The 867,518-nt window shown below is 49.7% G+C and overlaps 321 protein-coding genes across 321 annotated transcripts; 163 read left to right on the top strand and 158 right to left on the bottom strand.

Moving 5' to 3' along the window:
- Nucleotides 1-784: 784 nt before the first annotated feature.
- Nucleotides 785-2,334, top strand: NUU61_002286 (DHHC family palmitoyltransferase; the record flags this gene model as incomplete). The annotated part of the gene is made up of 6 exons (XM_056652868.1): nucleotides 785-896; nucleotides 975-1,473; nucleotides 1,528-1,651; nucleotides 1,718-1,758; nucleotides 1,813-2,002; nucleotides 2,041-2,334. 6 exons carry the CDS (start codon nucleotides 785-787, stop codon nucleotides 2,332-2,334), a joined length of 1,260 nt encoding a protein of 419 aa, XP_056513935.1.
- A 2,544-nt stretch (nucleotides 2,335-4,878) lies between these two features.
- Nucleotides 4,879-7,352, top strand: NUU61_002287 (uncharacterized protein; the record flags this gene model as incomplete). The annotated part of the gene is made up of 2 exons (XM_056652869.1): nucleotides 4,879-7,030; nucleotides 7,108-7,352. The coding sequence occupies 2 exons, from the start codon at nucleotides 4,879-4,881 to the stop codon at nucleotides 7,350-7,352; spliced, it is 2,397 nt and encodes a 798-aa protein (XP_056513936.1).
- Nucleotides 7,353-15,860: 8,508 nt separating this feature from the next.
- NUU61_002288 (uncharacterized protein) lies at nucleotides 15,861-19,118 on the top strand (the record flags this gene model as incomplete). The annotated part of the gene is made up of 6 exons (XM_056652870.1): nucleotides 15,861-15,913; nucleotides 15,960-16,055; nucleotides 16,180-16,442; nucleotides 16,487-17,632; nucleotides 18,085-18,777; nucleotides 18,937-19,118. The coding sequence occupies 6 exons, from the start codon at nucleotides 15,861-15,863 to the stop codon at nucleotides 19,116-19,118; spliced, it is 2,433 nt and encodes an 810-aa protein (XP_056513937.1).
- A 1,093-nt stretch (nucleotides 19,119-20,211) lies between these two features.
- On the top strand, nucleotides 20,212-22,203 carry bgt3 (uncharacterized protein; the record flags this gene model as incomplete). The annotated part of the gene is made up of 2 exons (XM_056652871.1): nucleotides 20,212-21,983; nucleotides 22,062-22,203. The coding sequence occupies 2 exons, from the start codon at nucleotides 20,212-20,214 to the stop codon at nucleotides 22,201-22,203; spliced, it is 1,914 nt and encodes a 637-aa protein (XP_056513938.1).
- A 789-nt stretch (nucleotides 22,204-22,992) lies between these two features.
- On the bottom strand, nucleotides 22,993-23,968 carry NUU61_002290 (SRR1 family protein; the record flags this gene model as incomplete). Its single annotated transcript, XM_056652872.1, has 2 exons — nucleotides 22,993-23,342; nucleotides 23,452-23,968. The coding sequence occupies 2 exons, from the start codon at nucleotides 23,966-23,968 to the stop codon at nucleotides 22,993-22,995; spliced, it is 867 nt and encodes a 288-aa protein (XP_056513939.1).
- A 636-nt stretch (nucleotides 23,969-24,604) lies between these two features.
- On the top strand, nucleotides 24,605-25,495 carry NUU61_002291 (copper acquisition factor BIM1-like domain-containing protein; the record flags this gene model as incomplete). Its single annotated transcript, XM_056652873.1, has 3 exons — nucleotides 24,605-24,821; nucleotides 24,902-25,215; nucleotides 25,286-25,495. The coding sequence occupies 3 exons, from the start codon at nucleotides 24,605-24,607 to the stop codon at nucleotides 25,493-25,495; spliced, it is 741 nt and encodes a 246-aa protein (XP_056513940.1).
- Nucleotides 25,496-25,806: 311 nt separating this feature from the next.
- NUU61_002292 (alpha/beta fold hydrolase) lies at nucleotides 25,807-27,036 on the bottom strand (the record flags this gene model as incomplete). The annotated part of the gene is made up of 1 exon (XM_056652874.1): nucleotides 25,807-27,036. One exon carries the CDS (start codon nucleotides 27,034-27,036, stop codon nucleotides 25,807-25,809), a length of 1,230 nt encoding a protein of 409 aa, XP_056513941.1.
- Nucleotides 27,037-28,407: 1,371 nt separating this feature from the next.
- NUU61_002293 (uncharacterized protein) lies at nucleotides 28,408-32,674 on the top strand (the record flags this gene model as incomplete). Its single annotated transcript, XM_056652875.1, has 3 exons — nucleotides 28,408-28,446; nucleotides 28,506-31,170; nucleotides 31,212-32,674. The coding sequence occupies 3 exons, from the start codon at nucleotides 28,408-28,410 to the stop codon at nucleotides 32,672-32,674; spliced, it is 4,167 nt and encodes a 1,388-aa protein (XP_056513942.1).
- A 1,532-nt stretch (nucleotides 32,675-34,206) lies between these two features.
- Nucleotides 34,207-35,856, top strand: hexA (putative Woronin body protein HexA; the record flags this gene model as incomplete). Its single annotated transcript, XM_056652876.1, has 2 exons — nucleotides 34,207-34,523; nucleotides 34,860-35,856. Coding segments are annotated over 2 exons (1,314 nt in total), but the record flags the coding sequence as incomplete, so codon positions are not given.
- Nucleotides 35,857-37,231: 1,375 nt separating this feature from the next.
- On the bottom strand, nucleotides 37,232-39,423 carry NUU61_002295 (uncharacterized protein; the record flags this gene model as incomplete). The annotated part of the gene is made up of 4 exons (XM_056652877.1): nucleotides 37,232-37,941; nucleotides 37,999-38,258; nucleotides 38,320-38,604; nucleotides 38,849-39,423. 4 exons carry the CDS (start codon nucleotides 39,421-39,423, stop codon nucleotides 37,232-37,234), a joined length of 1,830 nt encoding a protein of 609 aa, XP_056513944.1.
- A 1,857-nt stretch (nucleotides 39,424-41,280) lies between these two features.
- NUU61_002296 (uncharacterized protein) lies at nucleotides 41,281-43,182 on the top strand (the record flags this gene model as incomplete). The annotated part of the gene is made up of 3 exons (XM_056652878.1): nucleotides 41,281-41,299; nucleotides 41,420-42,223; nucleotides 42,284-43,182. 3 exons carry the CDS (start codon nucleotides 41,281-41,283, stop codon nucleotides 43,180-43,182), a joined length of 1,722 nt encoding a protein of 573 aa, XP_056513945.1.
- A 1,131-nt stretch (nucleotides 43,183-44,313) lies between these two features.
- NUU61_002297 (uncharacterized protein) lies at nucleotides 44,314-45,111 on the top strand (the record flags this gene model as incomplete). Its single annotated transcript, XM_056652879.1, has 1 exon — nucleotides 44,314-45,111. The coding sequence occupies one exon, from the start codon at nucleotides 44,314-44,316 to the stop codon at nucleotides 45,109-45,111; it is 798 nt and encodes a 265-aa protein (XP_056513946.1).
- A 577-nt stretch (nucleotides 45,112-45,688) lies between these two features.
- Nucleotides 45,689-46,504, top strand: NUU61_002298 (BTB/POZ domain-containing protein; the record flags this gene model as incomplete). The annotated part of the gene is made up of 1 exon (XM_056652880.1): nucleotides 45,689-46,504. One exon carries the CDS (start codon nucleotides 45,689-45,691, stop codon nucleotides 46,502-46,504), a length of 816 nt encoding a protein of 271 aa, XP_056513947.1.
- A 320-nt stretch (nucleotides 46,505-46,824) lies between these two features.
- Nucleotides 46,825-48,763, bottom strand: NUU61_002299 (uncharacterized protein; the record flags this gene model as incomplete). Its single annotated transcript, XM_056652881.1, has 3 exons — nucleotides 46,825-48,015; nucleotides 48,179-48,381; nucleotides 48,445-48,763. The coding sequence occupies 3 exons, from the start codon at nucleotides 48,761-48,763 to the stop codon at nucleotides 46,825-46,827; spliced, it is 1,713 nt and encodes a 570-aa protein (XP_056513948.1).
- A 1,729-nt stretch (nucleotides 48,764-50,492) lies between these two features.
- On the bottom strand, nucleotides 50,493-51,162 carry NUU61_002300 (uncharacterized protein; the record flags this gene model as incomplete). The annotated part of the gene is made up of 3 exons (XM_056652882.1): nucleotides 50,493-50,641; nucleotides 50,690-51,047; nucleotides 51,136-51,162. The coding sequence occupies 3 exons, from the start codon at nucleotides 51,160-51,162 to the stop codon at nucleotides 50,493-50,495; spliced, it is 534 nt and encodes a 177-aa protein (XP_056513949.1).
- Nucleotides 51,163-51,273: 111 nt separating this feature from the next.
- Nucleotides 51,274-52,413, bottom strand: NUU61_002301 (serine hydrolase domain-containing protein; the record flags this gene model as incomplete). Its single annotated transcript, XM_056652883.1, has 1 exon — nucleotides 51,274-52,413. The coding sequence occupies one exon, from the start codon at nucleotides 52,411-52,413 to the stop codon at nucleotides 51,274-51,276; it is 1,140 nt and encodes a 379-aa protein (XP_056513950.1).
- Nucleotides 52,414-56,313: 3,900 nt separating this feature from the next.
- On the top strand, nucleotides 56,314-58,333 carry NUU61_002302 (MFS transporter; the record flags this gene model as incomplete). The annotated part of the gene is made up of 6 exons (XM_056652884.1): nucleotides 56,314-56,368; nucleotides 56,433-56,602; nucleotides 56,688-57,101; nucleotides 57,152-57,527; nucleotides 57,592-57,639; nucleotides 57,696-58,333. The coding sequence occupies 6 exons, from the start codon at nucleotides 56,314-56,316 to the stop codon at nucleotides 58,331-58,333; spliced, it is 1,701 nt and encodes a 566-aa protein (XP_056513951.1).
- Nucleotides 58,334-58,816: 483 nt separating this feature from the next.
- Nucleotides 58,817-60,095, bottom strand: NUU61_002303 (alcohol dehydrogenase family protein; the record flags this gene model as incomplete). Its single annotated transcript, XM_056652885.1, has 5 exons — nucleotides 58,817-58,886; nucleotides 58,941-58,985; nucleotides 59,037-59,088; nucleotides 59,138-59,916; nucleotides 59,977-60,095. 5 exons carry the CDS (start codon nucleotides 60,093-60,095, stop codon nucleotides 58,817-58,819), a joined length of 1,065 nt encoding a protein of 354 aa, XP_056513952.1.
- Nucleotides 60,096-60,645: 550 nt separating this feature from the next.
- On the bottom strand, nucleotides 60,646-62,673 carry NUU61_002304 (uncharacterized protein; the record flags this gene model as incomplete). The annotated part of the gene is made up of 2 exons (XM_056652886.1): nucleotides 60,646-62,577; nucleotides 62,629-62,673. 2 exons carry the CDS (start codon nucleotides 62,671-62,673, stop codon nucleotides 60,646-60,648), a joined length of 1,977 nt encoding a protein of 658 aa, XP_056513953.1.
- A 1,030-nt stretch (nucleotides 62,674-63,703) lies between these two features.
- Nucleotides 63,704-65,014, bottom strand: NUU61_002305 (uncharacterized protein; the record flags this gene model as incomplete). The annotated part of the gene is made up of 4 exons (XM_056652887.1): nucleotides 63,704-63,884; nucleotides 63,945-64,370; nucleotides 64,424-64,493; nucleotides 64,570-65,014. 4 exons carry the CDS (start codon nucleotides 65,012-65,014, stop codon nucleotides 63,704-63,706), a joined length of 1,122 nt encoding a protein of 373 aa, XP_056513954.1.
- A 688-nt stretch (nucleotides 65,015-65,702) lies between these two features.
- On the bottom strand, nucleotides 65,703-68,169 carry NUU61_002306 (acetyl/propionyl/methylcrotonyl-CoA carboxylase subunit alpha; the record flags this gene model as incomplete). The annotated part of the gene is made up of 4 exons (XM_056652888.1): nucleotides 65,703-65,753; nucleotides 65,936-67,654; nucleotides 67,763-67,961; nucleotides 68,030-68,169. The coding sequence occupies 4 exons, from the start codon at nucleotides 68,167-68,169 to the stop codon at nucleotides 65,703-65,705; spliced, it is 2,109 nt and encodes a 702-aa protein (XP_056513955.1).
- Nucleotides 68,170-70,285: 2,116 nt separating this feature from the next.
- Nucleotides 70,286-71,206, top strand: NUU61_002307 (uncharacterized protein; the record flags this gene model as incomplete). Its single annotated transcript, XM_056652889.1, has 2 exons — nucleotides 70,286-70,357; nucleotides 70,442-71,206. 2 exons carry the CDS (start codon nucleotides 70,286-70,288, stop codon nucleotides 71,204-71,206), a joined length of 837 nt encoding a protein of 278 aa, XP_056513956.1.
- Nucleotides 71,207-71,360: 154 nt separating this feature from the next.
- NUU61_002308 (isovaleryl-CoA dehydrogenase) lies at nucleotides 71,361-72,982 on the bottom strand (the record flags this gene model as incomplete). The annotated part of the gene is made up of 6 exons (XM_056652890.1): nucleotides 71,361-71,775; nucleotides 71,834-72,111; nucleotides 72,195-72,430; nucleotides 72,500-72,594; nucleotides 72,657-72,744; nucleotides 72,802-72,982. 6 exons carry the CDS (start codon nucleotides 72,980-72,982, stop codon nucleotides 71,361-71,363), a joined length of 1,293 nt encoding a protein of 430 aa, XP_056513957.1.
- A 500-nt stretch (nucleotides 72,983-73,482) lies between these two features.
- Nucleotides 73,483-75,297, top strand: NUU61_002309 (putative 3-methylcrotonyl-CoA carboxylase, beta subunit (MccB); the record flags this gene model as incomplete). The annotated part of the gene is made up of 2 exons (XM_056652891.1): nucleotides 73,483-74,915; nucleotides 75,003-75,297. The coding sequence occupies 2 exons, from the start codon at nucleotides 73,483-73,485 to the stop codon at nucleotides 75,295-75,297; spliced, it is 1,728 nt and encodes a 575-aa protein (XP_056513958.1).
- A 530-nt stretch (nucleotides 75,298-75,827) lies between these two features.
- NUU61_002310 (uncharacterized protein) lies at nucleotides 75,828-76,873 on the bottom strand (the record flags this gene model as incomplete). Its single annotated transcript, XM_056652892.1, has 7 exons — nucleotides 75,828-76,248; nucleotides 76,326-76,335; nucleotides 76,386-76,414; nucleotides 76,478-76,500; nucleotides 76,554-76,633; nucleotides 76,774-76,805; nucleotides 76,863-76,873. The coding sequence occupies 7 exons, from the start codon at nucleotides 76,871-76,873 to the stop codon at nucleotides 75,828-75,830; spliced, it is 606 nt and encodes a 201-aa protein (XP_056513959.1).
- A 3,289-nt stretch (nucleotides 76,874-80,162) lies between these two features.
- yop1 (putative membrane biogenesis protein (Yop1)) lies at nucleotides 80,163-81,152 on the top strand (the record flags this gene model as incomplete). The annotated part of the gene is made up of 5 exons (XM_056652893.1): nucleotides 80,163-80,216; nucleotides 80,386-80,592; nucleotides 80,652-80,660; nucleotides 80,795-80,970; nucleotides 81,029-81,152. 5 exons carry the CDS (start codon nucleotides 80,163-80,165, stop codon nucleotides 81,150-81,152), a joined length of 570 nt encoding a protein of 189 aa, XP_056513960.1.
- Nucleotides 81,153-81,791: 639 nt separating this feature from the next.
- Nucleotides 81,792-83,153, bottom strand: NUU61_002312 (uncharacterized protein; the record flags this gene model as incomplete). Its single annotated transcript, XM_056652894.1, has 3 exons — nucleotides 81,792-82,200; nucleotides 82,260-82,843; nucleotides 82,905-83,153. The coding sequence occupies 3 exons, from the start codon at nucleotides 83,151-83,153 to the stop codon at nucleotides 81,792-81,794; spliced, it is 1,242 nt and encodes a 413-aa protein (XP_056513961.1).
- A 501-nt stretch (nucleotides 83,154-83,654) lies between these two features.
- On the top strand, nucleotides 83,655-84,526 carry NUU61_002313 (acyl-CoA thioesterase; the record flags this gene model as incomplete). Its single annotated transcript, XM_056652895.1, has 2 exons — nucleotides 83,655-83,738; nucleotides 83,795-84,526. 2 exons carry the CDS (start codon nucleotides 83,655-83,657, stop codon nucleotides 84,524-84,526), a joined length of 816 nt encoding a protein of 271 aa, XP_056513962.1.
- A 1,653-nt stretch (nucleotides 84,527-86,179) lies between these two features.
- NUU61_002314 (uncharacterized protein) lies at nucleotides 86,180-86,792 on the top strand (the record flags this gene model as incomplete). Its single annotated transcript, XM_056652896.1, has 2 exons — nucleotides 86,180-86,498; nucleotides 86,689-86,792. 2 exons carry the CDS (start codon nucleotides 86,180-86,182, stop codon nucleotides 86,790-86,792), a joined length of 423 nt encoding a protein of 140 aa, XP_056513963.1.
- Nucleotides 86,793-87,314: 522 nt separating this feature from the next.
- NUU61_002315 (autophagy-related protein 101) lies at nucleotides 87,315-88,096 on the bottom strand (the record flags this gene model as incomplete). The annotated part of the gene is made up of 3 exons (XM_056652897.1): nucleotides 87,315-87,502; nucleotides 87,611-87,961; nucleotides 88,018-88,096. The coding sequence occupies 3 exons, from the start codon at nucleotides 88,094-88,096 to the stop codon at nucleotides 87,315-87,317; spliced, it is 618 nt and encodes a 205-aa protein (XP_056513964.1).
- Nucleotides 88,097-88,757: 661 nt separating this feature from the next.
- NUU61_002316 (peroxisomal biogenesis factor 3) lies at nucleotides 88,758-90,687 on the top strand (the record flags this gene model as incomplete). The annotated part of the gene is made up of 4 exons (XM_056652898.1): nucleotides 88,758-88,915; nucleotides 88,982-89,385; nucleotides 89,456-89,849; nucleotides 89,913-90,687. The coding sequence occupies 4 exons, from the start codon at nucleotides 88,758-88,760 to the stop codon at nucleotides 90,685-90,687; spliced, it is 1,731 nt and encodes a 576-aa protein (XP_056513965.1).
- Nucleotides 90,688-90,917: 230 nt separating this feature from the next.
- On the bottom strand, nucleotides 90,918-92,780 carry NUU61_002317 (uncharacterized protein; the record flags this gene model as incomplete). Its single annotated transcript, XM_056652899.1, has 1 exon — nucleotides 90,918-92,780. The coding sequence occupies one exon, from the start codon at nucleotides 92,778-92,780 to the stop codon at nucleotides 90,918-90,920; it is 1,863 nt and encodes a 620-aa protein (XP_056513966.1).
- Nucleotides 92,781-95,742: 2,962 nt separating this feature from the next.
- NUU61_002318 (uncharacterized protein) lies at nucleotides 95,743-96,306 on the bottom strand (the record flags this gene model as incomplete). The annotated part of the gene is made up of 3 exons (XM_056652900.1): nucleotides 95,743-95,840; nucleotides 95,897-96,009; nucleotides 96,062-96,306. The coding sequence occupies 3 exons, from the start codon at nucleotides 96,304-96,306 to the stop codon at nucleotides 95,743-95,745; spliced, it is 456 nt and encodes a 151-aa protein (XP_056513967.1).
- Nucleotides 96,307-97,102: 796 nt separating this feature from the next.
- Nucleotides 97,103-98,665, top strand: NUU61_002319 (uncharacterized protein; the record flags this gene model as incomplete). The annotated part of the gene is made up of 5 exons (XM_056652901.1): nucleotides 97,103-97,221; nucleotides 97,298-97,508; nucleotides 97,572-97,735; nucleotides 97,802-98,507; nucleotides 98,567-98,665. 5 exons carry the CDS (start codon nucleotides 97,103-97,105, stop codon nucleotides 98,663-98,665), a joined length of 1,299 nt encoding a protein of 432 aa, XP_056513968.1.
- Nucleotides 98,666-99,378: 713 nt separating this feature from the next.
- On the top strand, nucleotides 99,379-100,680 carry NUU61_002320 (class-III pyridoxal-phosphate-dependent aminotransferase; the record flags this gene model as incomplete). Its single annotated transcript, XM_056652902.1, has 1 exon — nucleotides 99,379-100,680. One exon carries the CDS (start codon nucleotides 99,379-99,381, stop codon nucleotides 100,678-100,680), a length of 1,302 nt encoding a protein of 433 aa, XP_056513969.1.
- A 253-nt stretch (nucleotides 100,681-100,933) lies between these two features.
- NUU61_002321 (uncharacterized protein) lies at nucleotides 100,934-101,790 on the top strand (the record flags this gene model as incomplete). The annotated part of the gene is made up of 2 exons (XM_056652903.1): nucleotides 100,934-101,372; nucleotides 101,438-101,790. The coding sequence occupies 2 exons, from the start codon at nucleotides 100,934-100,936 to the stop codon at nucleotides 101,788-101,790; spliced, it is 792 nt and encodes a 263-aa protein (XP_056513970.1).
- A 465-nt stretch (nucleotides 101,791-102,255) lies between these two features.
- NUU61_002322 (hybrid sensor histidine kinase/response regulator) lies at nucleotides 102,256-104,166 on the bottom strand (the record flags this gene model as incomplete). Its single annotated transcript, XM_056652904.1, has 1 exon — nucleotides 102,256-104,166. The coding sequence occupies one exon, from the start codon at nucleotides 104,164-104,166 to the stop codon at nucleotides 102,256-102,258; it is 1,911 nt and encodes a 636-aa protein (XP_056513971.1).
- Nucleotides 104,167-104,721: 555 nt separating this feature from the next.
- Nucleotides 104,722-105,580, bottom strand: NUU61_002323 (SDR family NAD(P)-dependent oxidoreductase; the record flags this gene model as incomplete). The annotated part of the gene is made up of 2 exons (XM_056652905.1): nucleotides 104,722-105,212; nucleotides 105,292-105,580. 2 exons carry the CDS (start codon nucleotides 105,578-105,580, stop codon nucleotides 104,722-104,724), a joined length of 780 nt encoding a protein of 259 aa, XP_056513972.1.
- A 538-nt stretch (nucleotides 105,581-106,118) lies between these two features.
- Nucleotides 106,119-110,619, top strand: NUU61_002324 (uncharacterized protein; the record flags this gene model as incomplete). Its single annotated transcript, XM_056652906.1, has 7 exons — nucleotides 106,119-106,316; nucleotides 106,378-106,675; nucleotides 106,729-106,969; nucleotides 107,023-108,082; nucleotides 108,143-108,408; nucleotides 108,468-110,430; nucleotides 110,497-110,619. The coding sequence occupies 7 exons, from the start codon at nucleotides 106,119-106,121 to the stop codon at nucleotides 110,617-110,619; spliced, it is 4,149 nt and encodes a 1,382-aa protein (XP_056513973.1).
- Nucleotides 110,620-113,186: 2,567 nt separating this feature from the next.
- On the top strand, nucleotides 113,187-113,421 carry NUU61_002325 (uncharacterized protein; the record flags this gene model as incomplete). The annotated part of the gene is made up of 2 exons (XM_056652907.1): nucleotides 113,187-113,190; nucleotides 113,219-113,421. The coding sequence occupies 2 exons, from the start codon at nucleotides 113,187-113,189 to the stop codon at nucleotides 113,419-113,421; spliced, it is 207 nt and encodes a 68-aa protein (XP_056513974.1).
- A 1,192-nt stretch (nucleotides 113,422-114,613) lies between these two features.
- NUU61_002326 (uncharacterized protein) lies at nucleotides 114,614-116,903 on the bottom strand (the record flags this gene model as incomplete). Its single annotated transcript, XM_056652908.1, has 14 exons — nucleotides 114,614-114,789; nucleotides 114,901-115,020; nucleotides 115,074-115,148; nucleotides 115,206-115,345; nucleotides 115,394-115,586; nucleotides 115,641-115,695; nucleotides 115,755-115,924; nucleotides 115,988-116,025; nucleotides 116,074-116,139; nucleotides 116,196-116,273; nucleotides 116,326-116,372; nucleotides 116,431-116,458; nucleotides 116,519-116,612; nucleotides 116,684-116,903. The coding sequence occupies 14 exons, from the start codon at nucleotides 116,901-116,903 to the stop codon at nucleotides 114,614-114,616; spliced, it is 1,500 nt and encodes a 499-aa protein (XP_056513975.1).
- Nucleotides 116,904-117,926: 1,023 nt separating this feature from the next.
- NUU61_002327 (Aminoglycoside phosphotransferase) lies at nucleotides 117,927-118,222 on the bottom strand (the record flags this gene model as incomplete). Its single annotated transcript, XM_056652909.1, has 2 exons — nucleotides 117,927-118,172; nucleotides 118,202-118,222. The coding sequence occupies 2 exons, from the start codon at nucleotides 118,220-118,222 to the stop codon at nucleotides 117,927-117,929; spliced, it is 267 nt and encodes an 88-aa protein (XP_056513976.1).
- A 1,706-nt stretch (nucleotides 118,223-119,928) lies between these two features.
- Nucleotides 119,929-121,869, top strand: NUU61_002328 (putative MFS transporter; the record flags this gene model as incomplete). Its single annotated transcript, XM_056652910.1, has 8 exons — nucleotides 119,929-119,941; nucleotides 120,037-120,202; nucleotides 120,273-120,433; nucleotides 120,495-120,617; nucleotides 120,674-121,030; nucleotides 121,083-121,136; nucleotides 121,197-121,244; nucleotides 121,310-121,869. 8 exons carry the CDS (start codon nucleotides 119,929-119,931, stop codon nucleotides 121,867-121,869), a joined length of 1,482 nt encoding a protein of 493 aa, XP_056513977.1.
- Nucleotides 121,870-123,420: 1,551 nt separating this feature from the next.
- Nucleotides 123,421-125,046, top strand: NUU61_002329 (DNA-directed RNA polymerase I subunit RPA49; the record flags this gene model as incomplete). The annotated part of the gene is made up of 3 exons (XM_056652911.1): nucleotides 123,421-123,568; nucleotides 123,633-123,958; nucleotides 124,015-125,046. 3 exons carry the CDS (start codon nucleotides 123,421-123,423, stop codon nucleotides 125,044-125,046), a joined length of 1,506 nt encoding a protein of 501 aa, XP_056513978.1.
- A 388-nt stretch (nucleotides 125,047-125,434) lies between these two features.
- Nucleotides 125,435-126,473, top strand: NUU61_002330 (GTP-binding nuclear protein gsp1/Ran; the record flags this gene model as incomplete). Its single annotated transcript, XM_056652912.1, has 4 exons — nucleotides 125,435-125,486; nucleotides 125,681-125,890; nucleotides 125,999-126,216; nucleotides 126,333-126,473. 4 exons carry the CDS (start codon nucleotides 125,435-125,437, stop codon nucleotides 126,471-126,473), a joined length of 621 nt encoding a protein of 206 aa, XP_056513979.1.
- A 644-nt stretch (nucleotides 126,474-127,117) lies between these two features.
- Nucleotides 127,118-127,762, bottom strand: NUU61_002331 (uncharacterized protein; the record flags this gene model as incomplete). The annotated part of the gene is made up of 3 exons (XM_056652913.1): nucleotides 127,118-127,227; nucleotides 127,302-127,429; nucleotides 127,536-127,762. The coding sequence occupies 3 exons, from the start codon at nucleotides 127,760-127,762 to the stop codon at nucleotides 127,118-127,120; spliced, it is 465 nt and encodes a 154-aa protein (XP_056513980.1).
- Nucleotides 127,763-129,136: 1,374 nt separating this feature from the next.
- Nucleotides 129,137-131,139, bottom strand: hemA (5-aminolevulinic acid synthase HemA; the record flags this gene model as incomplete). Its single annotated transcript, XM_056652914.1, has 2 exons — nucleotides 129,137-130,734; nucleotides 130,800-131,139. 2 exons carry the CDS (start codon nucleotides 131,137-131,139, stop codon nucleotides 129,137-129,139), a joined length of 1,938 nt encoding a protein of 645 aa, XP_056513981.1.
- Nucleotides 131,140-132,752: 1,613 nt separating this feature from the next.
- ino80 (chromatin-remodeling ATPase INO80) lies at nucleotides 132,753-137,947 on the bottom strand (the record flags this gene model as incomplete). The annotated part of the gene is made up of 3 exons (XM_056652915.1): nucleotides 132,753-136,820; nucleotides 136,874-137,356; nucleotides 137,417-137,947. 3 exons carry the CDS (start codon nucleotides 137,945-137,947, stop codon nucleotides 132,753-132,755), a joined length of 5,082 nt encoding a protein of 1,693 aa, XP_056513982.1.
- Nucleotides 137,948-140,090: 2,143 nt separating this feature from the next.
- On the top strand, nucleotides 140,091-141,278 carry NUU61_002334 (zinc-dependent alcohol dehydrogenase; the record flags this gene model as incomplete). Its single annotated transcript, XM_056652916.1, has 3 exons — nucleotides 140,091-140,747; nucleotides 140,803-141,157; nucleotides 141,232-141,278. The coding sequence occupies 3 exons, from the start codon at nucleotides 140,091-140,093 to the stop codon at nucleotides 141,276-141,278; spliced, it is 1,059 nt and encodes a 352-aa protein (XP_056513983.1).
- A 1,114-nt stretch (nucleotides 141,279-142,392) lies between these two features.
- On the bottom strand, nucleotides 142,393-144,665 carry NUU61_002335 (bifunctional K:H/Na:H antiporter NHX1; the record flags this gene model as incomplete). Its single annotated transcript, XM_056652917.1, has 5 exons — nucleotides 142,393-143,423; nucleotides 143,504-144,163; nucleotides 144,241-144,390; nucleotides 144,494-144,523; nucleotides 144,584-144,665. 5 exons carry the CDS (start codon nucleotides 144,663-144,665, stop codon nucleotides 142,393-142,395), a joined length of 1,953 nt encoding a protein of 650 aa, XP_056513984.1.
- A 995-nt stretch (nucleotides 144,666-145,660) lies between these two features.
- Nucleotides 145,661-147,772, bottom strand: NUU61_002336 (putative sucrose transporter; the record flags this gene model as incomplete). Its single annotated transcript, XM_056652918.1, has 4 exons — nucleotides 145,661-147,024; nucleotides 147,093-147,414; nucleotides 147,501-147,540; nucleotides 147,651-147,772. The coding sequence occupies 4 exons, from the start codon at nucleotides 147,770-147,772 to the stop codon at nucleotides 145,661-145,663; spliced, it is 1,848 nt and encodes a 615-aa protein (XP_056513985.1).
- Nucleotides 147,773-148,907: 1,135 nt separating this feature from the next.
- On the bottom strand, nucleotides 148,908-151,254 carry steA (sexual development transcription factor SteA; the record flags this gene model as incomplete). Its single annotated transcript, XM_056652919.1, has 5 exons — nucleotides 148,908-149,154; nucleotides 149,207-149,290; nucleotides 149,400-150,908; nucleotides 150,974-151,073; nucleotides 151,131-151,254. 5 exons carry the CDS (start codon nucleotides 151,252-151,254, stop codon nucleotides 148,908-148,910), a joined length of 2,064 nt encoding a protein of 687 aa, XP_056513986.1.
- A 2,640-nt stretch (nucleotides 151,255-153,894) lies between these two features.
- Nucleotides 153,895-155,473, bottom strand: NUU61_002338 (uncharacterized protein; the record flags this gene model as incomplete). Its single annotated transcript, XM_056652920.1, has 2 exons — nucleotides 153,895-155,369; nucleotides 155,425-155,473. 2 exons carry the CDS (start codon nucleotides 155,471-155,473, stop codon nucleotides 153,895-153,897), a joined length of 1,524 nt encoding a protein of 507 aa, XP_056513987.1.
- A 454-nt stretch (nucleotides 155,474-155,927) lies between these two features.
- On the bottom strand, nucleotides 155,928-156,905 carry NUU61_002339 (amidohydrolase family protein; the record flags this gene model as incomplete). Its single annotated transcript, XM_056652921.1, has 1 exon — nucleotides 155,928-156,905. One exon carries the CDS (start codon nucleotides 156,903-156,905, stop codon nucleotides 155,928-155,930), a length of 978 nt encoding a protein of 325 aa, XP_056513988.1.
- Nucleotides 156,906-157,620: 715 nt separating this feature from the next.
- On the bottom strand, nucleotides 157,621-157,986 carry NUU61_002340 (uncharacterized protein; the record flags this gene model as incomplete). The annotated part of the gene is made up of 3 exons (XM_056652922.1): nucleotides 157,621-157,823; nucleotides 157,874-157,887; nucleotides 157,949-157,986. The coding sequence occupies 3 exons, from the start codon at nucleotides 157,984-157,986 to the stop codon at nucleotides 157,621-157,623; spliced, it is 255 nt and encodes an 84-aa protein (XP_056513989.1).
- Nucleotides 157,987-161,646: 3,660 nt separating this feature from the next.
- On the top strand, nucleotides 161,647-162,127 carry NUU61_002341 (uncharacterized protein; the record flags this gene model as incomplete). The annotated part of the gene is made up of 3 exons (XM_056652923.1): nucleotides 161,647-161,789; nucleotides 161,859-161,959; nucleotides 162,060-162,127. The coding sequence occupies 3 exons, from the start codon at nucleotides 161,647-161,649 to the stop codon at nucleotides 162,125-162,127; spliced, it is 312 nt and encodes a 103-aa protein (XP_056513990.1).
- Nucleotides 162,128-163,739: 1,612 nt separating this feature from the next.
- On the bottom strand, nucleotides 163,740-164,387 carry NUU61_002342 (uncharacterized protein; the record flags this gene model as incomplete). The annotated part of the gene is made up of 2 exons (XM_056652924.1): nucleotides 163,740-164,254; nucleotides 164,318-164,387. 2 exons carry the CDS (start codon nucleotides 164,385-164,387, stop codon nucleotides 163,740-163,742), a joined length of 585 nt encoding a protein of 194 aa, XP_056513991.1.
- A 2,091-nt stretch (nucleotides 164,388-166,478) lies between these two features.
- On the top strand, nucleotides 166,479-166,977 carry NUU61_002343 (uncharacterized protein; the record flags this gene model as incomplete). The annotated part of the gene is made up of 2 exons (XM_056652925.1): nucleotides 166,479-166,554; nucleotides 166,649-166,977. The coding sequence occupies 2 exons, from the start codon at nucleotides 166,479-166,481 to the stop codon at nucleotides 166,975-166,977; spliced, it is 405 nt and encodes a 134-aa protein (XP_056513992.1).
- Nucleotides 166,978-167,048: 71 nt separating this feature from the next.
- On the bottom strand, nucleotides 167,049-167,600 carry NUU61_002344 (uncharacterized protein; the record flags this gene model as incomplete). Its single annotated transcript, XM_056652926.1, has 1 exon — nucleotides 167,049-167,600. The coding sequence occupies one exon, from the start codon at nucleotides 167,598-167,600 to the stop codon at nucleotides 167,049-167,051; it is 552 nt and encodes a 183-aa protein (XP_056513993.1).
- A 370-nt stretch (nucleotides 167,601-167,970) lies between these two features.
- Nucleotides 167,971-168,177, bottom strand: NUU61_002345 (Galactose oxidase/kelch beta-propeller; the record flags this gene model as incomplete). Its single annotated transcript, XM_056652927.1, has 1 exon — nucleotides 167,971-168,177. The coding sequence occupies one exon, from the start codon at nucleotides 168,175-168,177 to the stop codon at nucleotides 167,971-167,973; it is 207 nt and encodes a 68-aa protein (XP_056513994.1).
- Nucleotides 168,178-168,338: 161 nt separating this feature from the next.
- Nucleotides 168,339-168,668, bottom strand: NUU61_002346 (uncharacterized protein; the record flags this gene model as incomplete). Its single annotated transcript, XM_056652928.1, has 2 exons — nucleotides 168,339-168,571; nucleotides 168,626-168,668. 2 exons carry the CDS (start codon nucleotides 168,666-168,668, stop codon nucleotides 168,339-168,341), a joined length of 276 nt encoding a protein of 91 aa, XP_056513995.1.
- Nucleotides 168,669-169,169: 501 nt separating this feature from the next.
- Nucleotides 169,170-170,792, bottom strand: NUU61_002347 (amidohydrolase; the record flags this gene model as incomplete). Its single annotated transcript, XM_056652929.1, has 1 exon — nucleotides 169,170-170,792. One exon carries the CDS (start codon nucleotides 170,790-170,792, stop codon nucleotides 169,170-169,172), a length of 1,623 nt encoding a protein of 540 aa, XP_056513996.1.
- A 964-nt stretch (nucleotides 170,793-171,756) lies between these two features.
- NUU61_002348 (uncharacterized protein) lies at nucleotides 171,757-173,626 on the top strand (the record flags this gene model as incomplete). Its single annotated transcript, XM_056652930.1, has 5 exons — nucleotides 171,757-171,817; nucleotides 171,881-171,954; nucleotides 172,013-172,083; nucleotides 172,140-173,322; nucleotides 173,384-173,626. The coding sequence occupies 5 exons, from the start codon at nucleotides 171,757-171,759 to the stop codon at nucleotides 173,624-173,626; spliced, it is 1,632 nt and encodes a 543-aa protein (XP_056513997.1).
- Nucleotides 173,627-174,898: 1,272 nt separating this feature from the next.
- Nucleotides 174,899-175,558, top strand: NUU61_002349 (uncharacterized protein; the record flags this gene model as incomplete). The annotated part of the gene is made up of 1 exon (XM_056652931.1): nucleotides 174,899-175,558. One exon carries the CDS (start codon nucleotides 174,899-174,901, stop codon nucleotides 175,556-175,558), a length of 660 nt encoding a protein of 219 aa, XP_056513998.1.
- Nucleotides 175,559-175,926: 368 nt separating this feature from the next.
- On the bottom strand, nucleotides 175,927-177,788 carry NUU61_002350 (uncharacterized protein; the record flags this gene model as incomplete). Its single annotated transcript, XM_056652932.1, has 5 exons — nucleotides 175,927-176,151; nucleotides 176,204-176,327; nucleotides 176,392-176,638; nucleotides 176,692-177,302; nucleotides 177,358-177,788. The coding sequence occupies 5 exons, from the start codon at nucleotides 177,786-177,788 to the stop codon at nucleotides 175,927-175,929; spliced, it is 1,638 nt and encodes a 545-aa protein (XP_056513999.1).
- A 2,082-nt stretch (nucleotides 177,789-179,870) lies between these two features.
- NUU61_002351 (ankyrin repeat domain-containing protein) lies at nucleotides 179,871-184,253 on the bottom strand (the record flags this gene model as incomplete). The annotated part of the gene is made up of 3 exons (XM_056652933.1): nucleotides 179,871-183,521; nucleotides 183,678-184,115; nucleotides 184,182-184,253. 3 exons carry the CDS (start codon nucleotides 184,251-184,253, stop codon nucleotides 179,871-179,873), a joined length of 4,161 nt encoding a protein of 1,386 aa, XP_056514000.1.
- A 396-nt stretch (nucleotides 184,254-184,649) lies between these two features.
- Nucleotides 184,650-185,666, top strand: NUU61_002352 (uncharacterized protein; the record flags this gene model as incomplete). Its single annotated transcript, XM_056652934.1, has 4 exons — nucleotides 184,650-184,676; nucleotides 185,055-185,171; nucleotides 185,430-185,615; nucleotides 185,652-185,666. 4 exons carry the CDS (start codon nucleotides 184,650-184,652, stop codon nucleotides 185,664-185,666), a joined length of 345 nt encoding a protein of 114 aa, XP_056514001.1.
- A 788-nt stretch (nucleotides 185,667-186,454) lies between these two features.
- Nucleotides 186,455-187,795, top strand: NUU61_002353 (Rieske [2Fe-2S] domain protein; the record flags this gene model as incomplete). The annotated part of the gene is made up of 1 exon (XM_056652935.1): nucleotides 186,455-187,795. The coding sequence occupies one exon, from the start codon at nucleotides 186,455-186,457 to the stop codon at nucleotides 187,793-187,795; it is 1,341 nt and encodes a 446-aa protein (XP_056514002.1).
- A 378-nt stretch (nucleotides 187,796-188,173) lies between these two features.
- Nucleotides 188,174-189,343, top strand: NUU61_002354 (DUF4419 domain-containing protein; the record flags this gene model as incomplete). Its single annotated transcript, XM_056652936.1, has 1 exon — nucleotides 188,174-189,343. One exon carries the CDS (start codon nucleotides 188,174-188,176, stop codon nucleotides 189,341-189,343), a length of 1,170 nt encoding a protein of 389 aa, XP_056514003.1.
- Nucleotides 189,344-189,702: 359 nt separating this feature from the next.
- On the bottom strand, nucleotides 189,703-190,359 carry NUU61_002355 (uncharacterized protein; the record flags this gene model as incomplete). The annotated part of the gene is made up of 3 exons (XM_056652937.1): nucleotides 189,703-189,821; nucleotides 189,890-189,994; nucleotides 190,074-190,359. 3 exons carry the CDS (start codon nucleotides 190,357-190,359, stop codon nucleotides 189,703-189,705), a joined length of 510 nt encoding a protein of 169 aa, XP_056514004.1.
- A 1,339-nt stretch (nucleotides 190,360-191,698) lies between these two features.
- NUU61_002356 (uncharacterized protein) lies at nucleotides 191,699-193,015 on the top strand (the record flags this gene model as incomplete). The annotated part of the gene is made up of 1 exon (XM_056652938.1): nucleotides 191,699-193,015. The coding sequence occupies one exon, from the start codon at nucleotides 191,699-191,701 to the stop codon at nucleotides 193,013-193,015; it is 1,317 nt and encodes a 438-aa protein (XP_056514005.1).
- A 758-nt stretch (nucleotides 193,016-193,773) lies between these two features.
- On the top strand, nucleotides 193,774-195,503 carry NUU61_002357 (glycoside hydrolase family 32 protein; the record flags this gene model as incomplete). The annotated part of the gene is made up of 2 exons (XM_056652939.1): nucleotides 193,774-194,166; nucleotides 194,268-195,503. The coding sequence occupies 2 exons, from the start codon at nucleotides 193,774-193,776 to the stop codon at nucleotides 195,501-195,503; spliced, it is 1,629 nt and encodes a 542-aa protein (XP_056514006.1).
- Nucleotides 195,504-196,281: 778 nt separating this feature from the next.
- On the top strand, nucleotides 196,282-198,000 carry NUU61_002358 (Glycerol uptake facilitator protein; the record flags this gene model as incomplete). Its single annotated transcript, XM_056652940.1, has 4 exons — nucleotides 196,282-196,446; nucleotides 196,576-196,918; nucleotides 197,135-197,603; nucleotides 197,742-198,000. The coding sequence occupies 4 exons, from the start codon at nucleotides 196,282-196,284 to the stop codon at nucleotides 197,998-198,000; spliced, it is 1,236 nt and encodes a 411-aa protein (XP_056514007.1).
- Nucleotides 198,001-198,363: 363 nt separating this feature from the next.
- Nucleotides 198,364-199,062, top strand: NUU61_002359 (putative isochorismatase family hydrolase; the record flags this gene model as incomplete). The annotated part of the gene is made up of 1 exon (XM_056652941.1): nucleotides 198,364-199,062. The coding sequence occupies one exon, from the start codon at nucleotides 198,364-198,366 to the stop codon at nucleotides 199,060-199,062; it is 699 nt and encodes a 232-aa protein (XP_056514008.1).
- A 383-nt stretch (nucleotides 199,063-199,445) lies between these two features.
- NUU61_002360 (uncharacterized protein) lies at nucleotides 199,446-200,657 on the bottom strand (the record flags this gene model as incomplete). Its single annotated transcript, XM_056652942.1, has 3 exons — nucleotides 199,446-199,700; nucleotides 199,753-200,020; nucleotides 200,146-200,657. The coding sequence occupies 3 exons, from the start codon at nucleotides 200,655-200,657 to the stop codon at nucleotides 199,446-199,448; spliced, it is 1,035 nt and encodes a 344-aa protein (XP_056514009.1).
- A 1,245-nt stretch (nucleotides 200,658-201,902) lies between these two features.
- Nucleotides 201,903-203,247, bottom strand: NUU61_002361 (succinate--CoA ligase (GDP-forming) subunit alpha; the record flags this gene model as incomplete). Its single annotated transcript, XM_056652943.1, has 7 exons — nucleotides 201,903-202,403; nucleotides 202,461-202,543; nucleotides 202,598-202,623; nucleotides 202,686-202,748; nucleotides 202,804-202,930; nucleotides 202,981-203,009; nucleotides 203,081-203,247. 7 exons carry the CDS (start codon nucleotides 203,245-203,247, stop codon nucleotides 201,903-201,905), a joined length of 996 nt encoding a protein of 331 aa, XP_056514010.1.
- Nucleotides 203,248-203,500: 253 nt separating this feature from the next.
- On the top strand, nucleotides 203,501-205,275 carry NUU61_002362 (Elongator subunit ELP3; the record flags this gene model as incomplete). Its single annotated transcript, XM_056652944.1, has 2 exons — nucleotides 203,501-203,798; nucleotides 203,852-205,275. 2 exons carry the CDS (start codon nucleotides 203,501-203,503, stop codon nucleotides 205,273-205,275), a joined length of 1,722 nt encoding a protein of 573 aa, XP_056514011.1.
- A 530-nt stretch (nucleotides 205,276-205,805) lies between these two features.
- NUU61_002363 (uncharacterized protein) lies at nucleotides 205,806-206,628 on the bottom strand (the record flags this gene model as incomplete). The annotated part of the gene is made up of 4 exons (XM_056652945.1): nucleotides 205,806-205,883; nucleotides 205,994-206,086; nucleotides 206,192-206,249; nucleotides 206,330-206,628. The coding sequence occupies 4 exons, from the start codon at nucleotides 206,626-206,628 to the stop codon at nucleotides 205,806-205,808; spliced, it is 528 nt and encodes a 175-aa protein (XP_056514012.1).
- Nucleotides 206,629-206,667: 39 nt separating this feature from the next.
- NUU61_002364 (1-(5-phosphoribosyl)-5- ((5-phosphoribosylamino)methylideneamino)imidazole-4-carboxamide isomerase HIS6) lies at nucleotides 206,668-207,675 on the bottom strand (the record flags this gene model as incomplete). The annotated part of the gene is made up of 3 exons (XM_056652946.1): nucleotides 206,668-206,951; nucleotides 207,016-207,202; nucleotides 207,376-207,675. The coding sequence occupies 3 exons, from the start codon at nucleotides 207,673-207,675 to the stop codon at nucleotides 206,668-206,670; spliced, it is 771 nt and encodes a 256-aa protein (XP_056514013.1).
- A 1,600-nt stretch (nucleotides 207,676-209,275) lies between these two features.
- On the top strand, nucleotides 209,276-214,333 carry NUU61_002365 (uncharacterized protein; the record flags this gene model as incomplete). The annotated part of the gene is made up of 1 exon (XM_056652947.1): nucleotides 209,276-214,333. The coding sequence occupies one exon, from the start codon at nucleotides 209,276-209,278 to the stop codon at nucleotides 214,331-214,333; it is 5,058 nt and encodes a 1,685-aa protein (XP_056514014.1).
- A 388-nt stretch (nucleotides 214,334-214,721) lies between these two features.
- NUU61_002366 (uncharacterized protein) lies at nucleotides 214,722-215,649 on the top strand (the record flags this gene model as incomplete). The annotated part of the gene is made up of 2 exons (XM_056652948.1): nucleotides 214,722-215,057; nucleotides 215,131-215,649. The coding sequence occupies 2 exons, from the start codon at nucleotides 214,722-214,724 to the stop codon at nucleotides 215,647-215,649; spliced, it is 855 nt and encodes a 284-aa protein (XP_056514015.1).
- A 1,170-nt stretch (nucleotides 215,650-216,819) lies between these two features.
- Nucleotides 216,820-218,355, bottom strand: NUU61_002367 (Ribosome-inactivating protein; the record flags this gene model as incomplete). The annotated part of the gene is made up of 1 exon (XM_056652949.1): nucleotides 216,820-218,355. One exon carries the CDS (start codon nucleotides 218,353-218,355, stop codon nucleotides 216,820-216,822), a length of 1,536 nt encoding a protein of 511 aa, XP_056514016.1.
- Nucleotides 218,356-219,397: 1,042 nt separating this feature from the next.
- NUU61_002368 (uncharacterized protein) lies at nucleotides 219,398-221,136 on the top strand (the record flags this gene model as incomplete). Its single annotated transcript, XM_056652950.1, has 2 exons — nucleotides 219,398-220,667; nucleotides 220,727-221,136. The coding sequence occupies 2 exons, from the start codon at nucleotides 219,398-219,400 to the stop codon at nucleotides 221,134-221,136; spliced, it is 1,680 nt and encodes a 559-aa protein (XP_056514017.1).
- Nucleotides 221,137-221,227: 91 nt separating this feature from the next.
- On the bottom strand, nucleotides 221,228-224,818 carry NUU61_002369 (uncharacterized protein; the record flags this gene model as incomplete). Its single annotated transcript, XM_056652951.1, has 2 exons — nucleotides 221,228-221,751; nucleotides 221,824-224,818. 2 exons carry the CDS (start codon nucleotides 224,816-224,818, stop codon nucleotides 221,228-221,230), a joined length of 3,519 nt encoding a protein of 1,172 aa, XP_056514018.1.
- A 612-nt stretch (nucleotides 224,819-225,430) lies between these two features.
- NUU61_002370 (uncharacterized protein) lies at nucleotides 225,431-226,905 on the bottom strand (the record flags this gene model as incomplete). Its single annotated transcript, XM_056652952.1, has 2 exons — nucleotides 225,431-226,734; nucleotides 226,785-226,905. 2 exons carry the CDS (start codon nucleotides 226,903-226,905, stop codon nucleotides 225,431-225,433), a joined length of 1,425 nt encoding a protein of 474 aa, XP_056514019.1.
- Nucleotides 226,906-227,093: 188 nt separating this feature from the next.
- On the bottom strand, nucleotides 227,094-229,549 carry NUU61_002371 (uncharacterized protein; the record flags this gene model as incomplete). The annotated part of the gene is made up of 2 exons (XM_056652953.1): nucleotides 227,094-227,149; nucleotides 227,209-229,549. 2 exons carry the CDS (start codon nucleotides 229,547-229,549, stop codon nucleotides 227,094-227,096), a joined length of 2,397 nt encoding a protein of 798 aa, XP_056514020.1.
- Nucleotides 229,550-229,878: 329 nt separating this feature from the next.
- Nucleotides 229,879-231,061, bottom strand: NUU61_002372 (uncharacterized protein; the record flags this gene model as incomplete). The annotated part of the gene is made up of 3 exons (XM_056652954.1): nucleotides 229,879-230,497; nucleotides 230,558-230,748; nucleotides 230,801-231,061. 3 exons carry the CDS (start codon nucleotides 231,059-231,061, stop codon nucleotides 229,879-229,881), a joined length of 1,071 nt encoding a protein of 356 aa, XP_056514021.1.
- A 1,544-nt stretch (nucleotides 231,062-232,605) lies between these two features.
- Nucleotides 232,606-233,454, bottom strand: NUU61_002373 (uncharacterized protein; the record flags this gene model as incomplete). Its single annotated transcript, XM_056652955.1, has 2 exons — nucleotides 232,606-233,040; nucleotides 233,209-233,454. 2 exons carry the CDS (start codon nucleotides 233,452-233,454, stop codon nucleotides 232,606-232,608), a joined length of 681 nt encoding a protein of 226 aa, XP_056514022.1.
- A 4,436-nt stretch (nucleotides 233,455-237,890) lies between these two features.
- Nucleotides 237,891-239,686, top strand: NUU61_002374 (uncharacterized protein; the record flags this gene model as incomplete). Its single annotated transcript, XM_056652956.1, has 5 exons — nucleotides 237,891-238,166; nucleotides 238,218-238,458; nucleotides 238,507-238,575; nucleotides 238,625-239,071; nucleotides 239,130-239,686. The coding sequence occupies 5 exons, from the start codon at nucleotides 237,891-237,893 to the stop codon at nucleotides 239,684-239,686; spliced, it is 1,590 nt and encodes a 529-aa protein (XP_056514023.1).
- Nucleotides 239,687-240,098: 412 nt separating this feature from the next.
- Nucleotides 240,099-241,958, top strand: NUU61_002375 (DUF890 domain protein; the record flags this gene model as incomplete). Its single annotated transcript, XM_056652957.1, has 10 exons — nucleotides 240,099-240,178; nucleotides 240,235-240,282; nucleotides 240,345-240,420; nucleotides 240,472-240,482; nucleotides 240,546-240,644; nucleotides 240,704-240,777; nucleotides 240,836-240,965; nucleotides 241,019-241,109; nucleotides 241,172-241,435; nucleotides 241,500-241,958. Coding segments are annotated over 10 exons (1,332 nt in total), but the record flags the coding sequence as incomplete, so codon positions are not given.
- A 118-nt stretch (nucleotides 241,959-242,076) lies between these two features.
- On the bottom strand, nucleotides 242,077-244,881 carry NUU61_002376 (tetratricopeptide repeat protein; the record flags this gene model as incomplete). The annotated part of the gene is made up of 1 exon (XM_056652958.1): nucleotides 242,077-244,881. One exon carries the CDS (start codon nucleotides 244,879-244,881, stop codon nucleotides 242,077-242,079), a length of 2,805 nt encoding a protein of 934 aa, XP_056514025.1.
- A 477-nt stretch (nucleotides 244,882-245,358) lies between these two features.
- On the bottom strand, nucleotides 245,359-245,671 carry NUU61_002377 (uncharacterized protein; the record flags this gene model as incomplete). Its single annotated transcript, XM_056652959.1, has 2 exons — nucleotides 245,359-245,500; nucleotides 245,574-245,671. The coding sequence occupies 2 exons, from the start codon at nucleotides 245,669-245,671 to the stop codon at nucleotides 245,359-245,361; spliced, it is 240 nt and encodes a 79-aa protein (XP_056514026.1).
- Nucleotides 245,672-246,089: 418 nt separating this feature from the next.
- Nucleotides 246,090-248,926, bottom strand: NUU61_002378 (putative APSES transcription factor (MbpA); the record flags this gene model as incomplete). The annotated part of the gene is made up of 4 exons (XM_056652960.1): nucleotides 246,090-246,769; nucleotides 246,823-248,479; nucleotides 248,533-248,772; nucleotides 248,825-248,926. 4 exons carry the CDS (start codon nucleotides 248,924-248,926, stop codon nucleotides 246,090-246,092), a joined length of 2,679 nt encoding a protein of 892 aa, XP_056514027.1.
- Nucleotides 248,927-248,943: 17 nt separating this feature from the next.
- NUU61_002379 (uncharacterized protein) lies at nucleotides 248,944-250,161 on the top strand (the record flags this gene model as incomplete). The annotated part of the gene is made up of 1 exon (XM_056652961.1): nucleotides 248,944-250,161. The coding sequence occupies one exon, from the start codon at nucleotides 248,944-248,946 to the stop codon at nucleotides 250,159-250,161; it is 1,218 nt and encodes a 405-aa protein (XP_056514028.1).
- Nucleotides 250,162-250,778: 617 nt separating this feature from the next.
- Nucleotides 250,779-251,408, bottom strand: NUU61_002380 (putative glutamine-serine rich protein MS8; the record flags this gene model as incomplete). Its single annotated transcript, XM_056652962.1, has 2 exons — nucleotides 250,779-251,177; nucleotides 251,292-251,408. The coding sequence occupies 2 exons, from the start codon at nucleotides 251,406-251,408 to the stop codon at nucleotides 250,779-250,781; spliced, it is 516 nt and encodes a 171-aa protein (XP_056514029.1).
- A 441-nt stretch (nucleotides 251,409-251,849) lies between these two features.
- NUU61_002381 (Gfo/Idh/MocA family protein) lies at nucleotides 251,850-252,926 on the bottom strand (the record flags this gene model as incomplete). Its single annotated transcript, XM_056652963.1, has 1 exon — nucleotides 251,850-252,926. One exon carries the CDS (start codon nucleotides 252,924-252,926, stop codon nucleotides 251,850-251,852), a length of 1,077 nt encoding a protein of 358 aa, XP_056514030.1.
- A 342-nt stretch (nucleotides 252,927-253,268) lies between these two features.
- On the bottom strand, nucleotides 253,269-254,940 carry NUU61_002382 (uncharacterized protein; the record flags this gene model as incomplete). The annotated part of the gene is made up of 6 exons (XM_056652964.1): nucleotides 253,269-253,691; nucleotides 253,770-253,979; nucleotides 254,039-254,160; nucleotides 254,220-254,411; nucleotides 254,464-254,725; nucleotides 254,806-254,940. 6 exons carry the CDS (start codon nucleotides 254,938-254,940, stop codon nucleotides 253,269-253,271), a joined length of 1,344 nt encoding a protein of 447 aa, XP_056514031.1.
- Nucleotides 254,941-257,096: 2,156 nt separating this feature from the next.
- On the top strand, nucleotides 257,097-258,088 carry NUU61_002383 (alternative oxidase; the record flags this gene model as incomplete). The annotated part of the gene is made up of 3 exons (XM_056652965.1): nucleotides 257,097-257,165; nucleotides 257,271-257,539; nucleotides 257,593-258,088. 3 exons carry the CDS (start codon nucleotides 257,097-257,099, stop codon nucleotides 258,086-258,088), a joined length of 834 nt encoding a protein of 277 aa, XP_056514032.1.
- A 648-nt stretch (nucleotides 258,089-258,736) lies between these two features.
- On the top strand, nucleotides 258,737-259,372 carry NUU61_002384 (uncharacterized protein; the record flags this gene model as incomplete). Its single annotated transcript, XM_056652966.1, has 1 exon — nucleotides 258,737-259,372. The coding sequence occupies one exon, from the start codon at nucleotides 258,737-258,739 to the stop codon at nucleotides 259,370-259,372; it is 636 nt and encodes a 211-aa protein (XP_056514033.1).
- Nucleotides 259,373-260,021: 649 nt separating this feature from the next.
- On the bottom strand, nucleotides 260,022-263,275 carry NUU61_002385 (putative translation elongation factor eEF-3; the record flags this gene model as incomplete). Its single annotated transcript, XM_056652967.1, has 2 exons — nucleotides 260,022-260,107; nucleotides 260,164-263,275. 2 exons carry the CDS (start codon nucleotides 263,273-263,275, stop codon nucleotides 260,022-260,024), a joined length of 3,198 nt encoding a protein of 1,065 aa, XP_056514034.1.
- A 3,073-nt stretch (nucleotides 263,276-266,348) lies between these two features.
- NUU61_002386 (GPI inositol-deacylase) lies at nucleotides 266,349-270,011 on the bottom strand (the record flags this gene model as incomplete). Its single annotated transcript, XM_056652968.1, has 6 exons — nucleotides 266,349-266,580; nucleotides 266,634-266,860; nucleotides 266,913-267,078; nucleotides 267,132-268,479; nucleotides 268,536-269,385; nucleotides 269,454-270,011. The coding sequence occupies 6 exons, from the start codon at nucleotides 270,009-270,011 to the stop codon at nucleotides 266,349-266,351; spliced, it is 3,381 nt and encodes a 1,126-aa protein (XP_056514035.1).
- A 631-nt stretch (nucleotides 270,012-270,642) lies between these two features.
- Nucleotides 270,643-272,301, bottom strand: NUU61_002387 (uncharacterized protein; the record flags this gene model as incomplete). The annotated part of the gene is made up of 5 exons (XM_056652969.1): nucleotides 270,643-270,882; nucleotides 270,939-271,271; nucleotides 271,322-271,390; nucleotides 271,459-271,714; nucleotides 271,784-272,301. 5 exons carry the CDS (start codon nucleotides 272,299-272,301, stop codon nucleotides 270,643-270,645), a joined length of 1,416 nt encoding a protein of 471 aa, XP_056514036.1.
- Nucleotides 272,302-273,603: 1,302 nt separating this feature from the next.
- On the top strand, nucleotides 273,604-275,198 carry NUU61_002388 (MCT family MFS transporter; the record flags this gene model as incomplete). Its single annotated transcript, XM_056652970.1, has 4 exons — nucleotides 273,604-273,904; nucleotides 273,959-274,065; nucleotides 274,127-274,710; nucleotides 274,766-275,198. The coding sequence occupies 4 exons, from the start codon at nucleotides 273,604-273,606 to the stop codon at nucleotides 275,196-275,198; spliced, it is 1,425 nt and encodes a 474-aa protein (XP_056514037.1).
- Nucleotides 275,199-276,381: 1,183 nt separating this feature from the next.
- NUU61_002389 (uncharacterized protein) lies at nucleotides 276,382-278,112 on the bottom strand (the record flags this gene model as incomplete). The annotated part of the gene is made up of 1 exon (XM_056652971.1): nucleotides 276,382-278,112. The coding sequence occupies one exon, from the start codon at nucleotides 278,110-278,112 to the stop codon at nucleotides 276,382-276,384; it is 1,731 nt and encodes a 576-aa protein (XP_056514038.1).
- Nucleotides 278,113-278,865: 753 nt separating this feature from the next.
- NUU61_002390 (fungal specific transcription factor domain-containing protein) lies at nucleotides 278,866-280,754 on the top strand (the record flags this gene model as incomplete). Its single annotated transcript, XM_056652972.1, has 3 exons — nucleotides 278,866-278,918; nucleotides 278,993-279,533; nucleotides 279,861-280,754. The coding sequence occupies 3 exons, from the start codon at nucleotides 278,866-278,868 to the stop codon at nucleotides 280,752-280,754; spliced, it is 1,488 nt and encodes a 495-aa protein (XP_056514039.1).
- A 733-nt stretch (nucleotides 280,755-281,487) lies between these two features.
- NUU61_002391 (TPR domain protein) lies at nucleotides 281,488-282,023 on the top strand (the record flags this gene model as incomplete). The annotated part of the gene is given in 2 exon segments (XM_056652973.1): nucleotides 281,488-281,584; nucleotides 281,596-282,023. The coding sequence occupies 2 exon segments, from the start codon at nucleotides 281,488-281,490 to the stop codon at nucleotides 282,021-282,023; spliced, it is 525 nt and encodes a 174-aa protein (XP_056514040.1).
- Nucleotides 282,024-282,672: 649 nt separating this feature from the next.
- NUU61_002392 (sugar transporter family protein) lies at nucleotides 282,673-284,320 on the bottom strand (the record flags this gene model as incomplete). The annotated part of the gene is made up of 4 exons (XM_056652974.1): nucleotides 282,673-282,897; nucleotides 282,960-283,328; nucleotides 283,394-284,068; nucleotides 284,138-284,320. The coding sequence occupies 4 exons, from the start codon at nucleotides 284,318-284,320 to the stop codon at nucleotides 282,673-282,675; spliced, it is 1,452 nt and encodes a 483-aa protein (XP_056514041.1).
- Nucleotides 284,321-286,251: 1,931 nt separating this feature from the next.
- On the top strand, nucleotides 286,252-287,454 carry NUU61_002393 (class I SAM-dependent methyltransferase; the record flags this gene model as incomplete). Its single annotated transcript, XM_056652975.1, has 6 exons — nucleotides 286,252-286,281; nucleotides 286,330-286,394; nucleotides 286,586-286,625; nucleotides 286,685-286,863; nucleotides 286,923-287,078; nucleotides 287,142-287,454. 6 exons carry the CDS (start codon nucleotides 286,252-286,254, stop codon nucleotides 287,452-287,454), a joined length of 783 nt encoding a protein of 260 aa, XP_056514042.1.
- Nucleotides 287,455-287,463: 9 nt separating this feature from the next.
- On the top strand, nucleotides 287,464-287,722 carry NUU61_002394 (uncharacterized protein; the record flags this gene model as incomplete). The annotated part of the gene is made up of 2 exons (XM_056652976.1): nucleotides 287,464-287,603; nucleotides 287,683-287,722. The coding sequence occupies 2 exons, from the start codon at nucleotides 287,464-287,466 to the stop codon at nucleotides 287,720-287,722; spliced, it is 180 nt and encodes a 59-aa protein (XP_056514043.1).
- Nucleotides 287,723-287,948: 226 nt separating this feature from the next.
- On the bottom strand, nucleotides 287,949-289,880 carry NUU61_002395 (DEAD/DEAH box helicase; the record flags this gene model as incomplete). The annotated part of the gene is made up of 2 exons (XM_056652977.1): nucleotides 287,949-289,625; nucleotides 289,674-289,880. The coding sequence occupies 2 exons, from the start codon at nucleotides 289,878-289,880 to the stop codon at nucleotides 287,949-287,951; spliced, it is 1,884 nt and encodes a 627-aa protein (XP_056514044.1).
- A 229-nt stretch (nucleotides 289,881-290,109) lies between these two features.
- On the top strand, nucleotides 290,110-292,017 carry NUU61_002396 (uncharacterized protein; the record flags this gene model as incomplete). The annotated part of the gene is made up of 1 exon (XM_056652978.1): nucleotides 290,110-292,017. One exon carries the CDS (start codon nucleotides 290,110-290,112, stop codon nucleotides 292,015-292,017), a length of 1,908 nt encoding a protein of 635 aa, XP_056514045.1.
- A 363-nt stretch (nucleotides 292,018-292,380) lies between these two features.
- rscE (uncharacterized protein) lies at nucleotides 292,381-294,554 on the bottom strand (the record flags this gene model as incomplete). Its single annotated transcript, XM_056652979.1, has 3 exons — nucleotides 292,381-293,766; nucleotides 293,820-294,400; nucleotides 294,452-294,554. The coding sequence occupies 3 exons, from the start codon at nucleotides 294,552-294,554 to the stop codon at nucleotides 292,381-292,383; spliced, it is 2,070 nt and encodes a 689-aa protein (XP_056514046.1).
- A 444-nt stretch (nucleotides 294,555-294,998) lies between these two features.
- On the bottom strand, nucleotides 294,999-295,655 carry NUU61_002398 (glutathione S-transferase family protein; the record flags this gene model as incomplete). Its single annotated transcript, XM_056652980.1, has 1 exon — nucleotides 294,999-295,655. The coding sequence occupies one exon, from the start codon at nucleotides 295,653-295,655 to the stop codon at nucleotides 294,999-295,001; it is 657 nt and encodes a 218-aa protein (XP_056514047.1).
- A 2,035-nt stretch (nucleotides 295,656-297,690) lies between these two features.
- NUU61_002399 (uncharacterized protein) lies at nucleotides 297,691-297,933 on the top strand (the record flags this gene model as incomplete). Its single annotated transcript, XM_056652981.1, has 1 exon — nucleotides 297,691-297,933. One exon carries the CDS (start codon nucleotides 297,691-297,693, stop codon nucleotides 297,931-297,933), a length of 243 nt encoding a protein of 80 aa, XP_056514048.1.
- A 453-nt stretch (nucleotides 297,934-298,386) lies between these two features.
- On the bottom strand, nucleotides 298,387-301,684 carry NUU61_002400 (putative sister chromatid cohesion factor (Chl12); the record flags this gene model as incomplete). Its single annotated transcript, XM_056652982.1, has 4 exons — nucleotides 298,387-298,804; nucleotides 298,875-300,758; nucleotides 300,932-301,394; nucleotides 301,471-301,684. 4 exons carry the CDS (start codon nucleotides 301,682-301,684, stop codon nucleotides 298,387-298,389), a joined length of 2,979 nt encoding a protein of 992 aa, XP_056514049.1.
- Nucleotides 301,685-302,042: 358 nt separating this feature from the next.
- NUU61_002401 (electron transfer flavoprotein subunit alpha/FixB family protein) lies at nucleotides 302,043-303,253 on the bottom strand (the record flags this gene model as incomplete). The annotated part of the gene is made up of 2 exons (XM_056652983.1): nucleotides 302,043-302,620; nucleotides 302,689-303,253. 2 exons carry the CDS (start codon nucleotides 303,251-303,253, stop codon nucleotides 302,043-302,045), a joined length of 1,143 nt encoding a protein of 380 aa, XP_056514050.1.
- Nucleotides 303,254-303,613: 360 nt separating this feature from the next.
- On the bottom strand, nucleotides 303,614-304,859 carry NUU61_002402 (uncharacterized protein; the record flags this gene model as incomplete). The annotated part of the gene is made up of 2 exons (XM_056652984.1): nucleotides 303,614-304,729; nucleotides 304,791-304,859. The coding sequence occupies 2 exons, from the start codon at nucleotides 304,857-304,859 to the stop codon at nucleotides 303,614-303,616; spliced, it is 1,185 nt and encodes a 394-aa protein (XP_056514051.1).
- A 5,280-nt stretch (nucleotides 304,860-310,139) lies between these two features.
- On the top strand, nucleotides 310,140-311,596 carry sun1 (SUN family protein UTH1; the record flags this gene model as incomplete). The annotated part of the gene is made up of 3 exons (XM_056652985.1): nucleotides 310,140-311,052; nucleotides 311,110-311,495; nucleotides 311,555-311,596. 3 exons carry the CDS (start codon nucleotides 310,140-310,142, stop codon nucleotides 311,594-311,596), a joined length of 1,341 nt encoding a protein of 446 aa, XP_056514052.1.
- A 1,272-nt stretch (nucleotides 311,597-312,868) lies between these two features.
- fhdA (putative transcription factor Tos4) lies at nucleotides 312,869-314,470 on the top strand (the record flags this gene model as incomplete). Its single annotated transcript, XM_056652986.1, has 3 exons — nucleotides 312,869-313,868; nucleotides 313,907-314,388; nucleotides 314,444-314,470. The coding sequence occupies 3 exons, from the start codon at nucleotides 312,869-312,871 to the stop codon at nucleotides 314,468-314,470; spliced, it is 1,509 nt and encodes a 502-aa protein (XP_056514053.1).
- A 1,113-nt stretch (nucleotides 314,471-315,583) lies between these two features.
- Nucleotides 315,584-315,883, top strand: NUU61_002405 (uncharacterized protein; the record flags this gene model as incomplete). Its single annotated transcript, XM_056652987.1, has 1 exon — nucleotides 315,584-315,883. One exon carries the CDS (start codon nucleotides 315,584-315,586, stop codon nucleotides 315,881-315,883), a length of 300 nt encoding a protein of 99 aa, XP_056514054.1.
- A 351-nt stretch (nucleotides 315,884-316,234) lies between these two features.
- On the top strand, nucleotides 316,235-320,076 carry NUU61_002406 (regulator of nonsense transcripts 2; the record flags this gene model as incomplete). Its single annotated transcript, XM_056652988.1, has 7 exons — nucleotides 316,235-316,253; nucleotides 316,326-316,370; nucleotides 316,445-318,540; nucleotides 318,595-319,326; nucleotides 319,384-319,701; nucleotides 319,764-319,905; nucleotides 319,976-320,076. 7 exons carry the CDS (start codon nucleotides 316,235-316,237, stop codon nucleotides 320,074-320,076), a joined length of 3,453 nt encoding a protein of 1,150 aa, XP_056514055.1.
- Nucleotides 320,077-320,870: 794 nt separating this feature from the next.
- Nucleotides 320,871-323,230, bottom strand: NUU61_002407 (uncharacterized protein; the record flags this gene model as incomplete). The annotated part of the gene is made up of 11 exons (XM_056652989.1): nucleotides 320,871-320,924; nucleotides 321,010-321,100; nucleotides 321,173-321,392; nucleotides 321,475-322,113; nucleotides 322,172-322,218; nucleotides 322,278-322,498; nucleotides 322,557-322,655; nucleotides 322,715-322,769; nucleotides 322,834-322,871; nucleotides 322,925-323,053; nucleotides 323,099-323,230. 11 exons carry the CDS (start codon nucleotides 323,228-323,230, stop codon nucleotides 320,871-320,873), a joined length of 1,725 nt encoding a protein of 574 aa, XP_056514056.1.
- A 492-nt stretch (nucleotides 323,231-323,722) lies between these two features.
- NUU61_002408 (SDR family oxidoreductase) lies at nucleotides 323,723-324,747 on the top strand (the record flags this gene model as incomplete). Its single annotated transcript, XM_056652990.1, has 3 exons — nucleotides 323,723-323,770; nucleotides 323,829-324,436; nucleotides 324,525-324,747. The coding sequence occupies 3 exons, from the start codon at nucleotides 323,723-323,725 to the stop codon at nucleotides 324,745-324,747; spliced, it is 879 nt and encodes a 292-aa protein (XP_056514057.1).
- A 1,049-nt stretch (nucleotides 324,748-325,796) lies between these two features.
- On the bottom strand, nucleotides 325,797-326,847 carry NUU61_002409 (uncharacterized protein; the record flags this gene model as incomplete). The annotated part of the gene is made up of 3 exons (XM_056652991.1): nucleotides 325,797-326,182; nucleotides 326,280-326,744; nucleotides 326,817-326,847. The coding sequence occupies 3 exons, from the start codon at nucleotides 326,845-326,847 to the stop codon at nucleotides 325,797-325,799; spliced, it is 882 nt and encodes a 293-aa protein (XP_056514058.1).
- Nucleotides 326,848-328,666: 1,819 nt separating this feature from the next.
- On the top strand, nucleotides 328,667-330,203 carry NUU61_002410 (uncharacterized protein; the record flags this gene model as incomplete). Its single annotated transcript, XM_056652992.1, has 6 exons — nucleotides 328,667-328,810; nucleotides 328,873-328,912; nucleotides 328,983-329,154; nucleotides 329,217-329,353; nucleotides 329,429-329,483; nucleotides 329,573-330,203. The coding sequence occupies 6 exons, from the start codon at nucleotides 328,667-328,669 to the stop codon at nucleotides 330,201-330,203; spliced, it is 1,179 nt and encodes a 392-aa protein (XP_056514059.1).
- Nucleotides 330,204-330,825: 622 nt separating this feature from the next.
- On the bottom strand, nucleotides 330,826-331,742 carry NUU61_002411 (coiled-coil-helix-coiled-coil-helix domain-containing protein; the record flags this gene model as incomplete). The annotated part of the gene is made up of 3 exons (XM_056652993.1): nucleotides 330,826-331,051; nucleotides 331,104-331,440; nucleotides 331,556-331,742. The coding sequence occupies 3 exons, from the start codon at nucleotides 331,740-331,742 to the stop codon at nucleotides 330,826-330,828; spliced, it is 750 nt and encodes a 249-aa protein (XP_056514060.1).
- A 261-nt stretch (nucleotides 331,743-332,003) lies between these two features.
- NUU61_002412 (thiamine diphosphokinase) lies at nucleotides 332,004-333,149 on the top strand (the record flags this gene model as incomplete). Its single annotated transcript, XM_056652994.1, has 3 exons — nucleotides 332,004-332,118; nucleotides 332,194-332,273; nucleotides 332,394-333,149. The coding sequence occupies 3 exons, from the start codon at nucleotides 332,004-332,006 to the stop codon at nucleotides 333,147-333,149; spliced, it is 951 nt and encodes a 316-aa protein (XP_056514061.1).
- Nucleotides 333,150-333,673: 524 nt separating this feature from the next.
- Nucleotides 333,674-334,885, bottom strand: NUU61_002413 (uncharacterized protein; the record flags this gene model as incomplete). The annotated part of the gene is made up of 3 exons (XM_056652995.1): nucleotides 333,674-334,418; nucleotides 334,507-334,731; nucleotides 334,806-334,885. 3 exons carry the CDS (start codon nucleotides 334,883-334,885, stop codon nucleotides 333,674-333,676), a joined length of 1,050 nt encoding a protein of 349 aa, XP_056514062.1.
- A 433-nt stretch (nucleotides 334,886-335,318) lies between these two features.
- NUU61_002414 (putative mitochondrial carrier protein) lies at nucleotides 335,319-336,619 on the bottom strand (the record flags this gene model as incomplete). Its single annotated transcript, XM_056652996.1, has 2 exons — nucleotides 335,319-336,368; nucleotides 336,431-336,619. The coding sequence occupies 2 exons, from the start codon at nucleotides 336,617-336,619 to the stop codon at nucleotides 335,319-335,321; spliced, it is 1,239 nt and encodes a 412-aa protein (XP_056514063.1).
- A 752-nt stretch (nucleotides 336,620-337,371) lies between these two features.
- Nucleotides 337,372-338,461, bottom strand: NUU61_002415 (uncharacterized protein; the record flags this gene model as incomplete). The annotated part of the gene is made up of 5 exons (XM_056652997.1): nucleotides 337,372-337,479; nucleotides 337,539-337,930; nucleotides 338,006-338,226; nucleotides 338,288-338,305; nucleotides 338,394-338,461. The coding sequence occupies 5 exons, from the start codon at nucleotides 338,459-338,461 to the stop codon at nucleotides 337,372-337,374; spliced, it is 807 nt and encodes a 268-aa protein (XP_056514064.1).
- A 3,972-nt stretch (nucleotides 338,462-342,433) lies between these two features.
- Nucleotides 342,434-344,153, bottom strand: gprM (the record flags this gene model as incomplete). Its single annotated transcript, XM_056652998.1, has 5 exons — nucleotides 342,434-343,461; nucleotides 343,517-343,655; nucleotides 343,715-343,869; nucleotides 343,923-344,012; nucleotides 344,078-344,153. The coding sequence occupies 5 exons, from the start codon at nucleotides 344,151-344,153 to the stop codon at nucleotides 342,434-342,436; spliced, it is 1,488 nt and encodes a 495-aa protein (XP_056514065.1).
- Nucleotides 344,154-346,893: 2,740 nt separating this feature from the next.
- NUU61_002417 (uncharacterized protein) lies at nucleotides 346,894-349,205 on the bottom strand (the record flags this gene model as incomplete). The annotated part of the gene is made up of 5 exons (XM_056652999.1): nucleotides 346,894-347,768; nucleotides 347,821-348,473; nucleotides 348,529-348,802; nucleotides 348,868-349,035; nucleotides 349,094-349,205. 5 exons carry the CDS (start codon nucleotides 349,203-349,205, stop codon nucleotides 346,894-346,896), a joined length of 2,082 nt encoding a protein of 693 aa, XP_056514066.1.
- A 920-nt stretch (nucleotides 349,206-350,125) lies between these two features.
- NUU61_002418 (uncharacterized protein) lies at nucleotides 350,126-353,833 on the bottom strand (the record flags this gene model as incomplete). The annotated part of the gene is made up of 2 exons (XM_056653000.1): nucleotides 350,126-350,370; nucleotides 350,422-353,833. 2 exons carry the CDS (start codon nucleotides 353,831-353,833, stop codon nucleotides 350,126-350,128), a joined length of 3,657 nt encoding a protein of 1,218 aa, XP_056514067.1.
- Nucleotides 353,834-355,520: 1,687 nt separating this feature from the next.
- NUU61_002419 (FACT complex subunit POB3) lies at nucleotides 355,521-357,892 on the top strand (the record flags this gene model as incomplete). The annotated part of the gene is made up of 7 exons (XM_056653001.1): nucleotides 355,521-355,546; nucleotides 355,859-356,081; nucleotides 356,136-356,968; nucleotides 357,019-357,153; nucleotides 357,204-357,437; nucleotides 357,488-357,560; nucleotides 357,611-357,892. The coding sequence occupies 7 exons, from the start codon at nucleotides 355,521-355,523 to the stop codon at nucleotides 357,890-357,892; spliced, it is 1,806 nt and encodes a 601-aa protein (XP_056514068.1).
- Nucleotides 357,893-358,855: 963 nt separating this feature from the next.
- aspB (septin AspB) lies at nucleotides 358,856-360,431 on the top strand (the record flags this gene model as incomplete). The annotated part of the gene is made up of 4 exons (XM_056653002.1): nucleotides 358,856-358,859; nucleotides 358,940-359,218; nucleotides 359,272-359,738; nucleotides 359,796-360,431. 4 exons carry the CDS (start codon nucleotides 358,856-358,858, stop codon nucleotides 360,429-360,431), a joined length of 1,386 nt encoding a protein of 461 aa, XP_056514069.1.
- A 473-nt stretch (nucleotides 360,432-360,904) lies between these two features.
- Nucleotides 360,905-362,260, bottom strand: NUU61_002421 (uncharacterized protein; the record flags this gene model as incomplete). The annotated part of the gene is made up of 4 exons (XM_056653003.1): nucleotides 360,905-361,276; nucleotides 361,374-361,754; nucleotides 361,855-362,126; nucleotides 362,215-362,260. The coding sequence occupies 4 exons, from the start codon at nucleotides 362,258-362,260 to the stop codon at nucleotides 360,905-360,907; spliced, it is 1,071 nt and encodes a 356-aa protein (XP_056514070.1).
- Nucleotides 362,261-362,872: 612 nt separating this feature from the next.
- On the bottom strand, nucleotides 362,873-364,503 carry NUU61_002422 (uncharacterized protein; the record flags this gene model as incomplete). Its single annotated transcript, XM_056653004.1, has 2 exons — nucleotides 362,873-363,985; nucleotides 364,039-364,503. 2 exons carry the CDS (start codon nucleotides 364,501-364,503, stop codon nucleotides 362,873-362,875), a joined length of 1,578 nt encoding a protein of 525 aa, XP_056514071.1.
- Nucleotides 364,504-364,968: 465 nt separating this feature from the next.
- On the top strand, nucleotides 364,969-366,057 carry NUU61_002423 (uncharacterized protein; the record flags this gene model as incomplete). The annotated part of the gene is made up of 3 exons (XM_056653005.1): nucleotides 364,969-365,158; nucleotides 365,254-365,390; nucleotides 365,713-366,057. The coding sequence occupies 3 exons, from the start codon at nucleotides 364,969-364,971 to the stop codon at nucleotides 366,055-366,057; spliced, it is 672 nt and encodes a 223-aa protein (XP_056514072.1).
- A 42-nt stretch (nucleotides 366,058-366,099) lies between these two features.
- On the top strand, nucleotides 366,100-366,970 carry NUU61_002424 (uncharacterized protein; the record flags this gene model as incomplete). The annotated part of the gene is made up of 2 exons (XM_056653006.1): nucleotides 366,100-366,380; nucleotides 366,415-366,970. 2 exons carry the CDS (start codon nucleotides 366,100-366,102, stop codon nucleotides 366,968-366,970), a joined length of 837 nt encoding a protein of 278 aa, XP_056514073.1.
- A 519-nt stretch (nucleotides 366,971-367,489) lies between these two features.
- NUU61_002425 (splicing factor u2af large subunit) lies at nucleotides 367,490-369,380 on the bottom strand (the record flags this gene model as incomplete). Its single annotated transcript, XM_056653007.1, has 6 exons — nucleotides 367,490-367,710; nucleotides 367,773-368,034; nucleotides 368,086-368,669; nucleotides 368,718-369,234; nucleotides 369,281-369,306; nucleotides 369,353-369,380. The coding sequence occupies 6 exons, from the start codon at nucleotides 369,378-369,380 to the stop codon at nucleotides 367,490-367,492; spliced, it is 1,638 nt and encodes a 545-aa protein (XP_056514074.1).
- Nucleotides 369,381-369,903: 523 nt separating this feature from the next.
- NUU61_002426 (8-oxoguanine glycosylase OGG1) lies at nucleotides 369,904-371,271 on the top strand (the record flags this gene model as incomplete). The annotated part of the gene is made up of 3 exons (XM_056653008.1): nucleotides 369,904-369,989; nucleotides 370,038-370,795; nucleotides 370,850-371,271. The coding sequence occupies 3 exons, from the start codon at nucleotides 369,904-369,906 to the stop codon at nucleotides 371,269-371,271; spliced, it is 1,266 nt and encodes a 421-aa protein (XP_056514075.1).
- Nucleotides 371,272-371,898: 627 nt separating this feature from the next.
- On the top strand, nucleotides 371,899-372,700 carry NUU61_002427 (40S ribosomal protein uS15; the record flags this gene model as incomplete). Its single annotated transcript, XM_056653009.1, has 4 exons — nucleotides 371,899-372,100; nucleotides 372,173-372,205; nucleotides 372,411-372,457; nucleotides 372,527-372,700. The coding sequence occupies 4 exons, from the start codon at nucleotides 371,899-371,901 to the stop codon at nucleotides 372,698-372,700; spliced, it is 456 nt and encodes a 151-aa protein (XP_056514076.1).
- Nucleotides 372,701-372,968: 268 nt separating this feature from the next.
- On the bottom strand, nucleotides 372,969-375,471 carry NUU61_002428 (fanconi-associated nuclease 1; the record flags this gene model as incomplete). The annotated part of the gene is made up of 3 exons (XM_056653010.1): nucleotides 372,969-373,478; nucleotides 373,563-374,907; nucleotides 374,966-375,471. 3 exons carry the CDS (start codon nucleotides 375,469-375,471, stop codon nucleotides 372,969-372,971), a joined length of 2,361 nt encoding a protein of 786 aa, XP_056514077.1.
- A 387-nt stretch (nucleotides 375,472-375,858) lies between these two features.
- NUU61_002429 (DPY30/SDC1 family protein) lies at nucleotides 375,859-376,166 on the top strand (the record flags this gene model as incomplete). The annotated part of the gene is made up of 2 exons (XM_056653011.1): nucleotides 375,859-376,019; nucleotides 376,079-376,166. The coding sequence occupies 2 exons, from the start codon at nucleotides 375,859-375,861 to the stop codon at nucleotides 376,164-376,166; spliced, it is 249 nt and encodes an 82-aa protein (XP_056514078.1).
- A 1,038-nt stretch (nucleotides 376,167-377,204) lies between these two features.
- On the bottom strand, nucleotides 377,205-378,280 carry NUU61_002430 (RNA recognition motif domain-containing protein; the record flags this gene model as incomplete). Its single annotated transcript, XM_056653012.1, has 4 exons — nucleotides 377,205-377,626; nucleotides 377,686-378,035; nucleotides 378,084-378,183; nucleotides 378,244-378,280. The coding sequence occupies 4 exons, from the start codon at nucleotides 378,278-378,280 to the stop codon at nucleotides 377,205-377,207; spliced, it is 909 nt and encodes a 302-aa protein (XP_056514079.1).
- A 357-nt stretch (nucleotides 378,281-378,637) lies between these two features.
- On the bottom strand, nucleotides 378,638-381,695 carry NUU61_002431 (putative PHD finger domain protein; the record flags this gene model as incomplete). The annotated part of the gene is made up of 2 exons (XM_056653013.1): nucleotides 378,638-379,472; nucleotides 379,525-381,695. The coding sequence occupies 2 exons, from the start codon at nucleotides 381,693-381,695 to the stop codon at nucleotides 378,638-378,640; spliced, it is 3,006 nt and encodes a 1,001-aa protein (XP_056514080.1).
- A 596-nt stretch (nucleotides 381,696-382,291) lies between these two features.
- NUU61_002432 (uncharacterized protein) lies at nucleotides 382,292-382,931 on the top strand (the record flags this gene model as incomplete). Its single annotated transcript, XM_056653014.1, has 5 exons — nucleotides 382,292-382,314; nucleotides 382,384-382,568; nucleotides 382,629-382,637; nucleotides 382,702-382,779; nucleotides 382,840-382,931. The coding sequence occupies 5 exons, from the start codon at nucleotides 382,292-382,294 to the stop codon at nucleotides 382,929-382,931; spliced, it is 387 nt and encodes a 128-aa protein (XP_056514081.1).
- A 335-nt stretch (nucleotides 382,932-383,266) lies between these two features.
- NUU61_002433 (N(6)-L-threonylcarbamoyladenine synthase family protein) lies at nucleotides 383,267-385,686 on the bottom strand (the record flags this gene model as incomplete). Its single annotated transcript, XM_056653015.1, has 2 exons — nucleotides 383,267-384,509; nucleotides 385,322-385,686. The coding sequence occupies 2 exons, from the start codon at nucleotides 385,684-385,686 to the stop codon at nucleotides 383,267-383,269; spliced, it is 1,608 nt and encodes a 535-aa protein (XP_056514082.1).
- A 1,706-nt stretch (nucleotides 385,687-387,392) lies between these two features.
- NUU61_002434 (phosphatase PAP2 family protein) lies at nucleotides 387,393-388,488 on the top strand (the record flags this gene model as incomplete). The annotated part of the gene is made up of 3 exons (XM_056653016.1): nucleotides 387,393-387,426; nucleotides 387,501-387,730; nucleotides 387,784-388,488. The coding sequence occupies 3 exons, from the start codon at nucleotides 387,393-387,395 to the stop codon at nucleotides 388,486-388,488; spliced, it is 969 nt and encodes a 322-aa protein (XP_056514083.1).
- Nucleotides 388,489-389,723: 1,235 nt separating this feature from the next.
- NUU61_002435 (citrin) lies at nucleotides 389,724-392,018 on the top strand (the record flags this gene model as incomplete). The annotated part of the gene is made up of 4 exons (XM_056653017.1): nucleotides 389,724-389,900; nucleotides 389,995-391,185; nucleotides 391,251-391,413; nucleotides 391,468-392,018. 4 exons carry the CDS (start codon nucleotides 389,724-389,726, stop codon nucleotides 392,016-392,018), a joined length of 2,082 nt encoding a protein of 693 aa, XP_056514084.1.
- An 877-nt stretch (nucleotides 392,019-392,895) lies between these two features.
- NUU61_002436 (DUF5321 domain-containing protein) lies at nucleotides 392,896-393,621 on the bottom strand (the record flags this gene model as incomplete). The annotated part of the gene is made up of 2 exons (XM_056653018.1): nucleotides 392,896-393,095; nucleotides 393,168-393,621. The coding sequence occupies 2 exons, from the start codon at nucleotides 393,619-393,621 to the stop codon at nucleotides 392,896-392,898; spliced, it is 654 nt and encodes a 217-aa protein (XP_056514085.1).
- Nucleotides 393,622-393,854: 233 nt separating this feature from the next.
- Nucleotides 393,855-400,086, top strand: NUU61_002437 (C50 family peptidase; the record flags this gene model as incomplete). Its single annotated transcript, XM_056653019.1, has 2 exons — nucleotides 393,855-398,472; nucleotides 398,534-400,086. The coding sequence occupies 2 exons, from the start codon at nucleotides 393,855-393,857 to the stop codon at nucleotides 400,084-400,086; spliced, it is 6,171 nt and encodes a 2,056-aa protein (XP_056514086.1).
- Nucleotides 400,087-400,325: 239 nt separating this feature from the next.
- NUU61_002438 (S-formylglutathione hydrolase) lies at nucleotides 400,326-401,459 on the top strand (the record flags this gene model as incomplete). Its single annotated transcript, XM_056653020.1, has 4 exons — nucleotides 400,326-400,584; nucleotides 400,701-400,921; nucleotides 400,989-401,183; nucleotides 401,274-401,459. The coding sequence occupies 4 exons, from the start codon at nucleotides 400,326-400,328 to the stop codon at nucleotides 401,457-401,459; spliced, it is 861 nt and encodes a 286-aa protein (XP_056514087.1).
- A 331-nt stretch (nucleotides 401,460-401,790) lies between these two features.
- Nucleotides 401,791-403,638, bottom strand: NUU61_002439 (MDR family MFS transporter; the record flags this gene model as incomplete). Its single annotated transcript, XM_056653021.1, has 3 exons — nucleotides 401,791-402,533; nucleotides 402,596-402,999; nucleotides 403,061-403,638. 3 exons carry the CDS (start codon nucleotides 403,636-403,638, stop codon nucleotides 401,791-401,793), a joined length of 1,725 nt encoding a protein of 574 aa, XP_056514088.1.
- A 309-nt stretch (nucleotides 403,639-403,947) lies between these two features.
- On the top strand, nucleotides 403,948-404,749 carry NUU61_002440 (uncharacterized protein; the record flags this gene model as incomplete). The annotated part of the gene is made up of 2 exons (XM_056653022.1): nucleotides 403,948-404,243; nucleotides 404,365-404,749. The coding sequence occupies 2 exons, from the start codon at nucleotides 403,948-403,950 to the stop codon at nucleotides 404,747-404,749; spliced, it is 681 nt and encodes a 226-aa protein (XP_056514089.1).
- Nucleotides 404,750-404,759: 10 nt separating this feature from the next.
- On the top strand, nucleotides 404,760-405,011 carry NUU61_002441 (uncharacterized protein; the record flags this gene model as incomplete). The annotated part of the gene is made up of 2 exons (XM_056653023.1): nucleotides 404,760-404,837; nucleotides 404,871-405,011. 2 exons carry the CDS (start codon nucleotides 404,760-404,762, stop codon nucleotides 405,009-405,011), a joined length of 219 nt encoding a protein of 72 aa, XP_056514090.1.
- A 33-nt stretch (nucleotides 405,012-405,044) lies between these two features.
- On the top strand, nucleotides 405,045-406,152 carry NUU61_002442 (transcription factor domain-containing protein; the record flags this gene model as incomplete). Its single annotated transcript, XM_056653024.1, has 2 exons — nucleotides 405,045-405,274; nucleotides 405,351-406,152. The coding sequence occupies 2 exons, from the start codon at nucleotides 405,045-405,047 to the stop codon at nucleotides 406,150-406,152; spliced, it is 1,032 nt and encodes a 343-aa protein (XP_056514091.1).
- Nucleotides 406,153-406,619: 467 nt separating this feature from the next.
- Nucleotides 406,620-407,006, bottom strand: NUU61_002443 (uncharacterized protein; the record flags this gene model as incomplete). Its single annotated transcript, XM_056653025.1, has 1 exon — nucleotides 406,620-407,006. One exon carries the CDS (start codon nucleotides 407,004-407,006, stop codon nucleotides 406,620-406,622), a length of 387 nt encoding a protein of 128 aa, XP_056514092.1.
- Nucleotides 407,007-408,125: 1,119 nt separating this feature from the next.
- On the bottom strand, nucleotides 408,126-413,664 carry NUU61_002444 (Ran GTPase-binding protein LOS1; the record flags this gene model as incomplete). The annotated part of the gene is made up of 5 exons (XM_056653026.1): nucleotides 408,126-409,753; nucleotides 409,807-411,372; nucleotides 411,543-411,682; nucleotides 411,895-413,096; nucleotides 413,167-413,664. 5 exons carry the CDS (start codon nucleotides 413,662-413,664, stop codon nucleotides 408,126-408,128), a joined length of 5,034 nt encoding a protein of 1,677 aa, XP_056514093.1.
- A 621-nt stretch (nucleotides 413,665-414,285) lies between these two features.
- NUU61_002445 (cation diffusion facilitator family transporter) lies at nucleotides 414,286-415,509 on the bottom strand (the record flags this gene model as incomplete). Its single annotated transcript, XM_056653027.1, has 2 exons — nucleotides 414,286-414,905; nucleotides 414,969-415,509. 2 exons carry the CDS (start codon nucleotides 415,507-415,509, stop codon nucleotides 414,286-414,288), a joined length of 1,161 nt encoding a protein of 386 aa, XP_056514094.1.
- Nucleotides 415,510-416,078: 569 nt separating this feature from the next.
- NUU61_002446 (putative SIR2 family histone deacetylase) lies at nucleotides 416,079-417,218 on the top strand (the record flags this gene model as incomplete). The annotated part of the gene is made up of 1 exon (XM_056653028.1): nucleotides 416,079-417,218. The coding sequence occupies one exon, from the start codon at nucleotides 416,079-416,081 to the stop codon at nucleotides 417,216-417,218; it is 1,140 nt and encodes a 379-aa protein (XP_056514095.1).
- Nucleotides 417,219-417,476: 258 nt separating this feature from the next.
- NUU61_002447 (cyclin-dependent serine/threonine-protein kinase phoA) lies at nucleotides 417,477-418,609 on the top strand (the record flags this gene model as incomplete). The annotated part of the gene is made up of 3 exons (XM_056653029.1): nucleotides 417,477-417,521; nucleotides 417,587-417,610; nucleotides 417,704-418,609. 3 exons carry the CDS (start codon nucleotides 417,477-417,479, stop codon nucleotides 418,607-418,609), a joined length of 975 nt encoding a protein of 324 aa, XP_056514096.1.
- Nucleotides 418,610-419,745: 1,136 nt separating this feature from the next.
- NUU61_002448 (putative cAMP receptor-like protein) lies at nucleotides 419,746-421,295 on the top strand (the record flags this gene model as incomplete). The annotated part of the gene is made up of 4 exons (XM_056653030.1): nucleotides 419,746-420,002; nucleotides 420,056-420,257; nucleotides 420,319-420,894; nucleotides 420,993-421,295. 4 exons carry the CDS (start codon nucleotides 419,746-419,748, stop codon nucleotides 421,293-421,295), a joined length of 1,338 nt encoding a protein of 445 aa, XP_056514097.1.
- Nucleotides 421,296-421,649: 354 nt separating this feature from the next.
- On the top strand, nucleotides 421,650-422,406 carry NUU61_002449 (PMF1/NNF1 family protein; the record flags this gene model as incomplete). Its single annotated transcript, XM_056653031.1, has 2 exons — nucleotides 421,650-422,041; nucleotides 422,112-422,406. 2 exons carry the CDS (start codon nucleotides 421,650-421,652, stop codon nucleotides 422,404-422,406), a joined length of 687 nt encoding a protein of 228 aa, XP_056514098.1.
- A 30-nt stretch (nucleotides 422,407-422,436) lies between these two features.
- On the bottom strand, nucleotides 422,437-424,174 carry NUU61_002450 (uncharacterized protein; the record flags this gene model as incomplete). The annotated part of the gene is made up of 4 exons (XM_056653032.1): nucleotides 422,437-423,703; nucleotides 423,813-423,954; nucleotides 424,010-424,040; nucleotides 424,115-424,174. The coding sequence occupies 4 exons, from the start codon at nucleotides 424,172-424,174 to the stop codon at nucleotides 422,437-422,439; spliced, it is 1,500 nt and encodes a 499-aa protein (XP_056514099.1).
- Nucleotides 424,175-424,968: 794 nt separating this feature from the next.
- Nucleotides 424,969-425,409, top strand: NUU61_002451 (uncharacterized protein; the record flags this gene model as incomplete). The annotated part of the gene is made up of 2 exons (XM_056653033.1): nucleotides 424,969-425,019; nucleotides 425,098-425,409. The coding sequence occupies 2 exons, from the start codon at nucleotides 424,969-424,971 to the stop codon at nucleotides 425,407-425,409; spliced, it is 363 nt and encodes a 120-aa protein (XP_056514100.1).
- Nucleotides 425,410-426,613: 1,204 nt separating this feature from the next.
- NUU61_002452 (NTF2 and RRM domain protein) lies at nucleotides 426,614-428,270 on the top strand (the record flags this gene model as incomplete). The annotated part of the gene is made up of 3 exons (XM_056653034.1): nucleotides 426,614-426,934; nucleotides 426,995-427,927; nucleotides 427,980-428,270. 3 exons carry the CDS (start codon nucleotides 426,614-426,616, stop codon nucleotides 428,268-428,270), a joined length of 1,545 nt encoding a protein of 514 aa, XP_056514101.1.
- Nucleotides 428,271-429,341: 1,071 nt separating this feature from the next.
- On the top strand, nucleotides 429,342-431,518 carry hsp90 (chaperone Hsp90; the record flags this gene model as incomplete). The annotated part of the gene is made up of 2 exons (XM_056653035.1): nucleotides 429,342-429,599; nucleotides 429,674-431,518. 2 exons carry the CDS (start codon nucleotides 429,342-429,344, stop codon nucleotides 431,516-431,518), a joined length of 2,103 nt encoding a protein of 700 aa, XP_056514102.1.
- Nucleotides 431,519-432,193: 675 nt separating this feature from the next.
- On the bottom strand, nucleotides 432,194-434,424 carry NUU61_002454 (uncharacterized protein; the record flags this gene model as incomplete). The annotated part of the gene is made up of 3 exons (XM_056653036.1): nucleotides 432,194-433,239; nucleotides 433,296-433,748; nucleotides 433,818-434,424. 3 exons carry the CDS (start codon nucleotides 434,422-434,424, stop codon nucleotides 432,194-432,196), a joined length of 2,106 nt encoding a protein of 701 aa, XP_056514103.1.
- Nucleotides 434,425-435,153: 729 nt separating this feature from the next.
- NUU61_002455 (phosphate-sensing transcription factor PHO4) lies at nucleotides 435,154-437,304 on the top strand (the record flags this gene model as incomplete). Its single annotated transcript, XM_056653037.1, has 2 exons — nucleotides 435,154-435,636; nucleotides 435,706-437,304. The coding sequence occupies 2 exons, from the start codon at nucleotides 435,154-435,156 to the stop codon at nucleotides 437,302-437,304; spliced, it is 2,082 nt and encodes a 693-aa protein (XP_056514104.1).
- A 388-nt stretch (nucleotides 437,305-437,692) lies between these two features.
- On the bottom strand, nucleotides 437,693-439,778 carry NUU61_002456 (uncharacterized protein; the record flags this gene model as incomplete). Its single annotated transcript, XM_056653038.1, has 4 exons — nucleotides 437,693-438,703; nucleotides 438,775-439,590; nucleotides 439,656-439,712; nucleotides 439,767-439,778. 4 exons carry the CDS (start codon nucleotides 439,776-439,778, stop codon nucleotides 437,693-437,695), a joined length of 1,896 nt encoding a protein of 631 aa, XP_056514105.1.
- A 616-nt stretch (nucleotides 439,779-440,394) lies between these two features.
- On the top strand, nucleotides 440,395-442,007 carry NUU61_002457 (ubiquinol--cytochrome-c reductase subunit 2; the record flags this gene model as incomplete). Its single annotated transcript, XM_056653039.1, has 4 exons — nucleotides 440,395-440,634; nucleotides 440,711-440,885; nucleotides 440,972-441,831; nucleotides 441,912-442,007. 4 exons carry the CDS (start codon nucleotides 440,395-440,397, stop codon nucleotides 442,005-442,007), a joined length of 1,371 nt encoding a protein of 456 aa, XP_056514106.1.
- Nucleotides 442,008-443,074: 1,067 nt separating this feature from the next.
- NUU61_002458 (putative mitochondrial DNA replication protein (Yhm2)) lies at nucleotides 443,075-444,225 on the bottom strand (the record flags this gene model as incomplete). The annotated part of the gene is made up of 5 exons (XM_056653040.1): nucleotides 443,075-443,778; nucleotides 443,828-443,924; nucleotides 443,975-443,993; nucleotides 444,060-444,084; nucleotides 444,150-444,225. 5 exons carry the CDS (start codon nucleotides 444,223-444,225, stop codon nucleotides 443,075-443,077), a joined length of 921 nt encoding a protein of 306 aa, XP_056514107.1.
- An 813-nt stretch (nucleotides 444,226-445,038) lies between these two features.
- On the bottom strand, nucleotides 445,039-446,717 carry cit1 (citrate (Si)-synthase CIT1; the record flags this gene model as incomplete). Its single annotated transcript, XM_056653041.1, has 5 exons — nucleotides 445,039-446,145; nucleotides 446,204-446,251; nucleotides 446,329-446,413; nucleotides 446,480-446,544; nucleotides 446,610-446,717. 5 exons carry the CDS (start codon nucleotides 446,715-446,717, stop codon nucleotides 445,039-445,041), a joined length of 1,413 nt encoding a protein of 470 aa, XP_056514108.1.
- A 1,422-nt stretch (nucleotides 446,718-448,139) lies between these two features.
- On the top strand, nucleotides 448,140-450,580 carry NUU61_002460 (Nrd1 complex RNA-binding subunit; the record flags this gene model as incomplete). The annotated part of the gene is made up of 6 exons (XM_056653042.1): nucleotides 448,140-448,259; nucleotides 448,324-448,569; nucleotides 448,664-448,760; nucleotides 448,823-448,923; nucleotides 448,959-449,984; nucleotides 450,065-450,580. The coding sequence occupies 6 exons, from the start codon at nucleotides 448,140-448,142 to the stop codon at nucleotides 450,578-450,580; spliced, it is 2,106 nt and encodes a 701-aa protein (XP_056514109.1).
- Nucleotides 450,581-451,203: 623 nt separating this feature from the next.
- Nucleotides 451,204-452,666, bottom strand: NUU61_002461 (O-acetylhomoserine aminocarboxypropyltransferase/cysteine synthase family protein; the record flags this gene model as incomplete). Its single annotated transcript, XM_056653043.1, has 3 exons — nucleotides 451,204-451,974; nucleotides 452,069-452,567; nucleotides 452,620-452,666. 3 exons carry the CDS (start codon nucleotides 452,664-452,666, stop codon nucleotides 451,204-451,206), a joined length of 1,317 nt encoding a protein of 438 aa, XP_056514110.1.
- Nucleotides 452,667-453,431: 765 nt separating this feature from the next.
- Nucleotides 453,432-453,992, top strand: NUU61_002462 (MARVEL domain-containing protein; the record flags this gene model as incomplete). Its single annotated transcript, XM_056653044.1, has 3 exons — nucleotides 453,432-453,510; nucleotides 453,569-453,851; nucleotides 453,899-453,992. The coding sequence occupies 3 exons, from the start codon at nucleotides 453,432-453,434 to the stop codon at nucleotides 453,990-453,992; spliced, it is 456 nt and encodes a 151-aa protein (XP_056514111.1).
- Nucleotides 453,993-454,534: 542 nt separating this feature from the next.
- On the top strand, nucleotides 454,535-456,284 carry NUU61_002463 (putative arginine transporter; the record flags this gene model as incomplete). Its single annotated transcript, XM_056653045.1, has 2 exons — nucleotides 454,535-454,730; nucleotides 454,789-456,284. 2 exons carry the CDS (start codon nucleotides 454,535-454,537, stop codon nucleotides 456,282-456,284), a joined length of 1,692 nt encoding a protein of 563 aa, XP_056514112.1.
- Nucleotides 456,285-456,773: 489 nt separating this feature from the next.
- Nucleotides 456,774-459,037, top strand: NUU61_002464 (putative AMP-binding enzyme; the record flags this gene model as incomplete). Its single annotated transcript, XM_056653046.1, has 3 exons — nucleotides 456,774-457,200; nucleotides 457,266-458,856; nucleotides 458,932-459,037. 3 exons carry the CDS (start codon nucleotides 456,774-456,776, stop codon nucleotides 459,035-459,037), a joined length of 2,124 nt encoding a protein of 707 aa, XP_056514113.1.
- Nucleotides 459,038-459,383: 346 nt separating this feature from the next.
- Nucleotides 459,384-460,296, top strand: NUU61_002465 (uncharacterized protein; the record flags this gene model as incomplete). Its single annotated transcript, XM_056653047.1, has 3 exons — nucleotides 459,384-459,846; nucleotides 459,930-460,022; nucleotides 460,091-460,296. 3 exons carry the CDS (start codon nucleotides 459,384-459,386, stop codon nucleotides 460,294-460,296), a joined length of 762 nt encoding a protein of 253 aa, XP_056514114.1.
- A 332-nt stretch (nucleotides 460,297-460,628) lies between these two features.
- NUU61_002466 (WW domain-containing protein) lies at nucleotides 460,629-461,573 on the bottom strand (the record flags this gene model as incomplete). The annotated part of the gene is made up of 2 exons (XM_056653048.1): nucleotides 460,629-461,421; nucleotides 461,491-461,573. 2 exons carry the CDS (start codon nucleotides 461,571-461,573, stop codon nucleotides 460,629-460,631), a joined length of 876 nt encoding a protein of 291 aa, XP_056514115.1.
- Nucleotides 461,574-462,255: 682 nt separating this feature from the next.
- Nucleotides 462,256-465,012, bottom strand: NUU61_002467 (WD repeat protein; the record flags this gene model as incomplete). Its single annotated transcript, XM_056653049.1, has 1 exon — nucleotides 462,256-465,012. The coding sequence occupies one exon, from the start codon at nucleotides 465,010-465,012 to the stop codon at nucleotides 462,256-462,258; it is 2,757 nt and encodes a 918-aa protein (XP_056514116.1).
- A 1,115-nt stretch (nucleotides 465,013-466,127) lies between these two features.
- Nucleotides 466,128-467,223, bottom strand: pmp47 (putative peroxisomal membrane protein Pmp47; the record flags this gene model as incomplete). The annotated part of the gene is made up of 3 exons (XM_056653050.1): nucleotides 466,128-466,246; nucleotides 466,306-467,033; nucleotides 467,105-467,223. The coding sequence occupies 3 exons, from the start codon at nucleotides 467,221-467,223 to the stop codon at nucleotides 466,128-466,130; spliced, it is 966 nt and encodes a 321-aa protein (XP_056514117.1).
- An 891-nt stretch (nucleotides 467,224-468,114) lies between these two features.
- On the bottom strand, nucleotides 468,115-468,951 carry NUU61_002469 (Rab family GTPase YPT1; the record flags this gene model as incomplete). Its single annotated transcript, XM_056653051.1, has 4 exons — nucleotides 468,115-468,309; nucleotides 468,408-468,635; nucleotides 468,709-468,756; nucleotides 468,829-468,951. Coding segments are annotated over 4 exons (594 nt in total), but the record flags the coding sequence as incomplete, so codon positions are not given.
- Nucleotides 468,952-469,706: 755 nt separating this feature from the next.
- On the bottom strand, nucleotides 469,707-473,341 carry NUU61_002470 (M1 family metallopeptidase; the record flags this gene model as incomplete). The annotated part of the gene is made up of 11 exons (XM_056653052.1): nucleotides 469,707-470,301; nucleotides 470,362-470,574; nucleotides 470,633-471,075; nucleotides 471,129-471,199; nucleotides 471,253-471,463; nucleotides 471,522-471,547; nucleotides 471,608-471,724; nucleotides 471,785-471,902; nucleotides 471,970-472,682; nucleotides 472,768-472,937; nucleotides 473,052-473,341. The coding sequence occupies 11 exons, from the start codon at nucleotides 473,339-473,341 to the stop codon at nucleotides 469,707-469,709; spliced, it is 2,967 nt and encodes a 988-aa protein (XP_056514119.1).
- Nucleotides 473,342-473,584: 243 nt separating this feature from the next.
- On the top strand, nucleotides 473,585-475,032 carry NUU61_002471 (TFIIH/NER complex subunit SSL1; the record flags this gene model as incomplete). The annotated part of the gene is made up of 3 exons (XM_056653053.1): nucleotides 473,585-473,799; nucleotides 473,866-474,201; nucleotides 474,252-475,032. The coding sequence occupies 3 exons, from the start codon at nucleotides 473,585-473,587 to the stop codon at nucleotides 475,030-475,032; spliced, it is 1,332 nt and encodes a 443-aa protein (XP_056514120.1).
- Nucleotides 475,033-475,273: 241 nt separating this feature from the next.
- Nucleotides 475,274-475,861, top strand: NUU61_002472 (DUF5572 domain-containing protein; the record flags this gene model as incomplete). Its single annotated transcript, XM_056653054.1, has 1 exon — nucleotides 475,274-475,861. One exon carries the CDS (start codon nucleotides 475,274-475,276, stop codon nucleotides 475,859-475,861), a length of 588 nt encoding a protein of 195 aa, XP_056514121.1.
- Nucleotides 475,862-476,527: 666 nt separating this feature from the next.
- On the bottom strand, nucleotides 476,528-479,436 carry NUU61_002473 (Pumilio-family RNA binding repeat-containing protein; the record flags this gene model as incomplete). The annotated part of the gene is made up of 7 exons (XM_056653055.1): nucleotides 476,528-476,744; nucleotides 476,807-476,897; nucleotides 476,952-477,123; nucleotides 477,339-477,965; nucleotides 478,015-479,079; nucleotides 479,144-479,254; nucleotides 479,326-479,436. The coding sequence occupies 7 exons, from the start codon at nucleotides 479,434-479,436 to the stop codon at nucleotides 476,528-476,530; spliced, it is 2,394 nt and encodes a 797-aa protein (XP_056514122.1).
- A 910-nt stretch (nucleotides 479,437-480,346) lies between these two features.
- Nucleotides 480,347-482,116, top strand: NUU61_002474 (putative ER to Golgi transport protein (Sly41); the record flags this gene model as incomplete). Its single annotated transcript, XM_056653056.1, has 2 exons — nucleotides 480,347-480,787; nucleotides 480,848-482,116. The coding sequence occupies 2 exons, from the start codon at nucleotides 480,347-480,349 to the stop codon at nucleotides 482,114-482,116; spliced, it is 1,710 nt and encodes a 569-aa protein (XP_056514123.1).
- Nucleotides 482,117-482,912: 796 nt separating this feature from the next.
- On the top strand, nucleotides 482,913-485,485 carry NUU61_002475 (putative NADH-ubiquinone oxidoreductase, subunit G; the record flags this gene model as incomplete). Its single annotated transcript, XM_056653057.1, has 7 exons — nucleotides 482,913-483,024; nucleotides 483,086-483,109; nucleotides 483,166-483,217; nucleotides 483,282-483,296; nucleotides 483,352-483,374; nucleotides 483,439-485,320; nucleotides 485,383-485,485. 7 exons carry the CDS (start codon nucleotides 482,913-482,915, stop codon nucleotides 485,483-485,485), a joined length of 2,211 nt encoding a protein of 736 aa, XP_056514124.1.
- A 505-nt stretch (nucleotides 485,486-485,990) lies between these two features.
- NUU61_002476 (uncharacterized protein) lies at nucleotides 485,991-487,244 on the bottom strand (the record flags this gene model as incomplete). The annotated part of the gene is made up of 4 exons (XM_056653058.1): nucleotides 485,991-486,394; nucleotides 486,462-486,768; nucleotides 486,824-487,047; nucleotides 487,094-487,244. The coding sequence occupies 4 exons, from the start codon at nucleotides 487,242-487,244 to the stop codon at nucleotides 485,991-485,993; spliced, it is 1,086 nt and encodes a 361-aa protein (XP_056514125.1).
- A 589-nt stretch (nucleotides 487,245-487,833) lies between these two features.
- Nucleotides 487,834-490,824, top strand: NUU61_002477 (putative cytokinesis regulator (Byr4); the record flags this gene model as incomplete). Its single annotated transcript, XM_056653059.1, has 2 exons — nucleotides 487,834-490,204; nucleotides 490,259-490,824. 2 exons carry the CDS (start codon nucleotides 487,834-487,836, stop codon nucleotides 490,822-490,824), a joined length of 2,937 nt encoding a protein of 978 aa, XP_056514126.1.
- A 1,544-nt stretch (nucleotides 490,825-492,368) lies between these two features.
- NUU61_002478 (integrase zinc binding domain-containing protein) lies at nucleotides 492,369-493,842 on the top strand (the record flags this gene model as incomplete). The annotated part of the gene is made up of 4 exons (XM_056653060.1): nucleotides 492,369-492,841; nucleotides 492,895-493,017; nucleotides 493,068-493,346; nucleotides 493,401-493,842. The coding sequence occupies 4 exons, from the start codon at nucleotides 492,369-492,371 to the stop codon at nucleotides 493,840-493,842; spliced, it is 1,317 nt and encodes a 438-aa protein (XP_056514127.1).
- Nucleotides 493,843-494,486: 644 nt separating this feature from the next.
- On the bottom strand, nucleotides 494,487-495,317 carry NUU61_002479 (ER lumen protein-retaining receptor; the record flags this gene model as incomplete). The annotated part of the gene is made up of 5 exons (XM_056653061.1): nucleotides 494,487-494,523; nucleotides 494,583-494,845; nucleotides 494,905-495,110; nucleotides 495,182-495,248; nucleotides 495,303-495,317. The coding sequence occupies 5 exons, from the start codon at nucleotides 495,315-495,317 to the stop codon at nucleotides 494,487-494,489; spliced, it is 588 nt and encodes a 195-aa protein (XP_056514128.1).
- Nucleotides 495,318-495,813: 496 nt separating this feature from the next.
- Nucleotides 495,814-496,731, bottom strand: NUU61_002480 (uncharacterized protein; the record flags this gene model as incomplete). The annotated part of the gene is made up of 1 exon (XM_056653062.1): nucleotides 495,814-496,731. One exon carries the CDS (start codon nucleotides 496,729-496,731, stop codon nucleotides 495,814-495,816), a length of 918 nt encoding a protein of 305 aa, XP_056514129.1.
- Nucleotides 496,732-497,065: 334 nt separating this feature from the next.
- NUU61_002481 (uncharacterized protein) lies at nucleotides 497,066-497,347 on the bottom strand (the record flags this gene model as incomplete). The annotated part of the gene is made up of 1 exon (XM_056653063.1): nucleotides 497,066-497,347. One exon carries the CDS (start codon nucleotides 497,345-497,347, stop codon nucleotides 497,066-497,068), a length of 282 nt encoding a protein of 93 aa, XP_056514130.1.
- A 371-nt stretch (nucleotides 497,348-497,718) lies between these two features.
- Nucleotides 497,719-499,448, bottom strand: NUU61_002482 (U2 snRNP complex subunit CUS1; the record flags this gene model as incomplete). Its single annotated transcript, XM_056653064.1, has 2 exons — nucleotides 497,719-499,329; nucleotides 499,392-499,448. 2 exons carry the CDS (start codon nucleotides 499,446-499,448, stop codon nucleotides 497,719-497,721), a joined length of 1,668 nt encoding a protein of 555 aa, XP_056514131.1.
- A 502-nt stretch (nucleotides 499,449-499,950) lies between these two features.
- On the bottom strand, nucleotides 499,951-500,436 carry NUU61_002483 (mitochondrial 37S ribosomal protein mS33; the record flags this gene model as incomplete). Its single annotated transcript, XM_056653065.1, has 3 exons — nucleotides 499,951-500,055; nucleotides 500,117-500,329; nucleotides 500,404-500,436. 3 exons carry the CDS (start codon nucleotides 500,434-500,436, stop codon nucleotides 499,951-499,953), a joined length of 351 nt encoding a protein of 116 aa, XP_056514132.1.
- Nucleotides 500,437-500,652: 216 nt separating this feature from the next.
- On the top strand, nucleotides 500,653-501,836 carry NUU61_002484 (ribonuclease III; the record flags this gene model as incomplete). Its single annotated transcript, XM_056653066.1, has 2 exons — nucleotides 500,653-500,721; nucleotides 500,841-501,836. The coding sequence occupies 2 exons, from the start codon at nucleotides 500,653-500,655 to the stop codon at nucleotides 501,834-501,836; spliced, it is 1,065 nt and encodes a 354-aa protein (XP_056514133.1).
- Nucleotides 501,837-508,010: 6,174 nt separating this feature from the next.
- Nucleotides 508,011-509,359, top strand: NUU61_002485 (Retrotransposon polyprotein; the record flags this gene model as incomplete). The annotated part of the gene is made up of 2 exons (XM_056653067.1): nucleotides 508,011-509,290; nucleotides 509,353-509,359. 2 exons carry the CDS (start codon nucleotides 508,011-508,013, stop codon nucleotides 509,357-509,359), a joined length of 1,287 nt encoding a protein of 428 aa, XP_056514134.1.
- Nucleotides 509,360-529,661: 20,302 nt separating this feature from the next.
- NUU61_002486 (Retrotransposon polyprotein) lies at nucleotides 529,662-531,010 on the top strand (the record flags this gene model as incomplete). Its single annotated transcript, XM_056653068.1, has 2 exons — nucleotides 529,662-530,941; nucleotides 531,004-531,010. 2 exons carry the CDS (start codon nucleotides 529,662-529,664, stop codon nucleotides 531,008-531,010), a joined length of 1,287 nt encoding a protein of 428 aa, XP_056514135.1.
- Nucleotides 531,011-583,446: 52,436 nt separating this feature from the next.
- Nucleotides 583,447-584,342, bottom strand: NUU61_002487 (C2HC-type zinc finger protein; the record flags this gene model as incomplete). The annotated part of the gene is made up of 2 exons (XM_056653069.1): nucleotides 583,447-583,478; nucleotides 583,580-584,342. 2 exons carry the CDS (start codon nucleotides 584,340-584,342, stop codon nucleotides 583,447-583,449), a joined length of 795 nt encoding a protein of 264 aa, XP_056514136.1.
- Nucleotides 584,343-587,623: 3,281 nt separating this feature from the next.
- Nucleotides 587,624-588,793, top strand: NUU61_002488 (SWIRM domain-containing protein; the record flags this gene model as incomplete). Its single annotated transcript, XM_056653070.1, has 1 exon — nucleotides 587,624-588,793. The coding sequence occupies one exon, from the start codon at nucleotides 587,624-587,626 to the stop codon at nucleotides 588,791-588,793; it is 1,170 nt and encodes a 389-aa protein (XP_056514137.1).
- An 892-nt stretch (nucleotides 588,794-589,685) lies between these two features.
- Nucleotides 589,686-591,205, top strand: NUU61_002489 (CDC50/LEM3 family protein; the record flags this gene model as incomplete). The annotated part of the gene is made up of 6 exons (XM_056653071.1): nucleotides 589,686-589,785; nucleotides 589,860-589,896; nucleotides 589,957-590,053; nucleotides 590,119-590,833; nucleotides 590,887-591,049; nucleotides 591,106-591,205. 6 exons carry the CDS (start codon nucleotides 589,686-589,688, stop codon nucleotides 591,203-591,205), a joined length of 1,212 nt encoding a protein of 403 aa, XP_056514138.1.
- Nucleotides 591,206-591,722: 517 nt separating this feature from the next.
- NUU61_002490 (zinc metalloprotease) lies at nucleotides 591,723-592,705 on the top strand (the record flags this gene model as incomplete). Its single annotated transcript, XM_056653072.1, has 2 exons — nucleotides 591,723-591,995; nucleotides 592,073-592,705. 2 exons carry the CDS (start codon nucleotides 591,723-591,725, stop codon nucleotides 592,703-592,705), a joined length of 906 nt encoding a protein of 301 aa, XP_056514139.1.
- A 369-nt stretch (nucleotides 592,706-593,074) lies between these two features.
- spt16 (chromatin-remodeling protein SPT16) lies at nucleotides 593,075-596,496 on the bottom strand (the record flags this gene model as incomplete). The annotated part of the gene is made up of 7 exons (XM_056653073.1): nucleotides 593,075-593,566; nucleotides 593,621-594,219; nucleotides 594,273-595,704; nucleotides 595,756-595,911; nucleotides 595,985-596,106; nucleotides 596,165-596,249; nucleotides 596,317-596,496. 7 exons carry the CDS (start codon nucleotides 596,494-596,496, stop codon nucleotides 593,075-593,077), a joined length of 3,066 nt encoding a protein of 1,021 aa, XP_056514140.1.
- A 506-nt stretch (nucleotides 596,497-597,002) lies between these two features.
- NUU61_002492 (putative MFS monosaccharide transporter) lies at nucleotides 597,003-601,853 on the top strand (the record flags this gene model as incomplete). Its single annotated transcript, XM_056653074.1, has 10 exons — nucleotides 597,003-597,175; nucleotides 597,232-597,238; nucleotides 597,326-597,474; nucleotides 597,528-598,311; nucleotides 599,450-599,832; nucleotides 599,897-599,974; nucleotides 600,055-600,322; nucleotides 600,427-600,620; nucleotides 600,682-601,394; nucleotides 601,459-601,853. The coding sequence occupies 10 exons, from the start codon at nucleotides 597,003-597,005 to the stop codon at nucleotides 601,851-601,853; spliced, it is 3,144 nt and encodes a 1,047-aa protein (XP_056514141.1).
- Nucleotides 601,854-602,720: 867 nt separating this feature from the next.
- Nucleotides 602,721-605,216, top strand: pmt2 (uncharacterized protein; the record flags this gene model as incomplete). Its single annotated transcript, XM_056653075.1, has 5 exons — nucleotides 602,721-602,864; nucleotides 602,920-603,050; nucleotides 603,121-603,673; nucleotides 603,739-604,498; nucleotides 604,573-605,216. The coding sequence occupies 5 exons, from the start codon at nucleotides 602,721-602,723 to the stop codon at nucleotides 605,214-605,216; spliced, it is 2,232 nt and encodes a 743-aa protein (XP_056514142.1).
- A 328-nt stretch (nucleotides 605,217-605,544) lies between these two features.
- Nucleotides 605,545-606,435, bottom strand: NUU61_002494 (Rab family GTPase; the record flags this gene model as incomplete). The annotated part of the gene is made up of 2 exons (XM_056653076.1): nucleotides 605,545-606,309; nucleotides 606,367-606,435. 2 exons carry the CDS (start codon nucleotides 606,433-606,435, stop codon nucleotides 605,545-605,547), a joined length of 834 nt encoding a protein of 277 aa, XP_056514143.1.
- A 323-nt stretch (nucleotides 606,436-606,758) lies between these two features.
- NUU61_002495 (uncharacterized protein) lies at nucleotides 606,759-609,062 on the top strand (the record flags this gene model as incomplete). Its single annotated transcript, XM_056653077.1, has 2 exons — nucleotides 606,759-606,771; nucleotides 606,832-609,062. 2 exons carry the CDS (start codon nucleotides 606,759-606,761, stop codon nucleotides 609,060-609,062), a joined length of 2,244 nt encoding a protein of 747 aa, XP_056514144.1.
- Nucleotides 609,063-609,460: 398 nt separating this feature from the next.
- NUU61_002496 (uncharacterized protein) lies at nucleotides 609,461-611,752 on the bottom strand (the record flags this gene model as incomplete). The annotated part of the gene is made up of 1 exon (XM_056653078.1): nucleotides 609,461-611,752. The coding sequence occupies one exon, from the start codon at nucleotides 611,750-611,752 to the stop codon at nucleotides 609,461-609,463; it is 2,292 nt and encodes a 763-aa protein (XP_056514145.1).
- A 576-nt stretch (nucleotides 611,753-612,328) lies between these two features.
- NUU61_002497 (aldo/keto reductase) lies at nucleotides 612,329-613,359 on the bottom strand (the record flags this gene model as incomplete). Its single annotated transcript, XM_056653079.1, has 3 exons — nucleotides 612,329-612,875; nucleotides 612,952-613,232; nucleotides 613,297-613,359. The coding sequence occupies 3 exons, from the start codon at nucleotides 613,357-613,359 to the stop codon at nucleotides 612,329-612,331; spliced, it is 891 nt and encodes a 296-aa protein (XP_056514146.1).
- Nucleotides 613,360-613,532: 173 nt separating this feature from the next.
- NUU61_002498 (uncharacterized protein) lies at nucleotides 613,533-615,773 on the top strand (the record flags this gene model as incomplete). Its single annotated transcript, XM_056653080.1, has 6 exons — nucleotides 613,533-613,974; nucleotides 614,033-614,042; nucleotides 614,093-614,123; nucleotides 614,185-614,335; nucleotides 614,398-615,503; nucleotides 615,573-615,773. 6 exons carry the CDS (start codon nucleotides 613,533-613,535, stop codon nucleotides 615,771-615,773), a joined length of 1,941 nt encoding a protein of 646 aa, XP_056514147.1.
- Nucleotides 615,774-616,203: 430 nt separating this feature from the next.
- Nucleotides 616,204-616,830, bottom strand: NUU61_002499 (uncharacterized protein; the record flags this gene model as incomplete). Its single annotated transcript, XM_056653081.1, has 3 exons — nucleotides 616,204-616,313; nucleotides 616,369-616,697; nucleotides 616,796-616,830. The coding sequence occupies 3 exons, from the start codon at nucleotides 616,828-616,830 to the stop codon at nucleotides 616,204-616,206; spliced, it is 474 nt and encodes a 157-aa protein (XP_056514148.1).
- Nucleotides 616,831-618,138: 1,308 nt separating this feature from the next.
- NUU61_002500 (WD domain protein) lies at nucleotides 618,139-619,846 on the bottom strand (the record flags this gene model as incomplete). The annotated part of the gene is made up of 2 exons (XM_056653082.1): nucleotides 618,139-619,636; nucleotides 619,689-619,846. The coding sequence occupies 2 exons, from the start codon at nucleotides 619,844-619,846 to the stop codon at nucleotides 618,139-618,141; spliced, it is 1,656 nt and encodes a 551-aa protein (XP_056514149.1).
- A 238-nt stretch (nucleotides 619,847-620,084) lies between these two features.
- Nucleotides 620,085-622,139, top strand: NUU61_002501 (SAE2 C-terminal domain-containing protein; the record flags this gene model as incomplete). The annotated part of the gene is made up of 1 exon (XM_056653083.1): nucleotides 620,085-622,139. One exon carries the CDS (start codon nucleotides 620,085-620,087, stop codon nucleotides 622,137-622,139), a length of 2,055 nt encoding a protein of 684 aa, XP_056514150.1.
- Nucleotides 622,140-622,358: 219 nt separating this feature from the next.
- NUU61_002502 (peroxisomal membrane protein PEX16) lies at nucleotides 622,359-623,685 on the top strand (the record flags this gene model as incomplete). The annotated part of the gene is made up of 4 exons (XM_056653084.1): nucleotides 622,359-622,512; nucleotides 622,579-622,614; nucleotides 622,672-623,509; nucleotides 623,562-623,685. 4 exons carry the CDS (start codon nucleotides 622,359-622,361, stop codon nucleotides 623,683-623,685), a joined length of 1,152 nt encoding a protein of 383 aa, XP_056514151.1.
- A 206-nt stretch (nucleotides 623,686-623,891) lies between these two features.
- On the bottom strand, nucleotides 623,892-625,097 carry NUU61_002503 (ribonuclease H2 catalytic subunit RNH201; the record flags this gene model as incomplete). Its single annotated transcript, XM_056653085.1, has 1 exon — nucleotides 623,892-625,097. One exon carries the CDS (start codon nucleotides 625,095-625,097, stop codon nucleotides 623,892-623,894), a length of 1,206 nt encoding a protein of 401 aa, XP_056514152.1.
- A 76-nt stretch (nucleotides 625,098-625,173) lies between these two features.
- On the top strand, nucleotides 625,174-627,311 carry NUU61_002504 (Cupin domain protein; the record flags this gene model as incomplete). Its single annotated transcript, XM_056653086.1, has 5 exons — nucleotides 625,174-625,235; nucleotides 625,312-625,475; nucleotides 625,546-626,724; nucleotides 626,781-627,029; nucleotides 627,097-627,311. 5 exons carry the CDS (start codon nucleotides 625,174-625,176, stop codon nucleotides 627,309-627,311), a joined length of 1,869 nt encoding a protein of 622 aa, XP_056514153.1.
- Nucleotides 627,312-627,521: 210 nt separating this feature from the next.
- Nucleotides 627,522-628,514, bottom strand: NUU61_002505 (TBCB family protein; the record flags this gene model as incomplete). Its single annotated transcript, XM_056653087.1, has 2 exons — nucleotides 627,522-628,130; nucleotides 628,242-628,514. The coding sequence occupies 2 exons, from the start codon at nucleotides 628,512-628,514 to the stop codon at nucleotides 627,522-627,524; spliced, it is 882 nt and encodes a 293-aa protein (XP_056514154.1).
- A 520-nt stretch (nucleotides 628,515-629,034) lies between these two features.
- NUU61_002506 (tRNA (carboxymethyluridine(34)-5-O)-methyltransferase) lies at nucleotides 629,035-629,968 on the top strand (the record flags this gene model as incomplete). Its single annotated transcript, XM_056653088.1, has 3 exons — nucleotides 629,035-629,130; nucleotides 629,182-629,306; nucleotides 629,482-629,968. 3 exons carry the CDS (start codon nucleotides 629,035-629,037, stop codon nucleotides 629,966-629,968), a joined length of 708 nt encoding a protein of 235 aa, XP_056514155.1.
- A 276-nt stretch (nucleotides 629,969-630,244) lies between these two features.
- Nucleotides 630,245-631,184, bottom strand: NUU61_002507 (MYB DNA-binding domain protein; the record flags this gene model as incomplete). The annotated part of the gene is made up of 2 exons (XM_056653089.1): nucleotides 630,245-630,659; nucleotides 630,727-631,184. The coding sequence occupies 2 exons, from the start codon at nucleotides 631,182-631,184 to the stop codon at nucleotides 630,245-630,247; spliced, it is 873 nt and encodes a 290-aa protein (XP_056514156.1).
- A 2,652-nt stretch (nucleotides 631,185-633,836) lies between these two features.
- On the top strand, nucleotides 633,837-634,616 carry NUU61_002508 (uncharacterized protein; the record flags this gene model as incomplete). Its single annotated transcript, XM_056653090.1, has 1 exon — nucleotides 633,837-634,616. The coding sequence occupies one exon, from the start codon at nucleotides 633,837-633,839 to the stop codon at nucleotides 634,614-634,616; it is 780 nt and encodes a 259-aa protein (XP_056514157.1).
- A 336-nt stretch (nucleotides 634,617-634,952) lies between these two features.
- Nucleotides 634,953-636,148, bottom strand: rpn8 (proteasome regulatory particle lid subunit RPN8; the record flags this gene model as incomplete). The annotated part of the gene is made up of 3 exons (XM_056653091.1): nucleotides 634,953-635,504; nucleotides 635,573-635,898; nucleotides 635,965-636,148. 3 exons carry the CDS (start codon nucleotides 636,146-636,148, stop codon nucleotides 634,953-634,955), a joined length of 1,062 nt encoding a protein of 353 aa, XP_056514158.1.
- A 514-nt stretch (nucleotides 636,149-636,662) lies between these two features.
- Nucleotides 636,663-637,624, top strand: adk1 (adenylate kinase ADK1; the record flags this gene model as incomplete). Its single annotated transcript, XM_056653092.1, has 4 exons — nucleotides 636,663-636,822; nucleotides 636,879-636,931; nucleotides 637,003-637,157; nucleotides 637,216-637,624. 4 exons carry the CDS (start codon nucleotides 636,663-636,665, stop codon nucleotides 637,622-637,624), a joined length of 777 nt encoding a protein of 258 aa, XP_056514159.1.
- Nucleotides 637,625-638,014: 390 nt separating this feature from the next.
- On the bottom strand, nucleotides 638,015-639,341 carry NUU61_002511 (Gfo/Idh/MocA family protein; the record flags this gene model as incomplete). The annotated part of the gene is made up of 4 exons (XM_056653093.1): nucleotides 638,015-638,586; nucleotides 638,647-639,177; nucleotides 639,239-639,259; nucleotides 639,311-639,341. 4 exons carry the CDS (start codon nucleotides 639,339-639,341, stop codon nucleotides 638,015-638,017), a joined length of 1,155 nt encoding a protein of 384 aa, XP_056514160.1.
- A 346-nt stretch (nucleotides 639,342-639,687) lies between these two features.
- Nucleotides 639,688-641,886, bottom strand: NUU61_002512 (putative mRNA cleavage factor complex component Pcf11; the record flags this gene model as incomplete). Its single annotated transcript, XM_056653094.1, has 5 exons — nucleotides 639,688-639,738; nucleotides 639,790-640,146; nucleotides 640,202-640,397; nucleotides 640,454-641,652; nucleotides 641,722-641,886. 5 exons carry the CDS (start codon nucleotides 641,884-641,886, stop codon nucleotides 639,688-639,690), a joined length of 1,968 nt encoding a protein of 655 aa, XP_056514161.1.
- A 585-nt stretch (nucleotides 641,887-642,471) lies between these two features.
- NUU61_002513 (uncharacterized protein) lies at nucleotides 642,472-642,946 on the top strand (the record flags this gene model as incomplete). Its single annotated transcript, XM_056653095.1, has 4 exons — nucleotides 642,472-642,609; nucleotides 642,664-642,688; nucleotides 642,747-642,756; nucleotides 642,811-642,946. 4 exons carry the CDS (start codon nucleotides 642,472-642,474, stop codon nucleotides 642,944-642,946), a joined length of 309 nt encoding a protein of 102 aa, XP_056514162.1.
- Nucleotides 642,947-643,513: 567 nt separating this feature from the next.
- NUU61_002514 (putative microtubule binding protein HOOK3) lies at nucleotides 643,514-646,161 on the top strand (the record flags this gene model as incomplete). The annotated part of the gene is made up of 7 exons (XM_056653096.1): nucleotides 643,514-644,889; nucleotides 644,944-645,004; nucleotides 645,057-645,133; nucleotides 645,184-645,296; nucleotides 645,360-645,739; nucleotides 645,805-645,900; nucleotides 645,976-646,161. 7 exons carry the CDS (start codon nucleotides 643,514-643,516, stop codon nucleotides 646,159-646,161), a joined length of 2,289 nt encoding a protein of 762 aa, XP_056514163.1.
- A 454-nt stretch (nucleotides 646,162-646,615) lies between these two features.
- Nucleotides 646,616-647,999, bottom strand: hem13 (coproporphyrinogen oxidase; the record flags this gene model as incomplete). Its single annotated transcript, XM_056653097.1, has 2 exons — nucleotides 646,616-647,719; nucleotides 647,790-647,999. The coding sequence occupies 2 exons, from the start codon at nucleotides 647,997-647,999 to the stop codon at nucleotides 646,616-646,618; spliced, it is 1,314 nt and encodes a 437-aa protein (XP_056514164.1).
- A 640-nt stretch (nucleotides 648,000-648,639) lies between these two features.
- Nucleotides 648,640-649,173, top strand: NUU61_002516 (autophagy-related protein 8; the record flags this gene model as incomplete). Its single annotated transcript, XM_056653098.1, has 3 exons — nucleotides 648,640-648,729; nucleotides 648,839-649,071; nucleotides 649,140-649,173. The coding sequence occupies 3 exons, from the start codon at nucleotides 648,640-648,642 to the stop codon at nucleotides 649,171-649,173; spliced, it is 357 nt and encodes a 118-aa protein (XP_056514165.1).
- Nucleotides 649,174-649,621: 448 nt separating this feature from the next.
- Nucleotides 649,622-650,909, top strand: NUU61_002517 (putative mitochondrial GTP/GDP transporter Ggc1; the record flags this gene model as incomplete). Its single annotated transcript, XM_056653099.1, has 7 exons — nucleotides 649,622-649,706; nucleotides 649,763-649,800; nucleotides 649,860-649,901; nucleotides 649,961-650,092; nucleotides 650,138-650,271; nucleotides 650,338-650,515; nucleotides 650,574-650,909. The coding sequence occupies 7 exons, from the start codon at nucleotides 649,622-649,624 to the stop codon at nucleotides 650,907-650,909; spliced, it is 945 nt and encodes a 314-aa protein (XP_056514166.1).
- Nucleotides 650,910-651,243: 334 nt separating this feature from the next.
- NUU61_002518 (uncharacterized protein) lies at nucleotides 651,244-651,537 on the top strand (the record flags this gene model as incomplete). The annotated part of the gene is made up of 2 exons (XM_056653100.1): nucleotides 651,244-651,266; nucleotides 651,360-651,537. 2 exons carry the CDS (start codon nucleotides 651,244-651,246, stop codon nucleotides 651,535-651,537), a joined length of 201 nt encoding a protein of 66 aa, XP_056514167.1.
- A 568-nt stretch (nucleotides 651,538-652,105) lies between these two features.
- Nucleotides 652,106-654,076, bottom strand: hsp70 (molecular chaperone Hsp70; the record flags this gene model as incomplete). The annotated part of the gene is made up of 2 exons (XM_056653101.1): nucleotides 652,106-652,226; nucleotides 652,287-654,076. 2 exons carry the CDS (start codon nucleotides 654,074-654,076, stop codon nucleotides 652,106-652,108), a joined length of 1,911 nt encoding a protein of 636 aa, XP_056514168.1.
- A 1,505-nt stretch (nucleotides 654,077-655,581) lies between these two features.
- NUU61_002520 (OPT family oligopeptide transporter) lies at nucleotides 655,582-657,966 on the top strand (the record flags this gene model as incomplete). The annotated part of the gene is made up of 1 exon (XM_056653102.1): nucleotides 655,582-657,966. One exon carries the CDS (start codon nucleotides 655,582-655,584, stop codon nucleotides 657,964-657,966), a length of 2,385 nt encoding a protein of 794 aa, XP_056514169.1.
- A 313-nt stretch (nucleotides 657,967-658,279) lies between these two features.
- On the top strand, nucleotides 658,280-658,836 carry NUU61_002521 (histone H2A.Z-specific chaperone CHZ1; the record flags this gene model as incomplete). Its single annotated transcript, XM_056653103.1, has 3 exons — nucleotides 658,280-658,429; nucleotides 658,499-658,508; nucleotides 658,556-658,836. 3 exons carry the CDS (start codon nucleotides 658,280-658,282, stop codon nucleotides 658,834-658,836), a joined length of 441 nt encoding a protein of 146 aa, XP_056514170.1.
- Nucleotides 658,837-659,346: 510 nt separating this feature from the next.
- NUU61_002522 (SNARE domain- containing protein) lies at nucleotides 659,347-660,042 on the top strand (the record flags this gene model as incomplete). Its single annotated transcript, XM_056653104.1, has 4 exons — nucleotides 659,347-659,357; nucleotides 659,446-659,631; nucleotides 659,690-659,783; nucleotides 659,839-660,042. The coding sequence occupies 4 exons, from the start codon at nucleotides 659,347-659,349 to the stop codon at nucleotides 660,040-660,042; spliced, it is 495 nt and encodes a 164-aa protein (XP_056514171.1).
- A 705-nt stretch (nucleotides 660,043-660,747) lies between these two features.
- Nucleotides 660,748-661,949, bottom strand: NUU61_002523 (uncharacterized protein; the record flags this gene model as incomplete). Its single annotated transcript, XM_056653105.1, has 2 exons — nucleotides 660,748-661,833; nucleotides 661,917-661,949. The coding sequence occupies 2 exons, from the start codon at nucleotides 661,947-661,949 to the stop codon at nucleotides 660,748-660,750; spliced, it is 1,119 nt and encodes a 372-aa protein (XP_056514172.1).
- Nucleotides 661,950-664,138: 2,189 nt separating this feature from the next.
- Nucleotides 664,139-665,442, top strand: NUU61_002524 (S8/S53 family peptidase; the record flags this gene model as incomplete). Its single annotated transcript, XM_056653106.1, has 4 exons — nucleotides 664,139-664,219; nucleotides 664,278-664,373; nucleotides 664,433-665,105; nucleotides 665,189-665,442. The coding sequence occupies 4 exons, from the start codon at nucleotides 664,139-664,141 to the stop codon at nucleotides 665,440-665,442; spliced, it is 1,104 nt and encodes a 367-aa protein (XP_056514173.1).
- Nucleotides 665,443-667,203: 1,761 nt separating this feature from the next.
- On the top strand, nucleotides 667,204-673,817 carry NUU61_002525 (glutamate synthase (NADH); the record flags this gene model as incomplete). The annotated part of the gene is made up of 5 exons (XM_056653107.1): nucleotides 667,204-667,379; nucleotides 667,440-667,480; nucleotides 667,544-670,889; nucleotides 670,947-673,613; nucleotides 673,670-673,817. The coding sequence occupies 5 exons, from the start codon at nucleotides 667,204-667,206 to the stop codon at nucleotides 673,815-673,817; spliced, it is 6,378 nt and encodes a 2,125-aa protein (XP_056514174.1).
- Nucleotides 673,818-674,521: 704 nt separating this feature from the next.
- On the top strand, nucleotides 674,522-675,074 carry NUU61_002526 (uncharacterized protein; the record flags this gene model as incomplete). The annotated part of the gene is given in 3 exon segments (XM_056653108.1): nucleotides 674,522-674,738; nucleotides 674,755-674,897; nucleotides 674,937-675,074. 3 exon segments carry the CDS (start codon nucleotides 674,522-674,524, stop codon nucleotides 675,072-675,074), a joined length of 498 nt encoding a protein of 165 aa, XP_056514175.1.
- Nucleotides 675,075-675,875: 801 nt separating this feature from the next.
- NUU61_002527 (EMI1 family protein) lies at nucleotides 675,876-676,502 on the bottom strand (the record flags this gene model as incomplete). Its single annotated transcript, XM_056653109.1, has 1 exon — nucleotides 675,876-676,502. The coding sequence occupies one exon, from the start codon at nucleotides 676,500-676,502 to the stop codon at nucleotides 675,876-675,878; it is 627 nt and encodes a 208-aa protein (XP_056514176.1).
- Nucleotides 676,503-676,697: 195 nt separating this feature from the next.
- On the top strand, nucleotides 676,698-679,295 carry yme2 (uncharacterized protein; the record flags this gene model as incomplete). Its single annotated transcript, XM_056653110.1, has 3 exons — nucleotides 676,698-676,893; nucleotides 676,943-678,688; nucleotides 678,739-679,295. 3 exons carry the CDS (start codon nucleotides 676,698-676,700, stop codon nucleotides 679,293-679,295), a joined length of 2,499 nt encoding a protein of 832 aa, XP_056514177.1.
- A 398-nt stretch (nucleotides 679,296-679,693) lies between these two features.
- NUU61_002529 (uncharacterized protein) lies at nucleotides 679,694-681,470 on the top strand (the record flags this gene model as incomplete). The annotated part of the gene is made up of 2 exons (XM_056653111.1): nucleotides 679,694-679,953; nucleotides 680,009-681,470. The coding sequence occupies 2 exons, from the start codon at nucleotides 679,694-679,696 to the stop codon at nucleotides 681,468-681,470; spliced, it is 1,722 nt and encodes a 573-aa protein (XP_056514178.1).
- Nucleotides 681,471-681,753: 283 nt separating this feature from the next.
- ilv3C (putative dihydroxy-acid dehydratase) lies at nucleotides 681,754-683,692 on the top strand (the record flags this gene model as incomplete). Its single annotated transcript, XM_056653112.1, has 3 exons — nucleotides 681,754-682,168; nucleotides 682,227-682,438; nucleotides 682,508-683,692. The coding sequence occupies 3 exons, from the start codon at nucleotides 681,754-681,756 to the stop codon at nucleotides 683,690-683,692; spliced, it is 1,812 nt and encodes a 603-aa protein (XP_056514179.1).
- Nucleotides 683,693-683,935: 243 nt separating this feature from the next.
- Nucleotides 683,936-688,212, top strand: NUU61_002531 (uncharacterized protein; the record flags this gene model as incomplete). Its single annotated transcript, XM_056653113.1, has 10 exons — nucleotides 683,936-683,975; nucleotides 684,038-684,195; nucleotides 684,251-684,402; nucleotides 684,468-685,417; nucleotides 685,472-685,606; nucleotides 685,657-685,788; nucleotides 685,843-686,141; nucleotides 686,204-686,862; nucleotides 687,099-687,385; nucleotides 687,467-688,212. 10 exons carry the CDS (start codon nucleotides 683,936-683,938, stop codon nucleotides 688,210-688,212), a joined length of 3,558 nt encoding a protein of 1,185 aa, XP_056514180.1.
- Nucleotides 688,213-688,620: 408 nt separating this feature from the next.
- On the bottom strand, nucleotides 688,621-690,047 carry NUU61_002532 (putative tetracycline transporter; the record flags this gene model as incomplete). The annotated part of the gene is made up of 2 exons (XM_056653114.1): nucleotides 688,621-689,925; nucleotides 689,979-690,047. The coding sequence occupies 2 exons, from the start codon at nucleotides 690,045-690,047 to the stop codon at nucleotides 688,621-688,623; spliced, it is 1,374 nt and encodes a 457-aa protein (XP_056514181.1).
- Nucleotides 690,048-690,294: 247 nt separating this feature from the next.
- On the top strand, nucleotides 690,295-691,258 carry NUU61_002533 (DUF3632 domain-containing protein; the record flags this gene model as incomplete). Its single annotated transcript, XM_056653115.1, has 3 exons — nucleotides 690,295-690,588; nucleotides 690,706-690,718; nucleotides 690,765-691,258. 3 exons carry the CDS (start codon nucleotides 690,295-690,297, stop codon nucleotides 691,256-691,258), a joined length of 801 nt encoding a protein of 266 aa, XP_056514182.1.
- A 465-nt stretch (nucleotides 691,259-691,723) lies between these two features.
- NUU61_002534 (uncharacterized protein) lies at nucleotides 691,724-693,243 on the bottom strand (the record flags this gene model as incomplete). Its single annotated transcript, XM_056653116.1, has 3 exons — nucleotides 691,724-692,328; nucleotides 692,386-692,916; nucleotides 693,015-693,243. 3 exons carry the CDS (start codon nucleotides 693,241-693,243, stop codon nucleotides 691,724-691,726), a joined length of 1,365 nt encoding a protein of 454 aa, XP_056514183.1.
- A 499-nt stretch (nucleotides 693,244-693,742) lies between these two features.
- NUU61_002535 (uncharacterized protein) lies at nucleotides 693,743-694,243 on the bottom strand (the record flags this gene model as incomplete). The annotated part of the gene is made up of 3 exons (XM_056653117.1): nucleotides 693,743-693,769; nucleotides 693,858-693,941; nucleotides 694,052-694,243. 3 exons carry the CDS (start codon nucleotides 694,241-694,243, stop codon nucleotides 693,743-693,745), a joined length of 303 nt encoding a protein of 100 aa, XP_056514184.1.
- A 225-nt stretch (nucleotides 694,244-694,468) lies between these two features.
- NUU61_002536 (uncharacterized protein) lies at nucleotides 694,469-695,861 on the bottom strand (the record flags this gene model as incomplete). Its single annotated transcript, XM_056653118.1, has 2 exons — nucleotides 694,469-695,312; nucleotides 695,383-695,861. 2 exons carry the CDS (start codon nucleotides 695,859-695,861, stop codon nucleotides 694,469-694,471), a joined length of 1,323 nt encoding a protein of 440 aa, XP_056514185.1.
- Nucleotides 695,862-696,289: 428 nt separating this feature from the next.
- On the top strand, nucleotides 696,290-698,738 carry NUU61_002537 (SPX domain protein; the record flags this gene model as incomplete). The annotated part of the gene is made up of 2 exons (XM_056653119.1): nucleotides 696,290-698,551; nucleotides 698,613-698,738. The coding sequence occupies 2 exons, from the start codon at nucleotides 696,290-696,292 to the stop codon at nucleotides 698,736-698,738; spliced, it is 2,388 nt and encodes a 795-aa protein (XP_056514186.1).
- A 466-nt stretch (nucleotides 698,739-699,204) lies between these two features.
- NUU61_002538 (DsbA family oxidoreductase) lies at nucleotides 699,205-700,026 on the top strand (the record flags this gene model as incomplete). Its single annotated transcript, XM_056653120.1, has 2 exons — nucleotides 699,205-699,249; nucleotides 699,352-700,026. 2 exons carry the CDS (start codon nucleotides 699,205-699,207, stop codon nucleotides 700,024-700,026), a joined length of 720 nt encoding a protein of 239 aa, XP_056514187.1.
- A 445-nt stretch (nucleotides 700,027-700,471) lies between these two features.
- Nucleotides 700,472-702,911, bottom strand: NUU61_002539 (6-phosphofructo-2-kinase PFK26; the record flags this gene model as incomplete). Its single annotated transcript, XM_056653121.1, has 3 exons — nucleotides 700,472-701,825; nucleotides 701,864-702,304; nucleotides 702,619-702,911. The coding sequence occupies 3 exons, from the start codon at nucleotides 702,909-702,911 to the stop codon at nucleotides 700,472-700,474; spliced, it is 2,088 nt and encodes a 695-aa protein (XP_056514188.1).
- A 1,203-nt stretch (nucleotides 702,912-704,114) lies between these two features.
- NUU61_002540 (uncharacterized protein) lies at nucleotides 704,115-704,602 on the bottom strand (the record flags this gene model as incomplete). The annotated part of the gene is made up of 2 exons (XM_056653122.1): nucleotides 704,115-704,516; nucleotides 704,594-704,602. 2 exons carry the CDS (start codon nucleotides 704,600-704,602, stop codon nucleotides 704,115-704,117), a joined length of 411 nt encoding a protein of 136 aa, XP_056514189.1.
- Nucleotides 704,603-705,059: 457 nt separating this feature from the next.
- On the top strand, nucleotides 705,060-707,530 carry NUU61_002541 (FMN-dependent alpha-hydroxy acid dehydrogenase; the record flags this gene model as incomplete). Its single annotated transcript, XM_056653123.1, has 5 exons — nucleotides 705,060-705,087; nucleotides 705,147-705,205; nucleotides 705,268-706,510; nucleotides 706,563-706,636; nucleotides 707,078-707,530. 5 exons carry the CDS (start codon nucleotides 705,060-705,062, stop codon nucleotides 707,528-707,530), a joined length of 1,857 nt encoding a protein of 618 aa, XP_056514190.1.
- Nucleotides 707,531-709,627: 2,097 nt separating this feature from the next.
- Nucleotides 709,628-710,964, top strand: NUU61_002542 (RNA-DNA hybrid ribonuclease; the record flags this gene model as incomplete). Its single annotated transcript, XM_056653124.1, has 3 exons — nucleotides 709,628-709,811; nucleotides 709,878-710,451; nucleotides 710,535-710,964. 3 exons carry the CDS (start codon nucleotides 709,628-709,630, stop codon nucleotides 710,962-710,964), a joined length of 1,188 nt encoding a protein of 395 aa, XP_056514191.1.
- A 462-nt stretch (nucleotides 710,965-711,426) lies between these two features.
- Nucleotides 711,427-713,275, top strand: NUU61_002543 (putative Na/H antiporter; the record flags this gene model as incomplete). Its single annotated transcript, XM_056653125.1, has 5 exons — nucleotides 711,427-711,544; nucleotides 711,603-712,276; nucleotides 712,328-712,410; nucleotides 712,460-712,868; nucleotides 712,922-713,275. 5 exons carry the CDS (start codon nucleotides 711,427-711,429, stop codon nucleotides 713,273-713,275), a joined length of 1,638 nt encoding a protein of 545 aa, XP_056514192.1.
- Nucleotides 713,276-713,781: 506 nt separating this feature from the next.
- Nucleotides 713,782-715,860, top strand: NUU61_002544 (uncharacterized protein; the record flags this gene model as incomplete). Its single annotated transcript, XM_056653126.1, has 4 exons — nucleotides 713,782-714,072; nucleotides 714,140-714,459; nucleotides 714,522-714,853; nucleotides 714,971-715,860. The coding sequence occupies 4 exons, from the start codon at nucleotides 713,782-713,784 to the stop codon at nucleotides 715,858-715,860; spliced, it is 1,833 nt and encodes a 610-aa protein (XP_056514193.1).
- A 553-nt stretch (nucleotides 715,861-716,413) lies between these two features.
- Nucleotides 716,414-720,966, bottom strand: NUU61_002545 (uncharacterized protein; the record flags this gene model as incomplete). Its single annotated transcript, XM_056653127.1, has 4 exons — nucleotides 716,414-716,572; nucleotides 716,646-716,834; nucleotides 716,894-720,380; nucleotides 720,428-720,966. The coding sequence occupies 4 exons, from the start codon at nucleotides 720,964-720,966 to the stop codon at nucleotides 716,414-716,416; spliced, it is 4,374 nt and encodes a 1,457-aa protein (XP_056514194.1).
- A 436-nt stretch (nucleotides 720,967-721,402) lies between these two features.
- On the top strand, nucleotides 721,403-721,953 carry NUU61_002546 (uncharacterized protein; the record flags this gene model as incomplete). Its single annotated transcript, XM_056653128.1, has 2 exons — nucleotides 721,403-721,419; nucleotides 721,479-721,953. 2 exons carry the CDS (start codon nucleotides 721,403-721,405, stop codon nucleotides 721,951-721,953), a joined length of 492 nt encoding a protein of 163 aa, XP_056514195.1.
- Nucleotides 721,954-723,858: 1,905 nt separating this feature from the next.
- NUU61_002547 (chitin synthase export chaperone) lies at nucleotides 723,859-725,165 on the bottom strand (the record flags this gene model as incomplete). The annotated part of the gene is made up of 7 exons (XM_056653129.1): nucleotides 723,859-724,070; nucleotides 724,137-724,473; nucleotides 724,530-724,623; nucleotides 724,694-724,781; nucleotides 724,862-724,955; nucleotides 725,009-725,086; nucleotides 725,136-725,165. The coding sequence occupies 7 exons, from the start codon at nucleotides 725,163-725,165 to the stop codon at nucleotides 723,859-723,861; spliced, it is 933 nt and encodes a 310-aa protein (XP_056514196.1).
- Nucleotides 725,166-725,862: 697 nt separating this feature from the next.
- NUU61_002548 (C-24(28) sterol reductase) lies at nucleotides 725,863-729,514 on the bottom strand (the record flags this gene model as incomplete). The annotated part of the gene is made up of 10 exons (XM_056653130.1): nucleotides 725,863-726,017; nucleotides 726,082-726,193; nucleotides 726,288-726,539; nucleotides 726,604-726,755; nucleotides 726,846-726,929; nucleotides 727,034-727,127; nucleotides 727,582-727,859; nucleotides 727,928-728,259; nucleotides 728,318-729,358; nucleotides 729,477-729,514. The coding sequence occupies 10 exons, from the start codon at nucleotides 729,512-729,514 to the stop codon at nucleotides 725,863-725,865; spliced, it is 2,538 nt and encodes an 845-aa protein (XP_056514197.1).
- A 761-nt stretch (nucleotides 729,515-730,275) lies between these two features.
- NUU61_002549 (RING-type E3 ubiquitin transferase MAG2) lies at nucleotides 730,276-732,524 on the bottom strand (the record flags this gene model as incomplete). Its single annotated transcript, XM_056653131.1, has 2 exons — nucleotides 730,276-732,216; nucleotides 732,267-732,524. 2 exons carry the CDS (start codon nucleotides 732,522-732,524, stop codon nucleotides 730,276-730,278), a joined length of 2,199 nt encoding a protein of 732 aa, XP_056514198.1.
- A 772-nt stretch (nucleotides 732,525-733,296) lies between these two features.
- Nucleotides 733,297-735,914, top strand: NUU61_002550 (mRNA-binding ubiquitin-specific protease UBP3; the record flags this gene model as incomplete). Its single annotated transcript, XM_056653132.1, has 2 exons — nucleotides 733,297-733,809; nucleotides 733,881-735,914. 2 exons carry the CDS (start codon nucleotides 733,297-733,299, stop codon nucleotides 735,912-735,914), a joined length of 2,547 nt encoding a protein of 848 aa, XP_056514199.1.
- Nucleotides 735,915-737,099: 1,185 nt separating this feature from the next.
- NUU61_002551 (putative tRNA-specific adenosine-34 deaminase subunit Tad3) lies at nucleotides 737,100-738,893 on the bottom strand (the record flags this gene model as incomplete). Its single annotated transcript, XM_056653133.1, has 3 exons — nucleotides 737,100-738,633; nucleotides 738,690-738,741; nucleotides 738,797-738,893. 3 exons carry the CDS (start codon nucleotides 738,891-738,893, stop codon nucleotides 737,100-737,102), a joined length of 1,683 nt encoding a protein of 560 aa, XP_056514200.1.
- A 632-nt stretch (nucleotides 738,894-739,525) lies between these two features.
- On the bottom strand, nucleotides 739,526-740,620 carry phoB (regulatory cyclin phoB; the record flags this gene model as incomplete). The annotated part of the gene is made up of 1 exon (XM_056653134.1): nucleotides 739,526-740,620. The coding sequence occupies one exon, from the start codon at nucleotides 740,618-740,620 to the stop codon at nucleotides 739,526-739,528; it is 1,095 nt and encodes a 364-aa protein (XP_056514201.1).
- A 1,077-nt stretch (nucleotides 740,621-741,697) lies between these two features.
- NUU61_002553 (armadillo repeat protein) lies at nucleotides 741,698-744,790 on the top strand (the record flags this gene model as incomplete). The annotated part of the gene is made up of 3 exons (XM_056653135.1): nucleotides 741,698-741,977; nucleotides 742,044-743,743; nucleotides 743,801-744,790. 3 exons carry the CDS (start codon nucleotides 741,698-741,700, stop codon nucleotides 744,788-744,790), a joined length of 2,970 nt encoding a protein of 989 aa, XP_056514202.1.
- A 454-nt stretch (nucleotides 744,791-745,244) lies between these two features.
- On the top strand, nucleotides 745,245-746,198 carry NUU61_002554 (putative fructosamine-3-kinase; the record flags this gene model as incomplete). Its single annotated transcript, XM_056653136.1, has 1 exon — nucleotides 745,245-746,198. One exon carries the CDS (start codon nucleotides 745,245-745,247, stop codon nucleotides 746,196-746,198), a length of 954 nt encoding a protein of 317 aa, XP_056514203.1.
- A 492-nt stretch (nucleotides 746,199-746,690) lies between these two features.
- On the top strand, nucleotides 746,691-747,068 carry NUU61_002555 (uncharacterized protein; the record flags this gene model as incomplete). The annotated part of the gene is made up of 2 exons (XM_056653137.1): nucleotides 746,691-746,716; nucleotides 746,765-747,068. The coding sequence occupies 2 exons, from the start codon at nucleotides 746,691-746,693 to the stop codon at nucleotides 747,066-747,068; spliced, it is 330 nt and encodes a 109-aa protein (XP_056514204.1).
- Nucleotides 747,069-747,339: 271 nt separating this feature from the next.
- Nucleotides 747,340-748,043, bottom strand: NUU61_002556 (uncharacterized protein; the record flags this gene model as incomplete). The annotated part of the gene is made up of 4 exons (XM_056653138.1): nucleotides 747,340-747,453; nucleotides 747,538-747,627; nucleotides 747,710-747,826; nucleotides 747,888-748,043. The coding sequence occupies 4 exons, from the start codon at nucleotides 748,041-748,043 to the stop codon at nucleotides 747,340-747,342; spliced, it is 477 nt and encodes a 158-aa protein (XP_056514205.1).
- A 1,168-nt stretch (nucleotides 748,044-749,211) lies between these two features.
- On the top strand, nucleotides 749,212-750,802 carry NUU61_002557 (putative cyclin; the record flags this gene model as incomplete). Its single annotated transcript, XM_056653139.1, has 6 exons — nucleotides 749,212-749,429; nucleotides 749,499-749,580; nucleotides 749,633-749,761; nucleotides 749,820-750,147; nucleotides 750,216-750,615; nucleotides 750,679-750,802. 6 exons carry the CDS (start codon nucleotides 749,212-749,214, stop codon nucleotides 750,800-750,802), a joined length of 1,281 nt encoding a protein of 426 aa, XP_056514206.1.
- Nucleotides 750,803-751,918: 1,116 nt separating this feature from the next.
- On the bottom strand, nucleotides 751,919-753,425 carry cds1 (phosphatidate cytidylyltransferase; the record flags this gene model as incomplete). Its single annotated transcript, XM_056653140.1, has 4 exons — nucleotides 751,919-751,957; nucleotides 752,008-752,798; nucleotides 752,851-753,214; nucleotides 753,273-753,425. 4 exons carry the CDS (start codon nucleotides 753,423-753,425, stop codon nucleotides 751,919-751,921), a joined length of 1,347 nt encoding a protein of 448 aa, XP_056514207.1.
- A 376-nt stretch (nucleotides 753,426-753,801) lies between these two features.
- NUU61_002559 (uncharacterized protein) lies at nucleotides 753,802-756,053 on the top strand (the record flags this gene model as incomplete). The annotated part of the gene is made up of 2 exons (XM_056653141.1): nucleotides 753,802-754,209; nucleotides 754,269-756,053. The coding sequence occupies 2 exons, from the start codon at nucleotides 753,802-753,804 to the stop codon at nucleotides 756,051-756,053; spliced, it is 2,193 nt and encodes a 730-aa protein (XP_056514208.1).
- Nucleotides 756,054-756,915: 862 nt separating this feature from the next.
- On the top strand, nucleotides 756,916-758,362 carry NUU61_002560 (mitochondrial 37S ribosomal protein uS4m; the record flags this gene model as incomplete). The annotated part of the gene is made up of 3 exons (XM_056653142.1): nucleotides 756,916-756,951; nucleotides 757,018-757,440; nucleotides 757,517-758,362. 3 exons carry the CDS (start codon nucleotides 756,916-756,918, stop codon nucleotides 758,360-758,362), a joined length of 1,305 nt encoding a protein of 434 aa, XP_056514209.1.
- A 681-nt stretch (nucleotides 758,363-759,043) lies between these two features.
- Nucleotides 759,044-760,558, top strand: NUU61_002561 (uncharacterized protein; the record flags this gene model as incomplete). The annotated part of the gene is made up of 1 exon (XM_056653143.1): nucleotides 759,044-760,558. One exon carries the CDS (start codon nucleotides 759,044-759,046, stop codon nucleotides 760,556-760,558), a length of 1,515 nt encoding a protein of 504 aa, XP_056514210.1.
- Nucleotides 760,559-761,090: 532 nt separating this feature from the next.
- On the bottom strand, nucleotides 761,091-761,643 carry NUU61_002562 (uncharacterized protein; the record flags this gene model as incomplete). The annotated part of the gene is made up of 2 exons (XM_056653144.1): nucleotides 761,091-761,214; nucleotides 761,336-761,643. 2 exons carry the CDS (start codon nucleotides 761,641-761,643, stop codon nucleotides 761,091-761,093), a joined length of 432 nt encoding a protein of 143 aa, XP_056514211.1.
- A 374-nt stretch (nucleotides 761,644-762,017) lies between these two features.
- NUU61_002563 (pyruvate dehydrogenase (acetyl-transferring) subunit E1 alpha) lies at nucleotides 762,018-763,479 on the bottom strand (the record flags this gene model as incomplete). Its single annotated transcript, XM_056653145.1, has 4 exons — nucleotides 762,018-762,523; nucleotides 762,603-763,057; nucleotides 763,137-763,270; nucleotides 763,360-763,479. The coding sequence occupies 4 exons, from the start codon at nucleotides 763,477-763,479 to the stop codon at nucleotides 762,018-762,020; spliced, it is 1,215 nt and encodes a 404-aa protein (XP_056514212.1).
- A 5,082-nt stretch (nucleotides 763,480-768,561) lies between these two features.
- NUU61_002564 (vWFA and PH domain-containing RING finger protein) lies at nucleotides 768,562-771,710 on the top strand (the record flags this gene model as incomplete). The annotated part of the gene is made up of 3 exons (XM_056653146.1): nucleotides 768,562-768,817; nucleotides 768,873-769,548; nucleotides 769,610-771,710. The coding sequence occupies 3 exons, from the start codon at nucleotides 768,562-768,564 to the stop codon at nucleotides 771,708-771,710; spliced, it is 3,033 nt and encodes a 1,010-aa protein (XP_056514213.1).
- A 640-nt stretch (nucleotides 771,711-772,350) lies between these two features.
- NUU61_002565 (chaperonin-containing T-complex subunit CCT8) lies at nucleotides 772,351-776,308 on the top strand (the record flags this gene model as incomplete). Its single annotated transcript, XM_056653147.1, has 11 exons — nucleotides 772,351-772,788; nucleotides 772,862-773,103; nucleotides 773,186-773,426; nucleotides 773,496-773,520; nucleotides 773,569-773,614; nucleotides 773,672-773,735; nucleotides 773,812-773,843; nucleotides 773,896-773,954; nucleotides 774,357-774,396; nucleotides 774,557-774,927; nucleotides 775,020-776,308. 11 exons carry the CDS (start codon nucleotides 772,351-772,353, stop codon nucleotides 776,306-776,308), a joined length of 2,847 nt encoding a protein of 948 aa, XP_056514214.1.
- A 403-nt stretch (nucleotides 776,309-776,711) lies between these two features.
- NUU61_002566 (mitochondrial 54S ribosomal protein bL12m) lies at nucleotides 776,712-777,425 on the top strand (the record flags this gene model as incomplete). The annotated part of the gene is made up of 2 exons (XM_056653148.1): nucleotides 776,712-776,957; nucleotides 777,093-777,425. 2 exons carry the CDS (start codon nucleotides 776,712-776,714, stop codon nucleotides 777,423-777,425), a joined length of 579 nt encoding a protein of 192 aa, XP_056514215.1.
- Nucleotides 777,426-777,731: 306 nt separating this feature from the next.
- On the top strand, nucleotides 777,732-779,351 carry NUU61_002567 (uncharacterized protein; the record flags this gene model as incomplete). The annotated part of the gene is made up of 2 exons (XM_056653149.1): nucleotides 777,732-778,224; nucleotides 778,288-779,351. 2 exons carry the CDS (start codon nucleotides 777,732-777,734, stop codon nucleotides 779,349-779,351), a joined length of 1,557 nt encoding a protein of 518 aa, XP_056514216.1.
- Nucleotides 779,352-779,875: 524 nt separating this feature from the next.
- Nucleotides 779,876-781,533, bottom strand: NUU61_002568 (velvet factor family protein; the record flags this gene model as incomplete). Its single annotated transcript, XM_056653150.1, has 2 exons — nucleotides 779,876-780,815; nucleotides 781,115-781,533. 2 exons carry the CDS (start codon nucleotides 781,531-781,533, stop codon nucleotides 779,876-779,878), a joined length of 1,359 nt encoding a protein of 452 aa, XP_056514217.1.
- A 2,495-nt stretch (nucleotides 781,534-784,028) lies between these two features.
- NUU61_002569 (uncharacterized protein) lies at nucleotides 784,029-785,963 on the bottom strand (the record flags this gene model as incomplete). The annotated part of the gene is made up of 1 exon (XM_056653151.1): nucleotides 784,029-785,963. The coding sequence occupies one exon, from the start codon at nucleotides 785,961-785,963 to the stop codon at nucleotides 784,029-784,031; it is 1,935 nt and encodes a 644-aa protein (XP_056514218.1).
- Nucleotides 785,964-786,222: 259 nt separating this feature from the next.
- NUU61_002570 (pre-mRNA-splicing factor SYF2) lies at nucleotides 786,223-787,191 on the top strand (the record flags this gene model as incomplete). The annotated part of the gene is made up of 3 exons (XM_056653152.1): nucleotides 786,223-786,399; nucleotides 786,455-787,090; nucleotides 787,144-787,191. The coding sequence occupies 3 exons, from the start codon at nucleotides 786,223-786,225 to the stop codon at nucleotides 787,189-787,191; spliced, it is 861 nt and encodes a 286-aa protein (XP_056514219.1).
- A 126-nt stretch (nucleotides 787,192-787,317) lies between these two features.
- Nucleotides 787,318-788,365, bottom strand: horA (ubiquinone biosynthesis protein COQ11; the record flags this gene model as incomplete). Its single annotated transcript, XM_056653153.1, has 4 exons — nucleotides 787,318-787,739; nucleotides 787,807-788,147; nucleotides 788,204-788,258; nucleotides 788,320-788,365. The coding sequence occupies 4 exons, from the start codon at nucleotides 788,363-788,365 to the stop codon at nucleotides 787,318-787,320; spliced, it is 864 nt and encodes a 287-aa protein (XP_056514220.1).
- Nucleotides 788,366-788,613: 248 nt separating this feature from the next.
- Nucleotides 788,614-789,470, top strand: yaf9 (YEATS domain-containing protein YAF9; the record flags this gene model as incomplete). The annotated part of the gene is made up of 3 exons (XM_056653154.1): nucleotides 788,614-788,646; nucleotides 788,709-788,733; nucleotides 788,782-789,470. The coding sequence occupies 3 exons, from the start codon at nucleotides 788,614-788,616 to the stop codon at nucleotides 789,468-789,470; spliced, it is 747 nt and encodes a 248-aa protein (XP_056514221.1).
- A 684-nt stretch (nucleotides 789,471-790,154) lies between these two features.
- NUU61_002573 (indoleamine 2,3-dioxygenase) lies at nucleotides 790,155-791,518 on the bottom strand (the record flags this gene model as incomplete). Its single annotated transcript, XM_056653155.1, has 3 exons — nucleotides 790,155-790,487; nucleotides 790,551-791,180; nucleotides 791,225-791,518. The coding sequence occupies 3 exons, from the start codon at nucleotides 791,516-791,518 to the stop codon at nucleotides 790,155-790,157; spliced, it is 1,257 nt and encodes a 418-aa protein (XP_056514222.1).
- An 894-nt stretch (nucleotides 791,519-792,412) lies between these two features.
- Nucleotides 792,413-794,000, top strand: NUU61_002574 (kynureninase; the record flags this gene model as incomplete). The annotated part of the gene is made up of 4 exons (XM_056653156.1): nucleotides 792,413-792,572; nucleotides 792,633-792,970; nucleotides 793,056-793,533; nucleotides 793,585-794,000. 4 exons carry the CDS (start codon nucleotides 792,413-792,415, stop codon nucleotides 793,998-794,000), a joined length of 1,392 nt encoding a protein of 463 aa, XP_056514223.1.
- Nucleotides 794,001-794,180: 180 nt separating this feature from the next.
- On the bottom strand, nucleotides 794,181-796,525 carry NUU61_002575 (uncharacterized protein; the record flags this gene model as incomplete). Its single annotated transcript, XM_056653157.1, has 6 exons — nucleotides 794,181-794,639; nucleotides 794,723-795,615; nucleotides 795,670-796,067; nucleotides 796,121-796,191; nucleotides 796,240-796,396; nucleotides 796,455-796,525. The coding sequence occupies 6 exons, from the start codon at nucleotides 796,523-796,525 to the stop codon at nucleotides 794,181-794,183; spliced, it is 2,049 nt and encodes a 682-aa protein (XP_056514224.1).
- An 846-nt stretch (nucleotides 796,526-797,371) lies between these two features.
- NUU61_002576 (cytochrome c oxidase subunit 7) lies at nucleotides 797,372-798,004 on the bottom strand (the record flags this gene model as incomplete). The annotated part of the gene is made up of 5 exons (XM_056653158.1): nucleotides 797,372-797,401; nucleotides 797,494-797,525; nucleotides 797,587-797,647; nucleotides 797,725-797,803; nucleotides 797,976-798,004. 5 exons carry the CDS (start codon nucleotides 798,002-798,004, stop codon nucleotides 797,372-797,374), a joined length of 231 nt encoding a protein of 76 aa, XP_056514225.1.
- Nucleotides 798,005-798,276: 272 nt separating this feature from the next.
- On the top strand, nucleotides 798,277-800,820 carry NUU61_002577 (uncharacterized protein; the record flags this gene model as incomplete). The annotated part of the gene is made up of 1 exon (XM_056653159.1): nucleotides 798,277-800,820. One exon carries the CDS (start codon nucleotides 798,277-798,279, stop codon nucleotides 800,818-800,820), a length of 2,544 nt encoding a protein of 847 aa, XP_056514226.1.
- Nucleotides 800,821-801,282: 462 nt separating this feature from the next.
- On the top strand, nucleotides 801,283-802,559 carry NUU61_002578 (uncharacterized protein; the record flags this gene model as incomplete). The annotated part of the gene is made up of 3 exons (XM_056653160.1): nucleotides 801,283-801,470; nucleotides 801,535-801,710; nucleotides 801,790-802,559. The coding sequence occupies 3 exons, from the start codon at nucleotides 801,283-801,285 to the stop codon at nucleotides 802,557-802,559; spliced, it is 1,134 nt and encodes a 377-aa protein (XP_056514227.1).
- Nucleotides 802,560-804,276: 1,717 nt separating this feature from the next.
- On the top strand, nucleotides 804,277-805,427 carry NUU61_002579 (inositol-pentakisphosphate 2-kinase; the record flags this gene model as incomplete). Its single annotated transcript, XM_056653161.1, has 2 exons — nucleotides 804,277-805,143; nucleotides 805,218-805,427. 2 exons carry the CDS (start codon nucleotides 804,277-804,279, stop codon nucleotides 805,425-805,427), a joined length of 1,077 nt encoding a protein of 358 aa, XP_056514228.1.
- A 383-nt stretch (nucleotides 805,428-805,810) lies between these two features.
- Nucleotides 805,811-806,140, bottom strand: NUU61_002580 (uncharacterized protein; the record flags this gene model as incomplete). Its single annotated transcript, XM_056653162.1, has 1 exon — nucleotides 805,811-806,140. One exon carries the CDS (start codon nucleotides 806,138-806,140, stop codon nucleotides 805,811-805,813), a length of 330 nt encoding a protein of 109 aa, XP_056514229.1.
- Nucleotides 806,141-806,859: 719 nt separating this feature from the next.
- NUU61_002581 (NCD3G domain-containing protein) lies at nucleotides 806,860-808,578 on the top strand (the record flags this gene model as incomplete). Its single annotated transcript, XM_056653163.1, has 1 exon — nucleotides 806,860-808,578. One exon carries the CDS (start codon nucleotides 806,860-806,862, stop codon nucleotides 808,576-808,578), a length of 1,719 nt encoding a protein of 572 aa, XP_056514230.1.
- Nucleotides 808,579-809,959: 1,381 nt separating this feature from the next.
- NUU61_002582 (uncharacterized protein) lies at nucleotides 809,960-810,237 on the bottom strand (the record flags this gene model as incomplete). Its single annotated transcript, XM_056653164.1, has 2 exons — nucleotides 809,960-810,067; nucleotides 810,121-810,237. 2 exons carry the CDS (start codon nucleotides 810,235-810,237, stop codon nucleotides 809,960-809,962), a joined length of 225 nt encoding a protein of 74 aa, XP_056514231.1.
- A 365-nt stretch (nucleotides 810,238-810,602) lies between these two features.
- Nucleotides 810,603-811,968, bottom strand: NUU61_002583 (uncharacterized protein; the record flags this gene model as incomplete). The annotated part of the gene is made up of 5 exons (XM_056653165.1): nucleotides 810,603-810,781; nucleotides 810,852-811,017; nucleotides 811,074-811,390; nucleotides 811,600-811,769; nucleotides 811,820-811,968. The coding sequence occupies 5 exons, from the start codon at nucleotides 811,966-811,968 to the stop codon at nucleotides 810,603-810,605; spliced, it is 981 nt and encodes a 326-aa protein (XP_056514232.1).
- A 1,306-nt stretch (nucleotides 811,969-813,274) lies between these two features.
- Nucleotides 813,275-813,965, top strand: NUU61_002584 (nucleotide triphosphate diphosphatase NUDT15; the record flags this gene model as incomplete). Its single annotated transcript, XM_056653166.1, has 3 exons — nucleotides 813,275-813,362; nucleotides 813,453-813,658; nucleotides 813,801-813,965. The coding sequence occupies 3 exons, from the start codon at nucleotides 813,275-813,277 to the stop codon at nucleotides 813,963-813,965; spliced, it is 459 nt and encodes a 152-aa protein (XP_056514233.1).
- A 2,282-nt stretch (nucleotides 813,966-816,247) lies between these two features.
- Nucleotides 816,248-817,238, top strand: NUU61_002585 (nitroreductase family protein; the record flags this gene model as incomplete). The annotated part of the gene is made up of 3 exons (XM_056653167.1): nucleotides 816,248-816,751; nucleotides 816,849-816,963; nucleotides 817,033-817,238. The coding sequence occupies 3 exons, from the start codon at nucleotides 816,248-816,250 to the stop codon at nucleotides 817,236-817,238; spliced, it is 825 nt and encodes a 274-aa protein (XP_056514234.1).
- Nucleotides 817,239-817,999: 761 nt separating this feature from the next.
- Nucleotides 818,000-818,932, bottom strand: NUU61_002586 (chitin deacetylase; the record flags this gene model as incomplete). The annotated part of the gene is made up of 3 exons (XM_056653168.1): nucleotides 818,000-818,061; nucleotides 818,135-818,499; nucleotides 818,589-818,932. 3 exons carry the CDS (start codon nucleotides 818,930-818,932, stop codon nucleotides 818,000-818,002), a joined length of 771 nt encoding a protein of 256 aa, XP_056514235.1.
- Nucleotides 818,933-819,337: 405 nt separating this feature from the next.
- On the bottom strand, nucleotides 819,338-820,754 carry NUU61_002587 (CCDC47 family protein; the record flags this gene model as incomplete). The annotated part of the gene is made up of 3 exons (XM_056653169.1): nucleotides 819,338-819,704; nucleotides 819,761-820,640; nucleotides 820,697-820,754. The coding sequence occupies 3 exons, from the start codon at nucleotides 820,752-820,754 to the stop codon at nucleotides 819,338-819,340; spliced, it is 1,305 nt and encodes a 434-aa protein (XP_056514236.1).
- A 382-nt stretch (nucleotides 820,755-821,136) lies between these two features.
- Nucleotides 821,137-821,421, bottom strand: NUU61_002588 (uncharacterized protein; the record flags this gene model as incomplete). Its single annotated transcript, XM_056653170.1, has 1 exon — nucleotides 821,137-821,421. The coding sequence occupies one exon, from the start codon at nucleotides 821,419-821,421 to the stop codon at nucleotides 821,137-821,139; it is 285 nt and encodes a 94-aa protein (XP_056514237.1).
- Nucleotides 821,422-824,408: 2,987 nt separating this feature from the next.
- On the top strand, nucleotides 824,409-824,801 carry NUU61_002589 (uncharacterized protein; the record flags this gene model as incomplete). The annotated part of the gene is made up of 1 exon (XM_056653171.1): nucleotides 824,409-824,801. The coding sequence occupies one exon, from the start codon at nucleotides 824,409-824,411 to the stop codon at nucleotides 824,799-824,801; it is 393 nt and encodes a 130-aa protein (XP_056514238.1).
- Nucleotides 824,802-825,460: 659 nt separating this feature from the next.
- NUU61_002590 (aminoglycoside phosphotransferase family protein) lies at nucleotides 825,461-826,729 on the bottom strand (the record flags this gene model as incomplete). Its single annotated transcript, XM_056653172.1, has 1 exon — nucleotides 825,461-826,729. The coding sequence occupies one exon, from the start codon at nucleotides 826,727-826,729 to the stop codon at nucleotides 825,461-825,463; it is 1,269 nt and encodes a 422-aa protein (XP_056514239.1).
- A 402-nt stretch (nucleotides 826,730-827,131) lies between these two features.
- NUU61_002591 (transcription factor domain-containing protein) lies at nucleotides 827,132-829,094 on the bottom strand (the record flags this gene model as incomplete). The annotated part of the gene is made up of 4 exons (XM_056653173.1): nucleotides 827,132-827,362; nucleotides 827,423-827,926; nucleotides 827,992-828,511; nucleotides 828,595-829,094. The coding sequence occupies 4 exons, from the start codon at nucleotides 829,092-829,094 to the stop codon at nucleotides 827,132-827,134; spliced, it is 1,755 nt and encodes a 584-aa protein (XP_056514240.1).
- Nucleotides 829,095-830,039: 945 nt separating this feature from the next.
- On the bottom strand, nucleotides 830,040-831,822 carry NUU61_002592 (MDM34 family protein; the record flags this gene model as incomplete). Its single annotated transcript, XM_056653174.1, has 2 exons — nucleotides 830,040-831,396; nucleotides 831,488-831,822. The coding sequence occupies 2 exons, from the start codon at nucleotides 831,820-831,822 to the stop codon at nucleotides 830,040-830,042; spliced, it is 1,692 nt and encodes a 563-aa protein (XP_056514241.1).
- Nucleotides 831,823-833,058: 1,236 nt separating this feature from the next.
- NUU61_002593 (uncharacterized protein) lies at nucleotides 833,059-835,126 on the top strand (the record flags this gene model as incomplete). The annotated part of the gene is made up of 3 exons (XM_056653175.1): nucleotides 833,059-834,252; nucleotides 834,311-834,600; nucleotides 834,658-835,126. 3 exons carry the CDS (start codon nucleotides 833,059-833,061, stop codon nucleotides 835,124-835,126), a joined length of 1,953 nt encoding a protein of 650 aa, XP_056514242.1.
- A 405-nt stretch (nucleotides 835,127-835,531) lies between these two features.
- Nucleotides 835,532-836,794, bottom strand: NUU61_002594 (uncharacterized protein; the record flags this gene model as incomplete). The annotated part of the gene is made up of 4 exons (XM_056653176.1): nucleotides 835,532-835,896; nucleotides 835,965-836,029; nucleotides 836,096-836,478; nucleotides 836,546-836,794. The coding sequence occupies 4 exons, from the start codon at nucleotides 836,792-836,794 to the stop codon at nucleotides 835,532-835,534; spliced, it is 1,062 nt and encodes a 353-aa protein (XP_056514243.1).
- A 1,290-nt stretch (nucleotides 836,795-838,084) lies between these two features.
- On the top strand, nucleotides 838,085-838,327 carry NUU61_002595 (uncharacterized protein; the record flags this gene model as incomplete). Its single annotated transcript, XM_056653177.1, has 1 exon — nucleotides 838,085-838,327. One exon carries the CDS (start codon nucleotides 838,085-838,087, stop codon nucleotides 838,325-838,327), a length of 243 nt encoding a protein of 80 aa, XP_056514244.1.
- A 2,747-nt stretch (nucleotides 838,328-841,074) lies between these two features.
- Nucleotides 841,075-844,726, bottom strand: NUU61_002596 (nucleoside transmembrane transporter FUN26; the record flags this gene model as incomplete). The annotated part of the gene is made up of 5 exons (XM_056653178.1): nucleotides 841,075-841,200; nucleotides 841,431-841,499; nucleotides 841,551-842,698; nucleotides 843,301-844,460; nucleotides 844,554-844,726. 5 exons carry the CDS (start codon nucleotides 844,724-844,726, stop codon nucleotides 841,075-841,077), a joined length of 2,676 nt encoding a protein of 891 aa, XP_056514245.1.
- Nucleotides 844,727-845,146: 420 nt separating this feature from the next.
- mdr2 (ATP-binding cassette permease mdr2) lies at nucleotides 845,147-847,605 on the bottom strand (the record flags this gene model as incomplete). The annotated part of the gene is made up of 3 exons (XM_056653179.1): nucleotides 845,147-845,629; nucleotides 845,691-846,326; nucleotides 846,388-847,605. The coding sequence occupies 3 exons, from the start codon at nucleotides 847,603-847,605 to the stop codon at nucleotides 845,147-845,149; spliced, it is 2,337 nt and encodes a 778-aa protein (XP_056514246.1).
- A 454-nt stretch (nucleotides 847,606-848,059) lies between these two features.
- On the top strand, nucleotides 848,060-849,565 carry NUU61_002598 (Hsp90 co-chaperone CDC37; the record flags this gene model as incomplete). Its single annotated transcript, XM_056653180.1, has 2 exons — nucleotides 848,060-849,021; nucleotides 849,076-849,565. The coding sequence occupies 2 exons, from the start codon at nucleotides 848,060-848,062 to the stop codon at nucleotides 849,563-849,565; spliced, it is 1,452 nt and encodes a 483-aa protein (XP_056514247.1).
- A 517-nt stretch (nucleotides 849,566-850,082) lies between these two features.
- On the bottom strand, nucleotides 850,083-851,051 carry NUU61_002599 (clathrin light chain CLC1; the record flags this gene model as incomplete). Its single annotated transcript, XM_056653181.1, has 4 exons — nucleotides 850,083-850,434; nucleotides 850,537-850,637; nucleotides 850,705-850,943; nucleotides 851,012-851,051. The coding sequence occupies 4 exons, from the start codon at nucleotides 851,049-851,051 to the stop codon at nucleotides 850,083-850,085; spliced, it is 732 nt and encodes a 243-aa protein (XP_056514248.1).
- A 446-nt stretch (nucleotides 851,052-851,497) lies between these two features.
- On the top strand, nucleotides 851,498-852,987 carry NUU61_002600 (CTD-interacting domain-containing protein; the record flags this gene model as incomplete). Its single annotated transcript, XM_056653182.1, has 5 exons — nucleotides 851,498-851,595; nucleotides 851,662-851,753; nucleotides 851,804-851,862; nucleotides 851,917-852,058; nucleotides 852,122-852,987. 5 exons carry the CDS (start codon nucleotides 851,498-851,500, stop codon nucleotides 852,985-852,987), a joined length of 1,257 nt encoding a protein of 418 aa, XP_056514249.1.
- Nucleotides 852,988-853,333: 346 nt separating this feature from the next.
- Nucleotides 853,334-854,696, bottom strand: NUU61_002601 (t-SNARE syntaxin TLG2; the record flags this gene model as incomplete). Its single annotated transcript, XM_056653183.1, has 4 exons — nucleotides 853,334-853,573; nucleotides 853,640-853,983; nucleotides 854,053-854,585; nucleotides 854,674-854,696. The coding sequence occupies 4 exons, from the start codon at nucleotides 854,694-854,696 to the stop codon at nucleotides 853,334-853,336; spliced, it is 1,140 nt and encodes a 379-aa protein (XP_056514250.1).
- A 1,165-nt stretch (nucleotides 854,697-855,861) lies between these two features.
- On the top strand, nucleotides 855,862-856,755 carry NUU61_002602 (calmodulin; the record flags this gene model as incomplete). Its single annotated transcript, XM_056653184.1, has 6 exons — nucleotides 855,862-855,864; nucleotides 855,999-856,055; nucleotides 856,138-856,153; nucleotides 856,262-856,387; nucleotides 856,442-856,654; nucleotides 856,721-856,755. The coding sequence occupies 6 exons, from the start codon at nucleotides 855,862-855,864 to the stop codon at nucleotides 856,753-856,755; spliced, it is 450 nt and encodes a 149-aa protein (XP_056514251.1).
- Nucleotides 856,756-857,166: 411 nt separating this feature from the next.
- On the bottom strand, nucleotides 857,167-858,352 carry NUU61_002603 (uncharacterized protein; the record flags this gene model as incomplete). Its single annotated transcript, XM_056653185.1, has 3 exons — nucleotides 857,167-857,510; nucleotides 857,607-858,253; nucleotides 858,339-858,352. The coding sequence occupies 3 exons, from the start codon at nucleotides 858,350-858,352 to the stop codon at nucleotides 857,167-857,169; spliced, it is 1,005 nt and encodes a 334-aa protein (XP_056514252.1).
- Nucleotides 858,353-859,477: 1,125 nt separating this feature from the next.
- On the top strand, nucleotides 859,478-861,487 carry NUU61_002604 (glycoside hydrolase family 47 protein; the record flags this gene model as incomplete). The annotated part of the gene is made up of 4 exons (XM_056653186.1): nucleotides 859,478-860,190; nucleotides 860,272-861,060; nucleotides 861,120-861,377; nucleotides 861,442-861,487. The coding sequence occupies 4 exons, from the start codon at nucleotides 859,478-859,480 to the stop codon at nucleotides 861,485-861,487; spliced, it is 1,806 nt and encodes a 601-aa protein (XP_056514253.1).
- Nucleotides 861,488-861,690: 203 nt separating this feature from the next.
- On the bottom strand, nucleotides 861,691-863,565 carry NUU61_002605 (uncharacterized protein; the record flags this gene model as incomplete). Its single annotated transcript, XM_056653187.1, has 5 exons — nucleotides 861,691-862,540; nucleotides 862,625-862,767; nucleotides 862,870-863,094; nucleotides 863,179-863,283; nucleotides 863,371-863,565. 5 exons carry the CDS (start codon nucleotides 863,563-863,565, stop codon nucleotides 861,691-861,693), a joined length of 1,518 nt encoding a protein of 505 aa, XP_056514254.1.
- A 1,566-nt stretch (nucleotides 863,566-865,131) lies between these two features.
- Nucleotides 865,132-867,104, top strand: NUU61_002606 (putative GABA permease; the record flags this gene model as incomplete). Its single annotated transcript, XM_056653188.1, has 7 exons — nucleotides 865,132-865,281; nucleotides 865,349-865,419; nucleotides 865,478-865,591; nucleotides 865,641-865,723; nucleotides 865,782-866,183; nucleotides 866,256-866,581; nucleotides 866,664-867,104. 7 exons carry the CDS (start codon nucleotides 865,132-865,134, stop codon nucleotides 867,102-867,104), a joined length of 1,587 nt encoding a protein of 528 aa, XP_056514255.1.
- Between the last annotated feature and the right edge of the window lie 414 nt (nucleotides 867,105-867,518).

The raw sequence follows: 867,518 nt of genomic DNA on the forward strand, positions 1-867,518 counted from the left end.
TCAATGTATGGAGGATGGGGGTCTTTGCAAGCATTTGCACGGTCAAACTGACGGTCACCAAATCCTCGGGTTCGTCGGGTCTCCCGTTGATGCCTTGCCTGGAGCCTGGAAATTCGGGACTCCCCCACTCTCAGGGATTTTTGGCAAAAGAGTCATCGCGGAACGTCAAGTCAGGTGGTTGCGCGCTAAGCCTCTGCTGCCTAAGTCATACCTTTGATATTTGATGGTTTCATGGTTTACTGACTCAAATACATTCTGGACGAATATTCAATTTCAAGTTGTGCGTGGGTTGGTTTGTCAGTTGGGGAATGCTATTTCTAATCGCCATGGAGATCGCGTGTCCATGGATATCCGTCCTTTGCCAGATACCTGACAAATCTTTGATTAGAAAGAAAGACACTGGCATCTCCAGAGGTATCCGAGTAGTTGACAGAATGCGACCGAAGGTACCCGGTGCTCTTCGGACAGCCGATTCTCGCGATAGGCAGACATAGGCAGCAGAACACGAGTCACACGGTTGCATAATGGCCCGTGTTTTCCCGCCGGAATGGTTTGTTTTTTGAATGATTTGGATGAGAATCAAAGCTGCCCGCAGGTGGTTCCTGGCTACCCAGCCCTGGAGGTGGACGGTGGTGATTACATCAGTTTGCACTGTTTGGTTCTGCCCGTCATCCCCAAGTTCATCATCCGTGGCCAATCTATAGGAGCTGCCTAGAGATGCCTAGATTGGAGCCATTATATTATTTTCCCATGCATTTGGTACATTGAGGCAGCCCTTATTCTCATGGCGACCCCCGCGCAGAAGCGCGTCAATGTCGCCGTCTCCAGAGTCATCCCGCCCGTGCTTTTGGGCGCCGTCGTCTACGCCAGCTATGCCGTCACCAAACCTTTATGCAGTGAGTGTTGCAGGGGGATGACTCGAAGGAACAATAGTGTTGATTGGGGGTCTGATTGCTAACGTCGCCGACTTCCAGTTGACTACTTAATCCATCCTTTACCCTCGTACGATCGAGCCCCCCGAGTCGGCGCGGGCGCCGCCATCCTCGCCGTCTATTATGTTCTATTAATCCCGATGGTTGTCACATACCTCCGTCTGCTATATTATGTTGCGTGGGAACCAGGTTATCTCCCCTTGGGTGCGGAGCGTATCCAGCAGGACGCGAAGGACGCGCAGGACTCGGAGTCCGAGAAGCCGCGTCGCAGGAAGAGCAGCTCGCGTAAGCCTCAAGAGCCGGAGAAAAACACCCAACCCGACGCCGACACAGAACGAGGCTTGGATACTACCGCCGGAGGCAAGGCGTTTCAGCTCGATCCACTTGGACTGGAGAGATTCTACACCAAGGATGTCTTCGTGTGCCAGCCGGACGGTCGGCCTCCGTATTGTTCGTCGTGCTGCCAATTCAAGACGGACCGGGCGCATCACTGTCGAGAGGTAGATCGCTGCGTGCGCAAGATGGACCATTTCTGTCCTTGGTATGGATATTTCTCCCATCTGGAGAGAGATCAACATCACTAACAGCATGCCAGGGTTGGCGGAGTCGTGTCCGAGACGTCGTTTAAGTTCTTTGTGCAATTTGTTGCCTATACTTTCGTTTTTTGTCTTTTTGCTCTCATCGTGTCCGCTTACTTTACGGCGGAGTTGCGCCATCATGTGAGTGCCCGGAGATATTGTTGAATCGGTCAAGGATGTTGACTCGATACTAACATTCTTTGTCAGCTGGGAGAAATCAACGCACATTGGTGTATCTGCATTGGACTGTATGTGTCTTTCCCTTGGAAACTGCTTACCATCCATCTAATATCAATCACTAGGAGCGGACTCTTTGGTGTATTCACCTTGGGAATGACCCTGAGCAGTCTCCAACTAGCAATGTTCAACCTCACCACAATCGAAAACCTCAACCGGCGATCCGCCGTCTGGACACTAGCCATCCGCGTGCCGGACCACCTTCTCGACCAACTATGGGCATCCGAATCCCCCTGGGCCCCAAACTTCCGCATGGTATCCTGGCCACCACACCCCCTCCCACCACCTCGCAGCCCCAAACCAGCGAGCCCTCAACCAAAGAGCGCCACGTCTTTGCAATCCTCCAAACCCAGCCGGGCGACAACCCGTTCAACCTCGGCAGCCCACTCGCAAACCTGCAGCAGGTGATGGGGTACAGTGTCGCCGATTGGCTACTTCCTCTGAAGCAGAGTCCCTGCGCCGATCACAGCAGCTTGGAAAGTGCCTTTGCGCTGGGGCCCGTGGTGGCTCGCCTGAAACAGGAAGCCGGCTTGGTAGCACCGTCCCCCAACGGATCGGGGTGCGGGTCTGCAACACCGACGGGTTGACACACAGCCACCAACTTGATCACCGCAAAGGGGGGGGAAGGGCTTTTCCCTTTTATGAACAATCTGCATAAGTCATACATTATCATCCATCCATCCATACATAATTGGTGTTATCGATACCGTGCACGTTGTGCTCCACTATATCCACTCCTGCGGCCTCCGCACTGTGTCTCTAGATCCGTAGCCTTACGAATATCCACCGGGGTAGGGCTGAATGCTATCATTATTGAATACAAACATCCTTCGCTAGTTTATACGACCCGGCGAAAAAAAAAAAAAAAAAAAGGACTAGAAAGTGGAGCATAGAGCATCCAAATAAATACTGGGGTTGTCCAAGCCTCACAAGCCATTCCCAGTATAATATACACTTCCCCAAAATAATAACCGCAGACTCCAAGAAACATCACAGAATGGTTAACCCGTAGAAGCCACTGCAATGACAGCTCCCATATTACCGCGTGATCACATTGTAAATCATCCAAGAATAGTACATGTCCAACACATCTCACCGCACGCTCTCCCTCGAGCAAGAACAGCATTTAAAATGCGAGCAGATCGGACATCGGTCCGGGGCAAGTGCCGGATTGGCCATTTGCTTGCAGCTACAACATGTCCACCAGTCCGGGCGTTGTTGGATCGCCCCTGTTCTTGATGAAGCATTGGTTGTGAATAGCGAGGTTGGGAGTATAGATGGTGGATATGATGGGGATGTTATTGAGGAAGATCGTAAGCGGCGCAGAAGTGGTGGATTGCTTGTGAGGAGTCTTGGTTGAAGGATGCAGTCATGTTGTGGATGATATCGATATTGATCCTCGTGGAAAGCAGAGGCTTCGTATTCTGCGGTGGGATTGTCTAGCGTGGGAGACAGGTGCGTTGAAGACATGGTTGTTTGTAGTTTGATAGATTTAGATTGGATGAGGTGGTATAGATGGATGCTCGAGATAATGGAGATATCGGTTTGGTATGGATTTCTCTGGCTATGATGATGATTCCGTGATAAACTCAATTGAATTCTTGACTGATACACTTGAGACTGGATAGTTCTTGGTATCTTTATATAGATCCAGTTTTTCCACCCGCACCACACCCTCTCTTGAGGCAAGAACAGAACTGCCTCACAAACCCCGAAATAGCACACCCCAACCCCAAGGAGAGGGAGAGGACCGCCCCGGGCCAGGGCAAGTAAGACCCCGGTGTTCGCAAGAGAAAGGAAAAAGAAGTGAAGCAACAGGAACCAGCCAGCCAGCGGGCACCAAAACCAGGCATGAACCCAACTACACCCTTTTAGGGCTTCGAAAATGACACCTGACAAACCTGGGCGCAAATCCATACATGATGAGCCTCGGTAGAAGTCAGAAACCACTTGACCGCTCAATCAAATAGAGTATCGATCTTTTCTAGAAGGTCAAGTACGTAGGGCGGGTTCCTCCCTTGCATGCCGGGACGAGCCGGTGGAGTTCTTCTCCCCCCAATAATAGTGACGTTGTGTATGGAAGTATTCCGCGCGACATAAACCGGGAGATCTTGTTTGGCTTGCCCGGGGGCCAGTCGCGGAGTCCTCGGCCGGGGCGTTTGGGGTTGAAAGGGGCTTGTGCTTATTATAGAAGATCTACTTGAAGAGAGAACATGACCAGTCGGAATGCGCCAATTCAACAAAATCCAAAGCCAATGCGTGTAGTTGTATAAGGCTGGATGTTTATTGGAAGAGGGTAAGCCAATCGAATCTTGTGTCTGGTAGAGTAAAGCTTGGGACTTTTATAAGTTTTCTATCTTTGTTTATTGTTTTTTTGCTGTTTGGCTGTTTTGCTATTGTTCGCTATATTAATTCCGATCCAGGATTTCGCATACCCATCTCCCCACTGTAGATCCGATGATATCATTTATTTTGGCCTCGCCAGGCCTCACCCGCTGACTTCGCCCGACGCCCGGGCAAACCGGAACGCGGTGGAGTCGACGAGGCTGACCGCTTGTCAACGGGGGTTTTGGCGGGCGGATGGAGACTGGCGCTGCGCAAGGGATCGGTGGGGAGAGCACATGGCGATCCATGGGCTCAAAGCGCTGCATTCCACGGATATGCTTTTATCTGCAAGTAGACTTGGGTAATATTTACTTTTTACCTCTTATCAAGACTCTACCCTGGCCTGTACTACTCTTCTTAGATACTTCTCAGGTACCTCCCGCGGTCAGCACCCAAGTGCAAGTCAGGCAGGACTCGGTGGGGGTTCCCAACCCACTTGTGCGTCATTGAAGAGCTCCCTTTTTTTTTTCCTCTTTTCTTCTTTCACCTTCGCTCAATTTGCCTTCACCTTGGTCATTTGAATCGGGTTATACAGTGGAAAGAGTTTGGACTCTGCCCCTCCAACCTCTTTATCTTACCACCTCTCCGTGTTTGAATTCTTCTTGCCCTCGACCCAACCGGCTCTCATCCACTCGATTGCTTTCCACGCCCGCCACGAAATCGAGAGCGGCACCACTGATTCGACGCCAACCGTACTGGCGTCTGGTAGCCACGCCTGAATCGGAGATTGTCCTGGGAAGTCCACGATGGGTTCCTCGGACCATTACCGGACTCTGTCGCCGGGCGCCGGGCGGAGCCACATGGTAGACCCCATGCGAGCTTCCACCGGCATGGTGCAACTCGGCTCATCGCAGGACCCCTACGAAACAGCCCGCCGCTACGACTATGATGAGTACCCCTCAGATGTCGGGTATGGCAGTGCCTACAGGCATCGCCCGAGTCGTTCATCGATGCTCGAGGCGCGCCCGGTCGCCTCCCAGACCTATCGCGACCCCAATCAGGCTACCAAGAAAAGGACCGAATACAGCGTTCAGCCCAGCAGACACAGAAGCAACACAACCTCCGCCGCAGACTACGAGACCCCATTGAGACTTGCGGTGCCCTCGTCATCACACCCCCGCCACTCGCAGGTCATGAGTGCGAGCCCTCAGCGTTCGGCCAGCCCACTTCCTTATGACTCCGCCCACTACCTTGCCTCGACCTCTCAGAGCGGCGGCCGCCACCGTCGAATGTATAGCACCGACTATGCGAGCGACACGGGTCGTCTGGACCCGCGCGATAGTAAAGCTCGGGTTGGCCACGGGGCACACCGTGTCCACCCAGCACCCGGCCGGCGGCGCTATCCACCTTATACTGGCTTGAAAAAAGGGGACGATATCGATGACTATGATGCATATTCCTACACCACTCCCCGGGAGCAGTTCGACCGCGACTACCCGGTCCGGCCGCGCCATCCACGAGGTGGGTATACCAAGGACCGGCCTTTGAGCATGACAGGAATGGAGGATCATCTACAGTGGCCTTCGCGAAAAGAACCTCGGAGCCACGGGCCACCTCCGACCTCGCGGGGTCTGGATAAGCTGGACCAGCGCGATGGCGGCCCGCGAGGTTTGGTTCATGATGCAGATAATGTTCGAGAGATGCACAAGCCCAAGGGAGATCATCACGATCGTGCCCTGGTCGTTGTGCCCCACGACTCTGATTTTGGTTATTCGTCTCGACACGATGACTACAGCGATGGCCGTCGCCGCCACCGTCCCCGCAGACCACATCACGATCGTGAGTTTGACCGAGCTCATGAAGATGACCGGCATTCAAAGCCACACGACATGAAAAAGGCCTTGCCAGGGCTGGGAACTGCGGCGTTGGGTGCTGGGTATTCAGACCTGTCGGACTATGACCATCGTCCTGCACGACGTAGTCACAGACGTTTGCGCGATGACGAACATTACAAAGATCCAAGGTTATCATCTCGAGGGCTGACGGATGATGTCCCCAGTCCTGAAAAAAGCAAGCAACTTTATCTAGAGTCCGGCGACTCTCACCGTCGGAGGCGGTCTCGCAAACCCTCGAGACGAGCGGCGGAGAGCGACTCGGACGCGTTGACATCAGATGAAGATCTTCGTAACTATCGACGCGAGCCAGCTGCATTGGATAAAGGAGATCCGGATTCCGGGGGACATGGCCTTCCGCCACGCAGTCACCGACGCCCGCACAATCCCGAACATGACAATGATCCAGCGCATTCTTCACCCCGAGGACCGACAGATGGCGGCCCCCCCAGCCCCGACCAAAACAAGCAGCTCTATCTGGAGCCCGGAGATACGAGGCGACCACGCAGACGTTCAAGACGACGGGTAGAAAGCGATTTGGACGCGTACAGCTCGGACGAGGATCTTCGAAATTACCGCGGCGAGGCTCCTGCGACAACCCGTCGCCGACACAGCAGCACCGACACGTCAAGCAAGGACCGCTCGCGCTCGCGCTCGCGGCGACACCGCTCGTCTCGCCCCCAGCGGTTACTGGAAGACGACCGCCGCCGGCGTGAATCGCGCCACTCCCCGCGTGATGACCGCACAGGCGATGGGCGACGGCCCGTCACGGTCGAGCCGCCGGCTTCGAAAGAGCCCGAAGCAGCTCCCAAGGGTATCTTGAAGGCCCCGCGTGAGAGTTTCCCCGAAGAGCCCAACCCCGTCAGAGAGGGCGTCGCTCCACTCAACAAAAAGGGTATTCCACCGGGCGCGCGGTGGACCAAGGTTGACCGACGACTGGTCAATCCGGCTGCGCTGGAGGCCGGCAACGAACGATTCGAAGAGCGGTCAGAGTATGTGATTGTGCTGCGGGTGCTGAGCAAAGAGGAGATCCAGGCGTATGCTGTCAAGACGCAGGAGATTCGAGGTAAGTCTTCCAATTGATCTGAAGGGAGTCTTGTTGGTGTCTTGTGAAAGTGTCAGACTAACTGAGGATTTGTTCAGACGCCCGACACAAGGAATACTTGCACGACAAGCGTCGTCGCAGGGACGAGAGCCGCCGCCATGGCCGCCACGACGACTTCTCAAGTGACGACGAGGACGAAGATGATGGAGCGCCGCGTCAGATTGAAGCTCCGCCGACCCCGGCCCCTGAGTCGGAGAATTTGGCGCTGCCGTCCCGACCTCGCGCTCCAAGCAATTCGCCTGATGATGAGAGACCCATTCTGAATGCGCCAGCGCAAGGGTAGGAAATTGATCAAAGATCCGAGTTCTCGGCTGGACCGACCGAACGAATGGATTCCGGTGCTGTGTATATGTGTATATGTGTGAGCCAATGTCTAGCCGAAGGCTACAAGAAAGAATTATGTGCGGCCTCGTGCTCTCTCGCTTGATTTCATGATTTCATGCACTTGTCTCGACTGCTTCTACCTAAGCTTCCTTGTCGCAGTCCACCGTTTGCTATCTTGGTCTTTGTCTTGGTGTTTTCTCTCTCTGTTTTGGATCTACACCGCTTGGTTGTCTTGATACATAGAGTCTTATACATGGCGTAAGTGGCATGCTCATCAAGAGCACGTATTGCATAGCCAGTGTCCTAGACCGGGACCAATGAATGATTGCATGGGGTGTTGATGTTGATGCCTTGCCACTTCAGCTCTTGTACGACCTACGCAAGAGGGATATCCGCACACATGAACTGTATGACTTGTCCTCGAATTTTGACTTGACTATTTTCATAAATTTTATTTATTATTATTATTATTATGATTATGATTATTGCTATTATCATTATTTTTCAAAAAGGGCAGATTATATCCTTGCAAGCAGACCTACCTAGGTAATCTTGGAAGTAGACACTATTCTCTTCTCATCTCTTGTGTAGCCTCACCAGTTGGAAAGCTGGAAGAGACATGAAAAAAGCAAAGAAAATAGAAAAAAAAAAAATGGCGCAACGCTCAGAGAATTGCTCCACTAATACGATTGTATACGAAACTGATATTTTCTTTTTCTTTCTTTCATTTTTTTCCTTTTTCTATCGGAAATTATTCCAGTCATGAGAACCCTTCTAATGCACCCCCACCCCTCATATCTCTACATAGGTCCTCTAGAGGAGGAAAAAAAAAGAAAGAAAGAAAGAAAGAAAGTTGCCGTCACGCCTGATCGTCACAGACAGAAAAAAAAGGGGGGAATCACAGGTGGACCACAGTGGCCAGTTGGAGCGTGCAGGTTCTAGACACGACGCCACACATATTGAAGCAAACATTTGATTTTACTTCGAAGTACGCAGAGAGATTTAATTCATATTCACCGGTGTTTTTCTGGGAAGGTGATTAGAATGGCCAATTAGCCACTGGAGGGCTAGTATTGTATATTGATAAGTGTTTAATGCCAGACCAACATTTCTATTCTGGTAGATTGTCCTTAGCTCTAAGTAGAAAGTGCGTAGATATTCAGTTACAATCTATGGATATGACTTCAGCTTTCTTTGGGATAGTTAGATACTTATTATTAAAAATAACAAACCCTCATCTATCTCCTAGTAGACCTCGGGAAGTCTTATTCTTGTGCTAGTACTATAGTAGTAGTACTGGGCATAGGGTAAAAGATTCACCCTACAACTACGGAATAAATAGGATAGTCAATCCGAATCAAACGGCAATATAATAATAGTAATCAACGAAGACCCGGGTCCATCCAGTCATATGTAAGGCCACAAATTAATAATAGCCCGGTGATAGCCCTACCTAGGTACCTAGAGTAGAGAGAGGGGGGGGGGGGGGGAAGGGGACGATCTTGTCAGAAAAAAAAATAACGCGGTTGCATGCGGCATTTTATGGCTACTGCGCCATCTATTGTTGGCACTGTCTTTTTACTATAGGTGGATGGTACTGAACCACTGGATATTGTGGAAATAGAAAAGACCCCGAGACACCGAGGGTCTTTCCCCCAAGCTGCAAGCGATTAGCGCCTGAAAGTTGCTTGTGAACACATGCCTCTCTGGGGGTAGTATGTATTTTATTTTATTTTATTTTTTATTTTCAAATTATTATTATTATTATTACTATTATTTTCTTGCTAGTCATGTTCCTCGGCATGCAAACTAGGTAATGAATAGCTAGAACTCGACCTAACAACGGCTGTCCCCCACAGTAGTTTCCCCTTTCTCGAGTGGGTCCTAAGCGAAGAGAAGAGTGTTGTCTTACTGATGGTGGGCATGTGTTTCATGGGAAGAGTTGACATACTAGTGACAGTAGGTAGTAACAGACATTTCCTAGGACAGTAGGGCTATCTATTATTGGCGAGGCCTTCATCCCATGGAATGGAGCCAGGATTCGATCCGGTAGATCGTGAGCTCATCCCGTCAGCCCCCCTCTCTCTGATTTCTTAGCTCACGGACTTATTACTCCGTATGGGAAGAGAGGGGTACGATTCGTGGCCAAAGTCTCTGGATCGATCTAGTGTGGACATCCCTAAACAAAATAAGAAAAATAATAATAATGGATAAAAAAAGGAGGGGGGGGGAGAAAACCCCAGATGATGTCGATGTTATCGAGAATCTCGCACACATCCCTCACCCTTATTGCCTTTTTGTATAGTCTTTGTATAGGTGTTTGACTTATTCTCATTTACTGTGTATTTTATTTTAATTAATGATTTTATTTTAAAAAAATATTTCATGATTTTCTTTGTGTTATTACGTATGTAGTGGCAAATACATCTACCTAAATCCGTCGATGATCATCGCGTAGCACATGGGGGCGAACCCTTTTCCCCCTTGCATCTGCTCTTTCTCTCTCTCTCTCGACATTTTGACATTGGCATTTAACGCTATGACATGGCTGGCGTTGGGTATACCTATGTTATACGCTGTAATATACTCATGGATCTCAACTATACCAAAGTAAAGCATTTAATCTAAAGAAACAATATATACCTCATGTTTTTTACATAGAGGTACCTTTGATAGGTGACGAGGCACAATCGAGTGTGACAGTCGTATCTCTGCAGCGATCAGCTATAAGGATTTCTATATTAGGCCCTCCAGCTCTCGCTCGCAAAGATTCTGAAACAAGCTGCGCTCACTCGGACCACGCGCCGCGCTACTACACCTGCAGGTTTAACGCGGTCCCGCCAGTCGATGCCTCACAGAGTTTGTCTTCTGAAGCCGCATTTTGCTTTTTCCTTTCTTTTGTTTTTGCTTCTGTGTCAGTATCAAAGATTCGGTGTACATTGACAGCGAATCTTGAACCTTCGATGTATGTATACATGAATGTCGGTCAAAGAACCTTTCTTTATTTTTACTTTTATTTTTTCTAATTGCTTTTTCCTTGTTCTTTTGATACGTTTTCTCTAATTTCCACGGCCGGAATATCCTTTCCTCAACAAGAGCAACGGTCAAAGACACCGTTTTTGTGATGGAGTTACCTCATGCTAGATTATTGTTCAATCACCTCCCTTTTTCGGGCACTCATAAAATAGACCGTCGAGATGAGTCGGGCGGAGGGTGGAGCCGGAATCACAGCCGACGCCCGATCTTGCTGGCTCTACCATTGAGAGTAGAACAAAGAAGCGTTGATTAATGTATAATATACGAAAAATATCAGGGAAAAAAAAATAACTGAGAAAGAAAAAAGAGGAGCAGTTGATGTGACCACGGTTATATCGGGGATTACACTCTCCAAAAACCAACAAAGAGCGAGCGAGCCATACCTACTGTAGGTATTGATTATCATTGCCCGAACCAGGAGCTTGCTCGGAACAGCCCGCTTTGTGTATGGTAGATTTCCGGAGTGCCTTGATCCGTTGCTAGCTGCTAGTTCCTCTTTTTTACCCTTCTTGCTCTGTTTGCTCTGTGTATAAAAATAAATGCGGAATGGATCTGGATCCATGACAAAAAGCCGTTGGCGCCAGATCGTTCCGAGTTATAGGGCACGATGGAAGGGGGGATCTAGGGGGGACCAGGGTGCGACAACTTTAATTTGGATTGCTTCTAGAGGATTGCACATTACTGTATACTGTATACATACTTTATAGTATAAGCCATACGATGGATTAGAGGATTATGAGGATTATGACCGGTCAATAGTCTCGTTCAAGGATTAAGCTAACCAGTGCCAGGAGGAGCGTGTCCATGGACCGGGAAAGCAGTAGCCCCATTTTCTGATATTGCTATCTACAATCCTAGCGCCACCCCGGGGGGGGGGGGGGCGTACAGTACATCCAGTGTCCAGTCCACCCGCCAAGCCAGCCAAGCCGATCAAGACTTCTGGACTTTTTTTTTTGATGACTCGATCATTGGCAGGTTAGCAATCAACACGCGGCGGGCGACGCATCGAGAGATTATGGATTGTGGATTGTGGGTGGGATTCGATGCGCTTGCCGAGTCCCGAATCCTCCGTCTCCACGGTGTTCCCCTTTTGTTAATTTAATTTCTTTTTCAATTTCTTTTTTTTCTACCGTTCGAGACTGCCACCTACATACAGACAAGTCCAAATCTCAATCTTGGGCTGAGAAAAGGTCATCGTGACGAGGACAGCAAACTGACTGCATCTGCACGCCGCAAGGGCTGACATCAGTGCTAATTCAACGTGGGCGTTTTGGCCCGTCGGTGCCGATCAGCTTCCCCCCCCCCTTCTTCAGGTGTAGATGAACCAAGGAAAATTTCGTCGAAAGAGACTTGGAGAGTAGGAAATGGGTGGCGGTTCTACCTGCCTCGAGAGGTAAGTTAGAATCGTGGTGCCGAGTATGCAATCCTTAGTTTTAAGGCTACCTAACCCTAACTCATCCATAGACAAGCGTGCATAAGCCATTGGGTATCTCTACCTGTCCATTCATTAGCTGCCTCGTTATACCTAAATATTCATTTAGTGCCAAAAGTGATGCTAACTGCCACCAAGCTGGAGAGTTCCTTAGGTATGTAAGTGGCTCAGCAGCCTCGGTCACTTCCACAAGTTGAGTCGCTGCATCTGATGCCATAGAAAAAGAAAAGAGGGCCCCAATCCAAACGGCGTGACCCTAACATAGGCCATCTGTGTGCGTGACGTATCCCCGAGTTTGAATCGGCAACTGGCGCAGTTAACGAGATTTGCCGTCTTTTGTTGACACGCACGTATGACTCGATACTCGATAATCTGGGGCAAAAATATACGAAAAGAAAAAGAGAAACTAACAATAAAAGAAGAGGAAAGACTTGCCCAGACTTCAACCTTTAGTCGATCCGGGGCGCGCCACTCTCAAGCTCATGGTTCCAAGGTTGATCCGCCCAGGAGTTGCGTCCGAAAACGCCCCCTCCTCCCCCCCAGTCGATAGCGTCGATAGCGTTCCCGGGTAGCCCCAGCGAGCACGTCGGATCGTTGCGATTTGAACTGTGAAACATTTCTGGAACTGTACGACCTCATACTCTCAAACCACAGAGTCAAAGGTCAAGTGCTCTGTGTCTAATTGTGGTTTCTTTCAGCCTATCCAGCTCATCTATAGTCAAGTATTTCAAATTCTTGTCTTTTCTTTCTTTCTGTCAAGACTCGAAGCCGTGGAAATTTGCCCATCTACTATACCACATACCCGATCTAGTAACCCGCACTGGCCACTGGATCTGGTGGGTCATGGACGGATTGTTATCGCAATTTCCCTCCACTCGAGATGATCGTCCCGTACCATGAACAAAGAAAAAAAAAATTTAATTTTTTTTTTAAAAAAAAAGTAGCATGAAGGGGGAAGAGCCCCCAAGTTCAGCGGTGGAACTTCCCCCCGAGAGAGAGAGAGAACAAGTCGCGGACATCCCCCCAACCACCCTACATCGATCACGCCAATAAGAATGTTGATCGAATGACATTTTTCTCTCCGCCCCTTCGGCCCCACTGGGGTAAGGGGCTGGGCCATGCGTACACACGGGTGATTAGCCCCAAACCTTCAGGGCTGAGTTCCTGAGTGTATTGATGTGTGTGTGTGTGCGCATTATCGGTCGAGTCTTTCTTCCCGCATAACTACTGTCGACCCTTCATTGGATGCATGGATACATAGATGGGGCAGCTGTAAGATGCCTGCGCCGATTACGACGAGACTAACCTGATTCTGGAAAGCCCTCGAACCTGACTAGTTTCACTAGTAACAAAGAGAGAGAGAGAGAGAGAGAGAGAGAGAAATGTCCGTCCGCTTTCATGCAATGTGCTGCGCAACTTTGATAGTCCGCGCGGGCTTCCTGATCCAGCCTCAGGAATAAAAGCCGGAGATTCCTGTTTCCTGGAATTTCTCCAAGAGGTCTTTCATAGGGAATATACAACCCAAGGGATCAACATTGGAAGATTCGAATCCCGCAGGCTACAGTATTCAGCTAAATATTAGTATTCTTTACCATTTACCATTTACTTTAGTTATCTTTCTCCAGCATTTTGGCTATTCACTATGCACTGAGAAGAATATTCGAAGATAATAATAATAGATTATAATTGTTATAATAAAAGTGCGTCGGCCGATTTAGAGCCAGACAACTTGGGTCCAAGGGAATCCACTCCAACTTGCCAAGCCCTAACTCGCGCTAAGGTGGTTCAGGGTGAACCCGGGTGGGGGGCCGCATGGAGAGAATATCCATGGATCCACTGTTGACTGAGTAGAAGAAACAGGTCTTTCTTTCATTTAGTTTCAAAGACTCGAACACAGGGTTGCAGATACTCCGGCAACTAGCATTAGAATTCTTTTTTTTTAAACAGTAGTTCGGGGATCTGAGGTTGGGAGACCAAATGAAGGGGAAAGAAAAAAGAGGGTTACACGCGGGTTTTTTCTTCTTTTTCTTTTTCTTTTTTGCTCTCATGAACGCAAATGCGATGGCCGTTAGGCTGTTTCGAGTTTATTTAGACGGGGCCGAGGAGTTCCTTGGAAGAGATTCATTGGGCCGTGGAACTATGTCAGATCGGTGTGTAACCCTCTCCGGTTCTTTGTTGCCGATCTTCTATTTCGATATACTCCGAGAATAATATTATACTGTTATACTGTTATACTGTTATAATGTGATCACACTAGTAATCATTGTGTATACTCGTACCTGAAACCCACTGCACGAGATCCGACGTCAAGCCCTTTTTCTCCCGTCTCCACACGGCCCTTTTTAGTCCATCTTCTAGACCGCGGTTTGGAGGGTGCAATTGCGATCCCCCACGTCATGGGTACAAACATCTCTCTTAGAGACTCGCGGGTGTGGACGGAGAGCAATTGCTTGAGATCTTTTCTTTTCTTTTCTTTCATTTTGTGTTATTAGTACTCTTTTTTTCACTTTCTATACACTATCCCGTCTAGTAACAAAGCATTCCAGCAGGATGTAGATTATCTTTCCGGGACATCCTCCGACCCCATCCCTCGATCCTTCGGACGTATCACCGTCTTTCCACCGTCTCCGAGTCGAATCCAGGGCCGTTGAACTCGATCCCCACCGAGGCCAAGTGCCGGAGTTAGTATGGTCTTTTCTTTGTTATAAAAATAATCAGAAATAATAGAAATAATACTGAAAATAACTCAATGGTAATATTATAGTAATGCCCATGTTTCCACTCCTGCATGCTGCACATCATCCCCCTCTTTCTTTTTTCTTTTTTTTTTCTTTTCTTTTTCCCTTCAGGGCCAGTCTGACATTCATTTTAAAACCTCCTGAGGCTCGGATGAGTACCGGTTTCGAGGCCTCTTTCGTGGTCAATCTTACACCTTTTCCCCACTGCCATTCTACCCTTCTCTTTCTTTTCTTTTTCTGTCATTTTATTTTTGATTTCTTTTTCCTGGCCTTCAGGCCAAGATCCCAAAGAATGGGTCTCACGAGTGCAGCTAAATAACCCTGGACCCTCCACTTGCCTTCACCGTTGAAACCCCAGTCAACAATCCCCGTGTGTCGCGCAGTGTTCAGCCTCAGGCCCTCGCGGATCGCCCTCGTGGTGTGTCATCCTTTCTGACATCTCCACGCGCGGTTCTTCCCTCGCGCGCCAAACCATCCTAGTTCTTCTCTTGTCAAACCTGGCTTCGAGTCTATTTTTCTCCCTATTCTATCCCAGCCCGTGAGGTCCATGACCGGCATGGTACAGACTGATCTTGGTCCTCTGCCCAAGTTCAAGGACGATCCGATTGATGATCCCGTGAGTATCATTCTTCAGTGCTATGTGTCTTTTCTTTGCGTTGCGTTGCGTCGCTTTTCTGTCTGTCGAGTATTCCTCATGATAGATTTGTGAGATTGTTTTCTTTCTTTCTTTTCTTTTGCCCTACTTCAATATCATTCCGTCTATCTTGCTCTCTCTCTCATATTCTGTCGCGGGGTCGCCCTCGATCTCGCCGTGCGCCCCGTCCCATTGCAAGCTGAAATCGGGGCAATCGATCTCTCCCCCATTGCTGCGGTCAATTCCAACAGGACGCCGAGCTATTGGCAATGCCCGACTATCGCTGAGTTCTCTTGGGTCTTCGGTGCTTGTCATGGTCCATTGCGCATTATCGTTCTTGTATACATTCCCATGGGACTTCATCCCCGCTCAATCTCTGTTTGCCACGCGCGTTTGAAACGACATGGAAGGACCCAGCGCAATGAGAGCAATCCTCGAGTCCGTGTGTGGCGTTGCAAAGCGCCTCTCGCGGGGGGCAAATCGAGCAGCTCGAGTGCTTTGCGCCTTCGGAAGAAAAGAACCACTGAGCGGTATCAAGCCCCCGACTCAGCGCTACACAAATTCGTGCCTCTCTTTGGTCCTGGGCCGGCCATCCTGGTTGTACCCTGGCCATTTGTTACGCACCTAATGGCATCCCTGCTCGAGGCCTCCTTGCCCCCCTCCCATGATGAGATGAGCTTGTCGGGGATTTCAACTTCAAGATTCAAATGCCCATGCTCCACTCAGGAGGCTCGATACCCTTGACGATGTCGTCACTCTTCCAAACGATCTGGCTGTGCCCCCGAGTCTCTTTTCTCTCTCCCCCATCCACGTTCTTAGGTGGTCTGTACCACCGTGCAGTCGGGCTCGCAAATTCGCCTGTCGCCTCTTTCAGGCGGCTTTGCGCTGGCTATATCCCAATTCCCAGTCACTGATTCGTGCTTCTGCTACAGCTTCGACACGGCAGTTCGGGGCACCCGGGCTCACAACATCCTCATCCTTTCCAACAACCACGAACCGGTCTTTCACAACTCCCCAGACACGGCCCTGCATCGCCTATTCAACCCGCTCCCTCCATCGCCTCTGCTACGTACCCCCCGCCTCATCATCTAGGCAACGGTGTCTTGCAGCCACAAAGCGCATACGGGCCACCGTCCCAAGAACCCTACTATACCACCCACCCGACTTCATATACCACCGCCACAGCACCGGCGCAATATCCTTCTAGCGGTAAGCTCAGAACTTTCGTGTTGTGAATGAACGGATCTATGCAGTTATCACTGGCTGTGCGCTCTCTCTCGACGACCTACCACGCTCTGTCCTAAGACCTTCGACTGATCCGCGGCCAGGACCATCCGACCTCATGGCAACCGCCACCCAAATGCAGAGACCTTACCCCCCAATCTATCACACTCCCCAGTCGAACTCGCCGGCGTCGGTGACTTCACAGCCCCACGACCATCATGGACGCAACATGTACACGCAGTCCCCGCAGATGCCGCAAATGTACGGCTATCCGCCATACTCGCCCATGAACCCCGTCCAGCCCTCGCCATACGCCGCGCACCCTTCTCCTCAACAGCATCCGCTGACTACCCAACCGCTGATGATGCCCCCTCAAACCACCACGGCCCAGATCCCGCCGCATCAGTCATCACACACCCCGAACCCGCTGTCCGGCAGTTCAGGAATCAAACTGGACACATCACAGCAGTCAGCCCAGGCCCCGCGAGGGATGATGAATCCCCCTCTTTCGGCGAGCAGCAACCCGGCCATGCAAGCGAACAACCCGCAATCCAGCCCGCCACAGGGAACAAGCTCCAACGCCGCACCGGGACCCATCCCCGCGACCACGCCGCTGGTGGTGCGCCAGGACAGTAACGGGGTGCAGTGGATCGCATTTGAGTACTCGAGGGACCGAGTCAAGATGGAGTACACGATCCGCTGCGACGTCGAGTCTGTCAACGTCGACACGCTGGGCCAGGAATTCAAGACGGAGAACTGCGTGTACCCGCGCGCCTGTTGCAGCAAGGACCAGTACCGGGGAAACCGGCTGGTCTACGAGACCGAGTGCAATGCCGTGGGCTGGGCGTTAGCCGAGTTGAACCCGGCACTGCGGGGAAAACGAGGCCTCATCCAGCGCGCCGTGGACAGCTGGCGGAACAGCAACCAGGATCCGCGACTGCGCAGCCGCAGGGTTCGCCGGATGGCCAAGATCAATCGACGCCAGTCTGCTCCTGCGCCCACTCCCCATATGCCCGCTGCTAGCCCCGTTGCCCCGAGCCTGCCGGGCTCGGCGATGCCTGGCCCGGCGCCGCGCGCTAGTATCAGTTCTGCGTCAATGGCTGCCATGGGTCCTCCACAGATGCATCATCATCATGCTCAACCGGATGGCAGCCCTAGCACTGAGGAAGTCACCGGTATGTTTCACCATATATGATGTGTTCTCTTCTGTTGTCCACCTTCCTGTATCTTTCTTTCTCCCTTTCTCTCTCTCTCTTTTTCCTTCTTCCTCTCGAGGACCTTTTGGCGGGCCGGTGTTATGTCTTGTATGTGTATATGTGGGAAAACGGTGTGCATGTGTCGGTGGTTATATGAGGTGTATGCTTGTGTATCCCTACCTGGTCTGGACTTGGTTTGTTTTCTGTCTTGTGTCTTCTGGCTTGTTTTTTTGTCGATTCCATACCCTGTGCGTGTTTCTGCTTGTCACCATATCCATTTGATACCGCTGCGTCTTTGTCATTTTCTGTTATTTGTCCTGCTCTTCCCTTTTCTTTTCCTTCTCTCTCCCTCTCTCTCGCTCTCTTGGATCTGCCCCATGGAGTACAGCGTAGGCTAATTCTGTGCCCCCTGCCTCTATTCTTTGATATAGGCACAGACTATCCCACCGGACCCCAGCACTCCGGCCGCCTGCCATCCTCCGCCGACATGCGTCCGGCTCAAGTCTTCAACGACACCCCGACTGCCCCGTTCCCAGCCAGCGCCAGCGGGCCCTCGATGCCACCCCTCCTACGAGACAATAGCCTGGGCTCACTGGGGCGACACCCGACGATCGCAGCATCGTCAAGCCGCGGGGACGATACCACTATTGCCAACAACACAGACGAGCAGAGCGCCAGCAACGAAGAACTATTCGGCCAGCTGCCGGATGGCAAGCGCCGCAAATTCATCCTCGTCGATGACCCGCAGCGCGGCTGCCGCGTGCGCGTCAAGGTGGTTTTGGATAAGGTCAATATGGACGAGATCCCGGACTCGTACCGCATGTCCAATGCGGTTTATCCACGCACTTACTTCCCGGTCCAGATGAAGGATGCCCCTGGTCGGGTTGTGCCCAATGCGCGGTTCTTCCGTGATGATTCGGAGCATGTCGAGGATCCCGAAGCTGCGACGGTTGGCCGCACGACTGTCCCGGCGCCCTCGCTGGACGGCGAGCGGGAGGTCGATGTGCCGAAGCTATCCCGTCGTCGCCACCACAAGGAGGTCCTCCTTAATGACCTCGGCTACCGCATGAGCTGGAGCCAGAGCCGGGTGTTTGCGGACCGGATGCTCTTTTTGCAGCGATCACGTATGTATCTTTTTTTGTTCTTTGTTTTGTCTTTTTCTCGTCTCTACTCGACTTGACCCACGTGTCAGGCGGGCATAATTGACGATCCCCGCGGTGGCTTGAGACTGTCTCACTTGCCTTTGTCCATATCCGGCTAACCTATTTCTTACATTGTTATAGTGGACGCCTATCGCAACAAAATGCGCAGCAGCATGCTCGCCGCCGGTCAAGATCCCGCGGACATCCCCGAGCACTTTGATACTCGTCGGGGCAAGCGACGGTTCCTCGAGCGGCGCGGTCGCCAAGCGGACGCCGGTGCTCAGTCAGCTACTCAGCGCAGTGCTGAGGAAGTGGAAGGTTAGGGGATATCCATGGATACTCTTAAGGATGATATCCCCGATTTTAATTCTCTTGGTTTATCATGGATGATTTTCCTGCTGTCGGCGTCGGCGTTGGAGATTGATTGTTCGCGTCCCAAAGGGGGTCCACGGGTAAGTGGAGAGAGATCGACGGTCGGCGATTGCAAGTGGAAAAGGGAGAGGAAAAAAGAAAAGAAAAGAAAAAGAGAAAAAGACAAACAAGGGACCAGGGATCAGAGACTGGAATGAACTCGGAAGATGTGACGACTTGATGGATAACGACGTGATGGGGTTTATGAACATGTCATTTTGAGATATACCACTGCTTTGACAGATGCGAGGGCGAGCCATTCTATTGCTTTTGCAGTATATTTGCTCTTGAGTGTATCAATCATCAATCATCAATCATGAAATAATATATTCCGAAGGCAGCCATTTGGCATGAAGGAGTCTCACATTCCTCCAAAAATAGCAACAGGGCCAGGGACTCAAAGGGACCAACAGGGACTGGAGATCGCAGGGAGAAATCTCCACCAGCTCCACATTGACACTTGAATCAGAGAAAGAGAAACGCGCGCAATCCTCGCATGCAGGGGAATGAGGCATCCGTCAAAAAGAGATTGCAATTTCTCGAATTCCGTCTTTTGATCTTTTCAACCTCTCTTCTACTGCTGAGTGACAACTATCTCACGCTGAGATCGCTCTGAGACAGATCTCGCTAGTGGGGGAATATCACCGTTGTCCGGGCCACCAACTCTGTTGACTTGCAGATCACCTCTTTTTCCACTTCGCTTTGCTCTTCATGCTATTTGTGCTGTTCTTTCGTACACACACAAAACACTGTGTCTCACAGCTGATCCACGCGTCTCAGCTTTTCAGTCCGGCCCACCTTGCCCTCCCACAACCCCGTCATCTCGGGAACCGTGGATTCAGGTGAAACGCTTTTATGCCTGAATTTTAGGCTTCCCTCTTGTGTTCGACTCATCTCACCTTGCACCTTCTTACCTTCTTACCTTCTCACCATCTCCTCGACTCTTCCAAACTTGACCATCTCCACATCCTCATTTTTTCTGGATACTACTGTTGACCCTTCACCATGTCCGGTGCCCACCGGTACGATGACGCCGATGACATGGACATCCCGGCACCCCCGGGCCACGGCTACTCACAATCCATCCGCAACAACGCAACCGTGACCCCAGGCGTCGATAACCTCGGCCCAGCCTCCGTGGGCGGCGGCATCAGCGGCATCGCCCTCGGCGTCGCCAACTCGCACGATCGGCTCAGCGGCGTCGAAGCCGTGCGCGATGACGGATTCACAGGGCCCGCCGAACGCGGCTTTCACACGACTGGGGCCGACAACCCTTACGTCCCACCGGCTGCCGCCTACGCCAGCGCCGAGTCCCTGCGTCCTGAGCACTCGTACGGTTCGAATCTCGCCCTTGGTGCTGCGGCTGCCTCGCCGGGCTTGCAGACGCCTGGCCAGTCTTCGTCACATCTGAGTGATGCTGGTGCTTACCACCATGGCGTCGGTGATCAGTACCCCGCGCCCTATGCTGGTGGTGGTGTTGTCAGCGATGGTCCCTACCAGCGACAGTCTGCTTACAGCACCGGCGGCATGGATAATATCAACCCGGATGAGATTGCCGATGATGGTGACGACGGGTTCGTTCCCCAGTCGCAGTCCCGTGCTGCGAATGCTGCGCCTGCTGCGGCGGGTGCCGCTGGCGGGGCCGCTGCTGGAGGCATCCTCGGTGGCATCTTCGGGAAGAGCAAGAATGCCGGGCCGTCGTATGGACCGGTTCCCGGCGGCGGGCTGGAAGCCGGGGCCGGCGAGAAGAAATCGCCGGGGAAGCACATGGAAGGACGGAAGAAGCGTGGGCTGATTGTCGGGCTTGTGCTGGGCATTATCATCCTGGGTGCGATTGTTGGCGGAGCTGTCGGCGGCACGATCGGCAGTCGACACAAGGAAGGGAAGGCTAGCGGCAAGTCCAGTGACCAGTCGGCCAAGGATGACACCAAGGCGAATGGTGACCTCGGAAAGGACTCGTCGGCCATCAAGGAGCTGATGAATAACAAGGATCTGCACAAGGTGTTCCCTGGCATGGACTACACGCCGTGGGGTGTCCAGTACCCGCTGTGTTTGAAGTACCCGCCGTCCCAGAATAACGTCACCCGTGACATGGCCGTGCTGTCGCAGCTGACCGATAACGTGCGCTTGTACGGCACGGACTGCAACCAGACCGAGATGGTGCTGCACGCGATTGACCGGCTCGAGCTGAAGAGCATGAAGGTCTGGCTCGGCGTCTGGATCGACTCAAATACCACCACCACTCAGCGCCAGCTCGATCAGCTGTACAAGACCCTGGACGACACCAAGGACACGTCGATCTTCAACGGCATTATTGTTGGCAATGAGGCCCTCTTTCGCGCCGGCCCAGACAAGAAAACCGCCCAGAAGACCCTCATCAAGCATATCAACGAGGTCAAGGACGAGGCCAAGAAGCGCAGCCTCGACATGCCCATTGCCACCTCTGATCTGGGCGACAACTGGAACTCGGATTTGGTGCAGGAGGTCGATGTGGTTATGTCCAACGTCCACCCGTTCTTTGCTGGTGTCAATGTCGACCACGCTGCCTCGTGGACCTGGTCTTTCTGGCAGAACAACGATGTCTCGCTCACCAAGAACTCCAAGAAGAAGCAAGTCATTTCTGAGGTTGGATGGCCTAACTCTGGTGGCAAGGACTGCGGTGATAGTCCTGTCTGCGATAAGGATACTCCCGGATCTATTGCGAGCGTGGAGAACATGAACAAGTTCATGTCCGACTGGGTGTGTCAAGCTATGAAGAACGGGACCGATTACTTCTGGTATGTTTCTCCCCCCTCCCTCCCTCTTTCTCTCCCCAGACTCCCGTATTTAGTATCGAGATGCTAACCCTCTCTCAGGTTCGAGGCCTTTGACGAGCCCTGGAAAGTTCAGTTCAACGAGCCCGGCAAGAACTGGGAAGACAAATGGGGTCTGATGGACTCTGCTCGCAAACTCAAGCCGGGCCTCAAGATCCCGGACTGCGGCGGCCAGTCGCCTTAGGGCCGAGTTTTGGTGGAGTTTCTCTCGCCCCTTTGTCTCTTTTTGCGTAATGGGATCACGATCATGAAAAATACGTGCATATACTTTTCCCCCCTTTTTTTTTGCTTTTATCCCCCACCATTTTTGTCTCTGCTGGCGTTTTTTTCTTGCTGATTTGCTCTCATGAGATGTCTTCCCTCCATCTCTATGTACCTTGCCCTCTCCGTCTACCTCCATCTCTACCTTTTCTCTCTATCTACCTCTTCCTCTGCATTGCTTATTTTGCTTAGATCCTGCGCTTGTGTCTGTCGATTTATCTTTGCTGATCAGGGCGCTTACTTTTTTTTACTGCCTTCGTGCTACATCTTGTCCGTTTGGTTCAACTGGCGTCTCTTCCTTTTTTTTGCCTGCTGTGTCCTCACTTATTGGGATTTGAATGGTGGTTTTGTTTTTCAAGATGGGAATTTGTCTCTTATTGCTACTTGGTTATCTCTGCTGGGTAGTATGTTGGGTTGCTGAGTTTCTTCCAGGTTATGCTAGGCCTAATGTAAATACCACGATTAGTTGCACGTTTCTCTTTGAGGGTGTCTCTACTCATGTTTGAGTATTCCTGGCTAGTGGTCAAGTTGATACTGCTTAGTATGTGAGTAAACCAAGGGTTAGATCTCTTGCTTATACTTTAGGACATCTAATATTCGTGCTAAGAGCAAAATGCTGAGCCAAATTGTCGATTAGATGCTTCCTGAAACGCCTGTATATGCATAAGCTCTCTGATCCAAATCCAAAATCCAAAATAAACTCATGAATGAGTTACATTTCTTTCGGGCCATTCCAAAAATAAACCCTCATCTTCCAAAAAGCATGCTCCAGCGGCCCAAACCCGCGCAAAGCACGCGACTCCGTCCGCGCCACAAACGCCTCGATCTCCGCCGAGTCGCTCTGCTCCAACGGGCCCCCAAACACGAGCGCCGGCTGCGCGGGCAGCAGCCGCTCGAGGTGCTGGCGTTCGGCGCCGGGGCAGAAGAGGAGGGTTTTGGGGGTGACGATGTCGAAGGCGGCGGGGTCGGGGAGGGTTTTTATCCCCAGGGACTCGAGGAGGGCATGGTCGAGGGTGTTGAAGACGGGGTCTTGGGCGTAGATTGGGATCGAGGGGTTTTTTTCTGTTGGAGATGTGTTAGCTGGGCTTATCGTATAGATATAAGTAGATATAACTGCTTCTGGTTGTATGTTGAAAAGGAAAAAAAAGAAAGAAAGAAAAGGAGCACGAACGAGTTATATAGTCTTTCACGCTTGCCAGCGCTGCGAGCTGGTATAGCGATACACTGCGCCGGTCGACCCAGCCATCGCGCAGGAATCCGCTCGGACTACCGAGTCCGATGCACATGATGGAATCCACGGGGGTGTGAGATGAAGCTGAAGCGGAAGCCAAAGAAGAAGACGTCACATCTGCTGAACTCTTCTCTTCTTCTTCTTCTTCTCCCAATCTCTCCGCAAGATAAGCCGCCAGCCCCCACCACGTCTCCGAGCCCTCCCACCGCTCCCGATGAGCCCGGTACTGTGCCTGCAGCTCTGACAGCGTCAACCGACTCGGTGCCTCGGCCGGGGTCAGCACGGGGTTGTGGTTGTGGTTATCGTGGGGTTGGGATCCGGTCGGTGTGGGGGCGTGGTTGGCATTGCGCAGGAGCCGGCGCACATTATTGCCGCTGGTGACATGAGTCCAGCCATCGTCGGCAGTGACTTGCAGTCGTTTCTGGGGAGTGCGCCTTTTGCGCGCGGTGTGGGGCATCGCTAGGGTTGGCGAGGCAGCTTTACATCGGATCGACTGATTTTCTCTTTGGGGGGGGGGGGGGGTTCTTGGCGCTGACAAGTGCGTCATTCACCAGCCCTGGAGACAGGGTTCAGGGTATACTCTATACTCTCTGGGATGATCATCTATCACTCACTAAGAATAATCCTATTCGTGTCACCTCTCTTCTCTCAATTGTAGCACTTCAGTAAGCGCCCCCCTCATCACTTAGCGTCCCCCCCGGCGCCTGGTCTCGACAAATCACCGTGCTCCATCGACATAGCAAAGTGATGGCACTTGCAGGCCAGTCACATCCGCCCAGTCCTGCACTTCCAGTCACATCTGGTGGTGCTCTGTGACTCGCCATGCCCCTCAAAAAGACCGAGTTTCTCAATGTCTTCGCGCTTGAGCTTCTTTTTCTTTCTTCTTTTCGATTCCAGCTTAACCAGCCTACGCTCCAGTCTTTTGGCCACTTCTCTCTTGATTGAACTGCATATATATCAATGATTGCAGAAGATTGTGTATGAGATTCTCGAATCACCGGTGATTGAGTCCAGTGCTTTGCTCGGACTGGTCTTTTATCTCTTGTGTTCGCATACACATACACATACACGGATCACTCCGATTCTCGTCGCCATGATCATGTCCCAATCTATCTCGCGATGGGCTACCCTCGTAGTCCTGTTATGTCTCGGCTTCACCCACGCCCACACCGTCATCACATACCCCGGCTACCGAGGGAACAACCTACACACCAACGGCACCGTCCAAGACACGAACGGCCTCGGGGTTGCGTATGATGCGCAGAACAAGTCATTGGTCTATCCCTATGGCATGGAGTGGATTTATCCCTGTAAGAATATTATCTTTTCTTTTTTTTTTTTTTTTTTGCTCAACACTTCCATGTTTCACCTGACATCTGACCCTTGACAGGCGGCGGCATGCCCACATCAACCAACCGAACCAAATGGCCCGTCAAAGGCGGCGCCATCGCCATCCAACCGGGTTGGTTCCCAGGCCACGAAACCGCCTTGATCTACATCAATATCGGCCTGGGCGAGGTCCCCGAGAACATGAGCCACAACGTCGTCCAGCCCTTCCAGATCAGTGGCCCGTCCAACGAGCCATACCCGGGTACATTCTGTCTGCCGCAGGTTCCTTTGCCGGCGAATCTCAGCGTGAGCCCTGGCGACTTTGCGACGATCCAGGTGGTGGAGGCGGCGCAGCACGGCGCAGCACTATTTAATGTATGTTTTCCTTCCACGCAAAACCTAAATTCCTAGTATAAGACGCTAACTAAACTTTTGTAACTTTCAGTGCGTCGATATCGAGTTCGCCGACGTCCACGACCCGAACATCACCAAGATCACCGAGGACAACTGTTTCAACTCCAGCGACATCTCCTTCCAATACATGTTCACCACGAGCTCCATCGGCTCTGGCGCCGCTATGCTCCAGCCGCCGCGGCATTCGATCCTAGCATTGATACCGCTCGTACTGGCGGCGGGCTTTGGCGCGCTAATGTAGATCTCTGTGTTGGGGATATTTTTGAATTGCATTTGCGTGCGTTTTGGACTAGTTTCTGCTCCATACCCTGGGTTGCACTGCTCTTTCATGTCTAAAATTTGTCCCAGCTAGGCTCTGCTTTCCCCTTGCACGAGATGGACTGTATCCTTTTAAGGGCGTGTTTCCAGCTTGTCATATATGGCGTTGGAGTCCGAGTTTATTAATTGTCGACCATTAAACAATTACCCTCCCTCAGGCCTCTCGTGGGTCATGATATTGTAGTTTTCTCAAATAGTCAGTTGTCTCAGCTATCAAATCCATATCTATGATTTTCACTCTACACATCGATCCAATCCCCCAACCAAATCAACAATAGCACGAACAACCTCATCCGGACTCTCCTGCGGTGTCCAATGCCCAACACCATCCAGCAACCTCAAAATCCTCAAATCCGCACACGACACCCCATCCCTCATTCTCTCCAGCGCCCCCGGTTCCTGGTAAATCCCCCAATCCAGCTTCCCAGAAATAAACGCACAAGGCGACTCGATTTTCTTCCCCGCAAACACCTCGACATCCCGCGAATACCGCCCACCTGCCGTCGTGCGAACTCGGTACCAGTTCAGTCCACCCTGGAACCCCGTGCGCCTGTACTCGGCTGCATAGACAGCCAGCTCGGCGTCTGGAAGCCACGACTGCGATGCTTGGCCCTGCGTCGGGTCTGTAGTTATATCTCGTGCTACGGCGGCTGGCATTGTTGCGTCCACTGGCATGATGTAGTAGCCCGGCATCTTTGCCAGCTCCGGGGCTGACCATTCGCGCAGGGGATGCGGGTGCTGGTTGCCGGGCCAGGAGCCGCTCTTGAGATGGAAGTAGCCGCGCAGGAAGGTGTACAGCTCTGGCGCGGAGAGCGAGGACATGTCCGTGTTTGCGGATGCGGTCGAATAGTACCATTTGTAGTGTTTGCGGCCGATCTGAGCCAGTGCAGTATGGATATCAACTCCTGCTTCTCCCCTTTCTCCTGCCTTTTCTCCTTCTTTTGGTCCTGTCTCTTCCGAGAGGGCTCCCCCAGAAAGATCATCAGCAGTCCCAAACGGCAAATCAGGACTCCCATTAAATGGATGGCTCATCAACACGACACTCTGAAAGAAATCCGGCCGTGCCAGTGCACACATCGCCGCCGCCATCGCGCCGCAGTCATGTCCGACAACACTCCGCACAGCCCGGTACCCCAGCGCATACACCAGCAGTACGACGTCGCGCACGAGGCTCGTCAGCGAGAAGCTGCCCACGTCCGCGCTGGAATACCCGCGCGTGTCCCAGCCGACGGTGCGTCCGAAGCCGCGCTGGTCGGGCGCTACGGCGTGGAAGCCGGCTGCGGCAAGCTTTGGGAGTACGTGCCGCCAGGAGTAGGCGATTTCGGGGAATCCGTGTAGTAGGATTATTAGGGGGCGGTTGTTGTTATGGACCCGCCCGGCTTCTAGCACGTGGAAGGTTAGGTCGTTGGTGCGGATGTAGCGGCTGGTGATGCCTGCGGGGAGTGGGAGCGGGGGTTCTGGCATTGTGGGATTATTTAGGGGTGTGATAGATGTTGGTCATAGCATAGGTTTGGCTGTAGGTTATGCGTGTGGTCCTGCTTTATACCTACTCGGGCAAACTATCAGCCTGTTCTCTCTTCCCTGTTCTTCCAGTATTGCCTCGGTTATACCAAGACCAGCGAGGTGGGGTTCAACCATATGTATTGCTGGTTCACTAACTGCTGATAGTTATCTTATTCGGACTTCAGCATAAACTAGAATTTTATAGACCTTTGGTAATATGGCTGGTTCTGGGTCAGTTTATAGAAATACGGTTTTATGTAGAACCCGAGCTATCTACTTCGACAACAAGTGTGAATATGAAGTTTGGGACAATGCATTCCACGTTCTAGTTATCTGTTCCCCTGGCCCCTGGTAGAGAGGTATTGATGTACAGATGTAAAATGTTTAGCTGATTCAGAGGAACCATGCTGGGACTAGGACAGGCTCCATCGAGTCAGGTTTTCTGTGTAGAATGAAACACTGTAATCCAATAATCTATAACCTAAGTAATTGGGACAGTCTGCATATTATTTTAAATAGGGACAACTAAACCAACGCCGGAATTCTGTATGTTCCTAGTGGATGCCTAGGGTGGAGGGTTCCGTCATACTCTGTGATCTGGGGCTCGGAGACCATGAGGGATATTCGAGAACATATTTTTTAGCAGGCGCCGTTGGAAAGAAGACATTAGTTTTTCATCCCAGTAGATATCTCATTTGATAGTCAGTCAGCCATCTCGCTAGGGCATGGCCTTGGACAAATTCTTGATTTCCCCATGAAGATCATGAAATTGGCGATATTTGGTAATGGTAATTCATCGAAATGAACTGCCAACAGTAGAGTAGATGTCTAAATTAGAATATCATCTCATATCAACTGTTCATGAATTCTTCATGAATTCCATTACTATGGCGGTCCCCCAACAGGCATCGATGTTCCTGATTCCCGAGTGCCTGACCCACGGCCAAACCCCAAGTCATGACGCAAGTTCCCATCTTCGACTCTGCATGCAACTTCATTTTTTTCTCTTTGACTTTTTTGGCCTTCTTTTCTCTTCTTTTCTTTCTTTCTTTTTTCTGCCGAGCCTTAGCTCATTCAAATTTCCACTCTGGCCTCGTTTCCAGTAGCTCTCGAACACACTCTCCCCCTCAAGTCTGCATGCCGATCGGCTCCCCTCGCTTTCTGCATCGCCCAATTCTCCCACCTCCTATAGCTGTCATCGCATCATCACTCGAGGGCCTTGTCTAGATTTGACCCTCAATTCTACCCTGCCCTTCCGCTACACGTCCGGATCAACCCCGGCGCTGCTTTGCGCAGTGTCCGGCCGGCCATCCCCCAGGAGTCCGTGCAATCATGTTTAGCCGTCGCAAGCGAAGCTCTTCTCATCACCAGGTGCGTGTCCCAGAGAGCGATGAGGATGTTTCATCATCCTTGCGTTCTACCAAACCCAGGAGGATCGAATTCTGCCGATGGAACCACCCGTGCCAGGCCACAAGCTAACCTCTACGCCTTCTGCTCTCCAGCCACTCCCCACACCGGCCTCCCAATCTGCGCAGTCCGCCGCCAGCCATGCCTTCCTGCAGTCACAGCCATCCTCGAGCAGCCTATCCTCCGCCGCGGCCGCGGCAGCCCTGCGCAACCTCTCGCCCACCCCGACGCCCGTAGAAGATGTCCAAACCAAGCGGATGGTGCAGCGGCGGGCCTCGACTCAGTCCCAAGCGAGCCCGATCGTCACTCGTCGGTCAGCGAGTGTCAGTGGGACTCTTCGTCGATCGAACAGCTCGAGTTCAATGACGGCCCGGACTTTTCGCGAGCAATCGCCCCATCGTCCGATTAGCAGCTCCGGCCCCGTCGATGTGCCTCCATTGCCATCCCTGCCGGCGCAGTATGAACCGCGAAAGCTTCCGAGCCGGCGCGCTGTGAGCATGGAGCCGACGGCACGGTTGCCCCCGGGATCGCCAAAGTCTCCGCAACGCTCTGGGGTGCGCGGCGTGAGTGTGGACCGGGAACGTGACAGGGGGTCCGCTGCGCACTCCGCTCCCCATCACAGGGTAACCAGCCTCAGCACGGTTCCTGAGGTAGAGCGACCCGTCAGCCGGGGTTCGGTGAATTTCTCGTACCCGATGGGCGTGCGCCCAAACTCTCCGAATTCGTTTGAGAATCGCCCGATGAATCTGGATGAAGCTGCGGCTCGCGAGCTGCCTTCATCGGACGTGACTAGTATCCAGCAGTCTATTTCTCATTCTTCTGATAAACCAGTCAACGGGAGAGCAAGGTCGCATGTACCAGGCGGTGCAGGAGGGAACCATGTCGAAAACAAGTCTGCGGTTACTCCTTCGGTTGGTACTGCTCTCGCTGCCGCTCAGGCAGTCAGCCCACAGAAAAGTAATGCGCGGGTCGACCATGTGCATACGCAGGCTGAGCGAACGAGCGAAAGACCTTTGGCGACTAACTCGTTGGACTCTCGTGTGGGTAATGTACGGCCTAGCGTGGTCACAAGCTCGGCAACGGAGCACCCGTCTTCTCGAGCCGTCCCCGAACGGTGGCCGTCTGCAGTCCCAGAACAGCCCGAGCCGGAAGGCGAGGAGGCGAACACCAATATCGCCAATGCCCGGGAGGGTGGAATCCGGTTAGCGAGCGCATCGCCAACTGTCGATCACGTCGAGGCCTTGTCGTCGCCTCAGTCAGTCTCTTCGGCCGAATACAGCCCTGCCCCGCAACCAGATATCCGACAATCAAGTAGCCCTGGCCGATCTGCGCGTTTTTCGAAGTGGCTTTCGGTCACCACTGGCGACCAAATGCACGAGCCTCCGCCGAGATCTGTGTCTCCTGGAAAATCGGCTTTGAAGCATCCTCGAGGCAACTCATTATCGCCAGACAGAAAAACTGGGGTTGCTGGTCGAGGCATTCCTCCACCCAGCGAAATTTCGGATGGTACCTCGGTGGCCTCGGACGAAGGACCCCGGGTGGGCGCGAGAAAGAAGCCTGTCAAGGTCAGCTTTGACGACGAGGCGGAAATTGTCGGTGTCGCGGCCAGCCCTCCTACCTCTCCTGAAGAATACATCCCCGAGTCGCCACCTGGGAAAGCCAAGTCCCGAATGAGTTGGTTCGGAGTTGGCAAGAAAAAATCGTCGCCAGTAGAAAATGCGACGGGCGACGACTTCTTTGATGAGGTTTTGAAGCCCCGGCCGGTGCTCCCATCGTTCGGTAGCGTTCGAAACCGGGAGGCCGGCTTCCAGGGTCCAAAAACTCAAGAATTCAGCGACAATGATTCGACCACCTCTTCTGAATCCCCTGTGGCCAGCACCCCGGGCTTTTCCTTCTCCAACGACCACACCTTTGGGGGAATCCTTCTGAAGGACCAGCACAAAGAACAACCAAAACCGCATGTGGTCGATTCCCTCGAGCAAAAGTCTGTCAACGGCGGTTCATCCCCAACTCAAACGACCGGTTCCGGTGTGAAGCCCGACGGGGCAGCGGTCATTAGCTTCGCCGAGAAGCAGCCCTATTCCGGCGTGGATTCGCAGCTGTCGGTGCCTGCTATCGCTGTGCAACCTGCTACACCGCAGCCTGAAAGCCACAGGTCAAGCCTTGAGCAGCCACGGTCGAGCCTCGAACAGTACAAAGTCCCTGGTGGTTTCCCGCCGCCTAACTCAGACCGCAACCTCAAGGGTGCAGCAAATGCAACCAAGGCCGCGCCTGTGGCAAGCGCCGTTCCAAAGTTGGATGATATGGACACCGAAGGTGAGTCCGGGGATAGTGTCTACAGCGATGCTGCCGAAGATTTTGATGGCGATGGGTTTGGGTCCATCAATGCCATCCTCGATGGTCGGCCAATGCCGCGGGCTACAGGAGCATTGAGAACCATCAGTGAGAGTCGCGACACGACTCCGCGACCTGCTGATCGAGCTACAATCGTTGACAGTCAGACGCGAGACGTGGCGAACCAAGCATCTGAAGAAACTCGCTCCGTCACGCCGACCCAGGAATCGGTTAATCGACAGGTAGAGGGGTCTCCTACTTCTCCTACCAAGCTTCCCTTCGAATCCCCGTACCCACCATTGCCCATCAAGTCAAAGGCTCGAGCCTATAAGAAGCAGAATGGTATCCAAAACGGTACCCAGAATGGCACCGTTCGGACAGATCCCGATAAACAGAACAGACCTATGTCTGTGGACGCCCATGGGTCATCTTACTTGCAAGATCCTCGGTTCTCGAGCAACAATGCTCCCCCGGGGTTGCCAAGAGCAAACCGCGACCCGTCTCCCTTGGTCCGGCTTTCCAGAGAATGAGTGGCCCAGGCGCATCTGCTGGGTTTCCCAATCATCTTCGCCGCACTTTGTCAAATGGGAGCGATTCCTCCAGCAGCTTCAAACGCTCCACCCCTTCGCCCCGTGAAGATGGCCCGCATTCCATGCGACGGACCATGAGAGCTGGTGGTCAAGTTCGGGTACAATCTCCTTCGAACCGAGTGGAGTCTCCCACTGAACATCGCCCACTGTCCGCTGGCTCATCAACGGGCACAATGCGAAAGACTCTTCGGGGTCCCGGTGCTGGTGGGGAGCGGTACTCGTTCTTCTCTACAAACAAAAGAGCCCCGAGGACGAAACCTGGCAAGTCAGGTCCCAAATCGACGCGTGCCTCCCGTTTCAGAGATTCAGATGACGAGGGTGACGAGGATCGGCCCCAGGTCTTCCGCAGTCGCTTTGCTGACTCCAGTGATGAAGATGAACCGGGCAGTAACACGCTCCGGCCCGTTCGCGGTATTCCACGCCGTAAGGGTGCCCACGATGGCGATTCGACTGAGCTGGAAGACAGCTCCGAGGAAGATCGGCGGCAACAATCCCAACCAATAGTTGCAGCGCCCCTGGAGCCGACTCCACCGGGGTCTCGCGACACAAACACTGGGCATGGTATGTCGGGGATGGCTGCTGTGGCTCGGCAGCGTGGCATGACGCAAAGGGAACTCGAGGAGTTCTTGATGCAACCGCCTCGCGGCCGCAAGCCCGGGATTCTCACCCGACTCGGCCTTAAGAAACCTAAGAACCCCGAGCATCGGATCCGCAAAGCAGACGTCGAGAGCCCTTCCAGAAGGGACACGCCACTGGAGCGATCACGTCTGGAACGCGAGCACTTGCGGGGCGAGACCATGGTGAATGGAGCCCACGGCACCGGGACACCAGCGGCTGCTGCTGACGCCGAGCCGAATTCGTCCTCGAAGCTCTTGAAGAAGAACCCCAAGCCACCAACGGGTAATGATTCGTGGCCGCTCCGCCCTGAATCCAAGGATGAACACATCCCTCAGCCCGCCGCGGCCGAGCAGAATCACAATTCTCCCTCGTCCCCTCTCCGCGGCAAACAAGCTGAGCCGGCAGCAGACCATGCGAGACGCAACAGCAGCCTTATAATAAACGGAGGCCAGGCATCCCGTGTCTCTCCCGTCGCAGAGCCCGAGTCGCCCCGGACTGCCCGCTCTGGCCCAATTTCGAACGACGACAACTCCGATGTCACCGATGTCACCGATGAACACGGTCCCTCGGCGCGCGATGTGGTGATCTCTGGATCTGGACGCAAGAAACGCTTTCCTTTTCTTCGCAAAGCACTCGGTCTCCGAGCTTAATCTGGAATGTTCTTTGTTTTGTGTTACCGATGCACAAAAGATTTGAGATACCGCTTTTATACGCCTTTTAATGTCTACCATCTTTCTTTCTCTGTTGATTTTGAATTTCTCGGAGCCACACATGTTTCAGAGAGCCTGTTTGGGTGCCTCTGCTGAGGTGTGGCTTGACCCCGGACTGATTCTATTCCGACATGAATTAATCTTTAATGACCGGTATACGGCCTCGTGTCTTGTTCTTCCCCAGGTGTGGGATTTCTTGTCTTTTCGACATTCGTTTGTGCTCTTTGCACACTGTAGTGGTTGGACCACATTCTATCCTTCTTTTGGCGTTGTATTGGACCCGGTGTGACTCTCTTTTGATACCCTCGTTCTGTTCCGACCCCCACCCCCTTTGTACTATGGCCCTCGTTATCATGGTTGTTTCTAGCCCCTGAGAAGGGATATCTTTCTAGACGTGTTTGATAGAGTTTCACCGGAATGGATCTTAATGGATCGTAATGGGAGGAATTGGGTGCACTCGGCTCAATTGACACATATCTACTGCTCCGCTTACAATTATAATATTATTTTCCTTGTCCATCTTGTCCATGATTCCATGAATGCACAAGCAACCTCGGGCCCGTGCTGAAATGGATCAAGCTCGCGATCGCCTGTGGAGACGGGGGAAGGCTTGCCCCAGCAACCAGCCCCCCGCGACATTCGGTGAGGCCAGCGGTGTCTTCTCCCAGCCTCATTTTTGTTTTTTGCTTACGAGGTCTAGACACGCTAGAACCTGCAGGAAGCGCCCCATACAGCTGCACCAGAGCCATGTAATTTTTGTTTCTTATTTCTAGAGGCTGGGTAGTGCTGGGATATCGGCCCAACTGTACAGGGGGGATAAATCAAGTGGAGAAGAGAGCATACAAAGTACAGGATGCGACAAGTGGTGCAAAGTAGATGATACCTACCCTCAGTACCCCTGTGAAGGGTCTGGGGCAGGTACCGGGTACTTGGGAGAATGCGACAAACACATGGGAGATCGCCAAGATCTTGCCGATTGGACCCGGCGTTGCCCTGGCGACGGACGCGCCAAGCTGGCCAACCTCCTGTGAAGGTGGATGTGGTAATTTTGAGGAAATCAACTGTACAGAGCAAAAGACCAGGGAATTTCAGCGAAAAAAAAAAAGAATGAATAAAATAATCAGTAGGAATTGAAGAGACAGAGAATACTTTTCCTGTTCAGATAGTAGCAATTGATTCGCTCAGAAAGTAGCAGAAATAAAGAAGATCTCGTAGCGCTTCTCATCGAACCTCGGCCGATCGACAACCCGAAGCGGTAGGCGTAAACAAAGCGCGCCATAAATAATCGCAGCTCTCCGCCACCCCTTCATCTTCTCTTTCCATTCCTTCCATTCCTCTTTTTTTCAAGCTTATCACACATTCCAATCATCTTAGATCTCTCCAGATCTTCTATCCTCTTCTAACCTCCCCGAGAAAGACTTTTCCCCCTTTAAGTCTTTTCTTGTCTCGTCTTTCGAGTTGTTTCGCGACAGTTCGAAAGCGTTTCGAGAAAAGACGCCGGCAATACAGCCAATCTGGACTTTGACGCCCGCGTCCCTATACCCTTCAGTGTCTTCCCGTCGTCGTACCGGAGTGACGCTGTCTCTGAAACTACTCAGACGAGAGTAGAGGGAGAAGTCAATCTCGATCGCACTTCAGGCGTCGAACGGGAAGATACTCGAGGATCTGCCCCTCTCCCTGACCCCCGTGTTCACGGAAAGGAAGAAGTCGATTTCCGCATCCAAGAAGATCGTTCGCCGCGCCACGTCGAGCGAAACTACTCCGCCGAGGTCGATCTTACTCGTGAACGGTACGTGCGGGTTTTTTTTTTTGTTTTTGTTTTTGTTTTCTTTTGTTTTGTTTTTCTGGGGCCTGTTTGGACCGAGGATCCACTTGTTAACCACTCGAATGGCTCCATGGACGCCATGGTGGAGTCGTGGATGGAGCACTATTTGTTGTCGGCTCCCCCATCCGGGTCTAGAGGCGTGACGGGATTTAGTCGGGGACTAAATTACGTGTCACCGAAAACAAAACAAAACCCACTTTTCCCCCAATGAGCGGTGACGGGCTCTTTTTTTTTTTTTTTTTTTTGTTTATATGTTTACATGTCGACCGTGTTGGGCCTCGACTAAGATTTCATCTTTAGCTACCCCTACCGTGAGCCTGTCCGTTACGAGGACCGCACTCCAGTCTACGATCAAGCCGTCGAGGACCAGCTCGACGTCACTGAAAGAGAGTACCGTCGCCGTACCTCTCCCACCTACGACTACAACGTCTCTTACGACCGGCCTTACCAGCCCGTAGACTCGTACGACTACCGGACCCAGTCCGCCGACGTCTCGTTCGACCGCAGTTACCAGCCCCAGCGCGTCGACTACCAGGCTCCTGAGTCGTACTCTCGCCGCGAGGTCGAGTACCAGCCCAGCCGTTCTCGCTACGCCGCCCCGACCGAAGTCCGGGTTTCTCAGTCCACCGTCTCCGACTCTACTCCTCGCAAGATGGGTTACTACGACGACGAGGGTCACTACCACTCGTTCCGCCGCGGCGTTGAGCGTGCTGCTGACCGCATCCTCCATCCCCTCCACCATCACGACCGTGAAGAGGTCGTCGTCGGTGGTGAGGGCGGCCCGGCCCGCTACAGCGACGGTGTCCGTGAGGAGGTCCGCATCGTCGAGCCTCGCAGCCGTGGCTCGACCGGCGAGACCGTCCCCATCCCCTGCCACTTCATCCGCATTGGCGACATCCTCATCCTGCAGGGCCGTCCCTGCCAGGTGATCCGTATCTCGGTGTCGCCCCAGACCGGCCAGCACCGCTACCTGGGTGTCGACCTGTTCACCCGCCAGCTGCAGGAGGAGTCGAGCTTCGTGGCCAACCCCTCGCCCTCGGTGGTTGTCCAGACCATGCTGGGCCCTGTCTACAAGACCTACCGCATCCTGGACCTTCGTGACGACAGCCGCCTGGTCGCCATGACCGAGACCGGCGACGTCAAGCAGGGCCTGCCCGTCATCCCCCAGGGCAGCCTCTTCAAGCGTATCCGCGATGCCTTCGCCGATGGCCGTGGGTCCGTCCGTGCCCTCGTCATCAACGACGGTGGCCGCGAGCTCGTTGTCGACTTCAAGGTCATCCACGGCTCCCGTCTGTAAATTCTCTTCTCCTTGTAAGAGGGAAGTGGGTTGGCTGTTTGGCGTGATGATTTCCTTGGGTCTCTTTTCTTTTTCTTTTCCATTGTGATTTTACTTTTTCCTTTCCTTTGTCTGACGATCTCTTTCTATGATGGATGTGATTTGTGGCCTCTGAAAATGTCAATGCAATATCTGTGTACTCATGTAGGCTTCGTCTCTGTACCTAAGCGATCCTAATGCCAATTCCTCGGGCCTGTATGATTGAGTGTCTTGTTTTACTAAGTATTTCCTATGCTGTACTGGATGTAAGAATCCCCTGTTCCCCATGGTTGGGCAGCAAAGATTCTGTCTTATGTGTTGGCCTCGGTCCGTACCCCTGCATGCTGCATGCTTGTTGCAGCTTTGATCCACCGACACACTCAAGAGAGGTCTTTTTGGCTGTCAATGAGATGAAAAAAAAAAATTGGATTATTTCACAGTGCTTGGTGTAATTGGTTGAATAGTAGACATTTGAATGCTCAATTGCTAATTCTAGTGGTCTCCTGTTTGTATTCATGCTTGTTGTCTATGGGTGGCTTTAGAAGTATATATATCTCTCAGCTCTCACCAACACTTGTTCGTCATTCTTCCCTATCCCACCTTTTGCTTCCTCGATTTATCCACCTTGTCCAATTGAATCAAATACTATAGAATACACCATCTTCGAGATTCGAGATTTCCGATTATTGCATGGGCTTTCCATAACTATCTGGCTAGATCTGCCATAGAGACACGGCTTGGACATAACTGGTAAACTGGGATAGAACGTTCATCGCATTGATATCAAGGACAAGAAATTGATTTGATACCAACTAGTACAGTTCTGGCCTAGATCTGTTTCCCATCCATAGACAGGATAATGGGGAAATGATATAAAGGAGAGAGAGCCTGAGATGTTCTTATATGAGAGCTATACAAACCCATAAACCCATAAACCCAGCAATAAGCACAAGCATCACAAAGAAAAGGAAAAAGCCCTGACAAAGGATGACTTTACAACAGTACCGCATTCCACCAGATTCATAACTAGGTAGCAATTGATGCCAGATCAAGAAAAAAATAAAATGAAGACCAAATCCACAGACCCAGCAAATATAACAAAAGACTCATGACCATCCTAGTTGCTCCGGTATGATTTGGACGCCGGGTCGATGAATGAAACAAAAGAGACAGAAAAGACAGAAAGACAGAGAAGAACAGCAGGATCTATTATACAGCACAGCCAATGAAAAGAAAAAAAAAAGAAAAAAACATAAGCAAGAAGAAATACAAAAGTGAAAAGGGGGTATCGTGAAAGGAAGTAGCGGAGAAGGCCAGAAAGAGAGTGGAGAGGCAGAGTCAATCCAATCCAGTAAGACTACCGCTCACCGAACTTGCCATACTCCTGCTGCCACTTGAGAAGGTGTCGCGTGAGCACGTCCATCATCTCGACGCTGCTGAGATCTTTGAAGTCTTTCTCGTGGGCTGTCGGAGCATCACCGTCTCCGTCGGTGGTTGGAGGCGCAGACTCGCCGGTGTCACTAGTGGTAGAGGGCATGATATTGTCGATCTGGTCCACCATGCTCTTCAAAAGCAGACCTTGCGAGCGGTCACCATTGCCCGTCGGCGTCGATGAGTTTTCGCTGGCGACAGCCATTTCGACCTGCATGCGTGATATAAACTCGAGAATGCCTGACACGCGTCGCTTCATCTCGTTCATTGTTGTGCGCTGCGGGTGCATATGCCGAGGCTTGCTGGGCCGTCCCGATTCCCCGCCGTTGATATGTGCCCCGTTGGCTCCGGACCCAACCCGGGGAGAGTCGCCGCCAATGTCGTGGGACTGGCCACGACGCGGGGAATTTGTCATATAGCTGGACTCGGTGCCATTGCCATTCAGATCCCGATCCTTCGTATACTGATTCCGAGCAACACGACCACCCCGGCGCGCAGGAGGGCGGCCAGACTTGCGGGTTGATGGGCGCACGGGCGTAGGCTCTTGGGGAGTAGGGGGGTTTGGGCTTGCTTGCGACGGCTCCGGCTCCGGCGGCGCAGTCTTTGTCGGGGATGCGGGTTCATGTTCGGATTCGGCTATTGCGCCGTGTGAGCTTGGATCGTCTCGTACCCAAATGAGCATGTATCACTTACCATCTCCTTTGCGCCGGGCTGTCCTGTCCTTTCGACGGTTGGCCGACTCAGCGGCTTCCGCCTCTCCTTCCTCGACCTCTTTATTCAGTTCCTTATCGCGCTGGCCTCGAGACGGGGCTCGTTGTCTCCTGTTCCCGTTGGCTGTCGCCTCCGGTCTTGATTCGCCATCTGACGGGGGCTGGGATGGCTGGTTACTCTGCTTAGACGTGGCTGCAGGCGACGGTGAGGCGGTTCGTTGGCGCTTGGCTCCATGTCTGTTCCTGAATCACCCGTCAGCTACAAATTCGCGTATCAAGTCCATTGAGGTTTGGGGATACGCACGCCTCGCTCTCGCTTCGGCTCCGTTTGCCCCGCCGTATGGAAGTTTCATCTGGTATGCTTTTGGTGTCCTCTTTGCTTTCCTCAATTGCTCGTCGCAGTTGCTCCTCTTCATCGTAAGCAGCATCGCGGCTGTTCATTGTAGATCGCCGCTTGGGATTCATGTCACCCTCGCTGTTTCGTGACTTGGGATCCCTGGAACGCCGGGAGGTATCTCGGGAGGAGGCCCGCGAGGAGGGAGCGGGGGAAGGTGCCGGCGCGACGGGGAGGTAGCTGGAGGAGCGCTGTCTGTGGGGTTATTAGCATGCCTTCTCTGGGAATTGGGAATGTCTGCGGGCGGATAATAAATTGCAGGTAAACCGCATCATGGCTGTGGGAGTGGTGCTCGAGCTATCTGTGGAAGCGAGAACTGCCCCTCCAGTCGCCACAGACTGTGCGATAGCAACGAGGTCGAAACCCCAGCATGGCGCGGTTTGCTTGAGAAATGAAATCGCAAGGTGTAAGGCCCTGAGAGGTCCCTGATGTCTCTTACCCGTTTGACTCGCCTCTGATTTTGTGCAAATCCTTCCGGCACTCCTCGCAGAAATATTCGTCGGGACTCATTGCCTCATCCATGATGCCCACGCAGCCTCCATGCTGCCACACCTTACATGTGTCGCACTGAATGAACATGCTGCCGACATCGTCTGGTAGTATATTGGATGAAACCGTGGGCGGATGTCCTGGTTCTGACTTGACGCCGCGACCGAGAGCCTCGCGACGAGAGGGGGGCAAGCCTGGATAATCTTGCTGCCCGCAGAGACACCGAGTGATTTCCTCTTCCTCATCATCTTCTGGATCCTCTTCGTCTTCCTCACGGGGCGGCTCATCGTCCTCGCGCCCGCGCTGGCGTTGCCGTGTGTGTGGGTGGTCGACTTTCGACCCGCTTTCGGCATCGTCGATGGACTGGGATCGGTGGCCAGACGATCCTTGAGAAGAGGGGTTCTTGTGGTTTGAGCGAGTGCTTCTCTCGCGAGTAAGAGACACAGAGGAGCTGGAGGAGTTGGTGTGCGGGAGGGCAGGAGAGGGCTGGGAGGTGCGAGCCCGAGAGGAGCGACGAGGAGTCATGGCGGCAAGTTGTGCCCGAGAGTAGGAAGTAGAAGTAGGAAGTCTCTAGAGAAACCCTTAGAAAAGAGAATGGGAAGGGGGGAAAATGAGAAGGGTGGCCGAGACGGCTGGCGAATTCGAGCACCGACTCGAGCCGTTTGCGAGGGAGCTCTTGCGCAAGCTCCAGAGGAGCAGAGATGAGAGAACAATTGGCAGTCGCCAGATATGCAGAAAGTAGCAAGGCGTCACAAGGCTCGAGGGAGAGCCCGCAGCCTACATAGTCCGAGGGGTGTGAGATGGGGAGAAGGAGAAAAGCGCCGGAACGGGACTCCAAAAGATCCCATCGCCCTTCCCCGCTCTCGACGCCTCTCGACGCGCCAACTTTTGCGTGCCGTGTTCCGCCTCGAGTTTTTGTCGACTTTGGCTCTGTTGATGTCTTTGGTGGTTTTGTCTTTATTCTGAATTCTTCTCTTCTACTGAAATAGCCTACTGACAGCATAATTGCTTTCCCAGACACTGCCTACTACTCAGCCCGGACCACCCTGTCTTCGGCTAGCTCAATTCCCGGCCACACACTCCTAGATTGACCCTCCCAGTATCAGCATACCACTCTCTCGCTTGGCTCGTGCTTGTCTGCCTGCAATTGTGACCTCTGGTCCTCCATGTTCCATGCTCATTTCTCCGAATTGGGCCTCAGTGTTAGGATGGGCGCCACGAGGTAAAATAGGGTGAAGTCCTGAGAACAAATTGGGTGAATTGCTGAGCTTAGTACTCGGCTGGCAGGGGTTGGCGAGTGGAGGACTCATTCCGCTTGAAAAAGCTATGCCTGCGGTCAGTTTGTTCTCGGGTTATTTCCGTGCGGGTGGTCTCTCCACGCCATCGATGCGACTGCGAGCCACTATCCCCGATATAGATTCATTTTGTGTGACCGATCATGCCTCGATGGTCAGTATAGCAGGAAACCAAGTCCTGTCACTGTAGGCCATCATGATCACCTGGGTAAGACACCACACCCGGGCGTGGATTTGGACGAATGATCCCATCGAAGAGGGTGATGTAGAGTGTTGTGTAGTCAAGGTGATTTTCTGAGTGCTGCAATGGGAGCTTGATCTGCGTGTCTCACGCAAGGTGTTGAGTGTTCGTCGTCGCTGCGAATGCAGGTACGGCAGACGATCGGGGGAGGGGTTTTCTCCGGCACACCAGAACTGGTCAGTGCAACATTTTCCAGGACCTGGACCTGGTGGCAAACAGTACTCAGGTTGAGGTATATCTGTTCTCTGCCTCCCTGGTACCTTGGAGTACCCGAAGGACGAAGGGACCTGGAGATGTTGCACAAGAGACGCCCTCCCACATTTCCCAACATGGCTAGCGTGATGTGGAACTCCCGTGACTCGCTGGCTCTTTCTCTTCGCTTCCTCAGCCCCTCCGCAGTGTCCTTCCCTTTGCTCTTAAGTCTTGTTTACCTGTTTTCTGAGTGGTTGGGAGTGTTCTGCTTCATTTTCACCTCCATACTCTCTGGTTGGTCGTCGAACTGTCGTCGTGACTGTGCTGATTAATAGCACACATTGTGTGGGTAGGTTCATATTCCTTCCTCCTTGTCACCTTGTGGGCAAGCCGAGGCAGCTTGGAATCTCCTCTGTTAGGAGACATACATTTTGTCTATAAGATTGCTTGTTTGGAGGCTACTTCAGACCACCCCCGCTAAAATCCCCGGAGAACAGTTGACCCCCGAATTGGCCGATCTCCCCGAAATCCACCCATCGTTCAATTACTGGCTCGCCCACGAAAGAGACGGTGGAGGGGGAAAGGCAAGAGGCAAAGGGCTGGCTTTTGATTCGATACATCGCCGGGAGTTGAGGGCGAGAGTTGAGAACTTGCATGATGACGGCCACACTGAGTATGTCTGCTTGTAAAGGGTTACCCTTTTCAGGTCCTGATGGTCCCGCATGGACCCAAACTCCATGAGTTCAACCGCCTGCTGGGTACTGGGTTACTGACGTGGTGTGCACTTGTGTAGACGGGACGTTCAACTCGGCCCCTGACACACCCTCCCCCCTCTATCCCGATCGTCTGATTCGTCCTCTCCCTAAGCGGACTCTTCGGTCTCGCTTGTCCTCCGATGCTGCCGACACCATTCTGTACCCACCAACTCCCCCGGCCTCCCAGATTTTCTATGGAGTGCCCGCAGATTCCGAGGAGGCGGTGAATGACTCTAAAGTCTATGTGCAGCAGACTATCGAGGCTGATGCTCACGAGCTGACCCCTGAGGACGACTCGCGCCATGCCTTTGAGACTGCAGTGGAGCTAGAGAGCGGGGATGAGGATGGTCCAGTCGTGGTCCGCCGAAGTGCTGGCTTCCGGGGGTTGTCCCTATCACCCTCTGCATCTAGCACGCACCCGCAAGGGTTCCCCGGCAATCCCGAGGCCCCCCAGGCCAAGTCACCATCGGCAGGTCCCGATGGTTATGACGCCTTTGAAAACACAAATAACAAGAAGAAGCGAAAGATTCCCACTCCGGGCAATCTGGGTGGTCACCACTCGGCTTTGTCTCCGGAGTTTGCGAGCATGGGATTGGCAAGCTCAACCCCCGCGCCAGCTGCTGTCAGTGACGGGCTTGCAACAGGCACATATTACGGGAATGGTAATCCTGCGTCTCCGCTAGGAAGCGGGATATCTGGGTCTGGAAGAGGACGTTTGGGGCGGACTACAACCCGCGTCAGCACTGGCAGGAATCCATTGTCGGCCAATGCTCAGCATGCGTGGATGAATAGCCGGACTCCTAGTCGACGAGATGGCCTGATGTCATCGCCTGGACCAGCTGGTATGCTCCCCGCTCGAGTCTGACCAGGGGTGAGATCTTCAGTGGCGCTGACTCTTCCAGGTGAATATCCGTCCGACCAGGGAATTATTTCTACTGCCATTGCCAATGCTGCTACGCGTTCCTCTCCTCCCCGAGGCCCTAGCAACGTGAGCTTGCTAGACCAGGAGAACACCACCCCCACCAAGACGCAGTTTACCTTTACGTGTGAATCCGACTCATCCAAGGGCATGGCCCTACAACGAAATTACCCTCTCCATCGCTCTCCCACATCGCCCCTTGCCGCGGTCAGTCACAACCCGAGGGGGTTCTATACCCAGGGGACGCAGACCAGCCCGAGCATGGCTGCACAAATGAACCAGCATGGCACGCAGTCAGCACCTGCTCCCGGAGACCCGCGCTCTGTGGGCCCCAAGAAGAAGCGTTCCCCGGGCAGTATCTATGCACTAGCTGCACGCCAGCGGAAGATTCAACAACAATACACGAATCTCCACCATCCGCCGAGCTTGGAAGATATTTGGATCTGCGAGTTCTGCGAGTACGAGAGCATTTTTGGGCGTCCGCCCGAGGCACTCATCCGGCAGTACGAGATCAAAGATCGCAAGGAGCGGAAGCGGTTGGCGGAGAAGAAACGGCTTTTGGAGAAGGCCAAGATGAAAGGTCGAAAGACAAAGAAGGCGACGAAGAATGCGTCTAAGAACGCACCGCATCAAGGAGCCTATCAGCAGGGATACGACCGGGCGTCGGTTGACCATTCCTCGGCCGGCGGGTTTGGCCTGCATGATGATGAGTATCTAGGGCACGAGTACGAGGAAGAGGCTGATCCGATTCCTGCTCCAACCCCTGGACCGCCCTCGGACCTCAAACCACCCCTACCACCCGGCGGGAATCATCCAAAAATGGCTGCCGCTGCAGCGCACCTGAAGGGTGCTGCAGATGCTGGGGCAAGTCGGCCGGCTTGACAAGTGAGGTGATGGCTTCGAAGCTGTTGGTTTTCTGTTTGTGTCTCTGCCCTTCTGTTTTCGCGTGGATTTGGGTATGGCGGTTTGCATCAAGGACAACCCCTCTCAAGCATACTGGACTGGCGTGTCGTACATCATCGGGATGATTCTCATGTGGGTTTCTTTGTGTCAGTGTAGCGACAGCCTGCATACTGTCAACTTGATCCGAGTTGATTTAATGGACCCATGCGTAGTGTGTGTCTAGTGCTATTCTTAGTTGTCTAGACTGTCGACTATGTATAGCAGTGATGTTCTCTTCATTTCCGGATGATTGGGTCTGGGTTGGATGTCAACCGCCGTGCTGAAACAACAACCCGGATGTTGGCGCGCGAAGTGATGCGCCCCCACAAGACATTCGCGGCAGCCCAGCCCTAAATTCTGATGGTTGATTGGGGCTATTTTTATTTCCCAAGATTCTATGTCTCTTCAGCGGGGTGTTTCATATCCTTTGTTCAAGTTTCATTTGTATGGTTCAAAGCAGAGGATGGGTAGCCGACGCAGTGGAGGACTACCCCCAACGAATGTTGCAGAAAGCGATAGCCCAGAGTTTCCAGAGTTTCAGGAGCCACTTTAGCATGCCAAAAATAGGGAAACTACTCTTTGTTGATGCAGCCCCAGAAGTGCTTTGCTGCTTGGGTGGGTTCAAGGCTATCTATAAAGTGTGGTTCCATCCCGTTGGCATTTCTTTTCGAAACCAGACTTGTCTTTCTTTCACGGCCTTCTTTCATTATTATTTGTTTCCTTCTTCCTTTGCATTTTCTTGCATTTTGATTCAGCCCCCTCTCTCTGCATCATTGAGCCTCTCTCTTTGTGCTCAGCTTTGCCGTCATTGAGGTTGATCCTCTGCTTATGGCTTGCTGAGATCTATTTCTGAGGTCTTTTTTCTACGAGCTACTCTCCTTGAGAACATATTTCGGCACTGTGCGCAAGCCCTGGATATATTTCTTATTCTATTTCCTTCTCGAAACCATACTATTCATACGCTATCCCATTCGCTGTTGAATCAGAACCAACTCGCCCTATCTTCCTTCTTATTGAGCAGTCAGCCCTGCTCAACCACCACAAAAGCAAGACCAGCAAGACAGAGATTCTATGTCGTTTATTGCAGTCAAACTCCTCCGTCTGGGCTACTCCCAAGCGAAAAAACACCACGCAAAGAAAAACCAAGAACAGCAATACCAAGACGCCGCCGCCGCCGGCTACCCCCAGCCCTACCTGATGAGCGCGTACCCAGCGGGCGCAGCCCCAGGAACGAATATGCACTTCCCTCCTCCCGCACCAGCACCATCCCCAGCGCCCGCCCCGGCCAGCGCAGGCGCAAAGATCATGTTCATGATCATGTCCGGCGTGCGATTCTTGCAGTTCGTCTTCGGCCTCACGGTCATCGGCCTCTACGGCCGAGACGTGCGGCACGACCACGAAACCGACGGCACCTGGCACGCGAAATGGGTGTTCGCACTGATCGCCGCGTTCCTGGCGACCGTCACGGCCATCGTGCACATGGCAATTCCGTTCTGTATGCGGCGCGTCAAGAAGAATGCGTCGCTGGCGGCATCGCCGATGCCTGGGCTGCTGCTGCCGCAGTTTGCGTGGGAGTTTGTGCTCTGTGTGCTGTGGCTCGTCCTATTTGGTGTCTTTGGAAAGATGTATATCGGCGTGCATGCTAGTGCTGCTGATGGTGACAAGAAGATGAAGGAGGCGATGACTGCGGCGCTGGGTGATGCTGATAAGATCGATCGGATGCGCCATGCTGTGTGGATTGATTTGATTAATCTGGCTATGTGGGCGCTTACAGCTGCTTGGGTTTTGTTGCGCTGGCTCAAGAGTCGGAGGGCGGCTGCTGCTTCTGGTGGTGGTGATGCTGAGAAGGGGGATGGGTCAGCGATTTAGTGGGTTGATTTGTCTGTGTTTTCTTTTGCTTTGAGGTGCTGGTTTGCCTTGATCAGAGGGGCTGTGGCAGTGGTATTGGAAGAAGGGGATCTACTTCAATGGGCTTGCATAGTTGATTCATGTCCAGTCCGATCTTCGGAGTTAGGGTTGGGCGTTTTTGCTAATTTGTGGCTGGCGTTTGTCCTTAACATCTTGTATATGCAGGCATTCAAAAGATTTCAATCAAAATTTTTGATCTTTGACCCGATAGAGAATTCTTGAGAACGTTCACTTTGGAAAGTATTTGGCAAAGATATCATCACCGTTGCTATGTCACCGACCTGTGCTTGCGACACTCGGTTTAACTATTCAGGGTAGCTTCACTAACATTGTTGGGACTTGGGACTTTTAGGCTTGTAATAATTGGAACCAATTACCTCCCCCTTCCCCCCCTGGTATCACATCGACCCCATGCAGGACGCGGGCACCCCTGGAGTACTATGATATCAGCAGACCTGCAGGGTCGATACTGACTCTTTGACCCTTCAAAACTTGAATTCTCGCTCTGTTGTTATCGAATTTAGATTTAATATCTTCCATGGAGTCCAACAATAATCCCCTCACCTTTCGCGAGTATGTACTCCCTCAGATCTCCAGCAGGAACTACCTAACTAGATCTAGGTTCCTAGGATCGGATACAGTCGAGCTCTACACCTCGAGCAGCGCTGGATCATTGAAAATCCATCAAAAACTGCTTGCGGCAAAATGCAAAGCCCCGATGGTGGCACTTACCCACGGGTTCCCAGAGCGCGAATCTGGCCGATATACATTCACAGACACGAGACATGACACTGTGGCCCAGTTCATTGAGTGGGCATACAGGGGCTATTATACGGATCTAACGCTCACTCCTGTCGAAGAGCCTCTACAATCAAGACAGTCGAAGAGTTTATCCGAGTCGTCCCATTCAGAGCCAGCAGACAACAAGAACGAGGATAAGCCTAATATACAGGCACATACTCTACTCTGCCATCTCCGGGTATACATCTTCAGTGATGTTTATCTCGTTTCTGGGCTCAAAAAGCTGGCCTTTGATAAATTCACGGATGTCTTGGCCGATATGGGGAGACCAAAGAATATCGATGAACAGCTTGCGGTTATTGATTGTCTGTCGTGGGCATTTTCGAGTATGCCTCTCCATGATGAACTTCCTGGATGGCTGGCTCACTACGCTGCTTGGTGCGTAGATAAGTTACGTCTTCAAGGAAAGTTCCATGATTTGCTTCAGAGTTTGCCGACACTCAGCTCTCGTATGATGGAGACGCTGAACCCGGCCCATGATGCTCCGTGGAACACCAAGTCGCGCAATTACAGAGTCCCCTCTTATGATACTCGCGCCGAGTTCCAGTATTAAGAGGAAGAATGGTGGAAAAGAGAAGCGCGTGATTTCGAAGTGGGCTCGCTTTTTCGAGTTATATTGCTGTTATGCTTTCTATTCTACTGTATTTCTTGCAATTGATGTGTTTTACAGGAAGAGGAAAAGAAATATGCCAAACTCAGTCAATAAATTTCTCGTGAGCTGAAGTTTTGGGCATTGAATTCGACGTCGGATATTTTTCACACCAACATGTTGAACACCATGGAAAATATCTCAAATCCAGCAAATCCCTCGCCTTGAAGATGCAATAAAAGGTCCCTGAAAACTAGTCTCTTCCACCCCAACCATTTTCATCGTCATGTCTTGAAATCCAGAGCAAGAACATCAGGCTCGTCCTGCCACTCATCATTCTTTTTCCCTGGATTGATTATAGTAGCAAGAGTCGTCGCAGAATACCGTTTCTGCGCATTTGCAAACCGTGTCCGGAACCCCTTCCTCACAAGTGGCTTTGTCGAGGGCTGCTGAAGCGGAGAGGGCTCGTTGATTACCTTCTCAAGATCACTCACGTAATGGCGTGGATGAAGCGGAACCCAGGTACTCCCGAATCGGAACCAGCGAGTGACGGGGATCAGAGTGTGTTTAGGGAGAGGTTCGGGTTCGGTGATAATGGCAGCAAGATAGTTGAGCATCTCTTCGGGCATGGGGAGGTACTGTGCACCGGGGAAACCGGGGACATCGGTGGCTTGCGCCACGAGGCACTCAATGGGGAGCACGGGCTGCTCAGAGGACCTGGGGGTTTGGGGCTCAGTGGTCGCTTCTTCCTGTGATTTGGGGCCATCACCAACCGTTTCTAGTTCCTGGGATAGGATGGGGTCCTGTTTGTCGGTGATTGTAAAAACTGCGGGGCTGATCGCCTGCTGGGTAGATGGGTTTAGTTTGTTGGAGGCGAGGCCGGCGTCTTGAGGTGTCCCCAGCTGACTGTGCAGCTCGGGCACGGGCACGGGCACTCCAATCGAGTTCACTCCCGTCCAGCTGGTGCTGATGAACTTTTCTGAAGGGGTGGTGAGCTGTGTTCCTTGGGCGGGCTCGTCCTCGCAAAGAGGCTCAAATGGCTCGAACGGAAACTCCATATCCTCAGTTTTCTGTGCATCGGCTGATTCGTCGTCCTCGGACACTTCTTCCAATTGCTCGGGTGATGCTGCGTGACCATTCCGCTGTTTAGGAGAAAGAGATTTGGGGGCGGCTGCTTGTGATGACTTGGGGATAGAGACCTGCGATGGCTTGCGGCGTGGGAACTGGGGGCGACGTTTTGTGCCCTTCCCATTACGGGGGGCTGTGAAGTAGGTTTTGTGGCCCTGCGCCTTCGCAGGATTGTCCTTGGTGTGGAAATCTGGCATGCTTGGAGTGAGTGGGTTGGACGGGTTGCGAGTGATGCTTTCCCCGTCCGGCGTCTCGATGAGGAGGCGCGTTGTCTTCTGTGGCTCGCTTTGCGGGGTCTTTGGCTTTTTGAGGATAGAGTGGAGAGAGTTGTTGGTCTCGATGACAGGCTGTGACTTAGACTGAGTGTGAGAGACAGTGGGTGGTGGTGGGATGTGGTAGGAGGGAGGTTGAAGCTGTGGTTGTGCTGTCTGAAGCCGAGGGGTCAGTGAGGTGTTGAAGAAGATGAAGGTGATTCAAAAGCCAACATGGGGCCAACTCCAGACTGCTCACCAGCCTTTCCTGCTTTGTCCTCGCCAAAAAACCGGTGGCTGGTTGATTGAATGCCTGCTCCGCCATTATGCCCATCACCAGACGGTCCAAAGTCTTCACGTCGATGCTCCTCAAGAGATGCGCATTTCCCCAGATCCTCCAAAAGAGATACTCCAGCCTGTTCTCGGTTTGATCGTTGCTGGCCTGCCGTGAGAGATAATATACTGTTCCCCACCAAACAATCCCAGTCAACATCCGATTGTTTCAAAACACGAGAGTGACACTACCTTGCCATAAATTCTTGATGACCGAGTTGTCCAACTGTTCAGGTCCCGACATCTCCGCAGGGGAGATGCTGGATATTGTCACCAGACCCTGTGGTAGTTTCTGCTCCATGGTCAAAATGAGGATGAAATAATCAGGGTTTTTGTGTGCCGACCCACGCGTTGCAACGCGTCCTGGGGGTTCCTGGGGGAAGTGGAGGAATGGCAGCTCAGTGACGCCGATCAACTTGGACCCACGTCGATCCTCCGCACGGAACCCACATTTTCCCTGCTCTTCGCCTTGTTTCCATACAGCACTGGACTCAAATAAACCAAGCAACATGTTGTTTTCAGGGAGGGGGAGAGAAAGAGAGAGAAATTCAACTCGATTTTCTGAAATATTCTTGACGACTAAGCCGCCTGGAATATACCTTCAACGAGGAAGCAAAATATGAATTTCCGCCGAAAGATGTCGACGGTTGACCAAACCCCAGAAACCTGTCTCCAGGAGAGAGTGAAGAGGCCACACCAAGTTGATCCAACACTTTGTTAGCTGCCGGGAGCGTCCAGACCAAGCAGTAATGCAAGGGATCCAGCTGGCTGCTCGCTCATACTGGCCATTTCCCTGGATCGGTCCGCGGAGACAGTTATCATCTGCCATGCTCTCACCCTGCAAGGTATTCGTGTGTTGCTCTGGTAATTCCTCCTCACTTGAAGGTGGCCCCTGGGTGGAAAACAAAAATCGTTCCTGGTTTCGCGCCATTTTGGCACGCACGTTTCACTGCCACCAGCTTCCAAGATTGGCACAATTACATTTCACCAGAGCACTTTTCCTGGTGCGTGTCCATCATCATGGAATGTTGTGAGCGACATATATCCGGAATCAAATGACATTTCTGATGTCAAGGCCAAGATAAGACGCAGAGAAACCTCTGCTCTAGTCTTCCTGCGCCATGCTTTTTGTGGATATGTGGATGTTCCTGCTGGAATTTATTGTTATCAGAACCATATAACCATATATATATATTCTTGGCTAAAAGGCCTTGGGATCCGCAGCCATTTTGAAGCGGGTACCATGGGTTGGTTTCTTTGAAAAACCAGGCCATCCTCTCGAAGAGTTGTCTTTGAGTGTCTTGACCTCTCGTGTAGTCCGGCAGCGTGTACAGCCCACAAGTGGTAAGTATATCTCGGTCGTCTTAGAAAACCTGGAGTATAAGTCTTAGTTAGAGAAATCTTCAATAGATGTCCAGGTAAATGAGCTGTGCTGGATTTACCTTCATCAGACAACATCCTTGCGCCCGCCACTTCACTCTCAACCCCCCCGGGGGTTTCCCATCATAACCACGTATCTTGTTGGCTACCTATGTGTGTGTGTGTGGTGTCTGTTGAAACAAGTCTCCCATAGATGAAGAAGCTTTGTTGGATTTACCTTAGATTCAGTCAGCGGGACTTTGGTCTCGATGAGGTGAACTTGTTGTCACATCCAAGATTCCTATCAGGATTGTAACAGTGGAGTTTGCCGTTACCTCGACATTCACCAGCATGATTTGAACACAAGACGTGACTTGACTTGATTTGAGATATCTAGCGCAAATGCAATTGAAAGTCTTAACCTGAATCTCTTGTCCGGATCCACATGGCGCATCGGCGCCGGTCGCCGCCATGCTTGAGGAAATCAGACTTAACAAGAGGTCTCCATGTATCGTTAGAGTAATGTCAAGCCAGGAAAGAGCTGAACAGGCCCATTTCCTGATCGGCAGAGGCAACCCTGGAAATCATCGACAAAGCTGGCTTCAACAGCAAGTGCTTATTTGTATCATTTGGTGGTGTAAAGGAGCCCTATTCCGGGCATGATAATATCTCGGGGAGGAAGAAACCACCTGAAGTATGAAAGTTGGTCGAATCATTTCTAGAGTAGGCTCCACCAAGAGAGAGCAAAGGCCATCCATGCATGCTTCATTACTATGCCATCAGACACTTGATAGGGCATGATGTATGCACAAACAGAGCCACGCTATATAAGAATTAGATCATACAATGAAGGAAAATGACACAGCATATTAACTCATCCATTACTCTTCCCAGAAGTTCTCCGTCACCAGAATGTGGTCCATTCTTCTTTGGACGCTCTCATTGAGCAACGTCCTTGGAATGCCAGGAAACTGGCGTGGAGAGGAGGACTGGGGAGAAGAGCCCTGCCCATCTTCCGACTCAATTGAGCCTGTTCCAACGTGGACTCAGAGCTAGCCTACATCTATCTCGGACTTACTGACTTCTTCGGACTCTGATAGTAGCCCTACATCGCTGATGCCACCCACTCCCACATTGAGCACTCTTACTCCTACTTCGTCGACTCCAACAAGCAGCTCTCTGACATCGTCTACTTCTTCGCCCACTTTGTTTCCAACCAGCTCCTCTACTGCTACCCAACCGCCGAGTCCGAATAACCGTAGCCCGCCTACTTCAAGTTCGCAGACTACTTCTACGCCAACTAGTTCTTCCACATCAACAGCATCCCCCACCACAAGCTCCACGAAGACATCCTCTGCAACCTCTTCCTCGGCTACAGGACTCGCTCCATGCTCAACATGCAACCCCGAACTCAACGAGTGCGGCGTGGGCGCAGTCTGCAACCCAATTGAGACCGGTCAGAACAAGAAGAATCGCTGCATCTGCACTCCTGGTACGCGAGGAAATGACACCGTTATTTCGTACTGACAAGAGAGCGACAATCTCGACCATGAGTATCTTTGTTGATAAGCACACCTCTTGGCCCGTAACTTGTGGAGAACCGAGTCAAGTGATCAATTGCAATCTATTTTTCTCATAAATACTCGGATTATATTCCCCTGATCACTCCCCAAGAGCATCCCAGATCGCTTTGGCATAGCTATCCAGCCGCGAATCCCAATTAGCCCCGGGATTCTGCATCCGTGACGGCGTGTAGCAGATAGTGACGCGGTTCTTGACATCCATGATAGCCATTGACCCACCCCATCCACCCCAATAGCAGCATCCCTCACGAATCCAGCTCACACCACCCTCGCTAGGGAGCCCAAAACCCAATCCATACCGCGTCTGCTGCCCCAAGACCAAATCCGTCCCACTGATTTGCTCCGTGAAAGCCAATCGAACTGCCCCGGGACTAAGCAGTTTCTTCCCGTCAACAGTGCCTCCTAGCGACAGTGCAGAGAGAATCTTGGCGATGCCCTTGGCGTTTCCGAAGCCGCCGATCCCAGCTATTTCGGCACATCGAAAGCCACCCATCGCCGAGTACTCGGCCTCCATGAGTGGGGATGTACCAGCACGCACGGGGAGGCTATTGGGGTCGAAATCTGGGGGAGGCACGAATGCCGGAGGGGGCATCAATTCGGCCACACGCGACCAGTCTTCTTCTTTCGCGCCGAGCTGGAAGTCCGCATCCAATGGTCCTACCAGCTCCTCGGCAATAAAGTCTGTCACTGATTTGCCCGTGACCCGTCGCACAAGCTCGCCAACCATAAACCCCTGCGTCACGGCGTGGTATCCAGGCGCGGAACCGGGTGTCCACCACGGCGCTTGTCCGGCAAGTCGTTCCGTCGCTTTTTGTGTGTCGTATAGATCTTCGATACTCACGGGCTGCTCCCACGCGGGTAGTCCCGCAGAATGAGTGAGGACATGCCAGACCCGCGTGTCTTCTTTGCCGTTGGCACCGAACTCGGGCCAGTACTGGGACACTTTGGCCGAGGGGTCTAATAGCCCTCGATCAATTAAGATGAGGGCGGCGAGATTGGTCACGCATTTTGTCGTCGACCATACGCCGGTGATTGTGTCTTTTGTCCAGGGTTTGGAGCACGCTTGGTCGGCGTGGCCGCCCCACACGTCGATCACGTCTGTGCCGTTGATGTTGACGCAGAGTGAGAGACCCAGCTCTTCTTCTGAGAGGAGGTTTTGTTGGATGAGTTCTTGGACCTTGGTAAATGCAGGACCGCAGTGTCCATGCACTTGGGCCATGTTTTTGAAAAGTAAGGAAATACTTTTCAGTCTGGATGTAGGATGGTGGGTGATTTGGGTAGAGATGGCTAGTCACACAGAGTGGAAGAGAGTGAAAAAAAAAAACTCGCAATTATCTTGAAAATATAGACAGGATCTAGTGAAAAGAGAATTAAAACAGCCCAGTACAAAGTGATTTATAGAAAGAAATGCTCGACCCACGACGTCACGAACTTGAGTTGAGTCAGGCGAATACGAGCGCCCAGCATGTCGATCTCTTGGCTTATGGAGAGCCATTTTGAACATCAAGTATAGAGTGATAAAAATAAATCACCCTACATAAATTCTCTCGTCATTCCCACGATGTACATCAGCGTCATCGGTAGTCCGTATAGCATTGCCGTCGACTTAATTGCCTTGTCGACATCTTAGATCGGCCTATCAAAGTCATACTACTCACTCTCTTTCATCCATATTGTCTACCGCTAGCCCGACTTCCACGATCTCAGTACGCGAGGTTGATAAGCACTGCTTTGGGCCTTGTATAGACATGCAAAGCATATATACCGAGCTCCCGGTCGAATCCACTCCCCTTTGTGCCACTGAATGGACATGAGTGGATTTTACTGACACAATTTCCCAAGGGGTGATTGGATAGTGTTTTATAAGAGTGCTGAGTGATGAGAATGGCTTGATGACCAGATTAACGGACAAGGCCATGAAAGGTTGATGCTGGATATCCTTCGCCGCAGCCTCAATCTGCCCCGGTAAGAAAGATGTGCCTCTTGATACTGCACGGTACGATATCTTAGGTCAGCAATTGAAGAAAAGTAACCTATATGTATATCCGATCAGGAAATAAATTGAAAGTATAAAGATATGCGTTTAGCAATTAGGTCATATGCTCTCAAACAGCTCGTACCTTCCGCCAAATTAGCTTAGTATGATTGGAAATAAGCAGAGATTTCCAAGGTTGCTTCTCCTTGCTGACTATTCAGACATCAAGTTAACTATTCATAGTACTCCTTCCTCTTACTAAGCTCGTCGACTGTAGTATAGTCATGACCGAAGATGAGCTTCGCCGAAAACGCTGTTTGCAACCGCCGAATGAATTTCCCACCATTGACCCAACTTCTATAGTCCCGCAAAAGCCAACCATGGGCCCAATTCGACTCGAAATTCTCTCGGATATGATATTTGGTCCGTAGTCCAGATGAAGGTTCCGTCGCGAGAGAGATTGACTTGCACGATGCACAGCCCTGGGGTGTGTCCAGGGCAATGATACAGAGTGATCCCCGTGCGTCGTTCTAACTGGGTGTCATTGAGTGTCTGCCAGTTTCAAGTGCCATCGAGCTTTAAGTAGTGTGCCCTGTTTAATCAAGGAAAATCAGAGGTTAGAGGGAAGCCGTATGAGAGTCGACTTCGGCATACAGATACTCACAGATATAGATCACCATCGGAATTGGTCCCGGCAGCCCAACAAGCATATTTGAACTCCTCATGGACATGGATGGGAATTCCTGTGTTGCGGAAATGACCCAATCCACCGGCGTGGTCTAAGGGCAAATGACCCATGACCAAAGCTTTCACATCCTTGATGTCATATCCGGCATTGGCGATTGCTTGAGGCAAATGATGCTGTTCATTGTAGCATGTGCGGGGGATCAAATCCGTGACTTCACTATCCCATTCCTGTATCGAGTCTTTATCAGTCTGACCTCAAGTGGATGCCGATTCAGGTGGATTATTTATCGTCTGTACATCTTCCGTCGTCCCACACTCAAGCAGAATAAGGCTCGTCTCGAGATGCTAAATTAGGCCCGCAATCAACATTAGATATCTTCTCTTGTTGTTGGGGTTGGGTTTGCTTGCAGAGCCCCCATTAGTACCATTTAGAAGCCCACACAAGCGAAAATCCATGGAGATGTTAATTATCTGTAGTCACACCAGACCAATGAGATGATTTAACGTACCAGCCCTCATCGACAGTTAAAGTCCCCAGATTGAGGATATGCATTTTGGTACCCTCCGGGCTTGCGTACGCAGGGATCACCGCCGGAATCAGTCTATGCATTGGGAGGGCACAAAATCCTGTAGAACTTAGAGAGTCGGACCCACAGCACTTGCAGCTTGACGGCTACTTGAAACTATTAGGTATTTACAAATAGGTCCTATTGGCTGCCCCTCCTGCTTACGACCATCCCTATATAACAACCCACGGCACTATCTTTGTAGTCGAACCTAGCTCACTAGGCTCATCCCGTGGCACTAGGAGATGGGTACCTTACCGATTGTCAGACGGGTGTTGAAGGGGCCTAAAATTGAGGAATCCATAAACCAGCTAACCTTATTGGGTAATCATAGAGGGGGCGACTGAAAAATGAGAAATCCTGGAAAAGTCGGTTAACCAGAATTTGAGACCAAATTAGCCATTTAAATGCAGTAAAGAATACATGCACATCAAATTGTATGAAGTTAAGGATATGGCCAAGCCAGGTTTGCATGGAAGTAAAGCGACAGAAAGCTATCCGTAAGTGGTAAGAGGACATAGAGAAGGCGAGCACTGAACGACAACGCCTAAGCTAAATATTTCTAGGCCACCACTACGTAGTCGCATAACTCCTGACATTTAATCGCACAATTGAATCTTTCCACTTGCACACTCTATTGCTATATTAGGAAGGTAACGATACAATTAGTCAATGCCTTATCTCCAAGGTGAAACGCTAACAATTACTTTTTTGGACGCGAAGATACTACATATGACAGTGTGCCTCAGAGGAAATATCTTAAAAGTATTTAGGAGTGTATAAATGCGGTGGGTAGCTAATATATCGAATATTAGCTATGTTCGCATGCGAATAACAAGCTTTCTGACCGGCAGATTATTAAGGGTGGAGCCTGTCGAACCTTATACTTCGTAGGCGGCACAGCACTTGTAGTTCAAAGTCTATTCTCTATAGATACTAATTGATTTTCTATAGATTATATAGAACTATTTGGTTAAGAAACAGATGCTGTTAAAACTTAAAAGCAATGTTAATAAGTGATGTGTTTAGCTCTTATAATTATATCAACACACTGTTAAGAGTGAAATTTAGACACTAGTGATCATCTCCATACCTTCCTAATGTAGTTGTAAGCCGGTTAGTTGAAGGATTTGGATCTACGACTAAATAGAGGGGGTGTGGAACTACTTTGATCATGTTCATGAGAGAGTTCCGCGTCATTGACGCCGCGAATTCAGAAGAGTAGCTGCGGTTGAGACTGAAGCCTAAGGGTTGGAGCAATACAGAGAAGCTTTCATTCCTGAGTTTGTGGACGAGATAATTAGACAGCTGCCACGCTTCAGGGACATGCGACGTGATCATCAGCAAGATGTTCAAGAGTTTCTGGGATTCCTTCTTGACGAAATGCACGAGAAGTGTGTTCGTGCGAACACTATGTACACTTTATGGCGCGATGTGGTATTTCACATTCTGACTGAGTCCCAAAAATGATATTGTAAAGTTATCGTCAGTGAGAAATTAGTAGGGTTTGAGCTCATGGGTTCCGCCCCCAAATACGTCAACAAGCCGTCCTATGTAGCTCAGTAAACGAATGAGGAGGCATTTGTGGGCATGAGATCACCGTAATCCGCCCGCAAGAACTGTGGATCAGGTTATCCTACACTGGCAGATCATCTTAAGTATCGTGATCAGGCGTAAGCAGACTTATTTGTCAAGCGTAGAGCGCAGCATCAAAATTTTGGCAGTCAGATATGAATCCTTCACAGACAAGAACCGGATCTGTGCACGGAGTGGAGACATTTTGATATCTCGCCCTTGCAGTACGTTTTATAAGCTCTCATCCCACTTGAGCCTCCCTCTCTCTAGCATGCTTCTTCCCCTATGTACATATTGGTCTCTTCAATTTCTCAATATGTCAGATCACTTCCCAACGGAGGAGAAAATGCATGAGTTCATGCCGGCCACTGGTTAGTTGTTCTCTTTCATCTTATTCCCCTCGGAGATTTCTAACGGTCTCTGTGCTCTGTGCAGAGAATGTAGATGTGTCACGCCTTCAACCAAAGCTTGACTCGAAGGTCGAGCATGTATCCTTTCAAGAACAATATGACAGCACCTCACCTTCTACCCTCCGTTCTTCGGCCTCGGAAATGATCGTTTCCTTTACACCTAATGATCCAGATAACCCATTCAACTGGCGACAGGTACGATACCACTCATTCGTGCAACAACTTGGCGAAACATTTGAGACATTATTGAACGAACAAGTGTAACTAAACCCTTCAACAGAGAAAGAAGCTTGTGGTGATTGCTTCTGGTATGATGCAAATCATGAACAGCACTTTCGGTTCGTCAATTAGCAGCAACGCCACCCCAGAGATTGCTGTCGAGTTTCAAATCACCAACCAAGAATGCTTGGTACTCCCAATCTCAGTCTTCTTGATTGGATGCATCCTGGGTCCTTTACTTTGGGGCCCCAGTTCCGAATACTTTGGCCGCCGCTGGCCTCTACTAATTGCCTACTGCGGCTTCATGATTTTCACGCTTGCCTGCGCAGTAGCTGACTCTTTTGCCTCCTTGTTGGTGTTTCGGCTTTTGAGCGGCATGATGGCATCAGCACCAATTGCCATTGTCGGGGGACTCTTTGCCGATATACAGGGTGACCCAACCAGAAGAGGACGTCTCATGGCATATTATATGGCCGTAAGTGTTCAAACTCGAACTGTAGCAAGTTCACTACTAATATTGTTTAGTGTGCGATCATCGGCCCTATCATTAGCCCCTGGGTATCGGGCTACGTAGCCCCTATCAGTTGGCGGTGGTGCTTCTGGATTGAACTCATTTGCAGCGGTGCCATACTTCCACTGGTAGTCTTTATGCCGGAGACTTACGCGCCAGTGATTCTCAAGCGACGCGCACAGAAAGCCCGCAAAGATACTGGCGATTCCAGTATCATGGCACCACTGGAGCTGGACAGTCGTGATATAAAGCAAATTGCTTTTGTTACTCTTTCAAGACCTTTCCGCATGTTGTTTCAAGAGTGTATTGTCTCTTTAACTTGCCTTTATGTTGCGCTTGTTTACGCGATCTTTTATCTCTACTTTGAGGCCTACCCGAACATTTTTCAAGGTTCGTTAATCCTGTCCCCGGGATGTTCGGTGATTTGTGCTGATTGTACTGATCCCGAATACAGGAATCTACGGCATGAGCGCTGGCGTCTCTGGCTTGATGTTCCTGCCGAGTACGTACATCTAACAACGTCAATTTCGAAGAAGGTGAACTAACTGGTGTGCATAGTCGGACTTGGTGTTGTCCTCGCTTGTTTTGTGTTCGTATGGTGGGATTGCTACCTTGCCCGAGCCAAATCCCGCGGCGCCAACTGGGCATTTATCGAAGAATATCGCCGACTACCACTGGCTTGCTTAGGAGGCCCACTATACGTTATTTCCCTATTCTGGGTAGGATGGACCTCCTCGGCAAATATCCACTGGGTTGTACCTTGTCTATCCGGTATCCTCTTCGGAACTGGCTACTTGCTGATTTTGATGGCAATGCTGAACTATTTAACCGATGCGTACGAGACACTTTCAGCGAGTGCCCAGTCTGCCACTAGCTGTACGCGCAGTATCCTCGGCGCTGTGATCCCTCTGGCTGCGAAGCCCATGTTCTATCGACTTGGCATCCCCTGGGCGTGCAGTCTCATTGGGTTTTTGAGTCTCGGCGTGTCTGTCATTCCATTCGCATTCATTCGATACGGTGATCAGATCCGGGCCAACAGCAAATTCTGTCAAGAACTGAAGGGGCTTAAAGAAGCCGAGAGACTCAAGCTGGAGAGCGAGATGCGTGCTGGTAATCAGTTTGATCATTTTCAGAAGGTGTCCACGCATACATCTTCGATCGTGCGAGTTGACGTCGAGAAATCGGGGTTTTGTTGAGCCTCATGGCTTGGCACTGGGCTTTGATAAAGAGTAAATTGTATATAATAATCTAATCTAATATCGTAATTATTCTTTCGCTATACATCTGTTCAAATTTAGAAGATTTATTACTATAGTAGCGATATTCTATGTACTACTTATCTCGCAACGACAAGGTTATTACTACGGCGCGTCATATCAATGCACTATCTCTGGTCAATAATGCGGGATATGTGCTCTCTGGGGTGTGGGAGGAAACGAAGCATGTTGATTATTCTGGCTTTCTAACTTGAATTCAAAGAGTCTTCTCCCCTTGTCCATAGCGAGCCACAACTCCATCAATTCAAGACCAACGACCTTCACACGCGTTTTGCTACCGCACACGAGAAACGATCATCTTTATTAACGGTATAGCTGGATGGCTTGGAGTTGCTGTTGGTAGAACATATATTGCATCCAAACTTGTCCCGTTGGTCCTCACATAGGAAAGGAAATTGAAAATTATCTGCCATCGCCGGTGTCCACCTTGAAAATGATCTTTTGGGCTCGCATGTGGCAGAAATCGTCATATCTGATCTCAACATCAGAATCAAGCTTGATGTAGTAAAACATGATAATGACTTACGCTTGAACTGCCTCTGAGAGCGGGCGAATATCTTGAGACATAAACCTTTTTGATGTCAGCTTTGCAAAAGAGAGACCGTTAGGGGGGTTCCCTTACTCCAAAGCATCTTGTTTCTTTTCGAAAAGATTCATAGCTTTGTCAAAGATGCCTGATGAAAGTTAGAAAGCAGAAGTGAGAGAATTATGAATCAAGCTCACTTCGGACAGGGCATCTCCCCATCTGAAGACTCAGATTTTTTCCATAGGCTTCATTCCCCGTCCACGGTATTTCTTGGTTGTGGACTCCCACACTAGAGATACGCCCCCAAGGTCGCAGGAGGTCGAAGCCCATTCTGAGCGCGCTGCTATGCCCAACCACCTCTATCACAACATCTGCTCCCCGATCATCCGTGAGCTTCATCACTCTCTGTCGCAGGCCCTCTTCGTCTTGCTCAAAGTTCCAAGGCTCGGCTCCTAGCTGCTCGGCAAGTAATAACCGTGAAGGCACACTGTCGATTGCAATAAGGTTCTTCGGTTGATACTCAAGCGCACCGAAAAGTGCACAAAGTCCCACAGGACCGCAGCCGAATAGTAGCACGGTGCTTTTGCGAATCTCATCTGGGTCCAATCCGCTAAAGCCATTTGCCGCCGCGAAATAACCGGTGGGGAAAATGTCGGCCATTAAGACCAACTTTTTCTCGTCAATCGAGGCCGGGATTCGAAATAGAGTCGAATCAGCTAGTGGGACACGGACATATTCAGCCTGTCCACCGTCGAGCGCAACAGTGCCGTATAGCTTGCAAGAGGAACACCGAGAAGAGAAACCGCGTTCACAATAGAAGCATTTCCCACAGCTAACAGTGAATGGTGATACTACTCGGTCCCTTGCTTTGAATTTCTGAACTTCAGATCCGACTTCCACGACTTCTCCGGTGAATTCATGGCCCATGATGAATCCTGTACCAGAAGGCTGATGGCCGCGAAAGACATGTAGCTCACTTGTCTGATCTTAGCAAGCCATTGCGATCTCATCCATATACCAGATTTGGATTGCCTACCTTCCACAGAGAGCCGTATATCGCACTCTTAAAATCACATCGGTTGGATATTGGATCTGGGGTAAGGGTCGTTGCTCGAGAGCGACCTGCATTGGGCCTTTGAAAACAACGGCCTGCATTGTGGGAGCGTAGGAGAGAATGTCTTTGGCTGCTGTTGAACTTTTCGCGGAGCTGGGCTGTTTGGTGAAAGAAGAAAAGGATGATGAAAAGTTTCACGAGTTTCGAACACTCTTTGAAAGATCACTTTTGTGTGACGCTTTCGCTTTCGATCTTATCCTCATCTATTCATGTGGGGTCAAATGTTGGAGACGTACCTCGGGATCTCGCTTCATCCATGGATACTACCGCATGACATCAACCTCGGCCCCTCCTGGTAATCCCGGTCGCCAGATTTAGATGGACGTGGAGAGTTCGTTCGAGGTACAAATATATGTCACGTATATATAATGCGTTATTCATTTATTCTGTCAGCTTTAGAGCTGTGGGGGCCTGTCATACACAAGTGTCATTCAGACCCAGTCATGGAATCCTCTCGTCCCCAGCTTCTTGTTAAATGACAGAGCCCGTTTATTTTAAGGTTTATTGTAAAGCCACATGGGTGCACTTTGAATTCTGAATTGAAGATCGTAGCGTCATCGCCATCATCCCTGAAGAGCCGACTTTTTGCCGTTATCTCTGGAACCCTTCTTCAGTCAGCCACCTGCCCTCCCTGCTCAAGCGAGCTTGAACCGTTTTCTGCAAGGGAAAATCCATCCAGAAAGGCCGCCAGTGCCGGTGCTCAGGCTGCGAAGGCCAAATAAGCTCAAAGGCCCGGTCGAGGCGCTGCAACGATCTGAAACCATGTTCGGCGGTGTCCGCATGACGCGGTTGCAAACATTTGGGATAGGGGAGAGATTGCTCCACGATTTCGAATGCAGCCGGACTCCCGTACCTATCCGGCTCGTTTCGCGTGATGAAGTAAGAGCGCGGCAGTTCCTCGAGGCTGTGAACCAATGCCTTGGGGTTGGTGGCCTTGCCCCTGCCCATTCCTAGTCCGACCCTCGTGTGCATTCCGATACCTTTCATGCAGCAGATTTCCAATGTTCGCAACCGACGGCTTGACTGGCTTAATGCAATTGTTTCCCAGACGGCGAGTGCCAGGTCCTCGCAGATGGAACTGTTGATGATGCCGCTCTGGACTTGAAAATTGCTGGTTAAGCTTTTTTTATAGCATCTCTTCTCAAAGGAAGACAGCTCCCGGTGGAGAGGCGCATTTCTGCCTTGTCGACTATGATTGAAATCAAGATTGAGCTCCAGCGCCAGTGTCTGTAGCCGAGGAAATTGGCCGAGCGCCTGATAAAATTGCGTCTCGCGTTGATCGCCGTGCGAGCGTTGGAGATACAGCCGCAGCTCCGTCAGGCTAGGGCAATGTTGGGCAATAGACACAATGTCTTTGTGCGTGAGACGGCCCTGGCTCCGAGTTCGGCTCAATCCAGGGGGCATAAGACCAAGCCCCTGCAACGTTGGCCCGTGTCGGACAATAACTCTCCTCAGAGATTCTGGGTGCAGATAGCCGGTTATCCTCAGATTTTTCAGCGGGTTCAAGACCCCCAGCATCTCTTCAACGCTCTCTTCAAGCCCGTCGCACTCCATCGCAGGATCAATTGTCAAAGATAGCTTCTCCAGGCGGGCGAAAGAATACTGAGCAATTGATCTGGCCAGTTCAGGTATAGTAACGTTGCCCACATTGAGCGCTCGTAGCTTGGAAAAGTCTGTCTGATGACTCCAGTTTCGCAGCTTTCCCTGTATCAACATCCCTGTAGAAGAAAACGAGAGAGATTCCAAGCTCCCTTGGCGTAAAGTCTCGACTGGAGGTCCCTTTGTGTGCGGTCTGGGAACATCACTAGCTGCCAACTGGACATCTGAAGAATCCAGGCCCCGTTCCCGGAATTGCAGATGTTTGAGATTCGGCGCGGTAGACATCACTCGGTAAAAATGCTCCGCATGGGAATTTTTCATGCCATCGGCATATTTATAGCAGCCCGTGCTTTGAACTGAATGGAGGCAGGGTGAGCAAATGAGCTCCAGCTCATCAGGATTCATCTGAGGTTTCAGCAGACTCGGAAGGAAAAAGGTGTGGATGTTAAGCTTGCATAAAGGGTGTCTTTGGTGGATGGCTTCAAGCAAGCATCGAGGAAACACATTCAACATCGAGTAGTTGAACTCTGTCAGGGAGCGCAATTTCGATATCAGGGAAACCAGCGAGTCCCATTGGGGCTTCTCAAGCAGGGACACCCGCCGAAGCATATCTTCTGCGGTTTCATCATATGTGAGATCAGTCTCCTGGAATGGTCCGAGACCATAAGTCTTGTAGGCTAGTGGTTGGCGAATCCGGCTCGGAGGGCTTGGTCCACCCAGGCAAATCACATCAAGACGTCGCGTGTAGTTGAGAACATTTGGACTCCATGGGTGGTTCAAGACATTGTTAATGACGAGATCAAGACTCTCTTTATTTCCAAATTGCAGCCGAAATCTTTGGTATAGAAATGGCAATGCTGCATGATAGAGAGATTTGTTTACTGTGCTCAGGCCGCGTAAACCCCTTGGGAAAGACTGAGATATCTATGTGGCTCTTAGCAATCGCTTTATAAATCGATGATTTGTCTCACATACGTCCTCACATATGATGTGGAGCACTTCAAGGGGTAGCTGGTCCATAGTTGAATTTGAGGAATGGGAGGAATGTGGCAGATCGACGCTGGCCCAGGGGGTGCTGAGCCTCAATCACGTGTTAGTATATTTCGGAACCAGTATACCCAGCATTGAGAAAGCTGTGTGGATATGCTAGTCCTTAAATTGTATATTGAAAAATTCCCTTTCAAAAAAGAGTATATCTATACTGATTGGTGTTAGCGAGAGACGAATCGTTTCAGAGAGCCGATGCTTCTTAGGCCATGTAGCATGCAGCCCACCGTACATTAACTCTCCTACAGCACCAATATTTGAAGCCTCTGTCTCTTTCCTTTTCTCTTTCTCTTCTTCTAATTATTTCACAAAGTGAACCTAAACCAAGTCTCTCCTAGCAACATCCCCAAATCCACCACTTAAAATGTCTACGCCCACCTTGACAGCAGCCAAACAAAAAGCCCTCGAAATCAAACACCTCCAAGAAGAGGCCCTGCTTCTACCTACACACGAACGCGCAGGGCGGGGTGAAATACCATATCCGGAATATCGGCGATGGCTGGATACCCGACCATGGGCAGACGGGCGAGGGGCTCAAGACCATGTTTCTTTGTGTGTTGATTGAGGTTGCAAATGTGCCAGAGACCATATATGGCGTTCTGGATGATACCATGAGGTAGGTCTCTTGATGGCAATCTTAATGCGATATCGGGTATGACGTGTCGCGTGTGGGTCTTGATAGTTGTGAAAAGGCTTATTGAGCTTGGGGTTATACGGTGTGAGAGTGAGGAGGTATTTCAGGAGGAGTGCATGATGTTTGGAAATATGTTTAGTGCGCAGGCGGCTGAGAATCTTCGGCCGCGTCCGGTTGTCAGGGCGCAGTTTTGTAAAGAAAAGGTGGATTTGTAAATTATGCAGAAACACAATCAATGACTATAGGGCTGATCCTGATCCGGCATTCGAGAGGATATAAATCACATTTTTGGATGCAAGGAATTAAAAAACTCTTATGTCATGCCATAGCGTGATTTTGGTCGATGCAAGGAAGAGCTGGTGATTCCATTTAGGTCACAGTGTAACCACCATCGACACGGAGATCAGCACCAGTAATATACTTGGATGCATCGCTAAGCAGGAATGTCACAGCTCCCATAAGGTCCTCGGGAGTGCCCATTTTGCCGACGGGGATGAGCGAGGTCCACTTGTCACGAAGCTGGGGGTTTTCATCCAAGATCTTGCGGGTGCTATAGCAAAAGTCATTAGCAATATGTTTCGGTGGCAGATCAACTCCTACCATGACTCACAGCGCAGTCAACATATAGCCCGGGCTAATGCAGTTGACTCGAATATCATGCCCAGCCCACTCGACAGCCAGAGACGAGGCCAGATGGCGGACGGCCGCCTTGGCCGCATTATATGGAGCCTGGGGCTGGGGTACATTGACGATGGCGCCGGACATAGACCCAATCATAACGATACTGCCAGGCGCCTTTCGCTCCATGAGGTGCTTTGCAACTCCGATAGCAAACAGGTAAGTTCCATCGACATTGACACCCCAGAGCTTCTGCATCCGGTCAAATGGATAGGAGATAGCGTCAAAGTTCTCGGTGAACCCGGCCGAGGTGACCAGGTTGTCGATGCGGCCATGCTTGGCCAACGCGTCTGCAAGAGCCTCGTTTACCGAGTCTGGGTTGGCGACGTCCGCGTAGTGAGCAGTGATATTGGGCATACTACTGCCTTGTTAGTCGGAAAAATATCGCGGCGAGGATAGTGAGGAACGCACCCCTCCAGACCAGGGTTCTCTTTGCGAAACTGCTCAATTAGCTTGCCCGCCTGGTCTTCGGCTTCGCTCTCTGCTTGCGGGTTAGCAACCATGCCCTTATGATTTCCCCTTCTCATTCTCTAAATTAAGATAACTGCAACACATACTGTTCAAATCCACAATAGCCAAGTCCGACCCCGATGCCACCGAAGCCTGTGCCATAACAAGACCGAGTCCACGCGCACCACCAGTTACCATGGTCACCTTATTCTCCAGCGAAAACTGGGCCAGTGTGCGCTTGAAATGCATGCCACCCCGGCCTTGAACAATGGGCTGGGCAGGCATCTCGCTGTCAGGCGGGTAGGGGATCTGGACGTTCTCGTCGGTACGGGCAAATTGGCCCTCGTGCTCACCGGAGGCACCTTCTGGGGCTTTGGGGGTGGCGGCCATGTTCGGATCCAGCTTTGGGTCATCCTCCTTGGTTGCGCGGGTAGCAGTGTGGGAGAGAGGGCGGATGAATGAGCCTGTCGTTGGCCTTGAAGTAGCTGCGAGTGCTGCGTGGCTGGCGTTGATAGCCTTGAAGATTTGACGTCCGACCGTGGGTTTGAACATGTCGATGGAACAGACAGCTTTGGATAAGCTGGAGCTGCCAGAGAAATTGGGGATGCGGAAGGAGACAAGATGGGTGGGATGTATATTGAGAGGGAATCGAAGAATGTCGAGGCCAATCCAGGGGCGGGGCGAGCTCAAAGAGAAAATAACAATCAAGCAAGCTGAACCTCCAGGGCGTGTTTTTCTTTACCGGTATTTGCAGAGTAGATGTATGGAGTGACAGAATACAGTGGGGCTAAACAATCAACATCCTGGGGAAAGCTCTGATGTATGTGATTGATCTACGGGTTTCAAGGCAACATGTCTTTTATGTTCGGTAATGGAAAAACACGGCGGATCGTTCGCCAATTGTTTCAAGTGGCAAAATCTAGCGACGCTATAAGAAGAACAAGAAGGATCTCCATGACCGGTTGAGCCCCGTTAGCATCCGTCGGCTTCACTTGACCTTGTATAGACTGTGGAAATTTGAAAGAAGTGTCGACCATTGGTCTCTAGGAGTAGTGAAAGGGAGATATACTTCGGTATGCTAATATTAGTTTCTAGAGACAAAAGAGAAAAATACACAAGTCACACAGCCTTGGGCAAGGAACAAATCCCTGATGCCGTCAAGCCACACAGGAGATCCTCTTCAAAAAGCCCGAAATTCCAAGGCAATTCAGGGCGAGTTGACGTGACTCTCCATTTGTTTCTATTCTGACTCGGCGAATTCGACCAGTGGTGTCCCACTTTTACATTGGTCCTGCAATGGAATTATTAGCCAGTTACTCGAAATCCCATGAAAGACCAAGTAATCCGCTGGGGCTCGGTTCAAGGTGTAGATCGAAACAGGGGGAAAGAAGAAGAGTGAGAGTGGCGCAAAAAGCCAAGTCAAGGACAAATATAAGAATGAACCCAGACCACGGGGCAAGGCGCGTGACTTACTCCTGTTTTATGAACCACCCGGGCAACGGTGCCTCGTTGCGGGCTGCGAATGACCGTCTCCATTTTCATACTTTCGATCACCACCAGCGGCTGGTCCTTGTCCACCTCGTCGCCGGCCTGTACTTCCACCCGCAGCACCTTGCAAGGCATCGGTGCCAGCACGCTATTCGTCACATCTTTCTTTCCCAACGCCTTCTCCATCCACTGCGCCGGGGGCACACTCAACCGGTACTGCATACCGCGCTGGAAAGCGATAATAGTGTCCTCATCGCGGACCACGGTAGTATCTAGCCGCGTGTGTGGGAAGAACGAGGTAACGACGTGCGATGCCGGGTCCATGCGGCTCACCACCGGCTCGAAAACTCGCCCACCCACTTCAACCTGAAACGTGTGGTCTGCGGTCTGCTGTACTCGCACATTGAAGTTAGGTCCACTGCTAGCTCCGGCGCTCGTGGGCGCGGTAAATGACAGCTGTCGAATCTGTGAGCTGGGAATAAACCCAACAGCCGATCCTGCAACTCCAGAAGACTGCCCCGACCTGCAGTCACTGTGCAGACATGCCAGCGCGACCTGGGCGAGCACTTCGTCTTCGATTGGTTTCGAGATGAATAGCTCCTCCCGGTGTTTTTCAATGTAACCTGTCTCGACCTCGCCCGCGATAAAATCCGGGCTCCGGCAGATCGTCTTGAGGAACTCGATGTTGGTCACGGGCCCCGCCACCTCATACTGCTCCAGTGCTGCAGCCAGTTTCCGAAAAGCCTCTTGGCGGGTGGCGCCCCGGACGATCAACTTAGAGATCATGGGGTCGTAGTGCGCAGACACATCGTCCCCCTCCACAAACCCCGCGTCAATCCGGATATCATCCGAAGTGGTCGGCGTGCGGACATGGAGCAGTCGGCCCGAGTCTGGAATGAATCCTTGATCGGGGTTCTCGGCGTAGATCCGGGCCTCGATACCATGGCCACTCTGCGCGATTTTTTCCTCCACTTCTTCCTGTGTCAGTGGCAACTTGGCACCCTCTGCTACCAGAATCTGCCAGTGGACCAGGTCCTGACCCGTGACCATCTCGGTTACCGGGTGCTCAACCTGCAACCGGGTGTTCATCTCCATGAAGTAAAAGTTGCCCGTGTCATTGTCAAAGATGAACTCGACAGTACCGGCACCTTCATATCCCACTGCCACCGCGGCTGATCGGGCTTTCGCCCAGAGGTCCTTCCTCGTTGCGTCGGGCAAATGGGGTGCCGGCGACTCCTCGAGAATCTTCTGATGTCTGCGTTGAATGCTGCAGTCTCGCTCTCCCAGCGCCACAGAGTTCCCATGCTTGTCTGCAAAGACCTGCACCTCGATGTGCCGCGGGGTCGTGATATACTTCTCCACCAGCACATGGTCGTCTCCGAAGGAGTTTCTGGCCTCGGACTTGGCAGACTCGAGCTGAGCTTGAAACTCGGCTTTGGAGCTGGCGATTCGCATACCCTTTCCACCGCCGCCTTTGATGGCTTTAATAAGCACGGGGTAAGTAATTGCATCAGCCTCGGCCTCGAGGAACGCGGCATCTTGGTTTTGTCCATGGTAGCCGGGGACACAGGGCACACCGGCAGCAGTCATAATCTCTTTGGACCGGCTCTTGTCGCCCATTTCTTCGATTGCCTTCCACGGCGGCCCGATAAACACCAATCCCGCCTCGGTGCATTTTCTCGCAAAGGCGGAGTTTTCGCTCAACTAGATGAACCAGTGTCAGCAACTCCTGTATTTTTTGATAGGCCTTTTCCATAGAACCTCGTAGCCAGTTTGAAGGCATTCCTCATCGAACAAACAGAGTTAACTCACAAACCCGTATCCAGGGTGTATCCCGCGACAGCCCTCTTTCTGTGCAATCTCAATGATGCGATCCCCATCCAAATACGCCGAGACCGAGCCGAGATTAAAGGCAAACGGTGAGCTCAGCGCATGTTGGGCCCGGCTATCCGGGTCAGTATATAGCGTCGTTACGCGGATCCCATGCTCTGCTGCAGTTCTTCCAACGCGTCTGCCAAAAAGAAGTATATCATATCAGTGCCTGCCAAATCTAATTTGATCCAATAGTAGAACACATACAAAGCAATCTCGCCTCGGTTGGCAATCAGAATCGAGTCCAGGGCATTGCTCGTGGCCAACGACGACGCCGCCCGCGTTGTTCTGCGGGACGCGGTCGGGGCTAAGCGGGGGGCAATGCGGAGAAATGATGAAAGGGTCATGGCGGGATGTTGGTGTCGAGGGCAGCGGTGGTGTTTGGTTGCTGCAGTAGAACAGAATATTTTCTTAGCGATGTACTCAGTAAATCATCATCGAGTGTTGTTTTCAGTAAAAAGCAGGGAGAATTGGGGGTAAATGTAGATTTGTACCGTGCAGCTCTGGGCCGACGCAAAGCGAGATGGCGGGGAAAGCCGAGGATGACATACTCCGGCCATGCCGCATTTTGAATGTGCCTAGAAGATTGTCTTAGGATATTTGATTATTTCTTTCTAAATATTGCTAAGGGAATTAGTAGAAATAACTTTTTATATTATACATGAATTCATAGAAGTATCCATTAAAGTCATCGGATTTAGAGTCAGTCTCGGCAGATATTTGACAGAGTATACAATGAAGGAACAAGACCTACAAAGGAACTATAATGAAACATCATGAGATGAATCAGACAAATGTCCCTTTTTATTTTCTATGTTTTTGTTTGTCCCCAGATAGCCCAGAAGAGGTGCCATGGTCCCTCCCAAAACTACCCGGAGACACTATATACATGGCAACTCATGAATGAGTACAAACCACAGATATCCCAGACCTATGTGCAAAACGAATGCAGTCCATCCCAAGGTCTACCCCAGAAAGACAACCCTATATAGACGAGGCCTCGTTAAAACCAGCCGGGAGAAAACCCCGTGGGAATGAAAAATAACCCGGTCTGGAAAAAGAGTGCCTCGGAATTTGCCCCCAATCTCTCATTCTCTCTCGATCTCACCAATCCCCTCATCATCTCCATCGCGTCCCCATCGTACAAAGTGGTGAGGCCTCGTTAAAACCAGCCGGGGAGAAACCCAGTGGGAAAATAAAACGACCCCGGTCTGGAAAAAGAGTGCCTCGATATATGCCATGTCCTCGACAATCTTCAAGCTTTAGTTTCCCAACTTCAATCTCTTCAGCTCCCGGTCTTCTCGTCTCCTCTCAGTCTCTCAATCTTCCAGTCACCCCCAGTATGGTCGGTGAGGCCTCATTAAAACCAGCCGAGAGAAAACCCCGTGGGAATAAAACAGCCCGGTCTGGAAAGAGTGCCTCGGAAATAATCCTCAAAATCATTCTTAAAGTCATCTTCATCAACATCTCCAAAGTCAAGTGAAAAACGGCTTCTCACGAGGATCTCTCGAAATACACCACAACCACACCGCATTGCGATAGTTGTAGGAGGAAAGGCAAAAAAAGTTGGGAGACGAGGGGACAGCGGGCTTATATACCCTGTGGACTTCCCTCAACCATGGGTATAGCAGCTTGTCCTCCGATCCCGTTTTGGCAGCGGAAGGAGGTTGAATACTGTGAGAACCGCGGTTTCACCTGGGAGCTGGGCTGCTTTGTTTTTATGGGTAAGAAATCAAGCCGGAACAGGAAATGTATATTCAGAGCAGACCTGAAGTATAAGAAGTAAATTTTACAGATGCCCCGTGGGCGACCTACAACTAGGGTTTGGCATCTCGTCCTCCGATCCCGTTTTGGCTTAGGGAAGGAATCGAATACTGCAGGAACCTTGGTCTCGTTTGGCGCTTAAGCTGTCTTGTCGACGGCTAAGAAAATAACTCGGAACAGCAACTTTATTATTAGAACAGCAGATAGATATTCGGAGTAAAAATAGGATCAGCCTTATTCCTTATTTTATGGAGCTGGGGTGTATATCAGACTAACCCTAAAAATGTAACCACAGCACTCTTTTCGGTCATTCAAAGCAGTATTTTACAGAGAAAGAAGATACATAGATAAATGAAGAATCAAGAAAATAAAAGAAAAGTTGACGATATCACTGAAAATCAGAGCAGACAGCCCATATTCGAAGTATACCAGACACCTACTGTTGTTTATAGTAGACCGGTGGAGAATGCCAAGGATTATGTGAGCAGCTCGAATCTGGATCCTTTTTGATGCCGATCAGCCGGATCTTCAAGTTCATCGTGGCACATTCGTTTGGCTTCATCTATTTTCGCATATAGTACATATACATCGCATACTCGTCGCTTTTTCGCTGCGTCTACATTCGTTGATCAACCCCATCTCTCACTTCCACGGACTCGACTCTCGCATCCAACTTGCATCCCCCAAAACCAGCGCAACATGTCTGACGATGAAGAATACTATGACTGGGAAGAGGAGTTCCTCTTCGAAGACGTTGCGACTGATGTGGCGGTAAGTATTCACCGGTGGTGAAGCCACCAGTCAATCCCCTTCTCAAGGAACAATCCAAAAGCTGACCGCCCGCATCCAACCCAGGATGAGCTCGCCGCCACTGCCTACTCCGAAGCCGCCCTATACGAACACCCGACGATCGATCTCGAAGACTACCCCAGTGACTGGGATTACTACTCCGACGACTACTACGATGACGACCCAACCGCCGAGCGCAGCACCACCGAAGAATCAAGAGTTGCTGCGCCCACGACCGCCTGCAGCCTCGATCTTGCCTCGTTCCAGGGCGTAGTGTGGAAGACACCCGGTCTAAAGAAGGACCAGGACACCGCGATCGAAATCCACGAGCCCGACTACGGGGAGAAAGTGGCGCTGCTGAAGAACTGGCGCGAGATCTTCAAGTCGGCGCAGCCCGCTACGGACAAGTCTCGACTACGCTCGCAGCCTGGGAATGATTCGCGTCACGAGGGTGTGTCTCTGTCGGGTGAGGACACCCCTGGCGTCCCTTGCGTGGCTGGTGAGAATCCGGACCACGATGATTCGGACCCCATGTCTGACGTCGTATCCCTGGATGCCCATCCCGAGAACGCGAATGCCAGCGAGTGTGGCCAGACTTCTTGGGAACATATTCAGTCATCTACTGAGCCCCCGAGTGCCACTGCCCCCTTGCCCGCCAAGAGAGGCCGCAAGCGCAAAGCCGACGTCTCGACCGAGGCCACCAGCAAGGACCAGCCCAATAAAACTTCCGTTCGGTCTCGTTCGAGGCGAGCTGCGGCCGCCAAACCAGGTGGCGAGAGGCAGTCGCACGCTTCTGGTCCGACGCGCAAGTCGGCCAGACAGAAGAAATAAATGGAGGTTTGGGCGAAATACTAAGCCATATATTTGTTGGTTTTTGCGTGTTCTTCTGATGATTCGCATATGAATGAAATGAACAAATGCATCTATTACTCCAGGTACGGGGCAAAAGTACAACTTTTTTTTCTTCCTTCCGATCTGTAATTACTTATGCATACTCCTTGTTGAATGCACGGCCAATCACCATCCGACGGATCTCGCTGGTGCCCGCTCCGATCTCATATAACTTGGCGTCCCGAAGAAGTCGTCCCGCAGAGATCTCGTTGATATATCCATTCCCGCCCATCAGCTGAATCGCGTCTAGAGCGCATTCTGTTGCACGTTCGGCGGCGTACAGGATAGCGCCGGCGCAGTCCTGAGTGCGGATCGTCAATTCGCCCGGTGTCACCGCGGCGTTATCCACTTGTCGTGCTGTGTTGTATGTATATGCTCGCGAGGCGGCCATTTTCGTGTACATGTCGGCCAGCTTGCCCTGGATCAACTGGTTGTGGGCGATGGGCGTGCCAAACTGCTTGCGGACGTGGGTGTAGGGAAGAACCAGGTCGAGGGCAGCCTGCATGATTCTGGAGAGAATGTCAGCATTGTCGTATACCAAAACCAACGAGGCGTATCAATACGTACCCTAGAGGCCCTGCACTGAGTACCAGGCGCTCCAGGTCCAACCCTTCCATCAAGACTCGAACACCGCGGTTGACCTCTCCCAAGAGATTTTCCCGAGGCACAAATACGTCTTCGAATATGAGCTCGCCCGTGTTGGAGCCGCGCATACCTAGCTTATCCAATTTGCGTGCGCACGAGAAGCCCTCGAAAGACTTCTCCACGATAAACGCTGTGATGCCCTTGGAGCCCTTCTCGGGCTCAGTCTTGGCATAGACGACGATATAGTCGGCATCCGGGCCCTGGGCAGATATATGTCAGTAATCCTCTTCTGAGTTAAGAGCGGGGGTTTGTCATGATGTTTCAATTTGGCGACACAACTCACGTTGGTGATCCACATCTTGGTGCCGTTTAGCACCCAGCCGCCATCGACCTCCTTCGCCGTGGTCTTCATGCTGACCACGTCGGAACCTGCTGAATGCTCCGACATGGCCAGAGCACCAATCTTCTCTCCGGATAACAAGCCTGGGAGAATCCTTTCCTTTTGCTCTGTCGAGCCGTTCAACGAGATCTGGTTCACGCACAGCTGGGAGTGGGCAGCATAGGAGAGACCGATGCTTCCTGAACGAATTGACGAAGATTAGACAGATCCATGGAGATACGGGGGCACCGAAGTAAGGATATAATTACCAGACGCCCGACTGATCTCTTCCATCACCACGCAATGAGCCTGGTAGCCCATTCCCAGACCACCGTATTCCTCCGCGGCTGTCACTCCAAGAAAGCTGCAAAAAAACAATTACTGTCAGTGCCATAATATCCCAAAAAGCAGACAATCCGGTCTTACCCAGCATCGCCGAGCTTCTTCCACATCTCCGTCGGGAACTCATTCTGCTCGTCTGTCCGTGCGGCAACCTCGGCTGGGATCTCTCGCCCTGGAAATCAATGAAGAATGAGGAATGATTCACAATTTTCAAGATAAGGGCCCATACTTGTAAATTCTTGTACTCGTTCCCTGACTTCAATGAGGTCCTCTTCTGTTGGTGGCGCAAAACCGGCCGGGTGCTTCGTCGACACAGTCCGGAACAAACGCGGGGAAAATGCGGGGATGGAGGTCCGCCGTAGCGAGCAGGTGGACAGGCGAAAGAGCGAGGGAAGAGAGACAGAGGCCATGATATGCAATGGTCGAATGCAAGTTTGAAGGATCACTTCCGGCCGGGACGGGGGTTCCTTTAAATAAGGAATGACATGCACGGGGGAGGGGACGGCAGGCCTCGGCGAAAGCAGCGGATAGCTCTGCGGACCACCATTGCCTCTTCCTATGAATATTGTTGATATCTATATAAATAAATACACAGAGAAACCTACTAGAATTAGTTTGCTTTTATTTACTCTCCAACAGCTATTTTTCTTATTGCAATGTAATGTTTTGCTATTTCTTTTGCATGTTCAATCGTGGCAATGATGAAACCTCGGGTAGACGCGGCAACCGTCGCGCCTCCGCACGATCTGGGGAAGCCGAGCTGCCACTTCTTCTCTCAAAACCCTCGAGTTCTTCTACTTCCAAGACCACCCAAATACTATGCTACCACAATAGTACATTCATCTTGTTTTCTAGCGGAGTGCCTACCATCGCCTTCACTGCCAGCTACCTCATACATTTTCTCCCCGGAATGCGCGCCCCATCCCCGCTCGTCCTTCGGAGCTTGGGCTCGCGAGTTGCTCCACGGAGTCTACCGCGCTTTTCCCGATCAACGTATCTTACTCGACTGTCGTGCCGGACAATTGCCAACTATACGCACCCCCACCATGCCTCGGCACTCTCCGTCCTTCCCACAGCGGTGGACACTTCGGCCCCCGAATTCAGGGAGAACAGCCAGCAGATGCAGGAGTTGCTGGACCGAATGAGCAGTCTGCATGCAAAGATTGCACAGGGCGGGTCCCAAAAATCTCGCGACAAGCATGTCTCCCGCGGCAAGATGCTTCCGCGAGACCGCATCTCTGCGCTGATCGACCCGGGCACCTCGTTCCTCGAGCTGTCGCCGCTCGCGGGCCATGACATGTACGAAGACGAGGACGTACCGGCCGGTGGTATTATCACTGGGGTTGGTACCGTCGAGGGCGTCAACTGCATGATTGTGGCCAATGACAGCACCGTCAAAGGCGGCACCTACTTCCCGATTACCGTGAAGAAACACCTGCGTGCGCAGGCAGTCGCCCAAGAGAACCGCCTGCCCTGTATTTACCTGGTCGACTCGGGTGGTGCCAACTTGCCGCACCAGGCGGACGTGTTCCCGGACCGCGACCACTTCGGGCGTATATTCTACAACCAGGCGCGTATGAGCTCCCTGGGTATCCCGCAGCTATCCGTCGTCATGGGGCCTTGCACCGCGGGTGGCGCCTACGTGCCCGCCATGAGTGATGAAACCATCATCGTCGAGAACCAGGGCACTATCTTCCTCGCGGGTCCGCCGCTCGTCAAAGCCGCCACGGGCGAGGTCGTCTCTGCCGAGGATCTGGGTGGCGGCCAGCTGCACTCGTCCATCTCCGGCGTAACAGACTATCTCGCCGTAGACGACGCCCACGCCCTCGTCCTGGCCCGCCGCTCCGTCGCCAACTTAAACTACCCAGCCACACAGGGCCCACTCCAGCTAGAGGGCGTCGAGATCCGCGAACCCTTATATGATCCAGCCGAGCTGAACGGGATCGTGGGCACCAACCTCCGCCGCCAGATCCCCGCGCATGAGGTCATTGCGCGCATTGTCGATGGCAGCGAGTTTGCCGAGTTCAAGCGCGACTACGGCTCAACCCTGGTAACGGGCTTTGCGCACATCCACGGCCACCGCGTCGGCATCGTCGCCAACAACGGGATCCTCTTCTCCGAGTCCTCGCTCAAGGGCGCCCATTTCATTGAGCTCTGCGCGCAGCGCCGCATCCCGTTGGTCTTCCTGCAGAATATCTCTGGGTTCATGGTCGGCGCCGACGCCGAGAAGGGCGGCATTGCTAAGAACGGCGCGAAGCTCGTCACGGCTGTTGCGTGCGCTGATGTTCCCAAGTTTACGGTTGTGTTTGGATCGAGTGCCGGTGCGGGTAACTATGGGATGTGGTAAGTTCTGATCCAGTCCCTGATATCCCTCCCCCCAACTTCTTCCGCTTTACTCCCTGTCCTCGACTCGGTGCTGAGTGTTGATAGTGGCCGCGCTTACTCTCCCCGCTTGCTCTTCATGTGGCCCAACGCCAAAATCGGCGTCATGGGCTCCGAACAGCTCTCTGCCGTGATGGAAGCCGTCGGCCGCTCCGCCGACCCGGCCTTGAAGGCGCGCATTGACCACGAATCCGAAGCCATCTTCTCCTCGGCCCGTCTCTGGGATGACGGGGTGATTCTGCCCGCGCAGACGAGGAACATGCTGGGTTTGGGGCTGGCTGCTGCTGTCGGCGGCAAGGCGGAGCCGGATATACAGACCAAGTTTGGGGTGTTCCGTATGTAATAGAAAGAGTATTATACCAGATAAATAAGCAGACGAGGGAATGTGAAATGAAGGTTCATTGACCAAGCTTGTCAGTTTGCGCTCAACCATGTTGAATTCTCGGTAAATCACACACTGATTGAGTAAAATGAAGTATGCACAGTTTGGAAAGGGCAAAAAAAAAAGAGTAATGAAAGAAAAGAAAAGAAAGAGGCAACAACTTTTGTCCATTCCGTCATGGTAAATTTTTCTTTTGGTCAACAGTCACCGAGTCCCGTAAATATGTAAGAAACAAAAGAAGGAGGCCAAGGGCCTCCACCTCCCCCTCAAGAAAGAGGAAGAAGAGAAAAGACACAAAGGAGATAGTGTATAATCGGTGGCGGTGAAGCGTCATTCTATGGGGAGAGAGAGATAGAGAGAAGATGATGCATGAGACGTATATAAAGGTAATCATGAAGCACGTCAGAGGCGGGCATGAGTAGGCGGAAGTCGTATTGCAAAATTTGATGATTCGGCGCGAGAGGGGAAGAAAGGTAGATAAGTGAGCGTGGCTAGAGAATCACACAAGGCCGCCGACGAGAATTCTGGCGCCGACTCTCACGCTTGCGGTCATGGCGATTGGGGCCCTCGCGCTTGCGACTGGGATCACCACCGCCAGATCCCTGCAGATCCTTGCGGATGATCTGGCGGCACAAGTCCACAAAGACCTCGTTGACGTTGGCACGGCGGCGCGCAGACGTCTCGTAGTACGGGGCGTTGCCCCAGCTCTGGGACAGGCCGAAGGCGCGGGCGCGCGGCACGGCGCGGTCTTCTTCGAGGTCGGACTTGTTGCCGACGATGACGAGCGGGACCTTTTCGTCGTCTTTGATGCGGGTGATTTGCTCGCGGAGCTCGCTGAGCTCGTTTAGTGAGGACATGCTGGTGATGGAGAAGACGAGGAGGAAGCCTTGTCCTTGTTTCATGTAGAGTTCTCTGTGTTGGGGGGGGGTTAGTTTTTTGCCCCTGTGGAGATGTATGTATATATCTCTGTTTCGAAGGGGGAGTGTTACCTCATGGCCGCTGTGTTCTTTGTTAGCTTGATATTCAAATGCCCGGGGGTGGTTACTTACTGAACTGCTCTGTGCCGGCGGTGTCAAGGCTGTGTGGGATCTCAAGTCAGCGTCGAGTCGGGGTTTCACACCCCTGAGAAATTGGCACATACATTTCCAGAATACATTGCCGGCCCTGAAGAGTCAGTTAATCATTGATTTCATGTTCATTACCAAGGGCTGACTTACATCTACCTCAATTTGCTTACGGTAGGAATCCTCAATCGTCGGGTCGTAGCTTTCGATCCAGACATTCTGAACAAATTGGGCTGCAATTGATCAGCTTAAGAAAATTCAAAATGAGACATCAACGGAGTCCATACCTGTTAAGCAACTCTTTCCCACTCCTCCTATGAGCCCCCGATGCTGTCAGCAAAGAATCTCTGGGATCTGGAGACTAGCTCCTTACCAGCGCCCAGAACAACAATGTGATATTCGCGTCTATCATTATTTTTTTATTAGAATCCGGCATTGAACAGTGGAAAAGGGGACACTCACTGAGGCCGCATTGAGACACGCGTATAGGAGTGACGCGACTCAGGGAGGCTGGCAAAAAGCCTCGAAGGTGTGTTTGTCCCACGTCGGAGAGGGGCCGCGATCCCCGGAAGCCCCCTCTAGTTCTGTTTTTTTTTAGAAAGAAAAAAACAATAATAGAAACGAAAGGGAAGAAGAGATCAAGATGAGACCCCTCAATTGATGTAGTTGGGGGCTGGAAAAAGACTCAGGCACAAATCGGTTACATTGGAGTCTTCTCCAATGTGTCTCTTCAGTGAAGTGGAGGTGTGGGATGAGGCTGACGAAAAGTTGAGGGGGTGTGTGCGGGCCTCGGTTTTTTCTTCCAGGGGGGTCAATTGAATGGTCTTTTCTTTTTGTATGCTTCTTTCTTCTTTCTGGGGGAAGGGAGAAAGAGGGCTACAGAGAAGAGTTCCTGACACAAGAATCATGGAATCCTAATCACATCATTCCCGCGATCGTCCCTGGCGGTCAGTCTCGACTTTCGCATCACTATTTACCGAAATCCAGGGACACAATGCGATTCACTAATCACATTGCAATCTGGGGATCCACCAGGTCACGTGGGGCCTGCCATATTATGAGATGTATCGAATGTCTATACTTCTTGAGTGATTGAGTCTATTGTATATCTTTCTACAAGCATATTCATAGATTGATTATATCTGTTATAAGAAAGAGACCCAAAGAGCAATGCCTAAAACAGACTAGATCTAGGGCTTCAAATATAGTTTAATCACCTGACCGGGCATAAATCCCGCACTCAACCTTGTGGATGTCCAATATCTGTGGGCAAAAAATGAATTTAAGGGGCGTTATTTCCTAAAAAAAAAAAAACTTATAATATCAACCTTTCCATATGATCCTAACATCCAAAATCAAAAATCAAAAAAGCATAGCCACAGTCATTGAAATAGACAAAAAGAGATCTGACAAGACTGGGATTCGAACCCAGGTCCCCTTGCGGAGATCAGGAAATCTAGAAGATTTGGTATTAAGGTAGACCTTAACCTGACGCCTTGGACCAACTCGGCCATCTTGCCCGATGTATGATGACAGGGCACGCCTGTGTCTCACGACGGCCACCTCTACGAGGCATTCAACTAAACGCCCATGGCCAATGCGAGTATTAGCATTGTCAGCATACCTTTCGGATTAATTTTACTCAAGTGATTGGTGGGGGATAGGGCAGGAGCGGGAAGTTCGTGCAAATCACGATCATGGAAATTAATTTCTTTGTCAATGTTGGCAAGGACCCTTCGAAGAGCCTATGCTTGGAAATAGCCCATTCGAGTACCAAGTCAATTGCATCAGCAGCGCTAATCGGAACATCTTGTCAAAGTACTTTAAGAGAACTAGATACTTTGCTGTTTTATATGGCATCAAGGACCGGGCTTTGACTTTTCAGAAATCTAATGCAACAGGGATGATAAAATATCTGCTGGACACTTACAGTCCCTGCTGCAAATATTCTCAAGTATGCTATGTCTATGCCAATTGAAAGTGAATATAATATCCTCAGGCTCGCTCAAAGAAAGCGTATCAAGAAGTCTACGTCTCTCCAGACTCTGACAGAATCCTTTTTCGAAACGAAGTCCTCTTCCAAGCAGGTGTGATCCACACCACTATTATCGCCACTACTTGCCTCGTGCTGAAGATTCCGGAATAACGACCTCCACCACCTTCCCAGGTAATTAAATATCGAGGTGTTTTTAGATAAATTCGACAAATTCGGATAATTAAGGGGAATATATATTTGATTCGGTTTATCTCGTCACGTATCAGGAATCCCATGAGATTGACTATCATTGAAGACAATATAAGTACTCGACCGCTTAAAGCACAGGGTTGTACATAAAAATCCCTCGCTTTGGTTTTCTTTTTTCTATTGATTTCTTTTATTCTTATTTGCGTGAATATTAGTTTTAGACCAGATTAGAAGTGTTATAAAAAGACGCGAATCTTCTAGTAATTTTGATACAGATTAGTTACCTCTTCTAGACTAGCAGCACTCTAATAACGAGTATTTTAGGCTTGCAGAAGTATTTATCTGGCCTATACATTGTGGCAATTCCTTGGTTCCAATGACAAAGACTTAAGGCGTTACGTGAACTATGCAAGTTGGAATTAGCCTTACCAGCTTACTCGACTCTTGGCTCCAGTATATTTATGCCTCGAGCATTAACAATAGGCCTTGGTTTCTGACAGATCGAGGGAAACCAATAAGGTATGCATAAAGATGCATAGACTCAGCTGAAAGGGTCCGTGTGGTGGATGTGTGTCAGTGGTTGAATGTCACCCGGCTCTCACCTGCCACTCCTTCTCACCCGGGCGTATAGCTAATAACTCGCTCTATGTCCCTAATTCAATAATATTAAGTTGCTTATAATCGTCCGATATATGATTATAGTCAGTCTAGTAGATCTATAAGGTAGATAAGGTTCCGAAATTCTAGTATCTGTAAAGGGGTCTAGGTTTACCGGAAGAGATAGGGGGAAAGCAGACCTAGATAGGCAGTCGAGGCGGCAGAAAAGCGGTGCAAAATAGGAGCCGTTTCTGGCGCCCCGCTTGCCGTCTTGTAGAATACTAAAAAAAGATTATTGCAGTATATAAAATCACTATGACTTGAAATTTATATATATTATTTATATAGAAGTAACATGGTCAACCATAGATATTGATCACTTAAACTATACTATTTACTCTTACTATAGTAGAATATTTAGAGTAAAAATCCGAGCATATAGTATGTAGTTACTTGTAACTCTTGAAATCTCCGGTCGCAGGTTTTTGGAAGCTCAACAATTCTGCATCTGCATGCATGGTACATGCACCGCGACGTGCCTTTTCAGAATGATTATCTTAGTATTCATAATTCAATAAAAGCACTCTAGTTCCTAGAGTCTATTTAGCCTCTATAAATAATCAAAATTTAGATATATCATAGATCTTTCTATCGTAAGTGTATACCACTATATCCTCGCGGGTTACCTTGAGCATTATACGGAAGCTATTGCCACTACAGAGGGAATATACAGTAGATAGTTAATTATTCTTAATATTAGTTATACCTTATCCTACAACCTCTATATCATATCTCCTGTTAATTTCTCCTAGTATTTCCAATAGAATAACGTGATGTACGTCATGACCTCACGTGATGCCGCACGGCCAGCAGACGAACCGCCAGCTCGACCAGTTGCATTCTCACCATCCCTCGCACACAACCTCAATTCCTGCAGTTATCGACTTTAATTTTCCCCAAATCACACCCCGTTACACAAAATGGCCTCCTTCCAGGACCGTGCCCAGCACGCCATAGCGCAGCTCGACAAGGAGGTATGTTTTCGGTCATTGTGTGCTTCGCTGGTGCCTCGCCAGCTCGAGTCATCGCTCCAATTTTGGCATCACCGCAGACTCTTTTTCGAGTGAGGATGGCAGTGTTGGCAAGACTGGAACTTTGACCTCATCTTATCTGTTTAGTTGGTCGCTGACGTCTGCTCGGCAGCTCTCCAAGTACCCTATCCTCAATAACCTGGAGAGACAGACCTCCGTCCCCAAGGTGTATGCCATCCTGGGCCTGGTCGGAGTTTACTTCTTCCTTGTCTTCTTCAACATCGCTGGCGAGTTCCTTGTCAACTTCGCCGGTTTCCTTATCCCCGGCTACTACTCGCTCCAGGCGCTGTTCACTTCGACTACCACGGATGACACTCAGGTGAGATTAAGCTGCCTTGTGCCACAAACAACTAGCATGCTAACATTCTACTCCTATAGTGGCTGACGGTATGTTCCCATGACTCCCCATGATCGCATCGTCGAGGTGACCTCGCTGCTTGCCGGATATGATGACCGCCGACCCGGGCTTATCATGCACCACGTGACACTTCCCATGACCGAGAGATCTGACATGTGAACAGTACTGGGTGGTCTACGCCTTCCTGACCGTGATCGAGAGTGCCATCCACGCCGCCTACTGGTTCCGTATGTTTGAGCATGACCCCCCGTCAGTCCTTGACTTCGCTGACCATAGAGCAGCCTTCTACTACATCTTCAAGTTTGTCCTGATCCTGTGGATGGCCCTCCCCCAGACCAAGTATGTCCTACCTGTTCCTTAAGGAAGCCGAATACCCGATGACTGACGCATCTTGCAGCGGCGCTCAAATCGTCTTCACCTCCTTCCTTCAGCCCCTGGTTGGCCGCTTCTTCTCCAGCACCGGCACCTCCGCCAACCTCCGCGCCCAGGCCGAGGCTGCGAGCAAGCCGCACTCCACTTAAAAGGGCTGTCGCGCTTGGTCCCTCCACTGAGAATCGCAGTCAACGATAAGCCCACCGGTCCGGTCCGGGTTCTGGTCATGGGCCTGATTCTCCGTGCCTGGTACGATGCTATAGATTACCAGGCGAGGTGGTTGAACCGACATTTCATGATAACGATAGGTGCAAGTGTGGAGGGCTGGTAGATACTAGAAGAGGGCCACAGGGAATGGTCCGGGGTGGAGCTGGTGGCTCAATGTGAAGTTGATGTTCTTACTTATCATGTGGTCTCGCTGGATTGGTAGAAGGGGTGGGCTGTACTTTGGCTCTCGTCAATGGAGGATGCAGTTCTTGGCTTCCGATGTTCTCTGTACTATATGAACCGGACATCCATTGGGCTTTGCTTTCAAATGCGAATACCAAAGTCTTGGTCTATTGATGCAATGCTTCGGCTATGGCCATTTCCTGGTTCTCAATTGCGATGAGCCGTAGATATGTCTGAATCTATATACCATGGCTTTCTACAAGGCGAACCTGAACACGGTTAAATGCTTCTCGTTTGTCAAAAGTAAGATACTGGGTTAAACTTGATATGCTGGCTTTGTTTCCGCCTCTTTGTATACTGCTTCGACTCGCAATCTTCCAAAGGCAAGCCAGCTTCATTCACGCATGAAAAGGACATTGCCCAGCAAAATTCAACCCCTTCAGCCCAGCGAATATAGCTTCCATTTCGTCCCGTCCTCGCTTCTCCTGTGCAGCCGGTCCGATCGTCCACAGATCGTAGCCCGACTCTCTATACTGTCCATCGGGTGCAGGGACAGCACCGCTTCCAAACAATCGTACAAAGAGCGCCTTCAGACCCCACCGATGGGAGAGAGTGGGCTTGACGTACCAGGGGTGCGCAATCCAGAAGTTCACCGTCCATAAACCCGTTGCCGCATCGGGGTCTCGGTTTAACTGATGCACGCGCATGGAATCTGGTCTAGGAAGGGCCAGGTAGCGCAAGAGAACTTTGCGTAGAGCGAGGATTCCGGCTGCCACCGAAGAAACGATATATCCTGGCCTTTCAAATCTGCATAGCCATATGAGTGAGAGAAGTAAACATGCAGAGAATCTTCAGAGGTTCCATACCCCATACTAATACGAATGTGTTCATCGAGCTTGGTGACAACCACACTTCCAACAAGAGACTTCAGCGGCGCAGGCACATTGAACTTGGCCAGATCAAGAAGCCTCCTCCCAATAACGCGCGTCGAATCCGTAGGTTTGGCCACAGCCTGCTCGTAGCGCACCGTCCATTCACAGATCTCGCGAGCGAAATGCCCGCCATCCGTCCAGCCGGTTTTATGTGAAGGAAGCAATGAAAAAGGGATCTCCATTGCATCGCCCAACGCTTTATGGAATACGCCAATTGCGCATTTCTCGACGGTTGTAAGCGGCCGCCACTCGTGTCCATCGACGGATCGGATGATATCGACTACTGCAGACCCGAGCGTGTGCAGCATGTCCTCGTTGAGGATCTTACCGACTTTGCGATACCGCGCGTGTAGGTAGTTCATTCGTGCAATGCCGAGCAGGTGCGCGTCTGAGCCTGGTTCTCGGTCGTGGACTTCGTTTAGGACTACCTCGGTGTCTGCGGCGCGTTTGGAGGCGTTCTTTTCGTTGAGTTGTCCTGTGGCGACGAAAAGTCTGGTCATTGTGGGGATGGATCCAGTCTGGTGTGTATGTGAGTATTCTCTCCTGGGACAAGATATTGGGAATAAGATGAGAAGTGACCTTCAAGAGTGAGACTTTCATGGCATTGTGCATTGTATATGGGAACTCCAGTTCTCGCAAGTCGCGCACAATCTGGTGGGCTTCTTTGACAGTCATGCTAGATAGTGGGCGTCCAGTATCTGTGAACTGGGACTTGGCTTTCTCGCAACGTTGAAAGCGAAGGTATTGTACAAGAAGCATGTAAAGCCCTAAGATAGTTGCGGCAATTGAGAGGCGGCCGTATGGAATGTTTAAGCTGGTCAAGTCCATTGTGAGTGGTCCCTTTGGAATAAGTACAGTAGATATACAGTGCCTTTCTGGCTTATAAATTGCATGCCTTTTATAATAATGAAGAAGGGCTTGGTTTATGTTGGGATCTCAGGTGTAGGGTTTGCCGAGATAATGTAATCCTCGGGATCGGTATCAACAACATTTTTGTGATTAAAAAGCAGTGAAAGTCACTAAAAATAAATATAATCGACCTCATGTGGTTCGGCTTGCCTGAAATATGCTTTTTATGATTTATTACTTGATTTAACATTGGGGATGGTGAAAGTGGACCAGGTCAGTGGATAGCTAGCTTGTCGGTGGTTTGCTCCCAACAAAAAGAGCATAGAACGTTGAACTGGGCTCTCAATATGTATTTTATAGCATAAAAGGCCACCAAAAACACTGAAATCAAAATCTCTTAAGCAATTCTTTGGTTCTTCGGAGTCTCGGTCAAAATTTCAAGCAAGACTACGATCGACACTGGTGGATGTCCAAGACATCATGTCTCTTTTTGAAGGAAGCTGGATTCCAATCATCTTCTGTGTGCTCTTTGTAGCATATAAAAACCTGCCTTTCGTGTGGCATGTCAGTATCCCCTACATTTACCTAGGCTGTCATCACCCACCACTGATACTACACAGGTCCGGTTCCTCCGCACTCTTTTGGCACGCCTTGTCCTCAAATCAGGATCGAGCAAACCACTCAGCCCAGAATGTCTCTTTCTTCCTGCCATCCACCGAACACGGTCCCCGCTCACAGAGTGCGACTACAACATCCACAAATCCAACTCCACCTACTTCACGGACCTGGATATCTCCCGAGGCAATCTGAGTCTGATCTTATTCAGCCAGCTTTTGTCTTTTTGTCCAACGTCAGACACGGCCGTCATGATTCTAAGCGGAGTGCAATGCGTCTTCCGCAAGGAGATCAAGCCCTACCAACCCTACGAGGTCTGGTCGCGCGTGATGAGTTGGGATGAAAAGTGGATATATATCGTCTCACACTTTGTGGAAAGAGGCAAATTCCAGCCCCGAGAATACTATTTCCAAGGCGTGGCCTCTGAAGCTACCCAACGCGGAGGGCCATCAAGCAAGAATCAGTTGTGTAAGGGCAATGTGTTTGCCTCTGCGGTTTCTCGATATGTTTTCAAGCAGGACCGCAGGACATTTCCACCGGAGGCTATGCTCGTCAAGTGTGGGTTGCTGCCGGCCAGAGATGGTGCCGAGGAGGCAACGTGGCGGTCGATTGAGGACCGGAGACGGCGGGATCTTGATGCTGCGCAGTTGAACTTGGGATGGGATGCGGTTCATGAGGCTTTTGATGGAAAGATAATCAAAGCTCTTGGCTTGTATACAGACTTTTTGTGGCGGTAGAGGGGAGGGGGTGGGATGGTATTTTTGTCTGTTTTGGTAGTGAATAGACGTTAGTTTAGAAGATCATCAAGTATACCTCGTGCGTTGTCTCCAGCTATGTCGTTATGCTTGAAACATCGAAATAAGTACCTATACACGCACGCCATGCTAATAGCATCTGCACTTTGGTCCAGAAACATCGACGTCATTCACCACGCGTGAACAGAAAAGATCATTTTGGCTGTTTATAGATCGCTAACTGGTGGGAAAAACCAGCCAATGGCGTTAGAATGGCGACCCACAGGATTTGCCCCAACTGTGTTGGAGCCGAGGCGATTAGAATATCAGTCCTTGATATTCTAATACACTTCCTTCAACACCCTGAATTTCTCTGGCATATTCTTCAAGCCTACTGTTTGTGCACAGAGTACCGAGTCAGCAAGTAATCACCACATATAAGCAGCAGTCTCTTTATCAATGTGCTAACCTCTGTGTTTGAAGAACACCGTTCATTTAGCGGTGCATATCCACTTCCTAGTGGGACAGAAATATCTTCATGCCACCAGCCTGGGATACGACACAGGTACACTTTCTGTATTCTCGGTATCATGCTGTCCAATACCAAAATCAAACCGAATCCCACTCGCCTAACACGGGCCAGAAGTGCGGGCCGGCCTAGGCTGGACGCACCGGGTGCGGCCGTTCTATCAGAGGTATGTCTAGCATTTTCAACGAAGATCTACGATCTTCAAATGATGTGAGAAATGGTGGGGCACTTGATCTGATCTTTCCCAGGATCGTCGGAACCAAATCCGACGCGCTCAGCGAACTTATCGGCGCAAAAAAGAGGCAAGCCTTCAGCAAGCCCAGCATCGCGTGGCATGCCTTGAAAGCCAGATAGAAAGAGTTGCAGAGGCATTGGCAGATTATAGAGAAAATATCCAGTCTGCCTTGGGAAATAACCACCATGGGCTATTAAGAGATCTTGACTCCATATGCAGCCTCTTGACCTCTTCCGCGGAAGATTCAGTGCAGGGGATAACTTCCGATGACCATTCAACAGAGCGAACATCCACGAAATGCACACGGCGTTCAATGAATCATCCTTGGAACGGTGGACGTCCCACGAGCGATTGTATTTTCGGATATCAGACTGCCCCTCAGCCCACCTCTCCATCCATCAGCGACTCGCTGAATACCAAACAGAAATGCTCTCAGATATTCAATGACAGATATCGTCAATTATCATATCCTACGACGACGCGCAACGACATTGACATCAACCACCCAGTCATCCACGTGATGGGACAAGCCCTTGAAGTCAATATCCCATACACATATTCCTTCCAAGAAAGCTCATTCACTCGCACTCTCAAAAGGTACTCTCTGGAGCACACTTTTCGCCTATTCAGCGACCCTCGTTCCAACCCCCTAGATGTGCACCGAGTATTCCGACTCGTGCCTTGTTTTCGGGCAAGGGAGAAGATGTACCCTTACTTCAGGGAGTTGGTCACTTCCACCCAGGAACATTCACTAGAGATATCCGCGCTGCCATTCTATTGTGTCGGGGGTGCGGGAACCCATTATCCCGCCAAGGATAAAGTAGGCGATCCCGTTTATCTGCCGAAGATGAGACTTCCTCGAAGAATTCTTGGGCTACTGCCCGTTGCCGACATGGAGGGTGAAACCAGTTCGGATTCACAGCTTCACAAACACCTGGAGATTTGTGGGTTTGGTGGGCAGTGGTTTGATTGTCGGGATGTTGAGGGGTACCTTCGAGAACGAGGGGTGGATATTGATGGGTCTGCGTTGTTTCCTGCGGTGCATTCGTTGCCATTGAATTATGCACCTTTGGCTTCAGGGCATGATTTGCCAAATATTGAGCGAAATGAGCCACCTGGTTTCAATTGGACCTCGACTAACCCGACTGTTCTCGATACTCCACCCGTATCTATGGATGATGGAGATACATCTCCCTGTGTTCCTGAAATAGGTAAGTGGATTATAGTGCTCTGGACAAATGTACGATGGCAGAGACTGACCATTGACAGACCATCGAGTCTCTTCTTCGACTCGAGAGTCATCACGCTGCATACTTGATATTGAGTATTTCTTTGGCAGTAAGCTCTTAACCAGATGACAGATCCCATGCATGGAAAATGCTAATTTGAAATTACTAACAGGAATTATCCGTAGCGTATCCATCCTAGGACGTGCGCCGGGCTTCCGGCGACGTGACGTTGAAGCTGCTTTCCAGTCGGCATTGCTGATACAGTCTGCACTTTGAGGTTCAGGAATATCCACTCAGGCTCTCCGCCATTTTGATAATCAGCTTGAACACAGACGATTGACCACCCGAATGAGTGCATCACAACCAGCCACTTTTCATTGGACTGGAAGTATCCTTGGAATAGGTGTTACAGTCGAGGTCCTTGCCGGATACTCAAGGAGGGCATCGTATTGATGGGATTGTCATGATAATTTGTATGGTCATGGTCATATTCCAGATAGTATACACTCGAACGAGTGAAGAGCGCACTCCCGACGCCGGACCAAATCCCCCAGAAAGCATTCCAAAGAACCTCTCAACACCGAACTCACACGAGGACATGCCCCGAAAAAAAGATTGACTGGGCAAAAAAAGAAAATCGTCTCATCTGTATGTCGTAAGTGTACCAGGCGCACCGCCGAACGAGTGGTAGATCGTTGAAACCAAAACGGGCGGGCATATAAGTATTAATCAGGGGACCATGCAGGATGATGGCTGGCCTTCGTCACAAGGCTCAAATTCTGTACTCGATGGAGTGACTCAATACAGTCCGATGCGGTTGCCCCAGCCGTCTGTGCGAGGATTGACAACAATCCGATATGGGAAGGGGTTAGAGTCGCTGGTCGTAATGGGCGGGATGTGGTCTTTGTCTCGGTTAACAACAGTGAGAATCTTCAGGGCAGCTTTCTGGAGCATGTTCCCCATAGCCTTGCGGACCTTTGCCCGTTCTGTTGGTAAGGTAGGAAGTCAGTCAGGTTAAATGGTGGGAGGCTGGGTATGGGGCGATGACGCCATATGCGATCAAAAGACCAGTAGGCACAGCAGATAGAACATACCGGACTCGGTGCGCGGCGTCGCGATGGTCACATCCAGCGTCCAAATCTCCCAACATACCTCCTCCTCGCCCTTCCCTGCCAGTCCGCCAAACCACATTCCCGAGCGACGCCGCTTCTTCTCGTAGAACTCGACCGCGATGCGCCCGCGCACACCCCCGCCGCCACCGGCTTTCCCATCCTGGGCACCGGCGGCGGAGGAGAGGTGCTGGCGGACTAGAGCAGCGACACGCGACTCAATCAAAGTCTCGAGGTCGGCATCGTTTATGGCGGGGAGGGTGAAGTCGAGCACGTCGAAGCTGACGGGGCGGGTGGAGGGGAAGTAGCGGTGGAAGAAGATGAGGTTGAGGACGCCTGAGTGGAAGGATTAGTTTGGTATGTCCGACAAGACCGCCGAAATTGAATCGCACCTTTCAGCACATCTCGCACCGTCGTGGTGTCGGCGAAGATCTCCAGGAAGTACTCCGGAGGGGTTTTGCGGGACTCCATCCCCGCCCGTGGAGATATCCAGCTCGCGCCCGGGATGGAGGAGTGACAGGGGTCTGGGAAGAAAAAGGAGAGGTTTCACGATGTAGCAGCTTGTCGAGCTCGGCAAGCCGAATGTCTGGGGTCATGGAGGGGGGAGGCAAGGTGAAGTGGGATGAGATGAGCGGGCCTCTATCGGCCATCGGGTTCAACCGAACTCTTATCTCGGGGGCGAAAGACAGCTATTCGGACCAAAGCACAGCAGTTTGAGATGTCAATTTCACTCTTTTGTGAGCATCATATTTAGAAGAGTCAATAAAAAAATGAGGATAATTGAGCAACGTCGCTAGAATGATTTTGCGCGATGGCCGGTACCGAATCCGGGGGACCAAGCTCCAGTGTGGAACGCAGCAACGTAGCACGATTTCGGAGAAAGAACCCTTAATCTCTGGAGAGACGCAAGAGAAGCAGCTTCGAATTTCGTGGCAAAGAGACAGCAAGAACCGCAGACTCGGATGATTCACATTCGGGAGCTCAGCTAACCGAGGCCTGACGATCCCCGGCCAAGATCAGCACCCGCCTCCTGCCTCTGTCATGTCTCAACCATCTTCTACGACTATCATGAACCAAACCCATTGATTCATTTTTGTGATTCCACTACGAGAACACTCCCTGCACAGCCAATATGATCGGAGCCACCCGGCGCTGGTTCCAGCGCAATCGCAAAGGCCTTGCGATCGGGGCTGGCGTGCTAGGAGCTGGCTACTTGGCCGGTCAGTATGTGCTGACCAAGATCTCCGAGGCGCGCGAACGTATGAGCAGTGATCGGATTGCACGAGAAAAGTTTGTGCCCCCCCGTTTTGATTCTTCTGTCGCCTCGTCTACATTGCACGCGACCTGGTGACGGAGTCCCGAGCCCAATGTCGGGCCCGAACCATCCCAAGCTGACCATGATGGCCATAGTTTAAGACGTCGATTCGAGCAAAACCAGACCGACTGTACCTATACTGTTCTCGCATTGCTTCCGACCGCGGCAGAGAATATCATTGAGGCGCTCCCCGTCGAGGAGCTGACGAAAGAGCTCCAGAAAAAGCGGGCGGAGAGGCTGGCGCGGCTCAATGCGGGGGAGACTACCGGCTCCGACATGAGTTCGGTGTCACCCAGTGTCGTGGAAGAGGACCGGAAGAGCCTATCGAGTTTCCAGAGCGAGGGATATGTGCATGCAAGCCAAGTAGGGGAATCGGCTGGGGACGAGGGACAACCTCGAGTCAAACGGAATAAGACCCAGTTGTGGAATGAGGTCAAGATCACTTGTACGCTTTTCCTCTTGTTGGACTCGTTGGATTTCGGTGAATAAAACTTTCAGCTACTAACACTCAGCAGCTATCACGCGATCCTTTACTCTTGTCTATACGCTTTCCCTGCTCACCATCTTCACCCGCATCCAACTCAACCTCCTCGGCCGTCGCAATTACCTCTCCAGCGTTATCTCCCTTGCTACTCCTCCTGCCAACTCCTCGACTATTAGTCTGGAAGACCATGACGACGAATTGACGCAGACCCTGGGCGATGACTTTGAAACAAATCGACGATACCTCGCGTTCAGCTGGTGGTTGCTCCACCGGGGATGGAAAGATCTGACGGAACGGGTTCAAGCTGCTGTAGAGGAAGCCTTTGGCCCGCTCAACCCGCGTGAAGACATTAGTTTGGATAAGCTGTCCGAGTTGACTATGGTGATCCGGAAGAAGGTCGAGGGGAACACAGAAGATGAGCGACGGTAAGAATTTTCTAGATACGTGGGTGGCCATTCCCATCCGTGCTAACAAGCGCATTGTACCAGATCCCAGAAGTGGTTGTCTTGCCTGCTTCCCCCGGCCGAGGAAGAGGAGTATGTTTTGCGTGAGTCGGGCGTGCAAGGCGTAGCGGACCTGTCCTCGTCCCACACGGCCTCGAAGCTCCGTCATCTGCTGGACGAGACCGCCGATCTGATTGATTCACCCTCTTTCTCTTTTGTCCTGACTCTCCTCAACAACGAAGCATTCTCGACCCTCATCGACCAGAAGTGTGCGGCCGATGCCTTCAAGCCCGTGACTCCCGCCCCAGAGACTGCACCGCAGTCCTTTGATTCTATCGCAACTGCCGTGCCCACTGCCTTTGACCGCAAGACCAAGTTGGCGAATCTTCTGGCGGTACTCGCCCGTCAGGCACACGTGATTGGGAACGGCACGCATCCGCCCAACGAGTATCTGGCCACGATGGACCAGAACGTGCGTGAGCTTGAGGCGTTTTCGGCCGTGGTGTACAGCTCGAACTTTGATCTCGAGCTGCTCGGAGCCAAAGAGAAGACCTCACGTACCAAGGCAAGGGACTCCGGCGGACCGGAGTCTGCTTCGTCGTCCCCTGTTCCAGAAATGGTGGAAAAGGAGGTGGGGAATGATGACACAGCTGGTAGTGTTCCAGTCCTCGTTGATCACCATGAAGATGATGAACAGAATACCACCAGCGCAGAGAGTACCCAACAAGTCCCTGATTCGGCTTTCGAGCAAGCCTGGGGAAAGGCCATGGATGATGGACAAAAGCCTCTAAAGGAGGAAGAAGGCCAGTCGACGCCGTGAAAGCCGATAGTGGATTTGATATAAACTGTTCAGGGCACCACCTGAAGACCACCCTCACAATACCCTTGTTTTGCACCGTTCTGAAGATGATCTCTCTCCTGGTGCTATTTACGCCTTTTTACTACATTTGGGCTGTGCTATGATATATGTTATGTTCTCTATTCCCGAGGCATGGTTTCTAAAGATATGCTTTGATGTGTCCTCGCTCTTGATAGAAAACTCCAACATGGTTAAATCGTCATCACAAGAGGCGGACTATGCCAATCGTCCTTCCAGCAACTCCCACTAGACGTCTCCGGCCAGATAGAACGGAAAATAGGCACCAGCCACGGTGGCAGAGTGTCCTCCTCAAACCAAGTAAACTGACCACGATCCTTCACAACAGGAATATTCTGACAGTCGTCGCGCGGGTTGCGCTCCACCAACCAACTCCGATTAAGACTATTAACGACACCCTGGAAATCGTCTCCGTACTCAACCAGCCCGCCCACAGAGCGAACCTTCAAGCAGAGTCTCTCGAGGCCGAGCGAGCCAGCGCCCATCTTCCCTGCTGAGACATCCACGAAGAACGCACACGCCAGAGTCTGGTCCACAGCGCTGTTGATGAGCGCGTCTCGGATCCATCCAACGCGGAACTCGCCCACCCCGGGCACAACACAGGCCTGCTGGTCGTACTCGGACAGATTGGGTTTGGTCGGTGGGATCTTGTCCGGGTAGCCCCATCGGTCAGACGGATCAAGTTCAAGGTCTAGGGACTGCAGCCGCGGCATCGACCCTAGTTTCTTGCAGAGGTGCGCGTCTGTGCGGTGGAGCATGATCTCGAGATGTCTTAGGTGCTGGCTGTGGGCCTTGATCAGGTCGATTTGACTTTCTGTCATGAATTCGCCTTGCAGTGCGGGTAGTGTGAGGCCTTCCAAGGTATTGTGGTGTCGCAACACCGAGGCTAGGGGGAATTCTGAGTGCCAGGGACGCAATAATAAAGCGGACAATGGTGGAAGGCTTAGAAGAAAGCGTTCTGCTGTTTTATAGAAGGTATGTCGCTCTTCCAATGGGGAATCGCAAGATGTTGTCAGATCTAGTGTTTGGAGGCATGGGAAACCCGCATTTGGAGTGGCCGCCAAAGCATTCAATGCGGCACCCTCGACTTGGGTGTCGATTTTTAGTTCCTTGAGTGTTGAGAAATCGGTGTATTGGCGCCATAGATCAAAGTCCCGCTTTGTGAGATTTCTCCGAAACCCGGAGAACTGAAGGCGATCCAAAGAGCCTAATGTAGTCCCAGGATCTAGGTCTGTTGAGTCTTGTCCGAGCCCCTTTGAGGGTGTCCACTCTGCATCTGGCTCCTGTGGGTTCTGCCACAAGTGAACATGCTTTAAATTGGGCGCAAGCTTAGCTGCCATGCGCATAACGGTCTTCGTAGTGTATTCCGAATCCTGGCCAGAGATATGTGCAGATTGGTTCTGCAAGACTGTAATACTATGCAGGCACGGTGATGTCGCAAGTTGGTGGCCAAAATCCCACAGCCCAAAAGTGTATAGATGCAATCGACACAGTGACTGACTTTCATGGAGGGCATCCAACAGACACGGCGGAAATTGCCCTGCACAACTGTACAACAGGTCGGCCAGTGCAGGTAGGCTGCGGATCAGATCTGCTAGGGGCTTCCAAGCCTCATTTATACCGGGAATATCCCCTGGAGCATCGTACAAGATATAGTCCAGGCCGTCAAGAAACGTGTCTAGACGAGCATCTAGATTTTGTTCATTGCCGACCTCACGGTCTGTGGCATGGCCCCGCTCCATGGCATTGCGCTTGGACTCTGGCCAAGGGTGGTGAAGCATGACTCGATGGACATATTGGAAACCTGCGACTCGCTGCAGACTCCGGGTGTATGTCTGCACCCTCTCAGCGATATCTTGAAAACTAGATTCATATTCCACCGGGAAGTTGAGAGTGTGAAAGAGAAATGGTGCTGCTGCTGCATAGCAGAAATTGTTTGTGCAGGCAAACCCCACGAGACTGGGAGGGTGGTTTGTATCGAGGTAACTGGTAATGATTTGGATGATCTCTAGTGGCAGGCGTTTGAAATCGGCCATCTTTGTGGATGCGCGTGGTAAAATGCCAGTTGAAGGGGCTTGAGTCAATCAATCCTAAAACCAAGCAGTAATAAAATATTTTCAAAAGAAATATGAAGGAAAAAAGGGATATAAGTTGGTGCGGTTGGGAAAACGCGTCGACGACCTTGGGGATGAGGACCCCGGGAGCTGGATGAGCACGAACGATATGAGGGGATGGATAAGAGGAAGGAGAAGATGCCATAGATTTAAAGTGAACACCTAGACCAAGCTAAAGATACTGATTTTGCCAATTTTCAAGATTACTTGCCCCAGAGCCACTTTGCAGATGTTTGATGCCCTTGTTCTCATGTTCGCATGTATATACTTCCATCCCTCTCACTCTAAAGTTCTTTTCATTTTGCCCTTTCTACTTTTTTTTTTAATGCGCTTAAGTCAAAATTCCTGCTATCATCATATCTTTTCTCCTTTCTTTATCCTAGCCCGATCGCATCTAGGGTCTCCTGACAAAGATGTAGATAAGGTACAATTGTGGGTCCTAATGATGCAAAGCCGACGTTGGGCGATTGTAGCATTTCCTTTCAGAACATCCTCTGAAAATAGAGATCAGATTCTGATTGATATTACAAAGGCACTCTTATGATAGATTCTTAAAATTTTTCAGATGAATAATAGAAATGCAAAGAACATGGCTCCTATAGTTAGGATAAAGTAATATAAGCAGCCTGACCTACGAGAATATATGTATGAAAAATAGAGACGGATTGGCTAAATATTCTTAAATATGCTATTTTACTTATCATGGTATTGATAGCTAGTGAAAGGAAAATAGTCTATTGTCTACAGGTTATTATGGTCACGACCATGGCGAGTGGTCTGTATAGAGTTTGGCATAGCTCGCGGCTCACTGGGCTAACATGCCTTAAAAGTCTATCGTGAGTAGTCTATAAATTTCGACCCATTTAAGAGGATGAAACTAAAGACACTAACACAATTTCCTTTTATCTCTTGACAAATTATTCTTTTATGTATTTTTATGAGGCGAGAGAAAATAAGAAGTCATGGCAAAGGCTACAACGATGGTAATGCCTTATATTCATTCACGAAATTATTGTCAAGGTCTTTTAATTTTTTTTTTTTTTTCACATCGGCTAGTGACCTAACCATAGTCTAACAACATGCAAAGTAATGTATACTATTGTTTCATGTTAGGATCGGACTTCCACCTATGAGTAAATCAAGACGTCTGTTTCTCAAAATGTGACCAAGAAAACGGTTCTTTCAGAGTAGTATTGGCACATAAATTGGCATCTCCAAGCATATGGGGCTTATAGCTAGCGCGAGAGCAGAACTGCCAGCAAAGCAGTTTCCAACTTATGATCAAGTTATGATCAAACAATCCCTGTTAGAGCGGGGGTATTTCTCTTGGTATGGAGAGGCTTCAAGTCTTTTCACACTAGCTAACCGACCACTTGATTATAGAAAGTGAGCCAAGACTGAGCAATTGTTTAGTGACGTGGGGCTGACCCCGGGAATGTTGACAGCCCCGGGGGCCGAGGCTTGGGATCTTCCAAGCATACGTGGACCCGGAGACAAGCGATGGCAGGATTCTATTTGAAGGGCTCCGATTGGCTGTACGGAATGGTGAGTGTAGGAAATAGATCACACGGGTCTTGATCATCCATAATGAAATCACATGTACAATTCACCTGCTGAAACCTGATTAGCGGGCTATTCTTGTACATTCCAACGGGACAGCAATGTATTAATGCTCAAGCCTTACGCCTCGAGTGTGATAGTTTTTAGCAGTATTATGCGAAACAATAAACCAGATAGCCGCCTAAAAGGCATTCCCATTTGGGAGTGTTAAACGCGGAGGGACCACTACGTTTTAGTATAATCCATCGGGTTGTGTATACGTCATTCGCGATCCTTTGCGCAAATGAAGAGAAAGATGGGAAGGTCAAGCGATAGGCGCATACTAACTGTTACATTAAGCGGCTAGTTGAAAAAAAGCGTCTCCAATCAGATAAGTGTACTGTGTCAAGCCGAGGCCAAGCCGCCACCAACCTCCAAGGAAAAAGCCCTCGCTCTACTTGTGTTGGCTGGGCTAATCGGTGAACCCGTTGATCCACTTGATGTGGAGGTTTGGCCCCTAAAACACAACGAGGAAGATTTCCAGCGAATCAAACGGGGTCCATGAATGCATATGGAAACGAAGCTAGCTCGATGCTGTGGATGCTAGTCGTCTCTTCGGTTGACTCGGCTGGATTGACGGAGGGAAATACATGTAGATCGTAGACAAGATGGGACACGAGTCTCAGCCTTGGGTTGCATGCGGACAGGTCTCACCTGCATTGCCATTTTCGGAAGCCTAATCTCTCCACTCGTGGTTTGAGTGCTTTGAAATATCCAGTGGGGTCTAATTCAAACCCTACAGGGGGCCTAACGAGAAGTGTCTGGCATTGGAGTGTCCCTTGAGTTACACGTTTGTATGGGCACCCGCGCTTTTCCCACCAAGGTAAACATGATGAGGCCTTCTTGTATTGCAAAGTAGCAAGGGATGGACTCTGACAGAGTCGCCATTCAGTTAAACTAGTCAGTTAATTTATAAGTTAACGGATTCTTTTAAAAACTCGTAATTCTGTTCGAGTCAGGATGGTGCCTAGGATCAAGGTTAAAACTTGGAATTACTTGATGTGAGATACTTCGAGCTGCCATATCGCAAGTTTGATATTTCAAGTCATTGAAAGATAGACTCTGGGAGGAAAGGAATAGAAAAATTCAAAACCAATTTATCAAAGATCTACTTTCTCGGATAGCCACAATTGCAGAAAATGTCGTGAACACGTTAATTTGGAGTTGTAGGGCTAAGTCCTGCTCCCTCGGAACATCAATCATAAGCAACCGTTTCCCATAGACACGATCAAATCCCTCAAGAACTCCGCGAACCGAGTCTCAAATAAATAGAGACCGGTCCTCATCAGCCATCGTCCAACTCATCTGTTTGCATTTCTTTGGGCCCTGATCCCTCCTTATCATAGACTTCGAGGTATTTACCGGTGAAATTGACGACTTTATCTGTTGTGAAGTGTCAGAAACCTCCGGGTACAGAGATGAGCTCATTTTGTACATACCAAGGTCAAGTTTTCCCTGGCAGTTATCCGCATTGCATGAAAAGGTAGCACTCCTGCCTCTTCGAATGACGGCATGGCATTTGTCTTGATCGCAGGCACCCATAGCTCCACCACTAGCCAGGTCAGTAACCATCCATCCAGAGCAGTGCAGAGAGGATATCTTACTCTTTTTGAAAGACTATCTTATGGTCTGGATTGAGAGCAATAAACCAGTTTAACTGGAGGCCGAACGTCATGACATCCGCGCCCACGTCGCATTTGGCATAGAGCCAGTTATTTTCAATAGATGCACTGGAGCATTTCTTGGAGAGTGGTGGGTGGTCTCCCACTTTGACGGCATCATTGCAACTGGGAATTCTGCTTGCACATGTCACTGGGAGCAAAAGTAAGAAGGCTTTGAGGAAATGCATTTTGGCTCGAAGGGTGAGGAGGGGGAAAACGGGGTACTCCACGGGGACATATAAACCAGTCGAGCGATTTGCCCACACACATGGGACAACAACTGCGGGGCAGTAAAATCGAAGTTGCTTTTCAACATGCTGCATCGTTAAATATAGAATGCTTGACCCTCCGCATGCTGGCCGTTTAGTGCAGATCTGGGACCAATGCAACCTCGCCCCCGGGGCCGATCTAAGTGGACCCTGGGGTCACTCCGCATCCCCAGATAAGTCCCAACCATACGGGCTATATTTATACACAGAGGGAAAATACGGCTGGAGGGGTTGGCAAAGAGAAATATAGTTCTAGTCATTTATATCGTCACTGATTCCATGTTCCGTTCCCTTCACCCTAACCAACTTGCTCCCTTATTATCATCATGCGAGTATCTAGTCTTCTACTAGCAGCGGCATCCTATGGTTAGTGATCTGTCCATATCCATTGAATAAACGCACAGCTAACCAAGAGGCGCAATAGGCCTGACTGTCGATGCTCTACCATTCTTGAACCTTTTCCCCCGTCGAGACCCCCGATTTACTCGGATTGTCCGACGAGACTTCGTCCTCCAAGGCGAAGACCATGCTATTGCACGAAGAAAGGATTCCAAAAGGACTACTCCGTATTTTGCTCACAGGAGGGGCGAACACCTACGAAATGGAAGGACCTTGAGATGGGCAAGCAGCTCGAATTAGAGTCAGTCACCTGGACATAGCCTCCCTCTATGCTGGTGTTCATCCAACCTTACTCTGTCTGCGAAATAGATCCGATATGTTTTACAATGATGGGCCGTGTGGGAAAGGTCCATATCCCGCATTTGGGGATAAAACATTTATGATGGCTTTGGTGGAACAGGTTGATGGAGGCGGAAGCTATGACAACTGCACGTTGTGAGTCGTTGCTTGAACCCCCTTATGCCGTCCTTTCACCTGCCGATTTTCAGATCACTAACACATCTCTGAATAGTAATGACTGCGACACACCCCAATTTGACGAGGATACGGTGTGCAAGAAGAACGATGAAAATCCCATGTGGATCATGTTCATGTACGCCGTCAAGCACTACCAGGTTTTCATGCACGAATTGAAAGATGGACTCGACACGGCGTTCCAGCACTGTCTGGCTCGAGTGGACCCAATTGTCAAGGACTTTAGCACAGAAGCCGACCCACCCAATGTAAGTATTCCCTTTTTGTGGCGACAAGAAAGGAATCACAATATCTGATCTTCTTTTCTTCAGTCAGCCGCCAATACCCTCATCATTACAGCAGGGGCATTCGCCGGGGCCGGGGCCGCTCTCGGGTTGGTAGGGCCGGCATTTGGTGGTGCCGCCGGTGCTGCTAGTGGAATATCAACCATGGCACTTGGTATCGTCAACAGTGTCAAAAAGAATGATCCCGGACAGTTCGTTTCTCTCCCCAGTGCTCGACTCCAAGGATGTTGAGTAAACCAACTAACTCGTCAGTACAGAATTGCCGACGAAGATAACTCACGCTCAGCTGAGCTGCAAAAGCGGCTCGAGAAAGTGTATGAGTCGGTAAATAGTTCGATAGATGACTGGGGCCCGGCCCTCATTGAACGCCCGGTGTGGTTCCAAAATAATGCCTACAAGGACGTGTGGTATGCCGATCAAGAACGAAGTATGCCCAGAGTTTTGGTTGGCGGCGACTTTGCAACCAAGCCGACGTCTGCCACCGGTGATCAATATGCGGCCAAAATCACGCGGTGGTTCTCAATTGCAGCGCTCGCATACATCTGGACCGCAGAAAAGGTCATCATCATCAGAGTGGCGGAAAAGACCGGCGGCACGGCACCATGCGATCTCGACTGGGATGCTTTGAATACGGAGGCTACCTGTGTTGACGGCAAGGCCTATGTCTTTCACAAGCTCAAGACCGGGTATGACAGATCATTCAAGGCGAATTCGCGCACCTTGGACAAAGCCCCCGGTATCAGCAACGTGAATTCCAACGATTATGACTTCAAGCTCGAAGACTTGATCAGAGCGGCCGAGGATGCGCAGCAATCAGGCGGTTTTCAGCGGAAGTGGACTGCCGACGACGCTGCGCAGAAAACAGCGGATAATTTTGGCAAGGATATCCCTATCTTCTTCAATCTCCCTATCTGTTATTTGGATGACGTATGGGACGGTGACATTGCCGGGACGTCTGAAATGGTGAGTTTATGTTCTCATACCCACAGCTCGCATGGACCTTGACTGACAAACTCCTACAGGTCAAAGTGTTTAAGAATGTTGGGGGTTGCAGCGCGATGAAGGATAAGAATGGGGACAAGTTCACCTATCAAGACTTCGCTGGTGAACATTACACTTAGGCAATTTGATTGCCATATCATGAATTACGAGAACGCGATTTGAATGAAATTCCAGTTCATAGCCTTCGAAGCTACCTTCATCAAGTCTAATTTATACAATATTGGACAAAATAAGTGGTTACTCTCAGTAGGCAGTTGAGAGGTTTCAACTACGGACTCAAGATTGCATTTGTATATCTGGGCTGTTAAAAGTAGCAGCAGAGTACCCATAGGCCAAGTAGAAATTTTGGCAGACGTCAAGAGAAATATGTCTTAGTTCCTGAGTGGCCATAAGTAGCGCCGTTAACACAGATATAGTCGTGGCAAAGCTTCTATAAGAATTTCCTAGAATGAATTTTTTCTATACAAAAAAAGAGCAAAGTCAAAGCTCAAATATCCCTGGCCTAGCTCTAGGCTTCACCATGCAGATTATCCATAGATTGAAACCTCGGAAATCTGCGGGAAGCAGTTCCCCGCGGCGGTTCAACTGCGCGGACCTTGGCCAACTGTTCAATGAATAATCGTGATACGGCTTTTTATAAAATGTCTACCCCTCAGCAAGAGCAGCAGAAAGCTCGATGTATTAGATAAATTGAGTTATCCAACTTAACTCGACAACCCTATACTCCCCTAACATCCAACGACCTACCATCAGAAGAACATGGCACCTGGAATTACTACCGAGGCAGATTCCTCGAAAATGCCCAACGAGCAAAAGGAAACTCCTCTTTTGTATGAGGGTCTCTCAAAATGAGCTCCAAGCCAAAACAGACCGATACCTGTTCAACTACGACACAAAATTCAACAAAGACATCATCTGCGGCAGCAAAGGGCTGTACGTGTACACGGCCTCGGGGCACAAAGTTCTGGACTGGATCTCAGGCCAGATGTCCTACCTGCTGGGCCATGGTCATCCAGAAATCGTGAAAGTGATCGCAGACCACGCGGCATCGCTGGACCACCTGTTCTCGGGTAAGGTTTCGTCGCCCGTCATCAGCCTGGGCGAGCGGCTATGCAACCTGCTCCCACCGGGCCTCGACAAAGCTTTCTTTCTCTCAACTGGAGGAGAAAGCAACGAAGCAGCAATCAAGATGGCCAAGGTATACACGGAGAAATTCGAGATTGTCGGCCTGGGCGCTAGCTGGCATGGCGTGACGGCGCAGGCGCTGGGTCTCCAGTACCACTTCAGTCGCAAGGGCCAGGGCCCGCTGATGCCAGGTATGCTAGCGCTACCGCCGCCAAACACTTACCGATCTATCTTCCGTTGCGCCGATGGCTCCTATGACTGGGAGGCGGAGATGGAGTACTGCTGGCGCATGGTCAACATGCAGTCGTGCGGCTCGTTGGCTGCCTGCATTGTGGAATGCATCCAGTCTTCGGTGGGCATGCACGTCCTTCCAACGGGCTACTTTGCGGCAGTGAAGCGACAGTGCGAGAATCGTGGGATGTTGCTGATTGTCGACGAAGCCCAAACCGGCGTGGGCAGATACGGTGACCTCGTGGCGATCAACCACGAGGGTGTGGTACCCGATATTTTGACGTTGAGCAAGACTATTGGGAATGGGCTGCCACTGAGTGCCGTTGTTACCAGCGCCATGATTGAGCACGTGTGCACCGAGCGCGATTACTGTTTCTACACGACGCATGTCAATGATCCCCTTCCGGGAGCCGTCGCTGACAAAGTGTTGGAAATTGTGGTATGTGACGGGCTGGCCGAGCACTGGCGTGATATGGGAAAGCTGTTGCATGAGGGCCTCAGCAAGCTCAAGGAGAAGTATGGCTGTATCGGGGATGTGAGGGGACGTGGACTCATGGCTGGCGTTGAAATTGTCGAGAGCCGCGAGACCCAGACCCCGGCTTTGGCTCTCGGCAAAGCGGTTGGTGATCGTGCCTATGAGCTGGGTTTGTGGGCCAATCTGAGTAGCCACCCCAGCTTCGGTGGTATCTTCCGTATTGCGCCTCCTATCACTCTCAGCAAGGAATACTCCTGGTACCATGCCTCTGCGATTCTTCGTACAAGAAATCAAGACATGTGATTATAGAACTGAGCTTTCAAAGATGTCTCCAAGGGGCCAGAAAGCGAGGACAGAGAAGTGGTTGACGGTGCGAGTGAGATATTGCGTCCTCGGTGCCGAAGGACGATCTCGGGGCCGAGCTCGTGGGTTGCGGCGCCGACCACAAAATATGGCCGCAGTATAAGAGAGCGTCTGTCTGACTTTTGACAGTGTCTAGTTTCTAAGGAATTTAAAAGACTTCTTTTCATCTCTGCAATTTTTAACCGCAAGCAAAATGAGCACCAAAGGCTCAGTTCTCATCACTGGCTGCAGCGACGGCGGCGTCGGCTCTGGCCTCGCGCTCGTTTTCCAGGAAAGAGGATATCACGTTTTTGCGACAGCACGAAACCCAGAGAAAATGACAAATCTCAAGAACCTCCCTAATGTCACCTTGCTGGAGCTAGATGTCGTCGTGCCGAGCCAGATCCGTGCCGCTGTCGAGGCGGTCACGGCGATTACCGGTGGAGACCTGACGGTCCTGATCAACAATGCAGCGCAGTTTCACTATATGCCGTTACTAGATGATGACATCGAGGCTGCAAAGCAGACCTTTGACGCGAATGTCTGGGGCCCGCTCGCGGTGACGCAAGCATTTGCGCCGCTTTTGATCAAGGCTCGTGGCATGGTGGTTAACATAACCTCTATTGCTGGACACAACCCTGTGCCGTGGTTAGGTAAGGATATCTTTCTCACTTGAAAAGCCTCCCAACAACAGCCAAGTTAATAAACTGGATTCTAGGTGTATATGGCGCATCGAAACGTTCACAAGAACATATGGCTGACATTCTCCGTCTTGAGCTATCCCCATTTGATGTCAAGGTCTTGTCTGTCGTAACTGGCGCTGTTGCGACAGGTACCCAAAGTACCAAAGACTTTCGATTACCATCCGGCTCGCGGTATAAGGCCATCGAGCAGAGGATCGTTGAACGTGGACCTACTGATAGCCGATCCCGGATGCCGTTAATGACCTACACGAATCAGGTCGTATATCAGATTGAGGCGGGGGCAACGGGTAAAGTGTGGCTTGGGGACCACGCAGAAGATGCTAAACAGGCGTCTCTCCATCCAGAGACTGCTGCACAATGGGTATGAAGCGTCCTCTTCACAAGCGCTTCACGTGGGCTGTGCTAATCGTTGCATAGGAAGGGTTTCTCTTGAAGAGTATGGGGTTGGATCAGGTGTTGTAGCTTGGTGAATGTTTGGTTGATATCACTGGGGTATCGTTATTCCAACTTCGCTGTTCTCAAATATGGAGTTGTTGGGATGGGCACAGCGGGAACCCACCCCTTCGAAAGTCATCCATAGCCCTATGCTGCGACTTCGACAAAGCAGGCCGATACCGACTTTGCGCATCGCGTGAACAGAATCAGCACTATTGTCTCCGTTAGCCTGTATCTCCTAGGTGATCCAGGTTGTCTTAAGGGGTGTATAGATTTCAAGCAGAAATATGTCTCTGCCTGGCATGGAGTGTGGTCTTGTTTTGATGATGTTTATCATTATTGGTTTCTAATAGATTGTTTCTGGCCGACTGCTCCCTGACCTGTACCGAGTTCACAGTCATTTCCGTGTTTTCGTCGCGATCAAGTGATGGATCCTGTCAACAAGCTCTTTCGTCCCATACGGTTTCAGGATGACATCGTCCATCCCAGCATCCAACATTTCGGCTTGCTGCTCAGCTCGGACATTTGCCGTGACTCCGAGTATAGAGATATGCGACCCAGTCTCTTTTTCAAGGTCGCGGATCGCCTTGGTTGTCGTGTTGCCATCCATGATGGGCATTTCTTGGTCCATGAGTATACACTCAAACGTGTTGTGTTCCACGGCACGCAATGCCTCTTCACCGTTGGCTGCCTCTGTGATATGGAACCCCATAAAGCTCAACTTGCGCGAGATGATGCGTCGGTTGATGGTGTTGTCTTCGACCAACAGAACGTGTTTGCTCGTAGCACTTTCCTCGGCGACGTCTTGCGCTATTGCGGATGTATGTGCCGCTCTTTCGTCACTCGCGCAGCCTGGCTTTGACTCTCCGAAGTTATTCAAACTCGGTCGCACGGGTATCTCTGGGTTTTCGGTCGTTTGGTTCACCCCCGTCACTTCATTGCCCAGGGCTTGAATGTCAACGCATAAATCGTCGATTGCATTGCCAGTGTATTTGTTGCTGTCGTGATGACTGGGCTCAGGAGTTTTGCACACTTTGAAAAAGAAGCCAAAGGTACTTCCTTGCCCTTCCTTTGAACTCACGCCGATTTCTCCTCCATGAAGGTGAGAGAGCTTTCTGCTGACATTCAGCCCAAGGCCCGAGCCACCGTAGATGCTCTCCGTTTTCGGAGTCGCTTGATTGAAGCGTTCAAATAGCCGCTTCTGAGCTTGGTCGGTGATTCCAATACCTGTGTCCTTGACGGCGACCATGATATACGCCACATCGCCTTCACCCCAATCGGACGTGTTGGTTGCGTTCATTCGCAAAGCGCTCTCGCTCGAGTTGAAGAATACGACATTGGGCGGGTAGGAAGAAGGTCGCACAATCGACGCTCCCATCGAGACTCGGATTTTTCGCTCGTTCGTCGACTCGGCCGTGAACTTGATGGCGTTTCCAAGGAGATTGATGAGGATTTGGCTAATGCGATCGAAATCGGCCATGACCCAGTCGATCTCGCATTCCACGTAGGAGTAATCGAGCTTGTACTCGAACTGAATGTCCTGCTTCCGCAGCTCAGGTCGAAACATGGCCAGGGGACTTGTGATATGACGTTTGGGCTGGACTCTGCGCGGGGAAAGGGAGAGCATCGACGAGTCGAGTTTCGAGAACGTCAGGACGTCATTGACAATCTTCTTTTGGTGCGCGATGCAGAGGCCGATGGTTTCTGCAGCCTCGACGATCTCTGCCAGTGCGATCTTGTCCTTTTCCTTTCCACGGATCGCTTCGAGAATGTCCTCTGTACAATGCAAGATCGCCGACAGCGGATTGCGAATTTCATGACTGATCATATCAATAAAGCGCTCCTGTTGTTGCTTGCGGTCCTGCGCCTCTCGCGCGGCAGATCTTTGGGACAACTCGGCCTGCTTTTCTGCGGTGATATCGACCACGGTGCAAACGACGCCGCCATCCCCATCGCCTCCAAGATTGAAGCGCACTCTGTCTGCCTCCCCCAAAGGATCCAGCATCAGGACCAGCCAGCGGTAGCCGGGGTCGCGGGTGCGATACTCAATGCGCAGCGACTGCTTGAACGCCGTCGCCTCATTATACCTCTTCACCACATCCCGGTAGTCGTCATCATGAATCGACTGCGACCAGCACTCGAAGAATTTGGACCCGGAACATGTGACGAGCTCGCTGAAGCGACGGTTGACGGATATCAGGTCGTCGTTGTTGAGGATGGCAACGCCGATCGGCAGGATATCGGCCAGCTGTTGTGCAGAGGCATTTGCCTCGAAATTGAAACCCATAATACTCGATTTTCGGCGCATTTGTCGACTGTTGATGAACCCGATTCGAGGGAGGCGTTTCGTCGCTACCGGTCAAATGCACTCCGGGATAAATATGCAGGGTTTAAGCCGTGTCTATACAAAAATAACAGTATACACTATGCGACAAGGCTCAAAGGAAGGGAGAGGTATTGAAGGGGGATGTGATCGGAGTAAATCTACATTTGACAATTCTTCGGATCTGGCTACGTCATCACTGGACTGCGGCAGTCGATGGATGAATACTTCCTCGGGCGCTCATTTGTGCAGCTGTAAGCCCTGCAATGCGATGGGTCCTGATACCCCACTATGATGAAAGTCGCAGAGTCACTAATGGAACACAGTAGAAGATTTACTATTGCTGTGTCGATCATTCTGTCCCGCGACCATATTTCTCGTAAAGCATGGCTTTACCCGCGGTCCTAATGTTATAGATCGAGGTGCGGATGCCGATATTCACAAAAAGAAATGAAAAATGCAATTCATTCATATGCGAATGACCACTCTGAGGAATGTTAAATGACTCAAATTCTCAATAACCACCCATCTCATCTCATCTCAGAACTGTGTTCCCACATGAATCCCCCCATCCACCAACACATTCGTGCCACTCACGAACCCCGCCAAAGGACTCGCTAAGAAAACCGCCACATTGGAGATCTCCTCCGGTTGCCCGAGACGTTTGAGTGGAATTTTGAGGCGCTGTTCCTCCACCCACTCGGGCGCCGACTGCGAGTATTGCTCCCAGGGGCCACCTTCACACAGAACCGGGCCTGGAGAGATGGCATTGACGCGGATGCCCTTGGGTCCCAGATAATGAGACAATTCTTGCACATGTTGTAGCTGGGCTGCCTTCATGGGGCCGTACGCAGCAGGAGGGCTGCGGTAAAACTCGCGACCCATAAACGAGCTCTGGACAATGACAGAGGCCTGCGGGGATTGCTCCAGGTAGGGCTCGGCTGCTTTGACTAGCTCGACGAAGCCCATCACATCTACGGCGAAGCTATTCTGCCAATGCTCTGTTTCGCCTTCCATGTGCATGGGTGATGCTAAAGAGTTCAATGATCAGCGTGGACTCCTAAGCGGATACATATCCTTTTGTAAAAAGGAAAGAGGAAGGGCACATACCATTGGCGACGAGGACGTCGATTCGTCCCATGCGCTCCGCTGAGCTCTTCACCCAATTCACAATTGCCTCCTTGGATCCCACGTCCACAGCTGTCCCAACGGCACGAGCGGAATTATGCTCTGGTAGGGATTCATGGACCGCATTGAACTCGGTGTTTGTCACCTTGCGGGCGCAATAAGACACATGCGCGCCTTCCTGCAAAAACCGGCGGACCATAGCTTGGCCCATGCCACGGGTGCCGCCCGTGATGAGGACATGAGCGCCTTGAAGACCGGTTTCGAGGGGCATGATGCTAAAAGAGGCGTTGTCTGTTGATGTTGAGGTAGGAAGTTGAGAGCATGAAGTGGAAACTTGGGGGGATCGACTCGGCCTTTTATAACCCAGTGGGAATTGTTTGCGAAACTCACCTCAGCCTTGGAAGAGTATTATCGAGGAATCGGAGCTGCGGACTCGCGCTCAGAAACCAATCTCAATGCTCCAAGGAGTGTGCCGACAACCCCTCTTGGCAATGAGGTGCCTGAAAAAACAGATTCAAACCAAAGGAGACATCTTTGAGGCTCCAAGCCCGATCCGATTCAAGTATTTCCTAATCGGGAAGCCACCCCGAAACTCCTTTGGGACACATCCCGATTGGGAAATGCTCCACTGCCCTTTTGGCATCGCCTAGTTGGGAAGTCCTTCAACACACCTTTTGACGACCTCAGGGAGGACTTACTTTATAAATACCCACAAATCCCGTAAACATGACGATTTTTATTCTTGCATCTCCAAATTCCCTTGTGGTTGGCCTGGCGCAGTTGCTGGAACTTGCAAGTTCGACAACGCAATGGATCAGCATCAACAATCCAGCAACAGTGGTGCAAAGACACCAGCCGAACTGCTGTCAGACTCTTCGACTAGTCTAGCATTCGAGCCGATTGCAACGAGTGTCAAGCAGTTTCTGGCGTTGCGCAATGGCGACAATGACTCCCATCCCACCGGAGTTGTCATGAACAAGTTATCTGTACACGGAAGTGGCACAGGTGTAAGAAACAAGAACTCAGGTTCCTGCGACTCTGAATGTGTTGACCTAACAAATGTAACAGGCCTTGCCAGCGCCCACTGCTCTTTCGGCGGCTAAATCCGCCTTTGGTGTGCTGGGCCCTCTTCAAAATCGGATACAAAGGCCATCATCTCGCCCAATCCTTCGGGATTTCTCTGCGACTATCCAGCCAGGAGAGATGGTCCTGGTTATTGGAAAGCCGGGCAGTGGTTGTACCACATTTTTGAAAACCCTGGCCGGCATGTGGGAAGAATACAAGGATGTCCAGGGCGAATTAACCCTGGGAGGACAGCCAATGACCAATGTGATTTCCCAAAATCCTCAAGACATAGTGTTTTGTGGTGAGTTTATTCCGATTATTTGTTGTGTCGGGGATATAATTGACAGGACATAGGCGAATCCGATGACCATTTCCCGAACTTGACCGTCTTGAACACATTGCGCTTCGCGATCCGAGCACGATGTGGCCCAAAGCCCGCGGCCGAGGATGTCGATGAGATGGTTCGTCGTCTTGCTCAGCTGGTGGGTCTCGGCCATGTTCTCAACACCAAAGTGGGCGATGCCTATATCAGAGGCGTCAGTGGCGGAGAAAGACGCCGGGTCTCGTTGGCTGAGGCATTGGCGACGTGTGCGCGGTAAGTGTAGATCTTGATTCTCCACCTCGGAACATCTACTCATACCAGTCTAGACTTATCTGCTTGGACAACCCCACTAACGGGTTGGACTCCTCAACTGCTCTCGAGTTCATGGAGATGATGCGTGAATGGACCCTGCAGAGTCAGTGCGTAACTGCCATGAGCGTTTATCAAGGAAGTGATTCTATCATGCCCTTTTTCGACAAAGTTGTCGTGATCAACGCCGGCCGTCAGATCTTCTACGGAAGCATTGCCGACGCCAAAGCATACTTTCTGAGCTTGGGCTTTGAGTGTTCCTCTGCCACCACCACTGCAGACTTTTTGAACTCCATGTCGGCCGATCCCGAGGTCCGCCGGGCACATGAAGCCCACCAGGGCCCATTGCCTCGCACGCCCGCTGAGTTTCAAGTTGAATTTAGCCGCAGCGTTCACTTCGAGCAGCTTCAATCGGCTGTCGAAATGGCAAAGGCCCAGCCACCAGTGCCGCGCTCCTCGAAATCAGGCCAATACGCCTTGCCTCTCTATCAACAGATCGCATATTGTACTGCGCGACAGGCCCGCATCATCCGACACAATTACAGTTCCCTGGTGATTGAGGGTGTGTGTATTCTGGTCCAGAGTTTGGTACTGGGTACTTTGTTCCGAAACCAATCACAAAACACGGGGTCACTCTTCATATTTGCTTCTGCACTCTTTTACTCAGTCCTCGTCCCAGCCCTGCAGGCGATGGCGGAGTTCCGCAGCACATTCGATCAACGGCCACTTGTTCTCAAGCACAAGCGATACCGGCTCTACCGACCTATGGCCTATGGCTTCAGTCTCACAATGACAGACATTGTCTGGAAGATTTTCGTTATTTGCTGGAACATTCCGCTCTACTTCCTGACCGGCTTTCAACGAACCCCGGGAAATTTCTTTACATGGTTCGTTGTGGTATATGTTGAGCACTTGGCGCTGTCTATGTTCTTCCGCTCTGTTGCAGTCTTCTCGTCCAATATGCAGCGTGCAGTACTCCCTGTAGGCATCTTCTTCAACATGTATGTCCTGTATACAGGACTGTATGTGCCGACTCCCCAAATGCATGTGTGGCTGGGCTGGTTGCGATACCTGAATGTGAGTCTTCTCTCGCCTGATGCCCCAACATTTTGATATGACTAACACATACCTATATAGCCCCTGCATTACGCTTTTGAATCCGCCATGGTCAATGAGTTTGCCGGTCTGACCTACGAATGCAGTCCGTCCGATCTGGTGCCATCGGGACCTGGATACAACGACATTGCCCATCAGGTTTGCGCCGTGGTGGGCTCGCAGCCTGGACAAAAATTTGTTTCCGGGGTTGAATACATCAAGGCGCAATATGGCTTTTCCCATTCAAACCTTTGGCGCAACCTAGGGATTAACATCGCTTTCTTCTTGGCTTTTACTCTGATTGCAGCGTGAGTTTTGACTGTTCCTTCCCCTGTGCACATCGCAGCATGCTGACTCCTGTACACAGAATTGGGCTGGAGAGATTGAAGCAGCCGGCAGGTCGCTTGGCGACTGTGTTCTACCGCGGGATGAAATCGAAGAATACTCTTTCCGCCGGATCGAAGTCGTCTGATCAAGAGAAAGGGACTATGGACCTGGATGTGCCCCCACAGGACAGCCAATCAATGGCTCGAGAGCTTGAATTATCTCACAAAATTACTCTCGAGCAAGCCCCCCGCGGTCTGACCTGGAAAGCACTCAGCCTCGATGTCAAAACGAAAGATGGTGAAAAGCGCCTCCTCAACAGCCTCAATGGATCTGTGCGCAGTGGCCAGATGAAAGCACTGATGGGTGTTTCGGGTGCTGGAAAGACGACCTTGTTGAACTCGCTGGCTGGCCGATCAACTGGAACATTGACTGGAAACCTCAAGCTCAATGGAAGCTTGCTCCCCAAGTCTTTCAACCGCCACATGGGATACGTGCAGCAGCAGGATATTCACCTTCCCACGCAAAGTGTGCGAGAAGCACTGCAGATGACCTCCTGCCTTCGTCGGCCGCAGGATGTCTCAGCCCAAGAAAAAGATGCCTATGTCGAACAGGTGATCCGCTGGCTTGATATGGAATCCATTGCCGATGCCTTAATCGGAACCCCAGGAGCCGGCCTCAATCTGGAACAGCGCAAGAAGGTCAGCATTGGTGTCGAGATGGCAGCGAAGCCTGATATCTTGTTCTTGGATGAGCCGACTTCGGGTTTGGATGGTCAATCGGCATACGCGATCGTCCGTCTTCTGCGACGCCTTGCCGACTCTGGCCAGGCCATTGTCTGTACCATCCACCAGCCTGCGGCTGAATTGATCACCATATTCGACGAGCTTTATCTCCTGGCGCGTGGCGGACAGTTGGTTTATGATGGACCACTCGGCGTGGGGTGCCGGCAAGCGAGGTCATACTTTGCGCAACACGCTCGTCCCTGTGGCGAGGGCGAGAACCCGGCTGAATACTTCCTGGATGTTATTGGAGCTGGAACTCGCGGTGATATTCAAACTGACTGGGCTGGGATCTGGAAACACAGCGAGCAGGCCTCTGATTCCGAGCGGTCTGACAAGGAAACCGAATCATCTTCCAATAATGCCATGGCTCTGGATACCTCGTCTCAGTCGCTCTATGCAGCGCCCTTCCGCACCCAGATGCTCGTGCTGCTCAAGCGAACGTGGCTTTACTACTGGCGCGCTCCTGACTATGCCACGGCCAAGCTATGGATGAACATCGGGAACGCCCTGTTGAATGGTCTGACCTATCTGAGCTCGCCGCATACTCAGCGAGGGGCCTACAATCGCGTCTTTTCGGCCTTCATGTCGCTCATCGTTGGTCCGCCACAAGGTCTGCAGGTCCAACCGCGCTTCATCACTCTCCGAAACATCTTTGAGCACCGCGAACGCCAGAGCCTGACTTACCACTGGCTCGCGTTCATCTTCTCGGCTATTCTCGTTGAACTTCCATATGCCTTTCTGAGTTCACTGGTGTACTGGCTCTTGTGGTACTTTCCAACGGGTTACTCCATGGAGCCCAGCCGTGCAGGATACAGTTTCCTGATGTACGAGCTCTTTGCAGTATTCGCGACGAGTCTTGCACAGCTGTGCGCCTCGCTCATGCCCACGCTCGAAGCTGCACTCTCAGCAAATGGATTCTTCTTCATGTTCTGCAACACTTTTGCCGGAACCCTGTCCCCCGAGCCGGTGACTCCCGCCGGATGGCGCTGGTACTATCGTCTGTCCCCACTTTTCTACATGAGTGAAGGTGTGGTGTCGAACGCGCTCAAGGATCTTCCTCTTACCTGCGAGCCGTCTGAGGTGTCGGTCTTCCAGCCGCTGAATGGCACGTCATGCTACCAATATGCCTCATCTTTCCTGGAGGATGCTACGGGTTATCTGCTCAATCCGAATGCCACCTCCAGCTGTGACTATTGTCCATACAAGAATGGCCAATCTTATGTGAGTATTCCAGAGTCTTCCCCTGCCATGATATTGGTGAAGCAACCAGCTAACTCTTGCTTTTAGTACACTCAATATAACTATGACTTTGGCAACAGGGGCCGTGACGTTGGCGTGTTTATTGGATTCATTGCCTTTAACTTCACTGCGGTGCTGGTTATCACATACCTCACCCGTATCCGACGTTGAGGACGCAGTTTGCATTGCTGAGCAGTCTTCTTTGGTTTGGTTTGGTTTGGTTTTTTTTTTTTTTTTTGTTTTCAGAATTTTCTAGTTGTTGAAATTTTGGGATTTTGATAGAATGAACCACGGATGAAGTTAGATCAATTACGCCGATAGATATCAGAGCTTCGACCTGGCCAACTTGATAAATATAGCCTATGATCAGAACTAGAAACTATTTCGCTCAAATTTGAAGGATGTACGTGAAAATCTGGAATTTTCCAAGCTTGTTCATTCGCCTTGCACACCTTGTGTAATCAAAAGGGAGCCCTCAGGTTTCGAAACTTTTGCTTGGCCACTGTAGTTCATATGCCCAGCGGTTATTTCAATGGCTTAAAGAACACTGAAATCTCCATGCAAAGCAAACACAACTCGACAGAATGCGGCTCATTCCCCGAGCCCTGAAAGACCTTTGGCGCAGGGGGCCAACAGACGCGTCCCCTGTCTTTCCCCCGCGGTCGCCCGAAGAGCTCCTCGCTGACCCGAATGTCCGCCGCGAACGCCTCTTCCGACGTGTCCACCGAACCCCTAAAAGAAACCCTTGTGATTCCGCATGATAACGATGAGGTGCTTGGATCTTTCGACGATGAAAGGGCCAGTGCTCAGCTAGCGACCAAAAATATTTTGCATTGGCAGCCGCATATTCATTTTATCTGAGGCTGCCCATTTTGTTAGTTGGTCTTGCGCTTCCGACACGTCATGATGTGATGAAATGTTGCCCAGGTGCTCCTACATAGCTTCTGTTTCAATAAAAATCGATGGCGACGGCGCTTTTGTCTTCGCCTCCGGAGACACTTGGCGCAATAGCTGCGTTGACAACGAGGATTTCTTCCGGGCAGCCAAAGTTTTCTCCTGTAAATATCTTGCTCCAAAGGGTTTGTTTCAGAGCGCCAAATAGATCGTATCCTTCCCGTCGCATCTGTAGCCCGTGGATGGCCTCTTGGGCCCCATGGTGTTGGATCGCAGCGAGAACAAATGCCCCATGAATATGTCCACAGACAACCATCTTGGGGTTTACTCTTCGTATCTCGCGTCAGAGGTAGCCATCCCCTTTCACCCTGAATTTTCCAGTTGGGTCCTTTTCGCCGTCACAGTCGCCATAGAGAGCTGGAGGGCCATGAACCACCAGGATATCAGTATCATCGGGGACGCGTCCGGTCCACACGTCGCGGATTAAAGGATATTGAAACGCCCAAGAGCCAAACTCCGGCGTCAGTGGAGACCCGTAGATCTTGACTTTGCGCACTTGCTGCCCTTGAGGACTGGAGACAGGTAGTTCACAGGTGACTGCTTCATCTTGCAAATAATGGATCCCACTCCAATCCAGTTTCTTGCGTTCCACAGCACTGTCCCCTTCGCGAGTCAGGAACCTTGCATCACACGTTTCCCCCAATAACAATCTTATGGGTATGCGGCTGTGCCGACAGCCATTGGAGCTGCGCTTTCAACCCTTCAAAAGTGCCATGGGTCGTCAGGTCACCTGCATGGATCAGAATGTCGCCGGGTGGAAGCGACAGGGTTTGGTTGTGTGTGTTTGAGATGCATATGATGCGAATTGGGGGGAGTTCATCCTCGTCTTCCTGACAAGGGACTGGTGTTGTCGATAACTTCTGTGGCGGGGACTGCTGGGGTTCTCCAAATAGAACATCGGAAAGCGGTTGGACTACACGCTCCAGCCAAGTTGGTCGGGACAAATTATAGGGAAAGGGGAGCAAGTGATTGTTCATTTGCAACTTCCTCGACTTCTCTCTCTGATTAAACAAGATATCACTAGGAGCGATGGAAAGAATGCGCGGGCCCACGCATGAAGATGTTAAGGATCTACGGCCTGGGAGCTGAGGCAGAAAGATATCAGACCCACACTTCACGTGCTGATGTTTGAATCAATGTCCTCCTCATGGGCGGCCTTTACGTGCCATGATCATTCTCTTGATCTTCTTGTTTTTGGTTAAGCATGGCGCCTCCGCATCCACCGAGATGCAGGGCTGGCAATTGGACGGGAAGACCCACACGTGTGTTCCTCCACCCTCTTCGCCTGCACCTGAATCATTCTCCACTCGGATGTACCCGTTCGAGAGCTTTCCGATGCAAGACAAGGGGTCATGTCCTTGCGCGCCTAGTTCATGGCCCTCCTAGTCCCCGAATTCATCTTCGTGTACGCGTTTCAGCAATTTTTGGAAGCAAGAGATGCGAGAGCGAAATATAATGCGGTTCAGAAAGAACACCACCTTGGAGCATCAGTAGGGCCGAGAATTACATGATATACCGCAACAAAAAGATGCCCAGCTGATCCAGCCTACAGGCAGCCCAAACCCCCCTGAAATGGTCGTTCAAGCAAGCGTTTTGCAAACCAAGGACGAGTGGATCTACCCCGTGGGATCTGATGAGGAAATGGTCTCGTTTATTCAAACCGGCATGATCACGCCTTGGGATCTCCATGAACGGGACATCAACGATCGCGCCAAGGCAGATTGATTCGCAAAGCTTTTCACCTCTCTCCAAAGCACTTGGTTTCTCGGCAACGTCATAGCAAGATGGGTATATCACCTCTCGGTGACCCCATTAGAATTGGCCACGGTTGCGTATGTCTTCCTGGCTATATTCGCATATGGCTTCTGGTGGCGCAAGCCCAAAGACATAAGCACCCCTATCGCTGTCCTTCTACAGATGGACTGCCCTTCGGGCACCAGTCAAGGAGGAAAATATACTGTCAGTGCTTTGGGAGGCACTATGGTCCCCTTTCTTGTTCCAAAAAGCCCAACCCCATGAGGCAATCAGGGAAAGAAGAGGAAGAAACGTTAATCCCCAATGGATTTTTCTGGCAGTTACCATTTATGGTTTGTGCTGCATGATTTACTCTGGGATTCACCTTACCGCGTGGGTTCTATTCTTACTATATCCAAAAGGTTATATAGTGGCTTTGTCTGAACTATTGTCTTACCGGACGAATCTCACGCATTCCCTGTCCTCCCGAAACACTGGACAGATAGCCCGCCAGCACATGGCTGTCTCCTGTGACGGCTGGTCCGAGGATTTGCGAGTTGTCATCTTCAGCTTCCAAGGAGAGTGGTGTATCCTGGTCATTCTGAACTTGACTCCATTCTGGATGAGGTGGTTGTGCAGGTAAACGAGGCACTGATAAAGGAGTCGCAGGAGAGCGAGAAGCTTGCGGCGTTTGAGCTGAAAATATCCCATTATTTCTCAAGACTCTTTTTTGGGGTGTCTTCTTTGACTTTCCATTCGGGAATGAACACTCCGTGCTGTGGGCTCGGCACATCAGACAAGCTGGCGAGTGGGCCTCGACCTTGCATCGAGGTTTCTGCCGCCAGAAAGGTACACAGGCTGGCCTTGTGTGCGATAGGTATGGGCTTTCTTCACTCTGCATGCTCTGCATGTTGAGTTCACAATCTTTCCGCGGAATAGCCTCCGTTGCTGTTGATTTTCGGTGAGGAATAGTGGTTGCAGTTGCGCGGGGATTCTACCAGTTTCTGGTTGTCTGGTATGTAGCATAAGTAGCATCCGCTCCGCGCAAGAATATGCTTTGGGGGAATTAAACTCGAGCATACACCAAGGCCTTCAACGTGAAGTGGACAGTTGCTATCAAAGGCCAAGATCAGTTGGCTGCGGGAATCGCCGCGGAGTGGGGCATCGAACAAGGAGTTCCTGTATCCTCAGGCAACCTACTTCTTCTTCTAGTTGCAATTGTCTATAGACTTACTGCCACGCCATTCTGAGCGACCTTTTTGAGATTTGAAGCTGTTTGTGTGCGGAAAGGTAGGGATTACTAGTCGAAATCACCGGAAGTGTGTTCCTCACATGAGAGCCAGGAAGCATCAACAAAGATGAAGTTGGTACTCCCTTGGAAGCGGCTAGGAGTTATATCAAGCGTGTTAACGACATATTTTCTGGCTTCAGGATTTGGAGCCAAACTCTTTCATCTGCTGGCTTCTAGGTGTCTGCCTTATGACTTGGTCGCAACCGTTTCCCCAGTCACACAATTGCCCTTGCCACTTTCTACATTATTCTGCACGGCCCCTTCCTCTTCGTCCCGACTCTCGAGCTTTGTAGAAGCATTCTTGTCATGTTCAATAGGGACGTGGTTCTTGATAACCAGCAAAGTAGGGAAGACCGCGAGACCTGTCACCGCATCAGTCTCGCCACACGAATTTGACATTCGAGGTTTTCCTTGTTTCTCCTTGCCTCGATTCTAGGAAAGAGGAATGCACCAAGACAATCATGTTCACGTACCGAGCAAAATCGTATTTACAGCAAGAGGAACTCGCCCTCCATACCAATTGCGAGTGTTGAGACCAAATGAAACCGCTTGAGAGAAGCTTTCTTGGCCACGAAGAATACCGGATAATCGAGCTGTAATCTGTCAGTTATCTTGAATTTATACAACAATAAGAGATATAACATACACAGCTCCGAGATGTTGTCGGTCATGGTCGAAACGAGGTAGTACAGCCAGTTTTGCAGGGCCTGCCGAGAAAATTCTGTTGCAGGATGAGATTAGCATGACTGTCTCTCGGGTTCGGATATGAGAAGGCTACCCCAGAGCACAAGGACGAAAAAGCCCTCGACGAAGCCCTTGTCTGTCCAGTCGAAGGTCGGTGGGTTTGCTGTGTACTTTTCTTGGACAACCCATCCATACACCCAAGCTATGATATGCAAAACAATCACATAGCAAAAGCTAGAGTTGTTAGAATAATTCATTGAATAAAGGAGTCGCTGATCCTACCTGTAGGTAATCCGGTTCTTCGTTGAGACCCCTTTGTAGTCTAGGAATCGGCTGATGAGCCAGGAAGAAAATAGAGTTGCAAAGTAGCCTTTGTCGGGGTCAGTGAATCTGTTAGATGCAAGGATGGGTGTTGGCGTACTGAGGAAGCCTGTCAAAGCCCGCGCCCGAACACCAAAGTAGTACGTTTGGAAGTCTGCGTTGCGTAAGTCACCGAATCGATCACTTTAAAGCAGCTTTCAAATCATACTTGAGCTGTACTGGTTGAAGTATGCTGCCCAGAATACTGGTATTAGCAAAAGGATCTAAATAAGATTAGTTCAATGATCCATGCACACATGTGAGTGTTCAAATTATTACTTACCTCCTTCTTGCAAGATAGTCTCCAGAGCTCCAGCAGCTCGGCACGCCATGAACTCTGCAGAACAATCTTCACTTTGCTCCCATCGCTGCGTTGGACCTTGTCTGGCGGCGAGAGGAAGATCGCCAATGGAACAGCCACGCACTGCAAAGCAATAAAGATGAGATAGGTTTCTAAACTCGGATATTAGCCAGCCTTCAATCAAATGTTATTGGGAGTATGCCTGCGCAACATACTATACCCAACTTTGCCTCGATCTTTCGCTTCAGCCGAGCTATGTGTATGTTAGTTACTGGCCTCGATATCCTCTGGGGGAACTCACTGATTGAGTGCAAGAACAATAGCCCCTCCTACCAAGGGACCGCCTGTGCGGAACCAAAGCCAAATGCTACTATCGTCAGCAAAAGGTTATGTCATATCCAGCATGGATTAAAAGCAACTGACTTCATATAACGGCCTCGCTTGGCTGGCTCCGGGTAGCCTAATGCCACGGCACCTTCAGAGGCCCAGAAAAGACCGGCTCTGCATTCGTGAGAAATGACTGTCTCATTTGACGAAGGATTTGATCACTCACGACAACCCGCATGCTACTGCTCCAACGAGGACAAACCAAACATTACCCTAGATATCGCCGTCAATATCTACAGACAGATTGGTATGCGTAGAATAAGTTGCTCACGTAGCGATTGTTCGTATACAATGCAGCCCTATCGCATCACATCATCAGTTTGTCTCACCGGTATGCTAGGAAATATATATTTGCGTACGAGTAGATCGGGTAGCCAACGGCGCCCAACAGTAGGGTCCAGTTCAGGCCGATACGGTTTGCAATGGGTCCGCCGAAGAGACACAAGAAGCCCACTAGAATGAAATTAAGATCAGTATTCAACACTTTCATTGGATAACAGGGAAGGAAAAAAAATGTCACATACTAAGGCCAAATACCAATGCATTGGCTGCATTAATTAGAAACGGCGACTGCGCACCACCAGCGCCCAACGAATTCATTGCATTCCATAGACCGGGCGCCATAAAACCAACTCCTCCAATAACAAAAGCGTTGAAGAACGTCGTTCGATACCATAATCGCTTTTCATGATGCGCAGGCACGTTATTATAGGACGATGCTGAGATAGATCTTGTTTCGGCCATGGTAGTGTTCCTCGAGCTTGCTAGGTCAAACTGCTTCAAACAAGAGGAATTATATTTTTTTTCTCTAGCCGTAGATTGAGATATGAATTTATTTAAATTCTACTTAAACTCTCTTGGATCTTTTCTCTTCGGGTTCATTCAAGATAGCCTCATGAATGAGCAAGATGGCGTGCTCCAGCGCAGTAGAAAATCGAATGTCTCCTAAAAGATACCGTGTCTAGGCAAAGAAACTAAATGATATATCTCGCCAATTGTCTTGTCCTCGTGAATAATTGTGGGTATCAGCCGTCTGAGTAACCGCGATTTTTCGGGCTGGGCCGCTTTTCAGCACGCAGCCAGCTGGGCTGGTGTGCTTGGCGAATTCTCGGGCTGGCGAGACGCTATCCCCGATGGGTGAATAATCTGAGAGTGAAAATTATTTCGTCTATTCCAAGCGAGATGATTCAACCCATGTTGGAGCCGTAGTCGATCGTTATAGATATAAAATCTGATGTGCAGGTGAGAACTTTAGTCGCCCTAATGAGGGGTGGGCCAGGTGTCAACTGGAGGGTACTAGATAATGGTTTCCGAGAAGACGTAGTCAATATGCTTCGTCCTTAGCGACTCACTTGATTCCTTTCGGCCTTTTAGGGAAAGGTTTTGGTTGTGATCATAACCCAAGCAGCCCGAAACCAAAACAAGCACCTAGTCCAACCGTAAGCAAAGGTCACTGGATTTACACCGCTTCGGTGCAACTTTTTAATATCTTGAATATTTATAAAGGGTTGTTGTCAATCTCCACAGTGCTGGCTTGAAAGGTGCTCTCAGAAAAGGGCTAGAACTTGACTGTACAGGTAGTGTTATCTTATTTTACATGTCCTTTGGATTTCAATGCCAACATTTACATTGACTTGAAATTCAATAACTCTGGCCCCCTCATAACCACGACAGAAGTCGTTGAGCTCAAAAGACAGAACTAATCACTCCCCTGGCAAACCAAAAGGCTAGATATCTCGCAGATTTCTTTCATCCCTAATTGGTTCATCATCGTGAATGTTTGTTTGTTAGTACAGCCTGCAACATCCCCTTGAACATTGCCTCGTTTTCTGTTTTTGCCACTTCCCAGTTCTCTGGGGGAACCCATCTATCAGATGCACTGTCAAGAAAGCTCGACAAATCACGCTTTAGGTTCTGGGTCGCCTCAAAACATCTATATTCCTTCCGAGGCAGAGCCATCTCTTCTAGTGTCGGTAAGACAAATAGACACAAGCCGACAAATCCGAGCGCCCCCTAGTCTTTCGAGGTCTCCATAAGTTTACATCGAAAAGCAACAGCGCCATCTTTCTATGTTCTGTAGCAGTACCGAAAAGGTCGAAATATGCCTTTATCTATCAACCTAGGGAAAGCGAGCTTTAGGGTAAGAAATTAAGTACAGGCTTCGTAGGCTTTTATATATAGCTCGCTATTATCTAATTTTTGGACCGGTAGATGACTAACCGTACCTAGCGGGTGCATGCAGCTCGCCAGTGGATGTTACGGGAGGAAAGGCCGCCGTTTCTGGCCTCAAAAGCGGTCATTTTTGGCGTCAAGTTCACAGGTCCTCATATTCTATTTGTAAAATAAATATAGCCAAAAAGCTTAGCACATTCTATGAGATGCACAATATATGTCTCTAGCTCCCGCCAAGATATTCGGCTCCTGCCAATTCTATTCAAAAAGGATATAGATCTGCATTCCCTCGGGAAGTATGGATATCAGTCTAGGTATATGAGCGTAGAACAGATATGAATTCATCAGAAGCCTAGCAAAATTTTCGAAGAAAGTCCCTATCTTTCCCTCCACCGCAGACCCATTCCATCAGGAGCCAGCAATCTATTGCTTGTTAGCGGCAGGATCCCGTGGAGATGTTGGTGGATATAGACCCAGCAACCAACTATGCTGCTGTGGGTTGGTGATAATCGAAGAATCGAGTGACTACCTAAATACGATCGGGCGGGATGGACATACATTAATCATGCATAATCGAGGAGTCACTGCAACGCTCAACATTTAGATGTGTCTGCTTCGTTCGCAAGGTCAAGCTATTTCTGCTTTCACTGGTGTTTAGAATTTATCCTATCGAATATTCAATTTCAATATATGAATCGTTCACGGGCAAGCGGAAGTAAAACCCTGAAGTCGCCGATGGGAACAGACGAGCAGATACCCATGATGATTGGAATTGGCGATCCTGCAGCCCCACGGTGCAGCACAATGCATCTTTCGACCAAATTTTTTCGGCTGTTGACCAGGGTGGGTTTCCCGGGCAATTAGGGTTCTCTGCAGCCTCGAGTGCTCCCATACACCGCAGGCCCGAGGTGTGACCCGGTCGCACAGGAGATTCCCCGGGGAATACCAAGACTATTGACACGACTTTTCAACGGCATCTCGAAGCTGATGTCAGAAATTGAGTCATAAGTCTAATCTTAGAAATCCCCATTTTTGTTATTAGGTCAGAGGTTTTGCGGGGAACCGAGAAATAGCGGAGATGCTTCGATCTCACGTTGGGAAGCATACTATATACTATAGGGCGGGAGTAAAAAGATAAGACATACGTAAATCTCACAGGATAGTGACTCGGGCCACATCAGACACTGCAAATAGGCGCATACGTAAATCTCAGCGACTCAACGGATCAGGAACGCTTCTCACATAAGGCCGAGATCGGCGCTGAGTAGATCTACAACTTTTCGGGCCTTTTAAATAACAATGACTCGAGAATAAATGGCTTGCCAGTCTTGAGAATCAATTGTGCCCTTGTCTTGCTTTTCCTCCCTCTTAGTCTTCTGTCCAACTTGCTTTCCACGGATCTGTAGCTTGTGCACTTGGAGTTGTGCATCAGCCCCGGGCCTCGGGTATCCACATCCCTGCAATCCGCGGTGATCTGCGACGCGAGATCCGGCACTCGAATTCCTTTTCTTTTCCTTAACTCCCGCCCCCTCCCCTTCTCTTGGCGAACCCTCCCTTCTCGACAAGTACGCTGCGCGCAAGGCGACCGCATCCAATCATGGGAGTCCCAGGTTCGTTTTGTCTTATCGCACACGTACCAAAGCTGTCGCGTGTTGGCGACCAGGTTTGAGAGCAGTGCTAACAGCTCGGGGATCTCTCCGCGCAGAATTCACGCCGGGCGAAAATGGCGAGAGCCAAGTCGATGTTCGACAGAGCTCCGACCCCGAACTCCCTCCGCTCACGACGACTACCGAGCGCAAGTTGATGGCCAAAATCGACTGGCACATCTTGCCCTGTCTGTGTGTGCTGTATCTGCTGGCCTTTTTGGATCGGTAGGTTCCGCCCCGCACTATTTCAAGTGTCGAGCTCTGAATTTTGACGCCGGTTGTTGTTGTTGCGCAGAGTGAATATCAGCAATGCCGCCATCTTGGGACTCAAGGATGATTTGGACATCGCCACGGGCACAAAATACAACACCGCGTTGACGATCTTCTTCGTCCCGTATATCATTTTTGAGATCCCCTCGAATGTGCTGCTCAAGAAACTGAAGCCCCATGTCTGGTGTAAGTTTCTCGGCTTGTTGTATTCGATTGTGGTTAAAGCAGGTTGCTGACTGCCATGCAGTGTCTTTTTGTATGTTCATGTTCGGCGTGGTGATGATCTGCCAGGGTCTCGTATCGAACTGGGGTGGCCTTATGACCACGCGGTTTTTCCTGGGAGTGTTTGAGACGGGCATGTTCCCTGGGTGTAAGTCTTGCGGGCCACAAACCACTGTAAAGCAGGAGTCTGACGTGTAATGGCAGGTTTTTATCTGATGGGCATGTGGTACAAGCGGTCCGAGGCCCAGAAGCGCTTCAGCTTCTTCTTCAGCTCGACCACTCTGGCGGGCGCCTTCGGTGGTGTGTTGGCCAGTGGAATTGGAAAGATGCAGGGTATGCGCGGATATGGTGGCTGGCGCTGGGTGTTCATCCTCGAGGGTGTGCTTACCGCTGTTGTCGCGCTTGTCTGGTTCTTCGTCATCCCCGATTTCCCGGAGGATGTCAAATGGATGAACGAGGAAGAGCGCGAGTTTATCCGGGCGAAGCTGGCCAAGGATGTGGGCAAAGCGGCTCAGCATACTCGGCTGGGCCCGCGCGAAGTCCTGGGTGTTTTCAAAGACTGTGAGTGAAACTCGTGGTTCTTATCTGTGCGCCATACTGACTCTTCCTGTAGACAAGGTCCTCATTGCTGGCGTTGCGTATTTCGGGCTTATTGTGCCGGCTTATGGTGCGTAACCCGTCTTTTACTCTGACTAACAGCCATTGCTAACCTTTTTCTTCCGTGTAGGATACGCGTACTTTGCGCCCACAATCATCCAGAGCTATGGATATGACCGTATGGATTTCTCCAAGTCTTCCTCAGAAAACATTCATATCTTTACTCACCCCATTTCTTCACAGCCATCAAAACCCAACTCTACTCCATTCCACCCTGGGCGGCTGCTTGGGGTTTCTCAATGGTTATAGCGTTTTTCTCGGATCGGCTGCGACATCGGTTTGCCTTCACTTTGATCCCCATGGCTGTCGCCATCGCCGGATTCGCCATGCTCCTGAATATCCACGGCAAGGAAAACCGCAACCCACAATACGGCGCACTCTTCCTGCTCACGTCTGGCTGTTACAGCGCAATGCCAGTGATTGTGTGCTGGTTCGCCATGAACCTCGGTGGCCACCTCCGGCGTAGCGTGGGAACTGCATGGCAGGTCGGATTCGGTAACATCGGAGGCATCATTTCCACCTACTCTTTCTTGGAGAAAGACGCAAAGGTCTTTTATCGCCCGGGTTTCATCATCTGCTTGTCTTTTATTTGCCTGTCTGCGGTGGCTTGCATCGCCTACTTCTTCGCTGTGTGGTACGAGAACCGGAAGCGCGATCGAGCTGCGGTTGACCCTAACGCCATTTCCGAGGAAGAAGAGGAATACTTGGGTGACCTTGCACCTACTTACCGCTACCAATACTGAGTGGCCTTCCCGAGGTGGCCGGGGATCGGCACGAAACTGGCTTGTCGCACCCTCCTCCCTGCTTTGCCCTAGTCTATGGACAGAGGCGAGGACACTACGAGTTATGGATGGCTCGATATATACGGATGCTTTACCCGGCTATACTCATGAAAGCTTTTTCATGATCTACTAATATAACCATGGATTCGATTTGCACATAAATAACTTGACGTCATAATAAAAATGAAAACACCGCATTCCTTCCAGCACTGTGTTGTGGATAACTCATGACTGACTGTAATTTGCTTAGAGTTGTGTCCACAGCTCTCAACCCAGCAAGACATCATATCGCTCGGCTTGTAGCCCTACCGAGTTGCCTAAAGAGGTGTAGCTTGTGCTGCCCGAGACGACCTCGCCCCATAGTCACGTGTAGTGCCGTTAAGCGAGCGTGCTGAGTCAGCCCCACCATACTCAAATGCGTCTGCGGTCCTCTCGCTTTGTCTTTCCTTCACTCATCTCCCTCATCCTCGCAGAAGTGTGAGTAGCTCCCCCAATCTAGGATCTCGATAAATATGTATAAGAATCAGTGGACTGACATGCATTTAGTTCCGAACCATCTACGAAGATGAGAGCTAAGTGGAGAAAGAAGCGCGTTCGCCGTCTCAAGCGCAAGAGAAGAAAGATGCGTGCCAGATCGTCAGTATCGCCTTTTGCAGCTCGTGCCCCTCGGACTACGGAGCTTGTCCACAACGATGAATCAAATTCTAACAGTCCTACAGCAAGTAAACTACTCGCCCCGCTCCATCTCAGCTCTCCTTGTCGGAGCTCACGGTTGAACGATGAACATGACAACCAATGACCCGAATGTGGCGACATCTGTTTGTCTCTTCGGGCCACACGCCTCTCATCTTTACGAGTAACTTGTCCGGATACGATTTCCGTCCTCTCTTCATCAGAAATCGCAGTTCGGTCGACAGAATCCGCCGTTCCAACCAACATGTCTTGCCCACCTTCTTTCCAACTCTCAGGGATTCATTTACGTCGGTCGATCTGATGCTGGACATGGTTTCTTTTTTCACTCGGAGAGGCTCATGTGTTTATTCGGGGGTTGGTGGGTCGATGCGTGGGATTCACCCGGCATTGGCCTGGTGAGCTTGGCAATGGGTAGCTGGTCAATTTTCTGCTCACTTCCAATTTTACGGTCTTGGGATTTATTCCTTGACCGAGAGCTATGGAGAGGTTTCTTCCGAGAGTTTATGAAAAAGTTCTGTTGAAACTCGGAGGTCCTTGATTTCGATAGCTATGCTTGCCGATGAATCGATGACTTGAAGAGTACTCGTGGACCTTGTATATGCCCTTGTAGACATGCCCATAGAACCATCTGCAGATGCGTTGATATTCCCGTGGGAGCTGCCGTCATTTTCGTTTGTGCGTCCGCTCACCGCCTTCTAGTCTCCACCAGGAAATTTTTCTGCCCAGACATTTATTGCACCGCGATAACTCGGGCTTTGTGAGCGCCTCTCGACGAGCCAGGATCTGCTGTGATCACTGTCTCTGCGGTCTCCGCTCGCTATGCCGTCAGAAAAATCAGACAAGAAGCGCAAGCGCTCCTCTGACCGCCATGAGCGGCCGAGCAAGAAGCCCGCTCTCCAGCTGCACGCGCTGCCGCCGCTAGCAGCCAGTGTCGTTGAGGACAAAAGCGAACTCGCCCCAGTGATTGGTATGAAGAACTTCTTTGATGCAATTTAGAAACACTCCTTTCTGACACATTGACTGCCAAACAGCCTCCACGCCGGGCCTCCAGTGCTCCACATCTCTTCGCTGGAACCCATACATCAAAACCCGCGAAAATGTCCCTCGATCGGCCACCTCTAATCGGAACCCGGGCATTGTCTTATCAGAGGTCTTGCTGCAGTCCTCGGACCATGCGAAGATGGACTTTGTCGGCCGTGAGGGCACGGGCGACGATGCGGACTCGCAGCTGAAGCACTACGTCGCCGTGGTCGATCCCGAGCGCAAGACATGGCAATTGGTGGAGGTGCGAAGAGCTACATTGCGAGGTGCAGTGAGGACCAAGAGAGCTGCCGAGGAGGAGTTCGATGAAGAAATGGTATGTGTTGTGACCCGAGGGAGATAATGCTTGTGGTATGGCTAATGAACAAGCAGAACAACATGCGCGCGCAACGTACTGCGCTGACCAACACCTTCGGAACGAAACAATCGCGCAAGGCCGTGCAGTCAATGGCGGAGAACGCTCAGCTGTCCAATGCGCCGGCCGGTGCTGTCCCGGAGGCAGGCGCGGCCCTGCTCTCGTCTCTGCCGGCGGATGTGGCCACAGGTGTGACCAAGGCCAACAATGTGCAGGCCGAGGTGCAAGCAGCCAAGCCTCTCCCCACTGCCGACCTTTCTGCGGCCCATCCATCGGATGTGTACCCGCTCGAGACGCTTGTTCCGAACGGCAACTCGACGCTCAGCCAGTTGAATGGAGTCGACGAGTGGAAACAGCAGGTGGAGGCCGGGCTCGGGGTCAGCACGTACTCGCGCTATGCGTCTAACCGCATTCCGGCAGTGGTCAGCTCGGACAACGCAACGCATCTGCAAGTGTTGCGATTTATCCAGCTGCTCATGGAATTCGCGCGCTCGCTCAAGAACATGGGCCGCGACGCCAAAGGCGGCGGCCCCGGCAGCAAACGGCTGCCGCCGCGCGAGGACCTGCGCCGCATCCTCAGCAACGTCACTGGGGCACCCAAGGGCGCAGCCAAGCCAGCAGATAATGCCGCCACCGCATCCTCGGATCTGCTCCCGGAGTCTGTGGTCGACGCCGTGCGCCGCCGCTTTGCGCCCAACGGTGGTTTCCTCACCAAGCACGACTTGACGCTCCTGCACACGACCATCTGCGCGCTCACCCTGCATATTCCCCCGCAACCCGCCCGCGACGGCGGTTCCAGCTCGCTGGGCGGCAACGCACCCAACGAACTCGCCACTGACCCCTCAGACCTGCGCGATGACCTGCGCGTCGACTCCAATACTATTTACCAGTACTTCCGCGAGCTGGGCTGCCGCATTGACCGGCCCCGTGAGACCGAGTTTGCCAAGTGGAACATCAAGGGTGGCCGGGCTGAGGCCAATGCTCGTCGCGTTGCGCGCCTGCGTGTCCCGGTTGAGTTCCCCAAGGTCAGCCGTGGAGGGCGGAAGTAAGTAAAAAAAGTAGCGGGTCAGATGTCTAGATGACTTGTCTTTGTTTATGGAATGGCGTTTTCCTTGTCTGTTCGGTCCGTCTGGACGTGTTTCTATATGATTGAGACAGTGTTACATAGCCAAAACAATTCCCTATCGCATGCATGCGACTGCAAGAATGAAAATAAGGTATTTTCAAAAGTACCCAATGTTAAATTGATCATGGTATCACGAACTGCGGTCTGATCAGCCATCCTTAGTAAACCGGTGTTTAGCGACCTCGGGACTCTTAGCGGCCAGATGCCCCGCATTCAATCATGAGGCTCTTCCTGCCTCAAGAAGTCCACTCAAAACAACATTGGAACGCCTCTAACATATCCCGTGCCAAGATTTCTTCCACGGTGCAGCCATGAGCAAAGTGCAGACATTCAAGGTGACCCTAGTTGGGGACGCCGGCGTCGGTAAAGTATGGATGCCTAGTCGAGATCTTGGATTGTTCTGACAAAGGCGAGATTGATAGACCTGCCATCTCATTCGTAACTTGACTGGCGAATTTCGAGAAGAATATATGCCCTCCGAAGGGTCTGAAGCCACGCCAGTGGCGTTTAGCACGGTAGGTCCTAATTGTTCACGCCTTTCTATGCGTCTGACGCAGTTTTCTTCTTCGAGCTCACTGCTACTCTTTATGTACTAATCTCCTTCTATCGTCAGAATCACGGCCAGATCTTTCTCGAGATCTGGGAGATCCCAGGAAGCCTCGATACACCAGAAACCCGGGCAGGGTTTCTCCAGCAGAGCGATGCAGCGATCATCATGTTTGATTTGACATGCAAGACGACATTCGACAGTGTCATTGCCTGGCACCGTAAGATTCTTTATCTCTCTCCTCTCTACTCTCTCCTCTTACTATTTCCCTTTCTTTCCATCTATGAGGCCAACCTCGCAAACCTAACTCCATCTTTGCATATCACAGAAGAATTAATCTCCACCATCTCGCCCACCCTTCCAATCGTGGTATGCGGCAACAAAGCCGACAAAGACGAGAAATCCCGCGAAATAGATACAGGAACCCTGGAATGGCCCAGCCAGATGCAGGGCATCCAGTACTACAATATCTCGGCGAAGACAACTCTGAATCTCGAGGCGCCGTTCTTGTGGATTTTGCGCCAGCTTCTTCCGGAGCCGACTGTGGTATGTATTATCATCGCATATCCTCTAATTTTATGGGTGTTTTTTTTTTTTTTTTTTTTTTTTTTTAGGTACTATTCCTTGGTCAGGCCTTAGCTCACCATATCCCTTTCATCTAGGAATTTGTCTTCGCCCATGACTGCATTGGGAGAATGTGGGAAATGAACACGAGTGACCTAGAGTCGTTGCAGAAGTATCGAAAGGAAATGGAGGCGGTTGCGGCAATGCCTCTGCCAGATGAGGATGAGTGTGATCTTTGATGCCGGGACTTGATAGTGCTTGGATTTAATGAATTGTATTATCTTAGCTTGTGTCTCTTGATATTATTATTTATGACCATATCGGACAACTGAACTGCCCTTGTCTGGCGAAGTGGGAACTCCTTAATCAGTAGCTCTGACTGGCAAGGCTCTCTTTCTCTCCTACACGGAGGTCTCTTGCTTATGTTGAAGTTTTAAGCTCAAAGAAAATTGACCAGTGCCTGGCTTTCGCCTATTGATTCAGTGTCTCGCATGCGAAGAGCGTATGGGGCGTTCTCCATTAAGAACAGGCTGATTTAAGCGTCTACCCAATTCCCTTATGTTTTATCTAGTATTCCGGGCCAGCTCGAAATAGCTGAGTCGTAGAATGCCAATACCAGGTACTATAGCCTCCCGAGGCTATGAGACTCTCAACAGCGATGTCTTGCAATGTAATAGTTCAATCATCAATTAATCAATCATGCCAATTGGGTCTCTGGTATACTATGCCGTACAGAAATTCCGAAATCCGACAAGAAATCTTTAACAATCGTGTTGCGCGGTAGGTACCGTTGTACTCTCCTAATTCCAATTGACAGGGCTTTTACCCCGACTATTGGATCGATCCCCTTACAGATAGATAGGCCATCATAAGAGCTATCGAATCAAGCTACCAGGCTGGTGCTAGCAGCGGGAGCAGGGAATTCCGTAGTTTTGGTAGAGGCAGTGTGGGTATAGCATGAGAACTCAGCCCCAGAAACGGTGACAGCTTTGGCTATTTGAGTCAAACAAATTAGCGTAACTTCCCAGTAATGAGATTCCGAGGGGGCATATGGGGATTCCACTTACTAACAGGAATGGAGAGTTCATCTCCCTTCGGCCCACAGTTACATTTGATGGTGGCCTTGTCGGCGTCGCTTGTATCGTCCTCGCTTCCCATCCCGCACGGCAGCTGACAGGACTGGAATGCTCCACCACTATATTTTGGGAATTTTCATTAGCTTCATGCTTCCTATAAACCAGAAGACCCCCGCCCGGAGAGGGAAAGAAGAGGGGGGGGAGAGATAGAGAGGTATTCCTTACTTGTCTCCAGGTTCCAGGCTGCCATTATGGTTAAGAAGGCACGAGTTCATACCAAGCTCAGCCACGGTATCAGGCTGACCATCACCACCGAAACATTGACGAATCAGTTTGAAATCACCGGCACTGTCCTGTGCTTTGGGGTCATTGGGCGCGTTGTGCCAGGCCCATGTGCACTTTTGGGCAGCTGCGATGGCGGGAAACAGAAGAACAAGCTGGAAGAATTGCATGTTTTATTTGGACGTGTAGGATCTCAATGTGGAATCAGAGAAATAGAAACAAGAAACAGAAATAAGAAAGGCAAGCAGCAGGGCCAGGTTCTTTCATACCCACTACGCTTTGTAGCACATGATTTAGGCCCTATTGCCCTATTAATAGATCAGCAAGAAGAGAGAGAGAGAGAGAGACGGTTGGTGTACTGATAAATGATTTGACTAAAAAAAACCCCCTAGGGTGTTCAAATTGCCCCCTTCATACGAAATGTGGGGTGGTCTTTGCAGTAGACAAGGACTTGGGGCCGCACTAGGGCCGCCCCCTCATTCATTTAGTCAATATGGGGCGGGAGAGCGGATCGCAGAATGTTTAACGAGTTGGGGGCGGGTGCTCAGACTTAGAAGAAAATACACCAAAAAACATAGATAAAGAAGTTAAGAGAATGGCTAGGGAAAAGAGTTGGTTGGTCGGTGGGTTAGTTAGCATCACTAACCCTAACCTCCCGCAATGAAACGCAACAGACAGTATACGACCACGCTCTATATTTATGTAGAAAGCTGCGCATACCGCTTCTTCTTGACTGCCTGCCTATTTCGTATGGCTGGCTACATGTACCTCGTGCGATATAAATGCGAGTCAACACGCTAGTATTCACCCGATATATCAATGCCCATCCCCTATATTTACCCCCGAATTTATTTAATTTCTTTTTCATATTGAATCTCTGCTAATATCATTCTTCGCTTCGTAGATGCTTCGCAGTAAGTAAGAACTCGACCTCTTGATTCGCACACGAATCTACGAGTTTGAACTCAAAGCCAATTCACCCTGCTTCCAGCCATATACTCGCAAGCTGTGCCCTAGAAAGTGGACATAAGAGTAGACAAGGACGTCCACAGTCCACAGTCTACAGTCTACAACAATCAAGACAAATCCCAAATCAACCAAATCCATTCAAATGGTCTCCATCACAGCCCAAGAACTCCCACTTCAATCCCGGTAGATACAAGCATATCGGAGAGTACATACTCGCATGCGCACGAGAACATTGAACAAGAACCAAGGCAAGGCAGAAACCATGCAAGATGACATGCATAGCCAGGAGCTATAAGCATGCAATCCGACGCATGGAAATTCAAGAACCAAGCTTGGAAGATGGCCAAGTTTGCAAGATACAGGGAAGACAAAGATATGCAAATGAATATGGGCAATCCGGGAAGAAAAAAAAGAATTTGCAATGAATGCACATAGGCAATTCATGGCCGTAGCTCATGCTATTATATGGAAAAGAATGGACGGGGGGAAATATTGCACGTCATGATTTACCCCCTGCACCCCAGAAAGAAAATAATGACACACTCCTACAAGCATTGGTGGACTTGCAAAGGTGCTTAGGCGGCCACACCGACCGGGGTGGAGCCAATAGCAGAGTGAGCGCGCTCACCAAGGGGCGTGGCAGTCTTCAGCGGACGAACAGCAGGGTTCTGAGCGGCGGCGGCGTTGAACTCACGCAGGACGGCGCCCTCGACGGACTCGCCGGCCTGCAGGCCCAGCTGGGAGTCTTCCCAGATGGGGCTGTTCGCGGCCTCGGCGCCCTCGACGCCCACGCCGACGAAGCCACCAACGCTCTGCCAGTCGCTGGCGCGCTTGATGCCCAGGTCGTTCCAGACGGCCTGCACAGCCTGCACGAGGTGATCGCGTAGCGGCTTGACGTGGCCAGGGGTCGGGGTGATGCGCAGACGCTCCTCACCCCGCGGCACAGTCGGGTAGTTGATGGCCTGCACGTAGATGCCATGCTCCTCGAGCAGCTTGTCCGAGGCGCGCTTGGCCAGCTCGGCGTCGCCCACCAGCAGAGGAACAATGTGCGAGGGGTTCGGGATGACAGGGATGTCCAGATCCTTCAGGGCCGTCTTCACAGCACGCGTGTGCAGTTGCTGCAGGACCCGGTCACGCGGTTGCTGCGACTGGTACTGGATGGCGGTGTCGGCACCGGCCATAGTCGCAGGCGGCAGCGACGTGGTGAAGATGAAGCCCGGAGCCAGCGAGCGGATAGTGTCAACCATAGCCGCAGAGCCGGCAATGTAGCCACCGACACAGCCGTAGGCTTTGCCCAGGGTACCAGTAATGATATCGACACGGTCCTGGACCGTGCCCTTAGTGCTTTGAGGTGTAGCAGTATCCTGCGAGGCATAGGCGTCGTAATCAAGATGTTCGGCGACGCCGGCTCCATGGGGGCCGTACATGCCGACGGCATGGACCTCATCCAGGAAGGTGATGGCACCGTATTTGTCTGCGAGATCACAGATCTTCTCAATGGGCGCAATGGACCCGCACATACTGTAGACGGACTCAAAGGCAATGATCTTGGGTGCATTGGGCGGCAGGGACGCCAGCTTGGCTTCGAGGTCTTCGAGGTCATTATGCTTGAACACCATCTTCTTAGCACCGGAGTGGCGAATGCCCTGAATCATCGATGCATGATTGAGACTGTCCGACAGGATCACACAGTCCGGCATCTTGCTTCCCAGGGTAGCTAGCGTCGCATCATTGGCGACGTAGCACGAGCTGAACACCAGCGCGGCCTCCTTCCCGTGCAGCTTGGCCAGCGTGTCTTCCAAAGCGACGGCGTGCTGGTTGTGGCCCGAGATGTTACGGGTGCCACCGGCGCCGGCGCCGTAGTTGTCCAGCGTCTGGTGCATCGACGCCAGGACGTGCTGGTTGCGGCCCATGCCGAGATAGTCATTCGAGCACCACACCGTCACCCGTTCCTCGGCATCGGCAGTGTGGGCGCGAGGAAACTCCTTGGCGAGCCGGTTGATGTTGTTGAAGTACCGATACGATTTGTCCTTGTGTTTCTTCTCCAGTTCGGCGTTGTAAAATGCATCGTAGTTGAACCGGCCGTCGGCCGGGGCTTCCGGGCGGGGACCGCGGACCGCGGCATTGGTGGCGGTAGGGCTCGGTCGGAGGGGAGTAGCGAGATTGGGGTGGACTGCAGATACGTCAGCAATTGAACCATAACCAGGCCAGAAAAAAATCTCGATAGAAGGCTCTTACCTCGCTCATTCTTCTCGTAGGCCCCAGGAGCAACACTGGCGGGGTGGCCGCCGGTAGTGTGCAAAGCCCGGTGGGGAGACGGAGTGCGGAAGGGCTTAGCCCCAGCAACACCGGCGGCACACGAGGTGAAGCGCTTGGTGCCGCTGAGACGGGCACTCTGCACAGCCAGCGCCTTGCTCATGACAGGGCAGCGGCGGGCAAGAACCTGGAGATTGGACATGGTACCACCGCCCGGGCTGGTGCTGGGACGAGTAGCAGTGGCGAGAGTGCGGAGCGAACCAGGAGAGGTGCGCTTCAGAAAAGGGCACATAGAACGAGACTGCTGCAGAAGGGCCTCCATGGTGAGAGAAGAATTCAAGCAAAACCGCACGATGTCTGGCGGAGGGGCAGTTGATATAAAAGCGTCGGAGGACGCGATAAAATTAAGACCCGGGGGGACGGTGACTCAGCACCCCTCTCGCCCCCTGTTTACAACACGCGCGATGTGATTGGCTCGGCGTGGCTTACCTAATGGGGGCTGAAGGGCTTGCCGACAATTCTTTTGTTCTTGACAGGCCAGTGTGTTTCCCTGTGTAGATCGCAGGATTCATGCGACGATTTTAGGGTGGTGCCATTTTTGAGATTGATTTGACATCTTGACTCGGTCCACCCCGCAATTCCTCTTTATCTGCATCTTCCCTGTTCCATTCACGCACAGACTCGGATCTCGCGGCTCAGATAACCATCATGTCTCTATAGAACTCTCTCCTATTTTAACAACACACTGAAATAATCACCACAGATTCATACTCACAATAGAGGACCGGAGGCCTCCGAGTAGGTTCCCCAGTCCCGTGGGGACAGAACTAGCTCTCGCTAGATAAACACGAGATCGTTCCTTCACCGTTCACCCGCCAATTGGTTTCCGATCAACACAAGAAATTGGCTCTAGGAAATTGGGGGCCGTCGATTACGAATTCCCCAGCTCTGAATCTGCAATGCTGCTTCCATGACTCGCTGGAGAGCTGCACGGCATTTTCAATTTTCAGGAACTACTCTATACGTACCTCTTCTATACTAGCACTTGGTATACTTGGTATACTTGGTTATACAACATAGATGCACGCCCACGCAATCCCAGCACGGCACGCATTGCAGACTGCATATTGCCCAACTCTAAACCACAGACCTCGCAATGGCCCATAACTAGTCCATACCTGACCCATATAACTGGCATATCAGAGCCGGCCAAAATCACTTGACACTCCGCCAAACCGCCCCCACGGCCCCCTTCTCTCTCGTCTCCCAGCGGTAGCGAAGCGCAGGATCAACTAGTACCTGCATATACTTTCGACTGTAACCGTCAACGCGGTTCCCAAGCCTTCTTGCCTCGTTTTTAGTAAAAGAGACGCCGGGTGGAGTCTCTACCCCTCTTTTTGGTTTGCATTTCTGTTGCATCGTCTCTTGAAGATCTGAACTTTGGAATGGCCAAGCCATACACCCCCAGACCTTGTCATGGGATTTGCCTCGGTTAGACCGCACAGGCGTTAAAAAAAAAATCAAATATAGAATCAAAATTCATTGCAAGAGTCCATAATACCTGCTCACGAGAAAACAGCCAGAACACAAATAACTAAACACAAAACACCCCGAGACCGTATCACACCAGGTCAACCCGCGAAAACGAAATGGGTCTGTTTCTATCATCGAACATCTTTTGCCCCCCCCCCCTGATCTTTAACAAGCACTTTCTCCCCTCGTCGACTTGCACCTCCAACATCCATCACAGACCATTTTCAAACCACGTATGTGTCTGATAATCAACTTTGTATGGTAATACATAGCAGCGCACATGCCTGCCAGTGAGAAAGAGAACAGAAAGAAAAAAACAACCGTAAACAATGAAACCAATTAAGAGCATCAAAAAGTCTCACACAACGCCATCTTGGATTACAGAAGTCGAAGTCGTACATTTTAGCTGAGTCCGCCGTCGCCGTCAATCAAGCGCAGACGCTCTTTGGTCGTCTTGGCACGCTTGGAGGTGCCTTTGCCAGGACCACGCCCCCGACCGCGTTTGGCGGGCGTCGACGACGGCGGTTCAACATTCTCGGACATGGGAGTTGCTGCCCCCGAAGGCTTGGCGCTTGCGTCGTCAAAGTTACCCTCGCCTGTAGAGACACAGAAATCAGTAACCGCTCCCTGAAGATCAAAGATAGTAGACACATCAGGCTTACCTTCATGATACATATCATCCAACGTGAGATCGCGCTTCCGCTTCTGGGCAGCCTTCTTTCCGCCTTTGGCGGCTTCTTTCATTTCGCCACGCTCGAGAGCCTCCTTTTCTTTCTGCTCGAGCAACTCGACCTCTTGGTCGTCTGCAAGCCACATAGCGATGTCCTTGGTGCGGTTCTCGCGGGTGCGGGTGTTGAAGTCGACACCGCCAGCCGCACCACCCGTGATGACGACACGCTGCACCTCTTCCTTCTGTAAGGCACGCTTGCGAATTCGTTCCTCGATGGTACCGCGAGTGATGAGACGATATACCGTAACCTGCCGGGTTTGACCCAAACGATGCGCACGATCCATGGCTTGCGAGTCGATGGTGGGGTTCCAGTCCGAATCGTAGAAGATGACCGTGTCGGCCGCCGTCAGGTTGATACCCAATCCACCAGCACGGGTAGACAGTAAGAACACAAAGATCTCGGGATGCTGCTGGAAGTCGGCGACGGTGTCGCGACGGTCCTCCAACTTGGTGCTTCCGTCGAGTCGGCAGTACTTGTAGTTCCGGTAGGTCAGGTACTCTTCCATCAGGTCGATCATGCGTGTCATTTGGAAGTACAGCAGGACACGATGCCCGCCAGCCTTGAGCCCCCGTAGCAACTCGTCTAGTTTGGCCAGTTTGCCCGAATCGGTCACGAAGCGCCGCATAGACGGCACTTCGATATGAGTATAGCGTCCCTTCAGCGAGAGTGGCGATGGGAGCATAGGCGGCTGCGAGTAGGCCTTTGGGTCGACCTTGTTCACGAGGACCTCTTGGTCGACTTGCTTGTTTGGTATGTTGAAAAGTGCCTGTCGGACATGGGGGTTGAACAATGTGCTTTGGACATCCCGCCATGCCGATTGATTGGCGCTGGATAGTATGATCGGAGGCGCTGAGGCTGCGGGGGCGGCACACGGCTCGATGAGGGGGAGGCCTTCGTTTTCAAACGCAGTACGAGAGACACTCATCAGATCACGCATCCGGCCTTCGACGGCAATGTCTCGGGCAGCCCGACGATCGTTGCGATCGACGATATTCAGCATCGATTGAGGAAGCACCGCATTCGCCAGGGGCGCGCTGTCCTCGCCTTCGTAGACCAGGTTCAGGTGGGACAGTCGGTTTGGCTGAGCGCGCTGGCGATCCGCACGTTCGAAGACACCAAGACGAGACAATTCACTGGCTTCTCCAGCAGACGTATCAATGAACCGCAAGAAGGAAAATGCACCATTCTCCCGGGCGCTCTGCTGGATGTTTTCTGGTGCCCAGATGTTCATTAGGTGCGAGAGGTATTTGCCCCGGAAACCAGCGCGCTCGTTATTAGGACCGGCAACATCGACACGTCCGGCAGAGCTGCAGAGAAGACGTGGTAGTTCGTATTCGATCAAATTCTTAGTAGAATAGCGGACATCGACAAAATGGCCCTCGCGGACGAACGATGCGGTCTCGGCGAAGTATGCGGCCGAGAGCGGAGATTTGGTCTCTGCACGCTCGAACAGATCGGGATGGTTGCAGACCTTGCGGAATTGCATGACAAGGTTCATCAGGGTCGTACTATCGGTATCATCGCCCACGGCAGCCTTCTCGATGAGGTCGATGATACTCACGCGGTTCCGCAGATTGGCGTACATCGCTCGCTGACGGTACGTCAGGTCGCAGAAGATGTCTTTCTCCACCTTGTCGCCGAGCTCCTGTTGGACGTGCTTCTTGACACGGCGAAGCATGAAAGGTTTCAAGATCATGTGAAGACGCTTAAGCTGGTCTTCATTGAGCTTGGTATTACTCTGGGCATGAGACTCAATGTCCTTGGAGAACCACTCGCTGAACTCATCATGAGAATCGAACAAGGATGGCATGATAAAGTGTAGCAGGGCCCACAATTCCTGCATGTTGTTTTGAATGGGGGTACCGGTCAATAGCAAACGATTGCGGCAGGAGAAGCCCAGCAAATGCTTCCACCGGGAACTCTGCGATGACTTGATGGCTTGAGCCTCGTCCAGAATCATGTATTGCCATTTCACCTTCTGGAAGTACTGCGCATCGAGAACGACCAGCTGGTAAGAAGTCACGAGAACATGAAACTCCGAATCGCGGTTGTAGGTGATGTGTTTGCGGTCCCAGAACTTGCGAAGAATTTTGCGGTCCTTGGCATTACCCCAGTAGGGCAGTACCTTGATGTTTGGGACAAACTTGGCGATTTCCTGTTGCCAGTTGTGCAGTGTCGATGCGGGCGCAATGACCAGGAAAGGTCCCCAGATGTTGTGGAACTCGGCCAGGTACGCCATGACGGAGATGGACTGGATGGTCTTACCCAGACCCATCTCGTCTGCCAGGATACCATTAATGCCCTGCTCATACAAGTTAACGAGCCAGTTGAGACCTTTGAGCTGGTATTCCTTCAACTGGGCGGTCAACATTGTAGGCTGCGAGATTTCGATATCACCCAGACTGGTCGGGTTCTGGAAATTCAACTCGCCCTCATCGAAGGCGGCCATCTGATCTCCGCCTTGATCCTGGTTGAATGCGCGGGCACGGTCCTGGGCCTCCTGCACGGCATTCTGCGCGTTGGCCATGGCCGCCTGTTGCAACGCCGTCTCGTCATCGGCATCAAAGTCCAAATCTTCGAAGTTGGTAACTTTGGCGCTCGGGTTGGCCACGCTGTCGGGAATATTGACGGTGTGTGCCTGCCCCTTGCCTGGCTGGACAGTCTCTTCGGTGCCAGCAACAGTCCCATCCCCGGATACTTCTGCCTCGGCCGTCTTGATCTTCCGGCCAATGAAGTGCGAGTACAACTCGGTCTGGGAGATGAGGAAGTTCAACTTGCGCTTCTGGCGGTTGGCCTCGCGTTCCGCCTCGGCCTTCTTGGCCGACTCGAGCTCTTGCTTTTCTGCCAGGCGACGCAGGTCACGCTCCTCTCGCTCGTTGCGCTTCCAGAAGGACATCATTTCGCGCATCGTCCGCTTCGCTCGGGCCTGGGTGTCCTTGGTGCTCTTGTTGGTCCGTTCCTGCCACTTGCGGGACTGCTTGCTGGCTAGCTGGGCCGTCTTGCGAAGGTTTTCTTGGCGAGTCGAAAGAGAAATCGTCTTGATGCGGTAGACCTTGGGGATATCCTTGCGAGCGATGTCTCGCCAAATTTGCTCGTAGATCTGGTTGTAGCCCTTGCTGTCATAATGCAACTGCGAGATCGGCGTGCCCTCCTTGGAGCGGCGGGCATCCCGCTTCGAGTCCCGCGGAGTAAAATACAGAGAGTCATCATCCAACCCGGCATAGTAGGCGGCCTCGGCAGCATCTTTCTCGGCCTGCTTCTGCTCCTTGGACTTCTTGGGGCGAGTGACGGGGCCGCCACGCCCGGACCGACGTCTCGAGGGGGACGACCGACCAACATGGAACGAGCTGGTCGTGCCACCTTCGAGATTTGGTGCCAAGGGTGTAACCTCGCCGAGCTCATCCTGAGCATTTCCGCCTTCCAGGGCACGCTTCGTAGATCGGATCTTTTTCTGGGCCCGTTCGGCCTCGCGCAGGAACTTAGCCTTTTCCGCCGAGTCTTGAGCGCCGTCCGCCTTGCGTTCGGCCTCTAGTTTCTTCTGCATCTCCAGGCGCACTGTATTCTCACGGCGGCGTTTGCGCTGCATGTCTTTCTTCCGCTCTTTTTCATCTTGGACCTCCTTCTGCTGCACCTCGGCGATGACGGAACCTTCATTGAGTGCACGGAATCGTTCGGATCCTAGAATAGCCTGTCTCTCGAAAGACCTGCCCAGGTCGACCAGGAAGGTATTGCGGCGACGCTAGTTCTGTCAGTAACCGGCCCAAAAAAATCAGACACGAGAAAAATCCATACCTTTCGACGCGCTTGCTCTGCGCGGCTGCTATCAGAAGACCGTTTTTGTCCCTTCGACCGATACCGCTGCAGATCCGCGTCAAAGCCGGGACCTTCCATGTCGCTCTTGTCAGCCTGGTCAATCTCGTTGACTGCCCGGTTCACCTGCTCCGCATCGACACCCGGTGGAAAGGGTTTCCGAAGCGGTGCACGAGGCAGCACAGCTGCCGGGTCGGACTCGGGTTTCACAAAGCCGTTGGTGGCAAAGGATCCCCTCGAAAGGTCCATCTGTTTTTCTCCACCTGGTCTCTTTTCCAACTTGGGAGCGAATGATCCGGGGGCTGGACCAGGCTCATAGTGACGGTGATCATAAACGGGAGGGTGCGACGCGGGAGCGGCGGCTGGAGCTAGAGGGGGAGGGGACGGTTTTCGGGATGGCTGGTCTTCTGTCGGTCCAGACAAAATACTCGCGAAGGACATGGGGTCGGCAGCCCGCGCGGGCTTCTACATGCCAAATGTTAGGACACCTCTTTTAGGCGCGAAGAGATAGGCTGGATTCCCTACCGATTCCTGGGGCGATGCCGGCCTCGGCTCCCGCATCACTGAAGTCGCGTATGAGGCATCATTTCCTCTCATCCGATACGGCGATTCAGAAACCCTCGTTGGCGATTGTGAATGGCCATCGGTGTGAGTGGGATGGCCATGAGGTGTTGACGGTCCGTAGGGCGAGGCACCGTTGCCGGGAAGCACGGAACTCGAAAAGGGCCGCGGAAGCGGGAGCCCGGGAGTGCCACTGGCAGAGTGGCCCTGGTATTGCGACGAAGACTCCGGGTGAGACGGATGAGATGACGCGGCGCCATTCAAGGGTGGAGGCAGTGTGGCGGGCAACGGCGAAGACGCGTGCGCGAAGCGAGGACTGCGCGCGACGGACGAAGGGCCGAAGGCCGGGGGAGTCTGGGGCGGGTGTTGCGGGTATTGCTGCTGCTGCTGCTCATTGTTTGGGTAATAAGGGTGGCTCTTGGTCGGCGAGCTGTAAGCAGCGAACCGATGCTGCTGCGTCGGGGACTGGGCGTTGTACGGCGGAGCGCCCGTCATGATGGCCGCGTCCCCAGGGGCTGGCCAAGCTCGGTGAGACTTTGTACAATCGGGGGCAAGATGGGCTGGGGTGAATTGACAGAGAGGGAACAGGTCAGACACCGTGGATGATTTCCATGGACCGGTGTCAAGGGGGGTGGAGATCTAGCGTGAACGCGACGTCAACGATAGGTTGGGGATGGAATTGCGGTGATGGAAGATGAAAGAAGAGAGGAGACGGAACAGCGAGAGAGAAATACCCAGAGTGGATGGATCCGTTTGTGGTGGGAAGATGCAGGGGAGAAGATTGCCGTCGAGCCCCCAAAGAAGAGAATGCGCGGGCCAGGCGAAGATGCAAGGCGATCCGATGAGAGATGAGAGATGAGAGATGAGGGATGGGGGATGGGGGGTGAGGGATAGGGGATTGTCGAGATAGAAATGGGGTGGGAAGAGAGAAGATGAGGAAAGGGGAGGCGATTAGGATTTACGGCAGTTCCTTTGCCTGGTGAGTCTCTTATTCTCGTCCGGGGTATCGCGCCCTCTTGCCATCCAACACGACTATGTGATTGTGATCTTGGGGGAGAGAGTGTGTTGTGTTTTTTTATTTGATGTTTATTGCTCGACTTGAATTATTCATCTTGAGAGGATTCGTGTCTGTCATCTCTTTGTATTTGTTCCAATGCTGATGACAGACGCCTCGGGCTGTGTGGCCCTTGGGTCCGTTGTGATCCATAGACAATAGCCATCCACACCAGCCCTCGGTAAAATCGAATCCAATAGTCAAATCGACCATCAATGTTGGTCAAGAACTCACTGCTTGTGCTAGACATGCTGAATAACTCCAGTTTTCCAGCCAAGACTATCCAAGGGTTCTCGTGCCGCGTTCTCCGATTGTCTCCATCGCGAGGCCGATCGGGTACACACCCGAAGCCTCTGAATCATCTGGATCGACTGGGTCAGTGGGAAAAAAAAAGCAATGAGTAATGAGTTTCACGTTTTACAGAGGTCAGTCGTGTGTTCAACCACTTTGATGCTGGTGCTAAACTCGAATCATTGAATAGCGTCCATTTTTAGGATGTAAATATAAATAATGAAGTCAACATATCCGGGCCAAATCCAGCCCGTTGAAACCTGCCCACAGCTCAGTCGAGTAGCACACACATAATAAAACATCTCAAGTATCTGACAAAGCAAAGTCTTCCAATTAAAACGATCGACATATAGTCGAAGACACAGTCAAATCCTGTACTCGGTCTCCGATATGGTATATATTTATTTCCCAGATATGTAGATCCCTCCAGGGCTAGATTGCGATTCTCCCCAGGTAGTCATTGTCTGAACTGGGTTATGATTAATTATAGCCCTCTCACATAATATACCATAAAAAAGCTACTGTGGAATTTTCGCTCTTGCTGAACTGCAGACATGGCATGATCGCGGGTTTTGCCGATGACGTCCTCCACTCCATACATCACCATTGCATATCCCCAGGCTCTCAACACTCGGTGCATTCTAACTATTCTCGGCCATTGTGCTCCCCGTGTTGTATTCTCCTTCTTTTAGCTACTGGCTTTCTTTTTGAAACCCACATTTGTGGCTGCTTACTCCCTCATTTCCCCGGTAGACTCCTGGTCTGTTGCTAGCTGCACTATGCAGATGAGCTAGACAGAGTCCAAGGTCGTGTTTTGCCCACCGCAGGAGTGTTAGTGAACCAGTGGAATATGATTCATAGATATCGGGCTCCTTTCTCTCCTTCAAAAAGCAGGGCGAAGAACAGAAGGGCGGGTTCTATGAAGGCAGACGCATACGGTGAAGCCATCATCCATGGATCAGACAACCCGGGGAAGTCCGGATCTCATCAAGGAAGATGCGGTCATATAAAATCTTTAATTCCATGGTCAGGCCATCGGGCTGCCATCGTCGAGCTCGAATAAAAACCTGAATCTCCCCGGAATGCGTGTACGACGCCAGAATCAGAGGCAGCATAGATCCAGTTGGATGCTGGGATAGGCAAACACGAAGACTCATCTTCAACGCCCGTCCACATACTCTTACTTTCTTTTACTTTACTCATACACTCTTCCTCCTGTCTCCCCCACATTCATACTTTCTCCATCCACCACACACCCTTTACACTCAACAACATCTTAACCATCAAATCAAGATGGCACCCACGATCCCGGAGAAGCAATGGGCCCAGGTCGTCGAAAAGCAAGGCGGACCCCCGGGGTACAAGCAAATCCCCGTGCCGACCCCGGGCCCGGACGAGGTGCTCGTGAAGATCAAGTACACGGGCGTGTGCCACACGGACCTGCACGCCATGAAGGGCGACTGGCCACTGCCAACCAAGATGCCGTTCGTGGGCGGCCACGAAGGCGCCGGTATCGTGGTGGCCAAGGGCGAGCTGGTGACCAACATCGAGATCGGCGACCACGCCGGCATCAAGTGGCTGAACGGGTCCTGCCTGGTGTGCGAGTTCTGCCAGACCACCGACGAGCCCCTGTGCGCTGCTGCCCAACTCTCGGGTTACACCGTTGATGGCACGTTCCAACAGTATGCCATCGGCAAGGCGGCCCATGTTGCTAAGCTGGACAAGGAGATCCCGCTCGATGCGGTTGCGCCGATCCTCTGTGCGGGTATTACGGTCTACAAGGGCCTCAAGGAGTCGGGTGCTCGGCCGGGTCACACGGTTGCGATTGTTGGCGCTGGTGGTGGATTGGGTTCGCTGGCGCAGCAGTATGCGCGCGCTATGGGACTGCATGTGATTGCCATCGATGGCGGCGAGGAGAAGCGTGTTATGTGCGAGAAGCTTGGTGCTGAGGTATCTACTTCCTTCTCCACTACTTTTACATTACCCTGGTTCTAACCCCATCCAGACCTACATCGACTTCAGCACGTCCAAGGACCTCGTCGCCGACGTCAAAGCCGCCACCCCCCAGGGCCTGGGCGCCCACGCCGTGATTCTCCTCGCCGTCTCCGAGAAGCCCTTTGAACAGGCCATCGAGTACGTGCGGCCCCGGGGCACCATCGTGGCCATCGGCATCCCCGCCCACGCGTTCCTCAAGGCTCCCGTGTTCGAGACCGTCATCAAGATGATCGACATCAAGGGCAGCTATGTCGGAAATCGCCAGGACGGCGTCGAGGCCATCGACTTCTTTGCGCGCGGCTTGATCAACGCGCCGTTCAAGACTGTTCCGCTGAAGGACTTGCCGAAGGTGTTTGAGTTGATGGGTATGTGTTGGCCTTTGCGAGAGCCCTTATTCCCTTGGTGTTATGGTAATCCGTTGCTAATTCATGTGATGCAGAGGAGAACAAGATTGCCGGTCGTTACGTTCTTGAGATTCCTGAGTAAATGGGATCCGATGTGTTTCTCTCCGTGGGGTTACGCATGTTTATAGAAGAGACCGTGTCTTCTGGGGAGCAGGAACAGACTTGAGATATCGATAGTGAAGTACCACACCTCGAATGGAGGTAATTTATGAGAAGCTCAATGAACCCGCGATGTATCACGATCCTTTCCATTGTCAATTCATAGTCTAGAGGACTTGATTAGTGGCGGCGCAGTTCCTGTTTGTATCCAAGCGTGGCGATGAACTTGTCAGCGGAAAAGCCTCATCTGTCTTGGGACTTGATTCAAAGAGATGGTCCCAAGCAGCTCCATATCACCAGCCTTTGCGGGGGCACCATGATCGAGGACTTGGGGGGGGGGGGGTTCGGCGTCGGTGGATCTGGCATATTAAGGCTTGCGAGATATTAGGAAAAGGGGGAAAGGTATATTAAAAGGAGGGAAGCTGAAAAGAGGAAGACCAAAAGCTGGGCTTGTTCAATGTAGTACAAGGAATCATACAAGAGGGGAAGGATAGTTCAGATAGAATGTGAGTTATATTCGAATTGTAAAGGCAAGAGAATTGGTACACTCAACACTCGAACAGCAAGACATGTATTCTAGCTGTGGACCAACCCAGATCCATCTACTTTCTACGCCTGCACGCGCAGGATCGACGTGATAATACAGCATGCAAAAAAAAACCCCCAGCTATCCATATCAACCCAACACAACGGAGACGAAAAGCCACCAGGGCCCGGCACCGTGGGATGATACAAGCAGGTAACACAGGACCATGCCGAGAGACAAGGGGAAAAAGAGGAAAAAGCCAAGCAGCATTTGCCAAAAACACAAAAACAATGGCAATGCGGCGGACAATGCAGACCCAAACCAGGCTAAATATACACATCCAAACAAGGAACTAACATGCACGCAAGGAAGACAAGGCCTTAAAATCAAACTGCCCCGGGACCTTTGTGATTTGACTGATCGAGAAGCAGCGTAGGCTTGATATAGTCTTCGTCAAGCTGACGGAACCAAGCTCCATGGTCTCCCGACGCGCCGCCAGAGAAGAGATCCCGGATGGCATCCCGGGCGCTGAGACCCGGTTCCCGACGAGACGGTGAGACGCTGGTCGATGTCATGTGGGGGAGGCGGCATGAGAGGAGGGATGGGAAGGAGAGCGCCGCAGACGGGAGGCACCGCCAGCGGCCGGCGGGAGGTCATCATCGGAGAGGGCTTCAAGGTCAAAGTCGAAGTCGTCAGGGTGGATGGGTTGGCTGGTGCGGGCTTTGCTGGCAGGCGGCAGGCCAAACTCATCATCACTGGCCGCACTGCCCATGCTTCGGGTGCTAGCTCCCCCAGGGTTGAGCAGCGCTGTAGATGAGCGATCACGACGCGACTGTGTGTCCTTGGGGCTGTAGGCGGCGGAGTACATCCGGGTGTGGCTCGGCGGCGGACTCGGGCGGCGGCTATTCCCACTTGAGTAGCTGTCATTGCGCTGTCCGGGCCCGGCGCGAGTCGCATTGCTGACGCCATCCAGCGGGATGGTCGAGTCGACACGACGCGGGATATAACCCAGAGATCCACCCGAGCGCTTGTAGTAGGTGCCTCCGTTGGTGACTTCAATGTCAAACTCGTCGTCAGAGTCGACCTCTTCGACCACGCCGGTCCGAATGCCCATGATCTCCAGCATGCGAGCAGTGGTTCCTCCAAAGATAATCACGGTCAACACGACAACAACCAGGACCGTGGCCCGTAGTACCGGCGCGTTGACACCCGTCAGGCCCGCGGCCAGCGCTACACCGACGGCACCACGTAATCCAGCCCAGAAGAGCATTGCCTGGTATGAGAACGGCAACTCATCAGCCACTTCCATGCCACGACGACGCGCTTTGTATCGGATGAACCAGTTGATGGCCTTGGACAACGGGAAGACTGCAAGGTAGCGCGCGAGACAAATACCGAAAACCGCCACTAGAATAAACAGCGGGTTGAACTGGAGATTGGCCTCGACAAACAAGTCAAGTCCCAGGTAGATGAAGATAAAGTTCTCGGAGAGCTGCGCCATGACTTGGAAGAGATACTTGGTGGTCAACTGCGTGCGGCGGGACATGTTGTAGTAAGCGTAGTGCTTTAGTGTGATGCCGCAGAAAAGGAGCGACACAATGCCTAAACACGAGTCAGTTGTTAGTTGTGTATCCCGAAGACTTGGCCCTCTAGTCAAGCCGAAATTTTACGCCAAAACTCACCGGACAAGTACACGCCGTTGGAGAAAAAGTAGCTGGCGTAGGCGGTAAGAATGATCAAGCAACTTTCAATCTTGGGCACGCGCCGCACAAGGGTATACTTGAGACCCAGCGCGGTTGCGATACCAGTGACAACACCGACCAACATGCTACCAAAGAAAACGAGCAGGAAGAGCCCGATAGCCTCAAAAAGGTTCAAGAAGCTCAGAGACCCGGCCTCGCTCTCAGCATATTTCTGAGCCGTCTCGAACAGCACAATGGCGACAGCATCGTTCAGGATCGATTCGCCAAAGATCACCGTGTAGAGCTTGGGCTCGACCTTGTAGAGGTTGAAAATGGCCAGGATCGTGACCGGATCCGTGGCAGAAAGCGTAGCGCCGACGGAGATGGCCTCAACGAAGCTAATATTCAGCCCGTCCAGCGGAACGCGCGTCCAGATAAACAGGACAAGCCCCAGCACGATAGCGGAGATGAAGGTGCCGGCAAAGGCAAAGGTGAGGATGGTGCCGATATGGCGGAAGAAATTCGATTGGTGGAGCTCATAGCCCGAGGCTAAAATAATCGGTGGGAGGAGAAGGTTGAAGAAGAACTGGTAGTCGAAGGCGACGCTGTCCTGGATGTGGGATTTCGGGGTCAAGCGAATGATCAGCCCGACGAACATCCCTAGCCGACCGTTAGCACAACTCGATCTCGAAGTGTTTGCCCTCCCATGTTGCCGCAGAAAAAAACACTGCACATACCCGCAAAAATTGACAGAACCGTCTCGTGGACCGCCTGGATCTTCCTCTGCTGGAGGATATAGCTTGTGAACAGGGCGAACATCAACAGCATGATCATGATAAACAGCGCCCAGGAGCTTGTAATCTCCTTGGAACCCGCCTCGGGAGCATCTGTAAAGCGTATTCATGGTCAGGCCTTCGTTTAATATAGTATACCGACAATTTCACAAGAAGCCGAAGGGGGAGGGGGATGTTAGAGGGTGTGCACGCGTACCATCAGGGTCGGTGTCTTCGGTCGCTCGCCCTGCAATCAAGCCATGCGGTTAGCTCGTCATTTAAGTCAAGGTGCGACAGTAAAATAGACCTGACATGCGCGATGCCGGTAGGGTAGGGAGCGACGTACGAAGCAGGGCGTGAAAGGCATCGCCCATCACTTGGCCGGCCATCGCGACGGAAACCTTTCACAAGCACCAAGGGTCAGGGCAGATGAGAGCGGAGAGTTCACGCGCACAGCGAGATGTGTTGCTAGAACCAGGTGCACATAATCACCCAGATAAGGCAATAAGGTGGATATCGAGGGGACGGTCTCGGGTCGGTTAAGGTGGTTTGGAGTTGCATCGGAGGGACAGGTTGCCCGGAGTGTGACCGGGTGTGGTCATGTAAGGAACCGTACATATTACGACGCCCGAGTTTAGCGGGGAGGACCAGACAAAAGCGGTGTAATGTACATGACGTGTGTTGTATATACATTACTTTACATACCACCAGACATCACCTTTAGTGGACTCACCTCGCAAGGATTCGACAGGGTCCACCCTCTCTTCTAAGCATCTGGAGAAATTTAACAGCTTGAAAAGCTCCGTGAAAGTATTTTTTTTTTATATATATAAAAAAAAAGAAAACATAACAATATAATTCACTTGTTTCACTTGAACCAGGTGGCTGGAATGGTCGCAGTTGGGGATCGATATAGTTAATCGCAGCCTTGTTCCCTAGCTATATACTCCCGCTCAATTACTATTTCCCTACTTGTCCTTGACCTTTGCCTGACTTGGTGGCGTTTAATATGCTGGGGGTTTAAGTATTTAATTAAGGCTCACTTGGAATGCATGCCTTCTCATTTCTCATTGTTTTGTATTCTTATATTGAAAATTGTGACACGTGGGCAGGTTAGCCCCAAGGAACAATGGCGAAAGCCACGGGGCCGAAGAGAAACCAGACACGCAAAAGCTCCAATGGTCTTTCTGGGAGGGATACAAAATGCAAGTACAGTAAATGTCATTGTTTTCATGTCACACGACACCCGCCAAAGCTACCCACAGCCGACCTGAGCAAATGGACCCACATTCTCCATACCAACATCGTCAAGCATGTCTGTATGACCGAGAGATAAGTAAGGATCCAGTTAGGGGACCGACACCCATGCTGAAGTACTTGATAATTACCGGGATCCTTCTGCTAGCCTCTTGGTCAACCATGCAGCCACGAGTGCCGCACACCCGCCGAACCGGAGCACCCATCCTACGCTGTCATCCCACGGCACTCCGCGCGGCTTCTGGGCGGCCTTAAAGATTGCGCTGCAGATGAGACTGGATAGGATCTGGGGGAAAGAGATGGCCACGTTGTGTAAGCCTAGGATAATGCCTGCCTGGACCAGGCTCTCGTCTGCGTCGCCGTCCTTGGGTCGCCCTGTCTCGAGATCGCTGTCGTGTAGCTGATGATCATGGTCATTGTCATCATTCTCCACGGAATCTTGGGGTGATGCCGGGGCATTCACACCAGTATCGTCGGAGGTGGCCATTGCCGCTTCCCGACGACGTAACCGCCGGTCGACGTCCATTCGAGACACCTCGGCTGAAATCAGAGCGAAAGGCGCCCACATTGTCACCGCCCACGAGATACCGACCAGCCCGACGGCCACGGACCCCGCTTGGTGAGAGTAAATGAATAGCGTGCTTAACATGCACACAGCGAAAAGGACATGGGACAGAAGCCATGTGCGGCGAAGAGTTAAGCCCGGGATCTGCAGACGCGACAGCCACGTTGGCTTTCCTTCCACCGAGTAATCTTTGACTGGAGTGGAGTCGAGCAGCGGCTCCGATGCAGTGCCTGTCGGCATACTGGAGAATGACAATCTGCGGGGAAGCACGGGCTCCTCTTCCTCGGCTGTAGGTCCGTCTGGGGGCTCGTGGTTCCGGGCAGTGCCCGCAACTGGTTTGTAGGTTGGAACCACCAAAATGGGAAGGGTGAGGTTGGCAGCGAACGAAATGATTGCGTAGATAAGGAGTGCAAAGGTCCCAATGCGCGTAGCATCCTCCCAAGCCTTATCGATCTTATCGCTGGGGAGATTCGGATGTTCCGCGAAAATCGGATTGACGTACAGCTGCCCGATGTAGGTTGTCGAATAGAACAGGAACGGGAACCAACCCACCCACGCGGCCACCTGCACCTCACAGACACGGGCAATCTGAGGCGGGAGATTGCGCACGGATTTGAAGACCTGTCGGAAGAAAGAAATCAAGCCCAGGTCGGCCGAGGCCGGCGGGCTCTCCAGCCGGGGATCCCGTTCCTGGATGTAATAACAGCTGACAAACAACGTGGCACCGAGGGAGATGGAAGCAAGGGCGCAGAGCACTTTGAACTGCGTATTTCCCAAGAACGGCAAGGCCTTGGGCAAATCCATATAGCCAAAAATATACCCCAAGATATTGCCAACGCCCAGCAGTCGACTTGCCCAGGCATTGGCCAGCTCCTGCTGATGAGCAGGGCAGTTGTCGACGATGAAGGCCCTAATTCCGGCTTGCACTGTGCGATCGTAAGAAACAAAAACCAGACAAGACCAGCGAAGAAGGGAGAGACAGGGGGGCACAAACCAGTATTGATAGAAAAATCAAGAGAATACATAAGAATAGTCGCAACAATAATAACGAAGGTCTTGGTTGCATCGGATTGCGGACTGACCCCAAAGATAGAGAGAAACCCGCCAACAAGCTCCTTGACCCATGCGAGAGCCAGCAACGACACGATTGTCGCCGCGCTGCCCACCAGCATGAACGGCTTCCGTTTGCCCCATGAGATGCGGCAGTTGTCGCTGCGGATCCCGATATATGGCTGCACCAGCGTACCCGTCAGAGGGCCGGCTATCCATACAAAGGCAAGGAGCGACTTGCTCATGCCGAGGGAGAGGAGGAAAGGCTGAAGATGGTAGGTTAATATTGTTCTCGGAAAGATAGTGATAAAGGTATGAGAAACATGGGCTTTTGGGTGGGATCGCAACTTACTGATCCATTGGACAATTCCACGGACCAAACAATCTGAAGTCTATGCCGAGTCCCGAGTTAGTACTCCGATACCAAGAAACAGTACGTCCAGACATATCCAGAGAAAGAGACATAGGGAAAAAAAAATCATGCGCAAGGAATAGAACTCACCCTCCAATAGACAAGGTCAACAAGAACAAGTACCACCCGCTCTTAGACGACTCATCAACATGCGGCACGGCGCCCGCAAGCGGGTCCTCCTCGTGGTCATCGCCTGCATAGCTTGCAGCCATAAGCGGGGATCTCTCGTCGGCAGCTTGTGTAGCTGTATTGACTATGGTATTTGGAGAGAAGTAGATTGCAGATAGATCGCGGTGATAGCCAGGGGGTTTGAGGTTCAGGGACACTCAAGGAATCATGTCATGAGAACTCTTAGCAGACTCTCAAGATGAATCTCTGTTCAGGGTAGAGTTCTTGGGAGTAAAGATCGATGAGGTCTGAATATAGGAGGTCGAGGTCGTTGACTGATTGATCATCGGGTCATCGGGCGTGGGGTGGTGGTCATCCAGATGGGGCTAAACACCTCCGCATCGCACGCAACGACATAGACCAGAAACTGAGTATGTCGGAATCCCACCGATATTACCGCAGCGATGTTTGAATTGCTGGACAGCTCCACGATGATTTCCCAAGGGAATGGTTCACACCACGTCGATGCAGGGCAGCTGATCGACGTCAGCAGCTAACACGTGACTTGGACGCCTTGAAATTCTGAGTATAGAACAAAACAGAACTGGGAGAGCGGAGGGGCACTTTTCAAGGGATTTTTTATTCAATTCACATGAGTAAGAAATGTCTATCTATATTGTTCCTAGTCAAAACCCGAGCCATGCCAACGGCTCTTCCATTCCCGTCGCTTCTCCTGGACAATGCCCGATGAAAAGTTCCCAGGCACCTCTTCCTTCCAACCCCCCTCATACCCTCCCCTGGCTCTCCTGATCCATAACAAGCGCACGATTCTCTTTCCAACCGGCAAATGGTTGCCACTTATGTGCCCGTACCCGCCAGGCATTCTAAGTTCGCCGATGCCGTAACGCGTATCGAGTACGACGTCACAGCAGGGCGAGGTGTTCGCATAACAAAAGCACAGAAACGAATCCAATAACATCAACAGAAAACAAAGACAAAGGAGAAAGCATGCTAGGTGGGATGAACGCGAGGCCGCAGAATATTCCCATCGGAGCAACAGACAAATCGCGTAAGACCGCAATGGATGGATGCAATAGGACAAAACAGTGACTCCCCGGACCCAAAGCGCCGAAATACGCCTGATGACCCCAAATCAAAATACATGATCGCTTGAGCGCGCAAGACCGTTGGAATAACGAAACAACAGTGCTATGCTATATGATACATCGCACGTGTACTTCAGATATGTTGCTGAAGCAGTTGGGGGGCGATCATGTGGGGAGCAACCATGGTTGTCATAGCGGATGGCATGCTCATGGGAGCCGGCATGGTTGTCATGGTGGGCATGGGGACCATGCCTTGGACGTGCTCCGGCGGGGAGAACTCTTCTTCCGGGGAGCCAAAGTCGTTGCCATCGTTCTCCAAGTCCTCGTCATGTGCGAGAGGTGGGTGGCCATCTTGCTGTGCCTCGTGGATGCGACGATGCCTGCAAGTAGGGTAAGAATAATGATCACTGCAGCAAAATAGGATATGCTTACTGTGCGAGGTTATCGGACCGCGAAAACGCCTTGCTGCAGTATGGGCAGGGGTAAGGACGTTCCTGCGTGTGGGTTCGCACGTGCCTAGACGCCCGAGTTAGTCGGCGGCTACAAGGATGCTCATCACACAAGGGACCATGCAGATCACCCCCACCAGAGAAGGGCCGGGTTCAAAAATAGAAATCAAGCTTACCGTTTGAGGTGTTCTAACCTCTTGAAGAGTCTGCCGCAAGACGGGATCGGGCACGAATGGGACTTCTGCGGGTACGGTCCCAGCTCCATCATGGTGGCACTCCGGGCACGACGAGCAGGACCAGGGCCTGAACGGTCCGAGCGACTGGTACTGTTCTGAACGGTCGTCTCAAGGCCCGTGGTGGTTGGCAGGGGCGCGAGTTCATCCGTAGGATTGGCTATCGGCAATGGCTGCTGGTCTGCATGATCCTCAACGTGTTGCAGCGGCGTACCATGGCGGGACATCTCCTGCAGCAGGTCCTTTTGCGGCAGCATCGCACTTGGGTATGTGCGCGCGAGGTCTTGGTGAGCTTCATCGCCCTCCGCAACCGGAGCCACGGAGCTAGAAACCGAGCGACGAAGATCGCTAGGTTTGTGAGCAGCGTAAGTAGCTGGTTGAGATGATGGAGTCGTTGACTGATGACCTGTCATAGCATGAGTGCCTGGAGGGATCGATGATCGTCGTCTCCGCTGTTTGTACGTCGGAGAGCCTTCGATAACGGGATAGGCATTGGACGAATAGGACCGAGGCGCGGCCGGGTACGTGCCGCCAGCTAGATTGGATGGAGGCAGCTGCATCATGGGATTGTAGGTAGGCGCATTGGAGAGATCAGGGATCGCGGTGTAGAGGCCGGTGTCTTCGTTGGCAATGTACGCCGGCTCCGCACCGAGCCCGACCGAGTGCTGCGGTGGGGTGACCGGTTCGAAAGACAAACCACGGTTGCTGTAGTCTTCAAATTGTGACGAGACGAACGAGGGCGCGGGCGAGTACTCGTAAAAGGTCGGCATGGACGAGTGTCGCTGGTGGGTGCGGGCCATGGGTATTCCGTTACGGTCGTACTGAATGGGGCCGTACTCCTGCTCGCGCTTAATGACGCTCTGAACCAAGGTATTCGACAGGGGCATCGGTTGGTTGCTGTACATCGGGGGACCAGAATCGTCCTGAAGAAGAGGGATCGCCGGGGGAGCCATCTGGGGAGGAGGCATTGCGTCAACGGTCCGAACCACGGGGGAGCTGGGCTGGCCATATGTCGTACTTGCGTGGGCAGCAAACGAGGACGAGTTCGCTTGTTGAGCCTTTGTCAATTGCTCGTACAAAGACTGGGACGAGTCGAATTCGAAGGACGAGGCGGGTTCGCTGACGGCGACCGTGGTCGCCTCCTGGCCCATCTTCTCACGCTTCAAATCCCGTTCCAATGCATCCAGGAAGAGCCGGTCGTGGGGCACGCTATACCAGTAGAACACCTTTTGCTTCTTTTGTGTCCGGATGCAGTTGTTCTTGTAGAGGAAATCCAGGAACGCGCTTTTGGGTTCCTCCAGGGTCGCATCGGTGCCGGCTTTGAGATTTCGCAGGTCGGAGAAAATGCCCTCCTCAAACTTCTTCGAGTTCTTGACGGGGCGGCCGAAGGCTTGGAATCGGAATGCGAGACATCGGACAATGTCGGTACCCGAGATGTGGAAGAGGTTGCTCCTGAGATAGTTCGTCAATCACCCACCCCCTTCTTTTTGGACAATTCGAAGCACGAGTGAACTCACCAGAGAACACAAGAGATATAGTCACCAGTGGGAAGGAGGAAGCGACGGATCAGTTGATCCGGTTGCCAATCAACCGGGGCAGACAAGAGGAAGTATTTCACTAGTAAAACAGACAGTCAACACATGATACAATACAGCCAAGTTAGCGACCACATACAGTTGTCTACTTGTTGCAATGCGACTTGCGCATCATGTGGTAAGCTCTGTTGCGCCTCCTGCGAAAGCATGAAGGTTTCCGGTTTCTGTGGCGGTGGCATAGGGGCACCGGGTTGAGGATACATGGTGGCTTTTTTTGCTCGCGAACTGCTCGAACCATCAGCGGCGACCGGGAAGGCGCAGGTTGATAACGCATGCGCAAACAAAGCCGAGAATCCCAGAAGCGATCAAAGAGCGTTGAGATTATTTGCGACTCCACTGAGACATCCAAGACCAAACCACAAACTCACCGTCAGGATGATTCGACGGTCGGATCACACGCGAAGATCAATTTTCACAAAACCAGACAATCCAAGATGTTGGTAGATTGTATATGTATATCTCCAAAAGGGGGAAAGGAAAAAAAAGGCAAAAGATAAGTACTTGGAACAAGGTTGGTGGCAATGAGCGATGCGCAACAAATAGAGGAGCCAGCCTCGGGGGTGTCCGACAAAGACAAAGACACAAGAAAGAGAGAGATGTCAGAGACTGAACTGGACCAGCCGGGTTGCAAGCCTCTACGGAAGGTTGAATTCTCGCACAGCGGAAGAAGAAACGAAGGTGAAGAGAGGATTCAACGGAGTCGGATATGTTATGGAGGGAAGAGAAAGAGAAGAGAAGGGGAGGGGGAAGGCCTACACAACGTCAGTGCTAATAATAATCCACGAAGCGCCAGGACCCTGGTGAGGGACAGGTAAGGGACAGGTATGGTATGGGTGTACTGTGGATTGAGAGGAGAAATAGTGGTAATTTAAAGTAAGTTACATGTTCCCTCCAGTAATATACAATACCAGACACGTCATCGAGTGGACTCTCTGGGTCACGGCGGGAGTGCCTGTTGTGACCGCTGGATGGGGGCGAGGGGATCGCCGTGATTCGTTCTTGGGGGTTCGGTAAGGCGGCTTTTGATTTCTTTTTTGCCTCTTCCCATGTACCTTTCTTTCTTTTTGTAATTTTAATATTCGCCTTCGACTCTCATCTCGAGGAATATCGAATATCTAGTCTGCCATTGAACAACGGTGATTCGGCATAGAAACCCGCGATGGGGTGACTGGGCTGCATGATCGCGTCGGTGCATCCGATCATCGTATCACCTTCTCCTTTGGAGCGACTTCGCGACGGGGTCACAACGGCAAGGCAGTGGGGCCCTCTGATGAGCCGCCAAGAATTCTACTCACATCAAACTGGCGCTGGGAAAACCTGAAGCACCCGCCCTGGTTGTTTCAGAGGGTGGGCGCTTACTTGCAGCCACTGAAACGAGGGGGATCGGTTCCACTGAGAGACCGTTCGAGATGCTCAATCAAATGGACAACTTCTTTGTCTGGGTTTTTCTCCGATCCCGTCCAGCCCGGTTTTGGTGGCTGGAGCTGATTCCTTCGGTGTCGCCTACAAGGAAAAGGGCCGGTGATCATCCTGGGATTGACGAAGCGACAGATCAAATGGGACTCGTCCAAAAAAAACAACATATCCACTATACAGCTTTTTTCTCTTTCTCTTTTTTTTCCCCTCTGTTTGCAAGCGACTTGATCCGAGGTTCCCCTGCCGAGGTGGCTTCGGACGCTACTGCATGGAGAGCATGACGGTAGATGAGCCAATTTCTAGGGTTTTCTTCGTGGTACTCTCGGAGGATATTTTCCCTCCCAGCGCCCTATCTGGTCTGGACATGTCATGTAAAGATCAGCGCATTCCAGACCCCGTCCGACCGTGTCATGCCATGGTCTTCCATGGTTGAAGACGATGGGAAGAGGCGAAGACCAAAAGCTTGGCGCAACCAACCTTTGGACGGGAGGCTAATAAGACGCGCCAAGCTCTGCCTCATCTACGGATGAAAATTCTTCTCTTTGCTAAAATGAAAAGACCCGCAGAAGACATGGTTAACAGCAAGGTGCCGGTGGAAAAGAAAGGGAAAAAAAAGGAACAGAAAGGGTCCGCACAAGATGGGTATGCAACAAGGATTAAGGGCATGGTGTCTCATCCTTCGACACCCCATCGGATTGATCCCAATTTTCCGGGTCGTGCCTCGAGGCGAACGAACGTGCTTGTGCTTGTGCTTTGTCTGCGGGGAACTGCCCGATCGAGGATTATACATGTCCCAGCCCTGGTGAAATTGGGATGCCAATTGCAACCACGCACAGAGACAGACTCTGGACGGCGGTTTCATACAAACAAAGAGCTCCCCTCTCCCTCGGGCTGACTAGTACGGTGGCACTGTCTACTGCACAGCCTGATTCGTGTCCCGGTTTGATCGCCCAGGCTGAAACAATCTCGAAGTTGTAGTATATCAACTCTTGAAAGGGTAGATGGTGGGGGCGGCAGTCGATCGACTTCATATGCTTTTACAAGAACTTTTCCTAATTGCCCTTCTGCAGGAGGTAAATCAAGTGCTTAAACGAGGGGAAATAAAATATCAAGTATCGACGATCAGTGTGGCGAGTCATGTTGGGAGGTTGGAGCCAACAGTTCCTGTCAGGGTTTCTCATGCAAGCCCGAAGTTCGATCTGATCTTACTCTGAGCAATAGGTGGGCTCCAAGGCTTCATAGGTATGAATTCTAACGGCAAGATTTGACAGGGCATGTGTCCCTTTCAGGCCGCGATGTTATAGTCTGGTCGGACAGAGGACAGGAAAATAATCAAGTCCGGTCCAGCAATATATTCAGAAAATGACTCTTGGTATGTGCAGAAATGAATGCTATGTTCAGTTGTCCTCATTTACAAAAACTGGACATCAGACCGAGTCAATGCTCTTCCTCCTTTCAATAATAGCCTCCTTCATGAACGGGCTTCGGGCTCGGATTTCCCGACCCCAGACAAGAACCAAAATCGGCGCAAACGAAAGTGTCAGCGAAATAAAAGCGAGAAGCGTACTGGCCCACTGGAACCCCAACTGGGAGTACATGCTCATGGCCGCCAGAGGCAAGAACCCCGAGAACACATTTTCGCCCGCGGCAATCAGCCCGATCGCACTGCCGGCATATTTGCTATATGCGTCGACAACATAGTCGGATATCCCCGTCACGACAATCACACTCCCGGCGCCAGCCATGGCTAGCCCAACTGCCGGGGCAATCCAGGGAAGATCCGGGTAGGAGGTCCAGGCATAGGTGAACATGCCGCCGGAGATGCCGAACATGCCGCCCAAAATCGCGAGATAGAGTCTTGCTTCGGGGATCGGGGTGCCGGGGACTTCGGTGTTACGCGAGGCCGAGTTGAAATATAACTTGCCTGAGAACAACGTCCCGACCCAGCCGATGCATTCGCCGATCACAATGGCCGCCTGGACGTAGCCGGCCTGCGAGGGTGTCCAGCCATACAGCCCTGCAAAGACCTGCTCCACGGACTGGGTGAACAGATACAGCGTGCCGACAGTAAAGGCAGACCACAGTGTCGACACAAACACCACCGACTCGGTGAAGAACAGAACTACAGGCCGTGTTGCACTGCGTGCCACGATCCGCAGCATCGAGGTCTCCTGGCTGTCAATCTCGTGCTGGCTATAGGCCTTCTTGCCGTTCCGGCGCAGCACCCTGGCACGCTGGGCTAAAATGGCGATTCCTCGGCACTCCTTAAAGAAAAAGAAAAAGACGGGGAAGCAGACCCCGTGCCACATCAGCTGGATGTAGCCGATCCACCTCCACGACAGAAACTGAAAGATCGGCGACCCAATCACCGGCCCGACACTACTGCCCGCCAGGTAGGTGAGGATGTAGATGCTCACGGGCATATTGCGAGACCGTTCGCTGTCCCAGACATTCCCGATAACGGTAGCCGCCGTGTTGGCTAGGATGGCGACGCAACCGCCCGCGAAGAACCTCGTCACGACCAACGCGGCGAAACTCTGTGCTACGGCCTGTGGGACGACGAAACAGAGGAAGATCGCGTAGGTGAGGAGGAAGACCCACCGCACGCCGAAGTCTTCCATTAGCGGCATGACGAGCATCGAAGAAAATGCTCCTCCAATGGCCCAGGACGTCACAGGCCAATACGAGTGAGGGAAGCTGGCGTCTGAGATGCCGAAATGCTCGTTGATGGCTTCATGGGCTACGGTGATGATCGTGCCGTTCGTCATGGTGATGAAGGTCGCGAACACAGACAAGACCGTCAGGGTCCATTTCTGACGCAAGGACCAGTTGTAGGGGTTTCCGGGGTCGTCGGGTCCGTCCCAGGACACGATGGTGATTTTGGCTCTGGGGTCATGGTGATCTGGGGAATGTGGTCAGAGATGCAATCGATCACAATGTTCTTTCGTCTATCATACCTATGGCCTGATCTTCGTGACCCGAGACATCACCTCGTGAGAAAACCATGCCTCTTTCCCAGGGAATCTATGAGATACCCAGACTTCCTAGCTTCCCCAGACCACCAGACACGATAAGTTCGGGGTATGATCTCACCTCTCCGTCGACGGATGATCTCACAGGGCGCTATAGATCTTCAAAAGAAAAGTTGCTAGCCACCACATACAACAGAATACAAAGAGAAATCGACGATATAAGAGGAAGAGAAAAGTTCTGTGTGATTCCATCGCAGAACGTGATCGGCTGCGCGCCAAATTCGGGTTCTCCAGAGAGTCACCTTTTCGGGCTTAGTGGACCAGAGTTGCGAGCGGATCCGCTCTTTGAAGTCTTCGCTAAATACACTCTTACACTCTTCAGATGTTCTGATTTCTCCACAAGGATTGCTGCACGTCGTGATAAGTGCGGCGCTAGCGTCGATCCCTCGATTCGAATATCTCTCGCTGGCGCTGCAATACATATATATTCAAGTATCGTAGGAAGAACCAGCCCGCTTCGCCGCCGCGGGGAAGAGTTTCCACCCATTCTCGCCAATCGTATTAACCGGAATGCTCATCTCCCTCTCAAAGACTTGAACATCGTGCCGGTTCTCCTCCATCGTCGCCTCCGTCGAGCACGACACACCGCAATCAGCCCCATACACACAACGCCCAACTCCACACATCTGCACCGCGGGGACCAGCCCGGACTTCGCGGTGGCTGCAGTGTCCACATATAATCGCCCCAGCTGAGTTTTGATTTCTTCGCGGGTGATGTGATTTGGATTTGCGACCCACTTTTCCGTGCCCAGCAGCTCGACCCGGCCTGAGAGCGCGGGAAGCGCGGCTCCGCAGTGGCCCACGACGAACTGGATATTGGGGAACTTGCGAAAGACCCCGCTGTAGAGCATGCTGATCACTGTTCGTGTGGTGTCGAATGCCACCTCAACTAGTGGCGTGGGAAGCTCTGTTGCAGATGGAGCTATTGCGTTCGGGTGGATGTGAACCACCGCCCGTCGGGCGTTGAGCTCTGTCCACACTGGTTCCAATTTTGGGTCTGCGAGAGAGACGCCATTGTATACGGTCGTGGTTGCGAATCCATCGGGCGGGGTGCGGAATGTGCTGGTGACACGACGGATCTCGGCGACGCAGGCTGCTGGGTTGTCTGTTGGCAAAGCGGCGAGAAGACCGAATCGAGCTGGGTATTTCTCGACGATGGCGGCGCCAAAGTCATTTGCTCGTTTCAGTCGGTCATGGGTTGTTGGAAGAAATGACAGCATCTGCATGCGGACGTTGGCGGTATCGTTGTATCGCAGCACCTCTTCTGCACTCCATGCTGCTGGTTCATTAAGGATGAACTTGGCACGCGAAAATACCTTAAGGCTGTTTTGGGCTTCTTCGCTCGACATTGGAGGTTGGAAGTGACCGTGGATGTCGAGCCATCCTGCAGGCGGTGGTTGTGCCATTGTTCTTGTGCGATTTGATGCCACAGATCTGAATGAGCTTTACTCGGTCATATCTGGAGTGCAAATATTCCAGTGCGGATGTAAATTATCAAGTCGGATTTAAGGAGTCTTGATCTGTCCGTGATGATTTTATCAAATTATTCCAAGCACTTCTTGTGTTCTGGAGATAACGTCGGTCATCGGCGTTATCTCCGGGACTTTCCAACTCCCTTAATCAACTTCCCTTTTGAAGTTCTACTACTTTCCATGTTGATTCTAGCTTCGATTTCGAAAATCTGAGGCTGTCGTCTTGAGTACTACCTATTCTTTGGGTTACTTTCCCCGCAGGCCCAAGTAGAGACGCCAGCAGATAGTGGGTCTGGATTTGTATGTGTGAACAAGGATGGAAAAGGTTCTGACATATTAAAGCCAAGTTCTACTCTAGAGCGATATGTCATCTTCTAAACTCAAGCCAGAGCCCTTGTTTCTCATTCAACCACTACAAAATACTGTGCATTATCCATGGATATGAACTAAGCTCAGTCAATTGAAGCACTACCGAAGGAGTGTAAAGGTAGTGAGTAAAAAACACGACATGCACGTCCTCAAATCAACAATTCATATCTGCTTTCCCATTCCAAACAGAAGAATTTACCAGCGGCCATTCTCCTTCAAAGGACAACAGTGCGACGACTAGGAACAAGCCGAAACCACCGCTGCAGCCCCAAACTGGCATTTAAATGCAGCACTTCCAGCTACCATCACGGCACCCAAAGTCCCAGAACACGCTGCGCCGGTCCGACGGGCAGTTGGGCTTGTAGCACATAGCGGGCTTGCTCTTGGTACCTTGCTGGTAGCAGCCCACAGCTCTGGCTTCGAGCGCCTCCGATTGCTGGGTAGGCACCTCAGACTCGAGGCCGGACTCGAGGGCCAGGGTTTCTGTGGTGGTTAGTATAGAACAGCTTGGGGACTGTTGCAAGGGGACTAACGCTGGGCAGCAAGTCTAGGAATTAACGATGTTAGTACATGATCACTTCACATAACCATGTTATCGAGTAACATACCCGAGAATGACAACGGCGACAGTAGCAAAGACCTTCATGTTGGCAGAGAATAATGTTCAGAGACTGGTGTTCGGGTTGAGTGATTGGAATGCGGTGCCTGTTGATCACAGTTGAAGAGGACGAAGATCAAGCCGATCAGTGGGGGAACCATGGGGTATTTATAGTTGACACATACTTCATTTCATTATCTCACACTCTCTATCTTTACGGGCATTGGTATACAACTCTCTCTAATCATGAATACGAGCACCCACAACTGAGAGTAACCAATTTGAGAGTCTTCGTGGGTTCAAAGACCGACGGAAATGCAACAAAAGCCTCCACACCTCGTATCGGGTCTTAGGTAGTAGACCCTGGACGTGGACTACTTGCCTTTTTCGGCTGTGTTTTTGAAGATCCTCGAACTTCCTCCTTAACCGCAGTTCGTATATCAATGCACCAGGCGCCATCATGAATGTTTGTTAGAGACATTCCTGCGGCGGCATGTCCAGATGGTCTTGGCTATACAACCGTAATGATCATAAGACCTAGGGCTGTTTGATGGTCTGGAGATTGAACATCCAGGCACAGGCAAGGTGCAAAATATAGGAGAAAAGAAGTTTAGAGGCTATTTACATCATTCGATGAGCTATTGGCACGAAGATACCGGCCTTATTTCCTACTCAATATTGAGTACACATCAGACGGTGAGTAGAATGCCTTGGCGTGACCAATCTCTCAATATCTCTCAACTCGTACCCCCCTGGCTATCTTCCACTCTTTTTTTTTTTTTTTGCAGTTATGCATGCAGAATGTGCATCTTTGAGAATGCAGCTGAAGAAATGTAGGAAATCAACAGTGCTAAGGTTACTTCCGAAAGTTGGCTAGCTCTGGGCAGTACCAACACCTACAGTGGCTTGAACTCCCGGGGTTGATAGGCTGCAGAATACGGGGGACACCGTGAACAGGCAAGGAACACTGCAGATCACCCGTGTGGTTCGAGACAATTGGTTTGGCGGCAGAAAAGCCAATATGCCAAGGATTACTCGCTACGTCCACGGCATTCTCAACAGCCTCATACTCGCTATCCATACGCGGTATTGACAAAAACACTACATTTTTTGATACTAACTATACAAAACTGAGGGTTTGGAAAGTATTACAATGCTCTTGCGTACTATCTTCATCAATCAAAGCGTTCTCGCCGCCGTGGCGTCTATAGTCCAGCTGCTTGAAATCGATGATAACGCTGAGGGTCTTTTCGGGATATGCTGCCTTTCTTGTCGGGTCATCATATGATCATATGCATATTGGCTTGCCTTGAATACCTAGTCCTTCCAGGGCCTGCATCTACAGCCAGTCCCCTCGCTTGAGAGGTGTTACATGGTATTATGCATGCATGGTATTCGAACAGTTTCGATTCCGTTCTCATTGGTGTAGATTAGCTATCAATCCTTCAAAGAGGCAAGAGAAAAGCTATGCCACTCGGAGAACCAATTATTAGGAGATTTATCCGGTCAAACACGCCGCCCAACGACCTGCAGATAATCTTTCAACGGGTGTGGAGGTGGTTGAGCCTGTTCCGGGACAGGGTCTGCCTCCCGGCGCATTTCTCCATCGACCACGAGACATTTGACATGTCGAAAACTCGCACGAGTCTCGAGATCCTTTGGTTTCTTTTCTAGCAAGTCTTGCAATTGTTGGTTGGAATATACGCTGATTCTGATGGTGTGGTAGAGATGAGGCAACGCCATGCCATAACAAGACCGACTGGCGCAAGCAAAGGCGCGAAGACTGGGCTCATGCTCGGAAGAATTGGCCGAAATGATCTGGCATATTTCTCGTGGGAGATTGCAGAGATCTACAAATTCCAGGGCGAGAAAAGAAGGACGTGTGAAACAAATGAAAGAGAATAAGAAAGCTAAGAAGGGAGAGGGGCTGGCGGGTATTTATACATGGGGTTCTATGGAACAACGACGATCACTCCAATTTCGGCCCCAACACTACCAAAGTCCATTACTTCCTGACTTCTATACCGACACAAAGTATATACTGTACTTCTCGGCGACGCTAAATAATCTTTCAATATCCCATCCAGTGTTTATCCATGCCACTCTTCCAACGTGTCCTTGAGATTCGTCGGCCGATAGTATTTCTTGTCATAACCTCCATACTGGGCCTCGTTCGAAGGCTTATAATTAAGCTGGTTTGCCAAACTAGCTTGGTTGGAGTAGATTTGATGTTGGTAGGATAGACGCCAATTTCTGTCTCCATCGTATCTGCTCGGAGGTTAGATAACACAAGATACAAGATAACTCAGTCGTGGGGCAAGGACGAGGGAATACTGACTGAAAAGCACACATTCCATATGCCTGTTTGTTGACTTTGTCCAGATCCCCCCTTTTCTCCATTCAGCTTGCTCCAGTACTGCAGGTGCTGATATAGGAACGTGTTGATCTTGACGTTGCCATCCAACTGCTCCCGGACGAAGTCATTAACTCTGTTGATCTTCTGCTCAAACTTGGGCTTTGCCCGACCGGTTTCCCACTACCCTCAAGTTCGACTGGGGTCATCCAGTAGACCTGGGTGTTATCGTCGCAGCCATTGAATTGATTCCAACCGAGGGGGTCGATGTAGTCCGCCTGGCCACCGGGAGCTCTCCCATTCATGGCCCCAAGGACATTTTCGTTGAACTCCTTCGTGTCGTCGGCAGTATTGAAGCCATCCTTATCATTCAAGGCTGCAACTTCCCAAAAGTGCGCCTAACCATCAACCGGCAATTAGTCTTGCAATGGGAAGAATCAACTCGAGGAGTAAGACCTAGTCACTGGTTCGAGGCTGATAAGTTTCTTGTTTTAAATCTCGGGATGAATTTCCTCCGTAAAAAAAGGTATACAAATAAATAACATCAAACTCGAAAGAGAGGCAAAAAATAAAATAAAAATACAAACGCATCTGATCAAGAAGACATGGTCCTGGATCAGAGCTCTTTCACCTTTTTGAGGATGTACGGAAGAATTCAAAGATATCAACCTTTAAAGGATCATAACCATAGACATGAGGGCGCCAACAGAGCCAGGCGTCCCCATCAGCATCAAGCCGCGTTGGTAGTGTATGCCCAGGAGATACACTATAACGAAAAAAATCGGAACATATTTGTTTGTCTTGCAATAGACACACTTTCCGTATCTGATCACCCAAGATACTTTTTCTCTGTCCTTCAGGAACTAGGGGGGGGATTGAATTTAGAAATTTTAAAAAATTAGGACAAGAAAGAGAAAGAAAGAAAGAAAGAAAGAAATAGGGTGAAAGGAACCTTTTCTAACGATCATTCGAGGACTGACCCTGTATATCTCTTTGCTTCTTGGTAGGTTTTGACTATATTGCTTGATCTCGATGGAGGTTGATTAAACCAAACAAAAGAGCTGGCTTACATTTTTGCAGAGACAATTTCTTTTGTTAACAAAAGATGAACACTAAAAATATCTGATTTCATTGGCGACAGGAGTTCAAAGTGGTTATATCATAAGTCGCCACACTGTCGCCCATGGGATATCGCTCTCCCCGCACTTAACCACTGGATATATATCCTTTTCCCAACCTCACTCTCTTTTTTCCCAACAACTTTTGTCCGTAATTATCTCCAATAAACCATTCTTCATCCTATATCTAAGGATTTCATCGGCATTCAATCCACTCACACCCTAAAAATCTCCAAAATGGTCAGATCCAGTATTGACGGCAACCCCCTCGACCCTACTTCCATGGACCACCGCACCTCACTCGAGGGGCACCACCAGAGTCAGGCAGAGACGCAGAACCCGAAGGATTCCCACGATTTGGTGGATAGAAATGTCGCCCCGTATGAGATATCTCTCTATATTGCCATGTCTTATCCAATCCATCTATACTGACACCGGGATTCGATTAGATCGCCACAGGCGACGTGCGCGGAACTAGCCCACCAGCATGCTCTCGAGGATCTTCAGAAGAGCAATGAGCACTGGCTTGGACAGGACCAGCTTGCAGAAAGTAAGATTTCCTGAATTTTTTTTTTTCACTCTGTCTACATCTCTTCATTTTCTTCGGCGTGGGTCTTTTATGATAAGCGTGCTGACAATGAACCCTCAAGGTGCCATTCTTCCTACTCCCAACATGGACCGGAGCACTCGATTCAACCTCCGCAAGCCTGATGAGTAAATATCATTCTCCGTGCTAGGGCTCTTGTGAAAGAATACCCTCAGCCCTAAGGCATTTTGATACCGGAGGCGTCGGAGCTGCTTGGAGTTTGGCATGATATCATCCTACCCTCGAAGATATCCTATTTCTCTTTCCAATTGCAAATCAATTAGTATAACAAAATTGTGCATATATTGAATCTAATGTTTTCGAGGCGAATGTGCCAGTGATGTCATGATGATGCTTTAGTTTCAAGGCGTAAATCGGGCTGACGACAGAAGAGACTATTGCGCATCGCCTTTGGATTACCAAATTATGGAATCTCCACATGTTAATTTTCTGTTTGAATCGATTATTCCAATTGCATAATGTACAGACGAACTTTGTATTATATGTGATGTTGATCACAGATCTTGATGAACAAACGCTTTCGAAGACTTCGATCTCGATCAATGAATCTAACTTTATTCAATTAGTAGAGCCTCAACTAGGGGCGGAATGGCTATGCAGACGCTTCATCTGAATCGAAGCAGATTTTGAATCCCACATGCTCATACACTCCCACGTACAGAAGAAGGCCAAAAATAGAGAAGGCGTAGAGCCATACAGAAGCTAGTGCCATACAAACAACATCCTGAAGGCATAACGATTTCTTCATCCCCACTGCTTCATTTTAATGTCTACTTCAGTGACACTGGTAGTCCTCCATTTCGTTCTCAATTTATTGGAGTTTCGTCGAATATTCCTCTTTGGGCGCATCGGTCTCGTCTTCCACATTCGGAGACTTCGACCGTCAATGTTAAATCCGACCGACTGGTTCTGTAGGCTTCTCTAGAGGCATCCATGGACGCTAATATCAGCTTAAAAATGACTTTAAATTTGTAGGAATAGATCCATGGGTTTCCTTTCAAAACAAGGAAAGAAGTCCAAAAAAGACCGTTGTATTAAACCCTCTTGCTTGTAAAGCGATGATAAAGCAGACGGGAGAAGTTGAAGTCTTTCTTTTATACTTTTGGCTTCGCTTTCTTTCATTGCATTTATTCTTTGGGTCTCTCAAAATAGCTCAGGAAATGAAAAAAAAAAAAAAAAAAAAAAAAAAAAACCACAATAAAAGAATATTACAAGCTCAGGTACACGGTTATTTCTATCTAAAGTTCTAGTTTATATATCGTATATCACAAAGAATATGAGGAAGGCTTATAGCTGGATAATCTGTTTCCGCAGTAACGTTCAGCAGCCGATTGATCATGGTATAACACATATGATCAATGAACTTATGCTGCAACTCCCTTTCTGTGCGAGCATCTTTCCCACAGCCATAGGCCACTAGAGGCGGAAGTCTATCCTATGCCTATCCCTACAATGACCTGGTCACCTATTCGCGAAGATCAAACAGTTCAGGGCAAAAGAGCTCTAATTTATTAAGTAAACGAGTGTATGTAGCTAGATACAGAGACTGAAAAGTGGACATTTGACCGGTCAAGCAGAAAGAAAAGCACACCGTCTCGGTGCTCCGATTTCCTCCAACCAAAAACCATGTATTTCCCTTCTCAGATCCAGATTCCACCTTGAATCAAGTCCAGAACAAGATCTATGTGAGGCATCCACACAATCTATCTTCTCAAAGATAGATTTAGTTGGGCTTGCCACCCTTAGGAGGCTGACCGTCCTTGGGAGGCTGACCATCCTTCGGGGGCTGACCGTCCTTCGGAGGAGGGGGGAGGTTGTCCCGCTTGTCGTTGCCATCCTTAGGCGGCTGACCATCCTTGGGGGGCTTGCCGTCGTGAGGAGGCTTACCATCCTTGGGGGGCTGACCGTCCTTAGGAGGCAGCACATCACGCTTGTCGTTGCCATCCTTAGGCGGCTGACCATCCTTGGGGGGCTTGCCATCCTTGGGAGGCTGACCGTCCTTCGGGGGCTGGCCGTCCTTCGGGGGAGGGGGGAGGTTGTCCCGCTTGTCGTTGCCATCCTTAGGCGGCTGACCGTCGTGAGGAGGCTTACCATCCTTCGGGGGCTGGCCGTCCTTCGGGGGAGGAGGCAGCACGTCACGCTTGTCGTTGCCATCCTTGGGCGGCTGGCCATGCGGAGGCGGAGGGAGATCAGTAGAAGTGGGCTCCGGCAGGGGGTGGCCCTGGACGTCGGTGGGACCTGATGATAAGTGTTAGCAAATGCTTCGGTGTAACCATGATTTTCATGTGGAAGTTGACATACGGTCACTCGGGGGAGCACCGGCCACGAGGCCAGCGGCCATCAGAGTGGTCAGAACAGCAGAAACCTTCATCCTGGCAGTGGAAGAGTGGTTGTAACAGGAAAAGATTGAAGTTGTCTTTGGGTTGGAAGTGTTTGAATGAGAGTGATGATGGACAGAAGACAGGACGAAGAACTTCCTCTTTATACCTTTCGACTCGAGACGCTCTGTTCCGGATTCTCCAAAGAATCAGCGCCATCACAACATTGATCCCAGGAATGAGATACTGACGGCAGTGACGCGTCGTGGTCGTCAAGGCTGGTCTAAAATATTAGCTCATTAGGTAGCCAAGAGGTAAATCACCCCAGAGGGCTGAACCGGGCGGCGACTACTTTGGACTGGAATTGTGTCTCCAGAGCTTGACGCGGCCCCATTTCAATGGGCTCCCACGAAACAATCCGTGGATAGCAAAGACCCCTGAATTTAGAATCATCAAGGGTAAGCTGGAGAACTATGCCAAGAACGCCACAATATCTAGCTATTGTAGAGTTCGTTAAAAGTGAATAGAGTGGCACATTAAGCTGTCACATTAAGCTTGTTATCGATCTAGGTACCCGAGGTCTAGTTGAGGTTTGATCTTCGGCAGATGGTGGGTGAGTTTCGGACAACGGCCCCCGAAGCCCTAAGACGAGAAAACAAGCGGGAATTACAACATTGCAGACTCGAGCTATTATGCTCGGGGCAAGCTAATTTTTCTTTTCAGGTTTAATTGGTCAATTGTAAATTCCCCCCTGGGGCTACGATGACGTGTCCCCACGTACACGCGGCATCATGTAGATCCGATCCTTCTAGCACTAAAATCCCCCCCCGAGCATTACTAGAGCAGATCCCAGCCATTATGCCTTGGTACTGAAGCTCGGAAATTGGTATATGATAGAAAGTCTCTTAATTCTTCTAGCCTTATGTGCTAGGGCAACGCGGTGAAGGCCCGGGAGCTGAACATAGCCCATCTACAGCTGTATTTGGATCCAAATGCAGGTCCAATGACGAATAGGTCCACGTACGCGGCGTCATTCTGAACGGATAAGATCTCCATATATCATTTTAACTATGAGGACCTTTCAACTTCCCCGTATAAGCAGGGCAATGAATACGATGAATGGCATCATCGAGACATCCAATTGCTTGATGCTCACTTCCAAAGCCCAAACAATTCCACAAGCCAGGTTTTCTCGCCAATTGATTTGGGTAAGTGAGAATTGAATAGCCCGAAATTTAACCAATTCTTCATGATCCCATCGAGAACATTACCCACACTGCTCCCATCATGACATGAAACTACCTGGGTAACCAATCAAGGTCAAAAGGACCAAGCAGGAAACGAGCTGGCCCCCATCTCTCGTTTTTGGGTCTGGGTCTTCATTGAGTCAGTTTTGTTTGCGGTGAAGCTCATTTTCGCTATTGATCGAAGCCATTAGAGCCGATACTATATATATAGTGTTCTACATAATGGGAAGTTGAGACATCTGCGTGTAGTAGAATCAGCTCTCAAATTAGATACCTTTTTGTATAAAGCCTGGAATAGAGAACAATGGGGTAGATGATCACCCTATCAGAAAGTGCAGACTTCTACCCAAAGAAGTAGTAAGAAATGACTAAAAGCTAATAATACCATAACATATAGGCTCGGAGATATTGTTCTGAGTGGGGCTATCTGCAGTCGTACGTGTCGGCATTCTCTTGCATCTCTTAATGCCCCAAGGAACAGGTAGTCTGTCACATCCCCCATCATGACAAGAGTCAAGCAATCCCGGTCCCTCAACTCCCAGATGCAACCCAGCGTGAGGTGGGCTTCCTTGAATCCTCATTTTCCAAAGACCCCAATCATCACCCAACGCCGGCGCAAGTCAGAGTTCTATTCAAGAATGTCTTCAAAACACCAGACCCAGTGCCGGTGATATTCGAGGACCTAGATGTCTCAGTCAAACTTGGTCCAATTATCAAGGTCACAAAAGCCTTGAACCCTTGGATAACCAAGTGGGTGTTTGGTGACAAAGTTCCTATCCTTGAAGCTTCTGTATGGATGACGCGTGGATGGGAAGCCATGTGTTCCTCTACATGGAGCCCACCCAGGGGGAAACATTGAGATCCTGGTGTGGAAAGCTCGATGACTTGAATAAACAGATGATTCATGACCAACTATGCAACATCGTTGGTTCTTTGCGTCAATTAGAACCGGATCCTGTTCATCAGTTCATCGGTGTGTCCTCAAACACCCCCCTAAAGCAAAACTTGACCAACCTTTACTAGGCCGAACCAACCAGCAGCAGCTTCTTGATTAAGACTTGGAGAAGAAACTAAAAGACGGACCTTTCTTGTTCATCAAAGATTTCAATTACTGGCTCTTTGTCTTGACTCAGTGGTGGCTCCCTCACCGAAAGGATTGCAAGATCCGTATCGACACTTGCTACCAGACGATGGAAAAATCACGTTCACCCAGGCGGACCTTTATCGAGGAAATCTTGTCATATCAAAAGCACACCAGCTCACGTTCTTGCCATCGTGGACTGGGCACAGTCAGGATGGTGGCCTGACTATTGGGAACACTGCACAGCCCTCTACACGTGCTGCTATGATGATAGATGGCGCAGGGAGTTTTATGGTCAAAATTCTATGTCCGTGATTGGATGTACTGGATTTATTCACGGAATACACCATGGCAATAGGTACTGTCTGAATCTTGGACGTAAGAGCTTAACTTGCCCCATCGGCTGCAACAGTAAATCCCTGTCCCTGGAATATCTCGATCATCTCCTGATGCTGACTGTCTGTGACCTTGGCCAGTAGTTCATCCGAAACCAATTCATGAAATCCTGGCTCAGGAAGCAAGACCTCCAAAGCCGTGATATTCCGATGCTCGATGGCCGTGACAAGCATATCCTGGGACGGCCGAACACCCTCTTCTATCTCCAGCATCCGCTTCAACAAAACTCCTTGCCACTTCTCAAACGCAACCAAGACATCCTCTTCAGTTAACTCCAGCGGAATACTCGAGTACAAGACGCGACCAAATATCGCAGAGCCGTTTTTCTTGCCCATGAGAGCATCCGCCAGAGCCCGATACAGAGTGAGCCGACCAGTTCTCTTGGTCAATAGGAAGCACGATATCCTTTCTTCGTCATTCAGACTTGTACAAACAGCGTTGACAAGCATCTGCGGCGTCGGCACAAGGTTGGGGGAGTAGTCCCAAAGAAACCGTATCATCTGGGCGCCGAAGTTAATGTTTCCTGCTGCGCCCTCGAGCATCTCGCAGGTCTCGATCCGATCTAGCTGAGTTTGGTTAGACGTAGTCCCGGGATGGCATGCGGTTTCGATGTCTGGCAAAGCATGTTTAATCGCTTCTAGTATAGAGGCAAAGGCATTGAAATACCTGATGACAGCCGTGTTACCCGAGTAGCCAAATCACTTTCCACTGATTTCACTGGCATTAGCAAAGACAAGACACGTCGATGGTCAACCCATGATCAAAACGCACTTTCTAAATGGACTAGGTCTGCGCAGCGATCCACCTCGACTTCAAGGGAATACATCTGGGCCACCATATCCTGGAAAAAGGCTGCCCTTCAAGACACGCACTAGATGGCTCAGTGAACGGCCTGATTTCGAGGAAACCATGCTACTCACATCCGGTCTTCTCCAGGAAATACAGCTTGGTGGCAACCAGATACTGGAGGGCCGCTCTATACAACCGCACCACTGCTTGCTGCAGATGCCCTGTTACTGGTGAGGATTGCTGGAAATAGATATCTTCAAAAATACGGTACCGTGCTATCATGCGCGCGATCTTCTCGGCGCCCTGTACGGCGAAATCGAATTTTTCCATGTCTTGGGTGGCAATCTATAGTTGTCTGAAAATCCCAAGCCACTGATTTCTTCCCATTTTCACTCATCTGTAGTAAGAAGCTCACTCCCGCGTGGGGGTAGCGCGAGGTGATTGAGATCATACTGCACGACTTGGTTACCAACATTCTGAAACGCTTGCAGTCAACGAATCATTTTCCCCAGAATATCTTGGGCGATGATCTCTTGGCCGTTCTTGCCCGGAACGCAGATTTTGTATCTCTTTTTCAGGCATATTTGGTAGGCTTCTTGGGTTGAGTGGCTCAGTTCGTCGAGGTCGATCCGGTCCGCTTGGTCAAAAGACAGGAGCTGTTTCTCAGACTCATCTATTTGTGCCTCAGCGACTTTCCACAGCGACTGTGGCTGTCCATCCATTGCTACCTTCAAAAACTCACAGTCGATACACACACCAAACACAATCAACAACTCACGCGTCGGTGCAGCTGAGGCGAGGCGGGGCTGAGCAAGGGCCATCAGGCGATCGACATGCCATACTGAGAGAGGTTAGTGGGGCAACATGAGGCTGGGGACTCGTATTGACGTTTTGAATGAGAGAGCTTCAAGATACCGGCGGAGGTTAAATCCACAGGTGTTGGGGTAAGGTTCGAGGCAAGGGCAGGCCTTTAAGGGAAAGAGGGAAGCCATCATCAGCATCGCCTGGAACGCGGCACACATTGAGGCAAATATTTACTGGTCACTTTGATCGAGAAGTCCAGTTAGATAGAAAGGTGAGAGAAGGAGCAGCAGACGACTGCTACTCAATCAGCTTGGGAAATCAAATGCACCAGGTGGAAGTGCATTGCCATTTTTCTTCCATGACGCGCTTAGGAATATAGATCTGTGAAGCGAAGAGAACTGCCACGAATGAAGCACAAACCGCAAGCTTTTCACTAATCAAACCCTTTGCTGCATAGGTAGCTTGGTATGATCAAGATAGCTTGTACTTTGCATTTCTATTTCCACCTAAATATGCCTCTATTCACCGTGTTCTCTCGAATCAACATCTGAGTCAAAGACTTTCTTTCCCCGATACCACGTCTGGCAAACACTTGCTTCGAGAAGTGTATCTAGTGTCCACTGCATGTCGACAACCAGAAAGTCCGCACTCAACCCAGATTTCAAACTCCCGGTCCATGAATCCGCAAACCGCGCGTAAGCGGCGCCCTTCGTGGCAGCCGTAGCCGCCTCACCCAAGCTCAAACCAAAATCAGGATTGACTGTGGCCTCGGTGTCACGTTCAAGCGCCGACCGTCTGGTCGTAGCATTATACAGATTAGGGAATGGAAAGTGACGAGCAGTGGGAGCATCGGTACCGATCGCAAGAGGGGCTCCCCCATCCAGGAACTCTTTATATGCAAACGCTCGCTTACAGCGCTCGGGACCAACTAGTCCAGGCCAAGCTTTGAATAATGCAGGATCAGAATGAACTGGTTGAACTGATGCCGTGATTCCCAGCTCGCCGAGCCTTTTAGCATCTTCCGAGGTAGTGAGTTCGAGATGCTCGATCCGATGTCTCCTTCCTGGCGTGCCGACCTTCGAAAGCACGTTGATTGCCCGATGGATTGCCTGGTCGCCAATCGCGTGGATGGCGCATTGAAGTCCGGCTGAATCTGCAAGTTGTACCACTTCCTGCAGCATATCTGCCGGCCAGATAGGCTCGACTGGATCGGACTTGCCTGTATATGGCTGTCGCAGGGCAGCGGTACATCCATCAACAACCCCATCGCAGATTATTTTGATTCCAGCGACGCAAAATTCGGGCTGGGTGAATTTTCGCTTCAGTTCAATAGCACGGTCGACATAGCGGAAATTCCCTCGCTGATTATCTGAGAATGGAACCAGCCAGTGGACAGCAATATGAAAGGGAATATTCTTGTCCCGGCGATAGAAGTTTAGAATCTCCCATGTCCCTTCGTCCATGGCCATATCGACGAGACCGGTATACCCTGCAGCAGTGTATGCAGCAACGGCCATGTCCAAGGCACTCAGCTTATCCTTAGTTGAAGTAGTGCTTTCTAGATACGGCCAAGCAAGATTCATCAGTGCCGCCTCGCTCATTAACCCTGAGGCTCTTCCATTCTCATCACGATGGATAGAGCCCCCGGGCAAATCTGGAGCGGAATGCGCTTGCATCTCGTCGAGCGCGGCCGAGTTGCACCACATAGAGTGTAAATCGAATGAATCGATATAAATAGGACGCGGGTCAATGTCGTCCAACATGGTCGCCAGTGCGACTCCATCAGTAGAAGACTGAATCCAGCCTCGACACAGTATACGTGGAACGAAAGGATGAGATGTAGCATAGGACTTGATGGCCTCGCGAATTTGCTCAAGAGATGTGCAGGCGATCAGGTTGACCTTGCGTAGGGACTGGCCGTATTGCAGAATATGCACATGGCCGTCGATGAAGCCGGGAAGCACAATGCGTTCTTGTAGATCGATTACATTGGCATGCTCTGGGACTTGAACATTTTCCAGAGGGCCGACGTAGGCAATTCTATCACCCTCAATGATCATGCCCTCGGCAAATTCATTGCCGTTGCCGGCGGAGGACTGCGAAGGTGCAAAGATTCGACCGTTCTTGAACACACTGGTCATTTTGACGGTTGCCCAAGCTCTGCTTCTGCTGTACAATTCAAAAGCCCGGGCTCTGATGTGGTCTGAGTGGGATTATTTATCGACTGCACAGGAGACTGGCGAAAGACACCACGATCTCTAGGAGTTTCCTCTTGCAATTATGAAGAGGGGTGGAAGTTTGGACTTTTTGCCGACAAGCATGTTGGACGGGGCCCAATCTGAGATGCCTTGGAGAACAGAATCGAGGCTTCTGGTTGGTGTAGGTGCGTAGCCGACGTTGCATCACCTCAACGGCACAGAATGACGCGATTGGCCGGCGGCATTGTATGTGGATCGTAGTGGGAGATCAACAATGAACTACCAGAAGCCTTGATGGGTCATTCGTTTCACTTAACTGCGAAGCAGACACTATTCAAGAGCTTTATATTTCAGTTCTTTCAATTCTACTTTTCTATCTAGGCAGATGTTCACAGCTAATGCAATTAAAATAAAAAGTGGCCTACTTTCCTAATAATACTCAGGTAAATATATCTCACTGAATTAATTGGTGGGAAGTGCTGGTAGATCCCCAGAAACCGCGGGGATGACCATCTTCACTCAACAACGAGAGGAAGGAATTGGGCGGGTGATGAAGAAAGCTTCAGTAGATCATATTGCTTACCCCCACCCTACCGCATAATCTACACAACATTCCCCCTCATTTGAGATAGCCGAGGTGCGATAAGCTCCCCCAGACTCGTTTCCCTATTGGTGGATGCTTCAAACTTCCCTTTTGGGACAAAGTGCATCACAATCCCCACGCCAATCGAGAGTACAGGCATATTGACTACAGCTGAATGATGGGATGCGTTCTGCGAGCTCAGCACATGCCAGGGGGATCATAAAATGGACTGAGATCACAGTCGCGTGTCTCAGTTTGAAAGGGACCTCTTGATTTTGCCCTTATACAGAAGTGTTTATACTCTTTACATGCTTCATGAAAGCCATGCCCAGTCCCAACCAAGCTGGTGATCCAGCCTGGCCACCCGGAACAGTTCGAATCAAAGGTTAGTGAGAAGTTCCGCTATCTTCATTGAATAAACGAATGTGACTCACCTTTTTTCTGCTAGATTCCCTGAAACCAAGTCAACAGTCCCTAGTGATTCTGCAACCAAAGCCCAGTACGAATCCAAACGATCCTTTGGTAGGTCTACCAATAGATCCCTCTTCATGGGGAAGACTCAGGGATCTGAACAAGCCAGAACTGGCCCCTTTGGCGCAAATACCTGAATTTCGGACTCGTCTCCTACTACGTGATGATGGTCCTAGCCTTGTGAGTGTCCTTTTTTCCCTCACCATTGATCTATGACAGAAGGCTAACATAGTTAGAATCGACGTGGCCACGGTCACCTGGGGTCCACTAAATGCGGGACTAGGATTCAGCTTTGAGCTATTGAATGATAGCTACGCCGCCGGCTGCGGATCTCTTTGCGTCGGCGCCATTATTCTCGTACCCTTTGCGCTCAAGTTCGGACGTCGGCCAATTTACGTGTTTAGCACCGCCATTCAATGTGGGATTAGTGTGTGGACTGCGAAAATGGAGACGGTCGCCGATCTCATGCTGGTCAATATATTGAGCTGTATTGTCGGTGCTCTTGCAGAGGTGCTGGTGCAGATGACCGTGGCCGATGTTTTTTTCGTCCACCAGCGAGGACTGATGAATACCATATACTACTGGTTTATGACAGTAGGCACTACGCTGGCGCCTCTAGCTGGTGGGGTTATCACACTGTCGCAAGGCTGGCGCTGGATCTGGTGGTGGATGGCGATTCTTTTTGGCGCAGGGCTGATTGCTTTTGCTTTTCTCTACGAGGAGACTATGTTTTGTGCCTCGTCCATTAATGTGGCTCCTATCACGGAAAAGACTCTATCGGGTCAGTATACTGACAAATATGATCCTGAAGTACCAGGAACAAACAAGATTGGTACCACTCGGGACGAACAATCACAGGTTGAGGATATACAGATTGACCACTCGATCCCAAAGAAGACATATTGGCAGAAACTTATGCCCTGGACCATTTCAGCAGTTTCCTTTGGCGAACTGGCAAAACACAGCTATCAGCCATTCCTGATACTGTTCAGCATCCCGGCTGTCTTCTTCATGGCTCTCGAGTATGGCATTATGACAGCTTGCACTACAGTCCCGGTGACAACGCTTTCCTCCGTGATGACCATGCCCCCTTACAACTTTGGCGCGGCCCAGATCGGCCTGATGGGGATCCCACCATTTATTGGTACCAGTATAGGAGCTCTGGCATGCGGACCTCTTAGTGACTCGATCGTGCTCTTCCTCGCAAAGCGCAATGGCGGTATCTTCGAGCCGGAGATGCGACTCTGGCTATGTCTAGCATTTACCCCGTTCGTACCGGCCGGTCTGCTTATGTTCGGAATTGGGTTGAATAACGGGTCTCACTGGCTCCTCCCGGCCTTTGGACTGGGGGTCAGTTCTTTTGGGGTTGTTCCGGCCAGCAGTGCTGCCCTGACATATCTTACTGACTCCTACACAGAGGTAAGACAAGATATGTTGAACATATGGTGGAAGACATTGGGAGCTAACTGTTGTACTATAGATTATTGCTGACTCACTTGTTGGGGTTACTTTTATTCGGAACCTGATTTCAACCTTCTTTGTATTTGCCCTCCAGCCATGGTCTGAGAAAGTTGGATTGACGTGGTTCTATGTGACTTTCGGCCTAATAACCACTATTATTCTCCTTAGTAATCTTCTTTTTATATACCTTGGGAAAAGCTTTCGGGCCAGGGTTGCTGCCAGATACTGGTACTATAGTGGGCAGCAGCTTGCGTTGAGATAGGTTGAAGCCTTGGTCCAATCACGATATTAATGGAAGTATATTGGTCATGACAACAGTGGCGGCTGTGGAAGCCATCCTTGAGCAGGATACAAGTTAGCCCTTGACCTATTACATGTGCCGAGGAACCAGGCTTCAACAAGCGATCATTTGAGCCCACATTGCGTTTGAATAACTTTGCTACTCTTTTATGCTGGCAGTTCACCGGAGGCTTACTTTTTCGCGGGGCCGTCGACGGGTTGCTCCGCCCTAATATGCTCGCCTTTCCTCTACCGGGCTAGCCGCGCATTGACTATTAAGCCTAGCAGCCTAGCAGTTCGAATTATATAAAAAGACCTGGGTTTCTTCGAGATAGCCTTCTAGCTTTTTCTTTTCTTTTCTTTCCCTTTATTAGATTAAACCTCAAGTAAACAATGTGGCCATCGCGTGATATTCAGGTATGGGGTTTGACCTTCCCTCCTATTTTGTAAGTGTGAAGCCTGTAAATTGGGTTGGAAATAGTAATTTGTAGAATGCCAAGGCACTGGAGGGATTTCTATGAACAACACAGGATCGCACCAAGTGGAGAACAAATGCATTTGTCCACGTGGGTGGTGAGAGGCAACGGTCATTGTTCGAAATCTCTGATTGGCACCCCGGGATGTGATGTCATGTTAAGAGATCATAGCTCTATAAATCCAATCGTGGATGTCTTCCAGCATGTCGCATGCGTAATGCAGTGAGGGGAACACCCTGTAAGACTGGAGAAAGAGAGAGTCAACGAAGCAGGGTAAATATTTTTGCCACAGAAAATAGATAGGGCTAGCCTTATTTTTCACGCTATAGTGAGTAGTTAAACCTAGCGCTGAGTCGAACCATCTGGAAATTAAATGACTCCGGATCAGGGCAGTGGCGGAACCAACAAACCTTCACACTTTTGCCGGTGTAGTCCGGTCGCTAAGACTTGCTAAGACCTTTCCCTTTTCCAGGCAGAGAAATGGGGGCGTGCGAGATGCGATTGGGCCCATGGTGGAGCTAACGGCCATAGCGTGCACCGGCGTCCTTAGCTCCAGTGCCGGGTGTACTTTGCGACTGGAAAATACCCACGGAGCCGCATGTTTGGTTCGCATTTAGTGAAGATGTCTCACTTGTTTGCCTATTTAGATGCTTCTTGCCCCCGGGTTTTGCGAGTCGTCTTTTCTTTTCTTTTATCTCTCACTGTCATCTACTTCTCAAAACTTTTGAGCTCTTTCCTTACATCTATTCTTTTGAATTATCTTTCTTTCCATCGTCACTATGCAGTACAAGTCTCTCGCCGCTGTTCTTTTCTTCACTACGGCCTTGGCAGCCCCGGCTGCCGACTCCCGCGAGTCCACTTCCGATGACAGCGGTGATTCCCCCTCGGGATACACCAACGACATGTACACGATCAACGTCCCCGAAGTCTCCTCCCCACCCAGCAGCATTATTTCGGCTCTGGGGACTGCCATCCCTGCCTCGTGGATCCTCGATATGCAGAACGAGAAGTACTACCGCTCCGAGATGAAGAATTACATCGACGGTACTATGCCCGCCTGGTACAGCACCCTGCCCAGCAGCGTCAAGGAGTACTTCACCTCCGTCGCCTCCGACGAGATCTCGGCTTTGTTCAGCGCGACCCCGACCTCGACTCCCGAGAGCAGCAGCGACTCCAGCTCTGATAGCAAGGGCGCTTCGTCTACGACTGGTGTCTCGTCGACCGGTGCTCCTTCAAGCTCAGTCACTTCGTCTGGTTCTTTGTCTGGCTCTTCCTCCTCTGCCTCTGCTACGTCGACTACGACTACCTCGGCTTCGGCTTCTTCCTCCAAGGCCCCCGAGAGCTCTAGCTCCACTGGTGGTGCTCCCGCTGCTACCGGTGCTGTTGCTGCCAGCCTGGCTGGTGCTGCCGGTATCCTCGGTCTTGCGCTTGCTCTGTAGACGTGCCACTGAGCATGATACTCGCTGGAGCTTGACCGTTGGACAAAGACTGATCTTTCCCGCATTCCAATATTCATTAATCGAGAAGTTGCATCTTCATGTTTCAGCGATTTTTTGAGGGATATCCCAGTTACCACTTAATACAAATTGTCTATTGCATTATTTATCTTTCTTTGGCTATTGTTGCATCTGGCTTTGTATTCAACTCGCCATTCGCTATTAATTCGACGCTGTATCTGTCTATGTCTATATCTATTCCAAATATCCAAGAATATGTATCGCAAACGGCAAACCCGAAATATAGCAAAATATACCCATAAAATCCATCATTAATCCGTCGTAAGAAACCGCAAGGCCATAAGTCAAAATCACAGAGTCACCGGGCCGGCCACTCGGTCGTCCGGTCCAATGCCCTTTCGCCGAACACCAATCAACCCGAAGATCAGTCCGAGGCCCGCCAGGCCCGCAGAGCACCAAAGACCGGTGGAATACTGCTGCGCCAGGGTGTGGCCTTTTTGGATGTCGACCGTTTCGGTCACTGCCGCCGAAATGGCCAGAGCCACACCAGAACCGATTTGAAATGCAGTGTTGAGCTTTGAACTTGTCAGTATAGATTCGACAGTGATAACCAAAGTGAAAACTCACCATTCCACCAGACAGACTCTTCACGTGGACCGGGACGCTGGTCAGGATTGTTGTACTCGTCGTGACGAAGATCAGCGACACGGATGATATGCTGATGAGAGAGGTTGGGAAGACGTTGACCCAGCTGGGAAAAAGTCAGCATTATCGGTAGATCGTTTTGATATTGGCGTATCAAGAGGAGAACTTACAAGCTGCTCTCGGGACTGGCAGTCACAGCACTTGGGATAGGGGCCACCACGGCGAGTATAAGTCCAGCCAGGAGCAGGTACTTCCCGTTCATGTACTCCAGAGCCTTTCCTGTGCCGAGAGACACGACAAACCCGATTGCGCCCATCGGCAAGAAGCGCAGCGCCGTGTCTCCAGCATTAAGTTTGTCTATCTCCTGCGCCATCAGGACAATATAGTAGATAACATTCTGATAGGTGCCATAGCCAGCTAGAAATTGTCAGTAGCAGTTTCAAGAAGGGTTGGAGGAAAAGGAAACCTACTGAAACCCGCAATCCACAGACCGGCGAAATTCCGAATCTTCCACAGTGATAGCGGCATGATCGGGTTGCCGATGTACTTCTCAAGGACCACAAACCCGACCAGGAGCAAGACGGCAACAACTAAAAGAGCGATAATAAAGGGAGTCCCCCAGCCGTATGATCCACCACTTGAGAGTACGAACTGAAGCAGAATGAGACCGGCGGTGGACAGAATTGCACCGAAGAAATCCATTCTGTTCCTGGTGGTGTCAGTCGGGATATCTTTGGGCAGAACAATCACACCAAGAACCCCCAACGAGCCGGTGATGATCACAATCAGATAGAAAATGTATCGCCAACCCAATGAGGAGGTCAGGAAGCCACCGAAGATGAGCCCGGTGCAGAATCCCAGCGTCCCCGACGCGGCGTACACTGACAGTGCTCGGGTACGATCAAGACCAGTAAAGTAAGAACTGATTATTCCAATAGCGGATGGCACGGTCATTGCGGCGCCGATTCCTTGAATACCGCGGAATATCGCAAGCTGAATGAATGACTGCCCGAAGCCAATGGCCAGTGTCCAGGCAGAGAGCCAGAACAGACCCAAGCAGAGAATCAATTTTCTCCCATACCTGCCACCGTTAGCTTGGTCTTCTTCTTTTCCATAAATTGCAGTTAGTCACATACCGATCGGATAAAGCACCCGCCAACAGTAAGAAACCACCAAACGTCAAGGTGTACGCAGAGATCATCCACTGCAGATCGTTGCTGGACACGTCAAAGTCTCTCTGGATTGACGACAAAGCAATATTGGCACTCGTCATGAAAACATTGTCAAGAAATTGAGAGCCAGAAGTAACCAACAGAATCAACGACCCTCTCCAGGAGGCCAGTCGACCGAACTGCTGCAGCTTTTCCAATGCCAGAGGATCTTCATTCTCAGCCGGCGATACCAGACCAGCTCGAGGTGTAGAGGGGAAGGAAGATTGCGCTGAAGTCAATTCAGAGCAAGCAATAACAGTAGGTTCGAGGACTTTAGGTGTAATAGCCCCCGGGCTAACAACTTCACCACCGGTCTCCCAACCGAAGTTTCGACTGAACCAGCCGCCAATCGCCATTTTGAGTCTTGTTGAAATGAACAGACCCAGCACGGCTGCCAGCTCTTAAATACGATTATCTACTCTTAAATGCTAAAAAAAGGGTTTTCAAAAAAAATTTGATCTAAAAAGTGGGAACTAAAAAGTGGGTATTGCCTTTTGGGGGGGCACCCACTGATCGACCGCTATCACGCACGCAAGATGATAAGGGAATTGGAAATCCCCCGTGGTTAGGTATTCTAAGGGCTTCCACTATAGAAGGAATCCTTTCAAACCAATTATTGAATCCGAATAATGACTAGTTTTGTTGTTGCGTACCTCCATCTCGCCTTTTCTCTCACCTTCTCGAAGCCCCTGGGTTCACTACTGGCCCCCTATCCCTATCAGAATAGTTTAGGACCCGCTTTGGGTCTACAAATCCATTGCACGTTGGGTATTTATTGGGCCGGGTGGGTTCGCCTGTTCTCAGCGACTACTGTATAAGCATGGGATTAGTCCTAGGAATGCGCGAGTGCGTGACGACCCTAACTTTTGGGCTTACAGTACATAGATTATGACAGTTGATCCGAGATAGACAAAATACTAGTTTTCGTTCCAAGTGACTCCGCTATCTAATGCCCCATATTCATGCAATGTAGTCCAATACATCTCTGCTTGAGTTATCTCGTACCCGGTCTACATACATACAACCTATGGCCTGAGCGGGCTGCATGTACATGGACGTGCATCAACCCACTATTCGTCTTCCCCCTCCCAAATTGAACAATCAGCTACATACATCGCTTGCGCCACCTCTTCTCCGATGATTCCAGAAGTGACTTGTACATACAGCGCATGAAGTGTGGATTGTTATCCATGGGATACAGCTACATTATTTGTCCCTACAAGGAAAAAATCTGCTATCTCCTTTCCTGATATCGACTAGATGCCGTTGTGGAGCTTCATCCTGCATTGCGACTGACCCACCTTCATCAACCACGGCTATCTATCCTCCAACCAATCTGGGATTCTTCGGATCCCATGTGGACTCGAGAGCTCCGCTCTAAGATTTTTTTCCCTTTATGTGAGAATCACTTCAGCTCGGCTGGACTTTGGGGATCCACTACTGGCTGTTCGACTGCGTCGAGACTTTTTATGCAATGCGTACTGTACTACAGTTCGTTCGGGGTCCTCAGCCGACCTTGGTGCTCATAGATAAGATTTTTGACAATAAACCGACCATGCGGATGGTTATCAAAGCAAATAAAAGAAAACTTGACGCAATTGAATTGTTAAAAGGGAACAAATAAATACAAATAAAAATATCAAAGCTTCTGTTTGGTGGCGATTCGTTTCCATCGTGCAAGCTTCACAGCCCTATTTAGTGGGTCCCAATGGAAGTTCCACCCGCCGTTCGCCATTGACCCACTTGAAGATTCTTCCCGTTGTCTAACACTCGATTTTCAAGCGGGAAACCTCCGGCCAAGTCTCTCTTTTGAACGGAAGTTCCTTTAATGGTAATCCGAGCGCGGGATGGCAGTGGACCCGTGGAGCAAAGACATGTATCGGTGGAGCACCACGATTCTTTCTGAACGAGAAGCTCAGACATGACTCAAAAGTTTCGACAAAAATACCCTCTGAAGTTGTGTGTTGATAGTGATGTTTTTAATGATCTATATGCCTATCTGCTAGCGCAATATGTGAATACTCGGGCGATTCGTCGACACCATGAGTGGATATCTAACGAAGCCGATTGCCCAGCAAATTGATTGTTAGAGTCAGACATTGACATTTTCTATGGAACTTCCATCATGGGGACGGCAGTAAATTGTTGCAAACATAGGAAACAAACGACAGCAGGGTATTTAGGGGGGAAAGGGAGCAGCGTTAATATAGAATAGAGATAGCCGCTGACTCTCGCTTCGCCCAGGCGGCCTTAGGAGATGTAGTAGAGACCAGAACCAGATATTGAAACCTGACCAACTAACCTTATGCTATTTGACGGATTTTATAGTCTAGCTAAACTGATTTACATAGCTGAACTTCGCCCACAACCTTCTCTTTCATCGCAGCCTAAGTGGCCGACAGGCCTTTCTCATCATCGCCTACTATGGATGTAGAGGATCAGGCCTTGGCACCCTTACTCTGTAGAAACTCCACGATATCGGGCTTTTCCTCGGCCCAATCCTCTGCGAAAGACTCCACATCATCAGGATTGTCGTAACGTTGGTGCATCCACGGTAGGTGTTCCGATATATCTGACTTGGCAGCTTGCAAAGCAGTGGGATAAGGCGAGTTTTCCACCGCCAGGTTCACGTCAGCCCCGTTCTTGACCAAATATTCCACACAGTCCTTCTGGCCGAAACATGCGGCGGCAATCAGCGGAGTTCCGTATCTCCCAGGCGTCTTGAGGTTGACATTTGCACCGGCACCAACGAGAACCTGAGGAACCTGGAAATTATATTCGAATGCTGCAGCCAGAGCAAAGGCGCTGCCAAAGTCTCGCCCCTCTAAGACCATGTTCAAATCGGCACCTGCCTCAATCAAAGCATGGATCCTGTCATGAATACCGGCCCGCACAGCCGCTGCCAGGGCACTGCCGAATTGCCCATGCTTCAGTGGCAGGTTCACATTGGCGCCTTCCTTCAGCAGCCACCGAAATATGTCGAGGTCTGCATATTCACTTGCTGCTGCTGCCGCCGCAAGCACGCTGCCATACTTTCCATGCTCAATCGACTTGTTGATATCAGCACCAGACTTCACCAAAAACTTGACCACGTCCAAGTCCGCAAATTCGTCGCATGTTGCGCCTGCGAGGACACTCCCGAATTCACCATTCTCGAGTGAGAGGTTGGCGTCTGCTCCTGCTTCATTCACAAGGTATCTGGGGATAACCAGGTCCCTATCACTAACGCAGGCCTGGAGGAGTGCACAGCCGTAACCTCCATTGGGGAGCTGCAAATTCACATCGGCACCTCTCTTGACCAGGAGTTTCACGTTCTCGAACTGGCCAGAGCACGCTGCCCCAAGGGCACTGCCAAATCTTTGACCCGTGAATAGCGTGTTCACATCTGCGCCTCCATCCAGCAGAATAGTTAAGATTTCGACAGATGGAAGTACAGCTGCTTCTCCGAGAAGATGACCGATCCAGGATCGTTGGAGAGATATGTCGATATCAGCGTGCGCCTCACGAACCAGGTATCTGACAGTATCGACGGCTCCGCGTTTGATTGCGGCTTCGAGGGCGCAGTCGTATTGGCCTTCTTCCAGGCTCAATTTCACGTTCACATCGGCTCCTGATTCCACGAGGTACTTGACGACATCAGTCTGTCCATCGGATGTTGCCGCTACCAGGGCACTGCCATTCCATTTGCCCTTGAGTCGAGTGTTGACATCAACTCCCCGATCCACCAGCTTTTTGCATATGGGCAGACATCCCACCAATGCAGCAATTGCAAGCTGATTATGGCCGTTCTCGTTCAAACGCGAGATATCAATTTCCGCGTTTTCCCACCAGTCCCACACAGCGGTGGACAGCGGGAACCGGCACATGGCGAAGATGGGAGCGTCGCCGGGCTTAGTCTCGAGGAAGATGTTTCGTGCGTCGTTGGTCATGTAGGCCTTGAGCGAGGGACCGAAGAAAAATTCCTCAAAATCGTTGAAGGTTTTTTCATGCCATCTGCGGTACTCCACACTGCCAGCATTCGGAGATCCAAGGAAGGTTTTCAAAAGAGAACCCAACTGAGCTGTCTCGATGTCCTTGGCTCCATTCACATGGTGAGCCCAAGAGTGCCTCATGTAGATATGGAATGGGTGGAGGGTGTGGAAGCCATCGTCTGATTCACAGGGCATCTCTGGGCCCTGGTGCAACCACTCGTCTGGAATTTCGATCGTGTCGCTTTCGTCGTCTTCATCCTCCTCCCCGTCGACGTCATCCTCGTCGTCCTCGACATCATCATTCTCTTCCTTCTTCTCTTGTTCCTCCTCCCTCTCCTTCTCCCGGGCTTCTTCCAGTATAGCTTCCAACTCGGCTTTCATCTCCGCCTTCCACTCATCTTCCAACTGGGCATCGAGCTCATGGCTATCTGTTCCGTACTTCTTGACAAAGTATGACAGACAGACACTAGCCGCATGGTAATGCGCGCGAGAGACGGACCAATCTTCCTTCTTTTCCAGGTATTCCCTGACTGAGAGATGCGGGAACCGCCATACCTGAAGTTGGGAATCGATGGACAGAAAGCTGTTGCAGAGAGACAGCAACCCTTGCTCATCCACCATTTCATCTATGGGGAACATGGTGCCGTTCACATCTAGCCGAATCGCCCCCAGAATCTCGGCACTGGTCAAAGGCTTGCTTGCAGCCATTGCCCACCGAAGGGCACGTTTTGCGAGGGACTTGTCGGGCTCTGCACGGGCTTCGATCAGCAGCCAGACCCTGTCGTAAGCGCTCTCGAGGTCCTCCGGGAGATTGTTCAGGCACGTCCAGACAGCACTGGGTGTATCGCAACCCCCAATTTGTTGGAGCTGCAAAGATACCCACTGGAACATGCCCTGGCTACGCTCAAGTAGCTTCTCGACAATCTTTGGCCTCAGCCGCCTCAAAAACGGATTGGCTTGTGCAAGCCTTTTGAGTGAGACCTTGATATATTTCTCGATATCTCCTTTGTTGTCGCTAGCCTGGATACCGACGTTTGGACTGCTTTCCAACTGTCTTTCCAGCTTAGGATCAGGCCGACTGGATATGAAAATCTTGACAGGCTTCTTGGACTCTCTCAAGAACAGTGTCAATGCGTCGATAAGCTCGTACCGCGACTCTGGATCACACTCATCCATGGCATCAATCACCAGTGTAGTCTTCTGGTAAATATCCAAAGAGGTGAGGATTTGCTCCTTGCACTGCTGGAAGCGGAAGTTAGTGCCATTTTCCCGAGCCTCTTTGCACGTCTCCTGAAGCTTGGTCTGCATCGATTCCGGATTTCTCGCAGTGGTTGATAATTGACGGACAAAGCTTTGAAGGACAGTCAATGCCTTATCGCATGGCTTATCATCGCGGTCGCAGTAGAAGAATGCGAAGCCTTCGGGCTTAAGAGGATAGCTGATCCGGTCTCGTACGGTATCAATAACCTTGGACGTGAGGTACGTCTTGCCGCTTCCTGAATTCCCCTGGAGCCAGAAGAGATCAGACGACTCTTTGTCCTTCCAGCTGTTAAAAACCTCATGTTCCACCAACCACTCGCCGGTACCGGATGTTCTCTTCTCTCTGATTCTGTCGTGGTGCTGGCCAAAGGGGATATCCGAGATCCATTCCAGCAGCTTTATGCGCTCGCCTTCATTGACCCGGTTAAGAAGATGGCTAACACCAGCATCCACGCGCGCCATCGGGGCCTGCAATGCGTTGAGCATTTCATTCGCGCGCTTGTCGGCGGTTGCACTGCGTTTCGCTTCACACGCATGAATGTCTCGCAGGAGAGCATCTTCCTGTGTTCCAAGGCCCGCAACTCCGTCAGCCGCCTTTCCCGGGTTGACGATTGCTTCAAAAATGCGCCCCCATGTGTTCGAGGACAGAAGCTTGTTCGATCGGGCCAGCAGATCTAAAGAGGTTTTGTAAAGCTCTATCAGGCTTTTTTCGAGATGCCGCTGTACGGAACTGAGAGGGACGTCATCTGGCTGGTTTAGGTAGATGTCCTCATAGACCTGACCGCGGCTGGTAATGCTGACAACCACCTCAGTAGTGAGGAGCAGTGCTCCCATCTGCTCGCTTTCGTTGACGGGAATCTAAGCTATGCCGTCAGCTGACAGTTCCCACCTGATAAGTTTGAATGGTGTTGACTGGGAAAAGAAAAGGAGAGGAAAGATAAGAAGAAAGGCTGCTAGTAGAAGGCTTTTGTGCAGGGTGGAAGGAGGAGGCGGAGAAGGGCAGCTTTTACCTACCTTCATCAAGCTTTTGACCAGATCCCATGGAAGACCCGCTTGGGGAGGTGCAAAATTGATAGCAATATCGCCCGCTTTCTCTACCCAGCCGACGATTTGCTCTGTGTACTCCCTAAAGACAATCTCTTTGCCTCCAATTTTAGCCTTCCAGAACTTGCCCTCGCATTCCTTCTGCTTTTCCTCCACTGAATTCGTAACCTCAGCAAGGCTAGATTCGATATCCGAATTGGGATTACCAAATCCCATTTTCTTTAGGGCTTCCTGCTTGCTCTCCGAAAGTTGCTCGAAGGCCTGCAGCCAGCGGTTTTTTTTCTCATCTTTCTTCTCTTCTTTTGGGCTTTCTTTCTCTGGCTCCTTACTAGGGGCCCCACCGTCTAGCTGTCCAGATGCAGCTTGACCAGAATGGACTGTAGACTGGTCATTGGGCTTGTTATCATCCTTCAATAAACAGAAGACTCGAATATTAGCAAGCGATCAGGGGTATCATCTCTGATTTGAACTTACCGGTCCGTCTTGAACATTATTTTCGTTCTTGTTCGAAAACTTGCTAGACAGCCGACTGAAGCAACCTGGCATGATGATCTACTGAGTATATGGACAGAGCAACCCGCATGGAAATATTGTTGGTTTCAGGAGGTGAGGTGAAAGAAACACGAGAGAAAATACGAGCTACGCGGTCAGCTCCTCGTGCATAAACTCCTCCCGCTGTTCGGGTCATGTCAGGAAATGATTGACCTGGTATTTCTGATGATTCGGCTGAATAGATCCACTCGATCCACTGTATATCTCCCAACTCCCAATTAGGTAGCTTGTCTAGGTAGTCGGCTTCATTTTTTGTGGGGAACAAGTCGACGCGAACTTCGTCAACAAACCCCGTGCCACTAGTTGCAAGTTCCTGGTTCATCTGTTACCTCTGTTGCTACCACATGACAACATCGCGACCTCAAAGCTTCTATGAATGCTGAGTTCAAGATGATCTCTGTCCCAAAATACGACATGGTAACGCGTGGGACTTCAGGGAAAACATTCTTCGATCCAACCTTATAACCGTTCCTCTGCTCCCTGGCCACTCGGGGATTTCTTTTGCTATGCCACACCCACCAGTTAGATCTATTCCTTCCGTATCCGACGTTCCACCTCACTGCCTCTATTTCCTATCTACTGCAGGTAAGATCTTTTCGCCTTTTTGGGACTGAGATTTTACCCGATAAGGCTGACCGGATAGACAATGAGTCTTTTCAAAAACCACACATAACGGTAGCAATACTGATATACATCGTTTATGGGACCCTGTGTTCCCTATAGGGCTGTACGCAATCGCTAACCGTATTACCTTGGTATGTATCTTTTATTTTGCTTCCCCTTGCCGTCCTAAAGCTTCTGGCCTCCAGAAAGCATGGCAAGGAAACCTATGCTTTGGCCTTCATTGTCTCTTTTCTGGCTGTGGGACAGGCTATTACAATCGCCGCTGCGGGTGCCAGTAACCAGAGCACCGTATATCTTTCATGTGCCGCGCTCTAGTGACATAATATCATACTCACAAAATCAAATCCAGCAAAGCTCATCTAGCATTGAAGATACTACACGTACCCATATTTCCTATTTTCCAGGTAAGCTAACCTACTGCTAACGATTTCATGATAGTCCAACACTCACCCTTCCGTCCTCTCTACGATTACCATTGCTTTGACCGCTCAGAGGCCACACCCGGCACGGTTGGTGGTGCCGTCGATTGCGCTAATTTCTTGAGAGGCCTGGGGACTCAAGAATGCCGTGCCCCGAGAGGAGGAATTATCATGTGCCATTCTCGCGGGACCATCATCACGTCTTTTGCGGCTGGAGACTTGGCTGCATCCTGGTGCCAGGATGTGGTGGCTGGCATCGGCTGGGTACTGGATCACTGCCCTGTCTGTGGCGGAGAAAATTGTGGTGTTGCCGGTATGTCCTCCGTGCTTTGATTATTCTATTATTCAGGCTAGAGGAGCATGATTCTGAACCTTTCATCCTGCCGATTTCACAACAGGAATTGCGGCAGCTCATGGAAACGGAGATCTTCTCGTCAAGGTCTCGGGTGCTTGATTATTAGTTTACCTCATATATTCTCCCATCCGGTGGCGGAATATTCCGTTTTGATTACACAAATCAAAAATTGCTCCCCTCTCGGTCGTCCTTCGACAAAGCTGCGGGCTGATATGGAAGTCACTTTGGATCTTGTCAATAAACTCGAACTAAGTTTGTCAGAAGAATCAATATTTCAAACCTGTTGGAAAATCTTCACTCATGCGCTACGAAGCACTTGTATCCTTGCAGTCTTTTTGGATGGGGAATATGGGGAGTATCTTACCCACGGCAGGATCTCTTTATCCTCTCTTTAATGGATAATTTCTTGCCATACCGTTCAATTCAAAACTCTTCTTCTCAAGAGCATAGAATCTATTGATGCAATGATTTGCAAGAAAAGATTGTTTATCAAGGCAAATTCAGTGGCAGAAACAATAACCAACTGAAGTATATTTCTTGATAATCGTGCTGAGACTTTTATAGATAGAGCCGCGCGGCCTCTCCTCTCTAACAGTCACCATACGCTCTGTAATTTTTGATTTTGATCCGCAAAGAAGTCATCTAAGCCTATACTTCAGAAATTAAGAATTTGGTAATTTGTTGTCTTTCCAAGGTTGTACTTGCCGCCACACAAACCCACGACTCACGTGACGCGATAAAAATCTGGGCCGATGACTCGACTTCCCACCATCCCCTCGTCCACTCCAAAACACACCATGCTGATCAAGTGCGGGCCGCTGTCAGACTTCACTCAGTCACGATATGTGATTTATCTCTCTACCGGAAAGCGGCTGGTGCTATTCCGCCTGCCAACCATCGACCCAGGGAGCTCAAAACCCAACGAGACCCAGGATGGATGGTCATATTATGCCATGGAGGCTGAATGCCCCCATGCCGGTGGTCCAATGGCCGATTCGCAAGTGGATATTGAGGATTCCGCATACATCGTGTCCTGCCCGTGGCATGCATACGATTTCAACGTAGAGACCGGCGAATCGAGCGTTGGTATCAAAGCATGCACATTCCCTGTTGATGTTCGGGACGTTTTCGTGACAATAGATTTTCCAACCGAGGATGGTCGCCACGTTGAGCTCGTCAAAGCCGAGCCCGTGAGTGAGAAGGTCAAATTGAAGCGCGGCCTATCATCCCCGCAGACTGCAACTACTCCACAAGGACCCGGCACGGCCCATTACCTGGATGAGAATGCGACGCTTTGTGACTGGGCTGCTCACGTCTTGAATACTGCTTATCCTGAGCACAAGATTGAGTTGGCAACTCATCTATTCTCTACATTTACCGCACGGGAGGCATCTTCTTCCCCGATGGAGCTCGGGAGAGGCACGGTTCGCCCTCCTGATCAACCACCTCGCGAACAGTTAACGACAGTTGAGGCGTCGGCAATGCCCAAAACGGGACGAGGCGGTACCCTCAAAAGCCGAATTTCCATGCTTCACGCTCTAGCCAACATTGAGTTATGGGCCATCGACCTGGCCATTGATATCTGCGTGCGGTTCTCCACATTCCAGACCGAGGGCAACTCTCAAGAAATACCGCGAGCTTTCTTTCATGACTGGTTGAAGGTGGCCAACGATGAGGCCAAGCACTTTTCTTTGCTTCGGACTCGACTCGAGGAAATGGGCTCGTACTTTGGTGCTCTTCCTGTTCACCACAGCCTCTGGCTCTCGGCTACGGAAACCGCACACGATCTTCGTGCTCGGATTAGCATAATTGCTCTCGTACACGAGGCTCGAGGGCTTGACGTCAACCCCATGACTATTGAGAAATTCCGCAAAGCGGGCGACAGTGAAAGTGTGCAGGCACTGGAGGTTATTCACAATGACGAAATCACCCACGTTACTACCGGCCACCGATGGCTGACGTGGATTTGTGATCAAGAGGGGACTGATCCTGTGAAGATTTTCCGCTCAAACGTCCAGAAGCACTTCAAGGGTCCCATCCGAGGCCCGTTCAATGAAGAGGCCCGACTACAGGCTGGCATGGATCGAAGATACTACGACAATCCTTCGGGTCACGCCAGTGAGGTAGTGGCCTCATGAACTTGATTTGCATTAGCAGTAAAATACCCGCAAGAAACGAAACTCAAATACCCGACTTAGCCTGAGTAGTAAGTAGCTGAGAGATGAACGTGGTCGCTTCCACGGGTAAGGAAGAGCATAAATGGCAGACAAATTGGTCCCAGGCACCGACCGAAGTTTCCTGCAAGCAATACTCGCCCTTGATTTGCAGAGTGGGGATTAGCCCACTTTAACCTCAGCTGAAGCGGGGAAAATGACACCGGGACATTTAAGCATAAGATGACTCTTCAGCCTCTTCTCACCCAGGCAGCACTCTTTCCCTTTCTCACAACTCTTCGTAACTCACTTCTCTCATTTGTTGTTTCTCTATTTCTCGTTTCTCCAAAGCTCCTCCCCAAGATGCCTGTTACTCTCCATCCATCAGACACAAAACCCAGTACCTGGCGTTGGCCAATGGCGACAAGCGCCAAAGATCTACTCGGCGATTCTTGCCCCAAAGATTTCAAACGCAGCGGAGAGATCTTCCACAGTTCTTTTCCCGAAAATTGCGACCGCTCACACATCTCTCCAAGCCAGCATGGGTTTGTCCGCTCGGTGTGGCGCGCCTACTCTGACCACCACCACCTGACTGTGCGACCAGAGGATGTATGGTTTTCGATCCTGGTCCAACTCAACTTCTACATCAATGCACATGCCGAGGAGCTACGGTCGCACTTTGTCGCGCACGAGGGGCAGAAAGAACTCGTGGTCCAGGACGTTGGAACCATTCACTCCGTCGACGTGGGTAAACTGGCCATCCAGTTGACGGAAAAGATTCAGGAGAACGTCCTTGATCCTGAGCTGCGTGCCTGGCTTATACCCGCGTTCAGCACCACTACAAGGTCCGATGAGGTCATAGCTGCGGTTCTCATGATGGGAACACTCCAGAAATATTTCTCTTACAAGATGTGTCTGATGTGTGGGATCCCGACCGTGACTTTGCTCGGTGAGCGCGATGACTGGGAGAAGCTGCTGGCGAAGCTCGACAAGCTCCGTGAACTTGGTAAAGAGCCTACTCAATTTGCAGACCTTCTCGGGCCTGTGTTGCAGGGGTTTGTGATGTCATTCGATGACCCTTCTTCTCCTACCACATACAATTTCTGGAACCGGTGCGTCCATCACATCGGTGGAGGAAGTGGTCCCGTTTACCTCTCCGGATGGATCACGGCCTTCTGTATGTGGGACGAGGACGGCAAAAGCCTCTACAACCATCGTGGACTGCAGATGTCCGGTGTCACATTTCCGCTGGTCGATACTGGTGATATTCCCTCTGGGTTTGCGAGCGTTCCAGTTCTAGTCGATGACAATGGGCACGAAATCAAGACTGTGATGGTAGCTGGCTTAGTCGGAATTGAGGTGTCGGCAAGCGAGCCGACCGGCGACGCTACTACCAATGACCACCAGAGTACGACTAGCGCGTCCCTGGGATCAGCTACTGTGGCAGCGAAATTGGATTCGATTCGACCATTCTCTGCCTGGTGGATGTTTGAGGATCTCGGAGAAGAAAAGGAAAATGACAATGGTGAATGATTGAATAGCCTTGTACTGATGGACCGCTCGAGAGAAGGGGTTTGACGACCGATAGCCATTTGGTTCACTTGCTTTTTGGTGATTGCTAGTGCTAGAACCATGCTTGTTGCTTGTTCAAAATGGAACTATACATCCTGCGGCCAAAAGAAAAAGAAAAAGAAAAAGAAAAGATGACGAAGATGAAAATCCTTCGCCTAGATTAATATTATCTTGCCTCGGGTCCCTAATTATCCAATACTGCCGAATGCTTCCAAATAGTAAATCACGTATAGCTCCATTATTTCGATGACAACGGTAAACCGCCAAAGAAGATAAAATACCCATTTTTGTCATGATGCAAATTCACCATGATCATCAATCTACTTCTGCTGGAGATACACGGGCTTCAACTGCACCTTACTGCAGCTCGATGGGATGACAGGCTTGTAATAACGATTTAGGTAGAACAGCTGGGGGACATTGTGGAACCAGTCGCAGACTAAACCGTATTGAATTAGTAAATGTTATAGCTTCCAGGAGTGTCGAGGGTAGTAATTATATACTTACCCAACCAGCCACCAAAGCTATACTCAGTCGACCACTGAAAGTTCCCGTCCTTGATAGAGAACCCATCAGAGCCATAGCCGACGTTTATTTTGATCGACTCCCATGCTGTCCAAACAGAAAATAGTTAGTCCAAACAGCTTGGGACGTAGAGCAACAACTCAAGGGAAATAAAAAAAAGACTTACAAGCATAATTGGTATCCCCAACAGCCACAAACCCCCAAGGAAACTCAGTCTTGAAATCGACCTGTGCATTGGTGCCATTCAGAAAGACTCGGGCGGCGCTATCACTGTCCTTTGCCAGCACGACATCGTTCAGACCTGCGCCGGTGTGGTAGGAGTGAACAAATAGATTATTTAGCTCCTTGTTTTTGGCGCCAGTCGTTTGGAGATGGAAGTACTTTTTCTCTTTTGCAATAGGGCTGGCTGTGACAACTGCAAATAGTAGTGCAAGGATTGTAAAGACTTTCATTTTTGAGTCGGAGAGCAAGATATTGCTTTTGCTGCTTTTCAATGGTACTTGGAATGAAATTTCTAGGGAATAGACATCCTCGTCGAGGGTATGCTCCGACTTTATGTCTGCTACGTCTAAAGTGCTGCCCTCTTTTTGGGTCGTCGGGGTATAGTAGCATTCGGCATGATCGGGTAGGGTAGAAAGTTCAAGCTAGCTAGATTTACGCACACAAAGGAGCGTGATATGCAATGCGGGGCATAGATCGAGTGCGGTTGGGCTCTGAATGAAGTGAAGAGCAAGACATAAGCAACTCGTATCACACCGCCAGCCAATAGTTGAGGTATCCGCGTTAGTCACAGTCAAGGTAGATGCAGATTGCACCACTCCAGGGACTATATAGCACAGGGCCTCGAGGATTGCAGAGAATGAATGAGAGGTCAAGTGGCAGTGGAGATGTGAGACATTGGTGTTTATTTAGGCAATACTGCGTCGATCGTGGGGTCAGCTTCACCGACCCCCTCATGCAAATCACTACAAATTTGGATTCGAATGTTTGGGATAGTCTTAAAGATATCCTTGGTTGGTTTGTCGGGTTTCATGCCAAGAAACAAGGCTTAAAGACAAGACAACACATCGAGGAATCTTGCGTCTTGAAAAGGCTCCAGTGGCTGATCATTAGTTTCCGTACGCTACCCCACACTATGTCTTATTTACTGCCGGCCTATTCATATCGCTGCCTACTTAATACGCCAGTATATACGCGATATTTCGACGCGTCTATCCCGTATATCTACCCCTGAATATCTTCTCTACATTGGTCTCTGCTGATAATGCGTGTACTCGCTTGATATGCCTCGCGACAAGAACACGAATCCTATATTTGTCCTCACACATGCGATCTTGATTCAACTGCACAATGGGATATTAAGAAAATACTAAGTGGCCTACTCTTCAATTCCTTTACTGACAATCATATTGAGAGATAAACGGCAATACCGAAGTGCATTTCCAGGAGAATACAATTGTCGCATGATTCGTCCATGTACTAGGAAAGCATCTTGATTGAAACATGAACGATCAAAATATATCTGGAGGGGAGAGGCTCATCTTTTCCTTCACGTAGCTTGTCAAACCACGAAACCCACTTGACTCCTCGAGCCCAACTCCAACCTCTCGAGCAAAACAAAGAATATAGACGCTCACACGTGATATCTCGATCGCCCAGATGCGGGGAATCAAACAATGCAACAATGGTCATAGCGAGTATTTTTCCAAGTATCCCTACATTCTCCCTGCACCTTCTCATGACACATCCAAGGGAAAAGAGCATTGCTCGAAGACCATCGACCAGTCGACCATGCATCCATGGCTTCTCGTGACCTTGGCCACGACGATCGCAGGCTTTGTGATCCACGACAATAAGACCTGTGTTTTGTTTCCCGAGTCCCTCAAGCACAATGGCCTCAACGTGGATGATGCACCAGCCGTCCACAGGGCATTCGACCTTTGCGGCAAAGACGGCAGCGTGGTATTCACGAACCATACTTTCCACATCAACTCCGTCCTCAACACTACCAATTTGGTCAATTGCGATGTCTTCATCAAGGGGGAGCTGCGCTTTTCCACTGACCTGACCTACTGGCGCAACCACTCGTATCCGGTGGTGTTCCAGGACCAAGTGACTGCCTGGCTCTTTGGGGGCACCAATGTGACTATGCGCGGCGCTGGTGGCTGGTATAATGGCAATGGCCAGAAATGGTACACCGCGGCGCGCAACACGCCTAATCAGCCGGGGCGACCGATCAGCATCACCTTCTACAAGTCTAGGAACCTGCTCGTTGACGGCCTGAAAATCATCCAGCCTCAGTTCTGGGCGACGTTTGTCTGGCGAAGCAAGAATGTCACTCTGGCCAATTTGGTAGTCAACGCCACGAGCAATAACCAATGGAGTACGATTAACACGGATGGCTACAACTCCTGGAACAGCGATACGCTCGTGGTCGAGAACAGCGTCATCACCAACGGCGATGATTGTGTCGCAGTCAAGGGCAACACCACCAACCTACTCGTTCGAAACATCACCTGCCATGGCTCGGCAGGCATGCCCATCGGGTCTGTGGGCCAGTATCCCACCAAGCCGGACTATGTGCAAAACATCACGTTTGAAAATGTCCGCTGTCTAAACTGTATGGACGGTGCCTTTATCAAAACCTGGCAAGGCACCTCCAACTCGGACAACCTCAACGGAGACACAGGTGGCGGTGGCAGCGGCTACATTAAAAATGTCACGTTCCGCGACTTCGAGATGACCAACGTCCGTCTGCCGATCCAAATCTCGCAGTGCATCTACACCGAGGACAGCAATGAAAGCTGCAACAGGTCAAAAATCCACATCGAGGACATAAACTGGTCAAACATCCGCGGGACATCGCACTACAACATCGCCGCGTCTATCTATTGCTCCGACCTTCATCCGTGTCCTGGGATTAAGTTCGAGGACGTCCATCTCCGCTCCGTCAATAGCACCAAGGGCCTGCCGATGTGGGACACCAATCTGCAAGACGAGGTGTATCAGTGCACGAACATTGTTGACCAGAAACACTCGGGCATCCCCTGTAATCGGGCTGCGCCAAATAACTTCAGTCAGTCAGTGACTGCGAATGTCAAGGATTAGCCTTCCCAGACGGTCTAAATCTTTTCAAGTTGAACCGAGACGATCAAAATACAGTAACTTTGACAGCCAAAGCGGCTTTCTGCATCAATCTATACGTGTGGGTGAGGTCGCGGTGCGAGCCGGCTCAACGTGAGGGAATAAAAAATGCGATTTGGAAGTAGCGACGAGCTCAGACCCAAAGAATTCTGGGGTCCGGGCAAATGCCCCAGCCATAACCCAATAAAAGGAACCTTCCTCCAACCAGCCGAAACAATCGGGGAGTGCGGGGTGGAGAAATTCCCCGACAAAGCGGGTATTTCATTTGAGAGCAACCACTCCCGGGCCGAAGAACATTCGCAACCTCCGAGATTAATTCAGAGTTTCCGCGATGTTGGGCCTCAAAGTGTCCAAACTGTCATGCTCACCCCCGCACTCTACCACATGTCGTGGGGCAAGGTTTGGGTTTCTCCGAAGAATCCCAGAGCCCGTGGACTTGGCGCGGGCGGATGGAGTCATCAGTCCCCGCGGAGCGCGGGGACTTGTGTACTTGACGAGTGTTTCCGGGGATTATCAGCCAATAGCCACGAAGACATGAGGCGTTCTACCTACTGGGAGTGAAGATATCCGCTCTCTCAATCGATTCCGTTATTCATAACCCTCGTCACTATTACATAGCGCCTCCAGAGGCCGAGAGACGGACTGGCATATAAATAGGGCTATTGGTATGCTCAATTTTCTGCTTCGTTTCTCTTGAGTGCTCAACGCTTCTTCATTTCACAATGGTCCGTCTCCTAAAAGCCCTTGTCCTGGGCCTGGTGGCGGGATCCGCACATGCCCTGGACTATACCGAGCCCTACCGTCCCCAGTACCATTTCTCGCCGCGCAAGAATTGGATGAATGATCCCTCTGGTCTGCTGTACCATAATGGAATCTACCATCTGTTCTTTCAGTACAACCCTGCAAGTAACGAGTGGGGGAATATGTCCTGGGGCCATGCAACCAGCAAGGACCTGACGCACTGGGACGAACAGCCCATTGCTCTCCGTGCCCGTGGTTATCCTCAGAATGTTACTGAGATGTACTTCACCGGGAGTGCAGTCGTCGATGTGAACAACACCAGTGGCTTTGGCAGGGATGGCAAGATACCTTTGGTTGCCATGTATACTTCCTACGTATGTCCCAAACAGCTTTTATTTTTCTTCAAATCTTACCCACTTCCATCGTCTTTTCGTCTTTCTTGAGTCTCAATGGCTAATGATACACTTCGCTTTAGTATCCCCCAGCCCAGAAACTGCCCAGTGGAAAGCAAGTTCGCACAGAGCAACAGTCTCAATCCATCGCCTACAGTCTGGATGATGGCGTGACCTGGACTACCTACGACGTCGGCAACCCCGTCATTCAATCTCCACCAGCCCCCTATGGAAACCAATACAAGAACTTCCGTGACCCCTACGTCTTCTGGCACGACAAATCCCACAAATGGGTTGTAATCACAGCCCTCGCAGAAATCCACAAGCTGCTCATTTTCACTTCCGACGACCTCAAGGACTGGTCTCTGGCAAGCGAGTTCGGTCCCTACAACGCAGTCGGAGGCGTATGGGAATGCCCCAACATCTTCCCCCTTGCCCTGGACGGCAACCAGTCCGCCCTCAAATGGGTTCTTGTGCTGGGCCTCAACCCGGGCGGGCCGCCAGGGACTGTTGGTTCCGGAACGCAGTATTTTGTGGGCGAGTTCAACGGGACCACTTTTACGGCGGACCCGGATAGCCTCTTTGCCAAAAACACGACCTCTAACTGGATGGACTGGGGTCCGGATTTCTATGCTGCTGCTGCTTATCAGGGCTTGTCAATCGACAAGCATGTCCAGGTTGGCTGGATGAACAATTGGCAGTATGGCCAGAAGATCCCTACCTCCCCATGGCGAAGCGCCATGGCTATTCCTCGGCGCCTGTCTCTCAAGACCATCGGCCAGAAGGCGACTCTTCTCCAGCAGCCTCAGGAAGATTGGGGCTCTATCATGAGTCGGAACGGCGTCTCACGCTCGTGGAAGTCTATCCCCGAGGGTACTGTCAATCTGGGAACGCCGGGAGAGACATTCGAAGTTCAGCTGAACTTCTCCGATCGCAACGCTGCGGCTTCTAAGCCTGCAGAATTTGCAATCGCTGTCCGGGCTACCAACAGCACTACTCAGCAGACGCGGATCGGCTACGACTTTGCCCAAAAACGCATCTTTGTGGACCGGACCAAGTCTGGAAATGTCACATTCGATTCCACCTTTGCCAGTGTGTATCACGCACCCTTTACCCCGAGCGCCGGTGGCAATGTCAGCTTGCATATCTTTGTCGATCGGTCCAGCGTCGAGGTGTTTGGGGGCCAGGGGGAGGCCACCCTGACGGCGCAGATCTTTCCCGGCAAGAATGCGATCAATGCCCGGCTGCAGTCGACTGGGGGGACTACTGAGAATGTTAGTCTCAAGATGGCGAGTATATCCTCCGTATGGACTAAATGAGAATGCTTCTCGATGGACTTGGTGAATTGAAGAGAAGAGCTATTTGTATATATCTTCTCGGGTGAAATAGACCTCAAATAGTATGAGTGAATATTCAATTTTGTCTCATATGGCTGATTGCATGGTAATGATTTGAAGAAGTAATTGATCTACCAGAAATCAGCATTGAAACCGATGATTGGAGGGATGCACGCCGCATAGTTAGACTGTGCAGACGTCAAAGAGAAACTAGAGCTTCTTAAAAAAATCTTCTTCTTTGTTGACGTCCAGCGAGCCCTTTTCTTGGTCGGTTCGGGCAGCCGATGCTTCACTGTTCGCCGTAAGGCCGTTGGAGTATTGATGTCACCCAGTGGTCCACGATCGAGACTTGATCTTCTTGCGAATAATATTTCTTCTTCTCTGGGGCCATTCGCGGGTGAACCCACAGTTCTAATCTTGTTTCAGTCTCGCCCCGACAGGATCCGCGAGAAATCTTGGAACTGCAGGATCAATCTTGGATGGCACTCGGCGATCACAGGGAAACGCTAGAAAATTCTGGACTTTCCCCAACCCAGGATTCTGCGAGTATATAAAGATGAAGACATCGCGCAGAGAATTGCTGGCTTTCGCCTCGAATACACATTGCATCTCCTTGCTATGGGAGAACAACACCCTGGGGACACCGCTAGGTCTCCTCCACGTCCCTCGCTTCATCCACTTAAAGAACACGATAGTAGTCAGAATTCCCCCGTTTCCTCGGATATATTAGCCAACTCGCCTGAAAATCACCGTCAAAGTGATGTCCAGTCTGAACGACGTAATGAACAATGAATATGACCCAAAGCAGCATCTCCAACCACCAACACCTCACCATGGCCATCTGCCACCACCCTTGCAAGAGAATCACTCGGCTTCATTATCTGCGAGACCTGCGGCCGCCCGGCAGCCCACCGAATCTGGCAGTGTCTACTACGGGTCTCAACTACATCAAGATCCATCGCTCAAACACAGAACTATCAGCAATCAACATGTCAACCAGTGGCCATCGCGGTCCCTAGCAGGACTCAGTTGGATGGAGCCCTCCTTCCAATAGGAACATGTCTACATCGATCCCGATTACCGGCACTTCAAACCTCGATATGGCAACAACGAACAGAAACCTGTCTGGGGATTAGCAAAACCTCATCCGCGTGTCGTTCGCCCGGGCATGCGCCGCGACGATAGCAAGCAGCCAAAGGCGTATAGTACCGATGCCCCCGGTGCAACAGAGCCTGCACCCGAGCTGGGTGTTACGCCTGGTCTGTCCACCACACAGTCCGGCACCGCCGATCCCCGGTCGACGACGGGCCAGGGCTATTCGAACTATTCAGCAGCAGCCCAGCATGGATTATCAACCAAACAGGCTGTCTACGGACCTCAGCCCGATGGCATTTTACGTCCCATGGAGACTGAAGCCAATGGGCATATTTCAACATAGGGTCTGGCGGTTGGTCAAGAGGCTGAGTCGCCGGCCCAGGAAGAGTTCCTCAATCTCTGGGTGAAAGTCCGGCATCACATGAAGGATCCCTTTGCAGAATGGCTTGCAGTAAGTATATCCTGTCCTGTCGATTTCTTCTCTTGCTGATATTCAAAACCCCAGACCACAATCGCAGTGCTCATTGGACTGAGCGGCACCCTGGCAGTTTCGACAGGAGAAGCCCAGGCAGGCACTCGACTATCACAGAATTGGTCATGGGGAATTGGTTTCGTGATCGACATCTATGTGGCTGGTGGCATCTCCGGTGCTCATCTCAATCCGGGGATCTCAATTGCGCTCTGGATCTTCCGTGGTTTCCCTGGTCGTCGATGCTCTTCCTACGTGGTTGCTCGGCTCCTTGGTGCTATCACTGCAGCAGGCTTAACACACTGCTTATATCACGACGCGATTGTCCATCTTGCGCCCACGGCGTCTGCCGGTACCTCCGGTCTAGGGTTCTACACCGAGCCCCTCGGCCATGTCAGTTCCGCAACGGCCTTCTTCACCGACTTCGTGGTCGATGCCATCTTACTCTGTGTGATATTCGCGCTAGGTGATGACAGTAATGCGTTGCCTGGTGCCGGTATGCACTCCTTCATAATTGGGTTGGTGATCTATGTTCTGTGCATTTGCATGGGCTTCAACACTGGAGGGTGACATCTCTGCAAATCTTTTATTCTTTTTTTCTTTTAAGTTTCCACCTTCTGACTTCATTATTTACAGGTGTTCAAACCCAGTGCGAGACCTTGGTCCACATCTCGTGGCTCTCATGGCCGGATATGGTGGTTCTGGGGCTGTTGGGTAGCCACTATCGGTGGCTCTCTGACTGCGGCTTCTTTGTACGATATTTTCATTTTCATTTGGGGTGAGTCGCCTATCAACTACGCCCCTCGACGGCGCAAGAGAGCCGCGCTCAAGGAGACCAAGTGGAGACGGACACTTGGTATTGGCCGACATAAAGTCCCTTCTTTAGAGGATAGGATTAAAAAGCTGGAGGATTAAGGGTTACGCCCAGCTTTCTTCCTAGCCTTTCTTTTGATGTATATAAACATTTGTGATTAGTATCTGGCATAGTGCTCGTGCATGACGGACTCTTCTCCGCTCCCAAATCTATAAATTGACATATCCACAATGGTTCTTCCAACCGAGTCTTTCAAAAGAATAAACAAAGGATTTACTGTGTGACTCGAGTGACTCAACCCTATTTTGACCTCCATGTTGCATTGGTGATTTTTGATTAGTTAGTTAGTGAGGCGGGTGAGTCAGACGAGCGAACAGTTGATTTATAAAACAGGATGATTTCTCCTCCCAAGAAATGAATCATCTCTCCACCGAAATCTTACCGTGCTGAACCATAGCACCAGGATGCCATCACCACTAGACCTCAGCCTCCCAACAGCTCTCATCCTAATCGACAACCAAGTAGGCCTCTGCCACCCGACCACAACAACACACTGGGGTACCACCCGCTCCAACCCACTTTATGAAGTCAACATCCAAGCGCTCCTCTCCGCTTTCCGTACAGCGCGCTCGATATCGTCCACAACCCCACTAGAGGTAATCCACATCTTCCACTCATCAACCACGCCAAATTCACCCTTGCACCCCGCCCACACAGCTCACGGCATCCGGCCTCTCGACTTCGCCGTGCCCGCATCAGACGGCTCAGAGCCCGTGTTCTGGAAGAGCGTCAACTCATCCTTTATTGGGACGGAGCTCGAGCCTCATCTGCGCCAGAAGGGGTTCCGCCAGATTCTGATTGCGGGACTCACGACGGACCACTGCGTCTCGACGACCACGCGCATGGCGGCGAATCTGGGCGTCGTGGATCGCTTTTTGGAGGGTGGGCCTGTGCGGCTGCGCGAGGATGGATCCCATGAGAATGAGGCCCGCGTGCTGAAGGGCCGTGCTGTGCTTGTTGCTGATGCCACGGCTACTTTTGGGAAGGCGGGGATTGACTCCGAGACTATTCATAAGGTGTCGGTTGCTAGTCTCGAGGGTGAGTTTGCTGATGTTTTGGGGACGGAGGAGGTTGTTAAGGCTTTGAGAAGGGTTAAGCATTGAGGGTTTGTAGATAGATGTGACCTACAATTGGGTATGTCTATATCCAATACTGGAGAAGTTAGAGGAATGCTCATCAAGGTTGCTACATCTTACGAATCGAGATTCTTTTCCCAAGGGAAAAAAAAGTACATTGCATCCCCATATATAATACAACTTGGTACAAACTCACCATCCCCATACATGAAATCAGTCTCATAAAAGGCACCTCCTATACAGAAATCACTCTTTGACATGAAAAGATTGAAACAGAAACCGAGCACCGGTACAAACGCCATTCCCATACATTCAGTAAACAATCAAGAACACAATTTATACATATTTCGTCCTCATACAAATGCCTCCCCTTTTTTTGGTGTTTCAGAGAAAAACTTATGATCATCAAATCACATCTCCAGAGAGCTCTCGGTTGATTCGTCGTCTTCGTCAAGTCGTTCAGAAATTGTTGGTAGGTTGGTGTCCCTGGTGGTGTTTTCGACAACCTTGGGCCAGGCCCAGCGGAGCAGGGCATCCATCATCTGGGGGTACTCGGGCACCTCGAAGTTCTCGGCCTTGGTGAATGCGACATGAAGTCTGCCGTCGAGGAACCATCCATATAACACCCGGGCTCGGGCTCGGGGCTGGAAGGAAATGATGAGGGTCTAGAGATATGTTAGTATTTCTTGTATAGAAATGAGAATATTTTAAACTCACCGGAAAGGTTTGGTGGATGCTTTTAAGCTCTCTTCGGGTCCTCCAGTTCGATATCTTCTTTTTCTGCGGGTACATGCCCGCCAGGATCCAGCTCACGAGCACAGTCAGCTCGGCGACGGAGAGTTGGTTTTCGTCGGTATGGGCGTCACTTTTCATGATGATGTGTTGGTGACATTGACGCCGTCCGGTGACCTGGACTGCCCTTTGTAGGACAAATTGCTGGTGACCCTTGTGGGATTTGATACTCCCTTTCGAAAAAGAATTCAACCTATACAGGCCTAAGTGTCAGTGACTCTTTTCTCTCTGTTCTCTTACTTCTCCCTTTAACTCTACTCTTCTCTTCCTCACTTTTGTCTCTCGATCTCTATCTTAATAGGAAAATATCTGACTTACGGTATGTTGTTCCACCCTCTTTCTACCGCAGTTCCATTGATCGCCATATCCAGATACGTAAAGAACGCACTGGACAGGGACCCATGTAGGTCATTTTGATTTTGCGGCTTTTCCCCATCTTCCTGCTTTTCTGCAGCTCTCTTCTTGCCAAGCTTCTTTGCCCGACGAACTGGAGTAAGGCCGCACTTATTTTTCGCTCTTGTTTCGTCCTTTTTGCTGGAGCGACGGGCCCTGGTGAAGTCGTCGTCTTCGGAGTCGTTCGGATCCAAGACAGTGCTGCCGATGGCATACTTTCTGTTAGTTGCCGGCAGAAAGTAAGAGCTGCTTTTGCAGCAGGTGGCACCGGATGCCAGGTCGAGGTTGTGTTTTTCGATCCCCAGGTATTGCAGCTGGCCGTCGGTGATGGGGCCTTTCATGGCCTGAAGGTGGGCGAGGATGGCTTGGAGCCTTCTTTCCTTCTGCTTCCACCTCCAGACCCAGCCGGGTACTGGTTTCTTGCGTAGTATGTGCATTTTAACAGTCCTCTAGGGATACTCGGTAGGGGTAGGGAAATATAGATGGAAGAAAGAGATAGAGGTTGATGGGAGAAGAGAAAAAGAAGAGAGAGAAGGGGAGGAGGGGATGGAGGGTAGAAGAAGGGTGCTGGAGGGTCGCCGACGCTCGAAAAGGCATCGGCCGCAGAGAGTGTAGATTACCATGGACCTACATTGTTGGAAATGCTGCCGCTAGACCTCAATAGATGTCGGAGGTGAAGGTTTACAGGGCTGCTCCAAATTGGGAGCCGGCATGGTTGCAGAAAGCTTAAGTAGATGTTGACGTTTTTCTGGAATAGGTATAGTGACGAGGAGGATCCAGGGTCTCTATCTGAATAGAATTGGGGCTGTGTAACTAGTGATTAAGTCTATTTAAGTAGTATATGAGAAAAGACTGAGGTAACATAGGCCCTCGCTAGCTATAGTAGTATTTAGTAGAGGAAAAAGGGTGATATAGATCAAACGGGGTAGGTACTTCGAAATCGATATCATGACTTGGATGTCCACAATTCTCTGGGTGGCAGGCACGGCTGTTGAAATATAGAAGGTACAAAGTGTTATACTACCTATGAACTACTTCTATCGTCACAAGATAGGTAGTAAGGAGCCAGCCATTCCAAAGAGCGTAGACGTAATAAAGGATCCCTAATCTGCCCAGTCCTACTGGTACTATTTTTAGGTTGAGAATATGGAGGGCTCTCCTAAATAGATCCATGGATGTACACATTCAAAGGTTCCAGAGAAACTGTATGATAATAGGGTTTAGATACCCAAGAATTGTACGTGAAATCGACCCGTACTATATCACACTAATTTTGTGGTGCTTTGAGTCTTATGGAATAGACGCCAGAAAGCCACTAGAAAAAGAGCCAAGAGATTTGGAGAAATACTTCTTGATCTTTTGTGTAATATATTAGTCTTATTATATGCCCACTAAAAGGCAAAGATCAGTCGAATAAAAAGTCAAGGAGTAACAATCAAGAATGTTGGAAAGCCTACTATCTTAACAAATCTACAGGATATATAATCCAGACAAAGTAAAAGTTACACGAACCTAATTACTTCCAGGGTCTCTAACACAAAGGAGAAAAGAATACAGGAGCGGCCAAGACAGATCAGACCGCACGCAACCCCCATCGTATAAATGGCGTGGATATACCTCCGATCTTACCAGGACATCAAGGCAAACCGGGGTGTCAAAATTGGAAAAGAGATATGAGAGGCTTAGACCATGTCACGCTTGACAAACTCCGCAAGCAGAGTCTTGCCCAGAGAGGCAGGGCTGCGCTCGACAACGACACCGGCGTCCTGCAGGGCAGAGATCTTCGAGTCCGCACCACCCTTACCACCACTGACGATAGCACCGGCGTGGCCCATACGGCGACCCGGGGGAGCACTGATACCAGCGATGAAGGAGACGGCGGGCTTGTTGTGGATGTTGTTGGCCTTGAAGAACTCGGCGGCATCCTCCTCGGCGGCACCACCGATCTCACCAATCATGATGATACCGTCGGTCTCCTCGTCCTCGAGGAAGATCTTCAGGCAGTCGATGAAGTTAGTGCCGGAGAAGGGGTCACCACCGATACCGACAACGAGAGACTGGCCAAGGCCGGCCTGGGTGGTCTGGTTCACGGCCTCGTAGGTCAGGGTACCGGAGCGGGAAACGATGCCGACGCGACCACGCTTGTGGATGAAGCCGGGCATGATACCGATCTTGCATTGTCCCTGGAAAGTGACACAAATAAGTCATATGACATTGTCCGACTCGGAACCTAAACTTACCGGAGCGATGATACCGGGGCAGTTCGGGCCGACCAGGCGGGTCTTGTTTTGGGTCTTGAGAATGTCGGTGATGCGGACCATGTCTGGCAGAGACTCAGTAAGTTGGTGTTGTTTATGCCGGATTTATCAATTCATACCATGTTGGGGAATACCCTCGGTGATGCTGTCGCGCGATCAAATGTTAGTGAGGCATTTTATGAAGCGATCCAAAAGTGGGTCACCAACCAAACAACAAGGGGAACCTCAGCGGCGACAGCCTCCTCGATACTGGCAGCAGCCACGGGCGGCCTGCTTGACGTTAGCTCCATCCAGCCTGTATCCAAGCACAGCGTCGGGATCATACGGGACAAAGAGGGCGGAAGCCGTGGCGCCGGTCTCCTTCACGGCGTCGCTGACGTTCGCGAACACGGGAAGGTCCAAGTGCGTCGAGCCGGCCTTCTTGGGGTTGGTGCCACCGACAACGTTCGTGCCTGTTCTGAGTTAGTCGTCATCGTTCGTCGGGCGCGACCAGGAGCTGTACCGTAGGCAATGGCTTGCTCGGCGTGGAAACTACACGGAAAATATAACGTCAGCGTCGGGTGTATTGGAAAGGGAGAAGCATTCGCAGAATCGGCACTCACGTCCCCTGCTTGCCAGTGAAGCCCTGGAAGAGAACCCGGGTGTCCTTGTTGATCCGAAGGTTGTTCACGGTCTCGGCGTAGGCAGAGGTGGCCTTTGCGTATCCCCGACGCTGCGAAGCAGCGGCATTGTGGAGGGCCGAGAAGGTGTTACGTCGGAAGGCCTGCATGGCTGCAAGAGGAATTTCAAAAGTAGAGAGAGAGGGGAGAGGGTGAGAAGACAACAGGTGGACTCGGGGATGAAAGTGAAGGAATCGGGATGCGCGCCCGGGAGTTTTCGCTCGGGACAAACCTTTTACTTAAGCAGACCCGACTCGGGCGCAGCGTCGGACCACCAATTTTTCTATCTAATCACCTCAACCCCACCACTCATCTGTCGCCTTTTTTGCTGGATCCGCCCTCGTGCGGCTATTTCCCTTCATCATGGCTACCATGACTATGACGATGCCCGCGAAGGCTGCCAAGAAGCCCGCGAAGGAGGTACCGGAGAACGAACGGTACATGCGGGCGTGCTCCGACATTGCGAATGCGCTCATCCAGGAATATGAGTCGCAGATGGATCCTTCGAAGTCGAAGAGAGATGTCAACCTCAACAAGCTGCGAAACAATGTTGCGAAGAAGCATCGCTTGAGCAACCTGCCGCCACTGACGGCCATCATTGCGGCCGTACCTGAACACTACAAAAAATATATCCTGCCCAAACTGATTGCGAAGCCCATCCGTACGTTTCTAGAGAAGTCACCTTTTCTAAGCGTCGCTAATTATGTCGTATAGGAACCTCGTCCGGTATCGCCGTAGTCGCGGTCATGTGCAAGCCTCATCGATGTCCCCATATCGCCTATACCGGCAACATTTGCGTTTACTGTCCCGGTGGCCCAGATTCCGACTTTGAATATTCGACCCAGTCATACACTGGCTATGAGCCAACGTCGATGCGAGCCATCCGCGCTCGCTACGATCCGTTCGAGCAGGCCAGAGGTCGTGTGGACCAGATCAAGGCTCTTGGCCACAGCGTCGACAAGGTTGAGTACATTATCATGGGCGGCACGTTCATGTCGTTGCCAGAGGACTATCGGGAGAGTTTCATCTCTCAGCTTCATAATGCGCTGAGTGGGTACCAAACGGACAATGTTGACGAGGCAGTGCAAGCTGGAGAAATGAGCAACGTCAAGTGCGTGGGAATCACGATCGAAACGCGGCCGGATTACTGCTTGGATACCCACCTCAGCAGCATGCTCCGTTACGGATGTACCCGACTGGAGGTGGGTGTGCAAAGTCTGTACGAAGATGTTGCGCGAGACACAAACCGTGGCCACACAGTTGCGGCCGTGGCCGAGACATTCAAGCTCTCGAAGGATGCCGGGTTCAAAGTTGTGAGCCACATGATGCCCGACCTGCCGAACGTCGGTATGGAACGCGACCTGTTCCAGTTTCAGGAGTACTTTGAAAACCCCGACTTCCGCACAGACGGTCTGAAGATTTATCCGACGTTGGTCATCCGAGGTACCGGCCTCTACGAGCTGTGGCGGACAGGCCGCTACAAGAACTACACCCCCAATGCACTGATCGACCTCGTCGCCCGCATTCTGGCCCTTGTGCCGCCGTGGACTCGGATCTACCGTGTGCAGCGCGATATCCCCATGCCGCTGGTGACGTCGGGAGTGGAGAACGGCAACCTTCGAGAACTAGCGCTAGCCCGGATGAAGGACTTTGGCACGACCTGCCGTGATGTCCGCACGCGCGAGGTCGGCATCAACGAAGTCAAGAACAAGATCCGCCCGTCGCAGATCGAATTAGTCCGCCGCGACTACACCGCCAACGGCGGCTGGGAAACATTCCTGGCCTACGAGGATCCGAAGCAGGATATTCTGATTGGGTTGCTTCGTCTGCGCAAGTGCAGTGCCACCCACACGTTCCGTCCCGAGTTCAAGGGCCAGCAGACCAGTATTGTTCGCGAGCTGCATGTCTATGGCTCTGCCGTGCCGCTCCACGGTCGTGATTCACGCAAGTTCCAGCACCGTGGATTCGGCACACTGTTGATGGAGGAGGCCGAGCGCATTGCGCGCGAGGAGCACGGAAGCCACAAGATTAGTGTTATCTCGGGAGTGGGCGTGCGGAGCTACTACGGTCGTCTTGGATATACCTTGGATGGGCCGTACATGTCCAAGATGCTGGACCCGTGGGGGGATGAAGAGTAACCCGGGCAACAACCGGGTTAAAAAAAGTATATATATGGCTGAGACCTGGGATCTGGTTCTGCATCTGCTGGCGTTGGCGGCTTCTGAAAACTTCTTACTTTCAATGACGACAATGATTCAATGTCCATACTTTTTACGTTTGAGACACAAGAAGTGGACATAATGAGACATTCAAAGATTTAGCAATAATCCCGAGCGGTTTATGTACATGTCGTAGGAAAGAGTGTATTCTAGCAAAGAAGACCTGGTAACCTGCCCAGCAAATCCTTCTCTCGAGAAGAGACACCTACACCATGTTGTGCAGCGACAATAGAACTCCGCCATACTGCGATCGCTGCTTGTTGAAACAAAAACCGATTCCCACCCTGGAGATTTCCGTCCGTCTTGAGTGTAAGACCACCATCATCGCGTTTCCAAGGCGAAGACAGACCGAAATATATGAAGCCCAAGACTCGCAAACTGGAGCAACGGAAGATTCGACGAAGACAGCGAGTTGAAAAAAGGAGTTAAAAAAAAGGTTCGTGGCGCGTTCAACGAAGTGATATGGCACCCCCTCGGCTTTCTCGGATGTGGAGGTAGGCCTGGAAAGCGCAGAAGACGAAGAAACCCTGTCGCAGAACGAAAGAAGAAAGTCAGCCATCCATCCCTCTTCTGGATTTCTTTCTATTTCCCCGGGTGATGATCATAATGATCAGAATATGCGGCGCGAACGACTTACAACATAAACGATCACAGCAGTATAAATCGAGGCAGCAACAGCGGGGCCATCTTCGGGCTCGCCTTCTGCGCCGGTATACGCATGATTGTTGCTCTAGAGTGAGGGGTTTCTCGTTAGCGCTCAACGCTGACGTATCGAGGGAATGGAGGATGATGGGGCGCAAGATGAAGTACGTATGCATGGGGCCAAGGGACGTACATTGAATAAGGATCCGAGGACAGAGAGAATAACGATAGCGAAGAGGGAGATGACAACACTATGCGACAAAGGAGATCGTCAGTTCCACAGGCCATTTGGATACTTTGGGGGGGGGTCTCTCTCCAGGGTGGAGCGTACCAGGACCAGGCGTTCAACGCCGAGACAATGGGCTTCATCTTGATCGAGTTGGTGGTAGAGAAATAACAGTCGGAGAGAGGGCTGAAGCGAGATCTAAACAGACACGCGGATCGGCAAAGGAGCGTCGAGCAAAGAGAGTGAGATGGTGAAGGCTCCAACGGAGGCGAGCGGAGCTTGGATGGTTGCAAGGCCCTAAACCGCTTTCGGACGGGATGATTGGCAGGGTCCACCGTCGACTTGAACAAAACAACATCTACAACAGCAGAGAAAAGATGAGTATTTTGGGCAATTATGTTCATGGAATTTCATATTTTGCTATTTTTGATCATGTTCTATACTCAATGTGTCCGGTTCCATTCGATGCATTCGTCGAAGGTCACGCCGGAGCCGCCGAAAATATCCAGCGCACTGCCAATCGTCAAATCCACCTTGCCTTGACTACTAACGTGCACCTTCTCAAGATCTTTGAGACTCCGTGCACCTCCGGCATAGGTCACCGGAATAGAGCACCACTCAGCCAATCGTGACACCAACTCCTCGTCGACACCTTGCTGGAGTCCTTCGACATCTGCGGCGTGGATCAGGAACTCGGAGCAATATGGTTCCAAGAGCGAGATTGATGCTGAAGATGAGTTAGACACAAGAGTCCCCAAGAATGAAGAAAGCCAGAAAGAGGACATAAGTACCTTGGTTGATCTCCATCTCGGTAATGGTTTGCCAGCGGTCCATGGCCACAAACCAAGTGTTGTTTTTTCTGCGACAGCTGAGGTCCAGAACTAGTTTGGATCTGTCGCCTCCCAGGGCAGACAGAACGGACTCTAGCCGCTCGAGCGAGAATTTTCCTGCAGGGAAGAGGAAAGAGGTGATGATCACCTATTGATCCCGATCCCATAACCCATGGTAAGCATCATTGTGGACGATTCCGAGGAACCATATCAAAGGTCAAATAAACACAAGTATAAAAAAGAAAAAAAGAGAAAAAGCAAGGCATCGATGTATAATCAAGAGAAAAGCAAAGCAAATGAAACCAAGGTCGGGATGCCCACCTTCTCCGCTCCCTGGTCGATCCAGTATTGGGAATTCTTGTCTGTAATGCCTCCAGCAACTTGTAGCCCACTCGGCCACGTCCTCAAGGCTTCCTGTGCTGCCTCCTCATTCCCCGGTCCCAGTTTCACCACGTGCCCACCGCGCAGATCATGTTTCTGATACAGTCCGGCATAGTGACTGGCAGGCAGCTTCGAGACATAGTTGGTCTTCAGGTCTTCAGCAACATGACTTAGAGTACCTCCCACAATCTGCTTGACCTGCCCTGAGTGAAGGTCAATGCACGGCCGGAATTTGGTCATTTTTTTGGTCGGTTGCAAAGCAGAACACTTCCAGGGTTGGTGAGGTGCCTTAGGATTCTGCCAGTGCATCCCTCACCGCCTGGGTCCACGTCTGTCAACAGCTTCCCGAGGTCGTAGCTTCGTCTCTCATCATCACACATCAATTTACCACCTTCGCATTTATCGTACTCTAGTAACCCGGCTGGCCTTCTTTACACTCCATAAAAACAGCGCAAGTCAATTCCTGGGGTCGATCCCAGATTACAGGTCGCGTCATCGTCACTACTCATGGGGCGTCCAGATCACGTACGAGGCCCACAGATGATCTACTTACCCCCGGGGGCCATGGAGTCATTCCTTATGATTGAAATGAACCATTGGTTTGACTCTGAATTTATTACGCAAGCATGATTTATAGCACCTTTAAATCTTTGAGGGATTCGATTATCAGTGCCACCTGTCGGGTGAACTGACTAATGGGTGCAGGTGACACTATGAGATACCGTGCTGGACATTGAAAATATTCAGGGTAAAAGTGTGTGATGGAATGCAAGAAGCAGACGGTCTGGTTCAATGATGGGTTCAATGATCACCAATACTCAATCTTACTCCGAATATAGAACCAACGGGTGTACATAGAAAATAAATGCATGCTTACAGTAGTTCGGGCCCACGCCGATCCTTCTTCATTGGACCAATTTTGTTTACAGCTTCAGCCTCTATAAGCACTAACCACTTCCTGGCTGCGTTGTGTGTCCAACAGTCCAACAGCGGGTAACTGGAAGGATCTACGCCCTACCTAGCCCCAACAGTTCCGTGAGCTCGTAGATCACGATTTGACCACCACATAAGGAATGCTACCATGTACTGTAAGAGGGTTCTTAACAGATCCTTTAGCCCCCAACTGGGGAACGAAAGAATTCGTACCCCTTTCAGATAGTTTGTTCGTCCCATAGCCCACCTACCCTGTTGATTCTTTACAAGAATTATCAATAAAGATCTTATCTCTCCGCTATTTGCTTTTAAAGTCTATACAATTTAATCATTTATGGATAAGCCCGGTGGAAGTGATTTGTATATAGAGGAAAAGAGCTTGTCAATTCTTCGGTCGCCTGTAAAATCAGCTTTAGAGTGCCCTGTGCCCTACTTTATAAGTATGGAGTATATGATCGACAAAGCAATGCCCCTGATAGCCGTAAGCCAAATATTCGCCCTATTGCCCCAGTAGTATGTCTTTATTACGTACGTAATCCATACATGTAAAGGGGCGCTGAAATGAATTGAATCTCGGGGCACTCTGAAATGTCTGTGATGGACGAAATTCTTACCCTTTCAGTCTATGCCTGTCACTTGTTCATGTAGTATCAGGTATGTAACTGATTCGTGTCTCTTTTTGAGTAGAATATCATTCAATGCCCACAAGTGGGCCATTATTGAGGACGCAATCGTCCAGGACAATCCTTCAAATCATTCCTGCACTTGGGGCCTTGATCTTACAACTTGAAAATAAATACCGGGCCATCCGGGGAAGCAATCAAGCATTGAGTCGGTGGGCTTTCTCATCATCTCTTTTGTCTATCTGGCCAGGCCCAGGTTGAAGATATAAGTTCATATTTCAACCATGGCTCCTGCTCTCGACCAACCTTACGGGAGCGAGTCCTCGCCTGTGTCCAGTCACCAAAAAGACAACACCAACAAGCTGGACCAGAGCTACGTGTATGACGCAGAAAAGACCCGCAAGACACCCGTCAATAATCCTCCTTGCCTACAGAATGGCCTGCCATCCGCTGGGATTCCTGGTTGCCAAGGACCTTTAAACAAACCCGGCGACTCGATGAAGCCGAGAAACAATGGTGACCTGCTCTTCGTTGGCAGCAAGGAAGCTCATGTAAAGACTGGATGGACGACTCATGAATCGTCCTTGCGAAGTCTGTGGGCTATTGTCTTGGGTCTCTCCCTCGACGACATTCGACGTGATGACAGCTTCTTCAGGCTTGGGGGCGACTCTATAGCAGCAATAAAGCTCAGCGGATTGGCTCGAACCAAAGGACTGCCTTTTTCTGTTCCCAATATTATGCGAAACCCAGTTCTCCGCGAAATGGCTGCCGCCACAAAGAACGAGCCAGCAAAATCAATGGAGCAAAAGCTCGAGCCATTTTCTTTGATACCGAACGAGCATTTGAGAGCGACAATGGGCGAGGTATCTGTTGCGTGCGGCATCTCAGAAGACCTAATCGAGGATATCTATCCGTGCACTACGTTACAACAAGAAGTGCTATGTCTTTCGAAGGAAATGGGGGATGATGGCACTCACGACTTAACCCGCGAGGTGCTGAGCGTTGATCCGAATGCTGATATGACTCGACTCACTGCTGCATGGGCTACGGTCCTCTATCTCAACCCGGAATTACGCACCAGGATAGTCGACACTCAGGCGTCAGGGCCAGTTCAAGTTGTGGTTCGTCATATCTTGGACTTCGCCAGCCGCGAGAGCCTTGAAGCCTGCGAGTCTCTAGTCGATGATAATGAGATCCGCCCTGGGTCGCCCGCTGTTCGGTTGCGAGTGGTCAACAACACCCGCAACATGCAGCGGTGCTTTGTGTTGGTTTCCCATTATTCCGTTTTGGATGGATGGCAACTACGTTTAGTCCTCGATCAACTTGAGCAAGTCTATCGAGGCTATGCTACTGCAAGCGGACATCGCTTCAATACTTTCATCAAACATATCACTCAGGTCGACAAAGCCGAGGAAACCGCATACTGGCAAGCTACACTTGATAACACCGACACAGCCTCGTTTCCCACGGTCCCATCACATCTACCACCCCTCCGGAGAAACTGCACCAAAGAACATCTCATCTCATTCGAGTCCCACAACCTCCAGAGCAAGGAAATGGACTTTACAACGACGACCTACATTCGACAAACTTGGGCACTTATATGCGCTGCGTACATGGGTTCAAACGATGTGGTCTTTGGTGTGAGCGTGAACGGGCGAAATGCCCCCATTCCTGGCATCGAACAGATTGTCGGCCCAACCGTCGCTTCAGTTCCATTGAGAGTGACGTTGGATTATGGTGCAAGTGTGCAAGAGTCTCTACGGGCTCTTCATGACCAATGTATCGACATGATGCCATACGAGCAAACAGGGCTCCACAATATTCGAAAAATGGGAATGGGCCCTGCTACTGCCTGTGACTTTCATTCCTTGCTCGTGGTTGAGCCACCTCCAGCCAACCAAGAAGGCCATGTTGTGACTCGAGCTGAATACGGAGTCGACAGTTTCATCGCTCGAAGCAACTGCCCACTCGTGGTGCAATGCTCACTCCTCCACAACCGGGCAGGAGTCAGAGTACGAGTCGCCTATAACGACCAGATCCTCGAGGCGGTACAGGTTGACCGGATCGTGAAGCAGCTGGAGTATGTCCTACTCCAGCTATTGAGTCAGGGTGAAGAGGGCTGCCAACTCGGCGATATCAAGATCATCACGCCCCAAGAGTTTGATCAACTGTGCTATTGGAACGGTCATCTGCCACCCGCAATGGACTACTGCGTGCACGACTTGATCCAGGGAAAGTTGGCACGCATCCCAGACAACCAAGCAGTATATGCATGGGACCGGTCACTCTCGGCGAGAGAATTAGACGACCTGTCCTCGCAACTGGCCGGTCATCTACGCGATTTAAAAATTGGACCGGAGGCCACTGTACCAGTGTTTTTCGAAAGAGGTTCATTGACTATCATTACCATGTTGGCTGTCCTCAAGAGCGGAAATACCTGCGTTACGCTGGATATACGGCAGCCCGCTTTGCGACGAGAAAAGATCGTCCAGAAGACAGGTGCTCAATTCATACTGGTATCAGAACGCTACCAGGGGTTGATGTCAACGCCGGATGTTACCCAGATTGTGGTGACCCATGAATCTCTCGCGCAGATGTCGCTTCCGCGAGGGAGGATTATCACCGGTGTCGGTCCTCAAAGTCCAGCCTTTCTGATGTTTACCTCCGGAAGTACTGGCGAACCCAAGGGTATTGTGCATGACCATCGCAGTATGTGCAGCATTATCATTGCCCACGGAGTCGGATGCAATATCAAGCAAGGGTCACGCGTTCTCCAATTCGCGTCACCATCGTTTGATACCAGCGTATGGGAGGTTATGATGACCCTTGTTCTTGGTGGCTGTATCTGCGTTCCATCCGATGATCAACGAATGAACGACCCCGGCGGCTTTGCCAACCGCGCTCAAGTCGACGTCACTCTTAGTTCTCCAACTGCCATTCGATCAATGAACCCCGAGGACGTGCCATCGCTCAAAACAGTCATTCTAGTGGGCGAGGCTATTCCGCGAGATGTTGTCGAGGCGTGGAGCCGCTCTGCTATGGTCATGAACGGTTATGGCCCTGCCGAATGCGGTGGGTGTTCAACCATCGCTATTGATGAGACCCGCTGGCCCATGGCGACGTTGGGTCACACACGAGGATGCGTCTACTGGCTTACCGACCCTACCGACCCCAATCGCTTAGCTCCTATCGGTGCAGTCGGGGAGATTCTCATTGAAGGTCCCATCATCGCTCATGGGTACTTGAATGATCCAGAGAAGACAAATGCTTCTTTCTTGACGGGTGTGCCGTGGTTGGAGTCGTTCCGTCCCGGTAGCCGTCTGTACCGGTCTGGAGACCTGGGTATCTACAACCGAGATGGCACTGTTGTCTATCTAGGCCGCAGAGATATGCAGGTCAAGTTGCGTGGCCAGCGTATAGAGTTAGGGGAAGTCGAATCTCACCTCCGCCGTTTCATACCGGGCACAAATCTCGCGGCGGACGTTATTCGCCTCGGCGAAAGCGACAACCTTACTGCTTTTATCGCCCAAGATGGTGATGATGCGACCGCTCCTCTCGCACTGCTTCCACAGAACCGACGAATCAACAACTCGGATCAAATCTCCTCGCAGTTGGGCGAAGTGTTGCCCCCATACATGATTCCGTCGTTCTACCTCCCAGTTTCGTGCATCCCAACCACTACTTCCTGTAAGACGGACCGGAAGATGCTTCGGCATATGGTTACTGGCTTGTCAAAGGAAGATATCGCAGGCTACCATCCAACGGAGCTCACGGAAGAGCCGTCGACTGTCGACGAGCTTGAGCTACGTGATGTCTGGGCTGATATATTAAATGTCAATTCCCAGACAATCAAAGCCAAAAGCCACTTCTTCCACGTCGGGGGTGATTCCGTCGAAGCTATGAAGCTGGTCAGCATGGCTCGACGTCAGGGTCGAAACCTCAACTTCACCCGAGTATACCAGAGTCCTCATCTCTGCGACATGGCCAAGCACTGGTCAGTCAGAGAACCACAGAATTCACAGTTGGAAAAGGAATGGCCTCCGTTTTCCCTGATGGACAAGCCCGATAACGAAGACTTCCTTACACGCTATATCTGTGAGCCTTTCGCAGTACCTCGCCAAGACATCGTCAACGCATACCCGACTCATGAAAACCAATTCTTCACCTTCCATACTGGAGAGTGCTTGTATGCACGCTTCAATATCCCAGAGCCGTTGGACCTGGACCGCGTCATCGACGCCTGGATGATGGTTGTCCGACAACATGACATTCTGCGAACTGTCATTTGCCCAGACGAGCCCGGCTTCAGTCCAGACGAGCCTGGTTTGATTGCTGTGGTGCTGGGCTCCCTGGTTTGGGAAGTCGAACAACACACGACAGATGAATCTGGAATGAAGGAACTCGTCCAAAACGACGACAAGGCTGGTCTGCAATATGGAGCTCCTCTTGGCAAAGTCATGGTGATCCGGAACGTGGAAAAGCCAGCCACCACTTTGATTTTGAAGATCAGCCACTGCATATACGATGGCTATTGCCTGGCCATCTACTGGAAGGACTGGCATTCGGCATACGAAACCGGTTGCGTTACCTCTCGCCTCCAGTACCAAGATGTCCTTTCCTCGTGGAGGTTTGCCGAGGGTTATGAGCAGTCAATCCAATACTGGAGAAACCTTCTTCAAGGCGCAGAGCTTCTTGATCTACCAGGCCCGCTTATTGATAAACTCCCGGTTGAAAAGGCGCCTCCCTTAGAAAGAAGACTTGACGGTGTGGTGGCTCCAATTGGGATGGTCTTGGACTCGCTCATCAAAGCGGCTTGGGCGATCACGATGGCTAGCATGACTGGCCAGCCAGATGCCCTCTTCTTCCAGATCACCAGTGGCCGACGCCTCGGCGGAGAAAGGATCGAAGGTGCGACGGGGCCCCTCATGGGGGTGTACCCAGTCCGAGTCATGCTGAAACCGGACTTGAGAGTGGATGAGCTCTGTCGATTCCTGCAAAATCAAGACGCAAATGGTATGGCACACGAAATGATCGATCCTGACAAGATGTGGAGTATTGGAGGATGGGAAGAGGAGGAACCGTATTGTCTGATTGACCACGTCAAGGGGGACATGGACTCCCAGCTTACACTGGATGGACTCCCTTGTGGGCCAGAGAATACATCGACTGGTGGACCTGAACCCCTGACAATGTGCATCGTCAAGACATGGGGTCGTCAGGCTCATATTAGCTTGTTTCCTCGTCCCGGGATACCCGATGCTACCGCGGAGCAAGCGATTGACCTCTTTTCTGCCAAGCTGCAGGCATTCTCGCAAAACCCGACGATGTTGGTCCATTGATGTTCGGGTTTACCAGCCCTGAGGGTACCATCTCAGGGTGTGTGCGACTAGGTTCACATGTTTGAAACTTTGCTGTTTTTGGAGTTTTTTTTTGGGGGGTTGGTGTTGTTGTTGTATAGGAATACTAAATTGCATTTGTATATCAACTTCATTAAGATCCATGGCTTTGTCCCGGGCCGAGAGCTGAAGGCAGAAATGACAGTTGATCGACTTCAAAGTTATTGTTATCCAGGGCGAGAGCGTCCAGTGTCGTGGGTGACCCGTGGTCACGTGACCTTGATTCTCTTATCTTATCACCCACACGTGATATGGTGCTCAAAAAACTTCGGCGATCGCGACGCTATTATTTTTCTTTACTGATCGACCTTTGAGAACAATCGCGGAAATCATGACTGGCAAACGAAAGAGGGACACATCTGTCGTGTCGCGAACCGCCACCACCGACTCCCCCAGTCCTCCGCCTGCTGACAACGGCCAAGACATCTTCCGCAAGTACTTCGAGGCGCAATTCGAGCCTCTTGATCTGCCTGCGTCGCGGACTGCGCAGGTGGCAGAATCTGATGATGAAAATGACGAAGATAAGGATGAAGCGTCAGCCACAGGATCCGACTGGGATGGGCTCTCCGAAGAAAACGATGAAAACCCCGTCGAAGTGGTTGAGCATAAAGAGGCCCGTTCAAAACCAGGAGATAGAATGGATAAGAAAGCGCGCAAGGCTTTTATGGTACTTATTCCACACTCTTTTCTCAATGTTGTTAGTTCTTTCAGGCTAATTATGCATACTGCAGAGTGGGAAGCTACCTTCTCTAGACGCCCCAACGACCAAGCCAACTACCACACCAAAAGAGGACGAAGAAGACGACGCCGCCGATGCCGAGAACCTCAAACATGATCTTTCGCTGCAGCGATTACTCCGAGAATCGCATCTCCTGGACTCCGCATCGGAGCTGGCTCCCACGGGGAAGAATCGACTCAAGGCAATGGATCTGCGCATGCAATCCCTCGGGGCCAAATCATCATTGTATGACCAACAACAGAAGATGCCCTCACTGCATCGTCGAGGTATCAAAGCCAAGGCTGTCTCCAAGGATGACAAGCGGCGGCGCGAGGCTAAAGAGAATGGTATTGTTCTGGAAAAACCTGCCCCGAAAGCCTCGAAAACAAATTCCGGGCGAAGGGAGCGCGGAGTCGGGGGCTCTTCTCTGGGCAAATTCTCTGGCGGTACATTGAACCTTAGCAAGCGGGACTTGCTTTCGGTGCAGAGTATGGGAGGACGCTCTGGGAGGGGAAGGGGAAGGGGCAGGGGTCGCCGGTGAAGTTCACTGCTTCCTTATTCACTGGACTTTTGCACTTCATCCTGAATGGCCTGTCGACTATGTTCTCACATATACCCATGTTACTTTCTACGACATCAAGTATTGCGTTTATTATGCAGCAATGCTTCCGTGTCATGGAGACATGACAGAACATGTCCTCCACTGCCTCGATTCTGCTTACTTCTCAAGATACCCAATTCTCACGCCCCTGAAAAGCCAAGGCCTACAAAAAATGCGCCAAGAAGCAAGTCCAAAGTTATTTGACCATGCCAGGCCAGCTAGCAAGGCGTGGACGTGCTCAACTTCGAGTCTGCCTCCGTAGCAACCCAAGATTGTTATCACTGGACGTCTCCACAGATCTACATCACCTCGTTGAGAATCCACACCCAAGTCTCCGACTCGGACCGATCAGCGGCTTCCGGATGCCTTGTAGGGTTCAAAGCCAAGATGTCCTGGGCCCGGGAAAGAGGGAGCGTGAAAGAGGGCGCGCGAGGATTTGGGCCCACTGGGTGCCTTAGGGACCCGCGGGTTGTGTATCTCGAAATCTGATGCCAAGGTAAACTACTTGAGCACTTAATCTTGAGAAAAAGGAAGGGATTGGGCATAGCCAATAGGTGCATCCATGAGAGCTCTTCGCGTGGTGGACATATATCACTCATGCGACGTCTGTATGCGGGACACTGACCTTAAGCTCCATGTGATAATGATATGCCAGGGAATGGCTTGTGCTGCCATTGATCCTGTCTCCTGCCAAAAGGATTCTGGAATTCTCATCGCTACCAGGCTATCTGTTGACAATAACAATCCCACGTCAGGAGCTGCTCCGGATCTGCAAATAGCCTGGCCAGGGCGTTTCAATAAAACGCCACCAGGAACCGGTGAACTGGGCCTTGACGATATATACCTTTTTTTATGCAGTTATACAAATCCTGAGTCATGCCTTGGGTAATAAGGGCCCTGCTCGCCCGATTCGCCTGAATCTTTGATATGTTGATATCGAGGACTGGTTCTTGATCCTATTCAAGTTTGAAGGAATTCGCTTGAGGGGAAGGTCGATAAGTAGCCACCCACCAGCGCGGAATACGATGCAGGGAAACCCCTAATGGAACTCGGGCTGTGTTCCAATACCCTCCAACTATAAACAAAAGAAAACATGAACAGTAGCAGCAATCAAATCCAGCTGACTCTAACTTCCAGCTTGCCGTGCTGCCCTGTAATCAACCCAGATGCTGATTGTAAGGTCGCAGGTTCGAATTCGGCAGTCCCGTTCGCGATCTCCTTATCAGAGGTTCGGCCATGGTTCCATAGAGACGCCCTAATAGTGAGGCTCGCATCCATTGGTACGGCAAGGGCTGACCTCAGTAGAGGGACACAGCTATGCGGGTGTACACCCACGGGGTCGTGGCTTTCTCTTCTGAACAGCTTGATCCTCTTCTCTGGAAACGAGAAAGTCTGGGCGTAGATTTCGCCGTAGACATCAGCTAGGTCTTCTCCGTCCCAATCAACCAAAACGATATCCACTAAGGCCTCTGTAGCATTGCTCATGACGACGTAATCCAGCGCTACTGAACCAGAAGGGCCGTTGATGATGTCTGTTCGAACCTCGTCGTATTTGTTCGCCTGGTCGGTGGCATTCCAGGCGATCCGGCTGTTGGCGACCTCGTCTTCGGCAGATAGAGCGTCCCTGCTCTTAAGATTGAAATCGAGGTTGAAATCATCGATAGCTGATATAGTGCGAGATGGGCCAGTCAGGGTGGCGTATTGGCCAGGCTCAATGGATTCGTGATCTTCTCTGTCTCGGCTATAGACATAATCATTCTGTAGCCCGTTGGCTGCGATAATAGCTCCATAGACTTTGCCTGGACCTTCACTATTGATGTTCAAGATCCGCATGTCGAAGAATTCGACCAAATGTCGGCCGTTCTGGGTGGTAGCCTTCCCGATGGCGGCCTTCCCTTTTTTAGGTACAGTCATATAGAGCGCCATACCAAGTGCCCTTTTTACCTGTTCTATAGTTTCCATTTTCAACTTCTTGGACGTTTCATCACTCAGATGTAGCTTTTCGCCGGGATACTGAACCGCGAGAGAAAGATCGTCCCATTTGTTCTCAAGCAATTTAAACCGCTCAAGCAAATCAGGCTTCTTGCTTGGTTCAATAGATTGAGTATAGTTGTTGTATATGCCGCGGCGTATCTCTACAAACCTCAACGATTCGGAGATCATCTCTATGATGACGATTAATGCAGACGCTTTTTCCTGACCGCTCGCAGTATTTCCCGCAAGCTCTCGGACGGCGTTCAGGAGCTTGTTCCAGCCGAGCTCAATCTTTTCTCTTCCTTTCTTTGCCCAACGGCCCAAAGACTCGTAGCCACTCTCAACTCGCAGATCAGCACAATCTGGAACCAGTTGATACGTGTCTGCGAATCCATTCCACTGTTCGTTCCCGTCCTGGTAGGCAATCAGGTAGAGGTTGTCTCGTCTGAACCTCAGCTTCAATGAATTCAATGAGTCGGCGCTTGTCTTCAGTACCACATCAAAAAAACGGGTGGGGGGTTCAGCAGGTCGAGGAAGGATTGGGACACCACGTGCGAATTGGCCAGGATCCCGGACCTGGAGCCTCAATTGACTGATGAAAAGTGAGTACTCATCATTGAGTTCATAGCGGCCGCGCTCAAGGTCGAATTCTTGGGTAAATTCCGGGTTCATGATGAATGTAAAATGATGATGATGATGATGATGATGATGATGATGATATTAGCGACTGGTTTGCAAGGACATGAACATGGCAGATAGCTTTATAGAAACGCTGTGCACCCTTGTGGGTCCAATTCCACGTCTCGCATCCTGCTCTTCCTTCATCATCGCTTGGCTGGGGCGGTCAGCGGTCCAGTAATACTCGTAGAGCATGAGGTTATGCTTCCGCGTCTATTGTTTAGGAGACTGAAAAAAAGCCACGTCAGAGTAATATGTGTAACGGGAACAAAGTACGGCTGTGCCATGATGTAAGTGGCAAACCGCCGAAACAGAAGGAGCTGAAGTGGGAAGGGGAAGAAAGCAGAGTGCTCGAAGACTGAGTGATTTTGAAGCATACCGACTTCATATGTGATATGACATAATATATCTCCCCAGTTGCCTTGCCTGTGGAGAAGTGATGAGTACTACATCGTTACCATCCAGAAGTGATAATAACTACATACTTCTTGGACAGGGGTAAGGAGAAAAGAGGGGTTTCATGTATGTAGATCTGCCACTGTCGTTCTACACTGCATCCTAAATAGCCCAATTAGACTTGATTTACCTATGTCGGTCAAATAGAGTGGATCCCGGGGAGTTCACACGTGCATCCGGGGCGTTCTCTTCATAGCTGCGTGGCTACCCAAGGAGACGGGTGTAGATCTGCCAGCCGAGATCTGTTGGATGAACTACCCCATCTGACTTGCTTATGCCTAAATAGATACCTGTATGAGACAGTTTCATGACCGTTTGGTATTGTCCGTAATCTGAGGCGAAGGCGTGCTGCTGTTGGTTGTTTAGATACCCAGATACCCCGCCAACACCTAACTCGTTCGGCTGAAGTACGAACAGACACGATTTTCGAGATGAGGCAATTTCTGATCCCGATGAATTGTTTCCTATCCTGCAGGAGAGAAGTGGAGGTCGAAAGTCGGTGGAGGGTCGAGGCAACCAGATCGGCGGCCCGGCGATCTTGATATGTAATGATAATACGACGAACAGTAAGAATGGTCAAATGGCCACTTTACTGTGGCACTGTTGTTGCGCTTTCCTCCTCGCCATCGCAATAATCAAAGAGATGGCCACTCCATCAGCATCGACACTCGCGACGGGTGAGCGGTTTTATATATATCTGAGCTCCGAAAAAAACAAGAAAGACCCCTATCTCGAAGTTGGCGATGGCACCAACAGCGAGACTTTTATCTCAAAGCTCCCTGACAAGACCATCATCCTCACGGGCCCGCCAGCTCCAACTGCAGCAACAGAGCTCCACGATGAGGACAAGTGGGTAGAATGGCTCAAGAAGATCGATGATGCAGCCAAGTATACCTTAACGATCATGCCACCGAAAGAGAAGGAGGGAAAAGAGAGCGGGAAAGGGGAGGAAGACAATAAGAAAACGGAACTCAAACAATTCGACTTTGCATTCAACACGCCAACCAAACTGAATTTCAGCTCCGAGAGCTCGGTGTTGAACAACACATTTGGTGATGCTGCCAAGAACATCGAAGAGCCCGGCTTTCATAATCCAAGGCTGTACCTGGGATTGAAGGCGTCAGACAAAACGGAGGTTCCGCTGGCCAAAGTCTGGACATGGACCGGTAAAGCAGAGGATTCGATTCCCGATATCTTAAAGGGGCTGCAAGTGACACCGGATTCCAAACTGGCACCGGGCCATCGCAACGCGCTGTGGTTTAACCCCGAAGCATCCTCGCGAGTGACAGTCCGGTTGGTGTTCAACCTCGGCGACTTGGGCACGTTGAACAGTCTTGGCCTCGGTGACTTGGACATCAGTTTTACCCAAGCCGACCTCGTGTGTCGGAAGGTCGTGAGTGCTGGGGAAGCAGAGGGAAAGACGGTGCCCGTGACGCATGGGAAGACAGCCATCTCGATTGACTGTAATTTCGGTCAATACTTGGAGCTGCAAGGCATCATGGAGTTCACGGAAGATGCCATCGGCATGTCGCTTTTAGCCAAGTCCAAGGATCCCATCCCAGGAGCCTTAAGCTGGTTGACAGGCGTTCTTGGGTTAAAGGAAGGTGAACTAGGGCCACTCCCGAAACTGTTCAGTCAGGATCCATTCAAAGATGTCAGGTTCCGACGTATCAATGTTGTAGTCGGCACCAAACCGAAGGTTAAGCTGGCATCTTTCAAACTGGATGTGCAGGTGTCAGCACCCATTGGGCAGGATCCTGCATCGGGGAACAAGACGCTTTTCCTGCTCTCGTACACCTACATCCCTTCCACCGGTGGACTGGGCACCATTCAGGGCAAGCTTTGGGAAGGTAAGTTCCTAATCACCTGGTTTGCTGGATTTTCACCGACATTCTTATAGATTCGGGAGACGAAAATCCCACACTGGATCCGACGTATGAGACCTGGACCGACCTCGAGCCGATCCCGGCGGGAACGCCGCTTCTCCCGCTACAAATCAAGTATCTGATACCCGGCTATACAATCGATAATATCCCCAAGACTATTCCCGATACCATCGAGAGACTGTTCCTTACTCTCAACACGGAGGGAGTCTGGTTTGGAGCCATGGTGAAAGCAAAAGCCGTTCCTCCCGGTAACGTGCCACAGCCAAATCTGGGAGTAATCGAGGTGAATGCGTCATTTAAATGGGGCCTGTCGGACTTTAAGCTTGACCTCTACGCGGAAGCCTTTATCGTGCCACCTGCTTCTTCCACGCATAAAGACCCTGCGCTTTTAACAGGAAAATTGACGTATGAGCGCACCAAAGCCTCCAGCTAGCTTGAATGCATTTTATACTATGGAACCAATTTGTCGATTTGTGATTTAACGGTAGAAAATGAAAACAATGGAACGAACTACCTAGGTACTACTAAGCTGTCGCCATGCCCATGCGCGGCACTTCCAGGAACAGCTTGGCGAACTTGACCTTGTCGTTCAGCAGATATGTGGGTGGCTTGCCAGTCATCGGCGCAACCTTTGGTGCATCTGGCGCTGGATTCGCCGGTGGTTTCGTGTCCCATTTCGCAAAGCTCAGCTTCTTCCATGTGTCCACAAAGTTTTCCCCTGCGCCCGCTCCATACTTGGGCTCGCCATTCCATTGATTCCTCACATTTTCCCAGGCTTCCGGTGTCGTGTTCTCGTCCTGTGGATCCCACAGCTTCTCGACCGTGGGAACCCGGGGAAATTCATAGGACTTGTTGCCGGCGGTGTTGATGAAAAACTTCTTATACTGGAAGGGCTTGATCTTGTCGTTTATACTCAGTGCCGGCAGTGGAGACGAGATACAGATCCCCGTAATATGTTTGACGGAATGGTCTTTGTTGTCAAGCAGGGAGCCGATCTGGTTCGGGTCGTCGCGGGTGCTGGAACTGTTGGGATCCGCCCTTTCGTCGTCTGGTTTTGTTAGCCATTTCTGATATATAGTAAAACAGAACTAGATCCAGGTGGGGAAAATGTGTAGCTTACATTCTCCCCACAATGCCACTGGGAGTGATTTATAGATTAACTCGGCTTTCTCCCATTTCGGTACGCCCACATCGTCCTCGGACGCGGTAAGGACCTTGGGGTTCCCCGTCGGCCGGATAGTGACGGTTAAATCACTGGTCAACGTATCCTCGCCCTTGAGGTGCATCGGTTTGGCGTGAATAGGTCGAAGATCTGCTGAATTATCGGGAAACTGGTACTCTGGCCCCCCTTCCCCCGGGTCAAGTTGGCCAGTCACGACCGTCGCCTGTCGCACGGCAAATTTGCACGCGACCGTGAACTGGAAGACAGCGCCCCGGACATTCCATTCAGTCTTGTTGGGTTCAGTGCTTGCCTCCGTCTCGCTGACCGGGATGAGACCACGGTTGCAAGAGAAGATGAACGGCGGGGGCGGCTCGGCGTTACCTTTGGGAAGGTCCGCCTGCAGAACCTGCTGGAAGAACGCCTCCAGGGTGAGTGGGTCGTTCTTGTGAGTGACCTGAGAACCGAAGTTGACGTCGAAGCCAAACACCCAGAAGTTCACATGGACGCGGCCCGCAATAGGCGGCCCCTGGATGTAGAGCGTGGCGGAGAGCTCGATACTGATATGGACGGTGCAGATCCACAAGTCGAGGGTATAGCGGACGCCGACACTTACCCCACCATCGGCCATGAAGAAGAACGGTTTGTACTTGATCAAGAAGTCGGCATAGGCGTCGAAGAAGGCGTAGAGGGCACCCAGAGTGAGTGATGCGTCGAGCCGCCCGCCGCCCATACAGACCTTGGGGGTAATGGCGAAGTAGGCCTCGCCGCGGATACTGATTGAGCTATCGTAGCTCCAACTAATCGCCAACCGGGGCGGGTTGGGATATTGTTCGGGCTTCTTATACGAGCGGTGGTATCCGCCAATGGTGAAAACAAAATCGCCGGCTGAGGTGCTTCCGTCATTGGCAAACCAGGTGTAGAAGGCAAATCCGCCCGTCAGATGGCAACTAGGATCGAGCACGTAGGAGGCCGGTGTCAGTTGTCCGTCGACCTTGAATGTGCCGGCATCAATGTCGATCACAGCCGTCAGTCCAAGCTGCACATGGGCGAATTTCTTATCCACCTTGGGCGGCATGTCTGCCGTGGCGACGCCAAAGAGGCCGATCTTGACTTTGGGATCCCACTCCACCACCACCACGGCTTGCACGTCAAGCAGCTCAAACGCCAGGACCGTCAGTCCAGCAGCAAGCCAGAAGGAGTGGTTCTTGGGGAAGAACCAGGTGCCCTCCATCAGTGACTTCAATGCATCCTCTGGCTTCTGGTCACCGGGAGGCGAGATCAACGGGAATTGTAACACGTTAGTAGCGGTAGGGAATTGCAGGCTGTTGTTGTAGCCGAACCCGCCAACCACGCCCCGGATCTCTGCGAATTCGAAAGTGGCCAAGGGACCATTCAACATGAAATATACAAATGCCGATGTGAAAGGCTCCTTCTGGGTCTTTATGTTGATCTTCCCGTAGAATCCTGCGGCTTGGAAGAGATACGGGGCAAAACTGATTGTGGCAGCTCCTTGGTAGGTGTCCTGTACGCTGGTGGTAACATGCTTGAACATGCCCGCCAGGATGACAGGAGGTCGATCAAAGGAGGCTGCCAGGCCCTCAATTGTAAACTCGGGCTTGGGCAAGTTGTGGAAGATGGTGCTGGTTTTGGAGGGATCGCTGTCGTCTTTTTGAAAGACCAGGGTGATCTTGAACCCGAGCAAACCCACCCCAATTGGCCCCAGCACAATCGACGCATCGAGCAGAAGCGACAGCGACGGTTTCTTACCCAGGCTGTATTGAAGACCCAAATTGTTCACTGTGAGCGGCCCAACCTTTTTCTCGTACGGGGCTTTGGCCGCAGCTTGATCCGTTTTTGTTTCTGGTTCCGGCTTTGTGTCTTCGGACTCTGTCTCGAATGTACTGGACTTGGGATTTGTCTTCTTCCCCCCGCCAAACAGATAGTCGAGTGCCACAGATTTTCCCTTCTGTGGATCATTTCGCAGTAGCATAAAATGCAGCCCGGCTGGGATTACCACATCCGTTGGTTGGTACGCTCGGCCTGACGCATCTCCCTCGTTCGGTTTGACCCCAGTGTCAAGTTGAGAAGGGGCAGATTGAGCAGATTGCTTCTTGGTGACTTTGTACATCAGCTTCTGATCATCGGGCAATCCATCGTTTATCTTCTCGACATCCTGGTACGTCAACCCCAGTGGAGCGTTCTCCCCCTTCTGCCTCTGGACGTAGAGAAAGACCATCTCGTCAAACGGCTGGGGCAGCTCGCCAATTAGGTCGATGGTGACTTTGGGAATTGCGGCCACAGCAATACGAAACGCGCGCTGGGCGACTGGTTTCGGCGTGGCCTCTGTCGGGGCCGCTTTGTATTGAAACGCCTGGAAGGAGAAGCCGCCAAAGCTGACCCATGCGGTGAAGAAGATGTCCTTTTTGGTCTTGGGTTTCGATGCTGACACCGCAGGCTGATCTGTCGGCGTCTTCGGGTCCGATTTCTTTTTCTCCCCGAGTGCCTTCATCCTGATTCCCGCTGCATCCTTCTTCCGTGGCGGCTGGATGGAGATATCGGTCACGAAGAAAGGCAGCTCATCCTGCACCTCTGAACCGAAAATATGACCCGCGATCTCGCCGATGGTGGTTGAGGGCACTGCACTCTCACCAAAGGCGAGGTTGGCCTCGAACGTCCAGTCATCGGGGTTGTGTGTAAAGTTGAGCTCGAGCGGCAGCTTTCCCAATTTGATAGTACCTTCGGTCTCGAACTTGGACGTGTTGGGGCCTTCATACGTGTAGGTGAAGGTCAGTTTCTCGATCTCGATTTGGTCCAGCAGGGAGGCCACGCCATCCTGGCTGTTCTTCTCAAAGAAGTCGTATAGGGTCGAGCCGTAGACGTCGGACAGGGTGAGTTCAACTGTCCATTTGCTCGTGGGCGCGGGTGCAGTCGCGGGTGCTACGGCGGACGTCATTGTCTCACGCAGCCTCTATCATCTCCCTCAGAATTGATGATTTTCAGAGTCAACTCGTGTCCTGCGCTCCTAGTCTTGCTAGATTTCCGCGAACGGTAATGTCCAGTATTCATCGTAATGATTGTTGTATTTCTGTATGTTACTACCTCGTATTACTGCCTTCACGTTCCGGCCCCAAACGCAATCCGTCCGTGCATTGCATGACATCTATAGATGTTCATGGCGTCAGCGGGTGCATCTGCAGCTCGGGTCACAATCCTTATCGTCAGCCACCGGCAATGTATGCATCTCGATCAACTAGGATATCCCGCAGATCTACGGAGTAGATGCAATACGTTACGTGTTCGTGCTACGTTGACAAAAGTACGATGTCCGAGCGTCATTGTAGACAGTGCTGCGGAGACAGGCTGGCACTCTGGAGGCAGCGATATGCGTCGAAGCACAGCGTATGCTGTGTATCTGTAGTTGCGATCACAATCACCTGGAAACTACCTGAAGGGGAAAAAGCAACAAAAAAAAGACCCCATTGCGTGTTCATTCCATATGTTCAAGTCAATTTGCCGCATACAATTTGCCATTCCAACACACCCTGCCACGTCCACTGATCTACACTCATGCTGGACCCTCCTTCTCGTTCACATCAGGGCGTACGATCGGCTGCTTAAGCTGCAGATACCCCTCCAACGCCGTGTACGGCCCTGGCTCATACCCCGGTGCAGAATCCACTTTGCCCAGTCCCAATGCCTTGTATTCCTGTTCTGGGCCCGAATCCTTGAGGAAAGGCTGCAGCCAGGCCCAGTTTCCCGTTCGTAGTGCAGGTAGCCCGACCGCACTGTTTTTGACGGTGGGATCACGGGTCGGGTCAAGCTGGTAATCTGGGAGCAGAGGCTTGCTGTCTTCGGTATTCTTATGGTATTTCTCGACGTCCGCAGTGACCACCATGGGACCGAGGTGAAAGAACGCAGTCATTTTCTGCATGGCCTGCTGCCAAGTCCAGGGTGGTAGCTGGAGGTTGTTCATGGGCAGAATACTGCTGAAGGTAGTGATAGGTAGGAACGGGTCGATGATGGCGCCGAACACCTTCAGTTTCTGGTTCCAGTTGCGGGCGTAGAGCTTAGCCTTCTTCATCAAGGTTTCTTCGTCGTCGCCCATGTAGTTTTTGGGCGCCAGCCAGAAAGATGTCACTTTGGGTGGCGGATTTGCATTGGGATCGGAAATGTCCTTCAGCTTGCCACTCTTGTCTTCCCCGACGTAGTACGTGTAGATCGAGCTCAGGTCTAGCTCGTCTCCGGGTTTCAGCTCTTCGTTCTCACCGGTGTCGTGTAGATGGAAGTAGCCCACCAGCCCGTCGCTGGCCCGGTCCTTGTCGCCCAGTTTGATGGGAAAATCGTAGCAGGTTTTGCCAGGGCCCGGTAGTAGATAGACTGCCTGCCGTTCAGCCCCCGACAGCGCCTGGTTTTTCTTTTCGTCGATGGATAACTCGAGCGACCAACCGGCATTGACAAGCGCCAGAGGTCGGCCGACAAGGGAGGTGAGGAAGCCAGCATACGCACTTGGTGCAGAAGACGACGACGACTGGGCCTGGGATTCGTTTGCCATAGCCAGGAAAGCTTGAAGGTACGCCCGGTCGTTGGTGAGCTTCTTGATCAGCCGGTCTATCTGTTCGTTCTGGGGAATCGGCTCTGGGGGTGGGAATGGCAGCCATTTCGCACTGGCAGACGCATATTGAGGTGCATTGGGCGCGGTCAACCGCACTTCGCGATAGAACGTCCCATCTGGTAGGAATATCTGGATCCCGTTGTCCACGTAGTTGAGCACGACCCAGCCCCATATCGGATTCTCCCATTCGGTGACTGGACGCCAGTAGGAATAGTCGTCACCAGGTGTTTTGTGCCGCTGGTCATGGGTCACGAAGGCTGTATTCAGTCTGGCGGGTTGGTTGATGGCCGGTGGGACCTGCACAAACTCGACGTGCCCTTCGTGACCATCTCCATTCGGCCGGACCAGGTTGGGCTTTCCCTCATATAACTGGGGCTCGTAGTACGAGCTAAGATACGGATAGATCGCCTGGTCATCTTCGTGTCCATAGCGTGCGTCGATAGCGTTGATTGCCTGCCCGAATTTGTCGATAATGTTGAGCTTCGAGAAGCGGAACTGGCCGTGCGTGACGGGCTTGAATGGATATGGCGGGCTTCTTGTTGTAGGAGCGGTCTGATTCTGGACTTGAAGCGAGTTGGACAGCAGCGCCCCGTAGGGCGTCTGCTCGGAGTAGATGTCAACGACCTCCAGATGCTCCTTTTCGAATGGCCCGACGAGAGCATCCTCTATGGGCTGCACCCCAGAATTGTTGTATCCCCCAGGAATCCGCGCGTTGGGCTTGATATGCGTACCATGCACCATGGTCAATAAGTGATCGGTAAACCCGTCCAACGGGGCCGATAGAAACGGCAACTTCCATGTATTGTCGGCCAGCTCCTTAATCTTGTACTTCTTCTTTACCTCAGGGCTCACCGAGTTCAGCAGCTGTACGATGGACGCATGGAGTGAGAAGCTCGGTTGTGGCAGCAGCAGGATTCGCCCTGACAGGATCCGTTTGTCCTCAATCTGAGGATCGAGCAGGTTTTTCGAGGGATCGATCCCCAGCCGCCATCGATTGTCGATCTGGTCTTTGCACTGTGGTGTCAGGCCTGGGGACAGCTCCCAGTCAGCCCACGGGATATGGAAATACTCCGCCTGCCATTCAAGAAACAAGGGCGCCCAGGGCTGTGTATTGGCCCATTGATCGCGGGAATCAGATGCATTATATTTTCCCCGGTCGTGGTATAAAGGGACAGGATGACCCTTGTCTCCGACGGCATTAGGATCCTTCAGTGTCGTAAATTCTCCAACCAGCGCTTTGGCGGTCCCTACCAGATGCTCGGGGAGCGTTTTAACTCCATACAAGGAGAGGTCACTATCAGGAACTTCTCCGTGAACCAGCTGGCTTTCCAAACGGACCTGGAGATCATCCAGATAATCATCGGGCCATCCAGCCTCGATGCCAGACACCAACAAGGTCGGGTCACGCGGCTGGCTGAATTCGGGCAGCACACCCTCCTGAGGTTTCTGTCGGAAGACTAGCAGCTTTTTCTGAATTATATCCTTCTGCCGGTGTGCTAAGTCGAGGAGCTCCTTGACTAGCGCCCTGAGAGTATCGATCTCAGTTTTGGTCGTTGGGGAGTCAACGTCGCCGCTCACGAATCGCCACCAGTGTGCGAACATGTCCCATTGAAGCTGAATGACCTGCCGCTGGGTGCTGTCGAGGACCCGTTGGGCATTGTTCAGGGCCTCTAGCGCGTCGACTTCGCGCGGCGATGGCTTCGTAGCCTTTTCCCCGTCGGCACTTTGCAGGTGCCAGTGTGAACCGCCAGATTCGCGGGCAAAGTTCCAGTTCTGCACCTCGTCCACGGCGACTCGATGTAGATCGACCTTTTCATCCTGTGCCCGGAGCAGCGGCTCCAGCATGTGTATGTCGTTTTCCAGTTGCTTTTGCTCCGGGGTTTCGTCACTTGTGTGTTTGTGGCAGTCGATGTAGGACAGTAGCGAATCGATCGGCGTCGTGCCCACCGTCACTGGCATAGAGTCGAGGAGATGCTCCGACGCCTGGTTGGCGGGGATTTTGTCGGGACGCTGGTTGCGATTCCAGACGACGTTATACATGGCTCCATGGCAGACGCTGCCGGCAGGTCCCTTGTCTGTGAGCCAGTCCGAAGGCCAGTCTTTTTTGTCCCCCTTCAGCAGCATTGAAAGCGACTTGAGCCGCTCCTCTCGAGAGCCCTCCTGGCTCAGTTCTCCGAACGGCGCTTGTCTTTCATCCGAATGCCACCCAATCACGTAGTAATCCGCAGTGGCCTGTTCCAGGCGCTTGGTGGTGCCGCCGTCCTTGTATTCGAACCCGTCGACGGTGGAGAAGACATTGCTGCAGTGCGGCTGATAGTCAAGGAAGAGCTGGTTCGAGCTGTTCACCGCGGTCAAATCCACGCGCTTGACGTTGGGGTCTTTGCCCTCTTTCCAGGTGGTCGTAGATTCCTTGTACCCAATGAAGATTTCTGCCTGGCGGTTTAGCTTGATCCCTTTCGCACCCTCGCTGTTACTCGTGATGTACGGGGACACGTCAACCTGCAAATCTTTCTCTACCGGAATTCTGTCGATTTCCTGGATTCGATCGCTTTCAATAACCCAAGACTCCACCGCGGGGATGGGTGCGTTTCTGGGCTTGGTCGTTTCCGCCGAGGGATCCAGTTTCCGAATCACGAGCCATCGGTTTGGCAGCTGCCGGAATGCAGGCGCTGTATAGTCTGGCTTCTCGTCGGCCGCGGCGCTATGCAGCCCCTGGGCCTTGCGTTGCTCGCCGTGGTCTGACGCTGCGGATGGAGTGGCTGCAGTCCCAGTTCGGTAGAAGCGAGGCATCACCCAATGTAGATAAACCCCCATACGGTTTGTCCGCGGTTTTCCCTTGCCCAAGTCGTACAGCCGGGAGTTGGAGCTCGCGGGAAATGCATTGTGGAGGTCCACGGGGTCCAGGATATCATGTTGTAGAAGCTGATCTTCCAGCTGCAAAAAGGTGTAGTTGGGCTGGGTGATCGGGGCGATTTTGGCCTCGTTGGGATCTGGGCTGCTTAGGGTTTCGTTGAGCACAAATGCGTCGAGCTTGAAAGGGATTGTGACGTTCAGGTCTCGAGGATTCGCCATTTCTATCGGTGCAGAAGAGTGCAGTTGGCTCTGGACACGGTCTACGGCTGGATGCAATTATATCTTTATCTCTTCTGTTCCTTATGTCATTCTTTCAGAACATGGCTCTACATGCATACGATACATGATACAAGACCCTCGGTACTCCATTACCAGTAGAGTACTGAATATGCACGATGTAATACGAGTAAATTGTGAGTTGCATTGATCGACAGAACAAAAGTACCTGTGACCGCCCATCACTTCCAAGCGAAGTTGCCATGGACAGCTGATCGGTCATTGAGCAAATGCAGCCAGTTAACGAGAGACAAAAAGCGGGTTTCTTCAGATCAAGAGGGAGGGGGTGAAACTTGCCAGGGCGTGGTCGTGAAGACCTTATACGCCCCGGCGGCCCCTCCGTCGGGGACCAGATAGATATAGTGCGTCTTGCCGTCAGCTCCATTGATGGCGCACAGTGACGAGGTCTGATCCACCTCGATATTTTCCAGGGTCTCCCCGGCATCCAACCAGGTGATTTGGTCTTTTTCCAGCGTCCCGAGCACGTAGGACAGAAAGCCGTTATTATCGACATAGTACAGGGTCAGCTGGAGGAAGACCTGATTGTTCTTGTGCGTGGACACGTTTGTCACAATCGCCAGGGGACTCGACTCAATGACGGAGTTCGTGTTCCTGATCGGAATGGCTGTATTTTCTCCATCAGTGCCTGTCGCAGGGGATTGTAGACGGAAGGGATGCGACTCACCAATTTCGGCTTGGGTCGAATTGATATAATAAATCCCCCGACGTTTACCCTCATGCACGAAGAATACAAACGGGATTTTCTCGTAGAAGCTGGTCAGTCGCGATTTCGCCCCGATGGTGGTGGGCACCTTCAAGGGCGTCACAGCGGCCTGGTCCAGCTCATCAATCACAAGCTGGACCAACACAATTTTTGAGTCTTGGTCAGTGCTGTGGTGGGAGTTAGCCTGCTTTTCTCGAATACCAATCTATCCGGATCTCCTCCCTTACCCTTCCTTCCTGAGGAAGAAGATCCAGTTGCGCTGATCGCGATTATCGCAGGCCGTCAGCGACCAGAGATTGGTTTGGATGGGGCCTTTGCCGTCATCGCTCGCAATGGGATTGTAGTACGGGCTCAATTTGCAGATACCCACGTTGCCAGTTTCCCCGGATCCGGAGCTGGCAATGCCGTATACCACAGCCTGTTTCCGTCAGTCTGGACCGTTCAGTGGGCTGATTCGCCGGGGATCATACAATTTTGTTTTGCACGGCCCCTGCCAGGGTGCCTGGCTCATGGATAGTCCCCGTAGGAGCATTGTTATCGACATAGCCGGTGGGATGGTTGGTGTTGGTGGTGCTATAGATCTGCAGCGAGAGCTGGCGGTTTCCGGTGACGCCAAACTTCAGGTGTTTGTGCGAGGACCGGACCGAACCGGGAGAACCAGGAATGTCTCTCGGGTTGTCATCGACAGCCGGGTTCGGGAGGACGGTGATCTGGTTGGTGAGAGGTGCCATTGTCGAGAAATCCAGGGCAATGATGCTGCTCGATGAACCCGCTGAGCACCTCTATTCCCACTCAATTTATATCCACGATTCTGTTCCATTGGCCTCGAGATCAAATCGCGCTCAGCCCGCCACAAACGACGATCCAACTCTATCCCGTCATCATACTTTGGTTCCTCGTGCCCTCCGTTGTCGGGATCTTCGCGCGACTTCCCTTGTCAAGCCGTACGTGCATCTGCATCGCCATCACCTCGTTTCTGCACGCGACATGCGAGTTCTACTCGACAACTCAAGTGAGGAGAGCGCATTGCATGGTACATCCATCAATGTGGGTTCGTCTGACGATCGCTGCTCTGCCCAGTTCGCAGACGCAATACAGATACTATACCTGACCGGGGCGTAGCATAATATTACAATGCAAAATTACCATCTTCTCTTCCTCTGTTGTTGCTGAATCTCCCTCTCTCTCCTGGGCCACATCAGTTCAACCATCTACAGCCATAATCATGGACCTTCGTCGCCCTCCACACGATCCCACTTTGTCTCCCCGCCATCTGGCCCTGCGCCATGCGAAGAAGCGTTTGCGGGCACAGAAGCCCATGGGTAAGAATGAACCCGCTGCGATTGAACAAGGGTACGAGCAGCTATATTCCTACTATGTCCCCGGTCTGCGCGCAGGGCCACACATGATCGAGGTGAAACAACATGTCGAAACCAAGGACAAACAGCATCAGCTGGATCCCAGCCTGAAACATTCATTCAATGTGATCGGCCCCCGGTTCTCACTTCCAGAGGGCGCTTTGTCGTCGTTTTACCCGCCCCAGGGCCATGAAGACCGAGCAGAGGTCTTGCCCAATGTGGTCCTCAACGATCCAACTCTGCCCTGGGAGCGGACGGCGAGCTGGGAGCAACCAAAGCCACCCACGGGAGACTATGATCGAAATCGAGTGCCATGGCTGGCAGTGTTCGTGTTCACGCAGGATGAACTTCGCCTGGATGCATCGGATCTGGACAGTGTTTTCCAAGATCCACAGGTTAAGAGCTTCAAAAGACAGAGCACCACGTTGAGCACGACTATGATTGCCAAATTTGTCGACAAACTAGGTGCCACTAACACCTCCCCGGTCCTATACAAGCCGTCCGATGGGGATGCAAAGACAGACATCATCTTTCTCAGACAAGAGCTGTTCAAATCCCTGTTTTCGAAGTACGATAACAAGGGGAAACTGGTGGATAGTGAGAAGGGATACGTTCAGCAATTCCGATTCCTCGCTCATCTTCGCCATATCAACCTCGAGGGCACTCCGTCAGCGACTACAACAGAGAGCAACGATCACGCGTATTCCATCATTGTCAGCCATCGAACTGGCGCTCTCTCTATTACCAAGCCAACCCCGGTTGTCGCTCATCTGGTCAATATTGAAGGAGTGGAAAGCACGAAGTTCACCCCGGGCAAGAAATTTGTGGCCATGTCCTCCCTGCACTCGTGGGAGTATACCTGCCTGCCACCCAGTTCGCTCAATATCGAGGACGCCTTTGAGCATTTGGGGAACTCTTTAAGTGTCCTCAAACCCAACTTGAGTGCGAGTGACGGAGAGCTTCTGGGCGGTTCGGGCGATACAGATCTGACCAAGAACATCAATGAACGCTTGAAGAAGCGGATAGATGACGGCTTCTCGCTGGTTAGGTACCGTGTCCAAACTGGAGACATCACTGCTGCCTTTACCAAGAGTCCGTTTGCACCGTCTGCTGTCCCATTTCCCGCCGGAACTCAATGGCCCGCCAGCTCGACCACCGGCTCCAAGCTGCAGATTCTGGACCCCAACCTCAACCTCATGGACCTGACGTATTCTGCCGCTTGGAATCTTGGCAAGGCATTGGGACTGGCGGATCCCGAGTTTGCCACCGCGTTGGGACGGCTGCGCAAGCAGATCCATGACAGTGGGGTGAACGAGGCGCAACGACAGGTCATCAACCGTCGCAGCAAGGAGCTGGGCGTGCCAACCGTATATAAAACAAAAGAAGAGGTTCTATCGAGCCTCTCGGATACACTCAAACAGCTGAAGACCCTATCTATGAGCAATGTCCATCAAAAAGTGTCTGGTGGTATGGTCCGTCGATGGAGTCGTCCAGAGCTGCCGCCGCTCGATCTCTCCTACAAAAGTCCAGAAATCACCGGCATCATTGACAGCTGCTTCCAAGACATTACGACGAAAATTGCCAGCAGTGAGGAGAGTGATGAAATTCCATACAATGAGCTGAATGTTCCCAAATCCATCGATTGGGCAATCGTGCTCCGCTGGGTATTGGATCGATACTATCTGGTCGATGTTCCTCCACACTACCTCATTACGGATCCCAGTCACCTTCCCATGGAAACAGTGCGAGCATTTGCCATCGACCATGCGTGGGTGTGTGCCATGATCGACGGAGGACTGAGCTTGGCAAACCACCTGGACCCAGACGACGATAAAGTCCGCAATGCGATCAAAGGAGCCATAAATAATCACCTGAAAACCGAAATGCCGGATCTTTATCACCCCCAGACGCCCCGATACGGTTTTTACGTGCGCTCGGCTCTCGTTGCCAAATTCCCCGACCTGATCCTGGAGATCGAAGATGAACACGGTACACCTCCTGATCCAAAAGCCCCCCGATCATTCTGCGACATGCGGTCGTGGAAAGAAACACAATGGTCGTTCTCATGCGCGAGCCCCCTCGAGATAGTTCCCTGTTTCTGTGTTTGCGAGAACCACCCCATCAGCAGTTCTTTACCGCTGCCGCAGAGGTAGACACGGAGAAGATCAGGATGGAGTATAAACGGGTGTACACCGTCAGCAAAATCCCAGATGATGACCATAATGTCCCCATTCCTTATACCTACGCCCTAAAAAATCCAGATGCAGGGCCAGCCATCTTCATCTGGGGGCCAGAGAACAGCACCCGTTGTCTCAACGTCGAGTCTCTGGCACAGGATCACTTTGATACTATCAAGAAGAAGTTCAAGGATAATCCAGATTGGTTTCAGGAAGACAAGCCCACCGCCGCATTGATGGGAATTCAGCTCAATGAGCCTCAATGGGAAATCAAGATCAAATGCCCCACGTCCGACGATAGCAGCTTCAAAGACTTGTACAGCGATTATCCCAGACTTCTCCCGGTCCCCTCTCCTGCGAGAGCCCAAAGTCTCTCGCCATACCCCAAAGTCGAGAACACCATCGCCTGCGATCCGTACCCGCCTTTTGGGAAGCGGCACCGACACCAGCCCATCAAGTCAATTTATCATCCCCCTCATTGCCGTATCCCCAAAATAGTTTCTGTTCCTCCACAAAACCTAGAAACTCTAGCCCGCGGCGGCGGGCCCCAGTTTGACTACGGACTATACGCTGTGGGCCGCAAGGAAAGCAATGATATTCCCATGCTGCCTCCCACTGAAAAGAACCGTCGTCCCCAACAGGATCTGATCGTCTCTATTGTTTACAATTATGGTGCTTTTGACTACTTCATGGAGTACCTCGAAATCTACATTGAACTGGGCACACAAGGCCAGCTCATGGAAGCATTCACCGGCACCGGACCGAGCATGCTCTCCAACCTCCGATTCAACGTGATTCCGAAAATTGTGAAAAATTCACAGCTCGGGAGTGTGCTGGTCTTGACCTTGCGACCGAGAAGCACCCGGAGAAAAGTTCGAGTAGACACTATTGGCGAGATGAGCTTCATGCTGAGCGGAATCGTGGCAAATCAATATGCGGCGGACACGGATGTGGGGGTTTATTCTATTGAGAAATACGAAGGTGAAGAAGGATGGAGGAAAGACTTCAGTGCGCATTTAACGAGAGTATAAGAGCACAGATTATATGCAGCATCAAATTTTGATATTGACAGCAAGAGCCTCGTCTGTTTGCATACCATCGCCTATATCCTTTAGAGTAGACCTTGAGAAACGGGGACCCATGGAATGGGTTTTTGCTCAACTCCATGGGCTCATTCCCATGGGAGCACCAATACCTAATGCACTACTAGCATCCTACCCGGCAGACTTTCTTACTAGGGGGGATCTTTTAGAGGGGATAGTGGATGATAAAAGAGAATGGGTGCTCCTTAACGGTATTTAGATGGCTTACCCGCTCTCTTGCCGAATACATTAAGTCCGGATTGGGTGAATTCCGCAGTAATATCTAAAAGCAACGGGAGAGGGGGCCAGGGGCAATCATAAATATGAAAATATAGAGTTATATAGAAACAGAGAGAGGTGAGAGGTGAGAGGAGAAAAATACAGGAGAGCTTTTTCTCCCACGGGGGAAATTCGATTTTTTCCTCGTTCTTTATTGCATTCACTTGTATCTTCATTGGACCTCAGCATTATTGTTTGTGTTGTTTTTTGTATATTTGAAGTGTTCACGAATATTTATATTGTATAAAATTAGACGCATCCCAAAATACAAATCAGAAATCAAATATAATGGTACAGATGCGCTTCATGGCATATCTCCAGTCTAGGTTTTGCTTCAGATCCGACAAAATGTGTCTTCGAGGCCTGGATTCGCCGCAGTGTTGCAGGTCGTTGCCATTGCAGGGAAAATGACGCATAGCAGTCCCTTATCATGAAGCTGGAGGAATATGGTTTGCCGACTAGAATGACACTTCGAGGATGAATTCGTAATCCGTTATTTGAGTGCCAGCGATGCAGTACATTAAAAACTGAGCACATTTCACACGAGTGTCCATTAATAAACAACCCTGATGGTAGTACAGCTGCTCGAATACTATTGCAGGCAAATCATGGGCAGTTTTGATTTACTAGAATTTGTATGATCCACGGTTTGCATATATTGGCGAAGAGCACTTGGGAAGATATATCGTCAAAATTACAAACTACCTCGGAGATATTTAATCGCAGGTTCTTCTAATATTGAAATATGTAATGCCTATTGACTGGAAAAGAAACGCCCGATAGAAATCGACCCTGAATTACGCGAAGTGCTTTTGACAAAGCACCTTTCTTTTCTTCACCGACCCAAGAAAACCTAATGTATAACAACCAAACTATTTGGGTTCGCTCAAGAAGTGGGATAACCCGTACTGTGTAACACCAATCTTCCACAGTTTATTGTTACTTGGCACAGAGAGTTTCTCGGACACTTGCTTCAACGAGTCTAAATTACCGACGAGATCATGAAACTCATTGTGAAGCCTGAGCAATGCCTTGTCGCGTCCTTTGAAGCGGACAATTGTGTTATGGAGCGATTTTGTCGACTAAACGGCTGCTGTGATAACAGCTAATATCGAAGCAGTGATACTTAAGGGGTCCGCTATTGGGCTAGGTTCCTCTTCGTTGTAATCGTAGTAAGATTTCGCTATAAGAGCAAATTTTTAGGGATAAAGGACTAAAGGGACAGACTAAATACTAGTTTAGACGGAAGATCGAGTTCGCGCTGGAAGGCTATGCTGTGTACGGTGGGTCCGATCGACCAACGAGGATTGCCGCTATTTGCGTACTGTTGACAAAAAGGCCGTTTCAACTGTCGATCATATCCTTCTAGCGCAGCCCTCCTTGCAGACTAGTCTGGGACGTGTTCTTGACTCTTCCAAATCCACCTATGATTTCTAGACTTTGGAAATTGCACTTGTATGGGTCATCTTAGGTAGCAATAGTGTCTTAGATGCTTATCTCGATGTATGTGCTCTCATTGGCTTCCCTCGAGCATAAGAGTCAAGATTCCCCTATAGCCGTCCCCTCGAGTCGGACCCACAGCATCAACAGCCGGTACCCCTTTATTCTGATAGACCAGTTTCGAAGGAGCGGCTAGTCCACGTAACAAGGTGGCGTATTCAAACGAAAATAAATCATGAAACACCACCCATCCATCATCCCCCAACGGGACGGTGACTGAGCTTAGCCTTTGCTTGGCGGACCGAGATCGTCATTGCCATCCCCCGGCACGTGGACAAACGAAGCCCTGAGAACCCTTTTTCCCTCGGAACTGTGATCTCATCGGCAACAGGCTTTGTAGCTGCCATTGGCTCTACGGCTTCCGTGGATATTGATCATGCAGTAGTCGGGCCGCAGAAAATCGGGACTTGGAGACAAAGTCCCCGAATGAATTTCCCGAGATCATCACTATGTGCAAGGTCGGAAGGGCGTCAGCACATATAGACGCCCTGTTTTAAACTTTGATCAATTGGTGTTAGTGCTATGTCGATCTTTGATAGTCAAATGCATCTACCTAGCACATGGAGGCGCAAGCCTGAGTGGGATTCTCTGGATAGGGGCTTTTTTTTTTTTCTCCTGTTGAGCTTTCTTATTTTATTTTGCTCTATTTAATTTTTCGGTATTAACTATTGAATGACTCGCAAGAGCACATTTGATTCTTCTGGTGTGCATACACACTGGCAGCCATCCGAAGATGCACTATAAATTGTCCCAAATGTGATTTCCGCAGGGCTCTGCTGATCTGCAAAGGTCATCCCGGGCGCATTGCGTATCTTGATTCATCGTGGTCATAGTGAGCGACATCTCCGTTACCAAAAATGTAAGGACCTTGGCTACCCTCTGCCATCAAGGGGAGAAAGCTCCAGATCGTACCCCCGGTCGAATCCACAGTGGAGCCCGTAGACTTGACTCCTCTCGGATTTGTCTGCCTTGATATTTTTAATTGTGGGCCACTAGAAAAGGCCTGTGGGTTGGCGTTGAAATACAAAAGGGCCCATTCCATGCTATAGACCTTTAGTTGAATCTCGTTGAAGGAAAGAAACTAAATGTTTCCAATCCGCTTGTCTATATCCTTTTATTGATTGATCAATGCACAGCTTTGTGTCTCTTCTATAACATTTTACTATGTCAGACTTCAACTCAACCGAAAAGCTCAAGGAGTTTCGAGTTACTGAACGCTCTGTTCATTCAAGCCCTAGTCTCTCGGCCAGGGACGACAAGTCACTCCCATCGCCTTCTTCAAACTCGATCAACCTCGAAAGCCAAACACCGACCCCACCGCCGTATCATGTTTTCCCACGCTCGCGCAAGCTCCAGATGGTTTGCATCGTCTCCCTCGCTGCCATCTTCTCTCCGTTGTCTTCCAACATTTACTTTCCTGCGCTAGGAGAGATATCGAGGGTGAGTGATAGATTTACCGGATATAGATCCTCATTACTTACTATAATACAGGAGCTCAACATTTCCATGTCTCTGACTACCCTGACCGTCACTGTCTACATGATTGTCCAAGGCTTAGCCCCGAGCTTTTGGGGATCTTTTTCTGATGTCGTCGGCCGACGTGTGATATTTATTGGAACTTTTGTGGTGTATATCATTGCCAACATTGCCTTGGCAGTGTCCCAGAACTATGGCGAGCTCATGGCCTTCCGTGCTTTGCAGGCTGCCGGCAGTGCGGCAACTATCTCAATCGGTACGCCACCTCCGTAACTCTGCACAAACAGTTGACTTACTTATCTAGGCGCTGGTGTCATCGGTGATATTACCACCTCTGCGGAGAGGGGCGGCCTAGTTGGAATTTTTGGCGGAGGTAAGTTGACTACCCACCTGAAGTGGCTTTCAAATCTAACAGACCACAGTTCGCATGTTGGGTCAAGGAATTGGCCCCGTCTTTGGTGGAATATTGTCGCAGTACCTGGGCTTCCGGTCCATCTTCTGGTTCTTGGTTATTGTGTCTGCAATTAGTTTGCTCTCGATCCTGTGCTTTCTTCCCGAAACCCTCCGCACAATTGCCGGCAACGGCACCGTTCCTCTCCATGGTCTTCATAAACCATTCATCTACACCATCACCGGACAGAAGGATGCGCAGGAAGGTGCCGTTCCCTCGGGAAAGAAGTCAAAGGCGACCATCAAGACCGTTCTTGCACCTCTCACCTTCCTGGCCGAAAAGGACGTCTTCATCACCCTGTTCTTCGGTAGCGTCGTCTACACTGTCTGGTCCATGGTCACATCCTCGACCTCTTCCCTTTTCGAGTCTGCCTATGGACTGAATACATTCCAGGTTGGGTTGACGTTTCTAGGTAATGGTAAGTAGCATATTGCATACTTTCTACTCATCTATTGATCTAACCACCATCTATCCAGGCTTCGGGTGCATGTCCGGCTCCTACACCATCGGCTACTTGATGGACTACAACCACAAGCGCACAGAGCGCGAATACTGCCAGCAGCACAACCTCCCGACCGAAACCCGAATCAATTCCAAGTCTCATCCCGACTTCCCCATCGAATACGCTCGCATGCGCAACACCTGGTGGATCACCGCCCTGTTCATCGTGTGCACCGCCGTCTATGGGGTCTCGCTGCGTACACATCTCGCCGTTCCCATTATCCTGCAGTACATTATTGCCTACTGCGCCACTGCCATCTTCACCATCAATAGTGCTCTGGTCATTGACCTCTATCCCGGAGCCAGTGCCAGTGCTACCGCTGTCAACAACCTGATGCGATGCCTGATCGGTGCTGCTGGTGTTGCTGCTGTTCAGCCCATTATTGATGCTCTTACTGCGGAGTGGGCGTTCGTCCTGCTTGCTGGTATTACGTTTCACATGGTCCCGCTACTGTTGATCGAAATGCGATGGGGCGCTGGCTGGCGACTAGAACGCTCAGAGCGAATGAAGCGCAAAGAGCAGTCGATATAAATATGAGGCTCAATGCTTTATCTCAAGAAAGAAATGATGAGTGTGTTGTTTCCGTGTCTTTTGTCAAAAGAATGCATTGAGAAAGGACACTGGTTGATAGACAAGAGACGGATATATAAAATGGACCGTGGGGCAATAACGATTTGATGACTTGGGCTTTGGGTTTCGGATAGTGCAAATATGCCTTTTTTGATTGATGCTTTTTGTTTATAGATTGACTTCAGTTACAAATGAATTGATTTTCGAGTGTTTTGCAAGACCATTCTCGTTGTAAATGGAGGGCCTGTAGAGTCACCTGACCCTTGCTTAGATTCCGAAGCAACCAACTTCCATCTCCATCCCCCATCACTGCAACCACCCACAATTTAGATGTGCCAGTGAATCCTTTGAAACAGCAAAAATCATTGCCATCATGGAATCCACGCGCAGCCTCTACAAAAACGGGGTTGATTTCGCAGCCCTCGCACTTCAGTCGCATGACTTCGCCAAGCAGTATGTGTTATAGACCCGATACTAAACAAGAGCAAAAAGTCTAACAAGAAGCGCAGTCTAAACCAAAATGGCCAGCTCGAATTTAATGATCCAGCCGCAGTCCGGTGAGACGGGCCCAGCAATCATGACAACACATATCAACGTGGGTCTAACCTGACCTGCACAGACAATTAACGATCAGCCTGCTGCAGCAGGACTTTGGTCTCAAGGTTGAGATCCCTGAGGACCGCCTGTGTCCACCGGTATGGATACAAGGACCCGAGTTGACCAACATGTGCTGATCGAGACTGCAGGTGCCCAATAGGTATGCCCGAATCACGCAGCAACACTTCTTTAGTCTGGAATCGTGCGTCTGACGCGCATATAGGCTCAACTATATCCTGTGGCTGCAGGACCTTCTCGACTCCAGCGCGGGAACTCTTCGGGGAGAATATGATGGCGATCGAGAGGTTGTTGGCCTCGATATGTACGTCACTTGGTCCCCACCTCACTCGTCAGATTAGAGTTACCTCTAACAGTGAATAGCGGCACGGGATGCTGCGGCATCTACCCACTGCTAGGATGCAGGGTCCGGCCCTTGTGGAAGTTTGTGGCGACGGGTAAGGCCACTGAAGAGTCAATTCTCGGGATGCATGCATACTGACCGAAGCCTGTCAGACATCGATGAAAACAACGTGCGCACCGCCCAACACAATGTAGTCCTCAACAATCTAGAATCGCACGTGCATATTGTTCAGACCAAACCTGAAGACAATCTCTTCCCGCTCGGAAAACTTGATCGTGGAACGTAGGTGGGCCTCAGCGGGGCCGTGTTCGATCTACCATCTAACCACTGATTAGTCTTGATTTTACCATGTGCAATCCGCCATTCTACACATCGCGTGACGAATTGATACAATCTGCAGAGGCCAAGACACGACCTCCATTCTCGGTAGGTGCATAATCCTATTTTGTCTCCTGCCCTTTTCGACAAATCTTCCTAACCAAGTTCAGGCATGCACGGGCACCGAGGTGGAGATGGTCACCCGCGGCGGCGAGGTCGCCTTCGTCACCCGCATGATAGAAGAAAGTTTGCGGCTTCGAGACCGTATTCAGTGGTACACATCTATGCTGGGCAAGCTCAGCAGTGTCACCGTATTAGTTGAATTGCTGATCAAAAACGACAACCACAACTATGCCGTTACCGAATTTGTGCAGGGCAGTAAAACGAAGCGCTGGGCAGTAGCGTGGTCGTGGGGTGACCGGCGTCCTGCGATGGTAAGTTCAAAAGGCGAAAATGTCTTAAACTCTTTAACACCATGATCTCTGATATTGATCCCAGTATACGGCCCGAGGCATCCCGGGTTTCCCTAAACATCTCCTCCCTTTCCCTGCTGACTATACATTTGCTTTATCCCCCGAAACATCCATTGATGCAGCCAGCGCTACCCTTGACAGTGAGCTCGGCTCCCTATCTTGGCATTGGACCTGGGACCGCAGTCTTTCTGCAGGTGTGGGGTTCGCAGCAGAAAATGTCTGGTCCAGACAAGCACGTCGCAAGATGAAGCTTGCGGGTCAAGAAGGTGCCTCGAACAAGCCAGCGGGTATGCCAGAGCAGGTAGCGCTTGGAGTACGGGTGCAGCTACGGCTGAGCGGAACATCACAGACTCCAAACAAGCAGAATGTCCACACCGTCGTGCAGTGGATCCAGGGGACTGACAGTGTGCTATTTGAGAGTTTCTGTGGAATGGTGAAGAGAAAGATGGAGGGGGAAATAGAGCAGCGTTACTGCTGGGGACTTTGGTGTGATGCGACCCTATCAACTCCGGAACTTGAATATCTCCACAGCCAACAAATGAAACTGTCATCTCTATCATTCATGGATATAATATCAAGCGCTTTTCGAGTGTATGTATGCTTTAGTTCCCCGTCACCTCACCCTGCAACTCCTTCAACCGGTTCCAGCCCTCGGAGTCCTCCCAGAAATCTTTGCCCTTGCCCAGGATCCCTCGCACCGCACTCCTTGCCTTGAACCGCCAATCGCGCGCCACAAGCTCGACTTCCGCATCGCCTTCGCTCTTCTGGTCCTCGCGGTCCATCGGGCCGTACCGGGCATAGCCCTCGCGAACAAGCCGTTCCGTAGCGCGCACAATCAAAAGCCAGGGCTTTTCGTCGCCCATCTGGAACGCACCCTGAGCGGAAGCAGCAACGGCCGCGCGCCATGCCTTCTCGTGGGCTTCGAGGGCACGCGCCGGACGCTCGCGGAACATTTCGACGCGGGATACAAGGAGCCACAGTGTAGAAGAGTGTGTGATCAGAGGAACGACGTTGTCGTCGACCAAGGAAAGAATCTGGCCTGGGATCGTGCCGGTGCGCACAACAGGAGCGGATGATCCGGCCTCTGGCTTGATGAGGAGGGACTCGTAGTCAAAAGCTGTGACGAGGAAGTCGACCAGCATGCCTAGGATCCGGACGTCGACGCACCTCTCGCCCTTCTTGGCTCCCAAAAGCTCAATTAGGCGCTTTTGCGCTGTAACCACGTCGCGGAAGGGAGTGACCGGCGGCGGAATTGATGCGGCCACTGTTAGCAAGTTATCCCAGATCCGGGCGTCGTCGTGTTTGAGCTGTGCAGCGCGCTGCAGAGCGGTTAGGGCCTCGCGCTTGCGTTTGTGCGGGTCTGTCTCCTCCGCAGAATCTCCGTCGGCGTTCTCATCCGGCGCATCAGGCGTCGTCTCGGGTGCAGATGTTCGCAGCATGGCCGCAGCAAGGTTACTCCACGCTTGTCCGTCGGTGTCATCGATTTGAACAGCGCGGGTAAAGGAATCCGTGGAATCCTGCCACTTTTGCAACTCAAGCTGCACACATCCGAGAGCAAACCATGCGCCGTGGTTGAGCTGGTTGACGTGCAGACTCTTGCGATATGCCTCCTCGGCTTTCTCAAGCTCAGGTGGTGTGAGGGCTAGATAGTGGCGAGCCAGTGAGCGCTGAGCCCGAGCATATCGCTGCCCAGACACATCCCAAGCGCGCTCGTACATCTTCTCGTCCTTGGAGATATCTCCCAAAATACAGAAAAGACGAGGGGCGTCTGCCGGTAGAGGGGACCGCTCTGGCCCAGTGAATTGTTCATTCTCGTCCTCTTCATTCGGACCAGTCGCCTGGTAAAGATGACGGCGCAAAATATTTTGAGCCTTGGCCTCCCGTTCCGTCGCCGCATAGCACAGCGCGGCCTCGGCCCACATTTGCAGCCTCTCATAGATTTCGAGTGCTGTGCGCAGACCGCCTAGGTCAACCCAGCGTTTTGCAAGCTCGGACTCCAGATCCCATCTGGTCGAAAAGTCGAGTAGCCAGATATATGCCAGTCGGTCAGCGGCAGAGGCTGACTCGGACTTTTCAGGCCGCGGCAGGAAAGTGGTTGGCTCCGATGAGGGCTGTTGGGCCGCTGAGTCGTCGGTTGCCGTGTCTGCGATGACCTGATCCACAAGAGCCTGCATCTGTAGTACAGCTCGCTCGACCGTGCGCGAGCGGTATCCTTCAACCCTGCTTCGAACTAAGAGAGCTTGGGTGTAAATCTGCCAATTCGAACTGCCACCCTCGAGAACACGAGTCGCATAAGGTTGTGTTTCCTCCCGGGTGAGACCGTTCTCGGGTGCCGTATTGGTGATGGAGGATGCCAGTGCAAGCAAAAGAGCAGAGTCCACCGGGTTGAGAATCGGCTGGTTATTAGCGTCCACAGAAGCCAAGACCGGCGAGAGCTCTTCTTGCACCGTTGACGACTTCTGGTCGGCAAAGGAGATTGCTTCAAGAAGGGTATCGTCATTGAGATCCAGGTTCTGGGGTCCTGATGGCTCAGTAGACTTTGTTGCTTCATCCGAGCTTTTAGCTATGACAACCAATTGGCTGATGTCGCGGTCCTGGAATTTCGTCCGCTTGCCCAGTTTTCCGGTCAGTGCAAACTCGAACTGCCGCACAGTGGCCGCTTGGTCCAGATCCGCGCGGGCCTTGCCATCCAAGCCGTGGTGCGTGTAGATAATGGAACGCTCCAACAAAAACCGTCCCCTTTCGTCCGCATTCAGTTCGGCCTTGGCCAGCTCCCCGAGGTCATTGTAGATCAGGTCCTGGAGTGTGCCAGTGACTTCAGAAAGCATTTTCTGATGAAGGAAATTCACACGCATGCGCGCAGTCTTTGCCATCAAGGCCCCATCATTATCGATATCAGCAAGAAGAGCCTTGGCGATAGAGAAGAGCTCCGGGTTGGGCGTGAGTTGGTAGGCGGCCTCTCCGTCGACGGAAAGGCCTCGAACGATCTTGCTTCGAACAGCGCGGAGGGTAGTTATGTTGCTTCGCAGTTCCGATGGGAGAACCAGCTCAGCCGAGTTGAAGTCCAAGGGAGGTCCGGTGACATTTGACTGCAAGAAGCTGAAAAGCGCAGCCAGGCCAAGGTGTAGGAGTTGCGATTGCTTCTGCTCGGGGTTCAGGCCGTCGCGCGGGGTGTGGAGAGCGGCTCGAGCCTGGTTGGCGACAAAGCTTGTATAAGAGACCTCGCCTTGCGCGACTTTGGCAACGGTGTCTGCATCGGTGTCGTGGCCCAAAACCGTCTTCGCGAGGGGCAGCTCGAAGATCGGCACGATGTCGTTCGATGTCAATTGGACGGGGTCGTAGCGGTGCTTGAGAGGCGATGCCCCGTCAAAGACGCTGTTGAGCGTGGGATGCGCAGCAGGATCCATGGCTCAAGTTCTTCACACAGTTCCTCGTACCGACTGGAAGAAAAACGAACCCCGCGATGTTTTTTTGATTTTTCCTATCGATAGCGTGGGCTTAAGGATGGTGCGTGGTAGTCTCATTCTGCCGCCAAAATGGCCGTCATCGGTGGTATTGCCACGCCAAGTATACGATCTGAATAAAAATCGCCAAGATCAACTATGTCCATCCTCCAAGTCCTTCTCCCCCACCCCTTGAAACAACGCTCATCCACAAACGAAGCCGCCAAAAAGGTCTGGAATACATTCCGCATGACATGTATCTCCGTGTTCCATGACATGCGATATGTGTTGGCAGTTGGGCTGGCTCGATCAATCCAGTCAGCCAGGGGTTTGAGCGCGACTTCAGGCTCAGACGCTGGTCGACGTCCCCATTTGTCCAGCCATGGATCTCGCTTCGTGTTCAGGAACGGTTGGATTGTCTTGTTCCACTTACTATGTGGATTAGTGTAGATCATGCCTTGGAGACCGATGTCCCTGCCATTTGTCGAAGAAGAACTCGTATTTCTCGGGATCTAGGACCCGGTGCATTTCTGCACAATGCTGGAATTCATGGGCAGCGAACCCAGTGATGAAGTTCTCCATACTATTATCATCGTGAGTCGCAGCACAAACACAAGGTTGTTGTCCTCAATTTTCGTGATGGAATGCTAACTCACTTCATCCATCCTCCTAGGGCTGCACCACGCAGAACCACTCGCTGCCCGTTGGCATCAAGAATGGTGTCATTCTTGACATGGAGAATACCGGTCCTCATGTTGAAGTCTGTATGGTGTCGAGAAGTGCAGAAGACTCGGGTTGGGACATCTCAAACCGGACTGCCAGCGAGTATAAGTACTCGGTTGCATCAGCACTTTACCCACAAGCCACTAGCGACAAACAACCACGGGGAACTTGGTAAATAGCTTGGCAAGAGATCCCAATGAACTGTTGTCTACTTCCAGCGGCATCGCGAACCGGATAATCTGCCGTTGTATTTTAGGCTGTTCAGAGGAGCCAAGAGGAGCTGTACAACACACATTCCATATGAATTCAACATCAATAACAAGATTCATACACATGTCTACAGGCATGAATGAGACAATCGGGGTATTTGTATCATACAGTCGAATGCATCAACGCCATGGAAAAAAAAAGCCCGCCCGAACGCTCAGAGTATGAAGATGACAACCACGCTACCAGTCCTGCCCACGATCCCGCATCAGAATCTCAATCGCCTCGTCTTCAGGAACAGGATTATCGTTCAAATCTTTGACGCATTGCGTCAGGCCATCTGCAGCTTCATCGACCTGCTCTGCGGTCCAGCCCGTGCATGCCATCACCATGCGGCGGTAGTTTTGCCCCAGAACTGCGTTCTTCGCTTTCAATCCATCAACCTCGGCCAGGAGTCCAGCGTTGAACTCTGTATAGCGTTGGGCTCGATGTTTGAGCAGATTCGAGGCTGGCAGCGCGGCCAAGAAGGCAATCTGTTGTTCCGAAAAGCCGGAAGCAGGGTCAAACTTCTCCGAAAATAAGGTCTCAAACGCCGCGGCATCAACACCAGAATCCTGGTCTGCATCACCGACAACAAACGTGTTGGTCAGGCCGAAGCCTGGTGTATCCTTTAGTGTCACCAACAAGCCCTCAGAAGACCGTTCGAGATTCTTGATCCGTCGGTCAATTTCCACTCGATCTGAGCCCCTCCGCTTCAGCTCATCCAGCTGTTTCTGCTCGATCTGTCGAGCCTTGGCAGATTCGCGGATCTTTGCATGCCAGTGATTGAACGATTCTTGCTTTTGTGATAGGCTTGAAGCCAGTTCCCGATCGATACCCCCTAGCGCTTCCTCAACCATGGAGCTGATTTGATTCATTGTCGCTAAGGCTCTTGTTAGCACGCGCAGAAGCTCATCCGACATGGAATACACCTACCTTCGAGGATCTCTTTTTTTGACTTGGCCAGCTGATCAATAAACGTGTCACTTCGGTCGCCAGCTTGCTGGGACTGTGAATTACCATCCACCATATCGACACCAACCCCATAATCTGCAGGCCGAAGTCCGGTGTGGTTGGGAATGTGTGGATCGGCGCCCACTTCCAGCAGCTGCGGGACCAGGACCGAGCGTGCCCGCCCCGCCAGGTTAAGGGCCGTGTCGCCCTGATCATCACGAAGATTGACAATCTCTGAGATGAACCGTCCCAGAGAGATGACATCACTGCCGGGTGATCCATTCTGTGTCTGATCGCCATTTACGGCCGGCACAATGCCGCCATGACGTACAATGAATTCCAGCAGGGCTTCCAGGTAATGTTTCGCAGACACATGGCCTCCACCACCAGTGGCCGCCATCACGGCGACGTGGTGTAGAATGGTTCGTCCGCTGTAGTCAACCATGTCGATGGTAGGGGCAAGCACCTGGAGCAAGCGAGGAAAGCTTCGGTAGTCAAGGTTATTGCGGGTCCCTACCGACTTTTGCAATGCTGTCTCTCCAGCACCATTGACTCGAGAGATACTGACACCCTTGGCAACCAGCGCATTGACGAGGGGCATGCGCGCAAGCATCGCAGCCCAATGCAGGGCGTTATTTCGGTACTCATCCAAAGGAATCTCCAGGTCTTCGCCACTTAGCTGCATCAGGGCTGGGTGGGTAGTGAAGTCCTTGGTTCGCTTATCCAGGAAGAGCGTCATGATCAGCTTCATCTTCTGGAATCTTTCTGGATGTGAGGCAGGAGCAAGAGCCTCCACACCACGCTTCTGATCGTCATCCATAGGTGGTGGGGGGAGATCAATGTCTTGGTAGAAGGATTCGTTGGGTTCTGTCGGCGTAGGCTCATGCATTGACAAGTTCGATGGCTCTCGGGGTAATCCAAGAGGGTGGCCTTGGTTTGAGGCAGAGCGGAAGCGCTTGCGTGGGGGTTCCGCGAGGTCGTCGTGGTCGTCTTGTGTCTGGTACCTATTCTGTAGACTGGCAAACCCACTGTCGGACACACTGTACATGCTTTGCTGACTGCTGAATGGCATTTGGGACTCCTGGCTGCTCATCTGCTGGGATGGTTTGCGAATCACGCTGGGTCGACGACTATTCGCACTCGGAGAATCGAACCGAGCTTTGCTGATAGCATTGACAGCCGTCGCCGCGGTGCGCGAGATGTTCTGGAAAAACGTCCCTTGCTGTGGTTGAGACGTGCTGCGATTCTCCGAGCCACTGTAGAGCCGTTTGCGCTGTGCTGCCATCGCCTGCTCCTTTGTAGGCGTATCAATGGTTCCCTGGGCGAAACCACCCGAACCGTCGGGGCTCATATCATACTCCAACAATGGTCGCAGCATTTCCTCCACGTGGTACTCGCGACACAGATCGATTCCTCTGTTGTAGTTCACCCATGTCCCTTGGTATTTGCCATAACCGCCTTGGACCTTTTCATGCTCTCCGGCGGCGATTTCTTTTTCGAGGGTTTTGGTTCTTCTGGCCTTGACGACGCCAGCGACTTTCAAGATCTGGGTAGCATTCAGCCACGAATCGGACCGACGCTTCATCACTGCGACCCCATTGACTTCCATCTCATACACCGAGACATTAGAGTAAACAGCCTGTTCAACCTCGTTAGTATTGAGTGATGTGGAAGTGAATGGAACCCACGCACTCGGTAGATTTGTGGCTTGTAATCATCCTGGTGCGACGTCGTTCCATAATCATTGGAGCCATCCAGGCCTCCCAAGCTGCTTCGAGGAAGGCCACTCGGAATGAATGAAGACAGTTGGGAACCTTTCGGGGGCGGAGAAGTGGCGCGAGGCGTGGAAGAGAGGGATTGGGAGGCGTTTAGGATGTTGTAGGCCATCCCGTTTGTTGAGCCCGTGCTGCTCTGCGAGTAGGACATGCTGGTCTAATGGGCAGCAGCATTAGCACATAACAAATGGGGCATTAGTCGCAGGCACGGGGGAGGTTGGGGCGGAAAGATACCGGGAGGTCAGGCGTGATGACGCGAAAGGAGGCGCGTAACCCTCAGACAGGGGGACCACGGTAAAGCCAAGAACCATGCAGGCTCAAGGTCACAATGCAGGCAGGAATGTGTCAATGGCGTGAGATCGAGATCGGGTGCAAGGCGCGAAGGTCGCGGGGTTGGGGAAGAGCGAAAGGGCGCGTCGTTCCCGTGACACGCCAAGGCTTCCGGATTTTCGCGTTTCGCTTCGGGTGCAACTTCGACCCGCCCACCACCCCCGAAGGGCTTACAATGGCCTCGACATTGCCAGCCAACTCTTTTAATGCGACACGATGGCGACATTTGCTGCGCGCTACTTTGCGCGAATGTACCTACCTTCCCGATCCCATCGCTCGCCACTATATGCATCATGAGATTCTAGCTCGGTACCGCGCAGCAGCCTCCCCCGGCCGCAGCCAGCCCGCCCACCTACTGAGTCGAAAAGCAAAATCAAAATTGTCTCTTCTGAAAAGAGCAAATGCAGGCCACCCTAGTCCTCTCGAAAAGGTCCTGCTCACTTCATACGGGCGTGTGGGGAAACGGCGACACCAACTGCTGGCCCAGATGATGACGCCCCCGATCCCCGAGGACACGCAAGCGCTCAGAGGCTTGGTGGAACAACCAAATCGGTTTGATGATGGCTGGCAAGCGCCGAGCATCATGATGAGTCTCGCAAAGTCTCAAATCAACAATGGGGTGCTAACCGCATCCCGGGTTCGGCCTCAAGTCAAATCGCTCTTCCCACGCATCCCCGAAGAAAACAGTTGGGGCAGCCCTGTGTGCCGATCTCGTCGAGTCAATATCCGGAGGAAGTGGTATCAAGACACGATGTATAGTCTGTTGCCACCACTGCCTGAGGAAGATCTCCGCATTCTGGACGGACTGATCTCGGGAACAGTGAAATGGGAGCCTGTGCCACGAAGAAAGCCCGGGCAGACAACCGTACAAGATACCGCGCCTATCAAACGTGACCTTCTCGGATTGCTAGTCCAAGGACCTCAAAAGGAAGGCACTTTCGGTGCATTTGTGGATGGTCGACCGCACAGAATCCGTTCTAGATATATGCGACGCCATTGGCGTCGCGTTTCTTCTTTGGTGCCTCGGATGCGCTGGGACGCAGACTATGAAAAATGGCGGTTTTCGTGGGAGACACCCAAGACAGTGCCACGGCTCGCGTTTCAAGTGAACCCGATTGTTGACTCAACGCATCTTTTTCAAGATCAAACTCCGAAAACCACGGTCTCGTCACAGAGCAGGTCTCAGACTCACGAGCCGTCTTCGAATCTACTATAGTTCTGATGTATCACTACAATCGGATTCCCTGCCTGGGCCCGACTCAACAAGTCTCTCGTTGCTGTTCCAACAATTCTGATGGCGTAACCCACTTTTGTTGAATACAATGGCTGTTGTAGAGACATGCGAGTTTTATGAGCTGACATTGCACACGTTAGAGGATACGAGAATACGGATACAAAACGAATTCATCAAGGCAAAGCTCTCGGGACACGTAAGGCATTTGGACATCTCTGAGGAGAACCATAGGTGTTCTGTACAATTCATCGGTAGGAACAAACAATCAATACATAAAAAGAACACATTTCGGCGTCACCAGCAATTCGGGTTCCATTACCACGCTGCTCGAGCATCCTGGGACCCAACGATAGAATCCGAATTGCCGGATCGGGCGTCTGGCGGAACCTAGTTACTGGAGGAACTAGACGAGCTCGAGCTCGAGCTTGATCTGCGCTTGCGGTGTTTGTTGTGGCAGCAATGCTTCTTCTTGTGCTTCTTTTCCTTCTTGTGCTTCTTGTGCTCCTTGCCCCTGTTCAAAAAAAAAAAAAAAGAACCGATCAGTCAGATTTCTGCAGAGCGGAACAAGACGCACCCAAGTCAGCAAAGTAAAAGAAAACTTACATCGAGTGGGTTGCCATGTTCATGCCAATAGCTCCCAGCACCGCACCTCCGGCAGTCCCTAACACCCCATGGCCCAATTTGTGGCCGGCGTATCCGCCCGCCGCACCACCGACCACCGTCGACCCGAGACCCTTCTCATCTTCCGGTCCACCTTGACCCGGGGGATACCCCTGCTGGTTGGGCGTCGGTGCTTCCGCATAATATGAGGCATTGGCGCCGACGGGTTGGAACTGCTGCTGGGGAGGGTAGGGCGAATGGTCTCGCTCCTTGGGAGGCACCGGTGGGCCGTGGGCGTATTCAGGGCCCGGGTACTGGCCGTGCGAGGGCAGACTGCTGTACGGGGGCGGGTAGCCTTCCTGGCCATAGGGGGCGGGCGGCTGACCATAGCCAGGTTGCTGCTGGACGCAGTGGTTAGCTGTCTGTCTTGGATATCGAGCGTAATATCACCTCGTATCAGGTGATGCTGGCACGCTACTCGACATCGTATCGCGCACTGTGACTACACTCACCCCTGACGGATAGTTTCCCTGTGGGGGACCGTAGCCTTGGGGCGGGTACTGTCCCGGGCCCTGGCTATAGTAATCATCCCCATACTGGATGGGAGGAGGACCAGCGTAATTCGACATGGTGGATGGACTAGTATATTCTTGAGAAAGAGAGAGATAAAGAGAGAGAGGAAGGGAAGGAGGGAAAATAACAGAGAAAAACACGCTGAGATGCTGACCCGACTAACCCAGCGCAGTAATGAAGATGCTGCCTCTTACGAAGCGGGGCAGCCATGACGCACCGCCCTTCAGGGGGCTGAGGATCGTCATCACAGCCTCCGCTTACTCGAATCGGCATTTGGACATTCGATGCGGGTCTGAGAAATGATTAGCATCTTCGAATCTCTTTCTCGAATGCTTGGTTTCTATTCTTGTCATTGTTTTTATCTGCAGGCGGTTGGCAGGCATCTTCCATGTGTCGAGGTGATCGGCGGCCCACAGTTGACAGGCCCATCGAAGTCCAACTCTCGGCTGCCAATGCTTAGTATACTCCGCTGCTGATATCCCAGAATTCCCCAAAAACTACTCGAGATCAATGGCCCGGTTCTCATGCATCGAGCGATCCGCCGCTAGCACAATACTTAGTGAGCGAACAGCGTCCTCCATGTGCTGGGTCAGGTCTCGATCCTCTCGAATAGCATCGAGCAAGAACTGCTGCTCGCGCGCACAAAGGTCATCATGCCCCGGTTCATCTGCCACCGACAGCATGGTATCCTGCGAGCGACCCTCGACCAGCGTGCTCACACGCAAACGCAAACTCTTGTTGTGGCCTTCAATATCCGCAGAGCCACCCCCAGTACGAGTCTCGTTCTCATCCATGACCATCGACACTGAACCTCGGGGACCCATCACGTCCTTGACGAAATACGCCGTCTCCGACACCATCGGCCCCCATCCGGCCTCATACCATCCAACCGATCCATCAGCAAAAACAACCTGCAAATGCCCGTAGTTGACCTGCTCATCCGCGGGGATCTCATCGCTGAGAGAGACCCCCATGCCACGCACCTGGGTCGGCCTGCTGTCCGTAATCTGTAGCATCACGTCGAGATAATGCACCCCGCAGTCGACCACCGGGTTCTTGGCATCCTGCAGCAGTCGCTTGTGGATTTCCCATGCGTCACCGCGAGACCGCTGGTTCAGGTTCATGCGCATCACAAATGGCGGACCGAGTTGGCGTGCCTGTCGAATGAACTCAACCCAACTGGGGTGGTGACGCAAAATATAGCCGATGACTAGCTTGCGCTTCGTTCGTCGCGCTGTCTCTATGACGCGCTCGGCCTCTGTCACAGTCGTGGCTAGTGGTTTTTCCACGAAGACGTGTGCTCCGGTTTCCATTGCGGTCACTGCATGCTCGGCGTGGGTCGCGGTGTGGGTGTTGATTGATACCACATCGGGGTTCAGCGGAAGCGCCTCCTTTAATGTTGACACAACAGGGTACTGCGTCAATGCATCTGGCAGTTTCTTTCCTGGGCTTCGGTTAACGAGGCTGATGATCTCAAAACCCGGGTTGTGGTGGTAGGCAAGCGCATGGCTGATGCCCATCTGGCCCATTCCGACCACGACAACGGCCAGCCTGGTGTCGCTTTCCTGTGTCATTTTGATGATGAAGTGCGCAAGTTCAAGTTTGATCTTGGCGATAACGAGAGATCATCACCCCTCACTGGCCACGAATTGCATTGTGTTCTCTACGGCCCCAAGGATGCGCTGCGCAGAATTTGTAAGCTAACACCTTTCAGGTGAACACAATTCAGCCTTTGCAGATTCTGGTGTTAACCAAGGAAGAATGACCTAACAGGAAAGATTATACCCCTTAAGATTTGAATATTTACCTCACTGTCCCTCCAATTCAATTGATATACATTCCCCAGGAAGGGTTATCCACACCAAGGTTTCCAGGACCAAAATACCAGAATCAGCTCAGTTTCACCACCCTCAACTTCATACAGAGTTCGAGTTATCAGCACAAGACCAAGCAGCCGAACCCCCAGACGCCTTATACGTATCCATAATCCCCACAACAGACCCATAGGTACCAGCAACCATCATAAAAGTGCCAATAGCAATAACAAAAACACTCCATCCCACCAGGAATATCCACTTTGGTGTTTTCGCAGGCTTGCCGCTGCTCCAGTTGTCATACAACCACATACAACCCATGGGCTGGAACGACATCAGAGTGCCCAGCAAAGCCCCAACTAACGAGACCAGGCCGTCAAAGACGGGAATGGCGCTCGCAATAATGTACGCAATCAGGGCGATGCCGAAGGTGCAGCCGAGCCAGGCGGCCCAGTGGATGATTGTGTTGGAGGCGAGGTGTCTGGATCCGCGGAGGGCACGGACGAAGATGTATTTTGCTGGCAACTTAGAAATGTCAGTACCAGATCGAACATATATCGGAGAGTTCTTGTGTATGGTATGTGTCTATGTGGGTGTTCTTACATGAATGACCAGGGTTGTAGTCACTGCAAGCCCCGGAAGCGCAAGCCCATAGCTGATCTTCTTCATGAGCGTACCAGCCGAGCCGAGGGCAGGCGAAGCAACATAGGATCCGCAGTAGTAGTAGAGCACGCAGCCAATGACAATGTAGACAGCGGTCACGCCCGATTGGCAGATCAGTAGGGATCGGGTGTACAGTCGTGGGTCGCGCATCTCAGACACGATGGGGAAAAAGAGGGGGTGCCAGCATAGGCGAAGATAATTGACGATACGGCCGTGACGGCCTGCGTGAAGTTTGGGTTATTGACTACCTTGAAGTCCGAGACCCAGACGCCTTCTTGCGGTGCCGACGCGGGACGATCTTGGACGCTGACGGAGATTGTCACGATGAAAACTATCACAATGTCAGTCTATATCTTCTACTAATGTAGCAGTGCTATTTCAATCACTCACTCGCAGTCAGGATGCAGACCAGTCCAACCCACGCTAGCCAGGTGATGCGGCCCAGCGTCTGAATACTCGAGAGCATGAACCCTAGAATAGCAGCCACGACGACGAAAACAGCCGTGCATGCGCCGTGGGTGGACACAGCGTTCAAGCCGATGGAAATACTGAGCATGCCAGACCCGGCGACGAAGGTCCAATCTATCAGCGTGAGCAAAAGGCCTTGTCCTCGAGCATTCAAACATAGACTTACAAAGACAGAACGCGAATCCCAGAAAGTCACGGCCTAGCCGACCGAACATCAACATGCCGGCATCGTCGATCCCATAGACCTCCCGATGGCGAAGTTTGAAGACACCAATGATGTAGTCAGACCAGGTCGTGATGGCAGAAACCACACACAGGCAGATCACGCCGGGGACTAGGCCCAGGACATCGAAAGCAGCCGGTATGGAAAGGACTCCCAGACCGATCTGGGACTTCATCATGAGAGCAACTGTTCCCAGCCACCCTACCTAGAGAAAGACATGAAAAACATAAACGGTGATGTTCAATCCGTGTTTTAGAGTAATTGCCCCAAGAAAAGATGGCGTACATTGCGGTAGTTAGGACCATCCTCCGTGATCTCGCCAAACACGGCGTCGTGGGCGTAGTTCGGGTCATTGTGGACCTCGCCGATTTGCGACGGAACGGGAGCCAGCTCCTCGATGTCGTCTTTACCCTCGGGCATCGTGGAAAAATCTTGATTGGCGGAGAGAAATAGCAATTGATGCTGCGTTTGCAGTGTCCATAAAGGGTAGCAGTGGGTTTATGGAGAGTGAGTAATGAAATGGAAGACGGCAAGTCCGGGGAAGTTGATGTTCTTTAATGTTTATTGACGATACTCGGGTACCAGACCGATAGATTCTGTGCATCAACAAAGATGACAGGCATTCCTGGCAAGGGAAGACGTCACTGCATGACGGGACATCACCGCTCTTTTCTAACCCCCGCACTCTTTGCCATGCGAAGTCAAATGAAGAGAGATTTCGAGGTTGTGGAGTTGCGATAAACTCTCGGGAGCCCTGCCGGTTATCGGCGTCATAACGCATCTCCACAAATTCGCCTCTGAAAATGCGGAGAACCCTGACCCCAACTCGATACAAACGGGTAGCGGATATTGTGGATATGTTCGGAAATACCTCATCTTTATCCCTGCGACAATGGTGTGAGGTGGGTGAGTATGAGTGGCCGGAACTGAACTTCAACGGGCAAGGCAGAAAAGGAACGAGCCAAGTGTGAGCACACTACTTCTTTTCTTCAAGATAACAGGCCGTCTGTTGTGCGTGTAAGATAGCAGGAAGATAAGCACTTCTCGGCAGCAATTCCAGGGTCGCCTCGGGAGTCTGCCCAGTCCATTCGATAAGAAAAACCTCAGACTGTGCGCGATTCGCCACGACGAGAAAGCACGGACAATTAGGGTGCGCTGAAACACGATCTGTTGATGTCAAGGAGTGAGGGAAATCGATATCAGGGGCCATCGAGTCAAATACCCTTGCATTCAGCCTCGGGAGAGTCTCCGGGAGCGGGTCTTGTAGCCGACTTTTCGTAGGGCAAGAGATCGATATCAGGATTAACCTCTCATATATATATATATATATATATTTTTGCATTTGGACTTATATTTTGGGTTCTATAAATAACACACTGCAAATGTCTATCAGACCATCATCACACCACCCGCTATCAACTCTTCCGAAAGCACTCACCGTAAGTATATATGGGGATCTCTATCAAAAGCACAACGAGTTCGATAATCTCTAATTTTCAAAGCATGGACTTTGCTGCTCTATTCCACGAAGCACCGAAGGTTAGTAAGAGTTCACAGCAACCCCTGAATACGTACCTCATCTCCACTGGGCATTCGACACCAAATCTCTATCATCAGCTTGGACACATTGGTGCCCGGGTAATCTTGAATGGCTGTGGCGGATTTCATGCCAATTAATTGGATACTGCAGTTGGTTGAGCATGAACACCTCGACAAGGTCAACCTGTTTGTTTTGGCCATATGGATCTTTCGATGACACTCCCTAGTCACCGTGAATTCTGCAATAATAAACAACATAAAAGGCAAGCGAGCTCTGTTAGGACGACAGAGCAAAGGAATTACGACAACCTTTTCTACTCATCTTCTAACATACGTTTGGCTTTTATTGCTTCTAATGTCCATTTTGCTGAGCCAGCGCAGGGCAACCCTTTCTTCTAGTCCTAGCAGCCGAATGCCACACAAAACCTCAGGATTGAATATCCCAATGGACATGAGAAATGGAAATAAAGATCTCCTCATGGGTGTTTTAAAGCCTAAATTTTGGTATTGCACTAACAGATCTTGAAATTCTAGTGTACCTAGTTTCTGGCTGCACCCTGCTCTACTAACTACAAGACTACCTCCACAGCATTACTATTTACCCAATAGCCATTCATCTAGCCGGCATGAACTCAGATATCATCGGAAAGAATAGGAAAGTAAATTCAACTAGCGTGCCGGTAGCTCCTCTGGTGCCTGGATTTTGAGGCTATTATCAACACTACAGTGTACAGCGTAGACCAGCGAGTCCCAACACTTTTCAGTTTGGATTATACCGAGTAAAAGCCAGAACACCAGAAGTATAAAGTTGATTCATTTTTATGATAAACCAACAAATGATCATTATCCAGCGACTTCTCTTTGTTATTTAGACTTGGCTTTGGTTTCTATCGTCGACGGGTCCTCGGCACAATGAGACTCCAAACAAACATCAGTCGGCAATTTGCTCCATCTTTAATACCCTCATATTCTATACACCATAGCATATCCAAACATTCCAGATCTTTTCCCTGGCAATTCCTACGTGTCAACAATCTATGCGTGGAAAAACGGCACCACACCACCGGATCCCAAACTGGCCAAAAGTCGTCATGGACCCATCCTGTGTACGTCGATTCTTTCTTTCTATTCCTTTCTCTGATTTCATCTAAGATTCCTGGCCTCTGACCAGCCACTGACATACCTTGCCTATCAGCTACACCAAAGAACAGATCCTCGCTGTCCGAGTCGCCCACCGCAGAGCAGGCTGCTGGTCGGATAAGATGGCCCTAGGAACAGTTCGTTTCCTGCGCTGGAGCATGGATTTCGTCACTGGGTATCGACCCACGAGCGGCACTTTATCCAAAAACCACATCATGACAGAAGAGAAGTGGATCACCCGGTTCATCTTCCTTGAAAGTGTCGCCGGTGTGCCCGGGATGGTAGCAGGAATGCTCCGACACCTGAAAAGCATTCGGAAAATGCGCAGAGACCACGGCTGGTAAGGCCCCTGAAACCCCACTTCAACAAGACTCACAATCTAACAGATCTCAGGATCGAAACTCTTCTAGAAGAAGCCTACAACGAACGCATGCACCTCCTCACCTTCCTCAAGCTCGCCGAGCCCGGCCTCCTGATGCGGTTCATGGTCCTCGGCGCCCAATGCGTGTTCTTCAGCGGCTTCTCACTTGCATACCTGGTCTCGCCGCAGATCTGCCACCGCTTCGTCGGATACCTCGAAGAAGAGGCTGTCATCACATACTCCAAGGCTATTGCCGATATCGAGAACGGATTTCTCCCGCGCTGGACACACTTGAAGGCTCCTGATATGGCTGTCAAGTACTGGCAGATGCCCGAGGGCCATCGGAACATGCACTCTTTGTTGTTGTATGTGCGCGCGGACGAGGCCAAGCACCGCGATGTCAATCACACTTTAGGGAACTTGGATCAGAATAAGGATCCGAATCCTTTCTCGGCTAAGTTTAGGGTGCAGGTTCAGAATGCTCTTCCGTCGCCAGGTGCAACATTGCAATCCAGAAGCAATGCATAGATGGAGAGCTGTGTCTTTCTGGATTGTATTTTTCTCTTACTCTCATTTCACTGATATTTAGACTCTTGAATATAGAAAGAATTTAGAATGGATTCCTTCTATAGCTGGTCTTTGGATCCCTAGCAAACTAAATATTCCCGTTAAGCTAAAAAGCCGTGTTCGGCATCAAGTCCAGCATGGGTATATTGTACTTTCGGAGGGTCTTCTGATCCTAAATCACTTACTTTGGTCCTGTTCTAATATCCTTCTTGCTTTTATCTCTTGTCTATGAATTCTTTTGTAACACATATCCCTTTCTCTGCCTTCTCTGAAGCAAAGCTCACTTCGACATCTCTTTATCTGCTTTTCTATCAATGCCTGTGGCTGGAGTGTACCGCGTGGGGGATCTTTGGCAGCCAGTAAGCTCACCTCTCTTAATATCCCATATCTACTCGGAAGGCTATCTTCACTGACAGGGGACACAAAGATCTCACTTGCCAACTTCCATGCCTTTCAAAATCCCTCGACTCTATCCTCCTCTCCTACTATTTACCTATCTTCCTCTATTCTCCCTCCTCTTGTTCTCTCAGCCCCCCCCTCTTCAATTCACACCTCTACACCTCTCGCCAACTTCTCTTGACAAATTCTCTCGCCTTCACTACCGCCGAAATGGTTCGATCCCACAAGCCGCGCGAGAAGAACCACTACATGCCCTTCACCCCCGACACCCCCATCTTCGACGAGAAGTTGGGCCGCTACGTCGAGGCCTCTCGCCGTGCCTCTTTCTCTCCTCCTGCTGCGTCCCCCACCCTTCCATCTTCCTCTCCTACCTCCTCCCCTACCACCGGTGCCTCTGCCACTGGCACCATCAACCTGGATTCAACCAACACCACCGCCAACACCACCAAGGGCGAAGAAATGATGCCCTTTTACAAGGGCTACGACGCCTTCATCCGCAAGAACAAGGACAAGGACAAGGCCCTGACCCCGGCCATCTCTCACAAGAAGAGACCCTCAAAGGGCAATGACGCCGTGCAGGCCCGCCTGAAGCAGCGGAAGATCCAGACGCACCGGGAGGTCGCTGGTCTTCCCAACGCTGTTGCTCTTCGGCGTAGTTTGTCTGATTTCCGCCGGATTCACCCTTCTCGTGATCAGGTGGGTCAGTTGAAGGGATCGGCTCGGGATGATACCATCGTCACTGCCACTATTACGTCCACCATCACTGAGTCCTCGTCCAGTGTGTTCCCTGCTGCGACGGACATGACCGCCGAGCATGGCCGGCAGCGCCGTTCGCGCCAGTCCTGAGTCAGGAAACTTTGCAGCTCTTCGGGGGGTTTTTTTATTCTGCAGTTGCACTGAATTCGACGGTGGTATCTGCTTGTTTCTTTGCCGGTCTGGGATGCGGTACACTCTCATATCCACCACATTTTACATTGTGGTTTATTTTCGCACGGGTTTGGGAGTTTGGGAATAGAAAACGGGACAGAAGAACTGCTTTTGTTGTTGGATTACCTCTGAAAGACTGATTGGAATCGAAAGGAAGTTTCTACATTGGCGATGTCAAGTTGGGTGTGTTTTTCCACATCACAACTCACAACCCACCCGTACTTCTCACAGAGATGACGAAATACCATGATTGAAAATCTCCTGGGCAATTAACACACAGTAACCACCAAACTTGAGTGCTTCCTTTGGCTCTGGGAAAGGCCTCCAAGGCAAGAGAGAAAAAAAAAAAAAAAAAAAAAAAAAACTATAGGGTTGTTAGACCTCTTAAACAAGATATGTTCTATCCACAGCGTCACTTGATACCGTGACCCGATGGGGAGAACTTCGTACTACACTCTACGCGTAACTCTACTATAGGCAGTAATTTGAACAATGATTGTATTCGTTCTCAAGCCATATGAAATTCATCAACCAATCATAAAATGCATCACAAAGCAATTCTTTCCCTTTAGATGTCGTCCTCGTCCGAGAAGACCTCCTCACCACGCTTGCGGCGGGCAGCACGCTCCTTCTTCTTCTTGCGGAGCTCAGAGCCTGAAAGAGACAAGTTAGCATGAATTCCAAGTCTAAGCAGTTGCAATAAAACTTACCAGTAAGCTTTTTCTTCTTCTGGACTTCGATCTTGTTACCCATGGCATCAAACTTGTCCTCCTCGTCTTCCTTGTTCTCCAGGCGAGGTCCAGAGCCCTGTCCCTGCACCCAATTGTGGCCACTGGGAACCATCTTGCCGTCGTTGACAGCCCACACTTCCTCGGTGAGGTTCTCGGTGAACTCACGCGAGTGGGTGATGATGATGATACCACCCTCGAAGGACTTCAGGGCCTTGGACAGGGCACCCAGGGAGTCACGGTCCAGGTAGTTAGTAGGCTCGTCCAGGACGATGACGTGGGGGCGCTGCCACGAGCAAGCAGCCAGGACAACCTTGACACGCTGACCACCGGACAGACCGCGCATGCGCGAGTGGGAGACCAGCTCGGCGTCGAGACCAAAGTTGGCGCAGTGCTGCTCAATCTCCTTGCGGACCAGGGGACGGAACTGACCGGAAGCCAGAGCCTCCTTCTGGTCAACCTCGGCGACCTGCTTGGAGTGAGACTGGATAATCTCGTTACGGGGCAACCAGGTGTTGTCGTTGGACATCATGGGAGTCCAGCGCTCGCTCTTCATGCCGATGTTGTCACCCAGCGACCACGAGATCTCGTACTCGTAGGTGTTCTTGAACTTGCGACGAGAGTGGATACCAATGACACGACGGAAGGTACCCTCGACCTTGTAGATCTTGTCCATGGCCTTCTCGTCATCCTCGGTGACGATCTTGTTGGCACGGTCCATGGTCTCACGGTCCTCACCGGTCTGGAAACGCCACTGAATGTACTCAGAGGGCGTCGAGCTCAGGTGGTTGTCAATGTGGGCGAAAGCGTGCTGCTTGATGTAGGCGATACGGATGTTCTCGTGCTGGTACACATCACCGGCGGTGGGGACCAGCTCACCGGTCAGGACGTTAACGAGAGTAGACTTGCCAGCACCGTTGGGACCGATGACGGCAATACGGGAGCCAAGCGAGACCTGGAAGCTGATGTCGGTGATCTGGGGCTTGGGGGTGCCGGGGTACTGGAAGGCCATGTTGTTGACACGGATGATAGCCTTGGACTTGGTCTTCACACCCTCAAGGAAACCGGGTTCGGGGAACTTGAACTCCATGTCGGAAGCACCGAGCTCGTAGTAGGAGCGAGCCGAGGGGACACGCTTGACGAACTCGCTGAGGGAGCCACGGTAACGCTTAAGCTTGAAGCGCTCGTAGTGGATGACGTGCTGGATAACGTCGTCCAGGAAGCGGCTGTCGTGCGAGACCATGATGGAAGTGCAGGGCGAGGTCTTGAGGTAGTTCTCCAGCCAAGCAACGTTCTTGACGTCCAAGTGGTTAGTGGGCTCGTCGAGCAGCAGAATGTCGGGGCTCTCGAAGACGGCACGGCACAGAGCCAGCTTCATCTTCCAACCACCAGACAGGGCAGTGATGGGGCCCTCCATCTGCTCACGCATGAAACCGAACTCCTCGAGCTTGGCCTCGACTTCGTCCTTCTTGGGTTCCAGACCAACCTCGACCAGCTTCTTGAGGGTCCAGCCGATGACGGTCTGCTCGGTGTCGGCAGCGTCCAGGTCGTGCTCGACGTAGACGGTCTTGACCTCGTCCTTCTTGGGGAAACCCTCAAGCTGCTCGTTGTTGATGGCACGCATCAGGGTGGTCTTGCCGGAACCGTTGGGGCCCAGGAGACCGTAGCGCTGGCCACGCTTCAGGCGCAGGTGGGTCTGGTTAAGCAGGATCTTGGCACCATAGGCCAGGGAGAAGGTGCAGTTGCACAGGTCCTCACCCTCCTCCTCGTCGGAGGGGATGTCGTCGTTGGCAGCAGCCTCGGGCGAGGCACGCTTGCGGAGAGTCTCAGCGATGGGGCGAGCGGACTCCTCGCCGACAAGGGCGGTGATGTAGGGAAGGGCATTCTGGGTCCAGATGGCGGCCTCGCTGTCCTTCTCATCGACGAGCTGACCAGCGATGGCAGCAACGTAGTTGATGACAGCCTCACCCTGGGTAATGAGGTTCTTGAACTTGGGCTCCAGGATCTCCTTGATGATGGCAGCGACGGTGGAGATATCACCAGCGGTGGAGATCTCGGGGATCTTGCCATCCTTGACATCACCAACACGGATCAGGGTGTCGAGAGCCTGGCGGGTCTTCTCACGGGCCTCAGGGTCGGCCAGAGTCTCGTGGTTCTTCTCGAGACGGGGCATCAACTTGGGCAGGAAAGGAGCGACAATCTGAGGGTCCTCGACCAGCTTACACATGTTGTCGACGATGACGGCCGATTTACGCTTGATGGCGGTCTCACGCTCAACGAGACCGCGGTCAAGCAGGGGCACCATGATAGCCAGGGTGGGGCCGGTGACATCGGACACGAAAGTGGTGGCACCGAGCAGGTGAACGGTCTCGGAGACGTTCTCGGGCTTGGCAACACACTTGATGAGCTCGGGAATGAAACGCTCAATATCCTTGTTGACGATGAGACCGCAGACCTTCTCCATGGTGGAGTAGGCAGCCTTCTTGATCTCAGCCTTGGTGTCCCACATGGCCTCGGAGACGACAGGGATGAGGCGGGGAACCTGGTAAGAGAGCTGAGCGGGGGCGGACTCGACAAGGGCGTTGAGGCAGTTCAGAGCGGCCATCTTCTCGGGCCACTTCTGAGCGTTGGCAAGGGATTCGAGGATAGGGGGGACAATCGCCTTGACGGCGTTGCCGTTGACAGCCTTAACGATAGAGGCGGCGGCGATCTGAGCGGCCTCCTTGACGGGGACCATCTTGTCACCGACCGCGGCGAGCACGGGGCCAAGGAGAGTCACGAGGTGGGGCTCAACACCGGGAGCGACCGTAGTGTTGGAGGCAATAGCCCGGATGCCCTCGAGGGCACGCTCACGGGCCAGAGCATCCTTCTTGTTGCCGAGCTGCTTCTTGAAGGTCTCAACGGCCTTCAGGGGAAGCGTCTGCTCGGGGATAGGGCCACCGAAAAGAGAGGCGAGGTTGCCAGCAGCGGCGTTCAGCTCATCGGGGCCGGTCGAGACGTTGAGGTTCTTGATCAGGTCCTCGAGGACAGCGACCGACTGAGCGGTCTCCTTGCCGGAGACGGCAGGAACGGAGGAGATATCGGCGGCGGGCATTTTGGAAAAAATGGTGGCGGTGTTTTTTTTTTAAGAAAAGGGAGGAAAAAATTAGAGTAAAAAAAAAGGAAGGGCTTTTTTTCTATGAGGGGTATCTCGGTGGTGAGCAGTGGCCCAGGCTGCGTCGGCTGTCCAGACGCAGCAAACGCTCAACAGGAGCGATAGGATTCTATTCTGTCTATGCAGAAGAGAAAAAGAAAAACAGAAAAGAGAGAGGATGGCACCTCAGAGAACGATGGGGAGAGGAAAAGAGAAGAAGGAGGGGGCGAGATATTTATCGTGTGTGGCCCTCGCCGCCCGAATCAAATGGCAATAAAAAATTTTTTTTTCAATCGCCCATTGTCCCGCGCTAAACCCACAATAGGCTTAGTCCGGTTCATCTTGCACCCCGATTGGGCAAAGCCTCTTTAGCTCGGTTCTGATTGGCCCAGGCGCACTTCTGCCCCAGGACAAACTCTTCATTGTGGTCTCGCACTCTTCTCCCTCTTCACCCCCTTCTCCTCACCATCGAGAAAATCCATGGTTCTTGGGATATGTCTATTATGTGGTTCTATTGGTGAAATTGCAATCTTTTGTTCAGGATCGGACCAGGAAGGATTCCAGTCCAAGATCAGTCGAATACCTTTATACCCTAGTATATGATTCTATGATTAAAATAGCCCAACCCTCTATGCGACTCGTGCTTTAGTCCTCTCCGGCGCTAGTAGTCCGGGGGATAACGCAGCCATCTACGCCTGTGCTATTCTTGCCACCCAAGCGGGTGGCGCAGTCTCTCACCATGGCTACATCCAATCACCAGAACCACGGTCGAAAACTCTTCGAGAAAAGTAAGCCCCGTTTTTGTCCGGCTTCCAGCCCTGCGGCCGGCATAGCCGCTGATCAGATGGATCACTATGTATCTTCCACATTGCGTAAAATAAGGCATCATTACAGATCGGCAGGCCTGGATCGACATTCCAAATGACCTGCGACCAGAGTCAGGGGTCAGGTTTTTCTTCTTTTTCTTTTGTAATTCCAAAGGACTAAGCGCTTCCAGTCAGCCCAAGTACACCCCTGCAGGCAAGCGAAACGGGGTATGAATAGCCTTCAAACGCTTTTTTTCTTTCACCGCTTCACCTTATCGCTTATCTGTTCTTTTTTTTTTTTTTTTTTCTTTCGATATTTCCCTGTGTTTGAGTGTATTCAGTACTGGATAGAAAATACAAGCCGTGAGGAAGAAACAAGAAATCCGAAATACTCTATCATTCCGTCAAGAAAAGCAATAGCGCACCCCAGACTCCCTTAACACCCCCCTATTCTCCTATCATCCCTTATCCCCCGCGAAAGGATCCGAGTGGCAAAAAAAAAGAAAAAAAGCGATCCGAAGTGGGTCTAACTCTAAGTGACAACAGCCCTTGCACTTGAGGAAAAAAAAGAAAGGAAAAGAAATGAAAAAAGGAAAAATTCACCAAACTTCGGCTGAATGACTATTGTTCGCCTGAGAAACTCGGCTCCGTGATCCTTTTGCTCTTGTTGCTCTTCCGGGTCAACCGACAACAAATCAACGTGTTCTTCTTGTGCCCGGATTTAGTTCGTATTATCTTTTCTTTCTTTCTTTTTTCTTTCTTTCTTTTTTCTTTCTTTTTTTTTCATATACTCTTTTAATAGAATTCAGTTGGAAATCTTCGACCCGTGGTCTTTGCAGTGGCGGCCTGGTTTTTTGCTCGGCCTCTCCAAGGCCGTCTGTCCTTTGCTCATAGTTCGCCACTGCATTTACGTCGCGTCGAAGTCATAACCCGACTTCTCCTTGGAAAGAGAATACATTCTGACAACGTTCTATTTGAGGTGGATCTCCGTAGGGCTCCTCTATTTTCTTCTATCGGGGGGAATATGGGGGAGGGGCTATCCCCCACCCCTTTCTACATACCGTACCCATACTGTAGATGCACACCATCTGTCTGTTAGAATCCGGGGTAGATCCACGGACGGGAATAAGAATAAGTGGGCTGCAAGACAGAAGAGATCTCATACAACTCACTTCTACACTTTTTTTTTGAATTATTTGAATGATAATTTTCTCTGTTTCTCGCCCCTTCCCATCTCACTATCCTCCAGCCCCTTTCTGTCCACGGTTTGCGGATGACTCGTCCCTTCCCCCCTTTTTTAGGTCTTTCTTTCAGACCCAACGCTCAGGCCTGTTCCCTGATACACATAGCCCGAGACTACCCTGCATGGGTTGACCTATCACCTCGTCGTCTAGAGAATGAGAAATGTTTAAGAGAAAAAAAAAAAAAAACATATCATATGCAAATAGCAATTAAATATAAATAAAGGGGGAAACGGTCTTCCACCTATCATATTGGGCCCTAATCCTAGTTGCAACACCCCCGTGTACACGCGGCAAGGCTAGAAAGGAGGTTGGTGGGATCAGACTTGTGTGGGTGATGACCCTGCCTCGGTCCTGAAAATCGTGTGCCGATCAGCCAGCACATTACTCAAGGGCTGCGTTTGAATCGAAATCTACTTGAGACTCATCGAGAGTCTGAGGATATGTCTTAGGATATGGGTGGCTACGAGCAACACTTTATCAAACGTGGTAGAATTGGTAAAATATTAGCAGGTGGGGCGAACAGCTCTATAAAAAACACACTCACTCACTCACTCACGCCCACTTGCGCATCTTCGCTTCCCCAAAGTCTATGTCCAGAACAAATCAAGCAGAAAAACAAACCACTCGGGGTATATACACAAGCCCCGGAGAGCACCCAGGTCGAGGTCTGGATGATAGCAAGTGTCGAGTCCCAGAAGTACCGTGGACAAACAAGCTGGATCTCGTGCAAAGGCTGTCCTGTCAAGGGGAGTAGACATGGGGCGACGGTATAAAAAGAAACAGGGAAAGGCTCGGGAACCAAAAATAGTGCTTGCAAATGCTTCACAGCCCCAGACCTCTCTGCATCCAGGCAAAACGCGGACAAAAACGATAAGGTCAATGTCTGTACAAAAAGAGATAACCGCTCAAACTCCAGACCCAAATGCACAACTCCTTGGCAAAATAAAAACAAACGTGAAAAAAACACAAGATTAAGAATTGGGTTCAGGGCTTTTTCTTAATGTGACTGCTCCCCGGTTCGGATGGGGGTAGTTCGTCGCCATCAATCATGCGCCACAGTCGGCGCGGGGAGAAGTTATTGCCGAATAGATAAATCCCGATAAACCAGGCAGCGAGGAGGTTGGCGAGGTGGTGGAGGAGGTACGCGTACGAGACTCCATATACCGCCGAATACATGGCGATGATGAAAAAGATCATCGACGTGACGTACCTCAGCCTATGCCTTCTTGTTAGCCTTGGGCCATACAGCAAATTAGCAGCGAAACATACCGATTCGTGAGGCGTGGAATCATAGCTCCGCTGGTCATGGTCTCGACTAGAACGAGGAACGGCATGATCGACAGCACGTTATGGTGGGACGAGAACGGCATGAACCAGTGCACCACGAGGTTGTGGGCCCAGACCAGAAGCACAAGAACATTGATGGGCAGGATCCACAGCATCAGGATCAAAATCGAGTGTGCGTAGTGGCCGAAGCTCACGTGGGACATGGATTTCTATCACGGGCATTAGATAAAGTTGAGATCACGACGATGAAATAGAACATACGATTTCTTTGGAATGCCACTGTGCCCGCACACATGTGGCCAACTGCACAATACAGGCAACCATGTACGCAAACTGATACGGAATCACGGTCGACACGAGTATCAAGAGGATGGCGGTATGGATCACCCGTCGTCGGGGAGTGGGAGTGTTGAAGATGGGCATGTTTCTAGATCAATTAGCCTTGAAGCATTCGATCAAGTAAGATCTCGGTAAACTTACCCTCGGTCTTCACGTCTGATATAACCCGACTTGCTGTTCAAGGCTCCGTAAATCAAAGAAAAGATATTGACGATAATGATGGCTAGATAGTTGACGATGACGCAGGCACCGACACTGATAAGGCCAAAGAACGGAACCAAGAACCAGAAAAAGGCGTCCTGGGAGCCCAGCAACAGATCGTTCTTTGTGAAGTCGATAGGAGTCTCGGTGGAGTTTGTTCGCCAGTGGAATGGGTCCTCGGACTGGGGCAATGTCGTCGAGGTGGCCAGGGAGGAGGCCAGCAACGACATCGCTACCAATAAAAGAGGAAGGGAAGATCGCAGGGCACGGTCGAGGCCATCGCCGAATGGAATGAAATACCCAGTCTCGTCATACACCTGGAACTGCTTGCGCAAGACCAGTGCCACCACCAGCAACGGGAACGCCGCAAAGATAGTGCGATAACGCATGACAAGCTCACCGAGACTACTAGAGATGTCAACCTGCAGCGAGATATCGACTGTCGAGTCGGAGCTAGGGTCCGTCCAGAGCTGGAAGGATACCCCACCCAGAGCAGCCTGGTCACGAAGCGCAGGCGGCATAAACGGTGCCATGCCGTGCAAGTTGACGTTGACCTCGTCGACATTCACAAAGAACTTGGATTCATGCGGGTCAGAAACGGACTGTCGCAAGAGCGGGGCGAAGAGTTCCTCCTTCTGAGATTGCCGAGTGATCTTGAGCCGATAGTCCAGCAGGCTAGAATGCAGGGCCGGGATTTGCACTTCGGTGAGCATGGGCCGATTGGCGGGAAGCCGCACCTTCAGGCCAGCACTGAGCAAACCACCAAGGCCTACCTTGGTGCGGATCATTGCGTCCGAACTATCGGAAAACTCGGCAACCAAAAAGCCTTGCGTAGGGGCACTAGCCTTGTCCACGATGGCCACAAATTGATGCTCTGCGAGGCCCTCCAAGTCATACTGGAGATAGGAAAACGGTGGGACCCGATCGTATGCGTGACGTGACAAGTGAGTTGAAGCCGGCAAGTGAATCCTATCCTCGACCGCAGTCTTGCAAGCTAGACGGGTCGAGCCCACGGTACCTCCTGAAAAATCCAGGTTCATCGCGAAGACATTCGACCGGCTGCCGCTGAGCGGGAAGACGCTGCAGAAAAATACTTCGATGTTTCCATCTTTATCCAGACTTTGGTCTGTAAGAAGTGTGAACTTTTTACCGGGAACACCCTGGGGAGGGATCGGCAGAACGCGAACATCAGGGCCGTTCTGGAGACCTAGTTCACGGAGGATCAACCGCTGGCCCTGGGCAAGGATGGTGTTTGCGTTGTCCTCCAGCGTTAGGAGGGTATTCGGTTCTGCTCAAAGAATCAGCATAGATCATTAACCATTAGGGGGAAAAAATGCAGCATACCTTTTTGTGACAGTGACCGCTCGGCCACCGACTCAAGTCCAGTCAAGTACCACCGCTTGAGCACTCGCATTCGCTCTGCTCTCGGCTTCGTCTGGGTTGGGCGACGAGCGTCAACAATCTCGAACAGCGACTTAATGATGGCTTTGCGGAACTGGTCGCACCAGGTGATCGACAGATGGTCCATGCCAATCCACACGTCCGGAATGGTCGAGGTAAACACGGTAAATCCGTGTGTTTCGGGAACCAGCGAGGAGATACTCGCGTAATCAGATGGCACCACGGTGTCACGAGCACCCCCCGCGATGGAGATGAGGGTGACATGCCACAGCGGGTTGTTGTTGGCCCATGTCTGTGAGTAGGCCTCGCGCCAGTAGTCGTTGATTTGTTTGTAGGTATGGACAATGTCCGAGTCAAATGAGACAGGTGGTTTCGCATGGGGAGCAGACATGGTGATGATGGTATTGACCGAGTTCGCCTGGTAGTTGGCCATAGTCAAAACCGTGCGCGCAACAATTCCGCCCATGGAATGGCCAATGAGAACAACCGCATTAGGGTCTGGCAGCCCTGGATCTCGTCGGGTTCGCCGTGGGTCGTGATAAAGCGACAGGATGTACGAGATAGCCTCGTTCACGTATTCCGCCTGGTCCAACAAGGTCTGTCCGTGAAATGCCGCCATGTCTTCATTAAAATCAACCATGAAGAAGTCCAAACTGCGTGTACCAGCCGCATGTCGGTCCTCGTCGTGTCGAACCACATCGTAGTAATGCCGAGAGGCCTCCGCAGCCAGGGACCGAACCTGTCGGTAGCTGCCCGCGTTGCCGGGAAGAAACAGAACTGGGACGCCATTCAACTGGGGAAAACAAAAAAAAAAGGTCAGCATCCGAGTTTCCCCACACGCAGAGGAAGAAGCGATCATACCCCAACGTTATCCTGGGTATAGGGATCCACGCCCTCCTCCCGGTATAGGTAGAGGTTATATTTGCTCGCAAAGCGCGTGTGTTCCGTATCAAACTCCAACATTCGAATAAATGTCGGGCTCATCATGGGAACGCCACATCCATTGCTACCGACTTGCCGGCCGGTAAAGGAGCGCAGGATGGAGATCAAAAAGACGACAGCGACGCAGGTGGTGAAAGCGGTTAGGATGGAACATGACCAGGGGCTGCGCAGACGGGATTGTCGCGAGCGACGGCCGTCCGGGGAGGGAGCCTCCATCGGAAGCCGTGGCGAGCCCAATGGCATGGTTTTGGTATCGTTGGATGGTTGGAAGGATGGGGTGCGCCAGAGGCTGGAATTCCGCGAGCGCGGCGTCGAGGAGTCGCGGCGGAGATCGAAACTGGTGCCGCGCTGGGCTATCTGCGATCGCGAATTGTCGTTGGGGGTCTCGATGGCATGAGATCCATGATCGTCTGGGGTTCGAGCCAAGGAATCTTCAGCGTCGTCCTCGACAGGGGAGCCAGACGAGCGTCTGTGCATTGGAGGCGGAGCCGGGACTCATCCAGCACACAGACACGATCGGATCTTGGCACAGGGAGTCGATCTGGCCTGGGGCTAAATAGAGTAAGGGAAAAGGGGAAAGGGCCCGGGGAGGGTTGGAATGCAAAGGAAGACAGGAGGGAAGGGTGTCAAAGTGGTTGGTTGCCGGACTTGGCAGCGACCGGTCCCTGATTTTTCGTAGTGGAGACACCCGAACACGACCGGCGTTTGGAACAGGAACCATGAAGATCGGCTGTGATGGAAATGAGAAAACAAGGGAAATCATTTAGAATCATTTGGGAACTTTTTTCCCCTGGATTTTCAGGTGGAATTGGCGACTGGCTATCGCATGAAAGGAGGCCAAAGGCTATATAGATGAGAAACAAGCATGTCGATCATCTGGAGATCGATCCCTTCCCGTGAAACTCTGTACATACGCAGGAGACACGACATATATCGAAATGCCCAGGCTATTCAATAAGAATACATTTATAGACATATCCAGGTAAACCGAGGATGTGGACAGAGACAATTTGCAAATACTTAGAGAAAGGGCACGTGACCAGATGTGAATGCCTTAGGGTCCTGGCTCGCCCCACCATGGAGATGGCTCTCCTGTCTTCTTCCTATCTCATCCACCGTCGTCTCTTGGCCCAATTGGTTCTTTCCTCTCAGCACATAACCGTGATGACCGCTTCGTCTCGTTTAACCGCTTCGTTAGGAGAGAATCAACATGATCTAGTGGATCTTTCCTGGCCGCTTCACCCTTGAAATCCTGGAAGACGGATTCCCCAGATGTCATAAACTTTCGTTCGGGGGCATCAGCTCCTAAGTACTTGCGAGCCGTCCTGCGATGCGAGATCCTGAATATCTATTGACCATATAAGCTGTTGTCGAGAGGGTATAAAGGAATGGAAATGAACCAACCTGCACTATCCGAGAAATGCTTTCCATATTCTGTTCAATATCCTGGTCTCCTGCCTTGAGAGCTCGGTGGCGGAAGGCATAGCGTCGGATGGTTTCCACGAATTCCCGCTGGTAGTATGGGACATTCCGGTGCGAAGCCTCTTTCGTAAGAAAGGCGTCCATCCCAAGGAAAGCATCGACGACCTGCATCATCAGGGTTTGGCCACCCTGCACGCCGTCATATTGGACATATTCTCCGTGTTCGATTCTCCCTGCTGCCCATCCCTGAAACCCTTGAACATGATTCAACCAGACCCTTTCGCTGACTTTGGCCGTGATGAAGGTCTGGTAGAACTTTTGAAGGCGTCCTGGAGCATCTGTTGGATGAGCTCCAGCTTTCGAACGCATTGTGCTTTCTCGCCTTTGTCGAAAAGCGTGATGGATTCCACGATGTGGAGGTATATGGGGAAAGACTATAAGTTATGGTTTATGTCTTAGCCCTCCCGTATACTGCTGATCTGCCGAAAGACTCTATACTCACCAGCTTTTCCATCATCACAAAGGAATACATAAAATTATACTCGGTGCGTTGCACAATGTCCGGCATGCCTTCGTTTATTTTATAGACCAGTTCTCCCGTGTCGGTAAAATTACCAAAGTGATTGGACATGATGCACCCTCCCGGAGAGTGAATCTGGTATCGATCACAGAGAAATCCCCACGCCACTTCTAGCTCTGGCGGGAGCTCAATGAATTTAGTCGCTTGCGTGACCTTGACAATTGGAATTGTGGCCCACCTGTTTCGAAGCTTGTCAGGTGAGACGTTGGGACAAGATCACAAGCAAGGATGGGAGGCTAGTTATTACCGAAAGGCATGGCGAGAGTAAGCAATGCAGGATAAGAACCCATTCCAGGCTGCAGGAGACATCTCGGTTTCCTGAGTCGACCCTCTAAGAACGCTGTCTACCGCAGTGAGGTCAATGTGAGATCGAAGGAGTTTCGCCATGCGGCTGCGAAACTCTGTGCATCGACAGACGTTGGCTTCATCGTCATCCAGATTCGCAGTGCAGGGCAGACTCGAGCATAGAGTGCGGTAGATTTCGTGGTACGGACGTAGCGGGCTCGGCCATTGAGGACCATGTTCTGCACGCGGTGGCCAGCTTCCTGCACCATCGGTTTCGATCAAGGTCTGGAAACTTATTACGGTGGCATGGTCGCTTTTGAGGGTTTTGGCTCGGAGAATGTAGGCGTCTTCGCTGGTGATAGGGACGTGCTGTTGTTCAGGAACGAGTTGGATCTGTTGAAGCTTTTTCCGAATTGCTGGCAACCTCGTCAAGATGGCATACACAGCTGCTAGAATGGCGAGTATGTATATCGCAAACATGATGTATACTGGTTTGACTGTGGCTCTCTGGGTGCAATATCCGTCGACCAAGAGAGAGTCTAGGGTCACTTCGACATCGTAAGGTCTGAAGAATATAGAAATCTAGATTGATGAAAATACAGAAATAAGAAGAAAGTAGAACTTTGTTCCCCAGAACGCTTAGAGAGTAATAAATTCTAGATAGAGGTATTTAGTCTTAGATTCTACAACATTGAGTGGGTTTGTACTGAGCTCAGAGGTTCGCTGATTCTCCACATGTGGACTCGAAGGATGAAATGGCGGCTCGGTGTTAACCAAGTAAATTCCATCTGGCAAGCCTCGTAGGTCCAATCTTGGGCCATCGGGTTGAAAAAAAAGACCACCTTGAGATCCTGAGCCCAAGCCCAAAAATTTATCGCAGCGAAGCTCTTCGGATTTCAACAGGGGTCACGGTAGATTTTCGTGTCTGGAAGAATATCTGATGCCTAATAGGCACAGAAATGTGTCGATTGTAACTAAGAAGTAAACCCCCCTATCCACGACTGCAACTCGATATGATGTGATGAAGCTAACCAAAATGCTTCCTTGACTATAAATCTCAAATGGTGTGCAGATCGAAATGCAACCAGGAATTTAGTCAGTCCGTGGGTTGCTTTTGGCCCCCGATCAGATAGGAAAATCCAATAGATGATGGGCCAGGGGCTTGTTTTTAAGGTTGATGAACTGACCCACTTGTTGGTAGAACAGGGGCCTTTTCTTTACGATTATGCGTCGAATCTGAATGAATCGCCAGTTAGATCTATCCATGAATCGTGTCAATGCACAATTCCAAAAATTTAGTTATGGCCCCCTTGTCGATCGGTGTACGTCGATCAGTCTGGGTTCAATAGTGCCATGGCCTTGTCCATATACTGCGCTTGTGATTCTGTCAGCCATTAGGGGGTCCACCATTCATATTCTGGCATTGACCGATAATGTGGGATCATTCGGCCCGTGCAGCCTTGTAATCCATTACTTGCATCTCCTCACTATCCATGGATACTCCGTGCGAACCATGGGAGACGCGTAATATCCAATATAACATCAATTAGCCGAGGCAGAAGACTTGAAATTGAGCTGCCAAAACAGATCCGCCATTTGACCAAACCCAGATACTCTTACTCCTATGTGATGCCCGCCTATTGGGTTTGGAAATCCTCAGCTGGGAATCTTGCCAAAAAAAAAACTCCTGGACAAACTTCTTATCCTTGCGCAGCCAAGTCTCTTGTTGACAAGAGATCGAGACTGGGTCATTATTGACCACGCACGCGCCAGTCTCCTATAATGACCACTCGCGATGAGGCCCGTGTTTCTTCCCTCAACAGTACCACGATTAACACGCCGTCGTCCAACCACTCCACCCCAACCACAAGTTATTATAACAACGATGATCTAGAAAAGGAGCTTCGCCTTTCAAATTCTGAGACAGGGACCAAGGCAAAAACACCAGAGAGCCCTCACATTCCTCCACTGAGCCCTCCCCTCACTGCCGCACTCGGCCCGCCGCCCGACGGGGGGTTGCAAGCCTGGTTGACTGTTCTCGGGGGGTTCTGTTGTCTCTTTGTCAGTTTTGGATGGATCAATTGTAGGGGCAAAGCTCATGCCTACAATTTGAGGATTTCTGCTAATACCCGTACAGGTATCGGGGTCTTCCAAGCATACTATGAAAGTCACCAGTTACGTGATTTGTCTACTAGCAAGGTGGCCTGGATCACGTCGCTCGAAACCTTTGTGATGTTTTTTGCAGTGCGTTCATCACTAGACCTCATATACTAATACAATGAATTGAACTCTGACATTCCTTCAGGGCCCAGTCTTCGGTGTTCTCTTCGACAGCTTCGGCCCACGATGGATCCTACTAGGCGGGACATTGATGCATGTCTTTGGTCTTATGATGGCATCTCTGTCAACAGAGTACTACCAGTTTATCCTTTCACAGGGGATCTGCAGCCCGATTGGCGCCAGTGCCGTCTTCAACGCTAGCATCAACTCGGTCAGCACCTGGTTCGCAAAGCGCCGAGCAATGGCGCTTGGCGTCACAGTCTCCGGATCCAGCTTGGGTGGTGTGATATTCCCTATCATGGTATCGCATCTGATTCCTCTAGTTGGCTTTTCATGGGCAATGAGGATCTGCGCGTTTTTGATCCTGTTTCTGTTGTGCATCGCCAACCTGACTTTGAGATCCAGACTCAGCCACCGAAAGAAGTCGGTGAGTATAATGAGCTTCTTGGAGCCGCTCAAAGAGATCAAGTTTGTGATTACCGTCGCCGCATGCTTCTGCTTCTGCTGGGGGATGTTCCTGCCCTATACATTCATCATCACGCAGGCAGAGCGGTATGGGATGTCGTCGCAGATATCGCAGTATCTCATCCCCATTATGAATGCTGCAAGGTGAGTCACATTTTTATTTCCTTATTTCCAAAGCAAGTTTCTAACTATGCCGTAGTATCTTCGGCCGCACTCTTCCGGGAGTATTAGCAGACCGCATCGGCCGCTACAACGTGATGGTCATCTTTGGGTATTTTGCTAGCATTCTCGTACTAGCACTCTGGCTTCCATCGCGCAGCAATGCCCCTGCAATTGTCTTCAGTGCCCTGTACGGCTTCGGCTCGGGCGCCTTCGTCTCGCTCTCCCCGGCTCTGATTGCCCAGATCTCCGACCTGCGCGAGGTTGGTGCTCGTAACGGTACTTGTTTCTCGATCATGTCACTTGCTGCTCTGACCGGGACCCCAATTGGAGGCGCGTTGGTGTCGGACGTGATGCACGGGTCTTATACTAAGTTGCAAGTCTTTTGCGGTGTGGTCATGGTGGCTGGCGCCTCGCTATTTGTTTTGGCGAGAGTGGTTGTTGGCGGCGGTAAGCTGGCTACCAAAGTATAATATATGAGGTGAAACATGAGATATAGCTCAAAATACCGCCGCGTGAAGCTGTATATTAATTAAAAAAAAAATTAGTCCATTAGACGCACAGGCTGGCTCTCTCTCCCTCTCGCCTAATATCGATCTACACGCCATATCGACGCGTCGACGTGCTGGTGCTGAGACTATATAGCTGACAAGACTATCTGGCTCGCCCCTCTATTATTTGCTTTATTATAAAACATTCTGTGGCCTAAGCCAATCTTTATTCACATATCAGTATTCCAAAAACATCAGAAGAATAAGTAGAAAGAAAGATGAAATCATTCCCAGCATATAAATAGGACAATCCACTCTAGGCAGGCGGTAAAGCAGAACCAAGTTGAGACCCACCGAAGATCACCGCGATTGATCCCCTCTACTTTCCCCCCTAAATACTCATCATCTGTCCTGGCGTGATGCCTCTCTACTAATATTACTGCCATCATGCCTCGCGGCAAAGAACTCGACCCGTTTATCCGCACTCGGATTTGCGAGCTCTACAACACCGCAAAATGGGGCTACAAGCGCATCCACAACGCCTACCCTCAAATCCCTAAATCAACAATTGCATATACCATCAAAAAGGAGCGTGAGAGGGTCAACAACCAGTCGCAACGGCGCTCTGGCCAGCCGCGCAAGCTTACCGAGGATGATCGCGATCGAATATATGAGCGATTCACGACCGATCCCACCGCTCGACACGAAGACTTGCTCGCCGAGGTGGATTACAAGATACAAAGGCCCGCATTACGGTATCTTTTGAAGGAAATGGGCCTTCAACGAGATCAATAGCTTGATTTTCTAGTATTGGGTGAATTGATGCTCCAAGGTGACTTGGTTGGAGGAGGGATGTACGAGTATCTTTCCCTTAAGAGGATTGAGTATGCGTTTATAAGACCAATGAGTGTTTAGATAGACGAGCAGATTAAGGGAATAGTTCATTCAATGGGATACTGGATATTTCAAGATCCTGTGCTATCCTTCCTAGAAATACTCGATGCACTATCTTCTTGTTTGGTAGTCCTATTGCATAACGTGGCAAGCGTCGATAGTTGCGATTATTCTCAATATTGCAAACTATATGGCTATTTGACATGAGACATCAAGATGATCAATTTTCACCCTCAATCACTGAAATCATTACGCAAATTTCCCCAACGTTTTAGCAACACTTCCCATCAGAGGAGCTCTCATTCAAAACCTGCGGCCTCTGCGAAGTATCCAAACGACAGAAGCACGACGAATGCACCGGAACATCCGCCACCGCAAGGGCCAGCTCAAGCGGCTGTTCAATCATAGCTGCTTCGTCCGCCCTCCCCAGTCGGACCAGACACTCATGGTATCCCTGCAGCGACCAGACATTGTTCGGGTGCCGGCGCGGCCGAATGACAGAGTGGTCCAAACCTAGATCTGCGCGGTATGTCTGCGCTGCTTCATCCAAATGACCCTGTTCCATGAGCAGGGCAGCGTATGCGTGGCGCACAGGCTGCATCCATGACCAAGGCTCGCTATATGGCAACTTGTCTTCGAGGTCGATTGCCTGGCGCAGAGACGCAAAGGCTTTCTCGTAGTTGGCGCAGCGGTATTCAATTTCCCCTTCGAGCATGGCGGCGGCGACCTTGAGCACGTCGATCATTTTGCCATTGTAGGCGCGGCGGGTCTCGGGGACTCGAGCCCACGCTTGGTTGAAAAGTCCCTGTTCCTCCCGGGCTGTGGCTACATCTCCGGTAGCGGCAAATGCCAGGCCCCTGGCATAGTGAGTGGCGGCAGTAGTGCTTGCAAATAGTGTGCGGTCGTGTGGTAGTTCTTTGCGTTTGAGGTCCTCCCACATGCCAAAGCGCACCATTACATGTAGCCGAATAGCCATGAATTGTTCAAGCCAGTCGGCCATGGGTGGGGACTGGATTCGAAGAACTTCCTCGGGGACTGTTGCTTCCATGCGAGTGACCGCGTCGAGGGCAGTCTTCTTTTTGCCGGCAAACATGGCAGCATAGACCAAGGAGTGGTAGTCGTGTAGGCGGTAGAAAGTATAGAAGTTTTTAGCGCCTGACTTCCGGAAATATTTGTCGTCTGCGAGAGTCGATTTGTAGTTTGAATGAATAGAGCGTCGCCAATCGCCAATCAGGATATCCAAGTGTGTCGGCATATGATGGATATGGCCAGCGTCAGGGACCAGATCACGCAGATGATCGGCAACATCAATGCCGAGCTCAGGAGTGGGCGACATTTCGATGAAATGAATGTACAGGTGAAGCAGTCCGGGGTTGAGAGTGGCATGCTCCCGCGCCAGCGCCTCTTCTAGCACAGCTTTCACCTCTATCGTGGGCGCTTTGGGGTTCGGTTTACTAGTAAAAAGATCCCACAGGGCCCAGGGAGCCATGTTCATCAAGGCATCGGCGTATAGTGTGGCGATATTCAGGTCATTTTTGAAAGCGTCATAAACCAGCTTCATGGCATCGGCATAGCTCTTGTTAAGGGCCGGGCAGTCCTTCGCAGGCTGGTCGGTTGGGAAACGGAATTGAATCGCATCAATCAGAGCCTTTTCAGTGGGAGTTGCATTTTCTGCATATCCCTTTGCCTTTCGAGATGCATCGTGGCCCCGCTGCACCGAGGTATAAAGGTCTCCCAGATCGAACTTCTCCCAGGGCTTGTTATAGTTTGGGCCGATCGCATAAGCGAGCCCCCAATATGCCATGGCGCATGTAGGATCATGGGCGATGGCCTGCTCAAAGCAGTAGGCACCCTCGATATGATTAAACGAATGTACCCAGGTCAGGCCCCGATTAAACCAAGTTTGGGTGTCGGCGCTGCTGGTGGTGATGGTATAGCCGAACGAGCCCAAGTTGTAGTACTCGTCGCTGGCGGGGACGGGGGAGGGAATATTTTCGGCCATGGTTTGACAGAAGGTTGAGAAACCAAAATAGACGAAATCCGAGCATAGACCTCGGGTTTATATAGCTCAAGCCTGATCGCAACAGGGCGAAAGTGGTGATGAAGTGGAACCACAAAAGTGGGACTTCAAACACCGAAGACGCCGAACCATCTCTTCTTCTTCCACTTGCCATCACCTTATCCCAGAGCAGAATCAGAATCACAATCAACGAAACCAATGAAGTGAGAATGGGTGGAAAGATAGAAGCAAAATAATGCCAACTGCTTCTAGGCCTGTGAAGGTGGCATGTCTGGCTTGGTCGGTGTCCCATATACCTCAGGCAATTGATCCACGGAGCCAAGCACTGACATTAGTCAACGGCAGTCGGGCCTCGAAGATTCGCTGTAATGGCCAAATGCCATGTGCCACTGTGAGCATTTCCTTGAATAAAAGGTCGATGAGAAGTATAGTAACCATATGAAGTGCTCTATCCACCATGAAGAATGCCGATACCAACCGAGTCGACGAGGTGGCGCCCGACGAGGCACTGCGGCTGCCGATGAGCTGGCTAAGAAAAGAGCTCGCCAGCTGACAGATAAAGACCGCAATGTGCATCGCCCAAATGATCATCATACCAGTGATGCTGCTCTCTTGCCGTCGTTGCTATCCTCAACTGAACCAGATCTGCAGCCATCCAGGAACGCCCTGGATAATTGCAGCATAAACTTTCCGTCTCCACTCGGCGAAACTACAGATCTGCAAGATATTCCCAGGATGGTGGAGCCTCCTAAATGGAGCATACGAGCTTATCGCTGTGATCAAGATCTGTATGACCTGTCTATGAGGGAGTCTATGGGATTGAAAGGCTAATCTTTTTTACTCCGGTCTTTTTAAAACCTAGTATCAACGCGTACTACATCTTCATTCACCCATACTTTCCCTTACTGCCTCCCCCGGCCGCAGCTCAATATGAGGACCAATGCGTGGCTGTCAAGACCTATTCTTCTTATTTGAATGCTTCCACGATGCCTTATTGGCCTGTCTCCCCACTTGGCCTCGCCCTGATGGCGATAATGGCTCTACTGCCCGTCCCCGATGACTCGCACACAACAGATACTGAGGCAGACCTCCTGCGACGCTCTTATGCTGATCTATATGCACGTTCTGCGTTGGAGTCTGTGGAAGATTCAATCAACCTATCCTCTCATGTCGAGCCCGCCAAGGGACCGCAAAGCACTTTACACCCCGCGGTCCCTCGAGAGATAGAGCCCGTCCTGACATTGGGACTTCTGAGCTTGTTTGAGTACTGCCAGCATGGGAACATCCCGAAAATGCGCATTCGGGCAAACTTGGCCCTAACCATGGCCATGGACCTATCGTTGCATGAGGTAAGTTCCCAGACTGGATATTTGGATGCCCAAAGGCGGTGCTGGTGGGCAACGGTGAGTAACTCTCTATCTTTTTCTCTCTCTCTGTTTTCTTCTTCTACTACTTTCATTTCTATATTCCTATTTTCCTACGAATCCTGCCAACACAAACAGATGTTCCTTGCCTACCAGTCATCCATCATGAATGCCTTGGTGAGTTGTGATCAAGTGCAATATCGATCGAGTAGCTAACCACGATTAGCCCCCAATCATCACCATAGGTGATGCTCGAATCACAACCCCATTTCCCGAGTTTCGTGGCTGTCGTGAGGTGCGCAAGATCTGTCCTTGCCTACAATCAGCCAGGACTTGTATAATCTGACCCATTCATCCGTGCTCTAGCCGTGGCCACTTCTAGTAAATGCACAAGAAGCCCTTCGCCGCAGCTGCGGGATTGGGCGCCAACTCATCCGAGAGAACGGCAGTAACATGCTGCCCCGCTCTCTCAGGGAAGATATCCTAACTCTAGACTCGTTTATCTTCCATCTCGCCGCCGAAGCAGACCGATTCCGCTGCGTAACGAACTATCAGGGAGCCGAAGCAGACGCCTCTCGCAATTTATGGGCCATATCAAATGCCCTCATCCACACTGCCAGGCTCACCCTTCATCGAGTGCGCGCCTTTCTCGATCGCCCTCTCTTCCTTGCCGAGTACTACGACTATCTTGCGATAGATACCGTCCAGGAACCACAACAGACACGCCACCTTTATCTCTCTACGGACCGAAAGACCGAAATTGACACCGTCTTCCCATTCACCAAACAGCAATCCGTCACAATCTGCTTCCACTCCTCCCTTGTCGTGTCCCGGGTCTTTCGCCGGCTTCCATCCCCGAATCCAATGTACTCCGACGCCACTGACCTGGAAATCGCCGTGCCTTGGGCATCTAGGCAACCGTTAGCCTCTCCCCGCTCCATGCCCTATATGGCTTCGTGTCAGCTGCAGAGCTTCTGGGTCCTAGCGGCGGTGCTGTGGCGGGTGCATACGGCGATGTGCTCTGGAAACTTGGCCAGCTACTCATACCTGCTTGATCGACCGAGTGGAACGACTCAGGTGCAAGATGCGGAACGGCTGATCGATGAATTGCAATCGGGAATGGAGGCGTTGGGGAAATCGATTCAGGCGGATGTGGTCTTCGGGGGGTGGCACCGATGGCCAAGGAGGTACAGAGGGTCTATGAAAGTACTGCGATGGGTTGAATTGTATTATCGTTTTATTGATAGCGGTTCTACGTAACGGTGCAAATCAGACTTTGTGTTCGTCATTGAATATAGGTGTTGTCTTTCGGCGTTGTTTCGAAGACCCTCTGCCAACTGTACTCACGCCAAAGAGTATCGGAGAGACTACTGTGAGGTTCCCTTCAATCCTTATGAGAAAAGAACATAGAAATTGGAGATATGAAGTAACTCGAGTAGGCCGAGTATCCATAGCTTGATGCGACGATTTTTGCGGGGTTTCGGCGACTCGGGGTTTGAATAACCCTAGCTCGGGAGTATGACATGGAGCTGGCTATCCTCACGCCACCTTTTGAATACCTGAAGATGTACAATCATCATCGTTATAGTTCTGTATTTTGATGCTCTGAAGAAAATTGGGGCATTCCAGGGCTCTCAAAATACTCGGGATATACAACTTTCGATCAAGCAGTCTCAGCAGCCTACCGGTTTCTGAAAGTCGGTGATTGAAATAATTACAAGAATTGTTGATATTCATTCGTCAGCAAGTGTCTTCTAGACAAGCCCCCAAGAATATATTTATGTCTTGCCCTCATCAGACGAAAAATTCTGCATTTATTCGTCCGACCTCCACACTGGACGCTCAGCCCAACATGCTCGTCCCACCGTGATCCCACTTTCCCAAACAGAGGACTATTACAATCTGGGCACATTCAGTCGCAACATCAGCACCACGAATGATGCAGCACAAATCTGATTTGACCACGGCCTGATATGATGTTATTCATTCAACCATGACGAAGCCTATCGATGCTTCGAGCAAGCCCATCGCCCATGACTCGCCTTCGCAGCCGCAGGAGACCTCGATGAAGCAAATACCCAGCGGCAAAAGTACCTCGCAGCCGCAGCGCGCGTCCCCGTATCCCGAAGAGACCATCCGAACCGCCTAGTGGATATCCTCAAAGTGGCGACTGCGATGCTAGACGGCGAGATCGAGTACCGGCGCGCAAACTATGCGTCTGCATTCGAGCACCTATGCGAGGCAATCCGCCACGACGATGCCCTCTTGTATACCGAGCCTCGGGGCTGGATGCTGCCGACGCGCCATGCGTATGCGGAGGATCTGGGCTTGGATCCGACTCTGACGCGGGCTCATCAGCATCCTGATTCGGTTTGGGCGTTGCATGGGTTTCATGAGTGTTTGGTGCGCTTGGGACGGCTTGCTGAGGCGCGGATTATTAAACCGCGGTTGGACTTTGCGTCGAGTGTTGCTGATGTGGAGATTCGGTCGTCTTGTTTTTTTTGTGTCGGTTGGGGGGCTGAGTATTAAAGAGGGCGAGGGGCAAGGATGTTGTTCGCAGATGGGAATTTCTAGATATGGGGTATATACTGGAGTATTGACAATCTATGAGGCTACTCTGGAGATAAGAAAATAGAACTTGAATAGGCGACTGTAGACGAACTTGATTATTCCAAATACATTTTATATGTTACTGTCTTTCCACCCCGGTCACCTTGGCATGTCATCGACTTGGGGTGCGGGGTCTCCTATAAAAGCTGGTCATTTCCTTGTTTTCTTGTTTTCGTCTTTTCATCTATCTCCTTCACATCTTATCATCTCAGGTGCGTACCTCTTTCCTTACTGTTCAATAACAACCCATGAAGATATCCTTCAACCCTTGGACCAGCTGGGACCAGCTGGGATGAGCCATGTCATAATTAAGCAGATTCGGAGTGTTGCCGTTGATTCGGGAGTGATGATGGATTCTTGACGTGGAGCGATGCTAACGGGAAATAAAAATACTTCAGGATTGTCCAGTCGACATTAAGAGAAAGCATACGCCAGTTAAAGCTATGAGAAAACAGAAAACAGAAGAGCATTCAAAGCTACTTGTGTTTCCAAGCTATCGCATACATCGCCCATAACATTCGTCAGTCGGGTATCTAGATCCTTTCATAAATAGCCACCGCCCCCTTCATCAAACACGCTCCTGTCGCGACGCTGTCGCCTTCTCCGGGTCACTCTCGTAGTCATCCGGTCGCTCCATACCGCGATGGGCCGCGACGACTGCCAGATCCGCATCGTGCTCGGCGTCAAAGTTGCGACCGAGACGCTCGGGTCCAGCCAGGGTCACCAGGATAGTGTAAGCAAACACACAGCCCATGAAGATACAAATAACCTTGCCGTATTCGTAGCGGTGGGCCTTTTTTTAGTAGGCGGGAGTGGGAAGCGCTCGCCAATTGTAGACTCGATCGTCGAGCTCGCCGACGAGACCAGGTTTCCGAGCTGGTAGGCCGTGCCGACAGCGAAGGTACGGATGGCGCCTGGTGACAGCTCCATCAGATGGATCGGAATCACACCCCAAGCGCCCTGCACCATGAACTGCTCGAAGAATGCGGCCGCCATCACGGACTTGTCGGTTACGAATGTGTAGGGGTATAGCAGCGCGCCGCCCACGATGCTGATTACGATGATCGAGAAGCGTCGGCCGAAGATTTGACTTGCCCACCCGCACAGGGTTCCACCCGTCAATGCGCCCAGGTTGGCGACTACCTGTGTGACTGTCACGGCGTCGGCGGAGAACATGAATTGGTTTTCGAGCATCGTCGGGTATAGGTCCTGTGAGCCGTGGGACTACATGCGCATGTTAGCAGCTGTGGAGAAGTCGGGGAAGCACACTAGGACAGCACACTACATACCATAAAGTTGAACCCGGCCATCAGCAACACCAGGTACAGCAACAGTAGCCAGTGGCGTTTGAGTGCCACCTTGCCCTCGGAGAAGAACGAGGCAGCCACGCCACCGCGCACCTCCTCGCGTGTGGCCTGTCGCCGCTGGAAAGTCTGGGTCTCAGGCAAACACAGGCGAAAGAGGATGATCAGCACCGGTGGGCAAGCAGCGAACCAGTACAGCGGCCGCCAGCCGTGCGGGGTGGTGTTGACTAGGCCGCGCGCAAAGGCCGTCGCGAGCAAGTACCCAAAGGCGTAGCCCTGCTGAAGCAGCCCCGAAATAATACCACGCGCCTCAGGCGGGCAATCCTCGAGTGCGGTGGCTGCTGCATTCCCGTAGAGACCACCCATGGCGATTCCAAACAGCGCGCGACACGCGAGGAACTGCTTGTAGGTCTGACAAAATCCGGCGCCTAGCTCCAGCACGATAAACAGGAATTGGTTGACAACAAACGGCCATTTCCGGCCCCAGCGATCCGACGCGATTCCAAATGTGATTGAGCCCACCGAGCGAAGCATCAGCACCAGCGTAATACCCCAAGTGATGTCGGTCACGGACTTGTCGAATGTTTCGGCCAGATCAGAGGCCGTCAAGGAGACGGTGAAGAAATCAAACGAGTCCCATGACCAACCGAAGAAAGCGACCTGTAGTCGTCAGGGTTTGAACGTGCAAATTATTTCATCAATTAATTGTTTTGAAAGAAAAGCGCATACCAAGAAAAACAGCCACTGCTGGCGGTTGAGCAGTGTGAGTGCTTTGAAGGGGTTTGGCGCCGGGTTCATCGGCGGCACCAAAGACGGGATGCGAGTGAGGATGTACTGCCCAATACTCATGTCCTCTTCGACATCTGGCGACGAAGGCCCAGCATGCTGGGGCTTTTCATTAGTGTCAGCCATGACTAGTGGTGCCACTCCGAGAATAAAGTGATAAGTCGAAGAGTGTGCGGTGAGGAGAGGTTGGGATGAAGGACCACAAGGGGGAAGGGGGACTTGCGCGACTCTAAATACGCCAACCGCCGAACGTCAAAAAAAAAGCCATCCAGCCATGGACTACTCACATACCCCGCTCCCCTCGAGATAACGCCGATTCCCACGGGACAGTCAGCTTGCTGGGATCCGGGGACAGGCCCGAATGGCACCCAAGGAACTGCCGATCTTTTCTGGCGAAATGGCGGCGCTGACCCGCAGACCGGGGGAGACACAGAGCAAAAGTCGGCATTCGAAAGACGCGATTCCACGGTACGGCATGGGCTTGTAGGGATGCTCGCACAGGGCACTTCTCCACAAAATCATCTTCCCCCCTTCACATTGGCTTAAATCGCCTTCTACAATCCTTTGGATATCGGCCCTCCAGGCACGGTTACAGCCAAGAACCTTGTTTTCGTCTGTCATCGGCGAGTCTAGCGTGTCATTGCGCTCCATTTCCAACTCCTGATGTCAGGGAAATGAAGATGTCTCCCCAGACTCCGTTGATCTGCTCCCCCCAGACTGTGTGGGGTGTGGAGAGAGGCCAAAATTCTCCTAGACCCACCACAGTCCGCATTACGAAGCAATCAAAGCACGGATCAGATCCCGCCATCGGGCCATGGCCCTGGGGACATGTTGGGGGGTTGTTTTCTGACCAGATTGCCACAAATACCCAGGTGGCTGTCCAACAGCTCGTACAAGCCGTGATCATGTCTCGGGCTAACCGCTTATTCAGGCTATTCCCGAGACTCGGTGGCTCCGGGGGCGAAGCTTAGCGCGGGTTCTCCAGCAAAGTTTCGGATTGGCTTCGGGAGCTGAGAGGCGTCCGGATCTTGACCGAAGCACCGAAGCCACGAGGTCAAATGGGCTTCAATCTATGAGCATGAGAGGGGGCATGGGCCAAAGAAAGCCACCTTTCTCCCCAGGACAAAGATCCCGACCAGTCCCGCGAAGTAAGAAAACTGGAGCCCTGCATGGTCAACCACCAAGCAAATAACATGGGGGAGCCTTATGGCTTGGCAAATTCCCCTCTCTTTCGCCGAACTTACGACAAGATCCGACATATCAAAAGAGGCTTGAGTTTGTCTTGGCTGCAGTGCCACGGTTTGCCACGAGATTGGCAGGAAAGCTTCTCCCAACGAGGGCCGAGGCTGCTTTTTATTTCCTCTTCATTTCCTTTTTATTTTCGTCGGGGTTTTTTGAGGAGAGAGCGTACATTTCGCTATTGGCGCTGACTTCTTTTGATAGCTCCACTATCCCCAGTTACACACTGTGGCAATTAATGTGGCGCAACACCATCATGGACGATTGTTGTCTATGAGCTATTATTACTGATCACCTCTGGGATTGAGTTCAAAGACTCCGATTTTCGCACTTCGCGAAACACGTCTAGATGATATACCACGAGAGATTAGCATCTCGATCAGAAATGATCACCTCATGTAGTGAACTATAATACTGGGAAATCAAAAGCATTCCCACTAAATTATGCTATCATTCCAGCAGTAGCAACATGTTATCAAATTGATTGAATCAAATACGAACTCTGAAATTTTTTTATGGGATCTATGAGTTTGATGGGCTTTATAAATTCCTCCGCTGTTTTACTAAAGCTTAAGATCATTGACCAAAAGAATGTATACTTCCTTAGGGTTATGACCTTTGATAGGTTAGTCCAACCCATTGGATCATGATCCATTGCGCGAAATAATGAAACAAAACTATCAAGAAGCCTCCCTCCATGACGACACCTCCGAGATAGTCCAGGCTTTTGCTGTGCCACCATATCCAACCCATGTGGGATCCTAGGTCACCGCATAGAGGTGTACTCAACACGAATAAACTACGCCAATCCTCTGCCTATGCCGCCAATTGTGGCGGATGGTTTTAGTGTAGGTGGGACATCTGGTTATTACTGGGCTTGGTTGACGTGCGGACAGGATGAAACCAGTGAATCTGAGAGCGAGGGGTCTGACCTGACCTCCATGTCGTCGAGTGCGCTCCAGTACGAATATGAAAATGGCCGGCGATATCACATCAACCGAGCCATATGTTGACTTGCTTTTTGTTGTTTCTTTTTCTTTTTCTTTTTTTTATGTCTATTCTCCAGCTCTACCACTCACCAATAACTAGGGGAATTATATGTACTACTTACCCCAACCCCGTTGGTCTATCAAGTAGACTGACTACCAACAGGATGCCAAATGACGAGGAAGAACAAGACCGCATGGACTTGGTATGCGCTCCTCCCTCTTGAGCATGTATATGTGTGCCTCTTCCGCTAACCAACAGTAGGCACACCACATGTCAGCATCACCTTCACTCCCGTATAGCCCATCGCCTGCATTGCTAACTCCAACCAACAGATGGCTGATGCTGATGAAATGCGAGCTCTTTGAGGCCCCGGTCACACATCCCCAGAAAATCTTGGATCTCGGTACAGGCACCGGCATCTGGGGCATTGATATTGCCCAGTACAGGCTTTCCCTTTCCATTATTGGAGTGTTGGTATGCTGACGCCAACTATAGGCAGTTCCCAGAAGCGCATGTCATTGGCAACGATATCAGCGCCATCCAACCAACCCAACTGGGTTGCGCCCAGTCTCGAATTTATCGTAGAAGATTTTGAAGATGAATGGCTGTACCCACCGAACAATTTTGACTTCATCCACGCAAGACTACTAGCAGGGTTGGTCTTAAACCCTTTATTTCCACTGCATTCAAATCAGATAACTAATAAAAAAAATCCCAGATGCGTCGCCGACTGGCCCAAATTCATCCAAAAAATCTACACCCACCTCAAACCCGGCGGCTACTTCGAGATCCAAGAAAGCGCCGTCTGGGTCTGGAGCGACGACGGCACGCTACCCGCCGACTCAGCCATGCTGCATTACGTGCAGGCCCTCAATGCCGTAGGGCGCGCGTCCAGCCGCGAGCTCAACATCTACGACAAGCTGCACGACTGGCTCGTCGATGCCGGCTTCGAAGACTTCTCCCAGTTCACGTACCCGCTGCCCTACTCGCCCTGGCCGCGCGACCTCTACCACAAGGAGATTGACAGGTAACAGGCTGTCATGGTGCAGCAGGCGGTCGAGGCTTATGGGTTGCGGTTGTTCACGCAGGTCTTGGGGTGGGAGGTTGGTCCGGCGCAGATTCTTATGGCGCTGGTCAAGAGGAATTTGAGGGATAAGCATACGCATGCTTATGTTAAAGAGTAAGTTTTCTTTCTTTTCATTCCTGGCGTTATTTGGATTTCTTTCTTTAACTTCTATCTGCTGTGCTAACTGTGTCAGGGTCGTGGTATATGGCCGGAAACCCCTCCATCATAAATAGACCAAGCCATTCTGGGAACATATTTCGCATTGGGCTCTGTATATAAATGCATGTGGATTTGTGGGCGTTTTGGTTTCGTTTCTTGTCTTGTCTTTCACTTGCGCTATAATAATCCCAGGCAGCGACATGGGTGAATTCAAGGCGGAATTGTTTACTAAACAATCAAACAACCTCCAAATATTTAATTCAAAAACAAAATGCATGCAATTCTTCTTAGCTGGAAAGATCAACTTTCCACTGGTCCAACCTTGACATCGGTTCTCCTCCGCAACTCCGACGAAGCCTCGTAAGCACGCTGCTTCTGGCGTCGCTCCATCTCAAGCTGCTTGAACCGCTTCTTGCCCCCGAACTTCAACTTGGTAATTATATCCGCGGCCTGACCGCGCGTCAAATCACCCGGCTGCACCGTGCCTTGCCTAATGCGCGCCTGGTTCAGCATGGCAATTTGCGACGGGGTGGCCGGGGCCTGCCGCCAGGGCTTCCATGACGAAATGTACCGCTCCTCGAACTTTTTGCTGGCATACGTGTCCGCGGCCCGCACGGCTGTTTCCAGGTCCGGGCCCGAGGCGACGTGGCGCGGACGGCTGAACTGCAGGGTGTCGACGGGGCTTTTGAATTTCATGACGTGGTGCACGTCCCACATCTCGTCTCCTTTCTCTATTGCCATCCACCCGGACGCTTCGGACAATATGTACTTGTACTCGTGGATCTGGACCCAGGAGTGCGGGCTCAGCGAGCGGATGTGTCTTTCCGATTGCATGTCCTCAAGAAGGTCGTAGACGCTGTCATACTTGGTGAATTTGAGGTTGGTGTCATCGGGTAATTCGATGTTTAATTGGGCCGGGCTAATTCCGCCGTGGCCCTCGCGGATTTCTTTCACACTATACTGCTCCAGAACTTCGTCGGGGTGTAACCCAAATAGTGTCGGGGTCGACAGGACCCCGGTTTCTAGGGACGCGACCATGTCAATGATATGGCAGTCTTTCTTACCTGGGAACAGCCGAAGCCCTCGACCGATCATTTGGATCAACAGGTTTCTTGATCGCGTCGGGCGCGCTAGGAGCACGCAGTCAATGTTGGGGATGTCTGTGCCCTCGGTGAAAAGACCGCAGTTGAGTAGCACTGGAAATTCACCATTCTGAAAAGCCCGCAGTTGCTCTGCACGGGTATTTTTTGGGGTGGCGGCTGTGATGTACCGAGCATCCACGCCGTGATCGCGAAAGGTCCCCGTCAACTGCCGAGCATGCTCCACGTCCACGCAGAAAGTCAAGGTGGACTTGCGGTCCTGCGCATTTGCCAGCCATGCACGGACAGTGATATAGTTGGTGCCGGCGGTGTTGACGGCCTGGGAAAGCGATCCGAGAGCAAAGTCCCCAAACTTGTCTTTCTTAACATTTGACAGGTTAGCTCCCGACTTAACCGTCGTAAACACCGCGTTGGCCAGCCACTCCTCCCCCATCATATCCACATAGTCCTTGTGATAGACGATATGATCAATAGCAGCACCCAGTTTGAGACCGTCGAACCGCGCAAACGTGGCCGAGACGCCAACTAGCGTCGGTGCGGTGGCAGAGGGCTCGTTCAGCCCGAAATGAGCAAGGGTGTCGCGGTAAGACCGGGCAACAATGTGATGTGCCTCGTCGACCAGGACGAGTTTGAACTCACGCGGATCGAATTTCTGGATGCGCCCCCGCGCAAGTGTTTGCACCGACGCAATTATAATATCTCCTTGTCCTGTGGCGACATTCTCACCCATTTCAATCTCCACCATTTGATCCGGGTAAGCCTGGCGACAGTGGTTTGCAGCTTGCTCGACCAGCTCGCGCCGATGGACAATGATCATGGTCTTGGTGGCTGTTGCGTCGCGGGGAGGGATCCGGCTAATCAGCTGCGTGAAGATGATCTGCAAAATTAGCGAAGGCTCTGTTTAACGCGAAAGATTTCCGCATACTGTCTTGCCTGCTCCTGTCGCGAGCGAAATCCCGAGGCGCCGATGGCCCTCGCCGAGGTACTTCAGTACGGATTGGATGCATTCTTCTTGGTAGTCGCGGAGCACGATGCCCGCACGCAGCCCTGAATTGAAGCGTACATTCAGTGGGGAAGAAAGTCCCAAAGATGCCCTCGGGAGCCTTGGTGTCAGTCGACGAATGAACTCCATGCAACTCTGGTGTGTCTTGAGGAGGTCCAGAAGCCCGAAGCCAAGCCGTAGACCACCCCAAACAGAGCAAACAGAGCAAACACGTTTATCGATAAGGCTTGTCCTTCAAAGCTACCTTTTTTTTTTTTTCTTTCTTTTTCTTCTTTGCTTTTCTTCCATGCCAATCCTACAATCGCAGCTGTGATGTGTCGCTTCGGTCGGGCATGCCGCAAGTCTGCAAGCCTGCACGATGAGCGAATCCTCCAACTATGAACCCGACGAAGACGAGTCCGACTCCGAATTCGAGCAGAACGATGCCTCGGACCAGGACTTGTCCGGCGAAGAGCTGAGAAAATCCTCTCCAGAAGACGAAGGACCCGGAGATGATTGGCAGGGTCCGCAGCAACGATACGCCGCGTACGATGAACGCGCCCAGAAACTACCCCCGCACTCCCTGCAAACCTACACCCAACTCGTCTCGGAAATCGAACACGACATTCAATTCGCCCCGGTGAAGGAAAGCGGCGAGATACACTATGTCACTCAGAACGGAGCCGTGGTCTGGACTGCTACAGAGAAGGAGGTGCTGTTCAACATGCTCGACCGCAAAGGCAAGAATGGTATTAAGGAGATTGCGGCAGCCATTGGCACCAAGTCGGAGCTCGAAGTCATCGACCACCTCCAGCTGCTGCACCGCGGAATGGAAAGCCACCATATGCTCGACCCACGCGCCAGGGCAGTCGCAATGAGCGAAGTCCCGGCGGCAGCAGAGATCAGCAAGGAAGGCTGCGACATGCTGGACGAGTACGCCGAGCTGGCGACGATCCAGGAGGAGCTTGCGCTGGGCACGGTGCAGCGGGTCCGCCACGCCAACAACTGGATTATTTCCGATGCGCGGGCCGAGAAGCTTCTCGAGGCCTGCGATAACGGCACGGGGCACCATGGCGTGCACCTAGCAGCCGGTCTACTGAACGTCCCGACCTGGATCCAGCTTTCTCGCCGCTTTTTTATGAACTTTGGCAGTCCAAGAGAGGAAGACCATTGGACCAATTTCATTACATCGAAAGATGAAGCCCCCGCCATGACTGCGGATTCTCTTCTGGACTTTTACGCTCTCGTGGTTAGTATTACGCGGCGCGTGATCCAGTCATCGATCTTCTTTGCCTTGGCGCGCCTTCGCAGCACGGAACGGCCTGGCCGCCAACGGATCAACGCTGTCCGACGAACGGATGTACGGACTGCCCTTGAGGTTTTGAACATGAAACACGACCGCGGCGAATGGCTGATGGAACTTGCCCGCCGGAATAATCTCATCATCGCCGACATCCACAATCGCAAGGACTGGGTGCCACGGGTGTTCAGCTATGACGAAGCCGAGAAGATATTGAGGGGCAACGACGATTATTTCCGGCGCAGCAGAAGCGGAGCCTTGTCGGATGGTATTTCAACAGAAGGAGAGGGAGGCGAAGAAGACGAGGAGGCGGATGATGAAGATGATGAAGAGGATGATGGTGAAGAAGAGGATGAAGAAAATGAAGAAGAAGAATCAAAAGAAACAGCAAACAACCCAACCCCAACAGAAGACACCTCCGACCCCTACCAAGCCTCCTCCGAACTCTCCTCTCCAGCAGTCTCAGACGAAGATGCCTCCGACCCCGAACTACTAAACACAGACGCCCAAGATCGGGAATCCAGCCGCCGCGAAGAACTGAGTCTGTGGCAGATACTCGGTCATCCCGCACCCCCCAAGTTCCTCCACGAACCCATCCAAACCATCGAAGACGACCCCAAAGACGCCGCTCGCGGACGCCGCAAGACCAAACATGAAATGGCTGACTGGCGCTCCCGCACGCTCTACCGCGCCGATTGGGAGGAATACGGCCATGGTCTGGTGGCCGTGGAAGCGGATTTGGTGGAGAATCGCCGCAAAAGACGACGTGTTGATGGCCTCGAGGGTGGTGACGGTGGTGGTGACGGTGGTGGTGACGGTGGTAGTGACGGTGGTGATGATGATGATGGGCGGGTTTCTTCGACTTCTCCCGTTATTTCGCTTAGTGCTGCGCGCGTCGATGAGGCCGATGATCTGTCCGAGGAGGACTTGGAGGATGGGCGTATGGATGTCGATGAAGAAGTCGTGCCCCGTGTCAATTCTACTTGATGCCATTCTCACCATACATACAATACCCTGACTCCACAAGATGAACTGTCAGAGTTTACAATTCTCTACTTCTACAACAACAAAAAAAGACAGAAATCTACACAAATACACTTCCATCAAGGACATATGGGATTAGACCAGTAAACACATTCGAGAAAAGACCTGATCCCCCTATTTCCACCGCAATAAACCCGATGGGGTTCAGCAGGTGAATCGACTCAAACTCCAACAAATAATAAGAAAGAGAAACGAGAAAACTGCGCCTTTTCCAAGCCAGACAAGTTCAAAGATTCATAAGATAACGGCCACTCAGTCTCCCTCTCCACAAACCCCATGGGATAATCGTACATGTCTTGAGGGAAGTTACAGGTCAAGCGTCTTGTAGTCGGCACCCACCTCAGCACTCAGAGGCTGGGCGCCCGCGCGCGGTTCACTCCCGGCAGGCTGGAAGCTGTAGTGGTTGCCAATGCCAGCAGTGCTGGCCGCGCCGAGCAGCGTGTTGGTGTGCTCGTTCGGGCCCTGCAGGCTAACGGACTGCAGTGCATCCTGGGCTTCCTTGACACGCCTCTTGAAGGCCATGCGGTCCAGGAAGAGCTGCTGGCGCGCCTGCTCGAGTTCGCGGCGCTCAGCCTCGATGATCTCTTCCATCTCGTTGAATTGCTGCAGCTTCACCTCGAACTTCTGCAGGGTTACATTCACTGCAGCCCCCACCAGGCGGGTCATCTCCCGCTCCTCGTGCGAGGCCAGCGCTCCGGCACGCGCCGCAGAGGTAGCCAAGGCCACAGTACCCAGCGACTCCTTGGGCTTTTGGGCTGGTTGTTCAGCCTCACGGGTAGAATCCACTTCCATAGAATCCTCCGCCTTGACCCCCTCTTTATCCTTGTCTTGTCCCTTCTCGAGCTGGCTACGGAGCTCTTTGCGGATCTCGTCGACCGACCGGCCAGCCGCGGCAGCAGCCACTGCGGGCTCGGCCATCTGTGCCAGGAACGCCACCACAGACAGGACCGGGTTCTCAGACTGGCTGATGGGATCTCGCCCAGATCCTGCGCGCAGATCGGGGATATCGTCCGTGTACTGATCCTCAATCTCCAGATGCAGGAACTTCATCACGCATTCTTCCCGGGTCCGAGTACTGACGTGGTTCGCAATCTGTTCCCAATTATCGTCAAAGTTCTCCAAGCCCTCCAACAAGAGTAGGAGCTCCGAGTCTGACCACGGGGCATCCTTGTCCGGCACGTGAGTGTGGCTCTTATCCTCGAGCTTGACAAAGTCGGAGGCGCTGTGGCTTGAAGGCATACGACCTTGGAGGAAGCAGTTAGGGCACAGGTCATATTTTGTGTCTGGCGCATTGGCGTTGGCCGATGTTGAGGTCGACTTGGCGTAATGGAATCGGAGTCGCGTGCAGTCGATGCCACAAGAGAAGCAGTGGGACTTCTTCTTGCGTTCCTGGGCGGCATTCTCGACTCCGTTGACCGTTTCGCCATTGCTCTGCTTTTCCTTATCCTCAGCTGGGGTGATATCCTTTCCTTTCTCATCGTAGACGTTACGGCGGAGGTCGAGATTGAGGTCAGCCTTGGAGGCGGGTGTGGAAGACGCAGCGCGCTGGGTGGCCGGAAGATGTTTGCCCGGGGTGACGCCGTGGCCTGGTCCCGGCTGGAACGCCTGCAAGCCACGTGGGGTATCGGCAACGACACGGAAGTGGCCGGTGAATGGCGGGCCAATGTTTGAGGGTCGGGTTTGGGGATCGACCTGCCGGATGTTAATTCAAGGTCGCTCAAGCATGCAAGATTTGGATTACTCACCTGGTAATTGATCAAGCCCCATTGCTCGAGGAACGAATGGATACGCATGATCGCGCACACATCACCCGCCAGGTTGCGACGACAAGCAGTCACGGTCAGATATTCAATCGGATTCAATCGGTAAGTGTTGATCATGAAATCACGGTAGTCCTTGTACGTAGCAGGCGTCTTGCTGCGGTTGCGGCCATTGAAGAACTCTGCAAGGGCCTTTTTCTCGATCGAGTTGACGGTGTTCATGTCGAACCATGTCGCATAGCTGGGGAGGATAATGGCGTGTGTCTGGGTGATGAGCTGCTCGCGTGCGGAAGCTTCCAACGACGACTTGGTCGGCGCAGGCTGCTCCTCTCCCACAGCATCCTCCAGACCTTCTGTCCCTTCTCCCGGCGGCTGCGACTCGCCTACTGCATCTTCCAACCCTTCCGTGTCGCGCTTGGCATCGATCTCGGTGCCGCCCATCTCCTCATCCTCCGGCTCGGCATCGCCGTTCTGGGGTTTGGGAGAGGCAGGGGCATCGAGAGGGTTGTCGGATCCAGAAGCATTTTCGGCTTTCTTAACAGGCGACTCTTGGCGCGATTGCGCTTCTGGTCCATCGGTTAGCACTGACAGGATTCTGAGACAAATAGTAGGCGTACCAGATGCGCTGGAAGCGCGAGTAGCCTCCAGGCCGCTCTCTTGACCAGACATGGACTGAGTGTTTTCAGGCGCCGCGGCTGGGTTGATAGGAGTTTCATCCATGATGGAATCTCACAGCACGGCTGTCGCGACCGAAAAGCAACTCCTTGCCGGTCTTTCTGGCAGAGTATTTCACCAGGAGCAGCTCAATCTCAGAATTCAGAAACACGGGCTTGATATGTAGCGGCCGATTTCAATGGAAAGTGAGGCCGGTTAGGGATGGCACGGGGGGTGCTTTGACGGGGAGGTGGATGTCGCGCAAAACTCGCGGTCGCCCAAGGAGTCGCCACTAGCCGCATTGGGATTAGCGTGTCTACGGTACATTCTGACCTGAGGTCTCTCTTCCTGTACTTCTTTTCTCTTCTCTTCTTATGTTCTATTCATCTATTCTCTTTTTTTTTTCTAATCTTATGTTTTTATGATGCTTGGTTCTTCTCACGCTATTCAGCTGAATTTATTCTTTCTGTGTCGCTCTTGAACCTGTTCAAGTGCTCAATTATCCATACATTATTTGTGGGCCGCGGCCACGGCCTCCGCTCTGTCCTGCAGCACCTTCGCAATGGCCGGGCGGGCCTTCTGACGGCTCAACCAGGCATACAAATGAGGGAACTCCTGCTCGAGATCGATGGCAACCAGCGCGGTAACTTCAAACCACGTAATAAAGGCAGAATCGACATAACTAAACTTGCCCCCGACGAGGTACTCCTTGTCCGCCAGCCAGCGGTTGAGCACCCCCGACACACGACGGATCTCCTTGATGTAGCGCTCCTGGGCGCTGGGGACCTTCTCCGGGTGGTAACGGGTGAACCACACGGCCTGACCAAAGTAGGGGCCCTGGCCGGACATCTGGAAGTGCAGCCACTGCTTGGCGTGGAAGTATTCCTTGGAGCCGGCGGCGAAACTGATGGTGTTTTGCTTGTCGTAGGTTTCGACTAGATACTCGATGATCGCACCGGATTCCCACAGCGTAATGCCGGTGTTGGGGTCTTCAATGGCGGGGACGCGGCCGTTGGGGTTGATGGATTCGTAGGGCTCCTTCTTCATGTCGGCGAACTCGAGGATCTTGAAGGTGTAGGGAATGTTGAGCTCCTCGAGGACGAAGTTCACCTTCCAGGGATTGGCGCCCGGGCCATGGCCGTAGACAACGATCGGCTGGAGAGACATGGTCTGGTGTCTGGGAGAATTACGATGGGATGAAAACAATGAGAGGTGCGTAGATGCAGCAATTACCGGGTGGGATGCAACACCTTTAAATCAGTCGATCAGCGCATCAGAGCATCAGAGGTCCCCAACCTCCACCAACTCCTCCAGGGCTCTCTATCCTCGATTATTCAGAACCTTGAAACCCTCGGCCTTTGGAACGCTGCTGACAAATGAAGATTCGGCTTCTCGGGCCTTCCTGGACACTGATCAGCTTAAGATGACTAATGGCAGGGGCCATTTCAAGCTGATCAACTCAGTTGGTCAGAATCGTGTCCGTCGAGTAATCCGGGTGGATCATTTCCGTGATCATACATGACCTCATGCTGGTGCTCATCTTGTTCGGACGAAAAATCGGATGGGAAGTGGGGTGGGAAGTCGGTCAATGAATTGCACCCAAGTCAGATTTTCCGACAATCATCAAGGGTATTTAAAGCCAGAGCAAAGTCCTGGGAATCGGATAGAAGAGATTCTGTCGGCAGGTGACATGCAACTCGGTATCCCGGCATACCGTAGCTGCGAATATTCACCACAGAGTCACCAATGCCACGGGGCTTCTCATAGCATCGGGATAGTGCAATCGAATTCAGGAATTAGTCAATATTAAATAGTTTGTGAATGTTATATCATTGGGATTGAAAACGTTCTAACGGTCGGAATAAACATCGGAGTAGAAATCGAAGTGAATGGGATCGGACTAACGGTGCTTGGTGCTCGGTGCTCGGTGCTCGGAGTGCCCTGATCCTTCATGCAAATTTTGCACGGCGACATCATCCAATAATCATGATAGCAGTCGCAAGAAAAGAATAGATAATTAAATCACCAGAAAAATCAACGGCAATTTGAATGCGTCATGGGCGATTCAGTATCTCGTCTACTTTGACTCATCCCAAGCCACTTCGTCACTAAAGCTATCGGAGTTCGTATGCTTGGAAATCAATTTCCCACGAATAACCAGATTTTTTGTTCTTGAATTTGACAGTATTCTTTTTTTTTTCCCACTTTGGTTGGCTCATCCTTCTTTTTATATACTTCTTCTCTGGGTCAAGTGTCGTACTACATTTGTCCTACATTTGATCTTCCAGCCCTGGTGCTAGTGGATACCTAGTTCCTTCGGATCTCCGATGCTTAGATTAGAGTAGGCTCGTAAGGCTCCGAGTAGATCCTCCGATAGTATAGCTGGCCATGTTCATTCCGATATGACCAGTTTCGGAGTCATCTCTTGCGAGTTTTGAAGGGAAGGAAAAGAAGAGAAGAAAAAGAAGAGAAAAAAAAAGAGTCATAGCCACGCAAGCTTTACGAAGATCATCTACGCCCTGTCACTTAGGGATCCATTCCTTTCCGCATTAGGAGCCCGCCAAAGGAACACGAGAATCCGATGACCTGCCCAAAAAACGATTACCCTGCCTCATGATACTCATATAGAAGACAGAAAACTAGAAGAGTCTCTTTCGGTAAGCATGTTGATTTCTCAAACCCTTTCTTTTTTATTTTTTTCTTCAAGCCCCATCACTGGACGCCCTTTGACGTGCCCAGCCCTTGCCCTCGTATTTGTATAGATCAACCAGAACCAAAAAAAAACTCCGTCCACTCCGTCCACAACTGGACGATGGCCGCCCCACATGGTGGATGACTCTGACATCTTTGCATCTTTTTGCGTAGTTATTTCGGGACTCCGACTCACAGGCTCAGACGCAGGGGCGGAGCCGGTGTGGAGCCGGTTTGAGTGGGATAGTTTGGGGGCTCGGAGTGCCCTTCGGAGTAGATCTAGAAGACCTTGAGACAAAAGATCCATGGATGTCGTTGGCTATATAAAGGGCAGGATTCCTCCCATTCCCCATGTTCATATTCATCAGATACTTCAACCCATCTCTATTTAGACATTCATTGTCTTTGTTCCATTCACCAAACCGGCCGGGCTCATCTACATCTATATACAACTCCACCAACCTCGACCAATATAACCCTCACCATATCAAATCCAAATCAAATCTTCATCATGTCCGCCTCAAATTACAAGGAAAATCCTTCCATGTCCAGCGACACCGCCTCTACCCATTCCACCGTCTCCACCGCAACAACCCTCAAGGGCAGCGAGTCCCCATCCAAGAAGAAGTGGTTCTCACTGAGCTCCGACAAGCCCGCCAACACGCAGCCGCAATACGTCAAGAAGTCGGACGAGTGGATCGCCAAGAGAGCCATACATAACGAGGCCATTGCTAGCTACCTCAGCATGCGCTAGACTCTCTTCAATCACCTCGACGATTCACAATACTTCGTGCTGCTTCTCTAAATACATATACACCCCCCCCCGACATCAACACCGAGGAGGATAGGGAGACTATGTTTTGATTTTGATCTTTTATTTGCCTCAACGATGGAATGACTGGATACCATATATATACCGTGCTTTAATACCCTGCCACTGAATTTCTGTGGCACTTTTTGTCTTGTCTTTGAACAATGAGTTTGTGAAATACTATGTTTGGCAATTTTGAATATATCTACACCGTAAATGCAGCTAAAGGATTGTCTCTGGACTATTTCAATCGATGTTTAGATCAAGACAGTATATTGCCTCTCATACTCAGGAAATAACTCTCCTCGATGGGTCATATCAAAGTCATGCTCCAAGTGCAGTAGAACTAAAAATCAAAAACGCCATGCCCTACGCTCGAAACACAAATGCATATCATTACAGACCAGTCAACAGCTCCCCCATCGAAATCGGTTTGCGAACTGCGTTCGAGAACCCTTCATGGAAAGTGACCCAGACTTTCCGGCCAGCCTTGAACGTCTCGCTTGCGCCATTACTAGCACTCTCACCGTCCTTGGGCACCGGCGGAGGCTCGTGGATCACTCGCCCAAAGAAGTCGCGCTTGGCGGGCATCTCTCTCATCGCTTTCTGGGCGGCATCGCCGTCGGGTGATTTCCCAGTGACGGCTTTAACGCTGGCTTTGGATTTGTCCACCACGCCGGATTGTTTGCGTTGCGTTTCCTTGCGATACTCTTGGTCCAGTACTTGGCGGACGGCGTAGCGGACAGGCACCGTGCTGCCGGACCCCATGGCGCTACTTTTGATCTTGGAGAAGTACACGAGCGAGTCAATAGGTCTGGGATTGAATGTGGTTAGTCTTCTTTGCTTCTTTTTTAATCCACCACGCGGCTTCAGGTCTGACTCACGGTTCCATTCGGTAGGCCCATCCGCCATGGCCTCCGCCGTCGTGCTCCACCCGAACTTTCTCAAATGTCACCCCCAATCCAGCCATGACACGCACAGCAGACTGGACAAGCGCTCGCTCTCCTTCCTTGCGAACATTGGCCACGCTTCTCTGGTCGCTACCGCCGCGGAAAATCACTGGCTTGATATCCGGGGATAGCATTCTCATCAGATGCGGAACCAGATCAACGATCACAGTGTCCGGGGACTGGAACATGCGGACCAGTGGCGCTGAGAAAGAAGTGTGGAAAGCGTTCAAGATGGCGCGGTTCTGCTTTTGCGCTTCATGCGCAACAAACTCCGCCTTGGGCCCGGAGAATGGATGCTCTTCTTCGGCCTCGTCGTCTTCCCCGTTCTGGTCGGGGTACTCGGTCTTACCGGCAGCCGAAGCAAAGAGGTGGTGAAACGCGACAACGGACTGGCTCAGATACGGGCCCAGCTCCCACTCTTGTGACGAATAAACCTTGGACGAGATTGTGTCGTGGAAATGAAGCCAGTCGCACGCCGCGTTGGGTTTGGAGAGGAATGTATCATCCTGGTATTGTTGGATGGGATATGAGGTGAAGCAGTCTGCCACGCATCGGTCATGGTCACCGCTGGCATCCACCATCTCCCGTAATCGGTTGATGGCATGTCGCTTTCGCAAATCCGCCACGCCGACGGGGACACGGGTGTTCGGGCCATCAAACCGGTCTTGAAATGAGCTTGTGCCTACAGAAGCATTGGAAAAGCCGGCTCCCTCGGTGAATACACGGTTGACGATCTCACGGACACCTCCACGACTCAACTCTTTGAAGAACGATCCGCCTTCAGTCGATGCGCTGAGGACCCGCTGCTCTAGCCAGGCCCGAGTCAACTTGAGAGACGATGAAGACTCGTTCCGCAACTTGTGCGCTACCATTTCTGCAGCGACAAGCACGCTGCGAATATCGCCCTCGGCTGATCCTGCAGTTTTCGAGCCGCGCTGTCTTCTGCTCGCCAGTCCCCAGGCTGCTTCGCAGAGCCTTCGAGCTCCGTCATTGTCGCAGAGGATTCCCTCCCGGCCAAAGATAGTCTTCACTCGCTGGACGACGTTCTCCAGCGGCGCTTGGCGCACATGAATCATTTCTGCAAGAGACGAAGCCCTGAGAGGCCGGAGACTCGAGTGGTAGACATCGTTGCAAACCAAAATCAGCGGCCGCAAGAAGCGAAAGTTGTCACCTTTGCGCTTCTTGCCGTGATTGCCGCCGTGCTCAGAGGATCGTGCCAAGTTTCGTTGGTCGAGAAGGACGAGATCGATCAATGCTTTCATGAAACCGCCTTCTCCACCACTTCCAGCACCCCCAACTACTCCATCAACCTCGTCTACCACAACGCAAACGGGTTTTCCGGCACGGCGGACCTTGCTGTCGCCAACTTCCACGTTCATACCCTTGACGTTCTCAGTTCCCAGGGCATCACGAATCCGACCCTTGACCACATCTTTGCTTCGCTCATCGCTTGCATTGATTTCCAGCACTTCATAACCAGCCTGCTTGGCACACACATGCGCCAGTGTAGTTTTGCCGAGCCCGGGAGGCCCACTCAGTAAGAGAACCTTTCGATGCATGCGTTCGTCATCCTCCTCTTGGCCGCCCTTCTTTGCTCGGTGTCGAGCCAGTCCAGGGAACACAATGGGGTCCCACCCCTTCAGCCAGCGCAACACTGCTCGATGTGTGCGCTCGTCCCCAATAAGGTCTGTAAATTTGCGAGCACGGTACTTCTCCGTCCACATCGCAGAATCGTACTTCTTCTGCTTTGAATCAACTTTTTTGTCTTCGATAGACTCCTGGACTGGGGCCCGGGAGGCTGCTGAGGGGGCTTGGTATCTTTCGCGACATCATCCAGCAGTTGATGAATCTCGATACCATAGTAACTTCTTTTCGCCCGCCCCGGATCTGTCTCAGATCGTCCAGCAATCATTTGCTCATAAGAAAGCGAGCCTTGGGGTTTCCTCAAGGGAATGCTGTGCGTCCTGCCAGTGCAGGTTTTGATCTGAAACCTTTTGGGAGCTTCTCGAGCAGGCAGAGATGGTGCCTGGGGTAGCGTATTGGTGACAGAGGACGGAAGACTGCTTCGTTTACCCGGGTCTGTTGATGTCTGCGGCGGCTCCGAAATGCCAGGGATCTCATGCGGCGGCTGCTCAAGAAGGGACTCCTGCAGCTCAAACTGACTTTTGAGCTGCTCGTCTCTGAGCGCTTCAATCTCGTCATCTTCGTCGTCCTCATCCACAAAACCACCCAGGATTCGTTGCCGTTTCGGCTCAGCAGGTTGGGGGGTCTCTTCTAAGTCTGTCGCTTTTCTCTTTTGGGATTCGCCGGCCGCATTTCCAGGCGCCGCGACGGCGGGCGATGACATGAATGGCATTCTGGCGACAGGCGGAGAGGATGGGAGAAGACCTAGACTTTTGAAGGGAGTGCGGGGAGTTTGTCGGGGAGTCTCAATGGCGACCTTCGTCGGAGTATCTACACTGCGTTAGCACCATGGTTGTATTACAGCCAAATCCATGCTCAAACAATAACAGAGGTGGACTGCGCTCACCAGGCCTTATATCGTCGTCGCTGCGAAACACATCGGATAAATCCCAGGCTCGGTGCTGGATTACCACTCCGCTGCGGGTTTGCTCCAGGCGCTGGATATGGATTGCCTCAAGATCGTCGGAGAACGATTCGGACTGCGGGTTAATCCCAGGGTCCTCAGAATGAAAGTGAAGAGCGGGGTCAAAGGACGAGAGCGAGGGCGACGGGGGAACCATCCAAGGCGACGGGGTTATGGACGACTGGAGACGCTTGGGGTTCTCGACGCGACGCGTGCTGGCACAACGCGCTAGTCCCGTTTAGGGCATCGTAGACTCGACCAACGACGAAATTCTTATATCCGTGTATCTCCATGAATTGAATATGGGTTTCTATGTGCCGTCTACTACAGAGAATCCGAACTGCTATTGTTGGTGGCAAATCGCCAGGCCGATGCCGGAGTCTAGTCCTATGGACGATGGTATACTGTATACTGTATAGTTCATTCAACACACAAAACCAAATAAAGACCTTAGCCTGCTCAGTAGATCATGATACACAAGGGAAAAGAAAACAACAATTTACTGCTGATGCCCTCTATGCGCTCTTCAGCTTCTCCGTCAGCTCCGGCACCTTCTCGAATAGATCGCCCACCAGACCGACATCAGCAACCTGGAAAATAGGCGCCTCAGGGTCCTTGTTGATGGCCGCAATGACCTTGCTGTCCTTCATACCCGCCAAGTGCTGGATGGCACCCGAGATACCAGCGCAGAGATAGAGCTGCGGGGCGACGTTCTTACCCGTCTGCCCGACCTGCAAACTGTTGTCGGCGAAACCGCTGTCAACGGCAGCACGCGAGGCACCAATGGCGGCACCCAGCGAGTCCGCTAGCGGGAGCATCACACGGTCGAACTCCTCCTTTGACTTCAGACCACGGCCACCCGAGACAACGCGACCCGCTGTCGCGAGGTCCGGACGCTCAGACTTAGCCAGCTCCTCGGACACCCACTCCATCAGTGCAGGAGCATTCGAGTCGACTCCGTCGACAATCTCGGCGGAACCGCCCTCGGTCTCAACGCCCTGGAAGGCGGTGCCTCGTACCGTGATCACCTTGATGTTGTCGCTCGACTGGACCGTAAGGATGGCGTTACCGGCGTAGATGGGGCGAACAAAGGCTGCAAAGAAAAATTAGCACTCATCCTCTGAGAGATCACGGCCCACTCGCTCCAATATGGGCACGTACTATCCTCGCTCTCGATCCCGGTAATGTCCGAGACTTGCTGGACATCCAGCAGGGCAGCCACTCGAGGCAAAAGGCTCTTGCCAAAGGCTGAGTGGCCAGCGACAATGTGCGTAAATTCGCCTTTTTTGATATTCTCTACGAGAAGAGGGGCATAGTTCTCCGGCAGGCCCTGCAAGATAGAAGAGGGAAAAAAAGGAATTGTCAGTGAGACCGTCGCATATTGCGCATACTGTACATAGAAATAGACAAAGAGTCCTACCTTCTCGTAGGCGTCATTCTCCACGGCCAACACCTTCTCCAGACCCTTGATCTTGGCCGCCTCGGCAGCAGAAGTTCCCTTCACACCGGAGCCAGCGAGGAAGCCCGTTACCGAACCACCCAGCTTTTGTGCAGCCGCAATTGCGGACAGGGATGAGTTCTGCAGCTTCCCATCGCGCTGCTCGAGAACGGCGAGGGTGGAGAGGAGACGGGCCAGCGCCGAGAAAGCGGGCTGCCTCAGGGTCCGGGTCGGATTCAACTGCGAGCGGGCGGCCCGCAGAACAGAGTGGCGGGCTATGGGGATCATGGCGACAAATTCGATGGTGAATAACAGGGCGGTATATATCCCAGATGGCCTGGTCGAGGGTCAGGTTGGAGTCTCGGCGATTCACGGTGATGTGAGGCGGGTGGCTATCGTCGGGATTGCCAAGACCAGCTCCCGAGGTCGGACTCGGCTAATGTGATCGATCAAGTAGGCGGATGAGACTGCATGTGGTAACTTCATATTCTTGCTTTCTTCACTTCGCTTTTTACTTGCAATTCACCACTGTACCTAATTAGGCTATTTACTTGCACCTCCAGTGATAAATCGCATACTTCGAACAATAGACACGTGATATTTTGTACGCCAGAAATACCTATACATGCAAGACCATTAAGAACCCTCCTATGAGGTCGACTTTCTCTTCTTCTTGCCCGAGGCTTTTGGTGCGTCCTTCTTGTCGCCGTCTTCAAGAGCCTTGGCCTTGAGCTGCTGCAGCTTCTCTTTCCTTGCAGACGAATCGTCCTCGTCGTCGGCAGACTTGGACTTCTTAGACTTCTTCCCTTCCAACAGCTTTTCGTCTCCAATAGACTTGCGCTTCTTGCTAGACTTGGCGTCTTCAATCGCTTGGGTTTCGGGTGCACCCTCCACCACATCGGCGTCGTCCACCCACAGCTCACTAGCAAGCCAGATCGGCATAGCCATAGTGTTGGCGCCCTTGACGTGGAAAGCCTTGATGTTCCTCCAGCCCTTGGTCACGAATTTGTCTGTCAGTCCCTGAACCACGGCCGCAACATTGTCCGACAGTTGTTCGGGGGTAAACTTGGACGAGCCGACACGGATGGCGGCGGTCGTGGCTGGGGCAAGCTGCACCGGCGCGCAGTGGAGGGTCCTCTCGATCTCCTTGGCAACAATCAGGGGGGCCGCAAACGATGCGCTCTTGTCTTCCTTGGTGGGCTTCTTCTTGGGGTCCTTCTTCACACGCTTGCCCTCCACCTTTTCGATTTCCGCGATGCGAATGGGGATCGGCCGCTTGCTCGACTTGTAGAAGATCTTTCCGAGGGTCGGCACCAGTCGCGTAATGATGCGATCGTCCGCCAGGAACACATCGTGCTCTGCGAACAATTGCCGGCGGCTCTCGAAGCTCTGGTAGCGCGCCTTCAGCTTGGAAAAGCCAATGACCTTTTCGATGCGGGAAGAGAGACTTTGAGGGAAGGACGAGTCGGCGATGATGTCTTTCACGCCGCGCTGTGGATCGGCGGTGATCACACAGATGCTAAGCGAGGGGGACGAGTTGAGGGAGTGAGGGAGGCTAATTTTGCTGGGCTTCAGACGGTTCTTGTCCACCACATGCTTCTTGGTGGTGAGAATGAGCCACACTGCTTCGTTGTGGATTGGGGTATCCTCGGCATCGGAGTCTTCATCATTGTCGCCAATCAGGGTCTTCTTTGTCGCTGACTTTTCCTTTTCTTCCTGGTTCGACTTGATGTGTCGCAGCAATGCGGAGGAAGCTTTGAGAACCTGGTATTATGGTCAGCGCGGTCGAGTTTTTTTTTTTTTGGAGCTGGACAATGTCACGAACCTGGGGACTGTCGAGCTGGTAAGGTGAGCCCGAGGTCACTTTGGATGTGATTTCTGTGGAGGACCCCATCTTGTCAGTGATTGCAAACTCGGTGATCTCCAATTTTTTTTTTCATCTGCGACGATATGGAGACTCGAAAAAAAATTCCCGGAAGGCGGTGAGAGGGGGTTCTTGGCAGTCGATATTGAGTTTGTGCCTCAGGCCTCGCAGTGCCTCAGGCATATTCTGTTGTTCGTCAGTCTTGGGAGTCTGTCCAGATGTACTGGTGGGAGCATGATTTGAAAATTGCAATTGCGAAGGGTCTGGTATTAGTTTAAGCTGAATAGTTGGATTTTATCAAAGATATTGCAGGTTATGGTTATCGCCATCAAGGCAAATATATATTTCTAACTCTGATCAACTATGACACTACACTTAGGATAAGTCAACCTTACCAACACCTTATAATATCTTATATCAAATGAAAGTTACTTTGAGTAATTGTAATTGCCTTCAGTTCCAGACCAAGATACCGTATTAATGAGCAAACGGCATCGAGTGGCTGGGTTGTCTTACAACGAGCAATGTAAGTGGAGGCGTTTCCGGATTGTACGTGAACTGACACAAGCTCAATGCTACCGGCCCCGTTGTTTCACATTGATCAAAAATATCTAAAACCATCTCTGAATTTATTAATGGTTCTTGTATAATATATGGAGTAGGTATGGGTATTGATAGGGGCACCTCAAGATTTTCGCTATTGACACCTCATTATATTATGTAATACTCATTTTGACTTATGTAATCTTTTTTTTGATCTATTTTCTAATCACATGATAATTTTCAACCACATCTCTAATCACATGATCCTCTTATCCTAACCACCAAAAACAGATTACCCTATTTGGCAATAGGGCAACTTCGACATGTATGCCCAATTTCGCCGCAATTCGAACACTTTGGGGGCGCCTTCCTTTTTTTGATTGGTCTAGCCCCCTCGCTCCCATCTGATATCTGCGTAGATTGCCTTTTTGGGAAAGCAGCAGGCTGAATTCGGGGATTTAGCAGTGGCTGCCAGGCGATATCAGATGAATCTTCAACCCTAATTCGCCAGAATGGATGAATATCAGCCAATGGGATTGCTTCTTTTTTTGCGAGCAAATCAGCAATTCGATGCTTGCATAGTAACCCCATAGTACTCGTCCAATAATTGGTGCATATACCAAGAGGGGCCTCTGGGGTAGCCCTACTAGCATAGATTCGCTGCATATCAATCTGCCTCAGCGAATATCGAGATACTCGCTTATTGAGAAAGGTATATAGCCAATCAGATGCTAGTATCAGATATGTTATCTGATCTGCTTTAATCTGATATTCAATCAGATTATATTGGCTGGTGATAGCCTTATGAATAGACTTCCACACAGTGAGTAAATCATTAGTAGAAGTATTCATATGCCGTTTTAGGACCGAATGCGCCCCCTCGACACGTGATGATGCATTATTACCAAAATGGGTAAGGTTTTTGGTCCAAGCATAGACAAATCTCTCTTTATAGGGTAGCCATGTGTCTGCGAGATAGCGTATAATTGGTGGATGAGATCTCCCATAGGTCCGATTAAGGTTATCAAGATTAACCTTGTATTCATCTTCGGTAGATGATTGGACCAATTGACACCATACACGCATAAATTCATCGAATTGGGGAGTATTTTCGTCTGATTGGCTGATATCTCGTTTTGCCCTCGCTAAAACTGCTTTGTTGATATGCCAAATACATAGTAAATGTGGGGTATGATACCCCCAGATACTATATATCGCATTCATCAAAGCTAATTCGCGATCAGTTACCAAAATCGGACGAAAATCAGATTCAGATGAGAGATTTAGCCAATCAAAAAAGGTCTGAAGCACCCAAATATAGCTTATTTCAACCTCATCAGGCATAAAACATAGAGCTGCAGTGAATGTATGGTTTGATGGCGTCATACCTACTATATGAAATAGAGGCATACCAAACCGATTAGTCTTATATGTGCAATCCATAATAAAAACCTTAAAATATTAGCCAATAAAATCATATAAAAATAGATGAGATAAATACCTTATTATATGAATTGGCCAATTGAATTGACTGAGGATGAGAGAAAAGAAAAAATTCGATATGCCCCATATTATCTTGCTTGAATGAATATTTATAACCTTCTGAATCGAGTAGTATCTGTAGATATTCAAGAATACTACGTTCTCCTATCTCTTTTCGTCGAATTTCTGCTCGCATATTATAGACATCGCGTGGTATGATTCGTTGACGAGGGGACTCGCTATATAGCGCACCAATGATATGCTTCGGTCTAATAGCAGAGAGTCGTTGAATTAAGGTTTTCTGCGCTGGGGTAAATTGACGTGCGATTGGGTGCGCTATCATATCTTGATCAGCAGAATGATTATGCGCGGGGTTCTTTACCTGAAGTAGCCAATCAGAACTCCTCTGGCGACTCCCATATACCAAAAATGGACAATTTTGCCGCCGAGTACTCGTTTTGCGCCTTTTGGCGCCTGCAGGCGCTTGTATTCGGTCCGAATATACCCCAGATCTATCGCAGTGGAGATAGACTTGCCTATCAGCATTGGACCGCTTGATAGTAGTAGCATACCCCTGCGCTATACCCCATTGGCGCATAAAATCGACCAATTCATCCCGATTAGGGAAGGTTCGTTGTGGTGGGGGCAGCAGATCGGTAGTGGCAGCGGCAGGCGAATCAGCATGCGAATCGGCAGGCGAATCAGTAGGCGAATTGGCGAGGGGTCTAGTAGGCAAATCGACAGTCGAATTGCCAGTGGTGGCAGCAGAGATATCGGGGGGAGTAGCGGCAGTAGGGGTGCTGGGGGTAGGCATAGCGGGGTTGGTTTGCATGGTATGCATGATAGAGCAGACGAAGCAGATAGGGTATGCAGAAAGCGAAGAACTAGCAGGGTAGTAGTAGAAGAGAAAAAGAGATGAAGCAGAATATTGAGTAGATATGCAGTATATAGTTGCTATAGTGATGAAAATTGATTATATCAGCGATTTTGCTTATGTCAGAAAATGAGGTGTCAATAGCGAAAATCTTGAGGTGCCCCTATCAATACCCAGTAGGTATTTATAGGTTGGCGAGCTGAGAAAATCCTGCGCTGATGTTGCCCGAGTATTAAGAAGTTGAGCCCTGGGTTGCTCGCCCTAGCATAAATGGCCTGTCGCATGATGCACGCTGCATTATGTATTGTACCTTGGGCCCAATGTTGTCGAACAGCGGGTCCGCCCCCGGAAAACGCCCAAGTGCCGGATACACACAAACACTTGGAATGACTAGCAACCAGGGCCCCCCTCTCTGCCAATAAAAGGTGAGTGGTTAGTTTCGGCCCCCCATAGATCGGGTGTGAGATGAAATGAATCCCCCCCCCCAAGAAGATGATCTGATGCCACCTGACAGAGTCGTGAGAGTCTGTGGCCCCTCATCAATTCAATCAATTATCCCAGGTGAAAAGTACTAGCCCAGAGAGGCAGAGTGCACCGACCACTAGTCCAGTGCCGCGCAAGCATGGACTCCAGTCAGTATAGTCCCCTGGTGGCGCACGAGGAACTAGGTGGATGTGGACTGCAATTTCCCACGAGACCCGGGCATTTTCGTTGTCTAAGAATGTGGGAGTAGGCACCAATATTAGGAGCCGGAGTAGCCAGAATAGCCGGAATAGTTGGAGAGGATGTGGAGGGGTGGTGAATGTGAGGGCAGCCTCGAAAGTGAGATTTTGATGAGGGGGAAATTCGACAATTCAATGAACCACTCCAGGTCGGCCTTGCATGAATCAGGCCATCAGGCCAGATCTCGGCATACACAAACATACACAAACATACACAGTAGATACCGTACATATTGTACATGTAGTGTATGCGTAAACCCGGTCTTCATGGTCTGGATTTAAGATTGGCGATCGACGCGACCAAGACGCTTATCGTTATTCCACACGCCCGACTATTGACTAAGGGATTGAGGATTGTCGTTCATCTGCAGGACAGCTCGAGGACCGCGTGCTCGTGAGAAGGGGAAAGCAGAGGAGTATTTATCATTTTCATTGTCTTCGTCATCGGACCCAATTACTACAACTCGGGCATAGAGACATCTCCGTGGCTTACCAGGGCTTTGCCGATACAAACCGGTCGCACATTGAACTGAAAATGTAGGCATCGTAACCGAGTACTTTTTTTTTCTCCTCGAGAAAATCCCTGACAGTTTGCAGCATCGTGCGGCTGTCTGCCAGGGGATATTTACCAAGCCCCTTGATATATTCCGCAACGGTGGCCCCCTTATCCAGCCGATCCCCGAAGGAATCATGTGTACAAGGCCTGGACCGAGAGGAATCATAAGGGTAACATACAGAGATACATACTGTACATATATAAATACACAGAATATTTGTGTATAGTACAGTTTAATCAAAGAAAAATGTGGTACCGTGGATACGAGAGGCATTTTGGCAGGCGGTGAGCGATATGATTGGTGTACCTGACCAGGTGGGGCTATTTCCACCGCTGGTGATTGGCCAACCCCTGGCGCATAGTCATCTGGAGCAAATTCAGGGGGTCCACGCTTCATCTCCAAAACATACAAACATACAAGAGGTGTATACAGTAAACAGGAAAAAAAAACATTTCCACCATACTCCCAATGCCCAGACATTGGCGGTGGCATTGAAGAGCATAACGCACAGAGCACTTGGCATGGTTAAAGGGTCCATTCCTTGACCCTCCAAAGGATACGAATGCCGAGGGCAGTGTACTTTATGATCCACCCCCCTTTTTCTTTCTTTCTTTTTTGTACACAGAAGTGGAGCGTAGTAATTTTGGTGTATTCGGTCTAACCCCTTCGGGTCGTAGAACAGGCCTCCCCTCCCCCCCTGGGGTTTTACTTCATCCCTCGCCTTTCTTCCTCCCTCTCTCTCAGCGTTCACTTCCAGCCTCATCTTCTTCTCTTGAGTTTTCCCATCCGACCAGAGGGATTCGTTCTCTCTAGCACACTCCTTTAACCGGAAAACCTCAGTCACTCTCTCTCGAACACCCTTTTCACTTTTCGTGTACAGAACCCCCCTATTACGAAAGCGCGCGACTGGCTTGCCGTGATTTGATGTAGGTGTTGCACCCTTGCCATAGTTGGATGGGACGTGGATGATTTTCTCGCTGAAGTGAGATGGATTGGGATGCGATGGAATTCGGTGGAAGTAATGGACATGAGGATCAATGGGATTGATGGCTTGCGAAAATGTGCGCCGCTGACCTTGCCTTGATTTCAGTTCAGTTGTTTCTTCCTGCGAATTCGAAATCCACCGCACGTCATGAAGTTCTCCAACTCGGTTGCCATGACCTTGGCCACCGCGGGCTCTCTCGCGGCCGCCCACGGCCACGGCCACCAGCACTTCCACAACAAGCGTGCCACCGAGACCAACACCATCGCGGTCCCTGGCCCTGTTGTCTATGACTTCGTCGTGCTGGACCCCTCCAAGCCTTCGGCTTCTCCCAAGCCCATCAGCAACCACGATGCTTGCGACGGTCTCGACGAGCACAAGCTGGAGTGGCTTGGTACCCCGGTCCCCGCTGCCTGCCCGCATACCAGCACCAGCACCAGCACCAAGACCCCGACCAAGACTCCGACCATCGCTCCCCCGGTGCTCCAGGAGACCTCGGCTGCGGTCACCCCGTCGAGCTCCTCCACCTCGACGCCTACTCCTCCCCCGCCGGCGCCCCCAACCACTAGCAGCACCACTACTTCCGTCTCCACCCCTGCCTCGACCAGCAGCACTAGCTCTGGTGGCTCCGGCTCCGGCTCCGGCGGCTCCGGTGCTGAGGGTGTTGATCGTGAATTCCCGGATGGTACTATTGACTGTGAGGACTTCCCCTCGGACTACGGTCCAGTCGCTCTGGACTACCTCGGCCTGGGTGGCTACTCGGGCGTCCAGTTCGTGCAGTTCGACAATGACGTGATCAATGACATCGTCACCGCTGTGTCCGGCAAGCGCTGTGGTGATGGTTCCATGTGCTCGTACGCATGCCCCGCTGGCTACCAGAAGTCCCAGTGGCCCTCCACCCAGGGAAGCACTGGCCAGTCCGTTGGTGGTCTGCAGTGCAAGAATGGCAAGCTGTACCTGACCAACAAGGACCACAAGAAGCTTTGCATTCCTGGCGTTGGCGGTGTTCACGTCAGGAACAAGCTGAACAAGCACGTCGCCGTGTGCCGTACTGACTACCCCGGTAAGTGTAATGACCGATCTCGTGTTGGTAATAAGTGACTGACCTGATTTGGTACAGGTACTGAGGCTGAGACCATTCCTCTCTACGCCCTCGCTGGCCAAACCCACCCCCTGACTTGCCCCGACGGTGACACCTACTTCTTCTGGGAGAAGAAGACCACCTCTGCCCAATACTACGTCAACCCCGCGGGTGTCTCCCAGGAGGAGGGTTGCCAGTGGGGTGATGGCAGCAAGCCCGTTGGTAACTGGGCGCCCATGAACCTGGGTGTCGGATACACCAAGAATGGCAAGTTCCTGTCGATGTTCCAGAACAGCCCGACCACCGACAAGCTCCTTCCCCAAAACGTTAGGCTGGTTGGAGACGACTTGACCGACCAGTGCAAATACGAGAACGGAAAGTTCTACAACAAGGATGGCGAGATCAAGGGTGCCAATGGTTGCACGGTAAGTTCTACGTGCCAACGTCCTTTGGGATCGAAGTTTGAGTATTAATCTCTCTCTAGGCTGGTGTCACCTCCGGCGATGCCATCTTCGAGTTCTACTAAGTCTCGTCAACGTTGTGAGCGGGAACCGGGCGGACCTCGAGCCCATCCGAGCTTTCTCCCGCCGAGTCGCACGTGAAGTGTGAGCTCCTTGTCCATATCACGGTTTGTTCCTTGATGGGTTGCTTTCTTCTGTGTATCTTAAAGTTCTACTTTGTGTTCGACGTGTGACATGGGGTGAAAATCCAATTGTTACATTGTTTTAACCTTCTTTTTGATGGACGCTTCCTCCCTGGGTTGACCCAACTTCAGTGGGGACTCTTTTTTTATATCTGGTTAGATTTCACTTCTGTACTTCAAGTCATGAATTATCCCATCTAGCCATCGTTTCGTCTATTCTATTGCCTAGCTTGTTGGATGTGATCTGTCCATGTATCCATCTAGCGTCACTCCCCAGCTCGTTTGGAGCCTCGCGAGCTTTAACCGGAGTGTACTGTACAGTCGACGATTTATGCCTTTTCCCTCTTTGGGGCACACAGTGCTCTTGCTTTTTTTTTTTTTTTTTTAAAATCTATCCACAGACACCGAGGCTAAAAGATCATGAAATGCAGGGGGTGGAATAGACCATACCTCGACTACTTGATCGATGTTAACGTGTGGATCCATATTTTTAATTGATTTTTTTTTCCTTCTTGCCCATGTTAATACATACCCCCCAGAGGCGCTAGATACAATCATCCTCCTTATGAGAATCACAAAATGCCATTCTTGCATGCCTCGACGAGTCTTGTCATACTGCATGCTCCGACTCTCGCGTGCGGTGGAGCCGACACGTGATCTCCGACGCGGACGCGCTTCATAGGCCGAACTGTATAGATTTGAACAACCCCGAGAGAAGACCTTGAAAAACCGGCAAATCGCGCGTTGGTTGATCTGAAAACTTGAAATTTACACGCTTTCTGTCTGAAGGAATTTGAATCTTCAATTGGGGCCGCGAATCTGCAGTGGAGCCTCGTTGGCGCCTACCGAACGCGTCTCGGGTTGTAAGCGTGCCTTTCCGCGCAGGGTGAAGACGCCTCCGCCCCAGGGCATTCCACCACCACACACCTTTTTCGCCTTTTTTATTCAATGCTCCTCCTTCCCCTCTGATCAATTTCTTCCCTCCCAATCTCCCTATTCCCTTGAGGGAGGATCTCTCACTCTTCTACACGTCTTCCGGTGTTTGACACTGTTCTCTGGTCTTCCATAGCAAATACACCGTGACGCGAGTCTTCGACCTCGACCCAGGTGTTTTGTGGGTAAGAACTCGTCTGGACTTCGAGTACCTGATCTATCATGGAGACTTCTCCGACCAGGAGCAGTGTGGTTGCTCCCGCTGCCGGCATGAAGCGTCCTGCATCCTTGTTGCCGGCGTTTGAGCCCTTGAGCTCGTCCCCCTCTCTTCCTCGACCTCAGAAGCGTGTAGCACGCGAACCTGGAGTCTCGAAGTATCCTACCCCGGTTCCTACCTCGTCCACTCACATTATGTCGTCCTCTCCTCCTGGTATTGCCTCCGCTCGGTCCTCCCTGCCACGTTCCTTCTCTGCCGTCATTGAGCGAGCTCCCCTGTCCGCTGTGCCTACGATCATGCTGCAGGAGAACGGAGAACCCACCCTGATGGGCCGCTCAAGTGTGTCCTGCCAGCACCAGCTGGCTGCCAGTCGTATGATATCTCGTGTTCATGTCAAGGCTACTTACAAGCCGGCGCCCAACCCCTTCGACCGGGATAGGGTGGAGATCATGTGTATGGGTTGGAATGGGATTAAAATCCACTGCCAGGGCAAAAAATATGATTTGGCAAAGGGCAAGACGTTTACGTCGGACATAAGAGATGCAGATATCATGATTGATGTCCATGACGCGCGGGTCTTGGTGCAATGGCCGCGTCTTGATAGGAAAGACTGCCCGTCCACGGACTCGGAGCAAACCAGTGATGAGGCCACCCCGACCCAGAAGGGCCAGTCCCGTCGGGCTCTGCAGGATAGCCCCTTGCCAGATCGTCAGCGCTTGGCCTCGCCCGTCTCCCCGTCGCCTGCGGTTCAACGCGCCATCCCACCGTCCTCGCCTCTGTTCACGCCCTCGCGGGCCCGTGCTGCCGTTGTGGTATATGAGGATGAGCCCTCTCCCTTGAAGCGCCACAACACTGTTGGTGGTATCACGTCTCAGTCTGCTCGTCGTGCCTCTGCTATTCTCCAGAGTTCCCATGTCAGCGACCTGAGTGACTCGCGTCGTTCCGAGGACTTCTCGGATAACGACGAGGAGAACGACCCCATCGTTCACTCCTTTGGTCCCTTTGGTGAGAATATCCTCCCCGGATGGCTTCGTTCCGTGCAGACGACTCGCCCACACACTCTGCTCGGTCTGCGCGCAGCCTACTGCCCGCTCAGCCTCTGCAGCCCACCCAGTCTCTGAACCAGCCCTCCCAAGCCTCTGAGAATGAGGGTGAGGTTGTTGAGGACAAGTCTCAGCCCTTGGATGAGCGATTCGAGAGGGTCCGCAACCATGCTGTGAATCAGCTGGCATTCTCCCGGCTCTCCTCGACTCCCTTCTCCACCATTCTCAACAACCTCCCCCCTTCTTATTGGAAATCGGACAACAAGAACGTCTCTGGTCCATCCCGGGCCGAGATTCGTTACATCCTTGAGAACAGCAAGCCTATTGGCAAGGTTGCCCGTGAGGGCAAAGATGCTGCGGGCAAGCCCCTCGAGAGTGAATATTACTACATCCCAGATTTTGATGACGATGAGATGCGACGCGCGGCTGTGGTCAACGACCTCCGCAAGCCTGGGCTCCGCAACTGCCGGAAGCAGCACAAGGTATGTGTCCTTGCCCAGGGTTGAGGAATCATGAATCATCGCTGACCCTTCCTAGCAATACTTCTGGCGCAAACCCAAATAAACGGTCTCTGTCCGGTTCAGTTTCAATGTCCCACTCGCTGGACTCGCTTTCTAGTACATATTTGCAACATTTTCGGTTCCCCCTCAGTTGCTGCTGAAGGGGACCTGCATAGCGTGGCGTGAGGCATACCCTGTTTTAATGTTCCTTTCCTTGTCTTTCGCTTCTCTCAGAACCCCCGAGGTGTACGATGTCTGGTGTGTTTGCACGCCCGTGTATCGGTTCCGTCCTTGTCATAGAATCCCTGAAGAAGTGTTTCACCATGCGTTTATGTCCGAAGTCCAACGGCCTGTTGTTTTTGCGATATGTTTTTGTTCTTTGTCCTCGAAAGCGTTGCACAACTTCGTGCATGGTTCTTTCGACTCGACTGGAGTGCATCCATTTCGAGTCCCGAGCGGATTTCGCAGGTCGTGCACCTTACCTCTCTGTACCCCTCTTGTCTTTGTCTGATTTTGTGACTTCCTGTGTTGGCCTTCTTCTCTTCGGAGTTGGGTGTCGTCATGACCTGTACGTTAGCCAGTCAATTCCAAAATGTGTCCGTAGTTACGGCGATCCATTGGTACGTAGTTATCCTTTTGTATAGCCTGTCGCTTCTCCGTATGGACAAGGAGATCACGCTGCCTTCTATACTTCTGGACCACACAGGAGATGGTGTCTTGCACCGGGGGCTTCCCCAGCGTGATGTGTGATACATTGACTCTGGAAGGTCTTTTGGTGCGCCGAAGCAAGTCGCTTGATACGCGGTCGAGTACAACAATACTAGGCGATCTAGTCACCATGCTGCTGGTTGACCTGTGAAAGATCCTACTTCTACACGGTGGGAATGATGTATGCGCCTCTGCGCTCGCCACCTCGCCACCCTCGCCTTTCTCGCTTGATGTCTTCAGTTGAATTCCTATATGATCCCCCGTAGGTGTTTCCGTTGGGGAAAATCAAGCAACCAACCCTGGAATGCTAGGCTCTTTTGACACCAGCGTTCCTCACAGTCTCTATCTACCGTGAGCTGATCACCAGCACCATCACCCCACAGTAAGCGCAACCCAATGATGCAAATGAAATAGCACGCCGAATAGCTATCTTCCAGACAGTCGTGGTTTCTCTCTATCGTTCAGCACGATGCCGTCAACCGGGCACCAGGGCCCGTTCGCAAACAGCATGCCCAAGGACCAGGCGGTGCTGCTTCCTGCGGCGCGCAACCTCACCTCTTCCAACGATCCGAGTCAATCGGTGGCTTTGAATCGAGATAATTCATCTTCTGAGCAGACTTGGATCCCGACACCTAATCGCCGACAAAGTTGGAGTAGCCAAGACCACAAGCATCAGTTGCAAGACCGGTTGTTGGATGTTGAGAAGGGCTCGGAGACTGGGTTTACGGAGACCGACAGCGAGAAGGCAGAGGTCGGCAGGGAAGAATAAAGAGGTTGCGCGAATAAGAGACGACATTTACGGCAAACTTGCAAGGTTGCAGTCGAGAGAGCAGAAATTCAAGCTTAGGCAGTCTCTCGCGGGGGAGTGTAGATGAAGAGGCGATAAAGTCGGTGGATCAGCGCCAAATCAAAAGTCCGCACCTCCCCCGTTCCCGCCTGGGACTGGCCATTTCTTACGCTCTCTCTTTCTCTCTTTCTCTCTCATCTTCGAGGGGTCTGACGCATTGCGCTTCTTGTCTCTCTTTCTTTTCCCCAATGTGGCGTTCAAGTCACCGATGCGATTTCCTTTCGGACATTCAGAAAGGACCCCACGATTGAATCAGGCGACGCACACCCGGCCATGGATCGCCTGCGAAAAAGTATGTCTCCCTAGCTCTTTGAGCGTCGGTGACCTTTGCGATCGACCAGGACTGACTTGACTCTCACTACAGGGGAGCTCCGCGGCCTGAACGAGCGGGCCTGGGCTGGCGAACCGGGTATGCACCCCTCTCTGCTGATCCGCGTGCCACTGAAAAGGGCGAGCTCGGATACTAATCCTCACCTCGAATAGACGTCTTCCCGGTGAGCAAGTCGCTCGACTCGGCCCTCAAGAAAAACACCGCCTTCATCAAACGTCTCCGCACGGGGATCAGCGCCTCCGCCCATTCGACCTTTCTCGCCGATATCCGCACCCTCTCTCTCCATAAATACCTCTCCGAGATCATCTCCGCCTGCTACGAGGGTCTATGCAAATTGAAATCGCCCGGGGAGATCGCGGCCGGCGTCGAGGTTGTCAGCGCACTGCACCAGCGTTTCGGTCCATGGGAATTCACCCGGCAGATCGGCTGGCTGCTGGGCCGCGGGCTGAGCACCCCGGACAAGGCGCAGCTGAAGGCTCTGAGCCAGGAGGTTCGCGAGCGCGAAGAAAAAGAGCGCCTGTCCCGACACCGTGTGCTCCTGCGAGTCGTCACGGAGCTGTGGCTCGTCGGCGTGTTGAGGACCTTGGATGACGTCGAGCGGCCCGAGGATCTGGGCGCGAAAGGCAAGGATGGTGTGGTTGGGATCGGTGGCAAACCCTCCGATACGCCGTTGAAGTCGAAGACCCCGGCGGCGGCGAAGGATCAGGACAAACAGGCGGAGCCGTTCCCGTTGGAGGTTCTGAAGGAACTGCTGGGCCATGACCGTGACCACACCAATTTGCCCTTGGCGGTTTTGTTTGTGAAGGGTTTTAGCTGGGATATCATCGGTTCGAGGCTTGCTGAGGAGGGCAGGAAGACCGTCGAAGCGGACGGTGCTACATCTACGACTGCCGGCGCGGAGCCAGCCCATGCGGAGGCTGCTGAAGTTACGACTGAGGCGGACCTGCCCCTGACTCCAGAGAAGACCCAACAGCGATTTAAGAGTATTTTGAACCGGTACCTGGAGGATGTCAAGGCGCATGTGGTTCGTGACCAGAGGGCCCTGGCCTCGCAAAGCCGTCGAAATGCCGAGGCGTACGTCAAGAGCGGCGAGATCTTCGAGGACCGTCAATCGAATTTCGAGAAGCAATCGAAATCCCTGGAGAAGCTCGTCGCCAACACCCAGGTGATGTGCGAAGCTCTAGGGGCCGAGATGCCCGACCTTGCGGAGAAGGAGACCAACGACGCGGCGTCAAGTGGCGGCATTGGCCTTGTGAAGACGACCGACTATTTGCGTGGACAGGGCGAAGGGGCTGGCATTTGGGAAGATGAAGAGGAACGCCGCTTCTATGAGAACCTGGTCGACTTGAAGGGCAAGGTGCCTGCGGTGTTGCTGGAGGACGGCAAGAAAAAGAAGAGCGAAGCCGAAGAGGCTGGAAAGAAGAAAGCCGATGGCGAGCCAGCAGCCGAAGAGAAGGCAGAGCCTTTGGACGAAAAGGCGACTGCGGAGGCGGATGACCAGTCGATGGCAATTGCCAGCAAGACAGTAGGCGCGCAAGTGGATGCCCTCTTGGCCAAGCTTCCGGAATTGCAAACAAAAGATCACGTCGACCAGCTTGCCCTGGACTTCTGCTTTGTCAACTCCAAGGCGTCGAGAAACAGACTGGTGAAAGCCGTTTCGGACATCCCCAAGGGTCGTATTGACCTGCTGCCCTTGTATTCTCGCTTGGTGGCCACGCTCGGCCAGTATCTGCCGGATATTCCGCAGGGACTGACCACGTATCTCGATGAAGAGTTCCGGAGTCTGCAGCGGCGCAAGTCAAAGGAGTTTTTGGGCCAAGTGCGCATGAGCAATGTACGGTACCTGGCCGAGCTGACCAAGTTCGGCGTGGTGCCGGAGCACATTATCTTCCATTGCTTCAAGGTTTCCCTCGACGACTTTTCGCGCATGAACATTGAGATCATCGGTAATCTGCTGGAAAATTGTGGTCGCTACTTGCTGCGCAACCCGGAAACATCCCCCAGAATGGCGTCTTTCTTGGAAACGCTCAGTCGCAAGAAGGCGGTGCAGCATCTGGCTCAGCAGGAGCGCATGGTTATCGAAAATGCCATCTACTATGTCGACCCGCCGCCACGACCAGCGATTCAGCAGAAGGAGCGTACCCCGATGGAGCAATACATCAGACGCCTGATCTACTTGGATATGAACAAGCGCAATTACACCAAGATCTTGAAGTCTATCCGCAAGCTTCATTGGGAGGAGCAAGAGGTATGATGAGAAGATGATGTCTCTGGATGATGTTTGGAACTGACTCTATTATAGGTGGTCGATATCCTGGAACGTGTCTTCAGCAAGCCGGTCAAGGTCAAATACGGTAGCATCCACCTTCTGGCAATCCTTGTCAGCGCCCTCTACCGGTATCATCAGGCCTTTGTGATTGGCATCGTGGACAATGTCCTTGAGCAGATCACGCTGGGCCTTGAACAGAATGACTTCAAGTTCAATCAGAAGCGCATTGCCGAAGTCAAGTACCTGGGAGAGCTTTACAACTACAAGATGATTGATTCACCTGTCATCTTCGACACGTTGTATCGCATGCTCACTTTCGGCCACGAGGGCGGCACCCCGGTTCCCGGGAAGATAAATGTGCTGGACATGCCGGATGACTACTTCCGAGTTCGGCTGGCGTGCACGCTACTAGACACCTGCGGCCACTGCTTCGATCGTGGCTCGGCGAAGAAGAAGCTGGATTTCTTCCTCACGTTCTTCCAATATTATCTTTTCACCAAGGACCCGCTGCCCATGGATGTCGACTTTCTTGTCCAGGACACCTACTCGACCATCCGGCCGCAGTGGAAGCTGGCCACTGACCCTGAAGAAGCGACGCGCATTTTCGGCGAGGCTGTGGCTCAGAACTACCATGTGCCGGAATCCGAGAGACCTGCCGAGGCCGACGAGGAGGATGCGGAGAGCAGTTCGTCTGATGACGAAGGTCTCGAGGAGGATGTAATTCCTGAAATTGAGGAGGACCAGGAGTCCAGCGACGAGGCCGAGGTGAGACTCTTTTTTTCTTGCTCATTCGTATGAAAATCCTCAACTTACACATGACAGGTATCTGGCCCCAACCCGGAGGCCAATGACGAGAGCGAATCCGAAGACGAGCAGATCGTCGTTACGCGTCAGGAGGAAGAGCGAGACCCAGAAGCCGAGGCGGACTTCGACCGAGAATTCGAAAAGATGATGGCCGAAAGCATGGACTCGAGACGGTTCGAGCGCAAGGCCGTCTTCGATATTCCTCTACCCATGAAGAGACCAGCGCGCGAGGCTCTGCCTACCGACTCTGCTACCCCCGAGCCAGCACCAGTTGAGCCGGTGGCGCCCAAGACCATGGCGTTCTCGCTGATGACTAAGAAGGGAAACAAGCAGCAGGTGAGCACAGTTGCTTTGGAGATTTAGGTGTTGTGTTGACTTGGAATGCTGACGGTGTATAGACCCGCACCATCGACCTGCCATCCGACTCCAGCTTTGCAGTCGCCATGCGGAGCCAGCAGCAGGCAGACCGGGAAGAGCAGCAGCGGATCAAGAATCTGGTGCTTAACTACGAAGCATCCAACGAGCCCGAGCCCACTGAGGGTGAGACCCCCTTTTTTCTTCTTCTGAGATCTAGTCCGGGATTTTGCTTATTGACCATCCCCTGATTCAGGTTTAGAAAAACGCACTACTCCTAGCCAGAAGATGGACAAATCTGCCAATCGCACCGCATTCCGGTCCCGCAAACTCCAACTTAGCGACGTCAATTGGTAAGGAATGCCGGTTATTTGATGGAATGGAACTCCATATTTCCAAATAAGCACCTGGCACCTCGAACGTGTTTGATCAACCTTTTAGCCCTCATGTCATTAAATGAGTGGCTTGCCCATGGGAGCAACGCTAGTCCGGGGCTGAGTATGATCACAAGCGGAAGTCTCCCTACCGTGTTACCCACGGAGTGAGTACCTTGGTGTCTCACGGGATGATTCTTGTTCTCAGACTTTTCGTCCACGCGATGCGGTGGCCCCGGCCAGATGTTTCCATGGTCGGTCCCATCAAAGCCACCGCTTCATGGCCGGGTATAACCTCCATAGGGACTAAGGTCTCGGAGATAGTTCAGGAGACGAAGATGAATTCCAGAAGAAAAAAAAAGGGGGCGGGCGAGAGAGAGAGAGAAGCAGATTGGAGAAAAGGCACGAATTCCATGATCTCTTTTGCCCATATTCTTTTTTTTTTTCTTCAGCAGTATAATTTTTCTCTTGTTATATGTAGAACAGAGACTGCTACAATTACGCCCGCATTCATTTAAACGCAATAACAAAGTAAGAAAATAAATTAACGAAAGTAATTATCCACCAATCTAACTGAGATCCTCCAGTCTTGGTACCAAGTCGAAATCCATCATCCGGTGTTTTCCAGTCTGAGTGTCCATCCATATTCCATTCAGTGGTTTTTTTTTCTTATATATACCACGCCACGTGTCCCGAATAGATTCTCATAAGACCCTGAAATAATCACAAATCTCACTGTGTTTGAGGTCTTGGTAAGCGACAATGGCAGAGGCGAATTTAGTGGAACTTGTTTCGGTCCGAGAGGTCGGTGTTTTCGAGGTATACCTCAATCTATATAGTTGGTATAAAGATGGTTAGCGTTGGATCAATAGACAAGGAAATGAATAAGAGAAGAAGGAAAAGAAGCAGAACGCACCTTATTGGTCATCTTCGAGTCGACGTCCTTGCAGCACAGACACGCCCCCAGACCCAGGATGCCAAAGGCCATGGACACCATGGCCACCACACTGGGAATATAAAGTCAATAAATGATTCTGGAAAGCAAGGTTGTTATTTCGTTTGGCCGTATCCCAACTTACAAGATTGCCTTGCAGTAGGCCTGGGCGAGCGATGCCTCGGCGGCGGCAGCCACAGCCGGACTGAATGATTTCAGGGCCGCGGCGCCCTGCGCTGCTGCTGCCATCAGGTCTGGGACCTTGGATTCGGGCAGACCAGCAGCCACGACGGCGGTGGGGACGTAGCGGGTCATGTATTTGGTGAGGCTGGTGCTGAAGACGGTTTGGTAGATGGAGGTAGCGACTGGATAAAAGAATGTCAGCGACACATAACACACTCTCTAAATCAATCATCAACATGAATGAATATCTAGGGTAATGCATACCTGCGCCAGCAGCAAACCGGATACAGCCCGAGATACCACCACTAACCCCAAGGTTCTTGTGGTCGACGCCCATCTGGGTGATGGCGATACTGAGGTACAGCCCCCAGCCAAAGCCCGCCTGCGAGAGGAAGATAAAGGCAACCATTGTGCCTTTGTTTGTGGGCGTGACTATCCCCAGCAGCGAGCCAAATACCACCATCACCAGCACCGATCCGGTCAACTGCCACTGCCAGTGGCGGAGCCGGCTGCCCAAGACGGTTAGGAGGATGGCACCTGTGAAGATGGCGAAGCCCTGGGGCAGAGACAGAATCACTGAGTACTTCCAGTCGGTGCCGCCTTGCGTGTAAAACACAGTGATCATCTGCGGCCACAGGATGCTGGACGAGTAGTAGAACATGTTGACGACGCCGAGGGCGATGACGGGCGCTGTGAAGTCGCGGCCCCATGAGCTGGAGAATACGTAGGTCGGCGTAAGTGGATATTTCGTGTTGCTGAAGGTCTCCCAGAGCGCGAAGCAGATGAGCACGACGGCTCCCACGACTAAGGGGGCTACGACGTGTGCGTCGTTTGAGTCGTAGACGCCGGCCCAGACAATACCCATAAGGAAGGGGACAGCTCCACCGATGAAGAGGAAAGCACCTAGTGTGGCTTAGTTAGGGCTGCTTTGGCTTGTAATGATGGAAAGAATAGAACGAACCGAGGTAGTCCAGAGTCATAAGTGCTTCCTTGTATGGCACACCAAGCCTGTTCGCGAGTTAGGTACCGGTGTTCCTTTCGAGGGATTTGTCAATTCATCGACATACGGGTGCTTGGGCGGGTGGTAGAGGAACAGCAGGCCAAGAAATGACAGGCACTGGAAGATAGCCACTCCCCAGAAGTTCCACGCCCACGAGCCCATCTCATAGCCGTATCGTGCAGTGACGGGGGCCACGATCACGGCGATATAGACGGTAAAATCGGCAATGACAACAGCAATGTGTCTCCACTTGTTGGGAAGAAGCTCTGGAAGGGCGAACGCAGCCATCTATTGCATATAGAGGTCAGTCTGGGTATAGTTAGAGCATACAGGAAGCTTTTCTTACCTGGCAATTGGCTCCACCAAATCCAGACACTACAAGGCCCGCAATGATTTGGTTGGTGTTTGTGGCCGATGCCACGATGATGTGGCCGACGAAGCACACCTGCAAACACTATTAGCATACTCGCAACATATTCAAGACTACGGCTGATCAAACCATACCAGGTTCCCCAGAACCAAGAACCACCGTCGACCCAGAAGATCAGTGTTGGGACCGCTGTGAAATTCGAATCGTGAGCACCTGATTAAAATCGACGATATTCCACTCCAGAGAGACATACAAGATCAAAAACGCGCAGGTGATCGAGATGGTCCATGCCTGAAGAATCACATCAGCGGGTGTAATTTACCCAAGCAGCGAGGATTGCGTACCGGCACAAACCAGATGTATCCAGTAGGCTCACCCATGTCCTTGGAGATCAGAGTGCCAATGGCAGACATGACGGGAATAGGCCAAAAAGACAGGCCATAACCGCAAGATAGAATCTGAGAAGGGTGCCACTGTCAGTATAGTACGTCAAGATGCACCAGAGCCCAGAGACGTACCGCGGACACGATCCATGTTTTCAGAGTCACCACAGGCTCAGTCGAGTCCTTGACTGCAGGAGAGGGCGAGCTCGGAGCGTCAGATGGAGAACTGGTGTCCTGAACCAGGTCTTTCTCTGTGTCAACCGCCATAGTGTGTTACGACAAAACTCTAGCTGCGAGCTGGAGAGCAGAGAGAGGGAGGGAGGAACGAAGACACAATTTCAAGTATGTCCGGCGATAATTCACTTGAGACTGACGCACTCACATTTGTCACCCCTACCAACTGCGACTGTCCCTCTTGTTCGCCACGGGACTGATGAGCCGATAGACCTGGTTCGGCTCTGGTCCAACAGCCAAGGTGGGTCTTGAGCTATGGGTCCATAATCATGCAGAGAGCCGGGTCTATTTAGTTCGAGGGGGGTATTTCCTGAGTCAGTAAGGACGAGACAGACCGAGGATCGTCGTTTGACTCCTGGCCCGCGGTGTACAAGGGGAAGAGGGGGCTGAGTCGGAAGTTGGGCTCGGCTTATACTTCCCAGGTTGCGTTGCTGATGACATTTTAGACAATCACATCACCTCTCTTTCTTGGTTTTTTTAAGATTGTCACTTATCTCCTCATTCAATCTACTCATTGACGAAACTATGGGTTCCCACGCTGAAGATCGGGTGGCTATCATCACCGGCGCCACTGTCAGTATACAAGACATTCCTTCTCTAGTCTCCTCACTAACGCCGCCGATGTCTATAGTCCGGTATGGGGGTTGACCTGGTCAAAGACCTCTGTGCACAGGGATGGAAGGTTGCTTGTGTGGGCCGACGTCGTGAAGCCGGCGAAGCTCTTCTTCAGAGCCTTCCAAAGCACAATGCTCGTTTCTTTGCTGCAGATGTCTCCAAGTACGACGAGCAAGCCAGCGTGTTCCAGCAAGTGCGCCAGCTCTGGGGCCGTATTGATGCATTTTGTGCCAATGCCGGCATCGTCGATACGTCCTCGATCTATATCTACGACTGGAAGAAGAACAGCAAGGGCGTTGATGATATCCCGCCTGCCCCTGACCTCTCCGTCGTCGATGTCGACTACAAGGGCGTCGTGTATGGCACTCAGCTGGCCACGCATTTCATGCGGTACAACCCACAGCCCGGGGGCCGGATCATTGTGACTGGCAGCATTGGAGCTGTCTTCCCCCATGAGTCGTACCCAGTGTACTGCGGCGCGAAGGCAGCCGTCAACCATTTTATCCGCGGTGTTGCACCGCTGCTGAAGCAGAAAGAGAACATCTTGATCAACTGTGTGATGCCGGGGATCGTTTCCACACCAATCGTCCCCATTGAGATGATCCAAGCAGTCACACCCGAATGGTGAGTTCTGAGTAAACCCATCCCGAAGCTCCCCCCCCCTCTTCGCCACATAACCACAGAACTCGATGGTCTTACCAACATGAAACAGTCTCACTCCGGTCGAGACCATCTTGAAGGCTTACCGCACTTTCCTCGATGACTCGACCGGCATGACGGGCCAGCTGCTCGAGTGCTCGGCCGACAAGCTGATTTACTACCCCATGCCCGAACCAGGTAATGGCCGCATCACCAAGCGAGCGATCACCGTCTGGGAGCCGTTGTTCCGCATGATGCACGGGGAGGATTCCAATTTGCCCGAGGCGATCTCATAAGCAAAGTAGAAACTAGATGAACGCGGGAATAAAAGGGAAAAGAAAACAGGTTGTGGCGAGAGCACTACTAAGCCCTAAGTTGTTAGCGTGAGTTGAGAGGATCCACAAGACGTTGACAGCACCGATCGGCTCCTGTCACTGCAATGAACCCTGTCTGTCAAAATCCATTCGCTCGATGCCAGGCCCATGCGATTAACGGGTTGGCTGCCTATTTTAGTTTCGTCTATCGTCGCGGGTGCAGGGGTTTTCTCTTCCGCGTGGGTCCTACTTCCCCTGGGTCTGTTTTGATCTATCACTTCCTTCTCTCTCTCTCTCCGTCTTTCCTCGTGCTGTTTCTATTATAATGTAACTAGATTGTCAATTTCCATGAGTTTTATTCCCCTCGGCAAGGTTTCACTCCACTCAGGAAGTGGCGCTCTACCCGCATGGGCCGTCCGACTATAAGATGAGAGGCGTTGCTATGAATGATCACCAACTTCGGCATGTGGAACTAACTGGGCTGATCCGCTGATGCCCAGAAGAATCTGAATCAACGGTGCCTCTCGGGTAAAATCCGCAACACTCTCCAACACTTGCAATCCTCACAATTGGCCACCATGAAAGGTTGACAGCTCGTTTAAATCCTTCACCCCCACTGAGGACGGGCCAGGGCACCTGAAATATCATCTGAATCATGGATATCGCTCAGTAAATACCGGACAAAAGTACAAGGCTTCTAATCCTGTCTTCTTGCATTAGGCTATGTCGACAGACCCACAGATGGATGGCATCCATAACATCTCTGCTGAAAGGATCAAATCTCCGAGTCAAATCCCGAGAGGATAGACTACAGTAGGGAGGGAGGCAATACAGGGATTCGACAGTCTAAAAACAAAAGGCTGAATGATTCAAACGACGATAGCTCTCCAGGATCCAACAATATGAAATTTCAACCGGGAGATCGTCGGCCTGGAACTCCAGAGATGTGGATTCCCAAGAATATCTGGTTTCTCGCAAGTGGACTATTTCGGCAAATTATATACACAATAAAAACAACGATCAGCCCCACGCTAGACGTTGAGCACGCTGCCAACCTGGTTCTCGACCGCCGTCGCGTCCATCACCTGGCGCATGCCCTCGTCAGCGAACGTGTGCTGATCACGGAAATAGAAGCCGATATCTGACACCTCCACGGCCAACCCGTGCAGCTTGTCCAGGGGCCGGTGGTTGCCCAGAGTATCGCTCAGGCCCTGGCCCGCGGGTTCGCCGCCGTCCAGGAGTTGGAGCACCACTTGGACCACTGTGTCGACGTTGACAAACCGGTCTTTTGGGAAACTGTCCCATGCAGCTGGGTCGATGAGGTTTGTGCGCACCACTGACGGGCAGATGGCGTTCACGCGAGTCCCGCAGGTCTTGAAATGTCGCGAGATGGAGCGCATGAAGCCAACCACGCCGACTATAAGGCATTGTCATTAGCAATAATTCATGCACTGGGCAGTGGCATCCAGTGAAATTGAGGAAAGGAAAAAAAGGAAAGAAGGAAAGGAACTCACATTTTGCCGCGGAATACATCGGCGCCGAGTACGTCGCATACAAACCACCGCAACTAGCGGTCATCACAATGTTGGCGCCATTGCCCTTGTGAGGAGAATTGCGGAAGTAGTGCTGAGCCAGGTAACTGGTCAGAACAACGCCCTTCAGGTCCGCATCGATCGACAGCATGTCCGGCTCTGGCGGCGGAGACACGGCATCGCCGTCAGGTGGAGACGCATAGAAGTTGCCGCGTTCGATAACCCCAGCGTTGGCAAAGACAAAGTCCAGTCGACCGTCTTTCTGGAATGCTTGCTGAAAGGCCGCACCCAACTCGTCATACTTGGTCACGTTGGCGCGGTGGAAGGTGGTTCGAGGTACATCGCGTGCGACTTCAGCTCCTCGCTCCTCGTTGATGTCGAGAACGTGAATATCCCAGTCGCCGCGAGCTGCCAAGGCCTTTGCCACAGCCAGGCCCATGCCACTGGCTGCATCGAGAAAGATAGTTAGCTATATGCTTTGCAGGTGTATCCATGGGTTGGGGAGTGTAGAACCCATACCTCCCCCTGTAATCAACGCTACTTTGGCCATAGTGAAGTGTGAGTTTTTGGAAGTGAGTTAGTTGTTCCTGCGGTAAAAAGCAAGAGGGGCTTCGCGAGACATTATACTATTCTATGAACCGACGTAGAACCATAGTCTGGCTTAGCCCCCTGGGCCCATAGCCTCACCTTCCTTCGTGAGAACGTGGCGGGAGTTGGGAGATCTTCTCCCTGAGACTCCTAACTCTCATTTCCTACTGGAACAGTGTCTGGGATATTTTAATTTCGAATTGGACCAGGGCGAATCTCGTCCTATACCCGCAACATTGAATCGTTATAGTTCAATGTGGACGGAACTCGCCAGAGAAGAACGAGAAACACCCAAAATTGTGGCCATCGAGCGTGGTTTTCAATGGCTATCCTTTAGCCCACACATCTATGGGGGAGAATCCTCCACAGAACCATGTTTTATGCCAGGGGGGACTCTTACATGATCATATTAGTCGGGTTTTAAACTAAATTCCAATGCCGTATCTCTGCGCGGATAGGGTAGAAACATGTTTAGGAATAATCTGCCTCTAAAAGACAAGTGAATCACAGTTTCAATAGAAAGAAAAAGCAAAAGAAAGACGATATCCAAATGCCAAAGGCCGAGTCTCTCCGAGGTCTACTCGACTATTGATCGAGTATGCTGCAGGCATCCAGGCACACACTGATGACAGTTCCATAAATCAGAGACAGCTCCACCTCACATCTTCCGCTCCTGCCAACTGCAGCATCTTTCCCGACCGGCTCCATCGCTCAACGGTGTCGATCCAAGAGGAATGGGGACCCTACTCATTCTCCCAGTTTTGAAACAACTAGGCCCATCGTTGCTTGATAGAGCGATTCGCATCTTTAACAACTCCACCAGGACTTGATAAGTCAAGTCACAGCATGTTAAGAAGGCCCCACGACCAAAAGGACCAACATGCCATGGCAACAGCCCTGGTGGAGCCTTGAGGAAAAGGGCTATGGATTGTCTCATTTGATATCCGAGACTTCTCTGCAGTCCTCCCCGTCAGGGATCCTGAGTCGAGACTCGCAGGCCGAACGAGGCAACCCCCTGTTCACATTTCTTCATCAGCTGTCATGCTCCACAATCCCTGCCCGTGGCGAGAAACGGGGATTTTTCTCGGCTTGTCATCGCTGACGCTAGCGAAAGTCCATGCAGGATTTGACACCGCTGACCGAGATGGTGTAGAACCGAGTCCCCATCACGTCCCGTCACTAGAAACTAGGAACTAGGAACTCGAGACTCAGTCCTGTCTACTTTCAAGTGGCCTCTTCAAAGCTCTCTCTCTCTCTGTGTTGGCCTCGGCCGTAGTCCCGCTTTGCCCGTAGATTCGAATCTCGCTAATGCACCCAAGTGCCCTATGAATGGAAATTTCCCGTTGGCAGTACAATATAGAGACCCATCCAACCAAGGAGATAGTCACAAGCATCCGGCAACGAGAATCAGCGCTCGAGAATAGACTGCTTCGTTTTCCTCCCCCCTCCTCCCCCTCCCTCCCCTCCTCTTCCCACGGACTATTTACTCGGCTTGACGGGAATGGAACTATAGAAAACGAGATCGGGCCGTGGGGTTTCTCCTGAATTAGGGAGTCGATCGTCCTACCGTATAGCGCCCTGCCACTCCCTTCTTATAGGATTATATTCAGCCCTCGAGTCCCACTCTCGGGCTCGAGTGAACCCGTTGATTCTTATTTACACTGCCTTCCTGCATCCTGTGGCCTTATCTAAAGCCAAAGACAACTCCCCCCCTCGGTTTCATGGTTTGACACTTTTTTCTATCTTTGTCGTGAATACTCTAGCCAACAAACACCCCCACCATGGCAGCCGACGACTTGACTATTGAGACCTTCACCGAATATGGAATTGGCATGGTTTTCTTGATCGTGCGGCTGTTTGCCCGCCTGCACTTGGGAGGTTTGCGCGGACTGCGGCTGGATGATGCCTTCGCTGTGGCGGCCATGGTATGTTCCCCTCGAGATACTTGAGGAGTTGACTCATCTTCTGACTACCTGATGTGTTACAGATCTTTTGGACCATGCAGACAGCCATCATCTACCTTCTACGTAAGTCTTGCCCCAAGATCCCTGGTGTCCGTGTGCGCATTTGGTTTGTGTATCGCTGACATCTGAGCAGAGATGTACGGCAACAATATCGGTCTCACCACCCAGACGGCCATGCTGGTTCCGGCCAGCAAGATGCCTGCCATGATCCTGGGCTCAAAATTGGCCTTCATGAACTGGATCTGGTACATGTGTTATATCTGGTGTCTGAAGGGTGTGTTGCTCTGTCTATACTACAAGCTCACGTAGGTCCACACCCCCTCCCCTGTCGATAGGGTTCATTGGATTCTATTCTGATCTTTCTCAGGCAAGGAACGTGGCACCGGAATCTCGTCTGGGGAGCAACGGCATTCTGTCTACTGACTTGGCTGCTGTGTCTGTTGACACACATTTGCATTTGCACGCCCGTCCACAGGAACTGGCAGATTAAACCCTATCCAGGAGGTCAGTAGCGATACTCTTCTAAAGATCACAAATCGTCCAGTGATATTGGGACACTGACAATATGATTGCAATCAGACAATTGTACTCTACGAGGGCCGCTATATATCGTGATTGCAGTATTCAACGTGCTGTGAGTACTCCTCCTCTCCTCTCTCTCTCCATACTATACCCCTGAGACCATCTTCCCAGACTCAACAGCCCAGCTAACCATTACAACAGATCAGACCTTGTCATCCTGATCATCCCAATCCCCATCCTCGCAAAACTGCAAGTCCCACTCCAACGCAAGATCATCCTCGTAGTGATGTTCTCATCAGGAGTCTTCATCATGATCTGCACAATCCTGCGCGCCTACTACTCGCTGGGCGACATCACCAACCTCCCAATCGCACTGGGCTGGGCAAACCGCGAATGCTTCGTCGCAGCAATCGTCGTCTCACTACCAGGAATCAAACCCCTATTCCGCAACACGCGCTGGCTGGGCTCGTCAAACCGCAAGAACAGCAAGAGCCCCTACAACAGCTCGGGCTACAACAACTTCGGGTCCAAGGTGTCCGGCAAGACCAAGACGTTTATCTCGTCGCGTCGCCGCAGTGCCAGCAATGGCCGCCATTTTGAGTTGGATAGTGTCCTTCCGCGCACGGAGAAGGGCAGTCGCATCTCGACGGGCGATAGCGAGGAGTATATTCTTGAGAGTGCTAAGGGGGGTAGTTCCTCTGCCTCTGCGGCTCCCAGACTCCATTGTGAGAGTGAGCACCGGGATCCACTTGCTATTCAAGTTACCACGGAGTATGCCTTGCAGACGGAGTATGGGGCACCTGGTCGTCCTCGGCCATCTCCGGGTGTTTAGGGTGTATCTCTCTCTGCTCGCTTGTTTGTTGCTTTTTGTTTGCCGCGGCTGGCCGAGAGGCAATCCGATTACGATGGTACGAGGTGAGGAGGTTGGCAGGAGCTCAAAAGTCGTGCATAGTAATAGCTTGGTATGGATGTCCCTAATATGGCCGGTTGGAAATGGTAGACTGCAAAAATTCTTACCCAATATCATTTGCCTTAATACCACTTAAAGCAGTTATGTAGCTGCACGTACCATATACTTGAAAAAAAAAACTCCAAATGCAACGAGTCTATTCTATTTCCTCTTCTTTTGCAGTCCAAGCTAGACATCAGCGTGGACCATACCAGTACACTAAGTTACACATCGAGGGAAAGAGAAAAGATCAGGAGGGAAGACATAAGAAAGACATAGGAGCGCAGAACGGGGGGAATGGATATGCTGGGAAGGTCATAGAACGGCGAGAGATGGGACGAGGGTTCAAACCAGGAGAGGAGAGATGGCGGAAGTTATATAGTACACACTCCAATCCTAGTCCCCGACTTGCAGGGTAACGGAAACAAGACAGCCGGCCAGGTGATGCTGCCTCCAGTGAAAAGGGAATGGCGTCAGATCAAGATGTATTCATCCGATGCAGACTTCAATTCTCCGTCTTCTTCGCCGCCTGGTTGTTCTCCTCCGTGTCGTGCCAGGCCTCGGGGACCAGGGAGTCGCTTTCGGACTGCTTTTCTTGTGGATGCGAAGATGCATCGGTCTCGGCGGCGGTGGCCGGTTGTTCGGAGGATGCAGGAGCACCTTCGGGCTCGTCGTCTTCCAGCTCGGCGCCGTATACGTCAGGGTGCTGCCGGAAGCAGTCTTGCATACCCCTGGAGGATTGTAAGTCAAAAGTCTACACAATTATATCGCCGGGACACCTACTTGAACTTCTCAATGCAGTCCATGCCCTTAGGCTCCTCCGTGGAGTAGACGAAGCAGCTGAACGCCGCCTTGAACTCTTCTCCACACGGGCCGTGGGCCATGCCACCCAGACACGGGCAGTCCCAGTTAATCTCACCCGTCTCCGGGTTGAACGCAGCCTCCTGGCCAGCCTCTTCCTCGAGCTCCTGGGGGTTCACGCCGCCCTCCAGGGCCGGCGTGTCGGTCTTCGCGGCAGACTCTGCGGCCCGCTCTTGACGGATTTTAGGGGTGACAGAGTCAAGAGTCGGAAGGGAGGCGTCATCATCGTTTTCTTTCCGGAGTAAGGCCAGGGCGGAGACTAGAAAACAGGTCCAACGAAGATTAGTAAAAACCCGGTTGTCAATGGCTGTGGCACGGAATTGCAGAAAAAGGGACAAACAAGAAATGAAACAGTCAAGCTCAATTCAACTTACACGATGGTGTCTCGGCAAAAACACTGCTCGTGTTGTAGTAGTAGACCGCGCCAGCGGCCAATCCCAAGCGGACAACCGAGTTCTTCCAGCTTCGCGACTTGGTCGGACCGGTGCTTATCAATCGCTTTGCCGGGCCATGAGCCACAGCAGGCGCGCGAGCGAGCGCTCTTGCGGCAGGGCGGAACATGATCTGACAGTGAATAGACAGAGGGATAGGGAGGAGGGGGAGAGAATCGCGCGAAGCCAACGGAGGAAGAGAGCGCGGAGAAGTCGGTGGAAAGAGAAGCGGAGGGATGTGGGCCAGTCACGTTGCGCGGAACTCGACTTTCGCCCGCTGTGCACCAACGTTGACCACGAGCGGTACACCGGTTTCTTTCAAATCCCTTTCAAACCGTGTCCTTTGAGAATGGACTCTCAGCTCTCCTGAATATCTCAGGCGCATCTCACGATGGAGTGGGATCCCAGCCGGTTCTTCCGCGCCTCCGGCAGCCCTACGCCGTATGCTATTCTCGTGCTCAACCAGCCCATCAACGAGAAGGCGTTTGCGGTACTGGGTGAGCATGGTGAGTTGCTAGCATTTATTCAATATACCCATGGATGTATCTTTCGTCAAGAATGAGTTATTAATGCCCGTACAGCATCTTACATTATCTGCGCCGATGGCGGTGCCAATCGGCTGTATGATATGCTGCGAGGCAGCAGCGAAGAATCTCAAAATGTAAGCAAAATCAATTTGAAAGCATATCCCGGCGGTAGAAAAACTTGAGAGATTGTTCTCTAGGTGGTGATGAAACATTGTTTTCCTGAATATAGCTTCCCACTAATTCGGTCTCTCCAGCTTCCCAACGCCATCGTCGGCGATTTAGACTCTATTCGCCCGTCAGTGCGAGAGCACTACGAGGCGCTAGAAGTATCTATCCTCGAAGACCCAGATCAATACTCTACAGACTTCACCAAGTGTCTGGAGTACCTCAACGCGCATGCAGCCGAGATCATCGCATCTCCTCGGCGTGGAGTATCTACAACAGAAGGAGACAGCGACAACACAGCATCTGCCTCGACATCAGTCCTAGAAATTGTGATCCTGGGTGGCCTCGGCGGACGCGTTGACCAGGCCTTCTCGCAGATTCATCACTTGTACATGATGACACAGACCCAGCATGCAATTCGCGAGGCCCACGATCATGGCAAAGGGCAAACTATGGATCAATCTCAACAGCAAACAGTACCGCCTGCGGCGGGTGGAAATCTCTATCTTATCTCTGAAGAAAGCATTACCTTCATCCTTCAAACAGGGAAAAATACCATCTACACGCCTGCAACAAAGCGCGCAGATCTCAAATCGCCTTTACCAAACACAGAGCCAGAGCCAGAGCCAGAGTATTTCTTCGAGGAAAACATCGGCATCATCCCTCTGTCTGGCCCCGCCTCAATTACGACCCACGGCTTCGAATGGGATGTGCAGGACTGGCACACAGAGATCGGGGGCCAGTTATCGACGAGCAACCACATCCGCTCAGATACCGTGCATGTCGAGACGTCGGTGCCGGTGGTGTTTACAGTGGAATTGGCGGCGAGGCTAAAACGGAAGTGATGACAGAAGAGTCAAGTATACTATACTTCTTCTCATTGATACCCCATTATAGAGTCCAAACGACAGCAAAAACACGAACGGTCATTAAAGTTGAAAAAAAAGCAAACCAAAATCAAAAACCAGGATAAGAACCCAACCGAGGCGCCTCCTCTGGCTGAAGCGAGAGACCAAGAAGATAAAAAAAGGATTTAAGGAGAAAAAAGAACCCAATTTCGCATATCGCATCACCGCGTATCCCAAACACAAAACACAAACAACCGTAACCCACAAGCTTGATAACAGGAAACAAAAACCAAATAACATAAGAGCAACAACATGAGGCGGCCAGCAGGCAGCGACATGCCTCTAGAAAATTGAGGATATCAAAGGGGAGACTCCAACCCGGAAGAAGGACCGGAGTAGCGGAAATTATGGGGGAAACAAAATCAAATCAACACCAGACACTATTTCGTCTGCGAGCCCAAATTGCGCACCTGTACAGCCCGAAACAGAAGCAGAAGCAGAAGCAGCTGACTGTTCAGCTACTAACGTCGCAGGATAGCCTCGTACAGAGTGCCAATGACGCCGATAGCAGTCCCAGTCAACATGCCAGCCCAATGCCCGGGGACAGCAGTGTTGACCTTGCTGATAGCAAAGTTGCTGAACACGTCCCAGAAAGTGAACTTGTCCGCGTACACAAGGTACACCAGCAGAGCCTTGGCGATGTTGAAACTCAGCGGATCAAAGCTGGCGCGGGAAGCCGAGGCCGACGGGCGACCACGACGCGCAGGCGTGTGAGAGCCACCGTTGCCACCGGCAGCCTGCAAGCTCAGGTTGAAAAAGTAGGCAAAGACCAACGGCAGGACAAGACCGGTCAGAAGCCAAAGGGTGAGAGGCGCCCAGAACGCGCCGGTGAGCAGCACAAAGAAGTCCGGGACCTTGATGTGGACGGCGGGGAGTCGAACCGCAGGCACTTCGGGGACAGTGGTGAGATAGCGCAGCGGGAGGAGCTCCTTCAGAACGCTGCCACCCTCCAACAGCAACACGATGGTCTCGACGGCCTTGAGACTGCTCAGAGTGGCGCGCAGCGCGTGCGATCGTTCCAGAACGCCCGAAGCCGTCCATGCGCTCTCCAAACCCTCGCGCATCTTCGTCGTCTGCCGGTCAATGGCGTCGGTCACGACGGCCGGCGAGGGAGGCAGCGGCGCATGCGCATCGAGAGAGGTTCGCGCCGCTCGCGCCGACGTGCGCAACACACTAGGAGACTTGGCCGCTTCGTCAGATTCCTCCCTGTCGCATAGAGTCAGTTTGCGCGATCATTATACACACGGGCCGGGACGCGTCCCGGCCTGGGCGGGGGTAGAATGGCTGTACTTACTCTGTCTCCTTCTTCTTGGTCGATCGCCGACTGACGCTCTTTTTCTCGGTCACGGGAGAAACCTCGACTCGGGCTTCGCGCTTCACAGGCGAGGCGGCACGTGCTGGCTGCGCCAGCCGCTTGTAGTACTCGGCGAGTTTCTTGTCGCCCGCAAAGATAGACCGATTGTCGCGAAGGTGCTTGTCCAGCGCGACCACGAGCTCATTCTTATTGTAGGTCGCATAGCTAGAATAAAAGACTACAGTTAGCGCAGGCACTGGATGCGCTTGCGATTGCGATCGCGATGGGGGCAGACATACTCTTCCAGGTCGGTTTTCTCGGCAAACTCGACCAGCTCCGGCTTGCGCAGCTTGTTCAGATAAGGTAGACCGCTTGACATGGTGTATAAAAAACGCTGACGGATCAGCGAAAAGGTTTCAACGGGAGAATAAGACACATCAAATCAGAGGAAAAGTCGGAGAGGGGAAGAGTAGAGATGCAAGGAGGAGGGGAGATGGGGAATTGAATTGTTTACGTCGATCGCCCAAACAAAACACGCTAGCGCGTCGCTCGTTGTTCTCTCTCATTCCTTTGATGTTTTTTCTTTTCTTCCTTTCTTTGACTTGCCTTGAGTTTAATTATAGGTTTTCTTTGATTCTATGTATATGGGACCAGAGAAAAAGTTATGGTACACGAGGCCCTAGAGCCAGTCTAGTCTATCATGGAGCAGAGTACAACACAGTATACAAGCGCAATGCGCCAAAAGAAACATACCAACAACGCCCCCAATGAAGCCATTCCATGAATGCATGCAGAGAAATGAAAGGATCCGATCACAAAGGCTCCTCCGAACCGTGGTAGATCTCGAGTTGTTTGAGTAGGTACTGGTACAGGACCAGCATCGTTCCACTCTGGATACTGGTCCACACACCGCGTGGGCCCACGCCGCGGAACCACCCTGCAACCCCCTCGGCACGGTAGATCATCTTCAGCCCTGTGAAAAAGGATGATGTGTCCAGTCGCGGTGTTCCTGGGGGCAGAACCGATGTGGATGGTCCTGACGTGGAAATGGGTCTTGAGGATCCCCGAGGAGTGTGCGAATGCGATGACGCCGGCGCATGCGGCCTAGGGCTTTCTTTGGGTACATGATCGTTGGCGTGTTTCGCACCCGACGGCCCAGGGTTCTCCGGAGGGTTCCGTTGGGTCTGGATTCGCGTTTTGACGACATCCATCGGACAGGTCATCACTCCGGCCATACCACCAGCAGTGGCGGCAGTTAGGATCTCCAGACCCAGCCCGATATCCCGAGAGCCGACCCATTGCTTGGCCAGAGCCTGCTCCTGCTCGTAGAAAGCGAACTGCAGCGCCGAAAATGGCAGGTCACGGAAGATGGTTGCCTTGTAGCCGTGGAAGAGAGCCGAGAAACCTTCCTGGCGGACGATCGTGCGGATCGCATCGCGGGTGCCGCGGTAATTGTATCCCGAATGGAAGAACGGGTTGTTGTGCCGTCCCTGTAGCTGCAGCCGAGTCTTCAACACTTCGGACGGAACGTAGACGACCGATGCAGCCAGGTCTGCGAAGAAACCACCAGACAGGTATGCCAAGTTGGGGTTAATGCCTCCATCCAGCATCAACCGCTTGGTAAATTCATACATCCCAAAGAAAATCACCGTCCCTGGAAATGAGCCGAGAAAGGCCGGCAAAGCCCCACCGTACAGGCCACGAAACAGTCCTTCCTGTCGATAAATTGTTGAATATGACGAGGTCATTGAAGTGTACTTGGGCGGGAAGTGGGGATCGGCTTGTTGTCGGGTCTTGACGGTGTCGAGCGAGTGCATCAGCATGTCACCGCATGTTCCTCCGGTTCCACCAGCGAGCATCGCCTGAAAATTGGAACTATGGTCAGTTTCAAGAAATCTGTCTGTGTTTTCAAGAGCAATCGTACATGTAGATATGGTGGACGGGGCTCCTCCTCCTCCATCACTCGAGCGGCATACTGGGCATGGCCGATCTCATGGATCCCGCTTGCCGGAACAGGATGTTGTGTCCATGTTGAAACAGGCGATTCGTGCGTGGTCGAGTCCGAGGTCGCTGTTGTCGAGAACAGGCCGAAGACTCGCGAGGTTAGGCTCATGGCAGTAACAACCGAGACCGTAACCCGGGGCGGTTGCTGGTCGGGACCAGACTAGGGGCAAGGGGTGCCAAAGACTGGGAAAGTAAGAGCACCCCTAGAAGGACCGGGTCAGTAAAGGAGTGACACGAAACCAGGCACCCAAAAGGTGATAACAAGAACTTTTTTCCCGCGCGGATGACGATTTGCGCCAAAATTTGGTCGGCGGTGTTTTTTCTTTTCTCCGCCTGCTGCCTCAGGCAGGAACCCAAAATATAGTTGGGGCCAAAAGTATACGAGCAACAACTGCCTCGGGCATTGGGAGATCTCGAGTTGAGCAATCGAGTGTATCATAGACCCTTTTCATCTTCACCCTTGTCTACTGAAATTCCATGGCTTAATACCAGCCGGCCACGAATTATCGGGCCAGCCTTGAGCGAAAATCAAGCATAGTGCATACGTGACGAATTCAACAATTTGACACGAGGAAATGCAAAAACAATGCTCTAAAACTAGTGAACAAGTGGCGTTGCGTATAGCATCATCATGGCGGGGATCCTCCGCGTCCGCCTCTTTTCTACAAGACCCACAATCCGCGACCCCGTCCCCTCATGAAGAAACTGTTCAATGGGAAGGAGAACCCCCCATCGTGTCATATTTCATTCAGGCGGCATCATGCGCCCGCGTTCCCAGAACCAAAAACCGCGCAGCTTTTTGTACAGTAGAGCCTCCGGGAGCTCCCACGTTACAAAAAGCAGTGGAATCCTGGAAACCGTTTACTGCGGCTTCTTGGCAGCAACGGCACCAGACAAGTAACGGCCCACATCGGTAGCCTCATAGCCCTGGCGCACGACACCCTTGAAGGTCTCCCAGCCCTGGCGCACCTGAGGGGGGTGCTCTGGTGGGAGATGGAAGCATCAGCACGGGCGGTAAGCTGGCGAACAGCCTGCTGAACAAAGGAGCTCTGGGCGTAGCGGGCACGGAAGAAAGCCAAGTAGACCACCAGCAGCACCCAGCTGCCCTTGGAGAAGGTAATCGCAGACAGCACCAGTCGGAACAGGAGCAAAATCTCGAGCGTAGCAACCACACCCATGCTGGCATCATAGTACTGCTTGATGAAGCGGCCAATGGTCTCGGCGAGCGGCGACTGCTTGCCGGCGGGCTTGGAGCTTGGAGAGGTGGGCGAGGCCGGGCCTGGGGCACCCTGCGACGGCGGCTGCAGGGTCGGGATCAGGTACATGCGGCTGTAGGTGGCGACGTGGAAAACCGAGTACACGCTGAATGGCAAGAGGGCCAAAAGGAGCTGGCGCGAGTACAGCCAGACCAAAGCCATACCTGATATCGATAAGCAAATGGACCCCTTGATTGGCACCCCCTGTTTTTCTTTTTTTCCCATCATAGACCACTCACCCAGATACTGCACATTCTCATCGGAGATGAGCTTGGTCACAATGGTGGGAACATTGCCCTGGACACCTCGAGCGAAGTGACCCTTGTACACGACAATTCCATAGGTGACAGCCGCCGAGATAAATGCCAGACGATAGGCGATCTTGGCCGAGGACGAGTAATAATTGAAGAAGATGAAGGACAGGGTGTAGCGGAGGACGGAAATCAGCAGGGTCAGGTGTCTGCGAATGGTCAGCAACCCCGGGTCGGGAGATGTCTCGGATGCCCACGAGTTGGACCTACCCAACAAACCAGGCAAATCTGCAAGGTGGTATCAAGTTAGCTTCCATGCATGATCCATTGTAGCTTCATCCATGCAGCAGCAACAATTCAAAGATGGAAAACTTACTGCAGGGTCTGTGCGAGAGCCTTGAGTCTCTCAGCCAGAGGCAGGGTCGCAGGCGGAGGAGGAGCCATGGAGATCAAAGTCGAAATTCAAGCTCGAGTGAAAATGGAAAAATCAGAGAATGCAAAGAAAGCAGGGTGATTGTGGCAAGGGGGAGAAGGAAGAGGTGAAGGAGGCTGGGGAGCGGGGAGTGTGTGCTGTGCTTTCCAGCTCGGGAGCTACCGCTCTCCGCCTTTGGTGACGTCGGGCACTATCATGAACCATGGCCCTGAACATTCTGATGCCATATGGTCTTTGCTTGTGTTTTCTGCATGGAATAATTGCCGTTCTGTATTTATTTGTCTATTTTGATTTCTATGATCTGAGTCTTCCGGTTCACCATTGCCTCACCAATCTCCTATGTTCTTAGCTATAGACCTAAGCATAGTATAGTAGAGCTGGGCCTATACATTTGAAAGCTTGGGTGTTGACGGGAAGTCTAATAAAATACTTTTTCTGATGGATGTCTTAGTATCAAGCATCAACGCCAACCAATGCAATTATCCGCCTAGTATTCAAGAACTGCTAGGTATCTACACTAAATATCTTGTTTGTCTTGTATCCCTTAGGGCATAAAATTATTCATAAACCTCCTAGAATTACCAGTCGCTGACCCTCGATTCGCTCGGGTGGCTTGAGGGATACTAAAGAGTAAATGATAGATTTTATAGCTTTTTTTTACTCTTAGGATTCTATCTTATCTAAAATACTCTATTATCTACTTAATATAAGCTACAATGGTTGTCTCTTTTCTTCTATTTCTTTCTCTCCTTTTGGCATTATTATTATAGAGAGGGGGTAGGTATGCAAGAGGAAAGGGGGCTGTATTGAGAGAATGTTTGCTTCTTAAAAAGGCAAACTATCTAGGTCAAGTTTTAGGGTTCGCATAATAGTTACGTAAATTCAGATATTCAGATATTATAAATATATCAAGACCCTCATAAGGATATAAAAATCTTTCCTTCTATTTACATCGATAGTTTTCCTTACACTACTGCTGGATGTCTCCTAGTTCTTATTTACATACTCTGTTATATCTCACGCTTCTACGTAAATCTATAGATTGCAGAGACCAGGGTTCAAGCTTGTCCCTTTTAAAAACTATTAGCTTAGGAAGATAAAAAGCTTCTATGCGAACGAGCTAGCAGCAGGATTCATTGAATCATGAGTTATACTTTTTAGCCTACAAAGATCATGGCACCTGTCTTATATTTTACTATCTAACTGAAAACGGCTATTTTCATTATATTCTGCGGTGCTTCTTATATCGGAGGGATTCACAGTACTTAGCGATGACTCTCGTAGGTATAGATAGTAGAGGAGTTAAAATAGAAAAGCATTTCACCTAGTACTGCATTTAGTTTATCCATACATACTGACATTAGTCCTCACACTACTTGACCTTCATGGTCAAAACTTGCTAAGGTACAGGGGCATAAGATACCTAACCTGTTTATCAGGAAGCAGTGTCGTAGTTTTAATGGCTATCAAAAGGCTAAGGTCTTCCTTTTTAGCACAACCTCTATGCGATTCTAAGATCTTTGAAGATAGCCACCAAAGTACTATCTGCATTCAAGGTATATGGCGACTTTATATGTTGTGAAGCTATCAAAACTTGCACATCTTCTTTCCTTCTTTTGAACAAGATTAAAAATCGAGAAGGAAAGAAGATAACCATGGTTAGGATTCCCTCACTGGACTTGAATGTATCTAAATATGATATTTATCTAAACTACCCAAGTGAGGTATAGATGGTGTCGTGCCCAGGTGGCTATTGTCTAAGTCTTCAAGGTCTAGTTACAACTGCCTGTTTCTTATACGAGGTGGTGGACAAAGGTTATTTCACAGCAATAGTGGTTTATCTAAGGCTATAAAATATTAAAACTACAATGTCATCGAAACTGCCTCTACCTCATTTAATCTCTAACCTTATATATTGAGATAGGGACAACTGCCAACCCTACCACCTATAGTAAATACTTCAAAAGCTCCAATTTAGATCAACATCGAAACCAACAGAACATTGAAAGCTTAAACCCCTCTCACGCCAAGTGGAACCCCAAACCCCAAAATCACATGTACCTCGGCGTAGACGGGAGGCTGTTGCTAGTGCGATGATCCAGGGTATGTTTACGCATGTTCATGCCGGGGTCTCCATCATCATGCATTGCCTCGCTTCTAGCCATGTTTTGGGGGGGGGGGGGGGGGGGGGGCTAGTTAATAGTGATATGCTATAGACTATTGCAACTAGCATCTGCATTACCCCGGATACGAGGACCAATACGATATAGCACATGCTCGAACCCTAGAAATGCCTCACGCTAGAGAACAATGCCGATGTGTCTCTATTTTACTTTTGAGGTGCTTTGGGTATGGTTTTGCTGGGTCTTCTCGGTGTTGTTGACATCTAGACTCTCTTCGGTCTATGGATATACGGCGATCGTTTCTGTTAATTCGTCCCCCTCTTTTGGGTTTTATGTTTTCTGATGTCGCGAGAGTCTTCCCCACGGGGTAATAATTGAAATAATCCATGGATGTCCTGGGCGATTATCATGAAACTTGCAGTAAATAGTAACCGAACCGGTTCATGGCAGTTACGAACCGTGGGAGAGTGCGGGGAATCATTGATATTAAACAAATATACAACAGAAAGTATATTAGGCCTATATTGATCCTAGAGAAAAATAAATAAGATATTGATATTTTCACGGAAAATAGCAAGAGAATGGTGGTTCTACTACAAAAATGCCTCACTCCACCTCTACTCACTCCCTCCAAATCCTATCTTAGAACCCGACCTACTAGGCTCTTGAAAGTCAAACCCTGATCAGGATATTCACAAGCCCCTTCAAAAATTCTCCGCCCATTGAACCCTGGTATGGTCCCCAGCCCCTTCTTCACCAGAATGGTCCTACAGGGACAATAAATCTAGAGGCTCCAGCAGCACCAAGCCTCCCAACATCCCGGCACACTAGAAATTCTCCATGCCGAGTCAGTACACAAACACAATAGTATACTAACTAACAGACCCTAACACCCGGGTATTGGCTCCACCAACTCCCGGCGCCGGGATTATGCAGGAACGGCCGAGTTGCCCCGTTAGGAGGGGGGGGGGGGGCCTGGCCCACCACAGTGGGTTTCGGTGGGTGTCAGAAGGGGAAGGTCAATATCTACTGTTTCTTCTACTTCTACTTCTACTTTTTACGGTAGATAGAATCTATATGTAGCACTGAGAAAATCAATGTGAATCGGATGACTGTACTTCGAAGTAGTTTACATAGTATTAGAAATAACTTACTCAGATAGACACTTAGAGCGCCAATACTAGAAGGTTTCTAGATTGTTTCAGCTATATTAATGCTGAGCAACCAGTTCAATGCTGACTCGTGGTTTCGCCCCTTCCAAGGTTTGTTCTTTTGTATTTTATTTCTTAATCAAATTTTCAACAGTTTCGAGTCAGACATTTTCTGCTTTTGAAGGTGTCTCGACAGATCCGTATCTCCTATGCTGTATATGTCCGTGGGGTCATAAGCCTGAGATGACGTGCAGAATCGGGCGCATTCAAAATCCACTCCAGCTGAGAAGGAATAACGGGCAGGCCGAGATGTCGTGTCCAACTCGATGGCGAGTGGGATCTACGAATGAGATCTGATTGTTGGGTGGAATGTTAACACTGGCTACCCCAAGGCTCATTCATACCTTGGTATAGTTTCTAGGCGCTGATTTGCCGATAGACACTCATAAGACCCAGATTCAAGAAGACCCGCTAATATAAATAAATTAATTGTAGATTGGTTTTTTTTCTTTTAGCTTGGAAAATCCTCGACGCCTTGCCCAGCATAGTGCGACATTTCCGTAACACCGAACTGTCTCGAGCTCTCTCTCTCTTTTTTTTGGTAAACCAACCCCCCCCCCCCTTTTCCCCCCCTTTAACCCTTTTGAGAAAAATAGAATAATATTGCAGGTCGTCTTGCGTAGGACAACAAAGTCAGTAGGACAGAATCTTATCGTGCATACCCCGGAGCAAAGGTCGCCACCGGATCCCATTCACGACCACCGGGACCCGAGTTGGGAGCATGAGGCGAGGAGAAGCTCATCGACGGACGAACATAGCGAGCCTCCTGGCCGAGATGGCCACGGTCCCCCGACGGGCTGGGGCTAGTGATAGGGCTCCGGGCCGGGGTGTGAGCGGGGTTGGGCGACGGCACGAAAGAAGGCTCCGGGGTCTTGGCTGAGGTGGTGAGCATCTCGAAACCCTTGTGGTCTAGAAAGCGACGCTGGTCATCGGTGGAGCCGGATTCCTGCTGGCGCGTAACGGCACGCTGGTACAAGTCCAGCCAGCCCGCAAACATGGACGGTCGGGCGAACAGCAGGAAGTTCCAGAAGCCCACCAGCGACAGCAGGATCACCACTGCGAGCAGGGTCGCTTCGTTGGGGCCGATTGCTGATGCACTGTTGCGGCACTGTGCCTTGTCGCCGCCGGATAGTACCAGACACGTTAACCACGGCTTGGCGTGCTGGGTGTTGGCGGCGTTGGGCTCGACGGCCCGGTCGAGGTCGATGAAGGCTACCGCGAAGAATATTACGTTCGCGATGATGATCAGTACCAGTGTGACGCCGCGCCATTGGAGCTGTAGCACCCGTCGCACGCGGCGGTAGGCCTGTCGTGCTGTCATGGTGCGCACGCTGGCGGCATACGAGGGCAGACCGGAGCTGTTGTTGGTGGCTGTGGTGGTCTTGTCGAAGAGCGAGCGGATGTAGATGTGGATGCAGTAGGCCATCGTGGTGAGTTGCAGGATCAGCGCCGCCGTCGCAAATGCCATGATGGGGATCCAGTAGTCCTGCAGCCCATGGGCCACGTTGATATGACAGATCTCGCCAAACCGAAATGACACCCCCGTCAACAGGAGCATCACCGTCAGCCCGAGGGCCGGAATGCCAAACCCGCACACAAAGGCTCCCCACATGAACTTTTTGCCCAGCACTACCTCCCAACACACCTGGAGGTGGAAGGCAATTGTGCGAATGAAACCTGGATCATTCCTGGTCAGCCAGACTGTTGGTTTGTTTCAGGTTCGACAGCATACTCCACATCACCACCATCCAGCCACCGAATAGCAAGAAAGATCCCGAGAAAGCACAGGAGAGGTCAGAGTGCATATCGTTAGGCGTGATGGCATTGTGGCATTGCTTCGGTTTGGCTCCAAGGGGGATGATGAAGGCGATCTATAACCCAGTCAGAGATCATGAAAAACCATCACAAGCATTTCGTATCCAAGACTTACCTCCATGCAACAGATGCCCAAGGTGAAGCAGACACTCAAGTAATGGCGATGGGTCCATTTGACAGGGAGTACAGCGTATGAGACCAGCAAGAAAATACAAAGCGGGAGGATGGCAACACTGATCCAGCTGGCGACATCGGTCTTTTGGATGAGGCCTGGGGGAGAGGTTAGAGCAGGAATTGGATTGTTCACGTTGACTTAGACTGACGGTTGTCATATCGCCAGTCGGCGAGGGGGCAAGGCAAGCAGCATGAGATATTCGAGCCGGCAATGGTTTCACAATATCGTCCTCCAATGACTATTCAATCCGTAAGTCAACAACAAGCGCAATGGATCATGAAATGGGAGAGTTAACAAACGTACATCCACCGGATGGAGGAAACAGGGTCTCCTGGAGAAAGGGAACGGGACAATGTCCGTTGAAGGCCGGTTGCGCCATGGCGAACGACGAGCAAGCACATAGCCTCCAGGTCTAGATAAACCGCGCCAGCGCGAGAAGACCTGACTCGTGCGGGTCAGAGAGAGAAGAGAAATAAAACAAAAGAGAATAGAAATAGAACCACGCTTAGGGGTGGACCCCCAATATCTATAAGACCTGTGGAGCCCGGGCGAATATTCCAGTGGACCCTGACTTTGCAGGCCCCACGGCACACGAGTGCACCGTTATTGGACTGTCTGGCAGAGGTGACTAGTGACACACGGTCCTCGAGCAGAACTCAATCCCGACGCTTGGCGATTCAGGGGAGGACATCTGTGAATCAGTTAGGGTTGGTGCGAAATCCCCCTCCTTAGGAAGCGAGCCGCTCATAGTCCGGTAGACATGGATCGTTGTGACAGGATCAATAGCCGCAGGTGAAAATGAAAAAAAAAAAAAAAAAAAAAACAATGACTGACCCGTCAATCATATTCATGGAATTATCCTTTTGTTTTCTCAGAAATCGGTGAGATACTCCAAGCCATGCAGTTCCACGCCGTGTGACGGTTCCCTTGCCAATGCCACCTGAGTACAATGCCACTATATGTCACTGTATACTCCAGTCCAAATCGAAGTGGCGGAATTTGTTTAGAAAATCTCGCTCTGATCAGTACACAGTGTTCACATAGTAAAGTGACAGCCAAGTGCCTGTCAGATTACCCCAAAGGATTGTCGATCCTAACCCAATCACGGCAAGTATTTCGCCTGCGACTGTGATCACCCTCGGCATTCGTTCGTGAACAACACCAATAACACCGGGAGATAGTTAATTGAAAGGAAATAGACATACTTCAAGAGTTGGCTGCTGGATGTTGTACCTATCGAATTCTCCCATGTCCTCGTATCGAAAAGATATGGTGATGGAATTCGAAATATCACTCATTAATCATATCACATCACCTTGAGAAAGCGGATGTTGAACCTCGTACCATTTTCAGCTCTAGCTAATATTCTTAGACTCGGCTTCAATAGAACCACGCTGGACACATCACGCTCTAACTGCAAACCATTGTTGATTAAGAATATCCACGATTTAATCCACTATAATCGACTAGAACAGTAAGTGCTCAATGAAAAATATCCTGCTAGTTGGGATTCAAACAAAATCCCAATTTAAGTAAGTGGTAGCTTGACATTAGGTGAAGTATACATTGCACCTTCTACACCCCTCCAAAGTCGACACTCATAGTGGATCAAGGTACATCAAGGGGGTCGGATATTTCTGCATCCTGCATATCCTTACTTTCAGATGACTCCCCAACACTTCGCTTCAACCGAGCTTGATCACAGATGCCCTCTGTACAGTGTCAACAAAATCTACTTCCCCGAAACCTCGGTAGGAACACGTCCGATCAATCTGTGAACTCAACAGAATCGAGATGATCTCTGTGATCTGGAGGGGGTTCGTCCTCCTTGCGATCGCCAACACTCCCCGCGTTTTTCCGAGAGTATCTGAATGACCGCATGCAGGATTCATCCCGATCGAGGGATAGCATGATGTCCCAGGGTCGATCATTCGAATTTGCCCTATACGCGGCAAGGCTTATAGCAATAGATCACTAAGACCTAAGTAATCCAAGATGCAAGATGCCAAAGGAGCGGGCTATAATCATCTTTAGATAGTTGCAGACTAATCGACCGAGTCTCCAAGGTGCATATGTGATCCTCAGTATTCCACAGGCCAAGGGCGAGAATATCTCGGGCGACAAGGCTGAAAAAAAAAAGAAAAGAAAAGAAGATCTGGTGGCGAGATTGCGGCCCTGTTTTATCCAAAACAGACAGGATCATAGGGATGCCCCTTACAATATTGCGTTGCCTTCATTAGATCAATGTAATTTTGGTGGATGCCCAACGGGCCCCAGACAATGATGACCACGATGTGTTTTCCACCGACACAATCATTATTGTGCTCCGACGAGAGGAGTCATGCAACACACATAGTGGGGATTAGCATCCTTTTTTGTGTGTGCTGTGTGTTGTGTGTGTATGGGGGCGAATCCCCCGCCGTCGATCTTAGGACTGTCCCTACCGCCAGACCTTCTTCCCCGGCTTATCTGATAGCAGTAGCCCGGGAAACCTCCGAGAGAGAGAGAGAGAGAGAGACGATGCCGGGGGAGAAACAGTTGAGGGAAACCCTGCGTAGTTCGGGAAACCTGCCACATAGTAAGTGAGGAACTCTCAGTGTCGCATCAAATGCACAGAGCTCCATATGAATGACAGCGTAGTCAAGCCTCTCTCTCTCCCTCCTCCCCCCCGGTCCACTTCTCCCGAGTGACGAAACCCCACACAAGGCTACAGGCAAGTGGACTCGGGAATACGCAATTTTCAGTTGGGGCCGAAGGAAACTGTCCCGAGGACAGGGGTTTTTTTCTAGGTCGCTGGATCTTCTTCTGACAATCTCTCTCCTTACACTGGAATCGACTAAAATAAAACAGACGCTGGTGTTGGGTATCATGAATATCGTCACTGATGGTTACAAGATCGCCATCCTTCGTGGTCACCAAATCGGCCCCCGTGACACAATCAGTTGCTCAGAGGGGCCTGAATGGCTCTAAGAGACAGAATGTCTCGCTCGTCGCTTTCGACCCAGCTGTCGGTTGAAAGACGATAGTCCAGCATCACTAACCTCATGTCGAAGCATTGAATAATGAAGCATCCACTGAGAAGTATATCGATATGCGTTTCTCGCCAGATCGAGACCATCTCAAGGCCCCGGCTGAACGCTTGTTGAGGGCCCGGTTCCGAGTTCATCCTCAGGTACGACCGGACGGAATAAGCTCTCATCCCACCCCCATTCCTTGAGCAATTGCGCCACGCGGTACTCGGTGGCCCAGCCCAAGTCAGATTCAATGCCCCGCAGCAGACGCACCGCAACCCGGCGCTCCCGCGGGTCCGTCAGGCACTGCCCGCTGACGAACAGAGGCTGGAGCGAGTTGATGCGAACGCTCCCGTCCGGCCGGGCGAGGGAGATGCCGAGAATCTCACGGCTATGAAAGCTAATCTCGGTCTCAATGGAGCGATACGATTGCAGCCGATGAGTGATGGTGCTTCGGCGGCTCGTCGACTCATGCGGCTTGTTGATGAGCAGCAGAATCCGCGCCATGTGGTAATGCTGCATGGACGATGCACACATGGGGAGACTATGCCACACTTCCTGGAGAGTGGAAACATCCTCGGTCTGCTCGGTCGACTGAAGATGCGCCAGTCGTCCCGGTTCAATCCGGACAGATGGCTGAAATGTGTCCGGCAACCCATTCGACCATGCATCCAGCTCCGCTTCCAGCCGGTACCACCGCTCCAGGAGCGCTTGTTGCGAAACCCCAAGGGGCCCCGACTCGACTGACCGGTTGTCACTCAGGTGCAGGTTGTCCCCTGTGCTGATGAAATTGACAATCTTAGACAGGATCCAGACAAGTGCATTGCAGACCAGATCCTCCCTCATAGGTTCCTCGTTTTCGGAATATCCTGCAACATTCGTGTTGCTGGGAATCACAAAGCCCATCTGATCGATGCGCAACCCAGCTTCCGTCCAGAGCACCAAGTCGTCTGTGTTCAGCCGTGTGTGGCCCTCGTTGATAACTACAAACCGTCAGTGGAGAGGTGATAACTCATGAATCTCAGATCAACTCACAGGCTGCCAGATAATCTTGCCGTGCGAAATTCCAAAACGCAGCCCGCCGAGCCTTGGAGAGCCCCGGTTTCTTTGCCGCTTGATACGAATTATCGCGTGGCGACGGCCGCTGCTCAAGAGGCATCATCCCTACCTCAGCTACATCGAGCAGAGATTTCACCCCACTCAGATGTCGATTCCATGCGGGGCCTGCTGCATCAAGAAACTCATACACCGACAATATAGCCGTGGCCGCAAGTACCTCGTCTGACTGAACTCCATGCGCCAGCCGACCGTCGGAGAACCGTCTTCTTCGCTTCCGTGGGTTTTCTGTGTCCTCCCAAAATATCTCGGCGGCCTGCCACTGCCCAAAGGCCTCGGGGGTACTCAGCAATGGTGGCCTCTCAGGGTCAGGTTGAAGCTCCTGCATCAACAGCTGGATGGCCTTGTCATAGTATTTGGCCCCATACCAAGTGAAGTCTTCGTCCTTGTCGGGCCACAGCTCCATGGCAGCTTGCCGCGAACATACACCACCCATCGGTGCCTTGCTCCCCTTGACACGACCAAGTTGCTTGGCAGCATATGCGCAAGCAGCATATTTGAGCAGAGGATTTGATCGCGCTCTTACTGGAACATAGGACGCAAAATATGTCCCCAGGTCGAAAAGATCCATCCTGGAGGAAGTTATTACCTATGCTGTCTGGAGACTGATGTAAAAAGCAGACATACCATAATCCAGGTCCTTCGGAATAATGCCGCAGCAGGAAGGCCACCTCAAAATCTGACTCGGCTTGACTGTCCGATCGATGATCCGTGCTCCCCCGCGATACCGCTGGCCTCGATGGAAGAGTGGCACCCTTTGATTCAGGTGTCTGAATATTCGGATCGATAGATGGGGACATGGGATGGGATGGGTTCAAAAGAAAATTGATGGTGTGGTTGTTACTGCCAGACGAGAGTGACATGGAAGGTGAAGCCGAAGTCGGCATCGCACTACTCCGCGCTCGGTTTGAGGAAGCATAGGAAGCGGTTTCGGAAACAGAGTGGTCTAGGGGGAATAGGGGAAACGATCATGCGTCGCCGCCGTCGACAGAGCTTCGAGGCCCTGTGTCTCGGTATCGCTCGACCGGCTGCCCCATCTGTAATCCCGCGACTGTGACAGCGCAGCACTGCCTGGTTCGACAAGCGATGCTTCAAGGTCTTCGGCATACGGATCGGAGTTGTCGACAAAGATGACTGCAGAAAAAGATTAACTGCTGTCTCCCTCAGTATGGGAACCCTGGATGGTTCGTACCATGTTCAGGGATATCCAACCAAACGCTATCCTTGTCGAATGTGTTTTTATAGGAAAAAAATCCTTTCAAATTCCCGCGACCTCCTGGTGAATCCTCAAGGGTCTTGTTCATCGACGCGTTCTGTTGATGGCGGAAGACAACTCCTTCGCTCGGGCGACATTCTCTGCCGCCTTTTCGACATTGAGAGCATTCGGGCTTTTGCTCATCACCTGAATAAAAAAGGAAGTCTTAGCATTTGTGGAACCGAATCTTCGTTATTGTTTTCCATCAGATGGGCTAGAGACGAAATAGGCGCAGCATACATTTGAGCTTTCGCGTTCGACAAGTCAAGCTGTCACTCGATCAGTTCTCATTCTTCGTCACGAGCGCGGGGACTTACCAGCCAGTTCTTGATCGCATACCGGGGGGTAACGAAAAGGGTGAAACAGCGGCATCCGAGATGGAGAGGAAATACTGGGGTTGGACAAGCGGGAGATCTGGGAATTCAAGGGGAAGCGAAATCTGGAGATCAACTTGCGGGGGGATGGGCAGGTGACCTGGGGGGGGCCCGGCCCCCACACCGGGTATTTTCACTGCCACCCGGTGGTCTTATACAAATGGACTGGTTGGATATCATCTGTAAGCCTCTCTTATTTCTTATTGACATCTACTCAGGGGAATAAGATTTATAAGAGAATATCCTTTATGAAGCACGGGTATTAATTGTCATGTCATTTACCACGACCACAGCGCGGCTATCTACATGCCCTGTCTCGGACGAGACATCCACCCACAAAACAGATCGCTCAAAAACATATAATACACAAAATCACAGCCATATTGACAAGGGAGTGGTCAGGTCCGCGAGGGACAGGAAAGGGCCACAGGGGCCAGGAGAAAGGAAAGAAGTGAGAGTCAATCGCGAAAGGACCGGCGCGAAAACAAGCAAATTCAAACATTAGAGAGAACAAGGGGTATAGCAACGTTGGTTTCGAAAATCAAAACGTCGATCTCCCAAGAACCGGGGAGAGCGAGAGGGTTTTTGGTGTACATTAAATGACGGGTGCACTGGGATTGGGCTGCCGTAGCGAATTGAACAAATATTCGGGCGGTACACGCTCCATGTCGGATGGTCGATCGGTGCCAAAGGTTTGTGGAGCGGCTGTGTAGCCTTGGCGGCGGCGCTGGATCTTGTTGAGGATCACACCGGCGAGAACGATGAGGAAGACGCAGCCCAGGGCGCAGCAAAAGGCCACCAGAACGACGATCCCATTTGAGTGGTGGTGTTCCGCTGTTTCTACGTCAGGAAAATTCCAATAGAAAAGAAGGGGAAGGAATCATCACTTACTGTGGTTGGTGTAGGGGTTTTGGTGTTCCGAAAACAGTTGCGACATGCTGCCGGACCGGCCATCGGATCGCGTCGACAGGATGAAAGGCGTCACCGCACTTCCGTTGTAGAGCGCCGCAGATGCATTTCCAAAATCCGGAATCACAAGATCACCCATGATCAGTAACGTCTGATCGTCGTTCAACAAAGAGACCTTCGAATGGTCGTCAGACACGGGAAGGACTTCGAGGCCACGGATGACCGTGCCTTCAGAGAATAGTTTGCCGGCAGATTGGAACTTGGAGCCGTCATAACTCAGCAGGAAACTTGAGCCATTGGTGGAAGTACCCCCAAGCCAGAATTTTGACAAGTCTTCGCTGGCCGGCGCAAACGCAGTAATTGTTCCTGGGATCTCGCTCTTTGAGGCCCCGGGGAAAGATTTCCAATTCGAGGACGGGGCATCGTATGTCGCGATCGCAGATTTGTTGCCTGAGATCTCGAGGTCACCCACGGCGAGCAGCTTGTTGTGACTGGCCCAGTCGAGCGTCAGCACCGTACCACTAATAGTCACACCGGCCCGATTCCAGGTGCCATCGTTTGAATCAAAGAAACAAACAGAAACGCATGGCAGTTGTCCGGCCGTGTCAAAGCTCCCACCCACATAGACCTCACTTGAACCTGGTCGACTGGCGATGGAGTTGACAATGACATCTTCGCCATAGAGAGCCGAAGGCTGTTTTGGGGAGAACTCGTTTTTGGACAGATCGTACGCGACCAAACCACCCAAGTTGTTATCACCAGTAGAGCCGGTGATATTTCCACCGGCATAGAGCGTGTTGTTTGAAACGATCATTGAGACAACTGTTGAGTTGGCATCGACTCCTCGGGGCAGGCCAGAGAGAGTTGAGTCGCTGCCGTTCAGGATCACGACGTTTTCGATAGCCGACCCGTCGCTGCCGGTGGCGGTGAAATGACCACCGAAGATGGTCAGATTGCGCTTCGACTCAGTATCATAAGCACCAGTCATCAGCCCCGTGCTCGATTTGGTGTGGTCCACCTTCATCGACAGAGGCACCAGGTTCAAGTCCTTGGATTGGTGCAATGACACAGCGCCACCAGTGGTGATCCCATCCGTGGTCAAGCTGCCAGCCAGGATTGATGTGTTATTGACGGCGGCGACTGCTGACAGGTAACCAGCGAACTCCATCTGGGTGACATTAAGACTCTGCAGCCAGGCCTTACGCGAGGGGACCCAGATGGCAAATCCAGCAACTGAAACCGAAGGATGGCCGTTAAACGCACGGATTTGGTCAAAGTTACCACTCACGGCAACGGTTGTCTCGTTGATCGCCGTCGACACATTCAATTGGAGAGGGTAGACCGAGTCGACAGGCCCGTTCAATCCTGCACCCAAAGCCGACCACTTCTTGGAGGAAAATGAGTAAGACGCCACATGGTCCATACCGTCCTCGCCTCCGTCGGACGTGTCATTAAACTGACCTCCGACATACAGAGTATTATCGAGGACAGTCATCGCCGAGACCTTAGAGTTCAAACCGCCACCAGGCATTGGCTTGGTGTCACCGCCAGTGACAGACACGATGTGGTGAGCTTTGTCGTGGGAGAATTTGCCGGCCACGTAGACATCACCATCATGCTCCACCATACTCAGAATCGAAGCGTCATGGCCGAGCTTGCTGATCGCCTTGCTGATACTTGACTTTTCATCGGTCTTTCCTTTCTTCGAGGTCGGATCATAGTCGTAGACTCCATTCAGGTCCCCTTCGGTGGTAGACTTCAAGTCAAATTGCACGCGTCCTGCCACTATGGTGACATCTCCTTGGCCATCCTCGGGCCGCAGGGTGACGCTGGGTCGGAAAGAGTCGCTGCTAGCGTCGACATAGCCGGTGAACAAGGTATCGTATTTGTCGTGATCGTTTGTCTGGGCAATTAAAGCAGGGGAGGGTTGCTTCGAATCCTCGTCGCTGTTCGCAACGGTGGCAGTCACATTCACAGTGCCGCGGGAAGCGCAGGATCCATCCTGGCTACAGCCGGGCGTGAAAACACGAATGGTGTAGTTGCCTGATTCTTTGATGTCAGGCTCAAAAACAAGCGACGTCTTCGAAGCATCAGTGTCGGACACCTTCGCGGACAGATAGCCAGACTCGGTGGTCCAGGGACCAGTGCGCGTCGACTTGGAGGGGTACTGAATGCCTGCACAGGTGGGTTCGTTGTAGTCCTGAACGGCGTAGGTGAATATTTCATCTTGGAAAACCTCAACACCATTCAAGCCAGCTCCCTGTCCATACCAGTCCAGAAACTCAATCTGGAAACCTCCCATGCCGACCGGGTTTACCAGGGTAAAATCACGGTACTTTTCATCCGGGTCATCAGAGAGCGGGCAAGATGAGTCGCAGTTCGACTTCTTGCCGGATTCATCGGTATAAGTCAAGTTCATGATACCATTGTCAGGAAGTGCCCGAAGCAAGAAATTTTTGGTGCCTCGTCCATCCATGTGCGTGTTGTAAAGGCGGACTTTGACGGGGTGGAATTCAAAACCGAGGTAGGCTTGCCAGAATCCAGGAGCATAATCGTGAAGGAGATAAGTTTGGTCCTTGCCAGCCTTGCCGCTGGTCGAGCAGACAATATTTTTCGGGTCACTGTAGCCGCTCATCGGGGTGTCTGCGTCGCTTTTGATCTTCGCATTTTGAAGGTTGAGGATTTGCTTGTCTTTCGATTTCGACGAGTCCTTGTCTTTCGAATCCTTGTCTTTTGATGAGCTGGTTGAGTTACTCTGGCCGTCAAATGATCCCCCAAAGACGATATGGCCATTGCTGGTCTTCAAGATCGAGTTGACTGGTCCGTTCACGCTGTCGAATGGAAGGTCGGTCCAGCCGTCGTCAGGAGACCAGGCAATGACATTCGAAGAGTTGTCGTGCGTGAAGGACCCGCCCACGTAGACGCGGTTGGAGTCCTGGTCACACAACACAGTTGACACCGAACCCGAGAGGCCCGGCAAAGCCGTGACCTTGCCGGAGGTCGGGTTGAAGAGCGCGGCGCCGGGAGACTTCACACCCCCCAGGCTAGTGAAATTCCCGCCCACGAAAATCCCAGCAAAATTTCCGTCCTTTTCCGTAAAGGGGCACATAGTTTTAATCTGTGCGTCGGAGGAAGAGAGGTTGGTGAGGATGCCGTTCGGAAGAGGGGTGAGGATGGAGTGGGTGCCATTTTTATGAGCTTGCTCCGATTGTCCGTGGTACTGATAGAGTGAGACACCATCGAAATCACCAGTGATTGTCACCCGTCCCAGCGATGCGAGGTCCAATTTCGGAGTCGAAACCGAGTCGAACGATAGGGCGTGGATGGTTGGTAAAATGGAGAGAAGCGTCGGCCAGCCGGCCGCCGCAGGCCCCAACAATGAAGAAAACCTCATTGTCCAGGACGCGACGACAGGCGAAGAAAATAGGAGACCCTGCTAGTAAATGGATACTCGATGAAGCGAATGTGGTGCAGGGTCGAAGAAAGGGTTGTCTTAAGAATTCAGGAGGCCGTCGGGGCCGTAACGCGTGGGAAGAAAGGAGTGTAGTAAAGAATGTGGCATGGGAAAAAAAAAATTGTAACGAATTAAAATTCGCAGAAAAGAAGGAATGCAAAAGAATGAAGCATATCGAGACCTCGACCTCACTGCATAACGAATGACTGTGAGATGGCAGAGAAGACCAGGGGAGAGAGAGGTTGTTTGGCCAGGAGAAACCAAAAGACGTCCAATCCGCTACTGTATTGATGATACGCCTGCACAGGCAGTGTAGGGTTTATCTTGCCGGGTATATTTGGTAAATGTTGGTAATAATACAGTACATCCGCAAAGCCACCCCGTCCAGTGGGTCCTCTCATCAAGGGGCTTTACCCAGCCTCTCTGATCTGCCATGTCAAATTATTTCTCTTTCCTGAAAAAATCCAGTTGGATTGCTGTGAGCAAATGCGACTGAGGCTGGGCCATACTCATCTGCTCAAGTACAATAATATGTCGGATGCCGTGATTGGGAGAATTTGGGAGATGAGGATCTCCCCGATCGGCCCTGTTCTCCTCCGGGCACGCTTGACACGGGATGTTTCCTCGATCATTTAACGTCATACGCGAGCTCCACTGGAATGATTCTCGGCTATCAAGACAGAAGGACCCTACAACCTACAAATATGAATCTCATCAACATACTCATCCTAGTTATGGCCTTGGGAAATCGCAAATCCATGGGTCACTGTGTTCTCATTGATACGAAGACTCGATCACCATACAATACCCAGTGGGCCGTGTTACAGAAATTGGGATCCTGCCCCGCCGTCGGTTTCACTTAATTATAGCCTCGAGGTACGGACCCATCAACTACGTGGACGGTAGTTATCTCTTGCCGGAGATAGCCATCCGAAAACCATCCAGGTCGAATTAGAACGGCCCATCGCTGAACCCAGAGTGCATCTACTCTCTGCCACTACACACCTACATGTAAACTATGGAAGCATTTGACTATTTTCATAACCTAGGCTACAGAGTTATCCAAATCTGAAATATAGTAACAGTGAGGGTAACAATCTATGATTCGTTCCCATTCAACCGAGGCAGCATAGACAACATAGGGCTAGAAGACTCTAGGTACTTTAGTGCCGGAAAAAATGCAGAGCCTGCCTGCAAACCCTGTCAAGGGGACAAGTCTTGGGGCTATAGCGAGGTAACGGTTGGGGCCAACTGGGTCAAAAATCCCTGTCTAAGCCAGGAGCCCCAGGACAAGAGATGCGTCGATAGGTGTATACTGAGGACGGAACAATATATACACTGCCGAACGCCTGCCTTGTATAATTATAATCATTTTAAGCTTGGAATATTCGGTTGTTATTTGATGCCTCAATACCTGGGTCCTGGGACATCCACGTCTCTTCGTCACTTATTTGGCTCATTGATCTATCACGAGGATGCTGAGCCCAAGGACAAAATATATACCTTCGCGGTGAAGATTTTAAACTTCAGTAGCAATCACCCTCCTTGTCACTAATGGTGCCCTGAAAAAACCCCCAAACCATAAATAATTTCCTAGGACTCAAAACTGTTCAAATGAATACTGATAATGATGCTATACCAAGGGAGATGGACGTTGCCTAATTGGGGAGTTTCATAGAGAAGAGGATCATTGCCTCAGGCACCAGTCTAAATCGCTTTGGGGTGGAAGTGGTCTTACCGCGTGTCGCAGAACGCGAACTCCAGAATCTGGAAATCTTGAAAGCCCCAGCTCTCTCATCTTTTGCCTTCCACCCCCATCTCTCTTGCCACAACCGATCTATTCCTCGCCTCTTAATTCTTCTCTTTGCATCTACTGATCCTAAAAAATACAATCTGAGAGCTGCTCCATCATGTAAGTTGTTCTTGCAAATGACCCCTACGCCCCCGGTACTGACTGTTCACTAGGGAGAGCTTCGACAACATCTACCTAGACCTGTCGCAGCAGCCCGGAAAGTGCAAGCTTGCCGAAAGCGGCCTGGGCTGGCGCCCCTCTGGCGGTGGCGATACTTTCACCCTCGACAGCAACAACATCGGCGCGGCCCAGTGGAGTCGCGCCGCAAAGGGATATGAGTTGAAGATTCTGTCGCGGTCATCGGGGGTGATTCAGTTGGACGGTTTTGATCAAGAGGTTTGTCATTGTCGGCATCTTTCCCCCAGAAGAGATGGCTGACAGGGTGATTAGGACTTTGAACGCATGAGCAAGGCGTTCAAGATCTGGTACGGCATCAACGTGGAAAACCGCGAACACGCCCTTCGAGGATGGAACTGGGGGAAGGCAGAATTCACCAAGGCAGAGATTTCCTTCAATGTTCAAAACCGACCGGCGTTCGAAGTTCCCTACTCCGAAATCTCCAACACCAACCTGGCTGGAAAGAACGAGGTGGCGGTTGAGTTTGCGCTGTCTGCCGCCGAGGCAAATGGTGCCAATGGACAGCCCGCTGGAAGCACTAAGAACCGAGGCCGAAAAGCAGCGGCGGGTCCCGACGAGCTGGTCGAAATGCGGTTTTACATTCCTGGGACGGCCGTGAAGAAGGAGAAGGCCGAGGGTGCTGAAGGCGCTGAAAAAGCCGAAGGCGAAGAAGAGGAAGAGGAGGAAGAGGCCGAGGAGCAGAACGCGGCCAACCTCTTCTACGAGACGCTTATGGACAAGGCCGAGATTGGCGATGTCGCCGGCGATACTTTTGCCACGTTCTTGGACGTTCTTCATCTCACCCCCAGGTTTGTCCCCATTGCCTTCCTGTTGAAAGAGGACTTGGTACTCATGATTTTATTTAGGGGTCGCTTCGACATCGACATGTACGAGTCATCCTTCCGGTTACGCGGTAAAACCTACGACTACAAGATCCAATACTCCGCGATCAAAAAGTTCTTCTTGCTCCCTAAGAACGATGATACTCACACGCTTATTGTGCTCGGATTGGACCCTCCCCTGCGCCAGGGTCAGACCCGCTATCCATTCCTGGTCATGCAACTCAAGCTGGACGAGGAGATCAGTCTGGAGCTCAATATGACCGAGTGAGTGCCCCGCATTCAGTCCTTGTCTGCTTCATTTACTGACACCATAGCAGCGATATCTTGCAAGCGCAGTACAAGGATAAGCTGCAGTCGCACTACGAGGAGCCGATTCACCAGGTTGTGACCAAGGTTTTCCGTGGCTTGTCTGGAAAGAAGGTGATCATGCCGTCTAAGGACTTTGTCAGGTGAGTTACCTTTCCGGCTTGACCTCATTCTTGTTGCTGACCGTCTCTAGCCACCACGGTCACCACGGAGTCAAATGTTCGATCAAGGCCAACGAAGGTCTGTTGTATTTCTTGGACAAGAGTCTGATCTTTGTTCCCAAGCCCGCCACCTACATTCAGCTTGAGAACGTTGCGGTTGTCACGATGTCGCGTGTTGGAGGCGCCGTCTCTGCCAGCCGCACGTTTGACATCACGGTCAGCTTGAAGGGTGGGCTCGGAGAGCACCAGTTCAGTAACATCAATCGGTAAGGAACCCCCCTCGGACGATGTGGTTTGCATGATCTAACGTGTCCAGGGAGGAGCAACAACCCCTCGAAGACTTCTTCAAGTCCAAGAGTATTCGGATTAAGAACGAGATGTCCGACGATGTAAGTGGATTGCAATCATCTCACCAGATCACCTGACTAATTTCTTCTAGGGATCTACTCTTCTGGCGGCTGCCCTTGATAACGACGACATGGGGTCGAGCGACGAAGAAGGGGCCCGACCCGACCGCGGCTCGGCGGACGAGGACTCGGAGTCTCCCGATGAGGACTTCAATGCCTCCTCGGATTCGGATGTTGCCGAGGAGTTCGATTCGGACCACGACAGTAGCGGTGGGAGCGACGCAGAAATGGCGGACGCGGATGCAACAGGCGATGAGGACGAGATGTCGGACGGGGAGGCCCGGCCCAAGAAGAAGAGCAAGACTGCGAAATAGATGTACAGATAGGCCTATGAGATGTAATCATGGTTCCCACCCCGCCGACCTTGGAAGTATCGATGGATTGGATCCATGGATTGTGTTACTAGGAAAGGTAGGCACTGGACCTGAAGAAATCACGCCCCAGGATTCAGGTGTCGATACCCACCCCATAGAGACACCTGAGGCCACGATAGAGCTACGGTGGAACTCACGTGAGCCCGGTGATTGGCGTATCGATTGGGGCCTTGAACCCCTGAAGCCAAACATTGCGAAGAGGCCGAGATGAGATGGGCCCAGTTCAGATGTGCTGGACCAATTGATCCTGGATGTTACGGAGAAGGCATGGACTGGACGTAGAGTCCCTGGCCCAGGTAACATGGAACGTCTCCATGTCGAAGCAGGCAGGAAGAATTCTAATTTGCGGTGTATAAAAAGTTGGAATTGGATGTAGAAAAAGAGAGAGATGCAAAGAAAAGGCCCAAAAAACGTGTAAATTAGAGAGAATTCGGACCGGGAAATGATGCATCGCGTAGCTCAGCAATTCGACGCGGGTCGATCCAAACCAACTCCAGAATAGATCCGACCTCTTGAGGCCCCCCCTTTCTTTCCCAGACTGGCAGTCTCAACTCTTCCTTTCTTTCTCTCTCTCTCCCTCTTCATCTCCCTTTCTCTCTTTCTTTTCTCCTTTGTGTTTGTTTTTTCTTGCCCCCGTCTCGACTTTTTTTGAGGGCTTCTTTTTCGGTCGTTCGCTTCTGACTGGTCTCCCCCTTTTTTTGGACCACGCAGCATTTAGGTATGAATCCCTGACATTCTCCCCTTCTACCCCCCGAATTTTTTTATTTGCCCAATTGTGACCACAAGACTCCACGCTTTGCAGAAATTCCAAAATAAAAGTGCACAAAAGCTGACGGAAGAATTATACAGGGGATCTTCGTCGCCCTCGGTTTTTTTTTTTCTCACACCCCTTAAACTTTCGCAATGGGTAAGCTATCCCACCGATTGGAACGAGGGGAATCACGGCTCCTCGCGGACTTGACCACGTCACGCTGACGGATTGATCAGCTTCCCCATCTACGGATGGTTCTCCCATCGCGTCCCGGGACTCGCCTACTCCCAGCAGCGGAAAGGATTCGCCCTTTGTCGAACGCAGCAACCCCATGGGCTCCGGCAACGCCCAGACCGTCAGCTCTCGGGATCCAAAGGCCGTCGCTCAAGCCGCTACCGACATGAAGAACGTTGTGCGCCGCAAGCTCACCGGCTACGTGGGCTTTGCCAACCTGCCCAACCAGTGGCACCGCAAGAGTGTCCGCAAGGGTTTCAACTTCAATGTCATGGTTGTTGGTGAGTATTGCTCGCGAAGTTTTTGCCCGTGTTACCCTCTTAACACCAACCAGGTGAATCCGGACTCGGCAAGTCGACCCTGGTCAACACTCTGTTCAACACCTCCCTCTACCCCCCGAAGGAACGCACCGGTCCCAACGCCGATATCATCCCCAAGACCGTGTCGATTCAGTCGACCAGCGCCGATATTGAGGAGAACGGCGTGCGGCTCCGTCTGACGGTGGTGGATACCCCTGGATTTGGTGACTTTGTCAACAACGATGACTCGTGGCGCCCCATTGTCGAGAACATCGAGCAGCGCTTCGATACCTACCTGGAGGCCGAGAACAAGGTCAACCGCAGCAACACCGTCGACAACCGCATCCACGCTTGCGTTTACTTCATCCAGCCCACCGGCCACTCCCTGAAGCCCCTGGACATCGAGGTGATGCGCCGCTTGCACACTAAGGTCAACCTGATTCCCGTGATCGCCAAGGCCGACACCTTGACCGACGAGGAGGTTGCCCTGTTCAAGCAGAGAGTATGTTGTCTTTTGCTATGTTTTTATTGCCAAAAATCCGCCGCTAACTTGTTCCAGATCCTGGCCGATATCGAGCACCACTCCATCCAGATCTTCGAGGGCCCCCGCTACGAGCTTGACGACGAGGAGACCATCGCTGAGAACCAAGAGATCATGTCCAAGGTGCCGTTTGCCGTGGTTGGTGCCAACTCGGAGGTTTCGGCAGCCGACGGCCGTCGCGTCCGTGGCCGTAGCTACCCCTGGGGTATTATCGAGGTTGACAACGAGGAGCACTGTGATTTCGTCAAGCTGCGCCAGATGTTGATCCGCACCCACATGGAGGAGCTCAAGGAGCACACCAACAACTTCCTGTACGAGAACTACCGGTCCGACAAGCTTACCCAGATGGGTGTCGCCCAGGACCCGAGCGTGTTCAAGGAGGTCAACCCGGCCGTCAAGCAGGAGGAGGAGCGCGCCCTCCACGAGCAGAAACTGGCCAAGATGGAGGCCGAGATGAAGATGGTCTTCCAACAGAAGGTCGCGGAGAAAGAAAGCAAGCTCAAGCAGAGCGAAGACGAACTTTATGCCCGACATCGCGAGATGAAGGATCAGCTAGACCGCCAGCGCTCGGAGCTGGAGGAGAAGAAGGGACGCCTCGAAAGCGGACGTCCCATCGAAGAGAAGGGCAAGCGCAAGGGTTTCTCCCTCCGCTAATGTTGTCGTGCAGCTCTTTTCCCACCATTCCCAACTACTCGCTCCCTTTATTTTCCTTGCTGTCGACCCCCACACTCTCTGAACTCTCTCGCTGGATGGGCCCCACGAACCGAAAAAGAATGGTTTTTGATAATAAGCCCGCGGTCCACCGATTTCTCTTCTTGTGATGTACTTTTTTCTGCTACGCCATATCTTGTTGTGCCGCTTTTTCTGTGTGCCCTATTACCCGCTCATTTTAGTTATTTCTTTTTGCTTGAGACAGTTGGTTGCTGGCCGTCTGTCCATGTGTTAGTCAATTGCAGCGCTTCGGCTTTATTGGACTTGGTCTGTAGAGGTAGTTTGTAGTAGATGTTGGGAGACCGCAAGGATGAAGAGAGTATATTATCAAGTCGGTGACTGCCGTCTATATCTCCACAAGTTTCTTTCCTATGTATATATCTCTCGCTCGGCATGGCATGAAACAACCAGAATATCTACAGCCTAGCTTGCTCCACCCGGCGCCCACTCTCATCAAACTCGATCTTCTTCCCTGAAATCAGCGACTCCTGCAGCGCACACCCAATCGTGACCGCCTTGACCGCCCCATCCAGTGACATGGGCGGCCGCGTGTTGTCGAGACAGCAGGCTGTGAACTCGTTCGCCTCCGTGACAAACGCCGCCTGGAACCGGCCGTAGTAGTCGGCCGGGATCTCACGCCGGATCCCCGTCGGCTCGTACAGGTTGACTAGGTTCAGCTGCGGCTGCGTGTTGACGGCGATCTTGCCTGCCGTCCCTGTCACCTCGGTGCAGTCTTCTTGGCCGGCGGCCATCATGCGCGAGCAGTAGAGTTGGGCGATTTTGCCTCCCTGGATGGGTCAGTGGATATCACAAAACAGAAGAGACAACAAAAGACGCAACAACTGGGAGGAATAAAAGGAGGAAGAGAGGAAAGACCCCGCTTACATAGAACTCAATAATCCCCAGCGCATTGTCCCGATCATTATGCTTCCGCAGATCCGGTTGCACGGCCGTGATCCCCACCGCGCTGACGCTCTTGACCTTGCTCTCCTCGCCGAAGAACCACAGCGCCAGGTCGATGTCATGGATCGAGCAGTCCACAAAGATCCCGCCCGAGAACTCGGCGTACGCCACGAAGAACCCGCTCGGATCGAGCTTGTCGCAGGTCTGCGACCGGAACACAGCTGGCGTGCCGATGTCGCCGTTGGCCATGCGTTGGTACGCATCCCGGTACGAGGCGTCGAAGCGGCGCGAGAACCCGCAGATTACTTTTTGGGCGGGGTGGTTCTTTTTGGATTTTTCGTAAGCGGTTACCACGGATTGGGACTATGGGAAGAAGTGTTAGCGAATCGTCCTGCCGAGGTGGTCTGGGAGGTGCATAGTAAGTGATCTTTTTTTTTTTTTTCTTAATGGGTTGTCGACTTACAATCTCCGGGCTGGTGCTGATCGGCTTCTCGCACAGAACGTGCAGTCCCTTCTCAATGGCCTTGATGGCCTGCTCGGCGTGCACGGTCGTCGCACTAGCCACGACCACGGCCTGCAGTGTCTTTTCATGTCGAAGCATCTCCTCGTAGTCCCGGTAGGTGCGGACCCCGAACTCCTTTTGCGCGGCGTCCAGCTCCGCCTGGACGGGGGAGCACACTGCAATTAGCTCAGCGCGGGGAGTGAGCGTCGCAAAGTGACGGGCATGGCGCATGCCTGGGACGAGTCGCGAATGAGACCAATGTTCAAATACCTTCTTAGGGGAAGGAAGAGTAGAGAAAAGAGAAGAAAAGAAAAAACGTACCCATGCGCCCAATACCTGCCACGGCGACCTGAAGCTTCTCGGACATGTTGTAATTCGGGAACGGGTCAAAGAATTTAGAGGGAAGTCGATGCAAGGATAGACAAAGCTCAATGGCTATAGCGATTGCAAAGGAAAGTCTGGATCTGGTTTATATAGCTTCACAACTTGGCCAGCCCCGCAGTGTCTCCGCCGCAGCCCGTATGAAGTGGACAACATTGGGCAACGGAGACTCAGCAATCCAGCGATGCAGAGGAGCAGACAGCTATCAAACCTCTTGAATATGCCGATCACTGCTGCCTGAACAGGCAGGATTTCGGCGAGACTTGCTGTGGCGTTCTCCACCGCATCTTCCCCCGCACCCCCCGAGTCTCCACTCGCGGTGGCCGCGACATTCCTGGGGGCGGATCGACTACGTCGAAAAATGGGTCTGATGGGTTTCGGGGTGATAATGCACCGTGTCTTGCATTGCGATACATGGTCACTGATGTCTCTAAAAAAGAGAGATGGGGAAAAGGCGAAATTAGGTAGAAGAAATTTACGTGCTCCAGTGCAGTATATCCCGTGACCTTCCATGCCCTCATTTCCGTCCGATGCATCATCTCTCTTGGGGTTCTATCTATTGCATTTCATCCGTACAGAAATTCTAACCAACCTAAATTTACACGCTTTCGCTGCTCTCAGCGCGTTCCTGCGCATTGCGCTTGGCTTCCTTCTGGATTTCTCGGGCATAATTGACTCCAAAACCATGCTCAAAGACCTCCCGGATATTTTCCAGCGTCATACCCTTGACTTCAGGGTAGAAGAAATATACACCCACCCATCCAAAGAAGCAGATGGCAGCGTAGAACCCAAATGCACCCGAGGGGGTCGTATTCTCCATCTGGGTCAGGAATGACGAGGCAACGATGATGTTCGAGCCCCAACAGGTCATGGTGAGAAGCATCGTCCCAACGGCCCGCACCTCAATGGGGAAGAACTCATTTCCCATCCAGGCGATGTTGCCCGAGCCTATCGAGTAGAACGCGACATACACTACCAAGCACACCAGGACCACGTCTGCAGCCCAGCCGACTTTCTGGGTCTTGAGCGTGAGATCGTGGCCAAGAGGAATCCAGCGGAAGCAGATCGCGGTGCACACCAGCGACGCAGCCATCGCCCACAGCGTGCAGAGCAGAATCCGGCGCCGACCCACCCTATCGATGAGAGCTAGGTTGGCAAACGTAAATACGAAATTCGTCGCGGCAATGATCGTGCCCACTGCCACAGGGTTATTGAATCCCACCATGGCAAAGAGAGTGCTCGAGTAGTACATCAGGCTGTTGAATCCTCCCAGCTGGGAGACAGCCATGAGACCACATGCGGCGAACTGCGCCCGGAAGTTACTGGGTACCACGTAGAGCTGCTTGATCTGCCACCAGAGGCTCCTCTCCGAGCTTCTGGTTTGGTCGATGTGGATAGCAATGTGCTGCACCTTTTGCTGAACTTGCTCGGGGGTTCCTTCTGGAAAGATCTTTGCAATCACCCTGGCCGCTTCGTCTTGCTTGTTATGGTACACCAGCTGTCGGGGTGATTCGGGACAGAAGGGGAGCAGAAAACAGAGCACAATGGCCGGGACTGCCCCCAGACCTGCCATATACCGCCATCCGTTGCTGACTGACGCAAAGGCCGCTCCAATGCCATAGCTAATCAGTTGTCCGCCTGTGATGGAGAGATTGTCCAGGCTGATCATACGGCCGCGGTATTTGGCCGGAGCCACTTCGGCTATGTATAACTAACAGGGTCAGCGAAGACAGCAGAGCCAGAGAGGAACAGTCAATTACATACCGGAACAATCATAGCCGCAGAGCCCACACCAAATCCCACGATCAGACGACCCACGGACATCTGGGCGATACTATAAGCCGTGGCCTGGATGATGGCGCCAATGATGAACAGAATGCAGCCATTGTAGATTTGAGGTTTGCGGCCGTACCGATCGGCAAGTAAACCGGCCAGCACGGCGCCGACAAAAGCGCCAGCTGAGGTGAGGGAAGTCACTAGTTCCTTCTCGCTGCCATCTAACGTCTTGCCCAGGGAGGTGCCCAGATATACTAGAATGGCAGAGATGATGCCGGTGTCGTAACCAAACAAAAATCCACCCACTCCCGCAGTAATAGACACCAGCCAGGCATATTTGCTGCAGGGCGTGTCTTCGATGGTGTCAAGTTCAGCGGAGAAAGACGTCTCGACATGCTCGGCGGAGCCCTTCGGGTTATCGGTCTTGAAGGAGGACCGACTCAAGTCACTCATGATGGATTGAAAGAAAGCAAAGTTTAATCTACACAAATTATCGAGAGGCACTGCGGGACCTGGTCCGCTTATATGATGACCCATCTCGGTCCATGGATGCGATGATGTAGTTGGGGGGCGTCCCGTGTCAAACCCCCGTAAACCCCGGATTTTGTACCCCGCACCCGTGGAGATTCGCCGAGTCTTGCCTTCCGCTATTTGACTGCCTCTCGTCCCGGTTCTAATTCCATTCTCTTCGTCATTACAGGGGGATTCGTTATTGTCTCACTATGCGACGGAGTAAGGCAGTTCCCTGGTGAGTACCTCCACAGTTCGTGGGGGCATCCAATGACTGACGATGGATTATTGTCTTACAGCCAGGAATGCCGCAGTAAGTGAATGGTGGCGATAGATCGGGAGATGCATAATTTTGACTGATCACGATGTCAATCGTTAGACCGACATGTCAAATGTGAGTTTGATGAGATGTCTACGTGGAATGAGGCTAACCAGCGCAACGCGACAGGCGATGGCAACAAGCCCCAATGTCACCGCTGTGAACGCTCAGGATCATCGTGTGTCTGGCAAGCGGTGCCCTCGGGATTCCGTCATGGCTCCAGTGCTCGATATGATGCCGACTTCGCGGACGATCAGCCCTGGGTGCCCGTCGGCCATGGTCCGTGATCCGCCCTCTATGAAACAGCGGCTTGCGTCATCAGGATTCCGGCATCTGGGCTTCCCCGTTGCCGTGCTGACTCCTTCTATTCACAGCTGAGTTCCAGTACGTCGACGAAACAGCCGACATAGCCCGACACTACTCGGTGGATTTGGGGTCCTCCCCGTTGGCCTCGGGACGCCGGCGAAGTGTTTCATTCACGGACCACCGAACCCTAACTGACCCGTCCGTCGTGAGTGACGCTGTTGAATCACATTCACCCAATCCGTATCTTTCTGTCCGGCCCCAGACTTCACATCTTCTCTCTTTCTCGCCCTACCCCACCCAGCGTTCGCCTGGGAACCACCCCTCTGTCTCGTCTGCGTCACCCAGCTTCTCTCACAGCAGTCATGCATCCCTCGGGTCAAGCGATCTTGTTTTTCAGACCGAGAGTGGGCTGCCTCATTTCGATGAACATGAAGCTTGCCTAATGCGGTATTTTGTTGTGCAGATGGCACATTGGGTAATCTCTTTGCCAACTCCCTTCTCCGGGGACTTATCTTTCCCCCTGTCAGCTTACACTTGGGCAGTTCGATATTTGCGATGGAGAAAGGCATTTTGAATGTACTGTGCCATTGCGCGCACGATCATGTCCTCCGCTCCTCTACGCAATCTATACCGCCGCGGCACGACACCTGAGCCGGATCAAAAAATATTATATTGGAAACCAAATCCAATATGGAGGGAAAATTCTCCCGAATCTGACGCCAGAAACTGCTCTTCACTATCACAACCAATGCATTGCGCACTTTGTGTCGCTGTCGGATCATTCCCGGGAGGCCCAGGACGAGAATCTCCTGGCGGCCGCCGTGATTCTTCGGTTCTATGAAGAAGTAGATTGTTCGTTGAGAGTCCAATGAATTGATTTCAACAGTGCTGACACGATCTCTGCAGTGCCGGCTATGGGCGAAGACACCGAAAGTGGTCTCCGCGGCATCCAAGTGTTTCTGGATGCCCAGGCCATGTTAGCAGCCAGAGGGAGTGGGTTGCGACATGCCGCTTACTGGATCGCACTCCGGCAGGAGATTCTCACAGCTTTCTCGAAACAGCGCACATTCCGACTTCCTCTGGGCCCATGCGAGCCATACCGATCCTTCGAGCCCGCCGACGACTATGTTTGGGCCGACCGGCTCGTCATCCACTGCGCCGACGTACTGCAGTACTGCTTCGGATCGGAAGACAAGTCAACTCCCCGCGACCATTTCCCCCAACACCAGCACGGGCGTTCTCCACCCGCTCCCCGCATCCGACATGCGGGTTGCGCGCTACGACGAGCTGGTCTCGTTCGAGACTCTCTGGGCCGAGCTGGGCCCGGCCTCCTTCCGACCTATCTACACCCGCGACCCGGACCGCTCCCGCGGTGAGGTCTTCCCCGAACTCTGGTACCTCAACAACTGCCATGTCGCCGGCCTGCAGCACCTCGACCTGGCTCGTATCCTGCTGACCGTGTACAATCCCAAGCTGCCGCGTCTAGGACCCGGCCAGCGCACGGCCATGCGGTCGGTCGACCGACGAGTCCGCTCCATTATCCTTCGGCTCTGTGGTATTGCCCTGTCGAACCAGCATAGTCCGCCCGGGCTGGTCACGGCCAGTGTCGCGATTGGGATGTGCGGGGACCGGTTCACAGACCGTATCGAGCAAGAGGCCCTCCTGGGCGTGCTGGTGAAACTCGAGGAGGAGCATGCCTATCCCACGTACACGATGCAGCGGCTGCTGAAGGCGGCGTGGGGGTGGGACTCGGTCGATGCTGTGGATACCCTTCCAGGCACATAGACCCAATCCATTCTGTACAATGTGATTAATGGCAATACCCGGCAACTGTAATTTCTGCCATTAGAAAAAGAGAGAAATATAATATAAAATAAAACCCGTGTCAAAGACCGACAGACAAGACTTTATGGGGCGAAGGAGACGAGCTTAGGGTTGAGTTCTCTACGCGGCAACACTCGCCGACGCTAACCTGCCAGAGGACGAAGCACATCAGCGATCAACGCGCCGATCCCCAGGTCTTGCTCAGCTGGGCTTCATGCACTTGACGTACTTTTTGTGACAAGAGCTGAATACCTGGCAACTAGCAATTACCATCTTAGCATCTCTTCTACAAGGCGTCAAAATCAAGGCATGGCAGGTTCTGGACATATGCCTGTTTGCTATGGTACATTCAAGACCCTCCTGCTCCGAAAGCAAAACTGGTCGGACAAAAAGGGGATAACACGCCGATGTGAAGAACAAAGATGGGAAAAGGAAGCCCTGAGGAAGAAAAAAAAGCGCGGAAGACACCACGATTTGCATTTACCATGCATCCACATCGAAGTTTTCTTCGCCGTAGTACGAGGCCACCACCGTCCGATCCGAGAACTTGCGTCCCGCAAGCGCCTTGAGGGCACCGATGGCAGACTCGGTGGTATCGAACTTGACGAAGATCTTGCCTGCGCCGAGGCCGCGTCGGGGAATCTTCAGAGAGAGGACTTTTCCGAACTTTGAGCATTCATCGTTCACATCTTCACAGATTTCTGGGGAGAAGCATGTTAGTCAAATTTCAGGTAAGAGCGACGTTCCGGACAAGACAACATACCTTCGTAGTCATCGTCGTTCAAGAGTTCGTCCGACGTCACCATGTTCAGCAGTTGCAACACCCGACTGGTCTCCAGGTCTTGCGAAGTGGTCTTGGCAAACATAGACATGGCGTTGACGCCCATGTCCAGACCGGAAGCCTGCGTGGTTCCGATACTGGCGCGGGCGACCTTGAGATGCCGATCGCCCAGTTCCATGCCCTTTAGACCTTCCACCGCGATGGTAGTAGCATTCGGGTCAACATATTCACAGAAAGCAATTCCCTGCGGGAAGTCAGCAAGTGAGAAAACGGACAATGAGGTACAAATACTCACTCTCGACTCCTCCGTAGACGCATCTTTGACCAAGACGAAAGATTTGAGCTCGCCGAAGGACTTCAGCAACATTGTGACAGGCTCCTCCGGGATAAAGGCTGGGATGTTGGAGACACAGATCTTGTTCGGCGAGTCCGGCACCTCGTTCAGCAGTACGCCTTCCTGGTATTCCTGCTCTGCACTTCCACCCGGGACAACGTAGTCCTTTGGCCGTCGCACCTCAAGTCCCTTGTCTGCCCCCTCGGCCATGGCAATTCCATCGAAAGCGAGGGCAACCGTTGCGTCGTTGGGCGACTTAAACTCCAAGAGCGCAAACGAGTGATCTTCGGAAATCTGGGCTGAAATGCACGGATCGACGCTGTGGATCACGTTCAGACCGTTCAGCTGCAGATTGAAAAATGAAATCACACCATCTCCCGTTACGCCAGAGGGTATGTTGTAGACGAAGAGACGCTTAGACTGGCGGGAGTTGGAAGGCTTGAGGGCCGTGCTTTCGGTTGAACCGGCAGGCTGGTTCATAAACGCTTGCAAACGGCTAGGGTCCATGGGCTGCTGGCGAGGTGCACCGGGGAGAGGGAACATTCCTATGGACGTTAGTTTCTCCAACCCTCGTCGTATCAAAGAATACATACCAGACAACTTCGCCTGTTCCGCCGTCACATTCTCATAACCCGGGGGCTTGATGTCCCACTGGACCAAGCGGCGTTTCCTCTGCAGCACAGAGGGGACATCCGTCAGATCCGGCGTGGGTTCCTTGCGGCGTGGGGGTGTAGCGCTTCTCTTCCGGTCTCTTCGCTCACGTTCGCGATCGCCGAAACCGCGGTCTCGGTCGGCACGTCGGGGTCGCTCATCGAACAAGTCCCGTCGAGGGCGATCATCAAAGTCCCGTCGTCGACGGTCACCACGGTCACCACGGTCACCACGGTCTCGGTCCCACTCTCGATCATCTCTCCGACTGGAGTAGCGGTCTTCACGTTCCCGGGCACGGTAGTCTCGACTGGACGAGTACGAGTTGGACTCGTAATCGCGTCGCGAGCTCCGGCCGTAATGGGGAGACCGCGACCGCCGCCTCTCACCCCTCTCACCCCTCTCACCCCTATCACCTCGGTCACCTCGGTCACCTCTGTCGCGCTCTCGCCGCTCGTCGCGCTAAATTGGGTTAGTCGTCGCCAAACTTCGTAGAGCTGGCACTTACATAATAATCGCGCGAACGGCCAGTATCTATATGAGTTAGCATGGATCTGACATCAAAATTTAAAACTCTTACCTCTGGATGAATAGGTGTCGCCGTTCATGCTGAGTTGGGGCAGACAAATGAAGCTTTGCTTGGTCGCAATGCAGCGAAGGGGAAAACTGATTTCGGAGCTTCCAGGCGGTAGGGAAGTCACCGCCTGCTGCGCGAAGATCGAGACGGCAGAACTACGAGAAGTCGCGCCGCGCAGCTTCGTCACTTACGGCACTCCCCTTCTTCGTATTAAGATCTCGAATAAATACGTATTAAAAAGGTACGGGATAAAAACTAATGTATCTCTGTTTATTTAGAGATATCTTTCGAAAATCGTTCAAAATGAAGGAAAGAAAGAAAGCACGAGTAGACAAGCGGCTATGCACCAATACTTTGGTGGATACATGGAGGTAAGTGGGTTTCTTACTTCTTTTTGCCTTTATATAAAGAGTAACTCCCGGCGCGAAAACAAAAAGCGTAGGTAGTCGAGGATTTGGATTTGTATACCTTGGTATCATTACCTCAGCTGACTAATCTTGACCGAGGGTGGCCGCTATCTCTTGCTGGAGTCCTTGTATGCCTTTAGTTCAAGGATGGGGTTTTCCGAATGGCGCAAGCTACCTGTTAGCCTGAGCGAGCTTTGCATTAACACAACCCTCCGTTGTGGCCAGTCATTCAGGTCAGTCCCGCGCAATTGTGCCTGGAGGATAAGACTGACTCCTTCCAGATGGCAGAAGATCTCCGACAACGAAGAATGGCGATGCGTTCTTCATGGCCGTCTACTCTCTCTAAAACAAGACTCGAGTTGCCTTTACTATCGCACCATACAATCCTCGTCCGCTCCTCACCCCTCAGCACCGGCCCCTCAATCCTCCGCAGATAGTGACTTACTTCGCATTGTCCAACACTACTTCAACCTATCCTCGAATCTCACTGACCTCTACACACAATGGTCATCACAAGATCCCAATTTCAAGAAAAAGGCCGCTCAGTTTACGGGGATCCGAATACTACGGCAAGATGCCTGGGAAGCGCTGGTGTCATTCATTTGCAGCAGCAACAACAATATCGCACGCATCTCTCAGATGGTTGAGAAGCTATGTCTCCATTATGGACCCTTTATCGCAACAATTGAGGGACGCGCCTACCATGACTTTCCGTCTCCAGAGGCACTGGCAGGAAAGGATGTGGAAAGCAACCTCCGCAGCTTGGGCTTTGGCTACCGAGCCAAATACATTTACCAGACGGCGGTTATTGTATCGCGAGACCGGGAGGATGGCTGGCTAGATGGGTTAAGCAACCCCGAGTCCCCTGCACTGGGTGTGGAATCCCGACCAGGTGACGAGATGAAACCGCAGGGGCGACCAGGATACCGTGAGGCCCATGAGAGCTTGCTCGAGTTGCAAGGGGTTGGCCCAAAAGTGGCAGATTGTGTGTGTCTCATGGGGTTGGGATGGGGAGAGTCCGTACCGGTTGATACCCATGGTAAGTGTGCATTGGCATTATTTACGAGGAGCTGTATTCTCACAGAGTCAATAGTCTGGCAAATCGCGCAGCGCGACTATCGGTTTGGCAAAAGCTCCCAGAAAACACTGAACAAAGCGACCTATGATGCCGTGGGCAACCACTTCCGCAAGCTCTGGGGCAAGGAGGCCGGCTGGGCCCATAGCGTCCTCTTCACTGCGGACCTGCGGTCTTTTGCTGACAGACTCGCCGCTACTAAGAAGGTGGATGTGGATGTCAAAGACAGCAAATCACAGGTGGAGATTAAGACTGAAGTTACGACTGCCGTGGGCTTGAAAGCGCCCAAGGAAGAAGACGTCGAGATCAAGGTCGAGGATGCGCTCGAGGAAGCTACAAAGCGAGGCAAGAAGCGAAAGGGGCAGTCCGACGGTGTCGTCCACGCATCCAAGACAGTTGAGACTCGGAGGGTGTCGAAGAGACTGCGCGACAAACCATGATCGGGACGGATCCTACCATACAGTGTATTATAGAGCAACCATGAAAGAATCCATGTCGTCCGTGGACTACTCGGAGCATACGGTTGATAATAGGGATCAGAAAATAAGCGTGGAGAATTTCCCCCCAACTTTGTTGTTATCTTGCATTCACCTAGATCTGAAGCCATCGTTAGTTCGAGTCAAGCAAACATAAACATGAGGCATCGAGCAAAGTTGAGTCGATCAGAAGTCCATTTAGATCATCGGAGAGGCGTCCGAAAACGCCCTCCTGACATAAGAGGTACCAGAAATAAAGTAAAAGGTGTGTTTCATCACGAAGATCATCGGGGGAATTGGGCGAGGTACGTGGAAGAACATGGTACTAACCTGGAGTGGATGACAGGTCGAGAATAGGGGATATTGCTGATAATTAGTAAAATCTCCTCGGAATCTGCCTGTACGAATAAATGCAGAAGAAAGAAGAAGTCGAACGGGGCAAAGTCCGAAGAACAAAAAGGCGGAAGAGCGGAAAATAAGCGAAGCACGTGACCCACACATTTGCACACAACTTCTGCTCCGGGCCGATTTTCGACCATCTCAACCTCGCCGACAACCACCACCCCCTCGACCACCTTCCACCACATCAAAATGGGTCGCCTTCACAGCAAGGGCAAGGGCATTGCCTCCTCTGCCATCCCCTACTCCCGCACCCCCCCGGCGTGGCTCAAGACCACCCCCGACCAGGTTGTCGACCACATCTGCAAGCTGGCCAAGAAGGGTGCCACCCCCTCCCAGATTGGTGTTGTCCTCCGCGACAGCCACGGTGTTGCCCAGGTCAAGTTTGTGACTGGTACGAGAGTCCCATTTTTTTTTTGGGTTGGAATTGGGAAGGAACCATATACTAACATCGGTGGATGAATAGGTAACAAGATACTCCGTATCCTGAAGTCCAACGGTACGAATCCACTCGCCAACAACCTTATCCCTTCGGTCGGGTGAAAGAAAGGAAAAGCATAAGGAAAGTGCGCACGTAAAATTGTGCACTTTCGTTGGGCTCAACCTTCTCTTCCCCGAACTCTGGTCGCAGAAATGCACCAGATACAATTAAGCCTCTGCTTGGTCAAGAATATTAGACTGACAGAGAGATTTTGGAAATACAGGCCTCGCTCCCGAACTTCCCGAGGACCTTTACTTCCTGATCAAGAAGGTAATTCCCCCCACCTGCTTTCGAGCTTTCAGAAAGAAGAAGAAAATTTTTTTGCTGACCACTATCTAGGCCGTCGCCGTCCGCAAGCACCTTGAGCGTAACCGCAAGGACAAGGACAGCAAGTTCCGCCTCATTCTGATCGAGTCCCGTATCCACCGTCTGTCCCGTTACTACAAGACCGTCGGTGTCCTGCCCCCCACTTGGCGCTACGAGAGCGCCACCGCCAGCACCCTGGTCGCATAAGCGCATGCGTGATGGTCTGTGGAGGTCTTTGGGGGATCTGTTGACGATGGGAAACCAGTGCTCGGTTTAGTGATCTTTTCCGATGTACTAGATAGGCAACCCAAAAAAGAAAAAAAGTAACTATCATGATTGATACCCGTTCTCAGATACCTTTCATGTTACTTTGCGGGAGCATTTGTATTTGTAGAATCTCGCCGGCGAGTTTAGACATAAACCCATATCTAGAATGTATGTCCATGCTCTATGTACGGATATCACCCAAGGCAGCTCAGTCCACTCGGACCTCCCGAGCAACCGCATTGCAAAGCTCCACCTTTACTCCAGCCGCAGTCAGAATATGGATCCATAGCCGCTGCGTGTCACTCAGACGGTCATTCTCCGACTTGACTTCGGCAAACATCACCGTGCGTGCCTCGGGATCCCACAGAAACAAATCCGGGATTCCGCCACCACGCTGCTGATATTCCTGCGCAAGGACTTTGCAGATAGTCGCCAGGGCCTCGCCGCGGAAACACTGCGTGATCTCAACTAGATCGTCAAGACTGAACGACCAGTCGATACCGATGGCGCAGGGCTGTGCGACTGCTTCGCGCTCGTGGATCTCGCGGATGATGCGCTCTGCTTCCCCGTTGGTGATCTCCACCAGTCGGTGATTGATCTCCGAAGCGCGGGATGGGTAGAAGACATCGGTGTGTAGGTCGAGCGGGCAGGTTTGAAACGGCGTCTGGAAGACATTGGGCACGTACGTGAAGAGGATGTCGTAGAAAAGGTAGCCAAACTATATCCAACAGATGCCTTGTCAATCTCGATGTATACATAACCTGGGAGATTTCTTCTTGGTATTTGGGTTTGTGCCACTTACTAGTGTGCGGACAATGCCGCCCTCGGAATGGTACCCCTTCCAGCCGTGGTCTCGATACCAGCTCAGACACATGCTTTCGACTCGACACTCGCCGCCTTCTCGCTCATCGACCCAGATGGTTGCTCGGCCCTTCCGGGGGATTTCGTCCCGGTCCACGCGGATTCCTTCAATAGTGCGCTCGGCGGGTTTGTTCAGCATAACATGCCCAAAATCATGCTGCTCCCTCTTGACCACCTTGAGCGCTTTCTCAAGCTTGGTGATCCGTTTCTGAAGGTCATAGTGGTATATCAAGTGGCAGAGCGGGTCTTCCAGGCCCTCTTCGCAGGTTCGTAGGGCAGTCCTCTTCCACATTTTGCGCTGCTGCTCCTCACTGCGGCCGTCGCTCGGCATGAGAGCCCACATGTAGTGTTCTTCCAGCAGCGCTTTTCGCTGGTACCAGGCGCCGCGCCGGGCAGCATGAAACAAACCCTGACCTAGCAGCTCCGAGAGCACCTCATGTTCTCGCTTGTGCTCTTTGAATCGACCAAGGGGATGTAAACTCTTGTGGATGATTCTTGTATACACCCAGGCGGGGGAGAAACGACGCAGATATGCGCCCTCCCCAATCTCGTAGATACTTTCTTCTTTTAGCTGTTCTTGTTCCACTAGCTCTTTCCATCGCGGATAGATATTGTTCGCGAGATCTTTGATGTGTTGCAATGACTCTGTTGAGGGAGGTCCATTGAATTCTAGAATGCTGTCGATAACGTACTGCGTTCTTATTGCCGATTCAAACTCCAGGAGCGCCGCTCGAGACGGGAAGATGGAATTAGACCGGCATACAATGTACTCTGGGAAATTTTGCCGAGAGATTTTGGCCAGGATGATGGTGGTGAGGGACTTTTCGGTCCATTCGGTCGACCGGTAGAAGACCAAATGCACGCGCTCGAAAAGTGCTCGAGTGTCGGACGACAGCCTGATACACGGTCCTGTGTAATCCAGTATCTTTTGAGTGAAATGGCTGTCTCGATTGTTGGATGATTGGTTCCACCCCAGCCCGGACTGAGTCTGACTCGATTCCTGAAGACTGAGCAACAGCTCTTTCTTGTTTTTACCCTGGACCTTTGCCTCTTTCGCAAAGGTCTTAAGTTCTTCAAGCAGAAGAAGAGATGAAGCCTCTTCCAGTGCAGTGATTTCTTCAGTGCTCTCTGCAAATCTGAATGTACATCCCGTCTCTGACTCGGGCAATGATCGGTCTCGCTGGAGATCAGCCGCAACAGTAGACAGATCCGAGATATCCGAGTGATAGCCCAGCCTGCTAATACGATGCCAGGCAGAGGTCTTGCGCAGGAACAACCGCACATACCTAAGTGATCGTTAGACATATGGGAGCCACTTAAGCTTCAATGATGTACAAAACCTACAGATACTGAGATTCATAGGATAGTCCCCACCACTGGGTAAAGATTTCCATTTCTGCCTGGTCAAAGAGATGAGTCTCTTCGTCTAGCACGGTTTCGAGCGCCAGATTAAACGCATCGACGTAGATGGAGCTTTTGCCCCTCTGCCAGACCCCATCGCGTAACCTCGTATGCAATGCAGAATTGGTATTATCCGTCCCAGATGCCTCGTACTCCTCAATCGCATTATCATTGGAGTCGATCACAGGTAGAGAAGACTCCAGATCTGTTTGACTGTTTGGAATCTGCGTGTCCGAGTCATCTGTCGCGGGGGTCTCGGCCACTTCGGAGGGACTGGGGCTCTGGTCTCGGGCGTCGTTGCTCTCGGCCTGGCCAGAAACCTTTCTGCGTTTGACCGACCGCTGTGTGTCCCAGTAGTCCAGCAAGGACATCCTGTCGCTCGGCCATTCACGATAAATGAAGATCCGAGCATCGGACGTGTCGAGTCGACACGAGATCACGTGGACCATATATCCATATCGGGGTGTTTGCAGTGTTTGCAGTTCGCTGGGGTAATGCGACAGCGTAGAACAGAGGGGACAATAGATGAAGTGCGACGAAAAATACACACAAATAGACCATTGGAAAGGCTAGCTCCCGTACAGTGGCTCTTGGATAAGGTCGGCTTCTTCTGTCGAACCTCGCGGCGCGGCAAGAGCTCGCCAGAAGCTCCACAGCTTCCCGCTCCCGCATCACCAGAACACTTCCTCGATTCCTGAACGACCCATCTCTCAATCCGCTCAAAACACTGCCAGACAAAAAACCATTCCCCCGAGCAGAATCCAATCGAGTCCATCACGAATCAATCCGCGTTCTTGAACCTTACTTCCACCGGCGCATCGAACCAGACAACCGCAATGGGCGAAATCAACGGCGCCGGCTCCAACACCCCAATCGGAGACCTTTCCAATGCCTCGACCAGTCAAGTGCGCCCCGGTGGTGCTCCGGCGCGGGTATATTTGAACGAGAAGATTGTGCCGCATCTGCTCGAGGGAATGAAGTCGGTTGCCAAAGAACAGTACGTGGCCCTTGAGAGGACTCTTTATCTGTACAGGTTGCTGATCACTATGGGAGCAGGCCTTCCAATCCGCTGCGAGTACTTGGGGAGTTTCTGATTCAGAAGAGCAATGAAGTGGAAGGGGACTCGAAGAAAGAGTCAGAGTAAGAGTCTATTTGACCAAAAGTTGATATCTTTTGTTTATGGGCGTTTATGGGCGTTGGATTTGGTTCTGGCTTGGGGCTCGAGGGCATCACAATAGCGACATACCGTTGCTTTACAGCTTTTCCTCAATAGAAATGGCCATAGCATGTATACCGTGGCCATACATCTAGATAGGGGCATCCTCCATGGATAGGTAGCATGGGGCATGCTACGATCTCGCTTGACAAAGTATCTGGGGACATATCCCCAGAGCTGATAAGTGTAGGAGACCTATTTATGTCTATGGCTGTAATTTCCTTTTGATAGTTAAATGAGGCATACCGCATATTCAAGTCAATATGAGGGCCATGCCAGAAACCAATCCTGGGCCACACAGACGGAGCTGCCGAACAGAATCCTAAGCAGAGTCAGTAGCAGCGCTGCGTTGACAGTCTTCCGGGTATCCAACCTAAGACAGGTCAGCTCTCCACACCAGCTCACCTCGTCCCAGGTCCCGAACCAGTACATCGGTTCATTAATCGCCCTGCTTTTTAAGCCGATACTACAAGCACAAAGACAACGACTTTGGCGACAATGAAGCGACTGGTGAACTTGTGGGCGACATTCATTTTGTCGAATACAATCGAGCCGTTACTGAAGAGGGCGGAAGAGAAGCCGAAAGTGCTGACCCATGAAACACCGAATTACAGCGATAATTGTTTTGTTCCCTTGCCGCTAGAGATTTCCCGAGTCGCGTCGCGAACAGACAAAAAAGAGACACATCATCTCGCGACCGAGTGGTGACAGGTTCGACAGTTGCAGTGTCGGTCGCAATTAGGCCGATGGCGCTCCGATTATCCGGTTTGAGACGAAGACGTGAAAGCACAAGAACACAAAAGACAACGACGCCCCGAGGCCCGTCGCTCGAATCCCACATTAAAACAATTTGAAGAAACAAAGGGGGGAAATTTGGGCAATGGGCACATTCAACCATGAAAAGAAGACATCAGGGACAGACCTCTTCTTTTTCTTTTTTGCTGCTTTTGAAATAAGGGTAATACCTTACCTGCCAGCGTAGCGGTCACCGTCATAAGAGCGACCGCCAGCGTACGCCTCACGAGGCTCACGGGGAGGGCCCGACTCGAAGCTAGCAGGGTTGGCGTCTCGGTCGTAGTAGCCACCGCCGCTACCACCACCACCACCACCACCACGGGCATCGTCACGGCGGTCGTCACGGCGGTCGCGGTAACGATCCTCACGGCCGCCATAGCGGTCACCACCACCGCGGTAGCCGTAGTCGTCACGAGGTTCCCGGCGGTAGTCACGGCCATAGTCACGGCCGTAGTCGCGACCGTAGTCCCTGCGGTCGTACGAGTCGTATCGGCCATAGCGGGAATCATCGTCGCGACGGCGCCAGCCACCACCACCGTAGGGGCCACGGCGATCATCGTAGCGGTCACCGCGGCGAGGCGGGCCACGGCCATCTAGAGCAGAAATGAGCTTGATGCATCTACACAAGACGGATCAGATAATAAAAACATACCACGCTTGGGAGGCCCAAAGTACTTGCCCGGGGTGGGAGTACGAGGGCGGCTACGGCGCGCCTTCTCAATGCTCAGGGTGCGACCCTCAATGACCTCACCCTGGAGTCCCTCCTTGGCAGCATCGGCCTGCTCAGCAGTGCTCATGTTGACAAAGCCGAAGCCACGAGACTCCTTGCTGTGGGGGTCCAGCATGATCGAGCAGTTATCAACATCACCATACTTCTCAAACAGACGCGAAATGTCGGACTCGGTCAGACGCGGGTGGATGCCCGTGACGAAGAGGTTGGAGCCAGTGTTCAGGGCACCTTCCTCATCCTCGTCCAACAAAGGCTTACGCGGGGGCAGAGGTCTGTGAAATTATTAGATCAAGCTGATGTAAAGGGATTATGGTAGATACCTGTCGTCAGAGCGGCCGTTGGGAGAGCGGCTGCGAGCACGGTCGCCACGGGGCTCATCGCGAGGAGAAGCACTGCGGTCGCGCTCGTACCGGGGCTCGTCTAAATCCCCAAGAAAAAGAGGTCAGCAAAAAAACACGAATGAAAGATCGATATGCATACCAGCGTAACGACCGTTGTCGTTTTCGTAGTCAGCCATGATGAATTAAAGGGAGGTGGATGGATGAGGAAGGGAAGAATGGGCGAGAAATCGAAGCCGATAAGAGACGCTAAGCGGCAGGAAACAACACCGCCTACCCGACAATCACTACGCAACCGGGAGAAAAAAAAAAAAAAAGCCCACCAGGACAAATTAGAAGAAAAGATTAAGGAAATAAGAGGGAATCAAAGGGAAATAAAATGGAATTAGGAGGAAGTACGAAGGAAGGGGCGAGGACAAGACTAGCTAAGATGAATGCATTCTGCATACTGAAAAAAACTACACACTGCCCAGGTACAAGTACAAAAACTCCCTCCGGCGCCCAATGCTTGACAAAGTAACACAAACATATCAAATTTACTTGGAACCTCGTTGACGACGAGTTCGGCGCACTTGTTGCGAACCAGATGGCTTGTTGGCAGGCTTCTGGTCCGGCTCCTCATCCATTAAGTCCTTCAGTTCGTCTTCATCCAGTTCACTAAGCTCCTCGCTCATGCCGCGCATGACATCCCGTCCTGTCCATCGTTCCTCATAGACTGTCGTCCCAGTGGGATCAAATGGCTGCATATACCATTGAACACCACCTTGTGCCAAAGGCAATCGTTGGTCTTCGTCTTTGAGCAAAGGAGTTGGGTGTCTCAAAGGTTGCGCGCTGGGGGCTTCAGCCGGGATAGTCTCGCCAGCACCCGTTTCATGAGGTGGTTGGAGAGGAACAGAATCAATGGCCATAGGGTCAGTGGTCTCGGCCGTCCCGGTGGCTTCTTCAGCTCCCTCAAAGGTCTTCTCTGGATGAGCAGAATCGAGCTCAGTGTCACCCTCGGCATCGAGAGAATCTCGGCGAGACATCACACTGTGATCGAAGATCACATCCAACTCCTTCAATTCCTTCTCGAAGGGCTTGCGGTTCAGCTCGCTCTCCTTGCGAATCGCATCTTCCAGGGCTGGCTGAATGGCTTTGATGATTCGTTTGGCCAACTTTCTCTTCTCGCGCTGCTCAAGACTCAGCTCTGGAGCACGGCCACTGATCTGCGCCTGGAGTTCGGCAGTGTTGCCAGCGGGCTCGACGCCAATTTCCGATGTGAACAGACTGGCCAAGTCTGCGGAGAATGCCGCGACGGATGGATAAAAACGTTCTTCAAGTCGCTTGCGGATTGAGAGTAACCCGAACGCGAAAACCCCCTTCCCGTCCAACCTGTAGAGCGAGTCAGCATGAAACAATTCTGAATGAGTAGCAGAGGACTTACGTTTGGGCCTTTTCGAAGATCGGCCACAATAGTGGGAACAGGGGGAAGTAAACGAGATCGACAATGCCACGGAGCATCTCCGCATCCTTCAGTTTCTCCATCTCACGCTTCTTCACCTCATCACAAAGCGCTCTCAGTCGTTCCAGATCCTTATAGAGTCGCTCGCCAAACTCGATGCGACGCTGCAGGCGCCGAGAGCCTGGAACGCCCATTGCCACGTAGTCTCTTCGGGTCATCTCCATGGATGAAAAGGTCTCCAGCTGCAGTTGCAGTCTCTTGAGTAGGGCTGCTCCTCGTCTGGCTTCCCGTTTGAGGGTCCAATACTTGGACGCATCCTCGGCATACTGCTTTCTGCCACGAACAGTGAATCGCTGGAGCGAGGCTACCACCGAGTTCAACACGACTTGAGGGATCACAGGAGCGCCAGAGGGCAATTTCCAAACCGTCCTGGGAGCTCGCTTCCGCTTATTCCCGCCTACCGTCAGGGTGATGCGGGGGGTATTAGTTCGGTCATCCTCGCCATCATCGGCATGATGCGCTGGTCCCAGAGAAAGTGCCGCGGCCTGGCTGTCTCCCCATCGCCGACCTTGCATAGTATTGCGGTAGTATTCGATGGCATCGGCAGTCGCCGCATCGGTTCCATGCTCCAGTCGCCACTCTGGTGGCACATGCTTATCACAGAAAGCCTTGAGAAGATGAGAATCCATGAGCCCATGGCCGATCTTCATCTTCAAGTAAAGTTGAGCCCTTCGTGCACACGAGACGTGGAATGCCACGAAGCAGTTTTTGTTGCTGCACTGGATTGAGGCGCCCATTCTCTGCTTGCATATGTAGCAAAGCAATTTCCAACGGCTGCGAGGGACCTTTTCAACGTCGGTCACCGGCTCCATGAGAGATGGGTTGCCAATCGAGACTTCCGGAATCCAGATAGAGCAGAGAAGATGAGCCCATTTGGATGAAGTGGTCTGCTTGAATGCACCTTCGATGTTCGGGCAGAAGATGCAGTTGGTCGTCCCCCTTCCTAAGAGTTGGCACTTGCGGCAAAGCCACTGGCCTTCGGGGATGAACGGCACGCCATAGCATTCCTGGTGAACAGCAAGATCGCAGCCGTCACAAAAGACAATGGCGTTCGAGTTCTCGCAGTCCCCGTCATCACAAATAGCGCACTTGCTATCCTGTTCTTCCCCGGGTGGAACGGTCTCGCCGTTGACAGCGGCCGCAGAGCTGGAGCGAGGGCGGTGGGTCTGCGGTGGTTTGGGATTCGGCTTGGGAATTCGCTTCTCGAGCGCATGCCACTCTTTCTCGATTTTAGTCATGGTGATCTCGAAGATCGCCGGCTTGATAGGTTCGAGCTGATCTTCTCTCCGTTTGGAATTGTATTCTTCCAGCCATTTTTCGTCTTGCTCGTCCATATCATACTCCACGCGCCCGGTCGTGGCATTGACGTCGCCCTCGGTCATTGAGGGTTGAATAACATCCAAATCGTCTTCTTGGGCGCCTTCGGTCATTCGAATAAAGCGTCGGTCATGACGCAGAAACAAATCGCTTTCCTGATACCCCACGCTGGCCATAGTCCGATCAACGTAGTTTTGTTGTCCTACGCCCTTGTGCTCATAGAAAGTAAAAGGATCACGGACTCGAAACGCGGGCTTCGGCAGCGTCAATCTCTCTCGAGGATTGGGTCCTGGTGGCGGAATCACTTTGGGTCCTTGCTGAGCCAGGAGTGCATTGAGAATGGCTTCAGGGCGGCGTGGCGGACGCCCAGGCTTGCGCTTGAAGGGGATGGGCGAGGCCATGTCCGCCGAAAGAACGATGGGCGTTCCTGAGCTATCCTGGAGAGTTGCGCCAGCCAGCGACTCCAGACTCAAGGCAGGAGTTGAGGGGTCGGTAGTATCCACCTCCTCGGCGTTGAACACGGCAAGTTTGCCATCAATGTCCAAGTCGGGGTGAAACTCCTCCCACCCGCGCTCCTCTCGCGGTTTATATCCATCGCCCTGTTGCAGCGCAAGTGCTGCCGCTGTGGATGAAGTAAATCGACCTCGATTCTGGTTCTTTTCTCGTCTGGGGCGTGTGACAGAAGGTGGTGTGGGTGTGGTTGGGACAGGGGGCGGTGGTGGAGGGGCTTGGACTGGCGCCTCGATGTCGCGCGCCGGACGACTGCGAGCACTCATGGTTTGGCGGCGGGGGTGGGCTCTTTGGGTGTATCTGGAGGAGCTTCGACGTCGATGAATCTCCCTCCTCCTCCAGGGCCTCCGGGGATGTACTTTCGTTTCTTCAACGGGGGTCCTTCGGGGGAATCAACAGCGCTGCGTGATGCTTTAAGAGAAGACTTGGGTCGACCTCTGCCTGATTGGACTGGAAGTGATTGTCTGGCCATCGGAGCCATCACTCATATTAAACTGAAGTGGGTCGTGTTTGTTTGATCGCGATCGAGTTTGGGGGGTTTGCGCATCAAACAAGCGAGGTTACGAGCAGAGAACAAAAGGGTTCACACGTCAAAGAGAAATCGAGCCAGACAGAGCTGAAACTCAGCGACAACTGGATCACCACAGTCACTTGAAACCCCAGGTCCGGTCGCCCTGTGAGAGCTGGCAGATTCGGGGGCAAGGTGTTTGGTATCTGGCCAAGGCGGAGGCATGAGTCAGCCTGAGGTGTCGATCCTCTCCAGCTCTACAGCATGACAGAACCACAGCTTCCCCCTCCAGCTACTTGACTCCCACGCACAATCGCATCACCCGTTTGGAAGAACCTCTTATCAAATTTGAATATGAGTGGCAATGGTGATGACAGGTCTGTTACACACCATTCTGCCTAAACCCCGCGTACTTGCACTCCGCTAACTCGCCTTGATTTCCGCAGATGGCGTGGAGGTCCCAGTCGCCAGTCATCGCAACGCCACTCGGGCAATGGAAACCGTGAACGGACAGGCGGACAAGGAGGGACACGCGGCAACGCTGCATGGAGTGGCTCGGGCCCGGCGCAAGAACAGCATGTTCCCGTCCGGGGCTTTAATGCTGCCGACTCCAAGAACATCCTGAAGAGAGGTACGAGCTGGATTTGACCTGGGAATACCGCTAGCTGACTCTCTTTTGTCACCATTTTAGGCCCTGGAGGTATGCTTCTTCGTTTCCTGCTGGTACTACCTTCGTTGTCTAACCTGTCGCTTCATCCTTGCAGTTTCCAAAGTCCCCGTCTACAAACCAGCTGGAAAAGAGTCGAACAACCAGCGATCCGGCGGCCCCTGGGGCTCGAAGTGTACGTTAATCCCCGATCTCGCGTCCTGGCTGGGTGTGGTCCATGATTGACTGGTGGCAGCGAACGCAATGGCGAGTGGGAAAGATTTCTTTCTCGAGCTTCGAAAACAAGTCGCTTCGTTGCAGCGAGGCGGTCCTCCTGTGGGTGGCTGATCATGATGATTATGGCTTGTCTTTTCTTCGGATATTGCACAGTGTGCTGGTCGTGGGTTAGGTTCATTTTTCAAGGGTCAGAGCGGCGCATCATCGATACCCTACTGTTGCGACTTCAAGGAGGTGGTGGGGGGAGGTGGTTTCGCTATTCCACTGTTTCCATTTGCATCGGCGTCCATCGAATATTTTTGGTCTCGTTCTAGGGACCTGGCAGTCATACCAACATCAGATCTTGTTGATCGTATCTTGGATTGTAGATTTGAGTGCGAGGGGAAAGAGATGGGAATTACTTAGGTATGATAGTACAACGGGGGGTATCGCTAATATACAAGATTCTAAAGAGCCGGTCCATTTCGAATCCACCCGGAAGGACCCAAGACTCCTCCGTCTTCGGCTTGTGCATCCAGTGTCCATTTCCGTAGAGCGCGGCAGCTTAGATCCGATTGCCAGCCAGCCTCAAACATCTCGATGCCCGCCCATCCGATCATGGCCGCATTGTCGGTGCACAGGTACGGGGGCGGTGCAACAACCTTGATGTGTTTAAACCCACGCACATCTAGAAAGGACCGAAGCACCGTCATCAGGAACCTGTTGGCAGCCACGCCGCCGCTCACGACGAGAGTCTTCACTTCGTCGTCGCCACGGTGCCTCAAGCGAAGAGCCTCGAGGGCGATGATGGTTCTTGACGCAAGATGCTCGAAACAAACGCGCATAGCTTCCCGGCCCAGGTCGACCCGCTCTTCGTGAGACAGGTTGTCATTCCTGTCCTTGACTATTTTGGTGACCATGCTGGAGATGGACGAAAAACTGAGCTGCAGCGCTCGGGTATTTGCAAACGGCGTAGTAATACTCCAACCCCACGGGCTCTGCCGTTTGACCACCTCTTCGCCCCGGTTCATCGGGGGGTGGTAATCGGCAAAATCGGCAGGGCCGTTTGGAAAAACAAATTGTTCCAGGATCTTGCCGTACATGGTGTTTTTGGCATCTTGCAGCAATGAAGGAGGGAGGATCTCTCTTGCGGACTTGTCGAGGGTCTCTCCCATGGCGATGTCGTCGCTGGAGGCCATGATTTTATGATCTGTGAGGGATTGGGAGTGGACTAGAATCGAATGTCCGCCGGAAACAAGAATAGACAAAAACGGGAACCGAGGCGATAGGGTGTCTAGTTCTGAGCTCGCATCATTTGCCAAACACGATACCAGCCATGGTGTCAGCAGATGCGCCTGCATGTGGTGAACTCCGACCATGGGGATCTGCCATGCAACAGAGAGCGCTTTTCCGGTATCGAGGCCGACAGACAGGTTCGAGCGCATACCAGGGCCTCTTGTGGCCGAGATGAAATCAGGCCGACGACGTTTTGACCCATCTGCCAATCGTATCCCATTATTATGATCCGATACAGGGAGCGATCTGAGCGCTTTGTTGACGAGATTTGCGAGGCTCTCCTGGTGAGATTCAAGGGCCAGAATCGGATGGATGCCACGGTGTGCTCGGGAATCCGCCGTCACATTTTCGAGGAAGTGAATTTTGGCCTTATTCCTCTCGTTTTTATCAACGATCGCTACCGATGTATCGTCACTGGTGCAAAAAGTTGGGTTAGTATCTAGGAAGTCTTCGGATCGCATCGCATCGGTTCAAAGCTTACCATGAGGTTTCAATAGCTAAGGTCAGCAGACCCCGGCGGCATTTAAAAAAAGGTGTTGATGCACCTGCCACTGATCTGCGAAATATCGCAGGAGTCGTTGGAGAAAACATTGGTGAAATGCGCCTCCCAAGCGGCGACGGCAGAAAAGATCGGGCCTGCACGGACCAGCAAAGCCCTCGCCCGGTGCCCTAAATGACCAAAGCGGCAGGATGTTGCAGTCATTCTATGCCAGCTACTATCCCATCACGGGGGGTTTCTACTTTCATGAAGAATGGTTCGAGGTGTAGATGTATCTCCAAGATACTAAAATACTCAACGGTAATGACTGGCTGGATTAAATACATCATTCATCGCGCGTCAGATCGAGTCTCATCATCACATCATAAACATAAGTCGTCTCTCTATCACACTCTTCATGGTCGTCTTCTTGTCTCATAATCAACTGACAATGCGCAGAGAGGCACCTCGGGGCAGTCCAGAGACTACCGAAGACATTCGGGCTGAGATGCGAGTAGGGCATCAAGCTTTACACTTGTTGGATCGTCTGGTTGTTCGACACCATCCGCATTGGTTGCCAATTGGGACTTGGCTTTGGAATCTTCCTTCCTGGTTGTCCTGTTGATCGCGTGCAGTGTTGTGCAGTCTTCCAGAGCCAGCTCCGTGAGCTGGGGTCTGCTCATTCCTGCGTAGTTGCCGCCATGCTTTGAGCATCTGCATCACTCCGAATCCCTAAGGATCCGTTCACTCGCGGACTTTCCACCGTCGCTCTTCTCGCGACATCTTCGTGTGCGTGCCGTAGTACTCGTCTGGGTTCTCAATGGGAGTCACACAGTGCACAGTCGGAGTACCTTTGAACTCGATGTGCTTGCCAGTGGCAGCTTTCGCATTGGATGGCTGCTTCTTGAGGATACTCTTTGACGAGCAGGAATTGATGTAGCCATAGGATGGCACCTGCAGCGAAGAAAACCTCCTGCTGGTTGGACTGGCTGCAGAGACCGGAGAGATGGGAGTACGAGGAATGGCACTTGGGGACTTGAGTGACAGCGCTGGTCGGGTCGCATTCTGCGCGACAGCCGTGCACACCTGCAGCTTCGGGCGAGCAGCGTACATTGTGACAATCAGGAATAGACAAAGATTCGAGAGCTAAGATTCAAAAAAAAAAAAAAATCAAGAAAAGACAATGGGTATTTGTCGCTGGGGGGATTTTGGTCAACAAAGGCACCCAGATGGGGAGTATGTAGAGAGAGAGAGAGAGAGAAGATAATTAATAGATGTAGAGACTCGAGCAGAAACAATCTGTAAAATCACCTGGACCAGCCACGGTGAAGCGCGCGACGAAAATAGAAGAAGAGAAAATAGAAAAATCTCAAACACCGGCTTGCACAAGCAGTCGCCTTCAGGGTGGTCGCGGCGGCTATATACCCAGAGAGGCCGGGGGGCCACCGTCGGTGTTTCTACGCGCCCACTTGTCCTGCACCTCCCAAGCACACAATCACCTCCATCACACGTTAGTTCTCAATCTTGCATACCCTCAATGGTGATTTCTCGCCAATCACCGTTCTTACCAGGCTTGGATGTCGGTCTCAACCGGTGTGATAACCTTCCAGGTTCTCTATGAGAGGCTGGTCTATGCAATCAACCTCCAGGGCCAACCCCTCCCCGACCTCCTTGGAGTTGATTGGGGGCCATGAAGAAATTCCCCAGAAACCCATCAGCACAATACATGGTCGATACCAGATGATTCTGCACAAGGCTGCATCTTAGTGACCATTCCCGCGTCGTCACAGAGACTAGCAGGGGCAATGATTTCACTGGGTGAGCCTGAGGATTTTCGACATGCTCAATATTCCAAGAAGAATGATTTGCAACATGATCGTGTGACCATGCCAAAGATATCACAGTTCTAGTCTTTTTCCGACCAATGCTCATGTATTTCGGAGCTATTTCAACTTCTCTATATTCCAGCCTGCGCAAAACAATATCGTTTATGGATGGACTATACTCGCCAGCTCGACCACTGAAATATCTCAAACGAGGTCTGTACCATGTCTAGTCCAATCGAAGTTCACTCCAAAAAAAAAGAGCGATTCATGTTACAAACAAAGCTTCACACGTAAGTAATTCTGCTGCAACTAAGTTGGCCCGCGGTTATTTCATCCTTTGGACCACGTTCACCAATCTGTTTATTTTGATATCCAAAACTGCCCTGGTTTCCTTGAAACGAGTTCTGTTTTTCATTCTTATAGATTGAGACGAAATTTAGCCATTTGGGCATGCAACTACAGACCTGGGTGTCGCGATTAACGCCAGCCAGGAAAGCCCGGATACCGATACACTCTAGAATACCCAAGCCAGCAGATCCAAGACCAGCATCTGTTTCCTCCACCCCCGGAAAGTGCTGATAGGGAACCTTAAGTACCTTTATGGCTTCCAATATGGCTGTGAGATGAATGACGAGAATGACCATCTGCAAACTCCTAAAGGTGGCCCACTAGACCATATCTAGCCAGGTTCGCAACTATGCCTCACATGAAAACCAAGTCTATAAACCTAGACCTTGCGAAATTGGAATTTGGTCCGTCTATCTCAACCGATGATTTGGCTGGCAAGCACCGAGATAGACTCATATTCGGCGTGCTGCATGAACCCAGAGACTTTTTCTTTGCACTATTACGTGGTCATCGGGCAGACCCAGGAAGTAGTTAGAATCTGAAAACTGCTGTAGGTTCCCGTCTTACCTTCTACTCTGCTTCTCTCGATTTATCGATTTACCCTGATATTCAGTTCTCGATTTCAGCAAGCCACCCAAGATTACAATGGGGTTGTTTAAGAACTTTCTAGAGCCAGGGAGTAAGTGGTAATTCAGAATTGAGATGAAAATCGTCCGACTTCATAAAGCTAGGGCTAATTACCATCGGTCCCAGAAATCATTGGGATTTTCACCATCGGAACTTGGATCAACAGACGAAATCAACCCAATACCGGAGACGAAAGTCGACCATCGTTGCTCACAGATAACACAGAGGAACAGAGACCTGCTCAAGATAGACAGAGCCAAGTGCTGCACCATGGGTCTCGACAGAGGATCCATTCTCGGGTTGTGGCACAATTCCCGTTCCTGCTCGAGATATGGCACTGGCTACTTACTTATTTGGTATGTATGAGCCCTTTGAAGGGCCGTACCTGAAAACAATTGATCTGTTATAGATCTACCAAGGACTAAGAGCTATCTCTGTACGAACGATTGCTGGCCCCGATGCTGTCTTCCAGAAAGCAGAACACCACGCCCTCCAGATATTATCGCTCGAACACCAGATTCACTTGGACATTGAACTCTTCGTCCAACACTTTGTACTCGATCGAGTCCCGTGGCTGATGGGCATTTTCGCCCGAGTGTACCACTCGCACATCATGCTCGGGGTTGCCTTGATTGTGTATTGTTACACGTTCTTCCCGCGCCCTCACTACCAGAGCATCCGACGCACATTGGCCTTAGAGAATGCCATAGCGTTTACAGTCCTGTCCCTCTGGCGATGCAAGCCACCCCGTCTCCTTCCTGAAGAATTCGGTTTCATCGATGTACTCCATAACCGCTCCAGTTCTGCCTGGACGCAGAACAAGTTCCGGTTGACGATTGCCGCCATGCCCTCGTTGCATTTTGGCAACTCGGTCCTGATTGCGTTTTGTTTGGGGAAGTATAGCCCGCACTGGGTTTTGCGGGTTCTTTCGCCCCTATGGCCGATGGTCATGGGGCTGACGATTGTTGCGACCGCGAATCATTTTATTTTGAATGCTGGGGCTGGGGTCGGGGTTATGGCTGCATTCTGGTTCAATAGGGTCATGCTGGTGTTGCTGGCTCTGGAGAGAAGGTTGTTCCAGCTGATTCGGCTGGAGAAACCTCGAGAGAGCTAGAAAGGTTGGCATTTTGTGGATTGTTTACTATTTATATTTGTGTTTCACTCTAGCACAATTCATGCGTTTCTCTTTATGTCTCCTATGACTAGTTAATCGCCAATCCAGGCAGGCAATGCGGCAGGAATTGAGTTTTATAATGAATAGCAGGCCGTGCACTGGATGGGGCAAGTGGAAGCGCCAGAGAGGATTCTTGATTATGAGGTATAAAACTTCCCAATGGCATAGTATGGTACTTGGCCGAGACTGAAGGCTATATCCCTAGGGGGTTTTTTTTAATTGATATTCCAACTGATATTTCTATTGATATTCCCATTGACATGGTACTATTTCATATCAATTTGCTTCTCCCCAGGCCAAGACAGCAAATCCGGAGTTGTGCCGAGATCGGCCCTGACGAAGGGAGCCACGCATCTCCAATTTTCTCTCCAAAAGACCCGCTTTTGCTCCGCACCCTTTTTTTTCTTGTTTTCTTTTCGCTTCACCGGGCCATGTGAAGCTGATTGTGAACTAATTATGAATATATGAATATATGAATATATAATTATATGGATATGAATATCGACTCCCAGATGACCATGGATTTTGATTTGGTCTCATGTATTTACTATTTATATACATGTTTTCGTCCGATCTCGTCCCTGGCATTATTGGCCCGGCATATTACCGTGGCGAGAAGGGGAACCAGAATTTGCAAAATCAATCTCAGGGAGTTTATAATAGTAGAATAGGCGATTATAATATAATTAATCTTATAGAATAGCATAGAATATGAAATACTAGAAGACTAGAATATAGGAACACATCAACCGTATTAACCGCGCATTGTAGGGCAAATCCATGCGGAGATCCCAGCCCCGATGTGCCCGGGTAAATAACGCCATTTTTGCCCTGCGCCAGGGGCTGATTAGGCCGAGTTTCTAGAACACTTTCAATGAGAAAAAAAAAATATTTTCTTTGATACTTGGGATTTCTATCTCTCTCTTTTTTTTTTCAATCTCTTTTTTTGTGAACTCGCAACCCCCTTTTTATTACAAAAAAGTGTCATTTGGGGGCCTTGACCCAAGTATCGGCCATCTGTCATTCCTGCTGGACTCAAATCCCTCGCTGTCTCCACTCTCCTTCCTTCCTTCGAACCCCCCCCCCCCAATTTGTGCGGAATTTCTTCCATTCATTGTGTCTCTGCCCATTATTGGCGTTGATTTCTCTAATCTTTGAGATCTCTCGGTGGCACAATGACTAGCGTCAAGGAAACTGTCAAGGAAACATTGGTCGGCAGCACAGAGGAACCTCAGCTGTCGCACCAAGCCCGGTCAAATTTTCTTCGTCATGCCCAGAAGGATGAGAACGGTGAGCCGTTCATGACCAAGGAGGACTTCATCAATGCCGTTGCGCCCAAGCAGGAGGACTATGTAAGTTGTGTGTTTGTAGTGGAAACAATCCCTCACGGGGCCCCGGTCGAGGACGTTTAACTGACCGGTTTCTCTCTTTTCCCCCGCTTAATAGCACAAAATCAAGCGCGAACAATATGGAATCCTGTTCCAAGTGGCAGACCGACGGAGAGCCGGCAAGCTCAGTTTCTCGGACTGGGCGACTTTTGAAAACCTCCTTACGAAACCCGATGCCGAGTACGAGATCGCGTTTCGGTTGTTCGATCTCGAGGGCGCCGGGACCGTCAAGTTCGACACGGTGAAAGGATTGTACAACCTGAACAAGAGTGCCGATAGCATCCCATTCGATTGGAACTCGGAATGGGCCTCGTTGTACACGGGTCGGACCAGGACACGCCACGACATGACCTACCCGCAGTTTGCACAGATGCTGCGCGGATTGCAGGGCGAGCGCATCCGCCAGGCCTTCCACATCTTCGACAAGGACGGCGATGGCTACATCGAGCCCGAGGACTTCCAGCGCATCATCCTGGAGACTTCCAAGCACAAGTTGTCGGACCATGTGCTCGAAAACCTGCCTAGCCTGTGCAACATCTCAGCGGGCAACAAGATCTCCTATGCCACCGTCCGCGCTTTCCAAAACATTATGCGTGAGATGGATATCATCGACTTGATTGTGCGCGAAGCTACCCTGAAGAGTGGCGATGGCAAGATTACCCGCTCGGATTTCCTCAACGAGGCTACCCGGGTCACTCGCTTCTCTTTGTTTACTCCCATGGAAGCCGATATCCTGTTTCATTTCGCTGGTCTGGATGCCCCGTCGGGACGGCTCGCCCAGAAGGACTTTGCCAAGGTCATCGATGCTTCATGGCGCATCCCCGTGGCTGCCGCGGGTCAGGCACTCGCCGCAGGACAGCAAGCTGCATCGAAAGCCACATCAGTGCTGCACAATGTGCTTGAATCGGTACATCATTTCGCCCTGGGTAGTATTGCTGGTGCCTTCGGTGCCTTTATGGTCTACCCCATCGATTTGGTCAAGACTCGTATGCAAAACCAGCGGTCCTCGCGGCCGGGCGAGCGGTTGTACAACAACTCCATTGACTGTGCGAAGAAGGTCATCCGGAACGAGGGTTTCACTGGCCTCTACTCTGGAGTGATCCCGCAGTTGATTGGTGTGGCCCCGGAGAAAGCCATCAAGCTGACTGTGAACGACCTGGTTCGCGGTTTCTTCACTGACAAGGACACCAAGAAGATCTGGTATCCTCACGAGATTCTGGCTGGTGGTACGGCAGGAGCATGCCAAGTGGTAAGAATCGCACTGGAATTGAGTTCATTACTATCAAAGTACTCACATCTCGCTCTTTCATCTAGGTCTTCACAAACCCTCTCGAGATTGTCAAAATTCGTTTGCAGGTTCAGGGGGAGATCGCGAAGAATGTGGAGGGTGCTCCTCGCCGCTCGGCTCTGTGGATTGTCAAGAACCTGGGTTTGATGGGTCTGTACAAGGGAGCTAGCGCCTGTCTCCTTCGTGATGGTAAGGCCATCTGAAAACTGATTCAATGATGAAAGCTAACTGAGTTTGCTACAGTGCCCTTCTCGGCGATCTACTTCCCCACGTACTCGCACTTGAAAACAGAGATGTTCGGCGAAAGCCCTACCAACAAGCTTGGTGTCATCCAGCTCCTTACCGCTGGTGCTATTGCGGGTATGCCAGCCGCCTACCTGACCACTCCCTGTGACGTGATTAAAACGCGACTGCAAGTCGAGGCTCGCAAGGGTGAGACCAAGTACACTGGCCTGCGCCACTGTGCCACCACTGTGTGGAGGGATGAGGGAATCAAGGCCTTCTTCAAGGGTGGCCCAGCTCGAATCCTGCGCTCATCACCGCAGTTCGGCTTCACCCTGGCTGCCTACGAGGTCTTGCAGAAGATGCTTCCCATGCCCGGCGCACATGAGGAAGTGACGCCCAGCGGACAGGTGGAGCCCGGCGTCGGTCTGCAAGGTGCCAAGGCACCTCTTCCTTACCTTAGGTCTAGGAACGCCCTAAAGCTCATTCTTGACCTGGACCAGAACATTGGCCGAGTGCAGGTCCCTCGGCCGGAGAACTGGCCCAAGTTCCTCCAAGGCCCCAAGCAGTGATCTCTCTCTTTCTCTTTCTTTTTTTTTTTATTTTGTTTCCCTCGACTAGCGATGAATCTCATTTGACCCTTTTCTTTTTCTCACTCTCAATTTAGCATGAGCTCTCCTTCACCTTGGTCTTTGGTTTCTCGTTATATCCTCTCGATATGCAGGTTGTATCCTTTGTTCTTTTGTCAGTCTGATCTGGGGTTGAACCATGCATGATTGATCTCTCATTGTTCTTGCAGACCCCTTGTTGCATTGTACCAACAGCAGATAGATTGGGAAGGGAAGAGTGGAAGAGTGGGAGAGGTAGAGGGCACTGTCTGCATTGTTCTGCATTTCCATTATACCTGTGGTGTCTTTCTGCTCTTGTCGGCTCAGATCATTTGCAGTACCATGTTTTCTGCTGGTTGGTCCCCATGGCTCGGGCCTTGTATTTTACCTAGAACTAGAGCAGTCGATATATAGACCAGATTTTCGGTTTGAGACAGATTTCCAAAGAAGAGACTCTGGCCAGCATTGTGAGATTGAATTTGACATCAAGTCGGTAAAGGGTAAGTTGTATATGTACATGATGTAGAATGGAGGTGGATTTTAATAGTACAACAGGATTGGCTGGGTATCTGTTTTGGCACAAAGGAAAGGGTTCCCTGTACAATGATGCAACCAAGTCCTTCGAGGCTTAGTTGTTTTGACACTAGTGCATGCCCTGATGATCTAAACCATGGGCTGTATACGTTGAAGCAACTGCCGAGAACATAGCTTGGAGGCCCCAATTGTCTTGTTGAGGTCCTCCGTCTCAGTGGGACTTTGGACAAGACCACGAAGAAATCCCAGACAGGCAACCTTTCAAGAAGAGTTCTCAAACTCTGGAGAGCTGTGCCCAAGAGCTTGTTCAAAAGAAGTTCAACTTGCGTGTTGACTGGGTCTTCTTCATGGTCTCGTCATCGGCACTCGCAGTGCTGGGGGTCACGGAGTCCTTTCCTTCTGACTTCTGCGTTGGCTGTTTTTGGTCTTTCTCCGACTGTTGGTTTCTTTCGGAGCGGTTGGCCTTCCGGTGCCAAAGAGAATCTTCTTCTTCGATCTCTCGCAAAACTATAAGCGCATCAAAGAAACGGGTCAGATACCAGACAATAGATCGCAACGGCACTATTTATTATCACCCACCCTCTTCCCACTCCCTCTCCTTTGCTTCGTCGCCTGTCCCCAGCAGCTTTTCAACGTCGACCTTCTCCCCTCTCTTGACCCGCTCGATCACCTCACGGAGCAGCTCGAGCTTCGCATCGGTGGTACGGCGATAAGCCGCATAGTCGTTCTTGAGACTCATCATCCGAATGGCTTGCGAACCGATCAAAGTAAAAATGATGATGTAGAAAGTGGCCGGATTCCATTCCTTAGAATTCTCTTTTGACGCATCTTCCTTGCGCGCCCCGCGATTTCGAATGAACTTGGGGATCATTGACGTCCACACTGATGTCTGTGCAATCTTCGGGAAGGAGTTGGAGGTAGAATAGAGGCGCGGGGCGGGAACCAGCGGTTTAGCGACGGTGAACAGAGATGTCGGATTCAACAGAAGATGTCGGCTGAGCCCGGTGGGCTTGACCGTGAATGCCATGGCCATGATGTTTCGTCGCAACGACAGGCAATCGAACAGCGGGCAAAACCGAGGTCTCTAGTGCCTGAGGCGACAAGGCGGCATTATACCTAATGCGGGATAGCGTGCATTGTTGCTGCGACAACAGCACGTTTAGCGTGCGATTGTGGCCGGTGATATCAGCTGCATCGGAGCTTCAATCTGCAATTCGCTTCGACCGACGACCGCAGTCCTGCCACTTGGGCAATCCCAACCAAAATATGGCGGTTACCCTATTACCAGCCAGCTCTCTCACAGAGTCCGTGAAGCAAGCCGTCCGGTCAACAACAACATGCTCCGATACCACCGTGTTGTCCCTCCAAACACTCCTCCGTGCCTCCCCGAAAGCCCCCGAAAATAAACCAGCAAGGAAGAATACCAAGTCTTCCAAAGAATCAACTACTACCTCAACTCGAGTGAAACCCGCACGAACTACCAAAACCAAAGCTGGGAGTGATGCTGCGCTGAACGCGTTAGCCGACCAGGATGCCTCGGGATTGTCGGGCCAGGAGAAGCTCGTCCTCGCGACTGAGGTATTTAATGCGACATTGAAAACCCTCACGGACGCGTCGAAGCTTTCGTCCGGCGATGTGAAGTCGACAGCGAAGTCAAAGATTACTGGGGCCGACACGGGAGTTTATTCGGCAGCCGAATGTGCAAGACTTGCGCTGTCAACGTTGCGCAATTTGAAAGGCGACAATGACGGCCAAGAATTTCCGAACATGCAACTCGAGCAGGGAGTGTGCGTGCTGGTGGGGAAGTTGATATCTCTCGGATTGAACGAGATGGCATACAAGGAGCTCCGCTCGCTTAAGCGGAGGATCCAACAGTATCTCGATGCAGGGAAGACAGGGAAGCAAACAACAGCAACCAAGGAGCTCCCGGAAGAAGAAGCCAGCAAAGAACGTATGTCTGATTTGTTGACTTTCTCGAACCTCACAAGCGCAAAATCTCTCTACGGGCTGCTCGTTCCCTTCCACGGAAATGCCATGCGACTTCTTGCCTTGGACCGCCGAGCCTCAATTGTTCAAAACCTTTGCCCCTCGTTGCAGCTCTCCGATCCAAGCAGTCCGGCTCAGGTTATTCTGGCCGCATTGAAGTCCGGGAGTTTGCCAAATGACAAAGCTGCTCTCCAACTGCAGCTTCTCTCCAATACCGTGCTGTCACTATGCTCTGCGCCATCAACCTCGAAAGACGAATCTGCGACCACCAAAGACGACTCGAAGCCGACAACTATCTTGACCCTGCAGCTGCTTTCACTTGAAATTCGATCTCTAGGATGGAAATTGTCCGGCCACATGTGTGACGAGCGCAAAGAGTTTTGGGACCCGCTGCTTCGCTACTTTGGCAGCTTTTCTCATCGCAGCAAGGGCATTGAGAAGACCGAATTCGCCGCAATTTACAAAACAATCACCCGACTTCAATCTGCCATGGCAGAGATCAAAAAGAAATCGCCTGACACAAAATATGCCAGCTCAATTGCCAAGATAATGACCATTCTTGGACAGCTTGCCTTGGATGCCGGTTGTTTCGAAGAATCCCTGAAGCTTTTTACGGAAGCGATCACTCCTCTCTCTCAAGCGCAAAGTCTCTCACTGGCCACTGTCCGGTGTAAAATTGCATCTGTTTCCTTCCAGGCACTGAGGAGCTCTCCAAAGCTCTCGACTCGAGCGTTAAAATCTATTTCCGAGGCCACTGCAGCATTAGGACTTCACTTGAGAGGCAGCGCGCACGATTTGGATGAACTCCTCGTCGAAGCTGCGAGATTGAAAAAGCTAGCACTCGCTTGGTTTGGAGATGCAATCACCAAATCATTTGACAATGACAACGATAAGAATGAAGTCTCCAGCCAAATCCGAGAATATCTCCAGGCGTTCCTGAGGTTTCTCAGACGCTATGTCGGACGTCAGCCGGCGGAGGACAGCGACGAAAAGGAACTTGTACTGTTTCAAAATCGCATCGACATGTCTCGAGGTATTATTCTTGCTGCTGTTGACTCGGCTGTCGCAGTTGGAAAGCTGTCGGTCATGTCACAAAGGCCGCCTTGGGATGACATGCTACCCATTTTGATCGATTGCCAACGTCTGCTCGCGACTACTGAACCCAACGAAAAGAGCCCAGAAACTGCGGATAACATTGGTATGGCGCTTGTGAAGCTTTCCAATCTTTTCTGGTCTCGATACATCAAAGAGAAAGAGGCCGGGCAGGGCTATCGCGAGCTTGTGCCACTCCTGAAACAATCTACGCAACTGCTTTCAAGTTGTTCGGCCTCTCACCGAAACACGGCATTTGCGGCCCTCAAATTCGAGCGAATGGCTCATCTTTACGTGGATGGCAATATGTTCAGCGACTCGGAGAAAGCGTTTCGGCAATCGATTCAAGAGTACATTGACTCTGGTACTCTGATGGAGCTGACCGAGAGTAGTCCAGGAGACCATCCTCACCTGGCCAGCCAAGATCCGAAAAGCCCTGGGTTCATGCTTGGTCGTGTCCTATCTACCTTTTTGAAGATGAAGCTGCGCAAAAGAGGATCGAAATCATGCGCAGTTTTCGATGACACCGAGTTAGAAGTTGGGCAGCGAGGAATGCTTCTCGAATGGCAAATGGGCTTGCTGGTTGATCTGCACAGTTACGCCGCGAGCGAGGATGAGTTTCGCTCGATGTATGGCCCAATCATTTCCAGCCTCTTCGACATTTACACCCCCGATTTCCATCCTCTCCGTCGCCTCCGAGTCATCCTTTCTGGTCTTCGATTTTTGCTGGAACACCCTAATGCTTTGGACTCGACTCTGACTCAGAGGCTCTTGAATGAAGGAAACGATGCGGTGCAGTGTGAAAATGGGGTCGGTGAAGATACACTCCTGGCTCAATTTGCAACTCATATCACGAATTCATTGCGTGTGACCATTGGCTTTCATCAAGGAGGAATAGACGCTAGTGAACTCGACGACATTCTTGCCTCATGGACTTCAATGACTTTCCATTGCGACAACCGGGAATCTCTACTCCGCTGCATCAACGACACCGATTATTGGATTCTTCAGCTCAAGGCCTTGGTCGACTACACGGAAATCCACGGACTTTGGAAATCTCAACTCCGCACTCTCGAGCTGATATTACGAGCCGCAGAGCTTCAGCAACCGGAAGATCTGTCGGACGCAATCATCATTCTTTCGCGCTTGGTATTGCAAAACTGCCGACTCGGGTATTGCCAAAAGGCGGGTGATCTTCTTTCGCGTGGCGAACAGTACATCGCTCAGCGCGAGTTGTCCTCTCTCGCGACCATCTCATACAAAATAGCTCGGGTGGAGTATCTTCTCGAGACGGGAGAGGTCGACAAGGCTGGATCTGTTCTTTCGGCAGCCCGGACTCTGTACGAGAAGAGCCATCAATCCGAGTTGGGAAGTATGACCGTCCTTTCCAAGATATCATGGGAGAGGCTGGTGGCAGATGCTGCTTTTATCCAGTCTCGGCTATCTTCCGCCCAGGGGTCCATGACCCAGGCACTATACTTCGCCAAATTGGCCGTGAGGCTGAACTGCCGCATCTGGGCCAAGGTCGAGAAACTTGCCCAGAAAAAGCAAGACAAGGCTCTGCCTGCAGCAGGAACCCCCGAAGTTGAAGCGATCTCTGATGGAGTAGCCAAGCTCGATCTGTCTCAGACTGGACCTGCTGCTGATGTCTCGACCGACTATATCCAGGGTGCACCTTTCTGGCCACACCTTGGCTCACATCATACATGCCTGCTGAACCTGGCAACCTTGTCGGCCCACCATGGTCTGTTTCAAGACGCCATCTACTATGGGGAACAGGCGTTGAAGATCGATAAAACGCTAGATGCCAATGTCAGACTGGTTGCAGCACGAACCCAGCTTGGTTGCCATTGGATCCTTGGAGGCCATGTTGGAGAGGGCCAAGATCTTCTTGTGGCAGCAGCAGGATCATCAAAACAATCCCAGACCAGTATCGAGATGGCTTCACTGCAGATGGCCCTTGCTGCTCTTTACAGGGCACAGGATCAACCTGAGAAAGCACTTCGCGCATTGTCAGAAGCCGACAAGACTATAATCGCTGTCACTTCTTCCGATGCTCCCATCGTCTCCGAGCAACCAAACGTCGCTGCAACCGAGGAGAAGATGGACAAGTTGCGAGTGCGAGGAGGCCGACGAGCCCAGCCAGCAACCCCGGCGGCTACTACTGGTCGACGCACTAGAGCAATCAGCTCGGCTGCGTCCAGCACTGCCAAGAAAACCTCATCGCAGCAAACGACTCTTGCTCAAATCCGATCCAACACTCTTTTGCAGCTCAAGGGCGATGTCCTCCGGCAACAAGCAGACTGCTTGCGAACATTGCGCGACTTTGATCGATCCGCGCGTGCTCTTGCCGACGCTCGACAATTTGCCATCGCCCGCGAGAGCAAAGTGTCGTTGGAGATTGAAGAAAGCGAGCATCTTCTGGCCGATGCAATCCGTCATTTCGCGAGTCATGCCGTGTATTGTGTCCTTCCGGAATCCACCATTTCGCTCCCGTCCCTCAAATCCCCAAGCAAGACGGCCGATGATACAAGCGCATCCACAGTGAAGCCATCTACCACGAAAAGATCGAAAACGCCAGCTAGAGGAACCCGGACCAAAACCCCGAAAGCTGGTGAGGATTTCTCGATCATGCTCTCCAAGGCGAGTGATTGTCTCACTGGTATCTTCGCCGATGCCACCACTCTCGGCTCGACTCTCGACAGCCATGCGGCGACTCGCCTGATGAGCCGAATCTCCATGCTATCGCATGCTACTAGTCCCGGTGGACCAAGGACCTGGGCTCAATCGCCCGCGAGCATGAATGGTAGGTCCCCCAGAGTACAATCACAACATAATCAACATCTAATATTTCGTTTCTGATTTAGAGATTGGACGCGTTGGCGCATTTGCTCGGGAACGCATCGCGATTGATATCGACCGACATTTAGCCGACTTTGCAGACCCTCTTGTTTGGCCCACTTCGTCTCCTTCAATGGCCGAGCTGGACGATGAGATTTGCTCGAATTTTACCAAGGACTATGTTGACATTCTGCCCGAAAGCTGGAATGTGATTTCTCTATCCTTGAGTGCAGACCAAACCGAATTCGTGGTTTCACGACTGCAAAGAGATCGTTCTCCGTTCCTCCTGCGGCTTCCTCTCCGGAGAGGCAACTCGGAAGATGATGAAGACCAATTCACCTTTGAGGATGGCAAGGAAGAGATGCAGGAAGTCATCAAACTAGCCAACCAGAGCGCGCACGCAGCCAAAGCTCAGACCGATAAACAGTCGAAGAAGGAATGGTGGCAAAATCGCGAAGCGCTTGACTACCGACTGAAAAGCCTTCTCGAGAATGTCGAAAACATCTGGTTTGGCGGATTCCGGGGTATCTTCTCGCCGCTCTCGCGAGAGACGGCTGCTCTATCTCGATTTGCCAGCGCTTTCCAAGCCATCCTGGACAAGCATCTTCCTTCTCGCCAGAAAGGTGGCAAGGCCTCCAAGCCCCGGCTCACACTGCATCAAAACGTGGTGGAGCTATTCACCGGGCTCCGAGATCTTGAAGAGCAGGAAGAGCCAGAAGACACGCTGATGGATCTTCTCTACTTTGTGGTGGATATCCTTCAATTCCAGGGCGAGCGCAATGCCTACGACGAGATTGATTTTGATATGATGGTGGTCGATACCCTTGATGCCCTGCGAGGGTACCACGAAGCCGCACGGGAGGATCTTGCGGCACAACCACCCAAGCACACGGTTCTCGTCCTGGATAAGGCGTTACATCTGTTCCCCTGGGAGTCAATGCCATCCCTTCAGGGGTTCCCGGTTTGCCGAGTGCCTTCGCTGGAATGCCTGCGTGAACGAGTCCTCCAATTCCGCGACTCACGAGCCGGCGCGCTCGTAGATTGCTCGTCAGGCGCGTTCGTGCTCAACCCGACTGGGGATCTGCGGACGACGCAGACAACATTCGAGAAAGACCTATCAGACCTTCCGTCTTGGACTGGAGTCATCCAGCGCGAACCGACCGAAGACGAATTCCGCCAAGCCCTGGAAAGCAAGGGTTTGTTCCTGTATTTCGGGCACGGCAGCGGCGCCCAGTACATCCGGGGCCGCACTGTCAAGCGACTGGCACAATGTGCCGTGACATTCCTGATGGGCTGCAGCAGTGGTACGTTGACCGAGGCCGGTGAGTACGAGCCTTACGGGACGCCGATGAACTATCTGCATGCGGGCAGTCCGGCGCTGGTGGCTACGCTGTGGGATGTCACGGATAGAGACATTGATCGATTTGCGAGCTCGACATTTGATACCTGGGGACTTCTTCGTGACTCGGCCTCGAGTGGGCTGGACGAGGCAGTGGCGCGGGCGCGGGGAGCGTGTGTGTTGAAGTATTTGAACGGCGCGGCGCCGGTAGTGTATGGCGTGCCGGTGTTTCTTTCGTAGGGGATTGACTTGCCTGGTTTGGATTGGACTCCACTGTGGGCAGCGCAGAGACTCGACATCCCCGATTGTGTTTATCTTATGCCTACTCTCTCTCTCTCTCTTAATGCGACTATTCTACAAGTCTTTGCGGGTGGAGCTTCCCCTCGTGCGGGACAACCCCACTACCGTCTAAACCTATTTCTCCCTTTTCTTCCCTTCTCTCTAATTGTCTCTCTCCCTTCCTCTCCCTTTAGCATTCCATGATGTCCGTCACTACCAAAGCCACTATCGCCTCGTTCGGCGGCAAGCTGCTCAAGCTGAGCCATGTCGCCTCCACCACCCGCTGCGAGATGTCGTTCAACCTCTACCTCCCCCCGCAAAGCCAGTCGCAGAAGGTCCCCGTGCTGATCTACCTGTCGGGCCTGACCTGTACTGCCGAGAACTGCTCCGAGAAGGGCTTCTTCCAGCACGGCGCCAGTAAGAAGGGGATTGCCGTGCTGTACCCGGATACGAGTCCACGTATGCCCCCTGACCACACTTCCGTCCCATATGTATATATTCTTCGCATAGAATATGGATCTAGATTCAACGGGAGACATGCATTGATTTGCGGGCATTGCTGATGCTAATTACAGGCGGCCTCAACATTGAGGGCGAAAACGACGCCTATGACTTTGGCACTGGCGCCGGCTTCTATGTCGACGCCACCAAGGCCCCCTACGACGCCGGCTACAACATGTACAGCTATGTCACCGAGGAGCTGCCGCAGACTGTCTTTGCGGCCTTCCCGCAACTTGATGCCAGCCGGGTTAGCATCACGGGCCACAGCATGGGTGGACACGGTGCTCTTACTCTGGTCAGCTCTTTCTTTCTTTCTTTTGCTGCGTGGGATGTCCAAGGAATACGCAACTAACATCAATTAGTTCCTCCGCAACCCCGGCAAATATAAATCCGTCTCGGCCTTTGCGCCTATCACGAACCCGACCAACTGCCCCTGGGGCCAGAAGGCCTTCAAGGGCTACTTCGGGGATGACCAACAAGCGAAATGGAAGGAGCACGACGCAACAGAGCTGCTCAAGAAGTGGAATGGAGGGCCGCTAGATATTCTCATTGACGTGGTAGGTTTTTTTTTTTTTTTCCTTTTATTGATATTTACTGCCTCACCTCTATATATTCTATGTACATCAGTCCCCTAATACTCCTATCAGGGCACCGGCGACAACTTCTACAAGCAGGGCCAACTACTGCCCGAAAATTTCGAGGCTGCCGCCCGTGACGTCGGTGTGCAGGGCCTGCGCGTGCGGTACCAGCCGGACTACGACCACTCGTACTACACCATGGCGAGTTTTGCGGATGACCATGTGGAACATGCGGCCAAGTATCTCTTTGCATAGTGTGTTCTCTCTCCTTTTCTCTTTCCGAGAATATAACGCAAAACTTCTATTTTTCTTCTCCCTTTTCCTTTTCTTGCGCTGGCTTGTAAACGGCTTCTGATCCAGAGGTTGTCTCCAGTGAGCGCCAGACCGTCCGGTCCGTGATCTGAAAGTGTGGAATGTAATGGAATGAATCTATCCAGAACAGATTTCAATTGACTGTTTGAAGGCACATGATTGCAGAAAGTTTCATGGGCCTGGAGTCATGCTATACATCCATCTCCGTGGATGTGGAAACTCGAAGAAAGAAGCCTGGCCGCACCGTCGCCAAAGATAAGCTAGATCCACACGATCAGCGCACATTTGAAGTGTTGTGTTTGGAGTGCTCTGCAAGTCCCTTATCATCTCGATGGTCCTCCTGTTTCGCTTCGTCAATTAGCATGGTATTTGAGTCGTCCGGCCTATCGAGTCTCTCTTGGCCATTCCTGCCCTTTTTGATACACTTCCACTCCATGCCGAGAGAGCTAAGCAGTGCCGCCAAAGCGAGCCCCATGGCGGCAAGGAAGATTCTCGTGCAGGCCAGATTGTATACCTGTTGAACCACGGCCATGTATTTAGCTGGAACAACAGAACCGAGATGTGTAGCACCTTCATGGAGGACCTTGCTCGAGTCAACTCCAGGAATCTCGCTTAGCTTTGACACGAGGATGTTATTCAGGATTGTCTGCCCGACTGTCGTGAAGATGCTGCCCCCTAGTTGCTGGAGGAAGAACATGAGAGCGATCCCGATCGACACATCGGAGAAGGGAAGGATCCTTTGGACGACGAGGCCGGAGTTCTGCATTCCAAGACCCAGGCCAAAGCCGCACAGAAACTGGTATCCGATCCAATGTGAGGAGCCCGTGTCGAGGTTGAAGGTTGACATTAGCCCGAGTCCCACGGACAGAAGACATGGGCAGAGATACATGGCTGGAACATAATAACCAATCTTCTGGGTCGTGAAGCCGGAGATAATGCTTGCAGCGACTAAACTGAGCACGAGGGGCAATGTGTGGATGCCAGATTTAACAGGGTTCACCAGCTTGACCGTTTGAACTATGAAGGTATTAGGGAAGATCCTCGGTGAGCCTCAGGTATACTGGATAGGGAGCTCTTACACCATATTGGAACATAGTAGATTGTCATCATCATCGCACTTGCAGAGAAGAAGGTGAAGAGAGCCGCACAGAGGATGCTCCGGCGAGTGATCACTCGGGCTGGGATTGTCGCTGTGTCGGGGAGCAGAATTTGGACGGCAGCAAAGGCCAATATCAGAACACCAAAGAGTACGAACAGGGCGATGATACGACAATTGCTCCAGGCGTACTTAGATCCGCCCCACTGGAAAGCCAGCAGTAAAGACACGATGGAGGGCACAAGGAAGAACGTGCCGAGGGGATCGAGACGCTTGATGTGCGTTCCGATGGAGGCAGGCTCATACTTGGACATCTCTGGATTCCACACCAAGGCCATGAAAGCCAAACTCACTGCTCCAATGGGGAGGTTAATATAGAAACACCATCTAAACGTTCTCCTGGTCAACTCTTTTCTTTGCGACAGATATGCTAGAGGAACGAACATACCTCCAAGTCACACCACTAGTAAGGCCTCCGCCAACGAGGGGACCCATAACCGAAGCGATTCCAAAGACGGCTCCAAACAATCCTTGAAAAATGGGCCGTTTATGCAATGGGACCATGGAGATCATAACCAGCGTGCATCCAGAAAAAATGCCTGCCGAGGCAAATCCAGCAATGGCGCGTCCAGCAATGAAAGCCTTGGAGCTGGGAGCAGCACCACAGATTGCAGATCCAATTTCAAAAATGACCACCGTTGTCAAGAAGACCAATTTCATGTTGTAGGATTTGTAGATCCGGCCAAAGATCAGTTGGGACGTCGCGCTGGTGAGCATATACGCCGATCCGTACCAGCCAATGTCACTAAGACTCTTGAAGTCATCGGTGATGCGAGGGATAGCGGTTGTGACAATAGTGCGGTCGAGCGCCACGAGAAAGAGTGCCAGAAAGTTGCAGAGCACGATGAGCCAGAATCGGAGCGTCTTAGGCTGGTAATGTCTGCCCGGCAGTCCCCCGGGCGGGGCAGGTGGCCGTTGCTCATCAACTGGGACTGTCTGGTCTTGGGAAGATGCAGGCCGATTCATTCTGTCTTGTCCGAGTGTTTGGAAGTTGCTCAACAAGGGCAAAAACACCAGGGTTGGGCGAGTGTTTTCCAACGCCGATCAAGGGGAGCCAGACACCCCTCGGTATTTATGTCATTCGGAATGCTCACTGCGGCCAACATCTCGGACATTGAATGTCTGTTGAGCCCGAGAAGCCAATTGCGCATATCAAATGGAAGTCAACGATGTCGGAACCGATCGACGCTTCGGGACCGAAGCCGCCATCTTCTCGCTGACGCGAGTCCACTTCACTTCAACGCTGCTTGCTTCTTCCATTCATGGCTATCCGCCATGAGTCTGACACGAGGCCACTCGTGTGTTCGGTGCCAGCAGCGCAAGGTTCGCTGCGACCAGCAGAAACCCTGTTCCAACTGTGTTCGGGCGCGGATCGAATGCCGCATCGTGCCTCCGCAGCCGACGAGAAAGAGAAAAAAGAAGCTACATGAACAGGAGTTGATCGAACAGCTCCAAAAGAAAAAAGAAGCGCTCATGACCAAACATGGTGTCAGCTTTAAATTGGTCCTAGAGGGCGACGGGGCTGACCTGGATGCTGACCTCGAATCGACGGCTTCCCCGAGAGACGGCAAGTAAGTTGACCCGTTTCATGAATGCAGATCTCGGAATGCAAACGCTCTAACATCCGTGTAAAGCTTCCCAGTCGGTTTCATCTCATGATGAGTACCAAACCTCCTATGACCTGCTTCACAGGTCGTCCGATGAAGAATATAGCCGGCCGACGGCCCATCATGCCTTCGATGCCATGTGGTTCCCCTTCTGTGTTGAAGGACACCCAACTAATATCACCCATTTACATCCATCTGCAATCCAGGTTTTCCAGCTCTGGCAGGTGTATATCATAAACGTCAATCCTCTGCTGAAGATCAGTCATGTTCCCACGCTGCAGCCCCAGATTCTCGAGGCAGGCGTCTTTGAAAGGTCGACGCCTCAATCTTTAGAAGCTCTCATGTTCTGTGTCTACTTTATTGCGGTAAAATCGATGCCAGACGAGGAGGTCCAGAAGACTTTCGGCGCAATGAAATCCATACATACTCCTGGCTCGATACAACGAGGCTTCGCAACAGGGGTTGATTAATGTCGGGTTCATGAGATCAAATGACCTCATGATACTGCAGGCTTACTTGCTCTACCTTGTAAGAACCACCGTTCACGCCTTCTCTGCCGTGTGACGGAACGGTACTAATTTGCGTATCTAGCTCGGCAGGGGACGCAATATCGATCCCCGATCTCTGTCCTGCTTGATTGGTATCGCTGTTCGTATCGCCACTCATCTCAGTATACATCGAGACGGATCCCAGACAGGCCTGTCAACTTTCGACACGGAGCAAACTCGGTGACTCTGGTGGCAGCTCATCGTCCTAGACAAGCGAATGACGGAATTCATAGGGTCGGATGTCACCACTCTCGTTTCTTCTGGAGTCAACTTTCGACTTCTTCTGAATGCGAATGACACGGACCTGCACCCGCACACTGAGCATCTCCCGGGCTCTTGTATAGGTCCCACCGAGATGCTCTTTTGCCTCACGTGCATTGAGCTCACTATTGCCCCTATATCTAACAGGATCCAACCAAAGGCTTCGACTACCGTACATTCCCACAAGTCCCGCAGTCCTTCACTGCCCCCCAATGCGAGCACTGGTGAAGCACGTCGACCCTCCCTCGAAGACCTAGACAAGTCCGGTTGCTACGTGGAATCCGTCTACCCTCAGCACTGTGACTCCAAGATCCCCATTCACCTTTTTTAATTTACTGCTGACCCACGCGTCACTCTGTATGTTGCGTGTCATCGACTTCATGTGTCGAGGAATGCCGACCTCCAGTCTCGACCATCAAGAGCGCGACTCTCTTTTCCTGTGCGCGATCCAAATTCTCGAATACGATGATGAGATCTACACGACCGAAAGCCTCCGCAGGTTCCTCTGGTTCACTCAGATGCATGGCCCTTTGCCAGGCTATATCTTCTTTGTGAGCGAACTGCGCCAACGCGCAACAGGCGAGCTATGTGAGCGCGCATGGCAGGCGATCTGCAATAACTACAAACACCGGAGCTTTGCTCGCAACCTTGAGAACCCAATGCATGTTGCATTCGGCCACACGATCCTCGAGGCCTGGGCTGCTCGTGAGCAAGCTGAGCTCCAGCAAGGCCAGAATATCGAACCACCAAGCCTGGTGACGTTGCTAGCCCAACGTTTTTCTTCTTCCCACCCAGCGGGACCCAAGGCGGTATCTAGTCCGAACATGGTTCGAAGGACCCATTCTGAACCAACGACAGGAAGTGGAACCCCGTTTCGATCAGAAGAGATGTATGAGACATGGGGAACAGCCCTTGGCGACAATCCGCTGCCTCCCTTGCTGGAGGGCACGAGCCAGGTGGACAGAGCGGCATGTCCTGACTACGATTGGACTAACTGGACATATTTGATGCAGTCTGGTGCACTAGGAGAGTTCTTTGATGATGTTGGATCTCACTTGGCATAGGGCACTGACTACGATGGCAATATATTGTCTAGTCAATGCTGTACTTCAAAAGCCCCCGCTTATTGGAAATGCATGGAGGGTAGACCAAAAACTTGTAGCAGAACCTTCTCATGGTGTGAGGAAGTTTGTATATCGACATGTATAAATAAAATTGTTGATAGTCTTGCAAGGGATGCATTCCTCTCCCAAAATAGCAAGGTTAGAGACACCCCTATGCCGAGGTATGTGGGCCTCCTGTCTCGAAGGAAAATCTCCGTGACAACCTACTGTACAGTAGAAACTATGGAAAAGTACTCAAGGGGTGGGAGAAAAAGATCAAAGAAAACAATGTCAATGTAATTCATCTTCCTTGGACTAGACAATCTCCAATTCGCATCGTACCAAATACTCTCATCACGCAAATCTCATTCTTTCTCCTCTATATATAACTGCATGTATATATGAAGGTCCTTAAAGGGGGTAGAATCTCAAACATGGCAGTTGATCACCGCATCGTGCAAGTTAACCGGGGTGCTGGCACCGGGGTTACCATCCAAATCGGCGAAGGTGTGCTGCGCAGTCAGGGTGGCAATCGGAGTCCCATATCTGGCCAGGACACACGAAATGGTCTGCGGGAACGCAGTCAGCTGCGCAGACGACGCATAGACGGTGCCTTCCGATCCGACGGCGGTTTCGCCAAAGAGCGAGGTGATGCTCCGGTCGGTGTGATCGGCGGGGATGGTTACGCCGGTGTAGGCGCCCGAGTGGTCGTTCGAGAGCGCAACGGTCACTTTATGCTCATGGTGGGCATCGAGCGGTGCGGCGGAGGCGCTCACCACGAGCAGGGAGCAGAGAGCGATGGTGGTGGCCTTCATATTGATTGCGATAAGATGATTGACTCGGGAATCGAGTATGGAAGATGCAGAAATTCACAAAAGAGGTTCGAGGGCTTTTTTTTGTTTCTTGTAGTCTCCGGAAGAGGATTGCGATGAATGCTGATGATCGACAATTCCCGGCCATGAGGATGAAGAAGGCCCTTTATATAGGCCTTGATCTGCTGGAATGCTGAGCTGTAACCAGTGGATACAGCTCTGGCGATGGCCACATCCAGGTCTATCCTTAGACTGCCATCTCCTCGGCCCTCAGCTCATTGTATCTCATGATCACCAAAGACAAGGGGTTGCGGGCGTGGCCCTGGGCATATGTATGCCCGAGTCAGCTGCTGATGCCACACGTATATCTCAGATGGGGAGTGTAGATAAGACGGGAACTAGGGGCGTCCATGAAAGTTGGGGTGTAGAGAACCAATGCCCAGAGTAAGCTCATCGAGTCCCGAGAGTCATCTGTCGGGGCGCCTCGCCCAGAAAGATCGTAATCGTGGCCAGCCGAGTCTGGAGGGAAGATGTCAGAAACGAGTCCTCAATTTCGTATTATGTCTCACAATGTGAGTGGTGCCGCAGCCAGAAGTAAGCATCCAAGATGGCTGATTCTCTTTACTTCATGGGTGACATCTCCAGGCTTCCAAGTGCAGACTCTGCAGACAAGGCGCATGGCCACCGCATCAGTCCAGTTCGACATTTCTTTTTGGGTTCTTTCAATCTGCTTATGGAGCTGACAGTTGAAGGGAGGAAAGAAAAAGGAAGAAAAGAAAAGGGAAAAAAAAAAACGCCTGGGACAGGGGTTGACGGCAATCCATGAAAATGTCCCCCATGCAGAACACACCATATACGAAAAATGCTGAAGGGTTGTTTTTTTTTTTTTTTTACTTTTTTCCAATGTGTATTCAGTTCTTCCGATTTTATTCGTGCCGGACAGTGATGAGATCCGGGGTTCACAAATTCACAGATCGTATAGATAGCCAAGTCACAGGTCGGCGCCAGAGCAGACATCACCTCGTCTCAAAACATAAATATGACATGGGGGAATCTAGAAACAAAACATAGTAGAGGGAAACAGGTCGTCGGGGCTTTTTTGGATTCGGAGATTTCATGCGCTCAATCGTTGGATGAAGGACTACACACAGCCTCGTTAGTCTCTAAAGATAACTCGACACGGTCAGGATTGGGAGGGAAACCTACCGGGAAGAATTGCCGGAATCCTTTCACGTCCAGCTGGCTCAATGCAGTCAGAAACTCTTCGATGAGCTCCGGGCCCATGCCCATCTCGGGCAATTCACGGGTTCGCAAGTAATCCGCATACTCCATGCCCGTCTTGAAGTAGATGGTGCGCTGCAATGCGCCAGATTCAGCCAGTACTTGCTTGGCCTGTGCGTCCTTGGGATTGAAGGATGGAGTTGCAGGGAGGGCCCAGCACAGGGGAGAGAACCGCGTGATCATGAACCTGCCGAAGCCTGGGAGCGCGGTTTGGGTCTGGGTGGGCGCTGTGCCGTTGACAACCCCGGGAGCAATGTCAGGTCCACCCCAGGAACTGCCCATGCGACACAGCACGGAAAACGCCATCTTGGCTGTGGTGAAGTCTTCAATGTCTTTGGCAAAATGCTCAATGGTAGTGATGACGGTCTCGAAAAGAGGTTGGTTTCCTATGCGGGGATGAGTATAGGATACGAAAATAGAAAGGATGAAAAAGTCAAACTCACTCTCGCTGATGATGACTGCCCCAAGGTCGTTGCTTAAAACGGCCAGTAAGAAATTCAAGTATTCCCGCTTAAGCTCTGCCAGCTGAATCTCATCATCAGTGCCCGTCGTAGGGTCCGCAATTCCGGAGAATACGCGCTGCAAGAAGGGGGTCAGGAGTGTGTCGAGAATGCTGTAGATTTCGCCCTTGAAACCAAAGATAACCTGGTCCAAAAGACGCAGGAACAACGCCATCTCGTCGCGCGAGGACGTTTGAGTCAGTAACCCGTCGATCCACCGGGGTAGTTGAGGAAGGATTCGCGAGCCCAAAACCCCGACCAGCCGCGAGAAGGCGAAGCGAGCGGCCGTCCGGACATTGAATGACCCCTTGAGGGACTCGAGAGCAACCATAGTTGCCTCGGATACCTGGCCAAAGGCCTCCGAAACCTCTGGAGCCGGAAGGCTGGCTGGGCTGCTCGTGCCCGGCACCCAGTCGGAAAACCCTCGGGCGAGAGTGCCCAGGGCCATGATGTCGTGGTGAATTTGCAACACGGCCCGCTCGTCGTTGGACTTGGCGGCGTTGAGGTTCCGTTCCATATCCGCGAAAATCGGGTTCAGCACCGATTGCGCGTAGAGCACTTGCTTGTCGGCCGAGATTCCCTGGGTAGAACAGATGATTCCGACAGCCTCGAATAAGTAAAGTTGACTGTTGAACACAGCATCGGCGGAGCCCTCGTGGTCTTCTGACGACATCTCGTCGCCTTCATCACCCTCAGAGGGCACCTCCGCCTGGATGACCAACAAATCACCCAACGCTTCAACGACGGTCTGCGCCACGTTGCCGATCTGCATGCGTAGCTGCTTCACGAGCCGCTGGAAAAGATACCAGGAGCGAGTTTTCACTTTTCGGATGGGGTGGTGAACAAGCTGCAAAAAGCTTCCTAAGACACCCGGAATGAGATGGGTGTGGTGGTGGAAGAACGTGCTGTAGCGAACACAGATTTCCATATACTGAAGTTGTGTAGCAGGATGAGTGAAGGACCGGATATCTGTAGGAGGGTTAGAATGATAGTCTAGTGAAAGATTCACGGGGCAGACCTACCGGACTCCACCATTCGAAGCATCATCTCAATCAGTCGAATGGCAGCATTGCCGCTAGGAGCGCTCTTCACGTACAGACCGCCACCCTTGACGGCCAAGTCACCAAATAAGAACATCTCATGCAGCGCCAGATCCAGGTCACGCCAGTCAATTTGGCCCCCGGATGCCTGGAGATTCCCGAACGTCGTCCCCACCACCTCGGAGATTGCGTCAATGTAAAGCTGCTCGTCGGCCAATGCGATGATTTGCTGCAACACGCCGAGTCTCTTCCGCAGTTCCTGAAACTCTGCTTCATCGGTCTGCTCATCTTCATCTCCCCAATTCGAGGTCTCATCGTACCGCATCTTGGCTACGATCGCCTTCAGAATCGGAAGCAGGATGGCCTTGTTCTGCTCTTCTGAAGATGGGTTGCTCTTGGAGAGTTTCCGGAAGTAGGTGAGCATGTCATTAACGCAGGGAATCACGGTCGAGCAGATTTCGTCGTACTCATCCGAGAAATATCGCAGGATGTGCGGCAAAAAGACCTGCAGAAGATTATCTGCTTTCTCCTTGATAGGCCCAGGTTCAGTTTCCAATACTCGCACAATGTCCACGACCGTAATGTTGACGAGCTTGGCCACGGTCTCCGCCAGATCGGTGTCGTATTTGGAGGTGAATCGGTTCTCGTGCAGAGGGGGGCTGTTCGACAGCTGGGTAACAATCGCGTCGAGATTCAAGAACACAATCATTTCGATCTTGTCTGCGGGCTTCATCTTCTTGCCAATAATCTCTGTGAAGACATCCACTGCTGCATCACGCACGCGTTGCTCTCCCTCTCGAAGTTCCTGTTTCTCGGCCCGCCCGAGCTGCTGGAACAGCAAGTCCAGCATGGTTTGGTTCACAACAAGACCAATATCAATCCAGCTCACCCAGCTTCCGACTGCCTTCAAACACATCTCCAAAAGGACATCGTCGCCATCCCGCCATTCCGACAAAATCTCTTGCCAAGAACCGGCGATCTTCTGCATGTCCCTCTGCCGAATTAGATCCTTGAGGGCATTTGCCTTGTCTTGTTCCACGCGGGACCGCGAAACCAGGACATCACCAATCTCCTCGTGAATCGAATTCACTACTCGCAAATAGAACACAATTCCCAGCGGGTTGTCACGAGACGAGCTCGCCGCGGACTTATAGGTCAACGCCAATAGATCGTCAATGCAAGTCTCCCAGCCACTAGCGTAAAGCGCCGAAAACAGGAAGGTAATGGTCTGAGCGATTTTGTTCTGAATGTAGGGCGCATCGGGAGTGGCGGCCCCGTCGGGTCCGTACACCTGCCGGATGTAGGACAGCAACCCATCTCGCACGATCCCCAGCGAGGCTAGATCGATCAAGCCAGCCTGAGCGGCACTATTGACAATCTCCAGGCTCACATGCCGTACGATCTCGGGCTGCTGGGGAGTTTGAGTAAAGAGGGCCAGGCAGACCTGCCATCCGGAAGGGTTGGAGCGGAGTTGATTTAGGTAGTCGAAGGCTTGCGATTTCAGGGCTTGGTCGGAGGACGGATTCCAGGCGATCTCAATGGCGCTTGCTACCTAGAAAGGGGACATGTCAATCCTCGATCCTCGAATCACCGACCGACCCCTCGGAGGGGCAGGTTTTCAATTTGGTGGGGAAGGGGTGGTAATTTTTGGGCTATTTTTTTCCCTTCAAAGTGCGGAAACAAAAATCCAAAATCTCACCTGTTCTTCCATCTTCGACCAGCCGATCTTCCCTTCGGAGTGTGGAAGGAGGGAGAGAAAGCGAGGAGGATGTGTGTTGAATCAAAATTGGTTTCGGTGGAGATATCATTCCAGTATCGTAATCGGGTTTCGGTGCCTGGGTCCTCGCCAAGAAGTGAACTGGAATCCACCAGACTAAACCCCAGGGACAGCAGACAAGATCGAAGTAGAAAAATTAGATAGAAAGAGCTTTGGTGGATGAGAGTGTGTCGAGAAAGAAAGAAGAAACGAGGTTTTGGGTTGGTGTGCCGACTAGGGCAAAAGGCGCGTGATTCTCTCCAACCCGGTTTCATATCTACATTGTTTTGCCCATTCCCATTTCTAGTCTTTACTGGTGCAGAACCTGGTGTTCCATCTTCTCAAATCCCTCGACGGCCTTGCCGTACTGCTCAAACACTCCTTTTTGGTACCCGTCCGCAATCTTTTCAATGAACTGGTCTTCATTCCACCGCTGCCCGACCAGGTTCTCAAAGGTCTGACCAGGCTGGCGCTCGATGCCCCAGACGGCTTTATATGCTGCACCCAAGGCACAGGCGTTGTCACCGACATCAAGTTTGTACACGCCTTCAACCCCACCGAGGATCTCCCCGGCCACCTTGGCAATGGCTTTGTTCTTGGACCCGCCTCCGACGAGGTAGACCCGCCGCGGCTGAGCGGGCATTCCATCTCCGGGGCTTTGTGTGAGGCCTCGAGAACGCAGACGCAACGAGAGCATCTGGCTCTCGATGATGGCGCGCGCTTCATCCTGTGGGGTGTTCCATCCTTCGGTCGTCTCCTGCAGGGCTCCGGAGCTTGGGTTGTAGGTGAAGCGCCATTGTCCCGAGCGAATGTTGGGAACAATCTCGTGCCGCGGGAAGAACAAGCCCAGTTTCATCGGATCCGTTGAGCCCCGCTGGCCCAATGGAGGAGTTTCCAGCGAGATCTTATCAAAGTGAGCCCAGACATCGGCAGGAGCGTCTTTCAGGGCCTGATTGATGGCGTCTCGGACCTGCTCGCGGGCCAGGCCACCGTTCTTGTAACAGAGCATGAACATGTACAATCCGGGAGTCGTTGGGTGATCGAAAAAGTGCGTAGCAGGGTCGGTTTTGTAGCTCGGAGTGGACATGAGGAAGGTGGTCGAGGTGCCGAGCGACACCATGGCATCAGATGGCCGCAACGGCAGCGCAAGAATGGTCGCCGGGTTGTCGCCCGTCGACGGAATAACGGTGCATTCGGGACTGAAGCCAAACCGCTCCACGAAGTATGGGTGAACCGAGCCCAGGTGCAGGCCTCCATCCTCTGGCACTGCCCCGAGCTTTTGCTTGAGATCCTCGACCCCAAATGTGCCTGCACAAAGCTGAAGGAGGCGGTCGTCATAGGCGCCATCCTTGATGTTCCACAAATTCATCCCACAGACATCAGAAATGTCAAAGGGGGCCACATGGCCCAGGAAGAGCGATGCGAGGAAGGAGGAAACCAGTGAGATCCTTGACGTCTTCCGGTACACCTCGGGGTATTTTCTCTGGAACCGGAGGATTTGAGGCCCTGTGAACCTCTGGGAATGGTGTCAGCTGCATTCTCCGTCGATGCAGATCGCCGGTAGGGGAGGGGTTGGGGGCTCTTACATGGTGCGCTTTACTTCCCGTGGCCTGCGCTAGCTGCTCGGGCCCTCCAAGAATCGCGTCAAACTCGTCACACTCCTGCTGGGTGCTCGAATCCTGCCAATTGGGACTGTACGGGTGTGAAAATGCCTGCTTCAGTTGGTCCTCCAGCGACTTGGCCGGATCGAGATTGCGGAGGAGTTGCTCCGCATCGTCGCCCCAGTAGACACTGCCGTGCTGCTGTCCCGCCCCGCTGACTCCCTTCACACGGCGAAAATCCAGGCCTTGCGAGCGCAAACTCTGCAAGACACCATCCAAGGCTTGCAGCCACAGTGCGACCGGAGCAAACACTTCGTGCTCCGCTTCGTTCGTCAAGACGCCTTTTTGGATCGGGAAGCCGGTCGAGTCGGCGTCGAAGTCGAATTTGGCCAGGTGCACGACCTTGAGCTCGGAGTTCACCACCAGCCCTTTCAGTTGCTGGGTGGATAGGTCAAACCCAATGTAGAGAGGACCCTGCGACATGGTGGGGGGTGGGAATCACAATCGGAGACGCAAATGAGACCAGGTGTTAAAGGTCTGAGTGTATATACGGAAGAATCCAAAGAGGACAATTGATCGAGAAACACAGACAGAGAAAAAAGAGAGGGAGAACGAGGGAAAGAGAAAGCCGAAAGTACGAATCTCCAGAGGAAGGTTGACAGCGAAGGATCCCGGGATGCATAAACCCACCATGATGTCAAGGTCCACCGTCTACCTACGTGACCTGCCTATGGGTTTTGGTTATTTTACTTCTACCAAGGTAGTCTGCTGGAGAAAACTCTGCGAGGACTATTCGCAATAATTACTCGTAGAATGCTTTCCAACATCGAACGATTTCCATGATTTCCTTGGTATACCTAGTAGTGTATAGACCGCGGGAACCGGGTAATAAGCTCTGTTAATTTCTCGGTAGAATTGCATGTCTCCACTATACAAGGACCTCTCCCTCTAGTGTTCTGTATATATTTATATGTCCAAGCAGTGATCTATACAGACAGCGCAGACCCTACCCAAGGGGTATCATGGTAGCGTAAGCCCACCGCCTATGAAAGACACTCGAACAAGGCTGTCTCTCTCTCTCTCTCCCTTGCCAATGGCTCGGGTTTATTTCCTCTTGCGCGAGGAATCCTCATCGCCGTGAGATCCCGAGGCCGCGCCGGTGTTGTGTTCATGGGACTCGGGGCTGCCATCGACGTGAGGTGTAATGAACTCCTCGGAGAAGGTCAATTCCTGCTGTTCCACGGGAATGAAACGGACCTTGACTCGTTTCACACCACGGGTCTCGGCGCCGATGGTCTCTCGAACGGCTTCTTCCACGACCCGGGATCGGGTGATCGCCCAGGCACCTGGCACGGCCAGTTCGATATCCATCAGGTAGTTCTGGCCCGATTTCATGCCTTGAACGTCGCGAATCACCACCTGCTCGCCGTCCTCGATGCTCTTGAGAGCCTTGGAGGCAGCCTCTTGCACAGAAGTCTTAATATCCTCGTCGACCGCTGTGTCCGCCAGTTCTAGGAGGGAGGACGCAGTGTTGCTCCATCCCGCCTTTACCACCATCAGAGAAATCAAAAGCCCACCAACTGGATCCAGCCAGGTAGCGTCTTGAAATAAATAGCTTCCCCCAATCGTGAATAGAGCTACAATGCTCGTCAGGGAGTCAATGCGGTGGTGAACGGCATTGGATGCCAACACCGACGACTTTCGTTCTTCGGCCACTTTCATAGCTAGAAATCCAATGGATTAGTTGCTGAATTGGAAAGACCAGGATAACACAGTATGATACTCACTGGCACGGTAGAGCCACTCCTTAATGACAATCGATCCCCCGGCCAGCCACGCAGCATGGATGCTGGGGCCCAAAATCTCTACACCATGGCTGTGCGAGTGACCGTGTCCCAAAATCCCCGAATGAGCTATTGTTTCGGCCGCATCAGGGTAGAATTGGGCCAGCAAGACCTGGCCCGCATTCAGACCCATAAACACCCCACCAAAGAGCAGGAGCCCGCTGACTCCCAGGGCGCCAATGCTTTCAACCTTGCCGTATCCGTTGGGGAATCGCTCGCTCGGTGGCTTCAGAGACCACGCGACAGTTCCCAGGGTCAAAAAGTCCGAAACCAGGTCGGTCAACGCGTGGTAGGCATCGGCAATGAGAGATTGAGAATGAAACACGTAGCCCCCAATAAACTTCCCAATTGCCATGGCCAGATTGGCGACCAGGCCAATGCGTGTAATGCGGACTCCGGCATCGTGTTTGTTTGTCGAGGTCAAATAGACATTGTCGTGATGGTGATGGTGGCCATGGCCACCATGGCCCCTGGTCTGAGTCATGGGGAGGGTGGTTGAAGGATTGCGCGGGGATGGAACGAGGGCGAAGATGGGAGGAAAGACGGTCTTTAAAAAGGGGTGCGGAGGCGAGCACACGTCGCTGGGCAGATCCACGCAGACTAGAGACTCGGAGGGAGTGGAGGGAAGGACGAAGCCTGCACCGCAGGGGCTGCGTCAGCATCACGGCTGAGGATCGAGGCACACAAAAGAGAGCAGGGACTAAATAGACAGGGGGTTCTCTTCATGAGGTGAGTATCCCCATGGCTTCAAGAAGAAAAGAAAGAACGGTGTCATTCGATCCGCGATCATGTAATCCGGCAGATGGCAATTCCAGATGTGCTGATTTTCCCGCATTCGGGCATTCTGACCGTGTCGACGGTTATATGGTATGATCTCCAGTCCTCTCTGCACTAATCACCTTTGTCTTATTTTCTATTGAATCTCGCTCAAAAACTGATGCTGAATGACCCGCCAGCCAAGAGTCCACCCTACGCCAACGTTAACCCGAGGTTTCCGCTTCCCTTCTCTTCCCCTTAATTGCCAAGGCCGGCTTCGTTGATGATGCGTCTTCAATGACGACGCCTGCGATCCGGATCCCCTTTACGGGCCCGCTACCGCCAGCCATTATAGTCCCAGCGTCTGCCAGTGCTCTTGCTGGCGCCATTGATGCCGTCAGCACTTTTTTGACAGCGCCACCCTCGCCCAGCCTTCGGGGCGTTGACGTGGGGAGACACTCCCAGACCGTGCTCCTCACAGGTGCAGGGATCTCGGTCGCGTCTGGCTTGTCAGATTATCGCGGCGAGCAAGGTACCTACCGACGAAACGCATCCTACCGTCCGATCTACTTTCATGAGTTTGTCTCGCACCATGAGTCTCGCAAGCGGTACTGGGCGCGCAGCTTTGTCGGCTGGCCCGGTCTCGTGAAAGCACATCCCAACTCCACGCACTGGGCAATCCGAGACCTCGGCGCCAAAGGATATATTAGTTCTGTGGTGACGCAGAATGTCGATTCGTTCCACTCGCTCGCTCACCCGGAGCTGTCCACCCTTGAACTGCATGGTTACCTTCGATCCGTCGTCTGTACTAGCTGTCGGCACGAACTCCCGCGAGTGGACTTTCAGGCATCTTTGGAGAAGCTCAATCCGGCGTGGGCAGAGTTTCTGGCCCGAATGGTGGAAATGGGTGCGCTCGACACTGATAACCCGGACGAGCAGCGGCGGAAAGGCCTCAAGCTCAACCCGGACGGCGATGTCGATCTCGCGGAAGCGCCGTATTCCACGTTCCGATACCCGGCCTGTCCGGCGTGTTTGGAGCACCCTCCCCTTCTCCAGGATGGGGCCAGAGCCCGAGTAGAGGTAGAGGGCGACGGCGCATGGATCCCGACCTCCAATGCCGGCATTCTGAAACCTGCGGTGATCATGTTTGGAGAAAACATCAACCCAGGCGTCAAAACAGCGGCTGAAGAGGCGATTGACGATGCCGGGCGGCTAATGGTTCTGGGCAGCAGCCTTGCTACCTACTCAGCGTGGCGCCTGGTGGAACGAGCTTACAAACGCGGTATGCCCATTGGCATTGTCAATGTCGGCGGGGTCAGGAACGAAGCCATTCTTTTTGGGAATCTTGAACAGGACTCTGCGCATGTCCGGTGTAGCCATCCCGCGCAATCGGTTCTGCCGGGTGTTGTATCGCGACTGTCGGTCAATACCATCTAGAATCATTAGTGAATTAAGCTAAGAAATACCAAAAATCATTTGAAGCATGATTTTGGAATAAATGAAATTTATGAGAATTCCGCCACAAATGAACCTGCAAAGGTCGGCGTTAAATAAGCCTCCCGAGAGCGACTCGGCGCGGGGCACCTCACGTCGTCTCAAGTCTGCCCACCTTTTAACCCTCGCGCTCGTCTCTTCCTTCTCTTCTACTTTCACCTTCTTCAAACCTCGGGAGCTGTCAAGCCCTCTTCGCACTTCATGGATAAATCTCAGCAGCCCAGCTCCTTCCAGCAGCTGGAAAAGGTATGTCTGTCGCTCTAGACTGCTGCATCAGACTCCAACTGACGGGACTCCCATTTGCTTTTCAGCTCGGCGAAGGCACCTATGCCACTGTACGTTCGATCCTCTCGGCTTTTCGTTTTTCTCGCTCCTAGCTTGCTGGGTCTCCACGCCTTGTTTATCACTGATACAGGATTCTCCCACAGGTCTTCAAGGGGCGCAATCGCCAAACCGGTGAAATGGTGGCATTGAAGGAAATCCACCTCGATTCCGAAGAAGGGACACCGTCGACCGCCATCCGTGAGATTTCTCTGATGAAGGAGCTGAAGCACGAGAGTATTGTCTCGCTCTACGATGTCATCCACACCGAAAACAAGCTCATGCTCGTTTTTGAGTTCATGGACAGGGACTTAAAACGATATATGGATACCCGGGGTGACCGCGGACAGCTGGACCCAGCTACGATCAAATCATTTATGCACCAGCTGCTCAAGGGCATTGCGTTCTGCCATGACAACCGAGTTCTCCACCGCGATCTCAAGCCACAGAACTTGCTGATCAACAAGAAGGGACAACTGAAGCTCGGTGACTTTGGATTGGCTCGGGCATTCGGCATCCCGGTCAACACCTTTTCCAACGAGGTCGTCACTCTGTGGTACCGAGCACCCGACGTCCTCCTCGGCAGTCGAACCTACAACACCAGCATCGATATCTGGTCGGCCGGGTGTATTATGGCCGAAATGTATACAGGACGGCCACTTTTCCCGGGTACCACCAACGAGGACCAGTTGATGAAGATCTTCCGATTGATGGGGACACCTTCTGAGCGCTCATGGCCCGGCATTTCGCAACTGCCAGAATACAAGCCCACCTTCCATGTGTATGCAACGCAGGATCTCGGCTTGATTCTTCCGCAGATCGACCCGCTCGGATTGGATCTTCTCAACCGTATGCTTCAGCTGCGGCCAGAGATGCGTATTAGCGCCAACGATGCCCTGCAGCACCCGTGGTTCCATGATCTGCCCCAGCTCCAAGCGCAGTTGCAGCAGCAGCAACAGCAGCAGATGGCCGGCGCATACGGGGGCATGGTTCCACCTCAACCGGCGTATTAAAGGTCCAAACCGCGCATGACGAGATGACGACCTCGATTAGACAATTTCGGCAATGGGAGGACTTGGCGTTATACCCGATAATGGATGTTCTTTCTTCTTTTCATTATGCTATTGGCACCAAACTCCGATCACGGTGTACAAGAGAATGGTGTCTGCTTGAAGATGTATGGCCTTTCCTGGCAGACAGACTTGGGAGGGTGCTTATGGTTGCTTAAATAGGCTCTCCTTTAGAATCGAGAGTACGTTCTTCACGGCATATTCTTCTGCCTCTATATGTTGGGATGAAGGTCCACCGTATTTGAACCAGACCGGGACTCGTGCAGACTGAAATTCGCGTGTTATTCGGACTTGCCTTTCGGTTCTGCCCCGATTGGAATTTGGGCGTCGCCTGCAGAAATTCCTGGCCTTGCGCGGCGTGTTAAGAGACTTTCCCGTTTCCTACGATGTGATGGTTTTCTTCTTTTCTTTTTCTTTCCTTCAACCACCAGGCCTCTGGCTTCAAAATGTGGATATCCATGTCAGACATGGTCTAGCACTGGCCTGGCCTATGCCCTAGGCCTCTCCTATCGAAATCAAAGCAAACCTCAAGCGGAGCCAAAGAGATGACATTCGGTCATCGCAGTTACACAAGGTTCATGTTCCCGGGGCTTGTCAGAAGTCGACGCCACTGGTCTCGTCTTGAATCAATTTCCTGTCACCTGGCAGACACAGGTGGGATGTTGCAAGCGTCTGGGTGCCTGCCAGCCTGTCTCCATCCTGTTAGTGTTTGAGACCAGGAATTCATTTCAAAAACCCCCCTGCTGATTTCTCTCAGCCCGTGTTCTTGGCGACTAATGGGCTCGTGCTATGACTCGATGCCATGTCTTGATATCAACTGGCATTTCCCTAGCTGCAGGCCTATAAAGAGCACGGCAATGTGGACCCAGTCTGACGACATTTGTTACCATCTACTACTTCGACCATAAGCTTCTGTGTTGCTGGGCATCTGAATCAAAGATTTGCTGGTCCATCCGATTGTTGGATTTCCTTGCTGCTGCTGCTGCTGCTTCCTCTTCTGCCATATCTATCGAAAGTGCGACAAACCCTAGTGGTGCGAGAACACTCAAAAGGGTCATTGGATCCTCGACCATGATACCATGTCGCCTTCAGCACGGCAACTGTCAGCCATCTCAGCCACAGAGCGTGTATGCTCAGCCGTATCTTTGATTGGAGCGTCTGTCATTGTCGCTACCTTTATCGGATCGCGCTCCTTTCGAAAACCTATCAACCGACTGGTGTTCTATGCTTCTTGGGGCAACCTCATGGCCAATATAGCGACCCTCATCTCCCAGTCTGGGATTCATGCTGGAGCAGGTAGCTCACTGTGCCAGTTCCAGGCATTTTTGATTCAATGGTGAGTATTGACTGCTGGCTCCAACCCAGTCACCTCTCATACAATACGATTAGGTTCATGCCGGCCGATGCGCTGTGGACCTTTGCAATGGCCTGTAATGTTTACTTGACCTTTTTCCACAAATACAACTCCGAGCAGCTGCGCCAACTGGAATGGAAGTATGTCATTTGCTGCTACGGTCTGCCCTTTATCCCGGCCTTTACATACTTCTTCGTACAGACCCAAGCCCGAGGTCGGGTCTATGGGTCTGCTATTGTAAGAAGCCCCCTATTTTCTTTTAAAAATTGATCTGCCAGATATTAATGTTTTTGAGCAGCTCTGGTGCTGGGTCTCTCTGCCGTGGGACTATCTTCGCATCGCTGTTTTCTATGGCCCCGTGTGGTTCGTCATCTCCTTAACCTTTGCCATCTACCTGCGTGCAGGAACAGTGATCTACCGAAAACGACGCCAACTACGAGATCTCGGCGGGATTGACTCGCTTGATACCGAGGTTCAGCCCGAGTCCCCGATCGTTAAGCTGTCCGGAATTCAAGTGACGAGCGAGTTCGCCTGCTTCTCACCGGAGCGCCGGTCCACGTCAACCCGCGAATGCGTACCCACGCGCAGCTTTACATCAACCACACGCAGCCCGTATTCTGTGACGATTGAGGGTGGCGGTGTTGGAGCAAGCAGTATGCCTCTGGGGCTAAGCACAATGATGACTTCTAGTCAGGAATCCGGGCCAAGAATCGGCCCAAGCCCTCTACGGACTGACATCCTTCTCAAAACCGCACGTCCTGACCTGGCGGATTCATACTCCCAACGACGGGTGATGACCTCGGAGAGCAACTCGACCATTTGGGCGTATACAAAGTATGCAATGCTTTTTTTTATCGCGCTACTGGTAACATGGGTAAGTCTGGAATTAATTTGTAGGATTCGACTTTATTATCTCAATGAATTGGGTTATTCTATCATACTATCATTCTAGAGACTAATCCAACTTTCTAGGTCCCTTCCACCGCAAATAGAGTATATGCTCTCGCTCGCCCCCAAGACTTCTCTTTTGGACTCAACTATGCCTCTAGCTTTGTCCTACCCCTCCAGGGATTCTGGAATAGTCTTATCTATGTCTCTATATCGTGGCCGGCATTTAAATCACTTTGGGCAGATCTACGCGGTCGTGGGTCAGGGTTGGACCAAAACGCCCGTTTTTCAGGGGGTGTGTACTCCAATTACTCACCGAAACAATCTAGAGATTCCAGGGCTTCTGTAAGTCAGTTTGAGAGCACGCAGGAATTGGCTGATGGTTAGTTTGGGGTTGGGATAGAACTAGATTGGATATTCAGCTGGTTGGATACTATGGTATACCATTACAATGCACTAATGAGGGGCAATTAAATCAGCCAAGTAAATCAAGCCGAAGATCTATACTCAAACTGCTCATAGTTTTTCCCACAACCCCTTTCGAATGCCAATGACAAGTCAAGGTGTAAATCAATATATGAATCACGTGACTATCGCGTCGCGCTGCGTTGCACTCTCGCCGATTCCTCAAAAGACCCCAGATTCCTCGCCAAACAACGGTCTTCTGCGCCCGCCCCCTGTGCGACAAGATAAACATCCAATACAATTTACAGGAACCATATCGATCGCATATTATCCATCATGACCGAATCAAATTCGCATCCACCACCTCAAACCGCGGCATCGCCCTCCCCTCCCCCGCCAGCGCCTATCTCCCAGACGCCTGGCCCTCGCGCCTCGCGCCTGCACCAAGTCTTTGACCAGGCCCTGGCGCGTACCCTGCGCGCAAACTCATATGCCAACTTTGCCAGCTGTTTTCCCACGCCGGCGCGACATGTCCCCGCCAGCCTGGAGAGTGTGTGGCGGCAACTCAACGCGAAGCTGGAGGAGAGTGCCAGGGCAGAGTTCGATGAAATAATCGCGGAGAGGAAGGCTGTCAAGCACTTGAATGAATTGGACCGCCTAGTCGGAGAGGCAAAAGCGAGAAAGGACCACGAGGGAGAGAATGGAGATGAGGGACAACGAAAAACTGCGTATGTTTTTCTCTCGTCTTCTATTTTTTTTATTTCCCCCCTTTCCTGGCTGACTCTTGCTACAATCTAGTCCGCACACTCTCGGCGCCGAAGATCTGTACAAAGCCCACCTTACGCCATATCTCCAGGAAGCGCAGTCAACGCTGAACGATAGACTTCAGGTTACGCATGCACAAAACGCAGAGCTGGCACAGACCGTGCAGGCACAAAGACTGGAAATCGAGAAGCTGCTTTCCCACGTCGAGTCGGTCGTCGCGGACCTCGAGGGCGCTGCCACGGCCGCTACCCAGTTTAGCAAAGAGCACCATCTTCGTCAAGACGCGGTCCAGATGGATAAAGAGGTCAACGCGCAGCCGGGTCTTTAGGGGGTTGTCTTGGCCATGCCTTTTTTTCGGTCATGAAATCAAGGCACTCATGTCTGTGCCGTCTACCATACCGTCCTCCACCATGTCTTGGGCCACAGCCACCAGTTCCTGGAGAGCCTTCGTCTTCAACTGTTCCAGCTTGGTCTTTTGGCCCTCTACCGCTGCCGCAATTGCCTCCTTGCACAACGCGTCACGTTCTTCCTCGGCCGCTCCGTCACGTCGAGCCAGTGCGGCCGCACCTCGGTAATATGTTTGGGCGTTCCGCAGCAGCGTGGCGCCATTCTGCTGTGCCATGGCATAATTCCAGGGTGTCGTCCCCAGTCGCCATCGGTGCATCTCTGCATCTCCTCGCGCAATATGAATCTTGGGGAGGTTTTCTGCGCTTGGGAGTTTGGATGCGGCAGTCAATGCGTCCAGAGCAACCGACAGCGATTGCCAGCGAATTGTCAGAGAGGTTTTGAATCCTTCCGCCTCAGATGGCGGCAAGTCATTCAGCGCCCCGTTCAACGACGTGAGCGCTTCCGCTTTGCTGCATAGTCCCTCGGGATCATTTGCGACATTGAGGTCTGGCCCAAACGCTTGACCAACCTCATGTTGGTAAACCTGGACATCGGACTGGCCACCCCGGTACAACACCTCGTGCAAGGCACAGATCAGCTTGGCGCGCGCCAATGCTGCCTCGTAGTGTCTATCCGAGCCCTCAGTGTAGGCCGGTAGCCGGCTCTGTACGAGTTCTGACGAATATTCCTGCACCCAGCCGACACCACCCGCACCGGGGTTGAACGTCAGCAAATTGCACAGTGTGGCCAATGTCTCCAGCTGTGCCACGGCCGTGTCCACCAAGGTATTCTTGGTAACCGGTTCCACGATAGCGGCCCACTGCTCTTGCGCATCCTCTGAGCCCTCGGCTGAGCTAACCTTGGCCGGCTCCGCTGGCTGCGGTGCTGGCTCTTGCTCCTGGGCTTGCTCCCCGGATTCCATCTCCTGGGCCTGCTCCTGCATCTCCGAGTACCGCATCTCCTGCAGCACCAGACACCGTTGGAACAGCTCGATCGCCTCTTGCAAATAGGTGCTTGCCTGCATCAGCTGCTTACTCTCTGGATGCTTGGTGTCGGACATGGCCTCTGCCAGACTGGTCAAGACTTGGCCCGCGTTAAACAATGCATCCGCATTGTCCTGTTCCAATCTGATTGCATCTCGATGCGACTGCAATGCGATCTGCAGGATCTCAGTCTGTGGAGCTGGCAGCTGAGCGGCCAGCTTAGGGTGCTGGGTAATTTCATATTGAACTCTCGCCCTGTGAGACGGAGCGAGTCAGTTTCTTTTTTTCCGGGTGAGACATGGAATGTAGATGTATCTAGAGTCAAATAGCACATGATCCCGTTCTAGGTCGCTGCCGTACGTACTTGTTATAAACCAAGTCAAAAGCCCCAGGGTGTTTCTGGAGTCCGTCGTCATAGTTGGCAATGGCGCGCATGAAAAAGCGCATCGACTTGGCGGCATCTCCAGCTCGCCATTTCTCTCCGGCTTCCTCAAGCTCGACGCCCGCTATTCCCATTTAGTTTAAACTCCATTGGAAGACACAAGGTCAACCAAGACTTACCGGCCAGAAACTCATCGGCGGTTACGGGAGCCTGTCAAATCGTGAGCTTATTGATGCTTGTTTTCTTTTTTTTTTCCCCTCTTAGTCTGGAAAATGGTATCAGACCTGCTTCGCCGTCTTTTTCTTGGGCTTGGACTCTTTGAGAAAGGTCTTTGGTTTCGGCATTTTGAGCGCCTATCTAGGGTCACAGAATGTAGGCAGAAGTGGTGTGACGGAGGGTAAGCTTATTCTCCAAGGTTACTATGATGTACCACTGGAGGAAAGGATTCTCACGTCGCTGCCAAGCGGTGAGTCAGCAGATTCACCCTAAGCCCTGAGGTATCTAGAAGAAACCTGAGGATATCACCAAACTTCCTTTGAAACTAGATCATACCTCCAAAAAGACATGATCCAGGTTCTAGTTTCACATGTATGGGTTGGCACTATAGGACCTCTACCTCGGCGATTTGCTGATATCCTCAGATTCAATGATTCTCTCCCCCTACAAAGTACTCTACGAGGTAGTGGCTAGGGATATTGGATCCCAAGATATACCTAGATACCAAGCAAGAAGTACATAGTCCTGTAGGATCAAGAACATTATCGCGTGGCAGCACGTGGCGAGATGGACTCTTGTTCAGAACCGAAACAAAGACAATCCCCACCTTCCAACGTGACCCACTCCGTTTCGTGCCTCCTGAGTTGACTCTAATTTCCATACGCCTTGGCCGTTTGGGCTAATTTTTTCCCCTTCAAGTCCTCCGATAATCTTAACCTCACGCCCTCCTTCCACCTCTTGTCATTGCTGTATGTCTCTCATGGACGCGATCTCTAGGAAGGCCCCCAAAGGATCCTGCTAACACTCATTCTGCCCGCAGGTCGCATGTTCTGAATCTTCCCCCCCCCCCCAAAACCTTCACACTCTTATCGGTGCTTCCTCCCCGGCGCACCCCCCTTGAAAACACAATTGTCCATCAGAAATGGCCCGTCATCCTTCCCTTGAATCGGAGCGTCCCATCATGGGCCAGTCAGTAAGTTGCTCCCCTTTTACCCCTCCTTGGTCGTGTCTTGCTCTAGATGATATGATCTAACTCAACAATTCCCTTCAGAACCGGAACTCCAAGCGATTCTCCACCGTCAGTGGAAGCCCTTCACTCGCTTCTGAGCGCACGACCGGCAGTCTCCCGAGTGGTGACCCCAGGTTGGCCGACATCGCCCATCTCTCCGATGGCTTGCAGCGTCTCGAGAACAAGCCCCTCCAGAAACAGCGGTTTGTTCCGACAGCAGAGAAGACCGACAACTTGAATAAGTTGGCTCTCGGGGCCAAGGTTGAGCGCGCGCTCGGACGACGGATGACCGGCCAGGATGCCGTTATGCGCAAGCCCCTGCTGAACGAGAAGACGGAAACAACAGCCTCGTAAATATGGACACTCTGTGTCTCCTCATCCCAAGGGGTACGGTGGTCACTGTCACTTTCGTTCTCTATTTCCCCCTTGCCTCTTTCTCCCCCCCCCTCTATTCAACTTCTACGTCCACGCGGCTTCTCTATGAGTGTTGTTCGTTTGGGAGCCACGTTATTGCTCACGTATCATACCCCCTCTTTCTTTTCGGATTACTATTGTGGCGTTTTTGACTTGATCAAATTTTCATTGGCCCTTTCCCTTAGTACATGTGCCTGGATTGGGTCGGTTCTGTTGTTTTTTGATGTCTGCTCTTACGCTTTTGTATACTTGGTTATTATGACGAATGCTATCTACCTCCCCTTTGTTCCCAACGAGTCTGTGTTTCAATGCCAGAGTAACAATACATATATTAATAGATATCAAAGATGGTTATTTGGGTCTCGAGCTGATTCTGCTACCTTTCTCTTGCTTCTTTTCATGCCTAGAGACATCTATGGTATATTCTACTGGGCATAGAAAACCCTTTTCAGTAGGATCAGTGATTTTCTTGCGGTATTCTCCCATTTATCAATCGATATCTGCCTCTACATCTACACGGACGAGTCCCAATTTTGCCGGGCGGTGAAAAGTGCCAAGCCACGCGAACCCGCACGGAGACGCAGCGAAGGAAGTCGCTTTTTCTTCGAAGCCGAATTTCTTCCCCATCCCATCTCTCTGGCTCGCTTCAATTCTCCGACTCCCTCCATCTTCGCTTATACTCGTCAACCCTCTTGGATTGTCCTCGCAATACACCTCGGTCTCCTATCCCTTACATCCTTCCGTCGTCAGGATCAGAACCGCACAGAATCTTTCCCGTGGATTCTCTCCTCATCTATACTTCCTCGAAACGCTTTTCCTAGCTTCAAAGAGTCTCGTTTCCTTTTTTTCTGCCTTGATTTCTTTCTTCCCTTCCTTCAGTTTCCTTCAATTGCTTGCATTGCTATTTGGTCCATTTCGCATTGTGAGTCTTGGCCCATCAAATCTCGCCCGTGGGGACATTGACTGACGAACACCCAGTGAAGCGAGAGGAATCAGCAAAACCTTGCATCTATATCTTCATTTACTCGATATCTGTTAAAAAGCTCCGTTGGCTTTGCCCGCGTCATTCTGATTTTTCGCCGCACCTCTCGGTTACTTTTCGATCCCGTTTTTCCATCCGAACACAAAACCCCTCAATTCCACCATGGCCGACATGACCCAGGCTCCCATCAACGGCAATTACCCTGCGCATCATGCCTACCCAGATTCCTTCAACCACACCCATGTGGCCATGAACACCGCGGCGAGCTTCCAGCCCGCTCAGTCCTCCACCCCTACCACCGCCACCCCTACCGACCATCAGAAGAATGAGATCTCCAAGGACGAGGTGGGTTGGTTTTTCGTTGAGCAGTACTACACCACCATGAGCCGTAACCCGGACAAGCTGCACCTATTCTACTCGCGGCGCTCGCAGCTTGTCTTCGGTACCGAGGCCGAATCCGTGCCCGTTACCGTCGGTACCAAGGTGAGTTCAACCCTTCCCCACAGTCCTCGATCCCGTGGCCTCTCTAATCGTGAATTCTAGGCCATCAACGACAAGATCAAGCAGCTGGACTTCCAGGAGTGCAAGGTTCGCGTCCTGAATGTTGACTCTCAGGCCTCTTTTGACAACATCTTGGTCTCGGTCATTGGCGAGATCTCCAACAAGTCTGAGCCATCCCGCAAATTCGCGCAGACCTTCGTTCTGGCTGAGCAGCCTAATGGATACTATGTGCTCAACGACATCTTCCGGTACCTGGTTGAGGAAGATGAGGAAATCGTCCACGAGGAGCCCGCCGTTGCTGCGCCTGCCGCGGAACTCCCCAAGCCCGCCGCAGCGGTGCCTGCAGCCGAGACGCAGGTGACCAATGAAGCAGCGGTCTCCAAGGTCGATGAGAAGCTCGAAAAGGCAGAGGTCAACGGAGAGATTGAACAGCCCAAGGCGGCAGCTCCGCAAACCAACGGCACCCCGGCCCAGGAGACCCCGGCTGCGGCCCCCGCTGTTGAGGATGACCTTGTCAAGAACGAGAAGCCTCTGACCCCTGAGCCTTCTCCTGTTCCGGAGCAGAAAGAGGCCCCTGCTGCCGAGAAGGAGTCTGCTGCCTCCAAGAACCTCCCCAAGACCTGGGCCAACATCGCGTCCAAGCCGGGTTCTACGGTGCCTGTGGTCCCTGCTATCCCGGCCGCGACCCCCAAGGCAAACCCTCCCACTGCCCCGGCTTCTAATGCTCCTCAGCCCGCTGCCGCCGCTGCTCCGGCCGCCCAGGAAGCCGTCCGCTCCCAGGAGGCTGCTTCCAACGACGGATCGGGATGGCAAACCGCCGGCCACGACCACAAGAAGACCCAATCTCGTGCCGGTGAGGAGCAGCCAGTTCTTGGCTACATCAAGAGCGTGACCGACAAGGTGGACGCCAATCAGCTCAAGCAGACTCTGTCCCGCTTCGGCAAGCTCAAGTATTTCGACGTCAGCCGCCCAAAGGTTAGTCTTCCCACGATCCTCCTGAATTCATCGGTGCTAATGCTACTTCTAGAACTGCGCTTTCGTGGAGTTCGCTGACCCCGCCGGGTATGCTGCTGCCGTTGCCGCCAACCCTCACCAAATTGGTAGCGAGCAAATCTTTGTCGAGGAGCGCCGTCCCCGAGGCAATGCCTATGGCAGCAACGGCTACGGTGCTGGCCGTGGTTCCGGCCGTGGTCGTGGCGACCGTGCGGGTAGCCAGGGCCGTGGTGGCTTCCAGCGCGATGGTCGGGGAGGCTTCACCCCTCGCGGTCGAGGCGGCAATGTGGCTGCCAAGGGCCGTAGCCAGGCTCAGGCTGCCTAAATGAGTCGACGATGTTCCTACAATTTTCCCCGATGCCGTCGGTGAGTGAACTAACCTTTATCACCGACGGATGATTCTTCCAGGATCTGTATTACTCCGATTTTGATTTCATCCCCCCTTCCCCCTCTCCGTCTACCTCTTTTTTTTTAATGACATGTGTTATGTGACTATTGTCTTCCCCTTCCCCCTTCCTCTATCTTCCCCGTCACAATGCATATTAGCGGTTGGTCCGGGTTGGCTGGAAAAGTTGCGTTTCTTTCCCTTCCTTCTCTGGACACTTGTGTTTTACCTTGATATATCTTTTTTTTTGGGATTCTCGTGTCCTTCGGCTCCACGGTTCTTTGCCCCATATTTATTATTTTCTTCTTTTTGTGTTTTTCTTTTTCTTTTTCTTTTTCTTTTTTTTTTTTTTTTTTGCTACGATTGGGGTTCTACAGACCTTTTCGATTTCATATTTGCATCTTTTATCTAGCATAGCAAGTTTACCGGGGGTATGGTCTCATCTGTCCCGGTCTTCCTCTCTATTTTCTCGACAGTAACTGGTTTCGCATGCAAGATATTTGATACTTCTAGGGCTACGGTGGCTGTCGACACCTCAGGCAACCAGCGTGGGGGATTTTGGTATGCCTGAGGCAGTCCAGAGCTCTGCAGGAGCTCAGCAATTAAGCAGCGGTCGCAGGGGCCCCAAAGGAAGCCGGTGCCAGAAGCCTCTGGAACAGAAGAGGGAGAGTTGCCTGACCGACCGGTGGAAATCGCTGGATCGCCGTAGAAACCCACCAGAAAATTTTGGAAACACAAAAAGCGCATACCTCCGCTTTTTCTTCTCTTTCTTCTTGTCAGCTCTGCTCCATCTGCTCTTTTTCTTTTTTCCTGCGTTTCCATATCAATTCTCTCTACACCCCACCTGATCTCTCCTGTAAGTTTCTCTTCTCTCTCTTCCTCAACCCCCCACCTCTCAACCCTATCCAAAGACTCAAGAGAAAAAAATCCTTCTTTTCAACTTTGCCACATTTGCTTCGAATTTCTCACTTCTGACTCTTTTTTCTAAGAATTTACCTTCCTCCCGCCATCATGCCTGAGACCTTCGAGTTCCAGGCTGAGATTTCTCAGCTGCTCTCGCTGATCATTAACACCGTCTACTCCAACAAGGAGATCTTCCTGCGTGAGCTGATCTCCAACGCCTCCGATGCTCTTGACAAGATCCGCTATGAGGCTCTTTCCGACCCGTCCAAGCTCGACTCGTGCAAGGACCTGCGCATCGACATCATCCCTGACCAGGAGAACAAGACTCTCACCATCCGGGACACCGGTATTGGTATGACCAAGGCTGTGAGTAGATTATCTCCCTCCATAAAAAAAAAAAACCAACAATCATCGAGATTGATGCTGACTGGATCTGGTAGGACCTCATCAACAACCTGGGTACCATTGCCCGCTCCGGTACCAAGCAGTTCATGGAGGCTCTGTCTGCTGGTGCTGATATCTCCATGATCGGCCAGTTCGGTGTCGGTTTCTACTCGGCTTACCTGGTCGCTGACCGGGTCACCGTTGTGTCCAAGCACAACGATGACGAGCAGTACATCTGGGAGTCGGCTGCCGGTGGCACCTTCAACCTCACCCAGGACACCGAGGGCGAGCAGCTCGGCCGTGGCTCCAAGATTGTCCTGCACCTCAAGGATGAGCAGACTGACTACCTCAACGAGAGCCGCATCAAGGAGGTGGTTCGCAAGCACTCCGAGTTCATCTCTTACCCCATCTACCTGCACGTCCTGAAGGAGACCGAGAAGGAGGTCCCCGACGAGGAGGCTGAGGAGACCAAGGAGGAAGATGAGGAGAAGAAGCCCAAGGTCGAGGAGGTCGACGAGGAAGAGGATAAGGACAAGAAGAAGACCAAGACCGTCAAGGAGTCCAAGATCGAGGAGGAGGAGCTGAACAAGACCAAGCCCATCTGGACCCGCAACCCGGCCGACATCACCCAGGAGGAGTACGCCTCCTTCTACAAGTCGCTCTCCAACGACTGGGAGGACCACCTGGGTGTCAAGCACTTCTCCGTCGAGGGTCAGCTTGAGTTCCGGGCCATTCTTTTTGTTCCCAAGCGTGCTCCCTTCGACCTCTTCGAGACCAAGAAGACCAAGAACAACATCAAGCTCTACGTGCGCCGTGTCTTCATCACCGACGATGCTACCGACCTGATCCCCGAGTGGCTGGGCTTCATCAAGGGTGTCGTCGACTCGGAGGACCTGCCCCTCAACCTGTCGCGTGAGACCCTCCAGCAGAACAAGATCATGAAGGTCATCAAGAAGAACATTGTCAAGAAGACCCTCGAGCTTTTCCAGGAGATCGCCGAGGACCGCGAGCAGTTCGACAAGTTCTACAGTGCCTTCAGCAAGAACATCAAGCTCGGTATCCACGAGGACGCCCAGAACCGCCCGGCCCTGGCTAAGCTGCTCCGCTACCAGTCCACCAAGTCCGGCGATGAGTCCACCTCGCTCAGCGACTACGTCACCCGCATGCCGGAGCACCAGAAGAACATGTACTACATAACTGGCGAGTCGACCAAGGCTGTCGCCAAGTCGCCTTTCCTGGACACCCTCAAGCAGAAGAACTTTGAGGTTCTGTTCCTGGTTGACCCCATTGACGAGTACGCTTTCACCCAGCTGAAGGAGTTCGACGGCAAGAAGCTGGTCGACATCACCAAGGACTTCGAGCTCGAGGAGAGCGAGGAGGAGAAGAAGGAGCGTGAGGAGGAGGAGAAGGAGTACGAGGACCTGGCCAAGGCCCTGAAGAACATTCTGGGCGACAAGGTCGAGAAGGTCGTTGTCTCTCACAAGCTCGTCGGTGCGCCCTGCGCCATCCGTACCGGTCAGTTCGGCTGGTCCGCCAACATGGAGCGCATCATGAAGGCCCAGGCCCTCCGTGATACTTCCATGAGCTCGTACATGTCCTCCAAGAAGACCTTCGAGATCTCCCCCAAGTCCCCCATCGTCAAGGAGCTCAAGAAGAAGGTTGAGGCCGATGGCGAGAACGACCGCACTGTCAAGTCGATCACCCAGCTCCTCTTCGAGACCTCGCTGCTGGTCTCCGGCTTCACCATCGAGGAGCCCGCCAGCTTCTCCGAGCGCATTCACAAGCTCGTCTCGCTGGGCCTGAACATCGACGAAGACGCCGAGACTGCCGACGAGAAGGCCACCGAGACTGCAGCTCCCGCCGAGGCCACCGGTGAGAGCGCCATGGAGGAGGTTGACTAAACGGTTTTCTTTTCGCTGCTCAAATCTTTATGGGAAATGGGAAATGGGATACGACCCCTTTGATGTCCTTTTACTTTTTTTTTTCTTCTTTCAAAACAGAGCTGAATTATTTTCTTTTCTTCTACCTGCTTTTCCTTTTACCAACTTCATGATGAACCTAGTTTTTGATACAGTTCCGGCGTTCTGAGCCTCTCGCTTCTTGGGCTTTTGCTGTCAAGATGGTCGCTGGAATGAAAAGCTCTGTCATTTAGATGTTACTTCCCGGTGCGTAGACTCTTGTTTCCTCTTAGTCTCTGCGGGATAGGACTATCCTGGTCCCTGTAAGGCCGGGGGTATCCGTCCTGCTCCATGTAAAGATATTCGATATTGTGATGATATTGGGTTGTTGGTGTGGGTTGTTCACATGTTCGATGACATGGTCCGCATTCATCTCCAGCATCAAAGCCAACAAGCAACGAGCGCCAAAGAATGTCTCTGTTTTCCTCCGGAGAATAAAAAAAAATAATAAGAAAAACAAAACGCCAACTTCCTAGACTCTCGTCCTAGGCTCTCGCCTCTGTTCCCATCGTCATAAAAAAAATTAAGAGAACGCTGTAATAAAACCGCACAGCCGCCCATGCCCTTCATTAATAGTAAATCATGTCCGACATCCAAGGATTTAGGGTGAAGCTTGCATTAGCGATCCACACTCCCGCACCAATAGTCCAGATTCAACTCCGCCAGGCTTCGAATCGGTAGTCCGCAGGTGCGAGCGAGCCAGAGTGCCAGCCCACCGACCACCCCGACGCTGCCGACGATCTGAACGAGCACCCAGCCACGACGGCCGAGGTCGTCAATCCAACCGACTACCCCCAGGGGGTCGTGCGGTCCCAGACTGGCAATCCGGTATTCTGTTGCTCCCTCACCGGACCGTGATCGAACGACTCGGACACCGTCCGCATTCTTCTCGCTTGAGGGGATGTGCAGACCACGAAATCCGGGTGTCTGGGCCAGAGGCACCAGCGAGCCATCGACGACACACTCACTCAGCCGCTCCGTCAACCATACAGCGCGATCGCCCCGGGCGAGCGCGGCGTAGCGATCACGTTCATTCTGCAAGCTACGCTGAAGATTCGTAGCCCACTGGGCTAGCCCAACCTGGGCCAATCGCTCCTCATGTTGTGTGGTATCTGTGAGGCGTGCCATCGCATAGCTCGGTGGCGACCCACCAGAGGAAAAGATGGAATATCCCATGGAAGCACCCGAGGCCACACGCCATCCAACTTCGCTACTGCTAGGGCCCGAAAGAGCATTGAGCAGCGGCGCTGTCGTCGGCGGGACAGACGGAAAACCATCACGGTGCTGCGCTAGTTTCTTAGCGGCAGAGTGGCGCATCCAGGCCAAATTATCCCGGTCGAACATCTTCCGCACCAGTGTGTCCATTTCAGACAAGACTAACGGCTGTACGTAGTCCGGGCTCATCAGGGTGCTAGCATCCATGACTTCTAGGTCGGTGGTTTTCTCTGACGATACCGCGTAGGGAGGCTGAGGTTCTGATCCGCCTGGACCTGGGTCACCAAACAAAAACGGCTTGATTCCAGCATCGCGAGCTTGCTGGTGGAATTGATCCTTGAGTACAGTAATTTGCTCGGGGGACAAAGTGTCTGATTTGGACACGACAGGAATGACATTGGTCAGCTCACAGAGCTTGCGAATGCATTCCACGTCAGCGGCGAGGGTATCTACACCGGGTCAGCGGCGAGGGTTTTTCGTTTGGGGAATCATACGAATCGCATACCACTGGAAATCAGGTATATGATGGCATCTACTTGGGAGCCTCCATTGCCTGCCAGTAAGTTTTGAAAATATACACCAGAACTGCTCAGAGCAGCTGTCGCGCGGAGTAATTGCTGGCGCATATACTGCACAACGGCGTCGGTTTGTCCTGCTCGGCTCAGCGAGGTGGCTCGTGTGTCGACAAAACAGAGATTCCGCTCAAGCACGATTTCCCCGATGCTTTTTCGGCGTCGCAACACCCGCGAATCCTCTAGGTCCGACCACCAGGAAGGATAAGGCTTGGTGCTGGCATAAATTTCGGAAATCGCAGAGAGTGTTCCATGCGTGGCGATGGGCCCCGGCTGGGATCGCGAGGGCCGGCGCTCGATCGCGGTTACTGGTGGAAGTGAATCGACATGCACGATGTCTTCGCAGGCCTGAACAATGGATTTTATCAAGGAGGTTTTCCCCGCTCCTGTCCAAGAGAATGATCACGGATCAGCCGACACGCAGGGAGAAGCATAATCCGAAGCTATGGACTTACCCGGAGCTCCCGCTAGAAGTACCTTGAAGCGGCCCATTGCTTTGCCGCGCTCGGTGAAAGGTCGCCGACTAGGCATTCTGATACTAGGCATGATCAACTGAGACGCCCCACCAGGCCCTAGTCGCGGTGATGTGCGGGGCCCTTCCTCTTCGTCCCCCGACCCAACAGGCTGGCTGTTAATCTCATCGGTGATGGAGATGTCATCCAGCGGACGGAGCGAGTGATTGGATATGGATTTGGGGCTACTGGGTAGCGAGGGCTCATCGGGGGTGCTCAGGTTGAGCGGAGTGAGTGGACGGGAGGCAGCGGACATGGGTGATTCTCGTGGTTTGAGGGTCGACCGTCGACGGGCGATCGGGGACCCCAGATCGTAGTGGAGACTATGCTCGGGCGGAGGAGGAGAGGTTGCTAACTGGGACAAGCTCTCGTCAAGACTGTGCACTCCATACATGGTCTCGGCGGGGAGTTCATCCTCCGAAGCAGGACTGGGCGGGTCAGATGAAGGATTGCGGGACAGAAAGAAGGTCGCGGGGGTGCGGGGATCAAAGGAGTCAAGAGATGGGGAACCGGGGGGAGGTTTGGCACAAATGTCCGGAGAAGGTCGCATAGTGGCACCTAGAAGGATGAAGCAAGACGAGTGTCTGGAGAGATGATAACTAGGTATGTCCCATGGATGGATTCAAGACTGCGTAGGTAAGCCACCCCCTCTCCTCATCGCATCATACCCGATGAGCCCACGGGGCATGAAAGGATCATCTTTGTATTTTATTTCATATTATGTGTTATTGTTACAAAATATAACAATGAAATAGAATCTGGTTATATTTTTAGAATAAGAGATCGAAATATCCGATCCTGGTAGAGTCCCTATACTACGTAGTATCCGACGTAGTACTGGGTACTTTGTTCGTAATACTGGAATAGGCCTACTGAGAAGTACCTTGAGATGATAGCAGAACATCCTGGACATTCATGGGTATATTGCATAGTATGACTACTATATCTCTCGCACATCAGGAACCTCATTTCCCCATCGCACAAGTGCATGGCCTAGCGCCTTTAGCGCCACAAGAAAATCCGCTTCCCTCAAGCCGAGTGTGTATCCGCCCGTGAAAGGTTGATCTCCACCTCCAACCTCTGGTTCTCTGGTTCTCTCTCCCCTGGTGTCTCTCATGACCCCTCTTCCATTTTTCTCTTTTCTTTCCCTTCTGTTTTTCATCATGTACGGTGTTTGAGATCTCTCTCAAATTCTGAACTATCAACCACCAAGGGAGTTTCTTCTCCCACCCGACACCACTTCTTCCCCCTCCTCAATCCTTTCCGACCGGCGAACATCATGGAGCAACCGGCTATGTCCTGGCCGGAGCCACTTCATGAGAACTCGCTCATTCCGGGGGAGGATGAGTTCTCCAATTTTCTTGAGTTCAATATGCAGTTTCCCGATCTCGAGGGGCACGGACCTGGCCATTCGCATTCTCAGCAGCATTCTCTCCCCACCGACTCAGAAATTACTCAACACCCGCGTCCCCAGGTGCAGTATCCCGGTCAGATGGAGGGTCTCGCCATGGATTTCAACGGTCAAGGTCCGGTGCAATCGCATCAGTTGCCCTACTCTGCTCCCCCCATGGCCCCGGGTTTCTGCACCCCAACTTCGCAGTCGATGCCCCATCAGTCGAGCCAGCATTATATGCAGGGCCAACCGGCGATCCCTCCCACACCCAACAGCATCGAGCTGCAAGGAAACGCTGCCCGCTACGGGCACCACGCAGAGGAGAACCATGAAATGTACGATAGATATGCGCGCATCAACGAAGAACAGGTACGGGACCGCTCATTCCCATTCCCCCGGTCAAATTTGTGATATCGAATATGGAACTCATGTGGCTAGGCCTTGTACACGCCCCTCGTTTCTCCTGCTATGACCCCATTGGAGAACCAATTCCGACTCCCAGAATATACCATCCCTGGGGAATATTTCACTCCTCTGACGTCCCCGGCACTGGAGGCTCAAAATGCCAATAACTCCAATAATGGCTACCCGTACCCCTCAAGGCAGGTGTCAGATGTGGGATTTGTTCCCACGACTGCGGAGGTGAATCCTCTCCCTGGTGCATCTGCCCCGCCATCGCCCAGCGTCATCCGAAAAACTCATCGCCGGCGACCGTCAACGACTCCCCGACTCGCCGGACGGAACAAGGTGAAGCAGTCGCCGTCCATTCGGGCACAGGCGCAACGGAAGCGGACTCTAGTAAATGCCAATTCGGAGGAATTTTACCAAAGTCTCAACCAGGAGCTGGACGGCATCAAACCGCAGAACCACGATGTCCGCTCCCTCCAGGCCAGCAGCACAGAAGGTTCTGGCCAAGACTCGGTATCTCCCGAGCCATTGTCTGAACCGCTGATGCCACCCCCGGCGCTCCCACCGCCGCGCAAGTCTCCCGCAATAGCACCACAGACAGCGCAGTCTCCCGGGACCGCCGCCACCCCCGCGACGCTGATGCGCATCCAGCGGTCACAGCCCGCGCAGGATTCAAACCAGCTGAGTGGCCAAATGCAACTCGTACAGCCCGAGTTCCAGGACGAGGTTATGGAGGATATCGCCTTACCAGAAGCGGCTACCCCATCCACACAGCTGCGCCCTAAAGTAAATCGCATCGATACCGCCGTACATACAGGCACGGCCAGCCCGGTGACCTCGGCGAGTGTGACTCCGGCCTTGGAGCCTCGGTCTGCTACAGTCGATCGGACTCCCGGCGGGTCTGTTGCATTCAGCCCACGCACCGTCGCCATGCCTTCCCCGACCGGGTCCGTACCCAAAAAGTCGGAACCGTCCCGAGTCTCGTCTGCTCGGAAACGGCCCAGCTTGAGCTCTACGCATGCCAGTCCGCAGCTGCGGCCAAAGATTAGCCCGAGCATCCAGCCTCTCATGCGCAACGAGGGTGAGTCCCAATTTGGAGAGCTTCTCAGGATCACTGCATGTACTGACCTTAACGAAACTCTTTTAGGCGTAACACATGATGCACTCTACCTGGCCTCCAAATCGAACTACCAGCACATTCTCGATGGCACTCTCCCTTCGGGCGTCTCATATCCAGAAACCCTCGCCGAGAACCTGAGCTCCAAGCGCACGAACCACAAGCTTGCCGAGCAGGGTCGCCGGAATCGGATTAATAGCGCCCTCAAGGAAATTGAAACGCTTATCCCGCCGGAGTTCGTACAAGCACGTCAGGCGAAGGAAGCAGCAGTGGCGGGAACCTCCAAGCCGGGCGAAAAGGAGAAAGACAAGCCCGCCAACCAGGCCATCAGCAAGGCTAGTGCGGTGGAGATGGCCATCGATTATATAAAGGCTCTAAAGATGACTCTCGATCAAACAGCTGCGAAACTCGCGGCAGCCGAGGCCAACCTGGCGGGAAAACCAGACGGGAAAGATCCCAAGGAGCCCGCAGTGAATGGGGTCTCAAACTCCACGGCCAAGGCATCCAAGTAACCTCACAGCTCTGGCGGGTATATCTCATGGATACATATTGATTTTGGAGGTACAAATAGGGTTGATATTTTCTAACAGGCGTCGATGTGTTATGATCATTTTTTTGTTCTTTGTCCGAGAGCGCTGGTGTTGGACTTTTATGGGAATGGGTGGCTGTTTTGCTGATGTGTTTTATTATAATTCTTGTATTAGATAGACTTGTTCTACTTCTTTTCTTCTGCCTCTTCTTCCTGGAAACCTTACGACTGGTGTGAACAATACACACTATCCAACGTCACCAAGCTACACATCTTACATTGTATAGAAGACTGCGTAATGAAGATCGTCGCTCATGAGCCCTGTACAGATTTATGCGAAAAACTCCATATCCAAAATCTCGGCGCATCCACTAGTAGTCGCGAAACACGGCCACCATATCATCCAAGCGCGCCACCACACCTAGCAACAAGGCCTCTCTAGCCTTCCAGCGTTGCAGCTTCTCCAGTTCCCCCTCAGAAAGATACCGTTCCTCGTTGCCTTTCACATCGCTGCGCTCGGTCTTCTCGAGGAAGTCCCGCTCGCGCTCACGTTCGAAGTTGATGCGCTGCAGACACCGTGACATGGCTTTGTAGGTGTCCTCCAGTATGCTGCTGCAAATCCGGTCCGGGTCGTAGTACCACAGATAAATGGTTTTGGATGGCTGGCGTTGCGCATCTCGCGGCACTTCCTGAAGGTCCACAAATCCGCCCGCCTGCATCGAAGCTAGAGTCTGTCTCAAATCTTTGAAGGGGAGCATGCTGATCTCCTGCAACCGCTTTTCATCCAGCTTGCCCTTCGCTTGGAGCACGCGTACTATGCGCAGCGCCACGTCGCCGAACCGCGCCTCGATCATCTGTTCCAGTTCTTGGTGTCGCAGTTTGCGTGCCAGGTGACGAAACGCAACCCTCCAAGTAATCTCGCCGTGGACGACCGAGCTCGATGTGAAGCGATAAGGAGGCTGTGCCAAGAGACTGAGGTGCTGGTTAATCTTGTAGGCGCGACTGGTCCCGGCCGATTCGTCGGTATCGGCGGCATCATCATCGCCATTGACGCCATTTTCCAGCGGCCGTTTTCCACGTCGGTTCACAGGCTGGAAAGGTTCCAACGGGCCGATAGATCCTGCAAGATCTAATTGCGGGTCGACATCTTCTGTCAACACTTCGAGATGGATTGGAACGGAATATATTTCTCCTTCTTCGCCTTCGCGTGGGATCTCGGGAGTATCTCGGCAGTGTTTTGTTTTGGCTTCGATGCGGCGGAGAAGACAATCATAAATCTCGGCAGTGACAGAAGATGAATCCTGCTCGGCAAGTTCGATAAATCTAGCATTCCGTAGGGCCACATCCAACTTCTCATAGTTCACTCGAACCACTAACCCGGGCTGTGAAATAGAATGAGTTCATGTCTTGCAAGAATTCACAACGAGGTAGAGCAAAAAAAAAAAAAGCTTACCTCCAATGGGACAGTGTCAAACCCGTCTTCGTCGTCTGACCATTCGTTCTCTTCGTCGACCATATGATCTTCATTCACACCGTTATGATTTACTGTATCCGAGGCACCGTGGCCAAACTTCCTTTTTACCCCACGAGGCAGGCCACCAATCATGAATCTTTCAGTGAGGTCTCCATTTGTTCGCTCCTGGACCAGCTCCAGCGTTTTCTCCAGCAAGGCCGCCTGCTGGGCCTTGCCTTTCATTGTTTTGATATGTGGCCGAGCCGCGACAATTCGATGTGCATCCAGCCAGTTATCATCGGGGCTCTGGAAGTGTGCTTCCCTAACCCGAATTATGTATCCGTGTGATGCAAGAGCCTTGATGGTAGGATGAAGACGTGCTGGCTTCTCATCCACATGATCCCCATTGGGCCCATCGAGATGATCCGGGCCGTCCCCATTGGTCCGGGATTCTTCGTCGTGCGCGAACCCATTTGGGACCTGCTGTCTCTGGGATTGAAGCTCGGGAAGGATATCGAGGTGACTGACGGAGGAATGTCCAAGGTATAAGATCGCCTCCATGACCTGAGCTGCGTAGGGCCCCAGTCGGTTTTCTATCAGCTGGAGAATCTTTCCAGACCGTACAAGGTAGTACGCAGCTTGCGGGTTTGCTTCGTAGTAGGTGATGCCGTCTTCGACGGAGGTGAAGTGGTAGACAAGGTGGTGCTGGATCATGGCACAGAGTCCATGATGCAGCTGGCGGTCGGTCAAGTGGGAATGAAATTTCAGCCGAGGAAGTGACAATCGCTCGTAACGCTGGAGAGTAGAGAAGATGCGCTATGCCCCAAGTTAGACCATCAGCTCTGAATAAACCAAACAGCGCCGAATTCATGCAGACCTACCGCGAAGAGCTCCCCAAAGTTGTCTTCAATCAGAAGCGCGCATAGCTCCGCGGCATTCTGCGTCAGTGATCAGTACAGGCGTCAGTGGTTTTGGTGGGATGAGTCGCATACTTGGGACATCATGATGGTGAGATCGGAGGTGAATCCGCCAGCCTCCAATTCTCAAGGCGTGTCAATTGCAGTCACCGAAAAATAAGCATGGAGGGGTCAGTCAAGTGCCGGAATTCCGAGCCCATCGGACCCAACTGGCGTAAAGGAAAGCAAGGTCCAAAGCTCCCACGTTCTTTTTTTTGCTTATCGCGCTGATCGAGAGCACGTGATATGGGTCATGTGACTGTATGCCTGGGGCCACAATATCCAGAACATATAGACGGGTTCAAGAAGCTACACTCCGGGCTCGAAATATTTGCAGAAAGATGTAGGTATATTTCTCGATAGGTTAATTTACATCAATATCTACCTTCATAAATGCTAGTCAATCGTTTTCTGCCAAAATCGCAACATGCGGGAATTCCCGAACAAAAGTAACTCCGGCTCCGTCCCGACTCGTCACTCCCACCAATCAGCGGCCGAGTAATCAACCCATCTTGAAGCTTTTCGTAACCTCCAAACTGCCTCTTCTCTCCCTGCTCGCTCTTCCCGCCCCTCTCGCCGCCCCAATTCCCCTTTTTTTCAACCCCACTCGGGTTCGTGCTTCTTCCTCTCCCTCTCCCATCACTTTTTCCCGGCACAGGCGACCATGCTGTCGCAGTCTACCCTCAGCCGAAATGCGCCGCGTGCGCTCTCCGTTGGCCGTCGGGCCATGGCCTCTGCCGCCAACCCGGCCTTCCAATACGACGTCTCCGATGCTGCCGGTGTGAAGGTTGCCACCCGTGACGTCGCTGGTCCTACTGGCACCTTGGCCCTCGTGGCAAAGGCCGGCTCCCGCTACCAGCCCTTCCCCGGCTTCTCCGATGCCCTCGAGAAATTCGCCTTCAAGGTCGGTTCTGCGACATCAATTGGTGTCAATAGACCTCCTTTTGGGTCCATGCTAACCATAGTCATCCGTTCATCAGTCTACACTCAAGCGGTCGGCGCTTCGGATCACTCGGGAGGTCGAACTGCTGGGCGGTGAGATCTCGTCGACACATTCGCGCGAAAACCTCGTCCTCCGGGCCAAGTTCCTCTCGAACGATCTTCCATACTTCACAGAGCTGTTGGCCGAGGTTGCCAGCCAGACCAAGTACCCAGGTAAGTCCGTCTTTTGCGCCATTGGCCGCGCGCAAAGTGGGAAAAATGCAACCGTTCGTCTGACTCGGCCGGATGCCCAATACCAGACCACGAATTGAACGAGGTTGTTAGTAAGCTCCTCAAATTCCAGCAGCAGGCTGTTTACTCCAACCCGGAGAATGTGGCTGTCGACGCCGCTCACGGCATTGCCTTCCACCGTGGCCTGGGCTCGCCCATCACCCCGTCCGAGACCTCGCCCTATGAGAAGTACGTGTCGGCCGATGCCCTGGCTGAGTTTGCCCAGGATGCCTACGCCAAGTCCAACGTCTCCCTGGTCGCTAGCGGCCCCAACTCCGCCGACCTGTCCAAGTGGGTGGGTCAGTTCTTCAAGGACCTCCCTACTGGCAGCTCCTCCAGTCAGTACAAGCTCCAGCCCACTCAGGCCACCAAGTACTTCGGTGGTGAGCAGCGCATTCCGTCCAAAGGCGGAAACGCTGTTGTGATTGCCTTCCCCGGTTCCAGCGCTTTCGGCACCGCGGGCTACAAGGCTGAGGCATCCGTCCTGGCTGCTCTGCTGGGTGGTGAGTCCACCATCAAGTGGACCCCGGGCTTCTCGCTCCTGTCGCAGGCCACCCAGGGCTTCTCGCAGCTCCGCGTCAACACCCAAAACCTCGCCTACTCGGATGCCGGTCTCTTCACCGTTACCCTCTCGGGCCAAGCCGACCAGATCGGTGCCGCCAGCAAGAACGTCGTCGACGCCCTCAAGAAGGCCGCCGCCGGTGAGGTCGCCAGCGAGGAGATCAAGAAGGCCACTGCTTTGGCCAAGTTCCGCGCCCTGGAGTCTGTTCAGACCCTGGAGACCGGTCTCGAGGCCACCGGTTCCGGCCTGGTCCACGGCAACAAGCCCTACCAGATTGGCGAGATTGCCCAGGCTCTTGAGAATGTTTCTGAGGAGCAAGTTAAGGCGGTATGTTTCTGAATCCCCCTTTTGAAATTGCCAGTAAAGGTCTGGTGTCGGGTTTCATGATACTAATGGTTTCTCGACAGGCTGCCAACTCTTTCCTCTCTGGCAAGGCCACTCTTGTCAGCGTCGGTGATGTCTTCCAGCTCCCCTACGCGGAGGACCTGGGTCTGACCGTTTAAAAACCCCCTGTTGTATACAATACACTCTAGAGTGAGGGAAGAAGTGTGTTTCCCCCTGTCTTGGATTTGATGTGACCAATTGTGCCTAGATTCATTACCGATATCTCCTTTGTGTTGTGAGGGTGTCAGTTGACTGTAATACAATTGTACCTTATTTGATGCGATCTCTTGATGGATTTGACCAGGGAGAGAGCGCCTGTGTAGAGAGCTCTGTCGGGTTAACTCCTCGCAATAGTCACTCGGGCCATCTCTGAGAGATATTTCTTTCTTCCGTATTACCCAACACTGCTTATGCACTAAGAGCCTACATTGTCCTCTTGCATATCATCCATTCAGCAAGTTCTGACTCGGCCGAGGTCCAACCCAGCAATACGGGGGCCCCAGATCCGACAGGGATCGCGCTATAGAAGTGACCCTGCGTCTCCGTGTATACTGTACTTAAATATTATTGTAATTGACCAAAATCGATGTGTGCAGAAAGGGCCGATGGGCGCTTCCGAAATCGGATGATTCTACTTGCACCCTGCTTGGGGGGGGGGGGGGGGGGGGCGGAGATCGTGGTTGGCTGTGGCAGGGGCATAGTTCGAGGCCGCCAAGCAGTCGGGAATTATCGGGATTCGGGAGATGGGGGACTATGCCTGTGATCGGAGTGCACTTGGGCGAGTCATACAGCTTCAGCCATAGAGATCGGACTGATTAGCTACGTAGCTACGCTACACAGGCCGAAGCCAAACACGAGACCATAAAGACTTTTCCAATGAGATTACAACCGTCAATGTATTTGAATGGGTATCGAGTCTGTGCTTCCCTCCAGGGACAGACGCATTATGGATTTGTATGAACGTTCCCACTCCCGGTCTATTTTCCTTTGCCGCTGCATAGCAGAAGGGTATCTCAAACCTTCTCTTTAGTGCTTCGCGGTGACTTTCTCGCCAGTCAATTTTTCGACTGTTTCTTTGGCACTATTCGGTACAACGGAGACCCACTGGTTAGCCCGAGGTTTCACATGAAGGGTAGTTGAGGTTGTAGAAACAAAGCCCAAAAAGAGAAGGGCTACGGAAAGAGGCTTACATGTCACCAAGAGCCACCATGCAGACGGTCTGCCAGATACCCAGGCCCACACGAGGAGTCACACCTCGGTAGAGACCCTTGATGCCGTTGCTGTCGTAGATGTACTTGAAGGCCTTGCCGACGGTCAGGTTCTTGGGCCGGTTAGGGTCGTTGGTCTTGCTCTGCATCTCGACGCGAATAACCTCGATGGGCTGGTTCCAGGCGGACAGGCCACCACCCAGACTCGAGGCCAGGACCTTCTCGATCGCCGACAACTTCTGGCTGTCGTCCTTGTTGGTCACCTTGCGGATGGCGGTTTCGGCCAGACGCGACAGACCAAAGCGCGAGCCCCAGTTCGTCGTCTGGCGGATAGCCACAGCGTTGACACCGCGGTTGATGCCCCGGATGCCCTCCTTGCGGTAGATGTCCATGAAGGTGGCAAAGGTGCTGGGCGGCTTGACACCCTGCGCGGCCATCTTGTGCTTGGTGATCTCGACCGTCTTCATACAGGTACAGAAACCCATAGTGGCGTACGCCTGGGCGATACCACCGGTCATACCACCGCTGATACCAGCAAAGAAGTCGTTCGCGCCGAGCACCCGGGCCTGGTACTCCGCCTCGGAGGCAACGAACAGAAGAACCGCACCCTTGGTGGAGGCCTCAATCCAGGCCCACGGAATGAGTCCTTGATAGTCTAAACCCCATCCCACGTTAGACGGAACTGCACCCCCACACTAGTTGCGGACATCGGAGGAACTGGGGAGACTTACAACCGAGGATCCCGCCACGGCCCCAAATCCGACCCATAGCGCCGGCGAAGCTGTCGCCCCGATTCGCGGCCATGGTTGTCTTGATCACTTCCAGCGGCTAAAACGGTCAGCATTTGTGATTCCGAAGTGTTCATTGGGCGATTGTACCTGTCCCAACGACGTGACCCTGTAGTTTGATTGAATTAGCATCATTGGTCTTTTTATTTCCATCGATTCAACCGGGGTCACATACTCAAACATGTTCAAACCTGCGCCAACTATATGTCGAGGAATCTTGTCAGAATCATAGTCTAGATACTTCAAAGCCAAAAGGATCTCTTACGCAGCAGGTTGCTGAACTTGACGGGCTTCTTCTCCAGCGTAGGAGCCGAGGCTTTCTCCGGGGTAGCGGTAGACATCTCTGGAACGGGGGGGGGGATGCTGAAAGGGGCCCTGACCAAGGGATGTAGGGGGCTTCGTCGCCTAAGGGATCACGAGATTTTAAGAAAAGAAAAGAGCAAGGACGACCGGAAGAGTCGTTCTGAATCGGAGCAAAAAGGTGCGGGAAAAGGAAAAGAAGAAGGCGAAAGCCAAACGGTCTTAAAAGGGGGGGGGGGGCATTCAGGGAGCTTGGGTAAGTCAGCAGTACATGGCACCTCGAAACCCCCAGGTTTCCACCCATGCCAGCGGGTACTGAGTACTTCCCATACCACACACCTCGGAAAGGTCCGTCGGTCGGCGCAATCGGCGATTGAAGGCATTTAATAGTGCTGTGGTTCTGAGTACTATTTATTTCTATTATTTATTTTCTGAGATTATCATGATTCACCATGTCGAGATGTATACATCTCCAGGCAGACCGCAGCTATACCTAGGTCTACGTAGGTAGATTTCGGTCTGAGAAGAAAAAAAACGATTCCTTGAGCAACGGTGGGTCTGGTTGAGTCCCCAACAATCCGTGTGCTCGATTCTACCCAAGTAGCCGTCAGTCCAACTCTACAATAAGGAGGCTAACACCAGTACTTCTAACAATCATGTTTGGACGTGGATGTGCTGTTACAAGGCCCGCTCGAACCGGTCAAGTCCCTATCATACAACATGAAATAACCTCTCTCTCAAGGAAATAATACAAATGTCTAACCCGCTTTTTGCACGGGCCCATGAAAACAAAAAAAAAAAGATAAATAAATAGAGACAAAACCTTAAAAACCAAACAGCCTCATTTTCCACGCTTACAGCTTGGCGCCAACCAGTTTGGCGAAAGCATCGGTGCTGAAGGACTTGGGGCGCTCAATGGGCATACCCAGAGCACGGTCGATGATCAGCTGGGGCAGGACACCCAGAGCGCGCGACACACCGAACAGGACAGTGTAGTAGTTGGCCTCAGTCAGACCGTAGTACTGAAGGAGGACACCGGAGTGGGCGTCAACGTTGGGGAAGGGGTTCTTGGTCTTGCCGTGCTCGGTCAGAACGCCGGGGGCGATCTTGTAGACCTGGCTGACCAGCTTGAACATCGGGTCATCGGGCAGCTTGCGCAGGGCAAACTCGCGCTGCGACACGTAGCGGGGGTCAGTCTTGCGCAGGACGGCGTGGCCGTAGCCCGGCACGACCTGGCCACCGTTCAGGGTGGACCACAGGTAGTCCTTGATCGACTGGTCACTAAGGTCGTTGCCAACGGCCTGCTTCATCTTGGTGAGCCAGTTGAGGACCTCCTGGTTGGCCAGGCCGTGGAGAGGACCAGCCAGACCCTGAAGACCGGCAGACAGAGAGAGCATGGGCGAGCTCAGGGCACTGCCGACCAGGTGGGTGGTGTGAGCGCTGACGTTGCCACCCTCGTGGTCGGAGTGGATGGTCAGGTACAGGCGCATCAGCTCCACGAAGTCGCTGTTGCCACCGAAGCCGAGCTGGTTGGCCAGGTTGTAGGAGTAGTCCTTGTCCTTCTGGACGGGGGCGACCTTGCCGTCCTTGAAGACGTTGCGGTAGATCTTGGAAGCGATGGTGGGCAGCTTGGCGATCAGGTCCATCGAGTCCTCGAAGGTGTAGCTCCAATACTCCTTCTTGTTGATACCCTTGGCGTAGGCCTTGGCGAAGGCCGACTCGTGCTCCAGAGCGGTCACGGCCAGCGAGAACTGGGCCATGGGGTGGAGATCGCTAGGGCAGCGGTCGATGAGCTCCTCCAGGAACTTGGGGATGTCGGAGCGAGCAGCCCATTCGGCCGACAGGTCACGGACCTGCTGCTCCGAGGGAATCTCGCCGGTCAACAAAAGCCAAAAGAGACCCTCGGGCAGAGGCTCCTCACCACCGGGAGCCTTGGGCAGGAGCTTCTGGATCTCGGGGATCTAGGGATAGGTAAGCAAAGGGATGAAACCGAAGGATTTGATCAGATGTAAAACTTACGGTGCGACCACGGAAACGGATACCCTCCTCCGAGTCGAGGACAGAGCCCTATCGACGGCATCGCGGTTAGTCCTCCCTTCCAAAGCGCGCCGGGCGAGAGCACGAAAGATTTCCAGGTAACTGACCTCCCAGACAAGGGACTTGATACCACGAGCACCACCGTAGGCCTGGTCAAGGGTGACCTCACCAATGACCTTGTTGCCAAAGTCCCTGTGAAAATAGGATTCGACGATCAGCAATTTGGTTGAGTTGGAGATGGGCACGTTTCACACATACTTGCGGAGCTTCTTGACTTTCTCGATCTCGGCAGGCAGGTTGTCGGCGAAGGTCTCCTTGAGGGACTAAACAGTCAAACGTTGTTAGCATGCGATTGGTTTTCGACGGTAGCGGGACACGGGACACGTACCTTGGCCTTCGCGGAAGAGTAGCAGCGCACGCCGTTGAAGGCCACAGACTGCACGGGCTTCGCAACAGAGGACCGCAGAGCGGTACCAATTCTGAGAGAGGTAGCCATGATCAAAAAATGAGTCAGACCAAGAGGGATTGGACTCGTAGTGGGTGGGAGGTAGAGAGGATGGTAAGGAGGGAAAAGAAGAGAAAGAAATACCGGGAGCTCTGGATTTTTCTCGGATTTTTCCATTTGGCCGTAATTACAGCCGGTACCGTCACGGCTGTCGGGAGGCCGTCTAGTGTAATTTTTCCCAACAGTATATACCGCGCAGTCTCGGGCTGCCGGCAGATGCCAAGGGGCTGCATTCGGCGCCAGGGAACACGGTTTGTCTTTGATACAGATTGTTATTATTGTATTGTCTCTCTGGTAGATTTGAACTCCTTATTAAGAGTAAGTGGAAAACAGGTCTAGAAACAATGATTGTTGTTGTTGTTATAATATAATAATAATAATAAATGAAAACAAAAGACATTCTGACCGGACAGAGACGATGAGAGCTTTCCAAGATCCGAATGTGACGCGGTATGGGCAATACACAAGCCAGGTATGCCCGAGCCCAGGGTAGTGACGTCGGCAAGTCGCCATTTTCTCCCGTGCTGCCATTCCGGAGCCCCGGTGTGTGTCTGAATCAGGCAAGGCTCTACATCGCGACATCCTCGATGTCATAGTACATAGAGGGAAATGGCTGAAAGGGGGCAGAAGAGAGATATATTTCTTATATACTAGTGGGTGAAATTATATTTTATTGTATTTTCAATAGAGAGAGAGAGAGAGAGAGAAAGAAGCCTTTGGTTTCTAAAATCCACTATGTCTCCATAGGGATGTGTTATAAAAAGAAAGAAAGAAAGAAGAAAATGAAACGGAAAGAAAAGAACAAAAAAAGATGCCTTATGTGTAGGGCCAGCAACAGACACCCAGAGCGCAGAAAATCATTTGCTCACGTGATATATGATGCTTCCCCAATCCAGACTAGCGCCAGACAGATTCTGTGACTTCTCCTTCTCCCCTTCTTCTCCTTCATCTTCCCATCTCCTTCTCCATCGCCCTTTTCCATCAAATTTTCTATCTCTGACTGACTCTCCCACGGATTCTCTGTACTCTAGTAAATCCGCTTGGAATTTTTCTTCTCTCCTTCAGTCCTGGCTCTCTCACTACACACGCCTTAGGTTGTACCTCGTACTTGTACTCCGCCAGGCAGCTCCCTGGACATCATCGCTAGGCTGTATCCCAGCTGTAGGCGGCAGTTCTCTGGTTTCGACAGTGAATCCGCTGTAGTGAAGAAAGCACAGGCCACTTAAGATACTTGTGCGCGATTCGCAATAATCCTCTTATCCGACTGCTCTTTTTTTCAAAGTAGCAAGATCGGTGACTCTCAACCCATCTTTCACCTTTCACCTTTCTACGTTACAACCTCTACGCATAAGATTGGGACCTCTGTTGCAAATCGCCTTTTTTTTTTCTTTTATCTTGCACAATCGCTGCATCATGTCTTCGGCTGTAGCAGAACTGGAGAATTACCTCCAGTCCATGCTGGCTCTGAAGCCACCGGGAGTATCAGGATCCAAGATCAACAGCATCACCACCTTGTGCATCGCCAACATTCAGGTATGAGCACTCTCAAAGAGCGTGGAGAGGGAGAAATGACAGGCTAACCAACTCAATCTTACAGAATGAATCTGTCCTCGTCCAGAAGATCTACACCCATTTCAAAAAGGCACCGGGCACCCACAAACTGGGCGTACTCTATGTCGTAGACTCTGTAACTCGACAGTGGGTAGAAGCTGCACGCAAGGCTGGCCAGCCCCACGGGAGTTCTGCGCCTGACGGGACCTTCGCCGCCGGTGTCAATCGAGTGACTGAACTGTTGCCCGTTCTCATGACCGACATCATAAACAATGCTCCACAAGATCAAAAGGTACGCATTAGAAGTATAGTGTCATACAACTTTGGATGCAGGGGCTGCCCTGTTCTTCATAGACCGAGTCACTCACGTATCGCGTTGCCTATAGGAAAAAATCAAGAAGTTGGTTGATATCTGGGAGCGAGGCTACACTTTCCCTCCTCCTATGCTCGCCTCATTCAAGGAGAAATTGAATGCTCCTCAAGGTAAGCTTTGTCATTGTTTCTTCCTGGATCCCTTACGATTGATCTGACCTCATCCCCTGTAGCTATTGAATCAACCACTCCCGAAGGTTCTCCTGCGCCGCATCTCAACCCATTGGGAGTTCCGCAACAGCCTGCCAACCCCCAGCAACCCAGGATACATCAAGTATCCTGAAGGCCTTGGCTGACATGGCCAAACAGAGCTCTGCGCCTGCAGCCCCTGCGGCTCCAGCCATTACCCAACCCGCGGCTCCACAGCCTGTCTCTTCTGCCGACACGACCTCGCAGGCACCATCGAATCCCAACCCCTATGCTGTGGGTGGTGCCATGGCCAATCCGTTTGCAGCTTTGGGTGTTGCTCAAAATCCTGCCCTCACTCAACCGCCGAGTCAGGGTCAGACACCGAATCCCTTGGCCTCTGCACCAAACCCATTGGCGGCAATGCTGCCACAGGCTGCTGCACAACCTACTCCTGCGATGCCGGATCCAAATGCCTTGTCGCAGCAGTTTCAGCTGCTCCAGATGCTTGCTGCCCAGGGGATCCCGCAGGAGCAGTGGGGCACCGCGCTGCAAATTCTGAGCATGACCAATAACAACATGAGTGGTATGAATGCTGGCCCGCTTCCTGGGTTTGGGGCAATGCCTGGGCAGGGTGTCGGTGGCTGGGGCCGCCCGGACTCTCAGACTCGTGATGACCGTGATCGTGAGAGGGACTACCCTCGCTCTCCACCTGGAGGATATCGCCGCCGCTCCCGCTCTCCTGGCTGGGACAGACGCCGCACCGCATCCCCACCTCGTCGCCGTGACAGCCCTGTCTATGGAGAATATCACGCTGATTCTCCTGGACGCCGGGGCGGAGACCCGCGCGATACTCGAGGCCGTCGGGGTAATGACTATCGTCAACGCAGTCCTCCTGGACGACGCCGCCGTTCCCCTTCGCCCGCTCGCAAGGACCCCAACCTGCCACCGCCAGGTCCCAAACTCATCGAATGGGACTATTCAATTGGTCAGGGCAACATCAAGGTCTTGAGTCGGACTCTCTTCGTCGGTGGTGTCACGTCCTCTGAGGCCAACTTGCGAGCACTCTTTGGCCAATTCGGACTTGTCCAGACCTGTATTGTCAACATCGACAAGCGCCACGCCTTCATCAAGATGATCAGCCGCCAAGATGCCATGAGCGCCCGCGATGGCATGGAATCGTACCGGGCGGGTGAGATGCAACTCAGGGTAAGTACATTGATTTTTAATCTCCATCTTTTGGCTTTGAATTCGTTTTTGGGGGGGAGGTTTCTAACATGGATAAATAGACTCGATGGGGTGTTGGCTTCGGCCCCCGCGACTGCAGCGATTATCAGACTGGTATCAGCGTAATTCCGGTCGAGCGCCTTACTGAGGCGGACCGCAAGTGGATGCTCACTGCCGAATATGGTGGAACTGGAGGACGCCCAATTGAGTCTGGAATGGTCGTCGAGGAACCTGATATCGAAATTGGCGCCGGTGTGTCTTCCAAGGCCATCAGCAGGCGCATTGCGACCGACACCGGTGGCAAGCGTGGTCCCATTTCATCCCGCACGCAGCCCGATCGATTTGGCCGTCGCCAGGACCGTGATGGTTACGGTGGAGGGTCCAGTGGCGGCCCTGGCCCCGGCCCCGGTGACCATGACATGCCCAACATGAACAACCCGGCTGTTGCACCTGCCGTCCCTGCTTACGGCTTCAATTTCCCTGGCATGCCCATGCTCCCGCCTGGTTTCATGATGGGTGGTGCTCAAGCCGGCTCAATGCCCACTACCCAGCCGCCCCCTCCTGGTCCGGGTAGTTGAAATTTTTTTTTTCTTCTTACTTTTTCTTCTTCAGTCTCTGTCTTCAGTTTCTTCCCCGGGGTTCCTTTTCGATCTACATGCATCTGGTATCGTGGTTTGTTGTCCGAACGGGAACGGGCAACTGGCGTTCATGGCAGGGTTCTGTATCAGCCTCGACTTGCTGAGTCGATGGGGCTGGCTTCGGTTCGGTGGGGAGGTTCTTTGTGCTTTCATCTTTCTTTTTCCTGCTTCTTCGTGTGTACTACTTGCATGGTCCCCGGCATGGCCTGCACCATCCCATAATGAAGCGACACCCTTGAGCTGGGTAGAATTCAAAAAATGTATTATGCTCTTCATTTGGATCATTTTTCTTGTGTAGACCTTCCACCGGGGCTCATAGGATGAAGACATAATGTATGCAATTTGGGATTGAATTTAGGTCATAAATTTCATCTGGATATATATGTCTGCTTGTGTAGTGTGATTGGATAATATGCGCGAGACAAAGAATTAGAAACAATCCAATTCAGTTCGTAAAACCATCGTCTCTCGTCACCATATCTGACATAGTCCACAAGACCTAGTAGTATATATCTCGCCATAAAACACAGGCTACCAACCAGAAATTATCATCCGAAGCCATCTCAAGTGCTGCGGTCCGGCAAAGCAGCCTGAGAGGCATGGAACGACTGTTCGAAGTCGGCGATGATGTCGTCGATGTGCTCCGTGCCAACCGAGATGCGGACTGCGTCTTCGGTGACCCCGGAGTCAAGACGCTCCTGGTCCGTCAGTTGTTGGTGAGTCGTGGACCAGGGGTGGATAGCGAGAGTCTTGGAGTCGCCGACGTTGGCCAGGTTGGAGATCAGCTTGAAGCCATCAACCACCTGGCTTCCGGCCGTCGCTCCACCCTTGATGCCCACCGAGAGCACACCACCAGAGCCGCGCTTCAAATACCGCTTCGCGAGCTCGTGCGCCGGATGGTCCTCCAGACCGGGGTACGAGACCCAGCTGACATGCTCGTTCTTCTGAAGCCACTTGGCCAGGGCGAGGGCGTTGCTGGCATGTCGCTCGGCGCGCAGACTCAACGTCTCCAGACCCAGGATCAGCTGCTGCGCCGCAAAGGGGTTGAGAGCTGAACCTAGGTCGCGCAGGATCTCGACACGCACGCGGATTGCAAATGAAACCGGGCCAAAAGTCTCCCAGAACTTGAGCCCGTGGTAGCCTTCGGACGGCTCGATGAACTGCGGGAATCGAGCTCCGTGTTTACCCCAGTCAAATTTGCCGCTGTCAATCACTACACCACCGATCGTGGTTCCGTGGCCTCCAATCCACTTGGTGGCGCTGTGCACGACGATGTCGGCACCGTGGTCAATGGGACGAATGAAATACCCACCGGCTCCAAATGTATTATCGACCTGGAGGAAAGTGAAAGAGTGATGGTAAGTAAAGAAAGTTCTAGTGAACGTAATATCCCAGGCTTAAAAAAAAAAAAAAAGAGGGAAAACACACCACCAAGGGAACCCCCTTTTCATGAGCAACCTTAGCAATGGCCTCAAAATCAGGGACATTGTAGCGGGGGTTGCCGATGGTCTCCACGTAGACAGCCTTGGTTCGATCATCAATGGCCGCGGCGACATCCTCGGGCTTCTCGCCTTGGATGAACTTGGTCGTAATACCCAGCCGGGGAAGAAGAACCTTGAACTGATTGTAAGTGCCACCGTACAGGTTGCTGGTAGAGACGATATTGTCGCCGGCGTGGGCCAGGGCCGAAATGGCCATGAACTGGGCGGCCTGGCCCGACGAAGCCGCGACGGCGGCAACACCGCCCTCGAGAGCAGCAATGCGCTTCTCGAAGACATCGACTGTCGGGTTCATGATCCGGCTGTAGATGTTTCCAAACTCCTTGAGGCCGAATAGCCTCGCGCCATGAGCGGAGTCATTGAAGGCGAATGAGGTTGTCGCATAGATGGGAACCGCGCGAGAGTTGGTTGCAGGATCCGGCTCATGCCTAGAAGAAACAGGTCAGGGGATGTTTTGTAGGCCATGATAAGGTTGCTTACCCAGCGTGGAGCTGGAGCGTATCGAAGTGGAGATGCTGATCCGACATGGTTCTAAAAATGCGGGGGAGCCGATAACCGGGGCCAACGCGGGATGAACACAAGAGACAAGTTCTTGATACAAGAAGCCAGGAGGAAAGAATATAGAGGAATTCAATTGCAATGCGGAGAGAAGGAGACCCAAGACCAAGAAAAAGGGGGGAGTTACAATGGCGGGGGACACACGATGGCGTGATCCGAGTGCGAGTGAATGGCCAAACTTTGTACCTCGCTGAAGCAACAGGGAGAAATTGCTATAGACCAGTATGTTCCTCGATATCTTTATAGCTAGAAGTTCCAGGAATATAGACCATATGAGAGTAGAAATGTGGGGATATGAGATGTATCGATAGCTAGTAAATAGCTAATAAATAGCTAATTATTTCATACTTGGGAGTGTAGGAGTATAATACTAATAATAATAATAATATTGTTATTCTTCTTCTTCTTTATACTATCTGCCTTGGCATACCGCAACCTATAGGGTAGAGGTTATCTATTTGACTCTATCCGACCATGAACAGTAGACCTAGGTAGGCTTAGAGGGTTACTGCTTCTGACATATTACTATCATCAAGGTATATATGCCAGGATTGCAGCCAAGATTGCTCAGTGATCACTCAGTCCAGTCACTCGTCAGATGGGGTCACAGGCAGCACTATTAATGCGAGTATAAATACCTTGGGCTTTCTACCCATGTCAGCCCTATCGATGACGCAGTGGTCCAAATAACCATCTCCCACCTCATCTCGAGATCGGGATCCAGGCTTCATAACATGCAGATTCCATGGGTCTATCCGGTGCGGATCGCACAGGCCATCCTCGGGTTGATTGTACTCGGGTTGACCGCATATGGTCCGTGGTTCCTTCCCATGGGCATCGCCCTATCGCTCAGGCTGACTATCATCTCTAGTGGTTGACTCCTTTCGCGATGAATGGGCTTTCTCGGACACGGTCAACTTCATGCTGTTCCTGGGGTGTTGGACCGCCTTGATTGCAGTCCCTTATCTCGCCACCGCGTCGATGTGGTTCCGTATTGCGCATCACCTGGTTATACCTGCGATCGAGATCATCACGATGATCTTCTGGTTTGCGGGCTTCATCACCATGGGCGCTGTACTGCCTCCGCCACGGGCCTGTCGGTGGAGTACTTGTCGCGCCCTTCAGGCCACCACCGTCTTTGGATCATTTGAATGGTCAGTGTCGGGTCGAGCAAGAGCGCGCATATCTAACCCGAGAGTAGGGTACTGTTTGCCGTGACATGTTATTTCTCGATCATCGACCTGAGGAATCACGGGAACACGAAACAACATAGTAATGCGCATCTCGGGGTTTGAGAGAGAGAGAGAGAGGTGAGTGAGTGGATTACCGTGGATGATAAGAGCCGGAAACAGCCAATTGATTGGGGGCATCGATCGGCACCCGGGCTCGCCGATGGCATGTCACATCGGGGGGGGATTTAGCGTGCACAAGATAATGATTCTCATAAGTAATAGGTGATTCTCATTCTCATTCTCATTATCTCGGACCCTTGCCACCCGGCAGACTTTTTCTCGGAGATGCGAACGTAGTTTTGAGAGAAAATCCATTAAATGGCTTCTGCTCGGACGTGTTCACCTAAATCCTTCGCAGGATTTCCTGGGGTGCATTTCTCTTTTTTTTTTCTCTCTTTCTTTTACCTAACTAGTCCGATCCTTCCCCTCATCGCCGATCTCATACTTCGAGTCTCTTAGACACGCTTCTCCACAAAAAAAAAAAAAAAAAGTCGGCTCCCGCCTATTGTCCGTGGCAAAAGGTGGAGCCCCGGGTGCAGTTTTTGACTTGGGAATTTCCTTGCCCATCGTGCTTCCTCTTTTTGCCCATATCTTTTCTCTCAACCATGGCGGACGAGGTGACCAACGCGCCATCGGAGAAGGGGAAGATGGATTCCCATGGACCGATGACACAGGTTCAGGCGCAAACTCCTACTAGCTACGATGTGGATTATGAGAAGTATGGCGCCAGTCGCGAGTCAAATCCGCTGCCAGATTTGAAGCGGAGGTTGAAGAGCAGACATTTACAGATGATTGCCATCGGTGAGTCTACGATCGTGTCGTTTTTTTCTTTTTCTCTTCAACGGCTGACTCCTCGCAGGTGGCACGATAGGAACAGGTCTGTTCATTGGAAGTGGCACGGCCATTGCCAATGCAGGACCGGTCGGCGCCCTCATCGCATATATCTTCGTCGGATCGATTGTATACTCCGTCATGATGGCTCTCGGCGAGATTGCTACCTATATCCCGATCCCCGGTTCCTTCACCTCATATGCAGCCCGTTTGATTGATCCCAGCCTGGGGTTCGCCATGGGTTGGATCTATTGGTTTTCCTGGGCCTCGACGTTTGCATTGGAATTAACTGCAACGGGGCTGATCATCCAATTCTGGGACGACAGCATCCCTATCGCCATTTTTATCGCCATCTTCTGGGTCTTGATCATCATCTTCAACATGCTCCCCGTCAGCTTCTACGGTGAAATGGAATTCTGGCTTTCGAGTATTAAGATCATCACGGTCATTGGATTCATGATCTTCGCCATTTGCATGAATGCCGGCGTCGGCGACGAGGGCTACCTCGGATTTACCTACTGGGTGCACCCCGGTCCGTTCGTGGCCTACAAAATCAAACATCACGACTCTGTGGCTAAGTTTGTCGGCTTCTGGTCGGTGCTGATCCAAGCTGGATTCTCCTATCAAGGCACCGAACTAGTTGGTATCGCCGCGGGCGAGACCGAGAACCCTCGCAAAACCGTTCCCTCGGCTATTCGCAAGACCTTCTTCCGAATCATCTTCTTTTTCATCCTCACCATCTTTTTTATTGGGATTGTGGTGCCTTCCTATGATAAAGGTCTCGTGGCTAGCGAGGGTAGCGGGGCTAATGCGAATAACGCCAATGCTTCGCCGTTTGTGATTGCAGCCAAGCGTGCCGGGGTGGAGGTTCTGCCCGGGATCATCAACGCCGTCCTTCTGACCGTGGTCCTCTCCGCGGCCAACTCCAACGTCTATAGCGGCAGTCGAATCTTGATCGGCCTCGCGCAGGAGGGCTTCGCTCCGCGGTTCTTCAAGAAGACTACCAAGGGAGGCGTGCCGTACTTCAGTGTGGCTTTTACCGCTCTCTTTGGGCTACTGGGGTTCCTCAACGTGTCTAACGCGGGCAGCAATGTGTTTACCTGGCTACTCCAAATCTCCGGAGTGGCCGGTTTCATCACTTGGACGTCGCTGAACGCGTGCCATCTCGCCTTTCAACGAGCGCTCAAGGCGCGCAACATCTCCCGCGATGTACTCCCGTACAAGGCTATGTGGCAGCCATGGTTTTCGTGGTACGGGCTGTTCTTCAACATCTTGATTATCATCACGCAGGGGTTCACCTCGTTTATCCCGAGCTTCTCGGTCGAAGATTTCTTCATCAACTACCTCAGCCTGATCCTCTTTGTGGTGTTGTATGTGGGCCACAAGCTGATCTTCCGTCCTGCGTTTGTCAAGCCACTGGAGGCGGACCTGGACACCGGTCGGACTGACCCTGAAACCGAGTCATGGGAGACGAATGAGCCGACCACATGGTACGGCAAAGTATGGCGGTGGATTAGCGGTTGACTGTGTATATATATATAATCGAGGCATGGCATTGTGTACATAAGAATTTTTGCATATATCCGAGATCTTTTCATGTGAAGTGGCATGTGAGGAAATGCCGAGTAGAAGATGAAGATGTGACGATGACGGGTGTCCCTGGGATGTGGGGAATGTCAACATGCCGAGGTTCTTTTGCCTCGCCGCTTCTTCCTAGAACGGTCGCCTGCTCCGTTGTCTCCGGCACCTTTCTTTTTCATTTTCATTTTCATTTTCATTTTCATTTTCTTTTCTTTTACTATTCCTCTTCTCCTCCTTCTCTTCTCTTTCCCCCCTGATCCTCTCCCGCTTCTTTACCCCTGTGGCGTTTCGTGGGAGGCTTTCTGTTCCATTTCGGTCCTACTAGTCATTTCTTACTCGGTATGCATGTCTTCTTTTTTTTTTTTTCTTCTCTCTTTCCTTCTAACCAGGGAATGAATCTGGCTAATCAATCCTTATCATCCAAAGAAAGCCATGTTTTACTCGCAGCCCGCCCATCTTGCCAAGGCGGATGAGCTCAAGCAGCCGCCGCCCAAGGGCACCGCCTATTCCGTCGCCCTTCCCGGCACAGAGAAACCAGGCCGGAGCCGGATATACCGGGCATGGAATACCCAGAAGGAATTGGTGAAGACGTTGGACCCCCAGGTGTTGACTGCGCATGATATCTTCGAGTCGACTGCCAATCGCCAACCTAAGAGCCACTGTCTCGGCTGGCGCCCATTCAACCCGGCTACCAAGGCCTTTGATCCGTACCAGTGGATCACCTATGAGCAGGTGCAAAAGCGGCGCACGGCCTTTGGTGCTGGCCTGGTCGAGCTGCACCACAAGCACAACTGCCACCGCCCGGGCCAGTATGGCATTGGTCTCTGGTGTCAGAACCGACCGGAGTGGCAGATCACCGGTAAGTTCGGTTCTCTTGTCACTGATAGAGATACTCCAGAAACTGATCCCCATGGCATTTTGTAGATCTGGCATGCATGTCACAATCCCTTTACTCGGTCTCTATTTACGACGTGTTGGCGTCGGATGCCACGGAATACATCATCAACCACGCCGAGCTACACTGTGTTGTCACTTCTCTCCCGCATATTCCGACCCTTCTCAAGCTCAAGCCTTCCATGCCCAATCTAAAGATCATTGTCAGTCTGGATCCACTAGACGGGAGCGAGCAGACCGGTTACTCGAAGCGAGCACTGCTGGAATCCATGGCAGCCGATCAGGACGTCACAATCTACACCATCGATCAGGTGGAGGCTCTGGGTGCCGCCTCGAAACGTGGGAATAACCTTCCGTCACCGTCGGACCTTGTCACCATCAACTACACCTCTGGCACGACGGGACCTCCCAAGGGCGTGGTCTTGACCCATGAGAATGCAGTGGCCGCTACTACCGGCGGTCTGCTGGCCGCTGGTCAGGCTCGTGGTGATACAATGTGCTCCTACCTCCCACTGGCCCACATCTACGCACGCTTGGCCGAGCACACGGCTTTCTGGGGTGGTGCGCGGATTGGCTACTTCCACGGCAACATCGTAGAGCTGGTGGATGACCTGAAGCTGTTGAAGCCTACTGCGTTTATGTCGGTCCCGCGTCTCTATAGCCGTTTCGGCAATGCGATACGCTCCGCGACAGTCGATCAGCCGGGCTTCAAGGGTGCTCTGTCGCGACATATCATTGCGACCAAGACTGCTAACCTAAAGGACCCTGACCCCTCCAGGGCCACGATCCGACACGCTCTGTACGATCGTATCTGGGGCAAGAAGGTGGCGGCGGCACTTGGATTGGAGCGGACCAAATACATGGTGTCAGGCTCTGCGCCTCTGGACCCCACGCTGCAGAACTTCTTGCGGGTTGCCACCGGGGTTGATGTGTTCCAAGGCTACGGCCTGACGGAGACGTACGCCTTTGGCCTGGTGCAGTCGCCGGAGGATTTGACAGTCGGCAACTGTGGTCGCCTTGCCCCGTCCGTGGAGGGATGCCTGAAGTCCTTGCCCGACATGGAATACTCGGTGGATGACAAGCCACACCCGCGCGGAGAGTTGTTGCTGCGCGGCCACAACGTGTTCCGGGAATACTTCAAGAACCCCGAAGAGACGTCCAAGGCGATGACGGAGGATGGCTGGTTCCAAACCGGTGACGTTTGCACGATAGACGAGATGGGCCGTTTCACAATCATCGACCGCCGCAAGAACGTTCTGAAGTTGGCACAGGGCGAGTACATTTCGCCCGAGAGACTGGAAGGTGTGCTCTTGTCGGAACTCGGCTACCTCGCTCAGGCCTACGTGCACGGCGACAGTGTGCAGACTTTCTTGGTCGGGATCTTCGGCGTCCAGCCCGATACCTTTGCCCCATTTGCCAGCAAGGTTCTGGGACAGAAGATTGATGCCACCGACTTGGAGGCCATCAAGACAGCTCTAGGCGATGACAAGATCCGCCGCACCGTGCTGCGAGATCTCGAGCGGGTGGCCAAAAAACACAAGCTGGCGGGATACGAGAGAGTGCGCAACTGCGCTTTGCGATTGGAACCGTTCACTGTCGAGAACAACCTTTTGACCCCTACGTAAGTTATACCGTTTTGTGTGTGTGTGTGTGTGTGTGTGTGTTTTGGTTGCCCACTGACCCTCTTTTTCACCAGACTCAAGCTGAAGCGCCCCCCGACCACCAAGGCGTACCGCCAGCTCTTGGACCAGCTGTACGCCCAGGCTCTGGAAGAGGAATCGACACCTAGGGCCAAGCTGTAAGGGTGGTTTCATCTTTTCTTTTGTATATATTGGCGAGAGAGATTGTACATAGGAGTTGAGATTCCCGGCACTGTAGTCTATTGCCTTTCTGTTTTTTAAACCAACTTCCTCTGGATCAACGAAAGCGATGTGCTCCATCAGTAAACAATGCCCTGGTCTATTAGTCGATTGTTTGTTGCTATTGATCTACCTAAGTACCTACGTGGTTAACCAATATTCATGGATAGTAGGTTAGTTACCTAGTTGACTAGGGCTTAGTCACCTCGGCTTCACTTCCACCTGAAAGTTGGCCCCAGACAACTTCACCTTTGAGGCCTCTTCTGCAACCGCAGTTCAACAATTCGCCATGCATTTCTCGCGGTCGCTCCTCTTTCTCCTGTTCACCTGCCTGGTGTCCTCGTCCTCCCTCACTATCATCATCCCGGGCTCCAATCTCCTGCCCAACCCTCATGTCCTCCCCGCAACGACCCATGCAACCCTCACTACTCTCCCATCGGCCGGGAAAGACCACATCTTAACCACTTCGTTAACCCGCTCCTTGACCCTTGTGTTCCGTGACCTGCCCTCGTCCCCCGAGTCCTACCTCCTCGACATTCACTCGGGGGCCGACTACGTCTTCGCCCCTTACCGTGTCGACGTCGCCGCCGATGGGTCGATTCTCGGGGTTTGGGAAACCTTCCGAGGTAACCCGTGGGACAATCGCGGCGCAGAGAAATATGTCATTGATGTGGCCTGTGAGCCGGAGAATGATGTCGTTGTCGAGGCGAAGGTAGTCGGTCAAAAGAGCTTCTATGAGGAGCGCTCCAAGTGTGAGTGCCTCTCCTTTCTCCCTCTCTCCCATTCTAGAGACATTCAAGTGTGTGCCCAGGCTAATGTTTGCATAATTCTGCAGTCTCCCCAATGAGTCTCTTCAAGAACCCTATGATCTTAATGGCTATCTTTGCGCTGGGTGTCACGTTTGGTATACCTAAGCTGATGGAGAACAGTATGTCCACTCTCTCCCCCCTTGACCTTCTCGGTATTGATTTGTGTGGCTAACCCCTCTGATCTTAGTGGATCCTGAAATGCGCGCCGAGTTTGAACAGCATTCTCGATCATCGCCCATTACCGGTGCCACTGGCAATGCCATGTCCGGCGGCGGCTTTGATTTGGCCGGGTGGATGGCTGGCACCGCATCGAGTCCCGTGGCGAATGCGGATGGAGCGCGGGGGAGCACTACGGGCCGAGAGGCTGGCGGTCCTGCGCGGAGGCGTGCATAGACGTTGAGAGATCCTCGATCGCCTACGAAAGATCGGACTTGGAGAGTCTAGTCATGAAGCCACGTGCCTTTTGGCCATCTGCCCCGATGGCGCATATAATACACTCGGACTGAATTTGCAACTGCTCGTAATTCATCAACATCAAAGGAATAAAAGAAAGAAAAATAAGCAAATGTTCATCAGGCGGCCATAAGCACAAACCACCCAGCCGTCAAACGCGCCGAGAAACCCTTGACCAAAGTCCCAGAAGCCCATAGTTCTCTCAAGTACCAAAAAAAAAAAGGAAAAGAAAAAAGGAAGCAAATGGCTGTCGGCGCAGAATAGAAATCAGGTTAGAAATCGCCCCCGCCAAAGTCATCGCCGCCGCCGTCGTAACCACCATCGTCATACCCGCCGTCGTGATGATCTCCCCAGTCGTCCGCGGCGTCGGCAAGTAGCATTCCGCCGAGTAGACCACCACCAACACCCAGTGCCGCGGCACCAGCAGTCCCCATACCTCCCCCCTGTTTCCGCGGCGGTTGCTGTGGATAGTATCCTCCCTGCGCCGGATAGCCGCCGTACCCCGGTCCTGGATAGCCGTACCCGGGCTGCGGGGGGTAACCCCCGTAGTATCCGCCGGGTGGAGGTGGTTGCGCTTGCGGCTGCGGCTGTGGTGGTCGCGCACTGCTCCCGGAGCTCTTGCCCATCAACTTGCTCAAAAAGCCACCCTTGCTGCGTTTCTGTTCGGGCATAGGACTCTGTGACGACGGGCCGGGAGCGTACGCGCCGGCTCCGGTGGACTGCGGCCGCGACGGCTTGTTGTAGTAGTCAGATGCAGCGCCGGGTGTGCCCGCATCCCTGGTGTTAGCCCGAGCGTCCTCCTCGGCCTGGAGCTTAGCAGCCAGTCGAGCGTCTTCATCGATATTGGGGCTGGGGCTGCTCTGAGCTGAGTTGGCCGGGTTGTAGGGGTTGTTGGACCCCATGGATTGTTTCTTGTCGCCTATACTGGCCTTTGTTGTCGGATCCGTAGGGCCGGCCTGGTCGTACGATGGCGGAGGCACATCGGGAGAAGCGGCTTCATCGCGCGGGGCGGGTGCCTCGGGACGCTCCCACTGGGATTTGCCGGTGGCAAGGTTAACATAGAACCTGGATTATCAGCTCATTGTTGCATATCCTGGTTCGAGATTTGGAAATAGGAAGAAAAATGGCACCTACCAAGTTTGGTATCGGTCGTCATATTGCGGCTTCCATCCCTCCGGCACCGACGGCGGGGGAGGACCTGAAGGCGGGGCGTACATAGGCGGAGTTGTGAAATAGCAAACGATCAAAAAAGAGACTTGAAAAGAGAGGCTAAGGAATATTTTGGCAAGGGAGTTGTAAGTTGTAAGGGGAAAGAAGCCAAGGAATCGAAGGCGATGGCGACTTATAGATCAGGAACGTGGTCTGAGGCAGCACAGGCAGCGTAATTCGGAACCGGGGGGGCGGTGCAACGTCACCGGTTACTCGCTACTTGGGTAGACTACGGCCAACACGCCAAAACAATTTATGATATAAAAATATATGAACGCGGCGAAACAATTGCCCAATTCTAGGTCTTAGTACTCATGTCACCTCAGGTCAGCTAATTAGGTTAAACATAGAGAAGAGAGTGTGGATAGGGATTGAAAAGAGGATGAAAATAATGATTAGAAAATTATAGAAAACATATAGATAATGGATTAGGGAAACAATGACAAAAAAAAAAAGACAAGCAATTATCTATACATGATAAATGGATCGTATAAGTTGGTTGACAAGGCTTTAAAATCTAATTTTTTAGCATCTACTACATCCCCTAAAGTCAGCCGAGCGATGCGAGCTCGGGTCAGCGTCTTATGTATCTGTTACATGAAACACTTGAAGTGAAAAACAAAGGGACTGACAAGAAGCTGTCCCAAACTCTATTCAATGCAATGCAAGATTATTTCACGCTCTTCTGAGTCACACCGTCTCGTCTTGGAAATTTGGATCAATGTCACCGCTGGCTGGCCACCAGTAGTCCTCCTCGAGCTTTTCTTGTATCATCTCGAGTTCTTTCTGCCGTCTCATTTCGCGCACGGCAGATCGACTTTTGCGGTGGGACGTCTTTGGCCGCCCGTTCTTCGGGTTAATGAAAATAGACCCCCTCGTGGAGTCTCGATCAGACGAGCTGTCCTGGGTCAGATCAACATGGCCGGTGTCGGTGATCAACGGCTCCGAAGGTAGAAGCTGTTTCTTCTTCCGTGATTTCTTGGACGCTTCATCGTCACCACTGCTCAGCTCGATAACAGAGCTTTCACGCTTCCTTTTGTCAAGTGATGGTCCATCACCTCGGTTCAACCGGACATTGCGAATTTGGGCGAGGCGAATGTGTTTCATAATGTCCCTCTGAGAATCATCATCGAGACCACGGTTCTCCACAGGCTGCCCATGGAGTTGGCGGATTTGAAATTCCTGCCGTAGCGGAGTCTGTTTCATGTGTTCTAGTGAAGAGTCTGGCGGAACATCACGGGCCCACGATGCAAAAGGACCTTCATAAGAAGGCCCTTGTCCCACTCCGTAGATTTCGTGCCTCACAAGCTGGCGAGAAGCGAGGAACTGGTTCGCAATCGAGACCCCACTTTCCGTGGTTTTCTGGAGAGGCGATGGCTCAGGAGCACGTTCGAAGGCGAAGTTGGAGGCATCAGGGTCCGAGGAAGGACCAGTAGCTAACACATGAATACCTCCTCCAGAGTCCCCAACAAGGAGGTGAGACTGGTCCTCGGAGAAGGCCCCGCACATGATTCCATCCTCAAAGCTGGCGGTATGCTCCACCAAGACATCATCGGGAGCCCGACGGATATCCCATCTGTTGAGAGCGCCGTCCGAGGAGCCCGTGTAGAGCTGATCCATAGTGGAGCCCCACAAAGCAACCCTGACCCCCACATCCTCTTCTTCTCGCGAAGCCCCCTCATTGATCGGGTTGAGAGGTTCCCCGTGTTGGAGTGCGTGGAGAACCTCGTTTTGATTGCGTTGATCCCAGACATAGGTCACGCCGTTGGTACAACTGGCGGTAACGTAATTGGGATTCAAGGGACAAAACGTCACCTCGTTGACATCCAAGGCCTGAGAGACAAGCTCTGTGGTAGGCCGACATTTACCCGGATCGTATACACGGACGATTGATTTAGTGCCCCTAGGAAGCCCCTTCTGAGTAATATCATGTGGCGACACAGGACCCGCAGCCGCAAATATAGGCAACAAGGGATGCCACTTGACATCGAAGACGTTATGGGTGTTTGGGGTGAGTTTAACAGCCTCAAATGAAGACTCACGGGCCTGCCATAGCCCCAGGTGCCCCTTGAAAGACACACCAGATGCACCCGAGTTTCGTTCCTCCATGCCCCCAACCAAAAAGTGTTTGGTCGCAGAAGTGTGTCCCCACGAGAGGATGGTCGCTTCATAATCTATGTCGGATTTTTGGCGAGGATCGTGATAAATTGGCAGAGACGTAAAGCCAGGGTTCTGCAAGTCCCGGGTATCCCAAATTCCAAATGAACGGGTTCCCGTTGCGAGAATATTGGGATCATCGCTTGATGGGGCCATGACCACAACCTTGGAATCATGTCGAAGGGTTTGGAGACACGAGGCATTTTTGTGTGTTGCAACATCCCAGATTTTGACAGTATGGTCATAACTGGCGGTATACAATCGCTGGCCAGACCACTGCATGGCTGACACAGTCATAAAGAGACGTTGGTCATTAACATTGGATGACTCTGGTCGAGGTATCCAATGATTTGGCAACTCCTTCAAAGAACTCGCTTGGAGATCACCGAGGATCAGATTATTCCCACGATTGTATTCGTCAGTCTGGGCGGTTGCACCCGCTGCAAATTGAGTGCCATCTGGAGACCAGGCCAAGGCATTCACATCATTCGATGCACCTTTCCAAGACTTCCATGGCTTGAAATCAGATGTGGCTTCTGCATTGATCCGACGCTGACAATCCCACTGGCCAAGTTCACGGCCAAACAGGAGCTTTTGAACATTAGATCTTCGAGGCAGAATGGGAGGTAGAGTCTGTTGAGGCCGGGGCCGAGTTGGAGGGATCGTAGGTGGATCCGAGTTGTACGGTGCTCTCCTCTCTTTAGAGACACGAGATCCTAGCACACTTTCTTCGTCTGAACCTAGCCTGATTGGTGCATAATAATTCGTAGGTTTAGTCGTGGAGCGACTAGATCGGCGTGTTGGGTGACCTGATTGTGAAGCCGAAGACGACGATTCATATTCGGATGGCGATGATGAAGGTGATACTTGGCTCCAGTACTCTGTTGCAGCCTTTGTGGGCTGGATCTTCTTCGCCTTATTCTTGCTAGCATTTGTGACTGTAGCATTCTTCCTAAGGCTTTGTGCAATTGCCTGGTCACCAGTGGACGGTCGAGTGGGTGATTGCCTAGGTAAGCTGCGAGAGGCAGTGGTGACACGGTCTTGTGGAGCCGTATTGGCATAGGTGTGTGTTGATGGGGATCTCCTTATAGGTATTGCAGCAATATTGTGGGCCTCAGACCGTGGGGTCTGCCATTTATCATTGGCTTCTCCAAGATGAAATGTCGTGTGCCCATGAGTCACTGGGGTCAGACTCCTTTTGGGAGGTCGAGAGGGACCCCGGCTGAATTGATCTAGTAGGCGATCGGCCTCATGAATGACATGAGGGCTGTCTCGACCACCAGGGAACATTGGATATGAAGCAAGACCAGAGGAGCCCCGACCTCTGATATGCGGAAGGTTTTGTGACATGAGATACACCTAGACTCGGAAGCTACTTCGTGAAGAGTCAGCAATAAGCCATGATCTTGTATTTCTTTAAGGAGGTAGGATCTACCTCTCTCCCTCTCTCTGTACCTTACCAGAAAACACGCCAAGGATACAGATCCTGGACCACAGATATTCGTGTCGGGTTGGGGATTGACGGGAGAGGCATCCCGTAATGGAATCCACTGTTGCGTGTATGCTCTGGGGGGATCTCAGGAGCAAATGAGGTCTAGCTGGTGCCTTGCGCGTATTCACTCTTGCTTCTCCCTCTCTTGGTCCCGTTCAACCTACCACAATTCCCTGGAGGTTCGTTTGAGGTCGGCCTGGTCTAGGCTAGATCAAAGTCTTCCAGGCGCAGGTGCCGAGTAGGCTAGTTGAGGGAGGCCAAGTAACAAGCACAAGAAGATCGAGGGGCAGATTCGGGAGGTATCGGGTTGAATGAAAGCGTCGCAAAGTTGAAAGAACCTATTGAATTTCTAGCCTAAATCAAATCAGCCTACCGTTGAAAGAGAAAGAACCTGTCTTGGGACAACTTACAAAGCAGTGTCAATCCTGGAAGGAGCCCATTGATTGACACAATAACAGAAAATAAATCTGTAGATAGACGTAGCAGAAGATAGAAATCTTGGCTTGTCGCGAAATTCCCACGATCGCGTCGCGCGATGGCGGGCGGTGTGTGAGGGCGCCTTAATTACTTTGTTTTTTTTTTACTTGGAGGTCGCCAGCCTAGATATCTATGAGTGTTCTTACTATGCGCTCTCTGGTCAATAATCGTTTAAGAACGAGACGTTATAGCTATAGGTTTTAGTAGATTTCTTATTCTCTTCTTTTTCCTTTATATTCCTTGAAAATCTAGAGTTACAAGTATAATAGGGATAGAGCTAGAGGACAACGAACACCGACAGTCCAAACTGTATATATATACACATTATGAATAGTCAATATGTGATAACCTCTATGATCTGAGGCCCTGCACAAGGAAGGAGCTTCTTCCTTGGGAGTCTTCAAGGGTAGATTGTAGAACAGGCCCATGTCTTCCTTTACTTGCCAATTCCACGGCCTCTTTTGCGCGCAGACACCATCATATCATACAATACATCCTTAAATGCAAAGAGGAATGCCGCAGTAATGGCGCTCTGAGTCACTTTAGGCCCAATCCCTATATATAGATAAGGGTATTAGCGAGGACACCCCCCCACGCATCATGATCCCACTTACCTTTGTAGAGCCTCGTCCATCCCTCTTCGTGAATGATGCGCTTCAAACTACCATTCAGACTTTCCTTGGGGCCATCTTTACTAGCCACGTGCATCTGGCTCTTGATGGTAATGTAGGGGTAGGTGATACTGGTAGCCATGATCTTGCCCAGGGCACCCAAGTAGAATGCATCTTTAGGGGTCATCCGGCGACGGCGTTCCACCAGGTTTTTCAATTGCTCAAAGATGGTGTACTGCAGGATCGGATTGATCACCAGGACGAGTGCCGGGAGCACCCCGGCGAAAAGCGCCTTCGGACCCTCCTGTCGCAGCAAGTCCATCAGGGTGCTGATGGATGAGGGCCGGGCCTTCTTTGCACCAGGCAGCACCTGCTCATCTGCCTCAGACTTGCGGGCTGTCATGCGAGTATTGATGACCCAGATCGGGTTGGTGAGCAGCACCGTCGCACTCCCAGCGATTGCACCCGCAATCATCGACTCGACTGTCGTCAGTTTCTTGGAGGCCCGGCCAGCCTTGGTGGCAGCCCTCTCAAAGGCAGCCCGGGTCCACTCATACCAATAGTAATACACAAAATTGGTGACGCTGATTCCGAACAAGGCAGACTCGAGGCCCGAGTACAGACCCGAAATGCCCTCTCGTTGCACGATGCGACGGACCGCATCGAGGGTGGTGGAGTGTGCACGCTTTGACTCAACTTGGGCTCGCGTTGAGAGGGTAATCAGAGGATATCTGTAGGATGTGGATCAGGTTAGCGCCTCAGTGTCCATCAGGAGGGGAGGGGTATTAGAGGGAAAGCGTACGTCAATACCATCGACAGAATGCCACCACCAGCACCTGCCAAAGCGTGGGTAATATTGTCACTTTGCTGCACAGCTGCAGAGGCTGCCTTTTTCTGCTGCTCAACACCGGACTTAGACATGATGTTTGGCGGGGAGAGGATAAGAGACTCTTCTGGGAAGAACTGGCGAGATTCCAACAAAACTCGATGGAAATAGAATAGGAAGAAAAGAGCGGATCAAATCAGAGATATCAGAAATGAAGGGAGAGAAAGAATCAGGAGCAAAAGCGCGTGAGAGCAATTCGGCTTAGATGGGGATGGGGATACTCATGACGTTTGCCGAACGCTGTGCCTCGGCTCCTGCACAGCTCCACCAGGGCATTCCGAAACATCCTCACAGACTGTGATTCTGTCGGCTTGTGGTCCTTATGTGCCTGCACTGTTGTCAGAGACGCTGCATATTCATGTTTGAGGTGTGAGTCACTATTGGCATGGGAGACATGGCGTCAAGATGATCCGGGCATTGAGAAAGCCCCTGGTCTAAGGGCCTGTGCATGTGATGCGTTCCCATGCTGCAAGAGATCGATAGCTACATATACAAAGCGAAGAGATTGGGCTGTTCAGTGAATGCCCCAAGATGTCGCCAGATTCTCGCCATTAGTCCATTTGAAGAATCCAACCTACAGACACACATACACACACACACACAAAAAAAAAAGGACAAGAAAATAGAGGGTCAACGCAAGAGGTAGGAATGTGGCCAGGGAGAAAAAGAGAAACAGGAACCAGCAGACATCACAGAGGAAGTAAACGCAGAACGAGGTCATAACGCAGGCCCATCTAAAGCACAGTGAAGAAAGAGAAAAAGAAAGGGTCCACACAACACTCTGGGGAAATCTCCTGTCTGGAACATGTCCCCGAGTGTCGCGGGAGGGTTTGACAAGCCTGACTACTGATTAGATACCACGCAACTTGATAAACCCTCATTCATGATGAAACATTGCGCCAAATGGAAGCACCGCCCCGGGTCATCTAGCAGCAGCCGCCCGCGGATCCAGACTGGACACCCTGTCCTTGGCCAACCTGCACAGTAGGTTTGTTGTTCACCGTGGCTGTTCCCATACGCTCCTTGATCTGCCGTGCCATTGTCAAAAACGCCTGTTCAACGTTGGACGCGTTCTTGGCAGAGGTCTCAAGGAAGGGGATTCCGAGGCTGTCGGCGAACTCCTGCAAAGAAAAAAAAAACCAGAGAGAATAAGTGACCGGATCTTGACTTTCCCCCGCATCTTGCCAGACGGGGAAATGGCATATGGACGGAGACGTACCTTGGCCACAGTGTACTCCACGACCTTCTTGTCCTCCATATCACTCTTGTTGCCCACGAGGAGCTTGTTGACACCCTCCGTGGCGTATCGGTCAATCTCCTGAAGCCACTGCTTGACGTTGTTGAAGGAGTCCATGTCGGTCACATCGTACACCACACAGATTCCGTGAGCACCACGGTAGTAGGAAGATGTGATGGTGCGGAATCGCTCCTGGCCTGCGGTGTCCCACTGTATGCGCCGTCAGTGTTGTCCCATGTCCGGCTCCATCCACTTTGGGGGGGGGGGGGGGGGATAATCATACAATCTGAAGTTTCACAGTCTTGCCATCGAGCTCGATAGTCCGGATTTTCTGTAATGAGTGAAAACGTCAACATTCCATCCTAGCCCACCAGAGCAGGTACCCCGCGGATGTAACACGTACGAAGTCGACCCCGATCGTCGAGATGTAGCTTTCCGTGTAGGTGTCATCGGCGAAACGCAGCAACAGGCAAGACTTTCCAACACCGGAGTCTCCGATGAGGAGGAGCTTGAAGAGGTAGTCGTATCTATACGGATGGTTAGGTCAGAGAGGCAGGTCGACGAGAGTTGTGGGTTTTCCTCAAGGATCTGGAAAATCGGGCAACAGAGCGGAGAGATACTCTGCAAATAACGTCAGTCCGGGTCACTCTACTTGATAGTACACAGATTGACAGGGCCAGTTGATCCTGCACCAAAGCCCGGAAAATTTCCGCCAGAGGACATCGCAAGATGGATGGGAAGGCTTACCACTCGGGATTCATATTCGACGAGGGTCTCCGACAGAAGGAGAAAGTCGGGGCACACGGGAAGACAGAAAAGGAAGAAGAAGAAAAGGACACACAAATCCCAGAGATTATAGCAAGGAAAAAAAGATCCGGAGATGGATGAGTGGAAGTTTTGAGGTCGGAGAGAGGATCCAACGATGGGCAGGCGCCTGAAATGATAGGAGGTGCAGGAGACCAGAGGCACCTGATGCGCAGCTTTGTTTCACTCTGCTCCCCCACTCGTTGGATTCCTTTAATTCTACATGTGCGACTTGTCCTCTATCCTGCCAATTTGCCATGGGCTTGCTGGATTTCTAGGAATCAGCTTCGCAGTCTATCCTTTGTCATCACTATGATCGCGAGACCAGGTCCCGTGTCCCGCTATCAGCCTCGTGGGCGACTACAAGTATGATGCAGCCGGCAGATGACGGCGCGAAAAGCCAAATCAGCACAAAGAGCCAGAATCCATTAATCTCGAAATTCCTGCCAAATTCCTGACCAAGTGCACATGTTTATTTCACGCATAACCGTGGGCTTGCAGCCATTCCACCACCAACGCCTCATCTCTCTCCTTGTAGGTTGCATTGGTCCGGATGTTGTCCGCCACGATGACGAGGGCACGGTCATAGGCACTGGTGTTCATACCCTTGAAGAAGGCCGCAATGTCCTCGCCAATCTGATGATCGGCAAACTTGGACAAACCCATCCGCACAAAGCGTTCAAAGACAACATTGTTGTGGGACAACTTAGTTTCAACGGCGGTCCAGTTCTTCTTCATGTAATCCCACAGCAAGTGCCGAACCTTGGAATTAGCGGCCAAGGACACAGCACCACCGTGGACGTCCTGAACGGCCACCTTATCCGAAAAGACAAAGTCCAAGTAGTCCTGTACCAAAGTCGGATCTTTCGTACGCCCCATCGCGGCCAGGCAGATTTCCTTACCATCCACGGAATCGGTTCTGAGGTACTCCTCTTTAACGGCATCGTACTCCTTGCGGCTACCTTCTGATATATTGATCCCGAAAATTGCCGAACGCAGATCTGTGTGTACGGCACTCTTGTCTTTTCCGGTAGCCCAGAGATCGAAGCGGCGTTTAGCTTCCGCAACGGTACTGAACGAAACAAATGATACGTCAGAGATAACCTAAGCAAAAGCATAAGAATGAACTCACCCTTCATGGCCAGCAGTACCGGCCACTGCGATCAGGAGCTTCCGAAGCTGGACAATAAGATAGTCCTCATTGGGCTGGAAGTCCCAGCCAATCCGCTCAGCTGCCGGGGAAGCAACACTAAGGGTGAACTTTTTCAGCCCCTCTGCCGCCTTCTCGTTTTGAGAGAACACGGAGCGAAGGTTCCCCAGTGACGAAGAGACCTGAGACCAAGCACTGTAGATTGAAGTGTTAGGGCAAACGGAAATCGAAGAGAACATAGCTGGCTCCTTACAGGTAATTTTTCTCCCCCTTGAACCCTTCTAGCAGAGCCAGCAGGGCTGGTGTGGTACCTTCTCCGGAGACCGCAAGAGCAGCTGCATCGCCCAGCAACCCAATCTTGTCCTCTGTGCTCAAGAGATCAAGAGACTGGCCCAGTTTCGCCAGTCGCGCAGGGGGGTAGTTGGTTCGGTAGAACCCAGCCAAGTCCTTGTTAATCTTGTAAAAGGCATCCTCACCAACACCCCCAACCGTGTCAGACTTTGCTGTTAGGGCACGGGTGTCAACTGTGGTCAGATTTGGTCCTGACTTAATCCCAAGAGGGATCCACCACGTCGTCTGATCTTCCTCAGGTTTCGCATCTCCAGTGGACAAGAACCGATTTTGGCGCACGCTGATTTGGCCGGGCTCTTCTGCCACTGTGACAACGGGGAAACCAATTTTGCGAATCCAGGGATCCTTGAATAGTTTAGTTTTTGCAAGGTGACAGGTCAATATTTGTCTCGACTCACCATAAAAGTGTGCACATCCTGGCCAGAGGCTTTGCTCAAGGCGGACCACAGGTCATTCGTAGTCGCGTTTCCTAGAAATACATTCAGCGAATGTCCTGGTTCAGTGCCAATCTGATTCGCCTACCGTATGCATGGGACTTGAGATAGTTTGCCACGCCCCGCAGGAAGGTCTCCTTGCCCAGGTGAACACTAAGCATGCGAATCACTGAGCTTCCTTTCAGATAGCTGATGTGATCGAAAATCTGGTCCACTTCCAGGGCGTTTCGAACAGGCACTTCGATGGGGTGGGAGGCCCGCAGGGAGTCGAGATTGAATGCTTGTTGCACACCTTCAGCCTATGACAATGTTAATTGTGATTTGAGTACGACGCTTTTTACCTCGAGAATTGCGTACGACAAACTGGGACCAGATGTTCCAATCTGCACATGTGAGTTAAAACCTGCAGTGCGGTATATGGTCTCAATGAAGCAAGTGCTCACCTGGATAGAAATGATCAACGGCAAGCCAGCCGACCCAAGTTGCAAACCCCTCATTCAACCAAAGTTCGTTCCACCAATCCATTGTGACGAGATTACCAAACCACTGATGGGCCAGTTCTAAGATGCAGTATATTAGAAAGAAACATGGTATCAGTCTGGTTATTTCCAGGGCCTTACCGTGTGCAACAACATAGGCGATGCGGTTCTTGTACCGGTTGTCGGATTTGCCTTCGTCGAACAGAACCGCCGTTGTCCGATATGTCACAAGACCCCAGTTCTCCATGGCTCCCATGGCCTGAGACGATTCATTCAGTATTGGACCAACTGATTTGGTCAACGTCTGACAATAGAGCATCACTTACAAACTCATGGACAGCAAGGAGATCTGCTTTCGGCAGGGGATACTCAATTTCGAACACCTCCGAGAAATAATCGACTGTGCGATGCGCACATTCCAATGCAAAGCGAGCCTGGTCCTTGAGGCCTCTCGTGGTATAGACCCGGACCGGGATACTTTTGCCTTGGTACTTGCGTTCAGTCATGGCTTCGACGTATTCGAAGTCACCGACGGCCCAGGCCAAAAGCTGTGCCAAGCGGTATTTTGTTAGCCACGCGGGGGTGAAACACATATCAATCTGGTTCGTACTAACATAGGTGCTCATCACGGGACTTCTTTCGAAGGTCACGAATTTCAGCCCAGGACGACTTCCATCTCTTTCCGATTGGATCGGCATATTGCTAAGGGCAGTTTGGCCCTTGGGGACTTCGATCTCGAAGTCGAAGGTGGCTTTCAGGTTCGGCTCATCGAAGCAAGGGAAAGCCCTCCGCGCATCACAAGACTCGAACTGAGTGCTCAGCATGTAGTAAAAGTCACCCTCTTTCGGAGTATCAACAGCAGGCTCGCCCACGGGCTTGTACTTGGAACGATAGAAGCCAGCCATGGCGCTATTCATGGTTCCCGTAAAGTCGATGGAAAGCACAACCTCTGACGGCGAGATATCTTGTGGAAATCCCAGAGTAACTCGCTCTGATTCTTTGTCATAGCTGACCTTGGAAGCCTTGGCCAACTGTGACCCTAATGTGGTGAGAAAAATGCTGTCAGCTTTTTCTTCTCCCCTTTGATACTACTGTATATTTCTGGGCTTTGTTTTCTCACGGACCGTCTTTCCCCAGAATTTCAGCACGTTGCACGTCAATCTCTTTGGAATTCAGAACGATTTCATTCGTAGCACGGGTAACCTTGGTATCAATCTTCAGCTGGCCCTTGTAACCCCACGAGCCACCCAGCTCCAAATCGAAGAGAGAGACATGGTAGTTGATAGGCTTGACCCTACAATTGCATTAGCTTCATATTCAATGATCACCAACCTTATGAGATGGAAAATAGAAACTGGGAGGGGCAAAAGTGATAGTAATATCAGCAAGCTAGAAGAGCATCACTTACACGTCAGGGAGGGTGTCTCTGTCGGCGGACGCCATCATGCGAGCTTCAGCCGAGCAATGTCTCAAGGAAGCAACCCCCAGATTGAGCCTAATAGAAGGAAGACGTCGAAATCGAGAAGAAGGAGAAGAAGGAGAAGAAGGAGAAGAAGAATAGGAAGAGGAAGAGGGAGAGGAAGAGGAGGGAGCAGAAGAAAACGAGACGAGGGAGGGGGAGGGGCGGAGAGAGACTGGATGACGGACGGCCTGGGCTACCACGCCCGCGCGTCTCGTAATGGACCTTCTCCCCCACATACGTTTTGTTAGATCCACGGCTATCACCGGAGTTTCGAATGGGTTGAGATTGACCTCTCAAATATGCGAGGGACCCCCTGAAGTGTGAAGCCAAACTGCAAGAGGAGTCATTTTCCTTTTCTCATGTTCGGAGCTCCGTCGGAGCTTGGACCTTCGAGCGGGTAAACCATCCACCTTGAATCCTCGACCTCACCCCCCAGCATTTACTTGTTTCGATTGATCTCAACCTCAACCCAAAGAGCCATGGCCGACTCGGACGAAGAATACGTGGGCGAAGTCACGGAGGACGAGGATGACTTCCAGGTGACCCACAATGATCGGACGCGGTCCAAACGAAGGAGGCAGCGAGGAGGTGCCGAGTGGGAGCTCTCCAGGACCTGGGAGACATTAGTCGAGGGCGCAGATGGCACAATCAGCTCGACCGTGGATGGGCTGCTTGAGGCTGGGAAACGAAAACGGTGAGCGCTACAACCAGAGTCGGTCGCATTACCCAATCCAGGATACTGAGCTTCGTCGTCGCGCAGGCTGTTAAAGGATACAACACCATTGCAGCGCGGAATCATTCGACACCTTATCCTAATCCTCGATCTTTCGCAGTCCATGTCCGAGAAGGATCTGCGGCCGACACGATACCTCTTGACTCTCCGATATGCCCAGGATTTCGTGAGAGAATTCTTTGAGCAAAATCCTATCTCCCAACTCGGAGTGCTGGGCTTAAGAGACGGGCTCGCCGTTCGGGTCAGCGACATGAGCGGCAATCCAACTGAGCATCTCACGGCTATCCAAGCTCTCAGGACCCAAGAGCCAAAGGGACTTCCCAGCCTACAGAATGGATTGGAAATGGCTCGGGGTGCTCTTTTGTAGGTGTCCAGCGCCACAGGCTGGGGACGAAGCTAACCGATGGTCTTAGCCATACACCTAGTCATGGCACCCGAGAGGTGCTGGTTGTCTTTGGTTCTCTCCTCTCCTCCGATCCCGGAGACATTCATCAAACCATCAGTACCTTGATCGGCGATAGAATCCGGGTTGGGATCGTCGGCCTCGCTGCCCAAGTGGCTATCTGTCGCGATCTTTGCTCAAGGACGAACGGGGGCGACGAGACCGCATACGGAGTTGTGCTAAATGAGCAACATTTTCGAGAACTGATGATGGATGTCACTACACCTCCAGCTACATACTCTCAGAGAGAATCTGCAAGCTCGTTGCTTATGATGGGGTTTCCCTCTCGCACCGTGGAGTCCAGTCCTTCTCTCTGTGCATGCCATTCGAAACCATCGCGAGGCGGCTATCTATGCTCGCGTTGTGGCAGCAAAGTTTGTAGTCTTCCGGCCGAGTGCCCGTCTTGCGGTCTCACTCTAATCCTGTCGACTCACCTTGCGCGGTCGTACCATCATTTATTCCCGCTGATAAACTGGGTTGAGGTACCGTGGCGTCGAGCCTCGCGAAGCTCGGCTTGCTTTGCCTGTGGTCTTCCCTTTCCACCCCTACCCCCAGAAGATCAATGGCAAACGGCCGAGAATCAGACCAAGGGAATGAGTGCCAGCAGTCGCTACGAATGCACCGCATGCCAAAATCATTTCTGTATTGACTGCGATCTCTTCGCTCATGAAGTCGTGCACAACTGCCCCGGCTGCCAGAGCAAAAACACAGGAGCTGGGGTGCCCAACGATGGCATGGATATCACGGCGTAAAGCAATGTATCTACACACATTATTGCATGGGTTGGCGTTCAAAAGGGTCCAGAGAGAGGGCTGTATGGAGCAAGGAATTCAATCGGGATGTTCTTTATTTCTATAGCAAAAGCCTGGTCAATTAAGCCTCGGTTAACCGGCGTCAACTCGCCCCACCCGCATTCACCTCATCCCACTTGTCTACCTCGAGCTATCTTCTCGAGACACCCCTTGAATACAACTCCATCTCTTCGATTCCACCATGGCAGACTCTCGTCTGTTTGAAAGACTGCGGGTGTATCCATTCCACACAGATCTCGAATTTGCAAATGGCCTGTCAATTATCCTCGGTCATCCTGGCACACCCGCCACCGAAGCGGAGATGAATCGAGACGATGACCTTGTCTTGCAAGCAAAATGTTTCTTTTTTTCCCGGTATTTGCGGCTTTTCCTTGTGCTTGTCTTTCTCCCGCTGATGTCTATCAATAGGAAAGAGAAGCTCACGCCGCCGATTGACTCCACAGTGTATAAGTCGTGGTTGGCATCGCGATCAAATGGCTCTTCAGAGTCGAAGACTGCGACAGGACCGTCACCGGTGTTGACCGGATTGCCCTCGGGGCCAACTGGCTCTGGCTCTGAACCCTCAGGGCCCGAGCCTGCTTATCCATCCTCGTTTGCCCACATCGTGGAACTCATCACGACGGGACAACCCATCCCCGGGATTCAACAGATTCCTGACACGGTTTTAGCCGGACACGATAGTTCGAGTGAAAAACCTCAGCGGCGAAAACCTTGGGAGAAAAATGACCCACGGGGTAGTCCGGAGCAAATTCCCGGTGGGACATCTTGAGTGTTTCCACCTGCACAATTCTGATCCTTTCCGGTGCTCACTCCTTAAATCGTACGGAACGCTAGAATGTAATCATATGCAATTGCGAGAGTAACAATATATCATTCCTTCGTAATTGACATGGCACACGGCAATAATCAATCCGCATGGGTGGATAACATGATGGAAGCGTAACAATCATAGAAAGTTCAAGCAGACAATTGGGAGAGGCAGACACGAACGAAAAGAAAAAGAAAAAGTTCAGCGGTAAATCGGGCTTGGGCGTATAACAAGCAGGCCTTTTGTAAACCAAAGCTCCGGCATAATCGACACCGATTAACTACTCCGTACTTGATTGAGATTTCAATAGCAGATTGACGTTTTCAACGAGTGTGTTTTTGAAGATGCTGTGTGGTTTGGAAGAGTCGACAGGGAGCCTGAAGCGACAGAACTGAGAGAGTGGCGAGCCAACTAGATTATGACAGTCGGTCTCGAACCATGCAGAGATAGAGAACGTCGACAAGCGTCGATTGGTAGTTTGACGCTGCCAGTGAGCCGGTAAAAATCTAGAGATCAGGAAAACTTGGGAGAATGACCTGTGTAATCAATAATCCGTGCTTGTTGAGGACCTGGTCCTTGTGGCTTGTGTCGGCCAATGGCAGATGTCAAAGGCACCTGCGAGAAGATTCAACGAAACGGCGCGTAGTTCGAGCCCCATTGATTCCCACGGTTGAAACGACTGCCAGCTTGGCTGCTAGCAGGGAATCGATCCTCGGAAAATTGGTTGAAACGGCCGATTTGCATGCCCGCTCCGGGTCCAGGACGCGTCGCATGGGACGGGTTGCAACAGAGCATGGCTACGCGGGAGCCAAACTTGGAGCCACGGAGGGAGACCATGTGTTTTCTGTTCAGGGAGAAGTCAGAATTCAAGTTGCGCAAGTGAAAAAGCGCACTGGGCGTATATACCGAATGTGGCTCGCGACAAGCTCCCGTTGATGAGGCGCAGCATTTATCAGGATCCATTGGATCAGATAATTGCCGTATTGGTCGCCCGCAACTAAAGAAATCTCAGTAACACTTCTGGTGCGCAAAAGGTCGGGACTTCACTCACTATCGATCAGTGGCATCCGGGGTCGGTCAGCGCGGCCAGTACACACTCGAGAGAGGTAACGATCCAAGAATTCTGAGCCGCCAATCTTCAGGCACTTTTCTACAATCTTTGAGGCGAACTGATCCATACTGTAGTCGACGGCCCAATGAAGGACGTGCTCAATGGCCCGGCTCTTGTCAGGGGGGAACCGTGCTCACAGATATGCTGAATACACCAGTTACCGAATTGGCCATGGGCAAGCACGTCAATTTTCGCCAATACTTCTTCGATTGCTGGCCGCTTCGAATCATTAGCACCACTTGCAACATCACAGGAAGCGATCAAAATTAAGGGGAAGGAACTATGCCGGGGTAGGGGGGAACAACTCAAGACGACGGATTGTCTTACCTTTTCATCCTCGATACAGTTCTCAAAGATGTTCTGAACCACCAAGCTCCCTGTCTCCCCCAGGGCAACCTCATGCCACAATCCACGCAATGCCTCGTTGACTTTGACCATAACCTGAGGAGGCTCGCCGCTCCATCGGAGCTCAAAAAGCTTCTGCCAAACATGACACGCATATCGATGGATCACTGTCTCGGGAATTCTGCGAAGGAGCTCATGGACCATGACAGCTTTGTGTTCTTCGGGGACACAGTCAAAGGCCTTTTGAATCACATGGCAGCCAAAGGGGTCCATGCTCAGACTGAGAGTATTGCCTCTGATTGCATTGGCAATTGCGACAACCTGCTCCGGGGTTCCGTGCTCGAAGCAACGCTGGACAAGGAAATTGCCAAAGCGGTTTACCATGAGTGGGTATGCTTGGTTCACAATGGCTTCGATAATGTCGTATTTCTGCTCGGTAGTGCCGACTTTCAGCTTTTGCTGCAAGAAAATGGAAGCCTGCTGGTCATTGTTGCAAACGATCTTGTCCACAATGTATTTCCAGTCACACGATACATTCTTGTCGAGAAGACGTCGGTAGTTGAGTGGCTCCAGGGGTGAAACGTACGTTTGGATGGCATTTCCACCACCCTATCAATGTTAGTATAAAGGAAACCAAACAATCGACAGCCATGCTCACTGATGAACTTGTCCACGAGGTTTCGTTTGTGTTGGTCGTGGTGAATTCGGTGGCAGTGGGCGAAAGGGGTGATCCCACGGGCCGGGGATGATAAGGGGGTATGGGGTAAATCCCAACATGCGAAAAAGCACTGGGAGGTCTTTTGGTTGGTGACGCAGAAAGCTTGGTTACAGGATCAGTGGGTGATCCAGAGGTGAACCCTCCCCAAGGGGTATTTGGAGCTGGAAACAGAGATCCAACTTGATTGCCCTGGGTGATGGAGCGACGAGGCTCGGGGCTCGGGCCTTGCAAATACCGAAGTTGCTCGCCGGAAGAACGAGTAAAAAAGTTGGCTGTGCTGGCCGAGGGGCCCGAAAGCACCCTGTGGGGTTGTAAAGCTCCATGACCGGTCACCGTAGGATATACAGCTGAGACGCCCCAAAATCGACTTGGATCCTGGGTCACAGAATTACCGGTTCCAGGTTGAGGCTCCCCGTAACTGCTGTCGAAAGGAGGATCATGAGCGTTCAAGCTGAATGGCTGCTGGCCATGCTGAGGCCAGAGACCACGAGCTCGGTTATAAGCCCCAGCAGACAATGTATCCGAGATATCGGACTGAGAGTCTTCCTGCACATTCCACGCATCCTGAAATTGCCCAAACGACGGATTCGATGCATTAAAAGCATTTTGCAAATGACTGATGGTCTGTTCTGTGATCTCACGACCGCCAAACTCAGCTTCTGATGGAGGACCCAGGGCTTGATCCAGAGTGTGCTTGATCACACGTGTCTGGGCTAGCTCTTGCTCTTGTAAGGCTATCTTGGAGTTGGCCGCGAGTAGTTCCTGCTTGAGGCGTAGTAGCTCGGCCGTCTTGTCGTCCTGCGCATAGGGTTCAGCGATCTCAACACACCTTGAAGCTGGCAGTGGCTTGGTGCTCGACAATGTCATCTGCGATGCACCAGACGACCGATCGACTTCTGGGTTCGTGATGGGCACTGCTTTTGGAGACAGTTTGGCCAAAATTTTCTCCAATTCCGAAGGCTGTCCGACCAGAGGCTCGACTTTCACATGCTCCAGCTTCTGCTTCTAGGATTGTGAGAACAGGCATCTATATCATTCTCTCCGGGACAGAGGAGCGGGGAATTCTCACCTTGCTTGATGGAGACTTCACATCTTCGGCAGAGGATGCCTGCGGATTTCCATGCTGAATCATTTCGACTGAATCTGACGAACTGGAATGACCAGTCGAATGGAGGAGTCCCTGGTGTATCGAGTGAGAGTCAACACATCGTGAGCTCTTCCCTATGTCTCGACCCAAGCCCAGGTACTTACTGCGGACTCACACCCAAACGGAATGGTTCGCACATCCATGCCATCTTTGGTGATGAACCTCGCTTCCTTGCTCATGCGGCTAAGCTTCGAGGCCCCGTTGAGAGTGGACATTGGGTTGTATTGTCCTCGGCCAAAGGGAAAGGGGAACAGAAGCACGGATAGCAAACGACGTGACAGTAGTGGACACGACAGGGTAGAAATCAAGCGAGTTTACATGTAACGAGAATGCCGATGTCGAGATCTGGCAAGATGGAAATGAAGATATGGAAAACCGTGAAAGATGGCAAAGGGACAGAGAAAGGGTGGAAGGGAAAGTAACAGTCGCCTGTCAAGAAGGAGCCAAAGTGAAGAAATCGCGGCGAAGGGTCCTTCCTAATTCGATTCCACAGACCAAGTACATTTGCCAGGCAAACCGCTGGTGTTTAACTATTAGAGATGTGTTTAGGTGTAAACGTTGGCTACTTTGACAAGTTATTTTTGCTGCGCCATGTAAAGGAGAGATAAGAAAGGGAGAAATAAAATAAAATAAAATAAAATAAAATAAAATAAAATAAAATAAAATAAAATAAAATAAAATAACAAATGGCCATGGCAAGACAACTGCATGGCCTTGATCTCCGGTACTTTCGAGGTACTTCCACAGACATGCTTCACGCGGAGTGCCCGGAGGTACCAATGTGGTATCTTGAAAGACCACATCTTAGCCGTGGGCTCATAGGTCAGATTGGTTTTATTTATTTATATTATTCCTTTCTCATCTATGGATATTATTTTGTTGTTTCGTCCTGTTGATTACTTTCAACGCTTCCTGTGATTGGCCCTGAGGTGTGCCCCCAATTCTCGACGCTCATTCGCCCAAAGGGGGATTCGTCATCATCCAAACCTGGACCCTTTCCAAGGTGTCAAGGTTCACCACCCCCCCAAATCAACTGCCACAAAAAGAAGAGAAATCCTCTGAAACCCTAGGAACCCAGATTCGCCTTCCACTCATTTTACCAGCTCGTGGCGTAAGTGAAACCATATGGCGTCGGCCTTGGTTAAACTAACTTTTTTCTTTGGTCCAAGATACGGGGTCGTGGAAGATGGCCACAACTACCGTGACCGGTCATGGGCGACATGCCTCGATGCGACAAACCGAGTTGCAAGTGCCCCCGAATACATCCGTCTCCCAGCCGACGAGCAGCCCTACAGACAAGTTCCCCCCTACGAGGACACGTTTGACGCAGGGCCGAGCCGACCAAACCAGGGCGCTTCCGTGAAATACGCCCCAAATGAGCTCTGGGAGCCCCGAAAGGCGGGTTTTTACTCGCATGCGAATGGTTCTGTGAGATCTTCAAAACATCGACCACGGAAGAGCATCAGCGATGCCATTACCACGATCCGAACGCGCAACGGCAGCGTAAGTGCCAATGCACAAGAGCTGGCGCAAGCCCTCAGCGCGCCAGTATCATATAAACTCATTGTATGTTATTTTCGAGTGCTCCCATGCCCACCTGCACAGACCAGCTAATGCTACTTTCAGGCTCTCTGCCTTATTTGGTACCTGACCTCCGCCCTCACCAACACATCCTCAAAATCAATCCTGAATGCTCTACCGATGCCCATCACTTTGACTATTATTCAATTCGCATTTGTTTCTTTCTGGTGTCTGTTGCTGGTGTACTTGGCCACGATAAGTCCTTGGTTGCGGCGAAGCGTCCCGGTCCTCCAACATGGAATTCGCTATCCATCGCGAGATGTGATTTCAACTGCTTTGCCTCTGGCAGTTTTCCAACTCGCCGGCCACATTCTCAGCTCCATGGCTACCTCACAAATCCCCGTATCTCTGGTCCACACGATCAAAGGCCTCTCGCCTCTCTTTACCGTCCTGGCATACCGTGTGTTTTTCCGCATTCGATACGCTCGGGCTACCTACTTATCGCTGGTCCCTTTGACCGTTGGTGTCATGCTTGCATGCTCCACCGGGCTCTCCACCAATCTCTTTGGAATTCTCTGCGCACTTTGCGCGGCTCTCATCTTTGTTTCCCAGAACATCTTCTCTAAAAAGCTTTTCAACGAGGCAGATCGCATCGAAGCCGAGACACAACACCTGGGGCGGCAGAAGCTGGACAAACTCAACCTGCTCTGCTACTGTTCCGGGCTGGCTTTTTTTCTCACCCTGCCGATCTGGTTTTTCAGCGAAGGCTACCCCCTGGTATCTGATTTTGTCAATGACGGCGTCATCTCCCTGTCAGGCAAGCAGGGATCCTTGGACCATGGCGCCCTTCTCGTCGAATTCGTGTTTAATGGGGTGTCGCATTTTGCACAGAACATCCTGGCATTTGTTTTGCTGTCGATGATCTCTCCAGTGTCCTACTCTGTCGCGTCGTTGGTTAAGCGGGTGTTTGTTATTGTCGTAGCCATTGTGTGGTTTGGCAGTTCGACTACTACGATCCAAGCCGTTGGGATTGCTCTCACCTTTGTGGGGCTCTATCTCTACGATCGCAATAGCCATGACGATGTGGCCGACCAAAGGGCCAACGCAGATCACTTCCGAGCCCGCCAGGCCATTCTCCCCATGAGCACGCGGTATTCCAGTAAGCTCCGGGCATTTAATGGCTACGCCTTCCCTGGAAGACCCTTTGAGAGCTCAATACCTCACCACTCGCCCACTGTGCCAAACGATTCCAAAAAGGAAGACGATGGTCCGGGGCGTGTTCGATCCAGGGGCGCCAGTGTTACTCGGACATGGTTACCGGGGACGAAGCAAGAATCGACCTGGCAAGCCAGCGATTCCCAGGCCGCAGCTTAAGTGCCTTTTTCTTTGTCTTTCTGTATGAATGTGTGTCGGTGTACTATATCACGGCGTTGCGGGATTATTATTACTCTCGGGACCTTGTGTCATATTTGAGTATCCTACGCAGGGCTCTTTCGACAAGTGACCGATTGAGATTTGACAAATGTGATGGATGTACATCCATGGATGATTCCAATCTATGACACTGCTTACGACGAACCGACTAGCCACGTATATAGATCGAGCTCCTTTCTGTTTTCTTTTTTATTGAGTAGTCACACTCTCCGTGCATCGTGTATTTTCAATCAATGAAGAGGGGCTTGATATTTGAAAGAAGATAAAATAAGATGCTATCATGGGATGAGGGTATGTAGCTACCGTCAGTAAAGAACAAAGTCATCATCAGGCGAACCCTTGACTGCTCCAGCTCGGTGCAAGTCTGCTCTTGGAACATGTAGCAGAGGAAACAGGGATGGGGACCACGAAAGAAACGAGGCCCTGCCTCCTACAATAAAACATGCCCGAAGAATGAGATTTTTTGGTCGAAAAGAAAATTCAGGGGAGAGAACGAAGGCTTTTGAAGGCAGCTCGGAGCCGCAGTTTATCCGCATAACCGAGCCAATCCGCGATTGCCCATTTGCAGTCTCCCTTAGTCATCCCAGGGATGGTCAGCAATTATGTAACCCAGCAGAATCCGAAAAGCACCTGGGCAAAGTGCTCTCAAACCAGCTCCTCTCCCCCCATTAGCACTCCCTTCCCCTCTCTCGCCTTATCTCCAACCCTTCCTTACCTTCGGCCTCTGTTCCTCATCATGCGGCCGCAGCTCTTCCGTGCGGCCGCCCGGTCTCTCTGGGTTCCCAGGGTCACCCCCCGGACCTTTGCGACGACAACCCCTCGCGCGGCCGAGGTGGAACTCACCATTGGTAGGCCCAATTGTCGTATCCTATACCTTGGCTGCTTCATACTGATGCAATGATCCTCTAGATGACAAGAAAGTGTCGGTCGAAGGTAATGTTCACGTCCAGACAAGTCCGTGGTCGTCTACTCACATGCTTTCTTCAAAGCCGGTTCCGCTCTCATTCAGGCATGCGAAAAGGCAGGCGCAACGATTCCTAGGTATTTCAAACCCGCCGACATTTATCTCCTATCTCTTTAGTCTTCAAAGCTGACCTGGTGACAGATATTGCTATCATGAGTACGTGCCCACGATCGACTCCTGTGTATGGTGCCCACTAACTCCAGTCTCCAAGAAAACTGTTGATTGCAGGAAACTGTAAGTTCTATCCATGTTTTCCTTCTCTATCCGATGATAATGACGTGCTCATGAATCATTTTAGGCCGTATGTGTTTGGTCGAAGTCGAGCGAGCCCCAAAGCCGGTAGCCTCCTGTGCCTGGCCAGTACAACCGGGTATGGTCGTCAAGACGAGCTCGCCGCTGGTCCATAAGGCGAGAGAGGGTGTGATGGAGTTCCTTCTTGCCAACCACCCCCTCGATTGTCCCATTTGTGACCAGGGAGGAGAATGTGATCTCCAGGATCAGTCGATGCGTTATGGTGCTGACCGTGGACGTTTCCACGAAACCGGCGGCAAGCGTGCGGTGGAAGATAAGAACATTGGCCCCCTGGTCAAGACCTCAATGAACCGGTGTATTCACTGCACTCGCTGTGTTCGGTTCATGAATGACGTGGCGGGTGCACCGGAGCTGGGGACGACCGGCCGAGGAAATGATATGCAGATCGGGACCTATCTGGAGCGCAACCTCGACTCGGAAATGTCGGGCAATGTCATCGATCTTTGCCCTGTTGGCGCGCTGACGTCCAAGCCCTATGCATTCCGGGCTCGTCCGTGGGAGCTGAAGCACACGGAATCAATTGACGTCCTCGACGCATTGGGTTCCAACATTCGCATCGATAGCAGGGGCATGGAGGTCATGCGAATTCTTCCGAGATTAAATGACGACATCAACGAGGAATGGATCAACGACAAGTCGCGCTTCGCGTGCGATGGATTGAAGACTCAACGCCTCACCACGCCGCTGATTCGTCGCGAGGGCAAATTTGTGCCCGCTACGTGGGAACAGGCCCTGGTCGAAATTTCGTCGGTTCAGCAGAAGCTGCAGCTGCAGCCGAACGAGTTCAAGGCCGTTGCTGGACACCTGGTGGACGTCGAATCGCTGGTGGCGATGAAGGATCTGGCGAACAAGCTCGGCTCTGATAACCTTAGTCTTGACCAGCCCGGTGGCAGTGCCCCCATTGCTCACGGCATTGATGTTCGCTCCAACTACCTGTTCAACTCTCAAATCTATGGCATTGAGGAAGCGGATGCCATTCTTCTGGTGGCCACGAACCCGCGCCATGAAGCAGCGGTCCTCAACGCCCGCATTCGCAAGCAGTATCTGCGCTCGGATCTGGAGATTGGTCTTGTCGGTGAAGAATTCGAAAGTACCTTCGATTTCGAGCACCTGGGCTCCGATGCTTCTGCCCTGAAGGCCGCCTTAGCAGGCGAATTCGGCAAAAAGCTTGCTGCTGCTCAGCGGCCAATGATTGTTGTCGGTAGTGCTGCTGCTGAACACCCTGACGCCAAGGCCATCTTCGAAACAGTCGGCGGTTTTGTGGAAAAGCACACTAGCAATTTCAACAACCCAGACTGGCAAGGGTATAATGTTCTCCAGCGGGCAGCTTCTCGGGTCGGCGCCTTTGAAGTTGGCTTCACTACCCCGTCCCCCGAGGTTGCTCAGACCACTCCCAAGATGATTTGGCTCCTGGGTGCGGACGAGATTGCGCAGAGCGAGATCCCGAATGATGCGTTTGTCGTTTATCAGGGCCATCACGGCGATCGCGGTGCCCAGCTTGCAGATGTCGTTCTCCCTGGAGCGGCATACACCGAGAAGTCTGCTACGTATATCAACACCGAAGGGCGTGTGCAGCTCACTCGTGCAGCCACGTCCCTGCCTGGTGCGGCTCGCGATGATTGGAAGATCATTCGCGCAACTAGCGAGTTCCTTGGCGCTCCTCTCCCCTATGATGACATTGAAGCCCTGCGTGATCGTATGGAGGAGATCAGCCCTGTGATGCGCCGATACGATGTTGTTGAGCCGACCTCTGTCAGCTCATTGAGCAAGGTCCAGCTGGTGGATCAGAACAAGGGTTCCCAGGCTACTGATGCCCCTTTAAAGAAGGTCATCGGGGACTTCTTCTTCACCGATGCTATCTCCAGAAGGTATGATGGCTTTGAATGTCTTCCGTTGACTTCCGTGCCATTGCTAACTCATCGTGCTCCAGCTCACCCACCATGGCCCGCTGCTCGGCTGCGAAGGCTACCGGGAACCCCGAGACTAACTTCATGGCTGCTGGAGAAATGTCTCCACAAGCTTTGTATGGCTAACTTAGGAGACTTTTCCATCCATGATCGGTTCATCGGTTCTATGTTTGTCTAATGGTTGCAGGCGTTTACATTGTACTACCTTCACTTCCTTTTGATGTACTGTTTTCCTTCCATTGTTCTGCTCTTTTTTTGGTCTCTTATTTTCTCGCCCACTGACTACGCGGCCCGTGTTCCACGATGGCCCTTGTTCGCCCATTCTCCGATGTTATCTGGGATCCATCGGTCACGGCTGACTTGTACATAAAAAGACGGAGATTCTCAAAAATCCGAATTCCATGGGCACTGGGGGCGATGCATTTTTCCAAGTTGTTTCCTACGTAGTTGAGTGCTTCTCTGATAGCCAAATGCCTGATCTCATGGATGCGAAGGCTTGACATCCCACTTGGCTATCAATTACCCCCCAGGTTGGTGTGTCAATTGACCTCAGCTAGGCTCGATACCTAGATGGCTTTGCTTGCTGCATGTGATGGACTACCTACGGCTGAAACCTTGCTGGGAAGAACTATTAAAGCTCGTCATCGTCCGTCTCTCCTGAGGTTTCGGCATCGTTGGTTGGCCTTGTCCTCCTGGTGAAGGGTAATTCTCTTCGAGGGGGCGCCTCCTTTGGCGATGAACGTTTGAGGGCGGGGGCTGCTTGGGGATATCCTTTCCCGGTGGGTGGTCGATCGAACTCGTCGTCTGTTGTACTTTGTTCTTCTTCCTCCAATGGTTGGGGTGTTGAGCGCCCATTGTCTGTGTCCTGATCGTTGATGATATCCTCTACTCCCTTTCGGTCCATGTCCATTCGCTCAAACCCATCATCAGAATCCCCACTAGTATCACTGGCAGTGGGCGCACCGCGTTTCCCGTGGCGATTCTTCCCAGCAGCTGCGTCAGATTTCTCCAATGTAACAGCTTGTATTTCGGAAACTGGGTTAAGGGTTAGCCGGTCAGAGAATGAAGTTTTCAGGTTCAATCCTCGGTAATTTAATCTTACCTCGAACAGGATTCGCATTTGCAGATGCAAGAAGACGTTGTTGGTTGCGAATCTTAAGTTTTTTCTCGTTCAGAAGATGAACGAAATTGGCAATTAGTTGGTTCTCGTGCTGGCTCTTTGCGCGCACGAGCTCTTCGAGCTGATCATTCAAATGACGGATAGCGTCTTCGGCGATATGACAGCGAGAAGTCAAGCTAGCGACCTGCTGGTCCAATGCATCAGATCTAGTGGCGGCGATCCCTGTCCATTCAAAAAGCTCGACTGCTTGTTCGTCGTCCTGCTTGAGAACGAATGTGCCAAGTCTTTGCTATAACGGCATTAGCTAGGTCAGGTTGAACCAGTCTAGCTGCCACTGTACTCACAGTAATTGTCTCCACTCGCTTTCGGACAGTAATTACGATTTCTTTTTCTTCGTCACCGGCGCCCGAGATGTTGGCCGAGGCTTCAACACCTGCAGGCCAGTCTGTCCCATTGGCTGGAATTGGACGTTGACCTTGACCAAGAATGAAGGCAACAACTTGAGACCATTCATCGTCGGTGCCCTGGTAGTTCTTTGCGCGGAAATCTCTGAGTTGCGATTGCTTCACTATCAAGGCATCAGCCGAGCTTCCCGGCTGGATGTGTCAACCTACCCAGGCCGGTGTAGGGAGATTCGCCCTCGGTCGCAGTTAGAGCGAGGTCGAGTGTCTCTGGGCCAGTGTGAGAGACGTGGACTAACACAAAGGCCTCAGGATCATCGGACCTGGCAATTCGCAATACGCGTGGAGAGGTAAAAGAGGGCATTCTTAAACAAGGTGGAAGGGGGGTGGGAGTGCGTCGGTCACAAATCGACTCTCTTAGCAGATTATATCACTGGGGTTCAAGATTTCAATTGCTCCATGTAATTTGAAGCAAGTTGGCATCGTGCAGAGAGAGAGAGAGAGAGAGAGAGAGAGAGAGATCTTGGATACCTGCCGAGCCGAGAAGTACCCACCATACATCCACGCACCTTCACCTCTCGTTCCTCTCCTCCACGAGGAATCCGATCCAGCCACAACCAACTTTTTTCCGGCCCCTTAACACCCTGGAAGTCTTCGTTCTCTTGGTTGTGGAGGACTTGCCCTTCTTCTCTTTTTCCTTCCCGTCTACGACTTCGTTGACTTCGTTGGCCTTTATTCGCGTTGGGGTCTGTCATTAGCCGACCAGATCTCGCAACTCCCTTTTTCTCGCCTTTACAAATTGACACGGGATGACGTTCGACTTACCGCATCTTCAAGCACTGAAAGCATCGCTAAGCTTCGAGCCCGCCGTTTGAACAAAGCTGACATCGGGAAACTATCCTATGAACGCTACGTGACTTTCGCGCGCACCTCTCCGACCCGCTTCACTTACCATGAAGGCGTCAACTAACATACGCCCGAGTGCGGATGAGACGATCGAATGTTGGGACGATGACGAGGATCTACAATTCAACGAGAACATTCCATTTCGCACTGCATCTAGCGCTGGATCGGTCACCAACTCATTTCGGCCCTCCGGACACCGGGACTCTATTTCCTCTTGGCGTTCCGCTCGCTCCGACCTTGATTCCAACGTAGGAGATGAGGATTGGCAGGTCCCGCTACATGACAATGATGAATCTGCGAGAGAAGCCATCGCCTCGGCTAAGAATGCCGGTATCCCTATACCTGCCGACATTCCCAAGTCGGCTCTCGTCGGTGGCATGATCAAGCGCTTGTCCACCCGAAATGCGAACAAGGCCTTTGTGGATGACTGGTCGGAAGATGTGGAGCTTCCGGGACCTGACACAGTACTACAGCTCAAGACCCCGCAAGATACGTTTTTTCCAGAGTCACTCCCACAGGTCAGCTCCGTCATTACCAGCCCAGTGAAATCAACTGCCTCACCTTCTTGGAATGAGGATATATCAACCCGCTTGCTATCGGCGTCAGCCACCCTGGACAGATTCCAAGATGAGAAGGATAGCCATGGTGACCAAGATATCCCTACAATCAAAGCTTCTGTCCCTCGGTCTCCGCTGAAAGCAAGCACGGCGAGCCCCGGACTGGGGCTCAAATTGGAAGCGGAGAGCGACGATTTTGACCAGGACCTTGAATTGCCTCCAGACCACCAACCTCTTCGGCTGTCGCATCGCAAAGACCACGCCCAGATATCGAGTCCTACTTTGGATGAGATTGACCTTGAATGGTCCGAAGGCAGTATTGGTGTACGAGTTGGGGGCACTGCGAGGGATGGCCGTTCGATCCCCAGCTCCTCGATATCCGTCGCCAGTCCAAGCGTTTCAAGCTGCATAACAGCAGAGAGTGATGATGATGGATTTGAGGGCCTCATCATCCCCGATGGGCCGCTAGATTTCAATATCTCTTTGAAGAAACGCCGGGAATTACAATTTGACAACTCTGATGAGGGAGGCGAGAGAAAAGCAGAACAGAGTTCTTCTGAATCGGACGACTTTTTCTCCGGCCTTGAGATCGACAGTGGAAAGGTCTTCGGTCCGGGAAGGTTGCCTCTAAATCCTAATGTCAAGTGCAAGACAGAATGGCCGGCAAGTCCGACACGCCGATCCGCCACAACGCTCACTTTCACCAATACGGCAGGATCTCCACGAACTCGCATTCCTCGCCTGGCTAGCCATGACCGGACACATTCGACTCACCTTGAAACTGTCTCGGAGAGTGGTGCCCCCCTCTCCAAATTCCGGAGATCACAATCACGTCTGGGACATTCGTCTCAATCGTCTGTTTCCAGTCTTCCAGCCTCTGGTACAGTTTCAACATCGCCAACACCGGCAACCGCTGGACGCCGGCTTCTCGAGTCTCGGATCCCCAGAGACACAGCTCTCGCTAGCGATTCCAAGGCATCCGGCAGGTATCTGAAAACAAAACGATCCCTACCAGCCATCCGCGGAGCGCAGTCGGCTTCCTCGACACAGGCTTCTCAGCGGTTACCAGCTCATTCGAATGGCCCCTTCCTTCCTCTCTCTCAAAGGCCCAATGCCCCAGTCGAGCGCAGCACGGGTGATGGAAGACCGTCGGCTCGCAGACTACAGGCTCCTTTCTTTTCGGCTGGTGCATCAGAAACCCATTCTCATAATCCCAACGCGAAGAGCTACCGACCTGCTCGCCGTACAAACTCGGACAGCTCGGGTGGTCTACTCAGCCCACCAGGTACCTTTTCTCGGCGATCGACTCGCCCTGAGCCTTCGCGAGCCAGTCTCGGCGAAACCAACGCGGGGCCCATCGGCCCGACTTCCAAACGCACACTCACCCGGCCAACCCGGCGGCGTAATTTCGGGGATGGAACAGAACTGGAATCATTTGACGATTTGCCTACCTCGGTCTCGGCAGAAAACAAATTTGTTAAGAATCCCGCCGGTCGAGGTGCTCCAAGATCCGTTTACGCCAGATCCAGTCAGAGCCGGTGTGATCCCCCTCGACCGTCCCCCACACCATTATCAACACCTCCTTCGGCCTCTAAACCACTGACTTCGACACCTCGATTCGCTCGGGACACCAATGCGTCTCGGAATGCTAGGGAACAACGTATTGCCTCTATGGCGATAAGCTCGAAGAGCCGAGACACGAATCCTCTAACGAGCTTAAATTCAAACTGGAAGGCTCAATCCACTTCACGAGTTCCCCCTGGGACGATCACGCTGAGAAACCGAAAAACCAGACCGGTCAAATCTACACCCAAACCTCAACTGATTAAGCCTATTGGGTCCGGGGTACCAGAAGCTAAATGTAAGAACTATCTATGTTTTGCACTCGTTGAAACCATACTAACTGCCGGCTTAGCTGTAAGGGGCATGCGCTATAATCCTACCACATTTCTTTGGGAAGGAAACGAGAATGTCGTGCAAGATTTTGACGTTGCGCCCAAATCACCCAAGCCGGCCCCGGCTCTTATTAGCAACGTTGGCTCTTTGCAAAATGTCCAAACCGTTGGTGGGATGGTTTTTGACCCCCATCGCATGTGCTGGCTTCGAGCCTCGTCTCTTGAGCCCAGCGCTCGGGATGGAGCCGTGGCTCCTGATGAGGATGATGTTTTCGCGGGCCTTGATGACTTGGAAGACAAGTTGGCTAGCGACACCAATGGACGAGCCTTGGATGTCTCCGAAGAGTTCAATGGCCACGCCGCTAGGGACGATCCCAGCGCCGGTGAATCATCGGATGAGGGACCCATGACAGAGGAATTTGATGTTGGACCGGAGTTCATTCGACGACAGCGAGCCGAGGAAGAAAAGTGGAGACGCAAGGTTGACAGGTGGGTCGGCTTTGATCGCGGCGTTCATGAGCATCACTGGCGGTGGGTCATCCGAGATCTCGTGGCCTTTGATAGCGCTTGGGGAGGAGCGACCTAACACTTGGGGGTGGGGGGGATGGAACCACGACTTTACGACTATGAAGATGTTTGGCCTAAACGAACTCGGCCAATGTCATGAATTGATGCCTTGTGTTTTCTTTGCTGTTTTGAGGGAGTTTTTTCTTGTAACTATACCGTGCCCGAATACATAATTGTGATGAATGGGGATTGGGAGAGTACCAACCTCAACCTCGGAATACTCCTGCACTGATTTCTCTCATTTCCCTCTGATGGCTGCATGCGATCAACAGGGAACATCCATGGCGCCGATCGATGCAATCAAGCCGAGACACCAAACTTCTGGGCAGATCCGAAACGCCATCGGACTCGGAAGGTCCAGGGAAATGGACGATCGGCGGGAAGCAGCATCGATTGAAGAGCGTACTGAAGATACGTTCCCCTTTTCCTTTTCTCGACCAGACCGGATTGCGATTGCTTTTGTCCTGCGAGGGTCCGAACCTTGACCGAGTCTCTTGTCTCACTTGAGAGCCAAACGCAAGTAATCCTGCCATCCCGCATTGATTGCCCCCTCCATCGTCAACACCCAATTTCTTGGCTGACATGCTCTCGGAGGATTCGTCGTCGCAAGGAATGCCACGTCAAGCTCATGACTTGCATCCATCTGGAACAAAGGGTGAAAGGACGCTGTGGGACCATCCCAGGATGTGGCCCCCATCTCTCGAGATGCAGACAGCTCTCTGTCTCCATCTCTCTCTCTCTCATTCTCTCTCTCTCTCTCTCCCCCCCCCCCCCCCCCTCTATCCATGTCCCTTACTTGCACGGCTAGATGCATGTTTGGACACTTCTTTTTGTTTGACCGCACCTGGTGAGGCAAACCTGCAGAGACAAAGAAGTCAGAAGATCTTTGGGGAGTGAGATTCGGGGGCAAAATTGTGCCGGCCACACATTTTTGACTATTTTCGAGGCAAATTAGGGCCTGGGCATCGAGGCATCCAGACAGGCATCGAGGCAGGAATCCGTAACGAAGCGTCTTCTGGTAATTTCCCAAGCCTGGGGGGTACCTGACATGCCTGATCTGCCTGACATACTACCTGACAGGCTTTGCTCGATTCGCCTTTTTTTTACTATTATTATTATCTTTTTTTTTTTTTTTTTTTTTTTCCCTTTTTCTTTTTCTTTTTCTTTTCTTTTTTCTTCCCTCCCCTGTGGAATATTTGCTGTTCGCCTTCCAGGGATTCCCTCTCTTGCTTCCTGTCCACTCTCTGACTTTGGACATGGTCTCGTGCACTTGTCCTTGGGCACCAGCCATGGCAGTCTCGCAAGATTCGTTGAGAGCTTGCGGGGCCTTTTTAATGCAATTGCTACCCCCGTTACTGGATGTCATTCTCATGCTCTTTCTCTCCCCCCTCTCTCTTTCTCCCTCTCTCTCCCATTCTCAGTCAACGACGTCAATAATAAACTCGCCCATCAACCCTTTCCCTCTGGGTAGCTTCAGTCTAGGCGTGTGTATATCAGGTGGCTGTGGGACTTGGTTGTTGATCGTGTACACCGACCTCTGATTTCCAGGAGACCCTCCGCACGATGAGCAGCTTCACAAGGCGTAACGATGGAAATGACAGTTATCTCATGAACCAACAGATGACCATTCCTGGGACATATGGCCCGTCGGATGGCCATGAGTTCAACACCAATGGGTCTGGCTCCTACCACTTTCCCCAGCATTCCTTTACACCGTATGCTTCTCAATTTGGCCCGCCTTATGCCCAGCAGTCAAATCTGGCCCCAGGCCTGCAGCATTTCCAGTACTCGTCGGAACACCCCTTCTCCTCGGTGTCCTCTTCGGATGAGATGCGACTCCATCATCCACCGCCACAGTATATGCCCCAATCGCGTTATCTCCAATCCCCGAGATATCTGCCCCTTCGAGATGCCCTCGGTGAGACTGAGATCGAGAGTCAAGAGTCTCGTAACGAAGGTACAATGCTATCAGAGCCAGTGGTTCCTGCCCTAGATGGGTTCCCGGACGTGAAGGAATTTGACCAACTGATGCAGAGGTAGGCTGGCATTCCCATAGTCAAAGATTTCCAAACTGATATCGCCGGAACAGCTATGTCGATGACCTGTCCGTGAAAAAGCAGGACAAGGCATTGATCCATGCTCGGCGAGCCTGTAACATACGGACAGTGTTGATTGACCCTAAAGACACGGCCGTCGAATCTGCTCAATTTCGGTACGAGATTCCCCGTGCGATCCTCGGTTTCGTCTACTAAATGGGGCTAGATTCTGGGTCAAGAAGATGTTCAAGCTGCAGGCGGTTGGTATAGGGACCCCAGATGTAGGTTCTTCATCCCCATCAAACGGGAGGAGCTTGATATTTGGTCCTTTAGAGCGCTATACTGATGAGTCGTCGCCCCCTCAGTGCCGGAAGATGATCTGCCATGAGGGAAAACCGGTTGCAATCCGTGAGAAACTGTTCAAGATTCTCACCAAGGCACATCAACAATGTCAGCATGGTGGTCGAGACAAGACTTCGGCTCAGGTCCGGCGGATCTATTCCTGGTGGGCAATTCTGACTTCGTGCTCGCGATGAACAACTTGCTCACAATCTCCCAGGGTCCCTAAAGAGCTCATCTCCCGATTTGTTAAGATCTGTCCAACGTGTCAGGTCCGCCGAGGCGGGTCGCGTCTGACACCGCCCAATTCACGACGAGGCTCTCCTCGTCTCGACATGGTGTCTCGATCCCCAAAGCTTCCATCACCGCCGACATCTAGGCGAGAATCAACATTCGGGGGACAGGTCCCTCTGGACAGGTCCCATCAGGACTACTTTGGCCAACTGCACGGTCACAATGGCTGGCTGGACAGTCATCAAAGCCTACAAGGACGCTCAGCCCTGAACACTGGAGTTCGACCGTTCCATGGACCGATGGGCAATCTCTCGCATCCAATGGCGAGCACCTTGGACCCGTTCGCCACTGAGCTGTCCGTTCCTCCCTCCCAGTTGAGCTACACAACCGAGTACGTCCCGAGCCATGCCACTCAACGTGATTTCTGAATGCCTTGATGATCAAGTTGGGTGCCTTCCATCGTGATGTCTTTTGGGGTAGACCACCTGCTGTGGCTGCCCCGCCAAAACAAAAAAGTACTGTATTTTCCAAGAACCTGTGGATTGGTCTCTTACTTGCCCTGGCCAACGCAGGTGAATGGCTGGAGAGGTGTATGGAGAATAGGACCAGAGCACCCAGTAATTACAAGAGGAAGAGAGAAAAACAAAATCTTACGTCTTAAAGCTAGAGCAGCATCTCAAGATAAAAATGGAGACCATAGGTAAACAAACAATACCGATCAGCGCCAGACCTCAAAAACCATATAAAATAATCTAACTGTGGGGTTTGGCTGTAGCGCCGAACAGCCAGGGGGCCTCCTGTCAACAAGCCCATCGTAGCTCCATTTCGCCGATTTTCCAAATGCATACAGATTGGCAGCATGAAAGCATCAATTCATAGCCAGCGAATCATATTAGGTTGTTGAACATGGGTGGGCAGCGCCTGGATCAATTTTTTTGACAGCGTTGTGGATCCAAGCCGATCTAAAGATGAACAGTCCACGGGCAAATAGAGCCAAACAGCAAGCGCCGGTCCTTGCAATGATCCAAACAAGGTATTACCCCATCCGCCAGCCTGCAGGAGACGCTCCAAGTTAAACGGGAAGCGAGAACTTCTTCCCTTTCAAAACCCTAAAAAAAACATCAGGACTCTTTTCCCCGATCAGGGCGATATAGGACTGTGAGCTTACTTGTTGTAGTAGATATAGAAGAAATCCGAGTAGAGTAGAGTCTGGACAATTCCCGCAATAATAGGCACGGGCTGGAATGACTTCTGGAAGTGGGTTTCGGTGAAGTACCGGAATATCCAATTCGGGATATACAGGGCCCGGTAGAGCCCCAGAGCGAACAAGTAATGAGTGGTGATAGTATCCGCTTCTCCGGTCCGCTGCAGCATGAAAAGCTGGGGCAGGATTGCAACCGATTCCAGCCAGATCGAAAACGTCCAGAGAATCTGCATGAGGTCAGTTTGGGTTCCTGGACAGGTGGTGCTTGCGGAAAGGTAACACGGACCTCGGAAAGACGATAGTCATGGGGGAAGAGGAGGGCGAGTAGTGCGCTTATTCCAAGAAGGTATTGCACCTTGAATGTATCGAGATTGGGGTCATGTGTAGGCTTGTAGTCATTGAGCATGAGATAGATAATGTAGCCTGAGGAGCCGATGAAGAGAAGCTTGAACGTGGTGAGGTAAAAGGAGTCCGTAAACGTCCAGAAAAGGTCTGGTCCCCAACAAATCTCAAGTCAGCGAGCAGCACGGTCAATATGGCGGGTAGGGAACGACGAAGCTGACCTAGATACCGGGTCACAAAGACCAGGAGATATAGGACTTGCGACTTGAAAGACAACCCCGAGCAGCTCTACAATTCCTCGTTAGTTGCGAGCGCATCACGCTGTGAAAAATCGGAACATACACTGGACGACTTCATCTTTTGCACCAAGATGAAGATCGACGCCAGATGGGAGAAATCGGCTGCCACAGAGTCAGTATATATCGGGATTGCCACAGAGCCCAGTTTCCCTCACCTAATAGCCTGAACAGATTCATCATGCCGACTGAAGGAAAAGCGCGCAGCAGTTGGTGAAAATTCGGAAAGGGGTGATTCAATATTGAAAAGAGGATGCGCTCGTCGAGAGCATGGGGCGAGAGTCGATGATCGGGGAGTTGTTGACACGAAGCCAAAAAAAACCCGGAAGGGGGCGAAATTACTTGCAGATCAGGTACGCGACATGTACCGTGTACGGTGGATTGTCCTCTGATTGGCAGGCTGCACCACTATTTCTCACGTACCGCCCAGGTACCCTGTACTTCAGATGTCATTGTATTCGTCAAGTCCTTAAGAGATAGATACACAGAAAGTTCACCAGTGGGGGAAAAAGAAATAAATAAAAGATACAAGATAAAAATACAGAATCGGGGACAATTCAGAACGGGATCCCTCCTCCGATGCTCTCGTCGGCCATCCGCTGAAGGTGCCCTTCAGCCAGCTCACTTTTGAGCGCAGAGATTGAGCTTTCTCGGTCCAACTTGTCCCAATCTCGGAGCTCTGCCCTTTTCGACTTCTGAGTCCCCATCATTTGTTCATGTAGTTTCTCTTGATCAGCCTCCAACTGAGACAGCCGCTTCTCGACTGCCGGATCCAACGCAGAAGGGAGGACCCGGCCACCAGGGACGATCGAACACAGTCCTGCCAAATGATTCGTGAACCTTGGAGCCGAGGATTGGGCAATGAACGGAACACTATTTTGGCGGGAGCTGGGATGTCGGTAATTCCCTCCGCCAGGCCCTGGAGGAGTGAAATTAGATCGAGGGCCTGATGGGGGAGGATGTGACGCAGGAGTGACCGGTCCGCGACGCGGTGGAGTTCCTCCCCAAGGGTTCTCCCGTGAACCAGGCCCACGTCGAGGACGGGTTGGTGCTGACAGCATGGAGAGGTTGTGGGAGCCACGATTTTGCACGGTCGTGGACCTTGGACCCTGGTGAGGACCCGATGGCGGGAGTGGGCTTACACTGTGGTTCCTTGGCTGGTTCGGAATTTCATTACCAGTCCTATTACCACTCAGATGGTATTGGTCCAGTTGCGCTTTGTCTGCGGCCGGGGGCAGCGGCTGGGGACTGAAAGAGGTCTGCGCAGGATTCTCCGGTACATGATCTGCAAAGGACGGCTCTCGTTCGAATTTCGAATCCCTGTTCGGAGACAGGCCTGGAGGTCTCGACCAGCGCTGAAAGGAAGATGATTCATGAAATGGTGAACGGCTGCGAGTCCGGCGAGCTCGGTCCACTCTTTCCGCGCGGACGCCTGGGGACGAGCGGCGGGAAGCAGCACCGGGTCCTGTTTCCATAGCATGTGCAGGAGACGCATGACGAGAGGATGATTGGGACCGGTCTTTATTCAGGTTCTGGGAAGAATAATCTCGGCGAGCGGCGTGAGGGCTTTGTGAACGTAGTGAAGATTTCGGTTGGGCCCTTGGCGACAAAGCACTTCCATGTTTATCATTGCCCGAAGCTGTGAGGGTATCTCGCCGTGGTGCCCGGTATTCCTGGCTACCCGGCGTTGCATCCCGTGTCCGAGGCGGGCTAGTACGGCCCCGGGATACATCGCGCGATCTGCCCTCGCTATATGGTGACTTGGATCGCCGAGAGGGCGGTGGGGGAGACCTGATTCTTTCGTCTCGCCTAGGCGAGAACCTTCGCGGGGGGTTCTTTTTCGCCCGTAGAAACCTGAGCCAAAGCCTCTACCTTGAAACGGGGGCGTTCGAGAGCGTCGCCGGTAAGTCGGTGGCGAGCGACTTCGCGGTCTTCCATATCCTCGGTTGGATGGTGGAACCCAGGTATCGGCTCGAGGTCGGGGGGAACGGTTTCGCGGCGGCGAACGCCTGTGATGGCCATCATAGCCGCGAGGAGGCGAACGACCAGATCTATCGCCTGGTCGATAGCTTTCTCCGCCTCTTCGGTCATCGAATCTGCGCAAATCAAAAATGGGTCCTAGTTGTTCGGGGTGTTTCACCAACCTTCTGCGATCCCAGTCCATGCTGGCAAAAGGGTGGGACAAAAATTGACTGTTGCATGCAACAGCGAGAAAGCGAAGCCCGGCGCGCGGGTTTGTCGCAAGGAGTTGAGAAGAGAATCAGCTAAACCGCATCCGGAAGTGGCCTGGGTGCCTAATAATTCAGGCCCAAGTAATCGATTTTGTAGGATTCAGATGTTTCAAGGGTTCTACCTGGGCAGGGGTGGAAGGTATGTATTAACTAATCCAAGATAGAGTACACGCGTGAAATCTCAACATAAAAAAAAAAGGAAGAAGAAAGGGGGAGGGGGAAAAGTAATCCTCAACGCCTGCCCCGTCTGTCCTCTCCTGCCCGTGTTTTCTTGCGACTCTCTTGCGCAATCATGTCACTGAGATCCTCCTGAAACCCCCAACTAGGCTGATTCTGTTGCTGCCTCTGGGTTTCATACATGTTCTGAAGGCTCTCTTTGCTGAGCCCATCACCAGCGTGGAGAACATCCGGATCAACCGAGACATCCACATCTCCGGGCTTCTTGCGTTTTCGCGTCTGTTCCTCTGCGCCAAGGATGGGCGGCTTGCTCGGGGGCACGTTGAGGTCGTACGCTCGGTCACCCCCGAAAAATCCTTGTACACTCGTCTGCTTCTCAGGAATGACCTGATAGGCGCTTCGAGGGTGCACAGATTCTTCTGTCTCCGTGCCCCGATGAGGTTTACGAACATCAAACTCTCCAGAAACACTCTCTGTGCTCACAAATTCGGACGGGGCAGTCGAGGCCATGCCACTGGGGGTTTCCAAACCACCGGGAGAATGATCGCCAGTTTCCATGTCCTCTTCATCAGCTTCGTCCTCTTCCTCGTCCTCCACGCTCTCTTCTTCAGACTCCTCCGGTGCCTGTAATTCACCCCAGAGGTCTTTCTCAATAGGCTCTCCTTGTTGAACGTTCTGCTGGGGCTGCAAAACTCCAAAAATATCTCCGCCGTATAATGGCCGGTTGTGTTCGTCCACGGGTGGTTTGCCATACCCTCCTGGGTGGTAACCCCACATTGCACCTGGAGGCGGCGGTGCATTGAGGCCCGGGATTTTCAAGGCAGGATAGGATGGGGGAGGCCCATAACGCTGTTGGTTGATAAGCCATGGAGGGGGGGCTCCTGGTGGCATATTCAAAGCCTCCTTCAGTTCCTCGCTCAGGTCGCCAGGACGGAGATGTTTCAGATTGGTCTCGTATTCTTTGCCCTCGTAGTAGATCTCGCCATAGCGAGTCAACTCAGGCTTGGTCTGGAATCGAAAGAAAGCCTCATAAAGCTTCTGATAATCGATGTCCAACCTTCCCATCTTGGGCTGGACTCTTTCTCTTTGTTTCTGTTTCAGGGTAGACTGCTCTTGCTTCTCGAGGGCAGCATCGCGCATTTCTGAGATTCCTGTTTCTTGAATAAACTTGGGGAGAGCGAACGGCGCCTTTTCCACTCCGCGCTTTGACGACAAGTACTCTCTTTTGAGTGACCAGTGCAAAGGAACCGGGACGACATTGCGATGAGCCTTGATGTGGATAAGTAGTCGAGGATCCGGGGCTGAGGTGTCGGTCCATTCCACGATTTCGGGTTTGCGAACCATAGCCTTCAGTTCAGCCACAGACAACTTGTTCATTTCCTTCCGTTTCTTCTTCGAGATCTTCGGTTCACTGTCTTGCTCCTCATCCGGGATTTCATCACCATCATCGAAGTATACCTCCGGTTTCTCAGGCTCTTTTGCCAAAGGTTCATCCCCCGATTGATCGAATCTGCCAGCGATACCCCTGTACATCTCCCACAATGGATCGCTTGGCTCCGGGGACAGTGCGGTGATCATGCGGGCCGGTGCGTCCTGCGAGGTAGATACAAGGGTCTGTGGGCTCGGTGACGTATCTTTGGGATTATCGACAGGTAAGCTAGCATTCTAAGAGATAAAATGTCAGCACTGGGATGGGTCCTCGCAATTTAAGAAGGGACTTGTCTCACTTCGGTTTTTTGCGCCTTCTTCCTCGCCCGGCGGAGCTGGTTCTTGCTCGGTTTCATGCTGAACTCGAATTATTTTTTAGCAGCCTCGTCACCTCCTTGGAATCCGTATTGAGATGAGCAAACACAAGTAGACGCGGGCAGACACTGGGCCAATCTTGCAGTCAGCTGAGGATGAAGCAGAGATCGGAGCTTGAGATGATCAAGGCGAGCGAAGGGCGCGTATTCTGACTGGCCATTGCCCTCACCGCCCGGTTTTCTGCCAAGTCGCACTTGGGCCGAAGAAATGGTATCAGCTCTACATCTGGCTCTATCTCCAGTACTACCGAGAGATGTTATAAGAGTGATTATTCCTAATGATGACATTGCGTAAGGTTCTATCTATAGTACAAAGTAAATTTGGTGAAGCCAGAACGGGACCCAGCAGCAAAATATGAAAAAAAAAAAAAAGGAAGCCCAGTAAATGTCACTGCTCAACAGCATTCCAGGTTGCCCATCCTCTCTCTTCGTGGTGTGTTTATTTCTTCTTCTTCGCAGATCTCGATTCTATAAAGTGGTTGCGTCAGTTGGTGGTTGGTTGCATATGAATATATCTATAGGGGGGATTGTTAAGGATAACATTACCTGCAGCACTTCGTTTCTTTTTTGGTCGACCCTTTCCTCGTAACTTGGCACTAGACAAACAATTCATTCAGCACAGAAACCGCGGCAAAGATGATGCGGGATACTGACACTTGAATAGCTTCTTCTCGATCATCTTCATACTCATCAAAGGTGGTCAACCCAAGAGGCTTATAAGTGTTCTGCAAATCTCGAAATGAGACAGTCTTGCGAGGATACCATGCTGAAAGAGCCGGTCCACGCAAGCGTTGCCTCAGGATTTTATTCCCAAGTCGAAGTCGTTGCGGGTTAAAATTGAGGGAGAAGATGCGACACTGGGACTGATCCAAGGAGAAGAAACGTTAATGGATCTAAATCAAGGAATTGGGGTGAATCAGTAAACAGTATTCCATACCTTGACCAGATCTAATATCCGGCTTTGTGCCATTTTGGGGAGGGTTTTTTTTTTTTTTTTTTTTTCAAGGGCGATATTGGGGCGACGCATGGAGGTGGCCAAGCCGAAGTTCCATCTGCTTTCCCTGGATCATGTGACCATGTGCTCCTCAGGGCCGAGTGTACCCGGAGACAATGGGCGAGAGACCCCCCACTGCCTTGCCAGTCTTTTTGCTTCTCCTGGGGGAGGGAAAGTGGGAGGATAAAAGCCATGAAATCGAAAAGATCAACCCCATCCTCTGCCAGTGACACTCCAGGTCATTCGGTCAAGAAGAACAAGGTAAGTATCGGCGCTTCCTTGTTCTCCATTTCTGCCCGCTCTTTGCGGCTCCAGACCTATCTCTAACCTTCATACATTCGATCCAGGTTCATCACTCCCCATATCCGCAGGGGGGTCAGGTATTGGCAAGTGACGGCCGTTCGGTCGAGGAGGCAGACGCGGGATCTCGTCTCGTGCTTTTGAAACGCCTGGTTGGGGAGGTCATAAGTAGTCCAGTTGCCGCGAAGGTTGAACCAGAGGCTTTGAGGGCAATTTCACTGCTAGATGACATTTTCCGCCAGTCGTCCAAAGATGCAGGTGCAGATGCAGATATGACTCGATCGCCCTCAGCAATACCCCACGCGTCGAAGGCTTCCGGAGAAAACATTGGACCTTGCACGCCTGCCCTGCCGCCAATTCTCGATGATGGACTGGAGAGGGCTGTTTTTACCCACCCTGCGCACAGCAACAATGCCAGAGCAACTTACGATCGGCTGGAGATTCTTGGGGATGCCTACATTGAACTGATTGCCACTAAGATCATTTGGGAATGGTTTCCAGATATACCTTCTGGTCGAATATCACAGATTCGAGAGTTGTTGGTGAAGAACGAGACACTCGCGGGGTTTGCGGAAAGTTATGGTTTTGACCGCAGAGCTTCGGTCCCGCCAAATTACTCCGACCAGCCCAAGCGATGGATCAAGACAAAGGGCGACATCTTTGAGGCCTACGTAGCCGCAGTCATTATTTCCGATTCAGTCGATGGCTACCGGATTGCAGAACGATGGCTATCTGACTTGTGGTTGCCAACATTACACGGCCTGGGGCATCAAAAGGCGGAGTTGCGCTCCAAGGAAGCTCTCGCCAAAAAGGTCATGGGCAAGGGGATCAAACTCGAGTATATTGAGGAACGCCCATCAGTTCAGCATCGAGGCGGCACACAGTCCTTTTTCATCGGAGTCTATCTCACCGGCTGGGGGTGGAAGAAGAGGCATCTGGGGTCTGGTCAAGGTCTGAGTAAAGTAGCTGCGGGTGATGAAGCTGCAAGGCAGGCCCTACTTGATACCCAACTGATCCTGGAGATCACAGCTGCCAAGCAGTCCTGGGATTCTAGACAAGGGACTATTTCCTGCTGATTTAACAATCCCCTGGATGGTACTTCGCTTACAATACTAGTATGTCTGACATTTCCAAACATTAATTTACTGTCAATACTCTTTGATGGGTATCTTTTTTATGTGACCACTAGATACGGGTCTTGGGAACATATTATAATAAGATATGAATGTCCATTAATGTCTTAGTAGGTAAAGAGGGGGGAATAGATTTTACGCAATTAGTAAGATTAATATAAGAACTATATATATGGCTTATATTAGACATGAAGAATAGAGTAGAATAATAAAGAATAATATCTCTATTTACTAATAATACCAAGTAAATATTAAATAATATAGATATTACTATATTCTAGCTGCTAATAAATTTAACCCGAAAAATACTATAATAAAACCTATAAAAAGATATTATTTAAACATAGGGACCTAGTTATTTTATTAATAAAAAACTTAAGATTAAAGATAATAAAGAAACTAATATTTAAATTTATTAGATCTCTCTGAATTCTTAAGAAAATTAGATTGTAAATATATTGATTCGTTCTACTAAATTAATATAATTAAATTTATAATATATAATATATATTATTTCTTAAACCCTAGAAATAGAGAGATAAAAAGCGAAACGATAATAGAAGTATACTAATACTAAAGCTATAAAATAATAATAAATAAAAGATCAAAGAAGTAAAAAGATTATTAATATTTTAGTAAGAAATATTACTTCTTAATCCAATAGAAGAGTTAGCTATTAAAATATAATTAGTAGATCTTAGAAAAAGATATAATAAAAATAAAAAGAGATATTATAAAATATAAAAAATAAAGACAAAAAAAATAAGATATTATTTAAAAAAATCCTATAGACTAAAAAAAGCTCCTAAAAGCTTACTAGAATAATAATACTATAATTACTATAAAAAGATAATATAATTATAGAACGTTATTCAAAACTTAGGAATAGAAATAGAGAAGTTCTTTTTTAATTATTTTAAATAATATTTATTATTAGGATTATTAGATAGATTAGGATTTGCTAGATTAAGACTATACTTTTCTAGGATACTATCTATAAAGCTATTAGAAGCCTCTATTTCGCTATAACCTAATATATAAAATTATTATCTCCTGGAATTAGATAGAAATCGCTAAAACTAAAACTTTTGGAGATATTTCTTTAAGAGATTCTTAGATAGAAAGATATAAATAACTATATTCTAATAATAAATGGTAATATATTATATGAACATTATATTAGGTTTATCGGAATATTAATAGAATTATATTAATATAAATAATCTTATTTACTATAATTAATTTATAAATAGTAATAAAAAGAATTAGTAATAATATATTAATTTTATTATATCAAAAGTCTGTATAAACTTTATTATAGTTTTTTTTAGCTATAGTTAGTATTTTTTTTCTTTTTTTTTTTTTTCCTCTCTTTTTAAGAGTATCTTTAGCTATATATATATATATATATAAAGTCTCTAAGAACTCTTTATTTGGCCTGTTAAGGATTATCTATAGATTGTAGATATCCTTAACTATACCTTCTATAATCTAAAGAATATTAGTATAAACTCAAATAAGATACCGCGGAATATACTATATTATATAGTATATTATAGATAGAATATTATTAATAGATAAATAAAACTATTATATCTAGTTTATATTTAATAATAAAAAGCGATTTAGAGTTATATACCTTAAGCCTTATCTAGAAATATTTAATATACTAAAGAAAAATAAATAAAAGAGTAATAAATATACTAGCTAATACGATAACTAACTAGAACAATAATAATGAGATATAATAATAGTAATAATTATAGCAAGAAAACGGGAAATAATAAAAGTGGTAAGAAATAGATTATAAAATATAATAAATACTATATAGAAGAGAAAAAAGAAAAAAAGACTTACTACTTAAAAACATAAATAAAGAACTAAATATATAACTTAATATATCTCTATTTATTAGTTAAGTATATAACCTCCTTATTATTTTAATAGTAAAGTAAATAAAACCCTATAAAGATAACTAGGAAGCCCTATAGGCTACTTAGTAGCTATATTATACCCTTATCGATTAAGTCCACTATAAAGAATATACTTGGTAGGGTATAAGGCCTATCGATCAGGTAAAGAAACAAGGGAAAGGAGTAGGAGAAATAGTATATCTTTATTACTGTTAAGACTGAATCTTATCTTACTAGCTAGATATAGGAGTATCAATTTATTATATAATATCTTCGTAACTCTATATATTATCGATAATATAAATAACTAGGTCTCTATTGTGTATCGTGATTATTCTATTGTAGAGTGGATTAAGTAACGAGTTCCGATTTCCGGGTATTGATAGGGGCACCCCAAAATTTTCGCTATTGGCACCCCAAAAAAGATTACATAATTTTTTCTTATGTAATCTTTTTTTTCTCCCACTTCCATCACCATAGCAACCATATACTACATATATACTCTATCTTCTGCTTTATCTCTTTTTCTGCTCTACTATTACCCTGCTAGTTCCTAGCTTTCTGCCTACCTCGCTTACTTCGTCTACTATACCATGCAAACCACGCAAACCAACCCCACTATGCCTACCCCCGCCAACCCTGCTGCCGCTACCCCCGATTTGCCTGCTATTCTGCATACCAATTCGCCTGATTCGCCTGCCTTGCCTGCTATTCTACGTGCTGATTCGCCCAATTCGCCTACCGCTGCGCCTGCCCCTGCTACAACTGATTCGCCCGGTCTACTACCCCCACCACAACAAACCTTCCCTAATCGGGATGAATTGGTTGATTTCGTGCGCCAGTGGGGTATAACGCAGGGGTATGCTACCACTATCAAGCGGTCTAACCCAAATCGGAACATCTGCATACATTGCGATAGATCTGGGGTATATTCAGACCGAATACAGGCACCTGCTGGCGCCAAACGGCGCCAAACGAGTACGAGGCGACAAAATTGCCCTTTTTGGGTATATGGGAGTCGCCAGAAGGGTTCTGATTGGCTACTTCGGGTGAAAAACCCTACGCATAATCATTCTGCTGATCTAGATATGATAGCGCACCCAATCGCACGTCAATTTACCCCAGCGCAGAAAACCTTAATTCAACGACTCTCTGCTATTAGACCGAAGCATATCATTGGTGCGCTATATAGCGAGTCCCCTCGTCAACGAATCATACCACGCGATATCTATAATATGCGAGCAGAAATTCGACGAAAAGAGATAGGAGAACGTAGTATTCTTGAATATCTACAGATACTACTCGATTCAGAAGGTTATAAATATTCATTCAAGCAAGATAATATGGGGCATATCGAATTTTTTCTTTTCTCTCATCCTCAGTCAATTCAATTGGCCAATTCATATAATAAGGTATTTATCTCATCTATTTTTATATAATTTTATTGGCTAATATTTTAAGGTTTTTATTATGGATTGCACATATAAGACTAATCGGTTTGGTATGCCTCTATTTCATATAGTAGGTATAACGCCATCAAACCATACATTCACTGCAGCTCTATGTTTTATGCCTGATGAGGTTGAAATAAGCTATATTTGGGTGCTTCAGACCTTTTTTGATTGGCTAAATCTCTCATCTGAATCTGATTTTCGTCCGATTTTGGTAACTGATCGCGAATTAGCTTTGATGAATGCGATATATAGTATCTGGGGGTATCATACCCCATATTTACTATGTATTTGGCATATCAACAAAGCAGTTTTAGCGAGGGCAAAACGAGATATCAGCCAATCAGACGAAAATACTCCCCAATTCGATGAATTTATGCGTGTATGGTGTCAATTGGTCCAATCATCTACCGAAGATGAATACAAGGTTAATCTTGATAACCTTAATCGGACCTATGGGAGATCTCATCCACCAATTATACGCTATCTCGCAGACATATGGCTACCCTATAAAGAGAGATTTGTCTATGCTTGGACCAAAAACCTTACCCATTTTGGTAATAATGCATCATCACGTGTCGAGGGGGCGCATTCGGTCCTAAAACGGCATATGAATACTTCTACTAATGATTTACTCACTGTGTGGAAGTCTATTCATAAGGCTATCACCAGCCAATATAATCTGATCGAATATCAGATTAAAGCAGATCAGATAATATATCTGATACTAGCATCTGATTGGCTATATACCTTTCTCAATAAGCGAGTATCTCGATATTCGCTGAGGCAGATTGATATGCAGCGAATCTATGCTAGTAGGGCTACCCCAGAGGCCCCTCTTGGTATATACACCAATTATTGGACGAGTACTATGGGGTTACCATGCAAGCATCGAATTGCTGATTTGCTCGCAAAAAAAGAAGCAATCCCATTGGCTGATATTCATCCATTCTGGCGAATTAGGGTTGAAGATTCATCTGATATCGCCTGGCAGCCACTGCTAAATCCCCGAATTCAGCCTGCTGCTTTCCCAAAAAGGCAATCTACGCAGATATCAGATGGGAGCGAGGGGGCTAGACCAATCAAAAAAAGGAAGGCCCCCCCAAAGTGTTCGAATTGCGGCGAAATTGGGCATACATGTCGAAGTTGCCCTATTGCCAAATAGGGTAATCTGTTTTTGGTGGTTAGGATAAGAGGATCATGTGATTAGAGATGTGGTTGAAAATTATCATGTGATTAGAAAATAGATAAAAAAAAGATTACATAAGCCGAAAATTATTATATAAGCGTTTTGGGGTGCCAATAGCGAAAATTTTGGGGTGCCCCTATCAATACCCCGATTTCCTTTAGGATTATATAATATTACCTAATTTACCCCTTCCGTTAGTTAGGAATAATCTTATATCTTATTATTTTAGTAGACCCTTTATAATTATCCCCCTCTTAAGGTTAAGTAGCCTTAACTAACGCGTTTATCTTATTATTATAATATAGACGCGTTAATATAATATTTTTTATAGGGTTTTCGTTTATCTTACTATCGAGGCGATAAAGAGATTATATAGTTAACTAGTAAATAAAGATATATTAAATTATATATTTAAATCTTTATTTATATTTTTGAGTAGTAACTCTTTTCTTCTTCTTTTTTTCTCTTTCTACACTATATTTGTCGCGTTCTATTATCTATTCTTTATTATTCTTATTATTTTCTGCTATTTTTTTATTATTATAATTATCGTTATATCTTATTGTTATTATTTAGATTAGTTATTATACTAATTAATATATTCTATAACCCTTTTGCCTATTTTCCTTTAGTATACTAAGTACTTTTAGACTAAGATTAAGGTATATAATTCTAAATCGCCTTTCGTTATTAAATATAAACTAGATATAATAATTTTAGTTATCTATTAGTAGTATTCCGCTCGTAACGTATTATATAATATAGTATATTCCGCGGTATCTTTATTTTAGTTTATATTAATATTCTTTAGATTATAGAGGATATAGTTAAGAACGCCTATAATCTATAGATAATCCTTAATTAGCTAAATAAGGAATTCCTAGAGTCCTTAACTAAAGATACTCTTAAAAAAAGAGAGGAAGAGAAAAAAAAGAATAAATAGAAAAATAATATATTAATTATAGCCGGATGTTACGAACCAAGCCACCTCACTCGCGCCAACAGGGGTACAAGAGGAAACCAGAGCCAACCAACCCCGCGGTGATGATGCAGGACAACAAGGGTATAAGTCACGTGACAATATACCACGATCCATCGCCAAGGAATGGTATATCGGATGGTATATCAATGGGACTACTACATGCCTGCATGCAGTATACCACAAACGAGGGCGTGGAATACTGGGCAAGGGATATATAAGGACAGTCTTTACCACATGTATTTAGTTCTTCGTGATCAATCCCATCATTGTTACTTGGAACCACCCTTTGGTACTTCACAGTTCGAACATAGCGACAACCCTCCAACGGTCTTGGGAGCTTACTTAGTGATCCTCGATCCCTAAGTGACTGACTTGACCGGCGCTCTAACTGGCACACCTTGCAAGCACCCTAGAGACCCGAGCCCATAGAAGGCCCCCGAGGCATTGGTACGGTTGCGGATACGCTTGAGGCCTGCAGTACTCCTAGAGAAGTATCACCTTTGCGGACGTTACTCACCGTGACCAGTTAGCAGTTCGTAACACATTGATCACCCTGTCATCGAACCGTGAAGTCCAAGCATCATGGCGTCGCACGGCAGTAACAACAAGGGCAAGGCGGTCGAGCCTCTGCCACCGAAAACGCAAACACGACACACCGACTTGGATTCGGACGATGAAGATGAGAAACGAGTCAGGGCACTGGAAGAACAGATTCACACCCTGATCAGCCAGCTCAACACCTTTAGCAGCAAGCATGACCACGACATTGGAGACCTTCGAGACTCAGTCGAGCAAAGTGCAGCCCAAATCGCCGCCTCCGCACCAGCATCTTCCGTGGGAATCAAGTTACCCAAAGCAGAGAGCTTCGACGGTACTCGATCTAAGCTTCGAGGGTTCCTCACCCAGATGGATATGCACCTTGACATGAACAGAGGAAGGCTAGTCAACGACGCCGCAAAAGTCATCTTTGTGTCATCATACCTACGAGGACAAGCATGGGATTGGTTGGAACCGTACATTCGAGAATACTATGAAAAGACTCCAGACGCCTGGTCTGCCATGGCCCAGGGCATCTTTTCGCGATACAGCAGCTTCCGACAATTGCTTGAACGAACCTTCGGCGATATCGACGCGAAAGCAACGGCTGAACGGAAACTTGCACGAACTCGACAAACCACCTCCGCAACAGCCTACGTTGCCGAGTTCATGGCACACGCCGCAATCCTAGGATGGGACGACTACGCTTTGATTCCACCATTCTATGGGGGGCTGAAATCACACATCAAGGACGAAATCGCTCGAATCGGACGACCTACCACCATGAATGAATTCGTCGACACTGTTGTACGAATCGATAACCGCTTCTACGACCGACAGCGAGAAGAAAGCGAACTTAAACAATGGCGCCGTAACCCAGGACGAGGAAACGGCGGACGATTCCAACAAAGACGGAACTTTGGGAGAAGGGACAACGACCCCTACGGACCCAAACCAATGGAACTCGATGCAGCAAGGCTGCCTACCGAAGAACAGAAACGACGCAAAAACAACAACCTGTGCTTCAACTGTGGTAAGCCAGGACACCGAATCAAGGACTGCCGAAGCAAGAGGCAGGAGAAACCCCAACAATTGAACGCGACCCAAGAACGAAGAGGTGCGTACGACACTACTGGCACCGAGAAACCAGAACAAGGGAAGCCTCAACGGCTCTACGCGACGCAGGAGCGCGACTGGGAAGGCCCCATGATTGTGGATGGGAGCAAGCCACCAGGACTGTATCGGGATGAGCGAATGCTCTCCGAAACAGACGACGAAGAATTCCCAGAGATCGACTATGAAATCATCGAAAACTCGCCGCAGATGTACGCGAAGGATCATGCCGCGGAACTGACACAAAACAACGAGGTCTATATGGACGACCTAGTCCTTAGGACGCCCGCGCAAGCTGGTAGCGCGGAGGAACACTTTGAGCGCTTCAAGCAAGGCTCAGAAGATATTGAGAGTCAAGGATGGACCCAGTACGGTCCCTGGAACACCATCGACTCCCAGGAATTGTCGGACGATTCCCAGGAGTGGGGCACAGGTATCCTGAGGACACCAATTGAAATCCCAGGAACGCCGGAGATCCCAGAAACTCCACCCACACTCCCAGAAACGGAAGAGACGATCCTGGAAACGCCTCAGGAAAACCCCAGGAACAGAGAAACCTCGAGTGACGAGACAAAAGGCCAACAGGATGAGTCGGCTCGGGAAGAGCTATCCCAGGACCAACCAACCTGTCCATGTGAGCATCCACGATGCGCGTGTCGAGGATACGCACGACACCCGAAACATGACATCAGGGCGGTTGTAGGATGCTACGACGACAATTGCATGCTCCACTACCCAGGGAAACTCAACCTTGGAGTTGAGCCGAGACCTTTGCGATGGGAAAAACGACCCCAGTGGAAGCCCGAATACACAGGAACATGGCACGGCAACAAGAAAATTGCACCCACACCACAACTCGCAGCAACACAGTGGGGGGCACATATGAAAGTCTTCGTCAACGTCGCATACAAGAATATGCGAGCGATGATCGACTCAGGAGCCAGCGGAAACTTCATGAGCCCACAGTGCTGTCAGGAATATACAATCCAGCGGCGACGAAAAGAGGAGCTCTTACCTCTTACTGGACTCAATGGAGAACCACTCAGCACGGGAATTACGCACGAAACAGGGGACCTGCCGATGGTTTTGGGAAATCATTTTGAAACAATCAACTTCAACATCACCAACCTCGGGCAGTACGACGTCGTGCTAGGAGTTCCGTGGTTACGAAGACATAACCCAGCTATCGATTGGCAGAAAGGACTCATTGTCTTCAACCGATGTGAATGCCGACAAACCAGTGAGACATGGACCGGGAACAGATACAGACCAGCACAGGGACCTAGTCAAGGGGTGACAGGTGGCCCTCGAGGCCCTCACGAAGGCAAACTTAAGAGGAGCACTCGGCCCAGAGGCGGGGCACAGTACAAGGCAACGGAAGCCAGTACCATCGTCAACACCGAGCAACGACCGGATATGACAGACGACGAGCTAAGGGAGTACGTGATGGTTGAACACGGCTCCACAGCCCTCTGTGCAACAGGGGAAGAAACACAGATTCCTGAGGAATACCAAGACTTCCAGGATGTGTTTACGCCACCAAAGGAGGGCACGCTACCAGAGCATGGCCCGTACGACCACGAGGTCAACCTCGAAGAAGGCAAGGAGCCTACATTCAGACCAATTTACCAGCTCTCACAGAAGGAATCGGAGACGCTGAAGGAATACATCGACACGAACCTGAGGAAAGGATACATTCGGAAATCCACCTCACCAGCAGGATATCCTATCCTATTCGTACCAAAGAAAGATGGAAGTCTTCGACTTTGTGTGGACTATCGACAATTAAATTCGATTACCATCAAAGATCGACATCCGTTACCACTGATTCACGAGATCCAAGACCGCATTCAAGGAGCCAAATACTTCACCAAGTACGACATCACTGAGGCTTACAATCGGCTCAGGATCAAGGAAGGCCATGAATGGAAGACAGCATTCAGGACCAAATTCGGACACTTCGAATATGTGGTTATGCCTTTTGGTCTTACCAACGCACCAGCATCGTTCCAGAGGTTCATCTTCACCGTTCTGGAAGAATACCTCGATGTTTTTGTTATCGCTTACTTGGATGATATCTTAGTATTCTCCAAGACCGAAGCAGAACATATTGAACACAACAAAAAGGTGCTGCAGAAGCTCAGAGAAGCCAAAGTCACTCTGAAGCTCAAGAAATGCGAATTCCACGTCCAGGAAACCAGCTTCCTTGGATACACCATCAGCCTCGACGGTCTAGGAATGGAAGAAGAAAAGGTCAAAAGCATTGTGGAATGGCCCACACCCAGAAACGTCAAGGACGTACAAAGCTTTCTTGGATTGGCAAATTACTATCGGAAACTAGTCCCGGGTTACTCGAAATACGCCGCCGGACTATACCGATTCACCAAGAAGGGAGAAACGTTCAACTGGGACGACAAAGCAGAAGAATCATTCCAAAAACTCAAGAGCTTGTTCGAGAAACGAACAGTCGTTGGAATCTTCGACTACGAAAAGCCAACCACGATGGAAACCGACGCGTCAGACTACGCCCTGGGAGCACAACTGACCCAGCCGGACGAAAACGGAAAGCCCAGACCAATCGCATTTTGGTCTAGGAAGATGATCCCCGCAGAACTCAATTACGACATCCACGACAAAGAACTGCTTGCTATAGTGTCAGCATTTCAAGTCTGGAGAGCGTACCTCGAAGGAGCAAAGCATACTGTGACGGTCAAGACGGACCACCACAACCTGACATTCTTCACCACCACGAAGAAACTCACTCGACGGCAAGCTAGATGGGCTGAAACCCTTGCACAATACGATTTTAAGATTGTTCACTGCAAAGGGACTGAAAACGCTGTCGCAGACGCACTCAGCAGACGACCTGACTATCAGATCGGCACAAAGGAAGCGGAGCCCGCTATCCTCACTACAAACGACCAAGGAGACATCGTCTACAACCGACAAATACTCGCAGCAACCAGCGAAATCGAAGACGACGGATGGCTAGACAAGGTCCGAAGAGCCACCGCCGAGGACGAATCAATGCAAGCAGTCCTCGGGAACGAACGTCACAACGGCACTACAAGCGACGACGGATTCGTCATCATCCATGGCTTGATCTATGTTCCACGATCGCTGCAGAACGAAGTCATCAAAAAACACCACGACTTCCCGACGCACGGACATATGGGAGTTGAAAAAACAATGGAACATATCTCACGCAACTACTACATCCCGAACATGCACCGAAAAGTAAGGGGGTACATCAAAAGTTGCGACACATGTCAACGGAACAAGCCATCACGACACCTTCCTTACGGGGAAATGCAGACAGCAGACACGCCAACGCGGCCATGGGAATGGATTACCATGGACTTTATCACGAAACTACCAGAATCAGAAGGTTGCGATATGATCATGGTCATTGTCGACCGACTCACAAAGTACGCATATATGGTTGCGACAAAAGAAAGCATCGACGCAAACCGAATGGCGAATATACTACTTCGCTACGTTTTCGGAAACCATGGAGTACCCGACAAGATCACATCGGACCGAGACAAACTGTTCACATCCAATATGTGGCAATCATTTGCGGACCAAATGGGTATTGAGCACAGACTCTCTACTGCATATCACCCGCAAACCAACGGACAGACAGAACGAGTCAACCAGACTCTGGAACAATACCTGAGACACCATGTGAACCACCAGCAAGACGATTGGGCAGGATTGTTACCAATTGCACAATTCGCTTACAACAACGCGATGCATGCAACGACGAAGGAATCGCCGTTCTTCGCGAACTATGGGTATAATCCCAAGTTAATCGGAGAACCCCGAAACGAGAGAACTGTGGCAGAATCCGCAAGACTACTGACCACCGGGATCAAGCAACTCCACATGCAAATGGCTCGAGACATCGAATTTCTGAACCTACGCATGAAAACGCACTACGACCAGCGCCACCGAGCCGGCCCTGATCTGAAAAAGGGGGAGAAGGTCTACCTCCTACGACGAAACATCAAAACCAAGCGACCGAGCGCGAAACTCGACCACCTGAAGTTGGGACCATTCGAAATTGAAGAACAAACAGGACCAGTCAATTTTCGCTTGAAACTACCAGAAAGCATGCGACGCATTCACCCAACGTTTCATATCTCGTTACTCGAACCCGCACCAGAAAACGCCGAACTCGCTACCAACGTGGAAATCGAAGAAGAAACCGAAAACGAATATGAAGTCGAAAAAGTTCTGGACAACAAACGCATCAGTGGCAAGCCTCACTACCTTGTCAAATGGAAGGGGTACGATACCTCTGAAAACACTTGGGAACCTATTGAGCACCTGACGGGTTGCTCTCAGCTGGTTCAACAGTTCCACCAGCGGATAGATCGAAATTCCCTTCGGCAATCGCAGCCTCGACACTCCAGAAGCCAGGAGGCATCTGATCCAGAGACTGAGTCATCCTCATCAGACTAGCGTCTCCCGACGTAGCAGCCAATTGACGAATCTCCTGCTGCTCCGCCAACCGATCAAAATCACGAAATTCCTCGGCGGTAGGGGGATCCTCTTCGTTTAACCGATCCAACGTCGTCTGATCGTAATCCAACATCCGACCACCACGTTCTTTGAGAAATTGTTGATGTTTTTGGAGGCGAAGGACCTTTGCCATCGCCTCATTCATCTTTTGCGAATGCTGAAGAAATTGCTTTTGGGCCTCCTCGAGATCGGACGCCAACTTTCGTTCATTTTGTTGCAGGTCATCCCACTCCTTATCTGTGTGGAAACTCCTCTCACAAGTGTGTCCACGACGAGCACAAGTCGAACACTTCTTACTCTTCACGAAAGGACTCATGATGCAACACTTTCCACGAATAAGACAATAATCGCACGGGAAATCCACGGGGCGACCAGTTCGTTCAATCCTATCACCCAAACGAGCGTTATCAGCGTACTTGTTACGCTTCGGTTTAACGGCAGTGCGGGGGGACATGACGGGACAACATTGTGGGAACTCACCTAGAGGGGACACCGAGAATTTAAGGACTTTTCGAGGACGAAAATCTGGAAGAGGGGGAGATGATGTTACGAACCAAGCCACCTCACTCGCGCCAACAGGGGTACAAGAGGAAACCAGAGCCAACCAACCCCGCGGTGATGATGCAGGACAACAAGGGTATAAGTCACGTGACAATATACCACGATCCATCGCCAAGGAATGGTATATCGGATGGTATATCAATGGGACTACTACATGCCTGCATGCAGTATACCACAAACGAGGGCGTGGAATACTGGGCAAGGGATATATAAGGACAGTCTTTACCACATGTATTTAGTTCTTCGTGATCAATCCCATCATTGTTACTTGGAACCACCCTTTGGTACTTCACAGTTCGAACATAGCGACAACCCTCCAACGGTCTTGGGAGCTTACTTAGTGATCCTCGATCCCTAAGTGACTGACTTGACCGGCGCTCTAACTGGCACACCTTGCAAGCACCCTAGAGACCCGAGCCCATAGAAGGCCCCCGAGGCATTGGTACGGTTGCGGATACGCTTGAGGCCTGCAGTACTCCTAGAGAAGTATCACCTTTGCGGACGTTACTCACCGTGACCAGTTAGCAGTTCGTAACACCGGAAAGATTATAATAGAACTCGTGAAGGCCTTTAATATAATAGAGTTAGTATATTGTTATTAGTTTTTTTTTTATTACTATCTATAAATCGACTATAGTAAATAAGATTATTAGTACTAATATAATTTCGCTAATATTTTAGTAGACCTAATATAAGGTTTATATAATATATATCGCTATTTATTACTAGGATATAGCTATTTATATTCTTTTATTTAAGGATCTCTTAGAGAAATATCTCTAAAAATTCTAGTCTTAGTATCTTCTCTATTTAGTTCTAGAAGATAATAGTTTTATATACTAGATAGCGGTAAAATAAGGGCTTCTAATAGCCCTATAGATAGTATCCTAAGATAAATATAGTCTTAATCTAGCGGTCTCTAATCTAACTAATAATCCCGATATTAAACGTTATCTAAAATAGTTAAAGAAGAACTTCCTTATTTTTATTCCTAAGTTTTAAATAGAGTTCTATATTTATACTATTATTTTATAGTAATAATAATAGTATTATTCTAGTAGAGTTTCGGTAGCTTTCTATTTAGTTTATAGGATTTCTTTTTAAGTAATATCTTATCTCTTTTTATTTTTATTTCTTATATTTTATAATAGCTCCTTTTATATTTACTATATCTTTTTCTAAGACCTACTAATTATATTCTAATAGCTAGCCCTTTTATTTAACTAAGAAATAGGATCTCCTATTAAAATATTAATAGTCCTTTATTTCTTTAATTTCTTATTTATTATTATCTTATAATTTTAGTATTAGTATATTCCTATTATTATTTTACTCTTTATCCCTTTATTTCTAGGGTTTAAGAAATAATATATAGAATATATTATAAATTCGATCGTACTAGTTTAGTAGAATTAGTTAATATATCTATAATCTAATCTTTTTAAGAATTTAGAGAGGTCTAATAAACTTAGATACTAATTTCTTTATTATTATATTAAGGGTATTATTATATATAAATTATATATTTCTTAGTAATTTTAGCTATATAATCTATTCTCTATTAATAAAGTAGCGAAGATAGCGTTCTAGCGTCTAGTTTATCCTTCTTATTTAGCTATTAGTTTATAGATAAAATACTATCGAAAGACGGAGTTTAATATAACTAATATAGTATAATTTTAACTAAAATTTACTAGTAAAGAGTAGTCCTTAATCTAAGATAATTCTATTTAATAGCCTATATTATAGTTCTATTTTATTATAGAATAATTCTATAAGTTCTATAATATTAATTATTATTAATATAATAAAGAATAAGGACTATTTTATTAATCTATTAATAATAATTAGTATCGCGTTAATTTCTTAGGTTCTATTTTTATTTAGTAGTAATCCCGTAATAAAGTCTATTAATAGTTCGCTAAAGGGCTATAATAGTATTAGTAGCGATTCTAGTTTATTATATAGGTAATATCTTAGTATTATTATTCCTTAATATATTATATATATCTAGATATATTCTTTTATATCATTCTAAAGTCTAATCTAGTAGAACTTTCTTTTTAGTAGTGTTTTAGTCTTATTTCGCCTAAAATAGCTTATTAAAGAGTTATTATAATAAATACTTAGTAACTTCTTTCTAAGATTCTCCTTTATTAGGATAAAAAGATAATTCTTAAAGTTTCTAGATATTTAATTTAACGCGATTTTTAGCCTTTATATCTCTAGGTCTTTATCTTAGATCTATTTAATTATTATCTATAATTTAGTACTAGCTTCTATTAAATAGGTATATTCTTTTTTATAAATACCTTATATCTTATATTAGGATATTCTTTTTTTTTTTATAAGTTTTTTCTAGATAGCCTAGTTAGCTATTACTATATTAGTAGACTCTTTTCTACTCTTTACTATATAAATACTAAACTAAGGATTATTTTCCCCTAAAGATATCTTATTAGATTTAAACTAGGATTTCTTAGCGATAAAGTCTATAATTATAATTATTTAAATAATAGCTTTCTATAGGCTAGATAATAGCTCTTTAGTTATAATCTATTCTTATAATAATATAAATAATTCTTTTCCCGGAGCGTCCCTCTAAATAGAATTAGGTTTTCTCGAGAGTCTATTTATAGGATTAATTTTTCCTAATTAGTATCTAACTATAAAGTTAAATAATATAAGATATATATATTAATATATTTATCTTTTATTTAGCTTAGTTTATTTTATAAAAGATTAAAGGTTTAAATAATCTAATAATACTTTAATAGTAAATTAGCTATTTTCTAAGTACTATCTCTAATATTTAAAGGAGTATATAATTATAAAAAGTTCTTAGTCTAATATATTATAGTTTAATTCTGCTCTAAAAAATAATTTTAACTAAAAAGCGACTAGATAATACTAATTTTAGTTATCTAGCTAAAAGAGGATATTAGTTATTCTTTAATTTAATATATCTATTTTAATATATATTTAATATTAAGGATTAAAATATTATAATAAGGGTATATTATAAAAGACTACGATTAAGTATTAAAACGTTATCTTTTTATAAAGTATAAATTAGTAATTTCTAGGTTTTTTGCTATTTTAACTTTTTTTAAGTAATATAGTTAAAGATACTATAATATAAGAGAAATTATAAGTAAATTATTAATAGAAGTTATAGAACCTAATAAAAACTTAGATATTATAATAGCTTTTAGGTTTTAGCTATAAAATAATAGCGTTAATCTATTATTAGTCTATTAATATATTATCTTAGTCTATAATAAATCTAAGGAATTCTACTTTTTCTTAGTAAAATACGTATTTTAAAGGTTTTATGTAAAGTCCTATTTCTTTTATTCTCTTAAAGATTTAGTAGATATAGTAAATATATAATTTATAGTCTAAAGAGAATATTAGAATATTATCTAAATATATAATATAGGATATATTAAGTAATCTTTATAAAATAGTATAAATATAATTCTAGAAGATAATAGAAATATTAATTAAGCTAAATAGTATCACTATATATTTAAAATAACTATAATATATATAAAATATAGTCTTTTATTCTTTATTTTTTTAAATATAAATATAGTAATAGACGTCTTAGATATTAATCTTATTAAAGTATTTTGCTCTTAAAAATCGATCTAAAATCTCTGAAATAAGAGATAAAGAATATTAATTCTTTACTATAACCTTATTAAGTCCTTAATAGTCTATATATAGAGATATAATCTTTTATCTTTTTTTAGAATAAAAAAGATTAATACTTTAATAGGATTTTTTAAGGGTTTAATCCTTCTATTTATATGATTTTCGTTAATATAGGTTCGTAATATCTATAATTTATTCTATAATAAAGAATATATTAGTCTATAAGATAGGGAATAATCATTCTTTAGCTTAATAGTATAATCCTATAAGTTATTAGATAAAAAGATTCGCGATCGCTCTACTAAAAAGATATCGATAAATCGATATAGTTCCGGTAGTATTTCTAAAAGATAGATAGTTAATTCTTTGTCTTTTTTATAAAATAGCTAGATTTTCTTAGGAGTTTTATAATAATATAGATAATAACACGTTTTCGATATTTTTTCGCGAGTTCCTAAATTAGTATTAATTTAATTTTAGTAGCTTTAAATTACTAATTTTAGTTCTATAGTAAAATATAGATATAATACTCTATAAATATTATTATTAAGAGTAAGATTAAACTTTTTTATTTATAAAAACCCCTATTAATCGCGAGATAAAGATAAACTATTAATTTAGTAGTTTCTCGAGAATCGGTAGATATAATAGATATCTTTTATATACTATATAAAAGAGTTCTTTAATTATCTACTATTCTAAATAATATTAATAATAGCTTCGCTCTCTATAATTTATACTTTTCCGCGAATTTAATATTAATAATATTAAACTTAATATAGATATCTATATCTATATATATTTCGATTTTATTTTATAGTAATACTAGAATATAAAAATAAGTCGTAGTTCCTATTTAGGGTAATAAAATTAGCCGCGTATGACTTAGACTAACTTACTATTATTTTCCGACTTAATCCGAGTAGCTATTTATATACTAGTTTTTTATTTAATTTATTAGAGTAATAATTAGTAAGATAGGTTTCGTTTTAATACAATACCGAAAGGTTTTTTTGTCTCTTCTAATTAAGTTCCTTTTATTTTCCTAGGTCTTTCCCTTAGGTCCCTAAGGTTTATAGTTTAGTTGATACTGATTTATCTGAAATTGCTTATTTATAGGTTTTTTAAGGGTTTTAGGGCTTTTTTATTTTTATATCGATTATAGTAATCCCTAGTAATAAATAGCTAGAGATATTATTCTATCTTAGTTTTTAGATAGCTTATATATATATTTTTATATATATCGCCTAAGGTTATAAATAAATTTTAAGAGTATAGTAAAAGCTCTCTCTTTCTTATTTTAGTAAAGGAAATATCGCTCTAATTAATCTAAAAAGATATAAAACTCTCGCGGATCTTACTCTAGATACTAATAAGCTCTTTATAGTTATCCTATAATATTAATTTTAAGAGTTATAATATCTTTAATAAGAGAGAGTCTAATTCTTAAAACAAGCCTATAAAATATTAACGTTTCGCTATTCTTCCTTAAGTTTCTTAATAATATATTAATATTATCTCTACTAGTAAATAGATTTTATATACAATAGAGCTACGATAATTTATTATTCCTCGTTATAATATTTTAATAGTATTCCTTTAAAAGTAAGAGAGAGGTCTAAGAGCTACTTTTCTCTCTACTAAAAAAAGAAATAAATCGAGAATATTAGAATATTTTAAATCCTAATCTCATTTTTATCTTCTATAGAAGGTAAATCCTAGTTTTATTATTAGTTTATTAAAGGTTTAATAATATTACTTTATTTAATCTAACTTCTTATTTATTAAGCTATTTATTGTAATTCTTATAGATATTAAAGTTTTTCGATCGTTTCTTAGATAGTCTATAGATCTTTATTTAGTTAGGCCTAGTTAGTTTTAGATAGAGGGGTTTACAATATCTCTTTAGGAGTATTACTTTAATATATTATAATAGATTAGGTCTATAGGGTTATCCTATTTCTTTAGATGATCGAAGAAGAAGATTTAGAATTATAAAGAATATACTTAGTAAGGTATAAGACCTATCGATTAGGTAAAGAAATAAAGGGAAGAAATGGGAGAAATAGGATATCTTTATTACTATTAAGACTAAATCTTATCTTGCTAGCTTAATACGAGAGTATTAATTTATTATATAATATCTTTGTAACTCTATATATTATCGATAATATAAACGACTAGGTCTCTATTGTATATCGTGATTATTCTACTATAGAGTAGATCAAATAACGAGTTTCGACTTCTTTTAGGATCATATGATATTACCTGATTCACCCCTTCTATTAGTTGGGAATAACCTCATGCCTCACTATCTTGGTAGACCCTTTATAATTTATAATAATAGGATAGTAGTAATAAAATAATCTTAATACAAAAGAGTAAAAATAGTAACTAATAATATTAATAATTTTAACGCCTCGCGAAAATTACCTATAAATAGAAACTAAGACTAATATATATACTAATATCTACTGTATAAATAGTAATATATATATATTTATAAATAATCGATATATTAAAATTAATCTTATTATAAAAGATTATAATAGCTATAAAAAATAGTCTTTTTCTTTATCTATAAACCTACTAATATACTAAATATTGTATTTAAATAAATAATTTAGCTATTGATACTCCTTTAATTTATTATATAACTACTTAACGCCTATTTATAGCGAGGCTATTCGCTATGATAGCTCTACGAATTGCTTTATATTATTATTTATAAGCTAGATAAAGCTAATTATACTATATTAAAGATCTATAGACTAATTTATTATTTAAAATACTAACTAAAATACTAGTGTTAATAATTATTATCTATTTTAGCTATTTTATTAAAATATACTCTTTTCTACTAAAACCCTATATTAATAGCTCTATAAATCGCTTCTATATTTATATACTATATTTTATCTATAGATATATCTATAAAATATAATACAAAAGCTATAAATATATAGCTAATTTTTAGTAATATATTTAATAATATTATATACTAGAGACTATTATACTATCCTTAAAGATAATAGATATTTAAAATAGTTATATAGTAGATCGCTAGTTTCCTATACGATTTATTTACCATATTTATATTAAAAAAACTAATAAAAAGAAAATTAGTAATAATAGATTATTTATAAGATTTATCTCTTTTACTGATACTCTTTTTATTCTACAATACTAATTTAATTAATAAGCTTTATATAGCGAATACTAATATATCTAGTATTAGACTAAATTAGACTACGAAGCCGAAAGACTATAATATATAATTATATTACTAATATTTATATTCTAGTATATCTTTAGATTACTTGTACTATTTTGGTAACAACTAGGCGAAACGCTATATAGTCGATTTCTTATTATTAAAATATAAATCTATCTACTTTTAAAAATAAAATTAATTAGTATAAATCTTTTAAAGTACCTAGTTATCTTTAAATATTATTATATTCAAATTAAGCTATTATTTGTAGTTAAGTATCTTAGCGTAAATTTTAATAATTATTTTATAGATAAAGCCTATATTATTAGCATAAAAAAAGATAATCTAATTAATCGCTATAATATAATTAATTATAAAGATGATATAAAAGATTACTATATTTTATTTTTAGTAAAGACAAACTATCATTATACTCTTATAAATATTTTTTTAGTACTTTATATAGTATATAAAAGATATAATGAAAAGGCTTATTATTAAACAAAGAATTAACTAGACAATCGAGTTAATAATTATTAGGTCCTACACTAAATCGCGGGCGGCGTCCAAAGGTTTTATTTTATATATTATTAATACAGATTATATTCTAGAAGCTAGTAGAAGAAGTATATATTATATTCTTTATTACTCTCTCTTTTACGTAATTAAAAAAAATATCTAGTAAATATTAAAGTTTTATAGCTATAATTATCTTATTATTTTAATATTTTGGAATAGTCTCTATAATAAAAATATACTAGAAAAAATGAATGAGTTCTTTTTTTTTATAGTATTACTATAGTAATAACTAGTAATAATTTATATTATATTTATTAAAGCTATAGTAATTAAAAAGTATAATACTATCCTTCGATAAAGCCTAAATACTATTATTATCTATACTAATAATAATAGATTTAAAATAAATATTAGTATAGTAGCTATTACTTTGATTATATTAAGAAGCCCTTAGGGTCCTTATAGACTACTTTTATAATATAGTTATTAACTCTATAAAACCAACACGAGTAAATACTTAACGAGAACCCTAATACTAACTTTTTATAATATAAATATAATAGAGATATATAGAATATATATTATATCTTAATCTATTATTTTTATTTTATAGAGCTTTAGTTTTATATCATTAATAATAACTAATAGAGTATACTATAGACTAACTAATTAATAAAACTAGACTATGTAGATAAAATAGCCTAATTTATAATATTAACTAGGTTTTTTAGTTAATTTAGAGTCTTATTATTATATATTAGGTGTTTTGATTAGGAGATAAAGACCCGTAAACCACTCTCTATTTATCTCTAAACTATAAAATATAAAAAATCCCTTTTTTATATATAAATACTAGTATTATTAATCGGCATAGTTAATTAAATAGTAGAAAGATATTAGCTATAAATTAATAACAAAAAGGTTTTATTTAGTTAGTTAGCTTTAGTTATAAAAGGATAAATATATAAATAATAATAAGAGTATCGCGAGAAAACTTATTTTAAGAGAATTAGTATTTCTATCTAAATAGATCTTACTATTTACTAATAGTAAAACAAACGTGGGTAAATATATATAATTTAGCAAAAGAAATATTATAATAAAAAAAGATAAAATACTAGAGATAAAGATTCGGCGAAAATAAAAGATATTATAGACTAACTCTCGATATATCGGAAAGTAATTAATCTATCTATTTATATAGTTCTGCTAGTAAATCAGTTTTAGGGCTAATAGATCTATATATAATAAATATAATATAATATAATATTTTATTTATTTGGAGATATAACGCGGCGAGAGCTATAATAATATTAGTAGCTATACTAGTAAAGAATAAAAGGATCTACTATATAGCTATCTTTATCTAATTTAGAGCCTTTATATACTTTTTATTGTATTTATATAGAAAAACGCAAATTTACTAAAACTCCGCTAATATAATAAGTACTAAAAGTCTATTAATATTACCCTAATCAAGTAAACTCTATATTTTAATATCTTTTTAAAATATTGTCTTTACTATAATAAATATATAATATAATTTATATTACTCGCGATACTTTTAGTAATATTATATTTTTAAATCTAATCTCTAAAATAGTAAACCCTTAAAATTAAATAAATAGACTATTTAGTATATTTATCAAATAGCTCGTTAGAACCCTTAAATAAATTGAATCCTTAGAGCAAATATCTTTTATTTACTCTCTTAAATAATAATTTGATATATTTAAAGATATATATGTTTTAAAAATAGAAAAATAAAAATAAGTATTACTTTTAACCTTAGGTATATAAAAAGGATATATTTTTTATTATAAATTAATATTATTTCTAGATTAAGAGAATATTATTTTTTAATAAATATTTAGTTTAAAAAATACTAAATTCTAAGATCTAATTTATCTTCTGATTTATCTCCGAACTATATTAAAATAATCTTATAAACCTTATAAATTATAGAAAAGATATTTTATTCATTCATAGTTTAAGTTAGAATCTAGATTAATAGCTAAATAGAAATAATAACTATAAATCGCGATAAAAATATACTTTAATAAGATTATATTATAAATTTCTATTTTAATATTCTTAAAGGTTTTTTATTAATATAAAAACTACACTTAATATTCTAATAAAATAATATAAGGAGTTATATGTATAGGATTTGGATAATTAACTAGTCTTTATATTTATTTAATCTTACCTTATTAAACTAGTAAAGTAACTTCTAAAGATTAGATTCTTTAATTATATCTTTAGCTAGATAGTAAAAGATCTAAATTAGATTAAGAGGTTTTTAAAAAAGCTATATATAAAATATAGGAACTATTTATTAAAACGTGATTAATAGCTTAATTCGATCTATACCCTATAGAATAGTTACTATACGCGTAATAAAAGATTAGTATATTAGATATTAATTAATTTATTTTATATATTTATACTAAATATATATTAATTAATATTAAGTGAGTTATTTATTTTAATATAGTTAGATAAATTGAAATTATAAACTATTAGTAGACTTCTAGCGCGTAATATATTTTGGAGTTTTTTATCTTTACTATTAAAAAGAGAATAGCTCTAAAATAGTCGATAAAACGCTATATTAATAATAGGCTATTTTTTATTTATAGCCTTCTTTTACTATTTAGTTATTTTATATAATTCTTTTAATTAGTTAATAATATTAATATTTTAGTTGGATTAAAATAGCTTTAGCTATTTAGCGTCAAATAAACTCTTTTTCGATTTTTGTACTATAGCGGTTACTATAATAAAAAATATAAATTAAAAGTAAAATTAATCGATTCGCTAAGAGATAAAATACAACTTTCTAAGAACTTTAAAGATCGTATTATATTAGTTTTACTCTACGCGTTTTTGCTAAAAAGTTATAAATAGCTTATATTAATAAACTATTATTCGTAATAAAAACAACTATTAATAAATCGCGTTATCCTAGAATTATTATCTATATTAAAAATACTAAAGATAATTTTAATTATAGTCCTCCAAATCTCCGAATTAAATAATATATTTTAAAGAAATAATAGGAATTAAATCTATATTTATAGTAAAATTAGCTATTTTCGAGATTAACCCTAGATTTAGCGATAATATTTTTTTAAGATATTAATTTCTATTAGTAACTAGCTAGATTTATTTAGCTACTACTATAATATCTCTTGTGGCTTAATAGATCTTTACTATTTAGTTCGCGAGATATATTATCTCTATTTAATTTATAATAAATTGCTAATTTATTTTATTCTTATAAAGGATATACTTAGTAGGGTATAAAGCCTATCGATTAGATAAAGAAATAAAAGAAAGGAGTAAGTGAAAATAGTATATCTTTATTACTATTAAGACTAAATCTTGTTTTACTAGCTAGATACTAGAGTATTAATTTATTGTATTATATCTTCGTAGCTCTATATAGTATCGATAATATAAACAACTAGATCTTTATTAAATATTATAATTATTCCACTATAAGATAGATTAAATAATAAGGTCTAATTTCTTTTAGTATTATGTAATATTATCTAATCTATCTCTTCTATTAATTAAGAATAATATTATACCTTACTATTTTTATAGACCCTTTATAATTATCCTCTTTCTTAAGATTAAGTAATCCTAATAAACGAGTTTGTTTTATTACTATAATATAAATATATTAGCGCGATAGCTTTTTGTAGGGTTTTTATTTATTTTATTATCGAGAGAATAAAGAGATTATATAGTTAATTAATAAAGATATATTAAATTATATATTTAATTCTTTATTTATATTTTTAAGTAGTACCTTTTTTTTCTTTTTTTCTCTTATATAATACTTATTGTGTTTTATGATTTATTTTTGCTATTTTTATTATTTTCTATCTTCTTTCCGTGATTATTACTATTATTATATCTTATTATTATTATTCTAGTTAATTATGATATTAGTTAATATATTCTATTATTCTTTTATCTATTTTTTAAATATACTAAGTATTTTTAGATAAAGATTAAGAAATATAACTCTAATCGCCTTTTATTATTAAATATAAACTAGATATAGCAGCTTTAGTTACTTATTAATAGTATTCAATTTATAATACGTTCTATAATATCCTCTTTTAGCTTATCTTAATATTATTTAGATTATAGAGGGTATCGTTAAAAACGACTATAATTTATAGATAATCCTTAATTAGCTAAATAAGGAGTTCTTAGAGCCTCTAATTAAAGATACTTCTAAAAAAAGAGAGAAAAAAAAGAATAAATAAAAAAATATACTAACTATAGCTAAAAAAAAACTATAATAAAGTTTATAAAGACTTTTAATATAATAAAATTAATATATTATTATTCGTCGTTAAAATATAACTATTTATATCTTTCTATCTAAGAATCCCTTAAAGAAGTATCTCCGAAAGTTTCAGTCCTAGCGGCTTTTTTATCTAGTTTTAGGAGATAATAGTTTTATATACTAGGTTATAGCGAAGTAAAGGCTCTTAGTAACCATATAGATAATATCTTTAGATAAATATAGTCCTAATCTAGCGAATCCTAATCTATTTAATAATCCTGATACTAAGTATTATCTAAAGTAGTTAAAAAAATTCCCTATTTCTATTCCTAAGTTTTAAGTAAAGTTCTATATTTATATTACTTTTTAATAATAATAATAATAGTAGTATTATTCTAATAGGATTTCGGTAGCTTTCTATTCAATTTATAGGAAGTTTTTTTTAAATAATATTTTATCTCTTTTTTTTGATTTTTATATTTTATAATAGCTCTTTTTATATTTATTATATCTTCTTTTAGGATCTACTAATTATACTCTAATAGTTAACCCTTCTATTTAACTAAGAAATAGGATTTCTTATTAAAGTATTAATAATCTATTATTTCTTTAATCTCCTATTTATTATTATTTTATAGTTTTAGTATTAGTATACTTCTATTATTATTTTATTTTTTATTCCTCTATTTCTAGAGTTTAAGAAATAATATATAGAATACGTTATAAATTCAATTATACTAGTTTAATAGAACTAGTTAATATATCTATAATCCGATATTTTTAGGAATTTAGAGAGGTCTAATAAATTTAGATACTAGTTTCTTAATTATCTTTAATCTTAAGTTTTTTTATTAATAGAGCGACTAAATCCCTATATTTAAATAATATCTTTTTATAGGTTTTATTATAGTAATATTTCGGTTTTATTTCGCCTAAAATAGCCTATCAAAAAGTTATTATAATAAATATTTAGTCGCTTCTTTCTAAGATTCTCCTTTATTAAGATAGAAAGTTAATTTTTAAATTAAATAAAATCTTTAAAGTTAATATCTTAATTTTTAAAGCTTCTTAAATATCTATTTTAAAATAGCTTTTAGCCTTTATATTTTTAGGTCCTTATTTTAGATCTATTTAATTCTTATCTAAAATTTAGTATTAACTTGTACAAAATATACTTTTTTTATAAATATTCTATATCTTATATTAAGATATTCTTTTATCTAATATATGTTTTTTCTAAATAGCTTAGTTAACTACTTCTATATTAGTAGACTTTTTTACTATATAAATACTATATAAATACTAAACTAGAGATTATTTTCCTCTAAAAATATCGTATTAAGTTTAAACTAGGATTTTTTAATAATAAGGTCTATAGTTATAATTATTTAAATACTAGTTTTCTATAAACTAGATAATAGCTTTTTAGTTATAATCTATTTTTATAATAATATAAGTAATGCTTTTTCTAGACTATCTCTCTAAATAAATTGATTTTTTTAAAAGTCTATCTATAAGGTTACTTTTTTTAACTAGTATTTAACTATAAAATTAAATAGTATAATATATATATATTAATATATCTATTTTTTATTTATCTTAGTTTATTTTATAAAAGATTAAAGATCTAAGTAATCTAATAATACTTCGATAATAAATTAGCTATTTTCTAAATACTATCTCTAATATTTAAAAGAGTATATAACTATAAAAAGTTTTTAATCTAGTATATAATAGTTTAACTCTATTTTAGAGAATAATTTTAACTAAAAAACAACTAAATAATATTAATCTTAGTTATTTAGCTAAAAGAGAATACTAGCTATTCTTTAATTTAATATATTTAATTTAATATATTTAATTTAATATATATTTACTATTAGGGATTAAAAGTAATATAGTAAGGGTATATATATTATGAAAGGCTACGATTAGACGTTAAAATGTTACTTTTTTATATATTATAAATTAGTAACTCCTAGATTTTTTATTATTTTACTCTTTGAGTAATAAATAGTTAAAGATATTATAATACCAGAGAAGTTATAGATAAATTATCAATAGAAGTTATAAAATCCAATAAAGATTTAGATATTATTATAGCTTTCTAGTTTTAGCTATAAAATAATAACGTTAATCTATTATTAGTCTATTAATATATTATCTTGATCTATAATAAATCTAAGAAATTCTACTCTTTTTTAGTAAATTATATATTTTAAAGGTTTTACGTAAAATCCTATTTCTTTTATTTCTTTAAGGATTTATTAGATCTAATAAATATATAACTCGCGGTTAACAAGAATATTAAAATATTATCTAAATATATAATATAGGTAATATTAAGTAATCCCTATAATATAATATAGATATAATTCTAGAATTGAATTAAATTAAATCAAATTATTATATATAGATCTATCAGCCCTAATACCGATTTACCGGCAGAACTAATTAGGTAGTCGGGTTAACTACCTTCCGATATATTTAGAGTTATCTAATTTATAGCACCTTCTACCTTCGTCGAATCTTTATCTCTAATACCTTATCTACTTCGCTACCGGAGTATATTATATATTATTTATCTATACTTATCTTACTACTAATAAATAGTAAGATTGTAATATTAGGAGATATTAATCCCTCGAAATAGGTTATTCCTAATACTTCTATTATTATTTTGTTTTTATCCTTATATAACCGAAGTCGATCGGTTAAATCCTTTAATATCCCTCTCGATTACTACACCTTTAACTAACTACACTAACCAGTAACGTTAATATATATATAGAGGGGGGGATTCTTTATATTTTTAAAGCCTAAGGGGTAAATAGTAGGATTATTGTTATAAATTATTGTTTCTTAAATAGAACATCTAGTATATAGATAGAAAGACTTTAAATTAGAGGAGGAGCCTTATATATATTATAAATTATATTATTTTATCTATAAAGTCTAGTTTCGTTAATTAGTTAGTCTATAACTATATTTATAGATTACTGCTAAGAATATAAAAACATAGTTCTATAAAATATAGTATACTAGAATATAATATATATTCTATCTATCCTTACTATATCTATATTATATAGGATCTCTATTAAGGTCTTTATTAAATATCTATTTGTGTTAGTTTTATAAAATCAATAGATATACTACTAGGATAATTTTATTAGTCTATATTTATAGAAATACTATATGTTACGAACCAAGCCACCTCACTCGCGCCAACAGGGGTACAAGAGGAAACCAGAGCCAACCAACCCCGCGGTGATGATGCAGGACAACAAGGGTATAAGTCACGTGACAATATACCACGATCCATCGCCAAGGAATGGTATATCGGATGGTATATCAATGGGACTACTACATGCCTGCATGCAGTATACCACAAACGAGGGCGTGGAATACTGGGCAAGGGATATATAAGGACAGTCTTTACCACATGTATTTAGTTCTTCGTGATCAATCCCATCATTGTTACTTGGAACCACCCTTTGGTACTTCACAGTTCGAACATAGCGACAACCCTCCAACGGTCTTGGGAGCTTACTTAGTGATCCTCGATCCCTAAGTGACTGACTTGACCGGCGCTCTAACTGGCACACCTTGCAAGCACCCTAGAGACCCGAGCCCATAGAAGGCCCCCGAGGCATTGGTACGGTTGCGGATACGCTTGAGGCCTGCAGTACTCCTAGAGAAGTATCACCTTTGCGGACGTTACTCACCGTGACCAGTTAGCAGTTCGTAACACATTGATCACCCTGTCATCGAACCGTGAAGTCCAAGCATCATGGCGTCGCACGGCAGTAACAACAAGGGCAAGGCGGTCGAGCCTCTGCCACCGAAAACGCAAACACGACACACCGACTTGGATTCGGACGATGAAGATGAGAAACGAGTCAGGGCACTGGAAGAACAGATTCACACCCTGATCAGCCAGCTCAACACCTTTAGCAGCAAGCATGACCACGACATTGGAGACCTTCGAGACTCAGTCGAGCAAAGTGCAGCCCAAATCGCCGCCTCTGCACCAGCATCTTCCGTGGGAATCAAGTTACCCAAAGCAGAGAGCTTCGACGGTACTCGATCTAAGCTTCGAGGGTTCCTCACCCAGATGGATATGCACCTTGACATGAACAGAGGAAGGCTAGTCAACGACGCCGCAAAAGTCATCTTTGTGTCATCATACCTACGAGGACAAGCATGGGATTGGTTGGAACCGTACATTCGAGAATACTATGAAAAGACTCCAGACGCCTGGTCTGCCATGGCCCAGGGCATCTTTTCGCGATACAGCAGCTTCCGACAATTGCTTGAACGAACCTTCGGCGATATCGACGCGAAAGCAACGGCTGAACGGAAACTTGCACGAACTCGACAAACCACCTCCGCAACAGCCTACGTTGCCGAGTTCATGGCACACGCCGCAATCCTAGGATGGGACGACTACGCTTTGATTCCACCATTCTATGGGGGGCTGAAATCACACATCAAGGACGAAATCGCTCGAATCGGACGACCTACCACCATGAATGAATTCGTCGACACTGTTGTACGAATCGATAACCGCTTCTACGACCGACAGCGAGAAGAAAGCGAACTTAAACAATGGCGCCGTAACCCAGGACGAGGAAACGGCGGACGATTCCAACAAAGACGGAACTTTGGGAGAAGGGACAACGACCCCTACGGACCCAAACCAATGGAACTCGATGCAGCAAGGCTGCCTACCGAAGAACAGAAACGACGCAAAAACAACAACCTGTGCTTCAACTGTGGTAAGCCAGGACACCGAATCAAGGACTGCCGAAGCAAGAGGCAGGAGAAACCCCAACAATTGAACGCGACCCAAGAACGAAGAGGTGCGTACGACACTACTGGCACCGAGAAACCAGAACAAGGGAAGCCTCAACGGCTCTACGCGACGCAGGAGCGCGACTGGGAAGGCCCCATGATTGTGGATGGGAGCAAGCCACCAGGACTGTATCGGGATGAGCGAATGCTCTCCGAAACAGACGACGAAGAATTCCCAGAGATCGACTATGAAATCATCGAAAACTCGCCGCAGATGTACGCGAAGGATCATGCCGCGGAACTGACACAAAACAACGAGGTCTATATGGACGACCTAGTCCTTAGGACGCCCGCGCAAGCTGGTAGCGCGGAGGAACACTTTGAGCGCTTCAAGCAAGGCTCAGAAGATATTGAGAGTCAAGGATGGACCCAGTACGGTCCCTGGAACACCATCGACTCCCAGGAATTGTCGGACGATTCCCAGGAGTGGGGCACAGGTATCCTGAGGACACCAATTGAAATCCCAGGAACGCCGGAGATCCCAGAAACTCCACCCACACTCCCAGAAACGGAAGAGACGATCCTGGAAACGCCTCAGGAAAACCCCAGGAACAGAGAAACCTCGAGTGACGAGACAAAAGGCCAACAGGATGAGTCGGCTCGGGAAGAGCTATCCCAGGACCAACCAACCTGTCCATGTGAGCATCCACGATGCGCGTGTCGAGGATACGCACGACACCCGAAACATGACATCAGGGCGGTTGTAGGATGCTACGACGACAATTGCATGCTCCACTACCCAGGGAAACTCAACCTTGGAGTTGAGCCGAGACCTTTGCGATGGGAAAAACGACCCCAGTGGAAGCCCGAATACACAGGAACATGGCACGGCAACAAGAAAATTGCACCCACACCACAACTCGCAGCAACACAGTGGGGGGCACATATGAAAGTCTTCGTCAACGTCGCATACAAGAATATGCGAGCGATGATCGACTCAGGAGCCAGCGGAAACTTCATGAGCCCACAGTGCTGTCAGGAATATACAATCCAGCGGCGACGAAAAGAGGAGCTCTTACCTCTTACTGGACTCAATGGAGAACCACTCAGCACGGGAATTACGCACGAAACAGGGGACCTGCCGATGGTTTTGGGAAATCATTTTGAAACAATCAACTTCAACATCACCAACCTCGGGCAGTACGACGTCGTGCTAGGAGTTCCGTGGTTACGAAGACATAACCCAGCTATCGATTGGCAGAAAGGACTCATTGTCTTCAACCGATGTGAATGCCGACAAACCAGTGAGACATGGACCGGGAACAGATACAGACCAGCACAGGGACCTAGTCAAGGGGTGACAGGTGGCCCTCGAGGCCCTCACGAAGGCAAACTTAAGAGGAGCACTCGGCCCAGAGGCGGGGCACAGTACAAGGCAACGGAAGCCAGTACCATCGTCAACACCGAGCAACGACCGGATATGACAGACGACGAGCTAAGGGAGTACGTGATGGTTGAACACGGCTCCACAGCCCTCTGTGCAACAGGGGAAGAAACACAGATTCCTGAGGAATACCAAGACTTCCAGGATGTGTTTACGCCACCAAAGGAGGGCACGCTACCAGAGCATGGCCCGTACGACCACGAGGTCAACCTCGAAGAAGGCAAGGAGCCTACATTCAGACCAATTTACCAGCTCTCACAGAAGGAATCGGAGACGCTGAAGGAATACATCGACACGAACCTGAGGAAAGGATACATTCGGAAATCCACCTCACCAGCAGGATATCCTATCCTATTCGTACCAAAGAAAGATGGAAGTCTTCGACTTTGTGTGGACTATCGACAATTAAATTCGATTACCATCAAAGATCGACATCCGTTACCACTGATTCACGAGATCCAAGACCGCATTCAAGGAGCCAAATACTTCACCAAGTACGACATCACTGAGGCTTACAATCGGCTCAGGATCAAGGAAGGCCATGAATGGAAGACAGCATTCAGGACCAAATTCGGACACTTCGAATATGTGGTTATGCCTTTTGGTCTTACCAACGCACCAGCATCGTTCCAGAGGTTCATCTTCACCGTTCTGGAAGAATACCTCGATGTTTTTGTTATCGCTTACTTGGATGATATCTTAGTATTCTCCAAGACCGAAGCAGAACATATTGAACACAACAAAAAGGTGCTGCAGAAGCTCAGAGAAGCCAAAGTCACTCTGAAGCTCAAGAAATGCGAATTCCACGTCCAGGAAACCAGCTTCCTTGGATACACCATCAGCCTCGACGGTCTAGGAATGGAAGAAGAAAAGGTCAAAAGCATTGTGGAATGGCCCACACCCAGAAACGTCAAGGACGTACAAAGCTTTCTTGGATTGGCAAATTACTATCGGAAACTAGTCCCGGGTTACTCGAAATACGCCGCCGGACTATACCGATTCACCAAGAAGGGAGAAACGTTCAACTGGGACGACAAAGCAGAAGAATCATTCCAAAAACTCAAGAGCTTGTTCGAGAAACGAACAGTCGTTGGAATCTTCGACTACGAAAAGCCAACCACGATGGAAACCGACGCATCAGACTACGCCCTGGGAGCACAACTGACCCAGCCGGACGAAAACGGAAAGCCCAGACCAATCGCATTTTGGTCTAGGAAGATGATCCCCGCAGAACTCAATTACGACATCCACGACAAAGAACTGCTTGCTATAGTGTCAGCATTTCAAGTCTGGAGAGCGTACCTCGAAGGAGCAAAGCATACTGTGACGGTCAAGACGGACCACCACAACCTGACATTCTTCACCACCACGAAGAAACTCACTCGACGGCAAGCTAGATGGGCTGAAACCCTTGCACAATACGATTTTAAGATTGTTCACTGCAAAGGGACTGAAAACGCTGTCGCAGACGCACTCAGCAGACGACCTGACTATCAGATCGGCACAAAGGAAGCGGAGCCCGCTATCCTCACTACAAACGACCAAGGAGACATCGTCTACAACCGACAAATACTCGCAGCAACCAGCGAAATCGAAGACGACGGATGGCTAGACAAGGTCCGAAGAGCCACCGCCGAGGACGAATCAATGCAAGCAGTCCTCGGGAACGAACGTCACAACGGCACTACAAGCGACGACGGATTCGTCATCATCCATGGCTTGATCTATGTTCCACGATCGCTGCAGAACGAAGTCATCAAAAAACACCACGACTTCCCGACGCACGGACATATGGGAGTTGAAAAAACAATGGAACATATCTCACGCAACTACTACATCCCGAACATGCACCGAAAAGTAAGGGGGTACATCAAAAGTTGCGACACATGTCAACGGAACAAGCCATCACGACACCTTCCTTACGGGGAAATGCAGACAGCAGACACGCCAACGCGGCCATGGGAATGGATTACCATGGACTTTATCACGAAACTACCAGAATCAGAAGGTTGCGATATGATCATGGTCATTGTCGACCGACTCACAAAGTACGCATATATGGTTGCGACAAAAGAAAGCATCGACGCAAACCGAATGGCGAATATACTACTTCGCTACGTTTTCGGAAACCATGGAGTACCCGACAAGATCACATCGGACCGAGACAAACTGTTCACATCCAATATGTGGCAATCATTTGCGGACCAAATGGGTATTGAGCACAGACTCTCTACTGCATATCACCCGCAAACCAACGGACAGACAGAACGAGTCAACCAGACTCTGGAACAATACCTGAGACACCATGTGAACCACCAGCAAGACGATTGGGCAGGATTGTTACCAATTGCACAATTCGCTTACAACAACGCGATGCATGCAACGACGAAGGAATCGCCGTTCTTCGCGAACTATGGGTATAATCCCAAGTTAATCGGAGAACCCCGAAACGAGAGAACTGTGGCAGAATCCGCAAGACTACTGACCACCGGGATCAAGCAACTCCACATGCAAATGGCTCGAGACATCGAATTTCTGAACCTACGCATGAAAACGCACTACGACCAGCGCCACCGAGCCGGCCCTGATCTGAAAAAGGGGGAGAAGGTCTACCTCCTACGACGAAACATCAAAACCAAGCGACCGAGCGCGAAACTCGACCACCTGAAGTTGGGACCATTCGAAATTGAAGAACAAACAGGACCAGTCAATTTTCGCTTGAAACTACCAGAAAGCATGCGACGCATTCACCCAACGTTTCATATCTCGTTACTCGAACCCGCACCAGAAAACGCCGAACTCGCTACCAACGTGGAAATCGAAGAAGAAACCGAAAACGAATATGAAGTCGAAAAAGTTCTGGACAACAAACGCATCAGTGGCAAGCCTCACTACCTTGTCAAATGGAAGGGGTACGATACCTCTGAAAACACTTGGGAACCTATTGAGCACCTGACGGGTTGCTCTCAGCTGGTTCAACAGTTCCACCAGCGGATAGATCGAAATTCCCTTCGGCAATCGCAGCCTCGACACTCCAGAAGCCAGGAGGCATCTGATCCAGAGACTGAGTCATCCTCATCAGACTAGCGTCTCCCGACGTAGCAGCCAATTGACGAATCTCCTGCTGCTCCGCCAACCGATCAAAATCACGAAATTCCTCGGCGGTAGGGGGATCCTCTTCGTTTAACCGATCCAACGTCGTCTGATCGTGATCCAACATCCGACCACCACGTTCTTTGAGAAATTGTTGATGTTTTTGGAGGCGAAGGACCTTTGCCATCGCCTCATTCATCTTTTGCGAATGCTGAAGAAATTGCTTTTGGGCCTCCTCGAGATCGGACGCCAACTTTCGTTCATTTTGTTGCAGGTCATCCCACTCCTTATCTGTGTGGAAACTCCTCTCACAAGTGTGTCCACGACGAGCACAAGTCGAACACTTCTTACTCTTCACGAAAGGACTCATGATGCAACACTTTCCACGAATAAGACAATAATCGCACGGGAAATCCACGGGGCGACCAGTTCGTTCAATCCTATCACCCAAACGAGCGTTATCAGCGTACTTGTTACGCTTCGGTTTAACGGCAGTGCGGGGGGACATGACGGGACAACATTGTGGGAACTCACCTAGAGGGGACACCGAGAATTTAAGGACTTTTCGAGGACGAAAATCTGGAAGAGGGGGAGATGATGTTACGAACCAAGCCACCTCACTCGCGCCAACAGGGGTACAAGAGGAAACCAGAGCCAACCAACCCCGCGGTGATGATGCAGGACAACAAGGGTATAAGTCACGTGACAATATACCACGATCCATCGCCAAGGAATGGTATATCGGATGGTATATCAATGGGACTACTACATGCCTGCATGCAGTATACCACAAACGAGGGCGTGGAATACTGGGCAAGGGATATATAAGGACAGTCTTTACCACATGTATTTAGTTCTTCGTGATCAATCCCATCATTGTTACTTGGAACCACCCTTTGGTACTTCACAGTTCGAACATAGCGACAACCCTCCAACGGTCTTGGGAGCTTACTTAGTGATCCTCGATCCCTAAGTGACTGACTTGACCGGCGCTCTAACTGGCACACCTTGCAAGCACCCTAGAGACCCGAGCCCATAGAAGGCCCCCGAGGCATTGGTACGGTTGCGGATACGCTTGAGGCCTGCAGTACTCCTAGAGAAGTATCACCTTTGCGGACGTTACTCACCGTGACCAGTTAGCAGTTCGTAACACTATATTACCCGCTCGATTTAGTAATTAATATATTATAAAGACCTTTTTAATTAGTTCGGTAACAAGATATTAGATATAGGCCTTATATTTATTTAAAGTCTACTATTTCTTTTACTCTTTAAATATTAGCTTATATAGCCTCGTGCGATAAAGGGCTATAAACGTGTAGTTTAGTACCTAATCTATCTCTATAGTAGTTTATTTCGCTAGAATATCGGCTCGTTTATTATTTAATACGTTAAGATACTTAGGTATCTAGTTAATATATATATTAATTTCTAGTCGTTATAGACAATCTATACTTTAGGCGATTTAGTAGAGAAAATACTAATTCAAAGGTCTACGGGGTTATTAATATACTTATATAGCTACTTAGCTATTAGTATATATAGTTATTCCCTTTTTGTAGTATTAGTATTAGGGGGTTCTATAAAATATATAAAACGCTAGTATAATACTTTATAGCTCTACGGAGTAGATTATATAATTAATAAGAGTACTAAGGGCCTTTTTTATTAATCTATATAAGGTAATTACCGCTACGTTAATATCTACTTTAGAGACGTTATTATCGGTATACGCGATACTAGCTTTCGGGCTATAAAAAATAATATTATATTCTTTAATAGCTATAGTTTTATTATATAATATATAAATAACGGGTGATTCCTATTACGGTAAGATAACGAATAGCTTAATTTCTTTAATATAGTAGATTAGACCTTTATTATAAAGATATTATTTAAGGCGTTATAACGGGGAGATAATAGTAATTATAAAGGTGATATTTTATTAGCTAATATTAATACTCTCTTGTAAAGATATTATCTATTAAATATTTTTAATTAATTAGTAGAGTAGATATATACTTCTTTAGCTAGCAGCTAGAAAGTAATTAGTATAAATAAAATATATAATAATATCTTTAGCGCTATATACAATATAATCCGAAAGATATCTATAATTCGGTAGAGAATCTAATATTATATAGATTTAATAATCTAGTTCGCTCTTTTTTCGATAGTTTATCGATAAGTTATTTTTTTATATACTAGATAGAGTAACTAAATAATATCTAAGATAGTAGAATAGTAATCTATATTCTCTAAAAATAAAATATAGTAATTTTTTATATTATCCGTACGATTAATTATAGCGTAGTAATTAACTATATTACTTTCTTTCTATATTAGTCGATATAGGATTTATCTATAAAATAGGTATTAAGTATAACCCTAAGATATTTAACTACTAAAGTAGGTTTAATCTGAATTCCTTAATAATTACTAAGGATAACTAAGTACTTCGTTAGCTCTCTATTAATTAGTTTTATTTTTTTAGTTTACGCTTTTTATTAGAAATAGATAAATTTATACTTTAAAGGCGAGAAATCCGCGGTATATCTTTTTATATATTTATTTAATAGAATTAGTCTAGATATAAATAATTTCTTTTTACAAAGTTATTCTAAACTAGAATATAAATATTATTGATATATCTAATAACTAATACTCTATATCTATCTAGGCCTATACCTCTAATACCTATATTAGCTATATACAGCTTATTGATTAGATCAGTATTATAAAATAAGAAAAGGATTAATAAGAGAGATAAGCCCTAAGGGATATCTACTATTACTGGTTTTCTTTTATCGGTCCTTTCTCGAGTATAAGTATTATAAATCGATCTTAAAGAAAGCTAACGATCTACTATATAATTATCTCTATCTAGTATTTAATATTTCTAGAGGTAATATAGTAGGCGTTAGTAGACTATATTATTAAAGGCGTCGCTTTAGTTAAATATAAGCTACGAAATATATTAGAATCCTTTACGTTATATTTTATAGATCTTTTTTTATATTAGATAAAACGTGTGATTATAAGATCGTCCCACGCGTCTCTTAATATAAGTCTTTAGTAAAAGAGTATATACTTCGATAAGGTAACTAAAACGTAAGGTAATAATAGATTTAAGGGTTTTCGCGAGAGTCTTAAATAGAGATATTAGGCGGTAGGACTTCGATATAGTATAGTCAGTCTATTTTATTTAACTTCCTAATAATAATATAGAGTAACTCCTAAAAGCGCTATAGGGAGTATCCTTATTAGAGATATATATTATATTAGGAAGCTAAGGACCTTTAGTAATTAAATTATTTATTTTAGGATTATATTTAGTATATTAATTATATTAGGAGTAGAGAAAAGTACTATTTTCTTTATTACTACGATAATTTCTTAAAAGGTAATTAACTATAGTATATCGATTACTTAAAGATATCTATATCTCTTAAAATTAAAGAGGTCTATCTATAGACGTAAGAGGAAAAGAGTCTATTAGAGAAGTTTTGCTTTCTTTTTTATTATTATATATTTATTACTATCTATTACGAGGATCGGGGTAAATATTAGTCTTAGATCTTATTTATAGGACGCCTTTATAAGATACTAAAAATTGTTAATATTATTAGTAGCTACCTCGACTCTCTATTATAATTATTTTATTATCTTTTTTACTCTGACGCGTAAGTTAGTAGCGAAGCTAACAGTATTATTTTTTATTAAATTTATTATATATCTAGTATATCTAGCCTCTCGTATAGTTTATTTAATACTAGAGAGTCTTGAGATATAGGGTATAAGATAGAAAAAAGTATTAGTAGATCTTTTGTATATAAATTATATCTTTTATAACTTCCTTAAATACTCTAGTAATTGTATCTATTACTATATTAATATTAGTAACTACTTCTAGCTAAATAAAAGCGTCTGGATATTTTAGCTAGCTATCTTAATTAGCCTTTTTCTATTTTCGTATTTCTTATTCTAGTAAAAAGATCTAACGAAGATTAAGTTCTATTAATATAGATATATAATCCACGGTGTATAGCTATTACAGCTATATAGAAAAATAGATATAGTAGTTAATAAATATAGTAAACGCCTAGATTAGATTAATTATCGACTAGATATTATTCCTAAAGACTTATCTATTAAAAATAACTATACCTAGTTCTATTAACAAATCTAGCCCGTGGTCTACTATTATCGTAATAGCTTCTTTAGTCTCTTTATTAGATATATTTATCTATCTCGTTTTCGACTATAGAGAGTAATAAAGGTTAAAATCCTTTATAATAATCTAATAATTAACGCTATAAAGGGATTATATAGCTAATATAGTAAATACCCTCTAGAGTATCGAAAACGTAGCTTTATTCCTTATTTAGCAACTTTTCTTGCTTTAGGATTATCTAATATCTCTATCTATCTATATATATTATAAATATCAAGGTCGGGGGACCCCTAGCCATAAATAATAAATATACTAAGATCCCTACTATAGTACCGAATTAATTATATCTTAGGATTGATTTTCTTATTAATATAGAAATAGATCTTTAGTTTACTATCTTCCTCTTTTTTAGAGTTTATGAGTTTTAGAAATATATAGAAACTATCTCTAAAAGTATACGAATATACTCTTATTAGTTCTATCTAGCGATATACCTTAGATTCTTAAATCGTAAGTATCTTATAGCTTTATACTTTTATTTTACTAAAGAGATATATTATTACTTTATCGCGTGAGTTATTAGTATTTATCTATAGGATCCTAATCATATTATCTAATATTAATAATTAAGGTCTAATTTAAGGGATTACTAATACTTAATAGCTTATAAAGGCTATATTAAAATAGAAGAGGCGTTTTTTAGTTTATCTTCTGATTCTTCGTTTATTTATATATTATAGTATCGATATTATTTATTAGCGTTCTAAAAACTAGTAATAGTAATATTTAAGGTATCCAAAGACTCTAAGATATCTAAAAGAGGGTTTATAGCTATAAAAGATTAGTTATTAGTATCGTTTATTAATTTAATATATTATAGCCTATATTCAGTAATGATAAAAAGGTCTTTTTTAATCGCTTCGCCTTTTTCGCCGGATTTAGCTATATAGACGCGTTTATTAATAATCTAAGAGGCTCCTCTACTTCGGGAGATATTATTTTAAGAATAGAAGTAGCTCGCCGCTATTTATTAAGGCTATTTTTGTTTTATTATAGCTTCTACTAGATTTAGAAAACTCTCTAAGATCTCCTTAATATCCTTACTAGAGTTTTATATCTAGATAGGTATTACGTAGAGCGTAAGATTATTAAATCGGTTTTACTAGATCTAGTTAATCTACTCTACTTTAATAAGATACTCCCCATTAAAGATAAAGTAGTTAACCTTTTTTTATCTTAATTAATATATACTATATATTTCACGGTTTATTAGTTATAGATATAAAGATACTCGCCGCTATTATAATTCCACGCCTAATAAATATACTATATATTTTATTTATAAATTTAGGTAATATAGCTATATATCTAGTATTAGAAATACTACTAGAGATAATAACTACTATTATAGTATTAGTAGTTATAGCTTCTTCTATATAACGCTAGACTATATATAATTATTTAGTTAACGCTATATATATTACTAAATTCGATAATAAGCTTTGTAGCTTATAACTATATCTCCTTTATTCGCCGTTTATTATTAACTATCTAAATTAGGTAATTACTATAAAGATTAGTAGTTAATTAATATTCTCTACGTAGAAGATATAGATTTAGTCCGATTTCGAGAGATTAAATATAGTAATAATACTATATATAAGGATTATATAGCTTAGTTCTCGTAATCTAATATTTTTACTAAAAGCGTAGTATTAACCCTTTAAAGATAAAGGATCTCTCACGATCTTTATAAGATATTTAATATACTTTAGCCGTTTAACTTAGATAATAATATTACTATTTAGTAAGATCTTATCTATCGAGATTATAATATTTATATCTATCTTCGCCTAGATAACTTCATTAGCTCGTTTCACGATCTCTTACTTATCGTTAGGCCTCCGGAGAGGGCTAATAGTAACGCTATCTATTAACTAAATAGTTAATTAAAAGCCTTTATATAGTACTAATATAATATAGCTATTATTACTACTAATATTATCCGAAAGGACTATACTATTTATTATTTATTATATCTAACTAGATATAAATAAGGATAATATAGAGAATAATTTATAATTTATAATATTTATGATAGTTTCGCGATAAGTAGTTAGTTAAAGACGAGGTAACGTAGCGGCTATATCTATAGAGAAAGGGAGAGTCTACTTAATAGTAGTTTTTATTTAATTTAGGGCCTTTATATATTATCGTTATATTTGCCTAGAAAAACGCGGATATATTAAAGTTTTACTAGAATCTTAGATTCTTTTATTTTAGTTATAAAAAAAGATATAGTATTAAGATAATCGACGAAACGTTAAACTAATAGTAAACTACCTTTATCGGCAGCCTTTTTCCACTATTTAGTTATTCTATAAAGTTCTTTCGAATAGCTAATAAGATTAATACTATCGCGGTTAGAATATAGTTGTTCTGGCTATATAGTATTAGATAACCCTTTTTTTAACTTCTTTACTATAACGGCTATTATAGAGAGAAATATATATCAAAATAGATATTTATCGTTTCGCTAAGAAGTAAAATATATCTTTCTAGGTATTACAGACTCCGTAGCGTATTAGTTCTGCTCTACGCGATTTGCCAGTGTTTTTTTTTAGATATAATTATAGAAGATAATAGGAGTATTAGTTAAACTAAATAGTATAACTATATACTTAAAATATCTATAATATATATAAAATATAGTCTTTTACTTTTTACTCTCTTAAATATAAATATAATAATAAATATTCTAGGTACCGATTTTATTAAAGTATTTTACCCCTAAAAATTAATCTAAAATCTTTAAAATCAGAGATAAAAATATTAATTCTTCATTATAATCTTATTAAGTCTCTAATAGTCTATATATAGATATAATCCTCTATATATTTTTAGAACAAAAAAAGGATTAATACTTTAATAAGGCTTTTTAAGAGTCGAATGCTTTTATTTATAAGATTTTTATTAACATAGATTCGTAATATCCATAATTTATTTTATAATAAAAAAGATATTAATCTATAAAGTAATAAATAGTTATTTTCTAACTTAATAATATAATTCTATAAATTATTAAATAGAAGGATTTATAATTATTCCGCTAAAAAATATTAATAAATTAATATAGTTCCGGTAGTACTTTTAAAAGATATATAGTTAACTTTTCGTTTCTTTATAGGGTAACTAAACTTCCTCCGGGAGTTTTATAATAATATAAATAATAATATATTTCTAATATTTTTTTTATAAATTCCTAAGCTAGTACTAATTTAATTTTATAATAAAACATAGATACGATACTTAGCGTTATTATTAAAAATAATATTAGACCTTTTATTTATAAGGGTTTTTATTAATCGTCGTAAGATAAAAACGAATTATTAAATATAATAGGTATCTTTTACATATTATATAAAAAGATTTCTTAATTATCTATTATTCTAAGTAATATTAATAATAACTTTATTTTCAATAATTTATACTTTTCCGCGAATTTAATCCTAATAATATTAATCTTAGTATAGCTATTTATATCTATGTATATTTTAACTTCGTTCTATAGTAATACTAAAATATAAAGATAAATTATAATTTTTAAGATAATAAAATTAGCTATATAGGATTTAGACTAATTTATTATTATTTTCTAATTTAATCTAAATAACTATTTATATACTAGTTTTCTTACCTAATTTATTAGAGTAATAATAAGATAGTTTTATTTTAATAAATATAATATTAAAAGGTTTTCTTATTCTTCTTAATTAGGTTCTTTTCCTTTTCCTAAGTCTTTTCTTTAGATTCCTTAGATTTCTAATTTTATTAATATTAATTTATCTAACATTATTTATTTATAGATCCTTTAAGGGTTTTAAGATCTTTTTATTTTTATATTAATTAAAGTAATCTCTAGTAATATATAGCTAGAGATATTATCCTATCTCGGTTCTTAGGTAGCTTATATATATATTCCTATATATATTATTTAAGATTATAGTAAATTTCGAAAATATTATAAATATCCTCTTTTTCTTATTTTAGTAAAAGAAATATCGCTCTAATAAATTTAGAAAGATATAGTACTCTCGCGGATCCTATTTTAGACGCTAATAAACCCTTTATAGCTACCCTATAATATTAATTTAAGAGTCGTAGTATCTTTAATAAAAGAAAGAGCCTAGTTTTTAAAATAGGGTTATAAAATATTAATATTTTATTACTTTTCTTTAGGTCTCTTAATAATATATTAGTACTATCTCTACTAGTAAATAGATTTTATATATAATAGAGCTATAATAATTTATTATTCTTTATTATTATATTTTTTTGTAATACTTTTTTAAAGATAAAAAGAGATTTAAGAGTTATTCTTCTCTCTACTAAAAAATAAATACTATTAATCAAGAATATTAGAATATTTCTAATCCTAATTTTATTTTTAACTTCTATAAGAAATAAACCTTAATTCGTTATTAATTTACTAAAGATTCGGTAATATTCTTTTATCTAATCTAGTTCCTTATTTATTAAGCTATTTATTATAATTCTTATAGATATTAAAGTTTTTTAATTATTTCTTAAATAGTCTATAAATCTTTATCTAGTTAAATCTTTAATATATTATAATATACCGGGTTCGTAGGGTTATCTTATTTCTTTAGATAATTAAAAAAGAGGATTTAGAATTATAAAGAATATACTTAGTAGAGTATAAAGCTTATCGATTAAACAAACAAATTAAGGGGAGAAATAAAAGAAAGTAATATATCTTTATTATTGTTAAGACTTAATCTTATTTTATTAGCTAGATACGAGAGTATTAATTTATCGTATAATATCTTTATAGCTCTATATATTATTAATAATATAAATAACTAGGTTTCTGCTAAGTATTGTGATTATTCCACTATAAGATAGGTTAAATAATAAGGTCTAACTTTCTTCGAGATCATATAATATCACCTAATCCACCTTTTCTGTTAGTTAGGAATACCTTTATAGCCGTCCCCTCGAGTCGGACCCACAGCATTTTCAGCTGTTGGTCCTCCCCACCGATACGTAAATTCCCACCGATACGCAAATTTTTCTTTTTATTCATCTTCTTCATTATATACTCAGTATACCAAAATTCGACAAAAATACCGAAAATCGCCTTAATCAGGCCTACGAAGTAGCAAAACGCGATAAAAAACCAAAAATCGCGTCGCTAGCGCGCGAATTCGACGTTCCCTATTATCGACTTCGCGCTAGAATTTATGGTCGTCCACTAAGAACAGCCACTACTCCTACTAATAAAACACTTAACGATTCGCAAGAAAAGGTAATTATTCGCTGGATTCGACATCTTGATTCTCTACAAGTTTCGCCTATAATTAGTATAATTAAGGATTATACGAATCAAATTTTTAAACGGAATTCTACGAATGACGCGTTCCCTATACCACGCGTTTCGAAGAACTAGATATATCGCTTTATCGAACGCCTCCTACTAGACCTATAACTAATAAAACAAAAACTAATCGAGAGAAGCTATCTATAAACAGAGGATATTAGGTATTTAGTAGCTTAGTTCGATTGTCTAGAGCTATATATAGCTAAAACTAGGGCAAAAAACATCTATAACTTCGATAAAACTAGTTTCTAACTTAGTTAAGGTAAAACGCAAGAGGTCGTTATAGCTAACCTATAACGAGTATAACGAGGCAATCCTTCGATAGAGAAAAGCGAATCTCTTACGTCTATCGAATATATCGCTACTAATAGCTTCGTTCTCTCTTTTTATCTTATTTTTCGCGGCGAATATTATCTTAAACGATAGTATACAACGACTTCGCTCCTAAACAATTATCGTATCGCTATAAGCCTAAAAGGATATATAAATAATAAAATTGTATATAACTAGCTTTAATAGTTTCAAATTTATATTACTTCTCGCGCGAAGGGTCAAAAACGGCTACTTTTAATAGATAATTACAAATCGTATTTAATATACAAATTTATCGATTTTTGTTAACAATTCGATATTATTCCGATCTATTTTATCTCTTATACTACTTATTTTACTTAGCCGCTCGATAGAATACCCTTTTAAGTATTAAAACACTATTTTCGAAGTCGAAATAGTGATCTTTCGAGATAGGGTAGTAATATAGATAATAAAGTAGATTTTCTTCGAGAACTACCCCAAATTCGATAGTAAGCCTTTATCTCTCAGATAATTCGAGATACTTTTAAGGATCGAGGTATTTACCCTTTTAATCCTTAGAAAGTCTTCGATAGACTCCTAAAATTAGACTCGCTAATTATCGAAGGTCTAGAGCCTTTCGATAATAAGAATACAACTCCCCTACCTCCCTCTAGTTTAACAAACTTGCCTCCTTTATTAATTTATTATATACAGCGAAGTATTAATAAAGCGAAAGGTCAAATCGATAAGAGTCCGTAGCTAAATAATAGCTATCGACGTCGCCTTAATCGCCTATTTAAAACCTCTATCGAAGCTACTAAACTCGCCTCGTATTCGTAGTCGGTTCTCGCCTAATATCTTCGTCAAATTCAACCCAAAAAAACACCCAAAAGTCGCAGACGAATCCCTATATTAGGACCTCTCTCAGTAAAAGATACGAATCATCGAATTACGGACCGTACGATAAAAGAGATACACCAGAATATTCGACAAACGAGAAAGCAGGCAGTTTCGCAGCCACCCCACATCCCACAACGAGATCAGAATAGGGAGATATTGGTATCAGAAGAAGGCGAATTGACTACTAAGGACCCTCCGCTATTTTTTTTTGATTCAGTTAGTGAAATTGTTGAATAATTGATAAATAAAGAGAAAAATTTGCGTATCGGTGGGAATTTGCGTATCGGTGGGGAGGACCAACAGCTGAAAATGCTGTGGGTCCGACTCGAGGGGACGGCTACCTTACTATCTTTATAGACCCTTTATATTAAATAAGCGATTTAGCTTCTAGTAATCCTTTAATTTATTATATAGCTACTCGATATCTATTTTTAGCAAAGCTACTTATAATAGTAGTTCCGCGAATCGCTTTATATAATTATTTATAAGCTAGATAAAGCTAATTATACTATATTAAAGATCTATAGACCGATTTTACTATTTAAAATACTAGCTAAAATATTAAGATTAGTAATTATTACGTATTTTAGCTATCTTATCGAAATATACTTATTTTTACTAGAAACCTATATTAATAGCTACGTAGGTCGCTTCTACGATTATATATTATATCTTATCTATAAATATATATATAAAATATAATAAAAGGGTTATTAATATATTTTATAGCTAAGTCTTAATTAAAGTAATATATTTAATAATATTATATACTAAAGGCTAATAAAGAGAAAACTAGTAATACTAGATATTTTATAAGGCTCGTCTCTTTTACTAATACGCTTTTTGTTCTATTATATTAATTTAACCGATAAGCTTTATATAATAAATACCGATTTATTTAGTACTAGCCTAAAAGACTAAAAGATTATAATACTTAGTTATATTAATAATATTTATATTCTAGTATAAGTAATCTAAATATATTTAGATTATTTATACTATTTTATACTAATAACTAGGCGAAACGCTATAGCTCATTTCTTACTATTAAAATATAGGTTTATCTATTTTTATTAAAAAGTATAGAATAAAAGAGTAAAAGTTCTATTGCCTTAAATATTATTCGGATACTCTGCGTGGTATATAAGAGGCGCCGCGAGAAGGCTTACTATTAAGCGGAAGGTCAACTAAGTAATCGAATCGATATAGTATTAGATACTTTACTAAATCGTAGGTATATTTTAAACTATATTAATTAAAGGCTACGTTAGAGGTGTTTCTTTATATTTTATCGGCGTTAATTGTGTTTTAGAGGTTAGTAGAGAAGATATATATTTATATTCTCTATTATCTCTTTTATTACGCGATTAAAATATTCGATAGATAGCGGCGTAACGAAACTCGAGCCGATAAAACGTATTTTTTTATAGTTACAATTACCTCGCTGCTTTAACGTCTTAAGTAGTATCTTTATAATAAAAATATACCGAAAAAGACTAAAAAGATCTATCTCTTTATAGTACTACTTTAATATTAGCTATTTCATATCCGTATTATATTAAATAAGACTATAGTAATTAAAAAGTATAATACTATCCTTTAGTAAGGCCCGAACGCGGCTATTATCTATATTAATAGTAACGGATCTAAGATAGGTATTAAAATTATAGCTACTACGTCTCTTGTATTAGTAAAGAAGATCCTTAGCTTACTAATAGATTATAGCTGTCCCCTTAAGTCGGACGTATAGTATTTTCAGCTATTAGTCCTCTTTACCGATACATAAATTCCTATTGATACGTAAATTCTTTTTCTTTATTTATTAATTATTTAATAATTTTACTAAATTAAAAAAAATAGCGAAGGGTCTTTAGTAGTTAATTTACCTTCTTCTAATACTAATATCTCTCTATTTTAATCTTGTTATAGGATATAGGGTAACTACGAAATAACCTATTTTCTCGCTCGTCGAATATTCTGATATATCTCTTTTATTATATAATCTATAATTCGATGATTTATATCTTTTATTAAGAGAGATCCTAATATAAGGATTTATCTACGATTTTTAGGTACCTTTTTAGGTTAAATTTAATAAAGATATTAGGCGAGAACTAACTACGAATATAAAACGAGTTTAGTAGCTTCGATAGAGGTTTTAAATAGGTAATTAAAGCGATATCTATAGCTATTATCTAACTACGGACTTTTATCGATTTAACCTTTCGTTTTATTAATATTTCGCTATATATAACGAATTAATAAAGAAGGCGAGTTTATTAAACTAGAGGGAGATAAAGGAGTTATATTTTTATTATTAAAGGGCTATAGACCTTTAATAATTAATAAATCTAATTTTAGGAATCTATCGAAGATTTTCTAAGGATTAAATAGGTAAATACCTCGATCCTTAAAAGTATCTCGAATTATCTGAGAGGTAAAGGCTTATTACTAAATTTAGGGTAGTTCTTGAAGAAAATCTACTTTATTATCTACGTTATTACCCTATCTTAAAAGATTACTATTTCGATTTCGAAAATAGTGTTTTAATACTTAAAAAGGTATTCTATTAAATAGCTAAATAAAATAAGTAGTATAAAAGATAAAATAGATCGGAATAATATTAAATTATTAATAAAAATCAATAAATTTATATATTAAATATAATCTATAATTATCTATTAAAAGTAGCTATTTTTAATCTTTTACGCGAGAAGTAATATAAATTTAAAACTATTAAAGCTAGTTATATATAATTTTATTATTTATATATTTTTTAGACTTATAGTAATATAATAATTATCTAGGAACGAAATCGTTATATATTATTATTTAAGATAATATTCGCCGCGAAAAATAAGATAAAAAGAGAGAACTAAGCTATTAGTAACGATATATTTAATAGATATAAGAGATTCGCTTTTCTCTATCGAAGGATTACCTCGTTATATTTATTATAGATTAGCTATAATAATCTTTTATACTTTACCTTAACTAAGTTAGAAACTAGTTTTATTAAAGTTATAGATATTTTTTGCCCTAATTTTAGCTATATACGGCTCTAGACGATTAAACTAAGCTACTAAATACCTAATATCCTCTATTTATAGATAGTTTCTCTTAATTAATTTTTATTTTATTAGCTATAAATCTAATAGGAGGTATTCGGTAAAGTAATATATCTAATTCTTCAAAACGCGTAGTATAGGGAATATATTGTTCGTAGAATTCTATTTTAAAATTTAATTCGTATAGTCTTTAATTATACTACTTATAGACAAAACTTATAGAGAATTAAGGTATCGAATCTAGCGAATAATTACTTTTTCTTACGATTTATTAAATATTCTATTAGTAAGAGTAATAACTATTCTTAATAGATAACTATAAATTCTAACGCGAAATTAATAACAGGGAATATCGAATTCGCGTGTTAGCGACGCGATTTTTGGTTTTTATTACGTTTTACTACTTCGTAGGCCTAATTAAGGCGATCTTCGATCTTTTTGTCGAATTTTAGTATACTAAATATATAATAAAGAAGATAAATAAAGAGAAAAATTTACGTATCGGTGGGGAGGACTAATAGCTGAAAATACTATAGGTCCGACTCAAGGGGACAGCTACTATCTATGCTATAGAGCTATATAAGATCGTTATCGTTTTTTATATAATAAATAAAAAACTCTCCTAAAACTAGTCTCTAGCGATAGTTACTATCTTTATTAATAATTAAGTAGCGATATAAGCTTATAGCTGATTAGGCTAATTGTTAAACTAAAAATTTATAGAATAAATAATAAGATATATTAAGTATCTATAGCGAAAAAGCTTTAATATTAAGATCTACTAGATCCTTAATAATCTCAGAGTATTTAGTAATAAGTATATTAATACTCTCGTAAAATAGGCTATAGTAGAGATTAACTAGATATTAATATTCGCGTTTATTACTCTTTATTAAATATAGCTTCGCGAGTTAATACTCGAGTAAAAGAATAATAAATAGCGAATTAATATAACGTTAATATATATTAACTCTTTATAGAACCTACGAAGGAGATATTTATAATATATTAATCGCTTTAATACGTAGGAAATATAGTATTTTTATAAATATAGATTAGTAAAATCGCTTTTATAATATATTTATCTACTCTATAGAGCTAACGTAAATAAACGCTCGATAAGAAACCTAATACCGATCATTTATAATACTAGTATAATAGAGATATATAAAATATATACTATATTCATATTTAGTACTCTTGTTTCGTAAAGCTTCGGTTTCGTATCCTCGGTATTAATTAGCGAAGGGTACTATAGACTAACTAATTAATAAAACTAGACTTTATAAATAAAATAGCCTAATTAATAATATAAACTAGACTCTTTAGTTAATTTCGAGCTTTGCTATCTATATATTAGGTCTTCCGATCGAGAGGCAAAGACTTATAAGCTACTCCCTATTTATCTACGGGCTGTAAAATATAAAGAACCTCTTTTTTATATACGAGTACTAGTATTACGGTTAGCGTAGTCGATCGGATAATAAAGAGATAGTACATATATATTAGCGATAAAAGAGTTAATCTGATTAGTTAGTTTCGGTTATAAAGGGATAAACGCTTTTAGAAAAATTAACGAGAGCGTCGAGAGTAAACCTATTTCGAGAGAGTTAGTATTTCTATATAATAGGTTTATTAAATACTTTAATAATTATTTTAATTACTATTCCAATATTAGTAATTCTTGTAGCTTAAAGACTTAAAGAGAGTATCTAGATATTTTAGCTAGATAGATCCTACCGTTGATTAGTAATATAGTAAATATAGGTAAATAAATCTAACGTAGTAATAGATAAGGAAGGTACTAGAGAATTAGGTAACTCTTAATATATTAGAAGGTAATTAACCCGGCGTAACCACTTAATAGGCTCTACTAGCAAATTAGCCTTTAGGCTAATAGATCTATATATAATAATTTAATTTAATTTAATTTAATAAAAGAGAAAACCTAATTAGTATAAATATTTTAGAGTATTTAGTTATTCTTAAATATTACTATATTAAAATTAAGCTATTATTATTAATTAAATACCTTAATATAATACTCGATTATTACCTTATAGATAAAGCCTATATTAATTAGTATAGAAAAAAATATAGTTAATTACTATACTATAATTAATTATAAAGATAATATAAAGGGTCTCTACGTTTTATTTTTAGTAAATATAGACTATTATTATATTACTATAGATATTATTTAGGTACTCTATATAATATATAAAAGATATAATAAAAAGGTTTACTATAAAAAAAGAAGTAACTAAATAATTAAGTTTATATAATATAAAGACTTTTCCTAAATTATAGGTATCTTTCGAACTATATCGCAGGTAGTGTTAAAGGTTTTATTTTATATATTATTAGCGCTAATTACGTTCTAGAGACTAATAGAAGAAATATATATTTCTATTCTTTATTACCCGTTGTTTACGTGATTAAAAATATCCGATAGATATTAAAACCTATTTTTAGAGCTATAATTATCTTATTATTTTAATATCTCGAATAGTACCTTTATAATAAAGATATACTAAAGAGAATTAAAAAAGTCTATTTTTTTACGGTACTACTATAATAGCTACCGTTAATAACTTATATCGCGCCGGATAAAGCTACTATAATCAAGGAATACTAATTAATTCTATATAATCTAAATACTACTATCGCGTATATTAATAATAGTAGATCCGAGGTAGAGATCGGTTTAATAGCGATTATTTCTTTTAGCTTAGTTTAAAAGATCTTTAATTCTATTATTAATTCTATATAGTAGAAATATATAGAATCGTTCTCGCCCTCTACATAATAAATAAAAGACTTTTTTAATATTCTTATTCTCCGATAATTACTATTTTTATTAATAGCTAAATAGCTATATAGATATATATAGCCGGCCTAGCTAATTATTAGGCTAAAAGGTTATAAGATAGATTATAAGAAATATTAAATACCTTTGATATTAATACTCTAGAATCTATATTCGGATATACTAGATCTCTAGATACCTTAAAGTACTAGATAATAAACGTGCCGATACTCTTGTAAAATAAATTATAATAGAGACTAATTAGTTACTAATTTTCGCTCTTATTACTCTATACTAGATATAGCTTCCCGATCTAGTATTTAAGGAATAGAAAAACTAATAGATATCTAACTAATATAATACTAATATACGTTAATTATTCGTTATTCGTAGAGCCTATAAAAGAGGTATTTATAATATATTAACTATTTTAATATATAGGATACGTAGTATATCTATAAATATAGATAAGCAAAGTTATTTTAGTAGAGTATCTATTAACCCTATAAAACTAATATAAATAAGCGTTCAATATAGACCTTAATAAAAACCTCGCGTTTTATAGATATAGTAGAATTTAGAATATATATTACGTTTTAAGATTCTACCCTCGTTTTATAGAGCCCTAGTTTTATATATTTATATATAACGTAGATTATAAACTAACTAGTTAACGAAACTGGAATTTATAGATAAAATAGCATAATTTATATTATAAACTAGGCTCTTTAGCTAATTTAAAGTTTTACTATATATATATATATAATCGGTCTTCCGAACGAGAGATAAAGACCCGCGATAATAATCTTAATACTTACTTTTAGGCTTTAAAATTATAATAAATCCCCTCTCTCTTTATATATATATATTATTATTGCCGATCAGCGTAGTCGTTCGTATAGAATTTGATCGATCAGCTTTAGTTATATAAGGATATATATTTCTAGGAGAACAATAGAAATAACAAGAGAGAACCTATTTTAAAGGAACTAGTATTCTATCTAAGCGAATCTTATTATTTATTAGTAATATAGTAAATATAGATAAATAGTAGCTTTTATATTAAGATCTAGAAAGTTAGGTAAAACAATAGAGATAAAGGTTTAGCGGAAGATAAAATACTAGAGAATTAGATAACTATCGGGATATTAGAAGGTAGTTAATCTAGCTATCTAATTTAGTTCTATTAGTAAATCGGTATTCAGGCTAATAGATCTATATATAATATAATATAATATAATATTTTAATTCTACAATACTATAACTCTAGAAATTAATTCTATAGAATTATTATACATAGTATATTAATATCCTAAATAAGATATATAGGAATTCTATATCGTTTTTAAAACCTTAAATAATACTTCTTTACTAAGATTAGAAAGAAAAAGTATTTATCTTATTCTCGAAATTTATTAATAATCCTAGACAATATATATATAGGATTATAGATATAAATTACTTAAAAGTTAATATAAAATAGTATCTCTAGTTATTTATTACAAAGGACTATTTTAGCTAATAAATAAATAAAGAAAACCTAAAAGCCTAGAAAGACTTATAAAAAAATAATTAATATTAACAAAATTAAAAACCTTAGAAATCTAAAAAAGGATTAAAAAAGAAAGAAAAGTAACTAAAAAGTATAAATAGATCTTTTAGTGTTAAATTTTAATATTTAGTAGAGTAAAACTTATTTTATAAATTATTACCTTAATTAACTAAATAAAAAGATTAATATATAAAGTATTATTTACGTTAGTTTAGAAAATAATAAGTTACTTTTATATTCTAATATAATTATCTATTTTATATAATTAATACTATAATATAGCTACCTAATTCTATTATCGAAATATATAATCTTATAATATATGATTTAGAAATATAAATTATAATATTCTATCTTGATTTTGCTATTCTAGTCTATATTTAGAACTTTATATATATATATTTTTAATACTCTATTAGTAATATAATAAGATGATTCTTATATATTATCTAGTACTATATTATATTTTAACTATTAAATTAAGTTAACTAATAATAGGTGATACCGATTTAATTTATTTATTATAGCTAATAATAAAGTAAATTTTAGAAAGCGATATCTTAACTTACTAATAATACTATGTAAATAAATAGCTATATAAGTATTATTTAAAATCTAGGAACCCTCTATAAATATATATTAAAAATTAATATATAGCGAAAATCCTAAAAATAAGATAAATAAAGAAAGATATAATAGATAATTAATTAATTCTTTATTTTTAAAGACTATATAATGAGCTATGTTAATTTATACTCTCTCTATATCTTCGAAATAATACTATTATACTATTTAAATTAAAGATCTAATAGCGGCGAGATATTATTAGTTATCTATAAAGAAGTAAATAACGATTAATACTAATAAGATATTATTAAAAGTTTAAATAATTATAATAGAACTTCTATTACTATAGATAAAAATATATCCTAAGATCCTCTAGTTAAGCTAAGATTATAAATAGATTTTTTTAAGTCTATTAAATTTACTATATATATATATATTAAAAAATCTATAATAGAGTAAACTAGTCTTCTATTATAAATTAAATAAAAATAGTCTCTCTAGTAGGGTAAATAATAATAAATTAATAGAGATCTATTAATTTATAAAAGAACTTATTATAATAAGTAAATTTAGCTAATTATAAAAAGAAGTTAATAATCTAAAAAATACCTTTACTAAATCTAAGGTTAATCTTAGGAATAGCTATTTTTACTATAAATATTATTCTAATATTTATTATTTTATTAATTAATATATTTTTTAATATAAAAAGGCTCTAGAATTATATTATTTATTATTAGTTTTTAAATTATAAATAGTAGTTTATAAATAGTAGTTTATTAATATAAGTTATCTTACAAAAAGAGTAATATAGAATTTTAACAATATTTTATTATCTAAATAAAAATTTACTAGATAAACTATAATAGAATAAAAAACTTTATTTAACTCTTAGAGATTATAATAGACTATATTAATCTAGATATAAAGTAATTTTAAAAAATAGAGTAAAACTAATTTATAGGAATATTTTAATAGATAGTAATAGTAAGACTATACTGATTTCTCTAATCTATGTTAATATTTATTAAGTTCTTTTATTATAAAATATCGTAGATTAATATAATTAGATAGTATAATAAATAGTTAATTATTATCTTCTAAGTAATATCTTTGATAATTTAATAACGTAATAATCGTAAATAACTCTAAATTATAGTTTTGGTACTAGAGCTTAGATCTTTATATCTTTCGGGACTAAAAAATTATATACTAGTAACTATCTTTTTATTTCTATAATTAAATCGTTATTATTATATAGCTAGAACGTTAGATTTTATATAGATCCTTTTATTTAGATTAAGATAAATAAAGAGTAATATAATAGTAAATCGCTATTTAAGCTTTTTAAAAGGTCTTTTTATCTATAGCTAAAAAAGTAAGTTTATTAAAATACTAATTGTTACTCTTCTTTTATTCTTTATTATATATATACTAACTATATTTAAATTATCTAATTCTAGAAAGACTCGTTTTTTTAAAGCCTATATAAAATAGTAAACTAGATTTCTTTTTGTGGTATATAAATTCTTTATTCTTTATAATCGATTTTATATCTAAATCCGCTATTAGCTATCTAGAGTAGCGACTAATCTAATAAATAAAATATTAAAGAATTTAATAGAAATAAATTATTTTTTAGATTTAATATTTTAATTATTTATAATTTCTCTATAAAATTTATATAATTAGAAACTACGTAAAGAAAACTATATAATAGAGTACTATAAATAACAATACGTTACTATATATACTAAAGTACTAGATATATTTTTTTATCGAATACCCTTTACTAGATCTAGAGCTTATTAAATAAAAGCTAATTAATAAAAAATTATTTAAAGAAGTCTTATCTTAGCTATTTAGTAGCTTAGTTTGATTAGTTTAAACTATATATTATTATAATTAAAGCGAAAAATATCTATAGTTTTATAAAAATAGATTTTATCTTAAATAAATAGTAAAGAAGATAAATTATATTATTGTTTATTTTTAGTAAATCTTATGAAATAAACTTTTAGATAAAAAAGATATTCTTTTATATATATTATTTATTGTCTTTTTCTGTTTTTATCTTATTTTTTATAGTAAATACTATCTTAAATAATAGTATATAATAATTTCGGTATTAAATAGTTATTGAATCGTTCGTTCTAAGCCTCAAAGAGTATAGGAATAATAAAATAATATTTTATTAGTCTTAGTAGTTCTATATCTATATAATATATTCTAAATCGAAAGATTAAAAACGGCTTCTTTTAATAAATAATTATAATTTATATTAAATATAAAATTTTTTCGATTTTTAAAATAATATTTATATATTTATATAGATTAGCTATTAAGAGCCTAGCTAAAATAAATAGTATCGAATACGAAATAAATTAGAATAATAATATTATTTTATATAATGATATTATATATTTATAATATTTTAGTACTAATATAGGCTACTATACTCGAAAAGTATTATATAACCTAGGATTAAGTATCTATTACTATAACTATAGTTAGGAGTTTATTAGAAGCTCTTTTATATCCTTTTTAAGAATTAATATCTATAATAATAATCTAGGTCTAATATAATATTTTTTTTTAATTTTAATATTATTATTTAGCTATAATATATTATTGCAAAACTCTATAATAAATCTAACTAATATTTATCTCTTCTCTATAATCTAATAGCTTTTTAATTTTATAATCTCTTGATTCTGGTAGGATAAGCTAATATCTCTTAATAATAAATACTTATTCTAGCTTTTATACTAGAAATTTATAATATAATAAGATTTATTTTATTTAATATAGATATTCTCTTCTAATACCTTAATTTTATTTTAGTTTCTATTAAATAGATTTTTTATAATCTTAATTAATATTTATTAGAGATCTATTATTTTATTTTATTTTTATTTTAGTTCTATTATAATACTATTATCTCTATCTTAAGATACTAATAATTAATCTCTTATTGAGATAAATAATCTAGATACTTTTAATTTAATAGAGAATATAATAGATATAGACTCTACTAATTTAATTAATGATATACCCTAAGGTCTAATTAGTATTAAAATATATACCTAAATTGATTTTTATTTTAAATAAACTATAACTTATTATATATAAATCGGCTTAAAATAGCTAATTTAGATATAAGATAATAATACTATTATTATAAATTAAAATTAGCTATCTATAATATATTTTATTTATCTATATTAGTATGTATTAGTATTAGATATAAATATGATAAGTTAGTAAAATAAAAAATAATTTCTTAATATCTCTATTTTTCTAATAAAGCTCTTTTATTAAAGTAAGATTTAGTAGTTTCTACCTATTTATCTTCTACAATATAGATAATAATCTATATTTATAGATATATCTCTAATAAAACCTAGTTAATAGCTAATAATATCTAGAAATATTATTATATCTTATTTTTTTTTAGTATAAAAATAATAAATTATACTTCTAGAGGTCTATTATAATTTATTATATAAATTATCTATTATAGACTTTTATTAATTAAAAATACTATAATTATATATAATTAGTAATAATAATTATTATGATATTGTTTTTAGTCTTTTAGTCCTATATATAAATAGCTTTTTTGATAGCTAATTGTTCTTTTCAATAGTAAATAATTTAGTACTATAGTATATCTTTTTGTTTCTATCTAATATACGCGACTAGCTATAGAACTTAAATTTAGTTATCGCTAAACTATATTTTACTAGTTATATATAAAGTTAATAGTCATAAATATTTAAGTACCTTACTATATATATGATCTTTCTTTATTGAAATTTTAAAAATAAAGATATTATTGAGATAAATAATAATATATTTATCTAATATAAAATCAATTTTTAATATAAATATTGCTTTATTAGTAATATTACGTAACTCCTAGATCTATAGTAGTAGATAGCTATTATTAAATATTACTTTATTTAGACTATAGTAATTAATATGTATTCGCTATTTATTATTTTAAAAAAGTAATATATAAAATATAGGACCAACTTAGCTAAATTTTATTAATAGTATAATTCGATCTATATCTCGTAGAATAGCTACTATATATATAGTAAAGGGTTAGTATACTAGATATTAATCTATATTTCTTATTTATTTAGTATAAATTTATATTAATTAATATTAAGGGAGTTATTTAAATTTTAATATAGTAGGGTAAATTGAAATTATAGATTATTAATAGACTCTTAGCTATATAGTATATTATATATCTTAATACGCTATTTAAATAGCTATAAAGTTATTAACTATGTATATAGCTACCGAAATATATTAAAATAATAACTTAACTTAAATTTTATAGTTATATTTTTAGTAATAAATCCCTTAACCCCTCTCTACGAGAATTAGTAGTATCGCTAATTAGTGTATTTCTAAAATAGTATATGATCTTTATTAGTTTCTAGGATTAATTATATATTACTACTATTTTATTCGAAAATTTTTTAATATAGCTATACTATTCTATAAGCTATTAAAAAGAGTAATATATAAGTGTAAACTTAAAAAAATACTAGCTAATTATCTCTAATTATCTCTATAAAATTATATCCTATAAGCTGAAATAAAAAGAATAATATCTATTTTAATTGTAGTTTAGCTAGACTAAATAAAAATTTTTATTATCGAAACTAATATAAATAAATAAACGCTTAATTATATATATCTTTAGAAAGACCTAATAAAGCTCTTTTAATTTATTATATATAATAGAGAAAATATAAAAAATACGGAAATAAATTATTTAATATATAAAAACTATTCGCTATTAAAAAATTCCTTTCTATACATAACTAATATATTAAAAATAGTCTTATAGTAATATTATAATTAACTATATAAAATTCCAATGTCTTTAGTTAATAAAAGTCTATAGTAAATATATTATATAGTATTGAATTAAATTGAATTGAATTGAATTATTATATATAGATCTAATTTATTGGTAGAACCGATTAGGTAGTCGGGTTAACTACCTTCCGATACGCCAAGAGTTACCTAATCCGTAGTATCTCCTAATATCGCTACGAACCTAAGCCCTCTTCGCTTTATCTATCTCTTTTCTCGTCTAGCTATTTACCTGTATTTACCTTACTATTAATAAATAATAGGGTTCTGTTTAGGTTAGAAGATACTAATCCCTCGAAATAGGTTATTCTCGATACTCCCGTTATCTTTTTACTTTTATCTCTATACGACTAAGGTCGACCGATTGAACCGTTAATACCTCCCTCGATTATCACGCCTTTAACTAACTATACCGACTAGTAATATTAGTATATATATATAGAGAGGGGATTCTTTATATTTTAAAGCCCGGGGATAAATAGTAGGATTATCGTTATAGATTATCGCCTTCTAAATAGAAGATTTAGTATATAGATAGAAGGGCTCCGAATTAACCGAGGAGCCTTATATATACTATAAATTATATTACTTTATCTATATAGTCTAGTTTCGTTAACTAGTTAGTCTACGGCTATATCTAGGAGTTACCGCTAAAGATACGAAAATATAGCTCTACGAAATAAGGGTAATATATTAGAATATAGTATATATCTTATCTACTCTTATTATATCTATATTACGTAGGGTCTCTATTAAGGTCTTTATCGAGCGCCTATTTACGTTAGTTTTATAGAGTTAATAGATATACTACGAGAGTAATTTTACTAATTTATATTTATAATAGTACTACGTTACCCTCTCGATTTAGCGGTTAATATATTATAAAGACCTCTTTACTTAGTTTAGTGAAGAGATATCGGGTAGAGGCTTTATATTTATTCGAATTCCACTATTTCTTCTATTCTTTAACTACTAGTTCGCGTAGCTTTATATAGTAAAAAGTAATTAATATATAGTTTAATATCTAGTCTATCTCTACGGTAGTTTATTTCATAAAGGTATTAGCTCGCTTATTATCTAGTATTCTAAGGTATCTAGATATCTAGTAAATATAAATATTAAAACGTAGGCGTTATAGACACTCTGCGTTATAAGTAATTTAATATAAAAATCGTTAGCTAGAGGGTTTATAGGGTTATTAATATACTTATCGTATCTATAATATATAGGCGTTAGGGGTATTTCTTATTAAATACGTATAAGGCTAAAGCGATACTATAGAGTTCCGTTACGTAGACTATATAGTTAATAAAGGCGTTAAGGGTACTTTTTATTAACCTAGCCGAGGTTATTACCGCGGTACTAATATCTATTTCGGAAGCGTTACCGTTAATATATATAATACTAGTATTTAGGCTATAGAGGATAGTATTATATTATTTAATAGCTATAGCTTTATTAAAGGTAATATAGGTAGTAAGAGGCTCCTATTAAGATAAGACTACGAAGAGATAGATCTCCTTAATATAATAAGTTAGATCTTTATTATAAATATACTATTTAAGGCGTTAGAGCGGTGAGATAGTAGCTACAGAAACGGCCTTCTATTAGCTAATATTAATATTTCTACGTAAGGCTATTATCTATTAAATATTCTTAATCGATTAAAAGAGTAGATATACTTAAATACGGATATATATCTTTTTAGCTAACTATTAGAAGGTAATTAGGGTAAATAGAACGTATAGTAATACTTCTAGTATTACGCGCGAGGTTATCTAAAAGGTATCTATAATTCGGTAGAGGACCTAATATTATATTAATTTAATAGTTTAATTAGTTTTTCTCTTGATCGATAATCTTTTTACTATATCTTTAGTATACTAGATAAAATACTTAAATAATATCTAAGATAAGATGATGACTATCTATATTTAATATAGATAAAATATAGCAAGCCCTTAGTGTTATTCTTTTTCTATATTAATCGATATAGGATTCGCCTATAAAGTAGATATCAAGCATAACCCTAAGATAATTAATTACCGAAGTAGGTTTAACCTTAATTCACTAATAGTTACGGGGGATAATTAAATACTCTATTAGTTCTCTACCGATTAGCTTTGTTCTTTTATTTTATATCTTCCGTTAAAAATAGATAAGTCTATACTTTAAAAACGAGAAATCTATAGTATATCTTTTTGCCTATTTATCTATAAAGTAATAAAGTCGGTCTAGATATAAATAATTCCTTTTTACTAAGTTACTCTAAACTAAAATATAGATATTATTAATATATTTAATAACTAATACTCTATATCTATCTAGGCCTATATCTCTAGGGCCTATATTAGCTATATATAGCTTATTAATTAGATTAGTATTATAGAATAAAAAAGGATCGGCGAGAGTGGTAAGCCCTAAAGAATACTTATTATTACCAGTTTTCTTTCTATTCGTCTTTTCTAGAGTATAAGTATTATAAATCGATCTTAAAGAAAGCTAGTAATCTATTATATAATTATTTCTAGTATTTAACGCTTCCGGAGGTAGTATAGTAGGCGTTAGTAGACTATATTATTAAAGGCGCCGCTTTAATTAAGTATAAGCTACGAAATATACTAGAATCCCTTACGCTACGTTTTATAGACCCTCTTTTATATTAAGTAAAGTGTATGATCGTAAGATCGTCTTACGCGTCCCTTAATATAGGTCTTTAGTAGAAGAGTATATATTTTAATAAAATAGCTAAAACGCGAGGTAATAATAGATTCGAGGGTCTTCGTAAGGGTCTTAAATAGATATATTAGGCGATAAGACTTCAGTATAATATAGTCTACTTTGTTTAGTTTCCTAATAATAATATAAAGTAACTCTTAAAAACGCTATAAAGAGTATCCTTATTAAAGATACGTATCGAGTAACCTTATTAAGAAGCTAAGGACCTTTAGTAGTTAAATAGCTTATTTTAGTACTATATTTAGTATACTAGCTAGGTTAGAGGTAGAGAAAGGTATTATTTTCTTTATTACTATAGTAATTTCTTAAGGGGTGATTAACTATAGTATATCGACTATTCTAGGATATCTATATCTCTTAAGGTTAGAGAGATCTATCTATAGGAGTAGAGGGAAGAGGGTTTATTAGAGAAGTTATGCTTGCTCTTCTATTATTATATATTTGTTATTATCTTCCGCGAGAATCGGAGTAATATCGGTCTTAGTTCCTATTTATAGGCTGTTCTTATAAGATACTAGAAGTTATTAATATTATTAGTAGCTATCTCGACTCTTTTTTCTTATAATTATCTCGTTATCTTTTTACTCTTATATATAAGCTAGTAGTAAAGCTAATAGTATTACTTTTTATTAAATTTATTATATATCTAGCGTATCTAGTCTCTTGTACGGTTTATCTAATACTAAAGGGCCTTAAAATATAGGGTATAGGTTAAAAAGGAGCGTTAGTAGACCCTCTTTATAGGGATTATATCTTCTATAGCTTTATTAAATACTCTGATGATTTTATCGACTACTACTTTAATATTAGTGATTACTTCTAGCTAGATAAGAGTATCTAGATATTTTAGCTAGTTATCCTAATTAGTCTTTTTCTATTTTTGTATTTCTTATTCCGGTAAAAGGACCTAACGAAGATTAAGTTCTATTAATATAGATATATAGTCTATAATATATAGCTATTACTACTACGCGGAAGAGCGGATATAGTAGTTAATAAATATAGTAGATATTTAGATTAGATTAATTATCGACTAGATATTATTCCTAAAAACCTATCTATTAAAGGTGACTATACCCTATTTTATTAATAAATCTAGCCTATAGTCTATTATTATCGCGATAGCTTCCTCGGGGTCTTTATTAGATATATTTATCTATTTTGTTTTCGACTATAAAAGGTAATAAAGGTTAAAATCCTTTATAACAATCTAATAATTAACGTTATAAGGGGATTATATAGCTAGTATAGTAAATACTCCTTAGAGTAACGAAAGTATGGTTTTAGCCCTTTATTCGGTGACTCTTTTTATCTTAAAGTCGCCTAATATCTTTATCTATATATATACGTCATAGATATTAAGATCGGGAGACTCTTAGTCACGAATAGTAAATATACTAAGATCCCTATTATAATACTAAATTAACTATATTTTAAGATCGATTTTTTTATTAATATAGAAGTAGACCCTTAGCCTATTATCTTCCTCTTCCTCGGACCTTATTAGTTTTAGAAATACGTAGAACCTATCTCTAAGAATATATAAGTACGTTTCTATCGGTTCTATCTAGCGATATATCTCAGGTTCTTAAATCGCGAGTATCTCGTAGCCTTATACCCCTATTTTACTAAGAGATATATTATTATTTTATCGTATAAATTATTAATATTTATCTATAAGATCCTAATTATATTATTTAATATTAATAATTAGGGTCGGATTTAAGAGGCTACTAACGCCTAGTAGTTTATAAAAGCTATAAAAATAGAAGAGGCGTTTTTTAATTTAATTTAATTTCTAATTCTTTATTTATTTATATACTATAGTATCGATATTATTTATTAGCGTTCTAAAGATCAATAGTAATAATATTTAGGGTATCTAAAGACTCCGGGGTATCTAAAAAAAGATTTATAATTATAAAGGGTTAGCTATTAATATCGTTTATCGATTTAATATACTACGGTCTATATTTAGTAACTATATAGAGGTCTTCTTGAATAGCTTCGTCTTTTTCGCTAGATTCGGCTATATAGGCGTGTTTATCGGTAATCTAGGAGGCCTCTCTATTTTAGAAGGTATTATCCTAAGAACGGGAGCGGCTAGTTATTATTCGTTAAGGCTTTTTTAGTTCTATTATAGCTTCTACTAGATTTAAGAAGCTCTCTAGGGTAGTAATCTAGGTCTTCTCGATATCTCTACTAGAGTTTTGTATCTAGATAGGTATCGCGTGGAGTATAGGACCGTTAAGGCGGTTTTACTAGATCCGGTTAATCTACTTTACTCTAATAAGGCACTTCTTATTAAAGGTAAAATAATTAACCTTCTTTTTATTTTAGTCGATATATACTACGTATTTCACGGTTTACTAATTATAGACGCGGGGGTACTTATTATTATAGTTCTACGTATAGTAAATATATTATATACTTTATTTATAAGTTTAGGTAATATAGCTATATACACTAAGCGGTCAAAAGTCGGGGTATACTCTATAATTCAGATTTACCCCACTATATTAAAAACTGAATAACTCCCCCAATATTAATTAATATAAATTAATACTAAATATATAAAGAAAATAGGTTAATATCTAGTATACCAACCCTTTACTACGTGTATAGCAGCCATTCTGCGAGGTATAGATCGAATTAAGTTATTAATAATATTTTAATTAAGTAGTTCCTATATTTCGTATATAGCTTTTTTAAAGACCTTCTAATCTAATTTAGATCTTCTATTATCTAGTTAAGGGTATAATTAAAGAGTTTTGATCTTTAGAAGTCGCTATATTAGTTTAATAGGGTTAAGATTAGATAAATACGGAGGTTAATTAATTATTTAAATCCTATAATTTTCGAATCACTCTTACGAGATTTCTGCTATATAAATCTTTATATTATCTTGTTAGAATATTAAGTATAGTTTATATATTAGTAAAAGACCTTTTTCAAGAGTATTAAGATAGGAGTTTATAGTATACCCTTACTAAGATACGTTTTTATCGCGATTTATAATTATTATCTTTATTCGGCTACTAATCTTGATTCTAGCCTAAATTATCTACGAAATATCTTTACTATAATTTATAAGGTTTATAAGATCGTTTCGGTAGGCCTCGGAGGTAAATTAAAAGATAAATTAGACCTTAGAATTCGATATTCGTTGGACTAAATATTCGTTAGAAAAGATTAGACTCTCCTAATCCGAAAAACTTGCTTATTCGCGTATAAAAACGCGTTTTTTTTATATAACTAATTTTAATAAAGATATTCGTTTCTTACTTTTCTATTTTTAAAGCCTATATCCTTTTAAAACGCGTCGAATCGTTAATTGAGAGGGTAAATAAAGGGTATTCGCTCTAAAGGCTCTATAATTTATTCGCGGGTTCCGATAGGCTATCCGATAGATATATCGAATAGTCTAATCGCTAATCTTAGAAGATCTGCTATTTCTAGACAATAATTTAAGAGTATAGTATTACTAAAAGCGATCGCGAGTCTAGTAAATTATAATACAGCTAAGATTTAAATCGCGAGCGATTTTAGTAGGACTTAAGCTATTTTCGAGAGCAAAAATAATCGCTACGCGAGTAGATTCCAATAATTCATTATTTTACCTACTATTTGCACTAATTTCAGTACCAAAATATCGTATATTCGTTATAGTAGAGAGAAAAGAAAAAATAGGTTAGAATATGGATTTTACTAAAGTAGGGTGCTATACCCAGACTTTTGGACCCCGTTATATCTAGTAATAGAAGTACTACTAGAGATAGTGACTACTATCGTAGTATTAGTAGTTATAGCTTTTTCTATATAATACTAGACTATATATAATCGCTTAGTTAACGCTATATATATCGCTAAATTTAATAATAAGCTTTATAGCTTATAGCTATATCTCCTCTATTCGCTGTTTTATTATTAACTACCTAAATTAGGTAATTAATACGAAGACTAGTAGTTATTTAATATTCTCTATATAGAAGATATAGATTTAGTCCGATTTCGAGGGGTTAAAGATAATAGTAATACTATATATAAGGACTACGTGGCTTAGTTCTTATAATCTAGTATCTTTACTAAAAACGTGGTATTAATCTTTTAATAGCGAAGGGTCTCTCGCGGTCTTTATAAGGTATTCGATATATTTTAGCTATTTAACTTAGATAATAATATTATTATTTAGTAGGATCTTATTTATTAAGACTATAATATCTATACTTATCTTCGCCTAGATAATCTAATTAGTTTATTTCACGATCTCTTGCTCGTTGCTAAGTCTCTAGAGAGGGTTAATAGTAGCTTATCTATTAACTAAATAATTAATTAGAGGTCTTCGCGTAGTACTAATATAATATAGCTATTATTACTACTAATATTATCCGAAAGAACTATACTATTCGTTATTTACTATATTTAGCTAGATATAAACGAGGATAAAATAGAGAATAATATATAATTTATAGCGTTTATAATAATTTCGCGATAGGTAATCGGTTAAGAATAAGATAACGTAGTAGCTATCCCTATAAAAGAGGGGAGAGTCTACTAGATAGCGGTTTTTATCTAATTTAAGGCTTTTGTATATTTATTGTCATATTTATCTAGAAGGGCGTGGATATATTAGAGTTCCGCTAGAATCTTAGATTTTTTTATCTTAGTTATAAAAGAAGATATAGTATTAAGATAATCGATAAAACGTTAAGCTAGCGGTAAGCTATCTCTATCGGTAGCCTTCTTCTACTATTTAGTTGTTCGATAAAGTTCTTTCGAATAGCTAATAAGATCGATACTATTAGGATTAGAATATAGTGGTTCTAGCTATATAGCATCGGATAACCCCTTTTTCGACTTCTTCGTTATAACGGCTACTATAGAGAGAAATATATATCGAAATAGGTATTAATCGATTCGCTAAGAAGTAAAATTTATCTTTCTAGGCATTACGGACTCCGTAGTGTACTAGTTCTGCTCTACGCGATTTGCTAGGCTGATCTATAATATATTGATATATTATATAGTAAATTATAGAGTTCTAGGAATATTATTTATAATTCGAGTACTAAAATATCTAAAGTAGGCTTTCCAGATATCATTAGCTATTAATCTAATTTCGTTAAAAATATACTAATAGATATAATTCAAGACTATCCTAATAAGTACTATAGCTAACTATAATATAAATTATTAACTACATAATAAAGAATAAATAGTTAGTAGATACTAAATATTACCCTAATAAGAGAGGTTTACTAAAAAATCAAATACTAAAAAATTTTTCTTTGCCGATTAACTAAAGCTTTATCTAATATTAATACTAATATAAAGCCTTTTAGAGATAGCCTATATTTATATATAATAATATTATTATTACTTTGTATCTAGAGTAGCTATTTTAACTAAGATTATCGACTAAATATACTAAGGTTTTGGGTATCTTAGATAATTTAGCCTATATAGTATTATCTAGTTTAATATATAGTAGTCTATTATTTATTTAGATATAGAAAAGGTAATCTAAATATATCTTAATTACTAAATCTTCTAAGGATTAAAAAAAGTCTTAAATACGAAGCTATACAAACCCTAGTTATAAAAGGGATATAGCTATTCGAGAGATAGAGTACTAATTTTATTAGTTAGTTATTAATTATATTAAATAGGTATTACTAGATTATCCCTATAATTAATTTTATTACTAAATAACTAATGTTTATATATATATAGTAACGCGCGTCGAGATAAATAGATCTAGATATATAGCACGCGGCTAAAAGTCTAGGTATACTATAATTTAGATTTACCTTATATTAAATATTAGAACCTTATACTAAATATATTAAAAATAATTAATATCTAGTAGTATAATAGCCCTTTACTATATATATAATAGTAAACCTACGCGGTATAGACCGAGTTAGGCTATTAGTGGCGTTTTAATTAAGTTAATCCTAAATATTATATATAGCCTTTTTGAATACCTCCTAATCTAATTTAGATCTACTATTATCTAATTAAAGATATATCTAAAGGAGCCGCTATACTAATTTAATAGATTTAAAATTAGACTAATAAAAAGGCTATTTTATTATCTAAATTCTATAACTTTCGAAATACTTTATAAAATATTGTTTATATAGATTCTTATACTATTTTACTAGAATATTAAGCCTAGTTTATAGACTAATAAAAAATTCTTTCTAAAAGTATTAAAATAATAATATATAGTATAACCTTATTAAAGAGTATTTTTATTGTAACTTATAATTATTATCTTTAATTAATTACTAATCTAGATTATAGCCTAAATTATTTATGAAGTATTTTTTCTATAACTAATAATATTTATAAAATCATTTTAGTAGGTCTTAGAGATAAATTAAAAGATAAATAAGACCTTTGACTAAATATTCCTTAGGAAAAATTAGATTCTTCTATCTAATCCAAAAAAACTCGTATATTTATATATAAAAACGCGTCTTTTTTGTATAACTAGCTTTATAAATATATTTATTTCTTATTTTCTATTTTTTTTATATCTATAGCCTTTTAAAACGCGTTAAATTATTAATTAAGATAAGTAGATATAGAGAATTTACTCTAAGGGCTTTATAGCTTATTTATAGGTTCTAACGGGCTATCTAATATATATATCGAATAGTTTAATCACTAATATTAGGAGGTCTACAATCTTTAAGCAATAATTTAAGAGTATAATATTGCTAAAAATAATCGCGAGCGATTTTAGTAGGACTTATACTATTTTCGAGAGCAAAAATAATAATAACCGAGTATATTCTAATAATTTAGTATTTAGCCTATAATTTCTACTAATCTCTCTATACTAAAATATCGTATATTTATTATAGTAGAGAGAAAAGAAAAAAGGGGTTAGAATATAGAATATACTAGATTAGGGTAGTGTCGGTAGACTTTTGGCACTTATTATAATAGTAGAATATTGATTTATTATTAAGTAGTAGCAAACCAATATTTAGGGCTAATTATAATCATAAATATATCTCCATAATACTAATTATTATAGATTATACTTATATATTTATATCCCTATACCCCTATAATCTATATATTATATATAGAATATTTGGTAGGAGTATCTATATTACCTAGTCTAGCTAGGTTAATATAGAATTTATATGGTATATAATTTTAATATATTTAGTTCTTTTATAAAATTCTAGGTTTTTAGATAATATTTTAGCTAAATTACTATTAACTAATATTGTGAAGGGCCTCCAAAGATGGCGAGGTATAAAGCTATTCCTAACTAACAGAAGGGGTGGATTAGGTGATACTATATAATCTCGAGAGAGATAGGGAGTTAGACCTTACTATCTAACCTACCTTACAATAGAATTATCACGATACTCGGTGGAGACCTAGTTATTTATAATGTCGATAATATATAGACTTATAAAAATATTGTATAATAAATTTAATACTTTTATATTAAGCTAGTAAAATAAGACTTAGTTTTAATAGTAATAACTATATATCTTTAGTCCATTACTATTCGGTTTATTCTTATTATCTAATTTATAGGTATTATACTTTACTAAGTATATCCTTTATAATTCTAAACCTTCCTTTAATTATCTAAAGAAATAAAATAACCCTATAAATCCAGTCTATTATAATACGCTGTAGTAATATACTTAAAAGGTACTATAAATCCCTCTCTCTAAAACTAACTAGATTTAATTATATAAAGATCTTTAGATTACTTAAGAAATAATTAGAAAACTTTAGTATCTATAAAAGTTATAATAGATAGCTTAATAGATAAAGAGCTAGCTCAAATAAAAACATACTACTAAATCTTAGCTGACTAATAATAAACTAGAATTTATACCCTACAGAAAATAAAAATGAGATTAAGATTAAAAAATATCCTAATATTCTTAATTTACTTCTTTCTCTGATAAAAAAAAATAGCTCCTAGATCTCTTTTTACCTTTTAAAAAGTACTATAAAAATATTATAATAAAAAATAATAAATTATCGTAGTTTTATCATATATAGTCTATTTAGTAATAAAGAGAGTATTAATATATTATCGAAAAATCAGAGCAAAAAAAATAAAACATTACTGTTTTATAGCCCTATTTTAAAAATTAGACTCATTCCTCTGGAGATACTGCGAATCTTAAATTTAATATAATAGAAGAACTATAAAAAATATATTAGCGTCTAGAGTAGGACCTATAAGAGTTCTATATTTTTTTTAGATTTGTTAGAGCGACATTTCTCTTGTTAATGTAAAGAAAAGAGTATTTATAATATTCTTAAAGTTTATCTCTAACCTTAAATAATATATATAAAAATATATATATATGCTATCTAAAGATAAAGATAGAATAGTATCTTTAGCTATATATTACTAGGGATTATTTTGATCGATATATAAATAAAAAAAGCCCTAAAACTATAAAGAGGCCTATAAATAAGTAGTTTCGGATAAATTGACATTAATAAAATTATAAATCTTAGAAATCTAAGAGAAAAGTTTAAGAAAAAGAAAATAATCTAACTAGAAAAAATAAGAAATTATTTGATATTATATCTATTAAAGTGAAATCTATCTCGTTAATTATTATCCCGATAAATTAAGTAGATAAACTAATATATAAATAATTACTTAGATTAAGTCAGAAAATAATAGTGAGTTAGTCTAAATCCTATATAACTAACTCTACTACTATAAGTAGGAATAGTGATTTATCTTTATGTAAAGAATATACTTGGTAGGGTATAAGACCTATCGATCAGGTAAAGAAATAAGGGGAAGGAGTAAGAGAAGTAGTATATCTTTATTACTATTAAGACTAAATCTTATCTTACTAGCTAGATATAAGAGTATTAATTTATTATATAATATCTTCGTAATTCTATATAACGTGGATCCCGGCCGGTCCGTCATCCCTGCCGGTCCGTCATCTCACCTCAGATTTTCTGCCCCTTCCCAACCACCTATCTTTAAACGCCTACCATGCCCCCGAAACCCAGTCAAAAAGCTCAAAAATCAGTTGAGCAGGAAGGCAGGATCTTGCTAGCTATTAAAGCTATTCAAAATGGCAGAATTACCACGATCGCTGCTGCTGCTCGCTCTTTTGATGTCCCCCGCACAACTCTTGCAGATCGGATGAAAGGCATTCCTAATCTTTATGAAGCAAGGGCTACAGGCCATAAATTTACGCAACTGGAAGAGGAATCAATTCAGGATTGGTTGATATCTATGGATCAGAGAGGCGCTGCGCTTACAATCGCGATGTTGAGAGATATGGCCAATTTACTACTTGAACACCGCGGAGATAATGCCCCCAGACCGTTGGCAAAAATTGGCCAACACAATACATCAAACGACATCCTGAGCTTACTACTCGATTCTCTCGCAAATATGACTACAAACGCGCCCTAATGGAAGACCCAAATACTATTATTGAGTGGTTTAAGCTTGTCCAAAAAACGATAGCTCAATATGGTATCACTTCGGATGATATCTACAACTTTGACGAATCGGGGTTTGCGATGGGAATCAGTGCGACGACGAAGGTTATTACACAGTCATTTTACACCGGTCGGAGGGGCGTTTTACAAGCCGGTAATCGTGAATGGGTGACTGTGATTGAATCAATTTGCGCTTCCGGACGAGCGCTCCCACCATACGTTATCTTCAAAGGGAAACACTTTATGGTACGATGGTTTGACGACCTTCCAAAGCATTGGGCTCTTAACGTTAGTCCAAACGGCTGGACAAGCAATGAAATTGGCGTTGATTGGCTCCAAAAACACTTCATTCCGCACACAACAAGTCAGACGAGAGGGAAACATCGTCTTTTGGTCCTCGATGGCCACGACAGTCATCTTACAGCGACATTCGACAAGATTTGCCAGGAAAACAACATCATACCAATCTGTATGCCTCCGCATGCCTCTCATCTTTTACAGCCTCTTGATGTTGGTTGTTTTGCTATGTTAAAGCGCTCTTATGGAACGCGGGTTGCGGAATATACCCGATTAGGCATCGATTCTATCGAGAAAGATGACTTCCTTGATATCTTTCCAGCGGCCCGTGATGACTCATTTAAAGAGTCTATCATTCAGAGTGCCTTCGCAGCTACTGGTTTAGTACCACTGGACCCCGATCGGGTGTTATCAAAGCTCAATATTCGTCTTCAATCTCCGCCTCTACCAGATCGACCAGTTTCACAAGGTTCAACATCAGGCAGCAATATCTCTACCGGCATCCCTCGAACGACTAAGCAGCTAGAAAAACGCAAATCTAGGCTCAATTTTGGTCTAAATTCAGCGGCCAATAAGATCTCTTCGCCTACAAAACGTGATCTTCAACAGTTTTACAATATGTCGGTTAAGCTAGTTCACGAGCACATCTTAATGCGGGATGAAATAAAACGTTTACGGGAGGGAAACAGAAAGCAGACAAAAAAGAGGAAGAAATCGAAGAAGCGAATGCCTAATAAAGGTAGTTTAACAGAGGTTTTGGACCTCACTACCAATGTTGGTGGTGAGGGAGGTGGTGGTGTAAGATATATATCTGATACTGCACCTGCTCCAGAACCCCAGGTTGAACCTACACTTCCTGTTTTGCCCCCTGTACGTCGGCAAATTACGTGTTCTAAATGCGGCGGAAAAGGGCATAGATTTTCTACATGCCCGCAAAAGATTTAATTTGTCAATTCAATGGTGTTTTGGTTGGGTAAATGATGTTTGAAAAACGTAAAACATCTGAAGTTTTGATGGGGTGACGGACCGGCAGGGATAACGGACCCGCCGGGATCCACGTTATTATCGATAATATAAATAACTAGGTCTCTATTATATATCGTGATTATTCTACTATAGAGTAGATTAAGTAATAAGTTCCGACTTTCTTTAGGATTATATAATATTACCTAATTTACCCCTTCTGTTAGTTAGGAATAATCTTATATCTTACTATCTTAGTAGACCTTTTATAATTATCCCCTTTTTTAAGGTTAGGTAGCCTTAACTAACGTATTTATCTTATTATTATAATATAGACGCGTCGGCGCGATATCTTTTTATAGGGTTTTTGTTTACTTTACTATTAAGGCGATAAAAGGATTATATAGTTAATTAGTAAATAAAGATATATTAAATTATATATTTGAGTCTTTATTTGTATTTTTAAGTAGTAACTCTTTTCTTTTTCTTCTTTCTCTCTTACGCTATATTTATTATATCTTATTATCTATTTCTTACTATTCTTATTATTTTTCGTTTTCTTTTTATTACTATTACTATTATTATATTTTATTATTATTATTTAGGTTGGTTATTATACTAGCCGACGCGTTCTATTACTATTTTGTCTATCTTTTTATAGTATACTATACTTTCGGACTAAGATTAAGGTATATAACTCTAAGTTACCTTTTATTATTAAATATAAACTAGATATAGTAGTTTCGGTTATCTATCGGTAGTATTCTATTTATAATATATTATATAATATAATACGTTCCGCGGTATCTTATTTTAATTTATATTAATATTCTTTAGGTTATAAGGGGTATAGTTAGGGACGCTTATAATCTATAGATAATCCTTAATTAGCTAAATAAAGAATTCCTAGAGCCTCTAATTAAGGGTATTTCTAAAAAGAGAAAGGAAAAAAATAAATAAATAAAAAGATAATATACTAATCGCAGCTAGAAAAGCTATGATAGAGCTCATGAATGCCTTCGATATAATAGAGTTAATATATTATTATTAATTCTTTTTTATTACTATCTATAAATCGACTATAATAAATAGGATTACCGGTACTAGTATAATTTCGCTAATATTTTAGTAGGCTTAATATAAGATTTATATAGCGTATATTACTATTTATTATTAGGATATAGCTATTTATATCTTTTTATCTAAAGATCTTTTAGGGAAATACCTCTAAAAGTTCTAGTTCTAGCGTTTTCTTTATTTAGTTTTAGGAGATAATAATTTTATATATTAGATAATAGTAAAATAAGGGTTTCTAACGGCCTTATAGATAGTATCCCGAGATAAATATAGTCCTAATCTAGCGGTCTCCGATCTAACTAATAATCCTAATACTAAATATCGCCTAAAGTAATTAAAAAAGAACTTCTTTATTTCTATTCCTAAATTTTAAGTAAAATTCTATATTTATATTATTATTTTATAGTAATAATAATAGTATTATTCTAATAAAGTTTTAGTAACTTCCTACTTAATTTATAAGATTTCTTTTTAAGTAATATCTTATTTTTTTTATCTTTACTTTTTATATTTTATAATAGCTCTTTTTATATTTATTATATTTTCTCTAGGATCTACTAATTATATTTTAATAGTTAGCCTTTCTATTTAATTAAGAAATAGGATCTCTTATTAAAGTATTAATAGTCTTTTATTTCTTTAATTTCCTATTTATTATTATTTTATAGTTCTAGTATTAATATATTTTTATTGGTATTTTACTTTTTATCTCTCTAATTCTAGGGTTCGAGAAATAATATATAGAATATATTATAAATCTAATTATACTAATTTAGTAAAACTAGTTAATATATCTATAATCCGATCTTTTTAAGAATTTAAAGTGATCCGATAAATTTAGATATTAATTTCTTTATTATCTTTAATTTCAAGTTTCTTATTAATAAAGCGACTAAGTCCCTATATTTAAATAATATTTTTTTATAGATTTTATTATAGTATTTCGTTTATATTTTTATTACTTTTCGTTATTATTCTATTAAGTCTTATCTTAACTTTTATAGTTTTTTAATATATATTTCTATTACTAGAACCTTTTTTAAAAGTATATTATCCTTAGTATATAATCGGAAATTAGGTAAATAGCTTATTAAGATCTAGAATAGGGATTTTCTTATTATTATATTAGGGGTATTATTATATATAAATTATATATTTTTAAGTAATTTTAGCTATATAATCTATTCTCTATTAATAAAATAGTAAAAATAGCGTTTTAGTATCTAGTTTACCCTCTCTATTTAGTTATTAGTTTATAGATAAAATACTATTAAAAGATAAAGTTTAATATAGCTAATATAGTATAATTTTAACTAAAATTTATTAATAAAGAGTAATCCTTAATCTAAGATAATTCTATCTAGTAGTCTATATTATAGTTCTATTTTATTATATAATAATTTTATAAGTTCTATAGCGTCGATTATTATTAGTACGGTAAAGAATAGGGACTATTTTATTAGTCTATCGATAATAACTAGTATTATATTAATTTCCTAGGTTCTATTTCTATTTAGTAATAACCCTATAATAAAATCTATTAATAATTCATTAAAGGGTTATAATAATATTAGTAGCGATTCTAGTTTACTATATAGATAATACTTTAGTATTATTATTTTTTAATATATTATATATATTATATATATTTTTTTATATTATTCTAAAATCTAATCTAGTTAAATTTTTTTAGTAGTATTTTAGTCTTATTTTATCCGAAATAGCTTATTAAAAGATTATTATAATAAATATTTAGTAGCTTCTTTCTAAGATCCCCTTTTATTAGGATAAATAGTTAATTCTTAAATTAAATTAAAGAAGGCCTTTAAGATTAATACCCTAATTTTTAAAGCTTTTAGATATCTAATTTAACGTAGCTTTTAGCTTTTATATCTCTAGATCCTTATCTTAGATCTATTTAATTATTATTTATAATTTAGTACTAGCTTCTATTAAGTAGATATACTCTTTTTTATAAATACCCTATATCTTATATTAAGGTATTCTCTTATTCTTTATAAGTTTTTTCTAAATAGCCTAATTAGCTATTTCTATACTAGTAGACTCTCTTTTACTTTTTACTATATAAATACTAAACTAGGGATCGCTTTCCCCTAAAAATATCTTACTAGGTTTAAACTAGGATTTCTTAGCGATAAGATCTATAACTATCATTATTTAAATACTAGCTTTCTATAGGCTAGATAGTAGCTCTTTAGTTATAATCTATTCTTATAATAATATAAATAATTCTTTTCCCGGAGCGTCTCTCTAAATAAAATTAGGTTTTCTTAAGAGTCTATTTATAGGATTAATTTTTCCTAATTAGTACTTAACTATAAAATTAAATAGTATAAGATATATATATTAATATATCTATCTTCTATTTAGCTTAGTTTATTTTATAAAGGATTAAAGATTTAAGTAATCCGATAATATTTTAATAGTAAATCAGCTACTTTCTAAATATTATCTCTAATATTTAAAGAAATATATAATTATAAAAAGTTCTTAGTCTAATATACTATAGTTTAATTTTACTCTAAAGAATAATTTCGACTAAAAAACGACTAGATAATATTAATTTTAGTTATCTAGCTAAAAGAAGATACTAGCTATTTCTTAATTTAATATATCTATTTTAATATATATTTAATATTAAATATTAAAGTATTATAATAGGGGTATATTATAGAGGGCTATAATTAGGCGTTAAAATACTATTTTTTTATAAAATATAAATTAGTAATTTCTAGGTTTTTTATTATTCTTACTCTTTCTAAGTAATATAGTTAAAATACTATAATATAAGAGAAATTATAAATAAATCATTAATAGAAGTTATAGAATCTAATAAAGACTTAGATATTATAGTAGCTTTTAGGTTTTAGTCATGAAATAATAGTATTAATCTATTATTAGTCTATTAATATACTATTTTAGTTTATAATAAATCTAAGGAATTCTACTCTTCTCTAGTAAAATATATATTTTGAAGGTTTTACGTAAAGTCCTATTTCCGTTATTCTTTTAAGGATTTAGTAGATATAATAGATATATAACTCGCGGTCCGAGGAGAATATTAGAATATTATCTAAATATATAAAATAGGAGATATTAAATAATCCCTATAAAACGATATAAATATAATTCTAGAAGATAATAAAAGTATTAGTTAAGCTAAATAGTATAATTATATACTTAAAATAACTATAATATATATAAAATGTAATCTTCTATTCTTTACTCTTTAAATATAAATATAGTAATAGGCGTTTTAGATATTAATCTTACTAAAGTATTTTGCTCCTAAAAGTCGATCTAAAATCTCTAAAATAAAAAATAAAAAATATCGATTCTTTATTATAACCTTATTAAGTCTTTAATAATCTATATAAAGATATAATCCTCTATTTTTCTTTAGAATAAAAAGGATTAGTGCTCTAATAGGACTTTTTAAGGGGTAAATTCTTCTATTTATAAGACCTTTGTTAATATAGATTTATAATATTTATATTTACTTTATAATAGAGAGTATATTAATCTATAAGATAGTAAATAGGTATTTTCCAGCTTAATAATATAATCCTATAAACTATTAAATAGAAGGATTTATAAATACCCTATTAAAAAGATATTAATAAATTAGTATAGTTCTAGTAGTATTTCTAAAAAAATAGATAGTTAATTCTTTATTTTTTTTATAGAGTAACTATAGTTAACTTCCTTTAGGAGTTTCACGATAATATAGACAATAACGCGTTTTTAATATTTATTCGTAAATTCCTAAATTAGGACTAACTTAATTTTAGTAGCTTCGAACTATTAACTTTAGTTTTATAGTAAAATATAGATATAATACTTAATAAATATTATTATTAAAAGTAAGATTAGACTTTCTTATTTGTAAAGATCTTTATTAATCGCGAGGTAAAGATAAACGATTAATTTATTAGTCTCTCAAGAGTTGGTAAATATAATAGATATCTTCTATATACTATATAAAGAGGTTCCTTAATTATCTATTATTCTAAGTAATATTAATAGTAGCTTTACTCTCTATAATTATATTTTTCTACAAATTTAATATTAATAATTTTAATTTTAATATAGATATTTATATCTATATATATTTTATTTTTATTTTATAGTAGTACTAGAATATAAAGATAAATTATAGTTTCTATTTAAGGTAATAAAATTAGCTATATAGGATTTAGACTAATTTGTTATTATTTTCTGACTTAATAGAAGTGGCTATTTATATACTAATTATCTTATTTAATTTATTAGAGTAATAATTAACGAGATAGGTTTTATTTTAATAAATATAATATTAAAGGGGTTTTTTTATCTTTTCTTATTAGATTCCTTTCTTTTTCTTAGGTTCTTTTTTTAGACCCCTAAGGTTTATAGTTTAGTTAATATTAATTTATCTGAAATTATTTATTTATAGGTCCTTTAAAGGTTTTAGGGCTTTTTTGTTTTTATATCGATTATAGTAATCCCTAATAATAAATAGCTAGGGATACTATTCTATCTTAGTTTTTAGGTAGCTTATATATATATTCTTATATATATCGCCTAAGGTTATAGATAAATTTCGAGAATATCATAAATACGAGATCTCTCTTTCTTATTTTAGTAAGGGAAGTATCGTTTTAATAAGTCTAAAAAAGTATAAAACTCTCGCGGATCCTACTCTAGGCGTTAATAGGCTTTTTATAGTTACTTTATAATATTGATTTTAAGAGTTATAATATCTTTAATAAAAGAAAGAGTCTAATTCTTAAAATAAACCTATAAAATATTAATATTTTATTATTCTTTCTTAGGTTTCTTAGTAATATACCGATACTATCTTTACTAATAAATAGATTCTATATATAATAGAGCTACGATAATTTATTATTTCTTATTATAATACTTTTATAGCGCTCTTTTAAAAATAAAAGAGAGGTCTAAGAGTTATGTTACGAACTGCTAACTGGTCACGGTGAGTAACGTCCGCAAAGGTGATACTTCTCTAGGAGTACTGCAGGCCTCAAGCGTATCCGCAACCGTACCAATGCCTCGGGGGCCTTCTATGGGCTCGGGTCTCTAGGGTGCTTGCAAGGTGTGCCAGTTAGAGCGCCGGTCAAGTCAGTCACTTAGGGATCGAGGATCACTAAGTAAGCTCCCAAGACCGTTGGAGGGTTGTCGCTATGTTCGAACTGTGAAGTACCAAAGGGTGGTTCCAAGTAACAATGATGGGATTGATCACGAAGAACTAAATACATGTGGTAAAGACTGTCCTTATATATCCCTTGCCCAGTATTCCACGCCCTCGTTTGTGGTATACTGCATGCAGGCATGTAGTAGTCCCATTGATATACCATCCGATATACCATTCCTTGGCGATGGATCGTGGTATATTGTCACGTGACTTATACCCTTGTTGTCCTGCATCATCACCGCGGGGTTGGTTGGCTCTGGTTTCCTCTTGTACCCCTGTTGGCGCGAGTGAGGTGGCTTGGTTCGTAACATCATCTCCCCCTCTTCCAGATTTTCGTCCTCGAAAAGTCCTTAAATTCTCGGTGTCCCCTCTAGGTGAGTTCCCACAATGTTGTCCCGTCATGTCCCCCCGCACTGCCGTTAAACCGAAGCGTAACAAGTACGCTGATAACGCTCGTTTGGGTGATAGGATTGAACGAACTGGTCGCCCCGTGGATTTCCCGTGCGATTATTGTCTTATTCGTGGAAAGTGTTGCATCATGAGTCCTTTCGTGAAGAGTAAGAAGTGTTCGACTTGTGCTCGTCGTGGACACACTTGTGAGAGGAGTTTCCACACAGATAAGGAGTGGGATGACCTGCAACAAAATGAACGAAAGTTGGCGTCCGATCTCGAGGAGGCCCAAAAGCAATTTCTTCAGCATTCGCAAAAGATGAATGAGGCGATGGCAAAGGTCCTTCGCCTCCAAAAACATCAACAATTTCTCAAAGAACGTGGTGGTCGGATGTTGGATCACGATCAGACGACGTTGGATCGGTTAAACGAAGAGGATCCCCCTACCGCCGAGGAATTTCGTGATTTTGATCGGTTGGCGGAGCAGCAGGAGATTCGTCAATTGGCTGCTACGTCGGGAGACGCTAGTCTGATGAGGATGACTCAGTCTCTGGATCAGATGCCTCCTGGCTTCTGGAGTGTCGAGGCTGCGATTGCCGAAGGGAATTTCGATCTATCCGCTGGTGGAACTGTTGAACCAGCTGAGAGCAACCCGTCAGGTGCTCAATAGGTTCCCAAGTGTTTTCAGAGGTATCGTACCCCTTCCATTTGACAAGGTAGTGAGGCTTGCCACTGATGCGTTTGTTGTCCAGAACTTTTTCGACTTCATATTCGTTTTCGGTTTCTTCTTCGATTTCCACGTTGGTAGCGAGTTCGGCGTTTTCTGGTGCGGGTTCGAGTAACGAGATATGAAACGTTGGGTGAATGCGTCGCATGCTTTCTGGTAGTTTCAAGCGAAAATTGACTGGTCCTGTTTGTTCTTCAATTTCGAATGGTCCCAACTTCAGGTGGTCGAGTTTCGCGCTCGGTCGCTTGGTTTTGATGTTTCGTCGTAGGAGGTAGACCTTCTCCCCCTTTTTCAGATCAGGGCCGGCTCGGTGGCGCTGGTCGTAGTGCGTTTTCATGCGTAGGTTCAGAAATTCGATGTCTCGAGCCATTTGCATGTGGAGTTGCTTGATCCCGGTGGTCAGTAGTCTTGCGGATTCTGCCACAGTTCTCTCGTTTCGGGGTTCTCCGATTAACTTGGGATTATACCCATAGTTCGCGAAGAACGGCGATTCCTTCGTCGTTGCATGCATCGCGTTGTTGTAAGCGAATTGTGCAATTGGTAACAATCCTGCCCAATCGTCTTGCTGGTGGTTCACATGGTGTCTCAGGTATTGTTCCAGAGTCTGGTTGACTCGTTCTGTCTGTCCGTTGGTTTGCGGGTGATATGCAGTAGAGAGTCTGTGCTCAATACCCATTTGGTCCGCAAATGATTGCCACATATTGGATGTGAACAGTTTGTCTCGGTCCGATGTGATCTTGTCGGGTACTCCATGGTTTCCGAAAACGTAGCGAAGTAGTATATTCGCCATTCGGTTTGCGTCGATGCTTTCTTTTGTCGCAACCATATATGCGTACTTTGTGAGTCGGTCGACAATGACCATGATCATATCGCAACCTTCTGATTCTGGTAGTTTCGTGATAAAGTCCATGGTAATCCATTCCCATGGCCGCGTTGGCGTGTCTGCTGTCTGCATTTCCCCGTAAGGAAGGTGTCGTGATGGCTTGTTCCGTTGACATGTGTCGCAACTTTTGATGTACCCCCTTACTTTTCGGTGCATGTTCGGGATGTAGTAGTTGCGTGAGATATGTTCCATTGTTTTTTCAACTCCCATATGTCCGTGCGTCGGGAAGTCGTGGTGTTTTTTGATGACTTCGTTCTGCAGCGATCGTGGAACATAGATCAAGCCATGGATGATGACGAATCCGTCGTCGCTTGTAGTGCCGTTGTGACGTTCGTTCCCGAGGACTGCTTGCATTGATTCGTCCTCGGCGGTGGCTCTTCGGACCTTGTCTAGCCATCCGTCGTCTTCGATTTCGCTGGTTGCTGCGAGTATTTGTCGGTTGTAGACGATGTCTCCTTGGTCGTTTGTAGTGAGGATAGCGGGCTCCGCTTCCTTTGTGCCGATCTGATAGTCAGGTCGTCTGCTGAGTGCGTCTGCGACAGCGTTTTCAGTCCCTTTGCAGTGAACAATCTTAAAATCGTATTGTGCAAGGGTTTCAGCCCATCTAGCTTGCCGTCGAGTGAGTTTCTTCGTGGTGGTGAAGAATGTCAGGTTGTGGTGGTCCGTCTTGACCGTCACAGTATGCTTTGCTCCTTCGAGGTACGCTCTCCAGACTTGAAATGCTGACACTATAGCAAGCAGTTCTTTGTCGTGGATGTCGTAATTGAGTTCTGCGGGGATCATCTTCCTAGACCAAAATGCGATTGGTCTGGGCTTTCCGTTTTCGTCCGGCTGGGTCAGTTGTGCTCCCAGGGCGTAGTCTGACGCGTCGGTTTCCATCGTGGTTGGCTTTTCGTAGTCGAAGATTCCAACGACTGTTCGTTTCTCGAACAAGCTCTTGAGTTTTTGGAATGATTCTTCTGCTTTGTCGTCCCAGTTGAACGTTTCTCCCTTCTTGGTGAATCGGTATAGTCCGGCGGCGTATTTCGAGTAACCCGGGACTAGTTTCCGATAGTAATTTGCCAATCCAAGAAAGCTTTGTACGTCCTTGACGTTTCTGGGTGTGGGCCATTCCACAATGCTTTTGACCTTTTCTTCTTCCATTCCTAGACCGTCGAGGCTGATGGTGTATCCAAGGAAGCTGGTTTCCTGGACGTGGAATTCGCATTTCTTGAGCTTCAGAGTGACTTTGGCTTCTCTGAGCTTCTGCAGCACCTTTTTGTTGTGTTCAATATGTTCTGCTTCGGTCTTGGAGAATACTAAGATATCATCCAAGTAAGCGATAACAAAAACATCGAGGTATTCTTCCAGAACGGTGAAGATGAACCTCTGGAACGATGCTGGTGCGTTGGTAAGACCAAAAGGCATAACCACATATTCGAAGTGTCCGAATTTGGTCCTGAATGCTGTCTTCCATTCATGGCCTTCCTTGATCCTGAGCCGATTGTAAGCCTCAGTGATGTCGTACTTGGTGAAGTATTTGGCTCCTTGAATGCGGTCTTGGATCTCGTGAATCAGTGGTAACGGATGTCGATCTTTGATGGTAATCGAATTTAATTGTCGATAGTCCACACAAAGTCGAAGACTTCCATCTTTCTTTGGTACGAATAGGATAGGATATCCTGCTGGTGAGGTGGATTTCCGAATGTATCCTTTCCTCAGGTTCGTGTCGATGTATTCCTTCAGCGTCTCCGATTCCTTCTGTGAGAGCTGGTAAATTGGTCTGAATGTAGGCTCCTTGCCTTCTTCGAGGTTGACCTCGTGGTCGTACGGGCCATGCTCTGGTAGCGTGCCCTCCTTTGGTGGCGTAAACACATCCTGGAAGTCTTGGTATTCCTCAGGAATCTGTGTTTCTTCCCCTGTTGCACAGAGGGCTGTGGAGCCGTGTTCAACCATCACGTACTCCCTTAGCTCGTCGTCTGTCATATCCGGTCGTTGCTCGGTGTTGACGATGGTACTGGCTTCCGTTGCCTTGTACTGTGCCCCGCCTCTGGGCCGAGTGCTCCTCTTAAGTTTGCCTTCGTGAGGGCCTCGAGGGCCACCTGTCACCCCTTGACTAGGTCCCTGTGCTGGTCTGTATCTGTTCCCGGTCCATGTCTCACTGGTTTGTCGGCATTCACATCGGTTGAAGACAATGAGTCCTTTCTGCCAATCGATAGCTGGGTTATGTCTTCGTAACCACGGAACTCCTAGCACGACGTCGTACTGCCCGAGGTTGGTGATGTTGAAGTTGATTGTTTCAAAATGATTTCCCAAAACCATCGGCAGGTCCCCTGTTTCGTGCGTAATTCCCGTGCTGAGTGGTTCTCCATTGAGTCCAGTAAGAGGTAAGAGCTCCTCTTTTCGTCGCCGCTGGATTGTATATTCCTGACAGCACTGTGGGCTCATGAAGTTTCCGCTGGCTCCTGAGTCGATCATCGCTCGCATATTCTTGTATGCGACGTTGACGAAGACTTTCATATGTGCCCCCCACTGTGTTGCTGCGAGTTGTGGTGTGGGTGCAATTTTCTTGTTGCCGTGCCATGTTCCTGTGTATTCGGGCTTCCACTGGGGTCGTTTTTCCCATCGCAAAGGTCTCGGCTCAACTCCAAGGTTGAGTTTCCCTGGGTAGTGGAGCATGCAATTGTCGTCGTAGCATCCTACAACCGCCCTGATGTCATGTTTCGGGTGTCGTGCGTATCCTCGACACGCGCATCGTGGATGCTCACATGGACAGGTTGGTTGGTCCTGGGATAGCTCTTCCCGAGCCGACTCATCCTGTTGGCCTTTTGTCTCGTCACTCGAGGTTTCTCTGTTCCTGGGGTTTTCCTGAGGCGTTTCCAGGATCGTCTCTTCCGTTTCTGGGAGTGTGGGTGGAGTTTCTGGGATCTCCGGCGTTCCTGGGATTTCAATTGGTGTCCTCAGGATACCTGTGCCCCACTCCTGGGAATCGTCCGACAATTCCTGGGAGTCGATGGTGTTCCAGGGACCGTACTGGGTCCATCCTTGACTCTCAATATCTTCTGAGCCTTGCTTGAAGCGCTCAAAGTGTTCCTCCGCGCTACCAGCTTGCGCGGGCGTCCTAAGGACTAGGTCGTCCATATAGACCTCGTTGTTTTGTGTCAGTTCCGCGGCATGATCCTTCGCGTACATCTGCGGCGAGTTTTCGATGATTTCATAGTCGATCTCTGGGAATTCTTCGTCGTCTGTTTCGGAGAGCATTCGCTCATCCCGATACAGTCCTGGTGGCTTGCTCCCATCCACAATCATGGGGCCTTCCCAGTCGCGCTCCTGCGTCGCGTAGAGCCGTTGAGGCTTCCCTTGTTCTGGTTTCTCGGTGCCAGTAGTGTCGTACGCACCTCTTCGTTCTTGGGTCGCGTTCAATTGTTGGGGTTTCTCCTGCCTCTTGCTTCGGCAGTCCTTGATTCGGTGTCCTGGCTTACCACAGTTGAAGCACAGGTTGTTGTTTTTGCGTCGTTTCTGTTCTTCGGTAGGCAGCCTTGCTGCATCGAGTTCCATTGGTTTGGGTCCGTAGGGGTCGTTGTCCCTTCTCCCAAAGTTCCGTCTTTGTTGGAATCGTCCGCCGTTTCCTCGTCCTGGGTTACGGCGCCATTGTTTAAGTTCGCTTTCTTCTCGCTGTCGGTCGTAGAAGCGGTTATCGATTCGTACAACAGTGTCGACGAATTCATTCATGGTGGTAGGTCGTCCGATTCGAGCGATTTCGTCCTTGATGTGTGATTTCAGCCCCCCATAGAATGGTGGAATCAAAGCGTAGTCGTCCCATCCTAGGATTGCGGCGTGTGCCATGAACTCGGCAACGTAGGCTGTTGCGGAGGTGGTTTGTCGAGTTCGTGCAAGTTTCCGTTCAGCCGTTGCTTTCGCGTCGATATCGCCGAAGGTTCGTTCAAGCAATTGTCGGAAGCTGCTGTATCGCGAAAAGATGCCCTGGGCCATGGCAGACCAGGCGTCTGGAGTCTTTTCATAGTATTCTCGAATGTACGGTTCCAACCAATCCCATGCTTGTCCTCGTAGGTATGATGACACAAAGATGACTTTTGCGGCGTCGTTGACTAGCCTTCCTCTGTTCATGTCAAGGTGCATATCCATCTGGGTGAGGAACCCTCGAAGCTTAGATCGAGTACCGTCGAAGCTCTCTGCTTTGGGTAACTTGATTCCCACGGAAGATGCTGGTGCAGAGGCGGCGATTTGGGCTGCACTTTGCTCGACTGAGTCTCGAAGGTCTCCAATGTCGTGGTCATGCTTGCTGCTAAAGGTGTTGAGCTGGCTGATCAGGGTGTGAATCTGTTCTTCCAGTGCCCTGACTCGTTTCTCATCTTCATCGTCCGAATCCAAGTCGGTGTGTCGTGTTTGCGTTTTCGGTGGCAGAGGCTCGATCGCCTTGCCCTTGTTGTTACTGCCGTGCGACGCCATGATGCTTGGACTTCACGGTTCGATGACAGGGTGATCAATGTGTTACGAACTGCTAACTGGTCACGGTGAGTAACGTCCGCAAAGGTGATACTTCTCTAGGAGTACTGCAGGCCTCAAGCGTATCCGCAACCGTACCAATGCCTCGGGGGCCTTCTATGGGCTCGGGTCTCTAGGGTGCTTGCAAGGTGTGCCAGTTAGAGCGCCGGTCAAGTCAGTCACTTAGGGATCGAGGATCACTAAGTAAGCTCCCAAGACCGTTGGAGGGTTGTCGCTATGTTCGAACTGTGAAGTACCAAAGGGTGGTTCCAAGTAACAATGATGGGATTGATCACGAAGAACTAAATACATGTGGTAAAGACTGTCCTTATATATCCCTTGCCCAGTATTCCACGCCCTCGTTTGTGGTATACTGCATGCAGGCATGTAGTAGTCCCATTGATATACCATCCGATATACCATTCCTTGGCGATGGATCGTGGTATATTGTCACGTGACTTATACCCTTGTTGTCCTGCATCATCACCGCGGGGTTGGTTGGCTCTGGTTTCCTCTTGTACCCCTGTTGGCGCGAGTGAGGTGGCTTGGTTCGTAACAAGTTACTCTTCTCTTTATTAAAAAAAGAAATAAATTAAGAATACTAGAATATTTTAAATCTTAATCTTATCTTTATTTTTTATAAGAGATAAACCCTAGTTTTGTTATTAATTTATTAAGGATTTAATAATATTCTTTTATTTAATCTAATTTCTTATTTATTAAGCTATTTATTATAATTCTTATAGATATTAAAGTTTTTCGATTATTTTTTAGGTAGTCTATAGATTTTTATCTAGTTAAATCTAATTAGTTTTAGATAAAAGGGTTTACGATATCTTTTTATAAGTATTACTCTAATATATTATAATAGATTAGATCTATAGGGTTATCCTATTTCTTTAGGTAATTAAAGAGGAAGATTTAGAATTATAAAGAATATATTTAATAAGGTATAAGATCTATCGATTAGATAAAGAAATAAAAGAAATGAGTAAGAGAAATAATATATTTTTATTACTATTAAGACTAAATCTTGTTTTACTAGCTAGATATAAGAGTGTTAATTTATTATATAATACCTTTATAACTCTATATATTATCGATAACTTAAACAACTAGGTCTCTATTATATATTATAATTATTCTACTATAAAGTAGATTAAGTAATAAGTTCTAACTTCCTTCAGGATCATATAATATTACCTGATCTACCCTTCTGTCAGTTAGGAATAACCTCATGCCTCACCATCTTGATAGACCCTTTACATTAACTTCCTATATTATTACAATTTAGATATTAATTAAATATTATAAAGAATATAGCTTATTAATAATACTAATAATAGTGATATATCTATCTATATAGAAAAAGAACTATAAAGAGTATATTAATTAGAGTATAAAGTCTTTGATTAGTTATAATAAATAATATAATAAATCCTATACTATTCTATTAATAATAGAATTATATAATCCTTATATCTTAAAAACTCAAGTATATAATTTAATAATATCTTTATTTATCTCCTAACTATAAATATTTTTATTATTTTAATAGTAAGATATTTAGAAACCTTAAATAATTAAAGTATATTATCTAGAACTAGGTAACCTTAGAAAAAAAGATAATTCTAAAAGATTCATAAAAAATAGTAGAATATAAAATAGTTCTTTATAATTTATAGAAAAAGAGGTTAGATAATAATAAATAACCCTAGTAAAAAGAAAAGTTAAATAGTTCTATCTAAACTACCCTATATTAGAACAATATATCTCTATAGAGATCCTTTTATAGCCACCTCATAAAGATACTTATAGATATAAGACTATCAATATAAAGGAATAAATTTGTACTTCATTTTAAGGATATATAACAGATAAGAAAAATCACAGATCTCAGGATGATGTCACCAAGTTTCAGATACAAGAAAGGCTCTTACTCACCAGGAATAAGGCGTATCGGAGGGGTGGCCCCGATTGGAGCTGGAGTGTCTTTCCCAAGGACCCATTGGCGCCTTGTCCCCACCTCCCCCCCTCCAATGCGTCCTATGAGGTGATTGCCCGCTGGCAATGTTGTCATGTGGCCAGGTGATCTGTGTGTCCCGCATCAGCTGTGTACTGCGCCTTCGTCTCATGAGCCCCTGGCAAGATCCTGCTTATATTGACTCATTCCAGTCTTAAACCTATGACCCCCCCTCCCCTCCCTTGATCTTTTTTTATTTTTTTTTTCTCCACCCGAGGTCTTGACTCACTTGGTCAAATCGTCAAATTGGTGCCTGATTCTAGGTGACACCGATCATTTTTTTGCTTATCGTCACTGAACAAAGACCACCTGACAAATCACTTCCATTGACTTCCATCACTCAGCCTCTCCCATCCTCGTCCTCCTCGTCGTCTTCGTGAAGGATTAGCGCCATTAATATACTCTTCCCTCCCCCCATCCCCCCTCCCCAACTCGTCTTTCTACATACCCCGCAGGATCCCCTCCCCCAAATAGCATATCTTGAATGACCTCACATTTTGCTTTGCCGCACCCGGGCAAACACCTGATCACCATGAATCGCCTCCCCTCTGTTTCTAGCCTCATGTCTCCTCCCGAGTCGAAGCCGCTCGAGAGCTTCGATTCATCACACTCTCCATTTGCAAAGCCCCGGGACTCTACCCCCGGTGGTGATATCAAGCTTCCACCCATCTCAGCTGATCGCAAGCGAACACAGTCAGAGATGGATCTTCCGTCGCCACCAGTGACCCCGTACACGGGGAACAAGAAGAGAAGATCTCAAACTTCCGAACAGATTGAGAGTGATACTGTCTCTTCCAGAGATCCGGTCCTCTTCCCTCGCCATGATTCTGTTACTGATGTTGCCACCGAGGAGCCGCTCTTCGGTCCCATTCTTCCCCCCAATGCAGAGGCGCTCGTCGAGCAGCATATCACTTCCCACATGGCGCGATTTGAGAACAAGCTGAACAAGCCCACGCACGATGAATATCTTCTGGCTCTCTCATGTGTGCCTATTGTCTCGTCTGGGTACAATCGTAACCCAGCGGCATGGGCACGAGAGGAGCGCGAGATGCTCGAGCGTCAGATGGTTTTGATGAATCGCTACCACCCGGGACAGTCGGAGGCCAAGTTGAAAAAGATCGCCCCGGCGCCGGCCAAGAAAGCGGGGACTATGCAGTCGCGTACCCAGCGTGCCCCCCGAGTCAAGCGGACCCCTAAATCCACCCCTAAGCAACAGGTCCTCGATACCTTTGACTCGCCTCCGTCGGCCTCGAAGGCATCGCGTGCCTTGGGAACAACCCGGGATGACACAGATTTTCACGCCATCCAGGACTTCTCCCCTCCCCTGGAAACTCTAGGGAGCAACGCCAAAGCCCTGAAGGCAGATTGGAAGGGGCAGATGCTGGATTTGAGCAATGACCCGGACAGACATCTTCTGAGTTCCGCCGAGCTCAATCTTGCATCGATCCTGAGACTATCCTGCGCAACGTATCTCTGCAGCAAGCGCCGTATCTTTGAAGCTCGAGTCCGTGCCCTTGGAGTTGGCAAAGAGTTCCGTAAAACGGACGCCCAGCAAGCCTGCAAGATTGATGTCAACAAAGCCAGCAAGCTCTGGACTGCCTATGAGCGCGTTGGTTGGTTCAAACCAGAATTCTTCCATCAATATCTGAGGTGATTTGGCAACTATCTGAATGACGGCAATATCTCCACCGCGCCCACATAATCTGTGTGGATTCGTTGATCCCACGCGTTCCTGGGGAGGCGATCACATCTCTCCTCCACGATTAGGAATACCTCCCCCTCCTCCCTTGGAATGACTGACCATACTTACCCTTTGGGCACGACCCATGAACATTGATACCCCAGCATTGCCGCATCTGCCCTCGAGATGATTTACTGGATGGTTTCCCATCTTGGGCCTTTCGTTTTCACTTCTATCTCATCGTTCCATCTCTGCTATGCATCTCATGATGTCCTTCTGCAATCGCCCCTCTTCCAGTCTTTCAGTTTCCTTCCGGCTCACGGTTGCTTTCTGGCTTGCGGCATGGCTTTCTCTATGCCTTCGGACGCGGTGGCGTTGTGTTGCGATGCTTTTCTTTCTTCTTGGTTGCTTACGACTAGAATGGCAGGCTTGGTTGCTTGGGTGTTTCTGCGTGATTTGATTTCTTATTCCCATCCTCGATTCCAAAGGCCCTCTGGCCAAGGCAGATAGGATAGTCGCGATACCCCGTGTTCATGCAATGGCATACCCTTCCATTCATTTATAAACCGGTAGATTTTCTTTTATTTTCCTTCTATAATCTATAATCTATAACTATAATCCATATCTTTGTATATTTATACCCCTTCTACTTGCGACCAAAAGACAGTATTCAACCAGGCCAATCACAAGATGCCGGGTGGGGGTTCAAGTCAAAACTGGCTCCGCCCGGCGCCACTTTTCCTTGACGTCTTCCTGCGAACATTCCCTTTTCCCCTTCCACCCCATCGTGGTCCATCTTAGTTTTCTTGATTTTATTTCCTGGTCTCTTCTCGTGCTATCGGGGAGGCCAAACCACATCTTCAGCATGTCTCAGGCTGAGGTAGACCGCGCCGAGTCTATTGACGAACAGGAACGCGCAAGGGAAGCGGATGGTGACAAGAAGCCCAAGTCTCGGAGACCAGCCAGTACGCCCAAGCCATTAAAACTGGCGTCGAACGCTCCCCATGGCACATCTAAGCTGATTTGTATTGTGTTTTAGATACCGCTTTCCGTCAGCAACGATTGAAGGCCTGGCAGTGAGCGCGTCCCGTCTTGGAGAGAACCCTCCCTGGACTGACTTGCTGACGTCCTGCTAGACCGATTCTCACTCCCAAGAGCGTCCTCCCGCTTTTTTTCATCGTCGGGATTGTGTTCGCCCCTATTGGAGGTGTACTTTTATGGGCCAGTTCTCTTGTACGTCCAGCTTTCGTCTTCGATTCGATGTTCCTCCAACTCATCTGACGGCTCATGTTTGCCAGGTGCAAGAAATCGTGATAGATTACTCGGAATGTGCGGCCAAGGCGCCAGTTCATGGCACCGAGCCCATTAGTGACCGAGTCTCTGCAACATTCAAAACAAAGGCTTCGCAACAGCCTTACTGGAGCCAGAAGCCCAATACCGGAAAAAACACCACTACTTGCTCGCTGGTTTTCCATATCCCGGAACAGATGGGCCCCCCGGTTTTCATGTATTACCGCTTGACAAACTTTTACCAGAACCATCGTCGATACGTTCAGTCCCTGAATCTGGAACAATTGAAAGGCTCGGCTGTCCCCAAAGCGTCAATCACCAGCGGAGCCTGCGAACCCCTTGCCACGGACAAAGCAACGAAAAAGCCATACTACCCATGTGGGCTCATTGCAAACTCCAAGTTCAATGATACCATTGACAATCCCCGTTCCTTATCAGGCTCCCATGAGTCCTTTTATAACATGACTACAAATGGGACTGCCTGGAGCAGCGACAAGGAGCTGATCAAGAAGACTGAGTACAAACCGGAGGACGTGGTTCCGCCACCAAACTGGGCAGATTATGGTGGTCGCTATACATCTGAAAACATGCCCAACCTCAACGAACAGGAGGATTTCATGGTTTGGATGCGAACGGCTGGCTTGCCAGCCTTCAGCAAACTCTATCGCAGAAATGACTCGCATCCGATGCCAGAAGGAACCTATCAGTTGGATATCGTCGATCGTACGCGGGCCTCTACTGTTCCTTGTCATCGTGTCAGCTAACAATGTTACTAGGTTTCAAGGTTACCGAGTACGATGGCACAAAGTCGATTCTGATATCCACGCGGACCGCCCTTGGTGGCAAAAATCCATTTATGGGAATTGCCTATGTGGCTGTCGGTGGCATCTGTGTGCTTCTCGGGGCTCTGTTCACCATTGCGCACTTGGTCCGACCCAGGTAGGCAGCCCTTCATGCGACGATCTTTAATATGATGATTGACCCCTTGGATGTAGGAAACTTGGCGATCACACCTACTTGACTTGGGATTCAAACCAACCCAGTACCGCCGTAGCAACGGGGCGCGATGATCGGTTTGGTGCCAGTGCCCCTTGAATCGGTTTTTTTCTTTTTTCAGATTTCCGTGTTTTCAATGGGCTGTAACTGTGGATAAATACCAACAAGATTGTTTCAGGATTTGGCTGTGGAGCAAGGTGTTACTTTTTTTTTCTTTTGTTTTCTTTTTCTCCGGGAGTTCCAAAGCTCCTCGTGTATCTAACCAACATTGCAGATATTATTAAATCAACATTCTTCCCATGGCCTCCCCTTCCGTGACTTCATCTTGTCCCTCAGGAATTGGCTGGGATCTTGAAACGCCAATGGTCTTGTGACGTTTTCTTGTCTTGCTCCGCCTTGGCCATCCTCGACATGCCCCGGAGCGCTCCCTTGCGTGGAGCATGCATTCCGAGGCGACGCAGCATTCCTCGGGCTCATGGGAATCGGGCCATGTTGATGGTATTTTGCCCTTAATTGATCATATAGCTGTGAGCCCCAGAGTGACCGCCCGCCCTGGCCCTTTCTTGGATTTGGTCTGCGACGGGGGAAGAAACCACCGGGGCTCTCCAACACCAACATGGTCTGTCATTCGTTTTTTCAGCTCTTGGTCTTGGTCGCAATCCTATCTTTCCGTGTTCGATGCAGCCCCGTTGGACTGCAGAAACGTGGTGTCTGCGCCACCGAGGATCCCGATGCCTCCTTCCTTCATGAAGTTTTGCACCTGAGATCAGGCGAGACTGGTCAGGGTTCTGAAGCCAGAAAACCCCCCATTGAAATTGAAACGTGGTTTCACCTCGTCAGTGGCGAGTCCGAGGCCGATCAGGTTTCCGATGAAATGGTCGACGCTCAGGTTCAGTCTCTCATCACTTTGTAGGCTTCCACTATGCTGATGATGCTGCAGCTTTCCATTCTGCAAAAGCGTACCAGGATACCTCCATATCCTATCGATTACAAGGTGTTACCCGACACGTGAACGACACCTGGGCCCGCAACGGAGATGACCTAGCTATGAAGAGGGCACTCCGCAAAGGCAGCTACCAAACTTTGAATGTGTATTTTCAGACGAATCTCCAGGCTGCCCCAGGGCAAGCTGGACGCATCGGAAACAGGGGAGCCAGTGTGTCAAACGACCTATCGTCCAGTGTGTTGGGATTCTGTACTCTGCCTGACCCAAGTGTCAATGCCAGCAGTTCCCGTGCCGACTATATCAAGGATGGCTGCAATGTGTTGGCAAATACAATGCCTGGTGGCTCGCTGGATCTCTACAACCGTGGCGGTACCGCCATCCACGAGATTGGTCACTGGAACGGTCTACTGCATACCTTCCAGGGGGAGTCCTGCTCCCCGGACAACCCGGGCGATTATATTGATGACACGCCGCTGCAATCCACCCCGACGGACGGGTGCCCTGCCCAAAAAGATTCATGCCCAGATTCACCTGGGAAGGACGCCATTCATGACTTCATGGACTATTCCTCCGACGTGTGCTACGAAAGCTTCACTGCCGGCCAAGGCCAGCGCATGCGGAATATGTGGGCGTCTATGCGGGAAGGGAAGTGATCCAGTGATATGGTGGGCTTTATTTTTCGATGTTTGGTGTACATGGGTCAACCTCGTCATTTGTACTCTATTCGCATCCGACATGATGGCTCAAGGACGCCCACCCCCTAATTTCAAGCAATATAACTACAATCGTGTTCTGAATCACCCCTCGTGGTGCCATTCTCCCCTGATAAAATACATCACGAGAACCATAGCCTCGTAAAACAAGAAGAAAAGGTAAAGAAAAAGGATCAGTAAAACTCAGGCCTTCCCTCCCATACACTTCGATGGCGAAAGGCCAGACGGTCGAGCGGCAGACTTGGCCGAGTCAAAGTAGAAACCCTAGGAAAGGACAGAGCGTGGTTGATATGGACAAAATGGGCGCAATTAACGTTTACGCTTTGTGCCTCGTTCGTCATCGTCCAGCGCGCTCTCCTTGTCCTTTCGTTTGGCTTTTTTCTCGAGCTCGTCCCAATCTTCGCCACTCTCCTCATCACCGCTCAAATCCTCGCTAGCATCAGCACTGGCGTCGTCGTCGTACTCGCTGTCTTCCTCGGAGCTTTCGTCTGCCGCAAGTTCAGAATCGGACAGTTCGAAAGCCGACTCTTCCTCCTCCTCAGAGCCACCCTCCGAATCAGAATCGGCTGACAGGAATGACCAGCCACCGTCGGCGAAGAATCCGTACGGGTCACTCACGACCGTTTTCATGATCGTGGTCCAGTTCAAGTTCAGTGGGCCTTCGGTGTACGCGATATCAACCGAATCGAGCCAGTCCTTGACACCCTCAAGCGCCTCAACGGGAATCGTGTTGACATGCACCGGAGGCCGGTGGAAGTCCTTGAAAACAAAGACCATGTCGAAGTTTTTGAGACCAAACTGCTGTGGCGTTAGCCAAGGTTGGATAGTCTGGGAGTGGTGAGAATTGGATCATACCTGTACTCTCTCTAGATGAGCGATCTCGATTTCATTCAATGTGATGACCATGAAGGGTGGCTCCGTGAGCTGCACGAGGGCATCCGTCGTCGGTTGAATCAAGACATTGGAGCGGTTGGGAACACCAGTGAACCCAATCTCTCGGAATGGGATGTCGACATCAACCCCTTCATCTTTACCAGCATCCGCAACCTTCTCCGCGAAGGCTTTGAACTCACGATCCAAAGCAGCCCTTCGTCGTCGTTCTTCTTGCTCGGCCTCGAACTCTTCTTCGTCCCCGTATCGATGCTTGCGCCGGCGGTTTCCGGTCTCATCAAACTGCATCTCTGTGGCCTCACGATAGAATTGCACATCTCGCGTCTTTCTCTTCCCGATCATGATGGGGGTTTTCAGGTGCACATGGATCAGGACGATCAATTCATGGGCGCATGGCTGAAAGAAGAGATGCTTTACGTTGCTGAAAAGCACATCGACATGCTCATTGCGGAAAGGTGACAGGTACCGGAGACCATTCTGGTGGATTTCCACTTCTCCCGGAACTCGCTTTCCATCCAGCGGAGGCCGAAGGTAGACATCAGGCAGCTTCACGGGGCGGCGGTCTGCGTGGATGTTAGCATTAGTGAAGTGGCATCTTGGGCTCAGGGGTACTTACTTCTGATCTCAACCAGCTTGTCCTGCTCGATGACATCTTCCATCTCCTTCTTCTCCTGCTCCCGCCTCAAGGCAGTCTTTCGAAGTTCAGTGATATCCTGTGCAACTTGCGCAAGTCGGTCATTGTTCTTTGACCGGAGCGTGAGATTGCGAACAAAATGAGCTGACAAGTCTTCGAAAGGTTGGTCGTCTTTTCTGCCAACCCCTTGGCCTGGCGAGAGGAAGTTGATTCGCAGGTAGGCATACTCTCCTTCATCGCTCTTGCTGGCATTCTTGATGGCGTTGATGTGGAACGGAACTGGCCTGCCCATGATGGGCACAATGACGGTCGAGGCTTTGTGGTCAACGTAGACAGTCAGATCCTTGACCTTGGCAGGCAATTGGTTGTCTCGCTTGTAGGATTCAAAGCGCTTGAACTTCTTTTGGGCCACACCGTTGTTGTCGCCGGTGGTTCCAGTAAACCTTTCTAAGCCTTCCTTCGTTTTTTTCGAGGCCAGTTCCTTCTGATGTTCACGTCGGCGTGCTTCAGCGCCTTCGTTAATCTGAGTCGGTCGCTCAGCGCGGAGTTTTGTCCTTGTGACGTTTCTGCTGGCAATGGCGCTGGGCTTAGCTTCCTTCTTCTCCTTGGCCGGTTTTTGAGGCTCTTCTTCGTCCCCGAAATAAAACGAAACCGAGTCCATGTCAATGCCAGCATCCTTGGTAAAGATATGAGGTCCATTTTCCCCAACTCGGACCGTATCAGTGATGACCATGGAGTAAACTCCATTCTTGGTTCCCTTGGAGTCCGGATCCTTCACATCGGTCAACCCAACCGTGATGGACAGAGTCATGCCATTTTTCAACACACGGGAATTCTTGGCATTGAGGACCATGTTGGCATCACGAAGCTCAATTCCAATACCGGCGCCAATGTTCTTGACAAAATGGCCTTCGAGTTCGGGTTTCTTCGATCGGACGAGGCCGATGGTCTTGTTGTACAGGTTCTTGGCAACCGCACCGTCCCGAATCTCTTTCATCACCGTCTCATGAAGATTCAGCAGGAAAGCATAATTCGCCTCTTGCGATTTGCTGGGATCCACCAAATACGTGCGCCCGATGAGCGAGCTATACGTTTTGTATCTGATTCCAAAGCTGGAAAGGATGATGCCTGGCTCCAGGTTGTTGCTATCAGATGTCGCCGTGAGTTTGAGGTCATACGCGCCTCCACTCTGAATCACAGGCCCATAGGCCCAGTCGATCTGCCGAGCATCGAATTCCGCCGGTAGCCGGGCCAGCTTGTTGAAGAACTTGGCTTCATCAATCTTCGCGTCAACTTTTGCGGCGAGGCCCTTGTGTGTCATCTGCTTTTCCTCGTCAAGCAATCGTGACATTTCATCCACGAAATATTCTGACATCAGGCCACTACATGCTCGCGAGGCATTGCGGATAGAAACCTATGCATAGTTAGTCAAATCCTTAATGTTATAGAGCACGGGTCGACCTACCAGTTCCTCCGGATCCTTGATTGAGAACGCGGCGGAGGAAAGTGCGGGTGTGATGTCTACTTCCTCCATTTCCTTTGAGGCATCGGCGAAAGCGCGTCTCCACTCATCTGCAAAGGGCCCAGAGGCGTTGTCTTTAGGTAAGGTACCAACTTTTGCCTATGATTTCGACGGTTAGTTCAAAGGATCCAACGTGACACGTCCAGGAGGCGGATTGCTGCTCAGTACTTACTCCTGCACCCTTAATGACATCCAGACATTTTTCAAACGCCTTATTCTTCGACTCTGGATCCTTGGTGGTCACCAGGATCTCAACCGGTATCTTCCCACCTTTCAATGGCTCCAGGTGCTTTGCTGGATGATCATCTCTTTTAGTTTGTGACGCACCATATTAGAGGTGTATTTCAATTACCTTTCTTGGCTGTAGTCACCACGTAGATTGCTTCGGTGGTGAGCACAAGGAGCGTGGCTGGGAATTCGTATCCGAGAAGCCAGAACTAGAGACAGGCCCGGTTAGCCATATGGACATGGATGGTCCTCCAACTCAGAACTCGAGAAACATACATGCATCGCACTATGCTTTTGGAAAGAATTCTGTTCGTCGGTCTTTCCCATGAGAATGACGATGGACCCTGCACCGCCAAATAGAGCATTCCCCGAGCGCTTGTCCGCCTTCCATGTTGCATAGAAGTTGGATAAGCGATTGAAAAAGGCGTTTTTGTCAACCGCAATCTCCTCGGCCATGGTGGCAATCTGGTGCGAGCAGGATCTGCCGGCAACAGCGAGAGACTGATGACAAGGCAGATAGATCAAGGGACAGAGGTGAGATGTATCAGACGTGAGTAAAACCGTATTAGATGATCGATGAAGATGGAGATGGATGAAAAAGAGATGAAGGGAAGATCAACAAGAAGATCAAAAACAGCGACGGGGGGTGGAGGAGATGTCCAGAGACACTGGCTGGCGCAGTCAAGAAAAGGGACGGTCGACGGGGTTTTGGGCGGACGCGAAAAGCGCGTTTTGGCGGAAGAGGTGGCAATGGGTTCCCGTAATCAACTATTACCTCTCTGAGACTAGCGCTCATATATATATCTCTCTCTTCGTCTCTTCCTGCCTGATGCTTCTTTTTTACCCCCCTTCTTTTGAGCCATGCTATTTTACCCGAGTCCTCCTTTGTGATGTTCACCGAGAAATCCTCCTACACCCCTGCGATGTGCACTTCTTACGGGCTCTAACAACCGAGATCCGTAATGAACCCTATCTACCTAGACCCTCATTTCAGTGGACCGGGTAATTCTCGAAAAAACCCTCGAAATGATGCGGCAACAGGAGCTTCGGCGGCAGGTGTTCGCGCCATCAGTGCACAAATGGTGGCCTTTTATTTCCGCGCTCCCATCAAAGCCTTCTTTCGTACGCGTGTTGAGTGCGTAATGCTTGATGATTCCTCTAAATGATCTTGATTGTGTTGACCCATCCTAGCTACATGGTACATCCTCCAATGATTTTCAACCGAGAAACCAAAACCCCGAGTCACTAATCACCTCCTCTCCTCGTCTTATTTTTTCTGTGATAGGCATTTGCAAGAGCTGTTCACCCTCGTGTTGCAGACGGGAAATGGTCCATTCATACTACAACACCCGGGTTGCTAGTCCATGCGGTCCGGACGTATGGCTGGCGATTCATTCCAAATCAAGTTCTGCCGCCTTTACTAGCCAACGCAGGGTGGGCTTACCCCCACGGCCCTTTTCACGGATTGTTCTAACCATAGCCACCAGGGTTGGTGCCGTTCTTTACACGTCGTATCTCCAGGTCCTTGGGACTCTCCATGAACCAGTATCGCAGGGGGTTAAGCGAGTCTGGCCGCCTGCACCCCCATCAGATACGTTCGCCGCCGGGTTTACTGCTGGTACCATACAGTCCATTGTCGCCGCTCCTCTGGATGCCTTGCAAGTTCGTCTGCAGACTAGTGACATGCTCGAGGGTCAGTATCGGAGCATGTGGCACTATGGCCATCACAAGCTCCAACAAATTGGTCTCCGCGGGGTCTTTGCTGGCTGGAGTCTCTCTTTTTTGCGAGATTCCTTCGGCTATGCTGTATTCTTCTCCTTCTTTGAATACGTCAAGTCCCAGTCCTACTACTCTTTCATCACCTGGTACTATGGGTCCCTGCATGCAGACCATCTGGAAATGCTTCCGTCATCTAGGTCCAGTGATCGAGGCGTTCCCCTGATCAAGCCACACTATGCTGTGGAACCGGGCTTCCTCATGTTGGCGGGTATTGTGGCTTCTGTTGCACAGCAAGCTATCCAGCATCCTCTCAGTATGGTTCAGAACCTACACCTTGGTCGTCTGGAATACCTCGATCATCAAGCAAACCTCGATCCCTCCCGAAAACAGATGCTGCGTCTGTACTACCACGCTTACCAGGAGACTTTTAAACGGTGCAAGCGGAAGGCCAGATGGGCGGGGGGTTGGCGCCCATGGCTGTTTCGTGGATTTGTGGGAAGCTCCATTCGTCAAGTTCCCAGTACCAGTGCTGGTCTTGTCATTTTTGAGCTGGTACGGCGTCGTTACGCGAGTCTTGCCGATGCCATCCATATCCAGAAGGATGGATACGACATTCTATTGACATAGATCGGGCGATTGCTTGCAAAAGAGAGCACTTGATTTTCTTTTTTCTTTTTTTTTTTTTTCCCTGCCTTTATATGATATCCTGGTCGATTTGTGAAGAAATTGGGAGAGGTATATATAGAGGACATTGCACATGTTTTGTATATAGATCTATATAAATTGATATCCTCTTTTTTCTTCTTTCTGGTCCTCAATCCTTGATCGACATTAAGAACAGGCTTGTGGGAGTATCCCCACAGTGGATCCGACCTTTGATGACGACATGTAGACCGTAGAAATTCAATGTAAGAACAAGATTATGATAATATTCTAATATTCCAATCATAATAATCATGAAAGATGGCCGGGTCAGCCTCGTATCATCTGACTAGGTTGGACGCCTAGAGCCGCCATCTATACATAGTGTCTAAGTAATGAATTATATTAATGACCCCCCTGGTGTACACATCTTCCCCCCTTAACCACTCCCAATATCCGACTTGCCCCGTCTATGATTTCATGAATGGGGATTGAATTGATTATACTGCCCTTTCATCATCTGCTATTTCTCTTTTACCGAACAACTTCATAGAGGGATCTTGTTGCTTTTCTGCTTGCTATGACCCGAAGCCACCCTTACTGATCCAAGCATTCCCCCTCCTCTCTTCCTCTCGGATCTCCGCCTGACCGTCGCCTGAACTCCCATCATCGCGTTGATCTCGTGAGCTGGGAAACTTTCAACTCGCTTCTGTAGCCCGTGCGTACCTTCGCTGCTTATCGTGACCACATCGCCTGCGTGGCGTCGTCCTATTGCGACTCGGCACCTCACATCACACAAAGGGGCTTGTGGCACCTCTCCTGGTCTCCAACCCCTCCCATCCCTGTAGAGACACTCTTATCGATTATCGGCATCTGGAAGATCAACCTCGCATTTTTCTTTTCCTTTTTTTTTTCGGTTCCTCGTGGAAAGGGCTGCCAAGATCAGCCCGTCACTACCGCCATCATTCCTCCAACAACTTCCTCCCCACACGCCCCAAGCATCCCGCTGCGGCCCTTACACTCTGATTCCCGGTCCTCTTCAGCACAGTCGATCAAGGTGCTTGAATCTGCCAGCGAGAAGGGCAGCCGCCGGTCTTCCCACTCATCCGCTCGCTCTGTAGAGTCGGACTTATCGATCTGGTCAGACACCGGCGACCTCGCCGAGCAGCTTGCCGAGGCGGAAGATCCGCTTCAGGCCCGCCTTCGAAAGTCCTTTGACCAAAAAATCGTGGGGCGAAGCGGCCGAACCAAATTGTCGAAGCGTGTACACTACCCGCGGGAGTTGGATCGCGAGATCGACATCGAGAAGATCAGAATCCCAAAGCCTCTGCCACGACAAATTTCGAGAGTTGAACGGTTGCTAGCCACCATAATGTCCCCTCGTGATGCACAAAATGCGCAAATGCATGGTCTCGTTGGAAAGCCATTGCTGTAAGTGGCCCGATCGACTCAACGGGTCCGTGGAGCAACACCGCTTTTACTGACCTCTACATAGCTACTTTACGAGTGTGTTCGTATCCTTGGGGGTCTTCCTCTTTGGCTATGATCAGGGTGTGATGTCTGGCATTATAACGTTCGTGCTTCCATTCCTCGACATCGCTTCCCTTGTTGCAAGGGCAAGTGACAAGTTTGGCCGTGACTAATGACAATTAGAGGCTGGTATTTTAAGGACTACTTCAACCAACCCTCCCGGGCCACGATTGGAACCGTAGTCGCAATTCTGGAAATTGGTGCATTCATATCCTCATTGTTGGTTGGACGCATCGGCGACATAATTGGCCGCCGAAAGACTATCCTCTATGGCTCGATGGTGTTTTTCATCGGTGGTGCATTTCAAACATTTGCTACGGGCATACCCATGATGATGGTTGGTCGTGTCATTGCTGGTCTCGGTGTTGGGGCGCTGTCGACCATTGTGCCAGTATATCAATCTGAAATATCGGTATTTTCCCTCATCTATCTCGTGCACGCATGATTCGAGGTACCGCGTCAACTGTGTTCCATCTGCTGATACCTCTCCTTTAGCCTCCCCACAACCGAGGTAAATTGGCATGCATCGAGTTTACAGGTAATATCTCAGGATATGCAGCCAGTGTGTGGGTCGACTACTTTTGTAGCTTTATCGACAACGACTACTCCTGGCGCTTGCCGTTATTATGCCAGTGCATCATGGGTGCATTACTTGGCGTCGGGAGTATGATCATTTGCGAATCGCCCAGGTGAGACCGGAAACCCCCTGAAAGGCCCGTACAAGGTTAATTATTTGTCCCATCAAATTAGATGGCTCCTAGATAACGACCACGACGAAGAAGGAATGGTTGTGATTGCCAATCTCTATGGCGAAGGAGATCTCCTCAATGATAAAGCGCGCCAAGAGTACCGAGAAATCAAAATGAACGTCCTCATCCAGCGGCAGGAGGGCGAGCGGTCGTACATGGATATGTTCAATCGTTACCGCAAACGAGTCCTGATTGCCATGTCGGCGCAGGCATTAGCGCAATTGAACGGCATCAATGTGATCTCGTACTATGCCCCCCTGGTCTTTGAATCGGCCGGCTGGGCTGGCCGTGATGCAATTCTGATGACCGGTATAAATGGCATTTCATACCTGCTTTCCACCGTTCCGCCATGGTATCTTGTCGATGGCTGGGGCCGGCGTCCAATCTTGCTTTCGGGGGCCGTGGCCATGATCATCTCGCTGTCTCTGATCTCATATTTTATCTATATCGAGATTCCCGCGACACCCACGCTGACCGTCATCTTTGTGATGGTTTACAATGCAGCTTTTGGAGCGTCATGGGGCCCTATTCCCTGGTTGTATCCTCCGGAGATTTTGCCTCTGAGTATTCGCGCAAAAGGTGCGAGTTTGAGCACTGCGAGTAACTGGGCATTCAACTGGTTGGTGGGCGAGGTTACTCCCGTTCTTCAAGGGGCAATCAAGTGGCGGTTGTACTTGGTCCATGCCTTTTTCTGCGCATGCAGTTTTGTCCTTGGTAAGAGCGCCCCCCACTTTGTATCATCCCCGGGCCTCCGTACTGAACTGCACTCTTTGCCCAGTTTACTTTCTCTATCCCGAAACGAGCGGGGTTCGTCTAGAAGACATGAACGTCTTGTTCGGTGACGCGTCTACTGCCATGCCAACCCCCACAACGGAGGGCGAGCGTGGATCTTTGATGGGCGCTGGCTCACCCATTCCCTCACTTGATATTCGCCGGCAATATAGCCAATCCGGTGCCGAGAATACAATCCCCGGATTGGACATTAACCCGCAATCCTTGAGCCATGAAGGGACCACCAAACATGGTCGCCCGAATTACCATCCAGGCAGTGCTCGAGGCGAGGGGATTGGTGGTTGGATTTCCAACATGGTCAGTCGACATCGGGAAGCAGGCCATGGTGGAAGCAGCAGCCAATACAGACGTCTCGAACAAGGCGAAGACGGACATGAATGATGTTTTGCTTCCAAGGTTGTCTTGAGACGATTGATGCTCTCTTTCTTTCCCCCCCCCTTCCCTTCTTTCTTTTTGGCTCCATCGCTTCTGATATCTGTATTTGTCCTTTCGAGGATCGCCTGTATATCTGAATACGTCACCACCCGTCTTCTTTGAAAATTTGTTTTCACACGCACTAAATACCGGCGTGGTTTGGAGTCTTACATACGTAAAGTCCTTGTTTATCTACGTGGATATCGAGGTTGACTTACAAAGCATCGAGCGATTTGTTCCAAGGCTGGCTCCAGGGTTTGACTCATTTGAGATTCTTGTGTTTAGGTATATCCCTACTGTACCTATCCATACATGGATCTAGTATGTATATAGTACAATGGCATTCCAAGCTTATAGATCCACAGAGCCAAGATGGTTTATTACAGCCCACCTGTACTGTACATGTATGTATCTATGTGGATCCATGGATGTATAGGTATTGATTACATACGAAGGGCCACGTTCTCCCGAAAACGGCCCCAATGCTCTCTGAACTGTTTATGCTGAGGCCAGCTCATCTCATCTCTCTTTTTCCCCCCACCCCTTCAATTGACGTTTCTTTCTTCTCTCTTCCCCTTGAAACTTGTGTGTTCTAATCCTGGAATTGCCTTCGGTATAGCCGTCAGCTTTGCCCTTCTTTTACACTCGTTGGTCTAAAGGGGGATAGCCATGTTCTAAGGCACTTCCTTTTCGCCGCCCTTTTTTTTTTTTCTTCTTGAATTCCCTCTCCTTTACATAATTTGCGCATCGAGCAGGTGCCGGGCTACTGCTATTCGTCTTCCATTGCCGTCCAACGCCAGTCCCCGTTCGGTCTAGAAGCCCACGAGTGCGATCATGGCGGAAATAGACACCGCTGTCAGCACAGGAACCAAGCTTGATTCCGACCTGCGGCGCAGAAATGTCCCAGATGCTGGTAGAAACCAACCGGCGTCGACACCGTATATCGACGATGACAACTCGAAGAAGACCAGACCACAAGTGCGTGCCTATCCCATCCATGGTGTTCTCTGGGTTTGCTAAGCTTTGAATTTAGTCCCCCTCATCCCTGCATGTGTTGGCTAGCTGGGAGCCGATCATTGCTCCCATTATCTTCACAGCCTTCGCTCTCTTCACTCGCATGTACCGCATTGGCCGCTCCAACATTGTCACTTGGGATGAAGCTCAGTAAGACCACCCTCCATTATGATTCCGGATTTAGCCTGTCCTCGCAGCGTCTGACACTATTCTTTATTAGCTTCGGCAAATTTGGCTCCCATTATTTGAAACGCGAGTTCTACTTCGACGTCCACCCGCCGCTGGGGAAGATGCTGGTTGGTCTGTCTGGCTATCTGGCTGGCTACAATGGGTCTTTTGAATTCAAGTCAGGTGAAAAGTACCCAGAAGAGGTCAATTACGCCTTCATGCGAGTCTTCAATGCCGCCTTTGGTGTCGTATGCGTTCCACTTGCCTACTATACTGCCCGGGAATTGAATTTTCGCCGTTCCACAGTTTGGCTTGTCAGTCTGATGGTGCTGTGTGAGAATTCCTATGCGACGATCTCCCGATTCATTCTTCTGGATTCCATGCTGCTTTGTTTCACCTTTACGACGACATTGTGCTGGGCAAGATTCCATCGCTTGCAGCATGCGAGTTTCTCGGCGGAGTGGTATGTCTGGCTTTGCCTGACCGGGTTAAGCATTGGCTGCGTCTGCAGTGTCAAATGGGTCGGCTGCTTCTGCACTGCAATTGTCGGTCTCTACACGGCCGAGGATCTATGGAATAAATTTGGTGATCTGAAGATGCCTCAAGTGAGTATCGGTCCGCTGCCCACTCCATCGACTCGTTTACTGACTTGATTGTGTCCTTGTGCCAGGCGGTGCTTGCCAAACACCTGATTACTCGCGTCGTAGGGTTGATAGTCATCCCGGTTTTGGTTTATATGTTTTCTTTCTACGTGCACTTCTTGGTTTTGGAGAACAGTGGCCCGGGTGATGCTCAGATGAGCTCTCTCTTCCAGGCAAACCTGCGAGGTACCCAGGTTGGCAAAGACAGTCCTCTTGAGCTCGCACTTGGATCGCGTGTCACCATCAAGAATAGGGGATATGGAGGAGGTCTCCTGCACTCTCATATCCAGACATTCCCGGAGGGATCCGCTCAGCAACAGGTCACTTGCTACCATCATAAGGATGCCAACAACGACTGGTTTATCTATCCCAACCGTGATGCACCGGAGTATGACCCTGATGGTGAACTCCAGTTCATCGCCGACGGAGAAGTTATTCGTCTGATCCACGCACAAACGGGCCGAAATTTGCATTCCCACGCCATTCCGGCACCTGTGACCAAGTCCCACAACGAAGTCTCTTGCTATGGAAACCTTACCATTGGAGATGACAAGGACCATTGGAAGGTGGAGGTGGTAGATGATGCTGCATCCCGAGACCGCTCCAAGATCCGAACGCTCACCACGGCATTTCGACTTCGCCATCCGGTCCTGGGTTGCTATCTACGGGCTGGGAACGTCAATTTACCCCAGTGGGGTTTTAAGCAGATTGAAACAACCTGCGTCAAGGAAAATAAACCCGGCGACGTCTACACTCACTGGAACGTCGAGTCTCACACAAATGAACGCCGTAAGTATCTTAAGCCGACTTCCTGTCATTTTCCTTGATGGATCTGAACGGAACCACTGACCTTGCGTGTACAGTGCCTCCTGGTGATCCAGGCTCATACAAGTCGCCTTTCCTAAAAGACTTTGTGCACCTCAACGTGGCCATGATGACCTCCAACAATGCTCTGATTCCTGATCCAGACAAGCAAGACGATTTGGCTTCGAAATTTTGGCAGTGGCCGATTTTGAACGTTGGCCTGCGGATGTGCTCCTGGGATGACAGTGTTGTCAAATACTTCCTTCTGGGAAATCCTTTTGTCTACTGGGGAAGTACGGCGAGTCTTGTTGCCTTCGGTCTTTTGTTGGTATGGTACCTTCTGCGCTGGCAGAGAGGGTACCAGGATCTCAGCAAAGAGGAGATCCGTCATATCCAGTACTCGGGATTGTACCCTGCGATTGGATGGGTCCTGCACTATCTTCCGTTCATCATCATGGCCCGAGTGACATACGTTCACCACTACTATCCCGCCCTCTACTATGCTATCCTCACATTTGGCTTCTGTGTGGACTGGGCTTCACGAAAAATCAGCCCGAGAGTTGCAGCGGCAGTCCATATCGTGCTTTATGCAATCGTCATTGGGCTCTTCATCCACTTCCGAGCCATCGTGTTTGGTATGGAAGGGTCGAACCAACAGTGGAGTCATCTCAAGTGGCTGTCTAGCTGGAGGATCTCGAATTGAATATGAGTGACGGGCGAAGAAGCCGTTTCAGGTGCTGAGAGTTCGCTATGTCAACTTGTCTGATCTTTTTCCAAGGTTGTCATGAAGGTTCGGTGCGTTTACAACGGGGCTTTGTACCAACACAATCCATAATGTTACTTGATATTTCCCCTCCTATTCTCCTTCGCCAGCTGGGTCCACGGGAATTGCCGTTCTTCCTAAGGGCCGCAGATGTCCTCAGTAACGAAATATGAAGGTCTTTTTCAGTGGAAATGTTTTTGAGCAGGTTGCCAGAGCTTGTAAACTGCGGCGATCTTTATATTTATCATCTCTCGTCACAGGCCTGATTCTAACAACACCCACCGGCCCAGCCATTACCACCCTTGCGCATCGCATCATCCATTCCTAAAGTGATGGTCCGAGGCATCCCCGCGTTGGCCCCCCCAGAAGCCCCAAATCCTTTGACTCCACTTCTTCGGTCGTTGAGGTCGTATCGTCCAGCCTCGATATTACGGTGGATTCTTTCGGCAACCTCCAGAAAAGCCCGTTCAACGCCATCACCGGATTTGGCGCTTGTTTCGACATAGCGGACAATGTTGTTCAGGCGGCACCACTCCTCTGCCTCCTGTCGAGTAATCTGTCTTTTATTTGAACCAGAATCATCACCGGCCAGATCAGTCTTATTCCCAACCAAGATAACAACGATACCATCCTCTGCAATTTGCCGTAGATCCTGGAGCCACTGGGTACAGGACGTGAAGGTCGAGCGTCTCGAGATATCAAAGACGAGAAGAGCACCGGATGCGCCGCGGAAGTAGGAGCGGGTGATGGATTTATAGGTTTCCTGACCTGCAGTATCCCAGAGAGATAGTTTCATTCGTTTCTGGGGAGGGGAGCCCGGTGGCTTTCGTGGTGGACTTGGGAGACCCGATGCGATGGATTCTGCAGATGCGTCATCGGGAGGGCTTGGGAGCGGAGAGCTGTGAGACTGCCCATCTAGCCCTAGCTCCAACGAGGCTGGGGGTCCCACTGGGACAATCCGCGATCCGAACTCGACTCCGATGGTGACATCATGCGAAGGGGAAAATCGGCCCTCACAGAGTCGGATAGTGAGCTACACACGGCTTCGTTAGCGAGGGTTGGGGCTAGATGCAGGGAACACAGTACTTACGCTGGACTTGCCGGTGCCAGAGTCACCGATACAGACAAGCTTAGCAATATAATCCCATGGCTGTGACATGGAGAGAGAGCAGGAGGGAGGTCTCGAATGTGTTGCGGAGGGAAATGAAGAGCGCTTTACTGCCCGAGGTTATCGGCGGCTGAGTCATCTATCAGGCCTGACTTGTCCGTATGACGCCTGCATCAGGATGACCGCCTTTCTACTGTCCCTCTCTGCCTTTCTTATCTTCCTCTCTCTTTCTTCTTGGAAATCTGGATTGATTTATTTGAAGGCTTCGGTCTCACTATTTAAAACCAGAAGAAGAAGGATTTGAACACTAACGTTGGAGCTGATAAGCTCTCCGTTCAGCCAGCCTCACTTCCCTATCACCCCGATAGCGGGCCATGTTCTCGGAATGTATGTACCGTAGGATTGGGTGCTCCTGTGCTGTGCTGACCATATTCTTCTTTTGGCTAGATGCTTCGCGATTTCTGGCTCAGTCACAGTCGCGAGTAGTATCTCGCCCTGATGAGCTTCAGCGGACGGGCCGTGGTCGTCCGAATCCCCTTCAAGGCAACTCTCGACACCCCTCCTCGCGGTCTTTTTTGAGAACCGGTGATCCGTACCGACCGGGTGTGTCCCAGGTCTCTAACTTTCCCTTTGCTTCGCGGGCGTCGGTTCAACCGGCTCCCCTTTTCTACAGCGCCACCGATGAATTCCGCGAAGAAGACGACGAGACAGAACGGGAGCGGGAAATTGCCGATTTTTATGCATTACAACATTCACGACGGCATTTTGGCGATAGCACCCTGAAGGAATCATCTGAACTTGAAGATTCCGAACGTTCGGGGGGTTTGGATGAAGGACAGTCCCCATATGATGACCGTCCCGGTAATGGAAAAGGGATCAAAAGCTCGTGGCGCGGTGAAAAGGGGGCTCCCGTGGTCCAAAATTCCCGTATTGAGACCGTGGCCGAGGTGACCGAGCACGAGTACGGGACTCACAGCAGCCCCAGTAGGCCACGAGGGAGACTGGTTGACGTTGGCCTCGAGGATTCTCTTCGTGCCGATTTTGACGAGGAACTGGCTCCATTCAGCCCCGTTGGTGACCACCCGCCAATCCAACGATTTCGGGAACGACCGTCAGTCGAGGACGATGTTTTTGGGCTCGCTCCATCTATGGGTTCTACAGAACAGGCTAAACACGCCACTCGAGAAACTCCACGATCGCCGAGCTCGACAAGCTCATTTCCGGCGTCAATCTCGCCCCAGGTCCTCGAATCTTCAGCACATGATGGCTTCTGGGGCCAGCTGTTCTTGATATCTCTTGCAGGTCTCTTTGCCACCGCTTTCCTTGTCTACCTTAACACATCCACTCCCCCCGGAGACAAATCCAAATGGGGTGACACGATATATTTGACTGTTCACCGGTCTTTCTTCCTTCTCGGGATTTACACTGTTGTTTCGGTTTTTGTGTCTCTGATCTGGCTTGCCTTACTGCGATCGTACGTGCGACTTCTGGTTTACATGATTCTCATTGCAGTCCCCATCATTCTATACTCCTTCTCCCTTTACCCATTTATATCAAGCTTCAAGGGAGAATGGCACGGGTCAAGCATCCAGGATAGGGCGATGCGATGGGGCTCTATGGTCCCGTTTCTGATGGCCAGCGTGTGGATTTACAACGTTGTTCGGGGACGTCAATCGATCGGAAAGGCGATAAGTGTTCTTGAGTTTGCCTGTCGCATCCTAGCGGCCAACCCTGGGTTGCTTGCCTTGGGATTGGGTGTCCTGGTCTGTGTCGTGTCGTGGACATGGATCTGGATGCTGATGTTCACTCGTGTGTTTCTGGGCGGGCATCTCGCGGCCCCTAGGTCATTCGTGGTGGATCTGAGCAGCTGGTGGTTGGGTGTGTACTTCGTCATGGTCTATCTATGGTCGATTGGTGTCCTTGCGGGGATTCAACGTGCCGTTACGGCTGCGACAGTGAGTCAATGGTATTTCCACCGCTTGACCACCCCGGCACCCACGTCGAGACAGATAATCCAAGCCGCCGTCGTCCATGCCACCACCACCTTGTTTGGGACTGTCTGTCTCTCCCGACTTCTGGGGCTCTTGATGCGGCTTCCCTTACTTGTGCTTCCCGGCCGTCTCGCCTCGTTTCTTAGTTTGTTTGCCTATTCCCTCGTTCCCACGCCGCTCGCATATCTGACCAACCCTCTTTCACTCACCTACGCGGCAATTCATTCCCAACCACTCCCTGCTTCTGCGCGCGGTTTGAGCCAGATGGCTGTTCTTGCTCCGTCAGTGGCCTCCACTTCTTTGCATCCCCGGGCGTATTCCCGCCCCCCTGGAGGCCCTGCGTCACTGGTTTCGTACCGCCTCTCGAAGCTGATTCTTCATGCCGCCCGTATGATGATGTCGTTGGCTCTCGGGTTCGGTGGTTGGGTAACTACCGCCAGAAGTATGACCACCTCTTCAACAGGTGGCACTATCCGAGGCAGTCTCTATGCCTATGTGGTAGGCCTCATTGCTGGAACCATTGGTTGGAGCATTCTGGGCGCCATGGAAGGTGTCATTGCGGACATTGTGGACGCCTCTGTGATCTGCTGGGCCAGCGAAGTTGGTATCTATGGCAGGGAAGCCCGGTACTGCCGGGAAGCCGGCTGGCTTTTTGACGACTCCAGTCCTGACTTTCGAGAAGTTTAGTATATAGGTGATGACACCCATGTTTTTATGACCTTCTGCTTTGGCCCATTTCTCTCCCCCATTTCTCCCCTGTATAATTAAGCGGGCATGACAGTTTATACCTGAATGAACTTGGCAGCGTTAAAACCAATCTGGGTCTATTTTTCCATGTAAGGACTGGGTTTCACTTGCATTGGCCGTTGATATATTCTGAACCTTCAAATAGCTATATAAAAAACACAGGGCTCGTGGTATCATAGATAACAATCACTTGCAAAAAATACACTGGGACGCCAGATTACCCCGGGGGCCCGCAGCCAGGCCCCTTTAAAAAAATAAAAGGAGAAAAAGAAGAAGTAGATCAAGAAGAAAATTCAAAAGAGAATAGAATAAGAGAAGGGCAAGGAGAATCCCACCGCTTACAGGCCAAGGCGTCCATTCCATAGCACACCTTCCTTGGTGCACCACTCTTTCAGGAGGAACCAGGCAAAACGGACCACCTCGACAGGCAGGATCGGGCCACCCAGCGGGAGAAAATAGTCTCCGGAATACTCGCCGGGTTTGAGTGGCGGTTTTCCTCGCTCTGAATAACTGCGAGACCGCCCGGCCCAGGTATTGGGAAATTCCTGACTGAGAATCTCCTCCGAAAGGCTCCGCGTGCCCTCTAACCACAGTTTCTGGGAATCCTTGTAGCACTCGAGCAGCCGATTCTTCAGCTCCACAATCTCCTTTCGGCTCCTTTTGCTTTCGTCCAAGGACACGGTGTTGCCATCACTACCTGGAGTGGGCACTGGGGTTGGTTCCCCGGGAAGCGGGCTGATGGTGAGGCGTTCGAGATCAAGCGCGTGGATCGCATCGTAAGAGACGGCGCCGAGTATTGAACATAGGCTGTGCAAGGCGGGATATGCTGCACTTTTCTTCTTAACCACGCGCCAGTATGCCAGAATGGACAGCCAAGTTGAAGAATCGCCGACCTGGCGAGCCACCACCTTGGATTGATCGTCTGCCACAAAAGCCAGGATAAAACATAGAATGGCCTCGATGGCAGTTACCGCGGCAAGTTTCTCGTCAGTGACCGAAGCACCATTCGTGGAGGTATATCGTTCCGCGGCATGCTTCAGTTCTCGCCCAATATTCCCAAATCTCTGGTAATCATCTCGCCAAGCCCGGCGCTCGTTATTGCGTGAGCGGCTATCAGGCTGAGAAGGGAATAGTTTCGTGCCTGTTCCAGGGTCGACGGAGAGCCGTTTGTTGGCTGAATGGGATGGTGTTTTATCATCACTGTCTCCAATTTCATTTCGACGTGAGGCAGAACCTTTTGGCTCTTTCATCGGTGTGGTCGATGTTGCTTTAATTTTTTCATGCGCAGGAGAGTGGGAGACCGGTGTTCGAGGCTTTTCAATGGCGATTCTCGGCTCCTTTGAGCGACCGTCCGCAGGGCCGAGCGCCTCATCAGTCTCGGTCTTGTTCTTATTTCTCGCTCGACCAGATAGGGCATCTCGGCTCGCCAAACCAATCTCTTCCTTCCTCTTGAGATGAGATGAGCCTTCGCGGTTCATGTCTATGCCTGCTGAATCGGACTGGAGTGCTTTCCTTTTACCGGAAAATTTGAGGAGGGCCTCGACCCGTCGGCGATTCGTCTTTCCGTATCGCAGCTTGACAATGTGTTGCGACTTGGTCGGTTTGGCGTAAGAATTACTGTCTTTGTTGGATAGGGCCTGGTCTGTGCCGCTTGCTCGACCAGAAGAGTTCGAGCTGCCACTGTTCGCCAAGTGCGGCGCTTTGGATTGAACCGGTTCATCGCGTCTCGACTTGCCCGTCGTGCTGTCACGTTCAGGGGAGAGATTGCGAATGGGCGAACGATCCTCCAGCCGAGCCAACTCCTTTTCAATATCGGGCGGAAGAGTGGGTGACAGTAATCGGGGAAGCTTGGGGCCGCCTGAGGTTGGGGGGAGAGTCGGGGATAGAAGCGCAGGCAGTCTGGGTGAGTGCGATTTGGAGGGAATGACTTCTCGTCGTGTTTCTTTTTCGGGGGATAATCGCGGTTTCTTGGGGGAATGTACACCCGCCTCTTTCCTTCCATGAGAAATGCGAAGCTCAAGATCGGATCCAGAAGGTCTTTTCTGGCCTCCCTTTTCGATCGAATGCCGCGGGGGTGATTTGGATGACATCTGAGGTGTTTCGTTGTTGTTCTTCTTCATTGCACCGGGGTTGTGCTGCACGTCTTCGGGTTTGGCCAAGCTCGTTCCACCTCGGCTTCCTGGCTCATGGCGTGCGACAGCGCCGCTGCTCTTCTGGCTCTTGTAATCCTTCAAGCTGATTTTCTTCTTGGTGGCCTTATCCCTTGAGTTATTGGTAAAGCTCGGGACTGTTGATCGATCGGCCATCATGCGGCCTGTTTCATCGGACCAATCCCCAACCGTGACAAGCAAAGAATCCGCGTCGTGATGGGTCAAGAATGTCATATATTGCAGCTGCTCTTCCTCGAGACTAAATGGTCTGTCCTGGCCGACCGCCCAATTGTCCACGAAGCGGCCGCCCAGACGAAAAGGCGCATTCGTCGGGAGGGTGAGGAGGTAAGGGTGAAGGGGTAGGACGTCGTCGGAAAGACGTTTCAGTCGTTGATCAAGCGCTTCGAGGTCCGACGCGAAGGACTGGCTCGCACTTTGAGGGTTGGTGTCCGCAGAGGGGCGCTGCTCGTTCACCGACATCGCAGTCCGCGGATTTCGCGATGTTTCTCCTAGCGATGGCGACGTCGCGCTTCGAGCAAAAGTCACCGGGCAAGAGGGCGCCACCAGAGCACTTTCTCCACCCAATAAAGGATGACAAGTCACCAAGGAATCGTCAAACCATCGAGTCGAGCGTGAATGGTAAGAGGCGCAAGAAGTGGTCTGGAGGGGGAAGAGGTTCGCTCTCTTCAGGGCATCATATCACTCATAATCCCATAACCCTCAAGGAGAGAGTTTCCCGAGAGAAAAACAGATGAAAAAAACACCCCGTGCAAAAATAAACCTGGGATTGAAGGAAAGGGGATTTGTGGTGGAGAGAAGAATGAGGGAGGAAGCAAAAGAGAGAGAGAGAGAGAGAGACAGACATAAGGTTGACGGGGTGCGATGTCAAGACCCATTTACGCTTATCGCTTATCGAATCGACCGACTTGCTACAATCTTCTCAATATCTATACAACACATACCAGATAGAGTAGTCCACAAGTATACTGGCACACTGGGTATATGGCAATCTATATTCTGGTACAGTTGACTGCTCGTCTCTACTTGGTCGATGTATCAGGCCCGGTCATCCGCCGCGAACTTCTCCCGCCAGAAGGCGCGGTAATGTCTCTGCCGGCCCATCTCCGAGATCTCCTCGACCTCCTGAGGAGTCAGTTTGAACTCCAAGACGCGCAAGTAGCTGGTCAGGCGTGATTCCCGGCTACTGGTGGTGATTGCCACGCAGCCACGATCGATGGTCCAGCGTAGCAAGATCTCGGACTCGCTGACGGCGTATTTTTGAGCCAGGGCTGACAGCAAGGGGTCTAGCGGTCCCCCTTTGGCCCGAGTGATGGGTGCAAGGCCCGCATAGCTGACAGTCTGGATGCCCTTGCTCGCATGGAAGGCCAGCAGGTTGCCATGTTGCAGATACGGGTGGAACTCGATCTGATTAACCGTTGGGATAACCCGGGCTGTTTTGAGGATCGTCTCCAGGTGGCTCTGCAAAAAATTGGACACTCCAATGCAGCGGGCTTGTCCGATCTCCTTCACCTTCTCCATGGCGGCCCACGCGTCCTGCAGATCGCCCTCGGTGTGCGCGAAGAACGGGGCATGAATCAAGTACCTGCGACGATTCACGATCGAATTTAGTAGAGAATAGCACATAAGGGGATCGGCTGCGTATTATGGAATCCACTTACAGGTCAACGTACTCAAGCCGAAGCTTCTGTAAGCTAGCTTCAATCGCACGGGGAATGTCGCTAACACTGGTGTAGACCTTGGTCGTCACGAACAACTTCTCCCGAGGTATTCCACTCTCGTGAATTGCCAGGCCCAGCTCTTCCTCAGTCCCGTAGACCTCAGCTCCATCAAGGTGGTAGTATCCCAGCTGCACGGCGGTCTTGGTCGATTCGACCAAATCGCGATTGATCCCGGTATCGCGTGATGTCTTGTACCACGCAGTTCCAGTACCATACCCGAGCTAAGATTTAATAACAACGTCAAACACCCGACTCTGTCAACATCGAACTGGGGGAAGCACTCACGATGGGGATTAAGGTACCATCATTGAGCTTGCATGTGGGGATCGCCTTATCAGAAGGTGCCATGACGAATATTCACGCCCTAAAATTGGAATTGAAGAGATGGGAATCGACGGTGGAACAGATCTCTCTAGTTGCTTGCAATACGGCAAATGTTCTTATATATCCATGAGTGTATCTGTCCATGGATGTAGGTGTAGTGGAGCACATGATTAATAATAGAAGATGACATCATTTGCATGAGTTTCGGCATCTTCACTCCTGACACTCGCACCTCGGTCATGTTCTCGCAAGCCATTCATCCGCTTCGGAACCGTCTGGGCCAAATGGCATCGCATTTCTCAACGGCTGGGGGGACCTCCCTGGCGGAACTACCAAAATCGAATGTCTTTACGTCCAAGTTGCCCCCGGACCCGGCTTTCGAAACCCCCGATGTTTCGCACAAAGCTCCCCGGGAGACTCTCGGACCTCGTATGGTCCGTGGCGCTTTATATACTTATGTGCGCCCTGAGCAAACGGACGAGCCCGAATTGCTGGGCGTCAGTTCCAAAGCAATGCAAGATCTGGGACTGAAACCCGGCGAGGAGCAGACGTCGCAGTTCAAGGCGCTGGTCGCCGGAAATGAGATTGGATGGAGCGAAGAAAAGGGAGGAATTTATCCATGGGCTCAGTGCTATGGAGGTGAGTTTTTCCCAATGACTTCCCCGTAAAAAAGAGAGAAAAGGGTTGACCATGTTAGGTTGGCAATTGTAAGTAACTGCATGGCCCTCGAGAGGCTATGGTACTTAACCATCTGCAGTGGATCATGGGCCGGACAGCTCGGAGACGGGGTAAGTGGTCAGTTAAGCCAGACAGGACGGAACCGTTAAGCTCAATACATATATGCACCAGCGTGCAATCAGCTTGTTCGAAACCACAAACCTACAAACCTGTACTCGATATGAGTTACAACTGAAAGGTGCCGGCAGAACACCTTACTCGCGCTTTGCCGATGGGAAGGCTGTTCTTCGATCTAGCATTCGTGAATATATCGTTTCCGAAGGTAGTGTGCTTCAATGATTCCGACCATCCCCTTCATACGCTGATAAAAAATTATTTGTACAGCTCTCAATGCCCTTGGTGTGCCGACTACCCGTGCGCTCTCACTTACTTTGCTACCAAACACCAAGGTGCTAAGAGAACGGATTGAACCGGGGGCTATTGTGGCTCGGTTTGCTGAATCTTGGTTGAGAATTGGGACCTTCGATCTTCTTCGTGTCCGAGGAGATCGGGAGCTGATCAGGAAACTTGCTACATATGCCGCGGAAGATGTGTTTGGTGGGTGGGAAACTCTCCCCGCCATTGTATCTGTACGTGAAGAGCAGTCCTCAGCAGAGATGGATCACCCTCAGAGGGACATTCCAGGGGATGATGTGCAAGAACATCAAGGGGTTGAGGAGAATCGATTTGCGAGGCTGTACCGAGAGGTTGCCCGGCGCAATGCGAAGACCGTCGCTGCATGGCAGGCGTATGGGTTCATGAATGGTGTGTTGAATACCGACAACACCTCTATTTTCGGCCTATCACTTGACTACGGCCCATTCGCTTTTATGGACAATTTTGATCCCCAGTATACACCGAACCACGACGACCAGCTGCTGCGATATTGCTACCGCAATCAGCCCAGCATTATTTGGTGGAATCTGGTGCGGCTCGGTGAGTCCCTGGGTGAGCTGATTGGGGCTGGAAATCGGGTCGATGACGAAGGCTTCGTGAAGGATGGAGTCAGTGAGGAATGTGAGACGGAATTCATCAAGCGTGCAGAGAACATCATCGAGCGGACGGGTGAGGAGTTCAGAGCTGTATTCTTGAATGAGTACAAGCGCTTGATGGGCCAGAGACTTGGGCTGAAGACTGAAAAGGAGTCTGACTTCCAGAGCTTGTTCTCGGAGATGCTAGATACACTCGAGGCGCTCGAGTTGGACTTCAACCATTTCTTCCGCCGGCTCTCGGGCCTTTCACTGTCTGAACTGGACACGGACCAGAAGCGCATTGAAGCAGCATCGATTTTCTTCCACGCTGAAGGATTTGGTGGCATTGGCTACACTGAAGCTTCGGCTCGAGACCGGATTGCCAAATGGCTGGATAGCTGGCGAACTCGCGTGCTGGAAGACTGGGGGTCGAGCAGCGACAAAGAAAGACAAGCGGCCATGAAAGCAGTCAACCCTAACGTGAGACCCCGTCTCTTATTCTCACTTTGGCCGGGTGTTTTATGACTGACTATTGACATATGCTCACAGTTTGTGCCACGAGGCTGGATCCTCGACGAGGTCATCGAGCGCGTTGAGCGTAAAGGAGACCGAGAGATCCTGGGGCGGGTCATGCACATGTCCTTGAACCCATTCAACGAGGAATGGGGGCTCCACAAGGAGGAAGAGGAGCGATTTTGCGGGGACGTGCCCAAATACAAGCGAGCTTTGCTGTGTAGTTGTAGCTCATAATCCCCGGAATACCAAGGCTGAATCGTCTGTCCGATACATATCTAGCTAGGGATGCAGGTCTATATCGGAAGATGGGAATGAGAAGAATCCTGCTATCCCGATAGTGTACGAAATCCGAGTAGGAAGAAATATGCAAAACTTCTACGAGCATGAAAAAAAGAAAAAAAAAAAAAAGAACAAGGCGAATTTTGATGGTATTTTTGCAAACCAGGCCGCCTCGTGCACTTCTTCCCGGAAAGGGTCAGGGGCAGTAGACATCGAAGAGTCATAATGCCAGGAGTACCAGAGGAAAAAACAAGAAATGTAGATCATCGCGTGTCGTGATAATACACAGGTTGAGGAAATTGAAGTTCCGTATCATGCATCTCCGTGCTTCAGATCAAACCACCAGAAAAGGAAAAGACGTTCGCGTCGTGGGATCGTTCATTGCCTAGTTGGGGCAGGCAGCCTGGACGTGGCCGGGCTGCTTGCACTTGTAGCAGACACGCTCACCCCGGGCCTCGGTGGGACAGTCGCGCGAAACGTGGCCGAGCTCGCCACCTAAAGGAGTGATTAGTATATTTCAAGAGCCTAATACATTCCAGGCGACACTCACAGTTGTAGCACTTCTGGCCCTGGGTGCAGTCGCGAGCCATGTGGCCGAAGCCGCCGCACGAGTAGCAGGTCTGCTGACGTCCGAAGCCGCCGTAGCCGCCGCCGTAGTTGCCGCCCTGGGGGCAGTTGCGGGCAATGTGACCGACCTGACCACACTTGTAGCACTCCTGGCCGCCACCGTAGCTGTCACCAGCCTGGGGGCACTCGCGAGACAGGTGACCAACGCCACCGCAGCGGTAGCAAGTCTTCTCCTTAGGCGGGGCGGGGCATTCGCGGACTAGAAAATAATCAGTTGGGCCTAGAGAAACGGGGTCTGAGGTTCGCAGGCAGCTTACCAATGTGACCCTGGCCTGCAGGTACGGGAAATTGGGTTAGCAGGGTTCAATCGACCTATCAAAATTCCCTGGTAATGCAAATGTAAGACATACCACCGCAGTTGTAGCTGTTTCAGATTGATCAGCATTAAGAAACCAGCGGTAGAAAAATAGGGAATTTACCAAGTCGGGGTTCCCTGGTTAGGGCAGTCCTTGCGCTAGAGATCCCAAGTGACCGAATGAGCTTGATGTACTTTTTCGCAAACGTGAAACAACAAGATTCCACCATCGGGGTTGTAATTACCTGGTGCGAAGGGTCGCCACCTATCGAGTAGAGAGAGTTAGTCAAGTGACTCCGATCAAGTATCAAAAAGCGAAAAAAAAGCACATCGAATTCGAGTGCCCAAAGGATATCATGATCCACATATAGCCACAAAGAGCACCAAGGGGTTGACCAGAGGTCGAGTGTTCAAAAACCAAAAATCGCAAGCCAAAATCCAAGTAGCAGAGCACTGAGTTACTCACAGTTGTAGCAGTTCTGTCCGGTCGGAGCGTCCATGGTTGGCAAACGTTCGGATCGAGGTTGAAAGGGTAAGAAACGAGAGGAATGGAATGAAAGAGAAAAGGAACGGTAGGGATGGAGAGATGGAGAGAGAGCGAGAGAGTTGGAGAGAAGAAGTCGGAGAGGTAGAAAATAATTTTTGTAGTGCGGGGGGAGAAAACTTCCCGCGGTCTGCCACTTCGCAACTTTCCTTCCCGGCGATTTCGCTTAACGCAACCAAGCTACACCCATGGGTCAATGGAAGAGACCTCTCTTGCCCGTTCATCTGTTCGAGTTCTCTTAGAGAACCCGATGAGGAACGTCTATGAAAACAATCCTCAATGGGGACTTGCTCTCCAAAAAAAAAAAAGTCATGAAAGACCCTGGCACCTAATTCAAGGTGATCATGATCAAGTTTTCATGTTTCTCATTGTCTGCTCTTGTTTCTTTGTGGTTTTCATGATGGAAAACCGAGGGAATCTGCACCAGCTTGCATTCTGCCATTGAGGCTGATCGGCAGATTGGGGAACCCGTCAAAATGGCCAAGCCTTAACACCCTTTATATAAGGGAGGAAATTAAGTGGAGACAAGCCCCGAGTCATCGCATATTCAATGCAAAAAAAAAGACTTGGGGGGCAAATGGGGGTTTTATACCTCATGCGTGAGGATCCGCCCGGGTCCTCAGCCCGTGGGGGGTTGAGTACCTTGTGCTACGCCCTGATGCGACCGGGCTCCTGGCGAGGGTTAGCACCTTGTTCGGCAAGTCTCCATCCATCTCACGGGGCTCACTAAGTTTGTATCAAAACCTCCAGGGCTTGCAAGGTTGCATTTCGGAAAATTGCCCTGGCCATACATCGAAGGTCTGCCACTGGAACTCCTGGATCTACATCACATCGCAGCTTGTGTCTGGCGGGAGCTACGTGAAATCATAACATTCAAGTAGTTGCGTGCCGATCTTCTCGCGAAGCAAAAGGACTCGCTCATCATCAAATCCCACACAGCTGTGCATCCGTGATAACTCTGGAGGCGTGGCGGGGATTGGGTCTGGTCTGTTGGGCGAGCAGATGGACTCAGACATATCGTCTAGCCCTAATGCAGTGTGCGGTTGATTGCCGGGGCTGACCTGAATGCTGTTCTCTTCCTTTAAAGGCTTGCGAGTGCCTAATGAGGAAATGGCCATTTCAAGCTCCCAGATTCGGATTTCATCGCCCCGGGAGCTCACGGAGACGGCTTTCCCGCGATTGGTGACTTGCACGGCCGATACAGAGGAAGTGTGCCCCCACAGCCGCTGGCCACCTCGAACAAACAGATGACCAGACGTAGACACCACAAGGTACATAGTCAATGTGTTGTCCGCGTGGGAGGTCAGCAAATACGGATGCGAATAAGCCATCGAGGTCGGTGGATGCTGATGCAATATAGATGGCACCCCGGGATTGTCGAGGTTCTGGCGATTTTGAGTCTCTGCCGAACGTCGCTTGCCTTCTGGTGATGGATCTGGTATAATCCTCGTTCCATATTGAGAGTCTACCGTGGTGGCAAGTCGTGAGCCAAGTTGTTGGCCGTCTTTGTCCAACCGCAGTTCTTGGATCCCCAAGGACCACCCGCATCCAATGTGGAAGAAACTATACACAATGGTTGCAATTATTTCGAAAGGAGAAACTCGAAGGGACAAATTCACCGGTGCAACAATGTTATCTGCCCGAAGAGAGGCAATCTGGCGAGGCTCCTTGGCTGCGCCGGCTTTCCCTGCTCGCTGAGATCCAGGGCGCAGGTTGTACAGCGACAGAATCTTGTACTGGGAAACCATCAAGAGGTATGGCGAGGACAAGGCTATTGCGGTGATGGCTCCATCACTGGACCCGACATAGGAGGTCCGCAAACTCAACTGGGATGTTCGGAGATCCAGGGTATAGAGGCTGATGCAGCCGTTGTCAAATCCTACCACAATCTCGAGCTCATGAAGAACCTGGCTCACTGCCAGAGCTGTTGGAGCTACACCAGACAGCCTCGATTCTGCAGAGAATGCAACTTTTGCCACACAAGCGGCCGGGTCTTTGGCCGTCCAGGCCCGAAGTCCATAAGTGTTGTCTGCTGTAAGGACAAGCCCGGCACATAACTTGACCAGTTCTGGGCACTGTGGCTTTGGAAATTCAACCTGTGTCATACGACAGAGTCCCTTGGACCAGTTATGCCGAAGACGATACTGCCTTTTCCAGTTCGTAACTTTTGCTTCAGCCAAGTGGCCATGGCCAAGCCAAGTGGAAACCTTTGGTGAGTATTCTGTCTTGGCTGAAAGTGTAGTACGCCGAAGATTTGCCAGTCGATGGGCTTGCGGTCGCACCCACTGCGAATAATACTGTCTTTTCCAGAGCTCCGAGTCCCCACTAAGGGCATGGAAACGATGGGATAACCTGGTTGAGTAAGTCCCAATTCTTCCAATAACAGACCAAAGAGCCAACTAACCTTTGACACACATTCAGTGATGATATTGGAAGCAAGGATAAGATATGGAGCAGGAGCTCATCGCTCAAGCAAGACAAGTGATCCACAGAGCCATCTTTCCGAGTGCGCTTTGCAGAAAGGAGATCTGATGACCAGGGCTCTCTACATCGCTTGGGCATGCTGTTCAAGACAATAAATGTAGAAATGGACGTAGGAGTTTCTCACCGTGCAACAAGAAACATTGTGGAAGAGTGACCTCTCGCTACGTCAAAAGTCGCCTTATCGAAAGGGGCCGATAAGCCATCACGTGGCCCCAAAGGCGGTCAGGAACGGCCATTCATTGCTACACGCTACACGTGCAGTCGCGTCTCTAGTTCAACATTATTTCGTTGTTGGTTGGGCAGCGAATGGATCTAAATGGAGGTTCTTAGGGAGCTTCATGTCTCAGCTGCCAAGGCTTGGGATGATGCCTTTGACAATGCATATAGGCTCATGGAGTCTGAGCTTGCCCGCCGTGATGCAATTGTGAGGGAGGCCGAGCACAGAGCATTGTCAGCCAGTCAAGCTCAAAGTGCAGCAGAGTCAAAAGTGCAGCAGCTCCAGCGCAAAATTTCAGGGCTCCAGGAGGAGTTAAAAATGCAACACGAACTCGATCCGTCCAGCCTCGAGCTTCCCCGGCAATTTACCCACTTGCAGGATGAGTTTGACCCTAAGCATATTTGGAAAAGTGGCCTTGACCACGCTCAACCAGATGTGGACCAATTGCGACAGATAGTGGAGAGCAGATATTCGGCACTTTACACCAATCTACAGACATTTATCCAAACCTGGAACGGCCTCAAATTCAGAGTCTTGCAGCATAAGCAGAAGCTGCGCGAATGGGAAAAGCAATTGGAACGAGACGAGTTCACATTTGTGGTCAATGGTGCACAAGTCACTTTTCAAAAAGTCGCCAGTACCAGTGTCGGGGATGTCGAGCGCCAGGGAAAGTCCCAAGCCCTGGATCCGCCTAGGAAACGGTTACGGGAGGGCCCTGGGCCATCAAACCAAGCCTACGTGGAGAATGAAACCACCAACTTCAAACAAGAGGAAAGCCAAGGGGCAATTCCCGAGCAAATTCCAGAACCAACTCCCACACAGTCCAGTTCTTCTCGACACGATAGGGTATCTTCTCCATCCGATGAACTGAACGCTTTACCGGATATGCGGACTCAGAAAAGAAGGCGAGTACCGGCGCCGAATAGCCGCAACTTGTCCCATAGTCACCCAATGGATGATATTACCGAGCGTCCTGTGCTCATAAAAAGTGAGACATTATCTTCGAGTCCAGTGCATCTCAGGCAGCTTTTCCCCAGCACACAAGACCTAGACGAGATAGGCGACATAGTGCAAACACCGACCAAAAAAAAAGCCGTGGAAACTCTCCCGCAAGATCCCGACAGTCTATGGGATCATCCGAGTCGGACCTCTTGTGAACTGTGGATTCCGCCGGAACGGCAGGGCCAACACTCATCTGTTCTTCAACTTGTCGATGGCAACGCGCGAGCTTTAGGCTTTTCAGACCGCGAGCCTAAAATGAAGAGCCAAAAAGGTGCAGACCAACGGGGAATATCATCGTTAGCGGACGATGGGGACGAGGGCGACTGGGACTCAGCTTCCCGAATGCAACCAGTGAAGAGCAGGTCTACTTTGGACAACGGGCCAAAAACGACAACCGATGGCCATTTTGCTCAGAGACGTCTACATGACCTTTTGGAAAGATCAGCACCCTCCAAATCACACCTCGATTCTCCCCAAGAACCATCTCGAGAAGATGCTGCCCCACGTCGCAGCCTTCTATCATCCGCGACTCGTCCCCGGCGCGCCGGTTCACGGGCCGATCAGAAGTCCACACGAACAGATCCCGATCAATGCCCAGACGTGGACCGTGACGACGAGCCTTATCGGGCACGCCCTCTTCATCGGTTGAGACTGGACCATTTCAAGATTAATCCCACAAGAAACCAGGGGTTGGACTTTGCCTTTGACACAGTTGTTCGCAAGAGAGACGACCGCAAATGCATGGCCGGCTGTACTCGCCCCGGCTGTTGCGGAGATCGGTTCCGTGCAATGGCTCGCCTGGGAGGGGGTCCTGTTCCTTCTGGCGGGAAGGAACAGGAGACAGAGGACCGAAGGATCCTAGAGGAATACGTGGGCGACAACCAGCAATTACTGGAAAGGCTGAACGATGACGATCGCCAGAGTTTGTTGGTAGAAGCGAGGGCTAGGGATCTTGCCAATCAGTATGGAAGACATAGACACCAACATCAACGGCCTCGCACTCCTCCGGGATTCTGGAGGACGGATATGCCTGACACGCAGGAGGCGGAAGCTGACCGTGAAGTCGCCGGCAAGCTAGAGCGGGAGAAAGTGGAAGAGCGATACCGTGAGGCCATGCGACCAGGAGGGATGTGGACGTGGGCCGATGAATAGATGCATCCTCAATGCCTCTACGAATTAATCTGCTAACATGAAACGTTGAATAGCCATCTTGGGGTCCGATAACTTCAGACTGTAGTGTGATGTGGAAGTATAAAAGTACCAAGTGACGCAGCCATCAACCTCGGCTCTCGCGGCTTGGCGCGGGACACGTGCCCCCCTGGCTCTTCCCGACTTCGTCTCGCCTCGCCAGGGAGCTTCATCGCAACCATCATGGAGACGGTGCGGAATATCCAGAATCCTATCCCTCCAGCTATGCTGCAGCCGTCCAAGTGGTTATCGCTCTATGAAGACTTCGTGACCAAAAACGCCAGCTCGGTCGGTCAGGTCGAGTCTGCGCTGAGATCTTTAACGTACATCATTCCCGGTATGTGGTAATGGATTAACCCCCCAGTGATTTCCTGCTAACTCAATATACTTTCCGTTTGCGAAGGTCGGTATCGCGAGTCCGAGATACCTTCAGAATGTGGTCAGTGCCGGTTCGGACCCCCTCCCATGAGTCCAACTTCTAACATTGATCGCGCAGTGCATTCCGGTGTACAATTATTGTCGCTATATCATGACTCTCTAGTGTCGCGGGTCATCTCTCGGCTTCCATCGAATATACCCCGGCCGGTGCCAACCCCTCATTCCCGATACACCAAGCACTGGACCTCTCGCTCCTCGCTGTATCGGCAAGTCGCCCTTGCGCTTCAGATGCTCCAATATACCGAGCTTCTGTGGGAAATGGCCGCGCGACGGCGGGGCCAGAAAGCTCGTTGGCGGGTTGTGGTTTTCATCGAATTTGCCAAAGCAATCTGCCGCCTGCTTCTGCTTCGATTGACCAATTCCCGACCGCTGGTCAGTCCTCCTCTGCCGGAGCGCGAGGTAGATCCCAGGTCTGTGGAAGAGGAGGACCAGAGCGATTGGAATGGTATGCAGACTCCGGTGAGCGAGCGATCTTCGGATCTCAGTTGGACGATGCCTCGCACAGGACTGTCTCTCCCGTCTCTCCCGGACGCGAATGACGTGTCCAACTACCTTATTTCCAAGGTATTGACTGCGGACGATATCAAACCCCCCAAAGCACTGCTCCATCGTGTGACGGGCCAAGGACAGCTGGCGGAAATCCTTTACATTCTTCGGCCTGTGGTATACGCACTGGCAATGCAAAGGTGGAGCGTAGATAAGCGGAATTGGCGACCCTGGCTTGTCGGATTTGGAATGGAGTATGGCTGTCGGCAGCTGGCAAAGCGCGATTTCCGTGAACGAGTTGCAGGTGGACTTCGAGGTCTCACGGGGCTTGAGCGCGAGGAGCTGAGAAAGCGTGGGTGGTCCATGGGCTGGTGGCTGTTGCGCGGTGCATTTTATGAGAACATTACCAAGTATGAACCCTCTCTTTTCCATTGGGCCTCGCAGAAGACTGACGCCATTCAGGTCGTGGCTGCAAAGCATCACCGGGAAGATGAAGGGCAAACCGCTCTTGGACTTGGTCGGCAGCTTCGTGGAGGACTATGAATACCTCTGGGATAACTACTACTTCTCGACTGCCACCTTGTGATGCGGCCTCGCGTACTAAACTTTCCTTTCACCTCAAGATACCCCAACTATTTTGCATACTTATTTCGATTCGTGACTCGGATTCTCCTTTTCTGTCTCTTTCCCCCTTTTCGGGCTAATCTTGACTTTTGTTCCTGGTTCCTTGTTGACCGCAAGTCCATAGGGTATCATCCATGTTATATTAGGTGTTCATGACTAGATTCAATATCAGAGGATCTCTGCTTGCTTATGACCATACCAATCCCGTAGTCCTTCTCGAGTAGAGCTCTTTCCCGGGCCCGACGCCAGCAAAAATTCGCTGAGCCGCGTGCCCCCATCGTCCTCCTCGGCCGGCCAGTCCACGCGCGCACCTCCTTTCAGCTCGAGCATCTCCTTCGCCGTACCCCAACTGAATCGACACTCATTACCCCATCCGAAAACAGGATCCATGTTTCGTCGGAGCCAGCCGACACACTTGGAGTCTGAGGGATAACCACTGCCCCAACCAGGGTTAGACGTGTCGTCGAGTGGCTGTTGGGCACGAAGTACTGCCTCGTATAAGACCTCTAGAGCCACATCACGGGTCACCTTGGCTGCCACACTGGCAGCGCTCACACACGGGTATAATGAGTCCGCCTTCTTGGCCACCGTGATCTTCAAGGATGGAAAGATTCGCTCCAGCTTTTGTTGATAGGTGGCGGGGTTGCCGATTGTGTCAATGTAGACCTCGCGTACATCTATCCCTCGGTCTTCGACCACACCGCGGACGATCTCGATTGTCGCGTCCATTGCTTGCGCGTTTAGGTTGTAGGCCGCGGCGCCGGGCCGCATCATGCCCGAGGATATATCGCGAGCAGATAACAGTTTGATTGCGTATCCACACGACTGGAATAATGGGTGCCCCGGGGTATTCAAGCACCGCATTAGGTTTGCGCGCACCCCAGGAGTCAGCGCCTTGCTGTCGTCAAAGCTGTGGTCGCGAGCCAACAGGGAATGGTGAAGTTCGCTGGGCAAGAAAAAGGCGCTGTACACCATGGGTCCAAGAACGGGACCTCGGCCGGCTTCATCAATGCCCAAAACACAGGGTGTAGTCTGGACTTGATCGCGCGTAGTGGGTGATATATCTTGAGGGATGACTGCCGTCGGGCATGGCGTGTAATAGGCGTAGGACTCGCCAGCCAGTAGACGAGCGGTGTCTACACTGGGAGGGATAAAAGTTGAATCCAGAGATTGTTTGGAAACATCGGATACGGGATCTTCTTCTTCCATGGTGGACGGCGATGAAGCAAGAGCAGCGAGTCGAGCGAGGTGGGTGAAGTATGCAAAACGCGTCGACCGTTCGGGGTTAGCGGACGGGCGCGTGTTGCTTCTCCCCCAAATTCCGTCGCATTCTTCCCCTCCACCTTCTTCACTCGCTTGTCCTTTCTTGCGCATCTCACTCTCTTTTCTTTCCAGACCACCTTTGCTGAGATTTCCTGCTCTTGCTTGATTATCAAAATTCATCTCCAAAATGGCTCGAGGGCCCGGAAAGGCTCGCGACTTCGACTACTCCAATGTGGGAACCGCTGGAAGGTGAGAGCTCCCCCCACAGTTGACTACGGGGCTCGACGCTCTGGGTTCTAGGCACTAACCTGCGCCATTAATTTAGACGTACCGGCATCACTCTGAAGGAGGGGCGACGCGATGAGCATGGAATGGAGGAAGTTGACGGCCTGTTTTCGTCTCCTGAGAAGTCGCCCGCCAAGTTGAATGGGTTCAGCAACGCAGATAATGAGTCCTCGATGGGCTCAGATGGGATGTCCATGGACGAAGGTACACCGATGAAGATTTACCCTGGCAAGCGAAGTTGTACATCCTCCGTGCTGATCTCGCAAATCGATAGGCAACGCGCCTGGTCCCATGGACTTTCTCAACGGCGCAAATGGATCACGCAATTCTTATTTCCCACCGCCAGTCGCACGATCTCCTGTAAAAACTGGTCTCACCGGCTCCCCTCGGAGGACCCCCGGTCTGCGATCCTCCCCAGACCCGCAACATGACCTAGCATCTAGTCCATCTGATGGCAAAAGCCTAGCTGAGGCAAAAAGAAACTCGCGTCAAGATCCCTCGCCGCTCACTACTCGCTCGGTCAACGCAGGGCGTCCAAGCCAGAAAAATAGCTCGCGACGAAACCCAAAAGCCCAAGTCGCTGTGCCCGAGCCACCGGTTGTGCATGCTTTTTCCGATGACGAGGGTGACGAGAATGCGGATTCCTTTGCACAAATCCAACATGACTCTGTGGATGAGTTTGATACTGTCAATGATACTGTGGTGGGCGACGACGAAAACCTGCCCGACCATGCCGAACAAGACCATGACAGCCCCGGTAGCGACTCATTCTTGGCCCAGAGGGGCACCAACCTGGCAGAACAGCCCGCCCAAAAGTCCAAGAAGACTAAGAAAGGCGCTGTGCCGAAAATTGCCAAAGAGAGCAAAGACCCCGCGAACCCCTCCGGCAGACGTGGACGACCTTCCAAATCCCGACGTCCTGCTGAAGAAGAAGAAGCTGACCCGAGACCGACCAAGAAACTTAGGACATCTGGCAAGGGGGCTCAAGTTGCGCGTGAACCGTTAGAACCCGAACTGGACCGTGTGGTTGAAAATTACGCCAACCGAACGGGTCCCTTGAAGGGACGAAGCTTGTATATTCTCAAACGCGAAGATCCCGCAGCCAACAGTGCTACCCACACCCGCTCTGGTCGGGTATCAGTCCGGCCCCTCGCGTACTGGCGCAATGAACGGTGCGTGTTCGGTGATGGGGAGGCGGCTGAAGGCCAGCGATACCCCCTCTCGACCATCAAGGAAGTTATTCGTACGGAGGATCTTGAACCCACCCAGAAAAAGAAAGGCAAACGCGCGGCTCCTCGGAAGTCCAAGTCTCGAAGGCGTGAGGAGGAGGATTCGGACGAAGAGGACGAGGAATTTGATCTATGGGAGAAAGAAGGCAACGGTGTCCTGCATGGGTACATCCTGAAATGGGACCCCAAAACACAAACCAGCACCAAAGAAGAAGAGGTTCTTGGTAAGTATTCCCTGATATCTGGTGGTGTTGTATGGGCTGACCCGAGACTTGCACAGACATTGCATACGCTCCTTCTGGTATCGAAACGCGAGAGGTTAAAGACTCTACGTTCCGGTTCGCCAAACTACTCAGCTCGACATTCATTGGGTCTGGCGTTGTTGAGCTTCCGTCCAAAGGCGTCAAGAAGCCCAAGAACTCCAAAAAAATGCACATGGTCTTCTATGTCTGCCACGGGCGCGTGCAAGTCGATATCTCGGGAGTTCAGTTCAGCGCCGGGAAGGGATGTGTTTTCCAGGTTCCGCGAGGTGAGTCGTGATTCCTTGGGCCGGGGGGAGATCCAAACGGGTCTGACTGACATGATTCCCTGGGCAGGCAACTACTATAGTTTTGCGAACCCGCATGAGAAGGAAGCCCGACTCTTCTTCACGCAGGGCTGCGTCCCTGGCGAGGACGATATGTCGCTTCCCTCGTCCAAGGAGACCGGTCCTGAGAGCGAGTTTGAAACGGTCAATGCTCCTACCCCTGCTCCCACTACTGGAAAAGGAAGAGGTCGCCGCCCCAAGGGCAAGCAGAAGGCCGGAAAGTAATCTGGCTCTACCTCGCTCTTGTTTTCTTTACCAAGTCTTGTTCCTTTCCAGCGGCTCCTCCCCATGATGATTAGGTGATTGGTGTTACTTTTTTGTTTATTTTCTTTCTTACCCCATGCAGTATGTATTTGTGATAATTGGCGATGGAATGGGAAGATGGAATGAGGATTTCATGTACACGGAATGCACTTATTTTACCCCAATGCAAATTTAGATCTCTTCCATCAGCTCGTCGAGCTCGTCGTCCAGCCCCAGCGGAGGGAAGTCTCCCACCTCGATCTTGTCCGGTTTCACAAACGCGCCATGTTTGTCCAGACACTCGAAGTAGCGTTGACCGCCCACACTGCCATCATTCTTCCCCGTTGGCTCGTCCAGCTCAATTCCCACCCAGAGGGACCGCTGATCCGCCGGGATCGCGGCATCTGGCTCAAACCCTGGAATAGGGATCGTTGGCACAGGTCCAACAAAACGAATCGTCCCTCGTCGAATGTGCGGCGGCGATGAGGGCAGAATGATCGCCCGCTTAGCAACGTCAATTCCTACAATATGGGGGGTCAGAGTGAACAAGAAGATTCGGTGCTGCCTCCACACACACGTACCTTTCGTGGCAACCTCAGCCTGGTCTTTCTGAACTTGCTGGCGTAGAGATTCCTCTGGTGACAGAGCATTGGGATCAAAGCGGCCCAGCTTCTGGTTCTTTTTCCAAGCCAGGACAGAGTTCGGCAGGGACTCGTATGTTTCAGCAGGCAGTTCATATTTTTCGACGGATGACAAGTCGGTGAAGTTGGGCCGCATTGACTGCGGCCGGCTGTCATGAACCTGGAAGGGGGTCATGGTTTAGTATCCTTGTTCTTTTTCCAGTCTAGGTGAAAATGATCTCTCAACTAGACAAAGACGGGAAAGTAGACGAGGCAAAAGAATCAAACCTACCTCAATCTCCGATCCCTTCCCCAATCCCCAAATCCCAATGACCTGGTCGTCTCCGTCTGCCCATTGATCAGGACGGCCCGGCACCTTGACTCGTAAGCGTTGGCTGCCCGGTGGAATGCCGGTCATGGTCTCCAACTTCCCCTTCAGCTGCATCACAGTCCAGGTGGGGGTGATGCGGCGCTCTGTCACAAAGCCAGGTTCCGCATCCGTCCTGGCCGAAGCCGGGGTGGTGATGACGACGGAGATATCCGCCGGTGTTGGCTGGTAAGCCATTGTTCCCTTGGATTTGGAGTTTAGGGGGGAATCTGGGATCATTCGTTAGTAAGAGCTGGGATGAAGCGGGGGTATCTTCCAGTGTGAGAATCTAGTCAGGGACTCAATGTTGTTTTTTTAATTTTTTATTTTTCACTTACGCAGAATCTAGAACCAGCGGTAACAAAAACCAGCAGAGTCCTTTTCCACTACGCCAGACTTCTCTTTGCTGCGAGATCGACGAGGCCCTATCGCTGCCCGTTACAAGTGGGATGAGTCAGCCGACTTTCAATCAACCTTGGAAAGTCCATCTGTTGTGGATCATCATGGATGGATAGCTATAGTTCTGAAGGTAAGATAAACAAAGGTCCCTACCTATAGAGAATGAGAAGAGACAATTAGAGAGAAATGGAGATGGAGATAGAGAACATCTATGGAACGATCAACATCTGTGAAGCTGTCAAGCACCACGTGACCACTCGCTTGGGTATTCGGATCTTCGGGACCTTTCGACGCTGTCCATTTTCCCAATACCCTCGTCATGGCCCATCCAGAGGCAGATGAAGTGTATGAGCAGCAACATGTGCATGATGTATACCAGCAAATCGCCGGCCATTTCTCCGCCACCCGCTACAAGGTGTGTTGCGATGGGACTGATGACTGCCCACAAACTAACTTCTTGTCCCAGCCATGGCCTGTCGTGGAACGATTCCTCAAGGAATTGAATCCTGGTGCCGTCGGTCTTGATGTAGGCTGCGGCAATGGCAAGTACCTCACTGTAAATCGAAATGTCTTTATCATTGCTTCCGATCGGTATGTCTGGTAGAAGATCTGATTCCTTTCATTCGGATTTTCTCATGATAAGTACCTGAGCTACATCTCCGAGCAATATCCTTCTCTTTTTCTTCTTCTTCTTCTTCTTCTTCTTTTCTGTTCCTTTCCTCCCGCTCGTTTCCCGCGTGGTGGCCAGGTGTTGACCCGATAGCAGATCAGAAAACCTGGTCCGGTTCGCCGTCCAGCATCAGCCCCATGGTACCGTGGTGGCCGATATCTTCAGTCTTCCACATCGAGACGCCTTTTTTGACTTTGCCATCTCGATTGCGGTGGTGCACCACCTCTCGACCCCAGCCCGGAGAATCGACGCCATCGCCGAGATTTTGCGAACGTTGAAGCCCGGGTCTGAGACGCATGTGGGTGGGAGAGTCCTGATTTACGTCTGGGCTCTGGAGCAAAAGACCAGTCGTAGGGGTTGGGACAAGGGTGACAAGCAGGATATCATGGTCCCCTGGGTCCGTAAGGGCGCGCCATCCCAAGACGGCCCGGAGCAATCCCAAACGTTCCATCGTTACTACCACCTGTATCAGGCGGGTGAACTGGAGCACGACATTAGCAGCGCTGGTGGCCGCGTGCTGGAATCCGGGTATGACAAGGATAATTGGTGGGCGATCGCGACGCCCAAGACCGCTGATGTGTGAGGGGCGGTGTCTATGCCCCGAAAAAACCAGTCACGAAGTTGTCCCGGAGAAATGGAGATGGACTCGTTCACCTCCTTCCCGCCAGCCCGTTCTCCAAAAGAAAGAGAAGCGGGGAACACAACAAACACCAAAATGGAGAGGGGAAGAAATCTTCTATACGATTCATTGCCCCGTCTCAAATCACGGTATACCTCCAACCGGCGCTATGCAATTCGTAACGAAACAAAACAAAGGAAACCAAAGAAAGCGGTATAGGCGTTTCGTCATCTTCTCGTTCTAGGGGAGAGTGCGAGGGGGCAGTCCGAGATGGGGGCCCATGAGACTGGGCGGGGGAATGCCCATCTCCGAGGGTCGTCCAGCCCCATAGAACTCTCTCGGTGGGGGCGGGGCTGGAGCGTACGCAGGAACCCCCGCTGTGAGTTCTTCGAGGGATGGAAGCTGAGGAGGAAGCCCCGGCGGATGACCTGGGATGGCGCGAGAGACGGACGCTTTGCGTGGCCGGGCCACAGATGTGCTGGCCCGGCGGGTTCGGGTAGTGGGGGGATCGATTGCGGTGCTTGACAGTGAAAAGGGCACCACGCCAGCGCGGCGAGCCATCTCTTGCTCTCCCAACTGCCAGTGCATGGCCTCTGCGGCACGCCACGGGATGGCCATTTCCTCGGCGACCTTGGACCACATTTCGGCCTTGAACCTGCCAGAGGAACCGCGGTTAGCTATCACAGTTACGACGAAACAGGGTGAAGTCAAAACTCTCGTACCTTTCGTATAATCGGGCCAGTTTGTTTTTCTTGTCTTCGTCCCACTCGCTCCGACGCTCGAGATAGTTCTGGTAGTGCAGGCGACAGCTGATGGCGCTGCGGCCCGGCAGCCGCTTGCTGATATCCTCCCACTTCATCCCACTGCCCCGCAGCTCAATAATCAGGGCATCCTCTTCGGGGGACCACTTGGATTGCTTCTTGGCCGGGGATTCAGCGGGATGCGCGGGTTGCAGACGCTTGGCCGGGACAGAGGGAGCAGTTTTGGTCAACGGCCCGACGGCCACGGGAGCCGTGGTCAAGATAGGTGCCATGGAGCCCGGGGGAGGCCCGCTGATAGTTCTGGGTGGGTAGCTGGCCGTCGTCTTCCTCGGGGCTTCTTCCTCATCTTGGGGCTTGAGTAACAGTGAGATATCCACTTTGGCGGGAGGCAAGATAGGCCGGTTTTGTAACGCAATCATATGCGCGATGGACACCGAGTCTCGGATAGAGAGGAGCAGAGGGAGAGAGGGTCAAGAGATCACAAAGCCCCAAAGGTGGTCTCTGGGTGAGGGGGAAAGGCAAGAGCGCTCGTGATCTCACAGTCTCTCTCGAATGACGACAGTAAAGTAAAATCCCTTGAATAAGGGGAAACAAAAAAAAGAAAAGAAAAGAAAAGAAATAAATCAAGCCACCCAAACAAAAAGAAGAAAAGCCAAACACAAGGAATCCAGCGATCAACCAGCTCTCGGGGGGTTCCAGACAAAGTGAAATGGCTTTCGTGCAACGAATGGTGAGGTCAGGGCGAGGCTGCTCTGCAGACTACGGGATGGTACCGTGGGAAGCTCTGAGCCAAAATATGGGAAACAAAGAGAAGAGAAAGGTCAGTGACAAGATAAAGATGAAGGTCACAGTAGAGGGGGAGGGAAGAATAGAGGGAAGAAAAGGGAAAGAAAGAAGGAAAACAAGAGAAAGAGGAGAGGGAAGAGTCCAGACGCAAGATGAAACTGGAGATCAACATGACAGCTGATCCAGCGAATCCAATATGGAGACAAAGGCGAAAAGAGAAGAAGGCAGAGAAGGCAGAGAGAGAGAGAGAGAGAGAGGAAGAGAAGAGAGTCTTAGACCAGTTAAGTTACAGTAACAAACCTATAAAATCTCCGGTCCACTGAGATGGTTTTGATTCTGTCTCTCTCTCTTTCATACTTGTATTTCTACGGTATTTCTATAGTATTTATTTTCCTACCTTTTGTCTTGTCCTTTCTCTGTCTCTTCTCTATCTTCTATCTTCTATTTTCTATTTTCTATTTTCTATTTTCTATTTTCTATTTTCTATTTTCTTTCCCTCTCCACTATCGGAGCACTGCAGGTGTTTGCCAGAGAGCCCAAACGAGGGACCCGCATTGATCCTGGGTGAAATTGAAGGTAATGGGCCTTAAGGGCTCCGCTTATTGCCCTAATGCCATGCCGTTGCGACTAAAACCAACGGCCTGCCCCACCAATTTCTCTTCACTTTAGCTTGAGCTCTATCCCTAAGAGTCCCAAGACCCCTAACGTGCTAGGATCCGGGGTCTTGCGTGTTCCTCGTTCCACTCGGATTTCTTATTTTATTATATTATTATATCCTATTATGTTCCCCATCGTCAGGATTCTAGACAACCCTCCCAGAAGAGGTGCTTCCGGAACGTTCAAATCGGGATGGTTAAGCTTGATGTTGTATCACATTGTTCCTCTTATTTGGCCTGATTGTCATTACACGAGGATATCCCATGGGGCCGTTGCTCGGAGCTGGATCGGAATAGAGCTACCTTAGGGATAGAGGACCTAGGGGAGGTTTGCGCAAACTCGGGGGCCAAAAAAAAGAATATAAAAAAAAAAAAAAGACGAGTCTCATTCTCAATATCCAAGGGAATTGACAAAAAAGACTTGGGCCCCAGGGGCAAGATTAAGGGACCGGTGGGTCGGTTGCCTCTCTAAACAAAGCGATTATGGATTACCCGTGGGTTAATGTCAGTAATATAGTAGTATGGTAATATACAATATAATATATATTAATATAAGATATGCATGAACCAGACAGCCACCCAAGTGGCGGTGGCCCTCGAACACGGGTTCTTTGGGCCGGTTTTTGGGATGATCCCTTTGCCTGAAACACCCGTGCAGTCAATGCGTTGATCAGCGTTATTTCTTATTTATATATTATATATATTTATATATATATATTATTCCCCGAGACGGTTGGTATATTTTGTAAATATTGATGGAATATTATTATTATTATTACTACTACTAAAGAATCGGTCTGCACATGTAAGGCTATCACAACACTAAGTCGATCCGACGTGACGAGCTGCACAGCCTGAAGAAACAAGCACCTCGAGGGGGCAAAATAATAAAATCAAAAATCAAAACCGTTGGATCATCGCGCCCGAAGGATTTCGGCTTTTTTGATTGATCCCTAAATGTCCGACACGTCGACTCCGGCCCACCTTTCTGCCTGCGATTTTCTTGGCTTCATTTCCTCGCGTTTCATGCACTTCATTTATTTCGATCCTGAAGAGGTTCGGCGAGCCCGTGATGGTTTGCTTCTGGTTCCACAGTCCATCCTGCTATAGCTGTTCTGGCTGTTCTGGTCCTGACTATGGCTATCCATGGATCCTATACTCCCAACCTTGGATATCCATGGTATGTCAGTGGCACAGCTGAAAAATGGCTGTCACCGGGGTTCCACTCTCATGAAACTGACAGGAACCGGTTCGAGAAATTAAGAAATTACCCAACGGAACGAGATTAATATCCTCGATTTCGGCTTGTCTGGACTCTCTTGTCTAGACCACTGTGGAGTTGAATATCAAGGCAATGAACTATACTCAGGCTATGACTTGCCCGGTATTTTGAGGTATATTTATTTATTTTTTTCATTGTTCACCCTTCTAAATACTTGGATACATGTAGGCTCCTAGGACATGTCCCTGGAAATAATCGAAGAAATCGATATATTGTGCCCTGTTAATCCTAGGTATTTCTCGTGGATAGCAAATAAATAATTGCGCAGCGTTGTAGCCCCAGTTCTCCGCCTCGGATGGTTCTCCCCGTCAACCGCCCAAACCCCATCCCCCAAACGTCTCCATTTCATGGACCCCCTCCAGCAGAGCCCTCCATCCATCGGGGCATTCGTCGACCAACTCATTTCTGAGTTGGCCAAATATAGAGCCCCAGCAGTCAGTGCCCAGGTCAATGCAGAAGACCAGCCGCGGGCGCAGGCCGCGCAGCAGAAACAGCCTCGAAATGTCCTCGAAAGGCTGCCGCCACCACAGCTAGCTCAAATAAAACCATTAATCCTCACCTTACACTGCCTGTTCCCAAATGACCTGCTCCCGGCCCTAGACATCCTGGACAGGAAACTTGTGCAGCATTTGGTGCGCGCCGACAGGCTCCATGCCGTCGCATCCCACAACGACCATGCTGAACCATCCAGTGATCAGCCCGAAAAGCAAAACACCGACCACAAAAATGTCGTCGAGGATTTGTTCCTCGTGACCTCTGCCTCGGCCGCCCCTCCCTATCCAACGCGCGAGCAGGAAAAGGGCTACGAAGTGCGTCTGCGAGCATGGAACTGCACCTGTCCCTCCTTCTCACTATTGGCATATCGGGATTCAGGTCCGATTCCCGACTCCCTTGCAAGATCTCAGCCACACGCGGCGGAGATGCAAGACCAAAACGGGTCCATTGTCTATCCATTTGGCGGGTCCCTGACGCGTGCCCCGGCCCGCGTATCGCCCCCAGTGTGCAAGCATATCCTGGCCTGTGTCTTGTGTGCACGGTGTCCGGGGCTGTTCGGGGTTGACCACGATGGGAGACGTCTGGTTTCTATGGAGGAATTGGCTGGCTGGTGTGCCGGCTGGGGTGGTTGACTCGGCTACGCGTCGATGAACTAGATTCAACTACTGTTTCAAACCAGATCAATCCGCTGGTGCCTTGTGCAGATGCCTGGCCATGGCTCGTTATACTTCCGTGGTTGGCGCACAAGCTTTACGAACCTTTATAAGCCACGAGCAACCAGCAGGCTTTCCCACAGTGGGGCCATCTTGGAATATGCAAAGACCATATTTCATCTATGAGGCGAAGATGCTACAACAGGCACGCCAATCCCAGCCTTTTATCCAGAGGGCAGAATCAATCCAATCTAAGCGGGCATATTGAATTGACGGGTGTCGATTGTTGGATTCTCTGCAAACAAAAGAAGCAGCTCAGCTCTTCTTCTTGCTCTTGTCGGAGCTATCCTGCTCCTCCTTTTGGTCGCCGTTCGTCGATCCGTTGGTCTTCTTAGCCTCGTCGCCCTTGGAGGCATTGAGTTCCTGCTCCCGCTTTGAATCGCTCTCCTCCTGCTGCTGTCGGTTTTGGATCTTGTTCTCAATCAAGTCGTGAAATGCCGTGATGGCACGGATCAGACTGCTGATGTAGATGGCCATCAGTTGGTCATTAGTCTTGACGCTCATGGCTCGGGCCAGCTCGCTGTTTTCAATCTGCGTCTCCTGGCCACTGATCCGCGGCGTCGTCGGCGGGGTGGACAGGTTGGGGAGAAGGTTGAAGACATCCTGGAGGTTGCCCAGGATGGCATGGTTGATGGGGAGTTCGTGGTCGAGGACTTTCTGGAGGTATTGACCGATATCACGGAGCCGCAGATGCAGCCCTTGCAAAGATTGCAGCTGCGACGTGATGCGGGTGGAGAGTGTGCCTACTGCCACATCCCGGATGTCTCGCAGAAGGTGTTCCACTCCAATCTCCTCGGCTTCCTCGGCCTCGATTATGGAAGGGTGTGCACGAACGTCTTCGAGGTTGTTGTGCCATCCTGCAATCATCCACGTACATTGATTAGCCACCCCCCAGTCCTTTCAAAACCAATCCAAGTAGACCAACTCACATCCTTGATTTCATCCACGGCAAAATAAGCATCCGTAGGAACGCCGACCTCCTTCGGCTGCACATCGACAATCACCAACAGGGGATTGGGGGTGTATTTCTTGAAGAGCTCGTTGATCTGCAGGTCTGACGCACGCAGCTTGGGACCGGAGTGATACCACCCGACAAGCTTCTCACGGGCATTGATCTTCTTGAACATGTCTCTCATCGACTCGACGAAGTTGTGGTCCAAGAACCACACCGATGGATCCTTCTCATCCTCCTCGAACGGGACTGCCAACGTCGATCCATCAGCTCATCGTCAAAGCGGATTTGGTTCTTCCCAAGTTTCCGACATACCAGCAAAACTGTTTGATACCCGCACATTCTGGCCCGTGTTCTCACCCAGCAACACGCCAACCACACGTTTTCGAGTACCCTTGGCCGTTCGCCCGTAGTGATCTGCGACAGAGAGGAGGACTAACGGAGCGACCGTGACGGTGCGGGTGACGAGGGATAGGGTGTCCGCCGTGGTGGCAGGCATCGCGGAAAGGGAGAACGAAAAGAAACGGAACTGAATTATCAACCAGAGAAAAGACCAAGCAGGTCCAGAATGGCAAAAAAAATGATATGAGACACCGAGAACGACAAAGAGTAGAGAAGGTGTCAATGGCGCGCGGTGCAGATGACGACCGAGCCCTGGAGAGCTCTGCGCCACGGGTTAGGTAAGCCACCAGCCACTCATAAACCAGAGCTCGAATTACTGGCATTAGATATGGCTGTAGAAATATATAAATCAAAATAGATAAATCGATAGATATAGATTTATTCGGCAGATAGAGCTACGTATCTCTCAGTGTGGATGTCAATGGACTAGACATGATATTCCCGGTGTGTACCATCCATGATCCGGTGCGTGTCTGTGCTCCGAACCTCGGGCGCTAAGATGTTCTCTTCCCTTCCATTTCTCCATTTCCCCGTCTACCTTGTTGTTCCTCCCCCTTTGCTCTGCAACTACTTGAGTCGCTTCAGATCCGTCTCCTCTTCTTTCATTCCCAATGGCTCCCATCACTGAAGATGTCGTCTCCGGACTGAAGGACACAATTGGCAAGCTGGAGTCCCGGGTGGTCGACCTGGAGGACCGTCTTGCCAATGGCAACAAGCCTAAGACGGTGACGGAGCAGATGCGCATGATCCTCATGGGCCCTCCAGGAGCAGGTAGGCGATGGTCGCATTTTTATGCGCCCATGGTTATTAATTGAGATTCCTATTAGGCAAGGGCACGCAGGCCCCGAACATCAAGGACAAGTTCTGCGTGTGCCACCTGGTGAGTTGACCCTCGGTTCGCGTCCCACATGATTTGGTTGGCTGACAGATATCGTCTTCATCCTGGGACAGGCTACCGGAGACATGCTGCGGTCACAAGTCGCCAAGAAGACCGACCTTGGAAAGGAGGCCAAGAAGATCATGGACCAGGGTGGCCTGGTTAGCGACGAGATCATGGTCAACATGATCAAGAGCGAGCTGGAAAACAACACCGAGTGCAAGAATGGGTTCGTCGATCCCTTGAAAGCTGATCTACCTGCGCTCGACTGACTTGACATTGGATAGTTTCATTCTGGATGGTTTCCCGCGGACCGTTGCCCAGGCTGAGCGGCTGGATGACATGCTTGGAGTGCGCCAGCAGAAGCTCCAGCATGCGGTGGAGTTGCAGATCGATGACGCCCTGCTGGTTGCCCGGATCACTGGCCGTCTGGTCCACCCTGCCTCCGGCCGTTCGTACCACAAGATCTTCAACCCGCCCAAGGATGACATGAAGGACGACGTGACGGGTGAGCCGCTCATCCAGCGGTCTGACGACAACGCCGATACCCTGAAGAAGCGCTTGGCTACCTACCACGACCAGACCAGCCCCGTTGTTGGCTACTACAAGAAGACTGGTATCTGGCGGGGCATTGACGCCAGCCAGGAGCCTGGCCAGGTGTGGAAGAGCCTGCTCGGTGTTTTCCACAAAAACTAAGCGAGCCGGAGGGGGGCCGCCCTTGGAAGGTCAATTCCCTTAAAAAAAAAGCAACGAAAAGGACTTTTGGGAGGGACGAGTCGCCATTTGAGCTGTGTGATGCCCGTTTTCTTTTGTCGGGGTACCTTTTTATTATTATTTTGTCGGGATCACGCAGGAAGCATGGCGTTGTGTCCTTTGATAGATCTGGGCTGAACCCCCTCGAAGCCGCCCTGTATAGTATGTGTACTTCTTCTGGGTACCCAATACATCGTCACCGGCATGCTATGAACTGCGAAATATATCGTAGGAAATCTATTGTAGGAAACTATAGTTGGCCTCTTATATTGTACGTGCAGGATGCTTGGGATGCTATATCTACCGAGGTATATATGTTCACCAGTCACCTCTTCACAGATGCAGCGGATATTCGGTCGACTCGATCTTCTGAGGATAAGTCATGCCTCCCTGTCTGCGCACCTCATCCATCACCTCCATAATCACAATGCTCTCTTCCCATGGCAACCCCTCACTCTCCCGCTTTTGGTCCCGCAGGCAACGTGCAACCTCATCCGCCTCCCAGTACATCCCGTGGCCGTCACCGGGGAACGAACACTCGACATCCCGGACCTCGCCGCCGCCCTTCTTGGGGATGATGCGATACGAGGTCGGGCGGAATGCTCGTCCAAAAACCTGGATTTCACCCTTGGTGCCCTGAATGCGGATCGGAGGACCAGAGGTGCCCTTCTCATCCGGGTCGGTCGAGACCCGGATGCTAGTCATGGCCACACCCTGGGAGATGTGTGGGTGCGCGCCGTTCGAGGGCGTGCTGGTTGGGAAGCTCAGAAGCATGGTGGTAGCCTCGTCGGCGTCAGTCAAATGGTAAGGGGTGATTTGCGAGGTCACAGTGGGAGGCTTCCTCTGTTCTCGGGGCAGGGTGTGATAGAGCGTCTGGAAGACCCAGGTGAGGGAATATATGCCCACTAAACTCAAGTCAGTAAGTGCATTGGTTGCCCAGAATGAGGGAGGGGGAAATAACTTACAGTCCAAAAGACTGCCACCCGCCAGATCTGGGTTCACCATGCGGTGCGTTGTACCCCATTTCTCCTCGACATCATCGCCGAAGCTGGTGTCCGAGATGACGCGGAGCACCTCGCCAATCTCACCTTTCTGAATGAGCTGGCGCACCTGGACACTCAGCGGGAAGTACCGCGTCCAGACGGCCTCCATGAGAAAGAGGTTCTTCTGCTGGGCAATCTCACACAGGATTTTGGCCTGCGCTGCATTGACCGTAAATGCCTTCTCACATAGGACATGCTTGCTCGCTTCCAGTGCCAGCCTCACGTTCTGGTAGTGGTGGGAGTGTGGGGTGGCAACGTAGACGACGTCGACATTCGGGTCCGCCACGAGAGCCTCGTAGGACCCATATGCAGCACAGGGACTGGGGATGCCGGCGGCTGAGATGAATTGGTCGGCGCGGTCCTTGGCGGAGGACGAGGCAACGGCGACCACCTTGTGAGCGATGTCGGAGGCATCGCGAGTCTTGGGGTCAATGAGGAGATCGCGTACAAACACTGTCTAAAGTATGAGTTTTCGATGATTTTGTCTTGACTGATGGGTCCAAGTAGAACATACTGTCGGCAATCCAACCAGTGGCTATTCGAAGAAGTCAGCTTCATCTCAACGGGAAAAGGATTGGTTTCGTACCCATGATGCCCCAACGGATAGTGTGCGCCATGATAATCGGTGTCGGGGAATTCAACTGTGCAGGAATGGAGGAGATGTAGAGGAGAAAGGTGCGGATTTATAATGGCGTCTGGTCGTGCAGTTGGAGAAACATGGAGGGCCGGAGATGCACCGAGCGGGGGCAGAATACAAAGTCACCCAGCTACAACTAACCCCTAGGTATACATACAGTACACAAAATATACTGTACTATAGACCATATATTATATGCCGAAAGTCAAGTTGAAATTCGCTATGGACAACGCCTAGGATGAGACTCCCCCGCAATGCAACGAAAAAAGAGAAAAAGAAAAAAAAAAGAATTGAGACACGAAGGCGATATACTGTACAGTCGAGGATCACGCGGGCTCCGTCTTGACGCGCACTTTGAGTCCAGGAGATTCCGTACCCTGCGAAATATTAGCCCTGCACCCTTGGAAATCGATCAACCATATGCATACCTCAGCCTTGCGCTTGCCCAGCACCGAGTCGGGCGTGCCAGTCCGGGCTTGCGGCGTTCCACCGCGCACTGGGACTTCCTTGGTCACTTCGGCATAGCAACTGGCATGATACACCCGACTGCCAACCTTGACCGCATCCTGCCAAATCCAATCCTGCACATCTTCAGACCATGTTGACTCGAATTTCTCCTGGCAGATGGGACACGGCGTGTTGCGGAGCATGGCGTCGTTCGGGGCACGGATCCACGGCTTGGGCGGTCCTTGCTTGGACGCATTGCTATCCACTCCCACAGCTCCAGTGGCCTCGGGGTCGACAGAGCTTTGGTCATCGCCATCTTCTCGGGATTTGATCCAATCCTGTCGATCGTTAAAATCATTGAAGTAGGAAATTCAGACGGTGTAGTGCACTCACTCTTTCGTCGACATACCAGCTGCGGGTTTGGGCCCGCTTGGCAGCTTCTGCCATGCGCTGGTTGGTTTTAAAGTGCCAGTCCAAGTGCCGAGCCTTCTTTTCTTTACCTTCTTCCGTCGTGAGGAATCGGCGTCCGCAGGTTCCACATCGGTTCGGACGTGCTTCATAAAGAGAGACGATAAGAGCCATTCGAGGTCTTTTTTATACAAAGTTAGCAAGTTTTATACATCCAGCAATGGTGTTGGAACTCACATTTTCATAGATGCAGTGTTCATCGGGACTACAGATGAAACGTTGGACGGTGGAGGCGCCTGGGGATTCGGAACTGGGGGCGTAGAATGAGATTGACCCGGCATAAGGAATGGTAAGCCAGGTCCTCCGGCAACAGGTGTCCCCGGTGACGGTGCGAGAGATGGCGGCGCCGATGACGCAGGCAAGAGACCACGCGCTCTCAGGGCCGCGATTAGAGGATTTTCTGCGACTGCAGGCTGCGGTGTGGCATTGGGCTGAGGGATCTGAGGCACTTGAGGGAGGACGTTAGGAATGTGTGGTGGAGGAGTGGGCTGCTGGCGCACAGCGGTGGCTTTGATGAGCTCCGCTAGCGTGCCAGGATTGAGAAGCTGCTGTAACGGTTGCGACACGGGTTGTGCAGGCGGAGTGGAGGTGGACACGGGAGGAGCTGATACTGCTGGGCCATTCGTAGGAGGGCTATGGGTGGTGGATGCCGGCTGCGTTGCAGCCAGTGCAGAGACTTGATCACGGACAAGCTTGAATTGTTCTTGAGTGAGTTGCTGTCGCTGTAGAATACCTTGGAGATCCAGCAGGGCCTTCAAGCGCTGTTGAGAGGCCGGGTCGAAGGGACTGTTGGCGAAATCGGTTCGCGCAGAAGCGACTAACGCATCTAAGTCCCTATTGAGAGAGTCCAGATTGGCATCGGGCCGATGGGGCTGCGGGGGGGGTCTTGTGGATTGGGTTAGCACAGCACTGCCGCCGAGGCTGGCGCATAGAATCCTTACCGATGTACCAAGTCCATGTCCATTGTTCAGATATGGTTGGATTGGCGGGTGTCGGGCGATATTCTGGGGAGGCGTAGGACTATTAGTCCATCCTGTCGGGGTAGCACTTCCCCAGCCGCGATTGAGGATATCCGGCTGGCCTCGGGCCTGTTGCTGCTGCAGAGCTGCCGTGCGCGCCTTGATGAGAGCACTTTCGATATTGCGGGTGATATCGGATGGAAAGACTGGGCGAGTATCCAAGGAGCCTGGCACCGGCTCCTTCCATGTCTTGAGCATCTCGTCCAGCTTGCGGCGAGTCTGCGAATCGACCAGCGTGTACGCGTTCATGAAGGTCTGATACATGTTTCGTCCCAGGAAGAGCGTGTATGGTGTTCCCACGTTCTTGACGATCGAATCGACTACATAAAGCGCCGGCAGCTTCTGCGGGGGTGGTGTCTACAAGGTGGTCAGAGGCCATCGAGGCCTACGGCGCAAAACAGGGGAGGGGAACAGGAGAGCACGTACTGATCGAATGTGATTCTCCAAAACTCGCGAGATAGCCATAGCATTTTCGGTGTTTTCTTTGGCTATGACAGTCAGGTTGCTGATTTGGAACCTATCGTTGGTGGTTAGATCCTCCAAGGAGTTCTTGTAGTCCTCGGCGACCTCATCGGAAACCAGCCCTGACATGATGAATTCAAGACCGATTCCGGTGATTCCGTCTCTTCTTCGGTGATGATATCACCCTTGTTTTTCTCTCTCGTTTGTTTTTCTTCTTTCTTTTCTTTTGGTTCTCTTTTCTTAGTTCTTGTCCGTGTTCGCAGAGTAGAACCCTTCGTGGACAATCCACAGAAAGTGATGAGAAAACTCGAAAATTGTCAATGCTTGCTAGCTATGGCGAGACTCGAGACAACAAATGCAGACGCTCCTCAGTCCAACCCAGTAACCTGCCACCATCCACTGTGTATGTCTATCTTCCTTCACGTCCTGGATGAAACCACTAAGGGTGCAAGAGCTAAGGAAGTATGAGCACAGCAAAGGTGCTCGATGGGTGGAAACAAAAAGGCGTCTTGGAATTGAAGCAAGAAGACGATGGAGAGAAAGAGAGAGAGAGAGAGAGAGAAAGATGGAGAAGAAACACGGATACCGAGAAAGGGATTCTGCCTCGACCACGTGACCGTGACCGTGACCATGACGCCAGTCGCTCTTTAGTGGATACCGCCTCGTCCCTCTCTGACTTCTTCAACTCTCCTGGATGAATCGTCGCAATACACAATGAAGCTTTTTTTGACTATCGTGGATCTTCTTCCACTGGCACTGGCTGCCAAGGACCTGAAGTCTGTTATTATTACTTATCCCCAGGGCACACCTGATTCGGTCATGGACCAGGCCAAAGAGTCCCTGAAGGCTTCTGTACGCTGGTCATTGCTGCGCAACAAGACAGTTGTTATTGACTGATACTTTTAGGGTGGCGTCATCACTCATGAATACAGTAAGTTCTGTTTCATAGGCCGTGAAGAGACTTTGTATGCTAACCATTTGCCACGCAGATCTGATCAAGTATGGTGCCTCTCTTTGATCATTCCCTGCAGTGCCCATCTAATTATCATCTAGAGGGTTTGCCGCTGAGGCTCCCGCGAAGGCTCTTGATATTGTATCCACCCAGTCAGACGACCACAAACCCAATATCGAAGAAGATCAGACCGTGACGATCAATCGAGACTCTGTGGGTGAGGAGCACAGCTTTTAAAGTGCTATTGCAATATCTATGGGGTTTATGAATTCTATGTCGCAGCTGGTTCTGGGGTAACCCATGGCAAGCACCGGCTGAGGGCCTGGCTGCCCAGGCCGTGATACACCAAACGGGATACACAGTCTCTTGAGGAGACTTGGGCAGGGCAAAGTACTGCCATGGCGCTTGGAATTAGTTTTAGGAGGAGTTCTTGGATTGCGACTGGCGATTTGTTTCGGAGAAATTGGAAAGGGCTGCTTGGGAACTAGAGATCTAGGGGAATATTTGGTTTCGTCCAATCAATTCCATGATTTTATGTTTTGTAGTGTGTCCACAAACCAGTAAAGTAGAACTCCAAAAATGCTCCATATGTAGTGCAGTCGAGGGTGTTGAATCTCTCCAAGATCGGGACGATCCCCCCGCTAGTTTAGAGCCGGTGTTGGCCCCAAAACACACGCGTGCATCCTCAAACTCCCGCCAGCAGGGATCCCATCCTCGAATTCTCTTCCTTGTGGACATTTCTCTGTTGAATTGGCATCGGTATCCCCCCTGCTGGCATTCGATTCAGACACGTCATTCGCCAACATGGCGTCGGAACACACGGTGACCAAGGTTCTGTTGGAATGGATCAACAGCTTTTCCCTGGGCAAAACTCTCCGGGCCACCGATGAATTAACCGATGGGGTTATCTTGTGGGAGATCCTTCAGGACATCGATCCGCAGTATTTTCTCGACGAGATCCCCGAGCGCAACCCTTCCGACCACTGGGTGGCCAAGTGGCAGAACCTGAAGCACATCCACAAGCTGTTGCTCAGCTATATTCGGCACCAGAACGATGACTCCCTGCCGTCCGGCCTTGACCCGTCTCCCGATCTCGAAGCTGTCGCAGAGAAGGCCACCACCAAGGAAACCAACAAGTTACTGAAACTTCTCCTGATCGCGGCCATCAGCTCCCCCAACGCGGAAACATACGTGCAGACCCTCCAGGAATTGAGCACCTCGACCCAGGAAGGTCTCAAAGATATCATTGAGGAGGCACATAATGGTCAACACGAGCCGATGGATGCCGCCGACGAGCTCAGGGAGGACCTGTCCAAACACGATCGGCCCGTGGACCTGGAATTGCAATTCGAGGAGCGCGTGGGGAAGGTGCTTGCGGAGAACGATCGTCTTACCCACGAGAAGAAGGAACTGGAGAAGGCGCTGGAGGACTTGCATAATCGATTGGCGCGTCTTCAGGAGAACAACGATACCCTGCAGAACCGTCTTGCGTCTACCGAAGATCGGCTAGTCACATTGAAGTCTGGCAAGGGTGACCTGGGATTCAATGCGAAAGCTTTGGAGAGCAAAACCCGCCAACAGGATGATTTGATCGCGTCCCAGGAGGCGAAATTGAACGCGGCTCAAGATGAAATTGACAGCCTACGCATGACGGTTGAGTCCCTCCGAGTCAAGAACCAGCGCCACCAAAAGTTACAAGACGACTATGATGAACTTCGGACCGACAGAGATCAGCTTGCACGCAAGGCAAATGCGGCGGAGAAGTATCGCCAGAAGCTCCAAGCCAGCCAGGACTTTGAGAAAGAGAACCAGACCCTCAAGAACCAAATCAAAGACCTTCAGCAGCAGCTCAAAGATTCGGACTCGCAACAACGCTGGTCATCGGAGCAGGATGTGGAGCTGGAGGAGTATCGCAAGCTTTTGCCTCGCATTGAACAAGAGTGCAACGAAATCCAGAATCTGAAAAAGCAGCTTGAGTTCAACAATCATGCCTTGACGGAAAGACTCGAAAGCGCGGACGAGCAACATGAGAGGGACGATGCCCTGATTAGTGAGCTACGTGAACGCCTCCGGGAATTGGAAGGCTCGCCGGAAAGTCCGTCTCCTGGCTCTGAGACACCCAAGATGCAAGGCACCTTACACAAGGACTTCGAAGCGATCGGTGTCAAGGAAACTCAGCTGTATGTATTACCCACTGTGGTTTGGCAATGGCCTGGAAGGCTAATCGCGGGCAGTAAATCCGAGAATGATGAATTGAAACGAGAGATGGAATCACTGAAGGCGCCCTCAACAGCTGTATGTTTACTTTTCACTTACCAGGCGCAATCCCGATATTGATGACTACTAGCCCGGGTCCCATTCAGAAGGCTTTTCTGAAAACTTTGCCGCGTCTGTGCAGCTTGCGCGGGCCAATTCCAGCCAAAGGTGAGCCCAAGCCTGGACAACGTGCATGGCATTGCTAATGTGCCCTGCAGCGAGGAGTATTGGAAACTATATGAAAGCTACACCGGAACGCTTAAGAAGATTGCGGACGTTCAGGATCTCCTCGAAACGACAAAGAAGGAGCTGTCCGATGCACAGACTCAAAGTAAGTCTCTATCTCCAATGCCATGCCCTGAGTCATTTTGACAGAATGCTTACGATTGCAAAGTTGGCCTTGTCAACACTGAAAAAGCAGACGTGCTTCGAGAGCTTGATGAGCACAACTCGGCTGAATTGACAAAGCTCCGTGGCGAATGGGATGGCCTCTCCCAGAATGTTCATCACTTGGAGGCCGAGGTAGATGCCAGTCAGACCTTGGTGCGCGAAGTGTGCGCAGAGCGGGAGGAGCTTCGCAAGATGCTCAACAATAAGCAAAATGAAATCAGCGCCGAGGACCAAGAGGTGATGAACGAGATGCAGACGCTCCTTGGCGAGTTTGAGACCCACAACAGTGAGGGCGAAGCTCCCCAGAAATCGAGCTTCGAGCTCCTGAAACAGTGTGCGGGTGTCCTGGAGAAGAATGTGGAGCGGCTGGCTCAGCGCGCAGAGGTCAGTTTTGGTCATTGTCGTTGGTTGCTTCGTATCTGGGCATGCTAACACACCTCGCTGTGCAGTATATTCAACAGCAAAACGAGCTCATCAAGTCACTCCGAGAGCGGATGAAGAACTACGAGGAGAATTTGGATGATGGCATTCCCAAAGAACACGAGGTGAGTTGGCTACTATTTTATGGGTTGCTGTCGGCAACCACCAGACCTATGCTAACCATCGGGTCACTCGCTCAGATTGAGCTCCAGAGAATCATCGATGACCAAGCCCGCGAGCTTAGCCTCGTGGGCTCAGCCTGGTATCATCTTCAGAGCCGTTGGCAGAATAACAACATGACGGTATCTCGCTATCGCCATGGTGCCAACATGGCTGATGCACGAGGGTGGCTGGCGAAGCAGAGAAGCATGGTAGCTGGCCAGTAGGCCATTCTCCGTGAGTGTGATTCATGAGTGTATAGCTTCATATGTCCGTACTATCTGTTTTGCTGCCTTTTTTTTTTTTTTATCGTCGCTTCCTCCCTTTTTTGGTTTATATTCCCACCTGATTGCCTTTCACCCGCAATAAAGTGTTATCTGTTGTCTCTCGGATATGATTCTCATTTTTGTTTTTATCTCCCCTGTGTCCATATCAGCTTGAGCCCTTTTGGCTCCTTGATATCCTTTAATCGCAAGGGAGCAAGAAGAGTTAAACGGGGGTTTTCGTTTCTCAAGATAGACTTGTCAGATACACCAATAGATGTTTCAATTTCGAAAATATATACTGAATATTGTACTATGCACTATACATGGCTATTGACACGGCCAGGTCCTTGAGACCAATTAGACAAAAATGATACACAATATGCCAAATGTGGAAAGGGGCTAAGAGAGGGGCCGATCATGCCCATTGCCGGGGGTGTCTCAGTACATCCATGATCTCCTTTTCGCTGACCTTATCTTCCGCCAGTTCCTCTTCCTCCTGAGTGGTCTCCGTCCTCGTGCCAGAGACCGGGTCCATATAAGCCCAGCTGGCGGTGCGGGGGAGACTCATCAGGATACTCTCAATACGAGCGTTGGGAGTGCGCAGGCCGAAACTCGTACCACGGTCATACACCAGGTTGAATTCGACATAGCGACCCCTGCGCAGCTGTTGCCACTCCTTCTGAGCAGAAGTAAACGGCATGTCCTTTCGCCGCTCGATAAGGGGCACATAGGATGGAAGGAAGGAGCGTAGACCGTCCGAGACAAAAGAAAACAGAGTCTCCTGCGGGTTGGACGAAGAGCCGGCAGAAGTCTGCAGGAAATTGGCGTCCAGATCATCGAAGAAGATGCCACCGACGCCGCGGGATTCGCCTCGGTGGGGAATGTAGAAGTACTTGTCGCACCAGGCCTTGAATTTGGGATAGTATGTGGTGTCGTGACGATCACAAGCATCCTTGATGGTCTTGTGGAAGTGCTGGGCATCCTCGGGGAAGAGGTAGGTTGGAGTTAGGTCCGTGCCACCTCCGAACCACCAGTTCTTGTCCCCGTTAATGGGATCCTTGGGATCGGACGTCTCAAAGTATCGATAGTTCAGATGCACCGTGGGTGCCATGGGGTTGTGTGGGTGCAAGACCAGTGAGAGACCGGCGGCAAAGAAGTTCAGGGACTCGACGTCCGCACCCACGAAGGACTTGTGGTCGGCGCGCATCTTCTCAATGGCTGGCCGTGGCAATTCACCATAGACCACCGAGACATTAACACCGGCTTTCTCGAAGACGTTCCCATCTTGCAGCACACACGAAATCCCACCACCGCCACTAGGACGGTCCCAAGTGTCAACTCGGAATTGGTTGCCATCGATTCTGCTGAGCTCCTCAATAATCTTCTGCTGCTCATCTTTGATGAGTTTTTCCATCCGCAATCGCATCGGGGAGGACTCATTGATGGCTGAGGATCGCTTCAGGGCTTCATCCAGCTCAGCAATGGATGGGGAGTCCAATTCAGTGACTTCCTCAGTCATCTGCATCCGGGGTTAATCCACGTCGCAATGGCATTGGGGGCCAAAACATATTGAAGGGTTGATGACCTACCATTGAGTAGATAATGGCACCAATGAAAGGCACACCAATTGCAAGCCGCAAGTAAGGCCGCCAGACAGTGAACTGCGGTGCATTCTGGGGTTTCTGTGCCGTGGAAAGACCCCGGAATGGCGTGCCGGCATGGCGCCTAGCGGTACGAGACCCTCGAGCTGGCAATTGGGCCAGGGACCTCCGAAGAGGCATCAATGATCGAGAGGCCATTTTGTGTCAAAAGTATGGTGCCCGTGCTTGTACTTGGAAGGATTCTGGGGAGAGGGGGTGCAGGAAGAAGGCCAAAAGGGAATGCAGCCTCGGTCGATCCGACCCCAGATGGGTTTGCACTGTTTGTTGTCGATCAGGGGACGTGCATGCATCGTGAGGAATTTTAGATTTACCCCTGGAGGTTACAGTAAGAAAATATACTATATAAGGTATAGGTCCTGATTATAATATATAATATACTCTATATATAATATATTATTATACTAATACTAATAAAACCACAATATGCCAATATTTACGATATAATAAGAACCTAGCAATGTAGATACCTAAGGCATATACTATAGCTCATGTGACTATATATACAGTGCGCATCTGACGGTTCTGCCTGACTCACCGCCTGTTCCCGTGATGTTCGAACAGGTAACGTCAGCGGGGTTTGTCATCTCATTCCCCATCACCCCTCTTCTTCCTTCTCCATCTCTTGATTTCTCTACGTTGAGAATCTTCCTGTTTCCGCTCCCAGACTTCTATTGAGAAATCCCCTCTTCCACTGCCATCTTAACCCCCTGGAGCTCCTCTGGGGTCTTGCTGCTCCACCTGACCCGCTTCACTTATCAAACCCACCTTATCAGCCACCATGCGTTCCAAGTTCAAGGACGAGCACCCTTTCGAGAAGCGAAAGGCTGAAGCTGAGCGTATTCGTCAAAAGTACGCTGATCGCATTCCGGTAGGTCCCTATTCTCTGAAACTCTTGCATCTGTTCGTGGGGTGCGACCAAGCTCGATGCACTGGGAGACTCACCGCTTGTTCGGTCGCTAACGGGTTTCGATCGATAGGTCATCTGTGAGAAGGTCGAGAAGTCGGACATCGCTACCATCGACAAGAAGAAGTATCTGGTGCCTGCCGACCTCACCGTGGGTCAGTTCGTCTATGTGATCCGCAAGCGCATCAAGCTTTCCCCCGAGAAGGCCATCTTCATCTTCGTCGATGAGGTCCTCCCACCCACGGCGGCACTCATGAGCAGCATCTACGAAGAGCACAAGGACGAGGATGGGTTCTTGTACATCACGTATGTGGCCATTCCTTTTCCCCTTCGTATCTAAAGAGATCTATCTTCCCATGCTAATACACTGCTAGGTATTCGGGCGAGAACACGTTTGGTGACTTGTAAAGGTGGATTTGCAGCTCTCATGTCGCTCTATGCACCTTGGTTTGGTGACCTGTCTGGGTTAGTAGGGGAGGTGCTGGGTGATGAGAGGACTGTCTCCAACCTTGGGGATATGTGGTTCTTCGGTCACTCTGGCGTTCGACTCGGTGTTATGTGCATTTTTTTTCTTCCAGTGTCGCTTGACAGCCATGCTCAGTGATAGCTACAAATCGAAATATGAAGACCATCTAAGGCTATGAATATGAAGCCATAATAGAAGCCCTTCATAGTTCATATGAAAATGGGCCGGAGTTGGACACCTGCTCCGGCCGGCCCAATCAGGATTAGCGCCCGCGTGCTGTGATAAATTTTGACTGTTTTCCCCGGTTCTCTTCTGCGCCCCTGGTTTTCGGTCCTTTTTGTCTTGATTTCTTTCCTTTTCTTCTTCCCCCCCCCCCTTCTTTCACCCAAGATGTCTCCCATTGCCCAAGCCGGTGCTGGCGCCGCCTCCAAGGATGTCAAGAGAGAATCCGCGACCGCTCGTCTTCTCGGTTCCGGTAGGCGAGTCCTGCAGAATTAAAGTGATCAAAATGCTCATGTGTGACTTTCCCAGGCTCTGCTGGTATCGCCGAGCTGATGGTTTTCCACCCTGTACGACTATAATACCCTCCAGTGCCCTGGAAACCCAACACTGACATTTTCCCACACAGGTCGACACCACGGCTAAGCGGTTGATGAGCAACCAGTCCCGGGTAGGATTGGAAAGGATTGCGCCCGATGGAGTGCATTGCTGACCGAATGGCTGCCCCAGATAACTTCCGCCAGCGCTTTCAAACAAGTTGTTTTCAAAGAGTACGCCAATGCGCCGGTCGCCCGCAAGTTCACCTCTCTCTTCCCTGGCCTGGGATATGCTGCTGGTTACAAGGTTCGTGAACCCGGGACGGTACGAAAACAAAAGATCACCTACTGATGGCATTGAAAATTGAAGGTCCTTCAACGGATTTACAAGTACGGCGGTCAACCCTTTGCGCGAGACTACTTGGCCAAGCACCACGGTACCGATTTTGATAATGCATTCGGAAAGGGAACTGGCAAGGCCATTATGCATGCGACTGCTGGAAGGTGAGAAAATTTGCACTCCCTAGGTCAATCGAATGTATAGCGCTGATCCCCCCCAACCCACTCCAGTTTGATCGGCATTGGAGAGATTGTTCTGCTTCCTCTGGATGTTCTGAAGATTAAGCGCCAGACGAACCCCGAGGCCTTCCGTGGCCGTGGCCTCTTCAAAATCATCTCCGATGAGGGTATGGGACTGTACCGGGGTGCCGGCTGGACGGCCGCCCGCAACGCTCCCGGCTCATTCGCGGTATGGCACCCTCTGCAGTTTGCATCGCCAGATGAAGTCGCTAACAAGAAATCGGCAGCTTTTCGGTGGATCTGCGTTTGCCAAGGAATACATCTACGACCTGAAGGACTACAACTCAGCCAGCTGGGCGCAGAACTTCGTCGCCTCGGTCTGCGGTGCCAGCGCCTCGCTGGTCGTTTCCGCGCCCCTGGACGTGATTAAGACCCGGATCCAGAACCGCAACTTCGACAACCCGGAGTCGGGCTTCCGAATTATCTCCAACATGGCCAAGAACGAGGGTGTTACCAGCTTCTTCAAGGGCCTGACCCCCAAGTTGCTGATGACGGGTCCCAAGCTGGTGTTCAGCTTCTGGCTGGCACAGACATTGATCCCTGCCTTTGGCCAGGTTGTATAGATGCAAACGAACTTGATAATCTTGGCGTTTCCCTGGTGTCACCCCACCTCTCCTCTTTTTCTTTTCTCTCGTTTCTTGTTCGGGTGTGTGACGTTTCCTCTTGTCCAGGGAGGGCCCGATTGTGTATTTTCATAGACATGTTTATTTTGTTTCGGGGTCTAGAGGATAGTCTAAGAAGCGACGTATTTATTTCAACCGGGTCTAATGTTTCTATACAATCAAGTAAGATGCGAGCGAATCAGTTTCCCCGGACAGCATCTGGTGATGCCATCACGTGACTAGCATTATCTTGTCGAGTTGCAAGACTTCAGGTCTTCCTGCACAGAAGACAATCATGCCCGTCTATCTCATTTCTCGGTATGTTCCCTTTCCTAAGCAGCTCCAACCTGCAATTTCATCCCAAGCATCTCCTTCCAATCGCATCCCCATTCTAACGCCGTACCTCAACAGGATCGGAGACCCTCTCTTCGCCCTCACAATGGGCATCACGGCCGCCATGACCCGCATCCGCCGCGACCAACAAGAGAAGAATCCGGAGCAGGCCTCGCAGATTGGGTACGGGACTGTGGTGCAAATGGGCGGACAGCGCTTGCAGCGGTGGTGGAATGGGGATTTCCAAGGCCTTTAAGTTGAAGACGAGCTTGATTCCGGGGGTTTTCTGTCTGTCCGGGAGTTGGCGTTTACTTTTTTTTTTCTTTTTCGACACGAGGGTACCTTGGCAAGATACCGCGGGTTTGGGCATAATGGAGAAGGTGTCTTGTCTACAGTAAGTTACCGGAGTTATTAACAGCTATCTTTTTCTCCGACGCCGTATGCTGATGTCTTTCAATAGACTGGCGCCTATCGTATTATCTCCGGGTTTTGTAAATTATCTTGCATCAATCCTTTGTACGAACTTATGCATTGATAACAGCTTACGATAGCCTTTGCAATTGTGAAGAGAGAAGACCCCTAACAATGTACACCGACCTTAAGACATCCAACTGTAGAGAAGAGGGATCATGTAGACCAATACCAAGTAATTTACGACAAGAGCCAAGTCAATTAGAACATTTTGAATTGCCAGGATTTTTTTTTTATCACCCGGCCAGAGATAACCTCGTATCTATGCAGTCAATGCGCGAAAAGAAACCTCGATATCCCATTAGTTCGTAAAACAAGACGTGAAAAGGAAGCGTGAGACAGAGCGAAAGCATTTAGTCAAGCTCCTCAGGCTTCTCCTCGACCTCGTCAGCGGAGCGGGCACCGCCAGCACCGCCAGGAGCGCCACCGGGAGCGGCACCGCCGTAGGCAGCGGAGATGATGGGGTTGGCAATACTAGAGAAAATAGTCAGCATGTGTGTAGTGAAAGATGAGATGTTTTAAAGGGACACATACGCCTCGAGCTCCTTCTGCTGGGACTCGTACTCGTCCTTCTCAGCGGTCTGGTTGTTGTCGAGCCAGTTGATGATCTCCGAGATCTTGTCCTCGACCTTCTTCTTGTCGTCGTCGCTGATTTGCAGCTTGCCCTCGCCCAGGGTGTTCTTGAGCGAGTAGGCGTACGACTCGAGACCGTTCTTGGCCTGGATACGGGAAGCCTCGGCCTCGTCCTCAGCCTTATACTTCTCGGCCTCAGCCAGCATGCGCTCGATCTCTTCCTTGGAGAGACGGCCCTTGTCGTTGCTGATGGTAATCTTGTGGGTCTTGCCGGTACCCTTCTCAAGGGCGGAGACGTTCATGATACCGTTGGCATCCAGGTCGAAGGTAACCTCAATCTGGGGCACACCACGGGGAGCCGGGGGAATGCCAGTGAGCTCGAACTTGCCGAGCAGGTTGTTGTCCTTAGTACGGGCACGCTCACCCTCGAAGACCTGGATCAGGACACCGGGCTGGTTGTCGGAGTAGGTCGAGAAGGTCTCAGACTTCTTGGTGGGGATAGTGGTGTTGCGCTTGATCAGCGGGGTCATGACACCACCAGCAGTCTCGATACCGAGCGACAGCGGGGCGACGTCAAGCAGCAGGATCTCGTTGGTGGACTTAGAGGAAGTGTCACCAGACAGGATAGCGGCCTGGACAGCGGCACCATAGGCAACAGCCTCGTCAGGGTTGATGGACTTGTTGGCGTCCTTGTTGAAGAAGTCGGAGACGAGCTTCTGGATCTTGGGGATACGGGTCGAACCACCGACCAGGACAATCTCATGGACGGAAGATTTGTCGATCTTGGCGTCACGGAGGACACGCTCAACGGGCTCCATGGTGGAGCGGAAGAGGTCCTGGCAGAGCTCCTCGAAACGGGCACGGGTGATAGAGGTGTAGAAGTCAATACCCTCGAAGAGCGAGTCGATCTCAATCGAGGTCTGAGCAGCCGAGGACAGAGTGCGCTTAGCACGCTCGCAAGCAGTGCGAAGACGGCGGAGAGCACGAGCGTTGGTGGTGAGGTCCTTCTTGTGCTTGCGCTTGAATTCGTTGACAAAGTGGTTGACCAGACGGTTGTCGAAGTCCTCACCACCCAGGTGGGTGTCACCAGCAGTGGACTTGACCTCGAAGATACCCTCCTCAATAGTCAAGAGGGAAACATCGAAGGTACCACCACCCAGATCGAAGATCAGGACGTTGCGCTCGCCCTCAGTCTTCTTGTCCAGACCGTAGGCAATAGCGGCCGCAGTAGGCTCGTTGATGATACGCAGGACGTTCAGACCGGCAATGAGACCGGAGTCCTTGGTGGCCTGGCGCTGTGAGTCGTTGAAGTAGGCGGGGACAGTGACGACAGCGTTGTTGACGGTGCCACCGAGGTAGGCCTCAGCGGTCTCACGCATCTTGGTCAGGATCATGGAGGAGACTTCCTCAGGGGTGAACTGCTTGGTCTCGCCCTTGAAGTCAACCTCGATGGCGGGCTTGCCAGCCTTCTCAATGACCTTGAAAGGCCAGTGCTTCATATCAGCCTGAACCTCGGCATCCTGAAAGCGGCGACCGATAAGACGCTTGGCGTCGAAGACGGTGTTGTGGGGGTTCATGGCGACCTGGTTCTTGGCGGCATCACCGATGAGACGCTCGGTGTCGGTGAAGGCAACGAACGAGGGGGTGGTACGGTTACCCTGGTCGTTGGCAATGATTTCAATGCGGTCATCACGGAAGACACCCACACAGGAGTAGGTGGTTCCCAGATCAATACCGACGGCGGGAGCCATGGTGTGTGTGGTCAAAGAAAAGGAAATTCGTGAAGAAGAAGAGTGTAGTGTACAGGGTGGAAGAGGGGGGGAAAGAGTTATGGGATTTTGGGGTATTTGAAAGTGAGAGAAAGAAAGAAAAAGTGGGAGAGGGCACCAAAACCTGCTATATAGTGAGCGGTGTATGGCTCAGAAGCTTCTAGTAGGGGCAGCTTCTATGGGCATCCATGAGATTCCACGGGCTTCGATGCCCCAGCAACAGGCAGTTTCCACCCTTCACGAAGCGACCTGACGGTTCGAGATGGGCCCAGTGGAGTAGAGAAATGACGAATTGATTCTTCATTTATTTGTATTATTTTCAAGTTCCAATTTCTATGCAATTTTTCTTTATGAGATGTATAGTGTTGTGTGTCTTTTTTTTCTTTTTGGCGGGGCACTGCATGATGTAATTTAGTGGGATGGTGTAATTACCGGACATAATTACAATTTTCACCCGAGTCAGCCCTGGCACTGGACCCAGGTAGCCTGTTTCGTATGGTCATCAGCTGGACAGGGCGTCATCATGAATTCATCGGGTGGGACGATGATGCAGGCTTTTCTCGAGGCCTGAGGCATTCATTAAGGTATACCTTAGGCTGAATTGGCTCATAGAGATGGAGAGCCTGAGGTGTCTACCTTATTGATCGACTCTACAGGCCCAGGTGGAGATATCTGAGAAATAACAAGCAAGGGGAAAGTATCACCAGAATTGTCAGAGTGAACCTCTTACTATGAATATCGCGGGATGACCAGATCGATATTGGACTCGGTCACTATATTCCATTACGGTGATATTGTTGTCTGAGTGTGGTGAGACTGGGGTGGCCTTGTAATGATCGGATCGGTTCTGATGCCATTTGGTGATGCAAAATAAGGGCAGCTTTGGTTATCGAAGTGAAGTATGACTATAGAAGGCATAGCACGATTGTAGGCCGATCAGGTGACTACATGACTGCCTGCTATGTGAGGTGTCAAGAAGTATCTGGCAAAGAAATCAAGAAGAGAAAACCCAAGATGAGGCAGCCATTTCGATTGCTTTTGGAAACAAAGTGGACCGTCTTTCAGAGGCCATTCCAAGACATGGCGCTGCCACCGGCTACACCCACCCCCTGCAAAAGATTGTCCTCGAAGAAACGAGTCTTGCAACCCTCGAGAAGTCAGAAATCATATGAATAATAGTCCAAGAAATGGCCTGTTGGAGCTCAGCTCAAAGATGCGATAACGCCATCCGCGCTACGGGCGATCAAGCTCTTTGGCGCTCATCGAATGTAACTCTCCGGCATTAGTCGCTGCAACTGAGCTCTCATTCCGGCCCTTTATTGGTCTGTCTATATTCCAGCCATCTGTGGCAGTGGACCGTCTACGAAAAATTTCATTGTTGACGATATGGCGATGAGGGACTGGGGTCGCACGCCATCAGCTATCGGGATTTTAAAATCTCCCTCTTGGCTCGACCAGCATGGATCTCTGATCATCCATCGTACAAAATGGCCCTACTAAACGCGATCAAGAGAAGACGACGGGAAACCCAGACCCAGAGGGACGATTCGTTAGGAACGGGCGCAGGTGCAGAGAACATCACCATTCAATCAGCAAAGGAACCAAAGCTATCAGAGTCGGGCATTTTGGACGAGGGACAAGTTCCAGCTCAGGCGGAGACAACGGCTATTGAGCTCGAGAGCCACGACAATCCCGAAATCGCGGCGTTGCCTCATCAAGTGCGTCAACTGATCAACCTGAACGATGATCCAGACTTGCCGACAATCACATTCCGCTACTTCGTTCTCTCGGCCTTCTTCGTCATTCCTGGAGCTTTTCTCTCCCAGATGAGCTACTTCCGTACAACGACTGCACCTTACTCCGTCTTCTTTGTGCAGATCGCATGCCACTATGCAGGTCACTTTCTTGCACGAGTCCTCCCGGCTTGGGTAATCCGACTGCCCGGCAAGCGATATGCCTTTAATCTGAATCCAGGCCCTTGGAACATCAAAGAGCATGTGTTGGTCACTCTGACGGCGGCATCTGGAGCCACCTACAACATAGGATACACCCCAATTGTACTTTCAGAGCTTTGGTATGGTCAACGCCTCCATCCAGCGATCGGTATTTTCTTTATGCTCGCCATTGTTTGGATTGGGTATGCTTTCGCTGCCATTGCGCGGCAGATTCTACTACCGGATCCCCATTACATCTGGCCCAAGGCTCTGATGCAAACCACGTTATTTGAAACCTTTCGGAAGACAGACTCCTCGTCGCCTCTCGCACGGCGCCAGATGAAGGTGTTTTTCTTTGCACTCCTGGGCATGACTATGTGGCAATTTCTCCCGGAATATGCCTTTCCTTTTACTTCGTCACTTGCATTCCTCTGCTGGTTGGCGCCTCGAAACAAGGTGGCTAATTTTATCGGCTCTGGACTCGGAGGCATGGGCTTTCTCAATCTCTCCCTGGACTGGTCTAACATCAACTGGAATCAGTCCTCGATAATGCTCACCCCTTGGTGGACGCAGGTCATCCTCTTCCTAGCCTTTGCTTTCAATTGCTGGGTCCTTCTTCCTGCAGCAAAGTGGGGAAATATAGGCTCCTATCATCACGGTCTCATGTCCAATAGCCTTTTCATGGCCAATGGCACGCAGTATCCTGTCCTCGATGTGCTCACCCCGGATTTTCGCCTCAACGAGACAGCATATCAGGATTATGGACCGATGTACATGGGCCTGCAAAACGTATGGGCGACCTTCTTTGACTATGCCAAGCTTCCAGCCGCAGTTACCTGGATTGCAACATTCGGGTTTACCCAGGTCGCTAGCAACATCCGCAAAATCCTAGCCACTCGCAAGGCTCGTGCCTCTACGCGCGAGCAAGGGATTCATCATCAATACCACGACCGCCTCAATGTTATTCAAAGACAGTACAAAGAGATCCCATGGTGGTGGTACTTTGTTTTGTTTATTGCCGCCTTCGTCATTCTAATCACAATCCTCGCGTGCGGATACCTCTTCATTCCTGTATGGACATTATTCGTTGCGCTGGCCAGTGCCGGAATTTTTGTTATTCCATTTGCCTGGCTCTACGCCATCTCCAACTATCAGCTTGAAACCGGTTCCTTCAATGAGCTGATGTACGGCTATATGATTCATACCAAGGCCGGCGAGGGCCATCGTCACCCGTGCGGCCCTTCCGTCTACGGGTCCATCGCAGGTGATGCCTGGTATCGCGCACAGTATATGCTACAGGACCAGAAGGTTGGTCATTATATGCATATACCACCACGCACCGTGTTCTTTTCCCAGATCTTTGGCACCATCCTGGGGGTTCCGATGAACTATGCCGTCGTGCGGTGGGTCATGGACACCAAAGGCGACTACTTGACGGGCAAGAAAAACGATCCCCTCAATCAATGGACTGGTCAAAGCCTACAGTCATATAATACGATGGGTGTCCAGTATGCCGTTCTCGGTCCCAAAAGACTCTTCGCGCAAGAAGAAATGGCCGCTCTTCCCTGGTCATTCCTCGTGGGTGCAGCGATTCCTCCCATCTTGTATACTTTCCATCGAATCTTCCCCTGGCTGCGGATTGACCTGTGGAATGTCAGTATCTTTTTTGGGGGTATGGCCATGTTCTACGGTAATATCAGCACTGGCTACACGTCTGCCATCATCGGCGGGTACATTGTGATGTACTGGGCTTACCGCCACCGATTCGAGGTATGGAAGCGGTACAATTACTTGGTGGCAGCTGCTTTCGATGCAGGGTTTAATTTCAACATGCTACTCATCTTTTTCTTTTTTGGTGCAGGCAAGCAAATCTCGATGCCGCACTGGTGGGGCAATAATGCCGAGTCGGTGGAACGGTGTTTTGCTTCGGAAAGCTAAAGCAACACAGATTAACAAGATTAAGTTGTAGTTGTTTGAATTTCTTGATATCGTTCATGCAAATAGCTAGGCAGCGACCTGGTCAAGCCAAGTGAAGATCAGGGCAAGGCTTGTCACGGGGTGACCGTCCACCCCGCCAATCACATCACGGGATCGGGTCCCTTACTGGGGTTGTTTTGGTTAGAAGGTTACCTTACTTGCAGACTGGTTTAAATCCCCTCGCTCTTCTCTCTCTCTCTCTCTCTCTCCCTTTCTCTTTCCCAAATCTCCTACCCTTTGCTATTCAACCCAATTTCTTTCCACATTCTTCATCATGGGTGACCACGCGACTTTGAGCAACGACCCTGCTGCCAATGCCCCCGATGCCGCTTTCGCGGACAAGGGCAAGGGCAAGGCCCAGGACCCGACGCAGGAGCTGAGCATGGACGAGGACGAGAGCGAGTCGGAGAGTGAGAATGAGATGGTGAGTCTGCGACCGTTCTCTCAAACAACTCACTAGCCTACTCTTACTGATCATGTCGCGCATCTCTAGGCTGACAACGGTACGCGCTCCCTCGCGATCATGGCTTCGACCTCGATGGACTCGAAGACCTAAGCATACTATCTCTCCCTCTCTTTTCCTTTCTAACTGATGTACTGACTGATTTTCTCCCTGCTTCAGACGACGAGGAAGATGAGAACCTCGAGCCCATCTCCGCAAGCAACATCATCCAGGGTGGCCGACGCACCCGTGGCAAGGCCATCGATTACGCCGAGGTGGCCGAGAAGTCCAAGAGCGAGGGCGACGAGATGGAAGAGGATGACGATGACGACGACTTCGAGGCTCCCGATGACAACGACAACAACGATGATGACCAGATGCGCGACTAAGCGCGTCTTGATGAACCCACAGGAGGCATGGGATTTGCTTTAAAATGATCGGCGCCACGGACTCGATGGGGAGGGAGGTTTTTCTCGCGTGTCTCGGAATTTCTTTACTCTTTTGGTGACCACGATGAATCTATGAGCCTCGCTTCTGATCTCTGCTCATGCTTTTCACAAGCGCAATCTACCAGTCATTGACTTATCCTTGATCCCCTGTAAACTTGTGGAATCAAATTGAATGTTATCCACAAGAGATCATATCTCTATAGTCAACCTCGATCACCTCGAAATTGTAGCCAAAGCAGCTCGATCTCTTGAGAGATATCACGTGCGTCGAAGTTAACGCTATGGCCACCTTGTGTTTTTGTCTCTGCAACCATCGACGACAGGGCAACGGGGGTTGGTGATTTCTCTTCTGTTGCGTCATGCTCCCCAATCACTGCTGATCAACTCCTGGATGATTTCTTGACTTAGAAGTCGACATCTCAAATCCTGCCCAGTGTCATTCTCGCGGCCATGGCTTCCCGGTATAGTTCCTGCTCTCTACGTTTCCTCTCGGAGGGAGCTTCCAGGGACAGCGCATGTGGCTAATACGATCTCGGTGACAACCAACAGATTTCCCCGACAGCGTGATCCTCGCTCCTCCTCATCTCTCTTCGACGCGTACGGTGGCAACTCTCGCCCGGCTAGCAAATCGCCTGCGCCTGCCGGCGGGTACGGATACCCCGGTCCGGCGGGTAATGGCTATGCAAATGGCAGTCCGAATGACGCGGGATTCCGAAGTGCAACGCCAAACAAGAAGTATGGGGGACAGCCCCCGACCAGTGGCCATAAGCGCAGATGCTAACTTGAGTACAAGAGGACACTACTCTGACGCAGTTCTCTCGTCTCTCGAATCACAAAATGATAACGAAGTGGAGGGGATCACCGCCAAGGTCAAGATGTTGAAGGACGTATGGAGCCATTGTGAATTTTAGGCGTGTGGCCAGTTACTGATGACAATGTCAGATCACTCTTGCCATCGGCGACGAAATCCGCGATACCTCGAACCTCGCAGACCTCAACGACTCGTTCGATAGCACCCGAGTTCGGCTTCGTGGAAACATGACTCGCATGCTTCGTATGGCTGAGCGCACCGGCGTCGGTTGGCGGGTGTGGCTGGGTTTCTTCATCGCCGTCTTCCTCTTGTTTTTTTATGTATGGCTCTTTTGAAGAGTACAACGTCGCTTGTTTCTTTTCGCCATCTCCATTTAATCTTTCTTTCGACCTTTCAGGCACGACAACAAGCCATTCTTCCTCTCGACCTGGGGAGGCGCACATACATACGAGCGTTTATCGAGACATTCGACATGAGTTTCAGGCCACGGCGTTTGGGGGGCTATTTTATATTGAGGGATGAGGGCAGTCCATACACCATGTTTGATTGGCTTGGACATGATTTCGGTATCGGTTCTGGCACGCTCTTATGGCGTTATCGCTTTTGATCTGCTCGGAACCCTAGGTTCTGGCTCTGTTTTGAGCTCCTTGTCCTTGAGAAGTTATCGAGTTCTTCCTATTTTGCCTAGAGCAGTGGCCAGTGGGAATTGAGTCTGGCTGAGTGATTGTTTCATTCCAAAATGTATTAAGTACACCGAGTACATACTGCATATAGAGCTGCTAAACAGAGGCTACATTGGTGGGGGGAAAAATAACACCAAAAGCTTCTTGTACTACACTCTCATCTTGCTACAAGGATATTTAAGAGAGCAGAATGATAGTATTCAGTAAATTGGAAACTGACCACAGGTGTCGGTATCAAATGCCATCAGAATTCCCACCTGGCTTCCCATCCCGCCCCTTCTGGCCTGACCGGAACGCCGTTAATTCAATGCAGAACACCGTGATTTCAGTACAAGAGCAACTTTTCCTGTGCATAGCTTAATTGAGACTATCCCTGGGCCCACCGAGATGCCGTGGGAACCGTCGTCCAAATCCACTGCGTCGACTCCCCTGGCTCGTAATGGAAGTGCGCAGATCTTCCTCCTCAAGGACCACACTGCTCGAGTCCAGGGCATCACCCCCACCACTCCAGCGTTGTAGGAACCGCCGCTGGGCTTCGGTCCCGCGTTCGCGGCGAAGCGGCGGAGGCAAGCCGCCACGACTGTTGGGCGTGCTAGTCCGGAAGTTCTCTGCAAAACGAGAGTGGGGGATGCTGGGATCATCGTCATCATCATCGTCCAGCTCTTCCTCTGTATCTGTATGCTGCCATTCCCCTTCCTGCTCGGACCCGTCCTCGGCAGCGTCGGGAATATCGTCATCCAGGTCACGGACCATGCCTTCTTCGCTCATGGGCTCGCCCTCGCTAGCGGCAGGGATCTCGGCATCCAGGTCAGGCTGGTTATCAAAGTCCTCATCCTCCTCGTCGTCCTCGTCATAAAGCCCCTCGCCGCCGTAGTCATCATCGGGATAGCCCTCGGGGATATCGTCATCCAGGTCCCGTTCCATGTATCCCTCCTCATCCGCGATATCGTCCTCCAGCCCTTCCTCTCCTTCCTCAATCAGGCCTTCGGCATCGGCATCCGCGTCCGGAATATCGTCATCCAAATCGCGCTCCATGCCTTGTTCCTCGTCCTCCTCGCCTTCGGGACGGTCCATTCCTGTCTCATCCTCATCCATCATCCCTTGCCCCTCAGCAGCAGCCATCTCCGCCTCTGCCGCAGCGAGCGCCTCTTCACGCTCGGCTTCCTCCTCTTTCATCCCCAGCATCGTCTTGGCACATCCCGCCGGCCGAATCCACGAGTATCCAAACGACGCGATGTTTTGCTTCCGTGCGCGGAGGGCCCGTTCTTCGACGAGTAAGGCAGAAAGCGTGTTTGATGGTGCGCGAGACGGCATGAATGCGCGGTGGCCACTGCTGGGGTTGGCATTGCGTCGCGACGGGTGATTGGAAGCTGGATCGCCGGGAGTTTGGTGCGAAGGGGACGAACGGTACGATTGGGAGGACCCAAACCATAATTCATGAGACTGGAAAGCATAGCAAATCAGAAGCTAGGTTAGCAGCTGGCAACTTTTGGTTCTGAGGGAATGGCGACCTCCAGCAGACGTACGTCGCTCGGGGTGATCAATGGAAGCGAAAGCATGGCCGCGCCGACTGATTATCTGAGCTGAACACCAGGTTTCTTTTGTGTGGGGTTGAGATTGGATAGAGCTGATAGTTGGAGTTGTTCGGAGGTGTTGATGCGTGGTGGGCGTGGTGGGTTGTTCGGTCGTCCACCGAGGGGGTTGTTGTTTATCGCGTGTCTCGATATGCGAAAAGAATTCCACCGCAGGCATTCGTCTTCATAGAGATAAATTGAGCTAAAACAACTCAAGATATTGTGAATGATTGGGTCATAGTGTGGAAGTCGCGAAGCTCTTAAGCAAGAAATGTGGAGCTTCGAGGAAAAAGTTCGCTCCGCCATAACATTGACGCCATGCGGGGAGATCCCGACTACTCTAACATCATATATCTTAAATATCTTATGATGTATTTCTATTGAAAGAACTACAATAATATATTCGTCTCCCCTTAGTCGCCCGGCCCTCTTTATAATAATTGTATGCCTCAACCCTTCAAGAACCTTTTTACTATATTGGGAAGGTAATGGGAATATCTCTGAATCAATCACTTCCTTTTTCCCTCATTACGACCAAGATTTTGGTAAAATAGATCAGGTGCAATAGATCAGAAAATCACGCTCGAAACAAATAATATTGAGCATTGAGCGTAGAAATAAGGCATAATTTGATCTTCTCCTTATCTTCCTAATATTGTAGTATGCGACTAGTGGCCAAATATTAACAGAAATTCATCGGCATGCAAGCCCGAAAATCCCGGCAGGCCAAGAATATATGGTCAAAAATAGACTGGTTATTGGGAAAATCATCAAGGGGACATGACTCTGTTCCGAGTCATGTAACCCCGACAAGAGCCATCATCGGGTATAATGCACTTCTCTCTCGCAGATAGGCTCACGCCCAACGTTAATCCTTAATCCTTGTCTTACATTCTTTTGAACCTTGTGTCAAAGTCTTGATCTAGATATCTACCTTGTTTATGAATTTTTCATCTAAATTTTTATTTTTATTTATTTATTTTTATTTTTATTTATTTATTCATTTATTTATTTATTTTATTTTTCATCGGCCCAAACCGAGCCCCTGCGGGGATAGCAGAGCGAGTCATGAACAAACCGTAGCAATACACATAGTAGACCCACTTGAATATGGCCCCATATCACACAACCTTGGATCACCGAAGATCAGAAAAGAAGGGTTTGTGGGGCAACAGCAGCAGGGAGTCCCCATTATCAATATGTTAATTTGACGAGCTGAAATAGAAGGATGGGATATTCACTCGGTCTTACCCTTTAACGCATCCAAGCCTTGAGAGCAGTGTCTAAGGGATCCACAGGACTAGCCCACTTGCACAGGGCTCATTGTTGCAAAATGCAGCCTCATACATACATCTGTATAGGAATATGTAATGTTACAACCCAAAAAGGGAAGTTGGAGTTGCCAAGGATTATAGTGGATCCACGCCCTATGGACCCCACAAAGAACAAAAGAAAGTCTCAGGTGTACATAGTGTAACAGATTACCTGGGCACCATGTTACTAAATATTAGCGTGACTACCACCAAGTTTCCCAACTCAGGGGCCATTCAACCTATGTCAACACAACCCCTGAGGCATCTATCAAAACTAGAAACAGGCATGAGTTCTATAGAGAAATAGAGAAGAAAAAAAAACCCCTTTTCACGATGTCCCGAAGTACACGAAGAATCAATACATGGTCCTGAGCCCGCCAAATAATCCAAGTCAGGTAGCGTGGGTAGATACATTCCCCTTTATAAACACAAGCTCCACATGGTTATATTTTGGACCCCGGCTAGTCCCGAGAGACACGAGTCAGGCAACAAAAGGGCTCGGAGTGACCGTCACCACTGTATAAAGGGGTTGTGGATCGAATTTCTTTCTGTTCCATGCTCTACTGCCCCTGTTTGACCTCTATCCAAGATGCGGCTCCCGTTGGCCCCAGTATTTTCCTCGCTTGCTCTTCTGCTGGCTGGCCCAGCTGTAACTAATCCGACGGGGGCTGACGGTCAGACGAAATTGACCCTGGGCGAGCGATCCTACCCACACGCCCACAACGAGACACACGGCTTGCTGCACCCAAGAGACGACGGATACTCTTTCCCCCCAAGGACCTGAGCGATTATGCGGCCTATCCAGACCGGGGACACAACAAGGCAGCCGCTGAACTGAGGCTGATTGGCATTCCTGAAGATATGGATCCATCCCTGGACCCTATCAACTATGTCTATCAGAAGGAAGCAGGCGAAGGCATCATCATCTACCATGTTGAAATGGTTAGTGCTGGGACAGAACATATTGGGAGTGGTCATAGACTGGACTAACACCATACAGGGCTGTACGTCTTATAAAAAATACTGGCACCTCAGAAAGGATAAGAAAGGCAAGAGGAATAAGGATTGGATATCGAGAACTGACAAGCTCAGAAGGGTCAGACTCGTTGATATCCATTATTTCGTCTGCTCGTGATACTGACCTTTTACTCATAGGAATATCCTTCGGCACGTATTCGCGAATCCATTCTTACCCAGACAGCGAAGGACGAAGGTCTCAAGAAAATTGGGGATGAGGGGCTTCAACGGTCTTCTCCCCAAGGAGGAGATCCTTCGCACTCTACTTGTGTCATTCAAAGAGCGGCGGGGACAACCGGGGGGGCAGCCAATAAGGCTACAGTGCAGCCCATCAAAATCGGCAAAAAACTTACTCTTGATAACGTCGCTGAGGGCCTTGAGACGGCAGTCTCCACTATCAAGTCCGATGAAACAGCAGGGAAAGCCATTGTGCTCCTGACATCAGGGTTTAAGAAAGAAATGGACTCCGGCAGTGCTATCGACAGCTGTCGCGATAGTCTCAAGGAACTAGTCAAGATGGGTGTCCCTATTGTTGCATCCGCCGGAAACAGTGCCCAGAGCGCAAACAACCGTGGCCTGCGAAAGGCTGTTGACACTTATCCACCGGTGTTGGGGAACGAAATTCCCATGATTGTGGTTGGGAATGTCAACTGGGATGGGACCACAAGTCCGAGCTCGCAGGGCCAGGATGACGACTCCATTAGGAACCCGGATAAGGCTTTGGTTCAGATTCATGCCATGGGGGTTGGCATAACATGTCTGGATAAATATGGCAAAGATGACGGACTCCCTGGATCTGGAACGTCCTACTGTGAGCCTCTCTCTCTCTCCCTCCCTCCCTCCCTCCCTCCCTCCCTCTCTCTCTTTCTGACTAGCTAACCTTGTTCTTCATAGCGGCCCCTCTTGTGGCAGGACAACTCGCTGTTTTGATGTCTACCAATGACCCAATGCTGCCGTTCCACGGCAAAACAGGAGAAGACTTTGTGAGATCAGCGAAAAAGTTCATCGAGGATGTGGCCCAATGGAAGCGGCCGAGTGGGACTAGTGTGACAGAGAGGGACGGGAGAGTGATCCATGGTCAGAATAAGGTGCTCTGGAATGGTGTGTCTGCCAGGATCCAGGAGTATTTCGCAGCACCCGAATGCTGAGCGTTAGATAGGTTGATAGGTGTGAGTGATATGATCAAGATGGGATACGGGATTGGGGTGGGGGTGTATATGCATAGATCCCTGCTTCTAAATAATATAACTATAATCTTACACCAAGCAAATGGAATATATAATATCAAAAGAAAGTAGAAGGGAAGGAGACCGGGATAGAATTGGATACTGGAACTGAAGTATGCGAGCAACTGGGGGATCCGAGATCTCCCGCACGGTGAACCCAAAGCGGAATACCAGAGACGAGCCTCGGAAAATCCCGGGTGGGTCATGTGATAATGTCCCAGGAAACGAGGGCTTAGGGGAGGTGAGGAATCATTTATGTATTCTTATTATCATCATCAAACCCCCTTATCATAATCCCGCTTCACGTGTTAGCGCGGACGACTTTCCGATGATCTTCACAGTTCCGAGGTTCTTGCACATGGGGGCAAATCAAGGGGGATCTGGGGATATCCATGGAATATATTTTATATTCCATCAGCTGGGGATAACTGCCACCCTTGGAATCCGCATGCGGGTTTGGGATAAAACCCCCGATTTCGGGGACAAGTCCATGTTCCACCGGGAGATCTTAAAAGAGAGAGAGAGAGAGGGAGAGAGAGTAAAAGGGAGATCCCGGAAAGCCAAGCTTGGGATGAACAAATCACATCGAAGCAAATGACCATTTGTGGGGATTTGGGGATCTCCAAGAAACACACCGGTTGCACCGTGCACGTTTTCAGTGGAACATCGATCTTGGTGGTGGTGCCTGCCAAGTTCTCGGTATATCTCGATCACATATCATATAGAGGATAGATATCATATAGATACAATATAGAGATAGTACAAATAAATATAATATTGTATATATAGATATAGATATATCAATCTATGTTATGTATATGTATATTCGACAGGATCTGGTCAAGGATTAAGCACTGTATCCCTGCACTGCCCCACAGCAGCCTATACATAGTCATTCCTGATTCTGGTTATAATAAGAATCAAAATAATATCTATCTATCAATGTATGTTCTAGCTTGTATTGTACGTTCCCACTAGTTTCAATGTCTACATTCCTATAGATTCATATCTCTCTATCTCTCTATACGGATACTGTGTAACAGAAAGAATCTTGACGTAGCAGAAAGCTAATCGTTTGGGCTTGTAAAGCCTTGCCGCTGATTGGCTCCATGCTTATCTCGACTCGCGTAATGTGAATGATTGCCATTACGCTCGGAGAGTCATTCTGCTTTGCTTTCGTCCAGTATGCTTCACGGCTCTCATTTTCTCTTTTCTTTACTTTTCTTTTGGTAAAAAACCTCTGATTCTCTCTTAGACTAGCATATCAGCGCAATCCCGTGAATCTGGGCAAGTATCAAGATTCCCAAAATTTGCCACAGCGCGAACCCCACAGCTTGTATTTTTTCCGTCTCTTGGGGATTGTTCCATCGCTTGCGATCCCCGGACAGCCTGTCCCGCCGTAATCGCAGTTCTCTCTCTCTTCCCTTCCCCCCTTGCCCCCTCCCCCTCCCTCCCCCAATTTCCTATTCCCTCTCTTCACCCTCTTCTTTTTTCTTCCCATATTCATCTCCCTCTTCGCAGACGAGGTCCCCAAATCTACTCTCTCCCTGAACCCCGCGCTGCGACACCAGTGACGACATTGCCCTATCGTTCCCGATCGATACGTCCCCATCATCGGAGATCTCCTCGGACCTCATCCATCCCCTCACTTGTGTCCATTCTCTGTCGGCTACCGGCGGAAGAATGGGTCTCAACTTGGAGGAGCTCTATGGCAAAGATCTAAGTGAGGACCAGCCTCCACAGGAGTACTCGGAATACCAGCCAAAGCAAGGTTATGGATGGGCAAACACCCTGCCCGAGCGGCAGGGCCTGTATGACCCAGAATATGAGAAGGATGCTTGCGGTGTAGGCTTCGCAGCGTGAGTGACCATGAGATTGGAGCCAATTGATCTCCAGCATCGCTAACGCCTGGACTGCAGTCACATCAAGGGCAAGCCGAGCCACAAGATTGTGAGCGATGGTAAGTGCTCAATTTTAAACCCAACACCAATGATCGCATGGGGACTGACGAGAACCGAAATAGCGCGCAATTTGCTGTGCAATATGACACACCGAGGAGCCGTGGGCTCAGACGCACGAGATGGCGATGGTGCTGGTGTGATGACCAGTATCCCGCACAAGTTCTTCATCAAGAACTTTGCCCGCGAGGTGGGCGTGGAGCTTCCCCCGCTGGGTCAATATGCGGTCGGCAACTTGTTCTTTAAACCCGACCAAGAGGCCCTCAAGGAATCCACTGCAAGCTTCGAGGAGCTGGCAACATCCCTGGGGTTGCGCGTCCTGGGATGGCGTGAAGTGCCGCGGGACTCGACCATTCTTGGTCCGGCCGCCCTTTCGCGAGAGCCGATCATTATGCAGCCCTTTGTCGTGTTGAAGTCGGCATACGGCGAGGGCAGCAAGCCCGAAATCACCGACACCGACAAATTCGACGAGCGTACTTTTGAGCTCCAGCTGTATGTTTTGCGGAAGCGTGCCACACATGTCATCGGTCTCGGCAACTGGTTCTACCTGTCCTCCCTCAGCAACCGCAACATTGTCTACAAGGGTCAGTTGTCCCCCGTCCAGGTGTATCAATACTACCATGACCTGGTCAATGTCGACTACGAGGGTCACTTCGCCCTCGTCCACTCCCGGTTTTCTACCAACACATTCCCCTCCTGGGACCGTGCCCAGCCCCTGCGGTGGGCTGCTCACAACGGTGAAATCAACACGTTGCGGGGAAACAAGAACTGGATGCGTGCGCGTGAGGGAGTTCTTCGGTCGGAGGTTTTCGGCAACGAGCTTGACTTGTTGTATCCGATTGTGGAAGAAGGCGGTTCGGACTCGGCGGCTTTCGACAACGTGCTGGAGCTGCTGATGATCAACGGCGTCCTGTCTTTGCCCGAAGCGGTGATGATCATGATTCCCGAGGCCTGGCAGGACAACCCGGCCATGAATCCCGCCAAGTCTGCTTTCTACGAGTGGGCCGCCTGCCAGATGGAGCCCTGGGATGGCCCTGCTCTTTTCACCTTCTCCGATGGACGCTACTGTGGTGCCAACCTGGACCGAAACGGTCTGCGTCCGTGCCGTTTCTATGTCATGGATGATGACCGCATTGTCTGTGCCTCCGAGGTCGGTGCGATCGACATCGACCCCGAGAGAGTCGTTCAAAAGGGCCGTCTGCAACCTGGAAAGATGCTGTTGGTCGACACGGTGGCCGGCCGGATCATTGACGATACTGAACTGAAGCAGACTGTAGCCAAGCGCCAGGACTTTGCCAGCTGGCTGGACAAGGAACTCCTGAAGCTGCCTGCCATCAACAAGAAGCTGCTGGAGAGAAATGTTGACCTTTCCTTTTCTCTTGATGACAACACCATTCAGAACGACCCGCGCCTCAGGGCCTTTGGTTACTCTTTCGAGCAGGTCAGCCTGCTGCTTGGTCCTATGGCGGCGGATTCCAAGGAAGCTCTTGGTTCCATGGGCAATGATGCGCCCCTGGCTTGTATTGCCCAGCAGCCTCGCCTGCTCTACGAATATTTCCGCCAGCTGTTCGCACAGGTCACCAACCCGCCCATTGACCCCATCCGTGAGGCTGTGGTCATGTCTCTCGAGTGCTACGTCGGTCCTCAAGGTAATTTGCTCGAGATGGAATCCTCGCAATGCCACCGCTTGCTGTTGCCCTCCCCCATTTTGAGCATTCCTGAGTTCAATGCCTTGAAGAATATCAACCGGGCTCACAAGGACTGGACTGTCCGGACTATCGACATCACCTTCGAAAAGAAGAAGGGGACCGCAGGCTATGTCGAAGCTCTCGATGCCATCTGCGATGCCACTACCGAGGCCATCCAGAACGGTGACAAGGTCATCATTCTCTCCGACCGCGCTACTTCGGCGGAGCGCGTTCCTGTCTCTGCACTGCTGGCCACCGGTCTTGTGCACCACCACCTGGTTCGTAACAAGTGGCGTTCGCTCGCTGCTCTGGCAGTCGAAACTGCCGAAGCTCGCGAGGTGCACCACCACTGCGTCTTGCTGGGATACGGTGCCGACGCCATTAACCCTTACCTTGCCCTGGAGTGCATTCTCAAGATGAACCGGGAGAACCTGATCCGCAAAAACATCCCCGACGAGAAGGTCATTGAAAATTACAAGGGATCTTGCGATGGTGGTATCCTCAAGGTTATGAGCAAGATGGGAATTTCCACCCTCCAGTCCTACAAGGGTGCTCAGATTTTCGAAGCCCTTGGTATCGATGACAGCGTCATCGACCGCTGTTTCGCTGGTACTGCGAGCCGCATCCGGGGTATTACCTTTGATTTGATTGCACAGGATGCGTTTGCCTTCCACGAGCGCGGATACCCGTCGCGTTCTATCGTCGAAGTCCCCGGTCTCCCTGAATCGGGTGAGTATCACTGGCGCGACGGCGGAGAGTCCCACGTCAATGACCCCGTTAGCATTGCCAACATGCAGGATGCTGTTCGGAGCAAGAATGACAAGTCCTACGAAGCCTACGCCAAGGCCGAGCATGAGCAAATCAAGAACTGCACTTTGCGTGGTATGCTCGACTTCGACTTTGAGCAGCGAACTCCCATCCCCATCGACCAGGTCGAGTCATGGACCGAGATTGTCCGTCGCTTTGTGACGGGTGCCATGTCTTACGGATCAATCTCCATGGAATCTCACTCGACTTTGGCTATTGCCATGAACCGTTTGGGCGGCAAGTCCAACACGGGTGAGGGAGGTGAAGATCCCGAGCGCAGTAAGCGTATGGAGAATGGTGACACCATGCGGTCTGCTATCAAACAGATCGCCTCGGGCCGTTTCGGTGTGACGTCCAACTACCTGGCCGATGCCGATGAGCTGCAAATCAAGATGGCCCAAGGTGCTAAGCCCGGTGAGGGTGGTGAGCTGCCAGGCCACAAGGTGGTTGGTCCCATTGCTCGCACTCGATACTCGACTCCCGGTGTCGGTCTCATCTCTCCGCCTCCGCATCACGATATCTACTCCATCGAGGATCTGAAGCAGCTTATCTATGACCTCAAGTGCTCCAACCCTCGATCCCGTGTCTCCGTCAAGCTCGTGTCTGAGGTTGGTGTTGGTATCGTTGCCTCTGGTGTCGCTAAGGCCAAGGCGGACCACATTTTGATTTCCGGCCATGACGGTGGCACTGGTGCCTCGCGTTGGACTGGTATCAAGTATGCTGGTCTTCCATGGGAGTTGGGTCTCGCCGAGACTCACCAGACCCTTGTTCTGAACGATCTCCGAGGCCGTGTCGTTGTCCAGACTGATGGTCAAATCCGTACCGGTCGTGACCTTGCTATTGCCTGTCTGCTGGGAGCTGAGGAATATGGCTTTGCCACAACCCCGCTGATCGCAATGGGCTGTATCATGATGAGGTATGTTCTCTAGTCAGCTAATACGATCTAGCTCTCAATCTGACTCTGGAAATTTAGGAAATGTCACCTGAACACCTGCCCTGTCGGTATCGCTACGCAGGACCCCGAACTCCGCAAGAAGTTCCAGGGTACCCCTGAGCACGTCATCAACTTTTTCTACTATGTCGCCAACGAGATGCGTGCCATCATGGCTAAGCTGGGTATCCGCTCGGTGAATGAGATGGTCGGTCGTGCTGAGCTCTTGAAGATCCGGGAAGACCTTCGGAACGTCAAACAGGAGCGGGTGGACCTTTCGCTCATTCTTACTCCTGCACACTCTCTTCGCCCTGGAGTCGCCACATACAATGTCAGGAAGCAGGACCACCGCCTGCACACTCGCCTTGATAACAAACTGATCGCCGAGTCTGAGCTTGCTCTAGAGAAGGGCCTGCCTTGCCGCATCGAGTGTGACATTGTCAACACTGACCGTGGTCTGGGTGCCACCCTTTCATACCAAATCAGCCGACGCTACGGCGACACTGGTTTGCCCCAAGACACCATTCACGCCAACATCAAGGGCTCCGCTGGCCAGTCCTTTGGTGCTTACCTCGCCCCAGGTGTGACCCTGGAGCTTGAAGGTGATGCGAACGACTACGTCGGCAAGGGCTTGTCTGGTGGTCGCCTCATTATCTATCCGCCCCGTGGCGCAGCCTTCAAGGCCGAAGAGAACGTGATTATTGGTAACACCTGTCTCTACGGTGCTACCCGTGGTGCTTGCTACTTCCGCGGTGTTGCGGCCGAGCGCTTTGCTGTCCGTAACTCCGGTGCGACTGCTGTCGTTGAGGGTGTGGGCGATCATGGTTGTGAGTACATGACCGGTGGTCGTGTCCTTGTTTTGGGCTCTACCGGCCGCAACTTTGCTGCCGGTATGTCTGGTGGTATCGCCTATGTGCTGGACATGAATCAAGACTTCCACTCGAAGGTCAATCTGGAGATGGTTGAGGTTTCCGGTATCGAGGACCCCTCTGAAATTGCCTTTGTCCGTGGCCTGATTGAGGATCACCACCACTACACTGGATCTGAGCTGGCTGCCCGTATTCTTCTCGACTTCACTCGTGCTCTTCCCCACCTCGTCAAGGTTCTGCCGACCGACTACAAGCGCGTGATGGAGGAAGCGGCTGCCAAGGCAGAGGCTGCGAAAAAGGCGGAATTTGCTCTCCCTCAGCTTCCCAGCAACCCCGTGAATGCTGATAAGACCAAGGCCCAGACCAGTGACAAGAAGGCCGACTTGCTGGATATCGAGGACAGCATCAGCGACTCCAAGACCGAGAAGAAGCGGTCTGCGCTTATTTTGGACAAGACTCGCGGCTTCATGAAGTACAGCCGTCACAGCGAGAAGTACCGCAACCCGACTACCCGCACTCGCGACTGGGCCGAGATTTCTAATCGCCTCGGTGAGGACGAGCTCAAGTACCAGTCGGCACGTTGCATGGACTGCGGTGTTCCTTTCTGTCAGTCTGACACGGGCTGTCCCATCTCCAACATCATTCCTAAGTGGAATGAATTAATTTTTAGAGGCCAATGGCAGGATGCTCTGAACCGCCTGCTCATGACCAACAACTTCCCCGAGTTCACTGGTCGTGTTTGCCCGGCCCCCTGTGAGGGTGCCTGTGTTTTGGGTATCAACGAGGACCCTGTTGGCATCAAATCGATTGAGTGTGCCATCATTGACCGTGGATTTGAGATGGGCTGGATGGTCCCCAGTCCTCCCAAGACTCGCACCGGCAAGAAGGTCGCTCTCATTGGATCTGGTCCTGCTGGTTTGGCCACTGCTGATCAGCTGAACCGTGCTGGTCACAGTGTGACTGTCTACGAGCGTGCGGATCGGATCGGAGGCCTTCTCATGTATGGTATTCCTAACATGAAGCTTGACAAGAAGATCGTCCAGCGTCGTGTCGACCTCATGGCCGCCGAGGGTATTCAATTTGTTGCCAGCACCGCTGTTGGTCCTGAAAATGAGATCTCCCTGCAGTCCCTCCGTGCCACGAACGACGCGGTGGTTATCGCCACTGGTGCTACTGTCGCGCGTGACCTCAAGGTTCCCGGACGTGAGCTGGATGGTGTGCATTTCGCCATGCAGTTCTTGCACAAGAACACTAAGTCCCTGCTGGACTCCGGTTTCTCCGACGGCGAGTACATTTCCGCCAGGGACAAGCATGTTGTTGTCATTGGCGGTGGTGATACCGGCAACGACTGTATCGGTACTTCGGTCCGCCACGGTGCCAAGTCCGTCACCAACTTTGAGCTGCTGCCCCAGCCTCCGCCAGAGCGTGCTCGTGACAACCCCTGGCCGCAGTGGCCCCGTATCTACCGTGTCGACTACGGCCACTCCGAGGTCAAGACCCACATGGGTAACGACCCGCGTGAGTACTGTGTTATGTCGACCGAGTTTACGGATGACGGCAACGGTCGCGTCAAGGGCATCAACACCGTTCGTGTGGAATGGACCAAGAGTGCTACTGGTGGTTGGGACATGAAGACTGTGGAGGGTAGTGAGCAGTTCTTCCCTGCCGACCTAGTTCTTCTTTCCATGGGATTCCTGGGCCCCGAGGACCGCATGCTGGGTGACGAAATTGAGCGTGACCCTCGCAAGAATGTCAAGACACCCCCGGGGCACTACGCAACCAACCTCCCCGGTGTCTATGCGGCAGGTGACTGCCGTCGTGGACAGTCCCTCATTGTCTGGTACGTTGCTACAAGCTCTAGTGATTTGTATGGCTATCTTACTAACTTTGTTCTAGGGGTATCAACGAAGGTCGTCAGTGCGCCCGTGAGGTCGATGCCTTCCTCAGTGGCACCAGCTCCCAGCTGCCTGTCACTGGTGGCATTGTCCGCCGCCCTGCTATCGACTCCGTTCCTCAGGCGACTGAGACTCAGGTCATTGCTTAATGTGCCTGCAATTTTCCTACGGCAACTACGCCATGACCGATGAAAGTTTCACTTCGTGAAAGAAAAGTTTCCAAAATGGATAAATGTGAATGATTTTTAGATGGACCGGGAGGCTTTTCACTGACAATAACGTCCCAGAATCGGGTGGCATTGTTTCTCTTTTCTCTTTTGTTTGTGCGCAGCGTTTCTCCAAGTGTGCAAGGTGTTGGGAGCGTCTGCTCTGGAGTTTTCTTTCAGTTCTTGTACATAGCTATGTTTCTCGTCTTTGACAATCACACCCAGTTCTTTTGGCTTATAAGACACAATGGTCTTTGTTCTCGAAGTGGACAAAGGAATCACCATTCATAATGTCTTTATCTTGGACATTTGCAGTCCGATCAGACGGATCTTGTCAACATGGCGAACATCAGACCAAACATATAAAGCCCCCAGGTGTCCTCGTTCTGTACAACAGCTGACCACCCCCTCGTCTTTCTCTTCTTTTCTCTTCTCTTCTCTTTGCCCAGCCCCCCTCCCCAACATGGCTGGTGAGACTGGCGAGGAGGGAAGACCCTTGATCGCCTGAGGTCCATCCAGAGCTCACTTTTTCGACAATAAAAGCCCTGGAAAGACCCCTTCCGCCTCGCACCACAAAGATGCCCCAGCATTGTTAAAAGGGAATCCTGAAACCTGCACGTTCCAACGAGGAGATATTCTATAAGAACATGTGGAATCTAGTGCACACAGCTGAGATGAAACAGGATTTCCACCATGACATTCTGAGCTGCGAATACCAAGAGGAACTGGACTCGGTGCTCAAGGAAGAAGAGGAGCTGATGAAAAGAGCTGCAACGAAAGCCGCCGCCGACCAACTGGAAGAATGGAAAGCTCGTGCTGAAGCCGAGGACAAGATCAATATCAAAACCAAGGGGACCAAAAAACGTGTCTTTCACAGAAGATTGCACGGGCAAGCGGCGCGCCAGCATCTCTGTCAGCTCTGTGCCCTATGTTACCCTCCCCGGATACATTAACAGCCACGAGCGCCGGCCGCTCTCCTATCGCGTTAAGAAGGACAACAGTGTATCCAAGACGAAATACCTGGTAAGCAACCCCCGAGCTTTCTGTGATTCTAACGATCAGGAAATCAAGTCTCTGGCCGAGAGACTGTTCGCCACTGCCCCTGACAGACTCCACTGCCTCAAAGCCCTAGACTCGGACTGGGGCTCCTGGGGAAAGAAGAAGAATGATGCAGCGGTCAAGCTTGTCCGCAGTATCTGAGACACAGAAATCAGAGTCTGGGGAGCATCACCAGCGTGACCTCAGGAGACCTTCCAGCGCCAAAGAAAGAAACAGCATAAATAACAAGCCTCGCTTCTCTTTGAGTTCTGCTGACCTGAGAGCCTGCACAGCAATGCTCTAGAGACCCTCGCAGGCGAGCTTTTATCCGTGCAAATTGACTGCTAAAAGGGTTACAAGGGAGACAGAAAGTGACTCGCTGACGACGAAAAAGTTCTTCCTTTGGCTTGTTGTTTCTTATTTTCTCTCTTTGGTCTCGGGCTGTATGTGTTCTTCATCCTATTGTTATCTTCAAACAGCCAAATTGTTGGTTGGAAAGAAAATCATCATTTCCTCATATGACAAGTCGCTGACCCTCGCCTCGCTCAGAGGGCTTTAGGAGACATAGTAGAGAGAGGGAGCCCGGATTAGATTTTCAAACCTTTGTAACTAAATGTTCTCTTATTTAAGAGATTGGTTCACTAATACTTTTTTATCTCTATCTTCTAATCCCTCTTCTTATCATTTTTCTAGTCATTTGCAAGCCTCTAATTCCTCTTTCTTCTTTCTCTATATCTAGCGAGCGCTAATTCTTATTATGAACCCCAGACCATCGACCAATTCTCGGGTAAACACAAACCAAAGGACTTGAAGAGCTGCAGTGAACATGTGGTATATCTGAGTAATTGAGTAGAGACTCGATGCAAATTGCCCCGAAGCAGTAAAATATTGTACAAAATCTCGTGATCGACAATGGTATCTATCTCTACATGGAGGACAGAGGGAGGGTAGGAGAGTGGGATATCATGAAGCAGCTTTTTGTCTCGACTCCTCTTCAGCCTTCATCTCGCGCTCAAGGGCCGCGAAATCTCCTTGAAACGCCTCCTTGGCGGGTTCCAATCGCACATCCCAGACATCTTCACTGCTGGGACCCGTCTTGTACTTAATTGCCTTCTTCCGATTGTGGTCGCGAACCGCCTTCTTTCGTAAATCATCCGACCATGTCCGCGTCTTCATGCACATCCAGAAATTATCCCAATGCTCGCTGCATGAACGCAGCTCTCCGTATCGATAGACATTGACAAATTGGCCACCAAAGGATTGGCAGAAGAAGGCGTAATCGAAGGCCGTGCGGCAGGACATGGTGTCTTGGTAGAGGGATTCGGGGGCAATAGACGAGGAAGGTGTTTCGAGATGTGTTGCGGCAGAGGTGCCATCTGATGCGACAGTTGGTGTAGTAGGTGATGATGATTTTGATGCGGCTTCTTCCTCGCGCAGACCGGCCAGGATTTGGCTGAATTCGAGGTTGGCCTGCTCGTCGGGAGTCAACTGCTTCGGCGGTGCATTCTGGCTCGTGGCTTCCGAAGCAGTGGTAGATGCAGGGTCTTGGGAGTCACCTTTTTGGGGACTTGATCGCCACCACCAGCCCATGTTGTTGTGGTTATGGGGGAGGAGCAAGTGAAATCGAGTAAGGCGGTTATCGATTATCGGAGATCGAGCGAAAGTCTAAACAACCACGTGACATGACCATTGCGGTACGACGTCATTCACTTTGCGATCGACGGCCCTGAGAACGGCTTTGGTGTTTCTACTTTTGTTCTTTCCTCGGCATGAATTGCTGTCAAGATGAAACTGGTTCCATTTGCACCAGTGCCGGTGGCTACCTGGTCACCGTTGCGCTCTAGGATCTATGCCAATCCTTCTGGCCGGGCGTGGAGACCTCCGCTTTGGAGATGCTCGCCAGTGGCCATACGGGGAATCTCCTCCATTCAGTCGGGACATATTCGGCTAGGAGAAAACGAGGGAATCCTTTATATCAACAGTGAGTGCTAAGTGCCAGAGATGCTGTACCTCCCTCTGACCCACTCCAGACATCTTCCCCCATAGACTACAATGGCTGCTACGGGGCCCTCTCAGCCATATCCAACCGTTGGAGGGATTACTGAAACGGATTGGGAATCCTGCTCTGGCGGCGTCTGATCCGCTACATATAGTCCAGCGATCATTGCCACAGAGCTTGGATCTTGAAACCAAGGAAGTGATCGCGCGGTACAAAGAAGGCGGGGCCTTTGTCAAATACGCGCGCAAACCGGACGTCACGGACGAGGAAATCAGAAGCGCGACGAAAGATTACCTGGCAAAACACCCCATCAAGCCCTGGTTCAACCCATTCCAGAGAGCCGATGCAGACCTGGTTCGCGGACGACCATGGATTGAAGACTTGTATCGAATTCCGAGCCAGACTCTGAAGGTGGAATTCTTGCCGACTTCTCCAGATGGATCGGCCGTGGAAATGACCCAAGAAGCGCTGTACTCTTTGTTCCGGCCTTATGGGAAATTGCTGGACATCCAAAGACAGCCCTCAGACTCTAAAATCGAACCAAGATACGCGACTCTGCGATTCAATCGCCCGCGGTTTTCTGTGATGGCCAGAAATTGCATGCATGGCTTCATTGCTGGCGAGGAGGAAGGAGGTGGAAAGGCTGGGACCAAATTCAAGATCAATTACGAACGCAGGATAAAACTATCCATGATCAAGGACTGGGTCCTGAATCATCCGCGAATTGTGATTCCAGCTCTAGCAGCGCTGATAGCGGCAATTACGGTGATTGTCTTCGACCCAATCCGCACGTTTTTCATCAAGATCAAAATCAAGTCAACTCTTCAGACGGAAGAGAACACAGTCTTGCAGTGGATTCGCAGACAAGCCAGCAAGGCCAATATGATTTATTTTGGAGGGCGCAGGGCCGATCCTCGTGGCCTGGCGGCCATCTGGGAAGACCGACAGAAGGATATCAACCAGCTGCAAGCCTGGTTGACTGAGACTGCGGAAACATTCATTGTTCTGCATGGGCCTCGCGGCTCAGGCAAGAGGGAGCTGGTATTGGACCAGGCCCTGAAAAATCACAAATACAAAGTGGTTATCGACTGCAAGCAAATCCAAGATGCTCGGGGTGACACGGCCAAAATTTCTCGGGCCGCTGCTCAGGTCGGCTATCGGCCGATCTTCTCCTGGATGAACAGCATCAGCAGTTTCATTGACCTGGCTGCACAAGGAATGATTGGCACTAAGGCTGGGTTCTCGGAGACCCTTGATGCGCAGCTAAGCAAGATCTGGCAAAACACAGCGATTGCCATGAAGCAAGTCTCATTGGAAGGGAGACGGAAGGAGGACAAAGATGCGAATCTCACGGATGACGAGTATCTAGAGGCCCATCCCGAGAAACGACCGGTGGTCGTCATTGACAACTTCGTATATGAAGCCGAGGAAAATGTCGTACTTGACAAGCTGACCGAATGGGCGGCTGGCCTGACAACGGCAAATGTTGCCCATGTCATCTTCTTGACGACGGATTCCTCTTTCGCAAAACCACTGAGCAGGGCCCTTCCAAACCAGGTCTTTCGAACGATCGGTTTGGGTGATTGCTCACTTGACGTTGGCCGTCGTTTCGTTCTTAGGCACCTAGAGACCGAGGCAACAGACAACGATAATGACCCGAAACCAAAGCGCAAAGAGACACTTGCTGGCTTGGATGACTGCATTAAGGTCTTGGGTGGTAGGGTCACCGACCTCGAGTTCATGGCGCACCGCATTGAAGCTGGAGAAACCCCTTCAGGTACACCCCCGGCTCTCATCAAGCAACGATTTTACTTACCTCTGCTACAGCGGCCGTGGATCGCATTATCGACCAGTCGGCTTCGGAGATCCTGAAAATCTTCATCTTAGGAACCGATTCGGTCACCCCTCAATGGACGCGCGAACAGGCGTGGCATTTGATCAAATCCTTAGCTCAATCCAAGGACGGATCTCTCCTGTACAACAAAGTTCTTCTCTCAGACCTGTTCAAGGACAACGGCGAGGCCACCCTGCGAGCCTTGGAGCAAGCCGAGTTGATTTCTGTTGGTTCCACCAAGGGGTTCCCGCGATGGATTAAGCCGGGGAAGCCGGTCTATCGCGCCGCGTTCCAACGGCTGACCGAGAACAAGACTTTGGAGAGCCGTCTTGATCTGCTGATTCTGACACAGCTGATTAGCAACGAGAATAAGAGCATCGGCAAACACGAGGAGGAGTTGCGGCTGCTCGGTTCGCTGCCCAAGTATCCCTGGGAGCTCACTTCGAGGATTGAATGGCTTCTGCGCAAAGTGCACAACTCGCAGTCCAAGATCCTAAAGTATGAGAGCGAGAGTGCTTCCTTACAGAAGATCCTCCAGAGCGAGAGTTGATGTGTGGTTTTCAGAAATGATGCGGCCATAGGTTTATGTACCATAAAGAAACTGCCCCATTCTTGCACAGTGTAATCGATCAGCGGGATTAAACATCTCCAGTCGAATTGAAGACAAATTCACCATTCAAAAATCAAAAGGAAAAGTCAAACATCAAAAATAAACAAATCGCCCTCGATGCCATGATGAGATAAGCAGGGAACTTCGACCTCCAGCCGTCTCAAGCTCCCTTTCGTTTGCAAAAAATCAACCCCCGGACACGTCCTCGAGTCAATCTGCACTGATTGCCTCCGTGAATAACCTGCCTTGCGCGGGTGCTATAAAAATATCGTGTGATTCTCCCGGGTCGCGCCACGTTTCCCCATTACATACTTGAACCCCCCAACGCGGCGTCGATAATGGAGAGGTATGAAACCTCGACCCATGGGCTTGTGCAGGCTGTCCATGATGGAACATCCGAGTTGATATGGCCGATGTTTCTTGCTGTCGTGGTTCTTTCATGCATCGCGACTCGATTGATCACCGGGCTTCAGAGCAGCCAGCATGAACAAGATCCCACAGAGCCACGGACAGCGCGGTTAGCACCTTATTGGTTCCCCTGGATGGGACATGGTGTTTCCTTTCTGTGGAATCATGTTAATTTGTTTACACGATTGCGGTTCGCATCCCCGCTTCAAATAACAGACAGCGCACTCGGCTAATCAGAAACACAGAGACTCCATGAATGAGCCAGTCTTTGGCGTCTATCTGCGCGGCATTAAGCACGATACTGTTGTGTCCCCGTCCATGATAGAAAGTATCTTGTCTTCACAAGACTCGTCAAGTGCTCCGGCACTGGATCAGGCTCTGCAGAATGTCTTTGGCGACCGCACCCTTGTGCGAAATCTCAATATGGACCACAACCGAGAGATCAGTGACGACGTCCCTTCCATCCTCAACCGGGGCCCATTCGTGAGCGAAGCTTCAGCTGCCTTTGTTCGTTTGGCTCAACAAAACACCCCGAATCTGGTGAGTTTTTGTCGAAGTCCCGTGGACCAGGCCCCCTGGGAACGGAGTGGCCTAGTGAAATTGCCTGAGACTGGCGATCAGTCAATTTGTGAGGTCAATCTCCTTGCGCTTGTGAGAGGGTTTGTTGGTCATATCACTACGACCTTTTTGATGGGCGAGGCTTTTGTGGAAGCTTTCCCGGGCGCGCTTGAAAACCTTTGGACCTTGGACAATAACTTTGTGACTTTGTTCGTAGGGACGCCTCGTTGGGTTCCCCTGCCCGGAGCTTCAGCAGGATACGCTGCGCGTGACCGACTGCTCCATATCATGGCCGTTTTCTATCGAGCCTTTACTGCCTGGGATGACGGGATTGACCCCGGGATTGAGCTCCGCGATCTTGACGACGTTTCTGAGTTGGTTAAGCAGCGGATGCGCACTTTTCGCAAGCTAGAACTGTCCCCTGCTGGTAGTGCAGCGGGCCACGTATCTCTGTATTGGGATTTGATGGAACACACGACCAAGATCACCTTCTGGATGATCATCCATATCTTTGCCGACCCTGCACTTCTCAAGGATATTCGCCGTGAGATAGCACCCTACGTGAAATCTTCCCGACCAAGCCGCCAGGAGACTGGATTTCCATTTGAGGAACCGCCCAAACTCGCACTGGATCTTGAGAAGGTGCTCACATTGTGTCCGCTATTCAAGGCATGTTACTATGAGGCAATGCGTCTACACTCGGCGGGCATATCATTCAGGAAGATGGAGACCGATGTGACTCTCTCTGAGTCTACAGACGAAGCGGCGTACAACCTCACTGAACCTCGCACGTACCGGATCCGAAAGGGCGAGAAGGCCATTCTGTTCCATGGCGTCCACCACCATGATTTCCGATACTTCTCGAACCCGGACCAGTACGACCCACTCCGATTTATCGTAACCGATTCCGCGTCAGGCGCAAAGCGGGCCGATGCACGCACTCTTACTCCCTTCGCAGATGGGCTTTACAGTTCAAAGAGCAACAGTTTTACCGAGAGAGCGACTTTGGCTTTTACTGCAGGCATCGTGTCGATGTGGGAAATTAAATCGACCAGCGGCAAGAGTCTTGCTGTCCCGGGCCACAAGACCACTTGGGGTGCTTTCCGGCCGGCGAAGGATGTTCGAGTGAAGATGAAGCTGGCTGTATAACTTGCATGTTCTAGAAAAGCGTTCCATAGCATCGACTTGTCTGGTGATTTCCACTTCCCCAGGCAATATCCATGGGTCCCTCTTACAGTAGAATTGTCCCCATCGCAACCCCCACGCGGGGCTCATCCGTCGCACGGAATCTTATCCGGGTGGAGATGAGCCGATGACACCATCCACTGAGAGGGGGGAGGCGGCATTATAAAGACAACCGTGAAGCAGTAATTGACGGAGAGGAGGAATAGTCCAGCCGTAGGAGACTCAGTCGAAAAAGAATCTCTCAAAAATGCAGGATGGTCAAGCAAAACCCAACCGGGACTATGATCTCACCACCCCAATTACCTCCACGTCTGGTCTACGCCAGGGTCTGACATCCTATGGCGATGCGCATTTTTCATTGTTTCTTCGAAAAGTCTTTATCAAGGCTCTGGGATACTCGGAAGATGCCCTGTCACGTCCGATCGTGGGGATCATCAACACCTTCTCTGGGTTCAACCCATGCCATGCCAATGTGCCCCAGCTGATCGAAGCTGCTAAACGCGGCGTACAACTAAATGGCGGGCTCGCAGTGGAGTTCCCTACGATCAGCATTCATGAGTCATTCTCGCACCCGACCAGCATGTTCCTGCGAAATCTTATGAGCATGGACACGGAAGAGATGATTCGGGCTCAGCCACTGGATGCTTGTATTATGATCGGGGGTTAGTGATGATTGAAGTCTTCCCAGGTGTGGCGAGCACTGCTGATGAAGAAGTCCAGGATGTGATAAAACGGTGCCAGCGCAATTGATGGGTGGTATTTCCGCGAACAAGCCGGTCTTACCTCTGATCACCGGCCCAATGCTGCCAGGGAGCCACAATGGTCAGCGAATTGGGGCATGTACTGACTGCCGAAACAACTGGGCTGCACTTAGAGCAGGCGAGATTGATGTGGAGGAGATCTCAGCCATTAACGAAGAGCTTGCCCCAACGGTATGTACTGACATGTCTTCTCCGGATGAGTCACCGAAAATGGGATTGCTGAGATCGAGGGTATCTTAGATCGGAACATGTGGCGTCATGGGCACTGCCAGTACTATGGCCTGTGTCACTGCTGCCCTGGGAATGATGTCGCTCCGAGGGGCATCCGCTCCGGCTGTATCGTCTGCCAGACTGAGAATTGCCGAAGAAACCGGTGCAAATGCAGTGGCAGTAGCGAAGCTTGCTCGAAAGCCTCAAGACGTTCTATCAAAGGAGTCATTTTTAAATGCTATCACAGTTCTCCAGGCCATCGGCGGCTCCACGAATGCAGTTGTCCATTTGATGGCTATAGCGAACAGACACCCTGCCCTGCAAGGCATGATCACGTTGCAGACAGTTGACGAGATTGGGTGCAAGACTCCGCTGCTCATTGACCTCAAACCAAGCGGGGATAATTACATGAACGACTTCCACAATGCCGGGGGCATGCTTGCACTTCTGGAGATCTTGCGTCCCCTCCTTCATCTCTCTGCCTTGACGATCACCGGGCAGACGTTGGGTGAAGTGCTGGATGCATCGCAGTCCAGACGGCTTTCGTTCCCGCAGCAGATTATTCGACCTCTATCGAACCCTCTCTTTCCAGCATCGTCTTTGGCTATTCTTCGCGGTAACCTGGCCCCAGATGGTGCGGTCATTAAAGCATCCGCTTCCAAATATCGATCTTTACTCGCACATACCGGGCCCGCGGTGGTTTTTAAAAACTCCGCCGACCTTGCTCGACGAATTGACGACACAGAGCTCGCTGTAACGAAGGACAGTGTGTTAGTTTTGAAGGGTATTGGCCCTATTGGGAACCCAGGAATGCCAGAGGCAGGCTTGATTCCCATCCCCAAAAAGTTGGCCGCAGCGGGTGTCAAGGATATGCTGCGACTTTCTGATGGTCGAATGTCCGGGACTGCTGGGGGAACCATTATTCTCCACATCTCGCCCGAGTCTGTCTTGCCGGAGTCACCATTCGGGGTAGTCGAAACGGGCGACTTGATCACCTGTGATATAAACACCCGCAGATTACAGTTGGAAGTTGCCGAAGAAGTCCTGCAAGCTCGAATCGAGAAGCGAAGACGATGTGTCCAGGGAACCACAGGGTCAGTGGCGAGAAAGCAAAGGGGGTACCGGGGGCTGTACGAGCGGTCGGTGAACCAAGCGCAGGAAGGCGCCGACTTTGATTTCCTGGCGGCATCTGGGCCTCTCAAGGGATTTATGTGAAGAATAAATTAAGACCCTACTTTCATTGTGGCCACTGTAATCACTGTTACCGGTTGTCAATTGATTGCGAGGAGCATAGGCCCTTGCCCTGAGCCCTGAGCCCTATAAGCTGCCTAATCGGGTTAAATCCCTGCGCGACGCGTGCCCGACGCGTTGTCGGTTGTCCGTCCGACAACCCGATTGTTGTATTCCCGGCACCTAGAGGGAGCCATACACCACGGTCGCATTCGAATCTAGTTTGCGATGAGCTTTGATCCAAATCGCCCTCGGGGCCGTCCAGCCCGTGAGTCTCCCGCGGGGTTCTTGTCTATGCTCCAGTCTGCTGACACTTCGATTGCTATCTAGACACCCCCGGGACAACGGTACTGGCGTATACACCAGATGGGCGACGGGTCATTACAGGTGGTTCCAACTCGGCGATCCGCATCTACACCGTCGGCCAAGATGGAGAGCCCAAGACCGTCGATGAGGGCGTGGACGCGCATTTCAGCATCGGCGCCACAGTAGGTCGAACTACCATTCGAGCTCTCCACCAGCAGAGCTGATATATTCCACCAGAATGAGTCTTTTATCATGGGCGCGGAGGATGGAACTGTCTGGCAGTACGATATTGCGTCGGGAAAGATGCAGAACTTGCTTGTTCGCTGTGCTTTGCCAGTGAGGGATATCGCGGTGTCGAGGGATGGGAAATGGGCTGCAGTCGCGAGCGAGTGAGTGCGACAATCTGTATTGAATTGCCTGGAGGGAAAGCAGGGAGCTAATAGGGCGACACCAGCGAGCTCACCGTGAAAATCGTCAAAATTGAGGACATGACGCAAGTCAAGTATCTCCGGGAGCAGGCCAAGGGCACGAAGCACGTCACGTTTGATCCCACCGGTCGATACGCTACTGTCTCTGCAACAGACGGAATCCTTTACATCTACTCGTTGACCGAAGACGAGCCAGAGCTAGTTCGCAAACTTGACGGCGTGATTCGACGGCTGGAGCCGGACGCCGAGGCAACCTCGAGGGCAGTTTGGCACCCTGATGGAACCGCATTCGCCTCGGCAGAAGTGACCAGGGATATTTCTATTTACTCCACCTCTGAATGGAAGAAAGAAAAGACATTTTCTGGTGGACATACCGGCGACATCACGGCCCTCAGCTGGGCGCCGAATGGAACTCTTCTGGCGTCGGCTGCCGCAGATGGGCAGATTGTGCTCTGGGAAGCGAAAACACAAAAGATCTTGCAACGCTACGACTTCGGAAACGTCATCAACCTCGCCTGGCACCCGACTCAGAACTCGCTGTCCTTTACGACTTCGGATGGAGAGCTTTTTATTCATGATAACTTTGTGCCGAAGGATCACGAAGCTCTGCTACAGAAACCGCTACAGGCTGCCCCTATCTTCCCTGGGCCGCTGACCGAGATTTCCAACAATGTTGCGCGCACATTGACAGATCGATCCAAGGAGGCAGTCCAGCGAGCGGCGAGAGCAAGGTCTGCGGACTCTTTGGACGATATTCTCGGTGGGGATGAAGAAATGGCAGATTTCGTCGATGATGACGACGGAGCAGGCTACGCCGAAGAAGAGCTCAACCTGTATGGCAAGAGGACCAATGGTCATCTAGATGATCTCGGCGGGTCCGACAGCAAACGTGTATTTTCTGGCTCCTGGCAACCTAAGGCCCATCCTGCGATTCAGCCTGGCAGCACGCCATGGGCTGGAAGTCGGCGTTATCTCTGTATGCCAGCTTTCTCCGTGAGATATACATGGTTGTCTTTGCTAACGATTCCAGGCTTGAACTTGACTGGTGCAGTCTGGACTGTCGACCAGGAAACACACCATACTGTGACAGTCGAGTTTTACGACCGCGAGCTTCATCGGGATTTCCACTTCACAGATCCCTATCTGTATGACAAAGCATGCCTGAGTGAGTGTATTCCTCGATATCTTGGCCACCTACATACTGACCAAACGTAGACGAGAATGGAACCCTCTTCTCCAACAGTCCATCCGATGGCAGCCCTGCTACGATCTTTTACCGGCCACATGAGACGTGGACTGCGCGCGCCGACTGGCGCACTCAATTACCCGAGGGAGAAATGGTTCGAGGTCAGTATCACTGAAAATTAAATGTGGGGGTTTTCATCTGACAATCTCAACTAGCTTTGGCACTCAGTGATTCATACATCGTCGCTGTTACAAACAAAGACTATGTCCGGGTGTACACGCTCTTTGGAACCCCATTCAGAGTCTACCGACAGAAGAGTCAGGCCGTGACATGTGCCGCATGGCGAGACTACATCATGAGTATTGGGAACGGCCCGTTGGGAATTGACGGCCGCCACACGACATTACGATATACTGTTGAAAACGTCAAGCGCGATGAAATTTGTCAGAATGAGGACGAAGTCGCCCTTCCAGAAGGGGTGCAACTCAAGACTGTTTTCTTCTCTGACACCGGGGTATGTACTTCGTAGCAAGTATTGTGGACTCCATGTGCCATAAACTGACTTTTCCCACTCAGGACCCTTGTATCTATGACTCGACTGGTGTCTTACTAGTGTTACAGCACTGGCGTACGCCTGGCCAAGCCCGATGGGTGCCTCTTCTCGATACCAAGCAACTGGCACGACTAGCGGGTGGTCGCAAAGAGGAAACCTACTGGCCTGTTGCGGTTGCGCAGGAGAAATTTCATTGTATCATCCTCAAGGGCGGTGACAAGAATCCTTACTTCCCTCGGCCCTTGCTCAGCGAGTTCGATTTCCAAATCCCCATCTCAAATGAGCCTCCCAAGGACCCCAGCGAATCAGAGGAAGCAGCCGCCGAGCGCAAAGAAGGGGCTCGCTTCGAAGAAGCCTTTGTGCGTAGCAATGTGCTTCTGTCGCTCTTCCGCGACCTTCTGTCCTCAACCAATGCGACCTCTAGTCAGCGCTCGGAGCTGGCGCGCAAAGAGCTCGAGTTGGACAAGACCCTGCTGCAGATGCTGGCCGTCGAATGCAGAGAAGGCGAGGAGCGTGGCATGAAGGCACTGGAGCTGGTGACGATGATGACGGACCGCAATGGCAAGATGCTGGAGGCAGCGGCCAAGGTAGCACAGCGATACGGGCGTGGAGTCTTGGAGGACAAGATCCGGGACCTTGCTGAGCAGCGGGTGATGGGCATGGGCGATGATGATGAACTGGCGTGAGTAGGCAAGAGAGTATTAATTTACATTGACACGAGTTTCAGGCGTGAATTGGCACTTGATTGACCCAAATCCCCCGTATCTTGGAGATCCGCGTAGATGAAGTAAATCCGAAGACGATGATTGGCTCCCGAAGGACGTCATCGCGGAAAACCTGCCAGCTCCAACTTCGCATTTGCAACTCCCCTCGGCTCTACATGGCTTGACACGCTTTGTGGACTCACTGCACTGGCAGAATGCCGCCGGCTTTCTCCTACCCGTGCACACTCTGTCTTTGTCTCCATAAGCCCCCGTCGAGTCTTCGGTTGGGCCGCCGGACCTTGACGTCTTCGCCACGACAACCCTTAGCGCAGCCCCGCCATGGCATCTTGAACGAGCCCTGGCTTCCTCCAGCATCGCCAATACCGCACCCGACCGCATACTTCTCGCCGACACGGACTCGGAGGGAGCTGGGTGGCTTAGACGGCAACCGAAACAATGACCATAAGCCGCCCGATGAGCGAGTCCTGAAGCTTGGAAGAAGTGAGTGTTGCCCACTAAAGTCTGTTCTTTTTGCTGCGTCCAATCTAGAATAGGTAGACTGATTGTATTCCTGGTGAAAAGCTCTCTGCACCCTCTCGCCTCTCCTGCCGACCATCTTGTACAACACCCTTCCTCCCGAGATCCTCGCACCCAGCGTTAACCTTCATCTCTTCCCGTCGACCCATCCACATCTCCCCATCGTCAAAGGTCGTACCTTGTACCGCGCGGCGCTATGGACGGTCCCCGTCGCATGGAGCAGCGTCCCGCTTGTCGGGAACGTGAAGCTGCAGATCCTCAGCGAGCGGATCGTACGCGCCGGGACACTTCTTGATCCAGAGCGACACGGCGACCATCACGACTGCGGCGACGAACGACTAGTAGTGCGATGGAAGACGGAGCCACGGACAGAAAGCCGTCCGTTCCACGAGACCCCTTTCTCGTCCCACACCGACCCGGCGCCATCACGGACTTCGGCCCAGCACAGCCATCTCTCATCGTCGAAAAACGGGACCAACAAGGGTCTCAGCGTATTGTTGGGCGGCGAAGAGCCCATTTTCAAGCTTTCCAAGGAAGAACAATTCACGGGGCTGTTCATCTTCGCTTTTGATGAAGAAGGACGCATTTTGACGCATACCATCGAGCATGCGGATGAGGCCGATGGCTGGGAACGCACGGCCAAGTTCGTGACTCTCACGGACTGGTTGATTGGCAAGGCCCGTGGCTCGCTTGATCCTGTCACGAACCCAAACCCCGAGCTGGCGATGGAATCCTGCCAACCCTCTGGGTTGCCTTCGCATCCTTCGGGGTATCGCCGGCAGAGATCGTGATTCTGTCCTATGAACTCTCTTCCTCTCTCTCTCTCTCTCTTTCTCTTAGTCCCATGGTCGGGCATTACAATGCTCTTTGGCGATATATTCTCGGCCTCATTTCGAGGAAAGTCTGTACGATTGACGCTGCCTTTTGTTTTGTGTATTGCCATCTCAGACTTGTGTCCCGGCAGGACCATTGAGCCATCTACATCCTCACCACTCTTTTTTTCTAAATCTTCATGTATTATACCCTCGAGCTGAATTATTTCATATACTGTTGAAGTTGTATACACGCAGACAACACCAACAACACCACGTACCCGAGTAGTTCCAACCCATGAACAATGCCTCTCCAAACTATATCGGCCCACAAAAACCTACACCAGGGAAATGTGAAGCACAATAAGGCATTCTGTGCCTCCCAACTTATTCGCTCTTCCGGTGTACGGAAGGCGACTTCAACAAAACAAACACTCCGCCGGCAACGATACACATTGCAACGCCACCGACGGTATAAGCCACCTCACGACCAGCCCACCAAAACAAAGTGCAGAACAGAATGGGACCAGCTGCACGACCAGCCTGTCCCCAGCCCCGCAGACGACCCAGCACGGCCCCACGATTGGCGTCGCGGGCCTCCAAGCTGCCGAGACTGTTCAAGCCCGTGACCACCGTGGCGCTGGTAACAGCCAACAGGCCACCGGCGGCATAGAGCTCGGTGACAGAGGAGACGCGGGCGAGGAAGAAGAATGAGAAGGCGCAGGCGACGACGCCCACGCGCAGAGTGACCAGTGGGGGCAGCCGCCGGACAACGGTGCCTTGCAGCAGGGAAGCAATCAGTCCCATCAGGGAGAGGAGACGGCCGTTTAGGGCGGCGGGGCTGGCGATGGTGGTGCCGGCGTAGAGGGTTGTTGTCAAGAAGGGGAGGGAGAATTCCAGACCGGAGAAAGGAATAAGGAAGAGAAAGTGCAGGGCATTGAGAAGAGAAGGGTGGTTTATGTGCGTGGGAGCCTGAGCCTTGGGATTCTTCTCTGTCGTCGATGCAGCAGCCTGGCTTTGGCCCTTATTCTTGCCTTCGGTCTCGGTCTCGGTCTCGGTCTCGCGCGGGAGTGTTGTCAGTCGTGGATGCGTCTCGGGCAAACACACCCACAGGTAGAGGGTCTCAACAAAGATCAAGGCCAAAGACACAATAGCAGCTGCGATGAATGGGTTGGCAGCCACGATCTCAACAGAGCTCAGTGCGGCGCCGAGCATAGGACCAAACGTGAAGGCGACGCTGAAGCATGCGCCGACCAAGGCTATGGAGGCACCGCGGTGGGTGGCGTCGGTGACATCGGCGACGATCGCATTGGCCATCTGTACATTGGCCTCACTTAGGCCGCCGACGACCCGGCTGGCCAGGAAGGTACGGAAGTCGGTGGCCGAGACCCAGAGCGCGACGCTGGAGATATTCCCGAGCATGGCGGTAAGCAGAGCACGACGACGGCCATGCCGGTCAGACAGGTGGCCGATGACAGGTGCTGCGATGGCCTGCAGCAGAGAGAAGAGGGAACCAAGGGCACCCCCCAGGAGCACTATATCATAGCGGGCATCGATAGGACGAGCAAAGGCGTTCTTGTAGGCATTGAGGTAATGCAATACGCGGTTGAGGAGCGAGTCGGGAGACGGGTCCTGGGCGTGGTAGAAGGCCAGGAGCGACGGGAAGAGCGGCAGGATGAAGGTAAAGGAGATCTAGAGCAGTCAGTAAAGTGGGATGGAGACGTGGAGAGCATGGAGATGCGCACCAGATCCAACAGCAAGGAGATCATCAACACGCGTAGGACCTGCCTACGCTGGGCGCCAGCGATTGCCATGCTGGCGCCAGGAAAAGAGAAGGAAAAAGGGGGGTGTAGGGTGTAGAGAGTGAGTGAAAGGAGGAGAGCAAGATCAAGAGGCAATATCGCGTCATCCCTCGATTGTTGATCGTCGCGGGTAGCTCCACCGACCATGTATACTCCTCTCTTCTCTCAACAGTTTTCTCTCGTTTCTTCCTGCTTATCACTATGCAGAACGAGAATGTCTTTCTAAACTGTCATCTAGATGATACAGACTCTGCCGTGAATGAAGTATATGGCCACTACTCGGTCGGACTCGCAGGCATTTGGTGTGCTTCAACGTTACTTGGATCCACCAAACACGGGTTTGTCTCTTGAGCACGCCACGGCCTTGATCCATGAGCTGCTGGACCCGGTGGGCCCAGGGAAACCTATTGAATACCCCCGGGGCGCATTCGGGCATGTTGTCATCGAGGTAGCTCAACAAATTCCTCATTCACATCCGGCCAAAGACCATCTCGCGCGGCTGATACAGCGCCTGACACAATCCACTCAGTCGAGTGACCTCGAGAAACCTCAGGTATGAAGTACTCACGGAAATTCATCGTGATATCACCAAAAGAATGATCATTAATAATGTTATCATCAGTAACAAGCCATTCAACTCGTCCTGGAGAGATTGATATGGACTCTACAGGAAGAGTATGGCCGTACGTCCATGAGTCTTTCTAGTATCTACCAACAAGTTACACAAAGACAATGCTCACGCGAGTCAAATCAACCATCCAGCGCAATTTGAGCCTTCCACCTCTGCGCAGGCATATTACGTTGACCTCAGCGCCTTTCTGGCTCGCCTAACAGCAGACGGGGTCATCAGTAGCCCCTCATGGGCCGTCTCCACCATGTGCGAGACTCTCGAAGAAAACAGTTCTGAAAATCCGGAAAACTATAGTGAACGTATCAGTGGAGCCACCGTTTGGTTCCTCTACCCAGCGCCGTGTCTCTTTCGTACTGTGGTTCAAGAGCCCCCGGCGGAGGACGAGACAGACAGCAGCTTTAGTTGTGGTCTGTTCTATACCGGGCCAACGTTAGGTATGGAGAGATGGAGATTCTGGCAGAAAGCCTTGGTTGCAGTCGAAGGAAGTAGGGCCAATGCAGAGTGCCAGCAACTGGCACCCAAGGCAGCAGATGTCATGGAGCCTCTGGTTCAACATAGCTTGGGGGAGCTGGTGGAAATCCACTTGATATAGTACAAATACGAGGCAATAGACAGTCTACCAACAGCCGCATCGACTTCTACGTAAGAGATATAAAACCTGACAGATCAAGAATGCTTGGTTCTGCGTGTCACATTCATTATGATCTGCCCATGTCCGCCCTGAGCCGGTCCAGTCCAGTCACAACGCGCCGAAGAAGAAAGAGTCATAGAATACATGTAGGGGAGGCAAATCAGAAAGCACCTCAGGGAAATATACACGCTCAAATCAAAGCAGGACATGGTCAAGGAACTTTTGGCAAGCCAGAGAAAAGATATCGAAGACCATAGCTCCTCGGAAAGAAAATTCGTTGCGTTCGTGATCCATCACCCCAGACCCGGCGGCCGAGAACAAGAGTCCCATAAGAGGCAGCAAGGCGGCTCAGAAATCATGCTAGAAAAGAAAAGAAAAGAAAAGGCGGCATCGAGGACAGGCTTGAGGCAGGAGATCCTAGCACGATCACTGGTTGTCGGCTGCGGGTGCTTCTCCCGCCGGGCTGTTTCTTCCACCGCGTCCGCGGCCACCACGTCCACCACGTCCACGACCCCGGAAATCACCACGACCCCGACCGCGGAATCCTTCGCCACGTCCGCGTCCACGTCCACCGCGGCCCCGTCCCCCGGACTGGGCTTTGGAGCCAGCACCCTGCGCACCGTGACCCGACGCCTCAGCGGCGGTCGGGTTGTTCTTCATTCCCATGTCCACAGTTGCCGGAGTAGCTTGAAGGCCAGTGTCGGTCTCTGCGGGGTCACGAGGGATCTCGACCAAGCCGTTGGTAGTTGCCGACGAAGTGAACGAATTAGGATTGTAAGTCGACTCCGCCACAGGGTTCGCAGCATCCGACACCAGGGTCTGGGCAGGCGGGGCCACCTGGTCAGTTTGCGCGGTGGCACTGGGTGCGACATTGGCAGTGATTGCAGCCTCGCCACCAATCGAAGTATCCTGAAGCTCGGTGAGGCCCGCGTTGGCCAGAGTCGGGTCCGAGGTGACTGTTGCCGTAGTGGGCTCCGACGGGGTCTCCTCGACGGGCGCATACTTGTTCGATGCTTGTTTCACGTCGCCATCTATATTAGAACATCAGCAAGTGATCCAAGTCCCACGGCAAGGGCACCTTCACGAACAGTTGAGCTCCAGCGTTTCTCCTTCGACGCCCAGAACCTTCTCGTCCGCACCATCGATCAACTTCACCATGGCATTGACAGCATCCTGGGAGCCACCGTAGACCTGGAAAAGAACGCCCTCAAATGCACGACTCTCGAGGGACTCGGCGTCACCATCACGTCGCATATTCGCCGCCGCGCACAGGAATTTACTCAGAGTCAGAAGTCGCTCCCGCAGCACCTTTGTGCCAGCTTCAGTCGCGTCGGCAATGGCGTTTCCGCGCACAACATCCAGCTCTTCGCGATGGGTCTTCTCCAACGCAGCCTTCTGGCTCGCCAGCCGTTCCTCGCATTGGGCGGCAAACTGTTTGTAGTGGCCAATCTGCTCTTCGATCTGGGAAATGGTAGCCTGGAGAGAAGGTTTCTTCAGCGCCTGAGCCTTCTGGTCGGCATTGATCTTCTTTTCAGCGACGAGTTCATCGAGGGACTTGTCCGGGTTCTCGGCGAGGATCGTATCGACTTTGGAGGTGGCATTCTGTTTCAATGAGATGTCTTGTCAGTGACCTTGGATGCGAAAGCGATTAGAAAAATCACTCACCAGTTTCTTTGCGGCATTTCGGAGGTTCCTGTAGATGTACCAAATTAGTAACTTTGGTCTGGAATCCATAGCTCGAAGGTCAGAGCCGAAGCGGCAAGCTCACGCGATCGCAAGCTCCAGCTCACATACTTTTGCAGGTCCTTCAAGTAAGGATTCTCGTTGCCATTCGCATCTGACACAGGGCTCTCAGGCTCTGGCTTGGAGATGCTCGAGGCCCTGGAAAGATCTTGCTTCTTGTTCTTGGGGTCTTTGAGTTTCTGGTTGGCGGAAATGGGAGCCATGATGGAATGTGGGTGACACAGCTGAAGTTAATCGGTGGGGATGTGATTGTACAATCTGAGGAAAGAAGAGAAATGCGAAAAGAGAAGATAAGAGAAAGCGGGATGTGAATTGAAGAAGAGAGGAGAGAGGAGAGAGAGAGAAGGTGAGGAGCAGAATCGACGCGGGTGGAAGTCACCCGAACCCTTTGGTGGGCCTGCAGCAATTTAAGGCGCTGAAGGCTTTTAAGGTGCTTTTTAAGGTACTTGACCCTCCGAAGTATACCTCTGGAGAATCGGATCTGCTGAGGGGAATTTTATCACCACAATCTAGGAAGAAAGGATTCTTTTGCTGAATATTCGCCTGTTTCATGTCCCATCCCACACTGATTCTGGGTATCACACTAAGCGCCGTACGCCTGTTATTGCCCTCAAAATTCACGTACACCATGCGCCCGAGGCCTAATTCGAGAGAAAAGAGGCCAAGAAAAAAAACGAGATGAGAATAGACAAGAACCCTAAGTTACCCTTGGAACTTGCGCAAGGTTTTCTGGACAGCATATTGTCGTTAGACCTTCTATCTCTCAACCCGCATGCTAGACACGCCAATCATGTCGAAACTTAGGAGAGACACGCACCTCAGTGACCTTGCGCACTGTGTTGGCCGAGATGTTTTTTTCTCGCCTGACTTGCGCGAACGGATCGAAGCCTCGCGCATCAGCCTACAAAGAGCCATAAGCTTGTTATTTCTGGGTCATCGAGGGCGGTACGAGCAGGGCGAGAAACGCGATCTTGTCCGAGGACATGGAGAACTAGACGGGAGGGAACGCACTCTTGCATAAACAGCATGTAGTCCAAAAAGATCTATCACCCAAACACGTTGATTAGCCATGGGATACCGTTGTAATGCGACGGGGTTACGACGGACAAGGATATCGGCATTTTTGCTAACACTCCGGTTTGAGTGCGCCTTGACAATGCGCTTGACAGTGCCACGCGGATAGAGCTTCTGGGTTGCTGCCATGGCGAGGGAATTGTAGTCGATGAGGGCGTTTACGAAGCGTGTTTATCGCAGAGCTCCAAAAGTGGGGAGCTGTCAATCTGACAATACGTGGTAATGATACAGGGGATATATTACTGACGTAATGATTTTACATTTTGCAACTTTTGCTTGTGCCCTCGGTATACCTGAGGCACACCCTTCCTCAGGTCCCAAGGCACCGTAAGTCGTTGCTATATTATATTTATATTACCGAAGTCGGTGCAGGTATCGCCATGCGGCTATGGCAGCCGCCGATCCAACAGCCATACGCCAGGCCACAAACACGTACATAGCCATCCGTAGCTTCTCATAATATCCTTGAAGCATAATGCCGACCGCGTACGAAATTCCATCAGGGGCCTGATCAGTCGGGCCATAATAGCGTCCAACACCTAGGCCGCCAATGCCAACTTCATTGTGAGCCTGGATGGAGTCGGGTTCCTGTGTGGCCGGCAGCACGGCTGTTTCGCTATCCATTGCAGTAGCATTAGGGCGAGCGCCCGTCCTTACCTTGAGCAAATTACGCTTCCGCAGGTGGTAGGTTACCACGCTCACAATCAAGCGCAGGTCAGGAGCCGTGAAGGTCGGGTATTGCCACAGCGCCACAGTGGTGTGAGGGGGAAGCATGTCCAAGAAGTCGGCCAACACGCCGAGGGTCAGGCCCCAGAGAAGCAGAGGACGACTTGTGTCTCCTGAATCTGCTTGATTGCTCAAACACCATGCTTTAAAACGTTGGAGCGTGGTGGTCTGGGAGCTCTTCTCCGGGACGAACCCTGGGACCGAGGTGCATTGCTGGGTTTCGGATGGGAGGAGCTGGATGGCAGAGAACTGCATCCACCCAATCAAGGACCGGACAGCCAAGCGAGTCAAAAACCCGCCTTGACTTGCGAACCGTTGTGACATGTCCACATACTCCACCGTGCGTTGCGATGGGGACAGCAGTGCTCGCAGAGGTATCCAATGCGTCGATGCCACTTCGGAGGGTTGTAATCGAAGTGTAGGAGAGTCGCTGCGGGTGGTGAGAAATACGAATGGACAGAGTACCATGAGTCTAGATCCGCTATCGGTTAGTTCTCTTGCCAGGGCATAGATCGCATCGCAAAAAGGTGGATGAAACATACGGAACAGAACCCCAGCTCGTCGTGACAACTCGCTCGGGTAGATTGCCCACACTGATGCAGTCCTCCGTTGTCAGATCCCATCCAATTTCCTCTGCCGCTTCGCGAACTGCCGCTGCGCGGTCATCTAGATCCTCGGGGTCTCGCTTTCCACCCGGAAGCGCAACATGACCCGTCCATCGATCGCCCACTCGCGAAGCGCGCTTGATAAACAGAACCTCCGGATCACCCTGCTTAACCCATGGCTGCGAAAAGAAATCATCCAGCTGTTGTGGGACAGACCGAGAAGGATCATTCGCAGGGGTCGAGCTTGGCCAATGGTGATAAGTCGGCCGAACCCGGACAATCAAAGCGACGGACGCACGTTTCTTGCAAGAGGGTGGATTTGGGATATGAGGATAGGGCCGCCGATGCAGCTCGGTAAGAACTTGATGGAGATGGTGGGACAGCCCCCTCGATGCGTCCGACGTGGGAGACTCCATCATCCACGCAGTGCAAGTCCATCAACGAAGAGGCCTCGGGAGAAAGGTCAGAGGCATCCGATACCGAACCATGTATTTGAAATACCAATACCACATCGGAATAACCAACACCCGATCCTGCCGTCTACCCCCCGCTGATTGGCTGCATGCGGCAATCGCTGGCCAGACATCGACGCACGTGCGGTTCAAGTCTCGAACTTCCTTTCCCCTTCTTTTTGCGCCGTTCACAACTCTCCGAGCTCCCTCGAGATGACGCAGAGCATCGTTTGATCACTTGCCATATCTCATCTCCCTTTTTACTTCCCTTGACGCCTTGGTCTCTTCTCTCTCCATTTTGTCCCTTCCCCACCAGCTAGCTTATAGCTCCCACGCACCGAGCTACGAAGTAGCTACAACGTTATCCAACTCCCAATTGGATCGGCTACATTATGCGTTTCGGGAAGACTCTTCGGATTTCAGTGTACCCGCCTTGGAAGGGCAAATACATCGACTACACCAAGCTGAAGACGCTTCTGAGAGAGCATGATGTCACCGGAGAAGACGCCAGCGACTCGGAGGACAGCCAGTGGACAGAACAAGACGAAGAGGCATTTGTGCAGGAACTGATCAATGTGCAGCTGGACAAAGTTAATGCCTTCCAATCTGAAACTTCCCAGCAGCTGCGAGATCGCACGTCGGCGTGCGAAGCCAAGCTGCGGCCATTAGCCCCGCCCTCAGAGCAAGAAGGTCCCGCCCTTGACGACCAGGAGAAGAGAACTATTGCCTCAGAGGTCTTGCAAGAGCTGGATAACATCGCAAAGGAAGTTAGTGAACTCGAAAAATACAGCCGAATCAACTTCACCGGCTTCCTCAAGGCCGCAAAAAAGCACGACCGCAAGCGGGGAGCTCGATACCGTGTGAGACCTCTGCTCCAAGTACGTCTCTCACAGCTACCTTTCAACTCGGAAGATTATTCGCCCCTGGTTCATCGACTGTCGGTGATGTACTCCTTTGTTCGGGAGGCCCTCAGTCGTGACATCGTGCCGCCAAAGGACCCGGCCGAACGTGGCTTTGGTCGGGACGCCTATTCCTCCTACAAGTTCTGGGTGCATGCAGACAACGTTTTGGAAGTCAAGACCTACATTCTCCGCCGTCTACCCGTCCTCATCTATAACCCCGGCACCTCGAAAGACCTGGACACGCTGACCGAGGATCCGACCATTAGCTCGCTCTACTTTGATAATCCCCACTTTGATCTCTATAATCAAAAGGTTGACCGAGCTCCGGAGGCTGGGTCTCTGCGATTGCGCTGGACGGGACATCTCCAGGACAAACCGGCCATATTTTTGGAGAAGAAGGTTGTTACCGACGACGATGGCAGCCGGGAGGTCAAGGTGCAAATCAAAGAGAAGCACGTCAAAGAGTTTCTGGATGGCGAATACCGATTCGACAAAAAGGTTCATCGCATGGAGGGCATGGATCATGGTGAATCGGGACAAGCAGATGCCCTGAAGAGGGACGTGGACGAGCTGCAATCTTTTATCAAGGATCACAATCTGCAGCCTATGCTCCGAGCCAATTATACACGAACAGCCTTCCAGATCCCCGGCGATGATCGCATTCGTATTTCTCTCGATACCAATCTTGCCTTGATCCGGGAAGATGCGCTTGACCGTGAGCGTCCTTGTCGTGATCCGAGCGAATGGCATCGCACGGATCTTGATGACGGTGCCGTGAGCTACCCTTTCAATGCGGTCAGAACTGGCGAAATTTCCCGCTTTCCCCACGCCTTACTCGAGATCAAGCTTCGGGGAAAGGCTCACAATGCCGAGTGGGTGAATGACCTGATGGCTTCTCACCTAGTTAAGGACGCGCCACGTTTTTCCAAATTCGTCCATGGCGTTGCCCAATTATTTGAAGACCACGTCAATAGCTTCCCTTTTTGGCTGGGTGAATTGGATAATGACATCCGCCGTGATCCTGAAACTGCATTCCACGAAGAACAGGAACGTTTGGCCAAGCGAGCGGAAGATGACATGGCAGTCGGGAGCTTCATGGGGACGACAAGCAGCCCTGGCGGTCGCCGCGGGTCGCCCTTGCGCCAGTATTCTGAAAGCGGCTCTCCCTTGACGCTGCGAAGACCTTCAACAATACGGAAACCTTCTGGGGTTGTCGAATCTACGACACGACCCGTCCGTCCCTCGATCCCTGGTCATGAGCCCCAGCAGAATGAGCCGGAACTCTCGACGGCTGCGGTGGAAGAACCCCCGCAACCGTCTCGTTTCGGAACTTTCTTGCAATCATTGGGAGTCACCCGTCCGCGCTGGGCCCAACGAGATACCGTAGCCCTGCCTCCTGGGGTACGACACCCTGGCATCTGGATTAAGGATTCGGGACCTGTTCGCGTGGAAAGTAAGGTGTGGCTCGCTAACCAACGAACATTCATCAAATGGTTGCATATCAGCATTCTCTTGTCCAGCTTGTCACTGGGGCTGTACAACGCTGCTGGCAAGCACAACCCGGTGGCCCAAGCATTGGCTGTTGTCTACACCTTCTTTGCTATCTTTGCTGCAGCCTGGGGCTGGTTCATCTATGAGAAACGGGCTCGGCTTATCCACCAACGAAGCGGCAAGGACCTGGACAACATGTTTGGTCCGATCGTCGTCTGCATCGGGTTGGCGATCGCCCTCGTTCTGAACTTTGTTTTCAAGGTAAGCAAAGGCATCTCATCTCTTCCGCGGGTTGACTCTCCATGCTAAGTTTGGCCAACAGTACTCCTCGGTGCTGGAGAAGGGTGGAAACGATGTGCCGCCGGTTGGGAATCCTGTTCCCTCCAACGCTTCATTTGTAGTCAATCATGACTCGGGGGCCTCATTGAGGCTGGTCAATCAGGCCTAGCAGGCCGTGTCAAGGTGGACTCTTGTGCTTTTTTGCCATTTATAAAGCTGTCTTGATGGGGATGTGCTTGTTTTCATTCCAGTCATGAACGGAGTTTATAGCTGCGTGTGTAGTATGAGAATAACTTTGCATTGCATCCGTATTTTGTTTACAATTGTTTGTTTCCAATCTTGCCTTCTCCAAGAAGCTGTATTTTTAGTATCTAAGGATCAGCAACCGAAGACTTCGTGAATTTTATACTCCCGAGGTCTCCGGGCATAGATCGGCTGACAAATCGATCAAAGTATTTAAGCAGCTCTCCAGGGCTGGAGAGAGCTCTTCTGTAGAACTTTTGTTCTACTCTACTTTTATTTTTCTTCATATTCGAGCTAGATAGTCTCCTTGGCTTTGGTCCATCCCTGCCAGAACAAATCCGCGACAGTAACTCTGCCGTCATACTTCCCTCCACTACACCTCATCTGATACCATGACCAACTTCAAGATCCAGATCATCTCCGACAATGTGTGTCCCGTAAGTGTAGCCCCAGGCATCTCCAAATCCACATACATACACACAACAGCAAAAAAAAACAACAGACCTCTCATATTCACTTCTAACCACTCTTATCTATAGTGGTGCTACGTCGGCTACCGCCGGCTCACACGCGCCATCACCGCACACAAGACAACCCACCCAACAGACACCTTCACCCTGCACTGGCAGGCCTTCTACCTCAACCCGACAGCTCCGGGGTACCCGGGCATCAACAAGCAGGAGATGTACAGGGCGAAGTTCGGGGCCGCGCGCATGGCGGCGATGTTCTCACGGCTCTCGGCCGCCGGCGACGGCGACGGCATTGCGTTCCGTTTCGGTGGGAACACCGGTTCCACGCGCGACTCGCACCGCCTAGTTTGGTATGCGGGCCAGGAAGAGGCGCGGATGACTGCTGCTGCCGATGAGACTGCGCAGCCGCTGAGCACGGCTACTACTACCACTGCCGTGGGTGGGCTGCAGACACGTGTCGTTGAGAATCTGTTCCGGGCATACTTTGAGCAAGAGCGCAATATTACGGATCGGGAGGTGCTGGCTGATGCGGCTGCGGGTGCCGGGCTGGATTGTGAGGCGGTGCGGAAGTGGCTCGAGTCTGATGCTGGTGGGCCCGAGGTCGATCTGGAGGCAGAGTCGGCGTCTAGGCGCCTGGTGACAGGGGTACCGTATTTCTTGGTGCAGGACAAGTATAGTGTCGAAGGAGCGGATGAACCTGAAGGCTTTTTGGAGGTCTTTGAGCGGGTGAAGCGGGATGAATAGAAGAGAGTAGTGGGGATGGCTTATACTAAACAAAATTGGAAACTGATATCGAAATGAACTCGGACTGAAAGTGTTTTATTGTTTATTGAGGATCACAAGTAATCCAGCCCCAAGAGCATAAGAACAAAGCAACAAACACTCAAACGCCTCTCATGCATCAGAACTTTCCATCCCCAACAAGACAGAAGCAAGAAGAGATCCAAAGCCAAAGTGAAAAGAGATTCGGCATGATAATACAAGACCAGGATGTAGACGGGGAAATTTGTATACACGTTCCCACACAAGCCTAGAAGAAGGAACTATGAAGCAACCAAAAATAAACAGAGACTCGAAGCGAGCAAGCCCAGAGCCATAAGTATGTCAAGAAACAAGTCATCAAAGGTCATAGCAAGTCATAATCAAAGGGCAATTCAGCCAGCAAATTGGTTGCCCCTGTCGGCAACATTCACCCCGTCATCTGTGCACCCACCTGGTGCAATTCATAATCCGGGAGGTAATCAAACCAGTCACTCTCGGTGTTGTAGCGGTACGCCTTGAAGTCCACCCCATAAGGCTTGGGCTCCAGCATGTACAACATGCCCATCGGAACATCCAAGTCAGCGACCTCGTCCCGCTTGAGGCCACGGAAATAGGCAAGGAGCACCCTCGCAACAGAGCGATGACCGACCAACAGTACATGATCTGTGGTACGCTCCACCTCGACAATCACAGTCCGTAGCCGGTTGATCACGTCCAGGTAGCCTTCTCCACCGGGCCCCGGGTATCGATAGTAGAGCTTGTCCTTCTTGCGGTTGGCATACTCTTCTGGGTACTGGTGTTGGATTTCCTTGTACGTCATGCCTTCCATCTTGCCAGAATGGAGTTCATCCAGCATCCTCATCTGCTTGACGTCATACTCTTCCTCGTTGAAATATTCGGCGGTTTGGATCGCCCGCTGCATCATCGATGACCACACACAAAAGTTGCGTGGCCGATCCCGAGGAATGTATGACGGGTTCGGGGGCGTGCTGTCACCAGGGCGTGGAGGGAAGTGCTTCAGCATATCCTTCTGTCGCTGGTACAGCTCCCACTGGCGCCGTTGGTGATCAACGAAGCGAGCCAGGGCCTTGGCGTACCGTCTGCCGTTCTCGCTGAGGTCTGAGTCTCCACCAATACGGCCAGCTTGGTCGTCGACACTCTCACCATGTCGAGTGATCCAGATCTGGCGCGGGGAAAGGTTGAAGTTGAGCAGATAGTAGACTACCTGAGAAGAAAGGAAGCCATGAGTTTGGTGGGAGACCATCTTGCGACCAACGTCGATCATTTGGATGTAGGCCATGTCGTGTTTCTCCTCGTATTCTCCAAGTGGCACGTAGGATTTCTCATAGAGGGCCACTCGTTTCTTAAAATCCTCCAGCGCCTCCACCGGGTCCTGGCCCTTGTAATCAGGCCCAGAGAGCTTCAGGCGCATGTTGGCCTCCAACAAGGCTTCGTCCACACAGCTGCTTTCGAGGAACAAAATTCCCAGCTCGGGGCCGGCCCGGCTGCGGATGTGATCAACAACCGCCTTGCGACGCTCCATTGTGCTGTTGGTCGCATCAAGGATTCCAACACTGCCGCCTCGCTCCAAAATGTATTCGAGCAATTCATCAAGGGTGTCAAGGGCCACCTGTTCTCTCATTTTCACGGCCTGCTGATTCTGAGGATCAAAGAAACTGGCGTTCTGGTCGATTGGCTCAGGAGAAGCTTCTTTGATGCTTTCGTCATTTGGATACGACTGGGCGGGGCCAGCATCGATGGACGACGGCACGATAGTACTCCTATTCTGTGAAACCGACTCAGGCTCCTCGCCGTTCACAAGAATTTTGGCTGGGACCACGGGCGGTGGAAGGGGGGATCATTCTCCGGCGGCGTCTCCTCAGCCGGGTTCATAGACCCGACGCTGACGCTTAATCGACGGACCGAGTCAACCAGGTCCCTGTGGACAGAACTCGGCTTCCTATCCTGACCGTGGTCAAGCTTAGCCGGCGATGGGGACTTTCCCGCCGCCACACGGCGACGCTCTCCCACGTTAAAAATCTCGGTGTCATGTTGAAGCCAGTTCAGGTACCGAGCCAGCTTCTTGGTGATGTAACTTTTGCCTCGGGCAGGGAGGCCAACCATGACAATCACCAGCTTTGCGCCAACATCGCGCTGGGCGATCCGACCATCCGGGGAGACCTTGGACTTGGTCAGCCCCGGAATATCAAGAGTAGTTGCTCGCACTCGGTTGGGAGTTCCGGGCTGAGTACGACCCAATCTGGCGGTAGAAACATGTTAGATAACTCATCGCCAAGCCTGTGAATCAAGACACGCGACACAAGGTGGAAAGAATAATAATGAAAGAAAGAACTAATGAAAAGTCAAAGCGTCTGGGGTAAGACAGGGAGACGAGCTTGTACTCCGGAACAAACTTAGGGAATCTTCTCAGCCTCGGGACTAGACTTGTCGGCGCGTATTATCGCGCCGATCAGTCACACCCTTCATAAGCCCAGATTATCGGAGAAAAGGACGTTGGCAGCAAGGTTCTTACCCCCCAGCGAGTAACAGGACTGGAAAATGGGCAAGACTCACATCTGTGGAGACGGGGGTGCGGTAGAAATCGGAGTGTCAGTCAGGGCAGCTCCGACTCCGCCCTTGTGCAGCTGCGAGCTTTTGTCGGAATGCAGGTCATTTCCTAGCGCTCGTCCGACCACGGTTTTCGGGGGAGGCATCAGGCTTCCTTCTTTCCCCGAGCCGTCACTCGGTCCGTTGGAACTGACACCGTTGGGCTGGTTATTATTACTCCTCTGGTCCAGCGTTGAAGGATCAGGCGAAGCGGCCGACGTCATGAGGGCCGACCGTGCAATGTTGGAATGTTGCGCCATCCCCGGCAGGGGATCAGAGGCTGTGATGATAAGAAATAGGTGAATCACTGGTTTCCTCGAGAACTCGAAAGGGGTCTTCAGGTCGATGGGTTTGATGAAAGCCCCGCGGTCAAAAGAGATGAGAGGGGAGGAAATGTGGGCAAAGGTGGATGACTCAACCACCCAACGTCACTTCAACTTCAGAGCGATGAGGGTTGATTCGACCAAACACCCGGATTCAGATGGTTGAAGATGGTCTTGGGTTCTGGTAGGAGGGATTTAGGTGCTTTCGGTGTTGATCCCTTGATCATTCACCAAATGCTTTCAGGGCAAACAGCGCAAAAACCGAGCGCAATTGCGGAGAACAAGTCAATTTGCCCAGTAAATATAGAGTCAATAAAAAAAATAAAAAGCAGTCGATCAACCTATAAAGTCACAGAACACTATGCAGGCTTATAGTGGATCATTGGGGCACCAGGATCACCCACGTTATGATGTCAAAGTCAACAGGTTCTAAGCCAGCTCACTAACAATGGGATTTATGAAGGCTTGGATGGTCAGGCTCTCTATATACATGCGTCACTAGTGGTGTGAGGAAGGTCTTGCGAGTCCATAAGGGATACATCCACTCGATCTCCAGCCCAGAATGCTTGGCCCTGGCTCCCAAGACCCAGTGAACACGCCGGAGTGGATCAGCACTTGCCGCGACGCTATCCCTGTTGTCTCTCAGACGTGCGATGCTTTGATATTCACCGAAACAGTGCCACCACAAGTGACCGTGCTGTTGATCTCCGTCTGGGCGAGCAGCTAGCGATATATCACTGCCAATGCTGGTACGAAGTGACCGGGTTCTGGTCTGGTCTAGAAAAACCTAGCTTGCCAGAGAGCAAGTTGGGAACCAGACGACGCATGTAGCAGGTGCAACCTGCCTTTCACCGCTCGGGCCAGTCCTCCCTTCCTTCGGGGCGTCCTCGGCGTCCTTGGCGGCTCTCGGCTCTCAGCACTGCAGATCAATCTCCGGCCAACTGCAAACTACCGTCCATTCAAGGCGATCCCTTCGGCTGCAAGTCCCGGCTGGAGGACTTCCTTCCCCGTGGACTAGTGTGGAATCTCTTGGCGCTTGGCGGTAACGCAGGGGGTAACACATAGCGCAGGAAACCAAAGCCCCAAGGCTCCGAGTATCTGAAATACGCGGTAGGTGATCTCCCGCAGGATATTTCGGGATCAGCGATCCAGGTTCAGGGTCAGACCGATCAAGCACGCGTATGCTGCAATGCTCAGCGCGGTCAACACCACCACGGCATTCCCACTGGTCCGAAATTTGTGGCGATGAATCCCATCTTCTCCTAGCTCCGAGAAGAACTGTCGGTTTCCTTGGGCACGGCGGAAGAGGCCGATAATCAAAACACCGGTCCCGTAAATGGCAAACAGCGCCCCAATACTGTAGAATTCGGCGGTGAAAATCTTGAGTACGACGAGGGCAAAGGAGAACTGGGAGAGAGCGGTCCGAACATAAGCACCTTCAAAGGTCCGCTGGGCTGCGCGCACCTCAACGATTTCGTCTGAGGTCAGCACGGCCGAGCGGGCTCGGTGCATTCGAAGGCGATATCGATCCGCGGCTCGTCGCTGTGCTGGTTAGAATATACTGCCTGGCAAGAAAATCTCATCGAGGGAAAAGAGGGGGTATTTGAGAGCCAACCAACCTCGAACATGACGAAGAGTCCTGATGAAAGGCGACGAGATGTTCGAAGCTACAGGAAGTCAAGTTCCGTGAGGAGAAGCGGGCACGGACATGGCTCACGTGGACTGCGAGGGTGTTGTCCATTGCTTTTTTGCTTTTTCGCTTGTTATTCATCGCAGTATTCGCAGTATGTCATTCTGGTTATTTTCATTGCTCTGTTTATTTGACTTGCAATTTCACGTCTTCTTGGTGCAATTTTACCAGACAATTTCCCCACCAATGACGTTGGCCCAATTCCAATTCTCCAACCCCTCGGCTATTCAACTTGCCCAATGCGGCAGTCCAGTCGCCGCTGTTCCCCACGCTCCATGAGGTCGGTGTCTTCTCCGACTCTCGTCCGGGCACCTCTACTCTGTTCTAAAATACCCTGATACCCTGTGTCGACCTCTGGGGGTTATTGTGGTCGCGCCAATTTCTTGTACTTGAAAATGGCCAAAGTTATTGATGCGACAGAAGGTCTGGTCCTCTCCTCTCTCCTCCGCACCGGTCGATCCATACTGACAATGCCAATCCAGTCGCAAAACACAACACCCGGGACAGCTGCTGGGTGATTCTATATGGAAAAGTTTATGATGTACGAATTCATCTTCCTTGTCTGTAGCAATTCTTTGCGATGGCCGCTAATTCTGTCATTAGGTGACCGGTTTCCTGTCCAGTCACCCCGGCGGCGCGAAGATTATCCTGAAACTTGCGGGCAAGGATGCCACAGAAGAATATGATCCAATTCATCCTCCGGGGATCCTCGAGGAAGAACTCAAGCCCGAGGCTTGTTTGGGGACCGTGGATGCAAACACATTGCCCAAGGTAGAGGCACCAGCTGAGACGCAAGAGCCTGCCGAGGGGCCGCCTCCCGTCGACACCCTCCTCAACCTAGATGAGATTGAAGAGGTGGCCACTAAGCAAGTGAGCAAGAAGGCCTGGGCCTATTACTATTCGGCATCCGACGATAAATTCAGCAAGCACTTCAATACCCAGGTTTATCGGTCCATTCTCCTACGGCCGAGAGTTTTCATTGATTGCACGCGATGCGACCTAGATACGACTGCGCTGGGCCACAAATTGGGAATGCCTATCTATGTATCCCCGGCAGCCATGGCACGGCTGGGCCATCCAGCCGGCGAGGCAGGCATTGCGGAGGCATGTCGCAGCTTCGGAGCCATGCAAGTCATCTCCAACAATGCCTCTATGACGCCAGAACAGATCGTCAAAGACGCAGCACCCGATCAGGTTTTTGGCTGGCAACTTTATGCTCAGATTGATCGGAAGAAGAGCGAAGCCATGCTGGCGCGCATCAACAAACTCAAGGCTATCAAGTTCATCGTTCTCACCCTCGATGCCCCCGTTCCGGGGAAAAGAGAAGATGATGAGCGAAGCAGTATTGTAGGAGGCTCAATGGCCGTGACTAGCGGTGTGAAAGCTGCGGAACGAACGGCGGATGATACTCCTGACGTGAATCAAGGATCTGGTGGAGTGGGCCAGCAGCTGTTCGCAGGCACTGACCCGTCCTTAACATGGAAGGAAACTCTGCCCTGGCTTGCCAAGCACACAAGTCTTCCCATTATTCTCAAGGGCCTGCAGACTCATGAGGATGCATATATTGCATCGCTGCACGCACCACAAGTCAAGGGCATCATCCTCTCCAACCATGGCGGACGGGCCCTTGACACTGCCCCACCGGCGGTACACACCCTATTAGAAATTCGGAAATACTCCCCCGAGGTTTTTGACAAGCTCGAGGTTCATGTGGATGGAGGTATCCGTCGTGGCACGGATGTCGTCAAGGCTCTCTGTCTGGGCGCCAAAGCGGTGGGTATTGGACGACCTGCTCTCTGGGGCCTCGCGGCAGGCGGAGTAAACGGTGTTCGCCGAACTTTACAAAGTAAGTTGAATCTTCGGTTGAGTTGAAAACCTCCGTGCTAACTTCTTACTAGTTCTGGCCGACGAAAGTAAGACATGTATGCGTCTGCTTGGGGTGGAACGGGTCGATGAACTAGGACCTCAACATGTATGCACCCTGCGAGTATTCTTACTTCTGGGCCGATTCGCTGATTTTGCTTCTTTCCTTACTTCAGGTTAATACCCGCATTGTCGACCAGCAAATTTATGACGGTCCCTCGGGTCTTGAACCTTCACAGCGTGTTTTCCGAGCGAAGTTGTGAATCGTCTAAATACCTCGGGGCTTGGGAAACATGTAAAATCGCACTTTTTTGTCCATGATATACCATTTTGTGTCTTTTTCTATATCTACAAAGTATCTATTTTGTTAGGTATTTCAATTGACCTGACTCATGGCCATCACTGGCCCCCAACTTGTATGGATAGGATCGACATCATTGCCACAATCGTCGACTGTCAAAAGGCTTGCCCATCCTTTTTGTTTTTTTTTTTTTTATCTTTTCTTTCTTTTTTCCACGCTACCATGAGCTCACTTGAATGCACCACCCAGACCTCGAATGAGCTCTACGGTCTTGGGATTCGGCTTGGGCTCTCCTTGCTCTGGGGCGCGCTGCTGATTCTGCGCCTATCCAACGGGCCGTGGTCGACGCTCTCCCGAATTGGAAGCAGCATCAATCTGATCGGCTACACAATATTCACCAGGCTCATTATCGACATTGTGCACGCTAGAGCCCTGACACCAGACTATTTGATAGTGTTCTCCTTGATTGCCACGCTATTCTACCAAGATGCCTACAACCTTTTCGGTAAGGTAACCAAGCAGAGTGAACTCCGCTATAGTCTGAAACCAGATGTCTCCCTGGTCCTGCAGAATATCCTCGGTTGTGCGGCCAGTGGCTTGGGTGCTTGGTTCTGGCTCACCGGACTGGAGCACTCTCAGGAGCCTACATGCGATACCAGCGCCGCGGTCATTGGCGTATTCAACATGTATCAGTCCTCCTGAGGGAAAATTGCTCGGCATTTGCTATCATCACTGCCGTGGCTTATATCTCGCTTCTTTGGATCCATGCACATGGCTACTAGGATGTGCTCTACGAGGCCTGGTTCAAGTCTGGAGATGGACCTGTCGTTCAGCATCTCCAGGCAACTAACATCCGAGGAGCAAGGGAAGAATATTACGAAGAATATCATCAAAAAACCCATATTCTTAGGAGAAAAGAACAAAAAATGAACCTGACCGGTGTTAACATGGTTGTGTGGACGCTGTAACGCTGTTCCTCGCTTTCTTGGCCACACAGAAAGCACCCAAGAAGAGAACGGCCTCGTTCCTGGCGGCTAAATCGGATCCCTTGTGTGGGAAAAGGTTCCCGGGGAGCCTCTGGCTGAGGAATTCTTCTGGGGCTTGGATGACACCGCACACAGAGATATCCGTTCTAAGTTCCGTGCCGCCTACGAGTAAGTCGACGCAGGTCCCAGGCAGTTAGAGGGGATATTGATATAGTTAAAAGACAGATGCTTGGTTGCGGAGTAGCACCAGGCCAGTCCAGAATAATCGAAGATCATCTTTGATCAGTCTGCAGGCAATCTGTGCGTCCGACATGTCATGTAATGCTCTTGGGGCACTTCAAGCGAGTTGTCATGCGTGGAGTATATCCTAACAGATTGCAGTTACATCTCGGGGTTTCCAAGCGGATGGCCAATTATCAGTAAACTTGAATGGTCAGAGGCTCGTTACGCCGAGTATGGACTGGCGAAGCCAAGCAGAAAGAGAGATTGGTACCTTCATCCAGAAAAATGGCAGTGGTAGACTATCATAATCAATTGAACTTCAGTCTTCTAGGTATCAAGTGCGAGTTGGCGATCGAATTACATCTTGGCTAAAAAATAAGATATCATCCAGAAGAACCAAAAAAAAACGAGATGAAAATAGAGGCAAAAATGACCAGACTGGGGCTCGATCCCAGGACCTTGTCGGTGTTAACGACACGTGATAACCAACTACACCATCCGGCCAACCATGTTGCATGTTTCTCTCTAATCCTAATGTTATTTTCGTTCAAATTACCACGCTGAAGCACTCGACGCAACCTTCCTGGATCACGTGGCCGTTGTCACTTTGGCTGAAGGTACTATAGCCCTTCAGGTTGTGCAGCTAGTGGAGGCCTATTTTTGATTATAACCCTACCTATAGAGAATTCCTATAGGAATTTTGTGGGATCTTGTCCATTCTTGGAGACTCCGAATTTTGGGCCCATGAGAAGAGAACCTACGCAGGTCCATGGCCCGTGGGATCATCCTTCGCATTGGGTTTGTTAAGGTCTATATACTTTGGGGCTAATAAGATGATTCCGATGGATGTGAAGTTGATTCTTATGTTTACTTTGATATCCAGTGGATGGAGGATTACATTTTTACCCTTCATCAAAATCACAAGCCCAGCTAGCTGGTTTTCAAGGCAGACCTCTAGATGCTCCTGGAGTCGAGCTATATAGACATCTCCCCGAGTTAGTAACCTCTGGTATTCCCACTGATTTCCTACTTTCTAGTTGCGAAAATCGGGCAATTATCACACCTTCTGCTTCGCTTGATGTAGAGAGATAGAGAGAAAGAGAGACTAATATATATATTTATATATTTATATATATAACCGCAATATTTATATTATACACCCGCTCGCTAGTATTTTGAGCCGGCGTCGAGAATAAAGAGTGATGTTGCTATGTGCTCGAGTGCTTGCTACGGAGGCCGAATCAGACATGGCCCCCCCCCCCCCCCCCCCCCCTTCCCCCCCCTCTTCTACCGCATTTCCAAATCTGAACCCTCCAACTTCCTCTTTTCTTCCGTTCATATTTCTCAGATACCCCCCCGCCTTCACCCGGGGATTTCAACAATTCGCGGTGCTTGGATTTCAGCTCCACATCTGGGGCTTTTGAGTTCCCTTCGGAGCTGCCAGTCGCGAATCATCCCGCGACACTCGATTGACTACGCCACGCGAAGCTCGATCTCCCATCGCACCCCTCAAATATCCTCTCAACCGGTACTTCCTACCTTTGATTTTCCGAAATTCTCCTATTCGACCGCCTGCGACGACCGCGTAACCATGAATGAGACTACCCCCTCACCCAGTCCGGCACCCGTGCCCAAAGTGTCGCCCACCGCCGGTACAAAGCGCAAGCGAAGTGCCCCTGCCAAATACTATGCTGTAAAGGCGGGGTTCAAGCCAGGGATTTACTACGGGTGGAATGACTGCCTGGCTCAAATCACGGGGTACAAGGGAGCTGTCTGTGAGTGTGCTTTTCGCGAATACTACACCGTGACCGAGAGCCGGAGCTGACGTGAATGAATGCCAGTTCAATCTTTTCCTTCTTTCGAAGAAGCCAACGCGTTTTTGACCGGCATCAAGCTTCCATCATCCGGCGTCTCCACGCAGGGACCAGAGCAAACCAGATTCTACGGGATACAGCGAGGTCGGGTCCCCGGAGTCTACACTGATTGGGCTACCGCGCAGGAGCAGATTCGCGGTTTTCCCCGACCGCGATACCGGAAATTTTCGACTCGAAAAGAGGCGGAGGAATTTGTGGGAGCTGAGAAGGAACGCCTCCCACCCCCGGTGGGATTCGGAGTGCCACAGCAGCCTCCTGGAACCGTGAATGAAGTCCCCAAGGATGCAGAGGGTGTCGAGTTTGCACCGGGAGACGGGCCCTTGCCGCGGGGAGCCGAGGATGGCTTTGACCCCAACGTGCTGTTAGACCCGACCACGGGCAAGGTGGTGTACAAGACAGCTCCTCAGAAGACAGCGACAAAGACACAAACTGCAGGGATCCCGAGCATGCTGCGAATATATACCGATGGAAGTTCGCTGAAGAATGGAACCAAGTTGGCGTCGGCCGGGGTGGGCGTGTACTTCGGTCCCGGTGACTCAAGGTGTGTTTCCCCGTGGTAGGAGTAAAAAAAAAAAAAAAAAAAAAACGGCCATCGGTCCTTCTGACTCACATCGATTCTCCCAGCAGGAATGTCTCCGAGCCATTGAAGGGCAATCGCCAGACAAACCAACGTGCAGAATTGACCGCCATCCTCCGAGCGATCGACATCGCTCCTCGCCATCGAGATGTCACCATATTTACTGACAGCCGGTATGCGATTGACTGTGTGACGGTGTGGTTTATCAACTGGCGCCGCAACAACTGGATGACCAAGGACAAGAAGCCGGTCGAGAACCGAGATCTGGTCGAATCGATTCTGGTCAAGATCGAGGAGCGTGCCGAGCTGAAAGTCAAGACCCTGTTTGAGTGGGTCAAGGGACACAACAAGGACCTGGGCAACGAGGAAGCTGATCGCCTGGCGGTTAATGGAGCTCACAGAGGTATATCGGAAAAGGCCGAGGCGCTGGAAGTGAGCCGGAAAATTCCCGATGAAGTATTTGACGAGGACTTCTGAGTTATTCCCATTGGCATGACGATCACGAATAATGAAATCCTGTTCCTGAGATCGGCGTAGAGAGTTGTAGATGGATCGATGCATGAGTGCCCAGGGGAAGCCAAGACCCAAACCTCCCGCCACCAAACCGCTGGCAACTTCATTTCTCTTTTGCCTCCCCAACACCGTTCACTTTCACCGCTGCCTCAGAGGTCTTCTCTCACTTGAACTAAAAGGTCTTGAAGCTTCCATGCTGTTCAATCTTCGACACTCTCTTCAAGCTTTCCCTATGATCTCGTTGCTTTTCATCCAGCACACTCAAATTATGATTGAATAACATTCGCTTGTTCTCACATTTGGCTATCACTGAAGAATTAGTGACAGCTTGACCCTGATATTCCAACATCTCCTTTGATCCACTTCAAGACGCCCACTGGATTCGTTCAGGGGAATCTCAAGTGTATCCATAGATTTGGCAGCAAAATGCCAACTCTCGCGATAGTCAACTTCAACATTGTCTGTGCGACGCTGGGCGGCTTTGTCTCCCTCTTCGGATTGGTGTCGTATCTGTGCAAGGATCGATTTTACCTGTCCGAAGCACGTATGTATTTTCTGTTTCTTGCCCTCGGAATTTCGCTGTTTCTGACACACAAGAACAGTGATCTCGTTGCTGGCCGGAGTCGCATTCTCGCCCCATGCTGCCAATTTCATCAGGCCCGAGGAGTATGCACTGCATTCCGAGCAAAATCTAGAGGCTGTCACTCTGCACTTCACCCGTCTGGTCCTCGGGGTGCAGCTTGTCTTGGCCGGAGTGCAGCTCCCCAAACGCTATCTCCAGATCGAATGGAAGAGCTTGTCTTTGTTGCTAGGGCCCGGCATGACTGCGATGTGGATGTGCAGCAGTTTAATCATCTGGGCCATGGTCCCCAATTTCAAGTTCCTTCATGCCTTGGTCGTCGGGGCCTGCGTGACCCCGACAGATCCCGTGCTGTCTAACTCTATCGTCAAGGGCAAGTTTGCAGACAAGCATGTTCCTCCTCCACTTCAAAGGATCATTGTCGCCGAGTCGGGTGCCAACGACGGACTTGGCTACCCCTTTCTCTTCTTTGCTATTTACCTGCTCAAATACACTGGCATGGGAGGTGAAGGTTTCAGTGGCGGTGCAGGGAAGGCAATGGGGTTGTGGTTCTATGAGACATGGGTGTACACCATCCTTTTGAGCATCGTCTACGGCGTTGTGGTTGGCTGGCTGTCGAGAAGGCTGCTCCATTGGGCAGAAGAAAGGCGTTATGTCGACCGAGAGAGCTTTCTGGTGTTTGCAATTGCTCTTGCGGTGAGTCTTTACTTTTCACTCTGGCAAGGTTATCGCTGATAATTATTGCAGCTGTTCATTGTGGGAACTTGCGGTCTCATTGGAACGGATGACCTTCTGGCGTGCTTTGTTGCTGGAAATGTCTTTACTCAAGAGTAGGCTTCCTTTGGATATTGCGACAGAGATCAAAGCTGACAGGGCCAGTGATTGGTTTCGGCTCGAGACCATAGATGATTCACTGCAGCCGACTATCGACATGCTACTCAACTTGGCTATGTTTATGTGGTTCGGTGCAGTTTGCCCGTGGTCATCTTTCCTGAACAATAACGTCATTCCGATCTACCGGCTGATTTTCCTGGGGATTTTGATTCTTCTGGTTCGCCGGTTACCGATCGTCCTTGCCATGCACAAATACATCAGCCAGATCGAGAATTTCTCCCAGGCCGCATTTGCCGGGTTCTTTGGCCCGATTGGAGTGGGTGCCATCTTTTATCTGTCAATCAGTCTTGAATTTCTCCAGGAGATCAAGGTCGATGGCCAGGTACGAGAGGATGTGCAGCAGGTGATCGAGGCCATTGAGGTCGTGGTGTGGTTCTTGGTTGTCTGCAGTATTGTGAGTTTTCCAAGCCATATTTTCTTATTCACTCTCTAACTGACTTGACCCAGGTTGTACATGGTCTGTCGGTCCCTGTCGGAAAGGCTGGCTATCATCTTCCACGGACCATCTCCAGTGTGATCAGCACCGGCACTGTTGACGAACCGGATCCGATACCCATTTCCAACATCCGTCATACGCACAGCACGGCAACGCCTCTAACGGACACAGTCCTCGACCAGCAGAGCCGCAAACGCAATCTACGGGATACACACCTGCCATTATTCCGCATCGACCGTCCAGTGGTCCGTTCGCGGTCCCCATTGAACCAGACTCCAGGTGTGGGACAGACGGATGAGCCAGAGAGACCCGTGAATTTGATTGCCCATGACAAAAGTACCGGGGCTGAACGGCGTGCGAGCTAAGTTGGATCGGATCGCCCCAAGCGCAATTGGGGGCCAGAACTGGAGAAGCTGCCCCGGTTATCGGTGAGACGAGACTGAGATTGTTCTTTTTCTATTTTTCTTCTTTATTTTTTCCTACTTCTACACCTTCTGCTTACATTTGTTGAGAAACGAAGAGGGGATGAGTTCCATATTACATAAATACTTGTATGCTTTATTTTTCATTTCGGCATTTCTAGCTCTTGTTGCTTTTCCTACCACCCTTGGCCCCAGCAAAGATGCATTGTCAAGCAAGTGGATCTTAGCTATATGCAACTAGCTCTGGTGGGATCTGATCTGCATCCCACATGCCTCTTTCGCTGGTCTCGGTAAGAACATGGTGAACTGGTCCCCGTTGTTCTCCACTTACGAGGTATATACTGCAGGTTCGCCCAGCCCCTCCTGTGGGTTGAGATATGACTTTGGTTTCCATGTCTAGCTCGCATGCTGGTTCCAGCTTGTCTAGCTTGACGGACCAACTTTTCACTATGACAACGGAAGAAACGCCTGTGATCATCGTGGGAGCTGGCCCCGTGGGCATGGTCCTCGCGTACCAGCTTGATCGGTTGCAGATCCCATGTTTCATTGCTGAGCAGAATCTCGAAACGACAAGATGGCCGAAGATGGACCTAACAAACTGTCGCTCCATGGAGCTCCTCCGGTACCTGGGATTGGCGGATGACTATCGCGTACAGCCTGACGCCGTGAACGAGGATGTTGGATTCGATACAGGCTTCGTGACGCAGATCAACCCCAAGGGTCGACTGCTGAGTTCCTGGGTATGGTGGTCTCCTTTCAATTTTACGGTGCAAGAGACTCATACTCGATCAATGTCATTGCTATTAGAGACTCCCATCCGCCCGACAGCAACGGGCTTACATCCACGCGAATAATGACGGCAGCCAACCCGCCGAGGCCGAGCAGCGATGCTCACAGATCATCTTCGAAGCGTGGTTGAAGAAAATCGTTGTCGCAAAGCCGCACATCAGCAGCAGATTCGGCTGGAGGTACCTGTCGCACCGGGAAGATGCGACCGGCGTCGTCGCCAAGTTCGCCGACCTGGACGGTCAGCATCATACCGTGCGCGGTCGATATCTGGTCGGTTGTGACGGTGGCGGCAGTCGAGTACGCCGCACGGCCGAGATAAATATGCTCGGAGGCCCGATGTATGCCCTGCTGGCTCAGTTCATGGATCAGGACGAGAGGCTCACCCCGACCCTTTCTCTAGGCCAATGCAATTCCACCTGGTGCACTTCAAGTCCCGCGAGCTGGCCAACAACCTCCCTTTTGGCCGTTTCTGGCATATGTTTCCCATCAACGGGGGATTTCTAATTGATCAAGACGATGATGACACATTTACGGCACATTTCCCCGTCCACCTACTCGGGCCAGACAAGGTTGAGCCCCAAGAAGTGGTATATCGGGCATTGGGTGGTGCGGGACAGCCGCACCGGTTCAAGATTGATGAGATCCTGGTCGACAGCGAGTGGACGCCGAATTTCAGTGTGGCCGAGCAATATAACACCGACAGCCTGAAGGTATTCCTGGCAGGAGATGCTGGTGAGTTTGATATTGCCTGTTCAGCACCCCTTCAATATGGTATTCCCTTGCAAGGGAAATATGATCATGGATGGTAGAAAGAAAAACAGCCAAGCTGACACAGGCCACCATACGCAGCACATCGCAACCCTCCTCACGGCGGCTACGGCATGAACAGCGGAGTAGTCGACGCCGTCGACCTCGGCTGGCGACTGTCGGCCGTGATCAAAGGATACGGCGGCGACCTGCTCCTCCGCACATATAGTCAGGAGCGACGACCAATCATGGTCCGCGCCCTGGTGCGCGCGCACCGCCATCTCGTGGAACACATCAAGCTAGCCCAGATCTACGAGCACGACCCGGGTCTCCTCGAAGCGGCGACGCCGCAGGGCGACGCGCTCCGCGAGAAGGTGCATGCCTTCCTGCAAGAATCCGGGCCCGAGACGCTGGACCGGGGCATCGAGCTGGACCTCCGCCTCTACCACTCGCCCGTGGTCTGGCAAGACGGGTCGCCCGAGCCGCACTGGGAGACCGGTCGATATGTGCCCAGCACGCGGCCGGGTTCGCGGGCGCCGCACGTGTTTCTGAAGGACGGCACGACGAGTATCTATGATCTCTTCGGGGCGGAATTTACCCTGATCCATTTTGTCGAGCGCAGCACCACCACCAATACTAATGATAATAACGTCAGTGATATCTTCGCAACCACGGCAGAGTCCCGCCAAATTCCCCTGAAACACATCCATGTCCTCGACGAGCCTCACGCCCACCGCATCTGGGAACGAGACCTGGTCTTGGTACGTCCGGATACCCACGTCGCATGGCGTGGGAACGCGGCCGATGTAGCCCGCCTGACGGCCGACGAGCTCCATCGCATTTGGGATGTTCTCACGGGGCATGTTGCATCTGCCGGTGCGGAGGCCAGTTCTCCTGTGCATGTGGCGAATGAGGAAGCCTTCAAGAAGATTGTGGTCGAGTTTCTTGGAGGTGGGGAGCTGCAGGGATCGGAGTTGAGGACTAGATTGTAGTTCCCGTCTTTGCTGGCACGTTACGATTTATATACATCTCTAGCGAGCCAAGTGACCTTGGAAATAGAGAAGAAATATTATTATAGAATTTCCCGACACTCTCTATTACAATTCCCAGAACAGTATAGATTCGACAAAGTTAGGGCCTCAACAAGCCCCATCAATTTACAAATAATGCGATGTGTTCACGACAAACATCGAAGATAAATACCCGAAGTGCAGAACAGATACAGCCAGCATTAGACCTCGACGGCCTTGGGAGGAATCCGAGTAGATCAATGTCCAAATAGTCCATCAACATCCAACGCCCGAAAGCTATTAATTATCCATCTAGAAAGAAAAAGAAAAGAAATGGAGGGGCTTCCGGTCTGACAAGTCAATCTCGACCACTCCCCTCCATCCCCATCCGATGCGTTCCTCGATTTTCTCCATTCCTCAATTGTCATGAAACCAATATCGTTACACGTCGTGTCATGAGCCAGAATGATGGCTCCTTTGGTGTGCGTTTATGCTTAGCTCGTGACAAACTTCCATTTGGGAAAGAAAAAACACCCTAGAAACCGTGCAGCTCCCGGGCTCGACGAGACAGGGGCGCGATCAAGCGAAGAATGGGGTCGTGCGGGTTGCGCTCGGCAACCGTCATGTACAGGGTGTTCAGGCGCTGGGTCAGAACTTCCATGATCCGAGGAGCGACTTCGCGGAGGTCGGAATCCTAAGAAATCACAATATGAGTAACTCTCAAACAGAAACTTCAGAGACCATTATTGATGATGATTGTAACATACCCGGGCATCCACATTATGCAGCACCACGTCGAGCCAGCCAAGACGCTGGATGATGTTCGTCTGTAGGCTGGAGGTAACAGCCACTCCCACAGAGAGCGTGAGGATTGCAGAGAGTCGGGCTAGGTAGTTCGGAGAAACGCGAACGAAGAAGTTGTCGAACAGGTCGGCCTGTTGGTTCGATTGAAGCCACTAAAGAAAAATCCAAGTCAGTACTCAAGAAACATTAACGATAGAGGACCGATACGAACCTTAATCGTACCCTCTTCGAACTGACCAGCATTGATCGTTCGAGCAATGTCGGCCAATTCGGCTTCCTCCGCGGTCCTCGACACAGGAGGTGTTGCTGGGGCAGTCTGAGGCGCTGGCGCCTGTGGGACGCGTGCAGTGGTCTCACTCGGCCGTCCAGCCGAGGGACGCTGGGGAATGGAGCTTTCACTCTGGCGGCCCTGGTTTGCAGCCAGCGAAGAGACAGTATTCGACAGACCCCGTAGGAGAGCTGACATTTCTTCGATTTTCGCGTTGTTGCTTTGACGCTGCGCCTCGTAATGCTTGATCTGCGCCTGGAACTTCTGCTCCAGATCTGCCTCGACCTTCTTGGTGCTGCGTGTCAGGTTCTCGATCATGGGGGCGATGGAGCTCTGCACGGTTTTGGACAGTTCGATCTCAATGCGAGGAGCAAGTTTCTGAGCCACCGAATCCGACACGGCCTTCATGACCGCCGGATGTTGCAAAGCGTGGGTGACCGCCTTGGGAAGAGACTGACGCAGTTCGTCGTCGAGGACGCTTCCAAGCTGCTTGTTGACCGTGCTCGAGGTGGCATCAGTGATGGCCGGAACCACATCGGTTTGGATGCTGCTTGAGACAATGCGGGCCAAGTTCTTCTCAACATTGTCTGATAGAGTACTGGATACCAGGCGAAGCACCTGGTCCTGTTTCGCAGCCGAGGCGGCGTCCCAGTTGCGACGATCCTCATCGAAGCGGCGATACAATGCCTCAATTTCTCGGCCAAGGCTCTTGTTGAACTCGCCAGAGACACTGTTTTGCAGCGACTCGAGGTGTTTGTTCAAAGCTTCATTCGAGATGCCGGCACCAGGCGGCCCAGGGATGAGCCCAGCAGACAGTGCATGGCCCGTTGCATGAGTCGCACTCATTGCAGCTGCAGATGAAGCAAGAGTTTCGTTCTCCGGCTGCTCCTTGGCTTGGGTAGCAGGGGTAGAAAGAGGCTCAACGCCCGTGGTGGCGGTAGGCTCCTTGACCTTCGCCGCAGCCTCCGCGGCAGCCTTCTTTTTCTTCTTCTTCTCAGGCTTCTCAGATCCGTTGGAAGTGGAGACGGCTTCGACGGACTCATCACCCTTCTTCTTGGACGGTTTGATTGGCGAGGTGTTGCGCGAAGGAACAGCACCCGAATCACCAATGTCTGCCTTCTTCACAGGCTCTTTGATCGTTGCGCGGGATGGGATAGAAGCCGCATCACCATTGACTGATGGATCATCGGTGACATAGCTCGGGAAGGACTGGAGTTCGTTGATTTCAATGAAGCCCGCACCCAGCGCATCCACGGGACGGATGACCTTGTTCTCGGGGGTCCAACCCAGGTCTTCCTTGTTTATATTCAGGCACGTCACCCCACGTGAGTGCATCACATATAGCTCAAACAGAGCAGTGTCCTCCGATCCGCGCTTCTCAGTTGCCGACTTATTGATAGGCAAGAGTTCCAGGCTGCGCAACTCGCCCTTGGAGCCAAGCGAGATTTCACGGATCCCACTCAAACATGCGGTCGATTCAGGTTTGGGCAGATTGCTGTCCTTCTCGCTGGCGGCCCTGATGAATGCCGCCTGGGACATCTGTGGCAGGTTGTACTTCGGCGCAGACAGGTGAACAAAGTAAATCGAATTGCGCGTAGGGTGTCCGACCACGATGATCCCTGAAGCGGGATGATACGCGACACTGCAAATCGCATCCGACTCGTTCTCGTGAGGGAACTTCAGCTCCTGCACAGCCTTACCCAGCCCAATATCCCAGAGCTGCAAGGTGTGGTTTTGCTTCAACCCAACCAGAACATAGCGGAGCGCCATGGATTTCGAATAAGCGCGAAGCTTATCCAGGAAAAGCACTGAGGTGGGCCAGGATTTCTCCGTTGGAGAGCCGGTGACAAACGTGTTCAAGGGAATCCGAACCTCACTGGGAGCGGGACCTTCGATAAAGCTCGGGTCATCCAGCACATCGCGGATGTCCCAGAAGCGCAGTCGGCCGGTCTTATCCAGCGAGGCAATGACGGTGTCATCGTCACTGAAAGCGAAATCCTTGCCGGCCTTGCCAGTCGAGATCTTCAGGGCCCGCTCCTTGAAGAACTTCTCCGTGTTGACTGTGCGTTGAGAGACGGAGACACCAAAGCTGGGGCTCATGGCCGCCTGGGGGGAAACCACGTATATGTTTTTACCGCGGCCAATCGCAAATAACTCAGGGTGACGAGCGCTCCGTTTGGCTCGCGTTTTCAGCTGGCCGCCAGAGGTATTCTCATCTGAGGCCGGGAAAGGCGGGAAGATCAAAGTCTCACTCTCCAGGGCGTCCGTATCAAACAGGTCCTTTTCGGGGCGGGAAATCAGAGCCCAGTATACCGCACCACTGATGCCAATGCCAAGGATCGCTTGCACCTCCGAGGCGCCGCTTGTGGAGGACGACGTACACAGGGTGACATTGAACACGCGATCACGAGTAGAGCGGAAGACCTGCCGGTCACTTCCGTCATCCTGCCGAATGATTCGGATTCCTCCCACTTTCGCAAGAGCGTAAACGATGTATTCGGAAGTTGCGGCAGTCAAAGAGCGGTCCAATTGATCAAACTCTTTCTTCAAACGAGCAATATCCATAACTCCATCGTCGCGGAATGCCAGAAACTTTCCGGTTTGGGGCTTCACGGCAATGGAAATGAACGGTCTCAGGGGGAAATTCTGGACCGAGACAATCCGTTCTTCCTCTTTTTCAGCACTGTCTTCAGCACTCTCCCAGCTATCAACAAGGGCTTCGGCATGAACAGCGCCGCTTTGAGCGGGAACAGCCGCAGTGGCATCCACCACCTCCTCCTTGAAAGGCTCCTTGGGCTGGTTTGGGGCGGCCACCTCTTGGGCCTCGGCAGCCGTATCTCGCGAATGACTGGCGATGGACGAGAGTACCGCTTCGGAGGATTCCTCGGCGGTAGGAGCGGCCGCTTTCGCGTCCGCCGTGGATTTGGATTCACTCTCGCTGAGAGAACGCCCAATCTCATTCACGAGACGACCGACAACTTGATTGACGGCGTCTCTCTGACCATCCTCGAGAATTGGAGACTTGCTCCGCTGTTGGGTTTCCGCCGGTGCAGGAGTTGGTGTCTGTTCCAAATTCGCCGAAACATTCACTTTCTGCTTCTTGGTCAATTCCACAGCCGGGCTTGCACTCCCCGACTTGGATTGTGGGGACTTGTTGCGTGGAGAGATGGCCGCCAACTGATCGAAAGGGTTGACATAAGTGAACATGGAGTCCTTGGAAGTAGAGGGTGCGACCGTTTCCAGTTTCGCAGGTTCCTCAGAACCCTTCTCCAGAACTTCCAAAGGCGCCTCGTCCGCTCCATTATCCTGGGACTTATCGACAGTCGCTCGAGAAGTTTGGCCAGTTGCAACCAGAGCTGGTGTTTCCACCACAGCGGGTCCTGGCTGGGAGCGATTGAGCAGACGAAGCAGCATCTCTTGCGTGTTTTCGCTCGGGCCGCCAGGCTGGCTAGCTTGGAACCCTTCTCCCGGGCCAACCGGCGGCGCCGCCGGGGAGCAGCAGGCGCCGGTTGACCAAACAACGAGGAAACCAAGTTTGACGCAGAAATGTTTCGTCCATGCGACGTGGCAGCTTCCGAGCCCAGCGGAGACCGAAGCTGTTCAAGGCCTGCGGTCGGAGTTGGGGCCGGGGCATGGGAGGGAGCAGCTGAGCCCTGGCTGAATCTGAGGAGATTCAACAGATCGGTAGCACGGTCAGGGTTGTTGGACTGCGGCTGCTGGGGCCAGTCGCCACGAGGGGTGGGGATGTTGGGACTCAGGATATCAGAACCATGGTGGGGAGGGGTGTTCACCGGGGAAGGACTCTGAATTGTCGAGACCGAGGGATTATGGTAGCCATGCAGCTGGGGATGGGGCAAGCTCTGGCCGTCGTATGGCTGCTGAGGATGCGGCGGGAACAAACCCGGTTGGTAGTGCGGCTGACGAGGCTGGAGATTGTCGGGACCCGAAGAATTGGACGGGGATGGACGGGGCCGGATACTGGCCAAGAGAGCCTGGAGATCATTGGGGGTAGACATTTCTGTCGTGCGCCTATCCGAGGCGACCTCCGCACGATTCCAAACTTATGCAAAGCTCTCGGGAGCTCTCTTTCGAGAGGGAGAGAAAAGCAAAGGGAGGGACCACTAAAGTTGGCAGATGCAGTAAATGAATGGATGAAGAGCTGTAGAATTGGAAACGAGAGTTGACGGAGAAAAAGGGTAGGAAGAAGAAAGTGAGAGGAAGAGAAGATGAGGTTGGAGAAGCAGAAGCAAAATGGAGCGTGGCTGGTGTGGCCCATACAATACCTGACAATACGCCGTTGGCCACCGTCATCCACAGCTTCCTCGCATCTTGGCAATCTACACATCCTCCCATCCTACACACCTTTGGGTGCCCTCGAACGTTTGTTGTCTCTTTTCTTTCTCTGTTTGTACTTCACTCAAGGGGCGCAATTACCCTAGAAGCATATCCACCATGTTCTGTCTTCGCAGGTGAGTTTGTCCAAGTGCAAGACCCAGATCCCAAACTAATCACTCGAATCATTCTACAGCTGGCTACCTCTTCTCTTTATTCCAACCAACGCATCTCCTCTATTCATCATCTCCTTCGTCGCTCTGACCTACGTCATCCACCGCCCGTGCATCTACTGCTCTGCGCTACTCCTCATCCTCTTTGTTTCCTCATGTCACTGGTCAGATCGCTGCATCTTCGATCTTCGTGGCAACTGGTTTGCTCCACGCTATAGCTCAGGGTCTGGTGATTCCCCTGGACCCATCTCAGGCAACGGCACATCTGTTGCGATGGCTCCCAACGACAGTCTAGCAGACTTTGTTTTCGAGACAGTCAACTCAACTACCAAGGCGTTGGCGGGTGCTATGCTGGAGGGTGCTCAGCGACAATTAGCCCCAGAAGGACCGGAGTCACAAGCGGAAGAGTGGACAGGGATGGGTTTGGAGTGGTTGCGGAGTCTTCTTGGACGACGTGAATGGACTCTACCCTGTGTAGATGTTAAGGTCCAATTATAAAGGGACTCCCCAAAAATTGTTTCGTTGAGCAGGGCTGGTTTTTGTGGGACTTTTTGAAGGACTTTTCTCTTATTACATCTTGTCATGTCATATTCTGGGCGGGTCATGCAGCCATCTTGGGCAAAGGTTAGCGTATTATGGATTTGGGTAGTTTCTTGAGGTCCATCGGGGAGATTGGTAGTCACTAAACACTCATGGGCAGGCACTGTACATATTGATTGATTGATTTAGACAACTGCAAGATGAATGATGCTACGATAGGCCATGATTCCGACCTTGGAGGTACTAGATGTCTGCATATCACGCATTCAAGAAGGCTTCAGATTGGAATATCTTCATAAATGCCATAGCCTTGAAAAAGAGAGTGCTGCTGGGTATTTCCAGCAAATTTCCCGAACTTTTGGAGAAGCATGATCGTCATCAATGTCCACCTATAGACCCTTGAGCAACATAGCCGCTCTGGCCAAGCCACTGGATACCCTGATAGCCCTTAACAAACCTTTCCTTCGACAGGTTAGGTTGCAGCGCAAATCCCCAGTGCACTCAAGACATTAGCTAACAAGGGAATGCAAGCAGTACAAGTACAGATCTGATCATGATTGACCTATTAACATATAGCATTGATACAAAGGGGAGAAAAAGAAAAGAAAAGAACGAACCTGAGTCAACCCATTAGAAAGACACTTCTGCAGAGCAGTGGGATCTCCACTGGCAACAGCAGACAGAGTGCAACTGATCTGGCCGGCCAAGTTGATACAAGAGCCGAGGTTGCAGGTAGGTGGAAGAGTCTCGACGAGGGCTCTGTTTTGTTCCAGGACTAGATAGATAGAGCCGGTTGAATCAGCATACTCAATACCACAGATTATATCTTTTTTTATACATTGGAAGGAAATGAAGAGTAGGTGGAGTAAGGTGGATGAGTATAGAAGAAGGGTGGAATACAAGAAGTCTGGTTTCTGTTCTCAGACATATTCGGCGTGACCACGGCCGAGACCAGACCCGAAGAGAGGATGAGGGTAGCGATGTTGAAGCGCATGTTGGTAGTGTGGAGAAGTATTTAGCATGAAAGTCGGTTTCGTCTCGGTGTATATGTTTTGGAGTCGTGGGCTAGATCGAACGAGCTTAGTTGGCCCGGCAGGTTATTTATATCCAGCTCGAGGGTGATTTATATTCATCTTTTGCCTTTGTTTTTTTCTCATGGAAAGGGATACAAACCACATCTCTCTCCCTGTGTGAGCAATTAACTCTCCAGGTCAATGTCATACTCATGCCAGACGGATAGCTAGCAAAACGAGGCGAATTAAGATAGAACAAGGTCACACCGGGTCGCATTGGGCACCCGTCCTTGTCCTTAGATCTGTGTGCTGGGGGAAGGTGGGATCAGATACAACATGTCGAGGAGAGAGAAAGTGAACAGAGTGCAAGTAGATATAACAATCCTACGTGAAGGCTGTGGTCACTCAGGCTGCACACCGTGAATTGTGGCGGCTGTGCGAAGAGACCGGCGAGGTGAGGTGTCTCGAGATTGGTGAAGTCGATTATTTGACATGGATTATAACTAAGTACACAGCAGAGAGGTATCTGACAATTGAAATGAACGCGAAATATGCCAGCGGGGAGGCCACTGACCACATGACAAACCTGGTAGTTCGCAGCCTCCCCGGAGGTTTATCTGACCGATAAACGGGGTGGAAGAAATTAGAGAGAACAGGACATGGCAACCGTCGAGGCAAATCGAGAAAGATCAAAGGTGAATCGTGAGACATAACTCAGAACGGTGTGGTATCACAACGTCAAAAGTCCTGTTCATCGTGAGGACCGGAGTTGGTATGTATGTAAAAAAAAGATCAGCGCGCAAGAAGCCGAGGCGAAACCATAAATCAAACAGAAACAATAGAAATAAAATTAGTTGTATCCACCTCCCACAGGCAGCGGCCAGTCATCTTCGGTGATACTGCTCCAGAAGGTCCAGAGACCAACAACCGCCAGAAGGGTGAACAGAGTTTCGAACAGGGCACCGTTGATCTTTCCGCCCGAGGCCTGGCACAGGTGAGTGCTGATTACATAGGTAAAGATCTGACCGATGGCAAACAGCACTGCAGCACCCGAAAGGTACACTGTGAACAAAATTAGTGTCTTGTGCAAAAGAAAAATGAACCTATCAACCTCGAGGGCACACATACTCATAGGCCGGAACTCGCCCAGCACCCGAAGCACCAGAACGGCCTCGAAGGAGTAGAACAAGACGAGGCAAATCAGCGGGAAGAGCTGGTACAGCACGTAGAGACCGATATTACGGTTGTCGCTGCCCGTCACGCTGGGCTGGAAATGGCCGGTCCAATCAAATGCAGTGTCCAGGGCAATGTACCCCGTACCGATGAACAGGACCACGGCAGATGCGGCGATCAAGCCAAGCGAGGCTGGTGTGCCATCATCGAGAAGTTGGAAGCCCACCAGCGCATTTAAGAAAAGAATCCAACACGTCGCGGTGATTGCGGCAACATGTACCGCCGAAAAGCCCTAGAGCACTCCGTCAGCCGGGAAACGAGGTTGACCCGAAGAATATTCTGGCTCACCTTTCGAACGGAATCATCGAGTGGGATACCACCCACGGTGAAAATCTCGCAGATCTCTATTACGATAAACCCCGCCAGGAACAATTGCATCTCCCTATCAAAGCCGTCGCGTCAGTAAATTTCCGTGGTATTCATCTCAAATCTCTCAGAGGGGGGACGCGTACCGACGCCCGACGGCGGCGTGCTTCTTGTCCGACCTCCAAATCAAAACCGCCGAGACCACGATCGCGATGAATGCCAGCAAAATTGAGCCTGTCGCGTATCAGCCGACTGTCGCCCGGGAACCCTTTTGTGTGTCCTCTTCGATTGTCTCGAAATCGGTGTCCCCATACCTAAATTGCTGAGGTTCCGACCCCCGCTCAGGTCAATCCCGGTGAGCACACATCCATCAAAAGCCTTGTTGGGAGGCTGGTTGACGGCGAAAAGCTGTTAGAAACCGGGTCAGTTGACGTCCACACACGCGCCAGGAGAGGTCTCACGAACATTGCAGACGGGTAATGTCGAGTCGCGACAGAAGTCCTGTCATACCCACCCAAGGGCGTGTGGTCAGTGTCTGCCTATTGGACGAGCGTGGTATTCAGGTATGGATGATCACTTTGAACTCACGTGGAAATTCCCGAATTGAGTCGAACCCATGGCGAATCAAGACAATCCACGGGCGGACAACACTTAAAGGCGCGAATAACAGTGCTGGCGATACTTTGGGGGAGACCGGGATTCGTGGGAGGAGTCCCCTGACCCGCGCTGAGGACCGGCTCTCGATCGCTCGGCGGCGGATCTGAGGGTGTGGGTGGGGAGGGAAGACCAGATGCGGTGTTTGGAGGTTGACAGCGAGAAAGGCAGTGGGAAAAGAAAAGAAAGAGCGGAAGTCGCGAACAAAGAGAAGAAGAGAGGAGAGAAAGTGTGTGAGACGGCTTACACGAATTGGGAGGTCGCCGACGCTAGTGGGAAGCGTTCGCCTGAAAATTCGGGTTGGGAGGATTTGGTCGACTAGTCGGATCTTACTTTTTTTTTCTTTTTCTTTTTCTTCTCTTCTCTTTTGTTCTTTCTCTTTCTCCTGTTTCCGTTCTTTACGTTGTAATTGATTAAACCCAGAAAGGCCCAGGAACCAGACCCCCCAGTCCCATGGGTGGCGGTGGCTAAGAATAGCGCAATTATTGGATTTTCTCCGGGCACCCGCAGGCATCCCTGGCCCAGTGTTGAAGTATCGGCCCAGCCTCTCTCTCTCCCTTGCGGCACTGCATGGGGGATTTTTATCGTGTCAAGCATTATTATGATGGTTGCTAGGCGATGTTTCTCCAGGCTTGGCTACTTTTTAGAATGGATTTTATACTTAGCAGACATCTTCAACCACCAACTTTTGACCGTCATGGTCCCCGAGATCCAGCTTCAGCGTGCGCCCAAACAATTCCAGCAGCATCTCGAAACACACCTTGCTGATGGCCGGGTCGTATCGTCCCTTGCTGAGCTCATCCCGGATAAACGCATCTAGATAGAAACGGTCAGCAATCTCCGCTCCCGGGATCCCGGTCCACGGGATGAAGGCACGCACGTTGTGCCCAAGCAACTTCATAGAAACCAAACAAGACGCCCTTGTCATGCAGGGTTTTGCGGATGAGATCGCGTCCCTCGGGAGGGACGTGGGTGTCGTTCTTGCCAAATATCTGGGAAAGTCAGCACCTAGATTTGACAGGAAGAAAAAGAATGGAAAGAGATGATGATCATAAATATCCGAAGGCACAAAGAACAGAGACATACCATCAACAGCTCGCCCTTGATGTCTCCCGCCCTCGCCAAACTATCATCGTTCTTGCCATGGGCCAGGGTCTTGCTGTGGATATCCGTGGCGAAGTAGCACACAGCCGCCTTGACCCGGCTATCCAAGGCACAACGGTACGCCAGATGGCCACCAAGACACATGCCGGTGGCGCCAACCCGGCCATTGCAGGTGGAAAGTGAGAGTAGATAATCAACGCAAAGGCTTGCGTCTTCGTCGTAGGCGGCCAGTTTCTAAAAGAAGGTTAGCCTCCCCACCCCCAGAGACGTAATGCAAAGTCTCGGCAGCCACGCAGACCTTGCCAATCTTCCACGCGTTGCCTTTGTCCGTGTCCTCTGCATTGTACTGCAGAGGCTCTGGGCCGGTGAACTCATGGTAGCTCGAGGGGGCGGCGCAGATGTAGCCCTGGCCGGCGATCTGGCGGGCGAAACGTGCCACGGGGCCGGTTACTGCGCACAATCATCAGTGACATGGATTGGACTTGCAGCGACGAGAAAAAGAAAAGCGTGGAAAGTGTTGTCGATTCATTTCCCCCGCACCTTGGTAGATCTCGCTGAAGATGGCGACACCCGGGAACCGAGCCTTAGGATACCCCGGGATTGTGGGGTGAAAAACATAGATGCCTGGTCAAGGAGTCAGTCTGTATGCGCAATTGCCCGTCATATCGCACTAAAATTCCGTTGAATGGTATCGATCCCCTGGTCTATTTTGGGGGAGTTATACATACGCATCGTCCCCTGGCCATCGGCCGTGGTGGGGACATCATGGTGGGATTCCTGGATCAGCATGATTTCTGGTGTCAATTTCGACAAGTGATCTCTCTTATGTCGCGGAATCAAGAGTCAATGGCACGTTGGACAATTGTGCGAGAGCAACTACGAGAGGAACTGTGTCTATCGATAAGACGCGGGGTCATGTGGACGCTGACAAAGGGGACTGGGGTAAACATCCTGAACATGCCGAAGTATAGTCTTGGAGGTTGAACAGGCGATGAAAGCTACCATGAACAGTTCCGGGCTCGAAGGTTTCATTGAATAATATACATGGAACAAAAAATAATGGGCACCCCAAGATGTGTGTAGAGACGTCCCGGAACACCAGAGCCATGGCAAGCATTATAAGAAGGTATCTCGGCCTGTGTCAAAAGTAAAAATCCCAGGTAGAAAACACATTTTAGTCGGCTGCCGGGAGGAAAAGAGGACCCTCGGAGCCGCTGTACAGGGTTGACAGTTATGAGGAATGGCGCTGGGATCAGGCTGCTATTAGAAGACATACTGCGAGATGTGTTAGTACAGGGAATACAGAAGAGATATGATCAAGAGACCCGTCACTCACGGGAATAAACAGGTAGGGCACCTGCTTCTCATACTCAACCCAGGCCTCGCCGTACTTGGTTCGGCACCGCTGGATGTCACGCAGGGCGCGGTGGCTGATCATACAGGCAAAGAAGAGCGGGTAGAACCAGGGGAATGGGCTTTCAAACCCGGTGATCAGGCCCCAGTTGAGGGCAAAGTAGAGATCGCACGTGTAGTGGATCTTGCGAGCCTTGCCATCTGCGCAGTCTATTAAAATCTACAACCCGGAGTGTACACGAGAATCGCCGCAAAGAAAGGACACTTACACCATCCATCGACGAGAATCTTGGAACCATCGGGGCCCGTGATGGTATTGGGGTTCTGCACCGTCTGCCACGGGAGCTGCGGGAAGGTCTTGCGGTTAACCAGGGTGCCACGCTCCTGCTGACGGAAACGGTTTTTCTGGCTGTTGGTCGTGTCCCAAACCCAGTAGACGAACAGATACCCGATGTAGAGGAAGGCGAGGAAGAAACGGTTCCACTGGTAGGTGGCCGGGTCATGGTTGGCCAAGTAGATCGTGCAATGGCAGTAACTCAGAGGCACTCCAGCCAAGTTCCAGAAGATCAGCATGAAGCCCCACTTCTCGTAGTACATATCCCTGATGAAATGGAAATGTCAGTTCGAGCCGCTCAGTCAGAGTCTTGGGTGGTTCTCACCAGGTAGACACAATGCATTCTTCGCCCTTAGAGCAAGCATTGGCGTAAAGGAAATGCGCCATCACCAGGAACATGACCTCGCCGGACACATAGCCGTAGACCTCATACTGACGGGCTGCCGCACCCATGGAAAGGAACAGCAGAATATACCAGGGAAGGCGAACCTCGAAGAACATTTTGAAATCAAGGATGTTGAACATACGCGGGTTCAGCTCCGCACCCATGAAAAAGTCGTAGATCGGGTAGCCGGTCAAACGGTGCTGAGCGCCACGGGCCAGAGCCGAGAAGTAGGCCGCGAATGAAACCAAGTATCCCGACAGGATGGCAACGCTCAGCAGAGGACCAAACTCGTCAATGATGGTGTACAGCTTAAAGAGACCAGTGGCGTGCAGCGCAAGGGCCAACGCGATGCTAGTGTAGAACGACCACACGGCAGAGCAGTAGTACGGCAATTGCTTGCCTCCGAGGTGCGGCAACGGGCGCCCGGAAACCGACACCCCAGGAAGAAGCACATAGCAGGCTCCCTCAAAGAGAAAGAACACCCAGTAGATCGCCCACGCCTTCAGCGAGGGGAACGCGCCCGTGTAGACCAGATGACCCAGGTGCGCGACAAAGTCGGGCATGCTCTGGCCCTCAGCGGGGCGAGGGAACTTGCCATTGTAGTAGGTGGCCCCAATCCACATGTAGTACATGAGCAAGGGGAACCCAATCATCATGGACAAGACACCCAGAGAGCCTCCAAACTCAAAGTGACCGCTGTAGTCGATCTTGGGGTCAAGTCCCTCCTCCCAGCCGTCCACGATGCGGGACTTGGACTGAGTCTTCGACTTGGGGGTGGCGGTTTTTCCATTGGTCTCGACCTTGATCGGAGTCTCCTCCTCTTCGGTTTTGACCTTGGCAGAGGTGCGACGACGAGTAGCCGACTTGGATCTGTTTTGGCTCGGAGAGTCGGACGCGTCGTTCTCGCTGGCCTCGAAGTGAGAGCTGTTGCGAGTGGCGCGACGACCTGGAGTCTCAATGAAGCCTGGTCGATCCATTTTTCTAGATCACAGAAGGAAAATAACCAGTTAATGGGGAGAAAAACCAGCTTCCACAGGGATTCGAGCGAAGATATAGCCGACACGAATTGGGGCGCAATTGGGAATCAGGAGCCACTTACTTGGGGGTTTTCCCCGTTTGGGAGCGCGTCAGGGTCATGATCACCAATTCGGAAAATGAGGGCCCACCAAAAAGGATGGGAAGACGAGAGAGGGAGGTGAGAGCGAGAGGAGGTTGGGGTGGAAAAAAAACAAGGATATGTTTACACCTGTACCTGGCGGGTACCACTCCGCCCACATCAAATATGCGGCCCCGGCAAAAAAAAATCAAAAAACAAATCAAAAATACCTCGCTGTTACTTGCAGAATACGACTCTTCCCCTGTCTCTTCCCCACAAAAGCCCCAGTCTCTATGGGAATCGGGAGTATCCATGGAAGGGAATATGCAAATGGGTCTTAGATACTAAGCTGGTCCATGGTTCAACCTGTGTCAATGTCCCGAGTCCCGGTCTTGTTATTATGATTATGATTATGATTATGATTATGATTATTCTTTGTATCCAAGTTAATTTCTACGATCATCATGCCAAGCTTGTCGTTCCCTGCAAGGAAGATCTACTTCGGTAGGTACTATGTACTGCAGTAGGTACAGGCGAGTTCGATGAGTGACTGAAATCCATATATGGTTATATTCATTCTTGCCAGATGCTCTCTGTGTATGTTTATTTTTATTCAAATATTCCACACTAAATCTAGGGAATGTGGGCCCCACGCCTCCCAGGGACTCGGTTGAACATAACGAGAAGGGAAGGGATATAAGAAACAATATATGACCTGGCAAGACTCCAACCCATGCTCTTCAATGCATGTAACCCTCGACACTGTATTGACCATACCTCTGTACTCGAAGATTTCCGGAGCTCATGCTCCTCTCTGACTATTAGTAGACATCAATGTAATCTTGTTTTTCTTCTTTTTCTTTCCAGCGCTGGCTGATGGACCAGGAGTAGGTCCTTCAGCAGCAGTTTGTGCAATCAGTTCAGACTCCCGCTGGGCAAGGAGCTCCTCCTCCCAATCTTGTCGCCACCCATCACTGGGGCGCTGGGCCTCCAAGGTCGGCGAAAGAGACGGCACCACCGTGGTTCCCCAGACTGTACGGGAACCTGGAGGGCTGGTAGAGGGTGACGCTAATGCTCCAAACTGGGAGGATGGGCGCGGTGGAGAGGCCGAAGAGGTGCCAGAGTCAAATACTGATGAGTCGGCATTGTTGGGCAGCGGTTGAAAATCATGGGCAGAGAACGGGGCCTCGCTAGCATTCCCAACGCTGGGTCGCTTGCGCCGAGCAGCAGCCCACCGTTCATCATCCTCCTTTTTCTCCGCACGGATGCGATCTTTTTCCTCGCGAGCCTCTTTCTCCCGGTTGCGTTTCCGTCTCTTGTCGATCTCGGCGCGGAAATGCCTTAGGACTTCTGGGACAACCACATCCCTCCAATCACACTCCAAGAAATTGACCTCACACCCCTGCGGAAGATGCCCGAGGTACTTGACTCGTTTGCGGAGCTCGTCGTCAACAATATGCCCGGTGGAAATATGTTCCACCCGAGGTAGAATAGTCGCAGGAAATAGACTATATTCGCCAAACGCAGCCTTGAGAATGCGAATGTCTAGAGGCGAAAGGTAGAATTGAGGCAAGGCCTGATAGAAATAGTATGGCTGGTCTGATACTTGGGAGGACTGCGCTTCCTTGCTCCAAGTCTTGTGTCTGGATCTGGTGTTGGAGTCAGAGTCCACATGAATCTTACTCACGGCCTCAGAGAGATGGTCCACCTCGTCATACGTGGCTAGGGTCGAAGAGACTTCTCGGACCTGATTTGGCGCATCGACGGCCGAGGAAGGGACCGGCTCCGCAGAAGAAGTATTGGCGGAGGAGGCAGCACATTGTGCTGAATCACCGGGTTCGTGAGTCTGTTCCTTGACGGGATTTGTGGCAGCGGGTTGTCGCGAGACATCTGGCGGGTTACCGATGCCTTTCGACTTTTCTTTCGCATCCGTAATAATACCAATGGCTTTTTGTGTCCAGGTGTTCTCATCGCCGAATAAGAGCTCATCTTCGGCTTCCTGATTGCGAAGGTCCTCGATTTCACAATCGTACTGAGCGGTCATGTAGTCTTCGCCTCCTTTCATCATCCGAGAATAGTCGGCAACTTCCGCAACATGATACCACGGAATATCTTGATTGGGACCAAGAGTCTCGGCACCATCGCGGGGAAGCGCAAGAGTGCTGCCCGGCTCTCGTTTCACCAGCCTCAACACTACATCCCCGCCTTCAATGGGGAGGTCGCCCTCCTGACCGCGGAACCACCGAACAGGTCGAGTCTCTGAGATATAGATCGAGTCCCAGCATATTGGGCATTTCTTCCATCGAGGCTTCTTCTCGGGAACTGGTTTGTCATCGTCTGACGAGTGCATATATCGAATGAGACATGGCAGGCAGAATATGTGGCCGCACCTCGCCATTCGTGGCGCAACTGGAGTAGACAGACAAATCGGGCAACTGGCAGCTTGGGTCTGAGCAGAGACCAATACCTGAAGAACCGAAGCCCAGTCCAGGTGGACATCGGCATTGGCTGCCTGTGCATGGTAATTCTGATTCGGAGCCACGATAAAGCGGTAGTTAGCGTGAACATAGTGTGCCTTGTCTATTGCATGGTAGCCAGAGCCGGCACCCCATGTTGCATAGCGTCGGTAATTGCGAGGTGGGGGCTGATACTGCGGGCGAGGTGGGAGAGAAAAGTTCATGAGGTGGGTGATGGACGTCTGTCCCTTGCGGCTGGTTGTCGACTTCATGACGGCCTGAGAGCCCTGCGGGTCAGTAGGTGACTCTCGATTCAAAGTGAACCCAAGCAACCCACCGATTCGCTGTACTCGTCATCGTCCAACAACCTCGGCTTCCTCTGTCGTTTGTGCTGACTCTTCCGCGCCTGATTATTTCTGGCGGTGGGCGAGCTCCTCGATGATAATCCTGCACCAAAGCTTCCCGAAGCTCCTACACGCCGTTGAGAGCTGCTGTCGACCGGAGGTGTCGAGTGGAATGTCGCAGACGAAGCTGAGGTATTCGAAACATTCACCGCTTTTGAAGGAGCTGGGTTCTGTCCTGCACTGGACGACATCTCCCTGGGTTATCCCTTCAATATTTGCTTGTCGGCCTTGGTCACTGCAGGGGTGAAGAGACCGGTGGACCGGCTGGAGAGGAAAACTGAGGGGCTCCCTGGAATCTGGATAAACTTGCCGCCTGATAAGGTGGGCGGTCAATCAGCTAGCGCAGACAGGGGACCCATCAACCGGGAAGACTCGGCCTCGGTGCAATCGACACAAGAAACAAGTATACAGAGTCCCAAAGGGCCATTTCAGAATAGAGAATCGAAGACCTGACCAAGAAGGGCACCCTGAGTGCAGCCCACCGAGGAAGAGGGAGAGGTCGGAGAGGGGCGAGTACTGATTCCAAAGCCGGCACGTGCGGGCGCTGACTCATAGGCGCTGAGTCAGTCATTGAATGAACTGGAATCCAATTTCGCTTCACTTCAGCTTCGAGGTGAATGAGAGGCCTTCTCCCGCATCCCCTCCTCCCATCCCTCCCTTTTCTCGGTCTTTGACTGAGCCTTTGTCTTATTCCCTTGAATCCTTTTAGTATACTTCCTAGGTATTTGGCTCTTACGTGGGATTTTTGTGGCGCACTTGCATTAATGTCTACTCCCCTTCTATTCTAGCATTTGCCGCCAACTGCTCCGATTTGCAGTATATCCACACCGCGACGCCCTCCCTCCCATCTCTTTCCGAGGCCATTATGGCCGCATAATTGCGCCTGAGCCTTCAGGTTTTAACTTCGCTTGAGTCCCTCGGCGCATGGCTGAACCGTGAAGGCGAATTGTCTCTCAGGCCAAGATGAACCACCATTTGCCTGCGATGCCTCATGGGCAGCCGCCGATGCCTCCTTCCAGACGGCAGCAAGATTTCCCTTACAACCCTGGTCTTCCCAACATGCGATCTCCCCCGTACATGGGATATTTACCACACATGAATGGCCACATGCCCCCCGCCTTCCCACCACAGCAGTATCCGCAGTGGTATCCGCCCTATGGCCATATGCAGGTTCCTCCACGACCTTATCAGCCACCCTATGGTCCGATGATTGTATCCTCTTATCCTCATTCGCAACCCATCATGGCACCCAATCATATTCCACCTCATTCGTTACCCATGCAACCGAGAACCTCGACTCCGTTGCAGCCAACAATGTCTCCATCTGTCCCAGCGGCGCATCTTCAGCCCGAAATTCAGGAGCACCACCCCACTGTCTTACCTGTTCAGCTACACCAGACTTACCCTGTCGCGTCTCCGCCCCCGCGATGGGAACCGAAGGTCACTCCTGCCCCGAAGCCTGCTTTCTCCGCACCAGTAAGTTCTACAACTGTGATCATGGAGTCAATGCATTTTATTCCTCTGTCCGGTGCTAACAGATGGTATAGCTTCCTTGGCTCTCTGTCCCAGAGCTTCCCTTCCCCGCCAGAGCTCCACACAGACGTCGAAAGACCCGTGTGATGCGATCATCGGTCGAACTTCCTAGTAGGGACAGATTGCGAACCACTGAAGGAGAGGTTCAGAGTGATGCAAAGCCAGTTGAATCAGTCGCCCAAGCACCTTCTGAGCCACAAACCCCCACTACTTCGTTGCTCCCATCGGACGCCGACTCCACGCAGCCTACGACTCCTTCTACTGCAAAGACTCAGGCTCAAAACAAAGCATCAAAACCTGCTATTCCTTTGGCTCCTGTTGTACCAATTGTGCCCAATTTCCCGGGAACTCCGCGTCGCCAAGCAAAAGATGGCTCCAGTGTCGCATCGGAAACACCGAAATCAAGCACGGCGACTGCCCCGGAGACTAGTTCAGACTCCGCCCCTGCTGAAACTAAACCAGCCTCGCCTTCTCGCGCCGCTCCGAAATCCTGGGCTGACTTGGTTCGCTCAAAGGCTGCTGCGCGTTCCGCAAATGCCTCTGCTTCAGCTGAGTCAAGTGCAATGACTACACAGAGGAATGAATCTCTTGCCGAAGTCTTGAGCAGTCTCGGCGACGATGTCACCCAGTACAGCGACAAAATCGCTTTCCTGGAACCCCGTGGACTCGTCAACACCGGGAACATGTGCTACATGAATTCTGTGCTGCAAGTCCTTGTTTCTTGCGTACCATTTTATCAGTTTCTTGACCATGTTGGTCGACGGGCTTCGCACAGCTTCCAAAGCGACCTTCCCTTGATTGACTCGATGATCATGTTCATGAGAGAGTTTCGCGTCATTGACGCCGCGAATTCAGAAGAGCAGCTGCGGTTGAGACTGAAGCCTAACGAGTTGGAGCAATACGGAGAAGCTTTCATTCCTGAGTTTGTGTACGAGATGATTAGACAGCTGCCACGCTTCAGGGACATGCGACGTGGTCATCAGCAAGATGTTCAAGAGTTTCTGGGATTCCTTCTTGAGGAAATGCACGAGGAATGTGCTCGTGCCGCCAAGCATACATTGGACAAGGCTCAAAAAGCACAAGACGCCGGCGATGCTAGTGCCGCCGATGGAGCTTCTGGTGACGGATGGCTCGAAGTTGGTCATAAGCAAAAGGCGGCAGTTACTCAATCATCTGGCGCCATAATCACAGAATCCCCGGTCACCAAGATCTTTGGAGGAAAGATCAGATCAGAATTTAAGGTCCCAGGCAACAAGACTTCTGTGACTCTTGAGCCTTATCAGCCTTTGCAACTCGACATTGGGTCGCCCGATGTTCATAATATTGTCGATGCGCTCAAAGGGTTGACCAAGCCAGAAAGCATTCAGGGTGATTTTAACTCCTCACGCGGCCCCAACGTCACGGCAACTAAGCAGGTCTTCATTGAAACCCTGCCGCCTGTCCTCATTCTTCACCTCAAGCGCTTCCAGTACGACAATCTGACCGGGGCCACTCAGAAAATTTGGAAGAAGGTTGGATATCCCCTGGATTTGGAGATTCCGCGGGAGGTCTTCCCGGCTCATAGGCGCAATATCATAACAGCCCAAGGGGGGCTCCCACAGTACCGTCTCATGGGGGTTATTTACCACCATGGGAAGAATGCCAGTGGTGGTCACTACACTGTTGATGTTCGGCGCCAAGAAGGACGGGAATGGATCCGCATGGATGACACCGTTCTTCGCCGCGTTCGTAGCGAGGATGTGGCGGAAGCCGGTGGCGAAGAAGATCCCAAGATTCTCGCCGCAGCCCTTGAGCAACACAAACAGGAAAAGAACCCCAGCGCCAACATCTTCGCCCACATTGATCAAGATGATGTGGAGTCGGCTCACAGCGAGAAGGGGTGGAGTCAGGTCAATGGAAACGGTACCAGCAGCCACGCAACCAAGAAGCCAGTCAATGGGATAACACCCTCTTCTGGGCCTTCGTCTGGGGTACGCACTCCCCTGGGTCGATACGGCAGCCGGGACAACCGAGTCGCCTACTTGCTCTTCTACCAGCGAATGGCTTGAGTCATTTGACGGTAACAAAAATATGAAACCGCATCGACTTTGGTTGTATCACGCATCGAACATACATTTCTATGGCTCGCAGGAAGGCTGGCCTTTTCTTTTTCCTTTCTCATCGACATCTACCCTAACAGCACTATGCCGACTGCTTGTGATGCCGCAAGTATTTCATTTTCATCTCCATTTCATACATTTGATTCGGACACTTCACAGGGCTCATCCCTCCCTTGCATTGACTGGCTGTACATATCATGTTCATACAGGCCAGTCTGCACCAAGTCATCTGTGTTTATGATCTCATGCACACATGGCGTTGATCGGGGCCCTTTTTGGGGGAGAACATACAAATCAGGGTACAGCAAATTCTTTTACTGCGCATCGCCTGGCGGACCCTCGAACGGCCTGCCCACCGTGGCTCGATTTCCAGGACCGTTAAGCATTTCACCGATATTCTCTTGAACACATTTTTTCATCATTTTTGCTGTTTTTGCATTTTCACGACGCCCAGACTCATTACTCTTGCTATATTCTGGGCCAGTCGGTCAACGTTTTTCACCCTTGATTTCATGCGTCTTTTGCTTTCTGGGTTGTATCTTATGGGATGTTGACTACGGTTTATACCCCCTCTGTTTTTTTCTCATGGATACATTCCCGACCAATTTGGTTACCTGCATGAGATTCCGAGATTCCGACAGGAGGAACTGGTGTCATATTTTTGTCCCGTCTGGCTCTTTTGTTTTTTATTTTCTCATTTGACGTGTGGCGTGGACGAGGGAGCGGTCTATGACGATGTCATGAATTTCCTTGGCTTTGATTCCCAATTTGATAGACCGTGGACAAGGAGACGGCGATCCGGGCAAGGCTGGATGCCGGCCTGGGGTTGGGCGAGAAGGCAGACGTGGGACTGCTTGTGGGTGATTCAGCGAGGGAGGCGGATGTGCTGGAATTGGCAGATAGTGCGCCGTGTGTGGTTTTGTGACCAACTCACGCCCTGGGAGGGTGAAAGAAGGAAATGGCTATGGCTATGGAGGAATATACAGGAAGAGGAAGAGGAGGAAACATGGCACATATCAAAAAGCATGTTTTTTTACCCCAAAAAAATGTCAAAGGAAGATTATTTCAGAAATCCTATACTTACTACATAAGAGGTATTCTCGTGGTCATGACTATCTTACAAATAATCGACTTTCAAGCATTGAAGACCACGGCTGTCTTGTTTTCAAGCTCTTCATCCTCCAGAAACTCAAATCCTAGGGCCCTCCAGTTCAGCTCTTTCCTCCAATGCAGGCCATAGTAAATCCTCTCGTCGAGGCTCTCGTTTGTCCCCGTCTCAGCGTCTGCACCCGTAGTCGCACCACCACCACCACCATGTTGATCATCGCGATCATCGGGTGTAGGAGTGACAACAGGCTCCGATGCAAGTCCACCACTCTCCATTCTCCCGGAGCGAGGAAAGACCACAGCCCGGAAGCGGGAAAGAAGCATTCCCATCGAGCAGCATAGACAGGGTTCGTGCGAGATATAGACGTCAAGGTCTGTACAGAGATAGCCGCCTTGGGAACGGGTGCGGATACGGGAGCTTGTAGGAGCGGGCGCGGAATGAGAAGGAGAAGCTGATGATGCAGGAAGAGGGTTCCCAGTTTCAGTGTGAGTAGAGTGGGTGATGGTAGGGTCTGGTAGGGCGACGCTCGACGGCGGAGGAGCAGGGAGGTCGGTCTGTGGGTCTAATGCACAGGCAGATGATTCCGGATTGGGGGCTTCGTGTTTCCTCTTTCTGGGGGAGGACGGAGAGTCGGGGGCTGGGGAGCGAGAGGGGGGATGCGACTGATACAAGAAATATGATTCCAGCGGGCTTAGCCATGAATGGGGTGCCTCTTCCGACAGGGAAGCCTGGTCCCGCCGGTCCTCCTCGCGGCGCCAGCGAGCAACCATTTCCACAGCACGCATGAGCGCATGCAGCTCTGGTCCACCTTCCAGGTCAGCGTTGTATGTCTTGCTGGCTGGGTTGGGTGCCACACCGGCATGCAGTGCCGCCTGGGACGGCTCGCCAGCTTCTGGGCGGGCGTATCGCGCATCACCAGCGACGGCAAGGACAGCTTCTGGCCACCGACTCGGACGGTCGGGATCAAGCTCATGGTTGACGGCATCGATTTGCGCCTCGAGTGCAGGATCGACGATCACCGCGCCCACGCCGCGGCCCCGCCCCGATTGACTCGCTTCATCGGCAACCTTCTGTGCAAGAGATAAGTAATACCCTGCTCGGGACTGAATGGAGTCTTGCGCACGACCCAGAATCTGAGGCGGCGGGGCAATGGTGGCACGCGGTGCGGCGGGATTGAAGATGACCGGCCACAGAGATTTAGTCCAGGTTTCGGCCTGGTGCGTGTTAAATGGAGGATAGAGAGGGACTTTAGTGGTGTGCAAATGAATCTTGGAGAGAGCCGGGCCGGTGGTCGAGGAATCTAATGGCGCATCGGCCGATGGTGTAACCGCAACCGGAGTCGCGGGCGGTGCAAAGGGAGCAAGAAGGGCCTGAAGAGCATTGGTGTCCGGCAAGGGAGGTGAGATGAGAACGAAGATGGTTTGCGCGGATGTGGCTGGCGAGGAGCTTCCCTCTTCAATCACTGATCTCAAAGGTGCTGGCAATAGTTCTCGCTTGGCGAAACGACGGAGGTGGGACAATTGAAGAGACGAGTCTCGAGGGAAGGCAGCATCGAGAGCTCTAAGTTGGGAATTATGAGTTGCCTGGCATCTTGAGATGCGAAAAGTGCTACCTACTTGATCACTTTGGATGCGGCTTTCACATTGACTTCTGCGACGTAGGCGTCGGCTGTGTCTATGTCAGCCGGTGTGTGGCAGAACCACAGAGCATTCGCGACACATACCGAATTCTTCTGGTGGTCGTGTCTCTTGTATCGTTCGAATGGGGACTATGCGCCCGCAGAGAGGCTTGATGCCTCTGATGGTCTGCTCGATATCCATTGCCCGCTGATAATCCTTTGGCAGCTAGCGCATAGGCGCAGTCGATCCTGGACGTGGCGGCCGATTATGTGGACTGGAGACTTTAGAAGCAATCTGTTCGTTTCATAGCTAGGGAGGTTATTTGGGATTAGGTGGAGTGGCTCTGGATATGAAGTGGCAGTGTCGAGGTTGAAGTTGCGAAAGGCTTACGGATGCCCTAGACCCCACACCCTATGCCCTAACTCCCAACAGGGAAACTACAGTTGATGGGTACTTGAGTAGGGAGATTTGAATAAATTCCATACTATTCGAACAAATAGAAAGAAACTATGTAATTCAATAAAACAAACATGGAACTAGTGGGTAATTGAATCATAGATAGTATCTCGTCATCCCATTAGACATCAAACGCCTCATTCCGCTGTAAATGGATCGCTGAAAACATGGAACAAAGCACCGCCCATAGACCATGGTTTATGTTGAGGGTATATATATCTGGAGCGCCGAGCTGTTTGATGCGTGCGTTCCTCGATATTAGAACAGGGAGACAGAATAGCTGGCTACAGAGCCACGGTTCCCCCTGTCATGCAAATTGTATTCATGACCAGCGCCTCGTCATCGACGGGCAACTCGAGGCCGGCCCGAGCAGGTCATCATGAAATAGACGTAGCGTTGACGGTCGAGAATTGCACGCCATTGGAACCACCACTAGTGCGTTCAATAATGAAGCCTTCGCATCGCTCGACGAGGCTCTGGTAATAGTCGACCAGCACTTCAGGCTGTGGGACGATTCGCCACTGGACCCGGAATAGGAATTCCAGCTCCAGCATGGCCAGCTCTGTCATGCTGATTCCGCCAACTCGAGAATAGGTTTTGTTGGTCCAGAAACTGTCACTTAATCCTTTGCTAGCGACCGTGGCACTGGCGATCAGGAATCGGTGGATCGTCAGACTCGAGACGGTGAAGGCCGGATAAAGCGCACACAGCCGATCAATATAATAGACCATGCTGAGAAGGATTGGGGGCGAGAGGGTGGCGTGGGTTGTCAGCCGCTGCAGGTAATCCTGTACGGAGATTCGGGGTGGCGAGCGCGAGTGGAACCGAGTCAGTCGGCCCTGGTGCAGTGGGATCTTGTCGTTAAACCGAATCAACTCCATCAGCATGCTGGAGATCAATACCACCAAGTCTCGCGGCTCGGCCAGTTCGTACTGCGCGGGCAAGACCTTGACTTCCGACTTCGAGGAGCACAGCCGTTTCGACTGGGAGCCCTCGAGCTCCGGGTCCGTCGCATCCGGCGGGTCATCGCTCTGGCTATTGCGTTTGTTGGACCCAGAACCGATGGGGGCGGGCATCGAGGGGGGGACGGAGGGGACTGGTGGGTTCGGGACAGACGATGCTGCCACCTTGGTGCTAGGGGTGGCTGAGGACGGAGTGGCCGATGAGTCGGGCTGTGACGAGGATGCAGAGGCCAAAGCGGAACTGTGGGTGACAGGGGTCTTTGTGGCAGCCGTGGAGGCGGATAGACGTCTCCGGTGAAGATCCCCTGAGAATTCAGGGGATGAGGGATCGACGGTATGCCGATTCAAGGCCGATCGGAGCTCGTCAATAGCCAGGCGCGAGGAACGGGGACTATTGAAGTGGGGAGCGCCAGTGGGTTCATAACGGGGAGGGTGAGAGGCAGCGCCCGAGGACGTCTGCAAAGGTGAGCGCAGGGCTGCAGAGGAAGGTGAGGGCGAAGACGCCAACATGGTTTAATTGTAAGGAATGCTGGAATCCGAAGCCAAAGCAAATCGACCGCTCGGATTGCACGCTGGCACCACGTGGGCGCACGAGTCAACGGGACGCTGACGCTGCGGAACCTGGATGGCGCTGGCGCACGGCCGCATCCTCAGCAGTCGGGAATTCAAAGTCGAGGGGTCACCGGGCAGAGTGACAGTGGAAGCAGAATCTGGAAGGAGAATTGTAAGTGTCAAGCGAAGTGAAAGGGGAAGAGGAGAAGTCATGGAAAGATCCTGATTGTTCACGTAATTTACATGGCAATACATTTCAGATCCAGTTGGAGTGAGGGCAAGGCCTGCGAAAGGTCTGAACATTGTGGCTTTCGCCAGGGCTGATTGGCCGGGGGTGGCGTGGCTCTCGTATTGTTACGCAGGGCTGAAACAGCATCATGTGATGTGGCTCCATTTCCCCCAAGGTGGGTGCCTCAGGAAAGGGAGAATTACCCCTTGAAGGTCTGTTTTTATAAAAAAAAAATTAAGAGAAAAACATATACGTATTGATCTAGCTTAGAGATAACTAAAAAAAAAAATCTTTTTTTCTTAGATACTTAGACAACTGGATGCCTACTTCCTTACTGCAGCAGGTGTCATGTGCCACAAAGTAAACGGAAGTACGGCATCTTTTCAAGTTTCTCGCCTCAGGCAGAAAGCCTTACGTAACCACCAAGTCATCCCCATGCGGAGTCGGAGACGTCAGGTCCAGCAGATCGTCAGCTTTCTGGTGAGTGGCTTGGCTCGATGGTTGAACACCCTGACGCTTATCAGACCCCACGGGCATTAGCTCTCAAACCAGCAGGGAAACAAAAAACAGCGCTTGCACCCCCCAAACCCTAACACACGCGACCCCTCGCCCGACTTGGCCGAATACATCCAGACCTTCTCTCCCGGCCCTGCAATCCCGACGGCTTGCCACAGAGACTGACGCCAACCTGCGCCATCACAGATTTACCTGAAGGAAATATCCTGGAACTTTTCTTCCTCTTCTCCAAAAGTAAGCGAAGTGGATTGCTGGAGAACCTCCCACTCGGGGGCGGTGGTCTCCGGACGATGACGCGCGCGGCCGCACCGCCGATTCTGCTGCAGCTACACAGCTCGGAGTCGGTATCCTCACAGATTAATGCCCTGCGCACCCTCAAGAATGAGGTCATTGGCCATGACCAGCGCAAGGAATCCTATGTGACCGGCGGCCTTATCCCCATCCTGACAGAGGTGTTGATCTCGAAACGGCCGGGGAAAGCTGGATATAATGGATCTGTCGTGGGCCAGAGCCCCCAGGACTGTGATGCCTGTCTCCAGGCGATTCTCATTACTGGGAGCTTGGCACAAGGTACGTGGGAATTGACCACCCAGCGTCCCATGCGCCGATCGACGAGGAATTGACAATGCCAACCAGGTGGCCCGACCTTTCTCGCTCCTATATTCTCCAGCAATATTCTCCCGACCCTCCTATCCATTCTCTCTTCCCCAGACTGTCCTGCGTCATTCGGTCTTCCGATTCTCCGGCTCTTAAATACCATTGCGGATCGACTACCGTTGCAGAGCCAGGAGCAATGGCCCCGGGACATGCGCTTGGCAGATCTGGTGTTTACTACCGAGAATATCAGTTGTCTACGACGAATTGTTGCGCAAGACTATAGCTCCCCACGAAATCAAGCATCCATCGAGTTGGCAGCTGGCCTTATTGGGAAGTTATGTACGGAAGAGGTCCACAAGACGGCCCTGGCAGAGTCTGGAGTGTTGGATGCATTGGCAGTCAAGATTGCCTCATTTGTCGTCGCCCAAGGTTTTGTCCTGCCCGACGCCGAATCCCATCTGCACGAACCTGGCGCATTGGGGGATCTGCCATCGCCGGCCCCTGCATCCGCCCAGCTAGCGCCGATTCTTCGTGCAATTACCGTGATCATCGAGCAGTCGAAGTGGCGTGCTGAGCATTTTCTCTCGTCTCCAGGGATTGTCACTGTATTTCCCAAACAAGTTCCAGGATTTGCCCCGTCCGACGTCAAAAAGGGACCGTGGGGGGCGACATACCTATCGGGCTCAGCGGTGCCCCGCCCAATGGGTGCAAACCCCGTCGATTATCTTCTACCATCAATTCCACTAGCACATGCGAAGTCATCCACCAGCGCAGCCAATTTTCCACCTCTAGGCCATGGGGGCTCGCACCGTCGTCATAGCCACTCTTTTCCGACCCCATTCTCGTTTGCCGATATGTCAACGCCGGATGAGGATGAGAATTCCATTGTGCCATGGCTCCTCTGTATCCTCCGCGCAGAAAGTGGCATGTCACGGCTAATGGCAGCCCGTCTTGTCACTGTTCTTTTCCGCTTGGGATTGGCCAAGAAGCATCGAGTCTCGATGTTTAGCTACTTGTTGATTCCGATCCTCATTCGAATGCTGGACAAAGACTTTCGGTTGCCGAATGAGGATAATGTCACTTCTGACGGATTAATCTCACCTACACAACGCATGAAAGAGGAGTCACCGGCCGTGTTGGCTAACCTAGTGATGGACGACCAAGAGCTGCAGAAACATGCGGTGGAAGGCGGTGCGCTAAAAAGGCTGTCACAACTCCTTAAAGAAACCTACAACCCGGTACCGGAAAGTTCCCGGCCGATGTGGCAGGCAGAAGGCGGCTGTCCGGTCTCGGATCCCGAGACGTTAACACCGGAGTGTCGGCTCGGTCCTCCGGGGTACTCCCCGACACTTTGTCATGTTATGCGGTACCGCGAAGGGATTCTGAAAGCTCTGGCAGCTCTCGTTCCTTTCAAGGATGAGTACCGCAAAGCAGTTTGCGAGAATGGCGTGGTTCCATACATCATCGACTCTCTCAAGCCCCGGCCGAGTGATGCCCCAGCCGACACTTCAATGCCTAAGAACACCGCGGCCGATGGCAATCCAACTCCGACGCTGCTAGCTGCCTGTGGCGCGGCTCGTATGTTGACAAGATCAGTCAGTGTGCTAAGAACCAGCCTCATCGATGCTGGGGTGGCTCAGCCTTTGTTTGTGCTTATTAGCCACCCCGACCTCGAGGTACAGATCGCGGCAACGGCGGCAATTTGTAACTTGGCGTTAGATTTTAGCCCCATGAAAGAGGTGAGATATTGTTCATTCTCTGCCTTTTAGAATTGTATACTTACCTTGTTCCTACAGGCCATCATCTCCGCCGACATTATCCCCATTCTTTGCGAGCATGCCCACTCGTCTAACACCAAGTTACGGATTGAGTCATTGTGGGCGCTCAAGCATGTAGTCTATAACACTGCCAACGATATCAGGATGAAGGTTGTCGAGGCTCTGGGCCCGGATTGGATCCGACAGATTATCAGCCAAGACCCACTCCGCGCTTTAGCTAAACGAGGAATGGAAGAAGAGATGGATCACGGCGCCGGGCTTGCCATGGGCCGATCCAATTCGGCTGGTGAACAGGTGGACATTCTGAATCCCATGGAAGATGCCAGCGAGCGGGAGGAGGATCTCAAGATGACCGACACCATGCCCCCATCAAAAATGAGTCTGGAGATGTTTCTGCCCGATGCCAGGCGTCGGCGCAAACTCGTTTTGCACGGCAGTCTGGAGCAGTCTACTCAGTCTCGACAAGATGATATTGCCGTGCAGGAGCAAACATTTGATTTGTTGCGCAATATTATCTGCGGCCCCGGTGCATCTGAGATGATCGACCACTTCTTCCAAGAAATCGGAAAGGACGACATTCTCGATGCACTTGCAGACAACCTGCGTCCACGCTCGATCCAGCTTCCCCATCGGCGCGAATCTTCGAGCCGGTCACTGCACGTTCCAGTGGAGATTTTAACCTCGGTCACCGCACTTATTATCCATCTCGCTGCCGGACTTCCGCGCCACCGAGAACTCCTCGTTTCACATCGCGACCTACTGCGCTCGCTGACCAACTATTTTACTCACAGTCACCGAGAAGTGCGGGTCAATTGCGTCTGGGTGATCATCAACCTCATTTATGAAGAGGATCAGAGTGACCGCGAGGGCTGTCGAGAACGAGCGGCCCAATTACGGCACCTGGGCGTGGCGGACCGGCTGGCTAGTCTTGAAGATGACTCGGATCTGGATATCAAGGAGCGCACCAAGACGGCGGTTCATCTTCTGAACTCGTTGGCTCCGGCGTAATCGAGTGCTTGGGGGGTGGACCGGGAGGTTGTAGACATGAGAGTTCTCACCTGTGCATACAACATATGCGAGTTACTGTTCATGGACTTGGTAGATATGCTCCTTTCCTTCTTTGAAACGCTCAGTATAAGCACATCAAGTGTACTCGGGGCGCTAAATGCGCGTCCTCTTGACCTTTTCAACAAGTATACGTTCAGTCACTCGACTTGTACATTTACTGTGGGATTCCCTCTGTCTTTCTGACTTGAAAATCTACTGTCAATCTATATTCCATTCTTTATTTTTGTTCTATTCTTTGGTTCTGTCTGTTAACAAGTCGGTCTGGTATCTTATCGATCGCGTGGAGTAAACAACGTCATCCTACGCCCAACCGGTCCTCCTCATTCCTAAAATGTGTTAAACCCCTCTCCAAATGATTGACCGATACCCATTGCGAATATCATCCTGACTAGCCATGTCTCCTGTCCCTGCTCCTATCCTGCGCGCGCTCTCCCTAACCGACCCGTCCAAGGTCAGCCTCTCCACCTCCGGGCTAGGGTCCGGCTTCACCAGCACAGGCGCCATCCGAGCACTCGTCCCGACGGATAATGGCACCGAAGAAGAACGACGATACTTTTTCAAAACTTCGAACAACGGCAAAGCTGCCGAGGAGATGTTCCGGGGAGAGTACGAGTCCCTGAACGCGATTGCCGGCTCCGTTCCAGGCTTCTGTCCGCGCGCGCTGGCCTGGGGCGCGCTGGATGAAGGCAGCAGTCGGCCGAAGAAATTCTTCCTTGCAACGGAATTCCTTGATCTTAGTGGTGCCATGGGCCGCACCACTGGTGACGAGACCACCCCTACCACACTGGCACACCGACTCGGGAAGCTTCATACGACGCCCGCACCCGCGGACCCGGAGACGGGGCGCCGGCGCTTTGGTTTTCCGGTGCCGACATTCTGCGGCGACACAAAGCAGCCCAACCATTTTTCTGATAGCTGGGCGGATTTCTACGCGAACGAGCGCCTCCTCCGGATCCTGGCTACGTCGGAGGAACGCAATGGGCGCGATCCCCAGCTGCGCAACCTCGTTGAGAAAACTGCCCACTCGGTTGTGCCACGACTGCTCGGAGATGATCACCTGGGGTATAATTCCCGTGGTGAGGGAGAAAGGATAGTGCCTGTAGTGGTGCATGGGGATCTATGGAGTGGAAACGCCGACTGCGGACGCATTGTCGGCGGTCGCGATGACAAGCCCGCCGACGTGGTGTACGACCCATCAGCGTGCTATGGGCACAGTGAGTTTGATTTGGGCATTATGCACATGTTTGGTGGGTTTTCGCCGCGCTTCTTCGATCAGTATCATCGGGTTGTGCCCAAGACCGAGCCAGTGGAAGAGTACAACGACCGCGTGGAATTGTATGAGTTGTAAGTTGCTTCTGTTTTTTGTCTATCTGGGCTGTCGCCGACTTATCATCTCTTTCAGATATCACCATCTTAACCATCACGCCATTTTCTCGGGGGGTATCGCTCGGGCGCGGTGTCGATGATGCAGAAGCTGATCCGGAAGTATGGCGATGGCAAGTAGAATTTGATGATACCTATTTTGTCTGGCCTTGATATTATTAGAGGCACGTTATGTTATCTGTGACTGTGATGGTTAAAAGAGTAGGCCATGGATAGTGACACTTTCTAGCCAAACCATGTCACTTCAATTGCATACATAGTTCCTCCGCATCTTCCCAGCTTCTCTTCTCTCCCACCTACTCTTGACCATCTTTGCTCTTACGATGCCAGTCCATCCCGATTCCAACCTTCACCTAGAGCACTGGCCCCGCAAAAGCACTGGTTGACCAGCATTGAACGGAGCAGCCACTGAAGCTGTATGCGGGTTCTGTCCGTACGTTATTATTGACCGCCAGCCATGAGCCAACCAAACGCCAACCGACGGTGAGACCCGGTATTGCCATACCCAGTTCATTATTGACTTGACTCAAGTGCCATGCAGGCTAACCTGGAGCTCAACGAGTCCAACGAGTCTGGCTCGCATTGGGGGAGAAACAGATCCCCTACGAGTACATCGAAGTCAACCCGTACAACAAGCTCGCCTCACTTCTCTTTCTCAACCCGCGCGGCCTCATCCCACCACTCTCATATCCGGCTGACCCACACGCACGGCCATTGTACAAGTTCACCGGGATCCTGGAGTATCTGGAAAAGGCATATCGAACGCACGGCCCACGCCTGCTCCCCGCAGAGCGAGCTGGCAAAAGCGATCAGGGCAGGACGAGGTGTTCCGTGACTTTTTCTTTTCTTTTCTCTCCCATGGGCTAGCAAGCATACATGTACATTGAAAATAGGTATAAGTTGTGGCAGTCGCCAATATTATGCATCAAGGCAAGAGGTATGGCTCTATGCCCATATACATGTATATCAACTGCTATTTAGGAAGTACAGTCGCTCCTCCAGGGGCTCAAGGCCGAGAGTTTTACGTCTCGTCCCTGACCTGAGCCACATCCACGGAGATATGGCTTCTTCCTTGTTTGATTGCTTTGACCGACTCAATAGTTCCTTTAGTTGGAGTAGGCACCGGCGAGCTTGCTAAGGACCTTGTCCAGGTTCTTGATCAGTTCGGTGAGCTGCGGGCCACAGTTGGGAGCAAATTCGATAACGCTTTGCAGGTATGCCTAGGATTCCATCAGCCATATGCACTTTCGGCGGATATTAGGACGATCAAAAGAAACCCACATCGGTCACGCCTTCGGAGACACGGCAGCAATGGGGGCGTTCAAAGGAATGTTGGCAAGGAGATCTTGCTTGTCAGTGACGGGCTTGACGAGAGTGTCGTCCTCATTGATGAACTATATAGCGAGCCAGTCAGTTCCCGGTTGTCTTTTTTTTTTCATGTTGAATCCGCATGTTCAATGAGTATATAAAACTCACCTTGGTAGCAGCGTCGCAGACCTGCTTCTGGTCCTCGTCGCTCAGCTTGCCCTGGCAGCTCTGAGGCTGGGTCTTGGTGAGAGTGGCGACGGTCTGTCTCGTGCCAGTCACGACTTTCTGTGAAAGAAATGGGCTGTTAGAAAACAGAAAAGCAGAAGGAAGATCAGATGTAGCCTACCGGGCCTACCTCGACGGGGTTGTTGTTGCCCTGCAGCTGAGTGTTCAGAGTCTTGACCATCACCTGGGCACAGCTAGAGTCCTGGCCGGTCGGGACGGGCACGGCGAGGGCGATGGTGGCCAACAGGGCCGTGGCGGCAGAGAGCTTGAGCTGCATGGTTGGATAGAAAAAGAAAGGGGTGGAAATGAAAGTGGGCTTTCAAAAGGAGTGACCGGTAAAGAAAGAATGGATGAGTGTATAGTTTGTCGAAACGAACCCTCGGGAAAACACGACGCCTTTATAGATCAAAGAGATTTCGACTCAGGGATAATTGTTAAGATCTCAGGGCTCCACCCGAACTGGACCGCTTTGCTTCCGACAAGGCTCAGGCGCTGGAGGTCTCTTGGATAGCCCTAGAAGGTTTCTATCTGGAGTCGTTTGAAATAAACCATCGCCGATCGTGAGCCACTAGAAGCATTGGAATCCTGCCAGATCTCTGGGCTTCTCCACTTTGTTGATACAGAAGAAAGAAGGACAATGTGCAGAAGCGTCGATCACCTGAGTTTCCCAGGTCTGGTCTATCTCAGGCACAGGGCCAGAGTGGATTGGGCTCAGACATACCCACCCTCTAATGAAGTTTATCGGATTAAGCTTTTCAATGGCAGGAGTCATCTTGTGCGATGACGTTTTCAAAGCCATGGCCGTGAGAATGTCTGTTGATGGACTGGGAGGTCTGCAGTGTATATCAGGCCGCAACACTGCTTTGTTTACCAAGTTGATAGGAGGTTGGTAGATCCGCTCGACACCGACATGAAGAGCTTGATTGTTAGGCTCTGGATCTTTGGGGTGGGGGGTAGTTCTGGTTTTATACATTGACAGGAATACCGAGAGACCCCAAACATTGGGTTTCAACTCATGTTCATCGATATACTACAAGTAATGTGTGGCTGTAGTACGCAACATTTAAATTATGTAGCCCACTAGGACGAGTACAGACTTTTCATCTTGGTTGCGTGATAGAAAGCTTCGTGGACTATATATTTGTCCCGACTTAAGGAGACACACGGCTGAAGTTCTACACTTCATTTGAAAAAAAGGAAACCAAACAATTTCCTTGTATATTTTGATCACATGGATCATGGATATTCTACCAACAGCACCTATAGCCCGTCGTGCGAGCACGCTGTCAAAACTGAAGTATATTCACCGTCCGAAATAGGCAACCAAGCACCTCGGAGTAAACTATCCCCGATATCACATGACCCATCCCGCCCGTCCGATGCATCTTGCCATCGTCCTTCAAGTCCTCTGACAAGGCAAGAATTGTGTGAGCTTTTCTTTCGCGATGGCTGATGGGGAAAGATCGCCCCGATCGGCCCCTGAGCCCGGGGCCCCAGAGCTCCCCGCAATCCACCCATCATTTATCCAGGTCGCCAGACCATACATCTTTGAGCAAACGATACAGGACTGCCTCGCCGCGCTGGGCATCGATCCAACGCGCGAAGATTCCCTGCGTTTGCAGGGTGTTCACTGGCTTGACAATATGCGGAGAGTGCTTAATCTGTAAGCCTCCCTCGAAAAAAAAGCAAGGCTAGAAGCCAGAAGTTTGTATAAGCAAAACTGACGGCACAGTCCGATTCGCACTTTCAATACCGCAGTGATATACTATCACCGGTTTCGACTGGTCCATCCAGACCGGGAATATAGCTTCATGGTAAGCTCTTTTGTGTCACCTTCTGGCCAGTTTGGATCTGACTGGCGCGCAGGATGCGGCAACAGCGGCCTTGTTCACCGCATGCAAGGTCGAGGACACACTCAAAAAGTCGCGAGAGATTGTATGCTCAGCATACAACTTGAACATGTCACCATCGGAGCAATTGCCATCCGATGATCCAGTAAGGATGGATAACCGGGGAGAAAGAGAGAAAGAACCAGTCCGCTGACAATGATCAGGTTTTTGAAGCACGCTCCCGTGATATTATTGGCCTTGAGAGACTCATGCTGGAGGCGTCTGGGTTTGATTTCCGGACCCGTCATCCGCAGAAAACCCTGCTCAAGCTCGCTCGACAATACGGGCTCCCTACCGGGTCCGAGGTCTCCAACTTGGCGTATCGGATCTCACTGGATCTGTACCGGACATTCGCGCCCCTCAAACAGACAGCATCGACCATGGCATTTAGCTGTCTTGAACTCGCAGGGCGGCTGCTAGGTCAGCGTCTCGAGGCAGCAGAATCCGTCGGAGATTATGCACAATGGAATACCAGCCGGGAAGAGATCATGGGTATGTCACCTATCGTATCTTACTCTTCACGCATATTTCCCACAGCGCATGCTGATAAAATGCCCCAGAGACCCTCTTTGATCTCCTTGAACTCTACACTCATCATCGGTCCTCAACTTCCGTTGGGCCTCAGTTTCCAGCGGACCGGTTTTTGACTGTCCGCATCCCACTCAACCAAGAAGCCGCTGAATTGCAAGCCCCGCGATACACGCACTGGAAAGACCGGCCTCGCATCCCCAAGGAGACTGTCAAACCGCCGAACGGCGCGGGCGGTAAACAATCGAATGTCCCAGCACGAACACTCCACCCTTTGACGCCCATTGCCGCGAACGGTGAACGCTTCAGTAAGGAAGAGCGTGGTCGGCATGCGGCCCTTCGATACATGCTCGATCCGATATGTGCGGAAGACGAGAAGAGGCAGGTCGCGCAGTATTTCAAGGTCGAAATGGAGGAGTTTGAAGTGGAAGAGTAAGCGAGTTTCGCCTGGTTTTGTAGGCCATCCTCGACTTTTAATGGCGCACACATTTGCAGCTCAAATGTGGTGTGCGCTCAGCCTGGGCACGAGAGGAGACCGGGATCCCAGAAGGAACGCCCTGAGCATAAAATCTGGAAGACGCTCGCGCGCAAACACACATCAGGGACGCCAGCACTCTGAGTCAACCCACCCCGGTCGCCTCTATCTGGACCCTGTCCACACGCTCAGCTCAGTGACATGCCCTGCTTCCATGCACACCCTGCCTGGATCAGGTGGACGAGCTCCAATGCGGTGGATTGCGATTTTGCTCGCTAAATTCGAGGTTTGGTCTATCCTCGACATAACCTGGTTCAGCAAAACATCCAATATGGGCTTAACCGGGGGAAAGGAGGGGGGAGGTCGAGTTGATCCCGCATTGCATGGTTCATCTCAGTGCAATCCATTCATTTTCTACGGGTGACCTTGAACCCTAGTTATGTATAGTAGCAATAAATTCGATAGGAAGTCAAGCCTAAAGCGGTCACAGGAACTAGAAAAGCTTTAGTATCAGCTTCATCAATGGATTGAAAGCTATGTACATATTTTCTTTATAGACCATTTCCACTGCCGTCTGCACATCACACCAGCCAAGAGAAAGGGTTACTCCAAGACAGCGAAGAATCGTAATCGTCCCACACCTCTTCTATCACCGGCTTTTTGAGTTGGAAAAGAAAGAAAGAAAAAAATCCTTCCCCGTGCAGAAACGGCATGGAATAGAGCCAGTTTGCTTTTGGGCTCACAGCCCATATTGATCGAACGTATCGAATTCCAAGTTCGGTCCAGAGCCAATCGGCAGCAAAAGAAGACAGAAGAAGAAAAGAAGAGAGTACTAAACGGAAATAAGACAAGAAAGCAGCCATGATTGGAAAGGGAGATTGTCCCGGTGTTCTTCGTGCCTTGCGAGAGGGTTGTCTTTTTTCGAGTTTTCGGTTTTGAGTTGGGATGTTGTATACCTGAGAATCGTCTGTTTCCTTTTGACAAGGATGTTTTGATGCCATGTGTTGAAGGGCGGGGAGACGAAGTACACAAGGTATGCATAGACCTCCGCGTGTATGTGGTCTCGGAGAACAGGCGGTTTTCCCTGGAAGGAGGAAAATACAAGGGAGAGAGCTCGGCACGGCAGACACCATCGGTGTACAATTGCGAGGCGAGAGATACAGGAGAGTCAAAAATCGTCCTCGGGGCTTGATCATGGAAGTGAAAGAAAGAGAAAAACACAAGTCATAAAATTGTCTTCTGGGTGAAACCGATCTTGGCTCATCGGCGGTGGAGCTCGGTAGAAAGACAGTCCAAAATCTAGACAAATTAGTGATATGATCCAGGATGAAAATTGCAGAGGCACATACCGTTTCTGACACGGCACCCTGATTGTACAGGTACTTGCCCAGGCCGCGAACCACTTCGAGCTGCTGGTCCACCGTCAGGCCGTTGATGGCAGTCTCGATGATATCGCCCACGCTCGCCTTATACACGGCGATGAAGCTGTGGTAGTACATGAAGGAGAAGAAGCCCATGATGAACTGGCAGTCCATGCGGTCGGTGATACCGCCGTGGCCAGGGATCGATTCACCAAAGTCCTTAATCTTAAAGGTGCGCTTCAGCCCAGATGCGAAGAATCCACCGAACGGAGCAATGAGCGAGGCGAACGTGGCAAATCCCAGAATGTGAAACTGCATCGGCTCGACGTAGAAGGTCTTGTCGAGGCCGATCCATTCAAGCGAGTACGGATGGGCCACGAAAACAGGGTTGGGGATGCACTCCAGACCCGTCAAAACATTCGAGCCTAGGTCATTGACGGGACAAATGAAGTACTTGTATCGCATCAGCATGTTGGTCATGAAATAACCAAAAATAATGGTACAGATCCATGCGCCGATGAAACCCTCGACCGTCTTCTTCGGCGAGAGCTGGATCAGTTGCGTACGCCCAAAGGTGATGCCACACACGTAAGCAAAAATATCATTAGTGATCACAAGCGCAGCAGGGAGGAAGAACCAAATCATGCCCTCGAAAATGTTGTTCATGACGAAGTGTGCTTGGACCACGATCAGATACAGTGCCATATGTGTCCAGGCGAACTGCGTGAACTGGAATCGGTAATGTCCCTTCTGCAGTGACCCGACAAAGAACACGAATCCTAAGAAAAGATCTCAGCGTATGTCAACGGAGAAGCAGCCCGAGTCACTCACCCATGACGTAGAGAGTAAAGCTGATGAAGCGGTGGTGTGTTGCGAGGGGAAGGAGCACTTTGTCCACCAGCAAGATGTGTTTGAAGTAATATATCACACTTTCCCCGTACAGGAAGTACATGGTCGAGGCGAGAAAGTACCAGTTGAGGGACTTGGTGAACCGCAGGTTCTTCTCTTTGCTGGGCACATTGGCGATGGCGATCACCTCCTTGAACGACACAATCTGAATCGCGGTCACGAGGGCAATAATGTAAATATGGCCAGAGAAGAGAGCGATGAAGAAGCCTGCAATCATTACGAGAGTCCATATTGTGCGCGTGATGAAAGTCTGTTTTTTCTTCTCGTACTCGGACTGGGCGGGTTTCTGCAAGGCGCCAACCGGTCAGCTATCATGCCCAAGAGCTCCTTAGGATCAAACTCACCTCCTCAGGTATTGTGGATGGCTGAGAGACACTGCCGTTCTTGCCGGAGCTGGAGGGATCCGCGGGCGCATCACTGACGTCGGACGACACGCTGAGCCGCCGCTCACCGTTGGCCCGGTGCGGGAACCTCACATTGCGGCGGGACCTGGACATGACGAGGCGAGAAAGGTGAAAGTGGAGGGGAATGGAGGGAAACAACGAGGGAGAACCAGAAATAAATCTGGGAGAAGGAGAGAGAGTGGAGAGAGCAGAGAGAGCGAAGATCGTGGAATAGGCAACTCATGTGAATTCCGAAAGCGGTCAGCGTGATGTTTACGCGATTTCTGCGATGTCTCCTGGATCTACGCCGCTTCACTCTCAATCCCTCGACTGCTTTCTCTGGATACTTGGTTCAAGGCAGTCTGTGTGAAAGTGTGTATCCACCACAGCGCTTACAGCTCCTCTTCGCCCCGTCTAGGATGACTTGACCATTTCCTACACCCACGAAACATAAGTTTATTTCAGTGGGCATAAAATTCATGGCGGGGGCATGGAAGACAACGACGATGACTACTTCTCTGACGACTTCGACGCCCTGCCACCGGGTACGTTGTATGAACTGGAACAACATGCCTTTCAGGCCACTCAGGCCTCGGCCACACAGCACGATGCTCAACCGGTGCAAAACGAGCGGACTGTTCAGAACCAGGCGACCCTGAAGCCTCCACCTCGCCTACACACCGGATTAACAAACGAGTATGACACACTGGAAGTGGGGGAGTTGGAGGCTGAGGTGCACGACAATGCGGTTATGACCTCAGCCTTGCCGCCGGGTCATCATGTCATGGCCGAGGATAGTGGATGGACTATCAACGGCGGAATGGAGGATCCCATGGATGTGGACGACGAATCCGGCCAATTACACGCCTACAGTGAATTCCATGCACGCCTTGAGCAGGTGGGTTTTTCTCTTCTGGGGTTCGAGGACCGCAACAGACTTGGCTAATGCCCCGACAGTTGGCACAGGAAAAGGAGCAGATGCAGCGAGAGCTGGCTGCAGCCAAAGCACAAGCCGAAACAAAGGCCGGCGAGATCGCTATAATCCGATCTAAACAAACGAGAATGACCCAAGACTATGACCGGCAACTGGCAACGTTGCGGAAAGCCATGGCCGACGAAACAGCCAAGCATAAAGAACAGGTGGAGGCAGCCATGTCTGAAGGGAAGATGCTGGCAACAGAAAACATATTCCTTCAACAAGACCTCGTGGAAGAAACTTACCAGCTCCGCAACTATAAAGCGAAACAAAAGACTGACAAAGCGCCACCTGTCACCCCCCGGAAGTCCCGAGCGCTCCCCTTCCGTGATGGATTTGACGACGAGGAGATTGCTGTTCAGTCGCCCAGCAAGTCCGCGACACGCTCTAGACGAGTCACGCCAACAGTGCCCGGAAAGCGGAAGCGACAAGCAAGCCATGATAACCCAACACCGTTACAACTAAGCCCTGTAGGGGAGCTTGTGATGGGTGATGCCCCCGATGGCCCCGAAATTATTGCCGATGAAGATCGCAGATCGCCAGGAGCTGCCAGCCGCGACCAGCGGTTGATGAAACGACTTTTGAATCACCGCATGATTCCTGACCAGGAGACCGATCTCGAGGCGATGGCCAAGCTGTCTTTCCCCTCGGCTCCGCGTCGACCTATATCCAGTTTCATCATGGATGAAATCGCTCATCTTGAAACGGGTTGCTTTGTATTAGACTATACGCAAACAGTCGGATCGCTATGGCAGCGAGCGTTGACAGAGCGCTTCTATGAACCCGTTCCTCGATTTGCAGCTATTGTTCGATATGTCTTGACGCTAGATGACGCCCCGCTGCCTGAAATTATGACTTCTTTACTGGGAGTGTTGCAAGACTCGGTTGAGGTCAATGCTGTTCCGAGGTTTCGATACTCCCCAGCTGCTCGGGAAAAGGCACGGGTGCTCCGACAGACACCACAGTCTGACTTGCAACCGCGAGTTGATTCAACGGAGGCCCTTCGCCTGCTCTACTATATTGCGTGTGAAACTCTCCACCTCAAAAGCGCCCTCGAAAGTTTCTGGCGGCAGATCCGACATACGTTTATTCTCGTGATGCTGCACGGTTCGCAGCCGCTCAAGGACATCGTGCTCATTTTGAACCTGTTGTCGACCAGCATCCGCCCCGACTCATTCGGCCCGATTATGCCCTCTGATGAGAACCAGGCCGACGTGCAGAAGTGGATCATCGACCGTTTGACATTCATGCTAAGCGAGTCAGCGCAGCCAGACGAGGGCATCGAGCCTTACACTCCGTACGATATCTGCGCGATGCGACTCGAAGTCTTGCTGCTTCTGGAAGCCCTGGCATTTAACCCTGTGGCCCCCTCGCGGGAGCACGGAAGCGCCATTATTGCAGCGCATTCGAATGCTCTCGCTCGCCTGTTTCGCTCCATGCATGACGAAATTGACGCACTGTACTCGTCCCCACCCGAGCAGGACCTGCGTGTTTCCTTGGTCAACGGGTTGATGCGGTTGATATTCGGGGTCATGCGCCGTCACGGGCCTTCTATCAACATGCAAGAGAAGTTGGCATGTGTTCCTGGCAGCAAGCAAAAACATCTCGTGGTTCTCACTCGACTGGCATTCTGTGATGGGTCTGTGCTCGAGGCTGGCATTGACGACGAGACCGTCGACATGGCCCACGAGTTGCTGGAAGAGTGGACCAACCCTCAAGAGGCGGAGGCGCTGGCAGAGGCGTTCCCCAGTTCCCGAAGGGAATGATGAATGGAAGTGCTGTTTGTGATGATTTGACATTTATTTTGCATTCATGTGGCAAGGCGTCTACTTCGAGAGTTGAGCATTGCGTTATCAGATATCCATTCAATCTATGTGTCTATATAAACTGGAGGGCTTCACTTCTCCGATCGCCTGAATGGAAAGCAGTGAGAGATTTAGTAGGACACAGGGAGGTTGACTTATGGGTTCTATTTGGTACATTGGAATGAAGCAGCTCCGAGTCAAGAACATCCATGGATATATCCACTGCTAAGAACTACAAACATTGTCCTGACGCCTGGGATTGCACCGACCGTAGGGACAGGGACCACCATGTCTTTAGATTCAGACATGATTTCAATACTAGTCAAGCGATGATTGTCCTTTCATGTAATTCACTATCCCAAGATCTCTTCTCCAACCTCGAGCCACTGGCTCAAGTACTGATGAAAAGAAAAGGATCCACAAGGTGGAAGGTGCCAAAGAATACGCCTGTCAATGACCCGAAAGCCGTTGAACAAACTGTTCCGCCGCGCTGTGCAATGCAGGGACCAATCTGTGGTGGACCGCCTTCATGATCGCAGCCACCCAAACAAGGTAAGTATGAAGAAGAAAAGAAAAAAGAAGGGGAAAGGGCGGGGGAGAGAGCAGGTTTAAATACTTTGGGAAACCACGCTAGTGTTAAGCGAGCGATGGCCTCATCCAATAAGATACGTGTTCCACTTATGCCTTATAAATTAGGCGACAAGACAAACACATGTCACGTGTCAACAGAAGATTTGAGACTCGGGCAGTACGCTGTGTATCCAGTCCCCGGACCACGTCAAAGCCCATCCACCCTGAGTGTCGTGTTTCTTGAATCGCCACCATGAGGAACAGGGCCAGCAACAGCCTGTCCCGAGGAGTACGTCCAATGGCCCATTTTTGAACTATTTCCCATCGGCCCAAACTCACTCTGATCGTGTCCCAGAAAATCCGTCAATCATGGAGCAAATACAACCTATTTAACCTGCATCGATACCGTGTGCCATTCAACCACAATCGCAGTTTCTTCCAGCAAAAATGGACTGCCAAGGCAACTGCTCGCGCCTACCACGGCGAGCAGGTTCGCGAAAGTCAATGGAAGCGCATGTTCTCCCACCGTATTCGCAGTGTTATCCCGATGAACCCCCTCCATCTTGCCGCAGACGATGGCTCCCGGGCATCTGCGGGTCGAGGTTCAGGCCTCGAGGGTGATGCCAAACAGCCGCAAATCACGCCCTACACGCAAATGGCTTTCGCTCCCCTAGAGCGACGTTTGGATGTCGCAATCTTCCGGGCTATGTTTGCCAGCAGTGCGAGACAAGCGAGACAGTTTGTCATTCATGGCGCAGTTACGGTGAATGGACAGAAGGTATGGACCCCGGGACATGAAATTGCGCGTGGCTTCGAGGGAAATCCTGTGGTACTGACGGATATCCCTCTGCTAGATGCGACATCCCAGCTACTTGCTCAACCCGGGCGATCTTTTCCAGGTTGATCCGGAACGGGTCATGTTTGCCACGGGCGCTCCCAAAAATAAATATGAACGGCGCGAGTCCCGGCAGCTGAAACAGAAGGACGCAGCCGAAGAAACAGTGAACCCCGAGGCAGAAGAGAAAGTGGGGAAAGTGGAAAAAGCGGACGCGAAGGAGAGCTCCCGGGACAACCTTCAGGCGCTGGTGGTCCAAGCCAAGTCTATTCTGTCCCGTGGAAAGAATCAGCTTCCCGCTAAACGCAAGCAGGAGCTGCGCGGGTTCCAAAAGGCTGTGCGCCGGGTGTTGTCTCGCTCCGATAGGAGCACCATTCTCACTGACAGTCTGGAAGCCCAGTTCTCGGAGCTCACGTTACTCTTGAAGACGAAGCAGGCTGAGCCGAAAGATTCCAAGGCTGAGAAGCCCGTGCCACGGCCTTCCGAGGTGGAAGAAAACGAGGCCGTGCCCGGAGAGGTGGAGGAGGAACCCTTTGCGAGCGATAAGCTCTCCGAGGCCTTCCAGCAGGCTGCCCAAGGCGAGGAAGTTGACTCCTCGGGGCTGACGAAACATGAGACCTTCGCCCTCAAGCGCGCTCTTGCTCAAATGCACGACAACCCTCTCGACAGCACCAAGCCCTACGCCACTCCCTGGCAGCCTCGTGAATACATGTCCGCATTTGCCTTCATCCCGCGCTATCTCGAGGTCAACCAGAACATTTGCGCAGCCGTGTATCTACGACACCCTGTTGCCCGACCCGGGCTTGCCGAAGTGCCACCCCCTTTGGCGACGAGGTCAGCACCCCGGCCTACGGCTGGTACCTGAGGAGACGGTGGTAGAGAGGTCATCGCCGTAGATGCCTCTAGGCATACAGGTGCCTCGTGTTGTTTTGCCGTGTTTCTGCCATTCCTCCTCCCCCGACTGTATTACTCTTGGATTTGGATTTCTAACCACTGCATATTTTTCTCTGGCCGGTATCAGGACAGGCCATGGTGTTGGCGTCTGTATCTTTGTTTCCTGTACTAGTCTCCCTGTATCACCATAGCTATATGATTGTAAATGGAACTATTTTTGCCGTGAGAACTTTTAGCTACTCTGCCATTTTGTAAACTAACCGCGCAGATCCTTTGATCATCCTAAATGACTCCTATTAAGCCTCGAGAATAATGTGTCATATTGAGAGTTGCTGTGGCCATGTCTGTCTCTTGCAAAAAGCTGTAGGCCGGTATTTTTTTCGCACCGTAAAATTGCAACTTTTGTTTCCCGTTTTTTTCACTTCATCTTATCAACACCCCATCCATCCCCCACACGATCGACAAAGAACCCCCTCAGCTCCGTTTCCCGCGCCTGTTTATTGTTGGAGCTGCATGCTTTTCTGGTTCTCCTGCCATAACCTCAAACTCTGCGCCGCGACCAACTTGTTTATTATTTCGCTGCTCCCACGCGCATTTCGGCGTCGTACTCTCTCCCCGGTCTTGATGATAGGCAATGCCACAGCATCAACGGATGCCCTCGTCGATGCCGCACTCCCAGTCGCAGCACCAGAATTACACCTCTTATCCTTACCGGTCGTCTTTGTCTCACCAGAGAAATCTCACAGCAGTAGCAGCAGGATTGCGCTCGGTATTGAGCTCGGGCTCACACTCTGCCTCGGTCATAGTAAAGAACCAGCCCACAGTGATCGACAAAGCGTCCGAGAGCAGCGGAGGGACTTCCGATGAACACAATGGAGGCAATCAGCGGGAAGTTGGAGGCGTCACCGCCGAGAGAGACCTGTACTATATGCCAATGCCGATGGGTCCGGGCATAATCGGTAACGAAGATGGGACCAATTCTCTGATGGCGAAAACAAGATCAGGCGCACGGGGTACGAAGCGCCGTTCCTTGGACAACGACCAAATCGACGGCGATACTTCCCGGAAACATAGCAAGCGGCTCACGACCAAGGAGGAGGTTGCGCTCTTTGACATTTGCAACCGCCACGCGGAGAATTTCGGGAGTCGCAGCAATCTGTGCAATTGGTGGAGAACTGTCGCTGCAGCGTTCACACGCGCGCTTGGTCGCCCCTACTCGTGGCATTCGGTGCGCCGCAAGGTGGAGCTGGTTACAAAACAGCGCATCAAGAGCTTGGAAGACCAGCAGCAACGAAGTCAGGCTTTGCCAGGCTCTGTTCCTGTAGAGGAACTCATGAATCCACAATGGCGTGCGGCCATTGATCAATGGATCCCGACCTGGCAGCGCTGGGAGCAGGCTGAGGCTCGACGCATTGAAAAGCGCGATGCTGTCCGGAAGCGCCGAAAATCTCAGCCCATCGAACAGTCGTCTCCACAGACTGCAGATCCAGCTAGTTGGCGTATTCCGGCTTCCAATCGGGTCTCGGTGCTCACCAGTCCTGGGATGGACGTCGACGGCGGGGATTCCTTTCATGATGAGGACGCAGATCCGGTTGGTGACGCTGTCCTAGGGACAACTCCAACTCCTGCTTCTGCTCCAGCCTCGGCTGTCACTGCGCCTTCGCTCGAATCTCCTTCAATTTCAGCCCCTGCAGGACTCAGATTGCCCCCGGGGTTTGAATCGATGTTCTCCAACGCAAGCCCGACACCAACTGCACCGTCCGTCCCTGTCTCCACCACGCCAGGACCATCTTCAGATAGCAGCATGGTGACCACTGTCCTTGAGACTCTCGGGAAACTCAACAAGCACCTGGATGCGGCGTCTGGGCCCGATGGATCAGACCCACGATGCTCACCGGTTATCTCTGGTCTGGTTCAAGCTGCCTCAGGGCACAACATCCAGAGTCGTTTTCCCCCTCAACAACAGCCACAACCCCAAAGGCATTCTCCTTCGTATACTCCATCATCAGTTGATATCGACCATCTGAAAGAAGAGCTTCGGCAGGAAGTGCAGGCTGAAGTTCGGCGTGAGCTGGACCGGGACCGAGCGGCACTAGAAGAGAGGCTTGATTCTGTGCAACGGACCCAGGAGATGATCCTGGAAATGTTGAGACAAGAACCTGTCTGAAATTCGCATGGTGTTTACTCATTATTTTGATTCGGGGAGTTGGGCGTTTTCCCTGCTGCACTTGCATTCCCATTTTTGATACCCATGACTATTTACGTGCTTAGATTTTAATCTTACTGAGAATCCAGTCCCGTATTTAAATTTTCTACAAAAATCCCCGTGAGACTACTTTAAGTCAAACAATTCAATTTCCAAAACATTGTAAAATACTTTGACCTTTGTGTGGGAGCTGCCACGGCCCATCATAAGAGTGTTAAGTGTGCTACTAAGGTATACTTCAAAGTCCCTGTACTTCTTTCAAATAAACCTCTACTCAGCATGCTCTACATGCCCCTTGTTCATGTTAGCACCCCCTTGGTCTGAATTCTTCTTGATCTCTTCCTCCTCGTGTTAGATGTACTTCAGGGGGCGTCGGATAGAATCAGCATTGGGATCCTTGAGGCCGATCAAAGGCGGGTTGGAGCGGGTAGTAAGCATCGAGGTCTTCAAGAGTGCGTTTGATGTGGGATAAAGTCAGTATGTTTTCCACCTATCATCCCAAACGAAAACGGGTACGAATGGCTGCCAACGAACCGGTCTCGGGGTAGAAGAAGTATAGCACGGGGAGGAAAGCCGCGTTGAATACCGTCCACACGATCCAAAAGTTCCATCCAATACTCTGGATGCCAATGGGCGTAATCTCGACAATAACAAAGTTACAAATAAATCCTGGACCAGACGATCCAATGTTAGCATTGGGTGATGATTCCCGAGAGATTATCTCGAGTTCGTGCATACCAGTTCGTGGCGGTTGGAACGGCCGTGCTTTTAGTCCGCATGGACAGCGAGCTGATTTCGGTGGGATAGAGCCAGGGGATACCGAGAATCCCCAGACCAAAGGAAATATAAAACAAAAAGAAGAAGGCAATGGACGGAGAGGCCACATTCGAGCCTTTCCCGCTAGTCTCTGTAAAGCGCAACAAGATGGTGATGATCAAGAACGAGAGGAACTGGCCAAAGGTGGACAGCAGCATAAGTCCTCGCCGGCCCCAATGCTCTACCCGCGGAACGGAGAAGCAGGTGAAAAACAAAGTAGACAACGGCATTGCAAGCTGTGAGCGTATATCTTCTGAGCGATGCTAGCTCTTATACTACCGGGGCGAATATCCTGGTGGATGGCGGCTACTGCGCCCGCTAGAAATAGTGTATGTCATGCATACAATGAGTGTATAAAGCACAGTGACAATTGCTCTCTACTCTAATTGAAAACCAAAGACTCACATAAGAAAGAATAGTCATCGGGAGGGCTAAATTACAGAAAGTGGTAGGAAGGAACGGGAATGCACCCGACTCGGTTCGTCGGTGCTTCCAGACCAAGAACATCCTCGAGCCCGTGAAGCACACGCGGACAAAAAGAAAAGAGCCTGACTCCGATTAAGGAGAGGCTGCATCAACCCCATCTCTTCCGACAAGAGTTCGTCTAGTAGTAGAAGGTCTCATCGACGGTACGGCCACGCATCCAGCGGGGCTCGGAACCACGGACGTAGATGTCCTCGTACAGGATGCGGCTGTTGTTGTCAGGGACGGCCATGTTCTCAGCGATGGCGACTTCCTCGTCGACGTGGGTGCGGGCGGCCTTGTCAATGGCCTTGAGCTCATCCTCGGAGGTGACACCCCACTCGAGCATCTTCTGCTTCAGGCCGGCAATGGGGTCGTTGGTGCTGCGCATGCGCTGGATTTCCTCACGGCTACGGTAGGTGGTACCGGGGTCGGACATGGAGTGACCACCGTAGCGGTAGGTCACGTACTCGAAGACCAGCGGGCCGTTGCCCGAAATGGCGTAGTTCTTGCCGTACTGCACGGCCGCCTTGGTGGCCAGGACGTCCATGGCGTTCACCTTGAGACCGGGAATGTACTGGCCACGCTTGTAGTACTCGGTCAGGGCGGAGGAGCGGGAGGCGGAGGTACCCATGCCGTACTTGTTGTCTAGTTGAGTCGAGTTGGTTAGTCCGTGGTCGCCGATATCAGATGAAAAAAAAAAAGACACGGGTGTTTCAAGACATACTTTCGCAGCCGAACAGAGCGGGGAGGTTCCACAGCTTGGCCATGTTGAACGACTCGAACACCTGACCCTGGTTGGCGGCACCGTCACCGTACAAGACAATGCTGGTATTGGGCTCCTCGTTGTAGTGCTGGGCAAAGGCCAGACCGGCACCGACAGGCACCTGGGCTCCGACGATACCGTTGCCACCGTAGAAGTTCTCGGCGAACATGTGCATCGAGCCACCCTTGCCGTAGGCGATACCATCGCGGCGGCCCAGGAGCTCACCAATGATGGACCGGACAGTGCCACCGCGCATCAGGGCGAAACCGTGGCACCGGTAGGCGGTGATGACCTTGTCCTTACGGTTGATGGCGTGCTCAATGCCAACTGCGACGGCTTCCTGGCCGGTCGACAAGTGGCAGAAACCACGGATCTTCTTCTCCTTGTAGAGCCGGTCGGCGGCCATCTCCATACGTCTGTAACCAAGCAATCCGTCAGAACTTTTCAACCAGCAACACAAATACGCTTTAAAGTGGGGGGGGGGATGGTTCGTACCTGACCGAGACCATGTCATGGTACATCTGCTTCAGCTCGCTCTTGGTCGTCTCCAGGGTGTACGGGGGCGGGTCGAGCTCGTAGGTCTCGAAGCTCTCGTCGGAGAGGCGGACGGTGAACGGCTTGTCATCCTCCTATTGCAGCGCAAGTGGCATGGGTTAGTATCGAGTCCGGCGGTCGTCCGTGGAGGTTTTCCAGTTTTCCGAATGGGGGCTCAACAAACCTTCGGGATGTCTTCGGCATGCGACGAGGCCGCGTCGGTGGTGACGGAGCGGCGGGTCAGAGGGGTAAAGGTCTGGCGCCGCAGAGGCGCAGCCTGGCGGACCGCAGTACGGAAGAGCATGATGCACAGAAGGAGCCCAATTGGAGATGGAAGGGGAGTGGGAGATGCTTCTTTTCCCGCAAGATGTTGGGAACAAACTTTCCCTGCTGAGCTAAGCGCTTCCCCTTCGGGAACCGCCGGTGTGGCTGCTGCAAACAGGCCAAACTCCGAAGACGCCTACTCTACCATGCAGCGACAAGAGATACACAGTTGCAATGCTCAAGGGCTCTGGTTATAGTCAGAATTATCTGGTACTTCTTCGAGAATATGGGTTGGGAGGGTACAGGACCGACATTGCCCTTCGAGCGCAACCCCGATATCGGAAAGACACGGTGACCCCAAAACATCACAAATATATACATTCACAACATTGCAATTGATGTGGTGTTCATCGCAATATTATTTTGCACTGACGACAGAAATAGCTTTCCAGGTACTCCAAGACTTGGAACTACTATTCAAGTCGCCCGCTGGCTGTTATAAAACGGCACATGACTGTCATAAAATGACACAATGTTCTGGCATTCGCTACACAGAGGAGTGTTTAAGCTTCCTCTCCATTGAACAGAACCCAGTGTGCCTAGTACCCACCCATAGGGCCAACATCTGCTTTTCTTGGCCCATGCAATGTGTGGAGGGCTGGATCCAAACTGGAAGAAATGAACCGTGACCGCAACCAGTCGGAAATGGTCCTGGAGGGGTATCAAATGAGGCAAAAGTACGGGACTTCTGCTTTGTGCGTTGTACATTGTGTTGATCAACGGCATACTCGACACATCGTGTGCCGCGAAGCGGAATGACAGATGATCAGTCAACTACTCATAACATAAGGATATGTGATAGTATAACTGTTGCCCCAAAAAACCACACGATGTGTCGTTTTGCGAGTTTCTTAGTAACGTTCATCTAGCAATTAGCTTGGGTAAAAATTTATTCTTTCTAGGGCGCCATAAAATTAGAAGTAGTAAAAAAAACCCCCCACAAAGATATTTAGAAAGATACTCGGAAAGAGTAAACATCGTAATGCGGATATCAAGCAAATGATAACGCCTTTCACATAAAATTCTTTCTACTATGTCTCCCAAACTGCCCGAGCAAAGCAAGGGTCAGCGATTTGTGTCAAATGAGGCAAAAGTATGAGACTTCTACGCCGCATGCACGTTGTATGCTGTATTGATCACCAGCACGTTGTGACTCGAGAAGCGCAGCTGACAGTGACCAGTCAACTATAGAGAGTCGATGCATCGTGCATATACTCAACCTATGTATAGACCATACCACACTCACATGAAAAAGTCGGTGAACACATGCCCACCCGGGTTTTCTGAAAGTGATTGTTCTAATAGATTCGAACAGCCCTATATGTCAGATAGGAATCAGGCGTGCATAAATCCCCGATACATTGTAATCATGAACGTGGCCGCCTTACCTTTGCGCCTTGACCCACACACTTACATATTTATATTATTCGCATCAGGATCACGAAAAATAAGTGTTCCAAATTTGCAATGTTGAGTTTTCAAGCCTTACATACTATACCTGGCATTAGGCCTGAGAGCAGAACTGAAACATCGACACGTTCGGTGAAATACCGATCAGCAACAAGATGGGTCGGATATTCCAGCGTGGTCTGGGCTCGCCCCAAGAACCTGGGACTTGTAGCTCCAAGAGGATGTATAGTTCGTAGGCTTTGTTTCTCCGGGGCCAATATGTTTCATGTGTGGTTTCATCGTTTAATCTCCCTATCAGAGACACATTCTGATGTGGATGCGTAGTTCCAGGAGGATTTGGTTTTTGAGGGAAACATACCTTGAAACATTTGTAAGAGTAACTTAGAAGGGGGGTATGTCACGGGGGAAAAAAAGTAGAGGATGGGTATACTTCTCTTTTGGGAAAAAGCTCCCAGCCCTCACCAGAGACAACTCCCGAGTATTTGATACAACTAATGCCGGTCGGGTTTCGGGTGAGTCTTATGAGAATAGCAGCTAAGAGTTCATGTTTCATTTGTAAACCTTAAGTTCGGGATTATTTGTTTTGGTGTGGTTCTTGAACCCGGTCAGGAGAGCTGAAACACCGGTGGGCGATAGGGCCTGGGAATGGAGCACAACACACCAAGCTATCCCGAGAAGACGTCGATGTGCATTGGGTCCCCGCTCGCTTAACGTTCTAACGGCGATGATCATGACCCTACGAGACTAAATACAGGGAATGTGCCGAATTTTCGAGTCCTGGTATTGCGATGGAGACGTGTATAGTTTCATTACAAGCAATGGAGCTACTGGTGGTCTCCCGAGACGAGCTGTCATATTCGCCTGGCCCACACGAGGGAAATGGACCACAGCAGGCTGGAGTTGTTACAGGGGCATTTATGACAGCTCTTCTGGGCCAAGCTACTCCACGCAGCACGCTTGAGACAGTTTGCAGTCTTGCAGAGAACCCATAGTCGAGTCCACCAAATCCCTTAGTCCTCAACCTAGGCCATTCTGCCGACTTGGTAGGCTCGCTTTAAACGTGGACAGGTCCAGTCGTGCAAAAGCAATGCGTCCCACCCAGACAAAAGTGCTTAATCTTGGGGATATGACAGGGAACGCGGACCCAGCCGGCAGGGTCCACTCTGCAAAGCCGGCTCCAAAGCGGCAGAGCTTGAGCAAGCTCTCGGCGGCACCTCAAAAAGCAGGACCGCGAGGATCGCCGCGACCAGAGGAGCCGACGCTAGTCACGGGACGGCATGATCGTCCATGGAGATGTGCAAATAATTTCTCCTAGCTCCTCATCTTCCCCCCTATAACTCTTGGGATCACCCATGCGCTAGAGGGTGGGACGAGGTCAGTGTGGAGAAGGATTGACATTAGCACAGCGGCAAGCACGAAGCGAGTGGTAGGAGCCAAGTGAAAGGATTCGCAAATCTGGGAGGGGGAAGAAGAAGAGACAGAGAAAGAGCAAGAGAGAGGAGCGATCGGCCATTGCGGAGAGGGACCGCCACCCGGTCTATGCGAGGCCGAGGATCAATAAAATGTTTCGCAATCCGAGAGTCATTTCCGATTCTCCATCTGAGACCAGCAAATGTATACCGTTGGGAGAGAAACATCTGCAGAAAATGGAAACGTCGTCATTGGAACCTCTCATTTTGGTTCGACCGAAAGGTACCGATTTTTCTTCAGCCAAATGGGTGACAGAAAACGTTTGGAGGATCGACACTTCGGCTAACCGAGAGATGCTTTCCGCAAAAGGGCAATTGTCCGGCTGAGGTCAGCCAGGTTATGTCGGAGAAAACAACCTTGGAAGAAAGAGAGAAGAAAAAGAAAAGACCGTTCCAAGGTTGAGAGGTAGTTAAACCTCAACTCGGGAGTTGATTTGCCGAGGGTTGGGGAGATGCAGAAGAAAGATGGAATTGGGTGAAGTTGAAGTTCTTGGAGAGTTGCGGATATCCCATCATCCAAGTCAACCATTAATACATGGAAAATAAAATAATAAAATAATAGTAACTTTCGTAGGCTTACTCCGTGCAGGAATTCAGGATCAGAGTATCTGATTCGATTTCTAGCAGTTCAGGATTTCGCAACGCCCGCCATCCAACGTGTCGGGTCAGCCGGGGGTAAGGGGGCCATCGCAAGTAGATTGACATGACTAGATACCACATAATATATTATTATGTAGTATTCTGGTTATATTCTTGGTGACTGCAACTATGTAATTAATGATCATTCAGGAAAGAAATCCAGCTGAAAACTCCACTCCACGCGTTCCGAGACACCTTCCGCTTCCAGCTGAAGGTGCAGGGCCTCATGTACCCCTAAGTACCTGATGGAGGTTAGTCTCCTGTAAGGGGGCATCAAGATACCCACGAGTACTTGATCAACCACGTTTCTCAGGCTTCAAGCAACTATACACTTTACATTGATACTGGTATACAACTATACAACTAGACAATTCACAGTTCACAAGATCTCGAGTTCAGGGGGCCTTTGACCCACGTAACCCCATCCAACTTGTTCCCTGTTCCCTTTTCCCATGGTTCGCCATTCCTCTAATTCCTCTAGTGGCAACAATCTTTTTTTTTTTTTTTTTTTTTTTTTGCCCGCGTATGTTTTCTCCAAATTCACGCGTTGGCTAGTCAGGCTGGTAATTAATCCTCCCTTCTCAGCTTCCCCCCTACGCATCCCATGGATACACTACAATTGTACTCTCTATACCACTATATCCCCCCCCTGCGATCCTCCAAACTAGTGCGATCTTCTTCCCCTCTGCTTGTCCATCTCGCCCCCTCTCTCTCTCGCCCCGATTGGATTATTTTACCATTTACCATTTACACATAGTAGTGACTCTGCTAAACTTTCGGACCCTTCTCCTCTCTCTCTCTCCTCTCCTTTTTAAGCCCCCACCGTGTCTTTCTTTGTTCGAATGGGAGAATCTCCATGTGGAAACATCTGTCGCCCAGATCGGATTCCAAATCTGATTCCAATCACCTCCCTGAGATCGGTTTTCTAGGACGCTTTCGGAAGAAATACAACACTTCGAGTAAGTTCCTTTTCTTTGATGAGATTCTCGGTTCTTGCATTTAGATCTGCGACTGTGAGGCGGTTGTTCTAGATGCATATGGCGTCGTGTCAACATCTAAAACCCGCCCCCCGGTCCCCTGACTCCCACTGGCTGTCTTCTTTTCTTTCTTTCTTTCTTTCTTTTTCTTTTCTCCCTTCTTTCTTTGTCTTGCGTGTGTGTGTGTGTGTGTGTGTGTGCGTGTCTTTTCTTTTATTCTCTTTTATTTGCATTTCTGTCCACGTATCCTGGTATCCTGGATGGCCAGGCTACTCGTCCAGCCTCAGCTCTCAGCCTCGTTCGCAACTCCTCTACGTCGCTAACTGCAGACGTCCAGAATTTCAATCACGCCCGGACTCGCCATCTCGCTCGACCCTCCGTTCCTTTCGTTCCTTTACTCGCTCAGGAGACCGACCCGGAAGCAGTCTCTCGAACCATACTGATATCGCTCCGCCACGAGCCCCTCCCACACTCGCGGACCCCCCGCATTCCGCACATCCGGATTCCAGGCAAGCCTTTCACTCCAACCGATCCCGAGTCTCCTTTAGCTCGAGATCGGGTAGAGATATGACCGGTCCCATGGAGGTTGACCGGTCCCGCACTCGGAGGGAGAGGACCTTTGTCGGGAGCGAATGCGCTGTGTGCGAGGAACCGCTGGAGCATACCCTGCGGGGTGAACGAGTCTTGCAATTCTCATGCAGTCATGTGTCCCACGAGGCCTGTTTTTATGAGTTTATCCGGGAATTTGAATCGCAGTATTGCCCCACGTGCAATGCGCCGCTGGCCTTGGACACGAGTCGGGGTGGAAATATTTTGGACATCGGTATGTTGCGCTGCGTGGACGAAAGGTGGACGGCACTGACGCGATCGCACGGCAGAAAAAATAAGCAATATTGTTCGTTCGGTGACGATGAATGATACCGCCACGATGCGGAGTGGCATAACGGCCGCGACCCCAACCACCCCATGGGAGCAGCAAACGACCCGACGGCCACCGAGTGACACGGCCAGCCGATACACCTCTCGGGAGCCACCTTATGCTCACCGAGACAGCCGCGACGCCGGCAGTCAACGAGAGCGCGTCGAACGGTTGACGGCCAGCTCGCAACGCCAACCACACTCGCGCAACGGCAGTGCGGCCGGGTCGTCGGGTGACTACCAGGAGGGCCAGCACCCCGGCAGCGGTCGGCGACATGATTACGATGTGCAAGCCATGGAGTCGGACCTGAGTCCTCGTCCGGGAGTCACAAAGAATCCCATCCCCGCGCCCATCGTGACCGTGCGAAGCGAGTTTCCCACCATGAACCGGTCCCGCCAGCAACAGTCACTCACATGTCTGATTACGGTCGAGGTGCCGGAAGGCAACTGGCGTCCCGACGCCGAGGATCTGCGGCACGGGTCTGCTGGACAGTCGCAACCGGAGGATCTTTACCCGCCGCCGTTCGTCGCACAGGATGCGCGGTCCATTCAGTACGAGCCGACGGAAAATCTGGATGAAATTGCCGAGGAACTGAGGGACCGCGTCGATAATTGGCATGGTCTCGAGTTTCAACGGTACGTATGATATTCTCACTTTTGTCTTCTTCTGAGGGACCCCACGCTGACGATACCGCAGGTTTGGCAAGCTACGCCTGCACGGACAGATGCGCGTGGGCAAGGATCGGGAGTCCTGGCAGGAGCTGGAATGCTATTTGTTCGCAGAAATGCTCATATGTGTCAAGGAGAAGAGGAACGCCGATCCGAACCAGTACGACGAAACAGGGAAGCGCAAACCTCCGCGCTGCACGCTCAAGGGATCGATCCTCATCAAGAAACATTTGAAATCGATCGAGCCGGAAACCGAGGAACCCGTTCTTTCGTTGAATCTTTCCGTCAACGAACTCCCTTGCTTCTACCTTCGCTTCCAGAGTCGCAGCCAGTTGGAGGTGTGGCGCCGTGCCCTGATGGACTTGCACCCGGTGGAGAATCTACCGCGCCCCAATGACTATGACTTGGATAATTCGGGTGCCGAGGACGAGGACTACCGAAACAGCCGAATCCAACGACAAGCGTCCCTCAATTCTTCCTACGGTGCTGGCAAATCGAACAACACGGCCATCACCGATTACACCAACCCGGACATGGAAACCCCTTCGATCAACACGGTTCACATCCCCCTCGACATCGTCGTGGTTATTCCCGTGTCTTCGTCCATGCAGGGGCTTAAGATCACTCTTTTGCGTGATGCCCTCAAATTCCTTGTGCAGAATTTGGGACCTCGGGACCGGATGGGGATGGTCACTTTTGGTTCAAGTGGTGGAGGAGTGCCTCTGGTGGGCATGACCACCAAGTCCTGGGCTGGATGGAACAAGGTCCTGGATTCCATTCGGCCAGTAGGACAAAAGAGCCTCCGCGCCGACGTGGTCGAAGGGGCCAACGTGGCGATGGATCTTCTGATGCAGCGCAAGTTCAACAACCCTGTGTCGACAATCCTTTTGATCAGCGACTCGTCCATCTCGGATCCAGAAAGCGTGGATTTCGTGGTGTCCCGCGCTGAGGCTGCCAAGGTCAGCATTCACTCGTTTGGCCTGGGCCTGACTCACAAGCCGGACACGATGATCGAGCTGTCTACTAGAACCAAAGGCTCCTATCTGTACGTGAAGGACTGGATGATGCTGCGGGAGTGTGTCGCCGGCTGCTTGGGTTCTTTACAAACGACCTCCCACCAAAACGTCAAGCTCAAGCTCCGCCTGCCAGAAGGATCGCCGGCCAAATTCGTCAAAATCAGTGGTGCCCTACACACAACCAAGCGTGCCACTGGGAGAGATGCCGAGGCTGCGTTGGGAGATCTGCGATTCGGAGACAAACGCGATGTCCTCGTGCAGCTTGTTATCCAGCCAGACAATGCCACGCAGGAGAACATGCCTCAGGACCCATGGGAAAGCCTGGTTTCGGGGCTGGAGGCCCTCGGCGGTGGGGCCGATGGGGACGAGCAGCGGGTGCTCAGCGTCGAAGAGATCCCATTGATCCAGGCCGACCTCACATATGGCGACCTTCTTCGCGATGGTCACTTGACCCACTCGCCCCGTCCGTCGCTCCTTGCTATTACCATGTTGCCGCCGAACCCCAAGGCCAAGAACCAGCGTCCGATGACGCCTCCGATTCCCCCTCACCCCTCGATTGTGCAGCGTCGCATGGAGCTGCTGACCTCGGATATGTTGACTCGAGCGCTCACTCTCGTGTCTCGGGGGCAGCATGACCGCGCACAGCATCTCCTCAACGAGACCCGTAGCATTCTCAAGGGTCTCGGCAAGGGCGGTCTACCCCCTCTGCCTCCGGGAGCTCCCCGGTCCTCGAACCACAGCGAGCCGGGGAGTCGTACTGACACTCCGAACTCATCCTCCCCCAAGTCCTCAACCTTTGCTGAGAGCCAGTCTTCCTCCGCATCAGACACGGCGACCATCACGCCGGCGTCTGCGGTGGATGCCGAGACAATGATTGCTCTCAATGCCGACCTGGAATCTTCCCTGGAGTGGATCAACCACCCGGCGGTGTTTGGCCGTGATTCCCGCAAAGCTGTGCTGCAGAGCATTGGCGTTATCTCGTCGCAGCGGGCGTACACCTACCGCACCCCGTCTGAAGCCCACTGGGCACAGCGTGTCAGCGGTGTCCGCAGGTTGACGGAGCGATCCAAGGACTGGCGGGAGACCGGAGACGATGCACTGACCGAAGAATAAACGACACGTCACTTATTTTTTTTTCTTCTTGCTTTTGTGTGCATTTTGGGCTTATGCAAACTTATCCGTGGAGTCGGCTGAGTGATTTTGCTCCCTCTTTCTCCCTTATTTTTTTATTATTTTTTTTTTCATCTATTTCCTATGATACCATTTTGTTCCCACCATGACTTGCGCGGCATGATACCAGAGGCTTTGGTTTGATGTGTTTCCATTTGGATTTTGTACCTTTCTGGACATACATCTGTTTCTATTTAATTGCTCCGTCTTGAATATGGTGTGCTGGGTGGGATGGGTTTTATATCCTTCTATTTTTACTTGAATTTCTGAAAATACTGTCATGACTCTGGACTTTGTTGATAACCTTTGCCTAATTTACTGCTCAACGTGATGAAGTTACTGCTTATATTGAAACTCGAAAATCTCTTACTGGGTAATTGCTGCTATCATTTGTTGATTATGGGATAGGACTATTTAAGTGGAATGCTTCTTGTTATCCTTTGTGTATACATTTGGCGATAAGGGTGAGGCCATACAAATACAACATCACGTGGACGCACGGGCTCGGAGTTGAACAGCTTCACTCAAACAGCTTCAGGGTCACTCGAACTCGGGCCCCCTCAATGCCAAGTTGCCCCTGACAATGCTGAGCCAGCCGAATATGCAAATTTTCCACAGTGTGCGCTCCCCTCTGTGGCGATTGAAGCAGGCGCATCCTGCTTGTCTCCATACTCCGATAGACCCTCGACTATCGCTCGCACCCCAAACGCCAGCCTCTCGACCGTTTTCGCGATGGGCCACCGGCTTGTCTTCCATAAAAGAGCCTCTACGACTTCGGCCACACAAATGTGCTTATCGAGGCCCTCCCGCGTCCACCTTCACCAAAAACCTCCCAGCGAGCCGCCGGCCATTCTCCTCTGGCCAACGCTTCCACTACTACCGAAATCAGTATAACCGTTTCGCGGGCACAGGAGTCACAACATTGCTCTTCCGGTTCTTGCGAAATGCAAAACCGGAGCACTATCTAGTGGTTGGGGTTATCGCTTCGGGTCTTTATCTATACAACACGGATGAAGTCGAGGTGAGTATGACCTGGCTGGATGCGCAATGTGCCATGGTTGGCTCTTTTGCTCTGACAATTTTGGGACTACCAGATGACCGGCCGGCGACGGTTCAACTGCATCTCCCACAGACGGGAGCTTATGATGGGCGCTGAAATCTACCAAGAGATACTTGATGAGAATCGCGGCCGACTACTCCCAGACGACCATCCATTGACAGAGGCGATTGATGGAGTACTGCAGCGGTTGATTCCACAAGCACGCATCGAGGGCGCCGAGTGGAAAGTCCATGTTATCAACGACGACAACACTGCCAATGCTTTTGTGCTTCCTGGGTAAGCTTGATTAACCTGGTCCTATTGAGAACTCGGGCCTTGAGTACTCCGATATATATGGCTACTGACTTTTCTTTTTCAGTGGTCAAGTCTTTGTGTATACCGGTATCATGCCCATGTGCAGAGATATGCACGGAGTAGCCGCCGTCCTGGGACATGAGATTGCACATGTCATCGCCCACCATTACGGCGAGCGTATGAGCCACCGCTTTTTGAGTCTCGCAGCGATATATCTCATCTCGTTCCTGTTTGATATTTCGGGGGAATTCCCCTCGTTGTTTATGGACATACTATACAAATTGCCGAATTCGCGAATCCAAGAGGTCAGCCTTGCTCCTGTCGCCTGACACACAACTTGTTGTTCGTTCAATGGTTCTAACTTGAGTGTACAGGCCGAAGCAGATAGCATGGGACTGAGTATGTACGATCGCTGATGACTCATGGATATGAATTGACAATCACTAGCGATGATGTCCAAGGCATGCTACAACCCCGAGGCCGCCGCAGATTTGTAAGTGGATCTATAAGAGCCGTGGATATCTTCGAGTGTCTGCTGATTGTGTCCTAGCTGGGCCCGGATGCAAGAACGAGAAAAACAAGCCCCGCCTCAATTTATGTCCACCCACCCAGCGGTAAGATCCCAGAGCACCGCAAATACCTACCTTGGTAGGCATACTTTCAAAAGACATGCCACTGACACCGCTGTAGACGTACAACCGTCTTGAGGCCATTCGAGGCTGGTAAGATGACATATTTCCGCCCGGTTTGACTGGTTGCTAATCCACTGCACAGGATGCTCAAGGCCATGGCAATCTACCAAGACAGTGGGTGTGAAGCCTTGGGCTTTATAAGTAAGTCTCTTACAAGAGTTCTTCGCCCTTCGACGCCGGGTTGCTGATCTTATTCCTGCGCAGTGCCCGCTTTCCAGGATGCATATAGCGCGCATGAGTCGCATAATTGGGAGTGATGGGAGGCCAAGAGAGGGAAGTAGTGTAATTATTTGTAATTATTCGTATCAAATAGATAATCACCCGTTGAAATACCTGTAATATATTCTAAATTTCCCTGTATGTTCAAGTTCGAGGGGGAGTCAACTGGTGGGCTCCCCCCTCGTGCAAACAGAGCAAACCCACCACAGCTCCAAAAATTCCCCGGCACAGCAGCCCAATCTCCCCCCTTCTACATCAACACCTTCATATTACGTCGCCTCCAATCTCGGACGCGACCTTTGACCATGTCGCTATCTATCCCAGGGCCCTCGCAAGCGGGTCTCTTCAAGCCTGGGTACCAGAGGTGAGTGGGAATAAAAACGAAGGCAGCGGACTCCATCCCCCACCGCAAACTACGCCTCCTTATCTGGATCTCTCCCCCTGAACCATAGCGGGAAAAAGAGGAAGGGGGAAGACTGGCCATGAATCAATTGACTAACATGTGTCTTTTTCTGAAAATACAGCCACGACGCCGAAGATGGAGCCGTCATCCGCAACATCGAGGCCTGCCAGGCCATCTCGCAGACCGTGCAGACCTCGCTGGGCCCGTACGGCCGCAACAAGATCGTCATCAACCACCTGCAGAAGATGATTCTAACCTCGGATGCCGCCACTATCCTGCGCGAGCTCGATGTCGTGCATCCCGCGGCGAAGCTGCTCGTTATGGCGAGCCAGCAGCAGGATGCGGAGATGGGGGACGGTACTAACCTGGTTATTGTGCTGGCGGGCGAGCTGCTTAAGAAGGCGGAGGAGTTGATTCGCTTGGGGTTGAAGACGAGTGATATTGTGCAGGGATATGAAAAGGCTTCGAACTTTGCTTTGAAGGTTCTAGAGGGTATGTTTCTTTTTTTTCCCCCTTTCTTTTTCTCTTTTCCCCCCAGCTGCACAGTGTGGGATGGTGTTGACTGACAGCTTGGTTTTTGATAGAACTCGAAGTCGACCGGCTCCAGGAGATGCGGTCGCAGACGGAGCTCAGCAAGGCTCTGCGGACGGTCGTGGCGAGCAAGCAGTCTGGTACGGAGGATATCCTGGCGAATCTGGTTGCGGAGGCAGTGCTCGCGGTGCTGCCGAAGAACCCCCTCAACTTCAACGTCGACAATGTGCGGGTCGTCAAGATCATGGGTGGCAGCCTGGAGCAGTCTCGGGTGATCAAGGGTATGGTGTTCGGCCGGGAGCCGGATGGAATTGTCAAGCAGGCCCGCAAGGCCAAGGTGGGCGTATTCAGCTGCCCCATCGACGTCAGCCAGACCGAGACCAAGGGCACGGTACTCTTGAAAAACGCACAGGAGATGGTCGACTACACCAAGGGCGAGGAGGAGCGTCTGGAAACTGCGATCAAGGAGCTCTACGACTCCGGACTCCGTGTGGTCGTGGCAGGTTCCACTGTCGGCGAACTGGCCATGCATTACCTCAACCGGTTTAACATCTTGGTGGTCAAGATTCTTTCCAAGTTCGAGCTTCGTCGTCTGTGCCGCGTGGTCGGTGCGACGCCGCTGGCCCGCCTGGGCGCTCCCATGCCGGACGAGATGGGCGCCGTGGATGTGGTTGAGACGACCGAGATTGGTGGAGATCGTGTCACCGTTTTCCGACAGGAGGATGCCAACGCTGTGACTCGCACGGCGACCATCGTGCTGCGCGGTGCTACGCAGAACCACCTGGAAGATGTCGAGCGCGCCATTGACGACGGCGTGAACGTGGTCAAGGCCATCACCAAGGACCCGCGCTTGGTGCCCGGCGCCGGTGCCACCGAGATCCAGCTCGTCGAGCGCATTTCCAACTTCGCCGACAAGACCCCGGGCCTGCCGCAACATGCCATCCGAAAGTACGCCGAGGCTTTCGAAGTCATCCCGCGCACGCTGGCCGAGTCTGCTGGTCTGGATGCCACCGAGGTGCTCTCCCGCCTGTACACCGCGCACCACCGCACCACCACGGCCAACGGCCAGTCCGAATCCTCCGGAGAGGAAGAGGAGGGTAGCTCGTCTGACGAGGAGGAGCCCTACTGGACTACGGGTGTTGATCTTGAGGTCGGCTCCTCGGCCGGTACGCTGGATGCCGTCGAGGAGGGCATTTTGGACTTGATGGCGTCCAAGAGCTGGGCCATCCGGCTGGCCAGCGAGGCTGCTCGGACGGTACTTGGCGTCGACCAGATCATCGTCGCTCGCCAGGCTGGTGGGCCGAAACCGCCGGGACCGAACCCCAACTGGGATGAGGATTAAGCGGTAGACCGTGAGCACGGTGATAGATCTCCATACGACGAATCTCACGAAAAGAAAAAATCTGTGGTGTGTACAGCTGAGTATAATACAAGGTTTCTGGGCTTGATTCCCCCCTTTTATTGTAGAATATCACTACAAGAGTGTCTAAAGCTGCTTTATACTTGATTTGATATCTTATTCCAATGGGTTTTGGATCATTTGAGTCTCAATCTATGGATGTATTTGTTCTTCCCAAATGGGCATCGAAACTCGCTTATCTAATACACCACGTGACGCGTAGATTTTCCCCGAAACTCGTTCTTTTTGCTCGCGAGATCGCGGTTAAGCTGTCCCTTCGACTTCCCTCCCCTCCATCAACTAATTCTCCCTCGCGTTTTCGAGTTTCATACTCAATTCCATCGCCATGGCCCTCCCCGTCCAAGCTGCAGCCCGCTGCTGCAGACACTTCTCCGGCTCTGTCCGCCCGTCCTCCCTGCGCATCGCGACCTCCGCTACATATCTGCCCACAGCCCGCAGCACGCCCAGCAGCCGGCGATGGGAGTCGACCGAAGCAGCTGCCGCTCCGGCGAACCCGAAGATCGCGCCAATTGTTGATCAGATCAGCCAATTGACGCTGCTGGAGACGGCGGACCTGGTGTCTACTCTCAAGGTATGTGATCTACTTTTTTCTTTTTTATCCATGACTTGCCGATGATTGGGGAACATATACGCACTTGCATGGCTATCGATATACCTCAATGCTTTCCCGTAAGAACAATTGACTTACGCATAATTCCGTCGACAGACCCGCTTGAACATCCCCGACATGCCTGTGGGCGGCTTCGCCATGGCCCCCGGCGCCGGAGCCCCCGGTGCCGCCGCACCAGTGGAGGAGGAAGAGGCCGCGCCCGCGGCGGCCGAGAAGACACTGTTCAACTTGAAACTGGACTCGTTCGAGGCGGCTTCTAAGCCCAAGGTCATCAAGGAGATCAAGACCCTGCTCGGTCTGTCGCTGGTGGACAGCAAGAAGTTCGTCGAGGCCGTGCCTAAGGTCATGAAGGAGTCGGTGCCCAAGGAGGAGGCGGAGAAGATTATTGAGACGCTCAAGGGACTTGGCGCGAAGGCGACCATGGAGTAAAACTGTTCGAAAGAGAGCAAGAGATGATGGAGGGAGAGATGGGCAAATGTACTGTACATTATACGCATTGTGTTAAGAGCCCGTCTGGTATAGAGGGCTCGTTTGATTTAATCGATGCATTTGAGCATAAGACTTGGGACTTTTGTTTTCTGGTTTTGCTTTGTAGATTGTTGTAAATTGTAGGAAGCTTGGTATTGACGATGTGATGTGCGCTCCTAGCACCGTCGATGCGGATAAGCTCCGCTCCGCACTTTTTCACCTCAACCTCAACTCCCTCTCTCGCCTTTCTCTCTCCCCCACCACGCCATGTCGAGGCCACCCGGCTCTCTTCTGTCATGGCTGAGACCTCATCAATCCCTCTCACCAGCACCTCCCACTCTCCTTAGCTCGAGCGCGACGACCCGCCTCTCAGCGCGAAAAACACACCCGCCCAACAACCAAACCGCCCCGACAACAAAACAATCATTTCACAGTACTCAACCTCGACCCTGGCGGGGTCCAGGAGCGAGATCTCCTGCTGCCATGCGGGCACAAAATCAGGTCACCTATAATGCGTGGGAAACACCGGCGGGGCCAATGGACAAGAATGGCTTCTATTTGCACCTCCTGTCAGACAGCCACGAAGAGCATCTCAAGGAATTCCTACAGAATGCAACGCCTCTTTTCCGCCTTGCTCTCAGTGGAAACCAGGTGCCGAAGGGAATCAACTTCCAGAAATTCAAGGAAGTGGGGACAAAATTGGTCGTAGCTTCACATCGGGCTCTGCCGAATGCGCAAGCGATCCGGGCGATCTCTTCTGGTAAGTGATGGGGATAGAATCTGTTTCCGTGAAGGGTCAATTGACTAACTTGATTAACAATAGACGTGGATGCGGTCTACCGGCTTGGTCATATTGTGTCTCACGATGACCGGCCCTTCTGGGAATGGGTCACATCGTCCTGCGCGATGGCGAAAGCGCGCATCCCTCTTATTATTATCACTAAAAGAAACATGGACCACATCAAAGTCCCTCCCCACACGGAGTGGACGGACGAGATCAAGAAGATGGCCACCGAAAGCAAATTCCCGCCCGCCATGTTGCTACAGGCGGAGATTCTCCTTGCGCGCGGCCGGCCCGCAGAGGCAGCTAGCCTCCTCAAGGAACATGTTCTTCCCTATTGTTCTTCAACCCAGCGTGCGCCCACCTCGTGGGAGGACATTACACTGGGCGGGCGGCTGATCTCTCCCTGGAGATTATATGCCACTTGTACAGGGTTAGAAGGCAACGGCGAGGCCATGCAAAAGGCTATTCGTACGGCGGCGATGACGTACCAAGAGGGCCAGGCATTAGCAGAACAAGCCACCATGATGCGCGTCCAGGGTGACATGGAAGCGTACGAGGAGTATATGACCAAGGCTGCGACGACCGGCCTGGCAAACCCCTGCCTGTTTCTAGCCAACTTCTACCTGGCAACCGCCCTGGGATACTATCCCACCCGCGCCGAGCGAAAAGCCGGCACACCTCCACCGAAGAGCCAAAGCAATAAAGCCGACGAGCAGTCCAGCGGCCCCAATCTTGTCATGGCAACCCTCAAATCGATGACTGGCTGGGCTTCCTCATATTTCAACCAATCCATGCCCCGCGAGAATTATCGCAAGCTCGCTGTCGACTGGTATGAACTGGCCTACGCACACAAAAATGCCAAAGCAGCGTTGATCCTGGCGTTTCTGATGCGCGAGGACGGCGACCTGGAAACCGGACTGCACTTGCTCGAGATGGCGGAGAAGAAACCAGGAGATATTCAACGCCTGAAACCGGGTGAGGACTCGTGGCATGCCGAAGAGTATGCGCGACTCTGGACGAGAAGGATGACGCAGATGAAGCAGAGATGGCATGAGCCTAACCTTAAATCTCCTTTTACTCGGGATCTATTGAATTTGGATTAAATATCTCTCTCTGTCTATCTCTTTCGAAGTTGAAGATTGTTGTCTTCTCTGAATAACGCCTACTGTCTGTACTCATACCATCTTTATTCTGTGTTCTATATACCTTGTATATTTATTGTGAATATGCTTTTTTTACCCCAACCGTTCCCTGTGGTTTTTCTTTGATAAAGACCTTTCGAGTTCTACTCTCGCCGTTCCGTCCGCCACCAACCATGCTGGATATCTAAAGAGAACATGATGCCACCACAGCCGGTCATGCACCACCAAGTCCCATCTCACCTCGTCATGGAAAGGAGAGAGACAGTTAAACAAAAGAAAAGAAGAAAACAAAGTAACGCCCCGGTTCAATCCACAGTGGAATCCAGTTTTCATCTTGTCCCCAACCCCAAGCGCAGCCCAACAGAATACCAAAAATAAAATCGACCCAAACAGACCAACCGAATACAATGAGGAATGAGATCATACCAAGAAAAACAAACAAAAGAAATGACAAGTGGAGAGAAAGAGAGAGCGAGAGAGAGATGTCACCATCTCTTTCTACCCTTGCCCTTCCCTTTCCCTCTCGTCTTCAGCTCCACAAACCCCAGCTCCTTCAACCCCTCAGCCAGAATCGAAGAATCCTGCAAGCCCGGGAAATCTTTGGCCGGGTACACGCGAAAGGGATCAGACCAAGCCTCCGAGAGAATGGGCATCTCATGGCCCGTATCCTCGACGGAGCCCCAGTCCATCAACCGGAACTGTAGCCGATACAGCCCAGCCGAGCGAATCGACAGATCCGCAAAGATAAAGAACGTAGCAGGCTGATGGAGAAGCGACGCACGCTTGGGATGCGGGTAGGATGGTGGCTGGCCCGCAGGACTCGCAGGGTCATCGGCACCCGAGACGGGGTGAATAGGAGCCGAGTTGGGGTCCGGATCTGCGTCCACGAAGAACGGGGACATGAACGCCTTGCCGGACAAGAGGGGCGTGGAGAAGGCGTCGTCTGGGTCGCGCGGGTCGGCGTCCGAGGGCTGCGACCAGGGCGACGACGCCTCGACGGGGAAGAGGAGACAGCCGACGGTCAGGCGCGGGTTCTGGAGGAGGTCGTGGTCGTCCTGCGAGTGTGAATCGAAGTCCTCGAGCAGGATCTGGACGATGGGCGGTGGGTCGACGGGCCGCCGGTCTCGGTCTCCCGCGCCGCAGGCTCGTGCCGCTAGGGGCTGCTGCCGTACGTGGAGTCGGTACCGGTCTTCTGGGGCGGAGCGCCGCGGTGGTGGCCTGGGTGATAGCGCTGGGAGTGAGTCCGAGTCGTGGTGTAGGAGCTTGTCGAAGCCGTGCGGGACACGCGAGCTGGCGGTGCGCGTTTTCGGGGTTGGGGGGTCTTGCGGCGTGCTGGGTGCTGCTGGGTTGCGCGCATATGCTGCGGCGGCGGCGCTGGTTTCTGAGTGGACGGGGCTGGGTATTGTCGTCGAGCTGCTGCTGTGCCTGTGTACATGGTGTTTCTGAGGTGTCAGACCCAGCTCATTTTGTTATGTCTTGTGCCGATGTCTCCCTTGTTCGTGCGAGTTCTTCCCAAACCAGGACATACATGGATTGAAGCTCCATGTGTATCCTGGAGAGAGGGAGGGAAAGAGAAGCACGCTCGAACATCATTACAAGAAAAAAAAAAAAAAAAGAAACATCGCGCCAGGGCACTGGACGACTGACAGATAGAGGAATAGATCAAATCGACACAAGGACAACGGACAAAAAGAAAGGGACTTTACTGGGACTCCAGGTCGTACGTCCGGCCTGGGGGGGCATCATAACCGCGGCCATGGCCGAACAACGAACTCCAGCCATCGTCGAGCTGGCCAGAGTAGGTGCGCGGATCAGCAGGGGCACCACCACGGTGGTGGGATCGTAGCGGAAGCGACTGGGGCGGCATGGCAGGACGAGCCATGTAGGCATTGTCGGAGGCGAGTAGGTATCTGGGGTCGGCGCCGGGGTCGGCAAACTGGCCCGGGGCTGGCAACCTGGGGCCCGGTGGTGAGGCTAGCACGGGACGATCGAAGGCGAGTTGTCCGAAATGTCGCGGCTCATGAGGCGGATAGGGCTGATAGGGCATGGGCATCGGGCCGCTGGGATGGGAACGGGAGGCCGGGTCGAGGTACGGCCTGTCTGGCGTGGGATGTCCCCATTGCTGCGACGGCGGCCTCGACATCTATGCCAAATCGCAACTGGGACCCGTGCGGGCCCTCTGCCAGCTCTTTGTTGAATGGAGAACTGCCCGTTGTATAGTCAGGAATTGCCGGTGTGGAGAAACTGTTGTCTTTTGAGAAGGGGAGTGGGGGAAGTTTTGTCTCTTGGGGGTTTTTTTTTTCTTTTTTGCCTGTTTTTTTTTTTTAAAAAAAAAAAAATTATTATTTGTTTGTTTTTTGTATCCGTATTTTTTAGCTCGCAGGCATTAGATGCGACCCACGAAGCGGTCAGGCAAAGCACGAGCAATCGGGGCTGGATGCCTCAGATGGATAGTTTAAACATGTATGTCAATGGAGAAGAGTATGCCGAAGAAACACGTCAACATTGAAATGCATATCCTGGATCTGCCTGCGGTCAAGAGGCATCTGATAACTCGCTGGCAAAGTCAACTCCCCATGACGCCAGAAGTCGACCCGAGGGAATGGATCTATACCTGCCTGAAACGGGGGATATATTTCTTTTTTTCCCTGTTGTTTCTTCTGTTCGGTGCAGCGGTGCAGAGTCCCTTCGAGAATGATGTCCACGGGCAGTTGGGGTTTCTCCCTCCCGGCCTCCCCGAGCTGTCCAATCACTTGAAAAAAATGAATATGACAGGGAACGGGGGAGGTGGGAATAGTGGGAACAACAGAGATGGAGGGGAAAAAAAATCAAAAATTATAGAATGTTTTTGGAGCAGAACCCCATCTGGCCATGGGCTACCATTGGTGCTGTGCCCACCGATGAACAATGAAAAAAAAAAAGGGAAGAGCCGGGGGGACGGGCCGAGAGGACATGAATTTGCCACGAGAAAGGAGGTCTGTGTGTGTGCAAGTGGTGTGGGTGTGTGTGGATGTGTCTCCATTGCCAATGTGCGTGTGGACATGGTCGAACTAGATCGCGTTCCTGACAGAGAGAACTGATGCCTCGCCCCGAGGCTTTCCGAAGTCTTGAAAGAGACAGTCAAAGGGTCGGTCGGATAGAAAGCCGGTCAATTGTGGGACTCTGCTATTGGCATCCCATGCGAGGGCTTCTCTTTCTTAGGGGTGTTGGTTTACTTCCCTGGAAGTTGTGTAACGAACGGGGGCAACCGTCGATCTGTCGGATGCTGACCGACCCTTGGACGGGCTGAGCTGGTGTCTCCCGGTTCGAATCACAGCCAGCACCGCGATGGGTCTGCGAGACTGCCACTGGTGATTGGGGAGTGGCTATTTGCTTGGCAAGCGTTTCTCCTCCCCTTTGGACGATCTGCTCTGACCCCACAGAGCGGATCTTGGGAACTGCGTCAAAGTGGTCCCTCGAGAGTGGGCTCTCTGCTAGTCGGCCCCAGTCAAGCTCCGTGCGGACCTGTTGGAACAAGTCAGCTTACCAGGAATTTCAGCGCCGTTGCATGGCAGGTCCTATTTTCGGTCCTCCGGTGGATCTCGGCAGGATTTGGCAGGTAATGTAGCGACAGATGTTCCTTATTTGTTTAGGTTCTGGTTCTCAAAGCAGCAAAGCAGAGATGGTGGATTTGAAATACGCGAATCACTTTCAAGATTTCAACAGAGGCCCCAGCGGCGAGTCATTGAGAGACGTGCCAGTTCATGGAGACAAGCCTTGTCAAGTTGCTGTTTGAGTTTGCTTTGCACGGACCAGAGGGGCGAAACCCTGGAAAGCACCAGTGGAGCCTGTCAAGGGGGTGAGCCACCCATGGCTGTCGTCACTTGCCAGTGTTGGAAAGCATCGAGTGCTCATTTGTTGGGAGCTGCTCGGCTCCATCGATAAAGCGTCGTGGCTGCGCTGAGCCCTTGCGGAGCGCTCCACTGCTTCAGCCTAGTGCAGAGCTGCATCCCAAGGCACTGGGCGGTTCCATGTGCTCATGGTTCGCGAGCAGAGGATTATCTGATGAACGGCCTGCGAACGGCTTGCCGTGCAGAGCGAAGTACTGAGAAGAATTCCGGTGACGCTGTGCGCCCCATACTGTGGCAATTGAACGTTGTTCCCATCCTTACCGTCGATCCTGGGATGACGTGACCCGATGCCTTGGCTCAAGGACCGGTGGAAACAGCCAGCTCAGTGCGTGTCGTGGGAATCAGGGCGATAGCGAGGACCCAGAGACCCAGAGACCCAGAAGATCCTGGCAGGGATGAAAATCCAGACAAACTGCTGATCACGACGATCCCGAGACGTTGCTACCAGGGAAAATCCCCGTTGGCAAGAAGCGATGGACATGTAGAGTACCAGTTTGGGATGGAGCAGTCAGGTGCAGAAGAGAAGTGTCCCTCTTCCCAGACTCTCGGGTGTTCATCCCTGGCATGCTGCAATGCTGGCCAAAAAAAAAAAAAAAAAAAAAAAAACCAGGGTCAACTATGTACAATTCCCTATTTACATGCAAGATCGTCCCTTAGGTCGTTCATGTCTTCAAAGTTCCCTGCACCTGCAGAGTATTCGCATGAGTCCCAGAATTCTACTTCATACCCGAGCCAAGCGCGTTCATAATCACAAGACAAGGTCTCGGCTGGGATCAACATCCAAATAATATGGTCCATCATATACCCGCCCAGATTGGAAGGTTGGGCGCCTGTCGCGACCGGATGCCCTACCACGGCCGGTCTCTGACGGCAGCAGATGCATCAAAGCTCCAAAGGGCGCATCCGGTGGCACTGGTCCGCGATTGACAACTCCATGGCCCTTCCCAACATACACACCAAGCATACCGCCGAATTGGCGGTCCCAGGTCACAATATATCCAGATGGTTGCCATGGTTGGTCGGGTCCGGATCGCATATCCATAGAGCCCAGTTGCATAAGATGTAGACAGTGCCTTCCCATCTGGGGGATGCCATTTATGATCAAGCGAGCCCGAATCAAGCCAAGAGTGGATGGAGTCCAGCACCACGACGAGTCGTGCAAAGTTGGGAGCCGACTGTCGGTGAATTCGATTGGCGAATGCTCGAACGTGCAGCGAAATTCGAGAGACGGGTGCTTTGTGCGAAAGGCCTCTATCCGACGCATGTTAAAGTCGAGCATGGGATTCACGCTGATCGAGGTTGCCTCGCCATCATTCAACAGATCCACGATCCGACCCAAGTCCACTGGTGACTTGGAACGACCATAAGTTTGAAGCTCGAAATGAAGGCGGGCTGGATGCTCATATCCAGCCGATTCGCCATCCATCGTGAACAATGGGTGGTCCTCGAAGGTTTCCCACGGTACTTCAGAGGCAAGACCGACATGAGCCTCTTGATCCGACTCCCATCGAATGCCCATCCTCAGTTCCATGTCATGTAAGCTAGTCTCAAGCAACCTGAGATAGTCATCGCCCCTGACCAAGTCGGGTAACGCCTCACCCACAATGGGATCATTGAGTAGAACCGGTAGTTCTCGAAACCTTGCAATTGAAGGTAGATTATCCCCACAGCGCTGAGAAATGTCTTCGAGGAACTTGGAAGCTGTTTCTGGACGACCGCTCTGAACAAGGGCCTCCACAACACCATAGGAAGAGAAGCAGGCTGCCTTAGATTTGCAGTCAAAACTCTCCAGGAATTTATCCCATGTGGCAAAAAGTGTTTCATCACCTTGGAGTTTTCCAAGTAAGTAGAAGTAACCTCTTGGGTTGCGCAGACAACTCAGGACATCGTGTAATCTGGGTCGATCTTGCGGATAGGGGTCTCCCTCTCCCGTAATCTCCATGAGTATGGGTTCTGGATCATAATCTGGGCTCTCAAAAGCCATTGCATCAAGAGCATCAACACAGGCCTGAACCATCCGAGTGCTCGCAAACGGGCTGATTGGTGGAAAACCCAAAGCGTGGTGGCCATTAAGGAAGTGTTTGAGAGCCGGAGCTGAAAGATCTAGCATTGCATAATACATGCCAAGTTCGTATATTTGAGGCTGAATCGAAAGGTCGAGACGGACAAGCCTTGCGGCAACATCATTCAACGTCGAGAGGATCTCCGCTAATGAGGCTTGCCGTTGACAACGTTGCAGAATCCGGTACAGTTCCTCGCAATCGTTGTTCTGTAAGAGCTCAGCCCCTGGGGCATCGACCACTCGCCTCTCAATGGCACTTCTCAGCGTTGGTAGATCACCTATTCTCTCATCGAGTCCTCTCTCCAATTCTTGCTGACGCCCCGGAGAAACACCTTTAAGAGATGTCCACAGAGCAGTGGGCGGGCTGTTCGATGGCCAATCACGATTGAAAAGCTCATACAACCTTTCACGCAAAGATGAATTGGGCTGAGACCCATGCAATGGCTCTGGGGACCCTGTCAGGGTAAATCGAAGCAATTCCGAAGGCGATGGGTCGTGCGGAGACTGTTTCCGGAAAGTATGGCCCCGTGTGTAGAGATTGCGGACAGATGGTGTAGCTAGACAATGGGTCCTGCATTGTTGTCTAAGTTGCAGTAGAGATCGAGAATGCAATCTCCCCATTATGAACAGAGAGAGCTTTGGAGTTCAGTCCAGTTCTTGAGAGTGGAGATGGGGGAGATAAACAAGGCGATAAGGGGCCTGACAGTCCGGGGTCGTCCGGCAGATGGGAGAGCGGTGAATATGGCGGTGAGGCGGAGGTCATTCCTGACTTTCGATTCAGCCTCCACCAACTTCTCTGTCTCTTTCATCACCCTCACGAGCATCCAAATCACCACAAATCCTTGACTTGCTGTGGGAAATTATTTAATACAGACCAAAAATGCCTCGTACCAGAAGTTCTGAGCATGCGACGAAAGATGAGGCCAGCACAGAACGCCCCGAAGAGCAAACAGAAACTCAAGACTCATCCGAACAAAATGTGAACGAGAAAGAGAGCGATGCAGCTTCAAAGGCGAGCGAAAGGCAGGCAAGGTTTAAAGCCCTGCAAGCCAGAGCAGTAAGTGGTTCAAGAACCGATTTGGTCCCGTGTCGCATTACTGACTCGGCCATAGAAATCCGGCGCCGAGCGCAACCTGAAAGAGACTGCAGCCGAAACCCAGCGTCTGGCTACGGACCCGGCACTCCTGAATACTCTGTCGCGCAAACATGCATTTGCGTCGCACAACCTCCTCAAAGCGGATACGGAAGCTGCTGGTGAAGATTTTGAGCGCAAACGCGCATGGGACTGGACCGTGGACGAGTCCGAGAAATGGGACAGGCGCTTGGAAAAGAAGCAACGTCACCGGGACGATGTGGCATTCCAGGACTACACTCAGGATGCCCGGAAGGTGTACAAGAGACAGATGAGAGAGCTGCAGCCAAATTTGGAAGGATACGAGAAAGAAAAGATGGCTGCAATCGAAAGGGCTGCGGCCAATGGTGACCTGGAGATCGTGGAGACCAACGACGGAGAGATGATCGCGGTCGACAAAAACGGCAGCTTCTATTCCACTGCAGATACGGTCGGCTTCACGGACAACAAACCAGACCGGGCGGCGGTGGACAGACTGGTGGGCGATCTCCAGAAGGCCGAGGAGGTGCGCCTCAAGAAGCGCAAGGAGCGCCGCGGCGACGAAGAGGCGGACGTGACATACATCAACGAGAAGAACAAGCAGTTCAACCAGAAACTGTCTCGGTTCTACAACAAGGTACGTTTCTTGGTGCTCTCAATTCCGTCGCATGCCCACTGACATTGGTTTAGTACACGACCGAGATCCGGGACAGTTTCGAACGTGGAACCATGATTTAATGCGACTATGAAAACAATATTGTACATGGATTGGATATTTAAGTCACCCAAAGGAACAAGACTTGGGTCATCAGCGAGCGGAAATTCCTGCAGCTGCTGAAAAAACCCCTCGACAAACCGGCCAAACTACAGCATTGTTTTTCTCCAGGCCTTTGTTGCCAACGCTTCAATCTGTTTTGTTCCCACTGCACCCTTGGTGGACTCGTCCTCCAGTGCCTCGACCACTGCTTCACCCACAACATCGACCTTGAGGGGCTTTTCCGCCATAGACCCGAGGAATTGAAGCTTGTTCCCGAGGAGGGTGTTGAACTCGGAGGCCACGAAGCCGCCCAGTGCGATTGGCAGTGTGAATTTCCTGCTGGAGTCGTACATAAATCCCGGGCGCATGAAGATACTTCGCAAATCAGGAAGCGTTGTTGTGATGGTTGCCTCTGCTTCTCTCTTGGTGGTGATATACCGAGCCGGAAGAATTGGTGCCCCTGCAGCGGCGGAAATGTAGACGAAGGTTGGGACATGCTCAGTCGAAGACTCCTGGGCCAGCGCAATAGCTATTTCAAGAATTAATGTGTTAGCTTTCGCCTATGACCATTTTAGCTCTGTCGCATTTGCACGCACCTGAATCTCGGTTCATCAATTCATAAGTCAATTGTCCATCTTTTTCCTTGGGCTCTAGTGCCTCGCCCTCGCTCCTCAAAAGTGGGTTCTGACTCCCCAGCTTGGACGAGCTAAAGGCGCGTTGTAGCCCACTGACAACCGGTTCCCGGCCTTGAACCACGCCCTTGTAGTCGGCCTCGAGCAGGATACCCATGGTATGAACCACAGCAGAGGCACCGTTCAAAAATGGCTTGTAGCTCTCTGGCTTCAGAATATCAGCCCTCGCCCACTCCACCGAGCTTGCCCAGATGGGGCGATCTCGGGACTCGGTGACTGCATCCCACCGCGGCTCGCCGGATCGACTAGAAGAGTTCTAAGCATATTGAACATGTCAAGGGTCTCGGCGAGAAAGGAGTACCTCAATGACGTGACCGACCAGCCCCTGGTTGCTGCTGATTTACAGATTCTAGACCCTAAAACAACAAGTTAGCAACACTGACAATCGCATTCCGTATCAAATGTGGCGTCACAAACCTAAGAACCCACTCCCTCCAGCGACGACTAGTCTTTTGGCAGTCATATTCCCACAGTCAGATAATTGCAGATATTGAAACTGAAAGTCTCTGATTTTGGCCAATGGTGGGTGAAATATAATGGAGCATTGAGCTCGTAAGAGTCCCGCTGGTAGCTCCGATGGCATGCCGTCACTGGGTCACGTGTTCCTCGAATGCCTTTCACGATTATCGCAACCAAATCGCCTCATTCATTGCGCCTCTGCATCACTTCAATCCCCTCGAAAATTACAGAATCAACAAAAGACTCTAAAATATGCCATCTGCTACTGGAAACAAGCGCGTCCGAGTGAGTGAGCCCACCCCCTTGAAAACCACAATGCAACCAAAACTAACCCGCCAAATTCGCAGGGCGTTTCGGTGTTCCGTCCATTCAGTATGTCGACAAGAAATCAGGTGGAAGATATTTAGCTGACAAGCACAGTTTTTGGCAGCGAAGCGCAACTCTTCGACCCCGAGAAAAAGCCGGCCAATGCCCCTGTCGACCACACCCACCAATGGCGCGTGTTTGTCAAGGGCATCAACGGCGAGGACATCTCCTACTGGCTGAAGAAGGTCCAGTTCAAGCTCCACGAAACGTATGCGCAGAACGTACGCACGATCGAGCAGCCTCCATTCGAGGTCGTCGAGACCGGCTGGGGAGAATTCGAGATCCAGATCAAACTCTACTTTGTGCCCGAGTCGAACGAGAAGCCGCAGACGCTGTGGCACAGCCTGAAACTGCATCCGTATGGGCCAGATGCTGAGGGAATGAAGGAGCGCCGCGAGGTGGTGGTTAGCCAGAACTATGAGGAGATCCTTTTCAACGAGCCGGTAGAGCCATTCTACGAAGTCCTCACCGGAGGCTCTGCGGCAGGCCAGTTGGCGAGAGGGAAGGGGAAGAATGCCAAACAGGGCGGGCAGGGCCGAACGGCGCAGATTCCATTGAATGACGGCCCCAAAAATGCGTACAGTCGTACGACCGAGAACAAGGAGCTCGATCGCATGGCCGAGGCGACCAAAACGGTTGAGCAGATGATCAAAGAGGAAAAAGAACGCTTGGTTGCGCGCGAAAAGACCTTGGCTGAGCTTCGTGAAAGTGAGGGTGTTCCTGCTACGACCAAGAAGAGATGATTACTTTCTACCTTCGATCTCGCGAAGGCCCGTTGTGGCATGCCTTCAAAGATCCCGTCGGGATAAACTTGCGAGGGGCACGCGCCCCGATCCATTCCGGATCTGCACCAACTGCCTCTCTGCTAAATGTCCCGGAAGCTGGTCTGCCGGGAGTGGGCTGCATAGCCCCAGGCAGCCGTGGTCCTATTGCCATCTTCCGCCTGTTTCTAGGGGCTATTTCGGTGTCACTATACCATGAGCGAGGCTGCATCGATGGTCTACACTCAGAAGACCCTGATTTCACTGCTGGTGTCCATGGTGACACCTGAGTTTCGACATGACCTGTCAGATTATTCGAATGACTGGCGCGAGACCGCGTGATCCGCTTCCCATGGCCACAGCACCAGTCGCAGCCTTGATGGGTTTGCGTGGTTGGAGGTCGTGAAGTGATAACACCTACCACCGATACACATTTCCCGGCTACAAATATGGAACGGACCATGTGATGCAGTACACTTATTGAGTTATACCTGCAAATGATAGCAAACCATTAAAGGCTGAGCCATTAAATCATTTAATCTCACCACTCTCATAGATATGTCCAACAAGATAATAAAGTAAGTTCTTCACGGCATCAAGGCTTTGTTCAGCCTCGTCAACAGGTAGCAGACTTCGTCGTATCCCGGGTTTGCTTCAGGAAAGGAATCAAGCTCGTCCCCCCGTCCCATAAAGCCCAGTACGATTCATTTCACCCAAGTCCTTGACCTGAGAACTGGCCGTCGTAAGGTTAACCCGATGGGCCTGTGCCGCCTGGTCGAGTTCGACCGGCGCGCGAGTCCTGGACGGCATGATGATGTACCGGGAGACGATCTGGATATGAGTATCACGGAAAGAGCTGAGGGTCAACACGGCTGCGTTGTATGCTTCTTTGGCGGGGGATTCGGCCTGCGAAGACAGAATGTAGGGCCGGATGTTGGATAGAGCAGAGAAGGTTTCGAGGAAGCGTCTGTGAGGAGCGGGCATGTAGTTGCGCATTTCCTGGAACTTATTAGACTAGGAGTTCTGCACACTGAAGAGTAAACCAGAATGCAATAGACTTACCTGGATATATCCCGTCCCCGGTGGTCTGATCTCACCAGTGGCAGAGTGATTGACTCCAAGGAAGATATCAAATGTCTGAATCAAAGAGCTCTGTGCATTGCTGCCTCCACTGTACTGATGCCACTCGCCCTGGCCATCTCCCACATCATAGAACACGCCATATGGCAGCCCCGCCGTGGTCATGTTTTTGCTACCGGCCAAGAAGGGGCGCAGCTGGTGGAAGAACACCGCCGGCGCACATTTTTCATACATCCTCTTGAGAGTGTCATTGAGGTCCTGGAGTCTGTCGGTAAACTGACATAGCAGCGCAGTTAGGCGCGGAATGTCACTGGCCGTGACGGCGGCGATAGCATCAAGCATCAAGGGGACGAGCTTGGCGCCCTTGGCTTCAATGGTGACGGAGATAGCGATGAACCAGTCTTCATCTTTCGTGCCAGTAAACGAGGTGAGGAGGGTCAGGTTGTCTGGGTTGGTGATGTCTGCTTCCGGGTGGGTGGTAGTGAAGTTCCACAAAGTGAGGCCTGCATAGGTGGCGCAGGGAGGCAGTTCGAGGTGGGATGAAACCTCCAGGAAGGGCTTTGAGATGGATGATGGTAGGACCTGTGGATTTATTGCTATGAGATTCTTCTTCTGGTGCGGACGAGCGTCTCTCAATCTGAGTATTGCTCACTCACATCGCGCGGTTTCTCTCCTCCCCAGATATAGGCATGGGTGAGGAACCCGAGGACGACATAAGCCCGACGCCACTCTGCCTCAGTCTGCAGCCATGAGGGAGAAAGAATGGGAAGGTCATTAATCAAGTATCGAATTTGGCCTGTCTGGATGAGACTTGGAAGTCGATACGCCAGAGTCTCCCAGGGTGCATAGTAGGGTTGATTGAGCGCCGGCAGAGGCAGGCCATCGGGAAGGAAACCATGCTCAGATGAAACAGCATACTCATCAAGAGCCACTTCTGGTGATTGTAACATGGTTGATAGTACTAGGAAAAAAGGGGATGGCTTTTGCGCATCCACAATCACAACGTAGGTAGATTCTTTTAGGTCGCAGGCTCGAGGGTAGGGAGGGGCATCACAATTGAATAGGCAGCCTTGGATGGGATTAAAATACTAGATTTCCCCCCCAAGCAGCCATAATAACAGAGAGTATTATAGATGGGGTATACCAATGCGGCTTGCATCGGGCCTAACTTAGTCTCGCATCTATACAACCCGGAACACACCCGGATCGCTATCCGTGTTCCGTGTCCAACGGGACTCGGCCGTTGGTGTCACCGTTGTAGTAGATATATTCCTCAGATCAAGGATTATATTACAAAGATCAATGCTATCCCAAGAAAGTATTCTATAACCAGTAACTATCATTAGTCTATTCTTTCATTATACTGCCTTTTAGTCTTATTTTCTTATTTCAAGTACGAGATACCCACGTAATTTCATTGAGTTATTTCTTTTTACTTCATATTAATATGGCCGAAACCCTTAGCAAATATCTCAAACCATCCTATCAATTCGTCAAAGTCCATTATAATATCAACCATACGCACATCCAAGCGCAGGACGTACGGAGACATCCTCACCACCGGCAACGCAGTCACTGAAGCAGCAGACGTGGGGACGGAACGAGGACCGGAAGACGGAGAACAACATCCGGGTTGAGCTGAAGCGAGCTCCCTCGTCTCCGATTTGGCGTATTTATAAAAAAGCAAGAACGTGCATGGCTTCTTATCTCATCCAGCAGCTGACCTCCCCTCCCCTTCGAACGCAGACTGTTCTTTGTTGCCATCCCGTTGCGTTCCTAGTACCAAAACACACCTTGTGAAGAGGAGCTTCCCACCCAGAAACACAGACAGCATTGCCGCCAAAATGACCGGCGCCAAAACACCCAAGCCCATATTCCCAGCTGAGGCCGCATCCAAGGAGTACGCTGCCTCTCTCGATGCAGCAGACCCTCTTCGGGAGTTCCGGGACAAGTTCATCATTCCTTCCAAGGCCAATCTCGCGACGAAGAAGCTGGCGAAACCAGGTACATGATCTCTCAGCATAACCTCTCTTCTAGTTTTTATCATCTAATTTCTTATCACAGGGCTCTCATCTGAGCCAAGCATCTACCTTTGCGGCAACTCTCTGGGCATCCAGCCCAAGGCTGTTGCGAAGTATATGGAAGCGCAGCTGGACACCTGGTCTTCAATTGGGGTGTGTGGCCACTTCACAGATCTCGAAGATTCTCCAATGAAGCAGTGGCAATTGTTGTCAGAACAGGCAGCCGAGTCCATGTCGAAGATTGTGGGGGCGGCGCCCGCAGAGGTTGCTGCAATGGGCACCTTGACTGGGAATCTTCACCTGTTGCTGGCTAGCTTCTATAGGCCGACTGCGACGAAAAGGAAGATTTTAATGGACTGGAAGGCATTTCCCAGTGATCATGTAAGTCTGATTTCTTTTTTCCTTTGCTGGGGCTACAGTTGTGGACAACCAGCCAAATATGTGCGTCTATTAATCACCGCTATAGTATGCCGTCGAGTCGCACATTGCCTGGCACGGACTGGACTCGAATGAGAACATGGTCCTGATTGGTCCAGACGAAGGCACATACGTAATCTCGACGGAGAAGATTCTGTCCTATATCGACCAGCACGCGGATGAGGCGGCACTCCTCCTTCTCCCGGGTATCCAGTACTATACGGGGCAACTGTTCGATATTCCGCAAATCACCAAGTACGCACAGTCGCACAATCTCACCGTCGGGTGGGACCTGGCGCATGCGTACGGCAACGTCGAGGTGAAGCTGCACGAGTGGAATGTAGACTTTGCCGCTTGGTGCACGTACAAGTACGGCAATGCTGGACCCGGGGCGATGGCCGGTCTCTTTGTGCACGAAAAGCATGGTCAGGTGGATTACAGCGCTGGCGAAGATTCTCCAAAGTTCCGCCACCGGTTGACGGGATGGTATGGGGGCGACCGATCCGTAAGATTCAAGATGGACAATAGTATGTTTCTACCCTACCGTAAACATTGGAACATGTACTCATCCTCGACAGAATTCAAGCCCATCCCCGGAGCCGGGGGCTTTCAGCTCTCAAACCCCTCAGTCATCGACCTCACCACTCTGTGTGCTGCCTTGTCAGTGTTTGATCAGACCTCGATGGCAGAACTGCGCCAGAAGTCGATCAAGCTCACAGCATATCTGGAATACCTGTTGCTGAAGGATGCTACCGACGAGACGCGCCTGTTTGACATCATCACCCCGGCTGACGCCCATGCGCGCGGTGCTCAGTTGAGTCTCTTGCTCAAGCCTGGACTGTTGCACAAGGTCTCGCAGCGGCTGCAGGATGCGGGGATCATTTGCGATAAGAGAGAGCCTGGGGTTGTTCGTGTGGCACCGACGCCACTGTACAACACATTCTCTGAGGTGTGGAAGTTTGTCGAGGAGCTTAAGATTGCTCTGGCTTCGTGACTGGACAACATGCATTGAGTGTAGTGGAGTAGAAGAGGTATTGTATGCATATGAAATAATCTTCCTGCCTACTTAGGTATCATACACATTTAGTCATGAAATAAATATGGTAGATTTGTATGAAATGTAATAAGAGAAAAATCAATATCAATTCAGGCATGATGGCATAACGCATCTCCGCTAGAAATTGCCAATACTCTCCTCCCAATTGACACCACTGCGAAGAAATTCCTGCCCCTGCGAAAAGAAATTCGTCGCAAGAATAGAAAACTCATCATTCGAGAGACTCAATTGCTGTGGCGAGACAATCGAGCTGCCCGAATAAACCTGGGAGCTCGGGAAAGCAGTATTGGTAGAGAATCCATCAGGCCGGAGGCCAGATGGGGCATCTTCCTGGGCATTCAAGCGAGTCGGAGCAGGCAAGGGAGACGTTTGAGACACTTCTCCAGCGGCTGAGGTAGGCCCGGCATAGAGCGAGTTTCCAAACAGACGCCGAGCAGAGTCGGAGTCACTGTTGGACGGATATTCAAGAATTTCCCAGAATCGAGAAAGATCGATGAGGAGGCTCTGGTTTTGTGCGCCTGGGTCGGACTGGTAGGTTGCTGAGACGGCGTCTTCCAGCCGCTGCAGTCGATGTGCCTGTGTGCATTATCCAGAAGATGTTAGTTGATTCATGCCAGTCTGGGAGTTGAAGGAAAGACACATGGAAGGGAAATCCATACCAATCGGGCCATATGGGGCCACCTCTCACCTGTTTGCTGTACGAATCTGACACATTTGGCGAACCTATCTCGTTTTTGCTCCCTGATCGTGGGATTCTCGGTGAAGCTCAGCTGCAGCTCGATGGTTGCCACGACGGCAGCGCAATATCCCAGTAGCGGATCCGATACCAAAAACGATTTCTCTTCGAAGTAGTTGAGGAAATGAAGGATCCAGGTCGTGTGCGAGGAGATCAAGTCGGAAGTATGCTGGAGGAAGATTTCAGGGATCGTGCTTCGGAAATTGCGAAGACTCAGAGAAAGCAGAAGGGGGTGATTCAGGAGGCACAAAATAGTGTGGTACATGAGCTGGTTCAGGAACCATGGGCCCCAGTACTCCCGATTAGCCTGTAGTTCCTCGAGAGACCGCTCACCGAGATTGGCGGGCTTGAAGCGGTGTGTGTAAGGCACGCGTGTCTCGATTTCCATCAGCAAGTTAAGGATTTTGGAGTATTCAGAATGCGGAGACCACGGTGGAACATTGCTGGGTCGGCCATGAAGCCGAACATATCGTGTCGTTCTGGCAAATACCTCGCTCAGCATTATCACGTAGGTGATGATGCCTTGATCCTGAATATCGCTTCTGCGCATCTCTAGAGTGGACGGGCCTGGAGAAAGAAGCCGGGCTGGAAGTGTTGGGCTTGCTGGATAAGGAGGGCCTCCGTCCTGGGGCACATCAAGAAGAGAGAATTCGCCACCATGTAGTCGTTTGAGGAGACAGATGCTCCAAAAACAGCGCCGGCGCTCTTCGCGAGCCATCGCACTCATCGAGGAGCGTGACTCAGAACCAAGGTTCGCGCACTGTGCAAGGTTCATTGCAAGGCTACTGTGGATACTTGAACGATGGGTGCTGCCATCTAGTAGGTAATGTTAGCTCGGCTTTATTACGACACGGGCTGGGAAATAATCACTCGTAAAGTCAACCAAACTCAAAAGACATAGGCATTGCAGTGTCGAGAGCTCTACTGGCCCCTCGGCGATTCTTTTCATGACGAGACCGCGAGCCACTTCTGCGTAGCCATTCACAAGTTCGATGAGTTCATTGATATCGGTATAAGCATCTGAGAACCGCAAGCTTAGAGCCAGCATAGCGTAAATAATCTCAGGCTCACGCATCTGAAGAGTGGCAAGAAATGTGCCCCGATGAAACAGTGGCAGAGGCTGGGAATCACAATAGAGTAGATATAGCTCTGCAATGGGCACGATTTCTTCCCATGGTGGCAAGACAGCGGATGGACCTGATCCAGGTAATATGACTGTAGGCAGGAGAGTCTCCGTCGCCATTGGTGGCTCAGCTCTTGAGCTGCCACTGGACAGCAGGTGAGCAATCAATATCAGCATGGATTGAATGGAGCAGCATACCCAAGCACATCAAGGACTTCTCCCACCTTTCCTTCAAGGCTTCGTAGTCTATCTTCCTGTAAAGTGATACACTAATTAGAAACGCAGTTCTTTAAATGTTGTTGAAAGATTGACAGTACCAGAGCCCGCGAGGTGCTATGATCTGGAACATGGAGAGTTGAGTTGTTCTCGGGAGCAGGTGGCCGACGCCGTTCTTCGGCATACAGACATTTTTGATGCAGTCTGGCACACAGAGTGCAGATCGGCTGCTCTCCAGGGCATTTAGCCTTTTTGCGTCTAGAGAAGCAGTTAACGAGACATCCTTACGAACAGCTGGCTCTGCCAAAACACTGACCTGCAAGGCTCACAGGCCTGACGCACCCGCTTCACCGGACGCTCAGTTAGCGCCGAGTCAGTCTCCTCCATTGTCCGCGGTGGAAGTAGCCGTCATCCAAGCAGATATCAATTTGATTGTCATCCTCAGAGGACCGCTTCCAATGGTCTTGGACGATAAATAAGTTGAGTTGATGTTATAAATTCAGATATTGGCATCGTAATAGAACAAATGGGTCCGTGGATGACAACTATCACTGAAAGGCAAACTGGTCCAGTATTGTAGATGGGTTGCTCTATCCGAGTTGCTCTCCGGTTAAACTGTCTGGGGCGGAAGAAACTGACTAAGCAATACTTGACTGGGTCGCTGGACTCTACCCAGGTGGGACTATAAGAGTCATCCTCAGCAGTTCATGTGTATTTCCTGGATAGTCACGAGAGAAAAAAATTGTGATGACTGGGCCCTAGCTAACTGCAGTTCAAACTGGCTCAACGGGACATCTGGACCTGTATATGGATAGCTTATACCTACCCAAGTGCGGATTCTCAGCACGGGCAATGTTAGAACTATAAGGCATTATGTTCACAGCAAGATATTCAGCCAAACCTGGCTGACAAAGCCTTTGAATGAAGTCCTTCCAAAGATGGTCGGTGGAAAATCCCATCGTCGACTGGACATTACGGTAGCTCAATCTGTCCACGAGTACTTCAATGACAACATCTACATCTGACAGTAGTTCTCCCACGAAGAAGCCTGTGCAGGTTAACGTAAACAAGGCAACGACTCTTGGATTGGCGCTGGGATTGATCTTATATACAGCCCCATAATCCTTGTGCCTGCCAACTCCTCTAGCCCATCACTGGAGTAGAAATACACCGCCAATTGAAAGAAATCCCCAAGCCGTCTATAAAACGGCCAAATCACGTTGGATTCGTCGTTTATTTCTCACCGAACCAGGTCTTGTGGCCCTGTTAAGAAAGTTAGTTCATGAATCTCAAACGACCAGTCAACGATGCTTCAGCTGGCATCGAGCGGGCCATGGATATGGGAAAAAACTGACAAAGAGCATACGGCACATGGCGTAGGTAGTGGCTATATCAAAGTTAGTATTTGGTGGGTGAAGGTCTCTTAATCTCAGATTGGATCCACTCACCAGCACCGAGACCGTAGACGGAGATCAGGTAGGGGTACATGATGTAGCCACTGCGGGAGGTCTGGACAAAAATTGTCATGTCAGATAATTGCCGAGCCTCAATTGAAGGCGGGTCTGGTGTGGGCGGCTGAGACTAACCTTCCACCATTGACGCTTGCCATCGTGGTTCTGGAACAGACGCTGGTAGTAGGGGACACGGTTCTCACGGAACACGAACCTGCCAAAGAAATCAGAGAGATTAGTAGCTATCTTAAAAAAGCACAGTAGCTAGAGGGCTGTCGATGGCAATTGAGTTCCGGAGAGGGCGGGAGGAAATTCGATGGTCGCGCTCCCACCCGGGGGGTGTGTACGAGAGATTGGTGGGCGCAATTTCAAGGGAATCGACTTACCCAGCCATGCGAGGCGCAGTGCGGAACATTTTGGCGGTTGGAAAGAGGAAAGCGAGGGAGCTGGAGGGGAGAGGGCAATGGAGGAGGAAGTCGACGTTGGATCCGGCAGCTGCAGGTGTCGACATCAGGTGACCTTTCAGACGGTGGGCTGAGTAATGCACCCAAAGGGGAAAGCGTCATCGCCGAAAAAGCGCCCATCAAACCGGCCACTTGAAGCAGCTCCTTTACAACTCAATTTGACCCGGAGAAGGATGGTCTACGCCCAGAGTTCTCTCCCTTGGTCTCCACTCCTCAACGACTCATGCGCCCGGCTCTTCTTCGATTGTTGAAGAGGCCGTCCGCCGTCTCGATCCTCGACACCCTCGCGTCAACACCGGTCGGAATCGAGCAATTGGAGTCCAGATATACTTGCATACGATGCCAATCCCACGATACCCACACAACGCTATCCTTAGACGATCCCGAGCACAGCTCGACCGGAACTGAGTCTCGCGTGACCCAGCGCATGAGATCGCCTTTCAGCTTTCCCATCTACGAGATTGAACCACCAAAAGCGCATCGTTCTGCAAAGTCCCATCCTACCGCGCGGAATCCCGGACACAGCGATACAGCTCAAAGCTCCACCAAAGCCCTAAGCCTATCACCAGAGAAACTTGAGTTTGAATCTGACGTCGGTCACTGCGATGATATTGGAACCCGATTAGTAGACCACCCAGCCTCGAGGAATAACTTCGATCTTTGGGCCGAGCTACTTCGTTTTCGCCAACGCCATTACGGGGATCAAGGTACTTTGGATATCTGGGAGGGGCTGACGGTGCGACTGGATGACGTACACCTTCCTACCACAGGGGAACTCGCCGACTTCTTCTGGCGGAGCTTTGTGGACCTGGGCCTGAAACGAGAGCTTTTCCTCAGGGATGTGATGGATTATGCAGACGACCTATGGGAGAGTAAAGGTGTTCGCTGGCCGTGGCTGTACGAGAGTGTTGTGGGCGGACTTCTCGATCGTGGCATGAGGAAGCGGGCCGTTGAATGGCACAAAAGGCTCCAGCACCCCCACTTGACACACGCAAATGATATTTTCCGGGTCCTCCAGTCAGCTATCTGTCCAAAGCATCTTCCAACCAACACTAGCCTCCAGTATCTCATCGATGCCCGGCAACAATCGTTGTCTCCAGGAGCAAAGGCTTTCAAGGATATGTGCTGCACTATTGATGACCACCGCATTTACAATCGTGTGATATCTATCCTGTTGCAGAACCGCTATGGCCATGAAGCGTTGACACTGCACAAATTTCTTGTTGGACGAGGAGACCACCCACAAATTCCTGAGGAGATACAACCTCTGTTGGATTATGCCAAGAAATACGGAACAGAAGAGGAGTTCGAAGAGGTTCAGGCCTATTACGAAAAAAGATTTGAGCCGGAGCCGGAGGAACCTGTTGACCAGGAGAAGTCTGATGCCGACGACTCGGTAGATGAATCAGACCAGGAACCCACCGAAGAAACTCTATTGGAAGAGACGCCTTTCAAGGACGATATCGGGGCCAGGTTGTTTGCTACTCCGGCCCTGAATTTCGAGATGATAGTGGCCGGGCTCAAGATGCTTGGTGTAACCGCACTGGGCCCCCGCATGTTCCGCGAAATGGCCGTCAGAGCCCACGGCGGTCAGGATATCTTGGAGAAACTGAAAGTACTTCAACAATCAGGAATATCTGCCGGGGATTCTGTCTGTTCGCGGTTGGTGCGGAAGCTAGCTGTTCAACACCGCGACATTCTTCTCTCGGACATTCTCAACAGCGATCTCCATCCAGATGTTTTTGAAGACGTGCACATGCAAGAGTCACTTCTGATAGGATACTATATGAGTCGGGATTGGCGCCAGTACAACATGTGCTTGGCGATTCTGACCGAAATTTCGTCCGACACATCGGATCTGGCCAACATCCACTTTCGAAAACACATCACTGCGCGCGAACTCCAAGGAGCGTCTAAAGTTGTGGATGACTTGACCCTTCGTGGCAAGACTCTGACTGAAGAAAGTATAGATTTCATGGCTGAGAAGATTTTCACGCCTCGTGAGGTCGGACATGCTCCCCATCTGGCGGGTAGTTCCGGTATGTCTATCGCCGATGAAGTGATGTTTGTCTTCAGGGTTCTCCAACGACTGGTCCCGGTAGGAGCGTATGTCAGCGCCGAGTTCTGGGCCGAGATTCTCAAACGCTTGGGAATGGGGAATCACTGGGATGAACTCCGGGAATGCTGTCACTGGCTGGTCCTTCAGTATCGCAACATCCCCGAGCAGCGTGGAAAGGCGTGGGACCGCTCGCCATCACGTTCTACCTTGCATCCGCACACGCTGACGGCGACCAACCGCGACGGCCGCATGCTTGATCTTATCTTCACACCTACGATGCAGTGTGCGGTAGTCTCCTGGGGATTCAAGCTGCGCGTGGTCAATGACACCGAATCAACAGCCTGCATTCCTCACCCTGTCACCGGCCACCGGCTTGTTCCCTGGGTGCGCGGGATTCTTCTTCTACGGGAGATGGAGCAGGCCGGCCTTCGTCTCCATGTGCCACAAATCAGACGAGCGACTCGATACCGATTGGTTATGCTATTCGGCGACTATTGCCCTTCCATACGGCCCATCAACCGCATGGTGCGGCGCATGAACCCATACAATCCGTCCCGCGTGGCCGGAGATATTCTTCGGGTTTGGGGTCAACCACCGCTGTTTAGCGAGTCTGAGATTTTGGACTGGGATGGATTGGTGAACCCGTCGCAGTCTCGCAGATCGCTTCATCGCTCCATGAAGGTGCGTACATCTTCTCGACGACATTGAAGGGCGTAATCTGTCATCTGTACATATATTTACTTGGATTGTATAAATACAATGCGATACAATATAATTGATCCACCCGGAGCACAGCCCCTAGAGATGTGTCGAATGAGTGTCAGATGTATGGAGAACCTTAGTAATATATTAAAATCATGTATGGAATTAATCGATTATTAACCGATTCAGGCAAGTAGGCACCATCTGCAGGATCCAATCAGGCCAAATCAGGCAAGATCAGGCAAGGGAGATCCACCTAAGAATAGTTGAGACGGCAACGCGGCCTGGACCCAGCAGTGATCGTCTTAGACATTCCATGTGTCTGTCGTCACCTTTTTGTTTCTTTTCTTTTCTTCTTTTTCTCCTGACTTGGATTCTTCTTTATATTCTGTGTCTCTCCTGGTTTATTATTTGCGGTCTTCTTATCACTTGTTTTATTATCTATTATTTATCTTCTCATCTTCCAGTATGCGAGCGTTTGGTTTCCTGGCCTTGCTGCCTGCAGTCCTCGGCAACCCATTGAACGCGCGTACCACAGCATGCAACAACTCTCCCGACCTCTGCTCCAAGTCCTACGGCGAGATCACCCATTTGGGTGCCCACGATAGCGCTTTCGTGCGCGATTCCAACTCCGGTGTTTCGTTGGCTGGCGACCAGTCTGTTTACCCCGGATTTTGAGGCCCTCTCTCTCCCCCACATAAACTAATGAAGTATTGCTAGGTACTATGACACCCCCACCCAGCTCGACGCCGGTGTTCGGCTGGTGTCAGCTCAAGTCCACAAGAGTAACTCGGAATGGCGCCTCTGTCATTCCAAGTGTGATTTGATGGACGCGGGGACGTTGAGTGACTGGTTGAAGGACGTCAAGAAGTGGTTGGACGACAATCCAAATGACGGTGAGCCATCCCTTGTGTTTACTCTTCTTCATCTGTTATTTTCTGGACCGAAAATGCTGACTATCTATGGCTTGTGCAGTGGTCACGATCTTGCTGGTCAACTCGGACGGCGCATCGGCCTCGGATCTCGACGCGCAATTCAAAAAGGCCGACATCGTCGACTATGCGTACAAGCCCACGTCCAACTCGGCGCCGAAGTCGTGGCCCACGCTCCAGTCGATGATCGACGACAAGAAGCGACTGGTGGTGTTCGTGGCATCACTGGGCTCCAATACGGACGCGCCGTACCTGCTCGATGAGTTCTCGTTCGTGTGGGAGAATCCGTACGACGTCACATCGCCTACGAAATTCTCCTGCGACCCGCAACGGCCCAAGGAGGTGTCGGGCCAAGCATCCACGGCGCTGGCGTCCAACCGACTGCCGCTGATGAACCATTTCCTGTACTCGACGGACCTGTCGATGTTCGACGTCGAGTTCCCCAACGCCAGTTATGTGGCCACGACCAACGCCGCGTCCGGTGGCACCGGGAACCTGGGCAGCACCGCGACCAAGTGCAAGAAGGAGTGGGGCGGCCGCCAGCCGACGTTTATTCTGGTAGATTTCTTTAACCGCGGACCCGCCATCGAGACCGTCGACAACCTCAACAATGTCTCCAATCCTATCGGCCGCAAGTCGCTCTCGACTTCTGACACGCCACAGTCCAGTAGCGGCTCCACGACCGGGAACGTCTTCAAGGACCTGCTCGACCTGGCCAACTCGGCCAAGGGCGGGGCCTCTCCCAGCATGGGCAATTGGATCTGGGTTGGTGGAAACTGGGGCAGTCTCTTTGGCGGAGGCGTTTCCTTTTAACGCCTGACCCTTTCCCGTCTTCTTTTGTTTTTGTTTTGTCCTTACTTTATTTTCGTTTACTGTCATGTTATGCAGCGATCTTGGACATTCTTTAGGTTGATTCAGGAAAACGGGTCTGGGGATTCACCCGGGCTGGGCCCGTACATAACGCATGGATTCTGGGCATTGGGCTGAGCTGTGTTTGGGCGCATTGGCCCCATGAAGCAAAAACGGCATCGGCGTTTTGCACGGTTGTTTAGGTAGTTCTTCCAGTTGTATTGGTATAGCCGGTCCTCGACCTGCACATGAATGAAATGATTTGATTATAACTTTTTTTTTTCTCCTTTTCTGTTGGTACTTCCACCTCGAGATCTACCAAGTAGATTGTCATTTTTGGTAGAGGACTGCGTCCCCTATTCATTTCCGAGCAAATGCCGCACCTTGTTCACCTTGTCCTCGAACGACTGCTCCTTATCCGTCCTACATGCAGCAATCCATTAGTACAACCCTAGTTCAACCATTCCGTGGCCCGGGCCCTCCTTAGCGTCTCCATGCGAGGGGACCTCAGCTAAAGGGATTGACCCCAGGCAGCCACTTTTATGTAAATGGGGTAAAAATAAAACACACCTAGATCCGACCCGGATATCGGTCTGAATCCGAACAATCCCCTGCTGATGGAGGATGGTGTGTGCCTGGCCTATCACCTGGTGTACTCGATCCCATGGGCCTTCTAGACGAGGGGAGAAATGAGTTAAGGATGCACGTCAGCCACACAACTTCAAAGGCAGAGAGGTATTCGCTGAACAGGGGAGATGTCATACACCCCTTGCAGAATACGGGGGTTACGCACCGAGTGTAGTCCCTGCCGAGTGCATGACGTACTTGAGGCCGCAGCGCTCGATCAGCCGCTGAACATCAGCAATTTGGGCTGAGACCGAGGGCGAACCGGTGCCGATCTGGGGAAGTCAGCTTGGGTCATCAAAAGGAATTCAGAAACCAGAAACCAAGCGACCCTAGATCACAAACCATACCGGAATCAGACAGAAATCGGCGGTGCAGTGGGCGGGCGTGGGGATGTCCATGAGGGAGAAGATGCAGAAGAGAAGAGAAGAAATCCGATGGCGGGGTATTTGTGAATGTCTACTTTTTCCCTTTACTACACACCCCTGTCCGGCGAGCGGCTTATCCGCAGGGCTGAAACAGCGGCTGAAACTTGGTATTCTCTGGGATCACCATCGAGGATTGTGTTCCACGGTTCATCACTTTGTAATTGCCAACTCCCAAGACCGATGCTGTCATGAACTCCCTCCACAACTCCCCCTCGGGCTCGGGATTCCTCGATCTGTCCCCTTTCCTTGCTCCCATCGTGTCGCCATCTCGGGCCGCCTGAGCCAGACTTTTCTTTCTTTCCTTCTCCCCTCGGCTCCTTCGCACTGCGGGGTTGCCAGAATCCACAGTCAAATTGCCACACCACTTGGCCCCGGTATTCTTCCCTGCACAACCCAAGCCTAGCTTGTCGAGATTAGTTTAGTTCCAGGATTCGGCGCATGCACCGGCGATCTTCCTGGTAGCTTGTCTTGCCTGGCCAATCGTCGGTTCGATTTCGACCGCACAGAATCAACGGGACTGGAGGGGCACCGATTGATCAAAAGAAAAAGTCGATGCAATCAATCATCAACCAGTCACGTCATGGTTAGCAGATTTGAGATCAACAATCCCATCATCTTTCCTTGGACGGATGACCAAACCCAGTCTTCTGGAGCTCCCACCGGGAGTTCAGCTCGTCTATCTCGCTGAGGGCGGAGCCAATGTGATTTTCCGCTTTGTCGCAACAGCCCCCAGCAAGCCGACGAGTGGGATAAAGAAAGACGCCAAGAATATTTCAATCCCCCCACCTAGTACTATCAATAGCACCGAGCATGGCAACTTGCCCGCCCGCTTCCACGGCAAGCTGCTCCGACTGCGCAAAGAGACCGCAGCCGACCTGCCCTACACGGAGATCGTGCGCAACTTCGACACCATCATCCGCCCGCTCTTCCGGCCCGACGAGCTCGTCGATCAGACACTAGTGCGACTACCCGAGGGGCTCCTGGCGCGTTGCAACGAGCAGCTGCGCGCCATCGAGCGGAGCGGCGCACGCCCAGCCAAGCGGCATGGCGCATCTCTCTGCCTGACCGAGCCGTTCGGTCTCCTCATCACGGACATGACGACCGCCGGCGACCCGGGCGCAACGCTCACCGAGCTCAAGCCCAAATGGCTGATCCAGTCGCCCTCGGCGCCGGCGACGGCACTCCGGTGCCGGACTTGTGCGCTGAGGGAGATGAAGAACCAGCGCGCGCGGAGGCGCGGCCAGAACGAGCAGCGGTCCTTCTGTCCCTTGGACCTGGTCTCGGATCGCTTCGAGAATGTCCTGCACGCAACGGGCAGGATCAAGGGGTGCAAAGACCGGACGCGGCTGGCGCGGATCTTATACCGGAACCCGACGCTCCTGAAACTGCAGTCACACCAAAAGGCCCGACGAGATGTTGGCTTGCATGGTCCGCCGCCGCAGTCGCGGGAGATGTCGCTGGCCATGACGCTGCGGGATTGCACGATGTTCGTCAAAGTGAGTATTGGTCTGTCAAATATTTGCATGGTTATGATTTGATCTTGCAATAATAATGCTATTTGATTCGACAGATCCCCCAAGATGAAAAGTCACCCGTGGAAATCCGCCTCGGCGACCTCGACCTGAAGATCGGGGCTGGTGGCAAAGCCGAGTACTGGCGAGATATGGAGACGCAGCTGATCAATCACGGCTGGTATCGAGGATGCAACAACCAGACACCGAGCGAGTGCGCCTTGCAGGGTCCGCGTCGACCTAATCCTAATCCTAATGCTTTGACATGACGCAGTGAAAATTAGTGTCTTTCTTCTTCTTCTTCTTTTTTTTCCGTGTTGAATTAGGCCCGCCGTTGTATAATATCCTAGTTATGATATTGTGGAATCTACTCGAGCTATAGATCACCCAGAGGTGATATATGGAGAGCACAATAAGGATCCGAACTTGTCTCGTACTGGACCCTACGGTATTCACATAGACTGACTCACTAATTAGATATTTCAAAGCCGCTACCCAGTCATCCATGGATTCATATCTGTGATGACAGATCAAACCAGAGTTGTGCCCCATTGGGCAAAGCAAAAAAAATACATGTCTCGCCTCAACAATTATACTCCAATCTTGGCCCTAAACGCCCACTCATCAGGGCCGACCAGCCCCTTAGACATCTTTACCCACTCCCCACGTCCCAGACAGCGAAGGATCTGTAGGCTGGGGACTGGCAACCGTTGTCACTGTGGACGATCTCCTTGTCTGGGTTGCAGTCATCAGACGAGAAAAAGACGGCAAAGTTGTTGACATCGCTATCGTCGGAGTTTTGGATAATGACGCCGCCTGCGTGGCCGACACCGGTCTTTTGGCATCCGTCAGACGGTTTCACAACTTGGCGGTCGACTTGCTCTCCGCTACACTGGGTGACACCGGAGAAAAAACTCATTTGAAAGCCTTGAGCTAGAGGCAGGACAAAGGCGACGAGGCAGAAAGCCCTTGGGAAGAGCATGATTGAGGAACCGAGAAGAGAAGGCCGTGGGCGGAGGACTTGGTAAAAACAACCTGTACAGCGGGAGGATCATGATGAGAGGTTGCAAGTGTTGCTTTCGGCGTTGGATTATATATCCATCAGAGGTGGTGCGCTGTCAATAGGGATGTAACATTCGTGAGATCTTGTCTCTAGATGACAAATGGGATTGATAAGGGGCCAAAAGTGATGGGATGCCTAAATTTCTACTTCCAGTTATCATTTAGCGAAGATATAAGCTTCGCGAGCCAAGAAAAGACTGCGATCGGCGGCGAATCTTCGAATTTACCAAATGTGATTCGATGGGGTCGTCTATACAGTGGATTCTCCCGTGCTGACTGCATTCCTGGTTACCTTTGATATCTTCAGCCCTAGGCTCCGCTGGATGCCTGATAGAAAGTTTTTTGCCAATGCCTGATAACCAAGCAATAAAATAAGCTTGGAATACGAAGGATTGCCGTGGCTTGTCTCAAAGCCATAATCCTCAGCGGGTGGCCGTGCCGGCATGAATGCAACCTCGGGGGACTGTCTGAGAGATATCGAGTCATGGAGAAAGGGATACATAAATGGAGATATCCATCCTGTGATGATACGAAAACACCCTTGGCCGTTTCTTCCATCCACTCACACTTGTGCTCAACCCAACCATCACTGCACCACCGTTCTACTTTATCTCCCTTTGTTGCTCTTTCCTCGACCATATGCTTCTATCAGCGCTTCTCATCCAATCATGGATTACCCTCTACACCCTATGTCAGCTCGTGGCTGCTGCCCCAACCGACATTGAGCCCGAGCTTGACAAACGAGTGGAGATCCCATCGCCCAGAATGTCTCCCTTTCGCGGCTGGGAGACATTTAGAGGGCAAAGGCCGTGGGAGCCCCCGGAAGAACATCGTGAAGATGTGAATTATATCGCGGAATACGTGCTGGAATTCGCAAAGCAAGGGTATGCAAATATAGGAAGAGAGCTCCAGAGAATTGGCCAACCTGGAAATGGTGTTGTCTTGGTTGCTGCTTTGTATGTCCCAGGGAATGGAGTTTGGATAAGTTCCAAGCCCCGTTCTAAGGAGCACGGTGAAGATGGTGGATCAAAATACATCTTCGAGAATCGACAGGAAGCGCCAAAATGGAATTGTGAGATGGGTCGATACAAAGAGAACAAGGATCAAATTCACGCAGAGGATGGGGCAATCTTCTTCTTTGAGTCCACGCATCAGAGGTTGGCGAGGGGAGATATCATGGATCGAGGTTATCCGAAAGGCAGCTATATCGCTATCTGGGGAAAGTCCAAATCCACCTCGACGAGTCAAGAGTATCCGCCATGTTCATCCGGGTCGGGCAATCCTGTTTCCTGCTTGACAGGACTTTTGTCTCTCCACATTGCGAACAAAGCCCATCGTTCCTGGACGTTCCCCTTCGGGAAGCGAGACTCTGGAAGCTCCAAGTCGTGCGATAAATGCAAGAAATGCCCGGCAGACCAAATACCCTCGAAAGATTGCAAATCATGCCAAGCTTGCCCAAAGAATCAGAAGCCCGACGCAAGCAAAAAGAAGTGCATCCCTACGATGGACGAGAAAGACAAGGAGAAGCGATATCAGGCAACCAAGAAAAAAAAGATCGAGGAGTACAAGAAGTCCGCGGGGAAAGAGAAGGAGAAGCGATATCAGGAGGTCAAGAACGAGAAGAGAATGGAGTACAAGGACGCACAGGCGAAGAAGAAGCAAGCGAAAGAAGCCCACGAGAAAAAGAGCAGAATGGGAAAATGTCTAACCGTGGTGCCATTGATGATGGATGATGACAGTGCACTCGACTATTGCTCCAACTACTTCGATCATGACTTTGTCACCTCGGACGATATGCTACAGTACTGGCCATCGTCTCTGTCTCTGGATGCGGTGAATACTAGCATCGATCTCGACTCGGACGACTTCATCAATCCTTGGATGGCTGAGGTCAAGCAGAAAAACGATATTGCCTATTTGGGCGCTTGTGGCAACCCCCACGGCATTGGTTGTAAACGGTCGTACGACACCATTGACGACGTCGAGAACACGGACAGTTCTAAAAACACGGATCTCGCGGTTCCGCGTGGACTTGACAGCAACCCGCCGGTGGTAACTAGCGACCTGGTGGTGCGGGAAACGGAGCTCGCCGAAACCGGTGGACTAGAGAGGCGCCAATTCCAAATCCTCATCGAAATCATCCTCGCCTTCTTGGGCCGAGCAGTGCCAGCGTTCTTGAGACTTACCTCGCTCTCAGGAAGACTTGCAAAACTAGCAACACAGGGGCGTGGGGCTTTGAGCATTGCCAAGCGGGGACAGGCAGTGGCCAAAGACGCCAAAAGCATGGCTGATGCAGCGAAGTCGATTTCCAAAGACAAGAATTGGGAAAAGTGTCTGAAAGGAGAGAAGCCGTCTTGAAATAGAGGGCCGTGCAGATTAGGCATTGTTAGGATATAGTAAAGAATACGACAAAATAGCTAGGGCTAGGCGCAGCTACAGGAAGACATGTTTATGGGCATCATTCCTTCGAATCAAACAAAAAGATACACAATCTCTACCATAAAGTATGAGCCGTCCATAGTATGAGCAACAAAGCCAATAGAAGGCGGAATAAACGTGGCTTCTTATTTCTCTATGGCTCACACGATTTCTCGCCGGCTTTACCCCTTTTGAAAGAACGGAATGGAGATATTGGCTAATGCATGTCCATGAACGTCTTACTTGCTCTCAAGAACTTCTTTACTGTCATCTTAGATATACCCTTGAATCAACGACAAGAAAAGAGAAAGTCTATAACATTATAGATTAATTCTGACTGTATTTTGGCTGTCCTTTTGAGCTTCTTCTCGTTTGCAGTTGCATTGTATGTACCATAGCCACTCCCGAGGTCGTAAACGTGATCTCCATGGATATGCCAGGGATGGGTATCAAAGCCACCCATTTGGTCATTTGGCTCGTTGACAAGAATGATGTCAATCACTTCGCCCATCTTAGCAGGGTAGACATTGAACTGTGGATCCCAGCCCACGCGGTTCAGAACTGGATGGCCCGGTTTCTATCCTTGTAAACCTGCACCAAGTAGGACATATCGGTTCTTCTTCCCTTCCGCTGCTGGTCATTCGCATTCCATGTACGATTGTTGATTGTCCAGAAGGACCCGCTCTTGGCTTGAAGTTTTGCCGATGTCAAGACGATCTGGCGCGTAACTTGGTCGATGGTTGGGAAATCGTCATCTTTGATTAGCTCGAGCGTATACTCCAGTCAGTCTTGGATACTGTACGGAATAGAGATCGGTCGCTTTTCCGGAGGAGAATCTGGGACTTTCGAGAGAGAGACGAGTCTGGATAACAATGAAAGAAGAAAAAACCAGTGAAAGTCAAGCAGCTGGATCCTCCTGTCTTAGACCGCAACCTCGTCTGATCAAACATTCGAAAGTCCCTGTTCCCGATTCGTCAACCCTCATTGATAGCAAACGTTGAGGTTGCGTGACCGGACCACACAGATACGAGAAATGATTGGGTCCCTAATAACAAAGAGGGTTGATTGCGAAGATTCAACTAGGTACATGAATGAGCGTCCTTATATACCCTTCCCTTCCAGGTGGTAAATATAGCTGATAGTTGAGCCTGATGGCGCGATCTTATAGCAACGCGATATCATGCTGTTGGACTACCCTTTGCCACCTGTAGCTTATAACTACTCAAATCCACCAGAGGGCGATTCAGGGGGCGGCTTCTGTTTGTAGCGAAACTTCGAGGTTCCATCATCATGGAGATGTCCCGTTCCTACCCTCGTTCCATCAGCGTCCATAAACCGGATAGAGATGACCTTCTTTTGGGTCGGTCGGATCCTTGTGCGATGGGTGTAACTCCGTTCCCTGGATCGAGGCTTGTTTGATACGAGGATCCTAACATGAACCGGTTAAACAGATACAGCAGAGAGTGGTGAAGGATGATATACCCGTATTTCCTGATCATTGCAATACTTGTCAACAAGGGTCATGTGCTCTGCGACCGTGAAGTCGCTCAACTTGACCTTCCCAACGTAGGTAATAAACCGACGGATGATATGGGACATTGTGAAATAAGAATAGCTATACTTTGGGCTTGGAATGATTAGAGTAGAACGTTGTGGTTTGCTTTCACTGATGGGACGAGGAGGGTCAGCGCTGCTCTTAAATATTGCAGCGGAGCGGTAATCTAGCAGAAGAGCTGACTACTTGGGTTACAAAGTTGGGCTTTCAACCAATTTTGCTGTCTGAGCAAACTAGGGAGTAGGCTTCAGCGTCTCGCCGGGGCTCGAACTTGACAAAAGGGTGTAAGCGCCGGACCGGGTGCTTTCAGTTTCATATTATCTATGTGGAATTTTTGCGCAGATCCACTAATGAGAAAAATCACGGTTGCAATTCTTGGACCTGATGACCAGGAAAATCTTGACTTAACCTAAAGCAGCCATGGATCCTCGAGTAGTTGTCTTGCCGTCCTGCGCTCCTCTGGCAGCCACTTAAGCATAGATCTCATAAAACGCATAAACAGCTCTTTCTCGCTGCCCGAAAGTCGCACTTCTAAACTTTCTAGTGAAACCAGCGGTATAGCGGCGTCTTGATGTGCAATCCAAGCGCCTACAAGCACGTCAGCACAAGGGTTCCGGCTCTGCCAAAGAAAAGCTCAACGCGAAGTTAGGGTGCTTACCACTATAATCAAAGCATTGCTCCGTTGTCTCGCTACGCTGGACAAATTCGGTCGGCGGTGGCCCAATCAGGGCGACCATAAGTGCAAGGTGCTTGAATGGGTCATGGCCGTCTTTGTTGTCGAAGATATCTCCAAAGAGATGTTTTCCTTCGAAGAGGTCCCAAATCTAATCATTATTAGTGAGATAGTATAGCGTAAAAATAGGGGTAGCACTATACTTACTAAAGCTCCTAGGTTCCAAATATCAACAGCACTTCCCCATGACATCTCGAATATAACCTCTGGTGCCCTGTATATATGGGGCTGCACAAAAGGACCGGATTCGTGATTCTTCCCAATTCTTGCCTCGCCAAAATCACAAAGAATTGGGAGACCATACCCTTTGCCTCCAACGGGCCGGCGAAAATGTCGGCTTTTATAAACGGTACGTATCTCATCTATCTTCTTCCGAGGGCTGGGTTGGTCAACCTCTTCTTTCGCGAAATCGGCTAACATAGTGCCATCCTCTAGACTAAGCATTAGGTTGTCGGTCTTTAGATCTAGTTTAAGTTAGTAGAAATTTATTATTCGAATTGGGGCTAATTACCAGTGTGAGTTATGCTAGCTTCGCTATGCAAGAAGTCAAGCGCCAAAAGTAGTCGTCTTAGTGTCATTTTAAGAAGGGGTAGGTCGAATGGCCTCGGGTTCAATCTCATCATCTCATGTACTGTCATGTACATTGGTTGAAGAATGAGGCATCGATGTGTACCAGCAAGCCCCTGGAGATCGAATGAGTCGTAAAGTTCTCGGATTAGCGATTGTCCTGGGTGCGCCGAATCGAGTTTCGCGAGATGCTTATAGATCTTGAATTCGCGATCGGTCGCAGTAGGAAACTTTCGTAGCGAGGTTGACACCTTCAGCACCCTATACTTATCATTTCTAGAGCATTATTAACGTGATAATTCCTCGAATGAATACTGGTTACGTACCGAAGATCTCGGCATAGCCAACTCGTCGAGTAAGCGCCGTAGCCAAGCTTGCCCGCGACCTGATACCTATCCTTGAATAGGTCTCCGATGTGCACTGGGTAGAATTGCTCAGGGTCATAGTAAGGGAGGGTTTCCTCATCAATGGGCATTTCCGCTGGTAGGGTGGTGAAAGAGCTGTTAGAGATCGCTTTAGAGTATGGCTTTTTCCTGAGGGCGTGTCTCCAAGCGCTTAAGCGTGACGCCATGTCTGGCGTTTTGTCCTGAGTCGCGGCGTTGTATACAAAAGTCGACAAGAAAAAGTAAAAAGGAATGTGAGCAATGTTGGGACGCTGCACCAGGGAGGGTAGAAACTTGTTCGCTGAACTCTTTACGAATAAGTCGCGGAGGCGCAAAGGTTACGTCACATGACCAAATAGATTCAGCTCACGTGGCCTTCGAGAGCCGGAGAGAACTTATGCCACCAACAGTACGGTAGAGCTGCCCATTTCCTCCCAACCTGCGTAAAAGAGGACCCCGATCGGAGATTCCGGAGTGGCGGCGACATACTGACTGCAATTGGTCATGAAAGCACCACCTAGCCAATGGACCCCTTCGATCGACGCTTACACGCTGAGATGAAGACTTGCATTTTGACCGAAGCTCCGAGCGCTTGCAGGCTCTCTAATTAGTTCCCAATCTGCTGAGCCACGACACTCGTATCGGGGCACCTGAATCTGCCGTTGCCGCCATTTTCAGGTTCGAGGAGAAAACCGCTTCACCCATCGTTGGTGATCGGGGAGCTGATGCGGGGAGCCAGGTAACATGCCGGCTGATAAGAGTGGGCCTATTTTTTTCTTATCTCAGCCCGCATCTGGTAACCCCAAGGCGCTTACTGCAACACCAACTCATCCCTCAATAGGTCCGTCCTACTCTTACATCTATCTAGTAATCTTAAACATTTATAGGCTCTGTCTAATACTCGGTGCTATATCTTTAGTAGCGATATTCTCTTAGGCTCTTTACTATTATTTTCCTTTTGCCTTTTATACTATTAGGTATATTACTTAGGTATCTTTTGTTAAATGTTCATAGACTCTGGTAGCCTACGAGATAGCTTAATGTGACTCCGCGGACAGTCACAGGCTCGCTTAGTAGCGATCCTAACAGATCTAATAAATAAAAAACGAATACAAACATTATTCATTAGATACTATAGATAAAAATATAATATTCTAAGAATGTAGCAGCCCTAGATACCACCTATTTTATACTATAACCGATATTATATAAGCTTATTACAGCACATACTACTGAGAGGTCAAGCGGATCCCCCTGACCTGTTTCCTGCGGTCGATCAATCCCAAGGCTTACTATTGCTGCCTCAGGCCGTCATGTCTCGATGTTACCCTTTTTTTTATTTTGACCAACATTTCTTTCTACCTGCATCATCCCTTAATATTCCAATCCAATTCAACCATGGAAGCTCGCGTGGGGATAGGAGTCTTCGTCTGCAATGAAGAGGGCGAATTCGTGCTGGGCAAGCGACAAGGCAGTATGGGCGCAGGTGAGTGAGACAGAGCTACCCCTCTACTCGCACAATAGCATTGTGTTGTGCCCAGTCTTCTTATTTTCATGGTTTTTTTTTTTTATATAGGTACCTGGGCTATTCCAGGCGGACACCTGGAATTCGGCGAGTCCTTCGAGAACTGCGCGGTCCGCGAGGTGCTCGAAGAGACCGGGCTGGAGATCCGCGAGCTGCGGTTTCTAACGGCGACGAACAGTGTTATGGAAAAAGAGGACAAGCACTATGTTACGATTTTTATGAGGGCTGTTGTTAGTGAAGCGGGTGCACAGCCTCAAGTGAGTTTTGATTTCTTACTGCGTTTGTTTTTTTCTCCCTTTCCCTTGATCGCATCCACGGGTGTATATCACCCTACCCATACCCTTGGTGGATCCATGAGATAAAGACTTCAAAAAATTTAGGACTAATCCTCTCGTGCAGATCGTCGAACCGGAAAAGTGCTCGGCTTGGGAGTGGGTGTCATGGGACGAGTTCCAGGATTATGTTGCGAAGCAGATGAACTCCCCCGAGTCGGAGTTTCAGGGACGGAAGATGTTCCTGCCACTTGTGAATTTGCTACAGCAGCGTCCAGACTTTCGTATATAGTCAGCTTAGTTGATTGTCGACATAAATGGTGTTGGCTAGAACTATAGAGTGGGAGATGTGCAGCTGGGCCCAAGGCCGAAGTCCGATACCATCACAAATCACAATATGGACTGACAGATTCCTTCAAATACCACCTTGGCTTCTTTATATTTTGGTTAATTCTAATTCTATTACTATTGAGTGACATGCTCGTGGGCTGTTGGAGCGAAACCGGGGCTGTCGTGCTGACTCACTCGGTCCCCTCGGTGTCCCACCTAGCACCTAGGCATCATTCTAATACTCTCTGTTGCACCTGAGGATCATTCAGTGTTAATCGAGAACAATGGCCAAGTTTGCAGTCAAATCGCTTGACCATCTAGTCCTGACCGTCCGGTCCATCCCAGAGACAGTGGCTTTCTATACTACACATCTAGGCATGCGCCATGAGATCTTCACGTCTCCCGCCAACCAAGTGGTTCAAAGGTACATCAAGAAACATACATCTTCTCTACAAGTTGAAAGGCTTTGAGCTGAGATATTTAACAGACATGCTCTTCTCTTTGGCAGCCAAAAGATCAACCTCCATCAGTCGGGCAAGGAGTTTGAGCCCAAGGCCCAACATGTCATGCCCGGGAGTGCCGATCTGTGCTTTCTAACGGAGGAGAATGTGGAGAGAGTCCTTCAGGTGTTGAAAGAAGCTAAGATTGAGGTTGAAATACCCCCCATTCCATGGGTGACTGTTTTTCATAGGATCTGTGCTGATATGTTGGCAGGTTCTGGAAGGGGCCAGGGTTGTTGAGAGGACTGGGGCGGTTGGAAAGATTCGAAGTGTCTATGTGAGAGACCCGGATGGTAATCTCATCGAGTAAGTTTGCTTATTGGGGTTCTATCTGATGAAAGGTATTTGGCTGATTTGATGGCAGAGTGTCAAACTATGCGTGATGAACTTGTGTGGTTTCTGCTATACTGTTAATTCGACTTGAATATATCTAATTGCATCCACAGAAATACCCGAAGATTTGATTGTTGATTCTTGATACTCCACCACCTTCCATCGGTCTATCAATAACATAGCGAATATATACACATACTGAAGGTGATATTTGGTAGAGAGATGCATTACCACGAAAAGATCTCTTCCCACTGGAGGCAGGATATTCTCACGACCCTGTAGAGAAAGTCATAGAATTCAAGGCAAAGACCAAATGAGAGCAATAGACTGTAGAGCGATGTCAAAGATCTTGGATTACAATATCTTCATTAAATGCTATTCAAGTAGAGATCTTTCTAGACCTCTCGAAAGAGGTCTAGAAAATATTTCCAGATACCTTTTTACATCCAACATCAACAAAAGAGAAGAGCCAAGTAAGTAGATGTATTCTCGAATACCTCCAGTAGGGCACCAAGATCAATGACGACATACCTGAAAACAAGCAAAACAAATAGGGCCGATGCCCTAGCCCCGAGAATGCGATAAATTTGAACGCCAAACGCGTGGTCCTTTTTCTGCAACCTGCTTTTCCTCTTGACTACGCCCCCCATGGGTTGCGTTGCAATGCTATCTTGATGCGACCGCGACTGTGTAAGACCATGCACTAACCATCCGACTCCAGGGATTCTTCCATCGTATGGCCGATGCAGGATCATATTTCCGACAGGTGTTCGTCATCCCCCGACAGGGAACCCTCCGACTGATCCAGGTATGCGAGGTTATTTTTCTATCACTTTATGATGAGTTTTTATTATTGTTTTACACGGCACTCCACATCCTCGATGATGATTGACCTTTTTGGCTGAGCAAAAATCATGCTGAAAATTCCCATTCCTTTTATGTTTCAAGACGGGTCTCTGAGTTTGGAGTGTTATTGATTTAATTTGGACATTGTATCTTTGCACTTGTCGCAGTTGATGGCTAACTGGATGGTCTCAACAGATATCGACTATCCCGACCATATCGATCATCCACTGATAGATAGCATCATATGTACCATGTCGATCGATAATGAAAGCCTTGAAGCAGGGCTAGCTAGGATACGAATTTTCAATCCATGCACAATACTTTCAAATGATCGCCCATCCACTTTTAAGAAATACTCGCATGCTACTCAGCCGAGTGGACCCTTAAGCCCGAACAGCTCCCTTCCACATTATTCAGCGGGGGCCGTAATTCCGCGATCTGTTGATAATCAGCCCTCGCCCCTGCTTTTCTCTGAAACCGTTGCAAGCTTCATAAGACAGCGAAACTGCCGTGTGGATCGAAACACAAAAGAACCACGTGTACTATCAAACCACCGACAAAAGCCATGGCAAGCCACTATATCCGACCAGCATCCACACTCCTCCACTCGGCCAGCCGCGCCGCTGGACCCACGAGGAGTACCAGTACATGGATGCGCAGGTTGCAAGCAGCTCAACCGGCACAATCCCATGGTCATCTCCCCTCAGCACCCATCCGCCCGTTCTCGTCGCCTGGCCCCAGGCCACAACCTTCACCGGTAGCACCGTCGAGCGACGCGCTCGTCCAGCTAGCCCAGAACCGGCGCTCCATCTATAAGCTGGGCAAGACCAGCCCCGTGCCAGACTCCAAGGTCGAGGAGCTGGTCAATGCGGCCATTCTGAATGTCCCCAGTGCCTTCAACACACAGTCCACGCGTCTGGTCGTGCTGCTGCATGCCGAGCATGAGCGGCTGTGGGATATTGCCATTGACGCCTTTGGCATGCTCGTGCAGACGGGTGCCGTGCCTGAAGAGCTGTGGAAGAACCAGACTCTCCCGAAGCTGCGGGGGTTCCAGAATGCCGTTGGTACGGTAGGTGTCCCGCCCTTCCCTCATAGCAGTCCAACTTCCATAAAATGAGGTCTTTCGTCTCCATACGAGGATCTTGGAGTGGCTGACATCACACCAGATCCTCTTTTATGAAGACCCAACCCATATCCAGCCCTTCCAAGACAAATTCCCCGTGTTCAAACACCACTTCCAGCCGTGGGCGGACCAATCCAATGCCATGCACCAGTACTTCTGTATGTTGTTTCTCATTTCCTTCCTCTTGGATGTTCTCGCTCCTCGTATGGAAATCTAACAACTCAAAGTGTGGACCGCCCTCGAAGGCGTCGGCTTCGGCGCCAACCTGCAGCACTACAACCCGCTCATCGACGCCCCCGTCGCCAAGCAATGGGGTCTGCCCAGCGAGTGGAGGCTCGTCGCACAGCTCGTCTTTGGGAGTCCCGAGGCGCCGGCCGGCGAGAAGACGCGGACGCCGGCTGAGGAGCGAGTCAAGATCTTTGGCAAGCAGTAGATGAACTCGCATGGACAAATCGAATGGTTGTTATCTGGTATAGGCACAGGGAAGATTTTCTGTTCTCATGTCTGTCCATGTATTCTATAGACGTATGGGCGTTGCCTTATAGCTATAGACGTAGGTCTGCAATCGATTCTTAGTGACATCAACACATGCTTGGGCGTGAGCTTGTACCACTCAGGGACAAATGCATCTTGCAACCGAACTTTGTTTTTATCTATCACTTGAGAGCTCTTCATCTACTCCCTGCCCGGCCCACCTTCCCGCCGGAAAATTGTATTCGTCGTCCAGGTGGCTCTTGGCCGGCATCAAGACAGCCCATTCCGCAAAGCAGCCCCGAAGTGCATGAAACGGCGCTGCGAGGACATGGCCGAGTCTTGTGCCCAGGGATGCCATGGAAATTGGGATCTTGAAGGGGGGGGAAAGCTAAACTGAGGTTGAAATTATCTGAGGAATGGGTCTTTGACTGGGTCCGCGGTGGTGACGTTGTTCTGCGGAGATTAGCTCTATCGTTGGAAGATCACGCCGATCGGTATCCTATGATGCTTATCTCTGATAAAACACTGCTGGGTTATGGGAACACTCTCTCGTGTCACCTATATATCTTCTTGAGATAGATCTACAGTGCTGGCTATTAAATCAGGACGATATCAAAAATGCAGCGTGCATCCTGCGTGGTTCACTCGTATCACGGATGAGAATAAGCTATATACAATCAAGGCAGAGACCAACAGAAAACCACAGAAACAACGCCAGGTCTACCGCTTCGTGCGATACCACAGCTCGGCCGGATCCCCCAGACACTCGCCGACGGTAACAGCTACAAGATAAGAAACAATACGTCAGCATATAGAAAGAAAGGGGGAAGAGCAACATTAAACAAATCCACCTACTTTGCAGCCCGCGCGCCTCGATCTCATCCAACATATTGTCCACCAAGATCCCGACCGTGTTCGCATGAACATCGTGGGCCAGAACAATCGTGCCCCCAGCGTCGAGCTCAGTCCGGAATTTCTCAAAACTAAGCCAGTTCCGACCAGGGTCGTCGTTCTCGTAGTCCTTGGTGTCGATACTGGCCCCGATGACATGGTACCCCAGATCGGTCATGGCGGTCAGCACGAGGCCGTTGAACATCAGGAACGGGGTGCGCATGTAGGTAGGGAAGACGCCGACGATGCGCAGGAAGGCGGCTTCGAGTTCGGTCATTTGTGCGACGATTTCTGGGTAGTCCAGCGTGTGCAGGTACGGGTGGTTCCATCTATGTTTCAGTTAATATCTGGATAGAGGTACAGCCTCGTTCTGATATGAATGAAAGCCACGGGGAGATTGGGCAATGAACACACGCACGTGTGAGATCCGAGTTGGTGGCCCTCGGCCAGGGCTCGCTGCACCAAGTCTGGAAAGGCGTCGATGCTTCCCTTGTTGCGGCCATTCAGGAAGAACGTTGCGCGGGCGCCGCGCTGGGCGAGAGTGTCGAGCATCTGTGCTGTATAGATGTATGGCCCGTCATCGAAGGTAAGTGCAATGGTCCCCGGGATGGCGCAGTGATCAATGATGGCCCCGATGGGCACGGCGGAGACCTGGGTGTTCGTGCTGGTCTGGTTGAATGCTGGCCAGGTCTTGGGGACTGAGGCGCCCAAAGACAAACTCGCCGCGGAGAGAAGGAGCGGTAGAATGACCCGCAGCTGCATGGTGAATCAAACGAAGGCAGTGGCTAAAGATGGACAAATGAGTGGAATGGGGAGTCCCCTGGTTGATATAGGATGGATGCACGAACATCCCAGAATGACAAACAGAAAAGACTAGAAACCGACGAGGGCAAGCATCGTCACTGCCTCGAGCTGCAAGAAAGAACAGAGTCGAAACACATCAATTGTCAGAGTAAGTTTTATAGAAGGAACACTGGAGGTTGCCACAAGAAACGGCATTTCCAGCCCCCAGGTCCTGCCAAATGAAGTATGGATACATCTCGGAAAAAGGTATCAGAAAAAGGCAGAATAAGACATTCCCTCGACTGGCAGTCTGTTTGTCAAATGTCAAACAGAGACTAAAAGACGAGAAGCAAGAAGAAGAATCCTCCCGACCAATTCGCCCCTTCACCCTTTCGTGGTGTACTTCTTCATCGAGCGCCTGTGGCCCTTTTGGCTTTCGCGATCGAGGAATTTGCGCTGCTCCTCAGCGTTCATGCCACGGAGCAGACGCTCCCGCTCTTCCTTCTTGACCTTCTCAGCGGCGATCTTGCGCTCCTCAGCCTTCTCCTCCTCCTCGGCCCGGCGGATCTTCTTGATCTCTCCCTCGCGAACAGTACGGACCTTGCGCATAACCTCGCCACGGAAGTGGGCAGAAGCAACCAGTTTGTCCGCAAAGCGCAGGAACTGCGAGAAAAGCGGCAGAGTCGAGGCGTAGCCAGTGGAGAGGTTGACGGAGAGCTGGATGCGCTTCTTCGGAACGGTGTCATCGATCCTAGTGATGAACTCATTAGCGCTGTTGCCAATACAAGAAGTTCCTGCATAGCTTACTTGGTGGGCTTGTCGAGGGGTTGGTCCGTCGCAATCAGGTACTCAAAGTCATTGCCCGCCTGCTCAATGGCCTGAATCAACTCCGGGGTGAGAAGTGCATCGGTGATTTCGGCACTCTCTGTCATCACAGTGGCCCAATTGGGGAGCTTGGGGTTGTCCTTGGAGAAGGTGATCGACGCATCGTAGCGGTCATTGCGGAACTTGCGCATGTGGCTCTTGTGAACAATAGCCCAGATGAATCCGTCGTAAGTCGAGTTGGGCGCCTTCACAGGCGTCGCATCCTTGGCCACGACCGGTACCAGATCCTTCTCCTTACCATCGAAAGCGTACACAAGAGCCTCGTACTTCTCGCTGGGAGGCTCCCAACTCTCAAAGAAGAAGCTGAACACGTACTCCATGAGGTAGATGACCGGGTTGTACCGCTTGGGCATTTTAAGCGCCACATCAAGGAAAGCCACGTTCTGGCGACCGGTGGCATACGAAGTGAACTCGTGCGCCGATTTCTCCTTGAACAATGAGTCCGGGTTGACCAATTCCGCCGCGACCGATTCATCCTCGCCGGCAGCCGGGCGCGGGATTCCGTCGAAACCCACGACGGCAAACTCCTTCTGAAGTGTCGGGGCATGGGCCCGCGCCCAGTCCCGGGCCTTCCTCCGGTTCTTGCGAGTACCCCAGACATGGAAGAGCAGGATGAGCAGGATGAACGGCATGATCATTGCCTCCTGCTTGAAGTCCTTGGGGGACGCCCGTTCCCAGATCCGGTACCATTTGGTGTAGGGGACAGTGCCGGCACGCTGGGTATTGGAAGCCGGGACGGAGGTCGTGTCGGGGATGATGGATGCAGGCGAAGGGTTCGGGGCCTCGACGAAGTCGGCGAAATCTGCGATCGAGCTGCATCAGATGGAGCTCAAGGAGTCAGGCAATGGCCCAACTTACCATCATCAGATCTGGCACCCCCAGAGGAGCCAAAGACGTTCTTGAGCACACCTGCCATGGTTTTAGGGGGAGAGAGGTGGATGGAAGCGAAAGGAAAGGAGGTGGGCGGGAGCTAAGCTGGTTGTTGGCGCCCCATCTCCAGTTCCGGTCTACGGTGGGCCTCGCCTCTACACTCTTCTGGTCTTCTACTCTTCTACATAATTGCGACCTTCAATTGAACATTTAATCCAGCCTTTCTTCTACTAACAAGAGACAAAACAGAAAAGAAATACACAAAAAGGAAAGAAAATACAAACTCACATGACATTGCGCAGGCAAGCCACAACATGCCAGACCTGCAGTGCACCTGTCACTACCGAAACTCAAGTTAACAGCGCCGATCTCCCTCTCTCATAGCCCACGCCATTTGAAGTCCCCTCAGATTGATCTGGCTTGAGAAATTAGCGGAAAAACTGAGCGCGGTCAATACTGGCCATCCCTCTATGTCTGGCCTGAATCTCCAGGTTTCCCACAATGCTCCTAGCCATGTTGAAGCTGGCATTGGTGTTGATGAACTCACCGGGAATTCGGATAGAGAAGCACAGAGATAGTATATCACCCATGGAATAAATGCCAATAGTGGCCAAACCAGTATCGATCGAAAGGATGGCTGCTCGCATGAGCATAACATTATCGAATTGCCGATGGCCGGGGTCGAAGAAGATATTGACGTAGTGTTTGCTCATCTTGAATAGAGATTGGATAAGGGCAGCATCTCCATGCTTTTGTCAAATGCCCTGGGCTGATGAGATGCTGGCTCTAAGCAGGGAGTCAAGGCCTTTAATATATTCATCAGTGAAACATGACAAGAATCACTGAGCATAGTCGCTCCCACAATTCCTTTATTGCGTCTTGAAATGATTTGCCCTTTGTTTGGCTTCTTTGAGCTCTGGCTGTGGCCTTGTCAGTGAAAGCCAGCCTTCTCTCAGACTTCCTTGTTTGGTGTTCCCGACAACAGGCTTAAGCTGCTTGGCATGTTTTGCTGGCTAAGTAGCAAAGATTCCTGGAAAGTATTGCAATTAGCATTACCCTCGCTATCACAAACCACCATGAATAACCTAGCCCCAGGGATGGTTAGTAAGTAGATCAATCATCAGGTTTTCTAGTTATAAGGATATGTGTAAGGTTGCCAAAGAAAGAGATGATAAAGAGATTATTTGATGGGTTGAGAGATAAATGAAAGATGAATTTGTTCAAGGTCCTCTATGATAATATCTCAACAAGGGGTAATCTTATAGAAAAAGAGGAAATACACAGGAAAGAACTAAATTAGTTGAACATTGGAAGCATCCAACAGCATATCCCTCCGAAAATCTCTAAGTCACAGCGAGTTAACCTATAGATGGACGAAGTGGGTATACAAAAAAAAGCCAGACTATTGATCATCCCCGCCACATCCTCATCACTGAGCTAAAGAAAAAAGAAAATTAGCTAGTAGCCTATCACATCGTTCCTTTTCAAGGGATTTATGAGGGTGACATGCATCTTCCTGACCAATATAAGCTCGAGAATGAGTGGCTGGTGTAGCTATTCATCTACCAAGTATAGTCTCTCGACTTTCTCGACCAATGGACCCTCAATACTCGCAATTGGCACATGTGGGATTTAGGTAAATATCGTCTGAAGTAGTTTCCGGGCCAATAGTACAAATAGAACTTTGATAAAGCTCAGCTGAAGCTGAACCAACCCACTGAACTAGTGATTTGGATACACATTTTCGAAGCCCCGCCTTGCAGATCTAATGGATAGTGCCGAGATCGACCAAGTCTATATACCCAGCTGCATATCCCTGATCTCTTTTTGAGGATATGTGGGGTTTACTGTGCCCACAGATCTCATTTTATCCTACTAAGCGCCTATGTTACCGCGCCAGATTCCATAACATCAATAGATCGCGGCGATCCGGACAAGGAAGATGTATGACGCATAGTTTTCTTTTTTCAAGACCATATGAGACTGACACCATACCAGGGCAATGAAATCGACATTTTCAACAGAACGATCATGGGAATCCACTGGATGAATGGAGCAAAGACCACTCTTCGGGACTACTTTTCCCAAGACAGCACGCATGTGGTAGGTCTTCGCAGATATCTCCCCCCCTGGGTTTAAAAGCCCGAACATTTGACAGCATGTCCCTCTGAACACTATCTCAGCCAAGGTAATACTAGCGGTAGCCAAGGGAGCTAGCTTCCTTCACCACAGCTTCGCTCTCTCAAGTAGAATGGATGCCACTAAAATTTTTTTTCAGCTTAAGATAATCCTATTTACGGGTGAAGGACAACCCACAAAACCCAGATCAGAATTAGGACAATGGTAACGCCAGTGTGGTTGCCGCTATCAAGCAGAGCGAAAATGATAGGGTAAAGCACCCATCAGAGATTCCCAGCCTACCAAAGGTGATATAAGCACGGTACACACCAATCTTGGAAGAAAGGCAGCGACTTTGCGGCTTTCATCGATGTACACATAAGTAAGGACGAGCCCCAAAAATTGTGTTAAAGGTGAAGAGCCCTCTTCGCCCCCCCTCAATAACACTTTATACTGATGGTTATTGCTGATCGGGTTTTTTGCTTGGTTCCCGCAAAAAAAAACTCTAGGTAGAAACAGAGAACTAATAATATCGACGTGGCAAAAAAAATATGGAAGTAATTGTGGCTTGGAAAGTATGAAGGCTACAGGAATTCCCAGGGGCATCCGAAATCCTGATCGACAAGAATCAGCACCATTCTGCCTTAACCAATCCAGCGCTTATAAACCAAGAATAGTTCTTACCTTGCCTAGTACTATAACCAATCGTTATGGCGTTGCTCGGTGTCGGGTAGGTTATAGGAAACACGCAGGAGTACATTGAAGGCGCTAGTGATGTAAGTGAGCGGCTATATAACACACATTCAAGAGTAATTCTTCTATCCTTGGCTCGATTCAATCTTCACAATACCTAGTATAAGTATGATAGGGCCAAATGCCATAGAAGACACTAGTAAAGAGGAGACCTCAAGCGAGTACGAACCTATAGACCATACTAGATGATATGGTACCTTTAGAATTCCAACTACGTTAATTATATTGTTTCCCCTCAATTATTATAAATAGATACTGTATCAATTGTATCTAGCCCATTGTAGATTACTATAGGCGTAAATAAGGTGGCGTAACTGACTAGAGACGATGATCATACACATTTGATCACATTTTACAGGGATATGTCGCTAGTCCACACCATCAAAAGTTGAAACTAGAAAATCAATCAATCACACCTAGTATCGCCTAGGCCTAGATTATTTTAATTTTATTCATTGGCCATTAGATAGCGCCACGTCTGTCGCAGTCTAGCGCGCGCTAACTGCTACGTAGGCAATGCACATGGTTGGGTATATACTGATATCACTAAGATTCAAAGCGCTGGTCATCGGTGCTAAACTAATAAAAAGATCTGCCGTTGGATAGAGAAACTAAGCTCTATGAAAGGTATATATATCAGCGCTAGCCGTCCCAACTCTGGGATGCTTGCTCTATTCTACTCAACGTTCATCCAGCATACCAGCTTCCAACTTGGTGAACTATTCTGCGCCTGTTGAGGTACCTTACCCCGATCCATATATATTGAAACATTCTAACACTTAGCTGCCTCATCCCCAGCCTATATATTTTCCACTTTTCTGGTTTCGCCATGCCAGGTGTTGGAGTTTTTGTCTCTATCCACGACGACGATGGAGTCTATAAACACTGGGCTGTTTTCATCGATGGTATCAATGACAAGGCCTTGCTTCATGTCAAGGGCTCTGATGGTCGATTTCGCTACGAGCCGGAGACAAGGGATGCGCGACGCTCAAAAAGCCTTGTGGAACTAGTCCACCTCTGTAACGTTGATGTCGCCAAGATCAGCGAAATCAAGGCTGTTGCGGGCCAAGTCATTGTGAGAAATGAGTCTCGGGGCTGGAACTGCCAGGACTATGTGCTTGAACTTCTCGAAGCTTTGGAAGAAAAAGGACTTGTGGGGGGTGATGTGCACTATTTCGAGCAGAAAGCCTATCTTGAAGCACAGTTGGAAGGACTGGCCTAGGAGGTGTTCTAGTCTGGTTCTTCTTCCTTTGTTCCTGTTATTCCTGTTGTTCCTATGTTCTTATTATCATTAAGAGTTAGTTTAGAAAACTTAGTCAGGCTGTTTAGGATATCTATCCTGTTGGCTTCTAGGGCTGTAGGTAATTTATAACGCTAAGAGAATCCTATATCTAACAATTATTTTATTCCTAGTCACCTAGAGCTTTAATAGATGTTATTATAGTTATTGTATTTGTATACAAGAACCCCTAGTATTCTCTTATTATATTACAAGCAGCTAATCTTCGCTTTGCTCGAGTCACGAAAAGAAAAAGAAGAAGAAAAAGAAAAGGAAAGGAAAGGAAAGAGAGAGAGACAGAGAGAGATAGTCAAGAATGGCTCTTGCACCTTTCATAAATAGCTGTTATGGTCTTTAGGTCGCACCCTAACGATTATAGCGTTCGCTTTATGGCGCGAGTTAACTGTAAGCTGCTTCTTTACATAAAATATAAATACCGTCATTGGCTGTACTTAATCATAGCAAGTTTGGACTTGATTGGACGACGCATAACTTCAAGTTATGTAGGATTCACCTCATAATATCCTAGGAAATCCTGTCCGTTCTCTTCACAGGTTCCAGGTTGCCATAATCCAACATAATTCATGTCGTGGCTGTGGCATTCAGGTGGTTTTGAGGTGGATATTCCACAATCGATCAACAAGCCAATGCAGAGGAAACTTCAACGGGGAAATACTTGCCGGCAAGTACAGATACCAGTCATCTTCATCTACCACGCTCAGTGTCCTCGTTAACTGAGTACACTCGTGATACTCCGGATAGAACCCACTATCCTCCCAGTCAATGATCCCGGTAACCGTGCAAACACCATCCTGATCCAGCTTCACCATGATATTATCCTGGCGAACATCACCATGAGTGAATACCGACCCCTGCGTGAATTCTGTAGGCAAAGTGCGGAGCAATTTAATGTAGGTATTGCTACCATGATGGCGAGCAGAGAATTTGAGATCCTCAAATCCAGCAGGTGTACTGATTATTGTATTGGTCGTGGGTTCCTTGACTCCCTCGCCGCCGACTCCTCCTAGGCAGTGGCCGTCATCTTTGCGAAGGGTTCTGAGCCTACTGAATATGCAATCCAGCTGATGCTGCACAGAAACCCTCTCTTCGTGGGGGAGATTCGGCCATGCTTCAGTCAGGGTCATGGACGGGATGTAAGACATGAAAATGGCGCAATATGACCCGAATCTGATCAAGCCATGGGGCCTCGGAGCAGGGATTTCAGGTGCCTGTTCTGCAAGGTACTGCATCGCCGTATACTCGGTATAATCACCCTTGTTTGTGATGACTTTGACAACGAGGTCGTCGTTAAGTTTCATGACGACGCCTCGGATAGGGCTTTCCCATATCTTTTCGGATTCCCAGGTCATTTTTCGCAATGCCGATAGTAGCGACTGCTCTGTGCAAATAGGGTCACTAGGAAAATCCGAGAATGACGCTAGCACGGTAGTTGCATCATCAGACAGTGGAAAAATAATTGAAGCTGTCTCCACAAGATCGAGGCGTTTTCGGAAATCTGGAGGGCCTCTTGGTTCTGTTGGTTTGAGGTCTTTTGGTTTGCTGGACTGCGCTGCAAATCCTAAACGACGAGCATAGTTGGAAGGAAAGGCTGCGCGGAGGTCCACTTCAGGCTCTACTCGAAGCATGTCTTGCAGCCTATTCAAGGTTCTTTGGTTGAGCTTGGCTGTTTCCGTTTCCAGCATTTCTATGTGTGCGTTCCTATGCCGTTGAAGGTAGGAACTAGGAATGAGAGCCATCAAATCAGCCGCCGGATTTGTCTCAAGTGCTCTCTGAAATTCTTGCACAAGGTCTCGGTTCTGCTGCATAACGAAATCCTCTGCAGGAAATATCATAGGAGGTTGTGTATCCATGATGGCGGTATTCAGCGTGATAAAACAGAAATCACTGGGAGACCTCGAGAAGAGTACAAACCAGCGTGGGCGTTTGTTTACGCTTAAGCAAAGGATTAACAAAGTTCCGATCCGAAAACAAACCCGCTTACTCATGAACAAGTGAAGTCCAGCCTACATCTCCAGGCTATCCGTTGGTGACTTGGAAAATGTCAAGTGATAAAAACGGAAGGATTGATGGTAAAAGGAAGGAATGTAGATAGCGGTGCTTATGGAGCGGTGGATCTGTGGATCTGTGGTTCCGCGCGACAGACAGTGGAGCTCAGGCTAAAGTATCAAACATCAATAGCCGCTTCTTTTTTCCTAGTGTGATCTATTGTGCTGGATTTCTGATCCGACTAGCGAGGTTCAGTATATTATCTACTAGTTAAGATCACTCCCCGCGACACCATGGCCAAATAACTCATTGCTTTTGGGTATGCATAACTGCGGCAACAGATCCAAGTAGCTCTGCTGGTGATTATTGACGTTTTTCAGTTCGCGAAAGATATGCAATAGCTCCTGGAGACGCAATTGGAATATCTCACCGCTATGTACGTTGGCGTAAAGGAACTCAGCGCAGAGAAATAATGGAATGGGCATTAACGGATGGATCTAGACCCCCAAAACCAAGAGTGTTAGCAAACTATGGCTGAATCAAAGTCTACTGCTTACCTTGGAAAAAGGCAGCTCGCACAGCGTCATGGCGAGGCGGATTATAGTTGCAGACGCTTCCAGAGCTCGACTTTTATAGCAAGACACTCCACTGTTTCCCTGTACAGTGTTGATGCTGCGTCTTGCCGCCGACTCGGCCATGGTCTTGTAGAAGTAGATCATACTGGCCTGGCTCAGGATGTGGACAAACAGCAGCAACGGGTCATATGCTTTGGCTGGGGATGGATAGCATTGCATCATCACCTGAAGCCGGGTTGTCAGGAGAGTATCTAGCCATGGGCGCTGCTCTGCCCAGTCGAGGGTCATGTCGCCGTACGCCTCGGCGATGTGATACCTTTGGCTTTGGAGCAGGCTGCGCCCACAAATAGTAGCCAGGATGAGGCACTCATTGAATGAAGACCGGACGTTGAGAGTAGGCTCGGCCATGGCTTCGGATAGGAAAAGTCCTAGCTCATACTGTCCGCTCTGAAACTCCGCGTCTGGAGCTGGTAGTCTGGTGTAGATCTGTGAGGCGGCATCAGCTAATTCATAAACCCTCCCCACTACTCTCACCTGCTTGGTATCCTTACCGCATGCTCATTCGGTGTGATGGGCCAGTCATCGCGCATGCTAATGACATGATCGAGGAAATAGGCCATCCAGAACACTCGCCGCTTCTCTTCGACCTCAATCAAGTCACCGCATTGAGGAGATGAGAAACCACGCTTGTCAATGGGACTGTCGATTTCATGATAGCGCATGGCCTGAACCAAACGAAAAGCCCGGCCAGCGCTCATCCACGCCTGTCGGTGGTAGGCCCGCATTGACTCAAATGTCACGACAAGCACCCATGCCTGGGCTAGCTGTGTGCTAATGTTGTTGTGCTCATTGCCATCGACACTAAGATACTCTAGCATCTGCCTTGTCTGCTGGTATAGAGGTTCTGTTATGTCGCGGAATTGGGCTGAAAGTAATGATGCCACTGTCCACATGGCATACTGCAAGCATCTTTGCTGGGCTGTCTTGGTGCTGGACTTGGACCATAATAGGTATCGCCGTTGGTGAAGGATAGGTATTGACTGGTGTACTCGGTCTAAGTAGAGCTGGTATCTAAGCAGAAAGGTATTAGCCGCCATGTACAATTGACTCTGACAAGAGAAGCAAGAGAGAAGATAAAGGAAGATTCTGCTCACAGTTCATCTTGGAAGAAAGCATCAGGAGGAATATTGATGCTGGAGACAGGCAAGGTCGCCGAAAACCAAGAAGAAAAGTCAGGCGAAATGGCACCTGGGAAGGATGTTGTAGCATTTGGCAACCAAGGCTCCGAGGTATCAACCACAGCAGTATCTGCCACATCGATAGACGATGCCGAGGGCATCAACTCATTACTGCTTTGAGTGTTGTCCTGAATATCTTGTTGCGGCTGTTGCTGCTGAGCCGGAAAACGATTCTCTAACAGAGCTTCCAGATGCACGACCCGATTCTTCAGGGCCTTCAAGTGCCCCTTCTTTGGTCCTCGAACACCACGCTGCGTCACCTCACATACCACGCCTCTTTCTTGACAGACCCTGCATTGGGGTTGTTGCCCATCGCAGCGCAGCTTGCGGCGTCGGCACTCATCACACGCGGGACCCGGCCGCTGGCGGCGGGACACGGCCGGGGCCCTTGCGTCTGCTTCGGTGTTAAGTGCCATGACAATGGGTCTCAGAGAATGAACGGAATTTCTTGTTGTCCCTCAAAAAGACGTAGGGGGCTGGGGCCGGGGCCGAGTGAAGGGCGAGGGAATCAATCCTTCAAGATGCCCACTGCGATAACACCAGTGTTTACAGCATAGATTATGAGGGTGGCAAGTAATAATAACTCCGAGAAGCTGCAATAGTAATTCCGGGCAGTCTAAGGTAGCCCGGATGTGTACTCAGACAACTAGTTATAGGGCTGCCTTTCTGTTGGTAGTTTAGTAGTTCTGTCTCGCCATCAATCGATTCATCACTCGATCTCTCGGAAACAACACCATAACCTGTCCAGTTTCCTGCGAAAAAAAAAAGCAGATTGTCATGGCTGGTGGCAGCTTCGCAGGGCTGACCTATATCACGGCACTTGACCAACTATGGAACCCGTCACTAGACCGGCCTGAAATGAGCGTTGGATATGATTTCCTGTGATCGAATGTTGATTCGAAGCCTTCAGGACTGCTTTGTACATGTATGACGTGCAGTCATAATATTTCTGTTACAGGGGTCATAAAAGACGGCCTTGGGATATACCCTGGTCTGGTATGTCATGCCAAAAAGAGCCAAGGATCGAATTGTAGTTGGGGATCCATATCAAACAAAATTCCAAAGTCATCTTATACCCATATCGAAGAATCCCCAAAAGACCAAAAAAAAAAAACAAGACTCACGAGTGAGTGTGGTATCTCGCAAAACCAAACCCACATGCTGAACGCCAAAGCTTCCAAAACCTCCAATTTCTATACAGACCCTCTTCCAAGTAATGAACAGACGAAAAGAAAGAAATAAACAAGCAGAAGGACGTACAGGACCTTTCACAAACAATTAATAAGGAAAAAAAAATCGTGCCGGTCATCAATCCTCGAGAGTTGCCCGAGGACGGTTAAAAGCAACAAAAGAAAGAAGAATTAGTGGCCGTAGGCCGGGGGACTTTCATCTGGATGGTGGCTCCAGAAGTTGCTGCACGCATTGGTGCCCATCAGCTTATCGTTGCGCATGCGACGGGCAATTTCGCCCGCCAGTTTTTCCACGAGGACAGGATCGACGGGGTCTTCGGCGGCGTCTTCCTTGGCAAACGGAAGAACCGTAGCAGGCAAAGGCGGGCGTGCTGCGCTGGACGATGAACCGGCCTCTGCCCTATCATGGTGGTTGCGCAGAGTGGCACGAGGGGTAGCTTCGAGATCCTCACCCTTAGAGGGGCGGATGGTTTCCACGGAATAGGACGGATCTCCCTTCTCCTGCGTGAGGTTGCTGAGTCGCACCGGACGCGAGATACTCATCCGGTGCCACTCTGGGATTGCAGGCAAAGAGTCGGTTTCAGGAGATAACGGTGGTGTCACTGGATCGTCTTGTTCGTTGACCGCGGGGAGGGGTGCAGAGCAAATCGAAGGAGAACTCGTAGAAACAAGAGCACTATCATCGCTCGTGCTCACCGCGTCGTCGGTCGTCTTGGATCGATCCCCACGCAAATCCACCACACGCTTCTTGCGTCTCCGCGAGTGAGCTTTGGAGTGACGTCCAGAGCCCAAGCTCAATCCGTACCCACTAAATGAATGCCCCGGCAGAGAGGGTCGACTTTGCATCGAAACGGTGCTGGCGGTCTCATGGAACGAGGACGACATGCTGCCGATCTGCGAATGCGTCCGGGAGAGGGTCGGGCTCAGTGGCGAAATGACACTTCCCTGGAACTCGCTGGGGTCGGTGGGAGAGGTCCAGGCCCGGTACACCACTTCCTGGATGGAAGGCGTGAACAGAGAGAGCGTCCGTTGCGAGTCCGTCAGGGCGGCTAAGCGGAGCAAATTCTTCTGCGAGAAGAGAGAATGGGTCTCGACCGATGAATCCAGCGAAAGCGATGCAATCTGTGACTCGTTCAAGGCATTTCCGAGTGAATCAACGGGGTCCTGCGGGGGGCTCGCCAAAGGATCCTGGCCAGGGCCTTCGCTGGTGGTGGTTGCGGTATTGTCCGTCTGGTCGTTCATCTCCTCACCCGTGCGATACTCGGGAACCCACAGGCGCAGAGACAGGCGATGGATAATGGCGGGCAGCTCATCCATGAACAAAATCCGAAGCTGGGCTTCGATTTCTTTTTGTAGGAAGTCGCGCACGAACGGGATGGAATCGAACGTCGAGGACACCTTGAGCGACTCGAGCGGATCGTTGCGAAATACGACTGTAATGCCCTTTTGTTTCGAAAAGACCAAGATGACGAAGCCAGAGAGCTTGAAATCGGAGAGGGTGATTTGAAGCGGAATGGTGAGTGGGGTACTAAAAAACGCGACGAGAGTGAGTTAGCCGACCGTCGCAAAATGGTTTTTTTTTTCTTTTCTTCTTTTTATGCGCGACTCTCATGACTTACGCTGCAGCAAGAGGTAAAGGCGAAGCAAAGGCGGGTCTGGTGAGAAGGTAAGTGTTGAGCGGGTTTGCCTGCACTCGGGTCTTGAGCGTCAAGAAGGCGTCGCCAGAATAAGACATCTTGAAGATGCCACGAAAGCGGTCCTCGGCCAGGTCGCCAATCTCCAAGATTTCTAGCTCAGGCGGGATCGAGCCGAGATTCAGTTCGGTGACGATAATATCGTCGACGATGATGGGGGGTTTAGGCGATTTATTCAGCGCGGCAGTGAGCAGATCCTGGGCGCGAGTGTAAAAACTCGCGTCCGCCATCAGTGGCGACCAGTTGAAATTGAACGCCATGCCCGCGCATTGAGAAAAGAGATGGACGTCCAGGGAGAAAAAGAAGGAGTGGGAAAGACCAAAAACGCGGCAGGGAAGAGGCGAAGTCAGGAGGAAAATGAACGAGAAAAAAAAAGAGCGACCCGAGGCCCTCGCGTGCTCCGATCAGATGCGCGCCACTCTTCTCAGAACTTTTAAATTACTTTGTTTTCTCTCTTTTTTCTTTGGTTTGAAAACGTGTTCGATTAATTATTTCTCTATAAAAAATACCCAAATTGTACCTCTCACCAGCTCGTTTCTTCGAAAAAACTGGAAGCGACGTCACAGCCGGCACTCGGGCTGGCTCCACCCCTTCCGACCAGCCCCGAAGGCATTCCCACACTTCTGGGCCATCCACCAGTCCCCACGATTATGCATGTCTTGCGCTGTCAATTCCGGAGAAAGGGGCTTCGGGGGAGTCTTGTTAATGAAGGCCCACGCGCTAATACTACGCGGGCCAGAAACGACCAGGCCATTGCAGATCTCGAATTGCGCCCGTGTTGTTTCTCAACTAAACGGTTCGATTTCTATATGTGAAAGGCGGATAGTATTATTATGCCCACTCATGATGGCCATTGGATAAATATGCTACGGACCATTTGTCGGTGGACAGATAGTAGGAAATATCTGCAAGAATGACGGAATAGACACTTATCTATCTGCAACGCTAGGCCTGTACTACTTTGATGTCGATCGCCTACGGACGTGTTGCCCAGTGCCCCTTATTCCCAAACTTGACAATTTTAGGTTCGCATGACCTTGGAAGTTGTTAAATGCGGCGATATTATTAGTCTGGTTGCGCCTTGGGATTCAGATCCATCCCGACTAGCTCAAGACCGAGTGATTCAGTACTTATGCAGCGGGCTGCCTTGAACAATAAAATGAAGCTGATGGAGGGACACAAGGGAATGACTGGACCTACAACACTCACAAAGACATTTCTCTCTACGCCTTTAATATGAAAATATCTTTATTATATCCAGCAGAATATTTGATGTTGGAATTTGAAGCCAAGTATATATAGCACTGCTGATTGGCTAACTGTCCCCGCGGCAACTCGGGCTAACCCGATCGGGATAAATGTCAATACCTTTGCTTTTTCGTTTCACCCAGACATCATCTACTTGGAAGCCTATCTTCACTTCCACTCTAGCCCTTGCTGCTGTGTTAGTATACCAGTATACCATTGTCTTGGGTTTGCTCTTCACTCAGTGAACGATGTCAACCCCGTCAGCCTCTCCATGCGCCGGTCACGCGACACCAATGGACCGAAAACTCAAGACGATGACGCACCGGCGAGTCTATGGCAAACGAAGGGCCGATGCACCCCGAGCGGTATTTGACCAAAGAAGTCCGGTAAAGGAGACTGGAGAGTCCAAGAAGTCCCAGGATGTCGACCCCGTGGGCAGCCTGCAGACCAAGTTGGCCGAAGTGACGATCCATGACGAGCCGACGCCTCAGCAACAAGAACCCGAGCTCCCTGCATCCCCAAAACCGCAAGTCGAGGATTCACGATCATTTAATAAGCAGCAAAACTCGGCCATTTCCCAGAAATCGCCGGATACCCCGACTCAGCAGCCCACTCCGAAACCCACCCCGAAACCCACGCCAGAGGAACCAAAGCAATATGCAACCATGGTCGAAGTGAGGATATACTCTGGCAAAACAAAAGCGGCAACTCCGGGGCTTCAAGAAAAAGAGGAAGTCCCCTCGACGGAAAAGAGAAGAGTGGCGCGGCAGAAAACCCCCGTCCCCAGAAGATCCTCTGGCTTTGTCCACGACACCAAGGCCAATGCTTATGTGCGACCCATTCTCAACGAGGCCTTTTCCCCTATCGCGGCACAAAACATTCAGAGGTTCGGGACGTGGGCGTCGCGGTCCGCGAATATGTTCAACGTGGCGAAATTGGCCGAGGGTTCGTACGGCGAGGTCTACAAACTCCATTTGCGCGAAGAGGCCTGTCGAGGAGTAGTTTCCAAATCCAAGATGGCTAAGCTGAGAAAATACGGGGACGGCGTCTTCAAAGTGGTGCCGTTGCGAGCTCAAAGAGGGGCCGGATCCAAAAAGTTCACCAGCATCGAGGAAATTGTCTCGGAAGTCAAGATGCTCAAATACTTGGACCCCATCCCTGGATTTGCGCGGTTCCGGGAGATCCATGTGGTTCAAGGACGTTTTCCGGACTCGTTTCAGGGTGCTTGGGACTATTATAAGAAGACCAAGGATGACTGCGTGAACCCCAACCCATCCAGCAAAAAGGCGTACCCGGATTCGCAGCTCTGGGCGATTGTGGAGATGGATGACGCGGGTTGTGAGCTGGAGAAGTTCTATTGGTCGTCTGTTTTCCAGATCTACGATATTTTCTGGGGCGTCGCCATGGCGCTGGCACGGGCGGAAGAGTACGCTCTGTTCGAGGTATGTCTCTACGGTGATGTGCCCAGTTGGTTTTTATCGCATTCTGACACTTTGCTAGCATCGAGATCTTCACTTGGGAAACGTTTGTATTCGATCCACTCGAGCCGACGGTTGCATGGATCCTCCGACGGACCTTGAGGTCGCGCGCCACCCATCCTCGAGTGGCTTCGGAATCAGCACTCTCGAGACAACCATCATCGACTACTCACTCTCTCGCGCGGACCTGCAACTGGCAGACGGACCCGATTGTATTATTGAGAATGCATCGTCTGATTTGGACAAGAAGCAGATTTTCGATGCCATCGGTCAGGATGAGGACGAGGTTCTGTTGCGAAACACCTATCGACAGTATGTGCATTCATGTCCAAAGATGCTTTCCGAGTTAGACGACTGACCCATGACTAGCATGCGCGCAAGTCTCTACACGGGCAACCCGGCAGACACCGAGAAAGTCCCCGATATCCCCGGCATCTGGGCCGAGTATGCGCCCCAAACCAATCTGGTGTGGCTGCTATTTCTGCTCAAGAATCTTCTCAAGAACCGCAAGCCGGAGGTCCTTCAGTCCCCTGTCCAGCCACAGCGAAAACCTCTTGCGCCCTGCTCGCCAAACCGGTTGGCCATGGCGAAGAAATCTGCGAAACACCAGGCATCGAAGCCAGAAACCGGTGATAAGTCCGGCTCGATGATCAAAGAACTGCAGACCAAAGACATGCAGGTAAGATCTTTGGCTCTCAAACAAACACTCGAAGATAGATTGCAAGCTGTTCTTGGGCTTCTGGATATCGAGAACGGGCATGAGGACATGTGCTGTGCTGCTGACTTGGTGGCCTATGCGATGGATTCAGAGTGGCTGGACGAGAGGGACTTCTTTTAATTTTTTTTTTGAGCTGCGGAGATTAGCATTGCATTTTCTGCGGCATGATTAGACTGATATATCTTGGTGTTGGGGATTGTCTTCTTTTGTTTCATTTCATATTTGGCATAGCTTTGCGTGGAGTTGGATCGCATCGGGGTTAGGGTTGGGCATTACATTTACACATAGAATATGGATACATTGATTCACTGATGCATGGGTATTTGATTTGAGATATGAGGTTAAGCCTCCTTGTACAAAAAGAAATAATTATAACGGTTAGTGTTCAAATGCGTATATACAAAATCCTCGAAATGAATGTGGCGTTTCGGCATATTCTCTCCAGTACTATTCTTCCTCCTCAGACAGTCTGTCTGGTTCAATTCATCGACGGAACAAACCGACGACAGATTACCAATGGCTGTTCTAATCTTTCCTTGAGAGCTCAATGACAGATTCCTGCCCGACCTTGAAATCATGCTCACTGGGCGTATTGCTCTCGGTCAAGATGCACTTCCCGGACCAGTTATCGCTGGCCGCCAGCGTGGCTTCGGGGTCATAGTCGGTTGATTTGGGGGATGACCTCTTTGGAATCGGAAAGCGGTGCCGGTTCCGGGTGTCTTGGGGGTTGCTGCTTGGGGCGTCGGACGGCCATTGTTGGCCCTGGCTGTTCTTGTCGACGATCGACTCGCGCATACATCGGAATAGGGGGCGTAGGGTTGCCAGGCTACCTGCTGCGATTCCTAGGCCTGCTTCGACACTGGACCAGATTGAGAGGTCGGCGATGGAGTCTGGGGTTGGTGGATTAGCGGGATTTTGTGGGACATGGCTGCTTGGCTGCTTGGCTTCTGGTACTCACAGAGAAAGTCAGGCTCGCGCAAGGTTTTGACGTAAGGGAAGCGGACAAGAATGGCGACAGAGGCACTGAGTTGTTAGCTTCCTGAACGATAATCTTTGGCAGCAACATATAGAAAGAAGATCCAAACTTACACACAACCCATACTCAGAATGCCCGTGACGGCAACCTTGTTCTTCCACGTCATGTTCAGGTTGTAGACCAGGAACGCAGGCAGGATTCCCACGGTAAAGTCACACAGTGCCACGAGGGCACTGTAGACGTAGAGCACCTCGATAATGATGTTGGGATCGATGCATGTCGGCGAAGTCGGGTTATTCCACGCCGCGTTCAGAGGCGAGCACTGCAAGACAAGGACGAAGAAAAGGACGAGGCCCGTGGCGGCCGTCAGGAAGATCACAGAGATTAGAATCCAGCGATGAAGACGACGGATCGTGACACGCATCAAGAACAGCGAGACCGACACTTTGCACCCGACGGTAGCGAAGCAGTAGGAGAATTCGCAGAACCAGAAATACTAGTGAGAGAGTCAGCGAAGCTGTCCTTGCCAGGGTTCCTATTGTTCTGGAGTTTGTTCAACTTACCTTTCTTGCGACCACTTGCTCGGCTGGTGCCAGATCTATGGCATGCTTGCCCATTCCATGTAGACTGCCCCCGATCATACAGGCCGCCAGGAAGATGTAGCAAGCCAGGGCACCGAGCATGGTCCAGTCGTCAGCACCGAAGGACTTGATGAGGCGTACCCGCACATAACAGCGCAAGGCCACAGTGACAATGGCCACCGACATCAGGGTGGCCGAGACGGCCCTCACGGCCACACTTTTGTCTGCCATGGTGTATCCAGAAAGATGCAGTGGATCTGGGGAAGATTCAAACAGGCATGTGTGGGGGGAGGGAACCGATTCTTCAAGGAGACCGAACTGCTATATGTTTCTCAAATAGATCAATGAACAATGTGAACAATGATAGACAAGTGAAGAAGTGATGATCCTTCAGGATGACAAATTGGACCCAACAACCTTTTAAGACTCCAGGATTATATTCCTGGCCTCCTAGATCGCCCACAGCAGGAAAAGAGAGAAAAAGGGAAGAAACAAGCGCCGCATGCAGCCATAAGGTATGGCCATAAACTCCCCACAGGATTTCACAGGATGAACGGTCAAATGGTCCGTGCGGAGAAGAGGGGGCCATATTGATGTCGAACCAGGGAATATCCACTGCGAACCAGAGAGGGTCGGCCCCCGACGTCAGAGACTCGGCCCCAAAGGAATGCAGATTGCATATCCCGACACAATAGTAGGGCCACGCGCGGGCTGAATCGACAATTGAGTTACAACGATTTGCAAGCCGTCAGTAGGCCAAGGAGCGCTATTCTCCCCGTTGGGTCCCGGATGTCAGTGGGAAGGATTCCGCACGACCCGCCCCTGATGGCTAGATCGAAGCGATAAGGGGGGGGGCAATCAATCAATGATTTTCATGATTCTCTAGAATCTCCTCTTTTTGCGCCTTATCGGTGCTATTGACTGAAACTGCCACTCGCGTGGGCACCACAAACCCATTATTGGTGACTCTCATGGTTGATAACCCTAACCTCCCCAATACCTCTCACGGTATTTCCGCAGTATTTCCAGAGAGGCGCATTATTGCCCGTGCAGCACACTAAGGAAAACCCGGAAAATTGTGCCTGCATATCTAGCGGCGAATTACCCATGTTGGGTATTCCGTGATATTTGTCATGAGTTTGGCATTTCTATAGTTCTTCTGGAATAGTTGGGGAGGGGCGGAATGTGTATCTCTGTGCTTAATTGATAGATCCAATTGATCAATTAACCCAATTGATCTTCCAGGCACGACGTGACAAATTCCTCATACATGCATTCAGAGACGATCGCATGCTCGAGCGCGAACATGCGGTGGTAGCGTTAGTTGCCGCTTCGATAGAGAGCACCTTGTCGCCTATGCCGAGGAACACCGAGGGCAGCATTGATTTGAGATTTCTTTTTTCTATAGAAATTTGACAGGATCTACTCGACTGTCGCACAGAATGCATCCAGGTACCAAAAAGAGGTGTCGTCTTCCTTTATAACCTCTTGGCCACCACGACCCCAATCAAACCCCCAGCGATGGAACAAACCAAGCATCCTGGCGATGCGGATCCCATGCATCATCTCATCTGGCACAAGCTCACGTACATCGCCTTCGAAGGTCTGCCAACACCGGGCCCGAAGGGCCTCACTATTGCAGTAATAATGCCACCCGGTCGCATTCATGATACCCAGGAAATTCTCTACGCCTTAGAGCGACAGTCCAAAAAGACCCACCGTCGCCTCGGGCCAGTCGATGATCCCCGTGATATGACTCGTTGACGGGTCCACAAAAACATTCATCCCTGAAAAATCGCCGTGGTTGAGCGTCCAGGGATACGAGCTTGTGAAAAGCAACGACAGCCCGTCACGGACTACACGCAGGTTCTCTTGGAAACGACCTGGGAGGCTATTGGACAAAGTCTCAAGTTTCGTGCAGTACTCATGGTAAAGAGCATTGGGTGTGTCAGGGTTGACGTTGTAATTATCGGCATGTTCTCTCCCTTTCCATGACAATGCGGAGAATCTGAGATTTAAGAACAGAGGATCAGCAAGATCAGACCGGTGTGTGGAGATATATTCCTGAATTTTCAGACCTTGCCAAGTCATCTACACTAGTAGCGTGGGCTGGCCCCGTCTCCGACGAGAGAGCCAGGGGTTTGGTATACACATAAGACTTTCCGGGGACTCGAGTCATTTCATATACGGGAAACAGCTCGCGAAACCAGCCATGGTATGCATGTGCAGGTACAAATTGTTGGTAGATCTTTTGTGCTAGGTCTAGGATGTTCCTGTCCAAGTCTGAGTTTGGAGCTCGGAATTGAATGATGAGAGACTGATCCTCACCTGCTGTCACGGTGTGGCTGAATGACCCCTGGACATCCACAGGCTTTGCGGTGCCACCGACAAGACTCTCGGTGTACTCGTCACATTGTTGCTGGGTTACCGGTGCATGAGTAGCAAAAATTCAGCGATCGTGCTGTCGGCGGAGTAGATGGGAACCACCATAGACTCAGTTTTTCAAGATGTGAGGAAAGTAGGCTCTCGGGGATGTGAATAAGGGAGCAAGCTCTTGGGATATCGGCAGTCGCTCTTGTTTTAAAAGTAGAAAACGGCGGTCAGCGTGGTAACTATGTATGCATATTGGAACACAATAAGCGCTGCCACTGCCTGCTGGAGCCTAAGTTGAGCCTCAAATGGCGTAGTATTAAGAAAAACCTCTCACTGTGAACTTCGTAGTTAACTTGAAGTCCTACGCCGCATGCATGCTCCTCTCACCTTTTGCTTTTTATGGTTGGCTTCATGTCCTACGCCATCTTATTGACGTTCTAAGCGCAGGCAACATCTTTGATAGTCTTAGTTGGGCTTCAAGATGACGCATCATAGAATTTAGTTACCTAGTTCCTACCTGCTTCCTATATGTACTTTGTGGGTTTCAGTAGTAATTCAATTGGTTTCTTCTTGAATAAGAGTAAATATGATATCATAGGTCGTATCCTCTACTATGTAGTATAAAATGGAGAGTCTGGGGGAGTATGAAGAAAGATACTTGTAATTGAGAAATAGCCGTGAGTAAGGCCTAAATACCATATACTACGGAGATGATATCTTCGTCACGAGATGGTGGCACTTTCTCTAAAACAGAAGGGTCGGTGGGAAGGATCCGATGCGGTTGACATAGTGGTATCGAAAACGGAGACGATGAAGACTAGATAATTGAATTATTAAATTCTTGGCGGATTCTGAAGACGATGGCTTGTACTGTAGGTCATGGGCAAGATTACGCGCGCTTTCTCTATCAACGACATTACTAACTGGTCGCTGTCATGAGTTTCAAGCACAATTGGCTTATGCGTCTCTTCTTGTGTGACATGTGAGCCTGCTATGTCCCTTTCCTTGTATCTAGGTACAAGAAGTTGCCCAGCACTAAGCCACCCTCGTTCCGATACTTGGATATTCAATGGTTTACTATGACATTACTGTACCTGACTAGTGATTACAGCCCCTCGAATTATGGCCCCAAACGGAGTACACGGGGACCTCCATGCAGCGAAAAGCTCGGATGGCGTGACTGGGGGGCTTTGATCACTACTTAGAATTCAAAGGAGCGGGAAGGGCGAGGAAGCCCAAGAGAAAGATCGGCGCTATTCAAAAGTGGGAAGTCGACGCTTGGATCGCTTTGGCAGATTATAACTACTCTCCACTGGACGTCTCAGCACAGATAGTCCACTAATCAGTATTGAAAGACATTTCATTGGCGTGTACACTACTTTCGCGCGCCAGACCATCCACAGTCGCCAAGGAAGAAATGGGGCCAAGGTATATATAGACTGGCATGTCAATCACCCATGGTTCTAGAGTATTCGGGGATGCAAGGGATTACGATGGATTGTTTGTCACTTCCATTGGCAGTTCTAAGCCCTCGGAGTATAGACACACGCTCCATGAATCATCGGGCAAAACCAACCACGCTATGCATGACTTGGGATATTCGTTGTCGGGAAAGTCGTAGGTGGATTGGCCTCACAAAATCTGTCCCAAGGCAGCTGGAAAGACCCACCTAGACCCGACCATAGGGGGATTTGGACACGAGTAGTTTGTCGCAAGATTCAATTCGTATGCAGGAGACAGACAGGGCACCAAAGTAGGGAGCTTCTTGTTTTGGGGGGGGGGGGTTTATAGTTATGACTGGGAAGAACCGAAATCTTATAGATTCAATTCATATTTGAAAAGAAAGAGAGAAACAAAAAGAAAAGCAGGAGAAAAGAAAAGAAAAACTTTGGTCTTTGGTCTACTCTAAGCGTGAAAAGAAGACTTTTGTATGCACAAACGACGCACGCCCACCCCCTATTAGACATTACCATCTGCCCAAAGAACCCCAGCAGTGATGCACCATACCCTCAAACGCGCGAGTCGAAAGGGGAGGTAAACACCAAGACACGAGTCAGGAGAAATGGGAAGAAAGAAGGATAGAAAAAAAGGATTGTCGCGGTCATGATCCACGTGTGGATCGCCCAAAAAAAGTGATATCACATCTCCACTCCAGCGCGAGACAATTTCACCTTCAGTTCAGGCCGGCTCCAAAGGGAATAGGAGTTCTGGTTGATCCAGTGCAGAGAGGCGGGCGACATGTCGAGATCGAAATTCCAGAGAAGCTTGGTGAGAATAAGGCGCATTTCGGCGTTTGCAAGGCTGAAATGCGAGTAGTGTTAGTTTTCAGGCACAGTGGAGATCTAAATGCATGTATGTGAAAACATTGGGGCTTCGGGAGTTCTTACTGCTGCCCAAGACAATTGTGAGGCCCATAGGAGAAGGGCTGGAAGGCTTCTCTCTTGTCTGTAGCAAAGCGACTCGACTCGGGCTCGTTCAGCCAACGCTCAGGGACGAAGGCGTCTGCGTCGTTGAAGTTGGTGGCTGAGCGGAAGGTTGAGTACAGCGAGATGGCAACAGAGACCTATTTTCTTTGGATTAGTCTTTTGTAGAGTTGAGAGTGCGATATGCTCACCCCTCCAGGCACATATTGGCCATTGATCATCGCGCCTCCCTCCGGTACCAGACGCGGGAGCATAGCCGGGATAGGAGGATAGATGCGCAGAGTTTCGGTCAGCACAGCGTTGAGATACGGGAGTTCCGCAATAGAAGATAGCTTGATATCCGCGTCTTTCTCAAAAGCACTGCGGATTTCCTGGACCAGCCGACGGTATTTCTCCCGGTGACGAAGCAGATAGTACATGCAACCTGACAGAAGAGCGGCAGTGGTCTCACTTCCGGCCAGCACAAAAACTGCCGCATTGGCATCCATCTCGGACGGCGTCATTCCCTTGCCATCGGTGCTGTGCTTCAAGATGTACGAGGTAAAGTCCGGGCGAGACGTGCCGCGCTTGAGACGACGACGCACCTTGTCCACGCTCAGAGCGAAGCTATCCGTGCGTTTCTGCAGCAAGTGCCTCGGAACCAAGACCTGCACCAGCGGCAGCAGAAACTGGTAGAACCAGAAGATCTTGAGGTAGGCGCTGGCTTTGACGGCGTCCAGGATAATCAGGATCCACCAGTGGTAGGTGCTGTTGATGAGACAGTCGAACGGCTCACCAAAGGCCAGGTCTCCGATCAGGTCGAAGGTGGTGAAGTTGAACCAGCGTGTCATATCGATCACCTGCGAGCGGGACGCTCCCAGCTGGTCCTGGAGACGCTCGATCAGCAGGTTGGCGTAGCGGTGCAGAATCCCTTCTTGCTCGCGAAGAGCCTTGTTCGAGAACGCGTGGGTTAGCAGTCGACGCATCCGGGAGTGGTTGTGTTCCGTGGCTGTGATGATGGCATTTACCCCGTTAGGCGTTGGCGAGTACAGGGACGGGTCCTTGAGAAAGGTCCTCTGGCCTTTCTTGCGGTGACCGTAGATATCCTTCCAGGCTGGGGCTGCCCGGTACGCGAGCGTGTTGGGGGCGATGCGGACAACATCGCCATACTTGTCGTGTAGCTCCTTTATGATCGAATGCTGTTTACCCTGGATATCCCACAGTAGATGCACCAAGGGAGAAATTGCCGCCAGTTTGGGGCCAGGATAATGCTTCAGCGGGTGGAAATACAGCGTGTAGACCACCCAGCCCACCAAGTAGACCAATCCCTGGAGTTGTAGACAGAAATGAGCCAGAGACTCTCAAGCGAGCACGTCTTCTGGATTATTTACTCACCAGAAAAAGAAGACCAGACAGCATTTCCCAGAACGACATGGTAGTTAGGGCTTGGTACAGGCCAGACCTCATGGTTGCAGGATCAAAAACCCACAAACCGACCTCGATGGGATTCAATTACAGAGATGAAGGATGTGGCAAGTTCCAAATCCAAACCAAATCTCTGAGATGCGAATAGGCCCTAGGAAAAGAAAACGAGGGTGAGAGGATGCAGGTGAAGTGAGAGGGTGAGGGAGATGGTGGCTCTTCACCGGTTCTACGGCAAGGAATAAGACTCAAAATGGTGGTCTGAAGTCGTCTATCGGCTCGAACTAGAAATAAAGAGGGCCCATACTTAAGACTTGGAGCCAACAAGCACAGTTTGTAGGGGACATCCGTCTATCGTCGAGAGACTCATGCGCGCCAAGTTCGGAACAAACAGCAGGCCCTCGCCCGACAAAAGATGAAAGCGCAGACCAAAAGTAAATAAACGCACACCGCATAAATGCAAGACATTCATCAATCATGATTCGCTAAAGTGCTTCTAGAAAAGATGGAGCCACGATCATCCCCCGGCAACAAAGAAACTAAGTAGACTCCCGGCTGCCAAGCCGCCAACGAGGGCCATGCTCATAAACCCACCCGCGGCTTCTCTTTCATCGGCCGAAACCCAGTGGCCGGCACCCATCATACAGCTGGAGGCCAAGTATCCGTTGGTGGCACCAAAGGACAGCTGCACGATGAATAGATAGAAGAAGTCACTGTGTACTGCGGCCCCTCGACCGTTGATGTTGCACAACTGATAGAGCGGGATGAACACAACCCGGGCAATAGCCAAGGCAAAGGCCATCGAGGGGCGATGAGCAAGAGACAGCCAGGGGATCGCCACGGCCATGCGTCCGACTAAGTCCCCCACGTTCCAAACAAGGAATGCCAGTGGAACAAACACTGTTTGGTCATAGATCCGGGACTTGGCCGGGTCGTTGACAGACTGAATCTCAGCGGTGTAGACGGGGAAAACCATCGACACCAAGAAACAAAGAAAGACCGACAACGCTAGGAACCGTAGTTTGGTGAACAGAGTCCACAGACCGACAGTCTTGTCGTGCGCACAGCTGTCCGAGACGATCTCATCATCCTCGGTGGTCAACTTGGGCCTCGTGTGGGGCCGATGCTGGACCAAATAAAGAAAAGCCATCAGCGCAGCCACCGAGAACCCTGTGGAGGTAAGGAAATAGATAAACGCCGACCCCGACGACGATCCCTGCGGCATGGACGGACTTCGTTTCTGATCACCCTGGTCCTTTGAGGGCACCGCCAAGACAGACAAAATCTGGACAACGCATGGCAGCACCCCGGCAACTCCCTGACCACCCATGATGGCCTGTGTGTACTCCTCGCGGTCGAAGCCCGACACGTACGCAAAGACGCCATTCTGGTTAATGCCCGTGGCCAAACTCGTCCCAAACACCATGACCATGAGAAAGCCAAAGTACACACGTACCGACGCATCTTTCAATACAACCGTCGAGAAAGCCAGGAGTGTGAAAACGAAGCAGTTGATCAGAAGCGAGAGGGTGATGCGCCAGGGATAGGACGCATTCTGCTGCCGTTTGGCTAGGATACTGACGGTCGCAAGATTGGTGACCGTCGACACCGAGAGGATGGAGGGCTGGTAGTGGGCGGCTGCCCAGTCGTCGGATTGAAACCGGCTGTGGAAGTACGGTGCCGCGGCCAAGAACATGTTCCTGTTGTCATGATCCACGCGCATTAGATCGCATGGCTAACTCGGTCGACCGCAGTTGCGCGGCAGGGTCCACAATGCAGCTGAGACCACCTACCATGCCCATAGCATCGCCACTCCGAGGAGGAAGAAAATGTTATATTCGAATTGCGAGAACTGAGACCTTTGCTGGCGCGTCGCATGTACCATCTCGTCGGCATCGTCCTCCGTCGAGTCGTTGAGCGGCTCGTACACCGCGGGGCGGGCGATGAGACTGCGCACACGGTTCATGGTCACTGATGGTATCCGGTTCTTCTCCGGCGAGAAGATGAGATGCCGTAGATTTAAAAAGAGGTTGTTTATGGGAGAGCTGTGAGTGAGGTCGCAGCTCAGATGATTAAGCACGAGCCAGCCGGACCTGATCCCGCGGCCCTTACTAATAGAAGCAATGTGATCTATGAAATGCAGATTCACCATGAATGTCTATGGCAATTGAATGTCCATTATGTAGAAATTTATACACGGTAATTGACAGTAAGTTCAACGACCATCTATCGGGAAATAAAAAGCAGAAAATGCCACTGAGAAGAGAGAATATCCCAAAGAGCTGAGTGTGCATGCGAAAAAAAAGAAAAGAAAAGAAAAGAAAAGACGCGGCAGGGAGCTATAATCAGTTGGCCAAACCTCGAGCAGACAGCGTCGGGGTTACCACTACCCCTGTTTGCGGGTATGGTCATTACCTTCCTCCTCTTCATCTAGGTTCGGCTGTGTCTCCTTCTGAAGCTGCCAGAGCTCCTCGGCCTCCACTGCCTTCGCAGGTGCAGGCGTAGACTCGCCGCCGCTCATCTGCCATTCCATAAGCTTCGTGAAAGCGCCGTCCGGGCGGGAGCTAAGCTCCTCGTAGGAGCCTTGTTCGGCGACTGTGCCGTCGGGGCTAAGTACAATAATGGTGTCAGATCGCTTAATGGTAGAAAGACGGTGGGCAATGCTGATTGTCGTGTTGTTGCCTCGGAGCAAAGCAGCCAAAGCACTGTTGACCAAGGTCTCCGACTCCGCATCGAGAGCAGAAGTGGCTTCGTCAAGAATCAAAATATCGGGTTCCTTGATCAGGGCGCGGGCAATAGCAATCCGCTGTTTCTGTCCACCTGATAGCTGAGCCCCGCGAGCTCCTGCGTGAGTGTCGAGGCCATCCGGCTGGGGATTTTTGGTTAGCCGAGATTCACTGACAGACATCTAGAAGTATGAGTTGACTTACGAAATCACTGATAAATTGGCAGTTAGCCTTGCGCGCAGCAGCAATGATCTCCGAGCGTGTCGCTTCGGGACGGCCATAGGCAATGTTCTCGGCAATCGTTCCAGAGAAGAGAACAGGCTCTTGTGAAACGACACCAATCTTTCTCCGCAGAGACTTGGCATTCATTCCACTGATATCCTTCCCATTGATCAGTACTTTCCCGGAGGTGGGACTGTAGAATCGAAGCAGAATCGAAGCAATGGTCGATTTGCCTCCACCCGAGGGCCCGACAATTGCAACATTGGTTCCTTGCGGGATCTCAAAATCCAAATCCCGGAAGATTTCCACGGCAGGGCGAGTAGGATAACTGAAAGAGACGTTCTCGAAACGGATTGGCCCACGGGCAGACTCGACCTTGAGTCCTTTGGTGGGATGAATCGTGGGCTCGCGGTCTTGCAACTCGAAGAGTCGACTCGCCGCACCCACACCTTTCATCAGCTCCGAGTAGAAGCTTGACAAGCCAAACATGCTAGAGCCAGCATAGGCAGTGTACATCAAAAATGAGGTCAACTCTCCAATACTGATAGCTCCTGACTGGACCATGCCACCGCCCACATAGAGCAGCGTCAAAATCGTCATGTTGCCCATCAGTCCAGTCTGAAGAAAATCAGTGGATATTGCCAATAGTGCAGATACAGGCAGAAAGGATTAAACTTACCGAGCTGAAGAAAGTCGCGCTGATCAAAGACTCCTTCCTGCCGAGGTTGAAAATCTTGCGGACTTGGTTGTTGTACCGATTCACCTCGAGGATTTCGCCTGCGAAGGACTGGCTGGTCTTTACGTTGCCCAAGCGTTCCTCGGCAATTTTGGTCAGGGAACCCAGGTTCTTCTGAATTTGACGGCTGAGGTTCCTGATAGCCCGACCGTAGAAGAGAGCACCAAGGCCGAGTGGCGGAAGCAGCAAAGCCAAGATGCTGGAGAGCTTCAGACTTGTGTATGCCATCAAGCCAAATCCAGCGGCACCGCTGACACCCGCCCGTAAGCCATCAGACAGATTCTGTGTGATACTTTTGCCAACAATGATGGTATCAGAGCTAAGTCGTGAAATCAGATCACCAACTCGGTTCGCATCGAAGAACTCGGCGTCTTGGACGAATGTTTGCCGGAAAAGTTTGGAGCGCAACCTCGCAACAATGCGCTCGCCCACAATTCGGAGGATGATGATGCGACCATAGTTGGCTGCGGCACCCACAAGGAGAACTCCACCCAAAGCAGTGTAGAACATTGGAAGACTCAAACCAAACAGTTCACTGCCTCCTTCAGCTGCACTTTTCGTGGCCGTGTCCATGATCTTACCGATCGAGAAGGGAATAGACATGGTAATCGACGAGGAGACCAGCAGGAAGAAGAACGCAAACCCGAGCGCCTTGGTTTCAGGCCGTGCAATCTTGAACAGCCGCCAGATCTCGGAGGATCCGGCCTTCTTCCCCGACGAGCCATCCTTGGCCAATTTGGCCCGCAGATTAACCTGTGCTGCTTGTGCAGCTCTTTCAGACAACTCGAATCCTTTGTCCACATCTTCGTCCTCTTTCCCGGGAGCCGATTGACCGCTAGCGTCAGGAGCGCTTGGGAGCGGGGATGGGGGCTTTGCTTGCAGTAGACGTGAAGTTGAACACAGCAGCCTGGCTTGAGAAACAATAGGCGACGCAGGGCGTGTATATATGAAGCTGTTATAGCGAACCAAGAGCGGGACATTGGCCGCCTGATGAGAGGAATAGCGGACCGAGGTGGCTGGGTATAACCGATTTATGCCAGAGCGGATGGTAGACACATTTGCTCTGGGGATGAGGTCGCGAGCAAAGGCGCCTTGCGGGTTGGAAAACTGTCTGGGGCCAAAACCTGGGGCCCAGGAGACGGGCAGTCTGGCACCGCGCATGTCGGAAGTGAATCGGAGAAGCTCTTAGTAGAATCGAAGTAGTCAAAGGATGTCACCGGAACAAATCAGACAGTGCCATATCTCACCGAGTAGAAATCAATCGAGCAGCACATTCCATAGCACCGTCTCGACTGTTCACTCGGGGGTACGAGGAAGGAATCCGGCAGATGGGACGATCCCGTGTTGTCCGCGGCCGTCGGCAAAGCGGTACTGCCATGCTCCACCGCCCATGGAAGCTGATCGAGCTGCGCCGATGAAGGTTTTTGTTTGGTGGCACTTTGGCTCCGGTGGATCTGCCTTGATTTGAGGCTCCTGTGAAGTCTTGGGAAATTATTTTGATTTCTGTCTCTTTCTTCTCAATCTGCACTCCTCGCATCGCTGTCATTCCTCCTGTGGCGGCTGATATACCCCACCTGCCCGCCGAATCTAGAGCGAATTTTATACTCCTGTCAAAATGGTGCTCGACTACAGCAAATGGGATGCGCTGGAGCTGTCAGACGATTCGGATATTGAAGTTCATCCCAACGTCGATAAGCGGTCGTTCATCCGAGCCAAGCAGTCCCAAATTCACCAACAGCGAGAACAGCGCCGCCATGACATCAAGACCCTAAAGTACGAGCGCATCATTAATGATGGGCTGCTGTCGCGCATCGATAAGCTCCTTGAGTCTCTCAAGAAGCACGAGGATTCGTCTGCCTCTCCCGATGAATTCATCTTCCAGACTATCATGGAGTTCGCAAGCAACCCCGCCGAGGACCAAGCCCCGCCTCCCCCGGAGGGAGTCCACACCCATGAAAAGGAACAGCCCAAGTACTCGCAGATGATGGGCGCACTGGTGGATCAGGTGAAGAAGGAATTCGAGGGCTCCACGCCAGACAATCTCTTCAAGGAATACATCCAGGGTGTCGGAGGACACAAAGAGAAGGTGCAGGGCCTGCAGAAGGAATTGCTGGCGAGACTGGCACAGCTCGAAAAGGAAGAAGGCACCAAGATTACTAGCGATGGATTGCATGATGGGTTTAACACCTCACATGTTGCCAAGTCGACCGACAAAGGAAAGGCCGCTGCTTCAGCGCAGGAAAGTTCGACAGAGCTGTTGAACCCTGGTGCCGTGAATCAGGCCTCGGCAGCGAAGGCCGGCGAGGATGATGACGATGACCCTGCCAATGTCGAGATTAGTGAATTGGGCAAGCAGTTTGCCCGCATTAGGCCTGGTGACTACAGGGCCTACCAGCAATTCATCTCTGAACACCCGCAAATTATTGCCGAGAAGGAGACGGATGGCTTGCTCGTTGAGGCGTTCAACAGCCAGCTGAAGGGCCAGGAGGATTACGCTCGCCAGTGCGTCCACCAGGGCCTGCTCTTGCAATACTGTCGCTCCTTGGGCCGGGACGGCATCCAGTTATTCTTCACCCGGTATGTACATGTCATCGTCGGTGTGCAGCATCCAACTAACAGTTGATTGTCCAGGATTACCACCAAGGACCACCGTGCCGCAACGTTGTTCAGTAACGATGTGAATGACACCTACCACCGAATCAAGTCTCGCGCGGCCGAGCTCAGTAAAGAGAAGTCCGCGTCCAATGACCCGGCCGGGGTGGAGCAAATTCAGTTGCACGCCGTGGACCCGAGTACCAAGATCACCATCAACATCCCTGCCGCCAACAGCGAAGAGCCCACCGAGGTCGAATCGCGCAAGATCTTCGACACCTTCCCCGCAGATCTCCAAAAAGCGCTGGAGTCTGAATCCCTGGACGAAGTCAACAAGGTCTTGGGCAAGATGTCTGTTGAAGAGGCAGAGGTGGTCGTCGAGCAGCTGGGCGATGGTGGTATGCTCAGTCTGGAGCAAGGTATTGTCGATGCTACTACGGCCGAAGGCCAGAAGAAGCTGGCGGAGTTGGAGGCCGAAGGCAAACAGGAGGTCGGGGAGCCTGGAGGTGACGTGACGGAGCTGGATTGAGCTGCAACCACGCTTCGATTGAAATGAGACAAAATGAATGAATACATTGCGATATTTTCCCGTCTATTGTCAGAAATCACCGACCCTGCTCCCCCTCAAGCTATTAGATGGGCTATTTCCTCGAGACTGCTCCCGAACTATTCGGTGAATGCAGGTATTTATTAGACAATTGGGCATTGGTATTGCCATCTATCAATGCGACCTCCATTCAAATATAAAGCCGGGCGAACGGGAGATTGGGAATCTTTGGTATTAACGATGCTATCAATCTGAAATACTTAAATTACACAAACCCCCTGAAGACTGCGCTGCGTGGAGTGAAATGAAATAGAGAAAAAAAGACGTCGCAACGGCGATTGACAAGTAGTGCTTGGGATGACAAGGACATGACGGGGTAGCACCATAGAAGGCCGGCGGCATGCGCTCGACTTTGAATCAGGCAATCCTCCAAACCGCCTCAGCACTGGGCTAATAACCCCCCCGCAGCCATCAACTTGAAGAAACCGAGGAAAATGAACTAGATCCCGCTGGCACCGGGAGCCTCCTGGTCCTTTTTCAAGTCGATCAACAACTCGCGGAAACGCTCCTTGCCAGAGCCGCTGGCGCCCCCCGTGGAACCTTTGCCGGACACATCGACCAATTTCGCAATGCGCTCCCAGCTCGTGCCACCGGCAGAGGTATCCTCGCGGTTAGCCAGAAACTGTTCGGCCTCAGAACGGGTCTGGCCACGGTGCTTGTCCGCCTTGTTGTTGTAGGAAACGTAGAAGTCGTCAATGTCCTCACGAGCCTTCTTGGTGGTAGCCTCTTTCTTCTCGTTTGAAACCTCGGCACGGCGCGCAATCTCGGAGTCTCGCTTCTCACGCCATTCCCTAGATAATTGAGTTATATGTCAGTCAAAGGAAGAAGTCATGAGAGAATCAACGCAGGTGAAAGGTCATGGGTTCGTTGATCGAGACTGGAATTGAACTCACTTGACAGCCTCGGGCTCTTCTTCGGGCTCCAGAGTGCTTGGGTAGCCGCTTGGCGGAAATGGGGAGCCAGTTCCAGTAATTGTGCCTCCGGGTGCGACTTTCTAAATGATCAAAGCCATCGATCAGTACGTCGCAGGTTTGTCAGTCTACTCAGGAGCTGATGCGTACCTCGTTCTGTGCCTGTGTCTCCATTGAGGGGAACGACGATTCGAATTGACCACTCTCATCCGCAAACGCAGCGTTGCCTTCTCCACCCAGCAAGTCATCCCCCGTATCTACATTCTCGTGGGCGGCAACGTGGTCTTGAGGGGTAGCGAATTCGTTTGCGTCTTCTCCGAGAGCAGCGCGCTCACGGGCCAGGAAATCATCATCGGGGGCATCCTGGCCTTCGGCAACTCCAGTCTGGCCTGGATATGTTTTGTCAGCTATGGTAGCTCAGTTGGGGAGTAGAACGGTGGAAGTGGGTTGTCCATACCCTCTGAGAAGTCCTCCAGAGAAGGGAAACGGTCAGCCATTGTGCAAGTATTCGTTGGTATCAGAATGTTTCGTAGTTTTTAAGGAGATGATGACCGAGTGTGAGTGATAAGGCAGGGAGAAGTGGTGAGTGAGAGTGGTAGCAGTAGGAGTTGACAGATGTTGACGGAGCGCGCTCGGAGCCCCCGATTCTGCCGCTGGCGGGGGCGGTCAGCAGCTCAATGTTGCAACTGATCAGCTTCACCAGCGTCGACTCCACCTCCACAACCCCGGCTGGACGCGTTGTTTGACTTCGTGGGCCAGGCATTTCTTTAGTTCTTTTGAATCTCTTGCGCCCTTCTTGATTTCATTGTTGGGCTTCAATTGCTCTCAGTTACCACTGCCCTATCCTATCTACCCTTGTCGCAACCGCGACCTAACTTCAATTCAATTGATCACTTGAAAGCTACTTGCCCGGCCACTGCGATAGGCCCCTGAATCATCCACTATGGCATACACCGATGATGCTGTCAAAGCAAAGCTATCAGCTTTGAATGAGACACAGGAGAGCATTGTTACTGTCGCGCAATGGGTTATGTTTCACAGGTAAGTAAATACCTAGCTTGGACACAAACGAGCCAAACCCCTACTAATCATGGTCGCAATTTGCAGGCGACACGCTGAGCGGACTGCGCAGATCTGGCTCCAAAAGATCCGCGACTCAGCACCCCCCAAGCGTCTTAATTTGGTCTATTTGGCCAATGGTACGAATACCCCTCGCCCAGCTCTTACTCGTCTATTGACCCAGTTACAGAGGTGGCACAGCAGTCCAAAGCCCGAGGGAAAGATGATTTCCTTATTGCCTTCTCGCCGGTCAGTTCCCATCGAAGTGCATGACGCTTAGATTCAAACTAATTGAGAGACCAGATCGTCGTGGACGCAACAGCGGCGGCCTACAAAGGGTCGTCGAATGATGTTCAGCAGAAGATTCGCCGAGTTGTTGAAGTGTGGCGACAGCGCAATGTCTTTGAGGCTCCGATCTTGGAGGCCGTGGAAGCTCGTGTGAATGGTATGTCGCATTGACCAGTTCCGACACACAACGTGCTAACTAGAAGCCTGACTTGTTTCTTAGAAATCGACAAGACTCGCTCCACCACCAAGAAACAACCACTCGGCGGATCTTTCTTCAGGGACTCCTCAACGGGGTCTACTCCCTCGGAGCTCCAGCCCCTCGTCCCTTTGCAAGTTGCCCTCACGAAAGCTGCCATGACCACCAATACGTCGGCGACAACCGCCAATACAGAGTACGACAAGATGCACGACACCAAAACCCCACAACCCACTCCTCCAGTGCACGCCGCGCGTCTCAGTCAGCTATTGAAAACACTTGCAAACGCAGAGAGCTCTGTTTCCGAGGTGATCAAGTCACGACGTGCGTTGATTGACGGCCTTGAGAAGTTGCTGGAGACCAACCGCTCTGAGCTGTCGAAGGAAGAGTCTCTTGCAGCGCAGCTCTCGGAGAAGAAAACGCAGACCGACGTCAAGAAGCGCGAGGTCGAGGACGCCATCATGCGAGGTCTCTCGACTGAGGACCCCAGTGGCGGCCCGCATGGTGATCACAGCGGCCAGGGTGAGGAGCCCGCCCGTCCGCAAGTCGAGGCCTTGACTCCACCTCCCGTCGAGGCCATCACGCCCGTAGGGTCCCCGAAGCCAGAACAGCAGCAGACCGGACCCGCGCCGTTCACAGAAGGAGCACATGTGCCGCTTCCGGATAACTTTACTCTCCCTGGCCTCGAGCAGCCTGACAATGGAATCTCTCTACCGGATCCATCCACAATCTCGCCGGGCGGCGGCAACGACTTCGACCTCAGTACGAATGGAGCCGGGGCTAAGAGACGCAAAGTCGCGCACGGCGAGGAAGACTATTCGCAATTTGCCAGCGGAGACTTGGACGATGATGTGGCCCAGCTGCTGGCGCAGGAGGGCAAACAGCCGTAGCCGGTGCCTATGATGTTTTCCCCTATCTAATGCTTAGTTTCATCGGAAGGGATCTTCCAAGACCTCGGGTTCTTTTCTCGTGTCCATTTGAGCCATGTTTCGACTAGAAGTGTTTGAATACCATTTGAAACTTTTCGGCAATCAACCAGTCATTCAATCATTCAGTAATTATTCATGGTCTACGGCAGTTCCCGATGCAGCGATAATAAGAACACCGAAGGGGACAGGATACGAACTTCACACATCCACCAGGATCTATAGTCGTATTCTACAAGACAGACGGAATCCAAGATGCCCTTGCTTATCGGTCACATTAAAACTATTATGGGGTATTTTGCAGAGGCTTTCATCGAAATATATCAGGATCCATCCAGCGGTCTCGCGCAAAGTGGTTCGGAGAGTGACGCCGCCTCCGGTCTATGGAAGCCAGCACCGACCGGATGTTGTTAGAAGATTCGTTTTCGGGCTTCGGGGAGGAGCCGTGTTTCTTGGGTTTGACGACCAGCAGAATGACCATGCCGATGACCAGCAGCGCCAGGAGCAGCATGACTTTGCGTTTGGTGGTGCGGCTTTGATAGTTTGTAGCCTGGCGGGTATTGATATGAGAATATGTTCAAAAGGAGAAGAAGAAGAAGATTGTACAGAAACATACCACTTTCAGTTCCTTATCGGCTGCCTTGACCTCGGTGCCCATTCTTTCCACGTTGAAGTCGATGCGATCTAGCATAGTCCCCTGGTCGATGACCAGTGATTGCAGCTCGCGGAAGATGTCAGAAAGTTCGATAATGCCTTTGGCGATGTCGTTGATTTCGCGTTCTCGTTGTGCGATTGCGGCGTCATTCTGGCCTGTCGCTCGTTGGGAGGTTTGCATCAACATGGTTTGTGAGAATGACCGGTCCGCATCCGATTCCATTAGAGAGGGATCCGTGTATGGGTTTTGAACCGGGGTAGGTGCGCGGTCAAACGGCGTCGTAAGGCCTTCAAGATCTCGGAGTTCTATGACAGATGATTAGCTGGCCCAACGCATGGGCAGAAGCAAAAAAAAGAAAAAAAGCCGGTCCTTACTCCTTAAATAGGTGCTTTGCTTCTTGCGGAAGCGCGCACTCGCCTCCTGGACACGCGAGGCAAGCGAGATCTGAATATTCTTGGCCATAGTCTCCTCGCCGCCGGTGATACCGCCCTGCTGCTTGGAATCGCGCACCATCATCTCGATGCGCTGGATAGCCCTCTGGCAATCGTGAAAGCCGCGGGTGATATCCTGCGTAAACCGCTCGATAACACCTTCTTCCTTCTTCCGGACGTCCTCGTCACCAAACCCAGGCAGCAGATGCTTCTGGTGCAGCTTGTCGAGCTGGGACGACTTTTGTGCAATCTCCGTCAGCAGCTCCGACACCTCCTCCTGCACGTCAACCCAGCGCGGGGGCAGAAGGTCCATCTCAATGACCATGTCCCCATCTTCGTCCTGGCCACCGGGCTCGGAGATCAGCCGCCGGCTTTCTTCGGGTTGGGAGGGTATGTCGGAGAAGCCATTGGAGGGTCCGAGGAAACGTGGCTTCTTGGCGGGGTGGTGGGTGAAGGACTGGCGGTAGGAGATGTAGCTATACAATAAGAGAGAAGGGCAAGGTGTGTTAGCTTGTCTCTTGTCAACCAAGCGGTTTCGATGGGAGGCGCATTGCGCAAGCATACAGGTTGGTGCGATCCCGCCACATTGTGAGAGGGCGTGAGGAATGGGAGCAGGTCAAGGGTTATAGGTGGATGGTGGATGGATCGATACTCATGTTCAAGCTATCAGCGCCGCAAGCTTGAAGTCGAGAGTCTTTGATAGTCGAGTGCAAGCCGATCGTCTGCGAATGGAGTGACATGAGAAGCTCGAAGAAGGGGCAACGTCGGGCCCGGTATTCAATGTGTAACTTACGACCGTCTCCACATGGCTATGGGGGGGCTTTTGTGTATTGGTTCTGTCATGGCGGGTACCTGAGATTCATGCTTTGTCCGAGTCCCGAGTGGCTTGTTGACGTCTTGGAGATATCTCGTAGATCTTGAGGTCGATCCTGTTCTGGTCTCTGGGGAGCTAGGTAGATCAGTCCGAGATCAATGTGATGTGCATAGGTCAATGCAGCTATCAAGCTGTTGCAGATTTCACGGTATTTGGACATCGTAGGGCTGGTGACAGCTACTGTCAACCTCGCTAGGATAGATATCTTGATAGGTACAGTATCAGATAGGATAGGACATATTCATGGATGTTATTTAGTTTAGAATGAGTGAGATTATTCCTTTGGAAGGGTAATCAAATCACTACTGTAAGTATCTGGTGACTGATTGGTATAGTAGTATGGAACTAAAGATATTCTATATATATTTAAGTCAAATCTGCCTTATGATGCTATTGCAGCCATAGATTATCAAATATCAGCTATACTAAACCCCCAAACCATATCTGATAGCAAACTCGATCATCGAAAATCGCCGTATCTAGGCAGAAACCAAGCTTTTGGGGATCCATTCACCAGCCCAACAGCACCAACACTGGGTCGAGAGGATCTAAACGCAAAATGCACAAAATTACACACGAAATACCATTCTCTAGACGCAATTACCACCTTCATTGCCAACAAACCGAGTTCTAGACTGCGCTGGTGGACAGTTGAAAAAGGTGACAATCTCAGCCCTGGGGCGGGTACACTGTGACCGCCTTTCGCGTGACTGGGTACTAGCCAGACACGCTATTTTTGTGTACGGTACTATGTACCATTGGCCGGTAAGGCTATCGTCTTTTCCCCTTAACCCTCATCTCTTCCCCCCCACCATCATCAAATTGTCTCATTCTCTCTCGCTCTTTTTTCAACTTTTTGATCATCAAATCCATTCACAATGGTATTCCTTTCCTCTGGCTCTCCCCCTTCCTTCTGCCCCTCTGTCCTGTTGGGTTGAAACACTCTCCCCACGCTGCGGGGCACCGATTCTGGTAACCCAGGACACTTTTGCTGACCTCGCATCGCATTGCCCAGGCCGACTCTCTGACCGAAGAGCAAGTCTCCGAGTACAAGGAGGCCTTCTCCCTGTTTGTGAGTAGCATTCTCCATGTCGATTGAGCTCTGTGCAGCCCCGGGGACACATGCTGATGGTTTTCTCTCTTGCGACCTACAGGACAAGGATGGCGATGGTTAGTGCGATCTCTCCTGACAGCTCGGTCGGGTTTATCTGTGCCTCCCTCGAGCGTTCGAGAACCCCATTTACCATCCATTTACTGAGACATACATTCGATTACTAGGCCAGATCACCACCAAGGAGCTGGGCACCGTCATGCGCTCTCTGGGCCAGAACCCGTCCGAGTCTGAGCTGCAGGATATGATCAACGAGGTCGATGCCGACAACAACGGCACCATTGATTTCCCTGGTATGGCTGTCTCTTATTGTAATGCTGGATGGGCAAATGGTTGACGTGCGATAGAATTCCTCACCATGATGGCCCGCAAGATGAAGGACACGGACTCAGAGGAGGAGATCCGGGAGGCGTTCAAGGTGTTTGACCGCGACAACAATGGCTTCATCTCGGCCGCTGAGCTGCGCCACGTCATGACCTCGATCGGCGAGAAGCTGACCGACGACGAGGTGGATGAGATGATCCGCGAGGCGGATCAGGATGGTGATGGCCGGATCGACTGTATGTGGAACGACTCCAATATTCTGGGGAAATATCCGTCGCCGTTTTATGCTAACTAATCCGCAGACAACGAGTTCGTCCAGCTCATGATGCAAAAATGATCTCCCGCGTTCCCCATGTTTGTCAATGCTAGCTGAAGTTGTTTTCAACGAGGATGTCTATTTCTTTCTTTCTCTTCTTGCCTTTTCCATTATTTCCTTTCCCATCTCAGTGTCCCATGCTGGTATTCTGTAGTCGATTCGCCTTAGGCGAGAGATTGGATGATTCATGATCAAGCGTGCACTTTGAAATGCAGGTGGAAAACATGTGCTCGAGCTGGTGTTTATAATCCAGTACAGTATTATATTGATTTTGGTTGCAGCCAAGTAAGCTTGTATTATGCCAATTATTCGAGTAAAAGTATAGGTTGAACCAATTGCCCGGCTATAGATATCATGTCGGAGTAACATCCAGCGTCATGACACTCAAAAGACCCCTCCCAGCATCTACCAGTTCTAATTCCTGAGCCCGAACTACCGATTAAACCGCAGGACCTCCATAAACTGCCTAGCGACATCGGCCCCAGCCTGCGGATCAGGGTCATCCTCCGCGCCACTCACACCCACCACTCCCGCCAATTCATCCGAAAGAGTCCCAGAAACAGACGGATGCCGGGGCTGGCTCTTATACCGACGTAATCGCTCTTTTACCTCCTTCCCAACCCCAGGAACCAAAATAGCCTCCCGAGCACCCTCCAATCCCAACCGCCCCCAGAACTCGCGGATCAGCGACGCGGTAGCCGCATACTCGGCGTCGATATCGGCGTCCTCGATAGCGGAGAACGAGACATCGATGCCCGAGTCGGCATCTTCCGACACTGCACGAGCACAAGTATGAGCATGAGAAAAAAAAAAAAGGAAAAGAAAAGAAAAGAAAAGAAAAGAAGACGAAGAAGAGTCGGAGACACCCATACCTATGGCGTCGTCAGGGTTGGTAGGCAACGAGCCGACAACAGACGGGCCGCGCCACTCGATCTCGACCACGGTGCCGCGCACGCGGGCGGCCGGGTAGGTCTGGCGCACGTCGCCGAGCCGCACGCGGAAGTCGCCGACGTCGTAGACGACGCCGCTGGGCACGGCGACCGTCAGCCGGTGGCACCAGAACGGCTGGCACGCGTAGGTGAAGTGCTGGAAGAGGGTTCCATATGCCGACGGCGGGACGGTTGTCATTACCATGGCGGCTGAGTCTACTGCTGTGGCGCCTGTCCCTGGCCCGGGTCCGGTAGGAGGCGGCGATGCACTGGCTGGCGCCCCGCCGGCGGGACTGGCCGATGCCGCGCCGGGCGGATGGAATGGCTTCTCAGCGGGCTCGGACGCGTAGATAAACCCGTGGTGCGGGTAGTGCGTCAGCGACAGAAACTGCATGTACCGCGGCTTGGCGGGTCGCTGGGCGGAGTTTGCGGACGCAGGCAGCAGGCCTGGGGTGTCACGCATCAGCTTCTGCTCCAGGCTCCAGCGGCCCACGGGGACGAGGTCGTCATCCACGAAGGCGGCGCGGAGGCGCTCAGTGATGGTGGCGAGGGCGGTGGTGGAATTGGGGTGTGAGGGGATGAAGTAGACGCTTGATTGTTGGAGTTAGTTTGGGACCGTGGGAGATTTCATGGATAAGTGAGAGGCAAGAGAAGAAAAGAGGATTTGGCATTTACCCTGTGAGAGGCATGACGCCGGTTTCTCTCTCTGGCCTTATATATCGTGGGGATGTTTATAGGGACTGGGTGGCCAGAGAAAGACGGTCTCAAAGTATTCGCTGGAGCACGGGATTCAAACTGGCCCAGCCAAGCTAATTGCAAGCGTAGACAATGAAGACTCGTCGTATGTGATGCCATACAACAATAGCCCGGTGTCCGATCCTTGGAACAACCACGATAGCAAAGGTGGTCACAAGCAGTGTATCTTTATTTCAGTTAGTCTATTTCATTATTAAATTACAATTGCTTGAAAGGAGAAACACCACTTACCGAGTGTCGACAGGGTACAAGGTGAGCATGGAAGTTGGATCTGATCTATCCAGTGCAAACACGACAAACACCGTATGAAGGGACTTTGCTTTGCTTGCACCGCTGCGCTCTTGTCACTCGACCAAATATGACACCCTTGGATGAAAGACGATATCCAAGGCTTGTCCTTGTAGAAAGCACTCGGCGTCGACTTTATTCTAGAAGTAAGAATAAGAAATAAAACAGAAACAGACTAAAATAAAATAACGTAAAATAACAGACATGGAATAAATAAGCTGAATAAACTAAATGTGAGATTCTATGCCAGCTTATCGATATCTCCCGAGTTGTCCAGTGGACCCTTCTCCCCCCGGACCCTGCGCATGTTCTGGCATCCAGAGAACAAGGTGTCCCCGAACATCCTGGCTTCACAAGCTTCACAAGCTTCACACGCACACTTTGCTCAGTTTAAGGCCCTCTCCTTACGTGGATCTTCCCCCAAGACATTCCACATTGCGCCAATCGCTACTCAGTACTTTCCTGGTGTGAGGCCTCCCTGACGATCAACGGCCCACACTGCCTCTCCCCCAATCCTTCCAACTTGGCCCCCGATCGTGGCCCGTTTCTCTGGCATTTCCACCTCTCTCCTAATGACACTTTAGCACATCGCTCCTAAAAAAGAAAACAAGACAGAAACCTCCAAACGTTGAGATTTCCTGCTCGTCCACTCTCTTTGATCGGTTCTCTCCGAACCTGTCCCCTTCGACTTCATTTCCCGATGACCGTTCCTTTCTAATTTCCACTTTTCTTCTTCTTCTTTTCTTTCCCCTTCGACTTTCCTTTTCGTCATGTTTTTCAACCGAAAAGGCCGGCCCATCGCCAAAGCAATCGTCTTCGTCTGCGTGGTGTATTTTCTTTTCGTTTGGTTCCCGCGCAGTTCGCCCGCCCCTGTCAAGCAGCAGAAACGCCCTGGAAAGCCCATTTCGAGGAAAGACCCCGAACCGCCCAAAGATGCCGTCCATTTAACCAAACACCCCGAGCTCAACCCCGTGCCCGCCCATATTCCTCTGCCCAACGGCCCGGGGAGCATTCCCCGCATCCAGTTCGACTTCCCACCTGAATCCCCCGAAGATCGCACCGAAAGAGTTCGCAAGCAGGAGGCCGTGAAGAGCGCTTTCCTCCACGCCTGGAATGGATATAAGGACCATGCATGGCTCCGCGATGAAGTGGCGCCCACGAGCGGCCAGTTCGAGGACACTTTTAGCGGCTGGGGGGCCACTCTGGTCGATTCGCTGGACGCCCTGGTCATCATGGGGTTGGATGACGAGCTCGAACTCGCCCTGGAGGCTCTGAATGAAATCGACTTTACCACGACAACCAGTCGGGAAGTCAACGTCTTTGAGATCGTTATTCGGTACATGGGAGGCTTCCTGGCAGCCCATGACCTGACCAATGGCAAACACCCGATACTTCTCAAGAAGGCGGTCGAATTGGGTGAAATGATCTTCAATGCGTTTGACACGCCGAATCGCATGCCCCAGATGCGCTGGAACTGGGCCAAGTAAGTGTCCCTCATATTCACTGCGCACTAGTCCTGGGCGGGGTTCTTTAGTCGCGATGATCCGGGACTGACAAGTTGCAGGTCGGCCCGAGGCGAGGGAATTTGGGCATCTCCGCGCACCAGTCTGGCGGAGATCGCTTCTTTGACGGTTGAATTTACCCGTCTGACGCAGCTGACCAAAGACCCGAAATACTTCGACGCCGTTCAGCGGATCACGAACAACCTGCAGGAGGGCCAGGCAACAACCAGACTGCCTGGAATGTGGCCGACCTTTATCAATGCCGAGAAACTCCGGTTCGAGGACACTTCATTCAGTGTGGGAGGTTGTGCCGATTCCGCATACGAATACTTCCCTAAAGAGCACATTCTCTTGGGCGGCAAGACCGACCAGTATCAGAAGATGTATGCGGATGCCATAGAGACCATCAAGAAAAAGGTCATTTTCCGTGCGATGACCAAGGACGCTGATCGTCGCGCGCTCTTCGCTGCCGACGTTTATGTGCTTCGAGGCGGCGACTCTCAATCCCTGCGGTATGCGCCGGACCATCTCAAGTGTTTCATGGGTGGTATGGTGGCCCTGGGAGCCAAGGTGTTCAACCGCCCCGACGACATGCCGATCGCTCGCGGGCTGACGGACGGCTGTGTCTGGGCGTATGATGTGACCCCGACGGGTGTCATGCCGGAATCGTTCCGCGTCAGTGCCTGTGAGAATATTGATGTCTGTCCCTGGGACCAAAACAAGTGGTTTGCGGACATCATTGGGCGCCATATTGAATTGGACGAAGAGCGCCAGAGAGCGCAACAAAAGGTCGATGCCCAGAGGTTGCCGCCCGGCATAACTGACATTCGGGACCCATCGTATAGCCTCAGGTACGAAAATGTTTTTCATTTGTTATTTCTCATCCCACATGCTAACATCCTAACCACAGACCCGAAGCTCTTGAGTCTCTCTTTATCATGTACCGAATCACCGGCGACAAGTCCCTTCAAGATGCTGCGTGGCGGATGTTCCAGAACATCGAGAAGGCCACGCGCACCAAGTTCGGCCACTCCTCCATTGCCGATGTGCGCGACAAGGAGCCGAAGCTCAAGGATAAGATGGAGAGCTTCTGGTTGGCCGAGACGCTGAAGTACTTGTACCTCATCTTCTCCGAGCCCAACCATATCAGCTTGGACGAATACGTGCTGTACGTCCCCTTAAAATCATCCCCTTATCTCTTGTGTCGTGCATGGGCTAACCATTCATTGCAGGAGCACCGAGGCTCACCCCTTCAAGCGGCCGACTGGCCCTTCATAATCTGGATTTGGCGTGTACAAATTGCATTACATGTCTTGAGTAAATATATAGTGTCATTGAGGCGGGCGGCGTTCTTGACCCGAGGTCATTCACCAGAATACGTTTATAGTAGTTTTCAGACTGTTCAAAAGAATAATGGAATAATGGACCATAGACTCCGCTAAGCCTGCTTTCTCTATACCTCTTATTCTATATAAGTACATTTACACATAAACAGTGGCATCCGACGTACTCTCCGGCGTCGCCACTTCCCGCCACCGCGCCTCATCATACTCATATTGAACCGAGTACTGGACCTCCTTCCGGATGACCATCGAATGTCCATCCTCGTCCCTGTTTTGGTCCTGGTGAGAGTGCGATCCGGTCCCTGATCGGGCCCGCTGCCGCTGCAGCCGCGGCATAAGTTCAATCAGATCTCCATCCGGATGCGAGGAGCTCGCCTCTTCCTCTTCTTTTTCTCCATCTTTCCCTTTCATCTTCTTGTCCAGCCTTGTAATGCCCTGCTTGGCTTGCTTGCTCTGGGAAGCGAGAGAAAATATAGACCGTCGATGAAATGTGCGAGTCTGGTGAGTATTTCCATCGGGACTGGGAGTTGTACCAGCAAGCTGGTTCTTCTTCTTCTGCTTCTGCTTCTGCTTCTGTTGGTTGTATATATGTTCATCTCCACAGCAGAAACCATCCTCCTTCTTATTTGACGAAGAAGACGGCGCCGTGCCCGCCCTCTTCCTCTGAACCCTGGACCGGGACATAGACTGCAATACGGAATTCGAATTCGAGTTCGATCCTGACCCAGATCCAGACTCGGAACTCCCCTTCGTGCCGCGCGACCTCGAGGCCGAAACGCTGCTTTCGAGCGTCGAGTCGCCCGCCGTACCGTAGAACGTGCTGACGGCTGCCATGAACGGCCGCAGACAGAATACGCTGCAGGCGACCAGCGTGTAGTGCACCTCGACTTGGAGCCAGACGGTTGGGGGGACAGCGGCGAGGGTTACATCGGGGTCGTGGAGGGCGGCGCGGAGGGTAGAGATGTGGAGGAGAGTGAAGATGATCAAACTGTTGTGGGATTATTTGATTAGCTTGGGCTTTTTGGGTAGTATTTCTTCTTCTCTTCTTCTTCTTCTCGAGGTGTGGACTCACGGAAATCGGAAGATAAACGCAAACCCAATAGCCAGCTTGCGCTTCACAGACATGAAAAGACCTTTCAGCAGAACCACGGCCAGCAGAAATAGAATCAGCTCGGTAATGACATCCAGAGCAGCGATGAACTGCCATCGTGTATTCTATACACATCATCAGCCACCCTGCACTCTAGAGGAATTTATACACATATATATTCCATATGTATATCTTCGCTCAACACAAGACATAGTGATTCAGCATACCAAATTGCGACACTGCCCGCCCTGAGACCGCCACGGCTTGTTCAGCTCACAGTCAACAAGCAAGATCAAAACAGCCGGGACGAGCCAGGCTGTGCAGAGGGCGAGCGTGGCCCACGAGGCGCGGTTGTGTAGTTTCTGCGGCGTCAGCCGCAGGTAGATGGCGACGACGCAGCATTTTGAGAGGTAAAGGATTAGTAGAGAGAAGACGTCGCTTGTGGTGATTAACTATCCGATCAGCTTTGGCTCAACAAACTACCCGCTGGATATCAAAGATATCAAAATGCAATTAAATAGTGTTCGTGTACTTACAGTCTGGATTTGATCGAGTCGGCCGGGTTGCAGTAATGTAATTGACGTCCCGAATCCGCGCGAGCAGGCGTAGAACATCAGTGTAGACTGGATACCGGCGAGAATCTTGTATCACAAATTCGTATGTCAGCTCTAGTTTGTCACCGAGGAGAGTGTGAATATCTTGTAAGTAATCAACTCAGGTCCGCTTACCGTCGCCCCCAGCAAGACAAAATCATCTCGCGCAAATGGCGGGATCAATACCAGCCGCACATACAGCCGGATGAGAAAGCAGGCCAGCGACACCACCAGCCCCAAGGCGGCCGTGATGATCACCCACGCGGAGTGGTGGTCGTCGTCGACTACCTCGAAGGGCGGCGACTGGCCCGGGGGCACATATGGGCCCATGGCAGAGCACAAACGGGGCCTTCCGAAATGACGGGGACCAGAAGGATTCGATATTCGGTGCAGTGAGCTACCATTGGAGAGAAGGTGGATGTGGCGGTAGGATTCTTTGGGGGTTATGGGTGAGCGTCTTTGGGGCTATACATGCACGGATTGCATGTACCAAAGAATGACACATCCAAAGGTCCAAACAAAGAAAGAAAAGACAGAGTAAAAGAAGGACGGTAGCTTTTGGCCGGGTATATACAAGCCCAAGGCATGCGGCTTCAAGACTCGGCGGCATTGAGCTATCGGACAATGATTACCGGGGCAAGCAGATGCTAGCAGCCGGTGCCACGGGACGCCCTCGAGTAGCGGGCATCGGTAGGGCTTGCAAGATCGCCGTTCATAAGTGGGGAGGAAAAAGATTCATAGATATCCAAGCGCCATCCCTTTCTTCGGAACGAACAACCCGAGTTCATATAGCGTGTCGGATTCCACTATGGATAAGTGCGTGCATGTGTGCAGCCACTATTCCACTGATATCCTCTCAAAGAATGGAGACGAGAGGCTATTTGCTGCCTCCCTCACGTCGGAGGGGGTGGGCTCGGCCCTCCGACCGAGCAAGCATGATCATAATCAACCGGGCAGCCGCTGCCAACATCCTGTGCCTAGTCGGCGATCAGCATGAGTTCTGCCCCTTGGGAACTATGTCGGATCTCAAGGAGGCAGCCATCCGATAGGGCCATGTGGTTTGCCCTCGAACAAGCATGCGAGGGGGATGTAGGGCGAATTTGAGTCTTGATGGGGAGGAATAAGCATCAAGGGATGATTTGCACCAGGATCATGGGGGGGGAGTTTGGGGCGATGGATCAGAAAAGGCATCGGTAGCGTGCCGATGCCAATCCATGCCCTAATCAGGGATGATGTTGACAGGCGTAGATCCCTAAACCCCCTAAGCTCCAGCAAATCTCGCAGGCAATAATCATATCTTCTTGATTGTTTGGAAGTACCTTCATAGAAAATCCAAAATAAAAGACTCGACAAAAATATAAATATCGAAGCTTTGATCGCCAGATCCTCCACGATGCAACCTCCCTCCCCTTGGCATGCAGGGCGCCAATAGCTTGGTTGATGGTTTCATTCCTCTCCAGGATTCAAGGGATGGCCCATCAAACACCGAAAATGAGTCCCCCAAGTGTCCACTCTCCAAAGGGACGTTGCAGCGCTGTCTCGCCCGATCAAACATCCGATGTGTCATTTCTTGATCTTCCCAGGGCTGCGTCTTGGGGGGAGGGATTTCCCACATGGCTGGCGCGCGAGAATTTTTCCTACGCCATGCCTTGCTCCCACGCCAATTCCACGCTTTGGATCCTACCTCGCTAGGTTTTCTCCTGATACCTGCTTCTTTGGGTTACGCCCGTTTCTTGGGGTCCCTCCACTGTCGCGGGTTTTTATATCTTTTATTCTTCGGAACGGGAATTGAATCTCATACTTTTCATAACAGAGGAAGTTGCTGCAACCTTTTATTAATCTTCTTTGGTTATCCGGCTACTGGCTCTTGATCGAGGTGGCTTCGTGTCCTCCAGCATGACTGTCTCTAGACATGACTCTCAGACGACATGTGCATGTCCCGATGATGAAGAGTATGCACAGAAGAGCCTTGTTGCGCCCCGCTATATGGGCACATTGGCTGATCAGCGGGATATGAATGCCTTGGGTCGAGTCCAAGTACTGCGAGTGAGTGACTGCTCTTTCTGCTGCTACTATATCATTTATGGCAATGTCCGTACTGACACACGCAAAGCGAAATTTCCGGTTTATATCTATTGTCGGATTTGGGTGTACATTGATCTGCACATGGGAGGTGATCCTAACGTTAGTGAACATCTGCTGTATGCCTTCAAATCAGTCCATCCAATTGACCCTCAAACAGACTATTGTCGGCAGGACTGACCGATGGCGGCACGGCTGGCTTGATCTGGGGATTTGTTGCAGTCTCAATTGGGTTTTCTCTGGTTTATGCCAGCATTGCCGAGATGGCCTCGATGTAAGTTGCGTTGGATCTGCACTGCAATTAATTTACTAACAATCATCAGGGCACCCACCGCCGGAGGTCAGTATCACTGGGTATCTGAATTTGCTCCTCGCAGAGGCCAAAAGTTTCTGAGCTATATCACCGGTAGGAGATTCCCATATATGTGTCTGATAACGGTGGAAGCTAATCCTCGCTGTTTCAGGGTGGCTCTCGGCGATGGGTTGGCAGTGCGCGATAGTGTCAATTGCATACCTTGCCGGTACGATCATCCAGGGGTTAATTGTCCTGAACCAGCCCACCTATGACTTCAAGCGCTGGCATGGCACGACGCTGGTGATCGCCATTTCAACGTTCTCGATCTTGTTCAACACGTTCTTAGCCAAGAACCTGCCCTTCGTGGAGGGACTGATCTTGATCATCCATGTTGTCGGGCTCTTTGCCATCATCATCCCACTTTGGGTGCTGGCACCACGGAACAACGCTCACGCCGTATTCACTCAGTTCAACAATGGCGGTGGTTGGGACAGTTCTGGCACGGCAACCCTGGTCGGACTGTCCACCACAATCACGTCCATGCTGGGCTACGACTGCTCGGTGCATATGTGTAAGCTGTCCATCATATATACCTTGGATTTTCACACGAGTTGGCTCGGCTGTGTCGCTAACACCAACACAGCCGAGGAAATCAAAGACGCGTCCGAGACGCTGCCCAAGGCCATGATGTCCTCTGTCGCGGTCAATGGCGTGTTGGGGTTTATTATGCTCGTCACATTATGCTTCACTTTGGGTGAGGTCGGCATGGTACTCGACAGCCCAACGGGGTTCCCGTTTATTCAAATCTTCTACAACACCACGGGCAGCTTTGTTGCTACCAACGCCATGACAGCCGTGCTGGTAGTGACTCTGACCGCCAGCACTATCACCGAAGTCGCGACCGCGTCGCGGCAGCTGTGGTCGTTTGCCCGGGACGAGGGACTGCCATTCTCCTCCTTCTTTGCATATGTAGGTCACACTAGTCCCTCGCAGTCTGATTACTTTCTGCTCTCTTTTTCTCCGAATAATCCTACTGACCACATCTTCCCAGGTCACCCCTGGATGGAACATCCCATTGAACTCCGTGATGGTATCCCTGATCGTCACCATTCTCCTGTCCATGATCAACATCGGGTCCCAGGTCGCGCTGAATGCCGTGATATCCCTGACGATTACCTCGCTGCTGTCAGCATACATAGTCTCAATCGGCTGCGTACTCCTCAAACGCCTCCGGGGCGAGCCGCTCCCGCACCACCGCTGGTCCCTAGGCAAGTTCGGCATGGCGGTTAACATGGGAGCCCTGGCGTTTCTCCTCCCGATATTCATCTTCGCCTTCTTCCCTCTGTCAACATCCGTGACACGTGAAACCATGAACTGGAGTGTGGTCATGTACGTTGGCGTCATCGGATCGGCGTCCACCTACTACTTGGTCCGCGGCCGGCACCATTTCATTCCGCCGGTGGCTCTCGTGAAGCGGGAGGAGGGAAAGTAGGTAGGTTGGTCAATCTCCTTGGCTAATTTTTATATTTGATTTTTGAAGATTTCTTTTCTTGTGGATGCTTTGTTCTTTTCGATGACTTGTGACGTATATATAGCTCATATGGGACGGACACCAGCTGTTTCCATATGCATCATGACATAATGAATTCACACCCCACTTGTTCCGGTTGATTCTCGTGATTTATAGTTGGTCTCTGGGTCTGTCGGTAATTAAAGTGAGTACGTAAATCATCGACAATCAATACATATAGCGTTGGTTTTGAAATGTTGTCTCGGAAGTATTCTTTCCCCTGGAAAGGGGGCGTCATTTTCCCGGATTAAGTTATCTGATCGCACTAGACAGGGGTCTCAAAACTTCCCCTATTTATGGATATGTATGCATTACTTCCCCCTAGACATTCTGTGC

Source organism: Penicillium alfredii (assembly GCF_028826965.1).
Source record: "Penicillium alfredii strain IBT 34128 chromosome Unknown utg000004l_segment0_segment0, whole genome shotgun sequence".
Lineage (NCBI taxonomy): Eukaryota > Fungi > Ascomycota > Eurotiomycetes > Eurotiales > Aspergillaceae > Penicillium > Penicillium alfredii.